Here is a 1,026,500-nt window from a genome sequence, read left to right as displayed (position 1 = left end):
TCACCTGTCCCACTGCGCTCCTCCTGTCCCACTGCCCCTCACCTGTCCCACTGCGCTCCTCCTGTCCCACTGCCCCTCACCTGTCCCTCTGCGCTCCTCCTGTCCCTCTGCCCCCCACCTATCCTTCTGCACTTCTCCTGTCCAATGCCCCCCGTCACGCTGCCCCCTAAATGTCCCTCTGTGCTCCTCCTGTCCAGCTGCCCCGATACTGTCTCATGTCCCCAGTCACGCTGCCCCCCACCTGTCCCTCTGCGCTCATCCTGTCCCACTGCCCCTCACCTATCCTTCTGCGCTTCTCCTGTCCCACTGCGCTTCTCCTGTCTCGCTGCCCTGATTCTGTTCTATGCCCCCGTCACGCTGCCCCCTACCTGTCCTTCTGCGCTCCTTCTGTCCCACTGCCCCTCACTTGTCCCACTGCGCTCCTCCTGTCCCACTGCCCCTCACTTGTCCCAGGGGCGTATTTGCCACGAGGCAAACAAAGCATTTGCCTAGGGCGGCACTTTTCAGGGGGGCGGCACGGCGATGTAAGTATAATTGGTGTCAGTGGGAGTAATAGTGTCCCATCATTAGTGTCAGTGTGGGAGGAATAGTTCCTCTCATTGGTGTCACTGACACCAATGAGGGGGCACTTTTCCTCCCACTGACACCAATGATGGGGCACTATTCCACTGACACCAATGATGGGGAACTATGCCTCTGGGCCTCTCACTGACACCAATTATGGGGCACTATTCCTCCCACTGATACCAATGATGGGGCACTATTCCTCCCCCTGACACCAATGATGGGGCATGATTCTCCCACTGACACCAATGATGGGGCACGATTCCTCCCACTGACACCAATGATGGGGCATGATTCCTCCCACTGATACCAACAATGGGGCACTATTCCTCACACACTGACACTAATGATGGGGCACGGGGCACGATTTCCCATTAAACTGCACGGGGTGTGATCTTCCTTTGAATTGCACGGGTCACGATTTATCACTGAAGTCTATGAGGTGCAATTTCCCATTGAAGTCTACAGGGCATGATTTCCCTCTGAAGTCTATGAGGATTTCCCATTGAAGTCAATGCAAAGCAGTATGTGAACCAAGGTGCCAGGAAGCAATTTCTAATCCTGGGCCTGGGATTTGTTGAGCCCTGTACAAATGTAAATCTTATATCTCCAGGGCTTTTTTTTCTCAGAGAATAGGTGCAGGAACTCAAATCATCGAGCGGGTGTGGCCTAATTTTACAGTGGGAGTTAAAGAGACATTGTTGCACCAATGATCTCTGTATGCTATACTGCAGGGGTTTAAATTTCGAGTCCAGACCTACTAGCCGGTCACAAAACTTATTCCCCACCAGTTGCCCCACCCAACCTTGCCCAGGTCCACCCCCAACCCCGCCCCAACCCCAACCAAAGCTTATGAAATTACATTTTTCTTTAGAATAAATAGTCCGAAATATAAAACTGTACACAGTAATGTATATCCCAGCTCCCCTGTACTTCATTATAGTGATATGACATGTATACAGTAATCACAGTAATGTATATCCCAGCTCCCCTGTACTCCATTATAGTGATATGACATGTATACAGTAATCATAGTAATGTATATCCCAGCTCCCCTGTACTCCATTATAGTGATATGACATGTATACAGTAATCATAGTAATGTATATCTCAGCCCCCCTGTACTCCATTATAGTGATATGACATGTATACAGTAGTCATAGTAATGTATATCCCAGCTCCCCTGTACTCCATTATAGTGATATGACATGTATACAGTAATGTATATCCCCCCTCCCCTGTACTCCATTATAGTGATATGACATGTATACAGTAATGTATATCCCCCCTCCCCTGTACTCCATTATAGTGATATGACGTGTATACAGTAATGTATATCCCCCCTCCCCTGTACTCCATTATAGTGATATGACGTGTATACAGTAATGTATATCTCCCCTCCCCTGTACTCCATTATAGTGATATGACGTGTATACAGTAATGTATATCTCCCCTCCCCTGTACTCCATTATAGTGATATGACGTGTATACAGTAATGTGTATCCCAGCTCCCCTGTACTCCATTATAGTGATATGACATGTACACAGTAATGTGTATCCCAGCTCCCCTGTACTCCATTATAGTGATATGACATGTACACAGTAATGTGTATCCCAGCTCCCCTGTACTCCATTATAGTGATATGACATGTTCACAGTAATGTATATCCCAGCTCCCCTGTACTCCATTATAGTGATACGACATGTACACAGTAATGTATATCCCAGCTCCCCTGTTCTCCATTATAGTGATATGACATGTAAACAGTAATCATAGTAATGTATATCCCAGCTCCCCTGTACTCCATTATAGTGATATGACATGTATACAGTAATCATTACTGTATACATGTCATCACTATAATGGAGTACAGGGGAGCTGGGATATACATTACTGTATACATGTCATATCACTATAATGGAGTACAGAGGAGCTGGGATATACGTACATTACTGAGTAATGTATATCCCAGCTCCCCTGTACTCCATTATAGTGATAGGACATGTTGTATACAGTACTTACTGTCCCCTCGAGTCCCCCGCGGCGGTGGAGAGGGTGTCTCCTCTCAGCGGAGGAGAGCAGACCTCTCCTGCACTTGTCCCCTCGGCGGCGGTGCCGCAGAAGTCGGAAACCGGAAGTTATAAACCGGAACTTGGCTTCACAATGAGGCTTGGAGCACAGGTGCAGTCGCTCCAAGCTTCATCTGTGCTCGCCGCTCTCCACAGAGGAATTGCTCCTCACATTTGGCGAGCGGGCGAGCGGCTTTTTCAAGCCCTGCTATACTGTATGTATGCTGTCCCTGCCTACCAAGTAAAAATCTTCCCCAGTGAAAACTTTACAAATTGTATTCCCTAAAAAAGCAAAACCCAACACTCACCTATGCACCTCCTATCCACTGCTCACCTCTCCCCCATGTCCAAAGCTCTCCTCTGTACCACTGTTCAAAGCTCACGCCTGTCCACAGCTCACCTCTGTATCCCTCTCCAAAGCTCACCTCTATATCTTTGTCCACAGCTCACCCGTGTCCCTCTCCAAAGCTCACCTCTATATCTTTGGCCAAAGCTCAGCCCTGTATCCCTCTCCAAAGCTCACCTCTATATCTCTGTCCAAAGCTCACCCCTGTACCCAAGCCCACAGCTCACTTCTGTACCCTTTTTCAAAGCTTACCTCTGTACCCCTGCCCACAGCTCACCCCTGTATCATGACCACAGTTCACTTCTGTACTCTCTCTATAAAGCTCATCTCTGTAACCCTGCCAAAGCTCATCCCATACCCTGTCCACAGTTCACCTCTGTACCCTACCCACAGCTCAACTCTATACCCCTGTGTATGGCTCAACCCTGTACCCCTGTCCACCTCTCACCCCAGTACCCTGCCCATAGTTCACCTCTGTAACCTGCCCTCAGCTCACCTCAGTACCCCTGTCCACCTCTCACCCCAGTACCCTGCCCGCAGCTCACCCCAATACCCTGGCTGCAGCTCACCTCTGTACTCCTCTCCAAAGCTCACCTCTGTACCCCTGCCACAGCTCACCCCTGTACCCTACCAACAGTTCACCCTTGCTCGCAGCTCACACATTTACCTCTGTCCACTGCTGACCTTTGTACCCTGCCCGCAGCTCACTCCTGTACCCTGCCCGCAGATCACCCCTGTACCCTACTCGCAGCTCACCCCAGTACCTTGCCCAAAGTTCACACCCTGTACTCCTCTCCAAAGCTAATTTCTGCACCCTCCAGCAACAGAAGAATTGACTTTTATGCTAAAATAAATATTAAAGTTAAACTTTCACCAGTCTTATCTCTGCCCTCCACTCTTTTCTCATCAATTCTTACTTCTGCACCCCCCCCCCCCACCTAATCTGCCCACACATTAAAAGGAAGGGAGAGCCAGAATAGAATTGCCAGGCTTAGTAGCTGATAAGCTGGAGGGTGGTAGGGCGGGATGGCTTACTAGCTGATGAGCGGGAGGGAGGGCACTGCACCATCCCCATTCAGAGGCGCAGAGATAAAGAGGCTAGTTAGAGCTGAAGCTGCAAGTGCTTAAGTCACTCAAATTAATGATTTGACTGCCGTGAATTCCGTCTGCACTGTGTGCAAAGGCAGGGAGAGCTGTAGAGAGCCGTCTGCTAGTTTAGCTCAGCTGTGCTGTCACAGGGGAGCCGGGCAGTAGATAGTGGTGAGCACAGGGCTAGTGTTGGAAGTAGCGGAATGCCATTCCGCCATGTTCCAGCTGAAAAAAAGCCCTGAATATCTCACTTTACTAGTTTCTTCCCCGGCTAGGAACACCAGGACCTGGAAATTACATTTTACATGCCACTTCTGGGTCATTAACAGAAATGGAAGATCCATTTACTGATCTTCCTCCCATCTACCCAGCGGCACACAGCATGCTGGTTCTGGGTTCACCGATTGGGTGTAGAACCTGGAAATCCAGTGAAAGCATGTGCTAAGATTGCTGGTGGGGGGATATCAAAAGAAAAGATTTATAGCCACCTTTTAGGAATAGTTCACCTTTCCGCCAAATCTGTCAATGCATATGTTCACCTTTCACAAAAAATAAATAATATATATGCATATGTTTTTTAATACGTTTCTATGGCTTTCATTTTTTTTACTCTTTTTCTATTCAACAAAAAAAAAAAAGGATCGTGATTGGCCGGCTCTAAGGGGAGGAAGAGGCCGGATTTATTTTTTAAGCATCTTGCAAAAAAGAGAAAGGAGTGTGATTGGCCGGCTATGAAGGAAGGAGGAGGCCAGATATTTTTTTTTTTAAGCAATTTAAGAATTAACAATTATTTCTGGTATGCAGGAGATTTTTGTCCAGAAAAAAAGCGTGGCAATGGGCGCAAAATTTGCACCTAGCCTAGCAAATATTTTCATGGCGAGATGGGAACATGAAGTAATTTTTGGGAAGGTATGAAAAGGGTTAAGAACATGGAAGTGATTTATAGATGATATCCTGGTTATATGGAGCCACTACAGGTTTTTTTTAAAACACATAGAAAATAATCCACACGGCTTGGGTTTTTCCCAGACTATAAATGTTGAATCAGTAAATTTTCTAGATTTATGTATTTTTAAAGATAATCAGAGATTATATACCAAAATATACTTTAAGGAGACAGATAGGAATGAATACATGCCTACCTCCAGTTGTCACCATCCACAATGGATTCAGGGGATACCGAAGGGGCAGTTTAGTCGCATAAGGAGAAATTGTTCGAGGGTTACGGATTATATTGATCAATCTGAACTGATTAAACAAAGGTTTGTGCAAAAAGGGTATGATCCAGGTAGATTGGAAAAACAGATTTGAAATCAGTAAAGAATACATGGGAAACAGAAAGATAAAAACACTAAAAGAAATGAGACCTAAAAAAGAAGAAAAGAAGATGGAATTTGCTTTTATTTCCAACTTCAGTTGCCAGTATGGAGATGGAAGGGATTATGTGTAAGTACTGGCCTATATTAAAAAGGGATAACATTTTGGGCCTATTGTTACTGTCAGGGATCGTCCCCTGGCCTGCTCCCGGGTCATCACCTGCCTACAGTCATCTCAAGACCCACCAGGCACTCAAACCACTCCTGGCTCAGTGCCCTCTGTCCCCACTATCAGGGGCTCCGAGCGGGCGTAGTAAGAGGATGCCCTCCTCTCCACATCAGGCTCCCCAACCAGGTACGTAACAGTACCAGAAGGCCATGTCGGAGCCTTAGAGAAGGGCCTCTCCTCTAGAAGAAATCTGTCAGCACATTGCGGCACTGACACAAGCCGTCAAGGGCATGCAAGAGGGATATAACCGATTTGAAAATCGTTTTCAAACCCTATCTGTAGCCGCACTTTCTGCCAGCGCCACAGCGACATCTGTTCCAACTGTCGCTTCGGGAGCTATGATGAACCCTGCAGTGATGCTGCTGCCCCCGGAGCCAAGGGTCCCCACACCCGAAAGGTTTTCTGGTGATCGCAACAAATTCAGGGCATTACGCAACGCATGTGAACTGTATTTTGCATTACAACCTCGCACCTTTTCATTAGAGGCAACCAAGGTGGGGTTCGTGATATCACTCCTCCAGGGAGAACCACAAGCATGGGCTCACAATCTGCTGGAAAAGGAAGACGTCAAGTTAGTTTCCTTAAATCGCTTCTTCGAGGCTATGGCTCAGCTCTATGACGATCCCCAGCAATCTGCATCAGCAGAAGCAGCTCTCCATTCCCATTAGCAGGGCAGCTGAGGACTATGTGACGGAGTTTAGGCGCTGGAGCTCCGATACCAATTGGAACGATGCTGCCCTACGCTATCAGTTCTGTTTAGGCCTTGCTGAACCCCTTAAAGATGAGCTAGCCTGTGTAGGGGTACCAAACACACTGGAAGAGCTCATTAATCTTGCTATCCAGATTGACCGCCGGCTTAGGGAACGAAGACTGGAAAGGTCTGCCAACCAAGTCCGCCCTATGTGGATGCTACCCAGGGCACCATCTCCAGCAAACATGGTACCACCTAGTCCTACCACACCCAGTGTTGAAGAATCCGAACCAATGCAAATAGGGTTGCTACGAACCTCACTTACTCCGGAAGAACGCCAACGCCGTGCCTCTATTACGGAGAACCCAGCCATTATGTATGAAATTGTCCCGCAAAGCTATGTAAGTCTCTGACTATCCTGCCTGCTAAACTACCACCTGCAACCATCAACCCTGCTCACAATGCCATTTCTGTCTCATTCCAGCTTCCGGAAAGACCCCTGCCAGTGTCCGCTATCATTGATTCCGGGGTCTGCAGCTGCTTTATCGACTCAACTTTCGCCCTGCAACATCAGATACCCTTAAAAGCCAAAACGCAGAGACTGACAGTATACTTGGCTGACAGATCCAACATTAAATCTGGGGCAGTCACTCAGGAGACCATTCCGCTACCCATTGTAATACCTCCATCTAGTCACAAGGAACTACTATGCCTGGATGTTATTGCAGCACCACTGTTTCCAGTTATCTTGGGAATCACATGGTTACAAGCCCACAACCCCAGCGCGAATTGGGTATCTGGTGAAGTGGACTTTAAATTGGCCTACTGCCACAAGCATTGCTTACCTCAACTTCCTGCTCAACCTGTGCCCCTACTGTGTATGGACATTGATGCTGAGGTATGCCAAATCGTTCCTGCAGCCTACCATGACTTCCTGGATGTTTTTAGTAAACGTGGTGCAGACACCCTTCCACCCCACAGACCCTATGACTGCCCAATTTAACTGCTACCCGGGGCTGAGATTCCCTTCGGTCGGATCTTCCCACTGTCAGAGCGTGAGTTGGAGGCACTGAAAGACTACATTGATGATAATCTAAACAAGGGGTTCATCCGCCCCTCCACCTCCCCAGCAAGAGCAGGTATCTTCTTTGTAGAAAAAAAAGATCATTCCCTCCGTCCACGTGTAGACTACAGCAAGTTGAACAATATTACGGTTAAAAACAGCTATCCCTTGCCATTAGTCCCAGAACTAATCCAAAGACTCAGGTCCGCAACCGTATTTACCAAGTTGGACTTAAGAGGGGCATACAATCTCGTATGAATCCGGGAGGGAGATGAGTGGAAGACAGCCTTCTGTACCAGATTTGGGCAGTTCGAGTACCTAGTCATGCCCTTTGAACTATGTAATGCCCCTGCAACCTTTCAGCACCTGGTAAATGACATTTTCAGAGACTTCTTAGATAATTTTGTGATAGTCTACCTGGATGACATTCTGATTTTTTCCACATCTATTGAACTTCACCGAGGACTTGTGCAGAAGGTCCTCGGTCGCCTCAGACTACACAGACTATATGCAAAGCCTGAAAAATGCGAGTTTGAACGCCAGAGCATTCAATTCCTAGGATTAATTATATCCTCTGAAGGCTTTAGGATGGACCCCCAAAAAGTCTCTGCCATCCTGGAATGGCCTGCACCATCTGAAAAAAGAGGAATACAACGTTTCATAGGTTTCGCAAACTTTTATAGGAGATTTATCAAAGGATTCTCATCTATCATTGCTCCTATCAACCAACTGACCAAACAAGGGGTCTGATTCTGTTGGACACCAGAAGCTCAAAGCGCTTTTGACTCATTAAAAGGACTATTTACTTCAGCACCCATACTAAACCATCCAGATCCAGCACTACCCTTTGTGGTAGAGGTAGATGCCTCGGAGAATGTTGTTGGGGCTGTCCTATCACAGCGGCAAGGCCTGCAACTCTTACTTCATCCAGTTGTCTTTTTTTTCCCGTAAGCTATCCCCTGCGGAGAGAAACTATGATGTAGGGGATCGAGAATTACTTGCCATCGAGCCAGCTTTGGAGGAATGGAGGTACCTTTTAGAGGGAGCAGCACACCCCATTTTGATCTATACCGATCACAAGAATCTGGAGTACCTGAAGACTGCGAGACGTCTAAAACCCCGACAAGCCAGGTGGGCACTTTAGTTTCGCCAGGTTTATATTTCACATTACCTACAGACCAGGCTCTAAGAATATCAAGCCCAATGTTCTGTCTAGGATGTCCAATGATCCTAAGGATCCTCCTACCCCTGATACGGTGCTCTCAGCAGGCAACTTCTGTCTTTTACAAACAGACCTTTTTTTACAAATTCAGCAGGCATCTTTAGGGGCTCCTTCCCCACCAGGAGTAACTCTATCCATTAGAGAAGGTTTACTCTGGTCAGTAGACAAGATCTTTGCACCAGAAAGTATCCGATTGGTCATTTTGGGGCTATGTCATGACCATCCCCTGGCAGGACATTTTGGGGTCCACAAGACTTTAGACCTAGTGCAGCGCCTGTTCTGGTGGCCTGATTGGGAGAAGGACTGCAAAGCTTATGTAAATTCCTGCCCCACATGTATATGTAACAAGGGCAACAGAAGCAAGACCTGGGGATTGAGGCCCCTACCAGTCCCTGTTCGACCTTGGGAAATTATCTCAATGGATTTCATTGTAGAACTGCCACCATCAGAGGGATGTTCGCCCATTTTTGTCGTAGGGATCGTTTTTCATAAATGGCCCATTTTATTGCCATGAAGGGAGTACATTCTGCAGCTGAGACTGCCCAAATCTTCATAAGAGAGGTGGTGAGGCTCCATGGTGTTTCAGGGAACATTGTCTCGGATCGAGAGGTACAATTCACTTCAAAATTCTGGAAAGCACTCTGTGAGAAGTTGAAAATGGGACTCTTTCTCTTCCACTTATCACCCTCAGACCAACGGGCAAACGGAAAGAACCAACCAGACCTTGGTACAATACATTCACTGTTTTACGTCATTTCCCCAAGATGACTGGGTATCAGTTTTATCCTTGGCCGAGTTTGTATATAACAATTCAAAACACTCGGCCACGAAACAGTCCCCCTTTTTCTCTAATTATGGATTTTATCCTGTGTTTCTATACAAAATAGTGCCTGAATCATCAATTCCAGCGGTCCAAAACACTTTTGAATTCCTTCAGCAAAACAACAAGGTGCTACAGGAGACAATCACAAAAGCTCAACTGGACAACAAAAGATTCTTTGACAGGAAAAAAAAGGGGGACCTGGTCCTGGAACCTGGTGAGGAAGTATGGTTGTCAACAGCCAATTTAAAATTGACTTATCCCTCAAAGAAGCTAGGTGCCAAGTTCGTGGGACCCTTCCCAGTAAAAAGAAAGATTAATGACGTAGCATACGAGCTTACATTACCGGAATCACTAAGGATTCACCCGGTATTCCACGTATCACTGCTCAAAACCTTTTCCTGGCCGGGGATTGGGGCCACCTGAGCCAGTGATCGTCAATGGTGAAGAGGAATATGAGGTAGAGACAATTATCGACTGTAGAAAGAGGAGGAACCAGCTCCAATATTTAATTAAATGGAAAGGATATGGACCTGAAGACAATTCATGGGAATCGGAATCCAACATCCACGCTAAAGACTTAATCTTGGCAATCAGACGCAGGCATCCAGAGAAAATGGCCCAGTTGGCATCCAGAGGCTGCCCTTGGGGGGGGGGGAGCTGTCAGGGATCGTACCCTCGCCGATGCACATCTATGCGCCTGTGCCGGATCCCTGTCAGCTGTGGCAATGCACATGGGAGCATGCGGTTACACACATGCGTACTGGCGTGCACATCATTGCAAGGCGGGCTATTTAAATCACCAACACACTTTAGCCTATGCCTTCTGGTCTACAACATCCTGTACTCCATAACCTGATTCTGTTGCCTATATCTGATCTGACCCTGACAAAGAAAGAACTCCGCTTGCACCGACCCAGCTTATCCCTGACTATCCGCTTACCTGCTCCCTTGTACCTGATCTGTCCGATTGATCCTGACTTGGCTTGTCTGACGCTGCTGCACCTACGTTCCTGTATCCGTATCTGGCCTATATCCTGGTTACCGCCATACCTACCTGCTGCTGAAACTACGTTCCTGCATCCGCACCTGGCCTGTATCCTGGTTGCCGCCATACTTACCTGCTGCTGCACCTACGTTCCTACATCCGCACCTGGCCTGTATCCTGATTGCCGCCATACCTGCTGTTGAAACTACATCCCTGCATCCGCACCTGGCCTGTATCCTGGTTGCTGCCATACTTACCTGCTGCACCTACGTTTCTGCATCCGCACCTGGCCTGTATCCTTGTTGCCGCCATACCTACCTGCTGCTGCACTTACACTCCTGCACCCGCACCTGGCCTGCACTCGGATCGTCCGAGTCATCACCTGCCTACAGTCATCTCAAGACCCACCAGGCACTCGTGCCACTCCTGGCTCGGTGCCCTCTGTCCCCACTATCAAGGGCCCCGAGTGGGAGTAGTAAGAGGACGCCATCCTCTCCACGTCAGGCTCCCCAACCAGGTACGTGACAGTTACCAAATAAACCTGGGTTTATATATAGAAAGGCATCGAATCTACGGACCAAGCTGGTTAAAAATATAATTTCCCCTCCAAGGAAAAATCCAATTAAGATGTTTGATCTCAAAGGGTTTTTCCCATGTAAAAAGTGTAATATTTGTAAAACAACAGGGATGAAAACTAGGAAAATAGAGAGCTTTATGTCACAGGTCACGACAAAAGAATTTAAGATTGATTAGTTCATAACATGCACTACCCCTTATGTGACCTATTTATTGGAAACTTCATGTAAACTTCAATATGTAGGCAGAACGACTAGGTCACTGTGTAAAAGACTCAGAGAACATGTCTCTAATATAAAGAAGGGGAAGAAGGACCATCATTTGTCCAGGCATTTTAGAGACGTCCACAAATGTGATCCAACACAATAACGATTTTGTGGAATAGATGAAGTGGAGGGACACTGGAGAGGAAGTAACAAAATTATAGAAATCTCTAGAAATGAAATGTTTTGGATTTTCCAACTGGACACTTTGAAACCTAAAGGTCTGGATGTTGATCTGGACCTTAATTGTTTTATTTCAGACACATAAATAGTTTTACTATATATTATATTAAATAGGGATTTAAGTCTAAATTTTCTAGTTGTCCACGTCCCATCTCCCATACCCAGCTCTGGGATATTAGCATACTGGTGGAGTGTAATGGTAATTACTATTTATATTCTAGACGGGCTTTAAGCTCAGTACAGAGATACCGTTTGCATGACGGGTTCTATTAGTTTCTAGTCTATTTTAGAATAGATATTTAGGGGATTAGGAGTAGTTGCCTTTCCACTGGATTAGAGGTATTTTAGATGAACGTTTGGTATTTTAATACATGGTACCGTATTTGCCGGCGTATAAGACGACTGGGCGTATAAGACGACCCCCCTACTTTTCCTGCTAAAATGTAGTGTTTGGGCTATACTCGCCGTATAAGACTACCCCTCTTCCAGTGCACACCAGTGGGAGGAATAGTGCCCCATCATCGGTATCAGTGGGGGGAATAGTGCCCCATCATTGGTATCAGTGGGGGGAATAGTGCCCCATCATTGGTATCAGTGGGGGGAATAGTGTCCCATCATTAGTATCAGTGGGGGGAATGGTGCCCCATCATTGGAGTCAGTGGGAGGAATAGTGCCCCATCATCGGTATCAGTGGGGGGAATAGTGCCCCATCATTGGTATCAGTGGGGGGAATAGTGTCCCATCATTAGTATCAGTGGGGGGAATGGTGCCCCATCATTGGTGTCAGTAGGAGGAATAGTATCCCAACATTGGTGTCAGTGGGAGGAATGGTGTCCCATCATTGGTGTCAGTGGGGGGTGGAATAGTGCCCCATCGTTGGTGTCAGTGGGGGGGGAATAGTGCCCCATCGTTGGTGTCAGTGGGGGGGGGGAATAGTGCCCCATCGTTGGTGTCAGTGGGGGGGAGGAATAGTGCCCCATCATTGGTGTCAGTGGGGGTGGAATAGTGCCCCATCATTGGTGTCAGTGGGGGGTGGAATAGTGCCCCATCGTTGGTGTCAGTGGGGGGGGGGAATAGTGCCCCATCGTTGGTGTCAGAGGGGGGGAGGAATAGTGCCCCATCGTTGGTGTCAGTGGGAGGAATAGTGCCCCATCATAGGTATCAGCGGGAGGAATAGTGCCCCATCATTGGTATCAGTGGGAGGAATAGTGCCCCATCATTGGTATCAGTGACACCAATGATGGGGCACTATTCCTCCCACTGACACTTGCTGACTCTGTTCTCGTATGGTGCTGCTGCAGCCAGCATATGTGGTTGCAGCAGCACCTCTACACTGACCACTTACCTGCTGGTCCTGCACTCGATTTTCGCGCGGCCGCTCGGCTCCACCCTCTCGCCGGTGATTGGCCGCCTGTGTGCCTTTCCTGAGTTACAGTTCTGGCGGCCAATCGCTGGTGAGGAGGCGGAGCCGAGCAGCCGCGCGAACTCCAGTGGCCGAACTGAAGGCGCAGCCGCGCTTCCTGGACCGGATCGTCGTGGGACCGGAACCAGGTAAGAAATAGCCCCTGCCCACCCCTGTACTTAGTGTCCCTTCCGTTAGGGGAAGGGGCGGGGTGGCGGCGGCACCGCGCCGCCCCCCTAAAAAGTGTCATGTCATGTTATACCGGCGTATAAGACGACCCCCGACTTTTGAGAAGATTTTTAAGGGGTAAAAAGTCGTCTTATACGCCGGCAAATACGGTAATTGGGTTTTATTATAACTGTGTCTAGGTGCCTTATTTCTATTTTTAAACTCATTCATTTTTAACCAAAATTGTATAGTTTTATATAGGGGTAAAATATTCCCATTTATTTGTCCACTAATAGATAGATTTACGAGGTATTATATGCTATGGGGATTATTTATAGGATTCATTTGCATATAGTGTTATGGATATTGTATATTAATAACAATTAATTAATTTATTCATATTTATTCATGAGATAGTCAGGAGATTTTTTTAAAATTGTGTATTTATTATTATTTATCTATTTATCCAATATTTATTTGAATAGTGGATGGATAGTGCATATACAATTTATACCACTAGATGGTGTTAGGTATAATATTATGCATTGCTGCTATTGTTATCGTATGCCCGGGTGTATATGTGTGCGGGTGTATATGTGCGGGTATAGAGTGTTATGCCAGTTATGTCCCCATGATATGTATATAGAGCATTATACATACTAGCATTTATATACTGGCCCATTTGAGTTGGTGGTTTTCATTTATTTTATCAGTGGGCTAATGCCCTATTTCAAGATGGCGCTATCGGTCTGTGTTAAGGGGAGGAGTGAGAGTATATAAGTGGCCGCCGGTCTGACGTACGCACCCTTTGTGAAGAAGTCGGAAGTGACGAAACACATCAAGGACTTGACATCGGACATAGACATAGACCGGAAGTTGCGGAGTGGCCATCTTGATTGAGGTTTATTCACTGATTGACGTTTTTTCTGAGGATTCATGTTCCCCACAATGGAAGATAATGCGTTTTACTACTGTTTTAATTGTAAGCATAACTTTAATAAACTAGACCCTTTTTCTAAGACTTACTACACTATAAGGATCTTGTTTTTTGACCCATGTCGTGATGCCATATGGAGATTGAACAGGGCAGGGATTATCAGATGAGGAGAGCCATTTATACTTGTGGAAGTGTTTAGTCCGGTAAGGTGCATGGTGTGTAAGGTGACGGGGAGTGGATTTACATTACACTAATGCTGTGAAATATAAGGGGAGCACTTTTTGGTATCCCAAAGAATATTGCACTATTATATGTTTTTTGTCGGAGGTAATACCGATGGGAGAAAAGGACGGCATGGAGCACCAGTTTTTGTGGATTATTATGAGATAGAAAGTCGTTTACAAGCTTTGATAGGGTAAGGGTGTTTAATACAGCCGCTTAGAAGTGGACACTGAGTGGCGTGACACTTTATTAGCACCGGGTGGTTATTATATTCCCTAATGTTTTGTGGGGTAATGCACTATGTAGAATTTTCTTTTTGAGGAACACATGGATATAAAGAATGCCTTCATGAAGGTGGACTAATTTTAGGAGCACAAATTCACATTGATTTGAGGATATCACACACATCGAGAGACTGTTATCTTAAATACTATCTCCACCATCAGGAGCTCTGGTGGAGACGGGTTGGTACTTAGACCCTGCACCTCGGGTAAGCCTGCATCATCCATTAGGATGACCTGCCAGTGTACTTATCCTGCTGGTCTGTGGGAACCTCTCTACTGCTATAGCTACTGGTCTTCGAGCCTGAACCCCAGGACATGACCTATTCACTGATCTACCTCCCCTCTACCCAGCAGCATCAACCATTCTGGTCCTGAGTTTCAGATGGGCACAAAAAGTCTGGAAAAAATAATGAGGGTGCATGGGGTTAAAAGGCATTCTTGGGGCATGTGGAAGAAATCCAGCAGAAGTGCTTGGGTATAACTTTAATTTTTTACACAATTTTTTCTAAGTCTGTTTTTCCCCATCACATAGGGGACATAAAGTCCCTCATGTGATGCATTTTTGGTGACTGACTCTTGATGTCTCACCTGCTCTGAAATGAAACTAATAGAGTGCAGTTCCCATACTAAGCTCGAAAGAGCAGGGCCCTCGAACCCCTCGTGTATCACATTGTATTGGTATTGTTCTGTCACATGTTCTGTCCCCCTTTGTAATGTACAGCGCTGAGCGAACTATTGGCGCTTTATAAATACTGTATAATAATAATAATAATAATACTGGCTGGGAAAAGGGACACCACCACTCAGAAGTATCTCTTATATGTCCCTTCTGAGTCATTAACGGGAAGGGGAGATCAGCAAATGGACATTCACAGATCTCCCTACCATCTACACGGTGGCATCTGCCATGCTCGTCCCAGGATAACCGGGATCAGGCATGGAGCCTGGAAATCTGGTGGAGGAGGAACCAAGATTGCCAGTGGGGGACACCAGAAGAGGAAGATTGGGTCCACTCTGTGCAATACCATTACACAGAGAAGGAAAGAATGACATGTTTGTTTGTTATTTTAATTAAAAAAAAAAAACAAAAAAAAAACAACAGAATTTACAACCGCTTTAACAGGTAAGGGAGAACTCCCTCCCTTTTACCAGCTATGCTGGGGCTAGGTTTGCTACTAAGCACAGTGCGGGGAAATACAAGTGTAACATGGTGCAAAAGGAACTTAGACTTTAGAGCAGTGGTTCTTAACCTTGTTGGAGGTACTGAACCCCACCAGTTTCATATGCGCATTCACCGAACCCTTCTTAATTGGAAAAATAAAATATGATTTTTAAAATTCAAAACATAGGTATATATTTATACATACAGTAGGTGCACAAAATGAACAAAACCGTTAAGAACAAAGAACAAAACCATTAAAACATGTTTTTCACACAAAAACAAAAACATAATAATGAATATTTACTGCACGAATCATATGAGTCGGGTGTGGGTCTTCACCTCCGCTGAACCCGCGAGACTGACTCACCGAACCCCTGGGGTTCGATCGAACCCAGGTTAAGAACCACTGCTTTAGAGGGTTAGTTCACCTTTCCCTAAAATCTGCCATGGCATTTTAAGTGCCTTGCAAAGAAGAGAAAGGAGTGTGATTGGCCGGCTATAAGGGGAGGAGGAGGCCTCATTTTTTTTTAAGCATCTTGCAAAAAAACAGAAAGGAGCATGATTGGTTGGCTATAAGGGGAGGAGGAGGCCGCAATTTTATTTTTTTTAAGCATCTTGCAAAAAAGAGAAAGAAGCGTGATTGGCTGGCTATAAGGGGAGGAGACCGAATTGTTTTTTTTTTTAAGCATCTTGCAAAAAAGAGATTGATTGGATGGCTATAAGGGAAGGAGAAGGCCTGATTTTTTTTTTCTAAAACAGATCTGGCAAAAAAAAAAAAAGAAAAAGATTACCAGACTTTCAGTGATGGGGAAGGCCAGATTTTTATTTTTGTCATTTAGGGTTTGTTCACACCATGTTCATTTAGCTGCATTTTAAGGAGTGTGATTGGCCGGCTATAAAAGGAGGAGGAGGCCAGATTTTCTTTTTTTCTTTAAGCATCTTGCAAAAAAGAGAAAGGAGCATGCTTGGCAGGCTATAAGGGGAGGAGGAGGCTGCTGGATTTTACTTTTAAAAACATCTTGCAAAAAAGAGAGCTTGACTGGTTGGCTATAAGGGGAGGAGGAGTCAGGATTTTTTTTTTAAACAGGTCTGGCAAAAAAAGAAGAAAATGAAAAAAGGAATGTGACTAGCAGACTTTCAGTGATGAAGAAGGCCAGATTTTTATTTTTGTCATTTAGGGCTTGTTCACACCATGTTTATTTAGCTGCATTTTACTTCATGCCATCATACATGTGTGGAGGTGTACAGTAAAATGCAACTCAACAGACATGTTATGAACAAGCCTTTATTTAGAATTACTGCACCGGATGGTGCTAACGTGAGACCCCTTCGGTATAATTTAATAACCACCCAGCCCAGAGAATGAGTATATGCAACTTTCTGAAAGCGGAACTAAGCTTCCATTGCCATAATCAGTGAGCAGGCAGGCTTTTTATTGCTAAAGAGACATGCAGTGTTTTTGCAGTAAAATACAGCTACCTGCCTGCCCGCTGTCTTCTCTGGCTATGTAAACTGAGCTGCACATGCGTATGGTCACTGTGTGCTGGGATGATGGCCTTCTGAGCATGTGCAGAAATGACTTCATCCTGCACCAGCCAACGAAGATGGCTGATAACTAACACTGCCAGGGGAATCATATGGTCGTGTGTGAAGATATGCGCATGTGTATAATACAACTCTCAAAAACAAGAACTGGACGTGCCCAACTCATGCACATGCGTAAGCACATTAGCATGGTCATTACACTCACGCACATGAGCATGAGTAAGCATGGGTGTTTGGCACCCACTTGCCTATTTAAAGCTGCTGTAGAAACCAGAGGATTGCTGAGTGGTCGTCAGCTCCTACTGCCTGTGACCTGATTCTGTGCTCACTCCTGTGTTTGGCCCGATCTGTTTGACTCCGCTTGTTCCTGATACTCTGTTGACTCCGGCTTGTGACCTGACTCTGCCTCCTGCCAGCTGTTCCCATACCTTCTCTGCTAAACTTTACTTTCCCTGGCCTGGCTCGGAGTACGCTCTGGTTCTCGATTCTGTACCTCGGCTACCTGGCTACTACCGACTTCTGCCCACCTGAGATCCTGCATCCACCTGCTCACCAGCTTGACTACTGCCTGCTCTTCTGCACCTGCTACAGCGCCTTCTGTATCTGTAAGTTCACCAGTCTGCCTGCTGTCCGGCATCTCTTCCAGCCAGGATCTCCAGCAAGGCACCCATGCCCCTCCATGCCCTGTTATCACCTGTCATCAACTCCAGGTGAAACAGGACAGTAGGTGTAAGGGAAAGCCCTCTCGTCAGCTTGCCCTCGACCAGGTATGTGACAGTCACCTAGGAGGACATGCCATTGAGAGACAAGACCATTGAAGGAACAGTAAGGTTAGCTCCATTTTAAGTGTGAAAACAGGAAAATGTTTCTTAAAAAAAAAACACTGCTTTAATAGTGATTTTTATTCTAGGGTCTCATATTCTATCATGTTTAGGGTTTTTTTTTTTTTTTTAGAAAATAATAAAGATATATATCTTCTATAGCTCTTGTCAGGTGATTCATTTAGTTATTTAAGCCTAATTATACACTCAACAGCCACTTTATTAGGTAAACCTGTTCAATTGCTTGGTAACACAAATTGCTAATCAGCCAATCACATGGCAGCAACTCAATACATTTAGGCATCTAGACATGGTCAAGACGACTTGCTGAAGTTCAAACCGAGCATCAGAATGGAGTAGAAAAGGGATTTAAGTGACTTGAACATGGCATGGTTGTTGGTGCCAGATGGGCTGGTCTGAGTATTTCAGAAACTGCTGACATACTGGGATTTTCAGGCACAACAATCTCTAGGATTTACAGAGAATGGTCTGAAAAAGTGAAAATATCTAGTAAGCGGCAGTTGTGTGAGCGAAAATACCTTGATGATGTCAGAGGAGTATGGGCAGACTGGTTGCTGAGACATTCAAATGGTAGGGTTAGAATTTGGCGTAAAAAACATGAAAGCATGAATCCATCCTGCCTTGTATCTATGGTTCAGGCGGGTGGTGGTGGTATAATACACACACACATCAATTCAGGGAAGTCAAACCTCTTGCTCTATATGTTGAATTTATTCCAGGTAACAACTGCACAACAATGGTTGAGCTTACCTGCACCTGGTGAAGAGTGGGGACACTTGAAACGCTTGTGCAACTGTTAAACCTGAAATGAATTAAACATATTGATTGAGACATTTTGGAATGCAACGACTTTCCTGGATTGATAGGTCTATGTGACAGTTTGGAGCCTGTCAGTTACCGGCTATATTTATATATACTGTATCTCTAATCTTACAAATGTATCGGGCTACATTGGATCCAGTCAAGCTCTGTATATATATCTCCAAGGGCCAATTATACATGACAGAAGCAGAGCACACTGGAGAGTGCAGATAAAACCACTTTAATACAGAAAACATTTACATTGTACCTGCATACAAGTGAGTTGATCAGTGCCTATCACCACAATCAGCTCATCCAAAGGTGTACCATATTCCAGATGTAAATTTAGTTTCATTGAGAAGTTGACTATGGAGACTTTTCCCCAATTGTTTGGGATTTTTACAGCCAATATGTAAAAAAAACAATTTTGTGTAGTTTCACAATAAATAAAACAATACTTATAAAATGCAGTCATGGCCAAAAATACTAGCACCCCTACATTTCTGTCAGACAATGCACCACTTTGCCCCAGAAAATTGTTGCAATTATAAATGTTTAAGCATTCTCATGTTTATTTCTTTTGTTTGTATTGATATGAGACAAAAAAATGGAGGAACAAAAAGCCAAATCTGACATATTCCATGCAAAATGCCAAAAATGGACTGGACAAAATTATTTCGACCCACCATAGTACATAAGGAAAACTTGAAATGTACAATTTGTCATGCAAGACCCCAAGCGTTTCAGAGTCATAATGCTCCTTCTTCAGGGATATTTCTGCATGAAGGATAGTTTAATCTATGGAACTGAAATTGCAATTTTTGAATAAATACACTATCAATATACAGATATATGTAAGTATGCAATACTCACACTAGAGTGAATATAAGGTTGAAACATCAGCCGTAGCATAAAAACAAACCACATGACCATCACTTCCCCACTTGTGTCCCCTTAGGGTCCCAGCTTCCTGTGGCTCATCAAACAGTCTGTCTAAGTGATAGGTACGTAAGGGAGGCTGCATTAATGTCAGTCAATACAATCAAAAAAAGATGTAAAAAGGAAGTAACTGCCAAACACCCACCAATTGCTCTTTATGATAGATGTCTGCACAGATAAGGTCCAAAAGCATCCATCTAAGATGACAGTTAGTATTGGATGTTGGAACAGAAGACAGTTTTCTACAAGAGAAACAAAATGTATATATATATCAAAAGATTCCTTTAGAAGTATATTAAAGTAGAGACATATATTTCAGTGGGGGGCATTACACAGAGGCTCCCAAGTCACAAAAACAAACATATCCACCAAGTCAATATACTCACCAAAATGTAATCGATCTTATTTGTTTTGGTGTTTTGGGTGCCTGTTTAATGCCCCCCACTGAAATATATGCCTCTACTTTAATATACTTTCAAAAGAAAAAAAAAAAAATATATATATATATATATGTGTATATTCTTGTAGAGAATTTTCTTCTGTTCCACTATCCCAATACTATTTATCATCTTATATGGATGCTTTTGCACTTATCTGTGCATACATCTATCATAAACAGCAGTTGGTGGGTGTTTCGCAGTCATATGATATTAATGCAGCCTTCCTTATGTACCTGTCACTTAGGCGGCCCCAGTGACTGTTTTAACTCTTCACTCACTATAGTGTGAGTATTGCATTCTTATGTGGATACATTGATTTTAATGCATCGTGTACATATATATTGATATTCTATATATTATAAAATTGCAATTTCAGTTTCATAGATTACATCACTGTTTATGCAGAAATACCCCAAAGAAGGAGTTTTATGACTCTGAAACACTCAGGATCTCGTATGACAAATTCTACATTTCAAGTTTTCCCTATGTACTATAATTGATGGTGTATTTGTATCTATATGAAATAACAACAGCAGAGAGACATATTTTATAAGTTTAGTTTTATTTATTGTGAAACTACTAAAATTGGTTGTATTTTTTATATATTTGAGTATTTGCTCTGGTCACAGTGTGTTAAAAATCGTAATAAAATAAATAAGAAAAAAAAAGATGAAAACTGAATTAATGAAAAACAATTTTTTTTGTACTGTCACCAGTTTTCCTGATCACCACCACACCAGTTATATGATGATGCTGTACTGTCCTGATTCTTCATTTTTAAAAATATCAGGACAAAAAAATTACAACTTCAAAAAACTCGCCATGCCTCTTACTAAATACCTTGAACTGTCTACTTTCCAAAAAGGGGTCATTTGGGGGAGATTTGTACTGTCCTGGCATGTTAGGGCCTTAAGAATGAGGCAGGCTATTAGTACATCAGGAATTATTGATTTTCAGATACAGTGCCTTAAAAAAGTATTCATACCCCTTGAAATTGTCCACATTTTGTCATGTTGCAACCAAAAACGTAAATGTATTTTATCAGGGTTTTATGTGATAGACCAACACAAAGTGGCACATAATTGTGAAGTGGAAGGAAAATGAGAAATGGTTTTCAAATTTTTTTACAAATAAATATGTGAAAAGTGTGCCGTGCATTTATATTCAGCCCCCCGGAATCAATACTTTGTAGAACCACCTTTCGCTGCAATTACAGCTGCAAGTCTTTTTGGGGATGTCTCTACCAGGTTTGCATATCTAGAGAGTGAAATTTTTGCCCATTCTTCTGTGCAAAATAGCTCAAGCTCTGTCAGATTGTATGGAGAGTGTCTGTGAACATCAATTTTCAAGTCTTTCCACAGATTCTCAATTGGATTTAGGTCTGGACTTTGACTGGGCCATTCTAACACATGAATATGCTTTGGTCTAAACCATTCCATTGTAGCTCTGACTGTATGTTTAGAGTCGTTGTCCTGCTGGAAGGTGACCCTGCACCCCAGACTCAAGTCTTTTGAAGACTCTAACAGGTTTTCTTTTAAGATTGCCCTGTATTTGGCTCCATCCATCTTTCCTTCAACTCTGACCAGCTTCCCTGTTTTTGCTGAAGAAAAGCATCCCCACAACATGATGCTGCCACCACCATGTTTCACGGTGGGGATGGTGTGTTCAGGGTGATGTGATGTGCAATGGTAGTTTTCTACCACACATAGCGTTTTGCTTTTAGGCCAAAAAGTTCAATTTTGATCTCATCTGACCAGAGCAATTTCTTCGACGTGTTTGCAAACTGGACTTCTTATGGCTTTCTTTCAACAATGGCTTTCTTCTTGCCACTCTTTCATAAAGGCCAGATTTGTGGAGTGCATGACTATTAGTTGTCCTGTGGACAGATTCTCACACCTGAGCTGTGGATCTCTGCAGCTCCTCCAGAGTTACCATGGTCCTCTTGGTTGCTTTTCTGATTAATGCTCTCCTTGCCCGGCCTGTCAGTTTACGTGGACGGCCATGTCTCGGTAGGTGTGCAGTTGTTCCATACTCTCCATTTTCAGATGATGGATTGAACAGTGCTCCATGAGATGTTCAAAGCTTGGGATGCTTTTTTATAACCTAACCCTGCAATACACCTCTCCACAACTTTATCCCTGACCTGTCTGGTGTGTTCCTTCGCCTTCATGATGCTGTTTGTTCACTAATGTTCTCTAACAAACCTCTGAGGGCTTCACAAAACAGCTGTATTTATACTGAGATTAAATTACACATAGATGGACTGATTAGATGATTTCTGAAGGTAGTTAGTCCCACTAGATCTTACTTAGGGGTATCAGAGTAAAGAGTCTGAATACTAATGCACACCACACTTTTCAGATATTTGTAAAAATTTTGAAAACCATTTATCATTCCTTCCACTTCACAATTATTTGCCACTTTGTGTTGGTCTATCACATAAAATCCCAATAAAATACATTTATGTTTTTGGTTGTAACATGACAAAATGTGGACAATTTCAAGGGGTGTGAATACTTTTTCAAGGCACTGTATATACGATAGTTTGTGGTTTCTATAACTTTCCTACAGACTAAATAATAAACACTGATTCAAGTTATTTTCAACAAAGAAATGTAGCAGAAAATATTTTGGCCTAAATTTGATGAAATTTGATTTTTTAAAAATTTTTACTGGACATGTTTAATAGGAAAAAGTCAAAAATATTGTTTTTCTTTCAAAATTGTCGATCAAAAATGCACAGGCAATCAAATACCACTGAAAGAAAGCTCAATTTGTGGGGAACAAAAGGACATAAATTTCATTTGGGTGCAGCGTTGTGTGACTGTGCAATTGTCAGTTAAAGTAACGCAGCGCCGCAACACAAAAAATTGCCTGGTCAGGATGAAAGGGGGGGGGGGGGGGAATCCTCAGGAGGGCAAGTGGTTAAAGTCAAGATCTTTCCTGAACCTGGACCAGCTGAGTGATGTCAGCTGAGGGGGTTTCAGAAAATGGGTCATAGGAGTGCTGAACGAACTGCACTACTGTGATTCCCAGGAGAAGTAGAGCCAAACGAGCTTTGGCTTTACTCCTTTAATGAACCCTTAAAAAGAAAAAAATATGACACTCACCTCAGTGACAATGTAGACCAAATAAGGGAGAGCTTTGTTCATTTTGCGTTCTGTCTCTTTCCATTTTCTCCTTCACTGATTCTACCTCAAGTGCGACTCACAAATCCTTGCTCTTCATCATCTGAAATGCAATCAAATAATTCATTACTTGGATAACTTAGTAAAACATGTCATCTGATCATATCCCCCCTAATCTCCTCTTCTCTAGAGAGAATAAATTCAGTTCCTCTAATATTTCCTCATAGCTGAGCTCCCCCATGCCTTTTATCAGTTTAGTTGCCCTTCTCTGTACTTTCTTCAGTTCCCCAATGTTCTTTTTGTGAATTGGTGCCCAAAATTGAACTGCATATTCCAGATGAGGTCTTACTAATGATGTGTACAGGGGTAATATGATATCTCTCTCTGGAGCCTATACCTCTTTTAATACAAGCGAGGATTTGGTCGCTTTAGAAACCGCAGCTTGGCATTGCATGCCATTATTAAGCATGTGATCTACCAGAACTCCCAGAACCTTCTCCACCATTGATTCCCACAGTTGTACCGCCCCCTAGTATGTATGATGCATGCATATTCTTAGTCCCCAAGTGCTAACCTACATTTATCAACATTAAACCTCATTTGCCACATAGCTGCTCAATTAAACAGTGCATTGAGGTCAGCTTGTAAATTGGAGACATCCTGTAAGGACGTTATTCCTCTGCACAGCTTGGTGTCATCTGCAAAGACTGAAATGGTATTTTTAATCTCAGACTCTATATTGTTTATAATTATATTAAAAAGTAAGGGTCCCATCACTGAACCTTGGGGTACACCACTAACAAAGCTAGACCATTCAGAGTATCTCTCCCTTTCTACTGGCGCATTCCCCTTCCCCCTAAAGCACGCGCACATCACTCCCATACTCAAAAAACCCTCCCTGGACCCCACTGACCTGAACAACCTTAGACCCATCTCCCTGCTGCCATTCACATCCAAGCTCCTTGAGCGCTTAGTCTACAATCGCCTAAGCGGCCACCTCACTGACAACAACCTCCTTGATCCACTACAGTCTGGCTTCCGTCCCATACACTCCACCGAAACCGCCCTACTCAAAATCACTAATGACCTGCTAACCGCCAAAGCTAATGGCCACTACTCAGTCCTCTTACTCCTTGACCTTTCCGCGGCCTTCGACACAGTTGACCACCCCCTCCTCCTTGATAAACTACACTCCCTCGGCATCAGAGACTCCGCTCTCTCCTGGCTCTCCTCCTATCTCTCCCAACACTCCTTCAGTATTACCTATAACGCTACCACCTCCCCCTCTCTCCCCCTCTCTGTTGGGGTCCCCCAAGGCTCTGTCCTCAGGCCCCTTCTCTTCTCCATCTACACCTCCTTCCTCGGCAAACTGATACACTCCCATGGCTTTAACTATCACCTCTACGCCGATGACATGCAAACTTACCTCTCCACCCCTCAACTCACCCCTTCAGTCTTTACCCGTATCACCCACCTGCTGAACGACATATCAGACTGCATGTCGCTCCACTTCCTCATACGGAACCTTTCCAAAACCGAGCTCCTAATTTTCCCCCCAGCCCGCGCCCCCCCCCCCCCTCTCCATAACGACCAACAATGCCACCATCAGTCCCACCCCGCAAGCCAAAGTCCTAGGTGTCACTCTAGATTCAAACCTGTCCTTCCAACCCCATGTCCAATCATTAGCAAGCTCATGCAGGCTCCACCTCCACAACATCTCCAAAATACATACCTTCCTAACCCCAGACACTACTAAACAACTCGTTTACTCCCTTATTATCTCACGTCTGGACTACTGCAACTCCCTCCTCACCGGCCTACCTCATCACAGACTATCCCTGCTTCAGTCTATCCTGAACTCAGCAGACAGACTCATCCACCTTACCAACCGCTCCTCTTCTGCTACCCCCCTCTGTCATTCTCTCCATTGGCTCCCGATAGCCCAACGCATCAAATTCAAACTACTAACACTGACATACAAAGCCATTCACAACGCTGCCCCAAACTACCTCACCGACTTGATACCCAAATACCACCCAACCCGTAATCTTCGCTCCTCACAAGACCTCCTACTTTCTAGCTCCCTGGTCTCCACCTCCCACGCCCAACTGCAAGACTTCTCCAGGACCTCCCCTATCCTCTGGAACTCACTACCCCAATCCATCAGACTGTCACCTTCCCTCCTCATCTTTAGGCGCACCCTGAAAACCCATCTCCTCAGGGAAGCCTACCCCACTCTCACCTAACTGCCGATCTCCTCCACTCCTCCTACCACTCCATCCCCCACAGCCACTTCCTCCTGTGCCACTATCCCCTCCCTCCTAGATTGCAAGCTCGAAAGAGCAGGGCCCTCGAACCCCTCGTGTATTGTTTGTTGCTGTATTGTCTCATGTTCTGTCCCCCACTATAATGTACAGCGCTGAGCAAACCTTTTTGGCGCTATATAAATACTGTATAATAATAATAATAATAATTAACAGCTACTCTCTGAATACGATCTTTTAGCCAGTTTTCTATCCATTTAGATACAGATTTTTCCAAGCCTGTAGACTTTACCTTACACATTAGCCATATTATTATTATATTATTATACAGGATTTATATAGCGCCAACAGTTTGCTCAGCGCTTTACAATATAACGGGAGACAATACAGTAACAATACAGTTCAATACAAGAGCGATTTTAGGGCCCTGCTCCTTGGAGCTTACAATCTAGGAGGGAGGGGCTAGTGGTGCAAAAGGTAGTAACTGTGGGGGATGGACTGGTTGGAAGAGTAGAAGATTCCAGTATTAGCTGAGGGCAGGATAGGCTTCCCTGAAGAGATAGGTTTTCAGAGCTCGCCTAAAAGTGAGCAGAGTAGGCGATAGTCTGATAAATTGGGGTAGAGAGTTCCAGAGGATGGGGAAAGCTCTGGAGAAGTCCTGGAGACGAGCATGGGAGGAGGAGACAAGGGAGCTAGAGAGTAGGAGGTCTTGTGAGGAGCAGAGAGTACAGTTTGGGTGATATTTAGAGACAAGATTGGTGATGTAATTTGGGGCAGAGTTATAAATGGCTTTATACGTTATTGTTAGTGCTTTGAATTTTATTCGTTGGGCAACTGGAAGGCAGTGGAGGGATAGGCAGTGTAGTGCCTTTTGAAGTTATTTATCAAAAACATAACTTTATTTCAACAGCCAACCAGCCTAGCCATCTGTTAAGGGTTAACTCTTTTTGGTCGGAATTCGAAGGACCCTCTAATGAAGTTACTAGAGATGAGCGAATCGAACCAGGCGAAGTGGAATTCGTTTCGAATTTCAGGAAAAATTCGATTTGTGCCGAATCCGAATATTAGCCAACTTCGGGTGCACAAACCGGATTTTTCCCGATCAGCCGGCAAAAGTGTCCCTGCAGAGAGCTCCGCTATTTCTGACAGTTCTCTGACAGTTCCTTCACATGTACAGCGGTTGAAACATAGTAATGGGCGCAGCAGGTGTGCAGACCTGGGACCTCAGCACAGGGATGGTAGAAACCCCTCATAATGGGAAAAGCAGGTGTACAGACCCAGGAATTTAGCACAGGGATGGTGGGAACTCCTCCTAATGGGCAGAGCAGGTGTACAGACCCAGGAACTCAGCACAGGGATGGTGGGAACTTCTCATAATGGGCGCAGCAGGTGTGCAGACCTGGAACCTCAGCACAGGGATGGTGGGAACCCCTAATAATGGGTAAAGCAGGTGGGCAGACCCGGAATCTCAGCACATGGATGGTAGGAACCCCTCATAATGGGCACAGCAGGTGTGCATACCCAGAACCTCAGCACAGGGATGGTGGGAACCCCTAGTAATGGGCGCAGCAGGTGTTCTTCTCATTCTTCTTTTCGTTCTTCTTCTTCTTCTTTTCATTCTTCTCATTCTTCTTTTCATTCTTCTTCTTCTTCTTTTCATTCTTCTTCTTCTTCTTTTCATTCTTCTTCTTTTCATTCTTCTTTTCATTCTTCTTCTTCTTCTTTTCATTCTTCTTCTCATTCTTCTTTTCATTCTTCTTCTTCTTCTTTTCATTCTTCTCATTCTTCTTCTCATTCTTCTTTTCATTCTTCTTCTTCTTTTCATTCTTCTCATTCTTCTTTTCATTCTTCTTTTCATTCTTCTCATTCTTCTTTTCATTCTTCTCATTCTTCTTCTCATTCTTCTTTTCATTCTTCTTCTCATTCTGCTTTTCATTCTTCTCATTCTTCTTTTCATTCTTCTCATTCTCCTTTTCATTCTTCTTCTTCTTCTTTTCATTCTTCTTTTCATTCTTCTCCTTCTTCTTTTCATTCTTCTCATTGTTCTTTTCATTCTTCTTCTTCTTTTCATTCTTCTTCTTCTTCTTTTCATTCTTCTTCTTCTTCTTTTCATTCTTCTTTTCATTCTTCTTCTTCTTATTTTCATTCTTCTTCTTCTTATTTTCATTCTTCTTCTTCTTTTCATTCTTCTCATTCTTCTTCTCATTCTTCTTCTTCTTTTCATTCTTCTCATTCTTCTTTTCATTCTTCTTCTTCTTCTTTTCATTCTTCTTCTTCTTCTTTTCATGTACAGACCCAGGAATTTAGCACAGGGATGGTAGGAACCCCTCATAATGGGTAAAGCAGGTGGGCAGACCCGGAATCTCAGCACATGGATGGTAGGAACCCCTCATAATGGGCACAGCAGGTGTGCATACCCAGAACCTCAGCACAGGGATGGTGGGAACCCCTAGTAATGGGCGCAGCAGGTGTTCTTCTCATTCTTCTTTTCATTCTTCTTCTTTTCATTCTTCTCATTCTTCTTTTCATTCTTCTTCTTCTTCTTTTCATTCTTCTTCTTCTTCTTTTCATTCTTCTTTTCATTCTTCTCATTCTTCTTTTCATTCTTCTTCTTCTTCTTTTCATTCTTCTTCTTCTTCTTTTCATTCTTCTCATTCTTCTTCTCATTCTTCTTTTCATTCTTCTTCTTCTTTTCATTCTTCTCATTCTTCTTTTCATTCTTCTCATTCTTCTTTTCATTCTTCTCATTCTTCTTCTCATTCTTCTTTTCATTCTTCTTCTCATTCTTCTTTTCATTCTTCTTCTCATTCTTCTTTTCATTCTTCTCATTCTTCTTTTCATTCTTCTTCTTCTTCTTTTCATTCTTCTTTTCATTCTTCTCCTTCTTCTTTTCATTCTTCTCATTGTTCTTTTCATTCTTCTTCTTCTTTTCATTCTTCTTCTTCTTCTTCTTTTCATTCTTCTTCTTCTTCTTTTCATTCTTCTTTTCATTCTTCTTCTTCTTCTTTTCATTCTTCTCATTCTTCTTCTTCTTTTCATTCTTCTCATTCTTCTTTTCATTCTTCTTCTTCTTCTTTTCATTCTTCTTCTTCTTCTTTTCATTCTTCTTCTTTTCATGTACAGACCCAGGAATTTAGCACAGGGATGGTGGGAACTCCTCCTAATGGGCAGAGCAGGTGTACAGACCCAGGAACTCAGCACAGGGATGGTGGGAACTTCTCATAATGGGCGCAGCAGGTGTGCCGACCTGGAACCTCAGCACATGGATGGTAGGAACCCCTCATAATGGGCACAGCAGGTGTGCATACCCAGAACCTCAGCACAGGGATGGTGGGAACCCCTAGTAATGGGCGCAGCAGGTGTGCAGACCTGGGACCTCAGCACAGGGATGGTAGAAACCCCTCATAATGGGAACAGCAGGTGTACAGACCCAGGAATTTAGCACAGGGATGGTGGGAACTCCTCCTAATGGGCAGAGCAGGTGTACAGACCCAGGAACTCAGCACAGGGATGGTGGGAACTTCTCATAATGGGCGCAGCAGGTGTGCAGACCTGGAACCTCAGCACAGGGATGGTGGGAACCCCTAATAATGGGTAAAGCAGGTGGGCAGACCCGGAATCTCAGCACATGGATGGTAGGAACCCCTCATAATGGGCACAGCAGGTGTGCATACCCAGAACCTCAGCACAGGGATGGTGGGAACCCCTAGTAATGGGCGCAGCAGGTGTGCAGACCTGGGACCTCAGCACAGGGATGGTAGAAACCCCTCATAATGGGAACAGCAGGTGTACAGTCCCAGGAATTTAGCACAGGGATGGTGGGAACTCCTCCTAATGGGCAGAGCAGGTGTACAGACCCAGGAACTCAGCACAGGGATGGTGGGAACTTCTCATAATGGGCGCAGCAGGTGTGCCGACCTGGAACCTCAGCACATGGATGGTAGGAACCCCTCATAATGGGCACAGCAGGTGTGCATACCCAGAACCTCAGCACAGGGATGGTGGGAACCCCTAGTAATGGGCGCAGCAGGTGTGCAGACCTCGGACCTCAGCACAGGGATGGTAGAAACCCCTCATAATGGGAACAGCAGGTGTACAGACCCAGGAATTTAGCACAGGGATGGTGGGAACTCATCCTAATGGGCAGAGCAGGTGTACAGACCCAGGAACTCAGCACAGGGATGGTGGGAACTTCTCATAATGGGCGCAGCAGGTGTGCAGACCTGGAACCTCAGCACAGGGATGGTGGGAACCCCTAATAATGGGTAAAGCAGGTGGGCAGACCCGGAATCTCAGCACATGGATGGTAGGAACCCCTCATAATGGGCACAGCAGGTGTGCATACCCAGAACCTCAGCACAGGGATGGTGGGAACCCCTAGTAATGGGCGCAGCAGGTGTGCAGACCTGGGACCTCAGCACAGGGATGGTAGAAACCCCTCATAATGGGAACAGCAGGTGTACAGTCCCAGGAATTTAGCACAGGGATGGTGGGAACTCCTCCTAATGGGCAGAGCAGGTGTACAGACCCAGGAACTCAGCACAGGGATGGTGGGAACTTCTCATAATGGCGCAGCAGGTGTGCAGACCTGGAACCTCAGCACAGGGATGGTGGGAACCCCTAATAATGGGTAAAGCAGGTGGGCAGACCCGGAATCTCAGCACATGGATGGTAGGAACCCCTCATAATGGGCACAGCAGGTGTGCATACCCAGAACCTCAGCACAGGGATGGTGGGAACCCCTAGTAATGGGCGCAGCAGGTGTGCAGACCTGGGACCTCAGCACAGGGATGGTAGAAACCCCTCATAATGGGAACAGCAGGTGTACAGTCCTAGGAATTTAGCACAGGGATGGTGGGAACTCCTCCTAATGGGCAGAGCAGGTGTACAGACCCAGGAACTCAGCACAGGGATGGTGGGAACTTCTCATAATGGGCGCAGCAGGTGTGCCGACCTGGAACCTCAGCACATGGATGGTAGGAACCCCTCATAATGGGCACAGCAGGTGTGCATACCCAGAACCTCAGCACAGGGATGGTGGGAACCCCTAGTAATGGGCGCAGCAGGTGTGCAGACCTGGGACCTCAGCACAGGGATGGTAGAAACCCCTCATAATGGGAACAGCAGGTGTACAGACCCAGGAATTTAGCACAGGGATGGTGGGAACTCCTCCTAATGGGCAGAGCAGGTGTACAGACCCAGGAACTCAGCACAGGGATGGTGGGAACTTCTCATAATGGGCGCAGCAGGTGTGCAGACCTGGAACCTCAGCACAGGGATGGTGGGAACCCCTAATAATGGGTAAAGCAGGTGGGCAGACCTGGAATCTCAGCACATGGATGGTAGGAACCCCTCATAATGGGCACAGCAGGTGTGCATACCCAGAACCTCAGCACAGGGATGGTGGGAACCCCTAGTAATGGGCGCAGCAGGTGTTCTTCTCATTCTTCTTTTCATTCTTCTCATTCTTCTTTTCATTCTTCTTCTTCTTCTTTTCATTCTTCTTCTTCTTCTTTTCATTCTTCTTCTTCTTTTCATTCTTCTTTTCATTCTTCTTCTTCTTCTTTTCATTCTTCTTCTCATTCCTCTTTTCATTCTTCTTCTTCTTCTTTTCATTCTTCTTCTTCTTCTTTTCATTCTTCTCATTCTTCTTCTCATTCTTCTTTTCATTCTTCTTCTTCTTTTCATTCTTCTCATTCTTCTCATTCTTCTCATTCTTCTTTTCATTCTTCTCATTCTTCTTTTCATTCTTCTCATTCTTCTTCTCATTCTTCTTTTCATTCTTCTTCTTCTTTTCATTCTTCTCATTCTTATTTTCATTCTTCTTCTTCTTCTTTTCATTCTTCTTTTCATTCTTCTCCTTCTTCTTTTCATTCTTCTCATTGTTCTTTTCATTCTTCTTCTTCTTTTCATTCTTCTTCTTCTTCTTTTCATTCTTCTTCTTCTTCTTTTCATTCTTCTCATTCTTCTTCTCATTTTTCTTCTTCTTTTCATTCTTCTCATTCTTCTTTTCATTCTTCTTCTTCTTCTTTTCATTCTTCTTCTGCTTCTTTTCATTCTTCTTCTTCTTCTTTTCATGTACAGACCCAGGAATTTAGCACAGGGATGGTGGGAACTCCTCCTAATGGGCAGAGCAGGTGTACAGACCCAGGAACTCAGCACAGGGATGGTGGGAACTTCTCATAATGGGCGCAGCAGGTGTGCCGACCTGGAACCTCAGCACATGGATGGTAGGAACCCCTCATAATGGGCACAGCAGGTGTGCATACCCAGAACCTCAGCACATGGATGGTAGGAACCCCTCATAATGGGCACAGCAGGTGTGCATACCCAGAACCTCAGCACAGGGATGGTGGGAACCCCTAGTAATGGGCGCAGCAGGTGTGCAGACCTGGGACCTCAGCACAGGGATGGTAGAAACCCCTCATAATGGGAACAGCAGGTGTACAGACCCAGGAATTTAGCACAGGGATGGTGGGAACTCCTCCTAATGGGCAGAGCAGGTGTACAGACCCAGGAACTCAGCACAGGGATGGTGGGAACTTCTCATAATGGGCGCAGCAGGTGTGCAGACCTGGAACCTCAGCACAGGGATGGTGGGAACCCCTAATAATGGGTAAAGCAGGTGGGCAGACCCGGAATCTCAGCACATGGATGGTAGGAACCCCTCATAATGGGCACAGCAGGTGTGCATACCCAGAACCTCAGCACAGGGATGGTGGGAACCCCTAGTAATGGGCGCAGCAGGTGTGCAGACCTGGGACCTCAGCACAGGGATGGTAGAAACCCCTCATAATGGGAACAGCAGGTGTACAGTCCCAGGAATTTAGCACAGGGATGGTGGGAACTCCTCCTAATGGGCAGAGCAGGTGTACAGACCCAGGAACTCAGCACAGGGATGGTGGGAACTTCTCATAATGGGCGCAGCAGGTGTGCCGACCTGGAACCTCAGCACATGGATGGTAGGAACCCCTCATAATGGGCACAGCAGGTGTGCATACCCAGAACCTCAGCACAGGGATGGTGGGAACCCCTAGTAATGGGCGCAGCAGGTGTGCAGACCTGGGACCTCAGCACAGGGATGGTAGAAACCCCTCATAATGGGAACAGCAGGTGTACAGACCCAGGAATTTAGCACAGGGATGGTGGGAACTCCTCCTAATGGGCAGAGCAGGTGTACAGACCCAGGAACTCAGCACAGGGATGGTGGGAACTTCTCATAATGGGCGCAGCAGGTGTGCAGACCTGGAACCTCAGCACAGGGATGGTGGGAACCCCTAATAATGGGTAAAGCAGGTGGGCAGACCCGGAATCTCAGCACATGGATGGTAGGAACCCCTCATAATGGGCACAGCAGGTGTGTATACCCAGAACCTCAGCACAGGGATGGTGGGAACCCCTAGTAATGGGCGCAGCAGGTGTGCAGACCTGGGACCTCAGCACAGGGATGGTAGAAACCCCTCATAATGGGAACAGCAGGTGTACAGACCCAGGAATTTAGCACAGGGATGGTGGGAACTCATCCTAATGGGCAGAGCAGGTGTACAGACCCAGGAACTCAGCACAGGGATGGTGGGAACTTCTCATAATGGGCGCAGCAGGTGTGCAGACCTGGAACCTCAGCACAGGGATGGTGGGAACCCCTAATAATGGGTAAAGCAGGTGGGCAGACCCGGAATCTCAGCACATGGATGGTAGGAACCCCTCATAATGGGCACAGCAGGTGTGTATACCCAGAACCTCAGCACAGGGATGGTGGGAACCCCTAGTAATGGGCGCAGCAGGTGTTCTTCTCATTCTTCTTTTCATTCTTCTTCTTTTCATTCTTCTCATTCTTCTTTTCATTCTTCTTCTTCTTCTTTTCATTCTTCTTCTTCTTCTTTTCATTCTTCTTTTCATTCTTCTTCTTCTTCTTTTCATTCTTCTTCTCATTCTTCTTTTCATTCTTCTTCTTCTTCTTTTCATTCTTCTTCTTCTTCTTTTCATTCTTCTCATTCTTCTTCTCATTCTTCTTTTCATTCTTCTTCTTTTCATTCTTCTCATTCTTCTTTTCATTCTTCTCATTCTTCTTTTCATTCTTCTCATTCTTCTTCTCATTCTTCTTTTCATTCTTCTTCTCATTCTTCTTTTCATTCTTCTTCTCATTCTTCTTTTCATTCTTCTCATTCTTCTTTTCATTCTTCTTCTTCTTCTTTTCATTCTTCTTTTCATTCTTCTCCTTCTTTTCATTCTTCTCATTGTTCTTTTCATTCTTCTTCTTCTTTTCATTCTTCTTCTTCTTTTCATTCTTCTTCTTCTTCTTTTCATTCTTCTTTTCATTCTTCTTCTTCTTCTTTTCATTCTTCTCATTCTTCTTCTTCTTTTCATTCTTCTTCTTCTTCTTTTCATTCTTCTTCTTCTTCTTTTCATGTACAGACCCAGGAATTTAGCACAGGGATGGTGGGAACTCCTCCTAATGGGCAGAGCAGGTGTACAGACCCAGGAACTCAGCACAGGGATGGTGGGAACTTCTCATAATGGGCGCAGCAGGTGTGCCGACCTGGAACCTCAGCACATGGATGGTAGGAACCCCTCATAATGGGCACAGCAGGTGTGCATACCCAGAACCTCAGCACAGGGATGGTGGGAACCCCTAGTAATGGGCGCAGCAGGTGTGCAGACCTCGGACCTCAGCACAGGGATGGTAGAAACCCCTCATAATGGGAACAGCAGGTGTACAGACCCAGGAATTTAGCACAGGGATGGTGGGAACTCCTCCTAATGGGCAGAGCAGGTGTACAGACCCAGGAACTCAGCACAGGGATGGTGGGAACTTCTCATAATGGGCGCAGCAGGTGTGCAGACCTGGAACCTCAGCACAGGGATGGTGGGAACCCCTAATAATGGGTAAAGCAGGTGGGCAGACCCGGAATCTCAGCACATGGATGGTAGGAACCCCTCATAATGGGCACAGCAGGTGTGCATACCCAGAACCTCAGCACAGGGATGGTGGGAACCCCTAGTAATGGGCGCAGCAGGTGTTCTTCTCATTCTTCTTTTCATTCTTCTTCTTTTCATTCTTCTCATTCTTCTTTTCATTCTTCTTCTTCTTCTTTTCATTCTTCTTCTTCTTCTTTTCATTCTTCTTTTCATTCTTCTTCTTCTTCTTTTCATTCTTCTTCTCATTCTTCTTTTCATTCTTCTTCTTCTTCTTTTCATTCTTCTTCTTCTTCTTTTCATTCTTCTCATTCTTCTTCTCATTCTTCTTTTCATTCTTCTTCTTCTTTTCATTCTTCTCATTCTTCTTTTCATTCTTCTCATTCTTCTTTTCATTCTTCTCATTCTTCTTCTCATTCTTCTTTTCATTCTTCTTCTCATTCTTCTTTTCATTCTTCTTCTCATTCTTCTTTTCATTCTTCTCATTCTTCTTTTCATTCTTCTTCTTCTTCTTTTCATTCTTCTTTTCATTCTTCTCCTTCTTCTTTTCATTTTTCTCATTGTTCTTTTCATTCTTCTTCTTCTTTTCATTCTTCTTTTCATTCTTCTTCTTCTTCTTTTCATTCTTCTCATTCTTCTTCTTCTTTTCATTCTTCTCATTCTTCTTTTCATTCTTCTTCTTCTTCTTTTCATTCTTCTTCTTCTTCTTTTCATGTACAGACCCAGGAATTTAGCACAGGGATGGTGGGAACTCCTCCTAATGGGCAGAGCAGGTGTACAGACCCAGGAACTCAGCACAGGGATGGTGGGAACTTCTCATAATGGGCGCAGCAGGTGTGCTGACCTGGAACCTCAGCACATGGATGGTAGGAACCCCTCATAATGGGCACAGCAGGTGTGCATACCCAGAACCTCAGCACAGGGATGGTGGGAACCCCTAGTAATGGGCGCAGCAGGTGTGCAGACCTGGGACCTCAGCACAGGGATGGTAGAAACCCCTCATAATGGGAACAGCAGGTGTACAGACCCAGGAATTTAGCACAGGGATGGTGGGAACTCCTCCTAATGGCCAGAGCAGGTGTACAGACCCAGGAACTCAGCACAGGGATGGTGGGAACTTCTCATAATGGGCGCAGCAGGTGTGCAGACCTGGAACCTCAGCACAGGGATGGTGGGAACCCCTAATAATGGGTAAAGCAGGTGGGCAGACCCGGAATCTCAGCACATGGATGGTAGGAACCCCTCATAATGGGCACAGCAGGTGTGCATACCCAGAACCTCAGCACAGGGATGGTGGGAACCCCTAGTAATGGGCGCAGCAGGTGTGCAGACCTGGGACCTCAGCACAGGGATGGTAGAAACCCCTCATAATGGGAACAGCAGGTGTACAGTCCCAGGAATTTAGCACAGGGATGGTGGGAACTCCTCCTAATGGGCAGAGCAGGTGTACAGACCCAGGAACTCAGCACAGGGATGGTGGGAACTTCTCATAATGGGCGCAGCAGGTGTGCCGACCTGGAACCTCAGCACATGGATGGTAGGAACCCCTCATAATGGGCACAGCAGGTGTGCATACCCAGAACCTCAGCACAGGGATGGTGGGAACCCCTAGTAATGGGCGCAGCAGGTGTGCAGACCTGGGACCTCAGCACAGGGATGGTAGAAACCCCTCATAATGGGAACAGCAGGTGTACAGACCCAGGAATTTAGCACAGGGATGGTGGGAACTCATCCTAATGGGCAGAGCAGGTGTACAGACCCAGGAACTCAGCACAGGGATGGTGGGAACTTCTCATAATGGGCGCAGCAGGTGTGCAGACCTGGAACCTCAGCACAGGGATGGTGGGAACCCCTAATAATGGGTAAAGCAGGTGGGCAGACCCGGAATCTCAGCACATGGATGGTAGGAACCCCTCATAATGGGCACAGCAGGTGTGCATACCCAGAACCTCAGCACAGGGATGGTGGGAACCCCTAGTAATGGGCGCAGCAGGTGTGCAGACCTGGGACCTCAGCACAGGGATGGTAGAAACCCCTCATAATGGGAACAGCAGGTGTACAGTCCCAGGAATTTAGCACAGGGATGGTGGGAACTCCTCCTAATGGGCAGAGCAGGTGTACAGACCCAGGAACTCAGCACAGGGATGGTGGGAACTTCTCATAATGGCGCAGCAGGTGTGCAGACCTGGAACCTCAGCACAGGGATGGTGGGAACCCCTAATAATGGGTAAAGCAGGTGGGCAGACCCGGAATCTCAGCACATGGATGGTAGGAACCCCTCATAATGGGCACAGCAGGTGTGCATACCCAGAACCTCAGCACAGGGATGGTGGGAACCCCTAGTAATGGGCGCAGCAGGTGTGCAGACCTGGGACCTCAGCACAGGGATGGTAGAAACCCCTCATAATGGGAACAGCAGGTGTACAGTCCCAGGAATTTAGCACAGGGATGGTGGGAACTCCTCCTAATGGGCAGAGCAGGTGTACAGACCCAGGAACTCAGCACAGGGATGGTGGGAACTTCTCATAATGGGCGCAGCAGGTGTGCCGACCTGGAACCTCAGCACATGGATGGTAGGAACCCCTCATAATGGGCACAGCAGGTGTGCATACCCAGAACCTCAGCACAGGGATGGTGGGAACCCCTAGTAATGGGCGCAGCAGGTGTGCAGACCTGGGACCTCAGCACAGGGATGGTAGAAACCCCTCATAATGGGAACAGCAGGTGTACAGACCCAGGAATTTAGCACAGGGATGGTGGGAACTCATCCTAATGGGCAGAGCAGGTGTACAGACCCAGGAACTCAGCACAGGGATGGTGGGAACTTCTCATAATGGGCGCAGCAGGTGTGCAGACCTGGAACCTCAGCACAGGGATGGTGGGAACCCCTAATAATGGGTAAAGCAGGTGGGCAGACCCGGAATCTCAGCACATGGATGGTAGGAACCCCTCATAATGGGCACAGCAGGTGTGCATACCCAGAACCTCAGCACAGGGATGGTGGGAACCCCTAGTAATGGGCGCAGCAGGTGTGCAGACCTGGGACCTCAGCACAGGGATGGTAGAAACCCCTCATAATGGGAACAGCAGGTGTACAGTCCCAGGAATTTAGCACAGGGATGGTGGGAACTCCTCCTAATGGGCAGAGCAGGTGTACAGACCCAGGAACTCAGCACAGGGATGGTGGGAACTTCTCATAATGGCGCAGCAGGTGTGCAGACCTGGAACCTCAGCACAGGGATGGTGGGAACCCCTCATAATGGGCACAGCAGGTGTTAGGGGGTTTAACTCTCCAGCATCCATTAGAGACTGATATAGTAATATAGTTCATTCTTCTTTTCATTCTTCTTCTTCTTCTTTTCATTCTTCTTTTCATTCTTCTTCTTCTTTTCATTCTTCTTCTTCTTCTTTTCATTCTTCTTTTCATTCTTCTCATTCTTCTTTTCATTCTTCTTCTCATTCTTCTTTTCATTCTTCTTCTCATTCTTCTTCTTCTTTTCATTCTTCTTTTCATTCTTCTTTTCATTCTTCTCATTCTTCTTTTCATTCTTCTTCTTTTCATTCTTCTTCTTCTTTTCATTCTTCTCATTCTTCTTTTCATTCTTCTTCTTTTCATTCTTCTTATTCTTCTTTTCATTCTTCTTCTTCTTTTCATTCTTCTTCTTCTTTTCATTCTTCTTCTTCTTCGTCGTGCCCCGTGACTGCCCAAATGAGTGAAGTTTGCGGTGATTCTAAGATCGACGGCACTCATCTGCATGTCATACTGACTGACAGTATTATTTCTCTTCCCCAGCAGACTCCAAGGGCATTTAAATTAAAGGTACAGTGTTCTGCACTAATATAAAGGCTCTCTGAAGCCTAGAAACCCTTTTAATTAGTTAAATTCGCAGCGAATAAATTCGCATCGAATCAAATTTCTCCCGCAAATTCGGCGAATCAGCCGAATCAAATTTTTGAATAATTCGCTCATCTCTAGAAGTTACATGCAGACAATGGGTGGAAGGAGCTCTTTCCAGAGACAATAGACTGTTTGACTATCTACAGGTGGCCCAAGATAGACAATCCTGAGAAGTTTAAGTTGGCGACTATGAGACTAGTTAAAATGTATATTCTCAACAAATGCTATTTATCCATTGGGGTTGGGGAAAGTGCATCTACAAAAGTTAATCAGACAGTCAAATAAGACGTTGGACCTCTAAACATTGAGTCACCACACCGACAGTTAACAATATATGAGACCATACTTGCAAGTCTGAGAAGAGTAAACAATGCCTTGAAAAGAGTGATGAGTCAACAGTCTTTTCAAACTGTTTTTTTTCAAACTACAAGGACAACTGGTTGTTGCCCTATTATCTTTACAATGGACGTAAACATCAGTATTGTGTCATTCTTAAGACTAAAAGTTAAAGCTTGGAACTTATATTTTACCCACAAAGACATTAACAAAAAGAGACATTATTCCTACTCTTTCTGAAACAAAAATACATTCAGCAATGGGGATTGTATATCACTAAATTGAGTATGAAATGATGAAAAGTAAGATATATTGTGAATTAGTATCAGTTGTATGTTTTATCAGAAAACAAATGCTTTCACACAAGTTTGTATCTCAGGGAAATGAATAACTGAATACACATATATCTTCTATAGTTCCTATCCAGGACATTATAGGTATAATCAAATATATATATCTGGATGAGACGTATATTTAATACGTGAAATCACCTTGAATTCCACCCGAGGTGTGAGTCATCATCAATACTCAAATTGTTCTATGGTACCTGACTGCCACCTGGCGGACAGGTGAGAGATAGCTTAGGTACATACACTTCTCGACCGGCCAATCAAAAGCCTGTTGGGAGGGTCTTTTAAAACAATAGTTTAGATGGTATAAAAAGCCATGCACCCGATTTAGAAAAAAAAAAAAAACCTGAAAAAAAAACCTCACTAAAAAAAAAGACTGACTGAAAGACTCACTGAAAAATCTCACTGGAGCCAAAGAAAAACAAGCTGAAGAAATCAGACGAGGCTGAAATCCATCCCTGCTGAATAACCACTCTTTCATCCTTTCAAACTTTTAAAAACTTTTTAGTAAACTTCTACACTCTCTAAATTTCTCCCATCCTACATTTTCCAACACTGCCTATCTATCACTTGCCCTGTGGCCATTATTCTGAAGGCGTTTCCATTGCCAGCTGAATCCACTGGGAAGGTGTCATAGTCCAAGTTCTGGGTGTGGTGAGACTGTCTATATTTAATATTGTATTGCATATTTCCTATGTGTTTAGAGTGATAAGAATTACCTTAGAGTGATAACAACTGCAGTGGGTATTCACATATATATAGAGAGATCCTGTATTACTGTTAGATATTGTTGGTGTCATATTGCAAATTTACATATTTCATAAATTATTAAATATTAGTAGTTAGAGTATAATGTATCAGGGAACATCTTCTCCCATTCCTATGGCCACGTTATGAGAGAAAATAACCTCTGAGATACTCTAAATTATCAGTTATTATTAAATTTAATTTTTAATCATTATCATCTAGAAAAATTGTTATCTTGTTTATCATTATTTAGAAATATTGTATTGTGTATAATATTGGTATAGTATATCTTTGATCGTGTGTACCAGTATTCATTCATCACCAGTCTTTTGCGTTTTGTGTTAAGATATATATAGTTTTTGTACATAAATAAATTTATATATTTATCTATTATAAGGCAAATTTTGTGTGTATGGTACGAAATCATACTGGCTAAAAGAATTCAAGGTATAATAATAAGTGGTGATCAAATTATCAAGGTGTCCAAATTATTGGTTCACTAAATATTTGCCGTATTTTAACGGCTGGAGGCACTGTAACATTTCATCTAAGGGAAAGGGACACCGCCCTTCATAAATAGAATAAATCCTTACATAAACCACCACAGCAGAGAGGGGTGGCAGATACAGAATGGTTAGTAAGGTGGATGAGTCTGGCAGCAGCATTCATGATAGACTGAAGAGGGGATAGCATGCGATGAGGTCGGCCAATGAGGAGGGAGTTACAATAGTCAAGGAGAGATATAACAAGGGAGTGAATAAGTTGCTTAGTAGTTTCCGAGGTTAGGAATGGTCGTATCTTGGAGATGTTGCGGAGGTGAAGTCTACATGATTTGGACAGCGATTGGATTTGGGGCTGAAAGGACAGATGGGAGTCTAGGATTACACCTAGTACCCTGGCATGAGGGGAGGAACTGATGACTGTGTTATTGATCTTGATGGAGAAGTCAGGGGAGGGGGCACGGGCTGGGGGGGATACTAAGAGCTCAGTTTTGGAAAGATTGAGTTTGAGGATGTGGAGTGACATCCATGCCGATATGTCACTTAGTAGGTTAGTAATGCGAGTGGAGACTGAAGGGGTGAGGTGAGGAGTAGAAAGATAGATTTGTGTGTCATCAGCATAGAGATGGTACTTAAAGTCATGGGAGTTTATCAAATGACCAAGGGAGGAGGTGTAGATGGAAAAGAGAAGAGGTCCAAGGACAGAACCTTGAGGGACCCCTACAGAAAGAGGGAGTGAAGAGGAGGAGGCAGCGTTATAGGTAACACTGAAGGAGCGCTGCGATAGGTAGGAGAACCAGGAGAGAGCAGAGTCTCTGAGGCCAAGAGAGTGGAGTTTTTTGAGGAGGAGGGGATGGTCAACTGTATCAAAAGCCTCTGAGACGTCAAGTAGTAAGAGTACGGAGTAGTGGCCATTGGTTTTAGCAGTTAGTAGATCATTAGTGAGTTTTAGTAAAGCAGTTTCAGTGGAGTGTAGAGAGCGAAAGCCAGACTGTAAGGGGTCAAGAAGGTTGTTGTCGGTGAGGTGGGAGCTCAGGTGATTGTAGACTAAGCGTTCTAGGAGTTTAGAGGTAAATGGCAGCAGGGAGATGGGTCTTAAGTTGTTCAGGTTGGTGGGGTCCAGGAAGGGCTTTTTAAGTATGGGAGTGACGTTCACATGCTTTAGAGGGGAGGGGAAGGCACCGTTAGAGAGGAAGAGATTGAAGATGTGAGTGAGGGAGCATAGGATGGAAGAAGAGGGTAACTGTAGTAGTTGTGAGGGGACAGGATCCAGGGGGCAGGTAGTGAGACGGGCTTCTGAGAAAACCTTAGTGACCTCTTCGGTAGTAGTGAGGTCAAAAGAGGAAAGTGTTGAGGGAGGTTTAGTATAACGTATGCTAAGTGGGATGGATGTCTGTGCAGTGGCGATGCCCCTATAAATTGCGTCAATCTTGTTTTTGAAATGATTTGCAATCTCGTGAGCAGTGAGTGAGGTACTGGGTGGAGGTGGAGAAAGTAGAGAGTTAAAAGTAGAGAAGAGACGACGAGGACTGGATGAGAAGGTATTAATAAGAGTGACAAAGTAGGCTTGTTTGGCAGCATGAAGGGAGGAATTGTATGTTAAGAAAGCAGATTTATATCGGGTGAATGCTTGGTGGGATTTGGATTTACACCACAATCGCTCCAGCGCATGACTATGTCGTTTAAGATTTTTGGTGTGGTCAGTCTGCCAAGGTTGTAATGGTCGGGGCCTGATGCTTTGTGTTGTTAGAGGAGCAACCGAGTCTAATGCGGATGAAAGCAAACTGTTGTAGACAGCAGTGGCCAGGTCAGGGCAGGACAGGGGAGAGATTCTGTCATAGAGTTGGTCAGTGGCAGAGTGGAAAGGAGCAGGGTTCAAGTTGTGAAGGTTTCTGCGGGTAATTGCCGTTTGGAGGGATAGGTGTGTGAAGGTGATGAGATTGTGATCAGAGAGAGGAAAGGGGGTGTTTGTGAGGTTGTAGGGAGTGCAAAGTTGGAAGGAAACAAGGTCTAATGTATTCCCATTAAAGTGAGTGGAGGACTGTATACACTGTGCTAATGCAAAAGATGAGGTTATGTTGAAGAGTCGGGATGTTGCCGGGTTGTTGACATTAATAGGGATGTTAAAATCTCCAAGAATGATAGCGGGTAGTTCAGAGGAGAGAAAGTAGGGTAGCCAGGCGGAGAAATTATCCAGAAAGCTGGACACCTGTCCAGGAGGCCGATAGATCACTGCGATCCTCAGAGAAATGGGAGAAAACAGCCGGATGCAGGGAGTCTCGAAAGAAGAGAAGGATAGAGAGAGAGGGTTAGGGAAGACTTGAAAGGTGCTCAGTGGGGATAGAAGCAAACCAACCCCACCACCTTTCTGACCACTGGGTCTGGGTGGTGTGTGGGGAACTGTGTAAAATGCTTCTGCAAAATCCAAGTACTGTATACCACAGCCACCCCTCTGTACAAGGTTTTGCTTACCTCCTCATAAAAAGAAATCAGATTTGTTTGACAACTTCTGTCTTTCATGAATCCATGCTGTCTGTTGCTTAAAATATTTTTTTCCAGCAAGAACTCATCTATGTGGTCTTTTAATAAACTCTCCATTATCTTCCCAACTATAGAAGTTAAACTAACAGGTCTATAATTACTTGTTAAAGATTTTGTCCCCTTTTTAAATATAGGCACCACATTGGCCTTACGCCAATCCAGTGGTACTATGTCAGTCATTAAAGAGTCCCTAAAAATGAGAAACAATGGCTTTGAAATGACAGAGCTCAATTCTTTAAGGACCCGTGGGTGTATGCCATCTAGTCCAGGTGCTTTATTTACCTTTATTCTGTCTAAATATTTTTGGATCATATCAATTGTAAGCCAATGTGGATCATCTGGAGCTGTGTCAATACCATGTCCATTATGGACAAGAGCTCCCCCATGCTCCTTTGTATACACAGAGCTTAAGCAGGTATTTAATAAATTTGCTTTCTCTTTGTCCCCAGTCACCCACTCTCATTATTTTATAAAGGGCCTACATGCTCGGACTGAACCTTTTTTCTATTAATATATTTTGAAGAATTTTTCGGGTTTATCCTGCTATCTTTTGCAATCTGTCGTTTTTTTTTTTCAATTTTTTGCGGCCTTGATTTTCTTTTTTGTATATTCTGTTATATTCTTTGTAATGTTTAAACGATGATAGCGTTCCTTCATTTTAACATTTCATAAAAGCTCTTTTCTTATTATTTATTGCTTTTTTAACTTTGGCCGTAAGCCACATAGGTTTGATTTATAGCCTTTTAAACTTGTTGCTCATGGGAATATATTTTGCAGTGTGTTCACATACAGTCTTTTTGAAGAACTCCCATGTCTGTGTTGTGTTCATCGATGCTAATATTCCCTCCCAGTCTAATTCTTGGAGAGCAGCTCTTAGCCTTGGAAAAATTAGCTTTCTTAAAGTTGAGTGTTTTTATTTTCCCATATATGCTTGTTGTTTACAGCTAACAATAAATGAAATCATGAAAATGTTGAACTAGATAGTGTGGGATTTTCAGGGTGCAAATTTACAATGATAAACACATTTAAAAACCACAATAAATTTTATTTAATCTTACAAAAAAAGGGGAAAGAAAAAGAGAAAATAATTACAATACTGTAAAAACAAAAAATTGAAGCTTGGCTGTATTGTTGCAGTAATTCCCTACATGTTTCACCCAACAAGGGCTTCTTCAGGGGAGAGAGAGAAAATCTTCAATCGCAATACAGTCTACAATATATCAAAAAGAATATACATAAACAACGGAGTTATGACATACATCCACACAATGAACATGTTTTTTGTGATTTTACAATTTCTTTTATCCTGCCTATCCATCACCCCACAGTAAGGACCGATTAAAAAAAGTTGTTATATTTTAATACTATGCTTATGAAATGATAAACATAAATGCTATAATATTTTGCTTAGTCTGTACATTTTTTATCTATTGTAATAAAATTAAAGAATAAATGCTGTTATTTGCTAGAAAATTATTCTGATTTAGGAACCCACCTTGCTCACTCGGATGTTACTTACAATCTCTAGTGTTTGTAACTTATGCCATAATGCGTCCCTAGGTGCAATTGTACGGACGCCCAGGGCGTAGCTGCACCTGAAGATTCCTTTTCCGATGTGCTCGCCTAAACACAACTTGCAAACCATAATTCCGGCCCCCTTTTACTTAGATTTGGAATTGTTGTCTTTTAGGCTTAATTATTTTTTGTTTGGATTGGACCAAAACAGGCTTATATAGAAATGATTGGATGTCTTCCTTACATGGTATAAATGGATTTGTTTTTTTTGTTTGTTTGTTTTTATTTCTTTTCTTCAGCTGTCCTGCTTAGGTGTTGCTCCTATTAAGAGATCTGGCTGTGTTTTCGTCGGCTTCAGTTTGTGCATGCGCAATAGAGACCTCACGCATGCGCAGTTGTATGTCTGACTTCTGCACCCGGCCTGTGACGTCACAAGTCGGCCGGCGTGGAAGGTAAATTATGGCGGGAATAAAGATATGGTACTTTGGCTAAACAACTGTGCACATGTAGGATCTCTTGAGACGTTTTGAGACCCCCTGGAGGTAATTTGAGAGACTTGTGTTGAGGGGAGGGCTTCAGGAAAATGGTGACTGCTCAGTCACCTGGGTGATTCTGTACACTGCATTGTTTCGAGTACTGTTTGATTTTTACAGCTAATATTCTATGAACTTGTGACCTCTCCTGACATCTAGTGGCTGAATTGTATATTAACAATTTGAGTCAAAAACTGTTTTCTTGCTTCCTCTATTGCCTGAATTGTGATAATTTAAAGGTAAATTCATTTTTCATTTATTTTTTAATTATTTCAATGACTTGACATCACCTGGTGTTCTCTCTCCCTCTATCTGATTCTTTTTTTGCCCCATCTGGTAGAAATGTAATTATTAATTTTTGCATATTTATACCTATGTTTGGATGGATATTTGATCCCTATTATATCCTCTACAATTGCACGGATGCATAGGCCAACTAAGTTCTTTGATAGTGCATTTTCATATGCGGTAGTAGCTCCGTGAACCTGACATCTAGGGTGACCCGGCGTGTTCTTTTATACTTTTGATTATTATGTTCATTGTGTGGATGTATGTCATAACTCCGTTGTTTATGTATATTCTTTTTGATATATTGTAGACTGTATCGTGGTTGAAGCTTTTCTCTCTCTCTCACACCTGAAGAAGCCCTTGTTGGGTGAAACATGTAGGGAATTACTGCAACAATACAGCCAAGCTTCAATTTTTGTTTTTTACAGTATTGTAATTATTTACTCTTTTTCTTTTCCCTTTTTTTTGTAAGATTAAATAAAATTTATTGTGGTTTTTAAATGTGTTTATCATTGTAAATTTGCACCCTGAAAATCCCACACTATCTAGTTCAACGTTTTCAAATTCCAGGGATGTGGTGCAATTTATTATCTTGTCACTCACTCACCACATCCTGACAATAAATGAAATCATGTTATAGTCACTGCTGCCCAGATGTTCTTTTATATGGACATTAGTAATAAGCTCTGCATGGTTTGAGATTACCAGGTCCAGCAGAGCACCATTCCAAGTTGGGGCTTCTATGAATTGTACCATAAAATTGTCCTGTAGTAGGATGATAAATGTTTGCCCTTTTACTGTTCCTGCAGTACCATTACTCCAGTCAATTTCCGGGTAGTTAAAATCCCCCATTATTATCACTGTCCCAGCCCTTGCAGCCCTTTCAATCTGTGCAAGGAGCTGAGTCTCCACCTCCTCATTAACATTGGGAGGCCTATAACAAACTCCAATGATTACCTTTGTAGTACACACCCCCATATGCAGTTCCACCCATGATGCTTCAGCCTCATCACACTCTCCATCAACTAGGTCCTCTTTCACACTCGCTCTGAGATCACTTCGCACATAGAGACAGACACCACCACCTTTCCTTTTTACCATCTCTCCCCGAAAGAGAACATCGTCAGGAATATTAATGGCCCAGTCATGTAAAGAATGAAACATGAGAAATAAAAATGCAGCGCTTAGGAAATTAAATATGAACAAACAGAAACATGAGCAGCATAACTGCATGACAAATTCAGTCCATATTGCATGGTGCGATAAAGTGACAGGTGCAATTGTCCTAATAGTTCATGTTCAGAGAAATTCGTGACTCTTGTGATCTCGTGATTTGTACAAATAATGCACTAACCAGATAGCGCAATCAAAGCGCATGGAGCAATTAAGACCCGCTCCTGGTGCTCTGGACTTGTAATATTAGGAGGATGTCATCTGTAGGTTTGGCCACCAGATGTCATCAATCCAGGTATATAGGTAAGTCATCAACCAGAAAGATCATCAGCGGGGGAGGGGGTGATCATGCATCATTCCCAGATGGACGGAACCTTCAAAAGCGGGCTCCCATATCATAGATGAGACCCAGAGAAGCCTCTGATAGTGTAGTACGTTTATTAAATAAAAACGTGTCTGGGAGCTGGGAGCGGAGACGAGGGGCTCACGTGGAACTCATTGTCCTGAGACACGTTTTTATTTAATAAACGTACTACACTATCAGAGGCTTCTCTGGGTCTCATCTATGATATGGGAGCCCGCTTTTGAAGGTTCCGTCCATCTGGGAATGATGCATGATCACCCCCTCCCCCGCTGATGATCTTTCTGGTTGATGACTTACCTATATACCTGGATTGATGACATCTGGTGGCCAAACCTACAGATGACATCCTCCTAATATTACAAGTCCAGAGCACCAGGAGCGGGTCTTAATTGCTCCATGCGCTTTGATTGCGCTATCTGGTTAGTGCATTATTTGTACAAATCACGAGATCACAAGAGTCACGAATTTCTCTGAACATGAACTATTAGGACAATTGCACCTGTCACTTTATCGCACCATGCAATATGGACTGAATTTGTCATGCAGTTATGCTGCTCATGTTTCTGTTTGTTCATATTTAATTTCCTAAGCGCTGCATTTTTATTTCTCATGTTTCTATCTGGGTCCCAAGGTTACCTTTTATGCTAGCTGCTTCACTTATGCATTCCCAGCGCTCTATTACCTACTTATACATGTAAAGAATGAAGCCAGGATTCAGCAATACCAATCAAATCATAGTTCTCTTCATGTACCAAAGCTTACAGCCGGGGCTGCTGATAAGGGGGTACCACCGGGCCTCCTGTAGGGGGCCTGGGCTCTGCCACAGAAAAGGGGGGCCCAGACAGCAGCTTCAGGCTTCATGTAGGATCACATGTACAGTCAGTGCATACACACTGTTCCCCTGTGTACATGGCTCCCGGGTGGTGGTAACATTATTCCTGGGCTGAGGGGTCTCCATCAGTTCATCCTGAGGGTTGGGAGACAAGGGGGACTTTTATTTCTTTTTCGGGCACCTGCGGACCCAGCAGCAGCAGAAGTCACAGGAACGGTACAGTAATTACATGACACAATACACACCTTTCCCTGTGCCCTGACCATTGCCTAGACTATGTTCAATTATACAGCAGGGAGCAGCCAAATGAGATCATCATTGTCATGATGATAGTCACACAGTACAGGTGCTTTGAGCCACAGCACCTGTACTATGATTATCATGATAATCGTGATGATTGATGAGCCCTGGTTTACACTGGAACCGTTCAAATCACTGCGACTCATGTCACAGCGACTTTGAAAAAGGTTCCTGCACTAATTTTTTCCGATTTCATTGCGACTTGCATTGACTGGTAAATGGAGTCGCAAGCCGCAGTAAAATCCTAGGTACAAATCTCTCTGATCTGTGGCTTTGAAATCACACTGAAGTAGCACAATTTCAAAGCCACAGTGGTGTGAGTCAGGGCTGAAGATAGGACAGTCAGATGCATCCTTAAGCCAGCCATAGATGTTGATGGGGGAATTGATCGATTTTTGCAAAATTTGCATCATGTATGGCCTGCCTATAACAGGCTGGGGAAAATAACTATCCTTAAAGACAAAGCTGCATATTTTTTTAGGTGGGTAGGCGGGGTAAGGGGGGTGGGGCAGGGTTGGGGTTTTGGGGCCCCCTCAGGTAGGCTGTATGGAGCCCCATGATTGCTAACAGCAGCCCTGCTTCCAACTCACCTATTTTGCTTGGCAGACTTCTGGCATTGGTGAACAAATACTTTAATTCTTTTAAACCTTTTGCACGCGTATGTTGCATGTTTTTTATTTTTCTACAAATGGTACCAGTTCCAATGGTTGTTTGCAACATGGGAACCTTCTTATCATCTGCCATAGCCCTCCCCTCATCTTTCAACATTCCACCCACCAATAAGGACTGACCCCTGCCTGATCTGTCTACCCCATTCTAATCCAATTCTCCCTCCCCCCTCGATCCTAGTTTATATACTCCTCCAGCCTTCCCATAAGCCTCTCCCCCAGCACAGCAGACCCCCTTACATTTAGGTGCAAACCATCTCTAGCATATAGGTTGCACCCCAATGAAAAGGTTGTTTGTAACATTGGAATCTTCCTACTTCACAAAAGTACATAAAATGTCAATTTTCAGTGAACAACAGTGCAAATATCAATATTTAAGCTATAAACATATAGCTAGTGCAATTAGCAATCTGTTTAAGTTACATGAAAAGTGAAAAAAACATATTTTTCCATTTCCATGAAGGTCAGGTTGATATAACACAGCAGTGTTGTCACCTTCATCCATCTGGAGAGATTTTCCTTCAATTTCAGTCCCATAGCCAATTAGCCATCACCACAGAAATAGAAGGGAAATCCCAGGATGAAGAGAGCAAAAATCCCCTCAATTTCTGTTCTGAACTTGGTGGAAAAGTGAACAGGGCAAATGGAGGGTATTTCTCCCCAGCTGGAGCACAGAGACAACATTAAAAACTGACATATCAGTTACCAAAGAGACAGTAATGCTAATGCTTGGTTAAAAAAAATGTGTTCAAAAAGCTTGCTGCAGTTTTCAGTATGACAGGTGTCCTCGTGTGATGGTTTCCCCTCACCACCCGTTCCAGTAAAAACTGCTGCAATAGACCAATTTCCACAGAACTAATTAATTAAGGTGCGGGGGGGGGGGGGGGGGGGTTATTGATATAACAGGGAACCTGTATATCAGTGCACCCCTTACTAGTGGTTCACCAAAATTAAAATTCTGGTGCCGAAACCAAAACTTCATAATGCACTTGGCCGAAAACCGAAATGCGCAGTTTTTAAATATGAATATATATATATATTTTTAAAATACACTTTGGTTAAAAAAAAAATTCAAAAAAAAAAACCAATATATGCCCCAATTTCTTGTAAAATAAGAAAGAGGATGTTATGGCAAGTAACTAGATACCCAACATGTCACGCTTTAAAATTGTGCACGCTCGTGGAATGGTGTGAAACTGCAGTACTTAAAAATCTTGATGGGTGATGCTTTAAAAATTTGTACAGGTTAGCAGTGTAAAGTTACAGAGGAGGTCTGGTGTGAGTATTATTGCTCTTGCTCTGACGTAAGTGGCAATACCTCACATGTGTGGTTTGAACACCATTTACATACGTGGGCATGGCCTATGTATGCGTTCACCACTACATGTAAGCACGGGGGATGGGGGCACTTTAAACTTTTTTTTAAAATTAATTTAATGGGGGTCAATAAGACTCCACATCTCTCCTCTGCAATGTAAAGCATTCGATAAAAAAAAGCATTGATCTAGTGCCTTAGAAAAAAAAAAATGGCTGGAAAGGGAAGTGACATCGCTGCGGACCTCCAAGGGCATAGAGATGCGTGGCAGCCATTTCTCCTTCACTCATCTCTATGCCCAGCGCTGAGATCGATGGTTTCTCAGGTAAGGCTGAGAACTACCGAGCGGCAGCGGGCGGCGGCGAGAGGCAGGGTTTTTTCGGCACCTGTATCGGTGCTTATTTTTCATTTCGGCCAACAGCCGAAAGGAGTGTTTTCGGCTGAAACGTTTCGGCCACCGAAATTTTGGTGCATCCCTACCCCTTACCTAACTCAATTCAGTCCCTCCTTACATCAGTGACCCCCCTCAGACTGGACTGGTAGCACTGTCAATGACCTCCTCTCAGATGCTCAAAGTAGGGTTCAGTGAGATGATCCTCTCCGGACTCCAGCTTGGCAGCTCTGGTTCTCTGGTTCCATTGGATATTCTCTCCACAGTCAACATATATCTGACTCCTCCTGTGACCCCTGTGCTAGCAACGTTCTCGCTCTTGACTCCTCTCCAGGCTCCTCTTCAGAGATTGCAGACATCATACAAGAATTGGTCAGAGATTGCAGACATGATACAAGAGATATTCGAAAACTGTGGACATGATACAAGAGATGGTCAGAGATTAAGGACATGATACAGAAGACGGTTAGTGAATGTGGACACGATACAAGAAATAGTTAGAGATTGTGGACATGAAACAGGACATGGTTAAAGGCTGCAGATAGGATACAAGAGATCATAGAAACATGTGCAAAAATATATATACTTTGAAATGTAAGGGCACCTACGTCCAAAGCCTGTTATACAAAGGACATTTTTTGGTTGAGGCCGAAAGTACTTTATTACAATGTTAAAATACAAGCATTTACAAACATGTACCAATAATATGCCCACACAATTTTCATAATTCTTTCATAACGGGACTAATGTTACTGAAAACGAATACAAAACGCCAGAGAGTACAATCTAGAGCATAAAAATTACCCACTTCTTCTCAACATGTTTTGCAGTTATTCCATTTTTTCAGGAGAAAACAGAGAGCAGAACATCTGAAAAATGAATGGATACAACATAATACATGCATATAATACTATATCTACAATATACACATGAACCCAGTTTTCAAGTGGGGCACCTAGGCTTACCCAGACAGGAAACCAGCTACTGAAGAGCTGGGGCATAGATAAGGGGGGGTCATGGTGGTCTGAACCCCCCCAGAGCAGTGTTACTGACTGTCATATCAGAGGGGTGAAACCTAGGGCCGGACGCCAGATTGACTCCACCGCTGTCACTAACATAACAGAGCAAAGCCAGCAGCGCTGAATAGAGGGTGGGATCTGCCTGGGTTAACTTTCCAGGTTAGCCATCAAGTGACCGTTTACTACAATATGCCTGACAACACCTTGACATGGGTCACTAACCTTTTTTGTCGCATTGCCGCAGTAAAGGCTTCTTTCTGGCAACTTGACCATGCACCTAATTTTTTCAAGTATTGTCATATTGTGCTCCATCAAACACACCATCTTTTCCAAGAGCAGCCTGTATTTGAGGTTGCTTGTGGGTTTTTCTTTGTATCCCAAATAATGCTTCTGACAGTTGTGGCTGCAATTTTTCTTGGTCTACCTGACCTTGGCTTAGTATCAAGTGATCCTCAAACTTTCCACTTCTTAATAAGTGATTGAACAGTACTGATTTGCATATCCAAGGCTTTGGATATCTTTTAATATCCTTTTCCATCTTTATAAAGTGTCTTTACCTTGTTATGCTGGTTTTTTGACAGTTCTGTTCTGCTTCCCATGACTTAGTATCTCGCCTGCTCAGTGCTTCCACATAAGAGCTAACAAACTCAGTGACTATTATACACAGACACTAACTGCAATTTAAAAAGTCACAGATATGGGAAATGAACCTTTATTTGCCATTTTAACCAGTGTGTGTCACCTCGTGTGTCTATACAAAGGCCATTCCATGGTATGTAAACTTTTGATCAGGGCAACTTGGGTGATTTCTGTTATCATTATGATTTAAAAATGAACCAAACAACTATGTGATAACTAGAAAAGCTACAATTTCTGGGGAAATTGTGTGAAGTGTTCTTGCCTCCACCAGTAGTCTACAACTGGAGTGGACGGAGTAACTGGGTGGAGTGGCTTGTCACTCTGCTGCCTGCTCACACACCTGGGTTCCTATGGCAACTCACTCTACAGCAAGGGCAGAGAAGAGCGGTAAAAAACAAACTGCTCCAACTTGCTCACTTCACTGGCGGTTGCCATCTTCAAATGCATCTTTGATGCATAGTATGTCTCTGAAATATGAAATATTAAAAATGAAGGCACAGTCGCAGTTTAGAAATTGCCCTTCAAATTTGAGGTGGTTAGAGTGGAGTTTCAATGAATGTCAATGGGCGGCGTGAGTTGCAAACAAATGGTCATATTGTAAAAACTATCAGGACTATGGCTTAGCCGTGGACATTTTTAGTGGCAGCAGTGATAGCTGAACGTTTTGATATAAGATTTGTGTAGGTGGGCTTGAAAATGAGGGAGTGATGGCAGTTTAGAAATCATGTCCTGATTTTTCAGCTCCCACTCTAGTTTTGAACATTCCGCCATTCATTCCTATGGGACCAATTTCACCACAAAAACGCCGATATTTCGTGAACCATTTGTCGAATCGTTCCACAAAGTAATAGCACACCAATCGGGAACAATTCGCACGTTTCGGTATATTACTGTCTATGTAGTGTAAAAACTGTGGGAGGAGTTAGGGTGGTAAATTTGGCTATTATAATAATAGGAATATATATGTGAGATAACAGTAAGTGGTCTTGCCATGCAAGAACACTTAATAAATGGCTTCATATGATTACTATCCTTAAATAAAAGACTTCTTTTGGCATGATCAGTCATATTTTCAATATCAATTCAAAAATTTCACGATGTCTGCCAGGGTATGCAAACTTTTGAGCACAATTGTATATGTTTTAGCATCTAGATCAGGACAACCTGCAGATCTCCAGCTACCAAAGTACCAGCTTGTCCACTTCACCCACACATTTGGTCTCCTGGTCATAGTGGGTACATCCCACATCAGAGACCAATGTCTATAGTTAGTGTCATCGTAAACATTCAATGACACTTAAGGTGACTAATGGATTAGTGATTTCTGTTATCATTATGATTTAAAAAGGAGCCAAATAACTATGAGAAAATAAATGGCTTCATATGATCACTATCCTTAAATAGAAGACAATTATTTGGCATAATCAGTCATATTATCAATATCAATGCCCAAATTTCACAATTTCTGCCAGGGGATGCAAACTTTTGAGCACAACCGTATATAATAATACTCAATCTGTGGCTACAAAAAATTTAGGAACTCTTGAAAGAGGAACTGCAGCCTATCTAGCTAAAGTTTTTTTATTTCTAGTCTATATGACCTGGCAGAGGCCCATGGCACGTCTATGCATGTGCAAAACTCTGCAAGACTCCATTGTATGCATGGAAATACCTGTATGTCTCTGTCTGGCCCCAGAGACTGGCAAGGACCTACTGCTTTCCAGACATGAATTTGGGTTTTGTGGGATTGCACAAATGTGTACACACGCTGCAGCTCTCTGCCATGCGTTATAGACTTGACAGAGATCCCCATCATATCTTCGCCCATGTAAACTATATGTAGATATCCTACTTCATATGTCATCCTCGCCTAGGTGAGCATACAAGCTTTGAAAGGACGGGTTTCTCCCATTTAGTTTGCTCTTTTAATTAGGCTGGCCATACATTATACAATTTTCTTGAGAATTTTGCTTTAGATTTACCAAAAACCATAGAATATGAGGTCAAACCTGAACAACACTTTCAACTGTATCCAATTAGGCAGGCCCTTGCTTTACATAGTGGAAGTTAAATCTAAAGGAAAATGGGCAGAAATTGGACAGAAAATTGTATAGTGTATGGCCAGCCTTATAATGTCCTCCAAAAAGCCAGCAATATATCCAGAGCATATATTGAGAGATACCTGAACCCAGATGTCTGTTCACGTCTGAATGATGTGTCCTGCATTTACTGACAGTCGCATCCACCAGAATACAGCTATTGGGTTTCTAGGGGACATGTTTCAACACAAGTTTCCAGTGGTACATTAGGATTTTTAAAAAGGTCTTTGGACCAAAATATTTCTTAAATCTGGTGGACATAAAGTTACTTGCAAAGGAGTCGTGTGGGTACACACATGTGCGTTGCAGATTGAAGCTCAGATATCACAGCTAAGTGACACAGTAGTTGTTCAGCGGTTCAGGTTAGTTTTAGATCAGGTTCAGGTCAAGATTTTATCCTGTTCACAACTGATGACGTGTGGTTTAGAAACAGTTCCCATAGAATTCAATAGCCTGTTAATCCGCACCTGAACCAGACTGCACTGCTCAGAAATCGGACAGGACTCTTTTTCAATCCGCATTGAATCAGCACTGCCAGTGTACAGGACATACAGTATGTGAACAGGCACCATAGGAAGCAATGTTATTTCACTTGTCATGCAGATTGGATGTGGTTCAAACCGCATCCAATCTGCATATATGTGAACCAGTACAGTACATAAACAGTTGGGGACTGGGGATTGTAATTACCAAGAGCCCTTATGGAGCAGACCAATATAGAGTGCTGTTGGGACGTTTAATATGGGAGTAGTGTAATGCACTAACATCACACTTCATTACTGTTCTGTTAACTATGATCCTGTTTTTTCCTCCTATGTGCCCAGCCCTTTCTATTAGTGTTGTCTTGGGTATTGACCTACTACATTTCAGCCATCTGTGCTATGTAAGGATTGCCCTGTGTACCTCCCTTCCCTTGAGCAATTTCCTTCCCCTTTAACCCACAGCTCCTTGCCTCTGGGTGCTGGGATTGCATCACTGCTCAAGCCTCTCTCTTGCTGACCTTCATTCATGCATTTCACCATATTCCTTTGAATAAGTATTTTGTTTCCTGTAGATGACACTGAAAATCTGTATAAATTGCCCTTCATACGCACGTGTGTGTGTATATATATATATATATATTTATTTATTTTTTTAAATACCAATCAGCAATAGGTAGGCAGCAAGTAAATCTGTTGTCCCTGAAATTGTTGTGTCGAAAGCAGAATAAACGGGCAGTGCAGTCTGTGGTGTGTGCAGCTGTGTATCCGCAGACCATCCAGAGTGCCCATGCTGACCCATGTCCACTGGCAAAAGCGCCTACAATGGGCAAAACAGCATCAGAACTGGATCACGGAGTAATGGAAGAAGGTGGCCTGTCTGATGAATCGCGTTTCCTTTTACATAGTAATGGGCTGTAAGTTCGACTCGAACATCGGCCATTCATGTGTTCTGCGAACACATGAATGGTAAGGGCATTTGGCAGGCTGTTCACCTGCCGGGTCCCACAATGCACTGCACTTTCACAGTGTATTGTGATTGGCCAAACAATGCAACTGACCACAGGTCGTCAGGTGCAATGTTTTGGCCAATCACATCACAATAGTTACCCCTAGCTCCGCCCGATTGTTCACATTTGACCGGCAAAGGACTTATTACAAACGTTTGTTTTTTTTTATGTTAAAGGAATTTTTAAAAAGTCTGGTCTCTTTATTTTTTACTCAATTTAACCCTTTAGTGAATGGGTAGGGGTACAAGTACCCCTTACTCACTCACAAGGAGGGGGGCAGAATCATTATTTAAAGGGGTACCCTGATGGTAATGAGCTCCCCTGCCTGCAGACCCCCACAACCACTGGGTCAGGGTTGTGGGGAAGAGGCCCTTGTCCCCATCGGCATGGGGACACTGTCCTAATTTAAAAGGCATGTGGCCTAAAGGGCCTGGTATGGCTTTTAGGGGGAACCCCACGCACTTTTTAAAATATCTTTTACTGTAGAGTCCCTCCAAACCATCCTACCAGACGTAAAGGATTAGGTTTTTTTTCTAAATATTACATTTCACTTTTTTTTTGCTAAAGCAGGTTCTATACATTGTACAGATGTGAAAGTTTGCAGATAGTTTAAGAGAACCCCCCAGGCATGATATTTAAAGGTTTTTTTTTTTTTTTAACTGTAGGCAATGAAAAATGACTACCCCTTTAAAAATAATACTTTTGTAAGTTTTTTTTTTCACTGATTTATGTACCTCAGGACCGTACCCGAGTCCCCACACCCCTTTCATGGCCAATAACTTGTATATAAGCCTTCAAAATGGGCACTTTTGAATTTACAAGTTCGAGTCCCATAGACTTGCAATGAGTTCGAAATTCAGGGGGGGGGGGGTGTTCGGCCCATCACTATTTTTACATTGTGTGGATGGTTGGGTGCATGAATATAAACAAATAATACGGCGCTATATTAAAACAGGCGACTCAGTGATATATATCCCAAGTATGCAAATAGACTTGAACACAAATAACTGACATCAATGTGGGGTGAAGCGGACAACTAGGAAAATGACATACATAGAGGTGACATGAATAAATTGGTGAAATAGTGTCCTTATGTGTCACACAAACTCCATGCAGATGTGAATTGCAGTGTGCCAATCCTCTATAGCTGGGGTGCCCCCTCACCTTCCTGCCCAGGCCCCCAGGGACCAAAGAGCCTTGTGTAATAGATGGAATATTCCTCCAGATAGTAGATGGATCCCTCTTGCAATGGTGCAAATCCCTCCTCTTGGCTATAACATAAGCGGTGGATGAAGTCCGTGGTGTCTCTCCAGTGTATGGCCCTCCAGTATGGTCACCAGTGAGGCAAAAGAGACTCGTATAGTGTAAAACCTTTTATTATAAAACAAAGAAGACTAAAAACTACTCACATAGACCTGAAAGCAAGCAAGCCTTTACACCACTCCAGGGGTGTACTGTGATTCGGAAACCGGAGCACCAAGATGGCGCCCGCGCCGGATATGACGTCAAGCCGTCGATCGTCAAAAGCTCCTCCCGCTGGCGTATCTACGCGTTACGTCACTCTCGCACGTGACTTGGTTGGGTGCATGTGTGTGTCGCATACCTGGGGAAGAAATGGCATCAGGATGCATTATGGGAAGAAGGCAAGCCAGCGGTGGCAGTGTGATGTTTTGGAAAATGTTATGGGAAGCCTTGGGTGCTGCCTTTTCATGTGGATATTACTTGACACATACCAGATAGAGAGAAAACAGGTGGCGCACACACCTAGTGCATTATCCAAGGTTTATTGTAGGAATGAAATAATAAAAATATACTCACAGACGAAGCATGTATCTAAAAAGCATAGAAAAATGACAATGGCCACAACGGCGGGCAAGGTGTTCTCACTGTCAGTGCGGTCATATGGCTGACGCGTTTCGGGGACGAATCCCTTTCCTCAGAGCTGATGACCAACCTGTATGGAGGTCAAGTAGTAAATAACCAGGGCTAGATGCCTTGGGAGCAAAGCTCAACCTCCTCTACTTGTTATAAGATGAGGGGTTGGAGGGGGTTATTTAAAGTGCAATCTTTTGTAGTTTTTATAAACGCATATACATACATATATATATACGTATATATACCACCTTTCTAAGCATTGTTGCTGACCAAGTACACCCCTTCAGGGAAACTGTATTTTATAATGGCAGTGGCCTCTTTCAGCAGGATAATGTGCCCTGCCCCACTGCAAAAATGGTTCAAGAATGCTTTGAGGAATGCAATAAGTTAAAGGTGCTGATTTGGCTTCCACATTCTACATATCTCGATCCAATCTAGCATATGTAGAATGTGCTGGAAAAATAAGTCTAATCCATTGAGGCCTCACCTCACAATTTACATAACTTAAAGGCTGTTACTGATGGCTTGGTGACAGATACCAAACTGTATTTTATAATGGCAGTGGCCTCTTTCAGCAGAATAAAGCGCCCTGCCCCACTGCAAAAATGGTTCAAGAATGCTTTGAGGAATGCAATGAGTTCAAGGTGTTGATTTGGCTTCCAAATTCTGCAGATCTCGATCCAATCTAGCATCTGCAGGATGTGCTGGAAAACTAAGTATGATCCATGGAGGCCTCACCTCACAATGGGTCAGGGCTGTTTTGGTGACAAAAGGGGGAGCTATTCAACATTAGGTGGGTGGCCATCGAGATATACTTAAATAGACCATGCAAAATGAGCCACTTATCTAGTTTGCAGTACTGACATTTTACATGTTTAACCTGTCACATTAAGATTTAAAAATTTTGCTCTCATGAGATGACATACAAAACAGGGAAGGGGAAATTCCAGTAATTTGTGTTAGGTGCAGAATTTCAGTGCTGTTTTTAGTGCTCAAGGTGACTTTCGTTTTTTATCACATGCTGTATATATGTGCTACTATATGTGTGTTCTGCCTGACACACCCTCACACTTGTCATCTATTGTCTGTGCAGGTTTAAAAAATGTGGTCTTTGATATACAGTTGTGTTCAAATGTTTGTATACCCTGTCAGAAACTGAAATATTGGAATTGATATTGAAAATATGACTGATCATTCCAAAAAACAGTATTTTATTAAAGGATAGTAATCATATGAAGCCATTTATTTTCACATAGTTGTTTGGCTCCTTTTTAAATCGTAATAACAGAAATCTAACAAATAGCCCTGATTAAAAGTTTCCATCCCTTGGAATGTTTGGCCTTGGTACAGACACACAAGGTGACACACACAGGTTAAAATGGCAATTAAAGGTTAATTTCCTACATCTGTGGCTTTTAAATTGCAATTATTATTATTATACAGTATTTATAAAGCGCCAATAGTTCGCTCAGCGCTGTACATTACAAAGGGGGACAGAACATGTGACAGAACAACAACAATACAATGCAAAACATGAGGGGATCAAGGGCCCTGCTCTTTCGAGCTTACAATCTAGGAGGGAGGGGATGGTGGCACAGGAGGAGATAGCTGTGGGGGATGGGGTGGTAGGAAGAGTGGAGGAGGTTGGCAAGTTAGCAGGGGGTGGGGTAGGCTTCCCTGAAGAGGTGGGTTTTCAGGGTGCGCATAAAGGAGAGGAGAGTAGGTGATAATCTGATGGGTTGGGGCAGGGAGTTCCAGAGGATGGGTGAAACTCTGGAGAAGTCCTGGAGGTGGGCATGGAAGGAGGAGACCAGGGAACTAGAGAGAAGGAGGTCTTGTGAGGAGCGGAGTGTGCGTGCTGGGTGGTACTTGGATAGTAGGTCAGTGGTGTAGTTCGGGGCAGTATGGTGGGCAGCTTTGTACGTCAGTGTTAGGATTTTGAATTTGATCCGTTGCGCAATCGGAAGCCAGTGGAGGGATTGGCAGAGGGGGGTGGCGGAAATGGAGCTGTTGGAAAGGTGAATGAGTCTGGCAGCCGTATTCAGGATCGACTGAAGCGGGGATAGCCAGCGACGAGGCAGGCCAGTAAGGAGGGAGTTGCAGTAGTCGAGTCGTGATATGATGAGGGAGTGGATGAGCTGTTTAGTGGTTTCTGGGGTTAGGAACGTGCGTATTTTGGCGATGTTGCGGAGGTGGAGTCTGCACGAGCTTGGTAAAGATTGGACTTGGGGCTGGAAGGATAGGTTGGAGTCCAGAATGACACCAAGTACTCTGGCCTGCGGGGCGTGTTTGATGGTGGCGTTGTTGGATGTGATGAAGAAGTCAATGGGGGGTGGTGTCAGGGCTGGGGGGAAGACAAGAAACTCTGTTTTGGAGAGGTTCAGTTTCAGGAAGTGGAGCGACATCCAGTCTGATATGTCGCTCAGTAGGTGTGTGATTCGGGCAGAGACTGAGGTGGTGAGGTGGGGGGTTGAGAGATAGATTTGTGTGTCGTCGGCATATAGGTGGTAGTTGAAGCCGTGAGAGTGTATGAGTTGGCCAAGGGAGGAGGTGTAGATGGAGAAGAGAAGGGGCCCGAGGACGGAGCCTTGAGGGACCCGAACAGAGAGGGGGAGGTGGTAGCATTATAGGTAACGCTGAAAGAGCATTGTGACAGGTAGGATGAGAGCCAGGAGGGAGCAGAATCTCTGAGGCCAAGAGAGTGTAGTTTTTTGAGGAGGAGGGGGTGGTCGACTGTGTCGAAGGCCGCAGAGAGGTCAAGGAGTAGGAGCACTGAATAGTGGCCATTAGCTTTGGCGGTTAGCAGGTCGTTGGAGAGTTTAAGTAGGGCAGTTTCGGTGGAGTGTAGGGGACAGAAGCCGGACTGTAGGGGATCGAGGAGGTTGTTGTTGTTGTTAGTTTCTGTTTATAAATAGTATTAGAGTTTGTAAGCTCTCACATGAATGCACTGAGCAGGCTAGATATTGAGCCATGGGGAGCAGAAAAGAACTGTCAAAAGACCTGCATAACAAGGTAATGGAACTTTATAAAGATGGAAAAAGATATAAAAGATATCCAAAGCCTTGAATATGACAGTCAGTACTGTTCAATCATTTATTAAGAAGTGGAAAATTCAGGGATCCCTTGATACCAAGCCAAGGTCAGGTAGACCAAAAAAAGATTGCAGACACAAGTGCCAGAAAAATTGTTTGGGATACAAAGAAAAACCCATAGGTAACCTCAGGAGGAATACAGGCTGCTTTGGAAAATTACGGCGTGGTTGTTTTGGAGGAGCACACTACAATATTTGCACAAAAATTAGCTACATGGTCGAGCGGCCAGAAAGAAGCCATTACTGTATCAATGCCTCAAAAATGCCTGGTTACAATATCCCGACAACACCTTGATGTGCCTCACCAGCCTTTTTTGTGGCATTGGCGCAGTACAGGCTTCTTTCTGGCCACTTGACAATGCAGCTCATTTTTGTCCAAGTATCTGTGTATTGTGCTCCTTCAAAACAACCACACCATCTTTTTCCAGATAAGCGTGTATTTCTCTTGAGGTTACTTGTAGGTTTTCCTTTAGAACTTGAACAATTCTTCCGGAAGCTGTGACTGCAATCTTTCTTGGTCTACTTGACCTTGGCTTGGTTTCAAAAGATCCCAAAACTTTTCAGTTCTTAATAAGTGATTGGACAGTACTGATAGGCATATTCAAGGCTTTGGATATCTTTTTATATCATTTTCCAGCATTATAAAGTTCCATTACCTTGTTACACAGGTCTTTTGACAGTTCTTTTCTGATCCCCATGGCTCAGTATCTAGCCTTCATCCACGTGAGAGCTAACAAACTCAGTGACATTTTATAAATAGGCATTAATTGCAGTGTAAAAAGCCACGTATGTGGGAAATTAACCTTTAATTGCCATTTTTAACCTGTGTGTGTCACCTTTTGTGTCTGTACCAAGGGCAAACATTCCAGGGTATGTAAACTTCTGGTCAGGGCTATTTGGGTGATTTCTCATATCAATATGATTTAAAAAGGAGCCAAACAACTATGTGATAATAAATGGCTTCGTATGATCACTATCTTTAAATAAAAGACCGTTTAATAACATGATTAGTCATATTTTCAATATCAATCCCAAAATTTCATGATTTTTGCCAGGGTATGCAAACTTTTGAGCACAACTATATACGGATTTCCTTTTGGCTACCTATACCTTGTATACTAGTTTCTGTGTTCTATGAAAGTGTTGCCAAACTGGAATGTAACTCCAGGCAATTTTATTTGTTTTCTGAAAGCAGAACTGGTGCATTTTTTTTTTAACTTCAATGCTTTCTGGCATAATGTTTTGTTTAGATTTTTCAAATTATATTATACTATGGAAGGGTTTAAAATGTTGGATCCAGCATCATCATCTCATATATTTTCACTGCAATCTTGGTTTCTGCAGAATTAGTTATTTAACATTGTAAAAATACTGAATTAGTTAAAACTTCTCCTATAAAAGTGTTTTATAGTAATGTATGCAGTGAAAAGAAGTACCTTTATCAAAACTGGGGTTAATTTACTAAAGGCAGATATAATGGGCACTGCAAGTGCAGTTGCTCCAGAGCTTAGTAAATGAGGTACAGCATGACTTAGCAAAGACTACCCAATCACAAGCAAGGAAAATTTAAAAAAAAAAACTGCATTTTTGCTTTCACATGCTTGGATGATAGAAGTTTCCTCTCGTTTCAGAGCTTCCCCTCGGGTCTAGAGCAACTGCACTTGCAGGGCACAGTATATTTGCCTTTAGTAAATCAACCGCTTAAATCTCTATGGCCGCATAATAAAAAGAGTATGAATGTTCTTGAATATTCTTTGTCCACCAACCCCTCCCCACCCGTAATTACTGCCAAATACATTTTTATATGGTTCTTCCCTGCGTGTCCCAGGGCACGGGATTCCATTCAAATGAATGGGCTCTCGAGCCCGTGCAAAAGACAGCCCACAGGAACGTGGATTTGTGAACCAAGGGTAAGTGTCTGTGTATAAATAATCAGTTTGTTAGCTCTTATGTGGATGACCTGAGCAAGCTAGATACTGAGCCATGGGGATCAGAAAAGATCTGTTAAAAGACCTGCATAACAAGGTAATGGAATGTTATAAAGATGGAAAGGAAATAAAAAGAAGTCCAAAGCCTTGAATATGCCCCATCATCTTCTGGGACCTGTCACGTGCCACACAAGACTTCGGGGAGGGAGGACAACTACCGCTTACGATCGCCTAGGCAATCGCAGTGGAAGTGGGTACCTGTCAAATTCGGGTACCCATTCCACTGACCCCCCCCTCTCCCCAAAGGTGTCAATCCTTAATGGGAAGTGGGGGACCAATCTTTAAAGCGGAACTTCCCCTTAAGATGCTGGATCTTATATTTCTTTCTCTAAATTCATATTAAGAGACAGACCTTATATGCTTACTGCCTTCATATCCAGCGGACTACACAATAGCAGCACTTTTTCATGGATTGAAGTGCATTGCATCAAGTTAGGCAGAGCACTCATTGGCTGTAAAACACCTCAACACCTGAAAATGTTGGTCCTGCTGTATTTTATACTGCAGTGCACACTGAGGAGAAAGTGGGGGTAAAACAAGCCTCATCATTGGTGTTCATAGCAGTAATAGTAATTGCCCACATTGATGTCAATTGATAAAGTAATGTCCCCCTGCATTGCTGTCTGTGACTGCAATAATTACACCTATATTGGTGATCAGTATTGTGCTATTTAAACCCCCTTCATTGGTGGTCAGTGGCAGTTTTACTTAACTTGTTTCCTCCTTGTTCATTGTCATTCAATTTAGCCATTAGCCGCCCGGCCTATAGCCATTTGGCGGTCACAAAAATGCTGCAGCCTTCCGGGTGCACGCCATTTGGCGTGCTCCCGCACATGCGCAGTTCGCGCGGTTGCAGAGCCGCGCAGCGGTGCGATCTGTCACCGGCCGTGTGCCTCGGACACGGCCGATGACAGATCTGAGTACCGGCCCCCGTTGCCGGTACCATGTGACCTGCTGTGACCAATCACAGCAGGTCACATGACAGTTGTATACAATGGATGGCTTCATTCATGCCATCCATTGTATACTAGTGCCTAGCTGTGAATGGTCACAGCAGGTCACATGCACATGTCATGTGATTAGCTGTGGCCAAATCACAGCTAAGCACAAAAAAAAAAAACCTGAATGAATCGATTTCATTCAGGTAAATGCTTGCTTATAGCAAAGTAATTCTTTGCTATAAGCAAATTGTATAAAAAAAAAAAAAAATCTGATCACTTCCCCAAAGTAGTACAATGTTACTTTGGTAACATTGTACTACTTTGGTCATAGTAAAATATGAAAAAAAAATCTTAAAAAAAAAAAAAAAAAATGTAATTAAAAATAATAAAAAAAAATAAAAAAAATATATATATATTTTTTTTTCATACTGTCACCAGTCAGTGTCCCTGTTCACCGCCATGTCAGTTATATGATGACGCTGTACTGCACTGGTGACAGTATGTAAAAAAAAAAAATAGTGAAAATAATTTTTTCATTTTTCAAAAAATTATGAAAATAAAATACAACTTCAAAAAACTCGCCATTCCTCTTATGAAGTACGTCGGACTGTCTACTCTGCAAAAAGGGGTCATTTGGGGGATATCTGTACTACTATGACATTCTTGGACCTCAAGAAATTAGATTGGCTGTCAGTACTTCAGGACTGATCAATTTTCAGATCTATACCGTAGTTTGTGAACGCTATAACTTTCCTACAAACTAAATAATACATCTTAATTTGGGTTATTTTCACCAAAGACATGTAGCAGAATACATCTCGGCCTAAATTTATGAAGAACAATTATTTATTTGTAAACTTTTATAACAGAAACAAAGAAAAACGTGGGTTTTTTTTCAAAATTTGTGGTCTTTTTTTGTTAATTTAGCAAAAAATAAAAACCCCAGCGGTGATTAAATACCACCAAAAGAAAGCTCTAGTTGTGTGAAGAAAATGATAACATTTTAGTTTGGGTACAATGTTGTATGACCGCGCAATTGTCATTCAAAGTGTGAGAGAGCGCTGAAAATGGCCTGGGCAGGAAGGTGTAAAATTGCCCGGCATTGAAATGGTTAAGAGGGCACTTCAATGCCCACCAATGTATGGAGGCACGTCATAGTGACTGTCAATTTGGTGTTCAGTGGTTAGGTGACCCCCTCACATTGGTTAGGCATGGTCAGTCGTCACAAAGCGGAAGATTGTCACAGGTTCCAACTGAGTTTTCAAACTGCCTTCTTCCCACCTGTATACAGCCCTGCCCTATCACTGATTCAGTGGGCAATGCGCTGACAATTGCAAGCTAGGGGTGGGAATAATGGTTGGGAAAGGGTGGGACCAGCAGGTACAGTTGGCACTAGGAATGTTGGTGGGCAGGCGGCAAGGCTAGTGGGCAACACTACGGTTGATACTGCTTAAACCCTCTAGTCTCCAACTGGTGATGGACCCAGCCCAAAACATGGCTGGCCTCACATAGGAACCGTGAAGGAGAACAACAAAAGAGAAGCGCACCAACCTTGCGCATTACCTCAGTAACCAAAAATTTATTGAATAAAAGAATGGTACTCACAAACAGCGAATAAAAACAAGCATGTAAGTCCTCAAGGGGACTTTAGAGGCAAGATGCCAATGCGAATCCCGTCAGCTCTGAGGAAGAAGGCACGTCCTTCGAAACGCGTCAGCTGTACTGAGTGGCTTCCTCCATGACGGGATTCGCATTGGCATCTTGCCTCTAAAGTCCCCTTGAGGACTTACATGCTTGTTTTTATTCGCTGTTTGTGAGTACCATTCTTTTATTCAATAAATTTTTGGTTACTGAGGTAATGCGCAAGGTTGGTGCGCTTCTCTTTTGTTGTTCTCCTTCACAGTTTAGTTTGGGCTTCCCCAGCCTTGATGTGGAGCTGCACGACCTTGTCTATTCCGGTGGTCCCTTCCTTTTTGGAGTTTGATTCCATCTACTTACCACCGGCCTGGGTCCCGGAGCGCAGGAGTTTTGCATTTGGCTCACATAGGAACCACCAGGCTGTGCATTGGGCACCAGGGATATTTACAATGTGAGGAATAGTATATGATCATGTAAGGCACTTAGTGCAGAAGATAAACCAGAAATTTTATGTTTTAAACGAAAAAGGCAGAAAACTTTACTGAACATGTATGCAATAAATAAATCTGTCCTGAATTTTAATTAAAAGCTTGCTGTGCTTTCTACTTCAGGAGATTTGTAATCAAAGGCGATACCGACAAAGGAGAAAGGCTGAACTGGTGAAGCTGCAGCAGACTCATTCTGCTCTGAACTCCAAGGCTCTGTTTTATGAAGAACAAGTAGACTATTACAAGAGTTACATCAAGACTTGCCTGGACAACCTGGCAAGCAAGGGCAAGTGAGTACCAAAGATATTCTTTCTGTGATTTGGGCGGGCTTGGTTTGACTTGTGTTTTCAACACAAATAGACTTATTTTTTTTAATTATATTTAAAAAGTGATGTTTAGTTACCAATATCAAGCAATCAGATTTTAGAATTGGTCACTTTCAGAACTTAGATGATTTGAAATTTGGTTGCTGCTGACTGCTTTTTTTTTTTTTGCTTTTTAAATATTAGATACTTTCTCCTTTTCTATAAAAAAAACACAGAATTGGGAAACATTCAGTTTATTTTTTTATTTCTTAAATTCAGAGTTTCCAAGAAACCAGGAGGGGTGAAAAAGAGCAAGAAGATATCTCTGAAATATACGGCAGCCCGGCTCCATGAGAAAGGTGTGCTACTGGAGATTGAGGATCTACAAGCAAACCAGTAAGTGTATACCAGCCTGAGTGACTTTATACATAAAACCGTGCCCTTCATTCAAAGATATTAGACTGCAAATGGAAGATGTGCACACGTACCCGAACTTCATGCTGACAAGCAATCTACTTGATGTTTTTTTTTATGGAAACTAGAATAAGTTAAATTGCAGAGGGCAGTCCATCCATGGGATAGACATGTGGCAGGACAAAGATTTTGAAGTGGAATATCTGTGTTTTCAAGAGCCACTGAGGCACGTTCCATTGAAAAAAAAACAAAACAAACACTCTCTCCAACCCAGTTGGTGCACTAACGAAGTACTTTGAGCCCGGGTTCACACTGATGCAGTGCGGGATTTGCACTGGTTTGTGTGCAAATTCTACACCTCATCATATTCGCACCCCGTTCATACAAAACGCTGTGGGTGTGTATGGTAACAGCACCCCGAAATCGGTTTGCAAAACATGGTGAGATGTGCAGAATCAGATTGCATAGGTGTGAATACCCATGAAATCCAATTCTAGTGCGAACAAAAAAAAAGGGTCCTGCAGCTTGCCCAGGAATGCAGTGCGGTTTCTGTGTGAATCACATGTGATATACCACACCGCATAAGTGTGAGGGCTCAAGGGGAAAAGTAAAGGACCAGTCTGTCTTGAGTATGTTTTTCATCAATCACTATAATGTAACTTTTATGCAGTTAATGCAAAAATACTTTATTAGCCAAAAGGGTTTTTTTTAGCATTGCCTCTTCCAATAAAAAGCAGTTGTAAGAAAACTGTAGCTGTCTTTATTAGGCCAGCCTCTGTATTTGTCAGTCTTTTTTGAAGTCCCTTGTTCATCTATCATCTCCCTGCTGCTATGCTGTTGACTGTACCTTACCCTGCCCGACATTCCAAAATACACTGACTAAAAAGCATGCGGGAGGTATAAGTGAAAATAAGTATCATACATAAGACTGTTAGCAGTTTGATTTTGTACTATTGGGCAATTACTGAGTAGTTCCATTTCCTTATGCCCGGTCAAACCGGTGCGATTTCAGGTGCAATTTGTGAATTGAAATCGCATCTAATGAATGTGAATTTCAGTGTCTTAACATGTGCGATTTGCTACAGCGCGATTTCTAAAGTAGTTCTTGCATTACCTTTTCTTCAGTTTTGTTGCAATTTCACATACATAGAATATAATGGAAATCACACTGCAAATTGCAAGAAATTGCTGAAAATCTTTACAAGTAGCAATAAAGTCTTCAGAAATCAGACCTGAAATTACACACAAATCGCACGATTTTAAATTGCAGTGGTGTGATTAGAAAGTATTCAGACTCTCATTTACTTTTCTCAATTTTGTCATGTTGCAACCTGATACTACAGTTTAAATAATTTTTTTCATTAATCTACACTCAGTACCCCATAATAACAAAATGAAAACAGGATTTTAGAAATGTCTGTGAATTTATTAAAAATAAAAAACTGAAATATCACATTGGCATAAGTATTCAGACCCTTTGCAGCAACACTTGAAATTTAGCTCAGGTGCCTCCCATTTCTCTTGATCATTGCTGAGATGTTTCTACACCTTGATTGGAGTCCACCTGTGGTAAGATGAATTGATTAGATGTGATTTGGAAAGGCACACACCTCTCTATAATGCAGGCCATAGACGGGTCGAAAATCGGCCGATTTTTCAGCCAAAAAAAAAAAAAAAAAATCAGCCGATTTTCACACCGTTAGTGGGTTAATTGGTCGGCCATTTTTCGGGGTTTTGGCACTTTTTTTATCGGTAAAGTTAGGAAAAAATCAGCCGATTTTCCCGGCAATGATGGGCAAATCGGCCGATTGTTTTACCAATAAAAAATCTGCACATGAGCCGTGACCTGCAAGAAGAAGAAAAAATAAGAAAAAGAAGAATTCCAGTCCGCTATTATATTTTATATGAAAAGTATTGCGGTTGCAACAATGTATCTATTTGTATCCGAATAAAAACCAGCTGTATCCGAAATGGATACATTGTTGCAACCGCAATATGTTTTCATGTCAAATATAATAGCTGTGCTCTCTGCAAGGAACAGAAGTAATTAAATGCCGGCCGTAGACGGGACGAAAATCAGCCGATTTCTTTATTTTTTACCATTGGTGGTAACGGCGGCCTATTGAACGACCGATTTTTCGTTTTTTTAAAAATGGCCGGTTTTCGACCCGTCTATGGCGTGCATAAGGCGGGTGGTGCGGCTGCGGATCCGCACGAAAATCCGTGCAGCCGTACCACCCGCACTGAGGAATGCGGACCCGGGGGCTGGTGCCATTAGTTCTAATGGCACGCTGCCCGCACTGGAAGACGCAGCCGTAATGCGAACCGAGGCTCCCATGCGGGCTGTGTATTCAGAAGAAGTGCAGGGACTTCCCTGCGTGTCACAGGAGTCCATTCAAATGAATTGGCTCTTGTGCCCGTGCAAAACGAAGCCCGCACGGCTGCATATATGTGAACCGGGGGTAAAAGGCCTCACAGTTTACAATGCATACTGTATCAGAAAAAAAAGCCATGATTCAAAGAAACGGTCTGTAGAGCTCCGGGATAGGATTATTGCAAGGCACAGATCTGGGGAAGGCGATAAATCATTTCTGCTGCGCTGAAGGTTGCCAAGAGCACAGAGGCCTCCATAATTCTGAATTGAAAGAAGTTTGGCACAGCCAGGACTCTTCAATGATCTGGTTGCCCGGCCAAACTGAGCAATCGGGGAAGAAGGACTTCTGTAAGAGAGGTGACCAAGAACCTGATGGTCACTCTGATTGCTCTCCAGAGATCCCATTACTGCAGCCTTCCACTGATCTGGGCTTTATGGCAGAGTGTCTAGACGGAAGCCCCTTCTTCCACACTAAAATTACACTTCATTACTCTGTTAACTAGGGTCCTGTTTCTCTCTTGTTTACACACCTAGCCCATTCTGCTAGTGTTGTCTTGTGTATCTACCCACTGGATTTCAGCCATTTGTGTTATGAGAGGATTGCCCTGTGTACCTCCCTTCCCTTGAGCAATTCCCTTCCCCTTTAACCCACAGCTGCTTCCCCTCTGGGTGCTGGGATTGCATCACTTCTCAAGCCTGTCTTTTGCTCACCTTCCTTCTTGTATTTCACCAGATCAACAAAATGTTTCCTAATAAGCATAAGTTAGTATACATTTCACCTTTTACATTAAAAATTAAGTTTACTCTCCTGAGATAACAAGACAGGGAAGCAGAAATTCCAGATTTTGTGTAATGCAAGCCACACACAGGTCGAATTCTGTAAGAATTTTCTATCGAAAATTGGAACGAAGAATTTTCATTCGCATTTCGCACCATTAGTTTCTAATCATTGATGGAAGAATCATGCGAGAAACTTAATCGAAAAAGAAGTAAGCATGAGCTGTGGCCTGGAAAGAAAAGAAGATTCCCAGCCACGAAAATTCTTTTCTTTAGCAACTTGAGGTGAAATTGAAGCCTTGGTTGGTCAAATTTCAAAATCACTGGTGGCACCATTGGATTACAAAATGCACAAAATTTCCGATTTTCTAAAGAAGGTGCAGAATTTCATTGCTGGTTTCAGTGTTGAAGATGAATTTCTTTTTTTTTTATCTCATGCTGTATATATGTGTTGCAACACTGTCTGTCTGACACACCCCTCACATTTGTCATCTGTTGTCTATGCAGATTTAAAAATGTGATCTTTGAAATATCTCCTATGGAAGAAGTTGGTGATTTTGAAGTGAAAGCCAAGTTCATGGGTGTTCAAATGGAAACATATATGTTGCATTATCAGGTAATCTCATTGGAGTTTTGTTAACCCATTATCTGTACTATTTGCTCATGGTCTGCCAAAAAATGAAAGACTGCACATTTCCAATATAGCAGAGAGATGTCTAGGTTATTATAACTCTGAAGTTACGATTCATGTGCTTACTGAAAAATTAAACCAGACTTAATTGCTTTTTTTTCTTTTTTAAATTAAGTCGCAATACTACTATATAACTTTTATAAAGATAAATTATGATTTATAGAAAGGGGAAGGGACACTTTTCATGCCTTTACTATTCATTACTGCATGCCTGTATGTGTGTAGAGGTAAGAAAGATCATTCATTTGATATGGGCTGCCAAAGCACCATAGCAGACCTTTGTAATGCACATGCAACGGTTTTTTTTTTTTTAATTTGCAGCACACCACAGGACCCTAATAACATTTGTGCACTGTAGCGCCTAAAATGTAGGTCTTTTATGCATTGGGAATGTGCATTTCAAATTTAAAATGTGTTTTACCGCAAAGCAAAGATGTGAATCTTTGAAAGTGTTTTTTTTTCTCCTCACAAGAATGACCATTGAAGTGTTTGTGTAGGGGTAGTGTGAAAATATATATTATTTTCTTAAAGTGATTTTAAAGATAAGTTTCTCTATTTTATTTTTAAATCAAAAAACTTGTTATACTTACCTGCTCTGTGCAATGCCTTTGCACAGAGTAGCCCCAACCATCCTCTTCTCAGGTCCCCCGCCGACGCTCCTGGTCCCTCTCTCCTGCCAAGTGCCTGCATGACAGCAGTGAGAGCCGAAGGCTTCCAATGCTTTCTCAGGTGTAGGGAAATATCGGCTGAAGCCTATGCTTCTTTCATCTACTTCTGCCCCCAGGCCCACTTAGGCAGTCCACAAACTCTATTTAAAAAGTTTCAGTATGAAGATGCAGCAAGCACTTTGGGGGGGGGGGGTTGATTGTGAACCCCAGGGGTCCTTGGGTAGTTTGTGTCTCAGGAATTCAGGTTCAGAGAATGCCTCTTTCTACTCACAGGCTAATCCTTTTTTCCTGTGGCACCCCCTTCCCCTATATGGTTTTGCTCACTGGAGAGCCACTATTCCTGGGGCTACTGTCTTGCCCTTCAAAACAGTTTGGGCATCATCTGCTGCCACGTCTTCAACAAGAAGGAGTAGGGAGTCCTTTCTGCGTGAAGGAAAATAGTCTGGTTCTTTCACTGCAGCAGGTATCCTCTGAAAAGAACAGAGTATATCCTGATGACTTTGTGAGACCTGTGCACCTGCAGATAGGTCCCCTTCCTTTGACTGATCATCAGCTTCTTAAGAAAGGTTCTTCAGATGCTTTGTTTTGTTCTGCCCTCAATGTATTGCTTTTAGCTGTACTACAAAGATATCTGTCCCTTGCTCCATGATGTCTGATACTTCTCTAGATCTGAAGGATCGGGGGCTTTCCTTTTTTTTTTTTTTTTCTCCTCCATATCTTTATTTAACAATAAAACAGAGTACAGAGATCATACACAACAATGGTAAAAAGAAAAGTATACAGGGATTTCCGTGTACAACATCATAATTATAATGTCCATAATACAAATAGTAGACTTTGTAAAACACAGCAAATAAAATTATGAGCTTATTTAATCCCCCGGCTCAGCAGAAAAATAAAACATGGCACCTGCCCCGGTCTATAACTGGCTTATGAAGCAAGGACTAAGTGAACCGGGCAACGCATATCCGTAATAAAGGAAAAATGGTTCAAAAATCAACTCGCCAGCCAGCTTGCTCAGCAGAGCTGTACAGACTGAAGAGAGGAAATCCGATACCATATGTGCCATGTTACACGTGGCTCTCTGCACTCATTAACATTTTTAAAAATGGGTGGGGGTAAACTCACCTGAACAGCGTGGGAAAGGATACAATAGCGTGGGAAAGGATAGATGCCGTGCTCTTACTTTCGGGTCCCATAAGACAAGTTGTGTTCTGCTAACATTACAGGGTTTAGATCCAAGTTTAGTAGGGCTGAATAATCAGAGCAGACATTTTTTTCAAACATGTATCTCTTGTGCTCTCTGTTGCAACCAAGTCTTCCATTTCATTGATTTCCCTGATTTTTGCTAGCCATACAACATTCAAGGAGGCATACCATTGTTTCCTTGGGAGCTTTCATAGATCCAGCGCTTGAGGTCAGGGATAGACAAGGCAGTTTCTCAACAGGATCCTCTGAAATGTAACAACAGCACCTGTGCATGCCAGGGAGCATGTATGAGCGCCAGTGGTCCCCTTCTCACCAGTATATGGGGCTATGCTTTTGATTCCATTTCCTGCCTACCCTTGTGGGGGGTGCCTTCTCTTCAGTCAAACCCTTGAGTCACATTGACTTTGTGGAATCTATCCCTTGGATTCTCTGGTCTCACTCTTTTTCACACCCGATGGCTGTTTGTTTTTGCTGCTCAAGTTTTCCCTGGTAAGTGTCACATAGCCAGTTTGGTTGTCTAGCCAGACCTCCTCTTTAATGCTTGACTTTGTGTCGTTTTGATTCTAGACAGCTTAGTCCTTCCCATGAAGATTGGCTAGTCTTTCTCACCTGGACCTGGTTTGTCCTAATTACTTCTTGGGACTTTTTCCTTCCAGGGTTTGTCCCCATTTTCTGTTGATCACATCCAGTTGTGTTTTTATTTTCTTTTGTTACTATAGTTGTTCCATCTGTTTTAGTGGGTAGTGGTTGATCAGCTTTTAGATCCATGTTTAGCATTCCTTTCTGTTTGGTGCAACTCTCTGGCAGTGATCTCCAAACTGTGGCCCTTTGCTTGCCTTTATCTGGCCCTTGGGGCACTATTCCACCAACTGAAACCAATGATGGAGCACCATTCCCCCTACTGACACCATCAATGGGGCACTGTTCTTTTTGTTATCAACAATGTGGCACTATTCCTCCTATTAACCACTTGTCCTCCAGAGGATTTACCCCACTTAATGACCAGGCCTCTTTTTGCTACTCGGCGCTGCACTAATTCAACTGATAATTGCGCGGTCATGCAATGCTGCACCCAAACAAAATTTACGTCCTATTTTTCACACAAATAGAGCTTTCTTTCGGTGGTATTTGATCACCTGTGCGCTTTTTATCTTTCACGCTATAAACAAAAAAAGACCAACAATTTTGAAGAAAAACTATATTTTTTACTTTCAGCTATAAAAAATATATAGTAAACTCAAAGTTAGTTATAAATTTAAGCCAAAATGTATTCTTCTACATGTTTTTGGTAAAAAAAAATCCCAATGAGTGTATATTGATTGCTTTGTGTGAAAGTTATAGCGTCTACAAACTATGGTATAGATACTGCAATTTACGCCATTTTTTTGCTATACAGCGCTGCGCTAGTTTAACGGACAATTGTGCGGTCATGCAATCGATACATAAATGAAATTTATGTCCTTTTTTTCACACAAATAGAGCTTTCTTTCGGTGGTATTTGATCGCCTGTGCGGGTTTTTATTTTTTGCGCTATAAAAAAAAAAAAGCTGACAATTTTGAGAAAAAAAAACAATATTCTAGAGTTACTGCAGCCCTGCTCTCTGTCAGTGATTGCCACTAATCGGCGGGACACAGCCGGTAACTGACACCCGTGGCCGTGATCGGCGGGACAGGTAGGGCGGTGGCGCGCCCCCTACCTGTTTTGCAAACACGTTTTAAAACGTGGTTTTGCCCAGCCATGCCGCCCTGCCAACGTATTTCTACAGTGGCTGGGCGGCATGTGGTTAAAGCCAATGATAGGGCACTGTTGCCAGGGCATTTTCTACTCCCACTGGCCACAGTCCAGCACCCCTAAAGGCGGAAGGACAGCAACCTGGCCCTTTGCTTAAAAAGTTTGGAGACCCCTGGTCTTGAGCATCAGGCTGATTCTGTGTCCTTCCTTGGTTGTCTGGCAGGTTACTCTATCGGGTAAGAGGCTTAGCCTAATCAAGTGTCAGATGTTGGTCCTTCAAGCATCTCTTCCCCAGTCCTGTTGGGCTTGTTAGAGGTTGTTCCTCTGTAGCACACCACATTTGGGTGTCCCAGCAGCATCTAAATTGTGTGTCTCTCAATGGGCAAGAAAAGAAGTAGGAATGCAGAGTATCTAGCAGCCAATTGAGGGACACAGGTCCTACCATTCTGTGTTAATGTTCAGGTACTGCTTGCTACCATCTGAGGCATGCTTTTGTAGATGAAGGGTTATCATGAGGTTGGTTTACAATTTGTTGGTTTTCCAATGTTTAATCTTCCTGCGGATAATAGTAGAACCTGACAGCATCTGAATTTCTGTGTTCATCAATCAATTCCAAGAAATAGATTTTAGCAGTTTGCAAAAAGATCATATTAACAAGAGAAGAGAACAGAAATGTAGAACTGAAGGGTTTTTTTTTTTATATATATATAGTTTGCAGAGATTTCCACACCATTCTACCAGTGGGCTCAACTATTGCTAGTTTTGTTACTGACAATGATACCCTGTAACATAGCTCAATGAATGTGCCAGTACGTGTCCAGATCATCCATGTAAAGGTCTGCGTGTGTATCCTAAATTTGTATGAAAACAAGACATGTATTATGTGTTCTCCAATCAACTTTGCAGATTGAATGCAGGCTTTTATACCAAGTGTTCACCTTCCTGATTTTCCCCATTTGCACTTTCAGGACCTTCTCCAGCTGCAGTATGAGGGTGTTGCGGTTATGAAGATGATTGACCGAGCAAAGGTCAATGTAAACCTTCTCATCTTCCTTCTAAACAAGAAGTTCTATGGAAAGTAAAGTCAGAAGAGCCTTCAGAGCTGGTGGCGCTAGTGGAAGAGGCACCACATTGCCTTCCTGTCATCAATAAAGACACAATGGCTGCAAAACTGCGCAAAATGCTTTTGTACACATTAGGAGCTGTATGCCTACACTCTGCCAGGACTGTATTTTACTCTGTGATGCCATCTGTGGTGACTACAGTGTTAATGAAAATTTCTCTTGGAGGTAACTTAGAATAGAAGAGGACTGTTCTAGCAGAGTCGCAATAACTGCATATTTAGATACATATTATAAAATGTATTGTTTAATGTAGTTTACAGTGATTGTTCTAGTATCTTCCAGGGTCACTATTTGTTGACTGTTTTTAAACATGGAATTGTATGATCCATATTGAATAGTGCAGGCACTTTTTTGCTTTATGGGCTGTGATGTTCTAGGCACAGATATTTTTATACCTAAGGTATCCATATACAGTAGCCTATTTATACATAATCCTTTTTTTTTTCTGTTTAGCCTGTGCTCCCACTGTTCTCAAACGTCTAGTCATTGGCTACTGTTAAACATCAGCTTTTGCTTTTTCTGGTGTAGGCCAAATTGTCATGTAAAATCAGTTGTCAAAACTCTTAGCCAGACGATGGTTTATTTTATTCATGTTCCTTTTCAACACAATGATGATGATTGCACTATTCCTTGTAATGGAATATATCCAGTTCTAAGGATTTCCTTTGGCTACCTGTACCTCATATACTAATTTGTGTTCTATGAAAGTGTTGCCAAACTGGAATGTAACTCCAGGCAATGTTCTTTCTGAAAGCTGAACTGGTGCATGTTTTCATTTTGGTTTACCTTCAATGCATTCCTTACTTTCCTGCCCCCTAACCACAAATGCAAAAAAAAAAATGGAATTTTGTGCAGAGTGGCCACCCTGGAGTAGTAAAACTGCTATAGGGTGGCTGGGAAGTGGTTATTCCTTTTTTTTTTTTTTTTTTTTTTAAAATACACCACTTAGAATTCTCATTTTACCCTACAATGAAAGGTGCAATTAGGTTGGTTAAACCCCAGTGTGGTTGTATGAGTGCATGTAACTACAAACGTGGTTGTAAGCTCAGCTGGAACAGCGGTTAACTAGGTGGCAAGCCACTGATCTGCGGTGCCTTGAAAAAGTATTTTTACCCCTTGAAATTTTCCACATAATTTTCATCATGACCAAAAACGAAATGTATTTTTCACATAAAATCCCAATAAAATACATTTAAGTTTTTGGCTGTAAAATGACACAAATGTGGAAAATTTCAAGGGGAATGAAGACTTTTTCAAGGCACTGTATGTAAAATGTTTTAGAATACACTGATAATATAAACAAAAGGAAATAATAGAATTTTTCTAATTAAGTGAATGTGACTTTTTCATTATAAACCTTCCCACTTGCATCTTTTGTATTTTACCTGGATCAGATGTGCATTGATTGTGTAGCTTCATGGTGTCATTTGTTGCCACATATGCACACACTATAGTAGAGTTAGTGCCGGTTCACATACAGTTGTGTTCAAAATAATAGCAGTCAGACATCACTAACCTGATCAATCACTGTTTTTGGTAGAAATGATATTTCTACATGGCAAATAATTTACTAGCAGGTGTAGTAGAGTAATAGAAATCCAACAGACCCAACAGTCATGACATGCATGCTGCTGATTCTGTGTAACTGAATCACTAATTGAAAGGGGCATTTTCAAAATAATAGCAGTGTGGAGTTCTATTAGTGAGGTCATTCATTCTTTGAAAAACAGGTGGCAGTTATTGCCCTTATTTAAGGAAGGAAGGCAGCAAATGTACATGCTGGTTACAGTGCATTTCTCTCTGAAATTCTGAGGAAAATGGGTCGTTCCAGACATTTTCCTTGATTAAAAAGTTGATTGGAGAGGGGAAAACATATAAAGAAGTGCAGAAAATGATAGGCTGCTCAGCTAAAATGATCGCAAATGCTTTAAAATGGCAACCAAAACCTGAAAGTCGTGGAAGAAAGCAAAAAACTACCATTCAAATGGATAGAATAGTCAAAATGGCAAGGACTCAGCCAACAATCAGCTCCAGGAAGATCAAAGAAGGTCTAAAGTTACCTGTGAGTACTGTTACAATTAGAAGACGCCTATGTGAAGCCAAGCTATCTGCAAGAAGCCCCTGCAAAGTCCCACTGTTGAAAAAAAAGACGCGCTGAAGAGGCTACAATTTGCCAAAGAGCACATTGACTGGCCTAAAGAGAAATGGCGCAACATTTTGTGGACTAATGAAAGTAAGATTGTTCTTTTTGGGTCTAGTGGCCGGAGACAGTTTGTCAGACGACCCCCAAACACTGAATTCAAGCCACAGTACACTGTGAAGAGAGTGAAGCATGGTGGTGCAAGCATCATGATATGGGGATGTTTCTCATACTACGGTGTTGGGCCTATTTATCGCATACCAGGGATCATGGATCAGTTTGAATACATCAGAATACTTGAAGAGGTCATGCTGCCTTATGCTGAAGAGGAAATGCCCTTGAAATGGGTGTTCCAACAAGACAACGACCCCAAACACACCAGTATACGTGCAACATCTTGGTTCCAGACCAACAAGAGTGACGTTATGGAGTGGTCAGCCCAATCCCCGGATCTTAATCCAATAGAAAACTTGTGGGGTGACATTAAAAATGCAGTTTCTGAGGCAAAACCAAGAAATAGAGAAGAACTGTGGAATGTAGTCCAATCATCCTGGGCTGGAATACCTGTTCACAGGTGCCAGAAGTTGGTTGACTCCATGCAACACAGATGTACAGCAGTTCTCAGAAACAGTGTTTATACAACTAAATATTCATTAAGTGATTCAAAGGAAAGCAAAATCGTCAAACATTTTTCATTTTATATAGTGAATGCTTGAGTTTGTAAAGAAGAACACAAACACTGCTATTTTTTTGAACAGTCTAATATTCACTTTTCTTCAATTTTTTTTAGAGGAACAACACAAATTTGATATTTTTCTTCATGTTTTGATTTGGAATAGAATGTGTAGTGTTCCCAATGCATTTGTGTGTATGGAAATAAAAGCTATTAGAAGGATTTTGAGCTTTATTCACTTTTTTCAACACACTGCTATTATTTTGAACACAACTGTATATATGGATTGCATGTGGTTTGAACCGCATCCAATCCGCATGACATGTGAAAAAACATTGCTTCCTATTGTGCCTGTTCACATATGTCCAATGCGGATTCAGTGCGGTGTGGAAAAGTCCGTTCCGATTTCTGAGCAGTGCCTGCAGGTGCAGATTACAGGCTATTACCTTCTGGGGAACCATTTCTAAGCCACAGATGGGCGAATAGGATAAGATCCTGAGCTAATCCTGTCCTGAACCTGATGTAAACCTGACATGAACCGCTGAACAACTACTGTGTCAATTAGCAGTGAAACCTGAGCTTCAATCCGCTCTACACGTGTGAATCAGCTCTAAATCTTGACATTTTTGTGTCAGAATTTTCTGTTGTGTTCAAACATGAGGCATGCAGCCTGGCACTGCACCAAATAGTGCATGGCCTCTGTCTGTAACCTGAAAACTGAACCATCCTGTGAAGAAACTATATATCCCACAGTCCCTGGGTATCTCAGTCTGGTGCTGTGCAAAGGAGACCTACACAGTAATTAGATCTGACACAGACACAAGCAGGCAAACCAAACAACAGATCACCATGCCGAAGGATGTGTTTTATCACATTAGCACTTCCACATTTGTGATACAACAGGAATAAAAAAAACGAGGGCTCTAACATATGAGCCTGAAAGCATGGGCATGCGGACGCCATCCCTAATTTAATTAAAAAGAAAAAAAAAAAAACTTCTCCTCAGGAATAGGTAGGAATTAGGTTAGGGCCCCTTTAAGAAATCTGACAGAGAAAAACGCAAGAAGAGAATAACCACGTGACCTTAGAAAAAGCGGGAAAAATCATGTGACCTGGAACATTCTGGAATTGTTTGGGGCTCATTATATACAGGGCACTTCGTAACAGAATTCTCACAGTTGGTCAGAGTTGGCCAACAGGTTGCAAGGAGCTATAATATTAAGGAGCCGGTTTGTGCTAATTCTGACCATGAAGACCCTCATGAGGCAAGTTTTGGAGCAAGCCAGGAGCAGCGGAGGAGAAGAATGGCTGTGGCGCTGCCTTGATATGGCAGCCGAAGGGGAAGAGGGGAAGGAGCGGGAAGACACAGAACAGGGGTTGGAGAACTCACCGAAGCGCTGTCAGAGGAAGAGCGGCCGAATAGAGCCTGTCACAGAAGAGCGAGTCTCGGCACGGTTCCAGTGGTTGACCAGCATCATCAGCAGGGCAAGAGGAGTCCGGCTGGGCATCGGAAGAAACGGTGGTCGGAAGAGCAAGCCAGCATGAGAGGAGGAAGAGACAGGTTCCTTCGCTGCCAGGAAGAGTAAGTATTCATGGAAGTCGAGCATCCCTCGGAGCTGAAAGTGAGGCTGCGGCCTCCGAAGTGGTTGCTAGGCAACAACCTCAACTGGAGCTGAGTCAGGAAAGCCCGAAGAGAAACGAGCCTGTGCATGCAATACCGACTTTATCCAGTGGTGGCAACAGAGGTCAGCACAGGGATCCAGAAATCGAAACAGCGACATCTTGTGGAAATGATGAGATTAACAGCTTATTAAAAAATATTAGATTTCATTACAACACTTACTAATAATTTAAACAAAAATGTTAATAGTGATAATTTGTTAAAAATAGTAGTCATGCTAATGTGTGGGTTAATAAGGATAGTAATGTTAATATTAATGATAAATTGTCCAGTAATTTAGGTAGCATGAGTATAGAAAAAAATAATACGGGAATGAATATTAATTCGCCAATACCAGAAACATGTTTAAAAGAAGTTTTGCTATGTGAAATATCCCCGCTAGGATATCATTTATCAACGCAATTAAAAGAAAAAATATGGAAAGGAGAATTTGTGGTTATTCTGTCATTGTTACCCTCAGCAAAAGATTTCACAGGCAAAACTGATAGAAAACCCGACGATGAAGACAGGCGTAGACCAATAGCGAGATCATTTCATAATTGGCTGCAAGCTTTTGCAATATATTCTAGCGTGCTAGGGGAAAAACACCCAGAGCATTGCAGTGGTTTATTCCAACATTTGGAACAAGTTTTAGAGGCCTATAAAAATTTTGGAGGATTAGGATGGTATCATTACGACAAATCTTTCCGGCAAAAACTATCTATATATCCATCACTAAAATGGGGTATGAAGAATGTAGGCTTGTGGCTAAACTTAATATTACCTCAAAAACAGACATTTCAAAAACCACAATCTTCCATCACAGTATTCCCTTATATAAAAGGGATATGGTTACGCATTCAATGAAAGTCAATGTAAGTGGGCAGGGTCATGTAGGTACAAAACACGAATGTTCGCATTGTTCAGGCCCACATTCATTTCTTAAAGGTTTCAAAAGAAACATGGCTTTTCAAGGACAAAAGAGAGAATGTATCAAAAGGCAGCACACCAGTGAATTTGGAAAACATGCGTCAAAGTTGGAAATATATCCAAACAAGGAGACAGTTAAGTTTTTAAACGGATGGTTTTTTGAATGGTTTTTGTTACCAATATTTTCAGGTTATGGATGTAATATTGTTGATAATTTAAAGTCGGTAGATCAATTTCACATTGTTAGAAAAAAATTAGAAACAGAAATAAAAGAAGGACGCCTGGCTGGTCCTTTTAACCTCTTCACACTGGCCGAACGCAAATGTGCGGCCTCCCGGCGTCTGGGCCTAGACGCCGAGCGGTCGCATATTTGCATTCTATTAAAAAAGGACATATGTGACGAGAGCGCACACCCTGCCGTGCTCCCAGCACACATGTCCGATACTCACGGAAAGGTCCCGATCTCCTCTTTCGATTGGGACCTTTCCCGATCATGTGACCGCCGCATCACAGCGGTCACATGACCCTGAACCCCGCCTCCCGGCTTCTGAAACTCTTAAAAGGGCCGGGAGGCGCCGGCGCAAAGGGGTTAAGGAACCACCTTTTCATAATTTTAGGATATCGCCACTGGGTAATATTCCTAAATAAGAACCGAATACGTATCGGCTTATTCACCACCTATCATTCCCAAAAGGCTTTTCTTTAAACGACAAAATAGATGAAGGATCAGCATCAGTATCATGTTGCACGTTTGAAGGAGCCATTCATAAAATAAGAAAGTTTGGAAAAGGAGCATTGCTAGCCAAGGCAGATATAAAGGCAGCATTTAGGCTATTACCTATTAACCCAGAAGCATTTAACTCATTGGGTATCCATTATGAAGGTCAACTTTACTACGATAGATGTTTACCAATGGGTTGTTCACTGTCTTGTGCGTATTTCGAAACATTTTCAAAATTCTTACAATGGGCTATTGAAAAAGAATCAGGCCAGAATGGGAGAACTCATTATCTGGATGATTTTTTGTTTATAGGCCCAGCATTTTCGACAATATGTGTAGACATGCTGCAAATGTTCAGTAAGGTAACGCAGCATTTCGGTATACCATTAGCAAATGAAAACGATTTATCCAACCACAAAATTGGAATTTTTAGGAATACTGATAGACACAGAAAAATTTGAATTTCGACTGCCAAGAGGAAAAAATTGACAACAATAAGAGGGTAAAAAAAAGTATTATTAATAGAATTACAGTCATTATTAGGCCTACTGGCATTTGCATCCAGAATAATGCCAGTGGGAAAAATATTTTCGTGTACGCTTTATTTAGCGATTTCGGGTTTAAATCTCCTTTCTCACATGTAAGATTAACCTGTGAATTAAAGGAGGATTTAGTAGTGTGGTTAAAATTTTTTGAGGAATATAAAGGTTGTTCGTTTTTTCAGGATGAATTTATCTTTGCAACGGATTTTGAATTGTTCACTGATTCAGCTGGCTCATTTGGTTTTGCGGAAATATGGAAATCACATTGGAGTTGTGGTAAATGGCCATCAAAATGGATTCGAATGAATGCAACAAAGAACATACCGTATTTTCCGGCATATAAGACGACTTTTTACCCCATGGAAATCTTCTACAAAGTTGGGGGTCGTTTTATATGCCGGGTGTTGTGTTGAATCCATACCGGTACTTCCGAGCTGACGCTTCTGCGCATGTCTTCGGCAGCAGTAGACGATCGCCGATCACCATTCATAGCAGAACTGCATGAAACTTCAACAAGGTCGGATGCAGCAGTTGAGTGCTCGATTGAGCTGGACTGAAACTGTGACATGCAGAAAAGGGATACACATCGGCTAGCAGCAAGATGAGTATGCCCATGAAGATGTGTATCCCTGACGCTTCTGCGCATGTCACAGTTTCAGTCACAATCAATCGAGCACTCAACTGCTGCATCCGACCTTGTTGAATTGACCCCTTCATGGCAATATCTTAATGAAATACGGTAATTAGCTAAGCATTATAATCATAATAATAATGTCTTCACTGTGGCAGTTCTGTGCAAACTACGGTACCGCTCGGATCATCTTGGAGACAGGGAGGGCTGGGCAGGCAGGGAGAGCTGACCCACCCAATCCAAGCAGGCTTTGTATGCAGTGTGCACAAAAAATACATCGCTTGCCGTGATTTGTTGGTTGTTGTATACTGGGTTGGATTGGCGATTCTGAGGGAAGGCAGGGGGAAGCAGGAGCATCTGCACTTCAACCAATTCGAATGTTGGAACAGCGCATCTCTAATGAAGTTTGGTGTGCATCTTATATGTGGTGAAAAAACAGAGTCTATCTGGTGAGCAGATACATGTGGTGGTGAATACAGTACAGCACCAGTATCTGTACCGGTTCATACAGTACAGCACCAGTATCTGTACCGGTTCATACAGTACAGCACCAGTATCTGTACCGGTTCATACAGTACAGCACCAGTATCTGTACCGGTTCATACAGTACAGCACCAGTATCTGTACCGGTTCATACAGTACAGCACCAGTATCTGTACCGGTTCATACAGTACAGCACCAGTATCTGTACCGGTTCATACAGTACAGCACCAGTATCTGTACCGGTTCATACAGTACAGCACCAGTATCTGTACCGGTTCATACAGTACAGCACCAGTATCTGTACCGGTTCATACAGTACAGCACCAGTATCTGTACCGGTTCATACAGTACAGCACCAGTATCTTTACCGGTTCATACAGTACAGCACCAGTACATACAGTACAGTATACAAATGGATAACAGTCAAGACCCCATCATGGCTCCACCAGCAAGAAGAAAGAAATATGAAGCCAGTTTCAAACTTAAAGTTGTAAACTTTGCCATGGAACAGAATAACTGTGCTGCTGCAAGACAATATGGAGTAACAGAAAAGATGGTTCGGGACTGGAAAGCAAATGAAAAAGCATTAAAGTGTATGCCAAGGGGTAAGTGTGCATTAAGAAGAGGCACCCCACATTGGCCAGAACTCGAAAAACATGTAGCAGACATGGTGAATAAGCATCGCCAAAACGGTTATATAGTGACCCGAAATAAAATACGTTTGTTTGCACTTCAGTGGGCCAAATCTAACCCAGATCACAGCAACAGATTTAAGGCCACTGTATCCTGGTGTACTAGATTCTTGGAAAGGCATAATATGACACTTAGGCAAAAGATGAAAATTGCACAAGAATTACCTGCAGATCTTGATGCCAAAGTAAATAGTTTCCATCGATACGTAATACAACAGCGCAATAAACATGGCTATGCGTTAAGTAGTATCGGAAATATGGATGAAACTCCAATGAATTTTGATATGGTTGGAAATAAAGCTGTCCATCCAAAAGGTGAAAAAACAATTTTAATTAAAAACAACAGGACATGAGAAGTCCAGTTTTACAGTGGTACTAGCATGCACAGCTGATGGTGCCAAACTGAGACCAACGATTATTTTTAAAAGGAAAACAATGCCGAAACTCAAGTTCCCTGTTGGTTGTTTTGTACACGTGAATGAAAAAGGCTGGATGGATGAAGAAGGGGTAAAGCTATGGCTTGATAATGTATGGAGCAGGCGACCAGGTGGACTTATTCAAAAACGTAGTCTACTGGTGTGGGATATGTTCAGGGCTCATTTAACTCCCAGCACCAAGCAAAGGCTTGCAAGAATAAACACAGATGCGGCAGTTATTCCTGCAGGATTGACATCGTTGGTACAGCCACTGGATGTGTGCCTAAACAAGCCATTTAAAGATCGCATTTGAGAACAGTGGAATGAGTGGATGGTTAGCGGCGGAAAGTCATTCACAAAAGGAGGAAACATGCGGGCTCCACAGCTGGATGTTTTGTGCAAGTTTGTCATAAAAGCCTGGAATGATATTGATGCAGAAACAGTAATCAAGTCTTTCAAGAAGTGTGGCATATCAAATTCATTAGATGGTATGGAGGATGACTACTTGTGGCAAGATGAAGAGGAAGCCGAAGCTGAGACCACACCATCTGATACGGAATTAGATCCATACGATGACTGCCTTACAAATGTATCACAAGATGTCATTGATGTACTTATGATATCAGATGACAAACAGGAGGATTTTGAAGGCTTTTAAAGGGAAACTGTCACACCAGCAAAACCTTGCAGTTATGATGGGCGTTGCTGACTCGCCAGGAACTTGCTCTCTCTCTATTGTTTGTTATCTTCCTCCTATCATCATCAGTTCCAGTTTGGTTGACTGCTTAGAAAACAAACAGCATGGCAGCTCCCATGGGTTTATTGTCTTATCCTTCCTTTCAGCTTTAGAGTGAATTAGGAAAAGTTTAATCCACTTGCACTGTTTTATGTTTACATGTTTGATGACAAACAGCCTTTGTTTATAAGTGACAGTTTTCCTGCTAGGTATCTGCATGTCATAAGCATTTGAATTAAAATGACCATATTGAAATCAAATCTGATGTTTTTTAATTTTTATTTGGTGTGCGTTGGAAGAGGGGTAGTCTTCCATGGCGAGTATAGCCCAAACCCTATATTTTAACAGGAAAAGTAGGAGGTCTTCTTATACGCCCAGTCGTCTTATACGCCGGAAAATACGGTAGTTTTGCTAGAACTATTTCCTCTAATAGTAGCGTTGGAATTATGGGGAGAGCACTTTTCCAACAAAAGGCTGTTAGTACAGACAGATAATAAAGGGGTTATGTATGCAGTATATTGTTTATCATCTAGGTCAATTTTGGTGGTAAAATTGCTTAGATATTTAGTTTTGAAATGTTTAAAACTTAATATTTGGATTAAAGCAAGATATGTCCCAGGTAAAGAAAATCAAATAGCTGACGCCTTATCTCGATTCCAGATATCAAGATTCAGACAATTATTTCCAACAGCAGATTTAAAAGGGTTTCGAGTGCCCAGATCACCTGTGCAACCGGATTTAAACGTACTGATAAAGGCCATAAAAAATTCGGTATCCAACAGCACATGGGTTGAATATTCATCTTCATGGAATAAATGGAAGCAGTTTTCCAGAGAATTGGGTTATCAGTTCAATTGCCCATCTGAGAATACAATTCTTTCTTTTTTGTGCTCATTCATGCACATGAATTTTGCTTATAGCCATATAGTTAAAATTCTAGCAGGAGTTTCCTTTTTCCTCAAGTAATTTTCCAGCATGTACATCATTCTTTTCGGTGAAACAAGCGCTCAATGGATATAAAAAACAGCATTATTCTCCAGACACAAGACATCCCATATCTATCGAATTATTAAAAAAGTTATGTAGGATTACCAAAGAAATTTGTTTTTCAGACTCCAAATCTATACTGTTTAACGTGGCATTTATTCTAGCATTTTTTGGAGCATTACGCATATCAGAACTATTGCCCCCAAATAAAAAAAGAAATGTCTGGTCTACTACTACAAAATGTGACGGTTTTGGAAAATGGAATTAGTTTGTTTATTCCATTTTCAAAAACAGATCAGGCTGGAAGAGGAAAATGGATCAATCTTTATACTTACTGTATAATAATAATAATACTTGGGGAGACATGGATATTTGCCCTTTTGTCATGGTAAAAAAGTATTTGAATATTAGACCGGTCAGCCTGGGTCTTTTTCTGGTGCATGCTGATGCATCAGCTGTAAGTAAGTCTCAATTTAATGCCATTTTAAACAGCTTCCCGCCCTGCCACTGTATATATACGTGTGCAGGGCGGCACTCAGGCGCAAAACCACGTTTTAAAACGGGTTCCGCGCTCCCGATGTTTTCACCAGCAGGGGGCGCGTGCGCTCCCGCCGACCCGCGGGTGACACCATTCGATCCCGGAGGGATCAATCATTAGATTTCAGCCAGTGATGTCTGGCTGAAATCAGATGATTGGTCCCTGTCCTATCCTGTCCTTTGTTGAAGTTTACACAGGACAGGATATGATGTCATTCTTCTCTGCCTGGACACATTCCGTTCCAGACAGAGAAGACGACACAGTAAAAATGAGTAAAACAGCACATACCCACAGTTAGAACACACCTAGGACACATTCAACCCCCTGATCGCCCCGCCGCCCCCCCCCCCAGTTAACCCCTTCACTGCCCTGTCACCAGTGTCACTGATCAGTGAATCGATTTTTACTCATCACTGTATCAGTGTCGCTGGCGACTTCCGATAGTGTTAGCGTCCCTCCCAGATAGCGCCAGATTGCCCGCCAGTACACCAGTAATCCCGTTTAACCCCTTGATCGCCCCCCCCAGTTAACCCCTTCACTGCCCTGTCACCAGTGTCATTGATTACAGTGAACAGATTTTTACTGATCACTGTATTAGTGTCACTGGTGACTTCCGATAGTGTTAGCGCCCCTCCCATATAGCGCCAGTTTGCCCGCTAATGCACGGGATTTTTTTTTACCAAAAACATGTAGCAGAATACATTTTGGCTTAAATTTATGACTAACTTTGAGTTTACGATATATTTTTTATAGCTGAAAGTAGAAAATATTGTTTTTTTTTCAAAATTTTTGTGATTTTTTTGTTTATAGCGCAAAAAATAAAAAGCGCACAGATGATAAAATACCATCAAAAGAAAGCTCTATTTGTGTGAAAAAAAGGACGTAAATTTCGTTTGGGTACAGCATTGCATGACCGCACAATTATTTGAATTAGTGCAGCGCCAAAACAGCAAAAAAAGGCCTGGTCATTAAGGGGGGTAAATCCTCAGGCGCTCAAGTGGTTAAAGAAGGCATTAACAAACTAGGTCTTATACAATTTAAATTCACATCTCATTCGTTTAGAATAGGCGCAGCTACGCAAACTGCAAAAATGGGCTTGGATGATGAAATAATAAAAAAATTAGGTAGATAGGAGTCACAACGTTTCCAATTATATGTTAGACCTAACCTGTCTGTTTATTTCTTCAGGTGATAGAAGATATATATGGATACTGGGACATTCATTTGTCTACTGGGCTTTGAAAAGAGCGGCTCAGCGTTCATATTCAGCTAATTTAACAACGGATCCTGCAAAATCTCTAATTTTATGGAAAGGAATACGTGGTCTTAAATGGTTTAACTTGTTTTTTCATCTTTCTAAGTTGTTTGAAGTTTGGCCTGCACCTCAGATATTAATCATACACCTTGGGGGAAATGCCATAGACAATGAGAAAACTCTAGAACTAATGTTCATGACGTAACGGGACTTACACCGTTGCCACTTACCATCCCCGAATACTACCATTATCTTTTCAGAAGTAGTCCCTAGACTTGTATGGTTAGTTAATCCTCAATTAAAAAAGACGACTAAACAAGTCTATGGAAAAATTCATGCCTCTGATAGGTGGAATTTCATACCATCACACGGATCTAGAAGGAGGAGTTAGTGGCATTTATCGTTCAGACGGTGTGCATCTATCAAACGTAGGTATAGATATCTTTCATTTAGCATTACAAAATAGTATAGAATTGGCCTGCGGCTCTTGGGTAGGCCGGACGTTGTAAATAGTTTGGCTGGTGGGGTCTTATTGATAGAATTATTTCAGATAGCTCGAGTCCTAAAAGACTGAGCAAGCTTATTCCTGGTTGATAATTAAAATGTAAAAGTTTTGAATAAACGATATTGCAAATTTAATTTATGTTGTGTGTAATTACCAATAAAAGTGCCGCAGCCAAAATTTTATGCCAAAAGAAGAAATATTGTGTATGTGTCATTATTTAAATAAGTGTAGTTATTTCGGGGATGAGGAATAACGTGCAGCCTGCATTTCCATGCACAGGACCCTGTGTGACCCAAAACAAGTAGTTGCCTGTCCTAAGGGACAAGTTAGGTGTATGAATACATAGACACAGGAGAACTGATCAGCCTATCATTACAAGCAGGGGCGGACTGACCATTTGGAAACTTGGGCACTGCCCGAGGGCCCGGGGTCAGTAGGGGGGCCCCATGAGATGCCCGTGGTACCTTTTTCATAGGCTTTTTTGAGTTTGGGCAAAGACACAGGGGCCCCATGATCCCCTATTGCCCGGGGACCCCATGAGTTGTCAGTCCGCCCCTGATTACAAGGTGAGATAAACAGAAAACACAAGGTGTAGAATTACACGAATAACTATTTGAAAGCGTACAACATATTTAACAAAGAATAAAGTATGTTTAGGTATGTAGTTGCACGTGTACCTGGCTACAGCAAGTGTCATGGCCCTCTATGCTTCAATGTCAGGCCAATCTGACAATTCCGGTAACTGTTGAAACTTGCCTGCTCTCTGCTGCCTGGAGGATGATGAAGACGAGGTGTTACTCTTAAAAACTAATTTCTCATAATCCTTTCGTGACTCCTTGCAAGTGGAAAACTAGCAGGAACAGTCTTGGCTCCCCATCTGATGCGGAGGCATCTATCCTGGCTCCAGAAATCCCTATGCATGGCCCTTTTCACAGCAGCTCCAGCCTGATCACCTGAAGCTCTGACACCTGTGACTGGTCCTGCTCGGATATATTCCTGCCATCCTATTTTACACTTGTGAGCGCATATAAATGTGTTGACCACTTGCCCTCCTGAGGATTTACCTCCCTTCCTGACCAGGCTTTTTTTTGCTATTCGGCGCTGCACTATTTCAACTGATAATTGGGTGCAGCATTGCATGACCGCATAAACAAAATTTATGTACTTTTTCACACAAATAGAGCTTTCTTTCGGTGGTATTTGATCACCTGTGTGCTTTTTTATATCATGTGTGAGACTTTTTGGGAGCCTAGCCACATACAGGAGCCTGAAATCCAATGACCACTTTGAAAGCCTGAAGGTGCGTAACTTCCTCATTTCACCTCCTAACTACCTAGCACAGTTTTGGAGGCCCTGACATGCCAGGACAGCACCAACCCCCCCAAAATGACCCCTTTTTGGAAACTAGACACCTCAAGGAATTTGAAAGAGGCATGGTGAGTATTTTTCAGATCTCATTTTTTCCTCACAAGGTTTTGAAATATAAAAAAAAAAAAGTTTCTAAAAACGCGTGGCAACAAACAAGATCTGCAAAGCACTCACCATGCCTCTTGTAAATTCCTTGAGGTGTCTACTTTCCAAAAAGGGATCATTTGGGGGGGTTGGTGCTATCTTGGCATTTCAGGGTCTCCGAAACTGTGATAGGTAGTCAGGAAGTGTAATGAGGAAATAAAGCCCTTTAAAAGCCTGAAGGAGCATATTGGATTTTGGGGTCCTGTACTTGGCTAGACTGCCAAGACGTCTCTCACATATGGTATCCCCATACACGGGAGCAAATAGTTTGGGGTGTCTACTTTCCAAAAAGGGGTCGTTTTGGGGGTGGGGGCATTTTATGCCCAGCATTAGAAGTTTATGCCACACATCATTCACTCTTCTAACCACCTGAAGACTAAGCCTTTTCCGACACTTCTCTGTTCACATGAAAAAAAATCAGTATTTTGTTCTAGGAAATTACTTTGAACCCGCCAACATCATATATTTTTTAAAGCAGACACGCTAGTGAATAAAATGGTGGGTGCTGCAATTTATGGCACATAGTACTCGAGCAGCGATTTGTTTTTTTAAAAATACACTTTCTTTACTTTTAATGCACAAAAACACAATATATTGGCCAATTATTTGGTAAAATATAAAAGATGATGGTATGCCGAGTAAATTGATACCAAACATGACATGCTTTAAAACTGCGCATGCCCTGTGCAATGGCGACAAACTGCATACATTTTTAATATCCATAGGTAATGCTTTAAAAGCCTTTACAAGCTACCATTTTAGATTTACAGAGGTCTAGTGCTAGAATTACTGACCTTAATCTGACTTTTGCAACGATACCTCACATGCATGGTGCAACCGATGTTAACATACTGGCACGGGATCAATGTGGGGGGGGGGGGGCGAGGGTGCTTTATTTTTTAAGTTATTTTGATTTTTTACATTATTTTTACACTGTCCTTTTCATTTTTTTGATCACTTTTAATGCTATCACAGGGAATGCAAATATCCCTTATAACTTCAATGGATATTGTCATACATTCATTTTTGAGAAATCTGGGGTCTATGAGACTCTAGATATCTCCTCTACTCTTACATTATCTAATCTCACCAAGATCGGTGTGATCAGATGCTTTCCCAATTTACAAATGGCGCTGTTTATATCCTGCGAAACTGAAGTGATGAAATGCTCGTAGCTTCTGATTTCTTAGACTATAGAGATGATTGTCACCATTCTGGTCTCCAATCAGCTCTATGGTCAGCTGGCAGAAACACCCGCTGCATTCTCAGGTTCCCCCGAGAAGGCCGTGGAAGGCAGCGGGGGAGGGGGGCATCGTCTCTCGCTGCTTGTAAAAGCAATCTTGCAGCTAATTAGCCACTAGGATTGCTTTTACATGAAAGCTGATCACTGGCTGAAAAACATTATACCAGGATGATGCCTGCAGCACCAGCTTGTACTACACTTGTGGGACTTGCCACATCACCAAGTGATACTGCAGTGCTAGTATGTGAAAGACCAGGATGTACTAGGCTGCTGGTGCTCGCCAGTTCACCAAAAGGTAGAGTGGCACTAGTACTGGCACTCTGCTGCATATGAGAGTCATCATGCAATTGTAACATCTCAGCAACCTGGGATTGGGGTTGGGTACGCCTGATCTTAGCAGAGACCTCTTCTCCATCATCTGAGCTATCTGTCAGGATGCAGCTGTTGTCTATAGGTTCGTATTTTGAGGCTGATTGTGTCAGGGAGTCTTCCCCTTCGTTCTCACCTGACATACTCAGAATCCTGTAGGCCTCTTCACTAGAGTACCTTTCCATTGGCATTTTGGCCACTACATTTATAGGTACCTAGTGCGCCCCACGGTAAAAGGAGCACCTAGCTGTCAGGGACTGCTTGAACCACTACAAAAAAATGTACCAGCAAGTGCTAACAGAGATCAGGCCTGATTCTACAAACACTGCGGTTTTGTGTGCAATGTATCAAGTGACAGTGACCTACTGACACTGCACTTGCTGGGGGAGAAGGGGGCGGTAAGCGTAGGGGCCAAACGCAGGTGCTGGCAGGTATCGGGGCTGATCCCGCTAATACTGCGTTTTTGGGGACGCTATACTAATGTGAACACTGGTATAGTGCTGATCTGATCAAAGATATTGATCCATTCAAAGACTATACTAGCAATGGAGGTTTATAGTGTATGTGAGTGTGCTCCTGGCAAACAAGGGGTTAAATGGGATTACTGGTGTACTGTCAGGAAATCTGACGCTATCTGGGAGGGGCACGAAAACCGTGGGAGTGCAAATCACATACATATATGTGATTTTATGCACCCGTGCCGCCCTGTATTTCTACTATAGGGTGGCGCGGAAGCGATTAAACATGTCCAGTAAAAAAAAAAAAAAAATTAAAAAGTAAAATTTGGTCATAAATTTAGTCCAAAATGTATTCTGCTCCATGTCTTTGCTAAAATAAAATCCCAATAAGAGTAAATTAATTGGTTTACGTGAAAGTTATAGCGTCTAGAAATGGCGGTATAGATACTGGAATTTATTTTCTTTTTTCTATAAATAATGACGGCGATCAGCGACTTATAGCGGGACTGTGGTGGGCATTCTGACACTGGGAGGAACTGACTTGGTGTCACTGATATCCCCAGTGACACCAATAGAGTGATCAGTGCTAAAAAAAAAAAAAAAGCACTGACACTGTACTAATGGCACTGGGCAAAAAAGGGTTAACATAAGGGGTGATCAAAGGGTTAACTGTGCGCTGTTTTACTATGGGGGCGTGCTTACACCCGGAGCAGTGTGCCCGAGCCGACGGGGAGGACGACTGTTAGTAAACAAAGTAGCCCTCCTCCCCGTCAGTGATTGTCGGTAATCACCGGGTGCTGGCAGGTAATCATCGGCCTGGGCCTGCTGATTGACAGCCGTGGCCGCGAATGGCGGCGTGGGTAGGGCATGAACGCGGCCTGCACGCACCCCCTACTTGGAAATGCAAAATCACGTGTACATACGTGATTTTGTGCACCCGTGCTGCCCTTTGGCAGCATTTCTGCTATAGGGCGGTAAGGAAGTGGTTAATTGGTGTTTATAAGTGGACTTGCAGTCCAAGTTACCTTCTTTGTGTGTCTTTCATACAATATGGAAATGTAAGAACCGCAGTCATATCATTATGGCTAACTGTGCTCTTATTTCTAACAATAACCCTAAATATCCCAAAAAATTAAAAGTCTGCAGCCCCTGCGGAGCAGGCACCTTTCGCTGAAAAAGAAAGTAAAAGTCTCCTAAACAAGATACAGAAAAAAAATCTGAAAGCTAAACCCTGGAATAACCAAATCTTGTCTAATTACCAGAGGCGTGTGTATTCTTCCTTCAATCTTTGTGTGCTTTGTGTATCTCTGCCACATCTGTGCAGCAATCCAGTGTGAAATGTTATCTCTGTACAGCAGCTTTCTGTAAAATCTTTAGTGGGAGAGGCCTTCTGGGTACCTCTCACAGCTCTAGACTCCACACAGCCTAGCGATGGGACTGCTACTTTTGCAAGGTAATAACCAAGTTTGCAAAGACATTTGGTGCACACAAAGTGAACTTATATCCTTTGTGACTATTGAAGAATAAAGAAAACAAATATAGGTTTATGTGTAGCTTTATGACCTACAGGTTATACCAGGGGTCCTCAAACTATTTAAACAGGGGGCCAGTTCACAGACCTTCACACTGTTGGGGGGCCGGACTCTAGTTTGAAGAAGAAAAAAAAAAAAGAACAAATTCATATGCGCACCACACACATCTTATTTGTAGTGGAAAAAAACTGGAAAAAAACAATACAATATTTAAAATACACTGTACTCTAACGCACTGGACACCACAATGCACAGTACACTGTGATGCACTGGACACCGCCATTAACTGTACACTGTGATGCACTGGACACCGCCATTAACTGTACACTGTGATGCACTGGACACCGCCATGCACTGTACACTGTGATGCACTGGACACCGCCATGCACTGTACACTAACGCAACGGGCACCGCAATGCACTGTACTGTGTGACGTACTGGACACCGCAATGCACTGTACACTGGACACCGCAATGCAGCGTACTGTGTGATGTACTGGACACCGCAATGCACTGTACACTGGCACACTGGACACTGCAATGCACTGTACACTAACGCACTAGACCAGCCTTTCTCAACCAGGGTGCCTTGAGGTTTCTTCAGGGGTGCCTTGGAAAAAGGTCTAAAAATTGCCCAAAACTTGTACACAAGCCAGCGGGTGGAACAAGCCTGCCTTTTAGTAACACAAAGCCACAGGTTTTCATTGTGCACCATTAGGACCTTTTAGCCACCAGTGCCTGACAACCAATGACATCATCAGTTGATAAGGAGGATGTTGGTTGCCTGCACAGTATCTTGGTTTGACCCTCTCCCGCCCCTCTCGGTCTGTGCTGGGGGTCACATCTCAGTGATAGAGAAAAACTGAGGGAGAAGAGAAACATTGGAATACTAGTCAGTACCAGTGTGCAAAAGTGTATTTACTTTGGAAAAACAAATCACCTCTAATGTTGGGCGTCCTATGTATGCGGATGTTGCTGCGTTATATAAAACTATTAGAATACTTTTATACATTTCAGAATAGGGTGCCTCAGGATTGTCCATAATTTCAAAGGGTGCTGTGACAAGAAGGCAGGAAGAACTAAGGGATGTGTCCAGGATGGAAGGTATATTTGCCCCAGGTTCATGTTATACACGGACTGTTTCTCCTGTTGTGCTGTGTAGTGAGCCGTTTTAGGTCACTGATGATTTCATTAGCTCAGCTGTAGCGAGTTGAGGGCTCTGGGCTCTATAAAACGCCCAGGCTGCTTAGAGAGGATGCTCCAACCTGGAACCAGTTTGCTGTGCAGGACAGACTGGGGAGCAACCAAACCATCCTGTGGTGAGAGATAATCTGTGTGATCTTAGACTGTGTGAACACTCTGTGTCTAAGCAGCAATAGGCTGTATTCAGACAGCTAGATAGGAAACCTGTGTTTGTAGTTAGATGCCCAGCAGGGCAAGGTTTTATTTTCTGTTTGTATTTTTTTGCTGTTTTGACTATTTGCACCGTGTGTTCACCCGACTTGTAAATAAAGCACAAACTTTTCACCAAGATCCTGCTGTCGTGCTGAGCCTCTTTCACGGTGTTCTGACCCATCCAGGGGGCCAAGCACAACCCGCTACTGGGTTAATCCCTCACATATGGTGGAGGATGCAGGCAGGTGAAGCAAGGCCAGCATGGAAGAGATACTGAGACAGCTTGCTTTGGCAAATGCAAGTCAGCAGAAAACAAATGCAAGTTTGCAACAGAGCCTTGCAGTCCAGCAGCAGGTTTTGCAACAGAGCCTTGCAGCCCAGCAGCAGGTTTTGCAACAGAGCCTTGCAGCCCAGCAGCAAGCCCCGGAACAGGCGTAGGCACGCCTTAGGGAATCGTTGGAATGGCAGGAACAGATACACCAACAGCAAATTGCAGCCATCATGAAACAGCTTCAGCAGAGTGAGCAGACTGAGGCTGGGAGTGATTTTACTACCATACCATCTTTCCGTGTAAGTCACCTGCTGCCAAAGATGTCTGCAGATGAGGACCCTGAGATGTTTCTGACCACTTTTGAGAGGACAGCTGAAAAAGAAAGTTGACCTAAAGAGCAGTGGGCTGGACTAGTGGCCACCCCACTATCTGGCGAGTCCCAAAAGGCTTATTTTGACCTTGAGCCTGAGGAAGCCAAGAACTAGGATCGTTTAAAAATGGAAATTTTGGCGCGGCTGGGCGTAACCCTGGCTGTCCGGGCTCATCGGGTACACAACTGGAGTTATCGACTGGGAAAACCACCCCGATCCCAAATGTATGACCTTATTCATTTGACCAGGAAATGGCTGCAGCCAGATACACTGTCTGGACCAAAGATTGTGGAAAGGGTGGTGATGGACAAATTTCTGAGGTCTCTCCCTACTACCTTGCAGAAATGGATGAGTCATGGAGATCCACAAACAGCAGACAAGCTTTTGGACCTTGTGGAGAGATATCTAGCGACTGAAAATCTTACGTCTTCCCTCAAGGAATCACCGACTTTCCACCCCAAGACCAGACCATCCCCAGCAATGGGTAACATTGCACCAAGGGATGGGGGTGGAGAGATTGGAAAAGGGGGAACGAAAGGTACTTTTGGGACTGTTTCCAATATCTGGCGTGAGCGGCCTGGAAAGCCAAACCCGCCAGAGGTGAGCAGAAGGATAATCTGTTACCGCTGCCGGGAAAAGGGACATGTAGCAGCAGATTGCCCAAGTACGGATGAACCAATGCACTGTGACTTTCTTACTGAGAGACAGCAGTCCCCATTTGCAACTGTTACTTGCACTGCTGAAAAGGGAAATGAGAAACCTTTATGCAAAATGGGTATTGATGGTAAAAATGTTGTTGCATTGTTGGATTCAGGTAGCCTGGTTACTTTGGAAAAAACTGAATTGGTAACGGGAAAAACCTTGCACCCTAGAAAATTGGCAGTCATTTGTGTTCATGGGGACACGAGAGAGTATCCAGTGGCAACAGTGTCCTTTGAGACCTCCCTCGGTAACCTGTGTCATCAGGTGGATCTGGTTCCCCAACTGCCACATGACGCCATTGTGGGGAGGGATTTCCCAAAATTCTGGGAGCTCTAGAATGGCCCAGATTTCCCATTAAATGGTCCTTCAGAGCCTGAAGGTTATCCTAGGGAATCCTCTGAGGGTGAGGATTGAGCCTGTGTTTCCCTTGCCAGTATTAGCAGGGAAAACAGAGCCTAGGGAGGAGCCTACAACCCCTAGTGTTTGACTTAGAAGTACACAGGGAAAATTTTGCCACTGAACAACTGAAGGACCCCACATTACTAAGGGCCCGAGAGAATGTAGTAAAAATAGAGGGGGAATCCTTTCTATGAGTGGATTCATCTGGTGTGCTGCATACTACCCGGATAAACAAAACTGTGATGATTGTACAGGGGAATACACCACAAGTGCTGTTGACCATACTAGAGATAATTGGTCACCTACATAGGGTGAGTGTTGGTCCATGTGGGGCACCAACAGTACTGTTAAGTGGAGCATGTTATTACAAGTACCAAACCACTGGCCCTTTTCACACCTTCGTATTATCTTTTTGAACTTTTAACTTACATATTCTTTGGTTTACTTTATGTTTATCGAATGTATACACAATGTTGTAATATGAGCAGTTTGCATTTGATTATTTATGGTACACTGTGTTGAGGTTAACACATATTTAACCCCTTGCCCTACTGAGGATTTACCCCCCCCCCCCTTCCTTACCAGCCCATTCTTTGCATTACAGCGCTGCGTTACTTTAACTGACAATTTCGTGGTCATGCAACGCTGAACCCAAATGAAATTTACGTACTTTCTTTCCCGTGAACTGAGCTTTTTTTCCCCTGACAGCATTTTGCAGTGAAGGACCCTTGCTCTTTCTGTGGAAGCAGCAGTTGTTCTGCAGAGGACAGACCTATAGCTTTGGGATCAGCGACACTCATGCACCTTGCAGATTGGAGAGTTCTGTCTCTGACTCAGCAGTGGGTGTATCAGATCTCTGAAAGGCAACCGTTGCCTCCACACAGCGAGAAAGGGTCCTTCTCAGCAGCATTGCAGGTAGTGGACCAAACTAGGGATGCACCGAAATTTCAGTGGCCCGAAGCGTTTCTGCCAAAAACACCCCTTTCGGCCGTCGGCCGAAATGAAAAAAAGCACCGATACGGGTGCCAAAAAAACCCCGCCCCTCGCTGCCGCCACTCGGGAGTTCTCAGCCTCACCTGAGAAACCATCGATCCCGGCGCTGGGCATAGAGATGAGTGAAGGAAAGATGGCCTCCACTCATCTCTATGCCCTTGGAGGACCGGAGCGATGTCACTTCCGGTTACGGACATTTTTTTTTTTTAAAGCACTAGATCAATGGGTTTTTTTTTGATCCAATTCTTTACATTGTAAAGGAGAGATGTTGGGTCTTATTGACCCCATATCTCTCCATAAAGAGGACCTGTCACTAATTATTTCTATCACAGGGGATGCATGCATTTCTTGTGATAAGAATAAAAGTGATAACAATTTTTTTAAAGGGACAGTGCAAAAAACAAAACAAAAATAAATAAATTAAAAAAAAGTTGAAAGTGTCCCTGTCACCCCACGTAGTGGTGAACGCATATGTAGGCCATGTCCACATATGTAAACAATATTCAAACCACGTGTGAGGGTATCGCCACGAACATCAGAGCAAGAACAATAATTATTGCACTAGACCTCCTCTGTAACTTTACACTGCTAACCTGTAGAAATTTTTACAGCATCACCCATGGAGATTTTTTAAGTACCGCAGTTTCACACCATTCCAAGAGCGTGCACAATTTTAAAGCATGACATGTTGGGCATCTATTTACTCGCCGTAAAATTCTCTTTCATATTTTACAAAAAAATTGAGGTATATATTGTTGTTTTTTTTCTAATCAAAGTGTATTTTTTTCAAAAAAATATATATTCATGTTTAAAAATTGTGCATTTCGGTTCTCGGCTAAGTGCATTTTGAATTTTCATTTTCGGCACCAGAATTTTCATTTCTATGTACCACTAGACAAAATATTTTTTTTTTGTTACAATACTTTTGTTTTGAAGCATCCAAAATGTATTTAGCTGATTTAAATTGAAGAATGTGTTGACTTTTACATTTTCAAAAGGAAAACAGATATGGCAATCCCCTGTAATTGTCTCAAAACAGCAACTTAAAGTGATTCTAAACCCATTTTATTTTCTTTAAAATAATAAACATGTCATACTTACCTGCTCTGTGCTCCCCTCGGGTCCCTGGCTCCTCCCCCTTTGCCAAGTGTCCTCATAGCAAGCCACTGGCTATGGGAGCACTCGTGCAGGTTCACTGCAGAGCCAGCTCTGAGTGTCTATTGACTCACAAAGCACAGCCTGGCCCGGCTTCCTCCTCACTGGCCAATGGCTCCCGCTGCTGTCTCTGAGCCAAAGACAAAGGAGAGAACAGAGAGATGGAATATTGATTTTTGCTAAAATGTCATCTATCCTTCTAGTGTATGATCTGAAATTACTAAGAATAAAAAGGAGCTCTGGATAGGCAGTGGATTGCTGCTGACAATGTATGTGTGTTTTGGTTATAGAACTAAACTGCCCGAGTGATGCCTGCTGTAGTACTCTAGTGATAAAACATGAAAAGGAACCATGGCTTACCTTGCGCCTATGATCACCAGGTAATCCAGTAACCTGAGAAATGGCTTTTTCTTCTGCCCCATGGTCCCAACTTCTTACTTAATCATCTCACACACTGCTTAGCTCACTGGACCATCACTGATCAAGGAGAAACCAGCAGAAACCTTAAACCAGGAGAAAAATACACAAAAAGAAACAACAAAATATATAAATACATTTCACACATACCAGCCTTTATATAATATTAACCTCAAACATATGGCTGAAATATTTATACAGGTCTTATCTGACAAAGGACTTATATTTCTATCCCTCCAGTCCTGAAATCTACACAGCTCTGCCACACAGCACAGTACTGTTTGTCAGAGCAGGAACCCCATTTTTCTCTGCTGCAGATAACTAACACTTACAGGTCTTGCCTTTCCCCTAGCCTATGACTGAACAGTAAAGAGAAGCAGAAAGCCGAATCTTTCTGTCACTTCCCCTTCTCCTCCTATCAGCACATGAGCACAATCAACTGGTCCCTTGCACTGCTGCAGCACCCCCCCCCCCCCCCCTTAGTCTGATCTCTGCTGACTTCAAGAAGCTGATAATAAATCAAATTTCAGTTACTGTTTGCATTTAAAAAAAAATAATTTATAGATATATTAAAGGGAGCTCCACCAAAAGGGGCAGCTCTGTTTGTCTGCCTCCTACCCCCTCCACTGCCACATTTTACACTTTTTTTTGGGGGGGGGAGCGGGTCCCTGGTTCTAGCATGCCCTCCTCCTTCCCCCCACAGTCTTCTAGGACACTTTACAGGTCCAAGAAGACTGCCGGACCATTCGGGAGGTGCAGTACACCTCGTGCAGTGGGCACCCAGCTGTGAAGCCAAAAGGTGTCACAGCTGGGTGACCACAATTAAGATGTCAGCTCAAGGGGGGGGGGGAGACAAGTGGGTGAAGGGACGGCATAGGCGAGAACATCACTGATCCTGCTAAGAAAGAGTTCAATGTTTTAATAGGGGTATAAAGTAGAACTATAGGCAACATTTCTTTTTCATTTTGGACATTTATAACCCCCGTCAGTTTTATTTTTTGCCATCTGTGTCCCATTGGGGAGATTTACCTTCACTTCCTGTCCCATAGCCAAAACAGGAAGTCAAAAAAATCCCTGAAAATTAAGGGAATACTTTGGGGTCCCTCATTGGAAGATTTCCCCTCTATTACTTTTCTGGGGACAACACAAAATTTGGGATTTTCTTTTACATTTACCTTCCATGATAATGGCAAACAGGACACATAGAGAGGGGGGATCTCTCAGGGACAAAGACAGCAATAAAAACCTGACAGGTGTTCTAATCCCTCTCCTCTCTACCCCCCAAAAAAAAAAAAAAAAAGTTTTTCCTTTAGTTATACATTAAGGCTTTCTAATCCCAAGAATTAAAATACTCCATAATACTTGCTGCCGGTATTCTCACCTTCCAAAGCCCTTTAGTTCACGGGTAAGTTCACCTTTTGATAAAAAAAAAAAAAAAAAATGCACATTTTATATGCAGGTAAAAAAATGTGCATTATTTTTTGCTGCCGAAGCCTGGAAAGCATTGCACCAGCGATAGGCAGATCACTGATGCCATGCAGGTCTCCTGCAGATCTGTCAGTACATCTGCTCACCCCATACAGGATGTACAAGCAAGCAGATATACTGACAGAAAGACTGAATGAACTATCCCAGTGCTCCACAGTGCCGTGGTAGTTCATTGAGAACTACAAACTGACAGCCGCTAAGTCTGTCGGGACTAGTAGTTTCTCATTCACAGAGGAGTGATGTGACCAGGCAAATGGAGCCCCGCACGGCCACATTTTTTAAACATTTGACAGCTATCGGGGAGAAGATCGCTCACTAGCTGACAAAGCTGGTGATCTGCAGGGAGCGGGGGCCAGTGCTTTCATAACATGTTACACTCTGAATATGGGGGTAACATGTTACAAAAGGTGAATTAACCTTTAACCACTTGCCCTCCAGAGGATTTAACCCCCTTCCTGAGCAGGCCATTGTTTTGCATTACGGCTGGTCAATGATACGGTGGTATTTGATTGCCTATGCATTTTTATTTTTTGCACAATAAAAAAAAAAAAAAGTGACGATTTTGAAAAAAAAAACCAATATTTTTGACTTTTTGCTATTAGACATTTAGACATGTCCAGTAAAAATTTTTTAAAAATCACATTTCATCACAAATTTAAGCCAAAATGTGTTCTGCTCCATGTCTTTGCTATAAAAAAATCCCAATATGTGTAAATTAATTGGCTTACGTGAAATTTATAGTGTTTACAAATGGCGGTATATATACTGGGTTTTTTTTTTTTGTTTTTTACTAGTAATGACGGCGATCAGTAACTTATAGCGGGACTGCAGTGGGCATTCTGACACTGGGTGGAACTGACCTGTTTTCACTGACATCCCGAAGAACACCAATACAGTGATCAGTGCTAATAAAAACCACTGACACTGTACTAATAGCAGCTGGGAGGAAGGGGTTAACATGTGGGGCAATTAAAGGGTTAACCTGTGTTCTGTGTTACTATGGGGCTGTGTGTTAGTGCTCTGCACAGCCATGCAAAGCAGTGGGCAGGAGCTGACAGGGGAGAGAACTGTTTTGTTTACAAACCATTCCCCCCCCCCCCCTTCACTGTCGGAGATGTTCGGCAATCACCGTGTGCCGGTGAGTAAACACCGTCTGGGACCCGGTGACTGATAGCTGCAGCCGCGAATGGTGACGCGGGTAGGGCACATGGGCGCCCCCTACCTGGAAATGCAAAATCAGGTATATACACGTGATTTTGTGCACCCGTGCCGCCTTGTAGCAGTACTTCTGCTATAGGGTGGACGGGAAGCGGTTAATACAATACTGATGTTTACCTTCCTGGGGACACCTCTGGCACGTGTGCATTCTAACGAATATTCTCAGTATCCTAAAATGCTGCGATGTGAAGACACCTTTGCTCTAATGACATGATCACAGATCTATAGTATTGGTTCTCACTCTCACAAGCCTTCCTCTGTTTACTTCCCGAAACACCATGTGACAAGCAACATCACAGGGGCTGTGTCATCACTTAGGCTACTTTCACGCTGACTTGCGGCAAAAACACATATTTCACACGTTTATACCACGGTTGCTGTGCGTTTTGTGGTGTGTGTTAAATGTGTTGCATTGCAAAGCATATTGGTGAATAGCTGGTTGTTAAGGACGTCATCAGGTACTGGCTTCTTAACCATTTGACAACCAGCCTATAGCCGAATAAAGGCTACAGCGCAGTTGTCCAGTTCTGGGAGGGCGTCATACGACATCCTCCTAGAACGCGCCCTCCCGCGTGCCCCCAGCAGCGCGCATCTGGTGATCTCTGTGATTGCTGAGTACCAGCAATCAGCCATCTGCTGATTGCTGGTACAAAGCTTTACAGGCTCCTGAAACAAATAAATAAGTGCACATTTTTTTTCCACCAGAAAATTTAAAAAAAAAAGTGCTTTTATTCATAAAAAGTGAACTTATCCTTTAACTAGCAGCTATTGATTGGCTGTGAAGGATGCCGGTGGGCGGCCACTTCTTAACAACCAGCACATTTCTGCCACATGACCTAAAAAAACGCACCCTGGGTGAGGACTGGTTACACTCTGAGGGCCGGATGACACCAGGACGGCCCAGGAATGCGGCACTGAAAGACTTGTGGAAGAAGTGGGAGGACTGGAGAACTCGGACACTCAGGGCATTGTTGGCCACAACTTGGGGGCCAGTCACACAGTTTTGTTTTTCTTTTATTTTGATTTCAGTGAGCTGTACCCTGTGCAGGCCTGGGGGGGGTCAGCCACAGTCTGCCTCCCCAGTGTTCTGGGGAAAACTGGGGGAGGCAGGTGGAGGGAAACACTGGGCTGGGGGGGGGGGGAAACTGGGGGAAAAGGTGGGGGGGGGGGAAACGCTAAGGGGGCAGGGGGGAAGAACGCTAAGTGGGCGGAGGGGGGGATAAAGCTAAGTGGGTGCGGGGGGGATAACCCAGAGGGTGTGGAGGGGGGGGGATAAAGCTGAGGGTGTGGGGGGATAAAGCTGGGGGGGGATAAAGCTGAGGGTGTGGGGGGGATAAAGCTGAATGGGGCGGGGGGGATAACGCTGAGGGGGAAATTGGGGATATGCTGAGGAGGCAGGTGGGGGGGACGCTGGGGGGCAGGTTGGGGAGCCCCAGCTATATCTGTGCCTCTTATTCCCCCACCTTCTCCAGACATGACCTCCTATCAGCCTTTTTATACAGACAATCCCCCCAGCCTTCTCCACAAAGCCCCCCGGCCTCCTCCATCCACCTACCCAGCTCTCCTGCCCTCTGTCCTCCTCACCTGCTCAGCTCAGCTCCCCCCGGGAGGCCATCATCCCCACCCCGGCCGTTCCTTTCCTGTTCCCCTCTCAGCTGCTCCTCTCCTCCGCCTCCCATAGACTTTACATAGCTAAAGATGGCCGCCGTTTTCTCTGTATAGAGCCGACTGGGAAGGGAGACATCTATGGCGAGGAGCGGTATTACACCTGAGAATGCCATCTTGTGGCAGAACTCAATAATAACCATTGAATGGCCCCAATCCTGTGTAATTCAGTGTTCTTGCAAAGATCACTTATTGTTATCTCACAAATATATTCTTATTCTTATAGCCAAATTTGCCACGCTAACTCCTCCCACAGTTTTTACACTACAAAGACAAGTAATATATCAAAACGTGCGGATTGTTCCCGATCGGATTGCTATTACTTTGTGGAACGTTTCGCCGAATCGTTCACGAAATATCGCGGTTTTTGTGGTGAAATTTTCCCATAGGAATGAATGGTGCAACTAGAGTGAGAAATGACAAAGCTACAGTGTGGAAGGAAAAATCAGAACATGATTTGTAAACTGCCATCACTATGTCATTTTCAAGCCCACCTACACATATCTTATATCAAAACGTTCAGCTAACCCTGCTGTCACTAAAAATGTTCACGGCTAAGCCATAGTCCTGATAGTTTTCACAATATGACCATTTGTTTGCAACTCACCCCTCCCATTGACTTTCATTGAAACTTCACTCACAGTCACCTGAAATTTTAAGGGACATTTTTAAACTGCGACTGTGCATTCATTTTTAATATTTCAGACACATACTATACATCAAAATTTAGGTCTGGTTCTTGTGATTCTAACAATATAACCCTTTTCACGGTAGCATTTATACTTTTAAAACTACAAGTGTTTGAAGATGGCAATCGCCAGTGAAGTTGGCAAGTTGGAGCAGTGTGTATATAAAAATGCCTCTCAGAGTGAGTTGCCATAGCAACCCAGCTGTGTCAACAGAGGCTCCGCCCACTCCTCTGCCCTTGCTGTAGAGTGAGTTGCCATAGGAACCCAGGTGTGTGAGCAGCCAGCAGAGTGACAAATGCTACTCCGCCCACTGCACTTGTAGACTACTGCTGCAGGCAAGAACACAATTTCCCCAGAAATTGTACCTTTTCTACTTAATATTAGATATATTTAAGCTGTTTTCAGGTACTCCGGCATCAATTACTACCAGGATGCCGAGATCTTCACGACGTCCATCTCGTGGAAGGCCATCACGTCAGGAGGGCGGAGAGTCTCCCATAGCTCATCGGACGAGGTCCAGAGCGCAACATCGGCAGAGAAGGGAGGACGCCGCCATCAGCCGAAGCCGATCTCCAAGAGACCGCAACAGGGCTGCTGAGCACCACCCAGAGCCACAGGGAGCACCGGCCATGGAGCCACAGGGAGCTCTGGCCATGGAGCCACAGGGAGCTCTGGCCATGGAGCCACAGGGAGCTCTGGCCATGGAGCCACAGGGTGCACCAGCCATGGAGCCACAGGGTGCACCAGCCATGGAGCCACAGGGTGCACCAGCCATGGAGCCACAGGGAGCACCGGCCATGGAGCCTCGCGGCGAGGAGCAGGTAATCTGTACCATTTGTTTAGCAGATTGTGAAGATGGAGACGCCAATACTACCCTACCCTGCGATCACCAATTCCACAACCGCTGCCTCCAACAATGGGTTGAACAGAGTGCTACCTGTCCCATGTGCCGGGCGAACATTCCTATCGTGCGAGGGAACCAGGATTTCAACCGTATGAGAGAGTTTCTAGATGACAATGGAATCGACTACGTGATCGATGAGGAGAATGGTATTATAGAGATCTATTATTAATATTATCAGCTTAGATGTATTTATTGTATTATATATTTTAAGAGTTTTCCTGTCTTGTAGAAGTTATAGTATTTAATGCTTTAAAAAAAAACCCAAAAAAACAAAAAAATTAAAAAAAAAAACAAAAAAAAAACAAAAAAAAATATAGTTGTTGAATATTATTATTAGTATTATATATTTTAAAATATGTTCTTTATTGTAGTAGTCTAAATATTATTATTATACTGTATTTATATAGCGCCAACAGTTTGCTCAGCGCTGTACATTACAATGGGAGACAATACATGAGACAATACAGTAACAATACAATAAAATACATGAGGGGTTCGAGGGCCCTGCTCCTTGGAGCTTACAATCTAGGAGGGAGGGGAGAGTGGTACAGGAGGAAATAGCAGTGGGGGATGGAGTGGTGGGGGGAGCGGAGGAGATCAGCAGTTAGGTGAGGGCGGGGTAGGCTTCTCTGAAGAGATGGGTTTTCAGGGTGCGCCTAAAGGTGAGGAGGGTAGGTGACAGTCTGATGGATTGGGGTAGTGAGTTCCAGAGGATGGGAGAAGCCCTGGAGGCGGGCATGGGAGGAGGAGACCAGGGAACTAGAGAGTAGGAGGTCTTGTGAGGAGCGGAGAGTGCGATTTGGGTGGTAGATGGATATCAGGTCGGTGATGTAGTTTGGGGCAGTGTTATGAACAGCTTTGTACATCAGTGTTAGTATTTTGAGTGTTATGCGTTGGGCAATCGGAAGCCAGTTGAGGGATTGGCAGAGGGGGGTGGCAGATACGGAGCAGTTAGTAAGGTGGATGAGTCTGGCCGCAGAATTCAGAGTAGACTGAAGCAGGGTTAGCCTGTGTTGGGGTAAGCCGACAAGGAGGGAGTTACAGTAGTCAAGTCGTTATATGATAAGGGAGTGAACGCGTTGCTTTGTAGTTTCTGGAGTTAGGAATGTGCGTATTTTGGAGATGTTGTGGAGGTGGAGTCTGCATGAATTTGTCAGCGATTGGATCTGGGGCTGGAAAGACAGATTGGAGTCTAGAATGACACCAAGTACTCTGGCTTGCGGGGTGGGGCTGATGGTGGTGTTGTTGGTCGTGATGGAGAGGTCGGGGGGGGGGGGGCGCGGGCTGGGGGGAAAACAAGGAGCTCGGTTTTGGCAAGGTTTACTTTGAGGAAGTGAAGTGACATCCAATCTGAAATGTCGTTCAGAAGGCTAGTGATTCGGGCGGAGACTGAAGGGATGAGGCGAGGGGTAGAGAGATAGATTTGAGTGTCATCGGCATAGAGATGGTAGTGGAAGCCATGGGAGTTTATCAGGTGACCAAGGGAGGAGGTGTAGATGGAGAAGAGAAGGGGCCCGAGGACAGAACCTTGGGGGACCCCAACAGAGAGGGGGAGTGAGGGGGAGGTGGCAGCGTTATAGGTAACGCTGAAGGAGCGTTGTGATAGATAGGAAGAGAGCCAGGAGATAGCGGAGTCTCTGAGGCCGAAAGAGTATAGTCTTTTGAGGATGAGGGGGTGGTCGACCATGTTGAAAGCCGCGGAGAGGTTGAGGAGTTGTAGCACTGAGTAGTGGCCATTGGCTTTAGCGGTTAGCAGGTCGTTGGTGAGTTTGAGTAGGGCGGTTTCAGTGGAGTGTAGAGGACGGAAGCCAGATTGTAGGGGATCAGGAGGTTAAAAAATAGAAAACATAAAACAGTGCAGCGCTACAAATTCCTATACAAATGAACATATATTATATGCTAATCCAATATATCTTATCCCTTGTAAGAATATAGTACTGTGGTCACTCCCAGTGACATCTAAAATACTATGTCCTTGAGTGTCCTAATAAGTGAAACACAACAACTCTTCATGCAGGTGCTCCAAACTGAGTGTGAATCCACAGTGACAGGGGTGCCCCCTCACCTTCCTGCCCAGGCCCCTCAGGACCAATGAGCTAAAAGTGCCTCTTTATGTTCCTCCAAAACCATGGAATCCTCCTCAGCAGTAGTGGTGGGACTCTCCTCCTCTGGTAGGTTTTGTGTCCAGTTAATACCTCCCGGTACTAGGACAGGTGCCTCTCCATAACAATCCCCAGTAAAGCCAAAAGATCCAACATAGTGTAAAACCGTTTACTTTATTAAAAGCCACACTACAGTTGTCTACTCACACTTATGCAGCTATTCATCAGCGTTTGTTACACCACACCATAGGTGTACTGCCTGTGTGGATCCTAATAGGGTGCACCAAGATGGCACCCACGCTGGATATGACGTCACTGCGCGGTCCGTTTAGGCCCCTCCCACTGGTGTATCTACGCGTTACGTCACGATTGGTGCACGTGACTTCCTCAGGATATCCTGAGGAAATCACGTGCACCAATCGTGACGTAACGCATAGATACGCCAGTGGGAGGGGCCTAAACGGACCGCGCAGTGACGTCATATCCAGCGTGGGTGCCATCTTGGTGCACCCTATTAGGATCCACACAGGCAGTACACCTATGATGTGGTGTAACAAACGCTATTTTAGATGTCACTGGGAGTGACCACAGTACTATATTCCTACAAGGGATGAGATATATTGGATTAGCATATATTATATGTTCATTTGTATAGGAATTTGTAGCGCTGCACTGTTTTATGTTTTCTATTTTTTGACTGTGTTTGGTGCCTGGGTTGTGGCACTTAAGTGCTGGCTGCTTAGCGTTTTAACGGTATAATAGCACAGGGGGTACTATATATTAATAGGATCAAGGAGGTTGTTGTCGGTGAGGTGGGAGCTTAAGCGATTATAGGCAAAGCGCTCTATGAGTTTGGATGTAAATGGCAGCAGGGAGATGGGTCTAAGGTTGTTCAGGTCAGTGGGATCCAGGGAGGGTTTTTTAAGTATGGGAGTGATGTGCGCGTGCTTCAGAGTGGAGGGGAATGTGCCAGTAGAGAGGAAGAGATTAAAGATGTGAGTGAGGGAGCGTAGGATGGAGGAGGAGGGTGATCGTAGGAGTTGTGTGGGGACAGGGTCAAGGGGGCAGGTGCTAAGGCGAGCTTCAGAGATCTTAGTGACCTCTTGGGTGGTAACGGGGTCGAAGGAGTGGAGTGTTGAGGGGGTTTTAGCGTGAGGAATGTTGGGTGGGGTGGAGGTCTGGACAGTGGTGAGGTTGAAGGAGAGGAGTGTCGAGGGGGTTTTCGTGTGAGGGATGCTAGGTGGGGCGGAAGTCTGAGCAGTGGTGATGTCCCTGCGAATTGCGTCGATCTTGCTTTGGAAGTGGTTAGCAATCTCGTGGGCGGTGAGTGAGGTACTGGGTGGAGGTGGGGGCAGAGAGAGCAGGGAGTTGAAGGTGGAAAACAGCCGGCGAGGAAAATATTTATATTTGTTGGCACATTTCATGTGTGCCCACCATTAGAAGTGGGTGGATGCAGGGAGGTTTCTAATGGTGGGCATACCACCACACACTTTTCCTTGAAGAGATATTTCAATTATAAAGTTGTTTTATTGAGTTAATGTTTTATTGTTAACCATTGTTGATTTCTTTGCAGGAATGTCAAACTGCAGCACTGACCTGTTTATTCTGACAGCAACAGGGTCTTGCTTTCAGAATAGACATAGGTAGGTGTGTGCAGTGCTGTCGGATGAGATTTTTCATCCGCAGTTAAAAAAAAGAGCATATATGCCGAAGCATGGGGGCCTGGGGTGGCCAGTGGGTGGATGGCCCCTATGCTTCGGTATATATATTTTATATTTGTTGGCACATTTCATGTGTGCCCACCATTAGAAGTGGGTGGATGCAGGGAGGTTTCTAATGGTGGGCATACCACCACACACTTTTCCTTGCAGAGATTTCTTCTCTTTTTTTTCATTCAGCCCACAGGCTGCATAAAGAAAAAAAGAACATAGCATATACACCCAACAAGGACCAGCGACGTACTGGTACACCACTGGACTTTGAATGGTTATACCAGGGTGATGCCTGCAGCTGCAGGCATCATCCTGGTATCATTTTTTTCAGCCGGCGATGGGCTTTCATGTAAAAGCATTCCTAGTGGCTAATTAGCTGCAGAAAATGCCCCCCTCCCCCTCCCTGAGATAGCATTAACAGTGATCAAAAAAAAAAATTAAAGGGACAGTGTAAAAATAATTAAATCAGAAAAAAAAAAAGGAACCTCGCCCACCCTCACCTGCGGTCGACAGCGTTGACCCTGTGCCAGTATGGAAACAGCGATTGCACCATGCAGGTGAGGTATCGCCACGAACGTTGGATCAAGGGCAGTAATTATAGCTCTAGACCTCCTCTCTAAATTTAAAATGGTAGCTTGTAAAGGCTTTTAAAGCGTTGCCTATAGATATTAAAAATGTATGCAATTTGTCGCCATTGCACAGGGCATGCGCAATTTTAAAGCATGTCATGTTTGTTATCTATTTACTCAGCATAGCATCATCTTTTATATCATACCAAATAACTGGCCAATATATTGTGTTTTTGTGCATTAAAATGTAAAAAAGTGTATATTTTAAAAAACAATTGCGTTTGAAAAATCGCTGTGTAAGTACTATGTGAGATAAAAAGTTGCAGCACCCACCATTTTATTTACTAGGGTGTCTGCTCTAAAAAAATATATAATGTTTGGGGGTTCACTTTAATTTTCTAGCAAAAATACTGATTTTTTTAATGTGAACAAAAAGTGTCAGAAAAGGCTTGGTCTTCAGGTGGTTAGAAGAGTGAGTGATGTGTGGCATAAACTTCTAATGCTAAGCATAAAATGCCCCAAACCCCCAAAATGACCCCTTTTTGGAAAGTAGACACCCCAAACTATTTGCTGAGAGGCATGTTGAATCGATAGAAGAATTTATTTTTTTACCACAAGTTTTTGGAAAATGACAAAAAATTACACAAAATTGTCATTTAAATCGTTTCTTGCTCACACATGCCATATGTATATGTGGAATTACTCCCCAAAATACATTCTGCTACTTCTCCCGAGTATGGGGGTACCACATGTGAGAGACACGGGCTGGGGGGAAAACTAGGAGCTCGGTTTTGGCAAGGTTTAATTTGAGGAAGTGAAGTGACATCCAATCTGAAATGTCGATCAGAAGGCTAGTGATTCGGGCGGAGACTGAAGGGGTGAGGCGAGGGGTAGAGAGATAGATTTGAGTGTCATCGGCATAGAGATGGTAGTGGAAGCCATGGGAGTTTATCAGATGACCAAGGGAGGAGGTGTAGATGGAGAAGAGAAGGGGCCCGAGGACAGAACCTTGGGGGACCCCAACAGAGAGGGGGAGTGAGGGGGAGGTGGCAGCGTTATAGGTAACGCTGAAGGAGCGTTGTGATAGGAAGAGAGCCAGGAGATAGCGGAGTCTCTGAGGCCGAAAGAGTATAGTCTTTTGAGGACGAGGGGGTGGTCGACCATATTGAAAGCCGCGGAGAGGTTGAGGAGTTGTAGCACTGAGTAGTGGCCATTGGCTTTAGCGGTTAGCAGGTCGTTGGTGAGTTTGAGTAGGGCGGTTTCAGTGGAGTGTAGAGGACGGAAGCCAGATTGTAGGGGATCAAGGAGGTTAAAAAATAGAAAACATAAAACAGTGCAGCGCTACAAATTCCTATACAAATGAACATATAATATATGCTAATCCAATATATCTTATCCCTTGTAAGAATATAGTACTGTGGTCACTCCCAGTGACATATAAAATACTAAGTCCTTGAGTGTCCTAATAAGTGAAACACAACAACTCTTCATGCAGGTGCTCCAAACTGAGTGTGAATCCACAGTGACAGGGGTGCCCCCTCACCTTCCTGCCCAGGCCCCTCAGGACCAATGAGCTAAAAGTGCCTCTTTATGTTCCTCCAAAACCGTGGAATCCTCCTCAGCAGTAGTGGTGGGACTCTCCTCCTCTGGTAGGTTTTGTGTCCAGTTAATACCTCCCGGTACTAGGACAGGTGCCTCTCCATAAGCATCCCCAGTAAAGCCAAAAGATCCAACATAGTGTAAAACCGTTTACTTTATTAAAAGCCACACTACAGTTGTCTACTCACACTTATGCAGCTATTCATCAGCGTTTGTTACACCACACCATAGGTGTACTGCCTGTGTGGATCCTAATAGGGTGCACCAAGATGGCACCCACGCTGGATATGACGTCACTGCGCGGTCCGTTTAGGCCCCTCCCACTGGCGTATCTACGCGTTACGTCACGATTGGTGCATGTGACTTCCTCAGGTCATCCTGAGGAAGTCACGTGCACCAATCGTGACGTAACGCATAGATACGCCAGTGGGAGGGGCCTAAAGGGACCGCGCAGTGACATCATATCCAGCGTGGGTGCCATCTTGGTGCACCCTATTAGGATCCACACAGGCAGTACACCTATGGTGTGGTGTAACAAACGCTATTTTAGATGTCACTGGGAGTGACCACAGTACTATATTCCTACAAGGGATGAGATATATTGGATTAGCATATATTATATGTTCATTTGTATAGGAATTTGTAGCGCTGCACTGTTTTATGTTTTCTATTTTTTGACTGTGTTTGGTGCCTGGGTTGTGGCACTTAAGTGCTGGCTGCTTAGCGTTTTAACGGTATAATAGCACAGGGGGTACTATATATTAATAGGATCAAGGAGGTTGTTGTCGGTGAGGTGGGAGCTTAAGCGATTATAGGCAAAGCGCTCGATGAGTTTGGATGTAAATGGCAGCAGGGAGATGGGTCTAAGGTTGTTCAGGTCAGTGGGATCCAGGGAGGGTTTTTTAAGTATGGGAGTGATGTGCGCGTGCTTCAGAGTGGAGGGGAATGTGCCAGTAGAGAGGAAGAGATTAAAGATGTGAGTGAGGGAGCGTAGGATGGAGGAGGAGGGTGATCGTAGGAGTTGTGTGGGGACAGGGTCAAGGGGGCAGGTGCTAAGGCGAGCTTCAGAGATCTTAGTGACCTCTTGGGTGGTAACGGGGTCGAAGGAGTGGAGTGTTGAGGGGGTTTTAGCGTGAGGAATGTTGGGTGGGGTGGAGGTCTGGACAGTGGTGAGGTTGAAGGAGAGGAGTGTCGAGGGGGTTTTCGTGTGAGGGATGCTAGGTGGGGCGGAAGTCTGAGCAGTGGTGATGTCCCTGCGAATTGCGTCGATCTTGCTTTGGAAGTGGTTAGCAATCTCGTGGGCGGTGAGTGAGGTACTGGGTGGAGGTGGGGGCAGAGAGAGCAGGGAGTTGAAGGTGGAAAACAGCCGGCGAGGAAAATATTTATATTTGTTGGCACATTTCATGTGTGCCCACCATTAGAAGTGGGTGGATGCAGGGAGGTTTCTAATGGTGGGCATACCACCACACACTTTTCCTTGAAGAGATATTTCAATTATAAAGTTGTTTTATTGAGTTAATGTTTTATTGTTAACCATTGTTGATTTCTTTGCAGGAATGTCAAACTGCAGCACTGACCTGTTTATTCTGACAGCAACAGGGTCTTGCTTTCAGAATAGACATAGGTAGGTGTGTGCAGTGCTGTCGGATGAGATTTTTCATCCGCAGTTAAAAAAAAGAGCATATATGCCGAAGCATGGGGGCCTGGGGTGGCCAGTGGGTGGATGGCCCCTATGCTTCGGTATATATATTTTATATTTGTTGGCACATTTCATGTGTGCCCACCATTAGAAGTGGGTGGATGCAGGGAGGTTTCTAATGGTGGGCATACCACCACACACTTTTCCTTGCAGAGATTTCTTCTCTTTTTTTTCATTCAGCCCACAGGCTGCATAAAGAAAAAAAGAACATAGCATATACACCCAACAAGGACCAGCGACGTACTGGTACACCACTGGACTTTGAATGGTTATACCAGGGTGATGCCTGCAGCTGCAGGCATCATCCTGGTATCATTTTTTTCAGCCGGCGATGGGCTTTCATGTAAAAGCATTCCTAGTGGCTAATTAGCTGCAGAAAATGCCCCCCTCCCCCTCCCTGAGATAGCATTAACAGTGATCAAAAAAAAAAATTAAAGGGACAGTGTAAAAATAATTAAATCAGAAAAAAAAAAGGAACCTCGCCCACCCTCACCTGCGGTCGACAGCGTTGACCCTGTGCCAGTATGGAAACAGCGATTGCACCATGCAGGTGAGGTATCGCCACGAACGTTGGATCAAGGGCAGTAATTATAGCTCTAGACCTCCTCTCTAAATTTAAAATGGTAGCTTGTAAAGGCTTTTAAAGCGTTGCCTATAGATATTAAAAATGTATGCAATTTGTCGCCATTGCACAGGGCATGCGCAATTTTAAAGCATGTCATGTTTGTTATCTATTTACTCAGCATAGCATCATCTTTTATATCATACCAAATAACTGGCCAATATATTGTGTTTTTGTGCATTAAAATGTAAAAAAGTGTATATTTTAAAAAACAATTGCGTTTGAAAAATCGCTGTGTAAGTACTATGTGAGATAAAAAGTTGCAGCACCCACCATTTTATTTACTAGGGTGTCTGCTCTAAAAAAATATATAATGTTTGGGGGTTCACTTTAATTTTCTAGCAAAAATACTGATTTTTTTAATGTGAACAAAAAGTGTCAGAAAAGGCTTGGTCTTCAGGTGGTTAGAAGAGTGAGTGATGTGTGGCATAAACTTCTAATGCTAAGCATAAAATGCCCCAAACCCCCAAAATGACCCCTTTTTGGAAAGTAGACACCCCAAACTATTTGCTGAGAGGCATGTTGAATCGATAGAAGAATTTATTTTTTTACCACAAGTTTTTGGAAAATGACAAAAAATTACACAAAATTGTCATTTAAATCGTTTCTTGCTCACACATGCCATATGTATATGTGGAATTACTCCCCAAAATACATTCTGCTACTTCTCCCGAGTATGGGGGTACCACATGTGAGAGACACGGGCTGGGGGGAAAACTAGGAGCTCGGTTTTGGCAAGGTTTAATTTGAGGAAGTTAAGTGACATCCAATCTGAAATGTCGATCAGAAGGCTAGTGATTCGGGCGGAGACTGAAGGGGTGAGGCGAGGGGTAGAGAGATAGATTTGAGTGTCATCGGCATAGAGATGGTAGTGGAAGCCATGGGAGTTTATCAGATGACCAAGGGAGGAGGTGTAGATGGAGAAGAGAAGGGGCCCGAGGACAGAACCTTGGGGGACCCCAACAGAGAGGGGGAGTGAGGGGGAGGTGGCAGCGTTATAGGTAACGCTGAAGGAGCGTTGTGATAGGAAGAGAGCCAGGAGATAGCGGAGTCTCTGAGGCCGAAAGAGTATAGTCTTTTGAGGACGAGGGGGTGGTCGACCATATTGAAAGCCGCGGAGAGGTTGAGGAGTTGTAGCACTGAGTAGTGGCCATTGGCTTTAGCGGTTAGCAGGTCGTTGGTGAGTTTGAGTAGGGCGGTTTCAGTGGAGTGTAGAGGACGGAAGCCAGATTGTAGGGGATCAAGGAGGTTAAAAAATAGAAAACATAAAACAGTGCAGCGCTACAAATTCCTATACAAATGAACATATAATATATGCTAATCCAATATATCTTATCCCTTGTAAGAATATAGTACTGTGGTCACTCCCAGTGACATATAAAATACTAAGTCCTTGAGTGTCCTAATAAGTGAAACACAACAACTCTTCATGCAGGTGCTCCAAACTGAGTGTGAATCCACAGTGACAGGGGTGCCCCCTCACCTTCCTGCCCAGGCCCCTCAGGACCAATGAGCTAAAAGTGCCTCTTTATGTTCCTCCAAAACCGTGGAATCCTCCTCAGCAGTAGTGGTGGGACTCTCCTCCTCTGGTAGGTTTTGTGTCCAGTTAATACCTCCCGGTACTAGGACAGGTGCCTCTCCATAAGCATCCCCAGTAAAGCCAAAAGATCCAACATAGTGTAAAACCGTTTACTTTATTAAAAGCCACACTACAGTTGTCTACTCACACTTATGCAGCTATTCATCAGCGTTTGTTACACCACACCATAGGTGTACTGCCTGTGTGGATCCTAATAGGGTGCACCAAGATGGCACCCACGCTGGATATGACGTCACTGCGCGGTCCGTTTAGGCCCCTCCCACTGGCGTATCTACGCGTTACGTCACGATTGGTGCATGTGACTTCCTCAGGTCATCCTGAGGAAGTCACGTGCACCAATCGTGACGTAACGCATAGATACGCCAGTGGGAGGGGCCTAAAGGGACCGCGCAGTGACATCATATCCAGCGTGGGTGCCATCTTGGTGCACCCTATTAGGATCCACACAGGCAGTACACCTATGGTGTGGTGTAACAAACGCTATTTTAGATGTCACTGGGAGTGACCACAGTACTATATTCCTACAAGGGATGAGATATATTGGATTAGCATATATTATATGTTCATTTGTATAGGAATTTGTAGCGCTGCACTGTTTTATGTTTTCTATTTTTTGACTGTGTTTGGTGCCTGGGTTGTGGCACTTAAGTGCTGGCTGCTTAGCGTTTTAACGGTATAATAGCACAGGGGGTACTATATATTAATAGGATCAAGGAGGTTGTTGTCGGTGAGGTGGGAGCTTAAGCGATTATAGGCAAAGCGCTCGATGAGTTTGGATGTAAATGGCAGCAGGGAGATGGGTCTAAGGTTGTTCAGGTCAGTGGGATCCAGGGAGGGTTTTTTAAGTATGGGAGTGATGTGCGCGTGCTTCAGAGTGGAGGGGAATGTGCCAGTAGAGAGGAAGAGATTAAAGATGTGAGTGAGGGAGCGTAGGATGGAGGAGGAGGGTGATCGTAGGAGTTGTGTGGGGACAGGGTCAAGGGGGCAGGTGCTAAGGCGAGCTTCAGAGATCTTAGTGACCTCTTGGGTGGTAACGGGGTCGAAGGAGTGGAGTGTTGAGGGGGTTTTAGCGTGAGGAATGTTGGGTGGGGTGGAGGTCTGGACAGTGGTGAGGTTGAAGGAGAGGAGTGTCGAGGGGGTTTTCGTGTGAGGGATGCTAGGTGGGGCGGAAGTCTGAGCAGTGGTGATGTCCCTGCGAATTGCGTCGATCTTGCTTTGGAAGTGGTTAGCAATCTCGTGGGCGGTGAGTGAGGTACTGGGTGGAGGTGGGGGCAGAGAGAGCAGGGAGTTGAAGGTGGAAAACAGCCGGCGAGGAAAATATTTATATTTGTTGGCACATTTCATGTGTGCCCACCATTAGAAGTGGGTGGATGCAGGGAGGTTTCTAATGGTGGGCATACCACCACACACTTTTCCTTGAAGAGATATTTCAATTATAAAGTTGTTTTATTGAGTTAATGTTTTATTGTTAACCATTGTTGATTTCTTTGCAGGAATGTCAAACTGCAGCACTGACCTGTTTATTCTGAAAGCAACAGGGTCTTGCTTTCAGAATAGACATAAGTAGGTGTGTGCAGTGCTGTCGGATGAGATTTTTCATTCGCAGTTAAAAAAAAGAGCATATATGCTGAAGCATGGGGGCCTGGGGTGGCCAGTGGGTGGATGGCCCCTATGCTTCGGTATATATATTTTATATTTGTTGGCACATTTCATGTGTGCCCACCATTAGAAGTGGGTGGATGCAGGGAGGTTTCTAATGGTGGGCATACCACCACACACTTTTCCTTGCAGAGATTTCTTCTCTTTTTTTTCATTCAGCCCACAGGCTGCATAAAGAAAAAAAGAACATAGCATATACACCCAACAAGGACCAGCGACGTACTGGTACACCACTGGACTTTGAATGGTTATACCAGGGTGATGCCTGCAGCTGCAGGCATCATCCTGGTATCATTTTTTTCAGCCGGCGATGGGCTTTCATGTAAAAGCATTCCTAGTGGCTAATTAGCTGCAGAAAATGCCCCCCTCCCCCTCCCTGAGATAGCATTAACAGTGATCAAAAAAAAAAATTAAAGGGACAGTGTAAAAATAATTAAATCAGAAAAAAAAAAGGAACCTCGCCCACCCTCACCTGCGGTCGACAGCGTTGACCCTGTGCCAGTATGGAAACAGCGATTGCACCATGCAGGTGAGGTATCGCCACGAACGTTGGATCAAGGGCAGTAATTATAGCTCTAGACCTCCTCTCTAAATTTAAAATGGTAGCTTGTAAAGGCTTTTAAAGCGTTGCCTATAGATATTAAAAATGTATGCAATTTGTCGCCATTGCACAGGGCATGCGCAATTTTAAAGCATGTCATGTTTGTTATCTATTTACTCAGCATAGCATCATCTTTTATATCATACCAAATAACTGGCCAATATATTGTGTTTTTGTGCATTAAAATGTAAAAAAGTGTATATTTTAAAAAACAATTGCGTTTGAAAAATCGCTGTGTAAGTACTATGTGAGATAAAAAGTTGCAGCACCCACCATTTTATTTACTAGGGTGTCTGCTCTAAAAAAATATATAATGTTTGGGGGTTCACTTTAATTTTCTAGCAAAAATACTGATTTTTTTAATGTGAACAAAAAGTGTCAGAAAAGGCTTGGTCTTCAGGTGGTTAGAAGAGTGAGTGATGTGTGGCATAAACTTCTAATGCTAAGCATAAAATGCCCCAAACCCCCAAAATGACCCCTTTTTGGAAAGTAGACACCCCAAACTATTTGCTGAGAGGCATGTTGAATCGATAGAAGAATTAATTTTTTTACCACAAGTTTTTGGAAAATGACAAAAAATTACACAAAATTGTCATTTAAATCGTTTCTTGCTCACACATGCCATATGTATATGTGGAATTACTCCCCAAAATACATTCTGCTACTTCTCCCGAGTATGGGGGTACCACATGTGAGAGACACGGGCTGGGGGGAAAACTAGGAGCTCGGTTTTGGCAAGGTTTAATTTGAGGAAGTTAAGTGACATCCAATCTGAAATGTCGATCAGAAGGCTAGTGATTCGGGCGGAGACTGAAGGGGTGAGGCGAGGGGTAGAGAGATAGATTTGAGTGTCATCGGCATAGAGATGGTAGTGGAAGCCATGGGAGTTTATCAGATGACCAAGGGAGGAGGTGTAGATGGAGAAGATGAGGGGCCCGAGGACAGAACCTTGGGGGACCCCAGCAGAGAGGGGGAGTGAGGGGGAGGTGGCAGCGTTATAGGTAACGCTGAAGGAGCGTTGTGATAGGAAGAGAGCCAGGAGATAGCGGAGTCTCTGAGGCCGAAAGAGTATAGTCTTTTGAGGACGAGGGGGTGGTCGACCATATTGAAAGCCGCGGAGAGGTTGAGGAGTTGTAGCACTGAGTAGTGGCCATTGGCTTTAGCGGTTAGCAGGTCGTTGGTGAGTTTGAGTAGGGCGGTTTCAGTGGAGTGTAGAGGACGGAAGCCAGATTGTAGGGGATCAAGGAGGTTAAAAAATAGAAAACATAAAACAGTGCAGCGCTACAAATTCCTATACAAATGAACATATAATATATGCTAATCCAATATATCTTATCCCTTGTAAGAATATAGTACTGTGGTCACTCCCAGTGACATCTAAAATACTAAGTCCTTGAGTGTCCTAATAAGTGAAACACAACAACTCTTCATGCAGGTGCTCCAAACTGAGTGTGAATCCACAGTGACAGGGGTGCCCCCTCACCTTCCTGCCCAGGCCCCTCAGGACCAATGAGCTAAAAGTGCCTCTTTATGTTCCTCCAAAACCGTGGAATCCTCCTCAGCAGTAGTGGTGGGACTCTCCTCCTCTGGTAGGTTTTGTGTCCAGTTAATACCTCCCGGTACTAGGACAGGTGCCTCTCCATAAGCATCCCCAGTAAAGCCAAAAGATCCAACATAGTGTAAAACCGTTTACTTTATTAAAAGCCACACTACAGTTGTCTACTCACACTTATGCAGCTATTCATCAGCGTTTGTTACACCACACCATAGGTGTACTGCCTGTGTGGATCCTAATAGGGTGCACCAAGATGGCACCCACGCTGGATATGACGTCACTGCGCGGTCCGTTTAGGCCCCTCCCACTGGCGTATCTACGCGTTACGTCACGATTGGTGCATGTGACTTCCTCAGGTCATCCTGAGGAAGTCACGTGCACCAATCGTGACGTAACGCATAGATACGCCAGTGGGAGGGGCCTAAAGGGACAGACGCAGTGACGTCATATCCAGCGTGGGTGCCATCTTGGTGCACCCTATTAGGATCCACACAGGCAGTACACCTATGGTGTGGTGTAACAAACGCTATTTTAGATGTCACTGGGAGTGACCACAGTACTATATTCCTACAAGGGATGAGATATATTGGATTAGCATATATTATATGTTCATTTGTATAGGAATTTGTAGCGCTGCACTGTTTTATGTTTTCTATTTTTTGACTGTGTTTGGTGCCTGGGTTGTGGCACTTAAGTGCTGGCTGCTTAGCGTTTTAACGGTATAATAGCACAGGGGGTACTATATATTAATAGGATCAAGGAGGTTGTTGTCGGTGAGGTGGGAGCTTAAGCGATTATAGGCAAAGCGCTCGATGAGTTTGGATGTAAATGGCAGCAGGGAGATGGGTCTAAGGTTGTTTAGGTCAGTGGGATCCAGGGAGGGTTTTTTAAGTATGGGAGTGATGTGCGCGTGCTTCAGAGTGGAGGGGAATGTGCCAGTAGAGAGGAAGAGATTAAAGATGTGAGTGAGGGAGCGTAGGATGGAGGAGGAGGGTGATCGTAGGAGTTGTGTGGGGACAGGGTCAAGGGGGCAGGTGCTAAGGCGAGCTTCAGAGATCTTAGTGACCTCTTGGGTGGTAACGGGGTCGAAGGAGTGGAGTGTTGAGGGGGTTTTAGCGTGAGGAATGTTGGGTGGGGTGGAGGTCTGGACAGTGGTGAGGTTGAAGGAGAGGAGTGTCGAGGGGGTTTTCGTGTGAGGGATGCTAGGTGGGGCGGAAGTCTGAGCAGTGGTGATGTCCCTGCGAATTGCGTCGATCTTGCTTTGGAAGTGGTTAGCAATCTCGTGGGCGGTGAGTGAGGTACTGGGTGGAGGTGGGGGCAGAGAGAGCAGGGAGTTGAAGGTGGAAAACAGCCGGCGAGGAAAATATTTATATTTGTTGGCACATTTCATGTGTGCCCACCATTAGAAGTGGGTGGATGCAGGGAGGTTTCTAATGGTGGGCATACCACCACACACTTTTCCTTGAAGAGATATTTCAATTATAAAGTTGTTTTATTGAGTTAATGTTTTATTGTTAACCATTGTTGATTTCTTTGCAGGAATGTCAAACTGCAGCACTGACCTGTTTATTCTGACAGCAACAGGGTCTTGCTTTCAGAATAGACATAAGTAGGTGTGTGCAGTGCTGTCGGATGAGATTTTTCATCCGCAGTTAAAAAAAAGAGCATATATGCCGAAGCATGGGGGCCTGGGGTGGCCAGTGGGTGGATGGCCCCTATGCTTCGGTATATATATTTTATATTTGTTGGCACATTTCATGTGTGCCCACCATTAGAAGTGGGTGGATGCAGGGAGGTTTCTAATGGTGGGCATACCACCACACACTTTTCCTTGCAGAGATTTCTTCTCTTTTTTTTCATTCAGCCCACAGGCTGCATAAAGAAAAAAAGAACATAGCATATACACCCAACAAGGACCAGCGACGTACTGGTACACCACTGGCCTTTGAATGGTTATACCAGGGTGATGCCTGCAGCTGCAGGCATCATCCTGGTATCATTTTTTTCAGCCGGCGATGGGCTTTCATGTAAAAGCATTCCTAGTGGCTAATTAGCTGCAGAAAATGCCCCCCTCCCCCTCCCTGAGATAGCATTAACAGTGATCAAAAAAAAAAATTAAAGGGACAGTGTAAAAATAATTAAATCAGAAAAAAAAAAGGAACCTCGCCCACCCTCACCTGCGGTCGACAGCGTTGACCCTGTGCCAGTATGGAAACAGCGATTGCACCATGCAGGTGAGGTATCGCCACGAACGTTGGATCAAGGGCAGTAATTATAGCTCTAGACCTCCTCTCTAAATTTAAAATGGTAGCTTGTAAAGGCTTTTAAAGCGTTGCCTATAGATATTAAAAATGTATGCAATTTGTCGCCATTGCACAGGGCATGCGCAATTTGAAAGCATGTCATGTTTGTTATCTATTTACTCAGCATAGCATCATCTTTTATATCATACCAAATAACTGGCCAATATATTGTGTTTTTGTGCATTAAAATGTAAAAAAGTGTATATTTTAAAAAACAATTGCGTTTGAAAAATCGCTGTGTAAGTACTATGTGAGATAAAAAGTTGCAGCACCCACCATTTTATTTACTAGGGTGTCTGCTCTAAAAAAATATATAATGTTTGGGGGTTCACTTTAATTTTCTAGCAAAAATACTGATTTTTTTAATGTGTACAAAAAGTGTCAGAAAAGGCTTGGTCTTCAGGTGGTTAGAAGAGTGAGTGATGTGCGGCATAAACTTCTAATGCTAAGCATAAAATGCCCCAAACCCCCAAAATGACCCCTTTTTGGAAAGTAGACACCCCAAACTATTTGCTGAGAGGCATGTTGAATCGATAGAAGAATTTATTTTTTTACCACAAGTTTTTGGAAAATGACAAAAAATTACACAAAATTGTCATTTAAATCGTTTCTTGCTCACACATGCCATATGTATATGTGGAATTACTCCCCAAAATACATTCTGCTACTTCTCCCGAGTATGGGGGTACCACATGTGAGAGACACGGGCTGGGGGGAAAACTAGGAGCTCGGTTTTGGCAAGGTTTAATTTGAGGAAGTGAAGTGACATCCAATCTGAAATGTCGATCAGAAGGCTAGTGATTCGGGCGGAGACTGAAGGGGTGAGGCGAGGGGTAGAGAGATAGATTTGAGTGTCATCGGCATAGAGATGGTAGTGGAAGCCATGGGAGTTTATCAGGTGACAAAGGGAGGAGGTGTAGATGGAGAAGAGAAGGGGCCCGAGGACAGAACCTTGGGGGACCCCAACAGAGAGGGGGAGTGAGGGGGAGGTGGCAGCGTTATAGGTAACGCTGAAGGAGCGTTGTGATAGATAGGAAGAGAGCCAGGAGATAGCGGAGTCTCTGAGGCCGAAAGAGTATAGTCTTTTGAGGACGAGGGGGTGGTCGACCATGTTGAAAGCCGCGGAGAGGTTGAGGAGTTGTAGCACTGAGTAGTGGCCATTGGCTTTAGCGGTTAGCAGGTCGTTGGTGAGTTTGAGTAGGGCGGTTTCAGTGGAGTGTAGAGGACGGAAGCCAGATTGTAGGGGATCAAGGAGGTTAAAAAATAGAAAACATAAAACAGTGCAGTGCTACAAATTCCTATACAAATGAACATATAATATATGCTAATCCAATATATCTTATCCCTTGTAAGAATATAGTACTGTGGTCACTCCCAGTGACATCTAAAATACTAAGTCCTTGAGTGTCCTAATAAGTGAAACACAACAACTCTTCATGCAGGTGCTCCAAACTGAGTGTGAATCCACAGTGACAGGGGTGCCCCCTCACCTTCCTGCCCAGGCCCCTCAGGACCAATGAGCTAAAAGTGCCTCTTTATGTTCCTCCAAAACCGTGGAATCCTCCTCAGCAGTAGTGGTGGGACTCTCCTCCTCTGGTAGGTTTTGTGTCCAGTTAATACCTCCCGGTACTAGGACAGGTGCCTCTCCATAAGCATCCCCAGTAAAGCCAAAAGATCCAACATAGTGTAAAACCGTTTACTTTATTAAAAGCCACACTACAGTTGTCTACTCACACTTATGCAGCTATTCATCAGCGTTTGTTACACCACACCATAGGTGTACTGCCTGTGTGGATCCTAATAGGGTGCACCAAGATGGCACCCACGCTGGATATGACGTCACTGCGCGGTCCGTTTAGGCCCCTCCCACTGGCGTATCTACGCGTTACGTCACGATTGGTGCATGTGACTTCCTCAGGTCATCCTGAGGAAGTCACGTGCACCAATCGTGACGTAACGCATAGATACGCCAGTGGGAGGGGCCTAAAGGGACCGCGCAGTGACGTCATATCCAGCGTGGGTGCCATCTTGGTGCACCCTATTAGGATCCACACAGGCAGTATACCTATGGTGTGGTGTAACAAACGCTATTTTAGATGTCACTGGGAGTGACCACAGTACTATATTCCTACAAGGGATGAGATATATTGGATTAGCATATATTATATGTTCATTTGTATAGGAATTTGTAGCGCTGCACTGTTTTATGTTTTCTATTTTTTGACTGTGTTTGGTGCCTGGGTTGTGGCACTTAAGTGCTGGCTGCTTAGCGTTTTAACGGTATAATAGCACAGGGGGTACTATATATTAATAGGATCAAGGAGGTTGTTGTCGGTGAGGTGGGAGCTTAAGCGATTATAGGCAAAGCGCTCGATGAGTTTGGATGTAAATGGCAACAGGGAGATGGGTCTAAGGTTGTTCAGGTCAGTGGGATCCAGGGAGGGTTTTTTAAGTATGGGAGTGATGTGCGCGTGCTTCAGAGTGGAGGGGAATGTGCCAGTAGAGAGGAAGAGATTAAAGATGTGAGTGAGGGAGCGTAGGATGGAGGAGGAGGGTGATCGTAGGAGTTGTGTGGGGACAGGGTCAAGGGGGCAGGTGCTAAGACGAGCTTCAGAGATCTTAGTGACCTCTTGGGTGGTAACGGGGTCGAAGGAGTGGAGTCTTGAGGGGGTTTTAGCGTGAGGAATGTTGGGCGGGGTGGAGGTCTGGACAGTGGTGAGGTTGAAGGAGAGGAGTGTCGAGGGGGTTTTCGTGTGAGGGATGCTAGGTGGGGCGGAAGTCTGAGCAGTGGTGATGTCCCTGCGAATTGCGTCGATCTTGCTTTGGAAGTGGTTAGCAATCTCGTGGGCGGTGAGTGAGGTACTGGGTGGAGGTGGGGGCAGAGAGAGCAGGGAGTTAAGGGTGGAAAAGAGCCGGCGAGGAAAATATTTATATTTGTTGGCACATTTCATGTGTGCCCACCATTAGAAGTGGGTGGATGCAGGGAGGTTTCTAATGGTGGGCATACCACCACACACTTTTCCTTGCAGAGATATTTCAATTATAAAGTTGTTTTATTGAGTTAATGTTTTATTTTTAACCATTGTTGATTTCTTTGCAGGAATGTCAAACTGCAGCACTGACCTGTTTATTCTGACAGCAACAGGGTCTTGCTTTCAGAATAGACATAAGTAGGTGTGTGCAGTGCTGTCGGATGAGATTTTTCATCCGCAGTTAAAAAAAAGAGCATATATGCCGAAGCATGGGGGCCTGGGGTGGCCAGTGGGTGGATGGCCCCTATGCTTCGGTATATATATTTTATATTTGTCGGATGAGATTTTTCATCCGCAGTTAAAAAAAAGAGCATATATGCCGAAGCATGGGGGCCTGGGGTGGCCAGTGGGTGGATCTTTTATATCATACCAAATAACTGGCCAATATATTGTGTTTTTGTGCATTAAAATTTTAAAAAGTGTATATTTTAAAAAACAATTGCGTTTGAAAAATCGCTGTGTAAGTACTATGTGAGATAAAAAGTTGCAGCACCCACCATTTTATTTACTAGGGTGTCTGCTCTAGAAAAATATATAATGTTTGGGGGTTCACTTTAATTTTCTAGCAAAAATACTGATTTTTTTAATGTGAACAAAAAGTGTCAGAAAAGGCTTGGTCTTCAGGTGGTTAGAAGAGTGAGTGATGTGTGGCATAAACTTCTAATGCTAGGCATAAAATGCCCCAAACCCCCAAAATGACCCCTTTTTGGAAAGTAGACACCCCAAACTATTTGCTGAGAGGCATGTTGAATCGATAGAAGAATTTATTTTTTTACCACAAGTTTTTGGAAAATGACAAAAAATTACACAAAATTGTCAATTAAATCGTTTTTTGCTCACACATGCCATATGTATATGTGGAATTACTCCCCAAAATACATTCTGCTACTTCTCCCGAGTATGGGGGTACCACATGTGAGAGACATTTTCGCAGTCTAGCCAAGTACAGGACCCCAAAATCCAATAAGCACCTTCAGGCTTTTAAAGGGCTTTATTTCCTCATTACACTTCCTGACTACCTATCACAGTTTCGGAGGCCCTGGAATGCCAGAATAGCACCAAACCCCCTCGAATGACCAATTTTTGGAAAGTAGACACCCCAAGGAATTTTATAAGAAGCATGATGAGTATTTTGCAGATCTCGTTTGTTGCCAAAAGTTTTTGGAAGATGAAGAAAGAAAACAAAAACATATTTTTTTCTTTTCTTTTTTTATATTTCAAAACCTTTCCAGAAAGGGGTCATTTGGGGGGGGGGGGGTTGGTGCTATCCTGGCATGTCAGGGCCTTCAAAATTGTGATAGGTAGTGAGGAAGTGAAATGAAGAAGTTACGCACCTTCAGGCTTTCAAAGTTGTCATTGGATTTCAGGCTCCTGTATGTGGCTAGGCTCCCAAAAAGTCTCACACGTGTGGTAACCTCATACTCGGTAGAAGTAGCAGAATGTATTTTGGGGGTATAATTCCACAAATACCCATGGCTTGTGCGAGAAATAAATAATTTAAATGACAACTTTGGGTACAAAAAAAAAAAAATGTTTTTGTCATTTTCCAGAAACTTGTGGAAAAAAAATATATCTTCCATGGACACTATATGCCTCTCAGCAGATAGCTTAGGGTGTCTACTTTCCGATAAGGGGTCATTTGGGGGTGTTTGTTCTATCCTGGTATTTTAACACCTCAAGAAATGTGATGGGCTGTCAGAAAGTAAAAGCTGTGCAAATTTCAAATTATCTATACCATAGTTTGTAGATGCTATAACTTTCACACAAAGCAATCAATATACACTTATTGGGATTTTTTTTATTTTGTTACCAAAAACATGTAGCAGAATACATTTTGGCATAAATTTATGATGAAATTGGAGATTTGTGGATATTTTTTATGACGGAAATGAAAAAATATTGGGTTTTTCAAAATTTGGGGGTTTTTTTTGTTTATAGCGCAAAAAATAAAAAGCGCACAGGTGATCAAATACCACTGAAAGAAAGCTCTATTTGTGTGAAAGAAAGGACATAAATTTTGTTTGGGTGCAGCTTTGCATGACCGCGCAATTGTCAGTTAAACTAGTGCAGCGCTGTATAGCAAAAAATGGGATAAATTACAGTATCTATACCATAGTTTGTAGACACTATAACGTTCACACAAAGCAATCAATATACACTTATTGTGATTTTTTTTTACCAAAAACATGCAGCAGAATACATTTTGGCTTAAATTTATGACTAACTTTGAGTTTACGATATATTTTTTTATAGCCGAAAGGAGAAAATATTGTTTTTTTTTTCAAAATTTTCGTGGTTTTTTGTTTATAGCGCAAAAAATGAAAATCACAGAAGTGATCAAATACCACCAAAAAAAAGCTCTATTTGTGTGAAAAAAAAGGACGTAAATTTCATTTGGGTACAGCATTGCATGACCGCGCAATTATCAGTTGAATTAGTGCAGCACCAAAAAGCAAAAAAAGGCCTGGTCATTAAGGGGGGTAAATCCTCAGGAGTGCAAGTGGTTAATATTATATATTTTAAGATATTTTCTGCTCATAGTAGTTAATGATTAAAAAAAAATACAAAAAAATATTGTTATTGTATATTAGTATTATTATAATGATATAATTTAAGATGTGCTCTGGCTTGAAGTAGTTATAATAGTTTGTGCTTTAAAAAAAAAAAAAATATATATATATATATAATTTTTATTTATAATATTATCAGCTTAGATGTATTTATTGTATTATATATTTTAAGAGCTTTCCTGTCTTCTAGAAGTTATAGTATTTAATGCTTTGAAAAAAAACCCCCAAAAAATATATATAGTTATTGAATATTATTATTAGTATTATATATTTTAAAATAAGTTCTTTATTGTAGTAGTCTAATAGTTTATGCTTAAAAATTACTTTTATTGTTATTTTTATTATTGTTATTATTATTATTATTATTATATATTTTAAGATATTTTCTGCTCATTGTAGTTAATGATTAAAAAAAATACAAAAAAATATTGTTATTGTATATTAATATTATTATGATGATATATTTTAAGATGTGTTCTGGCTTGAAGTAGTTATAATAGTTTATGCTTTAAAAAAAAAATATATATATTTCTTTGCAGGAATGTCATTCAGCTGCAGCACCGACCTGTTTATTTTGACAGCAACAGGAACTTGCTCTCAGAATATACATTAGTCAGTGTGGGATGAGATTTTTCATGCGCAGTTAAAAAAAGAGCATACGGTATATGCCGAAGCATGGGGGCCTGGGGTGGCCAGTGGGTGGATGGCCCCTATGCTTCAGTATATATATTTTTTTTTAAATTGTTGGCAGAGATTTCTTCATCCACATCGACCGATGTGAATAGAGGAACCTGTTAGTTTATTTTTTTTTCGTTTCATGCGTGCCCACCATTAGAAGTGGGTGGACAGAGAGGTATATTCTAATGGTGGGCATACCACACACTTTTTCTGGCAGAGATTTCTTCTTTTTTTTTCATTCAGTACACAGGCTGCATAAAAGAAAAAAAAACATAGCATATATACCAAACAAGCGATGTACTGGTACATCACTGGACTTTGAGTGGTTATATCAGGATCCTTGTATAATTATTTTCAGCTGGCGATCAGTTTTCATGTAAAAGCAATCCTAGTGGCTAATTAGCTGCAGGATTGTTTTTACAAGCAGCGGGAGAAGATGCCCCCGCTGCTTTCCACTGCCTTCTCAGGCTTTCCCGTGCCATCAGGGGAAACTGAGAATGCAGCCGGTGTTTCTGCCAGCTAACCATAGATTTGACTGGAAACCGCCATGGTGCCAATCATCTCTGTAGTCTAAGAAATCGGAAGCTTACCAGCATTTGATCACTTCAGTTTTGCAGGATATAAACAGCGCCATTTGTAAATTGGGAAAGCATCTGATCACACCGATCTTGGTGAGATTAGATAATGTAAGAGCAGAGGAGATATCTAGAGTCTGATAGACCCCAAATTTCTCAAAAATGTATGTATGACAATGTCCATCGCAGTTATAGGGGATATTTGCATTCCCTGAGATAGCATTAAAAGTGATAAAAAAAAAATGAAAGGGACAGTGTAAAAATAATTTAAAAAATCAAAATAACTTTAAACTTCATTAAAAATTTATTTTTTTCTCCACAAGTTTTTGGAGAATGACAAAAACATTTTTTTTTACACAAAGTTGTCACTTAAATGATATATTGCTCACACAAGCCATGGGTATATGTGGAATTACATATATAAAATACATTCTGCTGTGTCTCTTGAGTATGGGGGTACCACATGTGAGAGACTTTAGCAGTCTAGCCAAGTACAGGACCCCAAAATCCAATATGCTCCTTCAGGCGTTTAAAGGGCTTTATTTACTCATTACACTTCCTGACTACCTATCACAATTTAGGAGGCCCTGAAATGCCAGGATAGCACCAATCTCCCCCCCCCCTTTTTGAAAAGTAGACACCCTAAGAAATTTGATAAGAAGCATGGTTAGTATTTTGCAGATCTCATTTGTTGCCACAAGTTTTTGGAAAATGAAGAAAGAAAACAAAAACATACTTTTTTTGTTTTTTTTATATTTCAAAACCTTGTGAGAAAAAATTAGATCGGCAGGGTTTATTTGGGGGGGGGGGGGGGCGGTTGTGCTATCCTGGCATTTCAGGGCCTCCGAAACTGTGATAGGTAGTGAGGAAGTGAAATGAGGAAGTTACACACCGTCCAGCTTTCAAAGTGTTCATTGGATTTCAGGCTCCTGTATTTGGCTAGGCTCCCAAAAAGTCTCTCACACGTGGTACCCCCACACTCGGTAGAAGTAGCAGAATGTATTTTGGGGTGTAATTCCACATATACCCATGGCTTGTGTGAGAAATATATCATTTAAGTGACTAGTGACTGGTATTTTAGCGCCTCAAGAAATGTGATGGGCAGTCAGAAAGTAAAAACTGTGTGAATTCCATTCTCTATACCTTAGTTTGTAGATACTATAACTTTCACACAGAGCAATCAATATTCACTTACTGGGATTTTTTTTTACCAAAAACATGTAGCAGAAAAATAGCACAAAAAAATAAAAAGCGCACAGGTGATGAAATACCACTGAAAGAAAGCTCTATTTGTGTGAAAAACAGGAAGGAAATTTCATTTGGGTACAGCTATTTTCTTCTTGTAGTAGTTAATAATTAAAAAAACAAAACAAAAATGAAACAACAAAAAATATTATACCATTATTGGTATGAGCAGGGGCGTATTTGCCGCGTGGCAAACTAGGCATTTGCCTAGGGCGGCACTTTTCAGGGGGGCGGCACAGCGGCAGGGCCGCCATGGCTGAGGGACCGGCTGCAGAGGAGAGCGGAGTGGTGGGTGGATCCCCGGTGTGCGCTCAGAGCGCGTGAGGGGCGGGGCCCGCTGTCAGTGTGCCGGGATCTGCAGAAAGGCCAGAAGGTGCCGCGAAGGAGGAAGCAGAAGAGGACGAGGTCAGAGGGGCGGAGCCCGCCCGGTCCTTTGCAGCTGCCGCCAGAGATCGTGGGGGAGAAGGGACACAGGCACAGGAATGATCCTGACACCATCTGTAGGAGCCGCTGCTGGACAGGTAAGTGCTTGGAGGACTGGTGCTCCCTCGGTCCTGTCTCACTGTCCCCTGATACACTGCCCCCCACCTGTTCTACTTCCCTCCCCCATACCATTGCTCTCCATCCATCACACTGCCCCCACATGTCACCCTGCCCCACACCTGTTCCACTTCCCCCTTCTGTCCCCCACATTGTCCCACTACCACCCATCTGTCCCCACTACCACCCATCTGTCCCCACTGCCCCCCACCTGTCCCTCTGTGCTCCTCCTGTCCATCTGCCCCTCACCTGTCCCTCTGCGTTCCTCCTGTGCAGCTGCCCCAATCCTGTCCCATGCCCCCTGTCACGCTGCCCCCCACCTATCCCTCTGCGCTCCTCCTGTCCATCTGCCCCTCACCTGTCCCTCTGCGCTCCTCCTGTCCCACTGCCCCCCACCTATCCCTCTGCGCTCCTCCTGTCCCTCTGTGCTCCTTCTCCTGTCCCACTGCCCCTCATCTGTTCCACTGCGCTCCTCCTGTCCAACTGCCCCTCACCTGTCCCACTGCGCTCCTCCTGTCACAGTGCCCCTCACCTGTCCCACTGGCCTCACCTGTCCCACTGCGCTACTCCTCCCGCTGTCCCGACCCTGTCCCATACCCCCCCCGTCACGCTGCCCCCCATCTGTCCCTCTGCACTCCTCCTGTCCCACTGCGCTCCTCCTGTACCACGGCCCGTCACCTGTCCCACTGTGCTCCTCCTGTCCAACTGCCCCTCACCTGTCCCACTGCCCCCCACCTATTCTTCTGTGCTCCTCCTGTCCCACTGCCCCTCACCTATCCTTCTGCGCTCCTCCTGTCTCTCTGTGCTCCTTCTCCTGCCCCACTGCCCCTCACCTGTCCCACTGAGCTCCTCCTGTCCCACTGCCCGTCACCTGTCCCACTGCCCCTCACCTGTCCCATGCCCACTGTCACGCTGCCCCCCACCTGTCCCTCTGCACTCCTCCTGTCCCACTGCCCCGCACCTATCCTTCTGCGCTTCTCTTGTCCCAATGTGCTTCTCCTGTCCCGCTGCCCCGATCCTGTCCCATGTCCCCCTGTCACGCTGCCCCCTCCCTATCCCTCTGCGCTCCTCCTGTCCAGCTGCCCTGATACTGTCCCATGCCCCCTGTCACGCTGCGCTCATCCTGTCCCACTGCCCCTCACCTACCCTTCTGCGTTCCTCCTGTCCCACTGCGCTTCTCCTGTCTTGCTTCCCCGATCCTGTCCCATGCCCCCCTGTCACGTTGCCCCCCATCTGTCCCTCTGCGCTCCTCCTGTCCCACTGCCCATCACCTGTCCCACTGCGCTCCTCCTGTCCCACTGCCGCTCACCTGTCCCACTGCGCTCCTCCTGTCCCACTGCCCCTCACCTGTCCCACTGCCCCCCACCTATCCTTCTGCGCTCCTCCTGTCCCACTGCCCCTCACCTATCCTTCTGCGCTCCTCCTGTCCCTCTGTGCTCCTTCTCCTGCCCCACTGCCCCTCACCTGTCCCATTGCCCCTCACCTGTCCCACTACGCTCCTCCTGTCCCACTGCCCCTCACCTGTCCCACTGCACTCCTCCTGTCCCACTGCACTCCTCCTGTCCCACTGCCCCCCACCTATCCTTCTGCACTCCTCCTGTCCCACTGCCCCTCACCTGTTCCACTGCCCCTCACCTATCCTTCTGGGCTCCTCCGGTCCCTCTGTGCGCCTTCTCCTGTCCCATTGCCCCTCACCTGTCCCACTGCGCTCCTCCTGTCCCACTGCCCCTCACCTGTCCCACTGCGCTCCTCCTGTCCCACTGCCCCTCACCTGTCCCTCTGCGCTCCTCCTGTCCCTCTGCCCCCCACCTATCCTTCTGCACTTCTCCTGTCCAATGCCCCCCCGTCACGCTGCCCCCTAAATGTCCCTCTGTGCTCCTCCTGTCCAGCTGCCCCGATACTGTCTCATGTCCCCAGTCACGCTGCCCCCCACCTGTCCCTCTGCGCTCATCCTGTCCCACTGCCCCTCACCTATCCTTCTGCGCTTCTCCTGTCCCACTGCGCTTCTCCTGTCTCGCTGCCCTGATTCTGTTCTATGCCCCCGTCACGCTGCCCCCTACCTGTCCTTCTGCGCTCCTTCTGTCCCACTGCCCCTCACTTGTCCCACTGCGCTCCTCCTGTCCCACTGCCCCTCACTTGTCCCAGGGGCGTATTTGCCACGAGGCAAACAAAGCATTTGCCTAGGGCGGCACTTTTCAGGGGGGCGGCACGGCGATGTAAGTATAATTGGTGTCAGTGGGAGTAATAGTGTCCCATCATTAGTGTCAGTGTGGGAGGAATAGTTCCTCTCATTGGTGTCACTGACACCAATGAGGGGGCACTTTTCCTCCCACTGACACCAATGATGGGGCACTATTCCACTGACACCAATGATGGGGAACTATGCCTCTGGGCCTCTCACTGACACCAATTATGGGGCACTATTCCTCCCACTGATACCAATGATGGGGCACTATTCCTCCCCCTGACACCAATGATGGGGCATGATTCTCCCACTGACACCAATGATGGGGCACGATTCCTCCCACTGACACCAATGATGGGGCATGATTCCTCCCACTGATACCAACAATGGGGCACTATTCCTCACACACTGACACTAATGATGGGGCACGGGGCACGATTTCCCATTAAACTGCACGGGGTGTGATCTTCCTTTGAATTGCACGGGTCACGATTTATCACTGAAGTCTATGAGGTGCAATTTCCCATTGAAGTCTACAGGGCGTGATTTCCCTCTGAAGTCTATGAGGATTTCCCATTGAAGTCAATGCAAAGCAGTATGTGAACCAAGGTGCCAGGAAGCAATTTCTAATCCTGGGCCTGGGATTTGTTGAGCCCTGTACAAATGTAAATCTTATATCTCCAGGGCTTTTTTTTCTCAGAGAATAGGTGCAGGAACTCAAATCATCGAGCGGGTGTGGCCTAATTTTACAGTGGGAGTTAAAGAGACATTGTTGCACCAATGATCTCTGTATGCTATACTGCAGGGGTTTAAATTTCGAGTCCAGACCTACTAGCCGGTCACAAAACTTATTCCCCACCAGTTGCCCCACCCAACCTTGCCCAGGTCCACCCCCAACCCCGCCCCAACCCCAACCAAAGCTTATGAAATTACATTTTTCTTTAGAATAAATAGTCCGAAATATAAAACTGTACACAGTAATGTATATCCCAGCTCCCCTGTACTCCATTATAGTGATATGACATGTATACAGTAATCACAGTAATGTATATCCCAGCTCCCCTGTACTCCATTATAGTGATATGACATGTATACAGTAATCATAGTAATGTATATCCCAGCTCCCCTGTACTCCATTATAGTGATATGACATGTATACAGTAATCATAGTAATGTATATCTCAGCCCCCCTGTACTCCATTATAGTGATATGACATGTATACAGTAGTCATAGTAATGTATATCCCAGCTCCCCTGTACTCCATTATAGTGATATGACATGTATACAGTAATGTATATCCCCCCTCCCCTGTACTCCATTATAGTGATATGACATGTATACAGTAATGTATATCCCCCCTCCCCTGTACTCCATTATAGTGATATGACGTGTATACAGTAATGTATATCCCCCCTCCCCTGTACTCCATTATAGTGATATGACGTGTATACAGTAATGTATATCTCCCCTCCCCTGTACTCCATTATAGTGATATGACGTGTATACAGTAATGTATATCTCCCCTCCCCTGTACTCCATTATAGTGATATGACGTGTATACAGTAATGTGTATCCCAGCTCCCCTGTACTCCATTATAGTGATATGACATGTACACAGTAATGTGTATCCCAGCTCCCCTGTACTCCATTATAGTGATATGACATGTACACAGTAATGTGTATCCCAGCTCCCCTGTACTCCATTATAGTGATATGACATGTTCACAGTAATGTATATCCCAGCTCCCCTGTACTCCATTATAGTGATACGACATGTACACAGTAATGTATATCCCAGCTCCCCTGTTCTCCATTATAGTGATATGACATGTAAACAGTAATCATAGTAATGTATATCCCAGCTCCCCTGTACTCCATTATAGTGATATGACATGTATACAGTAATCATTACTGTATACATGTCATCACTATAATGGAGTACAGGGGAGCTGGGATATACATTACTGTATACATGTCATATCACTATAATGGAGTACAGAGGAGCTGGGATATACGTACATTACTGAGTAATGTATATCCCAGCTCCCCTGTACTCCATTATAGTGATAGGACATGTTGTATACAGTACTTACTGTCCCCTCGAGTCCCCCGCGGCGGTGGAGAGGGTGTCTCCTCTCAGCGGAGGAGAGCAGACCTCTCCTGCACTTGTCCCCTCGGCGGCGGTGCCGCAGAAGTCGGAAACCGGAAGTTATAAACCGGAACTTGGCTTCACAATGAGGCTTGGAGCACAGGTGCAGTCGCTCCAAGCTTCATCTGTGCTCGCCGCTCTCCACAGAGGAATTGCTCCTCACATTTGGCGAGCGGGCGAGCGGCTTTTTCAAGCCCTGCTATACTGTATGTATGCTGTCCCTGCCTACCAAGTAAAAATCTTCCCCAGTGAAAACTTTACAAATTGTATTCCCTAAAAAAGCAAAACCCAACACTCACCTATGCACCTCCTATCCACTGCTCACCTCTCCCCCATGTCCAAAGCTCTCCTCTGTACCACTGTTCAAAGCTCACGCCTGTCCACAGCTCACCTCTGTATCCCTCTCCAAAGCTCACCTCTATATCTTTGTCCACAGCTCACCCGTGTCCCTCTCCAAAGCTCACCTCTATATCTTTGGCCAAAGCTCAGCCCTGTATCCCTCTCCAAAGCTCACCTCTATATCTCTGTCCAAAGCTCACCCCTGTACCCAAGCCCACAGCTCACTTCTGTACCCTTTTTCAAAGCTTACCTCTGTACCCCTGCCCACAGCTCACCCCTGTATCATGACCACAGTTCACTTCTGTACTCTCTCTATAAAGCTCATCTCTGTAACCCTGCCAAAGCTCATCCCATACCCTGTCCACAGTTCACCTCTGTACCCTACCCACAGCTCAACTCTATACCCCTGTGTATGGCTCAACCCTGTACCCCTGTCCACCTCTCACCCCAGTACCCTGCCCATAGTTCACCTCTGTAACCTGCCCTCAGCTCACCTCAGTACCCCTGTCCACCTCTCACCCCAGTACCCTGCCCGCAGCTCACCCCAATACCCTGGCTGCAGCTCACCTCTGTACTCCTCTCCAAAGCTCACCTCTGTACCCCTGCCACAGCTCACCCCTGTACCCTACCAACAGTTCACCCTTGCTCGCAGCTCACACATTTACCTCTGTCCACTGCTGACCTTTGTACCCTGCCCGCAGCTCACTCCTGTACCCTGCCCGCAGATCACCCCTGTACCCTACTCGCAGCTCACCCCAGTACCTTGCCCAAAGTTCACACCCTGTACTCCTCTCCAAAGCTAATTTCTGCACCCTCCAGCAACAGAAGAATTGACTTTTATGCTAAAATAAATATTAAAGTTAAACTTTCACCAGTCTTATCTCTGCCCTCCACTCTTTTCTCATCAATTCTTACTTCTGCACCCCCCCCCCCCCCACCTAATCTGCCCACACATTAAAAGGAAGGGAGAGCCAGAATAGAATTGCCAGGCTTAGTAGCTGATAAGCTGGAGGGTGGTAGGGCGGGATGGCTTACTAGCTGATGAGCGGGAGGGAGGGCACTGCACCATCCCCATTCAGAGGCGCAGAGATAAAGAGGCTAGTTAGAGCTGAAGCTGCAAGTGCTTAAGTCACTCAAATTAATGATTTGACTGCCGTGAATTCCGTCTGCACTGTGTGCAAAGGCAGGGAGAGCTGTAGAGAGCCGCCTGCTAGTTTAGCTCAGCTGTGCTGTCACAGGGGAGCCGGGCAGTAGATAGTGGTGAGCACAGGGCTAGTGTTGGAAGTAGCGGAATGCCATTCCGCCATGTTCCAGCTGAAAAAAAGCCCTGAATATCTCACTTTACTAGTTTCTTCCCCGGCTAGGAACACCAGGACCTGGAAATTACATTTTACATGCCACTTCTGGGTCATTAACAGAAATGGAAGATCCATTTACTGATCTTCCTCCCATCTACCCAGCGGCACACAGCATGCTGGTTCTGGGTTCACCGATTGGGTGTAGAACCTGGAAATCCAGTGAAAGCATGTGCTAAGATTGCTGGTGGGGGGATATCAAAAGAAAAGATTTATAGCCACCTTTTAGGAATAGTTCACCTTTCCGCCAAATCTGTCAATGCATATGTTCACCTTTCACAAAAAATAAATAATATATATGCATATGTTTTTTAATACGTTTCTATGGCTTTCATTTTTTTTACTCTTTTTCTATTCAACAAAAAAAAAAAAGGATCGTGATTGGCCGGCTCTAAGGGGAGGAAGAGGCCGGATTTATTTTTTAAGCATCTTGCAAAAAAGAGAAAGGAGTGTGATTGGCCGGCTATGAAGGAAGGAGGAGGCCAGATATTTTTTTTTTTAAGCAATTTAAGAATTAACAATTATTTCTGGTATGCAGGAGATTTTTGTCCAGAAAAAAAGCGTGGCAATGGGCGCAAAATTTGCACCTAGCCTAGCAAATATTTTCATGGCGAGATGGGAACATGAAGTAATTTTTGGGAAGGTATGAAAAGGGTTAAGAACATGGAAGTGATTTATAGATGATATCCTGGTTATATGGAGCCACTACAGGTTTTTTTTAAAACACATAGAAAATAATCCACACGGCTTGGGTTTTTCCCAGACTATAAATGTTGAATCAGTAAATTTTCTAGATTTATGTATTTTTAAAGATAATCAGAGATTATATACCAAAATATACTTTAAGGAGACAGATAGGAATGAATACATGCCTACCTCCAGTTGTCACCATCCACAATGGATTCAGGGGATACCGAAGGGGCAGTTTAGTCGCATAAGGAGAAATTGTTCGAGGGTTACGGATTATATTGATCAATCTGAACTGATTAAACAAAGGTTTGTGCAAAAAGGGTATGATCCAGGTAGATTGGAAAAACAGATTTGAAATCAGTAAAGAATACATGGGAAACAGAAAGATAAAAACACTAAAAGAAATGAGACCTAAAAAAGAAGAAAAGAAGATGGAATTTGCTTTTATTTCCAACTTCAGTTGCCAGTATGGAGATGGAAGGGATTATGTGTAAGTACTGGCCTATATTAAAAAGGGATAACATTTTGGGCCTATTGTTACTGTCAGGGATCGTCCCCTGGCCTGCTCCCGGGTCATCACCTGCCTACAGTCATCTCAAGACCCACCAGGCACTCAAACCACTCCTGGCTCAGTGCCCTCTGTCCCCACTATCAGGGGCTCCGAGCGGGCGTAGTAAGAGGATGCCCTCCTCTCCACATCAGGCTCCCCAACCAGGTACGTAACAGTACCAGAAGGCCATGTCGGAGCCTTAGAGAAGGGCCTCTCCTCTAGAAGAAATCTGTCAGCACATTGCGGCACTGACACAAGCCGTCAAGGGCATGCAAGAGGGATATAACCGATTTGAAAATCGTTTTCAAACCCTATCTGTAGCCGCACTTTCTGCCAGCGCCACAGCGACATCTGTTCCAACTGTCGCTTCGGGAGCTATGATGAACCCTGCAGTGATGCTGCTGCCCCCGGAGCCAAGGGTCCCCACACCCGAAAGGTTTTCTGGTGATCGCAAAAAAATCAGGGCATTACGCAACGCATGTGAACTGTATTTTGCATTACAACCTCGCACCTTTTCATTAGAGGCAACCAAGGTGGGGTTCGTGATATCACTCCTCCAGGGAGAACCACAAGCATGGGCTCACAATCTGCTGGAAAAGGAAGACGTCAAGTTAGTTTCCTTAAATCGCTTCTTCGAGGCTATGGCTCAGCTCTATGACGATCCCCAGCAATCTGCATCAGCAGAAGCAGCTCTCCATTCCCATTAGCAGGGCAGCTGAGGACTATGTGACGGAGTTTAGGCGCTGGAGCTCCGATACCAATTGGAACGATGCTGCCCTACGCTATCAGTTCTGTTTAGGCCTTGCTGAACCCCTTAAAGATGAGCTAGCCTGTGTAGGGGTACCAAACACACTGGAAGAGCTCATTAATCTTGCTATCCAGATTGACCGCCGGCTTAGGGAACGAAGACTGGAAAGGTCTGCCAACCAAGTCCGCCCTATGTGGATGCTACCCAGGGCACCATCTCCAGCAAACATGGTACCACCTAGTCCTACCACACCCAGTGTTGAAGAATCCGAACCAATGCAAATAGGGTTGCTACGAACCTCACTTACTCCGGAAGAACGCCAACGCCGTGCCTCTATTACGGAGAACCCAGCCATTATGTATGAAATTGTCCCGCAAAGCTATGTAAGTCTCTGACTATCCTGCCTGCTAAACTACCACCTGCAACCATCAACCCTGCTCACAATGCCATTTCTGTCTCATTCCAGCTTCCGGAAAGACCCCTGCCAGTGTCCGCTATCATTGATTCCGGGGTCTGCAGCTGCTTTATCGACTCAACTTTCGCCCTGCAACATCAGATACCCTTAAAAGCCAAAACGCAGAGACTGACAGTATACTTGGCTGACAGATCCAACATTAAATCTGGGGCAGTCACTCAGGAGACCATTCCGCTACCCATTGTAATACCTCCATCTAGTCACAAGGAACTACTATGCCTGGATGTTATTGCAGCACCACTGTTTCCAGTTATCTTGGGAATCACATGGTTACAAGCCCACAACCCCAGCGCGAATTGGGTATCTGGTGAAGTGGACTTTAAATTGGCCTACTGCCACAAGCATTGCTTACCTCAACTTCCTGCTCAACCTGTGCCCCTACTGTGTATGGACATTGATGCTGAGGTATGCCAAATCGTTCCTGCAGCCTACCATGACTTCCTGGATGTTTTTAGTAAACGTGGTGCAGACACCCTTCCACCCCACAGACCCTATGACTGCCCAATTTAACTGCTACCCGGGGCTGAGATTCCCTTCGGTCGGATCTTCCCACTGTCAGAGCGTGAGTTGGAGGCACTGAAAGACTACATTGATGATAATCTAAACAAGGGGTTCATCCGCCCCTCCACCTCCCCAGCAAGAGCAGGTATCTTCTTTGTAGAAAAAAAAGATCATTCCCTCCGTCCACGTGTAGACTACAGCAAGTTGAACAATATTACGGTTAAAAACAGCTATCCCTTGCCATTAGTCCCAGAACTAATCCAAAGACTCAGGTCCGCAACCGTATTTACCAAGTTGGACTTAAGAGGGGCATACAATCTCGTATGAATCCGGGAGGGAGATGAGTGGAAGACAGCCTTCTGTACCAGATTTGGGCAGTTCGAGTACCTAGTCATGCCCTTTGAACTATGTAATGCCCCTGCAACCTTTCAGCACCTGGTAAATGACATTTTCAGAGACTTCTTAGATAATTTTGTGATAGTCTACCTGGATGACATTCTGATTTTTTCCACATCTATTGAACTTCACCGAGGACTTGTGCAGAAGGTCCTCGGTCGCCTCAGACTACACAGACTATATGCAAAGCCTGAAAAATGCGAGTTTGAACGCCAGAGCATTCAATTCCTAGGATTAATTATATCCTCTGAAGGCTTTAGGATGGACCCCCAAAAAGTCTCTGCCATCCTGGAATGGCCTGCACCATCTGAAAAAAGAGGAATACAACGTTTCATAGGTTTCGCAAACTTTTATAGGAGATTTATCAAAGGATTCTCATCTATCATTGCTCCTATCAACCAACTGACCAAACAAGGGGTCTGATTCTGTTGGACACCAGAAGCTCAAAGCGCTTTTGACTCATTAAAAGGACTATTTACTTCAGCACCCATACTAAACCATCCAGATCCAGCACTACCCTTTGTGGTAGAGGTAGATGCCTCGGAGAATGTTGTTGGGGCTGTCCTATCACAGCGGCAAGGCCTGCAACTCTTACTTCATCCAGTTGTCTTTTTTTTCCCGTAAGCTATCCCCTGCGGAGAGAAACTATGATGTAGGGGATCGAGAATTACTTGCCATCGAGCCAGCTTTGGAGGAATGGAGGTACCTTTTAGAGGGAGCAGCACACCCCATTTTGATCTATACCGATCACAAGAATCTGGAGTACCTGAAGACTGCGAGACGTCTAAAACCCCGACAAGCCAGGTGGGCACTTTAGTTTCGCCAGGTTTATATTTCACATTACCTACAGACCAGGCTCTAAGAATATCAAGCCCAATGTTCTGTCTAGGATGTCCAATGATCCTAAGGATCCTCCTACCCCTGATACGGTGCTCTCAGCAGGCAACTTCTGTCTTTTACAAACAGACCTTTTTTTACAAATTCAGCAGGCATCTTTAGGGGCTCCTTCCCCACCAGGAGTAACTCTATCCATTAGAGAAGGTTTACTCTGGTCAGTAGACAAGATCTTTGCACCAGAAAGTATCCGATTGGTCATTTTGGGGCTATGTCATGACCATCCCCTGGCAGGACATTTTGGGGTCCACAAGACTTTAGACCTAGTGCAGCGCCTGTTCTGGTGGCCTGATTGGGAGAAGGACTGCAAAGCTTATGTAAATTCCTGCCCCACATGTATATGTAACAAGGGCAACAGAAGCAAGACCTGGGGATTGAGGCCCCTACCAGTCCCTGTTCGACCTTGGGAAATTATCTCAATGGATTTCATTGTAGAACTGCCACCATCAGAGGGATGTTCGCCCATTTTTGTCGTAGGGATCGTTTTTCATAAATGGCCCATTTTATTGCCATGAAGGGAGTACATTCTGCAGCTGAGACTGCCCAAATCTTCATAAGAGAGGTGGTGAGGCTCCATGGTGTTTCAGGGAACATTGTCTCGGATCGAGAGGTACAATTCACTTCAAAATTCTGGAAAGCACTCTGTGAGAAGTTGAAAATGGGACTCTTTCTCTTCCACTTATCACCCTCAGACCAACGGGCAAACGGAAAGAACCAACCAGACCTTGGTTCAATACATTCACTGTTTTACGTCATTTCCCCAAGATGACTGGGTATCAGTTTTATCCTTGGCCGAGTTTGTATATAACAATTCAAAACACTCGGCCACGAAACAGTCCCCCTTTTTCTCTAATTATGGATTTTATCCTGTGTTTCTATACAAAATAGTGCCTGAATCATCAATTCCAGCGGTCCAAAACACTTTTGAATTCCTTCAGCAAAACAACAAGGTGCTACAGGAGACAATCACAAAAGCTCAACTGGACAACAAAAGATTCTTTGACAGGAAAAAAAAGGGGGACCTGGTCCTGGAACCTGGTGAGGAAGTATGGTTGTCAACAGCCAATTTAAAATTGACTTATCCCTCAAAGAAGCTAGGTGCCAAGTTCGTGGGACCCTTCCCAGTAAAAAGAAAGATTAATGACGTAGCATACGAGCTTACATTACCGGAATCACTAAGGATTCACCCGGTATTCCACGTATCACTGCTCAAAACCTTTTCCTGGCCGGGGATTGGGGCCACCTGAGCCAGTGATCGTCAATGGTGAAGAGGAATATGAGGTAGAGACAATTATCGACTGTAGAAAGAGGAGGAACCAGCTCCAATATTTAATTAAATGGAAAGGATATGGACCTGAAGACAATTCATGGGAATCGGAATCCAACATCCACGCTAAAGACTTAATCTTGGCAATCAGACGCAGGCATCCAGAGAAAATGGCCCAGTTGGCATCCAGAGGCTGCCCTTGGGGGGGGGGGAGCTGTCAGGGATCGTACCCTCGCCGATGCACATCTATGCGCCTGTGCCGGATCCCTGTCAGCTGTGGCAATGCACATGGGAGCATGCGGTTACACACATGCGTACTGGCGTGCACATCATTGCAAGGCGGGCTATTTAAATCACCAACACACTTTAGCCTATGCCTTCTGGTCTACAACATCCTGTACTCCATAACCTGATTCTGTTGCCTATATCTGATCTGACCCTGACAAAGAAAGAACTCCGCTTGCACCGACCCAGCTTATCCCTGACTATCCGCTTACCTGCTCCCTTGTACCTGATCTGTCCGATTGATCCTGACTTGGCTTGTCTGACGCTGCTGCACCTACGTTCCTGTATCCGTATCTGGCCTATATCCTGGTTACCGCCATACCTACCTGCTGCTGAAACTACGTTCCTGCATCCGCACCTGGCCTGTATCCTGGTTGCCGCCATACTTACCTGCTGCTGCACCTACGTTCCTACATCCGCACCTGGCCTGTATCCTGATTGCCGCCATACCTGCTGTTGAAACTACATCCCTGCATCCGCACCTGGCCTGTATCCTGGTTGCTGCCATACTTACCTGCTGCACCTACGTTTCTGCATCCGCACCTGGCCTGTATCCTTGTTGCCGCCATACCTACCTGCTGCTGCACTTACACTCCTGCACCCGCACCTGGCCTGCACTCGGATCGTCCGAGTCATCACCTGCCTACAGTCATCTCAAGACCCACCAGGCACTCGTGCCACTCCTGGCTCGGTGCCCTCTGTCCCCACTATCAAGGGCCCTGAGTGGGAGTAGTAAGAGGACGCCATCCTCTCCACGTCAGGCTCCCCAACCAGGTACGTGACAGTTACCAAATAAACCTGGGTTTATATATAGAAAGGCATCGAATCTACGGACCAAGCTGGTTAAAAATATAATTTCCCCTCCAAGGAAAAATCCAATTAAGATGTTTGATCTCAAAGGGTTTTTCCCATGTAAAAAGTGTAATATTTGTAAAACAACAGGGATGAAAACTAGGAAAATAGAGAGCTTTATGTCACAGGTCACGACAAAAGAATTTAAGATTGATTAGTTCATAACATGCACTACCCCTTATGTGACCTATTTATTGGAAACTTCATGTAAACTTCAATATGTAGGCAGAACGACTAGGTCACTGTGTAAAAGACTCAGAGAACATGTCTCTAATATAAAGAAGGGGAAGAAGGACCATCATTTGTCCAGGCATTTTAGAGACGTCCACAAATGTGATCCAACACAATAACGATTTTGTGGAATAGATGAAGTGGAGGGACACTGGAGAGGAAGTAACAAAATTATAGAAATCTCTAGAAATGAAATGTTTTGGATTTTCCAACTGGACACTTTGAAACCTAAAGGTCTGGATGTTGATCTGGACCTTAATTGTTTTATTTCAGACACATAAATAGTTTTACTATATATTATATTAAATAGGGATTTAAGTCTAAATTTTCTAGTTGTCCACGTCCCATCTCCCATACCCAGCTCTGGGATATTAGCATACTGGTGGAGTGTAATGGTAATTACTATTTATATTCTAGACGGGCTTTAAGCTCAGTACAGAGATACCGTTTGCATGACGGGTTCTATTAGTTTCTAGTCTATTTTAGAATAGATATTTAGGGGATTAGGAGTAGTTGCCTTTCCACTGGATTAGAGGTATTTTAGATGAACGTTTGGTATTTTAATACATGGTACCGTATTTGCCGGCGTATAAGACGACTGGGCGTATAAGACGACCCCCCTACTTTTCCTGCTAAAATGTAGTGTTTGGGCTATACTCGCCGTATAAGACTACCCCTCTTCCAGTGCACACCAGTGGGAGGAATAGTGCCCCATCATCGGTATCAGTGGGGGGAATAGTGCCCCATCATTGGTATCAGTGGGGGGAATAGTGCCCCATCATTGGTATCAGTGGGGGGAATAGTGTCCCATCATTAGTATCAGTGGGGGGAATGGTGCCCCATCATTGGAGTCAGTGGGAGGAATAGTGCCCCATCATCGGTATCAGTGGGGGGAATAGTGCCCCATCATTGGTATCAGTGGGGGGAATAGTGTCCCATCATTAGTATCAGTGGGGGGAATGGTGCCCCATCATTGGTGTCAGTAGGAGGAATAGTATCCCAACATTGGTGTCAGTGGGAGGAATGGTGTCCCATCATTGGTGTCAGTGGGGGGTGGAATAGTGCCCCATCGTTGGTGTCAGTGGGGGGGGGAATAGTGCCCCATCGTTGGTGTCAGTGGGGGGGGGAATAGTGCCCCATCGTTGGTGTCAGTGGGGGGGAGGAATAGTGCCCCATCATTGGTGTCAGTGGGGGTGGAATAGTGCCCCATCATTGGTGTCAGTGGGGGGTGGAATAGTGCCCCATCGTTGGTGTCAGTGGGGGGGGGAATAGTGCCCCTTCGTTGGTGTCAGAGGGGGGGAGGAATAGTGCCCCATCGTTGGTGTCAGTGGGAGGAATAGTGCCCCATCATAGGTATCAGCGGGAGGAATAGTGCCCCATCATTGGTATCAGTGGGAGGAATAGTGCCCCATCATTGGTATCAGTGACACCAATGATGGGGCACTATTCCTCCCACTGACACTTGCTGACTCTGTTCTCGTATGGTGCTGCTGCAGCCAGCATATGTGGTTGCAGCAGCACCTCTACACTGACCACTTACCTGCTGGTCCTGCACTCGATTTTCGCGCGGCCGCTCGGCTCCACCCTCTCGCCGGTGATTGGCCGCCTGTGTGCCTTTCCTGAGTTACAGTTCTGGCGGCCAATCGCTGGTGAGGAGGCGGAGCCGAGCAGCCGTGCGAACTCCAGTGGCCGAACTGAAGGCGCAGCCGCGCTTCCTGGACCGGATCGTCGTGGGACCGGAACCAGGTAAGAAATAGCCCCTGCCCACCCCTGTACTTAGTGTCCCTTCCGTTAGGGGAAGGGGCGGGGCGGCGGCGGCACCGCGCCGCCCCCCTAAAAAGTGTCATGTCATGTTATACCGGCGTATAAGACGACCCCCGACTTTTGAGAAGATTTTTAAGGGGTAAAAAGTCGTCTTATACGCCGGCAAATACGGTAATTGGGTTTTATTATAACTGTGTCTAGGTGCCTTATTTCTATTTTTAAACTCATTCATTTTTAACCAAAATTGTATAGTTTTATATAGGGGTAAAATATTCCCATTTATTTGTCCACTAATAGATAGATTTACGAGGTATTATATGCTATGGGGATTATTTATAGGATTCATTTGCATATAGTGTTATGGATATTGTATATTAATAACAATTAATTAATTTATTCATATTTATTCATGAGATAGTCAGGAGATTTTTTTAAAATTGTGTATTTATTATTATTTATCTATTTATCCAATATTTATTTGAATAGTGGATGGATAGTGCATATACAATTTATACCACTAGATGGTGTTAGGTATAATATTATGCATTGCTGCTATTGTTATCGTATGCCCGGGTGTATATGTGTGCGGGTGTATATGTGCGGGTATAGAGTGTTATGCCAGTTATGTCCCCATGATATGTATATAGAGCATTATACATACTAGCATTTATATACTGGCCCATTTGAGTTGGTGGTTTTCATTTATTTTATCAGTGGGCTAATGCCCTATTTCAAGATGGCGCTATCGGTCTGTGTTAAGGGGAGGAGTGAGAGTATATAAGTGGCCGCCGGTCTGACGTACGCACCCTTTGTGAAGAAGTCGGAAGTGACGAAACACATCAAGGACTTGACATCGGACATAGACATAGACCGGAAGTTGCGGAGTGGCCATCTTGATTGAGGTTTATTCACTGATTGACGTTTTTTCTGAGGATTCATGTTCCCCACAATGGAAGATAATGCGTTTTACTACTGTTTTAATTGTAAGCATAACTTTAATAAACTAGACCCTTTTTCTAAGACTTACTACACTATAAGGATCTTGTTTTTTGACCCATGTCGTGATGCCATATGGAGATTGAACAGGGCAGGGATTATCAGATGAGGAGAGCCATTTATACTTGTGGAAGTGTTTAGTCCGGTAAGGTGCATGGTGTGTAAGGTGACGGGGAGTGGATTTACATTACACTAATGCTGTGAAATATAAGGGGAGCACTTTTTGGTATCCCAAAGAATATTGCACTATTATATGTTTTTTGTCGGAGGTAATACCGATGGGAGAAAAGGACGGCATGGAGCACCAGTTTTTGTGGATTATTATGAGATAGAAAGTCGTTTACAAGCTTTGATAGGGTAAGGGTGTTTAATACAGCCACTTAGAAGTGGACACTGAGTGGCGTGACACTTTATTAGCACCGGGTGGTTATTATATTCCCTAATGTTTTGTGGGGTAATGCACTATGTAGAATTTTCTTTTTGAGGAACACATGGATATAAAGAATGCCTTCATGAAGGTGGACTAATTTTAGGAGCACAAATTCACATTGATTTGAGGATATCACACACATCGAGAGACTGTTATCTTAAATACTATCTCCACCATCAGGAGCTCTGGTGGAGACGGGTTGGTACTTAGACCCTGCACCTCGGGTAAGCCTGCATCATCCATTAGGATGACCTGCCAGTGTACTTATCCTGCTGGTCTGTGGGAACCTCTCTACTGCTATAGCTACTGGTCTTCGAGCCTGAACCCCAGGACATGACCTATTCACTGATCTACCTCCCCTCTACCCAGCAGCATCAACCATTCTGGTCCTGAGTTTCAGATGGGCACAAAAAGTCTGGAAAAAATAATGAGGGTGCATGGGGTTAAAAGGCATTCTTGGGGCATGTGGAAGAAATCCAGCAGAAGTGCTTGGGTATAACTTTAATTTTTTACACAATTTTTTCTAAGTCTTTTTTTCCCCATCACATAGGGGACATAAAGTCCCTCATGTGATGCATTTTTGGTGACTGACTCTTGATGTCTCACCTGCTCTGAAATGAAACTAATAGAGTGCAGTTCCCATACTAAGCTCGAAAGAGCAGGGCCCTCGAACCCCTCGTGTATCACATTGTATTGGTATTGTTCTGTCACATGTTCTGTCCCCCTTTGTAATGTACAACGCTGAGCGAACTATTGGCGCTTTATAAATACTGTATAATAATAATAATAATAATACTGGCTGGGAAAAGGGACACCACCACTCAGAAGTATCTCTTATATGTCCCTTCTGAGTCATTAACGGGAAGGGGAGATCAGCAAATGGACATTCACAGATCTCCCTACCATCTACACGGTGGCATCTGCCATGCTCGTCCCAGGATAACCGGGATCAGGCATGGAGCCTGGAAATCTGGTGGAGGAGGAACCAAGATTGCCAGTGGGGGACACCAGAAGAGGAAGATTGGGTCCACTCTGTGCAATACCATTACACAGAGAAGGAAAGAATGACATGTTTGTTTGTTATTTTAATTAAAAAAAAAAAACAAAAAAACAACAACAGAATTTACAACCGCTTTAACAGGTAAGGGAGAACTCCCTCCCTTTTACCAGCTATGCTGGGGCTAGGTTTGCTACTAAGCACAGTGCGGGGAAATACAAGTGTAACATGGTGCAAAAGGAACTTAGACTTTAGAGCAGTGGTTCTTAACCTTGTTGGAGGTACTGAACCCCACCAGTTTCATATGCGCATTCACCGAACCCTTCTTAATTGGAAAAATAAAATATGATTTTTAAAATTCAAAACATAGGTATATATTTATACATAGGTGCACAAAATGAACAAAACCGTTAAGAACAAAGAACAAAACCATTAAAACATGTTTTTCACACAAAAACAAAAACATAATAATGAATATTTACTGCACGAATCATATGAGTCGGGTGTGGGTCTTCACCTCCGCTGAACCCGCGAGACTGACTCACCGAACCCCTGGGGTTCGATCGAACCCAGGTTAAGAACCACTGCTTTAGAGGGTTAGTTCACCTTTCCCTAAAATCTGCCATGGCATTTTAAGTGCCTTGCAAAGAAGAGAAAGGAGTGTGATTGGCCGGCTATAAGGGGAGGAGGAGGCCTCATTTTTTTTTAAGCATCTTGCAAAAAAACAGAAAGGAGCATGATTGGTTGGCTATAAGGGGAGGAGGAGGCCGCAATTTTATTTTTTTTAAGCATCTTGCAAAAAAGAGAAAGAAGCGTGATTGGCTGGCTATAAGGGGAGGAGACCGAATTGTTTTTTTTTTTAAGCATCTTGCAAAAAAGAGATTGATTGGATGGCTATAAGGGAAGGAGAAGGCCTGATTTTTTTTTTCTAAAACAGATCTGGCAAAAAAAAAAAAAGAAAAAGATTACCAGACTTTCAGTGATGGGGAAGGCCAGATTTTTATTTTTGTCATTTAGGGTTTGTTCACACCATGTTCATTTAGCTGCATTTTAAGGAGTGTGATTGGCCGGCTATAAAAGGAGGAGGAGGCCAGATTTTCTTTTTTTCTTTAAGCATCTTGCAAAAAAGAGAAAGGAGCGTGCTTGGCAGGCTATAAGGGGAGGAGGAGGCTGCTGGATTTTACTTTTAAAAACATCTTGCAAAAAAGAGAGCTTGACTGGTTGGCTATAAGGGGAGGAGGAGTCAGGATTTTTTTTTTTAAACAGGTCTGGCAAAAAAAGAAGAAAATGAAAAAAGGAATGTGACTAGCAGACTTTCAGTGATGAAGAAGGCCAGATTTTTATTTTTGTCATTTAGGGCTTGTTCACACCATGTTTATTTAGCTGCATTTTACTTCATGCCATCATACATGTGTGGAGGTGTACAGTAAAATGCAACTCAACAGACATGTTATGAACAAGCCTTTATTTAGAATTACTGCACCGGATGGTGCTAACGTGAGACCCCTTCGGTATAATTTAATAACCACCCAGCCCAGAGAATGAGTATATGCAACTTTCTGAAAGCGGAACTAAGCTTCCATTGCCATAATCAGTGAGCAGGCAGGCTTTTTATTGCTAAAGAGACATGCAGTGTTTTTGCAGTAAAATACAGCTACCTGCCTGCCCGCTGTCTTCTCTGGCTATGTAAACTGAGCTGCACATGCGTATGGTCACTGTGTGCTGGGATGATGGCCTTCTGAGCATGTGCAGAAATGACTTCATCCTGCACCAGCCAACGAAGATGGCTGATAACTAACACTGCCAGGGGAATCATATGGTCGTGTGTGAAGATATGCGCATGTGTATAATACAACTCTCAAAAACAAGAACTGGACGTGCCCAACTCATGCACATGCGTAAGCACATTAGCATGGTCATTACACTCACGCACATGAGCATGAGTAAGCATGGGTGTTTGGCACCCACTTGCCTATTTAAAGCTGCTGTAGAAACCAGAGGATTGCTGAGTGGTCGTCAGCTCCTACTGCCTGTGACCTGATTCTGTGCTCACTCCTGTGTTTGGCCCGATCTGTTTGACTCCGCTTGTTCCTGATACTCTGTTGACTCCGGCTTGTGACCTGACTCTGCCTCCTGCCAGCTGTTCCCATACCTTCTCTGCTAAACTTTACTTTCCCTGGCCTGGCTCGGAGTACGCTCTGGTTCTCGATTCTGTACCTCGGCTACCTGGCTACTACCGACTTCTGCCCACCTGAGATCCTGCATCCACCTGCTCACCTGCTTGACTACTGCCTGCTCTTCTGCACCTGCTACAGCGCCTTCTGTATCTGTAAGTTCACCAGTCTGCCTGCTGTCCGGCATCTCTTCCAGCCAGGATCTCCAGCAAGGCACCCATGCCCCTCCATGCCCTGTTATCACCTGTCATCAACTCCAGGTGAAACAGGACAGGAGGTGTAAGGGAAAGCCCTCTCGTCAGCTTGCCCTCGACCAGGTATGTGACAGTCACCTAGGAGGACATGCCATTGAGAGACAAGACCATTGAAGGAACAGTAAGGTTAGCTCCATTTTAAGTGTGAAAACAGGAAAATGTTTCTTAAAAAAAAAACACTGCTTTAATAGTGATTTTTATTCTAGGGTCTCATATTCTATCATGTTTAGGGTTTTTTTTTTTTTTTTAGAAAATAATAAAGATATATATCTTCTATAGCTCTTGTCAGGTGATTCATTTAGTTATTTAAGCCTAATTATACACTCAACAGCCACTTTATTAGGTAAACCTGTTCAATTGCTTGGTAACACAAATTGCTAATCAGCCAATCACATGGCAGCAACTCAATACATTTAGGCATCTAGACATGGTCAAGACGACTTGCTGAAGTTCAAACCGAGCATCAGAATGGAGTAGAAAAGGGATTTAAGTGACTTGAACATGGCATGGTTGTTGGTGCCAGATGGGCTGGTCTGAGTATTTCAGAAACTGCTGACATACTGGGATTTTCAGGCACAACAATCTCTAGGATTTACAGAGAATGGTCTGAAAAAGTGAAAATATCTAGTAAGCGGCAGTTGTGTGAGCGAAAATACCTTGATGATGTCAGAGGAGTATGGGCAGACTGGTTGCTGAGACATTCAAATGGTAGGGTTAGAATTTGGCGTAAAAAACATGAAAGCATGAATCCATCCTGCCTTGTATCTATGGTTCAGGCGGGTGGTGGTGGTATAATACACACACACATCAATTCAGGGAAGTCAAACCTCTTGCTCTATATGTTGAATTTATTCCAGGTAACAACTGCACAACAATGGTTGAGCTTACCTGCACCTGGTGAAGAGTGGGGACACTTGAAACGCTTGTGCAACTGTTAAACCTGAAATGAATTAAACATATTGATTGAGACATTTTGGAATGCAACGACTTTCCTGGATTGATAGGTCTATGTGACAGTTTGGAGCCTGTCAGTTACCGGCTATATTTATATATACTGTATCTCTAATCTTACAAATGTATCGGGCTACATTGGATCCAGTCAAGCTCTGTATATATATCTCCAAGGGCCAATTATATACGACAGAAGCAGAGCACACTGGAGAGTGCAGATAAAACCACTTTAATACAGAAAACATTTACATTGTACCTGCATACAAGTGAGTTGATCAGTGCCTATCACCACAATCAGCTCATCCAAAGGTGTACCATATTCCAGATGTAAATTTAGTTTCATTGAGAAGTTGACTATGGAGACTTTTCCCCAATTGTTTGGGATTTTTACAGCCAATATGTAAAAAAAACAATTTTGTGTAGTTTCACAATAAATAAAACAATACTTATAAAATGCAGTCATGGCCAAAAATACTAGCACCCCTACATTTCTGTCAGACAATGCACCACTTTGCCCCAGAAAATTGTTGCAATTATAAATGTTTAAGCATTCTCATGTTTATTTCTTTTGTTTGTATTGATATGAGACAAAAAAATGGAGGAACAAAAAGCCAAATCTGACATATTCCATGCAAAATGCCAAAAATGGACTGGACAAAATTATTTCGACCCACCATAGTACATAAGGAAAACTTGAAATGTACAATTTGTCATGCAAGACCCCAAGCGTTTCAGAGTCATAATGCTCCTTCTTCAGGGATATTTCTGCATGAAGGTTAGTTTAATCTATGGAACTGAAATTGCAATTTTTGAATAAATACACTATCAATATACAGATATATGTAAGTATGCAATACTCACACTAGAGTGAATATAAGGTTGAAACATCAGCCGTAGCATAAAAACAAACCACATGACCATCACTTCCCCACTTGTGTCCCCTTAGGGTCCCAGCTTCCTGTGGCTCATCAAACAGTCTGTCTAAGTGATAGGTACGTAAGGGAGGCTGCATTAATGTCAGTCAATACAATCAAAAAAAGATGTAAAAAGGAAGTAACTGCCAAACACCCACCAATTGCTCTTTATGATAGATGTCTGCACAGATAAGGTCCAAAAGCATCCATCTAAGATGACAGTTAGTATTGGATGTTGGAACAGAAGACAGTTTTCTACAAGAGAAACAAAATGTATATATATATCAAAAGATTCCTTTAGAAGTATATTAAAGTAGAGACATATATTTCAGTGGGGGGCATTACACAGAGGCTCCCAAGTCACAAAAACAAACATATCCACCAAGTCAATATACTCACCAAAATGTAATCGATCTTATTTGTTTTGGTGTTTTGGGTGCCTGTTTAATGCCCCCCACTGAAATATATGCCTCTACTTTAATATACTTTCAAAAGAAAAAAAAAAAAATATATATATATATATATATGTGTATATTCTTGTAGAGAATTTTCTTCTGTTCCACTATCCCAATACTATTTATCATCTTATATGGATGCTTTTGCACTTATCTGTGCATACATCTATCATAAACAGCAGTTGGTGGGTGTTTCGCAGTCATATGATATTAATGCAGCCTTCCTTATGTACCTGTCACTTAGGCGGCCCCAGTGACTGTTTTTAACTCTTCACTCACTATAGTGTGAGTATTGCATTCTTATGTGGATACATTGATTTTAATGCATCGTGTACATATATATTGATATTCTATATATTATAAAATTGCAATTTCAGTTTCATAGATTACATCACTGTTTATGCAGAAATACCCCAAAGAAGGAGTTTTATGACTCTGAAACACTCAGGATCTCGTATGACAAATTCTACATTTCAAGTTTTCCCTATGTACTATAATTGATGGTGTATTTGTATCTATATGAAATAACAACAGCAGAGAGACATATTTTATAAGTTTAGTTTTATTTATTGTGAAACTACTAAAATTGGTTGTATTTTTTATATATTTGAGTATTTGCTCTGGTCACAGTGTGTTAAAAATCGTAATAAAATAAATAAGAAAAAAAAAGATGAAAACTGAATTAATGAAAAACAATTTTTTTTGTACTGTCACCAGTTTTCCTGATCACCACCACACCAGTTATATGATGATGCTGTACTGTCCTGATTCTTCATTTTTAAAAATATCAGGACAAAAAAATTACAACTTCAAAAAACTCGCCATGCCTCTTACTAAATACCTTGAACTGTCTACTTTCCAAAAAGGGGTCATTTGGGGGAGATTTGTACTGTCCTGGCATGTTAGGGCCTTAAGAATGAGGCAGGCTATTAGTACATCAGGAATTATTGATTTTCAGATACAGTGCCTTAAAAAAGTATTCATACCCCTTGAAATTGTCCACATTTTGTCATGTTGCAACCAAAAACGTAAATGTATTTTATCAGGGTTTTATGTGATAGACCAACACAAAGTGGCACATAATTGTGAAGTGGAAGGAAAATGAGAAATGGTTTTCAAATTTTTTTACAAATAAATATGTGAAAAGTGTGCCGTGCATTTATATTCAGCCCCCCGGAATCAATACTTTGTAGAACCACCTTTCGCTGCAATTACAGCTGCAAGTCTTTTTGGGGATGTCTCTACCAGGTTTGCATATCTAGAGAGTGAAATTTTTGCCCATTCTTCTGTGCAAAATAGCTCAAGCTCTGTCAGATTGTATGGAGAGTGTCTGTGAACATCAATTTTCAAGTCTTTCCACAGATTCTCAATTGGATTTAGGTCTGGACTTTGACTGGGCCATTCTAACACATGAATATGCTTTGGTCTAAACCATTCCATTGTAGCTCTGACTGTATGTTTAGAGTCGTTGTCCTGCTGGAAGGTGACCCTGCACCCCAGACTCAAGTCTTTTGAAGACTCTAACAGGTTTTCTTTTAAGATTGCCCTGTATTTGGCTCCATCCATCTTTCCTTCAACTCTGACCAGCTTCCCTGTTTTTGCTGAAGAAAAGCATCCCCACAACATGATGCTGCCACCACCATGTTTCACGGTGGGGATGGTGTGTTCAGGGTGATGTGATGTGCAATGGTAGTTTTCTACCACACATAGCGTTTTGCTTTTAGGCCAAAAAGTTCAATTTTGATCTCATCTGACCAGAGCAATTTCTTCGACGTGTTTGCAAACTGGACTTCTTATGGCTTTCTTTCAACAATGGCTTTCTTCTTGCCACTCTTTCATAAAAGCCAGATTTGTGGAGTGCATGACTATTAGTTGTCCTGTGGACAGATTCTCACACCTGAGCTGTGGATCTCTGCAGCTCCTCCAGAGTTACCATGGTCCTCTTGGTTGCTTTTCTGATTAATGCTCTCCTTGCCCGGCCTGTCAGTTTACGTGGACGGCCATGTCTCGGTAGGTGTGCAGTTGTTCCATACTCTCCATTTTCAGATGATGGATTGAACAGTGCTCCATGAGATGTTCAAAGCTTGGGATGCTTTTTTATAACCTAACCCTGCAATACACCTCTCCACAACTTTATCCCTGACCTGTCTGGTGTGTTCCTTCGCCTTCATGATGCTGTTTGTTCACTAATGTTCTCTAACAAACCTCTGAGGGCTTCACAAAACAGCTGTATTTATACTGAGATTAAATTACACATAGATGGACTGATTAGATGATTTCTGAAGGTAGTTAGTCCCACTAGATCTTACTTAGGGGTATCAGAGTAAAGAGTCTGAATACTAATGCACACCACACTTTTCAGATATTTGTAAAAATTTTGAAAACCATTTATCATTCCTTCCACTTCACAATTATTTGCCACTTTGTGTTGGTCTATCACATAAAATCCCAATAAAATACATTTATGTTTTTGGTTGTAACATGACAAAATGTGGACAATTTCAAGGGGTGTGAATACTTTTTCAAGGCACTGTATATACGATAGTTTGTGGTTTCTATAACTTTCCTACAGACTAAATAATAAACACTGATTCAAGTTATTTTCAACAAAGAAATGTAGCAGAAAATATTTTGGCCTAAATTTGATGAAATTTGATTTTTTAAAAATTTTTACTGGACATGTTTAATAGGAAAAAGTCAAAAATATTGTTTTTCTTTCAAAATTGTCGATCAAAAATGCACAGGCAATCAAATACCACTGAAAGAAAGCTCAATTTGTGGGGAACAAAAGGACATAAATTTCATTTGGGTGCAGCGTTGTGTGACTGTGCAATTGTCAGTTAAAGTAACGCAGCGCCGCAACACAAAAAATTGCCTGGTCAGGATGAAAGGGGGGGGGGGGGGAATCCTCAGGAGGGCAAGTGGTTAAAGTCAAGATCTTTCCTGAACCTGGACCAGCTGAGTGATGTCAGCTGAGGGGGTTTCAGAAAATGGGTCATAGGAGTGCTGAACGAACTGCACTACTGTGATTCCCAGGAGAAGTAGAGCCAAACGAGCTTTGGCTTTACTCCTTTAATGAACCCTTAAAAAGAAAAAAATATGACACTCACCTCAGTGACAATGTAGACCAAATAAGGGAGAGCTTTGTTCATTTTGCGTTCTGTCTCTTTCCATTTTCTCCTTCACTGATTCTACCTCAAGTGCGACTCACAAATCCTTGCTCTTCATCATCTGAAATGCAATCAAATAATTCATTACTTGGATAACTTAGTAAAACATGTCATCTGATCATATCCCCCCTAATCTCCTCTTCTCTAGAGAGAATAAATTCAGTTCCTCTAATATTTCCTCATAGCTGAGCTCCCCCATGCCTTTTATCAGTTTAGTTGCCCTTTTCTGTACTTTCTTCAGTTCCCCAATGTTCTTTTTGTGAATTGGTGCCCAAAATTGAACTGCATATTCCAGATGAGGTCTTACTAATGATGTGTACAGGGGTAATATGATATCTCTCTCTGGAGCCTATACCTCTTTTAATACAAGCGAGGATTTGGTCGCTTTAGAAACCGCAGCTTGGCATTGCATGCCATTATTAAGCATGTGATCTACCAGAACTCCCAGAACCTTCTCCACCATTGATTCCCACAGTTGTACCGCCCCCTAGTATGTATGATGCATGCATATTCTTAGTCCCCAAGTGCTAACCTACATTTATCAACATTAAACCTCATTTGCCACATAGCTGCTCAATTAAACAGTGCATTGAGGTCAGCTTGTAAATTGGAGACATCCTGTAAGGACGTTATTCCTCTGCACAGCTTGGTGTCATCTGCAAAGACTGAAATGGTATTTTTAATCTCAGACTCTATATTGTTTATAATTATATTAAAAAGTAAGGGTCCCATCACTGAACCTTGGGGTACACCACTAACAAAGCTAGACCATTCAGAGTATCTCTCCCTTTCTACTGGCGCATTCCCCTTCCCCCTAAAGCACGCGCACATCACTCCCATACTCAAAAAACCCTCCCTGGACCCCACTGACCTGAACAACCTTAGACCCATCTCCCTGCTGCCATTCACATCCAAGCTCCTTGAGCGCTTAGTCTACAATCGCCTAAGCGGCCACCTCACTGACAACAACCTCCTTGATCCACTACAGTCTGGCTTCCGTCCCATACACTCCACCGAAACCGCCCTACTCAAAATCACTAATGACCTGCTAACCGCCAAAGCTAATGGCCACTACTCAGTCCTCTTACTCCTTGACCTTTCCGCGGCCTTCGACACAGTTGACCACCCCCTCCTCCTTGATAAACTACACTCCCTCGGCATCAGAGACTCCGCTCTCTCCTGGCTCTCCTCCTATCTCTCCCAACACTCCTTCAGCATTACCTATAACGCTACCACCTCCCCCTCTCTCCCCCTCTCTGTTGGGGTCCCCCAAGGCTCTGTCCTCAGGCCCCTTCTCTTCTCCATCTACACCTCCTTCCTCGGCAAACTGATACACTCCCATGGCTTTAACTATCACCTCTACGCCGATGACATGCAAACTTACCTCTCCACCCCTCAACTCACCCCTTCAGTCTTTACCCGTATCACCCACCTGCTGAACGACATATCAGACTGCATGTCGCTCCACTTCCTCATACGGAACCTTTCCAAAACCGAGCTCCTAATTTTCCCCCCAGCCCGCGCCCCCCCCCCTCTCCATAACGACCAACAATGCCACCATCAGTCCCACCCCGCAAGCCAAAGTCCTAGGTGTCACTCTAGATTCAAACCTGTCCTTCCAACCCCATGTCCAATCATTAGCAAGCTCATGCAGGCTCCACCTCCACAACATCTCCAAAATACATACCTTCCTAACCCCAGACACTACTAAACAACTCGTTTACTCCCTTATTATCTCACGTCTGGACTACTGCAACTCCCTCCTCACCGGCCTACCTCATCACAGACTATCCCTGCTTCAGTCTATCCTGAACTCAGCAGACAGACTCATCCACCTTACCAACCGCTCCTCTTCTGCTACCCCCCTCTGTCATTCTCTCCATTGGCTCCCGATAGCCCAACGCATCAAATTCAAACTACTAACACTGACATACAAAGCCATTCACAACGCTGCCCCAAACTACCTCACCGACTTGATACCCAAATACCACCCAACCCGTAATCTTCGCTCCTCACAAGACCTCCTACTTTCTAGCTCCCTGGTCTCCACCTCCCACGCCCAACTGCAAGACTTCTCCAGGACCTCCCCTATCCTCTGGAACTCACTACCCCAATCCATCAGACTGTCACCTTCCCTCCTCATCTTTAGGCGCACCCTGAAAACCCATCTCCTCAGGGAAGCCTACCCCACTCTCACCTAACTGCCGATCTCCTCCACTCCTCCTACCACTCCATCCCCCACAGCCACTTCCTCCTGTGCCACTATCCCCTCCCTCCTAGATTGCAAGCTCGAAAGAGCAGGGCCCTCGAACCCCTCGTGTATTGTTTGTTGCTGTATTGTCTCATGTTCTGTCCCCCACTATAATGTACAGCGCTGAGCAAACCTTTTTGGCGCTATATAAATACTGTATAATAATAATAATAATAATTAACAGCTACTCTCTGAATACGATCTTTTAGCCAGTTTTCTATCCATTTAGATACAGATTTTTCCAAGCCTGTAGACTTTACCTTACACATTAGCCATATTATTATTATATTATTATACAGGATTTATATAGCGCCAACAGTTTGCTCAGCGCTTTACAATATAACGGGAGACAATACAGTAACAATACAGTTCAATACAAGAGCGATTTTAGGGCCCTGCTCCTTGGAGCTTACAATCTAGGAGGGAGGGGCTAGTGGTGCAAAAGGTAGTAACTGTGGGGGATGGACTGGTTGGAAGAGTAGAAGATTCCAGTATTAGCTGAGGGCAGGATAGGCTTCCCTGAAGAGATAGGTTTTCAGAGCTCGCCTAAAAGTGAGCAGAGTAGGCGATAGTCTGATAAATTGGGGTAGAGAGTTCCAGAGGATGGGGAAAGCTCTGGAGAAGTCCTGGAGACGAGCATGGGAGGAGGAGACAAGGGAGCTAGAGAGTAGGAGGTCTTGTGAGGAGCGGAGAGTACAGTTTGGATGATATTTAGAGACAAGATTGGTGATGTAATTTGGGGCAGAGTTATAAATGGCTTTATACGTTATTGTTAGTGCTTTGAATTTTATTCGTTGGGCAACTGGAAGGCAGTGGAGGGATAGGCAGTGTAGTGCCTTTTGAAGTTATTTATCAAAAACATAACTTTATTTCAACAGCCAACCAGCCTAGCCATCTGTTAAGGGTTAACTCTTTTTGGTCGGAATTCGAAGGACCCTCTAATGAAGTTACTAGAGATGAGCGAATCGAACCAGGCGAAGTGGAATTCATTTCGAATTTCAGGAAAAATTCGATTTGTGCCGAATCCGAATATTAGCCAACTTCGGGTGCACAAACCGGATTTTTCCCGATCAGCCGGCAAAAGTGTCCCTGCAGAGAGCTCCGCTATTTCTGACAGTTCTCTGACAGTTCCTTCACATGTACAGCGGTTGAAACATAGTAATGGGCGCAGCAGGTGTGCAGACCTGGGACCTCAGCACAGGGATGGTAGAAACCCCTCATAATGGGAACAGCAGGTGTACAGACCCAGGAATTTAGCACAGGGATGGTGGGAACTCCTCCTAATGGGCAGAGCAGGTGTACAGACCCAGGAACTCAGCACAGGGATGGTGGGAACTTCTCATAATGGGCGCAGCAGGTGTGCAGACCTGGAACCTCAGCACAGGGATGGTGGGAACCCCTAATAATGGGTAAAGCAGGTGGGCAGACCCGGAATCTTAGCACATGGATGGTAGGAACCCCTCATAATGGGCACAGCAGGTGTGCATACCCAGAACCTCAGCACAGGGATGGTGGGAACCCCTAGTAATGGGCGCAGCAGGTGTTCTTCTCATTCTTCTTTTCGTTCTTCTTCTTCTTCTTTTCATTCTTCTCATTCTTCTTTTCATTCTTCTTCTTCTTCTTTTCATTCTTCTTCTTCTTCTTTTCATTCTTCTTCTTTTCATTCTTCTTTTCATTCTTCTTCTTCTTCTTTTCATTCTTCTTCTCATTCTTCTTTTCATTCTTCTTCTTCTTCTTTTCATTCTTCTCATTCTTCTTCTCATTCTTCTTTTCATTCTTCTTCTTCTTTTCATTCTTCTCATTCTTCTTTTCATTCTTCTTTTCATTCTTCTCATTCTTCTTTTCATTCTTCTCATTCTTCTTTTCATTCTTCTTCTCATTCTGCTTTTCATTCTTCTCATTCTTCTTTTCATTCTTCTCATTCTCCTTTTCATTCTTCTTCTTCTTCTTTTCATTCTTCTTTTCATTCTTCTCCTTCTTCTTTTCATTCTTCTCATTGTTCTTTTCATTCTTCTTCTTCTTTTCATTCTTCTTCTTCTTCTTCTTTTCATTCTTCTTCTTCTTCTTTTCATTCTTCTTTTCATTCTTCTTCTTCTTATTTTCATTCTTCTTCTTCTTATTTTCATTCTTCTTCTTCTTTTCATTCTTCTCATTCTTCTTCTCATTCTTCTTCTCATTCTTCTTCTTCTTTTCATTCTTCTCATTCTTCTTTTCATTCTTCTTCTTCTTCTTTTCATTCTTCTTCTTCTTCTTTTCATGTACAGACCCAGGAATTTAGCACAGGGATGGTAGGAACCCCTCATAATGGGTAAAGCAGGTGGGCAGACCCGGAATCTCAGCACATGGATGGTAGGAACCCCTCATAATGGGCACAGCAGGTGTGCATACCCAGAACCTCAGCACAGGGATGGTGGGAACCCCTAGTAATGGGCGCAGCAGGTGTTCTTCTCATTCTTCTTTTCATTCTTCTTCTTTTCATTCTTCTCATTCTTCTTTTCATTCTTCTTCTTCTTCTTTTCATTCTTCTTCTTCTTCTTTTCATTCTTCTTTTCATTCTTCTTCTTCTTCTTTTCATTCTTCTTCTCATTCTTCTTTTCATTCTTCTTCTTCTTCTTTTCATTCTTCTTCTTCTTCTTTTCATTCTTCTCATTCTTCTTCTCATTCTTCTTTTCATTCTTCTTCTTCTTTTCATTCTTCTCATTCTTCTTTTCATTCTTCTCATTCTTCTTTTCATTCTTCTCATTCTTCTTCTCATTCTTCTTTTCATTCTTCTTCTCATTCTTCTTTTCATTCTTCTTCTCATTCTTCTTTTCATTCTTCTCATTCTTCTTTTCATTCTTCTTCTTCTTCTTTTCATTCTTCTTTTCATTCTTCTCCTTCTTCTTTTCATTCTTCTCATTGTTCTTTTCATTCTTCTTCTTCTTTTCATTCTTCTTCTTCTTCTTCTTTTCATTCTTCTTCTTCTTCTTTTCATTCTTCTTTTCATTCTTCTTCTTCTTCTTTTCATTCTTCTCATTCTTCTTCTTCTTTTCATTCTTCTCATTCTTCTTTTCATTCTTCTTCTTCTTCTTTTCATTCTTCTTCTTCTTCTTTTCATTCTTCTTCTTTTCATGTACAGACCCAGGAATTTAGCACAGGGATGGTGGGAACTCCTCCTAATGGGCAGAGCAGGTGTACAGACCCAGGAACTCAGCACAGGGATGGTGGGAACTTCTCATAATGGGCGCAGCAGGTGTGCCGACCTGGAACCTCAGCACATGGATGGTAGGAACCCCTCATAATGGGCACAGCAGGTGTGCATACCCAGAACCTCAGCACAGGGATGGTGGGAACCCCTAGTAATGGGCGCAGCAGGTGTGCAGACCTGGGACCTCAGCACAGGGATGGTAGAAACCCCTCATAATGGGAACAGCAGGTGTACAGACCCAGGAATTTAGCACAGGGATGGTGGGAACTCCTCCTAATGGGCAGAGCAGGTGTACAGACCCAGGAACTCAGCACAGGGATGGTGGGAACTTCTCATAATGGGCGCAGCAGGTGTGCAGACCTGGAACCTCAGCACAGGGATGGTGGGAACCCCTAATAATGGGTAAAGCAGGTGGGCAGACCCGGAATCTCAGCACATGGATGGTAGGAACCCCTCATAATGGGCACAGCAGGTGTGCATACCCAGAACCTCAGCACAGGGATGGTGGGAACCCCTAGTAATGGGCGCAGCAGGTGTGCAGACCTGGGACCTCAGCACAGGGATGGTAGAAACCCCTCATAATGGGAACAGCAGGTGTACAGTCCCAGGAATTTAGCACAGGGATGGTGGGAACTCCTCCTAATGGGCAGAGCAGGTGTACAGACCCAGGAACTCAGCACAGGGATGGTGGGAACTTCTCATAATGGGCGCAGCAGGTGTGCCGACCTGGAACCTCAGCACATGGATGGTAGGAACCCCTCATAATGGGCACAGCAGGTGTGCATACCCAGAACCTCAGCACAGGGATGGTGGGAACCCCTAGTAATGGGCGCAGCAGGTGTGCAGACCTGGGACCTCAGCACAGGGATGGTAGAAACCCCTCATAATGGGAACAGCAGGTGTACAGACCCAGGAATTTAGCACAGGGATGGTAGGAACTCATCCTAATGGGCAGAGCAGGTGTACAGACCCAGGAACTCAGCACAGGGATGGTGGGAACTTCTCATAATGGGCGCAGCAGGTGTGCAGACCTGGAACCTCAGCACAGGGATGGTGGGAACCCCTAATAATGGGTAAAGCAGGTGGGCAGACCCGGAATCTCAGCACATGGATGGTAGGAACCCCTCATAATGGGCACAGCAGGTGTGCATACCCAGAACCTCAGCACAGGGATGGTGGGAACCCCTAATAATGGGTAAAGCAGGTGGGCAGACCCGGAATCTCAGCACATGGATGGTAGGAACCCCTCATAATGGGCACAGCAGGTGTGCATACCCAGAACCTCAGCACAGGGATGGTGGGAACCCCTAGTAATGGGCGCAGCAGGTGTGCAGACCTGGGACCTCAGCACAGGGATGGTAGAAACCCCTCATAATGGGAACAGCAGGTGTACAGTCCTAGGAATTTAGCACAGGGATGGTGGGAACTCCTCCTAATGGGCAGAGCAGGTGTACAGACCCAGGAACTCAGCACAGGGATGGTGGGAACTTCTCATAATGGGCGCAGCAGGTGTGCCGACCTGGAACCTCAGCACATGGATGGTAGGAACCCCTCATAATGGGCACAGCAGGTGTGCATACCCAGAACCTCAGCACAGGGATGGTGGGAACCCCTAGTAATGGGCGCAGCAGGTGTGCAGACCTGGGACCTCAGCACAGGGATGGTAGAAACCCCTCATAATGGGAACAGCAGGTGTACAGACCCAGGAATTTAGCACAGGGATGGTGGGAACTCCTCCTAATGGGCAGAGCAGGTGTACAGACCCAGGAACTCAGCACAGGGATGGTGGGAACTTCTCATAATGGGCGCAGCAGGTGTGCAGACCTGGAACCTCAGCACAGGGATGGTGGGAACCCCTAATAATGGGTAAAGCAGGTGGGCAGACCCGGAATCTCAGCACATGGATGGTAGGAACCCCTCATAATGGGCACAGCAGGTGTGCATACCCAGAACCTCAGCACAGGGATGGTGGGAACCCCTAGTAATGGGCGCAGCAGGTGTTCTTCTCATTCTTCTTTTCATTCTTCTCATTCTTCTTTTCATTCTTCTTCTTCTTCTTTTCATTCTTCTTCTTCTTCTTTTCATTCTTCTTCTTCTTTTCATTCTTCTTTTCATTCTTCTTCTTCTTCTTTTCATTCTTCTTCTCATTCCTCTTTTCATTCTTCTTCTTCTTCTTTTCATTCTTCTTCTTCTTCTTTTCATTCTTCTCATTCTTCTTCTCATTCTTCTTTTCATTCTTCTTCTTCTTTTCATTCTTCTCATTCTTCTCATTCTTCTCATTCTTCTTTTCATTCTTCTCATTCTTCTTTTCATTCTTCTCATTCTTCTTCTCATTCTTCTTTTCATTCTTCTTCTTCTTTTCATTCTTCTCATTCTTATTTTCATTCTTCTTCTTCTTCTTTTCATTCTTCTTTTCATTCTTCTCCTTCTTCTTTTCATTCTTCTCATTGTTCTTTTCATTCTTCTTCTTCTTTTCATTCTTCTTCTTCTTCTTTTCATTCTTCTTCTTCTTCTTTTCATTCTTCTCATTCTTCTTCTCATTTTTCTTCTTCTTTTCATTCTTCTCATTCTTCTTTTCATTCTTCTTCTTCTTCTTTTCATTCTTCTTCTGCTTCTTTTCATTCTTCTTCTTCTTCTTTTCATGTACAGACCCAGGAATTTAGCACAGGGATGGTGGGAACTCCTCCTAATGGGCAGAGCAGGTGTACAGACCCAGGAACTCAGCACAGGGATGGTGGGAACTTCTCATAATGGGCGCAGCAGGTGTGCCGACCTGGAACCTCAGCACATGGATGGTAGGAACCCCTCATAATGGGCACAGCAGGTGTGCATACCCAGAACCTCAGCACATGGATGGTAGGAACCCCTCATAATGGGCACAGCAGGTGTGCATACCCAGAACCTCAGCACAGGGATGGTGGGAACCCCTAGTAATGGGCGCAGCAGGTGTGCAGACCTGGGACCTCAGCACAGGGATGGTAGAAACCCCTCATAATGGGAACAGCAGGTGTACAGACCCAGGAATTTAGCACAGGGATGGTGGGAACTCCTCCTAATGGGCAGAGCAGGTGTACAGACCCAGGAACTCAGCACAGGGATGGTGGGAACTTCTCATAATGGGCGCAGCAGGTGTGCAGACCTGGAACCTCAGCACAGGGATGGTGGGAACCCCTAATAATGGGTAAAGCAGGTGGGCAGACCCGGAATCTCAGCACATGGATGGTAGGAACCCCTCATAATGGGCACAGCAGGTGTGCATACCCAGAACCTCAGCACAGGGATGGTGGGAACCCCTAGTAATGGGCGCAGCAGGTGTGCAGACCTGGGACCTCAGCACAGGGATGGTAGAAACCCCTCATAATGGGAACAGCAGGTGTACAGTCCCAGGAATTTAGCACAGGGATGGTGGGAACTCCTCCTAATGGGCAGAGCAGGTGTACAGACCCAGGAACTCAGCACAGGGATGGTGGGAACTTCTCATAATGGGCGCAGCAGGTGTGCCGACCTGGAACCTCAGCACATGGATGGTAGGAACCCCTCATAATGGGCACAGCAGGTGTGCATACCCAGAACCTCAGCACAGGGATGGTGGGAACCCCTAGTAATGGGCGCAGCAGGTGTGCAGACCTGGGACCTCAGCACAGGGATGGTAGAAACCCCTCATAATGGGAACAGCAGGTGTACAGACCCAGGAATTTAGCACAGGGATGGTGGGAACTCCTCCTAATGGGCAGAGCAGGTGTACAGACCCAGGAACTCAGCACAGGGATGGTGGGAACTTCTCATAATGGGCGCAGCAGGTGTGCAGACCTGGAACCTCAGCACAGGGATGGTGGGAACCCCTAATAATGGGTAAAGCAGGTGGGCAGACCCGGAATCTCAGCACATGGATGGTAGGAACCCCTCATAATGGGCACAGCAGGTGTGTATACCCAGAACCTCAGCACAGGGATGGTGGGAACCCCTAGTAATGGGCGCAGCAGGTGTGCAGACCTGGGACCTCAGCACAGGGATGGTAGAAACCCCTCATAATGGGAACAGCAGGTGTACAGACCCAGGAATTTAGCACAGGGATGGTGGGAACTCATCCTAATGGGCAGAGCAGGTGTACAGACCCAGGAACTCAGCACAGGGATGGTGGGAACTTCTCATAATGGGCGCAGCAGGTGTGCAGACCTGGAACCTCAGCACAGGGATGGTGGGAACCCCTAATAATGGGTAAAGCAGGTGGGCAGACCCGGAATCTCAGCACATGGATGGTAGGAACCCCTCATAATGGGCACAGCAGGTGTGTATACCCAGAACCTCAGCACAGGGATGGTGGGAACCCCTAGTAATGGGCGCAGCAGGTGTTCTTCTCATTCTTCTTTTCATTCTTCTTCTTTTCATTCTTCTCATTCTTCTTTTCATTCTTCTTCTTCTTCTTTTCATTCTTCTTCTTCTTCTTTTCATTCTTCTTTTCATTCTTCTTCTTCTTCTTTTCATTCTTCTTCTCATTCTTCTTTTCATTCTTCTTCTTCTTCTTTTCATTCTTCTTCTTCTTCTTTTCATTCTTCTCATTCTTCTTCTCATTCTTCTTTTCATTCTTCTTCTTTTCATTCTTCTCATTCTTCTTTTCATTCTTCTCATTCTTCTTTTCATTCTTCTTTTCATTCTTCTTCTCATTCTTCTTTTCATTCTTCTTCTCATTCTTCTTTTCATTCTTCTTCTCATTCTTCTTTTCATTCTTCTCATTCTTCTTTTCATTCTTCTTCTTCTTCTTTTCATTCTTCTTTTCATTCTTCTCCTTCTTTTCATTCTTCTCATTGTTCTTTTCATTCTTCTTCTTCTTTTCATTCTTCTTCTTCTTTTCATTCTTCTTCTTCTTCTTTTCATTCTTCTTTTCATTCTTCTTCTTCTTCTTTTCATTCTTCTCATTCTTCTTCTTCTTTTCATTCTTCTCATTCTTCTTTTCATTCTTCTTCTTCTTCTTTTCATTCTTCTTCTTCTTCTTTTCATGTACAGACCCAGGAATTTAGCACAGGGATGGTGGGAACTCCTCCTAATGGGCAGAGCAGGTGTACAGACCCAGGAACTCAGCACAGGGATGGTGGGAACTTCTCATAATGGGCGCAGCAGGTGTGCCGACCTGGAACCTCAGCACATGGATGGTAGGAACCCCTCATAATGGGCACAGCAGGTGTGCATACCCAGAACCTCAGCACAGGGATGGTGGGAACCCCTAGTAATGGGCGCAGCAGGTGTGCAGACCTCGGACCTCAGCACAGGGATGGTAGAAACCCCTCATAATGGGAACAGCAGGTGTACAGACCCAGGAATTTAGCACAGGGATGGTGGGAACTCCTCCTAATGGGCAGAGCAGGTGTACAGACCCAGGAACTCAGCACAGGGATGGTGGGAACTTCTCATAATGGGCGCAGCAGGTGTGCAGACCTGGAACCTCAGCACAGGGATGGTGGGAACCCCTAATAATGGGTAAAGCAGGTGGGCAGACCCGGAATCTCAGCACATGGATGGTAGGAACCCCTCATAATGGGCACAGCAGGTGTGCATACCCAGAACCTCAGCACAGGGATGGTGGGAACCCCTAGTAATGGGCGCAGCAGGTGTTCTTCTCATTCTTCTTTTCATTCTTCTTCTTTTCATTCTTCTCATTCTTCTTTTCATTCTTCTTCTTCTTCTTTTCATTCTTCTTCTTCTTCTTTTCATTCTTCTTTTCATTCTTCTTCTTCTTCTTTTCATTCTTCTTCTCATTCTTCTTTTCATTCTTCTTCTTCTTCTTTTCATTCTTCTTCTTCTTCTTTTCATTCTTCTCATTCTTCTTTTCATTCTTCTTCTTCTTTTCATTCTTCTCATTCTTCTTTTCATTCTTCTCATTCTTCTTTTCATTCTTCTCATTCTTCTTCTCATTCTTCTTTTCATTCTTCTTCTCATTCTTCTTCTCATTCTTCTTCTCATTCTTCTTTTCATTCTTCTCATTCTTCTTTTCATTCTTCTTCTTCTTCTTTTCATTCTTCTTTTCATTCTTCTCCTTCTTCTTTTCATTTTTCTCATTGTTCTTTTCATTCTTCTTCTTCTTTTCATTCTTCTTCTTCTTTTCATTCTTCTTTTCATTCTTCTTCTTCTTCTTTTCATTCTTCTCATTCTTCTTCTTCTTTTCATTCTTTTCATTCTTCTTTTCATTCTTCTTCTTCTTCTTTTCATTCTTCTTCTTCTTCTTTTCATGTACAGACCCAGGAATTTAGCACAGGGATGGTGGGAACTCCTCCTAATGGGCAGAGCAGGTGTACAGACCCAGGAACTCAGCACAGGGATGGTGGGAACTTCTCATAATGGGCGCAGCAGGTGTGCTGACCTGGAACCTCAGCACATGGATGGTAGGAACCCCTCATAATGGGCACAGCAGGTGTGCATACCCAGAACCTCAGCACAGGGATGGTGGGAACCCCTAGTAATGGGCGCAGCAGGTGTGCAGACCTGGGACCTCAGCACAGGGATGGTAGAAACCCCTCATAATGGGAACAGCAGGTGTACAGACCCAGGAATTTAGCACAGGGATGGTGGGAACTCCTCCTAATGGGCAGAGCAGGTGTACAGACCCAGGAACTCAGCACAGGGATGGTGGGAACTTCTCATAATGGGCGCAGCAGGTGTGCAGACCTGGAACCTCAGCACAGGGATGGTGGGAACCCCTAATAATGGGTAAAGCAGGTGGGCAGACCCGGAATCTCAGCACATGGATGGTAGGAACCCCTCATAATGGGCACAGCAGGTGTGCATACCCAGAACCTCAGCACAGGGATGGTGGGAACCCCTAGTAATGGGCGCAGCAGGTGTGCAGACCTGGGACCTCAGCACAGGGATGGTAGAAACCCCTCATAATGGGAACAGCAGGTGTACAGTCCCAGGAATTTAGCACAGGGATGGTGGGAACTCCTCCTAATGGGCAGAGCAGGTGTACAGACCCAGGAACTCAGCACAGGGATGGTGGGAACTTCTCATAATGGGCGCAGCAGGTGTGCCGACCTGGAACCTCAGCACATGGATGGTAGGAACCCCTCATAATGGGCACAGCAGGTGTGCATACCCAGAACCTCAGCACAGGGATGGTGGGAACCCCTAGTAATGGGCGCAGCAGGTGTGCAGACCTGGGACCTCAGCACAGGGATGGTAGAAACCCCTCATAATGGGAACAGCAGGTGTACAGTCCCAGGAATTTAGCACAGGGATGGTGGGAACTCCTCCTAATGGGCAGAGCAGGTGTACAGACCCAGGAACTCAGCACAGGGATGGTGGGAACTTCTCATAATGGCGCAGCAGGTGTGCAGACCTGGAACCTCAGCACAGGGATGGTGGGAACCCCTCATAATGGGCACAGCAGGTGTTAGGGGGTTTAACTCTCCAGCATCCATTAGAGACTGATATAGTAATATAGTTCATTCTTCTTTTCATTCTTCTTCTTCTTCTTTTCATTCTTCTTTTCATTCTTCTTCTTCTTTTCATTCTTCTTCTTCTTCTTTTCATTCTTCTTTTCATTCTTCTTTTCATTCTTCTTCTCATTCTTCTTTTCATTCTTCTTCTCATTCTTCTTCTTCTTTTCATTCTTCTTTTCATTCTTCTCCTTCTTCTTTTCATTCTTCTCATTCTTCTTTTCATTCTTCTTCTTTTCATTCTTCTTCTTCTTTTCATTCTTCTCATTCTTCTTTTCATTCTTCTTCTTTTCATTCTTCTCATTCTTCTTTTCATTCTTCTTCTCATTCTTCTTTTCATTCTTCTTCTTCTTTTCATTCTTCTCCTTCTTCTTTTCATTCTTCTTTTCATTCTTCTCATTCTTCTTTTCATTCTTCTTCTTTTCATTCTTCTTTTCATTCTTCTTCTTCTTTTCATTCTTCTCATTCTTCTTTTCATTCTTCTTCTTTTCATTCTTCTTATTCTTCTTTTCATTCTTCTTATTCTTCTTTTCATTCTTCTTCTTCTTTTCATTCTTCTTCTTCTTCTTTTCATTCTTCTTCTTCTTCGTCGTGCCCCGTGACTGCCCAAATGAGTGAAGTTTGCGGTGATTCTAAGATCGACGGCACTCATCTGCATGTCATACTGACTGACAGTATTATTTCTCTTCCCCAGCAGACTCCAAGGGCATTTAAATTAAAGGTACAGTGTTCTGCACTAATATAAAGGCTCTCTGAAGCCTAGAAACCCTTTTAATTAGTTAAATTCGCAGCGAATAAATTCGCATCGAATCGAATTTCTCCCGCAAATTCGGCGAATCAGCCGAATCAAATTTTTGAATAATTCGCTCATCTCTAGAAGTTACATGCAGACAATGGGTGGAAGGAGCTCTTTCCAGAGACAATAGACTGTTTGACTATCTACAGGTGGCCCAAGATAGACAATCCTGAGAAGTTTAAGTTGGCGACTATGAGACTAGTTAAAATGTATATTCTCAACAAATGCTATTTATCCATTGGGGTTGGGGAAAGTGCATCTACAAAAGTTAATCAGACAGTCAAATAAGACGTTGGACCTCTAAACATTGAGTCACCACACCGACAGTTAACAATATATGAGACCATACTTGCAAGTCTGAGAAGAGTAAACAATGCCTTGAAAAGAGTGATGAGTCAACAGTCTTTTCAAACTGTTTTTTTTCAAACTACAAGGACAACTGGTTGTTGCCCTATTATCTTTACAATGGACGTAAACATCAGTATTGTGTCATTCTTAAGACTAAAAGTTAAAGCTTGGAACTTATATTTTACCCACAAAGACATTAACAAAAAGAGACATTATTCCTACTCTTTCTGAAACAAAAATACATTCAGCAATGGGGATTGTATATCACTAAATTGAGTATGAAATGATGAAAAGTAAGATATATTGTGAATTAGTATCAGTTGTATGTTTTATCAGAAAACAAATGCTTTCACACAAGTTTGTATCTCAGGGAAATGAATAACTGAATACACATATATCTTCTATAGTTCCTATCCAGGACATTATAGGTATAATCAAATATATATATCTGGATGAGACGTATATTTAATACCTGAAATCACCTTGAATTCCACCCGAGGTGTGAGTCATCATCAATACTCAAATTGTTCTATGGTACCTGACTGCCACCTGGCGGACAGGTGAGAGATAGCTTAGGTACATACACTTCTCGACCGGCCAATCAAAAGCCTGTTGGGAGGGTCTTTTAAAACAATAGTTTAGATGGTATAAAAAGCCATGCACCCGATTTAGAAAAAAAAAAAAAACCTGAAAAAAAAACCTCACTAAAAAAAAAGACTGACTGAAAGACTCACTGAAAAATCTCACTGGAGCCAAAGAAAAACAAGCTGAAGAAATCAGACGAGGCTGAAATCCATCCCTGCTGAATAACCACTCTTTCATCCTTTCAAACTTTTAAAAACTTTTTAGTAAACTTCTACACTCTCTAAATTTCTCCCATCCTACATTTTCCAACACTGCCTATCTATCACTTGCCCTGTGGCCATTATTCTGAAGGCGTTTCCATTGCCAGCTGAATCCACTGGGAAGGTGTCATAGTCCAAGTTCTGGGTGTGGTGAGACTGTCTATATTTAATATTGTATTGCATATTTCCTATGTGTTTAGAGTGATAAGAATTACCTTAGAGTGATAACAACTGCAGTGGGTATTCACATATATATAGAGAGATCCTGTATTACTGTTAGATATTGTTGGTGTCATATTGCAAATTTACATATTTCATAAATTATTAAATATTAGTAGTTAGAGTATAATGTATCAGGGAACATCTTCTCCCATTCCTATGGCCACGTTATGAGAGAAAATAACCTCTGAGATACTCTAAATTATCAGTTATTATTAAATTTAATTTTTAATCATTATCATCTAGAAAAATTGTTATCTTGTTTATCATTATTTAGAAATATTGTATTGTGTATAATATTGGTATAGTATATCTTTGATCGTGTGTACCAGTATTCATTCATCACCAGTCTTTTGCGTTTTGTGTTAAGATATATATAGTTTTTGTACATAAATAAATTTATATATTTATCTATTATAAGGCAAATTTTGTGTGTATGGTACGAAATCATACTGGCTAAAAGAATTCAAGGTATAATAATAAGTGGTGATCAAATTATCAAGGTGTCCAAATTATTGGTTCACTAAATATTTGCCGTATTTTAACGGCTGGAGGCACTGTAACATTTCATCTAAGGGAAAGGGACACCGCCCTTCATAAATAGAATAAATCCTTACATAAACCACCACAGCAGAGAGGGGTGGCAGATACAGAATGGTTAGTAAGGTGGATGAGTCTGGCAGCAGCATTCATGATAGACTGAAGAGGGGATAGCATGCGATGAGGTCGGCCAATGAGGAGGGAGTTACAATAGTCAAGGAGAGATATAACAAGGGAGTGAATAAGTTGCTTAGTAGTTTCCGAGGTTAGGAATGGTCGTATCTTGGAGATGTTGCGGAGGTGAAGTCTACATGATTTGGACAGCGATTGGATTTGGGGCTGAAAGGACAGATGGGAGTCTAGGATTACACCTAGTACCCTGGCATGAGGGGAGGAACTGATGACTGTGTTATTGATCTTGATGGAGAAGTCAGGGGAGGGGGCACGGGCTGGGGGGGATACTAAGAGCTCAGTTTTGGAAAGATTGAGTTTGAGGATGTGGAGTGACATCCATGCCGATATGTCACTTAGTAGGTTAGTAATGCGAGTGGAGACTGAAGGGGTGAGGTGAGGAGTAGAAAGATAGATTTGTGTGTCATCAGCATAGAGATGGTACTTAAAGTCATGGGAGTTTATCAAGTGACCAAGGGAGGAGGTGTAGATGGAAAAGAGAAGAGGTCCAAGGACAGAACCTTGAGGGACCCCTACAGAAAGAGGGAGTGAAGAGGAGGAGGCAGCGTTATAGGTAACACTGAAGGAGCGCTGCGATAGGTAGGAGAACCAGGAGAGAGCAGAGTCTCTGAGGCCAAGAGAGTGGAGTTTTTTGAGGAGGAGGGGATGGTCAACTGTATCAAAAGCCTCTGAGACGTCAAGTAGTAAGAGTACGGAGTAGTGGCCATTGGTTTTAGCAGTTAGTAGATCATTAGTGAGTTTTAGTAAAGCAGTTTCAGTGGAGTGTAGAGAGCGAAAGCCAGACTGTAAAGGGTCAAGAAGGTTGTTGTCGGTGAGGTGGGAGCTCAGGTGATTGTAGACTAAGCGTTCTAGGAGTTTAGAGGTAAATGGCAGCAGGGAGATGGGTCTTAAGTTGTTCAGGTTGGTGGGGTCCAGGAAGGGCTTTTTAAGTATGGGAGTGACGTTCACATGCTTTAGAGGGGAGGGGAAGGCACCGTTAGAGAGGAAGAGATTGAAGATGTGAGTGAGGGAGCATAGGATGGAAGAAGAGGGTAACTGTAGTAGTTGTGAGGGGACAGGATCCAGGGGGCAGGTAGTGAGACGGGCTTCTGAGAAAACCTTAGTGACCTCTTCGGTAGTAGTGAGGTCAAAAGAGGAAAGTGTTGAGGGAGGTTTAGTATAACGTATGCTAAGTGGGATGGATGTCTGTGCAGTGGCGATGCCCCTATAAATTGCGTCAATCTTGTTTTTGAAATGATTTGCAATCTCGTGAGCAGTGAGTGAGGTACTGGGTGGAGGTGGAGAAAGTAGAGAGTTAAAAGTAGAGAAGAGACGACGAGGACTGGATGAGAAGGTATTAATAAGAGTGACAAAGTAGGCTTGTTTGGCAGCATGAAGGGAGGAATTGTATGTTAAGAAAGCAGATTTATATCGGGTGAATGCTTGGTGGGATTTGGATTTACACCACAATCGCTCCAGCGCATGACTATGTCGTTTAAGATTTTTGGTGTGGTCAGTCTGCCAAGGTTGTAATGGTCGGGGCCTGATGCTTTGTGTTGTTAGAGGAGCAACCGAGTCTAATGCGGATGAAAGCAAACTGTTGTAGACAGCAGTGGCCAGGTCAGGGCAGGACAGGGGAGAGATTCTGTCATAGAGTTGGTCAGTGGCAGAGTGGAAAGGAGCAGGGTTCAAGTTGTGAAGGTTTCTGCGGGTAATTGCCGTTTGGAGGGATAGGTGTGTGAAGGTGATGAGATTGTGATCAGAGAGAGGAAAGGGGGTGTTTGTGAGGTTGTAGGGAGTGCAAAGATGGAAGGAAACAAGGTCTAATGTATTCCCATTAAAGTGAGTGGAGGACTGTATACACTGTGCTAATGCAAAAGATGAGGTTATGTTGAAGAGTCGGGATGTTGCCGGGTTGTTGACATTAATAGGGATGTTAAAATCTCCAAGAATGATAGCGGGTAGTTCAGAGGAGAGAAAGTAGGGTAGCCAGGCGGAGAAATTATCCAGAAAGCTGGACACCTGTCCAGGAGGCCGATAGATCACTGCGATCCTCAGAGAAATGGGAGAAAACAGCCGGATGCAGGGAGTCTCGAAAGAAGAGAAGGATAGAGAGAGAGGGTTAGGGAAGACTTGAAAGGTGCTCAGTGGGGATAGAAGCAAACCAACCCCACCACCTTTCTGACCACTGGGTCTGGGTGGTGTGTGGGGAACTGTGTAAAATGCTTCTGCAAAATCCAAGTACTGTATACCACAGCCACCCCTCTGTACAAGGTTTTGCTTACCTCCTCATAAAAAGAAATCAGATTTGTTTGACAACTTCTGTCTTTCATGAATCCATGCTGTCTGTTGCTTAAAATATTTTTTTCCAGCAAGAACTCATCTATGTGGTCTTTTAATAAACTCTCCATTATCTTCCCAACTATAGAAGTTAAACTAACAGGTCTATAATTACTTGTTAAAGATTTTGTCCCCTTTTTAAATATAGGCACCACATTGGCCTTACGCCAATCCAGTGGTACTATGTCAGTCATTAAAGAGTCCCTAAAAATGAGAAACAATGGCTTTGAAATGACAGAGCTCAATTCTTTAAGGACCCGTGGGTGTATGCCATCTAGTCCAGGTGCTTTATTTACCTTTATTCTGTCTAAATATTTTTGGATCATATCAATTGTAAGCCAATGTGGATCATCTGGAGCTGTGTCAATACCATGTCCATTATGGACAAGAGCTCCCCCATGCTCCTTTGTATACACAGAGCTTAAGCAGGTATTTAATAAATTTGCTTTCTCTTTGTCCCCAGTCACCCACTCTCATTATTTTATAAAGGGCCTACATGCTCGGACTGAACCTTTTTTCTATTAATATATTTTGAAGAATTTTTCGGGTTTATCCTGCTATCTTTTGCAATCTGTCGTTTTTTTTTTTCAATTTTTTGCGGCCTTGATTTTCTTTTTTGTATATTCTGTTATATTCTTTGTAATGTTTAAACGATGATAGCGTTCCTTCATTTTAACATTTCATAAAAGCTCTTTTCTTATTATTTATTGCTTTTTTAACTTTGGCCGTAAGCCACATAGGTTTGATTTATAGCCTTTTAAACTTGTTGCTCATGGGAATATATTTTGCAGTGTGTTCACATACAGTCTTTTTGAAGAACTCCCATGTCTGTGTTGTGTTCATCGATGCTAATATTCCCTCCCAGTCTAATTCTTGGAGAGCAGCTCTTAGCCTTGGAAAAATTAGCTTTCTTAAAGTTGAGTGTTTTTATTTTCCCATATATGCTTGTTGTTTACAGCTAACAATAAATGAAATCATGAAAATGTTGAACTAGATAGTGTGGGATTTTCAGGGTGCAAATTTACAATGATAAACACATTTAAAAACCACAATAAATTTTATTTAATCTTACAAAAAAAGGGGAAAGAAAAAGAGAAAATAATTACAATACTGTAAAAACAAAAAATTGAAGCTTGGCTGTATTGTTGCAGTAATTCCCTACATGTTTCACCCAACAAGGGCTTCTTCAGGGGAGAGAGAGAAAATCTTCAATCGCAATACAGTCTACAATATATCAAAAAGAATATACATAAACAACGGAGTTATGACATACATCCACACAATGAACATGTTTTTTGTGATTTTACAATTTCTTTTATCCTGCCTATCCATCACCCCACAGTAAGGACCGATTAAAAAAAGTTGTTATATTTTAATACTATGCTTATGAAATGATAAACATAAATGCTATAATATTTTGCTTAGTCTGTACATTTTTTATCTATTGTAATAAAATTAAAGAATAAATGCTGTTATTTGCTAGAAAATTATTCTGATTTAGGAACCCACCTTGCTCACTCGGATGTTACTTACAATCTCTAGTGTTTGTAACTTATGCCATAATGCGTCCCTAGGTGCAATTGTACGGACGCCCAGGGCGTAGCTGCACCTGAAGATTCCTTTTCCGATGTGCTCGCCTAAACACAACTTGCAAACCATAATTCCGGCCCCCTTTTACTTAGATTTGGAATTGTTGTCTTTTAGGCTTAATTATTTTTTGTTTGGATTGGACCAAAACAGGCTTATATAGAAATGATTGGATGTCTTCCTTACATGGTATAAATGGATTTGTTTTTTTTGTTTGTTTGTTTTTATTTCTTTTCTTCAGCTGTCCTGCTTAGGTGTTGCTCCTATTAAGAGATCTGGCTGTGTTTTCGTCGGCTTCAGTTTGTGCATGCGCAATAGAGACCTCACGCATGCGCAGTTGTATGTCTGACTTCTGCACCCGGCCTGTGACGTCACAAGTCGGCCGGCGTGGAAGGTAAATTATGGCGGGAATAAAGATATGGTACTTTGGCTAAACAACTGTGCACATGTAGGATCTCTTGAGACGTTTTGAGACCCCCTGGAGGTAATTTGAGAGACTTGTGTTGAGGGGAGGGCTTCAGGAAAATGGTGACTGCTCAGTCACCTGGGTGATTCTGTACACTGCATTGTTTCGAGTACTGTTTGATTTTTACAGCTAATATTCTATGAACTTGTGACCTCTCCTGACATCTAGTGGCTGAATTGTATATTAACAATTTGAGTCAAAAACTGTTTTCTTGCTTCCTCTATTGCCTGAATTGTGATAATTTAAAGGTAAATTCATTTTTCATTTATTTTTTAATTATTTCAATGACTTGACATCACCTGGTGTTCTCTCTCCCTCTATCTGATTCTTTTTTTGCCCCATCTGGTAGAAATGTAATTATTAATTTTTGCATATTTATACCTATGTTTGGATGGATATTTGATCCCTATTATATCCTCTACAATTGCACGGATGCATAGGCCAACTAAGTTCTTTGATAGTGCATTTTCATATGCGGTAGTAGCTCCGTGAACCTGACATCTAGGGTGACCCGGCGTGTTCTTTTATACTTTTGATTATTATGTTCATTGTGTGGATGTATGTCATAACTCCGTTGTTTATGTATATTCTTTTTGATATATTGTAGACTGTATCGTGGTTGAAGCTTTTCTCTCTCTCTCACACCTGAAGAAGCCCTTGTTGGGTGAAACATGTAGGGAATTACTGCAACAATACAGCCAAGCTTCAATTTTTGTTTTTTACAGTATTGTAATTATTTACTCTTTTTCTTTTCCCTTTTTTTTGTAAGATTAAATAAAATTTATTGTGGTTTTTAAATGTGTTTATCATTGTAAATTTGCACCCTGAAAATCCCACACTATCTAGTTCAACGTTTTCAAATTCCAGGGATGTGGTGCAATTTATTATCTTGTCACTCACTCACCACATCCTGACAATAAATGAAATCATGTTATAGTCACTGCTGCCCAGATGTTCTTTTATATGGACATTAGTAATAAGCTCTGCATGGTTTGAGATTACCAGGTCCAGCAGAGCACCATTCCAAGTTGGGGCTTCTATGAATTGTACCATAAAATTGTCCTGTAGTAGGATGATAAATGTTTGCCCTTTTACTGTTCCTGCAGTACCATTACTCCAGTCAATTTCCGGGTAGTTAAAATCCCCCATTATTATCACTGTCCCAGCCCTTGCAGCCCTTTCAATCTGTGCAAGGAGCTGAGTCTCCACCTCCTCATTAACATTGGGAGGCCTATAACAAACTCCAATGATTACCTTTGTAGTACACACCCCCATATGCAGTTCCACCCATGATGCTTCAGCCTCATCACACTCTCCATCAACTAGGTCCTCTTTCACACTCGCTCTGAGATCACTTCGCACATAGAGACAGACACCACCACCTTTCCTTTTTACCATCTCTCCCCGAAAGAGAACATCGTCAGGAATATTAATGGCCCAGTCATGTAAAGAATGAAGCCAGGATTCAGCAATACCAATCAAATCATAGTTCTCTTCATGTACCAAAGCTTACAGCCGGGGCTGCTGATAAGGGGGTACCACCGGGCCTCCTGTAGGGGGCCTGGGCTCTGCCACAGAAAAGGGGGGCCCAGACAGCAGCTTCAGGCTTCATGTAGGATCACATGTACAGTCAGTGCATACACACTGTTCCCCTGTGTACATGGCTCCCGGGTGGTGGTAACATTATTCCTGGGCTGAGGGGTCTCCATCAGTTCATCCTGAGGGTTGGGAGACAAGGGGGACTTTTATTTCTTTTTCGGGCACCTGCGGACCCAGCAGCAGCAGAAGTCACAGGAACGGTACAGTAATTACATGACACAATACACACCTTTCCCTGTGCCCTGACCATTGCCTAGACTATGTTCAATTATACAGCAGGGAGCAGCCAAATGAGATCATCATTGTCATGATGATAGTCACACAGTACAGGTGCTTTGAGCCACAGCACCTGTACTATGATTATCATGATAATCGTGATGATTGATGAGCCCTGGTTTACACTGGAACCGTTCAAATCACTGCGACTCATGTCACAGCGACTTTGAAAAAGGTTCCTGCACTAATTTTTTCTGATTTCATTGCGACTTGCATTGACTGGTAAATGGAGTCGCAAGCCGCAGTAAAATCCTAGGTACAAATCTCTCTGATCTGTGGCTTTGAAATCACACTGAAGTAGCACAATTTCAAAGCCACAGTGGTGTGAGTCAGGGCTGAAGATAGGACAGTCAGATGCATCCTTAAGCCAGCCATAGATGTTGATGGGGGAATTGATCGATTTTTGCAAAATTTGCATCATGTATGGCCTGCCTATAACAGGCTGGGGAAAATAACTATCCTTAAAGACAAAGCTGCATATTTTTTTAGGTGGGTAGGCGGGGTAAGGGGGGTGGGGCAGGGTTGGGGTTTTGGGGCCCCCTCAGGTAGGCTGTATGGAGCCCCATGATTGCTAACAGCAGCCCTGCTTCCAACTCACCTATTTTGCTTGGCAGACTTCTGGCATTGGTGAACAAATACTTTAATTCTTTTAAACCTTTTGCACGCGTATGTTGCATGTTTTTTATTTTTCTACAAATGGTACCAGTTCCAATGGTTGTTTGCAACATGGGAACCTTCTTATCATCTGCCATAGCCCTCCCCTCATCTTTCAACATTCCACCCACCAATAAGGACTGACCCCTGCCTGATCTGTCTACCCCATTCTAATCCAATTCTCCCTCCCCCCTCGATCCTAGTTTATATACTCCTCCAGCCTTCCCATAAGCCTCTCCCCCAGCACAGCAGACCCCCTTACATTTAGGTGCAAACCATCTCTAGCATATAGGTTGCACCCCAATGAAAAGGTTGTTTGTAACATTGGAATCTTCCTACTTCACAAAAGTACATAAAATGTCAATTTTCAGTGAACAACAGTGCAAATATCAATATTTAAGCTATAAACATATAGCTAGTGCAATTAGCAATCTGTTTAAGTTACATGAAAAGTGAAAAAAACATATTTTTCCATTTCCATGAAGGTCAGGTTGATATAACACAGCAGTGTTGTCACCTTCATCCATCTGGAGAGATTTTCCTTCAATTTCAGTCCCATAGCCAATTAGCCATCACCACAGAAATAGAAGGGAAATCCCAGGATGAAGAGAGCAAAAATCCCCTCAATTTCTGTTCTGAACTTGGTGGAAAAGTGAACAGGGCAAATGGAGGGTATTTCTCCCCAGCTGGAGCACAGAGACAACATTAAAAACTGACATATCAGTTACCAAAGAGACAGTAATGCTAATGCTTGGTTAAAAAAAATGTGTTCAAAAAGCTTGCTGCAGTTTTCAGTATGACAGGTGTCCTCGTGTGATGGTTTCCCCTCACCACCCGTTCCAGTAAAAACTGCTGCAATAGACCAATTTCCACAGAACTAATTAATTAAGGTGCGGGGGGGGGGGGGTTATTGATATAACAGGGAACCTGTATATCAGTGCACCCCTTACTAGTGGTTCACCAAAATTAAAATTCTGGTGCCGAAACCAAAACTTCATAATGCACTTGGCCGAAAACCGAAATGCGCAGTTTTTAAATATGAATATATATATATATTTTTAAATACACTTTGGTTAAAAAAAAAATTCAAAAAAAAAAACCAATATATGCCCCAATTTCTTGTAAAATAAGAAAGAGGATGTTATGGCAAGTAACTAGATACCCAACATGTCACGCTTTAAAATTGTGCACGCTCGTGGAATGGTGTGAAACTGCAGTACTTAAAAATCTTGATGGGTGATGCTTTAAAAATTTGTACAGGTTAGCAGTGTAAAGTTACAGAGGAGGTCTGGTGTGAGTATTATTGCTCTTGCTCTGACGTAAGTGGCAATACCTCACATGTGTGGTTTGAACACCATTTACATACGTGGGCATGGCCTATGTATGCGTTCACCACTACATGTAAGCACGGGGGATGGGGGCACTTTAAACTTTTTTTTAAAATTAATTTAATGGGGGTCAATAAGACTCCACATCTCTCCTCTGCAATGTAAAGCATTCGATAAAAAAAAGCATTGATCTAGTGCCTTAGAAAAAAAAAAATGGCTGGAAAGGGAAGTGACATCGCTGCGGACCTCCAAGGGCATAGAGATGCGTGGCAGCCATTTCTCCTTCACTCATCTCTATGCCCAGCGCTGAGATCGATGGTTTCTCAGGTAAGGCTGAGAACTACCGAGCGGCAGCGGGCGGCGGCGAGAGGCAGGGTTTTTTCGGCACCTGTATCGGTGCTTATTTTTCATTTCGGCCAACAGCCGAAAGGAGTGTTTTCGGCTGAAACGTTTCGGCCACCGAAATTTTGGTGCATCCCTACCCCTTACCTAACTCAATTCAGTCCCTCCTTACATCAGTGACCCCCCTCAGACTGGACTGGTAGCACTGTCAATGACCTCCTCTCAGATGCTCAAAGTAGGGTTCAGTGAGATGATCCTCTCCGGACTCCAGCTTGGCAGCTCTGGTTCTCTGGTTCCATTGGATATTCTCTCCACAGTCAACATATATCTGACTCCTCCTGTGACCCCTGTGCTAGCAACGTTCTCGCTCTTGACTCCTCTCCAGGCTCCTCTTCAGAGATTGCAGACATCATACAAGAATTGGTCAGAGATTGCAGACATGATACAAGAGATATTCGAAAACTGTGGACATGATACAAGAGATGGTCAGAGATTATGGACATGATACAGAAGACGGTTAGTGAATGTGGACACGATACAAGAAATAGTTAGAGATTGTGGACATGAAACAGGACATGGTTAAAGGCTGCAGATAGGATACAAGAGATCATAGAAACATGTGCAAAAATATATATACTTTGAAATGTAAGGGCACCTACGTCCAAAGCCTGTTATACAAAGGACATTTTTTGGTTGAGGCCGAAAGTACTTTATTACAATGTTAAAATACAAGCATTTACAAACATGTACCAATAATATGCCCACACAATTTTCATAATTCTTTCATAACGGGACTAATGTTACTGAAAACGAATACAAAACGCCAGAGAGTACAATCTAGAGCATAAAAATTACCCACTTCTTCTCAACATGTTTTGCAGTTATTCCATTTTTTCAGGAGAAAACAGAGAGCAGAACATCTGAAAAATGAATGGATACAACATAATACATGCATATAATACTATATCTACAATATACACATGAACCCAGTTTTCAAGTGGGGCACCTAGGCTTACCCAGACAGGAAACCAGCTACTGAAGAGCTGGGGCATAGATAAGGGGGGGTCATGGTGGTCTGAACCCCCCCAGAGCAGTGTTACTGACTGTCATATCAGAGGGGTGAAACCTAGGGCCGGACGCCAGATTGACTCCACCGCTGTCACTAACATAACAGAGCAAAGCCAGCAGCGCTGAATAGAGGGTGGGATCTGCCTGGGTTAACTTTCCAGGTTAGCCATCAAGTGACCGTTTACTACAATATGCCTGACAACACCTTGACATGGGTCACTAACCTTTTTTGTCGCATTGCCGCAGTAAAGGCTTCTTTCTGGCAACTTGACCATGCACCTAATTTTTTCAAGTATTGTCATATTGTGCTCCATCAAACACACCATCTTTTCCAAGAGCAGCCTGTATTTGAGGTTGCTTGTGGGTTTTTCTTTGTATCCCAAATAATGCTTCTGACAGTTGTGGCTGCAATTTTTCTTGGTCTACCTGACCTTGGCTTAGTATCAAGTGATCCTCAAACTTTCCACTTCTTAATAAGTGATTGAACAGTACTGATTTGCATATCCAAGGCTTTGGATATCTTTTAATATCCTTTTCCATCTTTATAAAGTGTCTTTACCTTGTTATGCTGGTTTTTTGACAGTTCTGTTCTGCTTCCCATGACTTAGTATCTCGCCTGCTCAGTGCTTCCACATAAGAGCTAACAAACTCAGTGACTATTATACACAGACACTAACTGCAATTTAAAAAGTCACAGATATGGGAAATGAACCTTTATTTGCCATTTTAACCAGTGTGTGTCACCTCGTGTGTCTATACAAAGGCCATTCCATGGTATGTAAACTTTTGATCAGGGCAACTTGGGTGATTTCTGTTATCATTATGATTTAAAAATGAACCAAACAACTATGTGATAACTAGAAAAGCTACAATTTCTGGGGAAATTGTGTGAAGTGTTCTTGCCTCCACCAGTAGTCTACAACTGGAGTGGACGGAGTAACTGGGTGGAGTGGCTTGTCACTCTGCTGCCTGCTCACACACCTGGGTTCCTATGGCAACTCACTCTACAGCAAGGGCAGAGAAGAGCGGTAAAAAACAAACTGCTCCAACTTGCTCACTTCACTGGCGGTTGCCATCTTCAAATGCATCTTTGATGCATAGTATGTCTCTGAAATATGAAATATTAAAAATGAAGGCACAGTCGCAGTTTAGAAATTGCCCTTCAAATTTGAGGTGGTTAGAGTGGAGTTTCAATGAATGTCAATGGGCGGCGTGAGTTGCAAACAAATGGTCATATTGTAAAAACTATCAGGACTATGGCTTAGCCGTGGACATTTTTAGTGGCAGCAGTGATAGCTGAACGTTTTGATATAAGATTTGTGTAGGTGGGCTTGAAAATGAGGGAGTGATGGCAGTTTAGAAATCATGTCCTGATTTTTCAGCTCCCACTCTAGTTTTGAACATTCCGCCATTCATTCCTATGGGACCAATTTCACCACAAAAACGCCGATATTTCGTGAACCATTTGTCGAATCGTTCCACAAAGTAATAGCACACCAATCGGGAACAATTCGCACGTTTCGGTATATTACTGTCTATGTAGTGTAAAAACTGTGGGAGGAGTTAGGGTGGTAAATTTGGCTATTATAATAATAGGAATATATATGTGAGATAACAGTAAGTGGTCTTGCCATGCAAGAACACTTAATAAATGGCTTCATATGATTACTATCCTTAAATAAAAGACTTCTTTTGGCATGATCAGTCATATTTTCAATATCAATTCAAAAATTTCACGATGTCTGCCAGGGTATGCAAACTTTTGAGCACAATTGTATATGTTTTAGCATCTAGATCAGGACAACCTGCAGATCTCCAGCTACCAAAGTACCAGCTTGTCCACTTCACCCACACATTTGGTCTCCTGGTCATAGTGGGTACATCCCACATCAGAGACCAATGTCTATAGTTAGTGTCATCGTAAACATTCAATGACACTTAAGGTGACTAATGGATTAGTGATTTCTGTTATCATTATGATTTAAAAAGGAGCCAAATAACTATGAGAAAATAAATGGCTTCATATGATCACTATCCTTAAATAGAAGACAATTATTTGGCATAATCAGTCATATTATCAATATCAATGCCCAAATTTCACAATTTCTGCCAGGGGATGCAAACTTTTGAGCACAACCGTATATAATAATACTCAATCTGTGGCTACAAAAAATTTAGGAACTCTTGAAAGAGGAACTGCAGCCTATCTAGCTAAAGTTTTTTTATTTCTAGTCTATATGACCTGGCAGAGGCCCATGGCACGTCTATGCATGTGCAAAACTCTGCAAGACTCCATTGTATGCATGGAAATACCTGTATGTCTCTGTCTGGCCCCAGAGACTGGCAAGGACCTACTGCTTTCCAGACATGAATTTGGGTTTTGTGGGATTGCACAAATGTGTACACACGCTGCAGCTCTCTGCCATGCGTTATAGACTTGACAGAGATCCCCATCATATCTTCGCCCATGTAAACTATATGTAGATATCCTACTTCATATGTCATCCTCGCCTAGGTGAGCATACAAGCTTTGAAAGGACGGGTTTCTCCCATTTAGTTTGCTCTTTTAATTAGGCTGGCCATACATTATACAATTTTCTTGAGAATTTTGCTTTAGATTTACCAAAAACCATAGAATATGAGGTCAAACCTGAACAACACTTTCAACTGTATCCAATTAGGCAGGCCCTTGCTTTACATAGTGGAAGTTAAATCTAAAGGAAAATGGGCAGAAATTGGACAGAAAATTGTATAGTGTATGGCCAGCCTTATAATGTCCTCCAAAAAGCCAGCAATATATCCAGAGCATATATTGAGAGATACCTGAACCCAGATGTCTGTTCACGTCTGAATGATGTGTCCTGCATTTACTGACAGTCGCATCCACCAGAATACAGCTATTGGGTTTCTAGGGGACATGTTTCAACACAAGTTTCCAGTGGTACATTAGGATTTTTAAAAAGGTCTTTGGACCAAAATATTTCTTAAATCTGGTGGACATAAAGTTACTTGCAAAGGAGTCGTGTGGGTACACACATGTGCGTTGCAGATTGAAGCTCAGATATCACAGCTAAGTGACACAGTAGTTGTTCAGCGGTTCAGGTTAGTTTTAGATCAGGTTCAGGTCAAGATTTTATCCTGTTCACAACTGATGACGTGTGGTTTAGAAACAGTTCCCATAGAATTCAATAGCCTGTTAATCCGCACCTGAACCAGACTGCACTGCTCAGAAATCGGACAGGACTCTTTTTCAATCCGCATTGAATCAGCACTGCCAGTGTACAGGACATACAGTATGTGAACAGGCACCATAGGAAGCAATGTTATTTCACTTGTCATGCAGATTGGATGTGGTTCAAACCGCATCCAATCTGCATATATGTGAACCAGTACAGTACATAAACAGTTGGGGACTGGGGATTGTAATTACCAAGAGCCCTTATGGAGCAGACCAATATAGAGTGCTGTTGGGACGTTTAATATGGGAGTAGTGTAATGCACTAACATCACACTTCATTACTGTTCTGTTAACTATGATCCTGTTTTTTCCTCCTATGTGCCCAGCCCTTTCTATTAGTGTTGTCTTGGGTATTGACCTACTACATTTCAGCCATCTGTGCTATGTAAGGATTGCCCTGTGTACCTCCCTTCCCTTGAGCAATTTCCTTCCCCTTTAACCCACAGCTCCTTGCCTCTGGGTGCTGGGATTGCATCACTGCTCAAGCCTCTCTCTTGCTGACCTTCATTCATGCATTTCACCATATTCCTTTGAATAAGTATTTTGTTTCCTGTAGATGACACTGAAAATCTGTATAAATTGCCCTTCATACGCACGTGTGTGTGTATATATATATATATATATTTATTTATTTTTTTAAATACCAATCAGCAATAGGTAGGCAGCAAGTAAATCTGTTGTCCCTGAAATTGTTGTGTCGAAAGCAGAATAAACGGGCAGTGCAGTCTGTGGTGTGTGCAGCTGTGTATCCGCAGACCATCCAGAGTGCCCATGCTGACCCATGTCCACTGGCAAAAGCGCCTACAATGGGCAAAACAGCATCAGAACTGGATCACGGAGTAATGGAAGAAGGTGGCCTGTCTGATGAATCGCGTTTCCTTTTACATAGTAATGGGCTGTAAGTTCGACTCGAACATCGGCCATTCATGTGTTCTGCGAACACATGAATGGTAAGGGCATTTGGCAGGCTGTTCACCTGCCGGGTCCCACAATGCACTGCACTTTCACAGTGTATTGTGATTGGCCAAACAATGCAACTGACCACAGGTCGTCAGGTGCAATGTTTTGGCCAATCACATCACAATAGTTACCCCTAGCTCCGCCCGATTGTTCACATTTGACCGGCAAAGGACTTATTACAAACGTTTGTTTTTTTTTATGTTAAAGGAATTTTTAAAAAGTCTGGTCTCTTTATTTTTTACTCAATTTAACCCTTTAGTGAATGGGTAGGGGTACAAGTACCCCTTACTCACTCACAAGGAGGGGGGCAGAATCATTATTTAAAGGGGTACCCTGATGGTAATGAGCTCCCCTGCCTGCAGACCCCCACAACCACTGGGTCAGGGTTGTGGGGAAGAGGCCCTTGTCCCCATCGGCATGGGGACACTGTCCTAATTTAAAAGGCATGTGGCCTAAAGGGCCTGGTATGGCTTTTAGGGGGAACCCCACGCACTTTTTAAAATATCTTTTACTGTAGAGTCCCTCCAAACCATCCTACCAGACGTAAAGGATTAGGTTTTTTTTCTAAATATTACATTTCACTTTTTTTTTGCTAAAGCAGGTTCTATACATTGTACAGATGTGAAAGTTTGCAGATAGTTTAAGAGAACCCCCCAGGCATGATATTTAAAGGTTTTTTTTTTTTTTTTAACTGTAGGCAATGAAAAATGACTACCCCTTTAAAAATAATACTTTTGTAAGTTTTTTTTTTCACTGATTTATGTACCTCAGGACCGTACCCAAGTCCCCACACCCCTTTCATGGCCAATAACTTGTATATAAGCCTTCAAAATGGGCACTTTTGAATTTACAAGTTCGAGTCCCATAGACTTGCAATGAGTTCGAAATTCAGGGGGGGGGGGGGGGTGTTCGGCCCATCACTATTTTTACATTGTGTGGATGGTTGGGTGCATGAATATAAACAAATAATACGGCGCTATATTAAAACAGGCGACTCAGTGATATATATCCCAAGTATGCAAATAGACTTGAACACAAATAACTGACATCAATGTGGGGTGAAGCGGACAACTAGGAAAATGACATACATAGAGGTGACATGAATAAATTGGTGAAATAGTGTCCTTATGTGTCACACAAACTCCATGCAGATGTGAATTGCAGTGTGCCAATCCTCTATAGCTGGGGTGCCCCCTCACCTTCCTGCCCAGGCCCCCAGGGACCAAAGAGCCTTGTGTAATAGATGGAATATTCCTCCAGATAGTAGATGGATCCCTCTTGCAATGGTGCAAATCCCTCCTCTTGGCTATAACATAAGCGGTGGATGAAGTCCGTGGTGTCTCTCCAGTGTATGGCCCTCCAGTATGGTCACCAGTGAGGCAAAAGAGACTCGTATAGTGTAAAACCTTTTATTATAAAACAAAGAAGACTAAAAACTACTCACATAGACCTGAAAGCAAGCAAGCCTTTACACCACTCCAGGGGTGTACTGTGATTCGGAAACCGGAGCACCAAGATGGCGCCCGCGCCGGATATGACGTCAAGCCGTCGATCGTCAAAAGCTCCTCCCGCTGGCGTATCTACGCGTTACGTCACTCTCGCACGTGACTTGGTTGGGTGCATGTGTGTGTCGCATACCTGGGGAAGAAATGGCATCAGGATGCATTATGGGAAGAAGGCAAGCCAGCGGTGGCAGTGTGATGTTTTGGAAAATGTTATGGGAAGCCTTGGGTGCTGCCTTTTCATGTGGATATTACTTGACACATACCAGATAGAGAGAAAACAGGTGGCGCACACACCTAGTGCATTATCCAAGGTTTATTGTAGGAATGAAATAATAAAAATATACTCACAGACGAAGCATGTATCTAAAAAGCATAGAAAAATGACAATGGCCACAACGGCGGGCAAGGTGTTCTCACTGTCAGTGCGGTCATATGGCTGACGCGTTTCGGGGACGAATCCCTTTCCTCAGAGCTGATGACCAACCTGTATGGAGGTCAAGTAGTAAATAACCAGGGCTAGATGCCTTGGGAGCAAAGCTCAACCTCCTCTACTTGTTATAAGATGAGGGGTTGGAGGGGGTTATTTAAAGTGCAATCTTTTGTAGTTTTTATAAACGCATATACATACATATATATATACGTATATATACCACCTTTCTAAGCATTGTTGCTGACCAAGTACACCCCTTCAGGGAAACTGTATTTTATAATGGCAGTGGCCTCTTTCAGCAGGATAATGTGCCCTGCCCCACTGCAAAAATGGTTCAAGAATGCTTTGAGGAATGCAATAAGTTAAAGGTGCTGATTTGGCTTCCACATTCTACATATCTCGATCCAATCTAGCATATGTAGAATGTGCTGGAAAAATAAGTCTAATCCATTGAGGCCTCACCTCACAATTTACATAACTTAAAGGCTGTTACTGATGGCTTGGTGACAGATACCAAACTGTATTTTATAATGGCAGTGGCCTCTTTCAGCAGAATAAAGCGCCCTGCCCCACTGCAAAAATGGTTCAAGAATGCTTTGAGGAATGCAATGAGTTCAAGGTGTTGATTTGGCTTCCAAATTCTGCAGATCTAGATCCAATCTAGCATCTGCAGGATGTGCTGGAAAACTAAGTATGATCCATGGAGGCCTCACCTCACAATGGGTCAGGGCTGTTTTGGTGACAAAAGGGGGAGCTATTCAACATTAGGTGGGTGGCCATCGAGATATACTTAAATAGACCATGCAAAATGAGCCACTTATCTAGTTTGCAGTACTGACATTTTACATGTTTAACCTGTCACATTAAGATTTAAAAATTTTGCTCTCATGAGATGACATACAAAACAGGGAAGGGGAAATTCCAGTAATTTGTGTTAGGTGCAGAATTTCAGTGCTGTTTTTAGTGCTCAAGGTGACTTTCGTTTTTTATCACATGCTGTATATATGTGCTACTATATGTGTGTTCTGCCTGACACACCCTCACACTTGTCATCTATTGTCTGTGCAGGTTTAAAAAATGTGGTCTTTGATATACAGTTGTGTTCAAATGTTTGTATACCCTGTCAGAAACTGAAATATTGGAATTGATATTGAAAATATGACTGATCATTCCAAAAAACAGTCTTTTATTAAAGGATAGTAATCATATGAAGCCATTTATTTTCACATAGTTGTTTGGCTCCTTTTTAAATCGTAATAACAGAAATCTAACAAATAGCCCTGATTAAAAGTTTCCATCCCTTGGAATGTTTGGCCTTGGTACAGACACACAAGGTGACACACACAGGTTAAAATGGCAATTAAAGGTTAATTTCCTACATCTGTGGCTTTTAAATTGCAATTATTATTATTATACAGTATTTATAAAGCGCCAATAGTTCGCTCAGCGCTGTACATTACAAAGGGGGACAGAACATGTGACAGAACAACAACAATACAATGCAAAACATGAGGGGATCAAGGGCCCTGCTCTTTCGAGCTTACAATCTAGGAGGGAGGGGATGGTGGCACAGGAGGAGATAGCTGTGGGGGATGGGGTGGTAGGAAGAGTGGAGGAGGTTGGCAAGTTAGCAGGGGGTGGGGTAGGCTTCCCTGAAGAGGTGGGTTTTCAGGGTGCGCATAAAGGAGAGGAGAGTAGGTGATAATCTGATGGGTTGGGGCAGGGAGTTCCAGAGGATGGGTGAAACTCTGGAGAAGTCCTGGAGGTGGGCATGGAAGGAGGAGACCAGGGAACTAGAGAGAAGGAGGTCTTGTGAGGAGCGGAGTGTGCGTGCTGGGTGGTACTTGGATAGTAGGTCAGTGGTGTAGTTCGGGGCAGTATGGTGGGCAGCTTTGTACGTCAGTGTTAGGATTTTGAATTTGATCCGTTGCGCAATCGGAAGCCAGTGGAGGGATTGGCAGAGGGGGGTGGCGGAAATGGAGCTGTTGGAAAGGTGAATGAGTCTGGCAGCCGTATTCAGGATCGACTGAAGCGGGGATAGCCAGCGACGAGGCAGGCCAGTAAGGAGGGAGTTGCAGTAGTCGAGTCGTGATATGATGAGGGAGTGGATGAGCTGTTTAGTGGTTTCTGGGGTTAGGAACGTGCGTATTTTGGCGATGTTGCGGAGGTGGAGTCTGCACGAGCTTGGTAAAGATTGGACTTGGGGCTGGAAGGATAGGTTGGAGTCCAGAATGACACCAAGTACTCTGGCCTGCGGGGCGTGTTTGATGGTGGCGTTGTTGGATGTGATGAAGAAGTCAATGGGGGGTGGTGTCAGGGCTGGGGGGAAGACAAGAAACTCTGTTTTGGAGAGGTTCAGTTTCAGGAAGTGGAGCGACATCCAGTCTGATATGTCGCTCAGTAGGTGTGTGATTCGGGCAGAGACTGAGGTGGTGAGGTGGGGGGTTGAGAGATAGATTTGTGTGTCGTCGGCATATAGGTGGTAGTTGAAGCCGTGAGAGTGTATGAGTTGGCCAAGGGAGGAGGTGTAGATGGAGAAGAGAAGGGGCCCGAGGACGGAGCCTTGAGGGACCCGAACAGAGAGGGGGAGGTGGTAGCATTATAGGTAACGCTGAAAGAGCATTGTGACAGGTAGGATGAGAGCCAGGAGGGAGCAGAATCTCTGAGGCCAAGAGAGTGTAGTTTTTTGAGGAGGAGGGGGTGGTCGACTGTGTCGAAGGCCGCAGAGAGGTCAAGGAGTAGGAGCACTGAATAGTGGCCATTAGCTTTGGCGGTTAGCAGGTCGTTGGAGAGTTTAAGTAGGGCAGTTTCGGTGGAGTGTAGGGGACAGAAGCCGGACTGTAGGGGATCGAGGAGGTTGTTGTTGTTGTTAGTTTCTGTTTATAAATAGTATTAGAGTTTGTAAGCTCTCACATGAATGCACTGAGCAGGCTAGATATTGAGCCATGGGGAGCAGAAAAGAACTGTCAAAAGACCTGCATAACAAGGTAATGGAACTTTATAAAGATGGAAAAAGATATAAAAGATATCCAAAGCCTTGAATATGACAGTCAGTACTGTTCAATCATTTATTAAGAAGTGGAAAATTCAGGGATCCCTTGATACCAAGCCAAGGTCAGGTAGACCAAAAAAAGATTGCAGACACAAGTGCCAGAAAAATTGTTTGGGATACAAAGAAAAACCCATAGGTAACCTCAGGAGGAATACAGGCTGCTTTGGAAAATTACGGCGTGGTTGTTTTGGAGGAGCACACTACAATATTTGCACAAAAATTAGCTACATGGTCGAGCGGCCAGAAAGAAGCCATTACTGTATCAATGCCTCAAAAATGCCTGGTTACAATATCCCGACAACACCTTGATGTGCCTCACCAGCCTTTTTTGTGGCATTGGCGCAGTACAGGCTTCTTTCTGGCCACTTGACAATGCAGCTCATTTTTGTCCAAGTATCTGTGTATTGTGCTCCTTCAAAACAACCACACCATCTTTTTCCAGATAAGCGTGTATTTCTCTTGAGGTTACTTGTAGGTTTTCCTTTAGAACTTGAACAATTCTTCCGGAAGCTGTGACTGCAATCTTTCTTGGTCTACTTGACCTTGGCTTGGTTTCAAAAGATCCCAAAACTTTTCAGTTCTTAATAAGTGATTGGACAGTACTGATAGGCATATTCAAGGCTTTGGATATCTTTTTATATCATTTTCCAGCATTATAAAGTTCCATTACCTTGTTACACAGGTCTTTTGACAGTTCTTTTCTGATCCCCATGGCTCAGTATCTAGCCTTCATCCACGTGAGAGCTAACAAACTCAGTGACATTTTATAAATAGGCATTAATTGCAGTGTAAAAAGCCACGGATGTGGGAAATTAACCTTTAATTGCCATTTTTAACCTGTGTGTGTCACCTTTTGTGTCTGTACCAAGGGCAAACATTCCAGGGTATGTAAACTTCTGGTCAGGGCTATTTGGGTGATTTCTCATATCAATATGATTTAAAAAGGAGCCAAACAACTATGTGATAATAAATGGCTTCGTATGATCACTATCTTTAAATAAAAGACCGTTTAATAACATGATTAGTCATATTTTCAATATCAATCCCAAAATTTCATGATTTTTGCCAGGGTATGCAAACTTTTGAGCACAACTATATACGGATTTCCTTTTGGCTACCTATACCTTGTATACTAGTTTCTGTGTTCTATGAAAGTGTTGCCAAACTGGAATGTAACTCCAGGCAATTTTATTTGTTTTCTGAAAGCAGAACTGGTGCATTTTTTTTTTAACTTCAATGCTTTCTGGCATAATGTTTTGTTTAGATTTTTCAAATTATATTATACTATGGAAGGGTTTAAAATGTTGGATCCAGCATCATCATCTCATATATTTTCACTGCAATCTTGGTTTCTGCAGAATTAGTTATTTAACATTGTAAAAATACTGAATTAGTTAAAACTTCTCCTATAAAAGTGTTTTATAGTAATGTATGCAGTGAAAAGAAGTACCTTTATCAAAACTGGGGTTAATTTACTAAAGGCAGATATAATGGGCACTGCAAGTGCAGTTGCTCCAGAGCTTAGTAAATGAGGTACAGCATGACTTAGCAAAGACTACCCAATCACAAGCAAGGAAAATTTAAAAAAAAAAACTGCATTTTTGCTTTCACATGCTTGGATGATAGAAGTTTCCTCTCGTTTCAGAGCTTCCCCTCGGGTCTAGAGCAACTGCACTTGCAGGGCACAGTATATTTGCCTTTAGTAAATCAATCGCTTAAATCTCTATGGCCGCATAATAAAAAGAGTATGAATGTTCTTGAATATTCTTTGTCCACCAACCCCTCCCCACCCGTAATTACTGCCAAATACATTTTTATATGGTTCTTCCCTGCGTGTCCCAGGGCACGGGATTCCATTCAAATGAATGGGCTCTCGAGCCCGTGCAAAAGACAGCCCACAGGAACGTGGATTTGTGAACCAAGGGTAAGTGTCTGTGTATAAATAATCAGTTTGTTAGCTCTTATGTGGATGACCTGAGCAAGCTAGATACTGAGCCATGGGGATCAGAAAAGATCTGTTAAAAGACCTGCATAACAAGGTAATGGAATGTTATAAAGATGGAAAGGAAATAAAAAGAAGTCCAAAGCCTTGAATATGCCCCATCATCTTCTGGGACCTGTCACGTGCCACACAAGACTTCGGGGAGGGAGGACAACTACCGCTTACGATCGCCTAGGCAATCGCAGTGGAAGTGGGTACCTGTCAAATTCGGGTACCCATTCCACTGACCCCCCCCTCTCCCCAAAGGTGTCAATCCTTAATGGGAAGTGGGGGACCAATCTTTAAAGCGGAACTTCCCCTTAAGATGCTGGATCTTATATTTCTTTCTCTAAATTCATATTAAAGAGACAGACCTTATATGCTTACTGCCTTCATATCCAGCGGACTACACAATAGCAGCACTTTTTCGTGGATTGAAGTGCATTGCATCAAGTTAGGCAGAGCACTCATTGGCTGTAAAACACCTCAACACCTGAAAATGTTGGTCCTGCTGTATTTTATACTGCAGTGCACACTGAGGAGAAAGTGGGGGTAAAACAAGCCTCATCATTGGTGTTCATAGCAGTAATAGTAATTGCCCACATTGATGTCAATTGATAAAGTAATGTCCCCCTGCATTGCTGTCTGTGACTGCAATAATTACACCTATATTGGTGATCAGTATTGTGCTATTTAAACCCCCTTCATTGGTGGTCAGTGGCAGTTTTACTTAACTTGTTTCCTCCTTGTTCATTGTCATTCAATTTAGCCATTAGCCGCCCGGCCTATAGCCATTTGGCGGTCACAAAAATGCTGCAGCCTTCCGGGTGCACGCCATTTGGCGTGCTCCCGCACATGCGCAGTTCGCGCGGTTGCAGAGCCGCGCAGCGGTGCGATCTGTCACCGGCCGTGTGCCTCGGACACGGCCGATGACAGATCTGAGTACCGGCCCCCGTTGCCGGTACCATGTGACCTGCTGTGACCAATCACAGCAGGTCACATGACAGTTGTATACAATGGATGGCTTCATTCATGCCATCCATTGTATACTAGTGCCTAGCTGTGAATGGTCACAGCAGGTCACATGCACATGTCATGTGATTAGCTGTGGCCAAATCACAGCTAAGCACAAAAAAAAAAAACCTGAATGAATCGATTTCATTCAGGTAAATGCTTGCTTATAGCAAAGTAATTCTTTGCTATAAGCAAATTGTATAAAAAAAAAAAAAAAATCTGATCACTTCCCCAAAGTAGTACAATGTTACTTTGGTAACATTGTACTACTTTGGTCATAGTAAAATATGAAAAAAAAATCTTAAAAAAAAAAAAAAAAAATGTAATTAAAAATAATAAAAAAAAATAAAAAAAATATATATATATTTTTTTTTCATACTGTCACCAGTCAGTGTCCCTGTTCACCGCCATGTCAGTTATATGATGACGCTGTACTGCACTGGTGACAGTATGTAAAAAAAAAAAATAGTGAAAATAATTTTTTCATTTTTCAAAAAATTATGAAAATAAAATACAACTTCAAAAAACTCGCCATTCCTCTTATGAAGTACGTCGGACTGTCTACTCTGCAAAAAGGGGTCATTTGGGGGATATCTGTACTACTATGACATTCTTGGACCTCAAGAAATTAGATTGGCTGTCAGTACTTCAGGACTGATCAATTTTCAGATCTATACCGTAGTTTGTGAACGCTATAACTTTCCTACAAACTAAATAATACATCTTAATTTGGGTTATTTTCACCAAAGACATGTTGCAGAATACATCTCGGCCTAAATTTATGAAGAACAATTATTTATTTGTAAACTTTTATAACAGAAACAAAGAAAAACGTGGGTTTTTTTTCAAAATTTGTGGTCTTTTTTTGTTAATTTAGCAAAAAATAAAAACCCCAGCGGTGATTAAATACCACCAAAAGAAAGCTCTAGTTGTGTGAAGAAAATGATAACATTTTAGTTTGGGTACAATGTTGTATGACCGCGCAATTGTCATTCAAAGTGTGAGAGAGCGCTGAAAATGGCCTGGGCAGGAAGGTGTAAAATTGCCCGGCATTGAAATGGTTAAGAGGGCACTTCAATGCCCACCAATGTATGGAGGCACGTCATAGTGACTGTCAATTTGGTGTTCAGTGGTTAGGTGACCCCCTCACATTGGTTAGGCATGGTCAGTCGTCACAAAGCGGAAGATTGTCACAGGTTCCAACTGAGTTTTCAAACTGCCTTCTTCCCACCTGTATACAGCCCTGCCCTATCACTGATTCAGTGGGCAATGCGCTGACAATTGCAAGCTAGGGGTGGGAATAATGGTTGGGAAAGGGTGGGACCAGCAGGTACAGTTGGCACTAGGAATGTTGGTGGGCAGGCGGCAAGGCTAGTGGGCAACACTACGGTTGATACTGCTTAAACCCTCTAGTCTCCAACTGGTGATGGACCCAGCCCAAAACATGGCTGGCCTCACATAGGAACCGTGAAGGAGAACAACAAAAGAGAAGCGCACCAACCTTGCGCATTACCTCAGTAACCAAAAATTTATTGAATAAAAGAATGGTACTCACAAACAGCGAATAAAAACAAGCATGTAAGTCCTCAAGGGGACTTTAGAGGCAAGATGCCAATGCGAATCCCGTCAGCTCTGAGGAAGAAGGCACGTCCTTCGAAACGCGTCAGCTGTACTGAGTGGCTTCCTCCATGACGGGATTCGCATTGGCATCTTGCCTCTAAAGTCCCCTTGAGGACTTACATGCTTGTTTTTATTCGCTGTTTGTGAGTACCATTCTTTTATTCAATAAATTTTTGGTTACTGAGGTAATGCGCAAGGTTGGTGCGCTTCTCTTTTGTTGTTCTCCTTCACAGTTTAGTTTGGGCTTCCCCAGCCTTGATGTGGAGCTGCACGACCTTGTCTATTCCGGTGGTCCCTTCCTTTTTGGAGTTTGATTCCATCTACTTACCACCGGCCTGGGTCCCGGAGCGCAGGAGTTTTGCATTTGGCTCACATAGGAACCACCAGGCTGTGCATTGGGCACCAGGGATATTTACAATGTGAGGAATAGTATATGATCATGTAAGGCACTTAGTGCAGAAGATAAACCAGAAATTTTATGTTTTAAACGAAAAAGGCAGAAAACTTTACTGAACATGTATGCAATAAATAAATCTGTCCTGAATTTTAATTAAAAGCTTGCTGTGCTTTCTACTTCAGGAGATTTGTAATCAAAGGCGATACCGACAAAGGAGAAAGGCTGAACTGGTGAAGCTGCAGCAGACTCATTCTGCTCTGAACTCCAAGGCTCTGTTTTATGAAGAACAAGTAGACTATTACAAGAGTTACATCAAGACTTGCCTGGACAACCTGGCAAGCAAGGGCAAGTGAGTACCAAAGATATTCTTTCTGTGATTTGGGCGGGCTTGGTTTGACTTGTGTTTTCAACACAAATAGACTTATTTTTTTTAATTATATTTAAAAAGTGATGTTTAGTTACCAATATCAAGCAATCCGATTTTAGAATTGGTCACTTTCAGAACTTAGATGATTTGAAATTTGGTTGCTGCTGACTGCTTTTTTTTTTTTTGCTTTTTAAATATTAGATACTTTCTCCTTTTCTATAAAAAAAACACAGAATTGGGAAACATTCAGTTTATTTTTTTATTTCTTAAATTCAGAGTTTCCAAGAAACCAGGAGGGGTGAAAAAGAGCAAGAAGATATCTCTGAAATATACGGCAGCCCGGCTCCATGAGAAAGGTGTGCTACTGGAGATTGAGGATCTACAAGCAAACCAGTAAGTGTATACCAGCCTGAGTGACTTTATACATAAAACCGTGCCCTTCATTCAAAGATATTAGACTGCAAATGGAAGATGTGCACACGTACCCGAACTTCATGCTGACAAGCAATCTACTTGATGTTTTTTTTTATGGAAACTAGAATAAGTTAAATTGCAGAGGGCAGTCCATCCATGGGATAGACATGTGGCAGGGCAAAGATTTTGAAGTGGAATATCTGTGTTTTCAAGAGCCACTGAGGCACGTTCCATTGAAAAAAAAACAAAACAAACACTCTCTCCAACCCAGTTGGTGCACTAACGAAGTACTTTGAGCCCGGGTTCACACTGATGCAGTGCGGGATTTGCACTGGTTTGTGTGCAAATTCTACACCTCATCATATTCGCACCCCGTTCATACAAAACGCTGTGGGTGTGTATGGTAACAGCACCCCGAAATCGGTTTGCAAAACATGGTGAGATGTGCAGAATCAGATTGCATAGGTGTGAATACCCATGAAATCCAATTCTAGTGCGAACAAAAAAAAAGGGTCCTGCAGCTTGCCCAGGAATGCAGTGCGGTTTCTGTGTGAATCACATGTGATATACCACACCGCATAAGTGTGAGGGCTCAAGGGGAAAAGTAAAGGACCAGTCTGTCTTGAGTATGTTTTTCATCAATCACTATAATGTAACTTTTATGCAGTTAATGCAAAAATACTTTATTAGCCAAAAGGGTTTTTTTTAGCATTGCCTCTTCCAATAAAAAGCAGTTGTAAGAAAACTGTAGCTGTCTTTATTAGGCCAGCCTCTGTATTTGTCAGTCTTTTTTGAAGTCCCTTGTTCATCTATCATCTCCCTGCTGCTATGCTGTTGACTGTACCTTACCCTGCCCGACATTCCAAAATACACTGACTAAAAAGCATGCGGGAGGTATAAGTGAAAATAAGTATCATACATAAGACTGTTAGCAGTTTGATTTTGTACTATTGGGCAATTACTGAGTAGTTCCATTTCCTTATGCCCGGTCAAACCGGTGCGATTTCAGGTGCAATTTGTGAATTGAAATCGCATCTAATGAATGTGAATTTCAGTGTCTTAACATGTGCGATTTGCTACAGCGCGATTTCTAAAGTAGTTCTTGCATTACCTTTTCTTCAGTTTTGTTGCAATTTCACATACATAGAATATAATGGAAATCACACTGCAAATTGCAAGAAATTGCTGAAAATCTTTACAAGTAGCAATAAAGTCTTCAGAAATCAGACCTGAAATTACACACAAATCGCACGATTTTAAATTGCAGTGGTGTGATTAGAAAGTATTCAGACTCTCATTTACTTTTCTCAATTTTGTCATGTTGCAACCTGATACTACAGTTTAAATAATTTTTTTCATTAATCTACACTCAGTACCCCATAATAACAAAATGAAAACAGGATTTTAGAAATGTCTGTGAATTTATTAAAAATAAAAAACTGAAATATCACATTGGCATAAGTATTCAGACCCTTTGCAGCAACACTTGAAATTTAGCTCAGGTGCCTCCCATTTCTCTTGATCATTGCTGAGATGTTTCTACACCTTGATTGGAGTCCACCTGTGGTAAGATGAATTGATTAGATGTGATTTGGAAAGGCACACACCTCTCTATAATGCAGGCCATAGACGGGTCGAAAATCGGCCGATTTTTCAGCCAAAAAAAAAAAAAAAAATCAGCCGATTTTCACACCGTTAGTGGGTTAATTGGTCGGCCATTTTTCGGGGTTTTGGCACTTTTTTTATCGGTAAAGTTAGGAAAAAATCAGCCGATTTTCCCGGCAATGATGGGCAAATCGGCCGATTGTTTTACCAATAAAAAATCTGCACATGAGCCGTGACCTGCAAGAAGAAGAAAAAATAAGAAAAAGAAGAATTCCAGTCCGCTATTATATTTTATATGAAAAGTATTGCGGTTGCAACAATGTATCTATTTGTATCCGAATAAAAACCAGCTGTATCCGAAATGGATACATTGTTGCAACCGCAATATGTTTTCATGTCAAATATAATAGCTGTGCTCTCTGCAAGGAACAGAAGTAATTAAATGCCGGCCGTAGACGGGACGAAAATCAGCCGATTTCTTTATTTTTTACCATTGGTGGTAACGGCGGCCTATTGAACGACCGATTTTTCGTTTTTTTAAAAATGGCCGGTTTTCGACCCGTCTATGGCGTGCATAAGGCGGGTGGTGCGGCTGCGGATCCGCACGAAAATCCGTGCGGCCGTACCACCCGCACTGAGGAATGCGGACCCGGGGGCTGGTGCCATTAGTTCTAATGGCACGCTGCCCGCACTGGAAGACGCAGCCGTAATGCGAACCGAGGCTCCCATGCGGGCTGTGTATTCAGAAGAAGTGCAGGGACTTCCCTGCGTGTCACAGGAGTCCATTCAAATGAATTGGCTCTTGTGCCCGTGCAAAACGAAGCCCGCACGGCTGCATATATGTGAACCGGGGGTAAAAGGCCTCACAGTTTACAATGCATACTGTATCAGAAAAAAAAGCCATGATTCAAAGAAACGGTCTGTAGAGCTCCGGGATAGGATTATTGCAAGGCACAGATCTGGGGAAGGCGATAAATCATTTCTGCTGCGCTGAAGGTTGCCAAGAGCACAGAGGCCTCCATAATTCTGAATTGAAAGAAGTTTGGCACAGCCAGGACTCTTCAATGATCTGGTTGCCCGGCCAAACTGAGCAATCGGGGAAGAAGGACTTCTGTAAGAGAGGTGACCAAGAACCTGATGGTCACTCTGATTGCTCTCCAGAGATCCCATTACTGCAGCCTTCCACTGATCTGGGCTTTATGGCAGAGTGTCTAGACGGAAGCCCCTTCTTCCACACTAAAATTACACTTCATTACTCTGTTAACTAGGGTCCTGTTTCTCTCTTGTTTACACACCTAGCCCATTCTGCTAGTGTTGTCTTGTGTATCTACCCACTGGATTTCAGCCATTTGTGTTATGAGAGGATTGCCCTGTGTACCTCCCTTCCCTTGAGCAATTCCCTTCCCCTTTAACCCACAGCTGCTTCCCCTCTGGGTGCTGGGATTGCATCACTTCTCAAGCCTGTCTTTTGCTCACCTTCCTTCTTGTATTTCACCAGATCAACAAAATGTTTCCTAATAAGCATAAGTTAGTATACATTTCACCTTTTACATTAAAAATTAAGTTTACTCTCCTGAGATAACAAGACAGGGAAGCAGAAATTCCAGATTTTGTGTAATGCAAGCCACACACAGGTCGAATTCTGTAAGAATTTTCTATCGAAAATTGGAACGAAGAATTTTCATTCGAATTTCGCACCATTAGTTTCTAATCATTGATGGAAGAATCATGCGAGAAACTTAATCGAAAAAGAAGTAAGCATGAGCTGTGGCCTGGAAAGAAAAGAAGATTCCCAGCCACGAAAATTCTTTTCTTTAGCAACTTGAGGTGAAATTGAAGCCTTGGTTGGTCAAATTTCAAAATCACTGGTGGCACCATTGGATTACAAAATGCACAAAATTTCCGATTTTCTAAAGAAGGTGCAGAATTTCATTGCTGGTTTCAGTGTTGAAGATGAATTTCTTTTTTTTTTATCTCATGCTGTATATATGTGTTGCAACACTGTCTGTCTGACACACCCCTCACACTTGTCATCTGTTGTCTATGCAGATTTAAAAATGTGATCTTTGAAATATCTCCTATGGAAGAAGTTGGTGATTTTGAAGTGAAAGCCAAGTTCATGGGTGTTCAAATGGAAACATATATGTTGCATTATCAGGTAATCTCATTGGAGTTTTGTTAACCCATTATCTGTACTATTTGCTCATGGTCTGCCAAAAAATGAAAGACTGCACATTTCCAATATAGCAGAGAGATGTCTAGGTTATTATAACTCTGAAGTTACGATTCATGTGCTTACTGAAAAATTAAACCAGACTTAATTGCTTTTTTTTCTTTTTTAAATTAAGTCGCAATACTACTATATAACTTTTATAAAGATAAATTATGATTTATAGAAAGGGGAAGGGACACTTTTCATGCCTTTACTATTTATTACTGCATGCCTGTATGTGTGTAGAGGTAAGAAAGATCATTCATTTGATATGGGCTGCCAAAGCACCATAGCAGACCTTTGTAATGCACATGCAACGGTTTTTTTTTTTTTAATTTGCAGCACACCACAGGACCCTAATAACATTTGTGCACTGTAGCGCCTAAAATGTAGGTCTTTTATGCATTGGGAATGTGCATTTCAAATTTAAAATGTGTTTTACCGCAAAGCAAAGATGTGAATCTTTGAAAGTGTTTTTTTTTCTCCTCACAAGAATGACCATTGAAGTGTTTGTGTAGGGGTAGTGTGAAAATACAGTCATGGCCGAAATTGTTGGCACCCTTGATATTTCTCCAGGAAATCATGTATTTCTCACGAAACGTATTGCATTAACACATGTTTTGCTATACACATGTTTATTCCCTTTGTGTGTATTGGGACAAAACAAAAAAAGGGAGGAAAGAAAGCAAATTCGACATAATGTCACACAAACCTCCAAAAATGGGCTGGACAAAAGTATTGGCACCCTTTCACAACTGCGGATAAATAAGAATGTTACAAGCATGTGATGCTCCTGTAAACTCACCTGGGGCAAGTAACAGGTGTGGGCAATATAGAAATCACACCTGAAAGCAGATAAAAAGGAGAGACGTTCACTTAACCTTTGCATTGTGTGTCTGTCTGTGCCACACTAAGCATGGACAACAGAAAGAGGAGACGAGAACTGTCTGAGGACCTGAGAACCAAAATTGTGGCAAAATATCAACAATCTCAAGGTTACAAGTCCATCTCCAGAGAACTAGATTTGCCTTTGTCCACAGTGCGCAACATTATCAAGAAGTTTGTAACCCATGGCACTGTAGCTAATCTCCCTGGTCGTGGACGGATGAGGAAAATTGATGAAAGATTGCAACGCAGAATAGTCCGGATGGTGGATAAGCAGCCCCAAACATGTTCCAAAGACATTCAAGCTGTCCTGCAGGCTCAGGGAGCATCAGTGTCAGCGCGAACTATCCGTCGACATTTAAATGAAATGAAACGCTATGGCAGGAGACCCAGGAGGACCCCACTGCTGACACAGAGACATAAAAAAGCAAGACTACAGTTTGCCAAAATGTACTTGAGTAAGCCAAAAGCCTTCTGGGAAAACGTCTTGTGGACAGATGAGACCAAGATAGAGCTTTTCGGTAAAGCACATCATTCTACTGTTTACCGAAAACGGAATGAGGCCTACAAAGAACAAAACACAGTACCTACGGTAAAATATGGTGGAGGTTCAATGATGTTTTGGGGTTGTTTTGCTGCCTCTGGCACTGGGTGCCTTGACTGTGTGCAAGGCATCATGAAATCTGAGGATTACCAAAGGATTTTGGGTCGCACTGTAGGGCCCAGTGTCAGAAAGCTGGGTTTGCGTCCAAGATCCTGGGTCTTCCAGCAGGACAATGACCCCAAACATACGTCAAAAAGCACTCAGAAATGGATGGCAAAGAAGCGCTGGAGAGTTCTGAAGTGGCCAGCAATGAGCCCAGATCTAAATCCCATTGAACACCTGTGGAGAGATCTTAAAATTGCTGTTGGGAAAAGGTGTCCTTCCAATAAGAGAGACCTGGAGCTGTTTGCAAAGGAAGAGTGGTCCAAAATTCCGGGTGAGAGGTGTCAGAAGCTTATTGATGGTTATAGGAAGCGACTGATTTCAGTTATGTTTTCCAAAGGGTGTGCAACCAAATATTAAGTTAAGGGTGCCAATACTTTTGTCCAGCCCATTTTTGGGGTTTTGTGTGACATTATGTCATATTTGCTTTTCTGCCTCTGTTTTATATTTGTTCCAATACATACAAAGGGAATAAACATGTGTATAGCAAAACATGTGTTAATGCAATACCTTTTTTGTGTGAAATACTTGATTTTCAGGAAAAAAATCAAGGGTGCCAACAATTTCGGCCATGACTGTATATATTATTTTCTTAAAGTGATTTTAAAGATAAGTTTCTCTATTTTATTTTTAAATCAAAAAACTTGTTATACTTACCTGCTCTGTGCAATGCCTTTGCACAGAGTAGCCCCAACCATCCTCTTCTCAGGTCCCCCGCCGACGCTCCTGGTCCCTCTCTCCTGCCAAGTGCCTGCATGACAGCAGTGAGAGCCGAAGGCTTCCAATGCTTTCTCAGGTGTAGGGAAATATCGGCTGAAGCCTATGCTTCTTTCATCTACTTCTGCCCCCAGGCCCACTTAGGCAGTCCACAAACTCTATTTAAAAAGTTTCAGTATGAAGATGCAGCAAGCACTTTGGGGGGGGGGGGTTGATTGTGAACCCCAGGGGTCCTTGGGTAGTTTGTGTCTCAGGAATTCAGGTTCAGAGAATGCCTCTTTCTACTCACAGGCTAATCCTTTTTTCCTGTGGCACCCCCTTCCCCTATATGGTTTTGCTCACTGGAGAGCCACTATTCCTGGGGCTACTGTCTTGCCCTTCAAAACAGTTTGGGCATCATCTGCTGCCACGTCTTCAACAAGAAGGAGTAGGGAGTCCTTTCTGCGTGAAGGAAAATAGTCTGGTTCTTTCACTGCAGCAGGTATCCTCTGAAAAGAACAGAGTATATCCTGATGACTTTGTGAGACCTGTGCACCTGCAGATAGGTCCCCTTCCTTTGACTGATCATCAGCTTCTTAAGAAAGGTTCTTCAGATGCTTTGTTTTGTTCTGCCCTCAATGTATTGCTTTTAGCTGTACTACAAAGATATCTGTCCCTTGCTCCATGATGTCTGATACTTCTCTAGATCTGAAGGATCGGGGGCTTTCCTTTTTTTTTTTTTTTTTTCTCCTCCATATCTTTATTTAACAATAAAACAGAGTACAGAGATCATACACAACAATGGTAAAAAGAAAAGTATACAGGGATTTCCGTGTACAACATCATAATTATAATGTCCATAATACAAATAGTAGACTTTGTAAAACACAGCAAATAAAATTATGAGCTTATTTAATCCCCCGGCTCAGCAGAAAAATAAAACATGGCACCTGCCCCGGTCTATAACTGGCTTATGAAGCAAGGACTAAGTGAACCGGGCAACGCATATCCGTAATAAAGGAAAAATGGTTCAAAAATCAACTCGCCAGCCAGCTTGCTCAGCAGAGCTGTACAGACTGAAGAGAGGAAATCCGATACCATATGTGCCATGTTACACGTGGCTCTCTGCACTCATTAACATTTTTAAAAATGGGTGGGGGTAAACTCACCTGAACAGCGTGGGAAAGGATACAATAGCGTGGGAAAGGATAGATGCCGTGCTCTTACTTTCGGGTCCCATAAGACAAGTTGTGTTCTGCTAACATTACAGGGTTTAGATCCAAGTTTAGTAGGGCTGAATAATCAGAGCAGACATTTTTTTCAAACATGTATCTCTTGTGCTCTCTGTTGCAACCAAGTCTTCCATTTCATTGATTTCCCTGATTTTTGCTAGCCATACAACATTCAAGGAGGCATACCATTGTTTCCTTGGGAGCTTTCATAGATCCAGCGCTTGAGGTCAGGGATAGACAAGGCAGTTTCTCAACAGGATCCTCTGAAATGTAACAACAGCACCTGTGCATGCCAGGGAGCATGTATGAGCGCCAGTGGTCCCCTTCTCACCAGTATATGGGGCTATGCTTTCGATTCCATTTCCTGCCTACCCTTGTGGGGGGTGCCTTCTCTTCAGTCAAACCCTTGAGTCACATTGACTTTGTGGAATCTATCCCTTGGATTCTCTGGTCTCACTCTTTTTCACACCCGATGGCTGTTTGTTTTTGCTGCTCAAGTTTTCCCTGGTAAGTGTCACATAGCCAGTTTGGTTGTCTAGCCAGACCTCCTCTTTAATGCTTGACTTTGTGTCGTTTTGATTCTAGACAGCTTAGTCCTTCCCATGAAGATTGGCTAGTCTTTCTCACCTGGACCTGGTTTGTCCTAATTACTTCTTGGGACTTTTTCCTTCCAGGGTTTGTCCCCATTTTCTGTTGATCACATCCAGTTGTGTTTTTATTTTCTTTTGTTACTATAGTTGTTCCATCTGTTTTAGTGGGTAGTGGTTGATCAGCTTTTAGATCCATGTTTAGCATTCCTTTCTGTTTGGTGCAACTCTCTGGCAGTGATCTCCAAACTGTGGCCCTTTGCTTGCCTTTATCTGGCCCTTGGGGCACTATTCCACCAACTGAAACCAATGATGGAGCACCATTCCCCCTACTGACACCATCAATGGGGCACTGTTCTTTTTGTTATCAACAATGTGGCACTATTCCTCCTATTAACCACTTGTCCTCCAGAGGATTTACCCCACTTAATGACCAGGCCTCTTTTTGCTACTCGGCGCTGCACTAATTCAACTGATAATTGCGCGGTCATGCAATGCTGCACCCAAACAAAATTTACGTCCTATTTTTCACACAAATAGAGCTTTCTTTCGGTGGTATTTGATCACCTGTGCGCTTTTTATCTTTCACGCTATAAACAAAAAAAGACCAACAATTTTGAAGAAAAACTATATTTTTTACTTTCAGCTATAAAAAATATATAGTAAACTCAAAGTTAGTTATAAATTTAAGCCAAAATGTATTCTTCTACATGTTTTTGGTAAAAAAAAATCCCAATGAGTGTATATTGATTGCTTTGTGTGAAAGTTATAGCGTCTACAAACTATGGTATAGATACTGCAATTTACGCCATTTTTTTGCTATACAGCGCTGCGCTAGTTTAACGGACAATTGTGCGGTCATGCAATCGATACATAAATGAAATTTATGTCCTTTTTTTCACACAAATAGAGCTTTCTTTCGGTGGTATTTGATCGCCTGTGCGGGTTTTTATTTTTTGCGCTATAAAAAAAAAAAAGCTGACAATTTTGAGAAAAAAAACAATATTCTGGACTTCTTGCTATAAAACATATCCAGTAAAAAAAATTTCAAAATCAAATTTCGGCCAAAATGTATTCTGCGACATGTCTTTGCTAAAAAAAACCCCAAAAAACCCCAATACGTGTAAATTAATTGGTTTACGTGAAAGTTATAGCGTTTACAAATGGCGGTAAAGATACCAGGATATTTAATTTTTTTTTATACTAATAACGGCGATCAGCGACTTATGGCGGGACTGCGGCGGACATTCTGACACGGGGGGGGGGGGGGACGGGACTGACTTGGGGTCACGGACATCCCCAGTGACACCAAAACAGTGATCAGTGCAAAAAAAAAAAAAAAAAAAATGACGCTGTACTAATGGCACTGGGGAGGAAGGGGTTAACTTTATTTACTGAAAGGGTTAACTGTGTGAGGGGAGTGTTTTACTAGGGGGCAGGGGTGTGTACTGCACAGGGGACAGCTGATCGGGAGAGATAAACTCTTCTTTCCAGCTCAGCATGTCAGGAGCTGACAGGGAACTGACAGAAAGCAGAGTTACTGCAGCCCTGCTCTCTGTCAGTGATTGCCGCTAATCGGCGGGACACAGCCGGTAACTGACACCCGTGGCCGTGATCGGCGGGACAGGTAGGGCGGTGGCGCGCCCCCTACCTGTTTTGCAAACACGTTTTAAAACGTGGTTTTGCCCAGCCATGCCGCCCTGCCAACGTATTTCTACAGTGGCTGGGCGGCATGTGGTTAAAGCCAATGATAGGGCACTGTTGCCAGGGCATTTTCTACTCCCACTGGCCACAGTCCAGCACCCCTAAAGGCGGAAGGACAGCAACCTGGCCCTTTGCTTAAAAAGTTTGGAGACCCCTGGTCTTGAGCATCAGGCTGATTCTGTGTCCTTCCTTGGTTGTCTGGCAGGTTACTCTATCGGGTAAGAGGCTTAGCCTAATCAAGTGTCAGATGTTGGTCCTTCAAGCATCTCTTCCCCAGTCCTGTTGGGCTTGTTAGAGGTTGTTCCTCTGTAGCACACCACATTTGGGTGTCCCAGCAGCATCTAAATTGTGTGTCTCTCAATGGGCAAGAAAAGAAGTAGGAATGCAGAGTATCTAGCAGCCAATTGAGGGACACAGGTCCTACCATTCTGTGTTAATGTTCAGGTACTGCTTGCTACCATCTGAGGCATGCTTTTGTAGATGAAGGGTTATCATGAGGTTGGTTTACAATTTGTTGGTTTTCCAATGTTTAATCTTCCTGCGGATAATAGTAGAACCTGACAGCATCTGAATTTCTGTGTTCATCAATCAATTCCAAGAAATAGATTTTAGCAGTTTGCAAAAAGATCATATTAACAAGAGAAGAGAACAGAAATGTAGAACTGAAGGTTTTTTTTTTTTATATATATATAGTTTGCAGAGATTTCCACACCATTCTACCAGTGGGCTCAACTATTGCTAGTTTTGTTACTGACAATGATACCCTGTAACATAGCTCAATGAATGTGCCAGTATGTGTCCAGATCATCCATGTAAAGGTCTGCGTGTGTATCCTAAATTTGTATGAAAACAAGACATGTATTATGTGTTCTCCAATCAACTTTGCAGATTGAATGCAGGCTTTTATACCAAGTGTTCACCTTCCTGATTTTCCCCATTTGCACTTTCAGGACCTTCTCCAGCTGCAGTATGAGGGTGTTGCGGTTATGAAGATGATTGACCGAGCAAAGGTCAATGTAAACCTTCTCATCTTCCTTCTAAACAAGAAGTTCTATGGAAAGTAAAGTCAGAAGAGCCTTCAGAGCTGGTGGCGCTAGTGGAAGAGGCACCACATTGCCTTCCTGTCATCAATAAAGACACAATGGCTGCAAAACTGCGCAAAATGCTTTTGTACACATTAGGAGCTGTATGCCTACACTCTGCCAGGACTGTATTTTACTCTGTGATGCCATCTGTGGTGACTACAGTGTTAATGAAAATTTCTCTTGGAGGTAACTTAGAATAGAAGAGGACTGTTCTAGCAGAGTCGCAATAACTGCATATTTAGATACATATTATAAAATGTATTGTTTAATGTAGTTTACAGTGATTGTTCTAGTATCTTCCAGGATCACTATTTGTTGACTGTTTTTAAACATGGAATTGTATGATCCATATTGAATAGTGTAGGCACTTTTTTGCTTTATGGGCTGTGATGTTCTAGGCACAGATATTTTTATACCTAAGGTATCCATATACAGTAGCCTATTTATACATAATCCTTTTTTTTTCTGTTTAGCCTGTGCTCCCACTGTTCTCAAACGTCTAGTCATTGGCTACTGTTAAACATCAGCTTTTGCTTTTTCTGGTGTAGGCCAAATTGTCATGTAAAATCAGTTGTCAAAACTCTTAGCCAGACGATGGTTTATTTTATTCATGTTCCTTTTCAACACAATGATGATGATTGCACTATTCCTTGTAATGGAATATATCCAGTTCTAAGGATTTCCTTTGGCTACCTGTACCTCATATACTAATTTGTGTTCTATGAAAGTGTTGCCAAACTGGAATGTAACTCCAGGCAATGTTCTTTCTGAAAGCTGAACTGGTGCATGTTTTCATTTTGGTTTACCTTCAATGCATTCCTTACTTTCTTGCCCCCTACCCACAAATGCAAAAAAAAAAAATGGAATTTTGTGCAGAGTGGCCACCTTGGAGTAGTAAAACTGCTATAGGGTGGCTGGGAAGTGGTTATTCCTTTTTTTTTTTTTTTTTTTTAAATACACCACTTAGAATTCTCATTTTACCCTACAATGAAAGGTGCAATTAGGTTGGTTAAACCCCAGTGTGGTTGTATGAGTGCATGTAACTACAAACGTGGTTGTAAGCTCAGCTGGAACAGCGGTTAACTAGGTGGCAAGCCACTGATCTGCGGTGCCTTGAAAAAGTATTTTTACCCCTTGAAATTTTCCACATAATTTTCATCATGACCAAAAACGAAATGTATTTTTCACATAAAATCCCAATAAAATACATTTAAGTTTTTGGCTGTAAAATGACACAAATGTGGAAAATTTCAAGGGGAATGAAGACTTTTTCAAGGCACTGTATGTAAAATGTTTTAGAATACACTGATAATATAAACAAAAGGAAATAATAGAATTTTTCTAATTAAGTGAATGTGACTTTTTCATTATAAACCTTCCCACTTGCATCTTTTGTATTTTACCTGGATCAGATGTGCATTGATTGTGTAGCTTCATGGTGTCATTTGTTGCCACATATGCACACACTATAGTAGAGTTAGTGCCGGTTCACATACAGTTGTGTTCAAAATAATAGCAGTCAGACATCACTAACCTGATCAATCACTGTTTTTGGTAGAAATGATATTTCTACATGGCAAATAATTTACTAGCAGGTGTAGTAGAGTAATAGAAATCCAACAGACCCAACAGTCATGACATGCATGCTGCTGATTCTGTGTAACTGAATCACTAATTGAAAGGGGCATTTTCAAAATAATAGCAGTGTGGAGTTCTATTAGTGAGGTCATTCATTCTTTGAAAAACAGGTGGCAGTTATTGCCCTTATTTAAGGAAGGAAGGCAGCAAATGTACATGCTGGTTACAGTGCATTTCTCTCTGAAATTCTGAGGAAAATGGGTCGTTCCAGACATTTTCCTTGATTAAAAAGTTGATTGGAGAGGGGAAAACATATAAAGAAGTGCAGAAAATGATAGGCTGCTCAGCTAAAATGATCGCAAATGCTTTAAAATGGCAACCAAAACCTGAAAGTCGTGGAAGAAAGCAAAAAACTACCATTCAAATGGATAGAATAGTCAAAATGGCAAGGACTCAGCCAACAATCAGCTCCAGGAAGATCAAAGAAGGTCTAAAGTTACCTGTGAGTACTGTTACAATTAGAAGACGCCTATGTGAAGCCAAGCTATCTGCAAGAAGCCCCCGCAAAGTCCCACTGTTGAAAAAAAAGACGCGCTGAAGAGGCTACAATTTGCCAAAGAGCACATTGACTGGCCTAAAGAGAAATGGCGCAACATTTTGTGGACTGATGAAAGTAAGATTGTTCTTTTTGGGTCTAGTGGCCGGAGACAGTTTGTCAGACGACCCCCAAACACTGAATTCAAGCCACAGTACACTGTGAAGAGAGTGAAGCATGGTGGTGCAAGCATCATGATATGGGGATGTTTCTCATACTACGGTGTTGGGCCTATTTATCGCATACCAGGGATCATGGATCAGTTTGAATACATCAGAATACTTGAAGAGGTCATGCTGCCTTATGCTGAAGAGGAAATGCCCTTGAAATGGGTGTTCCAACAAGACAACGACCCCAAACACACCAGTATACGTGCAACATCTTGGTTCCAGACCAACAAGAGTGACGTTATGGAGTGGTCAGCCCAATCCCCGGATCTTAATCCAATAGAAAACTTGTGGGGTGACATTAAAAATGCAGTTTCTGAGGCAAAACCAAGAAATAGAGAAGAACTGTGGAATGTAGTCCAATCATCCTGGGCTGGAATACCTGTTCACAGGTGCCAGAAGTTGGTTGACTCCATGCAACACAGATGTACAGCAGTTCTCAGAAACAGTGCTTATACAACTAAATATTCATTAAGTGATTCAAAGGAAAGCAAAATCGTCAAACATTTTTCATTTTATATAGTGAATGTTTGAGTTTGTAAAGAAGAACACAAACACTGCTATTTTTTTGAACAGTCTAATATTCACTTTTCTTCAATTTTTTTTAGAGGAACAACACAAATTTGATATTTTTCTTCATGTTTTGATTTGGAATAGAATGTGTAGTGTTCCCAATGCATTTGTGTGTATGGAAATAAAAGCTATTAGAAGGATTTTGAGCTTTATTCACTTTTTTCAACACACTGCTATTATTTTGAACACAACTGTATATATGGATTGCATGTGGTTTGAACCGCATCCAATCCGCATGACATGTGAAAAAACATTGCTTCCTATTGTGCCTGTTCACATATGTCCAATGCGGATTCAGTGCGGTGTGGAAAAGTCCGTTCCGATTTCTGAGCAGTGCCTGCAGGTGCAGATTACAGGCTATTACCTTCTGGGGAACCATTTCTAAGCCACAGATGGGCGAATAGGATAAGATCCTGAGCTAATCCTGTCCTGAACCTGATGTAAACCTGACATGAACCGCTGAACAACTACTGTGTCAATTAGCAGTGAAACCTGAGCTTCAATCCGCTCTACACGTGTGAATCAGCTCTAAATCTTGACATTTTTGTGTCAGAATTTTCTGTTGTGTTCAAACATGAGGCATGCAGCCTGGCACTGCACCAAATAGTGCATGGCCTCTGTCTGTAACCTGAAAACTGAACCATCCTGTGAAGAAACTATATATCCCACAGTCCCTGGGTATCTCAGTCTGGTGCTGTGCAAAGGAGACCTACACAGTAATTAGATCTGACACAGACACAAGCAGGCAAACCAAACAACAGATCACCATGCCGAAGGATGTGTTTTATCACATTAGCACTTCCACATTTGTGATACAACAGGAATAAAAAAAAACGAGGGCTCTAACATATGAGCCTGAAAGCATGGGCATGCGGACGCCATCCCTAATTTAATTAAAAAGAAAAAAAAAAAAACTTCTCCTCAGGAATAGGTAGGAATTAGGTTAGGGCCCCTTTAAGAAATCTGACAGGGAAAAAAGCAAGAAGAGAATAACCACGTGACCTTAGAAAAAGCGGGAAAAATCACGTGACCTGGAACATTCTGGAATTGTTTGGGGCTCATTATATACAGGGCACTTCGTAACAGAATTCTCACAGTTGGTCAGAGTTGGCCAACAGGTTGCAAGGAGCTATAATATTAAGGAGCCGGTTTGTGCTAATTCTGACCATGAAGACCCTCATGAGGCAAGTTTTGGAGCAAGCCAGGAGCAGCGGAGGAGAAGAATGGCTGTGGCGCTGCCTTGATATGGCAGCCGAAGGGGAAGAGGGGAAGGAGCGGGAAGACACAGAACAGGGGTTGGAGAACTCACCGAAGCGCTGTCAGAGGAAGAGCGGCCGAATAGAGCCTGTCACAGAAGAGCGAGTCTCGGCACAGTTCCAGTGGTTGACCAGCATCATCAGCAGGGCAAGAGGAGTCCGGCTGGGCATCGGAAGAAACGGTGGTCGGAAGAGCAAGCCAGCATGAGAGGAGGAAGAGACAGGTTCCTTCGCTGCCAGGAAGAGTAAGTATTCATGGAAGTCGAGCATCCCTCGGAGCTGAAAGTGAGGCTGCGGCCTCCGAAGTGGTTGCTAGGCAACAACCTCAACTGGAGCTGAGTCAGGAAAGAGAAACGAGCCTGTGCATGCAATACCGACTTTATCCAGTGGTGGCAACAGAGGTCAGCACAGGGATCCAGAAATCGAAACAGCGACATCTTGTGGAAATGATGAGATTAACAGCTTATTAAAAAATATTAGATTTCATTACAACACTTACTAATAATTTAAACAAAAATGTTAATAGTGATAATTTGTTAAAAATAGTAGTCATGCTAATGTGTGGGTTAATAAGGATAGTAATGTTAATATTAATGATAAATTGTCCAGTAATTTAGGTAGCATGAGTATAGAAAAAAATAATACGGGAATGAATATTAATTCGCCAATACCAGAAACATGTTTAAAATAAGTTTTGCTATGTGAAATATCCCCGCTAGGATATCATTTATCAACGCAATTAAAAGAAAAAATATGGAAAGGAGAATTTGTGGTTATTCTGTCATTGTTACCCTCAGCAAAAGATTTCACAGGCAAAACTGATAGAAAACCCGACGATGAAGACAGGCGTAGACCAATAGCGAGATCATTTCATAATTGGCTGCAAGCTTTTGCAATATATTCTAGCGTGCTAGGGGAAAAACACCCAGAGCATTGCAGTGGTTTATTCCGACATTTGGAACAAGTTTTAGAGGCCTATAAAAATTTTGGAGGATTAGGATGGTATCATTACGACAAATCTTTCCGGCAAAAACTATCTATATATCCATCACTAAAATGGGGTATGAAGAATGTAGGCTTGTGGCTAAACTTAATATTACCTCAAAAACAGACATTTCAAAAACCACAATCTTCCATCACAGTATTCCCTTATATAAAAGGGATATGGTTACGCATTCAATGAAAGTCAATGTAAGTGGGCAGGGTCATGTAGGTACAAAACACGAATGTTCGCATTGTTCAGGCCCACATTCATTTCTTAAAGGTTTCAAAAGAAACATGGCTTTTCAAGGACAAAAGAGAGAATGTATCAAAAGGCAGCACACCAGTGAATTTGGAAAACATGCGTCAAAGTTGGAAATATATCCAAACAAGGAGACAGTTAAGTTTTTAAACGGATGGTTTTTTGAATGGTTTTTGTTACCAATATTTTCAGGTTATGGATGTAATATTGTTGATAATTTAAAGTCGGTAGATCAATTTCACATTGTTAGAAAAAAATTAGAAACAGAAATAAAAGAAGGACGCCTGGCTGGTCCTTTTAACCTCTTCACACTGGCCGAACGCAAATGTGCGGCCTCCCGGCGTCTGGGCCTAGACGCCGAGCGGTCGCACATTTGCATTCTATTAAAAAAGGACATATGTGACGAGAGCGCACACCCTGCCGTGCTCCCAGCACACATGTCCGATACTCACGGAAAGGTCCCGATCTCCTCTTTCGATTGGGACCTTTCCCGATCATGTGACCGCCGCATCACAGCGGTCACATGACCCTGAACCCCGCCTCCCGGCTTCTGAAACTCTTAAAAGGGCCGGGAGGCACCGGCGCAAAGGGGTTAAGGAACCACCTTTTCATAATTTTAGGATATCGCCACTGGGTAATATTCCTAAATAAGAACCGAATACGTATCGGCTTATTCACCACCTATCATTCCCAAAAGGCTTTTCTTTAAACGACAAAATAGATGAAGGATCAGCATCAGTATCATGTTGCACGTTTGAAGGAGCCATTCATAAAATAAGAAAGTTTGGAAAAGGAGCATTGCTAGCCAAGGCAGATATAAAGGCAGCATTTAGGCTATTACCTATTAACCCAGAAGCATTTAACTCATTGGGTATCCATTATGAAGGTCAACTTTACTACGATAGATGTTTACCAATGGGTTGTTCACTGTCTTGTGCGTATTTCGAAACATTTTCAAAATTCTTACAATGGGCTATTGAAAAAGAATCAGGCCAGAATGGGAGAACTCATTATCTGGATGATTTTTTGTTTATAGGCCCAGCATTTTCGACAATATGTGTAGACATGCTGCAAATGTTCAGTAAGGTAACGCAGCATTTCGGTATACCATTAGCAAATGAAAACGATTTATCCAACCACAAAATTGGAATTTTTAGGAATACTGATAGACACAGAAAAATTTGAATTTCGACTGCCAAGAGGAAAAAATTGACAACAATAAGAGGGTAAAAAAAAGTATTATTAATAGAATTACAGTCATTATTAGGCCTACTGGCATTTGCATCCAGAATAATGCCAGTGGGAAAAATATTTTCGTGTACGCTTTATTTAGCGATTTCGGGTTTAAATCTCCTTTCTCACATGTAAGATTAACCTGTGAATTAAAGGAGGATTTAGTAGTGTGGTTAAAATTTTTTGAGGAATATAAAGGTTGTTCGTTTTTTCCGGATGAATTTATCTTTGCAACGGATTTTGAATTGTTCACTGATTCAGCTGGCTCATTTGGTTTTGCGGAAATATGGAAATCACATTGGAGTTGTGGTAAATGGCCATCAAAATGGATTCGAATGAATGCAACAAAGAACATACCGTATTTTCCGGCATATAAGACGACTTTTTACCCCATGGAAATCTTCTACAAAGTTGGGGGTCGTCTTATATGCCGGGTGTTGTGTTGAATCCATACCGGTACTTTCGAGCTGACGCTTCTGCGCATGTCTTCGGCACCAGTAGACGATCGCCGATCACCATTCATAGCAGAACTGCATGAAACTTCAACAAGGTCGGATGCAGCAGTTGAGTGCTCGATTGAGCTGGACTGAAACTGTGACATGCAGAAAAGGGATACACATCGGCTAGCAGCAAGATGAGTATGCCCAGGAAGATGTGTATCCCTGACGCTTCTGCGCATGTCACAGTTTCAGTCACAATCAATCGAGCACTCAACTGCTGCATCCGACCTTGTTGAATTGACCCCTTCATGGCAATATCTTAATGAAATACGGTAATTAGCTAAGCATTATAATCATAATAATAATGTCTTCACTGTGGCAGTTCTGTGCAAACTACGGTACCGCTCGGATCATCTTGGAGACAGGGAGGGCTGGGCAGGCAGGGAGAGCTGACCCACCCAATCCAAGCAGGCTTTGTATGCAGTGTGCACAAAAAATACATCGCTTGCCGTGATTTGTTGGTTGTTGTATACTGGGTTGGATTGGCGATTCTGAGGGAAGGCAGGGGGAAGCAGGAGCATCTGCACTTCAACCAATTCGAATGTTGGAACAGCGCATCTCTAATGAAGTTTGGTGTGCATCTTATATGTGGTGAAAAAACAGAGTCTATCTGGTGAGCAGATACATGTGGTGGTTCATACAGTACAGCACCAGTATCTGTACCGGTTCATACAGTACAGCACCAGTATCTGTACCGGTTCATACAGTACAGCACCAGTATCTGTACCGGTTCATACAGTACAGCACCAGTATCTGTACCGGTTCATACAGTACAGCACCAGTATCTGTACCGGTTCATACAGTACAGCACCAGTATCTGTACCGGTTCATACAGTACAGCACCAGTATCTGTACCGGTTCATACAGTACAGCACCAGTACATACAGTACAGTATACAAATGGATAACAGTCAAGACCCCATCATGGCTCCACCAGCAAGAAGAAAGAAATATGAAGCCAGTTTCAAACTTAAAGTTGTAAACTTTGCCATGGAACAGAATAACTGTGCTGCTGCAAGACAATATGGAGTAACAGAAAAGATGGTTCGGGACTGGAAAGCAAATGAAAAAGCATTAAAGTGTATGCCAAGGGGTAAGTGTGCATTAAGAAGAGGCACCCCACATTGGCCAGAACTCGAAAAACATGTAGCAGACATGGTGAATAAGCATCGCCAAAACGGTTATATAGTGACCCGAAATAAAATACGTTTGTTTGCACTTCAGTGGGCCAAATCTAACCCAGATCACAGCAACAGATTTAAGGCCACTGTATCCTGGTGTACTAGATTCTTGGAAAGGCATAATATGACACTTAGGCAAAAGATGAAAATTGCACAAGAATTACCTGCAGATCTTGATGCCAAAGTAAATAGTTTCCATCGATACGTAATACAACAGCGCAATAAACATGGCTATGCGTTAAGTAGTATCGGAAATATGGATGAAACTCCAATGAATTTTGATATGGTTGGAAATAAAGCTGTCCATCCAAAAGGTGAAAAAACAATTTTAATTAAAAACAACAGGACATGAGAAGTCCAGTTTTACAGTGGTACTAGCATGCACAGCTGATGGTGCCAAACTGAGACCAACGATTATTTTTAAAAGAAAAACAATGCCGAAACTCAAGTTCCCTGTTGGTTGTTTTGTACACGTGAATGAAAAAGGCTGGATGGATGAAGAAGGGGTAAAGCTATGGCTTGATAATGTATGGAGCAGGCGACCAGGTGGACTTATTCAAAAACGTAGTCTACTGGTGTGGGATATGTTCAGGGCTCATTTAACTCCCAGCACCAAGCAAAGGCTTGCAAGAATAAACACAGATGCGGCAGTTATTCCTGCAGGATTGACATCGTTGGTACAGCCACTGGATGTGTGCCTAAACAAGCCATTTAAAGATCGCATTTGAGAACAGTGGAATGAGTGGATGGTTAGCGGCGGAAAGTCATTCACAAAAGGAGGAAACATGCGGGCTCCACAGCTGGATGTTTTGTGCAAGTTTGTCATAAAAGCCTGGAATGATATTGATGCAGAAACAGTAATCAAGTCTTTCAAGAAGTGTGGCATATCAAATTCATTAGATGGTATGGAGGATGACTACTTGTGGCAAGATGAAGAGGAAGCCGAAGCTGAGACCACACCATCTGATACGGAATTAGATCCATACGATGACTGCCTTACAAATGTATCACAAGATGTCATTGATGTACTTATGATATCAGATGACAAACAGGAGGATTTTGAAGGCTTTTAAAGGGAAACTGTCACACCAGCAAAACCTTGCAGTTATGATGGGCGTTGCTGACTCGCCAGGAACTTGCTCTCTCTCTATTGTTTGTTATCTTCCTCCTATCATCATCAGTTCCAGTTTGGTTGACTGCTTAGAAAACAAACAGCATGGCAGCTCCCATGGGTTTATTGTCTTATCCTTCCTTTCAGCTTTAGAGTGAATTAGGAAAAGTTTAATCCACTTGCACTGTTTTATGTTTACATGTTTGATGACAAACAGCCTTTGTTTATAAGTGACAGTTTTCCTGCTAGGTATCTGCATGTCATAAGCATTTGAATTAAAATGACCATATTGAAATCAAATCTGATGTTTTTTAATTTTTATTTGGTGTGCGTTGGAAGAGGGGTAGTCTTCCATGGCGAGTATAGCCCAAACCCTATATTTTAACAGGAAAAGTAGGAGGTCTTCTTATACGCCCAGTCGTCTTATACGCCGGAAAATACGGTAGTTTTGCTAGAACTATTTCCTCTAATAGTAGCGTTGGAATTATGGGGAGAGCACTTTTCCAACAAAAGGCTGTTAGTACAGACAGATAATAAAGGGGTTATGTATGCAGTATATTGTTTATCATCTAGGTCAATTTTGGTGGTAAAATTGCTTAGATATTTAGTTTTGAAATGTTTAAAACTTAATATTTGGATTAAAGCAAGATATGTCCCAGGTAAAGAAAATCAAATAGCTGACGCCTTATCTCGATTCCAGATATCAAGATTCAGACAATTATTTCCAACAGCAGATTTAAAAGGGTTTCGAGTGCCCAGATCACCTGTGCAACCGGATTTAAACGTACTGATAAAGGCCATAAAAAATTCGGTATCCAACAGCACATGGGTTGAATATTCATCTTCATGGAATAAATGGAAGCAGTTTTCCAGAGAATTGGGTTATCAGTTCAATTGCCCATCTGAGAATACAATTCTTTCTTTTTTGTGCTCATTCATGCACATGAATTTTGCTTATAGCCATATAGTTAAAATTCTAGCAGGAGTTTCCTTTTTCCTCAAGTAATTTTCCAGCATGTACATCATTCTTTTCGGTGAAACAAGCGCTCAATGGATATAAAAAACAGCATTATTCTCCAGACACAAGACATCCCATATCTATCGAATTATTAAAAAAAATATGTAGGATTACCAAAGAAATTTGTTTTTCAGACTCCAAATCTATACTGTTTAACGTGGCATTTATTCTAGCATTTTTTGGAGCATTACGCATATCAGAACTATTGCCCCCAAATAAAAAAAGAAATGTCTGGTCTACTACTACAAAATGTGACGGTTTTGGAAAATGGAATTAGTTTGTTTATTCCATTTTCAAAAACAGATCAGGCTGGAAGAGGAAAATGGATCAATCTTTATACTTACTGTATAATAATAATAATACTTGGGGAGACATGGATATTTGCCCTTTTGTCATGGTAAAAAAGTATTTGAATATTAGACCGGTCAGCCTGGGTCTTTTTCTGGTGCATGCTGATGCATCAGCTGTAAGTCTCAATTTAATGCCATTTTAAACAGCTTCCCGCCCTGCCACTGTATATATACGTGTGCAGGGCGGCACTCAGGCGCAAAACCACGTTTTAAAACGGGTTCCGCGCTCCCGATGTTTTCACCAGCAGGGGGCGCGTGCGCTCCCGCCGACCCGCGGGTGACACCATTCGATCCCGGAGGGATCAATCATTAGATTTCAGCCAGTGATGTCTGGCTGAAATCAGATGATTGGTCCCTGTCCTATCCTGTCCTTTGTTGAAGTTTACACAGGACAGGATATGATGTCATTCTTCTCTGCCTGGACACATTCCGTTCCAGACAGAGAAGACGACACAGTAAAAATGAGTAAAACAGCACATACCCACAGTTAGAACACACCTAGGACACATTCAACCCCCTGATCGCCCCGCCCCCCCCCCCAGTTAACCCCTTCACTGCCCTGTCACCAGTGTCACTGATCAGTGAATCGATTTTTACTCATCACTGTATCAGTGTCGCTGGCGACTTCCGATAGTGTTAGCGTCCCTCCCAGATAGCGCCAGATTGCCCGCCAGTACACCAGTAATCCCGTTTAACCCCTTGATCGCCCCCCCCCAGTTAACCCCTTCACTGCCCTGTCACCAGTGTCATTGATTACAGTGAACAGATTTTTACTGATCACTGTATTAGTGTCACTGGTGACTTCCGATAGTGTTAGCGCCCCTCCCATATAGCGCCAGTTTGCCCGCTAATGCACGGGATTTTTTTTTACCAAAAACATGTAGCAGAATACATTTTGGCTTAAATTTATGACTAACTTTGAGTTTACGATATATTTTTTATAGCTGAAAGTAGAAAATATTGGTTTTTTTTCAAAATTTTTGTGATTTTTTTGTTTATAGCGCAAAAAATAAAAAGCGCACAGATGATAAAATACCATCAAAAGAAAGCTCTATTTGTGTGAAAAAAAGGACGTAAATTTCGTTTGGGTACAGCATTGCATGACCGCACAATTATTTGAATTAGTGCAGCGCCAAAACAGCAAAAAAAGGCCTGGTCATTAAGGGGGGTAAATCCTCAGGCGCTCAAGTGGTTAAAGAAGGCATTAACAAACTAGGTCTTATACAATTTAAATTCACATCTCATTCGTTTAGAATAGGCGCAGCTACGCAAACTGCAAAAATGGGCTTGGATGATGAAATAATAAAAAAATTAGGTAGATAGGAGTCACAACGTTTCCAATTATATGTTAGACCTAACCTGTCTGTTTATTTCTTCAGGTGATAGAAGATATATATGGATACTGGGACATTCATTTGTCTACTGGGCTTTGAAAAGAGCGGCTCAGCGTTCATATTCAGCTAATTTAACAACGGATCCTGCAAAATCTCTAATTTTATGGAAAGGAATACGTGGTCTTAAATGGTTTAACTTGTTTTTTCATCTTTCTAAGTTGTTTGAAGTTTGGCCTGCACCTCAGATATTAATCATACACCTTGGGGGAAATGCCATAGACAATGAGAAAACTCTAGAACTAATGTTCATGACGTAACGGGACTTACACCGTTGCCACTTACCATCCCCGAATACTACCATTATCTTTTCAGAAGTAGTCCCTAGACTTGTATGGTTAGTTAATCCTCAATTAAAAAAGACGACTAAACAAGTCTATGGAAAAATTCATGCCTCTGATAGGTGGAATTTCATACCATCACACGGATCTAGAAGGAGGAGTTAGTGGCATTTATCGTTCAGACGGTGTGCATCTATCAAACGTAGGTATAGATATCTTTCATTTAGCATTACAAAATAGTATAGAATTGGCCTGCGGCTCTTGGGTAGGCCGGACGTTGTAAATAGTTTGGCTGGTGGGGTCTTATTGATAGAATTATTTCAGATAGCTCGAGTCCTAAAAGACTGAGCAAGTTTATTCCTGGTTGATAATTAAAATGTAAAAGTTTTGAATAAACGATATTGCAAATTTAATTTATGTTGTGTGTAATTACCAATAAAAGTGCCGCAGCCAAAATTTTATGCCAAAAGAAGAAATATTGTGTATGTGTCATTATTTAAATAAGTGTAGTTATTTCGGGGATGAGGAATAACGTGCAGCCTGCATTTCCATGCACAGGACCCTGTGTGACCCAAAACAAGTAGTTGCCTGTCCTAAGGGACAAGTTAGGTGTATGAATACATAGACACAGGAGAACTGATCAGCCTATCATTACAAGCAGGGGCGGACTGACCATTTGGAAACTTGGGCACTGCCCGAGGGCCCGGGGTCAGTAGGGGGGCCCCATGAGATGCCCGTGGTACCTTTTTCATAGGCTTTTTTGAGTTTGGGCAAAGACACAGGGGCCCCATGATCCCCTATTGCCCGGGGACCCCATGAGTTGTCAGTCCGCCCCTGATTACAAGGTGAGATAAACAGAAAACACAAGGTGTAGAATTACACGAATAACTATTTGAAAGCGTACAACATATTTAACAAAGAATAAAGTATGTTTAGGTATGTAGTTGCACGTGTACCTGGCTACAGCAAGTGTCATGGCCCTCTATGCTTCAATGTCAGGCCAATCTGACAATTCCGGTAACTGTTGAAACTTGCCTGCTCTCTGCTGCCTGGAGGATGATGAAGACGAGGTGTTACTCTTAAAAACTAATTTCTCATAATCCTTTCGTGACTCCTTGCAAGTGGAAAACTAGCAGGAACAGTCTTGGCTCCCCATCTGATGCGGAGGCATCTATCCTGGCTCCAGAAATCCCTATGCATGGCCCTTTTCACAGCAGCTCCAGCCTGATCACCTGAAGCTCTGACACCTGTGACTGGTCCTGCTCGGATATATTCCTGCCATCCTATTTTACACTTGTGAGCGCATATAAATGTGTTGACCACTTGCCCTCCTGAGGATTTACCTCCCTTCCTGACCAGGCTTTTTTTTGCTATTCGGCGCTGCACTATTTCAACTGATAATTGGGTGCAGCATTGCATGACCGCATAAACAAAATTTATGTACTTTTTCACACAAATAGAGCTTTCTTTCGGTGGTATTTGATCACCTGTGTGCTTTTTTATATCATGTGTGAGACTTTTTGGGAGCCTAGCCAAATACAGGAGCCTGAAATCCAATGACCACTTTGAAAGCCTGAAGGTGCGTAACTTCCTCATTTCACCTCCTAACTACCTAGCACAGTTTTGGAGGCCCTGACATGCCAGGACAGCACCAACCCCCCCAAAATGACCCCTTTTTGGAAACTAGACACCTCAAGGAATTTGAAAGAGGCATGGTGAGTATTTTTCAGATCTCATTTTTTCCTCACAAGGTTTTGAAATATAAAAAAAAAAAGTTTCTAAAAACGCGTGGCAACAAACAAGATCTGCAAAGCACTCACCATGCCTCTTTTAAATTCCTTGAGGTGTCTACTTTCCAAAAAGGGATCATTTGGGGGGGTTGGTGCTATCTTGGCATTTCAGGGTCTCCAAAACTGTGATAGGTAGTCAGGAAGTGTAATGAGGAAATAAAGCCCTTTAAAAGCCTGAAGGAGCATATTGGATTTTGGGGTCCTGTACTTGGCTAGACTGCCAAGACGTCTCTCACATATGGTATCCCCATACACGGGAGCAAATAGTTTGGGGTGTCTACTTTCCAAAAAGGGGTCGTTTTGGGGGTGGGGGCATTTTATGCCCAGCATTAGAAGTTTATGCCACACATCATTCACTCTTCTAACCACCTGAAGACTAAGCCTTTTCCGACACTTCTCTGTTCACATGAAAAAAAAATCAGTATTTTGTTCTAGGAAATTACTTTGAACCCGCCAACATCATATATTTTTTAAAGCAGACACGCTAGTGAATAAAATGGTGGGTGCTGCAATTTATGGCACATAGTACTCGAGCAGCGATTTGTTTTTTTAAAAATACACTTTCTTTACTTTTAATGCACAAAAACACAATATATTGGCCAATTATTTGGTAAAATATAAAAGATGATGGTATGCCGAGTAAATTGATACCAAACATGACATGCTTTAAAACTGCGCATGCCCTGTGCAATGGCGACAAACTGCATACATTTTTAATATCCATAGGTAATGCTTTAAAAGCCTTTACAAGCTACCATTTTAGATTTACAGAGGTCTAGTGCTAGAATTACTGACCTTAATCTGACTTTTGCAACGATGTTAACATACTGGCACGGGATCAATGTGGGGGGGGGGGGGGGGGGCGAGGGTGCTTTATTTTTTAAGTTATTTTGATTTTTTACATTATTTTTACACTGTCCTTTTCATTTTTTTGATCACTTTTAATGCTATCACAGGGAATGCAAATATCCCCTATAACTTCAATGGATATTGTCATACATTCATTTTTGAGAAATCTGGGGTCTATGAGACTCTAGATATCTCCTCTACTCTTACATTATCTAATCTCACCAAGATCGGTGTGATCAGATGCTTTCCCAATTTACAAATGGCGCTGTTTATATCCTGCGAAACTGAAGTGATGAAATGCTCGTAGCTTCTGATTTCTTAGACTATAGAGATGATTGTCACCATTCTGGTCTCCAATCAGCTCTATGGTCAGCTGGCAGAAACACCCGCTGCATTCTCAGGTTCCCCCGAGAAGGCCGTGGAAGGCAGCGGGGGAGGGGGGCATCGTCTCTCGCTGCTTGTAAAAGCAATCTTGCAGCTAATTAGCCACTAGGATTGCTTTTACATGAAAGCTGATCACTGGCTGAAAAACATTATACCAGGATGATGCCTGCAGCACCAGCTTGTACTACACTTGTGGGACTTGCCACATCACCAAGTGATACTGCAGTGCTAGTATGTGAAAGACCAGGATGTACTAGGCTGCTGGTGCTCGCCAGTTCACCAAAAGGTAGAGTGGCACTAGTACTGGCACTCTGCTGCATATGAGAGTCATCATGCAATTGTAACATCTCAGCAACCTGGGATTGGGGTTGGGTACGCCTGATCTTAGCAGAGACCTCTTCTCCATCATCTGAGCTATCTGTCAGGATGCAGCTGTTGTCTATAGGTTCGTATTTTGAGGCTGATTGTGTCAGGGAGTCTTCCCCTTCGTTCTCACCTGACATACTCAGAATCCTGTAGGCCTCTTCACTAGAGTACCTTTCCATTGGCATTTTGGCCACTACATTTATAGGTACCTAGTGCGCCCCACGGTAAAAGGAGCACCTAGCTGTCAGGGACTGCTTGAACCACTACAAAAAAATGTACCAGCAAGTGCTAACAGAGATCAGGCCTGATTCTACAAACACTGCGGTTTTGTGTGCAATGTATCAAGTGACAGTGACCTACTGACACTGCACTTGCTGGGGGAGAAGGGGGCGGTAAGCGTAGGGGCCAAACGCAGGTGCTGGCAGGTATCGGGGCTGATCCCGCTAATACTGCGTTTTTGGGGACGCTATACTAATGTGAACACTGGTATAGTGCTGATCTGATCAAAGATATTGATCCATTCAAAGACTATACTAGCAATGGAGGTTTATAGTGTATGTGAGTGTGCTCCTGGCAAACAAGGGGTTAAATGGGATTACTGGTGTACTGTCAGGAAATCTGACGCTATCTGGGAGGGGCACGAAAACCGTGGGAGTGCAAATCACATACATATATGTGATTTTATGCACCCGTGCCGCCCTGTATTTCTACTATAGGGTGGCGCGGAAGCGATTAAACATGTCCAGTAAAAAAAAAAAAAAATTAAAAAGTAAAATTTGGTCATAAATTTAGTCCAAAATGTATTCTGCTCCATGTCTTTGCTAAAATAAAATCCCAATAAGAGTAAATTAATTGGTTTACATGAAAGTTATAGCGTCTAGAAATGGCGGTATAGATACTGGAATTTATTTTCTTTTTTCTATAAATAATGACGGCGATCAGCGACTTATAGCGGGACTGTGGTGGGCATTCTGACACTGGGAGGAACTGACTTGGTGTCACTGATATCCCCAGTGACACCAATAGAGTGATCAGTGCTAAAAAAAAAAAAAAAAAAAAAAAAAAAAAAGCACTGACACTGTACTAATGGCACTGGGCAAAAAAGGGTTAACATAAGGGGTGATCAAAGGGTTAACTGTGCGCTGTTTTACTATGGGGGCGTGCTTACACCCGGAGCAGTGTGCCCGAGCCGACAGGGAGGACGACTGTTAGTAAACAAAGTAGCCCTCCTCCCCGTCAGTGATTGTCGGTAATCACCGGGTGCTGGCAGGTAATCATCGGCCTGGGCCCGCTGATTGACAGCCGTGGCCGCGAATGGCGGCGTGGGTAGGGCATGAACGCGGCCTGCGCGCACCCCCTACTTGGAAATGCAAAATCACGTGTACATACGTGTTTTTGTGCACCCGTGCTGCCCTTTGGCAGCATTTCTGCTATAGGGCGGTAAGGAAGTGGTTAATTGGTGTTTATAAGTGGACTTGCAGTCCAAGTTACCTTCTTTGTGTGTCTTTCATACAATATGGAAATGTAAGAACCGCAGTCATATCATTATGGCTAACTGTGCTCTTATTTCTAACAATAACCCTAAATATCCCAAAAAATTAAAAGTCTGCAGCCCCTGCGGAGCAGGCACCTTTCGCTGAAAAAGAAAGTAAAAGTCTCCTAAACAAGATACAGAAAAAAAATCTGAAAGCTAAACCCTGGAATAACCAAATCTTGTCTAATTACCAGAGGCGTGTGTATTCTTCCTTCAATCTTTGTGTGCTTTGTGTATCTCTGCCACATCTGTGCAGCAATCCAGTGTGAAATGTTATCTCTGTACAGCAGCTTTCTGTAAAATCTTTAGTGGGAGAGGCCTTCTGGGTACCTCTCACAGCTCTAGACTCCACACAGCCTAGCGATGGGACTGCTACTTTTACAAGGTAATAACCAAGTTTGCAAAGACATTTGGTGCACACAAAGTGAACTTATATCCTTTGTGACTATTGAAGAATAAAGAAAACAAATATAGGTTTATGTGTAGCTTTATGACCTACAGGTTATACCAGGGGTCCTCAAACTATTTAAACAGGGGGCCAGTTCACAGACCTTCACACTGTTGGGGGGCCGGACTCTAGTTTGAAGAAGAAAAAAAAAAAGAACAAATTCATATGCGCACCACACACATCTTATTTGTAGTGGAAAAAAACTGGAAAAAAACAATACAATATTTAAAATACACTGTACTCTAACGCACTGGACACCACAATGCACAGTACACTGTGATGCACTGGACACCGCCATTAACTGTACACTGTGATGCACTGGACACCGCCATTAACTGTACACTGTGATGCACTGGACACCGCCATTAACTGTACACTGTGATGCACTGGACACCGCCATGCACTGTACACTAACGCAACGGGCACCGCAATGCACTGTACTGTGTGACGTACTGGACACCGCAATGCACTGTACACTGGACACCGCAATGCAGCGTACTGTGTGATGTACTGGACACCGCAATGCACTGTACACTGGCACACTGGACACTGCAATGCACTGTACACTAACGCACTAGACCAGCCTTTCTCAACCAGGGTGCCTTGAGGTTTCTTCAGGGGTGCCTTGGAAAAAGGTCTAAAAATTGCCCAAAACTTGTACACAAGCCAGCGGGTGGAACAAGCCTGCCTTTTAGTAACACAAAGCCACAGGTTTTCATTGTGCACCATTAGGACCTTTTAGCCACCAGTGCCTGACAACCAATGACATCATCAGTTGATAAGGAGGATGTTGGTTGCCTGCACAGTATCTTGGTTTGACCCTCTCCCGCCCCTCTCGGTCTGTGCTGGGGGTCACATCTCAGTGATAGAGAAAAACTGAGGGAGAAGAGAAACATTGGAATACTAGTCAGTACCAGTGTGCAAAAGTGTATTTACTTTGGAAAAACAAATCACCTCTAATGTTGGGCGTCCTATGTATGCGGATGTTGCTGCGTTATATAAAACTATTAGAATACTTTTATACATTTCAGAATAGGGTGCCTCAGGATTGTCCATAATTTCAAAGGGTGCTGTGACAAGAAGGCAGGAAGAACTAAGGGATGTGTCCAGGATGGAAGGTATATTTGCCCCAGGTTCATGTTATACACGGACTGTTTCTCCTGTTGTGCTGTGTAGTGAGCCGTTTTAGGTCACTGATGATTTCATTAGCTCAGCTGTAGCGAGTTGAGGGCTCTGGGCTCTATAAAACGCCCAGGCTGCTTAGAGAGGATGCTCCAACCTGGAACCAGTTTGCTGTGCAGGACAGACTGGGGAGCAACCAAACCATCCTGTGGTGAGAGATAATCTGTGTGATCTTAGACTGTGTGAACACTCTGTGTCTAAGCAGCAATAGGCTGTATTCAGACAGCTAGATAGGAAACCTGTGTTTGTAGTTAGATGCCCAGCAGGGCAAGGTTTTATTTTCTGTTTGTATTTTTTTGCTGTTTTGACTATTTGCACCGTGTGTTCACAAGACTTGTAAATAAAGCACAAACTTTTCACCAAGATCCTGCTGTCGTGCGGAGCCTCTTTCACGGTGTTCTGACCCATCCAGGGGGCCAAGCACAACCCGCTACTGGGTTAATCCCTCACATATGGTGGAGGATGCAGGCAGGTGAAGCAAGGCCAGCATGGAAGAGATACTGAGACAGCTTGCTTTGGCAAATGCAAGTCAGCAGAAAACAAATGCAAGTTTGCAACAGAGCCTTGCAGTCCAGCAGCAGGTTTTGCAACAGAGCCTTGCAGCCCAGCAGCAGGTTTTGCAACAAAGCCTTGCAGCCCAGCAGCAAGCCCCGGAACAGGCGTAGGCACGCCTTAGGGAATCGTTGGAATGGCAGGAACAGATACACCAACAGCAAATTGCAGCCATCATGAAACAGCTTCAGCAGAGTGAGCAGACTGAGGCTGGGAGTGATTTTACTACCATACCATCTTTCCGTGTAAGTCACCTGCTGCCAAAGATGTCTGCAGATGAGGACCCTGAGATGTTTCTGACCACTTTTGAGAGGACAGCTGAAAAAGAAAGTTGACCTAAAGAGCAGTGGGCTGGACTAGTGGCCACCCCACTATCTGGCGAGTCCCAAAAGGCTTATTTTGACCTTGAGCCTGAGGAAGCCAAGAACTAGGATCGTTTAAAAATGGAAATTTTGGCGCGGCTGGGCGTAACCCTGGCTGTCCGGGCTCATCGGGTACACAACTGGAGTTATCGACTGGGAAAACCACCCCGATCCCAAATGTATGACCTTATTCATTTGACCAGGAAATGGCTGCAGCCAGATACACTGTCTGGACCAAAGATTGTGGAAAGGGTGGTGATGGACAAATTTCTGAGGTCTCTCCCTACTACCTTGCAGAAATGGATGAGTCATGGAGATCCACAAACAGCAGACAAGCTTTTGGACCTTGTGGAGAGATATCTAGCGACTGAAAATCTTACGTCTTCCCTCAAGGAATCACCGACTTTCCACCCCAAGACCAGACCATCCCCAGCAATGGGTAACATTGCACCAAGGGATGGGGGTGGAGAGATTGGAAAAGGGGGAACGAAAGGTACTTTTGGGACTGTTTCCAATATCTGGCGTGAGCGGCCTGGAAAGCCAAACCCGCCAGAGGTGAGCAGAAGGATAATCTGTTACCGCTGCCGGGAAAAGGGACATGTAGCAGCAGATTGCCCAAGTACGGATGAACCAATGCACTGTGACTTTCTTACTGAGAGACAGCAGTCCCCATTTGCAACTGTTACTTGCACTGCTGAAAAGGGAAATGAGAAACCTTTATGCAAAATGGGTATTGATGGTAAAAATGTTGTTGCATTGTTGGATTCAGGTAGCCTGGTTACTTTGGAAAAAACTGAATTGGTAACGGGAAAAACCTTGCACCCTAGAAAATTGGCAGTCATTTGTGTTCATGGGGACACGAGAGAGTATCCAGTGGCAACAGTGTCCTTTGAGACCTCCCTCGGTAACCTGTGTCATCAGGTGGATCTGGTTCCCTAACTGCCACATGACGCCATTGTGGGGAGGGATTTCCCAAAATTCTGGGAGCTCTAGAATGGCCCAGATTTCCCATTAAATGGTCCTTCAGAGCCTGAAGGTTATCCTAGGGCAGTGGTGGGCAACCTTTTTTTTCAACTGAGCCAAATCTCGCCAAAACCATGATTGAAATTTATTTTGAGAGCCACATTTTTAAAACTGAAAATACATCTCCCATATAGTAATTCATCCCCCATATAGTAATTCATCCCCCATAGTGTAATTCATCCCCCATATAGTAATTCATCCCCCATATAGTAATTCATCCCCCGTATAGTAATTCATCCCCCGTATAGTATTTCATCCCCCGTATAGTATTTCATCCCCCATATAGTAATTCATCCCTCATATAGTATTTCATCCCCCCATATAGTATTTCATCCCCCCATATAGTATTTCATCCCTCATATAGTAATTCATCCCCCCATATAGTATTTCATCCCCCCATATAGTATTTCATCCCCCCATATAGTATTTCATCCCCCCATATAGTATTTCATCCCTCATATAGTATTTCATCCCTCATATAGTATTTCATCCCCCATATAGTAATTCATCCCTCATATAGTAATTCATCCCCCATATAGTATTTCATCCCTCATATAGTAATTCATCCCCCATATAGTATTTCATCCCTCATATAGTAATTCATCCCTCATATAGTAATTCACCCCCCATATAGTAATTCATCCCTCATATAGTAATTCACCCCCCATATAGTAATTCACCCCCCATATAGTAATTCACCCCCCATATAGTATTTCATCCCTCATATAGTATTTCATCCCTCATATAGTAATTCATCCCTCATATAGTAATTCATCCCCCCATATAGTAATTCATCCCTCATAGTATTTCATCCCTCATATAGTAATTCATCCCTCATATAATATTTCATCCCTCATATAGTATTTCATCCCTCATATAGTATTTCATCCCTCATATAGTATTTCATCCCTCATATAGTATTTCATCCCTCATATAGTATTTCATCCCCCCATATAGTATTTCATCCCCCCATATAGTATTTCATCCCTCATATAGTATTTCATCCCTCATATAGTATTTCATCCCTCATATAGTATTTCATCCCTCATATAGTAATTCATCCCTCATATAGTAATTCACCCCCCATATAGTAATTCATCCCCCATATAGTATTTCATCCCTCATATAGTAATTCACCCCCCATATAGTAATTCATCCCTCATATAGTAATTCACCCCCCATATAGTAATTCATCCCTCATATAGTATTTCATCCCCCACAGTACTATTCCCCCCCCCCCCTTCTAGTAAGCCAAGTCCCCCGTGTCAATTCACTTACCTTTTGCGTTCCTCTCGCTGTCTTCCCGCGCCGTTCGGGTCTTCAGGGCGGACTGTGAGAGGAGCCTAGCTCCCCTCCCCTCACGTTCGGCACGCTGCCCCGCCTACACACATCCTGACAGCCACATCCGCGGGCCGGATTAAAAGGTCCGCGCGGACTTTTGGGGCTGCCAACCGAGAGGAGGCAGGGGAGCGGCCGACCGAGAGGAGGGAGGGGAGCAGGCGCCCGGCACACAGAAGAGCCGCATTAGAGTGGGTAAAGAGCCGCATGTGGCTCGCGAGCCGCGGCTTGCCGACCACTGTCCTAGGGAATCCTCTGAGGGTGAGGATTGAGCCTGTGTTTCCCTTGCCAGTATTAGCAGGGAAAACAGAGCCTAGGGAGGAGCCTACAACCCCTAGTGTTTGACTTAGAAGTACACAGGGAAAATTTTGCCACTGAACAACTGAAGGACCCCACATTACTAAGGGCCCGAGAGAATGTAGTAAAAATAGAGGGGGAATCCTTTCTATGAGTGGATTCATCTGGTGTGCTGCATACTACCCGGATAAACAAAACTGTGATGATTGTACAGGGGAATACACCACAAGTGCTGTTGACCATACTAGAGATAATTGGTCACCTACATAGGGTGAGTGTTGGTCCATGTGGGGCACCAACAGTACTGTTAAGTGGAGCATGTTATTACAAGTACCAAACCACTGGCCCTTTTCACACCTTCGTATTATCTTTTTGAACTTTTAACTTACATATTCTTTGGTTTACTTTATGTTTATCGAATGTATACACAATGTTGTAATATGAGCAGTTTGCATTTGATTATTTATGGTACACTGTGTTGAGGTTAACACATATTTAACCCCTTGCCCTACTGAGGATTTACCCCCCCCCCCCCCTTCCTTACCAGCCCATTCTTTGCATTACAGCGCTGCGTTACTTTAACTGACAATTTCGTGGTCATGCAACGCTGAACCCAAATGAAATTTACGTACTTTCTTTCCCGTGAACTGAGCTTTTTTTCCCCTGACAGCATTTTGCAGTGAAGGACCCTTGCTCTTTCTGTGGAAGCAGCAGTTGTTCTGCAGAGGACAGACCTATAGCTTTGGGATCAGCGACACTCATGCACCTTGCAGATTGGAGAGTTCTGTCTCTGACTCAGCAGTGGGTGTATCAGATCTCTGAAAGGCAACCGTTGCCTCCACACAGCGAGAAAGGGTCCTTCTCAGCAGCATTGCAGGTAGTGGACCAAACTAGGGATGCACCGAAATTTCAGTGGCCCGAAGCGTTTCTGCCAAAAACACCCCTTTCGGCCGTCGGCCGAAATGAAAAAAAGCACCGATACGGGTGCCAAAAAAACCCCGCCCCTCGCTGCCGCCACTCGGGAGTTCTCAGCCTCACCTGAGAAACCATCGATCCCGGCGCTGGGCATAGAGATGAGTGAAGGAAAGATGGCCTCCACTCATCTCTATGCCCTTGGAGGACCGGAGCGATGTCACTTCCGGTTACGGACATTTTTTTTTTTTTAAAGTACTAGATCAATGGGTTTTTTTTTGATCCAATTCTTTACATTGTAAAGGAGAGATGTTGGGTCTTATTGACCCCATATCTCTCCATAAAGAGGACCTGTCACTAATTATTTCTATCACAGGGGATGCATGCATTTCTTGTGATAAGAATAAAAGTGATAACAATTTTTTTAAAGGGACAGTGCAAAAAAAAAAACAAAAAAAAATAAATAAATTAAAAAAAAGTTGAAAGTGTCCCTGTCACCCCACGTAGTGGTGAACGCATATGTAGGCCATGTCCACATATGTAAACAATATTCAAACCACGTGTGAGGGTATCGCCACGAACATCAGAGCAAGAACAATAATTATCGCACTAGACCTCCTCTGTAACTTTACACTGCTAACCTGTAGAAATTTTTACAGCATCACCCATGGAGATTTTTTAAGTACCGCAGTTTCACACCATTCCAAGAGCGTGCACAATTTTAAAGCATGACATGTTGGGCATCTATTTACTCGCCGTAAAATTCTCTTTCATATTTTACAAAAAAATTGAGGTATATATTGTTGTTTTTTTTCTAATCAAAGTGTATTTTTTTCAAAAAAATATATATTCATGTTTAAAAATTGTGCATTTCGGTTCTCGGCTAAGTGCATTTTGAATTTTCATTTTCGGCACCAGAATTTTCATTTCTATGTACCACTAGACAAAATATTTTTTTTTTGTTACAATACTTTTGTTTTGAAGCATCCAAAATGTATTTAGCTGATTTAAATTGAAGAATGTGTTGACTTTTACATTTTCAAAAGGAAAACAGATATGGCAATCCCCTGTAATTGTCTCAAAACAGCAACTTAAAGTGATTCTAAACCCATTTTATTTTCTTTAAAATAATAAACATGTCATACTTACCTGCTCTGTGCTCCCCTCGGGTCCCTGGCTCCTCCCCCTTTGCCAAGTGTCCTCATAGCAAGCCACTGGCTATGGGAGCACTCGTGCAGGTTCACTGCAGAGCCAGCTCTGAGTGTCTATTGACTCACAAAGCACAGCCTAGCCCGGCTTCCTCCTCACTGGCCAATGGCTCCCGCTGCTGTCTCTGAGCCAAAGACAAAGGAGAGAACAGAGAGATGGAATATTGATTTTTGCTAAAATGTCATCTATCCTTCTAGTGTATGATCTGAAATTACTAAGAATAAAAAGGAGCTCTGGATAGGCAGTGGATTGCTGCTGACAATGTAAGTGTGTTTTGGTTATAGAACTAAACTGCCCGAGTGATGCCTGCTGTAGTACTCTAGTGATAAAACATGAAAAGGAACCATGGCTTACCTTGCGCCTATGATCACCAGGTAATCCAGTAACCTGAGAAATGGCTTTTTCTTCTGCCCCATGGTCCCAACTTCTTACTTAATCATCTCACACACTGCTTAGCTCACTGGACCATCACTGATCAAGGAGAAACCAGCAGAAACCTTAAACCAGGAGAAAAATACACAAAAAGAAACAACAAAATATATAAATACATTTCACACATACCAGCCTTTATATAATATTAACCTCAAACATATGGCTGAAATATTTATACAGGTCTTATCTGACAAAGGACTTATATTTCTATCCCTCCAGTCCTGAAATCTACACAGCTCTGCCACACAGCACAGTACTGTTTGTCAGAGCAGGAACCCCATTTTTCTCTGCTGCAGATAACTAACACTTACAGGTCTTGCCTTTCCCCTAGCCTATGACTGAACAGTAAAGAGAGAAGCAGAAAGCCGAATCTTTCTGTCACTTCCCCTTCTCCTCCTATCAGCACATGAGCACAATCAACTGGTCCCTTGCACTGCTGCAGCACCCCCCCCCTTAGTCTGATCTCTGCTGACTTCAAGAAGCTGATAATAAATCAAATTTCAGTTACTGTTTGCATTTAAAAAAAAATAATTTATAGATATATTAAAGGGAGCTCCACCAAAAGGGGCAGCTCTGTTTGTCTGCCTCCTACCCCCTCCACTGCCACATTTTACACTTTTTTTTGGGGGGGGGGGGGGGAGCGGGTCCCTGGTTCTAGCATGCCCTCCTCCTTCCCCCCACAGTCTTCTAGGACACTTTACAGGTCCAAGAAGACTGCCGGACCATTCGGGAGGTGCAGTACACCTCGTGCAGTGGGCACCCAGCTGTGAAGCCAAAAGGTGTCACAGCTGGGTGACCACAATTAAGATGTCAGTTCAAGGGGGGGGGGAGACAAGCGGGTGAAGGGACGGCATAGGCGAGAACATCACTGATCCTGCTAAGAAAGAGTTCAATGTTTTAATAGGGGTATAAAGTAGAACTATAGGCAACATTTCTTTTTCATTTTGGACATTTATAACCCCCGTCAGTTTTATTTTTTGCCATCTGTGTCCCATTGGGGAGATTTACCTTCACTTCCTGTCCCATAGCCAAAACAGGAAGTCAAAAAAATCCCTGAAAATTAAGGGAATACTTTGGGGTCCCTCATTGGAAGATTTCCCCTCTATTACTTTTCTGGGGACAACACAAAATTTGGGATTTTCTTTTACATTTACCTTCCATGATAATGGCAAACAGGACACATAGAGAGGGGGGATCTCTCAGGGACAAAGACAGCAATAAAAACCTGACAGGTGTTCTAATCCCTCTCCTCTCTACCCCCCCAAAAAAAAAAAAAAAGTTTTTCCTTTAGTTATACATTAAGGCTTTCTAATCCCAAGAATTAAAATACTCCATAATACTTGCTGCCGGTATTCTCACCTTCCAAAGCCCTTTAGTTCACGGGTAAGTTCACCTTTTGATAAAAAAAAATAAAAAAATGCACATTTTATATGCAGGTAAAAAAATGTGCATTATTTTTTGCTGCCGAAGCCTGGAAAGCATTGCACCAGCGATAGGCAGATCACTGATGCCATGCAGGTCTCCTGCAGATCTGTCAGTACATCTGCTCACCCCATACAGGATGTACAAGCAAGCAGATATACTGACAGAAAGACTGAATGAACTATCCCAGTGCTCCACAGTGCCGTGGTAGTTCATTGAGAACTACAAACTGACAGCCGCTAAGTCTGTCGGGACTAGTAGTTTCTCATTCACAGAGGAGTGATGTGACCAGGCAAATGGAGCCCCGCACGGCCACATTTTTTAAACATTTGACAGCTATCGGGGAGAAGATCGCTCACTAGCTGACAAAGCTGGTGATCTGCAGGGAGCGGGGGCCAGTGCTTTCATAACATGTTACACTCTGAATATGGGGGTAACATGTTACAAAAGGTGAATTAACCTTTAACCACTTGCCCTCCAGAGGATTTAACCCCCTTCCTGAGCAGGCCATTGTTTTGCATTACGGCTGGTCAATGATACGGTGGTATTTGATTGCCTATGCATTTTTATTTTTTGCACAATAAAAAAAAAAAAAAGTGACGATTTTGAAAAAAAAAACCAATATTTTTGACTTTTTGCTATTAGACATTTAGACATGTCCAGTAAAAATTTTTTAAAAATCACATTTCATCACAAATTTAAGCCAAAATGTGTTCTGCTCCATGTCTTTGCTATAAAAAAAATCCCAATATGTGTAAATTAATTGGCTTACGTGAAATTTATAGTGTTTACAAATGGCGGTATATATACTGGGTTTTATTTTTTGTTTTTTACTAGTAATGACGGCGATCAGTAACTTATAGCGGGACTGCAGTGGGCATTCTGACACTGGGTGGAACTGACCTGTTTTCACTGACATCCCTAAGAACACCAATACAGTGATCAGTGCTAATAAAAACCACTGACACTGTACTAATGGCAGCTGGGAGGAAGGGGTTAACATGTGGGGCAATTAAAGGGTTAACCTGTGTTCTGTGTTACTATGGGGCTGTGTGTTAGTGCTCTGCACAGCCATGCAAAGCAGTGGGCAGGAGCTGACAGGGGAGAGAACTGTTTTGTTTACAAACCATTCCCCCCCCCCTTCACTGTCGGAGATGTTCGGCAATCACCGTGTGCCGGTGAGTAAACACCGACTGGGACCCGGTGACTGATAGCTGCAGCCGCGAATGGTGACGCGGGTAGGGCACATGGGCGCCCCCTACCTGGAAATGCAAAATCAGGTATATACACGTGATTTTGTGCACCCGTGCCGTCTTGTAGCAGTACTTCTGCTATGGGGTGGACGGGAAGCGGTTAATACAATACTGATGTTTACCTTCCTGGGGACACCTCTGGCACGTGTGCATTCTAACGAATATTCTCAGTATCCTAAAATGCTGCGATGTGAAGACACCTTTGCTCTAATGACATGATCACAGATCTATAGTATAGGTTCTCACTCTCACAAGCCTTCCTCTGTTTACTTCCCAAAACACCATGTGACAAGCAACATCACAGGGGCTGTGTCATCACTTAGGCTACTTTCACGCTGACTTGCGGCAAAAACACATATGCATATTTCACACGTTTATACCACGGTTGCTGTGCGTTTTGTGGTGTGTGTTAAATGTGTTGCATTGCAAAGCATATTGGTGAATAGCTGGTTGTTAAGGACGTCATCAGGTACTGGCTTCTTAACCATTTGACAACCAGCCTATAGCCGAATAAAGGCTACAGCGCAGTTGTCCAGTTCTGGGAGGGCGTCATACGACATCCTCCTAGAACGCGCCCTCCCGCGTGCCCCTAGCAGCGCGCATCTGGTGATCTCCGTGATTGCTGAGTACCAGCAATCAGCCATCTGCTGATTGCTGGTACAAAGCTTTACAGGCTCCTGAAACAAATAAATAAGTGCACATTTTTTTTTCACCAGAAAATTTTAAAAAAAAAGTGCTTTTATTCATAAAAAGTGAACTTATCCTTTAACTAGCAGCTATTGATTGGCTGTGAAGGATGCCGGTGGGCGGCCACTTCTTAACAACCAGCACATTTCTGCCACATGACCTAAAAAAACGCACCCTGGGTGAGGACTGGTTACACTCTGAGGGCCGGATGACACCAGGACGGCCCAGGAATGCGGCACTGAAAGACTTGTGGAAGAAGTGGGAGGACTGGAGAACTCGGACACTCAGGGCATTGTTGGCCACAACTTGGGGGCCAGTCACACAGTTTTGTTTTTCTTTTATTTTGATTTCAGTGAGCTGTACCCTGTGCAGGCCTGGGGGGGGTCAGCCACAGTCTGCCTCCCCAGTGTTCTGGGGGAAAACTGGGGGAGGCAGGTGGAGGGAAACACTGGGCTGGGGGGGGAAACTGGGGGAAAAGGTGGGGGGGGGGAAAAGCTAAGGGGGCGGAGGGGGGGATAAAGCTAAGTGGGTGCGGGGGGGATAACCCAGAGGGTGTGGAGGGGGGGGATAAAGCTGAGGGTGTGGGGGGATAAAGCTGGGGGGGGATAAAGCTGAGGGTGTGGGGGGGATAAAGCTGAATGGGGCGGGGGGGATAACGCTGAGGGGGAAATTGGGGAGACGCTGAGGAGGCAGGTGGGGGGGACGCTGGGGGGCAGGTTGGGGAGCCCCAGCTATATCTGTGCCTCTTATTCCCCCACCTTCTCCAGACATGACCTCCTATCAGACTTTTTATACAGACAATCCCCCCAGCCTTCTCCACAAAGCCCCCCGGCCTCCTCCATCCACCTACCCAGCTCTCCTGCCCTCTGTCCTCCTCACCTGCTCAGCTCAGCTCCCCCCGGGAGGCCATCATCCCCGCCCCGGCCGTTCCTTTCCTGTTCCCCTCTCAGCTGCTCCTCTCCTCCGCCTCCCATAGACTTTACATAGCTAAAGATGGCCGCCGTTTTCTCTGTATAGAGCCGACTGGGAAGGGAGACATCTATGGCGAGGAGCGGTATTACACCTGAGAATGCCATCTTGTGGCAGAACTCAATAATAACCATTGAATGGCCCCAATCCTGTGTAATTCAGTGTTCTTGCAAAGATCACTTATTGTTATCTCACAAATATATTCCTATAGCCAAATTTGCCACGCTAACTCCTCCCACAGTTTTTACACTACAAAGACAAGTAATATATCAAAACGTGCGGATTGTTCCCGATCGGATTGCTATTACTTTGTGGAACGTTTCGCCGAATCGTTCACGAAATATCGCGGTTTTTGTGGTGAAATTTTCCCATAGGAATGAATGGTGCAACTAGAGTGAGAAATGACAAAGCTACAGTATGGAAGGAAAAATCAGAACATGATTTGTAAACTGCCATCACTATGTCATTTTCAAGCCCACCTACACATATCTTATATCAAAACGTTCAGCTAACCCTGCTGTCACTAAAAATGTTCACGGCTAAGCCATAGTTCTGATAGTTTTCACAATATGACCATTTGTTTGCAACTCACCCCTCCCATTGACTTTCATTGAAACTTCACTCACAGTCACCTGAAATTTTAAGGGACATTTTTAAACTGCGACTGTGCATTCATTTTTAATATTTCAGACACATACTATACATCAAAATTTAGGTCTGGTTCTTGTGATTCTAACAATATAAACCTTTTCACGGTAGCATTTATACTTTTAAAACTACAAGTGTTTGAAGATGGCAATCGCCAGTGAAGTTGGCAAGTTGGAGCAGTGTGTATATAAAAATGCCTCTCAGAGTGAGTTGCCATAGCAACCCAGCTGTGTCAACAGAGGCTCCGCCCACTCCTCTGCCCTTGCTGTAGAGTGAGTTGCCATAGGAACCCAGGTGTGTGAGCAGCCAGCAGAGTGACAAATGCTACTCCGCCCACTGCACTTGTAGACTACTGCTGCAGGCAAGAACACAATTTCCCCAGAAATTGTACCTTTTCTACTTAATATTAGATATATTTAAGCTGTTTTCAGGTACTCCGGCATCAATTACTACCAGGATGCCGAGATCTTCACGGCGTCCATCTCGTGGAAGGCCATCACGTCAGGAGGGCGGAGAGTCTCCCATAGCTCATCGGACGAGGTCCAGAGCGCAACATCGGCAGAGAAGGGAGGACGCCGCCATCAGCCGAAGCCGATCTCCAAGAGACCGCAACAGGGCTGCTGAGCACCACCCAGAGCCACAGGGAGCTCTGACCATGGAGCCACAGGGAGCTCTGGCCATGGAGCCACAGGGAGCTCTGGCCATGGAGCCACAGGGTGCACCAGCCATGGAGCCACAGGGTGCACCAGCCATGGAGCCACAGGGTGCACCAGCCATGGAGCCACAGGGTGCACCAGCCATGGAGCCACAGGGTGCACCAGCTATGGAGCCACAGGGAGCACCGGCCATGGAGCCTCGCGGCGAGGAGCAGGTAATCTGTACCATTTGTTTAGCAGATTGTGAAGATGGAGACGCCAATACTACCCTACCCTGCGATCACCAATTCCACAACCGCTGCCTCCAACAATGGGTTGAACAGAGTGCTACCTGTCCCATGTGCCGGGCGAACATTCCTATCGTGCGAGGGAACCAGGATTTCAACCGTATGAGAGAGTTTCTAGATGACAATGGAATCGACTACGTGATCGATGAGGAGAATGGTATTATAGAGATCTATTATTAATATTATCAGCTTAGATGTATTTATTGTATTATATATTTTAAGAGTTTTCCTGTCTTGTAGAAGTTATAGTATTTAATGCTTTATAAAACAACCCAAAAAAACAAAAAAATTAAAAAAAAAAACAAAAAAAAACAAAAAAAAATATAGTTGTTGAATATTATTATTAGTATTATATATTTTAAAATATGTTCTTTATTGTAGTAGTCTAAATATTATTATTATACTGTATTTATATAGCGCCAAAAGTTTGCTCAGCGCTGTACATTACAATGGGAGACAATACATGAGACAATACAGTAACAATACAATAAAATACATGAGGGGTTCGAGGGCCCTGCTCCTTGGAGCTTACAATCTAGGAGGGAGGGGAGAGTGGTACAGGAGGAAATAGCAGTGGGGGATGGAGTGGTGGGGGGAGCGGAGGAGATCAGCAGTTAGGTGAGGGCGGGGTAGGCTTCTCTGAAGAGATGGGTTTTCAGGGTGCGCCTAAAGGTGAGGAGGGTAGGTGACAGTCTGATGGATTGGGGTAGTGAGTTCCAGAGGATGGGAGAAGCCCTGGAGGCGGGCATGGGAGGAGGAGACCAGGGAACTAGAGAGTAGGAGGTCTTGTGAGGAGCGGAGAGTGCGATTTGGGTGGTAGATGGATATCAGGTCGGTGATGTAGTTTGGGGCAGTGTTATGAACAGCTTTGTACATCAGTGTTAGTATTTTGAGTGTTATGCGTTGGGCAATCGGAAGCCAGTTGAGGGATTGGCAGAGGGGGGTGGCAGATACGGAGCAGTTAGTAAGGTGGATGAGTCTGGCCGCAGAATTCAGAGTAGACTGAAGCAGGGTTAGCCTGTGTTGGGGTAAGCCGACAAGGAGGGAGTTACAGTAGTCAAGTCGTTATATGATAAGGGAGTGAACGCGTTGCTTTGTAGTTTCTGGAGTTAGGAATGTGCGTATTTTGGAGATGTTGTGGAGGTGGAGTCTGCATGAATTTGTCAGCGATTGGATCTGGGGCTGGAAAGACAGATTGGAGTCTAGAATGACACCAAGTACTCTGGCTTGCGGGGTAGGGCTGATGGTGGTGTTGTCGGTCGTGATGGAGAGGTCGGGGGGGCGCGGGCTGGGGGGAAAACTAGGAGCTCGGTTTTGGCAAGGTTTACTTTGAGGAAGTGAAGTGACATCCAATCTGAAATGTCGTTCAGAAGGCTAGTGATTCGGGCGGAGACTGAAGGGATGAGGCGAGGGGTAGAGAGATAGATTTGAGTGTCATCGGCATAGAGATGGTAGTGGAAGCCATGGGAGTTTATCAGGTGACCAAGGGAGGAGGTGTAGATGGAGAAGAGAAGGGGCCCGAGGACAGAACCTTGGGGGACCCCAACAGAGAGGGGGAGTGAGGGGGAGGTTGCAGCGTTATAGGTAACGCTGAAGGAGCGTTGTGATAGATAGGAAGAGAGCCAGGAGATAGCGGAGTCTCTGAGGCCGAAAGAGTATAGTCTTTTGAGGACGAGGGGGTGGTCGACCATGTTGAAAGCCGCGGAGAGGTTGAGGAGTTGTAGCACTGAGCAGTGGCCATTGGCTTTAGCGGTTAGCAGGTCGTTGGTGAGTTTGAGTAGGGCGGTTTCAGTGGAGTGTAGAGGACGGAAGCCAGATTGTAGGGGATCAGGAGGTTAAAAAATAGAAAACATAAAACAGTGCAGCGCTACAAATTCCTATACAAATGAACATATATTATATGCTAATCCAATATATCTTATCCCTTGTAAGAATATAGTACTGTGGTCACTCCCAGTGACATCTAAAATACTAAGTCCTTGAGTGTCCTAATAAGTGAAACACAACAACTCTTCATGCAGGTGCTCCAAACTGAGTGTGAATCCACAGTGACAGGGGTGCCCCCTCACCTTCCTGCCCAGGCCCCTCAGGACCAATGAGCTAAAAGTGCCTCTTTATGTTCCTCCAAAACCATGGAATCCTCCTCAGCAGTAGTGGTGGGACTCTCCTCCTCTGGTAGGTTTTGTGTCCAGTTAATACCTCCCGGTACTAGGACAGGTGCCTCTCCATAAGCATCCCCAGTAAAGCCAAAAGATCCAACATAGTGTAAAACCGTTTACTTTATTAAAAGCCACACTACAGTTGTCTACTCACACTTATGCAGCTATTCATCAGCGTTTGTTACACCACACCATAGGTGTACTGCCTGTGTGGATCCTAATAGGGTGCACCAAGATGGCACCCACGCTGGATATGACGTCACTGCGCGGTCCGTTTAGGCCCCTCCCACTGGTGTATCTACGCGTTACGTCACGATTGGTGCACGTGACTTCCTCAGGATATCCTGAGGAAATCACGTGCACCAATCGTGACGTAACGCATAGATACGCCAGTGGGAGGGGCCTAAACGGACCGCGCAGTGACATCATATCCAGCGTGGGTGCCATCTTGGTGCACCCTATTAGGATCCACACAGGCAGTACACCTATGGTGTGGTGTAACAAACGCTATTTTAGATGTCACTGGGAGTGACCACAGTACTATATTCCTACAAGGGATGAGATATATTGGATTAGCATATATTATATGTTCATTTGTATAGGAATTTGTAGCGCTGCACTGTTTTATGTTTTCTATTTTTTGACTGTGTTTGGTGCCTGGGTTGTGGCACTTAAGTGCTGGCTGCTTAGCGTTTTATCGGTATAATAGCACAGGGGGTACTATATATTAATAGGATCAAGGAGGTTGTTGTCGGTGAGGTGGGAGCTTAAGCGATTATAGGCAAAGCGCTCAATGAGTTTGGATGTAAATGGCAGCAGGGAGATGGGTCTAAGGTTGTTCAGGTCAGTGGGATCCAGGGAGGGTTTTTTAAGTATGGGAGTGATGTGCGCGTGCTTCAGAGTGGAGGGGAATGTGCCAGTAGAGAGGAAGAGATTAAAGATGTGAGTGAGGGAGCGTAGGATGGAGGAGGAGGGTGATCGTAGGAGTTGTGTGGGGACAGGGTCAAGGGGGCAGGTGCTAAGGCGAGCTTCAGAGATCTTAGTGACCTCTTGGGTGGTAACGGGGTCGAAGGAGTGGAGTGTTGAGGGGGTTTTAGCGTGAGGAATGTTGGGTGGGGTGGAGGTCTGGACAGTGGTGAGGTTGAAGGAGAGGAGTGTCGAGGGGGTTTTCGTGTGAGGGATGCTAGGTGGGGCGGAAGTCTGAGCAGTGGCGATGTCCCTGCGAATTGCGTCGATCTTGCTTTGGAAGTGGTTAGCAATCTCGTGGGCGGTGAGTGAGGTACTCGGTGGAGGTGGGGGCAGAGAGAGCAGGGAGTTGAAGGTGGAAAACAGCCGGCGAGGAAAATATTTATATTTGTTGGCACATTTCATGTGTGCCCACCATTAGAAGTGGGTGGATGCAGGGAGGTTTCTAATGGTGGGCATACCACCACACACTTTTCCTTGAAGAGATATTTCAATTATAAAGTTGTTTTATTGAGTTAATGTTTTATTGTTAACCATTGTTGATTTCTTTGCAGGAATGTCAAACTGCAGCACTGACCTGTTTATTCTGACAGCAACAGGGTCTTGCTTTCAGAATAGACATAAGTAGGTGTGTGCAGTGCTGTCGGATGAGATTTTTCATCCGCAGTTAAAAAAAAGAGCATATATGCCGAAGCATGGGGGCCTGGGGTGGCCAGTGGGTGGATGGCCCCTATGCTTCGGTATATATATTTTATATTTGTTGGCACATTTCATGTGTGCCCACCATTAGAAGTGGGTGGATGCAGGGAGGTTTCTAATGGTGGGCATACCACCACACACTTTTCCTTGCAGAGATTTCTTCTCTTTTTTTTCATTCAGCCCACAGGCTGCATAAAGAAAAAAAGAACATAGCATATACACCCAACAAGGACCAGCGACGTACTGGTACACCACTGGACTTTGAATGGTTATACCAGGGTGATGCCTGCAGCTGCAGGCATCATCCTGGTATCATTTTTTTCAGCCGGCGATGGGCTTTCATGTAAAAGCATTCCTAGTGGCTAATTAGCTGCAGAAAATGCCCCCCTCCCCCTCCCTGAGATAGCATTAACAGTGATCAAAAAAAAAAATTAAAGGGACAGTGTAAAAATAATTAAATCAGAAAAAAAAAAGGAACCTCGCCCACCCTCACCTGCGGTCGACAGCGTTGACCCTGTGCCAGTATAGAAACAGCGATTGCACCATGCAGGTGAGGTATCGCCACGAACGTTGGATCAAGGGCAGTAATTATAGCTCTAGACCTCCTCTCTAAATTTAAAATGGTAGCTTGTAAAGGCTTTTAAAGCGTTGCCTATAGATATTAAAAATGTATGCAATTTGTCGCCATTGCACAGGGCATGCGCAATTTTAAAGCATGTCATGTTTGTTATCTATTTACTCAGCATAGCATCATCTTTTATATCATACCAAATAACTGGCCAATATATTGTGTTTTTGTGCATTAAAATGTAAAAAAGTGTATATTTTAAAAAACAATTGCGTTTGAAAAATCGCTGTGTAAGTACTATGTGAGATAAAAAGTTGCAGCACCCACCATTTTATTTACTAGGGTGTCTGCTCTAAAAAAATATATAATGTTTGGGGGTTCACTTTAATTTTCTAGCAAAAATACAGATTTTTTTAATGTGAACAAAAAGTGTCAGAAAAGGCTTGGTCTTCAGGTGGTTAGAAGAGTGAGTGATGTGTGGCATAAACTTCTAATGCTAAGCATAAAATGCCCCAAACCCCCAAAATGACCCCTTTTTGGAAAGTAGACACCCCAAACTATTTGCTGAGAGGCATGTTGAATCGATAGAAGAATTTATTTTTTTACCACAAGTTTTTGGAAAATGACAAAAAATTACACAAAATTGTCATTTAAATCGTTTCTTGCTCACACATGCCATATGTATATGTGGAATTACTCCCCAAAATACATTCTGCTACTTCTCCCGAGTATGGGGGTACCACATGTGAGAGACACGGGCTGGGGGGAAAACTAGGAGCTCGGTTTTGGCAAGGTTTAATTTGAGGAAGTGAAGTGGCATCCAATCTGAAATGTCGATCAGAAGGCTAGTGATTCGGGCGGAGACTGAAGGGGTGAGGCGAGGGGTAGAGAGATAGATTTGAGTGTCATCGGCATAGAGATGGTAGTGGAAGCCATGGGAGTTTATCAGATGACCAAGGGAGGAGGTGTAGATGGAGAAGAGAAGGGGCCCGAGGACAGAACCTTGGGGGACCCCAACAGAGAGGGGGAGTGAGGGGGAGGTGGCAGCGTTATAGGTAACGCTGAAGGAGCGTTGTGATAGGAAGAGAGCCAGGAGATAGCGGAGTCTCTGAGGCCGAAAGAGTATAGTCTTTTGAGGACGAGGGGGTGGTCGACCATGTTGAAAGCCGCGGAGAGATTGAGGAGTTGTAGCACTGAGTAGTGGCCATTGGCTTTAGCGGTTAGCAGGTCGTTGGTGAGTTTGAGTAGGGCGGTTTCAGTGGAGTGTAGAGGACGGAAGCCAGATTGTAGGGGATCAAGGAGGTTAAAAAATAGAAAACATAAAACAGTGCAGCGCTACAAATTCCTATACAAATGAACATATAATATATGCTAATCCAATATATCTTATCCCTTGTAAGAATATAGTACTGTGGTCACTCCCAGTGACATCTAAAATACTAAGTCCTTGAGTGTCCTAATAAGTGAAACACAACAACTCTTCATGCAGGTGCTCCAAACTGAGTGTGAATCCACAGTGACAGGGGTGCCCCCTCACCTTCCTGCCCAGGCCCCTCAGGACCAATGAGCTAAAAGTGCCTCTTTATGTTCCTCCAAAACCGTGGAATCCTCCTCAGCAGTAGTGGTGGGACTCTCCTCCTCTGGTAGGTTTTGTGTCCAGTTAATACCTCCCGGTACTAGGACAGGTGCCTCTCCATAAGCATCCCCAGTAAAGCCAAAAGATCCAACATAGTGTAAAACCGTTTACTTTATTAAAAGCCACACTACAGTTGTCTACTCACACTTATGCAGCTATTCATCAGCGTTTGTTACACCACACCATAGGTGTACTGCCTGTGTGGATCCTAATAGGGTGCACCAAGATGGCACCCACGCTGGATATGACGTCACTGCGCGGTCCGTTTAGGCCCCTCCCACTGGTGTATCTACGCGTTACGTCACGATTGGTGCACGTGACTTCCTCAGGATATCCTGAGGAAGTCACGTGCACCAATCGTGACGTAACGCATAGATACGCCAGTGGGAGGGGCCTAAACGGACCGCGCAGTGACGTCATATCCAGCGTGGGTGCCATCTTGGTGCACCCTATTAGGATCCACACAGGCAGTACACCTATGGTGTGGTTTAACAAACGCTATTTTAGATGTCACTGGGAGTGACCACAGTACTATATTCTTACAAGGGATGAGATATATTGGATTAGCATATATTATACGTTCATTTGTATAGGAATTTGTAGCGCTGCACTGTTTTATGTTTTCTATTTTTTTACTGTGTTTGGTGCCTGGGTTGTGGCACTTAAGTGCTGGCTGCTTAGCGTTTTAACGGTATAATAGCACAGGGGGTACTATATATTAATAGGATCAAGGAGGTTGTTGTCGGTGAGGTGGGAGCTTAAGCGATTATAGGCAAAGCGCTCGATGAGTTTGGATGTAAATGGCAGCAGGGAGATGGGTCTAAGGTTGTTCAGGTCAGTGGGATCCAGGGAGGGTTTTTTAAGTATGGGAGTGATGTGCGCGTGCTTCAGAGTGGAGGGGAATGTGCCAGTAGAGAGGAAGAGATTAAAGATGTGAGTGAGGGAGCGTAGGATGGAGGAGGAGGGTGATCGTAGGAGTTGTGTGGGGACAGGGTCAAGGGGGCAGGTGCTAAGACGAGCTTCAGAGATCTTAGTGGCCTCTTGGGTGGTAACGGGGTCGAAGGAGTGGAGTGTTGAGGGGGTTTTAGCGTGAGGAATGTTGGGCGGGGTGGAGGTCTGGACAGTGGTGAGGTTGAAGGAGAGGAGTGTCGAGGGGGTTTTCGTGTGAGGGATGCTAGGTGGGGCGGAAGTCTGAGCAGTGGTGATGTCCCTGCGAATTGCGTCGATCTTGCTTTGGAAGTGGTTAGCAATCTCGTGGGCGGTGAGTGAGGTACTGGGTGGAGGTGGGGGCAGAGAGAGCAGGGAGTTGAAGGTGGAAAACAGCCGGCGAGGAAAATATTTATATTTGTTGGCACATTTCATGTGTGCCCACCATTAGAAGTGGGTGGATGCAGGGAGGTTTCTAATGGTGGGCATACCACCACACACTTTTCCTTGAAGAGATATTTCAATTATAAAGTTGTTTTATTGAGTTAATGTTTTATTGTTAACCATTGTTGATTTCTTTGCAGGAATGTCAAACTGCAGCACTGACCTGTTTATTCTGACAGCAACAGGGTCTTGCTTTCAGAATAGACATAAGTAGGTGTGTGCAGTGCTGTCGGATGAGATTTTTCATCCGCAGTTAAAAAAAAGAGCATATATGCCGAAGCATGGGGGCCTGGGGTGGCCAGTGGGTGGATGGCCCCTATGCTTCGGTATATATATTTTATATTTGTTGGCACATTTCATGTGTGCCCACCATTAGAAGTGGGTGGATGCAGGGAGGTTTCTAATGGTGGGCATACCACCACACACTTTTCCTTGCAGAGATTTCTTCTCTTTTTTTTCATTCAGCCCACAGGCTGCATAAAGAAAAAAAGAACATAGCATATACACCCAACAAGGACCAGCGACGTACTGGTACACCACTGGCCTTTGAATGGTTATACCAGGGTGATGCCTGCAGCTGCAGGCATCATCCTGGTATCATTTTTTTCAGCCGGCGATGGGCTTTCATGTAAAAGCATTCCTAGTGGCTAATTAGCTGCAGAAAATGCCCCCCTCCCCCTCCCTGAGATAGCATTAACAGTGATCAAAAAAAAAAATTAAAGGGACAGTGTAAAAATAATTAAATCAGAAAAAAAAAAAAGGAACCTCGCCCACCCTCACCTGCGGTCGACAGCGTTGACCCTGTGCCAGTATGGAAACAGCGATTGCACCATGCAGGTGAGGTATCGCCACGAACGTTGGATCAAGGGCAGTAATTATAGCTCTAGACCTCCTCTCTAAATTTAAAATGGTAGCTTGTAAAGGCTTTTAAAGCATTGCCTATAGATATTAAAAATGTATGCAATTTGTCGCCATTGCACAGGGCATGCGCAATTTTAAAGCATGTCATGTTTGGTATCTATTTACTCAGCATAGCATCATCTTTTATATCATACCAAACAACTGGCCAATATATTGTGTTTTTGTGCATTAAAATGTAAAAAAAGTGTATATTTTAAAAAACAATTGCTTTTGAAAAATCGCTGTGTAAGTACTATGTGAGATAAAAAGTTGCAGCACCCACCATTTTATTTACTAGGGTGTCTGCTCTAAAAAAATATATAATGTTTGGGGGTTCACTTTAATTTTCTAGCAAAAATACTGATTTTTTTAATGTGAACAAAAAGTGTCAGAAAAGGCTTGGTCTTCAGGTGGTTAGAAGAGTGAGTGATGTGTGGCATAAACTTCTAATGCTAAGCATAAAATGCCCCAAACCCCCAAAATGACCCCTTTTTGGAAAGTAGACACCCCAAACTATTTGTTGAGAGACATGTTGAATCGATAGAAAAATTTATTTTTTACCACAAGTTTTTGGAAAATGACAAAAAATTACACAAAATTGTCATTTAAATCGTTTCTTGCTCACACATGCCATATGTATATGTGGAATTACTCCCCAAAATACATTCTGCTACTTCTCCCGAGTATGGGGGTACCACATGTGAGAGACACGGGCTGGGGGGAAAACTAGGAGCTCGGTTTTGGCAAGGTTTAATTTGAGGAAGTGAAGTGACATCCAATCTGAAATGTCGTTCAGAAGGCTAGTGATTCGGGCGGAGACTGAAGGGGTGAGGCGAGGGGTAGAGAGATAGATTTGAGTGTCATCGGCATAGAGATGGTAGTGGAAGCCATGGGAGTTTATCAGGTGACAAAGGGAGGAGGTGTAGATGGAGAAGAGAAGGGGCCCGAGGACAGAACCTTGGGGGACCCCAACAGAGAGGGGGAGTGAGGGGGAGGTGGCAGCGTTATAGGTAACGCTGAAGGAGCATTGTGATAGATAGGAAGAGAGCCAGGAGATAGCGGAGTCTCTGAGGCCGAAAGAGTATAGTCTTTTGAGGACGAGGGGGTGGTCGACCATGTTGAAAGCCGCGGAGAGGTTGAGGAGTTGTAGCACTGAATAGTGGCCATTGGCTTTAGCGGTTAGCAGGTCGTTGGTGAGCTTGAGTAGGGCGGTTTCAGTGGAGTGTAGAGGACGGAAGCCAGATTGTAGGGGATCAAGGAGGTTAAAAAATAGAAAACATAAAACAGTGCAGCGCTACAAATTCCTATACAAATGAACATATAATATATGCTAATCCAATATATCTTATCCCTTGTAAGAATATAGTACTGTGGTCACTCCCAGTGACATCTAAAATACTAAGTCCTTGAGTGTCCTAATAAGTGAAACACAACAACTCTTCATGCAGGTGCTCCAAACTGAGTGTGAATCCACAGTGAAAGGAGTGCCCCCTCACCTTCCTGCCCAGGCCCCTCAGGACCAATGAGCTAAAAGTGCCTCTTTATGTTCCTCCAAAACCGTGGAATCCTCCTCAGCAGTAGTGGTGGGACTCTCCTCCTCTGGTAGGTTTTGTGTCCAGTTAACACCTCCCGGTACTAGGACAGGTGCCTCTCCATAAGCATCCCCAGTAAAGCCAAAAGATCCAACATAGTGTAAAACCGTTTACTTTATTAAAAGCCACACTACAGTTGTCTACTCACACTTATGCAGCTATTCATCAGCGTTTGTTACACCACACCATAGGTGTACTGCCTGTGTGGATCCTAACAGGGTGCACCAAGATGGCACCCACGCTGGATATGACGTCACTGCGCAGTCCATTTAGGCCCCTCCCACTGGCGTATCTACGCGTTACGTCACGATTGGTGCACGTGACTTCCTCAGGTCATCCTGAGGAAGTCACGTGCACTAATCGTGACGTAACGCATAGATACGCCAGTGGGAGGGGCCTAAAGGGACCGCGCAGTGACGTCATATCCAGCGTGGGTGCCATCTTGGTGCACCCTATTAGGATCCACACAGGCAGTACACCTATGGTGTGGTTTAACAAACGCTATTTTAGATGTCACTGGGAGTGACCACAGTACTATATTCTTACAAGGGATGAGATATATTGGATTAGCATATATTATACGTTCATTTGTATAGGAATTTGTAGCGCTGCACTGTTTTATGTTTTCTATTTTTTGACTGTGTTTGGTGCCTGGGTTGTGGCACTTAAGTGCTGGCTGCTTAGCGTTTTATCGGTATAATAGCACAGGGGGTACTATATATTAATAGGATCAAGGAGGTTGTTGTCGGTGAGGTGGGAGCTTAAGCGATTATAGGCAAAGCGCTCAATGAGTTTGGATGTAAATGGCAGCAGGGAGATGGGTCTAAGGTTGTTCAGGTCAGTGGGATCCAGGGAGGGTTTTTTAAGTATGGGAGTGATGTGCGCGTGCTTCAGAGTGGAGGGGAATGTGCCAGTAGAGAGGAAGAGATTAAAGATGTGAGTGAGGGAGCGTAGGATGGAGGAGGAGGGTGATCGTAGGAGTTGTGTGGGGACAGGGTCAAGGGGGCAGGTGCTAAGGCGAGCTTCAGAGATCTTAGTGACCTCTTGGGTGGTAACGGGGTCGAAGGAGTGGAGTGTTGAGGGGGTTTTAGCGTGAGGAATGTTGGGTGGGGTGGAGGTCTGGACAGTGGTGAGGTTGAAGGAGAGGAGTGTCGAGGGGGTTTTCGTGTGAGGGATGCTAGGTGGGGCGGAAGTCTGAGCAGTGGCGATGTCCCTGCGAATTGTGTCGATCTTGCTTTGGAAGTGGTTAGCAATCTCGTGGGCGGTGAGTGAGGTACTCGGTGGAGGTGGGGGCAGAGAGAGCAGGGAGTTGAAGGTGGAAAACAGCCGGCGAGGAAAATATTTATATTTGTTGGCACATTTCATGTGTGCCCACCATTAGAAGTGGGTGGATGCAGGGAGGTTTCTAATGGTGGGCATACCACCACACACTTTTCCTTGAAGAGATATTTCAATTATAAAGTTGTTTTATTGAGTTAATGTTTTATTGTTAACCATTGTTGATTTCTTTGCAGGAATGTCAAACTGCAGCACTGACCTGTTTATTCTGACAGCAACAGGGTCTTGCTTTCAGAATAGACATAAGTAGGTGTGTGCAGTGCTGTCGGATGAGATTTTTCATCCGCAGTTAAAAAAAAGAGCATATATGCCGAAGCATGGGGGCCTGGGGTGGCCAGTGGGTGGATGGCCCCTATGCTTCGGTATATATATTTTATATTTGTTGGCACATTTCATGTGTGCCCACCATTAGAAGTGGGTGGATGCAGGGAGGTTTCTAATGGTGGGCATGCCACCACACACTTTTCCTTGCAGAGATTTCTTCTCTTTTTTTTCATTCAGCCCACAGGCTGCATAAAGAAAAAAAGAACATGGCATATACACCCAACAAAGACCAGCGACGTACTGGTACACCACTGGCCTTTGAATGGTTATACCAGGGTGATGCCTGCAGCTGCAGGCATCATCCTGGTATCATTTTTTTCAGCCGGCGATGGGCTTTCATGTAAAAGCATTCCTAGTGGCTAATTAGCTGCAGAAAATGCCCCCTTCCCCTCCCTGAGATAGCATTAACAGTGATCAAAAAAAAAATTAAAGGGACAGTGTAAAAATAATTAAATCAGAAAAAAAAAAAAGGAACCTCGCCCACCCTCACCTGCGGTCGACAGCGTTGACCCTGTGCCAGTATGGAAACAGCGATTGCACCATGCAGGTGAGGTATCGCCACGAACGTTGGATCAAGGGCAGTAATTATAGCTCTAGACCTCCTCTCTAAATTTAAAATGGTAGCTTGTAAAGGCTTTTAAAGCGTTGCCTATAGATATTAAAAATGTATGCAATTTGTCGCCATTGCACAGGGCATGCGCAATTTTAAAGCATGTCATGTTTGGTATCTATTTACTCAGCATAGCATCATATTTTATATCATACCAAATAACTGGCCAATATATTGTGTTTTTGTGCATTAAAATGTAAAAAAGTGTATATTTTAAAAAACAATTGCGTTTGAAAAATCGCTGTGTAAGTACTATGTGAGATAAAAAGTTGCAGCACCCACCATTTTATTTACTAGGGTGTCTGCTCTAAAAAAATATATAATGTTTGGGGGTTCACTTTAATTTTCTAGCAAAAATACAGATTTTTTAATGTGAACAAAAAGTGTCAGGAAAAGGCTTGGTCTTCAGGTGGTTAGAAGAGTGAGTGATGTGTGGCATAAACTTCTAATGCTAAGCATAAAATGCCCCAAACCCCCAAAATGACCCCTTTTTGGAAAGTAGACACCCCAAACTATTTGCTGAGAGGCATGTTGAATCGATAGAAGAATTTATTTTCTTACCACAAGTTTTTGGAAAATGACAAAAAATTACACCAAATTGTCATTTAAATCGTTTCTTGCTCACACATGCCATATGTATATGTGGAATTACTCCCCAAAATACATTCTGCTACTTCTCCCGAGTATGGGGGTACCACATGTGAGAGACACGGGCTGGGGGGAAAACTAGGAGCTCGGTTTTGGCAAGGTTTAATTTGAGGAAGTGAAGTGACATCCAATCTGAAATGTCGATCAGAAGGCTAGTGATTCGGGCGGAGACTGAAGGGGTGAGGCGAGGGGTAGAGAGATAGATTTGAGTGTCATCGGCATAGAGATGGTAGTGGAAGCCATGGGAGTTTATCAGGTGACAAAGGGAGGAGGTGTAGATGGAGAAGAGAAGGGGCCCGAGGACAGAACCTTGGGGGACCCCAACAGAGAGGGGGAGTGAGGGGGAGGTGGCAGCGTTATAGGTAACGCTGAAGGAGCGTTGTGATAGATAGGAAGAGAGCCAGGAGATAGCGGAGTCTCTGAGGCCGAAAGAGTATAGTCTTTTGAGGACGAGGGGGTGGTCGACCATGTTGAAAGCCGCGGAGAGGTTGAGGAGTTGTAGCACTGAGTAGTGGCCATTGGCTTTAGCGGTTAGCAGGTCGTTGGTGAGTTTGAGTAGGGCGGTTTCAGTGGAGTGTAGAGGACGGAAGCCAGATTGTAGGGGATCAAGGAGGTTAAAAAATAGAAAACATAAAACAGTGCAGCGCTACAAATTCCTATACAAATGAACATATAATATATGCTAATCCAATATATCTTATCCCTTGTAAGAATATAGTACTGTGGTCACTCCCAGTGACATCTAAAATACTAAGTCCTTGAGTGTCCTAATAAGTGAAACACAACAACTCTTCATGCAGGTGCTCCAAACTGAGTGTGAATCCACAGTGACAGGGGTGCCCCCTCACCTTCCTGCCCAGGCCCCTCAGGACCAATGAGCTAAAAGTGCCTCTTTATGTTCCTCCAAAACCGTGGAATCCTCCTCAGCAGTAGTGGTGGGACTCTCCTCCTCTGGTAGGTTTTGTGTCCAGTAAATACCTCCCGGTACTAGGACAGGTGCATCTCCATAAGCATCCCCAGTAAAGCCAAAAGATCCAACATAGTGTAAAACCGTTTACTTTATTAAAAGCCACACTACAGTTGTCTACTCACACTTATGCAGCTATTCATCAGCGTTTGTTACACCACACCATAGGTGTACTGCCTGTGTGGATCCTAATAGGGTGCACCAAGATGGCACCCACGCTGGATATGACGTCACTGCGCGGTCCGTTTAGGCCCCTCCCACTGGCGTATCTACGCGTTACGTCACGATTGGTGCATGTGACTTCCTCAGGTCATCCTGAGGAAGTCACGTGCACCAATCGTGACGTAACACATAGATACGCCAGTGGGAGGGGCCTAAAGGGACCGCGCAGTGATGTCATATCCAGCGTGGGTGCCATCTTGGTGCACCCTATTAGGATCCACACAGGCAGTACACCTATGGTGTGGTGTAACAAACGCTATTTTAGATGTCACTGGGAGTGACCACAGTACTATATTCCTACAAGGGATGAGATATATTGGATTAGCATATATTATATGTTCATTTGTATAGGAATTTGTAGCGCTGCACTGTTTTATGTTTTCTATTTTTTGACTGTGTTTGGTGCCTGGGTTGTGGCACTTAAGTGCTGGCTGCTTAGCGTTTTAACGGTATAATAGCACAGGGGGTACTATATATTAATAGGATCAAGGAGGTTGTTGTCGGTGAGGTGGGAGCTTAAGTGATTATAGGCAAAGCGCTCAATGAGTTTGGATGTAAATGGCAGCAGGGAGATGGGTCTAAGGTTGTTCAGGTCAGTGGGATCCAGGGAGGGTTTTTTAAGTATGGGAGTGATGTGCGCGTGCTTCAGAGTGGAGGGGAATGTGCCAGTAGAGAGGAAGAGATTAAAGATGTGAGTGAGGGAGCGTAGGATGGAGGAGGAGGGTGATCGTAGGAGTTGTGTGGGGACAGGGTCAAGGGGGCAGGTGCTAAGACGAGCTTCAGAGATCTTAGTGACCTCTTGGGTGGTAACGGGGTCGAAGGAGTTGAGTCTTGAGGGGGTTTTAGCGTGAGGAATGTTGGGCGGGGTGGAGGTCTGGACAGTGGTGAGGTTGAAGGAGAGGAGTGTCGAGGGGGTTTTCGTGTGAGGGATGCTAGGTGGGGCGGAAGTCTGAGCAGTGGTGATGTCCCTGCGAATTGCGTCGATCTTGCTTTGGAAGTGGTTAGCAATCTCGTGGGCGGTGAGTGAGGTACTGGGTGGAGGTGGGGGCAGAGAGAGCAGGGAGTTAAGGGTGGAAAAGAGCCGGCGAGGAAAATATTTATATTTGTTGGCACATTTCATGTGTGCCCACCATTAGAAGTGGGTGGATGCAGGGAGGTTTCTAATGGTGGGCATACCACCACACACTTTTCCTTGCAGAGATATTTCAATTATAAAGTTGTTTTATTGAGTTAATGTTTTATTGTTAACCATTGTTGATTTCTTTGCAGGAATGTCAAACTGCAGCACTGACCTGTTTATTCTGACAGCAACAGGGTCTTGCTTTCAGAATAGACATAAGTAGGTGTGTGCAGTGCTGTCGGATGAGATTTTTCATCCGCAGTTAAAAAAAAGAGCATATATGCCGAAGCATGGGGGCCTGGGGTGGCCAGTGGGTGGATGGCCCCTATGCTTCGGTATATATATTTTATATTTGTCGGATGAGATTTTTCATCCGCAGTTAAAAAAAAGAGCATATATGCCGAAGCATGGGGGCCTGGGGTGGCCAGTGGGTGGATCTTTTATATCATACCAAATAACTGGCCAATATATTGTGTTTTTGTGCATTAAAATGCAAAAAAGTGTATATTTTAAAAAACAATTGCGTTTGAAAAATCGCTGTGTAAGTACTATGTGAGATAAAAAGTTGCAGCACCCACCATTTTATTTACTAGGGTGTCTGCTCTAAAAAAATATATAATGTTTGGGGGTTCACTTTAATTTTCTAGCAAAAATACTGATTTTTTTAATGTGAACAAAAAGTGTCAGAAAAGGCTTGGTCTTCAGGTGGTTAGAAGAGTGAGTGATGTGTGGCATAAACTTCTAATGCTAAGCATAAAATGCCCCAAACCCCCAAAATGACCCCTTTTTCGAAAGTAGACACCCCAAACTATTTGCTGAGAGGCATGTTGAATCGATAGAAGAATTTATTTTTTTACCACAAGTTTTTGGAAAATGACAAAAAATTACACAAAATTGTCATTTAAATCGTTTCTTGCTCACACATGCCATATGTATATGTGGAATTACTCCCCAAAATACATTCTGCTACTTCTCCCGAGTATAGGGGTACCACATGTGAGAGACACGGGCTGGGGGGAAAACTAGGAGCTCGGTTTTGGCAAGGTTTAATTTGAGGAAGTGAAGTGACATCCAATCTGAAATGTCGATCAGAAGGCTAGTGATTCGGGCGGAGACTGAAGGGGTGAGGCGAGGGGTAGAGAGATAGATTTGAGTGTCATCGGCATAGAGATGGTAGTGGAAGCCATGGGAGTTTATCAGGTGACAAAGGGAGGAGGTGTAGATGGAGAAGAGAAGGGGCCCGAGGACAGAACCTTGGGGGACCCCAACAGAGAGGGGGAGTGAGGGGGAGGTGGCAGCGTTATAGGTAACGCTGAAGGAGCGTTGTGATAGATAGGAAGAGAGCCAGGAGATAGCGGAGTCTCTGAGGCCGAAAGAGTATAGTCTTTTGAGGACGAGGGGGTGGTCGACCATGTTGAAAGCCGCGGAGAGGTTGAGGAGTTGTAGCACTGAGTAGTGGCCATTGGCTTTAGCGGTTAGCAGGTCGTTGGTGAGTTTGAGTAGGGCGGTTTCAGTGGAGTGTAGAGGACGGAAGCCAGATTGTAGGGGATCAAGGAGGTTAAAAAATAGAAAACATAAAACAGTGCAGCGCTACAAATTCCTATACAAATGAACATATAATATATGCTAATCCAATATATCTTATCCCTTGTAAGAGTATAGTACTGTGGTCACTCCCAGTGACATCTAAAATACTAAGTCCTTGAGTGTCCTAATAAGTGAAACACAACAACTCTTCATGCAGGTGCTCCAAACTGAGTGTGAATCCACAGTGACAGGGGTGCCCCCTCACCTTCCTGCCCAGGCCCCTCAGGACCAATGAGCTAAAAGTGCCTCTTTATGTTCCTCCAAAACCGTGGAATCCTCCTCAGCAGTAGTGGTGGGACTCTCCTCCTCTGGTAGGTTTTGTGTCCAGTAAATACCTCCCGGTACTAGGACAGGTGCATCTCCATAAGCATCCCCAGTAAAGCCAAAAGATCCAACATAGTGTAAAACCGTTTACTTTATTAAAAGCCACACTACAGTTGTCTACTCACACTCATGCAGCTATTCATCAGCGTTTGTTACACCACACCATAGGTGTACTGCCTGTGTGGATCCTAATAGGGTGCACCAAGATGGCACCCACGCTGGATATGACGTCACTTCGCGGTCCGTTTAGGCCCCTCCCACTGGCGTATCTACGCGTTACGTCACGATTGGTGCATGTGACTTCCTCAGGTCATCCTGAGGAAGTCACGTGCACCAATCGTGACGTAACACATAGATACGCCAGTGGGAGGGGCCGAAAGGGACCGCGCAGTGACGTCATATCCAGCGTGGGTGCCATCTTGGTGCACCCTATTAGGATCCACACAGGCAGTACATCTATGGTGTGGTGTAACAAACGCTATTTTAGATGTCACTGGGAGTGACCACAGTACTATATTCCTACAAGGGATGAGATATATTGGATTAGCATATATTATATGTTCATTTGTATAGGAATTTGTAGCGCTGCACTGTTTTATGTTTTCTATTTTTTGACTGTGTTTGGTGCCTGGGTTGTGGCACTTAAGTGCTGGCTGCTTAGCGTTTTAACGGTATAATAGCACAGGGGGTACTATATATTAATAGGATCAAGGAGGTTGTTGTCGGTGAGGTGAGAGCTTAAGCGATTATAGGCAAAGCGCTTGATGAGTTTGGATGTAAATGGCAGCAGGGAGATGGGTCTAAGGTTGTTCAGGTCAGTGGGATCCAGGGAGGGTTTTTTAAGTATGGGAGTGATGTGCGCGTGCTTCAGAGTGGAGGGGAATGTGCCAGTAGAGAGGAAGAGATTAAAGATGTGAGTGAGGGAGCGTAGGATGGAGGAGGAGGGTGATCGTAGGAGTTGTGTGGGGACAGGGTCAAGGGGGCAGGTGCTAAGACGAGCTTCAGAGATCTTAGTGACCTCTTGGGTGGTAACGGGGTCGAAGGAGTGGAGTCTTGAGGGGGTTTTAGCGTGAGGAATGTTGGGTGGGGTGGAGGTCTGGACAGTGGTGAGGTTGAAGGAGAGGAGTGTCGAGGGGGTTTTCGTGTGAGGGATGCTAGGTGGGGCGGAAGTCTGAGCAGTGGTGATGTCCCTGCGAATTGCGTCGATCTTGCTTTGGAAGTGGTTAGCAATCTCGTGGGCGGTGAGTGAGGTACTGGGTGGAGGTGGGGGCAGAGAGAGCAGGGAGTTAAGGGTGGAAAAGAGCCGGCGAGGAAAATATTTATATTTGTTGGCACATTTCATGTGTGCCCACCATTAGAAGTGGGTGGATGCAGGGAGGTTTCTAATGGTGGGCATACCACCACACACTTTTCCTTGCAGAGATATTTCAATTATAAAGTTGTTTTATTGAGTTAATGTTTTATTGTTAACCATTGTTGATTTCTTTGCAGGAATGTCAAACTGCAGCACTGACCTGTTTATTCTGACAGCAACAGGGTCTTGCTTTCAGAATAGACATAAGTAGGTGTGTGCAGTGCTGTCGGATGAGATTTTTCATCCGCAGTTAAAAAAAAGAGCATATATGCCGAAGCATGGGGGCCTGGGGTGGCCAGTGGGTGGATGGCCCCTATGCTTCGGTATATATATTTTATATTTGTCGGATGAGATTTTTCATCCGCAGTTAAAAAAAAGAGCATATATGCCGAAGCATGGGGGCCTGGGGTGGCCAGTGGGTGGATCTTTTATATCATACCAAATAACTGGCCAATATATTGTGTTTTTGTGCATTAAAATGCAAAAAAGTGTATATTTTAAAAAACAATTGCGTTTGAAAAATCGCTGTGTAAGTACTATGTGAGATAAAAAGATGCAGCACCCACCATTTTATTTACTAGGGTGTCTGCTCTAAAAAAATATATAATGTTTGGGGGTTCACTTTAATTTTCTAGCAAAAATACTGATTTTTTTAATGTGAACAAAAAGTGTCAGAAAAGGCTTGGTCTTCAGGTGGTTAGAAGAGTGAGTGATGTGTGGCATAAACTTCTAATGCTAAGCATAAAATGCCCCAAACCCCCAAAATGACCCCTTTTTGGAAAGTAGACACCCCAAACTATTTGCTGAGAGGCATGTTGAATCGATAGAAGAATTTATTTTTTTACCACAAGTTTTTGGAAAATGACAAAAAATTACACAAAATTGTCATTTAAATCGTTTCTTGCTCACACATGCCATATGTATATGTGGAATTACTCCCCAAAATACATTCTGCTACTTCTCCCGAGTATGGGGGTACCACATGTGAGAGACACGGGCTGGGGGGAAAACTAGGAGCTCGGTTTTGGCAAGGTTTAATTTGAGGAAGTGAAGTGACATCCAATCTGAAATGTCGATCAGAAGGCTAGTGATTCGGGCGGAGACTGAAGGGGTGAGGCGAGGGGTAGAGAGATAGATTTGAGTGTCATCGGCATAGAGATGGTAGTGGAAGCCATGGGAGTTTATCAGGTGACAAAGGGAGGAGGTGTAGATGGAGAAGAGAAGGGGCCCGAGGACAGAACCTTGGGGGACCCCAACAGAGAGGGGGAGTGAGGGGGAGGTGGCAGCGTTATAGGTAACGCTGAAGGAGCGTTGTGATAGATAGGAAGAGAGCCAGGAGATAGCGGAGTCTCTGAGGCCGAAAGAGTATAGTCTTTTGAGGACGAGGGGGTGGTCGACCATGTTGAAAGCCGCGGAGAGGTTGAGGAGTTGTAGCACTGAGTAGTGGCCATTGGCTTTAGCGGTTAGCAGGTCGTTGGTGAGTTTGAGTAGGGCGGTTTCAGTGGAGTGTAGAGGACGGAAGCCAGATTGTAGGGGATCAAGGAGGTTAAAAAATAGAAAACATAAAACAGTGCAGCGCTACAAATTCCTATACAAATGAACATATAATATATGCTAATCCAATATATCTTATCCCTTGTAAGAATATAGTACTGTGGTCACTCCCAGTGACATCTAAAATACTAAGTCCTTGAGTGTCCTAATAAGTGAAACACAACAACTCTTCATGCAGGTGCTCCAAACTGAGTGTGATTCCACAGTGACAGGAGTGCCCCCTCACCTTCCTGCCCAGGCCCCTCAGGACCAATGAGCTAAAAGTGCCTCTTTATGTTCCTCCAAAACCGTGGAATCCTCCTCAGCAGTAGTGGTGGGACTCTCCTCCTCTGGTAGGTTTTGTGTCCAGTTAATACCTCCCGGTACTAGGACAGGTGCCTCTCCATAAGCATCCCCAGTAAAGCCAAAAGATCCAACATAGTGTAAAACCGTTTACTTTATTAAAAGCCACACTACAGTTGTCTACTCACACTTATGCAGCTATTCATCAGCGTTTGTTACACCACACCATAGGTGTACTGCCTGTGTGGATCCTAATAAGGTGCACCAAGATGGCACCCACGCTGGATATGACGTCACTGCGTGGTCCGTTTAGGCCCCTCCCACTGGTGTATCTACGCGTTACGTCACGATTGGTGCATGTGACTTCCTCAGGTCATCCTGAGGAAGTCACGTGCACCAATCGTGACGTAACGCATAGATACGCCAGTGGGAGGGGCCTAAAGGGACCGCGCAGTGACGTCATATCCAGCGTGGGTGCCATCTTGGTGCACCCTATTAGGATCCACACAGGCAGTACACCTATGGTGTGGTGTAACAAACGCTATTTTAGATGTCACTGGGAGTGACCACAGTACTATATTCCTACAAGGGATGAGATATATTGGATTAGCATATATTATATGTTCATTTGTATAGGAATTTGTAGCGCTGCACTGTTTTATGTTTTCTATTTTTTGACTGTGTTTGGTGCCTGGGTTGTGGCACTTAAGTGCTGGCTGCTTAGCGTTTTAACGGTATAATAGCACAGGGGGTACTATATATTAATAGGATCAAGGAGGTTGTTGTCGGTGAGGTGGGAGCTTAAGCGATTATAGGCAAAGCGCTCGATGAGTTTGGATGTAAATGGCAGCAGGGAGATGGGTCTAAGGTTGTTCAGGTCAGTGGGATCCAGGGAGGGTTTTTTAAGTATGGGAGTGATGTGCGCGTGCTTCAGAGTGGAGGGGAATGTGCCAGTAGAGAGGAAGAGATTAAAGATGTGAGTGAGGGAGCGTAGGATGGAGGAGGAGGGTGATCGTAGGAGTTGTGTGGGGACAGGGTCAAGGGGGCAGGTGCTAAGACGAGCTTCAGAGATCTTAGTGACCTCTTGGGTGGTAACGGGGTCGAAGGAGTGGAGTCTTGAGGGGGTTTTAGCGTGAGGAATGTTGGGCGGGGTGGAGGTCTGGACAGTGGTGAGGTTGAAGGAGAGGAGTGTCGAGGGGGTTTTCGTGTGAGGGATGCTAGGTGGGGCGGAAGTCTGAGCAGTGGTGATGTCCCTGCGAATTGCGTCGATCTTGCTTTGGAAGTGGTTAGCAATCTCGTGGGCGGTGAGTGAGGTACTGGGTGGAGGTGGGGGCAGAGAGAGCAGGGAGTTGAAGGTGGAAAAGAGCCGGCGAGGAAAATATTTATATTTGTTGGCACATTTCATGTGTGCTCACCATTAGAAGTGGGTGGATGCAGGGAGGTTTCTAATGGTGGGCATACCACCACACACTTTTCCTTGAATAGATATTTCAATTATAAAGTTGTTTTATTGAGTTAATGTTTTATTGTTAACCATTGTTGATTTCTTTGCAGGAATGTCAAACTGCAGCACTGACCTGTTTATTCTGACAGCAACAGGGTCTTGCTTTCAGAATAGACATAAGTAGGTGTGTGCAGTGCTGTCGGATGAGATTTTTCATCCGCAGTTAAAAAAAAGAGCATATATGCCGAAGCATGGGGGCCTGGGGTGGCCAGTGGGTGGATGGCCCCTATGCTTCGGTATATATATTTTATATTTATCGGATGAGATTTTTCATCCGCAGTTAAAAAAAAGAGCATATATGCCGAAGCATGGGGGCCTGGGGTGGCCAGTGGGTGGATCTTTTATATCATACCAAATAACTGGCCAATATATTGTGTTTTTGTGCATTAAAATTTTAAAAAGTGTATATTTTAAAAAACAATTGCGTTTGAAAAATCGCTGTGTAAGTACTATGTGAGATAAAAAGTTGCAGCACCCACCATTTTATTTACTAGGGTCTCTGCTCTAGAAAAATATATAATGTTTGGGGGTTCACTTTAATTTTCTAGCAAAAATATTGATTTTTTTAATGTGAACAAAAAGTGTCAGAAAAGGCTTGGTCTTCAGGTGGTTAGAAGAGTGAGTGATATGTGGCATAAACTTCTAATGCTAGGCATAAAATGCCCCAAACCCCCAAAATGACCCCTTTTTGGAAAGTAGACACCCCAAACTATTTGCTGAGAGGCATGTTGAATCGATAGAAGAATTTATTTTTTTACCACAAGTTTTTGGAAAATGACAAAAAATTACACAAAATTGTCATTTAAATTGTTTTTTGCTCACACATGCCATATGTATATGTGGAATTACTCCCCAAAATACATTCTGCTACTTCTCCCGAGTATGGGGGTACCACATGTGAGAGACAGTTTCGCAGTCTAGCCAAGTACAGGACCCCAAAATCCAATAAGCACCTTCAGGCTTTTAAAGGGCTTTATTTCCTCATTACACTTCCTGACTACCTATCACAGTTTCGGAGGCCCTGGAATGCCAGAATAGCACCAAACCCCCTCGAATGACCAATTTTTGGAAAGTAGACACCCCAAGGAATTTGATAAGAAGCATGATGAGTATTTTGCAGATCTCGTTTGTTGCCAAAAGTTTTTGGAAAATGAAGAAAGAAAACAAAAACATATTTTTTCTTTTCTTTTTTTATATTTCAAAACCTTTCCAGAAAGGGGTCATTTGGGGGGGGGGGGGGGGTTGGTGCTATCCTGGCATGTCAGGGCCTTCAAAATTGTGATAGGTAGTGAGGAAGTGAAATGAAGAAGTTACGCACCTTCAGGCTTTCAAAGTTGTCATTGGATTTCAGGCTCCTGTATGTGGCTAGGCTCCCAAAAAGTCTCACACGTGTGGTAACCTCATACTCGGTAGAAGTAGCAGAATGTATTTTGGGGGTATAATTCCACAAATACCCATGGCTTGTGCGAGAAATAAATAATTTAAATGACAACTTTGGGTAAAAAAAAAATAAAAATGTTTTTGTCATTTTCCAGAAACTTGTGGAAAAAAAATATATCTTCCATGGACACTATGTGCCTCTCAGCAGATAGCTTAGGGTGTCTACTTTCCGATAAGGGGTCATTTGGGGGTGTTTGTTCTATCCTGGTATTTTAACACCTCAAGAAATGTGATGGGCTGTCAGAAAGTAAAAGCTGTGCAAATTTCAAATTATCTATACCATAGTTTGTAGATGCTATAACTTTCACACAAAGCAATCAATATACACTTATTGGGATTTTTTTTATTTTGTTACCAAAAACATGTAGCAGAATACATTTTGGCATAAATTTATGATGAAATTGGAGATTTGTGGATATTTTTTATGACGGAAATGAAAAAATATTGGGTTTTTCAAAATTTGGGGTTTTTTTTTTGTTTATAGCGCAAAAAATAAAAAGCGCACAGGTGATCAAATACCACTGAAAGAAAGCTCTATTTGTGTGAAAGAAAGGACATAAATTTTGTTTGGGTGCAGCTTTGCATGACCGCGCAATTGTCAGTTAAACTAGTGCAGCGCTGTATAGCAAAAAATGGGATAAATTACAGTATCTATACCAGGGGTGGGCAAACTTTTTGACTTGAGGGCCGCAACGGGTTCATATATTGGACCCGGGGGCCGGACCAAGAGTAGATGAATGATGTGTATGTGTCATCCATAGTAAGTATAGTAATATTCCCCCATAGTAAGCATAGTAATTAATCCCCCATAGTAATTAATCCCCCATATAGTAATTCATCCCCCATAGTAATTCATCCCCCATATAGTAATTCATCCCCCATAGTAATTCATCCCCCATATAGTAATTCATCCCCCATATAGTAATTCGTCCCCCATATAGTAATTCGTCCCCCATATAGTAATTCGTCCCCCCTATAGTAATTCATCCCCCATAGTAATTCATCCCCCATATAGTAATTCATCCCCCATAGTAATTCATCCCCCACATAGTAATTCATCCCCCACATAGTAATTCATCCCCCATATTAATTCATCCCCCATATTAATTCATCCCCCATATAGTAATTCATCCCCCATATAGTAATTCATCCCCCACATAGTAATTCATCCCCCACATAGTAATTCATCCCCCATATTAATTCATCCCCCATATTAATTCATCCCCCATATTAATTCATCCCCCATATAGTAATTCATCCCCCATATAGTAAGTCCCCCATATAGTAATTCATTCCCCATATAGTAAGTCCCCCATATAGTAATTCATCCCCCATATAGTAAGTCCCCCATATAGTAATTCATTCCCCATATAGTAAGTCCTCCATATAGTAATTCATTCCCCATATAGTAAGTCCTCCATATAGTAATTAATTCCCCATATAGTAAGTCCCCCATATAGTAATTCATTCCCCATATAGTAAGTCCTCCATATAGTAATTCATTCCCCATATAGTAAGTCCCCCATATAGTAATTCATCCCCCATATAGTAAGTCCCCCATATAGTAATTCATCCCCCATATAGTAAGTCCCCCCCCTGTGTCAATTCACTTACCTTTGGTCCGCGCGTTCCTCTCGTATTCCCGCGCCGTTCTGGTCTTCAGGGAGGACTGTGAGAGGAGTTCGTCACGCTGCCCCGCCTACATCCTGGCTGCCCCGCCTACATCCTGACAGCTGCAGAGTCCTGACGTCCGAGAGGAGGGAGGGGGGCGGCCATCCGAGAGGGGGGGCGGCCATCCGAGAAGAGAGGAGGGGAGAGGAGGAGAGGAGGGAGGGGAGCGGGCGCCCGGCACACAGGAGAGCCGCATCTAAATTTGTAAAGAGCCGCGGCTTGCCGACCACTGGCCTTGCGTGAGCCTAGCTCCGCGGGCCGGATTAAAAGGTCCGCCGGGCCGTATACGGCCCGCGGGCCGTAGTTTGCCCATTGCTGATCTATACCATAGTTTGTAGACACTATAACGTTCACACAAAGCAATCAATATACACTTATTGTGATTTTTTTTTACCAAAAACATGCAGCAGAATACATTTTGGCTTAAATTTATGACTAACTTTGAGTTTACGATATATTTTTTTATAGCCGAAAAGAGAAAATATTGGTTTTTTTTTCAAAATTTTCGTGGTTTTTTGTTTATAGCGCAAAAAATTAAAATCACAGAAGTGATCAAATACCACCAAAAAAAAGCTCTATTTGTGTGAAAAAAAAGGACGTAAATTTCATTTGGGTACAGCATTGCATGACCGCGCAATTATCAGTTGAATTAGTGCAGCACCAAAAAGCAAAAAAAGGCCTGGTCATTAAGGGGGGTAAATCCTCAGGAGTGCAAGTGGTTAATATTATATATTTTAAGATATTTTCTGCTCATAGTAGTTAATGATTAAAAAAAAATACAAAAAAATATTGTTATTGTATATTAGTATTATTATAATGATATAATTTAAGATGTGCTCTGGCTTGAAGTAGTTATAATAGTTTGTGCTTTAAAAAAAAAAAAAAAAAAAAAAAATATATATATATATATATAATTTTTATTTATAATATTATCAGCTTAGATGTATTTATTGTCTTATATATTTTAAGAGCTTTCCTGTCTTCTAGAAGTTATAGTATTTAATGCTTTGAAAAAAAAACCCCAAAAAATATATATAGTTATTGAATATTATTATTAGTATTATATATTTTAAAATAAGTTCTTTATTGTAGTAGTCTAATAGTTTATGCTTAAAAATTACTTTTATTGTTATTTTTATTATTGTTATTATTATTATTATTATATATTTTAAGATATTTTCTGCTCATTGTAGTTAATGATTAAAAAAAATACAAAAAAATATTGTTATTGTATATTAATATTATTATGATGATATATTTTAAGATGTGTTCTGGCTTGAAGTAGTTATAATAGTTTATGCTTTAAAAAAAAATATATATATTTCTTTGCAGGAATGTCATTCAGCTGCAGCACCGACCTGTTTATTTTGACAGCAACAGGAACTTGCTCTCAGAATATACATTAGTCAGTGTGGGATGAGATTTTTCATGCGCAGTTAAAAAAAGAGCATACGGTATATGCCGAAGCATGGGGGCCTGGGGTGGCCAGTGGGTGGATGGCCCCTATGCTTCAGTATATATACACTTTTTCTGGCAGAGATTTCTTCTTTTTTTTTCATTCAGTACACAGGCTGCATAAAAGAAAAAAAAACATAGCATATATACCAAACAAGCGATGTACTGGTACATCACTGGACTTTGAGTGGTTATATCAGGATCCTTGTATAATTATTTTCAGCTGGCGATCAGTTTTCATGTAAAAGCAATCCTAGTGGCTAATTAGCTGCAGGATTGTTTTTACAAGCAGCGGGAGAAGATGCCCCCGCTGCTTTCCACTGCCTTCTCAGGCTTTCCCGTGCCATCAGGGGAAACTGAGAATGCAGCCGGTGTTTCTGCCAGCTAACCATAGATTTGACTGGAAACCGCCATGGTGCCAATCATCTCTGTAGTCTAAGAAATCGGAAGCTTACCAGCATTTGATCACTTCAGTTTTGCAGGATATAAACAGCACCATTTGTAAATTGGGAAAGCATCTGATCACACCGATCTTGGTGAGATTAGATAATGTAAGAGCAGAGGAGATATCTAGAGTCTGATAGACCCCAAATTTCTCAAAAATTAATGTATGACAATGTCCATCGCAGTTATAGGGGATATTTGCATTCCCTGAGATAGCATTAAAAGTGATAAAAAAAAATGAAAGGGACAGTGTAAAAATAATTTAAAAAATCAAAATAACTTTAAACTTCATTAAAAATTTATTTTTTTCTCCACAAGTTTTTGGAGAATGACAAAAACATTTTTTTTTACACAAAGTTGTCACTTAAATGATATATTGCTCACACAAGCCATGGGTATATGTGGAATTACATATATAAAATACATTCTGCTATGTCTCTTGAGTATGGGGGTACCACATGTGAGAGACTTTAGCAGTCTAGCCAAGTACAGGACCCCAAAATCCAATATGCTCCTTCAGGCGTTTAAAGGGCTTTATTTACTCATTACACTTCCTGACTACCTATCACAATTTAGGAGGCCCTGAAATGCCAGGATAGCACCAATCTCCCCCCCCCCTTTTTGAAAAGTAGACACCCTAAGAAATTTGATAAGAAGCATGGTTAGTATTTTGCAGATCTCATTTGTTGCCACAAGTTTTTGGAAAATGAAGAAAGAAAACAAAAACATACTTTTTTTTGTTTTTTTTATATTTCAAAACCTTGTGAGAAAAAATTAGATCGGCAGGGTTTATTTGGGGGGGGGGGGGGGGGGGGTTGTGCTATCCTGGCATTTCAGGGCCTCCGAAACTGTGATAGGTAGTGAGGAAGTGAAATGAGGAAGTTACACACCGTCCAGCTTTCAAAGTGTTCATTGGATTTCAGGCTCCTGTATTTGGCTAGGCTCCCAAAAAGTCTCTCACACGTGGTATCCCCACACTCGGTAGAAGTAGCAGAATGTATTTTGGGGTGTAATTCCACATATACCCATGGCTTGTGTGAGAAATATATCATTTAAGTGACTAGTGACTGGTATTTTAGCGCCTCAAGAAATGTGATGGGCAGTCAGAAAGTAAAAACTGTGTGAATTCCATTCTCTATACCTTAGTTTGTAGATACTATAACTTTCACACAGCAATCAATATTCACTTACTGGGATTTTTTTTTACCAAAAACATGTAGCAGAAAAATAGCACAAAAAAATAAAAAGCGCACAGGTGATGAAATACCACTGAAAGAAAGCTCTATTTGTGTGAAAAACAGGAAGGAAATTTCATTTGGGTACAGCTATTTTCTTCTTGTAGTAGTTAATAATTAAAAAAACAAAACAAAAATGAAACAACAAAAAATATTATACCATTATTGGTATGAGCAGGGGCGTATTTGCCGCGTGGCAAACTAGGCATTTGCCTAGGGCGGCACTTTTCAGGGGGGCGGCACAGCGGCAGGGCCGCCATGGCTGAGGGACCGGCTGCAGAGGAGAGCGGAGTGGTGGGTGGATCCCCGGTGTGCGCTCAGAGCGCGTGAGGGGCGGGGCCCGCTGTCAGTGTGCCGGGATCTGCAGAAAGGCCAGAAGGTGCCGCGAAGGAGGAAGCAGAAGAGGACGAGGTCAGAGGGGCGGAGCCCGCCCGGTCCTTTGCAGCTGCCGCCAGAGATCGTGGGGGAGAAGGGACACAGGCACAGGAATGATCCTGACACCATCTGGAGGAGCCGCTGCTGGACAGGTAAGTGCTTGGAGGACTGGTGCTCCCTCGGTCCTGTCTCACTGTCCCCTGATACACTGCCCCCCACCTGTTCTACTTCCCTCCCCCATACCATTGCTCTCCATCCATCACACTGCCCCCACATGTCACCCTGCCCCACACCTGTTCCACTTCCCCCTTCTGTCCCCCACATTGTCCCACTACCACCCATCTGTCCCCACTACCACCAATCTGTCCCCACTGCCCCCCACCTGTCCCTCTGTGCTCCTCCTGTCCATCTGCCCCTCACCTGTCCCTCTGCGTTCCTCCTGTGCAGCTGCCCCAATCCTGTCCCATGCCCCCTGTCACGCTGCCCCCCACCTATCCCTCTGCGCTCCTCCTGTCCATCTGCCCCTCACCTGTCCCTCTGCGCTCCTCCTGTCCCACTGCCCCCCACCTATCCCTCTGCGCTCCTCCTGTCCCTCTGTGCTCCTTCTCCTGTCCCACTGCCCCTCATCTGTTCCACTGCGCTCCTCCTGTCCAACTGCCCCTCACCTGTCCCACTGCGCTCCTCCTGTCACAGTGCCCCTCACCTGTCCCACTGGCCTCACCTGTCCCACTGCGCTACTCCTCCCGCTGTCCCGACCCTGTCCCATGCCCCCCCCGTCACGCTGCCCCCCATCTGTCCCTCTGCACTCCTCCTGTCCCACTGCGCTCCTCCTGTACCACGGCCCGTCACCTGTCCCACTGTGCTCCTCCTGTCCAACTGCCCCTCACCTGTCCCACTGCCCCCCACCTATCCTTCTGTGCTCCTCCTGTCCCACTGCCCCTCACCTATCCTTCTGCGCTCCTCCTGTCTCTCTGTGCTCCTTCTCCTGCCCCACTGCCCCTCACCTGTCCCACTGAGCTCCTCCTGTCCCACTGCCCGTCACCTGTCCCACTGCCCCTCACCTGTCCCACTGCCCCTCACCTGTCCCATGCCCACTGTCACGCTGCCCCCCACCTGTCCCTCTGCACTCCTCCTGTCCCACTGCCCCGCACCTATCCTTCTGCGCTTCTCTTGTCCCAATGTGCTTCTCCTGTCCCGCTGCCCCGATCCTGTCCCATGTCCCCCTGTCACGCTGCCCCCTACCTATCCCTCTGCGCTCCTCCTGTCCAGCTGCCCTGATACTGTCCCATGCCCCCTGTCACGCTGCGCTCATCCTGTCCCACTGCCCCTCACCTACCCTTCTGCGTTCCTCCTGTCCCACTGCGCTTCTCCTGTCTTGCTTCCCCGATCCTGTCCCATGCCCCCCTGTCACGTTGCCCCCCATCTGTCCCTCTGCGCTCCTCCTGTCCCACTGCCCATCACCTGTCCCACTGCGCTCCTCCTGTCCCACTGTGCTCCTCCTGTCCCACTGTGCTCCTCCTGTCCCACTGCCCCTCACCTGTCCCACTGCCCCCCACCTATCCTTCTGCGCTCCTCCTGTCCCACTGCCCCTCACCTATCCTTCTGCGCTCCTCCTGTCCCTCTGTGCTCCTTCTCCTGCCCCACTGCCCCTCACCTGTCCCATTGCCCCTCACCTGTCCCACTACGCTCCTCTTGTCCCACTGCCCCTCACCTGTCCCACTGTGCTCCTCCTGTCCCACTGCACTCCTCCTGTCCCACTGCCCCCCACCTATCCTTCTGCACTCCTCCTGTCCCACTGCCCCTCACCTGTTCCACTGCCCCTCACCTATCCTTCTGGGCTCCTCCGGTCCCTCTGTGCGCCTTCTCCTGTCCCATTGCCCCTCACCTGTCCCACTGCGCTCCTCCTGTCCCACTGCCCCTCACCTGTCCCACTGCGCTCCTCCTGTCCCACTGCCCCTCACCTGTCCCACTGCGCTCCTCCTGTCCCACTGCCCCTCACCTGTCCCACTGCCCCCCACCTATCCTTCTGCGCTCCTCCTGTCCCACTGCCCCTCACCTATCCTTCTGCGCTCCTCCTGTCCCTCTGTGCTCCTTCTCCTGCCCCACTGCCCCTCACCTGTCCCATTGCCCCTCACCTGTCCCACTACGCTCCTCCTGTCCCACTGCCCCTCACCTGTCCCACTGCGCTCCTCCTGTCCCACTGCACTCCTCCTGTCCCACTGCCCCCCACCTATCCTTCTGCACTCCTCCTGTCCCACTGCCCCTCACCTGTTCCACTGCCCCTCACCTATCCTTCTGGGCTCCTCCGGTCCCTCTGTGCGCCTTCTCCTGTCCCATTGCCCCTCACCTGTCCCACTGCGCTCCTCCTGTCCCACTGCCCCTCACCTGTCCCACTGCGCTCCTCCTGTCCCACTGCCCCTCACCTGTCCCTCTGCGCTCCTTCTGTCCCTCTGCCCCCCACCTATCCTTCTGCACTTCTCCTGTCCAATGCCCCCCCGTCACGCTGCCCCCTAAATGTCCCTCTGTGCTCCTCCTGTCCAGCTGCCCCGATACTGTCTCATGTCCCCAGTCACGCTGCCCCCCACCTGTCCCTCTGCGCTCATCCTGTCCCACTGCCCCTCACCTATCCTTCTGCGCTTCTCCTGTCCCACTGCGCTTCTCCTGTCTCGCTGCCCCGATTCTGTTCTATGCCCCCGTCACGCTGCCCCCTACCTGTCCTTCTGCGCTCCTTCTGTCCCACTGCCCCTCACTTGTCCCACTGCGCTCCTCCTGTCCCACTGCCCCTCACTTGTCCCAGGGGCGTATTTGCCACGAGGCAAACAAAGCATTTGCCTAGGGTGGCACTTTTCAGGGGGGCGGCACGGCGATGTAAGTATAATTGGTGTCAGTGGGAGTAATAGTGTCCCATCATTAGTGTCAGTGTGGGAGGAATAGTTCCTCTCATTGGTGTCACTGACACCAATGAGGGGGCACTTTTCCTCCCACTGACACCAATGATGGGGCACTATTCCACTGACACCAATGATGGGGAACTATGCCTCTGGGCCTCTCACTGACACCAATTATGGGGCACTATTCCTCCCACTGATACCAATGATGGGGCACTATTCCTCCCCCTGACACCAATGATGGGGCATGATTCTCCCACTGACACCAATGATGGGGCACGATTCCTCCCACTGACACCAATGATGGGGCATGATTCCTCCCACTGATACCAACAATGGGGCACTATTCCTCACACACTGACACTAATGATGGGGCACGGGGCACGATTTCCCATTAAACTGCACGGGGTGTGATCTTCCTTTGAAGTGCACGGGTCACGATTTATCACTGAAGTCTATGAGGTGCAATTTCCCATTGAAGTCTACAGGGCGTGATTTCCCTCTGAAGTCTATGAGGATTTCCCATTGAAGTCAATGCAAAGCAGTATGTGAACCAAGGTGCCAGGAAGCAATTTCTAATCCTGGGCCTGGGATTTGTTGAGCCCTGTACAAATGTAAATCTTATATCTCCAGGGCTTTTTTTTCTCAGAGAATAGGTGCAGGAACTCAAATCATCGAGCGGGTGTGGCCTAATTTTACAGTGGGAGTTAAAGAGACATTGTTGCACCAATGATCTCTGTATGCTATACTGCAGGGGTTTAAATTTCGAGTCCAGACCTACTAGCCGGTCACAAAACTTATTCCCCACCAGTTGCCCCACCCAACCTTGCCCAGGTCCACCCCCAACCCCGCCCCAACCCCAACCAAAGAAATTACATTTTTCTTTAGAATAAATAGTCCGAAATATAAAACTGTACACAGTAATGTATATCCCAGCTCCCCTGTACTCCATTATAGTGATATGACATGTATACAGTAATCACAGTAATGTATATCCCAGCTCCCCTGTACTCCATTATAGTGATATGACATGTACAGTTGTGACCAAAATTATTCAACCCCCACTGAAATTGAGTGTTTTGGCCAGTTTGACATTGCTTTTGATCATTCAGTCATCTTGCTTACATTTACATTAAAGAGGCACTTGTAGGTCAGACAAATATAACATAACAGTTATAATGAAATAACCACAAATGTCTTTTCTGTGCTCACAGCATTATCAGTTTTATTCAACCCCCAAGTGACATTCAATCTTAGTACTTAGTACAGCATCCTTTTACAGTTATAACAGCTTTTAAACGTGAAGCATAGCTTGACACAAGTGTCTTGCAGCGATCTACGGGTATCTTCGCCCATTCTTCATGGGCAAAGGCCTCCAGTTCAGTCACATTCTTAGGCTTGCGCACTGCAACTGCTTTCTTTAAGTCCCACCAGAGGTTCTCAATCGGATTTAAGTCTGGTGACTGCGATGGCCACTCCAAAATGTTCCAGCCTTTCCTCTGCAACCATGCTCTAGTGGACTTGGAGGTATGCTTGGGATCATTGTCCTGTTGAAAGGTCCAACGTCTCCCAAGCCTCAGGTGTGTGACGGACTGCATCACGTTTCCATCCAATATCTCCTGGTACTGAAGAGAATTCATGGTACCTTGCACACGCTGAAGCTTCCCTGTACCTGCAGAAGCAAAACAGCCCCAAAGCATGATTGACCCTCCACCATGCTTCACAGTAGGCAAGGTGTTCTTTTCATCATAGGCCTTGTTCTTCCTCCTCCAAACATAGCGTTGATCCATGGGCCCAAACAGTTCTAATTTTGTTTCATCAGTCCACAGAACACTATCCCACAACTTTTGTGGTTTGTCCACATGGCTTTTGGCATACTGCAGTCGACTCTTCTTATTCTTTGGAGACAGCAAGGGGGTACGCCTGGGAGTTCTGGCACGGAGGCCTTCATTACGCAGTGTGCGTCTTATTGTCTGGGCTGAAACTTCTGTACCCACATCTGACAAATCTTTTCTCAGTTCCTCAGCAGTCACACGGGGACTTCTCTCCACTCTACGCTTCAGGTAGCGCACAGCAGTCGAAGTCAGCATCTTCTTTCTGCCACGACCAGGTAGCGTTTCAACAGTGCCCTTTGCCTTGAATTTGCGAATGATGCTTCCTAAGGTGTCTCTTGGTATGTTTAACATCTTTGCAATCTTCTTATAGCCATTGCCCTTCCTGTGAAGACAAATCACCTCTTCTCTTGTCTTCCTGGACCATTCTCTTGCCTTCACCATGTTTGTAACCACACCAGTAAATGTCTAGAAGGAGCTGAGTATCACAGTCATTTTAAAGCTGCCTAATTGGTGCTTATTATGCTTGATTGCTGCTCGGTGACATCCACAGGTGTTTTCAATACCTGATGGAAAGCACCTGTATGAACCTCTGTTCTTCAGAGTGGTAGTCTTTAAGGGGTTGAATAATTGTGGCAATGAAGAAACCACATAAGAACCATTTACTACTGTATTACATAAACAATTGATGTCATTTTAGTTGCATTTGGGTAGTTACAACGTCCTTGTAGGATTTGATTCTGAATACAATTCCAAATGTACACTATAGTCCCTAAACCCCTTTACAGCATTGGGGGTTGAATAATTTTGGTCACAACTGTATACAGTAATCATAGTAATGTATATCCCAGCTCCCCTGTACTCCATTATAGTGATATGACATGTATACAATAATGTATATCCCAGCTCCCCTGTACTCCATTATAGTGATACGACATGTATACAGTAATCATAGTAATGTATATCCCAGCTCCCCTGTACTCCATTATAGTGATATGACATGTATACAGTAATCATAGTAATGTATATCTCAGCCCCCCTGTACTCCATTATAGTGATATGACATGTATACAGTAGTCATAGTAATGTATATCCCAGCTCCCCTGTACTCCATTATAGTGATATGACATGTATACAGTAATGTATATCCCCCCTCCCCTGTACTCCATTATAGTGATATGACATGTATACAGTAATGTATATCCCCCCTCCCCTGTACTCCATTATAGTGATATGACGTGTATACAGTAATGTATATCCCCCCTCCCCTGTACTCCATTATAGTGATATGACGTGTATACAGTAATGTATATCTCCCCTGTACTCCATTATAGTGATATGACGTGTATACAGTAATGTATATCTCCCCTCCCCTGTACTCCATTATAGTGATATGACGTGTATACAGTAATGTGTATCCCAGCTCCCCTGTACTCCATTATAGTGATATGACATGTACACAGTAATGTGTATCCCAGCTCCCCTGTACTCCATTATAGTGATATGACATGTACACAGTAATGTGTATCCCAGCTCCCCTGTACTCCATTATAGTGATATGACATGTTCACAGTAATGTATATCCCAGCTCCCCTGTACTCCATTATAGTGATACGACATGTACACAGTAATGTATATCCCAGCTCCCCTGTTCTCCATTATAGTGATATGACATGTAAACAGTAATCATAGTAATGTATATCCCAGCTCCCCTGTACTCCATTATAGTGATATGACATGTATACAGTAATCATTACTGTATACATGTCATCACTATAATGGAGTACAGGGGAGCTGGGATATACATTACTGTATACATGTCATATCACTATAATGGAGTACAGAGGAGCTGGGATATACGTACATTACTGAGTAATGTATATCCCAGCTCCCCTGTACTCCATTATAGTGATAGGACATGTTGTATACAGTACTTACTGTCCCCTCGAGTCCCCCGCGGCGGTGGAGAGGGTGTCTCCTCTCAGCGGAGGAGAGCAGACCTCTCCTGCACTTGTCCCCTCGGCGGCGGTGCCGCAGAAGTCGGAAACCGGAAGTTATAAACCGGAACTTGGCTTCACAATGAGGCTTGGAGCACAGGTGCAGTCGCTCCAAGCTTCATCTGTGCTCGCCGCTCTCCACAGAGGAATTGCTCCTCACATTTGGCGAGCGGGCGAGCGGCTTTTTCAAGCCCTGCTATACTGTATGTATGCTGTCCCTGCCTACCAAGTAAAAATCTTCCCCAGTGAAAACTTTACAAATTGTATTCCCTAAAAAAGCAAAACCCAACACTCACCTATGCACCTCCTATCCACTGCTCACCTCTCCCCCATGTCCAAAGCTCTCCTCTGTACCACTGTTCAAAGCTCACGCCTGTCCACAGCTCACCTCTGTATCCCTCTCCAAAGCTCACCTCTATATCTTTGTCCACAGCTCACCCGTGTCCCTCTCCAAAGCTCACCTCTATATCTTTGGCCAAAGCTCAGCCCTGTATCCCTCTCCAAAGCTCACCTCTATATCTCTGTCCAAAGCTCACCCCTGTACCCAAGCCCACAGCTCACTTCTGTACCCTTTTTCAAAGCTTACCTCTGTACCCCTGCCCATAGCTCACCCCTGTATCATGACCACAGTTCACTTCTGTACTCTCTCTATAAAGCTCATCTCTGTAACCCTGCCAAAGCTCACCCCATACCCTGTCCACAGTTCACCTCTGTACCCTACCCACAGCTCAACTCTATACCCCTGTGTATGGCTCAACCCTGTACCCCTGTCCACCTCTCACCCCAGTACCCTGCCCATAGTTCACCTCTGTAACCTGCCCTCAGCTCACCTCAGTACCCCTGTCCACCTCTCACCCCAGTACCCTGCCCGCAGCTCACCCCAATACCCTGGCTGCAGCTCACCTCTGTACTCCTCTCCAAAGCTCACCTCTGTACCCCTGCCACAGCTCACCCCTGTACCCTACCAACAGTTCACCCTTGCTCGCAGCTCACACATTTACCTCTGTCCACTGCTGACCTTTGTACCCTGCCCGCAGCTCACTCCTGTACCCTGCCCGCAGATCACCCCCGTACCCTACTCGCAGCTCACCCCAGTACCTTGCCCAAAGTTCACACCCTGTACTCCTCTCCAAAGCTAATTTCTGCACCCTCCAGCAACAGAAGAATTGACTTTTATGCTAAAATAAATATTAAAGTTAAACTTTCACCAGTCTTATCTCTGCCCTCCACTCTTTTCTCATCAATTCTTACTTCTGCACCCCCCCCCCCACCTAATCTGCCCACACATTAAAAGGAAGGGAGAGCCAGAATAGAATTGCCAGGCTTAGTAGCTGATAAGCTGGAGGGTGGTAGGGCGGGATGGCTTACTAGCTGATGAGCGGGAGGGAGGGCACTGCACCATCCCCATTCAGAGGCGCAGAGATAAAGAGGCTAGTTAGAGCTGAAGCTGCAAGTGCTTAAGTCACTCGAATTAATGATTTGACTGCCGTGAATTCCGTCTGCACTGTGTGCAAAGGCAGGGAGAGCTGTAGAGAGCCGCCTGCTAGTTTAGCTCAGCTGTGCTGTCACAGGGGAGCCGGGCAGTAGATAGTGGTGAGCACAGGGCTAGTGTTGTAAGTAGCGGAATGCCATTCCGCCATGTTCCAGCTGAAAAAAAGCCCTGAATATCTCACTTTACTAGTTTCTTCCCCGGCTAGGAACACCAGGACCTGGAAATTACATTTTACATGCCACTTCTGGGTCATTAACAGAAATGGAAGATCCATTTACTGATCTTCCTCCCATCTACCCAGCGGCACACAGCATGCTGGTTCTGGGTTCACCGATTGGGTGTAGAACCTGGAAATCCAGTGAAAGCATGTGCTAAGATTGCTGGTGGGGGGATATCAAAAGAAAAGATTTATAGCCACCTTTTAGGAATAGTTCACCTTTCCGCCAAATCTGTCAATGCATATGTTCACCTTTCACAAAAAATAAATAATATACAGTCATGGCCGAAATTGTTGGCACCCTTGATATTTTTCCTGAAAATCAAGTATTTCACACAAAAAAGGTATTGCATTAACACATGTTTTGCTATACACATGTTTATTCCCTTTGTATGTATTGGAACAAATATAAAACAGAGGCAGAAAAGCAAATATGACATAATGTCACACAAAACCCCAAAAATGGGCTGGACAAAAGTATTGGCACCCTTAACTTAATATTTGGTTGCACACCCTTTGGAAAACATAACTGAAATCAGTCGCTTCCTATAACCATCAATAAGCTTCTGACACCTCTCACCCGGAATTTTGGACCACTCTTCCTTTGCAAACAGCTCCAGGTCTCTCTTATTGGAAGGACACCTTTTCCCAACAGCAATTTTAAGATCTCTCCACAGGTGTTCAATGGGATTTAGATCTGGGCTCATTGCTGGCCACTTCAGAACTCTCCAGCGCTTCTTTGCCATCCATTTCTGAGTGCTTTTTGACGTATGTTTGGGGTCATTGTCCTGCTGGAAGACCCAGGATCTTGGACGCAAACCCAGCTTTCTGACACTGGGCCCTACAGTGCGACCCAAAATCCTTTGGTAATCCTCAGATTTCATGATGCCTTGCACACAGTCAAGGCACCCAGTGCCAGAGGCAGCAAAACAACCCCAAAACATCATTGAACCTCCACCATATTTTACCGTAGGTACTGTGTTTTGTTCTTTGTAGGCCTCATTCCGTTTTCGGTAAACAGTAGAATGATGTGCTTTACCGAAAAGCTCTATCTTGGTCTCATCTGTCCACAAGACGTTTTCCCAGAAGGCTTTTGGCTTACTCAAGTACATTTTGGCAAACTGTAGTCTTGCTTTTTTATGTCTCTGTGTCAGCAGTGGGGTCCTCCTGGGTCTCCTGCCATAGCGTTTCATTTCATTTAAATGTCGACGGATAGTTCGCGCTGACACTGATGCTCCCTGAGCCTGCAGGACAGCTTGAATGTCTTTGGAACATGTTTGGGGCTGCTTATCCACCATCCGGACTATTCTGCGTTGCAATCTTTCATCAATTTTCCTCATCCGTCCACGACCAGGGAGATTAGCTACAGTGCCATGGGTTGCAAACTTCTTGATAATGTTGCGCACTGTGGACAAAGGCAAATCTAGTTCTCTGGAGATGGACTTGTAACCTTGAGATTGTTGATATTTTGCCACAATTTTGGTTCTCAGGTCCTCAGACAGTTCTCGTCTCCTCTTTCTGTTGTCCATGCTTAGTGTGGCACAGACAGACACACAATGCAAAGGTTAAGTGAACGTCTCTCCTTTTTATCTGCTTTCAGGTGTGATTTCTATATTGCCCACACCTGTTACTTGCCCCAGGTGAGTTTACAGGAGCATCACATGCTTGTAACATTCTTATTTATCCGCAGTTGTGAAAGGGTGCCAATACTTTTGTCCAGCCCATTTTTGGAGGTTTGTGTGACATTATGTCGAATTTGCTTTCTTTCCTCCCTTTTTTTGTTTTGTCCCAATACACACAAAGGGAATAAACATGTGTATAGCAAAACATGTGTTAATGCAATACGTTTCGTGAGAAATACATGATTTCCTGGAGAAATATCAAGGGTGCCAACAATTTCGGCCATGACTGTATATGCATATGTTTTTTAATACGTTTCTATGGCTTTCATTTTTTTTACTCTTTTTCTATTCAACAAAAAAAAAAAAGGATCGTGATTGGCCGGCTCTAAGGGGAGGAAGAGGCCGGATTTATTTTTTAAGCATCTTGCAAAAAAGAGAAAGGAGTGTGATTGGCCGGCTATGAAGGAAGGAGGACGCCAGATATTTTTTTTTTTAAGCAATTTAAGAATTAACAATTATTTCTGGTATGCTGGAGATTTTTGTCCAGAAAAAAAGCGTGGCAATGGGCGCAAAATTTGCACCTAGCCTAGCAAATATTTTCATGGCGAGATGGGAACATGAAGTAATTTTTGGGAAGGTATGAAAAGGGTTAAGAACATGGAAGAGATTTATAGATGATATCCTGGTTATATGGAGCCACTACAGGTTTTTTTTAAAACACATAGAAAATAATCCACACGGCTTGGGTTTTTCCCAGACTATAAATGTTGAATCAGTAAATTTTCTAGATTTATGTATTTTTAAAGATAATCAGAGATTATATACCAAAATATACTTTAAGGAGACAGATAGGAATGAATACATGCCTACCTCCAGTTGTCACCATCCACAATGGATTCAGGGGATACCGAAGGGGCAGTTTAGTCGCATAAGGAGAAATTGTTCGAGGGTTACGGATTATATTGATCAATCTGAACTGATTAAACAAAGGTTTGTGCAAAAAGGGTATGATCCAGGTAGATTGGAAAAACAGATTTGAAATCAGTAAAGAATACATGGGAAACAGAAAGATAAAAACACTAAAAGAAATGAGACCTAAAAAAGAAGAAAAGAAGATGGAATTTGCTTTTATTTCCAACTTCAGTTGCCAGTATGGAGATGGAAGGGATTATGTGTAAGTACTGGCCTATATTAAAAAGGGATAACATTTTGGGCCTATTGTTACTGTCAGGGATCGTCCCCTGGCCTGCTCCCGGGTCATCACCTGCCTACAGTCATCTCAAGACCCACCAGGCACTCAAACCACTCCTGGCTCAGTGCCCTCTGTCCCCACTATCAGGGGCTCCGAGCGGGCGTAGTAAGAGGATGCCCTCCTCTCCACATCAGGCTCCCCAACCAGGTACGTAACAGTACCAGAAGGCCATGTCGGAGCCTTAGAGAAGGGCCTCTCCTCTAGAAGAAATCTGTCAGCACATTGCGGCACTGACACAAGCCGTCAAGGGCATGCAAGAGGGATATAACCGATTTGAAAATCGTTTTCAAACCCTATCTGTAGCCGCACTTTCTGCCAGCGCCACAGCGACATCTGTTCCAACTGTCGCTTCGGGAGCTATGATGAACCCTGCAGTGATGCTGCTGCCCCCGGAGCCAAGGGTCCCCACACCCGAAAGGTTTTCTGGTGATCGCAACAAATTCAGGGCATTACGCAACGCATGTGAACTGTATTTTGCATTACAACCTCGCACCTTTTCATTAGAGGCAACCAAGGTGGGGTTCGTGATATCACTCCTCCAGGGAGAACCACAAGCATGGGCTCACAATCTGCTGGAAAAGGAAGACGTCAAGTTAGTTTCCTTAAATCACTTCTTCGAGGCTATGGCTCAGCTCTATGACGATCCCCAGCAATCTGCATCAGCAGAAGCAGCTCTCCATTCCCATTAGCAGGGCAGCTGAGGACTATGTGACGGAGTTTAGGCGCTGGAGCTCCGATACCAATTGGAACGATGCTGCCCTACGCTATCAGTTCTGTTTAGGCCTTGCTGAACCCCTTAAAGATGAGCTAGCCTGTGTAGGGGTACCAAACACACTGGAAGAGCTCATTAATCTTGCTATCCAGATTGACCGCCGGCTTAGGGAACGAAGACTGGAAAGGTCTGCCAACCAAGTCCGCCCTATGTGGATGCTACCCAGGGCACCATCTCCAGCAAACATGGTACCACCTAGTCCTACCACACCCAGTGTTGAAGAATCCGAACCAATGCAAATAGGGTTGCTACGAACCTCACTTACTCCGGAAGAACGCCAACGCCGTGCCTCTATTACGGAGAACCCAGCCATTATGTATGAAATTGTCCCGCAAAGCTATGTAAGTCTCTGACTATCCTGCCTGCTAAACTACCACCTGCAACCATCAACCCTGCTCACAATGCCATTTCTGTCTCATTCCAGCTTCCGGGAAGACCCCTGCCAGTGTCCGCTATCATTGATTCCGGGGTCTGCAGCTGCTTTATCGACTCAACTTTCGCCCTGCAACATCAGATACCCTTAAAAGCCAAAACGCAGAGACTGACAGTATACTTGGCTGACAGATCCAACATTAAATCTGGGGCAGTCACTCAGGAGACCATTCCGCTACCCATTGTAATACCTCCATCTAGTCACAAGGAACTACTATGCCTGGATGTTATTGCAGCACCACTGTTTCCAGTTATCTTGGGAATCACATGGTTACAAGCCCACAACCCCAGCGCGAATTGGGTATCTGGTGAAGTGGACTTTAAATTGGCCTACTGCCACAAGCATTGCTTACCTCAACTTCCTGCTCAACCTGTGCCCCTACTGTGTATGGACATTGATGCTGAGGTATGCCAAATCGTTCCTGCAGCCTACCATGACTTCCTGGATGTTTTTAGTAAACGTGGTGCAGACACCCTTCCACCCCACAGACCCTATGACTGCCCAATTTAACTGCTACCCGGGGCTGAGATTCCCTTCGGTCGGATCTTCCCACTGTCAGAGCGTGAGTTGGAGGCACTGAAAGACTACATTGATGATAATCTAAACAAGGGGTTCATCCGCCCCTCCACCTCCCCAGCAAGAGCAGGTATCTTCTTTGTAGAAAAAAAAGATCATTCCCTCCGTCCACGTGTAGACTACAGCAAGTTGAACAATATTACGGTTAAAAACAGCTATCCCTTGCCATTAGTCCCAGAACTAATCCAAAGACTCAGGTCCGCAACCGTATTTACCAAGTTGGACTTAAGAGGGGCATACAATCTCGTATGAATCCGGGAGGGAGATGAGTGGAAGACAGCCTTCTGTACCAGATTTGGGCAGTTCGAGTACCTAGTCATGCCCTTTGAACTATGTAATGCCCCTGCAACCTTTCAGCACCTGGTAAATGACATTTTCAGAGACTTCTTAGATAATTTTGTGATAGTCTACCTGGATGACATTCTGATTTTTTCCACATCTATTGAACTTCACCGAGGACTTGTGCAGAAGGTCCTCGGTCGCCTCAGACTACACAGACTATATGCAAAGCCTGAAAAATGCGAGTTTGAACGCCAGAGCATTCAATTCCTAGGATTAATTATATCCTCTGAAGGCTTTAGGATGGACCCCCAAAAAGTCTCTGCCATCCTGGAATGGCCTGCACCATCTGAAAAAAGAGGAATACAACGTTTCATAGGTTTCGCAAACTTTTATAGGAGATTTATCAAAGGATTCTCATCTATCATTGCTCCTATCAACCAACTGACCAAACAAGGGGTCTGATTCTGTTGGACACCAGAAGCTCAAAGCGCTTTTGACTCATTAAAAGGACTATTTACTTCAGCACCCATACTAAACCATCCAGATCCAGCACTACCCTTTGTGGTAGAGGTAGATGCCTCGGAGAATGTTGTTGGGGCTGTCCTATCACAGCGGCAAGGCCTGCAACTCTTACTTCATCCAGTTGTCTTTTTTTTCCCGTAAGCTATCCCCTGCGGAGAGAAACTATGATGTAGGGGATCGAGAATTACTTGCCATCGAGCCAGCTTTGGAGGAATGGAGGTACCTTTTAGAGGGAGCAGCACACCCCATTTTGATCTATACCGATCACAAGAATCTGGAGTACCTGAAGACTGCGAGACGTCTAAAACCCCGACAAGCCAGGTGGGCACTTTTGTTTCGCCAGGTTTATATTTCACATTACCTACAGACCAGGCTCTAAGAATATCAAGCCCAATGTTCTGTCTAGGATGTCCAATGATCCTAAGGATCCTCCTACCCCTGATACGGTGCTCTCAGCAGGCAACTTCTGTCTTTTACAAACAGACCTTTTTTTACAAATTCAGCAGGCATCTTTAGGGGCTCCTTCCCCACCAGGAGTAACTCTATCCAATAGAGAAGGTTTACTCTGGTCAGTAGACAAGATCTTTGCACCAGAAAGTATCCGATTGGTCATTTTGGGGCTATGTCATGACCATCCCCTGGCAGGACATTTTGGGGTCCACAAGACTTTAGACCTAGTGCAGCGCCTGTTCTGGTGGCCTGATTGGGAGAAGGACTGCAAAGCTTATGTAAATTCCTGCCCCACATGTATATGTAACAAGGGCAACAGAAGCAAGACCTGGGGATTGAGGCCCCTACCAGTCCCTGTTCGACCTTGGGAAATTATCTCAATGGATTTCATTGTAGAACTGCCACCATCAGAGGGATGTTCGCCCATTTTTGTCGTAGGGATCGTTTTTCATAAATGGCCCATTTTATTGCCATGAAGGGAGTACATTCTGCAGCTGAGACTGCCCAAATCTTCATAAGAGAGGTGGTGAGGCTCCATGGTGTTCCAGGGAACATTGTCTCGGATCGAGAGGTACAATTCACTTCAAAATTCTGGAAAGCACTCTGTGAGAAGCTGAAAATGGGACTCTTTCTCTTCCACTTATCACCCTCAGACCAACGGGCAAACGGAAAGAACCAACCAGACCTTGGTACAATACATTCACTGTTTTACGTCATTTTCCCAAGATGACTGGGTATCAGTTTTATCCTTGGCCGAGTTTGTATATAACAATTCAAAACACTCGGCCACGAAACAGTCCCCCTTTTTCTCTAATTATGGATTTTATCCTGTGTTTCTATACAAAATAGTGCCTGAATCATCAATTCCAGCGGTCCAAAACACTTTTGAATTCCTTCAGCAAAACAACAAGGTGCTACAGGAGACAATCACAAAAGCTCAACTGGACAACAAAAGATTCTTTGACAGGAAAAAAAAGGGGGACCTGGTCCTGGAACCTGGTGAGGAAGTATGGTTGTCAACAGCCAATTTAAAATTGACTTATCCCTCAAAGAAGCTAGGTGCCAAGTTCGTGGGACCCTTCCCAGTAAAAAGAAAGATTAATGACGTAGCATACGAGCTTACATTACCGGAATCACTAAGGATTCACCCGGTATTCCACGTATCACTGCTCAAAACCTTTTCCTGGCCGGGGATTGGGGCCACCTGAGCCAGTGATCGTCAATGGTGAAGAGGAATATGAGGTAGAGACAATTATCGACTGTAGAAAGAGGAGGAACCAGCTCCAATATTTAATTAAATGGAAAGGATATGGACCTGAAGACAATTCATGGGAATCGGAATCCAACATCCACGCTAAAGACTTAATCTTGGCAATCAGACGCAGGCATCCAGAGAAAATGGCCCAGTTGGCATCCAGAGGCTGCCCTTGGGGGGGGGGGAGCTGTCAGGGATTGTACCCTCGCCGATGCACATCTATGCGCCTGTGCCGGATCCCTGTCAGCTGTGGCAATGCACATGGGAGCATGCGGTTACACACATGCGTACTGGCGTGCACATCATTGCAAGGCGGGCTATTTAAATCACCAACACACTTTAGCCTATGCCTTCTGGTCTACAATATCCTGTACTCCATAACCTGATTCTGTTGCCTATATCTGATCTGACCCTGACAAAGAAAGAACTCCGCTTGCACCGACCCAGCTTATCCCTGACTATCCGCTTACCTGCTCCCTTGTACCTGATCTGTCCGATTGATCCTGACTTGGCTTGTCTGACGCTGCTGCACCTACGTTCCTGTATCCGTATCTGGCCTATATCCTGGTTACCGCCATACCTACCTGCTGCTGAAACTACGTTCCTGCATCCGCACCTGGCCTGTATCCTGGTTGCCGCCATACTTACCTGCTGCTGCACCTACGTTCCTACATCCGCACCTGGCCTGTATCCTGATTGCCGCCATACCTGCTGTTGAAACTACATCCCTGCATCCGCACCTGGCCTGTATCCTGGTTGCTGCCATACTTACCTGCTGCACCTACGTTTCTGCATCCGCACCTGGCCTGTATCCTTGTTGCCGCCATACCTACCTGCTGCTGCACTTACACTCCTGCACCCGCACCTGGCCTGCACTCGGATCGTCCGAGTCATCACCTGCCTACAGTCATCTCAAGACCCACCAGGCACTCGTGCCACTCCTGGCTCGGTGCCCTCTGTCCCCACTATCAAGGGCCCCGAGTGGGAGTAGTAAGAGGACGCCATCCTCTCCACGTCAGGCTCCCCAACCAGGTACGTGACAGTTACCAAATAAACCTGGGTTTATATATAGAAAGGCATCGAATCTACGGACCAAGCTGGTTAAAAATATAATTTCCCCTCCAAGGAAAAATCCAATTAAGATGTTTGATCTCAAAGGGTTTTTCCCATGTAAAAAGTGTAATATTTGTAAAACAACAGGGATGAAAACTAGGAAAATAGAGAGCTTTATGTCACAGGTCACGACAAAAGAATTTAAGATTGATTAGTTCATAACATGCACTACCCCTTATGTGACCTATTTATTGGAAACTTCATGTAAACTTCAATATGTAGGCAGAACGACTAGGTCACTGTGTAAAAGACTCAGAGAACATGTCTCTAATATAAAGAAGGGGAAGAAGGACCATCATTTGTCCAGGCATTTTAGAGACGTCCACAAATGTGATCCAACACAATAACGATTTTGTGGAATAGATGAAGTGGAGGGACACTGGAGAGGAAGTAACAAAATTATAGAAATCTCTAGAAATGAAATGTTTTGGATTTTCCAACTGGACACTTTGAAACCTAAAGGTCTGGATGTTGATCTGGACCTTAATTGTTTTATTTCAGACACATAAATAGTTTTACTATATATTATATTAAATAGGGATTTAAGTCTAAATTTTCTAGTTGTCCACGTCCCATCTCCCATACCCAGCTCTGGGATATTAGCATACTGGTGGAGTGTAATGGTAATTACTATTTATATTCTAGACGGGCTTTAAGCTCAGTACAGAGATACCGTTTGCATGACGGGTTCTATTAGTTTCTAGTCTATTTTAGAATAGATATTTAGGGGATTAGGAGTAGTTGCCTTTCCACTGGATTAGAGGTATTTTAGATGAACGTTTGGTATTTTAATACATGGTAATTGGGTTTTATTATAACTGTGTCTAGGTGCCTTATTTCTATTTTTAAACTCATTCATTTTTAACCAAAATTGTATAGTTTTATATAGGGGTAAAATATTCCCATTTATTTGTCCACTAATAGATAGATTTACGAGGTATTATATGCTATGGGGATTATTTATAGGATTCATTTGCATATAGTGTTATGGATATTGTATATTAATAACAATTAATTAATTTATTCATATTTATTCATGAGATAGTCAGGAGATTTTTTTAAAATTGTGTATTTATTATTATTTATCTATTTATCCAATATTTATTTGAATAGTGGATGGATAGTGCATATACAATTTATACCACTAGATGGTGTTAGGTATAATATTATGCATTGCTGCTATTGTTATCGTATGCCCGGGTGTATATGTGTGCGGGTGTATATGTGCGGGTATAGAGTGTTATGCCAGTTATGTCCCCATGATATGTATATAGAGCATTATACATACTAGCATTTATATACTGGCCCATTTGAGTTGGTGGTTTTCATTTATTTTATCAGTGGGCTAATGCCCTATTTCAAGATGGCGCTATCGGTCTGTGTTAAGGGGAGGAGTGAGAGTATATAAGTGGCCGCCGGTCTGACGTACGCACCCTTTGTGAAGAAGTCGGAAGTGACGAAACACATCAAGGACTTGACATCGGACATAGACATAGACCGGAAGTTGCGGAGTGGCCATCTTGATTGAGGTTTATTCACTGATTGACGTTTTTTCTGAGGATTCATGTTCCCCACAATGGAAGATAATGCGTTTTACTACTGTTTTAATTGTAAGCATAACTTTAATAAACTAGACCCTTTTTCTAAGACTTACTACACTATAAGGATCTTGTTTTTTGACCCATGTCGTGATGCCATATGGAGATTGAACAGGGCAGGGATTATCAGATGAGGAGAGCCATTTATACTTGTGGAAGTGTTTAGTCCGGTAAGGTGCATGGTGTGTAAGGTGACGGGGAGTGGATTTACATTACACTAATGCTGTGAAATATAAGGGGAGCACTTTTTGGTATCCCAAAGAATATTGCACTATTATATGTTTTTTGTCGGAGGTAATACCGATGGGAGAAAAGGACGGCATGGAGCACCAGTTTTTGTGGATTATTATGAGATAGAAAGTCGTTTACAAGCTTTGATAGGGTAAGGGTGTTTAATACAGCCGCTTAGAAGTGGACACTGAGTGGCGTGACACTTTATTAGCACCGGGTGGTTATTATATTCCCTAATGTTTTGTGGGGTAATGCACTATGTAGAATTTTCTTTTTGAGGAACACATGGATATAAAGAATGCCTTCATGAAGGTGGACTAATTTTAGGAGCACAAATTCACATTGATTTGAGGATATCACACACATCGAGAGACTGTTATCTTAAATACTATCTCCACCATCAGGAGCTCTGGTGGAGACGGGTTGGTACTTAGACCCTGCACCTCGGGTAAGCCTGCATCATCCATTAGGATGACCTGCCAGTGTACTTATCCTGCTGGTCTGTGGGAACCTCTCTACTGCTATAGCTACTGGTCTTCGAGCCTGAACCCCAGGACATGACCTATTCACTGATCTACCTCCCCTCTACCCAGCAGCATCAACCATTCTGGTCCTGAGTTTCAGATGGGCACAAAAAGTCTGGAAAAAATAATGAGGGTGCATGGGGTTAAAAGGCATTCTTGGGGCATGTGGAAGAAATCCAGCAGAAGTGCTTGGGTATAACTTTAATTTTTTACACAATTTTTTCTAAGTCTGTTTTTCCCCATCACATAGGGGACATAAAGTCCCTCATGTGATGCATTTTTGGTGACTGACTCTTGATGTCTCACCTGCTCTGAAATGAAACTAATAGAGTGCAGTTCCCATACTAAGCTCGAAAGAGCAGGGCCCTCGAACCCCTCGTGTATCACATTGTATTGGTATTGTTCTGTCACATGTTCTGTCCCCCTTTGTAATGTACAGCGCTGAGCGAACTATTGGCGCTTTATAAATACTGTATAATAATAATAATAATAATACTGGCTGGGAAAAGGGACACCACCACTCAGAAGTATCTCTTATATGTCCCTTCTGAGTCATTAACGGGAAGGGGAGATCAGCAAATGGACATTCACAGATCTCCCTACCATCTACACGGTGGCATCTGCCATGCTCGTCCCAGGATAACCGGGATCAGGCATGGAGCCTGGAAATCTGGTGGAGGAGGAACCAAGATTGCCAGTGGGGGACACCAGAAGAGGAAGATTGGGTCCACTCTGTGCAATACCATTACACAGAGAAGGAAAGAATGACATGTTTGTTTGTTATTTTAATTAAAAAAAAAAAACAAAAAAAAAACAACAGAATTTACAACCGCTTTAACAGGTAAGGGAGAACTCCCTCCCTTTTACCAGCTATGCTGGGGCTAGGTTTGCTACTAAGCACAGTGCGGGGAAATACAAGTGTAACATGGTGCAAAAGGAACTTAGACTTTAGAGCAGTGGTTCTTAACCTTGTTGGAGGTACTGAACCCCACCAGTTTCATATGCGCATTCACCGAACCCTTCTTAATTGGAAAAATAAAATATGATTTTTAAAATTCAAAACATAGGTATATATTTATACATACAGTAGGTGCACAAAATGAACAAAACCGTTAAGAACAAAGAACAAAACCATTAAAACATGTTTTTCACACAAAAACAAAAACATAATAATGAATATTTACTGCACGAATCATATGAGTCGGGTGTGGGTCTTCACCTCCGCTGAACCCGCGAGACTGACTCACCGAACCCCTGGGGTTCGATCGAACCCAGGTTAAGAACCACTGCTTTAGAGGGTTAGTTCACCTTTCCCTAAAATCTGCCATGGCATTTTAAGTGCCTTGCAAAGAAGAGAAAGGAGTGTGATTGGCCGGCTATAAGGGGAGGAGGAGGCCTCATTTTTTTTTAAGCATCTTGCAAAAAAACAGAAAGGAGCATGATTGGTTGGCTATAAGGGGAGGAGGAGGCCGCAATTTTATTTTTTTTAAGCATCTTGCAAAAAAGAGAAAGAAGCGTGATTGGCTGGCTATAAGGGGAGGAGACCGAATTGTTTTTTTTTTTAAGCATCTTGCAAAAAAGAGATTGATTGGATGGCTATAAGGGAAGGAGAAGGCCTGATTTTTTTTTTCTAAAACAGATCTGGCAAAAAAAAAAAAAGAAAAAGATTACCAGACTTTCAGTGATGGGGAAGGCCAGATTTTTATTTTTGTCATTTAGGGTTTGTTCACACCATGTTCATTTAGCTGCATTTTAAGGAGTGTGATTGGCCGGCTATAAAAGGAGGAGGAGGCCAGATTTTCTTTTTTTCTTTAAGCATCTTGCAAAAAAGAGAAAGGAGCATGCTTGGCAGGCTATAAGGGGAGGAGGAGGCTGCTGGATTTTACTTTTAAAAACATCTTGCAAAAAAGAGAGCTTGACTGGTTGGCTATAAGGGGAGGAGGAGTCAGGATTTTTTTTTTAAACAGGTCTGGCAAAAAAAGAAGAAAATGAAAAAAGGAATGTGACTAGCAGACTTTCAGTGATGAAGAAGGCCAGATTTTTATTTTTGTCATTTAGGGCTTGTTCACACCATGTTTATTTAGCTGCATTTTACTTCATGCCATCATACATGTGTGGAGGTGTACAGTAAAATGCAACTCAACAGACATGTTATGAACAAGCCTTTATTTAGAATTACTGCACCGGATGGTGCTAACGTGAGACCCCTTCGGTATAATTTAATAACCACCCAGCCCAGAGAATGAGTATATGCAACTTTCTGAAAGCGGAACTAAGCTTCCATTGCCATAATCAGTGAGCAGGCAGGCTTTTTATTGCTAAAGAGACATGCAGTGTTTTTGCAGTAAAATACAGCTACCTGCCTGCCCGCTGTCTTCTCTGGCTATGTAAACTGAGCTGCACATGCGTATGGTCACTGTGTGCTGGGATGATGGCCTTCTGAGCATGTGCAGAAATGACTTCATCCTGCACCAGCCAACGAAGATGGCTGATAACTAACACTGCCAGGGGAATCATATGGTCGTGTGTGAAGATATGCGCATGTGTATAATACAACTCTCAAAAACAAGAACTGGACGTGCCCAACTCATGCACATGCGTAAGCACATTAGCATGGTCATTACACTCACGCACATGAGCATGAGTAAGCATGGGTGTTTGGCACCCACTTGCCTATTTAAAGCTGCTGTAGAAACCAGAGGATTGCTGAGTGGTCGTCAGCTCCTACTGCCTGTGACCTGATTCTGTGCTCACTCCTGTGTTTGGCCCGATCTGTTTGACTCCGCTTGTTCCTGATACTCTGTTGACTCCGGCTTGTGACCTGACTCTGCCTCCTGCCAGCTGTTCCCATACCTTCTCTGCTAAACTTTACTTTCCCTGGCCTGGCTCGGAGTACGCTCTGGTTCTCGATTCTGTACCTCGGCTACCTGGCTACTACCGACTTCTGCCCACCTGAGATCCTGCATCCACCTGCTCACCAGCTTGACTACTGCCTGCTCTTCTGCACCTGCTACAGCGCCTTCTGTATCTGTAAGTTCACCAGTCTGCCTGCTGTCCGGCATCTCTTCCAGCCAGGATCTCCAGCAAGGCACCCATGCCCCTCCATGCCCTGTTATCACCTGTCATCAACTCCAGGTGAAACAGGACAGGAGGTGTAAGGGAAAGCCCTCTCGTCAGCTTGGCCTCGACCAGGTATGTGACAGTCACCTAGGAGGACATGCCATTGAGAGACAAGACCATTGAAGGAACAGTAAGGTTAGCTCCATTTTAAGTGTGAAAACAGGAAAATGTTTCTTAAAAAAAAAACACTGCTTTAATAGTGATTTTTATTCTAGGGTCTCATATTCTATCATGTTTAGGGTTTTTTTTTTTTTTAGAAAATAATAAAGATATATATCTTCTATAGCTCTTGTCAGGTGATTCATTTAGTTATTTAAGCCTAATTATACACTCAACAGCCACTTTATTAGGTAAACCTGTTCAATTGCTTGGTAACAGAAATTGCTAATCAGCCAATCACATGGCAGAAACTCAATACATTTAGGCATCTAGACATGGTCAAGACGACTTGCTGAAGTTCAAACCGAGCATCAGAATGGAGTAGAAAAGGGATTTAAGTGACTTGAACATGGCATGGTTGTTGGTGCCAGATGGGCTGGTCTGAGTATTTCAGAAACTGCTGACATACTGGGATTTTCAGGCACAACAATCTCTAGGATTTACAGAGAATGGTCTGAAAAAGTGAAAATATCTAGTAAGCGGCAGTTGTGTGAGCGAAAATACCTTGATGATGTCAGAGGAGTATGGGCAGACTGGTTGCTGAGACATTCAAATGGTAGGGTTAGAATTTGGCGTAAAAAACATGAAAGCATGAATCCATCCTGCCTTGTATCTATGGTTCAGGCGGGTGGTGGTGGTATAATACACACACACATCAATTCAGGGAAGTCAAACCTCTTGCTCTATATGTTGAATTTATTCCAGGTAACAACTGCACAACAATGGTTGAGCTTACCTGCACCTGGTGAAGAGTGGGGACACTTGAAAAGCTTGTGCAACTGTTAAACCTGAAATGAATTAAACATATTGATTGAGACATTTTGGAATGCAACGACTTTCCTGGATTGATAGGTCTATGTGACAGTTTGGAGCCTGTCAGTTACCGGCTATATTTATATAGACTGTATCTCTAATCTTACAAATGTATCGGGCTACATTGGATCCAGTCAAGCTCTGTATATATATATCCAAGGGCCAATTATACATGACAGAAGCAGAGCACACTGGAGAGTGCAGATAAAACCACTTTAATACAGAAAACATTTACATTGTACCTGCATACAAGTGAGTTGATCAGTGCCTATCACCACAATCAGCTCATCCAAAGGTGTACCATATTCCAGATGTAAATTTAGTTTCATTGAGAAGTTGACTATGGAGACTTTTCCCCAATTGTTTGGGATTTTTACAGCCAATATGTAAAAAAAACAATTTTGTGTAGTTTCACAATAAATAAAACAATACTTATAAAATGCAGTCATGGCCAAAAATACTAGCACCCCTACATTTCTGTCAGACAATGCACCACTTTGCCCCAGAAAATTGTTGCAATTATAAATGTTTAAGCATTCTCATGTTTATTTCTTTTGTTTGTATTGATACGAGACAAAAAAATGGAGGAACAAAAAGCCAAATCTGACATATTCCATGCAAAATGCCAAAAATGGACTGGACAAAATTATTTCGACCCACCATAGTACATAAGGAAAACTTGAAATGTACAATTTGTCATGCAAGACCCCAAGCGTTTCAGAGTCATAATGCTCCTTCTTCAGGGATATTTCTGCATGAAGGATAGTTTAATCTATGGAACTGAAATTGCAATTTTTGAATAAATACACTATCAATATACAGATATATGTAAGTATGCAATACTCACACTAGAGTGAATATAAGGTTGAAACATCAGCCGTAGCATAAAAACAAACCACATGACCATCACTTCCCCACTTGTGTCCCCTTAGGGTCCCAGCTTCCTGTGGCTCATCAAACAGTCTGTCTAAGTGATAGGTACGTAAGGGAGGCTGCATTAATGTCAGTCAATACAATCAAAAAAAGATGTAAAAAGGAAGTAACTGCCAAACACCCACCAATTGCTCTTTATGATAGATGTCTGCACAGATAAGGGCCAAAAGCATCCATCTAAGATGACAGTTAGTATTGGATGTTGGAACAGAAGACAGTTTTCTACAAGAGAAACAAAATGTATATATATATATATATATATATATATATATATATATATATATCAAAAGATTCCTTTAGAAGTATATTAAAGTAGAGACATATATTTCAGTGGGGGGCATTACACAGAGGCTCCCAAGTCACAAAAACAAACATATCCACCAAGTCAATATACTCACCAAAATGTAATCGATCTTATTTGTTTTGGTGTTTTGGGTGCCTCTGTTTAATGCCCCCCACTGAAATATATGCCTCTACTTTAATATACTTTCAAAAGAAAAAAAAAAAAAAAAAAATATATATATATATATATATATATATGTATATATATGTGTATATTCTTGTAGAGAATTTTCTTCTGTTCCACTATCCCAATACTATTTATCATCTTATATGGATGCTTTTGCACTTATCTGTGCATACATCTATCATAAACAGCAGTTGGTGGGTGTTTCGCAGTCATATGATATTAATGCAGCCTTCCTTATGTACCTGTCACTTAGGCGGCCCCAGTGACTGTTTTTAACTCTTCACTCACTATAGTGTGAGTATTGCATTCTTATGTGGATACATTGATTTTAATGCATCGTGTACATATATATTGATATTCTATATATTATAAAATTGCAATTTCAGTTTCATAGATTACATCACTGTTTATGCAGAAATACCCCAAAGAAGGAGTTTTATGACTCTGAAACACTCAGGATCTCGTATGACAAATTCTACATTTCAAGTTTTCCCTATGTACTATAATTGATGGTGTATTTGTATCTATATGAAATAACAACAGCAGAGAGACATATTTTATAAGTTTAGTTTTATTTATTGTGAAACTACTAAAATTGGTTGTATTTTTTATATATTTGAGTATTTGCTCTGGTCACAGTGTGTTAAAAATCGTAATAAAATAAATAAGAAAAAAAAAGATGAAAACTGAATTAATGAAAAACAATTTTTTTTGTACTGTCACCAGTTTTCCTGATCACCACCACACCAGTTATATGATGATGCTGTACTGTCCTGATTCTTCATTTTTAAAAATATCAGGACAAAAAAATTACAACTTCAAAAAACTCGCCATGCCTCTTACTAAATACCTTGAACTGTCTACTTTCCAAAAAGGGGTCATTTGGGGGATATTTGTACTGTCCTGGCATGTTAGGGCCTTAAGAATGAGGCAGGCTATTAGTACATCAGGAATTATTGATTTTCAGATACAGTGCCTTAAAAAAGTATTCATACCCCTTGAAATTGTCCACATTTTGTCATGTTACAACCAAAAACGTAAATGTATTTTATCAGGGTTTTATGTAATAGATCAACACAAAGTGGCACATAATTGTGAAGTGGAAGGAAAATGAGAAATGGTTTTCAAATTTTTTTACAAATAAATATGTGAAAAGTGTGCCGTGCATTTATATTCAGCCCCCCGGAATCAATACTTTGTAGAACCACCTTTCGCTGCAATTACAGCTGCAAGTCTTTTTGGGGATGTCTCTACCAGGTTTGCATATCTAGAGAGTGAAATTTTTGCCCATTCTTCTGTGCAAAATAGCTCAAGCTCTGTCAGATTGTATGGAGAGTGTCTGTGAACATCAATTTTCAAGTCTTTCCACAGATTCTCAATTGGATTTAGGTCTGGACTTTGACTGGGCCATTCTAACACATGAATATGCTTTGGTCTAAACCATTCCATTGTAGCTCTGACTGTATGTTTAGAGTCGTTGTCCTGCTGGAAGGTGACCCTGCACCCCAGACTCAAGTCTTTTGAAGACTCTAACAGGTTTTCTTTTAAGATTGCCCTGTATTTGGCTCCATCCATCTTTCCTTCAACTCTGACCAGCTTCCCTGTTTTTGCTGAAGAAAAGCATCCCCACAACATGATGCTGCCACCACCATGTTTCACGGTGGGGATGGTGTGTTCAGGGTGATGTGATGTGCAATGGTAGTTTTCTACCACACATAGCGTTTTGCTTTTAGGCCAAAAAGTTCAATTTTGATCTCATCTGACCAGAGCAATTTCTTCGACGTGTTTGCAAACTGGACTTCTTATGGCTTTCTTTCAACAATGGCTTTCTTCTTGCCACTCTTTCATAAAGGCCAGATTTGTGGAGTGCATGACTATTAGTTGTCCTGTGGACAGATTCTCCTCTTGGTTGCTTTTCTGATTAATGCTCTCCTTGCCCGGCCTGTCAGTTTACGTGGACGGCCATGTCTCGGTAGGTGTGCAGTTGTTCCATACTCTCCATTTTCAGATGATGGATTGAACAGTGCTCCATGAGATGTTCAAAGCTTGGGATGCTTTTTTATAACCTAACCCTGCATTACACCTCTCCACAACTTCATCCCTGACCTGTCTGGTGTGTTCCTTCGCCTTCATGATGCTGTTTGTTCACTAATGTTCTCTAACAAACCTCTGAGGGCTTCACAAAACAGCTGTATTTATACTGAGATTAAATTACACATAGATGGACTGATTAGATGATTTCTTAAGGTAGTTAGTCCCACTAGATCTTACTTAGGGGTATCAGAGTAAAGAGTCTGAATACTAATGCACACCACACTTTTCAGATATTTATTTGTAAAAATTTTGAAAACCATTTATCATTCCTTCCACTTCACAATTATTTGCCACTTTGTGTTGGTCTATCACATAAAATCCCAATAAAATACATTTATGTTTTTGGTTGTAACATGACAAAATGTGGACAATTTCAAGGGGTATGAATACTTTTTCAAGGAACTGTATATACGATAGTTTGTGGTTTCTATAACTTTCCTACAGACTAAATAATAAACACTGATTCGAGTTATTTTCAACAAAGAAATGTAGCAGAAAATATTTTGGCCTAAATTTGATGAAATTTGATTTTTTAAAAATTTTTACTGGACATGTTTAATAGCAAAAAGTCAAAAATATTGTTTTTTTTTCAAAATTGTCGATCAAAAATGCACAGGCGATCAAATACCACTGAAAGAAAGCTCAATTTGTGGGGAACAAAAGGACATAAATTTCATTTGGGTGCAGCGTTGTGTGACTGTGCAATTGTCAGTTAAAGTAACGCAGCGCCGCAACACAAAAAATTGCCTGGTCAGGATGAAGGGGGGATCCTCAGGAGGGCAAGTGGTTAAAGTCAAGATCTTTCCTGAACCTGGACCAGCTGAGTGATGTCAGCTGACGGGGTTTCAGAAAATGGGTCATAGGAGTGCTGAACGAACTGCACTACTGTGATTCCCAGGAGAAGTAGAGCCAAACGAGCTTTACTCCTTTAATAAACCCTTAAAAAGAAAAAAATATGACACTCACCTCAGTGACAATGTAGACCAAATAAGGGAGAGCTTTGTTCATTTTGCGTTCTGTCTCTTTCCATTTTCTCCTTCACTGATTCTACCTCAAGTGCGACTCACAAATCCTTGCTCTTCATCATCTGAAATGCAATCAAATAATTCATTACTTGGATAACTTAGTAAAACATGTCATCTGTACAACAGAAGACCCCATTTCTGTGTGGAAGAGGGATAAAAATAAAATTAAATCTGCAGCCTATTGGTTCCTTTCCCCTGCATTAGTGGCCAAAGTAGTGAAAGTTACCCCGCTGCATTGGGGATCACCTACCTGATTACAAGACTTTATTTACATAGTTACATTGTTAGTCTGGCTGAAAAAAGACAAAAGTCCATCCAGTTAACCATTAAAAAAAAAGTTAAAATCCTATACCCACAGTTGATCCAGAGGAAAGCAAAAAACTCAGCAAAGCATGATCGAATTTTGCTCCTGCAGGGAAAAAAGTTGCTTCCTGATCCCCCGAGAGGCAATCGGATATTCCCTGGATCAACTTTACCTATAACTGTTAGTATCCAGTTATATTCTGTGTATCTAGGAAAGAATCCAGGCTTTTTTTTAAAGAAATCCACCGAGCTGGCCAGAACCAACTCTTGAGGGAGTCTATTCCACCTTTTCACAGCTCTCACTGTGAAGAAACTTTTCTGTGTTTGGAGATTAAATTTCTTTTCCTCCAGACATAAAGAGTTCCTCCTTGTCCTCTGTGATGACCTCAGGGGGAATAGCTCTACACCCAGTTCACTATATGAACCACTGATGTATTTATACATGTTGATCATATCGCCCCTAATCTCCTCTTCTCTAGAGAGAATAAATTCAGTTCCTCTAATATTTCCTCATAGCTGAGCTCCCCCATGCCTTTTATCAGTTTAGTTGCCCTTCTCTGTACTTTCTTCAGTTCCCCAATGTTCTTTTTGTGAATTGGTGCCCAAAATTGAACTGCATATTCCAGATGAGGTCTTACTAATGATGTGTACAGGGGTAATATGATATCTCTCTCTGGAGCCTATACCTCTTTTAATACAAGCGAGGATTTGGTCGCTTTAGAAACCGCAGCTTGGCATTGCATCCATTATTAAGCTTGTGATCTACCAGAACTCCCAGAACCTTCTCCACCATTGATTCCCACAGTTGTACCGCCCCCTAGTATGTATGATGCATGCATATTCTTAGTCCCCAAGTGCTAACCTACATTTATCAACATTAAACCTCATTTGCCACATAGCTGCTCAATTAAACAGTGCATTGAGGTCAGCTTGTAAATTGGAGACATCCTGTAAGGACGTTATTCCTCTGCACAGCTTGGTGTCATCTGCAAAGACTGAAATGGTATTTTTAATCCCAGACCCTATATTGTTTATAATTATATTAAAAAGTAAGGGTCCCATCACTGAACCTTGGGGTACACCACTAACAAAGCTAGACCATTCAGAGTATCTCTCCCTTTCTACTGGCGCATTCCCCTTCTCCCTAAAGCACGCACACATCACTCCCATACTCAAAAAACCCTCCCTGGACCCCACTGACCTGAACAACCTTAGACCCATCTCCCTGCTGCCATTCACATCCAAGCTCCTTGAGCGCTTAGTCTACAATCGCCTAAGCGCCCACCTCACTGACAACAACCTCCTTGATCCACTACAGTCTGGCTTCCGTCCCATACACTCCACCGAAACCGCCCTACTCAAAATCACTAATGACCTGCTAACCGCCAAAGCTAATGGCCACTACTCAGTCCTCTTACTCCTTGACCTTTCCGCGGCCTTCGACACAGTTGACCACCCCCTCCTCCTTGATAAACTACACTCCCTCGGCATCAGAGACTCCACTCTCTCCTGGCTCTCCTCCTATCTCTCCCAATGCTCCTTCAGCATTACCTATAACGCTACCACCTCCCCCTCTCTCCCCCTCTCTGTTGGGGTCCCCCAAGGCTCTGTCCTCGGGCCCCTTCTCTTCTCCATCTACACCTCCTTCCTCGGCAAACTGATACACTCCCATGGCTTTAACTATCACCTCTACGCCGATGACATGCAAACTTACCTCTCCACCCCTCAACTCACCCCTTCAGTCTCCACCCGTATCACCCACCTGCTGAATGACATATCAGACTGGATGTCGCTGCACTTCCTCATACAGAACCTTTCCAAAACCGAGCTCCTAATTTTCCCCCCAGCCCGCGCCCCCCCCCACCCTCTCCATAACGACCAACAATGCCACCATCAGTCCCACCCCGCAAGCCAAAGTCCTAGGTGTCACTCTAGATTCAAACCTGTCCTTCCAACCCCATGTCCAATCATTAGCAAGCTCATGCAGGCTCCACCTCCGCAACATCTCCAAAATACATACGTTCCTAACCCCAGACACTACTAAACAACTCGTTTACTCCCTTATTATCTCACGTCTGGACTACTGCAACTCCCTCCTCACCGGCCTACCTCATCACAGACTATCCCTGCTTCAGTCTATCCTGAACTCAGCAGACAGACTCATCCACCTTACCAACCGCTCCTCTTCTGCTACCCCCCTCTGTCATTCTCTCCATTGGCTCCCGATAGCCCAACGCATCAAATTCAAACTACTAACACTGACATACAAAGCCATTCACAGCGCTGCCCCAAACTACCTCACCGACTTGATACCCAAATACCACCCAACCCGTAATCTTTGCTCCTCACAAGACCTCCTACTTTCTAGCTCCCTGGTCTCCACCTCCCACGCCCAACTGCAGGACTCCCCTATCCTCTGGAACTCACTACCCCAATCCATCAGACTGTCACCTTCCCTCCTCACCTTTAGGCGCACCCTGAAAACCCATCTCCTCAGGGAAGCCTACCCCACTCTCACCTAACTGCCGATCTCCTCCACTCCTCCTACCACTCCATCCCCCACAGCCACTTCCTCCTGTGCCACTATCCCCTCCCTCCTAGATTGCAAGCTCGAAAGAGCAGGGCCCTCGAACCCCTCGTGTATTGTTTGTTGCTGTATTGTCTCATGTTCTGTCCCCCACTATAATGTACAGCGCTGAGCAAACCTTTTTGGCGCTATATAAATACTGTATAATAATAATAATAATAATAATTAACAGCTACTCTCTGAATACGATCTTTTAGCCAGTTTTCTATCCATTTAGATACAGATTTTTCCAAGCCTGTAGACTTTACCTTACACATTAGCCATATTATTATTATATTATTATACAGGATTTATATAGCGCCAACAGTTTGCTCAGCGCTTTACAATATAACGGGAGACAATACAGTAACAATACAGTTCAATACAAGAGCGATTTTAGGGCCCTGCTCCTTGGAGCTTACAATCTAGGAGGGAGGGGCTAGTGGTGCAAAAGGTAGTAACTGTGGGGGATGGACTGGTTGGAAGAGTAGAAGATTCCAGTATTAGCTGAGGGCAGGATAGGCTTCCCTGAAGAGATAGGTTTTCAGAGCTCGCCTAAAAGTGAGCAGAGAAGGTGATAGTCTGATAAATTGGGGTAGAGAGTTCCAGAGGATGGGGAAAGCTCTGGAGAAGTCCTGGAGACGAGCATGGGAGGAGGAGACAAGGGAGCTAGAGAGTAGGAGGTCTTGTGAGGAGCGGAGAGTACAGTTTGGGTGATATTTAGAGACAAGATTGGTGATGTAATTTGGGGCAGAGTTATAAATGGCTTTATACGTTATTGTTAGTGCTTTGAATTTTATTTGTTGGGCAACTGGAAGGCAGTGGAGGGATAGGCAGTGTAGTGCCTTTTGAAGTTATTTATCAAAAACATAACTTTATTTCAACAGCCAACCAGCCTAGCCATCTGTTAAGGGTTAACTCTTTTTGGTCGAAATTCGAAGGACCCTCTAATGAAGTTACATGCAGACAATGGGTGGAAGGAGCTCTTTCCAGAGACAATAGACTGTTTGACTATCTACAGGTGGCCCAAGATAGACAATCCTGAGAAGTTTAAGTTGGCGACTATGAGACTAGTTAAAATGTATATTCTCAACAAATGCTATTTATCCATTGGGGTTGGGGAAAGTGCATCTACAAAAGTTAATCAGACAGTCAAATAAGACGTTGGACCTCTAAACATTGAGTCACCACACCGACAGTTAACAATATATGAGACCATACTTGCAAGTCTGAGAAGAGTAAACAATGCCTTGAAAAGAGTGATGAGTCAACAGTCTTTTCAAACTGTTTTTTTTCAAACTACAAGGACAACTGGTTGTTGCCCTATTATCTTTACAATGGACGTAAACATCAGTATTGTGTCATTCTTAAGACTAAAAGTTAAAGCTTGGAACTTATATTTTACCCACAAAGACATTAACAAAAAGAGACATTATTCCTACTCTTTCTGAAACAAAAATACATTCAGCAATGGGGATTGTATATCACTAAATTGAGTATGAAATGATGAAAAGTAAGATATATTGTGAATTAGTATCAGTTGTATGTTTTATCAGAAAACAAATGCTTTCACACAAGTTTGTATCTCAGGGAAATGAATAACTGAATACACATATATCTTCTATAGTTCCTATCCAGGACATTATAGGTATAATCAAATATATATATCTGGATGAGACGTATATTTAATACCTGAAATCACCTTGAATTCCACCCGAGGTGTGAGTCATCATCAATACTCAAATTGTTCTATGGTACCTGACTGTCACCTCGCGGACAGGTGAGAGATAGCTTAGGTACATACACTTCTCGACCGGCCAATCAAAAGCCTGTTGGGAGGGTCTTTTAGAACAATAGTTTAGATGGTATAAAAAGCCATGCACCTGATTTAGAAAAAAAACCTGAAAAAAAAACCTCACTAAAAAAAAAGACTGACTGAAAGACTCACTGAAAAATCTCACTGGAGCCAAAGAAAAACAAGCTGAAGAAATCAGACGAGGCTGAAATCCATCCCTGCTGAATAACCACTCTTTCATCCTTTCAAACTTTTAAAAACTTTTTACTAAACTTCTACACTCTCTAAATTTCTCCCATCCTACATTTTCCAACACTGCCTATCTATCACTTGCCCTGTGGCCATTATTCTGAAGGCGTTTCCATTGCCAGCTGAATCCACTGGGAAGGTGTCATAGTCCAAGTTCTGGGTGTGGTGAGACTGTCTATATTTAATATTGTATTGCATATTTCCTATGTGTTTAGAGTGATAAGAATTACCTTAGAGTGATAACAACTGCAGTGGGTATTCACATATATATAAAGAGATCCTGTATTACTGTTAGATATTGTTGGTGTCATATTGCAAATTTACATATTTCATAAATTATTAAATATTAGTAGTTAGAGTATAATTTATCAGGGAATATCTTCTCCCATTCCTATGGCCACGTTATGAGAGAAAATAACCTCTGAGATACTCTAAATTATCAGTTATTATTAAATTTAATTTTTAATCATTATCATCTAGAAAAATTGTTATCTTGTTTATCATTATTTAGAAATATTGTATTGTGTATGATATTGGTATAGTATATCTTTGATCGTGTGTACCAGTATTCATTCATCACCAGTCTTTTGCGTTTTGTGTTAATATATATATAATTTTTGTACATAAATAAATTTATATATTTATCTATTATAAGGCAAATTTTGTGTGTATGGTACGAAATCACACTGGCTAAAAGAATTCAAGGTATAATAATAAGTGGTGATCAAATTATCAAGGTGTCCAAATTATTGGTTCACTAAATATTTGCCGTATTTTAACGGCTGGAGGCACTGTAACATTTCATCTAAGGGAAATGGACACCGCCCTTCATAAATAGAATAAATCCTTACATAAACCACCACAGCAGATAGGGGTGGCAGATACAGAATGGTTAGTTAGGTGGATGAGTCTGGCATCAGCATTCATGATAGACTGAAGAGGGGATAGCCTGCGAAGAGGTCGGCCAATGAGGAGGGAGTTACAATAGTCAAGGAGAGATATAACAAGGGAGTGAATAAGTTGCTTAGTAGTTTCCGAGGTTAGGAATGGTCGTATCTTGGAGATGTTGCGGAGGTGAAGTCTACATGATTTGGACAGCGATTGGATTTGGGGCTGAAAGGACAGATGGGAGTCTAGGATTACACCTAGTACCCTGGCATGAGGGGAGGAACTGATGACTGTGTTATTGATCTTGATGGAGAAGTCAGGGGAGGGGGCACGGGCTGGGGGGAATACTAAGAGCTCAGTTTTGGAAAGATTGAGTTTGAGGATGTGGAGTGACATCCATGCCGATATGTCACTTAGTAGGTTAGTAATGCGAGTGGAGACTGAAGGGGTGAGGTGAGGAGTAGAAAGATAGATTTGTGTGTCATCAGCATAGAGATGGTACTTAAAGTCATGGGAGTTTATCAAGTGACCAAGGGAGGAGGTGTAGATGGAAAAGAGAAGAGGTCCAAGGACAGAACCTTGAGGGACCCCTACAGAAAGAGGGAGTGAAGAGGAGGAGGCAGCGTTATAGGTAACACTGAAGGAGCCCTGCGATAGGTAGGAGAACCAGGAGAGAGCAGAGTCTCTGAGGCCAAGAGAGTGGAGTTTTTTGAGGAGGAGGGGATGGTCAACTGTATCAAAAGCCTCTGAGACGTCAAGTAGTAAGAGTACGGAGTAGTGGCCATTGGTTTTAGCAGTTAGTAGATCATTAGTGAGTTTTAGTAAAGCAGTTTCAGTGGAGTGTAGAGAGCGAAAGCCAGACTGTAAAGGGTCAAGAAGGTTGTTGTCGGTGAGGTGGGAGCTCAGGTGATTGTAGACTAAGCGTTCTAGGAGTTTAGAGGTAAATGGCAGCAGGGAGATGGGTCTTAAGTTGTTCAGGTTGGTGGGGTCCAGGAAGGGCTTTTTAAGTATGGGAGTGACAGTCACATGCTTTAGAGGGGAGGGGAAGGCACCGTTAGAGAGGAAGAGATTGAAGATGTGAGTGAGGGAGCATTGGATGGAAGAAGAGGGTAACTGTAGTAGTTGTGAGGGGACAGGATCCAGGGGGCAGGTAGTGAGACGGGCTTCTGAGAAAACCTTAGTGACCTCTTCGGTAGTAGTGAGGTCAAAAGAGGAAAGTGTTGAGGGAGGTTTAGTATAACGTATGCTAAGTGGGATGGATGTCTGTGCAGTGGCGATGCCCCTATAAATTGCGTCAATCTTGTTTTTGAAATGATTTGCAATCTCGTGAGCAGTGAGTGAGGTACTGGGTGGAGGTGGAGAAAGTAGAGAGTTAAAAGTAGAGAAGAGACGACGAGGACTGGATGAGAAGGTATTAATAAGAGTGACAAAGTAGGCTTGTTTGGCAGCATGAAGGGAGGAATTGTATGTTAAGAAAGCAGATTTATATCGGGTGAATGCTTGGTGGGATTTGGATTTACACCACAATCGCTCCAGCGCATGACTATGTCGTTTAAGATTTTTGGTGTGGTCAGTCTGCCAAGGTTGTAATGGTCGGGGCCTGATGCTTTGTGTTGTTAGAGGAGCAACCGAGTCTAATGCGGATGAAAGCAAACTGTTGTAGACAGCAGTGGCCAGGTCAGGGCAGGACAGGGGAGAGATTCTGTCATAGAGTTGGTCAGTGGCAGAGTGGAAAGGAGCAGGGTTCAAGTTGTGAAGGTTTCTGCGGGTAATTGCCGTTTGGAGGGATAGGTGTGTGAAGGTGATGAGATTGTGATCAGAGAGAGGAAAGGGGGTGTTTGTGAGGTTGTAGGGAGTGCAAAGATGGAAGAAAACAAGGTCTAATGTATTCCCATTAAAGTGAGTGGAGGACTGTATACACTGTGCTAATGCAAAAGATGAGGTTATGTTGAAGAGTTGGGATGTTGCCGGGTTGTTGACATTAATAGGGATGTTAAAATCTCCAAGAATGATAGCGGGTAGTTCAGAGGAGAGAAAGTAGGGTAGCCAGGCGGAGAAATTGTCCAGAAAGCTGGACACCTGTCCAGGAGGCCGATAGATCACTGCGATCCTCAGAGAAATGGGAGAAAACAGCCGGATGCAGTGAGTCTCGAAAGAAGAGAAGGATAGAGAGAGAGGGTTAGGGAAGACTTGAAAGGTGCTCAGTGGGGATAGAAGCAAACCAACCCCACCACCTTTCTGACCACTGGGTCTGGGTAGTGTGTGGGGAACTGTGTAAAATGCTTCTGCAAAATCCAAGTACTGTATACCACAGCCACCCCTCTGTACAAGGTTTTGCTTACCTCCTCATAAAAAGAAATCAGATTTGTTTGACAACTTCTGTCTTTCATGAATCCATGCTGTCTGTTGCTTAAAATATTTTTTTCCAGCAAGAACTCATCTATGTGGTCTTTTAATAAACTCTCCATTATCTTCCCAACTATAGAAGTTAAACTAACAGGTCTATAATTACTTGTTAAAGATTTTGTCCCCTTTTTAAATATAGGCACCACATTGGCCTTACGCCAATCCAGTGGTACTATGTCAGTCATTAAAGAGTCCCTAAAAATGAGAAACAATGGCTTTGAAATGACAGAGCTCAATTCTTTAAGGACCCGTGGGTGTATGCCATCTAGTCCAGGTGCTTTATTTACCTTTATTCTGTCTAAATATTTTTGGATCATATCAATTGTAAGCCAATGTGGATCATCTGGAGCTGTGTCAATACCATGTCCATTATGGACAAGAGCTCCCCCATGCTCCTTTGTATACACAGAGCTTAAGCAGGTATTTAATAAATTTGCTTTCTCTTTGTCCCCAGTCACCCACTCTCATTATTTTATAAAGGGCCTACATGCTCGGACCGAACCTTTTTTCTATTAATATATTTTGAAGAATTTTTCGGGTTTATCCTGCTATCTTTTGCAATCTGTCGTTTTTTTTTTCAATTTTTTGCGGCCTTGATTTTCTTTTTTGTATATTCTGTTATATTCTTTGTAATGTTTAAACGATGATAGCGTTCCTTCATTTTAACATTTCATAAAAGCTCTTTTCTTATTATTTATTGCTTTTTTAACTTTGGCCGTAAGTTACATAGGTTTGATTTTTAGCCTTTTAAACTTGTTGCTCATGGGAATATATTTTGCAGTCTGTTCACATGCAGTCTTTTTGAAGAACTCCCATGTCTGTGTTGTGTTCATCGATGCTAATATTCCCTCCCAGTCTAATTCTTGGAGAGCAGCTCTTAGCCTTGGAAAAATTAGCTTTCTTAAAGTTGAGTGTTTTTATTTTCCCATATATGCTTGTTGTTTACAGCTAACAATAAATGAAATCATGAAAATGTTGAACTAGATAGTGTGGGATTTTCAGGGTGCAAATTTACAATGATAAACACATTTAAAAACCACAATAAATTTTATTTAATCTTACAAAAAAAGGGGAAAGAAAAAGAGAAAATAATTACAATACTGTAAAAACAAAAATTGAAGCTTGGCTGTATTGTTGCAGTAATTCCCTACATGTTTCGCCGAACAAGGGCTTCTTCAGGGGAGAGAGAGAAAATCTTCAATCGCAATACAGTCTACAATATATCAAAAAGAATATACATAAACAACGGAGTTATGACATACATCCACACAATGAACATGTTTTTTGTGATTTTACAATTTCTTTTATCCTGCCTATCCATCACCCCACAGTAAGGACCGATTAAAAAAAGTTGTTATATTTTAATACTATGCTTATGAAATGATAAACATAAATGCTATAATATTTTGCTTAGTCTGTACATTTTTTATCTATTGTAATAAAATTAAAGAATAAATGCTATTATTTGCTAGAAAATTATTCTGATTTAGGAACCCACCTTGCTCACTCGGATGTTACTTACAATCTCTAGTGTTTGTAACTTATGCCATAATGCGTCCCTAGGTGCAATTGTACGGACGCCCAGGGCGTAGCTGCACCTGAAGATTCCTTTTCCGATGTGCTTGCCTAAACACAACTTGCAAACCATAATTCCGGACCCCTTTTACTTAGATTTGGAATTGTTGTCTTTTAGGCTTAATTATTTTTTGTTTGGATTGGACCAAAACAGGCTTATATAGAAATGATTGGATGTCTTCCTTACATGGTATAAATGGATTTGTTTTTTTTGTTTGTATTTCTTTTCTTCAGCTGTCCTGCTTAGGTGTTGCTCCTATTAAGAGATCTGGCTGTGTTTTTGTCGGCTTCAGTTTGTGCATGCGCAATAGAGACCTCACGCATGCACAGTTGTATGTCTGACTTCTGCACCCGGCCTGTGACGTCACAAGTCGGCCGGCGTGGAAGGTATAAATTATGGCGGGAATAAAGATATGGTACTTTGGCTAATCAACTGTGCACATGTAGGATCTCTTGAGACGTTTTGAGACCCCCTGGAGGTAATTTGAGAGACTTGTGTTGAGGGGAGGGCTTCAGGAAAATGGTGACTGCTCAGTCACCTGGGTGATTCTGTACACTGCATTGTTTCGAGTACTGTTTGATTTTTACAGCTAATATTCTATGAACTTGTGACCTCTCCTGACATCTAGTGGCTGAATTGTATATTAACAATTTGAGTCAAAAACTGTTTTTTTGCTTCCTCTATTGCCTGAATTGTGATAATTTAAAGGTAAATTCATTTTTCATTTATTTTTTAATTATTTCAATGACTTGACATCACACCTGGTGTTCTCTCTCCCTCTATCTGATTCTTTTTTTGCCCCATCTGGTAGAAATGTAATTATTAATTTTCGCTTATTTATACCTATGTTTGGATGGATATTTGATCCCTATTATATCCTCTACAATTGCACGGATGCATAGGCCAACTAAGTTCTTTGATAGTGCATTTTCATATGCGGTAGTAGCTCCGTGAACCTGACATCTAGGGTGACCCGGCGTGTTCTTTTATACTTTTGATTATTATGTTCATTGTGTGGATGTATGTCATAACTCCGTTGTTTATGTATATTCTTTTTGATATATTGTAGACTGTATCGTGGTTGAAGCTTTTCTCTCTCTCTCACACCTGAAGAAGCCCTTGTTGGGTGAAACATGTAGGGAATTACTGCAACAATACAGCCAAGCTTCAATTTTTGTTTTTTACAGTATTGTAATTATTTACTCTTCTTCTTTTCCCTTTTTTTTGTAAGATTAAATAAAATTTATTGTGGTTTTTAAATGTGTTTATCATTGTAAATTTGCACCCTGAAAATCCCACACTATCTAGTTCAACGTTTTCAAATTCCAGGGATGTGGTGCAATTTATTATCTTGTCACTCACTCACCACATCCTAACAATAAATGAAATCATGTTATAGTCACTGCTGCCCAGATGTTCTTTTATATGGACATTAGTAATAAGCTCTGCATGGTTTGAGATTACCAGGTCCAGCAGAGCACCATTCCAAGTTGGGGCTTCTATGAATTGTACCATAAAATTGTCCTGTAGTAGGATGATAAATGTTTGCCCTTTTACTGTTCCTGCAGTACCATTACTCCAGTCAATTTCCTGGTAGTTAAAATCCCCCATTATTATCACTGTCCCAGCCCTTGCAGCCCTTTCAATCTGTGCAAGGAGCTGAGTCTCCACCTCCTCATTAACATTGGGAGGCCTATAACAAACTCCAATGATTACCTTTGTAGTACACACCCCCATATGCAGTTCCACCCATGATGCTTCAGCCTCATCACACTCTCCATCAACTAGGTCCTCTTTCACACTCGCTCTGAGATCACTTCGCACATAGAGACAGACACCACCACCTTTCCTTTTTACCATCTCTCCCCGAAAGAGAACATCGTCAGGAATATTAATGGCCCAGTCATGTAAAGAATGAAGCCAGGATTCAGCAATACCAATCAAATCATAGTTCTCTTCATGTACCAAAGCTTACAGCCAGGGCTGCTGATAAGGGGGTACCACCGGGCCTCCTGTAGGGGGCCTGGGCTCTGCCACAGAAAAGGGGGGCCCAGACAGCAGCTTCAGGCTTCATGTAGGATCACATGTACAGTCAGTGCATACACACTGTTCCCCTGTGTACATGGCTCCCGGGTGGTGGTAACATTATTCCTGGGCTGAGGGGGCTCCATCAGTTCATCCTGAGGGTTGGGAGACAAGGGGGACTTTTATTTCTTTTTCGGGCACCTGCGGACCCAGCAGCAGCAGAAGTCACAGGAACGGTACAGTAATTACATGACACAATACACACCTTTCCCTGTGCCCTGACCATTGCCTAGACTATGTTCAATTATACAGCAGGGAGCAGCCAAATGAGATCATCATTGTCATGATGATAGTCACACAGTACAGGTGCTTTGAGCCACAGCACCTGTACTATGATTATCATGATAATCGTGATGATTGATGAGCCCTGGTTTACACTGGAACCGTTCAAATCACTGCGACTCATGTCACAGCGACTTTGAAAAAGGTTCCTGCACTAATTTTTTCCGATTTCATTGCGACTTGCATTGACTGGTAAATGGAGTCGCAAGCCGCAGTAAAATCCTAGGTACAAATCTCTCTGATCTGTGGCTTTGAAATCACACTGAAGTAGCACAATTTCAAAGCCACAGTGGTGTGAGTCAGGGCTGAAGATAGGACAGTCAGATGCATCCTTAAGCCAGCCATAGATGTTGATGGGGGAATTGATCGATTTTTGCAAAATTTGCATCATGTATGGCCTGCCTATAACAGGCTGGGGAAAATAACTATCCTTAAAGACAAAGCTGCATATTTTTTTAGGTGGGTAGGCGGGGTAAGGGGGGTGGGGCAGGGTTGGGGTTTTGGGGCCCCATCAGGTAGGCTGTATGGAGCCCCATGATTGCTAACAGCAGCCCTGCTTCCAACTCACCTATTTTGCTTGGCAGACTTCTGGCATTGGTGAACAAATACTTTAATTCTTTTAAACCTTTTGCACGCGTATGTTGCATGTTTTTTATTTTTCTACAAATGGTACCAGTTCCAATGGTTGTTTGCAACATGGGAACCTTCTTATCATCTGCCATAGCCCTCCCCTCATCTTTCAACATTCCACCCACCAATAAGGACTGACCCCTGCCTGATCTGTCTACCCCATTCTAATCCAATTCTCCCTCCCCCCTCGATCCTAGTTTATATACTCCTCCAGCCTTCCCATAAGCCTCTCCCCCAGCACAGCAGACCCCCTTACATTTAGGTGCAAACCATCTCTAGCATATAGGTTGCACCCCAATGAAAAGGTTGTTTGTAACATTGGAATCTTCCTACTTCACAAAAGTACATAAAATGTCAATTTGCAGTGAACAACAGTGCAAATATCAATATTTAAGCTATAAACATATAGCTAGTGCAATTAGCAATCTGTTTAAGTTATATGAAAAGTGAAAAAAACATATTTTTCCATTTCCATGAAGGTCAGGTTGATATAACACAGCAGTGTTGTCACCTTCATCCATCTGGAGAGATTTTCCTTCAATTTCAGTCCCATAGCCAATTAGCCATCACCACAGAAATAGAAGGGAAATCCCAGGATGAAGAGAGCAAAAATCCCCTCAATTTCTGTTCTGAACTTGGTGGAAAAGTGAACAGGGCAAATGGAGGGTATTTCTCCCCAGCAGGAGCACAGAGACAACATTAAAAACTGACATATCAGTTACCAAAGAGACAGTAATGCTAATGCTTGGTTAAAAAAAAATGTGTTCAAAGAGCTTGCTGCAGTTTTCAGTATGACAGGTGTCCTCGTGTGATGGTTTCCCCTCACCACCCGTTCCAGTAAAAACTGCTGCAATAGACCAATTTCCACAGAACTAATTAATTAAGGTGCGGGGGGGGGGGGTTATTGATATAACAGGGAACCTGTATATCAGTGCACCCCTTACTAGTGGTTCACCAAAATTAAAATTCTGGTGCCGAAACCAAAACTTCATAATGCACTTGGCCGAAAACCGAAATGCGCAGTTTTTAAATATGAATATATATATATATTTTTAAAATACACTTTGGTTAAAAAAAAAATTCAAAAAAAAAACCCAATATATGCCCCAATTTCTTGTAAAATAAGAAAGAGGATGTTATGGCAAGTAACTAGATACCCAACATGTCACGCTTTAAAATTGTGCACGCTCGTGGAATGGTGTGAAACTGCAGTACTTAAAAATCTTGATGGGTGATGCTTTAAAAATTTGTACAGGTTAGCAGTGTAAAGTTACAGAGGAGGTCTGGTGTGAGTATTATTGCTCTTGCTCTGACGTAAGTGGCAATACCTCACATGTGTGGTTTGAACACCATTTACATACGTGGGCATGGCCTATGTATGCGTTCACCACTACATGTAAGCACGGGGGATGGGGGCACTTTAAACTTTTTTTTAAAATTAATTTAATGGGGGTCAATAAGACTCCACATCTCTCCTCTGCAATGTAAAGCATTCGATAAAAAAAAAGCATTGATCTAGTGCCTTAGAAAAAAAAAAATGGCTGGAAAGGGAAGTGACATCGCTGCGGACCTCCAAGGGCATAGAGATGCGTGGCAGCCATTTCTCCTTCACTCATCTCTATGCCCAGCGCTGAGATCGATGGTTTCTCAGGTAAGGCTGAGAACTACCGAGCGGCAGCGGGCGGCGGCGAGAGGCAGGGTTTTTTCGGCACCTGTATCGGTGCTTATTTTTCATTTCGGCCAACAGCCGAAAGGAGTGTTTTCGGCTGAAACGTTTCGGCCACCGAAATTTTGGTGCATCCCTACCCCTTACCTAACTCAATTCAGTCCCTCCTTACATCAGTGACCCCCCTCAGACTGGACTGGTAGCACTGTCAATGACCTCCTCTCAGATGCTCAAAGTAGGGTTCAGTGAGATGATCCTCTCCGGACTCCAGCTTGGCAGCTCTGGTTCTCTGGTTCCATTGGATATTCTCTCCACAGTCAACATATATCTGACTCCTCCTGTGACCCCTGTGCTAGCAACGTTCTCGCTCTTGACTCCTCTCCAGGCTCCTCTTCAGAGATTGCAGACATCATACAAGAATTGGTCAGAGATTGCAGACATGATACAAGAGATATTCGAAAACTGTGGACATGATACAAGAGATGGTCAGAGATTATGGACATGATACAGAAGACGGTTAGTGAATGTGGACACGATACAAGAAATAGTTAGAGATTGTGGACATGAAACAGGACATGGTTAAAGGCTGCAGATAGGATACAAGAGATCATAGAAACATGTGCAAAAATATATATACTTTGAAATGTAAGGGCACCTACGTCCAAAGCCTGTTATACAAAGGACATTTTTTGGTTGAGGCCGAAAGTACTTTATTACAATGTTAAAATACAAGCATTTACAAACATGTACCAATAATATGCCCACACAATTTTCATAATTCTTTCATAACGGGACTAATGTTACTGAAAACGAATACAAAACGCCAGAGAGTACAATCTAGAGCATAAAAATTACCCACTTCTTCTCAACATGTTTTGCAGTTATTCCATTTTTTCAGGAGAAAACAGAGAGCAGAACATCTGAAAAATGAATGAATACAACATAATACATGCATATAATACTATATCTACAATATACACATGAACCCAGTTTTTAAGTGGGGCACCTAGGCTTACCCAGACAGGAAACCAGCTACTGAAGAGCTGGGGCATAGATAAGGGGGGGTCATGGTGGTCTGAACCCCCCCAGAGCAGTGTTACTGACTGTCATATCAGAGGGGTGAAACCTAGGGCCGGACGCCAGATTGACTCCACCGCTGTCACTAACATAACAGAGCAAAGCCAGCAGCGCTGAATAGAGGGTGGGATCTGCCTGGGTTAACTTTCCAGGTTAGCCATCAAGTGACCGTTTACTACAATATGCCTGACAACACCTTGACATGGGTCACTAACCTTTTTTGTCGCATTGCCGCAGTAAAGGCTTCTTTCTGGCAACTTGACCATGCACCTAATTTTTTCAAGTATTGTCATATTGTGCTCCATCAAACACACCATCTTTTCCAAGAGCAGCCTGTATTTGAGGTTGCTTGTGGGTTTTTCTTTGTATCCCAAATAATGCTTCTGACAGTTGTGGCTGCAATTTTTCTTGGTCTACCTGACCTTGGCTTAGTATCAAGTGATCCTCAAACTTTCCACTTCTTAATAAGTGATTGAACAGTACTGATTTGCATATCCAAGGCTTTGGATATCTTTTAATATCCTTTTCCATCTTTATAAAGTGTCTTTACCTTGTTATGCTGGTTTTTTGACAGTTCTGTTCTGCTTCCCATGACTTAGTATCTCGCCTGCTCAGTGCTTCCACATAAGAGCTAACAAACTCAGTGACTATTATACACAGACACTAACTGCAATTTAAAAAGTCACAGATATGGGAAATGAACCTTTATTTGCCATTTTAACCAGTGTGTGTCACCTCGTGTGTCTATACAAAGGCCATTCCATGGTATGTAAACTTTTGATCAGGGCAACTTGGGTGATTTCTGTTATCATTATGATTTAAAAATGAACCAAACAACTATGTGATAACTAGAAAAGCTACAATTTCTGGGGAAATTGTGTGAAGTGTTCTTGCCTCCACCAGTAGTCTACAACTGGAGTGGACGGAGTAACTGGGTGGAGTGGCTTGTCACTCTGCTGCCTGCTCACACACCTGGGTTCCTATGGCAACTCACTCTACAGCAAGGGCAGAGAAGAGCGGTAAAAAACAAACTGCTCCAACTTGCTCACTTCACTGGCGGTTGCCATCTTCAAATGCATCTTTGATGCATAGTATGTCTCTGAAATATGAAATATTAAAAATGAAGGCACAGTCGCAGTTTAGAAATTGCCCTTCAAATTTGAGGTGGTTAGAGTGGAGTTTCAATGAATGTCAATGGGCGGCGTGAGTTGCAAACAAATGGTCATATTGTAAAAACTATCAGGACTATGGCTTAGCCGTGGACATTTTTAGTGGCAGCAGTGATAGCTGAACGTTTTGATATAAGATTTGTGTAGGTGGGCTTGAAAATGAGGGAGTGATGGCAGTTTAGAAATCATGTCCTGATTTTTCAGCTCCCACTCTAGTTTTGAACATTCCGCCATTCATTCCTATGGGACCAATTTCACCACAAAAACGCCGATATTTCGTGAACCATTTGTCGAATCGTTCCACAAAGTAATAGCACACCAATCGGGAACAATTCGCACGTTTCGGTATATTACTGTCTATGTAGTGTAAAAACTGTGGGAGGAGTTAGGGTGGTAAATTTGGCTATTATAATAATAGGAATATATATGTGAGATAACAGTAAGTGGTCTTGCCATGCAAGAACACTTAATAAATGGCTTCATATGATTACTATCCTTAAATAAAAGACTTCTTTTGGCATGATCAGTCATATTTTCAATATCAATTCAAAAATTTCACGATGTCTGCCAGGGTATGCAAACTTTTGAGCACAATTGTATATGTTTTAGCATCTAGATCAGGACAACCTGCAGATCTCCAGCTACCAAAGTACCAGCTTGTCCACTTCACCCACACATTTGGTCTCCTGGTCATAGTGGGTACATCCCACATCAGAGACCAATGTCTATAGTTAGTGTCATCGTAAACATTCAATGACACTTAAGGTGACTAATGGATTAGTGATTTCTGTTATCATTATGATTTAAAAAGGAGCCAAATAACTATGAGAAAATAAATGGCTTCATATGATCACTATCCTTAAATAGAAGACAATTATTTGGCATAATCAGTCATATTTTCAATATCAATGCCCAAATTTCACAATTTCTGCCAGGGGATGCAAACTTTTGAGCACAACCGTATATAATAATACTCAATCTGTGGCTACAAAAAATTTAGGAACTCTTGAAAGAGGAACTGCAGCCTATCTAGCTAAAGTTTTTTTATTTCTAGTCTATATGACCTGGCAGAGGCCCATGGCACGTCTATGCATGTGCAAAACTCTGCGAGACTCCATTGTATGCATGGAAATACCTGTATGTCTCTGTCTGGCCCCAGAGACTGGCAAGGACCTACTGCTTTCCAGACATGAATTTGGGTTTTGTGGGATTGCACAAATGTGTACACACGCTGCAGCTCTCTGCCATGCGTTATAGACTTGACAGAGATCCCCATCATATCTTCGCCCATGTAAACTATATGTAGATATCCTACTTCATATGTCATCCTCGCCTAGGTGAGCATACAAGCTTTGAAAGGACGGGTTTCTCCCATTTAGTTTGCTCTTTTAATTAGGCTGGCCATACATTATACAATTTTCTTGAGAATTTTGCTTTAGATTTACCAAAAACCATAGAATATGAGGTCAAACCTGAAAAACACTTTCAACTGTATCCAATTAGGCAGGCCCTTGCTTTACATAGTGGAAGTTAAATCTAAAGGAAAATGGGCAGAAATTGGACAGAAAATTGTATAGTGTATGGCCAGCCTTATAATGTCCTCCAAAAAGCCAGCAATATATCCAGAGCATATATTGAGAGATACCTGAACCCAGATGTCTGTTCACGTCTGAATGATGTGTCCTGCATTTACTGACAGTCGCATCCACCAGAATACAGCTATTGGGTTTCTAGGGGACATGTTTGAACACAAGTTTCCAGTGGTACATTAGGATTTTTAAAAAGGTCTTTGGACCAAAATATTTCTTAAATCTGGTGGACATAAAGTTACTTGCAAAGGAGTCGTGTGGGTACACACATGTGCGTTGCAGATTGAAGCTCAGATATCACAGCTAAGTGACACAGTAGTTGTTCAGCGGTTCAGGTTAGTTTTAGATCAGGTTCAGGTCAAGATTTTATCCTGTTCACAACTGATGACGTGTGGTTTAGAAACAGTTCCCATAGAATTCAATAGCCTGTTAATCCGCACCTGAACCAGACTGCACTGCTCAGAAATCGGACAGGACTCTTTTTCAATCCGCATTGAATCAGCACTGCCAGTGTACAGGACATACAGTATGTGAACAGGCACCATAGGAAGCAATGTTATTTCACTTGTCATGCAGATTGGATGTGGTTCAAACCGCATCCAATCTGCATATATGTGAACCAGTACAGTACATAAACAGTTGGGGACTGGGGATTGTAATTACCAAGAGCCCTTATGCAGCAGACCAATATAGAGTGCTGTTGGGACGTTTTAATATGGGAGTAGTGTAATGCACTAACATCACACTTCATTACTGTTCTGTTAACTATGATCCTGTTTTTTCCTCCTATGTGCCCAGCCCTTTCTATTAGTGTTGTCTTGGGTATTGACCTACTACATTTCAGCCATCTGTGCTATGTAAGGATTGCCCTGTGTACCTCCCTTCCCTTGAGCAATTTCCTTCCCCTTTAACCCACAGCTCCTTGCCTCTGGGTGCTGGGATTGCATCACTGCTCAAGCCTCTCTCTTGCTGACCTTCATTCATGCATTTCACCATATTCCTTTGAATAAGTATTTTGTTTCCTGTAGATGACACTGAAAGTCTGTATAAATTGCCCTTCATACGCACGTGTGTGTGTGTGTGTATATATATATATATATATATTTATTTTTTTTTTAAATACCAATCAGCAATAGGTAGGCAGCAAGTAAATCTGTTGTCCCTGAAATTGTTGTGTCGAAAGCAGAATAAACGGGCAGTGCAGTCTGTGGTGTGTGCAGCTGTGTATCCGCAGACCATCCAGAGTGCCCATGCTGACCCATGTCCACTGGCAAAAGCTCCTACAATGGGCAAAACAGCATCAGAACTGGATCACGGAGTAATGGAAGAAGGTGGCCTGTCTGATGAATCGCGTTTCCTTTTACATAGTAATGGGCTGTAAGTTCGACTCGAACATCGGCCATTCATGTGTTCTGCGAACACATGAATGGTAAGGGCATTTGGCAGGCTGTTCACCTGCCGGGTCCCACAATGCACTGCACTTTCACAGTGTATTGTGATTGGCCAAACAATGCAACTGACCACAGGTCGTCAGGTGCAATGTTTTGGCCAATCACATCACAATAGTTACCCCTAGCTCCGCCCGATTGTTCACATTTGACCGGCAAAGGACTTATTACAAACGTTTGTTTTTTTTATGTTAAAGGAATTTTTAAAAAGTCTGGTCTCTTTATTTTTTACTCAATTTAACCCTTTAGTGAATGGGTAGGGGTACAAGTACCCCTTACTCACTCACAAGGAGGGGGGCAGAATCATTATTTAAAGGGGTACCCTGATGGTAATGAGCTCCCCTGCCTGCAGACCCCCACAACCACTGGGTCAGGGTTGTGGGGAAGAGGCCCTTGTCCCCATCGGCATGGGGACACTGTCCTAATTTAAAAGGCATGTGGCCTAAAGGGCCTGGTATGGCTTTTAGGGGGAACCCCACGCACTTTTTAAAATATCTTTTACTGTAGAGTCCCTCCAAACCATCCTACCAGACGTAAAGGATTAGGTTTTTTTTCTAAATATTACATTTCACTTTTTTTTTGCTAAAGCAGGTTCTATACATTGTACAGATGTGAAAGTTTGCAGATAGTTTAAGAGAACCCCCCAGGCATGATATTTAAAGGTTTTTTTTTTTTTTTAACTGTAGGCAATGAAAAATGACTACCCCTTTAAAAATAATACTTTTGTAAGTTTTTTTTTTCACTGATTTATGTACCTCAGGACCGTACCCGAGTCCCCACACCCCTTTCATGGCCAATAACTTGTATATAAGCCTTCAAAATGGGCACTTTTGAATTTACAAGTTCGAGTCCCATAGACTTGCAATGAGTTCGAAATTCAGGGGGGGGTGTTCGGCCCATCACTATTTTTACATTGTGTGGATGGTTGGGTGCATGAATATAAACAAATAATACGGCGCTATATTAAAACAGGCGACTCAGTGATATATATCCCAAGTATGCAAATAGACTTGAACACAAATAACTGACATCAATGTGGGGTGAAGCGGACAACTAGGAAAATGACATACATAGAGGTGACATGAATAAATTGGTGAAATAGTGTCCTTATGTGTCACACAAACTCCATGCAGATGTGAATTGCAGTGTGCCAATCCTCTATAGCTGGGGTGCCCCCTCACCTTCCTGCCCAGGCCCCCAGGGACCAAAGAGCCTTGTGTAATAGATGGAATATTCCTCCAGATAGTAGATGGATCCCTCTTGCAATGGTGCAAATCCCTCCTCTTGGCTATAACATAAGCGGTGGATGAAGTCCGTGGTGTCTCTCCAGTGTATGGCCCTCCAGTATGGTCCCCAGTGAGGCAAAAGAGACTCGTATAGTGTAAAACCTTTTATTATAAAACAAAGAAGACTAAAAACTACTCACATAGACCTGAAAGCAAGCAAGCCTTTACACCACTCCAGGGGTGTACTGTGATTCGGAAACCGGAGCACCAAGATGGCGCCCGCGCCGGATATGACGTCAAGCCGTCGATCGTCAAAAGCTCCTCCCGCTGGCGTATCTACGCGTTACGTCACTCTCGCACGTGACTTGGTTGGGTGCATGTGTGTGTTGCATACCTGGGGAAGAAATGGCATCAGGATGCATTATGGGAAGAAGGCAAGCCAGCGGTGGCAGTGTGATGTTTTGGAAAATGTTATGGGAAGCCTTGGGTGCTGCCTTTTCATGTGGATATTACTTGACACATACCAGATAGAGAGAAAACATGTGGCGCACACACCTAGTGCATTATCCAAGGTTTATTGTAGGAATGAAATAATAAAAATATACTCACAGACGAAGCATGTATCTAAAAAGCATAGAAAAATGACAATGGCCACAACGGCGGGCAAGGTGTTCTCACTGTCAGTGCGGTCAAATGGCTGACGCGTTTCGGGGACGAATCCCTTTCCTCAGAGCTGATGACCAACCTGTATGGAGGTCAAGTAGTAAATAACCAGGGCTAGATGCCTTGGGAGCAAAGCTCAACCTCCTCTACTTGTTATAAGATGAGGGGTTGGAGGGGGTTATTTAAAGTGCAATCTTTTGTAGTTTTTATAAACGCATATACATACATATATATATACGTATATATACCACCTTTCTAAGCATTGTTGCTGACCAAGTACACCCCTTCAGGGAAACTGTATTTTATAATGGCAGTGGCCTCTTTCAGCAGGATAATGTGCCCTGCCCCACTGCAAAAATGGTTCAAGAATGCTTTGAGGAATGCAATCAGTTAAAGGTGCTGATTTGGCTTCCACATTCTACATATCTCGATCCAATCTAGCATATGTAGAATGTGCTGGAAAAATAAGTCTAATCCATTGAGGCCTCACCTCACAATTTACATAACTTAAAGGCTGTTACTGATGGCTTGGTGACAGATACCAAACTGTATTTTATAATGGCAGTGGCCTCTTTCAGCAGAATAAAGCGCCCCGCCCCACTGCAAAAATGGTTCAAGAAAGCTTTGAGGAATGCAATGAGTTCAAGGTGTTGATTTGGCTTCCAAATTCTGCAGATCTCGATCCAATCTAGCATCTGCAGGATGTGCTGGAAAACTAAGTATGATCCATGGAGGCCTCACCTCACAATGGGTCAGGGCTGTTTTGGTGACAAAAGGGGGAGCTATTCAACATTAGGTGGGTGGCCATCGAGATATACTTAAATAGACCATGCAAAATGAGCCACTTATCTAGTTTGCAGTACTGACATTTTACATGTTTAACCTGTCACATTAAGATTTAAAAATTTTGCTCTCATGAGATGACATACAAAACAGGGAAGTGGAAATTCCAGTAATTTGTGTTAGGTGCAGAATTTCAGTGCTGTTTTTAGTGCTCAAGGTGACTTTCGTTTTTTATCACATGCTGTATATATGTGCTACTATATGTGTGTTCTGCCTGACACACCCTCACACTTGTCATCTATTGTCTGTGCAGGTTTAAAAAATGTGGTCTTTGATATACAGTTGTGTTCAAATGTTTGTATACCCTGTCAGAAACTGAAATATTGGAATTGATATTGAAAATATGACTGATCATTCCAAAAAACAGTCTTTTATTAAAGGATAGTAATCATATGAAGCCATTTATTTTCACATAGTTGTTTGGCTCCTTTTTAAATCGTAATAACAGAAATCTAACAAATAGCCCTGATTAAAAGTTTCCATCCCTTGGAATGTTTGGCCTTGGTACAGACACACAAGGTGACACACACAGGTTAAAATGGCAATTAAAGGTTAATTTCCTACATCTGTGGCTTTTAAATTGCAATTATTATTATTATACAGTATTTATAAAGCGCCAATAGTTCGCTCAGCGCTGTACATTACAAAGGGGGACAGAACATGTGACAGAACAACAACAATACAATGCAAAACATGAGGGGATCAAGGGCCCTGCTCTTTCGAGCTTACAATCTAGGAGGGAGGGGATGGTGGCACAGGAGGAGATATCTGTGGGGGATGGGGTGGTAGGAAGAGTGGAGGAGGTTGGCAAGTTAGCAGGGGGTGGGGTAGGCTTCCCTGAAGAGGTGGGTTTTCAGGGTGCGCATAAAGGAGAGGAGAGTAGGTGATAATCTGATGGGTTGGGGCAGGGAGTTCCAGAGGATGGGTGAAACTCTGGAGAAGTCCTGGAGGTGGGCATGGAAGGAGGAGACCAGGGAACTAGAGAGAAGGAGGTCTTGTGAGGAGCGGAGTGTGCGCGCTGGGTGGTACTTGGATAGTAGGTCAGTGATGTAGTTCGGGGCAGTATGGTGGGCAGCTTTGTACGTCAGTGTTAGGATTTTGAATTTGATCTGTTGCGCAATCGGAAGCCAGTGGAGGGATCGGCAGAGGGGGGTGGCGGAAATGGAGCGGTTGGAAAGGTGAATGAGTCTGGCAGCCGTATTCAGGATCGACTGAAGCGGGGATAGCCAGCGACGAGGCAGGCCAGTAAGGAGGGAGTTGCAGTAGTCGAGTCGTGATATGATGAGGGAGTGGATGAGCTGTTTAGTGGTTTCTGGGGTTAGGAACGTGCGTATTTTGGCGATGTTGCGGAGGTGGAGTCTGCACGAGCTTGGTAAAGATTGGACTTGGGGCTGGAAGAATAGGTTGGAGTCCAGAATGACACCAAGTACTCTGGCCTGCGGGGCGGGTTTGATGGTGGCGTTGTTGGATGTGATGAAGAAGTCAATGGGGGGTGGTGTCAGGGCTGGGGGGAAGACAAGAAACTCTGTTTTGGAGAGGTTCAGTTTCAGGAAGTGGAGCGACATCCGGTCTGATATGTCGCTCAGTAGGTGTGTGATTCGGGCAGAGACTGAGGTGGTGAGGTGGGGGGTTGAGAGATAGATTTGTGTGTCGTCGGCATATAGGTGGTAGTTGAAGCCGTGAGAGTGTATGAGTTGGCCAAGGGAGGAGGTGTAGATGGAGAAGAGAAGGGGCCCGAGGACGGAGCCTTGAGGGACCCGAACAGAGAGGGGGAGTGAGGGGGAGGTGGTAGCATTATAGGTAACGCTGAAAGAGCATTGTGACAGGTAGGATGAGAGCCAGGAGGGAGCAGAATCTCTGAGGCCAAGAGAGTGTAGTTTTTTGAGGAGGAGGGGGTGGTCGACTGTGTCGAAGGCCGCAGAGAGGTCAAGGAGTAGGAGCACTGAATAGTGGCCATTAGCTTTGGCGGTTAGCAGGTCGTTGGAGAGTTTAAGTAGGGCAGTTTCGGTGGAGTGTAGGGGACAGAAGCCGGACTGTAGGGGATCGAGGAGGTTGTTGTTGTTGTTAGTTTCTGTTTATAAATAGTATTAGAGTTTGTAAGCTCTCACATGAATGCACTGAGCAGGCTAGATATTGAGCCATGGGGAGCAGAAAAGAACTGTCAAAAGACCTGCATAACAAGGTAATGGAACTTTATAAAGATGGAAAAAGATATAAAAGATATCCAAAGCCTTGAATATGACAGTCAGTACTGTTCAATCATTTATTAAGAAGTGGAAAATTCAGGGATCCCTTGATACCAAGCCAAGGTCAGGTAGACCAAAAAAAGATTGCAGACACAAGTGCCAGAAAAATTGTTTGGGATACAAAGAAAAACCCACAGGTAACCTCAGGAGGAATACAGGCTGCTTTGGAAAATTACGGCATGGTTGTTTTGGAGGAGCACACTACAATACTTGCACAAAAATTAGCTACATGGTCGAGTGGCCAGAAAGAAGCCATTACTGTATCAATGCCTCAAAAATGCCTGGTTACAATATCCCGACAACACCTTGATATGCCTCACCAGCCTTTTTTGTGGCATTGGCGCAGTACAGGCTTCTTTCTGGCCACTTGACAATGCAGCTCATTTTTGTCCAAGTATCTGTGTATTGTGCTCCTTCAAAACAACCACACCATCTTTTTCCAGATAAGCGTGTATTTCTCTTGAGGTTACTTGTAGGTTTTCCTTTAGAACTTGAACAATTCTTCCGGAAGCTGTGACTGCAATCTTTCTTGGTCTACTTGACCTTGGCTTGGTTTCAAAAGATCCCAAAACTTTTCAGTTCTTAATAAGTGATTGGACAGTACTGATAGGCATATTCAAGGCTTTGGATATCTTTTTATATCATTTTCCAGCATTATAAAGTTCCATTACCTTGTTACACAGGTCTTTTGACAGTTCTTTTCTGATCCCCATGGCTCAGTATCTAGCCTTCATCCACGTGAGAGCTAACAAACTCAGTGACATTTTATAAATAGGCATTAATTGCAATGTAAAAAGCCACGGATGTGGGAAATTAACCTTTAATTGCCATTTTTAACCTGTGTGTGTCACCTTTTGTGTCTGTACCAAGGGCAAACATTCCAGGGTATGTAAACTTCTGGTCAGGGCTATTTGGGTGATTTCTCATATCAATATGATTTAAAAAGGAGCCAAAACAACTATGTGATAATAAATGGCTTCATATGATCACTATCTTTAAATAAAAGACCGTTTAATAGCATGATTAGTCATATTTTCAATATCAATTCCAAAATTTCATGATTTTTGCCAGGGTATGCAAACTTTTGAGCACAACTATATATGGATTTCCTTTTGGCTACCTATACCTTGTATACTAGTTTCTGTGTTCTATGAAAGTGTTGCCAAACTGGAATGTAACTCCAGGCAATTTTATTTGTTTTCTGAAAGCAGAACTGGTGCATTTTTTTTTAACTTCAATGCTTTCTGGCATAATGTTTTGTTTAGATTTTTCAAATTATATTATACTATGGAAGGGTTTAAAATGTTGGATCCAGCATCATCATCTCATATATTTTCACTGCAATCCTGGTTTCTGCAGAATTAGTTATTTAACATTGTAAAAATACTGAATTAGTTAAAACTTCTCCTATAAAAGTGTTTTATAGTAATGTATGCAGTGAAAAGAAGTACCTTTATCAAAACTGGGGTTAATTTACTAAAGGCAGATATAATGGGCACTGCAAGTGCAGTTGCTCCAGAGCTTAGTAAATGAGGTACAGCTTGACTTAGCAAAGACTACCCAATCACAAGCAAGGAAAATTTAAAAAAAAAACTGCATTTTTGCTTTCACATGCTTGGATGATAGAAGTTTCCTCTCGTTTCAGAGCTTCCCCTCGGGTCTAGAGCAACTGCACTTGCAGGGCACAGTATATTTGCCTTTAGTAAATCAACCGCTTAAATCTCTATGGCCGCATAATAAAAAGAATATGAATGTTCTTGAATATTCTTTGTCCACCAACCCCTCCCCACCCGTAATTACTGCCAAATACATTTTTATATGGTGAACACCGGTGCCAGTACATATTGACCGTTTGGTGACCACTGAATGCACCTTGAAGGTATCTTTAAAATTTTTTTACCAATCCATTAGTCACCTTAAGCGTCATTGAATGTTCATGATGACACCAACTATAGACAGCATTGGTCTCTAATGTGGAATGGACCCACTATGACCAGGAGACCAAATGTGTGGGTGAAGTGGACAAGCTGGGACTTTGGTAGCTGGAGATCTGCAGGTTGTCCTGATCTAGATGCTAAAACATATACAGTTGTAATCAAAAGTTTGCATACCCTGGCAGACATCGTGACATTTTTTAATTGACTAATATGCCAAAAAGACAGTCTTTTATTTAACCTCCCTAGCGGTATTCCCAAGTGTAGCTCGGGGTAAAATGTCAGTACCAAAAGCGGAAACCCCGAGCTACACTCGGGCTTACCATGCGGCGCTGCATAGGGAGTCCCTGCAGAGCTTACCTTGTCCTTCGCTCCCACGATGTGTCCCCTGCAGCATCCCCGGCCATCTCCTCTGGCCGATGCCGGCATCCGGCTTCTGTGTTCCGGTCCCTGTGACGTCGGGACGTACGGGTGCCGGCGGGAAATTTGAAAATTTTTAAAAATGTCATTTTTTTCCAAACAAATTTTACATAGTAAAACATTGCTGTTTCAACCCATTTCACATACATATTGTCCCTAGTGCTTTGTCCTGTGCCCTGCTTGCATTTTGTCTGTTCTTTCTGCCTGGAAACTGAGAAACGTCCATGGCGTCCAAAAAGCGTCCTTTTAGGTCAAAAGCGGGTTTAGATCAGCTAGAGAACAGCGATAGTAAATCAGAACCACTTGCAAAATTGAGTGATGATTCGTGGGGAAATTCGTCATCAGACACTGAAAACGATTTTGCGACTTTGCTCAGCAATGTGCAAACTTGGCGCTTTATTTCAAATTTCAGTGTTTTCGGTTTGATTATATTATTGAATTAAATGTATTATTATTATATTATTATTTTTTATGATTATTTATTAAATTATAATTTATGATTTCGTGTTTCAAATTTTATCCTACCCGGGATGTTTAATAGACTCTTGTTCGGACAGATTTCAGTGAGTTATTCCTAAAAATTACAGCCTAAAATAAAAAAAACGACATATTTCCATGCAAAATAATGGTACCGCTTTCAGCACCAAAATCTGAAATAATCATACCGCTAGGGAGGTTAAGGATAGTGATCATATGAAGCCATTTATTATCACATAGTTGTTTGGATCCTTTTTAAATCATAATAACATAAATCACCCAAATAGCCATGATCAAAAGTTTACATACCCTGGAATGTTTGGTCTTGGTACAGACACACAAAGTGACACACACAGGTTAGAATGGCAATTAAATTTAATTTCCTACATCTGTGTCTTTTTAAATTGCAATTAGGCTAGGTTCACATATGTGCGGGTGGTGCCGCTGCGGATCTGCACAAAAATCCGTGCAGCCGCACTACCCACACAGAAGAATGGGGACCCACGGGCGGATACCATTAATTCTAATGGCACGCAGCCCGCACTGGAAATCGCAACCGCACTGGGAACCGAGGTTCCCATGCGGGCTGCGGTTTCCAAAGAAGTACAGGGACTTCTTCCCTGCGTGTCCCAGGGCACGGGATTCCATTCAAATGAATGGGCTCTCGAGCCCGTGCAAAAGACAGCCCACAGGAACGTGGATTTGTGAACCAAGGGTAAGTGTCTGTGTATAAATAATCAGTTTGTTAGCTCTTATGTGGATGACCTGAGCAAGCTAGATACTGAGCCATGGGGATCAGAAAAGATCTGTTAAAAGACCTGCATAACAAGGTAATGGAATGTTATAAAGATGGAAAAGGAAATAAAAAGAAGTCCAAAGCCTTGAATATGCCCCATCATCTTCTGGGACCTGTCACGTGCCACACAAGACTTCGGGGAGGGAGGACAACTACCGCTTACGATCGCCTAGGCAATCGCAGTGGAAGTGGGTACCTGTCAAATTCGGGTACCCATTCCACTGACCCCCCCCTCTCCCCAAAGGTGTCAATCCTTAATGGGAAGTGGGGGACCAATCTTTAAAGCGGAACTTCCCCTTAAGATGCTGGATCTTATATTTCTTTCTCTAAATTCATATTAAGAGACAGACCTTATATGCTTACTGCCTTCATATCCAGCGGACTACACAATAGCAGCACTTTTTCGTGGATTGAAGTGCATTGCATCAAGTTAGGCAGAGCACTCATTGGCTGTAAAACACCTCAACACCTGAAAATGTTGGTCCTGCTGTATTTTATACTGCAGTGCACACTGAGGAGAAAGTGGGGGTAAAACAAGCCTCATCATTGGTGTTCATAGCAGTAATAGTAATTGCCCACATTGATGTCAATTGATAAAGTAATGTCCCCCTGCATTGCTGTCTGTGACTGCAATAATTACACCTATATTGGTGATCAGTATTGTGCTATTTAAACCCCCTTCATTGGTGGTCAGTGGCAGTTTTACTTAACTTGTTTCCTCCTTGTTCATTGTCATTCAATTTAGCCATTAGCCGCCCGGCCTATAGCCATTTGGCGGTCGCAAAAATGCTGCAGCCTTCCGGGTGCACGCCATTTGGCGTGCTCCCGCACATGCGCAGTTCGCGCGGTTGCAGAGCCACGCAGCGGTGCGATCTGTCACCGGCCGTGTGCCTCGGACACGGCCGATGACAGATCTGAGTACCGGCCCCGTTGCCGGTACCATGTGACCTGCTGTGACTAATCACAGCAGGTCACATGACAGTTGTATACAATGGATGGCTTCATTCATGCCATCCATTGTATACTAGTGCCTAGCTGTGAATGGTCACAGCAGGTCACATGCACATGTCATGTGATTAGCTGTGGCCAAATCACAGCTAAGCACAAAAAAAAAAACCTGAATGAATCGATTTCATTCAGGTAAATGCTTGCTTATAGCAAAGTAATTCTTTGCTATAAGCAAATTCTATAAAAAAAAAAAAAAATCTGATCACTTCCCCAAAGTAGTACAATGTTACTTTGGTAACATTGTACTACTTTGGTCATAGTAAAATATGAAAAAAAAATCTTAAAAAAAAAAAAAAAAAAATTTAATTAAAAATAATAAAAAAATAAAAAAAAAATATATATATTTTTTTTTCATACTGTCACCAGTCAGTGTCCCTGTTCACCGCCATGTCAGTTATATGATGACGCTGTACTGCACTGGTGACAGTATGTAAAAAAAAAAAAATAGTGAAAATAATTTTTTCATTTTTCAAAAAATTATGAAAATAAAATACAACTTCAAAAAACTCGCCATTCCTCTTATGAAGTACGTCGGACTGTCTACTCTGCAAAAAGGGGTCATTTGGGGGATATCTGTACTATTATGACATTCTTGGACCTCAAGAAATTAGATTGGCTGTCAGTACTTCAGGACTGATCAATTTTCAGATCTATACCGTAGTTTGTGAACGCTATAACTTTCCTACAAACTAAATAATACATCTTAATTTGGGTTATTTTCACCAAAGACATGTAGCAGAATACATCTCGGCCTAAATTTATGAAGAACAATTATTTATTTGTAAACTTTTATAACAGAAACAAAGAAAAACGTGGGTTTTTTTTCAAAATTTGTGGTCTTTTTTTGTTAATTTAGCAAAAAATAAAAACCCCAGCGGTGATTAAATACCACCAAAAGAAAGCTCTAGTTGTGTGAAGAAAATGATAACATTTTAGTTTGGGTAAAATGTTGTATGACCGCGCAATTGTCATTCAAAGTGTGAGAGAGCGCTGAAAATGGCCTGGGCAGGAAGGTGTAAAATTGCTCGGTATTGAAATGGTTAAGAGGGCACTTCAATGCCCACCAATGTATGGAGGCACGTCATAGTGACTGCCAATTTGGTGTTCAGTGGTTAGGTGACCCCCTCACATTGGTTAGGCATGGTCAGTCGTCACAAAGCGGAAGATTGTCACAGGTTCCAACTGAGTTTTCAAACTGCCTTCTTCCCACCTGTATACAGCCCTGCCCTATCACTGATTCAGTGGGCAATGCGCTGACAATTGCAAGCTAGGGGTGGGAATAATGGTTGGGAAAGGGTGGGACCAGCAGGTACAGTTGGCACTAGGAATGTTGGTGGGCAGGCGGCAAGGCTAGTGGGCAACACTACGGTTGATACTGCTTAAACCCTCTAGTCTCCAACTGGTGATGGACCCAGCCCAAAACATGGCTGGCCTCACATAGGAACCACCAGGCTGTGCATTGGGCACCAGGGATATTTACAATGTGAGGAATAGTATATGATCATGTAAGGCACTTAGTGCAGAAGATAAACCAGAAATTTTATGTTTAAAACGAAAAAGGCAGAAAACTTTACTGAACATGTATGCAATAAATAAATCTGTCCTGAATTTTAATTAAAAGCTTGCTGTGCTTTCTACTTCAGGAGATTTGTAATCAAAGGCGATACCGACAAAGGAGAAAGGCTGAACTGGTGAAGCTGCAGCAGACTCATTCTGCTCTGAACTCCAAGGCTCTGTTTTATGAAGAACAAGTAGACTATTACAAGAGTTACATCAAGACTTGCCTGGACAACCTGGCAAGCAAGGGCAAGTGAGTACCAAAGATATTCTTTCTGTGATTTGGGCGGGCTTGGTTTGACTTGTGTTTTCAACACAAATAGACTTATTTTTTTTAATTATATTTAAAAAGTGATGTTTCGTTACCAATATCAAGCAATCAGATTTTAGAATTGGTCACTTTCAGAACTTAGATGATTTGAAATTTGGTTGCTGCTGACTGCTTTTTTTTTTTTGCTTTTTAAATATTAGATACTTTCTCCTTTTCTATAAAAAAAAACACAGAATTGGGAAACATTCAGTTTATTTTTTTATTTCTTAAATTCAGAGTTTCCAAGAAACCAGGAGGGGTGAAAAAGAGCAAGAAGATATCTCTGAAATATACGGCAGCCCGGCTCCATGAGAAAGGTGTGCTACTGGAGATTGAGGATCTACAAGCAAACCAGTAAGTGTATACCAGCCTGAGTGACTTTATACATAAAACCGTGCCCTTCATTCAAAGATATTAGACTGCAAATGGAAGATGTGCACACGTACCCGAACTTCATGCTGACAAGCAATCTACTTGATGCTTTTTTTTATGGAAACTAGAATAAGTTAAATTGCAGAGGGCAGTCCATCCATGGGATAGACATGTGGCAGGACAAAGATTTTGAAGTGGAATATCTGTGTTTTCAAGAGCCACTGAGGCACGTTCCATTGAGAAAAAAACAAAACAAACACTCTCTCCAACCCAGTTGGTGCACTAACGAAGTACTTTGAGCCCGGGTTCACACTGATGCAGTGCGGGATTTGCACTGGTTTGTGTGCAAATTCTACACCTCATCATATTCGCACCCCGTTCATACAAAACGCTGTGGGTGTGTATGGTAACAGCACCCCGAAATCGGTTTGCAAAACATGGTGAGATGTGCAGAATCAGATTGCATAGGTGTGAATACCCATGAAATCCAATTCTAGTGCGAACAAAAAAAAAGGGTCCTGCAGCTTGCCCAGGAATGCAGTGCGGTTTCTGTGTGAATCACATGTGATATACCACACCGCATAAGTGTGAGGGCTCAAGGGGAAAAGTAAAGGACCAGTCTGTCTTGAGTATGTTTTTCATCAATCACTATAATGTAACTTTTATGCAGTTAATGCAAAAATACTTTATTAGCCAAAAGGGTTTTTTTTAGCATTGCCTCTTCCAATAAAAAGCAGTTGTAAGAAAACTGTAGCTGTCTTTATTAGGCCAGCCTCTGTATTTGTCAGTCTTTTTTGAAGTCCCTTGTTCATCTATCATCTCCCTGCTGCTATGCTGTTGACTGTACCTTACCCTGCCCGACATTCCAAAATACACTGACTAAAAAGCATGCGGGAGGTATAAGTGAAAATAAGTATCATACATAAGACTGTTAGCAGTTTGATTTTGTACTATTGGGCAATTACGGAGTAGTTCCATTTCCTTATGCCCGGTCAAACCGGTGCGATTTCAGGTGCAATTTGTGAATTGAAATCGCATCTAATGAATGTGAATTTCAGTGTCTTAACATGTGCGATTTGCTACAGCGTGATTTCTAAAGTAGTTCTTGCATTACCTTTTCTTCAGTTTTGTTGCAATTTCACATACATAGAATATAATGGAAATCACACTGCAAATTGCAAGAAATTGCTGAAAATCTTTACAAGTAGCAATAAAGTCTTCAGAAATCAGACCTGAAATTACACACAAATCGCACGATTTTAAATTGCAGTGGTGTGATTAGAAAGTATTCAGACTCTCATTTACTTTTCTCAATTTTGTCATGTTGCAACCTGATACTACAGTTTAAATAATTTTTTTCATTAATCTACACTCAGTACCCCATAATAACAAAATGAAAACAGGATTTTAGAAATGTCTGTGAATTTATTAAAAATAAAAAACTGAAATATCACATTGGCATAAGTATTCAGACCCTTTGCAGCAACACTTGAAATTTAGCTCAGGTGCCTCCCATTTCTCTTGATCATTGCTGAGATGTTTCTACACCTTGATTGGAGTCCACCTGTGGTAAGATGAATTGATTAGATGTGATTTGGAAAGGCACACACCTCTCTATAATGCAGGCCATAGACGGGTCGAAAATCGGCCGATTTTTCAGCCGAAAAAAGAAAAAAAATCAGCCGATTTTCACACCGTTAGTGGGTTAATTGGTCGGCCATTTTTCGGGGTTTTGGCACTTTTTTTATCGGTAAAGTTAGGAAAAAATCAGCCGATTTTCCCGGCAATGATGGGCAAATCGGCCGATTGTTTTACCAATAAAAAATCTGCACATGAGCCGTGACCTGCAAGAAGAAGAAAAAATAAGAAAAAGAAGAATTCCAGTCCGCTATTATATTTTATATGAAAAGTATTGCGGTTGCAACAATGTATCTATTTGTATCCGAATAAAAAACAGCTGTATCCGAAATGGATACATTGTTGCAACCGCAATATGTTTTCATGTCAAATATAATAGCTGTGCTCTCTGCAAGGAACAGAAATAATTAAATGCCGGCCGTAGACGGGACGAAAATCGGCCGATTTTTTTATTTTTTACCATTGGTGGTAACGGCGGCCTATTAAACGACCGATTTTTCGTTTTTTTAAAAATGGCCGGTTTTCGACCCGTCTATGGCCTGCATAAGGAGGGTGGTGCGGCTGCGGATCCGCACGAAAATCCGTGCAGCTGTACCACCCGCACTGAGGAATGCGGACCCGGGGGCTGGTGCCATTAGTTCTAATGGCACGCTGCCCGCACTGGAAGACGCAGCCGTAATGCGAACCGAGGCTCCCATGCGGGCTGTGTATTCAGAAGAAGTGCAGGGACTTCCCTGCATGTCACAGGAGTCCATTCAAATGAATTGGCTCTTGTGCCCGCGCAAAACGAAGCCCGCACGGCTGCATATATGTGAACCGGGGGTAAAAGGCCTCACAGTTTACAATGCATACTGTATCAGAAAAAAAAGCCATGATTCAAAGAAACGGTCTGTAGAGCTCCGGGATAGGACTATTGCAAGGCACAGATCTGGGGAAGGCGATAAATCATTTCTGCTGCGCTGAAGGTTGCCAAGAGCACAGAGGCCTCCATAATTCTGAATTGAAAGAAGTTTGGCACAGCCAGGACTCTTCAATGATCTGGTTGCCCGGCCAAACTGAGCAATCGGGGAAGAAGGACTTCTGTAAGAGAGGTGACCAAGAACCTGATGGTCACTCTGATTGCTCTCCAGAGATCCCATTACTGCAGCCTTCCACTGATCTGGGCTTTATGGCAGAGTGTCTAGACGGAAGCCCCTTCTTCCACACTAAAATTACACTTCATTACTCTGTTAACTAGGATCCTGTTTCTCTCTTGTTTACACACCTAGCCCATTCTGCTAGTGTTGTCTTGTGTATCTACCCACTGGATTTCAGCCATTTGTGTTATGAGAGGATTGCCCTGTGTACCTCCCTTCCCTTGAACAATTCCCTTCCCCTTTAACCCACAGCTGCTTCCCCTCTGGGTGCTGGGATTGCATCACTTCTCAAGCCTGTCTTTTGCTCACCTTCCTTCTTGTATTTCACCAGATCAACAAAATGTTTCCTAATAAGCATAAGTTAGTATACATTTCACCTTTTACATTAAAAATTAAGTTTACTCTCCTGAGATAACAAGACAGGGAAGCAGAAATTCCAGATTTTGTGTAATGCAAGCCACACACAGGTCGAATTCTGTAAGAATTTTCTTTCGAAAATTGGAACGAAGAATTTTCATTCGAATTTCGCACCATTAGTTTCTAATCATTGATGGAAGAATCATGCGAGAAACTTAATCGAAAAAGAAGCATGAGCTGTGGCCTGGAAAGAAAAGAAGATTCCCAGCCACGAAAATTCTTTTCTTTAGCAACTTGAGGTGAAATTGAAGGCTTGGTTGGTCAAATTTCAAAATCACTGGTGGCACCATTGGATTACAAAATGCACAAAATTTCCGATTTTCTAAAGAAGGTGCAGAATTTCATTGCTGGTTTCAGTGTTGAAGATGAATTTCTTTTTTTTATCTCATGCTGTATATATGTGTTGCAACACTGTCTGTCTGACACACCCCTCACACTTGTCATCTGTTGTCTATGCAGATTTAAAAATGTGATCTTTGAAATATCTCCTATGGAAGAAGTTGGTGATTTTGAAGTGAAAGCCAAGTTCATGGGTGTTCAAATGGAAACATATATGTTGCATTATCAGGTAATCTCATTGGAGTTTTGTTAACCCATTATCTGTACTATTTGCTCATGGTCTGCCAAAAAATGAAAGACTGCACATTTCCAATATAGCAGAGAGATGTCTAGGTTATTATAACTCTGAAGTTACGATTCATGTGCTTACTGAAAAATTAAACCAGACTTAATTGCTTTTTTTTCTTTTTTAAATTAAGTCGCAATACTACTATATAACTTTTATAAAGATAAATTATGATTTATAGAAAGGGGAAGGGACACTTTTCATGCCTTTACTATTTATTACTGCATGCCTGTATGTGTGTAGAGGTAAGAAAGATCATTCATTTGATATGGGCTGCCAAAGCACCATAGCAGACCTTTGTAATGCACATGCAACGGTTTTTTTTTTTTTAATTTGCAGCACACCACAGGACCCTAATAACATTTGTGCACTGTAGCACCTAAAATGTAGGTCTTTTATGCATTGGGAATGTGCATTTCAAATTTAAAATGTGTTTTACCGCAAAGCAAAGATGTGAATCTTTGAAAGTGTTTTTTTTTCTCCTCACAAGAATGACCATTGAAGTGTTTGTGTAGGGGTAGTGTGAAAATATATATTATTTTCTTAAAGTGATTTTAAAGATAAGTTTCTCTATTTTATTTTTAAATCAAAAAACTTGTTATACTTACCTGCTCTGTGCAATGCCTTTGCACAGAGTAGCCCCAACCATCCTCTTCTCAGGTCCCCCGCCGACGCTCCTGGTCCCTCTCTCCTGCCAAGTGCCTGCATGACAGCAGTGAGAGCCGAAGGCTTCCAATGCTTTCTCAGGTGTAGGGAAATATCGGCTGAAGCCTATGCTTCTTTCATCTACTTCTGCCCCCAGGCCCACTTAGGCAGTCCACAAACTCTATTTAAAAAGTTTCAGTATGAAGATGCAGCAAGCACTTTGGGGGGGGGGGTTGATTGTGAACCCCAGGGGTCCTTGGGTAGTTTGTGTCTCAGGAATTCAGGTTCAGAGAATGCCTCTTTCTACTCACAGGCTAATCCTTTTTTCCTGTGGCACCCCCTTCCCCTATATGGTTTTGCTCACTGGAGAGCCACTATTCCTGGGGCTACTGTCTTGCCCTTCAAAACAGTTTGGGCATCATCTGCTGCCACGTCTTCAACAAGAAGGAGTAGGGAGTCCTTTCTGCGTGAAGGAAAATAGTCTGGTTCTTTCACTGCAGCAGGTATCCTCTGAAAAGAACAGAGTATATCCTGATGACTTTGTGAGACCTGTGCACCTGCAGATAGGTCCCCTTCCTTTGACTGATCATCAGCTTCTTAAGAAAGGTTCTTCAGATGCTTTGTTTTGTTCTGCCCTCAATGTATTGCTTTTAGCTGTACTACAAAGATATCTGTCCCTTGCTCCATGATGTCTGATACTTCTCTAGATCTGAAGGATCGGGGGCTTTCCTTTTTTTTTTTTTTTTCTCCTCCATATCTTTATTTAACAATAAAACAGAGTACAGAGATCATACACAACAATGGTAAAAAGAAAAGTATACAGGGATTTCCGTGTACAACATCATAATTATAATGTCCATAATACAAATAGTAGACTTTGTAAAACACAGCAAATAAAATTATGAGCTTATTTAATCCCCCGGCTCAGCAGAAAAATAAAACATGGCACCTGCCCTGGTCTATAACTGGCTTATGAAGCAAGGACTAAGTGAACCGGGCAACGCATATCCGTAATAAAGGAAAAATGGTTCAAAAATCAACTCGCCAGCCAGCTTGCTCAGCAGAGCTGTACAGACTGAAGAGAGGAAATCCGATACCATATGTGCCATGTTACACGTGGCTCTCTGCACTCATTAACATTTTTAAAAATGGGTGGGGGTAAACTCACCTGAACAGCGTGGGAAAGGATACAATAGCGTGGGAAAGGATAGATGCCGTGCTCTTACTTTCGGGTCCCATAAGACAAGTTGTGTTCTGCTAACATTACAGGGTTTAGATCCAAGTTTAGTAGGGCTGAATAATCAGAGCAGACATTTTTTTCAAACATGTATCTCTTGTGCTCTCTGTTGCAACCAAGTCTTCCATTTCATTGATTTCCCTGATTTTTGCTAGCCATACAACATTCAAGGAGGCATACCATTGTTTCCTTGGGAGCTTTCATAGATCCAGCGCTTGAGGTCAGGGATAGACAAGGCAGTTTCTCAACAGGATCCTCTGAAATGTAACAACAGCACCTGTGCATGCCAGGGAGCATGTATGAGCGCCAGTGGTCCCCTTCTCACCAGTATATGGGGCTATGCTTTCGATTCCATTTCCTGCCTACCCTTGTGGGGGGTGCCTTCTCTTCAGTCAAACCCTTGAGTCACATTGACTTTGTGGAATCTATCCCTTGGATTCTCTGGTCTCACTCTTTTTCACACCCGATGGCTGTTTGTTTTTGCTGCTCAAGTTTTCCCTGGTAAGTGTCACATAGCCAGTTTGGTTGTCTAGCCAGACCTCCTCTTTAATGCTTGACTTTGTGTCGTTTTGATTCTAGACAGCTTAGTCCTTCCCATGAAGATTGGCTAGTCTTTCTCACCTGGACCTGGTTTGTCCTAATTACTTCTTGGGACTTTTTCCTTCCAGGGTTTGTCCCCATTTTCTGTTGATCACATCCAGTTGTGTTTTTATTTTCTTTTGTTACTATAGTTGTTCCATCTGTTTTAGTGGGTAGTGGTTGATCAGCTTTTAGATCCATGTTTAGCATTCCTTTCTGTTTGGTGCAACTCTCTGGCAGTGATCTCCAAACTGTGGCCCTTTGCTTGCCTTTATCTGGCCCTTGGGGCACTATTCCACCAACTGAAACCAATGATGGAGCACCATTCCCCCTACTGACACCATCAATGGGGCACTGTTCTTTTTGTTATCAACAATGTGGCACTATTCCTCCTATTAACCACTTGTCCTCCAGAGGATTTACCCCACTTAATGACCAGGCCTCTTTTTGCTACTCGGCGCTGCACTAATTCAACTGATAATTGCGCGGTCATGCAATGCTGCACCCAAACAAAATTTACGTCCTATTTTTCACACAAATAGAGCTTTCTTTCGGTGGTATTTGATCACCTGTGCGCTTTTTATCTTTCACGCTATAAACAAAAAAAGACCAACAATTTTGAAGAAAAACTATATTTTTTACTTTCAGCTATAAAAAATATATAGTAAACTCAAAGTTAGTTATAAATTTAAGCCAAAATGTATTCTTCTACATGTTTTTGGTAAAAAAAAATCCCAATGAGTGTATATTGATTGCTTTGTGTGAAAGTTATAGCGTCTACAAACTATGGTATAGATACTGCAATTTACGCCATTTTTTTGCTATACAGCGCTGCGCTAGTTTAACGGACAATTGTGCGGTCATGCAATCGATACATAAATGAAATTTATGTCCTTTTTTCACACAAATAGAGCTTTCTTTCGGTGGTATTTGATCGCCTGTGCGGGTTTTTATTTTTTGCGCTATAAAAAAAAAAAAGCTGACAATTTTGAGAAAAAAAAACAATATTCTAGAGTTACTGCAGCCCTGCTCTCTGTCAGTGATTGCCACTAATCGGCGGGACACAGCCGGTAACTGACACCCGTGGCCGTGATCGGCGGGACAGGTAGGGCGGTGGCGCGCCCCCTACCTGTTTTGCAAACACGTTTTAAAACGTGGTTTTGCCCAGCCATGCCGCCCTGCCAACGTATTTCTACAGTGGCTGGGCGGCATGTGGTTAAAGCCAATGATAGGGCACTGTTGCCAGGGCATTTTCTACTCCCACTGGCCACAGTCCAGCACCCCTAAAGGCGGAAGGACAGCAACCTGGCCCTTTGCTTAAAAAGTTTGGAGACCCCTGGTCTTGAGCATCAGGCTGATTCTGTGTCCTTCCTTGGTTGTCTGGCAGGTTACTCTATCGGGTAAGAGGCTTAGCCTAATCAAGTGTCAGATGTTGGTCCTTCAAGCATCTCTTCCCCAGTCCTGTTGGGCTTGTTAGAGGTTGTTCCTCTGTAGCACACCACATTTGGGTGTCCCAGCAGCATCTAAATTGTGTGTCTCTCAATGGGCAAGAAAAGAAGTAGGAATGCAGAGTATCTAGCAGCCAATTGAGGGACACAGGTCCTACCATTCTGTGTTAATGTTCAGGTACTGCTTGCTACCATCTGAGGCATGCTTTTGTAGATGAAGGGTTATCATGAGGTTGGTTTACAATTTGTTGGTTTTCCAATGTTTAATCTTCCTGCGGATAATAGTAGAACCTGACAGCATCTGAATTTCTGTGTTCATCAATCAATTCCAAGAAATAGATTTTAGCAGTTTGCAAAAAGATCATATTAACAAGAGAAGAGAACAGAAATGTAGAACTGAAGGGTTTTTTTTTTTATATATATATAGTTTGCAGAGATTTCCACACCATTCTACCAGTGGGCTCAACTATTGCTAGTTTTGTTACTGACAATGATACCCTGTAACATAGCTCAATGAATGTGCCAGTACGTGTCCAGATCATCCATGTAAAGGTCTGCGTGTGTATCCTAAATTTGTATGAAAACAAGACATGTATTATGTGTTCTCCAATCAACTTTGCAGATTGAATGCAGGCTTTTATACCAAGTGTTCACCTTCCTGATTTTCCCCATTTGCACTTTCAGGACCTTCTCCAGCTGCAGTATGAGGGTGTTGCGGTTATGAAGATGATTGACCGAGCAAAGGTCAATGTAAACCTTCTCATCTTCCTTCTAAACAAGAAGTTCTATGGAAAGTAAAGTCAGAAGAGCCTTCAGAGCTGGTGGCGCTAGTGGAAGAGGCACCACATTGCCTTCCTGTCATCAATAAAGACACAATGGCTGCAAAACTGCGCAAAATGCTTTTGTACACATTAGGAGCTGTATGCCTACACTCTGCCAGGACTGTATTTTACTCTGTGATGCCATCTGTGGTGACTACAGTGTTAATGAAAATTTCTCTTGGAGGTAACTTAGAATAGAAGAGGACTGTTCTAGCAGAGTCGCAATAACTGCATATTTAGATACATATTATAAAATGTATTGTTTAATGTAGTTTACAGTGATTGTTCTAGTATCTTCCAGGGTCACTATTTGTTGACTGTTTTTAAACATGGAATTGTATGATCCATATTGAATAGTGCAGGCACTTTTTTGCTTTATGGGCTGTGATGTTCTAGGCACAGATATTTTTATACCTAAGGTATCCATATACAGTAGCCTATTTATACATAATCCTTTTTTTTTTCTGTTTAGCCTGTGCTCCCACTGTTCTCAAACGTCTAGTCATTGGCTACTGTTAAACATCAGCTTTTGCTTTTTCTGGTGTAGGCCAAATTGTCATGTAAAATCAGTTGTCAAAACTCTTAGCCAGACGATGGTTTATTTTATTCATGTTCCTTTTCAACACAATGATGATGATTGCACTATTCCTTGTAATGGAATATATCCAGTTCTAAGGATTTCCTTTGGCTACCTGTACCTCATATACTAATTTGTGTTCTATGAAAGTGTTGCCAAACTGGAATGTAACTCCAGGCAATGTTCTTTCTGAAAGCTGAACTGGTGCATGTTTTCATTTTGGTTTACCTTCAATGCATTCCTTACTTTCCTGCCCCCTAACCACAAATGCAAAAAAAAAAATGGAATTTTGTGCAGAGTGGCCACCCTGGAGTAGTAAAACTGCTATAGGGTGGCTGGGAAGTGGTTATTCCTTTTTTTTTTTTTTTTTTTTTTAAAATACACCACTTAGAATTCTCATTTTACCCTACAATGAAAGGTGCAATTAGGTTGGTTAAACCCCAGTGTGGTTGTATGAGTGCATGTAACTACAAACGTGGTTGTAAGCTCAGCTGGAACAGCGGTTAACTAGGTGGCAAGCCACTGATCTGCGGTGCCTTGAAAAAGTATTTTTACCCCTTGAAATTTTCCACATAATTTTCATCATGACCAAAAACGAAATGTATTTTTCACATAAAATCCCAATAAAATACATTTAAGTTTTTGGCTGTAAAATGACACAAATGTGGAAAATTTCAAGGGGAATGAAGACTTTTTCAAGGCACTGTATGTAAAATGTTTTAGAATACACTGATAATATAAACAAAAGGAAATAATAGAATTTTTCTAATTAAGTGAATGTGACTTTTTCATTATAAACCTTCCCACTTGCATCTTTTGTATTTTACCTGGATCAGATGTGCATTGATTGTGTAGCTTCATGGTGTCATTTGTTGCCACATATGCACACACTATAGTAGAGTTAGTGCCGGTTCACATACAGTTGTGTTCAAAATAATAGCAGTCAGACATCACTAACCTGATCAATCACTGTTTTTGGTAGAAATGATATTTCTACATGGCAAATAATTTACTAGCAGGTGTAGTAGAGTAATAGAAATCCAACAGACCCAACAGTCATGACATGCATGCTGCTGATTCTGTGTAACTGAATCACTAATTGAAAGGGGCATTTTCAAAATAATAGCAGTGTGGAGTTCTATTAGTGAGGTCATTCATTCTTTGAAAAACAGGTGGCAGTTATTGCCCTTATTTAAGGAAGGAAGGCAGCAAATGTACATGCTGGTTACAGTGCATTTCTCTCTGAAATTCTGAGGAAAATGGGTCGTTCCAGACATTTTCCTTGATTAAAAAGTTGATTGGAGAGGGGAAAACATATAAAGAAGTGCAGAAAATGATAGGCTGCTCAGCTAAAATGATCGCAAATGCTTTAAAATGGCAACCAAAACCTGAAAGTCGTGGAAGAAAGCAAAAAACTACCATTCAAATGGATAGAATAGTCAAAATGGCAAGGACTCAGCCAACAATCAGCTCCAGGAAGATCAAAGAAGGTCTAAAGTTACCTGTGAGTACTGTTACAATTAGAAGACGCCTATGTGAAGCCAAGCTATCTGCAAGAAGCCCCTGCAAAGTCCCACTGTTGAAAAAAAAGACGCGCTGAAGAGGCTACAATTTGCCAAAGAGCACATTGACTGGCCTAAAGAGAAATGGCGCAACATTTTGTGGACTAATGAAAGTAAGATTGTTCTTTTTGGGTCTAGTGGCCGGAGACAGTTTGTCAGACGACCCCCAAACACTGAATTCAAGCCACAGTACACTGTGAAGAGAGTGAAGCATGGTGGTGCAAGCATCATGATATGGGGATGTTTCTCATACTACGGTGTTGGGCCTATTTATCGCATACCAGGGATCATGGATCAGTTTGAATACATCAGAATACTTGAAGAGGTCATGCTGCCTTATGCTGAAGAGGAAATGCCCTTGAAATGGGTGTTCCAACAAGACAACGACCCCAAACACACCAGTATACGTGCAACATCTTGGTTCCAGACCAACAAGAGTGACGTTATGGAGTGGTCAGCCCAATCCCCGGATCTTAATCCAATAGAAAACTTGTGGGGTGACATTAAAAATGCAGTTTCTGAGGCAAAACCAAGAAATAGAGAAGAACTGTGGAATGTAGTCCAATCATCCTGGGCTGGAATACCTGTTCACAGGTGCCAGAAGTTGGTTGACTCCATGCAACACAGATGTACAGCAGTTCTCAGAAACAGTGTTTATACAACTAAATATTCATTAAGTGATTCAAAGGAAAGCAAAATCGTCAAACATTTTTCATTTTATATAGTGAATGCTTGAGTTTGTAAAGAAGAACACAAACACTGCTATTTTTTTGAACAGTCTAATATTCACTTTTCTTCAATTTTTTTTAGAGGAACAACACAAATTTGATATTTTTCTTCATGTTTTGATTTGGAATAGAATGTGTAGTGTTCCCAATGCATTTGTGTGTATGGAAATAAAAGCTATTAGAAGGATTTTGAGCTTTATTCACTTTTTTCAACACACTGCTATTATTTTGAACACAACTGTATATATGGATTGCATGTGGTTTGAACCGCATCCAATCCGCATGACATGTGAAAAAACATTGCTTCCTATTGTGCCTGTTCACATATGTCCAATGCGGATTCAGTGCGGTGTGGAAAAGTCCGTTCCGATTTCTGAGCAGTGCCTGCAGGTGCAGATTACAGGCTATTACCTTCTGGGGAACCATTTCTAAGCCACAGATGGGCGAATAGGATAAGATCCTGAGCTAATCCTGTCCTGAACCTGATGTAAACCTGACATGAACCGCTGAACAACTACTGTGTCAATTAGCAGTGAAACCTGAGCTTCAATCCGCTCTACACGTGTGAATCAGCTCTAAATCTTGACATTTTTGTGTCAGAATTTTCTGTTGTGTTCAAACATGAGGCATGCAGCCTGGCACTGCACCAAATAGTGCATGGCCTCTGTCTGTAACCTGAAAACTGAACCATCCTGTGAAGAAACTATATATCCCACAGTCCCTGGGTATCTCAGTCTGGTGCTGTGCAAAGGAGACCTACACAGTAATTAGATCTGACACAGACACAAGCAGGCAAACCAAACAACAGATCACCATGCCGAAGGATGTGTTTTATCACATTAGCACTTCCACATTTGTGATACAACAGGAATAAAAAAAACGAGGGCTCTAACATATGAGCCTGAAAGCATGGGCATGCGGACGCCATCCCTAATTTAATAAAAAAGAAAAAAAAAAAAACTTCTCCTCAGGAATAGGTAGGAATTAGGTTAGGGCCCCTTTAAGAAATCTGACAGAGAAAAACGCAAGAAGAGAATAACCACGTGACCTTAGAAAAAGCGGGAAAAATCATGTGACCTGGAACATTCTGGAATTGTTTGGGGCTCATTATATACAGGGCACTTCGTAACAGAATTCTCACAGTTGGTCAGAGTTGGCCAACAGGTTGCAAGGAGCTATAATATTAAGGAGCCGGTTTGTGCTAATTCTGACCATGAAGACCCTCATGAGGCAAGTTTTGGAGCAAGCCAGGAGCAGCGGAGGAGAAGAATGGCTGTGGCGCTGCCTTGATATGGCAGCCGAAGGGGAAGAGGGGAAGGAGCGGGAAGACACAGAACAGGGGTTGGAGAACTCACCGAAGCGCTGTCAGAGGAAGAGCGGCCGAATAGAGCCTGTCACAGAAGAGCGAGTCTCGGCACGGTTCCAGTGGTTGACCAGCATCATCAGCAGGGCAAGAGGAGTCCGGCTGGGCATCGGAAGAAACGGTGGTCGGAAGAGCAAGCCAGCATGAGAGGAGGAAGAGACAGGTTCCTTCGCTGCCAGGAAGAGTAAGTATTCATGGAAGTCGAGCATCCCTCGGAGCTGAAAGTGAGGCTGCGGCCTCCGAAGTGGTTGCTAGGCAACAACCTCAACTGGAGCTGAGTCAGGAAAGCCCGAAGAGAAACGAGCCTGTGCATGCAATACCGACTTTATCCAGTGGTGGCAACAGAGGTCAGCACAGGGATCCAGAAATCGAAACAGCGACATCTTGTGGAAATGATGAGATTAACAGCTTATTAAAAAATATTAGATTTCATTACAACACTTACTAATAATTTAAACAAAAATGTTAATAGTGATAATTTGTTAAAAATAGTAGTCATGCTAATGTGTGGGTTAATAAGGATAGTAATGTTAATATTAATGATAAATTGTCCAGTAATTTAGGTAGCATGAGTATAGAAAAAAATAATACGGGAATGAATATTAATTCGCCAATACCAGAAACATGTTTAAAAGAAGTTTTGCTATGTGAAATATCCCCGCTAGGATATCATTTATCAACGCAATTAAAAGAAAAAATATGGAAAGGAGAATTTGTGGTTATTCTGTCATTGTTACCCTCAGCAAAAGATTTCACAGGCAAAACTGATAGAAAACCCGACGATGAAGACAGGCGTAGACCAATAGCGAGATCATTTCATAATTGGCTGCAAGCTTTTGCAATATATTCTAGCGTGCTAGGGGAAAAACACCCAGAGCATTGCAGTGGTTTATTCCAACATTTGGAACAAGTTTTAGAGGCCTATAAAAATTTTGGAGGATTAGGATGGTATCATTACGACAAATCTTTCCGGCAAAAACTATCTATATATCCATCACTAAAATGGGGTATGAAGAATGTAGGCTTGTGGCTAAACTTAATATTACCTCAAAAACAGACATTTCAAAAACCACAATCTTCCATCACAGTATTCCCTTATATAAAAGGGATATGGTTACGCATTCAATGAAAGTCAATGTAAGTGGGCAGGGTCATGTAGGTACAAAACACGAATGTTCGCATTGTTCAGGCCCACATTCATTTCTTAAAGGTTTCAAAAGAAACATGGCTTTTCAAGGACAAAAGAGAGAATGTATCAAAAGGCAGCACACCAGTGAATTTGGAAAACATGCGTCAAAGTTGGAAATATATCCAAACAAGGAGACAGTTAAGTTTTTAAACGGATGGTTTTTTGAATGGTTTTTGTTACCAATATTTTCAGGTTATGGATGTAATATTGTTGATAATTTAAAGTCGGTAGATCAATTTCACATTGTTAGAAAAAAATTAGAAACAGAAATAAAAGAAGGACGCCTGGCTGGTCCTTTTAACCTCTTCACACTGGCCGAACGCAAATGTGCGGCCTCCCGGCGTCTGGGCCTAGACGCCGAGCGGTCGCATATTTGCATTCTATTAAAAAAGGACATATGTGACGAGAGCGCACACCCTGCCGTGCTCCCAGCACACATGTCCGATACTCACGGAAAGGTCCCGATCTCCTCTTTCGATTGGGACCTTTCCCGATCATGTGACCGCCGCATCACAGCGGTCACATGACCCTGAACCCCGCCTCCCGGCTTCTGAAACTCTTAAAAGGGCCGGGAGGCGCCGGCGCAAAGGGGTTAAGGAACCACCTTTTCATAATTTTAGGATATCGCCACTGGGTAATATTCCTAAATAAGAACCGAATACGTATCGGCTTATTCACCACCTATCATTCCCAAAAGGCTTTTCTTTAAACGACAAAATAGATGAAGGATCAGCATCAGTATCATGTTGCACGTTTGAAGGAGCCATTCATAAAATAAGAAAGTTTGGAAAAGGAGCATTGCTAGCCAAGGCAGATATAAAGGCAGCATTTAGGCTATTACCTATTAACCCAGAAGCATTTAACTCATTGGGTATCCATTATGAAGGTCAACTTTACTACGATAGATGTTTACCAATGGGTTGTTCACTGTCTTGTGCGTATTTCGAAACATTTTCAAAATTCTTACAATGGGCTATTGAAAAAGAATCAGGCCAGAATGGGAGAACTCATTATCTGGATGATTTTTTGTTTATAGGCCCAGCATTTTCGACAATATGTGTAGACATGCTGCAAATGTTCAGTAAGGTAACGCAGCATTTCGGTATACCATTAGCAAATGAAAACGATTTATCCAACCACAAAATTGGAATTTTTAGGAATACTGATAGACACAGAAAAATTTGAATTTCGACTGCCAAGAGGAAAAAATTGACAACAATAAGAGGGTAAAAAAAAGTATTATTAATAGAATTACAGTCATTATTAGGCCTACTGGCATTTGCATCCAGAATAATGCCAGTGGGAAAAATATTTTCGTGTACGCTTTATTTAGCGATTTCGGGTTTAAATCTCCTTTCTCACATGTAAGATTAACCTGTGAATTAAAGGAGGATTTAGTAGTGTGGTTAAAATTTTTTGAGGAATATAAAGGTTGTTCGTTTTTTCAGGATGAATTTATCTTTGCAACGGATTTTGAATTGTTCACTGATTCAGCTGGCTCATTTGGTTTTGCGGAAATATGGAAATCACATTGGAGTTGTGGTAAATGGCCATCAAAATGGATTCGAATGAATGCAACAAAGAACATACCGTATTTTCCGGCATATAAGACGACTTTTTACCCCATGGAAATCTTCTACAAAGTTGGGGGTCGTTTTATATGCCGGGTGTTGTGTTGAATCCATACCGGTACTTCCGAGCTGACGCTTCTGCGCATGTCTTCGGCAGCAGTAGACGATCGCCGATCACCATTCATAGCAGAACTGCATGAAACTTCAACAAGGTCGGATGCAGCAGTTGAGTGCTCGATTGAGCTAGACTGAAACTGTGACATGCAGAAAAGGGATACACATCGGCTAGCAGCAAGATGAGTATGCCCATGAAGATGTGTATCCCTGACGCTTCTGCGCATGTCACAGTTTCAGTCACAATCAATCGAGCACTCAACTGCTGCATCCGACCTTGTTGAATTGACCCCTTCATGGCAATATCTTAATGAAATACGGTAATTAGCTAAGCATTATAATCATAATAATAATGTCTTCACTGTGGCAGTTCTGTGCAAACTACGGTACCGCTCGGATCATCTTGGAGACAGGGAGGGCTGGGCAGGAGAGCTGACCCACCCAATCCAAGCAGGCTTTGTATGCAGTGTGCACAAAAAATACATCGCTTGCCGTGATTTGTTGGTTGTTGTATACTGGGTTGGATTGGCGATTCTGAGGGAAGGCAGGGGGAAGCAGGAGCATCTGCACTTCAACCAATTCGAATGTTGGAACAGCGCATCTCTAATGAAGTTTGGTGTGCATCTTATATGTGGTGAAAAAACAGAGTCTATCTGGTGAGCAGATACATGTGGTGGTGAATACAGTACAGCACCAGTATCTGTACCGGTTCATACAGTACAGCACCAGTATCTGTACCGGTTCATACAGTACAGCACCAGTATCTGTACCGGTTCATACAGTACAGCACCAGTATCTGTACCGGTTCATACAGTACAGCACCAGTATCTGTACCGGTTCATACAGTACAGCACCAGTATCTGTACCGGTTCATACAGTACAGCACCAGTATCTGTACCGGTTCATACAGTACAGCACCAGTATCTTTACCGGTTCATACAGTACAGCACCAGTACATACAGTACAGTATACAAATGGATAACAGTCAAGACCCCATCATGGCTCCACCAGCAAGAAGAAAGAAATATGAAGCCAGTTTCAAACTTAAAGTTGTAAACTTTGCCATGGAACAGAATAACTGTGCTGCTGCAAGACAATATGGAGTAACAGAAAAGATGGTTCGGGACTGGAAAGCAAATGAAAAAGCATTAAAGTGTATGCCAAGGGGTAAGTGTGCATTAAGAAGAGGCACCCCACATTGGCCAGAACTCGAAAAACATGTAGCAGACATGGTGAATAAGCATCGCCAAAACGGTTATATAGTGACCCGAAATAAAATACGTTTGTTTGCACTTCAGTGGGCCAAATCTAACCCAGATCACAGCAACAGATTTAAGGCCACTGTATCCTGGTGTACTAGATTCTTGGAAAGGCATAATATGACACTTAGGCAAAAGATGAAAATTGCACAAGAATTACCTGCAGATCTTGATGCCAAAGTAAATAGTTTCCATCGATACGTAATACAACAGCGCAATAAACATGGCTATGCGTTAAGTAGTATCGGAAATATGGATGAAACTCCAATGAATTTTGATATGGTTGGAAATAAAGCTGTCCATCCAAAAGGTGAAAAAACAATTTTAATTAAAAACAACAGGACATGAGAAGTCCAGTTTTACAGTGGTACTAGCATGCACAGCTGATGGTGCCAAACTGAGACCAACGATTATTTTTAAAAGGAAAACAATGCCGAAACTCAAGTTCCCTGTTGGTTGTTTTGTACACGTGAATGAAAAAGGCTGGATGGATGAAGAAGGGGTAAAGCTATGGCTTGATAATGTATGGAGCAGGCGACCAGGTGGACTTATTCAAAAACGTAGTCTACTGGTGTGGGATATGTTCAGGGCTCATTTAACTCCCAGCACCAAGCAAAGGCTTGCAAGAATAAACACAGATGCGGCAGTTATTCCTGCAGGATTGACATCGTTGGTACAGCCACTGGATGTGTGCCTAAACAAGCCATTTAAAGATCGCATTTGAGAACAGTGGAATGAGTGGATGGTTAGCGGCGGAAAGTCATTCACAAAAGGAGGAAACATGCGGGCTCCACAGCTGGATGTTTTGTGCAAGTTTGTCATAAAAGCCTGGAATGATATTGATGCAGAAACAGTAATCAAGTCTTTCAAGAAGTGTGGCATATCAAATTCATTAGATGGTATGGAGGATGACTACTTGTGGCAAGATGAAGAGGAAGCCGAAGCTGAGACCACACCATCTGATACGGAATTAGATCCATACGATGACTGCCTTACAAATGTATCACAAGATGTCATTGATGTACTTATGATATCAGATGACAAACAGGAGGATTTTGAAGGCTTTTAAAGGGAAACTGTCACACCAGCAAAACCTTGCAGTTATGATGGGCGTTGCTGACTCGCCAGGAACTTGCTCTCTCTCTATTGTTTGTTATCTTCCTCCTATCATCATCAGTTCCAGTTTGGTTGACTGCTTAGAAAACAAACAGCATGGCAGCTCCCATGGGTTTATTGTCTTATCCTTCCTTTCAGCTTTAGAGTGAATTAGGAAAAGTTTAATCCACTTGCACTGTTTTATGTTTACATGTTTGATGACAAACAGCCTTTGTTTATAAGTGACAGTTTTCCTGCTAGGTATCTGCATGTCATAAGCATTTGAATTAAAATGACCATATTGAAATCAAATCTGATGTTTTTTAATTTTTATTTGGTGTGCGTTGGAAGAGGGGTAGTCTTCCATGGCGAGTATAGCCCAAACCCTATATTTTAACAGGAAAAGTAGGAGGTCTTCTTATACGCCCAGTCGTCTTATACGCCGGAAAATACGGTAGTTTTGCTAGAACTATTTCCTCTAATAGTAGCGTTGGAATTATGGGGAGAGCACTTTTCCAACAAAAGGCTGTTAGTACAGACAGATAATAAAGGGGTTATGTATGCAGTATATTGTTTATCATCTAGGTCAATTTTGGTGGTAAAATTGCTTAGATATTTAGTTTTGAAATGTTTAAAACTTAATATTTGGATTAAAGCAAGATGTGTCCCAGGTAAAGAAAATCAAATAGCTGACGCCTTATCTCGATTCCAGATATCAAGATTCAGACAATTATTTCCAACAGCAGATTTAAAAGGGTTTCGAGTGCCCAGATCACCTGTGCAACCGGATTTAAACGTACTGATAAAGGCCATAAAAAATTCGGTATCCAACAGCACATGGGTTGAATATTCATCTTCATGGAATAAATGGAAGCAGTTTTCCAGAGAATTGGGTTATCAGTTCAATTGCCCATCTGAGAATACAATTCTTTCTTTTTTGTGCTCATTCATGCACATGAATTTTGCTTATAGCCATATAGTTAAAATTCTAGCAGGAGTTTCCTTTTTCCTCAAGTAATTTTCCAGCATGTACATCATTCTTTTCGGTGAAACAAGCGCTCAATGGATATAAAAAACAGCATTATTCTCCAGACACAAGACATCCCATATCTATCGAATTATTAAAAAAGTTATGTAGGATTACCAAAGAAATTTGTTTTTCAGACTCCAAATCTATACTGTTTAACGTGGCATTTATTCTAGCATTTTTTGGAGCATTACGCATATCAGAACTATTGCCCCCAAATAAAAAAAGAAATGTCTGGTCTACTACTACAAAATGTGACGGTTTTGGAAAATGGAATTAGTTTGTTTATTCCATTTTCAAAAACAGATCAGGCTGGAAGAGGAAAATGGATCAATCTTTATACTTACTGTATAATAATAATAATACTTGGGGAGACATGGATATTTGCCCTTTTGTCATGGTAAAAAAGTATTTGAATATTAGACCGGTCAGCCTGGGTCTTTTTCTGGTGCATGCTGATGCATCAGCTGTAAGTAAGTCTCAATTTAATGCCATTTTAAACAGCTTCCCGCCCTGCCACTGTATATATACGTGTGCAGGGCGGCACTCAGGCGCAAAACCACGTTTTAAAACGGGTTCCGCGCTCCCGATGTTTTCACCAGCAGGGGGCGCGTGCGCTCCCGCCGACCCGCGGGTGACACCATTCGATCCCGGAGGGATCAATCATTAGATTTCAGCCAGTGATGTCTGGCTGAAATCAGATGATTGGTCCCTGTCCTATCCTGTCCTTTGTTGAAGTTTACACAGGACAGGATATGATGTCATTCTTCTCTGCCTGGACACATTCCGTTCCAGACAGAGAAGAAGACACAGTAAAAATGAGTAAAACAGCACATACCCACAGTTAGAACACACCTAGGACACATTCAACCCCCTGATCGCCCCGCCCCCCCCCCCAGTTAACCCCTTCACTGCCCTGTCACCAGTGTCACTGATCAGTGAATCGATTTTTACTCATCACTGTATCAGTGTCGCTGGCGACTTCCGATAGTGTTAGCGTCCCTCCCAGATAGCGCCAGATTGCCCGCCAGTACACCAGTAATCCCGTTTAACCCCTTGATCGCCCCCCCCAGTTAACCCCTTCACTGCCCTGTCACCAGTGTCATTGATTACAGTGAACAGATTTTTACTGATCACTGTATTAGTGTCACTGGTGACTTCCGATAGTGTTAGCGCCCCTCCCATATAGCGCCAGTTTGCCCGCTAATGCACGGGATTTTTTTTTACCAAAAACATGTAGCAGAATACATTTTGGCTTAAATTTATGACTAACTTTGAGTTTACGATATATTTTTTATAGCTGAAAGTAGAAAATATTGTTTTTTTTTCAAAATTTTTGTGATTTTTTTGTTTATAGCGCAAAAAATAAAAAGCGCACAGATGATAAAATACCATCAAAAGAAAGCTCTATTTGTGTGAAAAAAAGGACGTAAATTTCGTTTGGGTACAGCATTGCATGACCGCACAATTATTTGAATTAGTGCAGCGCCAAAACAGCAAAAAAAGGCCTGGTCATTAAGGGGGGTAAATCCTCAGGCGCTCAAGTGGTTAAAGAAGGCATTAACAAACTAGGTCTTATACAATTTAAATTCACATCTCATTCGTTTAGAATAGGCGCAGCTACGCAAACTGCAAAAATGGGCTTGGATGATGAAATAATAAAAAAATTAGGTAGATAGGAGTCACAACGTTTCCAATTATATGTTAGACCTAACCTGTCTGTTTATTTCTTCAGGTGATAGAAGATATATATGGATACTGGGACATTCATTTGTCTACTGGGCTTTGAAAAGAGCGGCTCAGCGTTCATATTCAGCTAATTTAACAACGGATCCTGCAAAATCTCTAATTTTATGGAAAGGAATGCGTGGTCTTAAATGGTTTAACTTGTTTTTTCATCTTTCTAAGTTGTTTGAAGTTTGGCCTGCACCTCAGATATTAATCATACACCTTGGGGGAAATGCCATAGACAATGAGAAAACTCTAGAACTAATGTTCATGACGTAACGGGACTTACACCGTTGCCACTTACCATCCCCGAATACTACCATTATCTTTTCAGAAGTAGTCCCTAGACTTGTATGGTTAGTTAATCCTCAATTAAAAAAGACGACTAAACAAGTCTATGGAAAAATTCATGCCTCTGATAGGTGGAATTTCATACCATCACACGGATCTAGAAGGAGGAGTTAGTGGCATTTATCGTTCAGACGGTGTGCATCTATCAAACGTAGGTATAGATATCTTTCATTTAGCATTACAAAATAGTATAGAATTGGCCTGCGGCTCTTGGGTAGGCCGGACGTTGTAAATAGTTTGGCTGGTGGGGTCTTATTGATAGAATTATTTCAGATAGCTCGAGTCCTAAAAGACTGAGCAAGCTTATTCCTGGTTGATAATTAAAATGTAAAAGTTTTGAATAAACGATATTGCAAATTTAATTTATGTTGTGTGTAATTACCAATAAAAGTGCCGCAGCCAAAATTTTATGCCAAAAGAAGAAATATTGTGTATGTGTCATTATTTAAATAAGTGTAGTTATTTCGGGGATGAGGAATAACGTGCAGCCTGCATTTCCATGCACAGGACCCTGTGTGACCCAAAACAAGTAGTTGCCTGTCCTAAGGGACAAGTTAGGTGTATGAATACATAGACACAGGAGAACTGATCAGCCTATCATTACAAGCAGGGGCGGACTGACCATTTGGAAACTTGGGCACTGCCCGAGGGCCCGGGGTCAGTAGGGGGGCCCCATGAGATGCCCGTGGTACCTTTTTCATAGGCTTTTTTGAGTTTGGGCAAAGACACAGGGGCCCCATGATCCCCTATTGCCCGGGGACCCCATGAGTTGTCAGTCCGCCCCTGATTACAAGGTGAGATAAACAGAAAACACAAGGTGTAGAATTACACGAATAACTATTTGAAAGCGTACAACATATTTAACAAAGAATAAAGTATGTTTAGGTATGTAGTTGCACGTGTACCTGGCTACAGCAAGTGTCATGGCCCTCTATGCTTCAATGTCAGGCCAATCTGACAATTCCGGTAACTGTTGAAACTTGCCTGCTCTCTGCTGCCTGGAGGATGATGAAGACGAGGTGTTACTCTTAAAAACTAATTTCTCATAATCCTTTCGTGACTCCTTGCAAGTGGAAAACTAGCAGGAACAGTCTTGGCTCCCCATCTGATGCGGAGGCATCTATCCTGGCTCCAGAAATCCCTATGCATGGCCCTTTTCACAGCAGCTCCAGCCTGATCACCTGAAGCTCTGACACCTGTGACTGGTCCTGCTCGGATATATTCCTGCCATCCTATTTTACACTTGTGAGCGCATATAAATGTGTTGACCACTTGCCCTCCTGAGGATTTACCTCCCTTCCTGACCAGGCTTTTTTTTGCTATTCGGCGCTGCACTATTTCAACTGATAATTGGGTGCAGCATTGCATGACCGCATAAACAAAATTTATGTACTTTTTCACACAAATAGAGCTTTCTTTCGGTGGTATTTGATCACCTGTGTGCTTTTTTATATCATGTGTGAGACTTTTTGGGAGCCTAGCCACATACAGGAGCCTGAAATCCAATGACCACTTTGAAAGCCTGAAGGTGCGTAACTTCCTCATTTCACCTCCTAACTACCTAGCACAGTTTTGGAGGCCCTGACATGCCAGGACAGCACCAACCCCCCCAAAATGACCCCTTTTTGGAAACTAGACACCTCAAGGAATTTGAAAGAGGCATGGTGAGTATTTTTCAGATCTCATTTTTTCCTCACAAGGTTTTGAAATATAAAAAAAAAAAAGTTTCTAAAAACGCGTGGCAACAAACAAGATCTGCAAAGCACTCACCATGCCTCTTGTAAATTCCTTGAGGTGTCTACTTTCCAAAAAGGGATCATTTGGGGGGGTTGGTGCTATCTTGGCATTTCAGGGTCTCCGAAACTGTGATAGGTAGTCAGGAAGTGTAATGAGGAAATAAAGCCCTTTAAAAGCCTGAAGGAGCATATTGGATTTTGGGGTCCTGTACTTGGCTAGACTGCCAAGACGTCTCTCACATATGGTATCCCCATACACGGGAGCAAATAGTTTGGGGTGTCTACTTTCCAAAAAGGGGTCGTTTTGGGGGTGGGGGCATTTTATGCCCAGCATTAGAAGTTTATGCCACACATCATTCACTCTTCTAACCACCTGAAGACTAAGCCTTTTCCGACACTTCTCTGTTCACATGAAAAAAAATCAGTATTTTGTTCTAGGAAATTACTTTGAACCCGCCAACATCATATATTTTTTAAAGCAGACACGCTAGTGAATAAAATGGTGGGTGCTGCAATTTATGGCACATAGTACTCGAGCAGCGATTTGTTTTTTTAAAAATACACTTTCTTTACTTTTAATGCACAAAAACACAATATATTGGCCAATTATTTGGTAAAATATAAAAGATGATGGTATGCCGAGTAAATTGATACCAAACATGACATGCTTTAAAACTGCGCATGCCCTGTGCAATGGCGACAAACTGCATACATTTTTAATATCCATAGGTAATGCTTTAAAAGCCTTTACAAGCTACCATTTTAGATTTACAGAGGTCTAGTGCTAGAATTACTGACCTTAATCTGACTTTTGCAACGATACCTCACATGCATGGTGCAACCGATGTTAACATACTGGCACGGGATCAATGTGGGGGGGGGGGGGGGGGGGCGAGGGTGCTTTATTTTTTAAGTTATTTTGATTTTTTACATTATTTTTACACTGTCCTTTTCATTTTTTTGATCACTTTTAATGCTATCACAGGGAATGCAAATATCCCCTATAACTTCAATGGATATTGTCATACATTCATTTTTGAGAAATCTGGGGTCTATGAGACTCTAGATATCTCCTCTACTCTTACATTATCTAATCTCACCAAGATCGGTGTGATCAGATGCTTTCCCAATTTACAAATGGCGCTGTTTATATCCTGCGAAACTGAAGTGATGAAATGCTCGTAGCTTCTGATTTCTTAGACTATAGAGATGATTGTCACCATTCTGGTCTCCAATCAGCTCTATGGTCAGCTGGCAGAAACACCCGCTGCATTCTCAGGTTCCCCCGAGAAGGCCGTGGAAGGCAGCGGGGGAGGGGGGCATCGTCTCTCGCTGCTTGTAAAAGCAATCTTGCAGCTAATTAGCCACTAGGATTGCTTTTACATGAAAGCTGATCACTGGCTGAAAAACATTATACCAGGATGATGCCTGCAGCACCAGCTTGTACTACACTTGTGGGACTTGCCACATCACCAAGTGATACTGCAGTGCTAGTATGTGAAAGACCAGGATGTACTAGGCTGCTGGTGCTCGCCAGTTCACCAAAAGGTAGAGTGGCACTAGTACTGGCACTCTGCTGCATATGAGAGTCATCATGCAATTGTAACATCTCAGCAACCTGGGATTGGGGTTGGGTACGCCTGATCTTAGCAGAGACCTCTTCTCCATCATCTGAGCTATCTGTCAGGATGCAGCTGTTGTCTATAGGTTCGTATTTTGAGGCTGATTGTGTCAGGGAGTCTTCCCCTTCGTTCTCACCTGACATACTCAGAATCCTGTAGGCCTCTTCACTAGAGTACCTTTCCATTGGCATTTTGGCCACTACATTTATAGGTACCTAGTGCGCCCCACGGTAAAAGGAGCACCTAGCTGTCAGGGACTGCTTGAACCACTACAAAAAAATGTACCAGCAAGTGCTAACAGAGATCAGGCCTGATTCTACAAACACTGCGGTTTTGTGTGCAATGTATCAAGTGACAGTGACCTACTGACACTGCACTTGCTGGGGGAGAAGGGGGCGGTAAGCGTAGGGGCCAAACGCAGGTGCTGGCAGGTATCGGGGCTGATCCCGCTAATACTGCGTTTTTGGGGACGCTATACTAATGTGAACACTGGTATAGTGCTGATCTGATCAAAGATATTGATCCATTCAAAGACTATACTAGCAATGGAGGTTTATAGTGTATGTGAGTGTGCTCCTGGCAAACAAGGGGTTAAATGGGATTACTGGTGTACTGTCAGGAAATCTGACGCTATCTGGGAGGGGCACGAAAACCGTGGGAGTGCAAATCACATACATATATGTGATTTTATGCACCCGTGCCGCCCTGTATTTCTACTATAGGGTGGCGCGGAAGCGATTAAACATGTCCAGTAAAAAAAAAAAAAAAATTAAAAAGTAAAATTTGGTCATAAATTTAGTCCAAAATGTATTCTGCTCCATGTCTTTGCTAAAATAAAATCCCAATAAGAGTAAATTAATTGGTTTACGTGAAAGTTATAGCGTCTAGAAATGGCGGTATAGATACTGGAATTTATTTTCTTTTTTCTATAAATAATGACGGCGATCAGCGACTTATAGCGGGACTGTGGTGGGCATTCTGACACTGGGAGGAACTGACTTGGTGTCACTGATATCCCCAGTGACACCAATAGAGTGATCAGTGCTAAAAAAAAAAAAAAAAGCACTGACACTGTACTAATGGCACTGGGCAAAAAAGGGTTAACATAAGGGGTGATCAAAGGGTTAACTGTGCGCTGTTTTACTATGGGGGCGTGCTTACACCCGGAGCAGTGTGCCCGAGCCGACGGGGAGGACGACTGTTAGTAAACAAAGTAGCCCTCCTCCCCGTCAGTGATTGTCGGTAATCACCGGGTGCTGGCAGGTAATCATCGGCCTGGGCCCGCTGATTGACAGCCGTGGCCGCGAATGGCGGCGTGGGTAGGGCATGAACGCGGCCTGCGCGCACCCCCTACTTGGAAATGCAAAATCACGTGTACATACGTGATTTTGTGCACCCGTGCTGCCCTTTGGCAGCATTTCTGCTATAGGGCGGTAAGGAAGTGGTTAATTGGTGTTTATAAGTGGACTTGCAGTCCAAGTTACCTTCTTTGTGTGTCTTTCATACAATATGGAAATGTAAGAACCGCAGTCATATCATTATGGCTAACTGTGCTCTTATTTCTAACAATAACCCTAAATATCCCAAAAAATTAAAAGTCTGCAGCCCCTGCGGAGCAGGCACCTTTCGCTGAAAAAGAAAGTAAAAGTCTCCTAAACAAGATACAGAAAAAAAATCTGAAAGCTAAACCCTGGAATAACCAAATCTTGTCTAATTACCAGAGGCGTGTGTATTCTTCCTTCAATCTTTGTGTGCTTTGTGTATCTCTGCCACATCTGTGCAGCAATCCAGTGTGAAATGTTATCTCTGTACAGCAGCTTTCTGTAAAATCTTTAGTGGGAGAGGCCTTCTGGGTACCTCTCACAGCTCTAGACTCCACACAGCCTAGCGATGGGACTGCTACTTTTACAAGGTAATAACCAAGTTTGCAAAGACATTTGGTGCACACAAAGTGAACTTATATCCTTTGTGACTATTGAAGAATAAAGAAAACAAATATAGGTTTATGTGTAGCTTTATGACCTACAGGTTATACCAGGGGTCCTCAAACTATTTAAACAGGGGGCCAGTTCACAGACCTTCACACTGTTGGGGGGCCGGACTCTAGTTTGAAGAAGAAAAAAAAAAAAGAACAAATTCATATGCGCACCACACACATCTTATTTGTAGTGGAAAAAAACTGGAAAAAAACAATACAATATTTAAAATACACTGTACTCTAACGCACTGGACACCACAATGCACAGTACACTGTGATGCACTGGACACCGCCATTAACTGTACACTGTGATGCACTGGACACCGCCATTAACTGTACACTGTGATGCACTGGACACCGCCATTAACTGTACACTGTGATGCACTGGACACCGCCATGCACTGTACACTAACGCAACGGGCACCGCAATGCACTGTACTGTGTGACGTACTGGACACCGCAATGCACTGTACACTGGACACCGCAATGCAGCGTACTGTGTGATGTACTGGACACCGCAATGCACTGTACACTGGCACACTGGACACTGCAATGCACTGTACACTAACGCACTAGACCAGCCTTTCTCAACCAGGGTGCCTTGAGGTTTCTTCAGGGGTGCCTTGGAAAAAGGTCTAAAAATTGCCCAAAACTTGTACACAAGCCAGCGGGTGGAACAAGCCTGCCTTTTAGTAACACAAAGCCACAGGTTTTCATTGTGCACCATTAGGACCTTTTAGCCACCAGTGCCTGACAACCAATGACATCATCAGTTGATAAGGAGGATGTTGGTTGCCTGCACAGTATCTTGGTTTGACCCTCTCCCGCCCCTCTCGGTCTGTGCTGGGGGTCACATCTCAGTGATAGAGAAAAACTGAGGGAGAAGAGAAACATTGGAATACTAGTCAGTACCAGTGTGCAAAAGTGTATTTACTTTGGAAAAACAAATCACCTCTAATGTTGGGCGTCCTATGTATGCGGATGTTGCTGCGTTATATAAAACTATTAGAATACTTTTATACATTTCAGAATAGGGTGCCTCAGGATTGTCCATAATTTCAAAGGGTGCTGTGACAAGAAGGCAGGAAGAACTAAGGGATGTGTCCAGGATGGAAGGTATATTTGCCCCAGGTTCATGTTATACACGGACTGTTTCTCCTGTTGTGCTGTGTAGTGAGCCGTTTTAGGTCACTGATGATTTCATTAGCTCAGCTGTAGCGAGTTGAGGGCTCTGGGCTCTATAAAACGCCCAGGCTGCTTAGAGAGGATGCTCCAACCTGGAACCAGTTTGCTGTGCAGGACAGACTGGGGAGCAACCAAACCATCCTGTGGTGAGAGATAATCTGTGTGATCTTAGACTGTGTGAACACTCTGTGTCTAAGCAGCAATAGGCTGTATTCAGACAGCTAGATAGGAAACCTGTGTTTGTAGTTAGATGCCCAGCAGGGCAAGGTTTTATTTTCTGTTTGTATTTTTTTGCTGTTTTGACTATTTGCACCGTGTGTTCACCCGACTTGTAAATAAAGCACAAACTTTTCACCAAGATCCTGCTGTCGTGCTGAGCCTCTTTCACGGTGTTCTGACCCATCCAGGGGGCCAAGCACAACCCGCTACTGGGTTAATCCCTCACATATGGTGGAGGATGCAGGCAGGTGAAGCAAGGCCAGCATGGAAGAGATACTGAGACAGCTTGCTTTGGCAAATGCAAGTCAGCAGAAAACAAATGCAAGTTTGCAACAGAGCCTTGCAGTCCAGCAGCAGGTTTTGCAACAGAGCCTTGCAGCCCAGCAGCAGGTTTTGCAACAGAGCCTTGCAGCCCAGCAGCAAGCCCCGGAACAGGCGTAGGCACGCCTTAGGGAATCGTTGGAATGGCAGGAACAGATACACCAACAGCAAATTGCAGCCATCATGAAACAGCTTCAGCAGAGTGAGCAGACTGAGGCTGGGAGTGATTTTACTACCATACCATCTTTCCGTGTAAGTCACCTGCTGCCAAAGATGTCTGCAGATGAGGACCCTGAGATGTTTCTGACCACTTTTGAGAGGACAGCTGAAAAAGAAAGTTGACCTAAAGAGCAGTGGGCTGGACTAGTGGCCACCCCACTATCTGGCGAGTCCCAAAAGGCTTATTTTGACCTTGAGCCTGAGGAAGCCAAGAACTAGGATCGTTTAAAAATGGAAATTTTGGCGCGGCTGGGCGTAACCCTGGCTGTCCGGGCTCATCGGGTACACAACTGGAGTTATCGACTGGGAAAACCACCCCGATCCCAAATGTATGACCTTATTCATTTGACCAGGAAATGGCTGCAGCCAGATACACTGTCTGGACCAAAGATTGTGGAAAGGGTGGTGATGGACAAATTTCTGAGGTCTCTCCCTACTACCTTGCAGAAATGGATGAGTCATGGAGATCCACAAACAGCAGACAAGCTTTTGGACCTTGTGGAGAGATATCTAGCGACTGAAAATCTTACGTCTTCCCTCAAGGAATCACCGACTTTCCACCCCAAGACCAGACCATCACCAGCAATGGGTAACATTGCACCAAGGGATGGGGGTGGAGAGATTGGAAAAGGGGGAACGAAAGGTACTTTTGGGACTGTTTCCAATATCTGGCGTGAGCGGCCTGGAAAGCCAAACCCGCCAGAGGTGAGCAGAAGGATAATCTGTTACCGCTGCCGGGAAAAGGGACATGTAGCAGCAGATTGCCCAAGTACGGATGAACCAATGCACTGTGACTTTCTTACTGAGAGACAGCAGTCCCCATTTGCAACTGTTACTTGCACTGCTGAAAAGGGAAATGAGAAACCTTTATGCAAAATGGGTATTGATGGTAAAAATGTTGTTGCATTGTTGGATTCAGGTAGCCTGGTTACTTTGGAAAAAACTGAATTGGTAACGGGAAAAACCTTGCACCCTAGAAAATTGGCAGTCATTTGTGTTCATGGGGACACGAGAGAGTATCCAGTGGCAACAGTGTCCTTTGAGACCTCCCTCGGTAACCTGTGTCATCAGGTGGATCTGGTTCCCCAACTGCCACATGACGCCATTGTGGGGAGGGATTTCCCAAAATTCTGGGAGCTCTAGAATGGCCCAGATTTCCCATTAAATGGTCCTTCAGAGCCTGAAGGTTATCCTAGGGAATCCTCTGAGGGTGAGGATTGAGCCTGTGTTTCCCTTGCCAGTATTAGCAGGGAAAACAGAGCCTAGGGAGGAGCCTACAACCCCTAGTGTTTGACTTAGAAGTACACAGGGAAAATTTTGCCACTGAACAACTGAAGGACCCCACATTACTAAGGGCCCGAGAGAATGTAGTAAAAATAGAGGGGGAATCCTTTCTATGAGTGGATTCATCTGGTGTGCTGCATACTACCCGGATAAACAAAACTGTGATGATTGTACAGGGGAATACACCACAAGTGCTGTTGACCATACTAGAGATAATTGGTCACCTACATAGGGTGAGTGTTGGTCCATGTGGGGCACCAACAGTACTGTTAAGTGGAGCATGTTATTACAAGTACCAAACCACTGGCCCTTTTCACACCTTCGTATTATCTTTTTGAACTTTTAACTTACATATTCTTTGGTTTACTTTATGTTTATAGAATGTATACACAATGTTGTAATATGAGCAGTTTGCATTTGATTATTTATGGTACACTGTGTTGAGGTTAACACATATTTAACCCCTTGCCCTACTGAGGATTTACCCCCCCCCCCTTCCTTACCAGCCCATTCTTTGCATTACAGCGCTGCGTTACTTTAACTGACAATTTCGTGGTCATGCAACGCTGAACCCAAATGAAATTTACGTACTTTCTTTCCCGTGAACTGAGCTTTTTTTCCCCTGACAGCATTTTGCAGTGAAGGACCCTTGCTCTTTCTGTGGAAGCAGCAGTTGTTCTGCAGAGGACAGACCTATAGCTTTGGGATCAGCGACACTCATGCACCTTGCAGATTGGAGAGTTCTGTCTCTGACTCAGCAGTGGGTGTATCAGATCTCTGAAAGGCAACCGTTGCCTCCACACAGCGAGAAAGGGTCCTTCTCAGCAGCATTGCAGGTAGTGGACCAAACTAGGGATGCACCGAAATTTCAGTGGCCCGAAGCGTTTCTGCCAAAAACACCCCTTTCGGCCGTCGGCCGAAATGAAAAAAAGCACCGATACGGGTGCCAAAAAAACCCCGCCCCTCGCTGCCGCCACTCGGGAGTTCTCAGCCTCACCTGAGAAACCATCGATCCCGGCGCTGGGCATAGAGATGAGTGAAGGAAAGATGGCCTCCACTCATCTCTATGCCCTTGGAGGACCGGAGCGATGTCACTTCCGGTTACGGACATTTTTTTTTTTTTAAAGCACTAGATCAATGGGTTTTTTTTTGATCCAATTCTTTACATTGTAAAGGAGAGATGTTGGGTCTTATTGACCCCATATCTCTCCATAAAGAGGACCTGTCACTAATTATTTCTATCACAGGGGATGCATGCATTTCTTGTGATAAGAATAAAAGTGATAACAATTTTTTTAAAGGGACAGTGCAAAAAACAAAACAAAAATAAATAAATTAAAAAAAAGTTGAAAGTGTCCCTGTCACCCCACGTAGTGGTGAACGCATATGTAGGCCATGTCCACATATGTAAACAATATTCAAACCACGTGTGAGGGTATCGCCACGAACATCAGAGCAAGAACAATAATTATTGCACTAGACCTCCTCTGTAACTTTACACTGCTAACCTGTAGAAATTTTTACAGCATCACCCATGGAGATTTTTTAAGTACCGCAGTTTCACACCATTCCAAGAGCGTGCACAATTTTAAAGCATGACATGTTGGGCATCTATTTACTCGCCGTAAAATTCTCTTTCATATTTTACAAAAAAATTGAGGTATATATTGTTGTTTTTTTTCTAATCAAAGTGTATTTTTTTCAAAAAAATATATATTCATGTTTAAAAATTGTGCATTTCGGTTCTCGGCTAAGTGCATTTTGAATTTTCATTTTCGGCACCAGAATTTTCATTTCTATGTACCACTAGACAAAATATTTTTTTTTTGTTACAATACTTTTGTTTTGAAGCATCCAAAATGTATTTAGCTGATTTAAATTGAAGAATGTGTTGACTTTTACATTTTCAAAAGGAAAACAGATATGGCAATCCCCTGTAATTGTCTCAAAACAGCAACTTAAAGTGATTCTAAACCCATTTTATTTTCTTTAAAATAATAAACATGTCATACTTACCTGCTCTGTGCTCCCCTCGGGTCCCTGGCTCCTCCCCCTTTGCCAAGTGTCCTCATAGCAAGCCACTGGCTATGGGAGCACTCGTGCAGGTTCACTGCAGAGCCAGCTCTGAGTGTCTATTGACTCACAAAGCACAGCCTGGCCCGGCTTCCTCCTCACTGGCCAATGGCTCCCGCTGCTGTCTCTGAGCCAAAGACAAAGGAGAGAACAGAGAGATGGAATATTGATTTTTGCTAAAATGTCATCTATCCTTCTAGTGTATGATCTGAAATTACTAAGAATAAAAAGGAGCTCTGGATAGGCAGTGGATTGCTGCTGACAATGTATGTGTGTTTTGGTTATAGAACTAAACTGCCCGAGTGATGCCTGCTGTAGTACTCTAGTGATAAAACATGAAAAGGAACCATGGCTTACCTTGCGCCTATGATCACCAGGTAATCCAGTAACCTGAGAAATGGCTTTTTCTTCTGCCCCATGGTCCCAACTTCTTACTTAATCATCTCACACACTGCTTAGCTCACTGGACCATCACTGATCAAGGAGAAACCAGCAGAAACCTTAAACCAGGAGAAAAATACACAAAAAGAAACAACAAAATATATAAATACATTTCACACATACCAGCCTTTATATAATATTAACCTCAAACATATGGCTGAAATATTTATACAGGTCTTATCTGACAAAGGACTTATATTTCTATCCCTCCAGTCCTGAAATCTACACAGCTCTGCCACACAGCACAGTACTGTTTGTCAGAGCAGGAACCCCATTTTTCTCTGCTGCAGATAACTAACACTTACAGGTCTTGCCTTTCCCCTAGCCTATGACTGAACAGTAAAGAGAAGCAGAAAGCCGAATCTTTCTGTCACTTCCCCTTCTCCTCCTATCAGCACATGAGCACAATCAACTGGTCCCTTGCACTGCTGCAGCACCCCCCCCCCCCTTAGTCTGATCTCTGCTGACTTCAAGAAGCTGATAATAAATCAAATTTCAGTTACTGTTTGCATTTAAAAAAAAATAATTTATAGATATATTAAAGGGAGCTCCAACAAAAGGGGCAGCTCTGTTTGTCTGCCTCCTACCCCCTCCACTGCCACATTTTACACTTTTTTTTGGGGGGGGGAGCGGGTCCCTGGTTCTAGCATGCCCTCCTCCTTCCCCCCACAGTCTTCTAGGACACTTTACAGGTCCAAGAAGACTGCCGGACCATTCGGGAGGTGCAGTACACCTCGTGCAGTGGGCACCCAGCTGTGAAGCCAAAAGGTGTCACAGCTGGGTGACCACAATTAAGATGTCAGCTCAAGGGGGGGGGGGGGGGGGGAGACAAGTGGGTGAAGGGACGGCATAGGCGAGAACATCACTGATCCTGCTAAGAAAGAGTTCAATGTTTTAATAGGGGTATAAAGTAGAACTATAGGCAACATTTCTTTTTCATTTTGGACATTTATAACCCCCGTCAGTTTTATTTTTTGCCATCTGTGTCCCATTGGGGAGATTTACCTTCACTTCCTGTCCCATAGCCAAAACAGGAAGTCAAAAAAATCCCTGAAAATTAAGGGAATACTTTGGGGTCCCTCATTGGAAGATTTCCCCTCTATTACTTTTCTGGGGACAACACAAAATTTGGGATTTTCTTTTACATTTACCTTCCATGATAATGGCAAACAGGACACATAGAGAGGGGGGATCTCTCAGGGACAAAGACAGCAATAAAAACCTGACAGGTGTTCTAATCCCTCTCCTCTCTACCCCCCAAAAAAAAAAAAAAAAAGTTTTTCCTTTAGTTATACATTAAGGCTTTCTAATCCCAAGAATTAAAATACTCCATAATACTTGCTGCCGGTATTCTCACCTTCCAAAGCCCTTTAGTTCACGGGTAAGTTCACCTTTTGATAAAAAAAAAAAAAAAAAATGCACATTTTATATGCAGGTAAAAAAATGTGCATTATTTTTTGCTGCCGAAGCCTGGAAAGCATTGCACCAGCGATAGGCAGATCACTGATGCCATGCAGGTCTCCTGCAGATCTGTCAGTACATCTGCTCACCCCATACAGGATGTACAAGCAAGCAGATATACTGACAGAAAGACTGAATGAACTATCCCAGTGCTCCACAGTGCCGTGGTAGTTCATTGAGAACTACAAACTGACAGCCGCTAAGTCTGTCGGGACTAGTAGTTTCTCATTCACAGAGGAGTGATGTGACCAGGCAAATGGAGCCCCGCACGGCCACATTTTTTAAACATTTGACAGCTATCGGGGAGAAGATCGCTCACTAGCTGACAAAGCTGGTGATCTGCAGGGAGCGGGGGCCAGTGCTTTCATAACATGTTACACTCTGAATATGGGGGTAACATGTTACAAAAGGTGAATTAACCTTTAACCACTTGCCCTCCAGAGGATTTAACCCCCTTCCTGAGCAGGCCATTGTTTTGCATTACGGCTGGTCAATGATACGGTGGTATTTGATTGCCTATGCATTTTTATTTTTTGCACAATAAAAAAAAAAAAAAGTGACGATTTTGAAAAAAAAAACCAATATTTTTGACTTTTTGCTATTAGACATTTAGACATGTCCAGTAAAAATTTTTTAAAAATCACATTTCATCACAAATTTAAGCCAAAATGTGTTCTGCTCCATGTCTTTGCTATAAAAAAATCCCAATATGTGTAAATTAATTGGCTTACGTGAAATTTATAGTGTTTACAAATGGCGGTATATATACTGGGTTTTTTTTTTTTGTTTTTTACTAGTAATGACGGCGATCAGTAACTTATAGCGGGACTGCAGTGGGCATTCTGACACTGGGTGGAACTGACCTGTTTTCACTGACATCCCTAAGAACACCAATACAGTGATCAGTGCTAATAAAAACCACTGACACTGTACTAATGGCAGCTGGGAGGAAGGGGTTAACATGTGGGGCAATTAAAGGGTTAACCTGTGTTCTGTGTTACTATGGGGCTGTGTGTTAGTGCTCTGCACAGCCATGCAAAGCAGTGGGCAGGAGCTGACAGGGGAGAGAACTGTTTTGTTTACAAACCATTCCCCCCCCCCCCCCCTTCACTGTCGGAGATGTTCGGCAATCACCGTGTGCCGGTGAGTAAACACCGTCTGGGACCCGGTGACTGATAGCTGCAGCCGCGAATGGTGACGCGGGTAGGGCACATGGGCGCCCCCTACCTGGAAATGCAAAATCAGGTATATACACGTGATTTTGTGCACCCGTGCCGCCTTGTAGCAGTACTTCTGCTATAGGGTGGACGGGAAGCGGTTAATACAATACTGATGTTTACCTTCCTGGGGACACCTCTGGCACGTGTGCATTCTAACGAATATTCTCAGTATCCTAAAATGCTGCGATGTGAAGACACCTTTGCTCTAATGACATGATCACAGATCTATAGTATAGGTTCTCACTCTCACAAGCCTTCCTCTGTTTACTTCCCGAAACACCATGTGACAAGCAACATCACAGGGGCTGTGTCATCACTTAGGCTACTTTCACGCTGACTTGCGGCAAAAACACATATTTCACACGTTTATACCACGGTTGCTGTGCGTTTTGTGGTGTGTGTTAAATGTGTTGCATTGCAAAGCATATTGGTGAATAGCTGGTTGTTAAGGACGTCATCAGGTACTGGCTTCTTAACCATTTGACAACCAGCCTATAGCCGAATAAAGGCTACAGCGCAGTTGTCCAGTTCTGGGAGGGCGTCATACGACATCCTCCTAGAACGCGCCCTCCCGCGTGCCCCCAGCAGCGCGCATCTGGTGATCTCTGTGATTGCTGAGTACCAGCAATCAGCCATCTGCTGATTGCTGGTACAAAGCTTTACAGGCTCCTGAAACAAATAAATAAGTGCACATTTTTTTTCCACCAGAAAATTTAAAAAAAAAAGTGCTTTTATTCATAAAAAGTGAACTTATCCTTTAACTAGCAGCTATTGATTGGCTGTGAAGGATGCCGGTGGGCGGCCACTTCTTAACAACCAGCACATTTCTGCCACATGACCTAAAAAAACGCACCCTGGGTGAGGACTGGTTACACTCTGAGGGCCGGATGACACCAGGACGGCCCAGGAATGCGGCACTGAAAGACTTGTGGAAGAAGTGGGAGGACTGGAGAACTCGGACACTCAGGGCATTGTTGGCCACAACTTGGGGGCCAGTCACACAGTTTTGTTTTTCTTTTATTTTGATTTCAGTGAGCTGTACCCTGTGCAGGCCTGGGGGGGGTCAGCCACAGTCTGCCTCCCCAGTGTTCTGGGGGAAAACTGGGGGAGGCAGGTGGAGGGAAACACTGGGCTGGGGGGGGGGGAAACTGGGGGAAAAGGTGGGGGGGGGGGGAAACGCTAAGGGGGCAGGGGGGAAGAACGCTAAGTGGGCGGAGGGGGGGATAAAGCTAAGTGGGTGCGGGGGGGATAACCCAGAGGGTGTGGAGGGGGGGGGATAAAGCTGAGGGTGTGGGGGGATAAAGCTGGGGGGGGATAAAGCTGAGGGTGTGGGGGGGATAAAGCTGAATGGGGCGGGGGGGATAACGCTGAGGGGGAAATTGGGGAGATGCTGAGGAGGCAGGTGGGGGGGACGCTGGGGGGCAGGTTGGGGAGCCCCAGCTATATCTGTGCCTCTTATTCCCCCACCTTCTCCAGACATGACCTCCTATCAGCCTTTTTATACAGACAATCCCCCCAGCCTTCTCCACAAAGCCCCCCGGCCTCCTCCATCCACCTACCCAGCTCTCCTGCCCTCTGTCCTCCTCACCTGCTCAGCTCAGCTCCCCCCGGGAGGCCATCATCCCCACCCCGGCCGTTCCTTTCCTGTTCCCCTCTCAGCTGCTCCTCTCCTCCGCCTCCCATAGACTTTACATAGCTAAAGATGGCCGCCGTTTTCTCTGTATAGAGCCGACTGGGAAGGGAGACATCTATGGCGAGGAGCGGTATTACACCTGAGAATGCCATCTTGTGGCAGAACTCAATAATAACCATTGAATGGCCCCAATCCTGTGTAATTCAGTGTTCTTGCAAAGATCACTTATTGTTATCTCACAAATATATTCTTATTCTTATAGCCAAATTTGCCACGCTAACTCCTCCCACAGTTTTTACACTACAAAGACAAGTAATATATCAAAACGTGCGGATTGTTCCCGATCGGATTGCTATTACTTTGTGGAACGTTTCGCCGAATCGTTCACGAAATATCGCGGTTTTTGTGGTGAAATTTTCCCATAGGAATGAATGGTGCAACTAGAGTGAGAAATGACAAAGCTACAGTGTGGAAGGAAAAATCAGAACATGATTTGTAAACTGCCATCACTATGTCATTTTCAAGCCCACCTACACATATCTTATATCAAAACGTTCAGCTAACCCTGCTGTCACTAAAAATGTTCACGGCTAAGCCATAGTCCTGATAGTTTTCACAATATGACCATTTGTTTGCAACTCACCCCTCCCATTGACTTTCATTGAAACTTCACTCACAGTCACCTGAAATTTTAAGGGACATTTTTAAACTGCGACTGTGCATTCATTTTTAATATTTCAGACACATACTATACATCAAAATTTAGGTCTGGTTCTTGTGATTCTAACAATATAACCCTTTTCACGGTAGCATTTATACTTTTAAAACTACAAGTGTTTGAAGATGGCAATCGCCAGTGAAGTTGGCAAGTTGGAGCAGTGTGTATATAAAAATGCCTCTCAGAGTGAGTTGCCATAGCAACCCAGCTGTGTCAACAGAGGCTCCGCCCACTCCTCTGCCCTTGCTGTAGAGTGAGTTGCCATAGGAACCCAGGTGTGTGAGCAGCCAGCAGAGTGACAAATGCTACTCCGCCCACTGCACTTGTAGACTACTGCTGCAGGCAAGAACACAATTTCCCCAGAAATTGTACCTTTTCTACTTAATATTAGATATATTTAAGCTGTTTTCAGGTACTCCGGCATCAATTACTACCAGGATGCCGAGATCTTCACGACGTCCATCTCGTGGAAGGCCATCACGTCAGGAGGGCGGAGAGTCTCCCATAGCTCATCGGACGAGGTCCAGAGCGCAACATCGGCAGAGAAGGGAGGACGCCGCCATCAGCCGAAGCCGATCTCCAAGAGACCGCAACAGGGCTGCTGAGCACCACCCAGAGCCACAGGGAGCACCGGCCATGGAGCCACAGGGAGCTCTGGCCATGGAGCCACAGGGAGCTCTGGCCATGGAGCCACAGGGAGCTCTGGCCATGGAGCCACAGGGTGCACCAGCCATGGAGCCACAGGGTGCACCAGCCATGGAGCCACAGGGTGCACCAGCCATGGAGCCACAGGGAGCACCGGCCATGGAGCCTCGCGGCGAGGAGCAGGTAATCTGTACCATTTGTTTAGCAGATTGTGAAGATGGAGACGCCAATACTACCCTACCCTGCGATCACCAATTCCACAACCGCTGCCTCCAACAATGGGTTGAACAGAGTGCTACCTGTCCCATGTGCCGGGCGAACATTCCTATCGTGCGAGGGAACCAGGATTTCAACCGTATGAGAGAGTTTCTAGATGACAATGGAATCGACTACGTGATCGATGAGGAGAATGGTATTATAGAGATCTATTATTAATATTATCAGCTTAGATGTATTTATTGTATTATATATTTTAAGAGTTTTCCTGTCTTGTAGAAGTTATAGTATTTAATGCTTTAAAAAAAACCCCAAAAAAACAAAAAAATTAAAAAAAAAAACAAAAAAAAAACAAAAAAAAATATAGTTGTTGAATATTATTATTAGTATTATATATTTTAAAATATGTTCTTTATTGTAGTAGTCTAAATATTATTATTATACTGTATTTATATAGCGCCAACAGTTTGCTCAGCGCTGTACATTACAATGGGAGACAATACATGAGACAATACAGTAACAATACAATAAAATACATGAGGGGTTCGAGGGCCCTGCTCCTTGGAGCTTACAATCTAGGAGGGAGGGGAGAGTGGTACAGGAGGAAATGGCAGTGGGGGATGGAGTGGTGGGGGGAGCGGAGGAGATCAGCAGTTAGGTGAGGGCGGGGTAGGCTTCTCTGAAGAGATGGGTTTTCAGGGTGCGCCTAAAGGTGAGGAGGGTAGGTGACAGTCTGATGGATTGGGGTAGTGAGTTCCAGAGGATGGGAGAAGCCCTGGAGGCGGGCATGGGAGGAGGAGACCAGGGAACTAGAGAGTAGGAGGTCTTGTGAGGAGCGGAGAGTGCGATTTGGGTGGTAGATGGATATCAGGTCGGTGATGTAGTTTGGGGCAGTGTTATGAACAGCTTTGTACATCAGTGTTAGTATTTTGAGTGTTATGCGTTGGGCAATCGGAAGCCAGTTGAGGGATTGGCAGAGGGGGGTGGCAGATACGGAGCAGTTAGTAAGGTGGATGAGTCTGGCCGCAGAATTCAGAGTAGACTGAAGCAGGGTTAGCCTGTGTTGGGGTAAGCCGACAAGGAGGGAGTTACAGTAGTCAAGTCGTTATATGATAAGGGAGTGAACGCGTTGCTTTGTAGTTTCTGGAGTTAGGAATGTGCGTATTTTGGAGATGTTGTGGAGGTGGAGTCTGCATGAATTTGTCAGCGATTGGATCTGGGGCTGGAAAGACAGATTGGAGTCTAGAATGACACCAAGTACTCTGGCTTGCGGGGTGGGGCTGATGGTGGTGTTGTTGGTCGTGATGGAGAGGTCGGGGGGGGGGGGGGGGCGCGGGCTGGGGGGAAAACAAGGAGCTCGGTTTTGGCAAGGTTTACTTTGAGGAAGTGAAGTGACATCCAATCTGAAATGTCGTTCAGAAGGCTAGTGATTCGGGCGGAGACTGAAGGGATGAGGCGAGGGGTAGAGAGATAGATTTGAGTGTCATCGGCATAGAGATGGTAGTGGAAGCCATGGGAGTTTATCAGGTGACCAAGGGAGGAGGTGTAGATGGAGAAGAGAAGGGGCCCGAGGACAGAACCTTGGGGGACCCCAACAGAGAGGGGGAGTGAGGGGGAGGTGGCAGCGTTATAGGTAACGCTGAAGGAGCGTTGTGATAGATAGGAAGAGAGCCAGGAGATAGCGGAGTCTCTGAGGCCGAAAGAGTATAGTCTTTTGAGGATGAGGGGGTGGTCGACCATGTTGAAAGCCGCGGAGAGGTTGAGGAGTTGTAGCACTGAGTAGTGGCCATTGGCTTTAGCGGTTAGCAGGTCGTTGGTGAGTTTGAGTAGGGCGGTTTCAGTGGAGTGTAGAGGACGGAAGCCAGATTGTAGGGGATCAGGAGGTTAAAAAATAGAAAACATAAAACAGTGCAGCGCTACAAATTCCTATACAAATGAACATATATTATATGCTAATCCAATATATCTTATCCCTTGTAAGAATATAGTACTGTGGTCACTCCCAGTGACATCTAAAATACTATGTCCTTGAGTGTCCTAATAAGTGAAACACAACAACTCTTCATGCAGGTGCTCCAAACTGAGTGTGAATCCACAGTGACAGGGGTGCCCCCTCACCTTCCTGCCCAGGCCCCTCAGGACCAATGAGCTAAAAGTGCCTCTTTATGTTCCTCCAAAACCATGGAATCCTCCTCAGCAGTAGTGGTGGGACTCTCCTCCTCTGGTAGGTTTTGTGTCCAGTTAATACCTCCCGGTACTAGGACAGGTGCCTCTCCATAACAATCCCCAATAAAGCCAAAAGATCCAACATAGTGTAAAACCGTTTACTTTATTAAAAGCCACACTACAGTTGTCTACTCACACTTATGCAGCTATTCATCAGCGTTTGTTACACCACACCATAGGTGTACTGCCTGTGTGGATCCTAATAGGGTGCACCAAGATGGCACCCACGCTGGATATGACGTCACTGCGCGGTCCGTTTAGGCCCCTCCCACTGGTGTATCTACGCGTTACGTCACGATTGGTGCACGTGACTTCCTCAGGATATCCTGAGGAAATCACGTGCACCAATCGTGACGTAACGCATAGATACGCCAGTGGGAGGGGCCTAAACGGACCGCGCAGTGACGTCATATCCAGCGTGGGTGCCATCTTGGTGCACCCTATTAGGATCCACACAGGCAGTACACCTATGATGTGGTGTAACAAACGCTATTTTAGATGTCACTGGGAGTGACCACAGTACTATATTCCTACAAGGGATGAGATATATTGGATTAGCATATATTATATGTTCATTTGTATAGGAATTTGTAGCGCTGCACTGTTTTATGTTTTCTATTTTTTGACTGTGTTTGGTGCCTGGGTTGTGGCACTTAAGTGCTGGCTGCTTAGCGTTTTAACGGTATAATAGCACAGGGGGTACTATATATTAATAGGATCAAGGAGATTGTTGTCGGTGAGGTGGGAGCTTAAGCGATTATAGGCAAAGCGCTCGATGAGTTTGGATGTAAATGGCAGCAGGGAGATGGGTCTAAGGTTGTTCAGGTCAGTGGGATCCAGGGAGGGTTTTTTAAGTATGGGAGTGATGTGCGCGTGCTTCAGAGTGGAGGGGAATGTGCCAGTAGAGAGGAAGAGATTAAAGATGTGAGTGAGGGAGCGTAGGATGGAGGAGGAGGGTGATCGTAGGAGTTGTGTGGGGACAGGGTCAAGGGGGCAGGTGCTAAGGCGAGCTTCAGAGATCTTAGTGACCTCTTGGGTGGTAACGGGGTCGAAGGAGTGGAGTGTTGAGGGGGTTTTAGCGTGAGGAATGTTGGGTGGGGTGGAGGTCTGGACAGTGGTGAGGTTGAAGGAGAGGAGTGTCGAGGGGGTTTTCGTGTGAGGGATGCTAGGTGGGGCGGAAGTCTGAGCAGTGGTGATGTCCCTGCGAATTGCGTCGATCTTGCTTTGGAAGTGGTTAGCAATCTCGTGGGCGGTGAGTGAGGTACTGGGTGGAGGTGGGGGCAGAGAGAGCAGGGAGTTGAAGGTGGAAAACAGCCGGCGAGGAAAATATTTATATTTGTTGGCACATTTCATGTGTGCCCACCATTAGAAGTGGGTGGATGCAGGGAGGTTTCTAATGGTGGGCATACCACCACACACTTTTCCTTGAAGAGATATTTCAATTATAAAGTTGTTTTATTGAGTTAATGTTTTATTGTTAACCATTGTTGATTTCTTTGCAGGAATGTCAAACTGCAGCACTGACCTGTTTATTCTGACAGCAACAGGGTCTTGCTTTCAGAATAGACATAGGTAGGTGTGTGCAGTGCTGTCGGATGAGATTTTTCATCCGCAGTTAAAAAAAAGAGCATATATGCCGAAGCATGGGGGCCTGGGGTGGCCAGTGGGTGGATGGCCCCTATGCTTCGGTATATATATTTTATATTTGTTGGCACATTTCATGTGTGCCCACCATTAGAAGTGGGTGGATGCAGGGAGGTTTCTAATGGTGGGCATACCACCACACACTTTTCCTTGCAGAGATTTCTTCTCTTTTTTTTCATTCAGCCCACAGGCTGCATAAAGAAAAAAAGAACATAGCATATACACCCAACAAGGACCAGCGACGTACTGGTACACCACTGGACTTTGAATGGTTATACCAGGGTGATGCCTGCAGCTGCAGGCATCATCCTGGTATCATTTTTTTCAGCCGGCGATGGGCTTTCATGTAAAAGCATTCCTAGTGGCTAATTAGCTGCAGAAAATGCCCCCCTCCCCCTCCCTGAGATAGCATTAACAGTGATCAAAAAAAAAAATTAAAGGGACAGTGTAAAAATAATTAAATCAGAAAAAAAAAAGGAACCTCGCCCACCCTCACCTGCGGTCGACAGCGTTGACCCTGTGCCAGTATGGAAACAGCGATTGCACCATGCAGGTGAGGTATCGCCACGAACGTTGGATCAAGGGCAGTAATTATAGCTCTAGACCTCCTCTCTAAATTTAAAATGGTAGCTTGTAAAGGCTTTTAAAGCGTTGCCTATAGATATTAAAAATGTATGCAATTTGTCGCCATTGCACAGGGCATGCGCAATTTTAAAGCATGTCATGTTTGTTATCTATTTACTCAGCATAGCATCATCTTTTATATCATACCAAATAACTGGCCAATATATTGTGTTTTTGTGCATTAAAATGTAAAAAAGTGTATATTTTAAAAAACAATTGCGTTTGAAAAATCGCTGTGTAAGTACTATGTGAGATAAAAAGTTGCAGCACCCACCATTTTATTTACTAGGGTGTCTGCTCTAAAAAAATATATAATGTTTGGGGGTTCACTTTAATTTTCTAGCAAAAATACTGATTTTTTTAATGTGAACAAAAAGTGTCAGAAAAGGCTTGGTCTTCAGGTGGTTAGAAGAGTGAGTGATGTGTGGCATAAACTTCTAATGCTAAGCATAAAATGCCCCAAACCCCCAAAATGACCCCTTTTTGGAAAGTAGACACCCCAAACTATTTGCTGTGAGGCATGTTGAATCGATAGAAGAATTAATTTTTTTACCACAAGTTTTTGGAAAATGACAATAAATTACACAAAATTGTCATTTAAATCGTTTCTTGCTCACACATGCCATATGTATATGTGGAATTACTCCCCAAAATACATTCTGCTACTTCTCCCGAGTATGGGGGTACCACATGTGAGAGACACGGGCTGGGGGGAAAACTAGGAGCTCGGTTTTGGCAAGGTTTAATTTGAGGAAGTGAAGTGACATCCAATCTGAAATGTCGATCAGAAGGCTAGTGATTCGGGCGGAGACTGAAGGGGTGAGGCGAGGGGTAGAGAGATAGATTTGAGTGTCATCGGCATAGAGATGGTAGTGGAAGCCATGGGAGTTTATCAGATGACCAAGGGAGGAGGTGTAGATGGAGAAGAGAAGGGGCCCGAGGACAGAACCTTGGGGGACCCCAACAGAGAGGGGGAGTGAGGGGGAGGTGGCAGCGTTATAGGTAACGCTGAAGGAGCGTTGTGATAGGAAGAGAGCCAGGAGATAGCGGAGTCTCTGAGGCCGAAAGAGTATAGTCTTTTGAGGACGAGGGGGTGGTCGACCATATTGAAAGCCGCGGAGAGGTTGAGGAGTTGTAGCACTGAGTAGTGGCCATTGGCTTTAGCGGTTAGCAGGTCGTTGGTGAGTTTGAGTAGGGCGGTTTCAGTGGAGTGTAGAGGACGGAAGCCAGATTGTAGGGGATCAAGGAGGTTAAAAAATAGAAAACATAAAACAGTGCAGCGCTACAAATTCCTATACAAATGAACATATAATATATGCTAATCCAATATATCTTATCCCTTGTAAGAATATAGTACTGTGGTCACTCCCAGTGACATATAAAATACTAAGTCCTTGAGTGTCCTAATAAGTGAAACACAACAACTCTTCATGCAGGTGCTCCAAACTGAGTGTGAATCCACAGTGACAGGGGTGCCCCCTCACCTTCCTGCCCAGGCCCCTCAGGACCAATGAGCTAAAAGTGCCTCTTTATGTTCCTCCAAAACCGTGGAATCCTCCTCAGCAGTAGTGGTGGGACTCTCCTCCTCTGGTAGGTTTTGTGTCCAGTTAATACCTCCCGGTACTAGGACAGGTGCCTCTCCATAAGCATCCCCAGTAAAGCCAAAAGATCCAACATAGTGTAAAACCGTTTACTTTATTAAAAGCCACACTACAGTTGTCTACTCACACTTATGCAGCTATTCATCAGCGTTTGTTACACCACACCATAGGTGTACTGCCTGTGTGGATCCTAATAGGGTGCACCAAGATGGCACCCACGCTGGATATGACGTCACTGCGCGGTCCGTTTAGGCCCCTCCCACTGGCGTATCTACGCGTTACGTCACGATTGGTGCATGTGACTTCCTCAGGTCATCCTGAGGAAGTCACGTGCACCAATCGTGACGTAACGCATAGATACGCCAGTGGGAGGGGCCTAAAGGGACCGCGCAGTGACGTCATATCCAGCGTGGGTGCCATCTTGGTGCACCCTATTAGGATCCACACAGGCAGTACACCTATGGTGTGGTGTAACAAACGCTATTTTAGATGTCACTGGGAGTGACCACAGTACTATATTCCTACAAGGGATGAGATATATTGGATTAGCATATATTATATGTTCATTTGTATAGGAATTTGTAGCGCTGCACTGTTTTATGTTTTCTATTTTTTGACTGTGTTTGGTGCCTGGGTTGTGGCACTTAAGTGCTGGCTGCTTAGCGTTTTAACGGTATAATAGCACAGGGGGTACTATATATTAATAGGATCAAGGAGGTTGTTGTCGGTGAGGTGGGAGCTTAAGCGATTATAGGCAAAGCGCTCGATGAGTTTGGATGTAAATGGCAGCAGGGAGATGGGTCTAAGGTTGTTCAGGTCAGTGGGATCCAGGGAGGGTTTTTTAAGTATGGGAGTGATGTGCGCGTGCTTCAGAGTGGAGGGGAATGTGCCAGTAGAGAGGAAGAGATTAAAGATGTGAGTGAGGGAGCGTAGGATGGAGGAGGAGGGTGATCGTAGGAGTTGTGTGGGGACAGGGTCAAGGGGGCAGGTGCTAAGGCGAGCTTCAGAGATCTTAGTGACCTCTTGGGTGGTAACGGGGTCGAAGGAGTGGAGTGTTGAGGGGGTTTTAGCGTGAGGAATGTTGGGTGGGGTGGAGGTCTGGACAGTGGTGAGGTTGAAGGAGAGGAGTGTCGAGGGGGTTTTCGTGTGAGGGATGCTAGGTGGGGCGGAAGTCTGAGCAGTGGTGATGTCCCTGCGAATTGCGTCGATCTTGCTTTGGAAGTGGTTAGCAATCTCGTGGGCGGTGAGTGAGGTACTGGGTGGAGGTGGGGGCAGAGAGAGCAGGGAGTTGAAGGTGGAAAACAGCCGGCGAGGAAAATATTTATATTTGTTGGCACATTTCATGTGTGCCCACCATTAGAAGTGGGTGGATGCAGGGAGGTTTCTAATGGTGGGCATACCACCACACACTTTTCCTTGAAGAGATATTTCAATTATAAAGTTGTTTTATTGAGTTAATGTTTTATTGTTAACCATTGTTGATTTCTTTGCAGGAATGTCAAACTGCAGCACTGACCTGTTTATTCTGACAGCAACAGGGTCTTGCTTTCAGAATAGACATAGGTAGGTGTGTGCAGTGCTGTCGGATGAGATTTTTCATCCGCAGTTAAAAAAAAGAGCATATATGCCGAAGCATGGGGGCCTGGGGTGGCCAGTGGGTGGATGGCCCCTATGCTTCGGTATATATATTTTATATTTGTTGGCACATTTCATGTGTGCCCACCATTAGAAGTGGGTGGATGCAGGGAGGTTTCTAATGGTGGGCATACCACCACACACTTTTCCTTGCAGAGATTTCTTCTCTTTTTTTTCATTCAGCCCACAGGCTGCATAAAGAAAAAAAGAACATAGCATATACACCCAACAAGGACCAGCGACGTACTGGTACACCACTGGACTTTGAATGGTTATACCAGGGTGATGCCTGCAGCTGCAGGCATCATCCTGGTATCATTTTTTTCAGCCGGCGATGGGCTTTCATGTAAAAGCATTCCTAGTGGCTAATTAGCTGCAGAAAATGCCCCCCTCCCCCTCCCTGAGATAGCATTAACAGTGATCAAAAAAAAAAATTAAAGGGACAGTGTAAAAATAATTAAATCAGAAAAAAAAAAAGGAACCTCGCCCACCCTCACCTGCGGTCGACAGCGTTGACCCTGTGCCAGTATGGAAACAGCGATTGCACCATGCAGGTGAGGTATCGCCACGAACGTTGGATCAAGGGCAGTAATTATAGCTCTAGACCTCCTCTCTAAATTTAAAATGGTAGCTTGTAAAGGCTTTTAAAGCGTTGCCTATAGATATTAAAAATGTATGCAATTTGTCGCCATTGCACAGGGCATGCGCAATTTTAAAGCATGTCATGTTTGTTATCTATTTACTCAGCATAGCATCATCTTTTATATCATACCAAATAACTGGCCAATATATTGTGTTTTTGTGCATTAAAATGTAAAAAAGTGTATATTTTAAAAAACAATTGCGTTTGAAAAATCGCTGTGTAAGTACTATGTGAGATAAAAAGTTGCAGCACCCACCATTTTATTTACTAGGGTGTCTGCTCTAAAAAAATATATAATGTTTGGGGGTTCACTTTAATTTTCTAGCAAAAATACTGATTTTTTTAATGTGAACAAAAAGTGTCAGAAAAGGCTTGGTCTTCAGGTGGTTAGAAGAGTGAGTGATGTGTGGCATAAACTTCTAATGCTAAGCATAAAATGCCCCAAACCCCCAAAATGACCCCTTTTTGGAAAGTAGACACCCCAAACTATTTGCTGAGAGGCATGTTGAATCGATAGAAGAATTTATTTTTTTACCACAAGTTTTTGGAAAATGACAAAAAATTACACAAAATTGTCATTTAAATCGTTTCTTGCTCACACATGCCATATGTATATGTGGAATTACTCCCCAAAATACATTCTGCTACTTCTCCCGAGTATGGGGGTACCACATGTGAGAGACACGGGCTGGGGGGAAAACTAGGAGCTCGGTTTTGGCAAGGTTTAATTTGAGGAAGTGAAGTGACATCCAATCTGAAATGTCGATCAGAAGGCTAGTGATTCGGGCGGAGACTGAAGGGGTGAGGCGAGGGGTAGAGAGATAGATTTGAGTGTCATCGGCATAGAGATGGTAGTGGAAGCCATGGGAGTTTATCAGATGACCAAGGGAGGAGGTGTAGATGGAGAAGAGAAGGGGCCCGAGGACAGAACCTTGGGGGACCCCAACAGAGAGGGGGAGTGAGGGGGAGGTGGCAGCGTTATAGGTAACGCTGAAGGAGCGTTGTGATAGGAAGAGAGCCAGGAGATAGCGGAGTCTCTGAGGCCGAAAGAGTATAGTCTTTTGAGGACGAGGGGGTGGTCGACCATATTGAAAGCCGCGGAGAGGTTGAGGAGTTGTAGCACTGAGTAGTGGCCATTGGCTTTAGCGGTTAGCAGGTCGTTGGTGAGTTTGAGTAGGGCGGTTTCAGTGGAGTGTAGAGGACGGAAGCCAGATTGTAGGGGATCAAGGAGGTTAAAAAATAGAAAACATAAAACAGTGCAGCGCTACAAATTCCTATACAAATGAACATATAATATATGCTAATCCAATATATCTTATCCCTTGTAAGAATATAGTACTGTGGTCACTCCCAGTGACATATAAAATACTAAGTCCTTGAGTGTCCTAATAAGTGAAACACAACAACTCTTCATGCAGGTGCTCCAAACTGAGTGTGAATCCACAGTGACAGGGGTGCCCCCTCACCTTCCTGCCCAGGCCCCTCAGGACCAATGAGCTAAAAGTGCCTCTTTATGTTCCTCCAAAACCGTGGAATCCTCCTCAGCAGTAGTGGTGGGACTCTCCTCCTCTGGTAGGTTTTGTGTCCAGTTAATACCTCCCGGTACTAGGACAGGTGCCTCTCCATAAGCATCCCCAGTAAAGCCAAAAGATCCAACATAGTGTAAAACCGTTTACTTTATTAAAAGCCACACTACAGTTGTCTACTCACACTTATGCAGCTATTCATCAGCGTTTGTTACACCACACCATAGGTGTACTGCCTGTGTGGATCCTAATAGGGTGCACCAAGATGGCACCCACGCTGGATATGACGTCACTGCGCGGTCCGTTTAGGCCCCTCCCACTGGCGTATCTACGCGTTACGTCACGATTGGTGCATGTGACTTCCTCAGGTCATCCTGAGGAAGTCACGTGCACCAATCGTGACGTAACGCATAGATACGCCAGTGGGAGGGGCCTAAAGGGACCGCGCAGTGACATCATATCCAGCGTGGGTGCCATCTTGGTGCACCCTATTAGGATCCACACAGGCAGTACACCTATGGTGTGGTGTAACAAACGCTATTTTAGATGTCACTGGGAGTGACCACAGTACTATATTCCTACAAGGGATGAGATATATTGGATTAGCATATATTATATGTTCATTTGTATAGGAATTTGTAGCGCTGCACTGTTTTATGTTTTCTATTTTTTGACTGTGTTTGGTGCCTGGGTTGTGGCACTTAAGTGCTGGCTGCTTAGCGTTTTAACGGTATAATAGCACAGGGGGTACTATATATTAATAGGATCAAGGAGGTTGTTGTCGGTGAGGTGGGAGCTTAAGCGATTATAGGCAAAGCGCTCGATGAGTTTGGATGTAAATGGCAGCAGGGAGATGGGTCTAAGGTTGTTCAGGTCAGTGGGATCCAGGGAGGGTTTTTTAAGTATGGGAGTGATGTGCGCGTGCTTCAGAGTGGAGGGGAATGTGCCAGTAGAGAGGAAGAGATTAAAGATGTGAGTGAGGGAGCGTAGGATGGAGGAGGAGGGTGATCGTAGGAGTTGTGTGGGGACAGGGTCAAGGGGGCAGGTGCTAAGGCGAGCTTCAGAGATCTTAGTGACCTCTTGGGTGGTAACGGGGTCGAAGGAGTGGAGTGTTGAGGGGGTTTTAGCGTGAGGAATGTTGGGTGGGGTGGAGGTCTGGACAGTGGTGAGGTTGAAGGAGAGGAGTGTCGAGGGGGTTTTCGTGTGAGGGATGCTAGGTGGGGCGGAAGTCTGAGCAGTGGTGATGTCCCTGCGAATTGCGTCGATCTTGCTTTGGAAGTGGTTAGCAATCTCGTGGGCGGTGAGTGAGGTACTGGGTGGAGGTGGGGGCAGAGCGAGCAGGGAGTTGAAGGTGGAAAACAGCCGGCGAGGAAAATATTTATATTTGTTGGCACATTTCATGTGTGCCCACCATTAGAAGTGGGTGGATGCAGGGAGGTTTCTAATGGTGGGCATACCACCACACACTTTTCCTTGAAGAGATATTTCAATTATAAAGTTGTTTTATTGAGTTAATGTTTTATTGTTAACCATTGTTGATTTCTTTGCAGGAATGTCAAACTGCAGCACTGACCTGTTTATTCTGAAAGCAACAGGGTCTTGCTTTCAGAATAGACATAAGTAGGTGTGTGCAGTGCTGTCGGATGAGATTTTTCATTCGCAGTTAAAAAAAAGAGCATATATGCCGAAGCATGGGGGCCTGGGGTGGCCAGTGGGTGGATGGCCCCTATGCTTCGGTATATATATTTTATATTTGTTGGCACATTTCATGTGTGCCCACCATTAGAAGTGGGTGGATGCAGGGAGGTTTCTAATGGTGGGCATACCACCACACACTTTTCCTTGCAGAGATTTCTTCTCTTTTTTTTCATTCAGCCCACAGGCTGCATAAAGAAAAAAAGAACATAGCATATACACCCAACAAGGACCAGCGACGTACTGGTACACCACTGGACTTTGAATGGTTATACCAGGGTGATGCCTGCAGCTGCAGGCATCATCCTGGTATCATTTTTTTCAGCCGGCAATGGGCTTTCATGTAAAAGCATTCCTAGTGGCTAATTAGCTGCAGAAAATGCCCCCCTCCCCCTCCCTGAGATAGCATTAACAGTGATCAAAAAAAAAAATTAAAGGGACAGTGTAAAAATAATTAAATCAGAAAAAAAAAAGGAACCTCGCCCACCCTCACCTGCGGTCGACAGCGTTGACCCTGTGCCAGTATGGAAACAGCGATTGCACCATGCAGGTGAGGTATCGCCACGAACGTTGGATCAAGGGCAGTAATTATAGCTCTAGACCTCCTCTCTAAATTTAAAATGGTAGCTTGTAAAGGCTTTTAAAGCGTTGCCTATAGATATTAAAAATGTATGCAATTTGTCGCCATTGCACAGGGCATGCGCAATTTTAAAGCATGTCATGTTTGTTATCTATTTACTCAGCATAGCATCATCTTTTATATCATACCAAATAACTGGCCAATATATTGTGTTTTTGTGCATTAAAATGTAAAAAAGTGTATATTTTAAAAAACAATTGCGTTTGAAAAATCGCTGTGTAAGTACTATGTGAGATAAAAAGTTGCAGCACCCACCATTTTATTTACTAGGGTGTCTGCTCTAAAAAAATATATAATGTTTGGGGGTTCACTTTAATTTTCTAGCAAAAATACTGATTTTTTTAATGTGAACAAAAAGTGTCAGAAAAGGCTTGGTCTTCAGGTGGTTAGAAGAGTGAGTGATGTGTGGCATAAACTTCTAATGCTAAGCATAAAATGCCCCAAACCCCCAAAATGACCCCTTTTTGGAAAGTAGACACCCCAAACTATTTGCTGAGAGGCATGTTGAATCGATAGAAGAATTTATTTTTTTACCACAAGTTTTTGGAAAATGACAAAAAATTACACAAAATTGTCATTTAAATCGTTTCTTGCTCACACATGCCATATGTATATGTGGAATTACTCCCCAAAATACATTCTGCTACTTCTCCCGAGTATGGGGGTACCACATGTGAGAGACACGGGCTGGGGGGAAAACTAGGAGCTCGGTTTTGGCAAGGTTTAATTTGAGGAAGTGAAGTGACATCCAATCTGAAATGTCGATCAGAAGGCTAGTGATTCGGGCGGAGACTGAAGGGGTGAGGCGAGGGGTAGAGAGATAGATTTGAGTGTCATCGGCATAGAGATGGTAGTGGAAGCCATGGGAGTTTATCAGGTGACAAAGGGAGGAGGTGTAGATGGAGAAGAGAAGGGGCCCGAGGACAGAACCTTGGGGGACCCCAACAGAGAGGGGGAGTGAGGGGGAGGTGGCAGCGTTATAGGTAACGCTGAAGGAGCGTTGTGATAGATAGGAAGAGAGCCAGGAGATAGCGGAGTCTCTGAGGCCGAAAGAGTATAGTCTTTTGAGGACGAGGGGGTGGTCGACCATGTTGAAAGCCGCGGAGAGGTTGAGGAGTTGTAGCACTGAGTAGTGGCCATTGGCTTTAGCGGTTAGCAGGTCGTTGGTGAGTTTGAGTAGGGCGGTTTCAGTGGAGTGTAGAGGACGGAAGCCAGATTGTAGGGGATCAAGGAGGTTAAAAAATAGAAAACATAAAACAGTGCAGTGCTACAAATTCCTATACAAATGAACATATAATATATGCTAATCCAATATATCTTATCCCTTGTAAGAATATAGTACTGTGGTCACTCCCAGTGACATCTAAAATACTAAGTCCTTGAGTGTCCTAATAAGTGAAACACAACAACTCTTCATGCAGGTGCTCCAAACTGAGTGTGAATCCACAGTGACAGGGGTGCCCCCTCACCTTCCTGCCCAGGCCCCTCAGGACCAATGAGCTAAAAGTGCCTCTTTATGTTCCTCCAAAACCGTGGAATCCTCCTCAGCAGTAGTGGTGGGACTCTCCTCCTCTGGTAGGTTTTGTGTCCAGTTAATACCTCCCGGTACTAGGACAGGTGCCTCTCCATAAGCATCCCCAGTAAAGCCAAAAGATCCAACATAGTGTAAAACCGTTTACTTTATTAAAAGCCACACTACAGTTGTCTACTCACACTTATGCAGCTATTCATCAGCGTTTGTTACACCACACCATAGGTGTACTGCCTGTGTGGATCCTAATAGGGTGCACCAAGATGGCACCCACGCTGGATATGACGTCACTGCGCGGTCCGTTTAGGCCCCTCCCACTGGCGTATCTACGCGTTACGTCACGATTGGTGCATGTGACTTCCTCAGGTCATCCTGAGGAAGTCACGTGCACCAATCGTGACGTAACGCATAGATACGCCAGTGGGAGGGGCCTAAAGGGACCGCGCAGTGACGTCATATCCAGCGTGGGTGCCATCTTGGTGCACCCTATTAGGATCCACACAGGCAGTATACCTATGGTGTGGTGTAACAAACGCTATTTTAGATGTCACTGGGAGTGACCACAGTACTATATTCCTACAAGGGATGAGATATATTGGATTAGCATATATTATATGTTCATTTGTATAGGAATTTGTAGCGCTGCACTGTTTTATGTTTTCTATTTTTTGACTGTGTTTGTTGCCTGGGTTGTGGCACTTAAGTGCTGGCTGCTTAGCGTTTTAACGGTATAATAGCACAGGGGGTACTATATATTAATAGGATCAAGGAGGTTGTTGTCGGTGAGGTGGGAGCTTAAGCGATTATAGGCAAAGCGCTCGATGAGTTTGGATGTAAATGGCAACAGGGAGATGGGTCTAAGGTTGTTCAGGTCAGTGGGATCCAGGGAGGGTTTTTTAAGTATGGGAGTGATGTGCGCGTGCTTCAGAGTGGAGGGGAATGTGCCAGTAGAGAGGAAGAGATTAAAGATGTGAGTGAGGGAGCGTAGGATGGAGGAGGAGGGTGATCGTAGGAGTTGTGTGGGGACAGGGTCAAGGGGGCAGGTGCTAAGACGAGCTTCAGAGATCTTAGTGACCTCTTGGGTGGTAACGGGGTCGAAGGAGTGGAGTCTTGAGGGGGTTTTAGCGTGAGGAATGTTGGGCGGGGTGGAGGTCTGGACAGTGGTGAGGTTGAAGGAGAGGAGTGTCGAGGGGGTTTTCGTGTGAGGGATGCTAGGTGGGGCGGAAGTCTGAGCAGTGGTGATGTCCCTGCGAATTGCGTCGATCTTGCTTTGGAAGTGGTTAGCAATCTCGTGGGCGGTGAGTGAGGTACTGGGTGGAGGTGGGGGCAGAGAGAGCAGGGAGTTAAGGGTGGAAAAGAGCCGGCGAGGAAAATATTTATATTTGTTGGCACATTTCATGTGTGCCCACCATTAGAAGTGGGTGGATGCAGGGAGGTTTCTAATGGTGGGCATACCACCACACACTTTTCCTTGCAGAGATATTTCAATTATAAAGTTGTTTTATTGAGTTAATGTTTTATTTTTAACCATTGTTGATTTCTTTGCAGGAATGTCAAACTGCAGCACTGACCTGTTTATTCTGACAGCAACAGGGTCTTGCTTTCAGAATAGACATAAGTAGGTGTGTGCAGTGCTGTCGGATGAGATTTTTCATCCGCAGTTAAAAAAAAGAGCATATATGCCGAAGCATGGGGGCCTGGGGTGGCCAGTGGGTGGATGGCCCCTATGCTTCGGTATACAGGCAGTCCCCGAGTTAAGTACATTCGGCTTACGTAATACTCATACTTACGTACACTTCCCTCGGGACCGGAAGTCAAGCTGTCAGCATTCTTGTGCAGCAAGCTGATAAGAGACTAGCTGATAAGAGACATCAGAGAGACATAAGAGACAGAGACATCCATTGCTCGTTACTTGTGGGGCTAGCAGTGTCTGCCCACTATCTCCAAAGTGATTTAAGACTGTCTGTCTGCACCTCCGGGGAGAGGAAAGGAGAGGCTGTCAGGCTGCTCACTGAAGTGATCCTCCGTCTGTGCAGGGGGGAGGGGGCAGCGTGTGCTGTGTAAAGGAGAGCAGAGTTCTCTCATACAGTACATTACAGTACAGTGTATTTTTACCCTGCAATAATGCCTCCAAAGCAAAAAGCTGATGCAAGTGCTGGCACAGCAAAGAAAAGAAAAACAATCTCCTTGGAAGATAAAGTAGAAATAATAAAGAGATCAGAGAGTGGTGAAAAATCATCATCCATTTGCAAAGCATATGGTTATGCTCCGTCAACAATTTCAACAATTTTAAAAGATAAGAGTAGAATAATGGAGCATGTAAAATGTAAAACATAAAAGTTAAATATGTTAAGGCAAACATGTGTCCAAGCTGCAGTTCTTATGCAAAACACCAGTTTAGAGCCTCTTGAGGTTTTACTGCTTTCTGTAACCTTATTACAAAAACGTAATCTAATATCCTGTCGTTTGGTTAGTAGTTAGTGCTTATAAAAGTGCCTGATTCAACTTATGAACAAATTCGACTTATGAACAAACCTACAGTCCCTATCTTGTACGTAACCCGGGGACTGCCTGTATATATTTTATATTTGTCGGATGAGATTTTTCATCCGCAGTTAAAAAAAAGAGCATATATGCCGAAGCATGGGGGCCTGGGGTGGCCAGTGGGTGGATCTTTTATATCATACCAAATAACTGGCCAATATATTGTGTTTTTGTGCATTAAAATTTTAAAAAGTGTATATTTTAAAAAACAATTGCGTTTGAAAAATCGCTGTGTAAGTACTATGTGAGATAAAAAGTTGCAGCACCCACCATTTTATTTACTAGGGTGTCTGCTCTAGAAAAATATATAATGTTTGGGGGTTCACTTTAATTTTCTAGCAAAAATACTGATTTTTTTAATGTGAACAAAAAGTGTCAGAAAAGGCTTGGTCTTCAGGTGGTTAGAAGAGTGAGTGATGTGTGGCATAAACTTCTAATGCTAGGCATAAAATGCCCCAAACCCCCAAAATGACCCCTTTTTGGAAAGTAGACACCCCAAACTATTTGCTGAGAGGCATGTTGAATCGATAGAAGAATTTATTTTTTTACCACAAGTTTTTGGAAAATGACAAAAAATTACACAAAATTGTCAATTAAATCGTTTTTTGCTCACACATGCCATATGTATATGTGGAATTACTCCCCAAAATACATTCTGCTACTTCTCCCGAGTATGGGGGTACCACATGTGAGAGACATTTTCGCAGTCTAGCCAAGTACAGGACCCCAAAATCCAATAAGCACCTTCAGGCTTTTAAAGGGCTTTATTTCCTCATTACACTTCCTGACTACCTATCACAGTTTCGGAGGCCCTGGAATGCCAGAATAGCACCAAACCCCCTCGAATGACCAATTTTTGGAAAGTAGACACCCCAAGGAATTTTATAAGAAGCATGATGAGTATTTTGCAGATCTCGTTTGTTGCCAAAAGTTTTTGGAAGATGAAGAAAGAAAACAAAAACATATTTTTTTCTTTTCTTTTTTTATATTTCAAAACCTTTCCAGAAAGGGGTCATTTGGGGGGGGGGGGGGTTGGTGCTATCCTGGCATGTCAGGGCCTTCAAAATTGTGATAGGTAGTGAGGAAGTGAAATGAAGAAGTTACGCACCTTCAGGCTTTCAAAGTTGTCATTGGATTTCAGGCTCCTGTATGTGGCTAGGCTCCCAAAAAGTCTCACACGTGTGGTAACCTCATACTCGGTAGAAGTAGCAGAATGTATTTTGGGGGTATAATTCCACAAATACCCATGGCTTGTGCGAGAAATAAATAATTTAAATGACAACTTTGGGTACAAAAAAAAAAAAATGTTTTTGTCATTTTCCAGAAACTTGTGGAAAAAAAATATATCTTCCATGGACACTATATGCCTCTCAGCAGATAGCTTAGGGTGTCTACTTTCCGATAAGGGGTCATTTGGGGGTGTTTGTTCTATCCTGGTATTTTAACACCTCAAGAAATGTGATGGGCTGTCAGAAAGTAAAAGCTGTGCAAATTTCAAATTATCTATACCATAGTTTGTAGATGCTATAACTTTCACACAAAGCAATCAATATACACTTATTGGGATTTTTTTTATTTTGTTACCAAAAACATGTAGCAGAATACATTTTGGCATAAATTTATGATGAAATTGGAGATTTGTGGATATTTTTTATGACGGAAATGAAAAAATATTGGGTTTTTCAAAATTTGGGGGTTTTTTTTGTTTATAGCGCAAAAAATAAAAAGCGCACAGGTGATCAAATACCACTGAAAGAAAGCTCTATTTGTGTGAAAGAAAGGACATAAATTTTGTTTGGGTGCAGCTTTGCATGACCGCGCAATTGTCAGTTAAACTAGTGCAGCGCTGTATAGCAAAAAATGGGATAAATTACAGTATCTATACCATAGTTTGTAGACACTATAACGTTCACACAAAGCAATCAATATACACTTATTGTGATTTTTTTTTACCAAAAACATGCAGCAGAATACATTTTGGCTTAAATTTATGACTAACTTTGAGTTTACGATATATTTTTTTATAGCCGAAAGGAGAAAATATTGTTTTTTTTTTCAAAATTTTCGTGGTTTTTTGTTTATAGCGCAAAAAATGAAAATCACAGAAGTGATCAAATACCACCAAAAAAAAGCTCTATTTGTGTGAAAAAAAAGGACGTAAATTTCATTTGGGTACAGCATTGCATGACCGCGCAATTATCAGTTGAATTAGTGCAGCACCAAAAAGCAAAAAAAGGCCTGGTCATTAAGGGGGGTAAATCCTCAGGAGTGCAAGTGGTTAATATTATATATTTTAAGATATTTTCTGCTCATAGTAGTTAATGATTAAAAAAAAATACAAAAAAATATTGTTATTGTATATTAGTATTATTATAATGATATAATTTAAGATGTGCTCTGGCTTGAAGTAGTTATAATAGTTTGTGCTTTAAAAAAAAAAAAAAAATATATATATATATATAATTTTTATTTATAATATTATCAGCTTAGATGTATTTATTGTATTATATATTTTAAGAGCTTTCCTGTCTTCTAGAAGTTATAGTATTTAATGCTTTGAAAAAAACCCCCCAAAAAATATATATAGTTATTGAATATTATTATTAGTATTATATATTTTAAAATAAGTTCTTTATTGTAGTAGTCTAATAGTTTATGCTTAAAAATTACTTTTATTGTTATTTTTATTATTGTTATTATTATTATTATTATTATATATTTTAAGATATTTTCTGCTCATTGTAGTTAATGATTAAAAAAAATACAAAAAAATATTGTTATTGTATATTAATATTATTATGATGATATATTTTAAGATGTGTTCTGGCTTGAAGTAGTTATAATAGTTTATGCTTTAAAAAAAAAAATATATATTTCTTTGCAGGAATGTCATTCAGCTGCAGCACCGACCTGTTTATTTTGACAGCAACAGGAACTTGCTCTCAGAATATACATTAGTCAGTGTGGGATGAGATTTTTCATGCGCAGTTAAAAAAAGAGCATACGGTATATGCCGAAGCATGGGGGCCTGGGGTGGCCAGTGGGTGGATGGCCCCTATGCTTCAGTATATATATATTTTTTTAAATTGTTGGCAGAGATTTCTTCATCCACATCGACCGATGTGAATAGAGGAACCTGTTAGTTTATTTTTTTTTCGTTTCATGCGTGCCCACCATTAGAAGTGGGTGGACAGAGAGGTATATTCTAATGGTGGGCATACCACACACTTTTTCTGGCAGAGATTTCTTCTTTTTTTTTCATTCAGTACACAGGCTGCATAAAAGAAAAAAAAACATAGCATATATACCAAACAAGCGATGTACTGGTACATCACTGGACTTTGAGTGGTTATATCAGGATCCTTGTATAATTATTTTCAGCTGGCGATCAGTTTTCATGTAAAAGCAATCCTAGTGGCTAATTAGCTGCAGGATTGTTTTTACAAGCAGCGGGAGAAGATGCCCCCGCTGCTTTCCACTGCCTTCTCAGGCTTTCCCGTGCCATCAGGGGAAACTGAGAATGCAGCCGGTGTTTCTGCCAGCTAACCATAGATTTGACTGGAAACCGCCATGGTGCCAATCATCTCTGTAGTCTAAGAAATCGGAAGCTTACCAGCATTTGATCACTTCAGTTTTGCAGGATATAAACAGAGCCATTTGTAAATTGGGAAAGCATCTGATCACACCGATCTTGGTGAGATTAGATAATGTAAGAGCAGAGGAGATATCTAGAGTCTGATAGACCCCAAATTTCTCAAAAATGTATGTATGACAATGTCCATCGCAGTTATAGGGGATATTTGCATTCCCTGAGATAGCATTAAAAGTGATAAAAAAAAAATGAAAGGGACAGTGTAAAAATAATTTAAAAAATCAAAATAACTTTAAACTTCATTAAAAATTTATTTTTTTCTCCACAAGTTTTTGGAGAATGACAAAAACATTTTTTTTTACACAAAGTTGTCACTTAAATGATATATTGCTCACACAAGCCATGGGTATATGTGGAATTACATATATAAAATACATTCTGCTATGTCTCTTGAGTATGGGGGTACCACATGTGAGAGACTTTAGCAGTCTAGCCAAGTACAGGACCCCAAAATCCAATATGCTCCTTCAGGCGTTTAAAGGGCTTTATTTACTTATTACACTTCCTGACTACCTATCACAATTTAGGAGGCCCTGAAATGCCAGGATAGCACCAATCTCCCCCCCCCCTTTTTGAAAAGTAGACACCCTAAGAAATTTGATAAGAAGCATGGTTAGTATTTTGCAGATCTCATTTGTTGCCACAAGTTTTTGGAAAATGAAGAAAGAAAACAAAAACATACTTTTTTTGTTTTTTTTATATTTCAAAACCTTGTGAGAAAAAATTAGATCGGCAGGGTTTATTTGGGGGGGGGGGGGGGGGGGGTTGTGCTATCCTGGCATTTCAGGGCCTCCGAAACTGTGATAGGTAGTGAGGAAGTGAAATGAGGAAGTTACACACCGTCCAGCTTTCAAAGTGTTCATTGGATTTCAGGCTCCTGTATTTGGCTAGGCTCCCAAAAAGTCTCTCACACGTGGTACCCCCACACTCGGTAGAAGTAGCAGAATGTATTTTGGGGTGTAATTCCACATATACCCATGGCTTGTGTGAGAAATATATCATTTAAGTGACTAGTGACTGGTATTTTAGCGCCTCAAGAAATGTGATGGGCAGTCAGAAAGTAAAAACTGTGTGAATTCCATTCTCTATACCTTAGTTTGTAGATACTATAACTTTCACACAGAGCAATCAATATTCACTTACTGGGATTTTTTTTTACCAAAAACATGTAGCAGAAAAATAGCACAAAAAAATAAAAAGCGCACAGGTGATGAAATACCACTGAAAGAAAGCTCTATTTGTGTGAAAAACAGGAAGGAAATTTCATTTGGGTACAGCTATTTTCTTCTTGTAGTAGTTAGTAATTAAAAAAACAAAACAAAAATGAAACAACAAAAAATATTATACCATTATTGGTATGAGCAGGGGCGTATTTGCCGCGTGGCAAACTAGGCATTTGCCTAGGGCGGCACTTTTCAGGGGGACGGCACAGCGGCAGGGCCGCCATGGCTGAGGGACCGGCTGCAGAGGAGAGCGGAGTGGTGGGTGGATCCCCGGTGTGCGCTCAAAGCGCGTGAGGGGCGGGGCCCGCTGTCAGTGTGCCGGGATCTGCAGAAAGGCCAGAAGGTGCCGCGAAGGAGGAAGCAGAAGAGGACGAGGTCAGAGGGGCGGAGCCCGCCCGGTCCTTTGCAGCTGCCGCCAGAGATCGTGGGGGAGAAGGGACACAGGCACAGGAATGATCCTGACACCATCTGGAGGAGCCGCTGCTGGACAGGTAAGTGCTTGGAGGACTGGTGCTCCCTCGGTCCTGTCTCACTGTCCCCTGATACACTGCCCCCCACCTGTTCTACTTCCCTCCTCCATACCATTGCTCTCCATCCATCACACTGCCCCCACATGTCACCCTGCCCCACACCTGTTCCACTTCCCCCTTCTGTCCCCCACATTGTCCCACTACCACCCATCTGTCCCCAATACCACCCATCTGTCCCCACTGCCCCCCACCTGTCCCTCTGTGCTCCTCCTGTCCATCTGCCCCTCACCTGTCCCTCTGCGTTCCTCCTGTGCAGCTGCCCCAATCCTGTCCCATGCCCCCTGTCACGCTGCCCCCCACCTATCCCTCTGCGCTCCTCCTGTCCATCTGCCCCTCACCTGTCCCTCTGCGCTCCTCCTGTCCCACTGCCCCCCACCTATCCCTCTGCGCTCCTCCTGTCCCTCTGTGCTCCTTCTCCTGTCCCACTGCCCCTCATCTGTTCCACTGCGCTCCTCCTGTCCAACTGCCCCTCACCTGTCCCACTGCGCTCCTCCTGTCACAGTGCCCCTCACCTGTCCCACTGGCCTCACCTGTCCCACTGCGCTACTCCTCCCGCTGTCCCGACCCTGTCCCATGCCCCCCCCGTCACGCTGCCCCCCATCTGTCCCTCTGCACTCCTCCTGTCCCACTGCGCTCCTCCTGTACCACGGCCCGTCACCTGTCCCACTGTGCTCCTCCTGTCCAACTGCCCCTCACCTGTCCCACTGCCCCCCACCTATCCTTCTGTGCTCCTCCTGTCCCACTGCCCCTCACCTATCCTTCTACGTTCCTCCTGTCTCTCTGTGCTCCTTCTCCTGCCCCACTGCCCCTCACCTGTCCCACTGAGCTCCTCCTGTCCCACTGCCCGTCACCTGTCCCACTGCCCCTCACCTGTCCCACTGCCCCTCACCTGTCCCATGCCCACTGTCACGCTGCCCCCCACCTGTCCCTCTGCACTCCTCCTGTCCCACTGCCCCGCACCTATCCTTCTGCGCTTCTCTTGTCCCAATGTGCTTCTCCTGTCCCGCTGCCCCGATCCTGTCCCATGTCCCCCTGTCACGCTGCCCCCTACCTATCCCTCTGCGCTCCTCCTGTCCAGCTGCCCTGATACTGTCCCATGACCCCTGTCACGCTGCGCTCATCCTGTCCCACTGCCCCTCACCTACCCTTCTGCGTTCCTCCTGTCCCACTGCGCTTCTCCTGTCTTGCTTCCCCGATCCTGTCCCATGCCCCCCTGTCACGTTGCCCCCCATCTGTCCCTCTGCGCTCCTCCTGTCCCACTGCCCATCACCTGTCCCACTGCGCTCCTCCTGTCCCACTGCCGCTCACCTGTCCCACTGCGCTCCTCCTGTCCCACTGCCCCTCACCTGTCCCACTGCCCCCCACCTATCCTTCTGCGCTCCTCCTGTCCCACTGCCCCTCACCTATCCTTCTGCGCTCCTCCTGTCCCTCTGTGCTCCTTCTCCTGCCCCACTGCCCCTCACCTGTCCCATTGCCCCTCACCTGTCCCACTACGCTCCTCCTGTCCCACTGCCCCTCACCTGTCCCACTGCGCTCCTCCTGTCCCACTGCACTCCTCCTGTCCCACTGCCCCCCACCTATCCTTCTGCACTCCTCCTGTCCCACTGCCCCTCACCTGTTCCACTGCCCCTCACCTATCCTTCTGGGCTCCTCCGGTCCCTCTGTGCGCCTTCTCCTGTCCCATTGCCCCTCACCTGTCCCACTGCGCTCCTCCTGTCCCACTGCCCCTCACCTGTCCCACTGCGCTCCTCCTGTCCCACTGCCCCTCACCTGTCCCTCTGCGCTCCTCCTGTCCCTCTGCCCCCCACCTATCCTTCTGCACTTCTCCTGTCCAATGCCCCCCCCGTCACGCTGCCCCCTAAATGTCCCTCTGTGCTCCTCCTGTCCAGCTGCCCCGATACTGTCTCATGTCCCCAGTCACGCTGCCCCCCACCTGTCCCTCTGCGCTCATCCTGTCCCACTGCCCCTCACCTATCCTTCTGCGCTTCTGCTGTCCCACTGCGCTTCTCCTGTCTCGCTGCCCCGATTCTGTTCTATGCCCCCGTCACGCTGCCCCCTACCTGTCCTTCTGCGCTCCTTCTGTCCCACTGCCCCTCACTTGTCCCACTGCGCTCCTCCTGTCCCACTGCCCCTCACTTGTCCCAGGGGCGTATTTGCCACGAGGCAAACAAAGCATTTGCCTAGGGCGGCACTTTTCAGGGGGGCGGCACGGCGATGTAAGTATAATTGGTGTCAGTGGGAGTAATAGTGTCCCATCATTAGTGTCAGTGTGGGAGGAATAGTTCCTCTCATTGGTGTCACTGACACCAATGAGGGGGCACTTTTCCTCCCACTGACACCAATGATGGGGCACTATTCCACTGACACCAATGATGGGGAACTATGCCTCTGGGCCTCTCACTGACACCAATTATGGGGCACTATTCCTCCCACTGATACCAATGATGGGGCACTATTCCTCCCCGACACCAATGATGGGGCATGATTCTCCCACTGACACCAATGATGGGGCACGATTCCTCCCACTGACACCAATGATGGGGCACGATTCCTCCCACTGACACCAATGATGGGGCATGATTCCTCCCACTGATACCAACAATGGGGCACTATTCCTCACACACTGACACTAATGATGGGGCACGGGGCATGATTTCCCATTAAACTGCACGGGGTGTGATCTTCCTTTGAAGTGCACGGGTCACGATTTATCACTGAAGTCTATGAGGTGCAATTTCCCATTGAAGTCTACAGGGCGTGATTTCCCTCTGAAGTCTATGAGGATTTCCCATTGAAGTCAATGCAAAGCAGTATGTGAACCAAGGTGCCAGGAAGCAATTTCTAATCCTGGGCCTGGGATTTGTTGAGCCCTGTACAAATGTAAATCTTATATCTCCAGGGCTTTTTTTTCTCAGAGAATAGGTGCAGGAACTCAAATCATCGAGCGGGTGTGGCCTAATTTTACAGTGGGAGTTAAAGAGACATTGTTGCACCAATGATCTCTGTATGCTATACTGCAGGGGTTTAAATTTCGAGTCCAGACCTACTAGCCGGTCACAAAACTTATTCCCCACCAGTTGCCCCACCCAACCTTGCCCAGGTCCACCCCCAACCCCGCCCCAACCCCAACCAAAGCTTATGAAATTACATTTTTCTTTAGAATAAATAGTCCGAAATATAAAACTGTACACAGTAATGTATATCCCAGCTCCCCTGTACTCCATTATAGTGATATGACATGTATACAGTAATCACAGTAATGTATATCCCAGCTCCCCTGTACTCCATTATAGTGATATGACATGTATACAGTAATCATAGTAATGTATATCCCAGCTCCCCTGTACTCCATTATAGTGATATGACATGTATACAATAATGTATATCCCAGCTCCCCTGTACTCCATTATAGTGATACGACATGTATACAGTAATCATAGTAATGTATATCCCAGCTCCCTGTACTCCATTATAGTGATATGACATGTATACAGTAATCATAGTAATGTATATCTCAGCCCCCCTGTACTCCATTATAGTGATATGACATGTATACAGTAGTCACAGTAATGTATATCCTAGCTCCCCTGTACTCCATTATAGTGATATGACATGTATACAGTAATGTATATCCCCCCTCCCCTGTACTCCATTATAGTGATATGACATGTATACAGTAATGTATATCCCCCCTCCCCTGTACTCCATTATAGTGATATGACGTGTATACAGTAATGTATATCCCCCCTCCCCTGTACTCCATTATAGTGATATGACGTGTATACAGTAATGTATATCTCCCCTCCCCTGTACTCCATTATAGTGATATGACGTGTATACAGTAATGTATATCTCCCCTCCCCTGTACTCCATTATAGTGATATGACGTGTATACAGTAATGTGTATCCCAGCTCCCCTGTACTCCATTATAGTGATATGACATGTACACAGTAATGTGTATCCCAGCTCCCCTGTACTCGATTATAGTGATATGACATGTACACAGTAATGTGTATCCCAGCTCCCCTGTACTCCATTATAGTGATATGACATGTTCACAGTAATGTATATCCCAGCTCCCCTGTACTCCATTATAGTGATACGACATGTACACAGTAATGTATATCCCAGCTCCCCTGTTCTCCATTATAGTGATATGACATGTAAACAGTAATCATAGTAATGTATATCCCAGCTCCCCTGTACTCCATTATAGTGATATGACATGTATACAGTAATCATTACTGTATACATGTCATCACTATAATGGAGTACAGGGGAGCTGGGATATACATTACTGTATACATGTCATATCACTATAATGGAGTACAGAGGAGCTGGGATATACGTACATTACTGAGTAATGTATATCCCAGCTCCCCTGTACTCCATTATAGTGATAGGACATGTTGTATACAGTACTTACTGTCCCCTCGAGTCCCCCGCGGCGGTGGAGAGGGTGTCTCCTCTCAGCGGAGGAGAGCAGACCTCTCCTGCACTTGTCCCCTCGGCGGCGGTGCCGCAGAAGTCGGAAACCGGAAGTTATAAACCGGAACTTGGCTTCACAATGAGGCTTGGAGCACAGGTGCAGTCGCTCCAAGCTTCATCTGTGCTCGCCGCTCTCCACAGAGGAATTGCTCCTCACATTTGGCGAGCGGGCGAGCGGCTTTTTCAAGCCCTGCTATACTGTATGTATGCTGTCCCTGCCTACCAAGTAAAAATCTTCCCCAGTGAAAACTTTACAAATTGTATTCCCTAAAAAAGCAAAACCCAACACTCACCTATGCACCTCCTATCCACTGCTCACCTCTCCCCCATGTCCAAAGCTCTCCTCTGTACCACTGTTCAAAGCTCACGCCTGTCCACAGCTCACCTCTGTATCCCTCTCCAAAGCTCACCTCTATATCTTTGTCCACAGCTCACCCGTGTCCCTCTCCAAAGCTCACCTCTATATCTTTGGCCAAAGCTCAGCCCTGTATCCCTCTCCAAAGCTCACCTCTATATCTCTGTCCAAAGCTCACCCCTGTACCCAAGCCCACAGCTCACTTCTGTACCCTTTTTCAAAGCTTACCTCTGTACCCCTGCCCACAGCTCACCCCTGTATCATGACCACAGTTCACTTCTGTACTCTCTCTATAAAGCTCATCTCTGTAACCCTGCCAAAGCTCACCCCATACCCTGTCCACAGTTCACCTCTGTACCCTACCCACAGCTCAACTCTATACCCCTGTGTATGGCTCAACCCTGTACCCCTGTCCACCTCTCACCCCAGTACCCTGCCCATAGTTCACCTCTGTAACCTGCCCTCAGCTCACCTCAGTACCCCTGTCCACCTCTCACCCCAGTACCCTGCCCGCAGCTCACCCCAATACCCTGGCTGCAGCTCACCTCTGTACTCCTCTCCAAAGCTCACCTCTGTACCCCTGCCACAGCTCACCCCTGTACCCTACCAACAGTTCACCCTTGCTCGCAGCTCACACATTTACCTCTGTCCACTGCTGACCTTTGTACCCTGCCCGCAGCTCACTCCTGTACCCTGCCCGCAGATCACCCCTGTACCCTACTCGCAGCTCACCCCAGTACCTTGCCCAAAGTTCACACCCTGTACTCCTCTCCAAATTTCTGCACCCTCCAGCAACAGAAGAATTGACTTTTATGCTAAAATAAATATTAAAGTTAAACTTTCACCAGTCTTATCTCTGCCCTCCACTCTTTTCTCATCAATTCTTACTTCTGCACCCCCCCCCCCCCACCTAATCTGCCCACACATTAAAAGGAAGGGAGAGCCAGAATAGAATTGCCAGGCTTAGTAGCTGATAAGCTGGAGGGTGGTAGGGCGGGATGGCTTACTAGCTGATGAGCGGGAGGGAGGGCACTGCACCATCCCCATTCAGAGGCGCAGAGATAAAGAGGCTAGTTAGAGCTGAAGCTGCAAGTGCTTAAGTCACTCAAATTAATGATTTGACTGCCGTGAATTCCGTCTGCACTGTGTGCAAAGGCAGGGAGAGCTGTAGAGAGCCGCCTGCTAGTTTAGCTCAGCTGTGCTGTCACAGGGGAGCCGGGCAGTAGATAGTGGTGAGCACAGGGCTAGTGTTGGAAGTAGCGGAATGCCATTCCGCCATGTTCCAGCTGAAAAAAAGCCCTGAATATCTCACTTTACTAGTTTCTTCCCCGGCTAGGAACACCAGGACCTGGAAATTACATTTTACATGCCACTTCTGGGTCATTAACAGAAATGGAAGATCCATTTACTGATCTTCCTCCCATCTACCCAGCGGCACACAGCATGCTGGTTCTGGGTTCACCGATTGGGTGTAGAACCTGGAAATCCAGTGAAAGCATGTGCTAAGATTGCTGGTGGGGGGATATCAAAAGAAAAGATTTATAGCCACCTTTTAGGAATAGTTCACCTTTCCGCCAAATCTGTCAATGCATATGTTCACCTTTCACAAAAAATAAATAATATATATGCATATGTTTTTTAATACGTTTCTATGGCTTTCATTTTTTTTACTCTTTTTCTATTCAACAAAAAAAAAAAAGGATCGTGATTGGCCGGCTCTAAGGGGAGGAAGAGGCCAGATTTATTTTTTAAGCATCTTGCAAAAAAGAGAAAGGAGTGTGATTGGCCGGCTATGAGGGAAGGAGGAGGCCAGATATTTTTTTTTTTTAAGCAATTTAAGAATTAACAATTATTTCTGGTATGCAGGAGATTTTTGTCCAGAAAAAAAGCGTGGCAATGGGCGCAAAATTTGCACCTAGCCTAGCAAATATTTTCATGGCGAGATGGGAACATGAAGTAATTTTTGGGAAGGTATGAAAAGGGTTAAGAACATGGAAGAGATTTATAGATGATATCCTGGTTATATGGAGCCACTACAGGTTTTTTTTAAAACACATAGAAAATAATCCACACGGCTTGGGTTTTTCCCAGACTATAAATGTTGAATCAGTAAATTTTCTAGATTTATGTATTTTTAAAGATAATCAGAGATTATATACCAAAACATACTTTAAGGAGACAGATAGGAATGAATACATGCCTACCTCCAGTTGTCACCATCCACAATGGATTCAGGGGATACCGAAGGGGCAGTTTAGTCGCATAAGAAGAAATTGTTCGAGGGTTACGGATTATATTGATCAATCTGAACTGATTAAACAAAGGTTTGTGCAAAAAGGGTATGATCCAGGTAGATTGGAAAAACAGATTTGAAATCAGTAAAGAATACATGGGAAACAGAAAGATAAAAACACTAAAAGAAATGAGACCTAAAAAAGAAGAAAAGAAGATGGAATTTGCTTTTATTTCCAACTTCAGTTGCCAGTATGGAGATGGAAGGGATTATGTGTAAGTACTGGCCTATATTAAAAAGGGATAACATTTTGGGCCTATTGTTACTGTCAGGGATCGTCCCCTGGCCTGCTCCCGGGTCATCACCTGCCTACAGTCATCTCAAGACCCACCAGGCACTCAAACCACTCCTGGCTCAGTGCCCTCTGTCCCCACTATCAGGGGCTCCGAGCGGGCGTAGTAAGAGGATGCCCTCCTCTCCACATCAGGCTCCCCAACCAGGTACGTAACAGTACCAGAAGGCCATGTCGGAGCCTTAGAGAAGGGCCTCTCCTCTAGAAGAAATCTGTCAGCACATTGCGGCACTGACACAAGCCGTCAAGGGCATGCAAGAGGGATATAACCGATTTGAAAATCGTTTTCAAACCCTATCTGTACCCGCACTTTCTGCCAGCGCCACAGCGACATCTGTTCCAACTGTCGCTTCGGGAGCTATGATGAACCCTGCAGTGATGCTGCTGCCCCCGGAGCCAAGGGTCCCCACACCCGAAAGGTTTTCTGGTGATCGCAACAAATTCAGGGCATTACGCAACGCATGTGAACTGTATTTTGCATTACAACCTCGCACCTTTTCATTAGAGGCAACCAAGGTGGGGTTCGTGATATCACTCCTCCAGGGAGAACCACAAGCATGGGCTCACAATCTGCTGGAAAAGGAAGACGTCAAGTTAGTTTCCTTAAATCGCTTCTTCGAGGCTATGGCTCAGCTCTATGACGATCCCCAGCAATCTGCATCAGCAGAAGCAGCTCTCCATTCCCATTAGCAGGGCAGCTGAGGACTATGTGACGGAGTTTAGGCGCTGGAGCTCCGATACCAATTGGAACGATGCTGCCCTACGCTATCAGTTCTGTTTAGGCCTTGCTGAACCCCTTAAAGATGAGCTAGCCTGTGTAGGGGTACCAAACACACTGGAAGAGCTCATTAATCTTGCTATCCAGATTGACCGCCGGCTTAGGGAACGAAGACTGGAAAGGTCTGCCAACCAAGTCCGCCCTATGTGGATGCTACCCAGGGCACCATCTCCAGCAAACATGGTACCACCTAGTCCTACCACACCCAGTGTTGAAGAATCCGAACCAATGCAAATAGGGTTGCTACGAACCTCACTTACTCCGGAAGAACGCCAACGCCGTGCCTCTATTACGGAGAACCCAGCCATTATGTATGAAATTGTCCCGCAAAGCTATGTAAGTCTCTGACTATCCTGCCTGCTAAACTACCACCTGCAACCATCAACCCTGCTCACAATGCCATTTCTGTCTCATTCCAGCTTCCGGGAAGACCCCTGCCAGTGTCCGCTATCATTGATTCCGGGGTCTGCAGCTGCTTTATCGACTCAACTTTCGCCCTGCAACATCAGATACCCTTAAAAGCCAAAACGCAGAGACTGACAGTATACTTGGCTGACAGATCCAACATTAAATCTGGGGCAGTCACTCAGGAGACCATTCCGCTACCCATTGTAATACCTCCATCTAGTCACAAGGAACTACTATGCCTGGATGTTATTGCAGCACCACTGTTTCCAGTTATCTTGGGAATCACATGGTTACAAGCCCACAACCCCAGCGCGAATTGGGTATCTGGTGAAGTGGACTTTAAATTGGCCTACTGCCACAAGCATTGCTTACCTCAACTTCCTGCTCAACCTGTGCCCCTACTGTGTATGGACATTGATGCTGAGGTATGCCAAATCGTTCCTGCAGCCTACCATGACTTCCTGGATGTTTTTAGTAAACGTGGTGCAGACACCCTTCCACCCCACAGACCCTATGACTGCCCAATTTAACTGCTACCCGGGGCTGAGATTCCCTTCGGTCGGATCTTCCCACTGTCAGAGCGTGAGTTGGAGGCACTGAAAGACTACATTGATGATAATCTAAACAAGGGGTTCATCCGCCCCTCCACCTCCCCAGCAAGAGCAGGTATCTTCTTTGTAGAAAAAAAAGATCATTCCCTCCGTCCACGTGTAGACTACAGCAAGTTGAACAATATTACGGTTAAAAACAGCTATCCCTTGCCATTAGTCCCAGAACTAATCCAAAGACTCAGGTCCGCAACCGTATTTACCAAGTTGGACTTAAGAGGGGCATACAATCTCGTATGAATCCGGGAGGGAGATGAGTGGAAGACAGCCTTCTGTACCAGATTTGGGCAGTTCGAGTACCTAGTCATGCCCTTTGAACTATGTAATGCCCCTGCAACCTTTCAGCACCTGGTAAATGACATTTTCAGAGACTTCTTAGATAATTTTGTGATAGTCTACCTGGATGACATTCTGATTTTTTCCACATCTATTGAACTTCACCGAGGACTTGTGCAGAAGGTCCTCGGTCGCCTCAGACTACACAGACTATATGCAAAGCCTGAAAAATGCGAGTTTGAACGCCAGAGCATTCAATTCCTAGGATTAATTATATCCTCTGAAGGCTTTAGGATGGACCCCCAAAAAGTCTCTGCCATCCTGGAATGGCCTGCACCATCTGAAAAAAGAGGAATACAACGTTTCATAGGTTTCGCAAACTTTTATAGGAGATTTATCAAAGGATTCTCATCTATCATTGCTCCTATCAACCAACTGACCAAACAAGGGGTCTGATTCTGTTGGACACCAGAAGCTCAAAGCGCTTTTGACTCATTAAAAGGACTATTTACTTCAGCACCCATACTAAACCATCCAGATCCAGCACTACCCTTTGTGGTAGAGGTAGATGCCTCGGAGAATGTTGTTGGGGCTGTCCTATCACAGCGGCAAGGCCTGCAACTCTTACTTCATCCAGTTGTCTTTTTTTTCCCGTAAGCTATCCCCTGCGGAGAGAAACTATGATGTAGGGGATCGAGAATTACTTGCCATCGAGCCAGCTTTGGAGGAATGGAGGTACCTTTTAGAGGGAGCAGCACACCCCATTTTGATCTATACCGATCACAAGAATCTGGAGTACCTGAAGACTGCGAGACGTCTAAAACCCCGACAAGCCAGGTGGGCACTTTTGTTTCGCCAGGTTTATATTTCACATTACCTACAGACCAGGCTCTAAGAATATCAAGCCCAATGTTCTGTCTAGGATGTCCAATGATCCTAAGGATCCTCCTACCCCTGATACGGTGCTCTCAGCAGGCAACTTCTGTCTTTTACAAACAGACCTTTTTTTACAAATTCAGCAGGCATCTTTAGGGGCTCCTTCCCCACCAGGAGTAACTCTATCCATTAGAGAAGGTTTACTCTGGTCAGTAGACAAGATCTTTGCACCAGAAAGTATCCGATTGGTCATTTTGGGGCTATGTCATGACCATCCCCTGGCAGGACATTTTGGGGTCCACAAGACTTTAGACCTAGTGCAGCGCCTGTTCTGGTGGCCTGATTGGGAGAAGGACTGCAAAGCTTATGTAAATTCCTGCCCCACATGTATATGTAACAAGGGCAACAGAAGCAAGACCTGGGGATTGAGGCCCCTACCAGTCCCTGTTCGACCTTGGGAAATTATCTCAATGGATTTCATTGTAGAACTGCCACCATCAGAGGGATGTTCGCCCATTTTTGTCGTAGGGATCGTTTTTCATAAATGGCCCATTTTATTGCCATGAAGGGAGTACATTCTGCAGCTGAGACTGCCCAAATCTTCATAAGAGAGGTGGTGAGGCTCCATGGTGTTCCAGGGAACATTGTCTCGGATCGAGAGGTACAATTCACTTCAAAATTCTGGAAAGCACTCTGTGAGAAGTTGAAAATGGGACTCTTTCTCTTCCACTTATCACCCTCAGACCAACGGGCAAACGGAAAGAACCAACCAGACCTTGGTACAATACATTCACTGTTTTACGTCATTTCCCCAAGATGACTGGGTATCAGTTTTATCCTTGGCCGAGTTTGTATATAACAATTCAAAACACTCGGCCACGAAACAGTCCCCCTTTTTCTCTAATTATGGATTTTATCCTGTGTTTCTATACAAAATAGTGCCTGAATCATCAATTCCAGCGGTCCAAAACACTTTTGAATTCCTTCAGCAAAACAACAAGGTGCTACAGGAGACAATCACAAAAGCTCAACTGGACAACAAAAGATTCTTTGACAGGAAAAAAAAGGGGGACCTGGTCCTGGAACCTGGTGAGGAAGTATGGTTGTCAACAGCCAATTTAAAATTGACTTATCCCTCAAAGAAGCTAGGTGCCAAGTTCGTGGGACCCTTCCCAGTAAAAAGAAAGATTAATGACGTAGCATACGAGCTTACATTACCGGAATCACTAAGGATTCACCCGGTATTCCACGTATCACTGCTCAAAACCTTTTCCTGGCCGGGGATTGGGGCCACCTGAGCCAGTGATCGTCAATGGTGAAGAGGAATATGAGGTAGAGACAATTATCGACTGTAGAAAGAGGAGGAACCAGCTCCAATATTTAATTAAATGGAAAGGATATGGACCTGAAGACAATTCATGGGAATCGGAATCCAACATCCACGCTAAAGACTTAATCTTGGCAATCAGACGCAGGCATCCAGAGAAAATGGCCCAGTTGGCATCCAGAGGCTGCCCTTGGGGGGGGGGAGCTGTCAGGGATCGTACCCTCGCCGATGCACATCTATGCGCCTGTGCCGGATCCCTGTCAGCTGTGGCAATGCACATGGGAGCATGCGGTTACACACATGCGTACTGGCGTGCACATCATTGCAAGGCGGGCTATTTAAATCACCAACACACTTTAGCCTATGCCTTCTGGTCTACAACATCCTGTACTCCATAACCTGATTCTGTTGCCTATATCTGATCTGACCCTGACAAAGAAAGAACTCCGCTTGCACCGACCCAGCTTATCCCTGACTATCCGCTTACCTGCTCCCTTGTACCTGATCTGTCCGATTGATCCTGACTTGGCTTGTCTGACGCTGCTGCACCTACGTTCCTGTATCCGTATCTGGCCTATATCCTGGTTACCGCCATACCTACCTGCTGCTGAAACTACGTTCCTGCATCCGCACCTGGCCTGTATCCTGGTTGCCGCCATACTTACTTGCTGCTGCACCTACGTTCCTACATCCGCACCTGGCCTGTATCCTGATTGCCGCCATACCTGCTGTTGAAACTACATCCCTGCATCCGCACCTGGCCTGTATCCTGGTTGCTGCCATACTTACCTGCTGCACCTACGTTTCTGCATCCGCACCTGGCCTGTATCCTTGTTGCCGCCATACCTACCTGCTGCTGCACTTACACTCCTGCACCCGCACCTGGCCTGCACTCGGATCGTCCGAGTCATCACCTGCCTACAGTCATCTCAAGACCCACCAGGCACTCGTGCCACTCCTGGCTCGGTGCCCTCTGTCCCCACTATCAAGGGCCCCGAGTGGGAGTAGTAAGAGGACGCCATCCTCTCCACGTCAGGCTCCCCAACCAGGTACGTGACAGTTACCAAATAAACCTGGGTTTATATATAGAAAGGCATCGAATCTACGGACCAAGCTGGTTAAAAATATAATTTCCCCTCCAAGGAAAAATCCAATTAAGATGTTTGATCTCAAAGGGTTTTTCCCATGTAAAAAGTGTAATATTTGTAAAACAACAGGGATGAAAACTAGGAAAATAGAGAGCTTTATGTCACAGGTCACGACAAAAGAATTTAAGATTGATTAGTTCATAACATGCACTACCCCTTATGTGACCTATTTATTGGAAACTTCATGTAAACTTCAATATGTAGGCAGAACGACTAGGTCACTGTGTAAAAGACTCAGAGAACATGTCTCTAATATAAAGAAGGGGAAGAAGGACCATCATTTGTCCAGGCATTTTAGAGACGTCCACAAATGTGATCCAACACAATAACGATTTTGTGGAATAGATGAAGTGGAGGGACACTGGAGAGGAAGTAACAAAATTATAGAAATCTCTAGAAATGAAATGTTTTGGATTTTCCAACTGGACACTTTGAAACCTAAAGGTCTGGATGTTGATCTGGACCTTAATTGTTTTATTTCAGACACATAAATAGTTTTACTATATATTATATTAAATAGGGATTTAAGTCTAAATTTTCTAGTTGTCCACGTCCCATCTCCCATACCCAGCTCTGGGATATTAGCATACTGGTGGAGTGTAATGGTAATTACTATTTATATTCTAGACGGGCTTTAAGCTCAGTACAGAGATACCGTTTGCATGACGGGTTCTATTAGTTTCTAGTCTATTTTAGAATAGATATTTAGGGGATTAGGAGTAGTTGCCTTTCCACTGGATTAGAGGTATTTTAGATGAACGTTTGGTATTTTAATACATGGTAATTGGGTTTTATTATAACTGTGTCTAGGTGCCTTATTTCTATTTTTAAACTCATTCATTTTTAACCAAAATTGTATAGTTTTATATAGGGGTAAAATATTCCCATTTATTTGTCCACTAATAGATAGATTTACGAGGTATTATATGCTATGGGGATTATTTATAGGATTCATTTGCATATAGTGTTATGGATATTGTATATTAATAACAATTAATTAATTTATTCATATTTATTCATGAGATAGTCAGGAGATTTTTTTAAAATTGTGTATTTATTATTATTTATCTATTTATCCAATATTTATTTGAATAGTGGATGAATAGTGCATATACAATTTATACCACTAGATGGTGTTAGGTATAATATTATGCATTGCTGCTATTGTTATCGTATGCCCGGGTGTATATGTGTGCGGGTGTATATGTGCGGGTATAGAGTGTTATGCCAGTTATGTCCCCATGATATGTATATAGAGCATTATACATACTAGCATTTATATACTGGCCCATTTGAGTTGGTGGTTTTCATTTATTTTATCAGTGGGCTAATGCCCTATTTCAAGATGGCGCTATCGGTCTGTGTTAAGGGGAGGAGTGAGAGTATATAAGTGGCCGCCGGTCTGACGTACGCACCCTTTGTGAAGAAGTCGGAAGTGACGAAACACATCAAGGACTTGACATCGGACATAGACATAGACCGGAAGTTGCGGAGTGGCCATCTTGATTGAGGTTTATTCACTGATTGACGTTTTTTCTGAGGATTCATGTTCCCCACAATGGAAGATAATGCGTTTTACTACTGTTTTAATTGTAAGCATAACTTTAATAAACTAGACCCTTTTTCTAAGACTTACTACACTATAAGGATCTTGTTTTTTGACCCATGTTGTGATGCCATATGGAGATTGAACAGGGCAGGGATTATCAGATGAGGAGAGCCATTTATACTTGTGGAAGTGTTTAGTCCGGTAAGGTGCATGGTGTGTAAGGTGACGGGGAGTGGATTTACATTACACTAATGCTGTGAAATATAAGGGGAGCACTTTTTGGTATCCCAAAGAATATTGCACTATTATATGTTTTTTGTCGGAGGTAATACCGATGGGAGAAAAGGACGGCATGGAGCACCAGTTTTTGTGGATTATTATGAGATAGAAAGTCGTTTACAAGCTTTGATAGGGTAAGGGTGTTTAATACAGCCGCTTAGAAGTGGACACTGAGTGGCGTGACACTTTATTAGCACCGGGTGGTTATTATATTCCCTAATGTTTTGTGGGGTAATGCACTATGTAGAATTTTCTTTTTGAGGAACACATGGATATAAAGAATGCCTTCATGAAGGTGGACTAATTTTAGGAGCCCAAATTCACATTGATTTGAGGATATCACACACATCGAGAGACTGTTATCTTAAATACTATCTCCACCATCAGGAGCTCTGGTGGAGACGGGTTGGTACTTAGACCCTGCACCTCGGGTAAGCCTGCATCATCCATTAGGATGACCTGCCAGTGTACTTATCCTGCTGGTCTGTGGGAACCTCTCTACTGCTATAGCTACTGGTCTTCGAGCCTGAACCCCAGGACATGACCTATTCACTGATCTACCTCCCCTCTACCCAGCAGCATCAACCATTCTGGTCCTGAGTTTCAGATGGGCACAAAAAGTCTGGAAAAAATAATGAGGGTGCATGGGGTTAAAAGGCATTCTTGGGGCATGTGGAAGAAATCCAGCAGAAGTGCTTGGGTATAACTTTAATTTTTTACACAATTTTTTCTAAGTCTTTTTTTCCCCATCACATAGGGGACATAAAGTCCCTCATGTGATGCATTTTTGGTGACTGACTCTTGATGTCTCACCTGCTCTGAAATGAAACTAATAGAGTGCAGTTCCCATACTAAGCTCGAAAGAGCAGGGCCCTCGAACCCCTCGTGTATCACATTGTATTGGTATTGTTCTGTCACATGTTCTGTCCCCCTTTGTAATGTACAGCGCTGAGCGAACTATTGGCGCTTTATAAATACTGTATAATAATAATAATAATAATACTGGCTGGGAAAAGGGACACCACCACTCAGAAGTATCTCTTATATGTCCCTTCTGAGTCATTAACGGGAAGGGGAGATCAGCAAATGGACATTCACAGATCTCCCTACCATCTACACGGTGGCATCTGCCATGCTCGTCCCAGGATAACCGGGATCAGGCATGGAGCCTGGAAATCTGGTGGAGGAGGAACCAAGATTGCCAGTGGGGGACACCAGAAGAGGAAGATTGGGTCCACTCTGTGCAATACCATTACACAGAGAAGGAAAGAATTACATGTTTGTTTGTTATTTTAATTTAAAAAAAAAAACAAAAAAAAAACAACAGAATTTACAACCGCTTTAAAAGGTAAGGGAGAACTCCCTCCCTTTTACCAGCTATGCTGGGGCTAGGTTTGCTACTAAGCACAGTGCGGGGAAATACAAGTGTAACATGGTGCAAAAGGAACTTAGACTTTAGAGCAGTGGTTCTTAACCTTGTTGGAGGTACTGAACCCCACCAGTTTCATATGCGCATTCACCGAACCCTTCTTAATTGGAAAAATAAAATATGATTTTTAAAATTCAAAACATAGGTATATATTTATACATAGGTGCACAAAATGAACAAAACCGTTAAGAACAAAGAACAAAACCATTAAAACATGTTTTTCACACAAAAACAAAAACATAATAATGAATATTTACTGCACGAATCATATGAGTTGGGTGTGGGTCTTCACCTCCGCTGAACCCGCGAGACTGACTCACCGAACCCCTGGGGTTCGATCGAACCCAGGTTAAGAACCACTGCTTTAGAGGGTTAGTTCACCTTTCCCTAAAATCTGCCATGGCATTTTAAGTGCCTTGCAAAGAAGAGAAAGGAGTGTGATTGGCCGGCTATAAGGGGAGGAGGAGGCCTCATTTTTTTTTAAGCATCTTGCAAAAAAACAGAAAGGAGCATGATTGGTTGGCTATAAGGGGAGGAGGCCGCAATTTTATTTTTTTTAAGCATCTTGCAAAAAAGAGAAAGAAGCGTGATTGGCTGGCTATAAGGGGAGGAGACCGAATTGTTTTTTTTTTTAAGCATCTTGCAAAAAAGAGATTGATTGGATGGCTATAAGGGAAGGAGAAGGCCTGATTTTTTTTTTCTAAAACAGATCTGGCAAAAAAAAAAAAAGAAAAAGATTACCAGACTTTCAGTGATGGGGAAGGCCAGATTTTTATTTTTGTCATTTAGGGTTTGTTCACACCATGTTCATTTAGCTGCATTTTAAGGAGTGTGATTGGCCGGCTATAAAAGGAGGAGGAGGCCAGATTTTCTTTTTTTCTTTAAGCATCTTGCAAAAAAGAGAAAGGAGCATGCTTGGCAGGCTATAAGGGGAGGAGGAGGCTGCTGGATTTTACTTTTAAAAACATCTTGCAAAAAAGAGAGCTTGACTGGTTGGCTATAAGGGGAGGAGGAGTCAGGATTTTTTTTTTTAAACAGGTCTGGCAAAAAAAGAAGAAAAATGAAAAAAGGAATGTGACTAGCAGACTTTCAGTGATGAAGAAGGCCAGATTTTTATTTTTGTCATTTAGGGCTTGTTCACACCATGTTTATTTAGCTGCATTTTACTTCATGCCATCATACATGTGTGGAGGTGTACAGTAAAATGCAACTCAACAGACATGTTATGAACAAGCCTTTATTTAGAATTACTGCACCGGATGGTGCTAACGTGAGACCCCTTCGGTATAATTTAATAACCACCCAGCCCAGAGAATGAGTATATGCAACTTTCTGAAAGCGGAACTAAGCTTCCATTGCCATAATCAGTGAGCAGGCAGGCTTTTTATTGCTAAAGAGACATGCAGTGTTTTTGCAGTAAAATACAGCTACCTGCCTGCCCGCTGTCTTCTCTGGCTATGTAAACTGAGCTGCACATGCGTATGGTCACTGTGTGCTGGGATGATGGCCTTCTGAGCATGTGCAGAAATGACTTCATCCTGCACCAGCCAACGAAGATGGCTGATAACTAACACTGCCAGGGGAATCATATGGTCGTGTGTGAAGATATGCGCATGTGTATAATACAACTCTCAAAAACAAGAACTGGACGTGCCCAACTCATGCACATGCGTAAGCACATTAGCATGGTCATTACACTCACGCACATGAGCATGAGTAAGCATGGGTGTTTGGCACCCACTTGCCTATTTAAAGCTGCTGTAGAAACCAGAGGATTGCTGAGTGGTCGTCAGCTCCTACTGCCTGTGACCTGATTCTGTGCTCACTCCTGTGTTTGGCCCGATCTGTTTGACTCCGCTTGTTCCTGATACTCTGTTGACTCCGGCTTGTGACCTGACTCTGCCTCCTGCCAGCTGTTCCCATACCTTCTCTGCTAAACTTTACTTTCCCTGGCCTGGCTCGGAGTACGCTCTGGTTCTCGATTCTGTACCTCGGCTACCTGGCTACTACCGACTTCTGCCCACCTGAGATCCTGCATCCACCTGCTCACCAGCTTGACTACTGCCTGCTCTTCTGCACCTGCTACAGCGCCTTCTGTATCTGTAAGTTCACCAGTCTGCCTGCTGTCCGGCATCTCTTCCAGCCAGGATCTCCAGCAAGGCACCCATGCCCCTCCATGCCCTGTTATCACCTGTCATCAACTCCAGGTGAAACAGGACAGGAGGTGTAAGGGAAAGCCCTCTCGTCAGCTTGGCCTCGACCAGGTATGTGACAGTCACCTAGGAGGACATGCCATTGAGAGACAAGACCATTGAAGGAACAGTAAGGTTAGCTCCATTTTAAGTGTGAAAACAGGAAAATGTTTCTTAAAAAAAAACCACTGCTTTAATAGTGATTTTTATTCTAGGGTCTCATATTCTATCATGTTTAGGGTTTTTTTTTTTTTAGAAAATAATAAAGATATATATCTTCTATAGCTCTTGTCAGGTGATTCATTTAGTTATTTAAGCCTAATTATACACTCAACAGCCACTTTATTAGGTAAACCTGTTCAATTGCTTGGTAACACAAATTGCTAATCAGCCAATCACATGGCAGCAACTCAATACATTTAGGCATCTAGACATGGTCAAGACGACTTGCTGAAGTTCAAACCGAGCATCAGAATGGAGTAGAAAAGGGATTTAAGTGACTTGAACATGGCATGGTTGTTGGTGCCAGATGGGCTGGTCTGAGTATTTCAGAAACTGCTGACATACTGGGATTTTCAGGCACAACAATCTCTAGGATTTACAGAGAATGGTCTGAAAAAGTGAAAATATCTAGTAAGCGGCAGTTGTGTGAGCGAAAATACCTTGATGATGTCAGAGGAGTATGGGCAGACTGGTTGCTGAGACATTCAAATGGTAGGGTTAGAATTTGGCGTAAAAAACATGAAAGCATGAATCCATCCTGCCTTGTATCTATGGTTCAGGCGGGTGGTGGTGGTATAATACACACACACATCAATTCAGGGAAGTCAAACCTCTTGCTCTATATGTTGAATTTATTCCAGGTAACAACTGCACAACAATGGTTGAGCTTACCTGCACCTGGTGAAGAGTGGGGACACTTGAAACGCTTGTGCAACTGTTAAACCTGAAATGAATTAAACATATTGATTGAGACATTTTGGAATGCAACGACTTTTCTGGATTGATAGGTCTATGTGACAGTTTGGAGCCTGTCAGTTACCGGCTATATTTATATATACTGTATCTCTAATCTTACAAATGTATCGGGCTACATTGGATCCAGTCAAGATCTGTATATATATCTCCAATGGCCAATTATATACGACAGAAGCAGAGCGCACTGGAGAGTGCAGACAAAACCACTTTAATAAAGAAAAAATGAACATTGTACCTGCATAAAAGTGAGTTGATCAGTGCCTATCACCAGAGTCAGCTCATCCAGAGGTACTGTATACCATATTCCAGATGTAAATTTACTTTCATTGAGAAGTTGACTATGGAAACTTTCCCCCAATTGTTTGGGATTTTTATAGGCAGAAATACTCAAATATGTAAAAAAGTACAACGTTTTGTAGTTGCACAATAAATAAAACAATACTTTTAAAATACAGTCATGGCCAAAAATACTAGCACCCCTACATTTCTGTCAGACAATGCACCACTTCGCCCCAGAAAATTGTTGCAGTTATAAATGTTTAGGCATTCTCATGTTTATTTCTTTTGTTTGTATTGGTATGAGACAAAAAAGTAGAGGAACAAAAAGCCAAATCTGACACATTCCATGCAAAATGCCAAAAATGGACTGGACAAAATTATTTCGACCCACCAATTATGGTACATAGATAAAAATAGAAATGTACAATTTGTTATGCAAGACCCCAAGCGTTTCAGAGTCATAATGCTCCTTCTTCAGGGGAATTTATGCGTAAAGGATAGTCTAATCTATGGAACTGAAATTGCAATTATTGAATACATACACTATCAATATATAGATACATGTTGCATCTGAATCAATATATCCATGTAAGTATGCAATACTCACACTAGAGTGTGAAGGAATTAGCCTTTCAGCATTACCATACCGCCATATTGTCTCTTGACCTGAGATCTGCCATTTTAAGATAAGAATCCATTTTGAGATTTATGTCAGTACTTAAAGATGAATTTGTGTTTTAAGACTGTTTCTTACTTTCGATAAGAGTCTGAGGTTCCTCTTTTCCCTTCAGATGTAACTTCCTTTTTTCCTCTACCGAGCACAAGACTGAAAGTCTGCGGTGGGCTTTTTTCCTGTTGGAAGAGTATTAATAAACTATAGCCAGCGCTAAAAGGGAAAATGTCTACTTTCTATATTAATGTTTGACGTATATAATAATAATTAACATAAATGCTAAATGATTGGGCATTACTGACGTATATAATATTCTGATTGGTCAATGCATACCTGTCAATTGATTGGTTCTTATATTTCCATGTATTGTTTTAAGTTTCATATATAAGTTTGAACACGGAAGAATAAATTCAGTTCCTTCTGAGATACCACCTTGTGTCTGTGTGCAATTTCCTGTATCTCAAAGGGGACTCCAGGCCTGTAGACAGACATTGATCAGGGCCAGGGGACTGACGGGAGTCGGTAGCTACAGGAAGGAACGAGAGGAGCCAATTCCTTTCAATTGGGGGCTCGTGTCCGGGATGAGATAATCATCCTTTTCGGTAGGTAAGATTTTTTGTCATTCTGTCAATTAGTCTGTCTTGCCGGAAGGGCTCTGATTAAAATCTCATGCCCTTAGGTAGCACCGGGCTTCGCGTCTAAAGACGCTAGTGGCCAGGCGCAAAGTGCTGTGGGGAGCACAAGGTCTTTTGGAAAAGACCAGGAGCAGTTTTGGGAACTGCACAGTCTCTTATGAGAAGGGGCTGAAAAGAGTTTCTCTGAGAAGAAACCAGGAAAAGTCCGGGGCTGATCAATTCTGTCTTGCAACTCTTTGCTTTTCTTCCTATCGCATAGAAGTATAAGATAATTTGTTTGTGTGACACAAGTGCCCAGTTGGTAAGTGTATGGGCCAGAGGTCACTGAAGGTATTGTCAACTTCCGTTGTAAGACGCACCACCCCTTTAGCTAGGCCTTATTGGCTGATGACCTAGAGAAGGTGATAGCATGGTGACACGGAGTTGGGTGCCTATGTAAATGTCTTGTTCAAATTGTGTTGTAGGCTTATTGTTAGAAAAGTGGGAGTTAGTCAGAGTCAGGATATTATTAGAAGTATTGTATATCCAGGTTATAATCTCCACTTTTGGTCAACCACTAGAGAAAGACCCAATAAATATCTTAAGTCCAGACATTTTTATAAAGTAAATTGTCATTTGGAAGTTGACCCCTGTTTTTTGGGACAGCCTATAGGACAGATTTGTAACACAGACCTTTGTAAGTGTAAAAATGGGAAGTGGTCAAAGTAAGGATAAACTCCCTCCCCCAAATGTTGGTGAGACATGTAAAGATTATGTAGCCCGTATCTGTGGGACAGATTACTATCTAGTTAACCCCTGGGTGGATAAATTAGCAGACTGGAGTGAATTCATGGGAAGTGTTGACCCGTTCCCCCGTGATGGGAGCAATAATATTTTTCATATGGATATGATTAGGGGTCTCTGTCTGGGGGATAAACAGGCTTTCCCATGGTATAAGGGAGATCCTGTGTGGGATCAGAAATACATGACCAAAGGTGGACAAAATTGGTTAGAATTTGCCCCTCTCTGGTTTCATAGACAAACTGGGAAACAAAATAAAGCCAAAGCTAGAAATGTAGATGCCACTAAAATACATGCATTAGAGTCAGAAATAGACAGACCCACACACCCTCTCATGCCATTCCCTCCCCCATATGTCCCATCTGTCCCACAGCCCACAAAACTTTATCCATCTCTTACTGAAGAAGATATTGATTTTTTAGCCGGACATTATGCAGTCCAACACCCCACTGCACCTCCAGCACCAACACTTCCACAGACCCCTCAAATACCTAGTGCTGTTCACATTTCTACCACACAGCCTAGTACAGTTCAAACTCCCGCGCCCTCCCAGGGTGTGGTTCAAAGTCCTACCACACAGGGAGCGACAGGGGGAATAGCTGTTTCTTCAACTACTGAAGCAGATGACTCACTTGTTGATGAATCCGCTAGTTCAGGCTCTCTGCTGTTCAGAGCAGCTAATAGTCTAGGTATAGTGGACATGCTAAGTCCATCACACACACGCCATAATACCCAATATGGTATTGATTCCAATACACAACAGATGCCCTTCATGACAATAGGAGACAATCTATTAAAGAAACCCATTGAGATAGAAGACATAAATAGGATTGTCAAACATTGTCCAAGACCCACTGTTTCTTCAACGGCTACTGTGAGCTATTTGAAGAAAGCATGTAAAGGTAGAAATTACACACAAGAGGATATGCGCCTTATCCTCGATGGAATATTGGGACAAACTTCCCCCTGGAATTGGGGTAATGTTGGGACCATATCCATCCTAGAAGCAGGCAACATTACTGCCACAAATTATAAATTAAACACAGAAGATGGTAGGGACAATATGTGGAGAGAGGTCTCAGAAGAAATGGAACGAGCTTTCCAATCTAGATCCTCCCTCCCTACCGCAGTAGCCTGCAAGCAAAAGTCAGGAGAAACTGTGTTAGATTTTTGGAAAAGATTTAATGAGACATGGACACAAGAGGCAGGACTGACATTGCAAGACACCATGCATAGTCTACTGATTCAGACTTTCCTGTCCAATCTAAAACCCAGTGTCATGTTAACTGTAAAACAGATGATTTCTGAATGGCCCACTTGTACCAGAGAACAATTTCAATTGAAATTGACTGAGAAAGATGCTGCCGGATGTCTAGAGATACCCAAGGCGGTGGCCACTCATTTTCAGGAAGATCCCTTTCCCCACACAAACCCACCGTACAAGAGAAAGGGGGGTTTCAATAACCGAGGCAGAGGCCGGTTTAGGGGAAGAGGGAGGAATAATAGGGGACGGGACACGGGTTGTTTTAACTGTGGGGCTGAGGATCATTGGAGAAATCAATGTCCATATGAAACTCAGGACCACGCCCAGCATAGCCCCTCCCCAGGCCAACCACAAAGGGACCTCCCACAGCAGAATGTGAGGTTTCCTATCTCTTGGCAGACACAATCACAAAATAAATGAAGGTGCCCAGAAGGTGGTATCCCAGCATTCCCGCTTGTCTCTCACTCTTATAAGGAACAACCCCTTGTATCCTTGCATATACAGGGCAAATTAACCCCATTCTTGTTGGACTCAGGCGCGACTCGTTCGAGTCTGAGTGAGGATTATTATAAGGGAGAGGTAATGAATGCTGAACCTTCTATGGGAATAAATGGGATACTGACCAAGACTTATAAAACACCGCCTCTTCCAATTTTTGACCCCATACAGGGAATCACTCTGCTAGATCACTCATTCAGAATCATACCCAATTGTCCAGTTAATTTGTTAGGGAGAGACCTCATGGGAGAGTTGAACATCAACTTGAAATCCACAAGGAGAGGTGGTATAGTGGCTCATTCTGCCAAAATGCCAATCATCCCTGCCATGACAATGATTACTAAAGAAGACCCCTCATTTCCTGCTGGAACAATTAATGACAAAGTTTGGGCAAAAAGTGCCTTGGATGTGGGATTCATTTCCTGCACTCCATATAAGGCCACACTGAAGCCATGGGCTCAACCTGTGTTTCACAAACAATACCCTTTGTCAAAAGAAAAGGAGGAAGGAATAGCGCCCATGGTGGAACACTTTCTCAAGGAAGGAGTCCTTGAAGAGGTGATTTCACCATACAACAGCCCAATAAATCCAGTTAAGAAGCCGGACGGCTCTTACAGATTTGTGCAGGACCTGAGGGCCATTAATGATCTTGTGATTCCCATTGCCCCAATAGTGCCTGATGTACCAACACTCATTTCCTCCATCCCAGCTGATGCTGAGTTTTTCACAGTGATTGATCTGACAAATGCATTTTTTTCAATCCCTGTTGCCAAGGAGACACGCCCAATTTTTGCGTTTCATTACAGGAGAAAGACCCTTACTTGGTGTAAATTACCGCAAGGGTATGTAGATTCGCCTGTGGTCTACTCTGTTGTCCTCCAGGCTACCTTAAAGCCATGGACTCCTTGCCATGGTTCAGTATTGGTTCAATACGCAGATGATTTGCTTCTCTGTAGTGTTAATCGGGCAGCCAGCCAAGGGGATAGTGTAGATCTCATGAACTGGTTATGTGAATGTGGTCATAAAGTGTCTAAGAAAAAGCTACAATGGTGTCAGAAAACTGTTGAATACCTTGGTTTTGTTCTCACAAAAGGTGAAAGGAAAGTCAGCCACAAAAGAGCTGCGGCTCTTATGGGTCTGCCCCGCCCATTGACCAAGAAAGACATGCTCACCTTTCTTGGTATGATTGGTTACTGCCGCCAATGGATACCTGACTGTTCCTACTATGACAACATTTTGAGACAAGCCACAGGTTCAGAAATGTCAGATCTTGTGAAATGGTCAGATGATATGTGCAATGCTTTTGTGTATCTGAAAAATGCTATGGTAATAGCCCCTGGTCTTGGTCTGCCCGCATATAATCAAATGTTTCATCTGTATGCTAGGGAAAATTGTAAAACTATGGCAGGGGTCCTGGCCCAGGAGCATGGAGGAAAACTCCGCCCTGTTGCTTTTTTCTCAAAAATGGTTCCAGTACAGGTCCAAGGCATGCCTGCGTGTCTCAGAGCACTAGCATCAAGCGCTATGGTGGTCCAAATGGCTACGTCACTCACTCTGGGACATGAGACCACCTTACATACCACCCACAATGTGTCTATTCTACTCAAGAATATACATACCCAACACATGTCAGCCCAGAGACTTAGTGGATATGAGGTTATACTGTTGTCAAACCCTAAGTTGAGAATAAAATATACCTCTCCCACTTCAGGTCCAGCTCCAATTTTAAATGCCTTATTAGGCTTAAAGGGAGAGCAGGATGAAGTTGTTCCACAGCATGATTGCCTGGAATTGATTCATCAGGACACCTCCCCAAGACAGGATATGTCTTCTGTGGCTCTTCCAGAGGCACAGAATGTTTTTGTAGATGGCTCTTGCTCGAGACCCACTGACACTGTTTACCATGCAGGATATGCGGTGGTGCAGTTGCCAGATAAAGTACTTGAAGCAAAACCCATCCCATACCAGTCAGCTCAGGCCGCTGAACTGATAGCCCTTACAAGAGCATGTCAGCTTTTTGAGGGTCAGGATGTAAATATTTACACAGATTCCAGATATGCGTTTGGCGTGTGCCACGATTTTGGAATAATTTGGGAAAAGAGAGGATTTATTGCAGCAGATGGAAAATCCATCTCACATTCATCTCTGGTGAAGGCTTTACTCAAAGCCATACAACTGCCAAGATCCCTTGCTATCCTACACTGTAGGGCACACACAAATGAACAAACTGATATTGCAAAGGGAAATGCTTTAGCTGACAAAGTAGCAAAAGAGGCGGCCCTTACCCAGCCTGCCATGATCCAAATGCCAATGCTCACCCCTGAAATGCCACTGTTGGATCAAACATTGCAGGATTTACAGACATATGCTACCTCAGAAGATATTGAGCAGTGGAATGCAGCTGGTGTGACAAAGAGTCCACAAACTGGACTTTGTGTCACAGAGGGGAGACCATGCATTCCAAAGGCCAGTGCACCTCTGTTCATCTCACAGTATCATGGAGTAGGTCACAGGGGATGGCAGGTTACATGTGAACTGCTGGATAATGATTTTTTCATTCCTGGCCTTCCCTCTTTGGTAAAATCATATGTGTCTAGATGCATTACATGCATAAGGAATAACCCAAACAATCCTCACAAGGCAAGACATGAACACCTGACATACCCATCAACACCTTTTACTCACCTACAGGTAGACTTTACACACATGCCAAAGGAAGGAAAAAGACAAGAATATCTTTTGGTAATTGTGGACATGTTTAGCCGCTGGGTAGAAAGCTTTGTAACCACAAAAGAAGATGCCCAAACTGTAGTGAGGATCCTTACACGGGAAATTATTCCCAGGTGGGGATGTCCACTCCAGATTAATTCTGACAACGGTCCAGCATTTGTGGCCAAGGTATGTCAGGATTTGGTGAAAACACTCAAAATTGAGTGGAAGTTTCACATTCCTTACCACCCTCAGAGCTCAGGTATAGTGGAAAGGATGAATAGGACCCTCAAGGATAAAATTAGGAAGGCTACTGGAGGTACCTTTGCAAACTGGAAGAAAATACTGCCTGCAGTCTTGGCAGAGGTAAGGATGACTCCTTCTAAAAAGACAGGTTACTCCCCCTTTGAGGTTCTAATGGGTAGGCCCTTTCCCACTCCCTGGGCTAGACAGCCACTCATGGTAGAAAGAGGGGATTTGGAATTGATTCAGGAGGAATATGTGAGAAAACTTATTGAAACTTTGGACAAGGTTGAAAGAAATGTTGCTCGCACCTTTCCTCTTTCTTCACAGGAAGCAACTCACTCTTTCCAAGTCGGGGACCGTGTGGTGATACAAGCCCTCCATAGGAATCGGAAGCAAGAGTATCCCTTTGGGCCCCCCACTTCTGTGATCGCTGTCACCAGGACCGCTGTCCTGACTGAGGATTCCAAGGCCTGGATCCATGCCAGCCGTGTAAAAAGGGTGAACCAAGCCCCTAAGAAGCGAGACAAAGGCAAAGACACAGATACAGAAGAAGAAAAAGGAAGTGAAGCCGGTGTAAAAGTCTTTGAAGAAGATGACCTTTCTGATGCTCTCACAGAACTCTGGGCAGACATTTTGCTTCCTCATACTAGCAGCCCTGACTGTGTTCCTCCCAGTATGGACAATAACTAACTGTATTTATCACCCAGATGATTATGGAGTGATTAAGAGTATATGTAATACCTCCATCCAAGCTAGTGACCCAGATAATGCAGAACCAGTGCACACACAAAACCATAGTACACAACATTCTAGTGTCAGAAAGAAACGAAGTCTAACCCGCACTAAGAGAAGGATGAGAAGAATGTCCTTTGTACAAGATAAGGGATGGGGGTTACAGGAAACACCAGTCTTGACTACTGAGGATGTAAATCAGACCATAGTGTTTACTCTGACTAAAAACCAGGTGTTTGACCCGACTAAAGTTACTTATGATATTGGACCTTATAATGTGTACATGTGTGGGAGGAATAAGCCCTGTGGTTACTGGGAGAATATATGGTGGACAACAGACCCTCATAAATGGGAGACCCAATCAGCTAGAATTCCCCTAGAGGACATAGGCACCTATCAAAGAATCTCTATAGCAAAAGGCCAAGGGAATATCATTTTCACAATAAGGAACCCACAGGTCAGAGATAGTGGGGAATATAGGTTGGGAATAACTGTGTCAGGAACAGACCCCTGGGCCAACCTCATATTACAGGTAAAACCCTCCCCAAGAGTCCATGTCAATACCATAGACAATTCATTCCCCAAAGTTAGGAATCGACTGGATAATGAGGTGACAGGAGTAGTGATGCAATCAGAAGACAGATTAAGCATTGAAACTGGTTACTCTGACAAAAATGAATGGATTGAATGGGTGAGATGGACCACTAAAAGTAAGGGACAGGGAGACTGTGTTTCATGTGCCAATCCCCGCCCCCTACTTGCCACAGTTCCTTTGTTAGAAGAAGAAACTAATATGTCCTGCCTAATTAGAATGTATAAAGATAACATCACTGAGAAGGAATGTTCTGATTTTGTTAAGAAGTTCCCTGTTACCGGATTACGAAATTTACCTTTGGCCTCTAAACCGGTACCAGGAAATTTTACCTGCTTTGAACATGATGATGCTAAGGGTAAAGATTTAGGTACATTCCCACCTAATTACTGTGTTAAGACCATCCGCACCTCCGCAGAAGGCTACCGGAAGGAATGGTTTCAGGACCACCGGCAGCAACTGTCAGATGTGTGGTGGCTGTGTGGAGATATGAGACTCAGAGCCAGACTCCCCAGCAGATGGAAGGGAAGCTGCGCTCTGACCCATCTTCTCATGCCTTTCTTTATGATCAAAGTAGAAGATGGGATAAGAAGCTTGCCCATCTTGGAAAAATCCAGATCTAGAAGGTATAAAAGAAATGCACCCCGTGGTTCCTTTGATAATAGAGTTTACATAGATGCTATAGGTGTACCAAGAGGAGTCCCTGATGAGTTTAAAGCTCAGGACCAGATTGCTGCAGGGTTTGCCTCTATTGCTATATGGGTACAGCCTAACAAAAATGTGGATTGGATTAATTACATTTATTATAATCAACAAAGGTTTGTTAACTATACTAGAGATGCTCTAAAGGGGGTCTCTGCCCAACTTGATGCAACATCCCTTACTGCTTGGCAAAACCGCATTGCTCTTGATATGTTATTAGCTGAGAAAGGAGGAGTATGTAAAATGTTTGGTTCCTACTGCTGTACTTTTATCCCCAATAACACCGCTCCTGATGGAAGCATTACTAGAGCCCTTCAAGGCCTCCAAATGTTGTCTGAAGAATTGGCTGAAAACTCAGGAGTAGAAAATCCACTAGCTGGTTTTTTTGAAAATTGGTTTGGTAGATGGGGAACTCTGATGAAAACTATGCTGATTTCTATAGTAATGGCTGCTGCAGTATTAACTCTGTGTGGTTGCTGTTGTATCCCCTGCATCCGTGGTTTAATGCAGAAACTTATTGACGCCACCATTACTAGAACCATGTGGAATCAGTATCTTGATAAAGGACCTACTAAGGGCCCCAGGTACCAACCTGTAAAAAAGGTGTAAGGTCACGTGCGTGACCTAAGAGGGGGTTTGAAGGAATTAGCCTTTCAGCATTACCATACCGCCATATTGTCTCTTGACCTGAGATCTGCCATTTTAAGATAAGAATCCATTTTGAGATTTATGTCAGTACTTAAAGATGAATTTGTGTTTTAAGACTGTTTCTTACTTTCGATAAGAGTCTGAGGTTCCTCTTTTCCCTTCAGATGTAACTTCCTTTTTTCCTCTACCGAGCACAAGACTGAAAGTCTGCGGTGGGCTTTTTTCCTGTTGCAAGAGTATTAATAAACTATAGCCAGCGCTAAAAGGGAAGTTGTCTACTTTCTATATTAATGTTTGACGTATATAATAATAATTAACATAAATGCTAAATGATTGGGCATTACTGACGTATATAATATTCTGATTGGTCAATGCATACCTGTCAATTGATTGGTTCTTATATTTCCATGTATTGTTTTAAGTTTCATATATAAGTTTGAACACGGAAGAATAAATTCAGTTCCTTCTGAGATACCACCTTGTGTCTGTGTGCAATTTCCTGTATCTCAAAGGGGACTCCAGGCCTGTAGACAGACATTGATCAGGGCCAGGGGACTGACGGGAGTCGGTAGCTACAGGAAGGAACGAGAGGAGCCAATTCCTTTCAGAGTGAATCAATAGTTGAAACATCAGCCGTAGCATAAAAACAAACCACATGACCATCACTTCCCCACTTGTGTCCCCTTAGGGTCCCAGCTACCTGTGGCTCATCACACAGTCACTGGGGCCGCCTAAGTGATAGGTACATAAGGGAGGTTGCATTAATGTCAGTCAATACAATAAAAAAAGGATGTAAAAAGGATGTAACTGCCAAACACCCACCAATTGCTCTTTATGATAGATGTCTGCACAGATAAGGGCCAAAAGCATCCATCTAAGATGATAAATAGTATGATAATGTTGGAACAGAAGACAATTTTCTACAAGAGAAACAAAATATATAAGGCTCCCAAGTCAACAAAACAAACTGATTTGGTGATTTGGGTGCTTCTGTTTAATGTCCCCACTGAAATATAAGCCTCTACTTTAATATACTTTCAAAAGAAAATCTTTGATTGAAATATATATTTGTATATTTACTATCATGTTCACTTATTATCCCACAGCCATCGCAAATAATCCCTGTAACTTGCCTAATAAGGTTATTTCCTATTATTGGAAGATCCATCTAGTAATCAGGAAAATGCTGCATTATGGCCACTAAATAGAGCTGATGACCATAGATAATAAACACATTAGGAAAAATGCAAAGATTATTCATGACAACTGTGGGAAAAACAGACCCTCAGACCCCTTAGAGTCACCAATCCAGAAAATGCAGATGAGGGACTTTCATGCTCTGCATACCTCCAGGTCTATAAAAGAAATGTCCATGAACTGACCCAATAAGCAGACAGCTATCATTTTCATAGAAGCTGAACAATGCCTGCCTCCATAGTCCACTCAGAAACGACTTACTTAAAGAGATACATAATATTTTCCATGACTCATTATCCAGCACTAACTTACTATAGTCATTGTTGATGTCAAGTCTCTCTAAAAGAAAACCACGATTTCTCTAAAAGAACATCAATAATAAATAATGGAAGAAATATAAAAGAAATAAAGGACAAAAAGTTACAGTAAAAATGTCACACACCCAGGTAGTTAAAGCTATTTAAAAAAAAGAGAATGAATATATACAAAACAATTTTTCCTGTGTGAAAATCAATAGAGACCTCTAATTTCTTACCATTTTCACCACTGTCACATCTCTAACACACAAGATCTGCCCTGGTAGTGGGAAATGTATTAAAGGGAACCTGTAATGACATATGGAGGCTTCCACTTGCTGGTCTCCCCTTCTGAAAATCATAGCTGCTGGGCTGTCAAGCTGATGCAGTAGCTTCAAAGCATTTAAATGACTTATGCTGGCCATACATTATACAATTTTCTTTAGATTTATCTTCAAGTATGTAGTGCAAGGGAGTGCCTGATTGCATACAAATTGAAAGTGTTCAGGTTTGACCTTATATTATGGTTTTGGTAAATACAAAGAAAAATCATACAAGAAAATCGTATAATGTATGGTCAGCCTTACGCAGTCTAACTTTACTGGAAGCATGCTTGTTCTGGGTCACTGACAGGGAAAATCATTTGGTTTTCATTATAGATCATCTGGAGCATTAATGATCAGACAGACCAAAGCTGGCCAAACATAATAAAATCAGATTGCACATCCTCATTACAATCTAAATTTTCAAAAACTAATGTAAGTAATGGCATATGCATGTAATCCATTTACTTGTTATCTAATCAGATGGACACAAAAATGACATGGTTACTGGTAAATCAAAATTAAACTGTTCAATCAGACTGTAAAAATGTGACCAGCTTTAGGCATTGTTTACATTGGCAGCCGATAAGGCAGTAAAAATAAGCAGTTGAATTGTGTTTTTAAAGCCCACCAACAGCACCAGCAGCTGGAGTATGCCGCCAACTGTCACTCTGGACTGGTTCACTCTGCAGTGACAGCTAGAGAGGGAGGTGTGTGGCGCTGTGCTGTGCGAAGTTCATCTATTGGAAGAAAAAATATGGAAGGCAAGAAGAGGACCAGGAAGACTCATCATCTGGACTCAGGTAAGGTGAAGAAAAAGAAGATTGGCGAGGAGGAGACCCATGATAAGAGGAGGAAAAGAAAACATCAGGACCCTAAACCAACAAGGACATCCATCAACCCAAACAAAAGTGGATATATCAGGAACTGGTAAGTCCTGTACACGTCACACTAGGAGCTCACAATCTAATGATTGCCATTTAGAGGCCACTAGGTGCAGTCAGGTTGACATGTTAGGTAGACAAGAATTGTGTATTATGTTTACCTTCTACCCGAAATGCAATGATGATGTTTTTGGATAGGATTTATTACAAATATTTGTCCATTTTCTGCTAATTCTCAGTGTGTACAGCCTGGAGGCTCTCAGTGACAGATGGAAACATGGCCGCCATTACTACTGAAAGGAGGGAGGAGGAGAGGGAGACAGATTGGGGATACTTGGGAGGAAAACTGTTTGATATATCTCCAATTTATCTGTAAAACTAAAATTGTGATATGGAATATAATGGACACCTATTTATTGGTAATTGGGAAAACTGGGGACATGTTAAAGGAATATAGACTTAGTTATTACTGATCTAGTGTCCAGTCATGTTCCTCCACTGGCTTTAATAAAGTCCCACTGATTTCTCATTTGTTCTGTGTCAGGGACCCAGAAAGAACCAGGAAGCTAGAATTTCAAGAATGAGTGTCTGTGGATTTCTCTTTGCCCATTTCCAGTGATAGACATAAAGGACACATATTAGAACATATATATAGAGCTTTTAGCCAATATTGACCACCAAAAATCCATTAAGATAGAGTTCTACTATTCTTTTTTATTGCCATACAGATAACATACAACACAGCATTATTTAACATACAACTAAAATAATGTCTAAAATATATGTATATACTGTCTTATCATCTACTGTCTTTAGTTTTTTTCATATTTAGTAAAGAAATAAAAAAAAAAACATTTAAAACCTAATAAATCCCTTGAAGTGACAATGTACTACTTGTGGGGGGTGATGAAGATTTTTTTTTCTTTTTTTACACTGATTGCTTTTACACCCATAAAGGCTGTAAAAGCAATCATTTCTCCTTCTCTCTGGCTGCATTCTTGCAGCCATTGAGAAATACTGTGCGAGCTGTGATTGGTCACAGCTTGTCACATGGCACAAGGCTGTTGTGAATAGCCATGTACCATGTGACCTCTGTGATCATTCATAGATTTCACATGTAGTAAGCAATGATGTCAAAAGTGACATCTTGTTTACACTATTCGTGTGATCACTGATTGGCCAATCAGTGATCACATGATCGGGACCTCACACAGAGGTCCGGTACAGCGATCTGTGTTCTCTGGACACAGTGGGCACCGGATCGTGCTGCCACGTGCTCCCAGGGAGCGTGCACAGGCAATGGATTTGGGGGGACGTTTAGAAACATCCCCCCCGCATTGGCAGCGCTTTTGTCCACCCGGCTATCGACATGGCCCAGATGGGAAAAAGGTTACAATACACACCCACAATGGTTTGTGTGAACAGGGTGCAATTATGATGTGGTGCGGAAATCGCACAGAGGCCGGTGCAAATTAAGCACCGCATCAGTGTGATCCCAGGCTTAGTGTTACAAACATTTTCTATTTAATATTTGTTTTCTCTATTTATAAAGAATCTCTGTGAGTGCAAGCATGCACTTCATCTGTCTTTTGTGTTATAAATTGATATTGATGTAAATGAGTGTGTTCTGCACCATATCCAGGTGTGGTAGGTTTGAATTTTGCGAACTGCTGCAGGTGTGTATGTTAATAGCACCCTGAAATCAGATGTGCAGAATCAGATCACATGGGTGTGAATACCCAATGTGATCTGATTCTAGTGTGGACAAAAAAAAGGGTCCGGCACATTTTTGATGCGGATGCGGTGTGGTTTGAGCCATACAAAATGTATGACTCAAACTGGACCGCTCAAAATTTGCATACGATTTGTACAGGAATGCGGTGTGGTTCCTGTGCGAATCACATGCAATGTTCCACACTGCAGAAGTGTGAATCCAGGCTAAGGCCTTGCTCACAGGGGCAAATTATTTGTATCCACCCTAACAGGCAGGTGCTGCATGCAGGCAGCCCATTCATGTCTATTGGATGCAGCAGCTGCATGGACACAGCCGCTCTTCCTAATGTAATAGACGTACAGGTGCACAGCCCTGAATGCGCACAGTCTGCCTACCTGCTCACCTGCATCCTAATGCCTGTCACTTTTAGCCTGGGTTCACATCAGTGCAGTGTGATAAATCCAAGTGATTCGCAAAGGAACTGCAACGCATTCCTGTACAAATCACATGCAATTTGTATGCGGTGCAACAGGAGACATACATTTTATATGGCTCTATTCACACCGCACCCGCACCAAAAACGTGCAGGACCCTTTTTTGGTCCGCACTAGAATCAGATCGCATGGGTATTCACACCTATGCGATCCGATTCTGTACATTGCACCACTTTTTGCGGACAGCTTTCAGGGTGTTGTTAACTTTACACACCTGCAGCGGTTCGCATGAACAGGGTGCGATTCTGATGCGGTGCGGAATTCGCACTGAAAACGCTGCGAATTCCGCACTGCATCAGTGTGAACCAGGGCTAAAACAAGCAGTTGTGATCATGCAGCTGCTGTGTCTGTAAAGACTTGAATGGGCTGCCTGCATGTGGCACCTGCCGGTTATAGAGGCACATTAACAAATGGCCTGTTCACCACATCAGTGTCCATGTGAACGTGGCCTAATACTCAAAAGCTCCTTTCACAATAGCAGCAGTGTATACCGCCCCTCCTGAAAAGTGATCCATAGTGGATTAGTGTACAGAGGGCAGACAAAGGAGGTTTGCAGAAATGTAGAAGCTAATATGGTCACATGATTCTTGTTTTCTTTTGGCTTTTTTTTTCAAAGCCAAATGGTGATTTTGAATTGCGGAACCGCAAGGCACTTGGCCTGCAGTTGCAGAGTGGTAATATTCACTTACGTGGGAATGTTTTATAATTGGTGCAGGCTGTAAAACTTGGCATGCCACATTATAATTGCTGTATCGCAATTCAAAACATTGCTAATGTGCCAATGTGTACTCACATGACATATCGCCTCCTCACTGCCTCTGAAAAGCAATACACCACAGAGCAATACTTTTTTCAGAGAGGCAGTAAAGTCTTCCACACTTCTAAACTTAAAGCAGTATTGAACCCAAAACCAAAAATGTAATATATTGCAGCTTATCAATCATCAGATGTGGTGGCTGCATTCGTTTTTTTTTTTTAGGGTTTTCTCTTCTGTTTTCATCTGGTGATCTGGTCTTTTGAGTTTAACACTGCTTTCATACACAAGAAAACTGAAGCACTGATAAAAAAAAAGTCCTTAAAAATAAAATGTGTAAAAAGTGCAGTGATGGAATGAAGACTCCTCCATGACCAGAAAGAATTCTCCACCATGGTATTAAAAAAGGAAATCCAGACATGCAACTGTGCCAATTATACTTCAATCAAATTTCCACAACATAAGTGAGACTTCCATAAGAATCAAAATGGAACGCCACCACCACGTTTTAATCAATGCTTACATGAAAGTTGGACCTTGAAGCCTAGAGATCAGTACAAGTGTAAGCATGGTAAGTATGGTTCAGTCCCCATACAGGATTAACAAATGGACAGCAACCATCTCATCCATATTCACATGCCGCATTTGGTAACCAACAATTCCAATAGTGCAGATTACCCAAGGCTTTCTTTATTCTTAAAGCTGTATATAAAACCATGTACAATGCACTTCCAAGTGTACAGAGTGTCCGCGGCATGTGTGAAGACATCAGTATCCGGAAGTTTGGTTGTATGCGTTTTGTCCCAATAGGACTTCCTCAAGGACTCTGGACGCTGCTCTCACATTGCTCCTTAAGAATGTTATTAGGCAGATAGAAAGAATTGGTCAGTAAGGAATACTAGACCCCACCCCATAGCGTATACTGCAAAACACAAGCATAAAAGAACAAAGCATATGGGAATAGAATGTTTGATGACAAACATCCCCCAGTGGTCAAATAGGGACATACTAAAAAGACATAATCATTCCAAACCATAATTGATACAGGAAGCCCGCTCTGTTAGTCACATATGGAGGAAAGCAAAACATAAAATAAAAAATCAGTGTGTATATATATATATACACACTACTCAAAAAAATTAAAGGAACACTTTTTAATCAGAGTATAGCATTAAGTCAATTAAATTCCTGGGATATTGAGCTGGTCAGTTAAGTAGCAGAGGGGGTTGTTAATCAGTTTCAGCTGCTTTGGTGTTAATGAAATTAACAAAAGGTGCACTAGATGGGAAACAATGAGACAACCCCCAAAACAGGAATGGTTTTGGAGGCCACTGACATTTTTTTCCCTACTCATCTTTTCTGATTGTTTTTCACTAATTTTGAATTTGGCTAGGATCAGTGTCACTACTGGTAGCATGAGGCGATACCTGGGCCCTACAGAGGTTGCACAGGTAGTCCAACTCTTCCAGGATGGCACATCAATATATGCCATTGCCAGAAGGTTTGCTGTGTCTCCCAGCACAATCTCAAGAGCATGGAGGAGATTCCAGGAGACAGGCAGTTACTCTATGAGATCTGGACAGGGCCATAGAAGGACCTTAACCCATCAGCAGGACTAGTATCTTCTCCTTTGTGCAAGGAGGAACAGGATGAGCACTGCCAGAGCCCTACAAAATGACCTCCAGCAGGCCACTGATGTGAATGTCTCTCACCAAACAATCAGAAACAGACTTTAAGAGGGTGGCCTGATGTCCTCTAGTGGGCCCTGTACTCACTGCCTGGCACCATAGAGCTCGATTGGCATTTGCCATTGAACACCAGAATTGGCAGGTCCACCACTGGCGCCCTGTGCTTTTCACAGATGAGAGCAGGTTCACCCTGAGCACATGTGACAGACGTGAAAGGGTCTGAAGAAGCCGTGGAGAATGTTATGCTGCCTGTAACATCGTTCAGCATGACTGTTTTGGTGGTGGGTCACTGATGGTCTGGGGAGGCATATCCATGCAGGGACGCACAGATCTCTACAGGCTAGACAATGGCACCCTGACTACCATTAGGTAACGGGATGAAATCCTTGGACCCATTGTCACACCCTACGCTGGTGCAGTGGGTTCTGGGTTCCTCCTGGTGCATGACAATGCCCGGCCTCATGTGGCGAGAGTATGCAGGCAGTTCCTGGAGGATGAAGGCATTGATACCATTGAATGGCCCCCATGCTCGTCTGACCTAAATCCAATAGAACACCTCTATATTATGTTTTGGTCCATCTGACAACACCAGGTTGCACCTCAGACTGTCCAGGAGCTCAGTGATGCCCTGGTCCAGATCTGGGAGGAAATACCTCAGGACACCATCCAACGTCTCATTAGGAGCATGCCCCGACGTTGTCAGGCATGCATACAAGCACGTGGGGGCCATACAAACTACTAAGTACCATTTTGAGTTGGTGCAATGAAATTTCAGCAAAATGGAGTAGCCTGCTGCATAATTTTTTCACTTTTATTTTTCGGGGGGGCCTTTGAATTCAGTCCTTTGTAGGTTTTCATTTCCATCAAACGATGGGGCATCCTTATGTTCCTAACACATTACCCAGTCCATATCAGTATAGATATCCAGCATGAGATTTTCCCCATTGAGATCTAACGTGTTTTCAAAGTGTTCCTTTAATTTTTGTGAGCAGTGTAGATATACAGTATATAGTGTAAATATCATGTAAATATAAGCACTAGATGGCTGTAGCCAAACCATCATCTAATAGTCCTTTGACATAATTACATGACAAATACCAAAAATCAAAGCGCCATCTAGTGGCCATATTACAGTTTGAAATAGTCCAAAACAGCTGCGCTGAAATGTGCATTAGATGCAATTGTACAAAGATCACTGAATTTCAAAAACAGTTTGGGGTGCTGAAACAAAGATTTATAGATAAGGCTTTAAGGTGGATGATTTGAATAGGGATATTGTAGTGGCTGCAAATCTTGGATAGAGTAATATTACTTATAGATAAAAACTGAAAAATGATGCTGAGAGATGTGCGCTTGTCTCTGCACAGAACCCACCAGACCCTATAACACGACTTTTATTATAACTTCAAAAAATACATAAATAAAGATTGGAAAACAGAAAATGTTTTAGCTCTTACAGGTACGTGTATGTGTTAAAAAAAAATGATAGGGGGGACGGGACTACCCAGACTAAAGGCCTACGTAAGAACATAGAGAACCGTCCGCATCAAATCAAACTGGAAATGTTTGTCTCTCCTCTACTCAAATATAAATTGTCCCTTGTAAGTCCTGAGAAAATGCAAAGAAAAAGAAAAAAAATAACCCTTAAACCCAACTAACCACCAATAAATGTGCCCCCCCCCCAAAAAAAAATCAATAGCATTCTTTTTTGTTCTGACATATTTATATATTTAATTTAAATTGTAAGCTCAGAGGAGCAGGGTCCTCCTAACCCTCTTGTATTGAACTATATTGTTGCTGTATTGTCTCCCGTTATATTGTAAAGCAAACTGTTGGCGCTATATAAATCCTGTATAATAATATAAATCCTGTATAATAATATAAATCCTGTATAATAATATAAATCCTGTATAATAATATAAATCCTGTATAATAATTTAATTTAACCACTTCAATACTGGGCACTTTTACCCCCTTCCTGGCTAGGCCAATTTTCATGGGCATGCAACACTGTACCCATATGAAAATTTTTATAATTTTTATTCATACAATTAGAGCTTTCTTTTGGTGGTACTTAACCACCTCCCGTCTGGCCATTGTATATAAACGGCTGGATGGTGGCAGTGCAGGGTAGGGTGGCCTCCCCGCCCCCTGCTTGTGCGCGCTCCCTTGGAGCGCGCAGCACCGCGATCCGGTGCCCGTTGTGTCCTGTGGACACAGTGGAACACCGATTGTCATATGGGACCTCTCTGCTAGGTCCTGATCATGTGATCACTGATTGGCCAATCAGTGATCACATGCAGAGTAGTAAGCAAGAATGTAGTAGTAAGTAGTAAGCAAGAATGCAGCCAGAGAGAAGGAGAAATGATTGCTTTTAGAGCCTTTATGGGTGTAAAAGCAATCATTGTAAAAAAAAAAAAAATCTTCATCACCCCCCACAAGTAGTACAGTGTCACCATGTAAAAAATCCATAAATAATAATATAAAAAAATAAAATAAAAATGTAAATAAAAATGTTTAAAAATTATAATTTTTGCTTATAAACTAATTTGGGTTATTTTTTTTTACTAAAAAGATAACGGAATACACTTTGGCCAAGATTTATGATGAAATATTATTTATTTGCAAAATTTTATAAGAAAAACACTTTTTTTCTAAATTTTTGGACTTTTTCATTTACATAGCAAAAAAAAGAAAAAATCCCAGTGGTGAAGAAATACCACCAAAATAAAGCTTTATCTGTCTAAAAAAAATCATATGGGTACAGTGTTGCATGACCGCGCAATTGTTATTCAAAGTGTGATAGCGCTGAAAGCTGAAAATTGGCCTGGACAGAAAGGGGTAAAAGTGTCCGGACTTGAGTTTTTTGGTCAAATAAACAAAAAAAATGGAACTTTTGAAAAAAACACATTTTCTTTGTTTCTGTTATAACATTTTGCAAATAAATAATCTTTCTTCATAAATTTAGGTCAAAGTGTATTCTGCTACATTTCTTTGGTGAAAATAACCCAAATTGGTGTATATTATTTAGTCTATAGGAAAGTATATTATAGAGTCCACAAACTATGGTATATATATCTGACAATTGATCAGTCCTGATGTACTGATGGCCAATCTCATTTCTTGAGGTCCAAAAATGCCAGTATACTACACATTTTTTAATAGAATATAAAAGCATTAAAACTTCTGTCAATGCTCCTATTGCTGTCTGTCTTCCTGTCCCAGTGAAAACAAACCCTAATGCTTGTAAGGACACCACAGGGACAGTAGGTGAGGGAAAATGTACTGTAAGGGGTCAGTGTAATTCCTAATAGTTGTTTGCTGTCATATATGTTGTATTAAACAGTATGTTTATACCTTTTTTTTCCCTACCATTTCAGCTTCTGATTGAAACATCTCAGCAATGTCTGGAGATGAATGGAGATATTAGAGGTCATCCTTTCTTTAGGGACATCAACCGGGATGACCTCAAACAACTTAAAATGACACCGCCGTTCATCCCTAAGGTGAGTGTGCAAGGTTTTGTAGGTAAGTATGTATGTTTGTATATGTTAATTAAATAAGATAGATATACTGATAAGACACTTAAAAATAATAATAAAAAATAGATAGATAAGATAAGATAGAGGTATTACATAAAGGAGGATAAGATAAGTGAAACCAAAGGTAAGGTTCACACCAAAGGTAAGTGTACAGAGTTTTGTAAGTAAGCATGCAGGTAAGTAGGTATGTCCATAATAAAATATGATAGATATACTGATAAGATAGCAATAAAAAAATAAAAATACATAAGATAGAAGGACAGGACATAAAGTATATTATAAAATAAGTTGTAGTACAATTGCTACAAAATTTATTTTAGCCTTTAGATAGATTTTAATTGTTACAAAGCAAGTTGATCTGTTTTAGAGCCACCTCCTTAATTAATCAATAGTGCCTCATGATGGGGTTAACCATTTATAGTTAGAACTTCTGCCTGGCAGTACTAGGGTCGATGGTTCAAAACCCAACCATGGCACCACCTACCTGGAGTCTGCATGTTCTCCCTGTGCCTGCGTGAGTTTCCTGGGTATTTCCGGTTTCCTACTACATACCAAAGACATGCTGGTAGGTTACTTGGATCCTGTCTAAATTGGCCCTAGTATGTGTATGTATAAATGTAAGTTAGGGACCCTAGATTGTACACCCCTTGAGGGTTGGGGACTGATGTCAATGTACAATATATACAGTGGGGCAAAAAAGTATTTAGTCAGCCACCAATTGTGCAAGTTCTTACACTTAAAAAGATGAGAGAGGCCTGTAATTGGCATCATAGGTAGACCTCAACTATGAGAGACAAAATGAGAAAAAAAATCCAGACAATCACATTGGCTGATTAGGAAAGAATTTATTTGCAAATTATGGTGGAATATAAGTATTTGGTCACCTACAAACAAGCAAGATTTCTGGCTCTCACAGACCTGTACCTTCTTCTTTAAGAGGCTCCTCTGTCCTGCACTCATTACCTATATCAATGGCACCTGTTTGAACTTGTTATCAGTATAAAAGACACCTGTCCACAACCTCAAACAGTCACACTCCAAACTCCACTATGGTGAAGGCCAAAGAGCTGTCGAAGGACACTAGAGTCAAAATTGTAGACCTGCACCAGGCTGGGAAGACTAAATCTGCAATAGGCAAGCAGCTTCGTGTGAACAAATCAACTGTGGGAGCAATAATTAGAAAATGGAAGACATACAAGACCACTGATAATCTCCCTCGATCTGGGGCTCCACGCAAGATCTCACCCCGTGGGGTCAAAATGATCACAAGTACGGTGAGCAAAAATCCCAGGACCACATGGGGGGACCTAGTGAATGACCTGCAGAGAGCTGGGACCAACGTAACAAAGGCTACCATCAGTAACACACTACGCCGCCAGGGACTCAGATTCTGCAGTGCCAGATTTGTCCCCCTGCTTAAGCCAGTACATGTCCGAGCCCGTCTGAAGTTTGCTAGAGAGCATTTGGATGATCCAGAAGAGGATTGGGAGAATGTCATATGGTCAGATGAAACCAAAATAGAACTGTTTGGTAGAAACACAACTCGTCGTGTTTGGAGGAGAGAGAATGCTGAGTTGCATCCAAAGAACACCATACCTACTGTGAAGCATGGGGGTGGCAACATCATGCTTTGGGGCTGTTTCTCCGCAAAGGGACCAGGACAACTGATCCATGTACAGGACAGAATGAATGGGGCCATGTATCATGAGATTTTGAGTGCAAACCTCCTTCCATCAGCAAGGGCATTGAAGATGAAACGTGGCTGGGTCTTCCAACATGACAATGATCCCAAACATACCGCCCGGGCAATGAAGGAGTGGCTTCGTAAGAAGCATTTCAAGGTCCTGGAGTGGCCTAGCCAGTCTCCAGATCTCAACCCCATAGAAAACCTTTGGAGGGAGTTGAAAGTCCGTGTTGCCCAGCGACAGCCCCAAAACATCACTGCTCTAGAGGAGATCTGCATGGAGGATGGGCCAACATACCAGCAACAGTGTGTGCCAACCTTGTGAAGACTTACAGGAAACGTTTGACCTCTGTCATTGCCAACAAAGGATATATAACAAAGTATTGAGATGAACTTTTGATATTGACCAAATACTTATTTTCCACCATAATTTGCAAATAAATTCTTTCCAAATCAGCCAATGTGATTGTCTGGATTAGTTTTCTCATTTTGTCTCTCATAGTTGAGGTCCTCCTATGATGCCAATTACAGGCCTCTCTCATCTTTTTAAGTGGGAGAACTTGCACAATCTAAATACTAAATACTTTTTTGCCCCACTGTATATGTAAAGTGCTGTGAAAATCGATGGCGCCATATAAGTACCTATAATAAATAAATAATGGGGCCCATTTTTACTATCAAAATATTGCATTTTCCTTTAAAAGCTCTTATTAGGCACCTTGGTATGCAGGGGACATTCACTAATCTCTGGATGTTTACACTTTGGTGCCATCACTACAGCACCCACTGTCTACAGGTATGTACACTGTATGAAAATGGATGATTTCCACTACATTCAGTGGAAAGGCCACTTAGGACAGGAACTGATGGACAATGTAGCCAGAGAGGACACAGACTAAAACATATTCTTTGTAGATGGAGAAAGGTGTAGAGCTTTTGACAATCTTTTTATTGCTATGATTTTCTTGTCCCAGTGATAACTGCTCCCTTCATTTCCGCGTAGACAGGCGGTAAGGGAAAATCTTCTAGACAGAATTAAAAACCTAATAGCCATTTTAACTGTTCCTCACTTCTCCTACAAGAAAACCAATTGGGTTGAGCTATGTTATAAAGTCAGCCTGCCTGTGCCTAAAGTACAATGATAATAGCCATATTAAGCAATAGCACAACTTCTGGCTGTGCACTCGTCTTTCTTTGTAATCTGAAAAACATGTCATATTGATGAACAGGGGGTTGCCAACCTCATGTACTGGCTAGACCCCTAGGGACCCCAAAATCACCTATCTTATTACTAGAACACAGCCAATTTCCTTAGGATGGCTAGTGCTTACTCTCAGAGCTAATTCTCTCATAGGTTTTTTGGACTGCCACACTTTTTTTGTCCTCCTACAGTGTCTCCTAATCCACATGCGATCAGCACCTTCAATGAAGCAGAAAGAAACCCTTTGTTTCTCTAGAGACACTCTAGAGTGATGATCATAAGAAATGAAATCCTCCCCTCCCTTTACCCCTAACCCTCCACATTCACCGTTCATCATCAGTGTTCTTACAGGCTCAGAAGACTGCAGTGGTGTGCAGAAATCACAATGTGAGAAGCAGACAGTAACAGACACAGACTGCAAAGCTAAATTACCGGTACCCAGATGATGCTCAATGTGACAGCGGGCAGGGGATCCTCTCCTTGCATCTGCTGTCACAGTTCAAAAGCAGCACATGGCCGCGTCATTCATTCAAAGTTTACTGTGAATGCATGAACTACAACTACTGTCAGCCATTGCTGCTGACGGCTTGTAGTTCTGAATGAAGCTTTTAAACAGTCAGCCCGTATGAAGGTACGGGCTGAAAGCTACAGGACTTGTCTGCAGGAGTCTGACATTGCACCCCTGATCCACTGATCACAGGTGCAATGGATTCCAGGCTCTTTAGGGAAAAAATAATAAATACAAATTTTTTTTCCTGAAAAAAAAAAAAACTTTTTCCCATAAGGTGAACTTATTCTTTAAGCAGTTCCAGATGGCACCATATCCGAATGACAGTTACAGCGCAGTCATCTAGTTCATGCATTGGGCACGCTCTGTGATTGCTGTGTCCTTTGGATACAACTGATCACAGACCAAGATTAAGGGCCAATCACAGCAGCCCTTTAACATGTGATCAGTTGTGTCCCATAACAGCTGATCACATGTAAACAAACTTGACAGTTATCGGCTTTTCCTTTCTTCTCCTAGTCACTGTGTGAGGAAAGGAAAGCCGATATCCAGCAATAGTGACAGCACACATTTACACTGATAATCAAAGCAATGTGCCGGTGTCCAAATATATATGGACCTAACTTGATATACCGCCATTTGTAGACGCTATAACTTTCACGTAAACCAATTAATTTACACATATTGAGATTTTTTTTAGCAAAGACATGTAGCGGAATACATTTTGGCCTCATTTATGAAAAAATTTGTTTGTATATTTTTTTTTACTCTATATATTTTATAACAAAAAGTCAAAAATATTTTTTTTTTCAAAATTGTCGGTCTTTTTTGTTTATAGCGCAAAAAATAAAAACCGCACAGGCTATCAAGTACCAGCAAAAGAAAACTCTATTTGTGGGAAAAAAGGACATCAATTTCATTTGGGTGCAGTGTTGCATGACCGCGCAATTCTCAGTTAAAGTAACACAGCGCCGTATCGCAAAAATGGCCTGGTCAGGTAGAGGGGTAAATCATCTGGAGGGCAAGTGGTTAAAAAAAATCAAGTCTTCGATGGCCGCCAGAGTTCTTTTTCCTTGTTCTGAAGCAGGAAACCAGGGGCATGGCACCATCTTAAACTGAACATAGGAAAATATTAAAAAACAAGACAGCTACAAACCTACTAAAGCTAGGTTCACACCTATGCAGGTTGCATTTGAGTTGTTTCTGCATTGCGTTTTTGCGTCTGCATTTTTTATGTGTTTTGCGTTTTTTTTTTCATTTTTCTTGTTGCTAGGCAGAATTAAGATGCAAAACGCATCAAAAATGTGGTAAAAACGCAATACATGCTTTTCTGCAGCGTTTCCATTGAAGTCTATAGAACCAAAAACGGAACTTTTTGCGTTAACAAAAGTCCCTGAGCCTGGGTTCACACTGATGCAGCGCAGAATTTGCAGCGGTTTCTGCGCGAATTCTGCACCGCATCACAATCGCACCTCGTTCATGCAAAACCGATGTGGGTGTGTATGTTGAGTTAAATGCAGTTTGATGTGCAGAATCAGATCGCATTGGTGTGAATACCCATGTGATCCGATTCTAGTGCAGACCAAAAAAAGGGTCCTGCACCTTTTTGGTATGGATGCAGTGCGATTCGAGCCAGCTCAAATCTCACCGCACAGAATTCGCATGTGATTTGCACTGGAATGCGGTACGGTTTCTGTGCGAATCACATGCGATATGCTGCAATTGTGAACCCGGGTTGACCCTTTAAAAAAAAACGCACTGGGTGAAAACGCGCAGAAGTTAACATGATTAGCACTTCCCCCTGGCAGTACTAGGGTCGTTGGTTCAGGGGCGGACTGACAACTCATGGGGCCCCCGAGCAATAGAGGATCATGGGGCCCCTGTGTCCTCGCCCACACTCAAACCACACCCAAAAAAGCCTATGAAAGGTACCAGGGGCATCTCATGGGTCCCCCTACTGACTCCGGGCCCTTGGGCAGTGCCCGAGTTTCCAAATGGTCAGTCCGCCCGTGTTGGTTCAAATCCCAACCACGGAACCACCTGCCTGGAGTTTGCATGTTCTCCCTGTGCCTGCGTGGGTTTCCTCTGGGTCCTCCAGTTTCCTCCCACACTCCAAAGACATGCTGGTAGGTTAATTGGCTCCTGTCTCAATTGGCCCTAGTATGTGTATGTATGAATGTAAGTTAGGAACCTAAGATTGTATGCCCCTTGAGGGTTAGGAACTGATGTGAATGTACAATAGATATGTAAAGCGCTGCGTAAATGGACGGCGCTATAGAAGTACCTGAAATAAAATAAATGTCCAATAGGAAATCATGTTAAATGGACTGTACTGCGTCTCTGCAAAACGCTGCAGAAAACGCTCAGGTGTGAACATAGGGTAAGTGAATAGATAAAAAGAGCATTCAAGTGCTCACAAATCAAAGAACTGAAATCTCACCTCACTCATTACCATCACCTCGGAGCCATATTTAATACTGGAATACAATCGTAGGCTCCTGCATAAATACCTAAACTGACTTTGACTTTTTCTCTACAAATACTTTCTTTTTTTCTAATTTATCAAGACCCAAATATTAGAGAACGTATTTTCAAGAAAATAATGACATACTTTCCCTTGTGACCGATGTGTAGCCCGAGACAAAGATGGCGCCTGCGTGCACACACACTCTCAGCCCCGCTCTTTGTATTGGCTGCAGAAGATTTCGCCCCCTAGTGGTGCGGCGTCTAGGAGCGGTACCATCCCTCAGCATCACTCACGGGAAGGGGATAACAGAAGGCAGCCGGGAGGGTAAGAACAGCGATGCTTTAGAGTGCAATGTCTGTACATCGTACGTTATGGAGACAGATGCATCATGCCGCAGTGTGATGGGGTGATGGATGCTTGTTTGCACCCTTTGCATGATTGGAGCGCCTTGTTTTATTCCTAGCTGACCATGGTGCTGCAGGAGGAGGAGGATGATGATGGCAGTGATCAGCGGGCAGCCTGTGATCAATACCTCGGGTGTCAGGGCGTGCATCCTGCAGAGGAGCCTAGGCGTGTGACAGCTGAAGGTGCAGCTAAGGATCAGCTAGAAATCAGCTCTTGTCTATGGAGACAGCTGGGTGTGTTATGGTCATCCTCAAGCTGCAAGAAGCACACTTCCTATGAAGCATAGCCTGAGATCCTGGCCATCAGCACCTCCACCTACAGCAGCTGAAAGATGTCATGGGGGATTTCAATGTCTATGTAAATGTTAGGATGAGCGGGCTGCAGGGATGCCCAGGACTCTTCTGTGGAATGATGGAAGGATCTGTTGGTGATTGCTGGGAAGTGAAAGTGGTAATGTATTATATTGAGATTACCAATTCTTAGATGTGATAGCTGCATTAGTTTTCCTTTTAGACTTTCTTTAACTTTCATCTGACAATCCTGCCAGTAAGTCTGCTGTTTTTTTTAAAGGAACAAGCTGTCCTGCAGATGTAGCAAATAGGGGGTTGAGACCAACCATTTTTCACTGACAGAGATGCTTACAATGATCAGTTTTTATTTATTTATGAAAAACCTTTATCCTAAAAGGACAAACCCTGCTGTAACTGCTTAAAGAGGAGTATTAGCCAGGGTTCCAAAAACTAGCTGCTCACCTTCATTAAACAGCCACTCTCCTGTCCAAGGATCCAGCACTGTCCTCACCCGAGCCAGTTCTTCACCAGACTTTGAGTTCCTGGCGCCGGCATGTTGACTATGGGCAGCCTACTGTGCCTTGTTGTGGTCCTGCAGCCTTCTGGGACCTGTGGCCTGTCCCAGAAGGTTGTGGGCAGGGGGGAGGAGAATCTCCAGTGGATCCACCGTAGTGATCCGACTGGAAGTGGGTACTTGTCAAAACCAGGTGGCTCCCCCCCCCCAAAAAAAATATAATCCAAATGTGGCAGAGGAGGGGGGAGGAGGAGGATGACCGGAACATTCGCTTTGGGATGAAGTTCTGCTTTAAGAAGTATTACCTGGTGTGTGATTTCATTTTTAATGTATCTTAATCTGCTAGTACATCTAACACTCCCCTCCACCCAGACTGACTCTGCTACTGTCTGCTGTGCCCCCTGTGCTCCTTCATCCAGAGTTGGGGCACTCTAAGACAGGAAGTGTATTACTGGCTAGATCACTAGATGAAAACAGAAGGAATAAACCTTAAAATAAGAAAACTAATGCAACTAACACACCTAATGATTGGAAAGCTGCAATATATTACACTTTTGGTCTTGAGGAAAATACCGTTTTAACCGCCTCCCCCCGCCATATAATGAAATGACGGACAGGTGGCGGTTCTCTCATTCTGGGAGGACGTCATATGATGTCCTCCCACTCTAACCACGAGTGCGCAGCGATCAGTGTTGTGCTGTGTCCCTGGGATACAGCGGATCATCAATCAGCGGAAACACCCGATGATGTCTGCTCTGTCATGTGATCAGCTGTGTCCAATAACAGCTGATTGCATGTAAAAACGGAAATGTTGGTTATTAGCATTCCTCTCCTCACGAGCTGTCACGCTGACAGCTCATGAGGAGAGGAGAGCTGGTAATCGGCATTCCTTAGAGGGGACATCTACACTGATCATCAGGAACTGATGATCAGGGCCCTGATGATCAGTGTAACCCCTTCAATGCCACCTGTCAGTGCCCATCACTACCACATCAATGCCACATATCAGTGCCTATCAGTGCACATCAATGCCACATATCAGTGCCCATCTGAGCTGCCTTTCAGTGCCACTTTTCAGTGCCAGTCAGTGCCAACTATCAGTGCTGCCAATCAGTGCCGCCTATCAGTGCCCATCACTGCCGCCTATCAGTGCCAGTCAGTGCTTCCTATCTGTGCCATATATGAATGCTGCCTTTCAGTGCCCATCAGTGATGCCTGTCAATGCCTATCAGTGCCACCTACCAGTGCCTCCTCATCAGTGTCCATCAGTGCCGTCTATCAGTGCCCATCACTGCAGCCTCATTAGTGCACATCAGTGAAGGAGTAAAATCAGTTATTTACAAAATTTTATAACAGAAACTAAGAAAAAACTTTTTTTTTTCAAAATTTTTAGTGGTTTTTGATTTGTTCAGAAACAAATAAAAAGCCCAGAGGTAATTAAATACCACCAAAATAAAGCTCTATCTGTCTCAAAAAATGATAAAAATTTCATATGAGTACAATGTTGCATGACCACGCAATTGTCATTCAAAGTGTGACAGCTCTGAAAGCTGAAAATTGGCCTGAGCAGGAAGGGGGGGAAAATTCCTGGTGGGCAAGTGGTTAAATGACACATTAAGGGTACAGGATGAGCAGGCTGCAGGGAGGCCTGGAACATTTCTTTATATGGATCACTTGGTGATTGTTGGGAAGTGAAGCCTGGGGATACAGGATCTGACAGATGGACAGATTGCCCGTGGCTCTGGAAGTACACCGATCAGATCAGCCATAACATTATGACAGGTAAAGAGAATGATATTGATTATCTTGTTCTATTGGCACCTGAACTTGGATGGGATATATTAAGCAGCAAGTGAACATGTTGTCCCTTAAGTTGATGTATTGAAAGCAGATAAAATGCGCAGGCATGAGGATTTGAGTGATTCTGACAAGGGCCAAATTGTAATGGCTAGAGGACTGGGTCAGAGCAACTCCACAAATGCCGCTCTTGTGGGATGTTCCTGGTCTGCAATGGTCAGGACCAACCAAAAGTGGTCCAAGGAAGGAATACAAGGGAACTGGGGACAGGATCATGTGTGGCCAAGGCTCACTGATGTAGGTGGGGAGTGAAGACTATTGGTCCTGAAGAAGCTGAGTGAGATACGCCCATCGGCGAAACGCGTTGACATCATACGTCAGATACGTCACTTCCGGTCATGCGCACTAGGTGGAACGCACGCTGACCTACAAGGAGGTAGCCATCTTCACATGCCATGAGGCATACTTAGGCGGCACAGGTGCCATGGAGAGGTTGGAACCCGCGGTATGTCGGCTGATGTTAGCGGTGGTTCCTTGGTTCCATACAGCAGTACCTTTTGAAGGGCAGTACTTATGAAGGATATCCTTTTCGTTCTTACTACCCATTGCACAGGTGGTGAGTGGACTGTTACAGGACATTAGATTAAAGGTCCCTTGTGACCTATATGGCATAAACGTCTATTATCGAGTGAATGCTCTTACAGTGACTTCCCTCATATTGTTTGTCTTACTACAGGATGGGGACATTATGGTGCTTTATATAGGAAACAAGGCATGCCACATATATTTCAACGGGCGGAGGAGCCGCTGGGCCTTATCTTGTTTTCAACAAAAAGTGGTGTGTAGTCCACATGCTGTGGTGAAGAAATCACTTGAAGCAGTGTTCTGCTACTTGCATCTGTTTCTCCATCCAGGCAACAACTGGGGCGTTATTTATATCTAAAAGTCCTAAGAATCAGTCACTTATATTACAGATGAATGGGCCCCAACCACATGTGCCGGCATGGGACTGTACTGCATTTCATTTGTGATATCCTTTTTGCTGCCTAACATAGGCTTATGGTTATGCCTCTCTTTTGACGCACACTGTGCTCGCTGCATTGTATACATGTGATATTTCATACCTTTGGTATAATTTTTGGGAATTCCCCTCTATGGGATAGAACCTATATGGTTTTGACACATGTCTTTATATTTATTACATGTGACACTATATACCTATGGTATAATTTTTGTGTACACCTCCTTTGGGAAGTGTTAACCTATGTGCCAGTGCTACAAAGACTTTAGACTTCAGTGGTCATTGTCTTTGCAGCACATCTATCCAGACCGGTCTTGGTGTCATTTTATATGGTTTTAGGTCTGTGTGTATTGTCTCATACTGAGGTGATGGTAAACCAGGGCGATTGCCCATATGTCAAATATTTATATGTAATAAAGCATAATTTTTGGAAATTTTTCTGAGTATCACATTCTGTTCATAATGTAGCCGCTTTCTGTGAATTCCTTTTCACAAACCCTTCTTTTTTGTATGGGGAGTGAAGACTGGCCCGTGTTGTCCGATCCAGTGGAAGAGCTACTCTAGATCAAATTGCTGAAAAGGTTCATGCTGGTTCCGGTAGAAAGGTGTGAGAACATACAGCGCATCGTACGTTGTTGTGTAAGGGGCTGTATGGCCGCAGACCAGTCAGGGGGCCCATGCTGACCCATGTCCACAGCCAAATGCACCTACAATGGGTACATGATCATCAGAACTGGACCACAGAGCAATGGAAGAAGGTGGACTGGTCCGATGAATCATGTTCTCTTTTAAATCATGTGGATGGTTGGGTGTGCATTGCTTACCTGGGAAATAGATGGAATCGGGATGCAGTATGGGAAGAAGCGTGATGCTTTGGGCATTGTTCTGCTGGGAAACCTTGGGTCCTGTCCTTCATGTGGATGTTACTTTGACACCTACCTAAGCATTGTTGCTGACCGTATACACCCCTTCATGGACTTGGCATTCCCAGATGGCAGTGGCCTCTTTCAGCATGTGCCCTGCCACACTGCAAAAATGGTTCAAGAATGGCTAGATAAGCACAACAAGTATTTCGATGTCTTGACTTGTCCTCCAAATTCTCCAGATCTCAATCCAAACAAGTACCTCTGGGATGGTCTGTAAAAACACATCCGATACATGGAGACACCACCATGCAACTTACAGGACTTAAAGAATCTGCTACTGAAGGCTTGGTGTCAGATACCACAGCATACCTTCAGAGGTCCATGCTTTGATGATTTATGGTGCGTGGTCATAATGTTATGGCTGATCTGTGTAAATGTTAATGACACATTGATGGCACAGGGTGAGCAGGCTGCAGTGATGCTTAGGACCTTTCTTTGATTGATGTGTGGATCTCTTGGTGATTGGTGGGAAGTGAAGCCTGGGGATACAGGATCTGACAGATGGGACTTTGCTCAAGGCGGTGGAAGTATGTGCTGTATATAACAAAGTCATTTCTGCTCCTGCAGTACAATCCAGTCATTAGTCATGCCTCCAATGTAGATTGTGCTTTCCTCAATGTGTTCAGTACATACAAGGGATCGGTCCCTACACTGACTCTGCACAGGATAGCCTGTCTCTGCTGTCTCCTAGAGCTGAACATACACAGTTGAACCCTCCGAAATTGAATTAATGGGAGGTTCTGTCGGCTGGCTCCCGCCTGATAGATCAATTGAAAAAGTGTAGGAGCCAGACGGAAAATTGTTGATTGAACAATGGCTGCATCCAATCAGATACAGTCACTGTTCAGGTATTTTCACAGCCAATGGGACCGACTGTCAGGATGCAATGACCACAGCAGGAGATTTGGCTGCCTGCACTGTGTAGAGTGGATGGAGGAATCTGTTAGATTTTTTTTTTTTCATTCAGCCTGATGTATGGCCAGCTTTAGTTGTATTACTTTTCCATTTCTCCATTGCAATAGTTTTATAGTTGGTAGTTATCATAGAAAGCTATGCTGTCCTGTGTTTTATCATATATTTATTACAGGTATTTGTACAGTGGTAACCATTTTCTGCAGTGCTTTACATACTGTACAGAATGCAAGTGTACAATCCAAACGCACACATGTTCCTGCGTTAAAAATGTGTGTGTGTATAAGTGGGTGCTGCAGCGACCGTCGGTTGGAACCGAACAGAATCAGCAAGGGAGAATGTCACCAGCACACCGAAGATCACCAATATGGGTCAAAAAGTTTTAATGAATGATCACATAGTTACAGCAAGGAAACTTTTCGGAGTCTTGCAGGACCCCTGAGTCTTTCTGTAACTATGTGATCGTTCATTGAAACGTTTGGACCCATATTGGTGATCCTCAGTGTGCTGGTGACATTCCTCCTTACATACTGTAAATTCACATGAGTGCCTGCCCTCAAGGCACTTACAATCTGTCTCACATGCACACACACACATACTTGGGCCAATTAACCCACTGGTCTGGAGTGTGGGAGGAAACCCACGCATGGACAGGGAGGGCATGCAAACTATCCAGATAGCGCCCTTGACAGAATTTGAACCATGGATCTCAATGTAGAAGGCAGAAGTGCTACTTGCTTAGCCATTATTGTACTCACGCTCATAGCTATTTATGTTGTAGCAGATGGTTAGTATACCTAAATGACCTAAATGGAATGCAGTAAATAATGACAAAACAGGTTTCAGTTTTTCGTACTTTTGAATAATCTACAGCAAAACTTGGATTGAAAAGAGGGAAGATGTTTTAAAGTATATCAAAAGCTAATTTTGTTCTTTTGTTTTTGATAGTCACCTTTTTTGTGCTAGTTTTTTTTTTAGATCATCTGCTTACCCCAGAGGAACCCTTGGAATAATTGTCTGCTTTTAGGGAACCCCAGGTAAAATGTGTTCAGTGGCAAGAATATCCCCTTACATTGGTGACCAGTAGAAAGAATGACCTCCTTATATAGGTGGTAAGTAGGAAGAGTGCATCCCATGCATTGGTGGTTAGTGGGAAGAATGCTCTGACTACATTGGTGGCCAGTAGGAAGAATGCCCCCTTTACATTGGTGGCTAGTAGGAACAATTCCCTCCACCCATATATCAGTGACCAGTGGGAAGAATGCCTCCCCTCCCTTATATTGGTGGCCAGTAGGAAGAATGATGCATTTACACTGGTGGCAAGTAGGTGGAGTGCTTCCTTTACATTGGTGGCTAGTGGGAGGAATGCTTTGGTTACATTGGTAGCCAGTAGGAAGAATGCCCTTCTTACTTTGCTACTTAGTGGAAAGAATGCCCCCCTTACATTGGCGGCTAGTAGGAACAATGCACCCTACTCACAATATCAGTGACCAGTAGGAAGAATGCCCCCCCCCCCACATTGGTGGGAAGAATAATGTTCATACATTGGTTACATTGGTGGCAAGTAGGAGGAGTGCCTCCCTTACATTGGTGGCAAGTGGGAGGAATGCTCCAGTTACATTGGTGGCCAGTAGGAAGAATGCCCTTCTTACATTGGTAGCTAGTGGACAGAATGCCTTCCTTACATTTGTGGATCGTAGTAAGAAGAATGCCCCCCCCCCCTTCCATATATCAGTGACCAGTAGGAGAAAGTCTCCCCCCCCTTACATTTCGTGGTCAGAACGCCACACCTACATGCTAAAAAGATCATTGGTGTAATACTGCTGGCCCAATTGGTGTTGGCTCCAGAGCGATGCTGGTACCGTCAGACTGTAGGTCACTCAGCTACAGCTGAAAGATCCCTTAGCAACTTCTGGAGGAACCCTAGGAATCCACGGAACCCTGTTTGAGAATGGCTGTTTTAGATAGTTGCCTTTGCCCCATTGGGTTGATCTTTCTTGCAGGCAGAACAGAAAGCAAGATATTATCCCCTCTTAGACAGTTGTCAACAGATCTGTTGTTCCCATTGGAAGATTTTACCTCCATTCCGGTTGTGGTGACAACTCAGAATTTAGAATTTTACTTCTTGCTTTCAGTCCCACTGACAGAAGCCACCAAAATAAATAGAGAGGGTGAATTACTAGACAAAAATGTTAGCAAAAAGCAATTTAACTCTTTCAGTGTTGGGGGGACCCACTGCAAAAGTGGATATTTTTTTTATTTACTAGAGATGGGCTTTAAGTATATTAAATCAGCTTCATTAGAATAAGTAAGGAAAATATTTTCCTCTGTTATATTCCTCTTTTATATCACTATATTTATTACTACTCTATAGGTGCTCTTCAAAAACTGGGGGTTACTAGAGGCAGGTTCACACCAGTGGCCTGTGTGCTGCGGTGGGCAGTATTGCCCAATGCCGACAAAATGCAAAAAGAAGGTAAAAATCATTGCTTGGGATAAAGCAGGTTCACAGCAACACGCTGCACTGGTGTGCACTGCAAAATGATGTAGGTATCATTTTATCGAGCCGCATTACAGGGCACCGCATGTCATCGCACCGCACCACACCAGGGACTCTGCCTGTATCTGTATGTAAACTTACAGCTGGTCCTAATTACCTCCAGTTTCATTTGCTATGAACTGGAAATAATTATTTCTTGCACCCATAGCACAACTCTGTACTATAAAAAAATCACTTGAATCTTCCGCAAGTTTTAGTAAAGCTACAGAAATTGGCAAATGGAGAAACAGAAAAAGGGCGCACCGACCTAGTGCATTATCGTTTAAAATAATTTATTAAAGAAACAAAAATAAGTATCATACTCACAATGGACATAATAACACAGGCATGTCAGACTGAACAAGGTGTATGATCCAAACAACATCTGAGTCCATATGATGGAACCCTGGATGACCAACTTTCTAACGCGTTTCGAGGACACAACCTCTTCCTCAGAGCCCTCCATTTGTATCCAGTGTATTCGGACCACCCCGGTCTGTTGAGGGCAGCAAGCAGTGCATATTCCAGAAAATTCCAGAACATTCCTATTGGGTCTACTGAGTCCTTTCCTAGCGCAGGTGTAAAGTGTTTGTTGTGACGGAAATTGGCAGCAGGACATTCTGCATCTGGCCAGAAAAGTAGTGCAGTTGCTTGATTGAATACCCCCTTACGGTGTTCACCTCTTAAGTCTATAGGAAGGTGTCAGAATGCTTCAAGTACACTTGTCAATTTAATATGGTTAAAAAACATATTGCACTCACTGCATAAAAGAAGATTCGGCTGGTCACATTCCCAGGAAAGGGGGAGCTCCAGGGACCACCATTAGCAACAGAGCTTGGCAGGCAAGCGGCCTGGTTCAAGCAGAGTTCAGCTGGGAAGTTACTGATGAGAGATGAACTTCACCTCTTACCAGTAGCTTCCCAGCTTAACTCTGCTTGAACCAGCCGCTTGCCTGCCCAGCACTGTTGTTTATGGTGGTCCCTGAAGGTCCCTCTGTCTTGGGAATGTGGCAAGCCGAATCTTCTTTTATGCAGTGAGTGCGATTTTTTTTACACTTTTTGTACACTTAGATGGAGGCTAGTCTTGTGTTTTGTTTTTAATGTGTGCATTAGGAATACTCAAGACCTATTTATTGAAGAGTAGCTTCCATCTTCGTCCCTAATTACAGCAGCAAATTGTGACATTAGTGGCCCAGGTTTGTGACAAACTTTATTGTATTATTGTATTAATATTTATAGTACTCAGTCTGTTCCATATGGGCTCCTTAGACTTAAGATTGGGGGGGAAAAAATGTATTCAAGTCATGTTTTTACTATCTTTGGACTGGTTCACACCAGGAATTGCACAGCAACACGCCTATGTTCCTGTGCAAATGTAATGCAGCGTATTTTCAGCCTATTCATTTGGGCTGAAATCGCATTGCACCTCACCAGAAGAAGTGCAAGCACTACTTTGAAAAATGCACTGCAACCATGTACCATGCGATCTGATGCAGGCAAAAGCACTGCGTTTGTGACCTTGGGGTGTCGTTAGCATTGCATTGACACTGGCTGAGGATCGCAAATGCAATGCATTTTGAACATGGTGTGGGAAATGCACATGGAACATGGGTATCCCGCAATGTGTTCTGGTGTGAATGAGCCCTTAGTGAACAACCACCTTCAGATTTACCAAGAATTATGCAGTGTGAGGGCCAATCTGACAACATACAAATTGAATGGGTTGTTTAGGTAGAACCTAACATTACTTAGTGTGGGTAACTCTAAAGCTGACAATACAGTATATATTACAATATAGTTACATAGTGGTAAGGTTGAATAAAGACACCAGTTCATCCAGTTCAACCTATGTGGGTGTGTGTGCTCATGTCAAAAATCATATCCCATATCCCTTTATATTGTATTCGCTAAGATGCCCATCTAAGAGTTGTTTTTTAACTACCTCCCGCCCACCATATAAGGAAATGACGAATGGGCGGCGGTTCTGGGACACAGCAGATCACTGATCAGAGTAAAGAGCCGATGATGTCGGCTCTGTAATGTGATCAGCGGTGTCCAGTCACAGCTGATCGCATGTAAACAAGGAAATGCCAGTTATCGGCAGTCCTCTCATCACGCTGTCAGCACGTGAGGAGAGGAGAGCTGGTAATCGGCATTCCTCAGAGGGGACATCTACACTGATCATCAGTGCCCTGATGATCAGTGTAGCCCCATCAGTGCCACCTGTCAGTGCCCATCAATGTCACCTGTAAGTGCCCATCAATGCCACATACCAGTGCCCATCAATGCCACTAATCAGAGCCTACCAGTGCACATCAATGCCACATATCAGTGCCCATCAGAGCTGCCTTTCAGTGCCAGTCAGTGCCGCCAGTCAGTGTTGCCTATCAGTGCCTGTCAGTGCTGCTTAACAGTTTCAATCAGTGCCGCCTAACAGTTCCTATCAGTGCTGCCTATCAGTGTCGCTTATCAGTGCCATATATCAGTGCCCATCAGTGATGCCTGTCAATGCCCATCAGTGCCACTTACCAGCGCCCATCAGTGCAGCCTATTAGTGCCCATCAGTGCAGCCTCATTAGCGCACATCAGTGAAGGAGAAAAATTACTTATTTACAAAATTTTATAACAGAAACTTAGAAAAAACTTAAAAATAAAAAACCCAGTGGTGATTAAATACCACTAAATGAAAGCTCTATCTGTCTCAAAAAAATGATAAAAATTTTGTTTGGGTACAGTGTTGCATGCCCGCGCAATTGTCATTCAAAATGCAACAGCGCTGAAAGCTAAAAATTGGCCTGGGCAGGAAGGGGGTAAAAGTGCCAGGTAGACAAGTGGTTAAACTACCAATACTTCTTGCTGACACCACCGATTGTGGAAGGGAGTTCCACATCCTTACCGCTCTGACAGTAAAGAAACCCTACTCTATATTTAAACTGCTTCTCATCCAATTTCATTGAGTGGCCCCATGTCTTCCTATACTCCCTGAGACTGGATTGTTTGTTTTTTATGCTAGAATCACCATTGAGGTATTTGTATCGCTATCATATCTCCTCTCAAATGTCTTCACCAGGAAGAATACGTTTAATGTTTGTAGTCGTTCCTTGTAACTGAGGTCCTCCAGTCCCCTTATTAACTTTGTTGTCCTTCTCTGGACTCCCTCCAGTTCCAGCACATTGTGCAATCTCCTTGAGGCCTCATGCACACGGTCAATGTGAATTACAGGTATATGTCTGTACCTGGGAGACACGACTGCAGCATACAGCCACCCATAGTATTGAATAGCTGTAGGCTCACTGTATGTATATATGTCAAACTTGCATAAACTTGTATACATGGGTACCCAAACACATGGGTGTAAATCCTTGAATGTGGTTGTTTGCATCCAACTAAAACTGAGCTCATACTATTCCCTCCAGCCCGTGCCCCCTCCCCTGACTTCTCCATCAAGATCAATAATACAACTCAGTCCCTCCCCTCATGCCAGGGTACTAGGTGTAATCCTAGACTCCCATCTGTCCTTTCAGCCCCAAATCCAATCACTGTCCAAATGTTGTAGACTTCACCTCCGCAACATCTCCAAGATACGACCGTTCTTAACCTCGGAAACCACTAAGCAACTTATTCACTCCCTTGTTATATCTCTCCTTGACTATTGTAACTCCCTCCTCATTGGCCTACCTCATCGCAGGCTATCCCCTCTTCAGTCTATCATGAATGCTGCTGCCAGACACATCCACCTTACTAATCATTCCATATCTGCCACCCCTCTCTGCCAATCCCTTCATTGGCTTCCCATTGCCCAACGAATAAAATTCAAAACATTAACAATAACATATAAAGCCATTTATAACTCTGCCCCAAATTACATCACCAATCTTGTCTCCAAATATCACCCAAACCGTACTCTCCGCTCCTCCCACGACCTCCTGCTCTCTAGCTCCCTTGTCTCCTCCTCCCTTGCTTATCTTCAGGACTTCTCCAGAGCCTCCCCCATCCTCTGGAACTCTCTACCCCAATCTATCAGACTATCGCCTACTCTGCCCACTTTTATGCGATCTCTGAAAACCTATCTCTTCAGGGAAGCCTATCCTGCCCTCAGCTAATAATGGAATCTTCTACTCTTCCTACCAGTCCATCCCCCACAGTTATTACCTTTTGTACCACCAGCCCCTCCCTCTTAGAGTGTAAGCTCCAAGGAGCAGGGCCCTCCTAACCCTCTTGTATTGAACTGTATCGTTACTGTATTGTCTCCCGTTATATTGTAAAGCGCTGAGCAAACTGTTGGCGCTATATAAATCCTGTATTTTAATAATAATAATAATAATAATAATAATAATAATAATAATAATAATATCTGCCATTCCTCTCTGCCAATCCCTCCACTGGCTTCCCATTGCCCAACAAATGAAATTCAAAACAGTAACACTAACATATAAAACCATTTATAACTCTGCCCCAAATTACATCACCGATCTTGTCTCTAAATATTACCCAAACCGTCGTCTCCGCTCCTCCCACGACCTCCTGCTTGCTAGCTCCCTTGTCTCCTCTTCCCATGCTCGTCTTCAGGACTTCTCCAGATCCTCCCCCATCCTCTGGAACTCTCTACTCCAATCTATCAGACTATCACCTACTCTGCCCACTTTTAGGCGATCTCTGAAAACCTATCTCTTCAGGGAAGACTATCTTGTCTTCAGCTAATAACGGAATCTTCTATTCCTCCTATCAGTTCAACCCCCACAGTTATTACCTTTTGTACCACCAGCCCCTCCCTCTTAGATTGTAAGCTCCCTTTATATTGTAAAGTGCTGAGCAAACTGTTGACACTATATAAATCCTGTATAATAATAATCCATGAATTTACACCCATTCACAAGTATATGCAAGTACGGCATTTACCAATATACAGCTAATGTATGAGTGGATGTACACTTTAGCTGTGTCTCCCAATCTCGCCCTCAATTTACGTCGTACAGTCTCATGAATCTGTCTATGTGCATGAGGTCTTAGATCTCCCTACATCTGTGTCGTGCAAGGACTTACTTGATTGGATACAAATTACCTGTTTCGACACTCTAAAGTTGCATAGTGGTTAGTAAATTTACAGGGGTTTGAACAAAGATTGCAATGTGTTTGGCCAATTTAAAGCATAGACATTGCCATGATCCTATAAAAGATATTACTGAACAGCCTAGCTGTTATTATTATACAGTACATCACACTATCATGTCATAAAACTGCAGCATAGAGCAGAAAATCATTATATATGCAAAGCAATAATGTATATGGAAAATGGTATACATGATGAACCATGTGGAATTTATCTGTCATTTATGGTATTTGATCCAGTATATATATATATTTTTTGGCACTGCCATTAGATAGTAGCACATTTTTGTCTTATGTATCTCTAGGGTTAAAGCCCCCAGATTACTTTTACTAAACCACCCATTGCAGATCAATACATTCTGGGAAGACATGTGTGTTCTAGGCACTAATGGAGCTGTGAAGGTCATATCATATGCACAACTGATGTTCATCCAATGACAAGGATTGATGTCTATTGAGGGAAAATCAATATAAGTAGATTAGCCATACAATAAAGTAGCAGACATCTGTTCTACAAGATATACTCTCGTCTGTGTGACCATCATTGTTGTGTCTTGTCAGTGAGGTTTTAATGGTGGCCATACAGACATTTTATCCACTTTATCCAGTGGAGGTGTCCAGTATATTCAAGAGAGGGGTCTAGGTTTAAAGTAAATGTGAACGCACAAATGCGTAGACACATGTTAATAAAGTTTATATTATCTCCTGACCATATTAGCAATTACATTTATAAAAAAACTTTTTTAACCTTTTTATTGGCATTTACTGCTGTGTGGTCATGTGACCACATAGCATTTCTTCTTGTCCTCTTCTGGCTAGTGGGGGGCAGGTTAGCTTTGGAAGTGGACAGACAGCTCATTATATCACTTACAGGCAGAGAAGTAAGTTCTAATGCTGGCCATACATTATACAATTTTCTTTCGAAAATTGCTTTAGATTTACCAAAAACCATATAATATGAGGTCAAACCTAAACAACACTTTCAATTGTATCCAATTAAGCAAGCCCTTGCACTACATAGTTGAAGGTAAATCTAAAGGAAATTGGACAGAAATTAAACGGAAAATTGTGTAGTGTATGGCCAGCCTAAGTTCCAAGGATGATTCTGGCAGGCTTTGATTGGCAGTTGGCTTAGCAGCTGACAATGGCAGACATGAGTATACCATGTGGCAGCCCTGGGATGCAAATTGACCATGCAAGCATGGATTTGCTTTGTCTTTGCATGGTCAGTTTCCAACAAGGAAGGTGCTGGGCAGGACCAAGCAGGTTTTTCTATTGAATGAAACAGTAATAGATTACTATGAAATAAATATACTGTATGTGAACTAGTTGTGTCTGTGGAATGCTGCGTGTGCAAACTGAGAACCACCCTTCATGGACCCCGCTGTATTGTTACTTTTCTCATTGTAAAGCCACAATATCTCCCATTGGCCAAAGTCAGTGCTCTAAAAGCCTCAGCAGGGATACGTGAACATAATGAGCAATATCCAATGTTTGTAAAAGTAATTATTCCACCTTGCCAATGTTTAGTGCGATACTTTCCAAAAAAGTAAATTTACATTTTCACCGCTTCCCGACCGCTCTTTAGCTGATATACTTCTACAGGACGGCACGGGTGCTTAAAATCACGTATATATACGTGATTTTGCATTTCCAGGTAGGGTATGCGTACGGCCATTCGCGGCCTCGGCTGTCAATTAGTTGCTGGCACCCGGTGATTGACGAGGATCTCCGACGGGGAGGAGAACTGTTTGTAAACAATACAGTTCTTCTCTCTGTCAGCTCGTGCACACTGCTTTGGATGGCTGTGCACAGCACAACCATCCAAAGCAGTGTGATTACAGTGAAGCACCAACACACAGCTCATAGTAAAACAGCACACAGTTAACCCTTTGATCGCCCCTCATGTTAACCCCTTCCTGCCCAGTGCCATTAGTACAGTGTCAGTGCTTTTTTTTAGCACTAATCGCTGTATTGGTGTCACTGGGGATGTCAGTGACACCAAGTCAGTTCCCTCCAATGTCAGAATGCCCACCGCAGTCCTGCTATAAGTCTCTGATCACTACTAGTAAAAAAAAAAATCCAGTATATATTCTGCCATTTGTAAATGCTGTAACTTTCACGTAAACCAATCAATGTACACGCATTGGGATTTTTTTTAGCAAAGATATGTAGCAGAATACATTTAGACCTAAATTTATTTGATATTTTAAATTTTTTTACTGGACATGTTTAATAAAAAAAAAGTAAAAAATATTGTTTTTTTTTTCAAAATTGTCAGTCTTTTATTTTTGTAGCATAAAAAATGCACAGGCAATCAAATCCCACAGAAAGAAAGCTCAAATCGTGGGAAAAAAGGACGTAAATGACATTGGGTGCAGTATTGCGTGACCGTGCAATTGTCAGTTAAAGTAACGCAGCACCGTAACACAAGAAATGGCCTGGTCAGGAAGGGGGGGGGGGGAATCCTTAGGAGGGCAAGTGGTTAAGGAATAGTTGTACTATTACCATACTTCAACGCATTCCCCGTCCCCTCCCCAGCTGCTTACTTCCCTTATCCTCAGTTCTGCAGCCATCTTTGTTGTTTATACCTACTCTGCAAAGCTATCCATACATGGTTTGATTTTTGTTCGAATGTTTGTATGTAATCTCAGAAAATTGCATTTTTTTTTGCCATCATTGAGTCAACCCATCCAGACCTGCTAATTGAATGGAATCCCAGACATAATAAACAGGTTCTACAGTTGTGTCCAAAATTATTCAACCCCCAATGCTGTAAAGGGGTTTAGGGACTATAGTGTACATTTGGAATTGTATTCAGAATCAAATCCTACAAGGACGTTGTAACTACCCAAATGCAACTAAAATGACATCAATTGTTTATGTAATACAGTAGTAAATGGTTCTTATGTGGTTTCTTCATTGCCACAATTATTCAACCCCTTAAAGACTACCACTCTGAAGAACAGAGGTTCATACAGGTGCTTTCCATCAGGTATTGAAAACACCTGTGGATGTCACCGAGCAGCAATCAAGCATAATAAGCACCAATTAGGCAGCTTTAAAATGACTGTGATACTCAGCTCCTTCTAGACATTTACTGGTGTGGTTACAAACATGGTGAAGGCAAGAGAATGGTCCAGGAAGACAAGAGAAGAGGTGATTTCTCTTCACAGGAAGGGCAATGGCTATAAGAAGATTGCAAAGATGTTAAACATACCAAGAGACACCTTAGGAAGCATCATTCGCAAATTCAAGGCAAAGGGCACTGTTGAAACGCTACCTGGTCGTGGCAGAAAGAAGATGCTGACTTCGACTGCTGTGCGCTACCTGAAGCGTAGAGTGGAGAGAAGTCCCCGTGTGACTGCTGAGGAACTGAGAAAAGATTTGTCAGATGTGGGTACAGAAGTTTCAGCCCAGACAATAAGACGCACACTGCGTAATGAAGGCCTCCGTGCCAGAACTCCCAGGCGTACCCCCTTGCTGTCTCCAAAGAATAAGAAGAGTCGACTGCAGTATGCCAAAAGCCATGTGGACAAACCACAAAAGTTGTGGGATAGTGTTCTGTGGACTGATGAAACAAAATTAGAACTGTTTGGGCCCATGGATCAACGCTATGTTTGGAGGAGGAAGAACAAGGCCTATGATAAAAAGAACACCTTGCCTACTGTGAAGCATGGTGGAGGGTCAATCATGCTTTGGGGCTGTTTTGCTTCTGCAGGTACAGGGAAGCTTCAGCGTGTGCAAGGTACCATGAATTCTCTTCAGTACCAGGAGATATTGGATGGAAACGTGATGCAGTCCGTCACACACCTGAGGCTTGGGAGACGTTGGACCTTTCAACAGGACAATGATCCCAAGCATACCTCCAAGTCCACTAGAGCATGGTTGCAGAGGAAAGGCTGGAACATTTTGGAGTGGCCATCGCAGTCACCAGACTTAAATCCGATTGAGAACCTCTGGTGGGACTTAAAGAAAGCAGTTGCAGTGCGCAAGCCTAAGAATGTGACTGAACTGGAGGCCTTTGCCCATGAAGAATGGGCGAAGATACCCGTAGATCGCTGCAAGACACTTGTGTCAAGCTATGCTTCACGTTTAAAAGCTGTTATAACTGTAAAAGGATGCTGTACTAAGTACTAAGATTGAATGTCACTTGGGGGTTGAATAAAACTGATAATGCTGTGAGCACAGAAAAGACATTTGTGGTTATTTCATTATAACTGTTATGTTATATTTGTCTGACCTACAAGTGCCTCTTTAATGTAAATGTAAGCAAGATGACTGAATGATCAAAAGCAATGTCAAACTGGCCAAAACACTCAATTTCAGTGGGGGTTGAATAATTTTGGACACAACTGTATTACAATACGTATGATTTTCCCCAAACAACAACCACATTCACAGTTAGATTTTTGTTTGTTTAAGAAAAAATTCCAATCCTGCCTTTTTTGAATCTTCCTGCCTCTACGTTTGAAAATGAAAATCAATTTTACACCACTGATCTTTAGAAATTCAAATGAATGTTCCATAAACAAACAATTATCTACTGGTGTATGGTCAACTTAAATATGTCTGGCCACCCATGTGTCCCCCATAAGCTTGAATAGAGTAGTGAACCAATGGTGGCATGTGCCTTTTTGAATTACGTGAAGCATCATTTTTATTAGGAGCACTTTCAAGACCACAGATTAGGCTCATGTAGATTAGTGCTGCTTTCTTGTGTTTGACGTCCATTTTAAATACATATCAAAGGCAATCAGCTAAGTTCCCAATGATTCCAATAGAGTAGAGTACACGATGGTTCATTCCACATGGAAAAAAAATATATTTGAAATATATTTTAAAAACATTCTTCCGAAATATATTGACATTGATTTGAAATGCTACAATTTTGGCCATATTCAATATATATTTCAAAATATATTTCAATAAATTATACATATATACTGCATGTTGAAATGCGTTTTTATTACAAAATATATGAAAAATATTTTTAAAAATACATTTCAAATATACTGTATGTCTTTAAAAATAGAAATCTACGATTTTGGAATGCATTTACAATTATATGTAAAAATATTACAAAACATATGAAAAATATTTTTAAAAATATATTTTTTTAAATATATTCTTCAGATTTTTTTTAACATATAAAAAATTCATTTTAACATATATTTTTACATATATTTGTAAATGCATTCCAAAAATGTAGATTTCTATTTTTAAAGACATACAGTATATTTGAAATGTATTTTTAAAAATATTTTTTATATATTTTGTAATAAAAACGCATTTCAACATGCAGTATATATGTATATATTTATTGAAATATATTTAGAAATATATTGAATATGGCCAAAATTGTAGCATTTTAAATATATGGCAATATATTTGGGAAGAATATTTTAAAAATATATTTTAAATATATTTTTCTTCCATGTGGGAGAGGCTGCGCTTGAATTGCTTTCCCTTGCATGTCTTTGGACGCAGCATAGCTTATCGAGGTGCATTTGAACTACAAACAGAGCAGGTCAAACACAACCTTTTCCCGTCAAAGGCAGCATTTTCCATTTGAATGTGTGTGCTTGAGTGGCTACAAGAACGTCCACTCATAAGGTGTCAGAGAACATTAGATGAGTGATTTCCACTCTAGGATCTACCCAAAGCTAACACCAGTTTTAAAGTGGTTGTAAACCTCAGACATGAAATATGAAGAAAGCATATCCCTTTACAGTGTGTACTTGTCTCAGTCCATTCAGTCATTTCTGTCTGCTGCCTCGTTCCCCTGCTATCTGCATGATTCATTTCTGAAAAGTTTTCCTGACACCAAGAGAAAAATGGTGATTGTGGAGGGACCTCCAGCACACAGTCTGTGATTGATAGCCCCAGCTCTGTTCCTGTGGTTTGTGTGGAGGGGGTGTGTATCTTCCCTCCAATCAGCTCTCACTGAGCTGTGCAGAGTGTCAGAAAAACAGTTTAAATTCTGTACTTGGTAAGGCTGTAGAGGAGAGAGGAATGAAGATAAACAGGTAAAACTTCTGTGAGAGGACTTTGTTTCATCTTTGTCTATCACCAGAGTCTAGTCACTTCACGGGGTATATGTAAGTGTTAACAACCACTTTAAGTGCACCGACCCTTTAAAACCATGTTTTGTTTGAAATTGGTTGCAGAACAGATTCTTAGTGATCAATTAGGATAATAATCCATCATATTCAAAATTGAAAGTATAATTGAAGTTGAGATCATTGTTAATATAATTTTATGAGTGACTTCAAAGAAGTACAGTCCCCTTGTTAGAGAAGGGATTGCCTGATCGTCATCTCTACACAGAGGGTTGCTAGGAACAATGGTTCAGCAGAGGGTCAAGTAGTCATCTGTAAGCCGCTGGGAACAATTATGTGATTGAGGCTGGAGTGTGCTTGAGCAGAGTCCGATAAGGGTATACCTGACTTGGAGTTAAAAAAGAAAACCCGAACTGTAACTTTGATTGAGTCTCATTACTGAAAAAAGACAAGTTTATTCAACTGAACAGAAAAAAAATATGCATTCCTAAAATATATTAATCCTGTTGTCAACTTGGAATTCTGTAGACAACCTCCTTTTTTGAGTTTTTGGCTCTATAGACTTCAATGGGAAAGCTGCAGAAAAGCATGTATTTTGTTTTTGATGCATTTTTAGTGCGTTTTAAATCTGCCTAGCAACAAGAAAAATAAAAAAAATTAAAAAACCCCCCACAAAACGCAGCAAAAACACATAAAAAATGCAGGTGCAAAAACGCATCGCAAAACGCAATGCAGAAACACCTCAAACTCAACCTGCATAGGTGTGAACCGAGACTAAAGCTGGATACTCATTGTAAGAAAATCGGAAGAAAACAAGGAACGATCGAGTTTCGTATAGTGTGTACACAAAGTTTGACATATGACTCAGACATTCCAAATGAAAATTCCCAAAGGGAAAAACTCCAAAATCTTTCTCATACGTGAACAGAGCTAACGATTTTCGTTTAATGTGTACTATTTTCGAGGACAAAAATTTGTATTCGATTGACTGTGCATGATCACAAACAATAAACAACAATAATCTACAGTACAATGTTCCTATATTAAACAAAAAAAAGCCTTTGTCAATCGAGAATTTTCGTATAATTAATAACATCCTCGGGTCGGCTTGCTGTGAAACATCAAGGAAAACTGGACAATCATCCGTCTGATTTTTCTATTGTGTGCATCCAGACCGAGAACTGAGTAATCAAAGACCACTGATTGCTTAGTTCTCAGTCTTCAGTGAGCAGAGATGGTGACTGTCAATCACCGGTTCTTTGCTCTGCCCCTCCAGTGCTTATTGGAGCGCTGGGCTGTGGAGGGCATGGTGCACTAAGAGACTGAGCCAGCTGCTTTTAAGGCACCTGGGTGGATTCCGACATTAAAGTCAGGATCCATCCAGAGCTTGGACCAGCTAAGTGATGTCGGCCAAACCCATAATCAGCTGAATACAGTTTACAGGAGTGCACCCCTGTGACCCACAGGAGAAGTAGGGCCAAAAGAGCTTTGGCCCTACATCTCCTTTAAGAAATGCCTTTACTGCAATAGCAGATAGAATATACACCTGTTTGGGCTGAAATTTTTTTTGCAGGCAGTAATATCTCTTTTTCTTATAGCATCTGGCTACAAGAGGCCAGTTTGGCTAATATGTCATCCAACAGAGCATTAATGAGATTAGAAATATTCCTCCTATTTAAAGGTAACCTGTCAAGAGAGAAAATGGGGGCTTTTTTCTGAAAATGTTGCTTGGCTGTCATGCTGACCCTCTGTCTTCAGTGCTTTCCGACTCACTAACACGGATTAAGTTTGTACATCAGGAGTTCTGACTTTACTTATTGCAAGAAAGTTCCATATCTTGAATTCTGAGACAGCCAGACAACTAATTTTATTAGGTAGTTAGCAGTGGCAGCCCACTCATTCATTCAATGACTTTTACAGTAAGTTCTGTCTGAATCAGGTGTGTGGTACTTCATGGTGTTCCCAGTATGCATGGGGGCTTAAAGAAAGTCAAGGCAAAGTAACAGTGTATGGTGTTACCCCATTCCTCCCAGCAATTTATACTCACTAATCTGCACTCCATTAATGCCTCCCACTCTATCGGAGCTGGTGATCCATTGCTGTAATGGAGCAGGGCTTCCAGGTATGATGGACTATGGGTCCTTCCCCCATGTGACAGTGCTAAGGCCTGAGCACTTTTAACATTGTCATATAGGGAGGGGCATTTATATTATCCATACAGGTAAGATCTGATACCACCTAACTCCAGAGCTTACCCAGTGTGGACTCCTGCATGGGGGAGGGAATGGGAATTGGTTGGGTGAGTATACCTAGCTGGGGGGCTTTTGGTTGTAACTGTCACTTTTCCCGAATAAAGGAAACTGTGACAATTGGTAAAGGTTTTTCAATATGCCTGATTACTTTTTCCCATTAGATCTGTCAGCTGGAACTGTCTGAAGCTGTACATAGACCTAAGGTTTTCTTCTGACAGGACAAAAAGGGTCCAACCGGGGGATGGTCATCTGTTGCCTCTGGGAATCTTTATATTCTATTCATGTGATCAGTGGTGAAAGTTCCAAGGTCCAGGTTTGGATTCTAAAAGATTGACTTTCACCTTCATTTCCACAAATAAAAGTACATTAGGAAAGTGTTGGTGTTCCCCCTCCATGTTAGCATTACTAGTCATGTATTTGGGGCCATAATTCTTTGATAAATGATCGTTTTATTTTCTGATCGAAAGGAAAAAACCCATTTGATCAATAGGAAATGCATGTAGGCAGGTGCAGTCTGTTTCCGTCACTGTAGGTGGTGCTCGATCTGAGTGGTATCACAGCCTGGAGAGGAAATCCAAGGGAAACATTATTTCTCTATGGTTTCCTGGGTTAATGGAGCAGAGTTCCAGTTGGCTACGCTGCGGCCATGTGACTGTTGGTGACCATCTTGGGTCAGCAGGGTTTATTTAAGTGCAGGCCTCTGGGTTTGGGTGCACATTTTTGCGAGTGGTAGGGAGAGAGACCCCACTTATTAGGGACAGTAACTAGTGGTAGGGAAAGGTTCCAGATGAGAAGGGAAAGGCTAGGGATTCGCTATTCTGGAAAGGAGCCACTCTTCTTGGGACCGAACTGGCTAGGCTGCACTTCACCCTCTAAAACAGACACTGTTGGCATCTCTTCTAAGCCACATCTTTGATTGCATTGAACTGTGAGTTATTTCCCTAGCGGTGTTAGGGTGTTTGTAAAGCTGGCATTCTATTCAATACAAGTTCCAAGTTTACCGCATCCAGACTCTGTGTTTTTACTGCCTGTAGCACGCTGTACCTCCCCACATACATGGGGAAATTAATTTTTATTGATAGTTGGAAGCTACAATTGTAAGTTATCAAACTCACCTGCAATTTCACCATGCAGTCTCGTATTCAGATCAATCAAAGCATCTCAGTGCGCTGATTGATGCAGAACAATCGATAATTTTTTGCCTAGTTTGATTAAATCTGATCTAAATTGAGTCTAAGTTGGAAGGTACGTTATGGCTATGCGATTGTGTGTCATTTCTATTTTGATCAAAACGCACATTGATCAGACAAGAAAATCAAAGCATGTATGGCCATCATCATACTCATTGCCTGGAAACATTCATGCTGTTGTGGATAAATTTGTAGCTAAAGATGCTGATGGCAGAAGAGAAGCAGGTTTGTTGGCCTCAAGTGTCTGTTCTGTAAAAGTTGGCAGCTGGGAAACAAGTCCCCGTTTTCTTGGCTCTTGATGAAGCTGCATTGGATGTCACCCATGTAGTTACTTTAGTTCTCTAGTTTCTTTTAGTAGTTTTCACCATATAAAAAACAGATGAGCAGAGGTGCAGAGTGTGAAGAACCAACTGTGCTAGTTATAGAGTGTTATAAATTCACATTGTATCACAATATAGAGTTAAAGTCCTGGTGGGGAGAGCCAAGGAAGAGAAGTATAAAAGTAAAAGTTGGCCTACACCCAAGGACACACAGGCCAACAGCATGTGTTGTAATTTCGAGGGTAATTATTCCATTTTGTAAGAGGTCAGAAAGGAAGTCTCTGGCTCTCCCATAGCTTTCACACCCCAGATCCTGATTGCAAAGTAAATCGTAGATCTGGACCCTAGGTTATGAGTTGCTTTGCTAGTCCTATTGCTCTTATAATGTACCTGAAAAGAATAAGTATTCAAAAAGAACAACACATTTAACAGGGGGGAGGGGGTTATGGTGTAGGAAGGAAAGAAGGTCCAGAATGTATGTACTTTTTTGTATATAATGTTCTTGGTATTTTGTAGCAACAGGTGTGGAAATTTTTGAAAGAACTACTTGTCCAGGGACTAAATTGGGGTTCCAATCTACTTGACCCTCATGACAATCTACTTGTCCAGATGAAAAAAACATTTTAACCAAAACTGTATTTATGTCTGAGGTGCTTTTAGGAATGTTTGGGGCTTTTAAAATCAGAAAGGGCTTTATGGCGACTTAAACTTTTAATATTTTTAACATTGCTCTGTTTATCTCCCCCTCCCCTCCCTGCCTATCTCCAGCCCCGCACCCGGGGACTAGCAGGGAGGAGAGAGACCTTGCAGTGTAATGAGCACAGATTAGGTGCTCCTCAGGAAAGGGGAGTGTCGGGCTTATCCTTTATCACTTTCGTTGCCAGAGCCATTTTTGTGTTTTTTGCACAAATTTAAAAAATCATTTTAGGCTGAAGGTTACACAAAACCCCCAAACATTATATGATTTCTGCAAGCAAGGACCCTAGAGAATAAAATAGCGGTAGTTCCAATTTTTTATGTCACATGATATTACCTCAAAATTTCAGTAAAAAGTACACTTAAGTTAATTTTAGGGCACAAAAAAGCAATAAATTACCCTATTTTTTGTAAAATATAAAAGATGATGTGACACCGAGTAAATAGATATCCAACATGTCAAACCTTAAATTTGCGTGCGCTCGTGAAAAGGTGACAAACTTCAGTACCTTATATTTTCTATAGTCGACACTTTTAAAGCCCCTTTTAGGCCATCAGTATAGTGTTACGGAGGATGTTTTGTGCTAGAATTATTGCTCTCATTTTGGCATGCGCGGTCATATGTAACAGGTATCACAATTGACGTTTTCATGTGTAGGCGCCCCAGCATATGCTTTCACTTTTGTACAAAAGTTGGGGTGCCTCAATTTTTTTTTGAGGGCATAGTATGTGCTTGGGTGTAACTTTAATTTTTTAGAAATTTTTGCAAACTTTTTGTTTTCATCGCATAGGGAACAAAAAGTGTGATGATTTTTGGTGACAGGTTCTCTTTATTGAGACATCCAAGGTCTAAAAGACCCTGGATGTCTCCCCTGTATTCCACTGAATGTAGTGCAGTGCACATCGCACTGCATTACATTCTTTCCCGGCCTCTATGGGCGGGAAATCTGTAAACAGGGACATCACCGATGGCGGTGAACCGGTCCCAGCCCGCAGATGGGCAAGTGGAGCCTGGGAGACATAGGGAGGTTCACAAAGGAGGGTGGAGGCTGCCACTGTGGGATGTGTGAAAGCAAAAGGGCAGCAGTGCGGCTGCCCGAATGCTTTCACCTGACAGGTGAGCCCTGCTGCATGCCCGTAGCAAGGCTAAAGGTTAAAAAAAACTACCTGCCCAGTGCTCAGAATTGCATGTCCCAGGTGTCAGGCGTTATAAATTCAACATCCCTGAGCAAGTTGAATAGCAGTTTGCTTTTTTAAATCTATTTTGTATAGTAGTTGTTTTTAAGTTATTTATATTTTGATAGAGGGTGTGCTCTCTGGTGCTGTGACTCCATGACACTCTTTTTCTTGTTTTTGAGCATATACAGTGCATCCAGAAAGTATTCACAGCTCTTAACTTTTGCCACATTTTGTTATATAACAGCCTTATTGCAAAATTGATTCAATTATTTTTCCCTCAACATTCCACAAACAATACCCCATAATGACAACTTGAAAGAAGTTCATTTTGAAATCTTTGCAATTTAATAAAAATAACAAGCAAAAAAAATAAATCACATGTACATAAGTATTCACAGCCTTTGCCATGGCGCTCAAAATTTTTGCATCCTGTTCCTACTGATCATCCTTGAGATGCTTCCACAACTTGATTGAAGTTCACCTGTGGGAAATTCAGTTGATTGGACATTATTAGGAAGGTATAGACCTGTCTATAGAAGGTCCCACAGTTCACAGTGCATGTCAGAGCACAAACCAAGCCATGAAGTCCAGGGAATTGCCATAGACCTCCGAGACAGGATTATATCAAGGCACAGATATGGGGAAGGGTACAGAAAAAATTCTGCAGCAATGAAAGGTTCCAATGAGCACAGTGGCCTCCATCATCTGTAAATGGAAGAAGTTTGGAACCACCAGGAATCTTCCTAGAGTGGGCCGCCTGGCCAAAATGAGTGATCGAGGGAGAAGGGCCTTAGCCAGAGAGGTAACCAAGCACCCGATGGTCACTCTGAAAGAGCTCCAGCGTTTCTCTGTGGAGAGAGGAGAACCTTCCAGAAGAACAACCATTTCTGCAGCACTCCACCTTTCAGGCCTGTATGGTAGAGTGGCCAGACGAAAGCCACTCCTTTGTAAAAGGCAAATGGCAGCCCGCCTGGAGTTTGCCAATAGACACCTGAGGGACTCTCAGACCATAAGAAACAAAACTATCTGGTCTGATGAAACAAAGATTGAACTTTGGTCTGAATGCCAAGCATCATGTCTGGAGGAAACCAGGCACTGCTCACCACCTGGCCAATACCATCCCTACAGTGAAGCATGGTGGTGGAAGCATCATGCTGTGGGGATGTTTTTTAGCGGCAGGAACTGGGAGACTAGTCAGAATCGAAGGAAAGATGAATGCAGCAATGCACAGAGACATCCTTGATAAAAACCTGTTCCAGAGTGCTCTGGACCTTAGACTGGGGTGATGGTTCATCTTTCAACAGGACAACGACCCTAAACACACAGCCCACATAACAAAGGATTGGCTACGGGCCAACTCTGTGAATGTCCTGGAGTAGCCCAGCCAGAGCCCAGACTTGAATCCGATTGAACATCTATGAAGAGATCTGAAAATGGCTGTGCACTGACGCTCCCCATCCAATCTGATGGAGCTTGAGAGGTATTGCAAAGAAGAATGGGAGAAACTGCCCACAAATAGGTGTGCCAAGCTTGTAGCATCATACTCAAAATGACTTGAGGCTGTAATTGGTGCTAAAGGTGCTTCAACAAAGTATCGAGCAAAGGTTGTGAATACTTAAACGTGTTTTTTTTTCTCTTTTTTTTTTTTATAAATTGCAAAGATTTGAAAACGAACTTCTTTCACGTTGTTATTATGGGGTATTGTTTGTAGAATGTTGAGGAAAAAAATAAATTGAATCTATTTTGGAATAAGGCTGTAACATAAACAAATGTGTCAAAAGTTAAGTGCTGTGAATACTTTCTGGATGCACTGTACATTTTAAGGGTCCATGCACACCACCAGCTTACAAAAAATCACCAGTGCTTCTGGTAGAAATAAAATACTAATTTTGAGCAGTTTGTTTGTATTAGTATTTAGGCACGTTTAGCATTTTTTCTGCTAGAAAACTGATCTCAAAAATACAGAACAGAAGGTTGTTTTTCTGCCTTTAAATTCTGAGCTTAGAATATGCCTCTTAATGACCTAATGTGCATGGATGCATAGGATAACATTACTTGCTTCTGCAAGCAAAACGCTAAACTCCTCCAGGAGCAGCATTTTTGTAAGGCAGTGTGCAAGGGCCCTTATAGTGGTTCCCATATATGATATTGTGGAATAGACAGTATATATTATAAAAGCAAGGCACATAGATCGATTACAATTGTTCAGTGATGTATCACACCTGCATAGTTCAGAAAGATGTGTTTAATGTGTACAGTAAGGCCAGTTGGCACAAGAATGCAGTGCGGGAAACCTACGATCCATGTGTGTCTCCTTCACCACATTCAAAACGCATGCGATCTGCAGCGGATGTCAATATTGAATTAATGACACCACAAATGCAGGTCACAAATGCAGTGCCTTTGCCTGCACTGGATCGCATGGTACAGAAGTATGCAATCCATTTGCAGTGAGTTTCCCAAAGTAGTGCATTTGCTCAAATTGAACCACATGTGAAACGTGCTGTGTGTTCCTGTGCAATTCCCAGTGTGAATGCACAATTCTTCACACCATGAATTGCAGTACAGAAATTAAGGTGGGTGATATAAAACAACACATTGGAGAGGTGGGGGGTAGGTAATTCAGCCCTAACAAATCTGGAATCAATCTGGAGCTCCTCTCCAGTCACTAACATTCTCAGCTCGTCTGCTTCTGGGAACTGATCTTCAACTATTTTTTTTGGCGAGAACGAAATTCTACATACATGGGAGTTCATTCGCCTCTGCATTCCCGAAGTTATACAATGAGCTGTGCATGCGCAGCTCAACATGCAGCGCAAACAGGCAGGTAAGGAACTTTAATGCATAATAGATATACTATGTCTCTTGCGCATTTAAAAAAATCCTGTCTGTTTGCCAGTCACAAAATCCTGTCTGTTTGCCAGTCACAAAATCCTGTCTGTTTGCCACTTTAAGTGGTGCTATTACTTCACCAAATTCAAAAACAATTACTACTTTGTAGATAACAAAACTGGAGGTAAATAACTCTAAGTTAGCTTACAGCAGTGTTTCTCAACTCCAGTCCTCATGGACCCCCAACAGGTCATGTTTTCAGGATTTCCATTATTTTGCACATGTGATTTGATCAGTTTCACTGCCTTAGTAATTACCACAGCTGTTTCATCTGAGGGAAATCCTGAAAACATGACCTGTTGGGGGTCCATGAGGACTGGAGTTGAGAAACACTGGCTTACAGAGACAGGCAGATTGCCTGTCTCTGTGCACTGTATAGCAGGAGGCATGTTTGCCGCCTCAACCCCATCCCTGCCTGTCACTGCTTGCTAGCACAATGTTGGCTTCACAACTGACAGCCTCCTAAAGACCAGTGACACAGGATGGGCAGAGCCTAATGGGGAAGCAAGGACACTAGTTTCTCATCAGGTCTGCTCCCTCCTTGTGATTGACAGCAGGGAGTTGGTGGATTCTATAACCAATGTCAGACTGTCTGTTAGCTATGAATCCACCAACTGCTTACTGTCAATCACATGGAGAGCATACCTGATGGGGAACTAGTTTCCCAAATCTGCCCACTCAGCTTCCAAAACGCTTGGCTGCTGCGCTGTCTGTGTGACAGGATGAAGCTCAGCTGCACTGAGGACGGAGTGTCTTATGAATATTTAGGCCACAGTGCACCTTCGCAGGTGGTGCTTGCCCATTCAATTTCATATCTTTGGCAAGAGAATATTTTGTACTGTAATGCACTGGATTCACGACCCTAATTGAGCTCCTAGTTGGCATTGTTTCTGTGATGGGACCTTTGCAAGATGGGCTTTAATGAAAAGGCATTTGTACTTAAATTAATAATAAAACAGACCCAATATAGCAAGGAATCAAACTCGGGGTGGGCCAGTAAACTTTACTGCTAAATCAGTTATTTAGCAGTAGAGTTCAAACGGAGAGGGAGGACAGCACTAAGAGCTAATCAAACTCTGCCGCAGTGCCCATATCTGATTGTGAATGAAGTAGGGGAGGGCAGAGAGATGGCATCATCAGTGTGCTGCTGTTTCTTCATAATCCAATCCAAGGCAGGGGTGACCTATTGTATTGCGTAACGGCAGCCTGCAGGGAAATCAATGACCTCATTCTGCTGTCTAGGAGGAGTAACATCATCTTCAGACTAGCTAAAAAGAAATGCAAAGCATTTGTCAATTTGAGAAGTATATATATATATATATATATTGTGACGGAGGGTAGGCAGGACAGAACACACAGAGCAGATGGCAAACGCACAAAGCTTTATTGAGACAAAAAATGACAGTTACTCAATGGGGGGATTGCAGGGAGGGTGACCTCGCCAATAGGGGAACAGCAAGGAGAGGGCTAAAACACTTTGAGTCCAGCCCCAAGGGAAAAGGAAAAGTCTCTGTAGCAGATTGTAATCCAACAAGGGGGGTAGGGGCAGTGCAGGAACAGTTCAGGTAAAACAAGGGAAAGCAGGGATAAGATAGTAGGACACAGGTACCTGTTGGGTTCCGGAGTAGGCGAGTGGTCTCTCCCTTAGCTGGGGTCTTAGGCAGGCTGGCTTGTGCGGTCTCTCCCTTTGGCTGGGGGTCTCAGCCAGGCTGGCTTGTGCGGTCTCCCCCTTTTGGCTGGGGGTCTCAGGCAGGCTGGCTTTTGCAGTTTCCCCCCTTTGGGCTGGGGGTCTTCAGGCAGGCTAGCTGGTGCGGTCTCCCCCTTTTGGCTGGGGGTCTCAGGCAGGCTGGCTTGAGCAGTTTCCCCCCTTTGGCTTGGGTCTTCAGGCAGGCTAGCTTGTGTGGTCTCCCCCCTTTGGGTGGGGGTCTCAGGCAGGCTAGCATGTGTGGGGTCCCCCGTATCCTTGGGGGCTTCTAGCAGAGTTAGCCACGAGGGTCCCGTCGGAGCTGGGCTCCCTTGATGGCTGCGCAGGGGAGAATGATAACTGGAGAGCCCGACATCAGCCTCTTAAGCTGATGCAGGACGCTCTCCGGTCGTCCTGGCAACTTTGTCCAGGTACATCCGCAAGCGCGGGAACTGCCCGTGCCCGCACTGCGGATGACAGGGCCGGGGTGGCGTCAGTCTGACGCCGCGGCCCGGAACATCCCCGCAGGAGGTTTGCACCTCTCCGCGGAGAGGTGTGAACCTCGCTACCTTCTCCTCTCCGGCCGCGCCGGAGGAGGAGAAGATAGTGGCAGGGGTGGTGAAAGCCACACCTCTCGTCCTGCGTGGCATATACAGGGGTAACAGTGAGGGGGCCAAGATGACAATGGAATTTGGGGACATTTAGCAGGGTGGCAGGGAGGACATACAGCACTTAAATTTGGGAACATTTGGCACAAGGAATTAATGAAGAGATTAATGCAGAAATTAATAATTGGCAGAGCCCCTATACCGTGACATATATATATATATATATATATATATATATAATATATATATATATATATATATATAATTTCAGCTGTGTAAATAGATTCTTGCCTTGAATTCCACTCTACTCTACATAAGATGTGTATTTGTGAAAGAACTTTATGAGTCAACTTTTCCCAACATGTTCAAACATTTTGTTTAGTGTTAATATACAGTGCTCAGCATAAATGAGTACACCCGAAAAGATTTGTCAGAAAAGCTTTACTTTCCTTTCAGAATCAACATTTTCTTTGGGACACTATACTACAAAACACTCCCACAAATGCGGGCCATTGATTGCAAACAAGATTTGTTAATTTGTACGCACAAAAAAAGTATTTTTCCTAACAAATTCATTCAAGACCATGTTGCAAAAATGAATACACCCCAATAAAAGTCTTAGGAGCAAAGCTACATTTTAGACAACAAAATCCTAATAAACAAGAATTCAACTACACGTGAGCCTAATTATTCATTAAACAGTCCAGCAGACAGTTGATTATAAAAGGGAAAAACCCTTCCCATTTCATGCTGTCAGCAATGGCACCACATGGAAGAGAAATGTCATAAGGCCTGAGAAAGAAAATAATTTCTTTACACAAGAAAGGTGAGGGCTACAAGAAGATCTGCAAAGCTTTACTTATCAATCAGAATACTGTAGCAGTAGTAGTACTAAAAGTTAACAAAGATGGAACTGCAACCATGTCACAGGGCCGTCCAGGCCATCCACGGTTGTTAACACCTTGACAGGATGAGAAGGGTTGAAGAAAATCGCCATGCAAGTTCATTGCAGTTAGCTAAAGTAGAAAGCCAAACTGGGGTGATTGTTTCCCATTACACAATACAGCATACACTGCAGAGGAATGGCATACATGGGTGTTGTCTATGAAGGAAGCCTCTCCTAAAGCCCATGCACAAAAAAAGCCCACCTAGAATTTGCCAGGGCCCATGCTGAAAAAGAAGAAGACTAATGGGACTCTGTAATCTGGAGCGATGAGACCAAGATAAATGTTTTTGGAACTGATGGCTTCAAAACTGTATGGTGTCACAAAGGTGAGGAGTACAAATAAAAATGCATTGTGCCTACAGTGAAACATGGTGGTGGCAGTGTCCTTCTGTGGGGCTGCATGAGTGCTGCTGGTGTTGGGGAGCTGCATTTCATTGATGGTATCATGAATTCACAGATGTACTGCTCTATATTGAAAGAGAAGATGCTACCATCGCTCCTTGCCCTTGGACGTCTGCACGTTTCCAATGTGACAATGATCGAAAACACACATTTAAGGCCACTGTTGCATTTCTGAAGAAGAACAGGGTGATAGTGATTCCGTGGCTAAGTATGTCTCCTGATCTGAACCCAATCGAACACCTATGGGAAATTCTGAAGAGACAAGTTGAGCATCACTCTCCATCCAGCACCAAACTCTAAAACTCGCTCTTGAAGAATGGAAAACGATAGATGTTGCAATATGTCACCAACGTGTTTATTCCATATCTAGAAGACTTGGTGCTATCCTTACAAATCAATGAGGTCCCACAAAATACTTGATGTAGTAGTTTTTGTTGTGGGGTGTTTTCATTTTTGCATCAACTAATTTGTATAAAACTGAAAATTTTGTAAAATTATTTTATTAACCTGAATTTTATGTAATGAGCTAAACAAATGTTCTGTAAAACTCAGTTTTGTTGGAAATTGTTCTTGTGTTCATTGAGATATTGATTAAAATCTTACTTCTCAAAAGGGGTGTACTCATTTATGCTGAGCACTGTATAAACATTTATTATTGTCTGTATGCGGATGGTTTCCACATGGCCACACATAAATCCATATTTGACAAGAATGACCATGGATTATGTGAGAGGATCAGAGGTTGCAATAAATCTGATAATCCATGTCTAAAGACAGAGACTGCAGACTGTTTTGAAACAAATGAGCAATTCAGTATTGAGGACATTGTGCCAATCCGTTTTGTTTTTTTAATTTCTATGCTGACAAATATAGCTCAAAATAAGACTTAGAGATAATATAACTTTTATTGCTGATCCTTTAGCTGTTATTGTCCCTTCAGTTGGTACATATAAACTAAATTGGAGCCTGTATATTACTAAAAAGCTCTCAGGACTTTACTAAAAAGTGTATTCCCCAAGCCTATGTTCTGCAGACTCCTGCCATTTGTTTACAGCAGGTGTGCTCAACCCATGACCCTCGGAGCTCTCTGATGTGGTCCTTGACTTCAAACCAGGGAAGCACATGACTGGGGTCGGCAACCCATTGTATGCAATCTGGGCTTGTCGACCCATCATCCGAGAACATCAGAAAGCATTGAGCCGGCAGAGGAGGAAGCAGGCAGCCACGGAGTGAGCAGGAGCCGCATAAGCCGATGGTTCCTCTGTAGCGCTGGCTCCTGTCCAAGGTGGAGTTATACCAAGTGCACTTTGCTTGGGACCTTTCTAGCAGCCTGGAGAAAGAGAGTAATGCCCATGGGTTCCACTACCTCCAGTGCTAGTCTTGTGTTTTCTTCTCACTGCTGTCACTTCTACATACAGAAGCCCAACTTCTGCATTTAAAAGTGACAGCGCAACTCTCTGTTCAGTGCGACTGAGCCTGCACTGAATCTTCCCTGCCCGGGTGCAGCTGAGGCTGACTGAGCTTGTGTGATATGGAGGGGACGGAAGGTGCATCCATCCAGGTGTGTTGCTGGGCTGTCTGATGCAATTGCCGGCACCCACAGCATCTTCCCTGTGGTCAATCCTATACAGGCAGACCCAGTGATATCGGTGGTGCCGGGCATGCATCCAGGCGTTGCCTGCTGCAATTGTTGGTACCCACAGCATCTTCCCCATGGCCATCCTGATCCTATCAAGATCCAGATTCCTACTTGTCAGATCAGTTGTGATCCCATCCAGATCCCCCATACAGTGCACTGTCTGCTCCGAGATCACCACCTTGTTAGCTGACAGTCTCCACATCTCCGATGTCTCCCTGACTCCTTCATAGCAGCTCCAGCTCTCCTGATCACCACCATGCGCCATATCAGCGCCATACCCCATACCAGCATCCTGATCACCACCATGCATCATACTTGCATCCTGATCACCACCATGCGCCATACCAGTATCCTGATCACTGCCATACCGCATACCAGTGCCCTGTCTACTGCCATACCCCATATCAGCGTCCTGATCACCACCATGCATCATACTTGCATCCTGATCACCACCATGCGCCATACCAGTATCCTGATCACTGCCATACCGCATACCAGTGCCCTGTCTACTGCCATACCCCATATCAGCGTCCTGATCACCGCCATACCCAATATCAGCATCCTGATCACTGCCTTACCCCATACCAGCATCCTAATCACTGCCATACCTCATACTAGTGCCCTGATCACCGCCATGCCCCATACCAGCATCCTGATCAACGCCATATGCCATACCAGTGCCCTGATAACCACATATGCCATACCAGTTCCCTGATCACCGCCATATGCCTTACCAGCGCCCTGATCACCGCCATATATCATAACAGCGCCCTGATCACCACCACATACCATACCAGCATTTTGATCATCACCATGCACCATACCAGCATCCTGATCACCGCCATACCCCATATCAGCGTCCTGATCACCGCCATATCCCATACCAGCATCCTAATCACTGCCATACCTTATACCAGTGCCCTGATCACCACCATGCACACCTGGAGCACATCTGGTTTACATCCTGCTGTACTGCTAAACAGACTTCTCCCAGCCACAACTAGAGGGAGCTATTGAAGGACAGGAGGACTGCTCATAGAGGTAACGCAGAACCATTTTCCAACTCTCAAGAGCTCCCTCTACCGGTGACTGGGAGCTGCTTATTCAACAGTACAGCAGCATCTGGACCAGCAGTTTATATTTTGGTAAGTGGGCTTACCAGATGGCTGTTGCTATCATGCCATTATTAAGGTATTAGGATGGTATTAATAACACAGTAAAAATAGGGGCGCTACATCTCTTTTTAGGGCTAACTCGTGCTCTTCAGAATGCTGTTATTTGAGGGGTTCCTTTCTAGATTGACTATGTGGCCAAGTGGAAGTTTTAATTCAGGAGAATGTTTCCCCATTTGACTTTACATCTCAACACACAATGAATAAAACAACCAGTTTGTATAAATTGTTGGTGTAATATTTGCTGTATCTCAGGCAGTGGATGGAAGCTAATCCATTCTATATATATATATATATATATATATATATATATATATATATATATATATACACACACACACAATTTTTTTTTCTACAATGCCTTGACACCCTTTTTCACAATCTCTACACCAATCTTTATCAACCTTTTTACACCAAAGGCATCCCTAAAATAATTTTCCATTTTGTTGAACCCCTGCTAAAACCAATTCATTGGGGTTCAGATTGCCAAGTGGCATTGGCCATGGAACTATGCAGGCACCATCAAATGGGAGGTCAGTCAGTCATAGCTCATGGAACCTCTAGAGCAGTGGTTCTTAGCCTTGTTGGAGGTACTGAACCCCACCAGTTTCATATGCGCATTCACCGAACCCTTCTTAATTGGAAAAATAAAATATGATTTTTCAAATTCAAAACATAGGTATATATTTAGGTATATATTTATACATAGGTGCACAAAATGAACAAAACCATTAAGAACAAAGAACAAAACCATTAAAACATGATTTTCACACAAAAACAAAAACATAATAATGAATATTTACTGCACGAATCATATGAGTCGGGTGTGGGTCTTCACCTCCGCCGAACCCGCGAGACTGACTCACCGAACCCAGGTTAAGAACCACTGCTCTAGAGGAACCAGCACTGTGTACCTACCACTGCCATTTTAAAATGTCTCAGCTTGTCTTTTTTTCTTCATGCATTACATATTATTGATATTTCAGTAAGTGCACCATATGTAACTCACAACCAAAGTTCCTTATGGCCTGTACACATGATAAGAAAATTGTACGAAAATTTCCATACGAGAGACATTCGGCCGATTATCTGATTCGACAAAAACCAAGGGTGCAAACTAGAAAATATTTATCACATGTGAACACAATGTCTGATTTTCTGGATAATGTGTACAGTAATCGTACAGAAATGAACAAATTGAAAAAAATGTGCATGATCAGAAGCAAAGAACGACCCCACACTTCCTCTTCTACTATGCTAGTATGTAGTTACTTTTGTCTTTGTCAGACAAGAATTTTCTTAGACCATGATATGCACTCATGGAAAATCAGAAGATTGGTCGTTTGATTTTCTCATAGTGTGTGCTAGACTTTAGAATTATAATCAACCCATGTGTGATAAGCCCTAGATCCATAGCTGAATGTCTAGTTAAGGTGGACAGAACCTTATGAGCTAGGACAGACATTAAAGACTTTCCTAGATCTTCCTTTTATGTACAAGGATTTAGAAAGCTTCATTCTAGTATTTTCCTTCTTTTTTGTTATTTGTATATGCGGTATCTTTGCATTATTTGCGCATTCATGACATACCACATGACATATGATGGTATACTCAACTCATATCCTAGCATGTGATGTACAAAGATTGTTTTCATCCCTATAAACAGTATCATGATTGTTTCACTTGGGCCAGTAAATACAAAGAACTTGTTGAACAAGATTCGGACATGACACAGACTCCAAACAAACACTCTCATGTGCAACATGTGTACTGTTCACTTCTAATCTCCGCTGCAGATCAGAGGCAACCAACGGTCACTTATTCCCTTGGCGTCCACTGCACTGGAACCATTACATCATACAAAGACGGCACAAACAAGATTCATTGAGTGTGTTTCTGTATGTTTTATATGATAATTACCAAAATACCTGTATTTCAGGAGTTTTTGGGACACAACCAAAACAGTGCCAAGAAATAATTCTTAGAACAGAGAAGGAACCATAACTGACAGGAAGCAAAATCACTTCTGTTGTAACTATGGCCAAAGTGAATATGATGCATAAGATGCAGTCTGTCAGTAGAATTAACACAGCCATTTTAATTTGTGTTACGTATGTAACAGTTTTATTACCTGTTGATCCTGCCAGTAGATCTGTTATGTTTCCACTTCCTGTAAAAGGCCAATCTATCCAGAAAAGGCATGGTGAAACCAGTTATATCACCATCCAGGTCCCTCGCTGGCACCGTTTCTGCCTGCAGGGACCTCTAGTCTAGCGGTACATGTTAATCTTTATCAGCCAGTTGGCTTGATATCAGTTCTTTTCTGGTCCCTACAAGGACCTCTCTGCCGACCATCCAATGGGAATTCCTACATGACAAAGGCACATGGAAGAAGGAAGTACCTGGGAAGATTGCAGAGAAGAGAAAGACCCAGCGCTGGATGGTCACATGACCACAGCTTAGTGTAAGTGAAAATGGGGATTTTTTAAAATCCAGCAATCAGAAAGAGGGGGGTGGGAAGGAGGGTTACTTTTATCCTAGAGTTGGACTTTTAAGTGTTACACATTTTGATGCGATGCAGTGCCATTCATTTTCCCGCTGCACCTATGTTGTAGCATTTCTCAACGTACGATAGAGCATTACCTTAAAAAAAAGAGCATACAAAAAAGAGCATTGTCTGATTTGGACATTATGAGTTTTTTTTCCATGAACATGCTGCCTTAATGCAACCCTTGTTAATGACCAACATAATGCACTGCACAAATATAAATGGGCCCAAAAACTATGTCTCCATCAAAGACTACCCTGCTCACAGGATGATAACATTGGAGTGCCATTTATGTGCAGTTCACCATGAAATTATGTAATGGAGTACCTCTAGGAAATAAGAAAAACTCTTGTCTTAATGCTAATGAAAAACTTTATTATATATGTATTTTTTTATTTTACCTATAGTTATACTTTACTAATTATAAACTGCCAAATACTGGTATGATCTCACAAAACACTTAGTAAATGTTACAAGCTCTCCTCTACCCTATGTTCATTTTTTGTAATGACAAAAGTCATAGTTATTCACCATGTCAATTGCCACTAATGACTTAATTGGGAACTTTATTCTTAGGGCTCATGTACACGGGGCATTTGGAAAACTCTTCTGAACGATGGAAACTGACTGCCAGAAAACGTAGGTTAAAAAAACGTCTGTTTAGCTGCGTTTGCATACCACGTTTATGTGCGTTTGCATTTAGAAGCATTTTTAAAAGATAACCTCAGGAGACCTTCCCAAATGCCCAGAATGCACTGAAAAAAAGTAAAAAATTAACTATTTCAGGCAATTTGAGAGAAATAGAGAGAGCAGAAGCAGAAAGAGCAGTATGTGTTGAAATGACCTGTCTTTTCTGGTTGTATTCACTATGGATCCCATCATGAGCATAATGCGGCACGTTCTACCATTTTTTCCTTCACCCGAAACCTGGAACTGACTGCACTGGTCTACCGGGTCCATTTGAATACATGGAAAACACTTTGCATGCATTTCTGATGATGAAAAATGGCTCTGGACAGCATCTGGATATGGAACAGTTAAAAAATGCTTCTAAACGCAAACCCTCATAAACGTGGTTAACTGCATTTACAAGCGTTTACACGTGTTTGCAAACGTTTGGCGTTTGAAACGCCGGTAAAATCTACTGCTGAATACAAGTCAGTTTAGGAGCTGCAGTGTACATGAGCCCTTAGATTACACCCTTTTACTTTCTGGCTAACACATGATCCCGATCACATTACATGCATGCTATAAAATGAAGACAAATCCAGATGTAGTCCGATGAGGTGCCATGCGTGTCGAAATGTTCAATTGCAGTCCATCTTTTGGATTATATTTGATATATGGAGTACATCAATTAATGTTGGGAAAAGGTTAGGAATACAGTATTGGTGACAGTAAATGGTGATGGATAAGGTTCCCACAGACCTGCAAGGGTGATTCATGCCAACCATTAATGTCATTTAAATTCAGCCTCTGTTACCAGTAAAATAGTGTTCCTAGTGTCAGTAAGCATTGGTTCACTGACCATTTTGAAACTCGGGCACTGCCCGAGGGCTCGGGGTCAGTAGGGGGCCCCATGAGATGCCCTTGGTACCTTTTTCATAGGCTTTTTTGAGTTTGGGCAAGGACACAGGGGTCCCATGATCCCCTATTGCCCGGGGGCCCCATGAGTTGTCAGTCTGCCCCTGTTCACACCTATGTGTTTTTGGTGCTTTTTGCTGAAACGTACTACAGTCCATTTAACATGGTTTCCTATGAGCCCCGTTCAATCTATGCTTTTTTCAGCCGCTGCATTTTTTGAAAGGGACGGGGATGTTTTTAAATGCAAAACAGTGCATTTTTTGGTTTAATAGACTTCAATGGAGAGTGTTTAGTGCGTTTTTGATGCATTCTGTGTTTTTTAAGCTGCGCAACAAACTGGCCAAAAAAAGCATAAAAAATGCTAAATGAGTCAAAAAAAAGTGTGAAAACACAAAAAAAAGTGTGTGCAAAAACGCATCGCCAAAAGTTTTTCAGAAATGGATCAATATCACACTTCATAGGTGTGAACCAGGCCTAAGGGTCCATTCACAATATGTGCAATGATGTGCTTTTCTGCACATAATGAATGGCATTTACAGTTGTGTCCAAAATTATTCAACCCCCAATGCTGTAAAGGGGTTTAGGGACTATAGTGTACATTTGGAATTGTATTCAGAATCAAATCCTACAAGGACGTTGTAACTACCCAAATGCAACTAAAATGACATCAATTGTTTATGTAATACAGTAGTAAATGGTTCTTATGTGGTTTCTTCATTGCCACAATTATTCAACCCCTTAAAGACTACCACTCTGAAGAACAGAGGTTCATACAGGTGCTTTCCATCAGGTATTGAAAACACCTGTGGATGTCACCGAGCAGCAATCAAGCATAATAAGCACCAATTAGGCAGCTTTAAAATGACTGTGATACTCAGCTCCTTCTAGACATTTACTGGTGTGGTTACAAACATGGTGAAGGCAAGAGAATGGTCCAGGAAGACAAGAGAAGAGGTGATTTCTCTTCACAGGAAGGGCAATGGCTATAAGAAGATTGCAAAGATGTTAAACATACCAAGAGACACCTTAGGAAGCATCATTCGCAAATTCAAGGCAAAGGGCACTGTTGAAACGCTACCTGGTCGTGGCAGAAAGAAGATGCTGACTTCGACTGCTGTGCGCTACCTGAAGCGTAGAGTGGAGAGAAGTCCCCGTGTGACTGCTGAGGAACTGAGAAAAGATTTGTCAGATGTGGGTACAGAAGTTTCAGCCCAGACAATAAGACGCACACTGCGTAATGAAGGCCTCCGTGCCAGAACTCCCAGGCGTACCCCCTTGCTGTCTCCAAAGAATAAGAAGAGTCGACTGCAGTATGCCAAAAGCCATGTGGACAAACCACAAAAGTTGTGGGATAGTGTTCTGTGGACTGATGAAACAAAATTAGAACTGTTTGGGCCCATGGATCAACGCTATGTTTGGAGGAGGAAGAACAAGGCCTATGATAAAAAGAACACCTTGCCTACTGTGAAGCATGGTGGAGGGTCAATCATGCTTTGGGGCTGTTTTGCTTCTGCAGGTACAGGGAAGCTTCAGCGTGTGCAAGGTACCATGAATTCTCTTCAGTACCAGGAGATATTGGATGGAAACGTGATGCAGTCCGTCACACACCTGAGGCTTGGGAGACGTTGGACCTTTCAACAGGACAATGATCCCAAGCATACCTCCAAGTCCACTAGAGCATGGTTGCAGAGGAAAGGCTGGAACATTTTGGAGTGGCCATCGCAGTCACCAGACTTAAATCCGATTGAGAACCTCTGGTGGGACTTAAAGAAAGCAGTTGCAGTGCGCAAGCCTAAGAATGTGACTGAACTGGAGGCCTTTGCCCATGAAGAATGGGCGAAGATACCCGTAGATCGCTGCAAGACACTTGTGTCAAGCTATGCTTCACGTTTAAAAGCTGTTATAACTGTAAAAGGATGCTGTACTAAGTACTAAGATTGAATGTCACTTGGGGGTTGAATAAAACTGATAATGCTGTGAGCACAGAAAAGACATTTGTGGTTATTTCATTATAACTGTTATGTTATATTTGTCTGACCTACAAGTGCCTCTTTAATGTAAATGTAAGCAAGATGACTGAATGATCAAAAGCAATGTCAAACTGGCCAAAACACTCAATTTCAGTGGGGGTTGAATAATTTTGGACACAACTGTATTGTAGGTTCACATAGAAAACGATAGGTTCCTCATTCACACCATAGTACTGCAGTGCAGAAAAATGCAGTCATGCTGCCACACCCTGGGGCTCCCCTAGAGACTGCACTGATCGCCACATCTCAGCTGTAGTAGATAGGCATGAATTAAACTTGGACGTTTCAATAAAGTTTGAAACAAAAAAAGGTAAACAGTGTCCGGTAAAACACAGGGCACTTTTCCCCAACACAGGCATAGATTGGACAGCAGCCTGCAAACTAAAATGGATTGTTTTAGTGTGCAGGCATGTGTGAATAGATCCTGAAGTTTTAAAGTCAGCCCCATTGTCAGCAAACTTGGGGTGTCTGTTATCCCCAGTGAGGTTGATTTACTTAAACTAGAGCACTGAGAATTTGCTGCAGCTGCGCATGGTAGCCAATCAGCTTCTAACTTCAGATTTTTCAATTAAAGTGTTAATAAACCCACAATAGTAAAATCAGTCTGTATATGCGGTAAAGCATGCTCGTTATACTCACTGTGGACCCTAAGGGGTTAATCCTCCTGTGTTAAAACGCTGTTTGATCCTGACTTCTCTGATCCTCCCCTTCTTGCAGCCCCCCTCTTATCTTCTGATAAGACATATGGTGTGGAGTCACTCTGCACATGCTTAGTTTGGTGTGCATTGCTAGAGGTTTTTTTTTTCTTGGGAGGGTGCATGTAATCAGCACAGGGCCAATCAGCACTGTCCAGAAAGAGGTCAGGGGTTCTGCATCATTTTAGAGCAGAATGAAAACTCCTCCTACAAGTTTTAACATGTGCTCTACTAGACACTGATAGAAGTCACAAGACTGCTCTAACTGCTGTTGAGAAAAGGTATTTAGCAGTTTATATTTACTAAAATATTTGTATTTCCATGTTCTGTGTACTGTGGGAGACCCGATATAGTGAATGCAGGGTCCTGGGTTTAGTAACACTTTAACTCTGTACAAACAATCATGCTGCACATCAAAGAGCAGAACAAAATTTAAGCCAGGCTTACAGAAGAAAGCTACATATCAAACTTTTTTCTTGGTCGAGGTCTATATTATCTCAAGAAGGTATGAAAAAAAAAACTTGACCACACAGAAGCTATGCTGACTTTTTACAGTAATAAGTTAAAGTGTTACTAAGCCCACAGCCGTAAAATCAGACTGTATTTGCAGTAAGTCATGCTTGTTATACGCACTGTGGAACCTAAGGGGTTAATGCTCTGCATTGTGTAAAAACACTGTTTGATCCTGGCTTCTCTGATCCTCCCCTTCTTCCAGTGTCCCCCTCTTATCTCCTGATAAGACATATCGTGTGGAGTCACCCTAGCAATACACACCAAACTGAGCATGTGAAGAGAGGAGTTTTTTTTGTTTTTTTCTTGGGAGAGTGCATGTGATCAGCACAGGGCCAATCAGCACTGTCCAGACAGAGGTCAGGGGTTCTGCATCCTCCAAGAGAAGAAAGAAAAAACCTCCTACAAGCTTTAACCAGTGCTCTGCTGGACACTGATAGAAGTCACAAGACTGCTCTAACTGCCAATTAGAAAACTTGTTTAGCAGTTTATATTTACTAAAATAATTGCATTTCCATGTTGTGTGTACTGTGGGAGACCAGATATAGTGAATGCAGGGTCCGGGGAGACCAGATATAGTGAATGCAGGGTCCTGGGTTTAGTAACACTTTAAACTTTGACAATAAAACCTGGAAGCTGATTGGTTTCTATGCAGCTCTACACCAGATTTTGCACTCTCCAGTTTTAGTAAATAACCCCCCATAAATCAGTAAAGTAAATATTGTCATGTCCGGTGTGGATAAGCACAGACTGCAGGCTTTTACACTGAAAGCAAGTTAGTAAAGCTGATCACATCCCTCATTTATGAAGCTATGCTGAAATGTGAGCCATCAGTTCATATATCACTTTCAGTTGTACGGTGTAGTCAGTATGACATAGTTCGCTGTGATTGCAGCATTAAACAGCTATTAGTACAGTCTCCAGATACATTCATTTACCAGTGATCAGACCTTCACCTGTCATTCTTCTGGTGTTTTCAATCCATCAGGAAAAATTCGATGCATTTGAATAATGGGGAAAGCCCTAAACATTGCAAATAATATATTATCTCAGTACACAAATTGGACTGATCTCTTAGGCCTCGTTTACATTTGGGGTTGGGGGGGGGCAGTAAAAAGCATTTCTGAGCTGCATTTTTACTGTCCCCCAACTGCTCCCCCTTAAGCTGCAAATGAAGCGGAGGGGGGTTTATATACGGCACAGGCACAATGCTTCGAGCAATCGAGCACAGTAAAAATGATCCCCACTGTTGCTTTTGGCAGGTTTTACCTGAAAAGGTGTTAAAACAGGCAGTGAGGAGGCACTATAAAGCATCTTCCCTGCCTGACGAATGCCAACTGAATAGCAATCCGAGTGCGGATCACTCTCCTGAGGGGAGAGCAAAGGTAAACGAGGCCTTAAAACTGAACTCCAGGGATGATCCTGAGTCAGTTGGGCTCAATAGCTGCAGGTGCTGTGTCTATAGCCTTCAGTGGAGGTTTCTTCATGTATATAAGCCTTTCTCAACAAGGGTGCCCAGGCACCCCGAGGTGCCTTGAGGTTTCTTCAGGGGTGCCTTGGCAAAATGTCTAAAAATTGCCCAAAATTTGTATACAAGCCAGCGGGTGGGACAAGCCTGCCTTTTAGTTACACAAAGCCACAGGTTTCCATCGTGCACCATTACGACCTTCTAATCGTTAGCGTCCTGACAACCAATGACGTCATCAGTTGATAAGGAGGATGATAGCTGTGTGCACAGCATCCTAGTTTGACCCTCTCCTGTCCATTACCATCATTGCTGGGGTCACTTTAGCTCAGTGATGGAGAAAAACTGAGAGAGAAGAGAAACAATGGAATACTAGTCAGTACCAGTGTGCAAAAGTGTATTTGCTTTGAAAGAATAAATCACCTCTAATGTTGGATGTCCTACATGTGTGGATGTTGCTGCGTTACATAGAACTATTAGAATAGGTTTTTGCATTGTAGAATGGGGTGCCCTTTTAAAATTATGGACAGTCTTGAGGCACCCTAATTTAGAATGGGGTGCCTCAAGACTGTTCATAATTTTAATGGGTGCCTCGGGGCTGTCCATAATTTTAAAGGGTGCCTTGACTGAGAAAAGGTTGAGAAACACTGATCTATACTGATTAGCATGGATGGGAGAATCTAGAGATTCCTGTCACTCATCCTCACGGGCTCAACAGGAGAAATATTAATATTTTTAACTAGCCTTAGAGCCCTTTTACATGGGCGGGCCAATCAGATCTGCCTGTCAGTTTTTGAGATTGATCTGAACAGAAGCTCCAATTAGTCTATGGGCACGCAGATCAGATTACCTCCAAGTCTGACTAGGTCACACAAAAAAAAAAACGCAAAAGATCTGCATTAGTTTTCTTTTTTCAGACATAAATATGACACATCTGAGGTATTGGGATGTAAATGGATGCACATTTTGGTTACATCCACCTACCCATAGACCTAATGTGGGTCCTTTAACGCTAGGTTCACATCTGTGCGGGTGATGCGGCTGCGGATCTGCACAATAATCCATGCAGCCACACCACCCGCACAGAAGAATGCGGACCCGAGGGCGTGTGCCATTAGTTCTAATGGCAGACTGCCTGCACTGGAAATCGCAGCCGTACTGGGAACCGAGGTTCCCGTGTGGGCCGCGTTTTCAGAAGAAGTGCAGGAACTTCTTCCCTGCATGTCCCGGGGCATGGGAGTCCATTCAAATGAATGAGCTCTCGTGCCCGATCAAAACGCAGACCGCGGAAAGGCAAATATGTGAACCACGGCTTAAGCGGAACGTCACTCTCTCAATCAACGTGGACTATTCCTAATCCTTGTGCTGCCAGCATTAGTAAATAGATAGGAAAGTGTATCATATTTACTTGTTTTAAACTTTTTTTTATTTCTTCAGTTCCTTTCTGTTTTTTTGCCTAGGCAAATGCTGTCATACATCCAAGCAAACTTCAGGAGGGGAGGGAGGGTTCTCAGCTCAGCCAATGCCTGAGCTAAGGGCAGATGGATTCTAGGAAGTAAATGCTACATGAATCATCTGCCCTTACTCAAGATGGCCACTGCCAGAAATGCCAGGGGGTGTTCTTCAAAATTATTTCTTTGCAAAATAATGCATGGAAACATGGATGAATGGGTGAGTTTGCTGCGAATATTACCAATGAATTAAATAGCATTTTTGGTTTGTGGTGCTCAGATGAAGTGTAGTTCCACTATTCCAGGAGAGCAAAAGCAAAGTGATATCCTCAAAGTGACATGCGTACTGTCCAATTCAGCAAGGGATCTATTCATGGACTCCCTGCTGATGGAAATGAACATGGCTGGTGTGAAAGGGTCATTGGAATTCTCGTAGCACGTTATATATATATAAAAAAAAAAATAAAGAGAAAAGAAAAAACACTCTATAAACAGATCTTACCTTCAGTCAAAACCTTAATGTCAAATCATTTGTGTAAACAAACAGACAGAGCACCTCATCCTTAACCACTCTACCCAAAACAAAGGTTTTGCCTGGAGGTAGGCTTTAAAAGTGTGTATGTTTGTAGAGTTTGTAGACAATTGTGGAAATCAGATGGTTTAGAATATATACATGCAATACTTCTGAAGTGTCATGAACCAGCATGTTGTAACTAAATGAAATATAAAATTCCTATAATGTTCGCGACCTTATTTGTGGTCTGCCGTGTATTTCTTGGCCAGTTTGGAGACATCAGACAATCCCTTACTGTGATTCTTGTGGTGCTTCAAGGACATGTCTCTATGAAATGTCACAAGTCATTGTAATTCTGTCAGACAGTCCTGGAGAGCTGAGCTGCCTCTGCAAAGGGAACATTCACCATGGATACCCTGGATAGGGAAGGACACAATTGCTACACTTTTCCTAAATTGGGGCTGTACTTAGATGTTGATTTCATTGACTCGAGTGTCAAATACAGTTCCTTGAAAAAGTATTCATACCCCTGGAAATTTTCCACATTTTGTCATGTTACAACCAAAAACGTAAATGTATTTTATTCGGATTTTATATGATAGACCAACACAAAGTGGAACATAATTGTGAAGTGGAAGAAAAATGATAAATGTTTTTCAAAATTTTTTACAAATAAATATCTGAAAAGTATTGCGTGCATTTGTATTCAGCCCCCTTTACTCTGATACCCCTAACTAAAATCTAGTGGGACCAATTGCCTTCTGAAGTCACCTAATTAGTAAATAGATTCCACCTGCGTGCAATTTAATCTCAGTATGAATACAGCTGTTCTGTGAAGCCCTCAGAGGTTTGTTAAAGGACATTAGTGAACAGACAGCATCACGAAGGCCAAGAACACACCAGACGGGTCAGGGATAAAGTTGTGGGGAAGTTTAAAGCCGGGTTAGGGTATAAAAAAATATCCCAAGCTTTGAACATCTCAAGGAGCACTGTTCAATTCATCATCTGAAAATGCAAAGAGTATGGCACAACTGCAGACCTACCAAGACATGGCTGTCCACCTAAACTGACAGGCCAGGCAAGGAGAGCATTAATCAGAGAAGCAGCCAAGAGGCCCATGGTAACTCGGGAGGAGCTGCAGAGATCCACAGCTCAGGTGGGAGAATCTGTCCACAGGACAACTATTAGGCGTGCACTCCACAAATCTGTCCTTTATGGAAGAGTGGCAAGATGAAAGCCATTGTTGAAAGAAAGCCATAAGAAGTCCTGTTTGCAGTTTGCAAGAAGCCATGTGGGGAACACTGCACATCACCCTGAACACACCATCCCCCACCGTGAAACATGGTGGTGGCAGCATCATGTTGTAGAGATGCTTTTCTTCCGAAGGGACAGGGAAGCTGGTCAGAGTTGATCGGCAGATGGATGGAGCCAAATACAGGGCAATCTTAGAAGAAAACTTGTTAGAATCTGCAAAAGACTTAGAACTGGGGTGGAGGCTTACCTTCCAGCAGGACTCCGACCCTAAACATCCAGCCAGAACTATAATAGAATGGTAGATCAAAGCACATTCATGTGTTAGAATGACCCAGTCAAAATCCAGACCTAAATCCAATGGAGAATCTGTGGAAAGTCTTGAAAATTGCTGTTCACAGATGTTCTCCATCCAATCTGACAGAGCTTGAGCGATTTTGCAAAGAAGAATGAGCAAATATTTCGCTCTCTAGATGTGCAAAGCTGGTAGAGACATCCCCAAAAAGACTTGTAGCTGTAATTGCAGTGAAAGGTGGTTCTGCAAAGTATTGAGTCAGAGGGGCTGAATACAAATGCACACCACACTTTTCAAATATTTTTTTTTATAAAAAATCTTGAAGACCATTTATCATTTTCTTTCCACTTCACAATTATATGCCACTTTGTGTTGGTCTATCACATAAAATCCCAATAAAATACATTTACGTTTTTGATTGCAACATGACAAAATGTGGAAAATTTCAAGGAGTATGAATACTTTTTCAAGGCACTATGTCTGTGCAGAGCCATGTGGGGAAGCACAGGCATTCCATGCATCCCGTGCAGGCAGTCCCATTGATGCCTATTGCTCAGACACAGCCATTGTGCTCCAATATGACATCCTTATGCGTGCTGGTCCCTGAATACAGGCACTGCGAGTTTGGGGACCTGCACTCATCTGGATGTCATATTGGGACACAGCGGTTGTGTCTGTGCAGCCGCTGTGTCTAATAGACATCAATGGGACTGCCTGCACGGGGATGCATTGAACATCTGTGCTTCACTATGGAAGTAAACACACCACTGCACAGGCGTACGATATTGTACACCGAGTATCAGGCCTTACTCATCAGGTGTTCAAATAATTTTTTTTCACTTGACATTTTACTTAATAGTTAATTTTTAATGAGATATGCAGATTTCCAGATGAGATTTAGATGACCACATAGGGTGAGTTTGGACTATCTTGGACCAGGGTCAGTTTGGACCCCTATGAGTAAGTCGGATATGACGAAACGCGTCAGACAAGGCTGTGCGGCGACCTGAAGTGCTGTGACTGGAACCGGTCTTGATTCCCATCAGTGTTTACACCTATTGCAACATCTTTGGACTTTTTACTTACTTTGAACTTGTAAGTTGCTGTCTATTTTAGTGAATAAAGGAGCTGTTTTGTACTGCACCATTGGGGTTTTCTTGCTTTGTTTTACAAGACCACTGCACCTGAGAGCAGAGTACTAAGAAGAAGGAGGTTATCTTTATGCTATCATAAGTGCCTCTGTATTAGGAATCCACCAGTTTATGAAAGTATTGCCAATTAAGTTTGGGGAAAGGCGGATATGGCGATTGGAGGAGAGGAAACACACCGATACTAATTGATCCTTTATCCCACCGGCAGGTACTCATTGAATGATTTTAGCCAACCATGAGAATGGGAGGCATCACCATTTGGTGAGTGTATACCCGGAAGGGGGGACACTAGTTTCTTTTACATGTGGTGATTTATTCTGGAGAAATTGAAGAAGTATTTGGTGGATAAGAACTTTCTTTGGACTTTATTTTTTCACCTTTGTTGAGTTTTTATATTCACATTTATTCACGTTATTTGCGCTACTGACTCATTATTGAGAGTTCGTTTATGTGTTATATTTTTGTAGTAGCCTAGCTAGCTTGTGCAAATGATTGTATACTACAACTCCTCCTGTGTACTCACTGTCTGGTCTGCTCAGCAGAGGAACAAAGGCACCACTTTAATAGAAAATCTGAATCCCAGTAATCGTCTATTTACTATAAATATGTATTATAACATTGTGGATTTACGTCTCACTGGGGAAGATTTACAGTGTAAAGTGCTGTGTAGTATACAGCTTCTATAAATAGGTTAGCCTTTGAAATAGCGGATTGATAGTACAATGATAGTCACAATTGTTTATGTATTCTTGATTTTCAAGGCTTGTAATAGGCTTACAGGTCTTAATCATGGTAGTATCCCTTAGTTAATCTCCAGTTGTTTTAAGCACACTGAGCTAAATATAGTTAGCTTTGTCCTAGAATGCATTAATTTCCGTCTTCTGATCTATATATAAACTTCACTTTCTCATCCCCAACATTTTATAATTAAAGCTCAACTCCCAAACTCCTACAGTTGAACTCCAGGTTAAAAAAATACAAATAAAAAGCCCAACAAAATAAAAAATAAAAAAAATGTAGTTTTTGCTGCAATACTTACCTTTAATTTGTAGCCGCTCCCTGTGGAAATTAATTTCCGCCACAAGATACCACGTCATTCAAACCACTTCTACTGAGCTGGATTGTCATATAATTGTACCCCCACCTCCCAGCCACATTCCTTTCACTCCACTGCTACTTTGCTTGGCCATTTGGAGAGAAGAGAAAAAGCCCTTTGTAATCTCCAGGGCACTTTGACTTTCAGTTTAACAGGATTAATACCTCTCCCAACTTTCCCACATAACATCACTGATGCCTGGCCATTAGTAGCGCTCAAGCACTCAGCATTACATGGCGAGAAAATCGGAGTGAGCCTTTTGCTGCCCATTACTGGAAGTTCTGAACACAGCAGAGGAAGAGCAAGAACAGTAAATATAAGCAACTGAGGACTCTGGGAATTAAAGCGGAACTTTACCCAAAACAGCTTGATAAAAAATGTTCTTTGGCAAGAAAGATACATTTTACATTAGTAAATATGCTAGCAAAATCAGTCTTAAGTTAATCACCATTAAATCTTTAGGCTGTCAGTAGATTGGCCTCTACACATTCGGCACAATGTCTAAAAATATAGAGCAACAAGGCATGTGCAGAGCAGAGTGAGACCATGTATTACTGATTTTAAAAGAGAATAGGCACTTATTTTTAATGTTTTACATACACTATATTGCCAAAAGTATTGGGACGCCTGCCTTTATACGCACATAAACTTTAATGGCATCCAAGTCTTAGTCCGTAGGGTTCAATATTGAGTTGGCCCCGCCCTTTGCAGATATAACAGCTTCAACTCTTCTGGGAAGGCTGACCACAAGGTTTTGGAGTGTGTCTATGGGAATATTTTATCATTCTTCCAGAAGCGTATATGTGAAGTCAGGCACTGATGTCGGACGAGAGGGCCTGGCTCACAGTCTCCTCTCTAAATCATCCCAAAGGTGTTCTATCGGGTTGAGATCAGGACTCTGTGCAGGCCAGTCAAGCTCCTCCACACCAAACTCGCTCGTCCATGTCTTTATAGACCTTGCTTTGTGCACTGGTGCTCAGTCATGTTGAAACAGGAAGGGACCATCCCTAAACTGTTCCTACAAAGTTGGGAACATGAAATTGTCCAAAATGTCTTGGGTTCCCTTCAGTGGAACTAAGGGGCCAAGCCCAACCCCTGAAAAACAAAACCCGCACCATAATCCCCCCTCCACCAAACTTTACACTTGGCACAGTGCAGTCAGGCAAATACTGTTCTCCTGGAAACTGCCAAACCCAGACACGTCCATCGGATTCAGAAAAGCTTGATTCGTCTCCACTGCTCTAGAGTCCAGTGGCGGCATGCTTTACACCATTGCATCCAATGCTGTGTATTGCACTTGGTGATGTAAGGCTTGGCTGCAGCTGCTCAGCCATGGAAACCCAATCCATGGAGCTCTCTACGCACTGTTGTTGTCTGAAGGCCACACGAAGTTTGGAGGTCTTTAGCTATTGACTCTGCAGACAGTTGGTGACTTCTGCGCACTGTGCACTTCAGCATGTGCTGACCTCGTTCTTTCATTTTACGTGGCCTACCACTTCATGACTGAGTTGCTGTTGTTCCCAGTTGATTCCACTTTGTTTTAATACCACTAACAGTTGACTGTCGAATATTTAGTAGCAAGGAAATATCACAGATGGACTTATTGCATAGGTGATAACCTATCATGGTACCACGCTTGAATTCACTGAGCTCCTGAGAACGACCCATTCTTTCACAAATGTTTATAGAAGCAGTCTGCATGCCTAGGTGGTTGATTTTATACACCTGTGGCCAAGAAGGTGATTGGAACATCTGAATCCAATGATTTGGAGGGGTGTCCCAATACGTTTGGCAATACAGTGTAGCTATACCTGTGAAAGGGGCTAGCATGAAGTGATCTAGCAGAACTTAATTTTCTGACTAAAGTTCAACTTTAAGCAAACTTGTTTGTATTGGCAAAGCATATATTAATTTCAAACTTCATGTAAACCTTAATAATGAACTTTACTTATTTGCCCCTTTTTGCTTTGTTATAGGTATGTATATAACGCTGACAATTTACGCAATGCTTAACATATTGTACATTCACATCAGTCCCTGCCCCCAAGGAGCCTACAGTCTAAGGTCCCTATCTCACATGCATACATACACCTACCAAGGACCCATTTAGACATGATACAATTATCCTACCAGCATGTCTTTGGAGTGTGGGAGGAAACCCATGCAAGCACAGGGAGAACATTCAAACGTCATGCAGGTGATATCCTGGTTCAGATTTAAACCAGGAACCCCAGTGCTGTAAGGCAGGAGTGCTAACTTCTAAGCCATTTGCCTGCTCTGAAAAAACAGCTTGTAATCCTGCCAAAAATCTAGTGAGCTAATACCTTCAATGGAAGCTATGAAAGTTACAGTCCCTCAAAGGATTAATACAAGGGAAGAAAAAGGAAGAACAGATACTACCCCTTTAAGTGGCACTTAACTTGGGTGGTGTTTCTTTATTGCACTAAGCAGGTTGCAAACGTTAGGCAGAAAGCTGTTAGAAGTTGGCAGAAGCACTTGCTGGCAAAGGGCAACTCCTCTCTGGGCTGCAGTAACTAATGACAATGGTGATAGATGTTCCTTTAAGAATGTAGGCTGATGGTTAAGGTAACAATGATGTGGTTTGGTCCTCAAAAGGTGTGCATTGCCGTCAGCTTTGATGATTGAACTATGCTGCAAATGTGTTCAATAGTAGCAGCCAGGGAACTAGGCCACAACACGTGTTAACTATATGCAATGTCTACAACGGTGTGCAGAAAAGTAACAGATTGGAAAGGAATGTCAGTATTCACTTGTTCGGCTGGTGTATGGGACTTTCTCACCCGGTTGGTGGCTTCCAGCAGATCCTGGCGGTCTCTCTCTCTCTCTTAGCGGATAAGGTCCACTAGCGGTTCTCCTATCCCCATTGCAGTGCTAGGACCAGTCACAGCACTCTGAGTTGCCTGGATGTTGACAAGGTGTCTCTCTCTCTCTAGGCTGGCGATGCTGGTGGTCAGCGATCCCTCCTGGCTCCTCTCCTTTCTCCCTCTTCGGCCCATCTGGTACTCTGGCGGCCCAGACAGCTTTCCCTGTCCACTTCTGCTCTCCAGCTCTTTCACCTCTCACTTCCTCTTCCTGTTCCCAGGCTTCTACATTTATATCCCCCCGCCAACACGCCAGCTCTTCTGAGAAAGAAATGTAGTCCCCCAATTTGCAGCTTTCTAACAAAGTCCTGCAGTTCAGGCTTTGAGACCCCTAAAGCTTTTATCACAGTGTGTTTCATTGAGTTGGAGAACACTGCCACCTTGTGTCTCTTTTAACATCCTGCAATCTGAATAATAGCAGGGTGTTACATATGGAAGAGTTTTTGGTGGGAAGAATGTTTTGAAGGTAGGAAAACAATATTTGGTGGCTCCCCCGCAGAAAGCAATACATGTTTTATTCTTGGCAGACTTAGGGCTGTGTCAGGAGGAGGAGGAGGATTGGATGCTTTGACACTAATATCTATGTACATTGCCTGTAATATCCTTATGGAATGTGAATGTTTTTAACCTTTATTAAAATTGGAAGTGGACTACAATATGAGATTATCTGCTATTCGTATGTACCATCCTATGGGTACCATTTTGCGGTGAACTGAAGGAGAGATTTGTTTGTGATCCAGTGGCATTCCCGTGTTAAAGTGTTACTAAACCCACAACAGTAAAATCAGTCTGTGTATGCAGTAAAGCATGCTTGTTATACTCACTGTGGAACCTAAGGGGATAATCCTCTGCATTGTATAAAAGGCTGTTTGATCCTGACTTCTCTGATCCTCCCCTTCTTTCACGTTCCCCATTTCATCTCCTGATAGAACACAGCCTTGGGGACACTCTGCACATGCTCAGTTTAGTGTGCACTGCTAGAGAATTTTTTTCTTTTTCTTGGAAGGGTGCAAGTGATCAGCACAGGGCCAAGCAGCACTGTCCAGACAGAGGTTCAGGGGTCCTTCAGCCTCATAGGACAGCGAGATTGTGTACTGTGGGAGAACAGATATAGTGAATGCAGGGTCCTGGGTTTAGTGACACTTAAAGCTTACCAAGTGCATGTGACCATCCTTTTACAGGAGGTCTCAGTATCTGGTAAGGTATATCTGCATACACCGCGGTGTCTGGTGATTTTTGTTTTTCTCCTTTGGTGATTGGTGGAAGATTTGGTGTGGAGGCTCATACTTCCCGATTGTGTTTATCCATCTTACAAAACATTTTTTGTTTTTGCTTCACGGACATTGGTGTTGGACATTTTTTATTTTATAAGTATGGGACTATTTCCATGACATTCACTATTTCCTGAATGCTATGTTTTGTATATAATGTATCTGTATGTGTATCTTACAGTCATAATTTATTTATTGAAGGACATTTTAATGCTGCACTTTAGTTAGGCTTCTTTCACACTGAGTAGTTTTTGAAGCGTTTTTGCGTTCCAAAAAAGCACATGAAAAGCTCAAGAAAAATGCTTCCCTGTGTATGTGAATGAATATCTATGTATGTTTTCACACTGAGGCATTGCGCTTGCGGTGTAAAAACTCCTGCTTGCAGCATCTTCGGGGCATGTTTGGTGAGTTAAAAAACAACTCCCCAAAAACGGCTCTTCCCATTGATATCAATGGAAAATGCCTGAAAAACATCTGAAATGTGCTTGAAAAATGCCTCTGAGAAGTGTTTTTGGTGCAATTTTTAAGTCACGTGTCCTTTAGAAACCACTCAGAAAGCACGGCAAAAGCGTGGTAAAAATGCCAATGTATTTTTGTGGCAGATCAGTGTAAATTATTGGGGATGTGTCAGGCTGGTAGGTTCCATGGATGCTGACCTCCCCACTACAGAGAAAACTGGAACTGGCTACATGAGCCACAGAGGTTGCAGGACTAAACTGTTGGAGTCATTTTAATTCTTGTAATACTGAAATATTTAATCTCCGTTCCAATTCTCTATCACCTAATTTCAGTTGCATTGAAAGAAATGTGCTGCAGATGGTCTCATTGCCAAGTGGTTAAATCACCAAGCTGCATGAGATTAAAATCTCACAAATAGTTTTGTTCTTCCTGCTGTTGAATGTCATCCTGGAGTCTAAATTCTTCACTAGATTGAGTCGTCAGTGATGTGCATGATTGATGATTATCTTTCACCTTCTGTGATTCTTATTAGAGCATCAATAATATTCACGGTAATCATGATCACCATTTCAGATGGCCTTTCTGTTCTCTTTGGTCCAGTAAATCAGGAATTAAGCAAAGTCTGGAAGCTGCTCTTTAGCCCTTCTACAACGTTTCTACAAAATAATTTTGTTTTAGGTGTAAATATATGAAAAATGCTTTCCCAGTTTACTAACATCTCTTTTTATTCTCTGCCAATCCCTCCACTGGCTTCCCATTGCTCAACGAAAAAAATTCAAAACATTAACAATAACATATAAAACCATTTATAACTCTGCCCCAAATTACATCACCAATCTTGTCTCCAAATATCACCCAAACCATCCTCTCCACTCCTCGCACGACCTCCTGCTCTCTAGCTCCCTTGTCTCCTCCTACCATGCTTGTCTCCAGGACTTCTCCAAAGCATCCCCCATCCTCTGGAACTCTCTACCCCAATCTATCAGACTATCGCCTACTCTTTTAGGCAATCTCTGAAAACCTATCTCTTCAGGGAAGCCTATTCTGCCCTCAGCTAATAACAGAATCTTCTATTCCTCCTACCAGTCCATCCCCCCACAGTTATTACCTTTTGTACCACTAGCCCCCCCCTCTTAGATTGTAAGCTCCAAGGAGCAGGGCCCTCCTAACCCTCTTGTATTGAACTGTATTGTTGCTGTATTGTCTCCCGTTATATTGTAAAGCGCTGAGCAAACTGTTGGCGCTATATAAATCCTGTATAATAATAATAATAATTTTCTATATTGTATTTTAGAAGGAGAAGGTACCAGACCATCTCGAAGCTGTAAGCCATGTCTCTGCCATTCCGAAAAGACTTTGACAAGTACAAGAATTTAAATGAGGATGAAATTCTTAACAAACTATCAGAGGAAGAATTGAAACAGCTGGAGAACGTCCTGGAGGAACTTGATCCTGAGGTAAGCGTAATCAGAAGGGGAACTTCTGGTGGCTAGCAGACATCAAGCTGTACAATGGGATACCTGGAAGAGATAATGGGAATAGTATATAGAGAGGAAAAGGGCCGTGTCTTATATTTAAAAAGCAACTTGACTTAACAAGTGAAAGCATTCAGTTAGTTTAAAGCTAACAATGTTGTATAGTTACATTGGTCCAGTCTGGACCAATGTAAGTATGCATATCTCATAACCTGAGTGACAACTGTGGAAGCTGACAATCACTGTAGTAGTCGGCGCTGCAGTGATCGGCCCATTTTTCCAGGTCCTATGAGAGGAGGTTTGTAATCAATGCACTGATCTGTAAGGCTGAGTAGTTATGGAAGTTCAGATTCAAGTCCAGTCAGATGCTTGTCACATGCCTATAACATTTCTAGGCATTCAGCTTGCATTTGGTAAGTTAAAGTGTAGTTATAGACCCATTTATCATCTGTAACCCTACCCAACTCAGTGAATCCTCAATTTTTTGCTAGTGTCTTAAGGTGATAGACCTTTTTTCCGTCACGGAGCAATTACTCTTAGTTTATTTTCCTTATTATTTTATCTTCAGATTTTTCTGCTAATGCCACAAATAGAAGCATTGAGTCCAGATAGATCAGTGCAAACTTGGTAAACCTTGAGAACCGTTCCTGGACCCCACGCTGGGACAGCCTGTAATCTTACTGTGGGCACTGGATTCTGCATGGGTGCTCACCTTGGCACAATGCGTGTAGTCAGCTGCGGGGTGCTATACAATACAGGTTCAGGGTCATAGTCTATCACTATAGAAACCAGTTCCTAACCACTTGCCCTCCGGAATATTTACCCCCCTTCATGTTCAAGCCATTTCTTTCTATGTGGTGTAGCCCTACTTTAATTGACAATTGTACAAAATTAAATTTATATCTTTTTTTCACACAAATAGAGTTTTTTTTTATGGTATTTGATCACTTCTGGGTTTTGTTTTATTTTTTTATTATATAAAAGAAATAAGACAGACAATTTTGAAAAAAAACTAACAAACAATATTCTTTGCTTTCTGCCTTAAAACATATCCTTTAAAAAAAATCAAATCTCTTAATAAATTCAGGCCAAAATGTATTCTGCAATGTCTTTGGTAAAAACAAAATTCCAATCAGTGTATATTGATCGGTTTGTGTCAAAGTTATAGTATCTGCAAACTATGGGATATATACTGGAATTTTTTTTTTATATTGGTAACTTATACCGGGACTGCAATAGTGTGGTGGTCAGTCTGACACTTTGTGGGAACTAACTGCCACTGACATCACCAGTGTCATTATTAAAGTAATGAAACTAGGCAGTAAGGGGTTAACATTTAGGGTGATCAAAGGGTTAAATATGTCCCTAACAAGTGTTTGTGTGTGTTACTGTGTTCTGCTTTTACTGGGTATCTAGTTGTTTTCATTCCCTGCTTAGCAGAGAATGAAAAACCAACTAGATTGCCTGTCACTGAACACAGCTATGTCCTGTTTATACTTACAGAGCTGTGTTCCATGAGACTCAGAACCAATCGCCGGATTCCGGTAGTAATTCACTGGCCATGGTCCAGTGGTCGCCATGTGCTATGATGAATCACAGCACAACCGGGGGGTGTGCTTGCCTCCTACCCGGAAATGCAGAATTATATATATATATATATATATATATATATATACACGATTCTGTATAGAGTGGCCATCCTGTAGCAGTAAAGCTACATGGGCCAGTGGGTAAGTGGCTAAAGACCCTTTGGGCATATGCCCACTGTGATGAGCGAAACCTGGACTTCATGTACAGTACAGCGTTGTGGCCAGGTAAGACAGAAACACCCTGTTTGACTCTGACTTTTACTGTTAAAGGTCAGAGATATATTTGAATCTTATTCATTACAGTGTAAAGTGCTAAAACTCAACCACTCAAAGCTCACCCTCAGGTGGATGACCAGATGTGAAATAACACCACAGGTCGCCCATTTTCCCACCACATATGCCTAGAACCCTTATATGGTTCTCAGGAGCTCTCTCCCATCCTTTTGCCACAAGGATTCCCTACAGGGCAGTCTACACCTGGGTTGTTGCATTCTCCTTCTGTACACACTTACCTATTTGCACCCTACCTCCTGAGTACCCCACAGGGGAATACCCTCACACACAGCTATGGCAGAGACCAAGTGAAATGGAGCCATTGCTAAGCTGCAGGAGAATCCAAAAAAGAATTTCACTCCTCCCAAAATGTTTGTCAAACTCTATCCAGTGGGGAAAGAGTTCACAAAAAAAGTGTTCTATTCCTGTAGCTGATCCTGCTATCCCAGTCCTAAGCAAACATCTCACTGTATCTATTGAAAGTGTTGCCTCTTTCAAAAATTACGCCGTTAGAAAGTTTGAGATGCTCTTAAAGTCTCTCTTCACTTTGGCTGGCCCAGCCCTGCAACCAGCTCTTGCTGCAATGTGAAACTTCAGCTAATGGGATGAGGGTAATGGACAACCAACATAACCCTGTTTTCTAGGACCGTGCTTTAACAGAGCAATTACAGCAATCACCTTTTTTGTGTGGATGCCCTAGCCCTAGAACAAATTTCCAGAATGACCTGTATCTCACTTTATACAGTTGCAAGAAAAAGTATGTGAACCCCTTGGGATCACATGGAGTTTTGCATGAATTGGGCATAAAATGTGCTCTGAACGTCATCTAAGTCACAACAATAGAAGAACACAGTCTGCTGAACATAATACTACACAAACATTAGATGTTGCCATGGTTTAATTGCACATAACATGTAAACATTCACAGTGCAGGGAGGAAAAAGTATGTGAACCTTTGGACTTAATAACTGGTTGACCCTCCTTTGGCAGCAATAACCTCAACCAAACGTTTCCTGTAGTTGCAGATCAGACCTGCGCAACGATCTGGAGTAATTTTGGACCACTCCTCTTCACAAAACTGTTTCAGTGTAGCAATATTCTTGGGATGTCTGGTGTGAATCGCTCTCTTAAGGTCATGCCACAGCATTTCAATCGGGTTGAGGTCAGGACTCTGACTGGGCCAATCCAGAAGGTGTATTCTGTGCTGTTGCAGCCATTGTTTTGTTGAATTACTTGTATGCTTTGGGTCATTGTCCTGTTGCATCACCCATCCTCTGCGGAGCTTCAGTTGGCGGACAGATGGTTGTACGTTTTCCTGCAAAATGTCTTGATAAACTCTGGAATTCATTTTCCCATCAATGACAACAATCCGTCCAGGCCCTGAGGCAGCAATGCAGCCCCAAACCATGATGCTCCCTCCACCATGTTTTACAGTGGGGATGAGGTTTTGATGTTGGTGTGTTGTGCCTTTTTTTCTCCACACATAGTGTTGTGTGTTCTTCCCAAACAACTCAATCTTGGTTTCATCTGTCCACAGTATATCTTGCCAGTAGTGCTGTGGAACATCCAGGTGCTCTTTTGCAAACTTCAAACATGCTGCAATATTCTTTTTGGACAGCAATGGCTTCCTCCGTGGTGTCCTCCCATGTACTCCATTCTTGTTTAATGTTTTCCTTATTGTAGATGTGTCAACAAAAATGTTAGCATGTGCCAGAGATTTCTGTAGGTCTTTAGCTGACACTCTGGGATTCTTCCTTACCTCATGCAGCATTCTGCGCTGTGCTCTTGCAGTCATTTTTACAGGACGACTATGCCTAGGGAGAGTAGCAACAGTGCTAAACTTTCTCCATTTGTAGGTAGTCTGTCTTACCGTGGATACATGAACATCAAGGCTTTTGGAGATACTTTTGTAACCCTTTCCAGCTTCATGCAAATCAACAATTCTTGATCGTAGGTCTTCTGAGAGCTCTTTTCTGCGAGGCATGGTTCACATCAGGCAGTGCTTCTTGAAACCAGTAAACCCAAAACAGGTGTGTGTTTTTTAAGGGCAGGACAGCTGTCAGCAACACATCCAATATCATCACACTGATTGGAGTCAAGGTTGGCTCACTCCTGGCTCCAATTAGCTCTGGGAGAAATCATTGAGCTAGGGCCTCACATACTTTTTCCTCCCTGCACTGTGAATGTTTACATGTTATGTGCAATTAAACCATGGCGACATCTAATGTTTGTGTAGTATTATGTTCAGCAGACTGTGTTCTTCTATTGTTGTGACTTAGATGACGTTCAGAGCACATTTTATGCCCAATTCATGCAAAACTCCACGTAATCCCAAGGGGTTCACATACTTTTTCTTGCAACTGTATGTACAGAATCTTGTAATTAAAAGCCTGGACAGCTGAAACTGCCTGTAAAAGACGTCTCAAATTCCAACATTTCACATGGAATCCAAAAGGTCGGTATTTGCCTCCCTGAGACAGGGGAAATACACGACATCTACAGACATCCAAGATACCTATCTGCATAATCCAATTCATCTACCTCATCAGCATTTTCTGCACTTTGCAGCGGCAGACAATCACATCAGTTTGTTGCACTGCTTTTTGGCCTATCCACTGCTCCCAAATTATTTACAAAGGTTCTAGTGCCTTTTCTTTGCCTTCTTAGAACTTAGGACATCCAGGTCACAGGTTATCTAGATCAGTGATTTTCAACCTTTTTTTTGTCAAGGTACTCTTTCAAATGATGCACAATCTTGAGGTACCCCATTCTTAAATATAAAAAACTAAATTAAATGTTTTACATAATGCAGCCGCATCTACAAGCATAAGACCCCCAACATTAGAGGTGAATTATTTTTACAAAATAATACACCTTTGCACACTATTACTTCAGCTTCTCTCTTCTTCCTCAGTTTCTCTTCCTCATTTGGCTATCGTGACCCTAATGCCGACAGATGGGGGCAGGGGAGGGGCAAAAAAGGATGTTCTCAGGTGCTCAACATCCTTATCAATTGATGACGTCATCAGTTATTAGGATGCCAGCAGCTGGCCTACATGGTGCCCAAGGTTTTAATGCTGCAAAATAATATTCTGTGGCTGGTTTGACAATTTGTGGGCAACTTGGGGCAATGTGTAGGCATTCTGCCAAGGGACCCCTGAAGAACCCAGAAGGCAACCCAGGGTTTCATGGCAAATGTCCGCAGGACAATTTAGATGCTCCAGGTGTTCGGTTGGGAGATCAGTTGAAAAAAAATCTGCTCTCCAGCCTTCTCTTTGTTTGGAATGCTTGGATCCGAACCTGGACACAGCCCAAGCAAAGGTTTCTCTCAGAGCCTACAATTGAGAATTGAGGTCAAAGAGACATCCCGCAATGAGATTGTCAATGAGAGTTTTTGTCCTCATGGTAGGTGTTTATTGCTGTCTGTGTCCCTGTTAGGGAGATTCAACCTCTCTATTTGTTCTGTTTACCGTTTGACCAAAATTGAAAGTGCAAAAAAAAAAAATTGTGTTGTTCCCAGAACAGTAATCCTCCAATGGGGACCCGGGTGGCAACCGGGGTTTCCCACATTTTGAAGGAAAGTGATGGGGAATCTCCCCAATGGCACACAGATGGCAAACAAAAAAACTGACAGGGGTTGTAACCCTCCCTTGCTCTATCCAAAATGAAAAAAAAAGGTTTGCGCTTTAGTTCCACTTTAGGGGTTGCTGGGGTTGCATGGGAATGTTTTGTTGATATAAGTTAAAATGTAAGTTTGCTGGCAGGCCTGCAGTGGGTTGCTGTGCAGGTAGAGACAGCAAAAAACAGATTAGTGATGAGGGGATGAATATGTGGGGCTTTGTGGAAATAGAGACACTAAAGAGAGAAAAAGTGTCAAACAGAGAGGAATGTGCAGGGAAATTGCGAAGAGACACAGTGTAACATCGTGCAGAGCTAAAGAGAATGAGATCCCAATGAGGAAGAAATACATTGTAACAGAGTGGGTGAATATGAATATATATATATATATATACTGTATATATATATATATATATATATATATATATATATATATATATATATATATATATGGAGGCAGGAGAGGCTTAAATGCATTCAATAGCAATGCATACAATTAGACCAGTGTTGCCAATCCCCTGAAGTGAAATTTACTGACAGGAATCCCAAAATTTACAAGCAGCAATTTTTTACTGACACTTCAAAAAAGTACATAAAATGCCTATTTTAAGTGCAAATATCAATATTCAAGCTACAAATACATAGCAAGTGCTATTAGCAATGTGTTTAATTTATAACAAAAGTCAAAAACCATATTTTACCATTTACATGAAAGTCAGGTTAATATCCAACCCAGAGTTCCCCCTTACATCACAGTCTGCAGGATTCCCCCTTGCAGTTAAAGTGGAACTGTGATGTAAAGGGGAACTCTGATGCAAAGGGGAACGATGCAGACCATCTCTGTTGGGGTCCCTCAAGGCTCTGTCCTTGGGCCCCTTCTCTTCTCCATCTACACCTCCTCCCTTGGCCAACTCATACACTCTCACGGCTTCAACTACCACCTCTATGCCGACGACACACAAATCTATCTCTCAACCCCCCACCTCACCCCCTCGGTCTCTGCCCAAATCACACACCTACTGAGCGACATATCAGATTGGATGTCGCTCCACTTCCTTAAACTGAATCTCTCCAAAACCGAGCTCCTTGTCTTCCCCCCAGCCCGAACCCTACCCCCCATTGACTTCTACATCACATCCAACAACGCCAATATCAAACCCGCTCTGCAGGCCAGAGTACTTGGTGTCATTCTGGACTCCAACCTATCCTTCCAGCCCCAAGTCCAATCTTTAACAAACTCGTGCAGACTCCACCTCCGCAACATCGCCAAAATCCGCACGTTCCTAACCCCAGAAACCACTAAACAGCTCATCCACTCCCTCATCATATCACGACTCTATTACTGCAACTTCCTCCTCACTGGCCTGCCTCGCCGCTGGCTATCCCCGCTTCAGTCGATCCTGAATACGGCTGCCAGACTCATTCACCTTTCCAACCGCTCCATTTCCGCCACCCCCCTCTGCCAATCCCTCCACTGGCTTCCGATTGCGCAACAGATCAAATTTAAAATCCTAACACTGACGTACAAAGCTGTCCACCATACTGCCCCGAACTACATCACTGACCTAATATCCAAGTACCGCCCAGCACGCACACTCCGCTCCTCACAAGACCTCCTTCTCTCTAGTTCCCTGGTCTCCTCCTCCCATGCCCGCCTCCAGGACTTCTCCAGGGTGTCACCCATCCTCTGGAACTCCCTGCCCCAACCCATCAGATTATCACCTACTCTCCTCTCCTTTAGGCGCACCCTGAAAACCCATCTCTTCAGGGAAGCCTACCTCACCCCCTGCTAACTTGCTGACCTCCTCCACTCTTCCTACCACTCCACCCCCACAGCTATCTCCTCCTGTACCACTGCCCCATCCCTTCTAGATTGTAAGCTCGAAAGAGCAGGGCCCTCGATCCCCTCATGTTTTGCATTGTATTGGTATTGTTCTGTCACATGTTCTGTCCCCCTTTGTAATGTACAGCGCTGAGTGAACTATTGGCGCTTTATAAATACTGTATAATAATAATAATAATAATAAAAGAGGGAATGCTGCAGACTTTGGTGTAAAAAGGAACTCTGATATAAGGTGGTCTCTGGTCACCAGAGCCCCCCCCCTTACATCAGAGTCCACAGCTTTCCTCATTACATGGTAGAGTTTCCACATCAGGGTCTGCAGGGTTCCCCCTTGTACTGTAAAGGGAATCCTGAAGACTCTGATGTAAAGGGGAACTCTGAGGTACTGATTTAAGGGGAGCACTAGGAAATCTGATGTGGAGGGGGGACTCTAGTGACCACAGACCACTTTCTGAGTGAATACACTAAGATAGAGGGGGTTACTGATGTAAGGGGGGATAGTTATATCAGTGCCCACCCTTACCTTGCAGTATTCACTCCCCCTTACATCAGTGCCCCCTCTTCCTTCCTCAGACTGACCTTGCGGTGATGTCACTGACCTCCCCCCCAGGTAGGTGCACCATGTAGGGCTCAGTCAGACGGTCCTCTCTGGCTCCAGCTTGGCAGCTCTGATAGCATCCTATATTCTTCTCTTCACACATGTCTGACTCCCATCCCTGCAGTGCTCCCACTATTGACTCCTCCCCAGAGACTGCAGACATACTACAGGAGATGGTCAGAGACTTCAGACATAGTACAGGAGAGGATCAGAGACTGTAGACATAGTACAGGAGAGGATCAGAGACTGCGGGCATACTACAGGAGATGGTCAGAGACTTCAGACATAGTACAGGAGAGGATCAGAGACTGTAGACATAGTACAGGAGAGGATCAGAGACTGTAGACATAGTACAGGAGGTGACCAGAGACTTCAGACATACTACAGGAGATGGTCAGAGACTTGGCATCCACAGCAGCAGGCTGTAGCAATAGCTGCTGGGCAAAGGGACAGTGGGGGCCAGAAAAGTGCTCCTCAATGGTACTAGGAGGTTTGGGCTTAGTAAAGGAAGGACTTTTGTGGTGACAGTCGCTTCACCCTGTGTTGTCTTCTTGTGTGCACATAGAGCTGCTGCTCAGCCACCATATTTAGTGCATGCAGTCCTGAGGATCCTTTAGGGGACCATTCTCATTACAATGCATGAGCAGTTCTAAAGCCATCCCCAGCCATATTTTTTACAGTGGTCGCTGTCCATAACGGGCATTTACGGACAGTCTGTAAATTGGTTGAAATTTACAAACTGTCCGTAAAATTACAGACGGCTGGCAACACGAAATTAGACCCACTTAAAAATGTAAGGAGTCAACATATTCGTTGAGTATTTTCACATGCGAGGAGGAGTGATCACACGAAGGATATTCATTGTACAGTTGCTTTTGGAGTGTGAATAATGGACACATGTATTTCTTTAATTAGACTTGATTATATTGGACATTTTTTTGAATGTATCGCACATTACCTTGTTTGCATTTAAATGGTTGATATGCTATTTTTCACACAGATTTTAAAATGTTTGGTATGGGGTATTGATTGCATACATAATAATTCACTTAATGGAGCACAGTACCCCTTTCACTAGGTTTTTGTATGTTAATGCGGTTCATTGATAGGCACTTTGATATATGTAAAAATGTTTTATTTATTTATAGAGGTTTTTTGGCACATATATGTATCTACCCCAACACAGGCTATCCCCACTTCAGTCTATCCTGTATTCTGCGGCCAGACTCATCCACCTTACCAACCGCTCCATATCCGCTACCCCCCTCTGCCAATTCCTCCACTGGCTTCCGATTGCCCAACGCATAAAATTCAAAATACTAACATTGATGTACAAAGCTGTTCATAACACTGCCCCAAACTACATCACCAACCTGATATCCATCTACCACCCAAAACGCACTCTCCGCTCCTCATAAGACCTCCTACTCTCCAGCTCCCTGGTCTCTTCCTCCCATGCCTGTCTCCAGGACCTCTCCAGGGCTTCCCCCATCCTCTGGAACTCACTACCCCAATCCATCAGACTGTCACCTACCCTCCTCACCTTTAGGCGCACCCTGAAAACCCATCTTTTCAGGAAAGCCTACCCTGCCCTCACCTAACTGCTGATCTCCTCTGCTCTCCCCACCACTCCATCCCCCACTGCTATTTCCTCCTGTACCACTATCCCCTCCCTCCTAGATTGTAAGCTGCAAGGAGCAGGGCCCTCGAACCCCTCGTGTATTTTTTTTTGTTTACAAACGATTTTATTGTACATAAGTAGACAGTAAAACAACAGCACAGTATGAAAGTGATATTGTCAACAAAAATATGGCACATTTGAAATGTACAATACAAAGTATATTAACATAAAAAAAGAAGATAGAGGAAGAAAGAAAGTTATGAGTGCATGAGATACATAAATGATAAAATAGATTGAGTGATACATCTATCAACAATATATGTCAGCCATTCTTTACCGGGGATGTTGTCAATCATGCAATAAATGTCTACAATCCTTCCATGACTCCCATTTTTTATCGTATAAGTGCATCTTATCCAGTAGTGTATAATGAATACGTTCCATAAGCATTACAGCGTCAATTCTGTGTAAAACGGAGTCCAAGGGTACAACATTAGACCGCCAATGCAGGGCAATGGACCATAAAGTGGCAATACATAATGTATGTAGCAATCTCAGAGTGGCATCAGGGACCCCTGGGATATGAACCCCCAATAAACAGGTCTGTATGGACAATTGTATCGGGTTGCCCGATAGTGAGGTAGCCACCTCAGATATCTTACGCCAGATCAAAGATATGTTCGGGCAATCCCAAAACATATGGACCAAAGTACCTGTGCGGCCACAGCCCCGGAAACATAAAGGGGATGTTTGTGGAAACATTGTATGTAGTCTGGACGGAGTATAATACCATCTGGTTAAAACTTTAAGGGCCGTCTCACGAACCGAAAGAGATCTAGAGCTCTTGCATATATTATCCACCATGGAGTCCCAATCCTCATCCGAAAAAGTAATACCACAATCCTCCTCCCACCTCTGCCTGTACATAGGGGGAGCATGAAAAAGACAGATCAAAAATTGGTGATAAAGATCTGAAATAAGACCCTTACCTCTAGGAGAGTCACGGCTGACACGCTCAAAAAAAGAGATCGGAGAAGACGGGGTAAGGCCAAAGTGCGCATTAAAAAAGTGCCTAATCTGTCTATAACAAAGGTACTCACGAAGAGGAACATCAAATAGCACGCGCAGCATATCGAAGGTAATATAAGATCCTCCTCTTTGGAAATCAGATAATCTGATAAAGGATCGATCATACCACCAACGAAACATGTGAGGGGAAGAAAAGGCTACAACAAAAGTAGGATCACCAAAAAATGAAACACCTGGGGGAATATGAGAGACTAAACTCAGCTTAGCCTTGTATTTGGACCAAAGTGTCAGCGAGTGGGTCACTATAGAGTTATGAAAAGTAAGCGATCGGGGGGAGATTTTAGACCATAAAATTCCCGGTAAATAAAAAGGACGTATCGACTGAGACTCAAACTTGATCCACGGGATTTGAGAGTTAATAGTAGCCCATTGTGATAATTGCGCAAAACAAGCCGAGAGGTAATATAGCCAAAAGTTAGGAAGACCAAGACCTCCCGTCCGTTGTGAACGATACAAAATGGATGAGGCAAAACGTGGATGCTTATTTCCCCAAATAAAATTGTTAATAATCCGCTGAAAATGATCCAAAAACGTTTTTGAAACCGGAACTGGAAGTGCTCTAAAAAGATAAAGCAGTTTGGGCAAGATATTCATTTTAACCGCCGTGACTCTACCCAGAAAGGAGATATGATAACCATGCCAAATCTTCAGTAGAGTAGAGAGACGTGACACACATGATGGATAATTAGCCGTAAACATATCCGAGTATCTGGGAGCAAGATTAATCCCCAAATAGGATATCCTGTCCTTGACCCAGCGAAATGGAAAAGAACTACGGAGAGATGCACTTAGGGAGTCAGGAACATTAACAGGCATAATTACCGATTTGGTAAAATTAACGGTGAGACCTGACACTTTAGCAAAATCATTCAATACGACACACAAATTAGGCAAAGATGTCAACGGGTTAGTAATAAAAAGCATAACATCATCAGCATACATGCTCAGCTTAAAATGTGAAACTAATAACGAATAGCCAGAAATATCCGAATGTGATTTGATCGCCAATGCCAAAGGTTCCAACACCAGCGCAAACAAAAGGGGCGAAAGAGGACAACCCTGACGGGTACCTCTACCCAATGTAAAAAAGTCAGAGTTACAGCCAGGAAGCCTTATTCTTGTTTTAGGAGAGTCGTATAGGGCATGTATGCCTGCCAAAAACCCATCACTGAAGCCCATTTTCTGTAGCAAAGAGAACAAGTAGGGCCAAAGAACACTGTCAAAGGCCTTGTTTATGTCTAAACTCATCAACAGAACCTCTTTGGAATGTAAATTGGCATCTTGAATAACGTTTAGAGTGAGACGAATGTTATCAGTAATAAATCTGTCGGGAATAAAACCCGACTGGTCTGGAGATACCAAAGAGGAGATAATAGGAGCCAACCTGTTCGCCAAAATGCGGCTAAATATCTTCAGATCGTTATTCATTACTGAGATTGGTCTATAGTTTTGCGGCAAACAGTGGTCTTTCTGTGGCTTGGGTATTAGAGACATGTTAGCTAACAACATCTCCTTGGGGAACTTACCCCCCTGTAAAACATCATTAAATAGTGTTATCAAGTATGGAGCCAATATAGAGGTAAAATGTTTATAATAGCCAGCAGTAAATCCATCAGGACCCGGTGCAGTAGAGCGTTTCAGCGTTCCTATTGCACATGTTATTTCCTCTAAAGTACATGGGGCATTAAGAGAGGCAATCTGAGAAGGTGTGAGAGCAGGAAGGGGTATAGAATCTAGCCATGAATCTGATAGAGAAACAGAATCCGACTGTGGAGAAGCCAGTAGTTTAGAATAAAAATTTTCAAAAATACCCAAAACTTCCTGAGGTAAAGATGAGATAGCACCTGAATTAGTACGCAATTTATACACATGTGGGGGCGCAAAGAATGGTTCAATTTCCTTGCAAACATGGTAGATGCTGAGTTGGTATGTAATAGGAATGAGGCCTTCGACCAGCGGAGGGCCTTTTCAGTTTTTTGGGAAAGTAGGGCATTCAGTTCCAAGCGTTTTTGGGACAATAGCTGTTTATTGAGTAAAGATGGATCAGCTACATGGCTTCTATAGTGTGCTTCTAATTCTCGGGTTAAAAGTAGTATCTGCTGCCAACGTTTTTTATTTCTGGCCGAAGCCATAGAGATAAGTCGGCCCCGTAGGACCGCCTTGTGGGCTACCCAGAGTGTGGCTCGGGAAATATCAGGGGTTGAATTAGATTGAAAGTATTCCTTAAGAGATGTAACCACCTCCTGCCGAGAGTCAGTATCAGTTAGCATAGAATCATTAAGTCTCCATGAAAAGGGAGTAGGTGCCAATCCCACAAACGTGATAGATAAGGCCATAATACTGTGATCCGACCAGGGGCTCAAATGAATACTAGCTATCCTAGAATTAGCTAGCAATATAGGGGTACAAAAGATATAGTCTAGTCTAGCATAAGAGTCATGTGGGTGGGAATAAAATGTGTAATCCCTGGCTCCCGTGTTGTGCGCTCTCCAAGCATCCACCAACTGGAGGGCATCTAGTTTCTTAGTAAGGGATTTTGGGAAAGCTTGGGAAGTGTGCGAGGCGGAGCTACGGTCCAAAAGAGGATTTGCCACCAGATTAAAATCCCCACCCACCAATAGATGGGGGGACAAAAATTTATCCAGAGCACCAAAAAATTTTAAAAAAAAGGTAGCCTGTGCCGAATTTGGTGCATAGACATTAGCAATTGTAAGTTCTCGACCTGAAAGGGTGCCCTTAAGAATAATAAACCTACTGTCTGGATCACGATACACATGTTGAACCTCAAAGGGAAATGAGTTATGTAGAAAAATGGCCACTCCCCTACTCTTGGAGGAATGTAGGGTATAATACCCCTGCCTATAGGATCTATGAAAAAAGGTCGGGTGTTTTGCGGCTGCAAAATGCGTTTCCTGTAATAAGATGATTTTTGCTCCTAATCTTTTATATTGAAGAAAGGCTGTTTTGCGCTTATTTGGCGAATTGAAACCCTGGACATTATGTGAAATACATTGAATTGCCATAATAAACAGAGCTTGCCACTATCATCATAAAAGTACACATTACAAAGATATCCCCTAAAGTTATTTGACTAGACATAGAAACCCGCAGGTCTGCATCAGACAGACATACAGGTGGCAGATCCAGCCTAGGGGACCTCCAGACCCCAACATAGGGGTCGTGATGTCCACAGACCGACACAATACCATCCTCATACACTAAAGTTTTGAGAGAAGAGAAAACGAAAAACAATGGAGAAGAAGCTTTAATATCTTCTATATTTGAAAGGGTAACTGAAGAACATGGATCAGGCAGAAAAGTCGTCATACCTGATAAAACAAAAAGTTCAAACATTAAGGGGCCACATGGGCCCAAACCCTGTCTCCTTAGAACATGGAAAACAGAGCTGCCACCCCGCAATCGGGCGGCGACACCTCCGGCCATGTCAGGAGGCAGGGTGGGGTAACGTGTCAAAGAGTAGTACAACCATGAATTAATGGGCGCAATTAGGAGGGTCCAGTGACCCTTGTTATACCTTAACTCGTCCAGTTATCAATGCAAGGCATACAAAATATTCAGTATTGCAAAAATATCACAGCAGCAACCACAGAAATATACAACCTGACAATGTAAGAAATAGAGAGCAAAATCCCTGTGTCCCAAATCTTAGTAAAGTCATAAAAATCAATAGACCAGACCAAAGACTATCAAGACAATGAGTATTAGGCAAGTGAGAATGGGCCTGTCAACCCGGTTCTTGTCTGACTCTCCTTCTATCCCTCCGTGGGGAAGGGGTATGCCAAATGGGAGAGATACGAGGGGTGGAGGGTGGGCGTTGAGGTGATGGGGCATCCGCCAAGCCTAATTTGGCCAAGATTGCTCTACCTTCGGGAGGGGATGTAGCGATATATGTGCTCCCATTGTGTGGAACTATCAGCTTAAAAGGGAAGCCCCACTTGTAGCGGATATGAGCAGAGAACAGGGCAGTTGTAACTTCTTTCATTTTTCTACGCCTCTCCAACGTGGCCGGAGAAACATCAGGATAGATTTGTAAAACCGAGCCTTCAAAGGAGATCGTTGGAGTATTGCGAGCAGCTCTGAGTATTTCTTCCTTGGTCAGAAAATCCTTCATGCACAAGACAATATCCCTAGGCGGCTTGTCAGCAGGAGGTTTAGGGCGTAGGGCTCTGTGGATGCGGTCACAAGCAAAAGATCCAGGGTCACGATCTGGAAGGAGTGACTTGAATAACTTGATTATAATTAATGAAAGATCCGACATAGACTCCGGGATTCCCCTGATTCGCAGATTATTCCTGCGATTGCGATTATCAAGATCCTCAACCTGCGCCTGCAGTTGTGAAAAGGCCGTTTGTAAATGATCATGCTCTCTGGAAAGTTCACCATAGGCCAGGCTAAGTTCATCGTGTTTGGTTTCCAAGCGGTCTGTCCTAGAGCCCAGCGTGGCTATTTCCTGAGAGAGAACATTAGTGCTTTTATGCAATTCTGATTGAAATTTGGCAGCTAGTTTGGCGTACATAGATTCCAAGCAGGACTCCAAGTCCCCTTTTGTGAGTTGCTGTGTATTTTCGCTGACCAAGGCCGATAAGGGAACGGTGGTATCCCGTGCGGGATCGGACAGGGATGCTTGCTCTGTATTGACTGGAGACATGCCGCAAATCTCGTGAGCCTTAAGGAGGTATGTCGTGAGGGACTTCTGAGCTTGTCCCTTTTTTTTCTTGGTGGACGGCATACAAAGAATCTCCCGGGGGTGATCAACTGAAAATTGGAAAGTGAATGGAGACTATAACCCCAGGGGACCTATAGCGCCCAAAATAGGTTCAGGGTTGTAGTTACATGGATGCTGTCAAACCCATCTGCGATAACATTATATTGTAAAAATATTCAGCAAGCCTTGAAAGGGTAGATAGAACATAAGTCACAGCAACCAGCAAAAATTTCACTCCTGGGCAGGATGATAGCACCAGATCCCAACTCAGGACACGAGAGGGATGGGTGGGAAGCAGGAAGCAGAGGACCTCCGATTCTGAGCACAGGGCCCCGCAGGGAGACACCCCCTGGGGCAGTATCAAGGCCCCAGTAGGCCTCTGAGCCCAGCAAGGGCCACAGACAGAGAAGATGATGGGCTCTGGGGCTATTAATGTGAGGCCCACTCCCCAAATCACTGTGGGGAGATCATGATAACAGGATGCCACCTGTACCCCCCACTCACTGTGACCAGGTAAAAAGAGGCCTCTGGCAGATGGTGTAGGCCGCAAACGTCGCCGCCGCCGCGGGGAGCAGCAACACTCAGCGACGTCCCTCTCTCAGCCTCTGTGATGCAGAGGACGCTGCAGACGTCCTCGGGTGATCCCCCACAGCCCGGATGGCAGCGGCTGCGGATAGGAGGTGCCGGAGCCCCGGCCCACGCGGCCGCACCAGGCCGCGAACGTCCGCCGTCATGAAGGGCGGAAATATCGCCCGGATTCTACCTCCCAGGTATCCGGGATGATACCAGGGCCCTCCGCTGCTCCACTGTGATCCGCTGCTGCACGGATGGCAGCGGATTCCGGAATACGGCGCCGGAGCTCCGGATTATGCGGCCGCTCCGGTCGCCATCTTGGACACGCCCCACCCCCCTCGTGTATTTTATTGTATTGTTACTGTACTGTCTCATGTATTGTCTCCTATTGTAATGTACAGCGCTGAGCAAACTGTTGGCGCTATATAAATACTGTATAATAATAATAATAATATGTTTTATATACTTTTTTATAGTGCTGCACTTTTTTGATCATAAACTCATTGGATATCAAGAGAGATATCTCCAGGTAGCTGCTGGGGTTTATTATATTACTAGGTATACTAAAGCTAGCAAGATGTTCAAGGAGTTGCGAAGTGACCAATAGAAAGGATCAGTGCTGGGAGGTGCCATTACTCCGTACCGGCATATTCTGACACAAAAAAAGTGTGGTTGTAACACTTCACAGGATGTTAAGGCCTGCATAAAATTACTGGTATTTAGAGCCATGAGCACCTAATCTAAAGTTACAAGGAGCCAGTAAGGTGAGGGGTACAATCTGGAAAGGAAAGCAGTGTTTTGCTCAGGCTGTCTGGAACAGGTATTTGTTTGTGCATTATCTAAAACACGAGTGGGACATTTGTATACATGGGATGATCTCCCTTTGGAAGACTAATCTGGAGCCCCAACACCTTCTCATACAGGGTGAGATTGCCATGCATTCACCTTATTGTGAAGGATTACATTAAAATTGAAGCTGAGACTTCCATTTAGGTAGAAGAGGAGTGACAGACATTGAGCTCTTGTACCAGGTAGTTGAGTCCGTTCAACATAAACGTAGGAAGGCCAGGTGCAACGTACAGCCTACCATAGATAGAAATGGCTGTGTGCTGCTGTACTCGGGTATATATGCTATGGGAGCCTGTACACTGAACCCATACACTGAACCTGGGCTTCCCTGACAGGGAAAAGATGCCACAATGAATGCTGAACAGGTTTAACTGCCTGCAAGAGGCCTTAGAATGTCATCTGAGCCCGACCCGAGCAGATCAGTTTGGCCAAAATTCAAGTAAACCCGGATTGCACAGCTTCACACTGAACACATTTTCCTTTGCTAGCTGAACCAATATGTTCCACCAGATCACTAGTAAAGGGGTGCAAAGAATGGTTTACTTGTTTATTCCCATACTGAGAGCCAGACACTGCAACCAAAGCTTTACAGACTTCTTGGCTACAAGTTCTGTGTCACTACGAATTGGTGGATGCTGTTCAAGTTGGGAACCTAATTATAAATCTGTATGGTGAAACCCATAATTCCCTTGAACTAGAAGCTGTAAAAGAGCAAACTTTCACCAAAATGTTACTTACACAGATTCCCCAACCTTTCCAATTAGCCCCCAGAATGTATAATTCCTGGAGCCAATATGGCAGCCTGCATGTGGCAGTATTCTGCCATGGATAGGAAAGGAAAATTACAGTAATTATTTGATACAGTTTTCTGTTTTCTTTTTTGTTTTTTTTATTGTGTTTGTATTTGTATCAATAATACCAACTATGCACATGGTCCAGCAAGATAAAGAAACATATGACTGTAATTAAGCTTCCTTTCTGCTTCTTAGTTTAGTCCCTCTAAACACAGCTCATCATCTGCTTGACAAGTTGATTGGCACAAACTCTACGGGACATTAATGATGCCAGGCTGCTTTGAACTAATTAATACCAGTCATGTTTTCTGCAAGATCTTAATTACATGGCTTTCATTTTACATGCTCTTGGCTGTTTCCTCTGGCTCTCCCGCATGCTGGCAGCTGTTCTTCCCACAGAAGCCAATAACAACACTGAAAAACTCTTTATTGACTGCAAAGTCACCTTTACTGGGAACAAACGAGACTTCTTAAAATGAAACACATGCAGTGGTTTTAGGGGGAGGAAAATGTGCAAAACTTTCCATTCCATCAGGTAAATTAGTAACTTTGGCTTTGTCATCATGTGCTGGAAACAAATAGAAAGTGACATTGCATTTTAGAGCCTGGCGGAGAATTACATTTTGTTTTGTTAATGGTTACTGCTGCTTACAACAAAATAGTTTTTCTAAAGAGCTAATCCCTTAATTGCCAGAGCATTATTAAAGTACTACAAATGTAACCATTGCTGTGCTGGGGAACTTGAGTCAAAAATATATAGCTGTTTTATTATGTAAAAATGTGTGAATGTAAAGCCAAACTTTAGGTAAAAAGCTAAATACTCAGAGGAAATACACAAATTAGAACTGTTTTACCTGCCAAACTATTTGTATTTCTGTTTTTCCATTCCTGATTTATCCATTCCTGCCTGGCAAGGGTGGGAATCTAAACTTTCAATGCTGCAGTTTCACTTTCACTTACTGGTCTTCTTGCCACTGCCAGCTTGTGACTGAAAATGTAAAGCAGCTCACTGAAAAGCTCATCTGTTTGTCACTCTGCTCTCACCCTCTGTCAGTGGGCTCTTTGCACTACAGCACCCCTGATTGGCTTCTTGTTCTACTTCTCCTTGCCCCTCACTGAGCTCTGCCGAACAATAGACAGCAAGAGGCAGATATCAAGTTAAATTCACTGATTTCATTAAAAAATAATTTAGGTCTGGTTTACACCAGATGCAGTCCAATGTGTTTTTTTATCTGCATCAAAAGCTTATGCACAGTGTTTTCCATATATTCAATGGTCCTAGTTCACAGCAGTGCAGTGCATGCCAGTGCAGTCAGCAAAAGAGGAACATGCTGCATTTTTTTCTATATGGAATGCATCTGGAATGCAGCAAAACACAACAAAAACGCACTGGAATGCACATGTCATGCATAAAAATGCATTGGAACGCATCACAAACATACATGCAGAAATTCATCCGAAATGCAGAAATTGTGGTGTGAAACGACCCTAAATGATGTATTATTACAGAACTTCATTAATTTGTGCATTTAAATTTACGAAGTTGGTGTTTGCAGATATAAGGAATACCATAAAATTTTCAGAATGACCCATTGTACCTCTGTTTGTGTGTGTGTGTGTGTATATATATATATATATATATATCTATATATATACATTGTATTTTTTGCTCCATAAGACGCAATTTTTCCCCCCCAAAAAATGGGGGAAAATGTCTGTGCGTCATATGAAGCGGCCGGCCTGGTATTCCCGCTGCTGCCGTGTTAGAATACTGGGCCTGCCGCTTGGCTCTTCTGTGCAGCAGAACCTGCTCCTCGGTCCTACCTGTTCCTCGGTCCAGAAGTGTGCTCACTGTCTTCTCTGCCTGGTGCTGGCATTTTTAGTGTGGGCACCCGGCTGTGACAGCTTGTGGTTTCATAGCTGGGTACCCACTGCGCATGCGCGAGAAGCGCTCTGCTTTGTGAATGGTCTGGCAGTCTTCTGGGACCTGTCACGTGTCCCAGAAGATGGGGAGGGAGGACAACTTTGCAAAAGTGGGAGCGAGTACCTGTCAAATTTGGGTACCGCTCATCTCCTGTAATATGTTTGCAATCTCTCTAGTCATCTCCTGTACTATGTCCGCAGTCTCTGGTCATCTCCTGTACTATGTCCGCAGTCTCTGGTCATCTCCTGTACTATGTCCGCAGTCTCTGGTCATCTCCTGTACTATGTCCGCAGTCTCTGGTCATCTCCTGTACTATGTCCGCAGTCTCTGGTCATCTCCTGTACTATGTCCGCAGTCTCTGGTCATCTCCAGTACTATGTCCGCAGTCTCTGGTCATCTCCTGTACTATGTCCGCAGTCTCTGGTCATCTCCTGTACTATGTCCGCAGTCTCTAGTCATCTCCTGTACTATGTCCGCAGTCTCTGGTCATCTCCTGTACTATGTCCGCAGTCTCTGGTCATCTCCTGTACTATGTCCGCAGTCTCTGGTCATCTCCTGTACTATGTCCGCAGTCTCTGGTCATCTCCAGTACTATGTCTGCAGTCTCTGGTCATCTCTAATACTATGTCCGCAGTCTCTGGTCATCTCTAATACTATGTCCGCAGTCTCTGGTCATCTCTAGTACTATGTCCGCAGTCTCTGGTCATCTCCTGTACTATGTCTGCAGTCTCTAGTCATCTCCAGTACTAGGTCAGCAGTCTCTGGTCATCTCCAGTACTATGTCCACAGTCTTTGGTCATCTCCTGTACTATGTCCGCAGTCTCTGGTCATCTCCAGTACTATGTCAGCAGTCTCTGGTCATCTCCTGTAGTATGTCCGCAGTCTCTAGTCATCTCCAGTACTATGTCTGCAGTCTCTGGTCATCTCCTGTACTGTCCACAGTCTCTGGTCATCTCCTGTACTATGTCCGCAGTCTCTGGTCATCTCCTGTACTATGTCCGCAGTCTCTGGTCATCTCCTGTACTATGTCTGCAGTCTCTGGTCATTTCCTGTACTATGTCTGCAGTCCATTGGTTCAGAATATTTTTTTTCTTGTTTTCCTCCTCTAAAACTTAACTGTGTCTTATTGTGAGGTGCGTCTTATGGAGTGAAATATACGGTATATATATAGATAAATATATAATGCTCAGCATAAATGAGTACACCCCAACAGATTTGTCAGAAAACCTTTACTTTCCTTTCAGAATCAACATTTTCTTTGGGACACTATACTACAAAACAATCCCACAAATGTGGGCCATTGATTGCAAACAAGATTTATTTTGCACACACAAAAACGTTTTTTTCCTAACAAATTCATTCAAGACCATGTTGTAAAAATGAATACAATCCAATAGACTGTCACCTATCCTCCTCACCTTTAGGCGCACCCTGAAAACCCATCTCGTCAGGGAAGCCTACCCCACCCTCACCTAACAGCTGATCTCCTTCATTCCTCCTACAACTCCATCCCCCACAGCCACTTCCTCCTGTACCACTACCCCCTCCCTCCTAGATTGTAAGTTCAAAAGAGTAGGGCCCTTTAACCCCTCATGTGCTGTTTGTTGTTGCTATACTGTTTCATGTATTGTCCCCCCCCTCTGTTGTACAGCGCTGAGCAAACCCTTTGGCGCTATATAAACTCGATGTAATAATAATTCCACGGTCAACTGTTAGTGGTATTATAACAAAGTGGAAGCAACTGGGAACAACAGCAATTCAGCCACGAAGTGGTAGGCCACGTAAAATGACAGAGCGGGGTCAGTGCATGCTGAAGCGCACAGTATGTAGAAGTCGCCAACTGTCTGCAGAGTCAATAGCTAAAGACCTCCAAACTTCATGTGGCCTTCAGATTAGAACAAAAGACGTGCGTAGAGAGCTTCATGGAATGGGTTTCCGTGGCTGGCAGCTGCATCCAAGCTCTGTGTAATGGGTTTGTAGAATAGTGTGCCCCTACAGCAAGGTAAAAAAAAATCTGCCTTTAGAATCAATATAAATCACCTCCTTCTCCTGCCCAGGACTTCATGTCCCATGAGGCATTGCTACTCACACAAGCTCGCAGCCACTTACTGACATGTATGGATGGTGTACTGAGCTGTATGTGTGCTGCACTGTATTTTCTGATATGTAAACAAATTATGTATTCTGTATGCAGGCCAACTAATTGGTTGACCAACTAATCGATTATGAAAATAATTGACAACTATTTTTCTAATCAATTATATATTATGTTGATTAGTTGTTTCAGGACTAAAAATTACCCCTGGCAATGGCCATCTTGAGTAAGGGTAGCTGATTCATGTAACATTTACTTCCTGGGATCCATAATCCCTTAGCTCAGACATGCAGGCAGGAGGGTGTATTTAGCTTCTGGGATGTATGACATCATTTGCCTAGGCATGGAAACCAGGAAGTAACTGAAAAAATGTAATAAAAAACTTTAAAACAAGTAAATATGTTCTAGATATGATATAGTTATGATATGATATAGCTTCCAATCTATTTGCTGATGCTTGATGCTAGCAGCATAAGGATTACAAATAGTCAATGATGACTTAGTTTGTGAAATTCTGCTTTAACTGGTAGACCCCCCCCCCCCCCCTTCGCTAGGTTCTGCTTTAACTGGTAGACCCCCCCCCCTAGTGAGGAGCTTGTCTCAGGCAAGTGTTTAGAGACAGCAAAGCAGCCATCTCCTTGCTAGCTGTGTTGTCGGACAATTGTGGGGAAGAGGTGGTGCCCTGTCCCTCCTCACAGCTATCCTTAGATAGCATTTAGGAAGGCGGGTAAAAAAGTACTACATGTACATTGTCTCCTGGGGAACATAACATATTAATGAAAATTTAAGTTAGACTTCTTTAAAGAGTTCCATGTGACTTTGCTCCAAGAAAGACCATCATACAGATATAACAATATCTGAGAAGGTTTTTGGTTGGGATGGGGGGAGGTTATGTAGGCTGCTGAGACTTGTGCTGGATGGTTTGAAAAAATTGGAAAACAATCCAAACCCCAATGGTCTGTGTAGCTCTGATTTCTCACATCCATAGTTACATAGTTAATCTGGTCCATCCAGTTCAACCAACAAAAAAAAACACAGAAATAGAAAGCCTCCAATAGTCCCACAGTTGATCCAGCAGAAGGCAAAAAAACCCCCAATAAAGCATGATCTAATTTGCTCCAGTGGGGAAAAAATATTTCTTTCCTGACCCCCCAAGAGGCAATCTGATAGTCCCTGGATCAATTTTAGCTGTAAATATTGGTATCATTTATATAGTATTTGCATTTAGTACAGAATTCAGTTGTTTTTTTTTAACAATCTACTGAGCTAGCCAGAACCAGCTCTTGAGTCAGTCTATGCTCTTTCTGCGAAGAAGCCTTTCCATTTTTAGAGATTAAAGTTCCTTTCCTCCAGATGATGACCTTAAAGTGAATAACTCTACACCGAGTTCACTATATGGTTCACTTTTGTATCTATACATTTTGATCATATCCCCCCCTTAATCTCCTCTTCTCAAGAGAAAATAAATTCAGTTCCTCTAATCATTCCTCATAGCTGAGCTCCTCCATGCCTCTTATTAATTTGGTTGCCCTTCTTTGAACTTTCTCCATTTCACCCGATATCCAGAAGTTGATCATCTGGTGATGTCTAGGAGTACACCCACTTAGATTGTTTAATATAATGACAGAGTTCTCTGCACCCTGTATGTATCCTGTGTTTGGTGTTTGTAACGTCTTGCCCAGCTATGGTGCCAGTACATAAACTTTATTACTCCACTGGGCTTTAATAAAATATGTGTTCCATAAACATGGGCTGCATTCTAATCTCAATCCACTTGTTTTGCGGTCCGTGTTAGATGCCAAAAACGTCAAATCTTGTAACTGGATTATATGGGAACTTTTATTCATTGGGAACACTTTTATTTGTATCCCATGGATTTCGTTTTAAATATCTACAGTAAAAAATAAAAAAATAAAGATGTTACTTTGAAGTCAATGAGTTATAATGACATCCATAAGGACATACTGCACATAAATGAGCCTATACTGTGTCACTCTAGACTCAAATCTGTCCGTCCAGCTCCATGTCCAATCGCTGGCTAACTCATGCAGGCTCCACCTAAGCAACATCTCCAAAATACGTTCGTTCCTAACCCCAGACACTACTAAACAACTCATTCACTCCCTTATTATCTCACGACTCAACTACTGCAACTCCCTCCTCACCGGCCTACCCCAACACAGGCTATGCCCGCTTCAGTCTATCCTGAACTAAGCGGCCAGACTCATCCCCTTACCAACTGCTCCGCATGTGCTACCCCCCTCTGCCAATCCCTCCACTTGCTTCCGTTTGCCCAACGCATTAAATTCAAATTACTAACATTGACGTACAAAGCCATTCATAACGCTGCCCCAAACTACCTCACTGACCTGATACCCAAATACCACCCAACCTGTACTCTTCGCTCCTCGCAAGACCTCCTACTTTCTAGCTCCCTGGTCTCCTCCTCCCACGCCCGACTGCAGGACTTCTCCAGGACTTCCCCCATCCTCTGGAACTCACTACCCCAATCCATCAGACTGTCACCTATCCTCCTCACCTTTAGGAGCACCCTGAAAACCCATCTCTTCAGGGAAGCCTACCCCACCCTCACCTAACAGCTGATCTCCTCCACTCCTCCTACCCCTCCATCCCCCACAGCCACTTCCACCTGTACCACTATCCCCTCCTAGATTGTAAGCTCGAAAATAGCAGGGCCCTCGAACCACTCGTGTATTGTTTTGTTACTGTATTGTCTCATGTTCTGTCCCCCACTATATTGTACAGCGCTGAGCAAACCTTTTTGCGCTATATAAACACTGTATAATAATAATAAAATAATACTGTAAAAAAGTTCTGATGCCTGGCACTGCTGCGGCTTTCATATGTAACCTGTTTTATATCAACCAGAAATCGAATTAATCACAAAAATACCTTTGCTACACTGAAATAATTTTAACTACAACTTATCCCTTGATTTATGGCATTGATTAGCAAAAAATAAAGAAAAACAAAATGATTGGAAATCGTCACGTTTCATTTATCGGACCTTTACAGAATCACATGGAAAATCAAGTCAGCTATGTGTTGCATAATATTCCTACCCACATATAGAAAAAGCAAATGGCGTGCCTCTGATGAAAGGAAAGAGTAATAGCTAACAAATGTCCATCTGTTTTTAAGAATTTTTTTGTTATAAATGATCAGAATCCTTCCTGACCATGTGTTTAGAGATCTCAGTTAGTCTTTATAACTGACTTTACAAAGAATAAACTTGCTACACAAGTTTTTTTGTTCAGAGGGACCATAGCATTTCTGAAGTGGATTGTATCCTAGGAAGGCCCTTACTAATTAAAGTGATTGCAAAGGCTTCAGGTTTTTTACTTTAAAGCAGAACTATACTCACCTTCAGTCCAGCGATACGACATCCTGGAGCTCCCCCTTGGCCTCTGAGATCTTTAGAGTGGCTGGCTTCTGGGTCTCAATGGCTGGGTCAATTTGACATCACTCCTGTGCATGCGTGGGCTTTGGCATTGCCAAATTTCTACAGTGAGCTGCCTGTGCACAGGGGCGGACAGGCAGGTGGGTAACTTTAATGCAGAACAGACAAAGCATGTCTCTTCTGCATTAAAATCCTGTCTGTTCACCCATTTTTATTTCTTATATAAAATTTCACTTTAATGCATTCTATGCATTAATGTAAAAAAACTTTTATGTGCAGCACCTCTCTCCAAGAGGCCCCCAGCCTTCACTAAATACTTACTTAAAGCAGAGTTCCACCCAAAAGGGGAAGTTCCGCTTTAATGCTTTGTCCCCCGCTCCCCATTAAGGATTGGCACCTTGGGGGAACGGGTACCCAAATTTGACAGGTACCCGCTCCCACTTCCGTTGCAATCACCTAGGCCAGGGATGGGCAACTGTGGCCCTCCAGCTGTTGTAGAACTACAAGTCCCATGAAGCATTGCAAAACTGACAGTTACAAGCATGACTCCCAAAGGCAGAGGCATGATGGGACTTGTAGTTCACCAACAGCTGGAGAGCCACAGTTGCCTACCCCTGACCTAGGCAATCGGAAGCGGAAGTTGCCCTCATCCCCTCCCTCCTTGTAGTCCTCTGGGACACGTGACAGGTCCCAGAAGACTACGGGGCCATTCACAAAGTGCAGCGCTTCTCGCACATGCACATTGGGCACCCGGCTGTGAAGCCGCAAGCTGTCACAGCCGGGTGCCTACACTAAAGATGCCGGCGCCAGGGAGAGAAGATAGCCGGTGAAACCAGCGGTGGTGAGGACACCGCTGCACCGAGGGACAGGTAAGTGTTTGTATTTTAAAAGTCAGCAGCTACAGTTTTTGTAGCTGCTGACTTTTATTTTTTTTTTCTTTCAGCTGGAACTCGGCTTTAAGCCCGATTTCGATCCAGTGCTGTGCCTGAGAGCAGCAGTGATGCTCTCAATCTCTCTCACTCCACTGGACTCAGTGAGAGCAACAGGAGGCATTGGTTTCTGCTGCTGTCAGTTAAATCCAGTAATGAGAGAGTGGGGCTAAGCCGCGCTTTGTTTGTTAAATGATACACGCAGCGCAGCTTGGGATCGAGGCCGCACATGTGCCACCATAAGTTGCTTGCTATGGTGGCATGCAGAGAAGAGGAACAGCCGAGAGTGCTGGCAGGGGACCCCAGAAGAGGAGGATCAAGGCTGCTCTGTGCAAAACGATTGCACAGAGCAGGTAAGTATAACATCTTTGTTGTTTAAAAAAAAAAAGGAACCTTTAGAATCACTTTAACTGTCCTAGAGTGAGTTTTCTGCTTAATGTATGTTTGCAGACATGCTTTCTTAACTGTTAGTGTGATGTAGACGTTTTTGCATGACATGATATGAACATTGTAATAGTAGCCCACAAAGTACTTCAAGTAACATCAGGACTGGTGTCTCTTTCTTTGATAGTAGGCTATGGGAAGTGGGGACCCTCTGTTGAAGCTGAACTCCATGATGTGCAAATATTGTCTAAATACAAGACTCCTGTATTCTGCTTTGAATATTGGTGTGCTTTGTGTATTTCTTCCAGATCTGTACATTAGTCCAGTGTAAAACTTTCTGTTCAGGAGCCTCCTGTAATGAAAGTTTTACTAAACCCACAACAGTAAAACCAGTCTGTATATGCAGTAAAGCATGCTTGTTATACTCACCGTGGAACCTAATGGGTTAATCCTCTGCATATAAAAAACGCTGTTTTTGACTTCCCTGATCATCCCCTTCTTGCAGTGTCCCCCTCTTATATCCTGATAAGACATATCGTGTGGAGACACTCTGCACATGCTCAATTTGGTGTGTATTACTAGAGTTTTTTTATTTCTTGAGAGAGTGCATTTGATCAGGAAAGGGCCAATCAGCACTGGTCAGATAGAGGTTAGGGGTTCTGCATCCTCCTAGAGCAAAATGAAACCATTTCCTACAAGTTTTAACAAGTGCTCGGCTGGACACTGATAGAAGTCACAACGCTGCTCTAACTGCTGATGAGAAAAGGTATTTAGCAGTTTATACTTACTAAAATGTTCCACTTCCGTGTTGTGTGTGCTGTGGGAGACCAGATATAGTGAATGCTGGGTTATGGGTTTAGTAACACTTTAAGGCCATCCGGGCGGCAGCGGACACTACAGGGGCCCCAGAGCACCTCCGGCCCCTAATGAACACATTAGGGAGGGGTACGGACCAATCTGGGCCCCCTCCGGAATCGCGGCATACTGAAGCCGCGGCCTCGCGTAAATCGCGGGTCGAATCGCGCCGCTGCTCATTCCCTCGGCCCCTGCTCTCTGATACGCTCTAAGGTGTCCTACCTTGACGGCCCCTGGCCCTCTCCACTGTCTCCGGGGGCCACAGCAGGCAGGCAGCAGCCTAACAGCACCCCAGGGACCACAGCAAGCAGACAGCCATGCTGTCCAAGGCTCCAAGGACCACCCCGGGAAACCCGCACGGCAGCAGCACCGCCACCTCAGCAGCCGCGGCCCACACTACAGCACCACTACCCACACGGCCACCACCACCAGAACGGGTAAGCCGCCACCACCAGAACGGCTCCCCTGCTCCTCACCGTGTGCCACACAGCCGCCCCCTGTTCCCCGCCACCGCGCGCCCCGCCACGCGGCTTACAGCACCCACAGACGCCGGACCCTACAACACCCACAGGCGCCTGACCCTACCGCTCCCACAGACACCGGGTCCTACAGCAGCTCCAGACGCCAGGCCTTGCAGCACCTCCAGATGCCGGGCTCCACAACACCTCCAGACGCCGCGCCCCACAGCACCTCCAGACGCCGCGCCCCACAGCACCTCCAGACGCCGCATCCTACAACACCTCCAGACGCCGCGCCCTACAGCACCTCCAGACGCCGCGCCCTACAGCACCTCCAGACGCTGGCCTACAGCACCCACAGACTGCCGTGACTAGCTAGCAGCAGGCCCAGCTGCCCACCACTTTCCCTTCCCTCTTACTGTTGAACTCCTCCGCCACTGCGCGATAGACTCTGTGCATTTATATGCCCTAATGTGAAACTTTTCACCTCCCTCATTTGACCAGCACTTCGCTCACCCTCTTAATATGCCACCTGTACTCCTCCTCCTCGTACTCCTCTACTCCATTCACAAAATCTCCTCCCTCTACCTCCCTACCCCCCCAAAACAACTTTACATCGGACCCTCACTACTTCCCTCTTCCCCACTTCCCCGTAGTGGGGACACTACGGTTCTCACCACCTCCTCCTGATACTCCACTCTCCAACCGACCCACACGCCACCCCTAACAGACCCACACGCTCTTGCACATCCCGCTCCCGTGTCACCTTTCTCACCCTCCTTCTTCTCCTAAACACCAGGGACATCTTCCCGAACCCTGGCCCCTCACCACCTCACTCACCCACTAGGCACCCTCCTACTTACACAAACCACCACAACCCCCTCAACCTTATACCTGTCTCCCTCCTCCCCGCATCCACCCCTCCACTCTCGGTTGCACTCCTGAACGCCTGATCGGTGTGCAACAAGCTCACCGCCATCCATGACCTCTATATTTCCCACTCCCTCAACCTCCTAGGGGTTGAGGAAACCTGGATCCAAGCCACTGACTCCTCCTCCCCTGCGGCACTCTCCTATGGAGGTCTCGTCTGGTCCCATTCACCCAGACCGAGCGGTCGTAGAGGTGTTGGGGTCGGCATGCTCTTGTCACCGCTGAGCAACTTCCAGGTCCTCCCAAACCCCCCCTCTCTATCCTTCTGCTCCTTCGAGGCCCACTGCATCTGACTCTTCTCCCCCACCCCTGTGAGGATTGCAGTAATCTATTGGCCCCCTGAACCCGTATCCCGCTTCTTTGATGACTTTTCCGCCTGGCTGCCCTTCTTCCTCTCCTCTGAGCTCCCCACCATCATTCTTGTTGACTTCAATATCCCTCTCAATGTCAACAACCCGGCTACATCCAAACTCCTCCACTTAACCTCTTTGTTTGCACTCACACAGTGCACGCAGTCCTCCACCTACACCGACGGGAACACCCTGGACCTCGTTTTCTCCCAACTCTGCACCCCCCACAACCTCACTAACACCCCTTTCCCTCTCTCTGACCACAACCTCATTACCTTCTCCATCTCCCCGTCCTCCAACACCTCCCCCCCTAAACGTCAAACCTTCACCAGCCATAATCTCCGCAACCTAAACCAGGCCCCTCTCCACTCTGCAGCTGACTGTCTGTACGACAGTATCCTTCCACTGTCATGCCCTGACCTGGCCACTGCTGCGTATAACGACACGCTATCAGCTGCCCTAGACTCCTTAGCACCCCTAACCACACGTAGCATTAGACCCCGACCGCTTCAACCCTGGCAAAACGACCACACTAAACATCTTAAACGACGCAGTCGCGCGCTGGAACGATTCTGCCGCAAAACCAAATCCCCTCAAGCATTGTCCCTCTACAAATCCGCCTTCCTCACCTACACCTCCTCCCTCCACGCCGCCAAACAAACCTACTTCGTAACCCTCATCAACACCCTCTCCTCCAATCCTCGTCGGCTCTTCTCCACTTCAACTCCCTACTCTCTCCCCCCCCACCCCACCCAGTACCTCACTCACCGCCCACGGGATTGCCATTCACTTCCAAAATAAGATCGACGCAATCTGTAAGAACATTGCCAATGCTCCACCTAACTCCCCGCCTAGCCTCCCTCCTACTACAACCCCTCCAACGCTCCCCTCCTCTGACCTCGCAACCGCCCTGCCCCCCACCACCCTTAACATCCCGCACATCATAACCCCCCCAACACTCCACTCCTTCAGCCTTGCCACCACTGAGGAGGTCACCAAGGTCTTCTCAGAAGCCCACCTCACCACTTGCCCCCTTGACCCTATCCCCACACAACTCCTCCAGGTACTCTCCCCCTCCATCCTACGCTCCCTCACCCACATCTTCAATCTCTCCCTCTCTACTGGCGCATTCCCCTCCCCTCTAAAGCACGCGCACATCACCCCCATACTCAAAAAACCCTCCTTGGACCCCACTGACCTGAACAACCTTAGACCCATCTCCCTGCTGCCATTCACCTCCAAGCTCCTTGAGCGCTTAATCTACAATCGCCTAAGCTCCCACCTCATTGACAACAACCTCCTCGATCCACTACAGTCTGGCTTCCGTCCCCTACACTCCACCGAAACCGCCTTACTCAAAATCACTAATGACCTTCTAACCGCCAAAGCTAATGGCCATTACTCAGTCCTCTTTCTTCTCGACCTCTCTGCGGCCTTCAACACAGTTGACCACCCCCTCCTCCTCGATAAACTACACTCCCTCGGCATCAGAGACTCCGCTCTCTCCTGGCTCTCCTCCTATCTCTCCCAACGCTCCTTCAGCGTTACCTATAACGCTACCACCTCACCCTCTCTCCCCTTCTCTGTTGGGGTCCCCCAAGGCTCTGTCCTCGGGCCCCTTCTCTTCTCCATCTACACCTCCTCCCTTGGCAAACTGATACACTCCCACGGCTTCAACTATCACCTCTATGCCGATGACATGCAAATTTACCTCTCCACCCCTCAACTCACCCCTTCAGTCTCTGCCCGTATCACCCACCTGCTGAAGGACATATCAGACTGGATGTCGCTCCACTTCCTCAAACTGAACTTCCTCAAAAACCAAGCTCCTAATTTTCCCCCCAGCCCGCGCCCCCCCCCCCTCTCCATCACGATCAACAACATCACCATCAGTTCCACCCCACAAGCCGAAGTCCTAGGTGTCACTCTAGATTCAAACCTGTCCTTCCAACCCCATGTCCAATTGCTAGCAAGCTCATGCAGGCTCCACCTCCGTAACATCTCCAAAATACATACCTTCCTAACCCCAGACACTACTAAACAACTCGTTCACTCCCTCATTATCTCAAGCCTGGACTACTGCAACTCCCTCCTCACCGGCCTACCTCATCACAGACTATCCCCGCTTCAGTCAATCCTGAACTCAGCGGCCAGACTCATCCACCTTACCAACCGCTCCTCTTCTGCCACCCCCCTCTGTCATTCCCTCTACTGGCTCCCAATTGCCCAACGCATCAAAATCAAACTACTATCACAGACATACAAAGCCATTCATACCGCTGCCCCAAACTACCTCACCGACCTGATACCCAAATACCACCCTACCCGTAATCTTCACTCTTCACAAGACCTCCTACTTTCTAGCTCCCTGGTCTCCACCTCCCACGCCCGACTGCAGGATTTCTCCAGGACTTCCCCCATCCTCTGGAACTCACTACCCCAATCCATCAGATTGTCACCTACCCGCCTCACCTTTAGGCGCACCCTGAAAACCCATCTCTTCAGGGAAGCCTACCCCACCCTCACCTAACTGCCGATCTCCTCCACTTCTCCTACCACTCCATCCCCCACAGCCACTTCCTCCTGTGCCACTATACCCTCCCTCCTAGATTGCAAGCTCGAAAGAGCAGGGCCCTCGAACCCCTCATGTATTGTTTTGTTACTGTACTTTCTCATGTACTGTCCCCCACTATAATGTACAGCGCTGAGAAAACCTTTTGGCGCTATATAAATACTGTATAATAATAATAAAGGCTGGTCACTGCTGATCTGTTTCTTTGTGCAGAGTGACTGGTCTTTTCTCCGTCCCCTCCTGTAGTTTTCTGCAGGAAAACTCCCATAGTTCTACTTTCTGTGCAGACTATGTACAGCACAGTGACGTCACCACTACCTTTTACAAGGTAATACCTGGGTTTGCAAGGGTGCTTGGTGCACACAAAGTGGACTGATATTCTCCGTTGCTAATGGTAGATATATTTAAATGAAGGTTTTGTGCCTGATGTTCAGCTTTAGGATTAATACAAGCTAGTAGGTGATTAGGGACTTGTACATTTTCTGGAAGTGTCTCCTATTGCTTTATCCTCTAGAAAACACTATGCTTTTATTATCTTTGTTTGACAGATTCAAGGTATTGGGTCATTTAGGGTGATGTAATGCATAGTTTTGGAGTGTTCATTGCTCTTCATTTTTTGCCAGCTAAATGGTTTCCTTAATTTCTAGAATGCCTTGTTACCAGCTGGGTTCCGACAGAAAGACCAGACTAAGAAGGAAGCATCCGGGGCATTTGACAGAGAGCATCTACTGGATTATTTGCGTAAAGAAGCCATGGAGCATCAAGACAGAGAGGACTTTGTCCCTTATACTGGTGAAAAAAAAGGTAACTCTAGTCTTGGTTAGGACAGCCTATCAGTGGACAATGACTTTTAAAGAGAAACTTTGCTTACTTTTTTTTTCAGCCTCTTACCTTGTCCATTGGGCTGTCCACAAAAAACATACTAACCTTCCCAGTAAATGCATTGTTTTCTGTTGTAAGCTGCCAACCCTCATCTGAAGTCTTCAGGAGGCAAGGTGTCACTTCTAAATTTTTGCAGCCGGTCCCCTGATGACATGTCACATGCACAGTGCGGACCACATAGCCCAGTGTACGCACAATGCATAGAAGATTGACCCAAAGCCTCTTGTGATGTGTGATGTCATTATCTTAAAAGGGATTGGGTGCTGATGGAATTGTCACCTAGGTGAGAGAGCAGGAAGTGCTGGTCCAGTTTTTTTTTTTTTTAATACTGTATCCAATTGTGTAACCGGGGGGAGGCTGAAAATGATGGGGAGCAAAAGAAGAAAATGAAGGTCCATATTAAAGTGTTACTAAACTTAGGACCCTGCATTCACTGTATCTGGTCTCCCACAGAAAATGAAAATGCAATTACTGTATGTTAGTAAGTATAAAATGCAAAATACCTTTTCTCATCAGCAGTATAAAGCAGTCTTGTGACTCCTATCAGTGTCCAGCTGAGCACTGGTTAATCTTGTAGGAGGAGTTTTCTTTCTGCTCTGACTGTCCTATGAGGCTGCATGACTCCTGACCCTCTGTCTGGACAGTGCTGATCACATGCACCTTCCCAAAGAAAAAAAACTTTTTAGCAATACATACTAAACTGAGAATGTGCAGTGTCTTCTAGAGCTCTGTACTATCAGCAGATGGTTTTGGGACAATAGAAGAATGGGAGAATCAGAGAAGACAGGATCAAACAGCCTTTTTACACAATACAGAGGATTAACCCCTTGGGTTCCACAGGGAGTATAACAAGCATGCTTTACTGCATATACGGACTGATTTTACTGTTGTGGGTTTAGTAACACTTTAAGTAGCCATGTAGATTGTATGCTCTTACAGAGCTGTGGTGGGTCACATAGTTTACTATTTGGAGCGGCCGTTTTTCACTGGGATGTCTTCATCCAATAGGGGAAGTTCCGCTTTTCTGTCTCACCCCTTCAAGTTTTGGCACTTTTTTGGGGGGGAGAAGCCGTTACTTGGTTTTGACAGGTACCCGCTCCCCCTTTGCCTGAATCGTCTAGTAGATCCGAGCAGAAGTTCGGCCCCCTACTCTTTGCTTGCAGCCTTCTGGGACATGTTACAGGTGGGGACCATCCACACAGTGCAGCACGGCTCGGGCATGCACAGTGGGAAGCTGGCTGTGAAGCTGCAAGGGCTCACCACTGACTTCCCACACTAAACATGCCGGGCTAGGGACCCAAAGACCAGCAAAGAATTGGCCCAGATGAGGACGGAGCTGGATCTTTGGCCAGGTGAGTGTAATTTTATTAAAAGTCAGCAACTACAGTATTTGTAGCTGCTGACTTAAATTTTTTTCTTTCTAGGGTGAAGATCCTCTGTAGCCTCCCTGGCGGTATTACCGAGTGTAGCTCGGGGTAAAGTTTCAGTGCCAAAATCGGTAACCCACGAGCTACGCTCGGGCTTACCATGCGGCGCTGCTCAGGGATCTGTTCCTCTCTTACCTTGTCCTGCGCTCCCGTGGTGTCCCTCCTGCAGTGTCCCCTGTAATGTCCTCCGGCCGATGCCGGTATATGTCTTCTGGGTTCCGTCCCCTGCGACGTCGGGACGCACAGCGACGTCACCACTACCTTTTACAAGGTATTACCTTAGTGCTATATTTAAAATTTCAGTGTTTTTGGTTTGATTATATTATTGAATTAAATTTACTATTATATTATTATTTTTTCGTGTTCAAACAATTTTATTTTTTAACATGGAACAGTATAAAATAATAAGCAAAAGTATGGGTCATTGAAGGTATACATTAATTGCACAGTAAGAAACCCAATAATACAAAGTCAGGCATCACTAATAAAGAGGACTATCAAATGGCAGTTAAGGCCTAACAAAATGGGGGGGGGGGGGGAAGGATGGGAAGGGGCATACGGCTGCACAGTAGGGGGAGAAGGGGGAAACCCCCAGTATGGTTAAGGAATGGTACCATCAAACAAAAGATGCAGATTACGGATTGAGAAGGGAGTCATCAAAATTGGATGGGAGGAAATGCTCTACCCATGGATTCCAAATCTTCTTGAACTTAGGGATGGAATCTAGGATAGTGGCTTCTATTTTTGCGTGAATCATTGCCTGAGTGACCCTATTCGAAACTGCAGTCATACTCAACGAGGGAGATTTCCATGATTTAGCGATAACCTGCTTGGCTGCGGTGGTGACTTGTAGAATAAGTTTGAAATGCGCCTTAGCGATGCCAGGTGGTCGCAGGTTAAGAAGCGCGATTAATGGATCGGGATAGAGTTTTACGGCACTGAGTGTAGATAATATTTTAAAAACCTCCACCCAAAATGCACGGACGATGGAGCAATCCCACCAAATATGGAAAAAAGTACCCAGGTCTGCGCAGCCCCGGAAACAAACTGAGGGGTAATCAGGGGTATATTTCGCAATTCTAGCCGGGACTAGGTACCAGCGGGTCAAAACTTTGTAATTGGTCTCCAGGGCCACAATATTCTGTGATGACTCCTTGGTATTGGACCAAATAAGGTCCCAATCTGAGGGGTCAATTTGCCGTCCTAAATCCACTTCCCATTTATTTGTATACGAGGGGAACGCTGAGGTAGTTGAAGTTGTGAAGAGGGAATATAAATAGGAGATGAGGCCCCGTCTATGGGGGTCCCTGAGGCAAGCTCGCTCAAAGGGTGACAAAGTAGGTGTTGGGTTATGTGCCGTTGTGTACGGAGCAAAGAAATGCTTCAGCTGCAGATACCTGAATATCTCAGAGGCAGGGAGGTTATGGGATTCACATAGTGAGGCGAAGGATTTGAATTTATTCCTGCATACGAAGTGTCGGGTCTGGGTGAGACCAGCTGTAGACCAGTGAGCAAAGACGTGTGGTGCGGACCAGGCTGGGGGGAAGGCCGGATTGCGAAGGTAGGAAAGGAGGGGATTATGTGGTGATTGTAGGAGATAACGAGACTTCAGTTTATCCCAGAGGGACAAAAAATGCAAGGTAATGGGATTCGCAATCGTGCGGCGATCAACACGTCTCAGCCAAAGAAGGTTTCCTGTACTAAAGGGGTCGCACTCAATGGATTCCAGAATGACCCACTGCGGGGTTTCATTGGTAGCATGATACTTTGGCAATTGTGCTACATGCGCCGCTTGGTAATACTTGCTAATTTCAGGGAGGCCCAGACCACCATGAATTTTTGGTCGGTATAGAGTAGAGCAAGGAACACGGGGGCGGACTTTACCCCAAACATAGGAGGAAATACGGCGCTGCAATACGCGAAGGTAGTGAGAAGGTACTGGGATAGGGAGAACTCTGAAAAGGTAAAGGATTTTGGGGAGGATCGACATCTTCACAACAGCTATCCTGCCCAGCCAAGCCAACGGAAGGGAGGACCATTTGGTCATTAGTGCCGTTAAACGAGCTAGCATAGGAATGTAGTTAGCTGTATAGAGACCTGAAATATGCGGGGTGAATTTTATACCCAAAAAGGGAACAGAGTCTTGCGACCACGAGAATGGCAGGATCAATTTTAGATGGTTAAGTTCATTGGGTGGGAGCGAAATATTAAGTGCAAGTGACTTCTGGGGATTTATTTGGAGGCCCGAGAGCATCCCAAACCTATCAAGTAGCTGAAGAAGAGTAGGTGTGGATGTTAAGGGGGAGGTGAGAAAAAGTAAGACATCATCTGCAAATAAGCACAGTTTATGTGTGGTGCCTCCTATCTCAAGTCCGCGGATATCCGGGTCAGTCCTACTCAATAGGGCCAGCGGTTCTATAGCTAATGCGAAAAGCAGAGGGGATAGGGGACAACCTTGTCTGGTGCCACGCATAATTGGGAAATGAGCAGATCAATGCCCTAAGTATTTGATCCTGGCCGAAGGGCCCTGGTAGAGAGAAAAGATCCAGGTTAAGAAATGCGGGCCAAAACCCCATCGGCGCAATATATAGTGTAGGTATGGCCACGAGACAGTGTCGAACGCTTTCCGTATGTCCAACGACAAGAAGCAAGCAGGAATATTGCGAGTTTTGGCTAAGTGTGCTAAAAGGGATGCACGTCTGACGTTGTCCCCCGCTTGTCGGGTTGGTATGAAGCCGACCTGATCATTGTGGATTAGGGATCCAATACATGTATTGAGGCGAGTGGATAGAATTTTAGCTAGGAGTTTAACATCTACGTTAAGAAGGGAGATTGGTCTATAATTGGACCATTGCGTGTCATCTGAGTTCGGCTTGGGTATCATAGAAATGTTGGCTTGCACTGTATCTGAGTTAAAGGTATGGCCTGAAAGTATGGCATTAAACGCATTGGTTATAACAGGCGTGAGAATGAGGGCAAACTTTTTATAATACGTGGCAGAAAAGCCGTCGGGTCCTGGGCGTTTACAGGGCTTTAGGGAATTGATAGCATTTAAGGTTTCAATTACTGAGATAGGTCGCTCCAGTGCTCCTAAGTGAGTCTCAGCCAATTTCGGGAAAGGAAGGGAAGCAAAAAGGGCTTCAGCATGGGAAGAGTCAAAGGGCGTGGAGGCAGAGTAAAGGCGCGAGAGATGCTTGTGGAAGGTGTGCAGAATCCGTTCGGGGTTGCTAGAGAGATTCGCAGTTGAGGTCCGTAACCGTATGGGTCTAACAGTTTGGTCTAGTTTACGGAGAGAGAGAGCAAGGAAAGTGCCAGGTTTATTGGCTTTAGTGTAGAATTTGTGTCGAGATCTGCGGATGGAGAGCTCGGCTTGGTCAGTGAGGAAAAGATCCAGGGCTAGGCGGGAGTGCTCGAGAGCTTCTTTGTTAGCAGGGGTGGGGGAAGTTTGGAAGGCGGCATGGGATTGGTCATAAGCTTGTTCAAGGAGGAGGCGTTTCTGCCTCCTCTCTCTACTCAGGAAGGAGGCTTTGCTGATACAGAGTCCGCGAAGTACCAGTTTGTGTGCTTCCCATAGTAGAAGGGGGGAGATATCAGGGGTTTGATTTAAGGAGAGATAGTCCTTAAGCGCAGCTGCTATCTCTGAGCAATAAACTGGGTCAGCCAGCAGGTTTTCGTTAATGATCCAGGAGGGATCGGGGGGAGCTGGGGCCAAAGAAGCAATGGTAGTGACCACCGCACAGTGATCCGACCAAGGGATCGGTAGGATATCAGAAGCTAAGATGCGGGGGGAAGAACTGGCGGTCAAAAAAATATGATCTATTCTCGAAAAAACCTTATGTGGATGGGAGTAAAAAGTATACTGGCGTTTAGTGGGATTGAATTCCCTCCAGGAATCGACTAATGAGTAATGTTGCAGTATGGATTGGAAGGAGTGGTTGGGGGTGCGCGGAGAAGGTGATTGTGGGGATTTATCTAAGAAGGGGTATATTATATGGTTAGAGTCTCCACAGAGTATGAGCGTGCCTCGCTTATGATGATCTATAACCGAGAAGAGGTGGGAAAGGAACGGCAGAGGACCCTGGTTCGGAGCGTAATACGTGGCTATGGTGACCTCATAGTCCACCAACTGCCCAACCAGTATGATATAACGACCCTCAGGATCCTTAATCTCAGTTTGTAACTTAAAAGGAGTTGTACGGTGGAGGGCGACTAAAACCCCTCTACACTTAGTGGCAGCAGAGGCCGCGTAGACCTGTGGGTAACGAGGGCCAAAGAATTTGGGAATAGAGGTAGGAGTGAAGTGTGTTTCCTGAAGACAGACTATATGCGCATTGTGCGACGCAAATGAGCGGAATGCTTTGTTGCGCTTCTGCGGGACGTTAAGACCCTGAACATTCAGGGTGAGAATATTCAAGGAACCCATGGGTAGAGCAAACAATGGGTAAGCGGACAGTGAGGTACCATCACAAGGAATGTTATGTCAATTTGGCGCCGGGAGGGTATGCGGTTACTCGAGCTAAGCTTTAACGTGCAGTCGTATGCGAGAGCAAGGAAGGGGAAGGGGGGAGGGGAGGGTATTCTATGAGAGACACTGAAGGACATAAGAACCCCCCCAAGAAAGAGGGAAGAAAAAAAAACAAAAAAAAAACAAAAAACAAAAAAGAAAAAAAACAACAAAAAAACAACGGTCCCCGGGAGCACCCAAAACCTGGTGGCCCGGGGAACAGATGTAGCCCAGGTGGTGTAAAAAAATGGAACACCAAGGGGGCTAGTGGTGAGGGCGCAGAAACGCAGGCGGCTAGGAAGACAGCATGTAGACAAAGGCATATTAAAGTGATCCTGGTAGGAAGAAAGCATCAAAACCAACAAGCAAAAAGCCCGCAGAGCCCCGGCGCCGGTGGCCCCGGTCAACCTGGTCCGGCCCCAGAGAGGTCGGAGCCAAACCAACCGAAACGCCGGAACCGAGGGTCCGCCAGGCGAGGTAAAGGTGCAACAGCAGTCCAAACATGGCGTACATCAAACAAAACAATAGACCAATATGATTCCCAACCCGAGCAGCATGTATCCGGTGCTGGTCAGGCTTAGGTAAAAAAAACACAAAACACAAAAAACAACTGAAGCACAACAGACCAGTATAAGGATACAAAGTTGCAACGACAGCAGTCAGGTAGACAGTCAATTGACTAAACCCTGTGGGTGGCGACTGTGTGGGTGGTAACGGACCACCACATAAGGAGCAGGATTAAGGATCAAAGGTGGTCAACGGGATTCAGTCCATTGAATCTTGTGGTGAGGGAGCAGGAGAGGAAAAGCGTCCCCGCTTGTGTGCGTTTAGGTTAGGAATTCGTGACGGCTGGGATTTCTGCGGTGAGCATGACGCCGAACGCCTTCTGGAGGTCTCAATCTGTGCAGCGGGAGGGTGCAGCTGGAGGTTTCGTAGCGCGTCCTGAAGCTCGTCAGTAGTCTTGCATACGTGGTCACGGGCTTGATGGCGGAAGCGTACCGCAAAGGGAAAGCACCATTTATATGGTATACTATGCTGTTGTAGCACTAGCAAGTGCGGTTTCATAGCTCTGCGTTTGGTAATGGTAGTAGGGCAAAGGTCCTGAAACAGCTGGTAATGGTGACCTTGAAACAGGAGGGACTCCGAATTGCGGGCGGCTTGTAGTAGTTGCTCCTTTGTGCGGAAAAAATGAAGTTTAGCTATGATGTCTCACGGCGGGCCGTCAGTGCGCTTTGGAGCTAGTGCCCTGTGAACCCTATCCATCTCGAGGCGTTCTATTGGGATAGCAGGGGCGAGCTCTTGGAATAGCGCAGTAGCTGCAGATTGGACATCAATAATTGACTCGGGGAGGCCACGAATACACACGTTGGAGCGTCTGGCCCGGTTCTCAAAGTCCTCTAAGCGCGCCTGAAGTATAGCGTTTTCGTCACGCAGCAGGTCTAGCTCATCCCCTTGCGTTTGGAGAGATGCATCAAGGTCGTCCACCCTCTGTTCTAGGTCCGCAGTGCGTTGCCCCAACTCACGGATTTCCCTGGACAGCTGGTTAGTTATGCGGTCTGAGGTCTGTTTCAGGGCCTTATGTAGCATTATTTCAAAGCGAGCTAGAATGTCAGGGGTAGTAAGGTCAGGCGTCAAGGCATGTTTGGGGGTCGCAGTGTCATCATCTGACTCACCCTCTGAAGAGCTTGGGCGGCTTGGCTGCTCCGTTTGCAGGACTGCAGGGTTGGATAAGGCTGGCTGGCTCTTGTGGTGCTCCGATGCGGCGGCCATCTTGGAGGAGGCAGGAGCAAGGGCCTCCTTTATCGGCTTATGCGGCGGCGCCGCTTGATGCTTATTTGCCCCCCTGACCATATTGACAGATGGCCGGGGGGTTGCGCTACCGATTGGTGCCGCTCGTGGAGCGGTGCGGGGCCGGATCATGCAGCGGTGAGGCTGTCTTCCCTGCGGCGTGGAGGAGCCTCAGGGAGACATGTCCTGTGCCGTCAGCCACGCATGCGCACTCCCTATATTATTATTTTTTATGATTATTTATTAAATTATAATTCATGATTTCGTGTTTCAAATTTTATCATACCCGGGATGTTTACTAGACTCTTGTACGGACAGGTTTCAGTGAGTTAGTCCTCAAAATTACAGGCCTACAATAAAAACAATACATATTTCCATGCAAAAAAATGTACCGCTTTGAGCACAGAAATACTGACATAATCAGACTGCTAGGGAGGTTAAAGAACTAATATGGTGCACTAAATAAAGACTTAATATCAAGAATGCAACAGTATTTTTTAGTTTTTGTGCTGCAATGACCAGAACAGAAGACTTATGGAGAAAGAAAATGTACAAACAATCATCTGTTCGGAATGTTTTGCATGGTCGCTCTTCAGTTTGAGTGCTGTCCTCTGGCATGGTAAAATAGTGTACATTCATGCCAGGTATGCCAAGGATCTTTTCATGGTTCTGATATTTGCTAACAGCTCAATCCGGTGTGCATGACATAACTTTTCCACCAAAATATAATAACGCCTTCACTGTTGCAGCATTGCCTTTCCACCTGCAAGCCTCACAATAGTTTTTATTTTTGTGAGCTTTTATGTTCATTTTAAAGAAAGTGATTAACCAGGTACATTTTATACAAGTTTGAGGCCAAAAAATGTCTTTCAAGTTTTAGAATGATGCTATAAGAAGCCAGAAGCTTGCACTTAGCTGCTCGGGGGCAGCCGCCTGGATAGTGCTCGTATCAGTATCTTTTATGTAGGATGGCATTGCTGTTCCAAGGAATGTGCATGCACCACCTGGTGATCTAAATCAGCGTTTCTCAACCGGGGTGCTGCGGCACCCTGGGGAGCCGCCTGGGGTCCTCGGGTGCCGTGGCATTGATCTTGAAAAAGGCTGTCAAATCAGAACAAACTCCCGCTCTGACGAATATCAGCACAGCAAGAGCTCAGTCGGCACAGTGAAGTACAAAGTAGTGGCAGGGAGAGGCAGCTTTCTGAATTCTGAGCTCTCCACCTCCCCCTACAGGACAGTACCCGTCCAACACCACCCACAGCTGTGTAGATTGTAATAGAAGAACGGTCCTGCCCCAAGACTCTGGTGAGTGGAAAGCAGGGCACAGAGGGGGTCAAAAGGGAAGGTGGAGGTTAGCTTGCAGCACTTAGCAGAGAGAGTGGAATACATAGGTGTGCTAATAGGGGGTTTTGGGGTGTGGAGCTCAGCAGAGAGGGGTGTGTGGAGCTCAGAAGATGGGGGGATGTGGAGCTGAGCAGAGAGTGGGGTGTAGAGGTGAGCAGAGAGGGGTTTTTGGGTATAAAGTTGAGCAGAGAGGGTTTTGTGAGATGTGCAGGTAACCGGGGGGTGGGGGGGTGTTGGTGTACAGAGTTGACCAGAGATGGGGTGTGGAGGTGAGCAGAGAGTGGGTTTTGGGGTGTGGAGGTAGCCAAAGGGGGAGGGAGTACAGGGTTGAGCAGAGAGGGGGTTTTGGGGTGTGGAGGTGAACAGAAAGGGGGTTTAGGGTACAGAGATGAGCAGAGATGGGGTTTTGGGGTATAAGGGGAAGCAGAGAGGGGGGGGTTGGAGTACTAAGGTGAGAAGAGGGGGGGTTGCAATGCAGAGGTGAGCAGAAGGGTTCTGGGGTGCAGAGATTAGCAGGGGGATTGGGGCCCAGTAATGCACAATAGAGAAAATAGATTTTTTGTGTTACCTGTAAAATCCTTTTCTTGAAGTATATTACAGTACACTTATATACACTCCTACTATTGCTTGCTTACAAAACGGTGGCATGCTGGAGGTGGGAGGGAGATTATGCAAAGCTCTCTAAACATAGGAACACAGAAGAGTGATGGCAGAATAGTACCAAGTGGACGAGTATAGATCCATGTTTGTCCTAAACATCTTTGAATCCAATTATTGTTGACTGATACACTACCTCTGCTGGAACTCTATTCCAAGCACCAACTACTCTTTCTGAAAATAATACTTTCTAAGGTTAATGTTGGACTTTCTTCATGCCAGTTTGAGGTCACATCCCAGTGTTCTTGATCTTAGCTACATGTTGAAAAACTGCCCTCCTGAACCTTATTCACACTCTTAACGCCTAAGTGTACCTAAAACAAAAAGAAAATAAAAATCAGCACAAGAGACATTACTCACCGTCAGTGTTGTGTTCTCCTATAACCAAAATCCTTCTCCGAGCTGTACTACAACTTCCATGAATGAAGCCAGTTATATGAAGGGAGGTCAGGTGGATGATTGAAAGGTCTGCTATATAGATTCTGTTTCATTCATAGAAGCTGTGGTGACAGCTTCTATGACTGGAGCATCCTGGAAGAAAGGGTGGGCATAGTCATCACAGTCCCTTTGATGGCCCCCTGCCACTGTAATCTTCCGGCGGTGGGGGTTAATAGAAATCTATTAACCCTCGTCGCCGTAAGATTACTGTGGCAAGGGGCCATCGAAGAAGGAAGATTTTGGAGGACACAGCAGCACAAGGGACACATCTCACTGAAGGCAAATAATGTCCCTTGTGATGATTTATTTATTTTGTTTCATTTATGTCTCCCTTTTTCCTTCTTTCCTCAAGACTGTACATCCCTGGAGGCCACATGTGTCCCTTTGCCCTTTCTGCACAGCCATGATATGTTTTATCTCATAAATCTTTTTGTTGCTAATCTTTGGACTCTTACCAATATCTTTTTGTGAGGTCTCAAGAATTCTAAAAGAGGTCTAACTAAAGATCTATATAGGGGAATCAGGACCTCCTTCCACCTTCTGGTGATCTCTTTAGTGATAAACCCCAGAATTCTATTCACTTAGTTTGCTAATTCTGCAACAATCTGCATTAAGTACCCCCAAATCTTTTTCTTTAGTTCTGGCCAATATTGTGCCTCCAATATTGTAACCTTTCAAATGATTCTTTTTTCCTACTGCATTATTTCATATTTAGAAATGCAGTTTCCATTGCTTTGGCCAATTGGTCCGATGCAGAAACTGTCCCCCATCAGCTCTAAGCCTGACAACGGAACAATCTTGTGATCACTGATCACTTGGATCCGCTCTGAGCACTGAGAGGTGACTGTCAGTCTCCACGCTGTTCTCTGCCTCTCCAGTGCTCACTGGAACACCTGACTGTGGAGCCACAGGAACAGCTAGCTCAGGCTGTCAGCTGCATGCTGAGAGGCTGAGCCAGCTGCTGGTCTGACATCTCAGTGGATCCCGATGTTATTGTCAGGATTCCTGCAGCAGCTGGAGCGGTTCTGTGACATTAGCTGACAATAGACTTTAGCCTGTAATTTTGCACCCCCTAGGACACAGGGGTGCAGAAGTAAGTGCACTCCTGTGACCTACATGAGACGCATGGCAAAAAGCTTTGGCAATACTTCTCTTTTAAGGCTAGTATGTACAACTTTTTTATGAGATAATTATGTGGAACTGTATCAAAAGCTTTGCTGAAATTGAGCTTGACTATGTCCTCAGTGCCACCCTGGTCCATCACATTTGTGACATAGAAATTTCCAACAGCTTTGCTTTGTCAGTGTCCAGTCTCCTGCAGGTGGTAAAATAACCCTAAATACCTTCCTGTGTCCTGCAATGTACTTCAAGGGATTTTACAAGACAAAATTCCTATTAATAGCCATTCGTAATGCTGCCCCAAACTACCTCACCGACCTGATACCCAAATACCACCCAACCCGTAATCTTCGCTCCTCACAACACCTCCTACTTTCTAGCTCCCTGGTCTCCAACTCCCACGCCCGACTGCAGGACTTCTCCAGGACTTCCCCCATCCTCTGGAACTCACTACCCCAATCCATCAGACTGTCACCTACCCTCCTCACCTTTAGGCGCACCCTGAAAACCCATCTCTTCAGGGAAGCCTACCCCGCCCTCACCTAACTGCTGATCTCCTCCACTCCTCCTACCCCTCCATCCCCCACAGCCACTTCCTCCTGTACCACTATCCCCTCCCTTCTAGATTGTAAGCTCGAAAGAGCAGTGCCCTTAAACCCCTCATGTATTGTTTTGTTACTGTATTGTCTCATGTTCTGTCCCCCACTATAATGTACAGCGCTGAGAAAACCTGTTAGCGCTATATAAATACTGTATAATAATAATAATTAATATCTTTTATATGAATGATGACAAAGTGTAGGACAGACTTCTTCTAGTTGTCTTTTTTGTAATCTTTTCTTAGAGAAAATTCCATAGAGGTGTTAAGCACAGCTGTCAGAATCACAGATATTTCACATTCGTATTTTTTTCCTTTCCTACTTATCTGAAATATGAAACATGTAATTAAAAACTGCTTTTTTCATATCACTGATAATTGCTGTATTTAGTTTGTATTTGTATGTACTATACTTACAATGTATTTAATTGCAGTAATTACTAAAATTATATTCTCCAACAGGGATGGACTGGCTCAGTGCTTTATCACAATGGCTCTATAGTACTGGGGTCCATAATAATGGCATACTGGCATTTAGACTCACACAACAATGGGTCAAAGATAAAATGGGGTTGACTTAATAAATGTAAATACGCTGTTCACTTTGCAAGGCCTCCAAAGCTTAGTGAGTGAGGTGAAGCTTTGACTTCCATCATCCAATCATGTGCAGTCGAAAATTTTTTTGTGTATTTTGTTTTTTTTCCTTGCTCTTGATTGGGTATTCTTTGCAAAGTGAAATTTCACCACATTTACTTAGCTCTGAGGAAACGTCCTTTCCAAAGTTCAACTTCTCTTGCAAAATGAACAGCCTATATGTCTTTATATAAATCAACCCCAATGCATCCAAGAAAAATGGTGCACTAGTACTTTTAAAATCTACCTAATACAACATAGGCACAAGGGACATTACTATTCTTCAGTGTGATGAGTTCCTTGTGCTGCTGTGTCTTAGTCTAGGTGAAATCTTCCTCCTTTGATGCCCCCCACCCCCGCCACTGGAATCTTACGCAGCGGCAGGGTTTAATAGAACAGAGGAGCTGGCACATCATGAGTACCTGACTATGCCTGCCCGTTCCGCCCAGCCCCTCCATTCATAGAAGCCATACTACAGGTTCTATGAATGAAATGGAATCTATGAATGGAGCAGGTGGACCTTTCAATCATCTGTCCTGCCTTCATTCGTAGCTCCCATTTCATTCACAGAAGCTGTAGTATGGCTTCTATGAATGGAGTAGCTAGGCGGAAAGGGTGGGCATAATTAGGCATTCTTGATGAGTCTGCGAATGTCCCTTACTTCTTTTAAGCCCTGCCACAGGAAGATTTCGATAGCAGAGATGTGTGTGTGGGGGTGGGGGGCACTGGAGGAGGAAGATCACTACAGAACTAGAAGAAAGAAGCACGAGGGACACATGACACTGAAGGTAAGTAATGTCCCTTGTGCTTATTTTGTATTTTTTAAGACAAATTAAGGTTTAAAAATGACTATTTAATACTGCACTGATACTTATTACCACAATCATGACCTCAGCTAAAAGAGAAAGGATAAGTTACATAGCTACATAGTTAGTTTGGCTGAAAAAAAGACATAAGTCCATCCAGTTCAACCATTAGAAAAAAAAAAGTGAATGATCTGCAGCATTTCTGTATCTGAATATTTCATATCTAAATATTATCATGTCTGCTGTATATCAGCATAATGTGAGCGCATTCTCGGCAGGGAAGGTCAAAGTTATTGCAGATCCTCAATGGGCAAAAGTTTATTTACACTGTTCAATAATGATTTGAGTGCTTGTGCTTGTCTTTTCTGCATTTAGAAGAACATGTGGATTTAATTATGATGCAAGAGAATCCAAATCCTTCCCATATGATGTATTGGAAAGGGACTGGTCATCATCCAAGTACACTTATTCCTTTTTGTCAGAGCTATAAGATTGGTTTCATTCCTCAACTGGTTACCTAAGCTGTCAATGCTGATATTTAAACTTCTGCAGCAAATCATTTTTATTTGTATACTCATTTTATTTCTGTGGGAGGAATGCCGCAATAAAACTTGCTTGCTTTATCAATTCCCCTTGGTGAGCTTTGCATTGATGAACAGATCTCTCATTTAGAATGATGAGGGGTGACCTTTCATTGTCACGATTACTCCACTACTAAGCTCTCCTGTGATGGTTTTAGGTATTTTGTAGATGGGCAAATTCAGCACGCTTAAGAGAACATTCGGCTTGCATTTGAGATAAGTTCAAGTCACTTCTAAGATCCTTCGGATCCTTCATGGGTACTTCTGATCTTCTTCTGGTTTGCTTCTGAATTACTTTTATCCCATTGACTTACAGTAGAGAGGAAACACATTTGATGCAAATTGCTTACACAATTTTGGCAATGCTTAACAGTGTGCAGCTGATGCTACTGATATTCAGCACTTCAGTAAGTTCCGTGTTCATCAGTCAAGCAAAATATTATATTTAATACTTCCAAACCCAGTCTGCACACCAGAGGCTGCGCTTCTCTCCCCTAACACACACCCACCCACAGCGCCGGTATACGTCACCCCTGGCTCTCTGCACAATTCTCCCTCCATCTGTATACTGCTGCAGCTGCCTTCCTTCACCGTCCTCATTGCTGTGTGTTCCTTTCACAACCCCCCCCCCATCCACACACTGCTGCTGGCTCCTCTGCACCCCCCGATCTCTATCTTCCCAGTCACAGCTTTCCTGAACACTTCTACCGCTCCTCTGCACACTCCCAAACCAGCCAACCCCTGTTCCAGCTACCCATACATGGCGTCTGACTCCTCTGCACACACACACCTTCCCTGGCATCCTGTTTCCTTACACACTGCATTCCACTCCTTTGAGACCTCTCACAACATATCCAACCCATACTTTCCACGCTCCTTGCCTGCATATGCTGCCGATTTACATACAGTCCTCCATACTCCTGCACATACAGCCCACAAGCAGATCCTTTGCACTTCTCTCCTATACCTACTGCCCTCAATCATATCCTCCACACTCTCCTTCTATATATTACTACCCACCGCCCTGTCCTTTGCAATTCTCTACCATACCTACTGGCCCTATCGTACCATCTGCACTCCATTCCTGTTCAAATTTCCTTTTGCTCCTGCACATACTACCCAGCATTATATCCGTTATGCTCCACACTTATCTCCTGCACATATTACCCGCTGTCATACCCTCTGCACATCTCCCCTACACTTGCTGCCTGCCGTCATGCCCTCCGCACTCCTCTCCTGTACATATTGTACATTGTCATACCCCCCACACTTCATTCCGGCATATGTGACCTGTACTGTCACCCTTTGCATCCCTCTCCTGCACATACTGGGCACTGTAATATTCTTTGTAGTTTTTTTTTTTTCTGCACCTGCTGCCTTGCCCCATCATACCTTCTGTACTCCTGGGCATACTAGCTGCTTTCATACCCTTTACAGTCTTCAACTACACATAATGGTCAACGTCATACCCTCCACACTGCTATGCACCAAGCCAATACACATAAACACATACATCCCATAATAGTTTGCTCCCAAGCCAGACACACAATGGAACAATGGTATGCAACCACATAACATCAAACAATCAACAACCCCCCACCCCAATATTAGGACAGATCACCCTGTACCCCTAACAGGCACAGGGTGATTTACACATAAGAGGGATATGGGGAGCTGAGACAGGGGTCTCCCCACCTCTCCAAAGTGAGCTGGGTTCCATGGGCCCCCCCACCCAAAGTGACTCCCGTCACAGTCATACCCTCTACACTTCTCTCCTATACATATTACTCAAGGTCATACCCTCTGCACTTCTCACCTGCACATACTGGCCACCATTATATACTCCTCACTCCTCCCCTGCATATATTATATTCTTTGGAATTTGCTTGCCCTTTCCCGTTCTGCAACAGGCACACTTTTACTAGTATAGCATATGGCCAAAATATATCCTAAAAGTTTGATTTTCTTTTAAGATAGCAGATCCTGCAACTTATAATACATACAGTATATTAACTTGATGTTACCAATCAGTTTTTCGAACTGATGTCATAAGTATATGTGGGTAGCGGATGAGAACTTTATTTTTAGAAGGTACTTATATTAATGTTTAAAGGAGGCACTTGGCACTTTGGTGGATTTTACTTTGAGCAAGTCCCCCCAAACCACTGGGCATACAAAATGTACTGAGCAGAATGCTTAGACCACCCCTGCCGTTTTTAAATCTTTGTCTTGGTGACCCACCCTCCCTCTCCTATTAGGTCTCATGCGCACTGCAGCTGTCAAATGCCTATTTTACAGGCGTTTGAATTTTTTCTATCTGTCCCTAAACTCCCCTCTAAGTTAGCATGTGGGGTTGATTTACTAAAACTGGAGAGTGCAAAATCTGGTGCAGCTGGCCATGGTAGCCAATCAGCTTCGAATTTCAGCTTATTCAATTAAGCTTTGACCGATAAACATGGAAGCTGATTGGTTTCTATGCAGAGCTGCACCAGAATTTGCACTCTCCAGTTTTAGTAAATCTCCCCTATGTGTCTGTGCACACATAGGCATTTAGAGGAGTTTAGAGGCACGGGCATTTAGGGGCAGAAATCTGAACGCAAAAAGATTGCGTTCAGGAGAGGAACGTTTGGGTAGAAAAATGCCTGACGCATGTAAACGTGCCTAGCACTTGAATGTTTATTCAGTTCAATGACCAGAATACATTACTATTTTGGCCAATTAAATAAATGTCCAAACACATGAGGTACCTGAACGCATCTAATTGCAGGGCGTTTGAAAAATGTGGCTTTAGATGCGTTTTTAATGCTGATTTCCTCCTGTCAGGAAAAGTGTTTAGAAGGGCTTAGTGTGAACTAGGCGTAGAGTGTTGGTATTATATGCAGAATACCTTGCAAGTAACATGGCCTTTTGGGTGTCTCCTGTAACCCAATGTTTTAGAAAAAATGCTTGTTGGTGAATAATTCTATACTTTATGAATACATTTCCTGCTTTATTTCATTGCAAAATCTACAAAGACACAAAACATGGAGGTCTCAGGATGAGTTTGTTTTTTGGCTGTGACTGCATTGCATTTAAGGCCAAAAATTTAAATTAGAAATAAACCTGTTAAGATCCAAACATGAACAATTAAAAATATTATTTAGTAAACCAAACTCCATTTAGAGAACCTAGAATGTTACTTTTGGCCCCATCTCTTAGATCTTAGTTTATGAAATGAGAATTTAAAAGAATCTAAAATTCCTCCCAGATGTTTAAATACATATTAAGCCTGGCTCTTATCTAGAAAAGGAAGAACAGCTAAAAATAAACAAGAACACACACAAACCTAATTTTTTTCCTAGAGCTACACTTTGTTGCGAAATTCCATTCAGTGGTCTGATTTGGATGAACGTTTTTTTTTATTAAAGATGTTCTATGGTCACAGCATACACTTTTATTTCATAACATTGGCATTGTAATCACATAGAAAAAATAGTTATTACTGGCAATCAAAATGGGGAAGTTCCGCTGTTGCTCTTCATCCCCCACATCTCTGTCTAAATTGGCATATTTTTTGGGAGGGGAAGGAGCGGGTACCTGCCTGGTTTTGACCTACTCCCACTTCTGCTCCAACCACCTAGGCCAGGGGTCGCTAATGTTTCTAAACAAGGGGAATTTTACTGTATTTCAGATTTTAGGGGGGCTGGACTGTGGACTATGAGAGTAGAAGCTGTCCTGGCATCAGTGGGAATAAACAACACATCTTTGATATTAGCAGGTCGAATAGTGCCCCATTGCTGGTGTCAGTGGGAAGAATAGTACCCCATTCTTGGTGTCAGTGGAAAGAATAGTGCCCCGTTGCTAGTGTCATTGGGAGAAATAGTGCCCCATCATTGGGGTCAGTGGGAGGGATAGTGCAATATGCTCGATTGTTTGACTTTCGAAATGTTAGTGGGCTAATTTCAGTTAGCGAAACACAAAGTTTAATGCCAAAAAAAAGGAACTGTCATGTTGGATTTTTTTAGTCAGTATTCAAAACATTGGTACTAGAATCTACAGCTCATGTGCTTGTTAAAATGTAACCCCGGAAGTCCATCAACAACATCGATAATATGTTGATAATTGGGTGACAAATATCGTCGATACAATGATGATGTTATTGCAAGCACTTTGAACAGATCTTTAGAAATCTGATTTTCCAGCTGCGTATGGCCAGCATAATTGTGTACCTAGGCTAGGTCGGAACTGAGGCTGTTCTCACTCACACTCTCACTCCAAGGACATCATGGAGTCATGTGGAAAAAAAGCTAATGGTACATATCTAAGTTTCATGATGAAAGGTTCAATTTAAATACACTTGTATTACACCCACTTCCATTCAAATGCCCCAATATTCTGCAAACCGTTTAGTAGAATCCTTTGCTATACTACAGATTTATATGTTAAGGTACTCAGATCTAATGACTTCTGCAGACAAGGTTCCAGTTCTGCGATTGCTCTTTGGATATTTTTGATTTACAACATTTTGATTTGGGGCTGCTTCCTCCATGGAATATGAATCATCTCACTCATCAGAGGTCCAGAATTTTTTCACATTAGTTACATTCCTCTTCAAAATGATAATTTGAATCACTCTGGGTTTGGATTCTAAGTTGACAGTGGATGCCAAGTCAGAAGGTCATGTTAGGCTCTTGATTTTTTCCTAAAGCTCAGGCATAGGTTTTAATTGGTGAATCATTTTGAATTTATGTACTACTTAAAAGAAAAAAAAATATGTTGCTTGAGCAAAAAAGTCTAAAAATCCATAGGCTATAAATAGAATGCAGTAAGAACTATTAAATAAATAAAACATAGTACTTATGTACCATGAGACCCAGTGCAGGCAAACGCACTGCGTTTACAACCTGCATTTGGGGTGGTATTAACTTAACATTGACCCCCCACTGCAGATCGTAAATGTAGTGCCTTTTGAATGCGATGTGGGAAGCACGCACAGAATGCAGGTTTCCCCCATTGGACTCTGGTGTTGTCATTGTCATTGTTAAATGGTTTGACTCAACTTTTTAACTGCCACTTTTGCTGGACAGCTTGGTCTGTTGAAGGAAGAAGAAAAACAACAAACCTACTGGTTGAATAACCAATTGAAAAAAAGGGGGAAAAAAACCTAAGAAAAGAAAAGAAATGCAGCCACCACATTTCAGGATTAATAGGCCACAATATATAAAATGTTTGTTTTTTGGGTTTATTACTGCTCTAATTATTATGTTTAGGGAAAGGTTAAGGGATATGTTTAGATTTAGTGATACAGTTAGGGGTTTATTTAGCTTGAATGGTTAAGTGTTAGCTCAATTTTAAAGGTATAATGCAAAGTTGGTTTTTAACTACAGTATTATCCTGTTTTATGGTTTGTTTGTGCCTGTGCAAATTTTGGTGGTTTTCTGTGGTGGTTTTACTAGTGCAGCAAGTATACGTATACCAGCCATTAATGCCTTTGCTGCACACATGCTGGGAGGTTTGTACGGACATTCAGGGGTACTGTGTAGGATCAGCATCTATATTTAGTGTAAAGAATTGGAATAAACAGAAACAACTGTATGCTGGGATTCAGTGGTAGTTTATTATGCAATACCATAATTCCTAATAGCTTTGGTCCCCATATTTTCTCTTGATTTTCCATGCTTCCCAATCCCATTGTTATAAACCCAAACAAAAGCCATAAAGTGAGAATGAGAGGTAGATTTTTACCCAACGTTCATACATGACAAGGGTTATTGGAACTGAGTGTATTTGGGGTGAATGGTGGGGTGTGCTAAGTGTATTAGGGTAAACAGTGAGATATGCTGAGTGTATTGGAGTGAATTGTAAGGCATGCTGAGTGTATTGGGGTTAATAGGTAATTTTTCTGAGTGTATTAGCTCTGATATGAGTATGAGATTTGATGGGTGTTTGTGCTGAATGTTTTAAGGTAAATAGTATGGTGTATTGAGTGTATTAGGGTAAATTGTGGCTATTCAGAGTGTATTGGGATGATTTTTGGGATGTTGGGAGTGTACTGAGTTGATTTGTTTTGGGTGTGCTGAGTGCATTGGGGGTGAATGGTGGGGTATGCCAAGTGTTTTATGGTAGACAGTGAGATGTGCTGAATGTATTAGTGTAAATTGTAAGGTCTGCTGAGTGTATTGGGGTTAATTGGTAATTGTTCTGAGTGTATTAGGATGAATGGTGGGGTGTACTATGTGTATTAGGGAAGACATTTGGGTGTGCTGACCATATTGGGGTGAATTTTGGGGTGTTCTGAGTATTGGGGTGAATTTTGGGGTGTTTTGGGTCTACTGGGATGAATTGTGGGGTGTGCTGAGTATATTGGGGTGATTTTAGGGGTGTTCTGAGTGTATTTGGAGTAAATGATGGAGTCTTCTGAGTCTGGCATGAATTGTGGGGTGTGCTATGTGTATTGGGGTGAATTTTGGGATTTTCTGAGTGTATTGGGGTGGATGGTGGGGTGTTCTGAGTCTGTTGGCATGAATTGTGGGGTGTGCTGAGTGTATTGGGGTGAATTTGGGGGTTTTCTGAGTGTATTGGGGGTGGATGGTGGGGTGTTCTGAGTCTGTTGGCATGAATTGTGGGGTATTCGGGTGAATTTTGAGGTGTTCTGAGTCTATTGGGATAAATTGTGGAGTGTGCCGAGTGTGTTGGGGTGAATTTTGGGGTGTTCTGAGTGTGTTGGGATGAATTGTGTGGTGTGCTGAGTGTATCAAGGTGAATTTTGGGGTGTTGTGAGTGCATTGGGGGTGAACGGTTGGGAGTTTTGAGTCTATTGGGATGCATTGTGGAGTGCTAAATGTGTTGGGGTGAATTTTGGGGTTTTCTGAGTGTATTAGGAGTCAAGTTGTGAGGTGTTCTAAGTCTGTTGGGGTGAATTGTCGGGTGTTCTGAGTATATTGGGGTGAATGGTGGGATACGCTAAATTTATTAGTGTAAACAGTTGGGTTTTCTGAGTGTACCGGAGTGCATTGTGGGGTGTACTGAGTGTTTTGGGGTATATTGTAGGGTATGCTGAGAGTATTGGGGTGAATGCATAGGTTTTGCTGTGAATTTTGAGATGAATACTGGGGAGCCCTCTCTATAGACTGGTCTGTATGGAACATACTCCAACGTGCCCGGTTCTGTGTGCTGTGTAGTTTGGTACATACCTCATACCACTCCAGTCTGGATGCTATGCACTCCATACTTCTAATCACAGACATTGTTTGTACTACTGAATTTCACCCTGCTGATTCAACAGACACACGTTAGCTAATATTTTCTGAGTAAAAATTGGCACATCTTAAACTCAGTCCCCCAAGCTCCCTAGATCCCCCTGTGACCACACTTGCGCAAAATCATGCCAGCTTTATTTGGCTCCATCCATTTGGGGTCTAATATTTGGGAAATACTGTATATTAGCTTCTGTCTTTGCAGATGTGGTAGGATCCTTTATTATAGGCTGCAATTTGTAATGAAGTGAGTGATGACAACCACTGAGTTGTATAATACTTCTGTTACTGATTTTCGTAGCCCATATGGTCACCTCTAAAATATTTGGCATGATTGGTTTCAGCCACTAAGCAAATGACTGCTGTACTCAGTGGTACTTTTGGTTACAAAACTATTTCTGAAATGTTACTTTGAATTGCTAAAACTCCTCAGCACACAAGAAGATTATAGCCTTTGGTGGTCCTAACGTGCTTTAGCTAGCACAACTAAATAAATATGTCTCTTGGCACTGCATTCTGTAAAAATCATATAGACTGTAAAAATGTAACACAGATTAACAATAATAAGAGCTGAGCTTGAATTACTTCCAGATACTAGATGAGTTCAGAAGACTTTCAGAAACACAGAGATGTGTCATTCTTGTTAATCCTGTTTACTTATATTGTGTTAACTAAACTCATGACTCGCAATAAAAAAAAACCTTCTTACCAAATTGCATAATTTGAAACATCTGCTATGCATTGGCTAACGTGCAGCAGAGGAATTGCGATTATGGCTTTAAAATGCATTTCCTTTGGAGATATAGTTATCCCCCAGGGTAAATGTGCCTCTCCAAATTCTGTAATTTTTTTAAGCAGGCATCTGGTGATCCTGAAACCCATAGGTTTCTGTTTTATTTTTTAATGATAAGATTTGTTGAACAGCAACTTATTTTAGTAAACACTTATGCCCCGTACACTCGAAAAGAAAATCGTACGAAAAATTTTGCAGAACCTCTGATCGAACGATTTTCTCTTCATTGATTAGCAGGATGTTTTAACCGATAACGATATTGTGAACGAAAAAATCCGGTTGAACAACAGTGAAAAATGTTGTCATTTCACATACGAACGACCGATTTTCTATGCGGTGGTATGACGGTTGTACGAAAAAATCTATCATGCGTTATGACGCATGAGCGGAAACAGAAGATGACCCGGGTGTTTATGTCCAAGGAATCTTTGTAAACACAAACAAAAAATCCAAATGTTAAAAGTAGATTGGCTTAATGAGATAATGAAACCAGAATGATGCATATTATATTTTATGTATCACTATTTATGTATATAGATAATGTAATAAACGATATTATACTCATTGCTGGTAATTGTTGTGTATATCGCTCGTTCTGGCCAGAAGGGCGTGGCTACAAGGTCACATGAACACCACATCACTTCCACTTGTACGGAAGACGTCAACACTACGTATTGCTCGACGAACGATTTTTTTAGATTGATTAATGTGGGCCACGATTTCAACCAACGAACGAACACCTCTCTATGATTTTCTAACCGTGTATTCCCACCATTAGAATTGCTCTCCATTGAACCTAAAGAAGTAACTCTTACATGTTATCCATGGTTGTCCTCAATTCGTACAGTTTTCTTACCTGCCCTGCGAATCCAGTGTTGTTCTGCTGTGATCTGTTGCACTGCTGCTACATGCCTTTTCCTGTGCCACTATCTTAGTTTCACAAATAATTTATTACGTAGGAAAACATAGGTAAGAGAAGGACAATGATTCAGAGAAGAGCGTGGCAAGGATGAAGGTAAGGCTAGGTTCACACTTGTGGGCTGGTTGTGGGTGCGAAAATCACTCCTGTTCCTGCATCGGCAGCTGAATTTCACTGCTCTTGTGAGAATCATGGGGCTGCCATTCATTCTGAATGGTACCCCCACGCATTTCGTCCTGCACTGCGTTTGCAGGTGTAGGGACCGGCAGAGAAACCACATGGTCAAAAAGACCATGCAGTTTCCCTGTGGTCACATTTTGAAAAAGGTACATGCACCTTTTTCCTGCAGGAAACGTGGCACAGCAGCCCATTCAAATAAATGGGCTGTCATGCCTGAGCAAATTCGGGCTGCATGGCCCACAATGGTGTGAACCGAGCCTAAAGGGGAATGTTCAGGGTGCAGAGCATGCATTTATAGATCAAAATAAACCGTTAGATTTTCTGAGTGTGCCGGATTGCATTGTTGGGTGTACTGAGTGTTTTGGGGTATATTGTAGGGTGTTCTGAGAGTATTGGGGTGCAAGGATAGGTTTTGCTGTGTATTTTGAGATGAATACTGGGCAGCCCTCTCTATAGACTGTTCTATGTGCAACATACTCACTCCAACGTACCCAGTTCTGTGTGCTTTGTAGTATGTTAGATACCCCTCCAGTCTGGATGTTATGCACTCCATACTTCCAATCACCAAAGTTGTTTGTACTACTGAATTTCACCCTGCTGATTTAACAGACACACTTTAGCTAATATTTTATGAGTAAAAATTGACACATCTTAAACTCAGTCCACCAAGCTCCTAGATCCCCCTGTGACCACATTTGAGCAAAATCATGTCAACTTTATTTGGCTCCATCCATTTGGAGGAGAGGTAGAGTAGAGTAGACATTGATAGTAAAGAATGATAGTGGCTAGAGAGGGAAATGGCGGTGGATAGACAGGAAGGACAATGATTCAGAGAGGAGCGTGGCAAGGATGAAGGTAAGGCTAGGTTCACACTTGCGGGCTGTTGTGGGTGTGGAAATCGCTCCTATGATCAGAGATTATATACCAGCGCCAAAATGTAGCAATAACATTTAGAAGTGGAAAGCCAAATCTTGTTCCAGTTGCTTTGGTCTGAGTATTTTTGATGTAGGGGAGTGGTTGAGAACTGATTGAGTTGAGAAGGGTGGAGTAGAGGTCAGAAACCAAACCTTTTAAGTGCAGACCCTTGGGCATTGATTCTTGAACGCTGTCAGGCATTTGGGGGGCCCCGTGTGAATTCTAAGGAGTCTACGAACATGATGGCTTATTTGAGCGTATTGAAAAGATTTGTTGGCTGGTAGGTGCCAGTGTTGCTGAAGGTACTGGAAGGATTTGATGCTATCCAGAGCCAGGAAATCATAGATATATTTACAGTGGCGAAAATAATTATTTGATCCCCTGCAGATTTTGGAAGTTTGCCCACTTACAAAAAAATGAAGAGTCTATAATCTTTATCATAGATGTATTTTAAATGATAGAGACAGAATATCAACCAAAAATTCAGGAACAAAACACATGATACAAATGTTATAAATTGAGTTGCAGTTCAGTGAGTAAAATAAGTATTTGCAAGGTGTGTAACAGTTGTTGCCATAAGTAACAATTCTTTCATTTGGACCCCGGCAGGGTACTTCTGCCCACATTATGATGTGTGATGTGAAGGAACCTGCTGACAGGAGCTTAGCAGATATCTAGGGTAGACCATGAACAGGTGTATGTGGTTTATGGTCCAAGGAAAAAGTACTAGCTTGGTGAACAAGGATCAGGTGGGACTGGAGGCACGATGGGGATCTATGTAGACAGTACAGGAGCTAAACCTGTAGGTTCAGCCAGAGAGCATGATGGAAGAATGCAGAGTACCAATTGTGAAGCAAAATTGTAGTGAGGTTCAAGACAATTGTAACTAGAGAATCATCCAGTGTCATAATCAAGGCCAACGATATACATGAATTCAAGATCAGATACGCACACAGGATCAAAGGCTGAAGGCAATTGTAGGTCAAATTCTCAATCGTGCAAAGCCAAAACTCAAATGCATGCAGGGGCTGGGAAGTCAAGTTAAAGTTTACACAGTCATGCTAAGGCAATCTTTCTCAACCCTTTTACAGAGGAGCACTTTTAACAATTGTTAGGTCTTTAGGTATGCGTATCAAAGGCTTTGATACGCATACACCTGGGGTGATTGTTCCTTCAACTGAGGTTTAAAAGTTAGATTGTCTCTGAGCAAAGGATTGTTTGACTCCAAGAAACCATTCCTGTGTTGGCGGCATCAGAATTCATTGAGGAGGAGATCGCTGTTAGAGTGTAAGAGGCGGGGAAGGTCCTGGTGAGTCATCTAAAGGGTGTCCTGTTGTAAAGCGAGCTGACCCTGTAGGGTCTTGGCAAGGAGGTGAGGAGTCATCACGGCCAAAGTTTGGATTCACACAGTGTGGACACGTGTGACACATGCATGAAGACTGTTAGTCCTTTTGTTGCATTTGGACACTTTATCTTATTTTGGATTTATCATTATTTATAATAGATGATTGGAGTGATTTTGATTGCACTTTATTCTCATTTTGATTGCACTTTATTTTCATTTTGAAGCACACGGGTTGCACAATTTTTTGCTAATGCACATATTTGTAAATGCACCATTTTTTACACATATGTTTAGTATTTTGTGTCACTATGTAGAGCACTTTTCAGCCAAGTGTGCACTTTATATTTATATATAATTAGTTTAGGGAGAGCGCTGCACTTTATATTTATATGTATTCACTCATCTTGGTAAGGAGTTTTGTGTCAGCTGCTTGGTAAATAGGGTCCCATTCTTAGCGCAGGAAGTTCTCGCGCTTAGTCATCAGTATTTTCTGTAGTTGCTGTGCAGCTGATTTGCCTTGTTCTGCACTGTGTCTCTATGTGGACTTAGCCATCTTGGTAGAAGCAGGGCTTCCTCTTGTTAGAACCTCCAGCAAGAAGAGTTAGCAGCGCAGTAATAATATCACTAAACATCTCTCCAAATCTTCTGAGATTAGCAGTCAGAGGTAGCAGTGCCATAGATCCCACACTGGAGACACATAACTATGGGGCTGTATTAGAGCCATTAGAGGGCACTGATTTTCATAGGAAATTAGTATGCTCACTAGAGCCATCTTGTAGCCATAATGCGGTATTTTCCATGTTCATACATTCGAATTGCAGAGAATATAGCCTGAGAACCTTTGATTTTGCCCCACTTGCACAGAATGAATTTACGTGCAGTTTCAATAAACAGACATCTATGAATTTTCTTTTATAAATACACCCCTATGTTACAGGGGGAACTCAGACTGATGACAGATTGCATCATATGTGTGTGTGTGTTTATTTTGCCCATAGTAACACTATAAAGTGGAGGTTGCTTAATGGTTTTCTTGAATGAAGCTGCATAAACAGTACAAGTGGGAAGCAGTTGATGCTTTCCTACATTCTTTCCTTCCCATTCAGGGAGACCTGGTGTAAATCATGTCTTCTTTCTGTTGAAATCAGTGTTTGCACTCATTAGTGAAGCATTAGAACAACAATATTTTTAAATTAATTAATTTCTTTGTTTTACTCACCTCCCTCCAGCATTTTTTTAAGATTTTGACTTTAATTAGAACTGCTCAATGCTTAATGATGAGGACCCAGTTATGTGTCAGCTGTGGAAAATTTTCTCTTGAAAACTGAAAAGACCTGTGGTCACATTCAAACATCTAATAAGCATTTATGATAAAATAAATACCATTAGGTGTGCTATGGTGCTATGGTGAATATGTGTTCTGTTGTATAGTGCTGAGTTGTGATTATATTTGGTACTGTGGCTTTAAACGGTGTAATTTACCTTATATTGATATTATATGTCTATTTAAAACTTAACTGTAGGCATATATAAAATTTACAACTGTAATCATAATTTATTTATTTACTTCAGGTACTTATATAGCTCCATCGGTTTACGTGGCGCTTTACATATATATTGTACATTCACATCAATCTCTAATCCTCAAGGGTACAATCTAAGGTCCCTAACTCACATTCATACATACATATACTAGAGGCAATTTAGACAGTCTAATTTACCTACCAGCATGTCTTTGGAGTGTGGGAGGAAACCGGAGTACCCGGAGGAAACCCACACAGGCACAGGGAGACCATGCAAATTCCAGGTAGGTGGTGCCATGGTTGGGATTCGAACCAGCGACCCTAGTACTGCCAGGCGGAATAAATACATTATTACTTGATTTTATTTTACTACAAGCAGTGTAAGTACCTTAATCTGACCTGGTATCAGCTTTTTTGCAATCGCTGTACAGCACAGCTGGAGTGTACGAAGAAGAAACAGGCAAAAGCAGTCAAAACGTGCTGACAAGAAGCATACTGATAGCAGGAGAAAGCAGAGTGACAGGGAGATGAGCTCATTAGTATGCTCTATTTTAGCTGTCCAGTCACAGGCTGTGGGGGTGTTCCAGAATGACCTGGGCTCAAAGTCAGCAAGTTGACTAATGATGACCATTAGACTGAGGACATCTAGAGGCAAAAATTACTGCAGGAGGGAAATCTCTCGATTGAAAATGTATATTGCAGCAAAAGCTGGTTTTGGTATTTGATATTTCCTGACAGATTCCATGGCAGCATACGTATGGGTTAGCCCCGCCCTCTCCTATAGGACCCCACTCTCATAAATATTTGCTCCCCGACAATGGCCATGTTCCTTTTTTGTCCTCCTCCTATGGACCTGGTGTGTTACAAGTCTTACCTTGTTCCTGTATACAAGATGTCAGCTTCCGCGACCAAAGGCTGGTGAGCCTCTCCAGGAGACGTGAGGTAACGCGCTGCTTATTGGTTCCAGGAGTCCCCAGCTAATGGCAGGGTAATGGATGGGACGGATGGATGCAGTGTCTGGTGGAGTTGTGCAGATGCATCCCTCATCAGTTCCAGTGTTCCCCAGCTAATGGCAGGGTGGAAAAAGGCAAATTTGGGTGGTTGTTGAACATGGAGAAGAGCCAGTTGGAGCCTAAGCAGTCTTTAATATTCCTTGGGGCTCATTTCTACACGGTCAGCACCACCATCTCCCTGCCCTTAGAGAAGATTCCGGTGATCCAGAGCAGAATACTAACGGTCCTGTCCTCCTCACATCTTTGGGCCCTCCGATGCCTGAAAATCATTGGCACCATGGTGGCCACAGCGCTGAAGTGGGCACAGTGGAGAATGCGACCCTTCCAGAAGGGCTTTCTTCAACAGTGTAATCCAGGCAACATGGGCCAGGTTATTTACATAACTCCATTTATGAAGGAGAGCCTTCCTTGGTGGCTACAATAGAAGATTCTGCTCAGTTGCCACTCGATTTCCCCCACCTCTTTGGTCACAATCACAATGGATGCCAGCAACTTCGTATGGGGTGCTCTCTGCCAGTCAGAGATAGCTCAGGGCAGATGGAGTTTTCCATCCCACAGGTTGGGGAGAAATGTCCTGGAATTGCGAGCAGTGTTTTGTGCTTCACAGGACTTCCAGCACCTAACACGGGAAATCAGTCCTCCTGAGGCGGCCGCGTCCTACATAAGGAGACGGGCGGGACTCACAGTCTGTCCCTCTTGCAGGAGGTAAAGCCAATCATGTCTTGGGCTCAGAGAAACCTGTCCAATATATTGACAGTATACATTCCCGGAGTCCAGAACTCGCAAGCAGGCTTCCTATCCAGGGTTCAATTAGACAACGAGTGGTCTCTCAACACGGAAGTAATCAAGTAATACTGACCCTTGGGATCAGTCCGGAAGTCGACCTGTTTGCCTCCCCGTGCAACAGCAAACTGAAGATGTATTATACCAGGAATTGCTGTCCCTAGGTCTTCAGGGTGGATGCTCTGACGGATCAGTGGGGATTTCGCACAGCCTATGCATTTCTCCTGGTCCCTGTCATTTTCAGGTTTCTTCAGAGGCTCAAAGCAGAAGCAACGGAGGTAGTAGCTGTAATTCTGTACTGGCGCAGCTCAGCTTTCGGGATCCGGTTCCTCTACCTCTCAGGCCAGACCTGCTGTCACAGGCCAGTCTTCACCCTTTCTCAGCCCAGCTTCATCTAATGGTCTGGTTCTTGGGAGGGGGAGGCTAAAGGCCTTAGGCTGTCCTGCTGAAGTCATCCCTACCCTGATGACTGCCAGAAGACCGAGTACCAACAGGGTCTATGGAAGAATCTGGTCTAAGTTTGTGGACTATATCTCGGCCATGGGTGGATCCTATAGTAATCCAAGGGTTCAGGATGTCCTGGGATTTCTGCAGTCAGGCCTGGATCTATCCCTGTCGGTCAGCACCCTCAGGGTTCAAGTGTCAACCGTCTCGGCCTTCACTGGAGTATCATGGGCTCTCTTGTCCAGCATTTCTTCAAGGGGGCGATAAGGTTGAGACCCCAGAGAAAACCAAGGTTCCCTAAGTGGGACCTCCTGCTTGTCCTTGACTTCTTCTCTGGAATCGTCCCGAGTTGGCTGGTTCACCCATAGTTAGGGAACTCTCCATTAAGGTGGCTTTTCTGGTGGCGGTTACATCAGCAAGAATAGTCTCTGAAATCAGGAAACCTTGGCTGCAAAGAACTGTTTTTGACATTCTTCCCGGATAGAGTGGTCCTCATCCCTATGCTAGGTGCAAATCCTAAAGTAACCTCGGTCTTCCACGAAAACCAGGTGTCAGGAATCCCCGCTGCGACGGGCTCGGCGCAGGCGCAGTGCACCGCCCTGTGTCAGAATGCGGGCACTGAGACCTGGCCGTCCGCGGCGAGGGAGTTCGCGCATGCGCAGTAGGGACCGCGGGCGCGCGCGTGGCACCAATGGCAGCGCAGGGCGGGATATTTAAACGGCCCTGAGCTGTCATTCAGTGCCTTCTGGTCTTTCCTTGTATCCTGTATCTGCAAACCTGTTCTAAGTAAGTTATTGACCCGGATTGTACCTGACCTTGTTGCCTTCTCCTGCCCAGACCCTTGCTTTGCCTGACCTCTCTCCTGAATGCCCCCGTTTGGATCTGACCTTCCGTTGCTGACCTGGCGTGTGACCCGACTACTCTCTGCCCGCTGCCTTGTACTGCTCCGTCCCCACTGTTACCGACCCGGCCCGTTTGACCCCGCACTTGCTCAGCCATCCATCCATCCATCCCGACGGGATCACCCGACCTCCTCACATCAGGCTCTTCCCTGCGGGAGCCCCTGGCGAATACCGCTACCACTGACAGGCGTGCTCAGTAGACACGACCTGGTCTCGGGGTACTTCAAGTCCATCCCCACCATCAGGGGCTCTGGTGAACACGTACCCTGGGGCTTAGATACCGTGCGCTGGGGACGCCTGGCCAGTGGAGTGCTAGTGGTACCGCCTGATGGTCCCTTACAGTACCAGAAGGCCATGACTGAGCCTGGAGGAGGGTCAGCCCCGCTGGGAGATATTTGCAGGCACCTATCAGCCCTGACACAGGCTGTGGCGACCTTGCAGGACAAATGCACGCACCTGGAAAACCATTTCCAGACCCGCTCTGCATCTGGCCCTGCTCCACAGGCCCCTGTTTCCACTCCCCCGGTGGAAGAAGCTCTGGGGCCAGCTTCAGGGGCCTCTGCTCCTCTACCGAGGATTGAACCCCGAGTGCCATTACCGGAGCGTTTTCACGGGGACCGAACACGCTTCAGGTCTTTTTGGGATTCCTGCCTCCTGTTTTTTGAATTGCAACCCCGCACCTTCCTAACGGAATCAGTGAAAGTGGGATTTTTAATTTCACTATTGCAGGGTGAACCCCAAGATTGGGCCCATCGGTTAAGGGCAAACCATGACCCTCACCTGGGAACGGTCAGCGATTTTTTTTGAAGCTATGGCCATCCTTTATGATGATCCACAGCGGGCAGCCTCTGCTGAAGCAACGTTATCCACGCTTCGACAGGGCCGCCGGGCGGCAGAAGAATACGCCTCTGAATTTAGGTGTTGGATGGGGGACACACGCTGGAACGAGTTCGCGTTGCGACAAAAGTTCCGTATGGGTCTGTCAGAGCCCTTGAAGGATGAGCTGGCCCGAGTGGGGGTTCCCGAGTCACTAGAAGACCTAATAGCCCTGACGATTCAAATAGACCGTAGACTGCGGGAACGCAGGTTTGAGAGGTCCGGTCAGGGTCACGGAAATGCATGGGGTCCAATTCCAGGCCCCAGCCAACGAACCAGAACAAATATCCAGAACCCACTTCCAGGAGATGCGCAGGAACCAATGCAACTAGGCCTGGCTCGGCCTAAATTATCGCCAGAAGAACGCCAGCGGAGACGCTCTCTGAACCTCTGCTTCTATTGCGGTGAAGCCGATCATATGGTACGATCCTGCCCTCAGAAAATGAGTAAGTGCACCTCTTTTTCTTCTCTGGCTATTGGCAAGGTCAGTCCGTCCCAATACTTAGTGGTGCCCCTCTCCTTTCAGCTTCCAGAAAGGACCGTGGAGGTGACGGCCATAGTTGATTCAGGGGCATGCAGTTGTTTCCTGGATTTAGATTTTGCTCATCAGCAGGGGATTCCCCTCCAGCCCAGAAAATGGGGCTTTAACATATTTCTGGCAGATGGCTCCCAGATAAAGTCAGGAGTAGTTAACCAGGAAACTCCCCCTATCGCCACTACCATTGCTAACCAGCATCAGGAATTCCTCCGCCTAGATGCCATTGCGTCACCTCTTTTTCCAGTCATTTTGGGACTCCCTTGGTTGCGGGCCCATAACCCCCAAATTGACTGGGAAACCGGGTCTATCTTGTTTCCGTCCCCGTATTGTCAGGAACACTGTCACACTGCGGGCTCAGCAGCCCCCCAGGTCCTCCTGTGCTCCGAGGGAGACTCCGACCTGAAACAGGTTATTCCCGCAGCATACCACGCTTTCTTAGATGTATTCAGTAAGCGGGGGGCAGACACCTTGCCCCCCCACCGCCCGTATGACTGTCCAATTGATCTGTTGCCCGGCTCCGAGATCCCTTTTGGACGGATTTTTCCCCTGTCTGAGCTAGAATTGGGGGCCCTGAAGGAATACATAGAGGACAGTCTCCAGAAGGGGTTCATCCGTGCCTCTACTTCACCAGCCGGGGCGGGGATCTTCTTTGTAGAGAAAAAAGACAAATCTCTGCGACCCTGCATTGACTATCGTGAACTGAACAGAGTCACGATTAAAAATAGTTACCCACTGCCATTGGTACCCGAATTATTTCAGAGCCTGAAGGCTGCGGCAATATTTACTAAACTTGATCTCAGGGGGGCCTACAACTTGGTTTGCATAAGGGAGGGGGATGAGTGGAAGACAGCATTTCGTACCCGGTTTGGGCATTTCGAATATCTGGTAATGCCATTTGGACTGTGCAATGCCCCAGCCACATTCCAACATTTTGTAAACGACATTTTCCGGGATTACCTTGACGTTTTTGTAATTGTTTACCTAGACGATATACTGATCTTCTCATCCTCTCTGGAGGATCACAGAATACACGTGACAAAGGTATTGGGTCGATTGCGCCAGCATGGGTTATACGCTAAAGCAGATAAGTGCAGTTTCGAGCAGTCCAGCATTGCGTTTCTGGGGTTGATTATCTCCACCACAGGAATCGCAATGGACCCTCAGAAGGTCTCTGCAATTTTGGATTGGCCTGTGCCCACAGACAAAAAGGGCATCCAGCGCTTTATAGGCTTTGCGAATTTCTATCGGAAATTCATTAGGAACTTCTCGGGTCTGGTCTCCCCCATAACTCAGCTAACCAAACTTGGAACCCGCTTCAGATGGACGCCGGAGGCTCAGGAAGCCTTTGAGGCCTTGAAAAAACTATTTACCACGGCACCCATTTCGGGCCATCCAGACGCTTCCCTGCCCTACGTACTGGAGGTAGACGCATCTGAGAATGCGGTGGGTTCCATCCTGTCCCAGAGAAAAGGCACCAAAGAATTACTCCACCCCATAGCGTTCTTCTCAAGGAAGCTCACCCCAGCCGAGAAGAACTACGATATTGGCGATCGGGAGTTGTTAGCCATCAAAACTGCACTGGAAGAATGGAGGTACTTGCTGGAAGGGGCCTCACACCCCATCTTGATCTTCACTGATCATAAAATTCTCGAGTACCTGAGGACTGCCAAACGGTTACGTCCGCGGCAGGCAAGATGGGCACTGTTTTTCTCCAGATTCATATTCCATATCACTTACAGACCTGGGTCCAAAAATACAAAACCCGATGCGCTATCACGCATGTTCGAAGACTCCAAAGAAGAACCGGTACCTGATACTATTCTGTCCTCAGGGAATTTCTTGGCTCTCCAAACTGACCTTCGGTCCAAACTAATGGATGCATCCACGACCACAGTGACCCCAGCTGGGGTACCCCTCCAAAACAAGAGGGGACTCCTCTGGAAGGAAGGATTGATAATGGTACCCGAAGAGGTCCGAACCCTTGTCTTGGGACAGTGTCATGACCATCCAATGGCGGGACACTTTGGCCCAGCGAAGACCCTGGAACTTCTCCAACGTTCCTTTTGGTGGCCAAACATGGCCAAGGATTGCAGGCTCTACGTAAAATCTTGCACCATCTGTCAGAAGAACAAGCCATCGAGGAACAAGGCCTGGGGGCTGCTGCGGCCCTTGTCGATCCCCGAACGACCTTGGCAAAGGATCGCAATGGACTTTATAGTCGAGCTCCCCCCGTCTCAAGACCACACCGCGATCCTTGTAGTCATTGATCGGTTATCGAAAATGGCTCACTTTTTACCGTTAAAAAAGACTCCGTCAGCAGCCGAGACTGCGCGAATTTTTATCCAGGAAGTTGTAAGACTACATGGAATCCCGGAGGACATCGTCTCGGGTCGAGGGGTCCAATTCACGTCTAAATTTTGGAGGGCACTGTGCAAGGCCTTGGATATCAAATTATCCCTCTCCTCTGTGTTCCACCCCCAGACCAATGGACAGACCGAGAGGACCAACCAGACCCTAGAACAGTACCTGCGCTGCTACACATCCTTCCTACAGGATAATTGGCTACCACTCTTACCCCTGGCGGAGTTCGCGTACAACAACGCCAACCATTCCGCAACAGGGCAATCACCGTTTTTTTCAAACTACGGATTTCACCCTGTCTTTCTCCCTGACTTGGTTCCTGAATGCCCAGTTCCGGCGACACAGGACACGCTAGCTTTCTTCTCCTCCAACAATAAGATACTACAGGAGGCTATTGCTCGGGCCCAGGAGAACTACAAGAAGGCGTTTAACAAAAAACGAAGAGGGGACCTGGTGCTGCAGCCCGGGGATAAAGTGTGGTTGGCAACAACGAACTTGAAAATGCTATGTCCATTGAAGAAATTAGGACCAAAGTTCATAGGCCCCTTTTGCATAAAGCGGGTGGTCAATGAGGTGGCATACGAACTTGTCCTCCCTGACACACTCAAGATACACCCGGTCTTCCATGTGTCCTTGCTGAAACCAGTAATCCCCGATGCCTTCCCAGAACGAGAATCTCGACCTCCGGAGGCCATAACGGTCGAAGGGGAAGAAGAATTTGAGGTGGAAACAATCCTGAAGTGCCGAAGGAGGGGGGGTCAGACCCAATTTTTTATTAAATGGAAGGGCTATGGCCCTGAGGATAATTCATGGGAACCAGCCCATAATGTCCATGCACCCCGACTTGTCCGGAGGTTCCTTGGTGATCACCCGTGGTGGAGAGATCGGGTGGGCACCCAGGGGTTGCCCGTAGGGGGGGGGCAATGTCAGGAATCCCCGCTGCGACGGGCTCGGCGCAGGCGCAGTGCACCGCCCTGTGTCAGAATGCGGGCACTGAGACCTGGCCGTCCGCGGCGAGGGAGTTCGCGCATGCGCAGTAGGGACCGCGGGCACGCGTGTGGCACCAATGGCAGCGCAGGGCGGGATATTTAAACGGCCCTGAGCTGTCATTCAGTGCCTTCTGGTCTTTCCTTGTATCCTGTATCTGCGAACCTGTTCTAAGTAAGTTATTGACCCGGATTGTACCTGACCTTGTTGCCTTCTCCTGCCCAGACCCTTGCTTTGCCTGACCTCTCTCCTGAATGCCCCCGTTTGGATCTGACCTTCTGTTGCTGACCTGGCGTGTGACCCGACTACTCTCTGCCCGCTGCCTTGTACTGCTCCGTCCCCACTGTTACCGACCCGGCCCGTTTGACCCCGCACTTGCTCAGCCATGCATCCATCCCGACGGGATCACCCGACCTCCTCACATCAGGCTCTTCCCTGCGGGAGCCCCTGGCGAATACCGCTACCACTGACAGGCGTGCTCAGTAGCCACGACCTGGTCTCGGGGTACTTCAAGTCCATCCCCACCATCAGGGGCTCTGGTGAACACGTACCCTGGGGCTTAGATACCGTGCGCTGGGGACGCCTGGCGAGTGGAGTGCTAGTGGTACCGCCTGATGGTCCCTTACACCAGGAGATTGCCCTGCCAACATTTAGAGCCTCTGGAGACAATGATATTCACCCCCTGGACATAGGTGAAACCTTAAAGCTGTACTTGCAGGTCACAGCATCCTTCTGTAGGTCAGACCATCTGTTCATCTTTTTCCATGGGAAGAGTAAAGGAGACCAGGCTTCTTCCAGGTCAATCACAGCCTGGATTGTCCAGGCCATCCAAATAGTCTACAGAGCTAAGGGCTTGGTAGATCCGGAGGCAGTGACCGTACACTCAACCAGAAGTGTACCTACGTCCTGGGCGGCTTCCTCGCATGTCGCCCCTGAGATGATATGCAGAGCAGTCTCATGGTCCTCAATCTACACTTTTATGACTCATTACTGTGTAGAGCCTGCTTCCTTATCCTCTATTAATTTTGGTTTGAAAGTCCTGTCGGTTGATGGGGCAAATTAATGTCTTTGTTTAACTGCCCACCCATGTGTGTATGGCTATTTATTTCACATACGTATGCTGTCATGGAGTCTGTCAGGAAAACAGAAAATTGAAAAATCAAATACCTACCGTAATTTTCCTTTCCTGATGGACTCTATGGCAGCAGGAGTACACTCCCAATGCCATGAGTAGGCTAGTTATGGAACACAGCCTCTGTCGGGGAGTATAGATTTATGGGAGTGGGGTCCTATAGGAGAAGAGGGCGGGGCTAACCCATATGTATGTTGCCATGAAGTCCTTCAGGAAAGGAAAATTACGGTAAGTACTTGATAGCAAATTTTCCGTTTTTCAAGAGCTTTTAAATTTTATCTTGTTATTTTGGCTGGAGTTCTGTTTAAACCCCTTACTGCCAGCAGGAGCCAGCCCTTTAAAGGGATCTTAATGCCTGAGCTTGGTAGGATAGGCTCTTGATTATATGGTTTGATTGCTGTAGTTGGTTGTCACAGTCACCACGAGATCGGAACACTGTCCTACTGGCTTCCGATCGTTACTATGAGACTGAGAGTAGTTACAGTGCTGGGAGCACTGGTAGAACACACTTCCAGCACAATACAGCTACGACCCTTGAATGCTTATATTTAGCAGCACAGCATAAGACACCACCTGCATGCCACGTACTGTATATGCATACCATCCTCTTAGGGTCTGTACCTTTTATGGAACCGGCCTTCTCCAGTTTTGACTCAGTTTCCTTACTGGTTTACAATACTTGATATGTATCTGGTGACATTACATTTTGTATATTGTATATATTCTGTATATACCTTCTTTCCTCTTGGTTGTATGCAAACCACTTGGTCTGTTCCTATTCCCTTTTTTTTGTACTTTTTTATTGGATGACTTATTTGGATAAATAAAGATTTTGCAAAAAAAAAGAAATATCTTGGCGACTGTTGGCATGAATCATGCACGCTGGGTAAAGTTTTGCTCAGTGCTAAATGTAGAAACCAAGTAGGAGTATTCCTAGTAAGATTCCATTACCCTAGTGAAGACAAGCCCTCTCTAGACTTGGCTCCTCAGAGTTGTACACTTGTGTTTGAGTGGATTTTAACTAATTTTTAGCCAAATAAAAAAGAGTTACTAGAGGAAAAAAAGCATGCAATATGCACATATTCCTTCAGGCATTTCTATTATGGGGCCAAAAACACTTGAAAGTGGAAGTTTGCAGCTTAACCACTTCCCGACCGGCCATTGTATATAAACGGCCAGACGGTGGCACTGCAGGGTCGGGTGGCCGTTTATAAACGGCCTTCCCGCACCCTGATTGTGCGCGCTCCCCGGGAGCGCGCAACACCACGATCCGGTGCCCGCTGTGTCCTCCGGACACAGTAAAACACCGATCGTCGGACTGGACCTCTGTACGATGTCCCGATCATGTGATCACTGATTGGCCAATCAGTGATCACATGCAAAGTAGTAAGCAAGATGTCACTTGTGACATCATTGTTTACTACGTGTGAAATCTGTGAATGATCACAGAGGTCACATGGTACAAGGATATTCACAACAGCTTTGTACCATGTGACAAGCTGTGACCAATCACAGCTCACTCAGTAGTTCTCAATGGCCGCAAGGATGCAGACAGACAGAAAGAGAAATGAAAATGAAAAATTTTATAAGAAAAACACTTTTTTAAAAAAATTTTTTGGACATTTTCATTTACATAGCAAAAAAAATAAAAATCCCAGCGGTGAATAAATACCACCAAAATAAAGTTTTATCTGTCTCAAAAAAAAATGGTAAAAAATTCATATGGGTACAGTGCTGCATGACCGCACAATTGTCATTTAAAGTGTGATAGCGCTGAAAGCTGAAAATTGCCCTGGTCAGGAAGGGGGTGAAAGTGTCCGGACTGGAAGTGGTTAAAAGAAGCTCATATACTTTTTCAAGGGACACTATTTCAAGGGCACAATTGGAAACCATTAGATTTTGGATGTTGAGTGTCTTCGAGATTCTGTCTACAAACTGCTCATGAACACATCAGGCCATTTTACAAAATCTTCCTTCCTGACATTTTATAGATGAAAAGACAGATATTGGCCAACATACATTTGGTAAGTAATAAAAAGTTTATTTTCTGATAATATCCAAATTGACCAAATTCCATATGTTGGTTAATCCATGTAAAGGATGAAAATATAGTAAGTAAGAGGATATTAATAATCCCAAATAAAGACAAAAGTCTTACCCAAAACAAGCCATGGTATCAATCAGATGGACCAGTGACCTGAAAGTTTTGAGTAGGCAATAGGCAGTGGTTTTACCTCCCCCCGGCCTCCAAGACGCAAGTTTACATGGCCATTGGCCATGTTAGTATATATTGCTATGTACTAACCACCTTTCAGATTTGGCGGGCAAGGTTTCCACCAAACGTGACCCATTTCAGCAGATGCCTGAGGCTGCGCCACAACCAGCAGCATGTAATGCACATGGTTGCCTGGCAGTGCTGCAACCTTTTGTTGGCTACCAAAGGCACTGAGGATGAGGCCCTAGAGAGCTTCAGCTGTAAAGGTATGATAAAGGAGTGGTTAGGATTAAGGGCCAGTTCACACTGGGATCGCGTGTGTTCTCATGCAATGCGTTTTCATTTGCAGCCCATTCATTTGCACTACTTTTAAAAACGCACAGCACCAAATAGTACAGCATAGTACTGCAATTACTGCATTTCTACAGCACTTTAAACAGGATTTTCAGGGTTTAAAAGGGGCAGCACCAAATTCTTGGGGGCAGGAGTTTGGTGTTCATGCCCAAATTGAAAAAAACAAATACACCACCAGTGCTAAAGGATATAGATCAAATAGGGGATTCATCTCATACATTGATCCAATTCCTGAGATGTCATAAGCTCATTCCGGGCCTTAGTGCACCTTTTCAGATCGGGGAAAAATAAAAAAAATAAAGAAAGCACGCACCAGTCTTGTGCATGAGCTTTAATGCCACTTTAATTAGAAGATCCAAAAAAATACTCATAAAGGTACTGAAATGACAGGCATATATTCATCTGTCGTCCTTTGGATTCTATGGATAAGACCTCCAATAGTATGGTCAATGGAATTGGTCCTACAGCAATATACTGCAGATACATGTTATCAGATGCATTTCGAGGGACAAGCCCTCTTCCTCAGAGCTCTGAAAAAGAGGGCTCGTCCTTCAAATCGAATTAAATAATGCATATTCACAGTATATTGCTGTAGGACCATTTCCATTGACCATACAAATGATGGAGAGTTGGAGGAGGTTCTGTCCATAGGATGTGAAAGATAACTATATGCCTTTTCATTTTAGCACTTTTTTGAGTATTTTATTGGATTTTATAAATAAAGTGGAACCAAAGGTGATACACGAGGCCCTTGCACTCTCTATTTTTATGATATTATTGACTGAATGCCTTAGAGGCAATGGTTAATACATTAAAGTAGAACTATAGGCACACCATTTGTTCATTTTGGATAGAGTATGGGAGGGTTATAACCCCTGTCAGATTTTTGTTCCCCATCTGGAGATTTCCCTTCACTTCCTATCCCATAGCCAAACAAGAAGTGAGAGGAAATCCCTGAAAATAATGAGAATTCCTTGGGGACCCCCAGGTCACCAGAACTAATGTCCCCATTGGAAGATTTCCCCTCTATTACTTTTTTGGGCATAACCCAAAATTTTGGATTTTCTTTGACTTTCAATGATAATGGTAAACATGACTAATAGAGAGGGGGAATCTCCTTAGTGGGGGACACAGACAAAACCTGACAGGTGCTCTAATCCATTTGCGCTGTTTCCAAAATTAAAAGTTTTGCCTTTAGTTAGTTATACTTTAATCTCTCGTGAGTGTATGTAAAGCTAAAACTTTTTTTTGGATAGAATGTGAGTATTAACTTCCAACAACCTTTTATTGAAGAGATTCACCCTCGCTATCAGTCCCAATGACCCTTGTTTCCTGTGCAGAAAGTAGAAATTCAACAATTTGGAGTGATCTCAAAAGTAGGAGATGATGAGAATTCTTCTAAGGGGCAAACCTGTTCTGGTGACATTGTCTAAGAGAAGATATCCCTTTGCTTTTGAGAGACCTCTTTATATTTCCTGCTGTGTCTCAGGGACAGGAAGCGAAGGGAAATTTCCCTAAAGGGACACAGAAAAAAAAACTAATATGAGTCTTCTCCACTATATCAAAAGATGGCTTTACATACATACAATATATTATTTTCTGGTCATTGTGCTGAGGCCATTTCTGTTGCAGTATTATAATGGATGTGTTGCTTAATAACAGAGAAGTAGGCTGACCTCAGCCCAGGAGTAGCTGCTCTAGGCTCAGTGTACATACTGCCTCTCCCCTGTTCATTCTAGCTTTGGCTCTTACCAGTGTTATTTTATTTCTGTCCACTCCCAGCACTAACATGAAGGGTGTATGCAGCCACCGCCCACAGTAAAAACATTTGATTTTATTAATTTGGTTCTTAGATTTTACTATGCTATACTTGTGCATGTTCTATAATTCTCTCTGTAAACTACAATAGGACCTGTCTTCTCTCTTTCATTGTATTGATATACAAACATATTATTAAAATAATAAAAGGAAGTTAACCCATATTTATAGGTTGTGAGAGTTCTTGTATACAGCACTGTCCCATTCATCCACCCTTTTTTTGTTAAGGTGACTGTTGCTTACGGTATCTTTTATGTCTTTTGGCTGATAAAAATCAAATTCCAAACATTCTCACAAGATCAGTAAGTGTGAAAGACCTTGGTAGGGAGGATGGATGAAAAGTTTGTTGGCTAACTTGAAAATTATTTGTTGGTTCCATCTGTCAGTGCTGAGTTAAACATCAAGGTATGTGTCTCAGCCTTTGCAACAACTGCAGGATAAAACTGTGTCTGTGTCTGTTAAGCCAATTTACATGGGCTCCCTACATTCCATCTCAGCAGGGAACCCATTGACTAATCCCCTGCTGAGTTAGATCAAAACAAAAATGGATGTTACATACAAGGGGCATTCAAGTCAAACTGGGACTTTTGAGTTTATATAATAAAAGAACAAACTTCATGGAGTGGAAACTGCATTTATTTTTTGACACACTCCTCTGCTACATTTACACTTTTATCCCAGCATTTAACTAATGCCTGTAAAGCTTCGGCATAGAAAGATTTGTCAGTACGCCTGAAACATCCTAGGGCAGCCTGCTTCACTTCATCATCAGTGCTGAAATGCTGACCACAGAAAGCTTTATCTCTTGTGCAATTTCACTACAGGTTTTACACCAATTATCCAGGATCAGGCATTCCACCAGCTGAATGTTCACAGGAATGACTCCTGTGAGCTGGGAACCACCATGGCCGGGATCATTACTGACAGACGTACACCCATTTTTGAAACATTTACACCATTCAAATGTCTTACTGCAGCTGAGTGTGTCATTACCACACTGTGCTTGAAGTCTTTTGTAGGCATCCATGGGTTTTACACCTTCGTTCACAAGAAACCTCATCACCACATGCTGTTCCATGCACACGCTAACACTGCTGTCTGCCATCTTGATTAACGGTCTCTGGACTGGCCTGCAACATGTGTGCTGCCTATCAGTAATAGGACACACTTGCCACTTACTAATGCGTGTAGTATCGCCACTCCACATCCCTTTATACTTGTATGTGACATATGAATGCTCCATTTTTTTCTCTATCCTGTGATGAAGTTATAATGGATCCATGTTATCCCTATTGGTGATGTAAACTAATATGTGCCCATTTTTATTGGTGTACATCTATTCAGGTTCACAAAAGAGGACCTAGACCTTAACTTATGTTCGGTCCAATGAACCTGAACAGACCTAAATGTAATTGTGTGTAAACGGCCATACATCCATTTATATCTGGCCACCCATAGGGAAACGCTGCACTCCATATTTGATCTGTCTGATCATGGGTCAAAAACAGACTGATGGAACAGCCATGTGAAAGTGATCTTTGGAGTAAAAATCTTTCAGTGGATGAATTATTATTTGTGAACATCTTCCACAGTTGTGCGCTGAGAGGCTGAGTTGCCTGGCTGTAAGGCATCTTGGAAGGACCCCTCCAGAGTATGGAACGGCTCTGTGACGTCAGCTGACTGCGAGCTTTAGCCCACTGTCACCTGATTCTGGGTCTCCGGAGAGCACAGGTAAGTGCATTCCTGTGACTCTCAAGAGAAGTATGGGCAAAAGAACCTCTGACCATATTTCTCTTTTAGAGCTTCGTTTCCTTGAAGCTGTTATTTTGGAACCACTGTCAGGAGTGTGTAGCGCTCTTGCTCCTTGATAGCTGCTGGTCTTATTCCAGCATCCTGTTTTGGCTGTGATACATTCTCCCTGTCTGTCTGTCCACCTGCAATGTGCAAGGTGGAGCTCCAAGTCACCTGTTTGTCTGCCCTCTCTGCTGTTTTGCATTCCTCTCTTTTATGACCTTGGACTGGAACTCGGACTATTCTCTGAACTCTGCCTGCCTTTTGACTACAGATTTGACCCTGACTACTCTGAACCTTGACTGCCTTGTACCTGGACTGGCATTGAACCACTCTATCTGCTAACGGCAAGTAAATGGTTGCTGTGCTCAGTTTGCACCTGCCCCAGCTACTATAGCATTGTGTCCTGGGAGCAACAAAGTACTGGTAGGCCTGTTTGCCTTATGGGAAAGGGAGCCACTATAGTTGAAGACCACAGAAACCAGCTATAGTGTCAGACCACCTGCATTAGGGGTAAGCATGACAACCACATTTAGAGCTAGGGAAAAAGAGGCAGGGGTTTCCACCACTCCACTGGGGCATCTTCTTGCGGGCCCCTTGATATCCGAGCCCTGCAGCCTGGCCTTTAGACCAATAAAACTACAGGTGCACAGGTCTGTAAATATAAAAAGAGAAGACACCTCCTCAGATTGGGTTTCCTCCAAGAAGTGAAGGAAAATGCTCCCCTTTTCTCATGTTTGGGTACTATGATTCTGTCACAAGACCAAAATACAAAGAAAAAGGGAAGAACTTTCATTTTCTGGCTTGTGGCCAATTTAAATGATCTGTATCTTCTGCAGTTTTACTTACCTGGGACCCAAGCTGATCACAGGACACACATGTTCTCAACAGTTTGAAGCTGAACTCCAGGAAAAAGAAAAATCTCCCCTTGCAGTGGGACTTCCTCCCCTCTAAATGCTTGTTTATGCCTAGGGTAGAAATAACAAGGACCTTTACTTACCTATTCCGTGCCTTTCCTTGGCTGCCAGTGCTCCCCTCTTCTCCCTAATACTCCAGTTTGTGGGCATCCTTACAATCAATGCAGGGCTACTGGTCCTGCATTGTACTTCATGAGATTAGAGTGTCTGCAGCTGCCCAAGTACTGGGCTTGTTCTCCTAGCATGGAAGCAATCTGCAGGAGTCAGGGATTAGGGAATTAAAAGTCCTTTGGAAGCATTTATGCCTTGCAGTGCAAGGGAAGAACCACTGCAAGGGAGCATTTTTTTGATCCTTTGAGTTCAGCATTAATTTATATTATATTTATTATATATGTTTCTAAAAAATATACAGTATAGCATATATGTGTGTTTTTTGTGTATATTTTTAATCAGTAATGATATAATATTTTTACAGACATATTTATATTTGATATAATTGTTATTGGTGGTATAAGACTACATCTTACTAGCTAAATATTTGTAAGACTACCTGTTAAAAAAAGTGTATGACATTTTATTACCATTGTGTAGAGCAAAGGGGCATTTTTGGAGACATACGGCAAAGTATGTGTATGTATGAATGTGAGTTAGGGACCTTAGATTGCAAGCTCCTTGAGGGTGAGGGTCTGATGTGAATGTACAATGTATATGTAAGTGCTGCAATGCTGACTGATTGGCTTCGATATTTACTGAGTGGTTAATCCACCAGAACTAGAGAGTTTTTTGGCTTTTGGAAAGCTGCCATTTATTGGAGGGTGCTAGGTTAAACAGGTCAAGGAAAGCCAAGACCACCAAACTTCAGGTTAGGGTGTTTATTCAAGCTTAAATAAATGATTGATTTCTTTTACGATCAATCTCTCCTGATAGGAATGAGCAATCTACACATTGGGGAAAATAGTTATTTTATTCCCTGCAGATTTTGTAAGTTTGCCCACTTACAAAGAAATTAAGGGTCTATAATTTTTTATCATAGGTGTATTTAAATGATAGAGACAGGATATTAACCAAAAATCCAGAAAAGACACATGATACAAATGTTATAAATTGAGTTGCAGTTCAGTGAGTAAAATAAGTATTTGATCCCCAAGCAAAACACGACTTAGTACTTGGTGGATAAACCTTTGTTGGCAAGCACAGAGGTAAGACGTTTCTTGTAGTTGGTTACCAGGTTTGCACACATCTCAGGAGGGATTTTGGTCCACTCTCCTTTGCATATCTTCTCAAAATCCTTAAGGTTTCTTGGCTGTCGCTTGCCAACTCGAAGTTTCAGCTCCCTCTCATACATTTTCTGTAGGATTGTGCTTCTTCTTGAGCCACTCCTTTGTTGCCTTGGTGGTATGTTTTGGGTCATTGTCATACTGGAAAACCCATCCATGACCCATCTTCAGTGTTCTGACTGAGGAAAGAAGGTTTTCATCCAAGATTTTACAATGCATGGCCCTATCCATTGGCCCCTCAATGCAGCAAAGTTGCCCTGTACCTTTAGCAGAGAAACAGCCCCAAAGCATAATTTTTCCACCTCCGTGCTTGACTGTAGGGATGGTGTTCTTGGGGTCATAGCATTTTTCTTCCTCCAAACTTGGTGAGTCCAGTTAATGCCAAAGAGCTCAATCCCAATCCTTCTCCCAATCCTTCTCTGAATCATTTAGATGTTCATTGGCAAACTTCAGACAGGTCTGTACATGTGCCTTCTTGAGGAGGGGGACCTTGCGGGCGCTGCAGGATTTCAATCCATGGTGGCATATTGTGTTACCAATGGTTTGTTTGCTGACTGTGGTCCCAACTGCCTTGAGATCATTCACAAGCTCCTCCCGTGAAGTTCTGGGCTGATCCCTCACTTTTCTCATTATCATCCTTACCCCATGAGGTAAAATCTTGCATGGAGCTCCATACCAAGGGCGATTGATGGTTATTTTGTATTTCTCCTATTTGCAAATATTCGCTCCAACAGTTGTCTGCTTCTCACCAAGCTTCTTGCTGATAGTCTTTTAGTGTATTCCAGACTTGTGCAGATCTACAATCTTGTCCCTGACGTTCTTTGACAGCTCTATTGTCTTGCCCATGATGGTGAGGTTTGAATGGAAGAAAGAGATTCTGTTTACAGGTGTCTTTTTATACACATAACGAGTTATCGTTAGGAGCACCATCTTAAATTGACTGGACTAACCTGTCTACCACATGAGCACATAGCCAGTCTGTGGGAGCCAGAATTATTGTTGGTAGGTAGGGGATCAAATACTTATTTTACTCACTGAACTGCAACTCAATTTATAACATTTGTATCATGTGTTTTTTCTGGATTTTTGGTTGATATTCTGTCTCTATCATTTAAAATACACATATGATAAAAATTATATTATTATTATATTTGTAAGTGGGAAAACTTACAAAATCTGCAGGGAATCAAATCATTATTTTCTATAGAAGCCAGGCAATTCAATTGATATGCCACCCACAGGACAGTGGATTTCGATTGACAGAGTATGAAAACTCAACATTTCATTTTCCTAATATGTGCCTGTTGTAGCATGTACTTGTATGAAAAAGTATCCTGTTCTCTTTGTATTGCCTCCTTTGTGTGAAATCACTGGTGTTACTGCCAGTCCCTCTGCTTTCCTATTACAAACTGACCACACTAAGCAGGAGACCTGTTCTCTAGCTGTGCTAGGAACTCGGCCTGCTCTGCTGCAATGATCAGGCTTGTGCTGACATGCTCCCCCCCCTTCCTGCACAGCCTTCCACAGGGAAGGTAAGTGTGAGGCTGTTTCTCCTCCCCCAGCTCTTATGCAGCTGAGAACAGAGGGTATGTGATCACTTATAAAAAAAAAGGGAAAAAAGTGTTTACAGTGTTTTTTTATATATGTATGCACAGATATATAGTCTTTCCTTTCTATTTTAAACTGAATGGGCTGTTTTACAAGGTAAGGGTTTATACTTGAGGATACAGTCATAACTTACAATCGTAAGTCTTCAATCACATTTCTGTTTCCAACAAGTAATCTCATAATCTGATCAATCAAAATACGATAATATTAGTATCCATGAGCAATGTATCCCAGTTCTGTTGACTGATTAAAAACGCTTGATAATTTTCTGCCCTGGCTGATCAACTCGGTTTGAATCCAATTGAAATTAAGTTGGTCAGAATGGAAGGTATCTCTATTTGATTGTTTGCAGATTCCATCATTTTGATGGATATTGTACTACTGTGTGTACTATAAAAAATGTGCTCCAGCTGTGATAATAATAAAAGTAAATGATGGGAAATTCTTGGTATATTCTTTGTATCATTGCAAAACACATTCTTTTCACTAAAGCAATTAATTTGTTTAAATATCCACAAAGACACTGATATTGTCCAGCTGCATTTCTTATTTTGCTAAATGTGCAAAAACAACTGCAGCTGGACATTATGAATACATATGTACAGTTCATGGAAAATATATTTGAAAAGGGACTTTGTTTCTAATATGTTCTAAAGTCTAATTACAGGAATACATTTCCGCAGTAAACCTGTCTTTCTCTCTTGTTATGTCTTCACACAGGTAAAGTGTTTGTTCCCAAGCATATGCCAATGGAACGCCAGCCAGAGGAAAGGGTGACCTTGGAGCCAGAACTGGAAGAAGCTCTCGCCAGTGCCACAGACACAGAGCTCAGCGACCTCGCTAGTAAGGCTCATTTATCAACGTGTCCAAAAGCAGAGCTGCCTGTGTTGCCTCTAAGCAAGCAATCACATTCTCCCTTTTCATTTTGCCAGGCTAGAAAATGAAAGGTAAATTATGATTGTTTTCTCTTGGAGCAAAACAAGCAGTTTTCATTTCAAATACGTAAACGAAAGTCCAGATTCTAAACCTCTGGTTGTAAAAAGTTTACACATTTTTGTTTTAATTTGACAAACTAATAGTTGTAGAAAACAAAGCAAAAAATATACTGGAATAGTTTTGTATCATTTTATTATGAGCTTCACACACAATTTAAATTGATTTCAAATGTTCGATTTTCTTTTTTTTTTTAAATAACAAACATGTCATACTTACTTGCTCTCTGCAATAGTTACGCAAAGAGAAGCCCCGATCCTCCTCTTCTTGGGTCCCCTGGTGGTGTTCTTGGTTCCTCCTCTTCTGTTTCTGCCCCCATAACAAGCCACTTGCTAAGGTAGCACTTGTACAGGTTCAATCCTAAGCTACACTGCATGCATCTGTTGACACACATAGTGCGGCTCAGCCCCACCCCCTGCTCCATCCTCACAATCTGTAATTGACCGTAATGGCTCTCCTGTGAGGAGGGAGAAAGAACCAGTGCTGCTGCTCTCTCTGGCACAGTGCTGGATGGAGATCAGGCTCAGGTAAGTATACAGAGGGGGGAGCTGGGAGGGAGTGGGTCACAGGAGATTTTTGTTTTTTTATCCAAAAAACCTTCTTCCTTTAGAACGTTTTTTTATCCAAAAAACCTTCTTCCTTTAGAACCACTTTAATGCATTTACAAGGAGAGAACCATGCTTATCTTCTGCACCACAGCTGAATAGCTTGAAAGTTTTGGATAGAGTAGGGAAAGGTTTAAACTTCTGCACATTTTTTCCTTTTTGCTGCCTGTGTACAATTGGGGGAAGAATTTCTCTTCACTTCCCATCCCAGAGATGCAACTTGAAATTAGAAGAAGCATCTCAAAGCGATTGGAACTGAACAGTTTTCCCGAAACAAGTGCCCCTTTAGAAGATTTCCCACTACCATTTGTTCTGAGGACAACTTTAAAATTTTAGAATAAATCCCACATACTTTGTCAACGACAGTGGTCACCAGTACAAATAGTGGGGTGAAACAGCCCCCTCACATAAGAGCCCCCTTCACATCAGAGTCATCGGAGGCCCCCATTACATCGGAGTACCTCTACCTTAATTGCATTAGAGCCCCCATCACATTAGAATCCCCATCACACCAGTGCCCCCTCTTCAAATTAGAGTCCTTCCATCACATCAGTGTTTCCCTTTCATCAGAGTCCCTCCATCATATCAGATACCCCCTTTACATCAGTGTAAGTCCCTCAATTACATCAGAGTCTCTCAATTACATTAGTGTCCCCCTCAAATCAGAACCCCCACATCACACTAGTGCCCCCCTTCAAATTAGAGTCCTTCCTTTACATCAGCGTTTCCTTTTCATCAGAGCCCCCCATCATATAAATTGCCCCATTACTTCAGAGTAAGTCCATAAGTTACATAAGAGTCCCTTAATTACATCAGAGCCCCCTCAAATCAGAATCCCCACATCACACCAGGTCCCCCACCTTCAAACTACAGTCCTTCCATCACATCAGTGATGATATCAGAGTTCCCCCATCACACTAGAGTCCTCCTTTCACATTAGAGTTCCTCCATCTCATCAGGGTCCCTACAACACATCAGAGTCCATGCATTGCATCAGAGTTCCTTGTTTACATCATTTATTTATTTATTTTTATTTATTTCAGGTACTTATATAGCACAGTAAATTTCCGCAGCGCTTTACATATATATATTGTACATTCGCATCAGTCCCTAACCCTCAAGGGGCGTACAATCTAAGGTCCCTAACTCACATTCATATATACACATACTAGGACCAATTTAGACAGGAGCCACTTAACCTACCAGCATGTCTTTGGAGTCTGGGAGGTAATCGGTGTACCTGGAGGAAACCCACTCAGGCACAGGGAGAACATGCAAACTCCAGGCAGGTGCTGCCATGGTTGGGATGTGAACCAACAACCCTAGTACAGCCAGGCAGAAGTGCTAACCTTTTAGTCACTGTGCTGCCCCATTAGAGCCCCCCCATTATTATTATTATTGTACAGGATTTATATAGCGCCAACAGTTTTACAATATAAAGGGAGACAATACAGCAACAATACAGTTCAATACAAGAGGGATAGGAGGGCCCTGCTCCTTGGAGCTAACAATCTAGGATCACATTAGCTTCCCCCTCACACATCAGATTTCCCCCTTCATGTTAAAGCCCCCCATCACCTCGGTGTCTGTCTTTTACGTCCGAATCCCCCCTTCATATTGGATTCTCCCTGCACATCAGAGACCCCCCCCCCTTCACATCTGGTTCCCCCATCACATCAGTGTCCCCTGCTTCATATCAGAGGCCTGCCATTACATTGGAGCCCCGCTCCCAGCACATAAGAGTCAGACCCCAACACATCAGAATCAGTGTCCCACTTTCAAATCTTCACCGTAGCTGCAGCATCATGGCAAGGGGAGAAGATGAAGCAGATCTATGATGAAGCATCAATTCCATCTTCTTGTGAATTGCTGTCCTGGATCAATGTCATCTTTTTCCAAGCTGTGGACAGGTTGGCTGCCAGTAACACCAAACCAACGAAGGACGCAGTGCATTCTGGTGCGCCCCCCTGCACCATAGGAACAAATGTTGCAGTAGGGCAGATAAGAGCAGGGCACTGGACAGCCATGCCAGCTCAGCATCTCCAAGGCTACAGACTTCAGACAGATATATCTCTGGTCCTGGGGGCAAGGCTGAAATATGGGGAGACACAGCCCACCCCAGCACCCCCTAAGAGCTGATTCACATATGTTCGGATTGAAGCTCAGGTTTCACAGCTAATTGATACAGTAGTTTTTGCACAGGTGTACATCAGGTTTACATCAGGTTCAGGACAGGATTAGCTCAGAATCTTATCTTGTTCACACATATGCGGTTTAGAAACGGTTCCCATAGAGGTCAATAGCCTGTAATCCGCACCTGAACCTGAAGGCACTGCTCAGAAATCGGACATAACTCTTTTTAAAACCGCACTGAATCCGCACCACCAGTGCACCGGACATATGTGAACAGGCACCATAGGAAGCAATGTTTTTCCACATGTCATCTGGATTGGATGCGGTTCAAACCTCATCAAATCTGCATATATGTGAACTGGCACTAAATCTGGATCTGATATATACACTTTGCCAGTATAATTACATTGAGAGCAGGACATACAGAATTAAAAGGATTTTACTTTTTGACCCTATATGACCATGTGCAACAACACAATGGTTTAAACATTGGATGTAGATATAAGTGGTAGTCAAAACATGCTCTATTCTAGAGAAAAGTAGAAACCATGAATACAAATATTTTAATTCTCTGTGCAATATTTATCAAGCCAAATAGACATAATTTGCATTAATATTATTATATAGGATTTATATTGTGGCAGCAGTTTGCACAGCACATTACAATAAATAAATAAAGACAAACAGCTGCAATAAAATTCAAGTCACGAATAGGAGGTCCCTGCTAAAAAGAGCTTACAATCTAAAAGGGAAAGGCAAGGGGTAAAAAAGGTAATAACTTTGTGGGGATGAGTTGATGAAGAAAGAAAAGTTCAGTTGTTAGACAGAGATGGGATAGGCTTCCCTGAAGAGATGAGTTATTTCAGCAGCCTTTTAATATTGACCTCAGCCATCTGTACTAACAAAACCTATATTCCTAACCCTTGTCTTCATTTTTTATAGCTGTCCTCGGAGTGCAGCATTTTGCAAGCAGAACAGAGGGTAATGAAGATGGACAAGATGGAGTAGACCTTAGAAGTAAAGCTGTTTATATATAATTTAATTTAACTGTATAGATAATTGCGTTTATTGTCTACTCTTGATATCTGGACAGTACAGGGGCTGATTTTAGAACACGATGGTCTGAATATTATAGCACTGTGTATTATCAAATAGCAACAGTTATACTAAGCAATGGTTGCTCATGACAGAGGCTTAGAGGGCTTTGTGCGCTCATTCGCCTGCTCAATTGCTTGGTAACACAAATTGCTAATCAGCCAATCATATGGCAGGAACTATATGTGGTGAAGACCACTTTCTGAAGTTCAAACCGAGCATCAGAATGGGGAAGAAAGGGGATTTAAGTGACTTTGAACGTCGCATGGTTGTTGGTGCCAGACAGGCTGGTCTGAGTATTTCAAAAACTGCTGATCTCTAGTGTTTACAGAGAATAGTCAGAAAAAGAGAAAATATTCAGTGAGTGGCAGATGTGTGGACTAAAATGCCTTGTTGATTTCAGAAAAGAATAGGCGGATTGGTTTTAGATGATAGAAAGGCAACAGTAACTCAAATAACCACTCTTTACAACCAAAGTATGCAGCATACCATGCAGAAGACCACACCCATTACCACTCCTGTCAGCTAAGAACAGGAAACGGAGGCTGCAATTCGCACAGGCTCACCAAAATTAGACAATAGAAGACTGGAAAAATGTTGCCTGGTAGGGTCAGATTTTGGCATAAACATCATGAAGGCATGGATTCATCGTGCCTTGTATCAACGGTTCATGGATGTGCAGCCGACAAATCTGCAGAAACTGCCTGATAGTATCATGTCAGTATGGACCAAAATCTCAGGAATGTTTCCAACATCTTGTTGAATCTATGCCACAAAGAATGAAGGCAGTTCTGAAGGAGAAAAGGGGGTCCAAACCGGTAGTGGAAAGGTGTACCTAATAAAGTGCTCAGTGTGTGTATGTAAATGGTTATTTTCAACTTTTTAATTCAGATAAGATTATTTTGGAAAAATGGGTGATTAAATGAAAAATTTGTGAATCTTGGGTAAAGCCATTAATAAATAGACCCTTTGGGGTTGATTTACAAAAGACAAATAAGCTGTTCACTTTGCAAAAGAACTTGCACTGTGCAAGGTAATTTTCCCCAGAGCTTAGTGAATGCAGTGAAAACTTACCTTGCAAAGAATATCCAATCGTGTGCAAGAAATTTTGCTTGGATGATAGAAGTCAGTAAAGCTTCACCTTCATTTACTATGCTCTGGGGAAAATTCCCTTGAAAAGTGCAACTACCCTTACAAAGGAAACAGTCCATTTGCCTTTAGTATATCAACCCCTTTAAAGCGGAGCTTCACCCAAAAGGGGAAGTTCCGCTTTAAGTCTTTGTCTCCCGCTCCCTGTTAAGGATTGGCACCTTTGGGGGGTGGGGGGTAGCGGGTACCAGAATTTGACAGGTACCCGCTCCCACTTTCGCTGCGATCGCCTGGTAGATCGGAAGTGGAAGTTGTCCTCCCTCCCTGTAGTCTTCTGGGACACATGACATGTCCCAGAATACTATGGGGCCATTCACAAAGCGCAGCACTTCTCGCACATGCGCAGTGGGCACCCGGCTGTGAAGCCGCAAGCTGTCACAGCCAGGTGCCCACACTAAAGATGCCGGCGCCAGGGAGAGAAGATGGCCAGGGAAACCAGCAGTGGTGAGGACACCGCTAGACCGAGGGACAGGTAATTGTCTGTATTTTAAGAGTCAGCAGCTCCAGTTTTTGTAGCTGCTGACTTTTTTTTTTTAGGTTGAACTCCGCTTTAAGTTCAGATCAGAAATACACATCCTGCTTAGATAATAATCAGAAGTTTTCTCTGTGTTATGTAAATATAACCTCTGGTTGGTTATTTCATGCACACAACTTTCTGCTAATTCTTTTTGTTGCATCAACTCATTATCAATGATAATCAAAGGCATATTCATCTGATCTTATTACAATGGCCTTCAATTTCAGATGTTGTCAAAGCTGAAAAAGTAAAACCAGCATTTGATGAGCCCCCAAACCCAACAAACGTAGAAGAGAGTTTGCAGAGGATAAAAGCCAATGATCCTTTCCTTCTCGATGTTAACCTGAATAACATTAAGGTAACTCTCACAAAGTGAAATAACTCAAATATTTAATCTATATTTAAAAATACTGTAAGTGGAGAACTCTACTTATAATATTACCATGCAAACCCATGATATGTGTTTAAACTGATGGCAAATCCTTTGTTATGTTTGGTCAGTTTGCAATCTGCAAAGAAACTCATTTAGTTTTGGAAGTATAAATTGTAATGTATAGATTTTGACTAAAAGAATTGGTAACTCTTTCCTATCAGCTAGACAAAATCAAAAGTCCATTTATAGCTCTTGGGCTCAGGTGTATACGATCCCTTTAACCTGCCACTCAGCCAAAAGTCGGCTTGAAAAGAAAAGGGTTTGACAGATGGGCCCATTCTATATCCAAAACATTTAAAAACAATTGGCTGGATTTCCACTTTAAACCCTCCATGACCAGGTGTCAGTTCTTATATTTCTGTTCTTATATTTAAGAAAATGATGGAGGTTTAAAATTAAAGTGCGGAAATCTGTCCCTTTTTGATTTATCACAGCCATCATCAAAGACAGATTTTCATGACAAAGCATGTTTAATAAATAATGAATTGTCAGATGATCACTGTCCTATAACATCTGTTAGTGTAGGCTTCCATGCCTTCAGCAGTTACATGTACATGTTGGTATAAATGTATCAGTGCTCTAACTGCCTTTTAAATACAGATGAATACATGACTACTCACTGCTTAAAGCTTACACTTACAGATTTATCTTGTTCAGCCCAAGGACTAAATGAGAAAAATTGAATAAATTCTATCCATCCTGAAAATCATGGATAAAGCAATCTCCCCTGTCTGCTATTGTATTCTGGCAATTGGCACTCATGGCTGTCAGAATACCCAAACAGTGACTGCATCTGAATGGAAGTAGTCAGTGTTCGTTCGACACTTTTTTGCCAGTTTGCTTTGATTTTTTATGTGAAGTTTTTTGAGCTGGGTGGTGCTGACAGGGTCACTGCTGTCTGGAATTTTGAGCCATGCGTGACAGGCTTAAAGTGACACTAAACTAAATCCTTATTTTCCAAAAATCCATACACATCCACTACTTAATGGCCCTGTAATATATTTTTCATGAAATTATTTCTTACTTTGTTTTTGTGCCTCCTTGTAATGTTCTCTGTGAGCTCCCATACCTCTCCTGTGCACATTAGTTGTGATCATGTCATCAAGCAAGAGAGGGTGGCCACATTCCTACACACAGTGGGAGCACAGAGATTGAAAGTAGCCACCCTCTAACAGGACATCAGATTACAACAGCAAAAAAGGAATTTGGTGGGGGCTGAGAAGAGACCTTTTGGCTTAAGAATATTTTATTGAATATATATTTTTTTTTAAATAATAAAGAGTTTAGTGTCACTCTAAATATGAATTCCAGGTAAGGCAATTTTTTGTTACATAGCTACATTGGTTCAGCTTGTAACAGTGTAAGTATGCATGCGCCATACCTGTGGGATCTCCATGAAAGCTAGAAATCAATGTAGTAGACACTGCTACTACAGTAATCCCTGCTGGCTGTTGGGTCCTGTGCTAAATAAGGTTGCTCGCTTGGTATGGGCACCATTCAGGGAAAACTTTGCATTTTCTTAGTGAGTGCAAAGCATTAATTGACAGGTGGATAGGGGGGCTGTGACATCACAATCTCCACCCCTTCCAATCCGAGAACACTTTACATTCACTAAGAAAATTCAAGGTGTTCCCTGAATAGTGCGGGTGACCTCCGGTGTTCAATAAGGAGCAGGGCAGTCACTCAGCATAGGACCCAGAAGCTAGCGGCAATCGCTGTAGTAGTGGTGCCTACTACAGTGATTTCCAACTTCCATGGGGAACCCCCAGGTATAGAACGTACATACTTACATTGGTCCAAGCTGAGGCAATGTGCCTATATAAAAATCACCATAACTTAACTTGAGCTTAAAGAGCATAAGGTAGGGCTTGGGTGTCCAGAGTTGGGAAGGATATACCACCTTTAATATGGGTTACTTTATTAAAACTTCAGCTCTGTTATCTATTGTGCACACATATGTCCTACTTCCTGACCCTCATCAAGGCCCTCTCCTCCAATCCTCGCCGACTCTTCTCCACCTTCAACTCTCTACTCTCGCCACCCCCACCTCCACCCAGCACCTCACTCACTGCCCTTGAGATTGCCAATCACTTCAAAAACAAGATTGACACAATTCGCAAGGACATTGCCGCAACTCACACGCCTTCTCAACCCGTCCCCTCTCACACAGCTACCCCCTCATCCCCCCTCCCCCTCGACATAACCCACAGGGACTTCGTCGCTGCTCAAACTCCCTCCAACCCCCTTCCCCCTCACTCAGCTACCCCCTCTACACCCCTCTCCCACGGCCCCACCACTGCTCTGACCTCCTCTCCCACCCCACCCTACATTCCTCATACTGAAGCTCCCCCAACACTCCGCACCTTTGACCTTACTACCATCGAAGAAGTCTCCAAGATCCTCTCTGATACCCGCCTCACCACCTGCCTCCTTGACCCTATCCCCACACAACTCCTACAACCTCCCTCCCCCTCCATCCTACGCTCCCTCACCCACATCTTCAATCTCTCCCTCTCCTCCGGCACTTTCCCTTCCCCTCTGAAACATGCACACATCACCCCCATACTTAAAAAGCCCTCCCTGGACCCCAATGACCCGAACAACCTCAGACCCATCTCCCTGCTCCCATTTACATCTAAACTCCTCGAGCGCCTAGTCTACGCCCGCCTATGCTCTCACCTCAACGACAACAACCTCCTCGATCCCCTACAGTCCGGCTTCCGTCCCCTACACTCCACCGAAACTGCCTTACTCAAACTCTCCAACGACCTGCTAACCGCCAAAGCTAATGGCCACTATTCAGTGCTCCTACTCCTTGACCTCTCTGCGGCCTTTGACACAGTCGACCACCCCCTCCTCCTCAAAAAACTACACTCCCTCGGCCTCAGAGATTCTGCTCTCTCCTGGCTCTCATCCTACCTGTCACAACGCTCTTTCAGCGTTACCTATAATGCCACCACCTCCCTCTCACTCCCCCTCTCTGTTGGGGTCCCCAAGGCTCTGTCCTCGGGCCCCTTCTCTTCTCCATCTACACCTCCTCCCTTGGCCAACTCATACACTCTCACGGCTTCAACTACCACCTCTATGCCGACGACACACAAATCTATCTCTCAACCCCCCACCTCACCCCCTCGGTCTCCGCCCGAATCACACACCTGTTGAGCGACATATCAGACTGGATGTCGCTCCACTTCCTTAAACTGAACCTCTCCAAAACCGAGTTTCTTGTCTTCCCTCCAGCCCGGACACCACCCCCCATTGACTTCTCCATCATGTCCAACAACGCCACCATCAAACCCGCCCCGCAGGCCAGAGTACTTGGTGTCATTTTGGACTCCAACCTATCCTTCCAGCCCCAAGTCCACTCTTTAACAAACTCATGCAGACTCCACCTCCGCAACATCGCCAAAATCCGCACGTTCCTAACTCCAGAAACCACTAAACAGCTCATCCACTCCCTCATCATATCGCGACTCGACTACTGCAACTCCCTCCTCACTGGCCTGCCTCGCCGCTGGCTATCCCCGCTTCAGTCCATCCTGAATACGGCTGCCAGACTCATTCACCTTTCCAACCGCTCCGTTTCCGCCACCCCCCTCTGCCAATCCCTCCACTGGCTTCCGATTGCGCAACGGATCAAATTCAAAATCCTAACACTGACGTACAAAGCTGTCCACCATACTGCCCCGAACTACATCACTGACCTAATATCCAAGTACCGCCCAGCACGCACACTCCGCTCCTCACAAGACCTCCTTCTCTCTAGTTCCCTGGTCTCCTCCTCCCATGCCCGCCTCCAGGACTTCTCCAGGGTGTCACCCATCCTCTGGAACTCCCTGCCCCAACCCATCAGATTATCACCTACTCTCCTCTCCTTTAGGCGCACCCTGAAAACCCATCTCTTCAGGGAAGCCTACCCCGCCCCCTGCTAACTTGCCGACCTCCTCCACTCTTCCTACCACTCCATCCCCCACAGCTATCTCCTCCTGTGCCACCATCCCCTCCCTCCTAGATTGTAAGCTTGAAAGAGCAGGGCCCTCGATCCCCTCATGTTTTGCATTGTATTGGTATTGTTCTGTCACATGTTCTGTCCCCCTTTGTAATGTACAGCGCTGAGCGAACTATTGGCGCTTTATAAATACTGAATAATAATAATAATAATAGTGAGTCTGATTTGCATGGATTCTGTCACAAATTTGTTCATATGCCTGCTTGTTTAATTACCTGGATATAAAAATTATTTACAGATTGTGTCCATTTATCATGTTCGCCATAAACCACAACATACTGGTAAAATGCTATAGTATGCCGGTAATCATATTTTTTATGCACTTTAGAACATTCCAATACCAACACTGAAAGAATTTGCAAAAGCTTTGGAGTCGAATACCCATGTGAAGTCTTTCAGCCTTGCAGCAACAAGAAGTAATGATCCAGTATCTATAGTAAGTCATTACACACATTACAGAATTATTTCATTAAAGTGTATCTAAACCCAAGAACAAAAATGCAATATATTGCAGCTTAACAGTCCTTCCATGTGGTGGCTGCATTAGTTGTTTTTTTCAGTTTTTTTTCCTTACTTTGATATCTACCTGGTGATCCTGCCAGTAACATGCTGCCTGTCGTGGCGTGATAACTCTCACTCATCACATTGTGGGCCAGATACACTAGGACTGGCTGTTGTTGAAGAATGCAAATTCTTGCACGTGACATTCTGGCACGTCGCATGTCAAATAAATAAATAAATATGTTGCAGCATGTATAGTGTATTTGGCGTTATCATTTTCTTAGTGTACTACTGCACACCCCTTTTTGCATTAACATTTGTGGGACTTTTTGTGCGAAAAGTTGCATTTGGGATTTTTTAAACTGAACTACTTGGTGCAGCCAAACAAAAAAAAAGAAAAAAACACCTTGCACCCAATATTTTGGCATACCAACAATAGTTTATCTTGTCCTGTATCTATGAAGGGGCAGTATGTTACCCAAGAACAGGACTACAGAACACTCCCTTCTCCTTTTTTCCAACAGCAGGAAGGTGTTTTGTAACCCACAGAGGGTACTGGGGACAAGCTGAGAGCACAGGAAATTACAAGCTCACAAGATTTGTATTTAAATTTATTTTACTGGAAGTCTTTCATCTGTAGCAATCCTTACCTATACATACAGATAAGAGTGCAGCGCTTATAAAAACAAATGAAACATTTAAAATCTATGACACACAAAATTATATATCAAAGTGCAAGGGTGTATAACTGCAAAACGCAGGCAAGATATAGTTCTTATGCTGTCCCTTATAGGGTGACTTGATATGGTATAAGTGCTCAGTTCACAATCTCCCAGTAGGTGGGGTGAGGTGGGGGATCAAATGGATCCCTGTTGACACACGGTGATAACCAAGAAAAACGATATGTGGTGATATCCAAAATTGGTATAAGATTGTGCACTCACCAGATACACAATCAATATGCGCATGTAAGAGAACCCCTCTTAAGGTATGACTCCAGGACTCATCTGAAGCAAGGTCTGGTCTATTTCCGCGTTGTGGACCCTCAGCTGTCATGCATGGCTCTGTTCCCCTATTGCTCTTGGCTCTGTAGGTGGTTGGAAGCTCACCAAAGAGCCCCAGAGAGAAAAGGAGGCCAGAATAGCGTGATACTGCTTGAACATGCGTGTGTTTATTCCATCCAGTATAAAAGGGTATAATAACACAATACTGACCAGACAAGAAAGTAAGTTGGCCGCCGGGACCCCAGTGGTGCTGGTGGCAATAGTACGTCACTGTGCCGCAGTTCCTGCTGACGCGTTTCGTGCAACCGCACTTACACATAGGAGGTATGCTATGCTATGAGAGCATATTGATTGTGCATCTGGTGAGTGCACAATCTTATACCAATTTTGGATATCGCCACATATCGTTTTTCTTGGTTATCACCGTGTGTCAACAGGGATCCATTTGATCCCCCACCTCACCCCACCTACTGGGAGACTGTGAACTGAGCACTTATACCATATCAAGTCACCCTATAAGGGACAGCATAGGAACTATATCTTGCCTGCATTTTGCAGTTATACACCCTTGCACTTTGATATATAATTTTGTGTGTCATAGATTTTAAATGTTTCATTTGTTTTTATAAGCGCTGCACTCTTATCTGTATGTGAATTTTGGAGGTTGTTTTTGGTACCTTTTGTGTCCAGCAGCTTTTTTACCTTTAGCGCTCACTTATACCTATTTCACAGAATCCTTACCTATAATCAGTGTTACCTACCTTGTAGATTAATGCTTTGTATCAAACATTGTTAGTACTGTATATGAGACAGTCCAGGCAGTAATTGTTGGGTAACAGTTCCTATTGACTTTAGTGGTGGTAATAGCATTGGGGTTATGATAGGTAGCCTAAAGAAGCTTTGAGTATGTCATGGTTATGTGACTTCCCTGGGAGAAGTGTAGGTACACATTTTACAAAAACATTCCCTCATGTATCCTGCTGAGCCATAGATTTAGCACATTAGAGATCCGTGCCTCTATATTAATAACCATATCACAAACACAATCAGGTTGAACTGCATGGATCAATGTCCTCTCCTCACCCTTAAACATATATATCACATTCTGTAGCTACAATGTGTGCAGTATGAACCCTGATTGTCTATCTTGGCTCAGCTAGAGTGGGAGGCTGCAGTAGCTTCATAGTACCAAGGTACACAATGCTGCCAATGGAGAAAGTACAGAGAATCCTTTCCTACATGGATGAACTGCCATCCTATACATCATTCCTTAACAGCCTTGTATAGAGTATTGAGTAAAACAGCACAGAATAGTATAGAAAATTCTCTGATAGTTTAGGAATGATGCTGTATATTTAACTGTTTGTATGGGGTTCAGTGCTATATTGACCATCCAATGAATCTGCTGGGAGCCTGCCTTTTCTTGAAAGCTTAAAGAATTTGTTGTCCTTTTTATTTGCTTTAAATCAAAATGATGTGGCTCTGGCATTGAGGGTCTGTAAAGCTGAACCTCAGGTTTACTATCTTCATTTGAGCCAAGCTGGCCACAAATATTTCCTACACTAATAAATACACCCGCTGGGAGCCCTGTATAAATTGTACATGGCATCGTCTGCATACAGTATACAACACAGTGTTTTGGCAGTTGCGTAGAAAGGGCCGGGCTCTGCGCTGCTCAGCTATTCACACAAAGTCTTGTATTTTATGAATGAATACAAGGCTTTCTCTGATTGGCTGATGTGTAGAGGCAGGTGGACGATGCCACAATCTCCACCTCATCCAATCAGTAGAAGCCTTGTATCCATTTCTAAAAATACAATGGGGGTTATTTACTAAAACTGCATGGTGCAGAATCTGGTGCAGCTCTGCATAGAAATTAATCAGATTCCAGGTTTTATTGCCAAAGCTTAATTGAACAAGCTGAAGTTAGAAGCTGATTGGCTACCATGCACAGCTCCACCAGATTCTAATTGCTCCAGTTTTAGTAAATCTCCCCCTATACTTCCTATGAAAGGTTGTGCATCTCTTAGCTTGACTCGATTTTGTTCCAGGAATTGGTTGGAAATCCCCATCCCGCTGCCGGAACACTGAGCTGTATACTGTGTATAGCTGATGCTACACTTCGTTTATACAGCTCTCCGAGCAGGCACATTTCTTAGTCAAGAAAATAGTTTGTTTGAGCTAGCTTGACCCAAACAAACTATTTAAAGTCATATACTTGGAGTTTGGCTTTAGGCTGACCACCTCTAAAGAAAGCAAAATTAATACATTCTTTCTGAAACCACCATTAAAGGTTTTCAAAAAGAAAGTCTCAGCTTTGCCTTTAGAATCAGATGTCATCTCTTAAAGCGGTGGCAAACTCTATTTTTTAAAGGATATCTTCACCTGTTGCCCAAAAATAATAAATGCGCATTTATTATTTTTGGCTGCAGGTTCCTGTAAAGCATTGCACCAGCGATCAGCAGATTGCTGGTGCCATGTAGGTCTCCTGCAGACCTGTCAGAATATCTGCTTGCCCGTACAGGATGCAAGTAGATTTACTGACAGGAAGAATCAATGAACTACCATGGCGCTCCACAGTGCCATGGTAGTTCATTAAGGACTACAAGCCAACAGCCACTAAGTAGTTATTTCATTCACAGAATACTGTGAATGAATGACCTGGCCATGTGGGCAGAGTCCCACATGGCCAAGCTGTTTATATCAACCATTTAGTAGGGGGAACTTTTCCTCGTACTTCTGCCACGGAGGGGGGGGGGGGTCAGTGGACCACGGCTGCAGCATTGGGAACATGTTACATGTAGCATGTTCCCAACGGTGAACTTATCTTTTAGGTTGTACCTACAGGTAAGCTTACAGTCAGGCTTACCTGTAGCTACAATTAATACCTACTAAATGTGTACTGTTTAGGAGATAATCTCATCAGCAAAAACCAATAGTGTCACCCACGCATGTGCATTGATGCTCTGCATTCAGGGCATACATTATGCAGTAGAATGCAGAGCGCCGTGCCTTGGCTGGGGCTCTCGCACGCATGTGCTGAAGAAATGTCATTGCATCCCCGACCATTCAAATAGCCGGAGCCCATGAACCTGGAAGGAAGACCGGGTGAAGGTGGGGGGGCGTCGGAGAGCATTGACAGTGCTGCGCTAGAGGGCTCCGTATGCAGGTAAGTCTGCCATAATGTGCTAGTGTGCATTGCATATTAGTACATTATGACTTAAAGTGGTCCTAAAGCCTTAGGGTTTTTCACCTTAATATATTCTATGCATTAAGGTGAAAACCCTTCTGTGCTCAAGCTCTCCCTTTTTATTATCTGAGCCTGATCCGATCCAGTAATGTGCACAAGAGCAGCGGCTCTAGCCTCTGTCTTTCTCCTCCTTGGGCAGATTGATAGCAACGGGAGCTATTGGCTCCTGCTGTTGTCAATCAAATTCTGCGATACAGGAGCAATGTGCGGGGCTGAGCTGCCCGCTCTGTGTCAGTGGACATAGACAGGGTGGTTCAGGAGCGAGCCCGCACGGGTCCCCCCATGGGAATCTACTTTCCATGGGGGCAGCCACCAAAGAAGAGGGAAAAGGGAACCCCAGAAGAGGAGGATCAGGGCTGCTCTGTGAAAAAGCATTACACAGAGCAGGTAAGTATAGGAGTATGTTTATTATTTTAATTTAAAAAACCCAAAGGTTTAATGTCACTTTCAACCTGAAGGGGAGCCCAATTTTTTTTTTATATTCTTGTGGCGGTTTACTGATTTAAGTCGGCTAAGGTAATGAGCACCCAATCTTATCAATTGTGATAGTTACTGTTTTTTACTTTTACCCTCTTTTTAAAAATCATACTTGTGGTAGCTGCAGTTTTGGTGCATTTTGTGAACATGGCTGGAATTTAGTATAATGAAGAGTATAAGTATTTCTGGACTTAACAGCTCTGTCATTATACAGGCTTTTGCAGATATGCTGAAAGTGAATAAAACATTGAGAAGTCTAAACGTGGAAACAAACTTTATCACGGGAAGTGGAATCCTGGCTCTTGTGGAAGTCCTGAAAGAGAATAAGACCTTAACTGAGATCAAAATTGCCAATCAGGTAAATGTGTAATCATTTATTTAGCATGGCAGTATGGGAGCGGACTCAGCCATGGCTCACATCCATTTCCCTGTGTGCAGAGACAGCAGCTGGGGACTGCCGTGGAGATGGAAATTGCTCAAATGCTTGAAGAGAACTCAGCAATTCTGAAATTTGGATATCAATTTACACAGCAAGGTCCAAGGACTAGAGCGGCAGCAGCCATTACAAAGAATAATGACTTAGGTGAGTCTTGAATGTGATATAATTACCTCTACAGACCACTGAACAGTATAGCTGTGCATTACACCAGATATCGATTTCTGTTCTGCCAAGATCAACAGAAGTCAGGCATCAGGACTAGGGAATTCTAATCTTGCTGCAGACATATGCTCATGTCTTCCATATTGCACAGTTTAACAAATACAGTATATATGTATGTATTGACTTACCATATCATGCTTGAATTTCAGAGACTTTTTCACAACAAGAACTTTGACTCATTTATCTATTTAAATGTACATTATGTAGTTGATTTACTGAAGGCAAATAGGCTGTTCACTTTGCAAGGGGAGTTGCACAGTACATGGGAATTGTCCCAAGAGCTTAGTGAATGTGCAGAATTTTTACTTTGCAAAGAATACTCAATCACGTGCCAAGAAAATAAAAAAAAAACAGCATTCTTGTCCTTGACTGGGTGATGAAAGACAGTAGAGCTTCACCACATTCACTAAGCTCCAGGAGAAATTCCCTAGCAAAGTGCAGGTTCCCTTGCCAAGTGAACTGTGTATTTGCCTTTAGTAAATCAGCCCCAATGCCTTTATAGATATATAAAAAGAGTCAGCTTAACTCCTTCCTGCTAGCAGCCATTTAAATGGGTGTTAATGCCGAGAGGCAGAGGTTGTGTCACAATCACATAAACACTGTGATTGGCTCTCAAAGATTAGGAGCTCATCCCATTGGCTGCTGAACACAAACGGCATCTGAGGGCAGCTGCAAGTGACAGCTCAGTCAGTGTAAGTGCAGCAGCTGGGTCTACAAGTCCCCCTGTTCTGCCACCAGGGGGTTACAGCAGCGGAAAGATGTAATTCATCTTAACAGTTTTAACTAACCAGTCCACCCAAAATTGATATTTCAGTTTTTGGTATCTGAAGAATTAAACTACTTTGCTTATCTCTCTTGCGATATTTGCATTTAGGTACCTTGATGTGCACACCCACTGTGACTATTGTGAGGGGGTTCTACTCTCCATGTTGGAATTTCTTTTTTATTTTATATTAAAAAGAATAAAACAGAGGGTGCTGTTGTACACATAAATCAGCAGGGGCAACCAATTTATTTATTTCATTTCATGTACTTATATATTGAACATTCACATCAGTCCCTAACCCTCAAGGGGTGTACAATCTAAGGTCCCTAACTCGCATTCATACATACACATATTAGGGCCAATTTAGACAGGATCCAATTAACCTACCAGCATGTCTTTGGAGTGTGGGAGGAAACCAGAGCACCTGGAGAAAACCCACACAAGCACAGGGAGAACATGCAAACTCCATGCAGGAGGCACCATAGTCGGGAATCGAACCCATGACCCATTTATTGCAAGGCAGACGTGCAAACCACTAAGCCACTGTGCCACCCATTCCCAGGTAAACTGGAAGAGAGTCAGGAATTAAAGAAAAACTTTACCCATAACAACTGGAGGAAAAATAATGGTCTTTAGCATGGAACATACATTGTACATTAATAATTCTGCTACTGAAATTAGTGTGTGCTGTAAATTGCCTCTGGCATTGTTCCTGTTTTTTCTTGCTGAAGCCCAAAGCCCCTGAGCAGCAGTAAATCTTTAGGCTGTCAGCAGATTGGCATCTACATTTTCAGCACACTGCCGAAAACTAGAGAGCAACTGAGCATATACAGAGCAGGGTGGGACAGTGTATTACTGGATTTTAAACAGTATAGGCACTTATTTTTAATGTTTTACATAGTTATACCTGCAAAATGAGCCAGCCTGAAGTAATCTAGAAGGACTTAATTTTCTAAAGTTCCATGTTTTTTTATGGCAGTCAAATCACCTTGTTAGAGCATCCAAGATGTTATAAAACCGTACCGACTCTGCCCACGAGGCTCCATGCCAGTTTTGGGTGGGGATGACCTTTTAGAAACCCATTCATTTATTCTGTTGCTGTATATGGGAATGCAGTAAATCAGTAATTCATTTTGGACATCCTACTCTTCAGCAGTAAGGCAGGACTTGGACACATTTTAAAAGGATCAGCAGGCTGTATAAAGAAAGGGATTGAGATTTACCGTCGGATGTGTGGGGGCATCTTCAAGATGTTGGCATAAAAATACTAATGGCAAATACTGTGATAGCTTGCCGCATCTTTGTACTCTTCTATTCCAAGCCAAGTGTTCTGTCCAGCTTTTTGAGTCATCCACAATTTATTTCTAGGTTATGTCAAAGGGAAAGAGGAACATTCCCTCACAAGGAGTTTCCAGATCTAATTTTAGTGAAGTAACAGATCCATTATTTTTCCTTCTATGTCTTTTTGTATAAAATAGAGCTGTCACTTCCATAGTCCTACTAGCTGGGGAAATCATTTGAACTATGATCTTAGTGATGGACTGCCATCCTATACATCAAACCTTAGCAGCTTTGTATGGAATGAAGCAGCACAGAATAATATATCACACTCTGATAGCTTATCATGGCCTATAAATTAGGATGGCACACAATTTAGAATAAAATGAAGGCAAATTGTAGCAGATTTGAATTGTGCTTTCAACGATGGACTGGCATCCTATACATTATTCCTTAACAGCCCTATACAGAGTATTGAATAAAGCAGCACAGGACAGTTCACACTGGAAGCTTGGGATGGATGCTGAATTAGTTCGGTACTTTATTTAGTGAAAGTAAGGGGCGGATATTCGTAACTGTTCCTGTGTAGACCAGATAGGGCTGTTAATTAGCATTTACCAATGAGTGAATGTGCAAAAAAAAACTTCACATAGCTGTTTGTTCATTGAAACTGTATGTAAATTCATTCTGTGCAAATAGGGTAAAACCGAGTTTTCTCAGCAGAGATGGTTCTTTAATTAGGCGGCTGCCTATGGTTTGCACTCACAGGGGCCTCATGGCTGCCTAATTTGCCTAACGCCAGGGCTTTTTTTCTGGGCTGGCCTGGAGATTGGCCACAAAGTGAGCTGGTGGCCGCTGCACTGCCAGATAAGCCGACAATCGTCGATAGGGCTGAATAGTTCTGGCTGCACTACAGCCTTAGAGAGAGGAAGGGAAGGCGGAGTGATATCAACCGCACTCTGCCTCTCCCTGCAGACCGGATGCTCCTTGGCGGCAGTCGCACTGGGATCTGTGTAGAAGAACAGCAACGCCACATGTAGCCTGACTGCTCCTCAGTGATCACTGTGCTGCACTGCTGTGGAAACAGACAATTGAGAGAAGTTGTACAGCTGCCGTTGTAAAGATAAATTTTTGATTAGCAATGTTGCAATACAAAGGGCTTTGCTGCTTGGATGTGGGTCTCTGTCACTGTCTCTTAGCTGGTTTGGGCTGTCTCTTAGCTGGATTAGGCTGTCTCCTAGCTGGATTGGGCTGTCTCTTAGCTAGGTTGGGCTATCTCTTAGCTGGATTAGGCTGTCTCCTAGCTGGATTGGGCTGTCTCTTATCTAGTTTGGATTGTCTCCTAGCTGGATTGGACTGTCTCTTAGCTGGGACTGCCTCTTAGCTGGATTTGACTGTGAATTGAACTGTTTCTTAGCTGGATTGGGCTGTCTTTTAGCTGGATTGGGCTGTTAGCTGGATATCTGGGAATGTCTCTTTGCTGGATATATGGGGGATGTCTCTTTGCTAAATATATGGGGCATGTCTCTTTGCTGAATATATGCAGGATGTCTCTTTGCTGGATATATAGGGGATTTCTTTTTGCTGGATATATGGGGGATGTCTCTTTGCTAAATATAATGGGCATGTCTCTTTGCTGGATTTGTGGGGCACATCTCTTTGCTGGATATATGGGGCAATTTATACAGCTAATTTTTAATTTATACACCTATTTTTTAATTATTTTCCCATTATGGATGAGGGCATGAGTGGGGACTCGTGTCAATGTTTTGCCTAAGGCAGGGGTAGGCAACCTGCGGCTCTCTAGCTGTTGTGGAACTACATTTCCCATGAGGCACTGCAACATTACAAAACTGACAGTTACAGCTATGACTTGCAGAGGCATGATGGAACTTGTAGTCCTGCAACAGCTGGAGAGTCGCAGGTTGCCTACCCCTGGCCTAAGGCCTCACTAAGCCTTGAGCCGCCTCTGGCTATATTCTCTGCAGGTAGAATGTTATTTATTGAGCAAAGCAGTGAGAATGGAGAAAATACCCTATTATGGCCACTAGATGGTGATGAGTATCATAGGAGAGAAGTATGCCCCTTAGCTCCATCCAGTGACCATAATGTGGTGTTCCCCTTTTCAGTTTTCTTAATTAAAAATCAAAGAATAAAATTTGATTTAAAGAACATTTGCTTCTGCCCTATTTACATGCAGTTTTGATGGATGAACAGCTATGCGATTTGTTTTATAAATACATTCCCAAAGGTTGGTAACCTGCTCTAAATGTATGGAAGTAAGAAAAAGGTATGTTGGTACAGAAAGAGCAAGGGAACATGATGCTTTTTGAATAGCAATTGCAGTTAAATGCTAAGGTAGCAGTCTTGCCAGCCATGGCTATATGGAAGCTGCCCTTGTTGACCCTTTCCTGAAAAACCTAATTAGCCCATGACCATGTTTGCTTTCTGACTTTATTACATTCTGTATCACAAACCCAAGATAAGTACCCAAGATCTTAATACTTGTTCTTGGCCAGTGACCCAGGAACTAGTAAATCTAGAGTTGCACCATGGCAGGAATTTTCATCAGGAGACCACTGGCAGCCTTTATTTTTCAGGGAAACTTTAAAGTTTTTTTACACACATAATAAAATCTGCATTTTTTTGCTAGAAAGTACTTTAGACTTCTAAACTATTTTATGTTTTCTGAAAGCAGAGACCATAGAGAATAAAATAGTGCCTGTTGTAATTTTTTATGTTGCGTGACATTTGCGCGGCTGTTTATCTTACACATATTTTCAGGACAAAGCACATTAAAATTAATTTTTGTGCAAATACAAAATTATACCTATTTTTTTTCTAAAACGTAAAAGATGGGTTGTGTTGAGTAAATAGATACCAAACATGTCAAGCCTTAAAATTGTGTGCACAGACAAAATCTCAAAAAATCAAATCTAATCAAAATTGTCCATAGGTAACATTTTTAAAGTCTTTACAGGTTATGAGTTTATAATTAACAATTAATTACGGCCCTAGAATTGTTGCTCTCACTCTGACATTCACGGTAATACCCAACATGTGTGGCACAATTTATATTTACTTGCCTGTGCACACCCTATGCTGTGTGTTTGCAATGAGGTGTGTCTAGGAGTGACAGGGGTGCTCCTAAATTTCATTTTACATCATTTTTATTTATTTTATCAAAATTAATTTTTGTAACCCTTTTTTATTTTTCTCAATTCACTTCATTACTATAACAAAGGGCCGAAGAAGCCCCCTAAGTCAGGGGTGGGCAACCGTGGCCCTCCAGCTGTTGTAGAACTACAAGTCCCATGAGGCATTGCAAAACTGACAGTTATAAGCATGACTCCCAAAGGCAGAGGCATGATGGGACTTGTAGGTCACCAACAGCTGGAGGGCCACAGTTGCCCACCCCTGCCCTAAGTGATAGCATGGGCAGGTGACAGGACCTCTTTATGGAGACATCAGAGGTCTATTGGGCCAGTAGCAGCAGCTGGGACATTGCTTTAACCCATTGGATACCAGGATGCTTATATAAGAAGGCAAGGCATTCATGACAGGTTTCCTTCAACTGATTTTAGCTCTGTCACAGAGAAACCTAAATGAGTCCATAGGTGCACTGTGTTACGCTCTGCACCCCAACCATATTTTTTGTTTATTATCCATTCAGTATCTGCATCTGCCTTTCAGCTGGATTGGATTTTCCTGGCCAACAGATGTTGTTTCCCTCAGTAGGGGGGTCTGGATAAGGCACATACTTGTACATTCAAGATCAACCACATATGTTTGATTACAGTACATTGTCAATGATATATATGCTGTATATTACTCTGTATGTGTTTTATATTACCCTGTATGTGTTTTATGTACCGCCATATACGTTTACTGTTGTTTCAGACCTTGAGCTCCCTCTTGTGGAATCTATTAGAATTTTGCACTAATAAAATACTATGAAACCTGCAAATCTTACAGTCTAAGTTTGCTTTTTAAAGTAATAAATGTGCATTTTTTGGTGGTAAAAAAAGCGTGAACCATAACAGGCTCCTGCAGACACTCACTACAGCTATCTTGCCTGTACTGCCCACACGGGCAGACAGTTACTGAATTGCAGGAAGTCTAATGAACTATGAGGGTGCTCATCATCAGGATCCCCGGCCCGAGAATTCCGCACCGCATCAGAATCGCACCCCATTCGTGTGAACCGCTGCGGGTGTGTATGTTAACAACACCCCGAAAGCGTTCTGCAAAACGCAGTGCGATGTGCAGAATCGGATTGCGTGGGTGTGAATACCCATGTGATCCAATTCTAGTGCGGACCAAAAAAAGGGTCCTTCACCTTTTTGGTGCGGCTGCAGTGAGATTAGAGCCATACAAAATGTATGGCTACCGATTGCACCGCACACAAATCGCATGTGATTTGCAAAGGAATGTGGTGCGGTTCCTGTGCGAATCACATGTAATGTAGCGCACCACATATATGTGAGCCCAGGCTTAAAGATATAAAAACCGGAGAGTGCAAAATCTGGTGCAGCTCTGCTTAGAAACCAATCAGATTCCAGATTTTGACAAAGCTTAACTGAACAAGCTGAATTTAGAAGTTGATTGGCTACCATGCACAACTGCACCAGATTTTGCACTCTCCAGTTTTAGTAAATCTCCCCCATAGTGTTTATGTAAAGTAATCATGTTATGTTTATGTATAGTAAAATTACCATTTGATGTATTATGTTTATTTTTTCATTATTAATGATATATAACAGGGCTGTCAAACTGGCGGCTCTCCAGCTGTTGCCAAACTAAGAGTCCCATACTGCCTATGCCTTTGGGAGTCATGCTTGTAACCGTCATTCTTGCAATGCCTCATGGGACTTGTAGTTTGGCAACAGCTGGTGGGCCGCCAGTTTGACACCCTTGATATACAGCATAGCTACCTGTGAAGTGCTAGTAGGCAGATCATGAACATTTCTAATGACCCAGGGTCTTTTTATCTCTGCAGTTCGTCAGAAACGAGTTGAAAGGGAGCATCAATAAGTTAAGAGAAGATAAAGATACAGAAGACATCTCTATTGGGAAGAAAGGGAAACACGGTTGTAAGACTGTGAGAGCTGCACTATAAAGGCAGTCTTATTGGACTACTTTGCATTGCTGATTTTACAAGATTCCATGTTAGGCTCGGCACTATTAAGGGAGAAATTAAGGAAAATATTATCCAAATACCTGCACTTTTCACCAATGCTGACCCAGTGTAGATTGTAAAGACACCCTTTGGCGTAAAATGCATGGTAGTTCGATGTTTGGGTCACTTACTTGATATTAATGTTGCCAATCTTAAGGTGCTGTCATGTGACCATGTTTGTTATGTACATAAAATCACTCTCATGCATTTTCATATATCACCTATATCAACTATAAGCTATTGCATTTTTTAAATATATTTTTACATTTGTTCATATTTTAGGAGAGCAGAAATATAATACACATTTAGAAATGCAGCTTTTCTTGTTCCTCCAGTAGGTAAATTGACAGAAGCAGTCAAGTAAGAATTACTGCTTGAATTGGTAGATAATGGGATCATTGCTGACAGCAGTAGAATTACTTCAGTGACAGCCCTCATGGCTCGGGTTTTCAGCTTTCCTTATGCTGAAAGCTCTCTTTCCTGTTGCCTCCCCATGTCAGCAGTGATAGGTATGGCTTTGCCCCCCTTAACCCTTGGATAGCCCTCCAGCGTAGCAATAAAGAGATTACTCGCCCTCACACGAGCTTTCCTTTTTTTATGTCCTCTTAGTAGATCCAGGACCCTCCAGCTTTTCCAGTAAGAACTCCATCTGTCCATCCAGGTTCGGCCTTGATATGGTGAAAGGGCAGGTGTCACTCCCAACTAGAATGTTATCCTGAGTACCCTTGTGGCAAGGTACTGTACAGTTGTGACCAAAATTATTCAACCCCCAATGCTGTAAAGGGGTTTAGGGACTATAGTGTACATTTGGAATTGTATTCAGAATCAAATCCTACAAGGACGTTGTAACTACCCAAATGCAACTAAAATTACATCAATTGTTTATGTAATACAGTAGTAAATGGTTCTTATGTGGTTTCTTCATTGCCACAATTATTCAACCCCTTAAAGACTACCACTCTGAAGAACAGAGGTTCATACAGGTGCTTTCCATCAGGTATTGAAAACACCTGTGGATGTCACCGAGCAGCAATCAAGCATAATAAGCACCAATTAGGCAGCTTTAAAATGACTGTGATACTCAGCTCCTTCTAGACATTTACTGGTGTGGTTACAAACATGGTGAAGGCAAGAGAATGGTCCAGGAAGACAAGAGAAGAGGTGATTTCTCTTCACAGGAAGGGCAATGGCTATAAGAAGATTGCAAAGATGTTAAACATACCAAGAGACACCTTAGGAAGCATCATTCGCAAATTCAAGGCAAAGGGCACTGTTGAAACGCTACCTGGTCGTGGCAGAAAGAAGATGCTGACTTCGACTGCTGTGCGCTACCTGAAGCGTAGAGTGGAGAGAAGTCCCCGTGTGACTGCTGAGGAACTGAGAAAAGATTTGTCAGATGTGGGTACAGAAGTTTCAGCCCAGACAATAAGACGCACACTGCGTAATGAAGGCCTCCGTGCCAGAACTCCCAGGCGTACCCCCTTGCTGTCTCCAAAGAATAAGAAGAGTCGACTGCAGTATGCCAAAAGCCATGTGGACAAACCACAAAAGTTGTGGGATAGTGTTCTGTGGACTGATGAAACAAAATTAGAACTGTTTGGGCCCATGGATCAACGCTATGTTTGGAGGAGGAAGAACAAGGCCTATGATGAAAAGAACACCTTGCCTACTGTGAAGCATGGTGGAGGGTCAATCATGCTTTGGGGCTGTTTTGCTTCTGCAGGTACAGGGAAGCTTCAGTGTGTGCAAGGTACCATGAATTCTCTTCAGTACCAGGAGATATTGGATGGAAACGTGATGCAGTCCGTCACACACCTGAGGCTTGGGAGACGTTGGACCTTTCAACAGGACAATGATCCCAAGCATACCTCCAAGTCCACTAGAGCATGGTTGCAGAGGAAAGGCTGGAACATTTTGGAGTGGCCATCGCAGTCACCAGACTTAAATCCGATTGAGAACCTCTGGTGGGACTTAAAGAAAGCAGTTGCAGTGCGCAAGCCTAAGAATGTGACTGAACTGGAGGCCTTTGCCCATGAAGAATGGGCGAAGATACCCGTAGATCGCTGCAAGACACTTGTGTCAAGCTATGCTTCACGTTTAAAAGCTGTTATAACTGTAAAAGGATGCTGTACTAAGTACTAAGATTGAATGTCACTTGGGGGTTGAATAAAACTGATAATGCTGTGAGCACAGAAAAGACATTTGTGGTTATTTCATTATAACTGTTATGTTATATTTGTCTGACCTACAAGTGCCTCTTTAATGTAAATGTAAGCAAGATGACTGAATGATCAAAAGCAATGTCAAACTGGCCAAAACACTCAATTTCAGTGGGGGTTGAATAATTTTGGTCACAACTGTATATGTCTGGTATAACATGCTGCCTTATATTAAAGGATGGGCAATATGGATTTACTGTTTCTTCATTTTTCCCTCTATACCTAACACACCTTCCTCCCTCCATCACCTGGACTGCAGCTGATGCCATTTGCTTAGGACCCTTTGGAATAATGTCACTATGAGAATATGGCAGATACCAACAAAGACCAATGGGTAGTTTGGGTAATTTCAATGAGCTATATCCTAAAATTCCAATCTCTAAAATGTCAATTTCTGTTGCTCCAGTTCCTTTCACAGAAAAAAGGTTTAGTTATATTGGACTCCTCTTAGTTTAGATCAATATTAGACTTACAGAGAATAAACTTTGTTTTATGAAGGTCAGAAACTTGAAATGGAATCAATGGAGACTATAATCAGAGTTTTTCATCCAGGTGACTAGCTCCTGTCAATAGATTTTCATGCCTCCACATCTTGATATTTAAGACCCCATCGAAGGTTTCTGAGATTCTCAGTTATGGTTTAACATCTACAACACTCTCAGCACTTTCATTTGGATTGACAACAGCTCCGTTTACCTTTTGAAAGTCCTGTTGGCTCTGAAAGCTTTTGCAGGATTTTGGTTGGGTGAAAGACAGAGAAGCCAGTGAATTCCCTCCCAGTCTCTTCAATACCTGAGAAGGCAAAATTACCTCCTTTCAAAAGATGCTCAATTCAGAGCAAGATCAGTCAGCTCTCTTACCTCTCAGCCCACCAATGCCTCCGCCTTCCACCTTCAGAATTCTTTCTGCTTCTTTTTATGGCAGCACCTTGTGTGAAATGCAACAGAAACATGTTCCAGATTTTATTCCTTCACCAGTGGTACCAAAAAAACTTTAATCCAACCTAGCACCTTGTGTGAAATGCAACAGAAACATGGTCCAGATTTTATTCCTTCACCAGTGGTACCAAAAAAACTTTAATCCAACCTATTTTGATATTACCCATTGTAAACAACAGCTTTACCTGGTGGCTGGACAAGTTCAATCTGTCGGAGAGCTGGCCCCTCAGTCTTGGAGACTGGATTGTTTTGTCTTCCGGTACCAATCTTCATGGTTTGGGGACATACAGTACTCTCTGAGCAGGGCAGCACAATGTATGTGGAGTTATTCAGATTGAAAATCTTGAAATCTTTTGAGCCTCCCAAGAAGAGTTGCAAGGTCAAATTGTATATGAACAATTCTACTACAGTTTCATATGTGCCCAGGCAAATGGACATGCACAGTGTGGCACCTATTGGAAGCAAAACAGATTAAATCCTGGGTAGGACCTTGCCTCATGGAACTTTCATCTTGCTTCATCCCAGGTGCATAATATGCGTTAAAAGACTACTCGAGTTGAGATTTTGAAGATTCAAAGGAATGTTCCAGCAACATGAAATACTTAATTCAGATATACAGATGTTGGGGCTTCCCAGCCATGGATTCAATGCCTCTCTAGGACCTCTCTAGCATTCTGGTCTTGTCATTCTTTGTTTCAGTTACTATGGTATCTGAAGACAGCTGGTCCCTGGTTTCTTCCAGTGAAAGAAGATCTTTTCTTCCAGGATCATCTAAACCATCTAGCAACCTGGATATTTAGAGGAGGTATTTGAAGGGTATTTCACAGTCTGTCATTGCCATGTTCATTCAGGCCAGGAAAGAGTCCACAAATTTCATTTGATCCCATGTGTCTATCAGTCAGTCAGAACTAAAACATCTTTCAGAGGTGTGAGGATAGACGTTTGGCATATAATACTGTAAAGATATAGATTTCAACCTTTTCAACCATTACTATCACCAGGTGGGCCTTGTTCCTTAGTTGGCTCAATTCTTAGAGAGACTCTCAAAATTGAAATCTCCAGAGAGGCTAGTTTTTCCCCATTGGGACCTGCCTTTCATTCTTTAAGCATTAATCCTTTACCTTGAAAGCAACCTTCATCATAGCTGTTACCTCAGCTAGAAGGCTTTCAGAGATTCAGACCTTGTTGGCAACAATGCCATTTTTTAGGATTTTTCAAGATAAAGTTATGCTGGGGCTAGCCCTAGAATTCCTGCCTAAAGTTGTCTCTAAATTCCATTCAGACATGGATGAACCTCTGTCTGCTTTCTATCTGAACCCATTCTTGAAACAGGAAGATCTTTCAAACAAACTTGATCTGTCCACCTGGTGTTAAAATATCTCCAAAAGGATGGCGTTGAAAAGGTTCTCAAATGGATTCTTTGTTCTTCATGCAAGGTCAAGGAAAGGCGAGCTGGCTACCTCTAGAACCATTTGTTTTTTGATCATCTGGACCATCTAAGTCTGCTATTAAGTTAAAAACATCACTCCCCCTCTACAGTTCTCAGCCCACTCTATATGAGGTGTGGCAACCTCCTGGGCATCTGCAGCTCTAGTTCTGTTGCAGGACATTTACAACACAGCTAGTGGTATAACATATTATATATATTAATTACACACAGAGTGATGTATTTCAAGCATTTCTTTCTTTGAATTTTGATGAATATGGCATACAGCTAGTGAAAACTCAAAATTCAGTAACTCAGAAAATTAGAATATTATATAAGATCAATAAAAAAAGGGATTTTTAATACAGAAATGTTGGCTAACTGAAAACTATGTCCACATACAGTACAGGAAATGCTTGAAATAGATCACTCTGTGTGTAATGAATCTATATAATATATGAGTTTCACTTTTTGAATTGAATTACTGAAATTAACTTTTTGATAATATTCTAATTTATTGAGATGCACCTGTATATGCTATTTTAAAAAGTCACCATAGAGACGGAATAATTTGACCAGCATATACCTTGCATTACAGCAAACCCAAAGAAAAACATGTAATGTATTACAGCTTACCAGTACCTATATGCAGTGGCAGCATTAGATTAATTTTTTTCAGGCGTTTTTCATTTATCTTTACCCAGTAATTATGTGAATAACACACTTCCCTTCATGTCTGCACTCATTTCTCCATTATATTTAATGGAGCAACTATGGTTGGCTGGAGTTCAAACATTGGTGTTTGTTTGCCAATATAGGTCTTTAGTAAATCGTCATTTTGCAAGATTGTTGGAGTGCTGTTTTTCCTCTGTGTTTGCACTTCAAACATAAAAAAGGGATAACAGGCGCATGGTGTAGCAGTCCTTGTATGTTTGATGAGTTCCAAATGGACGGGGGTAAAGGTAGTCCAGTAGGCACTAAGGGCAAGCTGCGTAGAAGCGAAGCATAGCTATGCAGAAGGGAAACAAAGAAACACAGCGCCTCTAAGTGTGTACTGTGAAGGTATTTAATAGAAAGATAAGTAGTAACTCACATCTTAGAATTTAAAAACAGGCTCATGGGTCTGATGAAAGGTCAGGCCTGATGAAAGAGCGTGCCTGGACTCCTCTCGTCCCGCACATGTTCAGAAACGCGTCGCATTTTGATGACGTCAGACGCCACATGTGCTGATCCCAGACATCTTGGAGACTCTGCCAGGCTTCACCATCTATGCTGCATATGCACAGCACAATCTGTTGGCTGACACCTTGGAGATTCCACCAGGCTTATCATCCATGTTGCACATGCACAGCACCACCTGCTGGCGGACTCAATCGATCTCCTTTCTGGATCAGTCACACAACATCTGGCTATAGACGTCTCACCCTCTTACCCATGAGCCTGTTTTTAAATTCTAAGATGTGAGTTACTACTTATCTTTCTATTAAATACCTTCACAGTACACACTTAGAGGCGCTGTGTTTCTTTGTTGCACTTCAGACATGTCTGCCTTTGTTCATCTCCCTCTTTTAGTGGATTGATGTGATTAGTAGTTCACATAAGAAAAGATAAGGCTCTGTGTGCATTCTTGTGCACATGAAGTGACAAGGACATGGCATTTCTGGCAAAAAGAGGTATTTCTGCATTCAACATTCGCAGAACAAATGTTACCACCCCTTCTAAGGACTTGTAAGCTACCATATACTACGGTCTTTGCTTTGGTGTTTAGACACACTTTAATTCCATGAAGAACAAAGTTAAATAGAATGTGAATGAATATCAAGTTGGGCCCAAGGGGCATCTTAAAACACATTTTTTACAAGCCCTGATCATCAATCTCTAGGAGTGCTGATTCCACCTTAAATTATGCTTAGGACACATTAAAGCAGAACTATACTCACCTGTTCTCCAGCATTGTGCTCCCCACTGGCCGCTGACAACTTCATCCTGCCAGATTCTGGGTATCAATCCCTGGCCATTTCCATTGGTCGGGCTGTGCAAGAGTTCAGTCATTTCACTATTGCTGAAATTTCTACACTGAGCTGTGTGCAGTGCGGACAGGCAGGGAAGTAACTTTAATGCAGAAGAGACAAAGCATGTCCCTTCTGGATTAAAAATCCTGCCTGTTCACAATTTTTCTTTTTTTTTTAAGTTTTACTTTACAGTGGTCATTCAGTCAATAAGTTTGTATGTAATTTAAGCATTCCTTCAGTGCTAGCTAGAAAATGTATATTATATAGGGCGCACTTGTTAGAGCCAAACCTCTGTAGCTGTAGGATAATGGTGCCAGATGGATATCAGGGATGGATAATAAGGATGGATGGGAGCAGTAACACTGAGGCAGCTCTTCTTAGAATGGAAGCAAGGCTCTAATGCAGTAAACCTAAAAAAGAGAGGAAGGCGCCTCTCTTTTTTATCTTAATTGCTATATAGCACACCTCTTGCACTTGCAGCTTGATGAATCAGGACCCTTTCTTCTTGTCTAGCTATTTTCTCATACTTCGGCATAACATTTGGAAATCGTGCACGGAACACCATTTGCATCGCCTTAATGTTATGTTAGCCATACATGCATAGATTTCTCTTGTTCAGCCTATGAGCTGAACAGGGGAAATTGGATATATCTCTCCATTCAAGCTAAACAGCATAAATGGGAGAATCTTTCCTGCTGGCTATTATATTCAGACAGGTACAGAACCCGTGGCTATCTGAATACGTAAATTTTTCCAATAGGATGTAGTCACTGTTGTGCAAACAATTTTCCACAATTTTTCAATAAAAGTTTGTTGAGCCAAGTGGTGCTGACAAGTTTGTTGAGCCAAGTGGCCCTCACCATGGCTCACATTTCAGCTAATTCAGCAGAAATCAGATGGAATTCAAGTCCCTTATGCCCAGCTTTACTCTGATGTCTTCATCAGCAGGATAGCCATGATGATGAGTCAGATACAACCTATTAGATTGTAAGCTGTAATGAACAAGGAAGGCCCTCAAACCTTTTGCTTCCTTTTCTGCATTGTTAATATAGATCTTTTACCTTCTGTACAGAACAAACTGGAGAAACAATTGTTTGGTGGATAGTAAAGAAACATCACTTACATCTATTCAACCTCTAGAAGAAAGCTATATTACAGCATGATCACGCAAAATATAAACAGATATTTATAATAAGAGATTTCCCATAAGATTTTTTTTTTTTTCAAAGCAAATTTATTAATGCCTTTTTTCTTATAGAAGATGTTTGTGCTTCTGCAACTTGTGAGGTTCAAAAATATCTTCCCCAGAAGGCTCTGTGATACGATTTTAACTCAATTTGCAGTGTGATTATGTAGTGTGACTTTCATGCAACTTTGGTTGCATTTTGGATGTGGTTTGCATATTCTGTGGGGCCAAATCACACTGTATATTGCGCAAAAGTAGCACAGGACTCTTTCCCAAAGTCGCATCACAGCTGTACTGTATTAATGTGAACGGGCACCATTAGAAGCAATAGTATTTCCACTGTCATGGGATTCAGTGACCCAAGTAGCAGTGTGAACCAGGCCTAAAATTGATTTCTGATATTGAGAGTTTTCATCCCAAAGGGCTTGTTCACAGGGGCAGCAAAAGCTGGTGGTTGAGCCATGGTTTTACCGTCCTCCCTGACCGTCCACGTTAAGAAGGACATGCAGTCTCAAGGCTGTACATAGGCAAGAAATAAACAGCATGCTGGATTTAGCAGGTGTAACTCTGCCAAATACAACCCATTTAGGTATATAGGACTGTGCTGCAACTCTATACTGTATAATGATTGTGGTAGTAGGGCACTGATGCGGCACGGACAGAATTAAAACAGGCAGGGAAGAGGCTATATATTGCCTCTTCACTACCTGTCAAATGCTTCTGCAAGCGTAGTTACAATGGCTTCTAAAATCTTCAGTGTCAATCACTTTCAGATGCCTGTGTCTATCCACTACCTATTGGGCCCCCCCCCCATTACTGCATCACTAAAGTGTCTCTTCAGAGACATACACACTATAGTGGTAATAAAGGTGGGCAGCAGCAGGGAGATGCAGACATCTGATACACTCGGACGTATCGGATGCTGGAGATTCTAGCAACAGCTTGTTAACTCTGCAAAAATTGGAGTGAAGATTGGAATTCTCTGAGGTACTGATCATATTAGAACTGTATTTAAAATTCTATTTTTTAATGAAACTTTCTTTTGTTGAGATGACAGTGTTTTTAATTACAAGCAACTTTCAAATCCAACATCACCGCTGCCTTGATCATTTTTAATTTTTGTAGATATGTACATAATTTAGGGATATTTTAGGCATCCAAATTAAACATAGCTAGCTCTGTATTAAAGGACAACAAGCCCAAAAAGTATTGCATGTGTTTAATACTTGGGTAATGTTCAGTATATCAGTTCATGTTCTTTTTTAATTTCCCTTGTCTTTATTCATATTTTCTCCATACTTGCATGTAGATAAAACTGTACAGTAAAGTGATGGGGGTTGAGACAAATTATATTACTACCAGGATTACAATAAAGAGCATATACAGTATGGGCTTAGGGTTGTTCAATCTATATGTAAAACGGTGCCAACATCCCATGCATAAGAAATACATGTAAAAGAAAGGTTAAGGGACAGTCAAGGTACCAAAGAAAAATAATAAAGTACATACAGTGTGATCCCTTTCCTGCCTTGTAATTGTTGATACGCACATGATTCCATATGGATGTTGTAGATCATGTCTATTGTGTACCCACCATTACCGCCTGAAGACCTGAAGAATGGGTTGCTCATCTTTTCCTCTAAATATGTTGCAATTATACTGTAGGCAACGTACTCTTAAATATGGGGTTCTCATCAATTAGAATATTAGACGGGATATATGGGGAACATGAGCACGGTGGTAAAGTTTTTAAGATGATTTACTATATGTGAGTCTTGTTTTATCAGGCTTGATTCTGTACAATTTTTTTATGACTGTTAAAATAAAATGTATTATTCTTTATTACACTGTATGCACTTTGACTTTTCTTTGGTACTTTGAAAGTCCCTGAAAGAAGAATTCAAGTACAGATATTCTCTACATAGTTACATTGGTCCAGTTTGGACCAATGTTAAACAATGCATATGTCATACCTGTGGGATCCCCCTAGAAGCTGGAAATTACTGAAATAGACACCGCTACTCCTGTGATGTACACTTGCTTTTGGGTCCCCCAAGGACCAGGTACCCTGCTTCATTATGAACGCTGGAGGTTGGCTGCTCGGCACAGGCACAATTCAGAGGTGTCCATGTAATGTAACTATATATAAAATATCCATACAAGGAATTCTTCTTTAATCTTTCTCTTATACTGTATGTAATATTGCCATGATTGTCTTCAGTGGTCATTTTTTTATTCACATGGTTTTCATTTTTTTAAAACTCTTGCTGCAACTGCTCTAGTACTCCTAAAAGGGTTATAATATGTCCCAACCTCTGTCCTTGTCATAGCTGTTTATGCCTGTAGATGTAGAGAAAAATATAAAAGGGTATATGATATAAAAAAGGAATTTATATACTGATCATTATCAAGGCACGTATTAACCTCAGAAAGTTGGCAATGCAATTTTCACCTCTAGTTTTGAACACCAATACTATTTACATATAAACTGGTCCTCTATTTCAAAATGTCTCCATGGCAATAAATTGTGGGATATGTTGTCACTCTTCTATATGTATAACATGGCTAGCTTTGCTCTGGGCTTTTGGATTGAATATGCAAAAACATTCATTGAGTCCTTAATGTTGTTACTTTCATATGAAGGTCCAAATGTGTCACACTTGGTGTTTTCTATGACACATTTTAATATTGTAACACTTTGCCAACTGTCCAAGTACAAGTTGTAAGTATAGACATTATAGGACATCTCAATCAATATGAGAATTGATTATGCTTTTTTTAAAATATTTGCACATTTTATATTCTTATTTTTAGCTTCTCATAGAGCAACACCGCCCAAGACAGTTACCAGAGGACTGGAGCAGGCAGACAACAATTGTTATGATGGGTCTTTACCATTTTATGGCATCCAGGCAGGGAGATCTCCTCCACACTTGATAAGGCTGTGACAAGTTGATTTTCAGCTGAACTATCCATGTCACCAGCTTTAAAGTGATTTAAACCCTTAAGAAAAAAATAATAATAATGATAAACATGTCATACTTACCTGCTCTGTGCAGAGGGTTTGCCTATGGCAGCCCATAGAGCCCTGCTCTTCTGGGGTCCCTGCTGGCACTCCTGGCTCCTCCTCTTCAGTGAGTGCCCCAGACAGCATGGCTCGGCCCATCCCCTGCTCCCTCATCACAGGATTTGATTGACAGCAGCAAAAGCCAATGGCTCCTGCTGCTGCCTCTCTGTCCTGTGAGAGTTGGGAGAGAGGAGAGAGGCACTGCTCTCAGGCAGAGCGATGGATCAAGATCGGGCTCAGGTAAATTATTTGGGGCTGGAGGGGGATCCCAATCACAGAAGGTTTTTTTTATTATAATACAGAGAATGCATTAAAGTAAAAAAAGCTTTTAGAATCACTTGAAAACTGAAATCCTGGTATGCATTTGGACTTGCCATGGGACCCTGCCATGTGGCGATCACTGTAGTAGTGACACCTACCACAGTAATTAACAGCATCCACAAGGATACCAAAGGTACAGCATATGCATTCCTTTTATTGGTACAAGCTAGATCAATGTAACTTCTAATAATCCCCACCTAAAATCCAACTTTAAAGGGTCCTGCCAGTAAAGAAGTAAGGGTCCACCACTCCTTCTTTGTGAGTTTCTATCCAGCCTTTCTCTGTTTTTAAGCTAAAGGGACCCTTGAAATAATTTTCAGATTCTCATAGAACTCCCGCTAAGAAGATTCTACCTTCAGCTCAAGGTATATTAGCAATTATTATTAGAAGAAAGTTTCAAATTAAAGAATAATTAATTTGGCATATCTTGTGTACTTGACACCAAGATATTGCGGTGTCCTGTAACGTTAGTAGTCAGCTTAGAAGTGTCCACTTACATTGGTATTTAGTGGAAAATTGCCCATTACATTAGTGGCCAGGGTAGGTGGAAGATCAATGCACCATTGCTCACTGCTAAAGGCACCCCTAGCATCCTCAAGTGGAACCTTGGTTGAGAAACACTGCTCTAATCTGTGCATACTAAATTTCGTGACCACTGACCTACACATGCTTGTTCTGAGTCAGTGACACACTAAGCAGGTTTGGAAGGATAAGAATAACAGCCCTGGAGCAAACGCATTGAAAAACAGTAAAGCCATTACAGCTCCCATATTGTTATTCTTATAGGTTCCCTTTAAGTGGGCTATCTATATATACGTATTTTTCTATGTAGAATCCCTTAAAAGTACAGGACACAAATACTATGTTAGGTGCTCTCTACTGGATTATCCAATAAAATATGTGAAGTCATAAGGCCGGTGAAAAATGTTGACTTTTCAGCTTAGCGGTGTCTGTCACAGGTTGGACAAGAGTTGGACAAGATCTCTTCTTTGGGTTTCTGGATAGTGATAAAGATTCAATAACTCAACATTGCCTCACGTCTCCTAGATTTGAGAACTGAGAATGTTTGCGCTTGAGTTGTCCTTTAACTTATAGTATGTCATAGTGCTTTTACTTAAATGGGCATACGGTTAGGTAATGTGTTCACTGATTGGACAGATTGATTGTATCAGCATGTCTCTTTTGGTTTTTACTGTTAGTGGTTGAATCTGAGTACAGCTTAGATGTTTATGAAGTTATAGGTCTTATGCTGGCTGGAAGGAGCTATCTATAAAGGTACAGACAACAATATGAAGCTTAGCTGTTCTACATCATTGTAATGTATATGGACCTGTGGAGCCCATATGTCTGCATCTCAATAACTGCTACTTATTGTTGATACTGTATGTTTACACTACTAATTATTTGCTTGGGGAAAAAAATGGTAATTCTTTAAACATTATTGTGAATGACAATGTATAATGCACTAATATATAGTATCGGTGTTCAGGATCATGGCCATTCCACTACTGCCAGTTTATCAGTGTGTGAGAAGGTGCTTTCATTTTATATACCATTTCTAATAAATGTATAGCTTATGTAATATTAGGATGCATATTTGGAGCACCGTAATTTGAGATAATATATAGAAAACTGACATTTTCAAGTAGCAAGCTGTTGCCAAGAATAGAGCGTTTAGACATGCACAAATTGTGATAAAACTTTGGCGGAATATACACCTATAACCTGATATGCTGCTGGCATGCAGTGTTCCCACATACTGTAGATCACAAAAGATCAATAAAAAATGTTGCTCGTAGTACATATATACTAACGCACTACAATGAATGTGCACTTACATACATTTTGAAGTGACAGTGCTATATTAAATCAATTATATCCACAGTGCTTGTGACTACTTGTGTGTAGCATAATACAGGCATACCTCAGTTTACAAATTACTCGGTTAACATCATTTTCGGTTTACAAATGAAAATCCATTGAAAATAATGGCTCGGTTTACGAATTTTTTTCACAATATGAACGGATTAATTGGTTTTCATTGCATTTATTAATTTCTTTTTAATCACGTCCCTGTACAGTATTTGTGCCTTTAAAGTGCACTTTATAAAGAGTTTTGAACAGATAAAATACTTTTTTGTCCTTTTTTATGACCTCCGGAAAGGATTAATTGGTTTTCAATACATTCCTATGGGAAGCCGCATTTCAGTATACGAATTCTTCGCAATACAATAAAAGTCCCGCAGGACGAATTAAATTTGTAAACCGAGGTACACCTGTACATCATAAAAGTCCCATATATTACACAATGACTTATGTGACCATTTAACATTAACACCGCTGTATTCTTGTGCAAAAAAAACCTCTTGTGACACCCCTTGGTGCTCCTCCTCCTTCCGACACAATTATGCGCTCACTTTTATGTTTGACCCATAATGGGAGGTCAAACCTCGTCTTTCCCTTTTACCCAGACAGGTATATAAACATTAAACAACCTCTTCTTCCCACTCTTTGCCAACAACCTTTACTAAAGCCACTCCATTCTCCACAATCATGTAGAGAAAAAACTGCATTAGATAGACTCACTGATACAGTTATCTCCATACAGTTATCTCCAGCAGTTTTTTGTCAATCGCAAAATGGCGGCACATGGACTTCCGGTTGTGCGGCTTGACATCTTCGGCCCACCCTACGCGTTACGTCATGTGACTTCATCAGGAGAACTCCTTGAATGCCCAGAGGCTCTGTTTTGTAACCCTCTTTTACAATAATAATAAAGAGAAGTTAAAAAAAAAAAAAAAAAAGCTTCTACCCATCTCCATCTACAGGAGAACACCCATTTACTTCCATGCGATCATTAGCTTCCAGAGCTGCTTCCAGAGCTGCTGGGACAAACAGTCCAGCGAACTGCAGGAGCTAACTGCCTGTGAATAATACACAAATTGAAATTTTGTTTATATCTTGGAGCTGTTGGACTGCAAATGTTGAAAAGCAAATTAAACTGCTAAACTACAGTTAACATAAAGGGGTATAAAAATTGGCAGAGGCATTCATCCTGTGAAACTGCATGTATTTTCGCTGTGTTTGAATAGGGGCAACACAATTGTTATTAGGCTTTTTTGCCCTCCAGGTCAAATGTTATTCTTCATACAGAATACAGATAAGTACTTCCTTTGATCATCATCTCCATCTAGTGACCACAATGGAATATTTTCCTGATTCACTCAATATTTTTGTTACCTAAAGTATATGCTTTGTAACAAATCCTGGAATTCAATTTTTAAGCCAGTCTTTGTAGCAAAAAAAAAAAAAAACTAAAAAAAATCCACCACAGCACATTGCAGCCACCCACCAGTGAACCAGTGTCTTCTCACTGCAGCCTCTGGCAAGATACTAATCATGCCCTATTGGCCCTTCCCTCCATGTGACAGTGCTAGGGCCTGGCTGTAGGAGGCCTGGGGTGTCACGTGTTCCCTCATACTCGAAAGTACTTTTATTTTTAAGATGGCTGCAGTGGGATCATGGGGTGGATGGGAGTGAAGAATTTAGAACATTGTAGAGTGCCTATTATACACCATAACTTTTTTTTTTTTTCTTCATTTTAACACAGGTTCACTTCAAATACAGGGGGTCTTCATAGTGTATTTCTGAATGTGTAACACAAAATATTCTATAAAATTCTAAACATTATGTATCATTCTGTTATCATTTAAACATAATTAATAACATGTAGTAGAATTTGTGCACTATAGAATTCTGTAAGCGATCGTATTTTTTTATTTTTTTCGGTAAATAGTGTTAAACTTGGGCATTTTCAGTGTAGTTTTTATGAAAGTTGCCTGCCATATGCTGGAAAATAGTTCACACACGTTATTTTGTTTTTGCAACTCAGGAATGCACCAACTAATTGATCCTTGTATTTACTCTTCCCCTGAACACTGTCTGGCTAAGTATTGTGTCGACCATTGCTACCTGCTTTGTAATGTGGAAACATTGATATCAAATTAATTTTATGTATCAATAGAAATATAAAATGACGGCTTCCTTTTATGTTTCATTTGTATAAAAAAAATGTACTATTAATTTTTGAATAAAAATGTTTTTGAAACTCGTGTGTCATCTGTAAAAAGGTAACAACAAAAAGTCAAATTTATAACTTATGTAACATAGCCCATAGATTATACAATTTTCTTGTCTTACACCAGAGGTGGAAGGAAAGAAAATTGCTCGATTTCCCTATCATCACAGCCAGTGTTGATGGGGGAATCCCTTCTGCAATGCTATTGTGTTCTGTCAGCAGGGAAGCCCCCCCCCCCTGGCAGAACACAATGATCAATGTTAGCTGCTATAACTGCCAGCAGTGATTGCATGAAAAAATTCTGATAGGCTGGTTGTACTGAATTCAATCAAAAGATCAACTTCAATGCAACCAGCCTGCCCACAGATAGATTGAATCTCAGACGGTACCTGCTGAACCAATTCTGAACTCTGCTGATTTGATCTATCTATGGCAGGCTTCAAAAGTGTATGTATATCCATTCAGTCATATCCAGTCCTCAGCAATTCTATGGGCTAGCTCTATGAGCACCATGTCTGACTTGCTTGAAAATGAAAAACTGTATCAAATACAGCACTTATAGTATGCTGCCATGTTGGCATCAGGAAAGCTTTTTACAATAGAATTTTCTTGGTTATTTTTTTTTTATACAAAGTAGGTCAATAGGCCTTTCCTCAACCATCCCCAACTGGAATGCATTAACACAGGGTAGGCAGCCTTTGAGAGGTGGAGATCTACCTGAACAAAATTTAAGAGATCAAAGATCACTGGGGTTTGGCACCCTTTTTTTTTTTTCTAATTTCAATGTTTTTTATTAAATTTAGAAACAGCATACAAAGGAAAATAGCCCACAATCGTGGATTGCAGGATTCCAAACAATAAATCTATTCACTAAGGAATGATACAAATAATAAAATAACAGAATGAAGAAACAAACTGAGTAGTCCAAGCATAAAACCAAACAATCCCTCAGGTGCGTGCTAGAGTCCAAGGCAAAATCCCCAGGCATCAATAGTTCAACTTAAAATATGCAGTGAAAATAAAGCACTCGCAAATGTATTCAAGCTTAAGTCAGATATCAGTATATATTACACCAAGCGGGATGTCAGAATCAATACTATAAAAAACAAGTCTGAAATAAAAAGGAAGGAAAAAAAGAGTAAAGGAAGAGTAAAGGAGGGTCAGCCAGGAGTCTTCTAACAGAAAGATATGGAATCCATGGCTCCCACGTACTATCAAATTTGAAAGCATTGTTATTAAGAATACTAGTAAGCTTATCATAAATCATGATCCAATTGAGTTTACTTTTGACATAGTGAAGCGGTATTGCCGATCGCTTCCAGTGTTTGGCTATCGTGATTCTCGCTGCCAGGAGCATGTAAAGAATCGATTTAACCAATTTCTTGGGGAAGTCTGTAGGCAATTGCTGAAATAGGGCCACCTCAGGGGACCTATGAACGTTGACTCCTGTCACCGAGTAGAGAAAATTAAATAAACTGATCCAAAATTTAGTCACCACAGGACACCTCCAGCAAGTATGGTACATAGTGCCCTCCTGTCCACATTGTCGAAAACAGGATGCAGTAGGGTATATTTTAGCAAGACGCATAGGGACTAGGTACCAGCGAAGAAGTGTTTTATAGTTAGATTCAATAAGTGTGGTATTAATCAAGATTTTAGATAAAAGCATTAGCTATGTCCCGCCAAGTATCTAACTCTAAGGAGATATTTAAATCTCTTTCCCTTTGTGTCAGAAGTTTAACGTTTGGATCAATAAGGGAAGTATATATAATAGATATGCGACCTTTCACCACACCAGAAACTCGACAAGAAAGTTCAAGAGAGGTGAGTGTAAGGGGTTCCGCCAGTAATTTAAGCTTATAATAGATAAAGGACACAATTTGGTTATAATGAAAGAATTCACTAGGAGGTAATTGGTATTTTTTTTGGAAATATTGTAAAGAGTATGGACGATTCCCATCGAAATAATCCCCAATACGTAAAAAACCCTTATTGATCCACCATTGAAACACAGATGGTGTTAAACTAGGTACAAATTCGGGATTACAAAAGACTGGGGCCAGGGGGGTAGGAGGGAAAAATAAGGATTTACGGGTACGCCACCTGTCCTATATTGCTAAAGAGTAGGATAACACAGGGCATGGGGATGAGAGGATGCAATCGGTTGGGGAGCCACATGAGAGAACCAATAGCATAAGGATGACAAGATAAGGCCTCAATGCCAACCCATTGAGGTACATATCCTTTGGCTGTAGTGTAAGAGAGCTGCATTATCTGGGCCTCGTGAAAATAAGCCAAATATTAGGAAGTTCCAAACCGCCATGCTTTTTCTGAGAATATAAAGTCGATATATTGATCTTATTGCGCCATACAAATCGGGAGATGTTGGATTGTAAGCGCAAGATTTCTCCTCTGGGAACTGCAATTGGCAATGTCCGAAAATAATCGAGCAAACTTGGTAGAAGGGTCATCTTGATAGAATTGATTCTACCAAACCAAGATAAAGGGAAGTCCGCCCAACTACGCAACTCGTCTTTGATTTGTTTAAAAAGAGGGGATAATTGGCACGTTATAATGTTGAAATAGAACGTGTAAGATGAATACCCAGATAGGGAAGAGAGCGGGGAGCCCACTGAAAATCAGAGTTGCCTCGAAGGTATTGAACCTCCAAAGGGGGTAATGAGATATTTAATGCAGTTGTTTTAGAAGAATTTAGATTGAGACCCGAAGCTATAGAGAATCGATGAAGTAAAGTCGACAGATTGGGTAAAGACACTTGAGGATTGGAAACATACATAAGGACATCAGCAGCAAACAGGGCACATTTGTGATCCTGTTGGTTGCAATGAATACCTGAGATGGCAGGGTCAGAACAGATAGCAATAGCAAGAGGTTCTATTGCCAATGCAAAAAGCAAGGGGGAGAGAAAGCAACCTTGTCTGGTACCTCTCCTAATAGGAAGAGGAGCCAATTTATACCCGCGAATAGAAACCTGAGTTGAAGGGTATAATATAGAGCTCGTAAAAGAGTCAGGAAGAAGGAGCCAAACCCAAATGCGTCCAAAGTCTGAAACAAATAGTCCCGGGTCAAACTACCAAAGCTTTGTGGGGATCTAGAGACAGCAGCAATATTTCCCTCGGCAGAGAATATCCCAGTTAGATTGTACAGCAGATAGTAATGCCAAAGTTCAATGAATTTGATCAAGTGTTTGACAGCCTCTAGTAAACCCAGACAGATCATCATGAATGTAGTGTGCTAAAAACGTATTAAGGCATAAAGCCAAGATCTTAGTGAGGATCTTAAGGTCGCAATTGATCAGAGAAATAGGACGATAATTAGGAACAGCAGTAGTATCTTTATTAGGCTTGGGAATGACACTAATATACGCTCTATTCTCATCAAATGGCACCCCACCCCCATCCCATAAATAATTGAAGTAATGACCCATATGTGGAATCAAAAGATCAGAGAAGGCTTTATAATAAGTATGAGGAAGACCATCCGGTACTGGTGATTTATGTGGAGCTAAGGTTTTTATAGCATTCTGGATTTCCTCACAAGTGATAGGCTGGTCTATTAGCTCTCTATGGGCTTCTTGAAGAGTCAAGGATGTCAGGAAGCGGTTAACAGATGGGGAGGCATCATCTTGAGGTAGACAATAAAGATCAGTATAAAAAAAATGGAATTCTTGCAGGATTTTACCAGGGTCCTGGGACATAGTACCAGTCAATAGTCTAATTTTAGGAAAAGTCATATGGGAGTGTCTAGGAGACAATTTACGCGCCAACAAGGCGCCTGGCCTATCCCGCCACATGAAAACTTTGTGATTAGCCCAATGTAACTGTTTATCTGCTGTAGTAGTGAGGCATAAATTAAGTTCCAGTCGAGCCTGGTCAAGTTTAGCTAGTAAATCTGAGTCAGGGGTCCTTTTATGTTGGGCTGCAAGGTCAGTATAGGCTTTAGATTTAGCCAGAATCAGGTCGTCACAAGCCTTTTTGAGTCGTGAGGATAGTTGAATAAGAAAGCCTTTAACCGAGGCCTTATGGGACGCCCAGTTTATAGCAGGATTTGTGTCCTCCACCTTACTAGTTTTAAAGTAGAATTTCAGATGTGTTGAAATATCAAGATAATAAGAAGCATTGCCCAAGAGAGATTGATTAAGACGCCAATGAGTATTAGCCGTCTTATTCGTCCAAGTCTAAAACGTTAAGAGGACCGGGTCATGATCAAACCAAGATGCAGAGACAATTTTGTCTGTAACTAGTTTAGAAAGTAATCTCGTGTGGAGAAATACATGATCAATGCAGGAATAACAATTATGAGCTCTGGAGAAATGAGAATAATCTCGGGAAGTTGGATTAGCTTCTCTCCAGGCGTCGGGCCCTTTCACCAAAAGATAACGTTCCTCCTGATCCTTAATAGTTTTAGATTCAGAAAAAGATAAACATCAGGACAAACAAAGCGCCACCCCCTCTTCTTTTCCGTAGCGTTAGCAAAGCAGCATAGAGGATAATCCTTATGTACATATTGTGGGGTAAAAGAAGGGGGAAAATGCGTTTCCTGGAGGGCTACAATGTCCGCTCCTAAAGAGCGATAATGATTAAAGGCTTTAAAACGCTTAGATGGAGAGCCAAATCCCTGGACATTATGAGAAAGCAATTGAATGACACCTTTGTCAGGCCATTGGGGAGACATGACCAATTATAAGCAGACTATAAGCAGCTAAGCTTACCCACCCCCATATTATAATAGAAATCAGGAGTGACTGGTGAAAAATACGGCTGACCCGAAAGAAAGCATAGAAAAAGAAGAGAAGTAAGACACATAGGGTACTCAGAACCCTGTGTCAAAGAGAACCTTGCAGTACACATTATAGAGCAACAGAAAAAAATTAACCAACTTGTCCAGAGCTATAGCCCTGGGAAGGAAGGGGTCTACCCAAAGAACAACCTCTGGGGAGAGTCTTCCGAACTGAGGGGGCCCATAGACAACTCCAAGCACAAAAAAAGAAAAAAAAGCACAATATAAAACATCAATGGGAACCAAAAACTTGCAAGAGCAGAGACCAGTAGACATATAAGGACCTCAAGAAAGCAATCACAAACATATAATTTGCATATTAAAACATACAGGGAAACGAGCTAACAGTGGCAGCTTATGTTCCCAAAAAAGTAGGTTGAGCGTTGGATCTCGGTTGGGTGTGGGATGAAGGACTATGGGAGATGATACCCAATTGGAGCAGGATTTTTTGAAATGTAGAGAACGCATAAGGTTTTCTGTTGTAGGTGAACTGAAGCCGAAAGAGATAAGCCCACCGATAGCGAATATCCCGCTGTAGCAAGGAGGAGAGAAATGGTTTGAGAGATTTCTTTTTCTGGATGGTTTGTTGGAGAGATGTCTGCAAAGATTTGAATTTTATGCTCTGAAAGTTCCATGTATGGATTTTCTCTGCCATATTTCATGACTGCTTCCTTGACCTTGGAAAAGTGTGGCTTGACAATAACGTCTCTAGGAGGTCCCTCCAGTCTAGGGGGAATCAGTGCCTTGTGAATACGGTCAATCTCTGTGTGAAGATCATCAATCTCAGGCATCACAGATCGCTGTCAGGGCTCCCAGGTATGACCAGAGGTGTGTGACTGATGCAGGGAAACGCAGACTTCAGATATGTGATAAACAATACAATTTATTAACACTAACCATACAAACATAAACGCAGTGCAATACTAAACATAATACAGTGCAAACAAACCAAACCAAACCACCCACAGATAACAGTACATACAAGCAAGCGTCGTCAGGCAGGCCGGGTCAATATCAATTGGGCAGGTAGGTACAGGGGGAGCAAGCAGAGAATGGTCGGGGTCACAGGCCAGGTTCAGCAGGTAGCAAGCAGCGTAGTACAGAGGGTCAGGCAGAGGGATGGTCAGGGTCACAAGCCAGAGATCAAAACAGGTAACAAGCAGCGTAGTACAGAGGGTCAGGCAGAGGGACAGAAACAGGATGCAGGACAGATACAGGGCCCAGGACAAACACAACACCAAGGCAGAGTCTGTGGGTCTGGCCATCCCTTAAATACCCCAGCATCATCAGTTCCAGGTGTTAGCTGGCTGAAAGGTTGAGTCTCTGATTGCTGGGAGCACCCGCTGGCCAGCCCTGGTACTGTAGATCAAAAGGCAGGTGAGTCCCACCATTGCTGGCCAGTCCATTCCTAACAGTACCCCCCCCCCCCAAGGAGCGGCCTCAGGACGCTCCAAACAGTCCTAGCTGGGCAAAATGTTCCACCGCCCGGGTCTGGTAACTGGCGGGATATCAAAGACTGGCACACCGGGCAGGACTCCGGGCAGCGGCACACCGGGCTGGACTCCGGGCAGAGGCACACCGGGCTGGACTCCGGGCAGAGGCACATCGAGCAGAGGCACACCGGGCAGAGGCACACCGGGCAGAGGCACATCGGGCAGAGGCACATCGGGCAGGACTCCGGGCAGAGGCACATCGGGCAGGACTCCGGGCAGAGGCACATCGGATTACCAGGCGAAGCAGCAGGCAGCGGGCCACCACGCGGAGCAGCAGGCACCGGGCCCCCGGGCGGAGCAGCAGGCACCGGGCCCCCGGGCGGGGCGACATGCACCGGGCCCCCGGGCGGGGCGGCAGGCACCGGGCCTCCAGGTGTTAGCTGGCTGAAAGGTTGAGTCTCTGATTGCTGGGAGCACCCGCTGGCCAGCCCTGGTACTGTAGATCAAAAGGCAGGTGAGTCCCACCATTGCTGGCCAGTCCATTCCTAACAGTACCCCCCCCCCCAAGGAGCGGCCTCAGGACGCTCCAAACAGTCCTAGCTGGGCAAAATGTTCCACCGCCCGGGTCTGGTAACTGGCGGGATATCAAAGACTGGCACACCGGGCAGGACTCCGGGCAGCGGCACACCGGGCTGGACTCCGGGCAGAGGCACACCGGGCTGGACTCCGGGCAGAGGCACATCGAGCAGAGGCACACCGGGCAGAGGCACATCGGGCAGAGGCACATCGGGCAGGACTCCGGGCAGAGGCACATCGGATTACCAGGCGAAGCAGCAGGCAGCGGGCCACCACGCGGAGCAGCAGGCACCGGGCCCCCGGGCGGAGCAGCAGGCACCGGGCCCCCGGGCGGGGCGACATGCACCGGGCCCCCGGGCGGGGCGGCAGGCACCGGGCCCCCGGGCGGGGCGGCAGGCACCGGGCCCCCGGGCGGGGCGACAGGCATCGGGCCCCCGGGCGGGGCGACAGGCACCGGGCCCCCGGGCGGAGCAGCAGGCACCGGGCCCCCGGGCGGAGCAGCAGGCACCGGGCCCCCGGGCGGAGCAGCAGGCACCGGGCCCCCGGGCGGGGCGACATGCATCGTGCCCCCGGGCGGAGCAGCAGGCACCGGGCCCCCGGGCGGAGCAGCAGGCACCGGGCCCCCGGGCGGAGCAGCAGGCACCGGGCCCCCGGGCGGGGCGACATGCATCGTGCCCCCGGGTGGAGCAGCAGGCACCGGGCCCCCGGGCGGAGCAGCAGGCACCGGGCCCCCGGGCGGAGCAGCAGGCACCGGGCCCCCGGGCGGAGCAGCAGGCACCGGGCCCCCGGGCGGAGCAGCAGGCACCGGGCCCCCGGGCGGGGCGACATGCATCGGGCCCCCGGGCGGAGCAGCAGGCACCGGGCCCCCGGGCGGGGCGACAGGCACCGGGCCCCCGGGCGGGGCGACAGGCACCGGGCCCCCGGGCGGGGAGACAGGCACCGGGCCCCCGGGCGGGGCGACAGGCATCGGGCCCCCGGGCGGGGCGACAGGCATCGGGCCCCCGGGCGGGGCGACAGGCATCGGGCCCCCAGGCGGGGCGACAGGCATCGGGCCCCCAGGCGGGGCGACAGGCATCGGGCCCCCAGGCGGGGCGACAGGCATCGTGCCCCCAGGCGGAGCGGCGGGCGCCGGACCCCCAGGCGGAGCGACAGGTCTCGGGCCCTCAGGCGGAGCGGCGGGCGTCGGACCCCCAGGCGGAGCGACAGGTCTCGGGCCCTCAGGCGGAGCGGCGGGCGCCGGACCCCCAGGAGGAGCGACAGGTCTCGGGCCCTCAGGCGGAGCGGCGGGCGCCGGACCCCCAGGCGGAGCGACAGGTCTCGGACCCTCAGGCGGAGTGGCGGGCGCCGGACCCCCAGGCGGAACGACAGGTCTCAGGCCCCCAGGCGGGGCGGCGGGCACCGAGTCACCAGGCACAACCGTGGGCTCCGAGTCAACTGGGATGACCGCTGGCACTGGGTCAGACATTGGATCGTCTGGCTGGACAGCGGGCATCGGGTCACCAGGCATCAGGTCATTTGGCTCGACAGCGGGCACCGCGTCATCTGGCAAGGCAGTGGGCTCCGAGTCAACTGGTATGACCGCGGGCACTGGGTCAGACATTGGATCGTCTGGCTGGACAGCGGGCACTGGGTCACCAGGCATCAGGTCATTTGGCTCGACAGCGGGCACCGCGTCATCTGGCAAGGCAGTGGGCTCCGAGTCAACAGGCACGACAGTGAGCACCGGGTCATCAGGTACCGGATTGTCTGGCTCGACAGCGGGCATCGGGTCACCAGGTATGACAGCGGGCACTGGGTCACCAGGCATCAGGTCATTTGGCTCGACAGCGGGCACCGGATCAGGTACCGGATCATCTGGATCAACAGCGGGCATCGAGTCAACTGGCCTAATAGGATCGTCAGGCTGGATCAGTTCATCATGCTGGGTAGAGGCATCAGGCTGAATGCCGGCGTCCGGCCGAGTAGAGGCTTCAGGCCGAGTAGAGGCTTCAGGCCGAGTAGAGGCTTCAGGCCGAGTAGAGGCATCAGGCCGAGTAGAGGCTTCAGGCCGAGTAGAGGCATCAGGCCGAGTAGAGGCATCAGGCCGAGTAGAGGCTTCAGGCCGAGTAGAGGCATCAGGCCGAGTAGAGGCATCAGGCCGAGTAGAGGCTTCAGGCCGAGTAGAGGCATCAGGCCGAGTAGAGGCTTCAGGCCGAGTAGAGGCTTCAGGCCGAGTAGAGGCTTCAGGCCGAGTAGAGGCATCAGGCCGAGTAGAGGCTTCAGGCCGAGTAGAGGCATCAGGCTGAAGAGAGGCATCAGGCTGAAGAGAGGCATCAGGCTGCGTACCGGCATCAGGCTGAAGAGAGGCATCAGGCTGAGTAGAGGCATCAGGCTGAGTAGAGGCATCAGGCTGAGTAGAGGCATCAGGCTGAGTAGAGGCATCAGGCTGAGTAGAGGCTTCAGGCTGAGTAGAGGCTTCAGGCTGAGTAGAGGCTTCAGGCTGAACCACGGAAGGCAGGCTCACCGGTTTGGATACTGGCAGGATGGTATTGGTTGGAAAGAATTTTCGCTTTTTTCTGGTTTTAACTACTGGAGCACTGCAAGTAAACGCAGGTCTGCAAACGAATGGAGCAGCTGGAGACAGAGAAGAACTGGAGGATGGAACAGGAGAGGGAGCGGTTGCTACAGAGGGCTCTTTTACAGGGTTAAAGGCAGGATAGGTGCAGCGAGTGGGAACAGGGTACTGACATGCGGTAGATAGCAGGGCAGGAGGAGCTGTTGGGAATGCAGGAATAGAGTTTTGAGGAAATAGATTAGAAGCAGGACTGGGTCTTTGTAAGCTGACTGAGGCTGGGTGCAACAAATCTGTCCATGTCTGCAGTATGGGTTGAACAAAGCTGAGCTTACACAAAGCCTGTCTGGTCAATGACTGTACTGCGTTTATACAATCTCTTAGTGTCTGTGGTGAACATGTGGAATAACGCTCCAGAAAGTAACCCACATCATCCTCTAATAACCACACCAGGGACTCTACCTGGTCTGCACTAAATGGTGGCAAAAATTCATCCCTGCATTCGGGGGAACCAGATGAAACCAACTCAGCACAAACCTCAATCAAAGGCTGCACCTCAGAGAACTCTGTGCCCTGATCTACTAGAACATGAGCGAGCCGTATACATTCTAGCAGTTCATCCCGGGTATACTCCTTCAGAGTTTGATAAGCATACTCCCTGTCATCAAACACTAGCAGATATAAATATTCAACCTCATCAAGATCCATCCTTCCCATCAACAAGCCAAGATGGCTTCCCTGTGCAGCCACTTCTGGTCAGGATTGGCCTTGGTGTAATGTCAGGGCTCCCAGGTATGACCAGAGGTGTGTGACTGATGCAGGGAAACGCAGACTTCAGATATGTGATAAACAATACAATTTATTAACACTAACCATACAAACATAAACGCAGTGCAATACTAAACATAATACAGTGCAAACAAACCAAACCAAACCACCCACAGATAACAGTACATACAAGCAAGCGTCGTCAGGCAGGCCGGGTCAATATCAATTGGGCAGGTAGGTACAGGGGGAGCAAGCAGAGAATGGTCGGGGTCACAGGCCAGGTTCAGCAGGTAGCAAGCAGCGTAGTACAGAGGGTCAGGCAGAGGGATGGTCAGGGTCACAAGCCAGAGATCAAAACAGGTAACAAGCAGCGTAGTACAGAGGGTCAGGCAGAGGGACAGAAACAGGATGCAGGACAGATACAGGGCCCAGGACAAACACAACACCAAGGCAGAGTCTGTGGGTCTGGCCATCCCTTAAATACCCCAGCATCATCAGTTCCAGGTGTTAGCTGGCTGAAAGGTTGAGTCTCTGATTGCTGGGAGCACCCGCTGGCCAGCCCTGGTACTGCAGATCAAAAGGCAGGTGAGTCCCACCATTGCTGGCCAGTCCATTCCTAACAATCGCATAGGAGACTGGGTAAGGCCAGTGAGAACTTTCACCGATTCTGGGAGCCCCTGAATACGGAAATTGTAGCGTTGGGCACGGTTTTCCAGGTCATCTATTTTAGAGTAAGCTTCATCCAGTTGATTTTGTAATTCAGCAATCATATTGGAATTTTGGGACACATTATAGACTGTTGCGTCTACTTTAGATTTAATACTATCTAGACATTGGCCCAATTCCTGGAAGTCCTGCTTTAGATCCGCCGCTAATTTAGTAGTAGCCTTATTCAATTCCCGTTGTAGCAGGTCAGTAAAGCAGGCAATAAGGGTTGCGTCCCCCGAATATTGCGGCGGGACGGGCGGAAGCCTCAAGGTTGTCTAGGTCAGGGTCCATACCGCTACTTTGGCTGAGGAATATATCAGCCATTTCTTTATCCAGGATAGAGGAGGCATGAGGATCATGGCCTAGGGAACAGGCTGAGGCCTGTGATGGAGATGCAGCAGGACTAGTGGGAGGGTGGGGGGGTTATAGAAGCTCACTCACCCCCTTGGTAGAAGCCACAGTGCCCATGTTGTGGTCCTCTGCGTAGAGTGCCAGCCTTGGTCCTCTGTGGGAGAGGATTAGTCCTCAGGGACGAGCTGCAGGCTGTGGGACCGGAGGCAGCCGCCATCTTGCCTCCCCTGCCCACCACAGAGATCGGGTTCTGTGAGCTGCTTCAGCTCCTCCCTGCTGCACGACCCGGCATGGGCCCTGTAGTGCCCGGTTATCCCCGGTGCTTATTGGGGGCTCTAGTGAGGTCTGGCTCCCGTTGTAGAGCACTGGATGTGCCGGGAGGCTGTGGCGTGGATTACCGGTACATCTGCTCCAGCCGCACGCCCATGCGCACCTCTTTTCTTTTTTTTTAAATAAATGAATTAGCAATACCTAATTAGATAGTAAGGAAAACTAGAAAATATAAAATACCAAATGTCAAACCATAAACGTAACCTACATTAAAAGTGGACCGTGTTTGTCAGTAAGACAGTGTATGGTGTCAGTAGGACAATGGACAGTGTCTGTCCTCTTTCTTTAGTAAATGTCTTTGCCGTCTAAACGTAGACGGATTTCAATGAAAAGTAGACTTTATCCCATGGAAATGTGCCTAGATGCCATCTATGCACATTAGTAAATCAGGGCCATGGTGTCTCCTCTCAAAGGTAACCTGCAATTACTCATACCTACACTTGTTGAGTGCAACTAGATACCTGCTAACATGGAAGAAATCCCTACACCAGCTGTTGCCTTCCATCACCCTCAGCTGAAGATAATCGCATGTGAGATACCACTGCTTGACAAAGATGCTCAGATCCTTCTTCTGTTAGGAAGAAACATTCTAAGGGTTCACAAGGTACACAGACAAGTCAGTGGAGCCCCAGATGCCCCATTTGCCAAACGCACCGATCTAGTTTGGGTCATCATAGGCAACGTCTGTATAGGCAAAATTAAGAGAACCACCAACGTTTCATCATTAAAGACAAATATTCTGCCAAATGGCCGAAACACTTACTTTGAGCCATGCCCACATCACTACTGGGTAAAAGAGAAGATAGTCAGCTGCAAATGGTGACATAGTGTCCCAGGTAACACAAGCCCTTTCTCTCCCCATGATGACGACCTCGGCTCTACAGCGTTTAATACAACCAGTGAAGATAATATACTGGCTCCTTCAATGGAAGACAAGGAATTTATCAAAGTAATGGACAATGAGTTCTTTCAAGATGACTCCGATAACTGGGTAGCACCACTAACCTTTTTGTCTCCCAAGAGAGAGATTGCCCAACAACTTGCAGCAAGCCATCAGTAGATTCTCCTCCTTAAAACACAACTTAAGCAGGAAACCAGAGATGCAAAGGCACTTTGTGGACTTTATGCAAAATATATTTGACAGAGATCATGCAGAGCCTGCACCCCCACTAAAGGAGGGAGAAGAATGCTGGTACCTTCCATCGTTTGGTGTGTATCACATACACAAGCCAGACCAGATCAGAGTTGTCTTTGATTCCAGCGCTCAGTATGAAGGTGTTTCTCTTAACAACATGCTTTTTACTGGACAAAACTTGAACAACAGTCTAATAGGAGTCCTGATCCACTTCAGACAAGAGCCCATAGCAGTAATGGCTGATATTCAACAAATGTTTCACTGCTTCGTTGTCAAAGAAGACAACAGAGACTACCTCAGGTTTCTATGGCACAAAGACAATGACATCAACAAGGAAACAATAGATTATCGAATGAAGGTACATGTCTTCGGTAACAGTTCTTCCCCTGCAGTGGCAATTTACAAGCTAAGGAGAACAGCTCAGGCTGGAGAAAATCACTATGGATCTGATGCCCACCAATTTGTTGAAAGAAACTTCAATGTTGACAACACACTCAAATCCTTTCCAGCTGTTAAAGAAGCAATCAATCTTCTCACCAGAACAAAGGAAATGCTATCTGTAGCAAACCTTAGACTTCATAAGATTATATCTAACAGCCAAGAACTTAGGAATGCCTTTCCCTCTGAGGACTATGCCACTAGTCTAAAAAAACCTTGATTTAGGTACAGATGTGCCTCCCATACAACGTAGTTTGGCTTTGCTGTGGAACATCAAACAAGACACATTCACCTTCCAAGTGTCAACAAACCCTTCACTAAGAGAGGAGTCTTGTCGGTGGTGAACATCATCTATGATCCACTGGGTTTCATTGCTCCAGTCACCATTCAAGGTAAGATCCTGCTAAGACAGTTATCTACTGAGAACATAGACTGGGATATTCCTTTAGCTAGTGAGAAACAACACAAGTGGGAAAGGTGGAGATGTTCTTTGAGGTCATTAGAAAAACTTCAGATTTCACATTGCTATGTTCCAATTTCCATTTCAACTGCTGACCATAGAGAGATTCATATTTTCTCTGACACATCAGTTGAAGCTATTGCTGCAGTAGCCTATTTAAAGACCTCTGGAATTAATGGAAAATCACACTGTAGTTTTGTTCTAGGCAAGGCAAACCTCACTCCCAAACAGGGGCGGACTAACCATTTGGGAACTCGGGCACTGCTCGAGGGCCCGGGGTCAGTAAGGGGCCCCATGAGATGCCCCTGGTACCTTTTCATAGACTTTTGTGGTTTGAGTGTGGGCGAGGATACAGGGGCCCCATGATCCCCTATTGCCCGAGGGCCCCATGAATTGTCAGTCCGCCCCTGCTCCCAAACCTGCACATACCATACCAAGACTTGAACTCTGTGCGGCTGTGCTAGCGGTAGAAATTGAAGTCATACGAAGTGATATGGACACTAGAATTGATTCACCTTTTATACAGACAGTAAGGTAGTACTTGGTTATATATTCAACCAAACAAAACAGTTTTACATGTACGTCAGCAACAGGGTAGAACGGGTGAAGAAGTTCTCTCTACCAAGTCAATGGCATTACGTTCCCACTGAATTCAATCCAGCTGACTGTGGGACCAGAGCCGTGTCATCAGCAGCTCTTCAGAACAGATTATGGCTTTTGCCTCCAAGGTTTTTGTGTGAGAACTACTCACTCCTTACTGACGACACCTATGGACTAGTCAGTCCTGAAGATGATAAGAAAATAAGAACTGTGAACATTTCACTCCACACTTCTGTGAGTACAAAACAGAAACTGCAGTCACACTGTTTTGAGCGTTTTTCTACCTGGTCATCTGCTGTAAGAGCTATTGCTCGTTGCTTTGCAAAGAACTCCACATCAGAATGACATGGCTGGCACATTTGTTCTGGATACCCCACAGCAGCAGATATTGCACGTGCAGAAGAGGTAATTATCCGTGTGCAACAAGAGGTGTATCAGGAGGAATTTGAGTGAATCAGAAATGGAGCTGAATTGTCCAAAAACAGTTCACTCTTCAATCTAAACCAATAGTTGACGTCAATCAGGTACTGAGAGTTGGTGATCGTATAGGAAAATCTGACCTATGCAGCAAAGAACAGAATCCTATAATCATACCATGTCAACATCATGTTGCTACTCTTCTGGTTCGTCACCACCATGAACGGGTGCAACACCAAAGCCTTCAGCTTACAGAAGGTGCTATCAGATAAGCTGGCTTGTGGGTTGTTGGTAAGGAAAGGTGCATCTCCTCCCTGCTCTTCAGATGTGTCAAGTGTCACAAGTTAAGAGGAAGATATCAACAGCAACAAATAGCAAGTCTCCCAGCTGATCGCCTAAGTACAGATCCAGCCTTCAGCTATGTTGGAGTAGACGTTTTTGGTCCATGGTCTGTCATCACTCGGAGAACTCGTGGTGGAGCTGCTAATAATAAAAGGTGGGCTGTATTGTTTACCTGTCTTAGCATCCGAGTGATACACATAGAAGTGATTGAGTCTATGGATTCTTCTTCCTTCATCTGTGCCCTACGAAGATTCTTCTCTTTTGGAAGACCAGTCAAGCAACTGAGATCCGACTGTGGTACCAACTTTGTTGGAGCATGTAAAGAGTTGCATTTAGACAATTTCCTGGCCAACAATGGATGTACTTGGTTGTTTAACCACTTCCTGTCCGGACACTTTTACCCCCTTCCTGTCCAGGCCAATTTTCAGCTTTCGGCGCTCTCACATTGTGAATGACAATTACTCAGGCATACAACACTGTATCTAAATGAAATTATTATCATTTTTTTCAAACAAATAGAGCTTTAATTTGGTGGTATTTAATCATCACTGGGGTTTTTATTTTTTGCTAGAAAAATGAAAAAAGACTGAAAATTTTGCAAAAAAACATGTTTTTCTTAGTATTTGATACTAAATTTTGCAAATAAATATACTTTCTTCATAAATTTAGGCCAAAATCCATTGTGCTACATTTTGTTGGTAGACATAACCCAAATCAGTGTGTATTATTTAGTCTTTGTGAAAGTTATAAAGTCCACAGACCACGGTATATATATTTGATATATTTGAAAATGTATCAATCCTGATGCACGGACTACCTATATAATTTCTTGGGGCCCTAAAATGCCAGGACAGTACAAATACCCCCCAAACGACCCCTTTTTGGAAAGTAGACAGTCTGGGGTATTTAATGAGAGGCATGGGGAGTTTTTTGAAGTTGTCATTTTTTGCCAATTTTTTAAGGAAATGATGAAAGTAAAAAAAATTCTTTTTTTTTTCCCACAAAGTTGTCATTTAACAAGTTCTTTCTCTCACACGGCATAGGCATACTTGCAATTACACCCCAAAACACATTCTGCTACTCATCCTGAGTATGGCGATACCACATGTGTAAAACATTTTCACAGCCTAACCACATAGAAGGGCCCCACATCCAATAAGCACCCTTAGGCGTTCTAGGGGCAAAAATTACACATCTAATTTCTTGACTGTCTATCACAGTTTTGGAGGTCCTGGAGCACCAGGACAATTGAATTACCCACAAAATTACCCCATTTTCAAAAGAAAACACCTCAAGGTATGTTTTAAGAGGCATGGGGAGTCCTCTGAAGACTTCATTTTTTGCCACATGTTTTTGGAAAATGTGAAAAGAAAATGAAAATGTATTTTTTTTTACGCAAAGTTGTCAATCTATGAGATATTTCTATTACACAGCATAGGCATACTTAAAATGATACCTCAAAACGCATTCTTTAACTCCTGCTGAATATGGCGATACCAAATGTGTGAGACTTTTTCACAGTCTGGCCACATAGAGGGGTTCCACATCCAATAAGCACCTGTTAGCGTTCTAAGGGCAAAAATTACACATCTAATTTCTTGACTACCTATTGCCGTTTTGGAGGTCCTGGAGCATCAGGGCAATGGAATTATCCACAAAATGACCCCATTTTGGAAAGCAAACACCCCAAGGTATGTTTTAAGAGGCATGCAGAGTCTTCTGAAGACTTCATTTTTTGCCACAAGTTTTTGGAAAATGCGAAAAGAAAATGAAAATGTATTTTTTTCTACACAAAGTTGTCAATCTATGAGATATTTCTAATACACTGCATAGGCATACTTAAAATTACACCCCAAAAAACATTCTCTAACTCTTCCTGAATATGGTGATACCAAATGTGTGAGACTTTTTCACAGTCTGGCCACATAGAGGGGTTCCACATCCAATAAGCACCTGTTAGCGTTCTAAGGGCAAAAATCACACATCTAACTTCTTAACTACCTATTGCTGTTTTGGAGGTCCTGGAGCATCAGGACAATGGAATTATCCACAAAAAGACCCCATTTTGGAAAGCAAACACCCCAAGGAATGTTTTAAGAGGCATGAGGAGTCTTCTGAAGACTTAATTTTTTGCCATACGTTTTTGGAAAATGTGAAAAGAAAATGAAAATATATTTTTTTTTATGCAAAGTTGTCAATCTATGAGATATTTCTATTACACAGCATAGGCATACTTAAAATTACACCTCAAAATGCATTCTTTAACTCCTGCTGAATATGGCGATACCAAATGTGTGAGACTTTTTCACAGTCTGGCCACATAGAAGGGTTCCACATCCAATAAGCACCTGTTAGCGTTCTAAGGGCAACAATTACACATCTAATTTCTTGACTACCTATTGCCGTTTTGGAGGTCCTGGAGCATCAGGGCAATGGAATTATCCACAAAATGACCCCATTTTGGAAAGCAAACACCCCAAGGTATGTTTTAAGAGGCATGGGGAGTCTTCTGAAGACTTCATTTTTTGCCAAAAGTTTTTGGAATATGTTAAAAGAAAATGAAAATGTATTTTTTTCTATGCAAAGTTGTCAATATAGAAGATATTTCTAATACACTGCATAGGCATACTTAAAATTACACCCCAAAACACATTCTCTAACTCTTCCTGAGTATAACGATACCACACGTGCAAGACTTTTTCACAGTCTAACCAAATGGAGGGGCCCCACATGCAATAAGCACCGTTAGGCATACTAAGGGCAAAAATTACACATCTAATTTATTGACTACGTATCACAATTTCGGAGGTCCTGGAGCAGCAAAGTCTTCTGAAGACTTAATTTTTTACACAGATTTTTAGAAAATGTGAAAAAAAAGTAGTTATTTTTTCTTTAATGCAATGTTACCAATAATAACATATTTCTAACACACTGCATAGGTATTCTTAGAATAACACTTTAAAACACATTCTGCTACTTTTCCTGAGTATGGGGATACCACATGTGTAAGACATTTTCAGTGTTTGGACTGATTACTGGTCATTGCAACCTGTTTATCACAAAAATTAGCAAACATTATATATCAATAAAGCATAGTGTAGCTTCACCTACAGCCTGTTCCTAAAAGCTTAACCTACTAGTACGTGGCTGTCCACATAGCACTATGTTCATTCACCAAGAAGTTGAACAAAAGATAAACCAAAGAGTACCTGTTGTTTCAGTGCAGAGGATGGGTGGCACCAGTGTCTTGCAGGAAGGTAGCCAGTGGGATGTGCAGATGGGTCAGTACCGGTGTCATGCATAGACGTGGTGAGCAAACAGGCAAAGTAGTGGTCCAGGAAGAAGACAGGAACATGGTCCATAAAAAGGCCACAGTCAATACAGACAGCAAGCAAAGACGTGGTAAAAGGATTGGTCCAGGCAGAAACATTAAGCTTAGGGCCTTGGTTAGGTAAGACAAAGGGGTAGAGGCTTCATCCCACCCAAATCTCTTCGAAGCCTCTGGTCTCCAGACCCTGATCCGGGAATTAAAAAACCCAAAGAAAACAAAAAAGTTTTCTCTGCTCGGAAACACTACTCTGGATCCCCTCACATACGTGAGACCCCTGTGTTGTCTTGAATCCCACTACTAAAGTGGGAGGGCAAAAGATCAGTCCAGGAGGCAGGCAGAGGCATGGTCGATTAACAGGCCGAGGTCAGTTCAGGCAGCAGGCAGAGGCATGGTCGATTAACAGGCTGAGGTCAGTTCAGGCAGCAGGCAGAGGCATGGTCGATTAACAGGCCGAGGTCAGTTCAGGCAGCAAGCAGAGGCATGGTTGAGTAACAGGCCGAGGTCAGTTCAGGCAGCAGGCAGAGGCATGGTCCATTAACACGCCGAGGTCAGTTCAGGCAGCAAGCAGAGGCATGGTCAATAAACAGGCCGAGGTCAGTTCAGATGGAAGGCAGGAAAATGAATTCAGGCAACAGGCAGAAACGTGGCAGGGAAATAGCAAACAGAGGACAAAGAAATATATCTTCACCGTACTTCACTAATAATGTAGTGCGGTATGGTAGATACGGAAGCACTCTTCTATACAGAGACCAGGCTTTGAGGGACACTGCGGACAGTAGTATCGGGTGTCAGATCGAATTCTATGTTTGGAGCATACCCGACATCTCTTTTGAGGATTGCGGTCTGTTTCGGTAGGGGGGACGATATTGGGGAAATGTCTTTCATGCAATCGGCTCACTGCATCAGACCGAATTTGTTCAGGTACGGGTCTTACTTGATAGATGAGGGATGTGATAATCTCTTCCTGATATTGTAAGAAGGTGACAGGTCTTTGTGTGGACTTCTGGAAAACGATGTAGGAATTGTACAGGGCCATATGGAAAAGGTAGAAGGATACTTTTTTATACCAGTAGATTGATCTTCTGTTGGGTATGTAGGGCTGTAACATTTGATCATTTAAATCCACTCCCCCCCATGAACAGGTTGTATTCGTGTATGCATTGGGGTTTTCGGATGGGACCGCGACTTCCTTGAATTTCCAATGAGCTGCTGTTATGGATAGATGAAAGGACATACACATCCCGTTTGTCTCGCCACTTAAGGGCCAGGATCTCTTCATTTCTCAAGCTAGCTGACTCCCCCCTGTTTAGCTTGGTGGCAACCAATTGTTGTGGAAATCCCTTCCGATTGGGTCGAACTGTGCCACAGGCTACAGTGTCCTTGAGATAAAGGTGGCAGAAAAGGGGCAGGCTTGTGTAGAAATTGTCCACGTAAAGATGGTACCCCTGATTGAAGAGGGGGTATACCAGGTCCCAGACAATTTTTCCACTAATCCCCATATAGGCTGGGCATTCAGGGGGCTCTAGCTGACTGTCCTTTCCCTCGTAGATACGGAACTTGTGCACGTATCCTGTGGACCTTTCACAGAGTTTGTTCATCTTCACCCGTATCTGGCCCGTTTACTTGGAATGTACTGTTTTATGATCAGCCTCCCAGTGAAATGGATTAGGGATTCATCGACACAGATGTTTTTTTCAGGACAATATATTTCTGAAAATTTTTGGTTGAAATAATTGATTAGTGGACGAATTTTATAAAGTTTGTCGTACTCGGGGTGATCTCTGGGGGGGAACAGGGAATTATCGTTGAAATGTAGAAAGTGCAGAATTGTTTTATAGCGGGTCCTGGACATAGTGGCAGAAAAGAGCGGCATGTGTTGAATGGGATTTGTCGACCAATAAGCATGCAGTTCATTTTTTTTGTTAGTTCCATATTAAATGTAAGGCCAAGAAACACTTTAAATTCTTCAACTGTGAGGCATTTCCACTCAAATGTTCGAGCATAACAGGAGTTGGGATTTTGAGTGATTAATTGCTGGGCGAAAATATTGCATTGGTGCACAACTGAATTCAAAAACTCTTCAGTGAAAAATAAATGGAAATAATCAATGGCTGTAAAATTTTGGGTTTCTGCCTGAATGCCTGACTGGGCTATGAATGGGGGAATTATAGGTGCTCCTGATCCTGAAGGTAGCCACACAGGGTTTAAAAGAGCATCTGGGACAGCAGTATGGGCCCTAATCCTTGGTGGCTGATGTGACACCTGAATACTAGAACTTGCACTTACAGTGCTGGTAGTAGCCATATCAGAAGAACGTATTGAGCTGCTGGTGGTTGCTTGCTGCTCCTTGGAGTTCCTCATTCTTTTTGTTGGAACACCTTCTTCTGATTCAGAGAGTGAACCGCTGCTGTGTTCTGGTTCATATACAGAATCAGAGTTTGACAGTGAGAGTTCTCCGTCACTCTCATCTGTCATACTCAGAATTTGAAATGCCTCCTCGCTTGTATATGATCTTTTGGCCATATTTTTGACACTGATCAGGACCCACTGGTATGGCAGTGATCAGGATGGTGCTGCAGTGAGGGACAGATATCTGGCTGCAGTTGGTTCACACTAGTCACTGTTGGGCAAAAATCAGAGATACAGTGAGGTGGCTGGCAATGTTTTGTGAGTGTGTGTAAACTCTGTGCAAAGGCTGAAAATTACTCACAGTTAGCTATACTGGATCTCTCTCCTCACAGACGATGGCAGTGAACAGGATCCACTGGTGTGGCAGAGATCAGGGACACTTTATGAACAGGCACACTGTAAGGTGATCAGGGACACTGATTGGGCCACTGTATGGTGATCAGGGACACTGCTGGGCCACTGCGGTGATCAGGGACACTGCTGGGCCACTTGTGTGGCGATCAGGGACACTGTGGCAATCAGGGACACTGTGGCGATCAGGGACACTGCTGGACCACTTGTGTGGCGACCATGGACACTGCTGGGCCACTGCGATGATCAGGACACTGCTGGGCCACTTGTGTGGCGATCAGAAACACTGCTGGGCAACTGCGGTGATCAGGGACACTGCGGTGATCAGGGGCACTGCTGGACCACTTGTCCGGCGATCAGGGACACTGCTGGCCACTTGTGTGGTGATCAGGGACACTGCTGGGCCACTTGTGTGGTGATCTGGGCCACTGCGGCAATCAGGGACACTGCGGTGATCAGGGACACTGCTGGACCACTTGTGCAGCAATCGGGGACACTGCGGTGATCAGGGACACTGCTGGGACATTGCGGCGATCAGGGACACTGCTGGACCACTTCTGCGGCGATCAGGGACACTGCTGGGCCACTGCAATGATCAGGACACTGCTGGGCCACTTGTGTGGCAATCAGAAACACTGCTGGACTACTGCGGTGATCAGGAACACTTCGGTGATCAGGGGCACTGCTGGACCACTTGTCCGGCGATCAGGGACACTGCTGGGCCACTTGTGTGGTGATCAGGAACACTGCTGGGCCAATGTGGGGATCAGGGACACTGCTGGGCCAATTGTGTGGTGATCAGGAACACTGCTGGGCCAATGTGGGGATCAGGGACACTACTGGGCCAATTGTGTGGTGATCAGGAACACTGCTGGGCCAATGCGGTGATCAGGGACACTGCTGGGCCACTTGTGTGGTGATCAGGAACACTGCTGGGCCAATGCGGTGATCAGGGACACTGCTGGGCCACTTGTGTGGTGGTCAGGGACACTGCTGGGCCACTGCGGCAATCAGGGCCACTGCGGCAATCAGGGACACTGCTGGACCACTTGTGCGGCAATCAGGGACACTGCGGTGATCAGGGACACTGCTGGGCCACTGCGGTGATCAGGGACACTGCTGGACCACTTGTGCGGCAATCAGGGACAATGCTGGCTTACTTGTGCGGCAATCAGGGACACTGCTGGGCCACTTGTGTGGCGATCAGGGACACTGCTGGGCCACTGCGGCAATCAGGGACACTGCGGCAATCAGGGACACTGCTGGACCACTTGTGCGGCAATCAGGGACACTGTGGCGATCAGGAACACTGCTGGACCACTTGTGCGGCAATCAGGGACACTGCGGTGATCAGGGACACTGCTGGGCCACTGCGGCGATCAGAGACACTGCTGGACCACTTGTGCGGCAATCAGGGACACTGTGGTGATCAGGGACACTGCTGGGCCACTGCGGCAATCAGGGACACTTCCGGGCCACTTGTGTGGCAATCAGGGACACTGCTTGGCCACTGCGGCGATACTGCTGGACCACTTGTGTGACGATCAGGGACACTGCTTGGCCACTGCGGCGATCAGGGACACTGCTTGGCCACTTGTGTGGCGATCAGGAACACTGTGACGATCAGGGACACTGTGGAGATCAGGAACACTGCTGGGCCACTATGTGGCGATCAGGGACACTGACAATCAGGGACACTGCTGGGCCACTTGTTGGGCGATCAGGGCCACTTGTGGGCGATCAGGGCCACTTGTGGGTGATCAGGACCACTTGGGGCGATCAGGGCCACTTGGGGCAATCAGGGCCACTTGGGGCAATCAGGGACACTTGTGGGGGCAATCAGGGCCACTTATGGGCAAAGCCACTTGTTGGGGCAATCAGGGCCACTTATTGGGGTGATCAGGGACACGTGGGGCGATCAGGGCCACTTTAGGGGCGATCAGGGACACTTTAGGGGCGATCAGGTGTCACTGAGGTGGAGGGCAGTTGACTACTACCTCTTCTTGGCTGTTTCTCCTCTCACAGACAACTCCGTGTGAGGAGAAGGAGGCGAAAGCCGCACCATGCGGCTTTTGTTTACACTTAAGCTGTGTCCTTATTGGACACAGCTGATCACATGGTATGGGACCGATTTCATTGGTCCCATACCATGTCACGTAATCTACCGTGTCCGTCGGACTCGGCGATCATCGGGCTCGCGGGTGCGCGCTCTAGGAGCCGCGCACGAGCCTCAGACACAAGGTGCCGTTTAGAGACGGCAACCTGCTCCTGTAGGTGTCCCGTCCTGCCGTTTATAAACAGTGGCCGGACGGGAAGTGGTTAACCCTGCACATTCCTCACACATGGGAGGATCCTGGGAACGAATGATTGAAGTAGCATGAAGAATTCTTGATTCCATGTTGTAGAATCATAAGTTACCACTCACCCATGACACTTTGTCTACCTTTCTTGCTGAAGTGTCTTCTATAGTGAACACAAGACCTTTAGTGCCGGCATCTTCAGATCTTGATGCTCCAGTGATTCTTACTCTGGCTTCACTTCAAGGGGATTGTTGTGTTACACTATTTGATTTATTATTTCTCTGTGACCATTGTGACAGTCGCGGCGTCAGACCCCCAGCCCTTCTCACCAACTTGTGACCGAAGGACTAGCCAATCTAAAACCGCTCTGTCACGTGTGTAACAATGCCATGCTTAGCTGCACCCTGCACAAAGATTTTCCAGCGCACCGGACCACAATCTTATGTACCGCAGCCTGAGAGCGATTGTTACCGGGTCAGGTTAATTACGCAATTAACCCTTCACACTGCCACCACCACCTTTTGTACGGAGAAGGAGGAAACTCGCCAACATTAGCAGTAACACTATGATGTTTGAATAATCGTCTGTATACACACTGTCACCGCAGGCAGATGTATACAGAGGTTTAAAACACACAGTAGCGCTCTTCAGAGACAGGGATTCTTAGTTTGCATTAAAGAGCTTTAGAAACAGTTCAACACTTTTCAGAAAATAAGATTTATTACTTAAAAGGTCAAAATGGTGCAATAAAAGTATTTACAGAAAATGATGTAGCCAATATATATATATATATATATATATATATATATATATAAATACAGAGAGCAAAACCACAACAGAGAGATAACAGAAAGAAGTTTAGAGAGGTAGAATACTTGCCGTCAGCCTTGGTTTAAGCAGCGTTCAAGTGTCCGAGCAAAAGGGTGCCTTTTCTCCCCAAAGTTGTTTCCGATGTTAAAAAGGTTGAATTCTTCATCTTACTTCTGTCAGGCCTGACAGCCTATTTTGCAGTCCCCCAGCAGGGGGTGTCTCTGAAGCCAAGGGCCAATGACCTCATTTGGGGAGGGGGGGGGTCTAGGCGGAGACCCAAGCTAGAACCAAAATCACTCGTAAGTTATACCAGAGTCAATAACCTTCCCTAGGTACATGTAGCAGCCTAGCCACTAGTAGGTTAATATGCAGAATGATATCCTGAATGTCCAGACATCAAATATGCCATATCTTACTATTTCAGCTAGAACTATATAGCTTTCTACTCTCCTGTAGACTTTAACTAGGGGTGTAAGGTATCAGGTGACTTGTATTAAAGTGACCAATCTGAATATATGCCTGGGTTCATTGTAAGTATTTCCTATTTTAAGATAAGAAATTGTATGGAAAAGTGGTTTTTAAATGGGATGTATGTTTTACGGTTATCTCGGAATGTCTTTCATGTCCATTGAAGGACTGGTTTATAGCTTTACGATCACCTCCAAGCAAGAGTCTCACAGACATACTGGGCCCAGGCTGATTGGGGTGTATAACCATGAAGCTACCCAGCTGTGCCTGATGCCTTGTGATCTCAGCATGCACACAGACCACATTCCTGAGGGAGGGAGATTGGAGGGAGAGAGAATGATACAAGATGGAGGATCTTTAGCAAGATGGATGACAGCGTCCATCTCTGTACGTACAATTGCTACAACCATCACTTATCATTGCTCTGTGCCTTTAAGATGTCTTCTTCTGTCTAAGCTGAACTCTCTCTCACCGTACTTGTGTATACTCCTCCCCCCTGCCTCTCTCTGTAATCATTCCACTGTATCCTGTCTACCTGAATGCATCTTCCCTGATGCTTACAACATTAACGTTTTTCTACCTATGAATATTTGGCATTAAACGCAAAATTCAAATGGGTTTCCTCATCTGACTTCCTCAACATGTGAGTTTATTCATTGAGTTAAACTTTCTGACCCGATGCAAGGGATAAATTCAACACCACGTGGTATAGCTGTATACATCGTGGGAGATAACGTTTATCGTCCTATAGTTGAGTCAGAATATGGTCCTTGGCATGTGTATCTGCGATCATCCACCCATAATCCCCATGCAGAAAAATAACTCTTCTCATATTATTATCAGAAACAGGTCACATTTGTTCCTAGGCATGTTTAACCATGACATTCCACCCATAATCCCCATGTAGAAAAATAACTATACCCATAATCTTTTCAGAAATAGATCAAATATGATCCTTGGCATGTGTATCCACAAAAATGCACCTATAATCCCCATGCAGAAAAATAATTATATGCATTTGCTTATCCGAAATAGGTTAAGAGTTACCATGATATTCCATTCATAATCCCCATATATAAAAGTCATTTTACCCATAGTTTTAACTATAAAGGTGAAATTATTTTGTATGGGATGTGTAACCATTATATTCCAGCCATAATCCCCATGCAGATCATTAACAACCACATTGTTATCAGAAATGCATTCATTTTTTTCCTTTGCGTTTGTAATTTTTAGTCTTCATTTTTTCATCTTCATTTTTTTAAACATCATTTTCCAGGTTCCTAATAAAACAGTTCAAAATGTAGTGCTTTACACATACACAGTGGTGTCCCTAGTGGGGTGCGGGCCGCACTGGGTGACATCATCACAGGGGGTACATGACAGGATGCCAGCAGAGCTTCCGGACTCTGTGAAGGTCTCGGCCAGTTATTGGGGTGATCCCGGATTTCCGACACAGTGACAGCTGCCCCCCGTGTAGCAGTAAAATGAGTATCCCGGACCCGTGCAGATATGTATCCCCTGAAGCAACTGCGCATGTGCCGGTTTCAGGCCGAAGAAGCTGATCGCTTATCTCCGACTTTAGCACAGAGCTGCCACAGTTAACCCCTTACAGGTTGCAAACTGCTGAAGCTGATCCTGCGGATCACTATGGGTCGGGGTGGACTGACCATTCGAGCACTGCCCGAGGACCCGGGGTCAGCAGAGGGCCCCATGAGATACCCCTGGTACCTTTCATAGGCTTTTTTTGGGTGTGGTTTGAGCGTGGGTGAGGACACAGGGGCCCCATGATCCCCTATTTCCCGGGGGCCCCATTGTCAGTCCACCCCTGCTATGGATTGCAAGATCAGTTAACCCTGTATAGGTTCAACCTGATCTTGCAACCCAAAGTGATCTGCGGGATCAGCTTCAGTGGCTTGCAGCCTGTAAGGGGTTAACTGTGGCAGCTCTGTGCTAAAGTCAGAGATCGGTTTCTTCGGCCTGAAATCAGCACATGTGCAGTTACTTCAGGGGATACATATCCTCAGGGGTCCGGATACTCATTTTACCACTTACTCTATTCCTATGACTACATTGAGTCATGTTGCCATTGTTTCTGTATAACGGACTATGATGCCATGTTACAGCTGCACACAGATCAGTAAGTGAAGTCACACATCAGCCACCACTACTGTAACATGGGATCAGCAGTAATGATGAACATATTGTGAGTGACAACATAATCATGACCATATATGAGTGTACAAATATAGTGACACCCAATGAGAGTGTTCAGCATTGCAGCCAATCATCCCAATATATAGTTTAGTACGTCCCCATCGTATATAGAAATGACTAGTCCCAGGACGTGTCCCCGGACATCACAGAAATGATCGGTGCACACACTGCCCCCTTCAGACCGGGAGGGGGAAACACATATCATAAACACATCAGCCTCTGACTTCTTCCGGGTGACCACCTACTTCCGCTTTTACGACTGTTCCCTTGCTTTGCAGTAGCTGGTCCCGGCTATGGACGTGTTGGAGGGTCTGTTCGGTAGTGATGGCGAGTCAGAACCCGAGCAGAAAAGGGAAGGTGAGTGGGGTGAGGTGCGGTTGTCATACATTTCCATTGCAGTGTGGTCGGTATTCGGCTCCCAGAGGAGTGATCAGTACCGGGGGCTCCCACTGTGATCACACTCAGGTGTACTGGAGGGGACATGTGACTGTGTGAGCATTGTAGAACTACGACTCCCAGCATGCTCTGCCTTCCATTGGTGTGTACAGGGGGATGATAGTCGGGGGGCTCCCAATCCTTATGCAGCTGAACAGACTTCCTGGGGGATCATGTGTATTAAATCGGGGGAACGGTAATAGCTGGGGGATCAGTGTGATCTGATCACATACTGTATATTAGATCTGGAGTCGGTGGTAGCTGTGGGGTTGGTGATTGCTCCAGGATCGGTGATCTGATCATGTATATTAGATCTGGGTTCAGTGACCTGATCACTGGTGGCAGATCTGGGGTCGGTGACCTGATCACTGGTGGCAGATCTGGGGTCGGTGACCTGATCACTGGTGGCAGATCTGGGGTCGGTGACCTGATCACTGGTGGCAGATCTGGGGTCGGTGACCTGATCACTGGTGGCAGATCTGGGGTCGGTGACCTGATCACTGGTGGCAGATCTGGGGTCGGTGACCTGATCACTGGTGGCAGATCTGGGGTCGGTGACCTGATCACTGGTGGCAGATCTGGGGTCGGTGACCTGATCACTGGTGGCAGATCTGGGGTCGGTGACCTGATCACTGGTGGCAGATCTCTAGAAATGGTTGCCGTATACCATCTGTGTTGTATTTGAAGTTTTACTTCCTGTTCCGGAGACACAATAGGTAGTGAAAAACAAATCTCTGGATATGGGGTCAGTGATCTATCTGATCATGTATATTAGATCTGGGCTCGGTGATCTGATCATGTACAGTGCATCCAGAAAGTATTCACAGCGCTTAACTTTTGACACATTTTGTTATGTTACAGCCTTATTCCAAAATGGATTAAATTCATTTTTTTCCTCAACATTCTACAAACAATACCCCATAAGGACAAAGTGAAAGAAGTTAGTTTTGAAATCTTTGCAATTTATTAAAAATAAAAACCGAAAAAAAAACACATGTACATAAGTATTCACAGCCTTTGCCATGACACTCAAAATTGAGCTCTGGTGCATCCTGTTCCCACTGATCATCCTTGAGAACTTGATTGGAGTCCACCTGTGGGAAATTCAATTGATTGGACATTATTAGGAAAGGTATAGACCTGTCTATATAAGGTCCCACAGGTAGTAGTGCATGCCAGAGCACAAACCAAGCCATGAAGTCCAAGGAATTGTCCGTAGACCTCCGAGACAGGATTGTATCAAAGCACAGATCTGGGGAAGGGTACAGAAAAATTTCTGCTGCATTGAAGGTTCCAATGAGCACAGTGGCCTCCATCATCCGTAAATGGGGAGAAGATTGGAACCACCAGGAATCTTCCTAGAGTGGGCCGCCCGGCCAAAATGAGCATTCGAGGAAGAAGGGCCTTAGCCAGGGAGGTAACCAAGCACCTGATGGTCACTCTGAAAGAGCTCCAGCGTTTCTCCGTGGAGAGAGAAGAACCTTCCAGAAGAACAACCATCTCTGCAGCACTCCACCAATCAGGCCTGTATGGTAGAGTGACCAGATGGAAGCCACTCCTCAATAAAAGGCAAATAGCAGCCTGCCTGGAGTTTGCCAAAAGACACCTGAGGGACTCTCAGACAATGAGAAATAAAACTTTCTGGTGTGATGAAACAAAGGTTGAACTCTGACCTGAATGCCAAGCGTCATGTCTGGAGGAAACCAGGCACCGCTCACCACCTAGCCAATACCATCTCTACAGTGAAGCATGGTGGTGGTAGCATCATTCTGTGGGGATATTTTTCAGTGGCAGGAACTGGGAGACTAGTCAGGATCGAAGAAAGGATGAATGCAGCAATGCACAGAGACATCCTTGATGAAAACCTGTTCCAGAGTGCTCTGGACCTTAGACTGGGGTGATGATTCATATTTCAACAGAACAACGACCCTAAGCACACAGCCCACATAACAAAGGAGTGCCTACGGGCCAACTCTGTGAATGTCCTGGAGTGGCCCAGACTTGAATCCGATTGAACATCTCTGGAGAGATCTGAAAGTGGCTGTGCACTGATGCTCCCCATTCAACCTGATTGAGCTTGAGAGGTACTGCAAAGAAGAATGGGAGAAATTGCCCAAAAATAGGTGTGCCAAGCTTGTAGCATCATACTCAAAATGACTTGAGGCTGTAATTGGTGCTAAAGGGGCTTCAACAAAGTATTGAGCAAAGGCTGTGAATACTTTTGTGCATGTGTTTGTTTTTTATTTTCAATAAATTGCAAAGATTTCAAAATGAATTTCTTTCACATTGTCCTTATGGGGTATTGTTTGTAAAATGTTGAGGAAAAAAATAAATTTCATCTATTTTGGAATCGGGCTGTAACATAAAATGTGTCAAAAGTTAAGCACTGAGAATACTTTCTGGATGCACTGTATATTAGATCTGGGGTTGGTGATCTGATCACGGCTGGTAGATCTCTAGAAATGGTTGTTGTATACCATCTGTTTTCTATTGGGATTTTACTTCCTGTTCCAGAGACACAGCAGGTATTGAAAAAAATTGTCTGCTTGGTAAGGGGAAAGTTTTGTTGTCAGTACAATGGGTGACCCTGTTGGAAGATTTCCCCTCTTCCACTCTTACATTTTGAATCTCTCACCATCTTCTATCCAGGTGATAAGTCACCATAACAAGCAGAGAGGGGGAATCTCCTTGACAAGGACTCAGACAGTGATAAATAAGTCTTGGGGCTTTATTGCTGAACTGAAGGGAAAGTAAAAATTCTCCCCCTGGGGTGGCCTCCACACTTCAGGGATCAAATACTTGTGTAGGGGCGGGAAAAGCCATTTTGCTCACCCAATCCTCCACTCCAACAAGTGCCCTCCAGGCTGTATAGCTGGCTGTACATGGTTCAGTTTTTAACATTCAGCCCACAGGCTGAACAACAAAAACTGACCCAATTGCTCCATTCACACATTCAAGGTGGATGGGGGAATCAACCCCGCTGTGATATTGTATCCTGACATCGGGGAGACTTCCCCACTGTCAGAATACACAGATCAGCACTGCAGCTGCTGATCGAGTGACTTTTATCCAACAGGGTCGTTGAACAGAAGTTGATAAGTAGATCAACTTATTTTTAACTGCAGTGGCCACACATGGAACCAAATCCAGCCAGTCCCTGCTAAACTAGCCATTTTTCAATCCATCGATGTCCTCCTTAAGACTGGTCTTGGCGGCTGCTTCTTCCCTACATTCAGTCAATCAGAGTTCCACTGACATAATCAAGTACAACGCAGAATGCATGTGGGAATGCGGGACGTGAGGATGCCGAGGGACAGTCAAGGAGTAGAGGAGAGCGCATATAGACCTGGCAGAGACCTGCGAGGTGCCAAGATGGTGGTGCGGAAGCACATTGATAAAGAAGGAAACTGAGATGGAAGGATAAGAACTCTATAGACTTCTATGTGTGTGTGTGTATATAGATTATTTTTTTTTTTTGTGTGTTACACACAGGAACAATTGCCAGGGAATACGAAAAATCACTAGGTTCCTCTTTAACACCCAATTCCAGGAATTAGAAAAAAATCTACCTTGCAGTGGTATGCTCATTTGGGCCTAGTGGTGCATGAATAAAGAGGAACACTTACTTTCTTCTGTACTCCAGCGGGGTCCCTCCAGCAGTGTGAACAGTCAACTGCAGTCTCCTTTCTAAGCTGCTGATGGCTGTGGTTGCATGCTCATCCCCTCCATGTGCAATGCATGGTAAACAGCCCTATATTGTACATGATGACACTGGGACTGCTCAGACAGGAGCTTCGAGGGGGAGATGGGAACGGCACTGGAGTGGGAAGTTGGATAAGTAATCATGCCTGTGCCTCTACTCTCTAGACAAGATGAGTATTTAACCCTTGTAGCATAGGCTCGCTGCAAGGGTAGATATTTTCCCATTGGGCTTAAAGTGGAAGTTCACCTTTCTAGAAATGATGAAAAGGTGAACAAGTGCTCTACAACCTCCCCAGTCCCCGCTATACTTACCTTCATGGGTAATTATCTGTCAGTGCTCACACTGTCCTTTTAGTGATCTCGGGATTTGAAATCCCTGTTCTTCTTCTCCCTCTTTTTGTAGGGCTTCCGGGATCGGGATACTAATTGGTCAGCACTGGCATGTGACCACTTTGACCATTCAGAATCACTCTGCTCTGTCCCTGGAAGCCCTACAGAAAGAAAGGGAAGAAGAACAGGGATTTCAATTCGACAGAATGCTGCACCAGCTGCGTGGACACTGACAGCGCATCACCCAAAAATTTAAGTACAGGAAGTGTGGGGTGTTCACCTCTTCATTTTTCTTGAAAAGGTGAACTAACCCTTTAAGACAGGGGAAGGAGGGTGAACTACCAGTAAGTGAGATTTTATGTTTTAGGTTTGTATGCACATTTACAACCCCTGTATGGGCTTTTCAGGTCACTGCAGTGCATTACAATGGTCCCTGCACTTTCCTTCTATGTAGTATGAGTTGAGGAGGCCCCTAGGAATGAATTTTGCATATAACACTTTTATTTGGAAAAGATAATTACAAAGAAGAGAGATAACTATACAGAGCTGTGTATTCACCATTTAGGGATAATAATTAAAAGAGCGCTGTAGTGGCCTTATACGAGAAGGGTTGATAAGAGAGTGCCTATGAGATCAGAGATCAGCACCCACTATATGTTTTTATTAGAAAATTATTATAATTTTTTTGTTTTTTATTCTAGACTCTGATTCACAGTCCGTCTCTGATTCAGAACCAAGGAACATTGGCTCGGTTAGTAATCCTTCTGGGAGTGACAGTGAACGGGACGATGATGATGATGATGGACATTCTACTGTGAAACCCAGCAATAAAGAATTGTTTGGCGATGACAGTGAGGATGAAGCGGGCTCTCAGCACAGCGGTAGTTACAATCGTTCAGAGAGGTCAGATGATCAGTCTGAAGGTAATGTTCAATCCGATCAAGAAAACGATCAGTCAGATGCTGAACAGCATAGCGGTTCTGAACATTATCATGATGAAGACAATGATGAAGATGGAGGGCACAAATCTGATCACAGTAGCCGTCACTCAGATATTGAGGGCTCAGAAAAAGAAGCTCATTCTGAGGATGAAAAGTGGGCCAGGGATGATAAAAGCGATCAATCAGACGAAGAGGAAAAAATGCAGAACTCCGATGATGAGGTCCAGCATTCTGATGAAGAGGGTAACCTTCGATCGGATGATGAGATGAACAGGCAGTCTGATGGAGAGGACCATGAAAACCACCAGTCTGATGGTGAAGATCACAGGCAGCAGTCAGACGATGAGGACAATGAACACAGACATTCTGATTATGAGAGGCAGCACTCTGATGGAGACTACCATGACCATCAGCAATCAGACGATGAGGAGCTAAAAATTCAACATTCAGATGATGAACTGGAGCGGCAGAGATCAGATGATGAGCAGCAGCACTCTGATGATGACGATCAGGAGCACAGACAGTCAGACGATGAACGTCAACATTCAGATGATGAAGAAAATGAGCGACATCGATCAGACGATGAGCCACAGCATTCTGATGGTGAAGAACAAGATCACAAATCAGGTTAGTTGTACTGAGCTCTCTTTTAAAGTAGAATTCCAGAATATACCTAACTAATCTTAAAAATGCTACCCAATCTCTTCTAACTTGTATAACAAAGATGTATATACTTGCCTATTTCAGGCCGCTCAAACTTCTCAATTTCTTGGTGTCTTTTGTAGTGTCTGGAAAAGGAAGTGATAGTGAAGAGGAGATTGTTCAAAAGAGGCATAAGAAGGCAATAGCGTCGGACACTGATGAGGATAGTGACGCAGAAGCTGGTAAAGGTATACTCCTATTCTGTTTGTAAAGCCAGCCTTCGTTTCAGCACAGATATTGGCAAATGTTTAACTACTTCCCGCCCTGCTTATAGTAAAATGACTGCCAGGCGAACCTCTCGTCCCTCTGGTAGGGCGTCATATGACGTCCTTCCCGCATCGGGCTTTGCGCGTGCCTTCAGGGCCGTAGATGTGGCGAGATCTGTCACCGACTGTGTACCTCGGACACGACCGATGACAGATCTGTGTACCATATGACCTGCTGTGACCAATCACAGCAGGTCACATGACAGTTGTATAAAATGGATGCCTTCCTTTCATGCCATCCATTGTATACAAGTTTGTCTAGTTGTGAATGGTCACAGTGATCACATGCACAGGCTGGGCCAATTACAGCCCATCTGTTTCATGTGATTAGCCATGGCCAATCACAGCTAGTCACAACAAAAAAACCTGAATGAATCAATTTCATTCAGTTAAATGCTTGCTTAGAGCAAAGAAATTATTTGCTATAAGCAATCAAATTGTGTAAAAAAATAAATAAATAAATAAAAAAAATAAAAAATACTGATCACTTCCCCAAAGTAGTACAATGTTACTATGGTAACATTATACTACTTTGGTTATAGTGTAATATAAAAAAAAGTAACTAAAAAAATCTATACATTTTTTCCGAGTCATCTTCTAGGACAGCTCACTTGAGAGATAGGGCTCCTCCCAGGAAACACCCGCTCCACCTTTTTTTTTTTTTTTTTTTTCCCTTTATAGGCGTCCTCTCTCCCATTGGCCCCCAGTTTTAGTGTTTCCTCCGGCCAGGAAGGAGCTACGCCCGTTTTTTATTTTTGTCTGGGCTCTCTGGCGGAGTACAGAGGGTCCCTGGCTGAGGCCCCCCCTTCCTCCAAGCGAGGCAGGGGCCTTGTGAGGGGGGGGACCTTTCAGCCAGTTTCACACTGGAATGCCCGTTGTAGGGTGGGGGCGTCGGCCCCAGATGGTCCCAGCGGGGCTCTCCAGGGGGGTAGAGCCCGCTCCGCCGACCGAGGCATTGGTGCCTTTCCCTGCGGGGTTTCAGGTAAGTCTTACCTGCTCCTGGATCCTGGCAGCATGGCCAGGAGGCTCGGCTGCGGAAGGTCTGGACGCTGCGATCGCGTCACTTCCGGGCGCCGGGTGTCGTCACTTCCGGCGCAGGAGCATGGAACGGCCGCCGCCATCTTGGAAATGGGCGGCGGACCGTGGAAGGAACCCGTGCCACGGCCGCTTCTCCACCGGCGGCCGTGAGAGGGGGGTCGGCGAGGGGGGATCGCAGGGGGGGGGGGGCGGAGCCCACCAGCCCTGAAAAACCGCCGCACCGAGGCAGAGTCTGCGGCAGCATGGAGGCAGATCTGTCAGGAGCGGGGGAGGCCTGCAGTAAGGTAAGGGCCTTTGTTTGGCAACTCTCTTTTGTTTTTACCCCCCTCCTCCCCCCCCCCCCCCCCCCTCCCGAGATAATTGGGTACCCCCCACGCACACACAGCCTCCCTCTCCCCCCCCCCAGGCCCACGGCTGGAGCTTTCACAGTGGCACAGGGGGGGAGGCGTTACTGTTACAAACGCATGAACGCGTGTATCTCCTTGTCCCCAGATGGGCCCACAGGAGGAGGATAGAGGGGAGAAAGAAGCTCCTTGTGAGCAGAAAAAGAAGTGTGCCACTTGTAGGAAGAAACTGGCGAGCTCCTGGAGGAAGCAGCTCTGCCAGGGGTGCATAGACAAGCTCATCAAGGAGGAGTCTGGATCTCTTTTTAAAGACTTCCTACAGAATATGACACAAGAGATGTCCAAGACATTTCAAAGCTTCAGGGAACAGAAGCCGGGGCCGGCCCAGGATGAGCCCCAACCGGGCACTTCTGGCACCCAAGGGGGGAAAAAGAGGAAGCTGGACAAGGTAGCGCCGGTAAGGGACTGGGAAGAGGCCGAACAGTCGGACACCTCAGACTCGGAGGAGGGTGAGATTGAGGCTCAGGGCCCAAAGGCAGACAGGTTCCTTTTTCAGGTGGAAGACACGGAGGACCTGTTAAAGGTGATCTATGAGACCCTGGATCTGGAGGAGGAACAGCAGGACCTCTCTCTCCACGACCAACTGTACGCAGGGCTACAGGCAAAAAGCAGCCGTACATTCCCAGTACACCCTGCCCTATGGTCCACGATCAGGAGAGAATGGGAAGAGCCAGAGAAGAAGGCTTTCCTTCCCAAGAACCTCAAGAGACGTTTCCCCTTTAAGGAGGAAGATGCCTCGGTTTGGGAGACTTGCCCAAAGCCAGACGCCCCTCTCTCGAGGATCTCGAAGGACACGGACCTGTCCTTTGAAGACGGTGGGTCCCTAAAGGACCCGATGGATCGGAAAGCGGATGCCTTCCTGAAGAGGGCATGGGAAGCGTCCGCAGTGAATTTTAAACCTGCAGTGGCAACGACCTGCGTGTCCAGAACCCTGGATGTGTGGTTGGGGCAGCTCCGTTCGCATCTGGAACAAGGCACCCCGGGGGAAGAGATTCTGAAATCCCTTCCGGTGCTGGAGAAAGCGGTAGCCTTCATCGCGGACGCATCAGCAGAGACCATCAGACTCTCTGCTAGATCTACAGCGCTCATAAACACGGCGAGGAGGGCTATCTGGCTGAAATCTTGGCAGGGGGATCTGGCCTCCAAGTCTAAACTCTGTGGCCTGCCGTTTGAAGGAAAACTCCTTTTCGGCCCGGAGCTGAATTCAGTCCTGGAAAGGTCGGCCGACAGGAAAAAGAGCTTCCCGGTCCCCAGCAGGCAGGTTGGACGGAAGGGGTTTCGCCCATCCAGGCGATACACGTCGAGGGAAGCTAGGTTCCAAACCCAGCGCCCAGGCTGGGGCGCGAGAAGAGGCAGGAACGAGCCGAGAGGCAGGGGAGGGTTCCTTTTCAACCCCAGCCAGAATAGACCCAAAACCCAGCCGAAGTGACTGGAGAGGCCAGGTGGGAGCGAGGCTGGGGCGCTTCCACGCACAATGGCTAAGGATAACCCAGAACACCTACATTCTGGAGGCCATCCACAGGGGGTACAGAATAGAGTACACAAGGGCCCCCCCTCAGAGATTCTTTGCAACACCCCTGCCAAAGGACAGGGCCATGGCGGATGCGTTGGTGGACCTCCTACAAGATATGCTCAGTCAGAACGTTATCTGCTAGTTGAGAGAAGAGGAAAGGGGAAGTGGATTCTTCTCCCATTTCTTTCTAAGGAAAAAACCGTCAGGTACTTACAGGATGATATTGAATCTTCGGAAGGTGAACGAGTTCGTGAGGCCCAGCAAGTTCCGTATGGAATCCATATACACGGTGAAGGAACTCCTTTCACCTGGGGTGTTTATGGCCTCGATAGATCTGCAAGACGCATACCTGCATGTCCCGATAAGAGAAGATTCCAGGAGATTCCTGAGGTTTGCGCTGGAAGGCGAAAAGGGTCCGGTGCTATTTCAGTTCAACACACTCCCCTTCGGCCTGTCGTCGGCCCCGAGGATATTCACCAAGATTCTAGCGGAGCCTTTAAGAGTTTTGAGACTGAAAGGGATAAACATCATCCCCTATTTGGACGACCTGCTTTTATTTGCGGACACAGAAGGAGGCCTGAGATCGCACATCGAACGTACGATATCTTTTCTGGAAAGTTTGGGGTGGCTTATCAACAAGGAGAAGTCACAGCTAACCCCCTCCAAGAGGATTACGTACTTGGGGTACGTCCTGGACTCCGCACAGGCCCGATCGTACCTAACATCAGAAAAAGCCCTCAACCTGCGGCAGGACACAAGGGCCCTCCGGAGGATGTCGACCTGCACGGTCAGGACCGCGATGAGAATAATCGGGCGGATGACAGCGGCAATACCAGGGGTGCAATGGGCGCAACTTCACTCCAGGGTTCTGCAAAATCACACCCTTTCCCACTGGGACGGCAGCCGAGCAGGTCTGAGTTCCAGGATCCGCATCACGCACGAAGTGAAGGAATCGCTAAGGTGGTGGGGAAGCATCCTCACCTTGGAACGAGGAAGAAGTTGGAGGCTGGCCAGCCCAGTGCGGATCACCACGGATGCAAGCATGACTGGTTGGGGCGCCCATATGGAAGACGGCCTGGCCCAGGGCACGTGGGGTGCAGTAGACTCCAGCAGGTCGTCAAATTACAGGGAGCTGTTGGCAGTTTTCAAGGCACTTACGACCTTTCAGGAAAAGATAAGGGGGAGAGGTGTCCAGATTCTCTCCGACAATACCACTGCAGTGGCGTATTTGAACAGGCAGGGAGGCACAAGGTCCCCAAGGCTGATGGAGTTGGCCGGATCCCTCCTGAGCTGGGCGGAGGAAAACCTAGAGTTCATCACGGCAGTACATCTGAAAGGGGACCTGAACCAGTTGGCGGATCAGCTGAGCCGAAGAGAGGTCATCCAGACAGAATGGTGCCTCAGCCAGTCAGCGTTCGATCAGATTTGCGCCAGGTGGGGCTCCCCCTCTATCGATCTATTTGCCAACGGCCAGAACACAAAGCGGGAAAGGTACTTCTGCCTGCAGAAGGACCCCAAAAGCGAGGGGATAGATGCGCTAGCCCAGCAGTGGGAAGGAGACCTCCTTTATGCCTTCCCTCCATTCAGACTACTGCCGAAGGTGATACAGAAGATCCAGTTGTCTCAAGCCAAAGTTATTCTGATCGCGCCATTCTGGCCCAAGAGATCTTGGTTCTCCCGGTTGAAGGAGCTCAGTTTAGCAGACCCTTGGATGATGCCACCCACACGCGATTTACTCACCCAAGGGAGGGTGATGCATCCTCATCCAGAAAGGCTGTCCTTAGCGGCGTGGCTTCTGAGCGGGACAGGCTAGCAGAAAAGGGGCTGTCGGCAAGAGTGGTCGCCACCCTCTTGGATGGCCGGAAGAGGTCAACGAACGCCTTGTACGACAAGGTCTGGAAGAAGTTGTCCGCCTGGAAGGTCAGAAACGAAGCACCGGGCACGCCCATTTTGCATACAGTTCTTGAATTCCTTCAAGCCGGGGCGGATAAGAATCTGGCCGCCAATACCCTCAAAGTACAGGTAGCGGCTCTGTCGAACTTTCTCGAGCTGAGGTTGGCGGCAGACCCATTAGTAATCAGATTCCTGAAGGCTATCTCCAGGCGCCGTGCCCCGCCCATGCCAAAACTCCCCACATGGGACCTGGGCACAGTCCTGAAGAGCTTTCAGCGGGGGCCTTTCGAGCCGCTGGATGAGTGTTCGCTCAGATCTTTGACTCTTAAAACCATCCTCCTCACGGCACTAGTTTCTGCCCGCAGGGTCAGCGAGTTGCATGCCCTTTCAGTGATCGAGCCGTACTGCACCATCTTATTGGATAGAATCATCCTCCGCACGGACGCGGCCTTCCTACCTAAGGTCGCGTCACACTTCCATAGATCTCAGGAAATAGTAATACCTTCCCTGGCGGCCGATCCGGACAGCACGGAGGACTATAGCAGGTTAGACGTTAGAAGGTGTTTGATCACGTACATCGAACGCACAAAGACATGGAGACACTCGTCCCGGCTTTTCGTCCTATTCCAGGGGCCAAAGAAGGGGGACGGTGCCTCCAAGGGCACCATCGCCAGATGGATCAGGGAGGCAGTTTCGGAAGGTTACAAGTCGGCAGGCCTGTCACCACCGCCCGGCCTAAAAGCCCACTCCACGAGGGCCACTGCGGCCTCCTGGGCGGAAAAAGGGGGGGCCTCCCCCGGACAGATCTGCAGAGCCGCAACGTGGTCCAGTTTCGCCACCTTCACTAAGCATTACAGGCTGGATCTGATCGGCAGCAAGGACCAGGCATTTGGCAGGAAGGTCCTACAAGCAGGGTGCCCGCCCTAATGTACGTATTTCTATTCTACTCCTCTCAAGTGAGCTGTCCTAGAAGATGACTCGGGAAAACGCAGTTATTTACCTGTTAACTGTATTTCCAGGAATCTTCTAGGACAGCGTAACTCCCCCCCGATTACTGTTTGATCACACAATTATGTGCAGGTATGTTGCGAACCTATGGGGGATATCTTTATTACTGGTTTTCTTCTTTGTTTTCTCCTAGGCCTTCGGTCATATTCTTATACTGGGGGCCAATGGGAGAGAGGACGCCTATAAAGGGAAAAAAAAAAAAAAAAGGTGGAGCGGGTGTTTCCTGGGAGGAGCCCTATCTCTCAAGTGAGCTGTCCTAGAAGATTCCTGGAAATACAGTTAACAGGTAAATAACTGCGTTTTTTTTCCAATTTTTTTTTTTTTTTTTTTGTCTTTTTCATGCTGTCACCAGTCAGTGTCCCTGATCACCGCCAAACCAGTTATATGATGATGCTGTACTGCACTGATGACAGTATATAAAAAAAATAATTTTTTTAATTTCTTCATTGTCTACTTTGCAAAAAGGGGTCATTTGGGGGATATCTGTACTGTTCTGACATTTTTGGGCCTCAAGAAATTAGATTGGCCGTCAGTACTTCAGGATTGACCAATTTTCAGATATATCGCAGAGTTTGTGAACTCTATAACTCTCCTACAGACTAAATAGTGATTTGGGTTATGTATTATATCCATTTTATACTGTTATTTTATTGCATTTATGGAAATATAAATCATTCAGCATTGAGCGAATGAAATGTATTTATGGAGGTGTATTGCAACTGTAGAAATCAAACTAAAAACTATAATCAAGCAAGCCCTAGAGCAGTGTTTCCCAACCTCATTCCCCCCTTGTACCTCCAACATGTTTTGGGAATTTCCCTAGATAAAATAGCTGTCATAAACATCAAGCCATGGATGATGATTTAAAGGAGTTTACTGCAAAGAAATTAGTGCATGGTTTTAAGGTGAAAATGTACCTTTTTTTTTTCCTAGGCACCTGTAAAGCATTGCACCTGCAAATAGCGAATCGCAGTTGCAATGTCCGGGTCCTGCAGACTGTCAGTACAGCTGTCGGCCTGTACCTCGAAGTCCAGGAATATCAATCAACTAGGAGGGTGCCCACCAGCTCCCTCATAGTTCAATAAGAACTACAAGCTATCTGCTGTGGTGTTGGATGGAATTTGTAGTTCATTCACTCACCGAACTCTGTGAATGAATGACACAGCTGTGTGGGCGGAGCCTCACATGGCTGCGTTTTGTTTGAACTGTGACAGCGAGTGCAGGGAGAGGGGAATAAGTTCAGGGTGTTGGCAGGTGCTTTAGTAACATGTTACACCCTGAATATGGCTGTAATGTTACTAAAGGTGAAATGATTCTTTAAAGCACATGTGCAAGATGAAAGAAATCCTGATAACATGACCTGTCAGGGGAACTTGAGGATCCACTGGCCTGAAGGGCTTTTTTTTAACCTGGTGATCTTGTCAATAACAAACTTTCTGTCCTAACATAAATGCTCACTTACTGCACTGTGTCTCTCGAGGAACAACGTTGTCACCTAGGTTTACAGAACACCTCTCACTCTTATCTCTGTAATAAGGGGAGGTGTTTTGTAGTTCAGAGTTAACTAGGAACAATAGCGAATGATAAAGTGATGACACAAAAACCTAGTTGGCTGGCTGTTATGCAGATCTCAGGAACATTTCCTGTGTTAATGGCAAAAAGCAAGTTCAAGAGTTCTACCACTGTTGGTTGCATGCATGCTACAGGTCAGTAACTCAAAGTCCTGAAGTTTAAAAGTTTACCTTTGGAACATGTTAAATGTTCCAGCATCTGTACCCCAGAACCCCCAACTCCCCCCCCACCACCTTGTGACAGAGGGTGGCAGATATTCTCCCTGTGGGTGCTGTCACAGTTTAAAAACAATGTGGATGTTTGGGGCTCCACTTACACAGCCGCGTCATTCATTTACAGGTTTCCTGTGAATGAATAGTCTACGAGACTCATCAGTGGCTGATGGCTTGTAGTTCTCGGTGAACTATGAGGATGCTGGCTAGTGCTCTGGTAGTTCATTGATTTTTCCTGCTCACAAGTAACTGCCTGCCTGTACGAGGTATCCTGAAAGTCTACAAGAGCCTGATACTGCACCTGTGATCTGATCGCGGTTGCAATGCTTTGTAGGCTTCTTTTAGAAAAAAATAATAAATACACATTTACATGCAAAAGGTGAACTAATGCAGGCCATAGACGGGTCGTTTATCGGACGATTTTTCACGCCGTTAGTGGGGCCAGTCCGTTGGCTGTTTTTCGTGGATCTCCTCATATATTTTTATCGGTCATGCTGGAAAATCCAGCAAAAACTGCCTTTTTTCGCGGACATGGGTGGCAGCATCGGCAACGGGCCCAACTGATTTTTCGTTTATTGGCCGAAAATTCGGCCGATAAATGGCCCGTCTTTGGCCTGCCTTAGCCTTTTAATTGGCACAACTGCCAGGAAACTTGCCTTTTTAAGCGAGGTCATTGGTGACAGTTTCCTTCTTTCTATCAGCAGAGTACAGTCCCTTTCCAATCTGTATTTTTTTCCAAGGCATCGACCATGCAATGTCGTTTTTGGTGTTTCCTACTGCCTATAAGGATTCTGGGCTTTTTGGTGCAGAAGGGGCAATTTCTAAGCCGAAGAGCGATCTAAACTATGGGTTACTTGCCATGGTTGGTTTAACTTGTTTTTTGTCAGTACAGGTCTACATTAAAAAAAAAAAAAATAATAATAATGGTTGATGTCATTACTCCCCGCAAGGGCCATTGTTTATAGATTGTCTTTTGGGATTATATACTTAGTGTCCTAATTATTTTTTGCCACTTTTTTTCGTTCTTGTTTTTTCCCCAAATGTTTTACTATTGAACATGGCCTGTATCGGTGGATAATTGCAACTTGTGCAAAGTGCATTCAACTTGCATATGACATGCAAGATCATTTTGAGATCCTTTATCATTTTACCCCTTCTGAAGGTTTTACATTTATTAAAAAAACTATTCCAAGCAAGGCTATAGTATACATGGTTACATTCTTGGACCATTGTAACTATGCAGATACTGTACCTAGCTAATGCCACTGGAAGCTGAAAATCACCAAAAAAAGACACTCTAGTTTCTGGGTGCTTCTAGGGTCTTTGGTGGCAGGCCTGATGCGATCTGAACACAGGAGGTAAGCTGCTCGCCACAGGTGCCATCCAGAGAATGTTTTGCATTTTCAGAATGAAATCAAAGTGTTCTGTACTTGGACGAAGTGGAGAGTGTGACATTGCCAAGCAAAAAATGCTTTGCAGTTGTTGAGAATGCAAAGCTTTCTTTGAATTGCACCCATCCCAAATGACCAACCTCCTTTGTTCAGTAAGCAGGAGTGCAGCCACTTGGTGCAGTACCCAGAAGCAAGTGGGGATTATTGGAATAGTGGTGTCTACTTCTGTGATTTCCAGCTTCCAGGGACATAGGCCAGGTATGGTATAAGCATAGCTACAATGATCCAACACACACACACACACACACACACACACACACACACTGAAGGAAGAAGTTCTGCCGTGAATAAAAGTCAGCTGACATAGGCCCTTGCACAATTCTCAATCAATATCCTTTTATCAGTTAATGTTCTGTTTTAATAGGGGAGAAAAAAGATGCTGCTGATCTCTTTGGTGATGCGGATGACATTTCTTCAAGTAGTGATGGAGAAGAAAAGCCTCCCACGCCTGGACAGCCCATGGTAAGTGTCTGTAAGCATCCATTATTCCACACATAGCTTTTCTCATTGCTTGTAACCAGCATTTGAGGCTTGTTATCAATGAAGGCCATTGCTTGGTGACAAACCTAATCTGACAATCGGTTCGAGATGTGTGATATACAGTGACATGAAAAAGTATTTATACCCCTTGACATTTTCCTCATTTTGTCATACAACCAAAAACGTACATGTATTTTATTGGTATTTTATGTGATAGACCAACACAAAGTGGCACATAATCGTGAAGTGGAAGAAAAATGAAAAATGTTTTTTATCATTTTTTTATGAATATGTGAAAAGTGTGGCGTGTATTTGTATTCAGCCGCCTCTATATGTAATCTTTATTTAGCAGCGCCGCATCACTTGTTTATTCATGATTTCTTCTAACATTGCCCTGTATTAGCCTCCATCCATCTTCCCATCAACTCTGACCAGCTTCCCTGTCCCTGCTGAAGAAAAGCATCCCCACAACATGATGCTACCACCATGTTTCACGGTGGGGATGGTGTGTTCAGGGTGATGTGCAGTTTTTTTTTTTCCGGCACACATAGCATTTTGCTTTTAGGCCAAAAAGTTCAATTTGTCTCATCTGACCAGAGCACCTTCTTCCACGTTTGCTGTGTCCACCACATGGCATCTCGCAAATGGGACTTCTTATGGCTTCCTTTCAACAATGGCTTTCTTCTTGCCACTCTTCCATAAAGGTCAGATTTGTGGAGTGCACAACTAATAGTTGTCCTGTGGACAGATTCTCCCACCTGAGCTGTGGATCTCTGCAGCTCCTCCAGAGTTACCATGGGCCTCTTGGCTGCTTCTCTGATTAATACTCTCCTTGCCCAGCCTGTCGGTTTAGGTGGGCGGCCATTTTTGTGGTAGGTTTGCAGTTGTGCCATACTCTTTCCATTTTCGGATGATGGATTGAACAGTGCTTCGTGAGATGTTGGATATTTTTTTTTTATAACCCTTCCCTGCTTTAAACTTCTCCACAACTTTATACCTCACCTGTCTGGTGTGTTCCTTGGCCTTCATGATGCTGTTTGTTCACTAAAGTTCTCCAACAAACCTCTGAGAGCTTCACAGAACAGCTGTATTTGTATTGACATTAAATTACACATAGGTGGACTCTGTTTACTAATTAGGTGACTTCTAAATGCAATTGGTTCTACTAGATTTTAGTTAGGGGTGTCAGAGTAAAGGGGGCTGAATACAAATGCACTCCACACTTTTTTCAGATATTTATTTGTAAAAAATTTTAAAAACCATTTATCATTTTCCTTTCACTTCACAATTATGTGCCACTTTGTGTTGGTCTATCACATAACATCGCAATAAAATCCATTTACGTTTTTGTTTGGAATATGATCAAATGTGGAAAATTTTAAGGGATATGAATGCTTTTTTTTTTTTCAAGGCACTGTATGTCAGCAGCTGCAGATTACCTCTAAATTTATTTCTAGCTCCATCACTCATATAGATTACCTTTTTGTGCACCTCCACATCTCATTACTAGTAGTAGGGTATTGCCTGATCTATATTCTTCATTGTGTTCTCTTTAATTCCATGTGTGGTTTGTGCTTGTGTTAGCCCTGGTTCACACATGTACTAATTCAGATGCATTTTGAGATCGCTGATTGATTTGAATGATATGTAAAATAACTTTGAGTTCTATTGTGGCCATTCACATATACGCAGTGCACCTGCAGAGCGAATTCAAAAAGAGTCCAGAATGAAAGTGTACAATCCATACGAACATGTTCCTGCATTTAAAAATGGCTGTGTGTATAAGTGGGTGCTGCAGCGACCGTCAGCTGGAACTGAACAGAATCAGCAAGGGAGAATGTCACCAGCACACCGAGGATCACCAATATGGGTCCAAACGTTTTAATGAATGATCACATAGTTGCAGCATGGCAATGTTTCGGAGTCTCGCAGGACATGTTATCGGTCATATGCCTGATGAAGGGGTCCTGTGAGACTCCAAAACGTTGCCTTGCTGCAACTATGTGATCTTTCAGTAAAACTTTTGGACCCATATTGATGATCCTTGGTGTGCTTGTGTCATTCTCCCTTTCAAAAAGAGTCCTGTGTGGTTTCTGAGCAGTGCGGTGGGAGTCCAGTGCAAATTATTGGCTCATTGACTTAAATGGGAGCGCTTCTAAATAGCACATCAGTTGGGAACACAATGTAAGCCTTGTCAATTTGCAGCAGAACCACATCTAAATTGCACCTGAACCGCTGAACAACTACTTTGGAAATTCGCACTGAAATCGGACCTGAAAATTGCACTGCACATGTGTTAACCCAGGCTTAGAGATGCATTAAATAGTTCCATTCAAGGCATGCAGTGAATTGATAACTCACAACCAAACTGTCAAGCCATCAAATATCTGGGATTCTAGTTGATCACATGTGCTGTGCTATGGCAACTACAGATCACACAGAGGCTAAGATAACAACTTCTTTGGATGTAAAGGTTAGTCCTACTTTAACGCTTACAAAGAAACCATTGGATACATGTATATGTTATTTTCGGTTTACCAGGGGGATTTTCATTTCAGTTTGCCTTATCTATATAGTCCTCTTAACTTGTTTGTGTAATTCTACCAGGATGAGGATGGACTAGATCAAGACCAGCCAGAGGAAGAACCTGTTCCTGAAACCAGAATAGAAGTCGAGATCCCCAAAGTGAACACAGATCTCGGGAATGACTTGTATTTTGTCAAGCTTCCCAACTTTCTCAGTGTTGAGCCCAGGTAAAGTATTGTCCGCTGTACTATTTTTGAAATTTATCAAAACTGGAGCAGACAGACTCTGTAGCTGTGCATGGCAACCAATGGGCTTCTATATACAGCTTGTTCAGTTAAAGGGCAACTCCACTTTTGTGGGGAAAAAAATAGAGCAAATGAAATACAGCATTTACAATTGCTACACAGACCATATTGTAATTTAAAGTTATTAAAAATGACCTTTCCTCTGAAATCTGCAGCTGTTGTAATGTTCTGTACAATTCAGTGCAATATGGCAACCTGCAGGTCTTCTGCACACAGTTGGTGTACAGATCTTCCCTCCAGAAATATCATTTCATGTTTCTTCAATCGGCTCACTGATTTTCCCAGAAATCTGCACTAATATTCAAGTCCAATTTTAGGCATCCTCTGCAATAGGAATTATATTTTTGATGAGATACTTTCTAAAGGTTAAAGCGGAGTTCCAGTCAGTTTTGTGCTTATTAAAAGTCAGCAGTTGCAAAAACTGTAGGTGCTGACTTTTAATAGACACACACTCACCTGTCCCAGGGACCAGCGATGTACTCACTCGCGCCGTCCCTTCTCTCTGTGGCGCCGGCATCACAACTGTGGGTACCAGGCTGTGACAGCTTGTGGCTTCACAGCCAGGTGCCCACTGCGCATGCATGAGACGTGCTGCTCATTCTGATTAGCCCAGCAGTCTTACGGGACCTGTGAAGCTTCCCAGGAGACTAAAGGAGGAAGGAGGGGGGCCGAGCTTTCAGCTCACTTTCCAGCTGTGAACTGAGCCGGAAGTGGGAACGGGTACCTGTCAAACACAGGTGGCAAATATGGCAGTGGAGGGGGGGAGAAGGCAAACAAGCATTGGAGCTTCCACTCTTGAGTGGAACTCCGCTTTACTTCTTAAGGGATGCTAACACTTCAACTTTCCTCATTGGAAGAATGCAAGAAAATCAGCTGATTAGATTGAACACTCTCAATCAGAAATCAGACTTCCAAGGACATAGTAGAATACACAGATTTACAAAATAACCTGGTAGTATCTCTACTACAAATATTGTTAAAATCTATGCAATGTACATTGCTGATTGGTTGACATGCACAGCTGTCCCAGATTCTGTCTGCTCCAGTTTTGATAAATTCCCTTCTGTGTGTTTAGTACCTCAAATTTGGGAATGTGGGTGTCTGACAAAAAATGGCTACTTCTATCCTTGTTTTGGTTTTAATTTATAGATATATTAGACTTTATCCCCTTACTACAGTCTAAGCTGTAACCATTTTGCATTGTAGACCGTTTGACCCTCAGTATTACGAAGATGAATTTGAAGATGAAGAAATGTTAGATGAAGAAGGTAGAACTAGGCTGAAATTAAAGGTATGTTTTTTAATGTCTACCTTGCTACATGTTAGAGCTGGTTTTATAAACCTGGGACATAGTTTGACTTTTTGTGATTATATCTGTGAATGGAAAAGTTAAATAAAGATTCTGTTTTCTATAGGCAGCAAATGCTGCCTTTTTTTTTTATTGCTCCAGCTTTTTTGTGTGGAAGTGTGGAATAGCAAAAAAACTAACATACATACTCGCCTATATGGTTGCAGAATCACTCTGATGCTGCAGCTGTCCCCGCTGGCTCAGTTCTAGGTCTTCACTAAGCAGAGAGTGGTGACTGTCAGTCTCTGGCTCTCTGCTCTTAAAGTGGAATTAAACTGTGTCTGAGCACTACAAGCTGAAAACACTACACAATTCATTTTATTATTCAAAGCAAACTCAACCATCCATCTATGTCTTCATGCTTTATTTGAAAAAATGACCCTCTGTCATTTCTAGCCATAGCCATCTTGAGCAAGGGCAGATAATTCATGTAACCTTTTTATTTCCTGAAATCCATCTGCCTTTAGCTCAGGCATACAGACAGGAGGGTGTGCTCTACTAAAAACACCTCTCATCCACTCAGGAGATGTAGGGGCCGATCCTTGGTACTTGCGGCCAGCACGATTTCTCTGACGGGAGCTAGAAGAGGCTTTACACCAGCGTTTTGGATGTTGCAGGGGCAGGATGATACTATACAACCTTCATTCTGGAAAGTCAATTGCCAGTATATCCAGGGTGTTGAGAAAGTGAGGCAGGTCATCCTTAGTGCATAAGACTGCAATCCTTCCATTCCGTGTGGCGGTCAGGCAGAAAGGGAATCCCCAGCGGTAGTTGACATTTACTGCGCGCAGGGCATCAAGCAGAGGGTGCACTGTATGCCACTGCATAAGGGTCCTCCGAGAGAGATCAGGAAAAAGGGTGAGCTGAGCACCATCAAAATTAATGGAAGGGCGACTGTGGGCTGCCTTTATGACGGCTTCATTCACTGAATATTTGTGTAGTTTGCAAATTACATCCTGTGGTTTATCTGTGTCTTTGAGGAACAGGTTGAAGGGCAATATGGACCCTATCAATCTGTTTTGTCAGGGGCAAGGTCGCCAAATAAACCTTGGACTATAAATCTGAAGGGCAAGTCGCCTCAGGCAAGCCGCGGATACGGATATTCTGCCTCCTGTCTGTGTTCTCATAGTCAACAAGTTGGTCTAATAAAGCATTAAGGACCTCTTCATGGTGTGAAGTCGTTTCTGGTATAGCAGTAACGGTCTGCAGTAACTCATCATGGTGTGTCTCCATAGCCTCAACTCTGTGTCCTAAGGCTGTAGTGTCCTGTTTAATCCGCTCTGTAGCTTGCTTACAGGAGAGCTCTACAGCTGCTATCAGTTGTCGAATGTCAGTTTAGTAGGAAGAGCTTGTATATGTTCGAGACATCAAGTTTTGAGGGAGGGGAGAATCTGCTCACTGAGTGTATGGATGGAGAAAGGCTGTGGCACAGTACCTGTGGGGATGCCGGTGGAGCCGGGGAGTTGCCGCTCAATGCTGTAGAGGTGCACTGGGAGGCCGCGTGGTCAGGCACCAACTTAGCAGATGCCCGAGAGCCAGCTGCATGCGGGGTGAAGGACTGGAGCCCGCTCACCCAAGAGCCGCTGCTGCCACCACCGGGAGGCTGAGGATGTGCGGCGCTTAGGAGGTTGGAGACCACTGCAGAGCAGTGTATGCCCGGGGTCAAGCAGGAACTCGACACCAAGCGTCCTCACACCATGACAGACCACGTCCCAATATATACCTTGTATAACTGCAGTAGGGAACAGACAAAAAAGATACTCGGCATCTTTCCAAATCACTGTTCTGTTTATTCGGAGCATTTTGAAGGTGTTTTTTTTTTTTTTCACATGATTACGTAGGTATCACATTAATATTACAATTGTACTTTTTTGATAACAAGGGGCGTTACATAGGCAGGCTAATTTCTAATCAGGACTTGGAGGAATTCAAATGTAATCAAAACATTATTGGCACCATGTGCACAAAGAGTGCAGTGTACAATACATAGGCTAAGCATACAAAATATCAAATTAATTAGACATAAACTCAACCGCTCAATCAAAACAAATTGCTGAAAAATCCTCCTAAAAATTAATGTTAATAAATTACATCATTAATCAAAATTATAAATAAATGTAATCAATCGTGAAAACACAAAAGTCCATCATTTCTTCCACTCCTATAAAATCCACTTTAAATTTTCCTTTCCGATGTTAGATTCACCCTTGTTCACACCACTCACTCCTGGTGCTTCCACCACCTTACATTGAGGCTGCTTACCTCGAAAAATTGACCTACGTGTTAGGTCAAACAGCACCTTGCCCTTTTAGGGCGAACCAATCCACACCACTTTGTAGCTGTCGAGTCTTCACATGAACTTCTAACCTTCATATAGGTACTCCTTGTAATAAAAAGAACCTCACTGCACAATATGTAAAACTACAAATACTGTTTATTAAAACGAAACAAATGACACTCACAAAATTAGTGCACTGTGTCCAGTGCACACAGAATCAATCGTCTCTAAAATAGTTTCTCCTTAAGGTTGGGTAATGGCTTCAGCTACCTCACTAAGATGGCCGACTTCCGTTCCCTGTGCGTGATGACGTCATCTGGCCACACCCTTGACACGTTTCGTCGTCCAATCATGACTGCTTCAGAAGGTCTTTAAATGAATGCAAATATAATCAAAACATTATTAGTGCCACGTGCACACACAGTGCAGTGTACAATGCATAGGCAAAGCATACAAAATAGAATACAATTTTATACAGAATTTAGATTCCCTTTACACTAAGTGCAAGTACAAGATTGTAAGCTCGAAAGAGCAGGGCCCTCAATCCCCTCATGTTTTGCATTGTGTTGTTGTTCTGTCACATGTTCTGTCCCCCTTTGTAATGTACAGCGCTGAGCGAACTATTGGCGCTTTATAAATACTGTATTATAATAATAATTTATGGTCCAAATAGGACTGGCTTTTTAACCGCCTCCCGCGCGACCATATAAGGAAATGACGGGCGCAAGGCGGTTCTCTCGTTCTGAGAGGATGTCATATCACGTCCTACCACTCTAACCTTGCGTGCACGGCTCCGGAAGTGCGCAGCGTGGCGATCGGTGGTGTGCTGTGTCCCTCGGGCACAGCGGATCACCGATCAACGGAAAGAGCCGAAGATGTCGGCTCAGTCATGTGATCAGCTGTGTCCAATCACAGCTGATTGCCTGTAAATGGGGAAATGCTGGTCATCTGCATTTCTCTCCTCACTAGCTGTCACGCTGACAGCTCGACAGGAGAGGAGAGCTGGTAATCGGCATTCCTCAGAGGGGACATGTACACTGATCATCAGGGCACTGATGATCAGTGTAGCCCCAGCAGTGCCACCTGCTAGTGCTTGTCAGTGCTCATCAATGCCACCTGCAAGTTCCCATCAGTGCCTCATCAATGCCACATATCAGTGCCCATCTGAGCTGCCAGTCAGTGCCGCCTAACAGTGCCAGTCAGTGCCATATATGAGTACAGCCTTTCAGTGCCCATCAGTGATGCCTGTCAATGCCTACCAGTGCCTCGTCATCAGTGCAGCCTATCAGTGCCCATCACTGCAGCCTCATTAGCGCACAGCAGTGATGGAGAAAAATCACTTATTTACAAAATTTTATAACAAAAACTAAGAGAACTTTTTTTTTCAAATTTTCAATTGTTTTTGGTTTGTTTAGCAAAATTAAAAAACCCAGAGGTGATTAAATACCACCAAAAGGAAGCTCTATCTGTCTCAAAAAAAATGATAAAAATTTCATATGGGTACAGTGTTGCATGACCGTGCAATTGTCATTCAAAGTACGGCAGCGCTGAAAGCTGAAAATTGGCCTGGGCAGGAAGGGGGTATAAGTGCCGAGTAGGCTAGTGGTTAAACAGGGGATGGCAGTTGGTGAAGTGTAGCCATGAATTATGGGAAAACTCACAGAGGGGAATTTACTAAGACTAGAGCAGATGGAATCTGGAGTAGTTGTGCATGGCAATCATTCGTCATCTAGCTTTCATTTACAAAGCTTAACGGAACAAGCTGAGTAGAATCTGATAAGTTACTGTGCAAAGCTTCTCTTGATTCTGTCTTCTCCAGTTTCAGTAAAAACCCCCCATGGTGCCTAATGTAGTTATATACAGCTTGAGGTTCTCTTGTTTATGCAGCATTTATTTTTAAATTTCAGCAGGTTACATGTTTTACTCATTTTATTCTGTATTTTATTTATACATTTCAGGTACTTATATAGCGCCATCCATTTATGCAGTGCCTTGCATATATGTTGTATATTTATTCTGATTCCCTGCCCTCAGGAAGCTTACAATCTAAGGCTCTGAGCTAATTCACACACATACTAGGGCCAATCTAGGCAGCAGACCATTAACCTACCAGCAAAGTCTCATTCTATTTTTGTTTAGACATCTTTTATGAACATTTTATAGCATGTAGCTATAGTTGTGCTGCAGCTTCCATTGTCTGTCTCACCAGATTCTAAAAGCTACTCTGTCTATAATTTTTTTTTCTTCTTTTTTTTCTTTGAACAGGTTGAAAACACAATTCGGTGGAGGACAAGACGGGATGAAGAAGGGAATGATGTCAGAGAGAGTAATGCACGTATTGTTAAATGGTCTGATGGCAGGTGAGCTTTGGGTTGTTGTACAAAATTTCCTTCATTTCCCTTCTCCATTCTTCTGCTGCATCAGTAATCTTTCTGGCACTAGAAAGTTATGTTTTTTTTTTCAGATTCTTAGTAAAATAGTAAAGTACTTGCAAAACTTCCAATAACACAGCCTGTGTTGATGGGAGGAAATCCCTCTTGCAGCCCTAGAGTGTTCTGCTGGTGGGGCGCCTTCCCTGCCAGCAAAACACATTGATCACTGCTGGCTGCTATAGCCAGCGGCAATGATTGCATGCAAAAAAAAAAAACTGACAGGCTGGTTGTTCTGAAGTTGACCGATGGATCAACTTCAGTGCAACCAGCTTGTCTATAGATGGATCAAATCTCGACTGGTTCAAAAGGGACCGGCCGAGATTCAATCCATCTATGGGCAGCTATTCAATTGCCCTTTTGGTTCTGTCAACTTATACACAAGTCTCCTTGCAATCTTTATGTGTGTGTAATTCTCTCTTCTGATTCTGGCAGCATGTCCTTACACTTGGGAAATGAAGTTTTTGATGTATACAAAGCTCCACTCCAAGGGGACCACAACCATCTCTTTATCAGACAAGGAACAGGTTTACAGGGTCAAGCTGTATTCAAGACCAAGCTTACATTCAGGTGGGTGTTCCTTTCAAAACTGGGGAAAAATTGTATTGTGTGTATGTAAAAACTGGATGTTCATTAATATATAGGGGGTTTCTCTTGAGGGAAAAACTATAGTGGTTCTCGGTCGTGGTGTTTTTTTTTTTTATCAATATATAAAATATCATCAGTGTTTACATTTTTTTTTAATGTATATAAAATCTTTATTAAACATTTAATACAAGGCATTTTATGTTACAGTAAGCACATAGTATACTCTAATAAGAAAGTCCAGCACTACTTGGCTAACTGAATATCTATTTAGCACCCTCACTATCTAGGGAAAAGCAGGAAGGAAAGTGCCAGTCAGATGTGTATTTCTAATTTGAGATCCTGCTAAACACGTCATAAAGCATTTAACCAGCCATATGAAACTCTGGAGCTCCAGACTTGCACTCACTACCTGCTGTCTTCAAGGAGCAAATATTATTATACATTTTTATTAATATGAATTCAAAATTTAAAAAATGCAAGTTTTAAAGTGATTCATATGCTATTTTTTTTTTTACATTTAATGCATTTCCTGCATTAGGATAAAAAAAAACATTTTGCCACTTGCTGATCCCCCTCCCCGCAAACACTTACCTGTGTCCTGTAACGATTCAGCACTGTGCCTGTGTGCCGTTCTTCTCAGTCTTTCTCTTCTCACAGAAGAATTAGGCAGCAGTGGGAGCCATTGGCTTCTCCCGCTTCGATCAAATCCTGTGAGCAGGGGGCAGGGCCAAGCCACACTGTCTTTCCTATAGACACACACAGCCCAGCTGGAGAGCGAGCCCGCATGTCTGCCCCTATAGCAAGCTACTTGCTATTGGGACAGACACAGAAGAGGAGGAGCCAAGATTGCCAGCGGAGAACCCCAGAAAAGAAGGTTCATTACATAGTGCAGGTAAGTATAACATAATCATTATTTTAATTTTACAAAAGCTTTAGCTTTAATTTTCAGCCATGGACATGATACATGGGTTTAGAAAATACAGTAAAGCACTATACATTCAGTTTAAGCTGTCATTTTAGGTCATTATTTACTGCCTAGATCTTGAACAGTATACTGGTCTACATATTGTCTTGTGCAATTTTCGCATGGAATTCTTGTATTGATTGCATGATCACATTTTTCCTTCTTTTAGGCCTCATTCAACAGACAGCGCCACTCACAGGAAGATGACGTTGTCTCTGGCAGACAGGTGCTCTAAGACTCAGAAGATCAGAATACTTCCAATGGCAGGACGTGACCCTGAGTCTCAAAGAAATGAAATGATTAAGGTAATGGTGAATATCTATTGGCAAACGGGCAGCATGTTCCAATAAAGGGAAACTATAATGGAAAAAACATTAAAAAAATATATATATATATTAGGCATACCTCGGTTTATGAATTTAATTTGTTCTGCGGGACTTTTCGTATAGCGAAGAATTCGTAAACTGAAATGCTGTTTCCCATAGGAATGCATTGAATACCAAGTTAATCCTTTCCAGAGGTCAGAAGAAAAGTAAACACTTACTAAAATACAGCATGACCCTTTGAGGGGAACTCCCATGCCAAAATTAAAAAAAAAATAAATGGCGTGGGGGTCCCCCCCCCCCCCTCAAAATCCATACCAGACCTTATCCAAGCATGCAGCCCGGAGGGTCAGGAAAGGGGGACGGACGAGCGAGCACCCCCCAAACCATACCAGGCCACATGCCCTCAACATGTGGGACAAGGGCATGTTGATGGGGACAAGGGCCTCTTCCCCACAACCCTGGCCGGTGGTTGTGGGGGTCTGTGGGCAGGGGTCTTATCGTAATCTGGAAGCCCTCTTTAACAAAGGGGCCCCCAGATCCCGGCCCTCCCTATGTAAATGAGTATGGGGTACATGGTCCCGCTACTCATTCACAAAAAAACAAAATGTGTAGTGTGAATAAAGACAGGACAAGGTCTTTGACAAGTCCTTTATTAAAAGAAAAAAATAAAAGAATGTCCCCTGCAGTAGATCCAACGTCAATCACAATGTCCGCCGCCGATCCGAAAAAAGAGTTAAAAAAAAAAAAAAAGGCTCCGGTAAGGGACGTGGCCACCCGGGGACATCACCCAAGTGTCTCCGCCCCATGTGACATCATTGCTGGCAGCAGATTTTTATCAAGAATGTCTTGGTACATTTTTCCATTCATCCTTCCTTCCATGACATGACGTTTGCCAGTACAGTATGCTGAAAAACAGCCCCACACCATGATGTTCCCATCTCCAAACTTTGCTGTTGGTATGATGTTTTTGGGGTGTTGTGCAATGCCATTTGACCTCCAAACATGGTGTGTATTATGGCATCCAAAGAGTTCAGTTTTGGTGTCATCTGACCAGACTATATTCTCTCTGTATTTCACAGGCTTGTCTAAATGTTGTGCAGCAAGCTTTAAACGAGCTTCAGCATGCTTTTTCTTCAGCAATGGAGTCTTGCTTGGTAAACGAGTATACAGGCCATGGCGGTTGAGTGCATTACTTATTGTTTTCTTTTAAACGGTTGTACTTGCCAAACCAGGTCTTTCTGAAGCTCTCCACAAGTGGTCCTTGGCATTTAGACAACTCATCTGATAATTTTTTTTACTCTTCTGTCAAATCTTGTGAGGAGCACCTGGCCGTGGCCAGTTTATGGTGAAATTATGTTCTTTCCTCTTCTGGATTATGGCCCCAATGGTGCTCACTTAAACTTTCAGAAGTTTAGAAAGCCTTCTATAACTTGAGAGAGCTCTTTGATTTTACCCATCATGAGGGACACCTTGGTAATAAGATACCTTTTTATAGGCAATCAGTTGAGACTGTGTCATTCCATTTTATTCCATATAATTTAATTTAATTTCTGAACTTAATTGTTTTGGTTTCTTTGAAATTTTCACCATGTCAATAACAACCCATGAAATCCATACGTACAATGTCAATAGCACCTTTAGAAATATATTTACAGAGAAAAATGGGGATGTGTTCAATATTTATTTTACCTGCTGTATGTATTGCAGAATAAATACATTACACTTTGCCTGCAAACCATGCTGGGCTTCCTAAGAAAACCTAGCCTTAAGCTTGTTTGCTAGCAAAATGTGAAAGGGGCACAACTTGCTTGGAGTGCCATCTGCTGCCTGAAAATGCTTACTGATATTAAAACTAACCTTTAGTATTAGTAAAAGTATTTAGTAAAAAAAAAAAAAAAAACAATAAGAGGTTTATACTTACCTGCCCTGTGCAGCAATATTGCACAGAGTGGTCTTTTACCCCTTCTTAGAGGTCCCTTACTAGTTCTGCCCACATCTTCTTCCAGTGGGAGCCCCTATAGCAAAACATATGCTATAAGGGCACCTGTGCAGGCATTCTCCCAAGCCGGGCTGTGTACACCCATAGACACACACAGAACGGCTCACCCTTGTCACCTGCTCTCTCCTCACAGAATTTGATTGACAGCAGAAGTGCTTTTTTTTTTTTTTTTTTTTTTTTTCTTTCCTGTCTTACCAATACGTGAACAGGTAGTCTGAAGGTGCAATTTGCTGTTTGATTGCAGAATTTCAGAGTAAAGTGCATTTTCCCTGCATACATAATTTTATAGGTTTGTGTTTTTCGTGCAATTTATCATCAGCGTATTTTATTGGCAGAAAGAAGAAGAGAGATTGAGAGCCTCAATCCGTAGGGAGTCCCAACAGCGCAGAATCAAGGAAAAGCAACACCAGCGTGGACTGAGTGCTAACTACCTGGAACCTGATCGCTATGATGATGAGGAGGAAGGGGACGAGTCTATAAGCTTGGCAGCCATTAAAAACAGATATAAGGGAGGAAGAGGTAAGTTTGTATTCATAAGGCACACAATTGTGACATACTTCTTGTTTCTGTTAGAAAATCCCCCGTTGTCTCTGTCAGCGCTCAGTAAGAAAAGACTTTTGTTTTATATTTAGAGAGAAAAAAAAAGATCAAGAGAAAATGTATTATCCTTCTACAATTAAAAATCGTGACATTAAATAAAGATGTAGTCCAACACTTAAAAACATATATATATATATATATATATATATATATATATATATATATATATATATATATATATATATATATATATTTAGGATAATTTACTAATTACTGCAAAAAAAAAAAAAATTTTGATTTGTCTCATACACCAACAGAGTTAGGTTCTAGAAGTAACATTTGTGAAATAAATGTGTGTGTGTGTGTGTGTGTGTGTGTATATATGTATGTATGTGTGTATATATAAACGCGTATAAATGAATTGTGTATATGTGTGTGTGTGTATATGTGTGTATGTGTGTATATAGATATATATAATATAAAATGTTTTCTTTTTTTTTTTCCCCCAAAAATTAATGCACTGAAATTCAGGGCTCATTCAATTTTCAATTCTAGACACAGCAGCACTTTGCAATACATATGGTTTTGTTCGTTGTGCTGTGTAAAAATGTAGACCTGCTGCATTTTTTCCTAGTTTACCCCAACACATGTATGGTGGAAACAGAGAACAATTGTTTTCTTGTATTATTTAGTTGATTCATGATGACCAGTGCAGCTCAACTTACCTGGTTCGTCCAATGTTTAACTAAACTTTAGAACAGTTTGAAATCATTTGTTTCATTAGACATAAGGGGTATGATCTAGATCTGTGCATGTATTTGTGTATTATTATCTTTTTTGTAGACATTGAATTGAAGATGTTTTATTATTAGTGTTGGTCTCTGTTACTTAGACAGTCATTCCTTCAGTCCTTTTTAAAATAAAGACTTTGCTTATGGTATATACACTGGAGGGAGATTTACTAAAACTGGAGAGTAAAAAATTTGGTGCAGCTCTGTATAGAAATATCCAGATTTTAATGTCAAAGCTTAATTGAATAAGCTGAAGTTAGAATCTGGTTGGCTATTATGCACAGCTGCACCAGATTCTGAGTGTTCCAGTGTTTGTAAATCTCCCCCAGTGTGTTTAGTGGGGTTCATACTAAGTTAAATGTAAAGTCCTGCATTGGTATATGATATGAATTTCTATCTGAACAATTGATTTAGTATTTTGCACTGTATAGTTATTGCCGTTGGATCTAAAGAACATTGTAAAATCATATGGTTGTATGTCTGGTCAGCTTTCATTGTTCATTGAGTGGTGTGTTGATGTGGGCTGAAGTTATCTGAGTTGAATGTACAGCACTTCACCTCCCTGGCGGTATTCACGAGTGTAGCTCGGGGTAAAGTTTAAGTACCAAAGGCGGTAACCCCGAGCTACACTCGGGCTTACCATGCAGTGTTGCACATGGATTCCCTGCAGCGCTTACCTTGGCCTTCGCTCCTGTGATGCGTCCCCGGCCATCTCCTCCAGCCGATGCCGGCATCCTGCTTCCGTGTTCTGGTCCCTGTGACGTCGGGCCGTAGGGGCGCCGGAACCGGCGGCAAATTTGAAATTTTTTAAAAATGTAATTTTTTTTAAAAATGATTATTACATAGATAAAACATTGCTGTTTCAAAACATTTCACATACATTTTGTCCCTACTGCTTTGTCCTGTCCCCTGCCTGCATTTTGACTGTTCTTTCTGCCTGGAAACTTAGAAAAGTCCATGGCGTCCAAAAAGCGTCCTTTTAGGTCAAAATCGGTTTTAGACCAACTAGAGAACAGCAATAGTAAATCAGAAGCACTTGCAGAATTGAGTGATAATGATTTGTGGGGAAATTTGTCATCAGACACTGAAAACGATTCTGCGACTTTGCTCAGCAATGTGCGAACTTGGCGCTATATTTCAAATTTCAGTGTTTTTGGTTTGATTATATTTAATTAAATTTATTATTATTTTTTATGATTATTTATTAAATTATAATTTATGATTTTGTGTTTCAAGTTTTATATCCGGAATGTTTACTAGACTCTTGTTCGGACAGATTTCAGTGAGTTATTCCTAAATTACAGGCCTACAATAAAACAAAATACATATTTCCATGCAAAAAAATGGTACCACTTTCAGCACCAAAAATCTGAAATAATCATACCGCTAGGGAGGTTAAAGGAGAATCTCGCTAAATGCCACAGCATACTCTGCCTAGCCCACTAACCTAAGCTAGAGCCCACCCCCATCCACCCAGCCAGGTACTTACTGTACCTCTTTTAGAGTTCAATGACCTTTTCTGCATTTACATCCTAGGTGCAGAAATTTTCTCCAGCATGGACAGCACCTGGGCAAAAACTCCCCATTGCCTTGAATGCAGTTGTACTCCTAGACATTAGGAGTATGGACCGGTTTAAGGCTAATATGGAGTTGCTGCACAGGCATGGCCAACAATAAAGGAGAGCTCTGTACTAAATATGTAAACACCAGTGGAGGCAATTGCCATTACAGAGAAGTATATAGGCACTTTTATGTTAAAGTGAAGTTGTGCTGTAATGTGGTGCAGTTTGCCTTATTAAATAGAGATGTCAATTGTTTTCATGTCCACCTGACTGTGCTGTGGCTTTGTAACTTTACTGTATGTTCCTTGTAGAAACCGCTTCAGGCTTTGATAAATAGTCATTTCCATTTATTAAAAAGTACTTTTTTGTGGTTCAGAATAGTAAAGGTAACTTTAATTTGTAATTATAGTTTTGCAGATGCCAGGGCTCTTAATCCGGTTGGGTTCATTGTTTTAACATATGATTTTGAAAACATTGCATTTGCTGCAATATATTTTTCTAGACTATCCTCTGTGTAGGGCCCGACTATCTAATTCAAGAGTGTCTCCTAGTTCATGATTATTACACGTTTGCCCTCTCCCCTTACCCCTCCCACCCTTTCTTCTTTCCTTCCTTATTTACCTACAGCTCACAATATGGGTATTGCTACTACACCTATGGCTTGTACAATATCACGTCTACTAGTCTTTACTATTATAATTAATGTTGTTTTCTATTACTTATGGACACACTCAGAATTTTTTTGTTTTTTTCAGGTTGAGGTTAGTCACGGTTGAGCATTTGTGCCGGTTACATTGTGTATCTGACAAAATTTCAATAAAAGAAAGTGAAAGTATTGTATGTTATATCTCTAAAAAAATGTTTTCTTTTTCTTCAGAGGAGCGTGCCCGCATCTATTCTTCGGACAGTGATGAAGGCTCAGATGAGGATAAAACTCAGAGGTTACTCAAGGCAAAGAAACTGAACAGTGATGACGAGGTGGGAGCACACATATTAATCTTACACCTAAACCCTCTACCCAGCTAGATGCTTGCAGCAGTATTATAAGTAGATACAGTTGACTTAACACCTCTTCTGAATGAATAAAGGAAACCAGCACTCAAATCTTCATGCAGAGTAAGATAACTGAAACTGTCATTCGTAGAGGTGCAGCCCTTAAAGATCTGGAAATCTTGATACTGGTGAACAAAAGCAAAACAGAGTGCACTCTCTTTGTGCATTAACGTAGTAAACCAAAAGCATATAAAATGCATACTCACAAACCAAAGGGGGGTAAAAACAGCCAATAAGAGTCCATTACAGTCTAAAGTAACGATAGACCCTTAGTGAGGTGAGCTAACGTGTTTCGGGAGACAAACTCCCTTCATCAGAGCTCTAGGGATGGAATGCTGACGTTCTTTGCTTGGTGGAACAATGAACACGTGAGTACCAAGAGGTACTGGGATCTACACTGTGGTTCCTTCAGACCTGAGTGCTGTGTTAGCTCCAGAGCGCTGATAAGTGTTAAAGCAGAGGGATGGAATGCTGGCGTTCTCTGCTTGGAACAATGAGCAATTATGCTCTATGCTCTTTCCTGTTCAGCTTTCAGGAATCATCATTGTGGTGTTCCTCCTGAAGCACTATATGGATCACTGGTCTATTTTCAAGCCCACCCACAATGACTTAGAAACCTCCAGCCCCCTGAAACCTTTATCAGCACCAGCTGCCCAGGCTTGTGAGTACCTGAGACCTTGTCTCACATTTGACCAAGTTGCATTATTGCTACATGAAAACAACCTGTCTTGTCAGGTTACCTTGACCCATTCTCCCCTAGTTGTTCTGGGAAGTTTATTCGGTATCCCCAAAAGGAACGAACATCATCTGTAATCTAGAACCTGGAATCCCTATTGGCAATAGTATGGTCTTTGTGGAATCTTCCTCAGTTTCTTCAGTTGATTCCTCCTCATGCCTATTGACACCTCTGTGTCCATTCTGGACTTTATAGCTGCCAGTGTATTCTTCCTGCAAAGGCTTTCAGTGTGCCTGTTGTCTGGCATGTTTGAGGTGCTTGGGAAGGTCAGAGACGTTATACCTACAGGGGATGGTGACAAAGTGTGCTTAATGCCTCTTCATTGTGGAATGCTGAGTAGATCTGCTCTGAAAAGAGTCAGCCTTTTGGATCCTTGCACTCGACACCCTTCCAAAGGGTCTGACATCTGCAAGATTAGGCTAGGTGGGGCCACGCAGATGTCTTTCGGTACCTATGCGCCTCAAACCTTCACTATAAACATCTGTTCCCTGTGTTCCATTAAAATCTTTGGCAAAATGCAGAAAATTCACACCTCTTCACCAGTCAGGGATGTGTGGGGTGTTGGGGAACCCCCTCTCAAGGAAGTTCTGTCTGTCCTTCAATAGTGCTCAGGCCTTCTCAGCCCCTTTCTCCATTGCAGGGGGTCTAGACTCTGAGTGAGACCTCAATATTGTCTCTGTGGGTAAGGCGGTAGCCCCTGGCATGACCAATTCAGGTAAGCAGGTGGTTTTTCTCTCCTCCCCAGTTGAACCCCACTTGCTGGGGTGTCTCCATACCCAGGACTCTAGTCTGGCTCTCTGGAACAGATGGTCTCCTCTTCATCAGGGTAACCCTGTCTGGGGTCATTTACCTAGCTTGGACTCTGTTGGGCATCACCTAGGTGTTGGTGTGTCATGTGCTCTGGGAAAGGACAAGTTACCTGGTCTCTAAGCTCGATGATGCTAAGAGTACCACTCTCTGAAATAGGTGTATCTTAGGCACTGGATTTGACTCAGTGGATCATGGATTGAGGAGATCAAACAAGTTCATATGATGTACAGTGGCTCTGGTGAGGCCACTTAAAACACAAAACACGGTATTTCCATAAACCGAGGGACCTGAAGTTTGAAAACCACGTACACAAAGTCCAAAGAGATCATTAAACCAGTGAATTGAGTCCAAAAATGTTCAATCTTGGTGTTTGTTCAGCAGGACAATAAAAAATAGCTAATGCAGCCTTGCTGCAATATAGTTCCTGGGCACTGTATCACTTTGTGTTTCGTTTTTCAAAAAAACGAATTGTGGTGATTCTGGTATTTTGAGTCCTCACAAGTTTACGTAGAATCTGAGCCCTGAAGAATACTTCTTCCGAGTCCCTGAGAGGTGTTGGCTGTTCTGCACTGTCCTGCTGAACAAACGGCAATAGTAAATGTTTTTGGACTCTTCAGTTCATTGGTTGGGCCCCTCTTTGGACTTTGTATAAGAGTACCACTCTCTGCAGCAATGTCTTCTGTAAGGTCATTGCTTTGGAATCTAACTCTTCTCATTCGATATTCTGTATACCAAAGGGAGTGGTCTGTGTAGTGGGCAAAAACAATCACTGGAGGGCTTTGTACCACCCTGGACTTTCAGCAGGTGGAACACCCTGGGTTCTGGCTGCAGGTACCCCCTATTAGGGGTAAGGTGTATCTGAAGGACTTCATGGGACCCCATTGCCAGGACATTGCTACTGCTTGTAGCATTGTGTGGAATGTTCCCCAGATAATTTTTCTTGTTCTAATCTTAATAAGGTGTGGGGGAGGCTCCTGCTCATCGTTCCATAGCTATAAATGCTCTGTTGGGCCTGTTAGGTCATAAGATTCTTATAACCATGTTCTGTGGTTAAGGTTAGGCAGGTCTAAAAGTTCTCCTGTCAGACCTCAGAGACACCTCGGGGTGCTGAGTGGATGATTTTCCTTGTTCATCCTCCATTCTTCTGGTGCCCCTTTCACCAGTCTGGGGTTGCAGTATACACTTGACCACCATTGCCTCTTTAGTCTGGCTGACTTAGTGGGATTGATACCTTTTTTGAGTTCCCAAAGGTCTCAGGGGTCACTTCGCAACACTGATGGGATGCTATGCTGGGAATTTTCCACATTCCTTGGATAATTTGTTCAGCTAGTTTTGTTGCCTTGATAGGCAGCCTACTCCTTAATATGAAAATCTGCCTTCCCTAAGCAGCGTTATAACCCAATGATATCTGAATTCCTGTGTTCCTCAACGGACTTCAAGAAAAAGCTTTTTATGATGAGTACAAAAATCCTAGTGACTTGCGATGTTTAGTATATGCGCTATAGTGAAGATAACACTGCGGCAAAGATTTTATTAAAAATGCCCATAAAATGATGATGGAACACCATGTATCTGTTTTAAACCAACGCAGTGCTGCTCCTCACCACTAGAGGATAGCATTTACATAAAAATCTTAAGTTGACAATGGTTGGACTGTATTTGTCTCCACTGTTGGATATAAAGTATGTTTTTTGAATGTCTCTGACAGATGAGGTTTATATGTAAAAAAAAATATAGCAAAAGAGCAAATCAACCCCATTGTGTACATTTTTGCTTGGCAGTGAATTTCATTTCCAAATTTATGCTTTGTTCTAATTTTGTGTTTTTCTCCTATTCAGGAAGGTGAACCTTCAGTCAAAAGAAAAGCAGAAGATGAAGACAAAGTAAATAAAAAGCACAAGAAATATGTAATTAGTGATGAAGAAGATGAAGATGAGGATTTGTGATATGTGTATATACTTTTTTTTTTTTTTTAAATCTGTACACTGATTGTAGGTAATAATATTGGATTTTCGATCATATAACGGTCTTTTTTTTTTTTTTTTGTGTACCCATTAAATAAATACATTGTAATGATGTATTTGACAGCAATTCACGCCTTCAGCCTTGTCATTCATTCCTATGCAGACTTACACTGGCCATAAATGCATCTCTTTTTTAAAAAAAAGAATGTGTTCCTACATCTACACATTCACATTAGATGGGGGAATCCTCCTTGCTGTGCTATTGTATTCTTACAGCAGGGACTCCTCCAGTTGGCTGCATGCGATGATTGAGTGAAGATTTTCAAACATCCCTATTTGAGAGAAGCCGATCATTAGAACTGACATAGCTGGTGCAATATTTTGATGCATCTATGGCCAGCTTTAAATTGATGAAGTTATAGAAGTAGAATAGAGTGGTTCCACAACTTTCACACCTCCCATCCTTCTGGTGGTGATTAGATTAAGGGGAAAGTGCTACCTCTGTTTATTATATTGCTGGGTACCTTGCTATAACACTCATTAGGCCTGAAGGAGTGGCTTGAGTAAGCTGAAAACATTCTTCAATATTACAGAATACGTTGCGTTGAATGTGACAGACTTCCAGTAACGTTTTCTTGGTAACCTGACTCACTTTTTACCAAACTACTTAAGCACCCCAGCATTGCCTTTTACCTTTAAAACCTCTTTACGCTGGGAAAACCGGTCATATGAATAACACTTTCAACAATTTTAAAGAGTCTTACAAACACTCTTTAGCTCTCTATAATGAGACCTTTGGAGCTTCTGTGGATACAGATTTGCAGACAACCACTTATTCCTATCCCAGGCAACCTATATCATGCCCTACAATTACCAGTCACATCCCCAGAATTTTAAATGGACCATTGAAACCCTGAAATTCAGTGAAAGACTGAAACCTGATTGCTGTATAGCCCAATATTATAAACATATTTTAGACATACTAGCCCTGCACCTGACTCTACTGTTTATTAGACGGCCTTAAAGTGAAGTGTTTGCATGATCTCTAAACCAAACACTCATCCAGCCTCTTGTTCGTACTCCTGTGCCATATCCCTCCTTAACACAGATGTTAAACTTCTTGCATAAATGGTCACCTTTAGACTTAATGTTACTAAACTCAGAACCCTGCATTTACTATATCTGGTCTGCCACAGTATACACTACATGGAAATGCAATTATTTCAGTAATATAAACTGCTAAATACCTTTTCTAATCAGGAGTTAGAGCAGTCTTGTGACTTCTATCAGTGTCCAGTAGAGCACTGGTTAAAGCTTGTAGGAGGTGTTTTCTTACTGCTCTAGGAGGATGCCCTCTGTCTGCACAGTGCTGATTGGCCCTGTGCTGATCACATGCACTCTTCCAAGAAAGGAAAAAAAAAACCTTTGCGCATGCTCAGTTTGTGTATTGCTAGAGTGTCTTATCAGGAGATAAGAGGGGAACACTGGAAGAGGGGGAGGATCAGAGATGTCCGGATCAAACAGCGGTTTTACACAGAGGATTAACCCCTTAGGTTCCACAGTGTGTATAAAGCATGATTTACTGCATATACAGACTGATTTTACTGTTGTGGGTTTAGTCACACTTTAACAAGCCAATCCATACCCTTGTCAGAAAAGACCAGACTTTTTTTTCAAAGCCATCAAGAAGGTGACATTTGTCAATCAATGTTTTAGCTTATACCGCTAACAAAAGAAAGCTAAGACTATGTCAGTTTACTGTCCCTCATACATAAGAGGGATTTGATCTCTTCCTGGCCCTACCTCATGTACACTAGAAAAATGGTGTTTCAAACCCTACTAAAACTGAATTGCCACCACATATCCTAGCAGATGAACCTCTGGGGCTTTCATTTAGGAATACTCAGAATATCACTGGACTAGAAGCATCAGGTTTTACACATAGGTTCTGTTTGCAAATATACTATTACTGTAATACAACCACCAAACTTCCTAACCTCATCTAAACTTTGGATGCTTTTGCCAACATATCTGGTCTTTAAAACCAACCAGAATAAGCCCCTAACAGTGAATATCAAGTTACCCAAAGAACAAGTCTTCCTTCTTCAAGTAGCAGCCCCTCCAGCCCCCCTATCTAGGCATCTTAAAGTAGAAAACTATATAAAGTAGTATCTAATCTTAATATTAACACTCTTCTAACCACCTATACTAACTAACCTGTAGAAGAAGGACCTGTATTCATACTCGTGGGGTGATCAGGTTTGCTTTCTCAGCTAGCAGTAGCTTCAGGGGAGAAGAGGGAGTGCCTAAAACGGATTGCCCATTGTTTGGTTCCAGCTGTTGTCGGAACACGGTTTTCTCTTCTGTAACCAGCGCTGGCTGACACGGGAGATTACTTGACTAGAACAGCTTGAGACTAGATAAGTATAAAGACCTTTCTTCTACAGGGTTGTTTGTGGGAACAGTTTAAGATTTGCTAGTTCTACCTCAGAATTCTACCTTAACCATCCTCTTCTATTGCTCCCTTTATTCAGCCAACTATTCAATACTGAGAACTTGTTCAAGTCTCCCCATTAGGAAATATAGCCACAGTTAAAAGGATGCCACAGTTAAAAGGATACCACTTCTGAAGTTTTCTGCTTATTTAAGACGCTGCCAATTTCCATTCCACAACACATTCTTAAATCTCTCCAGTAAACAATCTTGGAAGACTCAAAGCCCAGCATCTCCATGAAAGTAATGTCTCAGCCTAGAACAGAAGAGGAATACCCCCATCACTAATTACTACAAAGCAGCATCTCTTCATTAGCAACATATCATGCTAACAATACACTCAGTTGTTGATTATTACTAGACAACTCTCATTGTCAGATTGTCTTCTCTGGATCCCGCCAAGGGTTTGTAAACACCAAAGTAATTAACTAATAAAGCCCTTTCTTTATATAGTCATGTGAAAAAGTAAGTACACCCCATGGCAATTGTTGTCTCTTCCAAGCATTTTGAACAGGCAAATATTCTTTGTTCAAACAGTGTCTGCAGATAAAAGGTGATATATTTGAAAAAAAAAGGCAAATTTGCCTTTTCAATAATTTGTTCAGCAAAAATATCAATAGATGTAATGGTGTACTGTGGGGAAAAAAGTAAGTGCTCCCTTGACCCCAAATGTCGTCCTTTATTAGAAATCAGTCCTTGACATAGACTGCTGAAATTTATGACTGCTCTTTCAGGAAAAATTCTTTCAGTTGCAAGATATTTATGGGTTTGGTTTATGTCAGTGCCTATTTATTTTTGACCTGTTCCTTGGTAGATTTGCTTCACATCATTCCAGCATTGAAAGATCATTTTCCAGTTCAACGTCAACTTTTAGACATATGGCTTCACATTCTTATCATGCACACTTTGAAATGCTGCATTCATGATGACTGCAATCTGTCTAGGCCTCCAAGCCATAACATTTACCCATTCATGCTTCACAGTTGGTAAGAGGATCTTCCTATATTCTGTCTTTAGTTTGCATTAAAATGTCTACTGTGGCCTAACAGTTTGATTTATTAGTCTACAGCACACAGTTACAGAAGGCATGTTCTTTGCTGTTTAAAAAAGAACATTAGAGCAAGACTACAGTTTGCCATTGAACATATACAGTAGGTAAAGTTTTTTTCCTGGCGCACAACCTATACAGGTAACATCACTGCACTCTTTCAGATTATAGATGCATACATTTTGACAACAATTGTTGCAAAGGTTACCTGCAGAACTTGTGATGAGATGTTGTTTTTTTTTTTGGAACATTCTTTTAGCATCAAAAGATCCGTTCTTGGGCTGAATTTGCTGGGCTGGACAGTCTTGGACAAATTGATGGTCATTTGAAATTTATGCCTTTTTGTAGATTATTTTCGTTACAGTTAAATGACTGACTTCAAATAATTTGGCAATATTGTTAAATTCTTTGCCAGACTTATAGGCATCCATAACCTTTGTAAAGGCTCCAAAGAGTTCTTTTGATCTTAGCATGATGACATACACATCAATAGAACTGAGAACACCAGATCCTAGATATTTGAGATTTAAATAAGACAGGTTCCACATGCAATATCCCCTAAAGAGGTTCTAATCATGGCACCTAATCTGGAAAATCTGATAATTTAATTGATTTCAATGTACACGTCAAATCTGCATTTTGGTTAATTTAGATTGAGAATGAATACACCATATCAGTTTTTTCTTCCAATGACTGTACACGGCAGTGTGAAGTTACCTGGAGAACTGATCCTGGCACTTTCTATTAGATACTATCACTCAACGCCCTGCCTTTGTCCAAGGATACAAGGAGCCCGACAGGTTTGCCCGGTGGACAAAACATGGACTGTTTTGTGTTTAGAACCTAATCAGAGCTTGCAGTGTCTGCCCATATGCCCAGCTGCAATATACACAGATCAACCATAACTTTATGAGCACCCACCATAGCCCATCGAGCCATGATCTTCACTAGACCTGTGAAAGTAAGCCGTCAGTAGCAGATCCTTTAGGCCCTGTAAGTTGTGAGGTGGGGCCTCCATGATTCAGACTTATTTTTCCTGCACATCCCACAGATGCTTGATTGGATTGAAATCTGAAACATTTGGAGGTCAAGTCAACACCTTTAACTGTCATGTTCCTCAAAACATTCTTAAATTCATCATACCAGACCTTCTGTGGTCCAGTTCTGATGCTCATGTGCCCATTGTAGGCGCTTCTGGCTATGAGCAATCTGACCAAAAAAAGTCTATAACAATAAACGTGATACCACATTAAAAAAATGTGACAGTCTTTTTAGGATGCAGTGCTGTAAGCCATGAGACCATGTGTTCTCCATGCGCCAGAAAGAATAAGTGAATTGCTCACTCACCAAACTTATTTGACCCCGGTAACGGCGGTCAAAAATGCCTTTGCATAGTGTATCCAAACAGGTCAGCCTCTGGCTATCCTAGGGTGTTCCTCCCACTCGCTGACATACCGCAGAACATAGTCCCAAGGAAATGGTCATGAGTTTTTCAGTGAATCATTCATCCATTGTTGGTTCACTGCAAATCTCATGACCATTTCCTTGGCTTCATCAACCATTTCACTACCCTTGTACATTTATAAACAGCAGAGTGGTAGACCTGAAACATGGCCTGGTAAAGGAGAGGTTTTATAGGTTAGTTCATGTTGATGTGGTGGCAGGATTAGCGAAGGATGTCCCTTCATATAGTACTGTACAGAAGTCTGCAGCCGAATTTGAAGCTGAAGTTTTACCTGCTTATACAAGGGCCATTCAAGCCAAACCAGGACTTTTGAGTTTATATCGTGAAAGAACAAATTTTAAGGCGTGGAAACTGCATTTATTTTTCAACATGCACCCCTGCTACATTTACACACTTATCCCAGCGTTGAATGGATAAGTTCACCTTTTGATAATAAATGCACATTTTTTTTTGCAGGTAAAAATATGTGCATTTATTTTTTGCTGCAGAAGCTTGTAAAGCATTGCACCAGCCATCAGCAGATCACCGTGTTGTGGTAGTTCATTGAGAACCAGGGGCGGACTGACAACTCATGGGGCCCCCAGGCAATAGGGGATCATGGGGCCCCTGTGTCCTTGCCCAAACTTAAAAAAAAAATACTTTGGAACTCTATCTAAAAGAGAAAATTACTCCCAGGAGGTTGAGATGGGATATACCTGCCAATGATGGGATGGATGATAGAGAATTAGTAGATGAGTGGTTTCAGTTTTTTAACCATTGTGAAAGCAGTTTATTGGAATTAATTATAAAAAGGCGACAGGTTAAATTGAGGAAAGTAGACTTTAAAATTAAAGAGTTGAAGGATGTGATGTTACCTTTTGCAGATACCAATGATTATAAAGATCGATCAAAGAATTTACAGGATCATATTGTTAAAGTCGATAAGGATACTAAAAACAAAAAGGTTAAAAAATATAAAAGAGACACTGAAGATTATAGGAATAATAGAGTGTATAAATGGCAAGATAAGATCACTACAGATGGGTGTGACTCCCAACTTTCTACACCTGAAAAAATTATTATACCTAATTTAAAATCCCCAACGGTTAATCAAACCACTATATCTTCTCCTAAACAAAAAGTGACATTTCAGAATTCTGGCAATAGAACACCTGAAAATGTTCATGATAAATCACCTCATCAATATGAATATAGTGGTAGACCTTCAAGAGGTTTTTCCAACTATAGAGGTCAAGGTGGATATAGGGGTAATGGATATAGGAGAGGAGGTTATCAAAACCAAAATTTTTTTCCATCGAGGGGGGGTTTTTCATACCATCACCGGGGGTGGAATATGGCACCAAGGGGTTACAGACCACAGGAGAAAGATTGGAGAGAACAAGGGAATTATGGCAGAGAAGAGGGAACAAGAAATACAGAGGCAAAAGAGGAGGAAGGAGACAAAAAGAGAATAATAGGGGCAGGAATTTATAACTTGAGTGATGTTACTTTTTCTGAAAGAGAAATTAAAGTTTTGGACCTTGGTTTGAAATATATACCTAGGACGAATTTAAATAAATTCGATGTTTTTATTGATTTGCAAAAAATTGTGAGAAAACTTAATATTAAAAAATTTTTTGAATTGAATAAATCTCAAGGAAACAATCCTACTTCATCTTCTCATGGTTTTCAAAATAGTGGTTTAAAAAATGCTTCTACATTTAACCCTAAGATTTCTGGTAATGCTTTTCTGGAGGTATTTAAAAATATGGTAGAAAATGAGATTAAGAGTATTAATGTTAAAAATTCGTACTGTATTCCACCAGATATAAAATTGGGTATTGAGGATCTTGAAAAGAGAAAGAATATAGTAATTAGAAGTGCTGATAAAGGGGGAAGTATTGTTGTTTTAAATAAGAATGACTATGAAAAAGAAATGAAGAGATTATTACAATCTGAAGATACATATAAAATTTTGCAAAAAAATCCCACTAAGAAACTTAAATTACTACTTAAGTGTATTATTAACAAAGGAAAAAAGTTGGGGGTATTAACTGAAAAAGAAGCAAAATATTTATTGATTAAACATCCGAAAATACCTACTATATACTATTTACCAAAAATACACAAAAATAAGGAGAACCCACCGGGGAGACCCATTGTGAGTGGGATAAATTCTTTATTTGCAAGAGTTGGTGAATATGTTGATACTTTTCTGAAAAACATTGTTATGACAAATAGGGCTTTTCTGAGAGATGGTGGACATCTTATTAACATCCTTAAAGAATTACATAATGTTGATAATTGTATGTTGGTTACTATAGATGTAGAATCTTTATATACTAACATCGATCAAAATGATGGAATTAATGCGGTAAAATGGGCCCTGAAACATAAATCACTCCTGAAAAGATCGCAGAGGAAATTTGTTGTTGAATTACTTGAATTTGCGATGAATAACAATTTCTTTTGGTACAACAACACTTTTTTTCAGCAATGTAAGGGTGTTGCCATGGGAGCTAAGTATGCTCCCAGTGTGGCAAATCTGGTAATGGATAAATGGGAGGAAGAAAGTATTTTCAATAAATGGCCAGAGATGGCGCTATACAAGAGGTATATTGATGACATTATAATGGTATGGGATGGATCCAGAGAAAAGCTCGATTTCTTTATGGAATATATTAATATGAACCGCTATGGATTGAGATTCACTGTTATTACTGATTTTGAGCAAATTAATTTTTTGGATTTGGTCCTATATAAAGATAATGGCCAAATTTGTACCAAAACTTACTTCAAGGAAGTGGACAAAAACAGCTATATACCTATTTCTAGTGGACATCATCCAAATTGGTTATATAGCACTCCAAAAAGTCAGTTTACCAGATTAAAAAGAAATTGTAGCGCTAACAAAGATTTTTTCGATCAATCTGAGGTGTTAATTGAAAGATTTATAGAGAAAGGGTATGATAAGACCTTTTTGATTAAAGAGAGAAATTCGATTAGTATTAAAGATAGGGAGACGTTTCTTGGAAATAGAAAGGCTCATTTGGGATTTGAAAATAATGTACCCTTTATTACTAACTATAATATGCAATACAAAAATATTGAACGAATTTTTAAAAAATATTGGCCCATTTTGTTAAAAGATGATATACTAAATAAATTCTTATCTAAAACTCCTAAATTCATTTATAAGAAAAATAAGTCTCTTAGGATGAAACTGGCTCGCAATGTCATCGAACCCCCAAAAAAGTTCGATCTGTTTCCAAATTTAAATGGTTTTTTTCCTTGTAGGAAGTGTAAAGTTTGTAGGACTGTAAAAGTTGGTAATAATAAAAAAAGAAAGTCATTCTGCTCTTCATTTTCCAAAAAAGAATATGATATTAAATCCCTGATTACATGCAATTCTACACATGTGATTTATGTTTTAGAATGTCCATGTCATTTGAGATATATTGGGAGAACTGGGAGATGTTTAAAAACAAGAATAGGCGAACATATAAGAAACATAGTAAAAGGATTTGATAAACATAGTGTATCCAAACATTTCAAATTGGTACATAATTGTGATCCGAGCTTACTTACTTTTTATGGGATCGAGATGGTAAAACCCCATTGGAGGGGCTCGGATTTGGTTAATGAGATTTCCAAAAAAGAGACGTTTTGGATTTATGAACTAAATTCCTTGCAACCATTTGGGTTAAATGTCGATATAGATTTGAATTGTTTTCTCACAAATTTTTAATTTTTATGTTATTTTAAGTATATTTTTATATAGGCAACTGTTTAAAGATGATATATGGGAGATTGTATGCTTTTTGTACAATTTCTGCATTATTTTTGTATTATTACTAGAGTTCCCCTTTATTTGTGTTTAAAGTGTTACTGGCCCTTTAAGTTCCCTTTTTGAAACACAGTCTTAGAGGGTACTGGCCCGTTAATGTATTTATTTATTTATTTAATTTATTTATCATTAGTGTTTTATTTAAATTTCTTTTTATTTTATTTTGTTCTCTTGTTTTAAAGTTTTTTTGCTTGTGATGGCAAATATATTGGATACATTGTATATCCTTTGTGGACTCCTATCATCTGTGGGGCGGCTTGCTTTGCTTGATTCCCCATTGATGTCAGCTGTTCGTTTCCTGTGAGTGAATATTTATGGAGGTTGAGACGTCTCACATCTATCCGCTCCGTGAGGACGTCAATGACGAAACGCGTAGGACGGAGCTTGATTGATGTGACGTCATTACGTTTTTGGCTGCCAGCTACTGCACATGTGCTGAGTAGCCAGGCTCGTTTATGTGATTGCTGTTATGCTGTTGATGCTGGTGTCGGCTGGGACACCTCTTGAGTAAGTGCAATGAGTACCTAATAAAGGAATTGGTTTTTATAATATTGCACCATGAAGTCTTTCTGTTTCTCTCGAGTGCTTGGCATTTCCCCCCATGGATACGTTTGAAGGTGGTCCTTTATCTATTGGAGAAGTGGATTTTCGATTAACTACAAAGTTTTTCATCCTGTTATTTCGATCGATGAGGATCGGTGTGTTGCAGAGTTTCCGTTTCTGAAGATATATTTATGGATGATCTGCCATTATATTATCAAGGTTTTTTGGTGAAATTTTTCATATTTAGACACTTTTTTTGCACAAAAGTTTTTTGCACTTAAAAGTTTTTTTATATTTTTTTTGTGGTATTGGCATATATATATTTTTTTTCTTATGATTTGATGATTTCTTTATATATATTTATATATTTATACACATTTACTAGCGCAAATTATTTATTTATTTATTGGTACACTTTATATATGGTGATTTTTTGCAGCTGGTACACTATTAGTAAGTTATATAATTTTGACCATAGGCGCTATTATTAATTTTTCTTATCCAAACTTAAAAAAGCCTATGAAAAAGGTACCAGGGGCATCTCATGGGGCCCCCTACTGACCCCAGGCCCTCGGGCAGTGCCCGAGTTTCCAAATGGTCAGTCCGACCCTGTTGAGAACTACAAGCTGACAGCTGCCAAGGCTGTCAGGACTTGTAGTTTCTCATTCACAGAGGACTGATATGGCCGGGTGGGTGGAGCCCCACACGGCCATTGTTTTTTAAAATTTGACAGCTCGTGGTGGCAGGGTGGTGGTGGAGAGAAGAACCCTCAGCTGTCACAGCGGGGAATTGGTGGGGAGGGGGTCCGCTGCTTTCATAACATATTACACCATGAATATGGGTGTAGCATGTTATGAAAGGTGAACTTATCCTTTAACTAATGCCTAGAAAGCTTCATCAGTACGCCTGAACCATCCTGGGACAGCCTGCTTCACTTCATCATTGTGTTCACCATTACCACAGAAAGATGAGTCTCTTGTGCAAATTCACAACATATTCATCGATTATCCAGGATCCACGCACTGAATGTTCACAGGAATGACTGTTGTGGGCTGGGAACCACCATGGCCTAGATCAACACTGACAGACGTATGGCCATCTTTGAAACGTTTACACCATTCAAATATCTTACTACGGCTGAGAGTCTCATCACTGTACTGTTCTTGAAGTCATCTGTAGACATCCATGGGTTTTATGCCTTCGTTCACAAGAAACTTCATCACCACATGCTGTTCCATGCACACACTAACACTATTGTCTGCCATCTTAACAGTCTCTGGATTGGCCCGCCACATGTGCGCTGCCTATCAGTAGGACACACTTGCCACATACTACTGCATGTAGTACTGCCACGCTAGCATCCCTTTTTATACCTGTAAAATTAAAAGTCCCAGTTTGACTTGAATGCCCCTTGTATTTGCTTTCTCTGGTTCCTCCTTTCCTCTCTCATCAAACTGCTAAGAAAATAATTAAGTAAGAACTTTCTGGTTTCATTACATGCCTTATTTGCAACCCAGTATCATTATCATGGCAGGTGGGAGAGGCTGGCAGGGTGCTGTACATACTTTCCTGAAAACAGGAAGCTGTGGTAATGGCCACATCTGATGTTAAGCCTCCATGATTGAAAGAACTGAAATCAAGCAATCGAAAGGGGTGGGCCAGGGACAGCAAGACTGGGGAGGAAAGAGCTAGATTGTGCTGGATATCCCACAGCCAGAAAATGTGACTTGCTGCAGCTTCTGATGCACACTGTGAGGAGCTTATAGTGTGCAGTGAAATCAGGGTAAACATTTTCAGCATAGGAGAGAAGACGGCACAACTGTGAAAGATGGATTTCAGCTTTAAGAATAGGGGAACGAGTGGTGAAGATTATTATTATTCAAGATTTATAAGGCACCAACAGTTTGTGCAGCGCTTTACAACATGAGGGCAGACCGTACAGTTACAATACAATTTAATAGAGGAGGATTTAGAGGGCCCTGCTTGTTAGAGCTTACAATCTACGAGCGAGGAGAGTCAAGTGATACAAAAAGTACTAACAGTAGGGGATGAGTTGATGGAGAAAATAAAAGAACATTTGTTAGGTGGGGGCAGAATATGCTTCTCTAAAAAGAAAAGGGTTTTCAGGGATTGTCTAAAAGCAAACAGAGTAGGAGATAGTCTGACAGATTGGGGTAGGGAATTCCATAAGACAGGAAAAGTCCTGGTATTGATTGGTATTTTGAGACCAAGTTAGTGATGTAGCTGGGGGGCAAGTTGTGTATGGCTTTACAAGTTGTTAGTATTTTGAATTTCTTCAATTGGGTGAGCAGAAGCCAGTGAAGGGATTGGCAGAGGGAAGTCGCAGACACTGAATGGTTGGTAAGGTGGATGGGTCTGGCAGCAGCATTTGTAATGGACTGAAGGGGGGATAGCCTATGCAAAGGTAACCCAGTGAGGAGGGAGTTGCAGTAGTCAAGGCGAGAGATCACCAGGGAGTGGACTAGGAGCATTGTGGTATAATTGATTAACAAGGGGCATATTTTGCAGCTGTTGTGTAGGTTGAGGTGGCAAGAATTGGACAGTGATTGGATGTGGGGCCGAAATGATAGTTCAGAGTCCAGGATTACACCTAGAATCTTGGTATGCAGAGATGGGTTGATAGTTTTGCCACTGATCTTGACTAAGAAATCAGAGGGAGAGACACGTGGGGGAGGAAATATTATGACCTTGGTTTTAGATAGATTGAGTTTGAGGAATTGGTGTGACATCCGGGCTGATATGTCTGTTAGTAAATTAGTGATGCATGAGGAGACTGAAGCAGTGAGCTGAGGGGTAGGGAGATAAATATGGGTGTTGTCAGCCTAGACATGATATTGGAAGCCATGGGAGGCTATTAGCTGACCCAGGGAGAAGGTGTATATTGAGAAAAGGAGAGGTCCAAGAACAGAAACTTGGGGGACCCCGACGAAAGAAAGGAAAAGGAGTAGAATTGTAAGTAACACTAAAGGTGCATTTGGAGAAGTAGGATGAGAACCAGCAAAGAGTACACAGAAACGAAAGGCTTAGAGTTTTTTGTGAAGGAGGGAGAGGTCCACCATGTCAAAGGCAGAAGAGAGGTCCAAGAGTGGGAGTACAGAATAGTCCCCATTGGATTTAGCTGTTCACAGATTGTTTGTGAGTTTTAGGAGAGCAGATTCTGTGGAGTGTTGAGGGTGAAATCCAGACTGAAGGGGATCAAGAAAGGTATTCTCAGTGTGGTGTGTTGTTAAGATTGGTGGCGTCCACTGAGGGCTTTTTAAGTATCGGGATGGCTAGTGGCATGTTTTAGAGAGTTGGGGAAGATGCCATAAGAGGAGGAGAGATTGAAGATGTAAGTTAGAGAGTGTAGGATAGAACCAGAGGGTGACCATAGCATTTGCAAGGGAACAGGGGGCAGGTGGTTAGGTGGACCATAGAAAAAAGTTTAGCAACCTTGTCTATAGTGGTGGGGTTGAATGAGGGAAGTAATGATTGTACTGTACCTGTGGACATGGAGTGTTAAGTGGGGATGGTATCTGTACAGCCGAGATCTCCTCATGAATTGAGGTCTTCACTTGGGAAGTTGTGGCCTGGTTGCATCAAACAGTCCTGCAGAATTAAAGATGTATACGAATAGTAAAAATGGATAAAATGTAGGCACTGCTACTTTGAGCCAAAGCAATGAAAGCATGCTGGCTCACAAAATCTGCTGCTTTTGCTGAAAAGGCCATTGCAACTGTTTTTACAAGTGGTATGATGGTAGACTATCTTGCGCAGTGCCCAACTATTCCTAGGGCATACTATGCCATCTGCTAGAGCAACATGGACAGAAAATGAAGGATAAACATCTAGGCAAGTAGATCAAAGGGGTGTTTAAAGCGATTCTAAAGGTTCATTTTTTTTTTGTAAAATACCAAACATGTCTATACCTACCTGCTGTGTGCAGTGGTTTTGCACACAGAAACCTAAATCCTCCACTTCACAGGTCCCCTGCAGGCTATTCTTGCTCTTCCTGTCTGTCGGCAAGTAGCTTGCTATGAGGGCACCCACTGCTCCGTGTGTCCATTCACACACGGAGCTGTAGCTTGGGCCTGCTCCCTCTCTCCTCATTGGCTGACTGGAGCCAATGGCTCCCGCTTGCTGTCTCAGGCAATGAGGAGGCAGAGACCCGTGACAGCCGAGGCTGTCATTCACATCGCTGGATCGCGATGAGGCTCAGGTAAGTATTGAGGGGGCTGGGGACCCTACTGCACGCAGAAGGTTTTTTACCTTCATGCATAGAACGCATGAAGGTAAAAAACCACTTTAACCAAGACAATGTTTCAAACTACTCACTAGCAGCTGCTATCGATGAATGTGGATTTGAACTTCAACACCTTCGTTGCTAACCTGGACATGCCCACATGGTATTACCATCTGTTCCCCAATCTTAAAAATAATTTATCAGCTGTGTATTTTGGAGCATATAAAGTTGATTTTGTGGGAAACCATTTTGACAACCCTGACAACTAATTTAATATGGAGAGAATAGAAGCCTTGCAGCAGCACTGAAAACAGTGACCATCCCTTCATAGAGAGGCCAACTCCTATTGGGCAACCCTCCTAGACGTTAGAGATAATGCCAGTAATCATTTACCTCTATCAATGAGTTCATTACGTAATCTACAATCATTCATCTACTCTGTTTCATCACCCTGTTGAATCATTGTTGAATGAGTGTTATAACACATACTGTAGAGGTTAGGACCCTGGCTCCAACCCAGAACTTCTGAAATCACAGCTTGTACTAAATTATTAGGTCAGCCACAAAGGCACCATCTGAGAAAAGACAGATAAACTATTTATAAACAAAAAATTAGCAATTGGCGAATCTGCCCAGGTGTGATTTTTCAAGGGTTCACCAAGTCTTGTTTGGAATTTGGTGAACCTGAAGCCTATCTTGGGAAAGCTTGTTGTTAAATTCTAGACATTTTTAGGGCTATGCAAACTACTGTAAAAAAGCAAGAGAAGCTGGGCACTGCAAATGCAAAAAAAATAATGTAAACATTTCTGTACAGCAGAAGATCTTTTCAGGCAGCTTCAAGGGCAACATTAAAAATGCACAAAAAATGTAAATGAAATGTTTGGGGATGCCTTAAATCTGTATGCGGTGTTACAGAACGATACCATTTTTACAAACAGTCCCAGCAGTGACAGCATACTTTGGCAGCACATATTTGGCAATAGAATTTTTTTTTCTCAAGTAGCTTTAGCAGATGAATTATCATCAACTGAAAATAGGCCCACTTTTACTGGCAGAGGGAAAATTGGACAGTAGTTTGCTGTGGCAGTCCCTGTTCTCACTCATGACAACCTGTCCTGCCATTGTTTCAGTCAAGCTCTCATTAAGAACTAAGAGACCACAGATGATACAGCAGTGTAAAACTGTCCAGTAGTGTTGGGATTTATGTTTGAGTTGACCGCAAGTTCGACTTTAACATTGGCTGTTCGTGTGTTTGCTGAACACACGAACGATAAGGGCATTTGGCAGGCTGTTCTCCTGCCATGACCCACAATGCACTGCACCTTAACAGTGCATTGTAATTGGCCAAATCAATTCACCTGACTACAGGTTGGGTGCAATGCTTTTGCCAATCACACCACATGATATCATTACAAGGGGCGGGGTAACCGTTCCCCCTTATGACGGCATCATAGTATTTAAGAACTGTCATCGCAGCACAGCTGTCAGACAGCGGGAGCCAGCTTTGAGAGTGGAGTGGGTTTTTTTTTTTTTTTTCGGGTCGGCAGTGGTGGCAGGTATTGTGATTTTTACACTACACCTTTTTTTTTTTAATTGTAAATGGGTAGCGGTACCATGTATCTTGTTCACATGGGGAGGGGCTTGTTAAAGGTAGCTTTCAGATTCCAATAAGCCCCCCACCCACAGACCCCCACAACCATCAGCCAGGGTTGTGAGGAAAATTCCCTTGTCCCCATTAACATGGGGAAAAGGTGCTTTGGGGAGGGGGAGCCCCCCTGCTCCAAAGCACCCCCCCATGTTGAGGGCAACTGGAGCTGCTGAGTTTCGAAAAAAACAGCCAGTCACCTGTCCCTCGATCACCACAGACGGGTTCAACAGTCATTCTCTGTCCCCGGCATTTTAAGTGTGGGCACCCTGGCTTCACAACTGGGTGCCTACTGTGCATGCTTGAGCAGCACTGCAGTTTGTCAATAGTCCCATAGTCTTCTGGGATCTGTCACGTGTCCCAGAAGACTGCGGGGGTGGGGGAGGACAAGGAGGAAAAGTTCTGTTTCCGATCACCTAGGCCAGTGGTCGGCAAGCCGCAGCTCGCGAGCCACATGCGGCTCTTTACAAACTTCAATGCGGCTCTTCTGTGTGCCGGGCGCCCGCCCCCCTCCCTCCTCTCGGGCGGCCGCCCCAAAAGTCAGGACTCTGCAGCTGTCAGGATGTAGGCGGGGCAGCCAGGATGTAGGCGGGGCAGCGTGACGAACTCCTCTCCTCTCACAGTCCACCCTGAAGACCAGAACGGCGCGGGAACACGGCGAGAGGAACGCGCGGAGCAAAGGTAAGTGAATTGACACACTATATGACTTACTATATGGGGGATGAATTACTATATGGGGGATGAATTACTATATGGGGGATGAATTACTATGGGGGATGAATTACTATAGGGGGGATGAATTACTATGGGGGATGAATTACTATATGGGGGATGAATTACTATATGGGGGATGAATTACTATGGGGGATGAATTACTATAGGGGGGATGAATTACTATATGGGGGATGAATTACTATGGGGGATGAATTACTATATGGGGGATGAATTACTATATGGGGGATGTATTACTATGGGGGATAAATTACTATATGGGGGATGAATTACTATAGGGGGGATGAATTACTATGGGGGATGAATTACTATAGGGGGGATGAATTACTATAGGGGGGATGAATTACTATGGGGGATGAATTACTATATGGGGGATGAATTACTATATGGGGGATGAATTACTATATGGGGGATGAATTACTATAGGGGGGATGAATTACTATATGGGGGATGAATTACTATATGGGGGATGAATTACTATAGGGGGGATGAATTACTATATGGGGGATGAATTACTATGGGGGATTAATTACTATATGGGGGATGAATTACTATATGGGGGATGAATTACTATATGGGGGATGAATTACTATGGGGGATGAATTACTATATGGGGGATGAATTACTATAGGGGGGATGAATTACTATATGGGGGATGAATTACTATATGGGGGATGAATTACTATAGGGGGGATGAATTACTATATGGGGGATGAATTACTATAGGGGGGATGAATTACTATAGGGGATGAATTACTATGGGGGATGAATTACTATATGGGGGATGAATTACTATATGGAGGATGAATTACTATGGGGGATGAATTACTATAGGGGGGATGAATTACTATAGGGGGGATGAATTACTATAGGGGGGATGAATTACTATGGGGGATGAATTACTATGGGGGGGGGATGAATTACTATATGGGGGATGAATTACTATGGGGGATGAATTACTATATGGGGGATGAATTACTATATGGGGGATGAATTACTATATGGGGGATGAATTACTATGGGGGATGAATTACTATATGGGGGATGAATTACTATGGGGGATGAATTAATATATGGGAGATGTATTTTCAGTTTTAATAATGTGGCTCTCAAAATAAATTTCAATCATGGTTTTGGCGAGATTTGGCTCAGTTGAAAAAAAAGGTTGCCCACCACTGACCTAGGCAGTGGGAGTGGGTACCTGTCAAAATCAGGTACCCGCTTACCAAAGGTGCCATTCCTTAACGGGAGTCAGGAAAGAGTGCTTAAAGTGGGACTTCCCCTCCTGGGTGGAGCTCCACTTAAAGCACACAGTCTTCTTGCATTTCTTGCAAGAGGTGTGCTGTGAACAAAAGTCAGCTTAAAGAACAGATGGTTATAACTAGTAAATGCTCCACTTAAAGCACCCAAAGGTAAAAAAGGCCATATGAACATAAAATAAAAATACTCTCAAAAGAAATAAGAACCCCAAAGCACCACCCTTGAAAAAAAGGCCTGTTGTTTTTCAAAGGAAAGACAGCAAAAGAAAGCCTAAATAAAGGCCCTAACAATAAAAGCAGTATGCCCCAAAATAAATGAAACCCCCAAAATACCACCCCTGCAACAAAACAAAATGAGACAAAAAATGCAGCAAATGAGTTGTTTGTCCAAAGAGCTAGCAATTAAAATTAAAGTGTAGTTTCCTAATTGACTCCAGTTCAACCAAGCAGCTGATGATGTGTTTCTATTTAATGCAATATAAATGGTGAAAATGCCACATGTTGGCTGTATTTCATTGGTAAATTTGCTGCCATGCTCTTGGGATGTGTCTTTCCATGGTCTACACCAGGGGTATTGAATTACAATTCAATACTCAGGTTATTCAGGTCTGACCAGTAACGTTCTCTTTCAACAGAGGTCCGAACTGCATTTTTTGCAGCTTGCTTCTCCTATATCACGATCTCTTACAACAGTGTCCTCTGTTCACCCCCTCCCACACACACATTCCCCCATACATACATCCCCCCCAACATAGACCCCCAATCAACATCACTTTTTTCACCGTAGTGTTCTCAAGCCACCTTCACATCACTCCTACCCCCCCCCCCATCCCTTTACAATAGTGTACTGAACCCATTCATATTATATTCACATCATATTCACACTATTCACAGCTATCCTCAACCCCCTTCAAATCATCACCCCTGCATGCAGTACTGTCCTCCACCCCCTTCCCTTGACATTTCCCCCCACAGTACTGTGCTCTGCCCCATTCAAATCTCCCCCACAGTACTGTCCTCCGCTCCCTTCATATCACCCCCCAGAGCACTGACCCACTTCACATTTTACCCCCCCACCACAGCACTCCCCTCCTTTACATCACCCCCACCCACAGCACTGCCCCATTTCACCCCCCCCCCAAAGCACTGCCCCTCTTAATGTTCTGTCCCCACATGAAGGCGAATGAAGGTATAACTGATAATGGCTGTGTAACTTCCTACCTTCGTATCCAAGCAGTGGAGCAGACCGGACCGGCAGATGTTCAGGTTAGATGGATCCAAACGTATACACGGGAATGAAATCAGCGTGGGTTTATTTGGTCCAAAATACAGTGACAAACAGTGATACAATACTGTAATGTAGTAGAGGTATTGATGCTGTCCTGTGATATCTTTCCTGAGGCTAACTGCTGGTCAAAAACTGATGCCTTCACAAGCCCAGGGTATTGAATGTCCTGTCACACAGCTATAAAACACATAAAAATGGCTGCAGGAAGTGACCAGAACCAAGGCTTGCCTAAAACCACGCCCAGCAGAGAAAACACTTACTAGCTATAACATGGGCATGCAGCATGCAAATTCTGGCCAGCAGATGGCAGCAACAGATCAAGACATAGAAACAAACATGGTGAAATAAGAATTGGTGATACAATGCACAGTTAAATAACAAATATGAGGGGAACAACACACTTAATATCACCCTCACACACACAGAGTTGTGTGCTCTCTCCTTTTCATATCCACCCTACACAGCACTGTCCTCCTTCACCCCCCCCCCCCATCCACAGCACACCCAAAGTAGTAGCAATATATTATTATTGTTTGGACAGGTAAATACAAAACTTTACAAACACTCCATATTTGCCCCTTGCAACCATCAGGCAGGCAGTGTATATTTGGTATTCCAGGGTAATCAGTAACTTGTTTGTACTGCAACTTTAGACATAAATACACAGCTTGAAAAAATTGATGGAACACTTTTTAATCAGAGTTTAGCATCAAGTCAATTAAACTCCTGGGATACTGATCTGGTCAGTTAAGTAACAGAGGGGGTTGTTAATCAGTTTCAGCTGGTTTGGTGTTAATGAAATTAACAACAGGTGCACTAGATGGGCAACAATGAGACGAATCCCAAAACAGGAATGGTTTTACAGGCGGAGGCCACTGACATTTTTTTCCCTAACCATCTTTTCTGACTGTTTTTTACTAGTTTTGCATTTGGCTAGGGTCAGTGTCACTACTGGTAGCATGAGGTGATACCTGGACCCTACAGAGCTTGCACAGGCAGTCCAACTCCTCCAGGATGGCACATCAATACGTGCCATTGCCAGAAGGTTTGCTGTGTCTCCCAGCACAGTTTCAAGAGCATGGAGGAGATTCAAGGAGACAGGCAGTTACTCTAGGAGAGCTGGACAAGGCCATAGAAGGTCCTTAACTCATCAGCAGGACCGATACCTGCGTACAATGTAGTGTGGAGGCACAAGCTATTCTTTTATTTCAAAAATAAGAGAAATATATATAAAATATATACACTATATTGCCAAAACTTATGGGACACCCGTCCAAATCATTGGATTTAGGTGTTCCAATCACCTCCATGGCTACAGGCATATAAAATCAAGCACCTAGGCATGCAGACTGCTTCTACAAACATTTGTCAAAGAATGGGTCGCTCTCAGGAGCTCAGTGAATTCAAGCGTGGTTCTGTGATAGGTTGTCACCTGTGCAATAAGTCCATACGTGAAATCTCCTTGCTACTAAATATTCCACAGTCAACCGTTAGTGGTATTATAACAAAGTGGAAGCAACTGGGAACAGCAATTCAGCCACCAAGTGTTAGGCCACGTAACATGACAGAGCGGGGTCAGTGCATGCTGAAGCACACAGTGTGCAGAAATCGCCAACTGTCTGCAGAGTCAATAGCTAAAGACCTCCAAACTTCATGAGGCCTTCAGATTAGCACAACAACAGTGCATAGAGATCATCATGGAATGGGTTTCCATGGGCAAACAGCTGCATCCAAGCCTTACATCACCAAGTGCAATACAAAGTGTCTGTCACATACCTGATAGTAAGCCTGACGTGCAGAGGAAACCCTCTCATACAGCTCCGGTTCAGGGGTCACTGATAGTGGAACAGTAACCATGAGAGAGTAGCGAGGTATGAGTACCATGATCAGTCCAGTATTCTGCATAGGTAGTAGCTGTCACTTTGCTGACAGGATGCCAGGAATAGAGCAGCCAGTGGTAGGCAGATGTCTCAGCAGGGCAGGCTGGCAGCAAGTAGATGGCACAACAGGCAGGCTGATAGCAGATGACTGGCAGTAGGCAGACGTAACAGATGAGTGCGTACTGGACTACAGAGCTGGAGCAGGCTGGTTGATAAAGGGTCAGGCAAACTGGGTCGGCAACAGACGGGCAGATCGAGCATAAACAACAGGCAGGAGAGGAGTCAGGTTGCAGGCCAATGTCAGCAACAGTGCAGGCAGTTCAGGCAGAGACAGTAAGCAGAGGCAGAATTTGGAGAACAAGCCAAGGTCAGGGCAGGTAGCACACAAGCAGAGTCAGAAGCAAGCTGATCGGGATCAGAGGTCAGGCACTGGAATCAGGATAAACACACACAGAAGCTGCAGACCAAACAGCAATTAGCCAGTGCAGTAATTCTGTTCAAATAGACCATTTGTCACCAGTCTTGGTAACAAATGAGCAGCCGTATGCTGGAGTGCAAATACGCACGCCCATGCCTATTCTTGTGCACATCTGCTTGGCCAGTTGCTGATCTGCGCATGCACATTTTTAAGAAACTTTATCTGTGCTATGAGCAAGCCTTTCCTGGTAGCGTCGGATGTAGTGGTGTAAAGCACTCTAGAACAGTGGAGACGTGTTCTCTGGAGTGACGAATCAAGCTTCTCTGTCTGGCAATCCCATGAACGTCTCTGTGTTTGGCAGTTGCCGGGAGAACGACACTTGCCTGACTCTATTGTACCAAGTGTAAAGTTTGGTGGAGGGGGGATTATGGTGTGGGGTTGTTTTTCAGGGGTTGGGCTTGGCCCCTTAGATCCAGTGAAGGGAACTCTCAAGGCATCAGCATACCAAGACATTGCAAACAATTTCATGCTCTGAGCTTTGTGGGAACAGTTTGGGGATGGCCCCTTCCTGTTCCAACATGACTGTGCACCAGTGCACAAAGCAAGGTCCATAAAGACATGGATGAGCGAGTTTGGGGTGGAGGAACTGGACTGACCTGCACAGTCCTGACCTCAACCTGTTAGAACACCTTTGGGATGATTAAGAGTGGAGACTGTGTGCCAGGCCTTCTCGTCCGACATCAGTGCCTGACCTCACAAATGTGCTTCTGGAAGAATGGTGAAACATTCCCATAGACACACTCCTAAGCCTTGTGGACGACCTTCCCAAAAGGGTTGAAGCTGTTATAGCTGCAAAGAGTAGGCCAACTCAATAGTAGGATGCCACTAACGTTCATGTGCACGTAAAGGTAGACATCCCAATACTTTTGGCAATATCTAAAACAGTTTACAAAAGAAATATTTTTATAAAGATTTTGCCTATTGGTGTAAACTCAGCTAAACATTCTTCCTTAAATGTGTGATAAGTGAAAGGATTATTAGTGGCATGTTCTACATACCACAGGAATGATGTTATAGTGACCAAGTATCAAAACACTACAAACCTTTCATGTAACACCATGTCATAGATATTATTCACCAGGGTCAGCAGTGCATGTAAATATAGCTTGTACAATAAAAATGTTTATAAGCTATAAAAAATATTTATATCATGCATTAAAATGACTTCTCAACCTATGCACTGGGGTATTGTGGGTAAAGCACCTTATGTGTGCTGGTGCATTGTGTTGTCTTTTACTTTATAACTCAGCACACCTGCATTGCAGCACATTGCAATGTACACTACCATGCCTTGTGGTGTACTGCATCCGAACACAGCTACAGGCATGTATTTTGTCTGATCTATTGATTTGGTGGCTCATTCAAATGCATAGGCTGCTTTAATACAATACAGAGTAATATGCCTGTGCTAACCCAATTCACCAAAGTGGACAGGGGTGAACGTCTTCAACATTTTTAAAGACTTAGCTTTCTGTATAGTTTATATCTGTACATGGGGGAGCCATACATCCTCATTACATATGAAGACTGTGTTTCCTGATACAGATTATCACTTGAATATAAATCTCTAAATTCATTGATGAAATAAAGGATTTTAAATCATGTAGAAGTGTGAAAACCATATAAAAAAGTACTTCCAGGTAAATAGTACTAAATACTATCTGTATATTCGCTCAAAATTATGGTGTTCTTTTAATAAAGCATTCAGCATAAAGCTGAAAATTCAATGCTGAAATACGTGTTCCGGGGTCCAAAGACACCCCTTCATCAGGGCATTTAAACATCGTGAATGAACTAGAAATGATCTGGACCTTTAATGGTATTTTTTCCAGTGTGAATACAAGCACAGATCTTGTCAACAGCTAGTCTGGCAGCCCGTTTGGACAAAGGCCCAGTTCACTTCTTGCCTATTCACTATTTAGTCTCAAGCCCTGCCGAAAGGGTTGTTTTTGGACCCCCAAAATATGTTGGCTACTCTTTGGATTGTCCCACAACTTTTATTGCGATAAAGCTGTATCTGAACCTTTTATCAGTGGTGTGGGGGCCTCAGTTTATATTTTTTGTCATGTTAAACTCAAACTGAAAAGACCAGATGGTAAAAATTCTATAGACATTGTGTTTCAAGTGGTAAAAGCACTTTTCTTTTTATTCTGGCTATAGGTTTCAAAGCACAGGACCACTTTACAGTCATTTCAAGGCACAATTGTTAATGCTGGTAGGATACTACACATTTACATATTTCAGCTGCAAATTTAACTCTTGCCTTCACTTCCAATTTAACGTGGTTGTAAAGGCTCAAGGTTTAAATGCATTAAATGCGTGAAGGAAAACAACCTTCTGTGTGCAGCAGCCCCCCCACCCCGAGCCCCATCTCGATCCAGCGATGTGAATGAGAACAGCAGCTCTCCAGAATCTTTCTCTACTCATTGGCTGAGACTGCAACGGGAGCCATTGGCTCCCACTACTGTCAATCACAACCAGTGAGCCAATTAGGATAGAGTGGGACAGACAGAGCAGCGGCTCAGGAGCTGCTTGCTATGGGGGCAATTGGTTGGAGGGAGGGGCCAAGGACGCTGCTGGGGGACCCAAAAAGAGGAGGATCGAGCTGCTCTGTGCAAAACCACTGCACAGAGCAGGTAAGTATAACATGTTTGTTATTTTTAAAAAAATGAGCCTTAAAAAGATAAGTTCACCTTTTGCCAAAAATTAATAAATGCACATTTTTTTTGCAGGTCAAAAAATGTGCTTTTATTATTTTTCATTGCAGGAGCCTGGAAAGCATGGCACCAATGATCAGCAGATCGCTGTCGCCATGCAGATCTTCTGCAGACCTGTCAGTATATCTGCTTTCCGTACGGGGTGAACAGGCAAGCAGATTTACTGTCAGGAAGAATCAATGAACTACCACGACGTATCACACGGCTCTCCACAAGAACTTGTAGTTCATTCATTTACAAAACTCTGTGAATGAATGATATGATGGTGTGGGTGGAGCCCCACACAGCCGTGCTGTTTTCAAAAAGTGACAGGTTGTACGGGAAACTTCTCCCTGTAATGCTGTCACAGGTAGTGGCTGCGGCATTGGGAACATGTTACAAGTTCCACCTTAAAAATGGGTGTTCACAAAAGAGAACTTATCCTTTAATATCACTTTAAAAGTGAATATCACTCACATACCCTGACACTATTTGGATCTCTGTGTTTGCATAAGTATGAAGTGAGGTTGCTTTTAGCCAAGAGGTCATCTGTAAAAGAAGCATCTATATAGCTACGTTTACAGCAGCCTGCGTATAGAATGGCCCCTGCATCCCCGAACATGGTCACTTTAAAGTTAAGCACAAACTAGCAATCAGAAAGCTCTATATTTTTTTTTCCAGGAGGGACACCAAATTAAGATCACATCCATGAAAGATTTCAAGTAAGCAGTTCATCTTTTCCAGCTGATATTAGGCTTTGGGACCTTTTCCTCTTCTGCAGACTGCTCATTGTAACCTTCGTGAATTCTCTATTGCTCCACTGTCCCCACATTTTGTTAAGACTGTCTTACATGGACTAGAACAATGTATGTTAATTGCCTAAAGGACAATTACAACCAAAACTCTTTATTTTTGGATAAAGTGGGGAAGAGTTAGAACCTCTGAATTTTTTGTGTCCTTATTGGGGAGATATTTCCTTTTACAATGGAGGCACATACAAAAGCAAACATATTTTTAACAGAATGAGGAATGGGTATAACTTCTAACAATGTTTTGATTGCTGTCTTTGCCTTCTTATACCGGTGAAAATCACACCTCCACTTTTTGTACAGATGTCACAGGTGCATTAGGTTAGAGAAAATATACACAGTTGGTTCATAGACTGAAATAAAATCCTGATTGAAATGATATCTCTTACTCTACTCTGTCCAAAACTAAAAATAAAAACAATTGGCTGGAGTTAGGCTTTAAAATATGACTTGTCAGACTTTGAAAAAGACTTGTGTGCCGATGCCTGGAGGATGGACTTGAACACTGCCAAGGGTGCTGAGTTTTTTTGGCAATCTTTGATAAAAGGATCAAGGAAATAAGACATAACATCAGAATGTCCACTAAGTGAGAGGTGGTCCTTGATGGAATATTGTGGAGGATGCCTGGAGGCTCAGACTGGAATGGTATATTGACAAAGTCTACAAATGTAGACAGTGGCTAATGTTGGAGCACACAATGTGGGAGATTTACTAAAACTGGACCATGCAAAATCTGGTGCAGCTGTTCATAAACACTAGAGATGAGCGAATTATTCAAAAATTCGATTCGGCTGATTTGCTGAATTTGCGGGAGAAATTCGATTCGATGCGAATTTATTCGCTGCGAATTTAACTTATTAAAAGGGTTTCTAGGCTTCAGAGAGCCTTTATATTAGTGCAGAACACTGTACCTTTAATTTAAATGCCCTTGGAGTCTGCTGGGGAAGAGAAATAATACTGTCAGTCAGTATGACATGCAGATGAGTGCCGTCGATCTTAGAATCACCGCACACTTCACTCATTTGGGCAGTCACGGGGCACGACAAAGAAGAAGAAGAAGAAGAAGAATGAAAAGAAGAATGAAAAGAAGAAGAATGAAAAGAAGAATGAAAAGAAGAAGAAGAAGAATGAAAAGAAGAATGAAAAGAAGAATGAAAAGAAGAAGAAGAAGAATGAAAAGAAGAATGAAAAGAAGAAGAAGAAGAATGAAAAGAAGAATGAAAAGAAGAATGAGAAGAATGAAAAGAAGAATGAAAAGAAGAAGAAGAAGAATGAAAAGAAGAAGAAGAAGAATGAAAAGAAGAATGAGAAGAAGAATGAAAAGCAGAATGAAAAGAAGAATGAGAAGAATGAAAAGAAGAATGAAAAGAAGAAGAATGAAAAGAAGAAGAAGAAGAATGAAAAGAAGAATGAAAAGAAGAAGAAGAATGAAAAGAAGAAGAATGAAAAGAAGAAGAAGAAGAATGAAAAGAAGAATGAAAAGAAGAAGAATGAAAAGAAGAAGAATGAAAAGAAGAATGAGAAGAAGAATGAAAAGAAGAATGAAAGAAGAATGAGAAGAATGAAAAGAAGAAGAAGAAGAATGAAAAGAAGAATGAAAAGAAGAAGAATGAAAAGAAGAAGAATGAAAAGAAGAAGAAGAAGAATGAAAAGAAGAAGAAGAAGAATGAAAAGAAGAAGAATGAAAAGAAGAATGAAAAGAAGAAGAAGAAGAATGAAAAGAAGAAGAAGAATGAAAAGAAGAATGAAAAGAAGAAGAAGAAGAATGAAAAGAAGAAGAAGAATGAAAAGAAGAAGAAGTATGAAAAGAAGAATGAAAAGAAGAAGAAGAAGAATGAAAAGAAGAAGAAGAAGAAGAATGAGAAGAAGAATGAAAAGAAGAATGAAAAGAAGAATGAAAAGAAGAATGAGAAGAATGAAAAGAAGAATGAAAAGAAGAAGAAGAAGAATGAAAAGAAGAAGAGGAAGAATGAAAAGAAGAAGAAGAATGAAAAGAAGAATGAAAAGAAGAAGAAGAAGAATGAAAAGAAGAAGAAGAATGAAAAGAAGAAGAATTCCAGTACAGCAAAAAGTGTATCTGCAGAGAGCTCCGCTATTTCTGACAGTTCTCTGACAGTTCCTTCACATTTACAGCGGTTGAAACATTGTATCTATTTATTTCCAAATAAAAACATCTGTATCCTAAATGGAAACAAATAGATACAATGTTTCAACCGCTGTAAATGTGAAGGAACTGTCAGAGAACTGTCAGAAATAGCGGAGCTCTCTGCAGTGACACTTTTTGCCGGCTGATCGGGGAAAATTCGATTCGTGCATCCGAAGTTTGCTAAAATTCGGATTCGGTGCGAATCGAATTTTTCCTAATATTCGAAACGAATTCCACTTCGCCAAGTTTGATTCGCTCATCTCTAATAAACACCAATCAGCTTCTAGGGCTTATTGTCAAAGCTTAATTGAACAAGCTGAATTTAGAAGCTGATTGGCTGCCATGCACAGCTGCACCAAATTCTGAGTGCTCTAATGTTAGTAAATTCCCCCAATGTGTTGCACTTATAGTTGTACAAGGTAAAAAGTTATGTTGAGAAAAGGAATATCAGCATTGGACTGTTGATAGCTGGAGAGACATCTGATCTGAGGAATCTCAGTACCACAATACTAGATTCTAGGGGAAGGAGCAAGTTTAAGAATGAACTTGAAAATATATTGTAAGTACAAGACAATCCTAAATTGAGGGTTCAATTTTTATAAACACTAAATATATATTTAGATGTTACATTTCTTTGTGGCATTTTTGCTTTTCATTTTTTTAGTTACTTTAGAACCATGAACCAATCCTCTGTGTATATTTCTTATGGGTTATATGATACAAAATGGGTGAGATTTACTTGTATTGAGGTAGAATAAATCAGGTGCCTAAATGCAGCAAAAACAGCCAAGAGTCTATAAATAGATTTTTTTGTTGTTTTATTCTTTTAAGCCCTTTGTGTCTGCATTTTATATATATTTGCAATAGGTTTATCTCTGCATTTATAATTCTTATTCTTATCAAACAGGTTTGTAGCCTTGATTACAATCCCATGTAAACCTGTATAATATACCTTCTCAGCATAAAGCACAGCTGATCCTTCTAAAAATAAAATGTATCTACATGTCTCACTTTTATTACAAATCCATAAAGTAAGGGGTTTATTCTGCATTTAAGGTGAATAGGTGGAGACCCTTTACCAGCTGTGTACCCAGAATTACTGGTTACAGAAAACCAGCAATTCTGGGTACACAGCTGTTAAAGGGTCTCTATCCATTCACCTGAAATGCAGAATAAACCCCTTACCTTTTGGACTTGTAATAAAAGTGAGACATGTAGATACCTTTTATACAAAATAAGTATTTAGAAACCAAAAAGAAATTAGTTAAACTACAGCACAGTCAATATGAAGTCTTCCTTGGTGTTTCAGCAAGGTCAGTTTCAACTAGATGTTTTAAGGCTAAAATTGAATGTCTGGTGCCTTACAGAATGACTCTCCTAGATAAAAACTTCTCTAATGTCTGGTACACACGGGCCGAATATCAGCCGGTTCAACAGAAACCAGATGACATTCGGCCTGTGTGTACAGTAGCCTGTCTGACAGAAACCTGCCTAACATACAGCTTCTGTAGAACAGGTATGCCAGAAAAAAATCTGCCGACCAGCGTCTGATAAGCGCTCACAGCCATTGGCTGTGAGCGCAGACTGGTGTGTCCTGGTGGGGGGGCAGTCACCCGTCAGAACACAATAGCTCATTGGTGAGATTGCTGCAATAATATCACAAAACAACTCATAGTGTGTAGAAGGCATAAGGATGTAATAAACACATGTTTTCTTGAAGACCAACGACCTCAAAAGTTTACCTGTCAGGAAGGGCATGCCAGCAGGCAAGATGCTTCCTCAAGACGAATCTCTGCATGCAGATGCAGACTGACATACAGTCATACACGTTGACATGGAAAAGGAACACATGCTTATGCTCACGCACATCCACATGCTCACACACATCACAATCACGTTCCCATACACGCATATCTGTCTCTAATGTTGGTGCCCACTCACCACCTGCCTGGTACCAGCTACTGCCCGCTCACCACCTGCCTGTTACCAGCTACTGCCCGCTCACCACCTGCCTGTTACCAGCTAGTGCCCACTCACCACCTGCCTGCTGCCATCCAGTGCGTGCCTGTTCCAGCCTGCTTCTCATTCACTGCCACAAGGCAGTTACCCTGCTGTGGTCTACTGTTGGTTATTTCTGTTCCACCTTGTCTCCACTACTGACATCACCCAACAGGCACTTACATAGTTAGTCTGGCTGAAAAACGACAAAAGTCCATCCAGTTCAACCATTAAAAAAAAAAAAAGTTATAATCTTATACCCACAATTGATACAGAAGAAGGCAAAAAACCCAGCAAAGCATGATCCAATTTGCAGGAGAAAAAATTCCTTCCTGATCTCCCAAGAGGCAATCGGATATTCCCTGGATCAACCTTACCTATAAATGTTAGTATCCAGTTTTATTCTGTGTATCCAAGAAAGAATCCGGGCCTTTTTTAAAGCAATCCACTGAGCTGGCCAGAACCAACTCTTGAGGGAGTCTATTGCACATTTTCACAGCTCTCACTGTGAAGAAACCTTTCCGTGTTTGGAGATTAAATTTCCTCTAGATGTAAAGAGTGCCCCCTTGTCCTCTGTGATGACCTCAGGGTGAATAGCTCTACACCAAGTTCATTATATGAACCACTGATGTATTTATACATGTTGATCATATCCCCCTTAATCTCCTCTCCTCAAGAGAGAATAAATTCAGTTCCTCTAATCTTTCCTCATAGCTGAGCTCCTCCATGCCTCTTATCAGTTTGGTTGCCCTTCTCTGTACTTTCTCCAGTTCCCCAATGTTCTTTTTGTGAATTGGTGCCCAAAATTGAACTGCATATTCCAGGTGAGGTCTTACTAATGATTTGTACAGGGGTAAAATATCTCTCTCTCTGGAGTCTATACTTCTTTTAATACAAGAGAGGATTTTGCTCACTTTAGAAACCGCAGCTTGGCATTGCATGTCATTATTAAGCTTGTGATCTACCAGAACCCCCAGATCCTTCTCCACCATTGATTCCCCCAGTTGTGCCCCCCTAGTATGTATGATGCATGCATATTCTTAGCCCCCAAGTGCATAACCTTACATTTATCAACATTAAACCTCATTTGCCACATAGTTGCCCAATTAAACAATACATTGAGGTCGGCTTGTAAATTGGAGACATCCTGTAAGGACGTTATTCTACTGCACATCTTGGCATCATCTGCAAAGACTGAAATGGGATTTTTAATCCCAGACACTCAATGCTCTCATGCCACCTGTTCACTCTACTAGGGGCCCCAAACCAGAGCTGTTAGAGATGCCTTCCTCAACATGTAAGGCTCAATCACCAGGTATGTGACAATACCAAAAAAATGAGATATGCTTGCATACTGATACAAAGCTACAGATTTGTCTCCATTTCAAGCCACTATTCCTGCTCTTTACCAGTTCTTTCAGAATTGGCTGCACAAACAGCTATACAGGAACACTGTCAAGGTGCGACTCTCAGACTTTCTGTATGCAATGTAGGCACACCCCCTGGTTATAAAGATTTTTTCAGAGCTTTAATAAATATAAAGCCTCCTAAAAGATCTCCAGGACATTTTTGTGACTTTATTTTGTTAATAACTGTAAAATGTTCTTCTGAATTTTTTTTTATTGGAGAACATAAAGAGCCCTATTTTAAAATCCTTTTAGACTCCATAATTTTAAGGACTATACTGGATTTACAGCCTAAAGTTCTTTTGCCTGTTAGCATAAATAACAAAATTGTTCTGCAATGTTTTACCATATTAATCTAGTCCATAGGCAAAGAAGTGTCTGTCTCTTGAAATATGTACCTAGAACAGTTAAAACTACCCTGCATAGAATTAAATGTGTTTGTAAGGCTGACAATCTTTTTCTTCATTAAGGAGGTAGTGGAAATGTTCTTAAAGCAAACAAAGCAACAATTTCTATGCAGAACCTGCCTGGGTACCTTTGGATGACATTTAACAAGTAGCAACTTGGTCATCCCTTTCAAGCTTCATCAGACGTCATTGGACTGACATTCTGGCTTTGAAGACGTTTATGTTTGATACTCTAGTGCAATAATACTTAGAGTAATTGACATTAGTTTTTCTCCCTTGTCATATTGGGGGATTTACTAAAACTGGAGAGTGCAAAATCTGGTGCAGCAACCAATCAGCGTCCAGGTTTTCTTGGAAGCTTAACTGAACAAGCTGAAGTTAGAAGCTGATTGGCTACCATGTACAACTGCACCAGATTCTGAGTGGATCAGTTTTAGTAAATCTCCCCCAAGGGGTGTCGTTTTGTGTTACAGTGAGATGTAAAGATATAGTAAAATGATCCTTTCAAACTGTTCTGTACCTTTAGGTCCAAAAGTAGCACATTTTCCCCACATAAATAAAATCCTTCAAAACAACTATCTTGGTTATAAAACAGTGTGGAAATGTGGAAGGGGCTCTTTATTGGCTGTGCAGTAGTAACTGATAATTGGTTAATTGCTAGTTTCTAAAGTTTTGACTTGTGTTCCCTCCTAGGTATCCAGAAAGTAAAATGAATTCCCTCTGTGTTGTTCTCAGACTATAGAAACAGAACATTTCAAAAGGTACATTTTACGATTTGTCACCTATTAATCATTGTTGACTTTTTAATTTTAGGCTTTTATAAGCAGTCAGTCAGTTCCATGTTGCAACCCTTGCACAGTGGAATTTGAAGCATTAGCTGGCATCATCTCAATAAAATGTAACACTATCTCAACCTAGTGTAGAATTTAGAAGTGTTAATTAAAATATCTGTTTTAGTAATTTATTCTATCGTATAAAATATTTCTGGAGTGATCCCTCTCTCAGGGTGGTATATGAGTCCATTTTGTTCACTTCTCCAGCAACAGCTGAAAGTTAATGTGTACTCTTAAGGATTTAGTACATAATGCTCCTCTTCATGTGCTGAAGTTATGACCCGATAATCCTCTTAACTGTGTGACCCCACAACTGCTACTCCCAAGAACAGCAGGAAGTTAACACAGCTATATCCAGGGCAATGTTTTAACAAAACCATCTGAAAAGAAGAAAATGTAGAAATGAATAATGTTCAATACAAAAACGTCAAGTAAGTGTATTCAGCATGCTGACTCCTTGTTCTCCTTGGAATCTGCAATGTACAAAAATAAATTTTGTTGAAAAACATAATTTGGTTCAAAAAAACTCCAGAGGCAAATAACTATAGCCACAACAGGCTATTCTACTGCTAAAACAGATAACTCCTGTTTGTGTAATAATTTTCCAGAAAGAAATAGTGATTTTGGATAAAATAAATGTATATACAAAGTAGATACCGCGATTCATTATTGTTCTCAGGGGTCTCCAACTACAGCCGGGGAGCCACATCCAGCCCGCTACAAGATTGTATCTGGCCTGCAGCTAGGGTCAGTGGCATATCCTCTCTTTGCACTGATTGAGGATTAAAGTGGTTCTAAAGTCTCAAGGTTTTTTTTACCTTCACGCATTCTATGAAGCCTGATTGCCATTGAAGTAACCTAATTGTTCTTGAGTTGCAAGAGCAAGGAGAGTCCGTAGTGATTTTGTTATTGGTTCCTGTCACATATATTAATGTCTGTGCTTAAGAAGCTTAGAAATGTGTGCCATAACATGCAAACTCAAGATAGTATGGAGGTGCATAAGGATGACTATTCTGTCTCAGACACCAAGTGCAGAATGCATAGTCCATTGGGCATAGATGCTTTAGAATCTGATACTTCCTGGAGTGCCAATTTTTAGGTCTACTGCTTCTAGGCTTTGTTAATTTTTTTACGGCACTGAATACTGCTCTAGATTACGGGGCTAAATGCTGCCATGTGTATGAATACATTGGCCATAACAGAGATGTATCCATAAAAGAAAATAATCTGAAAGTGGTGCTTTTAGTGCCTGTGTACATGAGCCCTAAATAACAAAGGATTGAAATCATGAAATACAGTATATCCAGTGTATAAATCATAGCAACAACTTTTACCGGTCCCACATGGAATGGCTTGTTGTAATAAGTTAGTTGAGTTATATACTTGCATTGTGAGAAAGCACAACTACAACTGCAAAAGATGAAAGCTAAGTATGTAATGGCCATTTGCTGTATACAAATACAAGAGCTATATGGAAACAAGGTTTTTGTTAAACACACGTGAACAAGATTATTTTAAATGATTATTTTACATGTGTATATTCAAAATCACAGGGAAAACATTGTACATTCCCTTTAGAATATCCTCAGTTAGAAATTGGTTCATAAACTAGTTTACAAACACATTGCAAGTGGGTTCAGAAGCTCATTAGTTGATTATAACTTTGTGAAAGTACATGCTAATAACTGGCCCTTAAGGACTGCGCTGTGTACACCTGTCATTGTAATTGTCACATGCCTTCCGAATACTCAACTCTGCAACAACATTGACGTCAATAATACCATTGCAAAAGCTTTTTGTGATCACGAGGGAAAAGGTTCATATTTACCTTGGGGATATTGGTGTGTTAGGTACAGGGAGTCAGGGTACTAAAATAATGTAATAAATAACCTCACAGGAACAGATAAGGTTCAGAGGACTGCAAGGAATGATTATTAACTCTACAGAGACAAAAAAGAAAGATGCACTTTGACAAAGAGTTTAACTGTACTTAATTCCAAGCTATCATTGTAACTATTGTTCCCTTAAGCTTTTCATAAAAAGGAAATGTGACTGATATATATACTGTATAAAGTGAAGTATTTAGGTTTCGTGCTGCCCTAGGCAACACAAAAATCAGCTCCCCCCACGGACAGACCCTGACACTGACAAACACCCTCCTCCCCCACGATAAGAGCCTGACATTGACCAACAACACCCCACCCGAGAGAGCCTTCCACTACCACCGCCCCATATGCATGGCAACCCCCCCCCTCCCACCTTGGCGAGAGAGGACCTCTACAGCTCCAGACATCCCAGGAACAAGAGTCAGGCTCTGCATACACCATCAAGCAGCCTGCAGCCTCTCTCAGATCCCACCTGGTCCCCATGCTGCGTTTGTCCTTTCTTCCATCCCTTCTATCGGGGGGGGGCAGCGCTGCCCCCCTGAAAAATGCCTCTGCCCCCCTGAAAAATGCCTCTGCCCCCCTGAACAATATGCCGCCCTAGGCAAATGTCTTGTTTGCCTTGTGGTAAATATGCCCCTGATTGTATATAGTAAAAGAAAAGATTTATCCTTCTCAACCAGGGTTCATTTAGCAGTGTCAATATGCATCAGTTCACTTGATTTTAATTGTATACCAAATTTGCCTGTCTACATTTATTTAAGGAAATATATTGCTTTTATTTAATACAAGGGTCATTGTGCTCAGGAACATTGCTATAGAGATTGTAGACGGGGAAGAATAAGTAAAGTTTGATCTGGGCTTTACATACAAAACTGTTAATACACAGAATTTTTCTGAAGCTAAATTATAGGGAAAAAAACCCATACAGTGGGGCTCCCCCAGCATTACAAGGAATGAATATTCATTTCCTCTAGGGCAGGGGTCTCCCAACTTTCTAAACAAAGGGCCATTTTAAAGTCCTTTGGGTTTCAGGGGGGCCAGGCTGTGACCAGTGTGAGCAAAAAATGCCCTGGCGTCAGTGGGAGTAAACAATGCCCCATCATTGGTTTTAGTAGGAGGAATAGTGCCTCATCATTGGTATCAGTGGGAGGAATAATGCCCCATCGATGGTGTCAGTGGGAGGAATGGTGCCCCATCGTTGGTGTCAGTTGGAGGAACAGTGTCCCTAGGGCCGGATAAAAGCAAGCAAAGGAACGCATTTTGCCCCTGGGCCACAGTAAAGAGACCACTGCTCTAGGGGAAACAGAAAAAGCAACTTTATTTTATACCTCACTTCCCCAGCAGGCAGCGCTCTTCTTCTTTCTTCAAAACTCCAGGTTGTGGGCACGCTCTTGGCATCCCCACAATGTTGGGTGTGCATTGTATATAATGATGTTAGAGTGCCTGCAACCGATGGCAAAGCAAAGAGAAGAAACTTTATGGAACCAGTCATGCTGCTGCAAGGAAGCCTGTAGGAGCAAGGACTAAGGTAAGTTGTTTTCAAACTTGTTTTCAACAGTAGGTATTTCAGTGATGCAGCAACAGGGACAGCACAGATGGCAGCCATTAGCAGCTCCACAGGTCTAGGTGGACCTGGTTCTGACCCTGCCCCAAGAATACTGCTACTCTTTCCCACACAGCACCAAAAAAGAGTAGTGCTTACCCTGAAGGAACCACTTGATGGGCCGGGTCCTCTGTTCTTGTGCCATGACTCTACACATAGCCCTGTTCTCTAACACACTTGGCTGGGCGGAGATGTAGATGCAGAAACCTGGGTGAATATAGATATACATTTATCACCGAATACACCAGAAAATGACAACAGAATGTTTGAAAAAGTGGTATAGTATATTGCTACAAGCACAAGCAAGAAAAGGCTATACAGTGATAACTCAGCAAACAAAGGTTATTCGGGCTTGGTTCACAGTTAAATGGTATAACACAGCAGTCAGCAATAAAACAACCACAGGTGGCAGTGCTGTAGTATGTAACCAATATAACAAACAGGCTGAAAACAATGGAAGCTTAAAGTGTTACTAAACCCAGGACCTTGCATTCACTATATACGGTCTTCCACATTGCGCAGAACATGGAAATGCAATTACCTTTGTAAATATAAACTGCTAAATACCTTTCTCATCAGCAGTATATAGCAGTCTTGTGACTTCTATCAGTGTCAGTGGAGCACTGGTTAATCTTGTAGGAGGAGTTTTTATTCTCCTCTGACAGTCCTATGAGGCTGCATGACCCTTGACCCTCTGTCTGGAGATTGCTGATTGGCTCTGTAACAATCACATGCATCCCCCCCAAAGAAAAAACTCTCTAGCAATACATACCGAACAGAGCATGTGCAGACTTGCCACTGCTGCTCTGTACTATGGCAGATGGGTTGGGGACAGTAAGAGAAGGGGAGGATCTGAAAAGACAGGATCAAACAGCCTTATCACACAATGTGGAGGATTAACCCCTTGGGTTCCACAGTGAGTCTAACAAGCATGCTTTACCGCATATACAGACTTATTATACTGTTGTGAGTTTAGTAACACTTTAATAGTCCACCTCTTACTTGAACTTACACAGACTTAAGTTTTAGGTGGAGGGACCTATAAGTGTCCATCACAGTAACAGTCAACATGTGTTCGACTTTCTACTTGCCAGCTCATTGGGGCCCAAAACCTTGCGATGGAGAGCTCAGGGTACTGTCCCATTAAGGGTTGGTGCATGCAATGGTCAAATGTTCCTAGCTGGCAAACCTTTCCCCCTGCTACTATCTGCAGTATTTGGTTGGTCAGTGGCTGCTCACAACTCCTCTGAAAAAAGAAACTTCTCCATTCAGCTGCCAAGTAAAGAGGTCTCTCTCAGTCTCTGGTGGTGTCCTTCAACCTCCGAGATAGTGTCTGCCTCACCTCCACTGCTCACAGATAGGAATCACACACCCTTTGCCTCTGCTGCTCTCAGCTGGCTTTTGTGTCTATCCCAGGCCTGGTTTCCCTGCAGAAAGGGAGCCTTCCTCCTCTCTGAGCCTGGGAAAACCTCTACTGCTCCTCCTCTTTGATGTCCCTCTCCTGGGAATTGTAGTCCAAAGTCAACCTGCAGTCCCTGAATGAAATACACTTCCCACAATCCTCCATGTTTACTCTCCAGAGTATTAGGCAGTTCATATCCTCACTTCCCACCTAGAGGATGGAGGGCAGTTGAATATCGGCTGCTTTGTGTAATGTACAGCAGTCTTTCCTTATAGCAATGCCGGTGTACTAGTCTCCGGGACCAACACCATCACAAAGTCCCCTTTCTCCAGCTGGAACTGTGGACCTCGCTGCAAGAACATAACTACATTGCATTTAACTGGACACATCTTGAGGCTCACAGCATTTGTATGTACAGCTATGCTTCTTTATAAATAGCTGGTATTATGCAGTCACGATTGACTTATTACGGGTATTTATAGAGCGCCGACATTTTACGCAACACTATCCATGTTGTACATGCAAAAGCTGAAGGAGCTTACAATCTAAGGTCCTGACCTCACATGCACACAGATGTTAGTGCCAATTTATGGAATTATTATGGAATTATGGAAACCCACACATGTAAACTCCATGCAGATAGTTTCCTGACCGGGATTCAAACCAGGGACCGTGGTGCTGCAAGGCAGCAGTGCTGACTACTAAATCACTGTGCTGTGTGATGCATTGGGTCTGAGCGATATCTACTTATCTGCACCTGATTTCCCAGTTTCACATGACTTATTGCTGTTTCCCAGTGGACAGTTCCCATTACTATACACGTCTAGTTGATGAAGTGTCGGCATTACTGTATTATTCTAGATGAGAGGATATTCCTGTAGCTTTCTATAGAAATGGGTACTGTGGCTGATGACAGCAACTCCCAGATGTAGCTAATAAATACCGTTCGGAGAAGGAGGCATTGATCTGTGCTGTATGCAGTATGTGTGAAGTGGTGTGATGTGTTCTAAGCAAGGCTGTGCTTCCCTGCTTGCTTCACATGATAATTTGCTGGCTCTGCAGCCAAGAAGTGCATCCAGGCATAAAAGAAAAGCAGATTCTGAATGTAACAGATATGACAGGGATAGTACTCTAGTCTGGCAAAAAGCAGATTCACATTGTTTGCAGTCTCACAGAATGAGATGAGTGCTAGACTGCTAGGTAACACAAACTGGAATAATAGCAGCAATAATTTGTCAAATATGGCTGTGCACCATGCCGTGTCTGGATGAACAGTTTTCACTTCAATATCACTTGATATTCTAGTTTGGCGGACTAACTTATAAAATTCCAAGTACGTGAAAATAGGTGCTACTACCTCCCAATATTATAATGCGGCTTTATCACCGGTGCTGTGACAGAGGCAGCTGACTCCTCATCCACACCATCTGTATAAGCAAAGAAAAGCTGGGATTCCAATGTATACTCTGCAATCTTGTGTTTATTGGTGGGTAACAGATGCCACAAATCTCAATGTGTTTCATCCAAACTGGCCTTATTCATGACAGTATAACATTCACCTTTTGCTGAGAAATATGCGGTTTTAGGATAACAATAGGAAGCTACAGGAGCCATTAAAATGAACTTTATAGGCCCGTCAACTATGAGTATTTAAATAAATAAAAAAACAGCTTTTCCCTGACGAAGCCATGTGGTTGGTGGTGTAACGTGTGGGGCGGTGCCTAGTGACATCATTGCCGGCTTTTAACAGAGCAGGAGTTTTGAAATTCAAATCGCTATATTACTGCTTTTATCATGTGAGTGACACTCTGGAATTATTTTATGTGGAATAAAAACAGTATTACACTATGGGAGATTTCCTCTGTTCTTTCTATATGTGGAGTTAAAGCGGAGTTCCACTCACCCTGTAAAAAAAGAAAAGTCAGCAGCTACAAAAACTGTAGCTGCTGACTTTTAAAAAACAGCCACTTACCTGTCCCTCGGTCCCGCGGTGTGTCCCCCGCAGCCCGTTTCACCGGCCGTTCTGTATTCCAGGAGGCCGGCATCTTCAGTGTGAGCACCCGGCTGTGATAGCTTCACAGCCGGGTACCCACTGCGCAAGCGAGAGTAGCGCTGCACTTCATGAATGGTACTATAGTCTTCTGGGACCTGTCACGTGTCCCAAAAGACTACAGGGGGGAGGGAGGACACCTTCCATTTCCGAACGCCTAGGCAATCGGACCAGAAGTGGGAGTGGGTACCTGTCAAATTCGTGTACCCGCTATCCCCCCCCCCCAAGGTGCCAATCCTTAATGGGGAGCGGGGGAGCAGTCCTTAAAGCGGAACTTCCCCTTTTGGGTGGAGCTCCGCTTTAAGCTGAGAAGAGTCCCATTTGTACTGTCATTGAAGGTATGCCTGTCATCAGCTCTCTGCTGCCATCTAGAGCATCGTTTTGAACTACCATGCTTGGTTGACCTATATTAATTTATGGGTCCAAGGTAGGAGGTAAGCGGCTATCCATATATATATGTTTAGGTGGAGGAACATTGAGTTAAGGTGGAGCACTGTGTTTTTCAACTAGACTTTATTTATCTGGAGCACATCATAGTGATTCTTCACTATTCAAGAACCTTATTTGATTTTCACAATTCAAGCACTTTATATATATATTTATATTTCATATTTTGATTGAACTATCACATTTGAATCTGTTTATGGACTATTATGTCTATATGAGTTAGCGCAACACTATTTATGTATGTCAACTATGAGTATTGTTCATCCAGTTCTCTCCAGATCTTCATGCCCAAAACCCTGAAGAAAAACTGATCTAAATGCACTGGAATGGATGAAAATGTAGATCTTTCAAGACTGGCAGGTTGACCTCTTAAACCAGAATCACAGTTTAAAAAAAAATGTTTAGAGGACAGCTTTGGCAATAATACATTTAACCCTTTTTCTGCTAGAGCCGCTTTTGTTTTTTTTGTGTTTTTTGCACGCATGTTTAAAAACTCATTTTAGGCCTGAAGATTAGTTAAAACCCCCAACATCTATCTAGTACCTTATTCCCTTATTTATCTTATCAAAATACTTTTTAGATATTTAGCACCCTGCACTGATATCTTGACTATTCTAAATGGTTATTATACGGCATGCAACTCCCCGTAATGTCCTAAAATAGTCAATCTTAGACTGTTAGTCTTCAGGCATATCTCCATTTTGGTAACTTATGGGTTTAAATTGTTTCAATTTGTGCTTTATTTTTATTTCTTATGGCTACCTGTGGTCCTGGACCGAACATTTTCCCTACCCACTTGTTATTCCTAAATATACTAACATTTGCCCTAGGTACCACAGGATGTACCCTGCCTACTGTTACAGAAGCAGTGTTACTATATTCTATTGCAATTATCTTTGAAAATCTGTGGAATGACTTGAAGATCGCTGTCCACAAATGGTCCATCAAATTTAACTGAACTTGAATAGTTCTGAAAAGAAGAGTGGGCAAATATTGCAAAGTTTGTAGAGAAATATCCCAACAGACTAAAGGCTGTTCAAGCAAAACATGGTTCAACAAAATACTGACACAAGGGGGTGATCCTTTTTCCAACTCAATGATTTTGTTTTTGAATTTTTTTTCTGACATGTTGATGTTATATCTTTCACTTGGATGTTATAAGTTGCACTGAGTAAATACAGGTGGATGAAAAATCTTCATTGTCATCTTCATGTCTTCATTTCAGGCTGCAAAGCAACAAAATGTGATTATTTTAAAGGAGGGTGATTCTTTTGTATACCCACTGTATACTTTGTAACCCCTTAGGGAAGTCATAGCTTTTAATTCTGCGATGTTACCTAGTTACATATGTAACATAGTTAGTCTAGCGGAAAAAAGACAAAGGTCCATCCAGTTCAACAAAAAAAAAGTTATAATCCTACACCCACAGTTGACCCAGAGGAAGGCAAAAAACCCAGCAAAGCATGATCCAATTTGCTCCTGCAGGGGGAAAAATTTCCTTCCTGATCCCCCGAGAGGCAATCAGATATTCCCTGGATCAACTTTACCTATAAATGTTAGTATCCAGTTATATTCTGTGTATCTAAGAAATAATCCAGGCCTTTTTTAAAGCAATCCACTGAGCTGGCCAGAACCAGCTCTAGAGGGAGTCTATTTCACTGTGAAGAAACCTTTCCGTATTTGGAGATCAAATTTCTTTTCCTCCAGACGTAAAGAGTGCCCCCTTGTCCTCTGTGATGACCTCAGGGTGAATAGCTCTACACCGGGTTCACTATATGAACCACTGATGTATTTATACATGTTGATCATATCCCCCTTAATCTCCGCTTCTCAAGAGAGAATAAATTCAGTTCCTCTAATCTTCCCTCATAGCTGAGCTCCTCCATGCCACTTATCAGTTTGGTTGCCCTTCTCTGTACTTTCTTCAGTTCCCCAATGTTCTTTTTGTGAATTGGTGCCCAAAATTGAACTGCAGATTCCAGATGAGGTATTACTAATGATTTGTACAGGGGTGATATGATATCTCTCTCTGGAGTCTATACCTCTTTTAATACAAGAGAGGATTTTGCTCGTTTTAGAAACCGCAGTTTAGCTTTGCATGCCATTATTAAACTTGTGATCTACCAGAACTTCCAGATCCTTCTCCACCATTGATTCCCCCAGTTGTACCCCCCCCTAGTATGTATGATGCATGCATATTCTTAGCCCCCAAGTGTATAACCTTACATTTATCAACATTAAACCTCATTTGCCACATAGTTGCCCAATGAAACAGTGCATTGAGGTCGGCTTGTAAGTTGAAGACATCCTGTAAGGACGTTATTCCTCTGCACAGCTTGGTGTCATCTGCAAAGACTGAAATTGGATTTTTAATCCCAGACCCTATATCGTTTATAAATACATTAAAAAGTAAGGGTCCCAACACTGAACCTTCGGGTACATCACTGACATCCCTAGACCATTCAGCGGATGAATCATTAAAAATAAATAAATAAATACTTTTATAACAAAAACAAAGAAAAACTTTTTTTGTTAGTTTAGCAAAAAATAAAACCCCCCAGTGGTGATTAAATACCACCAAAAGAAAGCTCTAGTTGTGTGAAGAAAATGATAAAATTTTAGTTTGGGTACAGTGTTGTATGACCGCGCAATTGTCATTCAAAGTGTGACATCGCTGAAACCTGAAAATTGTCCCGGGTAGGAAGGGGGTAAAAGTGCCCGGTATGGAAGTGGTTATAATATTTTTTTCCAGCAAGAACTCATCTATGTGGTCTTTTATTAAACTCTCCAATATCTTCCCAACTATAGAAGTTAAATTAACAGGTCTATATTTACTTGGTAAAGATTTTGACCCCTTTTTAATGATGTTTTTTTGATGTTGTTCCAGGCCACTGAGTCCTGTACTGAATATTATGAAAACCAGCTTTTTATCTGAGGTAAGTGATTCATTCTCTATGATTTCATTTCATATTGGATGAGAATAGAAACATTTCTTCTCTTTAGAGAGAAAATAGAATAAGGGGTCTTTGTTCTATCACCCTTGTTCTCTGCGCTCCTCCTGAAATTATCTTCCTTTCTTTAGAAGCAGAATGTTTTCATCCTGACTTTGTCCAGAAAAGTAGAAGTGCTGATGAAGATATACATAATCCTCTGCACTGCTCCCATTGTAATCTCAACCGAAAAGTACAGTGTATGTCTGCTGAGTACATACAGTTATTATATCTCCTAGATTGTAGCTCGAAAGAGCAGGGCCCTTGATCCCCTCATGTTTTGCATTGTATTGGTATTGTTCTGTCACATGTTCTGTCCCCCTTTGTAATGTACAGCGCTGAGCGAACCATTGGCCTGTAAATACTGTATAATAATAATAATAATAATTATGCAGATTATCCACTAGAGGAACCTCTGTAAGTACAACTATTGTAATGTAATGCAATCGGAAGCAGAGCCTGCATATGTAATAAGTAAATATGGCTGCCCCATGTACAGTATAATTACCATCCAAAGTGCTAAAGTGCTATGGGTTGCACAGCATCATTGTTTGCTAGTAGGCAGACAACCAGCAATGTCCTAGCAATCACTATCCCACTGCCTACCTGTGTTATAATTTATAAATAATCTGCAGACACCCCAGGTGACATCATTGACTAAATATGGTCAGCTAGCTCCTGCCCCCTCTGTTTACATTCAGTTGAAGGGCTGGAGCTGTCATTCATGACAAAAAGTCCATCAAGAGAGCATTGTCATGTGCGGTCACCATTTTTTTTTCTTTCAACAGGTTGGGTGTCTTTATTCGTAATTAATGGTGGATATGTTTTGCTGGATGAAGTGATTAAGGATGGATTTTATCCATTTTTTTTCTATAAAGGGCATTTTCAAAGGTTTGTGTGTATTTACATTACATTTTTTTTTTGTGAAAGAGTAACTAGGGGTACCCCTTACTCACATAGGGAAGAGAGACAGACATCTGAAGCCCCCTTATTTTAAAGAGGCTTCCAAACTCTGATAAGTCTCCCTCTTCAACAGTCCCCCATTTCCACTGGACTAGGTATGTGGGAAAGAAGCTCTTGTCCTCTTCATCATCAAGACAATCTGCTCTTCCAGCATAGGGGCCTCCCTAAAAAGGCAATCCCCCATGTTGAGAGCATGTGTACCAGCATTCTGATCACCACCAATCCCCATACCAGTATCCTGATCACCCCATATGCTATACCAGCATCTTGATCACCGCCTTTTCAACATCCTGATTACTACCATACTTCAAGCTAACGTCCTGATCACTTCCATACATCATATCATTTTTACCAAGAAAATGTAGCAGAATACATGTTGGCCTAAATTTATAAAGACAATGTATTTATTTGCAAATTTTATAACAGAAATTAAGCAAAAAAGTATTAAACAAAATCTGTATTTTTTTTAATTTGTATAGCAAAAATCTTATGGTGATCAAATACCACTAAAAAAAGCTCTATCTGTCTCAAAAAAATGATGAAAATTTCATATAGGTACAGTGTTCCATGACTGAGTAATTGTCACTCAAAGTGTGACAGTGCTGAAAGTTGAAAATTGGCCTGGACTGGAAGGGGATGAAAGGGTCCGGACTTGAAGTGGTTAATGACATTACCTGGGATATCTCACCCTTTTGTTTACATTCATCTGTGAGGACAAGAGCTGTCATTGCTGTCATTGGGTCGCTCTTAACCGATTTGGTGGTTGTCGTTCATCGTGATTCACATGATTTTACATCACTAAAGATGTCACTGACGATGGATTTACATTGTTGTGTTTTTTTCTAATAAATGTGTAATTTTCTAATAAATTATGTGTAATTATGTTTTAGTTTTACTATGTACTCTTTACTCATTTACATGGGAGTGGGGTGGTATCTAGGGCCCCCTAGCAGGTTTCCAGATTCTGAAAAGTTCCACTTACAAACGGGGTTGTGGGGAAGAGGCTCTTGTCGTTATCAACATGAGGCACTTGAATAATTTTGAGTAAGAAACCACATTGAATAGAGGTGCCTTGGTGAGGTAGTGTGCCTTCAATGTGTATTTTCAAAAGCATGCAACAAAACCTCTGTTTTTAACTTGAGATGTTTAGAAAATGAGTTTGCTGGCTATCTTGAAAGTGTGCCATTTTGTACTGTTTTGTATATTAACCTGCCCATGTGCACCTTTCTTAATTGTGGTGGCTACAAACTGATCTGAACAGCTGCCATTGTTCCTTATTTGGATCACAAGACTGGAAGAGAACAACAAATCTGAATATTCAGTTTTTAATTATTAAAATGTAACACTGTGCATTATTACTGAGGATGTAGAACTCTTTTTGCCCACAAGATGGCAGCATTTAGCGCATCAAGCCTTGATACAAGTACTCAGAGCATTCTGGGAGATGTAGTCTAGAAGAAGGATTTTCTATGCAGAAAAGCTGAAGTCACAACTACAAAGCCCACAAGCACCAGTCAAGGGGAGGGACATTATAAACGGAAAAGTCTGAGAAGGAGCCAAGGCGGTTGGGGAAAGATGTACCAACTGGAAGGAGTGTGTGTATGACTGTTCTGAGTTTTGCTGTGCTGTCCAGACCAGGCCAGGTGGAGCTGCATTTAACAGAGCTGCTAGTGAGCCAAGAAGCAGACTGGTGAGCCGAGGAGACTGTCCTGGAAGATCTTTCAGCATCTAGAGCTGCTGTGAGGTGTGCATATATCAAGACCACCACATCTGCATTGCCATTTAAGGAGGCCCCCCACTGCATGACAACTTGCATTCTTCCCAGAAAGCCACAGAAGAATTGGTAAGAGAGTCACCAATCCACACTTCAATGCTACACATTACAATTAGCTCTTGTTGCCACACAGGTATACGTGGGCTATTGTCACTTCCTGACACTGTCTTTGATCAGAGCTGTATACATTGCTGCTATCTATTTCTGCTTAGCCAACCCCTTGCTTCAACAGCATTTACTTTTGTTTAGCCAACTTAAAGGGGCACTCCTACTGACTAACTTCAACCCTTCTTTATGGAACTTCCTTATTAACTCCACATCTTAAAGTGAACTTCTCTATTGACTCCATATCTTACAGCAACATCACTCTGTTTTGTGCACCAATGTAAAGGGCCCCAACATTGCCGGGAGAAGCTATATCCAAGAACTATTCAGACTCAAGGGTCTGTTTGATAGCAGCACCAGTGTGCAGGAGACTTGATAGAGAACTATTGTTTATTCTCTTGGTACTGCAGTACATATTTAGTCTCACTATAAAGGTACTGGTGTTATCTTCACTTTATTGTTATTGCTGTGTCCTTGAGTTTTAACTTTTAATCTTTGAGCTGCTGTATTACTTTACCACTCTGGTCTTGCCAATACAACCTGCCTATTTTACCCCAGTCAGTGTGTGTTCTTCTTGGGTAACTGCCGAGAGGCCCCTGAATTCTGGTGGTGTCAGCAGGTGTTAGGTTCCACCTAGGCCCAAGGGAAAGATCAGAGGACCCAATACTTCCAGTGGCTCCTGCAGAGGTAGGGCTATACAAATTTTTGCATTTGAATTAATATGTGATTTCATTTGTCGCTTCTTTTAGTGATGTCTGAGCCTAAAATGTGGGGTTTGGTGTCAGGGTTTGCTTTAAATCCTGGTGACTTTCACCCCTGATACTCAAACCAAGAAGTTAGGCTCAGACAAAGCAAGGACTCCTTCAAACCAGCAACAGTGGGCTGTGTTGGGCACAATGCAGTTCCAATACAAGAACAATTTTCCTGATATCCTATGACTTTGGTTCTCATTGATATATTGTGTGTTGAACGAGCCCTTATAATCAAATATAAATAAGGTCCAAATATAAGAAAGTCTGAACAATCACAAATAATAATTTTTCTATAAGCCCAGGTATAAATGGTTTACTTTCATCACATAGAAAGGAGCATTTTGATATATGTACAAAGAGCAATGTGCAATTAATACTGTACATGGAGTAACCATAATATATTCATCTGCAGTTAATGAAAACTGATATCTGATCTTTAGGTGACCTGTGTGCATTTTCTCTTTGCACTATGTTAATAAAGAAATATTTTTTGATCATCAGATAGATACAGTCTGATTCCATTAATAGAAAGCACTCTTCTCATGTAGAAATATAATGCATGGATAGGATTTAAAGGCTTAGCTTGGTCGTTCTTATACTGTACTGTATGAAACAGTTAAAAGATGGATGCATTTTTTTAACGTCTTATGACTGGGAGGCTGGGGAGAGAGGCTCATGTTAAGTGCTGGTTACCTAGTAATTCTCTAACATTTTTCATACCCTGTACCTGCCTGGACACGACAGGCTTATGTGAAAGCTTTACTGAGAACACAAGCCATAGACTTAACTTTCAGCTATTTCCTTGCATTTTGTATGCTTTGCTTTTTAATATAAAGATCAGATGGTTTGCTTTTTAATATAACAATAAATCATCAAGGATTCTTTTTTTTGCTTGCAAGAGCTTAATATTGATATTAATATTGATATTCTCCTATAACAGAACTTTATTTTCTACGGCCTTCATAGAAGAAATACAGTGAAGCATGATTTTGATTATATATGCTTTGCAACAATGTCCCAAAATATCTAAAGAATCACCTGAGATAGAAATTCCTATCCAGTTCCCTGCCGTTCTGTACTGTATAAGCTATTTAACTGCTTATGTGGGAGTTATCAACATGCCCTGAAACAATGGATAAGCAAGTCAGGATCAAAAACAGGGTCTTTTGACAATATGAACATCCCAAATAGACTGAGATATCCTAATACAACTTTAGGTTTAAGTAAAAGTATGGTAATTCAATATGAATACCTATATATCTGACTGAAATGGGATTTTTAATCCCAGACCCTATAGTTACATAGGTGTACTTTTATGAAACAGAGATCAGCGGCAATCCTGAGGATCGTTGCTGATCTCCGATCATTAGTGGTTTAGGAAACAGAGATGATCAGCGGAGAACATGTTCTCCGCTGATCATCTCAGCACACAGATGGCCAGTATATGAAGGAGCGATGTCAGCCCTTCACTGGCGATCTGTGTTCTCCCTCCAGATTCTCCAGCTCAGAGCTGGAGAATTGGAGGAACCGCAAACGAAGCATCGATAATTTACCACTGCTTAGTAAATGGTGTTTGACTAATCTCTTACTGTAATCTCACAAGATTAAAATAAAAGCAGCCAATTTCCAGCATTGAAAGCATCTGTAGATCGCTTCTCCCTTCATTCGGAGAAATGAGCTACACCGCTTCATAAAGAGGCTCTCAGAGGAGAACTGTCTTCTCTGAGAATGCTGGAGAACTTAGCAGCAGTCATTTATCGCTGCATGATAAAAGGACACCATAGTTAGTCCGGCTGAAAAAAGACAAAAGTCCATCCAGTTCAACCATTAAAAAAAAAAAAAAAAAGAAGTTATAATTCTATACCCACAGTTGATCCAGAGGAAAGCAAAAAAACCCAGCAAAGCATGATTCAATTTGCTGCTGTAGAGAAAAAAATTCCTTCCTGATCCCCCGAGAGGCAATCAGATATTCCCTGGATCAACTTTACCTATAAATGTTAGTAATCAGTTATATTCTGTGTATCTAAGAAACAATCTGTTCTGTTAGTGGATCCTGCTCAGATGCTCACACACTGTAGTTAACAGAAGACATTTTATTAGGTGCTTCTAGCTGCCATTATACATGTGTCTGCCCTAGAACTACAACCAAAGAGAGGCAATAACACAGTTGTACCAGTATCTAAGTAGTGAGACCCCTAGAGGCCATACACAGCATATAACATATTGCTACATCCTTTCTCTTTTAAATAAAAGAACAATGAAATATAACAAACACAAAATGGTGAAGTAGAACATAGCTATAAATTAGATATAATCCTTGAGGTGAGCCGGCTTTCTGATTATTCTGCCAGCTCGCGTAACATATGAGGTTTCTTCTGATTCTGGCAGTCTATTTTCTGGGACTGTCTCTCTCTGCCTAGAGACCTCCCCATGCTCCTCAGCAGTTCCTGTTTCTTTGTTGCTGGTATTCATAGTCTCATCGCTTTGAGTGTCCATATACTGTTCCCAGGGCCCTGTATCATCTCCTTCTTGTGTTTTTCTCAGATGTCTCCGATTTCTCCTCCATCTTCTTCCTTCCTCTGTTATAATTTCATAGGACCGTGGTCCCAATTTCTGTACAACCTTCGCTTTTTTCCAGTGTTTGTCATATTTCCCTATTGGCTGAATCCGTACACTGTCATTGCTCTGGAGAACAGGCAGATCTTTTGCAGATTTATTATAATAGAAAGCTTGCCTATCTTGATTCTTCGTTAGTTTGGCTTTAACATTGCCCACAAGCTTTGGCTTTAGTAGTTGACCTGCAGTTGGTAGGAGAGTCCTTGTACGTCTACTCATAAGCCGCTGTGCTGGACTGGTGTCTAGGCCTTGTGTGGGTGTGTTTCTTTGGTCCAGTATAGACAGGTATATCTCTGTACCTGCCTGTTTTGCCTTTTGCATGAGTCTTTTGGCTGTTTTTACTGCTGACTCGGCTTTACCATTACTCTGCGGATATCCAGGAGATGATGTCTGGTGCTCAAATTCCCACCTCTCCCTGAATTTTTTGAATTCTTCCGATGTAAATTGAGCGGCGTTGTCAGAGAACACAATATCCGGAATGCCATATCTGGCAAAATGGGCCTTGAGTTTTTTAATTACTGTTTTGGCCCTTGTGTCCTGTAAGTAGTCTATCTCCCAGAAGTCGGAAAAATAGTCCACAGTTACCAGATATTCCTTGTCGTTCCACGTGAACAGATCTGTTCCTACTTTTGACCATGGTCTGTTTGGAATTGTATGTGGTTGCAATGTCTCTTTCGGTTGCTTATCATTGCACGATGCACATATTTCACACTGTGCTATAAAGTTTTTTATGTGGTCATTCATTCCAGGCCAATAAACATATTCTCGTGCACGACGTAGACATCCTTCTACACCTAAGTGAGTCGAGTGCAATCTTTCTATAATGTCTCTTCTAAGTGATTGTGGTATGACAGCTCTTTCTCCTTTAAAGATGATTCCATGCTGCACAGAGAGTTCATCTCTTATGTGAAAAAATGGAGAAACCTCCATTGGAGCATGCTGCTTGTGTTTTGGCCATCAATTCAAGATGACAGTCGATAGGATCTGTAGAGTTTTATCTTCCGCTGTGCAGGTCTGTATTTGTTTCAGTCTGTCTTTTGAGACAGACAGATATTCACACATATTGATGCTTTCAATGTCTTTTTCTTCTTCATTTGTGATGGGTAAGTAAGCTCTGCTTAGGGCATCTGCAATCAGTAAATCCTTCCCTGGACAGTAACAAATGTTAAAATCATATTTCTGAAGCCTTAACAGCATACGCTGCAGTCTTTTTGGGGCATTCAGTAGTGGCTTCTTTGTAATACTTTCTAAAGGCTTGTGATCTGAATGCACCACCACTTGTCGACCGTAGGTGTACTGGTGAAATTTCTCTAACCCAAATACTACCGCTAGTAGTTCCTTCTCGATTTGAGCATATCCTTGCTCTGTTAGAGTTAACGCTCTGCTTGCATATGTGATTGGCTGTTTAACCTGCATTAGTGTGGCTCCAAGGCCGGTTTCTGAGGCATCACATTGTACTACCACTGCTTGATCTGGATCAAAATATTTTAGCGTTTGATAGATCTGGTAGAATATCTTCTATTGTTGGCATTGGATAGTGATTTCTTTTAAGGGCCTTGTTCAGTGGCTTAGGATCAATGCATATTCTTAACTTGCCTGATGGTTTTTTCACTATCACCAAACTGCTTATCCAGTCTGTGCTTTCCTGTACTGGTGCTATCATACCTCTGCTGTGCAAATCCTGCAGTTCCTCTTTAAGCGGTTGCATTAAGGCTACAGGTACTCTTCTTGTAGGCAGTCTGGTAGGCTGTATTGTGTGATCAATTTCTAGTTTGTATTTACCTTCCAGGTACCCATCACCTTCAAATAAATCAGCATACTCTGTTTTTATGTGGTGAAAATCCAAAATGTATTCTGCCTTTTGTGTAGGATTTTGAGTATTGTCAGAAACTTCCAGAGCCATGATGTTATGGGACTGCACCTTTATTAAGTCCATAGCCTGAACTGCTTTAACTCCCAGCAAAGGAATGTGATCGTCCTCCTGCAACACAGTAAACTCCACTCTGTAGCTCTTTCTGTTACGTGGATTTCTTAATTTTAGCTTGCATGTTCCCATGGGTTTCAGAACACTTTTGTTGTACATGACCAGTACCTTATCAGTGGGCTCAATGGGAACCTGTTTGTTAAGCAGAGTAAATGGAATGACATTGCAACTTGCTCCACAATCCAGCTGAAATCTTATGGGCTGTTCATCCACCATAAATATGGCAAAGAGCTGCTTTGCATCATTGGCTACTGGCTGTTTGACTACATTGACATTCTCTGTTGCAGACTGCAGCTGCAGCCATGTGATGCCCTCTGTGCTGTCCTCGTCTGTGTCCTGGGTCACTGTGTGGACTTGTCTGTACTGTTTGCTGGTTTTGAATCTGCACACAGCTGAAAAGTGGTTCATCTTGCCACAAGTCCTGCAGGACTCCCCATACGCTGGACATTTCTCTTTGTCTCTTTCATGTCTTTTGCCACAGTATTTACACTGGACTGAGCTCACAGGGAGCCTGGACCTTGCTCTGCCTTTCACAGATACTGCATGTACTGAGGCATCACTGGTGCCCTCCATCATCTTCAGCCTGTCTTTAGTCAGCTCTGCAGCCCTGCAGATTTGTATACATTTCTCCAGCGCCAGCTCTTCCTCCCTCAGTAATCTTTCTCTGAGGTGAGAGTCTCTGATGCCACACACTATCCTGTCTCGGATAAGGGAGTCCCTGATGTCCCCAAATCCACAGGTTGCAGCCAGTCTCCTCAGCTCTGTCACATATCTGTCCACACTGTCCCCAATCTCCTGATTCCTTGAGAAGAACTTGTATCTCTCCACCGTCTCATTCTTTTTGGGGTCACAGTGCTTATCAAATGCTTGCAGTATGTCTGTCAGTGCCATGCTGTCTGTGAGCAGGGTCTCGGCTAGTTCTCTGCCTTTTTCCCCAATCAAGTAATAAAACAGCTTTACTTCCCTCTGCTCATCTCTGGGTGCCACTGTCAGGTCCACATACAGAGTAAACTCTTCCTTCCAGTGTCTCCATGTCTGTGAGAGATTGGAAGAAGTGACATCCAGTCTCTGAGGGGGTTTCAGGCCACTCTCCATAGTGCAGTCTGATAGGGACTCTGTACTTACAGTTGCTGATTCTCTGTACAGTTCCAGTGTCACACAATCTGTATTTGTAGACAGAAGACTTGCTATTCAGAGGTTCAGTGCCCAGCTGCCACCATGTTCTGTTAGTGGATCCTGCTCAGATGCTCACACACTGTAGTTAACAGGAGACATTTTATTAGGTGCTTCTAGCTGCCATTATACATGTGTCTGCCCTAGAACTACAACCAAAGAGAGGCAATAACACAGTTGTACCAGTATCTAAGTAGTGAGACCCCTAGAGGCCATACACAGCATATAACATATTGCTACACAATCTAGGCCTTTTTTAAAGCAATCCACTGAGCTGGCCAGAACCAACTCTTGAGGGAGTCTATTCCACATTTTCACAGCTCTTACTGTGAAATCTGAAGAGCTAAGCCCAATAACAGAAATGTAATTTATTGCGATTTACCAGTCATTAGATGTGGTGGCTGCATTTGTTGTCTTCTTTAGACACTTTTCCGTTATATTCACCTGGTTATCCTTCAAGTAACTCATTTTCTGTACTAGGGTGATAATGCTCACTCACTGTTCTGTATCCATTGAGATCAAGAGTTAAAACCCTAGGACAGGACTACAGTAAACCTCCCCCTCTTCTCTCTAATACTATATGGGGGTTCTGTCATTTAGAATGGAATGGTAACTGATAAAATTAAGAACTGGAAATTATTAGCACACAAGATTTCTGGAAGGATCACCAGGTATTTTTTATTTCTTAAAGGCACCCCCATACACTTGCTAACACATGAGGTTTGGTGCAGCACCATGCGGTTTGGTGTGGACCGATTTTGTGAAAGGGTCAGGGAATTGTGAGTTTTTTGCACCTAGGGCAGTCCACTGAAATGAATGGGCTGCTCTACTTGTGCCATGCAGAAACATGTTATGCACACTCCAATGGTGTAAACATAGCCTAAGTATTATTGTAGTAGGCTCAAAGCCTTTATCTTTAGTGGACATAACATTTAAGTTAGCACTCTCTCTGACCAATTTACATTTTTTTAAGGTACTGAAACAACTAACGAATGGCATGTTAAACTCAAATGAAATAGTGAGCTGAATTGAGAAAACAATTTTTCAAGGGACCACATTGTGTCAACTGAAGGCTGCAATACCTTCTGAAAAAAATGTTGCAACATACGGTGCAACTTCCAGAACTCTGAATTTCTGAATGCACCGCACCAGGTTCCAAAATAGCTAGCTTCTCTATCTGAGGAGGGCCACCCTCTACCTCAGCTCTCTAGAAGATCACATTCATGCAGTATCCCTACCTCATCACCGTAGATCTCTCCAAGATCCTCTGACTCATGATGTACACAACTCTGTTCTTTCAGCTACGTAAACCTTGACTTGCTCTGCTTGTCGAGGTCTATAAGTTCTAGATCTTTACAGTAACCCATTTATCCCTCTATGGAACTACTTGATTTAACATTTCTATTATATATACTACCGCCCCTTGATGACATCGGTGTGACGAAACCGGTTGGGCGTAGCCTACTTGATGTGGACATTAGAGAGCCTTGCTGGTCTGTGCTGTATGGGAGAGATCTGCGGTGAGCGTTAACTGTATCTCAACCCTTTTTTGCGATTGAAGCTGGTGTCTGTTGGACACCTTGTTTGTGAGTTTCCTTATACCTTTTTTATTAAAGAGATAAATGAAAAAAACGTATTGCACCATTATGTTCTCTTTTTTGTCCCTGAGTGTACTGCATGCTCTCATGGAGGTATGAGAAAGAGTGGAGAAGTTCATCATAAGAGCTTGGGCTGCAAAGTTGTTTGGCTGTGATTATTATTATCTGGAAGTATCTGAAACATCACCATATCTATTTGGACATCGGGTTCATTGCTCCCAGAGCACAAGCGTTGTTGCTGGTTTATAATCTGACCAGCCATTAGCTCTGGTGAGTTCATTTAATCTCCTTTGGTGGTGGATTTCTCACAATTGGTTCAAGTCACTGAAGATATATATATTTTTTTGGACACTAATTTATGTTTGGACACTATAATTTATTTAAAACACTAATGTTTTTTGGATGATGATATACACTTTTGTATAAGTTTGTTATTAGCGCATACCTTTTAATTTGGATCAAATAGGAACCTAATTTGGGACCATTTTCTAATGCATGGTTTACTTTTATAGTTTCCTTTCTCAGCAGAACCGGCACTACCACTAAGTGAACTAGGCAGCACCTAGCGCAGGCACAGCCACTGGTTTCCCTATTCTCCATCAAGGCCAGATCTAGGGGGGTGCTGGAGTGGGATATGCCTCATCCCCAAATTTCAGTTGTGCCCCCCCCAGTCTTTCCATGAATGCTGTGCCTGGCTGCTGAGTGCCTTCCCCCATCCCTGTATTCAAGGCTGGGACAAGGGGAGAACAGCCTGGAGCAGAAAAGCCTGGAGAAAGAACCGTGAGGTGCGGCCTGTGTTCTCCTGCCCTGTCAGTGTAACGACAGTGATACTCCACAAGGCAGATGACACTAGATCGCTCTTATATCAGTACTTTCTGTGTTTGATTTATTCCCTGGCTTCCTACTGCCAAGAGATGAGCGGTCATTGGAGGAGATAGGCTGCAAGGTAATCAAACTGTGTACAGCCCGATCCACGAGCAATCCTGTGTCATCTGCTGTATGGGGGATCACTCCACTTACAGGAGTGAGAGCACAGCGCAACCTGCATCTCTACCTGATTTTGCGCCTGTAAGTCCGGAGGGTGGGGGAAGCTTACATGCTGGGGGAACTGTATATAATGAAAGGTGGGGGGGAGGGCAACAATCAATTTTGCTGAGATGAATCGTTTGTGCAGGATGGCGGCTACTTGTGCTGGGAAAGGTAATGGGGATGATGGGGGGGATTTGTACCAGGAGAAGGAATGGGGGGATATGTGCTAGGAGTAGGAGGGAAGTTTGTGGGGGGGAGGAGGTTGGGGGAGATTTGTGCTAAAAGGGGGGGTGGATAGATTTGGGTGAGAGGATTTTATGGTTGGAAGGGTAATTTGGAGGGGCTTTAGCCAGAGGAGGGATTGGGGGGAATTTGTGCTAGGAGAGGGGATTGTGCTAGGAGGAAGGTTTTGGGGGGATTTGTGCTAGGCGGGGGGCTTGTGTTAGGAGGGGGGGAATTTGTGCTAGGAAAGGGAATTGGGGGGGGGATTTTTGTGTTAAGAGAGGGGGATGGGGGGGTTGTGTTAGGAGAGGGTTGTGCTAGGAAGGTGGATTTGGGTGGGGAGGAAGGATTCGTGGTGGGATGGTTAATTTGGAGGGGGTTGTGCTAAAAGGAGGGATTGGGGGGATTTATGCTAGGAGGGGTAATTTGGAGAGAGGATTTTTGCTAGAGTGGAAACTACAGGTGAAGTTTTATTATTTTTTTGGGGGGGGTACAAGTAGCTAGTCTTGCCTAGGGCACAAAATAGTCTAGCACTGGCACTGTTTCTTGGAACTCTTTGTATTTTTCTGGTTGACTATTACATACAGTATGTAAGTACAGTCTGATTATGCATCTTATATATTACACTAATGCTGGTTAGGGTGTTTATTTTGTATGCAATGCTGCTTTTATTGTTTTCCTCATCCTTGAGAGAGGTTTGATATTGGAGCAGTTAATTATGTGATCCACCGGCTCCACTTTTTTTCCCTTTTTTTAAAAAATCTGGCACTCCTCATGGAGCCCTGGTAGTGGTTCCGGAAGCTGACATTTTGACCTCCAAATATGTTACTTGAGACAGAAATGGTAAAATATGGCATGAAGAGTGGGATTTTTAATGTTCTAATCAACTGAAGACCTAGTTATTCCCACTATATCCTCTAGCATACCACCAGTTCTGAAAATGGAACTTCCTATTGGCCCATTTGGCAGGTATAGCTATGTAAAACATTAAAACTCAGTGCTTATACTGTTTAAAATCCAGTAATGCACTCTAACCCTGCTCTGCATTTGCTCAGTTGCTCTGTATTTTTTAGCATTGTGCTGAACGTCCAAAAATGTAGAGGCCGTTCTGTTAACAGCTTAAAGATATACTGTTGCTCAGGGGCTCTGGGCTTCAGAAAAATGACCGCCTTCAGCAAGAAAAAAAAGGAGCAAAGCTGGAGTCAATTTACAGCACACACTAATTTTGATAATATAATTATTAGTGTGGAATGTATGTTCCTTGCTGAAGAATATTATTTTTTATCAAGTTGTTATGGGTAAAGTTTCGGTTTAAGATGTCCTACTCTTGTGGGATCTTCATTTCCCTTATCTTCTATTAGGGGTCGCCCTTTGCTGGTTTGCTCACTCCTGTTTATGTACTCTGCTGTTCAGCAGGTTTCCTTCTGTAATGTATCATCAGATTTTGGAAACCTTACATGTTTACTTTGCAATGTGTGTCATTGTGTTGGTACCTTAAGTGCCTTTTACCTGTATGGACAATATTGACTTAACTGTTATTGAATGGAGAAGTGTAGGAATGCTCTTAAACATATGGCTGGCTCTGAGTCTCCTCAGAACCATATAATCATATATCTCCCATTATTTCATTAGACTGGACAATTACTTTATATGTCTGTTTCACCCTGCAGGGTATTCCCTTTACTCTTTCTTTATACCTGCCTATAGCACATCTCCGTTCCACCTCCATAGAAGTCTTACCCCCACATAGGCTTGCCCTTCTCTTTGGAGATTGGAGCCATTTTAGATTCCCTTCACTTACACTCAATATTTTTCTTCCATTCTTCCCTTCCACTGTCTCTCTCTTTGCTTGTAATTTCCTCTACCAGCTGCATGTACTTTAAAGGGCCTCACTCCTCTCTTTTTCCTTTCCCTCTCCTCCCCTCTTCTCTCCTTCTCTTCTCCTTTTTTCTGGAAGATTGCAGGATGGACAATCTGCAGGGGCTCAACACTCCTGAGAAGAGATGGATTTTACTTCATGAACTGCATAGGTGACAATCAGATCGTTGCTTTGTACATTTTAAGGTAGTAAATCATCTTTCCCCAACTTTTATCACTCTTACAATAAATCTGCAAAGTCCAAGGGGGTCTCTGTCTTGATTTCTAGTAGAATCCCATGAACTTATCTAGACTTACAGGCCAAGAATGAGGACGATCACTTTTTATCAAGGGCAGGATTGGCAACACTAAGATCACAATAACCTTGATCTTCACCTCTACTACAAACCAGGAATGCTTTTTGCTCTGTACTTGGAATAGACCTTCATTACTTTCTGAAGGATTCTTCCTTTTGGGCAGGGATTTAAACCTACCTTTGGACCCCACATTATACAGGGGCTTCCTTCTTAGCTCCCGCAAACGTATATTGTGAGCACTATGAAACATCCAGTTAGTTGATGTCTAGTGTAGAAATCACCTAGATACTAGGGATTATAGTTTTTCTCATCACCACATAAAGTGTATTTCTTCCTATATTTGTTTCTTGTCCAAAACATATTTATTGATATATCTATGATTAAAATGGTTGTAAACCCTTACATATACCCAGTGAAGTGACTAGTCTCAGGTGACACACAAAGATGAAACAAAATGAGTTGTACCTGTCTACCTGCAGTCTTCTCTTCTCTACATCCGTTCAATGTCCTGAATGTATACAGCTTGTCTGATAGTTCAGAAAAAAGGGGGCGGAGAGCTAAAATTACACACTGCAGAGCTCAGTGAAGAGAGCTCTGAGAGATGATTGGAGGGAAGAGACACGCCTCTTCCACAGGAACAGAGTTGAGGCTGTCAATTTGCTGGAGGTCCCTCCCCGTCACCATTTTTTTCTTGGTGTCAGGAAAAATTGTCAGAAGTTATTCATACTGATAGCTGAGAAACAAAGCAGCCGACAGAAAAGGCACTTAGTGCTCCTCATTGAGACACACACTATAGAGGGATATGCTTTGTTAATATTTCATGTCTGAGGTTTATAACCACTTTAACTCGTCAGATTTCGGCTGCAGCACATGGTCAGATTATGCCCCTATTATCTTGAATATCTCCTTTCCAAGCAACTCTACCCCTCATGAATGGCACTGGAAATTGAACAAAAGCCTTCTCCAGGACTCGTCTATTTTAGAAGATGTCATAAGGGAACTTGAATGATCCAATAACAATGTGGAAAACAATAAAACTGTTATCAGGGGCATCTTGATAAAACATGTCTCCTGGAACAAACAAGAAAGAGAAGCAAAGCTTTTGGCACTGTTGACCAAAATCCATAGGTTGGAACTAAAACATAAAGCTACTCTAAAACAAACAGAACAGGACCTAATTGGTCTTCACTCGCAAGTCAACTGCTTTACAAAGCTAAGGTGGCATTGGCCTCCTGCTGCAAACATTATTATGAACACAGTGACAAGTGTGGTTGCCTCTTCGCCAGAGCCTTACAGGCACAACTGTGCAAAGTCTTATGTGCCATTGGGAGGGAAGGTATGTTTCCCGAAACAGATAACACTTATTTATTACAGGTACTTATATAACGCCATCAATTTACGCAGCGCTTTACATATATATTGTACATTCACATTCAGTCCCTAAACCTCAAGGGGTGTACAATCTAAGGTCCCTAACTTACATTCATACATACACATACTAGGGCCAATTTAGACAGGATCCAATTAATCTACCAGCATGTCTTTGGAGTATGGGGGGAAGCTGGAGTACCCAGAGGAAACCCACGCAGGCACAGGGAGAACATGCAAACTCCAGGCAGGTGGTGCCATGGTTGGGATTTGAACCAACGACCCTAGTACTGCCAGGTGGAAGTTCTAACCATTTAGCCACTGTGCTGCCCACTTTTTAAAGGCTTTTATGCCTCTCTTTTAATCTCCCTTCAGGCACATCTTTGTCTTTACCGCACAAACTCCAGACTCAAATACACAACTATACCTGGGTTCATCTCACTTTCCACACCTTGATTTCTCTGTGCGGACAGAACCTAGAGGCTCCCATTTAAGAATAGGAGATCCATATGGCTGTGAACAGCTTGAAATTAGGTACATTTCCAGGTCCAGATGGTTTTAAAGCACAGTACTACAACATTTTAAAAGTCTTCAAATCCTTGGGTGTCCTCCGGCTTTCTGCCCGATTCTGTTAGGGCTCATATTATCAATTCTACCTCTTGTGGCAGTTACCGTTTTATTTCTTTGTTAAATATAGATCTAAAACTGTTTACCAAATAGCCTCTAGGTTACAATCACATCTACCTAACTTGGCACACCTATACCAAGTGGGCTTTATCCCCACCCAGGGGGCACGGGATAATAATATCAAGGTTTTGATCTTTATTCATTGAGACAATTTTAAGAATGTCCCTTGCCTTCTCTTGATGACAGATGAAGAACTCTTTTGATCAAGTGAACTGACATTTCGTCCTTGCATTCCTGAAGTTCATAGGCATGGGGGATGGGACGCTTATATGGATTTCCCATGTATATTCAGTTCTCTCTGCCTCTATAAACTGACTGTTTTCGGACTCTTTTGAGATTTCAAATTGCACGAGACAGGGCTGCCCCCTCTCGCTTTTGTCTTTCGCACTTACCCTTGAACCTTTTCTCTGTAAAGTCAGATTTAATCCTAATATCACGGGTATCCAGATTGGGGATCAACATCACAAAGTATCTGCATACGCAGATGACATGTTCTCACTTACTAACTCAACTGTCTCCCTACCTAATTTACTTAAGAAGCTTGATAACTATGGCTCAACCAGCCTGAAAATCAACTTCTCCAAATCTGAGGCAAAAGGGGTGGCCATGTCCTTGACTTAAACAAAACTTTTACAATGCAACTTTAAGTTTAAATTGACCACTACTACATTGAAATACATAAGGACTCTCCTTCCTCTCACTTAAACCATGTTTATTCACTTAATTTTTTTACCTCTCTTGACTGTTGTGAAGAGGATGCTTCAAAAGTGGCAAGCAGGCCTTTTTTGCTGGTTCAGGAGATGTAATATCATTACCATGTCTTTTCTCCCGAAGATTCTCTGCCTGTTCCAAGCGGTTCCGATCTTTATGACATCTTTTTTTTAAGCAAGTTAATCTTCTCTTCACTGGTTTTGTCTGGGCTTCCTGGAGACCACGATTGCTTTTTCGCCTCCTATCCTTACCTAAAGATCATGGAGGATTAGCCCTACTATCTGATGCCAATAATTATTACCAGGCTGCACACCTGGTGAGACTGATTGACTGATGCCACTACAGCAATCTTAAATGTTGGACAAGAATTGAACAATCTACATGGCTAATTCCTTTGCAGGGAAAAACCTGGTGTTAGTCAGACCTGCCTCTCCCTCTCAGGCCTCACCTGATGATAGGCCCAACTCTGAAGATATGTCAAAACACTTACCACTATACCCTATTTTGGGAAACCCACATTTCAGTGTGGGACTTCAAGAGGGCCCTTTTCGCAACCTCTTGCATTTCCATTGTTTTCAGGCCTCATATTTTATCCACTTTTTTTTGGCCCTCCTTGGAAGACTTAATGGTGATCCTTATGGTCTAGACTTTTTGGTCCTTATGGTCTAGACCAGGGGTGTCAAACTGGTGGCCCTCCAGCTGTTGCAAAACTACAAGTCCCATCATGCCTCTGCATTTAGGGTTCATGCTTATAAATGTCAATCTTGCAATGCCTCATGGGACTTGTAGTTTGGCAACAGCTGAAGGGCCACCAGTTTGACACCTGTGGTATAGATGCATGCGATGGAGCATTGTCCTGCATAAATATCATAGTCTTCTTGAAAGATACAGACTTTTTTCTGTACCTCTGCTTGAAAAAAGTGTCTTCTAACAACTGGCAGTAGGTTTGGGAGTGGATTTTGAGTCCATCATCAACCTAAAAAGGTCCAGCTAGCTCATCTTTAATAATACTTGGTAATACTTAATAATTGGATGTTGATCGCCTTAGGCCACACCCATCCTCATTACACAAATACACATTACCTGATATACGTAAATCCAGTAAGCATTCAAGTTGGACAATATGCAAAAAATTATGATTTGGTCAAAAGACTCACTTGCCTAATAATTGTGCACACATTGTAGATACAGTGGGGATCGAAAGTTTGGGCACCCCAGCTAAACATTTGTATTATTGTGCATAAAGAAGCCAAGGAAAGATGGAAAAATCTCCAAAAGGCATCAAATTACAGATTAGACATTCTTATAATATGTCAACAAAAGTTAGATTTGATTTCCATCATTTACACTTTCAAAATAACAGAAAACAAAAAAATGGCGTATGCAGAAGTTTGGGCACCCTGCAGAGTTAATATCTTGTACTGCCCCCTTTGGCAAGTATCACAGCTTGTAAACGCTTTTTGTAGCCAGCCAAGAGTCTTTCAATTCTTGTTTGAGGTATCTTTGCCCATTCTTCCTTACAAAAGTCTTCCAGTTCTTTGAGATTTCTGGGCTGTCTGTCACGCACTGCTCTTTTAAGGTCTATCCATAGATTTTCAATTATGTTGAGGTCAGGAGATTGTGAAGGCCATGGCAAAACCTTCACTTTACGCCTCTTGATGTAATCCCCCGTGGATTTCGAGGTGTGTTTAGGATCATTATCCATTTGTAGAAGCCATCCTCTCTTTAACTTCAGCTTTTTCACAGATGGCATCAAGTTACCATCCAAAATTTGCTGAAATTTTATTGAATCCATTTTTCCTTCTACTCGTGAGATGTTCCCTGTGCCACTGGCTGCAACACAACCCCAAAGCATGATTGATCCAACCCCATGCTTAACAGTAGGACAGAGGTTCTTTTCATTAAATTCTGTGCCCCTTCTTCTCCAAACGTACCTTTGCTCATTCCGGCCAAAAAGTTCAATTTTAACCTCATCGGTCCACAGAACTTGTTTCCAAAATGCATCAGGCTTGTCTATATGTTCATTTGCAAAGTTCAAACGATGATTTTTGTGGTGAGGAGGTAGAAGAGGTTTTCTTCTGATGACTCTTCCATGAAGACCATATTTGTACAAGTATCTCTTTATAGTGGAATAGTGTACCACAACTCCAGTGTCTGCCAGATCTTTCTGGAGGGATCGTGCAGTCAAACGCGGGTTTTGAATTGTTTTTCTCACAATCCTGCGAGCTGTTCTGTCTGATATTTTTCTTGGTCTTCCAGATCTTGCTTTAACTTCCACTGTTCCTGATGACTGCCATTTCTTAATTGCATTCCGAACAGAGGATATTGACATCTGAAAACGCTTTGCTATCTTCTTATAGCCTTCTCCAGCTTTGTGAGTGTCAACTATTTTCAGTTTCAGTTTTCTAGACAACTGCTTAGAAGAACCCATGGTGCTGATTGTTGGGGCAAGGTCAGATGAGTCTGGGCATTTAAAACCTTTGAGATTGACATAACCTGGTCTTCCCAGATGATGATTGAGAACAATCCATGACACTGGCAGGTCTCAGCTTTGCAAAGGGGGCAGTGCTATAAATTCTGCAGGGTGCCCAAACTTTTGCAGACGCCATTATTTTGTTTTCTGTTATTTTGAAAGTGTAAATGATGGAAATAAAATCTAACTTTTGTTGACATATTATAAGAATGTCTAATCTGTAATTTGATGCCTTTTGGAGATTTTTCCATCTTTCCTTGGCTTCTTTATGCACATTAATACAAATGTTTAGTAGGGGTGCCCAAACTTTCGATCCCCACTGTATACTGTATATATTATACACCAATATAGCTTTTCTGCCAAATTGTTTTGTTTAAAATGTTGAGGATTTTAAGCAATCACTGTATGGCAAAACAATTTGATGTTTGAGCAAATACAAACCATTTAACACCCACTTAGAAGTCAATATCCTGTACTATTATTATTATTATACAGTATTTATATAGCGCTAAAAGGTATGCTCAGCGCTGTACATTATAGTGGGGGACAGTACATGAGACAATACAGTAACAAAACAAAACACGAGGGGTTCGAGGGCACTGCTCTTTCGAGTTTACAATCTAGGAGGGAGGGGATAGTGGTACAGGAGGAAGTGGCTGTGGGGGATGGAGGGGTAGGAGGAGTGGAGGAGATCGGCTGTTAGGCGAGGGCGGGGTAGGCTTCCCTAAAGAGATGGGTTTTCAGGGTGCGCCTAAAGGTGAGGAGGGTAGGTGACAGTCTGATGGTTTGGGGTAGGGAGTTCCAGAGGATGGGGGAAGTCCTGGAGAAGTCCTGCAGTAGGGCGTGGGAGGTTATACCTATAAAAAAGCAGATACTGTAAATTCTATGTGAGTATATCTTTACAGATACAAAGAGAAATTGGATTATCAGATTTCTGCCAGGCTTCCTTGTTTTAAATACATACAAGTAGGCAAAATAAGCCACTTTTTAATTTTTCGCACACGTTTTTCTGCATTGTTATAACAATTTCTTAAAAACCTGCAAAGAATAAAATATTTTCTGAAAGCAGAGGCCAGTAGAATAAAATGATGTCAGTTGCAATTTTTAGTAGCATTTATGTAGTATTTTCAGGAAAACAAGACCCTAAAATGAATTTAATGCACAGAAACAATTTGCAACAGGGAAGATGGCTCTACCTTCACAGTACCATAAAAGTAATCTGGGTTCCAGGCCATTTATAATTGGCCTGTGGACTTTAGTGGTTAAAGAAAGGATTAACTAGGTGTAATCCAGCACTGAGCCGTTACATCTATGGGGTACAATAAAGTTAGCACTAAAAGGCTATGTCTGAGCACTGTGTTTTCATAATTAGATTCCCAGTTTTCAATATAATATAGAGATACAGCTTTAATTGTTATGCTGAATACTGTACATTACACAGAAAATGGTAATTGGGTCATTGTTCTTTCACTAGATAGCATTGCTGTCACTGACGTCAGCAGAACCCGGTGAGAATGTTGGAAAGCATTGGCTGGCCTCCATTTTTGTGGCAATTAGCCCTGGCAGCCATGGACCTCTAGAAGCGTCCACATTTTTTGTCCACAATAATTATGCCTCTGACCTTTAAAGCACACCAAAAAAACAACTAGGCTTGTAATGAATTCTACTTGCGTCTGTTTCCCTTCGTTTTAGAAAAGCTGACTGTGTAGTGTTTAGCAGTGAGGAACACTGTGCTGTATCAATGTACCGCTGTTAATTCGTAGAAGTCATCATTGTTGCAAGAGCGTCTGCCAATTTTTAGCAGTTTAGGTACATTGCAAGCGTCATGGGAAGTAATACGAAAAGATAAAGCTCTCCATTTACAGTAATGGCATTATGCTGGCATTTTACATTTGCTAAGCCACATGCTCACTTCCCTAATAAGCTCATAGGCACATGTTCCAGAGCACAGTGTAAACTCTCTCTATCTGCAGAACACTAATTCTTTATTTAAACGTGTAATATGGACCTGGTTGGGTGCCAGAGATTTTCCCTGAATGCCTTGTTCTGCTTAGAAGTAGAAGACATGTCTGGCACAGACCCCAAGCGTGTTATGGCGATAAACCTGAACAGTTTACCTCTCAGCCCAATCACTCACAAGTACAAAGCGCAGATGCCGTTGCTTAGTCTCAGGCTGGACAATACATCCCCATATACTGAAACCCTTAACCAATTTCTATACCATATATTTTCTAAACTTACATAGTTACATAGTTAGTCTGGCTGAAAAAAGACAAAAGTCCACCCAGTTCAACTATTAAAAAAAAAAAGTTATAATCCTATACCCATGGTTGATCCAGAGGAAGGCAACTTGACACATTAGGATGCAGGGATGGTAGTCCGATGACTGATCTAGGTCTAAAACTGTGATGTAATACATAAAAAAAACCAAAAACGCACACAATGGCTAGCTGTCTCTTCACAAGTTCTGATTGATGCTAGACATGACATAGACAGCTGCTTCCTGGCTGGAGTCTTGTTTTGTCTGTAGCTTTCTGCTTTCAGTAGCTGCAAGGTCTGCAGGGTAAGTCGTGAAAGCTTAATATGGCCAGATTGGATATGTATGCTTCATTGCCAAGAATATAAGTGGATGATGAAGACAAAATGAGCCTATGAATTGGTAGAGCCAGTTTCAAGAAACCAGGTACAGTGTAAGCAATTAGTCAGAAGTGAGCAGGACAAGGTTACTGCAAAGACCTCTAAGGTCAGGGCCTAAGGCACACAGATTTTAGGGATGTTGGTCTACTTGTTCTTTTACTTGTTATTTTTCAAGCTTGTATGTAAGTCTTTGGGGAGAAAAAAAAAGAATGCTTACATTTCATAAGAATAATGCATGTTTTTTTTACTTTTATCTTCTTATATTACTTTTATCTGAGGTGTATTAAAGTGGTTGTAAAGGCTGAAGGTTTTTTTTACCTTCAAGTGTTCTATGCATGAAGGTAAAAAAACCTTCTGTGTGCCCCCAGCCCCCTCAATACTTACCTGAGCCCCCTCGCGATCCAGCGATGTAAATGACATCCTCAGCAGTCCCGGGTCCCTGCCATCTCATTGGTTGAGACAGCAAGCGGAAGCCATTGGCTCCCGCTGTAGTCAATCAAAGCAAGTCAGCCAATGAGGAGAGAGAGGGTGCGAGACCAAGTCGTGGCTCATTGTGTGAAAGGACACACGGAGCAGCGGGCGCCCCCATAGCAAGCTGCTTGCTGTGGGGGCACTCGACAGACAGGCGTAGCCAGGAGAGCCTGCGGGGGACCCGAGAAGAGGAGGATCCAGGCTGCTCTGTTCAAAATCACTGCTCACAGCAGGTAAGTATAGACATGTTTGTTATTTTCCAAAAAATAATAATGAACTGTTAGAATTGCTTTAAACTGTGGGGTCTCAAAGTGAGGTGGCCATGTGGGGAAGGGGGGGGGGGATAGAGGAATAGGTTCAATTAAAGTTGCTGGGGAAGAACATAAATTAAAAGAGATGTATGGAGTCTGAAAAAAAACAAACGCATGTAGCCAGATGCTGGTTATATCATTAGCCATTCAAGGACATTTACAGATGAGACTATGGTTAATCCTCTTGCCCCCTAGTGCCTAGTACTGGGACTGCTACATCACTTCCTGTTAGCAAAGTGGATTCAGTTTTTCTGACAGCATGGATCTTGGGACTTGTAGTCCTATTGCTATTATATCCTGTATTCCTGAGTGATTATTAAATTACAACTACCAGGGACCTGGCGAACAAGAAGGATGCTGGGAAAGTAGATATATTCTACAGAAAGGGACTGGGACTGGCTTGTTCTCTTAGTGTGGGATTTAAATCTGAACACAGAGGGACTACCGTTATCCTCCAGAGACAGATTGCTGGCCTACTACTGCAGGACTCTGCACATCAATTCAGCACAGCAGTGACATCAATCGCCACACCGGGATCACATCAGCCTCTCTGCTTTGGGACTGTCACTATCCGGTCTTCACACAGACATCTCTGCTTGCTGTGCTGACAGGCTGTCAGGTGGAAACTCTGCACTTCCCTGAAAACAGTCAAGAACAGGGCAAGAACTCTGTTCCTAGGAGACCATGCTATTCATAGGATTGGTCAACAGGCGGATGCCTAACCTCTTTCTGTCATCACTCTAGAGACACTGCATGCAGACACTTTTGCACCTCAGTTACCAGGAGACCTTTTCTTTGAGTAGCACCATGGCTTATCTGTTTAACTTCACTGAATTACCAGTATTCACTAATGCTTATGGGCCCCACCACTGCTAGCAGGAGACAGCGGATACCACTATATCTGGAACTTTAAAGATCGCTGGACTGTAGCCTACTCTTTTAAACATGTATAATATGTTGGTGTTACTGTACTGTTGAAATATGTCTGAACCCAGAGTGTCAGAGGTGTCGGGAGGCTTGCAAGGTCAGGGCAACCACTGAAAACAAGCATTATCAAGTGCCCCCTGCAGGGGTAGCACTATACACATGTACTCACCTGCAAGCTACAGCTGTCGCACGTCACCTCTAAACCCAAGAACTGAGCCATCATATGATCACTGATTACTCATCTTTTGGATTGATCCGTCTCTGCTCTCCACTCTGCTCTTTGCACACTCACAAGGCATGCACTGAGAGGTGGAGCCAGCTGCCAATTGGGCTGCTGGGTGGACTAAGGGCACACTACATTCTAAAAATATATATATATATTTATATATAAAAAAAATGTGAGGCTGCTGCTGTCCCCCACTTGTTCTAAGACCAAGAAATTAGTGATCACATAACAGCTGATTTTTGAGTTCTCAGTCTTCCTGGAACAGAGAACAGTGACTGTCAGTCACTGCTCTCTACTCTGCCCCTCCAGCGCTTATTAGAGAGTCAGGCAGAGAAGGGGGGGGGAAGCGCAGCTGGCTTAGACTCTCATCTGCTCTCAGCTTCCAATCAGGCAGCTGGGTGGACTCCAACAATAGTGTCAGGATTCTTCCAGAGCATGGAATGGCCCTGCCATGTCAGTTGGTAGAGGGCAATAGCCCACTATTAGCTGACTCTTCGTCAAAAGAAAGTGCACTCCTGTGACCACAGCATTCTGTGCTTTAAAGAGAAGTATGGCCATACTTCTTGCAAATCTAATTGTGTTACACCACAGTGTATGGCCTAAATGAGAACTCACCAGATTAACTCAGCCAACCCAGTAGCCAGCAATTTTATATGCACTTGGTTGGCCGAATTAATCTGGTGAGTTCTCATTTTGGCCATACACAGTGGTGGAACATAATTTTAATTTGCAAGATTCGGCTATCAGTTGGACTGTCACATCAGATTGGTGTTTGGGACTTTTTTCATTTCACTATTTCTTTGTTATATGATTATTTATGGTATGTTATTTTATGTATGGTAATTTATAAGATTATCACTATCACATTATACTTGGTTAGCGCCCACTCTTATTCACTGCACATATATGTTAAGTGTAATTGCACTTAAAAGGGCAGCTGCTTAGGTATTTACTGATCTTACGGATCATTATCATAAAATTTGATTTGGTTTGGTGCTGTTTCATTTTTGAATTAGAAAAATGCAGAAGTCCTTAGCAGGACTAGAGTGCTTGAACTCATTAGGACAAAGGGATGATAGGATGTGCAAGAAACACAGAGATGAACAGAGGACCCAGCAGATGAAGTAATGATAGATATGGTTGGAGTATAAGGAGTCTTGAATAGGGAGGGCACTGGTGGGGAACACAATGCACCCACATGTGCAGTTAAGGTTAAGGCCTGTAGAAGGGCCGAAGCTCAGAGCCTTGTCTTCACCAAAGTTCCTGAGGGTAGAGATGGGTTTTGCTGAAAACAATTTCCAGATTGCAGCCCTCTGTTTCACCAAAACAGGCAGCTATTGGGAAGTGAGGGCTGATGGGCATGTAAGAGCCCTTTGCAGATGCTGGGATCACCATTCAGTTGGTAGTATCACTTGGAAAATCTTTGGTATCAGGAAACATGGAATCTTGAGGTCACTTGGAATCTCTTGGAAAATCTAGGACACTGGGAAGTCAAATATTGGGGTCACTTGGAATCGCTCAGAAAGTCAGGAACACTAGGAAACTCATGGAAATGCTGAGCGGCTTGGGGCTAAGAACACTACTTTTGCACAGGCAATGCATAAGTGAATTAGTCCAGCCTAAATAGAAAGGGAGATGGCCTGGCTGTGCTGGGACTGAGCATGTAGCTGCTTGAATCAACTGCAGGTGAGTTACCAATCTTGAACCCATTTCTTGTGAGATAACAGGTAACAGTAGAACATTGCCTGTTGAAGTTATGGAACTACATGGACCAGCATGTCTGCTGGTCTGTGGGAATACAAGTGACAAATCCCACAGATCAAATATGGCTTCCTCTAAATCCATTTAAAAAATTAACCATCCTTTTCTAAACAAGTTAGACGTGTCCCCCAAGTTTTTTTTCCATAAAAAGCCACAGTGAATTCTGCTGTCCATACCGTTACAGTACACTGTTCAGCTACATGCACTTTATTTTCTATTCTATTTTCAGTTGTAACTTCTTAGTCAATCTCTAAAATTATAGCCTATGAAAGGTAATGCTGGAATTATATGTGACAGCTTTCACTCAGCACTCCTACTGCCAGTGATTGCTCATATACTGTACATAATTAGTTTTAGTTTAAAGCTCAATGGCACCTAGAACACAAAACAACATCCGAGTCTTTAGAAATGAAGACTTTCTGATAATGGAGATGCTAAACTACAATGTATTTAAACTCACTCCATCAATGCCGTAGAGCCAGCATGTAGCATGGGGGTATTCTTCATACACCCCAACAGGGAAAAGATAGGATATAAGCAAAAGCCCATGGACAAGACATATGCAGCATATTTATAAAGCAGTGAATACCGCTTTAAAACTTTTACTAAATATTCACTGGTATTGAATAATTGACTGTCTTTTAAAATATAGGCACGTGCATCAGGAAGATTTACGTGCAGCTGATGTTTTGGGAATGTCTGATTCACAAATGTATGACTATGCCCAATAATGTAACACTGCCATTAGTAAAAGGAAAAAAAAAATCATTGTTAAAGTTGGTATTGTTTCCCAGGCTGACAGGGGTCAGAAACTCAACTGTAACAGCAACAGGAATGATGCACACTGAGATGCAAAATATTACTCATCCTATATTAAAATAGCAAATACGAAGTATGAAAAAGTTCTATTCTGAAATGTTTCACGCCAGGCACTTTGAGAAAATGCCATGCTGAACACGAAGCATCTAAGAATAGTACCTGTGCCTTCTGGCTATTTTAGTCCCTTCCCGCCTGGCCTATTGGGCAGGAGCCCTATTATCCTGTCCTGTCATAAGATGTCCTCCCAGGATTGTATCTCTTGTGCGCCCCACAGACCGTAATTCGGTGTGATCTGTAACCCGTTGTGTCCACCAGACACAGCTGATGACAGATCACTGTACCGGCCCACTACCAGGTGATTGCTGTGGTCAATCACAGCAGATCACATGACAATTGTACACATTGAAAGGCTTTGATTCATGTCTTTAATTGTGTACTATTGTGATAAGCTCTGTGATTTTTCAGTGATCACATGGTACAGACAGGGCCAATCAAAGCCCATCTGTACCATGTGATTAGCTGTAGCTAACCACAGCTAATCATAATAGTAAACACTAAATGAATAGTTGTAATTCAGATTGATTTACAAAAAATGGTTGCCTATAACTAAAATTTACAGTTATAAGCAATTGTAGTGTATAATATATATATATATACATATATATATATATATATATATACATATATATATATATATATATATATATATATATACAATATTGCCAAAGTATTAGGACGCCTGCCTTTACATGCACATGAACTTTAATGGCATCCTAGTCTTGCTCCGTAAGGTTCAATATTGAGTTAGCCCACCATTTGCAGCTATAACAGTTGCAGCTCTTCTGGGAAGGCTGTCCACAAGGTTTAGGAGTGTGTCTATGGGCATGTTTGACCATTCTTCTAGAAGCGCTTTGGGAGGTCAGGCACTGATGTCGGACGAGAAGGCCTGGCTTGCAGTCTCCTCTCTAATTCATCCCAAAGGTGTTCTATCGGGTTGAGGTCAGGACTCTGTGCAGGCCAGTTAAGTTCCTCCACCCCAAACTCACTCATCCATGTCTTTATGGATCTTGCTTTGTGCACTGGTGCACAGTCATGTTGGAACAGGAAGGGGCCATCCCCAAACTGTTCCCACAAAGTTGGGAGCATGAAATTGTCCAAAATGTCTTGGTATGCTGATGCCTTAAGAGTTCACTTCACTGGAACTAAGGGGCCAAGCCCTACCCCTGAAAAACAACCCTACACCATTATCCCCCCTCCATCAAGCTTTACACTTGGCACAATGCAGTCAGGCAAGTACTGTTCTCCTTGCATCCAAACCTAGACACGTCCATCAGATTGCCAGACACAGAAGCGTGATTTGTCACTTTAGAGAACACGTCTCCACTGCTCTAGAGTCCATTGGTGGCGTGCTTTACATCACTGCATCCAATGCTTTGCATTGCACTTGGTGATGTAAGGCTTGGATGCAGCTACTCAGCCATGGAAACCCATTCCATGAAGCTCTCTACGCACTGTTGTTGTGCTAATCTGAAGGCCACATGAAGTTTGGAAATCTTTAGCTATTCACTCTGCGGACAGTTTCCGACTTCTGCACACTGTGCACTTCAGCATGTGCTGACCCCACTCTGTAATTTTACGTGGCCCACCACTTCATGGCTGAGTTGCTGTTGTTCCCAGTTTCTTCCAGTTTTTTATAATACCACTAACAGTTGACTGTGGAATATTTAGTAGCAAGGAAATTTCACGTATGGACTTATTGCACAGGTGGCAACCTTTCACGGTACCACGCATAAATTCACAAAGCTCCTGAGAGCACCCATTCTTTCACAAATGTTTGTAGAAGCAGTCTGCATGCCTAGGTGCTTGATTTTATACACCTGTGGCCATGGATGTGATTGGAACACCAGAATCCAATGATTTGGAGGGGCATCCCAATACATTTGGCAATATAGTGTATATATACTGCTCAAACAAATTAAAGGAACAATTTTTAATCAGAATATAGCATCAAGTCAATTAAACTTCTGGGATATTGATCTGGTCAGTTAAGTAGCAGAGGGGGTTGTTAATCAATTTCAGCTGCTTTGGTGTTAATAAAATTAACAACAGGTGCACTAGATGGGCAACAATGAGATAACCCCCAAAACAGGAATGGTTTTACAGGTGAAGGTAACTGACATTTTTTTCCCTACTCATCCTTTCTGACTGTTTTTCATTAGTTTTGCATTTGAGTAGGGTCAGTGTCACTACCAGTAACATGAGGTGATACATGAACCCGACAGAGTTTGCACAGGCAGTTCAACTTCTCCAGGATGGCACATCAATACGTGCCATTGCCAGAAGGTTTGCTGTGTCTCCCAGCATAGTCTCAAAAGCATGGAGGAGATTCCAGAAGCTAAGCAGTTACTCTAAGAGAGCTGGACAGGGCCATAGAAGGTCCTTAACCCATCAGCAGCACCGGTATCCTGTGCAAGGAGGAACAGGATGAGCACTGCCAGAGTCCTACAAAATCATCTCTAGCAGGACACTGGTGTGAATGTCTTTGACCAAAGAATCAGAAAACAGACTTCATGAGAGTGACCTGAGGGCCCGGCGTCCTCTAATGCGCCCTGTGCTCACTGCCCAACACCATAGAGCTCAATTGGCATTTGCCATTGAACACCAGAATTGGCAGGTCAGGCACTGGTGCCCTGTGCTTTTCACAGATGAGAGCAGGTTTACCCTGAGTACATGTGACAGACGTGAAAGGGTCTGGAGAAGCCGTGGAGAACGTTAAGCTGACTAACATCGTTCAGCATGACCGTTTTGGTGGTGGGTCAGTGATGGTCTGGGGAGGCATATCCATGGAGGGATGCATAGACCTCTACAGGCTAGAGAATGGCACCCTGACTGCCATTAGGTATTGGGATGAAATCCTTGGACCTTTTGTCAGACCCTATGGTGGTGCAGTGGGTCCTGGGTTCCTCCTGGTGCAGGACAATGCCTGGCCTCATGTGGCGAAAGTATTCAGGCAGTTCCTGGAAGATGAAGGAATTGATACCATTGAATGGCCCCCACGCTCGCCTGACCTAAATCCAATAGAACACCTCTGGGATATCATGTTTCAATCCATCCAACGCCATCAGGTTGCACTTCAGACTGTCCAGGAACTCGGTGATGCCCTAGTCCAGATCTGGGAGGAAATACCCCAGGACACTATCTGTCGTCTCATTAGGAGCATGCCCGACGTTGTCAGGCATGCCTACAAGCACGTGAGGGCCATACAAACTACTGAGTACCATTTTGAGTTGCTGCAATGAAATTTCAGCAAATGGACTAGCCTGCTGCATCATTTTTTCACTTTGATTTTTGTTGTGTCTTTGAATTCAGTCCTCTGTAGGTTGATAATTTTTATTTCCATCAAACAATGGGGCATCCTCACGTTGCTAACACATTACCCAGTCCATATCAGTATAGATATCCAGCATGCTATTTTTCCCCATTGAGGTCTGATGTGTTTTCAAAGTGTTCCTTTAATTTTTTTTAGCAATGTATATATGTATACAGCATACAGTATATATACCATAGTTTGTGGACTCTATAACTTTCCTACAGAGTAAATAATATACACTGATTTGGGTTATTTTCACCAAAGAAATGTAGCAGTATACATTTCATCTAAATTTATGAAGAATGATTATTTATTTGCAAAATTTTAGAACAGAAACAAAGAAAGATGCATTTTCCCCAAAAAACAAAATTTTCAGTCTTTTTTAGTTTATTTAGCAAAGAATTTAAAAAAACAGTGGTGAGTAAATAACACCAAAAGAAAGCTCTATATGTGTGAAAATTGTAAAACTGTCATATGAGTACAGTGTTGCATGACCGCGCAATTGTCATTCAGTGTGACAGCTCTGAAAGCTAAAAATTGGCATGGGCAGGGAGGGGGCAAAACTTACATAGTTATATAGTTAGTCTGGCTGAAAAAAGACAAAAGTCCATCCAGTTCAACCATTAAAGAAAAAAAAAAGTTATAATCCTATACTCACAGTTGATCCAGAGGAAGGCAAAAAACCCAGCAAAGCATGATCCAATTTGTTCCTGCAGAGAAAAAAAATCCTTCCTGATCTCCTGAGAGGCAATCGAATATTCCCTGGATCAACTTTACCTATAGATGTCCGGTAATAAAGTGATTAATAAAGAAAGATTATAATTGTGCATCTTGGTGTGTGGCATTCCTGTTGCTAGTACAAATGATTGCTTTGGTCGAGATGAGCTGAGCCAGGACCTGAGTTATGATTTTGGAGTGTGATGCCTGATCTTGCCTGGAGTGGCATGTGAAATATTTGACAAAGGGAAAGAATATGTCTAATATTGGGTAAAGAGTTAAATATAGATTGGCCAGTCATTATTTGCAATGTTAGGGCAATCTGACATGCAAGATAAAGATAGATACATAGACATATTATTATTATTATTATTATACATTATTTATAAAGCGCCAATAGTTCGCTCAGCGCTGTACATTACAAAGGGGGACAGAACATGTGACAGAACAATACCAATACAATGCAAAACATGAGGGGATTGAGGGCCTGCTCTTTGGAGCTTACAATCTAGGAGGGAGAAGTCTGGTTAGAGGAAATAACATTTATGTGTACCTGTGGACCACCAGAAGAATTAAGAATCACCTCTGGGTAGGTATATTATTTGTAGGATAGGGTTGGTATTTTTTTCTCTCACAATTATTTTTATAAAATTTACAGAATTTGGTTAAAAATATGAGTATATTTAATTGAAATTACCAATTTATTAGTGAAATTGAGCAACACCGATAGTTTTACTAATAAAACCCTTTTTTACACTACAGATATGCAGATTTTATTTACTTCTATACCTCATGATGATGGGATATAGGGTACTGAAAACCATCTATTGGTAATAATAATATTGCATTGAGCAATATATTTTATATTGGATTGTCTCGATTTAATTTTGATTTAACCAGTTTTGATTTGAGAATTGGTATTGTACTACAACAAGGCAAGAATATTGGGCATCCAATGGCCCTTTTTATATGTTTTTGGTGGATATTGAGGACTAAATGTTCATTGAGAAGAGAACATACAAGACATACAATATATTTTACAATTCTAAAGATTTGTGAGTTACTTTCTTCTGCCCTAGGCTGGCATGATTACTGAAGTTAATCAATTACCTGATACTATCAAGTTTATTGCTGGTGGTCTACTTTGAATATAATTTATTTAGATGATCATTTACAGCCCTCCTATACCTTCTGTATTAAACTGTATATAATTGCACTGCCCCCTTTATATTGTAAAGCGCTGTGTGAATTGTTGGCGCTATATAAATCCTGTATTATAATAATAATAATGAGTTAAGCAAAGATGCAATTGATTTGTAATTTGTAACCCAACCGCAGAGGACTAATGTGCATAGTGTCCATTGGCACGATTTGAAACAAACTATTGATAGAGATACTTTTCTGACAGCAGAGAATATCTGCACCTATAAAGAGTAGTGGATGCAGCCAGTGCAAGTTTTGGAGCTCGCCAATGGCCTGCTTTGCTAATTTGTGTGGATGGTGTTACAGAACCTTAGTAAGCAATGTTGAAAGCACTTTTACTTTTTACATTTGTACAGCAGTTGCCAAGTAATCAGCTGCTTTGGCTTCTTCTATAAAAAAAAATTAAACTTCATAACAGAAAACTGCATGTAGCCAGGATCTCCCAACACACTTCTATGCCAACACCCTGAAGATAACAATTCCAAAATGAAGCAATACATTATGAAACAGACCTGGACACTGACAGCTTTGGCAGTAACGTGTTGTCTAATTAATGCAATGCAGCATATCTAGGCGCCCTTATACTTTTCTTTAAGGGTTTACAAGCAAAATATTTTTCCCAAGCATACCAGACATTTTTATTTAAAAAAAGCACATAGAGACTTTTAGTTCCACAGCAATGGGTTTGCTCTCATTAAACATAGCAAAAACTTGATCTGGGTCAACAATCTATCATCATTTCCAGCCTAGGCTTTTCACTCTTCCTGCACTACTGGTGAATTCCGTCTTGTGACCTCTCTCTTGTCACTTCAGTATCCTGTTTCTTCTCTCAGACTAGTAAGAGATACATAGACACCCATAGGTCAAAAAGCCATTTACTAGTGTCAACACTATGATTCATTACAGAACAGAACAATATTTTAAAATATTTTCCTTTCTCCAGGAAATCATTCAGATTTTGGACCTGTGTACCTATGCATAGACACTCTACCTTTTATGTTATATAAGCCAGCCTAGGTCCCCATTAAACATTTACAGTACCTGCCTATAACCTGTAATTGGAAACAATGATGCTTAGGCTTATTAGCATATGAAAGCTATAATAATCAGCTTGCCTAGACAGAGCGGGGATCATTTGCAAGCAATGATTCCTTCTAGTGGATGTAAGGTTGCTTTCACAGCTTTAAAAGGCCAGTGGTCTATTTTTAGTTCCCCGGTATAAATAGCTTAGCTGCTTAAAGAGAAGGAGAAATCTGCACAGTTCCGCTTCTGATACTTGTCTCTATGGATAGCTAAGAACAGACCCTGCAGAGGAGCTGGTGTATATTGTTATCTCATATGACGTATGGGTGGACCTGTTATGATGAAGTATCTGGTATGGAAACATGTACAAGGGGAAATGTGTAGGCATTGTTCATATCATTCCAAAAATGTTATGTGCTCTGCTTCAATCCCGTCTAAATCAAAGACCCAGTATAAAGCCAGTGTAGTCAAAGTTCTTAAAGTGTAAATATAGCCACCCTTTATTTAGCTTTGGATAAAGTAGGAAAGGGTTGACACTCCTGTCCATTAATTTTTTGCTGTCCTCGTAGAGAGATAGCATGTCTTTGAGATGCAACAGGAAGTGATCAGAAATCTTTATAAATTGAGGGAATTTCCATCTCAAAGTGATAATAAACTCTGCTATAACTCTTTTATAAACGGGACCCCAGGTGATTTATGCCAAAATGTGCTAGTATGTACAGCATATTAGCAGATTATGGCTACCTTCTTGTTAAAGGAAGCCCTCCAGCACTGGGTTGTCAGCACTTGGGCACTTCCATCTTCACCTTGTCTTCCTTCCATGTTCCATCTGTTCGGCCACTTAAATAGCTGGGGCACGATGACATCACTTCTGTACAAGTGCATGAGAGTCACATGATCCTGGCATAGAGTCACAATATTTAAATGATTACATAATTGCATTAAAGTATAAGTAAAGGAAACACCTTTTTTTAGTTTTGGATAGAGTGGAGAGGGATTAGAACCAGGGGTGGACTGACAACTCATGGAGCCCCCGGGCAATAGGGGATCATGGGGCCCCTGTGTCCTTGCCCAAACTCGAAAAAGCCTATGAAAAAGGTACCAGGTGCATCTCATGGGGCCCCCTACTGACCCCGGGCCCTCGGGCAGCGCTCGAGTTTTAAAATGGTCAGTCCGCCCCTGATTAGAACACATGTCAGACTTTTTTGCTGTCTCTGCCCCCGTTAAGGAGATTCCCCCTCTCTATTTGTCCTGTTTACCGTTATAATTGAAAGTAAAAGAAAATCCCAAATTTTGTGTTGTCCCCAGAAAAGTAATAGAGGGGAAATCTTCAAATGAGGACACCTCTCACTTCCTGTTTTGGTTGTGGGACAGAAAGTGAAGGGAAATCACCGAAATGGGACACAGATGGCAAAAAAAAATCTGACAGGGGTTGTGACACTCCCCTATTTTATCCAAAATTAAAAAAAAAAATGTTCCTGTAGTTCCACTTTAATTTGTTGTGTGTGTGTTGTAAATGTATGCTGAGCTGTGTATGCGCAGCTCACTGTACATTACAGCTGAAAGGCAGGGGGAAGCATTTTATGGCAGAAGAGACCGATCGGGTTTAATTTTTTAAATTAGTTTATTACTGCTTTGAAAATTGGCACTAAAACAGGTGTCCCCAACTGAAGATTTCCCCTCACCTCTTGTTCTGGTGACAACTGTATAATTAGGATTCCCCTCACTTTTTGATTAAGTGACAACAGTCACCAGAACAAAAAGACAGGGGGAATCATAAGCAGCAATGAAAACAATCCAAAACCAAAAGGAACATTTTGGCTATCCATACACTTTACTCTGCATACCTATTCCAAGTCAGTTACTCAAGGAGTGTTAAAAGGACTGTGATCAGCATTATGGCCAGACAACTAACAGTTTAGCAAGATGTGTCGGCAATGGCAGCCTTCATATTTCTCTTAGTACTGTTTCCTTTAACGTGTCCCACTACTATAATACTAGTTGTATGCCAGTTGGCACACCTAATTATTCATCTTAAACACAAAAAAAACTGGTCAAAACTGTGCTTATTGTTAAAGCTGAACCTAATCATTCAATAGATTTTGTATATCTGAGCTTGAGTTATGCTATAGTTGGTAAGGTTGAATAAAGACACCAGTCCATCCAGTTCAACCTGTGTTAATGTGTGTGTGTGTTTATTTGCCATATTCCTGACACTCCTTGCTGACACCACATCTTCATCCTTACCGCTCTAACAGTAAAGAACCCCTTACACAATTTAAGATTAAACAGCTTCTCATACAACTTCATTGAGTGGCAGTGTGTCTTCTTAAGTGACCTAAAAATGAATAGTTTTCTGCCTATGGTAGAATTCCATTTAGATATTTGCAAATTGCAATCATATCTCCTCTTAAAGTGGAAGTAAAGGCAAAACCTAACTAATTCTAAACCTACTCTCAGCCTCATTCTCAGCCTAATCTATCTAGCCATGTAAAGAAAAAAATGCTATACTTACCTGTTCTGCAGCCACTCCGGTTCAGTCTCCTCAGGGGTCCACTGTGTGTAGGAGAAAGCCAACAATGGCTGGGAAATGCCTGGGAAGCGACATCACCCACAGAGTTACTATGGGGCTTTGGTTGTTGGCTGCCTCTTCTAAAAACTCCTATCCATTGAAGCTGCCACTGACAGCTTAGCCTGGGACCGGACCAGAGCGGTTGAAGAACATGCAACATCAGACCCCAACCACTCCAGCCATGGCACACTGATCACACCAAAACCCTCAAACTACACAGTCGTGCCCTGGAGCGACTATGGCGCAAAACCAAATCCCAACAAGCCTTCACCCGCTACAAATCTGCCTTCCACACCTACACCTCCTCCCTCCACGCAGCCAAACAAGCCTACTTCCTGACCCTCATCAAGGCCCTCTCCTCCAATCCTCGCCGACTCTTCTTCACCTTCAACTCTCTACTCTCGCCACCCTCACCTCCACCCAGCACCTCACTCACTGCCCTTGAGATTGCCAATCACTTCAAAAACAAGATTGACACAATTCGCAAGGACATCACCGCAACTCACACGCCCTCTCAACCCGTCCCCTCTCACACAGCTACCCCCTCATCCCCCCTCCCCCTCGACATAACCCGCAGGGACTTCGTCGCTGCTCAAACTCCCTCCAACCCCGTTCCCCCTCACTCAGCTACCCCCTCATCACCCCTCTCCCACGGCCCCACCACTGCTCTGACCTCCACTTCCACCCCACCCTACATTCCTCATACTGAAGCTCCCCCAACACTCCGCACCTTTGACCTTACTACCATCGAGGAAGTCTCCAAGATCCTCTCTGATGCTCGCCTAACCACCTGCCCCCTCGACCCTATCCCCTCACAACTCCTACGACCTCCCTCCCCCTCCATCCTACGCTCCCTCACCCACATCTTCAATCTCTCCCTCTCCTCCGGCACTTTCCCCTCTCCTCTGAAACATGCACACATCACCCCCCATACTTAAAAAGCCCTCCCTGGACCCCAATGACCCGAACAACCTCAGACCCATCTCCCTGCTCCCATATACATCTAAACTTCTTGAGCGCCTAGTCTACACCCGCCTAAGCTCTCACCTCAACGACAACAACCTCCTCGATCCCCTACAGTCCGGCTTCCGTCCCCTACACTCCACCGAAACTGCCTTACTCAAACTCTCCAACGACCTGCTAACCACCAAAGCTAATGGCCACTATTCAGTGCTCCTACTTTTTGACCTCTCTGCGGCCTTCGACACAGTCGACCACCCCCTCCTCCTCAAAAAACTACACTCCCTCGGCCTCAGAGATTCTGCTCTCTCCTGGCTCTCATCCTACCTGTCACAACGCTCTTTCAGCATTACCTATAATGCTACCACCTCCCCCTCACTCCCCCTCTCTGTTGGGGTCCCTCAAGGCTCTGTCCTCGGGCCCCTTCTCTTCTCCATCTACACCTCCTACCTTGGCCAACTCATACACTCTCACGGCTTCAACTACCACCTCTATGCCGATGACACACAAATCTATCTCTCAACCCCCCACCCCACCCCCTCGGTCTCTGCCCAAATCACACACCTACTGAGCGACATATCAGACTGGATATCACTCCACTTCCTTAAACTGAACCTCTCCAAAACCAAGTTTCTTGTCTTCCCCCCAGCCCTGACACCACCCCCCATTGACTTCTCCATCACATCCAACAACGCCACCATCAAACCCGCCCCGCAGGCCAGAGTACTTGGTGTCATTCTGGACTCCAACCTATCCTTCCAGCCCCAAGTCCAATCTTTAACAAACTCGTGCAGACTCCACCTCCGCAACATCGCCAAAATACGCATGTTCCTAACCCCAGATACCACTAAACAGCTCATCCACTCCCTCATCATATCACGACTCGACTACTGCAACTCCCTCCTCACTGGCCTGCCTCGCCGCTGGCTATCCCCGCTTCAGTCGATCCTGAATACAGCTGCCAGACTCATTCACCTTTCCAACAGCTCCGTTTCCGCCACCCCCCTCTGGCAATCCCTCCACTGACTTCCGATTGCGCAGCGGATCAAATTCAAAATCCTAACACTGACGTACAAAGCTGTCCACCATACTGCCCCGAACTACATCACTGACCTAATATCCAAGTACCGCCCAGGACGCACACTCCTCTCCTCACAAGACCTCCTTCTCTCTAGTTCCCTGGTCTCCTCCTCCCATGCCCGCCTCCAGGACTTCTCCAGGGTGTCACCCATCATCTGGAACTCCCTGCCCCAACCCATCAGATTATCACCTACTCTCCTCTCCTTTATGTGCACCCTGAAAACCCATCTCTTCAGGGAAGCCTACCCCACCCCCTGCTAACTTGCCGACCTCCTCCACTCTTCCTACCACTCCATCCCCCACAGCTATCTCCTCCTGTGCCACCATCCCCTTCCTCCTAGATTGTAAGCTCGAAAGAGCAGGGCCCTCAATCCCCTCATGTTTTGCATCGTATTGGTATTGTTCTGTCACATGTTCTGTCCCCCTTTGTAATGTACAGCGCTGAGCGAACTATTGGCGCTTTATAAATACTGTATAATAATAATAATAAAGTGTTTTTTTTCTTTACTGAGCTAGATAGATTAGGCTTAGAATGTGGCTGAGGGTAGGTTTATAGTTAGATTTTGCCTTTACTTCCACTTTAAGCGTCTGTTGTCCAAGGAGAATAGGTTTAATGATTGTAGTTCCTCCTCACAATTGAGGTACTCCAGTCCCCATATTAGCTTTGTTACCCTTCTCCGGACTCTCTCCAGTTCCAGCACATCCTTCCTGAGGACTGGTGACCAGAACTAGATAGCATACTCAAAATGTGGACAAACCAGAGTTTTTTAAAGTAGCGGAGTTTTAGTTTTATCTCTTGAGTTAGTACCCCTTTTAACCACTTGTCTACTGGGCACTTTCACCCCCTTCCTGCCCAGGCAAATTTTCAGCTTTCAGCACAGTCATGCAACACTGTACTCATATGACATTTGTATCATTTCATTTTTTTTAGAGAGATAGAGCTTTCTTTTGGTGGTATTTAATCACCTCTAGGTTTTTAATTTTTTACTAAACAAACCAAAAACAACTGAAAATTTTGAAAAAAAAGTTTTTTCTTAGTTTCTGTTATAAAATTTTGTAAATAAATAATTTTCCTCCTGCAGTTATGGGCACTGATGAGGCTGCACGGATGGGCACTGAAAGGCAGCACTCATATATGGCACTGATAGGTGGAACTGACTGGCATTGATAGGCGGCACTGACTGGCACTGTTAGGTGGCACTGACTGGAACTGTTAGGCGGCACTGATGGGCACTGATAGGCGGCACTGACTGGCACTGATTGACGGCACTGACTGGCATTGATAGTTGGCACTGAAAGGCTGCTCAGATGGGCACTGATATGTGGCACTGATGTGCACTGGTAGGCACTGATATGTGGTATTGATGTGCACTGGCAGGTGGCATTGATGGGCACTGGCAGGTGGCATTGATGGGCACTGACAGGTGGCACTGATGGGGCTACACTGATCATCAGGGCACTGATCATCAGCTGTCATGCTGACAGCTCGTGAGGAGAGGAATGCTGATAACTGGCATTTCCTTATTTACATGCGATCAGCTGTGATTGGACACAGCTGATCACATGACATAGCCAACGTCAACGGGGGAGCGAACATGCGGTTAGAGTGGGAGGACATCATATGACATCCTCCCAGAATGAGAAAACTGCTGCCCTCCCATCATTACCTTATATTGCGGCCGGGAGGTGGTTAATGCACATTAATAGTCTATTAGCCTCGCTTGCTGCAGCTTGGCATTGCGTGCTGTTGCTGAGCCTGTGATCATCGAGGACCCCCAGATCCTTTTCTATCCCCAATTCCCACAGAGGTTCTCCCCCTAGTGAGGAACTTGCATTCATATTTTTAGCCCCCAAATGCATTGCGTTATATTTTTCAATATTAACCCTCATTTACCATTTAGTTGTCCACCTCTTTACCCCTTTATTTTATCGAGGTCTTCTTGTAAAGTTACTATATCCTGCTGTGAAATTATTACCCTGCTTAGCTTTGTATTATCGACATACACAAGCATTGAGCTATTTATACCAACATTTTTACATTTATGAACAAATTAAACAGAATCGGTCCCAAGACAGATCCTTGGATTACCCCACTTACAATTCCAGACCATTCAGAAGATGTTATTTATCACCACCCTCTGGACACGCTCCTGCAATTAGTTTTCTATTCTTGCCATTATACTCCTAATATCCACGAACTGACACATAAAATTATCCTGCTAAACATTTCAGAAATGACGAGCTGTAGTATACTGAACAGTTCAGTCTGCCCAGTCAGTATCTGGATAATTGAGGTCCCCCATGATAACAATATTGCTCTGCTTTGCCACCATTTCTAACTGTTAGAGAAGATCAGTCTCCTCTGTATCCTTCAGATTAGGGAGCCTGTAGAATACATCCTCTATTATTTTCCTGTAGTTTCCCATTAGCAATGTCCTCTCTCGTATTTACTAGCAAATCATTGTTGACATTCAGGCACACCCCTCCTCATTTTATAACTTCCTTGTCCCACCGATACAGGGAGTACACCTGGACAGTCCCAAGCCTGTCATATGAGCTGTCAAACCAGGTTTCTGATATTCTCACAAAGTTGAAATCTTCCTCATGTGTCAGCAGTTCCAGTTCTTCAATTTTTTTGAACACATTTCTAGCATTTGCGAACATGTCTTTTATTTTGTACAGGCGCATATTTTCTCCTTTTTTGTTCTAAGGCTGCGATTGGATTTTTCCAACTTATGCACCCTGGTTTTAGGTACTCTAGTTGCATTCTCTGAGCTTTGTTCACTGCCAACTATAGCTTCCCTTGATTCCCACCACCTAGTATAAAAGTTCCTCCAACCTTATAGCCATCTTCTCTCCTAACAGAGCTGCACCTTCCCCATTTTTAGTGCAGTCCATCCCCGCTATAAAGCTGGTAACTGACTGAAAGTCAGTTCAGTTTTCCATGAACCCCAAACCCTCCTTCCTGCACCAGTTCCTCAGCTCTTGCTGCCTCTCTGGTGTGGCTCGAGGTACAGGCAGTATTTCTGGGACTACTGCCTTGGAGGTCTTCTTTAATATTGCGCCGAAGTCCCTGAAATCATGTTCTAGGATGATCCATCTTCCTATAATTTTTTCATTGGTACCAAAATGTGCCTTAAAAGCTGGGTCCTCCCCAGCCCCACCCAATAATTTGTCGACCTGATCTGCGATGTCCCTAACCTGAACACCCAGTAAACAATATACTGTTCTGCGATCGTGGTCTTTGTTACAGATTGCCCTATCTGTCTTTCTAATAACTGAGCCCCCTACCAACAGTATCTGTCTATCCTTTTCTGCAACCTTGCCCCCATCCCCACTGAGGATCTGTTTTCCTGATGGCTAGGGAAGTCACTCTGTTCCTGCAGTGCTACTCCTGAACTGAAATTCCCAGCTTCACATAATTGGGCATATTTTTTAGAATGTGTCAGGACTGGCCTCTCTAATGATTCTTCCTCTACCTTATCTTCTGTCACCCAACTTCCCTCCCCTGATGCTTGTACCTCCATACCTCCACCTTCTTCCATACTGGCCCCTGCCAGCAACTGACAAGTATAGTTGAAACTCCCTTTCAGTTTGGCAATGCTTTGCAGTGTTGCCAGGTGCTTCCTTAGATTCAGGATGTTGGTTTCCAAGTAAACAATTTGCTCACATTTTGCGTAGCAGTATTCACCCTCAAACAGCTGTTTAAGGCACATATACATGGCACAGGATGTGTGCGGGAGTCACATCACTATTCCTGTTGGACATGTTACCCACTAACGTAATGGGGATAATCCAGGAAAAATTAGTAATTATTATTTTATATAATTTATTGGTAATCTTCCTTCCTATCTTTATTCTGTCTTGACCACTAGTTGTTTCCTTAACTGGGATCTCCTGCTCACTGATCACACGACCCCCTGTTTCCATTCCTCTTGATACTGCTCATTGATCACAAGGCCCCCAGAGTTTTCTCCTTCTGCTTCCTGAACTGATAACAGGCAACATAGCAATAAGGACCCAACACAAAGCTATTTATTTTATACAGTATATATTCAGTTTTTATTAGGAGGTAATAAAAACAAAAATGCAAGTTTTGCGGAAGTACTCACAAGCAATCTGGTGCTGTCCCTCACAATACTTCTTTTCAGCCACAGGATGTTCTTGGGTGTTCTGGATGAGGCGCCACTCATCTTAGGAGACTGAGGACATACTGTGAGTGCAGGGTGTGACAACTGTGCCCTGCATTTGCAGTGTAATGATGCAGAGAGCTGTACTGAGGTCAAGACAGCACTGCTCTCAGCATTATTGAGGAACAACCAGAGAAGATGTAAAGTAAAGTCAGCACTGCTTTCAGCATTATTGAGGAACACCCAGAGAAGATCTGAAGAGAAAGTGTATCCTACATGTCACATAGCTAAATTGAGATAATTTGAAAAATGAAAGTATAGAAAAAAATAAAATACATACTGGGTCCACCCTGAGCAGGGGGTAGGTTTTAAGGATAGACAAGTAAACATGTGAACAGAGTCTACCACACATAGAAAAAAGTAAAAATATGCTGTTATTTTTGTCTTTAGTTTTGAGCATAATAAAATATATAACAGCATTACACATTCCCTGTGAGCTATATTGTCGGTAGAATTTTCTGTTTTGCAAGCTGAGTTAATTTTAATACAGCAATTTGAACTGGAAGGCCCATGCCAATATAGACCTTTATGTTTGCTGTATACTTTAATCTGGAGGAATAATCCTCTGAGTTAAGAGATTTTCAGTAATTCCCACGAGTGCTGGAGTGTTAAATATGTAATTTAATTAGCAATGCTCTAAGCCTGGCATAGGTTTACTGTCAATATTTTTTTTCTGAAGCATTTGACTGTTAAAAATAAAGAAAACTGGCTCATCAACTCTTGCATAAAGTAAGGGGATTAATTAGTTGTGGCATGTTGCACGAAAAAGCTTTTCCCATTCCAGGCTGAAGATCAGAGGACACTGGAAGCCACTTCAAAGCTGAACACTCTTCACGCATAACCTTCATTACCTGCATGTACCCAATCTAGTAAATTAGCATATTGTTCTGGGTATATTATTTTGTTAAAATCAGTCTGCCTGAGCAATATATGAAGAACTTTTTTGGTGCATACCATTGTATTTAGGACATGTTCATATTGGTATCTCTGCCAATTGCATTGCTAAGTCACAACTTGTCTAAATCAATTATATAGTGCCAACATGTGTAGCACGTTAAAAAATAAAGGAAGACGGTACTGTTACAATACAATTCAATTCAAGAAGGGTAGGAGGGGCCCTGCTTGTGAGAGCTTACAATCTAAAAGGAAGGGGCAAGTAATACCAAATGTAATACCTGGGGCAGTATGAGTTTATGGAGAAAGTAAAGTTCAGTTTTAAAGTATGGGATGGGCTTTCCATAACAGATGAGTTTTCAGGGATCACCTAAAGGCACATAGTGTAGCAGATAGCTGGACAGATTGCCATAGGGAGATCCAGATGATGGGAGAGGCTTCAGAGAAGTCCTGGAGATGAGCATAGCAGGAGGCGATGAGGGAGCTAGAGAGCAGGAGGTCTGAAGCAAAGAAGATGGTGTGGGTGATATGACACCTAGCACCCAGGCATGAGAGGAGGGACTGATTGTTGTGCTACTGACCTCAATGGAAACGTCAGAGTAAGGTGTGGTGGGTTGGGAGGAATATTATGAGCTCAGTTTTACAAAGCTTGAGTTTTAAAAAGTGGTTTGATATGCATAGTAATATGTCAGTTAGTAAATTTGTGATATGTGAGGAGACTAAAGGGATGAGCTAAAGAGTATCAACATAGACATGGGTGTCATTAGCATATAGGTGGTATTGGAAGCCATAGGGGGCTATCAACTGACCAAGGGAGGTGTAGATAAAGAATTAAAGATGTTGGATGTTGGAGAGGCTGCAAGGAGTGCAGAAGCGAGAGAATGCAAGGTCAAGGGTGTTGCCATCAAAGTGAGAATTGTGTCTCCCCTGATCAAAAGATTAGGTTAAGTTCAGGAGTTGAGAGGTAGCTAGGGTGCAAGCATTAAAAGGAATGTTAAAGTGATTGTAAGGGTTCTTTAAAAAAAAAAAATGTTATACTCACCTGCTCTGTGCAATGGTATTGCACAGAGTGGGCCCGATCCCCCTCTTCTGGGATCCCCTACCGATACTCTGGGCTCCTTCTCCTCTTCATGTGCTACCATAGAAACCTGCTTTCTATGGTGGCACGCATGCACACTTGCTCCTGAGCAATCCGTCCTGCTGTATCTCACCGAGTCCAGTCAGGAGAGAGAGAGGGAGCAGCTCCAGATTGAGATGGGGCTCAGGTAAGTATTTAGGGGGAGCTGGGCGGGGAAGCTGCACATAAAAGGTTTTTTACTTTAATGCAGAGGATGCATTAAGGTAAAATAAACCCAAAGCCTTTACAACCACTTTAAAGTCACCAAGAATGACAGTGGATTTTTCAGAAGAAAGAAAGTAGGGTAGCCAGATACAGAAGGTATCAACGAAGCGTGATAGCAGTTCTAGAGACTGTCAACTCACAACAGTTCTCAGAGAGAACAAGAGAGAAAAAGATAAATACAGTGAGCTTCAAAAATGTAGAGGGACAGAAAGGACGGTGAAGGAAGAATTTGAAGTGTTATTCCTTCACCGCGTTTGTATGTGTGAGTCCAGTGGAGTCCACCATAAGAGGTGACAGCTGGAAAGACAGAGTCAGATTTCTGAAGCCAGGTGTCAGTAACAGTAAGTAGGTTGTGGGGGTGAAAGTTAGATAGTGAAGGGTCAAGATAAGGGAAAATCCCCAGAAGTTGGGAGAAGCAGAATGGTGAGGAAAGAAAGATAGGAATGAGATTTATATGAGCTCACATGCTCCAATGTCCTGGATGTCACGTCAGCATGTGATTTCAAAATTACCAGATGAATGCAATAATAAGGAGAGGGTAGAAGTGAGGGTGAAATATAAAACTTGTCAGGTGGAAAAGAAGGGTATAAGAATGAGAATTGGCGGGCAGTGTTATGGCAGTGCTAAACTGCCATAACACTTATGTTGAAATTACGCTTTGGTAGACATTATCATGGCAATTATTTTTTTTTGCATATTTTGGTTATTTTTGTCCATTGCTGCTGCCCTTCTCATTGCCCTTTTATTTTCTATTTTTATTACTGTGACTATGCAGTCAACCCATGAGACTAAGTCCCACCTCTATTATCCTGATGATTTAAGGCTGGGATGCAAATTATACATACATACAAATGTTGTTTTCAAAGAGTATATTACAGCACGTGGTAGCTAAAAGGTTGTAAAGCAAGGTGAAACATGTAAATGAGGATGAATCCTGTATTCAGGATTTGCCTGGTTTTAATCCAATTTTTACTTTTCTCTTTACATAAAAAGTACACTAGTCCCACACCAAGCATATATGTTGTTGGCCTCAGAGCAAGGATACCATAAGCATGATGGCCTACTGCCATGGTAATACCAGCCTGTCTGCCCTTAAAGAATATGTTAACCCAACATTTTAAATTCCTGTTATGTGCCTGCTGTATTATGTACTTGTATGACAAAGTATCCAATTCTCTTTGCATTGCTTCCTTTGTGTGAAATCCCTTGTGTTCCTGCCAGTCTCTGCTTATCTATGAAAAACAGACCACGCTAGGCATGAGAGCACAGCATGGTCAGTTTTTTTTAGCTGTGCTGGGAACTCAGCCTGCCCTCCTCCAAAGATCAGACTTGTGCTGATACACCCACACCTGCACAGCCATTCACAGGGAAGATCAGTGTTCTGCTGTTTCTCCTCCCTTAGCTCCTTATGCAGCTGAGAACAGAGGGTATGTGATCAAAAAATGCAAAAAAGTATCTATAATATGTTTGTATGGATACACAAATAAGTGATAACAGAAAAACTTCAGCGCAACTACCAAGACTTTACTATATATCATGTGCTGTTGGCATTCAATGTGTTCCCACATGTGTAATCATTTGACAATCATTAATCAATGCCATGAATAAAAAATACCATATGTGTAAGTATCAATATTTGTGGGATACCTTAATATTAATGTGCTAGTGCAGTGATAATAAAATAAATAAACAAAGTTCTTAAATTCAACCACATGTGTGCATCAATATTGCATAGTGTAGACTCCCATATACACAAAAGTCCAGTTATGTTCTCGGATTACATGAAATCTTGTGAATGTAAATATGATTCTTCTATGTGCAAACAACTCAGCACCCTTCAGTGTTCCTCCATCTCTAGCACACTTATGCTCTCACCTCCTTGCCTTGCCTTGTATGTCAAGGCAAACTTTTTCTTTTAATCTTGGGTAAAGTGGGAAAGAAATAGACCCTGTGCTGAGTTTTTATTGAGGTCTGATTCTCTGCTGGGGAGATGTGCCCCTCTATTCTTCCTGGTGACCGCTGACATGAAGTAAAAAAGTGAGGGGATATCCTATATTTTTCAATGAGTTGCCATAAAACCAAGTGGCGAGGGGAAATCTTCAGATGGGGACAAATGGTCTAGGGACAAATGAAAAAACTGAGGACTTTTGAAAGATTTCCCCCTTTTTCCTGTTGCATCTCCAAGGCAAAAAATGTAGGGAAATCTCACTGGAAGGACACAAACAATAGAAAAATAACCTGATAGCGGTTTTCACCATTCCCTATTCTATCCAAAACTAAACAAAAAGTAATGGCCAAGTCCGTCAAAAGATAAACATAATGAATCTCTGGGAGATGAAATTCTGAAGCTACAGTAGATGCCCTACAATAAATAGATAAATGAGCCCTTTCTCCCCCACAGCTAACTCTAAATCAAAGTATAGAACAATTAAGAAATATCTACCGCTGCAAAGTATCTGATCCAAGTTGAGTCTGAAATCTGGAAGCTCATCAAACTAAGAACCATGGCCAATGGTAAAAAAAAATGATTGCTGAAATATGAATTTGGAAAAGCTGTTACTTGATGTTGAATGTTTTAACCTGAGCAGTTTATTAATGAATTATTTGTTTTTCATGAGACTTATAATTATAAATACAATTCACCTGTTTTCAGGTTCCAGACCTTGTATATCTGTTCTCTGACCTTGCGTTTCAAGGTCAGAGAACAAATATTATTCTGTTGGGATCCCAATGCTGATGCCTATCCCTTGTAGTGAAATGACATGTGAATGGACAAGACATAAAGAAAAATATCACAGCAAACTGTGATATTGCCAGTTACATCACAGCAAAAAAATTGCATCTCTGAGAAGGGGGTAATAAAATATGATAACCCCTTTAAAACATTCCCCATTTTATGGCAGGTCACTCTAATTTCATCAATTTCATCATTATAACATTACACATTACAAGCTGAGCAAACTATAATCACAGGGTTTACTACGGCAGTGCTCAGTTATATTCAACCTATTATCTTGGGTGAGTGACCCAACTAAATTATAGTTACCTCTGACGTTTTGTTTCAGGCAGATTAAAACCTTCTCAGTCTTTGTTCAAGCATGTGATGTCCGTGCTCACGTGTGTTGTAGTACCCTATGTTCCAAATCCTCTTTGTAGACAAAGATTTGAGTGATAAAAATAAACATCACCATCGCTAATAAGGAAACGTCACGATGAGAGTAAACAATTTATTTTTTGAGTCTTCTGGTTACCTTGACATTCCAAAAATAAAAGGAAAGGCTTTTGTAGAGCTGTACAAGTTGTTAAAAAAAGACATAAAAAGTAATGACTAGGGTAATCCAGAGGGAGACAGTAACCTTAGATCTGCTGGGCCAACCTCAACAACATTTTACCCCACAATTTCCTTTCCCCAAATAAACATGTACATTCAGATTTGAATTTGATGGCTGTAGAAGCCTTTTATTATACAGCATAAATTTAAAGCATATGTTTAGTGAAAACAAAAAATCAGCACAAGGGATAATACTTTTATTTAATGCATAGTGTCCCTTGTGTTGCTTGCTGCTCTCCTAGTTGAAATTCGAAGTCCTCTGCCCCCATACCCTCCTCTATTCATCAAATTTCATTATGGTTTAATGTGAGTAAGCAGCTTCTTTATCTTTTAATCTCTGCTCATATTTTAGTTTAAACTGGTGTCATGACTACTGCCCCAGGTTTCCCATTTCAAAGTGTCTCCTTCTCTTGCTGCACCCTATGGAGTCCCCCCTGCATGCAGGAACTAGAGTGGTTTCCCCCCGCATCAAGAGAAATAGCTTAAGGCTCCATGTACGCGAGCCTACCCTTACGCAAAAACGCAAATCGCTGCAAAACCCTGTCAAAACGAGGTAACCGCAGTACCGTGGTTTTGCCGCATTTTGCGTCTTACCACGGCCGGTGGTCAAAACGTTCCTATCCTGAACATGATTCTTCTGCGTTCAGGATAGGGACGTTTAGCCTCACTTAAACGTGGAAGCCGCTAAACTCTGTTAAAAGCCTATGTGTACATGGACACATAGGTTTTTATGGAGTTGAGTTTAGGAGCTTTGGCAAAAAAATGCCAAAATCTCCTAAATTCGAGTTTAGCAGCTGCTCGTGTACATGAGCCCTAAGATGGCATGTCACTCCCCTGCTCCTCCTTTCCCCAAGCTAACATACTGCCTGCAGACTGCACTGTCCACTGCTAACACTTTCCTATAAGAACCAAAAGTTTAGGCAGACATGTCAGAAGATCCGCCTGCTCAGCAGAGGGTTCTCTCCGCTGATCCTGCGAATGAGAGGTCTGTGTCCGCTCTGCTGATGTAGAGCGGACACAGACACTGCCCGCTGTCTTCTATGGGGCGGTCGGATGGAAACGGACTGCCTGTCCATTTCCCACCGCGGTTGCGCATGCGCGGTGGACACATACACGATTTTGGCCACAAGAAAATGGCGCCCGGACGCCCGCGCATGCGCAGTACGCGCTGGACCCCGGCAAAATGGCGCCCAATTACCTCTAATACAGGCACATATCATACTATATATATATATAGCTCCTGTGACGTCCGGCAGCTATGGCTCTTATCCCTTCTGATGATGTACGTGTGATATGAAACGCGCATCAAGGAGGAGCCCCTGCTAGCCGTGACGTCAAGCCACTCACCTATACCAGCTGGTCAGTGTGTATTTCATTACATCCTTTGTGCACAAGGATTGATTTTACCATGATACTCATCTTAAGTGTTTTCTGTTCTAATCTTCAATAAACTCATTTAATATTTGACCTAAATACTACACTATGGGTATTCCTTTCTGCTCTACATCGAGCACTTAATTCCTCAGGACCACAAGGTGACTATCCCAGGGCCCAGAGTAACATTCAGCTGATCCTGTTTGGAGCCAGGTCTACTATAAGGGACCCCCAGATGTGGCACCCCCCATCACGGAGTCACCCGTTCCAAGCTTCTTTTCATCCACAGCTGGAGTGACCTTTGGTGTATGAGACACAAATGCGCAATTAAATTGTGCTTCAGGTGAGTGCGCAATTTACTCATTTTTCTGCATAACGCCGGACTATATTTGTCACAGGGATCTTATCAAACCTTTCTAAACCCATCTGTGGCTTTTTGATCACCAAACTTTAATTGGACTATCTTTTTATTGTGCATTTATATTGTGCGTTTATATGGTGAAGTGAAGGCGTGTGGGGTATACGCCATTACTTCATCTTTGTTGGGAAGGTCATACACATCGCATGTGGCCTATACTATTTGATGAGATCTAAGGAACTTTGCACCACCTTACAAACACTGGTGCAGTCATATTTTTTAGCGCTGCACTATCTATGTTATGTTGTCCATTTCCTACCGACTGCCATCTAATCTGATCCACCAGACAAATGGGGAACGGATCCCCATCCGTCTGTTTTTGGTGTACAGGATCAGATCGGATGCCGGCGGGTGCCAGCGGACACTTGTCCACTGACACCCGCCGGTCCATAAAGGTCTATGGATGGTCCAATCTGGTCCGCCTGAAAAACTGACAGGAGGACCCAATAGGACTGTCAGTGTGAAAAGGGCCTTAGGATTGGATGAGGTTTGAACCGCATCCAATCTGTATGACGTGTGAAATAAAATTGCTTCCTATGCTGCCTGTTCACATATGTCCAGTGCACTGGCGGTGCAGATTCAGTGCGGTTTGAAGAGTCATGTATGATTTCTAAGCAGTGCCTTCAGGTTCAGGCAGACTACAGGCTATTGACTTCTGTGGGAACCGTTTCTAAACCACATATGTGTGAACAGGATAAAATCTTGAGCTAATCCTGTCCTGAACCTGATGTAAACTTGACAACTACTGTGTCAATTAGCTGTGAAACCTGAGCTTCAACCTGCACTGCACATGTGTGAATCATGTTTGCTGGATTAACAATGTAAAAAAAAAAGAGTTTTGTCCTTGAAGGCACTTGAAAATGTAACACCAAATTTCTGCATCTGTGAATGGAACCTTAGGTGGCAATAAAAGAACTCTTTGAAATAACGTTTATTTCTCTGTAGCTGCCACTCTAACTGCATATATTACAATGTGACTGTTTTGTGCTAAAAAGATTTAAATGACCTCGAAAAGAGTCAGTTGAGGTTTATGCAAACCTCGGAATTTTCAGATGTAAAAACACTGATTTCTATTCATTATTATAAGATGCTACACTACATAGCCCATCAAATGATATACTATGGGGGGGGGGGATTTACTAAAACTGGGGCACTCAGAATCTGCTGCAGCTATGGATCAGCTTCTAACTTCAGCTTATTGAGCTATAGGATAAGTTCACCTTTCGGACAAAAAAAAAATAAAAGCACATTTTTTTTGCAGGCAAAAAAAATGTGCATTTATTATTTTTGTCCAAAGGAGTCTGGAAAGCATGGCACCAGCGATCAGTAGATCACTGATGCCTTGCAGGTCTCTTGCATACCTGTCAGTATATCTGCTTTCCATACGGGATGTATGAGCCAAGCAGATATTCTCACAGGAAACTTCAATAAACTACCCCAGTACTCCACAGTGCCGTGATATTCATTGAAAACTACAAGCCGACAACTGGTAAGGCTGCCGGGACATGAAGGCACGTATTCACAGAACTGTGAGTGAATGACAAGGCCGTGTGGGCTGAGCCCGTTTTCAAATCTGACAGATAGAACGGGAAACTTCTCTGTCTGAGGGAGGGGGGCGGCAGGCGTGACTGCAGCTATGGGAACATGTTACATTTGCCACCCTAGAAACATGTAACATGTTTCAAAAGTGAACTTATCCTTCAAGCTTTGACAATAAAACCTGGAATCTGATTGGTTTCTATGTAGAGTCGCACCAGATTTTGCACTCTCCAGTTTTAGTAGATAACCCCCTATATATTATATACTTTGAAAATAGGTGAATATGTTTGGGGCATGTTATTGTATTTACATGAATTAGTCTTCAACCCACTTCTAACATTTAAATAATAATCTGGTCCCAGTGCTCTTTTTCAGCAGGAACATGGGGGAACGCAGTTCCGGCACCTCCAGCACTGAATGTATGTAGTGACAAGGCTTGTGGTATGTGCTGGAGGGTCTATTGATGCTGGCTGCTGGGGGATCTATGGTCACTGGTGCGGATGTTTTTGTGTGAGGGTCTGTTGTTGCTGGGAGGGGTCTATTGTTACTGGGGGTCTTATGTTGCGGTTAGGGATATACTGTTGAGGGGGAAGTTGCTGGCTGCTGGAGGGTCTATTGATTCTGGCTGCTGGGAGATCTATTGTTGCTGCTGGGAGTTCTAATGTCATTGGGCTGGATTTTTTGTTGCTGCTGTCGATATTTTATTGTGGGTGGTCCATTGTTGCTGTGTAAAGGGTCTATTGTTGTATGGGGGATATATTTTTGCTGTGGTGGGGTCTATTGTTGTTGGGGTGGGGTCTATTGTTGCTGCAGGGAATCTTTTGTTGCTTGAGTGCGGTCTCTTTTTGCTGGGGGGAACTATTGTTGCTGGGGTGGGGTCCATTGTTGTGTGGAGGATCTATTGTTGTTTTGGTGGGGTCTATTGTTGCTGGGGTGGGGTCTATTGTTGCCGGGATGGGGTCTATTGTTGCTGCAGGGAATCTATTGTTGCTGGAGTGCGGTCTCTTTTTGCTGGGGGAACTATTGTTGCTGGGGTGGGGTCCATTGATGCGTGTAGGATCTATTGTTGCTGGGTGGGGTCCATTGTTGTGTGGACGATCTATTGTTGCTGGGGCAGGGTCTATTGTTGCTGGGGGGTCTATTATTGCTGGGGGGTCTATTATTGCTGGCTGCAGGGGATCTATTTTACTGCTTTTCTTGTTATCATTAACAAATTTTATACAAATTGTTTAGCACCACAATATGATTTGGTTCTCTAAAAGGGGCAGTACTGGGAGGTGGGTCGGAGGTGGGTCGGAGGCGGAACCATGGAATGGTGCTCAGAAGAGGGTAGGGGGTGGAGACATAGGGAGGAGTTCCTGCAGCTATTCTCTGAAAAAAAAAGACCTGTGTAGTTCAATTTATTTTTGTTGAACAATGCACGTGGATGCCACATAAAACATGCCATTGAAGTGTGTGTGGGAGGGGGATGCACTATTTTAATCTATAGTGTTGTTTTACAAAAGGCAAATAAGCTGTTCACCTTGCAAGGGAATTTACTCCAGAGTTTAGTGGATGTGATGAAATTTCACTTTGCAAAGCATAGCCAATCACGTGCAAGAAAAAAAAAAACTTTTTTATGTTAAAAAAAATCTGAAGAATATATTTTAAAAATATATATTTTTTAAATATATTCTTCAGATTTTTTTTAACATATAAAAAAATAATTTTAACATATATTTTTACATATATTTGTAAATGCATTCCAAAAATGTAGATTTGTATTTTTAAAGACTTACAGTATATTGGAAATGTATGTAAAAATATTTTTCATATACTTTGTAATAAAAATGCATTTCAACATGCAGTATATTTTTATATATATTATATAGATATATATATATATATATCTATATAATATATATTTATTGAAATATATTTTGAAATATATTGAATATGGCCAAAATTGTAGAATTTCAAATATATTTTTCTTCCATGTCGGTTAATGCATCCCCCTGCTTTAGATGATGTATTACTAGGCCACTAGTGCTGTCACATGGGATGTGGGGCCCTATACACATTTTTGTAGCCCTCCATGAATGGCCACCATAGGGTGATTCATACAAAGCCTGGGGGCTTGTTAAGAAAACACAACTTTCTTCTCGGCATTGCTGTTTTAGGCTGGGTTCATGCTAGCCAATGTTCTAAAAAGTGATCCGCAGTTGATCGTATTTCAGAGAGCAGCCGCTGTCAGATGTTCCTGGGGTGGTCCTGCTGAGAACCGCAGTTTATAAAGGAGATTATGCTCTGCAATCGCAAGGTCTTAGGGCCAGTTCATACTACATGAGTTTCAGTTGCTTTTTTCTGCATCCAAAACGCACAGAAAGTAGGTTATATGGTTGTCAATGTCATAGTTCACATCAGTGCTTGCAGTTCTATTGCGTTCTGGATGCAGAACAAATGCAGCATGTTCTACTGGAACGCACCAAAACGCACCACAAATGCACTGGAATGCACATGTCCCTATTTAAATTGAAGAAAAAGCGAGGGGAATGATTAACTAGAATGCATAAAAAATGCACTGAAACACGTCAAAAACGCATCAAAAATGCACCGAAACGCACTGGAACGCACATGTCCCTATTTAGGGCTAGTTCACACTTGATGTAGTTCAGTGAGCTTTTTTTCTGCATCAAAAAAGGATACATGGTGTTTTCCATGTATTCCAATGGCATTGGTTCACACCAGTGCAGTCAGTTCCAGTCAGTTTCCGGAGCAGAACAAAGAACATGCTGCATTTTTTTCTGCACAGAACTGTATTGGAAAATGGCAAACTGCATCAAAACTGTACCGGAACTGCCTGTGGTGTGAACTGTAAGCAAAAACGTATCTGGAATGCATCCGAAGTGCATTTTTGTAGTGTGAACTGGCCCTTAAATTGAAGAAAAAGAGAGAGGGAAAAATGAACTGGAAATGCAGAAAAAAATGCACTGGGGGGGCGTGGCTTGGACTCCTGCCAGGATGGACGCATAAGTGAAGAGCTCCGGCACGACGAGACTCTAAAGCAGCCTTTTGCAGGACATTCCTTCACCCCAGCAAACTATGGGCAAGGTAGGGAGACACGTCTCTACCCCCCGGCCACAGCGGGACGGTGACTCCCAAGTCAGCCATAAGCTGTTCCAGACACAACGCGCGGCAGACCACGTGGACTGACAGGCCTCCATACTGCCTTGCCTGAACAGTGACTCTGAGCTCCAGATGGATGGGGCAGAGGACAGGCATTCATCCGCTCCCCCTCTCCCTAGCCTCGCAGATCTACAAGGGGTTGCTGCAGACATTAAGAACACACAATCAGCTGCAATTGCTGAACTTCGCACTGATATCCACTCCACTGCAACTAAACTGGGAGAAGTGGAACGTGCTACAGGTAACCATGTGGATGCCATTAAACAAGTCCAATGGACATATGACTCTCAATTACCTCAGTTGCTAGAAATGCACAGACATATTGAGGACCTAGATAATAGGGGCCGGAGACACAATATTAGGTTACGAGGACTCCTTGAGGCCATTGAACAACCTAATTTAGAGCAAGCGGTGTGCTCCATTTTCAATGATTTGTTAACTAGGCCTCCCGACACCCAAATTGAACTGGAGCGGATTCAACGTGCCTTGTGCCCCAGACCAAGAGGTGTTGAACCGCCTAGAGACATTATTTGTTGTCTGGTGTATTTTCCCCTGAAGGAGGAAATTCCGCATAAGACGAGAGAGAGGGGATGTGTGATGTATAATGACATTGATATCAAAATGTTCCAAGATTTGTCGCATATCACCCTTCAGAATAGGCGCAAACTTCACCCTCTACTTGATGTGCTCAGAAACCGAAATATACCATATAGGTGGAAATTCCCTTTCTGATATCGGCAACCACAAGAGGCAGAACAGCTCTTCTACGCACAACTGAGGATCTCCATACATTTTGTGACCAATTAGATATCCCATATATGGACTTGCCGGAGTGGTATACTTTCTTTTTCCCACCAGAGCCGTGGCAATCCGTCTCCCACAACCCCTTGCCTAAAGCACAATGACACCGATCTGGCCGTCGCAGAATAGATCCACTGTTACCGACTTCCTTAACTACTTCCCAGCTGCGGAGAGAACATAAACAATGCAGGCCTGATCCCCCACCTACACTACCCCGGGACAGAATGGACTCTAGGATCCCGTGAGCTTCCTTGTTGAGAACATTTCTACGTACAAACATATACAGTCAACTTGTCGACTTAACTACACCCCCCCCCTTTTTTTTCTCCCCTTTTTTTTTCCTCTCGCTCCTCTGCAGGGTATTATAATGTGACAATGTCGCTATTAAGTCAAAGCCATATTGTCGGCTAGAGCTGACCTAGGAGGGAGGAGGCCCATGGCCTGGTGCTGATTATGTAGGCTCCTTTAGCTTAGCCTATGGAGCCTGGGCCTGTTGGCTCTTATAGCTGGATGCTCTATTACCAACTATATATATATTGCCCTTTGCGCTGGCTGTGGGTCTTCAGCCCTTTGGGGGGTCAGCTGAATATACTGGCTACAATCTTAGGGGAGGGGAGTGGAGGGGGGAGGGGGGAGAGGGAGGTTAGGGTGGGTGAAGGGAGGGGGAGGTGATATCTGGGAAGTGAAGACTGTATATTTAATTCCTATTGTCTTAATGTTTTAGTGAGCCCATTATGGCTTTCTTGCTATTTTTGATTACTCACTCCTTTGGAGTGCTTCCGCAGCTGGTCATCTGGCGTGAAAGCTGCTCCCCAATGTTGATACTCCTCATGCTCCTAACCCTCACAATCCTACTCTTTCAGTGGGCTATTTCTTGCTAGGGCCCGGAGTATGTGGAGGTGATCAGACCTCCTGGGCACAGGACCAGATTGTGACCTTTTATCAGTAAATCTGCTTGAATTAGCATATTCATCTCTGGTCTCAGGTGATTCTAGACTGCTGATAACTAATATAACCGGTTTTTTGTGCCACTGATCTTGTAATTACAGTAAGCTGTAGGGATAGCAGGAGGGAGGGGGGGTGATATCCGGGTAGTGAAGACTGTATATTTAATTCTTATTGTCTTAATGTTTTTGTGATCCCACTATTGTTTGATTGCTATTTTTGTTTGCTCACTCCTTTGGAGTGCTTCCTCAGCTGGCCACCCGGCACGGGAGCTGCTCCCCAATGTTGATACTCCTCATGCTCCTAACCCTTACATCCCTGCTCTTTCTGTGGGCTATTTCTTGCTAGGGCCCAGAGTATGTGGAAGGAGTGATTAGATTTCCTTGGCACAGGACCAGATTGTGACCTTATTTCAGTAAATCTGCTTGAATTGACATATTCATCTCTGGTCTCAGGTGATTCCAAATTGCTAACTAGTATAACCTGTCTCTTGCCACTGATCTTGTAATTGCAGTAAGCGGTACGGATAGCGTCCACTAATTTAGTGGTGAGCTTATGGTTACCTGTACTCCATAGGTTTTTGTATTGGTTCACTTGTTTACATGGTTATTTTTGTGTTACTTGGCTTGTTGCTGCTCAAACTTACACATACAAAGGGGGGAGCCTTGTGCTTCTACCACCCATGTATATATATATATGATGATATCTGCTTCTTTCCTGCTCTTTACTTTTGGCTTCCCGCTTCCACTACTTTCACTGGGTCTCGTCAGTGCTACCTCCCACTTTCTGGAGTTCCCAAGATCATTGTCCCCACACAACTATTCTAGTGTGCTTAGCTGACCTTCCAGAATCTCATTTCCTTTTCTAGGTGAGTTAGATGATCTAACCTCACCTCTGGCTACTTTTCCTTCCTGACTCCTTTTTTTTTCTCTCTGGCTGTTTGTGCTTTTCTTCTCCCTGGCCTTTCCCCTTTGGTTTCTTCTGTTTTTCCTTTTCTTCCCCCCCTCACTGGCTTTCGACCTCCCCCTCTTCCATATTTTTTTTCCTCTCTCTCTTGTTCCCCCCTCACTCCAGCTCTGGTCTCCCTGGGGGTCTCCCTCATGTGGCATTACCCCTGAGGTGGGTTGAGGTTATCGTGCCCGGGATCTCTCATATCGGCTGACTTGACCTAAGCTGTCTTATTCCCCTAACATGCCTTCACTGGGGTTCAACGACGCTCCCTGTTCGCTGAAATGCGTTTCTCTCAATATGAAGGGCCTTAATATCCCTGAAAAGAGAACCGAGGTTTTATCTACACTTAGTAAACATAGGGCCCAAATCGTGTTCTCACAGGAAACCCATTTTAAAATGGGACATATCCCAAAATTAACAAATTGTTTACGATGGCGTTTCATGCTACGACCACACAATTCAAAGCAAAAGAAGTATCAATTCTCTTATCAAAACATTCAAGGTTTCACCTTCTGGACACGCTGGTGGACCCTGACAGCTGCTATTTATTCTTGAAAGGTAAAATTGGAATCACGTCCTTGGCAAACATCTACTGCCCCAATGAACACCAAGCTCCTTTCTTTCAAACTATTGGGGAATTACTTTACACATTCCAATCTGGCCTTCTTTTATTGGGAGGAGATTTTAATGTCCCCTTGAACCCTGTCATAGACTGCTCATCCGGCACGTTGAACCTTTCCTACAAGGTACTTAGACAAATTAAGACTCAGCTTCACAACTTTAACCTGCATGACTCATGGTGTACCCTTTTCCCCCATGAAAAAGATTATACTTTCTATTCTGCCCCTCATCAAAAGTATTCAAGGATAGACTATTTTTTCTTATCTCAGGCTGATTTGCCATCGCTTCATGCGGCATCCATTGAACATATGTTCTTATTGGACCATCACTCTGTTACGGTCACCCTAAAATTTGGACATGGCCAGAGTACACCTAAAATCTGGAGACTTAACTCTTCAATTCTGAAAGATACAGAACATGTTCGGTTACTGTCTGAATCTGTCAGAAATTATTTTGTGGACAATGACAATGCAGAAACTTCTCTGCTTATGCTTTGGGAGATGCATAAATGCATTATCAGAGGGGAACTCCTGTCTTTGACGGCTAAGGTGAGGAGAGATCATCAGGCAACACTGCAGACGCTCACCGATCAAATTAAATTCATGGAAGCTGCGCACAAACGTAATTGCGCTCTCAATACTTTCCAGGAACTACTTGCAGCTCACACCCGTTTACTGGAAGAATTGGGAAAGGTATCCCGACGGCAGTATGTTCTGCGGCAGAAGGTGTTTTATGAGCAGGGTAACAAGAATGGTAGGGTGTTAGCACGAGCTATTCATTCTCTTACTCCATCCTTGCAAATACACCACATTAGAGATAAACGGTAAACTCTGGGCACAAAGTGAGTATATAGACAACCAATTTGAGTCTTAGTTTCGTTCGCTCTACAACCTAAATCCTGACCGCCCAGATTCCCCCTTAACGGGAAGTAAGGGGGGCCTGCTTTCTGTCTTTCTATCTTAATTCAGTCCAAAAGCCATTTCTTCGGAAGCTTCTCAATGACTGGAGGTACCCCTCTCTTATGTGGAATTTGATAAAGCTCTCAAACAAATGAAACCAGGGAAAAGCCCAGGCCCAGATGGTCTAACAACTCAGTATTACAAAACTTTCTTTGATATCCTAGCTTCCAGATTTCTTGCAGCGTTTAATATGCTTTCGGGTCCCGGGGACGTACGCTATTCCTTAGAAGCTCACATTACAGTCATACCTAAGCAAGAGAAAGACGAAACTCAGGTTTCGAACTACACACCGATATCTTTACTTAACATAGACATTAAGCTATATGCTAAAATCTTGGTGAATCGGCTGCTGCCATTGCTTCCCTCCCTTATCTCGTTCGATCAAGTGGGCTTTGTCCCAGGTAGGGAAGCCCAAGATAACACCATCAAGGCGCTCAACCACCATCATTGGATGACCTCCTCCGATCAAGGGGTTTTTTTTTTTTCACTAGACGCGGAAAAAGGCCTTCGACAGGGTGGCCTGGGACTACATGCAAGCAGTTTTATTAAAATTGGGTATGCGTCCACACATTTTTAACTACATCCAAGCTCTTTCGTCAACTCCTACAGCAAGGATTCGGGTCAATGGCCACTTTTCAAACGCCTTTCAGATCACTAACGGTACGCGCCAGGGCTGCCCCCTTTCCCCTCTCATTTTTGTATTGACTTTAGCACCATTATTAAACAAATTGAGGGGTAATTCCGATATCAAAGATCTCTTTATCCAGGAACAAGAATATAAATTAGCCGCTTTTGCAGATGACTTACTACTATTTCTCTCGGACCTTCATATATCCATCCAGAACCTCCTTGAAGACTTAACGGTGTTTCAAACTCTGTAGAATTTTAAGATAAACCATTCCAAATCCTATGCGCTTAATGTATCCCTGCCTTCTGCTACATTTTTGCAATGCAAACAGAACTTCCTCTTCCAATGGAAAGATAACGCAATCACTTATTTGGGGATTCAAATCCCCACACACCTTTCTGAACTTTATCAAAGGAATTTCTGTAGAGTACTGGCTGTTATTCAGAAAGACCTAGAGACCTTGAGGTCGCTTCGGATCTCCTGGTTTGGACGAGCAGCTCTTGTAAAGATGAATATCCTTCCGCGCATTCTTTACCTTTTACAGATGATCCCTATTCAATTACCCCATTCCTTCTTTGCAGAATACAAACGTAGCTGTTCGGCCTTCATTTGGACCAATGTGCATCTACGCATCAAATACGCACATCTCACCTTATCAAAAAGAGCAGGTGGCATTGGTCTCCCGGATATCTGGAAGTACTACTTAACATGTCATTTAACAAAAATTGTAGACTGGAATGTCCACTATAAGCTAAAGGCCTGGGTGCAATTGGAAGATGTCCTGATCACATTGTCATTGCCTACTCTACCTTGGATATCTCTTAAGGGAGTAGACAGAGCTACTCTTTTACATCCCCTCATTGGCCCAACTCTTCTTAACTTTGCCACGGCATGTAGAAAGTTCCAACTCTCTTCATCACCCAGGCGCTTAATTCCCCTTCGGCTTAATCCTGATTTTATGCCGGGTATGTCCCGATCTTTTCTTACATCCGTTTGGCCTCATGCTGATCTTTGCGCATCTCAATTTTTCTCTAAAGGTGAATTACTCAATCTTGGTTATTTCTCAAAATGGACTTACCTTCAACTTAAACAATTTTTCTTATACTTTGTTTCGGAGGATACTTAGACGAGATCCTTTACCCCTTTTGAATCCCTTTGCAGAAAAGTGAAACCTCAACATCATTTAGTGTCCACCATTTATACACTTTTGCATTCAGACAATTATTCTGTATCAGATCTTGCACGCTTGGCCTAGGAAAGGGAGTTACAACTGGAAATATCTAATGATGACTGGTCTGATATCAATGACATTGCACATTAAGGCTCCCTCAATGTAGCCATCCAAGAGAATAGCTACAAAATCAGAACTCGATGGTACCGGGTTCCATCTCTGCTCCATAAATTTATACCAATTTCAAAGGTGTGCTGGAGATGTGGCGAGGAGGATTGTACGATGTTACATATTTGGTGGTCCTGTACATGACTTCAACCCTTTTGGAAAATAATTCACAAAATTATCACCCAAGTGACCACAATCCACTTGGAGTATACATCAGCACAATTTCTTTTACATCATTCCTCTACACCGTTGCCCTCTTATCGCAAATCATTAGGCATGCTGATGGTAATTGCCGCTAGGCTTTGCATACCGATACATTGGCGTTCTACCAGCGTTCCAGAGATCAGGGAATGGTTCATTAGATTGAATAGTATTGAAGAAATGGAAGAACTTATCTCCATTACACATGATCGCCTTACTAAATTTGTATCTCATTGGTCCTGTTGGACTCACTTCAACACCACCCCACAGCATAAAACTTACATTTAAATACTAAGGTAAAATGGTACCTCTCTATAATGTCTTGAGACATCCAATGGCTCGGTCTGTTGAATGACTGTCGTGATCCAGGGAAGTAATATTTTATCTCTGTAGTTATGGGGGGGCACTTGGGGGATTGGAGCCGGAATATCCTGTCCCACCCTTCCCCACCATTCTTATTGAATCTTTCCCCACATTGGTACCCACATCCATTCCCATCCTTTACCTTTCCCTTCCCCTTTTCTTTTTCCTCCCTTTTTTTTCTATTTCTTTTCTCTCTCCTCTTTTCTTTTCTCTTTCTCTCTCTCCCTTATCCTCCTTAGAACTTACTTCTTTATATTTCCCTCGCTTTTGTACTCTTCTTATACTTTTACTTGTTGTGCTCTGTGTAGACACAAATTGTCTTTGGCTATATGACACTTCATAGAAGTTGTATGTAAGATATATGCCTCTTATGATTATTGTCATTAATCCCTGCTACATACAGTTGGTCATGTTGATTTGCCTTGATATTGTACTGGTCTTTTTTTCTTCGATGTGACCTAAATAAACAGTTTTATGAAAAAAAAAATGCACTGGAACGTGTCAAAAACGCAATGGAACAGAAAACATGCATGTGGAAACGCATTCAGATCGCATCTGGAATGTGTTTCTATAGTGTGAACTGACCCTTAAAGAAAAGAACTAAAGTTTTTCTTCAGCTAGTGCATATACTATATTCAGGGGTTAAAATTTAGAGTCCAGACCTACTAGCCGATCACAAAACTTACTCTCCACCAGTTGCCCCACCCAACCTTGCCCAGGTCTCCCCCCGACCCCTCCCCTGGCCCGCCCCAAACCATGCCCCCTTAAAGCTTATGAAATTACATTTTTCTTTAGAATAAAGAGCCCAAAATATAAAACTGTACACAGTATTGTATATCCCAGCTCCCCTGTACTCCATTATAGTGATATGACATGTATACAGTAATCATAGTAATGTATATCCCAGCTCCCCTGTACTCCATTATAGTGATATGACATGTATACAGTAATGTATATCCCCCTCCCCTGTACTCCATTATAGTGATATGACGTGTATACAGTAATGTATATCCCCCTCCCCTGTACTCCATTATAGTGATATGACATGTACACAGTAATGTGTATCCCAGCTCCTCTGTACTCCATTATAGTGATATGACATGTATACAGTAATGTATATCCCAGCTTACCTGTACTCCATTATAGTGATATGACATGTATACAGTAATCATAGTAATGTATATCCCAGCTCCCCTGTACTCCATTATAGTGATATGACATGTATACAGTAATATATATCCCAGCTCCCCTGTACTCCATTATAGTGATATGACATGTATACAGTAATCATAGTAATGTATATCCCAACTCCCCTGTACTCCATTATAGTGATATGACATGTATACAGTAATCATAGTAATGTATATCCCAACTCCCCTGTACTCCATTATAGTGATATGGCATGTATACAGTGATGTATATCCCAGCTCCCCTGTACTCCATTATAGTGATATGACATGTACACAGTAATGTATATCCCAACTCCCCTGTACTCCATTATAGTGATATGACATGTACACAGTAATGTATATCCCAGCTCCCCTGTACTCCATTATAGTGATTTGACGTGTACACAGTAATGTATATCCCAGCTCCCCTGAACTCCATTATAGTGATATGACGTGTACACAGTAATGTATATCCCAGCTCCCCTGTACTCCATTATAGTGATATGACATGTATACAGTAATGTATATCCCAACTCCCCTGTACTCCATTATAGTGATATGATGTGTATACAGTAATCATAGTAATGTATATCCCAGCTCCCCTATACTCTATTATAGTGATATGACATGTATACAGTAATCATAGTAATGTATATCCCAGCTCCCCTGTACTCCATTATAGTGATATGACATGTATACAGTAATCATTACTGTATACATGTCATCACTATAATGGAGTACAGGGGAGCTGGGATATACATTACCGTATACATGTCATATCACTATAATGGAGTACAGGGGAGCTGGGATATACATTACTCAGTGATGTATATCCCAGCTCCCCTGTACTCCATAATAGTGATATGACATGTTGTATACTCCTAGTCCCTCCGAGTCCCCCGCGGCGGTGGAGAGGGTTTCTCCTCTCAGAGGAGCCGAAGAAGCCAGAAACCAGAAGTTGTAAACTGGAACTCGGCTTCACAATGAGGCTTGGAGCGCAGGTGCAGTCGCTCCATGCTTCATCTGTGCTCGCTGCTCGCCACAGAGGAATTTCTCCTCGCATTTGGCGAGTGAGCGAGCGGCTTTTTCAAGCCCTATATCTTATAGGATGTAATTTCAAATATTATGTTTTCTGCCTTGTTGTGATTGGTTACTGATACTGATTACATTAACTGTAATTCTTAGTATACAAAATACTAGAACAAAAAAGATTAACATAGAATACATATACGTATTATATATATCAAAATCTGCACTTTTTTCTTCCGTATTCTGCTGCCATAATAACATTTGGAGAAAAATAAATCTGTTGCATGATGACAGTTCTGTAGGAATGTATTTTTACAGCCCCAGGTAAAGTCATTATGATTATCTGTACATTGTTGAGTCAGACTAGTCTTTATCAAGGTTAATATTTTAATTATAAATCCTTCTTTACAAAGCTGAAATATTGTGCAAATCATCTGAGACTCTGTGCAGAGCGCCCTTGACAAGGCAGCGGAATCCCAATGATATAGCAGCGTAATTGGAACACACCGTGAAATTGTATTTGGTCACCTGATATACTGTGAGTGATCTACAGCTTTGGTGTATGGAAGGTAATTAGATTGCGCTTATGTGGCAAATGCAAATGGGAATATTATTTCTTGCGGAAGTTTAATTTAAAAGGATGAAAGCAATCACAAAGAAGTCTTGTATTTACTGCATTTCATATCTGGGAATAGACAACCTCAATTTAAAGGCATACTTTCATAATAACCTTTTGTTTCAACATAAACCCAGCCCCTTTATATATAGTAGACATTGTTTAAATAAATATTAGGTAAAGCTGAACTCCAGCCAAAAATAACAAACTGAAAAGTCGATCAAAAGATAAAAAAACGAAACCAACTTTTGCTGCAAAATTCACCTTCAATTCAGAGATTTCTCCCACAGTACATTTTTCTTGTAGCTAGATATCCTTAGACTTATGGCTACCATCATTCAGCCCAATTCCTCTGAGCCCAGGTCATCCCAGACCTAATCCCAGCCTGTGAAGGGACAAAGAATGAAGAAGCAGCACAGTGATGAGCTCAAATCTCTGTCACTCTGTTTTCTCTTCCTTTCCTTCTTGTCAGCATATCAACTAACTGGCTTCTTAACCACTTATTCCTCCCATGATGTGGCCCTGCTATACAGGCTTTACAAGAACCTGATAACAGGCCAAATGCAGATACTTACACTGCTTGAATTTAGGGAACCAACCTGTGTTCAGGCAGATATGGGTTAAAGTGTTACTAAACCTGCAACAATAAAATCATTCTGTATATGCTGTAAAGCATGCTTGTTATACTTACTGCGGAACCTAAGGGGTTAATCCTCTGCAAGGTGTAAAAAGGCTGTTTGATCCCATCTTCTCTGATCCTCCCCTTCTTCTACTGTCACCAATCCATCTGCTGATAGAACAGAACCTTGGGGGCAAGTTGTGCATGGTCAGTTTGGTGTGTATTGCTAGAGATTTTTTTTTCTTGGGAGAGTGCCTCAGCACAGCGCCAATCAGCACTGTCCAGACAGAGGGTCAGGGGTCCTGTAACCTCTTAGGACAATCAGGGGAGAATGAAAACTCCTCCTACATGCTTTAGCCAGTGCTCTGCTGGACACTGATAGATGTCACTAGACTGCTATATACTGCTGATGAGAAAAGGTATTTAGCAGTTTATATTTACTAAAATAATTGAATTTCCATGTTCTGTGTACTGTGGGAGACCAGATACTGTATAATGAATACAGAGTCCAGGGTTTAGTAACACTTCAAAGAGACTGCATGATCCCCCACTACACAGAAGTTGTACATGTGAAGTTCATGCAGCCCAGAAGAAGTCCCCCATACATGACACATGGGGTCACAAAACCCAGCCTACAACTAGAGTTGAGATGTACCATGGTTTTCTGATAGTCAGGTTTAGATACATCAGATTCTGGTCCTTTTCTGGTTCCTGAAGTGTTCCAGAAGTTTGTGTGGCAGACGGGGTATCAGGAAATCTGAATTCGTTTAGCTCATTGAGCATGCATGCACTCTGGCACCTAGTGACCTATTTAAGGCACTACAAGACTTCGGATCATTGCTGAGTGGTTGTCAGCTCCTTCTGCCTGTGACCTGATCCAGTGTTTATGTCTATGTTCTGACCCGGCTTGCCTGACTCCGCTTGCTCCTGAAACTCTGTTACTGACTCTGGTTTGTGACCCAACCTTGGCTTTATGCCTCCTGTTTCAGTACCTTTCTGTTCATCCAATTCCGCCCAACCTGGTTGTTGCTGACTTCTGCCTTCCCAACCATGCATCTGAGATCCTGCACCTTTCAGCTGCCAGCTTGCCTGCTGCACAGTCTTCAGCTCCGCATCTACTACAAGATTTCCTAGCCTGGATGTTACAGGCATCCGTGCCACTCTGTGCCCTGTTATACCATCACCAACCCCAGGGGAAACCGAAAAAGAGGTGTAAGGGAAGCCATCTCATCAACACAGCCTCGGCCAGGTATGTAACATGGAGGCCCAGACTGCACTGGCAGTCAGTTAGTGGTCTGAGCAGTGACTACGAGGGGCGTTAAAGTCAAACCAGGACTTTTAATTTTACAGTTATGAAAATTGATGCTAGCGTGGCAGTACTACATGCAGTATTAAGTGGCAAGTGTGTCTGATTACTGATATAGCGGGCCAGTCCAGAGACCATTAATCAAGATGGTAGACAACAGTGCATTCATGGAACAGCGTATGGTGATGAAGTTTCTTGTGAAGTAAGGCATAAAACCCACAGATATCTACAGAAAACTTCAAGCAAAGTACAGTGATAAGACGCTCAGCAAGACATTTGAATAGTGTAAACATTTCAAACATTTCCAAAACCGAGCTCCTAATTTTCCCCCCAGCCCGCGTCCCCCCCCACGCTCTCCATCACGACCAACAACGCCACCATCAGTCCCACCCCACAAGCCAAAGTCCTAGGTGTCACTCTAGATTCAAACCTGTCCTTCCAACCCCATGTCCAATCGCTAGCAAGCTCATGCAGGCTCCACCTTCGTAACATCTCCAAAATACGTACGTTCCTAACCCCAGACACTACTTAACAACTCGTTCACTCCCTCATTATCTCACGCCTGGACTACTGCAACTCCCTCCTCACCGGCCTACCTCATCACAGACTATCCCGCTTCAGTCTATCCTGAACTCAGCGGCCAGACTCATCCACCTTACCAACCGCTCCTCTTCTGCCACCCCCCTCTGTCATTCCCTCCACTGGCTCCCGATTGCCCAACGCATCAAATTCAAACTACTAACACTGACATACCAAGCCATTCATAACGCTGCCCCAAACTACCTCACCGACCTGATACCCAAATACCACCCAACCCGTAATCTTCGCTCCTCACAAGACCTCCTACTTTCTAGCTCCCTGGTCTCCACCTCCCACGCCCAACTGCAGGACTTCTCCAGGACCTCCCCTATCCTCTGGAACTCACAACGCCCAGCACGCACACTCCGCTCCTCACAAGACCTCCTTCTCTCTAGTTCCCTGGTCTCCTCCTCCCATGCCCGCCTCCAGGACTTCTCCAGGGTGTCACCCATCCTCTGGAACTCCCTGCCCCAATCCATCAGACTGTCACCTACCCTCCTCACCTTTAGGCACACCCTGAAAACCCATCTCTTCAGGGAAGCCTACCCCATCCTCACCTAACTGCCAATCTCCTCCACTTCTCCTACCACTCCATCCCCCACAGCCACCTCCTCCTGTGCCACTATCCCCTCCCTCCTAGATTGTAAGCTTGAAAGAGCAGGGCCCTCGAACCCCTCGTGTATTGTTTTGTTACTGTATTGTCTCATGTACTGGGAGGTATTGCCACATACCCCTTACAGCCCGGACCTTACTCTGAGTGATTTCCACCTGTTTGGACTCCTAAAAAAGTTCCTTGGAGATCAGCATTTCAGCACTGATGACAAAGTGAAGCAGACTGTCCTAGGATGGGTCAGGCGTACTGAAAAATCTTTCTATGCCAAAGTTTTCCAGGCATTAGTTAAATGCTGGGATAAGTGTATAAATGTAGCAGGGGGGTATGTTGAAAAATAAATGCAGTTTCCACTCCTTGAAATTTGTTCTTTTATTATATAAATTGAAAAGACACTTCTTGTCATGAACGCCCCTCATAGTATTGTCTTCACCAAACCAGAATTCTGGGAGGCAGCAAAAGCAGAATTTAAGGCTGAACTGGAGCAGTATGCTGGTTTGACCACAGGAAAAGTGTAGGGATCAAGTTTCCCAGCTCTGAGCAGGATGTCAGTTGGTGAAATGCGTTAAGGCCTCAGAGCCCATGAGCGGTGCAGCAGAGGGACTTGGCACTACTGAAGTACCTCCAGAAAGGTGGGTGGCTAAAGATTGGGGTTGGCCCTTTTGCAGAGGGCCGTCAATGAGTACTATTTATTATATTTTATTATATTTTATAAATTATATAGTTCTATGTTAGTGAAAAACTATTCAACTAGCATCTATCAGAAGGCAGTCAGGGAATAAACAAGTGTGTCCGACACGCAGCGCTGCATGGTAGAGGAAAATTCTTATTTAGAAAGATTTGAAACTGTATATCATGAATTTTATTTTGGTTGTCATATATTCAAGGACAGAGTGGTGCTTGCCAGGCTCCAGGGTATTGGATGCTGCTAAGGAGAGACCACAGATGCTGCAGGTGACGATCTATCCTGACTAACGTTACTACAATCTTTTCAGTGACTTGCATACTTGAAAGGAAAGGGTTAGAACAAAAACTATTTTTTTGCTGATCCTTTGAAGAAGATTTCTGTTGAATTGCAGGTATGGTATACATAAAGGATTATGTACAGTATATTTGATGCTGTATGGCATAATGTGTATATGTGTTTTGGCATATGTGATTTATATGCTGATATACACAATTATTTTCTGTTCTGTTACGGTTGCTTTGCTGATCTCAAGCCTATGGGGAAGGATGTTTATATTGCTTTGACTGTGTGCGTGTCTGGAGCTAGGCCCCGTTGTAGTGCCCTGTTAGGAGACCAATACTAGTACAGCTAATGCTCATGATCATATTCATGCAGCTAATGCTCATGTAGTGCCACCCTCATGAGGACTGCTGTGTTGTGGGTACCCTACGCTGCTCTCTGCACAGCCAGGCAACAGATATTTCTCACACAGACTTGCATACAAGAGACAGTGACCAGTCCGTGGGCTTGGTTTTGTTGTTTTTTTTATGGGAAATCAACTTGGATAGGGAAATAGGGATTATGGGATGCCCAGTTGGCTTAAATCAGTGAAAGGGGGACAACTTCCTTCCTACGTACAAAGGCAGATCATGGACTGTTCTTTTCTTGAAAGCCATCAGTCTTTGCAGATCAATAGCAGCTGCCCTTTATGGGCGAGGAACTAGCAGCCCCTAAAAAATCAGCTTAACTTCTTGTAGCTACATGCTGAGATGTCTTCTCTCCCCCTGAAGAGCCTGAAAACACTACCAGCCCTCCTGTCCTCAGAAGATCTCCCAAGACAAGGATAAAGGATTGAGCCCAGCACTGTCCTTAGAAAGCTTGCTACGTGTGGCAGTCTTTCCCCTTGTAGACCCTAGAGACTGCTACTGTACTCCTCTTTTCTCCTTGCTGCTCCAGATCTCAATCCCATTCATGCCTCACTGCTGAATGTATCCTCCTCAGCCAGTCCAAGCCCAGCCGACTCCTCTGTCAGACTGATTCTCTCTTATTTATGGGCTAGTCAACCACTCTACCAGGGCCTCCAAAATTGGGATTGGCCGGATTCCCATAAACATGCAGATTAGATCTCCACCCCTTCCTGCTTACTGACTTCTGGAAGGTTCTATGGTCCTCTATAGTCAGGAGGAGACGATAGAGCCACAATCTGTTAAGTCATTCAGCTGACCTGCAATAACCTGACCTCAATCATAGACTCACACAACTACCATGAGTCATACACAATGATTTTACCTATAATACATTACACTATCCTAGTAGCACACTAGAGGGTCATAGTCATGCAGCTAATGCTCATGGTTGTGCTCATGCACATGTGCCAGGATACAGATGGACTTTGGTCAGTAAATGGCATGTACTGCCACATCAGTGCATCTGTGTGCGCCAGTGCACATAGGCGCATGAGCATTGGTTCACACTTGCACATATCCAGTTCCGGGAATGGCACCTAGCTGCCTATTTAAAGAAGGCCATAATGTGTGTTAATCGCTGGGTGTTCTTCAGCTACCCATGATCTGTGTTCATACTCTTGTTGCCTGATCTCCCATTGCTGGCCTGGCCTTCTCCTGACTTTACTTTGTGAATTCTGGACTCTGACCCTGGCATGCCTGTGACCACGTTCAGCTGTCTTCCTGGTATCATCCTTAGCCTGCTGCTTGACTAGGCTTACTCCTGCATCTCCATCTGGCCACATCCTTGATCCCATTTGGAAACTGCATCTACCTCTGACGGTGTTTGCTAGCAGTCTCTGTACAGTCTCTGTACCAAGCTTTCAAGGTCCAGTTCCGGGGTGCCTTCCTTGGGGCATCTACCTCTGACTGTGGGGTTGGTTTACTATAGGCAAATAGACTGTTCACTTTGCAAGTACAGTTGCTCCAGAGCTTATTAAATGAGGTGAAGTTTTACTTTGCAAAAGATACTCAATCAAATGCAGGGAAAGTAAAAAAAACAGCGTTTTTGCTTGCACATGATTGGATGATGGAAATCAGCAGAGCTTCCCCCCATTTAAAAATCTCTAGAGCAAATGCACTTGAAGAGAGCAATTGCACTTTCAAAGTGCACAGTCTATTTGCATTTAGTACATCAACCCCTGTATGTCCTTGCAGTTCTCTTTACCAAGCTTCCAAGGGCAAGTTCCAGGGTGCCTTCCTGCTGGCCACTATCCTTGGTCCTCCTCTAGTGTGTCTGCACTGCTGCTGACAGCAGTCCAGAGAACAATGCTACTTGACTACTGCCACTTATGCTTCTTTGTGGAAAAGCCCTCTGGTCACTTCGGTCTCCAACCAAGGTACATGACATGCCCTGGATGTCGGAGAAATTTTGTCAGTTTGCCTGGTTGACACAAGGACGTACCATATTTTCCCATGGAGGAGTGTAGGCCAGGGAATGGATATGCCCAGAGTATTTCCTGGTTAAGCCACTAGATGTCCCTTTGCCAAGATTAAGGGAGGTTTGGGATAAGCCTGATTTATGCAGCTGGTGTGGTTATCTAGGTGGCCACTGACCACAATGCTTGAGTGAGTAGTGTTTCTAGGTGTCACTAGGAGTTAGAACCAGGTCTAGACGCACTATGGGTAACAGGGCAGTAGTAAAAATAGTCTTGGTGAGCAGCTGCTGGGGAGTTCTTACTGGAATTCCAAGCCACAGCAAGATGTAGTCAGTGAGGCTTTATCTGTTTATCTTACCCTTGGGGTGGAAAGCAAGTGAGGAACATGCAGGTATTTTTGGGACTACTGCTATGCCCTTTTCATGGGATGGTGGTCTCTGATCGACCCCTCCTATAAGCTTTTCTTTGACTCGCCTCTCATTTGAATCTCTAAACTGTTTGCAACTGAAGGAAATGTGCTATCAACTGTCTGGGATGACTGAAGCTGTACATATGTGATTTATCAACATTAAAATAAATAGTTAAAAGGCTTTCTTTGTATGGATTTTCTTCTCTCTACTGCAGGGTGAGAATGTCCACACTGGCTAATTGGTTAGCACTTCCGTCTAGCAGCACTAGTGCCATGGGTTCCAATCCCAACCACGGCACTTCCTGCCTGGAGTTTGTAAGTTTGCTCTGTGTCTGTGTGGGTTTCCTCCCACACTCCTGTCTAATTTAGCCCTAATATGAGTATGTATGAATGTGAATAAGGGACCATAGATTGTAAGCTCCTTGAGGGGATGGACTGATGTGAATATACAATATATATGTAAATTGATGGTGCTATATAAGTACGTGTAATAAATAATAAAACTGGATTTGTTGGTAGAGGCTTTACTGGGGTCCATTTCTGTAAGGCCTAAAGCAGGTATGTGGTGGACTGCTGGGGATACTGGTTGGGCCAGCCCAGGAGTCTCCCATGGTGTATTCTTAGAGGGGCAAGATTCAAGAATGATGCACTGTGCCCATAGTACCCCAGTCGATCTAGGGAACTAACCTATGCCTAGAGTGGACACAGAGTCTACATGCTCCCCCACCACATGACAGTTGTCTATGTGAAAGGCACACAGCTCTCACTACATTACAATAATACTACAAGTACTGGCCTCGTGTGGAAGAGGAATTTAGGGACTGGAAAAGAAAAAGACAGGGTGTGACACCCTATGTAACGGGTAGGGTGGTGGTTGTTTATCATGTCCTCCATGTTGCCCTCCTCGTTGGGTGCCAAGCAAGGATCACATGAGAAGCTTACCCCCTGGGTGGGTTCTTCTGGGCTATGCTAGACTCCTTGTACAGGGTCTCTCTCTCTTCACACATATGGGGTACATTTGCTTTAGTGTCGTCTTCACCAATGCCCAGGGACAAGGCTGAGGTTGCTGTCAGGGAATACTTCCGCTTCTGATTGCCTAGGCAGTGTGAGCGGGGATCTATCAAAACCCACGGGGGACGACTCCTTAAAGCGGGACTTCCGCTTATGGATGGAACTCCACTTTAAGAACTGTGCTGCATAAGTTTGGTACCAACTCTGAATAAGTGCCATGAAATTGAGCTTAGATTTAGGGCCCTGAAACTGAGTGACATACTGTAGGACATTTGCTTCACCTTGGTGGGAAAACCATGTTACTTTTACCCCTGGTTCACATATATGTGGCCGTGTTTTGCACGGGCACGAGAGCCCATTCACTTGAATGGACTCCCGTACCCCATGACACACAGGGAAGAAGTCCCTGCACTTCTTCTGAAAACGCAGCCCACACAAGAACCTCAGTTCCCAGTACGGTTGAGTTTTCCAGTGCGGGCGGCGTGCCATTAAAACTACTGGTACCAGCCCGTGGGTCCACATTCCTCTGTGTGGGTGGTGCGGATGCACGGATTTTCGTGCGGATCCACAGCCGATCCACTTGCACATATGTGAACCTAGCCTTAGTGATTTACAGCTTAAAATTGCACACAGCCACTTTTGACAGTCAGAAAGGGATTTGTTTCTTTAATGGAATGTTTGGGACAAATACATTATTCTAATTTATGGCAATGCAGATGCAGAAGAAAACTGTTAAACCAAGACAAATGTGCTTTATGTTTCTTTCTGCCTGGCACACAAGGTCACAAGATTGTCAATTTATATCCTCACTACCCGTAGCCAATAGAGTGCAATATCTGCAAGTTTGGTCATTTTAGGCCAGCATGTTGAGTGATCTGTCTTTCACAGTTGTCTGGTTTGCAGTGCAGCAGGCTAGCAGAGGTTGTCATTTCCAGGGACACGGTCGTGGCAACCTTTTTAATCTGGCTTTCCTCCTCTGTGACATTTAGGATTCTTACTATATGTCTACCATAGAATGATCAAAGGTATGATATATGAAAATTCTAACATAATGCCATCCTTTGGAAGATTCCGCTAGATTGTCTCCTGTTCTTCCTGCTTGCACGCCCACACACTGCTATAAAATAGGCATACAACAATTCAAAAGCACAAGGTCAGGGACACTAGGAGAGAATTGACTATTGTACTCGCATTTACTAATTCCAGATTTCACTTCCTTTACAATGTCCACACAATCACTGCAATCATTAACTTTTTCATGACAGTGTCTTAAATGTTAAAGAGACTTTTACTGGCAGATGGTCAATAGTGATAATCAAATTAAACAATAGTTGGGTGTTTTAGGATTATCTGGCATATTATGCAACCTCACGAAAGCAGAATCCTTACTAATTGTTAGGAATATTAAGTTTGCACATCAGCATAATGTTCATCTGTTTGATAATAATACTGCAGCCAGAACTCCCCTTTAAAGGACTCCCTAGACAATATAAAAATAGAAGGGGTAAAAGTGCTGTGCTTGGTCATGGCAGGAGAATGTTGTCATCCTGTGTGCAGAGGAAGATACAGATCTTCTCAGTACATAGGAAAGATGTAGCTAATCTGAGACGCATTAACAAGCAGTGATAAACCTTGACATATGCAGCCAGGAGAATATGCTGGATTTTCAATTATAGAAACAACCTCAGTATTTTGGGTGGCAGTTTTGCATAACAGAAATAGTAACAATAGGTTGCCATTTAACATTTGCTTCCTTGAATGTATTATTTTAAAGTGTTGCAGCTGTAGGCCCATATTACATTACAGCCATGTGCTAATAGGCAATACTCCTTGGTGTGCTCACCAAGTCTGCCACATCATGCTGACTGATGACATGGTTCCTGCAAAAGCAGAACAATGAAATCTTCATTATAGGATGATTGACAGCTATATTTTTCTTGGGTTTGCTATATTCAGTTATGGCATGCAGGAAAGGAGTGACCACACAGATAAACAAAAATCCTGTGTATTTTCCTGACAAGTCTCTACATGAGAACTAGAGATAAAAAAGGGCACTATGACATATACAGTTTTATATATCGAGCAATGGCATTGTTGGATAAAAAAATAGCAATGTCATTACAGTGATTGATACCTAGATGCCCATGCAGGGATGTGGATAAGGGGGAACCAGCAGTCCTCCTGCACGGGGCCCAGGCCAGCAGGGGGGCACAGGCCGCTGGATGAGTCAGATGGCAGGGAGATAATCGGCAAGGCAGGGAGGCAATTAGTGGAACCGATCCCCTGTATGGCTCTCTCTGCAGCAGCTGAAAGCTGGGTTCTTCTCTCCTTCCAGCTGGCTTTCAGCTGCTGCATAGAGAGCCATACAGGGGGTCGGTTCCATTAATTGCCCCCCCCACACCCATTACCTTCCCTCTACACCATATGTTTCCTTCTGCTGCCAACGCCACCCTTTGTGCCCCTGCCCCCACAAGGCTGCCTGCTTCCCTCCTCTCCTTCCCATTGGCAGCTGCAGGCACACAGTAGGATCCTTCAGCATGGAGAATGTGGGAAGGGTCTAGTAAATATGTCCCATTTACCAACCCCTTTCCTTCCTGAAAGAATACAATGAATGATCGGTACTGATCACTCACTGTGGTCATTCATAACTAAAGCATAGTAACCTGTGTTTTTTTGTGGGGAGGGGGCCCTGTCAGGTTTGTTGTATGGAGCCCCGTGGCTTCTAACAGCAGCCCTGTGCCCATGATAAATTTAGAATTTAAAAATAACTCTAATTCTATGTTGCCTACTTAATGTGGAGTTCCACTCACACTGTAAAAAAATAAAAGTCAGCAGCTACAAAAACAGCCACTCACCTGTCCCACAATCCCGTAGAGTCCTCCCCGCAGCCCATTTCACCAGCCTTCTGGTGTTCCAGGCGCTGGTATCTTCAGTGTGGGCACCCGGCTGTGACAGCTTGCGGCTTCACAGCCGGGTGCCCACTGCGCATGCATGAGTAGCGCTGCACTTCCTGAATGGCCCCGTAGTCTTCTGGGACCTGTCTATGGGGAGGGAGTGTAGCCTAGGCAATCACAGTGGAAGTGGGAGCAGGTACCTGTCAATTTCAGGTACCCGCTCCCCCAAGGTACCAATCCTTAATGGGGAGCGGGGGACCAGTCTTTAAAGCGGAACTTCCCCTTTTGGGTGGAGCTCCACTTTAAATCATTTATACATTGTTCTCTATGTGGTACACGATTTTATCTAGCTACATATGTTTAAATTAATTGCATATTCAGTAACTTATAACACGTTTTTAAATCTTTTTAATTAAATATATTTGTTTTTTACAGGTGCCTGCCTATGTGAGACACAATGACATGTCAGCAGGTACATTAGTTTTGTCAACAAAACCAAATGATCAACATGATTGGTTGTCAAAGTGATTACATGATCAGGGACCATGTTGATTGGTTCCCAATTACTAGTCTGCCTCGGCAGCTCTTAGTAGAACTAGCGCTAACCATGGAGTTCATGGTTAGTTTTGCAAAGAAAATTTGCCAAGGTATCTTAAGCATGGGGCATTTTGCTGGGGAACCTTAATATACAGATTATGAGTGTGCAACACTTAATTACCCAGTCCCAGATGCACATACTTATTATTCCGCTGTGCTTCCACTCCATTAGCCACTAGTTACTTCTTTGTATGGTCTGAATTGCTCCAGCTGAAGCTTACACTGGACTAAGGACTCTTCTTGTCATCATGTGACAGTGCTGGGCCAAGCACAAAAAGCAGCGTTGTTACATGGAATGAGATACATCTATCTCCATACCTGAAGTCTTCACTTCTGGCAGCTTCTTTTGAACAAAATAATCATGTTTACAGCGCTCAGTACACATGTTGAAATGTATACACACAAATAAATCAAAACTCCTCCCTCTCACCTCCCTCCAGGGGCGGACTGACAACTCATGGGGCCCCCGGGCAATAGCGGATCATGGGGCCCCTGTGTCCTTGCTCAAACTCAAAAAAGCCTATGAAAAAGGTACCAGGGGCATCTCACGGGGCCCCCTACTGACCCTGGGCCCTCAGGCAGTGCCTGAGTTTCCAAATGGTCAGTCCGCCCCTGCCTCCCTCTCTTCCCATACCTCACTTTTAAAAAAAATGACAGTCTTCCTAAAAGTAAAAAAAAAACAAATACTAGACTCTTTTAGTGAAAACCTATAGTGCTCTGAGATTCATTTGTCATGCATCAAATGCTTTTCTGTAAAACAAAGATTGTATATTTAGTAACTAAAATAAATTGGGTCCCAAAACCACTGTAATCTTACTTTAATTTAGTTCTGGGTGAAAGTGAGTGACCCATGCAGATCAGCAGCATGAATATGGATGCAGTTCCAGCCAATTACAGGGACTGGTGCCCCTGAGAATGCTGGGTACTAGTATTTATAGTCAATCAGCACATTGATCTGGGTTCTCCTTTTCCTGTGAGAAGGGAGTTCCAGCCACGAGAGGCAACTCCCTCTCTGGCTAATGCTGCTAGGAGGCCTCAGGTGAGTGATCCAAAGGCCAGAATGCTGAAACCCAGGGTGCTTCTGAGAGCTGGTTGAAGGGGATGTCTACAGATCCTGTAAGGTATCATGGAAGAACGTGACCTGCAGCAAGGGCCTTGTGAGTACAGACTGTTCTACATGGATGCTGGGACTTTTGCTGTTTAACCCCCTTGGGATCTATATAGTCAACTGTGTAAGGTAGAGAGGACCCCAGACACCAGGTGTAAGCTAGAGGGGACACCGGCTGGTGTCCAGAAGAGCAATTGTCTACTAAGTCTGCTTATCTATAGAGGGACTTTGCTCCATTCTTGTACAGTCTGCTACACAGTTTCCACTTTAAAAAAGCTGTCCTCAATTTGTACATAGTTTGATTCAGAGTCAGGGGCGGACTGACCATTCGGGCTCTAGAGCACTGCCCGAGGGCCCGGGGTCACTAGAGGGCCCCATGAGAGGCTCAGTCCGCCCTCTGGATATGACACTGCTGAAAGGAGGAAAAAAGGAAGAGTTGCAATGGGGCAGCACCGCGGCAGGCACTTCGGACACATCTCCTCGGAGTTTCCTCAGAGGGTCGGGTCCCACATCCCTGCCACAGGACAGGCGGCCAGAGAAGAGAGCGGAGTCATCATTGTGCTGACCTGCCCTGTATCCTGCAGCAGGTCAGTGTGTAATCCCCCGACCCCGGTGACACTGACAGCACTGCAGCTTAACCGACAGGCGGGTGGCGGTTCTCTTGTTCTGGGAGGACATCATATGACGTCCTCCCACTCCAACGATCGGTGGTGCACTGTGTCCCTGGGACACAGGGGATCACCTATCAGCGGAAAGAGCCGAAGATGTTGGCTCGGTCATGTGATCAGCTGTGTCCAATCACAGCTGATCGCATGTAAATAAGGAAATGCGAGTTATCAGCATTCCTCTCCTCACTAGCTGTCATGATGACAGCTGGTGAGGAGAGGAGAGGCGGTAATCGGCATTACTCAGAGGAGACATCTACACTGATCATCAGGGCACTGATCAGTGCCCTGATGGTCAGTGTAGCCCCATCAGTGCCACCTGTCAGTGTCCATTAATGTCACCTGTCAGTGTCCGTCAATGCCACCTGTCAGTGCCAATCAATGCACATCAATAATGAAAAAAACTCCTGTGCGCAATGGAACACCTAATAATAAGCAGCACACACTCGCCTCAACCACAAGGAAAGAACATAGAAATACAAAAAATAGTGCAGCGCTAACAACCTATACTAAAATACAAATGAGATAAATGGAAATATCACATATAGAATGCACAATAAATATTCAGTGTTAGGTGCTCATAAAATTAATACTATGTGCAGCAGTCCATAAATGCCAATGATGGTGAAAAATCACAGCAAAACACCGTGAGGTGATCACAGTGTCACTCAGTGTGCGGCCAATCCACAGATGGCCAAGATGGCCCCTCACCTCCTTGATGCGACCCACTGGGCCAAACAGCTATGTAGGTGACCTTATACACCCAATAAGGTATCATCAAAGAATGGAACGTATGGATAGATCCCTCCAATATCTTCTATCTCCTAGGTACTCGATTCCACAAAACCGTTTAAGATACCATTAAAAACAAAGAAGATCCTCCATAGTGTAATCCAGTTTTAATAATAACATGAATATAAATAAAATGCCCACTCACATGTAAAATGACAAAGATCAGCTTTTTCCCAAATCATGGGTGTGTTTCCATGGTTCTCATGCTAAGAAATGCATGCAGCTCCACTTGCTCCACAATCCCTCCAGAAATGGCGGCGACGCCGGAAATGACGTCACCGCGCCACTGGAAATGATGTCAGTGCGTACCTTAATGCGTTTACGTCACGATCCACGGGAGGAAGTCACATCAATGCACATCAATGCCACGTATCATTGCTAATCAATGCCACATATCAGTGCCTACCAGTGCCACATAAATGACACATATCAGTGCCCATCTGAGCTGCCTATCAGTGCTAGTCAGTGCCGCCTATGAGTGCTGCCAATCAGTGCCGCCTATCAGTGCCCGTTAGTGACACCTAACAGTGCCAGTCAGTGCTGCCTATCAGTGCCGCCTATCAGTGCCATATATGAGTACTGCCTTTCAGTGCCCATCAGTGATGTCTGTCAATGCCCATCAGTGCCACCTACCAGTGCGTCCTCATCAGTGCCCATCAGTGCCGCCTATCAATGCCCATCAGTGCCGCCTTATCAGTGCCCATCACTGCAGCCTCATTAGCACACATCAGTGAAGGAGAAAAATTACTCATTTACAAAAGTTTATAACAGAAACTAAGCAAAAAACCTTTTTTGTTCAAAATTTTCAGTTGTTTTTTGGTTAGTTTAGCAAAAAATAAAAACCCTGAGGTCATTAAATACCACCAAAAAAGCTCTATCTGTCTCGAAAAAATGATAAAAATTTCATACGGGGACAGTGTTGCATGACCGCGCAATTGTCATTCAAAGTGTGACAAAGCTGAAAATTGGCCTGGGCAGGAAGGGGGTATAAGTGCCCTGTAAGCAAGGGGTTAATAGTAGTCTTCTATTCTATATTCCCTATATAAAACAGTGATATATGTACACTGAGTGGCACCCAGTGTACAGATATCAGTGTTATATATAAGGAATAGCACTCAATGTACAGATATCAGTGATATATATAGTGGCTTGAAAAAGTCTTCCTCATGACTGAAATGTCCCCCATGTTGTCATGTTACAATGTATTCCCCCACTGAAATGTCCCCCATGTTGTCATGTTACATTGTATTCCCCACCCTGAAATGTCCCCCATGTTGTCATGTTGCAATGTATTCCCTCCCTGAAATGTCCCCCATGTTGTCATGTTACAATGTATTTATTGGGATTGGATGTGATAGACCAACACAAAGTGGCACATAATTGTGAAGTGGAAGGAAAATGAGAAATGGTTCCAACATTTGTGACCAATAAAACTGTGAAACGTGTGGTGGCATTTGTATTCGGCCCCCTGGAGTCAGTATTTTGTAGGACCCCCTTTGGCTGCAATTCCATCTGCAAGTCTTTTTGGGGACGTCTCTCCCAGCTTTGCACATCTAGAGAGGGACATTTCTGCCCATTCTTCTTTGCAGAATCACTCAAGCTCTGTTACTGGATGGAGAGCGTCTGTGAACAGCAATTTTCAGGTCTGGCCACAGATTCTCCATTGGATTTCGGCCTGGACTGTGACTGGGCCATTCTAACACATGCATATGCTTTGTTTAGAAAGTTTTGAGACCCCAAATTTAGATCAAAGGACCAGTTTACTGTCCTTCAGGTTTTTGGGGGCTGGACTGTGGTCTTTGGGATCAGAAATTGTCCTGACATCAGTGGGAGTAAACCATGCATCTTTAGTATTAGGGGGAGGACTAGCATCCCACCTTTGGTGTCAATGGGAGGAATAGCGTCCCATCGTTGGTATCAGTGGGAGGAATATTGCCCCATCATTGGTATCAGTGGGATGAATAGTGCCTTATCATTCATGTCAGTGAAAGGAATAATGTCCTATCATTGGTGTCAGTGGGAAGAATAGTGCCACATCATTGGTGTCAGTGGGAGGAATAATGCCCTATCATTGGTGTCAGTGGGAGGAATAGTGCCTTATCATTGGTGTCAGTGGGAGGAATAGTGCCCTATCATTGGTGTCAGTGGAAGGAATAGGAAAAAATCATTAAAACCTTCATTTTGAAGTGTAGCATTGTTGTGCTCTCTTTAATGTAAGTTTTGTTTTCTTTATTTTGTGTAATAAATATTTATTTTGAACATACTGTAGAGAAATTCTGTGACAAACGCATGTATTGTGGGCAGTGTAATATGTAGGTGCGGCTTTGTGTGGCTGCGGCTTGAGTGGGCAGGCACACAGGGGACCCCATGATATCCTATTGCCCAGGGGCCTCATGAGTTGTCAGTCCGCCCCTGTTCAGAGTATCCTACTATATCCCTTCCCTATACCATATTAACCACTTCCTGTCCGGACACTTTTACCCCCTTCCTGTATAGGGCAATTTTCAGCTTTCAGCGCTATCACACTTTGAATGACAATTGCGCGGTCATGCAATACTGTACCCATATGAATTTTTTACCATTTTTTTGAGACAGATAAAGCTTTATTTTGGTGGTATTTATTCACCGCTGGGATTTTTATTTTTTTTACTATGTAAATGAAAAAGTCCAAAAATTTTGAAAAAAAGTGTTTTTTTAAATAAAATTTTGCAAATAAATAATATTTCATCCTAAATCTTGGCCAAAATTTATTCCGTTATTTTTTTAGTAAAAAAAAAATCCAAATTAGTTTATAACCAAAAATTATAATTTTTAAACATTTTTTTTTAGATTTTTATTTTATTTTTTTTATATTATTTTTAATTTTTTTTTTACATACTGTCACCCTAGCAGTACAGTGTCACCATGGTGACACTGTACTACTTGTGGGGGGTGATGAAGATTTTTTTTTTTTTTTTTTACACTGATTGCTTTTACACCCATATAGGATGTAAAAGCAATCATTTCTCTTTCTCTCTGTCTGCATTCTTGCAGTCATTGAGAAATACTGAGTGAGTTGTGATTGGTCACAGCTTGTCACATGGTACAAGGGTGTTGTGAATAGCCTTGTACCATGTGACCTCTGTGATCATTCACAGATTTCACACGTAGTAAGCAATGATGTCACAAGTGACATCTTGCTTACTACTTTGCATGTGATCACTGATTCGCCAATCAGTGATCACATGACCGGGACCTCGTACAGAGGTCCCGCCCGACGATCGGTGTTTCACCGTGTCCGGAGGACACAGCGGACACCGGATTGCGGTGGTGCGCGCTCCTAGGGAGCGCGCACAGCTAGAAAAGGCGGGTGCCGTTTAGGAACGGCAACCCGCCCCTGGACTGCCACTGCCCTGCCGTTTATAAACAGCAGGCGGATGGCAAGAGGTTAAAAAAAAATAAAACAACAAAAAAACTACAACACCTGGACTGATCATTAGAGTAACAAATGGAGGTTGTGTGCACCTGACTAAGGAAATGTGATGTGCTTAACTATGGGAGAAAATTCTAGGGGAAAGCCTGGGCAGGACACACACGGCTCCTGCAGGGGTTTCACTACATATATATATAATTTACAAAATAATCTAGAGTGGGTGACTAGGGACAAAGAGACGGCAAATTTATTAAATGTCTTTTTCAGCTCTGTGTATACAAAGAAGCATGGGGGAGCTCTTGTCCATAATGGGCATGGTATTGACACAGCTCCAGATGATCCACATTGGCTCACAATTGATATGATCCAAAAATATTTAGACAGAATAAAGGTGAATAAAGCACCTGGACTGGATGGCATACACCCACGGGTCCTTAAAGAATTGAGCTCTGTCATTTCAAAGCCATTGTTTCTAATTTTTAGAGACTCTTTAATGACTTGCATAGTACCACTGGATTGGCGTAAGGCCAATGTGCTGCCAATATTTAAAAAGGGGTCAAAATATTTATCAAATAATTATAGACCTGTTAGTTTAACTTCTATAGTTGGGACAATACTGGAGAGTTTAATAAAAGACCACATAGATGAGTTATAAAAATATCATAAGCAACAGACAGCATGGATTCATGAAAGACAGAAGTTGTCAAACAAATCTGATTTCTTTTTATGAGGAGGTGAGCAAACCCTTGGACAGAGGGGTGGCGGTGGATGTGGTATAATTGGATTTTGCAAAAGTGTTTGACACAGTTCCCCACACAAGGCTAATGTGTAAGGTAAAGTCTATGGGCTTGGAAAAATCTGTATGTAAAAGGATAGAAAACTGGCTAAAAGATCGTATTCAGAGAGTAGAGATTAATGATTCATACTCTGAATGGTCTAGGGTTGTCAGTGGTGTACCCCAAGGTTCAGTGTTCGGACCCTTACCTTTTAATATATTTATAAATGATATAGGGTCTGGGATTAAAAATCCCATTTCAGTTTTTGCAGATGACAACAAGCTGTGCAGTGGAATAACGTCCTTACAGGATGTCTCCAATTTACAAGCCGACCTCAATGCACTGTTTAATTGGGCAACTATGTGGCAAATGAGGTTTAATGTTGATAAATGTAAGGTTATGCATTTGGGGGCTAAGAATATGCATGCATCATACATACCAGGGGGGGGGGTACAAATGGGGGAATCAATGGTGGAGAAGGATCTGGGGGTTCTGGTAGGTCACAAGCTTAATAATGGTATGCAATGCCAAGCTGCAGTTTCTATAGTGAGCAAAATCCTCTCTTGCATTAAAAGAGGTATAAACTCCAGAGAGAGAGATATCATATTACCCCGGTACAAATCATTAGTAAGACCTCATCTGGAATATGCAGTTCAATTTTGGACACCAATTCACAAAAAGAACATTGGGAAAATGGAAGGAGGTACAGAGAAGGGCAACCAAACTAATAGAGGCATGGAGGAGCTCAGCTACGAGGAAAGATTAGAGGAACTGAATTTATTCTCTCTTGAGAAGAGGAGATTAAAGGGGGATATGATCAACATGTATAAATACATCAGTGGTTCATATAGTGAACTGGGTGTAGAGTTATTCACACTGAGGTCATCACAGAGGACAAGGGGGCACACTTTACTTCTGGAGGAAAATAAAATTAATCTCCAAACATGGAAAGGTTTCTTCACAGTAAGAACTGTGAAAATGTGGAATAGACTCCCTCAAGAGTAGGTTCTGGCCAGCTCAGTGGATTGCTTTAAAAAAGGCCTGGAATCCTTTTTGGATACACAGACTATATCTGGTTACTATTTATAGGTAAAGTTGATCCAGGGAAGATGCGTTTGCCTCTCAGGGGATCAGGCAGGAACTTTTTTCTCCTACAGGAGCAAATTGGAGCATGCTTTGCTGTTTTTTTTGCCTTCCTCTGGATCAACTGTGGGTATAGGATTATAACTTTTTTTTTTAATGGTTGAACTGGATAGACTTTTGTCTTTTTTCAGCCAGACTAACTATGTAACTATATACCGTGCATCCAAAAAGCATTCACAGTGCTTAACTTTTGCCACATTTTGTTATGTTACAGCCTTATTCCAAAATGGATTAAATTCATTTTTTTCCTCAACATTCTACAAACAATACCCCATAATGACAATGTGAAAGAAGTTCGTTTTTAAATATTTGCAGTTTATTAAAATAAAAAAACTTTGCCATAACATTCAAAATTGAGCTCTGGTGCATCCTGTTCCCACTGATCATCCTTGAAATGTTTCCACAGCTTGATTGGAGTCCACCTGTGGGAAATTCAGTTGATTGGACATGATTAGGAAAGGTGGTACAAAAGGTAATAGCTGCAGGGGATGATTTGATGGAGGTGACTCAAGTACAGGTCGTAGGTGGAGGTGGGGTAGGCTTCCCTGAATAAATGAGTTTTCAATGATCACCTAAAGGCAGACTGGGTAGGAGCTAACTGCACATACTTGGTCAGGGAATTCCAGAGCATGGGAAAGACTCTGGAGAAATCCTGGAGGCGAGTGTGGGAGGAGGTAACAAGGGAACTGGAGAGCAGGATGTCTTTGGAGGAGCAGAGAGAATGGTTTGGGAGATATCTGTGGATGAAGTTGGTGATGTAGCTTGGGGTAATGGTTAGTATTTTGAATTTTATACATTGGGCTAGCACTAGAGGAAGCCAGTGAAGAGACTGGAAGAGAGGGGTGCAGAGGTCAAGGCAGCAAGATTTAGCCAGTGATTGGATGTGGGGCTGAAAGTGTGCTGAGATAAGTAGGAGGAGAACTAGGAAAGAGCAGTCATGGAGGTCAAGGGAATGGAGTTTGTTGAGGAGGAGTGGGTGGTCAACTGTTTCAAAAGCAACAGAAAGTTCTAAGAGTATGGAGTATTGGCCGATAGCAGTTAGTAGGTATGAAATAATATTGATTTTACAGGTCTTCACATTTTATTGCAAATGTATATTAACCTATTATATAAACATCCATTGTCAGCATTAAACGTAAGGAAATTAGGGAGCAGGCCCCGGGTAGATGTCTGTTTTGTACTATCAATACCACATACACAGGTGAAGACATGAAAATAAATGTGTGAAACAATTGTAAAGTCTCCATAAATAAAAGTCCTTTAAAAACGTCCACAAGGGAAAAACATTTCTGTTTTGTGTTCAGGGGTAACACCACCACTGCCTCTTGTGGGTACGCTCTCACCTTACCTTACTGACCTCTAAAATAAAAGGTCTTTTGCACATATTCCTTTTAAATCCTCGAAAGGGCTGTCACTCCACCAATGTTTCCAGATCTATCAAGGATCAATCTATATAACCAGCTCAGAGAGATACAAAAGGAAACACCATAGTGCTCTCTCCACAAATCAAAATATTTTTTAAAGAATAAAAATGTACTTACATGAAGACAAATTACTTTCACTTTAAATCACACACTCTGGGGAGCCGCACTTTGGGTGAGACAATGAAGTTGCCACTGCAATACAGCCTTCCACTCTGCTTGTCTCTCCTGAAACCCAGAGAGGTTGCAGTCTCATTGTCTCACCCCCAGAGTCTGGCTCCCCAGCATGTGTGATTTAAAGTGAAAGTGATCTGTCTTCATGTGAGTACATTGTTTATTAATTAATAAATATTTTAAATTGCGGAGAGCACTATGGTGTTTCCTTTTGTGGCCCAATTCAGCACAGAGCTGATTATAGAGTATTAACATAGCATACTTTATCAGTTTAGGTGTTTATTCACCTTATGCTTGCAGCTTATTTATAGATTGTGCATAAGTTATTTTTTCAATATTGTTTAGTATTAACTGTCCATAAACAGTTAGAATTTTGTATGAAACTGTTCGAATTTGGAATGCTTAAAGGAGTCAAATCAATGAACGTTTTCAATCATAGTGACAAAAAAATTTGAAGGAGTAGGATAAAAAACATTTCTTGAATGAACCAAAACTGAAGGTGGTTTTTGTTCAGCACAAATTGTACTTATTGTAATGCACATTTTCTAGCCACAAAAGAAACCTGTTTAAAGTGGACCTTTAGTCAGAAAATGAAGTCCTGCTGGATCACTTCAGACTGGCCCCTTTTGCACATATAGCTATGTAAAACATTACAAATAAGTGCCTATACTGTTTAAATCCACTAATACACTGGATTCACTCCGCTCTGCACATGCTCAGTTGCTTTCTATTTTTAGGCAGTGTGCCAAATTTGTAGAGGCCGATCAGCTGACAGCCTAAAGATTTACTGCTGCTCAGGGGCTCTGGGCTTCAGCCATGGCAGCCTCTAGGAAGAAGAAACAGAAACAATGCTGGAGGCAATTTACTGCACACACTAATTTTAGTAGCATAATTATTAATCTGGAATGTTTGTTTCTTGCTCAAGCACATTATTTTTTATCAAGTTGTTATGGGTAAAGTTCCACTGGAATTGTACATCTGAAACTGCTTTCAAGTAGCAGGTCTGGATGAAATTTTAAAACTAAAAATGTTGACTCACTGATAGCAAGGTCAAATGCTGTGACAAACGATCTTTCAGAATTTCCATACAATTGTTCAAACGAGACAGCTTAGGTCTCAGACAATCCTTCACTTGGCCTTCATAGTCCACCATAATAAACCTGATCTTGGCTTAAACTGATTTAACCTCTTCACGCCGAGTGTACGCAAGTATGTGGCCTCTCGGCGGCTGGGCCTTGATGCCGAGCAGCCGCATAGTTGCGCACTGTAAGGAGATATGTTTTATTAATTGGCATCCATTTTGTATAATGCCTCCATTTCTAGATACGTGAACAGTTATTTTCGGTTTTGTAACTTCTCTCTCGTTTCCTAGACTAGTTTCATTTCACTGTAAACGGAACTACTTTATATGGTATCCCTCAGCTATTTGCAGTTTCTGTTCTTCATGTAACTATATTGATAAGAATGGAATGTTTCATTGGTCATCCTAAGATTAAGCAACGCCTACTGAGTTCTGTATAACCGTTCTTGTTTTGCATTAAACAGTTCGGTGTCTGGAGCTTTATTTCTCTCAGGCCTGAGGGTGAAAATAACGAGGACAGGGGCCACAGACATAGGCTGATTCCTACTGTGATGGGAGTCACTTTGGGTGGGGGGCCCATGGAACACAGCTCACTTTGGAGAGGTGGGGAGACCACTGTCTCAGCTCCCCATATCCCTCTTATGTGTAAGTCACCCTGTGCCTGTTAGGGGTACAGGGTGATCTGTCCTAATATTGGGGTGGGGGGGTTGTTGATTGTTTAATGCCATGTGGTTGCATCCCATTGTTCTATTGTGTGTCTTGCTTGGGAGCAAACTATTATGGGATGTATGTGTTTGTGTATTGGCTTGGTGGGGGGTGTCTCCAGCATCCTCCCTCCTGATGGGACTGTCTGCTGGTGTGTCTCTTGTTACTTAAAGTAGATTGCCCCACCCTGTGTCATTATGCAGGGAGGGGGGGTTGTTCCCTTGAATGTATTTATCTTGTATCTGTGTTAAAATAAAGTAGTCTATTTTCTGGTTTACTTCAAGACTGGTGTCGTCTAGTCTTGTATGGTCTGCTGTGGTGTCTGTGGTCAGTGTTCGGACAGGGAAGCGGTATCCTAATGGAAGTACCCAAGTGCAGTCTGGGGACGGTTCCGTTACACGTACCATTTGTAAACAAACATGTGCTGAGAGCGCACACCCTGTGCTCTCCCAGCACATGTGTTGGCTTCCCACGGAAAGGTTCCGATCTCTCCTTGCGATCAGGACCTTTCCGATCATGTGACTGCCGTGACAGTCACGGTGGTCACGTGACCCTAAACCCCATCCCACCTCCCGCCGTCAGAAACCCCTTAAAGGGCCGGGAGGCGTCGGTGTGAAGGGGTTAAATGAACCTGAGCAGAGAATGATAGTGCAGAGTTTTACTGTTAGGAGTACAGCTGTATGTTAAAATCTGATTCTTCCTTTTAAAATTCATTAGTTGTTTTCATTTGTGTGAATGTGAAGAGAAAGAGGGGGAAAGGAGCATTAATACATTGCTCACAAATATTCTACCAAGGAGGTCATGAGAAAGGAACAGCGTGTACCTTGCAGATGAATTGTTTCCTCAGCACGCAGGCAGCTCCTAGTGAAATTGCCATTGTATAGGCATTTTTTCATTGCTTGGAACCTTGACAGGTCTCTCCTAACATGGACGGCAGGCTCTTCTGTTTCTTTCCATAGTAATGATATTCTTAGAACTGAAAAAGAAACCAAAACATCCCTCACACTGCGAACTTACACAGAGCATTCAGAGCACACATGGAGCTGTGACTGGAGTTGTACCACATTGAGCCTTCAGCACACGAACCCACTGTGGGTGGATGCTGCATGGGATCATAGCTCTTTCCTTCAATAAACCAAAAAGAAGAAAGTCCAAACACATAAAAGAGCACTGTGGTCCTAAATATTCAGATCCTTTACAACCAAGAACTTAAAGTGGAACTAAACTGTATCAGAGCACCAAAAACTGAAAATACAATTTAATTCATTTTAATATTCAAATCAAACTCACCTATCCATAGCTCCATGTTTTCTTTTGTTGAAAAAGCATTTTGAAAAACATTTCCATAGCATTTCTAGCCACGGCCATCTTGAGTATGGGCAGATGATTCATGTAGCATGTACTTCTTGGAATGCATCTGCCATTAGCTCAGGCAGGCAAGCAGGAGGTATGCTTAGCTGAGAAAGCTCCTCTCCCTCTTTCTCCATATAAAGAAAAAAACTGCTCATGAAGATTCCTGGGATATTTGACATCATTTTGGCCTAGGCCAGAAACCAGGAAGTAACTGAAGAAATAAAAAAAAGTTTGAAACAACAAACTGTAACCACTAGCCGCCATCCCAGCTGTGCTGTGATTAGTGCTGATCGGCAAAGAGGAAGACAGGACAGAGAAATGTGATAGCTCTGTCCTGACAGTGGAGATGAGCCATTTTTTGTTTCTCTGCAAAGCAGGGAATAAAAAACCAGCACATCCCTTAGTAAAAACAGCACACAGTGAATGCACAAAGCACTGTTAGGCACACAGTTAAACCTTTGATTGCCCCAGACAATGCAGACAGTGTCGTTTGTACAGTCAGTGTATATTATTAGCACTGATCACTGTATTAGTGTCATTGGTTCCCACAAAGTGTCAGCTAGTGTCAGATTGCCCACAATACTGTCACAGTCCCACTTATAAGTCATTGACCACTGCCATTACTAGTATGAAAAAAAAAAATTCCGGTATATATACCATAGTTTGTAGATGCTATAACATTCACGCAAACCTATCAATATATACCTTTTGGGATTTTTTTACCAAAAATTTGTAGCAGAATACATTTTGGCCTACATTTATGAAGAACTTTGTTTCTTATTGAATATTTTTTATAGCAGAAAGTAAAAAAATATTGTTTTTTTTCAAAATTTTTGTTTGTATAATAAAAATAAAAAACCCAGTGGTGATCAAATACCACCAAAAGAAAGCTCTATTTCTGTGAAAAAAAAATTATATAAATTTGATTTGCGTACAGTGTTGCATGACCGCAAAATTGTCAAAGTAACGCAATGCCAAATAGCAAAAATGGTCTGGTCATGAAGGGGGTAAAATCTTCTGAAGGGCGAGTGGTTATACAGTACCTTCCTATCTATTTAAGGCTAGCAGCATAAGGATAAAAAATAGTTCATGTTGACTGAGAGAATTTAGTTCCACTTTAATATTAGACCAACACCTTTAGCTGTAGGCTGTTGATGTTTTCAACAAAGTAGATGTACTGTATGTAGGGAAATTGTTTGACCTGTTACCAGATTCCCCAGTCAGACCTGTACACATGCCTCTCAGACTGAACCAGGGTGCACGCTTATTTTGTTCTCTTCTGATATTGCCATTATCTCTAGGGAAAATAGACTATTATGTGAAAAACTAACCTGAACAACAGCTTTTTCAGAGCTCTAATAAGAAGTACTTCCAACACCCTGCACAACACCTAAGCAGTGATCTTAGTGTCTCGCTTTCCATTCCAGAACATTGTGTGAAGTATGCTAATCTGGTTTTGAAAAGCACTCCAATGCACATCTTCAAACATTACAATGCACATGCCTTTTAGCACACCAGAACACACCCCATATGGAAGAAAAATATATTTGAAATATATTTTTAAAATATTCTCCTCAAATATATTGCCATATATTTAAGATGACACAATTTTGGCCATATTCAATATGTTTCAATAAATAAATATATGTTTATACTGCATGTTGAAATGTGTTTTTATTACAAAATATATGAAACATAGTTTATTATGTTGAATGTGTCACATTCACAAGTTAAATGGAATGGACAAATAAGTAATCTTATATAGAAAAAAAAATAGAGACACTGTTCATGTTTGTAAACAGATGATTCCAAATATATTTTCTGTCTTTTGGGATTTTAACCACTTGCCTACAGGGCACTTATACCCCCTTCCTGCCCAGGCCAATTTCCAGCTTTCAGCACTGTCACACTTTGAATGACAATTGCGCGGCCATGCAACACTGTACCCATATGAGATTTTTATCATTATTTTGAGACAGATAGAGCTTTCTTTTGGCGGTATTTAATCACCTCTGGGATTTGTATTTTTTCTTAAACAAACCAAAAACCACTGAAAATTTTGAAAACAAAACATTTTTTCTTAGTTTTTGTTATACAATTTTGTAAATAAGTGATTTTTCTCCTTCACTGATGTGCGCTAATGAGGCTGCAGTGATGGGCACTGATAGGCTGCACTGATGGACACTGATAGGTGGCACTGATGGGTACTGATGAGGAGGCACTGGTAGGTTGCACTGATGCGCATTGACAGGCATCGCTCATGGGCACTGAAAGGCAGCACTGATACATGACACTGATAGGTGGCACTGATAGGCAGCACTGACTGGCACTGATAGGCGGCACTGACTGGCACTGTTAGGCAGCACTGACTGGCACTGTTAGGCGTCACTGACTGGCACTGTTAGGCGGCACTGACTGGCACTGATAGGCAGCACTGACTGGCACTGATAGGCGGCACTGACTGGCAGCACTGATAGGTGGCACTGATTGGCATTGATAGGTGGCACTGACTGGCACTGATGGGTGACATTGAAAGGCAGCTCAGATGGGCACTAATATGTGGCACTGATGTGCACTGGTATGCACTGATATGTGGCACTGATGGGCACTGGCATGTGGCACTGATGGGCACTGGCACTGATGAACACTGACAGGTGGCACTTCTGGGGCCACACTGATCATCAGGGCACACTGATCATCAGTGCCCTGATGATCAGTGTACATGTCCCGTCCGCGGAAAGCCAATTACCGGCTCTCCTCTCGAGCTGTCAGCGTGACAGCTCGAGAGGAGAGAAATGCCGATAACTGGCATTTCCGTGTTTACATGTGATCAGCTGTGATTGGACACCGCTGATCACATGACCGAGCCGACATCTTCGGCTCTTTCCGTGATCGCCACGCTGTGCGCTCCCTGAGCCGCGCATGCGCAGTGAGAATGGTAGGACGTCATATGACATCCTATCAAAACGAGAGAACCACCTTGCGCCCGTCATTGTACTATAGGGCGGGCGGAAGGTGGTTAATGTACTGGGAGTTAAGCCAGTTCTATCACAGCACAACATATATCCAGCACATCGCTAACCCTGTGCAGATTCAAGGAAAATTGAAATTCCCTGCAACACAGTTAAAGAATATGTAAACCCAACATTTCATTATCCTGACATGTGCCTGCTGTACCATGTACTTGCATGAAAATGTAACCTGTTGCTTCATTTTTGTGAAATCTCTGGTGTTCCTGTCAGTCCCTCTGCTTTCCTATTAAAAACTGACCACACTAGGCATGAGAACACACAGTGGTCAGTTCTCTAGCAGTGCAGGGAACTCAGCTTGCTCTCCTCTAATGGGAAGCTCAGTGTGCTGCTGTTTCTCCTCCCCCACCTCTGTGTGCAGCTAAGAATAGAGTATGATCACTTATAAAAGGGGGGGGAGGTATTTACAATGTTTTTTTTAAATCTATACACAAATGTTTTGCCTTTCATTTCTATTTTAAACTGAATGGGTTGGGACACACTAGAACACTGATCGTCGGACAGGATCTCTGTGTGAGGTCCCGATCATGCAGAGTAGTAAGCAAGATGTAATTTGTGACATCATTGCTTACTACGTGTGAAATCTGTGAATGATCACAGAGGTCACATGGTACAAGGCTATTCACAACAGCCTTGTACCATGTGGCAAGCTGTGACCAATCACAGCTCACTCAGTAGTTCTCAATGGCTGCAAGAATGCAGCTAGAGAGAAGGAGGAATGATTGCTTTTACAGCCTTTATGGGTGTAAAAGCAATCAGTGTAAAAAAAAAAAAATCTTCATCACCCCCCACAAGTAGTACAGTGTCACCATGGTGACACTGTACTGCTAGGGTGACAGTATGTAAAAAAACAAAACAAAAAAAAAAACAAATAATAATATAAAAATTTTTTAAAAATGTAAAAAAAAAGTTTAAAAATTATAATTTTGGTTATAAACTAATTTGGGTAATTTTTTTATACTAAAAAGATAACGGAATAAATTTTGGCCAAGATTTATGATGAAATACTATTTATTTGCAAAATTTTATAAGAAAAACCCTTTTTTTCAAATTTTTTGGACTTTTTCATTTACATAGCAAAAAAAAAAAAAAAAATCCCAGTGGTGAATAAATACCACCAAAATAAAGCTTTATCTGTCTCAAAAAATGCTAAAAAATTCATATGGGTACAGTGTTGCATGACCGCGCAATTGTCATTGAAAGTGTGATAGCGCTGATAGCTGAAAATTGGCCTGGGCAGGAAGGGGGTAAAAGTGTCCAGACTGGAAGTGGTTAAAATATACTGTATAACTATGTTATAAATGTCTCTTGTTTGTTGCCATGTAATTTGTAACTGAATTATGAATGACATTAAAAGTAAAAGAAATGTGTTTATGTGTTTGGCATTCATGATGACACAAAGCCATACTAGACTGAAGAAGGCTGGCAAAGTTTGAATTTAGAAGGCCAGGAAGGATCTCTACCAATCCATACTAGGTCACCTGAAGTTCAGCACCAGCAGTTCCTTCACTTAGTCCTCATGCACACTGGACGTTTTTAGGGCTCATGTACACTGCAGCTGATAAACTGACATTCAGGAGCTGTTGAGCGGTTTTTTTTCAGCAGCCCCTGAACGCTCCTTTATGTTTTCCTATGTGTCCATGCACACGTAGTTTACAGGCAGTTGAGTTTACAGTCGTTTTTTTGAACGCACCAAACTTGTGTTCAGGAGTAGATTTTACCGGCGTTTCAAATGCTTGTAAACGTATGTAAACGCTTGTAAACATGGTTAACCGTGGGTTTCTAGAGAAGCTTTTTAGCAGTAAAAACGCCCTAACGCTGAAAAACGCAGTAAAAAGAGACTTTTTTTGAGCAAAACGCTGCTAAACGCAAAAACGGTAAAAAAAAAGCTGAAAAACTCACATTTTAAATGTGACTTTATACAGCTAATGTTGCCGGCGTTATTAACCACTTCTCTTCACGGGAGCAGTGCAGGGGCGGGTGGCCATTTATAAACGTCCCTGCTCCCTGCTTGTGCGCGCTCCCTGGGAGCGCACAGCACTGTGATCCCGTGCCTGCTGTGTCTTCTGGACACAGCGGAATACCGATTGTTGTACGGGACCTCTGTGTGAGGTCCAGATCATGTGATCCCTGATTGGCCAATCAGTGATTACATGAAGAGTAGTAAGCAAGATGTCACTTCTGACATCATTGCTTACTACGTGTGAAATCTGTGAATGATCACAGAGGTCACATGGTACAATGCTATTCACAACAGCCTTGTACCTTGTGACAAGCTGTGACCAATCACAGCTCTCACAGTATTTCTCAATGGCTGCAAGAATGCAGTCAGAGAGAAGGAGAAATGATTGCATTTACAGCCTTTATGGGTGTAAAAGCAATCAGTGTAAACAAGAAAAAAAAAATCTTCATCACCCCCAAGTAGTACAGTGTCACTATGGTGACACTGTACTGCTAGGGTGACAATATGTTAAAAAACATAAATAATAATATAAAAAATGTAAATAAAAATTTAAAAAACATTTTTGAAAATTATAATTTTTGGTTATAAGCTAATTTGGGTTATTTTTTTTTTTACTAAAAAGATGACTGAATACATTTTGGCCAAGATTTATGAAGAAAGATTATTTATTTGCAAAATTTTATAAGAAAAACTCTTTTTTTTTCAAAATGTTTGGAATTTTTTATTTATATAGCAAAAAAATAAAAATCCCAGTGGTGAATAAATATCACCAAAATATCTCAATGTCTCAAAAAAATGCTAAAAATTCATATGGGTACAGTGTTGTATGACCACGTAATTGTCATTCAAAGTGTGATAGCACTGAAAATTGGCCTGGACAGGAAGGGGGTGAAAGTGTCCGGACTGGAAGTGGTTAAAACGCCCCATGTGAATGGAGCCTTATGATGAATAACTAAACAGGATATTAGGTATGTACCGTATTTTTCGCACCATAAGACGCACTTTTTTCCCCCCAAAAAGGGGGGGAAAATGTCAGTGCGTCTTATGGAGCGAATATGGAGCGGCCGGTCCGGTATTTCCACTGCCGCCGTGTCAGAATACCGGGCCGGCCGCTCAGCTCTACAGCGGGACCTTATAGAGATGACTGCTGACCTTTGGGGAGGGGGGGGGAGCGGGTACCTGAATTTGACAGATACCCGATTCCACTTCCGTGGAGTTGTTCTTTCATCTTACCCGTTCCTCTATCCAGCGGCGCGGTCTTCCCGGCTTCTGTAGTGTGGGCATGACAGCCGGGTGCCAAGTGCGCATGCGCAGGAAGCGGTGCTTTTTGTGAATGGTAAGGTGGCACCTGGGACACATGACAGATCCCAGAAGCCGCCGGACCAATCACAAAGCGCAAGTGCTTCTCGCTCATGCGCACTGGGCACCCGGCTGTCATGCCGAGCGCCATTACAGAAGCCGGGAAGACAGCGCGCGGCTGGATAGAGGAACAGGTAAGATGAAAGAACAACTCCGCGGAAGTGGGAGCGGGTATCTGTCAAATTCAGGTACCCGCTCCCCCCCCCTCCCCAAAGGTCAGCAGTCATCCCCTGTACTATCCACAGTCTCTGGTCATCCCTGTGCTGTCCGCAGTCTCTGGTCATCCCTGTGCTGTCCGCAGTCTCTGGTCATCCCTGTGCTGTCCGCAGTCTCTGGTCATCCCTGTGCTGTCTCCGCAGTCTCTGGTCATCCCTGTGCTGTCTCCGCAGTCTCTGGTCATCCCTGTGCTGTCTCCGCAGTCTCTGGTCATCCCTGTGCTGTCTCCGCAGTCTCTGGTCATCCCTGTGCTGTCCGCAGTCTCTGGTCATCCCTGTGCTGTCCGCAGTCTCTGGTCATCCCTGTGCTGTCCCCGCAGTCTCTGGTCATCCCTGTACTGTGTCCGCAGTCTCTGGTCATCCCTGTACTGTGTCCGCAGTCTCTGGTCATCCCTGTACTGTGTCCGCAGTCTCTGGTCATCTCCTGTACTGTGGCCGCAGTCTCTGGTCATCCCCTGAACTGTGTCCGCAGTCTCTGGTCATCCCCTGTACTGTCTGCAGTCTCTGGTCATCTCCTGTACTGTGTCCGCAGTCTCTGGTCATCTCCTGTACTATGTCCGCAGTCTCTGGTCATCTCCTGTACTGTGGCCGCAGTCTCTGGTCATCTCCTGTACTATGTCTGCAGTCCATTAGTTCAGAATTTTTTTTCCTGTTTTCTGCCTCTAAAACCTAGGTGCGTCTTATGGTCATGTGCGTCTTATGGAGCGAAAAATACGGTAATTAGTGTAGAAAATCCCCAAGCTGGTAGGAAAGTCTGTATATTGGGCTGGAGAGGAACTGAACTCTAGAAGCTGTGCCCTCAAAACAGCCAGGCAAAGGACAAAAGACAATTCACCAGCATTGCCTGTGCTCTCCCTGTAGCTGATATTACTCCACTATTGATGTATTGTGTTGTATTACCCCGTCTCTGTTGAGGTGACCATCTTGGGAGAGGCTGGGCTTTTGCTTCTTCATGTCAGAGCCTTCAACAAGGAGAACAGTGAGCAGCACAGTAATTACATTACCAAATTTCAAAGTGACAGTCAGAGGCAGCAGTGCCATAGATAATCTCGCACTGCAGCTATGAGGAGGTATGCACAGGAATTTTTAGGCACCCTCACATACCAGGAATATTTTGAGAGGAGTTCCAGACAAAATGTATAATTTTGTTTGAGTAGTACTTAAGCATTCACTATATCTGGTCTCCCATGGTACACAAAACCTGGAAATGCAATTATTTTAGCAAATATAAACTGCTAAATATCTTTTCTCATCAGCAGTTAGAGCAGTCTTGTGACTTCTATCAGTGTCCAGCCAAGCACTGGTTAAAGCTTGTAGGAGGAGTTTTTATTTTATCTAGGAGGATGCAGAACCCCTGACCTCTGTCTGGACAGTGCTGATTGATCCTGTGCTGATCATATGCACTCTCCCAAGAAAAAAAAACCCTCTCTAGCAATACACACCAAACTGAGCATGTGCACAGTGATTCCACACCGTATGTCTTATCAGGAGATAAGAGGAGGACACTGGAAGAAGGGGAGGATCAGAGAAGTCAGGATCAAACATCCTTTTTACACAATTCAGAGGATTAACCCCTTAGGTTCCACAGTGAGTATAACAAGGATGCTTTATTACATATACAGACTGACTTTACTGTTGTGGGTTTAGTAACAATTTAACATTTCAAAATGCCTCTACGGCTCAATCAGGGAAAGCAAGCTGCATAGCAAAATCTCTGTATTCCACTTAGATTGTAAGCTCCAAGGAGCAGGGCCCTCCTAACCCTCTTGTATTGAACTGTATTGTCTCCCGTTATATTGTAAAGCGCTGAGCAAACTGTTGGCACTATATAAATCCTGTATAATAATAATAATAGGATTCTATAACAACAGGGAACTGAGGACTACTTCAGTAAAACAGTATAGAACACTACTTGTGACTGTCCTCATAAACAGTATCCCTCACAGTGAAGTCCAGGATAGCTTCAGTAACACAGGTAAACGGCTGTAGGGATCCAAGGTCCAAGGACAAAGGGCTACCCCATTGGAACTGGAGTTCTCTGGTAGACATCAGGGAGGGGCTCTACATAGTAGCTGGGTCTTCCAGAGAAGCTGCATACTATTAGGCTGTGACCTGTCTGCACACACAAATGTTCTGACAGTGAAGGGCCTCTTACCTGGCTGCAGATAACTTGCCCACCTACCTCTGCCTCATCAGGTGTGGCCTCTAGAGCTACTAAAGGAGGGGAACAGAGAAACATATATTCCCTGGGTGTGACCACAAACCTAGGGAGTTGTGTGAAAAGGAGTTAAGCTATACAAATGTGGGCTGATTCTTACATGAGTGGCCTTGTTGGCCAACTCCTACCTGACATCCTTCAACTGAAGCTGGGGTGATTCACCCTCTCTACTTGTCCTGGAGGACACCAGGATAAAAGTCTAAAATTTTCCAGCTGTCTCTGGAGCAGGAAGAGTATTTAATAGACAGCAATTTCCCCCTTACGTCTGCATGGATAAGTCTTTGCATGTGGATAATTCAATGTTACCCCATTCCTTGCAAAACTATTGCAGCTCTGCCAGGTTCATGAGTGAAAAGCCTTTTAAGTCCTCATGCACACGGGACATTTTTACAGCTGCTGTTTTTGGCTTTTGCCATTTTTTTCTACAGCAAGTAACCCCCCCCCCCAGCATGTTATCCTATGTGTCCATGCACACATAGACTGGAATCAACGTTCTTTGGCTGGAACGTTTTTTGGCTGGAAAAAACCCGGGACTAGTGGGTTTCTAGAGGTGTTTTTTAGCTGTAAAAACACTCTAGCACTGAAAAACGTGGTAAAACACAGCAAACCAGCATTTTTTGGACTTTTTTTGACCCCCAAAAATTTTTTTGAGAAACAACGAAACGCGGGAAAACGCCACTAAACATGGCAAAAAAAACACTAAACGCTAATGCAAAAACGCTAAAAAAACCTGAAAAACTCACATTTTTAACGTGACTTTACACAGCTAATGTTACCAGTGTTATCAAAACATCCAGTGTGCATGAGGACTTAGGTTCAGCCACAAATTCTATATTGGATTGACACCTGGACTCTGACTTAGCCATTCCAGAACAATGACATTATCTTTAACCCATTGTTGTACAGCTTTGGCTTTATACTTTGGCTCATTTTCTTGTTGGAAGACAAATCTTCCTATGCTAAGGGGACCACATCTTGAAAATGAAATATGGGGGCACTCTACTGACTATGCCCACCTTTAATGGGGTGGGACAGGGGTAGAGTAGGACAGGGCTAATAGTCTAACACTTAGCACACCTCTCCAAATGGTGAGTGTGACCAAATTGTTCTAACAGTGGGAGGGGCTTATAGAGGCATGAATAAAAAAAACCTTGACCCTAGTCTGGGTCAGCAGTGCATAGTGCACAGAGTGCAGGAGTCCGGAGTGAGTAACACACAGAGTGCAGAGGTCATCAGCACATAATGCGCAGGGGGTAGGAGTATACAATGCACACAGTGCAGGGGCCAGTAGTAAGTCACACACAGAAGGGGTCAGGGGTATGCAGTGTACAAAATGTACAGATTACAAGTAAGTGTGCAGCGGGTCAGTACTAAGTAATGGCACGATCAGAGGCCAGTAGGAGTAATGCAGAGTTTTAAAGACTTGAATTTGTCCTGGAATCATAATGTCACTCATAATCACTGTACAGCAGGATTCTGAATGAGAGTGGAAGCGCTTGAAGACCACCAGGTGTACCAAAAACATGCTGACTGGAGGGGAGGTGTGTGATGACATCATCAGATTCCTGCTTTTTTTGTCATTGTTCATTCACAGGCTGGGGGAAAGAGAGATAGCCTAGCTGTATTGCCAAACTGAAGCTAACGAGGCAGGGGCGGACTGACCATTCAGGCACTGCCCAAGGGCCTGGGGTCAGTAGGGGGCCCCACAAGATGCTCTTGATACCTTTCATAGGCTTTTTGGGTGTGGTTTGAGTGTTGGCGAGGACACAGGGGCCCCATGAGTTGTCAGTCTGCCCCTGCAACGAGGTTTACCAAAAACCATGCTGACTGGAGGGGAGGTGTGAGATGACATCAGCAGATTCCTGCTGCTTCATTATTGTTCATTCACAGGCTGGGGGAAGAGAGATGGCCTTTCTGTATTGCCAAACTGCAGCAGAGAAAAATGAGTAGCAAACCTGGGTGTGCTGTCTGGCTTTTCTGTGTAGATCTCAGGGCTGAATAGACAGAAACACAAATCCATGAAATAAGACAGAAACATGAATAAGGCCTCGCGCACATGGGGCGTACTATGGCATATGCTGCATGAGGGCCATGTTTACCTGCACGGGTACACACAGATGTTCCATGCATCCCTGTGCAGGCAGTCCCATTGATGTCAATCGGGATGCAGCAGCTGCACAAACACAGTTGCTGCTCCCAATTTGATATCTATGCAGGTTTAGGTGCAGGTCCCTGAGCACACGTTGTCTGCATTTGGGGCCACACAACTGCAATTGCATTAATATCTAATTGGGAGCAGTGGCTTTGTCCATGCAGCCGCTGCATCCCAATTGACATCAATGGGACTTTCTGCACAGAACACCTGTTCGGGTAAACACAGTCCTCGCACAGGCATACGTTATAGTACACCCCATGTGAATGAGGCCTAACAGCTCCCTTATTGGTATTTCAACTTTGTATTTAGCTGTTTTCCTGAAGTGCAGCTTTAATACGGCTGCACTGAATAATGCCAGTATATGTGCCACTTTTATATTACATCTTAACTTCTTCCTGCTGGCATAACACATATGTGTCTGCTTGGTAGGTGGGCCAACTGTACAAACAAATGCATCAGCCAGCTCCACTGTTCTGTGAGCATGCCCGCTGCTGGCTCTCAGCTCCATTGACCAAGCTTTCACCTACAGCTCCCAGTCACTGTTTACAATCGGGGGCCAGTGGGCAAGTCTCTCAGTCATGTGTGTGCTACAACAGCCTATCAGAGGGCTCAAACCTACCTCTGCTGGTAAGGGGCACCCAGGGACGGACTGACCATTTGGAAACTCGGCACTGCCCAAGGGCCCGGGGTCAGTACGGGGCCCCATGAGGTGCCCCTGGTACCTTTTTCATAGGCTTTTTTGAGTTTGGGCAAGGACACGGGCCCCATGAGACCCTATTGCCTGGGGGCCCCATGAGTTGTCAGTCCGCCCCTGGGGGCACCTGTAGATAAAAACAAAATACTGTAGCTGCTGACCTTTAATATAAGAGCTCATGTACATGGGGCATTTGGAAAACTCTTCTGACTGCTGGAAACTGACTGCTAGAAAACGTAGGTTAAAAAACGGCAGTTTAGCTGCGTTTGCATACCGCGTTTATGCACGTTTGAGTTTAGAAGCATTTTTAAAAGATAACCTCAGGAGACCTTCCCAAATGCCCAGAATGCACTGAAAAATAGTAAAAAATTAACTATTTCAGACATTTTGAGAGAAATAGAGAGAGCAGAAGCAGAGAGAAGTATGTGTTGGGATGACCTGTCTTTTCTGGTTGTATTCATTATGGATCCCATCATGAGCATAATGCAGCACGTTCTACTATTTTTTCCTTCACACGAAACCTGGAACTGACTGCGCTGGTGTACTAGGTCCATTTGAATACATGGAAAACACTTTGCATGCATTTTTGATGAAGAAAAAAGGCTCTAGACAGCATCTGGATATGGACCTCTCAAAAAACGAATCTAAACGCAAATGCTTGTACACGCGGTTAACTGCGTTTACAAGCATTTGACATTTGAAACGCCGGTAAAATCTACTCCTGAACACAATTTTGGTGCATTCAAAAAAACGACTGTAAACTCAACTGCCTGTAAACGACATAGTGCACATAAACACATAGGAAAACATTAGGGAGATTTCAGGGCTGCTGAAAAAAATGCTCAACAGCTCTTGAATGTCAGTTTAGCAGCTGCAGTGTACATGAGCCCTAAGGACAATATCCTGTCGGCTTCGGATCCAGGCACCGGCATCTTAGGTAAGGAAAAAAGACAGTGAAGCCTTCCAGCGAGCTGCGCTGTGCTTTGTAAATGGTCCTGCAGTCTTCTGGGACCTGCGATGTGTCCTAGAAGGGTGCAGGGGGAAGGAGGAGGGGCCGGACCTCAGCGATCTGACCTAGAAGTGAGAGCAGGTAATTATCAAAACCAGGTAACCGCTCCCCCCCAAAAAGTGCCAAATGTGGCAGTTGAGGGTGGAGGATGCAAACAAGTGTAACTTCCCCTCTTGGGTGAAGTTCTGCTTTAAATAATGGCCTTGCTATAGGTGTAGGCCATTTATGTACCTCCCAAAGGTTGGCCAAACAACTCCCAGATATGGCATCATCCTATCCTGCCTTGTTGTTAGGACATTGCTAAGACACTCCCAGCTGATTCAAACTCCCTGGCATGCACTTTCTCTCCCCCGTTGCAGTAGCTCTGAGCTTAGCGATGCAGTGATGGAGGAGACCATGGACCACACATGTGTTTGAGAGCTCACTCCATTGATGGTGGGGTGAACCGTAATGGCTGGGAGTGTCTTAGCGATGCCCAACAAGGAGACAGGACGAGGGATATCACCTCTGGGAGCTTTTGAGTCAGGCTTTGGGAAATATATAAGTGAAATAAAAACACAGATGGGATCCCCTGCAGATTAAATTAGTATATAAGTAATGTGCCGACTCACCCAACTTGTGGGGGGGGGGGGTGTCCTCAGGGCCACAACATGCAGTAACAATAGAAACCCATGAGTAGAGAACTCACTGGAAAAGAAGTCCTCAAGAGTTCTCTTGAGGACTTCTTTTCCAGTGAGTTCTCTACTCATGGGTTTCTATTGTTATGAGATATATAAGTGGCCAGCACCTACAACAAGAGGATTATCCAACATTAGTCAAATCTGCAGTTTATTTTTATCTTCAGGTGCCCCTTAAATGTGAACTAATCCTTTAAGAACAACAAACCAGTATTCATTATTCATTAAGTCAGGCAAGATGCAAGGACAAGTACAAGATGAATTGTGATTAGCAGATATGGGTTGCTGTACCTAAGAATAATGAGTATTTCTCCTTTCTCCTTGTTTTTTTCTGCTACCAAGCTTCCACTGTTCTCTATATCACATAAGAAAAAAAAAGTATATTCATTTAATTTGTTCATGTTTTGAATTGGGTTTTCCAAATAAAACATTCCTTCCAGTGTTCTGCAGATGCAGTAATCTGTTGGGTTTATCTGGGGTGAATAAGAATCGCTCCCTCTTTCATTCATGCGGTACAGTGATAGTATTAATCAGAGGATGTTGCCTTGAGCAGACTTGGCTGAAACCTCCCACATTAGGAAGCGTTCACTGACTCAATACTGGTCTCACAACTCGGAGTCAGGAAGGTCAGGATCGCCAATCAGGAAGCGGATTTCCTGCATCCGAAACAAGTGCTCAAAGATATTTCCAGAAAAACATTGCACTAGAAAATGATTACCATGTCTAATATGTGGCCCTTTGTGGTATTTACAACATTTTAACTTAGCAAGAGTGTGAAAAACCCACTGAGCATTGTACCCTGAGTTTGTATTGAAACAAATGTAATTAATACAGTATATATACTATGTTGCCTAAAGAACTGGGACAGCCCCCCCAATTCATGTGATTCAGGTGTTCCAATCACCTCCATGGCCACAGGTGTATAAAATCAAGCCCCTAGGCATACAGACTGCTTCTACAAACATTTGTGAAAGAATGGGTCACTCTCAGGAGCTCAGTGAAGTCAAGCGTGGTGCAGAGATAGGTTGCCACCTGTGCAATAAGTCCATCCGTGAAATTTCCTTGCTGCTAAATATTCCACAGTCAACTGTTAGTGGTACTATAACAAAGTGGAAGCAACTGGGAGCAACAGCAACTCAGCCACAGATCGGGGTCAGTGCATGCTGAAGCGCACAGTGCGCAGAAGTCGCCAATTGTCTGCAGCGTCAATAGCTACAGACCTCCAAACTTCATGCAGCCTTCAGATTATCACAACAACAGTACATAGAGAGCTTCATGGAATGGGACTTATTGCACAGGTGGCAACCTATCACAGTAGCACTCTCAAATTTGCGGAGCTCCTGAGAGCGACCCATTATTTCACAAATGTTTGTAGAAGCAGTCTGCATGCCTAGGTGCTTGATTTTATACACCTGTGTCCATGGAGGTGATTGGAACACCTGAATCCAATGATTTGGAGGAATGTCCCAATACGTTTTGCAATATAGTGTGTATGTGTATATATATATATATATTTACACACACACACATCTGTTGTTCTAAGTCTCTTGTCTTTCCTCTTCCTGTTCATGGAAGCTTATGCAGGCCATACATGGGTCGAATTCCAAACGATTTTTCGATCAAAAATCAAAAACATAGTTTATTCTGTAATCTGATGGTGCCACCAATGATTTAGAAAATCGGTTGTATTTCACTCATTTTCCAGCATGCCCGATAAACAAAATGGGAACCATGAAAATCGGCCGATGCCATTGCCCCACTAACAGAACGAAAATTGGCCCATTATTCTTAGGTCCAATTTTCAAACAAAAAATCGTTCGAAAATTGATCAATGTATGGCTGGCCTTAGTATACATTCACACTTGCATCCTGAGTTTGGTTTAATTAAACACAGTAGACACTATCTGGGAAGTATAAACGAACTTTATGCTTTCCAGATAAAGCTCTCCAATGGTTTGGTCCTGTGCACATGGGCCATCTAGGTGTGGCGCATCCCTCCTGGTGTTGTTGTCCATGAGGGACAGGTGCAGCATCCAGCCCTGCTACAGGAAACCTGTCAAATTCTATGGCGGGCTGCTCTTTGATGGTGCTGAACACTGTACTGAGTGGTATTGTGAATTCAAGAAGGTACTGTGTACTGAACCTTCATTCCTGAACATACAGGGCCCTAAATGCTGGTACCACTTGGAACAGTGTTCAGCCTTGTCTGACAATTTTTTAGACTTTGACAGGCTACAGACAGCAGGGCTGGACTACAACACCATGAGGGACATACGACACGTACACAGCCCCATGCGCAAGAGACCTTAAATGTACTTGTGTTTACATGCATTTGCTGCATTCAAGGAGTCCAATCTTCCCCTGGATGCACAGAATTCTGTTTTCTCAAAACACAATGTACTCAAATCCAGGTAAAAGCACAGTGTGAATTATACAATTTAAAATCACTACATGCATTGACAAGCATTTATAAATGTTCTATAAATGCTGTATGAGATTGCCGATGTGAATGGTCTTAGACTGATGTTACATGAGCAAACCTGGCATTACCGATAGCATGCCAGCAACAGGATCACTAGCAATAGCAACAATGGAAGCTGCCCAGATGAAATTAAAAGTAGCAAAAGTACACGGAGGCAAGGCAATAGAAACATTCCCTTGGACATTCTCCAGCTAGTCCGCACAAAAAAGCTTAAGGGTCCTTTCACACGGGCGTTCTGTTTTTTCCATCAGTTCAGTCACGTTTAAAAAAAAAAAAACGGATCAGTTTCCAGTCATTTTTCATCCATTTATATCCGTATTTCATCTGTTTTTGTCCTCTCTCATCCATTACATCCATTTAGATCTGTTTTTTGTCTGTTCTGGGTTTTTTTACGGAAGAAAAATAGGGGTTTCTTCCGTTCCAAAAAGCGGTTGTTAACGGATACAGACATTAATGGATGTAAACAGATGATCATCCGTTTACATCTGCTAGTCCATAGAAATACATGGGTGTCTGTTTTTCATCCATAAATGGACAGATGAAAAACAGAGATACGGAACGCCCGTGTGAAAGAGGCCTAAAGCTTAAGCACCACAGCACCCCATCCTTCTTCTTTTGTCCAAAACATAGCTGGGGGAGGTTCCATAGTCTTCAGCACTAACTAAAGCCAGCCATAGACGGATCCAAATTAGGCTGGTTCAGCAGGAACCAGACAAATGTCTCTTCATCTGTGGGAAGGCTGGTTGTACTAAAGTTGACTGTTGATCAATATAAAGCTATCTGTCTAAAAAGAATTATATAGAATTCTTTTTTGTCTAGTGTTCTATGACTGAGTGAACTTATCCTTTAAAGTGTTACTAAACCCACAACAGTAAAATCAGTCTGTATATATAATAAACCATGCTTGTTATACTCACTGTGGAACCTAAGGGGTTAATCCTCTGCATTGTGTAAAAAGGCTGTTTGATCCTTACTTCTCTGATCCTCCCCTTCTTCCAGTGTCGTCCTCTTATCTCCTGATAAGACATATGGTGTGGAATCACTCTGCACATGCTCAGTTTGGTGTTTATTGCTAGAGAGGTTTTTTTTTTCTTGGGAGACTGCATATGATCAGCACAGGGCCAGTCAGCACTGTTCAGACCAAGGTCAGGGGTTCTGCATCCTTCTAGAGCAGAATGAAAACTCCTCCTACAAACTTTAACTTGCTCTGTTGCACACTGATAGAAGTCACAAGACTGCTATAACTGCTGATAAGAAAAGGTATTTATCAGTTTATAATTACTAAACTAATTGCACTTCCATGTCTTATGTACTGTGGGAGACCAGATATAGTGAATGCAGGGTCCTGGGTTTAGTAACACTTTAACCTGAAAATGGCCTGGTAATGAAGGGGTATATGCAAGTGTAATGACCCTGCACTAAGTAGCTGTGTCTCAATCTAAACTTAGTGCTGTAACCAGCCTGAGCTGCAATGCACCTTTTCTGGCTTCTGTAGGTTTTCCCAAAGGCTGGTGGGTTGAATGATTCAATCTGTTGCTGAAAGAAGGTTTCAGTAATCAGTGTAGGAAGGATTATCACTTGTTCATGCATATGTATCTGACTCAGCCAATTCCAAATGGTGTTGTATGGTATGGTCTGGGAAGATGATAAATGTTTGGAATCACCTCTCTCTTCTCTGGGGCTTCTGCCTGTGAAGAATTGCTTTCAGGGCCAGGCTTTAGCATAAACATATGCAGAGGGCCCTGGATACCAAGAAACTTGTATGTAGGGGGGTACCCAACTTCTTTTCATGTGGCTGACACACTTGGGCCTCACCTATATACAGGGTCTTCAGGGCATCAAGTGTACTCCACAAACACCTACTCAGTGCACAGTAGGGTTGCCCCCTCATCCCATATTAGTTACACAGGTTCTGCGGCTGATTAAGGTGGTAATCAAACTCATTTAATGCCTTATCTGCATTAAATTAGCCTCAGAAACTGTGTAATTAATATGTGTTCAGTTTTAAAGGGATGAGGTGGCAACCCTAGTGCACGGATGCAGGTCCTAGACCTCCTAGTCAAACCCAGCTAGTCATGCACATTAACCCTTCTTATAAAGGCCTACTTTTCCGTGGTCCAGGTAGAAGCTCCAGAAATCCAACCAACCAACCACCTATGGCCTATGAGACACGGTGGTCTAAGCCACTTGATGCATGATACGTGAAGGGGTTTTCCCTTTCCCCCATTCAGGGGACTACCTTTTTCTCCATCACCAATAACCTCAGAGCCAACCCAGTTTGCACCAGTAAATAACACAACTCTTCCCAGGCATTGGCTGTACTAACTTTTAATGGTGTTAAACTTGTCCATATAATAGCAATAAAGATAGTTCAAACAGTTACATTACTGACTTTGCTGAAAAGAAGGAGGGCATTGTGGTACTCACTGACATACTAGACATCCTTTTTCTTAGATTTCTTATTGAGGCCAAAGTGTTGCAATCCTTCCCAGCCCCTCCCTCAAAGTGAAGAGCACTGTCTTGCTTACTCCTAATGCAGGTGGTCAGGCAGATGGCTTCTGTGTTCTTCACCTATTGTGGCCTCCCTTCCCATAAGGCAAGCAGGCCTGCCAGGTACTCAGTTGCCCCAGGACTTATACACATGGCTATAATCCCTGGCTGCCATGCCGGGGCAGGCACGAACTGAGCACAGTTAACATGTACTTGCGGTTGGCAGACTGACAGAGTGGTTCAATGATAGTCCAGGTACAAGGCAGGCAAGGTTCAGAATAGTCAGGGTCAAATCCATAGTCAAAAGGCAGGCAGAGTTTGGAAAATAGTCAATATCTGATCCGAGGTCATCAACAAGAGAATCCAGCTAGCACAGGAACAGGGCAGACAAGCAGGAAGATTGGAGCATGTGGTACAAACACAATATCATAAGCATGAGACTGCAGACTTGGCTGGCTTAAAACAAGTTTGGTCTCCACCCAGACACTGGCCACACCAATCACTTTGTAGGTGGACAGCCAGACAGGGAGAATGTATCACAACCAAAGCCAGAATGCTGGAATGAGACCAGCAGCTGTGATGGAGCAGGAGCGCTACACACTCCTGACAAGCACATGAAACTCTCTCTATTGTCCTTTTTACTCTGTTGCTCTAGGCGGACTCACCTATCCATGCTCCTCTCACATATTTAAAGGCAGGTGTGACATAACAACCCCACCTATAAGGAGGTAACACCTCTCTACTGCCTACAGACTTACTGGGGTGCATGCCAGAAGGGAGTTGGGCTGAACAGAAATACTCTTGCTTGGAGAGGGTTACAGAGAGATCTTTGCCCGGGGTACTTTTGGGCTACTTACAGAAGAACATATGTCAGATTCAGGAGCAAGGAAACACCATGACTGCTTTCAAGGGGACATGGATTTATCTGGTTGTCCTGTGATCATTAGCTTCTATTTCTGGAGGTCACTTTCATAGGTCCTATTGCTGATACAGTTATTTGTACTTATAAGTACCTAAGTTAAAAGTCCTGCAACAGTACAGAGACCCTATAGACTGGAGCATCATTATTGTCAGAAATACAGTATAATTTCTAGAAATGTTGGCATTTTACTTCTGTCCTTGTCAGAGACGTTCCCCCTTAGCTCCTGCCCAAGTGATGGATGTCAGACAGAACAAAAGAAGAAAAATTTCCTCTATATGGATACAGATGGTGTATAAATACTACTGAAAAATTGCATCAAGGACATGGGTGTTTTTTAAAACCTAACAGTCTATGACTATGCATTATTTGAGCACTCATAAGTTGTTATTATCATACATTGTCATATCCTTTGTTACTTTGTATTAAAAATAAACACATCCCTCAATTATATTATTAAAACTGAACATACTGTATATATACAGCATGTACACATATACTATGTCTATAACAATGCCAGGAATGTTGGTTGTAATATACAATTTATTTATATAGGTTAAACCTTTTTCCAAAAAGGTTTTAAAAAAAACTTACTGTAACTGCTTAAAGCGGAGTTCCACTCACTCTGTAAAAAAATAAAAGTCAGCAGCTACAAAAACTATATAACTGGATAAGTGGAAGCAACTGGGAACAACAGCAAGTCAGCCATGAAGTGGTAGGCCACATATAATGACAAAGCGGGGTCAGCACATGCTGAAGCGCACAGTGCGCAGAAGTCGCCAACTGTCTGCAGAGTCAATAGCTAAAGACCTCCAAGCTTCATGTGGCCTTCAGATTAGCACAACAACAGTGCGTAGAGAGCTTCATGGAATGGGTTTCTATGGCCGAGCAGCTGCATCCAAGCCTTACATCACCAAGTGCAATGCAAAGCGTCGGATGGCGTGGTGTAAAGCACGCTGCTACTGGATTCTAGATCAGTGGAGACGTGTTCTCTGGAGTGATGAATCATGCTTCTCTGTCTGGCAATACGATGGACATGTCTGGATTTGGTAGTTGCCAGGAGAACGGTAGTTGCCTGACTGCATTGTGCCAAGTGTAAAGCTTGGAGGAGGGGGGATTATGGTGTGGAGTTGTTTTTCAGGGGTTGGACTTGGCCCCTTAGTTCCAGTGAAGGGAACTCTTAAGGCGTCAGCATACCAAGACATTTTGGACAATTTTGTAGGAACAGTTTAGGAATGGCTCCTTCTTGTTCCAATATGACTGAGCACCAGTGCACGAAGCAAGGTCCATAAAGACATGGATGAGTGAGTTTGGGGTGGAGGAACTTGACTGGCCTGCAGAGTCCTGACCTCAACCCGATAGAACACCTATCGGATGATACTGCGAGCCAGGCCTTCTCGTCCGACATCAGTGCCTGACCTCACAAATGCGCTTCTGGAAGAATGGTCAAACATTCCCATAGACACACTCCTAAACCTTGTGGACAGCCTTCCCAGAAGAGTTGAAGCTGTTATAGCTGCAAAGGGTGGGCCAACTCAATATTGAACCCTATGGACTAAGACTGGGATGCCATTAAAGTTCATGTGCGTGGAAAGGCAGGCGTCCCAATACTTTTGGCAATATACTGTATATACTAGCAGGACCAGTAGGTAAAAAATATGTTACAAAGAAACAAAGGGACAAAGGAAAAAAAAATGCTGTGCTAGTACTAGTGACAGATTGCATCAGATATACAGTATAATTGTTGCTTTTGCCTACAGTTGCCCTTTAATTGTATTAGAGAAAGTGTTGTTATCCTCCTGGGCTCTGCAATGTGATGAGGCTGCATAAATCTCAGGACTAAATGGATAAAAATACAAATCCTTTGGTAGATAAACAGCCATAATTTATGTTTCTCATCTATGTATTTAGCTATTGGCCTGGAGTTTAGCATTAAACATAAAAGGTATTTTCACACAGCAAAACTAATTGCACATTTCAAAAAATTGAAAAACACAATTCTAATTCTTGATCTCGCAACTCTGATGAATACTAAAGAAAAACAAGAATGATTAGTCTCTTGGATGATTTGAAATGTCTATAATTCTGTTTTACAGGTTTACATTCAGGGGACCTGCTAGAACATAGCAATGCTTTCTTCAGACATAAACTTCAAGATTGCTATTACCAATTATAAACAAAGTTCTACAATACTCACCACAATAGGTAAAATAATTCTATATCTTCTTTATTTTTGTGCAAACAATAGATGGGGCTACCTTTGCCACTATTAGGCTGCATTTGACCCTTATTTCCAGTTGATGCTACCATGGACCTTATAAATAAATATGACCTAAAATACAGAAAGGTGCAGGACCTGTGAGATTACCTAAAGATGAACCCTGGGGAAAGTGAAACTCCTTCCTTGAATTAGGGCTGTCCCTGTACTGCAAGGGTTAAATGCTTGTTTACATCCAGGGGATGAGAAAAGCAAGTTTAATCACCTGATCCTCTAATCCTGCAGGCTCCTCCATGCTGTAAGACCAGTCCCTGCAGCCTCTTCTCCACTATACACTGGTGACTGGATGCCCGTGATGTCATCATGACTGATGCAGGATCCATAGCACTGCAGTAGACATGGGAACAGGCCATTGCCAGAACATAGGGAAGTGGTGTCTGCTCTTCTCATCCTCTAGACTGAAACGAGCACTTAAAGCGGAGCTCCACCTAAAAGGGGAAGTTCAGCTTTAAGGATTGGCACCTTTGGGGGGTGGGGGGGGGTAGTGGGTACCTGAATTTGACAGGTACCCACTCCCACTTCCAGTCCGATTGCCTAGGAGACCGGAAGCGGAAGGTGTCCTCCCTCCCTGTAGTCTTTTGGGACACGTGATAGGTCCCAGAAGACTACAGGGCCATTCATGAAGCGCAGCGCTACTCGCGCATGCGCAGTGGGTGCCCGGCTGTGAAGCCGCAAGCTGTCACAGCCGGGTGCACACACTGAAGATGCCGGCCTGCTGGAATACAGGATGGCCAGGGAAACGGGCTGCGGGGGACACATCGCAGGATCGTGGGACAGGTAAGTGGCTGTTTTTTAAAAGTCAGCAGCTACAGTTTTTGTAGCTGCTCACTTTTATTTTTTGACAGGGTGAGTGGAACTCCACTTTAACCCTTGTAGTGTGGTGGGGGTAGCCCAACTGCAAAAAAGGATTTTTACTTTTCCTGAAGCTGAGTTTTAAAATTTAATGAGAACAGAAAAATATAAAATGAAAATATAGGTCAACAAGGTATTTACATATATTTGCAAGGAAAACAGCAACAAATAATTATATTGTACCTAGAATAAATGACTACACTTTGTTTGACATTATATTTTATGAAAATAAATAAGAGGTACAGCATGCATTTGCAATGATGTATACATTTATATAGCTCAGCTATGAGGAAAGATTAGAGGAACTGAATTTATTCTCTCTTGAGAAGAGGAGATTAAGGGGGGATATGATCAACATGTATAAATACATCAGTGGTTCATATAGTGAACTCGGTGTAGAGTTATTCACCCTGAGGTCATCACAGAGGACAAGGGGGCACGCTTTACGCCTGGAGGAAAAGAAATTTAATCTCCAAAAAAAGGAAAGGTTTCTTCACAGTGAGAGCTGTGAAAATGTGCAATAGACTCCCTCAAGAGTTGGTTCTGGCCAGCTCAGTGGATTGCTTTAAAAAAGGCCTGGATTCTTTCTTGGATACACAGAATATAACTGGATACTAACATTTATAGGAAAAGTTGATCCAGGGAATATCCAATTGCCTCTCGGGGTATCAGGAAGGAATTGTTTTCCCTGCAGGAGCAAATTGGATCGTGCTTTACTGGTTTTCTTTGCCTTCCTCTGGTACAACTGTGAGTATAGGATTATAACTTTTTTTTTTTTAATGGTTGAACTGGATGGACTTTTGTAGTTTTTCAGCCAGACTAACTATGTAATTTATGATGTTAGTTATAAAAGGAGAATGTTATTCCAGGCTTGTATCACCGATTTAGGTAATTCTTTAAAGAAGACTTCCAGGTTTGGATACTTTTACATAGTTACATTGCTCCAACTTGGACCAATATAACTATGTATATACCATACCTATGGAATTCCTTTAGAAACTGGAAATCACTGTAGTAGATACCCCTAATACAGTCATCTCCACTTCCAGGTCCCATGCTGAGCAGCTGCCCTTCTGCCTTGTAAACACAGGAGGTCGGCTGGTGGTCACAGGCACCATTCAGTGAAAGCTTTGCATTTTCTCAATGAATGCAAAGCATTCTCTGATTGGATGAAATTGAGAGAGTGTAACATCACCTCCCCGCCTCTCCACCGCATTTAATCAGAAAATGATTTGCATTTGCATGCCCACTGGCTGACCTCCAGTGTTCAGAATGCAGCAGGGAAACCACTCAGCATGGGACCCATAAGCTATTGGACATCAATATAGTAGGGTGTCTATTACAGTGATTTCCAGCTTCTAGGGGGATCCCACAGGTATGCCATATGCAAAGTTACATTGGTCCAAGCTTATAAAAATATCCATGCCTAGAATTCATCTTAAGGCCCCTTTCAAAAGATTGGTCCAATTGTAGAATCTGATTGGACCCTCCATTCACCTCAATAGAGAAGTGGTGTAAACGGACTTGTGTCCGTTCACACCCATCTACCTCCAATCCAATATGCTACAAAAAAGGGAAGGGGAACCATTCCCCTCCAACCAGGTGGATCAAGTTGGGTGTAAACGGCCAGCTGGAAGAAGGGGGGAGGTCCCTGTTGGACCATCTCTACTGCTGTTCTGCCTGAAGACCCAAAGCTGTTAACCATTGCAACTTTAGAAGTTCAGAGACAGGAAGAGGACTGGCATTCCTCAGTAAACATTTCCTCAGGATTCAGCTGTCTGCACAATGTGAGACAGGTAGGTTAGCAGACTAAAGTTTTGGTTTTTTTTTAAACTAAACTTTTAACTACACAATGGAACACACCTTCAACTCCAACAGGTTGCATTGCTAAAGAAAAGTCATACAGCTTGTGGCCAGCCAATCAGATGAAAAGGCAACAGCATACATTTTCATAACAAGGCAAGGAACAAATATATATTAAACACGATATAACATTTTAACCTCTGAATTTATTTATTAAATACTTAGCCATGCCAGGATATTGTATCATTTTTTTTTGCAACATCAACAGTGACTGGAATGCCTGAGTACAAAGAAAAATACTGGTATTAGCCAAGGGTGCAACGTAGTGCCAGTATAAGATGGGAATTGCAAACTCTTAAGTCAAATATAACAAGAGTTAAAAAAAATATAGATTCAAAACTGGCCAAATAAAAAAAAAACAATGTTTAACAGGGGCAAGACAGATTAAAAATGTTACAAATTTTGGGACATCCTAAGAAATGTAAGAAAAGCCAAATATGCCAGTATCCTTCTAATCATACATGGGGGAAACGTGAAGTGAGCAAGTGTGTAATTTGTCACACTTGCCATCCTGTCTGAGACCAGAGTTATCTCATATTCTTCAACCCACACTGGTATGCCCACTAGACCAGGGGTGAGTCTCAACCCTACCTTGCAGCATTGGCATTATCTCCTACTAATTTTTTTACACCCCATGTTCACATTCTCCTGTACAGTGCCCCAGGTAGCCAGGTGCTTGTCTAAGAATGAGAGTGAGAGAAACACTGGCTGCTGCTGCCCTACGGTGCTGAAATGGTTAACAGGTATTTCAGCAGAAGGTGATAGCTGCTGAGCAGGAAGAGGTTAATTGAATGGGTCAGGCTGCATTGCACTGTGGTTACTGTAGTCCTGAGGAGAGACTCTGTGTAATAAAGAGCTTTTGAACTATATTGCCCAGAGAGGAGATTGGAGTTTCCTTGGATGTAAATGAAACAGCTTCCTTAGGGAGACCGGAAAGTTCATATTGCTGTCCAGTGTGCAGCTGGATTATTCTCATGTGCACCAACGGAACAACTGGTCCCCGACACTAGCTGGCTGAAGCGTTGGGGCTAAAGACTGTCCTTTACAGCTGCTACACAGATACCTTTACCTACCTGTTGCTTATGCTAAGAGGTACAGTGGGGATCGAAAGTTTGGGCACCCCAGCTAAAAATTTGTATTAATGTGCATAAAGAAGCCAAGGAAAGATGGAAAATTCTCCAAAAGGCATCAAATTACAGATTAGACATTCTTATAATATGTCAACAAAAGTTAGATTTTATTTCCATCATTTACACTTTCAAAATAACATAAAACAAAAAAATGGCGTCTGCAAAAGTTTGGGCATCCTGCAGAATTTATAGCATGCACTGCCCCCTTTGCCAAGCTGAGACCTGCCAGTGTCATGGATTGTTCTCAATCATCATCTGAGAAGACCAGGTGATGTCAAGCTCAAAGGTTTTAAATGCCCAGACTCATCTGACCTTGCCCCAACAATCAGCACCATGGGTTCTTCTAAGCAGTTGTCTAGAAAACTGAAACTGAAAATAGTTGACGCTCACAAAGCTGGAGAAGGCTATAAGAAGATAGCAAAGCGTTTTCAGATGTCAATATCCTCTGTTCGGAATGTAATTAAGAAATGGCAGTCATCAGGAACAGTGGAAGTTAAAGCAAGATCTGGAAGACCAAGAAAAATATCAGACAGAACAGCTCGCAGGATTGTGAGAAAAACAATTCAAAACCCACGTTTGACTGCACGATCCCTCCAGAAAGATCTGGCAGACACTGGAGTTGTGGTACACTATTCCACTATAAAGAGATACTTGTACAAATATGGTCTTCATGGAAGAGTCATCAGAAGAAAACCTTTTCTACGTCCTCACCAAAAAAATCATCGTTTGAACTTTGCAAATGAACATATAGACAAGCCTGATGCATTTTGGAATCAAGTTCTGTGGACCAAAGAGGTTAAAATTGAACTTTTTGGCCGGAATGAGCAAAGGTACGTTTGGAGAAGAAGGGGCACAGAATTTAATGAAAAGAACCTCTGTCCAACTGTTAAGCATGGGGTTGGATCAATCATGCTTTGGGGTTGTGTTGCAGCCAGTGGCACAGGGAACATCTCACGAGTAGAAGGAAAAATGGATTCAATAAAATTTCAACAAATTTTGGATGGTAACTTGATGCCATCTGTGAAAAAGCTGAAGTTAAAGAGAGGATGGCTTCTACAAATAGATAATGATCCTAAACACACCTCGAAATCCACGGGGGATTACATCAAGAGGCGTAAACTGAAGGTTTTGCCATGGCCTTCACAATCTCCTGACCTCAACATAATTGAAAATCTATGGATAGACCTTAAAAGAGCAGTGCGTGACAGACAGCCCAGAAATCTCAAAGAACTGGAAGACTTTTGTAAGGAAGAATGGGCAAAGATACCTCAAACAAGAATTGAAAGACTCTTGGCTGGCTACAAAAAGCGTTTACAAGCTGTGATACTTGCCAAAGGGGTCAGTACAAGATATTAACTCTGCAGGGTGCCCAAACTTTTGCAGACGCCATTTTTTTGTTTTCTGTTATTTTGAAAGTGTAAATGATGGAAATAAAATCTAACTTTTGTTGACATATTATAAGAATGTCTAATCTGTAATTTGATGCCTTTTGGAGATTTTTCCATCTTTCCTTGGCTTCTTTATGCACATTAATACAAATTTTTAGCTGGGGTGCCCAAACTTTCGATCCCCACTGTACCTCTCATTGCACTATATACTAGCCATTCCTTTAGAGTACACTCTAAACTAGTTATAGTACTCATATTCACATTGTAGTAATGCTTATATGCACTGTTTATTGCTGACATTGCTGATTCATGAGTTAACCCTAGTCTAGTGGTACAGAACTCTATTCTACACCCTGTTCCAAATTATTACGCAAATTCTATTTAAGTGTCACAAAGATTAAATATTTTGTTTTTCAGTTTATCTCATGGATGGCATTGTGTCTCAGGGCTCTTTTGATCACTGAAAACAATCTCGTACACCTGTGATAATTAGATTGGCCAGTGAGCCCAATTTAAGGAAAAACTACTAAAGGAGGGTGTTCCACATTATTAAGCAGAGCACCATTTTCAAGCAATATGGGGAAGAAAAAGGATCTCTCTGCTACCGAAAAGAGTGAAATAGTTCAATGCCTTGGACGAGGTATGAAAACATTAGATATTTCACGAAAATGTAAGCGTGATCATCACACTATTAAGAGATTTGCGGCTGATTCATAGCACAGACGGGTTCGTGCAGATAAAGGCACATTGAGGAAGATTTCTGCCAGATCCATGCATCGGGTCAAGAGAGCTGCTGCTAAAATACTATTACATAGCAGCAAACAGATATTTGAAGCTGCTGATGCCTCTGAAGTCCCACGGACATCAAGGTGTAGAGTCCTCCAGAGTCTTGCAACTGTGCATCAACCTTCTATTCGGCTACCACTAACCAATGCTCACAAGCAGAAACGGCTGCATTGGGCAGAAAAATACATGAAGACTAATTTTCAAACAGTCCTGTTCACTGATGAGTGCCATGCAACCCTGGATGGTCCAGATGGATGGAGTAGTGGATGGTTGGTGGATGGTCACCCTGTTCCAACAAAGGTTGCGACACCAGCAAGGCGGTGGTGGAGTCATGTTTTGGGCCGGAATCATGGGAACAGAGCTGGTCGGCCCCTTTAGGGTCCCCGATGGTGTAAAGACGACCTCTGCAAAGTATGTGGAGTTTATGACTGACCACTTTCTTCCCTGGTACAGAAGGAAGAACTATGCTTTCCGTAATAAAATCATCTTCATGCATGGCAATGCACCATCTCATGCTGCAAAGAATACCTCTGCATCAATGGCTGCTATGTGGATAAAAGGAGAGAAAGTCATAGTGTGGCCTCCATACTCCCCTGACCTCAATCCTATTGAGAACCTTTGGAGCATCCTCATGCAAAAGATCTATGAGGGTGGGAGGCAGTTTACATCCAAACAGCAGCTCTGGGAGGCTATTCTGAAATCTTGCAAACAAATTCAAGCAGAAACTGTCCAAAAACTCACAAGTTCAATGGATGCAAGACTTGTGAAGCTGCTATCAAATAAGGGGTCCTATGTTAAAATGTAACATGACCTGTTAAAATGTTTAAAAAGTTAAAATGTTGTTAAAAGTTTGATTGAAATAGCTTTTGATTTCAGTAAATATGCTGCAAACACAACAAATGACAATTTTCAGTTCTTTACAACCTATAAAGTGTTTTGAAACTTACTGTGGGTAATAATTTGAAACAGTGCATTGGAAGTTGTTTATGTTTAGTAAAAATACTGTTATTAGGAGGTTTGCTCAATAAAATTTGAATTGTACTCTTAATAGTTGATAACATGAGAAGTATACTGACTGTTATTTACATCAATTATTTAGGTAAATGTGAAAAATATAATTTGCATAATAATTTGGAACAGGGTGTAAGTTACCTAGGCATAGCGATTATATTGTCTAGCGGACTGTGTCTGAACCTACCTTTTATGTGCTCATTTATGCTCAAACCACCATTAATTCTAACCTGTAGCAATACATTGAGTTAATTTATCACTAAACGCTTGTGTTCTTATAAGTGCTTGTAATTTTCATTCAACCACATGTGTCAGATGGGCTGAGGTTGTTCTTGGAGTCAAAACACAGAACAGAGAACCCAATTTACCAAATGGCTCCTGCAGGGATAGCACTACACAAGGAAAGCAATGATTAGTTATTTGTATGCAGGACCAGCAAATCTCTATGTTTAAAAAACAACAATATATGTACCAGTATATACGGAGCTCAACAGTGATTTCATCCACAGAGTCCGTCCAAATGTCCAAATAAACCTTCAAATTCATAATATACGTGTCAGTTTTTCTTGAAAGTGCTCTGTGTTCAAAAGGATAAATAAAGTGACAAAGTGCTCTATAAAAGATGTGCTCTTCTTATGGTGACCCCCTTAGTGACCACACTCACCAGATTTGGTGGACCCCTTGCTTTCACAATAAAGTCAAAATACTTTATCTTGTGGTGGATATTTATTTTCTTTGATCCTGCTACTGCTGGTCAGTTATTCCTTCCAGCCATATTCTCAACATTGGATATCATGTGAAAAATGTCCTGTATGTCTTTGGTCTTGAACCAAATCTTTTGTCAGTGAAGCAGCTCACAAAACAAGGCAATGTATTGACCTTCCAATGTGACAGATGTGCCATCACAAAAAGGGGTTATCTTACTTGCAAAGATTTCCAACCCATGAGAAACAAAAGTGGATCAGAGCACCAGCAATGACCCTGAAGAAGTCACATGATCTGTGACGCAATGTAACAGATGGAGCTGGGTGACGTCACTTCCGGTCATGGCTGAGTCCGGAAGGGTTGTTTTTCCTCTTCAGTCTTGCACAGTGCTATAGGCTCCTTTATGCAGGCTCCTTTACAGACTCATTTTGTTTATTTAAAGTCTGAGTTGCAACAAAGCATGGCAATTTTTCACTTTTATATGGGTGATATGTAGTCAAAGGAACAACAGTTCGCTGTGTTGTAGGATGTAGAGAAAAGTGGTTTAAAGGTTTAACTTGGCAATTCTTGGCAGTACTACTTGGTGTTAATATGATATTCCTTATCACTTCCAAGTTGACCCAATAGGCCAGGGAAAAACTACTGGTACCCAGTGATATTAAAAATTACCGGTAAGTATTTTTATCCATACATAACCATGGTGTATCTTTCTAATATCACTTATTTGATGTTTCATCCTCATCATCATGTCCTGTACACCACTATGCAATCATCACCTAACTCAGATACATAAATGTAACAAATAGTATTACTAGAGATTAAAGCTCTTTGTCCACTCTCTACTTCCCCGCCTCTACGATTATACCACAACCGCCACCAACATTTCCAACAAGAACTCTGAGAATATGCTGGAATGCTCTCCTCCTCCTCATTGCATCCTTCTCGTAAGTCTAATATTCTACAAACACCTGTGTGGCAAATGTTGTTTTACCTTCACCAACCTGTGACAGATGGCTGGTCAAGTTTATACTGCACTGTCACTGATACGCGACACCGTCACCATGCACAAAGATTTTCCAGCTCGCAAGACCACAATCTAAGGGCCAGGAAACTGAGAGCAATCTTCACTGGGTTTGGTTAACTACTCAGTTAACCCTTTATGTCTCCAACTGCCACTAGATGGCTTTTGGCCTATCAACCATTCACAATAACAATTATGTTAAATAAATGTCTGTATACATACTGTCACCCATGGCAGGATCTAGGGGGGTGTTGGGGTGGGCTGAACCTCCTAGATTTCATGTGTTCACCCATCAAAGCCATCAGCTACACCTCCCACCTGGTCCCTAAGGGTCTTCGAGGGGTGCGGAGGTGGCAGGGAGGTTGTATATAAGGGTTCTACTTACCCTCTTTAATACGAGATTGTTCTATAATATAACGCACACCCTCCTGGCCCTCCCACCCAATAAACAAGCCGTCTGATCCTGAGTGATGTTGGGGGGGGTGCTTAATGTTTTTTTGGTCCAAAAAAGTCCAAAAATGCCGGTTTGTGGTGTTTTACCGTGTTTTTCAGCATTAGAGCATTTTTACAACTAAAAAACTCCTCTAGAAACCCACTAGCCCTGGGGTTTCTTTCCAGCCAAAAAACATCCACGCTGACCTCGTATCCTCTGCACCTCTGTAATTATTGCACCCCCACATCAGTCAGGCTGGATCCAGCCCTGCTGTCACCACAAACAGGAATATTTTGAGATCTGGAATATAGTAGCTCCCTTCCAAGATATAGGTATTATTTAAGTTCTGCATTTGTGCATCAGAGTTACTATTTTAAAATAGGGTTTAATAAGTAAACAGTACTAGGGTCGCTGGTTCGAATCCCAAGCCCGGCACCACCTGCCAGGAGTTTGCATGTTCTCCCTGTGACTGCGTGGGTTTCCTCCGGGTACTCCGGTTTCCTCCCATACTCCAAATACATGCTGGTAGTTTAATTGGCTCCTGTCTAAATTGTCCCTAGTATGTGTATGTATGAATGTGAGTTAGGGACCTTAGATTGTATACTCCTTGAGAGTTAGGGACTGATGTGAATGTACAATATATGTATGTAAAGCTCTGCATAAATTGATGGCGCTATATAAGTACCTGAAATAAATAAATAAAGTAAACAGGTAAAATGGTGCAAACAAAATATTTACACACGAAAAAAAGTTATTATGGACGAAAAGTGACAATAACGCAACAGAAAAACAAAAAGGGTTTAAGAGTAAAAATACTTGTAGTTTACAGGATTTTTACCCTGTAAACTACAAATTTAAAAGAGAGTTTGAAAAATCACGCACTTACCTGTCCCAGGATCCAGCAATGTGCTCACCCGACCCGGCTAGCTGGTTTTCGGGTCCAGGTGCTGACATCTTAACTGTGGGCAGCCGACTATGACTCCTGACGGCTGTACAACCGGCGGCCTGCTGCGCATGCGTGAGCCGCACTGTGCCCTGTGAATGGTCCCGCAGTCTTCTGGGAACCGTGACGTGTCCCAAGAGGCTGTAGGGGAAGGGGGGGGTTGAACTTCTGCTTGGGTCACCGTGGTGATCCAACCGGAAGTGGTACCTGTCAAAATCAATCACCTGCTCCTCCCCTTCCAAAAAGTAAAATTCCTTTTTGGGTGAAGTTCCGCATTAACAAAGTCCCAGGTTCTATGAGTGCAGCAAAGTCCAGTTAATAAGCAAGAGATGGATCAGTGGCTGTCAAAAAATAAATCTCGGATGATGGTCCTTGTTTGATGGTACAGGAGAGCTCTGGACTGCTGACGCAGTCTCTATTTTCTGGACCCTGAGGAGGTGTTGACAGAAATGATCTGACCAATCAAGAGGTCTGAGGGACAGTCACTGTGTGGGAATTGAGTGATTTTCTTTCCTGCAACCCATGGTCGGCATGGGGCAGTATATCACACAAATGCTGTAGCATGGAGGTATGTCTGTTGGTTTTGTTTGTTATGTACCCTATACTTCTCCTGAAATGCTGGGGAGGGCGAACAGTAGGGACTAATCAGGTACGTTCTATGGTGACAAGGAGCATACTGACAGGAGCAGAGAGCAGGGATGATCTCACCATAGTGCTGATTGTACCCCACTGTCCAAAGGCACGGGGGCAGGAAGGTGACCAAGCTATATTGCTCAGCTGCTGTAGAGAAAAGACAGGTCACCTACTTAAAGTGGAAGTTCATTCTCTCAATCACCATGCACTATTTTTAATTCTTATGCTGCTAGTGTTAGTAAATGGATAGGAAAGTATATCATATTTACATACCTCGCAACGTTTTGAGATGGGAATGAGGGACACCTATTAGCAAATTTATGTAGGCATAGAACACACCTCCTACCACGCCCCCTTAAAGGAGAATTAGAAAAAAAAAAGATTATTTAAACCCACAAGTGCTTTTTTTTACCACTACTATTCCTTTATATTCGCTTTTGATGTTTACAATGTTTGCATCAATTTAAAAATTGGATGAAAGGTTTACCACTGTAAAACACTTTTGAAAGATAAATAGAGCATTTTATATACAACTATATAGATCAGACCAAAATGAGGGACAAATGAGGAGGAAAGAGGGACAGGGGGACTTTGTTCCAAATCAGGGACAGTTTCTTGAAATCAGGGACAGTTGGGAGGTATTTCTTTGGTTTAGATTTTTTTTACATTTCTTCATTTACTTCCTGTTTTCCGTGCCTAGGCAAATTATGTCATACATCCCTGCAGTCTTTAGGAGGAGAAAGGAGGGTTCTCAGCTCAGCCAATGCCTGAGCTAAGGGCAGATAGATTCCAGGAAGTAAACGCTACATGAATCATTTGCCCTTACTCAAGATGGCCACTGCCAGAAATACCAGTGGGTGTTTTTCCAAAATTATTTTTCAGCAAAATAAGGCATGATGATATGGATGGGTGAATTTGCTTTGAATATTAAAAATGAATTAAATAGAATGTTTGGTTTGTGGTGCTCAGATACAGTGCAGTTCCAGTTTAATAATGCTGTTTGGAAGGGTTGTGTCTTAGGACTTGGTTTGGCAGGTAAAAAAAAATATATATATAAGCAATGCTCAAAAAAATTAAAGGAACACTTTTTAATCAGAGTATAGCATCAAGTCAATTAAACTCCTGGGATATTGATCTGGTCAGTTAAGTAGCAGAGGGGGTTGTTAATCAGTTTCAGCTGCTTTGGTGTTAATGTAATTAACAACAGGTACACTAGATGGGCAACAATGACATGACCCCCAAAACAGGAATGGTTTTACAGGTGGAGGCCACTGACATTTTTTTCCCTACTTATCTTTTCTAACAGTTTTTTTTACTAGTTTTTCATTTGGCTAGGGTCAGTGTCACTACAAGTAGCCTGAGGCGATACCTGGACCCTGCAGAGGTTGCACAGGTTGTCCAACTCCTCCAGGATGACACATCAATACGTGCCGTTGCCAGAAGGTTTGCTGTGTCTCCCAGCACAGTCTCAAGGAGCACTCTAGGAGAGCTGGACAGTGCCGTGGAGGGTCCTTAACCCATCAGTAGGACTGGTATCTGCTCCTTTGTGCAAGGAGGAACAGGATAAGTACTGCCAGAGCCCTACAAAATGACCTCCAGCAGGCCATTGGTGTGAATATCTCTGACCAAACAATCAGAAACAGACTTCATGAGGGTGGCCTGAGGTCCCGACGTCCTCTAGTGGGCCTTGTGCTCACTGCCCAGCACCATAGAGCTCGATTGGCATTTGCCATTGAACACCAGGATTGGCAGGTCCGCCACTGTGCTTTTCACAGATGAGAGCAGTGTCTGGAGAAGCCATGGAGAACGTTATGCTGCCTGTAACATCGTTCAGCATGACTGTTTTGGTGGTGGGTCAGTGATGGTCTGGGGAGGCATATCCATGGAGGGACGCACAGACCTCTACAGGCTAGACAATGGCACCCTGACTGCCATTAGGTATCGGGATGAAATCCTTGGTCTCATTGTCAGACCCTACGCTGGTGCAGTGGGCCATGGGTTCCTCCTGGTGCACAACAATGCCCGGCCTCATGTGGCGAGAGTATGCAGGCAGTTCCTGGAGGATGAAGGAATTGATACCATTGAATGGCCCCCATGCTCGCCTGACCTAAATCCATTAGAACACTTCTGGGATGTCATGTTTCGGTCCATCCGACAACACCAGGTTGCACCCAGGACGATTCAGGAGCTCAGTGATGCCCTGCTCCAGATCTGGAAGGAAATACCCCAGGACACCATCCATCATCACATTAGGAGCATACTCCAACATTGTCAGGCATGCATACAAGCACGTGGTGGCCATACAAACTACTGAGTACCTTTCTGAGTTGCTGAAATTTCAGCAAAATGGACTAGCCTGCTGCATAATGTTTTCACTTTGATTTTCTGGGTGTCTTTGAATTCAGTCTTCTGTAGGTTGATAATTTTCATTTCCATCAAACGATGAGGCATCCTCACGTTCCTAACACATTACCCAGTCCATATCAGTATAGATATCCAGCATGATATTTTTCCCCATTTGGATCCGATGTGTTTTCAAAGTGTTCCTTTAATTTTTTTGAGCAGTGTGTGTATATACAGTTGTGTTCAAAATAATAGCAGTGTGTTGAAAAAAGTGAATAAAGCTCAAAATCCTTCTATTAGCTTTTATTTCCATACACACAAATGCATTGGGAACACTACACATTCTATTCCAAATCAAAACATGAAGAAAAATATATCAAATTTGTGTTGTTCCTCTAAAAAAATTGAAGAAAAGTGAATATTAGACTGTTCAAAAAAATAGCAATGTTTGTATTCTTCTTTACAAACTCAAACATTCACTATATAAACTGAAAAATGTTTGAAGATTTTGCTTTCCTTTGAATCACTTAATGAATATTTAGTTGTATAAGCACTGTTTCTGAGAACTGCTGTACATCTGTGTTGCATGGAGTCACCCAACTTCTGGCACCTGTGAACAGGTATTCCAGCCCAGGATGATTGGACTACATTCCACAGTTCTTCTCTATTTCTTGGTTTTGCCTCAGAAACTGCATTTTTGATGTCACCCCACAAGTTTTCTATTGGATTAAGATCCGGGGATTGGGCTGGCCATGCTATAACGTCAATCTTGTTGGTCTGGAACCAAGATGTTGCACGTTTACTGGTGTGTTTGGGGTCGTTGTCTTGTTGGAACACCCATTTCAAGGGCATTTCCTCTTCAGCATCAGGCAGCATGACCTCTTCAAGTATTCTGATGTATTCAAACTGATCCATGATCCCTGGTATGCGATAAATAGGCCCAACACCGTAGTATGAGAAACATCCCCATATCATGATGCTTGCACCACCATGCTTCACTCTCTTCACAGTGTACTGTGGCTTGAATTCAGTGTTTGGGGGTCGTCTGACAAACTATCTCCGGCCACTAGACCCAAAAAGAACAATCTTACTTTCATCAGTCCACAAAATGTTGCGCCATTTCTCTTTAGGCCAGTCAATGTGCTCTTTGGCAAATTGTAACCTCTTCAGCACGTCATTTTTTCAACAGTGGGACTTTGCGGGGGCTTCTTACAGATAGCTTGGCTTCACATAGGCGTCTTCTAATTGTAACAGTACTCACAGGTAACTTTACACCTTCTTTGATCTTCCTGGAGCTGATTGTTGGCTGAGTCCTTGCCATTTTGGCTATTCTTCTATCCATGCGAATGGTAGTTTTTCGCTTTCTTCCATGTCTTTCAGGTTTTGGTTGCCATTTTAAAGCATTTGCAATCATTTTAGCTGAGCAGCCTATCATTTTCTGCACTTCTTTATATGTTTTACCCTCTCCAATCAACTTTTTAATCAAGGTACGCTGTTCTTCTGAACAATGTCTGGAACGACCCATTTTCCTCAGAATTTCAGAGAGAAATGCACTGCAACCAGCATGTACAACATTTGCTGCCTTCCTTCCTTAAATAAGGGCAATAATTGCCACCTGTTTTTCAAAGAATGAATGACCTCACTAATAGAACTCCACACTGCTATTATTTTGAAAATGCCCCTTTCAATTAGTGATTCAATGACACAGAATCAGCAGCAGGCATGTCATGACTGTTCGGTCTGTTGGATTTCTATTATTCTACTACACCTGATAGTAAATTATTTGCCATGTAGAAATATCAATTCTACCAAAAACAGTGATTGATCAGGTTAGTGATGTCTGACTGCTATTATTTTGAACACAACTGTAGTGAGTCAAAGGAAAGCAAAATGTTCAAACATTTTTCAGTTTATATAGTGAATGTTTGAGTTTGTAAAGAAGAATACAAACACTGCTATTTTTTTGAACAATCTAATATTCACTTTTCTTCATTTGTTTTAGAGGAACAACACAAATTTGATATATTTTTCTTCCTGTTTTGATTTGGAATAGAATGTGTAGTGTTCCCAATGCATTTGTGTGTATGGAAATAAAGGCTATTAGAAGGAATTTGAGCTTTATTTACTTTTTTCAACACACTGCTATTATTTTGAACACAACTGTATGTATATATTGTGATGGACAGCAGAAATATTCTTTTATTTTTGTGTTGTTTTGTTTGTGGCCAAACAGTCAGCTTTTCTGCTTTGTCTACAATTTGGAGTTCCTGTGCCCCACAGGGGGTGGGACATGGGACTGATCTCAGCAGGGAGCGCAGACAGCATGGTCTTTTGTGGCTGTGAAAGGCCAGACCAAACCAGACCAGTTCTCACCAGGAGTTTGGGGCTTGGTCAACTGAAAGGGCCATACTTTTTTTATGAATGGGAGAGCTTGAGTCAGGAGCTGAGAGCCACTCCTGGTGGAGCCCTAACTAGGAGATGCATTGAACTGTGCTTTGCTTTGTGCACTGCTGGGACTTGTGGTCCTATATTGCCTGTGTAGTCTTGAAGCTGCGGCCAAGACACACAGCCCTCTGAAGACCCGTGAGGAGTTGGTCCCTTGCTCGTAGGAGAAGCACTGTGTGAGGTCTGAGCTGAGGCCAGACGCCACAGCAAAGACCCCGCTGAGTCCCTGCAAGCCTGTCTGCTGCGTGTCTCTGCACACTGCTGTGAGGGTCCCTGTATACTGGCTGCTGCTGTCCCTGAAAGCTGATTGCTGTGAGCGTCCCTTTCCGCTGGCTGCTGCTGTCCCTGGAAAGCTGATCGCTGTGAGGGTCCATTGGCTGCTGCTGTCCCTGAAAGCTGATCACTGTGAGGATCCCTGTCCCGTGGCTGCTGCTGTCCCTGGAAAGCTGATCTCTGTGAGGGTCCCTGTCTGCTGGCTGCTGCTGTCCCTGGAAAGCTGATCGCTGTGAGGGTCCCTGTCCGCTGGCTGCTGCTGTCCCTGGAAAGCTGATCGCTGTGAGGGTCCCTGTCCACTGGCTGCTGCCATCCCTGGAAGCTGATCGCTGTGAGTGTTCCTGCACATTGTCTGATGATTGTCCTTGGAAGCTACCTTCCGTGAGTGGCCCTACAAGTCGCATGTGGCGGAGTGTTTGAACTGTCCCTATTGTGTGCCCTATTGCCATTGCCTGGACTGCCCTGTTGTACGCCCATATTCCCCTTGCCTGGACTGCCCTGCTGTACGCCCATATTATCCTTGCCCGGACTGCCCTGTTGAGCACCCATATTCCACTTGTCTGGACTGCCCCATTGAGTGCTCGGATTATTGCTACCTGAACCGCCCTATCGTGTGCCGAATTATCTTTGCCTGGACTCCCCCTGTTTGGGTACCCGGACGCTACCCTTGTTACCTTGATTAAGTGCCTCACCTATTTCAATAAAACGTTGTGTGTTTATCATCCTCTGTGTGCGTTCTGTCCTGCCTACGCTTCGGTCACACATATATACATATATACAGTCAGGTCCATAAATATTGGGACATCGACACAATTCTAACATTTTTGGCTCTATACACCACCACAATGGATTTGAAATTAAACGAACAAGATGTAATTTAACTGCAGACTGTCAGCTTTAATTTGAGGGTATTTACATCCAAATCAGGTGAACGGTGTAGGAATTACAACAGTTTGCATATGTGCCTCCCACTTTTTAAGGGACCAAAAGTAATGGGACAATTGGCTTCTTAGCTGTTCCATGGCCAGGTGTGTGTTATTCCCTCATTATCCCAATTACAATGAGCAGATAAAAGGTCCAGAGTTCATTTCAAGTGTGCTATTTGCATTTGGAATCTGTTGCTGTCAACTCTCAAGATGAGATCCAAAGTGCTGTCACCATCAGTGAAGCAAGCCATCATTAGGCTGAAAAACAAAACAAACCCATCAGAGAGATAGCAAAAACATTAGGCGTGGCCAAAACAACTGTTTGGAACATTCTTAAAAAGAAGGAACGCACCAGTGAGCTCAGCAACACCAAAAGACCCGGAAGACCACGGAAAACAACTGTGGTGGATGACCAAAGAATTCTTTCCCTGATGAAGAAAACACCCTTCACAACAGTTGGCCAGATCAGGAACACTCTCCAGGAGGTAGGTGTATGTGTGTCAAAGTCAACAATCAAGAGAAGACTTCACCAGAGTGAATACAGAGGGTTCACCACAAGATGTAAACCATTGGTGAGCCTCAAAAACAGGAAGGCCAGATTAGAGTTTGCCAAATGACATCTAAAAAAGCCTTCACAGTTCTGGAACAACATCCTATGGACAGATGAGACCAAGATCAACTTGTACCAGAGTGATGGGAAGAGAAGAGTATGGAAAAGGAAAGGAACTGCTCATGATCCTAAGCATACCACCTCATCAGTGAAGCATGGTGGTGGTAGTGTCATGGCATGGGCATGTATGGCTGCCAATGGAACTGGTTCTCTTGTATTTATTGATGATGTGACTGCTGACAAAAGCAGCAGGATGAATTCTGAAGTGTTCCGGGCAATATTATCTGCTCATATTCAGCCAAATGCTTTAGAACTCATTGGACACCGCTTCACAGTGCAGATGGACAATGACCCAAAGCATACTGGAAAAGCAACCAAAGAGTTTTTTAAGGGAAAGAAGTGGAATGTTATGCAATGGCCAAGTCAATCACCTGACCTGAATCCGATTGAGCATGCATTTCACTTGCTGAAGACAAAACTGAAGGGAAAATGCCCCAAGAACAAGCAGGAACTGAAGACAGTTGCAGTAGAGGCCTGGCAGAGCATCACCAGGGATGAAACCCAGCGTCTGGTGATGTCTATGCGTTCCAGACTTCAGGCTGTAATTGACTGCAAAGGATTTGCAACCAAGTATTAAAAAGTGAAAGTTTGATTTATGATTATTATTCTGTCCCATTACTTTTGGTCCCTTAAGAAGTGGGAGGCACATATGCAAAGTGTTGTAATTCCAACACTGTTCACCTGATTTGGATGTAAATACCCTCAAATTAAAGCTGACAGTCTGCAGTTAAAGCACATCTTGTTCGTTTCATTTCAAATCCATTGTGGTGGTGTATAGAGCCAAAAATGTTAGAATTGTGTCGATGTCCCAATATTTATGGACCTGACTGTACATACATACCCAGTGGTGTATTTAGGTTTTGTGTTGCCCTAGGCAACACAAAAATGGTCTGCCCCCACAGACATCGATTAACACAACTCCCCCTTCCCCCTCCCACAGAGAGAGCCTGACATTGACTAACAACGCCCCTGCCCCCCACCCAGGAGAACTTTCCACTACCCCTCCGTGTCCCCCCCCCCGGTAATAGAGAGACACTCAACTTCACAACTCCAGACATCCCCAGGAACGAGTGCCGGGCTCTGCATACACCATCAAGCAGCCCGCAGCCTCTCTTTGATCCCTACTTTCATCCCTTCTTCTGGGGGAGGTGCTGCCCCCCTGAAATATGCCACCCTAGGCAAGTACCTTGTTTGCCTTGTGGTAAATATGCCCTTGTACATACTCAGAAGCAGTATTTTTAACATTTGTATATCTAAAGGCTGCCAAAACCATACATTCCCTGTAAACTATTATTTATTACAACTATCTGCATTTTTTAAATATATTCCACCTCTCTTAGGTAATACAGGTAATTTATTTTCACACATAACCAATTTCACATTTTCCCTTAAAAAAATTTTAATTTACAGTATGTAGGATAAATTTGCAGCTTTCCATTGGACAGTATTAAAACAATTGTTGGAGAATGTGAATGAACACACCCAATAAAAAGATGATGCTGTATTCAGCGTGAATACCTGCATTGTTTAAACAGCAGATACAGCATAAGCCCAGGCAAGACAGCCTAGTTTGACTTGTCACGTTGCATCAGGTTTCACTCTGACACATGACTGAGAGTTACCTGCTGTAAGATGAGCAAGCCCAGCGCGCTCGCTACTAGACGGTAAAACGTGAGCACTCATCCAAGCATCCTGCAACTTACAGGTTTCCCTGTTCTTTTCATATATTTGTAGGTCAGCACACCCAGAATTATGCATTGTCTGCCAGAAAGCTTATTTCTCCTTCATAAAAAAAAGATTTACCATCTTTTCAAAGCCCGGAATGCTTCATTAACAGAGACACATAAACTGGTTCCTGTAAAAGAATATATTTATAAAATATCACATTGTAATTACTTATTGATTGCACTGACTGTGTTATTTAGTAATAATGTATTAATCCTTCAAGTGCACAAAGTGTTGGAGCGGAAATCATCACCCAGACCATGGATTAATACTAAACACAATTACGTTTACTGATAACATGCGATGCTCATTGCAATTGTCTTTCTACTCATTTGAATATCAGATTTCATCTCTCAATATAAAACAAGAGTCATATATACAGTAATTGCTTTAGACTGTTTTCTTTACATGGTATGCACAGATGAGACAAAATCAAGCTTCCCAAATACTTCCAGGTTGCTTCACAAATATACCTTACACTCTTATTAAACCTTCCTCCCACATCATTACTGATGTACTCACACAATAAAAACATATATTGAGGCATATTTATAAAGCATGTCTGACATTCACCAAACATTCACTTCAGGCAGATCTTCAAGGTCCATGTGTTTTAAAAGGCAGTGGTTGATTCGCTACCAGTGAATGTTTGAAAAGAAAGTCACATTCACTACTTAATTATCCAAATTAATACAAAATCGGTAGTAAACTACATTAAAATGAATTTACTGGCATTTTTAAACATTTTATGAACAGAATATAAATCAACAGGACCCGATTTTAAAGGTATTTAACCTCTTCTCGTCCGCCCTATAGTAGAAATACTGCTACAAGATGGCACGGGTGCGCAAAATCATGTATATATGTGATTTTGCATTTAAGGTTGGGGGTGTGTGTGAGGCGCACACGCACCCTTCCCGTGCTGCTACTCGCAGCTGCCAATGACCTGGTCCTGGCTGGTAATTACTCGCCAGTGCCTGGTGATTTCCAAGCATCTCCGATGGGGAGGAGGACTGTTTTGTTTATTAACAGTCCTCCTCCCCGTCAGCTCGGGCTCACTGCTCTGGATGGCTGTGCACAACACAGCCATCCACAGCAGTGTGATTACAGTGAAGCACACTGACATGGCCCCATAGTAAAACACTCCCAACACACAGTTAAACCTTTGATCACCCCTCATGTTTGCCCCTTCCTGCCCAGCACCATTAATACAGTGTCAGAGCTTTTTTTTTTTTTAGCACTGATCACTGTATTGGTGTCACTGGGGATGTCAGTGACACCAAGTCAGTTCCCCCCAGTGTCAGAATGTCTGCCGCAGTCCCGCTATGAGTCACTGATCGCTGCCATTACTAGTAAAAAGAAAAAAGAAAAGAAAATTTCAGTATATATACCGCCATTTGTAAACGCTATAACTTTCATGTAAACCAATTAATTTACACATATTGGGATTTTTTGTTAGCAAAGACATGTAGTAGAATACATTTTGGTGTAAATTTATGACAAAATTTGATTTTTTTAATTTTTTTGCTGGACATGTCTAATAGCAAAAAGTTAAAAATATATCATAATTCAACCCACTACATCTGAGTCCAAGTCACCTTGGACTCACCCAAGCCTGTGAAAAGAGAAGAGTCTCTCATCTCTCTATCACTCGCTTCATGTCAGCAAATTAACTGATTGGCTGCTTGTACTGCTACTTCCTCTCACACTCCAACCTTGCTGCAAGAGGCTGATGCCAAGTCAAATAGGGTACTTACAGTCAGGGCTGCTGTTAGAAACCACAGGGCCCCATACAGCCAACCTGACAGGGCCCCCCCTCCAAAAAAAAGAACAGTTTACTATGCTTCAATTATGAATGAACTCAGTGAGTGAATGGTACCAATCACTCATTGTGTTCATTTAGGATAGGAAGGGACTAGTAAATGTGACACTCTTCATCCTGAAGGATCCTATTGTGTACTTGCAGCTGCCAACACGTTAATCCAATTACCAAGGAAAGGCAGATGTTATTGTCTAAGGCCAGGATGGGAGGTGTTAACATTGTGAAACCAACCTGTTCTAATTACATAATCCCATCATTGGTGTCAAGAAGGTTTCATAATGTAAATGTTAATTATTCAATTTACATGGCTGAAGGCGTTAATTGTTATTAAAATGCTGGGATGGAGATGTTGAAATGGAATTATGCAGCATGTGGAAGACAGATGATGTTGAAGACCCCCACCCAGTTCAGTGGTGGTTGTTCCAGAATGACATAGGTGGTTTCTTTCACGCTTCTTGGGAACCATTTGTCCTCTCTGTCTGAACATCTATGCCTTTCCATAGTATTCGCATCAAGCTGTAGGTGCTACCTGTTTGTATATAAGTGCTAGGGTATTTTACTGACACTTTTTAGAGATGAGGAAGTGGCTTGAACAAGCTACAGAGCATGTCCAGTTGAATGTCACTAACGACTACTAGATATACCATAACCTGATTAAATGAGCGCATTCACAGACACATGTAAAAATGTGTTAAAAGAGAAGTAGAGGATTGCTTTTTTTCCCCCAATTATACTTACCTAGGTGGATGCTGCATCTGTCCCCCACCAGCTCTAAATGTAATAACACAGCGATCACATGACTGCTGATTGCTGAGTTCTCACCACCGTTTTGAACAGAGAGTGGTGATTGTCAGTCACCGCTCTCTGCTCTGCCCCCCCAGCACTCACTGGAATGCTACGCTGTGCAGGGGGAGGGGTCGGCTGGCTCAGGCTGTCAGTGGCTCACTGAGTGGCTGAGCCAGGTGCTACTCCAGACTCTGGGGTAGATCTCGACTTTAGAGTCGAGATCTTTCCCCAGTCTGGACCCACTGTGTGACGTCAGCTGGCAGCAGGCTTCAGCCAACTGTCAACTGAAAATGGGTCACAGAAGTGCAGAGCGAACTGTACTCCTGTGATTCACAGGAGAAGTACAGCTAAAAGAGCTTTAGCTGTACTTTTCAATGATTATGGAACAGCATCAATTTGTCTCTGTTAGAGCTTTGCAGGGGCCAGCTTTAAGATTGTTGCTTTATTTATTTGAAGATGAATTAAAAGTATGTAATAGTATAGTACAGTATTGATGGTGTGATATAAGCTCAATAAAAGCAAAAAGGTATATGTCATGTTTCACATGACTGTCATATTGACTGTCATTTGCCTTTAATTGTTTTCAATATTTTGTTTCTGCTCCTCCTTTTCCTTTGGTTTAGTTAATGCTGTATAGATAGCCCTCCCCCTTTCCTAGAAATGCTTTGCAGCTCTAGCCTCATGTCATGGAGCAGGAAACATTATAATCTTTTGACCTATCGAATGTTCATTGTTGTAAGATTCTCTCAGTTTATGGAATAAACTTCACAAGATCTACAAGATGTCTTATCGATTGAGTCACTGACTGTGGTATCCAGCTGAGGTTGAAGTTATCGCTATCTCATCACAACTGTAAGTTACAGAGATCACACTATCAATGCTTAGATTGGAGAGACAGAAAAGTATACATTGTTGAGACACCTGGAGATATACAGGGAAACTTGATTTTATATTTCTAGTAAATTGACCAGATTTAGGCTCTATTGTAGGACTTTGTTATGTGTTAACATCATTTTTGTTAGGCATATTATGTTACCTCCTGTTTTTTCTTAATTGCACATATTGGCTCCATTTATTCTCCCCCTACCTCAAGGTCAATGTATATTCGTTGCTCTGGGTGGATTCAAAACGTTTTGCAGTTTTTCCAGAAGATTGCTATATATTCGATATATTATCGAATCGGACAGACTCAAACTGGAAGGATTCAATATTTTCGGTTGCTAGTCCAACCCACCAAGAGGCATGAGCTGACTGGACAATATCGAATGGTGTCATATGCATCCAAATTACCAAATGGAACAAAATTCGGATCCATTCTTTCCCCAATCCGAATTATCCAACAAATTCAAAAATTCTATTCATTTCCCCATCGGCTCGAACCGCTATTGCATCACATGATGTCATCCAAATTAAGTGAATTGAACAAATGCATTTGCTAAATTTGTTATAACTTTTTTTCTGATTCGTTGACATTCATTACTATGTCCACTCAGTTATTCCTATACATCCAAATCTCTGAAAATGAAATTTTTCATCCAAAAAACTAATTGAAACGCACATCTATCCTGAGGATGTCGGTAAATCAGCCAGCGGGTACTTCACCTTATAAGTATTCACTCAATACTGAGTTACCAATGTGGGGTCAGGGGCGGACTGACAACTCATAGGGCCCCCGGGCAATAGGGGATCATGGGACCCCTGTGTCCTTGCCCAAACTCAAAAAAGCCTAAGAAAAAGGTACCAGGGGCATCTCATGGGGCCCCCTACTGATCCCGGGCCCTCGTGCAGTGCCCAAGTTTCCAAATGGTCAGTCCGCCCCTGATGTGGGGTACATGTAGATTTCAAATGCAGTTTGTTTTGCCAACCTTGGCAGACTTCATTGAGGTGGAGTAGTAATAGGCATTCAGCAGCCAATGATAAAAAGAATTTGTACGGAAACCACGGTTGATTAAAGCATGTACCAAACATCTGCTTTTTTTTGTAAATGAACATAGCGACCATCACACTCCATCTGTTATTTTTCTCACTGCAGATTAGAAGATTAACAATCTGATTAGGACGGAAACAGCCCAAGTTTGAAGACTGATCCTCTGAATGTTAATTCTTCATAATTATCTCCAAAGTGGGCTATTTTTTATGTATTTTTCCACAAAATATATGGGATGAAAGCATTACTTTAATATTAAAAAACAAGCTATTTTTCTTGAACAAAATGCTCATTGGTATCTAAATGTATCCTTTTATTATATAGTTTGTATATTATTCTTCTATAAACCAGGCTGGATCAGTAACGTCTGGAAATACATTATAGTTTTCTTTTATGTGTCAAATCTGAATTACAAATCTGAACACCTGGATGCTTTGAACCTTTGTTTTTGCTGTGGTCTTAATTCCAAAACCATCAAAACAGTAGCAGAAGCCTGGAAAAGTAGGGCACAGTTTTCATTACTGAGGTTTATCATGTAAATTTGTACTCCGTCATTATTAACTGGGATTCAACTAAACGCCCACTTCACAGGATAAGAGCTTCCAGGTGAGGTTTAGTCTCCTTACTGTTAGAATATTATACCTTGAATAATAAACAAATGGGGATGTTTGCAGAAAAGCAACAATTAAATTTAAAGCTGCCTGCCAATCTTCCTTTATTACAGTAATAAGTTTAATTGAACAACTTGTGAAAGGAGGTATTAAAGTGGTATTAACCGCTTCTTGACCAAACTATACCCAAAAGACGGCTACAGTGCAGCTCCCCAGTTCTGGGAAGACGTCCCTGTGACGATTGTGGCATGGACGCTGTACATGAAAAGCCATCTTGTTAAGTCACGACCATGTTGTCTCTCCTGTCCTGCCTCCTCCCTTTTGAATGGAATGTGGGGCTGTGGGTGGATGGAAGTCTGGAGTTCCTCTTGTCCTAGATAAACACAGCTACATAAGCTCCATGGCTGTAAAACACTAATTAGTCTGGTCCCAGGGGATCTTCTTTGAAAAACCACTTTCAGCTGCCTGATCGTAAAACAATAACTCAGTCAGTCATGACCTGTTAGGCCATTAGAGCTAGAGTGTGCCATAAAACGTACATTCCACTTGAGTAATTTTTCATACAAATTCATACACTTCAGCAGGAACTGGGCACATTAATATGAAGTACATATTCAGATAGGTCATTTTAATATGAGTCAAACAAGACCTTGCATGACTATATCAGTAGTTAGATAAGAAGATAAAGCAGTCTCTTTTATCCGGAGTGGCAAAGAAATGCTAAGTTTGGTATCTGTGCGTTCGGAACATAATTCTAAATATTGATCTGCCAGTTGCTAGGATGCCACCTGTACCTATTGAAGGTTATTGACCTTAGTATGAACTTGTAAGGGATTTGGTCATAACCTTGGTTACTGCCTAACACCCATCTCCAAATTGGATGATTGGCCATTTGTTCTCAGGAGACACCCCTTTGAGATGATAGAAAAAGACTGACAGCCTGGAGAAAAATGAGCTCTCCTTTAACATCGAAAAGGAACCATCTCAGAGATTTGAGAGCAAAGGCAACCTTTTGTTTGGACACTTGGACTCTGCTCAAATCAAGGACTTTTGCAAGTATTCTGCCTTCTGAACTTCTTTCTTTTATTTCTCTGTTGATTTATTGCTCTCTGTCACGTACCTGATTGGAGACTGAAATGACGAGGTCGGCCTCACTTGTGTCACTAGCCCTGAACCAACTGGAAGTGGAACACAGGGTGTCTAGGGACCAGGGGGACAAGAGCGCCAGCAGATGTTGTTTGCAGCTCTTGCAGTTGGAGACTTTGGAAGACTGATGAACCTCTGATTCAGGCACAGTAGTAATATGCAGAGCTGGTATGGTAGGTCGCCAGGTGTGCACCAGAGCAAGGCAGGAAGCAGGGATGGGAGACAGGAGCAGTGTCAAAGGAATAGCCAGGGTCATCAATGGGTGGACAGCGAGGTACCGAATCATAAGCAAGCCAAAATCAGGAGCAGAGCCAAAGTCAGGAACAAGTATCAAGCAGGAGAGTAATCAGAGTCAGGTCAGGAACAAGCCAGGTCAGCAACAAGGAAATCACACAGGAACAAGCAGGAAATGGGGAACAGCTGAAGACCAGTCAGCACTCAGCACAGGCAGAGGCACCTTTTAAATAGTCCGTCTGGCGCCAATCTTCACCGTGCATGTGCACGTGTGTGATCGTGCATTTCTGTGCACATGCGCACGTCTATTCACCAGCTGTCTCACGGGAATTCCCTTACACTCTCTTTATATCTTTGTTACATCTTTTTCTGTAAATATTTTAATTGCACCATTTTGACCTTTTTAAGTAATAAATCCTATTTTCTGAAAAGTGTTGAACTGTTTCTAAAGCTTTTAATGCAAACTAAAGAATTCCTGTCTCTGAAGAGTGCTACTGTATGTAATAATCCTCTGAATACATCTGTCTGTGGTGACAGTCTGTATTACAGACGCTTATACTAATATCATAGTGCTACTGCTAAGATTTGTGAGTTTCCTCCTTCTCTGTAAAAAGGTGGTGGTGGCAGTGTGAAGGGTTAATTGCGTAATTAACCTGACCCAGTAACAATCGCTCTCAGGCTGCTGGCACATAGATTGTGGTCCCGCGAGCTGGAAAATCTTTGTGCAGGGTGCAGCCGAGAGTGGCATTGTTATGCAAGTGACAGCGCGGTGTGAGATCAGCTGGTCCTTCGGTCACAAGTTGGTGAGAAGGGCTGGGGTCTGACGCTGCGCAACGTCACAGTCCCACACACGCATCTCTGACATGCTCCCTGTGGTGTGTATTGGGCACGCTCTGTGACCGGTGTGTCGTTTGGACACAGCTAATCACGGTAAAGGGCCAATCACAGTGGTCCTTCACCATGTGATCATCTGCGTCACAGCTAATCACATGTAAACAGACTTGTCGGTTATCTGCATTTCCGCTCCTCACACGCTGCCTCTGCGTGAGGAAAGGAGAGCTGATAACAGCCAGTGTGACAGGACACAGTGAGTACATTGTTTACACTGATAATCATGACAGCCCCAATAGTGCCTATCAGTGCAGCTTGTCAGTGCCCATCAGTACTAGCAGTTCCACGCTGGTCTTGTGGCCATTTCCTGGTTACAGACGCCGTTGATCGTCTCAAACCTATCTACATACCATACATTCCCTCTACTATACCCACGGTTTTAGCTGTCACTCGGGCTTGCCCGGCAGCACCCTACAGGACGGAGGAGAGTGGTCTTATACAGATGAGCTCATATTTATCTTTGTTCTTGTGAGTGTTTTTATACCTATCCATTAAACGTGACAACAATAATCTGCACTTAGTTTTGGCGCCTCCTGTTTCTTCTTTCGCTCATCAGTACTGCCTATCAGTGCCCATCATGGCCGCCTCAGCAGTGCAGCCTCATCAGTGCCCATCAGTGCAGCTTATCAGTCCCCATCAGTGACACCTCATCAATGCAGCCTCATCAATGCCCATCAGTGCACATACGTACCCATCAGTTCAGCCTCTTTAGTGAGCATCAGTGCAGCCTGTCAGTGCCCATCAGTACAGCCTGATCAGTGCACATCAGTGAAAACGAAAAATTGCTTATTCACAAAATGTTATAACAGAAACTAAGAAAAACGTTTTTTAAAAACATTTTCAGTAATTTTTTTGTTTGTTTAGCAAAAAAATAAAAAACCCAGTGGTGATTAAATACCACCAAAAGAAAGCTCTACCTGTCTAAAAAAATATAAAAATTAAATTTGGGTAGTGTTGCATGACTGCACAATTGTCATTCAAAGTGTGACAGCACTGAGAGCTAAACATTGGCCTGGGAAGGGTGTGAAAGTGCCCAGTATTGAAGTGGTTAAAGTCTAAATTTGAAAGTGACTCCCATGTGCATGGAGTGATGTCATCATCGTCTGGCCTTTCAAGCGGCCAAAGAGAGCGATTCCTGAAGGAAGACCTAGTGAAGATGGAAGCTCCCAGGACCAGCTAGAGCAGTGACAGTGCAGTGCTGAAGGACTGCTTTGACAGGTAAGTCTGCCATAATGTGCTAATATGCAGTGAATTCTGGCACAAACCACCTGGGGGCCCTTTTTTTTAAAAAGCAGAGTTTAATACCACTTTAAAGCCCAAATATTTTTAATAATGTTCCGGTTAAAACAACCAAAGATCAAAAGAATGTAAATACAGTGGGGAAAATAATTATTTGATCCCCTGCAGATTTTGTAAGTTTGCCCACTTACAAGAAATGAAGGGTCTATAATTTTTATCATGGTTGTATTTTAAATGATAGAGACAGAATATCAACCAAAAATCCAGAAAGAACAAATGATACATATGTTATAAATTGAGTTGCAGTTCAGTGAGTAAAATAATTTGATCCCCTACTAACCAACAATAATTCTGGCTCCCACAGACTGGCTATGTGCTCATGTGATACACAGATTAGTGCTGTCAATTTAAGAAGGTGCTCTTAACCACAACTCATTATTGTATACAAGACACCTGTCCACAGAATCTTTTTCTTCCATTCAAACCTCCTCGTCATGGGCAACACAAAAGAGCTGTCAAAGGACATCAGGGACAAGATTGTAGACCTGTACAAGACTGGAATGGGCTACAAGACCATCAGCAAGAAGCTTGGTGAGAAGGAGACAACTGTTGGAGCGATTATTTGCAAATGGAAGAAATACAAAAAAACCATCAATCGTCCTCAGTGTGGAGCTCCATACAAAATTTTGTCTTATGTGGTAAGGATGATCATGAGAAAAGTGAGCGATCAGCCCATATCTACATTGAAGGAGCTTGTGAATGATCTCAAGGCAGTTGGGACCACAGTCACCAAATAAACCATTGGTAACACAATACGCCGCCATGGATTGAAATTCTGCAGTGCCTGCAAGGTCCCCCTCCTCAAGAAGGCACATGTACAAGCCCATCTGAAGTTTGCCAATGATGCCAAACATCTAAATGATTCAGAGAAGAATTGGGAAAAAGTGCTGTGGTCAGATGAGAACAAAATTGGGCTCTTTGGCATTAACTCAAATCACCGTGTTTGGAGGAAGAAAAATGCTGACTATGATCCTAAGAACAATATCCGTACAGTCAAGCACGGAGGTGGAAACATTTTGCTCTGGGGCTGTTTCTCTGCTAAAGGTACAGGCCGACTTTGCTGCATTGTGGGGCCAATGGACGGGGCCACGTATTGTAAAATCTTGGATGGGAACCTTCTTCCCTCAACCAAAACATTAAAGATGGTCCGTAGATGGGTGTTCCAGCATGACAATGACCCATAACATACCACCAAGGCAACAAAGGAGTAGCTCAAAAAGAAGCATGTTAAGGTCATGGAGTGGCCTAGCCAGTCTCTAGACTTTAATCCTATAAAAAAATATATGGAGGGACCTGAAACTTCTAGCTGTCAAGCGACAGCCAAGAATCCTTAAGGATTTAAAGAAGATCTGTAAAGAAGAGTAGACCAAAATCCCTCCTGAGATGTGTGCAAATCTGGTAACCAACTACAAGAAATGTCTTACCTCCGTGCTTGTCAACAAGGATTTCTCCACCAAGTATTAAGTCATGTTTTGCTTGGGGATCAAATACTTATTTTACTCATTGAACTGCAATTCAATTTATAATATTTGTATCATGTTTTTTTCTGGATTTTTGGTTGACACTCTGTCTCTATCATTTAAAATACACCCATGATAAAACTTATAGACCCTTCATTCCTTTGTAATTGGGCAAACTTAAAAAATCTGCAGGGGATCAAATAATTATTTTCCCCACTGTACCTAGTGCACTATCTATGGCACTTTATTAAAGGTAAAAGATACAAATTATACTCAGAAAACCAGATTAAAATCGTAGGATTTCATAGATTCATAGACTAGATGCCAGCCCTCAAACCCCGTAGGACCGGATGTCCAATGTTAGCAGCTGACGGGTCAAGCCCCCTTACTCAGAGCTTGAGTTAATAAAATGCTGTAGATAATGCACTTGACGTTTGCACCCTCTGAAGAGGGATTCCACGCCGCAGCTGACCAGACCAAGTTGCACATTTGTCATTCACATTCATGAACTGTATGGCCAGCTTCTCTTTTTTTCTCTTTTAGCGTCAAGTTTCTACTGTTTCTAGTCATAATGATCTTGTAAGGTGGAAAATGGTTAGAATCCCTATTTTTTATTGCTGGTTCTTTCTTACTTCCTGTCTCCTTGTCACCACTACTAGAGGAGAAAATACGTTACTTCAACAGTTTTACACACATAGCAATAAATGGTAGCATGGAAAAGAATTGTAGTGCTACCCCTGCAGGAGCCACTGGTAATTTGGGCTTATTTACCCCAGTCATAATACACACAAGCACTTTCAGTGTTCTTACTTTGGCTCAAAGATCAGTCTATAGGTATCTGTTTGGGTTTTTACTGGAAGAGTAACTTGGATAGGTACAGAGAGCATGGGATACCCTGGACGACATAGCAGGCTGAAATTAAACAGCAACACCATAGAGGAAATGCCATATTTTTTCCAAAACCTTAAAATACAAAGTTGAGTAAAACTCTTCTATTATGGCTAAACTGGAGTCAAAGAACATACACATGGGCATACGAAATTTTTGCAATTTTTATTCTGCTGTACAATTACCAGATGGTTTTCGGGCTCTGGAAATTTTAGGACCTTCCTTTTCCTAGCATTGTTAATAAACTATGCAATCGGTGTGTGTTCTGCTCATGATCAGTAAGTTCTGCTATGCATCTTTTGATTTTTTAACAACCATTTTATTTGGAACAGTTTCAGCCAAGGTGCAGATAAAACTGCAGCAGAACCCAACTTTTTGAAATGCTACTATAATTGGGAAAATATGTCCTTTTGTTGCTTTTGGGAAGACATCTGTTTCTCTATGATAAAATCAAGGGTAGTGCTAGGATTCTGAAAGTATCAGGACACCCCAGAGCACCACTATGGCTATACATGGTGGCATTCCTAGCAATCAGAATTTTTTTTGTATTCAGAATGTGGGTTTAGGGTAAAAGACCTTGGTAATTAGCACCAGACCTTTCATCCTCTAAACCAGGGCCAACGAAGGGCCAGTTTATTCTCCTTCAGACTTTAGGGGGAGCGGACTGTGGCCATTGAGAGAAGAAATTGTCCTGGTGTCAGTGGGAGTAAACAATGCATCTTTGGTATTAGGGGGAGGAGTATTGTCCCATGATTGGTGTCAGTGGAAGCAATAGGACTCCATCTTTGGTGTCAGTGGGAGGAATAGCATTCCATTATTGGTGTCAATAGGAGAATTAGCTCCCAATTGTTGGTGTCTGTGGAAGGAATAGATCCTAATTGTTGGTGTCAGTGGGAGAAATAATGCCCCATTGTTGGTGTCAGTGAGGGAATTGTGCCCATCGCTGGTGTCAATGGGAGAAATTGTGCCCCTTTGTTGATGTCAGTAGCAGGAAATATGTCTCATTGTTGGTGTCAATGGGAGGAAAAGGGTCTTGTATCAATGGGGAAATAGTGCCCCAAGGGTCAAATAAAAGCAAGCAAAGTGCCACATCTGGCCCCCTGGGCTGCAGTTCTGAGACCACTGCTCTAAACAGTATAGTCAGCAATTAGAATAAGAAATAAAGGGTACAATTCTGTAAAGTCAAGTAGCAATTAATTGTAATAAATCTGTCTAAATGACAGGTCTTACCTATACTATCTCACTATGATCCTAAGAACAATATCCGTACAGTCAAGCACGGAGGTGGAAACATTTTGCTCTGGGGCTGTTTCTCTGCTAAAGGTACAGGCCGACTTTGCTGCATTGTGGGGCCAATGGACGGGGCCACGTATTGTAAAATCTTGGATGGGAACCTTCTTCCCTCAACCAAAACATTAAAGATGGTCCGTAGATGGGTGTTCCAGCATGACAATGACCCATAACATACCACCAAGGCAACAAAGGAGTAGCTCAAAAAGAAGCATGTTAAGGTCATGGAGTGGCCTAGCCAGTCTCTAGACTTTAATCCTATAAAAAAATATATGGAGGGACCTGAAACTTCTAGCTGTCAAGCGACAGCCAAGAATCCTTAAGGATTTAAAGAAGATCTGTAAAGAAGAGTAGACCAAAATCCCTCCTGAGATGTGTGCAAATCTGGTAACCAACTACAAGAAATGTCTTACCTCCGTGCTTGTCAACAAGGATTTCTCCACCAAGTATTAAGTCATGTTTTGCTTGGGGATCAAATACTTATTTTACTCATTGAACTGCAATTCAATTTATAATATTTGTATCATGTTTTTTTCTGGATTTTTGGTTGACACTCTGTCTCTATCATTTAAAATACACCCATGATAAAACTTATAGACCCTTCATTCCTTTGTAATTGGGCAAACTTAAAAAATCTGCAGGGGATCAAATAATTATTTTCCCCACTGTACCTAGTGCACTATCTATGGCACTTTATTAAAGGTAAAAGATACAAATTATACTCAGAAAACCAGATTAAAATCGTAGGATTTCATAGATTCATAGACTAGATGCCAGCCCTCAAACCCCGTAGGACCGGATGTCCAATGTTAGCAGCTGACGGGTCAAGCCCCCTTACTCAGAGCTTGAGTTAATAAAATGCTGTAGATAATGCACTTGACGTTTGCACCCTCTGAAGAGGGATTCCACGCCGCAGCTGACCAGACCAAGTTGCACATTTGTCATTCACATTCATGAACTGTATGGCCAGCTTCTCTTTTTTTCTCTTTTAGCGTCAAGTTTCTACTGTTTCTAGTCATAATGATCTTGTAAGGTGGAAAATGGTTAGAATCCCTATTTTTTATTGCTGGTTCTTTCTTACTTCCTGTCTCCTTGTCACCACTACTAGAGGAGAAAATACGTTACTTCAACAGTTTTACACACATAGCAATAAATGGTAGCATGGAAAAGAATTGTAGTGCTACCCCTGCAGGAGCCACTGGTAATTTGGGCTTATTTACCCCAGTCATAATACACACAAGCACTTTCAGTGTTCTTACTTTGGCTCAAAGATCAGTCTATAGGTATCTGTTTGGGTTTTTACTGGAAGAGTAACTTGGATAGGTACAGAGAGCATGGGATACCCTGGACGACATAGCAGGCTGAAATTAAACAGCAACACCATAGAGGAAATGCCATATTTTTTCCAAAACCTTAAAATACAAAGTTGAGTAAAACTCTTCTATTATGGCTAAACTGGAGTCAAAGAACATACACATGGGCATACGAAATTTTTGCAATTTTTATTCTGCTGTACAATTACCAGATGGTTTTCGGGCTCTGGAAATTTTAGGACCTTCCTTTTCCTAGCATTGTTAATAAACTATGCAATCGGTGTGTGTTCTGCTCATGATCAGTAAGTTCTGCTATGCATCTTTTGATTTTTTAACAACCATTTTATTTGGAACAGTTTCAGCCAAGGTGCAGATAAAACTGCAGCAGAACCCAACTTTTTGAAATGCTACTATAATTGGGAAAATATGTCCTTTTGTTGCTTTTGGGAAGACATCTGTTTCTCTATGATAAAATCAAGGGTAGTGCTAGGATTCTGAAAGTATCAGGACACCCCAGAGCACCACTATGGCTATACATGGTGGCATTCCTAGCAATCAGAATTTTTTTTGTATTCAGAATGTGGGTTTAGGGTAAAAGACCTTGGTAATTAGCACCAGACCTTTCATCCTCTAAACCAGGGCCAACGAAGGGCCAGTTTATTCTCCTTCAGACTTTAGGGGGAGCGGACTGTGGCCATTGAGAGAAGAAATTGTCCTGGTGTCAGTGGGAGTAAACAATGCATCTTTGGTATTAGGGGGAGGAGTATTGTCCCATGATTGGTGTCAGTGGAAGCAATAGGACTCCATCTTTGGTGTCAGTGGGAGGAATAGCATTCCATTATTGGTGTCAATAGGAGAATTAGCTCCCAATTGTTGGCGTCTGTGGAAGGAATAGATCCTAATTGTTGGTGTCAGTGGGAGAAATAATGCCCAATTGTTGGTGTCAGTGAGGGAATTGTGCCCATCGCTGGTGTCAATGGGAGAAATTGTGCCCCTTTGTTGATGTCAGTAGCAGGAAATATGTCTCATTGTTGGTGTCAGTGGGAGGAAAAGGGTCTTGTATCAATGGGGAAATAGTGCCCCAAGGGTCAAATAAAAGCAAGCAAAGTGCCACATCTGGCCCCCTGGGCTGCAGTTCTGAGACCACTGCTCTAAACAGTATAGTCAGCAATTAGAATAAGAAATAAAGGGTACAATTCTGTAAAGTCAAGTAGCAATTAATTGTAATAAATCTGTCTAAATGACAGGTCTTACCTATACTATCTCACAATAAATTGTAATACCCCCCTGCAGCCAGCAATTAATTGTAACATGCCCCCACTTCCAGCAATTGTTATTAAAATACCCTTCTGCAGGAGAAAATTAATTATTATATTTACAGTTGTGACCAAAATTATTCAACCCCCAATGCTGTAAAGGGGTTTAGGGACTATAGTGTACATTTGGAATTGTATTCAGAATCAAATCCTACAAGGACGTTGTAACTACCCAAATGCAACTAAAATGACATCAATTGTTTATGTAATACAGTAGTAAATGGTTCTTATGTGGTTTCTTCATTGCCACAATTATTCAACCCCTTAAAGACTACCACTCTGAAGAACAGAGGTTCATACAGGTGCTTTCCATCAGGTATTGAAAACACCTGTGGATGTCACCGAGCAGCAATCAAGCATAATAAGCACCAATTAGGCAGCTTTAAAATGACTGTGATACTCAGCTCCTTCTAGACATTTACTGGTGTGGTTACAAACATGGTGAAGGCAAGAGAATGGTCCAGGAAGACAAGAGAAGAGGTGATTTCTCTTCACAGGAAGGGCAATGGCTATAAGAAGATTGCAAAGATGTTAAACATACCAAGAGACACCTTAGGAAGCATCATTCGCAAATTCAAGGCAAAGGGCACTGTTGAAACGCTACCTGGTCGTGGCAGAAAGAAGATGCTGACTTCGACTGCTGTGCGCTACCTGAAGCGTAGAGTGGAGAGAAGTCCCCGTGTGACTGCTGAGGAACTGAGAAAAGATTTGTCAGATGTGGGTACAGAAGTTTCAGCCCAGACAATAAGACGCACACTGCGTAATGAAGGCCTCCGTGCCAGAACTCCCAGGCGTACCCCCTTGCTGTCTCCAAAGAATAAGAAGAGTCGACTGCAGTATGCCAAAAGCCATGTGGACAAACCACAAAAGTTGTGGGATAGTGTTCTGTGGACTGATGAAACAAAATTAGAACTGTTTGGGCCCATGGATCAACGCTATGTTTGGAGGAGGAAGAACAAGGCCTATGATGAAAAGAACACCTTGCCTACTGTGAAGCATGGTGGAGGGTCAATCATGCTTTGGGGCTGTTTTGCTTCTGCAGGTACAGGGAAGCTTCAGCGTGTGCAAGGTACCATGAATTCTCTTCAGTACCAGGAGATATTGGATGGAAACGTGATGCAGTCCGTCACACACCTGAGGCTTGGGAGACGTTGGACCTTTCAACAGGACAATGATCCCAAGCATACCTCCAAGTCCACTAGAGCATGGTTGCAGAGGAAAGGCTGGAACATTTTGGAGTGGCCATCGCAGTCACCAGACTTAAATCCGATTGAGAACCTCTGGTGGGACTTAAAGAAAGCAGTTGCAGTGCGCAAGCCTAAGAATGTGACTGAACTGGAGGCCTTTGCCCATGAAGAATGGGCGAAGATACCCGTAGATCGCTGCAAGACACTTGTGTCAAGCTATGCTTCACGTTTAAAAGCTGTTATAACTGTAAAAGGATGCTGTACTAAGTACTAAGATTGAATGTCACTTGGGGGTTGAATAAAACTGATAATGCTGTGAGCACAGAAAAGACATTTGTGGTTATTTCATTATAACTGTTATGTTATATTTGTCTGACCTACAAGTGCCTCTTTAATGTAAATGTAAGCAAGATGACTGAATGATCAAAAGCAATGTCAAACTGGCCAAAACACTCAATTTCAGTGGGGGTTGAATAATTTTGGTCACAACTGTATCATTTGCAAGCAACAATTATAACATCAACTCTACAGGCAACAATTATTGCACCCAAGTACCAATTAATTATTATAATATAGAAATAAATTATAATATCTCTTTTTCAGGCAACAATCAAAATATCCCAAACCTGCATGTTGCAGTTTTTTCTATAATATTGCTCCTTTACCCCGAAAAATTATTTCTCTCCTCAAGAAATTGAATTTAACACCCCCATCCAAGCAGAAGCTCATAATAGTATCTCTTCCAGGCAGTAATTCATGATAATATTCCTTTCAGACAATTAAAGCTGAACTCCAGGCAAACCATTACATGTATTGTTTAAAGCAAATCTTAACCCAAAACCAAAAATGTAATATATTGCAGCTTACCATTCATTAGATGTGGTGGCTGCATTAGTTTTCACTTTTCAGGCTAAAAATATTTTCAGCAAGTACAGAAAATAAAGTATCTGTTGATCTTGCCAAAGATTCAGTGTCCTTGTCACTTCCCTTAAGCCCACAAGAAAGTGCAAAGAACTAGTAGCCCCATCAATCCTATGTAATGAAAATTGAAAAAGGCATACACATTTGAAGTTCAGTATGTAACAATTATGGCTACTGCCATTAATACAGTGGGGAAAAAGGCAGGAATAGGAAATGTATTATTCACAGATGAAAATCAAGAGAAAAAAAAGCCTGAAAAAAGAAAACTTTGCAGCCACTGTATCTGAGGACTGGCAAGCTGCACTACACAGTACTCATTTTTTGTGCTTATATACATTTTAAATATGTATATATTTGGGAGCTGTTTAACCTAGTCTGGGATTTATATTACTGTCCAGCCGGTCTGTATTTGCAAACATCCCTGTCACATAGCAGAACCAGGCTTTTGACCTGAATTTTCTATACTGCAGTTAACCATAAATGAAATTCACATCCTATCCTCTGATTGGAGAGTACAGGAGCAGACTGAACCTTCTGTCCATCCTTCTGCTCTCTTCTTTTAGCATGTTCCTTGTCAGCATACTTTATGTGCATGCAGGTCAGAAAGAAAGAAAGAGAAAGAAAGAAAGAAAGAAAGAAAGAAAGAAAGAAAGAAAGAAAGAAAGAAAGAAAGAAAGAAAGAGGAGACAGAGAGAGAGAGAAACAGGAGAAAAAGAAAGAAAGAGAGAAAGAAAGAAAAGAAAGAAAGAGAGAAAGAAGAAGGGGGGAGAGAAGACACAAGGCTGGTGGGGAGTGTGGGCAGGGCAGACACAGGAGGAGAGGCAGCTTTCTCTCTCCTCTCTCATCTGTGGGGGGGAGGGGGAACTGTCAGCACTGGGGATGGGATATGCTGACAGGTTCCCCCCCCCCCCCAGTGCTCTGGCGGATGAGGGGGGGCCGGCCATACAGGAGCCCAGGGCATGCAGACTGCAGGAGATGGATAGAAAAGGCAGCCGGGCGGAACATACAGGAACAGAGAAATGCATGGTCCTCTATGAGCCGCCCGGCCACCTCTCCTATCAAGGTGGCCCCGGTCCACCGGGCGTATGCCCGGTGTGCCCTATGACCAGTCTGGGCCTGACTGTGGGGAATGAGCTGATGGAGAAAATAAAAGTACAGTTGTTAGGCAGAGGCAGGGCAGGTGTCTCTGAAGGACAAAGTTTTCAGGGATTGCCTAAGCTTTGGAAAGAGATTGGATTTGGGGCTGAAAGGAGAGTTCAGAGTCCAGGATTACACCTAGAGCCCTGGCATGGGGGGACGGGTTAATAGGTGAGTCGTTGATCTTGACAGAGAAGTCAAGGGAAAGGGCACATGGGGGAGAAAATATTATGAGCTCGGTTTTGGACAGGTTGAGTTTGAGGAAGTGGTGTGACATCCTGACTTATATGTCAGTCAGTAGATTAGTGATGTGAGAGGAGACTGATGTTGTGCGCTGAGGGGTAGAGAGACAGATTTGGGGGTTGTCAGCATAGAAATGATACTAAAAGCCATGGGAGGCTATCAGCTGACCCAGGGAGGAAGTGTAGATTAAGAATAGGAGAGGTCCAAGCACAGAGCCTTGGGAGACCCTGATGAAGGAAGAGGAGAAAAGGAATTAGAATTGTAAGTGACACTGAAGGTGCGGTGGGATAGGTAGTATGAGAACCAATGAAGAGCACAATCACAGAGACCAGAGGAGTAAAATATTTATTTTGAGGAGGTGGTCAACCCTATCAAAGGTCCAGAAGTAGGAGTACAGAATAGTGTCCATTGGTTTTATCTGTTAGTAAATCATTTGTGAGTTTTAGGAGAGCAGTTTCTGTGGAGAGTTGAGGGCAAAATCCAGACTGAAGGGGATCAAGAAGGTTATTCTTAATGAGGTCGTCGCTCACTCAGTTTTAGACCTGGTGTTCAAGGAGTTTAACCTCCTTAGCGGTGTTCCCGAGTGTAGCTCGGGGTAAAGTTTCTATACCAAAAGCGGTAACCCCGAGCTACACTCGGGCTTACCATGAGGCGTTCTCTGGGGGTCCCTGCAGCACTTACCTTGTCCTTCGCTCCCGCGATCTGTCCCCTCCAGCGTCCCTGGAAATCTCCTCCGGCCGATGCCGGCATCCGGCTTCTGTGTTCCGGTCCCTGTGACGTCGGGACGTACGGGCGCCGGAACCGGCGGGAAATTTGAATTTTTTTAAAAATGTCATTTTTGCTGTCATTGCTATTTCAATGCATTTCACATACATTTTGTCCCTACTGCTTTGTCCTGTGCCCTGCCTGCATTTTGAATGTTCTTTCTGCCTGGAAACTTAGAAAAGTCCATGGCGTCCAAAAAGCGTCCCTTTACATCAAAAGCGGTTTTAGAACAGTGATAGTAAATCAGAACCACTTGCAGAATTGAGTGATAATGATTTGTGGGGAAATTCGTCATCAGACACTGAAAACAATTTTGCGACTTTGCTCAGCGATGTGCAAATTTGCCTCTGTATTTCAAATTTCAGTGTTTTTGGTTTGATTATATTATTGAATTAAATTTATTATTATTATATTATTATTTTTATGATTATTTATTAAATTATAATTTATGATTTCGTGTTTCAAATTTTATCATATCCGGAATGTTTAATAGACTCTTGTTTGGACAGATTTCAGTGAGTTATTCCTAAAAATTACAGCCCACAATAAAAAACTACATATTTCCATGCAAAAAAATGGTACCGCTTTCAGCACAAAAAATCGGAAAGAATCATACCGCCGAGGAGGTTAAAGGAAAAGGGGAGCAAGGAGATGGGGCGAAGGTTGTTAAGATTGTTGGGTCCAAGGAAGGTTTTTTAAGTATGGGGGTGACTAGTGTATAATATCTGCACAGGAAGCAACTGATTTAATATTTCTCTCAGCAGCCCTTCAATGTCATTTCCATTTTGGGAGAAGGCCTCACAGTGAGGAGACAATAAGGGCAGGACAAACAGATGGCATTGTGGTATAAACTTCACATATCTCATCAGTAGTTTGATACATACAGGCATGTGGATGGCAGTGCGGGTTAAAGAATGATTTAAAGGGAGTAAGTCATAAGTAATAGAAAAATTGAAAAGTGCTTAATACAACTGGCCCTGAAACTCAAGGCACTTGCATATAGATTCAGGGCACATACTCCAGCTGCCTGGGCTTACCAAAGAAACCATCTGCTGATAGCAAAATGTTTTCAATAATTTTCTATATACAGTTGTGACCAAAATTATTCAACCCCCAATGCTGTAAAGGGGTTTAGGGACTATAGTGTACATTTGGAATTGTATTCAGAATCAAATCCTACAAGGACGTTGTAACTACCCAAATGCAACTAAAATGACATCAATTGTTTATGTAATACAGTAGTAAATGGTTCTTATGTGGTTTCTTCATTGCCACAATTATTCAACCCCTTAAAGACTACCACTCTGAAGAACAGAGGTTCATACAGGTGCTTTCCATCAGGTATTGAAAACACCTGTGGATGTCACCGAGCAGCAATCAAGCATAATAAGCACCAATTAGGCAGCTTTAAAATGACTGTGATACTCAGCTCCTTCTAGACATTTACTGGTGTGGTTACAAACATGGTGAAGGCAAGAGAATGGTCCAGGAAGACAAGAGAAGAGGTGATTTCTCTTCACAGGAAGGGCAATGGCTATAAGAAGATTGCAAAGATGTTAAACATACCAAGAGACACCTTAGGAAGCATCATTCGCAAATTCAAGGCAAAGGGCACTGTTGAAACGCTACCTGGTCGTGGCAGAAAGAAGATGCTGACTTCGACTGCTGTGCGCTACCTGAAGCGTAGAGTGGAGAGAAGTCCCCGTGTGACTGCTGAGGAACTGAGAAAAGATTTGTCAGATGTGGGTACAGAAGTTTCAGCCCAGACAATAAGACGCACACTGCGTAATGAAGGCCTCCGTGCCAGAACTCCCAGGCGTACCCCCTTGCTGTCTCCAAAGAATAAGAAGAGTCGACTGCAGTATGCCAAAAGCCATGTGGACAAACCACAAAAGTTGTGGGATAGTGTTCTGTGGACTGATGAAACAAAATTAGAACTGTTTGGGCCCATGGATCAACGCTATGTTTGGAGGAGGAAGAACAAGGCCTATGATGAAAAGAACACCTTGCCTACTGTGAAGCATGGTGGAGGGTCAATCATGCTTTGGGGCTGTTTTGCTTCTGCAGGTACAGGGAAGCTTCAGCGTGTGCAAGGTACCATGAATTCTCTTCAGTACCAGGAGATATTGGATGGAAACGTGATGCAGTCCGTCACACACCTGAGGCTTGGGAGACGTTGGACCTTTCAACAGGACAATGATCCCAAGCATACCTCCAAGTCCACTAGAGCATGGTTGCAGAGGAAAGGCTGGAACATTTTGGAGTGGCCATCGCAGTCACCAGACTTAAATCCGATTGAGAACCTCTGGTGGGACTTAAAGAAAGCAGTTGCAGTGCGCAAGCCTAAGAATGTGACTGAACTGGAGGCCTTTGCCCATGAAGAATGGGCGAAGATACCCGTAGATCGCTGCAAGACACTTGTGTCAAGCTATGCTTCACGTTTAAAAGCTGTTATAACTGTAAAAGGATGCTGTACTAAGTACTAAGATTGAATGTCACTTGGGGGTTGAATAAAACTGATAATGCTGTGAGCACAGAAAAGACATTTGTGGTTATTTCATTATAACTGTTATGTTATATTTGTCTGACCTACAAGTGCCTCTTTAATGTAAATGTAAGCAAGATGACTGAATGATCAAAAGCAATGTCAAACTGGCCAAAACACTCAATTTCAGTGGGGGTTGAATAATTTTGGTCACAACTGTAGAAAAATTGCCCAGTACATATAACTGTTTGTGCTTACGCTGCAGTTCAGCATGTTAAAGTATATGCAAGCTCCTGGTCATCATACTTATTCCTTTTTCAGATTTGGGGTGTAACTTAATTTGGTATTTGTGATGAGTGACCAACATAGAAAACTAGAAAAGAATATTTTGTAGATTTTGTGTATTCACTATTTCAAGATTTTTTTGTGCGTTTGTGTATACAGTATAGAGTAGGTGTGTTTATTAATGTTATTTATTTTTTATTTTGCTGCTTTAAAAAAAAGATTTTAAAAAAACATCAGCCTCCTAATTGTTATCTTATTGGTTACCTTTAAAATACAATAGAAAGAAATTTCACATCTAACTCTTGTTTAGAGCCATTTAGTAAATCACAGGATTTTGATGGTGATAGCTTAAAGGAAATGTAGATCCCTAGTCACATGTTCACCAAACTAACCTTTAAAGTGTTACTATACCCCGGACCCTGCATTCACTATATCTGGTCTCCCACAGTACACACAACATGGAAATGCAATTATTTTAGTAAACATAAACTGCTAAATACCTTTTCTCATCAGCAGTTAGAGCAGTCTTGTGAATTCTATCAGTGGCCAGCAGAGCACTGGTTAAAGCTTGTAGGAGGAGTTTTCTCTAGGAGGAAGCAGAACTTCGTACTTCTGCCTGGGCAGTGCTGATTGGCCCTGTGCTGATCACATGCACTCTCCCAAGAAAAAACAAAAGAACAAAACTTTCTAGCAATACACACCAAACTGAGCATGTGCAGTGTCTGCATACAATATGTCTTATCAGGAGATAAGAGGGAGACATTGGAAGAAGAAGGGGAGGATCAGAGAAGACAGGACCAAACATACTTTTTACACAATGAAGAGGATTAACCCCTTAGGTTCCACAGTGAGTTTAACAAGCATGCTTTACTGCATATACAGACTGATTTTACTGTTGTGGGTTTAGTAACACTTTAAGTGCTGTGCTGAAAACAAAACCTGTTGTTTACAAAGCTAAATAGCTGAAGCTCAAATGAAACACATACAGTGAAGGAAATAAATATTTGACACTCTGAATAATTGAAACTTTGTATAGAACCAAACAGAACACAGTCAGCTACAGTGAAGGAAATAAGTATTTGATCCCCTGCTGATTTTGAATGTTTGCCCACTCACAAGGAAATGATCAGTCTAAAAATCGAATGGTAGGTGTATTGTAACACTGAGAGACAGAATAGCAACAAAATATTCAAAAGAAATGCATGTCTAACAAATTATGCGCTGATTTGCATGTTCATGAGGGAAATAAATATTTGATCCCCTTCACAAAACATGACTTAGTACTTGGTGGAAAATCCCTTGTTGGCAATCACAGAGGTCAGACGTTTCCTGTAATTGGCCAGGTTTGCACACATCTCAGGAGGGATTTTGGCCCACTCCTCTTGACAGATCCTCTCCAAGTCATTAAGGTTTAGTGGCTGACGTTTGGCAACGTGAACTTTCAGCTCCCTCCACAGATTTTCAATCAGATTAAGGTATGGAGACTGCTAGGCCACTCCAGGACCTTAATGTGCCTTTTCTTGAGCCATTCCTTTGTTGCCTTGGCCATGTGTTTTGGGTCATTGTCATGTTGGAACACCCATCCTTGACCCATTTTCAATGCCCTGGCTGAGGGAAGAAGGTTCTCACCCAAGATTTGACGGTACATTGCCCCGTCCATCGTCCCTTTGATGCGTGCAGTTGTCCTGTCCCCTTAGCAGAAAAACACCCCCAAAGCAGAATGTTTCCTCCACCATGTTTGACAGGTGGGATGGTGTTCTTGGGGTCATAGGCAGCATTCCTCTTCCTCCAAACACGGCGAGTTGAGTTGATGCCGAAGAGCTCGATTTTGTTCTCATATGACCAAAACATTTTCAACCAGTCCTCCTCTACATCATTCAGATGTTCAGTGGCAAACTGAAGGGCCTGGACATGTGCTTTCTTGAGCAGAGGGAGCTTGCGGGCACTGCAGGATTTCAATCCTTGTCAGCGTAGTGTGTTACCAATTGTTTTCTTGGTGACTGTGGTCCCAGCTGCCTGGAGATCATTGACAAGATCCTCACATGTAGTTCTGGGATGATTCCTCACTGTTCTCATGGTCATTGACACTCCACGAGGTGAGATCTTGCATAGTGCACCAGACCTAGGGAGACTGACAGTTGTTTTGTGTTTCTTCCATTTGTGAATGATTGCACCAACTGTTGTCACCTTCTCACCAAGCTGCTTGGCGATAGTTTGGTAGTGCAGTCCAGCCTTATGTATGTCTACAATCTTGTCCCTGACATTCTTGGACAGCTCTTTGGTCTTTGCCATGGTGGAGAGTTTGGAATCTGATTGTTTGATTGCTCCTGTGGACAGGTGTCTTTAATACTGGTAGCAAAATGAGATTAGCAGCACTCCCTTTAAGAGACTGCTTCTAATCTCAGCTTGCTACCTGTATGAAAGACACCTGGTAGCCCTGGTAGGGGATCAAATACTTATTTCCCTCATAAACATGCAAATCAGTGCATAATTTGTTAGACATGCATTTCTTTTGAATTTTTTGTTGCTATTCTGTCTCTCAGTGTTACAATGCACCTACCATTCGATGTTTAGACTGATCATTTCTTTGTGAGTGGGTAAACATTCAAAATCAGCAGGGGATCAAATACTTATTTCCTTCACTGTAGCTGACTGACTGTGTTCTGTTTGGTTCTATACAAAGTTTCAATTATTCAGAGTGTTACAGGACAAAACTAATACAAAGCTCTTAATTTAGAAAAACGTGTGGATCAAGAAACATCTTACATGAAAAATACAAGCTCCCTTGTTGTTCCCAAATCATACATCCCTTACACCCTCTAAAACGCAAGATGGAATCAATGATCATTCACCACTATGCCGAAATTGTAAAAGGATGTCTTGACACAACGCTTTTATTTATTGAACCATGTCTTCTTCCATTATTAGTAAGATGTCTTATATCATAATTTGGGAACAAAATCTGAAGGAAAGAATGGCATAAATTATTTAGGTGAGCCTCAGCAATTTCTATCAATACCATACTTATGCCCGGTTCACATATATGCGAATTGGATGCATTTTGAACCGCATTCAATTCGCATGACTTGTGAACCAAACTTTCTATGGAGCCAGTTCACATATTTGCGGGCCGGCCGCAGTGCAGTTTTAAAAAGAGTCAGGTACATTTATCAATCCGGTTTAGGTGCAATTTCCATGTCATACGCTTTCAAAATTTGCACCTGTATTTCACCTGAACCGCTGAACAAAATCACATCAGACTCCTTTTACAAATCACACTGAAACCGGCCAGGGCTGTGATTAACCTGTAATGGTTTTCCACACCTGGTGTTACATTTCCAAAGGTCCACTGATTTTGATACAGAATCTACAATTTCATCCATTCTCTCACCACATCAACTTAACCCAAAATCGCTGCCATAGTCCTTCTACATTGAGCTATTCTGAATATCCTTAGACATTCTGCAAAAATAATTTCTTTTTAACGTCCAAAATCACAATAACCAGATTCAGGAAATCTCCATTCTTGGATTTTGGATGGGTTCATGGAAAATTAACCTGGATAATAATCAATAAGAAATTGTCAGCTATAATTAACAACCAATTGGAACAACTCTAGTAGGTCTGGAATTCTTTGATATAATATCAAACTACCAGGCTGTAATCAAACTAGAGGGATCCCCCCATGGGACAGCCTCATCAAGGCTCTATACCCCTACCATCTACCATTCCCTCCTATGCCTACCTACAGTAAGTGATTTCTTCCTTTACTTTGCTTTCTGTAGATTTCTCATGCAGATACATACCAAAGTGTATAAAGTATTACATAATTTGATTAGCTCTCTATCAAACTGTCCTTTTTTTTTTTTTACTAGTTATACTTTTTATTTACCATAACATACAGTGTCAACGATATAACCATATACATTATCTTCATGATGCTGAATTCTCTGTTTAATTTTGGTAAAAATAATAAATACCCACGGAAAAGAAAACCCACAATGTTCTTCAAAAACATTGTCTTGGGTTTAACCATTATTAAATATTAATTTGTAAAATAGTTTTTTTTGTTTGTTTTTACATTAAACCAATAGTGAATTAAAAAAATTAGTACACGAAAATACATCAAATTGACCCACAAACCATTCCAGTTTCCCTCTATATACTTATATCACTTATCTGTTTATAAGATTATCTGGTTTAGATTGTGTGATTCATTATCTTCCTTCTGTCTTTTGTTAAATCTTGACAACGTAAACCATACATGTTAGAAAAATAGATTCTTAACATGTAAGATCATACTTTATATCATTCTCAGTGTTTGATATCTGCATCAGACATACCGTACCTCAACTTGGTAAACAGTTTTTAAAATATGTCAAGTTAACGGGCCAACCCCTAATTATTAGAAAGACAGAACCTATACAAATGGGTGGTCAGGTAATATTTCACAGACTAATCCCCTATAACCTTCCAATCCATGCATGTACTGTTTCTGCTGCTTCAATGCAGAATTACTGAACTTTAAACACATACAGTATGCAGCATTGTCACAGTTACCCTGACTGGACTATTTGAATTCATCAGAGACTGTCTTTTGGTCTGCTACCTGTGTATGAGTGCTACTTCTAAAAAATGGAGGTTGCAGCCTTCAAACCGTTAACATTTTTCACCTTTTTATTTGGATTCTGCAAAACTATTAAAATGAAATGTGTCCTCCTAAACAGCCAGCAAAGTTTTTTTACAGACATTTCTGGTACATATCTGTCTACACATGGGAATTACCTCTTTCCTGTCACTTATCAGACAATTCCTCTTCAGTGGAGAGAGATAGACCATATAAAGATTGCCTGTGCTCATATACAGAGATGCAAAAATCTTTGGTGGACATGTCATTTTCTAAAATTACACCATCTTCTTTTTTCAATGACTGATTTTGCGCCCTCTAGTGTACATAATTTGTTGAGTGTAGTCAGAGGCTTTGCTTGAAGCCTGGGTTTAAAAAGAGGGTTACTTCAGGGCAAGCTGGAGGGCTCTATGGGTCAGTCCTCTGGTACCTCCCCCTGCTCTAGAAGTTTGGAGAAGCTTCTAGAAGTCAGTAGGCGTAGGCAAGAAGGGGCTGATCTGCATATTTATGGGAGTCTGAACAATGTCAGGCAGGAGGCCTGGTAGTGTGGCAGACTGGCCCATAAATATGACAGAGCCTGGCCAGCTGGGGAGTTGGGTGGAAAATGAAGTGTTAAAAGGTGCTGCTGTATAGCCTGGGAGGGGGCCCCGGAGAAGGGGGGAGTTATGCCTCCATGCTGGAGGCTGGAAGAGGGAAGAGGAGAGCTGAAGGAGGGAGCTCCACTGCCCTGCAGTCCACTGGGGAAGGACAGCCTGCATAGCTTGGAGAGGAACCAGCCCAGTGGAAGGCCTGAAAGCTGTTCTATCCACAGCTGAAGGACAAGGACACTGTGCGTACCTCTACACCCCCAGGGCCTATAAGGGAGAAATCTGCTGGGTGCAGGTTCCTGGCAAGTCTTCAGGGGACAGGACATAGCTTACCCAATCCGTTGTCCTGGGATCAGATACTGCAGCCAGATGGGCTGGTATTTTGTTCACTTTGGAGACTAATAGCTTCTATAAGTTGGGATTTTGCTAAGAGTCCACTCAAGGTGACTCAGAGTTCCTGCAAGCTGTCACTTTGCTAAAAAAAAAAAAAGATGGTCATAGTTCCAGCTTTAACACAGTCAAATATCTGCCATTTTTTTGCAGTAGTCTAGAGAAGGAAATTGTCCTCAATTGTTATTCTGCAAGTTGGGCATCCCATAACCCCTTTACCCTATTCAAGTTAAATTCCCTAATAAATACAAAAATCCAAACCCATATAACTGTTTCTTGTGTCTGGATTCAAGTGGAAAATTCATGTTGCCTAGCTGTACAGGAAGTAAAGGGGGACCCAAAATCAGCGGTTCTCAAGAGGGTATCGCTACACCAGCTTTACATGTTCTAATGCCAAAGCAAGGAAGGGTAGCATACATTTCCTAGTATATGGTCATGCAAAATGTATGCCATCTGCTTATAATTTTTATGAGAATAATATAATTCTATGACATTTGAAAAGGAGGTTCACACACTACTGGCGTAATCCACAAGAAACTTTATTTGAGATTGCTCAGACAGAACACCATGGCAGAACCATGTTCTGTCTGAGCAGTCTCCAGTAAAGTTTCTTGTAGATGATCCCATTGGTGTACGAACCTCATTTTCAGACTTGCATCATCTGCTACAAGAGTGTGAGTGGGCTCCGTGCTGCACCTGCCATTCATAGCTTAAGTCTTATGTTATGACTAAAACTAGTAGTAATCGAATGCAGATGCAATTATGTATTATGATAAAGAATGGATACATTGACATAGTCTTACAGATACAACAGGCCCTCTGAGTGCAATCATAAGTCTGGTGCAGCCCTCGATGAAATTGAGTTTGACACCCTTGCCCTACACCATACTAGAAAGTCCACTGCTATTTTTTGGAAGAAATTTTGGACAAAAGGATACATTTTCAGGGTACCTAGGCACAATTAACATTTCTACATGTTCCATATAACATAGAACATCTTCACTTATTTATTTTAGGTTCTCTTTAAGGTTCAAAGTGGTTATTAAGGCAAAAGTTTTTTTTACCCTAATGCATCCTCTGCAATAAGGTAAAAAACTTTCAAAAGCTGCTCCCCCCTTAAACACTTACCTATGCTGATCTCAATTTAGCAATCTGCCTATCTGCTGCAGCTCTTCTTTCCTCTCTCTCTTCTCACAGGAGGCTCAGCAACAGCTGGAGCCCCTGGCATCTGCTTCTGTTGGTCAAATCCTGGGAAGAGGGAGCTGGGAACAGGGTAAAGTTGTGATATGTGTGTCTACGGCTTGGGATTGAGCCCACACGAGTGCCCCCATAGCAAGCATCTTCCTATGGGGGGCACTTGGAGAAGAATAGCAGCCAAGATTGCAGATGGGGAACTCCACAAAAGGAGGTTCCAAGCCGCTCTATACAAAACCATTGAATAGAGCAGGTATGTATGACATGTTTATTATTATAAAAGAAAAGAAGCTTTACAACCGCTTTAATTTGTAAGACATAAGGTAGTCAGGACAGAGTCATTCAGGTAAGGTTGCAATACTACATAGTGGATAATGACAAGCAGTTGCTGCTATCAAAGGAAGGCTACCTACTTTTCTTTGACTGTAGAGGGAAACTGAAGAAAATCAATATTCAAAGTGAGTTCATAAAACAACCATTTAGAGAAGTACCTATCCTTAATGAGTGACAACATTGCATTTAACTTACATTTACAGTATGGAGGGTATCTGTGAACACAGACATGTATAAAGCATCACATGAAACTTCATACAGATCAATGTCTCTGCATTTCTGTACTACAACCAAAGACTGCAGAGCTTGTAAACCCTGAAATGCTGCATAACAGTTTATTAATGTGTTAAACTGCCCCACGCACCCAATAATTTATACTGTACTCTACACCAGGAATTGTTGATTCAGAGAATATCTGATTACCTTCAGGGGGATCAGGAAGGAATTTATATTTCCCCGCTGTAGCAAATTGTACCTTGCTTTATTGTTTTTTTTTTGCCTTCCTCTGGAGCAAGTATAGGGCAATATACAGTGGTGTAACCAGAACCTTCAAGACCCCGGTACAAGAAATGCACTGATCCCGGGGCCCTTTACTCTCACTGCTGGGCCCTTTATTACGGTCCTGCAGTGAGACCCTTTCACATGTTCTTCAGCAGGCCACCCACAGTGGTAGAATGCAAGGGTCCAGTTTCCAGTGTGATGTTTGTGACCCTGGTAGTTACGCCACCGGTGTCAGTAGTTTTTTATTATTGTTAGTTTATTTTTTAACCACTTAAGGACAGCCCTATAGCAGATATACTGCTACAGGGTGGCACCTGTGTGCAGAATAACGTATAAATACGTGATTTTGCATTTCCAGATAGGGGGTGTGCACAAACCATTCGCGGCCACGGATGTCAATCATCGGGTCCTGGCCGGTAATTACCCGCCAGCGCACAGTGATTACCGAAATCTTCCTCCCTGTCAACTCGAGCACACTGCTCGGAATGGCTGTGCACAGTGCAGCCATCCCGATCAGTGTGCTTACACTGAAGAACACACCCCCCGCCTCCCAGTAAAACACTCCCAGCACACAGTTATCCCTTTGATCGCCCCTCACATTAACCCTTTCCTGCCCAGTGCCATTAGTACAGTGTCAGTGCTTTTTTTTAGCACTGATCACAGTATTGGTGTCACTGGGGTGTCAGTGACACCAAGTTAGTTCCCCCCAGTGTCAGAATGTCCGCTGCAGTCCCTTTAAAAGTCACTGATTGCCACCATTACTAGTAGAAAAAAAAATCCCCTTATCTATACTATAGTTACATAGTTACATAGTTAGTCTGGCTGAAAAAAAGACAAAAGTCCATCCAGTTCAACCATAGGAAAAAAAAAAAAGTTATAATCCTATACCCACAGTTGATCCAGAGGAAAGCAAAAAAAACCCCAGCAAAGCACGATCCAATTTGCTCCTGCTGGGAAAAAAATTCCTTCCTGATCCCCCGAGAGGCAATCGGATATTCCCTGGATTAACTTTATTTATAAATGTTAGTATCCAGTTATATTCTGTGTATCTAAGAAACAATCCAGGCTTTTTTTGAAGCAATACACTGAGCTGGCCAGAACCAACTCTTGAGGGGATCTATTCCACATTTTCACAACTCTAACTGTGAAGAAACCTTTCCGTGTTTGGAGATTAAATTTCTTTTCCTCCAGATGTAAAGAGTGCCCCCTTGTCCTCTGTGATGACCTCAGGGTGAATAACTTTACACCGAGTTTACTATATGAACCACTGATGTATTTATACATGTTGATCATATCCCCCCTTAATCTCCTCTTCTCAAGAGAGAATAAATTTAGTTCCTCTAATCTTCCCTCATAGCTGAGCTCCTCCATGGCTCTTATCAGTTTGGTTGTCCTTCTCTGTACTTTTCTCCAGTTCCCCAATGTTCGTTTTGTGAATTGGTGTCCAAAACTGAGCTGCATATTCCAGATGAGGTCTTACTAATGATTTGTACCGGGGGAAATGATATCTCTCTCTCTGGAGTCTATACATCTTTTAATACAAGAGAGGATTTTGCTTGCTTTAGAAACCGCAGCTTGTCATTGGATGTCATTATTAAGCTTGTGATCTACCAGAACCCCCAGATCCTTCTCCACCATTGATTCCCCTAGTTGTACCCCCCCTAGTATGTATGATGCATGCATATTCTTAGCCCCCAAATGCATAACCTTACATTTATCAACATTAAACCTCATTTGCCACATAGTTGCCCAATTAAACAGTGCATTGAGGTCGGCTTGTAAATTGGAGACATCCTGTAAGGACGTTATTCCTCTGCACAGCTTGTCATCTGCAGAGACTGAAATGGGATTTATAATCTCAGACACTATATCGTTTATAAATATATTAAAAAGTAAGGGTCCCAACACTGAACCCTGGGGTACACCACTGATAACCCTAGGTCATCACCACCATTTGCTTATGGAGCAAAAAATAAAAAACGCACAGGCAATCAAATACCACCAAAAGAAAGCTCAGTTCATGAGAAAAAAAGAATGTAAATTTAATTTGGGTGCAGCGTTGCATGACCGAGCAATTGTCATTTAACCATTTCAATACCGTGCAATTTTACACCTTCCTGCCCAGGCCATTTTTCAGGTTTCAGCGCTCTCACGCTTTGAATGACAATTGCGCGGTCATACAACACTGTACCCAAACTAAAATTTTATCATTTTCTTCACACAACTAGAGCTTTCTTTTGGTGGTATTTAATCACCGCTGGTGTTTTTATTTTTTGCTAAATTAACAAAAAAAGACCAAAAATTTTGAAAAAAACCCCACATTTTTCTTTGTTTCTGTTATAAAAGTTTACAAATAAATAATTGTTCTTCATAAATTTAGGCCGAGATGTATTCTGCTACATGTCTTTGGTGAAAATAACCCAAATTAGGATGTATTTTTTAGTTTGTAGGAAAGTTATAGAGTTCACAAACTATGGTATAGATCTGAATATTGATCAATCCTGAAGTACTGACAGCCAATCTAATTTCTTGAGGTCCAAGAATGTCAGAACAGTACAGATATCCCACAAATGACCCCTTTTTCCAGAGTAGACAGTCCGACGTACTTCATAAGAGGCATGGCGAGTTTTTTGAAGTTGTATTTTTATGTCATAATTTTTCGGAAAATGAAAAAATTAAAAAAATTATTTCACTATTTTTTTTTTTTACATACTGTCACCAGTGCAGTACAGCGTCATCATATAACTGGCATGGCGGTTAACAGGGACACTGACTGGTGACAGTATGAAAAAAAAATAAATATATATATATATATTTTTTTTTTTATTATATTTAATTTTTTATTACATTTTTTTTTATTTTTTTAAGATTTTTTTTTCATATTTTACTATGACCAAAGTAGTACAATGTTACCATAGTAACACTGTACTACTTTGGGGAAGTGATCAGTATTTTTTTTTTTTTTTACACAATTTGCTTATAGCAAAGAATTACTTTGCTATAAGCAAGCATTTACCTGAATGAAATCGATTCATTCAGCTTTTTTTTTTTTGTGCTTAGCTGTGATTTGGTCACAGCTAATCACATGACATGTGCATGTGATTAGCTGTGACCATTCACAGCTAGGCACTAGTATACAATGGATGGCATCATGAATGAAGCCATCCATTGTATACAACTGTCATGTGACCTGCTGTGATTGGTCACAGCAGGTCACATGGTACCAGCAACGGGATCCGGTACTCGGATCTGTCATCGGCCGTGTCCGAGGTGCACGGCCCGTGACAGATCCCGCTGCTGCGACGCTCTGCCTTTACCGCAAACGGCGCATGTGCGGGAGCACGCCAAATGGCGTGCACCCGGAATGAAGAGGCACATCTGAAGCCCCCAAACGGCCATTGGCCGGGCGGCCAATGGTTAAAGTAACGCAGCGACGTAACCCAAATAATGGACTGGTCATGAAGGGGGTAAATCCTCAGGAGGGCAAGTGGTTAAATTATTTTTTACCATTTTGTTTTTTTTTTTTAGAAGCCCTGTTGGGGGGCTTTGGTGAGATATTATGGGTCTAAACAGACCTCACCTTTGAGACAGAGAATCTCCTTCTCTGCAGCCTCTGCAGCACAGAATGAATGGACAGGAATAGCTCTGTATAGAGCTTCCAGTTTAAAAAAAACAAAGCATAGTAAACACAGTTTACTATGCTTCAGTTATGAATGAACAGAGTCAGTGATCGGTACTGATCACTGACTCTGTCCATTCAAAAAAGGAAGGGGGTACCGACCCCTACCCCCGCTCTCCTTTCTGACACAACCCCCGCAGTAGCCAACAAGAGAGGGGAGTACGGAAGCTGACAGCGCTGCAGGGCAGGAGGGACACACAGGGGCTTGGGGGGGGCACACAGAGGCTCGGGGGGCAGCAAGAGACAAGTAACTTGGATAGGAGGAGCGGCATATAGAGACACTAATCCCCTCCATTTGCTTCCTACAGGAGAAGCAGGGTTTCAGCCCCCCCCAGAGCATGGGGTCTGGTCACAATTGTGACTCCTGTGACCCCTATAGTTACACCCCTAGCTTTGTATATGGAGTTTTTCTGTTTATTCTTTTTCTTCCTTTTTCGTCTATTGGCTACACTATATAGACTTGTGTTTTTTTTCAACCTGACTTGTGGGTGGGGCCTATCACGCCTGTGCACTGGGGGTACCTCTGCCTGAGGGCACGCTCACCAATGCCCAGGAACAGGTGGGGACTGTAGTCATGTGCAAAGTCTAATATTAAGGCAGTTCCCTAATTCAGAGATGAGCTTTTATTGCATGTAGTAATGAAGCAGAGTTACTCTGTTAAGTGATGTCCTATCGCTCTACACTCGGTGACTTCTTATTGCATTCAGAGTAGCAGGCCAAGCCATGCTACCTCCACCAGCCAACATATCTTTGCTACCTCACTCCCAGCAACAGAATGAGATAACACCAGACACATAACGCGGACCTCATGCATGTCCTGAATTAACTCTTCTTTACCCGTACCATGCAGGTAGGCAAAGAACCTCTGTGACGCTGGTCTGCTCCTGGTTGCTGGACCACTAGGGACCAAAAGCAGTGAGCCCCTCAAAAGTGGAGAACACCAAATCTTTGCCAGGTACCATGCCTATGACTGGTTGCTTTGTCTCTTGAACGTGTACTTAGTTACCAGTAGCAACAATCTTGCTCTTCCTTGGCATACTGCCTAGACACTGTAATGTGGTGTTCCTCTTACCTCTCTAGTGCTTTACAGGCCCAGGTTATTTTGGATACACCAGAACCAACACGCATCCCTTTAATAACTTCAGACCAGGCTCATGAAACGTTTAACAGGTTTTAATGAAAGTCTTATAGTGCTACAGAATAAAGTGCAATACAGTTTCATATTCGTAGACCTAACTAAACTGATTGGTGGCCCAGGCATACCTTCTATACCTTCCATAGTTGCAAAGTTCATTTGTTGTAGTGCTTTGGTACCCCTGGTGGGGGTGGCAGTGTACAGGACACAGCAGTCTCTCCTCTTGGTTTTGGTATGAAAACGAAGTAGAAGACCTCAGGCCTCAGTCTTCCCCTAATTTATTCCACAGGTGGGCTAGCTAAAGCCCAAAAAGCCTGCAAACCAGAAATAGGAAGGGTAACCCCTTACCTACCCAGCCTAGGTCAATCACTGACTACCTTTCATAGAACCCAACCTGCTTACAGACTATGTAACTACCTACTGTAGCTCCAATTAAAGTATACTTCTGTGGTACCATGCTGAGCATTGTCCTTAACAGCAAGCATAGCAATCACAGCTCCTAAAATTCCGATTGGAAATCCTCCAGGAAGGAAAGCTTTAATGTGTTTGGGAGTTTAATTCTGAGTGGCCTTATCAGAAAAAATTTAATGTACTCTTCCAAAAGCAGCTCACTGTTTACTGCCAGGAAATGAATAATACAAGACAAAAAACTGCAGACTTTTAAGACGAAAATGCAAATGTGTTGGCATGTTTCCAGTTAAAGTTTAGAAAAAGCAAACGGTGGAAAAACGAGTGTAACTAAAGACACTACATACTCCGAAGAGCAGGTGCTAAGGATCTCTAATTAGATTTCAATGTATTTTTATTGCATTTTATAGTCATCACCCTTGGCAGCATGTAGGCTGATCAATGTTATCAGGTTAGCATCCTGGAGTGGGTGTTTCAGGCAGTATGGAGGCTTTGCTTCAGTGGATCTGTCTTTGTGTGTGGGGATCCTGTTCCTGGGGGATGGTTATAGAATACATAGCGATGATTAAGTGATGTGGGAGGTTTCCCTTTTTGGTTAATGATCCTACACAGCAGCCATCAACGTTTCTGTGTCATTTTTTATGCAGCTTTATCATACATGATGCACAGTGACATTTAAACCACATGACCTACATTTTAGTAGACATCCATTTACAGATGGACAAAAACACTGTGCACAAGTCACGTCCCTCAAAGTTGTGTTGTATTTTATGAAAATGCTTTAAAATGCTCTGAAGATACTTCAGAAAATAAAAAAAATGGCCTACATATAGATGAGCTCTATCAACCTGTTAAAGTTCAGGTCTAAAGGTCCATCAAGCCTAAAATGAAAATATTACTTTATTTTATGTATTGATACAGAAATTACATTTTTTGCAGTTACTATACCAAAAGCAGCCAACAATCTGCTATACATCCCGCATTTCCCAATTTGTGACTTACAAAGTCTTGCTCTGCACTGTGTGGCAGCGGCCATCTTGGTGGAGGCTGGTTTTGCTTCCTGATATCAGAGCTGCCTCTCTGATGACTGGTGTTGGTATATTCAAGAAGAAGCAAAAGAGATGTAGGAACTCTCCATGATTTGGCTCTCGAGATCAAACCAGCGAAGTGCGTGCCTGGGGTTGGTAACCCGTTGATTGCGGTCTGGGCTTGCTGACTTGCCATTCCTAGAACATCAGAGTGCATCAAGCCGGCGTCAGCAGTACTGGAAGCGGACGGCCGCAGAGGGAGAATGAGCCACATAAGCCAATGCTTTCTCTGTAGCGCCAGTGGTGATTAAATACTGCCAAGTTCACTTTTCATTTGGTAGTATTTAATCACCACTGGGTTTTTCATGTTTTGCTATATAAATGAAAAGAAATACCAAAAATGTTGAAAAAAAATTTTTTTGCTTAGTTTTTGTTATAACATTTTCCAAATAAATATTCTTTCTTCATAAATTTAGGCCAACATGTATTCTGCTACATTTTAGGGGTAAAAATAACCACTAACAGTGTTTATTATTTAGTCTGTGTGAAAGTTATAGAGCCTAAAAACTATGGAATATTTATATCTGAAAATTGATCAGCTAAGACCCTAAAATGCAGGATGCTGGTATGAGGTATGGAAGTGATGAGGACGCTGGTATGAGGTATGGAAGTGATGAGGATGCTGGTATGGGGTATGGAAGTGATCAGGACGCTGGTATGGGGTATGGCGGTAATCAGGATGCTGGTATGGCATTTAAGGTGATCAGAATGCTGGTGCGGGGTATGGTGGTGTTTAGGATACTGGTATGGGGTATCGCAGAGGTCAGGGTGCTGGTATGGCATACGGCAGTGATCATGGCACTGGTATGGGGTATGATGGTGATCAGGACATTTGTATGGTGTATGGCGGTGTTATTGTGAGTACTGGGACAGGTGACAGGAACTGGCTGCATTTTCTATTTACATCTCACTGGGGCAGTGATCAAGGACACTGGGGCAGTGATCAGGATACTGAAGTGGCTGGCACTGCAGTCTGTGAGTGTACAAGAAGGCTGTTGTACACTCACAGACTGCATAATTAGTTCTTTCTGCTCTCACAGTGAGAGCAAAAAGAACCTATGCTTACTTTACTTTCCATTGTTTACTATGTGATTACTGTGATTGGACACAGCAATCACATGGTAAAACACTATGAGAACACCCAGACACAGTGATAATGTGAACACAGATCGCCGGGCTCCCACATTGGCATTACTTCCCATTAGTTTGCCTTGGCACTGCTTCCTGTCCACTGTTTATAGGCTATGGGCAGTCAGGAAGCAGTTAAACAACACATATGCTGCGCTTTTGCAATGGCCATATTAGCACCTATAAAAGGGTTAAAAACTATTAGGCTGCTTTCACACTGATCCGTGGGTGTAGCGCAGTGCACCTGCAGCTTTCCTGAGGGTTAGCTGCACTGAGCCATAGACTTCTATTATATCCTGCGGGTTTGATCCGCTCTCTGAAGGTGCACCAAAACTCCTGAATGCAGATATAATAGAAGACTATGGTAACCCTCAGCAAATCTGCAGGCACAAGAACAGATAGGTTTTTGCCTTCCTCAGAGAAAACTAGGGTGCTATAGGTGTCTGAACTGTAGTATCTGTAGTTCTTTACCAATGTCTCTTTTATTTCACCTTCTAACAGACAAGACCATACCCATATGTCCCCACCTTTCCTGTAATACAGAAATTGGTATCTACTTACTCCACTGCCCATGTGCTCTTTATTATATTGGAAAAGTGAATTGTGTGATCACAAGACTGTGTTATGCAAAGTGCTGGTGTCAGGTACATTTGACCAACCAGTGCCCCCCCCCCCCCCCCCATTTTATGCCTCCTTGTCCCTAGCAAATATGCATGCTTATTGAGCAGACCTCCCTTCTGAAGGAGTGTGGTAACCATCATTGTGTTTTGCTTCAGATTGAATGTTGGTGGATTTACACATTGCAGATTTTATCAATTAAAAAGACTTAACAAACAACTCTCCTTTGCTTCATTCTTGTAATGACACCACCATTACACACTTACAAGTAGCAGATGATGCTCAGAGGGTAATGGCTCTTTTAGAGGTATATATTCTCTTTTTGAGGCTCCATCTGTTCCGACTTCCATCCCCAATATCATCTTAAACATTCGTACTGCCCTGGTGGCTGTGGTGTTTTCCACTTACTTTACTTTTTTGTCCTAAGTCATTATTCTCATGTTTATTTTGTTGTTTTTTTTGTTCATTTACCATTTTTTATTTGGTTGATACCAACATTGTATTTTTTTTGTTACTTGTTTGTTCTAGGGTTGCCGCCTTATCCCTTTAACACGTTAATTACACAGGTTCTGTGGCTGATTACAGTGGTAAGTAAACTCACGTAGTGCCTTATCTGAATTAAATTAGCCTCAGAACCTGTGTAATTAATATCTGTTCTGGGTTAAAGGGATGAGGTGGCAACCCTAGTTTATTCCCAGGTATGAGTGCATTGTTTCCTTTTGTGGTTTCTACTGTTAGCTTTTTCCTTCTGTTCTGTCACCTACACAGCGTTTCCAGTCTTAGCTTATAAATCTATTCATGTTAGTGGCTCTCCATGTGGCAGTGAGCCTGTTGCTGTTTTCCTTACGTGTTTGTTGTTTATATGTGTTGGTTGATCATCCTCTTAATGCTGCCTCACCCTGCCTGTCATCCAGAGTTTACCTGGTTGCCGGATAGCAGTGATGTCATTGGACTCACCTTCTCTCTTCAACTGCGGCTTGCATTATCTTAAAGGAAATCTATGGTCACAGAATACACTTTTATTTTAGAACATTATCACCATAGTATCAATACAAAACAACAGGTATTTTCACAATGCAATATAATCTTACTTGAAAATGTTCCTTTGATATTGTGATTACTGCCTGTCTGCTGTTTTGTAACTTTTCCTCTGCTGTTTTTTTTCAATTTCTAAGGACTACATATCCCATGATACCTTGCTGCCTGCAGGCAGTGATTCCTGTACTGACTCCGCCTCCTGAAACTCCATCTTTCAGCACCTCTGTAGTTCAGAAAGTAGGCTCTGTGAAATGTGTGACACAGCAGTGCCTGCTCACATAGTGAATACGTGTCATTGCATTCAAGGAAGTAAATGTGTGGGGATTGTCACAAAGTGAGTTTACAAACATCAAGATCATTCGGATTAACCGCTTGCCGACCGCTCTATAGCAGAAACACTGCTATAGGCGGCAGCGGTGCGCAAAATCACGTATATATAAGTAATTTTGCATTTCTGGGTAGGGGGCACGCGCAAGCCGCGAGTGCACCTGACCCACACCGCCATTTGCGTCCACGGCTGTCAATCACTGCTTTTAACGCATACTGTTAGACAGGTCAATTTGGTTGTTGGCAAGCTGGCTCGCGAGTTGATTTATGAACATTTTTTAAATTTTTTCCTTTACTGACATGTGTCGCCCGGTTCAAGTAATCCTTGCATTATAGCCAGTCATAGACCGGGGCAGGTGCCATGTTTTCCTTTTCCTTCAATCACTGGGCCCCGGCCAGTAATTACTAGCCGGCGCCCAGTGATTTCCGAGGATCTCTAACGGGGAGGTGGACTGTTTTGTTTACTAACAGTCCTCCTCCTTGTCAGCTTGGACACAGCACAGCCATCCACAGCAGTGTGATTACAGTGAATCACACACATCCCGCCCCCTAGTAAAACACTCTTAGCACACAGTTAACCCTTTGATCTCCCCTCACGTTAACCCCCTCCTGCCCAGTGCCATTAGTACAGTGTCAGTGCTTTTTTTTAGCACTGATCACTGTATTGGTGTCACTGGAGATGTCAGTGATACCAAGTCAGTTCCCCCCCAGTGTCAGAATGTCTGCCGCAGTCCCACTATAAGTCGCTGATCACCGCCATTACTAGTAAAAATGGAAAAAAAAATCCCAGTATCTATACCGCCATTTGTAACTGCTATAACTTTCATGTAAACCAATTAATTTATATAATATATTATTGGGATTTTTTTTAGCATGTAGCAGAATACATTTTGGCCTAAATTTATGAAGAAATTGGATTTTTAAATTTTTTTTACAGATCATGTTTAACAGCAAAAAGTCAAAAATATGTTTTTTTTTCAAAATTGTCGGGCTTTTTTTTTTATATAGTGCAAAAAATAAAAAAAGCACAGGCGATCAAATACCACCGAAAGAAAGCTCAATTTGTGGGAAAAAAGGACGTAAATTTGATTTGGCTGCAGCGCGAAAAATGACAGGAAGGGGGGTAAATCCTCTGGAGGGCAAGTGGATCATAGAAGTAGGCAAGAAATAAATAAAATACAATTATTATATCAATTTGCATTTTGACCATGGATTTACTTTAACAATGCTGTTAAGATGGTTTTCATTGATTACTAAGGACTAAGGCTTGCTTAGCCCTGTTTCAGGACCTCAATATGTGTATATGCAGGGGTGTATTTACCACAAGGCAAACAAGGCATTTGCCTAGGGCAGCATTTTTCAGGGGGGCAGCACTGCCTCTCAGAAGAGGGGACACACATGGCAAGGGCACCTGGTGGGTTCCAAGAGAGGCTGCGAGTTTCATGATGGTGTATGCACAGCCCGACTCTCGTTCCCAGGGATGTCTGGAGCTGTTAAGGTGAGTGTCTCTCTCTCTCACCATGGGGGATGGTGGCTGGTGTATGGGGGGCAGTTGTAGTGGAAGGCTCTCTCGAGTGGGAGGCAGGGGTGTTGTTGGTCAATGTCAGGCTCTCTCTGAAGGGGGCACCGATTTTTGTGTTGCCTAGGGCAGCACAAAACCTAAATACACCACTGGGTATATGGGTAGGTATATCAATGTTATGTTTACACAGTGGCATTGCTATCACAGGGTTAGGGTCTGTAGGGTGGGTGGGTTTTTTGGGTTATATACATGTAGTGCTACCCCCATAGGAGCTCCTAGAATAATGTCCTAAGTTCTTTTCCCAATAGTTGCCCCGCGGCCAGGCACACAGTCACAACAACTCTTTGGCTTAACAAACAGTCCAGGGGTATTTTTTTTGAATATTTTATTTTTGGGTAACTTGAAAGGGGTTAGGGAATTGAGTGGGATACTCCAGAACTATGCCAAGTCCTCACACAAGTAAAGGGATGGACTAAGTATTGTAGCAGCGACTCAAGGAGATCAACCTCCCCTCTCTGGACAGTCCAAGCAAAGTCCTTTCACTAAGCTCGTCAGGACATTAGACACCATGTCCCCTTGGTGTCTAATGTGTGTGGCAAAGTGAAGCATCCATATGGAATAAACATTTTACACACACCGGCCACTTTATTAGGTTCACCTTGCTAGTGCCAAGAAAATATCCTCCACACCATTATACCACCACCATCAGCTGGAACCATTGATACGAGGCAGGATGGATCCATGCTTTCATGTTGTTTATGCCACATTCTGACTCCACCATCTGAATGTCGCAGCAATCAGTCTGCCCATTCTCCTCTGACCTCTGACATCAACAAGGCATTTTCGTCCACACAACTGCCGCTCACTGGATATTTTCTCTTTTTTTGGACCATTCTCTGTAAACCCTAGAGATGGTTCTGCCTGAAAATCCCAGTAGATCAGCAGTTTTTGAAATACCCAGACCAGCCTGTCTGGCACTATCAACCATGCCATGTTCAAAGTCACTTAGGGCTCATGTACACTACAGCTGATAAACTCATGTTTAAGAGCTGTTCAGCATTTTTTTCAGCAGCCCCTGAACTCTCCCTAATGTTTTCCTATATGTCCATGTACACATCTTCGTTTACAGGCATTTGAGTTTACAGTCGTTTTTTTGAACGCACTAAACTTGCATTCAGTGGTCAATTTTATCATCGTTTCAAATGCAAAATGCTTGTAAATGCGGCTAAACGCGGCAAACCGCATTTATAAGCATTTGTGTTTGAAAATTTGTTTTAACTCTTCCAGTTCCCAATTCTCTCCAGAGCATTTTTCATCATGAATAATGCATGCAAAGCATTTTCAAGGTGCTCAGATGGACAAAACACTGCATACAGGATATTCCTACCAAGCTTGCCACACATTGCAATGACCGATTCACACCTCAGACCTCTCCCACCCTTGGAAACAAAAGATATGTTAATGACCAGTCACACCTCCAATTCCTCATGAAGACCCCCTGCCAGGTGGCCTTAATGACTCTCTCCACCAGACACCTTTCCCACCCTTGTAAACAAAAGATATGTTAATGACCATTCACACCTCAAATTCCTCAAGAAGACCCCCTGCCAGGTGGCCTTAATGACTCTCTCCACCAGACACCTTTCACACCCTTGGAAACAAAAGATATGTTAATGACCATTCACACCTCCAATTCCTCATGCTGACCCCCTGCCAGGAAACCTTAATGACTCTCTCTCCACCAGACACCTTTCCCACCCTTGGAAACAAAAGATATGTTAAGGACCATTCACAGGTCAAATTCCTCAAGAAGACCCTCTGCCAGGTGGCCTTAATGACTCACTCCACCAGACACTTTTCCCACCCTTGGAAACAAAAGAAATGTTAATGAGCAACTCACACCTAGCTAATGTCAACACATACTGCTTTCTCTGCTTCTACTCTCTGTATTTCTCTGAAACAGTCTGAAATAGTTAATAATTTACCACTTTTCAGTGCATTGTGGGCATTTGGGAGGTTCTCCTGTGTTTATCTTTAAAAAACGCTTCTAAATGCAAACGCACATAAACACGCATAAACCCGTTAAATGCTTTATGCAAACGCAGCTAAACAGATGTTTTTTAACCTACGTTTTCCAGCAGTCAGTTTCCATTGTTCAGGAGTGTCCCGTGTACATGGGGCCTTAAAGTGGATTTCCACCTGGAAAAAAAAGTCAGCAGCTGCACAAACTGTAGCTGCTGACTCTTAAAATACAGACAATTACCTGTCCCTTGGTCTAGCAGTTTCCTCACCACCGCTGGCTTCACCGGTCATCTTCTCTCCCTGGCTCCAGCATCTTTGGTGTGGGCACCCGGCTGTGACAGCTTGTGACTTCACAGCCAGGTGCCAACTGCGCATGTGCGAGAAGCACTGCGCTTTGTGAATGGTCCCATAGTCTTCTGGGAGCTGTCACGTGTCCCAGAAGACTACAGGGAGGGAGGGGGGAGGACAACTTCCACTTCCGATCGCTTAGGCAATCGCAGTAGAGCGGATACCTGCCAAATTTGGGTACCCCCTCCCCATAGATGCCAATCCTTAATGGGGAGTGGGGGACAAAGGCTTAAAGTGGACCTTCCCCTTTTGGGTGGAGCTCCGATTTAAATTCCCTTTCTCCCCCATTCTGATGCTCTGTTTGAACTTCAGCAAGTCGTCTTCACCACATCTACATGTCCAAATACATTGAGTTGCTGCCATGCAAGTGGCTGATTAGCAATTTGTGTTACCAAGCAATTGAACAGGCGTACCTAATAAAGTGGCCGGTGTGTATATTCTCCTTTGCTGAAGTCCTTAAAGTGCCGGGAATCCCATGCTGTATATATAGATTGTACATTCATTAAAAAATAGCCTGTAGGAAAACTCTGCATATTTCCAACTAGGTTTAATTGCAAAGTGAAGATTTTTTCTAGCTGAACCATGTGCTTTGTATTTCCAGTAGATTGCATTTTTCTTTGTTTTGGTGAGTTGGCAAGAACGAGCACAGTACCTATAAATCTCCAACCTGATGTTTGTCCTGCTGTTCTTCATGAAATTAGAGGAAAAGGAGAACTATAAAGTACATCTTGCTTATATGAGCAGGTTAGTCCTGGGATATTATTTTGTATTATTATTGGAGGGGAAGTATTATTCCTCTGAGCTGCTGAACAACGTCCTGCTGTGCCTTTCAATAGCTCTTTCTTGTAAGTATATTGTAACACAGCATGACTAATCTACATGTTCTAAAAAATAATCTCAGCCAGGAGGTCAGTAAAAAAAAAAATCTGTATTTAAAGTAACTGATGGTTTTATTTCCATTTTAGCATAAACTGATGGGCACTTGCAGCCAGTAAGTGTAATGGCCGCTTTGGGTTTTATTTTCTAATTAATAACAAATATAGAGTTACTACTGTAAAGGAAGCATTACGTTAGCCACACAGGGCAGATTTTTTTTTTATTTACTCCTGGACATGGAAGTCTACAGATTTGTTAGCAAAGGAACAACAATGACCCCTGGTTCACATATATGCGGCTGTGCGTGCCACATTTTGAATGGGCATGAGAGCCCACTCATTTGAATGGACTCCCGTGCCCCGTGACATGCAGGGGAGAAGTCCCTGCACTTCTTCTGAAAACGCAGCCCGCATGAGAATCTCAGTTCTCAGTACGGTTACATTTTCCAGTGCGGGCGGAGTGCCATTAGAAGCAATGGCACCAGCCCGTGGGTCCGCATTCCTCTGTGCGGGTGGTGCTGCTGCATGGATTTTCATGTGGATCCGCAGCCGCACCACCCGCACAGATGTGAACCCAACCTAAGGCAGTGGAACATGGAATAGGACAAGAAAGTGTTTGAAATAGTAGATATGTGGGTAGATATTTGGGATAGCAAAACCAGATCAGCAACAAGGCAACCTAGAGAGGCGCCTAGGGGAAGGAGGTGGGCAGTTCAGCCCAAATTAATGCAGGCCATAGATGGGTTGAAAATCGGCCGATTTTTCGGCCAAAAAAAAATTTTTCGCACCGTTGGTGGGTTAATTGGTCGGCCGTTTTTCAGGATTCTGGCACATTTTTTTCATCAGTGAAGTTGGAAAAAAATCATCTGATTTTGCCGATCGGTCAATTTACCCGGCAATGATGGGCAAATCGGCCGATCTTTTTACCGATACAAAATCTGCGCATGAACCTGCAAGAAGAAAAAAAGTAGAAGAAGAAAAAGAATAATAATACCAGTCTGCTATTATATTTGACATGAAAAAATATTGCGGTTGCAACAATTATCCGAATAAAAACATCTGTATCCGAAATGGATACAAATAGATACATTGTTGCAATCACAATATTTTTTTATGTCAAATATAATAGCGGAGCTCTCTGCAGGGATAGAAGTAATTAAATGCTGGCCGTGGATGGGACAAAAATCGGCCGATTTTTTTTACCGTTGGTGATAACGTCGGCCTATTGAATGACTGATTTTTTATTTTTTTTAAAAAAATGGTTTTTGACCCATCTATGGCCTGCATAAGTCCTCTTGCACACTGGACGTTTTTACAGCGGCTGTTTTTGGCTTTTGACATTTTTTTCTACAGCCAGTAAACCCCCCAGCATGTTATCCTATGTGTCCATGCACACATAGACTGTGATCAACGTTTTTTGGCTGGAAAATAAACCCAGGATTAGTGGGTTTCTAGAGGAGTTTTTTAGGTGTAAAAATGCTCTAACGCTGCAAAACATGGTAAAATGCCGCAAACCAGTTTTTTTGGACTTTTTTGATCAAAAAAAAATATTTTTTTTATAAAAATCGCTAAAAAATGCAAACAGGAAAACGCAGGAAAGCTGCATCTACCTGTCCCTTTATATGGGGGATGCACTTGTAGGCAGCTGATTATTGATGGGACAGGCCATGCCAATACAATTTAAATGGTGTGGCTATTGCAGTCCTTATCAAAGCCAATTGAAGTGATGGTAGGTAAAGCTGCTACCCTGCCTAGGGCCCTGTTGTGTCTTAACCACTTGCCCTCCGGAGGATTTACCCCTCTTCCTGATCAGGCCATATTTTGCAATAGAGCGCTGACAATTGCGCGGTCATGCAATGCTGTACATAAATTAAATTTATCTCACTTTTTTCCACAAATAGAGCTTTCTTTTGTTGGTATTTGATCACCTCTGCATTTTTTATTTTGTGTGCTATAAACAAAAAAAGAGCGACATTTGTTTTTAAAAACATCTTTTTGACTTTTTACTATAAAACATACCCATTAGAACAAAAATGTAAAATTTAATTTCTTCATAAATTTAAGCCAAAATGTATTCTGCTCCATGTCTTTGCTAAAAAAAAATTCCAATACGTGTAAATGAATTGGTTTACGTGCAAGTTATAGCGTCTACAATTTATATACTAAAAATTGTTTTTGTTCTTTACTAGTAATGGCAGGGATCAGCGATTTATTACAGGACTACGGGACTGTGCCAGGCATTCTGACACTGGGTGGGAACTGACTAACTGCCACTGACATCCCCAGTGACACCAATACAGTGATTAGTGCTAATAAAAAGCACTGTCACTGTACTAATGACACTGGGCAGGAAGGGGTTAACATGTGAGGCAATCAAGGATTAACTGTTTGCTGTGTGCTGTTTTGCTATGTAAACATGCTGCTTTGTATTGCTTTGCTGTGCAGAGCAATGTAAAGCAGCATGTTCCTGCTGACAAGGAGGAGATCTGTGTTGTTTACACATAGACCTCTCACCTGTCAGATCCACCGATGATCCCTGAGAATCAGTGGCCGGGACCCGGAGATTGACGTGTCAAGGAGCCAATAGTGGTAGGGAGCGCATGACACACATATACACGTATAAATCCCGTATATACGTGATTTTGCGTATCCCTGCTGCTCTGTAGCAGTACTTCTGCTATAGGGTGGTCGGGAAATGGCTAAATCTTTGATCCTCCCTCATTCTGGACTGCCTAACCAACCCTGGAGACATAGGCATTGCTAGTGCAGGGATCTGCTGCCCTCTACTGTTAGCTGCTAATATCACAGTATTGTGTATTACACTTCCTGTCTTGGGGAGAGGCTTTTAAAACCCCAGAAGGAGAAAGTGAAGACAGAAAGTCTCAGTCACATGTCCTGTCCAGGGAAGTTGCTCTTTTCACACAGACTAGAAGTGGAGACTATTATGAAAGTATTCCTAATAGTTTATAAGTTCTGATAGTTTAACTGCAGCTGCCCATAGCTTTTCGAGTGGGCATCTGAATCCTTATGACAGACAGATGATCTCTGTCCTGTTGTTATTATCTCACATGCACAGTGCCAGATAGCTGGACAACAGTTAGACTATCCGCATGGCTGCTGATCTTGTCTTCAGGTCTCAGACACAAAGACATATACTGCATCATTCTCAGGGGCCTTTGCAACTGGACTTTGCTGCAACGTCCATCTGGAGGTATCTCCATTAACCACTTCAAGTCCGGACATTTTCACCCTCTTCCTGTCCAGGCCAATTTTCAGCTCTCACTGCTATCACATTTTGAATGACAATTGCGCGGTCATGCAACACTGTACCCATAGGAATTTTGTAGCATTTTTTTTGAGACAGATAAAACTTTTTTTATGGTATTTATTCACCACTGGGATTTTTATTTTTTTGCTATATAAATTAAAAAGTCCAAACATTTAGAAAAAAAAAGTGCTTTTCTTATAAAATTTTGGAAATAAAGAATCTTTCTTCATAAATCTTGGCCAAAATATATTCAGTTATCTTTTTAGCAAAAAAAAAAAAAACTAAATTAGTTTATAACCAAAAATTACAATTTTTAAAACATTTTTTACATTTTTATTTTATTTTTTTATATTATTATTTATGTTTTTTTAACATACCATCTCACTAGCAGTACAGTGTCACCATAGTGACACTGTACTACTTGTGGGGGGTGATGAAGATTTTTTTTTTTTACACCGATTGCTTTTACACCCATACAGGCTGTAAAAGCAATCATTTCTCCTTCTCTGTGGCTGCATTCTTGCAGCCATTGAGAAATACTGTGCGAGCTGTGGTTGGTCACAGCTTGTCACATTGTACAAGGCTGTTGTGAATAGCCTTGTACCATGTGACCTCTGTAATCATTCACAGATTTCACTAGTAGTAAGCAATGATGTCAGAAGTGACATCTTGCTTACTACTATTTATGTGATCACCGACTGGCCAATAAGTGATCACATGATCAGGATCTCACACAGTTGTCCTGTACAGTGATCGGTGTTCCGCTGTGTCCAAAGGAAACAGCGGGCACCGAATCGCGGTGCCGTGTGCTCCCAGGGAGCACGCACAGGCAGGGAAGTGGGAGGACATTTATAAACGGCCACCCACCCCTGCACTGCTCCCGTACGGCCGTTTATGTACATGGGCTGGACAGAAGTGGTTAATAACTATATAAACCTACGTATATGTGCACAGTTCCACCAGGACTCCTATTGTGCCAATTTGCTGATAATACCTGTTTGTACATTGTATATATGTACTGTTATAGATCTCTTCTCATATAAAGCTTGCATGATTTCTACACTGGTGTGCATGTATATATATATATGGTTAAAGTGGTAGTAAACTCAGCTGCCATAAACAGACAAAAACATAAAGGCAATAGTTTAATTCATGACAATGCCCATTACTCTATTATTTCTCGTAAAAGCTTGTAATATAATTGTTTTTTCCTTACTTTCATGATACTGCATTATACTGAGTCCGCCCTTTCTCTGTAATGGCAGCCCATTATCTTGCATATGTGTATTATATATTTCCTAGCCTCAGCAGTGGGAAATTACTCTCATGATACAGAATCGCTATGCCGCGAGTAACAGTGGCACTGGCATGGCAGGAGGCTGTCTTGACTGACAGCACACAGATCATGCCGTAGATGATGGACAAATTGCGCATGCTCTGGTGACATCACAACTATTAGCTCAGGTGAGGACGGCGGGAATGTCAGTGAAAATAAGTTATAGCAAATGACTTCTATTAAGGCAAATTATGCATTGTGAGTTTACTACCACTGTAACTGTATATGTTGGTTGCAGTAGTTCTTCTGCTTCCACTTACTTTGTTTAGATTACTAATTATATTCCTAGGAAGGGAGTCCCCTTTGTTCACAGAGGCCCTGTCTTGAGTGGAGACAATGGCAACCTTGTTATTATTAAACCAGCTCTTCCACTTAGAGAAGGCTCTGGTTTTGTTATTTACCTACAGGTTTAGCGGATATATCCCGTTTGTGGAGGGTAATTTTTTTCTAGCACCAGAAAACCAGTACAGACATATGCTCATATTCGTATGCATTGCTCACATGCTCATATTTATGAGCGAAGAAACAAAAGATGTGCTGCTCCGGTTCATTGCGCACATTTGTGAGCGCACGCTCACATGCAATCGGGCACCCACGCATTCCAGTTAGCGTGCACACTTGGCGCCCAATGGCCTATTTGAACTGGTCTGTCATTATGAGCAGTTGCTGAATGGTCTTCAGCTTGTTCCTGTGACCTGATCCACTGTACTGTTCTTTTAAATGCTGTGACCCTATATGTGTCCTTGAGAAAAACCTAAAGTAAAAAATAAAAAAAAAGTTTAAAACAAAAACTTTACTACCAATGGGTCATTCTTTCAGATATAAATGTGTGCAAATATGGCAGATCAGATGGCCTAGTGTGGTCAATATACATTAAACGTTTAGAACCTTGAAAGATTTTAGATCAAATTACCGGTAAATGTATATAGGTTTTGAATGCCCATATACAGCTTAGATTGTAGGTTCCCATGGGCAGTGTCCTCTTAACCCTTTTGTATTGAAGTTTAACTGTACCGTCTCTCTTTATACTGTAAAGCGCTGCACAAACTGTTGGCACTATATTCTCATTATTATTACTGAATAATAATGAGAAGAAGAAGAATTCAAAAGAGAAATCATCCACAAGTAAACTCCTTAAAACTTTCTTTTTCCAGAAGTTAATAAAAAATTCTTTCTTTGTGTTTAGGTGAACTTCAATTACCAGAAGACCCACAGGTACAAATACAGTTCTTCAGCTTCCACCCCCAGGGATGGCCATCCAATTACCCACTGATATAACCACCCTTTCACCATGTATTGCATTGCATTCTGTAATCAAAGGGACTATATGAGGATTTGCTGATTCATGTACCCAATTGTTATGTTCACATCATTCTTTATGTCTGTTTTTGTTTGGATTATGTTTTTTCGTTTATTTTTGTTTTCAGCATTGTTATGTGATGAAACTATGTATACCTCAGATGTATATCCCAACAGGGCATACTAGCATTTGCTGAGACTTTCCATGATCCAAATGTAACCTGTATATGTTATCATTGTGCCTCTTTTCTCAAAAAAATTGTTTTTGGAAAAAAAAAAAAAATTCTAGCCCAACCCACTCAACTACAGTATAATTGTTTTAGTGTAAGGTCAGATTATTGCATCATTCATATCACAGAGCAATTTTAACCATTATTCAATCAGTATAAAGGGAGTTCACCTGTATACAAAATGATATGTTTTACTTGAAATAATTAAGTGCCCCTCCACAATTGTGCATGCTTGCTTTGTTAATCAGCCCACTAAGTTTGAATGGGCTGGCAGCACACCTCAATGCACGAAAAGCTGCAAATGCATCTCTCCATGATGCACAGTATGCAGAAGAATTTCCAATGCATTCACAAAAATCATATTCTGTGATTTTTTTTCTATGCACATCATTATTATTATTATTATACAGTATTTATATAGCACCAACTGTTTGCTCAGCGCTGTACATTATAAAGGGAGACAGTACAGTAACAATACAATTCAATACACGAGGGGTTCGATGGCCCTGCTCCTTGGAACTTACAATCTAGGATCTTACATCATGTATCTTACTACGTCTCAAACCTGTATTTGAGCTTTTAACTTCCTCATCAAGTCAGAAATACATAAATCTCAATTAACAGCAGCATATTAAACAAAACATGAAAAGTATTGGAATCTTATACACATAAGAAATCTACAGTCCCATTTAAAGGCTTTCTTCAGCTAAACACTTTAGAGTGCAATTAAAACCTAGAACAATTATTGGGGATTTACAGTGTCATGCTGCCATTTTAGGTAATAAATCATAATGGATATGTTGGGTCTTACTTATCTGAAGAGGACATTCATGTGTTACTGATATCCCCATCTTTAAAATAACTGTGCACGATAGTCTTGAAACCCCGTTATAAATCTTTTGACACAGATCCTGTCTGCACTCTATGCTGCAAATAGAATAATACTATTCATAACTGCCTAGGTTTGATCTGGAAGCAACACTGTAGAAACTAGAAAATCTACTTATGAAATTAAAATGAACCCATGTCTAGTAAAGTGTTACTAAACCCAGGACCCTGAATTCACTATATCTGGTCTCCCACAGCGCACAGAATATGGAAGTGCAATTATTTTAGTAAATATAAACTGCTAAATAAATTTTCTCATCAGCAGTTAGAGCAGTCTTGTGACTTCTGTCAGTGTCCAGCAGAGCACATGTTAAAGCTTGTAAGAGGAGTTTTCACTCTGCTCTGGGAAGATGCAGAACCCCTGACCTCTGTTTGGACAGTGCTGATTGGCCCTGTGCTGATCACATGCATTCTCCCAAGAAAAAACCTCCCTACCAATACACACCAAACTGAGCATGTGCATGAGTATTGAGTAACTCCACACAATATGTCTTATCAGGAGATAAGAGAGGGACACTGGAAGAAGGGGAGGATCAGAGAAGTCAAGCTCAAACAGCCTTTTAACACAATGTAGAGGATTAACCCCTTAGCTTCCACAGTGAGTATAACAAGCATGCTTTACTGCATATACAGACTGATTTTACTGTTGTGGGTTTAGTAACACTTTAATTTTGGAACAGACACATATCGTACAGACCTAAGGGTACTACTGGTACAGACCATAGTACACCTCCGTGTATTGCAGCGCAATACTGATTTGCTCTCTTGCATACTACTCATTTGGTATTACAGGTTATTCTTCTGATACAATATATGTTAATATATTTATTATTAGGACCCCAGTGTTAGTAACTGAAGCATGGTGCCCTATACCAGTACAAACTAAAATCAACTGTTTCTGAAAGACAGTGAAGCAATGTGAGTTCAGATATTTGTTGTCATATTCTAAAGAAGGGCTTCTCAACCAGGGTTCCATGGAACATTAATGTTCCTCCAGATGTTTCTAAGGGTTCCTTGAGCAATGAGCAACTTCTGCCTTTCAGATAAGTTCCCTCTGACACCGTTGATCCTTTTAGCTATCGATAAGGGGACAATTCTTCCTGATGTCCACATGTGTAAGGAACATTCTTCCCACTGACCATCACACTAATGTATCAGGAGTTGTAGATGAATTAATTTTTAGCAGGGATTTCCTGAGACTGGAAAGTTATTTCAAGGGTTCCTCTGTGTTGAAAATGTTGGGAAAGACTGTTCTAAAGCATGCTAAAAAAACTAATGTTTACTGACTGCCTGGCTGAGGTTATAGCAACCATGCTACACACTTTCTATGTTAATAATGTATACCATAACCAATAATATACCATAACTAAAGCAGACCTCTAGCTTGATAAACATGAACAGCCTCTTAAAAGATAAAATAATACAATTTACTTTTGCTGCAATATTCACTTTCAAACCAGGGATTCCCCCTGCAGTACTTTTTTTGCCACTGGATGTCCTTAGTCTGATAGTCATATTTATTTAACCCCTTTGCGCCGGCCGCACGCAGATGTGCGGCCTCCCGGCGTCTGGGCCTAGACGCCGAGCGGCCGCACATTTGCGTCCATGGAACTAAATACATATGTGCTGAGAGCGCGCGCCCTGCGCGCTCCCCGCACACATGTGTAGTACTCACGGAAAGGTCCCGCTCCGCTCTTTCGAACGGGACCTTTCCCGATCATGTGACCGCCGTGACGCGTCATCACGGCGGTCACATGATTCCTAAACCACGCCCCCACCGCCCCGCCTCCCGACGTCAGAATCTCTTAAAGGGCCGGGAGGTGTCGGCGGGAAGGGGTTAACCTACACTATATTGCCAAAAGGTTTGGGACAACCCTCCAAATCATTGGATTCAGGTGTTCCAATCACCTTCATGGCCACAGGTGTATAAAATCAAGTACCATGCAGACTGCTTCTACAAACATTTGTGAAAGAATAGGTCATTCTCAGGAGCTCAGTGAATTCAAGCGTGGTACCGTGATAGGTTGTCACCTGAGCAATAAGTCCATCCATGAAAAGTGGAAGCAACTGGGAACAACAGCAACTCAGCCATGAAAAGGTAAGCCACGTAAAATGACAGATCGGGGTCAGCGCATGCTGAAGCGCACAGTCAATAGTAGAGATGAGCGAATTATTCAAAAATTCGGTTCGGCTGATTTGCCGAATTCGCCGCATAAATTCGATTCGAGCCGAATATATTCGCTGCGAATTTAACTTATAAAAAGGGTGTTTCTAGGCTTCAGAGAGCCTTTATATTAGTGCAGAACACTGTACCTTTAATTTAAATGCCCTTGGAGTCTGCTGGGGAAGAGAAATAATACTGTCAGTCAGTATGACATGAAGATGAGTGCCGTCGATCTTAGAATCACCGCACACTTCACTCATTTGGGCAGTCACGGGGCCAAAACCAGAGTGTGGAGCCACAGTGTGGCGGTGGAGGCAGCAGCAATGGGAGGCCATACAGCACCCTATGACAAAATGGAACCCACCAGCAGTGTGAGGAGACCTGAAAGTGGCACATGGCAGAGTGTGGCGATGAAGACAGCAGCAATGGGAGGCCGTACAGGGACCCATGACACACTCTGGACCTGGCAGCAGCATGAGGAGGCGGTACAGGGGCCCATGACAGATTACGGGCCTGGCAGCAGCATGAGGAGTCGGTACGGGGGCCCATGGCAGATTACGGGCCTGGCAGCAGCATGAGGAGGCGGTACAGGGGCCCATGGCAGAGTGGCGGAGCGTAAGCATCTAAAATTGAAGGCCATACAGAGGCCTATGTTAAAAAGTCCCCCCAGCAGCAGCGTGGGGAGACGACTATCAAGAGTCCAATGGCAGAGTGGCGGAGCAGAAGCAGCTTCAATTGAAGGCCATACACAGGCCTAGGTTTAAAAGTCCCTCACAGTTAATTCCAATAACGAACTCTACTCCTCCGTGCAATCTACTTACGAGACCCTGGGCAGGTCTGGGTCCAATTTGTGGTAGAGACTGGTTTTGTTCAGCCATGCTTGAGCGAGTAATAACAGGTCTGTGCTGCCCTTTGGTGTCTGGCTTAATGCGCACAACACTGAACGTCCCAGCGTTTGTCAATGATTTGCCGTTAAGTGATGCAAACCCGCTGAACCACGTTCATGAGGAGCCGGTACAGGGGGCCATGAATCAGTATGGACCTGACAGCAGCGTGAGCAGACGACAGAGGCACATGGCGCAGGGTGGCGGTGTAGGCAGCATTATTCTGAAGCCATACACAGGCCTAGGTTAAAAAGCGGAAGCCGTCAGCAGCGTGAGCAGACGACAGAGACACATGGCGCAGGGTGGCGGTGGATGCAGCAGTATTCGGAAGCCAAACACAGGCCTCGGTTAAAAAGCGGAAGCCGTCAGCAGCGTGAGCAGACGACAGAGGCACATGGCGCAGGGTGGCGGTGGAGGCAGCAGCAATGGAAGGCCATACAGCACCCTATCACAAAATGGAACCCACCAACAGTGTAAGGAGACCTGAAAGTGGCACATGGCAGAGTCTGGCGATGAAGTCAGCAGCAATGGGAGGCCGTACAGGGACCCATGACACACTCTGGACCTGGCAGCAGCAAGAGGAGGCGGTACAGGGGCCCATGGCAGAGTGGCGAAGCGTAAGCAGCTTAAATTGAAGGCCATACAGAGGCCTATGTTAAAAAGTCCCCCCAGCAGCAGTGTGGGGAGACGACTATCAAGAGTCCAATGGCAGAGTGGCGGAGCAGAAGCAGCTTCAATTGAAGGCCATACACAGGCCTAGGTTAAAAAGTCCCCCCAGCAGCAGCGTGGGGAGACGACTATCAAGAGTCCAATGGCAGAGTGGCGGAGCGGAAGCAGCTTCAATTGAAGGCCATACACAGGCCTAGGTTAAAAAGTCCCCCCAGCAGCAGTGTGGGGAGACGACTATCAAGAGTCCAATGGCTGAGTGGCGATCCGGGAAGTCAGCGTTGTGATTGCAGATGCAATGCAGAGATTCTATGAGGTGATGCCGTGGGTGCGAAGAAGATCATATACCGTCGTACTTCCATCCATAAGACGGAACAACCTGCGAACCGGGAGCTTTATTGCCCTGACCCGCTGAGCAGCTTCTGGGATACCCAAGAGGCCCATGGCAGAGTGGCGGAGCGTAAGCAGCTTCAATTAAAGGCCATACAGAGGCCTATGTTAAAAAGTCCCCCCAGCAGCAGCGTGGGGAGACGACTATCAAGAGTCCAATGGCAGAGTGGCGGAGCGGAAGCAGCTTCAATTGAAGGCCATACACAGGCCTAGGTTAAAAAGTCCCCCCAGCAGCAGTGTGGGGAGACGACTATCAAGAGTCCAATGGCTGAGTGGCGATCCGGGAAGTCAGCGTTGTGATTGCAGATGCAATGCAGAAATTTTATGAGGTAATGCCGTGGGTGCGAAGAAGATCATATACCGTCGTACTTCCATCCATAAGACGGAACAACCTGCGAACCGGGAGCTTTATTGCTCTGACCCGCTGAGCAGCTTCTGGGATACCCAAGAGTTTGGCTTCTGTGGGGAATATGGTTGAAAACTGAAACTTAAAGGCATGTTGACGGAAGGGCACCACTGTCAGTGCTCCGGAGGGAATATAGCTTCAAAGCTGACACTTAAAGGTATATCGACGGTCAGAGACCACAGGAAGTGGAGCTTGCGTCTTAAATCGACTGAATGTGGCAGACGTGAAACGTCTACGAGCTGTATATGAAACGGGTTGTTCCTCTTTCTGGAATAAGTGTTGGAAATGGCCACTCTTTTTGGTGTGGCGTTTTGTCTATTTAATTCCGATAACGGACTCTACTCCTCCGTGCAATCTAGTTACGAGACCCTGGGCAGGTCTGGGTCCAATTTGTGGTAGAGACTGGTTTTGTTCAGCCATGCTTGAGCGAGTAATAACAGGTCTGTGCTGCCCTTTGGTGTCTGGCTTAATGCGCACAACACTGAACGTCCCAGCATTTGTCAACGATTTGTCGTTAAGTGATGCAAACCCGCTGAACCACGTTCATGAGGAGCCGGTACAGGGGGCCATGAATCAGTATGGACCTGGCAGCAGTGTGAGGAGACCCGAAAGTGGCACATGGCACAGGGTGGCGGTGGAGGCAGCAGTATTCGGAAGACATACACAGGACTAGTTTAAAAAGCGGAAGCCGTCAGCAGCGCGAGCAGACGACAGAGGCACATGGCGCAGGGTGGCGGTGGAGGCAGCAGTATTCGGAAGCCATACACAGGCCTAGGTTAAAAAGCGGAAGCCGTCAGCAGCGTGAGCAGACGACAGAGGCACATGGCGCAGGGTGGCGGTGGAGGCAGCAGTATTCGGAAGCCATACACAGGCCTAGGTTTAAAACTGGAACCCAGCAGCGTGAGCAGACGACAAAGACGCACATGGCAGAGGATGGATCTGGCAGCAGTATGAGAAGGCGGTACAGGGGCCCGTGGCACAGTGTGGTGATGGGGGCTACAGCAACTGGATGCCAGAAAGTGGCCGATAGGGCTATATACTGCATGGAATTATAAAGTTGTAAAGACAGCGGCCTATAAGGCTATACACACTATAACAATCATGACTTGATTGACCATTGGCCTATAAGGCTATACACAGCATGAATATCATGACTTATTCTGAGAGTGGTTTGGAAGGCTATATACAAAAAGTAATTCATGAGCTGTCCGGACAGCGGACAATAAGTACATATATACAAATCAATTCATCAGCTGTCCAGCCAGCGGCCTCAAAGGCGACACATATAGAAAGCAATTCATGAGCTGTTCAGACAGCGGCCTCTAAGGCGACAGATATACAAAGCAATTCCCGAGGTGTTCAGGGAGCGGCCTGAACGGCTAGGTTATTACTAAATATATTTTTGTGGCCAAACATCGGCCTATAAATAGATGTCTACACAGTGACAAAAAATTATGTCGCCAGACAGCGGCCCATAAGGCGACAGATATACAAAGCAATTCCCGCGAGCGCACAGGGCCCACAGTGTCTGAGGATGGACGTTGGCGCAGAAAGGCAGAGACCAACTGACTACATAGGTGGTTTTTATAGTACTTTATTTTGGCCTCCCTCTCAGCAGGTGTGAAAAAGGCCACCATTTTTGAACGGTAGCGAGGGTCCAACAAGGTGGACAGCCAAAAGTCATCCCTCTGTCTGATGGTTATTATTCGGCTGTCGCTGCGCAAGCAACCGAGCATGCTATGGGCCATTTGTGCCAAGGAATGCGAGGGACTCCCTGCCTCCATCTCCATCTCTGGGTCCTCTGTCTCCTCCTCCTCCTCTACCAGATGCTCCTGCTCCTCCACTCCTGTCCGCTGAGTGGAAAAACCACCCATTTCACTCAATAATTCCTGAGCACCAATGTCCTCCTCTACCTCCTCCTCTTCTTCCTGTCCTGCCCCCACAGGGGTCATGTGGCGTTGAGATCTGTGCGCCACGTCTACCGCACCCTGACCAGCCATTGTTAACAGCATTTGTTCCAGGACGTGCAACAGAGGAATGACGTCGTTCATCCCATAGTCCTGCCGACTCACAAATAGCGTGGCCTCCTCAAAGGGCCTGAGCAAGCGGCAGGTGTCACGCATGAGCTGCCAATGGCTGACATCTAAGTTACACAGGGGAGTACCTTTATCCGCTTGTAACATCAGGAAATCGGTGATGGCCTTTCGCTGTTCGTAAAGGCGGTCTAACATATGTAGGGTTGAATTCCACCTTGTTGCAACGTCGCAGATCAGGCGATGCTGTGGAATTCCGTTCTGCCGCTGCAGCTCAAGGAGGGTGTGCTTTGCGGTGTAGGAATGGCTGAAATGCATGCAAAGTTTACGTGACATTTTAAGGATGTCTTGCAGTGGGATGGTGGATTTTAGGAACCGCTTGACAACCAGATTGAACACGTGAGCCATGCATGGCGCATGGCACAACCTTCCTTGACGCAGAGCAGACACCATGTTCTTTCCGTTGTCGGTCAACATGGTTCCGATTTTCAGTTTGAGCGGAGACAGCCATCTGTCGATTTCTCTGTTCATTACACTCAGAAGTTCCTCCCCTGTGTGACTACGTTCGTCAAGGCATACCAGGTGCAGCACAGCGTGACACCGTTGCGCCCTGCACATGTGATATGCCGGTCGGGTAATGGGACTTGGCACGGGGGTGGCGGCGGCTGAGGACATGGCGGAAGAAGAGGTGGTAGAGGCAGACATCTTTGCTGGACCAAGGACGTGCAAACATGGAGGCAAAAGCGGCGTGACCTGTCCAAGTTGCTGGTGCGGCTGTGCCGGCACCACGTTCACCCAGTGGGCCGTAAATGACATGTACTGTCCCTGACCGTAGTTACTGCTCCACACGTCGGCGCTGCCGTGCACTTTGGCAGAGACCGACATGCTCAAAGACTGGCCCACCATCTCTTCTACATGTGAATGCAGGGCTGGCACTGCCTTTTTGGCGAAGAAATGCCGGCTTGGCACTCTCCACCGCGGCTCGGCACAAGCCATCATTTCTCGGAAAGGTGCTGAGTCCACCACTTGGAAAGGGAGGGACTGCAGCACCAGCAACTTGGACAGGAGGACGTTCAGCTTCTGCACCGTCGGGTGCGTGCTCGCAAACTGTTGTCTCTTGGAAACGGATTCCAAGAAAGACTGCTGACGGAATCCGTGAAGAGGAGTAGCAGGAGAAGGAGCATCTGAACGAGCGGAAGATGCCAACGAGTGACAACTCCCCTCAGCAGAGGTGTTGGAGCCTTGACTGGCTGATAGAGGGCGATTGACGTCGGGTGACGGAGCAAGTAACGGAGCGGGTGATGGAGCGGGGGCTGGGGCAGGCAGAACCGCCGTATCTTTATCACGGTTTTCCCAGGCCACCGAATGGCGACGCTGCATATGCTGACGCAACGCTGTAGTCCCAACATTGGCCCCCTGGCCACGCTTGACTTTCTGGCCACATAGTCGACATACGGCTACGTTTACTTCCTCGGGCGGCTTGACAAAAAATTGCCACACCGCCGAGTAGGAAACTTTGCCCCCGCTACTCCTCACTGGCTGACTGCTACTTCCTTCGTGCACACCGGCACCACTACTGGCCGTGGTGGTAGGCTGCAGTGGAGCTGGTGCTCTACTCCGTGGCCGTTTGGCTCCACTGACACTGCTGCGACCCTGCTGCCTCCTGGGCAACCCACCGACTGTTTTGCTCGCTGGCAAGCTGGCACCCTCTTCTCCTGATGATGCGGAAGCAATAGCCTGATGACGACGAGGCTGCCAAGTGCGATCAGCCTCATCATCATCAATTAGGGTCTCCGCATCACTACTAGCCCCCTCGGCTGCGTGTGGGTCAGGAGAAAGACCTGTCTCTAGACCGGCTACCGAGCCACTCTCCTCGCCAGTACTTCTTCGCCTGGCTGCTGAAGAGGCGGATGTCTCCCCCCGTTCCTGACCGCCCTCTGTTAGCTCTTCCTCACTGTACAGTGGGGCTGAGCCCACAGCATGCGATACTTCGCTTGGTGAGGGAACACCAAAGGACAGGGGCAGGTCGAGGACACGTGATTTCAGTGGGCTTGCTCCCGGGCCATGCCAACTAACGGTTGTGTCTGACGTACCCACCGACCGTTGGCTGTAGGTGTCAGAGGTGACCTGGGAAGAGGAAGACGACCGAGTCAACCAATCGATAACGGCAGGGTTGTCGGTGGAGACACGACCGCTGGATGACACCGGGAGCGCTGGCCTCTGGCTGCGACTAGTGCTGCCTCGACCCCTTCCTCTGCTGCCACGTCTGCTCGCTCCTGAAACATTGCCTCCTCTGCCACTCCTCTGCGTGTTGTCTGACATACTCTTTAATTCAATAAGCACCCCAAAAATAAAAACGGATTTAACTCTTTGAACGTACAATAGTGGTTGTGAAGCAGAAAGTCAGTTTATTTAGCACAATCGGTCAATTGCAGCTTGCCGTTGGCTGTAAACTGTACGTTTATGTCACTGGAATGCACTAATCACCCAAAAATTATTACCGCCACCCGGCGTGTATATGGATTTAACTCTTTGAACGTACAATAGTGGTTGTGAAGCAGAAAGTCAGTTTATTTAGCACAATCGGTCAATTGCAGCTTGTCGTTGGCTGGAAACTGCACGTTTGTGTCACTGGAATGCACTAATCACCCAAAAAATATTACCGCCAGCCGGCGTGTAAATGGATTTAACTCTTTGAACGTACAATAGTGGTTGTGAAGCAGAAAGTCAGTTTATTGTACACAAATCGGTCAATTGCAGCTTGCTGTTGGCTGGAAACTGTACGTTTCTGTCACTGGAATGCACTAATCACCCAAAAAATATTACCGCCAGCCGGCGTGTAAATGGATTTAACTCTTTGAACGTACAATAGTGGTTGTGAAGCAGAAAGTCAGTTTATTTAGCACAATCGGTCAATTGCAGCTTGCCGTTGGCTGGAAACTGTACGTTTATGTCACTGGAATGCACTAATCACCCAAAAAATATTACCGCCACCCGGCGTATAAATGGATCTAACTCTTTGAACGTACAATAGTGGTTGTGAAGCAGAAAGTCAGTTTATTTAGCACAATCGGTCAATTGCAGCTTGCCGTTGGCTGGAAACTGTACGTTTATGTCACTGGAATGCACTAATCACCCAAAAAATATTACCGCCACCTGGCGTGTAAATGGATCTAACTCTTTGAACGTACAATAGTGGTTGTGAAGCAGAAAGTCAGTTTATTTTGCACAATCGGCAAACTGCAGCACCAACTGTGCACGACAGCCACCAAAAAAAAAAAGGGTGTATGTCACTTTAAATTTTCGATTCTTTGATAGCTGTGGCCCTAAGTAACGATTCTGTGTCCCTGAGTAACGATTCTGTGTCCCTGAGTAACGATTCTGTGTCCCTGAGTAACGATTCTGTGGCCCTAAAGTCTCTGTGGCCCTAACTCTGTCCCTTAATACAGACAGGTCTGTCTCTCTTGAATGGCCGGAGGCTAATGGAGAATTCTAAGATGGCCGCGATTTATAGTGCTGGCTGGCTGCTGATTGGCTAATGCGATCACATGTCATGAATGCATTATGGGTCAGCGCGCCTTGTCTGCGCACCTTCCCAGAGATCCCCGTCCCATCTTCTCTGTCCATTTTCTCCGTGGCCACACATGTCGCCGCCATTTTTGGGAAAATTCGATTCGTGCATCCGAAGCTTGCTAATCTTCGGATTCGTCGCGAATAGAATTTTTCCAAATCTTCGGAACGAATTCCACTTCGTCATGTTCGATTCGCTCATCTCTAGTCAATAGCTAAAGACCTACAAACTTTGTGTGGCCTTCAAATTAGCATGACAACAGTGCGTGGAGAGCTCCATGGAATGGATTTCCATGGCCGAGCAGCTGCATCCAAGCCTTACATCATCAAGTGCAATGCAAACCATCGGATGCAGTGGTGTAAAGCATGCTGCCATTGGACTCTAGAGCAGTGGAGACTTGTTCTCTAGAGTGAAGAATTACGCTTCTCTATCTGGCAATCCGATTGACATATCTGGGTTAGGCGGTTGCCAGGAGAATGGTATTTGCCTGACTGCATTATGCCAAGTGTAAAGTTTGGTGGAGGGGGGATTGTGGGGTTGTTTAAGGTGTCGGCATACCAAGACATTTTGGACAATTTCATGTTCCCAACTTTGTGGGAACAGTTTGGGGATGGCCCCTTCCTGTTCCAATATGACTGCACACCAGTGCACAAAGCAAGGCCCATAAAGACATGGATGAGCGAGTTTGGGGTGGAGGAACTTGACTGGCCTGCATGGAGTCCTGACCGCAACCTTTGGAATGAATTAGAGTGGAGACTGTGAGCCAGTCCTTCTTGTCCAACATCATTGCCTGACCTCACAAATGCGCTTCTGGAAGAATGGTCACACATTCCCATAGACACACTCCTAAACCTTGTGGACAGCCTTCCAAAAGAGTTGAAGCTGTTATAACTGCAAAGGTGGACCAACTGATTATTGAACCCTATGGACTAAGACTGGGACGCCATTAAAGTTCATGTGAGTGAAAAGGCAGGCGTCCCAATACTTTTGGAAAAATAGTGTACGTACTCTGAGCCCAGGTCTTCCTCAAGCTTGTGATCTACCAGAACTCCCAGATCCTTCTCCACCATTGATTCCCCCAGTTTTATTCCCCTAGTATATATGATGCATGCATATTCTTAGCCCCCAAGTGCATAACCTTACATTTATCAACATTAAACCTCATTTGCCACATAGTTGCCCAATTAAACAGTGCATTGAGGTCGGCTTGTAAGTCATCCTGTAAGGATGTTATTCCACTGCACAGCTTGGTGTCATCTGCAAAGACTGAAATGGTATTTTTAATCCCAGACCCTATATCATTTATAAATATATTAAAAAGTAAGGGTCCCAACACTAAACCTTGGGGTACACCACTGACCTTTTTACCAGTAATATATTTGAAGAATATTTTGTGGTTGGTCCTGCTATCTCTTGCAATCTGTTATCCGTTTTCAATTTTTGCGGCCTTTATTTCCTTTTTGCATATTCTGTTATATTCTTTGTAGTGTTTAAACGATGATAGCGCTCCTTCATTTTTATATTTAAAAATTATCTTATTATCTATAGCTTTTTTAACTTTGGCCGTAAGCCACATAGGTTTGATTTTTAGCCTTTTAAACTTGTTGCCCATGGGAATATATTTTGCAGTGTGTTCACAAACAGTCTTTTTGAATTTCTGTGTTGTGTTCATTGATGCCAATATTCCCTCCCAAAGTCTTGGGGAGCAGCTCTCAGCCATGAAAAATTAGCTGTCTTAAAATTTAGCATTTTTATTTTTCCCATATTGCTTGCTGTTTAAAGCTAACAATAAATAAAATCATGTTATGGTCACTGCTACCCAGATGTTCTTTTATATGGACATTCATAATAAGCTATACATGGTTTGAGATTACCAGGTCCAGCAGAGCATCATTCCTAGTTGGGGCCTCTATGAACTGTATCATAAAATTGTCCTGTAGTAGATTTATAAATTTTTGCCCTTTAACTCTTCCTGCAGTACCATTACTCCAGTCAGTATCTGGTTAGTTAAAATCCCCCATTATTATCACTGTCCCAGCCCTTGCAGCCCTTTCAATCTGTGCAAGGAGCTGAGTTTCCACCTCCTCATTAACACTGGGAGGCCTATAACAAACTCCAATAATTACCTTTGTAGTACGCACCCCCATGTGCAGTTCCACCTATAATGCTTTAGCCTCATCACACTCTCCATCAACTAGGTCCTCTTTCTCACTTGCTCTTAGATCACTTCTCACATAGAGACAGACACCACCACCTTTCCTATCTACTCTGTCTCTCTGAAAGAGAACATAGCCAGGAATATTAATGGCCCAGTCATGTGAAGAATGAAGCCAAGATTCAGCAATACCAATTAAATCATAGTTCTCTTCATGCACCAAAGCTTCCAACTCACCTATTTTTCTTGGCAGACGTCTGCCATTGGTGAACAAACACTTTAATCCATTGACGCCTTATTCACACATATTTTGCATATTTTTTATTTTCATATAAATGGTGCCAATTCCAAAGGTTGTTTGTAACATGGGAACCTTCTTATCAGCTGCCATAGCCCTCCCCCCATCTTTCCCCATTCCACCCACCAATAAGGACTGACCCCTGTCTGATCTGTCTACCCCATTATAATCTAATTCTCCCTCCCCCCTCGATCCTTGTTTAAATACTCCTCCAGCCTTCCCATCACATTTCAAAAATACAGTATAACCTTAACAAGGTTAAAAATTAGTCTCTGCATTGCCCTACTCTTCCCCTTTGAGGGAGGTTTCTGAGAAATGACAGGTGCACTTTGATCTACATCCATTGCAGTGGAAGAGAATGAATATTTATTCCATTGTTGCTAACCTGCACTTGTGTTACCTGCAGTATACTGTATGTAATCCTACCACCTTCTTCTGATTCAAGGTGTGGGGTAGAGAGCAAAGATTACTCATCCTGTCAGTTGGTTTCCTGAGCACAGCGTTACGGGCAGAGACATTTTCTGAATGAAATGAGCCTGTGTGCAAGATCATAAGTTGGGTCCCCGTGAGCCTGCAAAAAGGGTACAGTCCAGCCACTTACCCTAGGTTCACGCCTGAGCATTTTCCGCAGAGTGTTGCATTTTTCAGAAGCACATTACAGTCCATTTAACATGGTTTCCTATGGGACATGTTCACATCTCCGCGTTTCACCCAGTGCATTTTTTGGAAAGGGTCAGGAACTTTTTTTTAACAGAAAAAGTTGAATTTTAGGTTCTATAGACTTCATTGGGAAGTCTGCAGAAAAGCATGTAGTGTATTTCTGCTATGTTTTTGCTGCGTTTTTGCTGCATTTTAAATCTGCCTAGCAATAAGTAAAAGAAAAACACAAAACACATCAAAAACGCACCAAAAATGCAATGCAGAAATGGCTCAAACGCAAACTTGCAGAAGCGTGAACCTAGCCTTACACAGGATGTGTCCATTTTTTCAACAAACTTACTATCAGCAATAGAGAACAGAGTGGTGTGCGCAGAGCGCTGTACTGCATAATGGGTGTGACCAGATTGCGCAAACAATGGAAGGGTCTTAAAGGGGCATGGTTAAATAAAACTATGGTGCTACAATCATTTTATTTTTCAAAAAATTAAATGCTTCTATTATATATGCTTTTCAGCCTACCTTAACCCCTTGACGCCGGCTCCCCTCAGCCCTTTAAGGGGTTTCAGATGCTGGGAGGCAGGGTGGGTTTTCTGATCATGTGATTGCCGTGATTGGCTGTCACAGCGGTCACATAATCAGAAAGCTCCCGATCGCAAGTAGAGAAAACAAAAAAATTGGCCAATTGTGCCAATCGGCCGATTTTCCCGGCAATGATGGGCATATCGGAGAAGAAGAAGGAGATTCTTCTTCCAGAATTCCAGACCGCTATTATATTTGACATGAAAAAGTATTGCGGTTGCAACAATGTATCTATTTGTATCCAAATAAAACCATCTGTATCTGAAATGGATACAAATGGATACATTGTTGCAACCGCAATACTTTTTCATGTCAAATATAATAGCAGAGCTCTTTGCAAGGGACAGAAGTAATTAGATGCCGGCCGTAGACGGGACAAAAATTGGCCGATTTTTTTTTTTTTACCATTAGTGGTAACGTTGGCCTATTAAACAAACAATTTTTGGGTTTTTTTTTCTTTTAATGCCCGGTTTTCGACCCGTCTATAGCCTGCATAAGTCTAAGAATTCCAGGGATTGTTATTTATTATTTTGTTTAATGAGTCTCTGAACCACACTCTGGGTTCAGCATGCCTTGAATGATTGAAAGCAGGAAAACCCTGTTTAAATGAGTATTAGCTGAGCCGCCAGTTTAATCAATTATTCAGCATCAGCCTATACTGCAATACTATACAGTTAACCAACACATTGCTGAATGTGCTAGCAATATATAATAGACTCAGTACAATGCCTTTATCACTTTTAATCGTGCACAAACAGAAAAATTGTTCACACAATCCTCTAGCAAAGCACCTTAGAGCCAAGTTTAAGCTGTCTGATCCTGGAATACAATGCGGCCATTGTTGGCGAGCTTTGCCTTGTGCTGCTGAGCAACCCCATTGCAGCCTTTGAGATCACAAAGAATGAGCAACGTTGACTCGAATCCCCCCTCCCCACCACCCCTTATCTATGGACGGATGAAGTGCACATAAAACAGGTTGATTATGTGTAAATATCATGATATAAGTTATTAGACATTTGACTGCATGAAGGATGGAATCCCTTTTCTACATTGAGCCCATGCCTTGTGTGACATCTGCAATGCAGCTCTCAGTGTGCAGTAAAGTCAATGACAGGAGGATGGATACCAGCACAGTCTTTTCTTCCCCTTACAACCACATTAGCAGAAAGCTGTATGGCAGTAAATGGCCGTGTATAACAGAACGCATTTGTCAGATTCCATGCAGAACTGAAATGTTATTTTAATGAGTAGAGGTAGTGTTCAAATTGCCGTCATCAAAAAGAGGGATGGATCAAAGGGATTATAGGAACAGGGGGCAGCATTAGAGAGTTTGTCACTATTAATTCACCAGTAGGCCTAATTTACTCCGGTGTACTTGAGTGTACGTCCGTGCGAAGGGCTGCATTTGTCAGCACAGGATGCACAAGTGTTCTGCGCATCTGTATGCAGGCAGTCCCATTTGTGTCTATTGGGATGCAGCGGCTGCACAGCCACAGACACAGCTCCTAATTTGACATCCATGCAGGGGCGGACTGACAACTCAAGGGTCCCCTGTGTCCTTGCCCAAACTCAAAAAAGCCTATGAAAAAGGTACCAGGGGCATCTCATGGGGCCCCCTACTGACCCTGGGCCTGAGTTTCCAAATGGTCAGTCCATCCCTGCATCCGTGCATGGCTATGACCCCAAACGCACACTGTCTGCATTTGAGGACATGCACTTGTACCCATACAGATGTCAAAGACTGTGCAGCCATTGCGTCAGAATAGACATGAATAGGATTGCCTGCATGTGGATGCATGGGACACCTGTGCAGGCAAACACAACCCTCTGCATGGTTGTATACTTAAGCAGTGCGGAAGTTGCAGCGGTTTCTGTGCGAATTCTGCACCACATCAGAATCGCACCCCGTTCATGCGAACTGCTGCGCGTGTGTAAGTTAAGTTAACAACACCCCGAAATCGGTTTGCAAAACGCGGTGTGATGTGCAGAATTGGATCACATGGGTGTGAATACCCATGTGATCCTATTCTAGTACGAACCATAAAAAATGTATGGCTGAAATCACACCCCGCAGAATTCACATGTGAATTGCACAGCAATGCGGTGCGGTTCCTGTGTGAATCACATGCGATATAGATTGTAAGCTCCAAGGAGCAGGGCCCTCCTATCCCTCTTGTATTGAACTGTATTGTCTCCCGTTATATTGTAAAGCACTGAGCAAACTGTTGGTGCTATATAAATCCTGTATAATAATAATAATAATAATAATAATATGACGCATGCAGAAGTGTAAACCCAGACTTAAGGATAAGTTCACCTTTTGACAAAATATAGTATACAGCATGCACATTTTTTGCAGGTAATTATTTATTATTTTTGTCTGCAGGAGCCTGTAAAGCATTGCACCAGCGATCAACAGATCTCTGGTGCCATGCAGGTCTCCTGCAGACCTGTCAGTATATCTGCTTGCTTGTACAGAATGTTTGGGCAAGCAGATATACTGACAGGAAGAATCAATGAACTACCACGGCGCTCCACTGTGCTGTGGTAATGCATTGAGAACTACAAGCTGACAGCTGCTAAGGATATCTGGACTTGTAGTTCATTCATTCACAGAACACTGTGAATGAATGAGGTGGCTGTGTGGGTGGAGCCCTGCAGAGCCATGCAGTTTTTAAAAAGTGACAGCTAGTACGGGGAACTTCTCCCCGTACTTCTGTCAAAGGGTGGGGGGGGGGGGAGGGCAGAGGCTGCAGCATTGTGAACATGTTCAGGGGCGGACTGACAACTCATGGGGCCCCCGGGCAATAGGAAATCATGGGGCCCTCTGCGTTCCCTCCCACATTCAAGCCACACCCACACAAAGCCCCACTTACATATTGCACTGACCGCATTACATGCGTTTGTCACAGAATTTCTCTACACTATGTTCAAAATAAATGTTTATTATAGAAATTAAAGAAAACAAACTTATATTAAAGAGAGCGCAACAATGAAGGTTTTAATGAACAAACACAATATAACAGATGCAACAAATGTCTTCTTAGCTGAAGATTTTATTACAAAATAAACAAAAATAAATAAATAAATAAAAAGCTCTGACCAGCATGTTACAAAAGCATTAAAGAGCTAGGTTCAGGTGATGTCTTGGCAAATCTGTCACCTGTCTCACTATAAGTTGCTGATCACCGCCATTACCAGTCTAGTGTCTGTAGCCGCATCTATTCCAGTATATATCCCATAGTTTGTAGACGCTAAACCTTTCACATACACTTATTGGGATTTTTTTTTTTACCAAAGACATGGAGCAGAATAAATTTTGGCCTAAATTTATGAAGAAATTTTATTTTGTACATTTCTTTATTGGATATGTTTTATAGCAGAAAGCAGAAAATATATTTTTTTAAACTTTTCAGTAATTAGTAAATAGAGTCCACCTGTGTGTAATTTAATCTCAGTATAAATACAGCTGTTCTTTGAAGCCCTCAGAGGTTTGTTAGAGAACATTAGTGAACAAACAGCATCATGAAGGCCAAATAACACACCAGACAAGTCAGGGATAAAGTTTTGGAGTTTAAAGCAGGGTTAGGTTATCAAAAAAAAATCCCAAGTTTTGAACATCTCACGGAGCACTGTTCAATCCATCATCCGAAAATGGAAAGTATGGCACAACTGCAAACCTACCAAGACAGGGCCGTCCACCTAAACTGACAGGCCGGGCAAGGAGAGCATTAGTCAGAGAAGCAGCTAAGAGGCCCATGGTTACTCTGGAGGAGCTGCAGAGATCCACAGCTCAGTTGGGAGAATCTGTCCATAGGACAACTATTAGTCATGCACTCTACAAATCTGGCCTTTATGGAAGAGTGGCAAGAAGAAAGCCATTGTTAAAAGGAAGCCATAAGAAGTCCCGTTTGCGGTTTGTGAGAAGTCATGTGGAGGACACAGCAAACATGTGGAAGAAGGTGCTCTGGTCAGATGAGACCGAAATGGAACTTTTTGGCCTAAAAGCAAAACACTATGTGTGGCGGAAAACTAACACTGCACATCACCCTGAACACACCATCCCCACCGTGAAACATGGTGGTGGCAGCATCATGTTGTGGGGATGCTTTTCTTCATCAGGGACAGGGAAGCTGGTCAGAGTTGATGGGAAGATGGATGGAGCCAAATATAGGGCAATCTTAGAAGAAAATCTGTTAGAGTCTGCAAAAGACCTAGGACTGGGGCGGAGGTTCACCTTCCAGCAGGACAACGATCCTAAACCTACAGCCAGACTTACAATGGAATGGTTTAGATGAAAGCATATTCATGTGTTCGAATGGCCCAGTCACATCTTTTATTGATTTTCACCATTTATTTTAAGTATATCACAGTATACACAGCGCTACACCATTTTCCTTATCAGTTTATTATACTTCATAGTAAAGCCGGGTGTTAGCAGCTACTTCATTTTATGAGACTATTGTTGGCAACGCATGAGTCCACCCCCCCATTCATTTTGTTCACAGACGCTCTCCATCCAATCTGACAGAGCTTGAGCGATTCTGCAAAGAAGAATGGGCACAAATGTCACGCTCAATATGTGCAAAGCTGGTAGAGACATCCCCAAAAAGCCTTGCAGCTGTAATTGCAGCCAAAGGGGGTCCTACAAAGTATTGACTCAGGGGGGCTGAATACAAATGCCACCACACTTTTCAGATATTTATTTGTGAAATAAATTTGAAAACCATTTCTCATTTTCCTTCCACTTCACAATTACGTGCCACTTTGTGTTGGTCTATCACATAAAATCCCAATAAAATACATTTACGTTTTTGGTTGTAACATAAAATGTAAAAAATTTCAAGGGGTATGAATACTTTTTCAATGCACTGTATATAACACTGATATCTGTACACTGCATGCAATTTCCTATATAAAACACTGATATCTGAACACTGAGTGGCACTCAGTTTACAGATATCAGCGATATATATATATATACAGTTGTGTTCAAAATAATAGCAGTCAGACATCACTAACCTGATGGGTCGTTCCAGACATTGTTCAGAAGAACAGCGTACCTTGATTAAAAAGTTGATTGGAGAGGGGAAAGCATATAAAGAAGTGCAGAAGATGATAGGCTGCTCAGCTAAAATGATCGTAAATGCTTTAAAATGGCAACCAAAACCTGAAAGATGTGGAAGAAAGCAAAAAACTACCATTCGAAAGGACTCAGCCAACAATCAGCGCCAGGAAGATCAAAGGTCTAAAGTTACCTGTGAGGACTGTTACAATTAGAAGATGCCTATGTGAAGCCAAGCTATCTGCAAGAAGCCCCCGCAAAGTCCCACTGTTGATAAAAAGACATGTGCTGAAGAGGCTACAATTTGCCAAAGACCACATTGACTGGTCTAAAGAGAAATGGCGCAACATTTTGTGGACTGATGAAAGTAAGATTGTTCTTTTTGGGTCTAGTGGCCGGAGACAGCTTGTCAGACAACCCCCAAACACTGAATTCAAGCCACAGTACACTGTGAAGACAGTGAAGCATGGTTGCGCAAGCATCATGATATGGGGATGTTTCTCATACTACAGTGTTGGGCCTATTTATCGCATACCAGGGATCATGGATCAGTTTGAATACATCAGAATACTTGAAGAGGTCATGCTGCCTTATGCTGAAGAGGAAATGCCCTTGAAATGGGTGTTCCAACAAGACAACGACCCCAAACACACCAGTAAATGTGCAACATCTTGGTTCCAGACCAACAAGAGTGACGTTATGGAGTGGCCAGCCCAATCCCCGGATCTTAATCCAATAGAAAACTTGTGGGGTGACATCAAAAACGCAGTTTCTGAGGCAAAACCAAGAAATAGAGAAGAACTGTGGAATGTAGTCCAATCATCCTGGGCGGGAATACCTGTTCACAGGTGCCAGAAGTTGGTTGACTCCATGCAACACAGATGTACAGCAGTTCTCAGAAACAGTGCTTATACAACTAAATATTAATTAAGTGATTCAAAGGAAAGCAAAATCTTCAAACATTTTTCAGTTTATATAGTGAATGTTTGAGTTTGTAAAGAAGAATACAAACATTGCTATTTTTTTGAACAGTCTAATATTCACTTTTCTTCAATTTTTTTAGAGGAACAACACAAATTTTATATATTTTTCTTCATGTTTTGATTTGGAATAGAATGTGTAGTGTTCCCAATGCATTTGTGTGTATGGAAATAAAAGCTATTAGAAGGATTTTGAGCTTTATTCACTTTTTTCAACACACTGCTATTATTTTGAACTGTGTGTATATATATATATATATATATATATATATATATACACACACACACAGGGAAGAGCACTTCGTACAGATATCAGTGTATACAGAAATCAGGGTTATTAAATATAGGGTTGGGTAGGGAATGGCACTCAGTGTACAGACATCAGTGTTATGTAGAGTAACTATTTCCTATATATAACACTGACATCTGCTCTCTCTCTCTCCTGCTGCAGGATACAAGGCAGGCCAGCTCAATGATGACTCCGCTCTCTACTCTCTAACTTCAGCACCCGTGGCAGGGATTTGTCCCTCTGCTGAAACTCTGAGGAGGAGAGGTATCCAAAATGCCTGCCGCAGCGATGCCCCATCCACCAACACTTTCAGATCCAGGCCAGCCAATATTAGTCCTCCGCTCCTTCTCTCCACTTACTGCATAAACCAGACCTCACTGTCCCTCCCATACATACAGGGATGGACTGGGCCTCTCATGGGGCCCTCTAGTGACCCCGGGCACTCGGGCACTGCCCAAATGGTCAGTCCAAACCTGAACATGTTACATGTTCCACCATAAAAACGTAACATGTTTCCAATGGTAAACTTTTCCTTTTCCTTCCTGGTAGTAAACACTTACATACTGTATACCCAGTGAAGCGACCTCAGGTGATACACAGAGATGAAATAAAACCTCCTATATAAGTTGTATCTGTTTTTCTGTAATCTCCTATTTACATCCATGCAAAGTCCAGAATTTATAGAGCTTGTCTGAGATGTCATAAAAAAAGGGGGGGGGAGCTGATATCACACACTGCAGAGCTCAGTGAGGAGAGCGTTGAGAGCTGATTGGAGGGAAGGGATACCCCCCCCTTCACACAGCACACAGGAGCAGAGCTGAGGCTGAGGATTTCCCTCCCCTGTCACCATTTTTCTCATGGTGTCTGGAACACTTGTCAGAATCATGCAGATAGCAGAGGAACGAGGCAGGAGATAAAAATGACACTTAGTGCTGTGGACTTAGACAAGTACACATTATAGGGGGATATGCATTTCATGTCTGAGGTTTACAACCACTTTAAGCACATCCATGTGAATGAGGCCTTACAGAAGCCAATACTTCAAATCTGGCAGGCTCATATTTCAGGTACAAATCACTTGAAGTCCCCATTTACACTTGAGTCCCATTTTATCTACCGGTAATTGTCCCTGTTCACACTTGTATGTTCAGTTGCCCTAAGCTTAAAAATGTTAATGAGCTATTTTTGAGCGTGTGCAGGCATTTTTGATCCCATAGACTTCAATGTATGCACACGTAAGCTGGCAACACATGCATATGTGTGCATTTTTGTACTTGAGGAACTCCTTTCCTCCTCTAGAACTCCTCTCCTCCCCTTGTCCAGCCCAGAAAACAAATGCCTGAAGCTTGATAGGTGTGAATGCAGACATATGGTCTGCTGTAAATATTCATAAGAATAAAAGTCAGGAAAGACATGGATGCCTGGAACAACCATCAGACTGGATGTTTTCATGGACTAACCAAGATATAGGCAATGACAGGATATTATGACATTTAGACAAGAAAGCCCCTTTAACCATCCTGGTTTTTTGGAACTGTTATGGGATTTGAAGGTAATCCAAGGGTCCCATGGAGCCAAACCATGTCCCAGTGCTGGAATGCTAATTCCAGAGCCCAGCACCATTATCAGACCTCTGACCGGCAAAGTGCCCATAATGGGGGTTATTTACTAAAGCTGGAGAGTGCAACATCTAATGCAATTCTGCATAGAAACCAATCAGCTTTCAAGTTTTATCGCCAAAGCTTAATTGAACAAGCTGAAGTTCAAAGCTGATTGGCTACCATGCACAGCTGCACCAGATTCTAGGTATACCAGTGCCATTTTTTCTCCTACTAAAACCTGGGCATGTTTTCTTCAAACAGACCAATAACACCAGGACTACCTTGTGCCAATGATATCTGTGCAAACTAAACAAACAACAAATATTCCTGTGCAAAATAAAAGCTTGTGCAACCACTGCAAAATCCTGCCATGCGAATTGTGCAAAATGTTCTAAATGAGTTAGTATAAACAGTCTGCAACTGCTATTTCCCTTCTACTTTGCTTTAGGCTTTATTCATTTTTAGAAGTTAAACCACATGTAAAAATCAAGAAAAAAAAGGGTGGGGACATAAGAACCTAGGAAGCTAGATGCAAAAAAAAAGAGTAGAGGGAATTTACTATTGTTAAAAATATTTAGGTAGAGTGCAGAGGGGAAGGAAAAGTGTGTGTGTGTGTGTGTGTGTGGGGGGGGGGGGGGTCCTGAAACCTTCAACCTCTCTGCATGACCAACATGACCATGATTGTTTTGACATAGCTAGGAGCACAGAGTTGACATCTTAAGGGTCCTTTCACACTGCTCCACTGTCAACAAGCAGTAAAAATGCATATGAGTTTTTGATGCATTTTTGGTGCATTTTCTGGTTGCCTAACTCCATGCCCCTGCGAAATATGGACATGTGAATTAAAAAGTACACCCCAAAATGCAACCGCTGTGCATTTTTTATGCTTTTTCTATTCACTTTAATAGGGAGATGACGTTTTTAAAACTTGCACAAAAACTGCAGCATGCAGGACATGAAAAATAATGCACCCCACCTGCAGCGCATTGATGTGAAGAGTTCCATAGGATTTAAAGGTATACATTTTTCATGCATTTTTGTTTCGCTTTTTAAACACCAAAAGCTCATAAAAAACTGATTGCAAAGCAAGGCGGCAATGTACAACAGTATGGTCAACATGACCATCTTCCTCCACCACAGGGTCCTTTTGAAGAATTACAGATTGATTTTACACACATGCCTAACACTGATCATTGTGAAAGGGCCCTTATTTGGGGGCTATTAGTTCTCATGTGCACTGGACATTTTTACAGCGGCTGTTTTTGCCTTTTGGTGTTTTTTTTCTACAGCCAGTAATCTCCCCAGCATGTTATCCTATGTGTCCATGCACGCATAGGCTGTAATCAGCAGTTCTTGGCCATGGGCATTTTTTGGCTGGAACAAAACCCCAGAACTAGTGGGTTTCTAGAGGAGTTTTTTAGCTGTAAAAACACTCTAACACTGAAAAATGTGGTAAAACGCAGCAAACCAGCATTTTTGGATGTTTTTTGAGCAATTTTTTCATTAAATAAAACGCTAAAAAGTGCAAGCACGGCAAACCGCGGCTAATCGCTAATGCAAAAATGCTAAAAAACACTGAAAAACTCACGTGACTTTTTAACGGGACTTTACACAGCTAACGTTACCAGGGTTATTAAAATGCCCCGTGTGCATGGAGCTTTATGCAGGCCATAGACGGGTCGAAAACCGGCCGTTTTTTTTAACAAAAAAAACAAAAAATCGGTCTGATTTTCATCCCGTCTACGGCCAGCATTTAATTACTTCTGTTACTGCAGAGAGCTCCGCTATTATATTTGACATGAAAAAGTATTGCCGTTGCAACAATGTATCCATTTGTATCCATTTCGGATACAGATATTTTTATTCAGATACAAATAGATACATTGTTGCAACCACAATACTTTTTCATGGCAAATATAATAGCGGACTGGACTTCTTCTTCTCCTTCTTTTTCTTCTTCTTGCAGGCCACGGCTCATGCGCAGATTTTTTATCAGTAAAAAGATCGGCCGATTTGCTGCTCATTGCCGGGAAAATTGGCTGATCGGCAAAATCGGTTGATTTTTTTCCAACTTCACCGATAAAAAAAAATGTGCTGAAACCCTGAAAAACGGCCTACCAATTAACCCACTAACGGTGTGAAAATCAGCCGATTTTCGAGCCGTCTATGGCCTGCATTAGAGTTTGATCATTATTAAAAAAAACGGTGTCTATTCTGTGTTTTTAAGGAGGCAGTAGGTAAACTCTTACAAGTGTACATTCAGTATTTTTATTTGCTAAAAAACATCACTTTTGAGACCATAGCATTTTGTTGGTTGCTGCATGATTATCTACTTAAAGCGGACTTCCACTCACCCTGTCAAAAAATAAAAGTCAGCAGCTGCAAAAGTTGTAGCTGTTGACTTTTAAAAAACAGCCACTTACCTGTCCCTCGGTCCCGCGGTGTGTCCCCTGCAGCCCGTTTCACCGTCCGTCCTGTATTCCAGGAGGCCGGCATCTTCAGTGTAGGCACCCGGCTGTGACAGCTTGCGGCTTCACAGCCAGATATCCACTGCGCATGCGCGAGTAGTGCTGCGCTTCATGAATGGTCCTGTAGTCTTCTGGGACCTGTCATGTGTCCCACAAGACTACAGGGAGGGAGGACACCTTTCGCTTCCGATCACCTAGGCAATTGGACCGGAAGTGGGAGCGGGTACCTGTCAAATTCGGGAAACCGCCCCCCAAACGTGCCAATCCTTAATGGGGAGCGGGGGAGCAGTCCTTAAAGCGGAACTTCCCCTTTTGGGTGGATCTCCACTTTAACTGCAATCTATTTGTTAGCTAAATCATAACAAATAAACACTGGCCTATTTAACAAACATCATTCATCAGAAAAGAGCAAAACAGGGCGCACTCTCCTCGTGCATTGCCGTGATAATAAGAAATTTATTATAAAATTACAAATGCATACTCACAAACCAAAAAGGTCATAAAAACAGAGACAATGAGTCAAAGACGCCAGTCGTGGACAGCAGGGGTCCTCGGGTAAAAGTGTTAACGCGTTTCGGGAGTCGAATTCCCTTCCTCAGAGCAATAGATAAAACACAATGCATAAGGATGGTTCTTATGTATCAGACCAAGTAATAATGAGACCCCAGCCACTCCCCCCTCAAGAAAAGGGGGTGGAATCCTGCCAGTGACGCCCAAAAAGGGGGGAGATATCCCAATTTAGATAGGCATATAATTAGTGAGTGTGGTATGGCAAAACATCATTCGTCACATAAAATTGCTGTTCACTGAACACATGGTGAACAATATGTGAATAATCAGTAACTAGTGGAGCGAATGGGCAATCAAACTGGCCATAGATGGCCAGTCCACCTAAACAAACGCTTGGCTGACATTTGTAAACAAACATCAGCCAGATGAGCAGTGGAAGCATTACTGCCACAAAATGACAGATCCCCAGCTGTCTGGAGGTACTGGGTGACATCTCTGACCAAAAAACATGGCCAGGAACATATTTGGGCAATAATGTCACATAGCATTACAAACAAATGGCAAGCACCCCAACTTATAATTGGCCTTTACAGTATGGAGCACAAGGAAGGGCAAAGCACTGGACAGAAAAAACAGCAGAAATTCCCAGCTCACTTACCAGCCAGTCTGCAACAAACTGAATTACCCTGTCTAACAGTTCACATTAAAACAAGGGCTTTATTTTACATACATTTGCAAGTATATGTGTAAGCTGCAGAGGCCACTGCAAGGCACCCCAGTGTACTGCAGTCCTAACTATAAATTTTGAGAGTCTCCAAAAATGGATCACATATTTAGATTGAGGGCAGGTATGCCTGGAGGGAGCCCACCCCTCCTTAGAGGTACAGGGAAACAGAAATAGCACAATGGCAGTGAAGGTATCCAGTGCATCCCCTCACCAATTCACCAACAGAGCAAACAAATGGTAACCACCCCAACCTATAACTGGCCTTCACAGCAAGAAGCACATAGAAGGGCGACCAATGTCAAGTAACAAAAATTCCCAGCTCACTTACCAGTCAGCCTGCAACAAACTGAATAGTCCCTGTCTATCGGTTCACAATAAAACAAGGGGTTTAGTTTGCACAAATTTGCAAATGTCACTTAGCATCCCTAGCTGGTTTGTTTACATACAGCAGCTGATCAAGGATCTGTCATTTGTGACAGGTATATTGGTGAATGAACATCATCAGGTACAAGTCGTCACGGGGGCACGTCTATATCATCAAGGGGCAGGCAATTGTGATTGACATGGAGACATTGACATAAGGGGCATGACATTGACATGGGGACAATTGCTTTGCACGGTGGGGAAGCTTTGTTGGCCCTCCCCGTGCAAAGTACCCTACCAATGTTGAAGATGGTCTAGTTCAAGAGTTCAAGTACATTTGTAAGATCTGCTTTAGATCAGGCTACAGCATTTCAATAGGACCCAGATCTGAAAACGCTTTTCTGTAACAGGAAACATCTGTTGGAGTCACTCTGTTATTGAATCAGTCCTGTGTTTTGGATCATTGGCACAACATGACCAACGTTCTGTTTGTTTTTAGATCAAATACAGATCCTGACATTCAGCTGTAGAACTTTCTGATATAACTTCACTAATTCACCATTATCCCAAGGACTACTTATATTCAAGCTCTGAGGCAGCAAAGTAGCCCCATGTTATATTTCTTCCACCGTGCTGTAGAGTTGGAATGATGTTTTGGTGCTGGCATGCTGTATGTAAGGCTAGGTCTAAACTGCTGCAATACCATTTTGATCTGACTTTCAGTGTGATTATGTAGTGCTATTTTGGTGCAACTTGGATGCAACTTTGTGTATTCTATGGGGCCAAAACTGCACTGGAATCACACCAAAGTAGTAAAGGAAACTTTTCCAAAATCGCTCTGTCCTGAGTCGCATTGATACTAGGGTCATTAGTTCAAATCCCAGCCACGGCACCACCTGCCTGGAGTTTGCATGTTCTCCCTGTGAACAAAAACAGACAAGGGCGCACTCTCATCGTGCATTACCATGGAGACCCACGTATTTATTAAATGAAATAGAAATATACTCACAAACCAACGAGAATAAAAAAAAGAAAGAGGGGTCTGCAACAACAGCTGATGCAACGCTGTGCCCTTGGTGTGGATTTTCTGACGCGTTTCGGGAGACGAACTCCCTTCCTCAGAGCTCGCTGTGTCTGCGTGGGTTTTCTCTGGGCACTCCGGTTTCCTCCCACACTCCAAAAACATGCTGGTAGGTTAATTGGATCCTGTCTAAATTGGCCCTAGTATGTGTATGTATGAATGTAAGTTAGGGACCTTAGATTGTACGCCCCTTGAGGGTTAGGGACTGATGTGAATGTACAATTTATATATATGTAAAGCGCAGCGTAAAATGGTCGGCGCTATATAAGTACCTGAAATAAATAAATAAATGTGAACGGAAACTATTGAAAACAATGTGATTTTCCTTATCATGAGATTCTGTGTGACTCAAGTTGCATCTGAAACTGCACTAGTGTGAACCAGGCCTAAATGTTCTACAATGTTTCATTTATGATGTAGACATCTAGGTGGTCAAATCTGATACATGTATCCAGTATTTTTTTGTTGAAAAGCTGGTGTTTCCTCCATAATAACTTGCAATGAGCTTCAGTCGTATTCAGTTTTATTTTTTCCTTTAGATTGTAAGCTCCACGAGCAGGGCCCTCCTATTCCTTCTGTACTGAAATGTATTGTAATTGTACTGTCTCCCATTACATTGTAAAGTGCTGCGCAAACTGTTGGCGCTATATAAATCCTGTATAATAATAATCATTTTTATGAGATAAAATTATAACTTGTTAATTTTTGGGGGCCGTGTTGTAACAAAAGAAAGATATTGGAAGTGTTCATTTGTACACTGGGAACTAAAACTGTGATTTTTTTTTGGGGGGGGAGAGGGGGGATCGATAACTCTTCACCTTAACTGAAGCATTTGATTCATATTGACTAGGAATCAAATTATTCTATTGATCCTGAATCTAATTATTCTTTTCAATATGTTTCATTAACATTTAGCTGTCATCCAGGCTGATTCTGGCATTTCTCTCTTACATGTAAAAATGTATTATTTATTACAGGTACTCATATAGCTCCATCAATTTATGCAGCACTTTACATGTGTGTATATATATATATATATATATATATATATACATACATACATACATACATACATATATATATATATATATATATATATATATATATATATATATATTGTACATTCACATCAGTCCCCAACTCTCAAGGGGCATACAATCTAAGGTCCCTAACTTACATTCATACATACACATACTAGGGCCAGTATAGACAGGATCCAATTAACCTACCAGCATGTCTTTGGAGTGTGGGAGGAAACTGGAGTGCACCCACACAGGCACATGGAGAGCATGCAAACTCCAGGCAGGTGGTGCCGTGGTTCAGATTCGAACCAACGACCCTAGTACTGCCAGGCGGAAGTGCTAACCATTTAGACACTCTGCTCCCACACATCATTTTGTACAGGAAAATTACTCAGAACTACCAAACATCATGTATATATTTTTAGCAGACACACAAGAGAGTAAAAAGGCGGTTCTTGCAATTTTTTTATGTAACACGGTATTTGAACAGCGATTTTTCAAACACAATTTTTTGGGTAAAAATACACTTTAATGAATTTTAATGCAAAAAAACCATATCATAACCCATTTTTTTAACACCTTCCCACCCGGCTTATAGCAGATTGATGGTCGGGTGGGACACTCCTTCTTCTGAATGGGTGTCATATGACGTCCTGTCAGAAGGAGGTGCTCACGCGGCTGCGGGGCCACGCAGCTGCAAAATCTCTCACCGGCTGTGTCCAATACAGCCCATGATCACTACACCGGCCCACTGCCAGTGTCATGTGACCACTGTGACCAATCATGCAGAGCACATGATAATTGTATACAATGGATGGCTTCCTGTCATGCCATCCATTGTATACAATTGTGTTGTTAGCTGTGTTGGTCAAAGCCGTCACATGGTACAGACAGGACCAATCACAGCCCATTTGTATCATGTGAGGAGCTTTGCCCAATCACAGCTAGTCACAACAAAAGACTGAATGAATCAGTTTCATTCAGTAACAATGATTGCAAATATCAATGAAATATATTGGCATTAGCAATCATAATGTGTAAAAAAAAATTTTTTTTTAAATCCTGATCACTTGCCCAGAGTAGTTCAATGTTACTATAGTAACATTGTATTGCTTTGGTCACAGTGTGTTGAAAATAAAAATTGTAAAAAAATAATAGAACATTTTTAAAACAAAATAAAAATTTAATTATTATTATTTTTTTAATTTTTTTACATACTGACACCTATCAGTGTCCCTGATCACCACCACACAAGTTATGTAATAATGCTGTACTGGATTGGTGACAATATGTAAACAAAAAAATAAAAATTGTGATTTTTTTTTTTAATTTCTACATTTTCTCGCTAAATACCTTGGACTGTCTATTTTCCAAAAATGGGTAATTTGGGGGGTATTTGTACTACACTGGCATTTTCGGGCCTCAAGAAATGAGATGGGCCGTCAGTACATCAGGACTGATCGATTGTCAGATATATATACCATAGTTTGTGGACTCTATAACTTTCCTACAGACTAAATACTATACATTAATTTGGGGTATTTTCACCAAAGAAATGTAGCAGAATACATTTTGACCTGAATTTATGAAGAAATGTAATTTATTTGCCAAATTTTATAACAGAAACAAAGAAAAACGTGTTTTTTTTCAAAAGTTTATTTAGGAAAAAAATAAAAAAACTCAGTGGTGATTAAATACCACCAACAGAAAGCCCTATTTGTGTGAAAAAAATGATAACTTTTTTTATGGTTACAGTGTTGCATGACCACACAATTGTCATTCAAAGTGCGACAACACAAAAGCTGAAAATTGGCCTGGGCAGGAAGGGGGTAAAAGTGCCTGGTATTGAAGTGGTTAAATATAAAAGGTGATCTTATGCTGAGTAAATAGATCCCTAACATGTCAAGCTTTAAAATTGTGCATGCTCGTGGAATGTCGCTAAACTATGGTACTTAAAAAGTGACACCTTAAAAATGTTTACAGGTTACCAGTTTAGAGTTACAGAGGAGGTCTAGCACTAGAATGATTGCTCTTGCTATAACATTCACATCAATATCTCACATGTGTGGTGTGAACATCGTTTACATATACAGGCGCAACCTATGTATGCTTTCACATCTGTGTGCAAGCACTAGGGGACGGGGGGCGCTTTTTATTTATCTATATTTTTACACTGTCCCTTTAATTAAAATTTTTTTCTTAATCACTTTTATTTTGCATGTGTTTTTGACACGTGTTTGATGTGTTTTTTTTCTTGTTGCTAGGCAGATTTAACCACATGCCGCCCAGCCACTGTAGAAATACGGCGGCAGGGCGGCATGGCTCGGCAAAACCACGTTTTAAAACGTGTGTTTTGTAAACAGGTAGGGGGCGCGCGCGAGGCGTGCCACCGCCCTACCTGTCCCGCCAATCCGAGCCGCGGATGTCAGTCGCCGGGTCACAGCCGGTCATTACCGGCTATGTCCCGGCGATCGGCGGCAATCGCTGACAGAGAGCACAGCTGCAGTAGCTGTGCTTTCTGTCAGTTCCCTGACAGCTCCAGGACAAGCTGATCGGGACAGAAGAGTTTCTCTCTCCCGATCAGCGGTGTCCTGTGCAGTACACACCCCCGCCCCCTAGTAAAACACTCCCCTCACACTGTTAACCCTTTCCCTGAAAAATAAACTTAACCCCTTCCTCCCCAGTGCCATTAGTACAGTGTCAGTGTTTTTTTTTTTTTGCACTGATCACTGTATTGGTGTCACTGGGGATGTCAGTGACCCCAAGTCAGTTCCCTCCCAGTGTCAGAATGTCCGCCGCAGTCCCGCCATAAGTCGCTGATCGCCGCCATATGTCACTGATTACCGCAATAAGTCGCTGATCACCGCCATTATTAGTATAAAAAAAAACTAAAAATCCCAGTATCTTTCCCGCCATTTGTAAACGCTATAACTTTCACGTAAACCAATTAATTTACACGTATTGGGGTTTTTTTTAGCAAAGACATGTCACAGAATGCATTTTGGCAGAAATTTATGACTAAATTTGATTTTTTAATTTTTTTTTACTGGACATGTTTTATAGCAAAAAGTCCAAAATATTGTTTTTTTTTCCTCAAAATTGTCAGCCTTTCTTTTTATACCGCAAAAAATAAAAACCGCACAGGCGATCAAATACCACCGAAAGAAAGCTCAATTTGTGGGAAAAAAGGATGTAAATTTCATTTATGTACCTTATTGCATGACCGCGCAATTGTCCGTTAAACTAGCGCAGCGCTGTATAGCAAAAAAATGGCGTAAATTGCAGTATTTATACCATAGTTTGTATAACTTTCACACAAAGCAATCAATATACACTTATTGGGATTTTTTTACCAAAAACATGTAGCAGAATACATTTTGGCCTAAATTTATAACCAACTTTGAGTTTACTATATATTTTTTATAGCTGACATTAAAAAATATTGTTTTTCTTCAAAATTTTTGGCCTTTTTTTGTTTATAGCGTAAAAAATAAAAAGCACACAGGTGATCAAATACCACCGAAAGAAAGCTCTATTTGTGTGAAAAAAGGACATAAATTTTGTTTGGGTGCAGCATTGCATGACCGCGCAATTATCAGTTGAATTAGTGCAGCGCCGAGTAGCAAAAAGAGGCCTGGTCATTAAGGGGGGTAAATCCTCTGGAGGTCAAGTGGTTAAAACACAAAACGCATAAAAAATGTGGCAAATTGCCATGTACTTCCTATAGCTAATCATTGCCCACCTCAACAGTGATATATACTGTAACTTTGTTCAAGTGAAAGGGTCCTTTCACATGGACTAGACCCGTTTAGCGGATACGCTTTCTCAGCAGGGGATCTGTCCGCTGATCCCCGCTGAGCAAGCGGATGATAGGTCTGTGTCTGCTGTACTGCTGCAGAGCGGACACAGAGCTGCTCACTCTCCTCAATGGGTGGTCGAATGAAAATGAACCACTTGTCTGTTTCCATCTGACCTGATCCGACAGATGGAAGGGGTATTGAACCCCCATCCATCTCTTTATTGCGGATCGGATTGGATGTCAGCGGGTGTAAACGGACACATGTCCGTATGAACCCGCCGCTCCATAGAGGAGAATGGAGGTTCCGATCGGGTCTGCCTGAAAAACGGGCAGGCAGACCCGATCGGAACGTCCATCTGAAAGAGGCCAAAGGCAAAAGATTTTAATTTAGTTTCGATTTTGAAACACTGGAAGGTCACCTGGTATGAAGTTCAATCGACCTCACAACTTATCTTATTTAACTGAGATACTGTTAATATTAAATTATAGCAGAAAAATCGATAGTTCCAAAATATTGGAACCAACCCAGGGCTCCGAGTGTACGGGGGAATTCACACTGGAATGCAGATCTGCCAGAGCAAAGTACTGCTCTGTCAGGTCTCCATTCCAGGCTGCGGTAGGGGGCATGGTGGTGTGCGATTCAGCGCATCACAGGGCTGCCGTTTTTGTTATTTTGTACAAACTTTATTTGAAGTGTACAAAATGTAAACTTTCATGACAATGTACGCCTGCATGATGCACTGCACTGCCATACATTGCCATGTGATTCTGCATGGTGCACTGTGCTAAAATGTATTTTATTGCAGCACGCTGTAGCACAGCCATAGGCAGCATTGCAGTATAAATGGGACACACAGCAAAAACTGCGGTGACAGACATTTTACAATTCAGAAAACACTCTGTCTCTGCACATAGTGTGAATTAGCCCTGAGAGAATGTGTTGAAGAAATTACCACAATTAAATCTTTTGAAAGAAAAGGTCTCAGTTTTAATTCTAAATTCCTTTTATTTCAATGTATTCGGATTCCATAGTTTCAAATCAAACAGACAAATATATATAAACAATTACTGCAGGCTCCGTGCACACGGGGCGTTTTAATAACTCTGGTAACGTTAGCTGTGTAAAGTCACGTAAAAAATGTGAGCGTTTAAGCACTTTTGCATTAGCGTTTAGCAGCATTTTTTCGCGTTTGCATTTTTTTTGCTAAAAAAAAGTCCAAAAACGCTGCTTTGCTGCGTTTTACTGCATTTTTCAGTGTTAGTGTTTTTACAGCCAAAAAACTCCTCTAAAAACCCACTACTTCTTGGGTTTTTTGCAGCCAAAAACATTGATTAGAAAAAACATTGATTACAGTCTATGTGTGCATGGACACATAGGATAACATGCTGGGGAGTGTACTGGCTGTAGAAAAAAACACCAAAAGCCAAAAACAGCCGCTGTAAAAACGTCTCGTGTGCATGAGGACTTAGTGCTCATGTACACGGGGCATTTGGAAAACTCTTCTGAACAATGGAAACTAACTGCTGGAAAACACAGGTTAAAAAACTTCAGTTTAGCCGTGTTTGCATACCGCGTGTATGTGTGTTTGCATTTAGAAGTGTTTTTAAAAGATAACCTCAGGACAGGGGCGGACTGACAACTCATGGGGCAATAGGGGATCATGGGGCCCCTGTGTCCTTGCCCAAAGGTACCAGGGGCATCTCATGGGGCCCCCTAATGACCCCGGGCCCTTGGGCAGTTCCCGAGTTTCCAAATGGTCAGTCCGCCCCTGCCTCAGGAGACCTTCCCAAATGCCCAGAATGCACTGAAAAATAGTAAAAAAATTAACTAATTCAGACATTTTGAGAGGAATAGAGAGAGCAGAAGCAGAGAGAGCAGTATGTGTTGAGATGACCGGTCTTTTCTGGTTGTATTCATTATGGATCCCATCATGAGCATAATGCGGCACGTTGTACCATTTTTTCCTTCACACGATACCTGGAACTGACTGCGCTGGTGTACCGGGTACATTTGAATACATGGAAAACGCTTTGCATGCATTTCTGATGATGAAAAAAGGCTCAAAAAACACTTCTAAACAGAAATGCTTATAAACGTGGTTAAGCACGTTTACACTCGTTTACAAGCGTTTGAAACACCCGTAAAATCTACTAATGAATGCTAGTTTGGTGCATTCAAAAAAAGACTGTAAACTCAACTGCCTGTAAACGACTGCAAACGAAATAGTGTTCATGAACACATAGGATAAAATTAGGGAGAGTTCAGGGGCTGCTGAAAAAACACAGAAAAGCTCCTGAACATCAGTTTAGGAGCTGCAGTGTACATGAGCCCTTAGTTTTGTACTCCTTTTGGATGTCTGGCTAGAGAGATCATCACAGTATTCACATGCAAGCTTAATACTCATTTGTTGATTGAGTTGATATCTTTTGTTTATTCTGTATTTGTATTTGTGTTACCTTTAAGACATGTTTGTCTATTTTCAGTGTGATAACTCATCTGTATCACTTGTATTCTTCAGCTGCTGAAACGTTCATGATGACTGTTATCTATGTATGTCTAAAATTGTTAAGCTGACTCTCCAAATGCTCTATTTAGAAATTAAAGAATCCTTGCCAATGCTTACCAGATTCTAAGCTCTGCCACATTCCAGAATTGCAACAGTAGATGCAATTGGTTTAATAAAACAGCAGCAGCTAATTTGGCAGTCAAACCCAGTGAGTGTCAGATAGACTTGACAGACGTCCAGTACATGGGACACCAGGTAGGAGGAGGCACTCTGAGATCTGAGATGGGGAAGGTTGAGGACTTCTTGGCCTGGCCTACCCCTCATACCAAGAAGCAGATTATGTCATACTTGGTGACAGATGGCTACTATAGGAAATGTGTGTGCAACTACAGTATCTTGGCTAAACCATTGACTGAACTAACCAAACAGAAAGTACCTAAGCACTTTCCTGGACATGAAAGTGTGAGAATGTCTTCCACCTCTTGAAGGAAGCACTGACTGTGCTCCTGTAATACAGGCTTCAGATTTCAAACATTAGTTTCTGGTATAAAGCGATGCTTTTGCCTATGGTTTAGGAGAGGTCCTGAGCCAGGTTGATCGGTTAGGAGAGGAATACCCCATCCTCTACCTGAGTAGGAAGCGACTCTCCATCAAGAAGGAGTGTTTTGCCATAAGCGCCGCAGAAACTGCCACATTACCTATATTGTTGCAGCTTTGCAGAGATCACCACCCGCAATCCACTCAGATGGTTAAACTATGTTGCGGGGGGGGGGGGGGGGCAAGCTACTCTGTTGTAGCTTTATTCTCCAGCAATCACAAAACACAAGAAGGAAAGTATCCACATCAAAACAGACAGGCTGTCCCAGCGAGCAGAGCCAGCAAAGGTTGGTTACTTTGGGAAGGAACTTGCAATACCTTCCATGTGACATTATGATGAGGGAAGATGTCACGATAATGAGGTTCAATGAACCCCAAACTGCGTTGGGAGAAAGGAAAAGTGGTGCATAAGGCGATGCTATCTTAATTTCTCCAAAATTTGTCATTTGTCAATGACAAAACAGAGCCATCATAAATTTCATTAAAACATTCCAGTTGAAGCACCTTTTTACAGGACATAGGCCCAGGGTCCTTAAATCCCAATATCAGGATGTCCCCTACGCCAGTACCTGCTAATAGTGGTTGTAAACCTCCATTAATTTAAAGCTTCCTTGTGTAATCACATTATAAAATGCCCTGTCTAGTATGTGGTGCCACAAAACATATCTGTGACTCTAGTTTTGGAACAGTCAAATTTTATACAATTTCAATAATTACAGCTATAATGGGTTTATTTTCAGAAAACAGGCTACACTAATGTATAACAAAATGCTAAAATGTACAGCAGGTATGTTGGTCACAGTATATCTCCTAAGAATTACATGCTTGCAATATATATGTTTGGTCTTTATCAAATTGTAATCTTATTCTGCTCATTAATATGCTGGTTGTTAAAAAAAGTGTCGTCATTTGGAAATATGGGTATAGTTAGAATAACTGGCATTTGAGGGTGTCCATTGAAGTATAATAAAATACTTCAGCACTCCTACATTACACCCCTCAGCTCTTTTTATTGGGTGGGGGTTAGATCAGCAACACCCTCAAGAGGGATGACAAAAAGCTGCTGGATTAATTAAGGAATGCTGAGTCATTTATGAGAGGTGGTGACTCTCTACAAACAAATTACTCTGCACAAGACCCAATGACCAGGTGAAATTTGCTAAGTATGTTTCACTTTTAATCCCATTTATTTATTATTGTCAAATATTTTTGTGCACCATTTTCTTTTCATTAAAACAATATTTTAAAATGATTAAGATGACTCTCTAAATGCCCTAGTAGTATCTCAAAGTTACATAATTAGTCTGGCTGAAAAAAGACCAAAGTCCATCCAGTTCAACCAAAAAAAACGTTATAATCCTATACCCACAGTTGATCCAGAGGAAGGCAAAAAAACCCAGCAAAGCTGGATCAACTTTACCTATAAATGTTAGTAACAGGGGCGGACTGACCTTTGGGGAACTCGGGCACTGCCCGAGGGCCCGGGGTCAGTAGGGGGCCCCATGAGATGTCCCTGGTACCTTTCATAGGCTTTTTTGGGTGTGGTTTGAGTGTGGGCGAGGACACAGGGGCCCCATGATCCCCTATTGCCCGGGGGCCCCATGAGTTGTTAGTCCACCTCTGGTTAGTATTTAGTTATATTATGTGTATCTAGGAAAGAATCCAGGCCCTTTTTAAAGCAATACTGAGGTGGCCAGAACCAACTCTTGATGGAGTTTATTCCACATTTTCACAGCTCTTACTGTGAAGAAACCTTTCCGTATTTGGAGATTAAATCTCCAGATGTAAAGAGTGCCCCCTTGTCCTCTGTGATGACCTCAAGGTTAATAACGCTACACCAAGTTCACTATATGTATAAATAGTTCACTATTTATACATGTTGATCATATCCCTCCTTAATCTCCTCTTCTCAAGAGAGAATAAATTCAGTTCCTCTAAACTTTCCTCATAGCTGAACTCCTCCATGCCTCTTATCAGTTTGGTTGCTCTTCTCTGCACTTTCTCCAGTTCCCCAATGTTCTTTTTGTGAATTGGTGCCCAAAACTGAACTGCATATTCCAGATGAGGTCTTACTAATGATGTGTACAGGGGTAATATGATATCTCTCTCTGGAGTCTATACCTCTTTTAATACAAGAGAGGATTTTGCTCGCTTTAGAAACCGCAGCTTGGCATTGCATGCCATTATTAAGCTTGTGATCTACCAGAACCCCCAGATCCTTCTCCACCATTGATTCCCCCAGTTGTACCCCCCCTAGTATGTATGATGCATGCATATTCTTAGCCCCCAAGTGCACAATCTTACATTTATGAACATTAAACCTCATTTGCCACATAGTTGTCCAATTAAACAGTGCATTGAGGTCGACTTGTAAATTGGAGACATCCTGTAAGGACGTTATTCCACTGCACAGCTTGTTGTCATCTGCAAAGAATGAAATGGTATTTATAATCCCAGACCCTATATCATTTATAAATATATTAAAAAGTAAGGGTCCCAACACTGAACCTTGGGGTATACCACTGACAACCCTAGACCATTCAGAGTATGAATCATTAACCACTACTCTCTGAATACCATCTTTTAGCCAATTTTCTATCCATTTACTTACGGATTTTTCCAAGCCTGCAGACTTTACCTTACACAGTATCGTTGCCTCTTTGTTGAAAGCTAACATACTCTAAACTTTGTCACTTTCATGTCTGATGTGGTGGCGAGTGCTGGACATTTTCTAAAGGTCAGTATTGTTACAAGAAATGCTGTGACTGGTATTGATTTTGTTAAAACATGCTACATATTGTTTGGCATGATGTCACCTGATGGCTTCCATTGTACTATCCATTTTCAAGTTGGAGAGAGCTCCCTCCCATTAGATGCAGCAAACCTCTCACAGAGCAATCCCATTAAATCTCAGTCTTGAGTAACTTCCAGTTAAACCAATTGGATTGGTGAAATAAAAAATATTAATGCCTATCCCTTTGTGAATCCTCTCTTCCCCAAGGTTACCAATTTCCTCTCCTTCTCTCACTCTCTCCTTCAACCTCTATTCAGTATTAGTTGCCACCCCACACACTTTAAGCCACTTACAGGCTGTACTTCTCTGATAAAATATTTTCCAAGTCATGTTCTATTGATTGTCATGTTTTTGTGGAAACTAAATAGAAAAAAATATATGTAGGCTCAGCTACTGTATGTACTTCACTGTATGCAACATCAAAAACAATTGTACCATCAGTACTGTACCAACTATACAGTAATCCTAAGAAACCAATAAGCCCTACGGGAAGCTGGAAAACTCATGTTTGGACCCTTTGACCTCATGGGTTTGGGAACAATTGTCCATGCAGTACCTGCCTTAAGGAAAAATCTAGCACTGTCCAAATAACACCCGACACTAAATATTTTCTCATAAACTCAATGACTATGGAAAGATTTCCTTGAAAGAAAGCAATGCAACACCAATAGTTGACCATGCAGTCGATCTATATTATTTTACATCATTCCAGACTGAAATACTTTAAGAATAGAAGATTAAAATACGTTGAGAATTAAAGGAACTTTCTCTCTAGGAAAGCACCTGATTCTTTACCGGATTTATCATTTACATATATAATGGTGCATTACTCTTTTGTGAATTCTACGGGTAACGTAATCGCTGTTAAAACTCTTGGAATATGCTCAAAAGATCCGATTACAAACACTTTAATTATTTCTGGCAAATGAACGCAGACCATGTGTTGTTTTGCAAGCGAACACGTTAGCTGGTAAACTGAAATCTGAAGAGCTTGAACACGGTCCAGCTGTGACATGCAAATCATTGGTGAGGTTATATGTAATCATTCAGAAACTAAAAACTCATGTACATCATTAGAGAAGCATTTTCATTGTTTCTGTGTGGAGGTCAAGGTTTATGGAAAGAGGCCTGCTTGAGCAGAACTAAAGAAACTAATGTGGTGCCTTCATATGTATAAGATGAGCATAGGAATTAGAAAGTGAGAGTGTGCAACCATGAACATGCTGAGTTCCTCTATCTATGGAAAACTACTAAGAGTGTTTATAGTTGCCTAAAGACTTACTGATGCAAGAAGTAATCTGCCGTGAGTAATCCAATGTTAAAGGGGAACTATGCCCTAAAAAGGCAGGCAGAGGACTAGTCACCAATATAACCTGTGGTCTCTTGGTGGCAAAACCTTTTACTATAACTGGTTTACCATGTTTTGTTCTGCATTTTGTCGCTGCATGTCGCGGCCATATTAGTAGAGCTAGGCTTTTGCTTCCTTGTGTCATAGCCTCCAGCCAAGAGAATTGGCTGTTAAATTATACCATTGACATGATTTTATTATACAGTGAAGGAAATAAGTTTTTGATTTCCTACTGATTTTGAATGTTTTCCCACTCACAAAGAAATGATCAGTCTAAAAATCGAATGGTAGGTGTATTGTAACACAGAGACAGAATAGCAACAAAAAATTCAAAAGAAATGCATGTCTAACAAATTATGCACTGATTTGCATGTTCATGAGAGAAATAAGTATTTGATCCCCTTCACAAAACATGACTTAGTACTTGGTGGCAAATCCCTTGTTGGCAATCACAGAGGTCAGACGTTTCCTGTAGTTGGCCAACAGGTTTGCACACCTCAGGAGGGATTTTGGCCCACTCCTCTTGGCAGATCCTCTCCAAGTCAATAAGGCTTGGTGATGGTTTTGGCAACTTGAACTTTCAGCTCCCTCCACAGATTTTCAATCGGATTAAAGTCTGGAAACAGGGTAGGCCACTCCAGGACCTTAATGTGCTTCTTCTTGAGCCACTCCTTTGTTGCCTTGGCCATGTGTTTTGGGTTATTGTCATGCTGGAACACCCATCCACGACCCATTTTCAATGCCCTAGCTGAGGGAAAAAGGTTCTCACCCAAGATTTGATGGCACATTGCCCCATCCATTGTCCCTTTGATGCGGTGCAGTTGTCCTGTCCCCTTAGCAGAAAAATACCCCCAAAGCAGAATGTTTCCACCACCATGTTTGGCAGTTGGGATGGTGTTCTTGGGGTGATAGGCAGCATTCTTCCTCCTCCAAACATGGCAAGTTGAGTTAATGCCAAAGAGCTCAATTTTGGTCTCATCTGACCACAACATTTTCAACCAGTCCTCTTCTGCATCATTCAGATGTTCAGTGGCAAACTTCAGACGGATCTGGACATGTGCTTTCTTGAGCAGAGGAACCTTGCGGGCACTGCAGGATTTCAATCCTTGTCGGCGTAGTGTGTTACCAATTGTTTTCTTGGTGACTGTGGTCCCAGCTGCCTGGAGATCATTGAGAAGATCCTCACGTGTGGTACTGGGATGATTCCTCACTGTTCTCATGATCATTGACACTCCACGAGGTGAGATCTTGCATGGTGCACCAGACCTAGGGAGACTGACAGGTGTTTTGAGTTTCTTCCATTTGCGAATGATTGCACCATCTGTTGTCACCTTCTCACCAAGCTGCTTAGCAATAGTTTGGTAGCCCAGTCCAGCCTTGTGTAGGTCTACAATCTTGTCCCTCACATCCTTGGACAGCTCTTTGGTCTTTTCCATGGTGGAGAGTTTGGAATCTGATTGTTTGATTGCTCCTGTGGACAGGTGTCTTTTATACAGGTAACAACATGAGATTAGCAGCACTCCCTTTAAGAGACTGCTTCTAATCTCAGCTTGTTACCTGTATGAAAGACACCTGGTAGCCAGAAATCCTGCTGAATGATAGAGGATCAAATACGGATTTCCCTCATGAACATGCAAATCAGTGCATAATTTGTTAGACATGCATTTCTTTTAAATTTTTTGTTGCTATTCTGTCTCTTAGTGTTACAATACACCTACCATTCAATTTTTAGACTGATCATTTCTTTGTGAGTGGGCAAATATTCAAAATCAGCAGGAGATCAAATACTTATTTCTTTCACTGTATTTGTTTGACAATTGCAATAATAGCTGTTCATCCAGCCAGAAATCTTGAGAACTGCTAACTTTCTGTGGTCTGTTGCTCGGTAGACAGTATCAGTTATCATTATTCCCAGCTATCTCTGTTGACTTCAAAACACCTCCCCCTATGTTATAGAGAAAGGGAGGTGTTATACATTTCTGTCCTAGGGCGACTACCCTGTTTCTTGTAAATAAAATTTAGTTGTCACCCTAGGACAGGAAGTGTGGTCCTGGTAGGATTCCCAGGTGAAGATAAAGAAGAAAAATACATTCATTATTATTATTATTATACAGTATTTATATAGCGCCAAAAGTTTGCTCAGCGCTGTACATTATAATGGGAGACAATACATGAGACAATACAGTAACAATACAATGCGATACACGAGGGGTTCGATGGCCCTGCTCCTTGGAGCTTACAATCTAGGATTATATTCAATTTTTGTTCTTGGGTCTAAACATGTTTTAAAGCAGTAGCAGTCTCTGCTTTTTAACTTGTGCCTACAGGTAAGCCTATAATAAGGCTTACCTGTAGGTACAGTAAATGTTTCTTAAACTTGTGATGTTTAGGAGATATTCACACTGGAAGCAGCCAGTGACATCACCGGCACATGTGCATTGCACTCTGAATTGATGGCGTACTCAGTGTGCTGTCAATTCAGAGAGCAGCGCACATGTGACGGTGACATCACCGGCTGATTCTAGTGTGAATATCTCCTGTGAATATGCTGCGGCTGGGACTCCCGTGCTCATGCGTAGGAGTGATATCATTGCGACCCGACCATTCAAATGGCCGGAGCCCTCAAACCCAGAAGGAAGACCAGGTGAAGGTGGAAACCCTGTCAGTGATGACAGCGTGCCACTGAAGGACTTCGGTTTATAGTAAATTTGCCATAATGTGCTAGTATGTGATGCATGCTACTGGGATAGTCCCAAAAGTGCAAACGACCATCCTAGAGATAGGTGGTCACGGGATGACGGTGAGTGTCAGTCCATGTGGGGCACCAGTCTGAGCACAGTGAGGAACCTGTTGTATTGTACAAGGAGCTCACAATCAAGATTTTTAGCACCTTGCACCTTATTTTCACTTACTGGGACTGAATAATTATTAATACTATTAATATTGCTTTTCGCTCTCTTTATGTGCGGTCCATATGGTATTCACATTCAAATGTGAGGAAGTGGAAAACCCAGATACTCCTGCGCTTAGGGATGGACTCAATGTCATTAGGACCACATAACGAAATTCTTGGGATATGCACGCCTTGCTGCCCTCAAAAGACTGGGGGAGTCCAAATATACGGAATAGAGAAAAACAAACAGAGGACGCACCGGCCTAGTGCGTTACCTTAAAAATATGTTTATTAAATGTTAAAAGTAATTATTGTACTCACAGATTATCAATAAAATCAAAGGCACACTGTGAAGGAACAGCTCTGTCCAATTCGCACTGCGTGTCTGTCCGGAATGGGAACTGTGGACATTCAAAATACTGACGCATTTCGAGGACTAGCCTCTTCCTCAGAACCACTGTGACTCTGAGGAAGAGACTAGTCCTCGAAATGCTTCAGCCTTTTTTGGATGTCCAGAGTTCCCATTTAATAAACATATTTTTAAGGTAATGCCCAGAGGCTAATCCTCAAAACATGTCAGCCTTTTGGATGTCCAGAGTTCCCATTACGGACAGACACGCAGTGTGAATTGGACAAAGCTACCTACTTTTAACATTTAATAAACATATTTTTAAGGTAATGCACTAGGCCGGTGCGTCCTGTTTGTTTTTCTCTATTCACATTCAAATAAATGGGCTGCTGTGCTTGAGCAAATGTGGGCCGCACGGGCTTCAACAGTATGAACCAGGGGTGGACTGACAACTCATGGGGCCCCCGGGCAATAGGGGATCATGGGGCCCCTGTGTCCTTGCCCAAACTCAAAAAAGCCTATGAAAAAGGTACCAGGGACATCTCATGGGGCCCCCTACTGACCCCGGACCCTCGGGCAGTGCCTGAGTTTCCAAATGGTCAGTCCGCCCCTGGTATGAACTGAGGCTTATGGCACTGCCACAGGTCTGGAAAAGCGTTGTGTGTTACAGAAAAGCATACGATTTTGTGTGTGTTTCTTGAGGTAATTGTAGCCGTATTAGTGCATTTGCGACAGAAACAATTGAGTATTGACGTGATACTTTTTTTATTTGGATCAACATACAATTTTGAGGACAAGCTTTTGGGGAATGTCCCCTTCTTCAAGGTCCAGGCAGTACTACTTAAAGTTTTAGCAGAATGTTAGAAGAGATGTGGGGGATGAAAAAAAAAAAAGACTAGAGATAAGACACAGCAAAAACAAAGACTGGGGGGGAGGAAACAACACTCAGAGAGGGGTCATAAAACTGTTGGATAATGATTGAGGAATCCCATGTCCAAATTAAGGCCTTTATCTCTTGTGTCGAATAGAATTATCATTCTTAGTTCAAAAGTTTTTCTTTCCTGAATAGATTTGAAATTTCCTTTAAGAACTAAAATATTGAGGTCTCCTAAAGTGTGGTCTGGTTGTGCGAAATGGTGTCCCACACCTCTTCTAACATTCTGCCAAAACTTTGTTAAGTAGTACAGCTTGGACCTTGAAGAAGGGGACATTCCCTGAAAGCTTGTCCTCAAAATTGTATGTTAGTGCAAATAAAAAAAGTATCACGTCAGAACTCAATTGTGTATGTTTCTGAATTGCAAAAATGTGAACCTAGCCTTAGTTTAGAAAAGACAATTAGTCTTATGCTATACCAAAGGGGATTTACTATTCTCATCACTGAGAGAGAGCGAGTAAAGGGTTGATCCACAATAAACTCTCTGCTAGTGTGGGAAAATCAGAGCAAATATGTATTGGCTGCAAGCTGCAATCCTTGGCTGAATGCCCCATATTCTGCTTCTTAGTCATGTGTTCAAGTGCTGCAAGTCACAGTCAAAGCCTTAGTGTGAACTTTAGTGTGGAGGATTTAAGATGCCTATTATCATCTGAACTCAAAATAATAATCAAAGCAGTTCTGAAATTTAGCAAAAAGGCAGAGTTGTTTTAAAAAGCTGTAAACTTTTAGGGGTTGATTTACTAAAGGCAAACAGACTGTGCACTCTGCATGTGCAGTTGCTCCAGGGCTTAGTAACTGAGGGCAAGCTTGCTGACTTTCATCCTCCAATCACCTGCAAGCAAAAATGCTTTTTTTTTTACATTTTCCTTGCATGTGATTGGGTATTCTTTGCAAAGTGAAGCTTCATCTCATTTATAAAACTCTGGAGCAACTGCACTTACAAAGTGCACAGTCTATTTGCTGTTACTATCAGCTGAATGTTAGTTTTCAGTTCTCAGCCAGTGCTAGAAAAGTGACAGCTACTTTACTTCCATATAATTTTTACAATATAAATTTTCAGAGGCTATTAATGGCGTGAAAATGTTTTGACTCCTGGTGCATCATCTCCCAAATGTTCTAAAGAAAATACCATGCTGTTACTAAAGTACAGTGGATATAAAAAGTCTACACACCCCTGTTAAAATGTCAGGTTTCTGTGATGTAAAAAAATGAGACAAAGAGAAATAATTTCAGAACTTTTTCCACCTTTAATGTAACCTATAAAGTGTACAACTCAATTGAACAACAAATTGAAATCTTTTAGGTGGAAGTAAAAATAAAAAACTATTTATATGGTTGCATAAGTATGCACACCCTTAAATTAATACTTTGTTGAAGCACCTTTTGATTTGATTCCAGCACTCAGTCTATTTGGGTATGAGTCTATCAGCATTGAACATCTTGATTTAGCAATATTTTCCCACTCTTCCTTGTAAAAACACTCCAAATCTGTCAGATTGCGAGGGCATCTCCAGTGCACAGCCCTCTTCAGATCACTCCACAGATTTGTAATCTGATTCAGGTCTGGGCTCTGGCTAAGCCATTCCAAAACTTTAAATTTCTTCTGGTGAAGACATTCCTCTTCATGTTCAGCTTTCTAGCAAATGCCTGAAGGTTTTCTGCCAATATTGACTGGTATTTGGAACTGTTCATAATTCCCTCTACCTTGACTAAGGCCTCAGTTGCAGCTGAAGAAAAACAGCCCCAAAGCATGATGTTGCCACCACCATGCTTCACTGTGGGTATGGTGTTCTTTTGGTGATGTGCAGTGTTGTTTTTGCACCAAACATACAGTATCTTTTGGTATTATAGCCCAAAAAGTTCAACCTGGTTTCATCAGACCATAACACATTCTTCCACATGTTTTTGGGAGATGTCAGGTGTCTTTTTGCAAAATTTAGCCGGGCTTGGATGTTTTTCTTCATAAGAAAAAGGCTTCCATCTTGCCACTCTACCCCATAGCCCAGATATATGAAGAATATGGGAGATTGTTGTCACATGTACCACACAGCTTGACAAATATTCCTGTAGCTCCTTTAATGTTGCTGTAGTCGTCTTGGCAGCCTCCCAGACCAGTTTTGTTCTTGTCTTTCCATCAATTTTGAAGGGAAGTCCAGTTCTCGGTAATGTCACTGTTGCGCCATAATTTCTCCACTCCATGATGACTGTCTTCACTGTGTTCCATAAAATAACTAATGCCTTGGAAATTATTTTGTACCCTTCTCCTGATACCTTTGAACAATGAGATCCCTCTGATGCTTTGGAAGTTCTCTGCGGACCATGGCTTTTGCTGTAGGATGCGACTAAGAAAATGTCAGGAAAGACCTACTAGAACAGCTGAACTTTATTTGGGGTTAATCAGAACCACTTTAAATGATGGCAGGTGTGTATTAACTCCTATTTAACATGATTTTGAACGTGATTGCTTAATTCTCAACACAGCTACATCGCCAGTTATAAGAGGGTGTGCACACTTATGCAACCGCATTATTTTAGTTTTTTTATGTTTACCCCCCTTAAAAGATTTCAGGTTTTTTTTTTAATTGAGTTGTACAGTTTATAGGTTACATTAAAGGTGTAAAAAGTTCTGAAATTATTTATCTTTGTCTAATTGTTTTACAGTGGGGCAAAAAAGTATTTAGTCAGCCACCAATTGTGCAAGTTCTCCCACTTAAAAAGATGAGAGAGGCCTGTAATTGGCATCATAGGTAGACCTCAACTATGAGAGGCAAAATGAGAAAAAAAATCCAGACAATCACATTGGCTGATTTGGAAAGAATTTATTTGCAAATTATGGTGGAAAATAAGTATTTGGTCAATATCAAAAGTTCATCTCAATACTTTGTTATATACCCTTTGTTGGCAATGACAGAGGTCAAACGTTTCCTGTAAGTCTTCACAAGGTTGGCACACACTGTTGCTGGTATGTTGGCCCATTCCTACATGCAGATCTCCTCTAGAGCAGTGATGTTTTGGGGCTGTCACTGGGCAACACGGACTTTCAACTCCCTCCAAAGGTTTTCTATGGGATTGAGATCTGGAGACTGGCTAGGCCACTCCAGGACCTTGAAATGCTTCTTACGAAGCCACTCCTTCGTTGCCCGGGCGGTATGTTTGGGATCATTGTCATGTTGGAAGACCCAGCCACGTTTCATCTTCAATGCCCTTGCTGATGGAAAGAGGTTTGCACTCAAAATCTCACGATACATGGCCCCATTCATTCTGTCCTGTACATGGATCAGTCGTCCTGGTCCCTTTGCGGAGAAGCAGCCCCATAGCATGATGTTGCCACCCCCATGCTTCACAGTAGGTATGGTGTTCTTTGGATGCAACTCAGCATTCTCTCTCCTCCAAACACGACGAGTTGTGTTTCTACCAAACAGTTCTATTTTGGTTTCATCTGACTATATGACATTCTCCCAATCCTCTTCTGGATCATCCAAATGCTGTCTAGCAAACTTCAGACGGGCTCGGACATGTACTGGCTTAAGCAGGGGGACACGTCTGGCACTGCAGGATCTGAGTCCCTGGCGGCGTAGGGTGTTACTGGTGGTAGCCTTTGTTACGTTAGTCCCAGCTCTCTGCAGGTCATTCACTAGGTCCCCTCGTGTGGTCTTGGGATTTTTGCTCACCGTTCTTGTGATCATTTTGACCCCACGGGGTGAGATCTTGCGTGGAGCCCCAGATCGAGGGAGATTATCAGTGGTCTTGTATGTCTTCCATTTTCTAATTATTGCTCCCACAGTTGATTTGTTCACACCAAGCTGCTTGCCTATTGCAGATTCAGTCTTCCCAGCCTGGTGCAGGTCTACAATTTTGTTTCTGGTGTCCTTCGACAGCTCTTTGGTCTTCACCATAGTGGAGTTTGGAGTGTGACTGTTTGAGGTTGTGGACAGGTGTCTTTTATACTGATAACAAGTTCAAACAGGTGCCATTGATACAGGTAATGAGTGCAGGACAGAGGAGCCTCTTAAAGAAGAAGGTACAGGTCTGTGAGAGCCAGAAATCTTGCTTGTTTGTCGGTGACCAAATACTTATTTTCCACCATAATTTGCCATTAAATTCTTTCCAAATCAGCCAATTTGATTGTCTGGATTTTTTTTCTCATTTTGTCTCACATAGTTGAGGTCTACCTATGATGCCAATTACAGGCCTCTCTCATCTTTTTAAGTGGGAGAACCTGCACAATTGGTGGCTGACTAAATACTTTTTTGCCCCACTGTACATAACAGAAACCTGATATTTTAAAAGGGCTGTGTAGACTTTATATCCACTGTATATTTTCTTCCTCCATACTCCATACCTGTGAACTGAAAAATACTACCCTCAATTTTGTGAAAGGGGGCTGTGTTCTTATCACACACAGCCAGTAGACAGGTGGCAGGTTGACTAAAGGAAGGGGTTTGTAAATGCAGGATAGAATGCTTGGGGATGAGGTGATCAGCTATGCCCTATGAAAAATGTTGGCTTCAATGGAAATACAGAATTGCATAGTCCCTGCGATGCTGGTATTTCACTTTCTGCGGAATCCATAGTAGCCATGCCGCTCCAAACTTACCTTCTTACCTGTACTTCCAGCTCCCATCAGATGCACACCCAACAGCGCATTCCTGCTCTGCTGTCCCACACATGAAATAGAAATTAATGGGCCACACACTGATGCCATTGCTGATGTAAAATCAGTTTTAATATAATCAATAGATGATTCGAAAAATATATTCTTCCCTTTCCACCATTCCTTCTAACGCATTTCACCCCACAAAGGGCTTAATCATAGAGACATGATTAAGCCTTTCGTGGAGTGAAATGCATTGAAGGGGGAGGCAGACAAGTAAGAATTTATGTTGCGAATTAACTGTTTATTTTATAAAGCTGATTTTACATCAGCATTGGGGTCAGTGTGCGGCCCATTCATTTCTACTGAATCCTCAAACAGTTAAATTGGCAAGTTAAAGCAGCAAGTAAACAGGCAAGACTGTATGTTATCAATCCTCTGTTTATTATAATAAAGCTGGTTTTAGTGTGCAGCAGATCATTTAACTGCTTGTTTTCTTGAGAAAACTGGACATACTTAATATGGATGACCAGTGTCTACTGTGTTTCAGTAGAATGACTTAGAGATGATAGATGTCCTGAAACTGAAGCTGAACTTTAGATGAACAGCTAAATACAAAGGTGAAATACACATGAAGGAGCAATTTTATCTGTCAGTAGATTTGTATTTTTGTCCACCCAGTCCTGTGACCAAAGGATAAGAGTCCAAGTTCATTTAATGATCTATATAAACAAATCCAACCCTTTTCAGGGGTCAGAAAAATCTCTTCTTGATTACTCATGCAGATACTGCTGGCCAGTAATTCTTCTAATCCAGCAATAAGCTTCTCTAGGTAGATTGACACAGGAGAGCCCTAGTCCGAGTCCATTCAAGTTTCTTATTTTAACCGAAGCCCTGAGGAAGATGAAGTTTTTTCGGACCCTCCCAAATTGTGTTGACTGTTTTTAGTGTATTCCAATAAATAAACGTTGGCTCTTTTATCCTTTGGTTTGGTGCTCCTTCTATTGGTGCATATTTTGTGGGGTACCCACAAGAGAGTAGCCTTGTCTGTTGTGAGCAGCCTAACCAGTGAGCTCTCCAAATATTTTTATCTTCTCACTACGTTGAACTCACATCAAAGTTCCAGCTTTTCTTGGGTGTCTTTTCTCTTCTTTTTTTATGTGATTGCTTGCTTTACCATGTATAAGAAGAAAAGCTTTTATATATTGTTTGTTCTTCTATATTGTTTTTTAGATGGATCACTGCTCATTTAGTGGCATAAGAAAATTCTATCCATTGTCCTGATGAAGCAAATGTTCCACAAAAAACGTAGACTGATACAGCTGACTTTTGTATATTAAGCTTTTTCGCTTATCATATGGCTTGTGATTTCCATAACCCTACCTGAGTAGAGATTTTGTAATTGGTTTTGTATGTAAAAAAAAAGTTGTTTTTTTTTTACCAAAATATATGTTCCTTGCCAATGGGTGTGTGAATACCACTAGTAGGCCATATTTAAAGTCCCTTAATTACTTTGGATTGGTACTTTTTGTTTTGTGGATTACCAACAAGAGAGTTGCCTTGCCTGTGGGGAGCAGCCTAACCTGAGTCAGAGAGCTCTTGAATGGCTTTGTCCTCTCACTAATTTGAACTCTTTATTGAAAAAGTATGCCTTTGGCAGCATCTGTTCTGCAGTTGTTAACAAATAAATCGCAATCATGTTTTTCTCTGACAGTAGTGTCCCAGAAATCTGTTCTGGTCATAGTTGTCCTATACATTAATCGCTTAATATTCCAGTCCTGACCAAATCGTAGAGTTGCAGCATCTTATGTGGATGGGCACATTTATGCATGAGCTCTTTAATAATGAATATATTCTAAATTTCACATCTGTTCTCCAGAGATATCTGCAAATGGTTTAGCAATCAGAATTCCAACTGCAAAACACACATGTGGCCAAGCGGAGAATTTTTATGAATCAATGGCACGAAGCTAGATATTTGAAGCTGAAAAGTAGGTCACGTTTAGCCTCTGACATGGGGGCTATATAGTCTAATCTAGAGAAGTAAAATGTTTTATGCAAATATTTGTCTTTAGTGATAAAATGTATAACCTACGCTGTTCACGTTTCTCTTTGCTTTAATAGCGAATAGTATATTTTTGTTCAATATTCTATAAGAAACACAGATGAAAAAATCATGTTACTCACTCTATACAGTGTGCGGGTGATGATAACATTCTTTTGTGTAATTAAAATTACTTTAGGGTGATCTAGTTGCAATTGCATGCACGTTGAAAGATGATTCCTTCACATATCCTAGAGAAGGAAAAAAGTACAGAAAAGGTTGAGGTTGAGAGTGTACTTTAATGGTAATTGACATTTCAGTCATATTGAAGGGTTTCTGTAGTCATCATTGGGGGGATCTTGATTGCATCATGTACAGTTGTGACCAAAATTATTCAACCCCCAATGCTGTAAAGGGGTTTAGGGACTATAGTGTACATTTGGAATTGTATTCAGAATCAAATCCTACAAGGACGTTGTAACTACCCAAATGCAACTAAAATGACATCAATTGTTTATGTAATACAGTAGTAAATGGTTCTTATGTGGTTTCTTCATTGCCACAATTATTCAACCCCTTAAAGACTACCACTCTGAAGAACAGAGGTTCATACAGGTGCTTTCCATCAGGTATTGAAAACACCTGTGGATGTCACCGAGCAGCAATCAAGCATAATAAGCACCAATTAGGCAGCTTTAAAATGACTGTGATACTCAGCTCCTTCTAGACATTTACTGGTGTGGTTACAAACATGGTGAAGGCAAGAGAATGGTCCAGGAAGACAAGAGAAGAGGTGATTTCTCTTCACAGGAAGGGCAATGGCTATAAGAAGATTGCAAAGATGTTAAACATACCAAGAGACACCTTAGGAAGCATCATTCGCAAATTCAAGGCAAAGGGCACTGTTGAAACGCTACCTGGTCGTGGCAGAAAGAAGATGCTGACTTCGACTGCTGTGCGCTACCTGAAGCGTAGAGTGGAGAGAAGTCCCCGTGTGACTGCTGAGGAACTGAGAAAAGATTTGTCAGATGTGGGTACAGAAGTTTCAGCCCAGACAATAAGACGCACACTGCGTAATGAAGGCCTCCGTGCCAGAACTCCCAGGCGTACCCCCTTGCTGTCTCCAAAGAATAAGAAGAGTCGACTGCAGTATGCCAAAAGCCATGTGGACAAACCACAAAAGTTGTGGGATAGTGTTCTGTGGACTGATGAAACAAAATTAGAACTGTTTGGGCCCATGGATCAACGCTATGTTTGGAGGAGGAAGAACAAGGCCTATGATGAAAAGAACACCTTGCCTACTGTGAAGCATGGTGGAGGGTCAATCATGCTTTGGGGCTGTTTTGCTTCTGCAGGTACAGGGAAGCTTCAGCGTGTGCAAGGTACCATGAATTCTCTTCAGTACCAGGAGATATTGGATGGAAACGTGATGCAGTCCGTCACACACCTGAGGCTTGGGAGACGTTGGACCTTTCAACAGGACAATGATCCCAAGCATACCTCCAAGTCCACTAGAGCATGGTTGCAGAGGAAAGGCTGGAACATTTTGGAGTGGCCATCGCAGTCACCAGACTTAAATCCGATTGAGAACCTCTGGTGGGACTTAAAGAAAGCAGTTGCAGTGCGCAAGCCTAAGAATGTGACTGAACTGGAGGCCTTTGCCCATGAAGAATGGGCGAAGATACCCGTAGATCGCTGCAAGACACTTGTGTCAAGCTATGCTTCACGTTTAAAAGCTGTTATAACTGTAAAAGGATGCTGTACTAAGTACTAAGATTGAATGTCACTTGGGGGTTGAATAAAACTGATAATGCTGTGAGCACAGAAAAGACATTTGTGGTTATTTCATTATAACTGTTATGTTATATTTGTCTGACCTACAAGTGCCTCTTTAATGTAACTGTAAGCAAGATGACTGAATGATCAAAAGCAATGTCAAACTGGCCAAAACACTCAATTTCAGTGGGGGTTGAATAATTTTGGTCACAACTGTAATAAACCAAATTCTTTGTGCTGGTGACTCTGATAAAGCTTGGATGCTTCATAGACTCAGGAGATTCAGGAGAGCCTCTATGATTCAGGAGAGCCAATGCTACCCATCAGTGTACAGAGGGTCCACACAGCCCATAACACTGGTTACCTTAGCACAGGTACCATATAGTTGTCTCATACATCCAATGTCAATGTTACTCTGTAAGAGTCTTAATGTTCCTTTAGGGAGGTCTCAAATTTACTATAGGTTGATCAATGTTAAAAACTAAAACAATAGTCTTTGACGGTGATGATACCATTATCCATTTTCTTATTTCCTCTTTAAGAAAACTTGCTGAATTTATGGAACATATACTTTATTAAGGGTATGCATTTGTTGACCTTCAGAAATGTTTGACCACAATAGTATAGGAAAGTATATTGTGTGTATTGGTGGTTTACTTGCTAGCATTAGGGCTTTGCAGTCCAGGGGTCAGTTTCACAGCACTATCTTAATGGAATTTGCACGTTGCATCATTGATTGTGTAGTGTTCATTCCATAAACCAGAAACATACTTGTAGATTATTCATCTTTCTGAACATTTGCCATGCAGTGTGGGTGTGTGACTATGCCAGGGCTATTAGCTTGTAATGGACTGAGGTGAAATGCTACTTCTAGTAAACCACTAAAGATTTTCTGGTGCTGAATAAAAAAAAAAGAATGCATTAAAAAACTATACACATTCCAAAGCTTTATAAATTCTTAAAGTTTCCGCCCATTTTATTGCTTTCCTGTTCACATCAGAGATAATGTAAATTCCCATGATCTCCTGATTAATATTAACTAGCAATTGCTGCAATGCTGTAATAATCATACTGTGCCAACTGCCTTCTCAGCATGTTCTAAGTGTCTGAACAGAGTAATAAAAATGTAATAAAGAAGTAAAACAAAATGTCTAGGAGCAGAAGAAAAATTAAATAATGTATTAAATTTGGGAAAAAAAATATAAATTGTATAGATGTAATCTCCTTAAGCACTGGAGTTGAAGTGAATGTGCATTGTCTACATTGCTGTCGGTGCTATATAAATACCTGTAATAATATATTATAGAGTATATGCACATATATGGTATGTAGGCACATCATTGGTCAATGTGGGGTTTATTTATTAAAACTGGAGAGTGAAAACTCTGGTGCAACTCCGAAAAGAAACCAATCAGCTTGCAGGTTTCATTGCTAAAGCTTAATGGAACAAGCTGAAGTTAGAAGCTGATTGGCTATCATGCATAGCTACACCAGATTCTGAGTGCACCAGTTTTAGAAAATCTACCCCTATGTGTATATAGGGTGGTGGAAGAGAGTAAAGGTCAACAAAAACTGCCATAGCTACTCAATTAAAATATTGTCACTTCTCCCTAAATAGTTATTGTCATTGCTATAGAAATGGAGTCACCGACCCCCAGCAACATAGCAGATGCAAAGTTCTGCAATTTCCAGTACTGTGCTGTCTATTGATAAGCTTTCACCAGTGATTGGCAATACAATATATTTATTTATTTTCATTATGCTCAACATATTGCCCTAGTATGTGTGATGGGTAATGGCCTGTATGATATGCCAGTGGTAATGACCACTACTACATACTGCAAAAGCATTGCCCAGTAACAACAAAGCACTATTAATGCCAAACAAGCAATATTTTCTTTCTATTTCTTTATTTATGTCATGTGCTTTAACTATGACAATGAAGAAAACTATCTACATGGAGGGTGCATGTTTTCCCTGTGCTTGTGTGCGTTTCCCTTGGGTACTCTGCTTGCCTCCCACACTGCAGACATGCTGGTAGGCTAATTGGTCCTAATATGTGTATCCATATATACTCTTAGTTTATTAAAGGTATTGGAAATTACAGTCAGGTCCATAAATATTGGGACATCGACACAATTCTAAAATGTTTGGCTCTATATACCACCACAATGGATTTGAAATGAAACAAACAAGATGTGCTTTAACTGCAGACTGTCAGCTTTAATTTGAGGGTATTTACATCCAAATCAGGTGAACAGTGTAGGAATTACAACAGTTTGCATATGTGCCTCCCACTTATTAAGGGACCAAAAGTAATGGGACAATTGGCTTCTCAGCCATTCCATGGCCAGATGTGTGTTATTTCCTCATTATCCCAATTACAATGAGCAGATAAAAGGTCCAGAGTTCATTTCAAGTGTGCTATTTGCATTTGTAATCTGTTGCTGTCAACTCTCAAGATGAGATCCAAAGAGCTGTCACTATCAGTGAAGCAAGCCATCATTAGGCTGAAAAAACAAAACAAACCCATCAGAGAGATAGCAAAAACATTAGGCGTGGCCAAAACAACTGTTTGGAACATTCTTAAAAAGAAGGAACGCACCGGTGAGCTCAGCAACACCAAAAGACCCGGAAGACCACGGAAAACAACTGTGGTGGATGACCGAAGAATTCTTTCCCTGGTGAAGAAAACACCCTTCACAACAGTTGGCCAGATCAAGAACACTCTCCGGGAGGTAGGTGTATGTGTGTCAAAGTCAACAATCAAGAGAAGACTTCACCAGAGTGAATACAGAGGGTTCACCACAAGATGTAAACTATTGGTGAGCCTCAAAAACAGGAAGGCCAGATTGGAGTTTGCCAAACGACATCTAAAAAAGCCTTCAAAGTTCTGGAACAACATCCTATGGACAGATGAGACCAAGATCAACTTGTACCAGAGTGATGGGAAGAGAAGAGTATGGAGAAGGAAAGGAATTGCTCATGATCCTAAGCATACCACCTCATCAGTGAAGCATGGTGGTGGTAGTGTCATGGCGTGGGCATGTATGGCTGCCAATGGAACTGGTTCTCTTCTATTTATTGATGATGTGACTGCTGACAAAAGCAGCAGGATGAATTCTGAAGTGTTTCAGGCAATATTATCTGCTCATATTCAGCCAAATGCTTCAGAACTCATTGGACGCCGCTTCACAGTGCAGATGGACAATGACCCAAAGCATACTGCAAAAGCCACCAAAGAGTTTTTTAAGGGAAAGAAGTGGAATGTTATGCAATGGCCAAGTCAATCACCTGACCTGAATCCGATTGAGAATGCATTTCACTTGCTGAAGATAAAACTGAAGGGAAAATGCCCCAAGAACAAGCAGGAACTGGAGACAGTTGCAGTAGAGGCCTGGCAGAGCATCACCAGGGATGAAACCCAGCGTCTGGTGATGTCTATGCGTTCCAGACTTCAGGCTGTAATTGACTGCAAAGGATTTGCAACCAAGTATTAAAAAGTGAAAGTTTGATTTATGATTATTATTCTGTCCCATTACTTTTGGTTCCTTAATAAGTGGGAGGCACATATGCAAACTGTTGTAATTCCTACACCGTTCACCTGATTTGGATGTAAATACCCTCAAATTAAAGCTGACAGTCTGCAGTTAAAGCACATCTTGTTTGTTTCATTTCAAATCCATTGTGGTGGTGTATAGAGCCAAAAATGTTAGAATTGTGTCAATGTCCCAATATTTATGGACCTGACTGTACATGTGGTACATCACTGAGCAATAAAGACCTAGAGATACAAGTCACGTACAAAAACGTACCAAAATTAAAGCATTTGAATATAGCAAGTTGTGGGTCACCAAGAGGAATCAATAACCAGAGAGAAGGAGTCATGTGTCATAGAAAAAAAAAAATCAAGGCATAATCAAATCTACTTGGGAGAACCCCAATATTTTTGACCATATAAGACTTTGATAAGAACCCTGGTGAAAACCCTTGTGTAAACTTTAACATAACCTATTCCAGAAACAGTTCAAGGGCTTGTGTTATCTTGTGGTTAGTACATAGTCACCACATAAATGTGGTTGCTGTCAAATGGTAAACAGAAGAAGGTGAGCAAGGAAGAGAAGAAAAAAAAAAGGGGGAGAAGGGAATTGGTGCGGAGGGGTGATCTAAGGCTCTGCATTCAGGATAACAGGACATGACCAGAAGGTTCTGGTCCCTCGCAGAAATTCAGAAAATGCAGCAGAGATTCCAAAATATTCCCATTACAGCCATGCAACTGGAAGTCTCTGAAGAAGTTTCTCTTTGTTGTATCATCTGCTCCATGGATTGCATTTCACCCACAAACCCATTCTGCCATAGAAGTGGAGATCGATGTATGCCAGTTTCGTACCACCGTAGTTCTAGCATGTGACGCAATAGATCTTTCAGAATGGGTATGAAGAATTTGGGGAGCATTGACAAAAGGGTAATGTGAACATTAGGTTGCAATGACATTTTTATAATCTTGTTATAGATCCAGAAGGTCATTGACCAGAAGGGGGCCACCAGGGGGCAATTGGTCCAGACATGAATCATAGTCCCAGGTGCTGTTAAGCACCACCAGCATTTATCGGAGTTGCTGGGGTTCATCATATGTAGATCCGTAGGGCATTTGTACCAAAGAAATAATCTTATAGCTACTTCTCGTATGTGTATGTACGTATCTATATGAGATAAACTCAGATATGAGATTGTAAACTCCTTGAGAGCAAAGAGTGATATGAATGTACAGCTACCTAAATTGTTGGTGCTATATAAATACCTGTATTAATTAGAAGAATAAAATGTTTTAAACTATTTTTAAACAAGTTCAATAAACGTTTCCTTCTCAAGGGGTCCAATAAGGGTTTCCTCAAAGGCGCTCTATATTTTGTATCATTAGAAATACACATTGTATCATTAGAAATACAAATACATAAAATTAAAGGAACACTTTTTAATCAGAGAATAGCATCAAGTCAATTAAACTCCTGGGATATTAATCTGGTCAGTTAAGTAGCAGAGGGGGTTGTTAATCAGTTTCAGCTGCTTTGGTCTTAATGAAATTAACAGGTGCACTGGATGGGCAACAATGAGATGAACCCCAAAGCAAGAATGGTTTTACAGGTGGAGGCCACTGACATTTCTTTCCCCACTCATCTTTTCTGTTTTTCACTAGTTTTGCATGTGGCTATGGTCAGTGTCGCTACTGGTAGCATGAGGCGATTCCTGGACCCTACAGAGGTTGTACATGCAGTCCAACTTCCCCAGGATGGCACATTAATACGTGCCATTGCCAGAAGGTTTGCTGTGTCTCCCAGCACAGTCTCAAGAGCATGGAGGAGATTCCAGGAGACAGGCAGTTACTCTAGGTGAGTTGGACAGAGCCGTAGAAGGTCCTTAACAAATCAGCAGGACCAGTATCTGCTCCTTTGTGCAAGGGGGAACAGGATGAGCACTGCCAGAGACCTATAAAATTACCTCCAGCAGGCCACTGGTGTGAATGTCTCTGACCAAATAATCAGAATCAGACTTCAGGAGGGTGGCCTGGAGGCCCGACGTCCTCTAGTGGGCCCTGTGCTCACTGCCGGGAACCACAGAGCTCAATTGGCATTTGCCATTGAACACCAGAATTGGCAGGACTGCCACTGGTGCCCTGTGTTTTTCACAGATGAGAGCAGGTTTACCCTGAGCACATGTGACAGACGTGAAAGAGTCTGGAGAAGCCATGGAGAATGTTATGCTGTCTGTAACATCGTTCAGCATTAACGTTTTGGTGGTGGGTCAGTGATGGTCTAGGGAGGCATATCCATGGAGGGATGCACAGACCTCTAGAGGTTAGACAATGGCACCCTGACTGTCATTAGGTATTGGGATGAAATCCTTGGACCCATTGTTAGACCCTACTCTGGTGCAGTGGGTCCTGAGTTCCTCCTGGTGCACGACAATGCCCTGCCTCATATGGAGAGAGTATGCAGGCAGTTCCTGGAGGATAAAGGAATTGAAGCCATTGAATAGCCCCCACACTCCCCTGACCTAAATCCAATAGAATACCTCTGGGATATCATGTTTCGGTCCATCAGACGCCGCCAGGTTGCACCTCAGACTGTCTAGGAGCTCAGCGATGCCCTGGACCAGATCTGGGAGGAAATACCGCAGGACACCATCCGTCATCTCATTAGGAGTATGCCTCGAAGTTGTCAGGCATGCATACAAGCAAGTGGGGGCCGTACAAACTACTGAGTACCATTTTGAGTTGCTGCAATTAAATATCAGCAAAATGGACTAGACTGGTGCATAATTTTTTCACTTTGATTTTCAGGGTGTCTTTGAATTCAGTCCTCAGTAGGTTTATCATTTTTATTTCCATCAAACGATGGGGCATCCTTACATTCCTAACACATTACCCAGTCCATATCAGTATAGATATCCAGCATGATATTTTTCCCCATTGAGATCTGATGTGTTTTCAAAGTGTTCCTTTATTTTTTTGAGCAGTGATTATAATGCATATATTTTACCAAACTACCGGTATATTGAAAACATACAAATAACATCTTTCCAGTAACTACCATGCAGCAATAATCAGGTGAACTGTAGACTTCCTAGTAGTTTTGTAATCTTTTACAACTAGTGGAATGTTCTATACAGGAGATGTCCCTGTTCTTTGTTCAGCTTGTGCAATGCGGTCAAATAGTCTGCTACACACCAAACATAGCTTCAGATACAGTAACCTCGTATTACCTTGGCTTACAGTACGTAATGGTATTTTGTATACATGGGATTAATGTCACATGTGCAATGGGATCATTTCCCTCAGACATCCCACAACCAACAGAAGCAGACACAACATGTGACTTTACCGAGACCATCTCCATCAACACAATGGGCACTCTTATGTCTGTTAATTATTTGCTTTCTCTATGAGGGTTTACAGGTAAACAGAGGAGTGCAAGGCTACTAATTTCTAACCCTAATTCTGTTTATGCAGAAAATTCTTAGAACATAAAATCAGAATAGCTACAGTCCAATTACAATAAAGTAAAATCTTTGCGATGACTATGAAATGTGGTGCTGTGTAATAGGCACAGTAAGCCTAAGCTGGTATTTATATTTATTTTTTATGCAATTGTAGCAAAGATTAGATTTGTCATTGACAATAGTTGTATTTTCTACAGAACAAAAAAATTAACATTTTCACTATGCATGATTTTTATCCATCCATGATAGAGAGAAAATCGTGGTATGGTCATTTGAATGAGGTCTGGTAGGCCCCTTACTGCTCATTGCTCCTAAAGCAGAATTAAACTGCATCTGAGCACCACAAACCAAAAATGCTATTTAATTTATTTTTAATATTCAAAGCAAATGCACCCATCCAGTCATGTCTCCATGCTTTATTGGTTGAGAAAGCACTTTGTAAAACATCGCCTAGCATTTCTAGTCATGCTAATCTTGAGTAAGGGCAGAATATTCTTGTAGCATTTACTTCCTGGAATCCATCTGCCGTTAGCTCAGGCATGCAGGCAGGAGAGTGTTCTTAGCTGGAGAAAGCCCCTCCTCCCTCCTGAAGACTCATGTGATCCATAGTATTATTTTGACCTAGGCCAGAAGCCAGGAAGTAACTGAAGAAAGGGTTGAAAATATAAAATAAGATATACTTTCCTATCTTTTTTCTAAGGCTAGCAGCATAAAAAATAAAAATAGTTCATATTAATTGAGAGCGTTTAGTCCCACATTGAAAAAAGCTCTGCCATGGTTTCCATTTAAGTTGGCTTTGCATGGTGCAACTTCTGCAGATTTGCCAAAGCTGCCTTCTTTTCCCCATACAGTAATGTGTATCATCGGCTTTTGAGCACTCCTGTGCAATTCTGTTTTCCCTTAAGTTGGAATCCCTTGTTTCATGCTGAAGCCTTTGACTTTTCACTGTCATTTCACATGCACCTCTCATTATGCACTCTTGGAGCTGCACATTATAATGCTTAGCTACCTAAAAATACTTTTCTGTGATCACTCAAGTCATTCACATTGCATAAATGAATTTCCAGGAACGTGGCTTGTCTTCTTTATGTATTTTTTCCTGTTAATTAAATATTCATAAGCTGAATTATTACTTCAGTGACATGTGTACACAGTGTCCATATCATAGCTTCATCACCTCTCCCTTCCATTAGTGCACATCTATTTCTGACTAGCAGACTGCGTGACCTTTCTACTCGCTTCTTTGGATATTAATTATTGTAGCATGGTCTGAAAAGAGCTGATAGGACAGAAATGGCCGAAGGTAAGATCTACGTGTGTCAGACAATAGGCATGTGTTACATTGTAAGGCTGCTAATGGGTTTTTTTGGGAACATACTGTGCTTAATGGAAAAAGCTTTTTTAACATGAAAAATAATTTTATATTTTATATTTCTTGGCAGGTTTACTATTAATGCTAGCTAAAAGCAAATATTTAATTTTAAATATTATGAGCAGAAAGAATTTGAACTTGTAAATTGAAAAGTTCTTAAAGTAACCCAGAGCTGTTCCTAGTGAATTACAAAGCACGGGAGCTGGGAATGAGTTCTGCAAAGCCAACATATAGAAGAATATCACATGTATGTAAACCTGTATGATATGCAAGAAAGAATGGGTATATTTATAATGGCCTCTAGATGATCTGGCTTTACAAAACTAACACTAAGTAAGCAGAGAATTAACTTGAACTGTACATTGTATGTCCAGAGGTCTCTTTTTGTACCAGCAGGCTTGAGATGAAAGTCAGGTGACACAAACAATTCCAACTTTTTTGAATGACCTTCTGTGTCTACATATGCAAAATGTAATTGTTGAAAATAAAAAAATATCAATATGTCCTCAAAATTGCCATTGATTTCAACCCAGAAAAGCCAGCGCAGTGGTTGTTCAGCAGCATCTCCCTCCTTTTTTATTCTTTGCATAGAGAGTCTGAAGGTAAACAGCTGCTGATGTGCCTTCTCATTGTACCAAACCCACATCCATCTGTGAGTCTTATATCTATAACTACCACTTCCTCAAATATAATAAGTGACAAATTCAAAAAATCAATATACAACAAAATTTAAATCCCCATAGCACAAATAAAACCTTCACCCTTGAAGATATAAAATAACAATATGAAAATGTGCCAAAATTATACAAACTAATACTTATACAGTCCGCCCCATAGAACAACTCTATATCAATATTCCAAATAAAATAAAATTAAAATAAAAAAGTCCAAAAAAAAGTCCAACCAAATAAATATAAATCCAAAAAATTCAAAAATAAAATAAAACTGAGAAATCCTTCCAATCCTTTCTTACGATAAACCTCAAACAAAAAGAAAAATATCACATAGTGTATTATCTTTATAATATAATGAAATATTCGTGACAACACTCTGGTGATTATCCAAATAAGAATATAATTTTTTTCCTTTGGTAATTAGTGTAAAAAGTGAATCAAGTGAACAAACATAATTAAAAAAGAAAAATTAGTGCAAAACACTGTGTACTGTGAATCACTCTTCCAGTGCTCCAAAACAAATCCACACTGTGCCACTTCTATTGTAGTAAGGAATATATACCCTTACCAACATTCCTCAATAAACCTGCTTTCAATATTTAATAGTATCCTATGGATGGGATCCTCCTAAAGTGCCCCCCCAGATTCCACTGTATTCAGGGCACTATTCCAGCAGGATTTTCCATATCTCCATATCATTGGCACCATATAGACAAAAAGCATATGAGGGACAAATAGTGTAATACCGCCAAAGTAATGTACAGAAAAACACTTTATTCCAACTGCTCACATTTGAAATGATTCAAAACCGCTTTTTAAATACCGTGAAAACCGCCAAGCTACCATCCAGGGAACATCCAGGGACCAACACACAGTCTTTATCCTCTTTTTCCCTTTTGCAAAATGGCCGCCGGTCGACTTCCGGTTCCTGTATGCGTCTTGACGTCACAGCCCTTGACGCGTTTCGTCATCGACTTAATCATAAGGGATCCAGGTTTATTGAGGAGTGTTGGTAAGGGTATATATTCCTTACTACAATAGAAGTGGCACAGTGTGGATTTGTTTTGGAGCACTGGAAGAGTGATTCACAGTACACAGTGTTTTGCACTAATTTTTCTTTTTTAATTATGTTTGTTCACTTGGTTCACTTTTTACACTAATTACCAAAGGAAAAAAAAAAAAAAATTATATTCTTATTTGAATAATCACCAGAGTGTTGTCACGAATATTTCATTATATTATAAAGATAATACACTATGTGATATTTTTCTTTTTGTTTGAGGTTTATCGTGAGAAAGGATTGGAAGGATTGGAAGGATTTCTCAGTTTTATTTTATTTTTGAATTTTTTGGATTTATATTTATTTGGTTGGACTTTTTTTTGGACTTTTTTATTTTAATTTTATTTTATTTGGAATATTGATATAGAGTTGTTCTATGGGGCGGACTGTATAAGTATTAGTTTGTATAATTTTGGCACATTTTCATATTGTCATCTGTGAGTCTTGTACTATGGGTGTATCCTGTGTGTGCAAATAAAACAATGATATAGACAGTAAAAAAAATAATCCCAAATACATCAGTTTAAGATGTATACATTAAAACAAAAAACTAAAATACAATTGGCCTTAAAGCATTACAATTTCCTTTTAAGGTACAAAAGTCTAGGTCTTTCCAGAGATTAATAATAATGCATAAATATAGCCACTAGTTGGTTAGTGTCTAAATGCAGTTACCAGTAATGTTAGGTAGGTGCTTTACCCACAATATAACTTGTAATATTGTTTTCTTACACAAAGTATTACAGGGTATGATGTAGTAAGCAGCACCAGAACTGTATTGTGTCCAAGAGATATTGTAGGTAAGAAACCTTTGTCATTGTAAACTACCAAAAAAATAAAATCAGTGTTGCATTATAATTATGTTGTGTTCTTAAAGTAGAACTACACTGCATCTGCGCACCGCACACCAAAAATGCTATTTAATTAATTTTTAGTATTCAAAGTAAACTTGCCCATCCATCCATGTTTCCATGCTTTATTTTGCTGAGAAATCACTTTGAAAAACACTTTGGGCTGTGGCCATCTTGCATAATGGCAGATTTATGTAGAATTAACTTCTTGAAATTCATCTGCCCGTAGCTCAGGCATGCAGGCAGGACAGTATGATTAGCTCAGAAAACACCTCCTCCCCTCCTGAAGACTCCTGAGATATATGGCATCATTTGGCTAGGCATGGATAGCAGGAAGTAACTGAAGAAATGTGAAAAGAAAAGTTTAAAACGAGTAAATATAATATACTTTCCTATCTATTTACTAATGCTAGCTGCATAACGATTAAAATAGTCAATGTTGATTGAGAGAGAGAAGTGCCACTTTAAAGAATTCCAAGCATAGCATTTTTTATACATACATTGGTTCAGTTTTGACCAGTGTAACCATGCATATACCATACATGTGGGATACCTCTAGAAGCTGGAAAGCTGATCACTTGTGTCCAGGTCCTGTGCCAAGTGACTACCCTGGTGCATTATGAACACAAGAGGTCAGCTGCTTGGCAAAGGGGCTATTCTGAGAATGCGTTGCATTTTCTCAGTGAATGCAAAGCATTCTCTGACTGGACAAGGTTGAGAGTAAGACATCACCACCCACCTCTCCACCTCCTCCAGTCAGAGAAGGTTTTGCATTCATTGAGAAAATGCAAAGCAATCTCTGATTGGCACCAGTGCAGAGCGAATGACCTGTGTTCAGTAAGCAGCAGCTCAGCATGGGACCAAGTGGAGATCACTGGAGTAATGGTGTCTACCACAGTGATTTCCAGCTTCTAGAGCAGAGTTATTCAACCATGGTTCCATGGAACCCTAGGGTTCCTCCAAAGGTTGCTAGGGGTTCTTTGAGCGATGAGCAATTGTCGCCCCTCAGATAAGTTCCCGCTGACACCATTGATCTTTTTTAGTAAGGGAGCAATTCTTCCCAGTGACCACAAATGTAAGCAGCATTCTATAGTCATTTTTAGTAGGGGTTCACTGAGCCCAGAAAGTTATTTTAAGGGTTCCTCTTTGTTGAAAAGGTTGAGAAAGGCTGTTTTAGAGAAATTGCACAGGTATGGTATATGCATAGTTACATTGGTCCAAGCTGGACCAAAATAAGTGTGTAAAAAAATGCCATACCTGGAATTCTTCTTCAACCATTTTGGGATATGTGGAATAATAAATCCTTATCGTAAGCAGCAACATTTCATTGTGTGCCCAGTGGTCACTTCATATACATTATCTGATGTTCTAGATAAGAACATCATGCAGAATAGCCTCTGTTTTGTTCCACTGGTCTTCTCTAGGGATCCTGTTAACTTGGCCCAGATCTACTGTTCTATTTTTTTTTTGTAAGTTACCTACTCCACATACCAAGCATAGTATGTTGGTATCCCTAAATCACATGTATTTTAAGACTGGGATCCATAATTTTTCTTTGGAACCCTTCCTCATTCTTTACAAGTTATCCTATGTGCTGGTATTATATACAGTTGCAAGAAAAAGTATGTGAACCCCTTGGGATTACGTGGAGTTTTGCATGAATTGGGCATAAAATGTGCTCTGAACGTCATCTAAGTCACAACAATAGAAGAACACAGTCTGCTGAACATAATACTACACAAACATTAGATGTTGCCATGGTTTAATTGCACATAACATGTAAACATTCACAGTGCAGGGAGGAAAAAGTATGTGAGACCCTAGCTTAATGACTTCTCCCAGAGATAATTGGAGCCAGGAGTGAGCCAACCTTGACTCCAATCAGTGTGATGATATTGAATGTGTTGCTGACAGCTATCCTGCCCTTAAAAAACACACACCTGTTTTGGGTTTACTGGTTTCAAGAAGCACTGTCTGATGTGAACCATGCCTCGCAGAAAAGAGCTCTCAGAAGACCTACTATCAAGAATTGTTGACTTGCATGAAGCTGGAAAGGGTTACAAAAGTATCTCCAAAAGCCTTGATGTTCATGTGTCCACGGTAAGACAGACTGTCTACAAATGGAGAAAGTTTAGCACTGTTGCTACTCTCCCTAGGTGTGGTTGTCCTGTAAAAATGACTGCAAGAGCACAGCGCAGAATGCTGCATGAGGTAAAGAAGAATCCCAGAGTGTCAGCTAAAGACCTACAGAAATCTCTGGCACATGCTAACATTTTTGTTGACACATCTACAATAAGGAAAACATTAAACAAGAATGGAGTACATGGGAGGACACCACGGAGGAAGCCATTGCTGTCCAAAAAGAATATTGCAGCACGTTTGAAGTTTGCAAAAGAGCACCTGGATGTTCCACAGCACTACTGGCAGAATATACTGTGGACAGATGAAACCAAGATTGAGTTGTTTGGGAAGAACACACAACACTATGTGTGGAGAAAAAAAGGCACAGCACACCAACATCAAAACCTCATCCCCACTGTAAAACATGGCGGAGGGAGCATCATGGTTTGGGGCTGCTTTGCTACCTCAGGGCCTGGACGGATTGTTGTCATCGATGGGAAAATGAATTCCAGAGTTTATCAAGACATTTTGCAGGAAAACGTACGACCGTCTGTCCGCCAACTGAAGCTCCGCAGAGGATGGGTGATGCAACAGGACAATGACCCAAAGCATACAAGTAATTCAACAAAACAATGGCTGCAACAGCACAGAATACGCCTTCTGGAGTGGCCCAGTCAGAGTCCTGACCTCAACCCGAATGAAATGCTGTGGCATGACCTTAAGAGAGCGATTCACACCAGACATCCCAAGAATATTGCTACACTGAAACAGTTTTGTGAAGAGGAGTGGTCCAAAATTACTCCAGATCGTTGTGCAGGTCTGATCTGCAACTACAGGAAACGTTTGGTTGAGGTTATTGCTGGCAAAGGAGGGTCAACCAGTTATGAAGTCCAAAGGTTCACATACTTTTTCCTCCCTGCACTGTGAATGTTTACATGTTATGCACAATTAAACCATGGCAACATCTAATGTTTGTGTAGTATTATGTTCAGCAGACTGTGTTCTTCTATTGTTGTGACTTAGATGACGTTCAGAGCACATTTTATGCCCAATTCATGCAAAACTCCACGTAATCCCAAGGGGTTCACATACTTTTTCTTGCAACTGTAACAGATAAGAACTTAGTGATTATAATATCACCAAATAGATTTTCTATTTCTCTGTGATATTTGTACACACCAGAAAGGTTGAGAGTGGAAGGGAAAGCACTGTGCAGACATTAGGCTCAATTTTAATTGTAGAATGTTTAGTAGACAAAAAGTCTAATACTAAGGTGGAGCAGCAACACATGAATGGGTAACCACTTCCTTTCCATCTTGACAAAATAAATAGAACTGAGCATTATCAGCAGGGAGATATTCCAACAAGTTTTAATATCTTTGTACAAACACAATTGAGTAGTATCTACAAAATCTTTCTAAAAGGCACTAACAATTAGATTTGCAGGGCAAACATTGAGGGTATACCCCATCTCTTCTGAGACCCAAGCCAAGTGCCCTTGAAAAGTATTTTCATTCTCGAGGCACACCAGTTTAAGGCATGGTTCACATTACTGCGTGTCAGGGAACGCAGGCAAAATTGTGTGCATTCCCAACATGAAGACAAATGCGCTGCTCTTTAACAGAAGCAAGGGGTGTAATTAATTCCTAATGCTACCCCCATGTATTGGCAAATGCAGTGCGTTTTAAAAAAAAAAAGGGTCAGGAACTTATTTCTGTTTTCCTGCAGGTAGGGAAGGCCATTGAAATGAATGGACTGACCCAAACTCAGCAGCCCAGATGGGAACCTCCACTTTTCAAATCTCCCCTCTATTCTCACCTCCGTACCCTGAACCCCCCTTTCTGCTCACCTCTGTACTCCAAAATCCCTTTCTGTTCACCTTCACACCCCCCTCTCTGCTCACCTCTATACCCAAACCCCCCCTTTTGCTCCCCTCTTTCCCCCACTACCCCTTTTGTTGACCTCTACACCTCAGTCTCCCCTGTTAGTACACCCCTGTACCGACCCCAGCTTCGTTCCTGACATCGCTTATCTTCTGCCTGTCCTGACCTCGGCTTGCCTACTGGATCTCCTGAGTCTACTCTCATTGTACCCTGCTTCCGCTAGTGGTCTCTTCTACCTCAGCTGGTTGTACCTGGGGGCCGCGACCTGGTTCCAGCCTGCTCCAAGTCCATCCCCAACATCAGGGGCTCTGGTGGACAGGCTGGGGCTTAGACTCCGCGCCCTGGGGAACCCCAAACTGTGGATTAAGAGCTCACTACCACAGGTGCTGACATACTCACTACCACAGGTGCTGACAGGTGATCACAATATGTTTATAGTTAATAAACCTTGGTACACTTACACTCAGTACTGATACTCAGTTACTCACATCAAGTGGAGGAAAAACATCTGAGATGTACAGTGGCATTATATTGTTTTATATTCCAAAAGAGTATCAGTGGAAGGCTCTGTTAAATAGAGCAGTATTGGTGCTATGGATGGTATGGTAGACTATATCATGGACAAATGATCCATGCTGGAACGCATGCCAGCGGGTGTATAACCAGATTGAATATAGGCCATTTCTGCCCCATATGCATATTGGGGCGTGGGCTAGCATCAACCAATTTGTAAAGCATCGCTAGAGGCAGCTGATTGGTATGGCTGTGAGCAGTAAAAATGGATGTGTTCCTGTAGGGGCGGGGACTAGGAACCGCCGGAAGTCAGCTGACCAGCCAGGATGGAAGTTCCGGTCTGACGTGCGTTTCATGCAGCCATAAGTAGATGGATGGCATCATCTGGTTAATCAGGATGACAGTTCATGTATGGCGTGCGTACCACAGGGACCAGATTGAAGGAACCCATCCCTGGCCTCTGTCACAGTATGCGCTAGTGCAGGCAGGACAGGAACGCACTCGGAATGTGGACCTAGGACATAATGCAGAGGGAACCAATAAGAGGAGCACAGAATGTTGGGCCTAAAAACAAATGAAACCCTGATGAATACTATGGAAAGGCATAAAACAGCTAAAGCTATATGGGAGATGGAAACAGTTATAAATAATCAATAAATATAGAATGAAAAGCTGTACTGAAGCATACAAGCATATGACATAATAAAAAAGTATATGTAAAAGACATATCTGAAAAAATTGATAAAGGTATTATTCTATATATATAAAAAGTTTAATAATTAGTAAATTATCAATAAATACCAATGGATGGAAGCTCCAAAAAAGGAAACGATAGATAAAGGCTCTAGGCAGAGAATGCATACTCCATATATGCTAAAATTAGATGATATATCAATAGAAATATGTATTATTTATATCTATTTGTATGTTGTATGGGCAAAGAAATTGTATAGAGAGAGAGAGAGAGAGAGAGAGAGAGTCCTCATCGGAGTGAGCAGAACCTCAGGACTTTATAAGAGCATAAATCCTGAAAGGAAAATGTATATAGATAAAAGAAAAAGTTGGGGAAAATTATGTATATAACGACTGATGTATGTATACTGTATTCTAATGCAGTCAAAAGTATGACCAAAAGTATGATTAGATGTATAAATGCATGGAAAAATTACATAAAAGTAATAAAAGTGGGATATAGGACAAAAGAGGACAAGGGATCAATTTAGAGCCCCATGAATATCTATGTCCTCATTTAGTCCACCAGGGGCGAGGGAACCTAAGGTGAAGATCCAGTATGTCTCTCTCATGCATAATGTCTGGAGCCTCCTACCACTGTCTGAGTCGCCTTTTACAAATTCTATACCAAATACTCTCATGCCAGACGGATTACTATTGTTTCTCCTGAAAGTGTCGCGGAACAGAATAGTTATTCTTTTGTGATTTTTTTTGCGTGGATCTTTGCCATTAATGATGTTGCACTTACGTTCCCCAAACCTGACTTTCAATGGGTGTGTGGTACGTCCAACATATAAGAGGCCACATGGGCAGATCAGACCATAGATGACATAGGAAGTACTGCAGTTGATGAACTGCTGAATCTTGTGCATACGGCCATCGGCACCAACGGCTTCTTTTTTCCAGTGCCACATGTACGAGCAGGAACCGCATTTGGTTACCCCACATTTATAACTACCCCTTTGGTCAAACAAAGTTGACCATGGGCCAGTAGTATGTTTCCCAATAGGACCAGATTTCTTAATCCTACTTGGAGCTATTAAGCTCCTTAGGTCTCTAGGCTATCTGAAGATGATGAATGGCTTGGAAGCAAGACATTGGCCTAGGATTAGATCCTGTCTAAGGATGTTCCAGTTTTTTTTAAAAAACTTGTTGTATATCAAAGGCTTTTGTATTGTACCTGGTGCGGAATCTATTTTGATCAGTGGATTTGAAATCTTTTTTTCTTTTTTTGTTATTGGTGGGGTATGTGATTGCCAAAGGGGACTCCTCTGAAGGGCAGTCATTGTGCAAAGCCCAATACTTTTAAGTATGCTTTCTGTGTTGTGTTCCTCTTATGTCTGCAAATCTTTTTGATTTAATCAACGACCACTTCATAAAAGGTAGGAATAAACTTTCCTTTTACCCAATGAGGGAAGAATGTCGATATGGGTTTGAATTCTGTGTGCATAACCTCTCTATTAACCCTTGTGTAAGGGCTATTATCTATAAGTGGGTCAAGCTCTAGTTCTAAGTCTTCACATTCTCCCTCAAGAAAGAGACTTTCTAAAAGAGGGAGTGTGGGATTATTGCTGACCAAACTAGTGTTAAGTACTACATCTGCAGATGTGTTAGTATGAGGTGGAGACTCTTTTTTTATAGTGAAATACCTTTTTACAGATTCCTGATGAATTTATTAAAATCTATAAATATTTTGAATAAGTTAGGGGCATTTTTGGGTGCAAAATTCAAACTTTTACGTAAAAGGTTCAGTTCGATGTCTGTAAACACCAAACTGGACAAATTGTATATTTTAATGGTGGAATGGGTGGTGGCTATTTCCTTCCTCTTTTTGATGCTTTTACCCCCTCTTTTTCCTCATCTCCGCCTCCTTCTCTCTTTCATCCCATATTCCTCTGGGGAGCTGAACTGGGCTGGTGTATCATCGCGGGAGCTGAAGTCTCTGCAGGGTCTGTCTCTAAAAAAGGTGTGGATTTAGGGGGATAGGCTGAGTATGAGGAATCTACCAATGGAGGATAATGGGTGGTAGCATGGGAAGTCTAAGTGGCAGTATATGAGTCATCAGTGTTGGGTATATGGGTATGAGATTGTAGCCTGGGTAGATCATGAATGTATTGTGGCCTCTTATCCTGGGGTATCGAACCTCTATAAGAGTCAGTGTGAGTGCCACTGTTCCTAAGAGACCCCAGTTGGGTACAGGATGAAGTGGAGGCGTGATGATTGCTGTTATGGGTATTCCTGTTAGAAGATGTGCGTCTAGGGTAACCCGTTTGGTATTTTCTAGCATTGGTCTTGGGGTGTTTGTAGGGAGCTCTTTGGAGCTCAATCCTAGTTCTTCTTCTGTTGTAATAGTACGCAAGTGGGAAGATTTCTTCCAATTAAATTAACGTCCTTGTAGGTAATCTTGCCTATCTTTTTCAAATTTCCCTGATTTTTTGCTGATGAGATCTGTCTCGAAGTTACCCATCTCTTCATTGATCTTTCTATCCCATGTATCAAAGGATGCTATGTCAGAATAAGAAGCTAAGTCATCCTGAATGGTCTTAATATCACCCCTAATTTTGGTAAGATTCCTCTCTCTCTGTGAAATTATATATTGGAGAAGTATTTTGTTACATTCTCTGAGCTTATCTTTCCAAGCTGATTTTAGGTAATCTTCTAACCAAATACACATTTTGGTCAATCTGAGACCTCTCGGGACTCTATTGACTTCTAGATATTTTTCTAGTAGGAGAATATCCCATCATTGGGTGATTTCTTTCTCTAGAGTATGCTTGTGCCTGTAAAAGGAAGAATCAGAGCTGAATGTTGGATTGTCATTATTCCCTTTGGGTAGTTCGAAAAAAATCAATGCTGTCATTAAAGCCCTTGGCTAGGGACAAACGCCTTAATTCACTTTCCTCAATAGATAGTACCATTCTGTGCCACAAGAAGGAAAAGGGGAAGGGGGAAAAGGCTTATTTAAACATATAAAGGATGTATATATAATATAGAATAAATTAAATACATGTATATAAAAAATTGGTGTGCAGGGATACAGTCGATATGAGTGTCTATATCAATCAAAAAGGAGTCTCATACAAGTCCCACAGCAGCTGGAGATATCCAGAAGAGTCTAACTTGAAGAAAAAAATGTTTGTAATGACAAGTAACATACAGTTGGCTGCAGGTTGTCGTTTAGGATTGATGGCCGTTTGCAGAGTCAGAACCCAGGACATTCCTCCTACCCATACCGGCCTACATGCAGACTTGCATGCATACCTGGTATTGCCCTCTAGGGGGAGGCAGCTTCCTGAGTCCTCAGCTTTCCACCCCCCCAGAGGGCAATACCAGGTATGTGTGCAAGGCTGCTTGTAGGCCCGCTACAGGGAAGGGGAGTGCCCTGGGTTCTGACTCTACAAAGGCTGTCAATCCTAAACTACACCCTGCAGCCAACTGTATGTCACTTGTCATTAGCCTGGCTACACTTGCTGCACTTGGCCAGCACTGCCCACAGCCCTGTGGACTGCACAGTGCTACACTGTACTGTCCCGACCAAGGTCCTGCTGTGCCGATGTACATTCAGCAGAGCAGGACCTCGGTCAGATCTGACAGCCTTTCTCAACCACGACCAGGGGCGGACTGATCATTTGTAAACTCGGGCACTGCCCGAGGGCCCGGGGTCAGTAGGGGACCCCATGAGATGCCCCTGGTACCTTTTTCATAGGCTTTTTTGAGTTTGGACAAGGACACGGGGCCCCATGATCCCCTATTGCCCGGGGGCCCCATGAGTTGTCAGTCCACCCCTGACCACGACGCTACGGCACTCCTGTGGACCTCAGGCGGCACCACAGTTGAGAAAGGCTGGTATAGTAGACAAAGAATTAGCAAAATATTAAGAACAGCAATCTTTGAAATGAAGGAAAAAAACAGAATACCTGATAATTAACACATAGGGGATGATTTACTAAAACCGGTGCACACAGAATCTGGTGCAGCTTTGCATAGTAATCAGTCTCTAGGTTTTATTGTCAAAGCTAACAAAACAAGCTAAAGTTAGATGCTTATTTGTTACTATGCAGAGCCGCACCAGATTTTGTGTGCACTAGTTTTAGTAAATCTCGCCCATAGTAATTAAAGGGAAAAATTGTTTCAGATATTTCTCATCGTGGGACTGTACAACCCCAGAAACAATTTACCATGATTCCACCCCACCGTAACCATCTGATCAATCATGATAGTAAAGAAAAACATGAAACTGAAGTGTGGAAAATTATGACTGTAGCCTTCATCTCTATTGGTTGCTTGATTTACTTTCAAAATTTCATTTCTAAGCATTTTATTTTTTACACTGCCCAGGATCAAAGCACTGATTATCTTCTAGCAATAGCTGTATTCTGTGCCTTCTTATCAGTGAGCAGGATGTGAGATAGGGAGGGGAGAGAGCCCTGGGATCTGAAAAATAAACAACCAGCAGAAAGATTCTGTACCTTTTATTGTGCTAATTCAATTAAAGCTGTGAACCATGGAAGACCATACAGGAAAGAAAGGAGGGGTTGGTTGTAGAGGGAGACTTGGTTAGCCAGTGTCCCTTGCACCCTTGCATACTTCAAGTGAAAGTTCAGTCAAAATACATCTAAGGCTAATCCTACTCCGACCCCCCATTCTAAGACTATTCTATCTACCTTGTGAGAGAAAAGATGGCTACACTTGTCTATTTTGAGGCCACTCTGGTCGGATCACATGATCAGGTCCCAGTGCCACCTTCAGTGTAGAGGAGGGACAACTGACAATGGATGCCCCATGGTAAGCGTATGGGTGACATCATGGCACATGCATTTGCAGCCATTGTCGGAAATCTCTTCTCTTCACTGAAGCCGTTTCTGGAGAGATCATGTGACTGGACTGGATCGGCTTTAGAATAGGTAAGTATAAGCATCTTTTCTTTCGCAGGGTAGATAGAATAGTCTTAGAATGGGGATGGGAGTACATTTAGACTTTGTCTGATTTTGATTGAACTTCCACTTGTTTTGTGCACAAGAATTAATTACACACTATTGTAGTTCACAGCATGGAAAATATGAAAAAAATCTAAAAACTGAGCAAGAGAGTTGTTTTCTGCAGTAAAATAAGAATTAAACATTAGGGAACTATGGGGTTGATTTACTAAGGGCATCTAGGCCGTTCACTTTGCAAGGAAAGTTGTACTTTGCAAAATAATTTTCCCCAGAGCTCAGTGAATGTGTTGAAGCTCTGCTGACTTCCATCATCCAACCATAGGCAAGTATAAATGTAGTTTTTTTTTTCCCTTGCATATGAGTATTTTTTTGTTTAAGTGTTACTAAACCCACAACAGTAAAATCAGTCTGTATATGCAGTAAAGCATGCTAGTTATACTCACTGTGGAACCTAAGGGGTTAATCCTCTGCATTCTGTAAAAAGGATGTTTGATCCTGTCTTCTCTGATCCCCTCCTTTTTCTATTGTCTCCAAGCCATCTGCTGATAGAAAAGAGCCTTGAGGGCAAACATCACATGCCCAGTTTGGTGTGTATTGCTAGAGAGTTTTTGTTTTCTTGGGAGGGAGTATGTGATCAGCAGAGGGCTGATCAGCTCTGTCCAGACAGAGGATCAGGGGTCCTGCAGCCTCACAGGACAATCAGGGGAGAATAAAAACTCCTCCTACAGGCTTTAACCAGTGCTGTGCTGGACACTGATAGAAGTCACAAGACTGCTCTAACTGCTGCTGAGAAAAGGTATTTAGCAGTTTATATTTACTAAAACAATTGCATTTCCATGTTCTGTGTACTGTGGAAGACCAGATATAGTGAATGCAGGGTCCTAGGTTTAGTAACACTTTAAAGAAAATTTCCCCACATTTACCAAGCTCTGGGGAAAATTACCATGGAAAGTGCAGCTTTAATAAATCAATACACCATAGGCCCATTCAAAACCCCCAAAATGGGGAGGAGGAGGACAGGGTTTACCAGCCAGGGGCTTCAGAATTGACTACCTACAACTACATGGGGGCCTATATCCTGGAAAGAACAAGGGGAATTCTCTGGTCAGATAGAAGGCCAAGGCAAGACAAAGTAAGTCAATCAGGAGGAGGCCCACTGACCAAATGGCCATTTGGTCAGGATAAAAACAGCAAACATTTACTGCTCTGGATGGTAGAAAACACAATCTAAATTGAAGGATGAGGGGGTTAAGAGGGGTTTTTCATTGTTTTGGCTTATGTTTCCTGTAGAAGGAGGAACAAATCATCTCTTGGGTTGCTGTAATGAAAGATCATTGGGGAAATTTCACTTTGCAATATGAATACCCATTTACATGCAAGGGAAACAAACAAATAAATAAACAACATGCTTTCTTGCACATGATTGGATGGGCATCAGCTTCACGTTGTTCAGTAAGCCCTGAGAATAATTTCCTTGCAAAGTGAACAGTCTATTTGCAACCCCTATAAGAATCCTAATTACTTTGTAGTGTCTTAGGCAAGCCATAGATGATGCGATTTTCTTTCCTGCAACCCGCTGTATTCCCTCATCAATACAGTCAGAGTTGAATTCTTCTCACTGAGCTATTGTGTTCTCCTGGAAAAGCCAAGATAGGTCACATATATGTGGCCTTATTCAATAAAAGTTTATATTCTCAAAGTATAACTAAAGGCAAACCAGTAATTGAGGGGAAATCTTCCAATGGCGATGCTAGTTTTGGTGACAACCTGGGCATTCCTCACTTTAGAGGAATTTCCTTTCAGTTCCTGTTTTGGCTATGGGACAGGAAGTGAAGGGAAATCTTCTCTTCTCACAGCTGCTCTGATCAGAGCGTGGCGATTGTCAGTCACCGCTCTTTGCTCTGCCCCCCGAGCTAACTGCAGCGCAGGGATGTGGAGGGGGAGGGAGTGGCTGGCTTATGCTCTCAGCGGATCACTGACAAGCTGAGCAAGGTGACTCCAGACTCTGGGGTGGATCCCGACTTTAAAGTCAGGATCTTTCCCCAGCCTGGACCAGCTGAGTGATGTCAGCCGACAGCGGGCTTCAGCTAGCTGCACTTCTGTGAACCACAGGAGCAGGGGCGGACTGACCATTTGGAAATGCGGGCACTGCCCGAGGGCCCGGGGTCAGTAGGGGGCCCCATGAGATGCCCCTGGTACCTTTTTCATAGGCTTTTTTGAGTTTGGGCAAGGACACAAGGGCCCCATGATCCCCTAATGCCCGGGGACCCCATGAGTTGTCAGTCTGTCCCTGCACAGGAGAAATACAGCCAAAAGAGCTTTGGATGTACTTCTCCTTTAAGCGCGTTTAGGTGCATCAACACTAGAGCATTTTTTCATTTAATTGGGCAGAATATTAATTCAGACCATTGAAATGAAAAAAGGAAATGCTCAAGAGCTAAAAGTGTTTACTAGCATCAAGTATTTTTTTTTTTACCAAAACGCCCCTCTCTTGAATGCACAAGTAATGGTTATTTTTCTCCCTTGCCTCTAAACTCATGTAAACACCTATGTATGCATGGACACATAGGTTAACATGAAGGGCAATTTAGAGGCAGAGGAAAAAAAAAGTTCAAACACTTGTAAAAGCAGCATTTTTGAGCTCAAGTGTGCATGAGTCCTAAAAGTAAACCTTGTTGCAAAAAGTTAAACAGATACATAGAGGAGAATCAGAAACAATATAGTTCCAAATATAAAATCAGCCTAGTCACGAATAGGTGAGAACATTCCGTATAAAAGCCATAACCAGTGTGATCATGTAGACAACAATGGCCATATGGCATCTGTTTACCGAGACAAAACACGTTTAATGGAACATCGAACTGCCTTGTGTTTTGTTGATTATGTTGCTGTAGTCATTTTTTTCCTGTTCAAACAATAATCAGAGGATAGTTATCTACAGGGTACTTAAGATTAATCTTGTTGCTATGGCAAAAAGCTTTGGGGTATTATGATCTTTTAAAAAAAAAATTGGACAGCTACATTTACAGTGCTAACAAAATGTTCTAAAAGTAAGAGGATTAGGTGAAAAAACCTGGCAATATCAGAGACGATTTACAATGTTAAGTCCCATTTGTTTTACAATACTTCCAGCAACAAAACATGGTAAAGTTTTCATACAGAACCTTAAAACATATTATTATTATTATTATTATACAGTATTTATAAAGCGCCAATAGTTCGCTCAGCGCTGTACATTACAAAGGGGGACAGAACATGTGACAGAACAATACCAATACAATGCAAAACATGAGGGGATCGAGGGCCCTGCTCTTTCGAGCTTACAATCTATTATTGTTATTGTAATTATTCAACAGTAAGCATGCAGTTAACCGCTTCCCGACCTCCCTATAGTGGAACTACTGCTACAGGCCGGCAGGGCTGCACAAAATCACGTAGATATATGTGATTTCGTATTTCTGAGTAGGGGATGCGCGTGCCGCCCTACCCGTGGCACCATTGGCGGCTACAGCTGTAGATCACCGGGTCCCGGGCGGAGATTCCTCACCGGCACCTGGCAATCGACAAGGAACACAGACAGAGGAGAGGTCTGTATGAAAACAATACAGATCTCTCCCCTATCAGCACCAGCACACTGCTTTGTATTGCTGTGCATAGCACAGCAATACAAAGCAGCATGCTTACACAGTAAAGCACGCACAGACAAAATAGTAAAACAGCACACAGTTAACCCCTTCCTGCCCAGTGTCATTAGTACTGATCACTGTATTAGTGTCACTGGGGATGTCAGTGGCAGTTAGTCAGTTCCCTCCCAGTGTCAGAATGCCCGCCGCAGTCCCGCTATATGTGACTGATCACCGCCATTACTAATATAAAAAAATTAAAAAACAAATTGCAGTATATATACTGCCATTTGTGTGACTTTCACATAAACCAATTAAGTTACACGTATTGGGATTTTTTTTTAGCAAAGACATGTCGCAGAATACATTTTGGCCTAAATTTATGAAGAAATTTGATTTTTTAAATTTGTTTTACTGGATATGTTTTATAGCAAAAAGTAAAAAATATTGTTTTTTTTTTTTCAAAATTGTCATTTTTTGTTTATAGTGCAAAAAAATAAAAACGCAGAGGCGATCAAATACCACTAAAAGAAAGCTCCATTTTTGGGAAAAAAAAGGACATAAATTTAATTTGGGTGCAGCGGTACATGACCACACAATTGTCAGTTAAAGTAACGCAGTGCCATATTGCAAAAAAATGGCCTGGTCAGGAAGGGGGGTAAATCCCCTGGAGGGCGAACCAAAGAACAAAAAGGTTATATGTTGCAGTTTATCAGTGACTGCTCTAGCTTTCTTTTTTTTTCCAGACTGAATAATTTCTGTAAGTATAGAATATAAAGTACCTGTTGATCTTGCCAAAAATTCTATATCTGTGCCAGTTCATGTGAACCGAACCGAAAGCATGAACAATGTGATCTTACTCAAGACATCCAGCTTGAGTGACAACCTGAGAGGAAGTCCAGCCTGAGTGACAATTATGGATTCTTGTAGCCACCCTAAGAAGTGTTACTTGCAGGATCACCAGTTAATAAATCCTGAAAAAAGTAAACTAATGCAGCCAACACATTTAGCAATTGGTAACGTAAAGTTGGATATTTCAGTTCTGGGTTTATCAGAAAAAATCCTCATCAAGCAGCACTTTTTATTCATTTTTTTTAAGTTATATTATGTGAATGAGAAGAAATACAAAAGTAGTTGTTATGCCAATTTGACTGCAAAAGTGGAAATACACTTTAAATGTAGGAAATGCATCCCTAAAACTTCAAAGTTTCTAGGACGTATCTCCTACATTCAGCTCCTTTTCTCCGACGCTGTTTCGCCTGCCACTATTACTGCTCCTATATAAAATGACACTTGCAGATAGTTTGTATACAAGACAATATTGCCAAAAGAAAGCATAGTCTGCGCTCCAAAATCAATCTATGTGCTACTATGTTACCTTAAAGTGGTTATAAAGGCTCAAGGTTTTTTACCCTCATGCATTCCATGCATGAAGATTAAAAAACCTCAGTGCAGCATCCCCCCTAGTCCCCCCTAATACTCACCTAAGCCCCTTCTCGATCCAGGTATGTGCACTGGAGTCTCGGCCATCCCAGGACTCCCTCTTCTCATTGGCTGAGACAGAGTGGGAGCCATTAGTCAATTACCGCCAGTGAGCCAATGAGAAGAGAGAGGGGGCAGGGCCGAGCCGTGGCTCTTTGTGTGAGTGGACACGCGGAGCAGTGGGTGCCCCCATAGCAAGCTGCTTGCTGTGGGGACACCCAACAGGAGGGAGGGGCCAGGAGAGCCTGCAGGGGACCTGAAAAGATGATAATCTGGGCTGCTCTGTGCAAAACCACTGCACACAGCAGGTAAGTATAGACATGTTTGGTATTTTTTCCATTAAAAAGAAAAAAAGCCATTAGAGTCTCTTTAAGTAAAGTTATTGTTGAGTAAACAGGTCCACAGTGGAAAAGTAAACATTGCTCTAGTCAAAAAGCATTATAAAAGTGCCAGAGCTGAAATGGTTAAACTAAGTGATAAAAAAAAACCTCTTCCAATATGTATAGATTTTGCAGGAAACACTGTTCTGGGCTCCCAAGGTCATGTGCTTGTACCATGTGATTTCAGCTGTTGGGGATCAGGAATCAGTCTAGGTTCACATCCATGCAAGCTGCGGTTCATGCATTTTTCCAACTTTTTAACACACATTTTGATGCTTTTTTTGTTTGTGGCTAATAGGACAGTTCTGTTCATATAGTGCAACTTTGATGTGACTTTATACTCTCTGGCACTCAAATAACATCAAAGTAGCATCAAAGTAGTGCAGGAACCCTTATGTGTCAAATTTTTTGGCTAACAGGCAAGAATGACAGTTCTGTTCATGTAGTGTGACTTTGATGTGACTTTACACTTTCTGGCACTCAAGTCGCATCAAAATAGTGCAGGAACCTTTATGTGTCTAGTCACAGGTTAGGGTTAAGGACTAGGGTTAAAGTGGTTCTAAAGGCTCCAGGTTTTTTACCTTCATGCATTCTATGCATAAAGATAAAAAAACCTTCTGTGTGTAGCAGCCCCCCCCCAGACCACCTAGCACTTATTTGAGCCCCATCCTGATCCAGCGATGTCCACGAGAACGTTGGTTCTCCAGAAACTCCCACTCCTGATTGACTCACTTGCTGTGATTGACAGCAGTGGGAGCCAATCTGGAGAGGGAAGGGGCAAGTCCGAGCCATGGCTTGGTGTGTAAATGGACATGCAGAGCCATGGCTCAGGAGTGTACCTGTTCGGGTACCCCCATAGCAAGCTGCTTGCTGTGGGAGCACCAGACAGGAGGGAAGGGCCAGGAGCGACGGCAGGGGACTCACAGCCGTGTGGCCAATGAGAAGAGCCAATGAGAAGAGAGAGGGGCGGGGTCTAGTTGCAGCTCTGTGTGCGAGTGGACTCACGGAGCAGCGGGTGCCCCCATAGCAAGCCGCTTGCTGTGGGGACACCCAACAGGAAGGAGGGGCCAGAAGAGCCTGCGGGGGACCCAAGAAGAGGAGGATCCGGGCTGCTATGTGCAAAACCACTGCACAGACCAGGTAAGTATGACATGTTTGTTATTAAGAAAATAAAAAGACTTTAGTATCACTTTAAATGTTAGGGTTAAAGGCTAGGGTTAGGGTTAAATGTTAGGGTTGGGGTTAAGGGTTAGGGTTAGCAGTAAACATTAGGGTTAGGGTTAAATGTTAGGGTTGGGGTTAAGAGTTAGCAGTAAACATTAGGGTTAGGGTTAAATGTTAGGGTTGGGGTTAAGAGTTAGCAGTAAACATTAGGGTTAGCAGTAATCATTAGGGTTAGTGTTAGCAATAATCGTTAGGGTCAACAGTAGTTAGCATTCTAACCCTAACAATTACCACTAGCCCTAGCTCTAACCCTAACCCTAACATTTAACCCTAACCCTAAACCCTAACCCTTAACCCTAACATGCAATTTTGGACACATAAAGGTTCCTTCTCTACATTGATGTGACTTTGATGCTACTTGAGGGCCAGAGAGTGTAAAGTAGCACCAAAGTCACACTACATGAACAGAACTGTCATCCTTTCCTATTAGCCAAACCCCCACTCCCACAAAATGCATTAAAAGCACATCAAAAACTCAACACTTGCGTTTTTGGTGCGGGTCCGCTAAAGTCTATTACACGCAAAACACAATCTGTCCCTGACCCTTTCCAAAAAACACACAGGCTCAAAACCCACAGATGTGAACTAGATCCATAGGAAACCATGTTAGCTGGACTGTAGGGCATTTCTGCAAGATGCGAAATGAACTAAAACATGCATAGGTGTGAACCAAGGCTCAAGGTGGAACCACTAATTTTCTCAGAATGGGTGTCCCCTATGCCCCTTCAGCTGAGAACACATGACCAACTGCATATGCGTATGGCTGTATAACTTATTTTCATGGGAGATAGGAGCAGCATTTTCTGAAGAACAGGTGGATATTAGTAAAAACAAAGAGACAGGCTGTACTCTAATGATGTCAGGTTGAATAAACCGTATTGTTCTTAATACATAACACTCAGGGCTAAGGAGCAGTGCTCTCTCTTCTAAAAGTCAAACTAATGTCTGCTTTTCTCTCCATTCAAGTTAATGGAAAAAGAAGCTCAAAGCAGGTCAGAAGAAGCTAAAAAAAAACAAAAAACAAAAAAAACACCAAAAAAAGGAATGATCTTATACAGAGAAAATTCAAGCCGAATGCACCCTATAGTAGTATCCATTTGGTCATCCATACAAGCCTTCACAAAAAACTTAGATTTTATCTGTTGACCATATAACGGGCAAGATGTAAAGATAGGAGGAGGTCCACAAAGTAATTCAATACAATATCAGTCCTTTGAGACTGATACTGTTTTTAATTTTGGTTAATGCTGGTCAACGGAATCCTTAGCCCAAGTCTAAAATATTCTGGGGACACATAAGATCCCAGGTCCACCTAATAGCCACAGCCAATGTAACGAGTCCTACTCTCTTTATTGGCCTTTTCATTTATCTTTCATTATGAAGAGGAAGATTGAGACCTTGGGTGAGAGACCAAAATTGGGAAGCTATAGTGATGCAGTAGATCCAAAACTGAAATACCAATCTGGGTACACTGAACCTTAAATATAAAACCTAATATAAACCTTAAATATACAGGGTGCTGTCTAGTACCTAATTAAAATGTATAGTTTAGTGAGCTATGAAAGTCATCGCCAAGCAGCAATGTTGGGACTTCTGGATCTGGGCAGGAGGCAGTCCAGTGTGTGCTCAGCTCCGAATCCCTGATCCCTCTTATCCTTGGTCAGTGTCAGAGATTACCATGTTAACCCATATGTGGCCATTAACAAAAAGAGGTGAAGATCAAGGCCACCATTTGAATGAACTTGTAACTTTTACAGATCGGGATTTTCAAAAGGTAGATCAAAGGATCATGTACAAAGAATTTACTGAAATGCTTTCTCCTCCCCACATTCCAAAGATCAGTGTGTCATGGATTAGCTAGGAGTTGTTTCAAATACCAAAAAAAAGGAAAGAAAAAAAAGGAAAAAGTTTCTTTAAAGCAAATATGGTTGTCTCTGATGATCCACCTTCTGATAACACTAGTTCTCTTGCTGTAGTACCTTCTACGCCATTGACCAAAACGTCTGGATAATTAAAACTGATGAGAAATTATTTATGCAATTTTCAAATTCAAATGAGTACGTCTTCTGTAATGAATTGATGTCACTGATATTATGTTGTATACCTATGGGCAGGTATGGTATGCACAGCGTTATGATGACAGTTGGCAGATCCTAGTGTCAGACACCATTTGGCAGAAAGGTCTTTGAAATAGTAATTGTTCCTATTGGAATGATCACTACCATGTTCTCCTTGATAAGCTGGTTCCAGGAGTGCCTAGCACTGGCTCCCTCTACTCATACCCAAGCCGTGTGTGCGTGTTTGGGGAGATGCTAGCAGATATACTATACAAGCCTGAGGCTGGTTGAATCATGCCTGCATATCTGACCGAACGTGAAAATATTTTCTAGGCCTTATAGGCCTTTTTTTTATAAGTGATCATATTCCCTTTGTTCCTAGCTGCATAAGGAGCGCAGAGAGCTAGGGGGGGAGAAACAGCAGCACACTGGTCTTCCCAATGAATGGCTGTGCAGGGAGAGGGATTTGTCAAGACAAGTCTGATTATTAGAGGACAGCAGGCTGAGTTCCCAGCACAGCTATAGAACCGACCACGCTGTGCTCTCATGCCTAGTGTGGTCAGTTTTTATTAGGAAAGCAGAGGAACTGGCAGGAACACCAGAGATTGCACACAAAGGAAGAACACCTTTTTTTAACAAGTTGAAGAGGAGGGGTGCTGATGTCACCATCTCCACCTCACCCAGTGTATTCATTAAGGCATTCTATGAATGGTGGCAGTGACAAACTAGTGACCCCTGTGGTCAGTGTGCAGAGGGGAAGCTGTTCAGCACAGGACTTGGAAGATCGTAGCTATTACTGTAGTAGCGCCAACTACTACAGTGATTGCCAGCTTTCCCAGCGCCCCCTAGGTATGAGATCTGCATACTTACATTGTGCTAACCTGGACCAATGTAACTATGGAATAATGATCATACCTGGAGTTCAGCTTTAAGAAAACCTGCAAGCAATACTTACAAAAAAGGATTTGCAGTTTTCAGTGTGAAAGATGGATGAGAAGAACAAAGCCCTTTCAGCTGCTAAAAGGTAAAGAGGTCACGGTGTAAAAAGCCAACAATACTTAACCAGCAAGGCTTCCCCTAGCTGGGATTTTTCCATAATGACTTGATAAACATACTATAGATAATAAAATAAAGCCTATTACATGGCTTATTTCAGAACCGTAACGGGAACAGACTCAGTTCAGCTTAAATTACAATTTAAAAATGCTACATTTAATTTTGTTTCCCAAACAATAGACAGCTTTTTCTGGGTAACTACTGTTTTCATAGCCGAGCCTGTTATTAGACAAAATAGAGCCCTGACTACAACCTTCTGGGACTGCTTTCTTTAATGCCTTGACATTCAACAGCACCATGACTCCTGCATCCCCTCCCCCACTCTGATATATATTCACAGTCCACAGAACAGGAATTTTTTTTTGTATAAGCGGCTCTTGTAATGCCATATTCCTAAAGCATACATTAATGTGCCTATGTAAGGAAGATCAAATACCAGTGATATTACTGTAACCTGTAGTATCCAGTATTACCATTCCATTAGTGTGTATGGTAATTTGGACAATCAAAATTGATTTGTATGGTTGAATACACAATGACTCTTCATTAAAGCATGTTCCTTCTAAATTTTGATTGCGTTTTTTTAATTCAGGCCTAAAGCAGTATTAAATCCAAAAATCTGTATTTTATTATATTGCAGTTTAAATGTGGTAGCTGCATTAGTTTTCTTTTTTTAGTCTTTTTTTTCCTCTTTATTTTCACCTGTTGATCCAGCCAATAGGTCTTTCATTTTCTACTTTCTTTAGGAGACCAAGCTGTCCAACAAAGGTCGCATTTGAAACAAATTATTTAACACTGACAGGGGTGCTTATATGTTCACTGGCAAAGAGGGTGGGCATGCCATACATATGCTTCAGTGGACTGCATAGGTTTCTGTGTGGGGAGTGTGCTCACATCACAGAGATCGAGCTGTCAATCTGTACCAATTACACCAACCGTCAGGACCGCTCCCAATTATATGACCACCGTGACAGCTAATCACAATGGTAACATGAATGGGCAGGGAAGGAGTTAAAAATGGTTAACTGGATATCAGCTTCAATTTCATAGTCAACTTCTTCTAAATTTTGTGTGTATCTAACACTACCCTCTCCCCAGACTGACAATACTGCTGTCCAAAAGCATCTCTGTAGCTTCTCTATCCAGAGTGGAGACACCCTAAGCGGAAAACAGAAAACTACAAAGCCACCACATCTAGACTAGTTCTGGTGGCCCTGGAGACAACCAGGAATTCCCTCACCTTAGAGGGATTTTCTCTCACTTTCTGCTTTGGGACAGGAAGTGGAAGAACATTTCTCCAATGGGACAGAGATGACAAAAATAACCCTTGCAGAGGTTATAACCCCCCCCCCTCGCTCTAGCAGCTGTCAGAGTATACGAACAGTGGCTGCATCGGATTGGATTCATTGATTGAAATGATTAAATAAGAAGGAAGAAGGCAACTGTATTTGCATGTAAAGATAATTCTGTTTTTTCGAGGGTTTAGTAAACTGTTGGTGACAAGATCCTCAAGAATTTATTACATAAGATGGTGAAACTGGTGGAACACTACCCTTTTAGGAGTTGCTGAGTTTTTGTTGGCTCCCTCTATAGTCCAGCACTGCCAGGCAATATGCATTTTCTACTACACTTGCACACTGGAGACAGTAAAAAGTCCTCAAGCTTGTTTCTGTAGTTTTATTAAGTGGTATGGAACTTGGATGGGGTTGAGAAGCGCATGGGATGCCCAAGGGAAATGTGAACTGTGAGGACAACTCCTTAACAACTATGTACAAGTCCATAGACAAAAGAGGTTTCTTCTTAGAGAGCTCTCCAGCCTTCCTGGTGTACCACCTCAGACCCCAGATGAATACTCCTCTTCACCCAGCTGCTTGAGGGAATCCCTGAGCAAGGGGACCCAAAAACTGCCAAAAACTGCCCCAGATGAGGAGCTAGTTGGGTTTGCCAACTGACTGCCCTCTGCCCTCCCCTTATCTGGGCCAGGGAGTGTAGGATTACTAACTCAGTCCTCTCCTGTGAACTTGATGGATTGATGGCTGCCTTCAGGCCTTAAGCTGGCTCCTTCCCTGCTCCACAGGTGGTCCTCCCTCAGGGGTCTGTAAGGCTGAGAGATCCTCCTTTCCAGCTAATGCTTTCAGGTAGGCCCCTCCCTCGGCCCCCTTCTAGGCTCCACATTCTAGCCTTCTCACTCCATCTTCCACCCAGCACTGAATACTTTCTGATCAGGATCTCTCATACTTAAGGGCTGTCCTGACCCCATGCCAAGCCTTCTGCTTGGGGATTGGTCAGAGTCTGCTGAGTATGCATATCAACCACTCCTCACCCCCACCTACTGCCTTCTAGAAACTTCTGAAGCTTTTAGAGCAGGGGGAGGTATCAGGGAACTGATCTGCAGAGCCTTAAGCCCTGACCTAAAGTAACCTGGCTGACTCATCCCAGAAGCCATGCAATGCAAGGCTACATAAAATGCAGTATACAATACAATAAGGCTGCATTCACACTTGAGTTGAGCGTCTTTGGTAATTTTACAGGCTTTTTTGGTTTGAGCGTTTGCATGGGCAACTTTGAGCATTTGGTTCTCAACTCTAGTCTATGAAAGCCTCTATATTGGTGCATTTATGACAATAGATAATTTACAAGCAGATATGTCTGGAGATAACCTATTCCTCCTTAAAGGTGCAAAGACACACCAACAGGGCTGTCAGTAAGAAGTGGTGTGCCAAGCATTTCATGGTAATGTAAATTGCCAAATTATTATCCAAAATGGTGTGCTGAATAACGTGCAGCACTGTCACAAATGTTCTTAAGTGTTTAGAAAAGGCACCAGAGCAGAATATCCTGAAACATGTCACAATCTGTTAAAGCTCAACTCCAGGAAAATTTGTGCTTAAAAAAAATAGCCCCCATCAGTGACATACCCGTATGTAACTGGACTTCAAGTAGTTATACCAGGGCATCACCCTGGTACCATTTTTTAGAGCCAGCAGCCAGCTCTTGTAAATGCAATCCAAACAGCTAACTAGCCATTGGATTGCTTTTACAATCAGCAGGAGGGGATGTCCCCCTCCCCCACTCTGCCTTCCATGGCTCTTCCATCCCACCAAGGGACCTGAGCGACACCTGCACGTCCACCAGCTGGTTGGACAGCCGAACAAAGCCAGAATCTGCTTTGATCAGCTCTCCTCTATAGTAACCTGCAAGCGATGACCTGAGATCACTTCCGCTTTTCCCGGATGTCAACATCACCATTTTTTTTAAATCGAAAGCCTTCAAAAACACAGACCGGCAGAGAAGAGATTTGGGGTCTTATAGACCTTAGATCTCTCCATAAAGAGTACCTGTCACATAGCTATTTCTCTCACAAGGATGTTTACATTCCTTGTGACAGCAATAAAAGTTATTACAAAAATATTAAAGCAATAGTGTAACAATAATTAAATACATTGATAATTAAAACATTTTTTTTAAAGTGCCTCGACCAGCTCCCCCCCCCCCCCCCCCCCCCCCAAACTCATGTGCACATCGGTTCTGCTCGCATGCAAACAACGATCATCCCACACATGTGAGGTATTACCGCGAATGTCAGATCATGGGAAGTAACACTAGCTAGTAGCACTAGACCTCCTCTGTAAATCTAAAGTGGTAAACTGCAAAGGCTTTTTAAAGCGTCGCCTATGGATAGTAACATTTATATTGTTTGTTGCCGTTGCACGGGCATGTGCAATTTTAAAGCATTTGTGGTATCTATTTACTCAGCGTAACATCACCTTTTATATGGTACAAAAATTGGGTTATGTATTTTTTTTTGTATTAAAATGAAAAAAAATTTATTTTTTCCCAAAAAATTGCATTTGAAAATCTGCTGCGCAAATACTGCATGACATAAAAATTGAAAAACCCACCATTTTATTCTCTAGGGCCTCTGCTTAAAAAAATATAAAATATTTGGGGATTCTAACTAATTTCCTAACAAAAAAATACAGATTTTTTTACATGTCAATAAAAGTGTCAGAAAAAGGCATGGAGGTCAAGTAGTTAAAACAAAAAAAGCAGCCCAGTATGGCTGCAATACTCACCTCTACAAACATCCTCTGTAGGGTGTCATGGACCTACACCATGAAGGGTGTCATCACAGCACCCTACACGCAGAGTTTCATGCTTCCTTTCTCACAATGGCACTGAAAGAGTGTATTCAATACAGCACAGCTAAAATAACAATAAAGGTTTGTTGTATACAAAAGAAGCCCTTTCTATCTAAGAAGTGTATTTATCCAAGCTCAATATTTGTCTGAGGACACAATGAGAAAAAGCCATATTCTTTGTTTTAGTTTGTTTTCAATTGAAAGGTGTTTGATGTAAATCTTTCTAAGATGTGTGTCCCAGTTATGATGTTTGAAAGCCTGGTCTGTAACAAAGGTAGTTTATACACAGAGTTTTAGTGCACTTGAAGGCTATCAGAGGTAATATACCAGATATTTGAAGAACTATCCCAAGGGTACTTCCCAGATCAAAAGCAGATTAGAAAGTGTCTTACTTAGAAAAAAGTTTAAAAGAAAAGTATGGCCAAAGCTTGTGTCATACTTTTTATGTGGGTCACAGGAGTGCACTTACTTTTCCACTTCTGTAACCCAGAATCAGCTGACAGCAGTCAGTTTCTTTCAGTTAATTCTCAACTGATTCATCCTGTTTCTTTAAAAAAAAACTGTGTACATTTAAGCTGGCCTTGGATGATTAGTTTTCTCTCTGATCAGCCATCAGGCTGAATAAAAGAAATATATATCAGATTCCTCCATACACACAAAGGAGGTCATTGCTGGGACATTGTATTCAGCCAGCAGGACCCACTGCTGTCAGGATACACTTATCAGCAGCTGCAGCTGCTGATCAACAAAAGTTTTCCAGCATGTCCCTTCAACATAAGTCGATCAAACGATTTTGGCTCCATAAAATGCACAAACCTTACCAAAGTTGCATCCAAGTAGCACTACATAATCACACTGAAAGCTGGATCAAAATCATATTGCAGCAGTGTGAACCTAGTCTCAGTCTGGTTGTACACTGCTCAAAAAAATTAAAGGAACACCTTTTATTCAGAGAATAGCATCAAGTCAATTAAACTCCTGGGATATTGATCTGGTCAGTTAAGTAGCAAGAGGGGGTTGTTAATCAGTTTCAGCTGCCTTGATGTTAATGAAATTAACAACAGGTGCACTAGATGGGCAATGAGATGAACCCCAAAACAGGAATAGTTTTACAGGTGGAGGCCACTAACATTTTTTTTCCCTACTCATCTTTTCTGTTTTTCACTAGCTTTGCATTTGGCTAGGGTCATTGTCACTACTGGTAGCGTGAGGCGATGCCTGGACCCTACAGAGGTTGTACATGCAGTCCAACCCCTCCAGGATGGCACATCAATACGTGTCATTGCCAGAAGATTTGCTGTCTCTCCCAGCACAGTCTCAAGAGCATGGAGGAGATTCCAGGAGACAGGCAGTTACGCTAGGAGATCTGGACAGGGCCGTAGAAGGTCCTTAACCCATCAGCAGGACCAGTATCTGCTCCTATGTGCAAGGAGGAACAGGATGAGCACTGCCAGAGCCCTACAAAATGATCTCCAGCAAGCCACTGGTGTGAATGTCTCTGACCAAACAGTCAAAAACAGACTTCATGAGGCTGGCCTGAGGGCCCGATGTCCTCTAGTGGACTCTGTGCTCACTGCCCAGCACCAGAGAGCTTGAACTGACAGGTCCGCCACTGGTGCCCTGTGCTTTTCACAGATGAGAGCAGGTTCACCCTGAGCACATGTGACAGGGTCTGGAGAAGCCGTGGAGAATGTTATGTTGCCTGTAACATCATTCAGCATGACCGTTTGGTGGTGGTCATTGATGGTCTGGGAAGGCATATCCATGGAGGGACGCATAGACCTCTACAGGCTAGACAATGGCACCCTGAATGCCATTAGGTATCGGGATGAAATCCTTGGATCCATTGTCAGACCCTACGCTGGTGCAGTGGGTCCTGGGTTCCTCCTGGTGCGCAACAATGCCTGACTTCATGTGGCGAGAGTATGCAGGCAGTTCCTGGAGGATAAAGGAATTGATACCATTGAATGGCCCCCACGCTCGCCTGACCTAAATCCAATAGAACACCTCTGGGATATCATGCTTCAGTCCATCTAACACTGCCAGGTTGCACCTCAGACTGTCCAGGAGCTCAGTTATGACATGTTCCAGATCTGGGAGGAAATACCCCAGGACACCATCTGTCATCTCATTAGGAGCATGCCCTGACGTTGTCAGCTCGTGAGGGCCATACTACTGAGTATCATTTTGAGTTGCTACAATGAAATTTCAGCAAAATGGACTTGCCTGCTGCATCATTTTTTTCACTTTGATTTTCAGGGGTGTCTTTGAATTCAGTCCTCTGTAGATTGATAATTTTAATTTCCATCAAATGATGGGGCATCCTTACGTTCCTAACACATTACCCAATCCATATCAGTATAGATATCCAGCATATTTTTTCCATTGAGATCTGATGTGTTTTCAAAGTGTTCCTTTAATTTTTTGAGAAGTGTATATGATCACAATGGGAATCATTCATATAGTTGTAGGCTCCATAAACCTGAACAATGTTCCCTGGTCAAACTACTTTAGAGGCAATGGCCAAGTGGTGTTTTTCCCCAACACAGATGGGGCCTCCTTCTCATCGATACAAACATGCAAGTTTAACCAATTTGAATAAATGTAGAATAATCCTTAATTAGAAAATATTGTTGAGCAGCCAGACTATGCATGCACAGTCATCAACTGTCTGTAGGTAGCTTTATGTTGGTAGTGCCCAACAGTTTTCAAGGAGAATGATTACAGATGGGTTTCTCCCCAACTAAGTTGATCTTTTGCTGTAGTAAAAGGATCACCAAGCAAAACACATACAGAAACTACTCTACTCCTCAATCCAATAAGGAGTCCAAATCACAACAGTGCCCAGCAAGCCTCTTCACAAGCTAGTATGTAACACACTAGCAGATGGTCATTTCCTCTAGCATAAGGTTTTCTTTCTCCAAATATGAGTAACAAATTCCCAAAATTCAGCATGTGACGACCCTAATCATAGCTAAGATTAAAGCAATCACAGGCTAAAATGCATGATTGCAGGAAGTTGTAACCCATGTTTGAAATAAACCTTATGCTAGAGGAGATTGGTGTGTGTTGGCACGTAACGTACTGAACAGATGATCTCTTATTTACACAGGAAAAGGAAAAAACTGTGTAGGGTTTCAATATATCAATTAGTTTAATATACAAACGTTTTAACTGGTGCAGGATACTTTAATCATGAGACCACTACCAGAATTCACTTCACTCAGGTTTCTATGCTGATGTATTGTAGGAGAAATGAAAGAAAGTGGATGTAAAAATCCAAAATCTAAGCTCACTTTGTGTGTACCAGGATGATCCAGTGTCTCAGAAATAGGACTTTAAAGTGACTTTAAAATGCCCAAGAAGACTCCTGGGATGTATGACAGCATTTTGGTCTAGGCCAGAAACAAGGAAACAACTGAAGAAATGAAAAAAAAAAAGTTTAACATAACTAAACATAATATACTTTTCTATCAGCATAAAGATTACAAATATTTCATGTTGACTGAGAGAGCTTAGTTCCACTTTAATGGCCCTGTAATCTATTTTTCATGAAACATTTTTAGGGTGGTTTTCTTCCTCCTTGTAAGGTCCTCTGTGAGCTCAAAAACCTCTCGTTTTCCCCATAATTGCCTTAATTGGTGTGGTCATGTGCACTGCTCTATGTGAGAGAGGGTGGCTTTGTCTCTCCGTATACTGATATCATGAAGAATGAACATAATCACCCTTTAACAGAAAGTCGGATCACAATAGCAAGGAAAAGGAATTTGGAGGAGGCTGAGAGCAATAGAAGGGACCTTTTTTTGAGTTAAAAATACATACACTGAATAGTATTTTTTAAAACCAGTTTTAGTGTCACTTTAAGGCATGAAAGGAAGCAGCACTTCTGCTTTATTATGTTTTCTAATTTACTAGAAGCATCTGCACTCATCTAGAAATTTAGTAATAGAGGAAATCAATTAGAAATGCATTCGCAAAGCACAATATTAAGTGGAAAAATACTGAAATTATGCTGCCCAACTCCATGAAGCATAAAGGCATTACATCAATTGATTCATCATTATACCACTTATTATACATAAATGTACCAGCTAGCAGTAAGAATATACTGTGATTATATGCCTAAGTTATATATGAAGTATTTTAATGGCTGGACTATTGGTTGAGATTCAATTCTGTCGCCAAGACAAATTAAAAATTCTTTCCAAAACCATAACAGAATGCAGTGTGTAACAGTATCACATTGCAGCTCCTCACTGCTAATGTAAACTGTTGTAAACAGCAAAAGACGTAGTATTACATTGCACTGAAAAGAAAATATGTCAGCAGAACTAGAGAAACTTCGTTACTGAGGTTGTATCTTTACTGTAACACTGGCCATCTACAATCATTCCTGTAAAAATACTCTACATGGGGTCCCACTGATTCTAGCTACTAGGCAAAAGTGCAACATACGCAGATCAGTCATAACACTATGGCCACCCACCATAACCCATCAAGGCATGGCCTCCACTAGACCTTTGAAGGCACCTGGCACAGTCAGGAACAGATATTTTAAGTCCTGTAAGTTGCAAGGTGGGGCCTCCATGGATTGGACTTGTTTTTCCAGCACATCCCACAGATGCTTGATTGGATTGAGATCTGGTGAACTTAGAGGCCAAGTCAATACCTCCAATTCATTGCTGTGTTCCTCAAACCTTTCTGGAATTCATCAGACCAGGCCACCTTCCTCCATCTCCATTGCTCCTTGGTTTAGTTATGATGATCACGTGCCCATTGTAGGCATACAAAAATACAAAAAAAAAAAGTTGGATGACCGCACACCAATGTAAAACATCATCTTTATTCTTTTTTTTTGCCCATTGCAGGTGCTTTGGAAATGGGTCTGCATGGGCAGCCTGACCAGACTGCAGCTACACAGCCCCATATGCAACAAAACTGTGATGCATTGTGTGTGCTCTGACATCTTTCCATCAGAACCAGCATTAACATTTTCAGCAATTTGAGCTACAGTAGCTCTTTAAATCGGAATACTCTGGTCAGCCTTCCCTCCCCATATCAATTAATACTGGCCGCCCATGACCCTGTTGTCAGTCTGTCAGTTTCCTTCTTTGGACCACTGCAGATCAGGAACATCCCACAAGAGCTTCAGTTTTGAAGTTGCGCTCACCTAGTTGTCTAGCCATCTAACCATTACAATTTGGCCCTTGTCAAAGTCACTCAAATCCTTATACTTGCCCATTTTTTCTGCTTTCAACACATCTACCTCTGAAGGGGCTGCTGGTATTAACTGTTTTTTTTTCTCTAAAAGTACAAAGGCTGCCCGCCGCTGCAAGCCCCAGCCCATTCACACCAGAATACACAGTCTAGAAGATGTCTTTTTAGGACTTATTATTTGAAGAAACTTTAACTGGAGAGGGGTTAGGGGATGGGATACTCCAAAACAGGGGCGGACTGACAACTTATGGGGCCCCCGGGCAAAAGGGGATCATGGGGCCCCTGTGTCCTTGCCCAAACTCAAAAAAGCCTATGAAAAAGGTACCAGGGGGATTTCATGAGGCCCCCTACTGCCTGAGTTTCCAAATGGTCAGTCCGCCCCTGCTCCAAAATTATCACAACTGGAGGATAATCTTCTCCTTAATATGGATGTTGGACAGTCTAAAACCCCACAGCTGAAGACCATGAGGTAACTTTCTGAACAATCTATGACTTCACAGTTGGGAACCATCAGGCAAGTTTCTGAGCAGTCTAGGCCATCACAGCTGAAGGCCATGAGGCAGGTCTCTTTGACATATGGTTACTTTGCACATATGTACAACTACTGGTTGCCAATGTGATTTACAGAACACTGCACAATCACAGGGATCAATTTAGGGTCTTTATTCACAAGTCCCTAGGACAGCTGCTACCTTCCAGCTTCCTATGGACACAGTCCAGTGAGTGAGACAGTCCTTCTCCAGACCAGATCCCTTGTGGTTAGGTTCTGCAATCAGCTTTTAGGAAAATCCATCCAGGCCATCAGCTCCAACACTGATGAGACCTTAAGAACAACTACACAGTTCATGGGTTGCCTGAAGGCAGCAGTTCCTCAAGCTCTGGAACCTTCCTGAGGAGAGAGAACCCAGCTCTCCAGTGCTTCAGACTATTTATCACCCTTCTCTCTCTACAGGGATAGTCTGCAGCATGATAAATATTCAGGCTGGTTATTTGAATTTCACACCCTAAGCTATTTCTTGATGCAGGTGGAAGCAATCAAACTCCCAGCCTGTGAAACCCTGAACAGACTAGGACAAAGGATCACTGTTTCCTTGATTACAGAAGATGCCAAAACATTTCATTTACCTAGCATCCTACGCTAGGAGGGTGCTGCCATGTAATTTGTGATATGTAAATGGGTATTAAAAAAATATTTACCCCTTTAGAGTTTTACTAACTTTACTTTAAAAAAAACAACTAAACACTGTACACTTGTAGTTGCTGGCCAAAAATTTCGACCCAGGTCTTAAGACAGAACTGCTTTAGTGCACCATCACTGTGGGTCTTCAACAGGAACAGCTCTTAAAACAACTGTTTATAACTAAAATATATAAATAATTACATTATGGTGGATATAATAGCTACAGTCAGGCGACAAAACTAAATCCCAAGGCTTTAATTTATATGTTCAAACTAGACAACATATTAAATAATGACATTCTACTAAAATGGGTTTTCTTTCACATATAAAAGATGGAACCTGTGGATCTCTGTTTTGTTTGATATAAAACAATCCAGGCAGAAATACTATCAATAACATGAAAAATAATTTACATTAATTATGTTGCATGCATTTTCCACATTCTATTGTGTTTCTTCTTATATAAAAAAGAGCTACATGCTCACTTGGTCAAACATTGACCCAGCATACCCCGGTTGATGACACCACAATGAGGCTTTCAGATTCCAATAAGCCCCCCCGCCCACCCACAGACCCCCACAACCATAGCCCTGGGTTGTGGGGAAGAGGCTCTTGTCCCCATCAACATGGGGACAAGGTACTTTGGGGGGGAGCCCCCTTCCGCCCCAAAGCACCCCCCCATGTTGAGGGTATGTGGCCTGGTATGGTTCAGGGGGGGCGCTCTCTCATCCCCCCCTTTCCTGACCTGCCTGTCTGCATGCTCGGATAAGGGTCTGGTATTGATTTTGGGGGGGACCCCCACGCCATTTTCTTTAATGTTGGCATGGGGGATCCCTCCAATATCCATACCAGATCCAATGGGTTTGGTATTAATGGAGAGGGGAACCCACGCCAATTTTTTTATTACTTTTTTAATTGCCGGAAATTCTTTATTTTTCATTCAGCTGTCAGCAGGGAATCCCGCTGAGAGCTGAAACATGATGCATGGTTTTCACTACTAAAATACTGCATGACTTGATAAAATAACTCATAAGGTATTGTAGTAGCGGTTTTTGTGCATTCAAACGTTTTTTTTTTTTAAATGCTATGCGGTATCCTACCGCATACTCAGATGCGGTAAGATATCGCTTAGTGAATTGTGCCCAGTGAGCCTCTCACTGGGCCCCCTACTGGCCCCGGGCCATGGGGCAATGCCCGAATGCACGAAAGGTCAGACCGCCCCTGGGTACTGCACATCTACATAAAACACTATCGTTCTGAGACAGGCAGCATGAGAGATGTTCACTGGCAGTTGACAGTTTACCAACAATGCATAAAGCGTGTGACATTTTCCTACCGATCCTTAAACATCTCTATTGTTGATATGAGATGAAGTTTAAAAATCTATTTTTAGCTCCTACTGTTTGCATAATTTAGCTACAGTAAGAGATGGGCGCATAAAACATGGGGGAGTATTTACACCTATGAACCCTGCAAAATATACTGACCTACATGTATAATTTGAAGTGTATGTAAAGTCAATTTTTTTCATCTAGTTTGGAGTGAGTATGGAATAGTTAAAGTGATTCTAGTTTTTTTTTTTTCTTTAAGACAATATAACAAACATGTCTATACTTACCTGCTGTGTGCAGTGGTTTTGCACAGAACAGTCCAGATCCTCTTCTTCTCAGGTCCCCCGCCAGAACTCCTGGCTCCTCCCCCCCGTTGGGTGCCTCCACAGCAAGCCTGCTATGGGGGCACCTGCTGCTCAGTGTGTCCATTCACACATGGAGCCCTAGCTCTGCCCCGCCCTCTCTTCTTATTGGCTCACTTGCTGTGATTGACAGCAGCAGAAGCCAATGTCTCAGCCAATGAGAAGAGGGAGTCCAGGGATAACCGAGACTCCAGTGCACATCACTGGATCATGAGGGGGCTTAGGTAAATATTAGGGAGGCTGCACACAGAAGGTTTGTAGAATGCATGAAGGTAGAAAACCTTCAGCCTGTACAACCACTTTAGGGCGGCAGTAAAGGCTTCAGATAAATATGCTTAAAACCTTTATTTCCCCCTCCTCCTACCTATACTGTATACTGCTGGGGAAAAAACATCTGTATAAAAATCTTATTTCAATCCACCCAGTTCATGTGACACAGAAGGTCCAGCTCCACTGTATCATAGAGTGTTCCACAATGGGGTCCCCCACCAGCTTGCATTGCCTATACATTGTTGGCACTTCCTCCTCGCCCGTGTCATGGGGCGGCTGCTGCAGGGGAGAGGAGGGAGAACAGACATCGGAAGCTGGTGGGTGGACATCACAGCTCCAGGAATTCTGCCCCCTTGTTGAGTGACTTCAGTCACTTCCAGCCAGTACTTCCTATTTCAACTTAGTAAAGAAATGTCTGTATATTTCGCAACAGTTACACGAGGGGCCCAATAATTGTTCTTACACAGGGGCCCTTTTGCTAACTAGGTCCACCACTGATGATAAAACATGCCAGAGACAGGGTAGCTCCTTCTTTTCTGCTGATCAGGCTGGATTCACACCATGTGCTTTGCGTTCAGTGTGTGCTGATGCACATTAAATGCACTTGAGTTGAAATGCGTTGACATGCTTCTATTTAATACCTTCTATTTAATATGTTGCATACAGCGTATAGTGTAAATGTACCCTATTGGCTGTTGTCATCTAGCATCTTTGGTTGCTAGGATCCATGCAGCTCCAATGCAGATTTTTCCTTGTTTGGTTTATGCTGCAGATCAATGTGTATGGGCCCATTGAATACAGCATTGTGCTGTTCAGATCCCTTTAAATTATGGACTCAAGTGTTGTAGGCCCATCTGCATGAGCCTTTGGAGCTCATTTATATCACTTTGCTGTGGTACTGTGCATGGCCGGGACAAGGGGGAGGCAGGAAGGGCGGCTGCCCTGGGTGCTGGTGTTATGGGATGTGTGTGGGGGGGAGGGGGTACCACAAGGAGAGTTCCCAATGCTACAAGCTGACAGGAGTGGTAGTTGTGGCTTCACTACTCCTGTCAGCTTAGTGCAGAGAGTGACTGGCCAAATGTTTGGAGGAGAGAGCCAGGAGTGGGCTGTGCTCTCTCTCCCCTCCAGCCCCACACTCCTGCCCCTGTCGGAAGGACTTTGCAGGATTTGGTTACCCACCCTCACCTCCTCCCAGCAAAGAATGTGGGTAGAGGGAGGGGGAGCAAACCCTGCACAGTCCGGAGTCACGATCCTATGTCTGACAAAAGTACAATATTGCATGCCTGCTTACCCTAGGCTCCTCCTCAACTGTGACCTGTCAAGATGAGGAGCCTGGGAGGCAGGACACGCCACAGTCTTCCGCCACTCTGAATCTGAGGTCCGTGCTGGAGGAGGGGAGAATTGTACTGGGGACTTGTGGGGTTGGGCAGAGTAAGATACAGTTGTGCTGCGGATGGGAGTGTGCTAGTTGGGGAGGTTGAGGATTAGTGCTAGGGGAGGGGATTGATGCTGGGAGGAGGGGAATTTAGGGGGTGACAAGGGTAAGATTTGTTCTAGGAGGAGAAATTGGGGGTAGGGGATTTGTGCTGTGAGGGGGAATTTGGGGGGGTGGTAGGGGGTAAGATTTGTTCTAGGAGAGAAAATTTGGGCGAGGGGTTCTAGGAGGGAAAATATGAGGAGAGATTTGTGCTAGGAGGGGGAATTTTTTTGGGGGGGCTTGTGCTGGGAGGGGGAATTTGGGGGGACATTTGTGCTAGGGGGGGTCGGGGGATGGGGATTTGTGCTGTGAGGGGGAATTTGGAGGGTGGCAGGGGGTAGGATTTGTTTTAGGAGGGAAGATTTGGGGTGGGGTGTTCTAGGAGGGGACCTATGAGGGGTCATTTGTGCTAGAAGGGGTGATTTGGGGGGATTGGTGCTGGGAGGGGGAATTTGGGGGTGGAAGAGGGTAAGATTCGTTCTAGGATGGGAAATTTAGTGTGGTTGGGCATGTGCTAGGAGGGGTGATTGGTGCTGGGAGGGGTGCTTTGGGGGGATTTGTGCTAGGAGGGGTGATTTGGGGAAATTTGTAATAGGAGGGATTATTTGAGCTGGGGGGAAGAGGATTTGTGCTGGGAGAAGGGATGTGGGGAGGGGGTGGGTTGTGCTAGGAGGGTTGATTTGGGGAGTTTTGTAATAGGAGGGGTTATTTGTGCTGGTTGGAAGAGGATTTGTGCTGGGAGAAGGGATGTGGGGGGGGGGGGGTTGTGCTAGGAGGGTTATTTTGGAGGGGCGGGTGCTGGGAGGGGGAAATTGGGAGTGGCAGAGGGTAAAATTTGTTCTAGGATGGGAAATTTGGGGGGGCATGTGCTAGGAGGGGTGATTTTGGGGGGGGATTTGTTCTGGGAGAAGGGATTTGGGGGGGCTGTGCTTGAATTTGTGATAGGAGGGGACATTTTTGGGAGAAATTTGTGTTAGGAAGGGGGGGGGGGTTGAGCTAGTAGGGATATTTATGCTAGGAGGGTTGATTTGGAGAATCTGAGCTGGGAGGAGGGATGGAGCAAAGATTTTTGCTGGGAGGGGGATTTGTACTTGGAGGAGGGGGGGTTGCTTTGGGAGAATTTTGGCCTGTAAAGAGAGTTTCTGCTTAGTAGGTCAGAATGCAGATTAGTGCTTGATTTATTTTGGGGGGATTTTGCTGACACATACATCTTTGGGGGGGGGGGGGCACATATTTTGGCACCTTCGCCATGGGCACTAGAGGACCTTGTCCCGTGCTTTACAACAGTGCAATGAATGGCACCGCATTGCACATCCAGAACACAGCTGCTTATTTTGTTCATTGAATGTTGAGTGACAAATGACTAAAGAATGTTGCGTCATTTCTGGCATTGAGCACTTTTTTGCTGATGTGGTGCAACTACTACCTGCGTGTAATAATGACACCACGACATGCGTTTTTCTTGCATTTCCAGAAGTGCAGGTTGAACTGCGTGTTCCTGCCTGCGTTTCCATGTTGCTCAGGTGTGAACACAACATACATGACCCTAAACCGTCCCTTGCACAGGCGTATGCTACAGCAACACACCAAAACGCACGGTGCCAGGCTGGCTATGTGGATTATACTGCTTTGTACCGTTTTTCTGTATTGTTGTACTGTAATAAGGTGATAGAGAGCCATACAGCCTCACCATAGAGCTCTGACTAATGTTTTCTCCTCAGCACATGGCACTGCTGCACGATTCTCTATAGAAACGAGATGAGTAAGCTGCAGGCTCCTCCCACTCGTCATCGGCGCCCGGCTCCTCCCCAAGCTATGACTGACAGGCGCCGATTGATTGACGCACCGGAAGCCGTTTGAATTCTCCCGCCGGGTGACGCAGGGGCCTGCAGGGGGCGTTCCGGGTGACGCAGTAGGCGGCAGATCGGGTGTCTTGTGAAGCTCCTCCCCCTCACCAGTCAGTCCGCGTACATGGCGACTGCGGCAAAGAGCGAGAGAGAAGACGCAGGAGAAGAGGCAGCGCTGAGCGGAGAGCCCGAGCCCCGTCCCCTCTACCTATGAAGCAGACGAGAGCTGTGAGTAGTCGCCGATATCCGCTGTGTCCCGGGGGAAGGGGGCGATCCCTGTGTGCGGTGCCCGGCTGCCGGTGTATCCATTGTGTGACACCATAATGTGTCCGGGTACTCAACAATGGACGGAACCCTGTGTACACACACCGGCCGCCCCCCCGAACCTCTCCTACACCCCGGGCAGCCTCAACCTTCTACATACCGGGGCCGGCGGGGTTATACCGACCGTCCGGGCTCTCTTCCCTCCGGTATACTGGGTCCCCCCCTCATTATGCCCCCCGGTTCCATCACACCCCGTCGCCTGTGACTCTCCCTCTCTTGGCATTCCCTGTACCCCCCAATCACCTTCCCTTTGTAGTAGAGGGGACGCGGCTGTGTGTAGGGGAGACCTGCGCTCTTAGCGTACGGAGCCCTTACGTGGACGTAAATCCCGGCGTAGTGCCGATTGTGAATCGGGAGCTCCGTACGTAGCGGATTTGATTGACATGCGGCCGGCCCAGCTGGCAGCGTCGGAATGGAGCCGGGCGGAGGGGGCGGGAATTTACTGGAAACAGCCAATAGGAACTTCGCAGCCCCCTCTCCAGTCCTCTGAGCTAGTATGACACACACACCGCAGCCTCATTTGCATTTACTAGAGGAAGGCGAGACCAGGGGTGGAATAGGCAGCGTGCTCCGCTATGGCGGCTATTGTATGAGTCCTCCTTATCGGGGGGATGACACCAGCCGCCTGGAACAAAACTGTCATGAGGTGACTCACATGGGCCATATGCGGCGCCAGAGGGCATGGGCTTTCCCGTCCGCTATTGTATGCTGTCACAGCTGGGGACTTTGTACACCCCCCCCTTTTCCTCCCACCACGTGTGTGGGCTGCTGGCTCTCCATTGGTGATCTCCCGTCCGCCCCGGGCCAATAGAGCCCCTCCGGCAGATGTGTATGGAATTCCCTGCAGACTGGCCGGAAGGAGCGCGTCACCGCTTACCTCACAGCGCGTCAGCTGATCAATGAGAGTCAGGAGCTGTTGGCTGCTTTGTCTCCTCATCCGGGGATTTCATCACAACTGAGGATAGCAGGGTGTGAATGATGATATATATAGCAATGCTAAAAAATATATAATAAAAGTATATGAAATATTAGAAAATTATATTAATATAAAAAATGTATGTACACCATATGTGGAACGACACGCCTGTATTTTACATAGGCAGCAAGGCGGCATGTGCATTCAGTGGGAGGTTAGTTGCCCCGTAGTTGGTGTCTGTGGGCAGGAATAGTTGGCCCCGTGGTTGGTGGGGAGGAATAGTTGGGCCCGTGGTTGGTGGCGAGGAATAGTTGGGCCCCGTGGTTGGTGGCGAGGAATAGTTGGGCCCCGTGGCTGGTGGCGAGGAATAGTTGGGCCCCGTGGCTGGTGGCGAGGAATAGTTGGGCCCCGTGGCTGGTGGCGAGGAATAGTTGGGCCCCGTGGCTGGTGGCGAGGAATAGTTGGGCCCCGTGGCTGGTGGCGAGGAATAGTTGGGCCCCGTGGCTGGTGGCGAGGAATAGTTGGGCCCCGTGGCTGGTGGCGAGGAATAGTTGGGCCCCGTGGTTGGTGGCGGTGGGGAGGAATAGTTGGGCCCTGTGGTTGGTGGCGGCGGCGGGGAGGATTAGTGGGCCCCGTGGTTGGTGGCGGGGAGGATTAGTTGGCCTTGTGGAGAGGGGTGTTAAAAAAAAATAATTTATATGTGTTGTAACCCAATAATCTTCACACCAAACTTGGGGACCACAGCAGACTAGACCCCAAGAAATGAATCCACTAAAGGTGCTCCAAAGAGGGGTAGAAATAGTTTTGCTGGTCAGTGAAATGCGGCCTGGCACTCCTACACCATGCATGGGCATTATGAGTGTATTTGATCCATACATAAACTCCAGCACTGGATGTTGCCATAAACAATTGGGTGGCAGTTGTGACTTCCATTTCATAGGGGGGTTTCCATCCACTGTATCTCTTTATATGGCCCATATACACTGAGAATGCCCATAGAGGGTGTATGACTGTGTAGGCCTTGCCAGGCACGTTGCCTGTCGTAAAAGGGTTGGAGCTCACGTTTCAGGTCACTCACCCTCCCTCCTGGTTAGAAAAACAGTTAAATTCAGTTTTTTTTTGGGGGGGGGGTTTCCTGTTTTTCTTTATTTTGCTAGAAAGCAAGAGACATAACTTGCCTGTAATGAAGGGTTTCCCATGATATGCTGACTGCTGCATAGTACAGAAATCATCTCTCCAATTCTGGGTCCTCTCCACAGAGTTGATCTTCTGGCACTGCGTAGTAACATTAGCTGCTGCGTGTGAAAGAATTGTGCTGCTTACTCCCTCTTTTCATAGTATTTTGTCGCAATGAAAATCTTTGTCTTTGCAGAAGACAGGTGCTGTCATTCATCTGCCTGTCCTCCATTCAGAGAAACTTTGCATTCTGACAATGAATACTATAGTTTTATGAATGAAAGTGGGTTGAAAAGGAACAGTGAGTGTTGCAGATCTTTCTTGCTCACAGTGGCTGATTTTAAAGCAGAGCTCCAGTCTCTGGTGAAAAAAGGCAGTCACTCACCTGTCCTAGGATCCAGCGGTGTCCTCACCGCGCAGCCTAGTTCACCGGCCGTCCTGTGTACCTGGCACTGGCATCTTAAGTGTGGGTACAGGGCTGTGACAGCTAGCAGCTTCACAGCTGGGTGCCCACTGCACATGCATTGTGAATGGGTCCGCAGACCTCTGGGAGCGATCACATGTTCCAGAGGATTGCGGGGAGGAGAACTTCCAATCACCTAGATGATTGCGGCAGAAGTGGGAGCGGGTACCTGTCAAAATCGGGCACCTGTTCCCAAAATTTTCCAATCCTTAATGTGATGTGGGGGACGAAGCCTTAAAGCGGCACTTCACCTTTTGGGTGGAGCTCTGCTTTACCCTCACAGTCCTGCAAGATCAACACAGTGTAGAGATGACTTCTATAGTATGCAGCAGCTGGCCCAATATGGGGCACACTTCATTACAGGTAAGTTATATTCCTGGTGCTGCATAGCATAAAAGAAAAAAACAAACTTCAGATTTATTCAGTCTTCACAATAAAGTAGAACCCCAGATGAAGCTTTTTTTTCCTGGGTGAGAGAGTAGAGGGCTCAAACCTCTGCTAGGTGGATTTGCTCCTCTGTTGGTGAACTGGTGACACTCCTGCATAGGCAGTAGTGGTAAGATGTTCCAATCCTACTTATAAAGAGACTCAGACATTACAAAATAGCCTGGATATTAATAATGACCTGACAGTAACTGCATCTCATGTCAGCCACAATTAAGAAAAATTGACTTTAGTTTTGCTTTAAATCCAGTATTTTCCTGCCCCCCCCCCCTTCCTGTGATGCACAGCAAAACATTTATTTATTCCTTGTTTTTCTGCTTCTTCCTCCAGGGAATTACAAGCACCTCCTCCCCCTTTTTTTTTCCTAGCTTTTTGGTATATAACAGAATTCTTCAATTCATAAAATATTCACGGCTGGCAAAGACCAGGTGATCAGTCCTCCCAAGTTTACTTGTCAATTAAGAATTTTTCTGGAAAGATCTTGATCATTCATGGTTTACCTTTCACTAACAATGTTACAGATTTGATTGCTGCTGGCAAGTTTTTGTATTGGTTGGTGTACTGGACAGTTACATCCCAGTGTTTGGTTGTCAGACTGGTAGTAGAGTTTTATACGTAGTGCTTTATTCTTTCCTGTTTTATACGTAGTGCTTTATTCTTTCCTGTTTTATACGTAGTGCTTTCTTTCCTGTTTTATACGTAGTGCTTTATTCTTTCCTGTTTTATACGTAGTGCTTTATTCTTTCCTGTTTTATACGTAGTGCTTTATTCTTTCCTGTTTTATACGTAGTGCTTTATTCTTTCCTGTTTTATACGTAGTGCTTTCTTTCCTGTTTTATACGTAGTGCTTTATTCTTTCCTGTTTTATACGTAGTGCTTTATTCTTTCCTGTTTTATACGTAGTGCTTTATTCTTTCCTGTTTTATACGTAGTGCTTTCTTTCCTGTTTTATACGTAGTGCTTTATTCTTTCCTGTAACTATTAGTGTAAGATTTATTTATGGAAAATGTGCCTTGCTTATGTTTTCATTGGTTTTCTAAAATAATTGGCAATCTTTTTATTCATTTTTTTTCTTTTCAGGAGTTCTGAAAATAAGATGGATAGCAGCTTTGATTGTGATTGTGGTGAGCTGGAGCCACCTGATCATTAACAGAAGAACACTTCTGTAATTTAAGGTCTGCCACGGTTTCCTCTTCGGATGCACTGTATACAAAAAACATCAAATACAAATAATTTCTAGTGCTTACCAGCACCATAGAATGACGCTGCTCAGGACCAGTTCAACACTGAATGTATCTGCACTGTGAGGAGGAGGATGATAGAAGCCTATATCTTGCATATTTATTCACGTTTTTGTTTCATGTCAATTTGTTTTGCACACTAGAGCCGCGTGCATAGTATGTCATTTCATTCCGTTTCACTTCCATCGAGTGTTTTTGTTGATGTTTGCTGGAATGCTGCATCTCTTGTGAACTATGACTACAGTCCTTTTTATACAATCAAAACTGAGCTTTAGCGTTGTGGCTTGCGGGATCCACCAGGCCTGGCAGGCTGTTATGCAATGAGTATTGGAGCTGACCAGTCTAAAGAAGAGCTTTTTTTTATTTTCATTTTTTTTTGTAAGGTTTTTGAAATCTTTTCTTTAGATACCAGCAGTGGTTTATTGTCACGTGTTTAGGAAAATTGAAAATTTCTGCACAAAGGAAGTAAAGTAGCCAAAATGGCAGAAAAGTTTGAAAGCCTCATGAACATTCATGGGTTTGATTTGGGCTCTCGATACATGGACTTAAAACCCCTCGGCTATGGTGGCAATGGCTTAGTTTTTTCTGCTGTTGATAATGACTGTGATAAGCGAGTGGCTGTGAAGAAAATTGTCCTGACTGACCCTCAGAGTGTCAAACATGCTCTGCGGGAGATCAAAATTATCCGAAGACTTGATCATGAAAATATTGTTAAAGTATTTGAAATTCTCGGCCCTAATGGAAGTTGCCTAACTGATGATGTGAGCTCGTTAACCGAGCTGAACTGTGTGTATATTGTTCAGGAGTATATGGAGACCGATCTAGCCAAGCTTCTAGAGCAAGGCCCACTTCGTGAAGAGCATGCTAGGCTCTTTATGTACCAGCTGCTACGTGGGCTTAAATATATCCACTCGGCTAATGTGCTGCATCGAGATCTTAAGCCAGCAAACCTGTTCATAAACACTGAAGATTTGGTGGTAAGAATTGGAGATTTTGGTCTTGCTCGAATCATGGATCCCCATTATTCCCACAAGGTGAGGATTCTTTATATTGGTAATGTAAATAAAAATGGTAGTGATGTTCACAGTGTTTTCTGCGAATTTCTAAACGTGACAGCTGTGGCACTATTGTAGGCTGGTCAGATGTTGGGTGTTATGTTAGGGCATGTACACTTACCTCCTTGCTCTAGTCGAATCACTCTTTGAAAACAGTGGTGACAATGGAATGACTAAGATTCCAACATTGACAGAAAAATCTTTTGTTCTACTTTCTTCTAAAAATGCTAGTTCCTTGTCATGACCTAGAAGAGGTATGTAGTGTATCTGCATATTGGTGGGTCAGTGACCCAGGAAGTACTAAATGGTGGTATCGCAGTATTAAGCCAAACTAGCAAACATATGGTTGGATGCCAACTTTAAACGTAATTCAATGTTTAATTCTCATAGATAGCATGTCTGTTTTTTTGTTTCCTAGTTCTAACCAACTGTCTCCTTGGGGCTTATACATACCAGCACCAGATGCATGGTGCACATGCTTTGCTATGTAGGCCTCATTCTGACCAATTGGAACCCTACTGGAGAACTGTGCATGTGTGTTGAGCGTCCTTTTAGGTTTGGCACCTGAGGAGTTCTCTTCTGGCTTGGCAAATGTAGGCCTATGGGTACAGGACCTTAGAGCAATATTTATTTTTTCCTCTTATTTATTGGGGCCAAATTTAATCTCCTTGGCTTAAGAGCTAAAATTCCTGACCAAATTTGTAGCCCCATAACAATTCAGCAGATTCATATGCACTGTAAGATGAAGGTTTTGATTATGGATTGCTCTGACAAAATACAGATTTTTATTTATTTTTTTTTATTTCACATTTATAAATGAGGTCCACCACGAGACAATGAAGTTGATTTACTAAAACTGGAGAGTGCAAAAGTCTGGTGCAGCTGTACATAGAAACCAATCAGCTTCCAGCTTTTATTGTCAAAATTCAATTGAGCAAGTTGACGTTAGAAGTTTATTGGCTACCATGCACAGCTGCACTACATTTTGCACTCTCCAGTTTTAATAAATCAAGCCCAATGTGATGTAGCTCAAACTTTGCCATGTGAACCATGTTCATAGGAATTTGCACTTGTTCCCTGTTGTTGCAAACTTGTCACCATATGGGTAGTGGACTGCTTTTATTGTAAGCCACATGTGGCTTTCTACAGTCTAAAGGCCTCGGGTAACCGCGTGGAAACTTCAGATCCCATCAGCATTTTCAATTGTCTGTTGGAATGCTACTAATCATTATCCTAAGACTGCTAGACTTATTTATTGATAATATATAGATGAGGTGTGTGTGATATAGATAGAGATATATGAAAAATCGAGCATTGATGTGTAAACCAGCCTTTCTCAACCAGGGTGCCTTGAGGTTTCTTCAGGGGTGCCTTTGCAAAATGTCTAAAAATTGCCCAAAACTTGTATACAAGCCAGCGGGTGGAACAAACCTGCATTTTAGTTACACAAAGCCACAGGTTATCATTGTGAACCATTACGACCTTCTAACTGCCAGCGTCCTGACAACCAATGACAATATCAGTTGATAAGGAGGATGTCAGCTGCCAGTACAGCATCCTAGTTTGACCCTCTCCTTCCCCTCTCCATCAGTGCTGGGGTCACTTTAGCTCAGTGATGGAGAAAAACTGAGGGAGAAGAGAAACAATGGAATACTAGTCAGTACCAGTGTGCAAAAGTGTATTTGCTTTGGAAGAATAAATCGCCTCTAATGTTGGATGTTCTACATGTGTGGATGTTGGTGCGTTATATAAAACTGTTAGAATAGTTTTTCACATTTTAGAATGGGGTGCCTCAAGACTGTCTGAAATTTTAAAGAGTGCCTCAGGACTGTCCATAATGTTAAAGGGTGATTTGACTGAAAAAAGGTTGAGAAACACTGGTGTAAACTACAGTGAACAAATGAATTTATATTTATGGGCCCCAGAGAGACACAAAGTAAAAGATAAAGCAATAGGTGTAAGTAGTATGTAGGTTGTAACCTCTCCTGAGATAGTGTTTTGTTAGGATAAAATGAATGGACAGGCCTCCACAGCTATGTGTGAATACATTCCAAACAAATGGGACTTCAGAGATTTATTAGGAGCTGTGTGTACATCCTGTTATGGGCTCTAATTGCAGTTGTCTCAATGGGGATTTGTGCTGCAGTGCAACTTGTTGTTTAAAGACAAAGCTAATGTTTTGTTTTTCAGAATTAATAAATCTCATATCCATTTTATTTCTAGTTAAATGCCAAAAAACCCAGATTTGATTGGTTTGTTAGCGATGCAATCACTTTTATGATCTTAATTGTTATGCTTAAGTTTTAAAATGTTCTCTAGCTATATGTTGCTGTACAAAGGAACTCGTTAAATAATGTATTAATCCTATGTTCGGCTTTACATTTCTACTGAGTGTGAAAAATGCACCAGCTAGTTAGAAGTGTTTGACTCCTGAAATCTGATTGGAAGATTACAACACACAATTACTTTGTAATTAATAGACTCCCCCTTCCCCCGCTGTAAATTTTGAATAAAGTCAAAGGGTGCGCCAAATCCATCCTTTGACTAAAGCAGTCATAAGGCAGATTTATGCTGGCCAGATATGGCTCAAAGTTTGGGCAATTCACAAGGAATTGCCTGTTGGCACTGCACAGCTCCACAAGCTTCTATCTGAAAATTGACAGTCTGGTGGATAATCCTTAGCTGAGCAGTGACTGTAGCTCATGAGATGCAGTCACTGTTTGGATGTCCTGACAACCCTTGTAGCAGCTGCTGTCAGAATATAATAGCCAGCAGGGGTGCTTCCTCCATCCATGCTGTTTAGCAAGGATGGGGAAAAGTAGCGCTTTCTTTTCTCCCATATGGTTGAAAGAGAACAATCTTCTGTATAGCTAGTTTTACAGGAGCATTTTTAGATGCTGGAAATTTGTTCATCTTATTCTCCATAAGTTAATAAAAGCATGAGCTAAATGTCCTTTTTCATAATGACTCCTCCCCATCACAAAAGAATTAAAGTAATACTACCCACAGCCCAGGTAGGCCTCACCATCCCTGCTCCCTCTTCACAAGATTTGATTGACTGCAACAGGAGCCAATGGCTCCTTCCTTTGTCTCCTGTGAGCAGGGAGAGAGTAAAAGCTGCTGCAGATGGACACCGCACTGGATTGATACAGGACTTGGGTAAGTATTTAGGGAGGGAGGTGAGGGCAGCAGCTAGTGGGAAGGTTTTCACCCTAATACAGGAATTGCATTAAGGCAGAAAAATATTAGATTTTTTTTTTTTTTTGAATGGATCACTGCTCCTATGATGTATTCATTGGCAAAGACTTGTTAACATTATAATATAGTGTCTGGCTCATAACGCAGAATGAAAAGAAAATTGCAGTCAAGGAAATCACAACATCTTGCATTGGCCATAAATTTGTATTGCATATGGGTGCTTAAAACACGTGTGGGTAATCGTGACCTGTTTTTACACCTACACAGGGACATCTTTCTGAAGGACTTGTCACCAAATGGTATCGATCTCCACGCCTTTTACTTTCACCAAATAACTACACTAAAGCTATTGATATGTGGGCAGCTGGGTGCATCTTTGCTGAAATGCTGACTGGAAAAACCCTTTTTGCAGGTTAGCACTACTGGTTTTATCTGTCCTCCCAACAGATTTTTGTTTCTGTATATTGAATTTTTAGACCAAATTTAATATCGTTACAAAAAAAAAATTTTTAAACCTGCATATTAGGCAGATACTGATACACCCATGCCATTTTTTAATTTAATTGTTTTTCCTCTTAAAAGGTGCACATGAACTTGAGCAGATGCAGCTAATTCTGGAGTCTATACCTGTTGTTCATGAAGAAGATAGACAGGAGCTTCTCAATGTAATCCCAATCTTTATCAAAAATGATATGACCGAGCCACATACTCCTTTAACACAGCTACTTCCTGGGATCAGTCCTGAAGGTAAGCTTATAATAAGTTTTAATAAAAGTGTAATTACTCAGATTTATAACGTACCTCAAAAACAATTACCTCTACATATCCTTTAACAGCTCTAGACTTCCTGGAGCAAATTCTGACATTTAGTCCTATGGACAGACTAACGGCAGAAGAAGCTTTGTCCCACCCATATATGAGCATCTATTCTTTCCCTTTGGATGAGCCAATTTCACACCATCCTTTTCACATTGAAGATGAGGTAGATGATATATTATTGATGGATGACAACCACAGCCATGTCTATAATTGGGAAAGGTAATATTACTAAAATACTATATTAAACTGATGTGAGAACACTTTTAAAGTTGTTAATTAGTTGCTCTGTTGCTGGTCCAAAGAAGTTAGACTACAAGCACCCACAAAATAAGATTACTAATACTTACCTCTGTGGTGGGTGGGTAGAACCACAGGGAGCCATGGGAAATTCAGGGAACCAAAAATGTCAGAAACCACTTAGGGGGGAGCGTAGCTCTGGGAAGCTGTAACTTTAGTCTTCGCTGTTGCTTACAGGTAGGTTGTTCCTTTTTTTGTTTAGTAATCTTCTTTTGCAGAGTGCATGTAGATAAGCTACTTTGAGCTGGCGTCGAAAACCCCTCTATATGGTACAATATAATATAAACTGTACAAATTGATTGTGATGGTATTTGGTATTTCATTATTTAACTATATTTCACATTTAGGAACATCTAGTATTTTTTGCAGAACACCAGTATTGTTTAACTCCATTGCAAAAAAAAAAAAAAATCATCCTTCTACATAGATTGTCTATTAGATTGTTGCATGTTATATTGTGGCCTTTATCATGTCACTCTTTGCCATTCTATATATTTAATATAGGGGGGTAGCAGCCCATGTTTAGGAATTCATTCCTTTTCACATCCTCAAAATAAGTCTTACAAGGCACTAAATCTGGTTTAAAAGGGTTTGGTGTCTAATTTTCACTTTGCTATTACTTTGCTACTAGTTTCATTGAAGAGGAAGCGACACTGACAGCACGCCTTTTTTAAAGCTGTTCTGCGCAAACTTTATTTTAAGCAGAAGTAGTATAGGTGCTGATGATTTGGAGGTAAATGCAATATTTTGGCAGAAGAATTACAAGCATCCATATCAAACATGTTTGAGTCCTCAGCCTATTATTAAGTTTCAATAGCTGTATGACTAGTAGTAATGGCAAAATATGCTTTTATGGTTCCTTTAAAGTAGTTGTAAACCTTAGTCATGAAATGTGTACAAAGCAGGTATATCTGTATTGTTTATTTGTCTCTCTCCAAAACTCTATGTAGTTAATCTCTGGTGCTCCATTCCTCTGTTATCAGCACGAGTCACTTCTGACAAGTTTGGAGGAGAGCTCAGCACACAGCTTAGCTACTCAACACCGTTCTGCTGTGTGTAAAGGGTGTGTTCCTTTCCTCCAGTGGGCTCTCACAGTGTTCTAACTGCAGCTCCCTGCCCCCTCCTCTGTGATACTGACAAACGCAGAATGATTTTATCTAAAATCAGCACTTTTAAAGGGATATAGAAAAGAGGACTGCGGATAAACAAGTAAATGTTATGTAGGAGGATATGTTTCAGCTCTGCATTATCTGAGGCTGTTCACTTATGAGAGGGGTTTACAACCATTTTAATAAATATGCTTTGTAAGTTGATTAAAGACAAAAAATGCACGCTTAAAGGTTACAGGAGATCGGTGCAATCCATTTATAAAAAAAAAAAAACAAAAACAAAAAGAGCAGGGAGTGGAAGATTTGCTGTCATTCTGCCAATAATTGTGTTAACTGTCGGTAGCGCTGCTGACTTGCACAGTTTACACAATGGAGATTTACTAGAACTGGAGCATACAAAATCTGGTGCAACTCTGCATAGAAACCAATGAACTTACAGGGTTTTTTTTTTTTTTCTTTTTTTTCAAAGCTTATTTGAACAAGCTGAAGTTAAAAGCTGATGGGCTACCATGCCTAGCTTCACCAGATTCTGAGTGCTCCAACTTAAGTAAATCTCACCCCAATGTCTGTTGCTTCCAGTGCGCTTTCCTGTTTGACAGGGGTAGGTGCCTTGAGACACTTATAAGAGGTTGCCAGACCAGTCACATGCGTGGTTATTGCGTTGCAGAGGCAACTGTAAAGGAGCATAATCTATGTACACTGCCAACCTGGCAAGAAAGCTTGTAATTTAATTCCTTTTGAAATCCTAATACCCCCATCTCACACAGTGATTTGTGTTCCTTTTAGTATAAAAAAAAAATGCTAGTTCCCAGAAACCTGTGGGGTTTTTTTTTTTTTTGTTATAAAAGCTGTAGTTATGATGGCATTGTTTTCCCTATTCTAGATATCATGACAGCCAGTACTCAGACCATGACTGGCCTATCCATAATAATTTTGAAGCTGATGAAGTTCAGCGTGATCCAAGGGCTCTTTCGGATGGAAGTGATGAGGAAGAGGTTCAGGTGGATCCTCGCAAATATCTGGATGGAGAACGAGAAAAATATCTAGAAGATCCTGCTTTTGATCCATATTTCTCTGCTGAGCCTTCTTGGCCGCATTCAAATCACCATGAGAATAAATATTGTGATCTTGAGTGCAGCCATACCTGTAACTTCAAAATGAGGTCCTCATCTTACCTAGATAACTTGGTGTGGAGGGAGAGTGAGGTAAACCATTATTATGAGCCAAAACTTATTATCGATCTTTCCAACTGGAAGGAGCAAAATAAGGAGAAGCTAGATAAGAAGGGGAAATCAAAATGTGAAAAAAATGGTTTAGTGAAGGCTCAGATAGCCCTTGAAGAAGCATCACAGCAGCTAGTTGAAAAAGAAAGGGAAAAACGAAAAGAGTTTGACTTTGATTCATTCATAGCAGGTACCATTCAGCTTAGTATGCAAGATGATTCTTCCAGTGTTGACAAGCTCAATGACTTGAATAGCTCTGTAACACAACTTGAATATAAGTCCTTAATATCAAAGTCTGTAAGCCTGGAAAAGCAAGAGAAAGGCATGGTCAACCTTGCACAATTGGGTGCTCGAAACCAAAATTCTTGGGACAGTCCAATCCTAACTGGTGAAGACTGCTTCCTAAAAGATCAGTTTTGTGGTGAAGTGAGGAAGGATGATCACAATCAGAAGGAAAATACTTACACAGGTTACCTAGATAACTTGTTTAGTAGAAAGGAAGAGCCAGAAGTGTCAGACCCTGAGCCAGCAGAAGAAGGAAAAGATAGCAGCAAGGAAAATGAGGAAGGCTTACCAAATTTTAGTGGCGACATCATCTTTAGTAAGCAGCTGGATTGCATAGGGATTCCCCAGTTTCATAATCCTGTTGGCTCACCCCTCAAATCAGTACAAGCCACACTGACGCCTTCTGCAATGAAATCCTCTCCTCAGATCCCCCACAAAGCCTACAGCAGCATTCTAAAACATTTAAACTAAAACACTCTTCTTGATTTTCAGTTTTCTTTTTTTGTATTCTTCATTCGTTGTCATGAGTGTTCTTTTCTTTACATTTTTTTTCTTACTTGAATTGTATTTTAGTATGTATTTAAATTTTAGTTTTGTTTACCATTGTTTTTACAATTTCAAACTACTTTCTACATATTAATTTTAAACTGGCATGACATTTGCACACAAGGATTAAAAAAAAAAAAGATAATGCAATGTAGGTGGAGACAGGAAATATGCACTAACTGAAGAAAAACCTAAATATCGGTTGCTACGTTTCTAAATATTATCTTGCCTTGATGTTAACACAGTGAGACATTACTTGCCTTCATGGAGATGTCAGTTTTATATTGTTTTTCTAAGCTAGGTCATCATGTTTAGCTTTTTTTTTTTTCATATCCATTTCTTGAAACACATGATACCAGCAGCAACTGAAGAATGCCAGATTTTGGTACGCATGTGTTATCTACCTCAAGGTAACAACAGTTTGTGGCTGTATATTTGCCACCGATAGTGCTATCCATCACGCACCTCTTTTAAGCCAGCATTATTGTAGTAGCTATTCTTGAAATGAGAAAAATACAGAAATATTTATAAATGTTCTTGACTGCATCCTATGTAATGAAGTGTTTTTAATATGCAGTATTTTTATTTATTAAATTCACAACGCGTGTTGAAAATCGGCGCCTCAGAAACGGCTTAGATTGGTAAATGGACATCTTGGCATCTAGCTGTCAAAATACAAGCATGCCATACTATTCGGGCACGGGTTGAAGAATTACAAATAAGTAAGGCATTGTGAAGAGCAGTAATGATTTGCAGTACTTAACAGTAAGCAATCAGGTTTTAGCTTCCTATAGTCATATCAATAGAATATTCTAAATGGATTGCTATGAAATGCCACCCTGTGCTTGTTGCTCTCTTATTAAACAAGCCCTTTGGAATATGGCAGCTAGACTGTTAAACGTTGTCCAGATCTAGTGGAGATATTTAATTTATAGTTTACATTGTACAGTTAGCCTGCATATTAACAGGTCGTTGTGTTCTCGCTTCATTCTTTTTCCCACTCTTCTTTCATTTCAAGGAAAGTGCTCACTGTGTATAGGAATTTGTATTTTCAAAGTGCTTGACTGATCTCTACAAAACATAGGAACGTCGTTAAATACTCCTAGAAACCTTTTTTTTATTTTTTTTATTGCAATGTTAAGAAAGGCGTGCATGGAATTATGGTACAACATTACTGTAAGTTAAGAATTGATGTAAGATTTTTTTTTTTGGCTTTTACTGTATGTTTTTACTGAAAATTCTTTTTTTATTTTCTTTGTTTTGTTTTCAAACCTGCATGAGAAGAATAGCATGTAGTATCTCAATTCTCTGGAAACTTGTTTTGCCTCTGAATTTTGCATACTATTTATGTACTATTGTTTCCCCTATTTAAGAATAATAAAACATGGCCAGCAAAAAATGTGATTTTGTGTCTTGGTAATTCTGCACTTTTTATTAAGGGACATTTTCTTAAAGTGGAACCGAAGTCTTTTTATAACAAACAGCAAGCAGCAGAAGATAAATGCAATGACAAAAACCTGCCTGCCTGTTTGCAGTCTTCTGCAGGATGTAAACGGAGCTTTGCATGTTCTTGTGTACCAGGATGACTGACTCCTGCACATGTGCAAGTTACGCCATCCTGTCTCGGCCAGTGGAGATGCCAAAAAACTGTCACTGGGGAGAAGAGGACCATGGACTGGAGTTGAGTATGTGTCTTTTAGTTCTGTTTTTACAGAACAAGGTTTGTAAATATCAGAGTTGCACTTCAGTTTGTGTGTACTACATGAAGACTACAGTAGATGTTGCAGACACTATTCATGCATTTTCATGCTTTTATTTTTGATTAAAGTATATATTTAACCATCTAGTTTCTTCCTTTTATTAAAGGATACAGTGGAGCTCTTGAATTTCTGACCATTTGGGCTTTACTGCCACCTTCAGGAGTAGGACACTAGTAACAAATACAGAGGCACAGCCTAGGGGTGGCCACTGAATGTAGCCATATCCCCAGCTGCTAGAGGCAGCATTTATTTTTTTTATTTTTTTGCCTAATGACAAGAAATGAAAGGACCCAAGATTCCTGCTCAGAACTGTTGGGGAATCTTTGTTTTCTTTCTTTTTGCAAGAAATTCTTATTTTTTTCTTTAGTTTTCAAGGCCTTCAATTGCTGAGTTGGATGTTAAGCTTGATCATCCCTGTTGTACATCAGTTTGCTTGTATCTTTCATGGTCAGCTTAGTTTGCTATACCCCCTGCCCATGAGTGCTGGCCTTCTGTAACACTGGCCTTGCCCTTCTGGAATGCAGTGCATTGGAATTTACATGACTAACTTCCCTCAAGTTTTGAAAATTAACCTGCCCCCCCTGCTAGCCAGAAGAGGGCAAGAAGAAATGCTGTGAGCTGGTGCCTCTGTCCTCTAAGGAACCTTTTTCTGATCTTGCACATGGATGAAGTGGTGCTGAGGCCAGAGCCTTCATCTTTTCTGATGTGGTTTTGGTCTCCTCAACCTGGATATTTGCCTATCTTTCTGTCTAGCTCCAGTGTACCCGGTTACTTTCTCTTCACTGTCTAGATGTAGTCTGTGCTGTGCTCGATTACTTTGCAGCCACTACTTCTGTTTAAATCTCTGGGTGCCCTAGAAGGGGCCTAGCCATATATACTGTAGGATATTTTTTTTTTTTGTTCTTGCCATATAATCCATTTCCCTGCATTCCTTGAAGGACACAATACCCACCCTGCCGGTTATGTCTTTTGACCAGTGTTGCTTTGTAACTAACCAAGCTGCTTCTGTCATATGGGGGGGTACTCTAGGCTGTGCTTTTTGTTTTATGTCTACTGTCCTGCTCCTGACAGTGGCATGGTAATCCAATGGTCAGAATCAAGACTGCTGCTTTGCCTTTTGAGGAAGAAAAAAGTTTTTTGTTTCTTTTATGTCTATGACCTGTTGGCTAGATTTTTCACTTCTTGCCTTAAAGCACAACCCCAAGAGAGATGAGTTCTGTAAAGACAGGATGTCCCTTGTGGAAGGTTTCCTCTGTTTTGTTAATACAAATTTTGGACTTGTCACTAATCATCCTTCCTGACACTTCTTAAATCCCTCCAAATGGAACATACACCATTAAACACATGACAAAGGTTCTAACCCTTCCTTACTGTTCAAAATGGAGAAAAAAAAAAGTTGGCCTTAGAAATGCTTTCAATTTCTTAATGTGGAGGGAGCATGTGCATTTCCACATTACCATGCCAAGCATTACATTACTAAACCCAGCCAAGGTAGGGACCCTATAGTGATGCTACCCCACCACTTCAGCTCCCACACTACTCTCATTGCTCAGCAAGCTATTCCACTGCCCAGTGATCCTCCTTCCCAGGCAAAGGGCTTAAAAAAATGATCTCATGTCCAACCCACGGGAATTACTGATGGTTGGTATTCTAAACAATCTCATGCTGGTGTTTTCAATCTGTTACCAATATGCGTTAAAGCTATACTTTTTTTTATGGTATTGTGTGTTGGGATATTGGTGGTATATTTAGAGTCCCATATAGGATTTATTTTTTGAGTAAGGTCTGCATAGAAAATTGTCTTGGGACAGACCTGCATTTGCAAAAGTATTAGATATTTACTAAAATGAGCCAAAATCAAGTTTGAAATGATTAGGCTTTCCCTGCCAATTATTTCTTAAAAGCAGCTAAACCATGGATTAAAAACTCTTTTTTTACTTAGCCACATTGTGTATATATTGTAAGCAACAGATTGAAATTAGAGTTGTCTCTCTGATTTAATATGCTCTAAATAAACACAATGCCTTCAGTTTGTGTATCATTTAAGATGCAAGCTGTTAAGTTCTGATAGATGCTCATTTCTGAAAGCCGAAATATATTCAAACAATAAAATCACATATATGATGTAGGTTGCCCATACGGGTAAGATTGGTCTTTCTGTTTTACCAAGTACTCACTTAATCATTTTGCATATACCTGTTGATCTTGCCAGTATAACCAATAGATAAGCACTTCCTTTTGATAGGGTGACTTGCTCTTCCCTCTGCAGTTTAGATGCTGGTACCATTTAGTCCAATCATTGAACAGAAATGCCTAACTCTGCCCACATCGCTACATTAACAGCATATTGCTCTAACTTCAGGAATTTAGGGAAAGGATGTGTAAATCATGTTCGGTCTCCCACCCTCTCCACCACAGTCAATTAGGGACTAAAAGAATACTATGGAGAGGTAACATTCATTTCTTTTAAGACTTATAGCATACCAGTTTGCATTGGAAATGCCCATTTAAATAGTAATTTCAGGCTACTTGTAAAATCAAACTTCTGATGCTGGCAAAGTAATAATGAAAATGTGCAAAAATGGCAAAGTTAATGTAGCCAGACTGGGATAACTGCCCAAGGAAAGTCATAGGTGCATGGAACCTGCAGACCAAAAATCCATGGAGTCTTAATGAATCCAGTTGTAGGAATCCAATTATGAGAAAGGGGTTGGAACAATCTAGGTACCAGGGTAGGCTGTGGTAGAGTGAAGCAGAATCTAATATAAAACAAGGGGAGAAACTGCGCCTCTAACTGTACATTGTAGTGCAAGTGTAATAGTTAAAAAGTAGGTAGGCAACTCCCATATGAGTGATAAAATACAGGCTCATCAATGATGTGGATGAGAGAAGTCAGGATCAAACAGCCTTTTTATACAATGCAGAGGATTAACCCCTTAGGTTGCACAGTGAGTATAACAAGCATGCTTTACAGCATATACAGACTGATTTTACTGTTGTGGGTTTAGTAACACTTTTTAATGTGTTTTTGGTATCTACCTGATACTATATTTTAAAATTGATTTATTTATTATAGGTACTTTATATAGCACTGTCAATTTACACAGCACTTTACATATATATTGTACATTCACATCAGTCCCTAACCCTCAAGAGGTGTACAATCTCAAGTCCCTAACTTACATTCATACACATAATAGGGACAATTTAGACAGGCTCCAATTAACCTACCAGCATGTCTTTGGAGTGTGGGAGAAAACCGGAGTACCCGGAGGAAACCCATGCAGGCACAGGGAGAGCATGCAAACACCAGGCAGGTGGTGCCATGGCTGGGATTCAAACCAATGACTCTAGTACTGCCAGGAGGAAGTACTAACCATTTAGCCACTGTGCTGCCCCACTGATGCGCCAAGCTGATCTCCAGGCAAATAGCTGAATACACAGCGGAAAAACATATATGGAAGCTACTTTACATGTTTTTATATTTCTATCCAACCAGATTTGCACAGCCCTGCTGGACGGCAGAGCCTGACTAGTGACTTGGCTTTCCTCTATGGCAGTTAAGCCACAAAGAGAAAATCTGCAGCAAACTACTTTTCAAAACACTAAACAGACTGCAGTTGGCCCTATTTCCCCATCCAGCTCTTTCATCTCTTGCCCAGTCTGCTTCGTAATCTCTCCACTATAACATGTGCCCTCTCGCTCCTTCTCACGGTTGTGTCCTCTCTCCTTTGACTCTTACCTTCACCACCCCACAGGAGATGTATCAACCTCACTCCTCTCCTTATTACTGTACTCATCAACTCCTGCTAATTCTGAACCCACATGCTAACAAAACCTCCAGGACACTAAAGCATGTCCCTTCATATAAATCATACTCCCATATTGCCTCTCACCCTTCTGTTTTTTCCAATTGCTGAAGATATAGCCCCAAATCTTGGGCCTCCATCGTTTACCTTTGACCAACACACTCAGCACCCCCATCCTCTGGCTGCAGCCCTAATTCACACAGTCTAATTTCTATTCCTCTTCTTCCCAGAACCAGCCTTTCGTTCTCAAGTGCCATTTGGAACGCCCACCCTGTCTGTAACAAGCTCACCTCTGTCCATGACCTTTTATTCGCAAACTCCTTTAACCAACTTGCTGTTGCTGAAACCTGGCTTCAAGCATTTGACTCTGCCTATCTTGCTCTTGTCCCCCATGTGGCCTCCTCTGGACTCACTCTCCCAAACCCAGTGGACAGAAGGCAGGTGGAGTTGGGATCCTTCTATCCTCACAAAACACCTTTTCAGGTTCTTCACTGGCCTCCCTCTCTGTCCCTTTCCATATCTGAGACTCACTATATATCTATTTTCTTTGAGAATTTCTGTAGTCTACTGACCTCCTGGACAAGTATCACGCTTCCTTGATGACTTTTCCACCTGCTTACTCGTTTTTCTCTCTTCTGAAATTTTCATTCATGGTGACTTCCACATCCCTGTTATTAGCAGTTCAGCTACTTCTAAACTTCTCAGTCTAACCTCCCACTCTCACATTAGACAATGGGCACATCTTTCTACTCATTCTGATGGTGACTCCCTTGACCTTATATTCTCCTAACTATGGACTATTTGCAACCTGTCTAACAATTATTTCCCCCTCTATGATCTCTACCTTATTAGCTTCATTCTCCATTTACTTCTTTATCTCTCCTCCCTCCTCCTCTCCTGCCCCCAATCCAGTCACCTCTGTCTACAACAGTTGACTTCCAAAAAGTCTAAAAAAAAACGAGGCTGCACTCTTGAGCATCTGTGGCAGAAGACTTAGGCTGGCCATATATTATACAATTTTCCTGAGATTTTTGGTTTAGATTTACCAAAACCATATAATATGAGGTCAAACCTAACAACACTTTCAATTGTATCCAATTAGGCAGGCTCTTGCACTAAATAGTTAAAGGTAAATCTAAAGAAAATTGGACAGAAAATTGTATAGTGTATGGCCAGCCCAAGTCCCACCAAGACTTCAGCCAGCATTAATCTTCCCTGCCCTCCAAAAATACTATTCCCACCTCTGTACTGTGAAATTGTCTTATTTTATCACTCTCATTCACCCTCTCATGCAGTCCCCATCAACTCCTTTTCTACTTTTCACTCTCTGTTCATTACTGCTTCTATCCACTAACTCACTCACTGTCCAGGAGATCACAAATCACTTAAAAATAAGTTGTGATGAGATATCCACTATACAGATATCTCTCCCACAAAATATTCCATGTCCACCTACACACTCAATATATTCTTCATTTAACCATGTTACTATAGAAGAGGTAGTTAACCTTTTTATTAATACCTACCTGATCACCTAGACCCTGTTACCTCACAAATAATATGGTGACCCACTTACTTTGTCCTACACGCTCTAACTCACATCTTCAATCTCTCCCTGTGTACTGGTATCCCTAACCCTCTAAAATAGGTACTGGTAACCCTCATACTTAAAAAGCCCTCACTGGAACCTACCAATCTTAACTGCCTAAGACTCATCTCCACTCTCCTTTTTATCTCCAAACTCCTTAAATGCCTAGTCTACAACCACTGTGAATAATCATCTTGACCCCATTTAGTCTTGAGTTCATCCACAACACTCCACAGAACCTGCCCTACTAAAACTCAAGAATGATTTAATAACCGCTAAATCCCACGGTCACTATTCTGTACTGTTACTGTTGGACCTCTCTTCTGCCTTTGATACAGTTGACTACCTCCTTAAAAAAAACTCAATTTCCTTGGTCTCCGTGACTGTACTCTTTGTTGTTCTCATCTCGTCTGTCTCACAGTGTCACTTACTCTTCTTTCCTTTTTTCTGTCATGGTCCCCCAAGCTTTTTGTCCTTGGATCTCTCCCTATACATCCTCCCTGGGTCAGCTAATAGCCTTCCACTGCTTTCAATACCATTTCTATGATAACACCCAAATCTTTCTACCCCTCAGCTCGCCCCATCAGTCTCCTCATGCAGCACTAATTTACTTACACACATAATATGGATGTCACACCACTTCCTTAAACTCAGTCTATCCAAAACTGAGCTCATAATATTTCTTCCCCCACATGCCCTTTCTCTGTCGAGATTGATGGCACAACTATCAGTCTGTTCTCACGTGCCAGGGTGTTAGGTGCAATCCTGGACTCTGAACTCTACTTTCAGCCCCACAGCCAATCACTGTTCAAATCTTGCCACCTCGACCTCTGAAAAATGAACAAAGCAGTTAAATCTATAATATGTATTTTCCTCAGTCCAAAGTACCAGATGTCATTTCTCTCTGTTTCCTCCTTAAATCTTCTTGAGTCACTTCTAACAGTCTAAATCAACACCAGACCTTCTGAGAAGACCCCCCCCCCCAGCACACAGCAGGTGATTGACAGCCTCCGCTGTGAGTGTCTCCCTATAGGAGTGTGTGTTTGGGGTTGTGTCCATTCCCTCCACTCAGGTTTTAGATTATGTTCAGCTCTCACTATGCTCTGCAGTGTGTGATATCAGATCAGATATTTAGATATGTGTGTTTTAGAAGGCAGTAGAGAAGAGAGTGTTGCAGATAAATGGGTACAACGGTGGATTGTTTTTTTTTTTCTCTCTGTGAATCACTTGAGGCTAGTTCGTTCACTGAGTATATGTAAGGTTTTACAGCAACTTTAACCAATGACTTCGTTGCTGGTTCTCTTTCGCCTCCAGTATTGCAACTCCCTCCTCATTGACTTACCTTTACATATTCCCCCCCCAGTCTTTCATGAATGCTGCTGCCAGAGTTATCCGCCTAGCAAATAGTGTCTACTACCCCTCTCTGCCAATCCCTCGCTTAGCTTCCTCTCCACCAGCAAATAAAATTCAAAGTACTACCAACCTCCAAAGCCATCTACAACTCCTGCTCGCTAGCTCCCTCGCCACCTCCTCCCATGCTCATTTCCCATCCTCTGGAACTCCCTACCACCAGTCTGTATGACTATCTCCCATTGTATCCACTTTTTAGTCAATCCCTAAAAACCCATCTCTTTAGGAACCTATCCTGTCTCTTCTTAACTTTTATTTTCTCCATCAGCTTTTCATCCACAATCATTAACTTTTGTATCACTTGACCCTCCCTTTTAGCTTTTAAGCACTAACAAAACTGGCCCTCTGATTCCTCTTGTATTTTAACTGTACTGTTTGTCCTCCTGTTGTAAAGTGCAGCTCAAACTGTTGGCGATATGTAAATCCTGTATAATATTATTAACCAGATCCATGCCGCACTATAGCAGAAATACTGCTACAGAGTGGCACAGGTGTGCAAAATCACATATATATATATATATATATATATATATACATATACATGATCTTGCAGTTCCGGGTAGAGGGCAAGCGCGCCCTACCCGCGCCACGATTCGCGGCCGCGGCTGTCAATCACCAGGTCCCGGCCAATGATTACTTGCCGGCACCTGGTGATCACCGAGTATCTCCAACGGGGGAGAGACCTGTATGTAAACAATACAGATCTCTCCCCTGTCAGCTCCTGCACACTGCTTTATATAGCTCTGCATAGCTGAACCATACAAAGCAGTATGCTTACAATGAAGTAGCACATAATGTTAAACAGCACACAGTTAACCCTTTGATTGCCTCACATGTTAACCCCTTCCTGCCCAGTGCCATTAGTACAGCGTCAGTGCTTTTTATTAGCACTGATCACTGTATTGGTGTCACTGGGGATGTCAGTGACACCAAGTCAGTCCTACCCAGTGTCAGAATGCCCGCCGCAGTCCCACTACAAGTCGCTGATCGCCGCCATTACTAGTAAAAAAAAAAATTACATTTCTGTATATATACCGCCATTTGTAAACACTATAACTTTCACGTAAATCAATTCATTTACATGTATTGGGATTTTTTTTATAGCAAAGACATGTCGCAGAATACATTTTGGCCTAAATTTATGACAAAATTTGATTTTTAAAATTTTTTTTACTGGATATATTTTATAGCAAAAAGTCAAAAATTTTGTTTTTTTTTCTCAAAATTGTCAGTATTTTTTTCTTTATAGCGCAAAAAATAAAAAAACGCACAGGCAATCAAATACCACCAAAAGAATGCTCCATTTGTGGGGGAAAAAAGGACTTAAATTTCATTTGGGTGCAGTGTTGCATGACCACGCAATTGTCAGTTAAAGTAACGCAGCGCTGTATCGCAAAAAATGGCCTGGTCAGGAAGGGGGGTACATCCTCTGGAGGGCAAGTGGTTATTATTATTATCATCATCATTATTATTATTATTATTATTAATAATAAACTAAATAAAAAACTGCAAAAAAGTAAAACATTCATTCACTGCAACAGTAGAAAGCTGCCTTTTCAAAACTAGTGTAAGTTATTCTGAACAACTTGTTGGACTCTGGAGGGCAAGTGGTTAAACAAGAAAAGGTCCAACAAGTTGTTCAGAATAACTTACACTAGTTTTGAAAAGGCAGCTTTCTGCTGTTGCAGTGAATGAATGTTTTACTTTTTTTCAGTTTTTTATTTAGATTAATATTATTATTAATAATAACCACTTGCCCTCCAGAGAATTTACCCCCCTTCCTGATCAGGCCATTTTTTGTGTTACTTTAACTGACAATTGTGCGGTCATGCGACACTGCACCCAAATGAAACTGATTTGGTGTAGGATAGATAAATTAAAGCAAGTCTCTGATTGGTTGCTGTGGACAATTGTTACCTTTTATTTCTCCCAGTTGCTAAAACCATGGCTCTGTTCTTATTCCAGACTGAGCTCGTTGTAGATGCATGCTGGTTAGGAAAACATAGCAGAGCTGCTTTTTCTGTGAAGAAAGAGTTGTGTTATGTAGGTCAGTGCTCAGTGCTGGTTTTTAGAATGTCCTAGATAACAAGATGCTGCGTAAAAGGTCTGTAATTCCATATAAACTTTTCTAGCCATCCAGAGTTTTATACGCGGCATTAATGGTTCAATAAAAGGTGACGCAGATCAAGTTGTTTAGCAAAGGTCATGACGACTAGATACCTGACAAAAGTCAAAGCTGACAACTCTGGATTGATAAGCTATCACTTTCAAACACTTATCTGAGCATTCTATATCAAAAGCCTTGTATCGCTGTCAATGTGGGCCATGTGCCCTGCACACTATAAAGAAACCTGATGACAGCTGCGGATTTAACCAGGCTTAGCAGCAATGTGAAAAATGTACTTTCTGGGCCATGAAAGTCAATAGCTTGCAAGTGCCCGCTCACCTGTTTAATTCAAAGTACAAGTTTGTCAATAAGTTTGAGAAGTCACAGAGACGAATTAAAGCTGAACTCCAGGACGATCTACAACCAACATACCTGACCCAGATAGGCTGGCCATAGATGGGTCTTTTTTTTTTAAAAAAAAAAAAGGCAATACCTCTATCCACACAAGCGAGGTGGATGGAGAAATACGGTCAGCCGGAATATTGTATTTTGACAGCAGGACCCAACAAAGGTTTTCCAACATGTCCCTTCTACAGAAGTCAATCAAACGATCAACTCCTGTTGAGAAGGAACGGCCACACACTGATCAAAATTTGGCTGGTCTCTGCTGAACTGGCCAAATTTTAATCAGTGGTAAAAACAGGTTGCTGATCTGCATTTTTACCACAACCCTCCTACAAGTGGAAAGGGTGCTGCTCAAGCAAGCACACAATATCATTCCCGCGATGCTTTCATGTCATGCACAGTTGACAGGCAGTACTACCTGTCAAACATTCCCATGTAAGTGATTGGGACCACAATGCAACTGTAAGCCAGATGCTTGGATTGCAGTACGGTCCCAAAATGCAAAGTCGCCATTCAGCATTGAAAAAAAAAAACAGGCCTTAGAAGGTGACAATATTGCTTTCTGAACTCCTGCAAATCTCCTTTCACTGTTCTCTGAAAAGCGATTCACTGCAGATTGCTTTTCAAGGGGAAAGTAAACACTGCTGCTATTGTGAAAGGAGCCTTATACAGTTGTGTTCAAAATAATAGCATAATAGCAGTGTGTTGAAAAAAGTGAATAAAGTTCAAAATCCTTCTAATAGCTTTTATTTCCATACACACAAATGCATTGGGAACACTACACATTCTATTCCAAATCAAAACAGGAAGAAAAATATATCAAATTTGTGTTGTTCCTCTAAAAAAATTGAAGAAAAGTGAATATTAGATTGTTCAAAAAAATAGCAATGTTTGTATTCTTCTTTACAAACTCAAACATTCACTATATAAACTGAAAAATATTTGAAGATTTTGCTTTCCTTTGAATCACTTAATGAATATTTAGTTGTATAAGCACTGTTTCTGAGAACTGCTGTACATCTGTGTTGCATGGAGTCAACCAACTTCTGGCACCTGTGAACAGGTATTCCAGCCCAGGATGATTGGACTACATTCCACAGTTCTTCTCTATTTCTTGGTTTTGCCTCAGAAACTGCATTTTTGATGTCACCCCAGAAGTTTTCTATTGGATTAAGATCCGGGGATTGGGCTGACCACTCCATAACGTCAATCTTGTTGGTCTGGAACCAAGATGTTGCACGTTTACTGGTGTGTTTGGGGTCATTTTCTTGTTGAAACACCCATTTCAAGGGCATTTCCTCTTCAGCATAAGGCAGCATGACCTCTTCAAGTATTCTGATGTATTCAAACTGATCCATGATCCCTGGTATGCGATAAATAGGCCCAACACCGTAGTATGAGAAACATCCCCATATCATGATGCTTGCACCACCATGCTTCACTCTCTTCACAGTGTACTGTGGCTTGAATTCAGTGTTTGGGGGTCGTCTGACAAACTGTCTCCGGCCACTAGACCCAAAAAGAACAATCTTACTTTCATCAGTCCACAAAATGTTGCGCCATTTCTCTTTAGGCCAGTCAATGTGCTCTTTGGCAAATTGTAACCTCTTCAGCACGTCTTTTTTTCAACAGTGGGACTTTGCGGGGGCTTCTTGCAGATAGCTTGGCTTCACATAGGCGTCTTCTAATTGTAACAGTACTCACAGGTAACTTTACACCTTCTTTGATCTTCCTGGAGCTGATTGTTGGCTGAGTCCTTGTCATTTTGCCTATTCTTCTATCCATTCGAATGGTAGTTTTTCACTTTCTTCCACATCTTTCAGGTTTTGGTTGCCATTTTAAAGCATTTGTGATCATTTTAGCTGAGCAGCCTATCATTTTCTGCACTTCTTTATATGTTTTCTCCTCTCCAATCAACTTTTTAATCAAGGTACGCTGTTCTTCTGAACAATGTCTAGAACAACCCATTTTCCTCAGAATTTTAGAGAGCAATACACTGTAACCAGCATGTACAACATTTGCTGCCTTCCTTCCTTAAATAAGGGCAATAATTGCCACCTGTTTTTTAAAGAATGAATGACCTCACTAATAGAACTCCACAGTGCTAATATTTTGAACATGCCCCTTTCAATTAGTGATTCAATTACACAGAATCAGCACATGCATGTCATGACTGTTGGGTCTGTTGGATTTCTTTACACTGATGTGTGCTACCTTGTGCTGAAAAAAAGTAGAACTTTGCCCCGATTTTTCCAGCACAATATGCAATGTGTGTAAATGAAGGTAAACAGTCACTAAAGTTTCCTTTACAAATAAAGCTTAGTGACATTTAAAAAAAAAGTAAAGTATTGCAGCACATTTTAAAATGCAATGCAGTGTGCATGTCAATGCATATGCGTTTATGTGTGCTTAGCGCACGCTTTGTGGTGTGAATGGGCCATACATTTTTTTTTGGCAACTAGTGTAATTCCCTGAATCTGGCTCAATACCAGCTTTTTGTAATCCCCTGTGGAGCAGTACTTGGACCCAATCCGGTGTGCTGCGAGCATAGGAAATGAAAAAGAAACTGATGGGAGAGAGTGAAAGGATGAGTATCTCAGCCTCCCGTTGCTCATTCACTGTCCAATCACAGGCTGGGGGTAGAGAGATGCCCTGTCTGTATTGCTAACTGCCGTAGAGGAAAGCCAAGTCACTAGTCAGGCTCTACTGTCTGGCAGGGTTGTGCAAATCTGCTGAGTGGTTGGACAGAAATATAAAAACATGTAAAGTAGGTTCCATATGTTTTTCTTCTGTTTGCCAGGTGATCAGCTTGGAGCATCAGCATCAAAGCATAATTCCAGGCAGATACGGAAAACACACATTGTTAGTGTTACAAAACCCACAGCAGTAAAATCAGTCTGTATATGCAGTAAAGCATGCTTGTTATACTCACTGTGGAACCTAAGGGGTTAATCCTCTGCATTGTGTGAAAAGAATGTTTGATCCTGTCTTCTCTGATCCTCCCCTTCTACTGTCCCCAATCCATCTCCTGATAGAACAGAGCATGGGGGGCAAGGTTCACATGCCCAGTTTGTTGTGTATTGCTAGAGAGTTTTTTTTTATTATTATTGGGAGAGTACATGTGATCAGTACAGGGCCAATCAGCACTGTCCAGACAGAGGTCAGGGGTCCTGCAGCCTCATAGGACAATCAGGGAAGAATGAAAACTCCTCCTCCAAGCTTTAACCAGTGCTCTGCTGGAAAATGATAGAAGTCACAAGACTGCTCTTATGGCTGATGAAAAAGGGTATTTAGCAGTTTATATTTACTAAAATAATTACATTTCCATGTTCTGTGTACTGTGTGAGACCAGACAGAGTGAATGCAGGGTCCTAGGTTAGTAACACTTTAACCACTTCCTGTCCGGACACTTTTACCCCCTTCCTGTCCAGGGCAATTTTCAGCTTTCAGCGCTATCACACTTTGAATGACAATTGCGCGGTCATGCAATACTGTACCCATATGAATTTGTTACCATTTTTTTGAGACAGATAAAGCTTTATTTTGGTGGTATTTATTCACCGCTGGGATTTTTATTTTTTTTACTATGTAAATGAAAAAGTCCAAAAATTTTGAAAAAAAGTGTTTTTTTTAATAAAATTTTGCAAATAAATAATATTTCATCCTAAATCTTGGCCAAAATTTATTCCGTTATTTTTTTAGTAAAAAAAAAAAATCCAAATTAGTTTATAACCAAACATTATAATTTTTAAACATTTTCTTTTACATTTTTATTTTATTTTTTTTTATATTATTTTTTATTTTTATTTTTTATTTTTACATACTGTCACCCTAGCAGTACAGTGTCACCATGGTGACACTGTACTACTTGTGGGGGGTGATGAAGATTTTTTTTTTTTTTTTTACACTGATTGCTTTTACACCCATATAGGATGTAAAAGCAATCATTTCTCTTTCTCTCTGTCTGCATTCTTGCAGTCATTGAGAAATACTGAGTGAGCTGTGATTGGTCACAGCTTGTCACATGGTACAAGGCTGTTGTGAATAGCCTTGTACCATGTGACCTCTGTGATCATTCACAGATTTCACACGTAGTAAGCAATGATGTCACAAGTGACATCTTGCTTACTACTTTGCATGTGATCACTGATTCGCCAATCAGTGATCACATGACCGGGACCTCGTACAGAGGTCCCGTCCGATGATCGGTGTTTCACTGTGTCCGGAGGACACAGCGGACACCGGATCGCGGTGGTGCGCGCTCCTAGGGAGCGCGCACAGCTAGAAAAGGCGGGTGCCGTTTAGGAACGGCAACCCGACCTTGGACTGCCACCGCCCTGCCGTTTATAAACAGCAGGCGGACGGCAAGAGGTTAATTAAGCCCTATATTCATGAGAACATTAAAATGTATGTGAACCCTCACCTTGTAAAACAACTCATTAAGTTTAAAATAGAAATGAAAGTCAAAACATCTGTGTATAGATATAAAAAACATGATAAATACCTTGTTTTCCCCTTTCTATAAGTGATAACATTACCTTTTCTCAGCCACGTAAGGATCTTAGAGATGTGAGGGAGGAGAAACAACAGTACACTGGTCTTCCAAGTGAATGGCTGAGAGGAGGGAGGGTATGTTGGTATATGTCTGATCATCTGATCATTGGAGGAGAGCAACCAGAACACTGACTATGCTGTACTCTTATGCCTAGTGTGGTCAGTTTTTAATAGTAAAGCCAGAAAACCAGAGAAACACAAAGGAAGCAATACATAGAGAACAGGATACATTTTCATAGAAGTACATGATACAGCAGACACATATCAGTAATATGAAATGTTGGGTTGACATATTCTTTAATGAAACTAGTGTAAGTACCTGACTTTGATTTGATACATGCCTCTAGCAATCCCCTGTAAAGCAGAGCTCTGTTCTACAAGAGGGAGAAACACCACAGGGAGCCAATCAGTTGTACAGCATTCCTCATGTGTTAGCAAGGAAAATCCTGATAGGAGGAGAAAGCAAACTGTAGTATGTGGCATCAGTCCACCTGTATGGTGCCCAGGCCAGCAGGGGGGCCCAGGAAACTGGGAGAATCGGATGTGGGTAGGAAGGGTGGTGGGCACAGTGGGGGGGGAGGGGCAATTACTGTAACCGATCCCCTGTATGGCTTTCTGCAGCATCTGAAAGCTGGATTCTCCTCTCCCTCCCACTGGTTTTGAGCTGCAGCAGAGAGAGCCATACAGGGGATCGGTTCCAGTAATTTCCCCCAGCCCACTATGCCAATCATCCTCCCTGTGCACATCTGATTCACCCAGCTTCCAGGGCCCCCACAGTGCCGGCTTCCCTCCTCTCCTTCCCACTGGCAGCTGCAAGCACACAGTAGGATCCTTCAGGATGGAGAGTTGGGGAAGGGTCCGATAATTACGTCACAATAACCAGAACCTTCCTTTCTTAAATGAACACAAGTGATCGGTACTGATCACTCACTGTTTCTGCCCTCCTCCATTCATAGAAGCTGTACTTTAGCTTGTGTAGCACTACTCCCTTAGGGATTGCTGATTAATTGGATCCTCCTATAGTCCTGCACAGCCAGTCATTCAGCATTTTCCACACAAGCTTGCACTTGGAGTCAAAAATCAGTCCTTGAGCTTTTGTTTTGTTATTTTGAGGAAATTAGAACTTGGGTAGGGTAAAGGGTGTATAGGATGCCCAAGGGAACCAAAATCTGAGGAAAATTTCCTGAACTATTCACAAGCTTATCTTCTTCAGCAATACAGTCTCTGGTGGAGTGCTAGCCAGCAGCTCTTGTTGTACCATCCCAGACACTAGATGAACTCCTCTTCACCCAGCAATCTGGAGACTTTCTTCCTGAGTAGAGGATCTGAGTAGAGGATCTGACTCCTGTTCCTTTACACAAGGTCAACAATCACTAGCAGGGGGGCTAATCTGGTTTCTCACCAGAGTGCTCCCTCCCCTATCCGCCCAGTGGGTGCAGGTGTACTCACTCAGAACCTCTCCTGTACCGCTTTTGGGATGGCTGCTACTACCAGTCCTATCAGCTGGGCTACTCCATCCCTGCCATAGAGGTGGTCCTCGCTCAGGGGGCCAGTGAGCTCCAAGTGTTCCTCCTTTCCAGCTCCAGGTTCACAGGCAGGCCCCATCTCACTAGGCCTCCTGGCAGCCTTCCTCCCCCAGCCTCACATTGGCCTTCTCCACACTCCTCTCCCACCACCAAACTCCTACTACTGAGCAGGCTCTTAAACTTTTAAGGTCGTTCTATCCCCTTGCCAAGCCTTCTGTTGGGAATTGAGAGAAAACAGGTGGCGCACACACCTAGTGCATTATCCAAGGTTTATTGTAGGAATTAAATCATAAAAACATACTCACAGACGAAGCATGTATCTAAAAAGCATAGAAAAATGACAATGGCCACAACGGCGGGCAAGGTGTTCTCACTGTCAGTGCGGTCAAATCCTGACGCGTTTCGGGGACTAATCCCTTTTCTCAGAGCTGATGACCAACCTCTGATGCTGATGTATGATGAATGGAAAGAAAGAGCCTCGCTGTTGATGCATCAACCTGTTTTCTCTCTATCCAGTGGGTGATTTCCCCGTCTGAGGAGGGCTGCACCCCTGGAGCATTTCCTTTGGTTGTCGCTGTACTGGTACCCTTGGCTTCCCTTTTGGCTGTGCATATCCTGAGGCGCTGGAGAGTACATACGATATCCGGTTCTGTTGGGGATTGGCTGAGGTCCCTCAAGAGTGCAGACAGCCACTCCTCATATCATCCCACTGCCTCCAAGGCCCTCCTCAGAAAGCCTCAGAGCAGGGGGAATTTCCAGAGGGGCTGGCCTGCAGAGTCTCTCAGTCCTGACCAAAATTTGACCCCTCTGGCTATCACACCTGAGCTGCCAACCAGCTCCTGACTAACCACTGGGGTCTAGCTCCCCCTAGCTGCACTAAGAGGGTGCTACACTTACATGAATGAAAAATGATCTATGAATGGAGGACGGGTGGATGAATGAAAAGTCTGCTACCTCCATTCATAGATCACTTTTCATTCACGAAAGCTTTATGTCACGTACCTGATCGGAGACTGAATTGACGAGGTCGGCCACACTTGTGTCACTAGCCCTGACCCCTCTGAGGTTGGAACAGAGGGAGTCTAGGGACCAGGGGGACAAGAGCGCCAGTGGTGGTAGTTTGTGGCTCTTGCAGATGATGACTTTGGTAGGCAGAGTATCCTCTGATTTGGTTACCGGAATAGCAGGCAGAGCAGGTTCTGGGCAATACCCAATGTGCAGCAGGGCAATGTAGGTAGCCAGGACACAGGACAGGAGCAGGGTCATAGAGTAGCCAGGGTCATCAACCATCGGGCAGCGAGGTACAAAATCAGCAGGAGAAGCCAGAGTCAAGAACAGAGCCGGAGTCAGGAATCAAGAGCAGGAGAGTAATCGGAGTTGGGTCAAGAGCAAGCCGGGTCAGCAACAAGAAAACGTTCAGAAGCAAGCAGGACACAGGGGGGAGCTGAAGACCAGTCAGCACTGAATCAGCACGGAGGTGCTCTTTAAATAGCCCACCCATCACCGACAGGCGCACCTGGGTCCTAGTGCCTGCCCGGCACCGTCATTGGTGACAGGTGCGCCTGGGTCCTAGTGCCCACCTGCCTATATGCCTTGTCGGGATCCTGCACATGCACAGATTCATGCGCTGCAGCGATCTTCTCTTAGCCGGAAATCCCTTACATTGCCCCCCCCCCCCCTTAGGGGCAGCCTCAGGACTAGGGCTTGTTTCTCAGGGTGAGGACAGAGATAGGCTTGAAGAATCTGTGGAGCATGGACATTAGTGGATGGTTCCCAAGAGTTATCCTCAGGTCCATAACCTTTCCATTTGATGAGGAAGTGGGCCTGTCCGCCCCTTTTCCTACAGTTTAGGATAGCCTGAACCTCATACTCTTCATTCCCTTCGACCAGCAATAGTGCAGGCGCCTCCGGCTTCCGGTTGGGAAACCCACTTGGAATGTGCAGTTTCAACAAGGCGCAATGGAATACTGGGTGAATCTTCAAGTTTTTTGGTAATTCTAATTCAAAGGCTACAGGATTCACCTTTCTTTTGATAGAAAATATATATCTTGGGCCAAGCTTCCTTGACGGACAACTTAGTTTCAGATTGGCTGGAGAAAGCCAGACTTTATCCCCTTGTTTCAGTTCCAAGTTACCTGTTCTTTTCCTATCAAAAAATGTTTTGTTGCTCACCTGAGCTTCAGACATTGTCTTCTGTAGAATCTCACCATTCCTTCTGAGGAACTCCAACCTTTCTTGTACCGCCGGAACAGCGGCCTCTACTGGTATTTCTGGAAGAAAGGTGGGGTGGTATCCGTAATTAGAGAAAAAAGGAGATTGCTTGGTATCGGAATGGATGGAATTATTATAGGAGAATTCTGCTAATGGAAGGAGCGATGCCCAGTCATCTTGTGAATAGGAGGAGAAGCAGCAGAGGTATTGCTCCAGAGTTTGGTTTGTCCTTTCTGTCTGTCCATTTGTCTGTGGGTGGTAAGCAGATGAGAAGCGTAACCCGATCTCTAATGCCTTACACAGAGCTTTCCAGAATTTGGATGTAAACTGCACTCCCCGATCAGACACAATATTCAGGGGAACACCGTGTAATCTTATGATTTCCTTAATGAAAATGGAGGCAGTTTCTGTGGCAGATGGAATCCCTTTCAAGGGGATGAAGTGAGCCATCTTCGACAGGCGATCAATCACTACGAAGATAGTGGTAAATCCTTCAGATGGTGGAAGTTCGACAATAAAATCCATTGAGATCATGCTCCAAAGTTTTTCCAGTACGGGCAAGAATTCCAACAGGCCCCAAGTCTTAGCTTTGTCAGATTTATTTCTCAGGCAAACCGTGCAAGATTTCGCATAGTCCTGGCAATCCTTTACTGTGTTTGGCCACCAGAAAGAGCAAGAAACCAACTCAGAAGTCTTGTGAATCCCAAAATGACCTGCTAATGGATGGTCATGACATCTCTGGAGAATAAGGGTTCAGAGTTCTTCGGGCACGAAAATCTGTTCCTTGTGGAAGTACAAACCGTCCCTTAATTGCAAGTGCATATTCATGGGTGGTGGATGACTATCCACGTCTTCTTTTATTTGCGTGACATGGTCTGTCTGAAGAAGTAAGAAGTATTTGGCAGGCAGGATTGTGTCGGGTTCAGACTGCACAACTGGGTCAGGAAACATACGGGAGAGTGCATCAGGTTTGCTGTTCTTAGATCCAGGATGGTATGTCAGATGGAAGGTGAAGCGGGAGAAGAATAGTGCCCATCTAGCTTGTCGCGGCCTGAGACGTTTTGCCATCTTAAGATACTCTAGATTCTTATGGTCCGTGAAGATGAGGATGGGATGAAATGCTCCTTCCAGTAAATAGCACCATTCTTCCAATGCTGCCTTAATGGCGAGTAACTCTCTGTCTCCCACATCATAGTTTCTTTCAGAAACACTCAATTTCCGGGAGAAAAATGCCACAGGGTGCAGAAGGGATTTGAGTCCCTGCCTTTGGGATAATATGGCTCCAACCGCGTTCTCCGAAGCGTCCACTTCAAGGACAAAAGCAAGAGCAGGGTCCGGGTGCTTCAGGATAGGTGCGGAAATAAACACTTAAAGGGAGTATGCTGCCTGGTGAGCTGTGTCACTGGTGCGATGATTTCAGAGAAATTCTTGATAAATTTCCTATAAAAATTAGCAAATCCTATAAAGCGCTGTATTGCTTTCCTGTCTCCCGGGATGGGCCAGTCTAAGACGGCAGGCACCTTTTGGGGGTCCATAGAGATGCCCTCAGAAGTGATCACAAGTCCCAGGAACTGGATGGATTGCTTCTCGAACTCACATTTCTCAGCTTTTGTGTACAAGCGATGCTGGCGTAGTCTATCCAGAGTTTTCTTTACGTGAACCCGATGGCTTTCTATGGAGCTAGAGAAAACCAGGATGTCATCCAGATAGACGATAATGAATAGATCCAGATAATCTCAGAAGATATCATTTACCAGTTGTTGAAAAGTTGCTGGGGCATTACAGAGTCCGTAGGGCATTACCAGATATTCGAAGTGTCTGAATCGGATTCGGAAAACCGTCTTCCACTCATCACCCTCCCGAATTTGCACTAGATTGTTTTGAGAAGAAGCATGCTCCCCGCAACATTTGAAATAGTTCAGGGATCAGTGGAAGAGGGTAGCGATTCTTCACCGTTATCTTGTTCAGGTCATGGTAATCAATGCAAGGTCTGAGAGTGTGATCCTTCTTCTCCACGAAGAAGATACTGGCTCCCGCTGGTGATGTAGAAGGCCGAATGAAGCCTTTTTCCAAACTCTCATTTATATATTCTCGGAGGACCTCTAATTCAGCTTCAGATAAGGGATAAATTCTACCGAAGGGAATCTCGGCACCGGGCAGGAGCTCGATAGGGCAGTCGTACGAGCGATGAGGAGGAAGGCAATTAGCACTTTTTTTATTGAAGACGTCCAGATATTCGTGGTATACCGCAGGAACAAGTTTCATGGTTTCAGGATCTGATTGAAGAGGAGTTGCCTCATCAGTCCCTTTAGGAATACAGTGCGTCAGACAATATTCTGACGTAAAGGAGATTTCTCCAGACAACCAATTGATGGTTGGTTGTGAGCCTTCAGCCACGGCATACCGAGGATAACTGGAAAAATCGGGGAGGTAATGATATCTAGACATAGGAGCTCCTGGTGTTCCGAAGTAGAGTGGCAGAAAATTGGCATGGTTTCCTGTGTTACAGGGCCAGAACTGATACCAGATCCATCTGCCAGATGGACTGCAAGTCTCTGTGCTTTGGTACGGAGTGGAATCTGGTTTTGTGTAGCGAAGTGAGCGTCCATAAAACAGCTACAGGTACCTGAGTCTATGATGGCTGGGACCATAATTGTCCTTTCGGCCAGCTGCAGATGGAAGGAGAGGTGCGCCCGACTTACCCCCTGAGGGTGCATCATGTGAAAGCAGCTGGGAGAAGACTTATGGGATTTGGCCGGGCAGGTGGCCACGAAATGACCTGCATCACCGCAGTAGAGGCAGAAGTTGGACTTCTGCCGGTGAAGGCGTTCCGCTACAGATAACTGTGGTCTCCAGAAACTTCTCCTAGTGGAGTTGGTGGGTGATGCCACATTTGTAGAAGGCCCTATTTCAGAGCATATCAAAATCTTCCCATTAATCCTCTTGTTCTGCCTTTCCCGAATCCCCCGGTCAATATGAATTGCCATGTCTATCAGACTCTCCAACCTGGTTGGCACCCCCACTCGGGCCAGCTCATCCTTCAGATTCTCGGAAAGACCGAGGCGGAACTGATGGTGGAGAGCCGACTCGTTCCACTGGGTATCCAGACTCCAGATGCGGAAGTTGGTCCTCTACAGGTCTCGGGCCTTGCTGTAGCTTACTGAGCATTGTTTCAGTGGTTTGGCGCTGGAAGGGATCATCATAGATTTGTGCCATCGCTGTAAAGAATGAGTCCACAGAAGCTAAGGCTGGATCATGTAACTCACGGAGATGGTAGGCCCAGGACTGGGGTTCATTTCTGAGGAGTGTGATAATAAATCCCACCTTAATGTTTGATGACAAGAAGGTCCTGGGGAGCAGGGAAAATATAACTCACAAGAGTTGCGAAAAGTCCTGAACTTCCTGCGATCCCCTGTAAAGAACACAGGCGTAAGCAGAGCAGAGGCTTCAATGGTTATACTGTTTTCCGTTTGAGTGGCTGCATCAAAGGTAGTCATGAGGTCTGTGTCTATGAGGACATTAGAGTCGGTTCGCATTTTACTCTCCAGGTGTTCAAAGTTCTTTTGTAACTCATGCATCACATTGAACAAGGTGGTTACTGCTTGGCAAATGTCCCCCAGCTGTGAGGCCTCCCTTTCAGATTCCATCACTGGCTGACTGGTACTGTCACGTACCTGTTTGGAGACTGAATTGACGAGGTCGGCCACACTTGTGTCACTAGCCCTGACCCCGCAGAGGTTGGAACAGAGGGAGTCTAGGGACCAAGGGGACAAGAGCGCCAGTGGTGGTAGTTTGCGGCTCTTGCAGATGATGACTTTGGTAGGCAGAGTATCCTCTGATTTGGTTACTGGAATAGCAGGCAGAGCAGGTTCTGGGCAATACCCAATGTGCAGCAGGGCAATGTAGATAGCCAGGACACAGGACAGGAGCAGGGTCATAGAGTAGCCAGGGTCATCAACCGTTGGGCAGCAATGTACAAAATTAGCAGGAGAAGCCAAAGTCAAGAACAGAGCCGGAGTCAGGAACCAGGAGCAGGAGAGTAGTCGGAATCAGGTCAGGAGCAAGCCAGGTCAGCAACAAGGAAACGTTCAGAAGCAAGCAGGACACGGGGGGAGCTGAAGACCAGTCAGCACTGAATGAGCACCAAGGTGCTCTTTAAATAGCCCGCCCAGTGCCGACAGGCGCGCCTGGGTCCCAGTGCCTGCCCGGCGCCGTCATTGGTGACAGGTGCGCCTGGGTCCTAGTGCCTGCCTCCCTGTATGCCTTGTCGAGATCCTGCGCATGCGCAGATTCATGCGCTGCGGCGATCTTCTCTTAGCCGGAAATCCCTTACACTTTAGTACAGCTTCTATGAATGGATACTATCATAATAAAGAAAATGAGCTTATTGGAAAACTACTTCCTAATATAAATATATATATATATATATATATATATATATAATGCTCTTTTATTGAAGGATGATGATCATATGAAGCCATTTATTATCAAATAGTTGTTTGGCTCCTTTTTAAATCATAATAATAACAGAAATCACCCAAATGGCCATGATCAAAAGTTTACATACCCTGGAATGTTTGGCCTTGGTACCGACACACAAGGTGACACACGCGGGTTAAAATGACAATTAGAGTTTAATGTCCCACATCTGTGGCTTTTTTAATTGCAATTAGTGTCAGTGTATAAATAGTCAATGAGTTTGTTAGCTCTTACGTGGAATACGTATATATACATGATTTTGCACAGCCCTGCTGCCCTGTAGCAGTACTTCTGCTGTAGGGCAGAGGGAAAGCGGTTAAAGCTGAACTCCAGGATAAGCAAATATTGTCTAAATACAAGACAGTGTATTCTTACTTGACTCTTGGTGGGTTTTTTTTATTTCTTCCAGATCTGTGCACTAATCCAGTGTGAAACTTTCCCTCTGTGCAGGAGCTTCCTGTAATAAAGACCAGTCACTGCTGATCTCGCTCCTTGTGCAGGGTGACTGGTCTTGTTTCCACCCCCTTCTGTACTTTTATGCAGGCAGCCTGAAGTGGGTGGAGCCTGATGGGTACCTCCCACAGCTCTGCTCTATGCACAGTCTTTGTACAGCGCAGTGATGATGTCCATGCTACTTTTACAAGGTAAGATTCAGCTTTGTAAAGGTATAAGGTGCACACAAAGCATATTTATATTTCTTCTGGCTTTTGAGAAATGTATTTATTTATTTCAGGCACTTATACAGCGCTGTCAATTTACGCATTGCTTTACATATATATATTGTACGTTCAAATCAGTCCCTAACCCTCAAGGGGCGTACATTCTAACGTCCCTAACTCACATTCATACATACACATACTAGGGACAATTTAGACAGGATCCAATTAACATACCAGCATGTCTTTGGAGTGTGGGAGGAAACCGGAGTACCCGGAGGAAACCCACGCAGGCACAGGGAGAACATGCAAACTCCAGGCAGGTTATGTCGTGGTGGGGAATCGAACCAGTGACCCTAGTAGTGCCAGGTGGAAGTGCTAACCATTTAGACACTGTGCTGCCCCATTTAGATGTATTTTTAAATAATTTAAATATTTCACTGAACGCCTTGTGTTTATGATTCATTTTTTGTATATGAAGAACTAGAGGCAGCATCGTAAAGGTGAGAACATACAGCGTGTTCCAGTAAAAGTGCATTGTATCAGCACCTATATCTACTATGACATAAACTAGCCACCGACTCATTTATCAAAGTCATATTGTTACAGAATCTGCACACTGCCTCCCATTTATCATCTGATCTTTTGAATCTTTCACTTGTTTTTTTCCTATCCAGTTTAAGGTCATTTTTTTTCTGAGATCATCTAGTAGAATTGTGGTACAGCTGGGAAGTCACGGTTATATATTCTTAACACTCAGAATAACCCTGATAACATTGCACTCAGTATGAATCAGATTGTTCAGCATGCAGGAAGTGACTAATGTCTGGCGTGGTCTGTGGAATTCAATCAGCCAACAGACATGGAATAGAAATGATGTTTTCTCATATATAGAGACTGCCTTGTGAATTGCTACCATGTTATGTTCCTGTTGTAACCTGTTCGCCTGCATTGATGGTTGTTTTTCATGACATGAAAAATTTTACCTGTGAAATCTTACCTTCAGTTGACTCAGATTTCTCTACAAAAATGTTGCTTTAATTTGGCAATTTTGAGATGCTGGAAAATTAAAACCTAGATTTAACCTCAATAACAGGTGGAATTAGAAAATGTAACCATGATAATATCCTGGGGGCATCATCATTAACCACTTGCCTACCAGACACTTATACCCCCTTAATGCCCAGGCCAATTTTCAGCTTTCAGAGCTGTCGCACTTTGAATGACAATTGGGCGGTCATGCAACACTGTACCCATATGAAATCTTTATAATTTTGTAGCACACCCTTAGGTGATGCTTGGCTAGATATATAGGTTCAGATCCCACCTGAATCTGGTGACACCTCTGATTATACCCAGAACACTTCAACACTCTGAGAATATTTTTTATGGGTTTTATTAAAGAAGACAAACCCTGAAAAAGAACTAGCTGATTTAACATAGGTAATGTACATAAAACACAGATACCACTTTGCATAACACAGTTAGTACGAAGTCACAATTCACTCGCCAAATTCTCCAAAAACTGACTAGTATCACACTGACTAGGGTGACATATGAGAGTGACATTGACACATGAAACAATAACTGTTAATGAGATTTAGCAACTTATTGACATTTGCTATAGCAATACTATCTAGAGCAGAAATGTCCTACCTAACCACTGGCCAGTGGGATGAAACTGAAGTCTCTCAACGTTGGGACCCTTTAATCAATGGAAGAGCGCTCACTCTCTGCATGGGAGAATGTCAAGGATTCGCTTAAAACGATCACCCTGTCACGTGTCCCCCACACGCCACGCCCACAGCGACTAGCTAACCGTGACGCACGCGTGTGGCCGCGACAGGGTGGTAAAGAGGGGATAATAAAGGGATTTACACTTAAATATCTCAAACCGTATATAAGATCAGCCGTGATACCTTTTCACAGCCCGCACTACCTCTGGCCACCACCAGATGGAGACTCCACTCCAATCCAGCTGGTTGACCACACACTGGCAGATACGATCTTACATACAACCAGGTGCCCTGATTAGAGTTGAGGACCAGCTTAGTAATCACACACCCTTCTAAAGGTCCCTTCAGCTATCCTAGCTTGAACCCCGGTGTTGATAACCCTTCCACTGTCCACACACCCCCACACCAGACGCACCACAAAGGTAGCCTGCCACCACCCAACAGTTTATCCGCAGAACGGTCTGTTGAGACACCACACACACACAGATCTCCGTCTGGCAGATCTGTTACCTTTGCAATCTGCGTGCAATCTGCCCACTCACAGTGCAGTTGCATACAGATTGGCAATGAGCTTAACCGAGCGTTTTAAAGGCACTAAAATACAATACAATATAACCCAATCTAATCTCTCCGATCTAGTCTCTCTGATCTAGTCTCTCCGAAGATATGAGCACGTGCTTAAATACACAGAAGTTCACTAATTAATTTTAAGATTTAATTTCCCAAAGTGGGCAGTGCATAAAATATGTACAAAAGATAAAAAGTTACAGGAAACAAAAAAGATATAAGAAGACACACAAATGACTAATTACTATAAAATAAAAGGGAATAAAAAGACAGAATAACACTTTACCCTGCGGCTGGAGCAAGCCAGAAACTTAGCAATCCATTGGTCAATCGAACCAGCTCCGTACGGATCACCCTGTCCAAATGTCCATGCGTTCAATTTATTGCGATTTGGACATGGGCGGGATATTAGTCTTCGGCCAATTGACTCTGGGGGAGGTGGTCCTGACCTGCCCACAAGAGGTACTGTGTATGGACCTGCCCAAGTTCAATTGGGCCAAGACTGGCCTGAACACCAAGTCGGGGATTGGATTTCTGACACCAGCGCGTCAGCCTGATCGCAACAGTACCAAACACCATCCGACTGTCGCACCCCCGCGTCATCTAACCATTCCATGCATTTCCCTGGCTTCCTCCCCAAGCCACAAGTATGATTCTTATATGTAAATGTAGCGCACAGAATGGCCTGCACAAAGGAAGCTTGTTCATATCTCTCCAACTAATATTTTGGCTTTTATAAGAGATTAAACGTACTTCTTTGATGTGAATATTACTTATAGAGCTTTCCACAAAAGGCAGACAGTCTGTCTGCTGTCACTGGTTTTCCTCAGAAGGTGATAACCTGATTGACACACAAAAGTTGTCACCTCCAGGAACCTGGCTTTAGACTAATTAATGCTAAATGATGATTGGGTCTGTAAGGCCTATGGAGTAATTGTGTGTACATACACATCTGTATCCCAGATCAATTGTTTGTACCTTCTATTCATTTCCCTACTGCCCAGGGGCTCAATGTACATCCTTAATGACCAGACTGTTCCTGCACACACCTTTGCAATGAAAGGGCCTGACATAATCTAATCTACTCAACCTGTCATGGCTATGATACCATATTTCCACTCAAATCTTACATGTCCGTTACAATAAATTTTACATGTCCGTTACAGAGAGTATTTGTAATCCAGGGGTAGCAGGATAGCACAGTCTCCTTTAAGCAGAAACTTCCAGTGAACATTGCAATAGAAGAAAAACAACACTTCAACAAATCTTTACCATACAGGTGAAATCCTGATATACTGACACTTGCTCAGTATATTCAGAGCAGCAAGCTTCTGTGGGGACTTGGAACTAAACACACTCTTCAGCCACAGCGCAAGTCTTTCTTTCTTTTATACAATTTTGCAAACAGGTAATTTTTCTCCTTCACTGATGTGTGTTGATGAGGTGGCACTGATGGGCACTGATGAGGTGGCACGGATAGGCAGCACTGATGGGCACTGATAGGAGGCACTGGTGAGCTGGCACTGATGATACTGCACTGATAGGCGGCACTGATGGGCAGCACTGTTGGGTGGCACTGCTGGGTACTGATGAGTGGCACTGCTGGGCAGCACTGATGAGTGGCACTGCTGGGTGGCACTGCTGGGCAACACTGATGGGTGTCACTACTGGGCACAGGTGGGCAGAACTGATGGACACAGGTGGGTGGCACAGGTGGGCGACACTGCTGGGCACTGATCATCAGGGCACTGATGATCAGTGCCCTGATGCTCGGTGCCGATCACTTCTCTGACAATCGTCGGTTGTCGGCAGTACTTTCCTCATGCTATGACAGCGTTAGGAAAGTGCAGCTGATAACCAGCAACTGCATTTACCCGGTGGTCTGCTGTGTCATTGGACACAGCTGATTACGTGGTAAATGGCTGCTGTGATTGGCCTATTACCGTATTATGGGATCAGCGGTGCCGGGCCCGCACAGGGGACGTGTTCTGGAATGACGTCCATGGATGTCGTCCCAGAACTAGACAACCGCACTGTAGCCATCTTTTGGCTATAGCATGGTAGGGAACTGGTTAATAAACACAAAACTGACTGTAACTCCACTTTAAAGGATAAATTCACGTTTGAAAAAATAATAAATGCACATTTTTGCAGGTAAAAAAAGTGCATTTTTTTTCTGAGGAGCCTGCAGAGCATGACACCCGCAAGTTCCTGCAGGCTCTCGGAATAGCTGTCTGCCCCTACCTTATGTGGGCAGGCAGACACCTGAGAGCAAGAAGATGAATGGAGTACGAGAGTGCTCCCCAGCGCCCTCATAGTTCATTGAGAACTACAAGCCCTCAGCTGCTGTGGTTGGCAGTATTTGTTCATTCACAGGAAACTGAATAAATGACATGTAGGCAGAGCCCCAT

At 43.1% G+C, this 1,026,500-nt stretch overlaps 4 protein-coding genes and 7 long non-coding RNA genes across 24 annotated transcripts; 9 read left to right on the top strand and 2 right to left on the bottom strand.

Annotated features, from left to right (window-relative positions):
- Positions 1-67,612: 67,612 nt before the first annotated feature.
- On the bottom strand, positions 67,613-430,807 carry LOC149455897 (uncharacterized). 12 transcript variants are annotated; one of them, XR_016314010.1, is made up of 9 exons: positions 429,519-429,552; positions 402,952-403,003; positions 356,068-356,210; positions 292,324-292,444; positions 230,369-230,511; positions 154,096-154,216; positions 149,554-149,605; positions 98,451-98,593; positions 67,613-67,771 (listed from the first exon to the last, which is right to left on the bottom strand). It is a non-coding gene; the product is annotated as an uncharacterized LOC149455897 (long non-coding RNA). The 12 variants fall into 12 exon arrangements; XR_016314014.1 differs by lacking the exons at positions 402,952-403,003; positions 429,519-429,552 and adding an exon at positions 430,703-430,807; XR_016314016.1 differs by lacking the exons at positions 402,952-403,003; positions 429,519-429,552 and adding an exon at positions 429,690-429,713.
- LOC149455900 (uncharacterized) lies at positions 69,873-75,112 on the top strand. Its single transcript, XR_016314008.1, has 2 exons — positions 69,873-69,974; positions 74,627-75,112. It is a non-coding gene; the product is annotated as an uncharacterized LOC149455900 (long non-coding RNA).
- On the top strand, positions 198,242-205,643 carry LOC149455899 (uncharacterized). The gene is made up of 2 exons (XR_016314021.1): positions 198,242-198,343; positions 205,158-205,643. It is a non-coding gene; the product is annotated as an uncharacterized LOC149455899 (long non-coding RNA).
- On the top strand, positions 327,629-332,858 carry LOC149455898 (uncharacterized). The gene is made up of 2 exons (XR_016314022.1): positions 327,629-327,722; positions 332,373-332,858. It is a non-coding gene; the product is annotated as an uncharacterized LOC149455898 (long non-coding RNA).
- LOC149455896 (tropomodulin-2-like) lies at positions 429,786-589,429 on the top strand. The gene is made up of 10 exons (XM_089685764.1): positions 429,786-429,869; positions 484,596-484,758; positions 516,915-517,071; positions 563,691-563,813; positions 567,644-567,718; positions 569,690-569,820; positions 574,233-574,340; positions 579,351-579,494; positions 579,575-579,719; positions 586,841-589,429. Exons 2-10 carry the CDS (start codon positions 484,633-484,635, stop codon positions 586,873-586,875), a joined length of 1,044 nt encoding a protein of 347 aa, XP_089541890.1. The 5' UTR covers positions 429,786-429,869; positions 484,596-484,632; the 3' UTR covers positions 586,876-589,429.
- A 39,863-nt stretch (positions 589,430-629,292) lies between these two features.
- Positions 629,293-665,355, top strand: LOC149455894 (RNA polymerase-associated protein LEO1-like). 2 transcript variants are annotated; one of them, XM_089685763.1, is made up of 12 exons: positions 629,293-629,419; positions 634,231-635,097; positions 635,256-635,354; positions 644,894-644,991; positions 647,617-647,762; positions 649,047-649,131; positions 653,732-653,826; positions 654,331-654,465; positions 655,617-655,752; positions 658,108-658,291; positions 661,543-661,643; positions 665,103-665,355. In XM_089685763.1, exons 1-12 carry the CDS (start codon positions 629,356-629,358, stop codon positions 665,208-665,210), a joined length of 2,118 nt encoding a protein of 705 aa, XP_089541889.1. In that variant the 5' UTR covers positions 629,293-629,355; the 3' UTR covers positions 665,211-665,355. The 2 variants fall into 2 exon arrangements, with proteins under 2 accessions (XP_089541889.1, XP_089541888.1); XM_089685762.1 differs by having other exon boundaries at positions 629,294-629,419; positions 635,256-635,360.
- Positions 636,942-638,506, top strand: LOC149455895 (uncharacterized). Its single transcript, XM_089685752.1, has one exon. It carries the CDS (start codon positions 636,969-636,971, stop codon positions 638,307-638,309), a length of 1,341 nt encoding a protein of 446 aa, XP_089541878.1. The 5' UTR covers positions 636,942-636,968; the 3' UTR covers positions 638,310-638,506.
- A 34,411-nt stretch (positions 665,356-699,766) lies between the features above and the next one.
- LOC149455892 (uncharacterized) lies at positions 699,767-815,697 on the top strand. Its single transcript, XR_016314006.1, has 3 exons — positions 699,767-699,837; positions 706,699-706,747; positions 815,673-815,697. It is a non-coding gene; the product is annotated as an uncharacterized LOC149455892 (long non-coding RNA).
- On the bottom strand, positions 789,927-793,977 carry LOC149455893 (uncharacterized). Its single transcript, XR_016314005.1, has 2 exons — positions 793,837-793,977; positions 789,927-790,054 (listed from the first exon to the last, which is right to left on the bottom strand). It is a non-coding gene; the product is annotated as an uncharacterized LOC149455893 (long non-coding RNA).
- A 62,865-nt stretch (positions 815,698-878,562) lies between the features above and the next one.
- On the top strand, positions 878,563-885,024 carry LOC149455891 (uncharacterized). The gene is made up of 2 exons (XR_016314004.1): positions 878,563-878,696; positions 884,618-885,024. It is a non-coding gene; the product is annotated as an uncharacterized LOC149455891 (long non-coding RNA).
- Positions 885,025-945,678: 60,654 nt separating this feature from the next.
- LOC149455890 (mitogen-activated protein kinase 6) lies at positions 945,679-998,685 on the top strand. Of its 2 annotated transcripts, none has more exons than XM_089685761.1 (6): positions 945,679-945,697; positions 988,589-989,783; positions 993,270-993,414; positions 993,585-993,749; positions 993,839-994,040; positions 996,111-998,685. In XM_089685761.1, the coding sequence occupies exons 2-6, from the start codon at positions 989,229-989,231 to the stop codon at positions 997,204-997,206; spliced, it is 2,163 nt and encodes a 720-aa protein (XP_089541887.1). In that variant the 5' UTR covers positions 945,679-945,697; positions 988,589-989,228; the 3' UTR covers positions 997,207-998,685. The 2 variants fall into 2 exon arrangements, with proteins under 2 accessions (XP_089541887.1, XP_089541886.1); XM_089685760.1 differs by lacking the exon at positions 945,679-945,697 and adding an exon at positions 984,259-984,413.
- The last annotated feature ends 27,815 nt before the right edge of the window (positions 998,686-1,026,500 follow it).

The sequence above is a fragment of the Staurois parvus genome, unplaced genomic scaffold, assembly GCF_062004578.1.
Source record: "Staurois parvus isolate SC_StPar_1 unplaced genomic scaffold, SC_StPar_1.0 ptg000385l, whole genome shotgun sequence".
Taxonomy (NCBI): domain Eukaryota; kingdom Metazoa; phylum Chordata; class Amphibia; order Anura; family Ranidae; genus Staurois; species Staurois parvus.
Note: the sequence above shows the minus strand (reverse complement) of the source record. Positions and strands in the feature narration are given on the sequence as shown.

What these genes read in the sequence shown, in the direction of transcription:
- LOC149455896 (XM_089685764.1), top strand. Translation starts at nt 484,633, where the DNA reads ATGTCTCTGCCATTCCGAAAAGACTTTGACAAGTACAAGAATTTAAAT. An exon ending in AGAGCTCAGCGACCTCGCTA is followed by an intron (nt 563,814 to 567,643) that starts GTAAGGCTCATT and finishes CATTTTTTATAG; the next exon opens with CTGTCCTCGGAGTGCAGCAT. An exon ending in TTAACCTGAATAACATTAAG is followed by an intron (nt 569,821 to 574,232) that starts GTAACTCTCACA and finishes TATGCACTTTAG; the next exon opens with AACATTCCAATACCAACACT.
- LOC149455894 (XM_089685762.1), top strand. Translation starts at nt 629,356, where the DNA reads ATGGACGTGTTGGAGGGTCTGTTCGGTAGTGATGGCGAGTCAGAACCC. An exon ending in TGACGCAGAAGCTGGTAAAG is followed by an intron (nt 635,361 to 644,893) that starts GTATACTCCTAT and finishes CTGTTTTAATAG; the next exon opens with GGGAGAAAAAAGATGCTGCT. An exon ending in AACTGAACAGTGATGACGAG is followed by an intron (nt 661,644 to 665,102) that starts GTGGGAGCACAC and finishes TCTCCTATTCAG; the next exon opens with GAAGGTGAACCTTCAGTCAA.
- LOC149455895 (XM_089685752.1), top strand. Translation starts at nt 636,969, where the DNA reads ATGGGCCCACAGGAGGAGGATAGAGGGGAGAAAGAAGCTCCTTGTGAG.
- LOC149455890 (XM_089685761.1), top strand. Translation starts at nt 989,229, where the DNA reads ATGGCAGAAAAGTTTGAAAGCCTCATGAACATTCATGGGTTTGATTTG. An exon ending in TGGAAAAACCCTTTTTGCAG is followed by an intron (nt 993,415 to 993,584) that starts GTTAGCACTACT and finishes TCCTCTTAAAAG; the next exon opens with GTGCACATGAACTTGAGCAG. An exon ending in TCCTGGGATCAGTCCTGAAG is followed by an intron (nt 993,750 to 993,838) that starts GTAAGCTTATAA and finishes ATCCTTTAACAG; the next exon opens with CTCTAGACTTCCTGGAGCAA.